Source organism: Staurois parvus, unplaced genomic scaffold (assembly GCF_062004578.1).
Source record: "Staurois parvus isolate SC_StPar_1 unplaced genomic scaffold, SC_StPar_1.0 ptg000164l, whole genome shotgun sequence".
Taxonomy (NCBI): Eukaryota; Metazoa; Chordata; class Amphibia; order Anura; family Ranidae; genus Staurois; species Staurois parvus.
In genome coordinates this window covers 390001-1337594 of record NW_028317960.1, presented here as the reverse complement: position 1 = coordinate 1337594, position 947594 = coordinate 390001, and the positions used below count along the sequence as shown (strand labels likewise).

At 46.3% G+C, this 947594-nt stretch overlaps 12 protein-coding genes and 4 pseudogenes across 13 annotated transcripts in view; 10 read left to right on the top strand and 6 right to left on the bottom strand.

Annotated features, from left to right (window-relative positions):
• The first annotated feature begins 31494 nt into the window (after positions 1 to 31494).
• Positions 31495 to 80197, top strand: LOC149462971 (NACHT, LRR and PYD domains-containing protein 12-like). The gene is made up of 7 exons (XM_089676115.1): positions 31495 to 31573; positions 37291 to 39022; positions 44863 to 45006; positions 53783 to 53953; positions 64181 to 64351; positions 79117 to 79196; positions 79303 to 80197. Exons 1-7 carry the CDS (start codon positions 31495 to 31497, stop codon positions 79320 to 79322), a joined length of 2397 nt encoding a protein of 798 aa, XP_089532241.1. The 3' UTR covers positions 79323 to 80197.
• Positions 80198 to 115718: 35521 nt separating this feature from the next.
• LOC149462970 (E3 ubiquitin-protein ligase TRIM39-like) lies at positions 115719 to 118617 on the bottom strand. Its single transcript, XM_089676109.1, has one exon. The coding sequence runs from the start codon at positions 118609 to 118611 to the stop codon at positions 117037 to 117039; it is 1575 nt and encodes a 524-aa protein (XP_089532235.1). The 5' UTR covers positions 118612 to 118617; the 3' UTR covers positions 115719 to 117036.
• A 5644-nt stretch (positions 118618 to 124261) lies between these two features.
• Positions 124262 to 124377, top strand: LOC149462969 (U2 spliceosomal RNA; annotated as a pseudogene).
• Positions 124378 to 129931: 5554 nt separating this feature from the next.
• LOC149462960 (NACHT, LRR and PYD domains-containing protein 6-like) lies at positions 129932 to 710098 on the top strand. 2 transcript variants are annotated; one of them, XM_089676106.1, is made up of 4 exons: positions 129932 to 130057; positions 258255 to 258322; positions 259336 to 259638; positions 709484 to 710098. In XM_089676106.1, the coding sequence occupies exons 2-4, from the start codon at positions 258286 to 258288 to the stop codon at positions 709648 to 709650; spliced, it is 507 nt and encodes a 168-aa protein (XP_089532232.1). In that variant the 5' UTR covers positions 129932 to 130057; positions 258255 to 258285; the 3' UTR covers positions 709651 to 710098. The 2 variants fall into 2 exon arrangements, with proteins under 2 accessions (XP_089532232.1, XP_089532233.1); XM_089676107.1 differs by lacking the exon at positions 709484 to 710098 and adding an exon at positions 295783 to 296032.
• Positions 175855 to 179626, top strand: LOC149462968 (uncharacterized; annotated as a pseudogene).
• On the top strand, positions 179673 to 180671 carry LOC149462967 (uncharacterized; the record flags this gene model as incomplete). The annotated part of the gene is made up of 1 exon (XM_089676095.1): positions 179673 to 180671. A coding segment is annotated over one exon (648 nt), but the record flags the coding sequence as incomplete, so codon positions are not given.
• On the top strand, positions 363967 to 366828 carry LOC149462966 (E3 ubiquitin-protein ligase TRIM39-like; annotated as a pseudogene).
• Positions 384960 to 401915, top strand: LOC149462965 (E3 ubiquitin-protein ligase TRIM39-like). Its single transcript, XM_089676102.1, has 2 exons — positions 384960 to 386268; positions 401530 to 401915. The coding sequence occupies exons 1-2, from the start codon at positions 384960 to 384962 to the stop codon at positions 401799 to 401801; spliced, it is 1581 nt and encodes a 526-aa protein (XP_089532228.1). The 3' UTR covers positions 401802 to 401915.
• On the bottom strand, positions 542090 to 543760 carry LOC149462964 (E3 ubiquitin/ISG15 ligase TRIM25-like; annotated as a pseudogene).
• LOC149462963 (E3 ubiquitin-protein ligase TRIM39-like) lies at positions 581004 to 582963 on the bottom strand. Its single transcript, XM_089676104.1, has one exon. The coding sequence runs from the start codon at positions 582855 to 582857 to the stop codon at positions 581280 to 581282; it is 1578 nt and encodes a 525-aa protein (XP_089532230.1). The 5' UTR covers positions 582858 to 582963; the 3' UTR covers positions 581004 to 581279.
• LOC149462962 (E3 ubiquitin/ISG15 ligase TRIM25-like) lies at positions 616762 to 619346 on the top strand. The gene has a single exon (XM_089676103.1). It carries the CDS (start codon positions 616764 to 616766, stop codon positions 618360 to 618362), a length of 1599 nt encoding a protein of 532 aa, XP_089532229.1. The 5' UTR covers positions 616762 to 616763; the 3' UTR covers positions 618363 to 619346.
• Positions 640855 to 642745, top strand: LOC149462961 (E3 ubiquitin-protein ligase TRIM21-like). The gene has a single exon (XM_089676108.1). It carries the CDS (start codon positions 640861 to 640863, stop codon positions 642436 to 642438), a length of 1578 nt encoding a protein of 525 aa, XP_089532234.1. The 5' UTR covers positions 640855 to 640860; the 3' UTR covers positions 642439 to 642745.
• A 42122-nt stretch (positions 710099 to 752220) lies between the features above and the next one.
• LOC149462959 (C-type lectin domain family 10 member A-like) lies at positions 752221 to 792408 on the bottom strand. Its single transcript, XM_089676101.1, has 8 exons — positions 792334 to 792408; positions 789943 to 790053; positions 789167 to 789208; positions 785697 to 785741; positions 763828 to 763902; positions 760281 to 760423; positions 755212 to 755330; positions 752221 to 753449 (listed from the first exon to the last, which is right to left on the bottom strand). The coding sequence occupies exons 1-8, from the start codon at positions 792377 to 792379 to the stop codon at positions 753302 to 753304; spliced, it is 729 nt and encodes a 242-aa protein (XP_089532227.1). The 5' UTR covers positions 792380 to 792408; the 3' UTR covers positions 752221 to 753301.
• A 25012-nt stretch (positions 792409 to 817420) lies between these two features.
• LOC149462958 (nuclear factor 7, brain-like) lies at positions 817421 to 820387 on the top strand. The gene has a single exon (XM_089676100.1). It carries the CDS (start codon positions 817653 to 817655, stop codon positions 819009 to 819011), a length of 1359 nt encoding a protein of 452 aa, XP_089532226.1. The 5' UTR covers positions 817421 to 817652; the 3' UTR covers positions 819012 to 820387.
• A 25084-nt stretch (positions 820388 to 845471) lies between these two features.
• On the bottom strand, positions 845472 to 860672 carry LOC149462957 (asialoglycoprotein receptor 1-like). The gene is made up of 6 exons (XM_089676114.1): positions 860624 to 860672; positions 857393 to 857503; positions 848671 to 848730; positions 846516 to 846667; positions 846155 to 846261; positions 845472 to 845941 (listed from the first exon to the last, which is right to left on the bottom strand). Exons 1-6 carry the CDS (start codon positions 860670 to 860672, stop codon positions 845794 to 845796), a joined length of 627 nt encoding a protein of 208 aa, XP_089532240.1. The 3' UTR covers positions 845472 to 845793.
• Positions 860673 to 885030: 24358 nt separating this feature from the next.
• Positions 885031 to 947594, bottom strand: part of LOC149462956 (uncharacterized) — a 64055-nt gene continuing 1491 nt past the window's right edge. The window contains exons 2-12 of the mRNA XM_089676113.1: positions 933737 to 933823; positions 931615 to 931725; positions 926926 to 926967; positions 923825 to 923869; positions 923129 to 923170; positions 918245 to 918289; positions 911317 to 911358; positions 911151 to 911192; positions 904541 to 904704; positions 899079 to 899188; positions 885031 to 885237 (exon numbers count right to left, since the gene is read on the bottom strand). Of these exons, the coding sequence (XP_089532239.1) occupies positions 885099 to 885237; positions 899079 to 899188; positions 904541 to 904704; positions 911151 to 911192; positions 911317 to 911358; positions 918245 to 918289; positions 923129 to 923170; positions 923825 to 923869; positions 926926 to 926967; positions 931615 to 931725; positions 933737 to 933823 (869 nt within the window). The 3' untranslated portion in view covers positions 885031 to 885098. The remainder of the gene's footprint in view (positions 885238 to 899078; positions 899189 to 904540; positions 904705 to 911150; positions 911193 to 911316; positions 911359 to 918244; positions 918290 to 923128; positions 923171 to 923824; positions 923870 to 926925; positions 926968 to 931614; positions 931726 to 933736; positions 933824 to 947594) is intronic.

The window sequence follows — 947594 nt, the reverse complement described above, 5'->3', positions numbered from 1 at the left end:
GCCATTTGTAGTCGCTATAACTTTCACCAATGAATTTACACGTATTGGGATTATTTTCTACCAAAGACACGGAGCAGGAGACATTTTGGACTAAATTATGAGGAAATTTGATTTATTACATTTTGTTTTACAGGATATGTTTTATAGAAAAAAGTCCAAATATATATTTTTTTTTTCAAAATTGTCGGTCTTTTTCATTTATATGACAAAAATAATAAAACCCATCAGTGATCAAATACCAAAAGAAAACACCATTTGTGTGAAAAAAGGACATACATTTCATTTGGCTGCAACATTGCATGACCGCACAATTACCAGTTTACATAGCGCAGTGCTGAATAGCAGAAAATGGCCAGTAATGAAGGGGGGAAATCTTCCAGAGGGCGAGGGGTTAAAGTTCACTAAACAGAACACAACCTTGGAGTGGAAGTTACATGTTTCCTGTCCAGAGTGGAGCTCCAGTCTGCGACCAAACCCACTTGCAAGGCATACACAGGAAACGTGACCTCCACTTCTTGTGGGTGCGTCTGTCACAATCCTCCTTCCAGTGTGCCCTGATGAGCTGGCAGTGAGAGAGGAACTTGTTAGCAGCAAGATCTGCGTGTTCAGGAGACTGCAGGTTAGTTCCATATAAACTGCGATAGACAGCAAAGTGTGTGAAAGTGAAGCTTCGTCTGCCAAGTGACAGCGCTGTCCTGACTGAGAATCAACTGCCACATGGCAGCGCTTTCCTGACTGATAATCGACTGCCACGTGGCAGCGCTGTCCTGACTGATAATTGTCTGCCACCTGGCAGCGCTGTCCTGACTGATAATTGTCTGCTGAGTGACAGCGCTGTCCCGACTGAGAATTGTCTGCCACGTGGCAGCGCTGTCCTGACTGAGAATCGTGTGCCAAGTGGCAGCGCTGTCCTGACTGAGAATAGTCTGCCGAGTGACAGCGCTGTCCTGACTGAGAATCGTCTGCCACGTGGCAGTGCTGTCCTGACTGAGAATCATCTGCCACGTGGCAGCTCTGTCCTGACTGAGAATGTGGCTGTAAAGCTGAACTTTCTCCGGTCAGGTCAGAGCTGCATGAAACAGGAGAAGCCGTCCATGTCGGCTAACAGCACTTTCTTCTCTTCCTCCGTCTGAACGTTTTAGGGCCGGTTCACACTATGCCTGGAGCTGAATCGTACAAGAAGTCGCTGTGCGTTCCTGTGACACTCACCTGCGGGTCGGGGTGCTGACATTCAGTCCATTTGGTTTTCAACGGGCTAAAATCGCACCAAAAGTAGGCAGGGATGTGCAAATCATATCGCCCGACGCCCGGGACATGCAGTTGTGGCGCCGGGCTGGTGGTTTTCTTTGACATTTAGCCCTGCTGTGGGCAGGCAGATGATCAGTCTCAGGGAGCCGAGCACTTTACTACAGGGGATATGAGCAGATCTACACCGACTTATTGTCAGTGTGATAACGATCGATGTGTCTCCTCCATCCACTCCTCTCCCCCCTCACTTCCCCTGCAGTGTGATAACGATCAATGTGTCTCCTCCATCCACTCCTCTCCCCCCTCACTTCCCCTGCAGTGTGATAACGATCAATGTGTCTCCTCCATCCACTCCTCTCCCCCCTCACTTCCCCTGCAGTGTGATAACGATCAATGTGTATCCTCCATCCACTCCTCTCCCCCCTCACTTCCCTGCAGTGTGATAACGATCAATGTGTCTCCTCCATCCACTCCTCTCCTCCCTCCCTTCCCCTGGTTTCATGCTCCCCTCCCCCATGTCTGCCTTGTGAGAGCCATCTGTCCTTCCCGCCCCCTCCTCCTACTAGTCCCTGTCCCAGGACTGACACTTCAGCACACTCTGAACACCTCTGGGAAGGAGGTCGCTTTTAGGATTTCTCTTTACACCAGATATGTCCTCATAGATGAGATATTCCGTTTGGTAATGGGGGCTTCATCACTGTCCAGACTCCCAGAGAGCAAGAAGATGGCATCAATCTCATCCAGCAAATACATTCTCCAACAAGTCCTTGTGCCGGTCCGGGTGGGAAGTCCATGTTTTCTCTGCTTCTGGAGATGAGGACTGACTTTTACTGAAATCAGAGAAAAATAAATATAATTCTGGGAGCAACTTCAGAGATCAGCCTTCCCCCAGGAGAGGTAGACAGCTTCACTCAGCAGACCCAGCACACCACACAGCTTCACTCAGCAGACCCAGCCCACCACACGGCTCCACTCAGCACACCCAGCCCACCACACCGCTTCACTCAGCAGACCCAGCCACCACACGGCTTCACTCAGCAGACCCAGCCACTACACAGCTTCACTCAGCACACCCAGCCCACCACACGGCTTCACTCAGCACACCCAGACCACCACACGCTTCACTCAGCACACCCAGCCCCCAACATGGCTTCACTCAGCACACCCAGCCCACTACACCTGACCCCTTCACTGCCACATGGCTTCACTCAGCAGACCCAGCCCACTACACCTAATCCCTTCACTGCCACACATGCCCGTATGGTGCTGACTACATGGATCAATAGACTAAAGACCTCCTCTAGACTAGCCCTGGAACAAGCTGTGGAACATCTATCCCTGATAACTGATGCCTTTCAGCTGATCCCTTTCCTGCGAACTCCGCGATATTGAGCTCCCATACACGCATTGTAGACCAACTTCATTTGGAGAGAGCTAAGCAACATTTGTTTTTTAGCAGGCAGCGTGTTTTTGAACACGGAGAGCATGCGGGTCGACTATTAGCTTATTTGGGCCCATCAAAATCAAACCCCCCAGTAGTGGTCTCCCTTGTTGACTCAAATGGGGCCCAGATTACTGACCCGGAACATACTGCCGCGGGAGTTCGAACGCTACTATAGTTCTCTTTATGCCTCCCATGCCATGGTTACCCCTCAACATACCCGTGCATATATCCATCTCTCTCCTGCGGTTGTCTGCATCCCAGAGAGTTGCTCTGGAGTCTCCTATCACAGTTGAGGAGATTGCAGCTGCAATCTCTACTCTTTCCCCCGCTAAGGCGCCGGCTGGGATGGTCTACCCTTAGACTTCTATTCCACCTATTCAGAGGTATTAATCCCAGAATTATTGTCTCTGTATGAATGTATCTTTAGTGAGGAGAAACTCGGGGATTCAATGCGTGAAGCCTTAATTATTGTGATCTCCAAACCGGACAAGGACCTTACCAGTCCAGATGCATACAAACCTATTTCCCTTCTACAGGTAGATATTAAAATTCTAGCTAAGGTATTGGCGACCCGTCTTGGTCAAGTTATTCTATCCCTGGTACACCGGGACCAGACGGGTTTTATGCCAGAGAAAACACAGCAATGAATATCAGACGACTGTACATGAGCCCGCAGGCCACACATGATGAGGTTGGTGCTATGGCGGTGGTGACTCTGGATGCGGCCAAGGTGTTTGACTCAGTTGAATGGGACTATCTGTGGGCCTGTTTGGAGTGTTTGGCTTTGCGCCTCACTTTATAAAATGGGTACGATTACTATATTACTCTCCTATTGGCAGAGTGGCTGTCAATGAGTGGATCTCAGACGCATTCCCTCTAAATCGCGGGACAAGACAGGGTTCCCGGCTGTCCCCCATGTTATATGTGCTGGCTGTGGAACCCCTAGCCTCCTTGATGGTGGTTGCACCCTGATATTCGAAGTCTTCAGATTGGCTCCTTGGTAGAGTCGGTTGGAATGTACTCGGATGATATGCTTCTGTATCTGGCTGACACGGGCCCTTCCCTGGTCGCTGCCCTCCATACTGTAGAGGAATTTGGCACACATTCCGGTTTGCATATTAACTGGGATAAATCTCAGATCCTTGCACTAGATGCCCATCCCCCTTCCTGGGATGCTGTGGCGCTCCCACTGTGCAGAGTCTTGATGATTAGATACCTGGGGATTTTAAAAATGTATGCTGTTTGTCGCCATTGCACGGGGCATGTGCAGTTTTAAAGCATGTCATGTTTGGTATCTATTTACTCGCCATAACATCATCTTTTATATTTTACCAAATAATTGGCCAGTATATTGTGTTTTTGTGCATTAAAAGTAAAAAAAAGTGTACTTTTTAAAAAAAATTTGGGTTTGAAAAATTGCTGAGCGAGTACTATGTGACATAAAAAATAGCAGCACCCCCCATTTTATTCACTAGCATGTCTGATATAATTTTTTGGGAGTTCAAAGTAGTTTCCTAGCAAAAAATACTGTTTTTTTTTTCATGTGTACAAAAAGTGTCAGAAAAGCTTGGTCTTCAGGTGGTTAGAAGAGTGAATGATGTGTGGCATAAACTTCTAATGCTGAGCATAAATGCCCCCACCCCCAAAAACTACCCCTTTTTGGAAAGTAGACACCCCAAACTATTTGCTGAGAGGCATGTTGAATCAATAGAAGAATTTATTTTTTTATTTTTTTACCACACGTTTTTGGAAAATGACAAAAAATGTTTTTTTGTTTTACACAAAATTGTAATTTAAATGATTTATTGCTCACACATGCCATGGGTATATGTGGAATTACTCCCCGAAATACATTATTCTACTTCTCCCAAGTATGGGGGTACCACATGTGAGAAACGTTTTGGAAGTCTAGCCAAGTACAGGACCCCAAAATCCAATAAGCACCTTCAGGCTTTTAAAGGGCTTTATTTCCTCATATTTCCTCACTACCTATCACAGTTTCAGAGGCCCTGACATGCCAGGATAGCACCAACCCCCCAAATGACCCTTTTTTGGAAAGTGGACACCCCAAGGAATTTTATAAGAAGCATGGTGAGTGTTTTTCAGATCTTGTTTGTTGCCACAAGTTTTTGGAAACTGAAGAAACAAAACAGAAAACAAAAACATTTTTTATTTTCTTTTTTTATATTTCAAAGCCTTGTGAGAAAAAATAGATCTGCAAAATATGCACCATGCCTCTTTTTAAATTCCTTGGGGTGTCTACTTTCCAAAAAGGGGTCATTTGTGGGGGGGGGGGGGGGTGGTGGTGGTGCTATCCTGGCATTTCAGGGCCTCTGACACTGTGATAGGTGGTGAGGAAGTGAAATGAGGAAGTTACGCACTTTCAGGCTTTCAAAGTGGTCATTGGATTTCAGTTCCTGTATGTGGCTAGGCTCCCAAAACGTCTCACACATGTGGTATCCCCATACTCAGGAGAAGTAGCAGAATGTATTTGGGGTGTAATTCCACATACACCCATGGCTTGTGTGAGCAGTATACCATTTAAATGACAACTTTGTGTAAACAAAAAGAAAAAAAAAAAAAAAAAGGTTTGTCATTTTGCAAAACCTGGGGGAAAAAATACATATTTCATGGACTCAATATGCCTCTCAGCAGATAGCTTAGGGTGTCTACGTTCTGAAAAGGGGTCATTTGGGGGTGTTTGTACTGTCCTGGTACAGTGAGGAACAGAAGTATTTGAACATCCTGCAATTTTGCAAGTTCTCCCACTTCTCCATCATGGAGGGATCTGACATTCACATTGTAGGCGCATTCCCACTCTGAGAGACAGAATTAAAAAAAAAATCTAGGAAATCACATTGTATGATTTGTAAAGAATGTATTTGTCTCGCACTGCTGAACATAAGTATTTGAACACCTAAGAAACAGCAAGAATTCTGGCTCTCAAAGACCTGTTACTGTGCCTTTTAAAAAGTCCACCTCTAGTCCACTCATTAATCTAACTTAGTAGCACCTGTCTGAGCTCTTTAAAGACACCTGTCCACCCCACAGTCAGTCAGACACCAACTACTACCATGGACAAGACCAAAGAGCTGTCAAAAGACATCAGAGACAAAATTGTGGACCTCGACAAGGCTTGAAAGGACTACGGGGCAATTGCCAAGCAGCTTGGTGAAAATAGATCAAGTGTTGGAGCAACAGTTAGAAAAAGGAAGAGGCTAAAGACGACTGTCAGTCTCCCTCGGACTGGGGCTCCATGCAAGATCTCACCTCGTGGGGTATCACTGATGATATGAAAGGTGAGGAATCAGCTCAGAACTACAAGGGAGGAGCTGGTCAATGACATGAAGAGAGCTGGGACCACTGTTTCAAAGGTCACTGTCGGTAGAACACTACGCCATTAAGGTTTCAAATCATGCATTGCACGGAAGGTTCCCCTGCTCAAGTCATCACATGTCCAGGCCCGTCTGAAGTTTGCCAATGACCATCTGGATGATCCAGAGGAGGCATGGGAGAAAGTCATGTGGTCAGATGAGACCAAAGTAGAACTTTTGGTCTAAACTTCACTTGTCGTGTTTGGAGGAAAAAGAAGGATGAGCTGCATCCCAAGAACACCGTCCCTACTGTGAAGCATGGGGGTGGTAACATCATGCTTTGGGGGTGCTTTTCTGTGAAGGGGACAGGACGACTGCACTGTGTTAAGGAGCGGATGAATGGGGCCATTTATTATGAGATTTTGAGCAACAACCTCCTTCCCTCAGTCAGAGAATTGAAGATGGGTCGTGGCTGGGTCTTCCAACATGACAACGACCCGAAGCACACAGCCAGGAGAACCAAGGAGTGGCTCCGTAAGAAGCATATCAAGGTTCTGGAGTGGCCTAGCCAGTCTCCAGACCTAAATCCAATAGAACATCTTTGGAGGGAGCTGAAACTCCGTGTTGCTCAGCGACAGCCCCGAAACCTGACAGATCTAGAGGAGATCTGTGTGGAGGAGTCGGCCAAAATCCCTATTGCAGTGCAAACCTGGCCAAGGACTACAGGAGACGTCTGACCTCTGTAATTGCAAACAAAGGCTTCTGTACCAAATATTAACACGGATCTTCTCAGGGGTTCAAATACTTCTGTTCAGCAGTGTGAGACAAATAAATTCTTTGAAAATCATACAATGTGATTTCCTGAATTTTTTTTTTAAACTCTGTCTCTCAGAGTGGGAATGCACCTACAATGTGAATTTCAGACCCCTCCATGATTTCTAAGTGGGAGAACTTGCAAAATCGCAGGGGGTTCAAATACTTCTGTTCCTCACTGTATTTTAGCACCTCAAGAAATGTTATGAGCAGTCAGAAAGGAAAAGCTGTGTAAATTCCATTATCTATACCATAGTTTGCAGACACTATAACTTTCACACAAAGCAATCAATATACACTTATTGGGATTTCTGGAAATTCTTGCACAGCACTATTGTGATCAGATCCGGTGAACAATGATAAAAAGGAGAAAACCCCAAAATGGAAGCAGTGTGTGGTCAGCAGAGGCCTCCATTAAATGATAAGATGCAGATGCTTCCAGGTGGCTTCTTCAGGAAGATCTGCATTTATTGCTCATTAATACAGGTTGCACATCATCAACACGTTTTGTGGCTCTTTAGTGGCCAATTTGCCAGGAAAAGGTGTATAGTACACTTTAATGGGTAGGATATATGTGCATTCCTTCAGCAAACTCCTATCTATCTATCTATCTATCTATCTATCTATCTATCTATCTATCTATCTATCTATCTATCATGCTTCCCACACGGGGACAACTAGTTGCCACTGGTCCCTTGTTGTTGCCCCGACCTTACAAGCCTCCCAACCCTTCTGACACTCTAGTTTCAGACATATTCAGCACAGACAACAGCACCCCTATAACTGATGAGAAGAACAAATTCTTATACAACAAATACTGAACAAACGTTGAACAAATGGTTCAGGATAAGTTTCACAACAACTCACACATCTCCCTCAAAGAATCATTTCGGTGTGACACCACGTGACTAAGTAGCATTGGATTAGGACCAGCAATTTAATTGTGAGAATCTGACTCTAAATGTATAGCTGACTATAGATATACAGATCAATGCTTGTATAAATGAAGACATCCACTGAGTGCGGTCAGGGGGGGGGGGGGGGGGACACTTAGAAACAGGTCAGCTCTCTCTGGAACACTGAGCAAGTCTTCTGCTTTTATACTTCTGAAAAGACGGAGTTCCCCTTTAGGCAAATTCACAACCTGTCACTGATATTATAGGGACAGTTCAGATTTGCGGTGCAAGGTGGTATCTTTGCTGGCACATTGGGGCCCATAAGTGAGAGGTAAAACTTTAGAGATCTGCAGTATCCAGTAAATGTATGACTGAAATAATAATGATAGCGGTAGTGGCAGGATTTTGGTGTCGGCGTGGAAAGTTTCTAACCAGGAAAAAGCAGAATGAAGGGTTTTGGGTCACGGCCCGCTCACCAATCCTGGCCTGAAGGCAGCCTCTGCAGGAACAGGATGGGCTGTGTAGGCTCTATAGCAGGGTACTGAATTCAAATTCACGGAGGTCCGGTTAGTAACATTTTCTTTCTGCAGAGGTCCAAAACTCATTTTTCGTCTGTTACTCAGGTCTTTTACATTACAGCCCCCTTTGCATTAATGTCCTCAGTCCCCCTTTTCCCTTCACAGCCCCCCATGCATCACAACTCCCCTTCACATCAGAGCCCCCCAACATTATAGCCCCACTTCCATCACAGCCCCCCTTTACATCACAGTCCTTCCTTGACATCACAGTCCCCCTTGCAATCACAACCTTCCACATCACAGCTCCCCCTCTCCTGACATCACAGACTCCCCACATCACAGCTCCCCCCTCTCCTGACATCACAGACCCTTCATATCACAGCTCTTTCCTCTCTTATCATAGCCCCCCACATCACAGCTCCCTCCTCTCACCTCACAGCCCCCCACATCACAGCTCCCTCTTCTCACCTCACAGCCCCCCATATCACAGCCCCCCATATTACTGCTCCCCCTCTCCTGACATCACAGACCCTTCATATCACAGCTCCCCCTCTCCTGACATCACAGACCCTTCATATCACATGGGAGGAGTGGAGGGACGGCCTCCTCTTCTGGATGTGCTGGCTTGTTGTCGCTACCACTGGGCTTGGAGCAGGGAGGGGCGGGAGGAGTGGAGGGATGAACTCCTCATCTGGATGTGCTGGCTTGTTGTCGCTACTGTTTGGCTCAGAGCAGGGAGGGGTGGGAGGAGTAGAGGGATGGACTCCTCTTCTGGATGCGCTGGGTTGTTGTCGCTACCATTGGGCTCGGAGTAGGGAGGGGCGGGAGGAGTGGAGGGATGGCCTCCTCTTTTGGATGCACTGGGTTGTTGTTGCTACCACTGGGCTCGGAGCAGGGAGGGGAGGGAGGAGTGGAGGGATGGACCCCTCTTCTGGATGCACTGGGTTGTTGTTGCTACCACTGGGCTCGGAGCAGGGAGGGGAGGGAGGAGTGGAGGGATGGACTCCTCTTCTGGATGCGCCGGGTTGTTGTCTCTACTGCTGGTGTAATATAAATGTAGGATTCGGATAGCTGTGATGTGATCTGTAGAAATATGTAATTGTAGATCCCGTCTCATGTTATTACAGATATTTGTATTATTATTATACAGGATTTATGTAGCATCAACAGTTTGCGCAGCTCTTTACAATATAATAAGATAAGTGTTCAGTATTCAGTCAGATACATATGTTCACCAATCCGCATCTGAAAGGACAGAGCAGCTTCTGGGCTGGAGTTGACACCTAGATGTCAATAAAACATTGTCACCTACAGTATATACCCAGAGACTACATTCTTCAAGTCTAAAAGAAGAGCACCAGCCATTTCAGCTTCGGGAAGCAGCAGGAGTCCAGGAGAGGGCTCCAATGTGTCTGCCAGCGATGATTTATATTCACAGATCAAAGGAAAATATTTAATCTCTCATGAAAACTAAAATATTAGTTGCAGAGAGATGGAAATACTTCCTTCTCATTGGACACACGGTAGGCTCCATCTGCATGTAAAACTGTATTTGTAGCCCCTGTGGAATCCCAGAGAAACGCAGAAAATGGTTATATGGCGCCTGATTGCGACAGCTGAACAATGATTGGTACTTTCGCGATTGGACTGATGCGCTGGTGTTGGAAATTCTATCCCTGACTTGTTGATTCAAACCGTTCCTGGTCCATTCGACTTTGGGCACTTCAGAACCCAGAATGTCCTGTGGGCTTGTATAACTCCCCAGGGTTGATTGGCCAAGGGCTAATGTCCAGCCCATGTCCATATTTCAATAAACAGAGGACCCTGAGATATGGATGGAGTGATTCGTACGGAGCCGGTTCTATTTGACTGGCGAATTGTGGACTTTCTCTGACTTTCTCCAGACGGCCGGTCTTATATATTCAAAGTAAGTCCCCCTCATTCCCTTTTTACCTCAAGTTACGGCCGGACGTGCCCACCTCGGTTAGCTAGTCGCCGTGGGCGTGCATGTGTGGTGTGGATCCGTGACAGCTGGGCTTGGAGCAGGGAGGGGCAGGAGGAGTGGAGGGACGGACTCCTCTTCTGGATGTGCTGGCTTGTTGTCGCTACCACTGGGCTCGGAGAAGGGAGGGGCGGGGGGAGTGGAGGGACGGCCTCCTCTTCTAGATGTGCTGACTTGTTGTCGCTACCGGTGGATTCGGATCAGGGAGGGGTGGGAGGAGTGGAGGGATGGCCTCCTCTTCTGGATGCGGTGGGTTGCCTCCGCTGAGCTCAGAGATTGGACGAGAAGCATAGGAGGTCTCCACTGAGGGTGGAAGCTGCCCAACTCTTCCTGGTAAAAAGTGAGTGACCCGGTGCATTCAGGTGGTGGGTCCTTCCTTCCATTCTTCTGCCCTCTTCCCTGCTGGGGTCCAGCAGTGGCCATGGCAGAGGAGTGCATGCAGGACGGGGGTCCACCCTACCATTCCTCCTGATTACTAACAGCTGCAGTGGTGGGAGGAGGGGAGTCCACTCAGGCTGCTGGGTGGTGTGGCCGTTCAGACAGGACTGTCACTTGGTCCATGTTCGGGCCGCATTTGGGAATGCCTGCTCTATAGTCTAGCTGAGATGAAAAATGAGAGCTTGCATAGTTGCCAACAGTCCTGAAGTGCTCAGAACGCTCATGGATTTTTTAACAGCTGTCATGGGCTGAGTTCCAAAAACTAGGATTCATCAGCTAAGCTTCTGGCTTTTGTAACCATGCAGGATGGCTGGCTAACTGCCGCTGGTAACACCAGTACCACTGGGCGGGGCCACGGGGCATAATTCTGTCCACAGTGATGATCCCCTGCCTCCCCCTACCTCCCCCCACCTCCTCCAGCTCAGGACTTTCAATGATTTGATGCCAGGAAGTCATGTAATGCCCATCTCTTTCTGTGGTTGGTCGGTACTCTGGGGGGACATGGCCTGTCAAGGGGTGATCGTGGCAGCCCGCCTTTAGCTGTTGTCATCAGAAGGTACCAGCTGACAGAGTGCTCTCTCCTGACGATTGATGACAGGGGCCAGACAGCTCGATGTTCTGGTCAGAGGATGACAGGCCTGCATGCTGGACTCCTGCAGAGCCATGCATGCTTTCCTCCACAGTGTGCTGCACTGACACTTCATGCAGGGAGGACTGACAACTGTGTACAGGTAGTTGTCAGACACAAAGCAACTGGATAAACATGTCCTGTTATATGGGTGTTCTGAATGGACAGATCGTAATCTGATGAGCAGCCATAGACAGAGAACAGCTGGAAGATGATCGGGTTCTGCCTGTATGTCAGAGCCAAGTAAACACTGTCTCTGTGCCTCCATCCTGTCTCAGAGCTGCCAGTGCATGTTGGAAGTTGTAGTCTCTCAGGCTAGTCTACCTGAGTAAAAAAGTGTGAGCTTGTGAGCTGCTATGTGAATGATAAATCTTACCGAGTGCTAATTGTGAATGGCCTACACCTAACACATACTCATCCTAGTGTGCCAACAAATCTAAATACCTCAATGTGCCGCGCTTCACTTACAATGACATGATGTGTGTATCCAATTGCTGCTATTTCTAATGTATATCCAAATAAATTGAATGAAATAAAATCAGGATAAATGAATCAACCAATATGTGCATCCAATTGCTGCTAATTATAATACATATCTAAATAAATGAAAAAGTGAATCAACCAATAACAATTTCCAGCAGCAATGTCCATATGATTGTTACAATGGTCCAAATATATATGGATTTCTTCAAACGCGCATATTTCCCTTTAAAGTATAATATCTCGTGCTTAAAAATATTTTGTGTGAAAAACGTGCATGAATGCGCTCCCCCACCCCCACTGGTGGTGCACTCACCTCAAATATATGACCAAACCATTAGGTAAGGTCATAGAATGCTTGTGTCCCTTTAAATGGGCCAGAGTGTGGATGGGATGGTATCCTGCTGTTTGGGGTCCTCCTCCACTCCAAGGATAAGCTCCCCTTCCAGGGTGGTTAATGTAGAGGAATACACAAGTGATCTTAGTGCGGTGATCTCCTCCGCCGTGCCTTTTATAGTGAATACACAGGAACGGTGGAGGAGATCACCGCACTAAGATCACTTGTGTATGATTTTGAACCTGGTGGAACTGCTCCAAGTCCACGGGTTGGTCAGATGTGTGTATTTACCTGCAGATGAAGACCGTGGAAAAGGAAGAATAGTTATTATTGGTGGAGCTGATCCTGGTTGCTGCTTCTCTGATGCTCACATTATAAATCTGGGAGGTTCCAGGGGCATTTCATGCATAGGGGAGGGGCTTTGATGTCACAACGCTCAATGGTTCCACACTGACACCAGCTGGCAATCTTGGGATTTTCACCTGGGAAAAAAATCTGGAGGACACATTTTGTGCACAAAGCGGTTTATATACAGAGTATATGTCAGTGCATTACTTTTATTAATAAAACTGTTTTTAAAGGATAATACACTATGATTTAAATCATTCCTCTACATTACCACCATGGAAGGGGAGCTTATCATTGGAGTGGAGGAGGACCCCAAACAGCAGGAGACCATCCCATCTACACTCTGGCCCATTTAAAGGGACACAAGCATTCTATGACCTTACTTAATGGTTTGGTCATATATTTGAGGTGAGCGCACAGCCGGTGGGGGAGCACGACGTTCATGCAAGTTTTTCGCACAAAATATTTTTTAAGAAGCACGAGATATTATACTTTAAAGTGAAATATGCGCGATTGAAGGAAACCATATATGGACTTTTCTTTAGACTGTTTTAACAATCACATGGACATTGCTGTTGGAAATTGTTATTGGTTGATTCACTTTTTCATTTATTTGGATATGTATTATAATTAGTAGCAATTGGGTGCACATATTGGATGATTCATTTTATCATTATTTTATTCAATTTATTTGGATATGCATTAGAAATAGCAGCAATTGGATACACATATCATATCATTGTAAGTGAAGCGCGGCACATTGAGGTATTTAGGCTAATCTGTTCATGTTAAGGAATGCAGTCTGTGAAGAACTGTCCCTTTGTGATAACATTTTTCCCTTTCTGTTCTGGTTTTATCCCCTTGTTAAGTGGTCTTCCCATTCTCCCCTTGGTAAAGCTGTATATATTTAGCAGCTGTTACATAGACAGGCATTCTCACTGTTTGTTTAGGGAAATGTGATCTTGTAGTCTTTCACTTCTGTATTGTTGGGTTGTAGGGTTTTGTTGTGGGTGGGGAGGACCCGGTGCCGGGCTGTCTGGTGTTGGTGGGGGTGAAGCTGTATATACTGAGCTGTGTTCAATAAAGATTGATTCATTTCACCCTACATGAAGTTCCGACTCGTGGTTTGGGATAGAAGGGAAGGATTGGTTTTGAGCTCTAATACCTGCCTTGGCAGAGCACTGGATGACTTGCAGGACAAGGGGACCATTGGCTGAGACGCATCGCTCCGCACGAGGAAGACCAGGCAGAACGGTTCCGCCACACAGTCCATATGACTGTTGAGGGGGGAGGGTGATGTGACAACCATACAGCTGCTGAGGATGGCACTCCAGCAGACCATTGCAAGTAGCAGTGTGCAGGAAACTGATTTACAGTTTGCCACCATATAATACCTTCTCACTTTATTACATAGGACTTCTGCCACCAACAAAACTTTCAGGTTATCATTTGCCACAACAGGTGTCATAGACTGGTTAATGTCACATAAAGTTTTCTACATATTTTATGCCGAACATATTATCAGTGTCTGGCCTCATTCATTCACACGGTACTCATCAACGTGTACCCCATGTGAGGGCCATGTCCCTGCTGACAGCTGAACATATAAAGAACTGCAGGCATTGCGCAGCAATTAAAATAAAAAGAGAAATGCATGGCCCCCCCATTCATATCAAGCCCTTTAGGTTTGGTATGGATTTTGAGAGGAACCCCCACGCCAACTTTAAAAAAAAAATGGCGAATCCATACCAGACCCTTATCCGAGCATGCAGCTCAGCAGGTCAGGAAAGGTTGGATGAGCGAGCACCCCCACTTCCTGAACCATACCAGGGCACATGCCCTCAATATGGGGGGTGCTTTTAGGCAAGGGGACTCTTCCCCAAATCACCTTGTTCCCATATTGATGGGGACAAGGGCCTCTTACCCACAACCATGGCCAGAGGTTGTGGGGGTCTGTGGGCAGGGATATTATCAGGATCAGGAAGCCCCCTTCAATAAGGGGGCCCCCAGATCCCGACCTTCCCTATGGGAATGAGTATGGCGTACATTGTACCGCTACTAATTTACAAGAAAAAAAAAGTGTAGTATAAAAAATGACAGAAAAAAGTCTCTGACAAATCCTTTATTAACCATTTGCCGCCCGCCCTATGGCCAAATGGCGGCCGGCAAATGTCATCAGCGTTCCAGGTGGATGCCATGTGGCGTCCTCCCGCACATGCGCAGATTGTGCTCCTGCAGAGCCGTGCAGTGGCGCGATCTGTCACCGGCCGTGTACCTCGGACACGGCCGGTGACAGATCTGAGTATTGGCCCCTGTTGCTGGTACCATGTGACCTGCTGTGACCAATCACAGCAGGTCACATGACAGTTGTATACAGTGGATGGCTTCATTCATGCCATCCATTGTATACTAGTGCCTAGCTGTGAATGGTTACAGCTAATCACATGCACATGTCATGTGATTAGCTGTGGCCAAATCACAGCTAAGCACAAAAAAAACCCCTGAATGAATCGATTTCATTCAGGTAAATGCTTGCTTATAGCAAAGTAATTATTTGCTATAAGCAAATTGTGTAAAAAAAAAAAATACTGCTCACTTCCCCAAAGTAGTACAATGTTACTATAGTAACATTGTACTACTTTGGTCATAGTGAAATATGAAAAACAAAATAGAGGGTATGGTATAGGTGGTCTGGAGGATATGAAACTGGGGGGGGGGGGGTCAGGAGGGCTGGGGGCTGAAGAGAAAATTACTGGAGGGTCAGGAGGGCACAGTACTGAAGGGTCAGGAGGGCATGGTACTTGGGGTTAAGAAGGCATAGTCTTTGGGGGGAGAGGAGAGTATGGCACTGGAGGGTCAGGAGGGCAAGGTACTGAGGGTTAAGAATGCACACTTTTAGGGGTCAGGTGCACACTGCACTGGATGTTCAGGGGAGCATGGTATTGGGGGGTCAGGAGAGCATGGTACTGGTAACCATGTATTATCATCTTCACTGGTTTCTGCCTACCCACAGTACATTTACTGGGGGAGCTCCGCACCAGCAGGCTGGATCTCATACATGTATGTCATCCAGCCTGTTCTGGGTTGTCAGTGGCTACAATGGTATTTTGTCAGCAGATCTGGCTGTAGCCAATCACAGCACACAGTCCTGTGGTTACAAACGCACAGAACTCTGTGCACAGATCAGCAGTGTGGCTGTTACAGGCAGATCTGTAAGTGAAAGCAGCACATAGGACACACATTACACCTGATAGGCACACAATAAACCCCTTTGATTGGCCCTTGCTGTTAACCCCTTCCCAGTCAGTGGCATTAGTACAGTGATAGTGTACAGTACTGTATCTGATCACTGTTTCAGTGTCACTAGTGATGTCAGTGTCAGTTACTGTACCTCCGGTGTTATGGGAGGACCATTCTAACCCATTGTGTGCTGGAGTCAATGTGTCCTTGTAACTAATTGCTTTCCTTTCACAGCCGACTCTCAGGGTCTGTTTAGTTTTAATATGTGTAACATGTGGCTCATCAGAAGGTTATTCTGTATATCTCCTTCAGAATTCATATGAATAATTATAATTTAATATCAGAAAAACCCAAACATATCCGTATACTGTACCGTATACGCTGGGCTGCAGGTATACACACAGATCCCACCCACTAAAGTGCACGGTACACCTTTTCCTGACAAAGTGGCCACTGAAGTGCCAACAAACATGATGATGATGTCTTAACCTGTTTTTATAACTAAATACCGACCTTGATGAAGAATCCACTTGGATCCACTTGGCTATAAATGGCACAGATTTGTGGAGGTGACACCTAAAAGTACGAGTCTGTATAAATTGTGGCCCTAAACAGGGTAAAATTCCTGTGTGACCCCGATATACCAATCAGATGAATGCCAAGATGAAGGTTCTGATTGACCTTCAGAGTTATGGGTTGTAAATGACAGAAGTCCATCCAATTCGGATCTTCTCTGATTGGACAACCAGGTGGTCAATCATTATTCACATAAGAAAACAAAATCCTTCTTATTGATTCTGTTCGTCGCACCACAAATGAGTTTATGATTGTTTGTGCTCCTTCCAGGTGATGTCATCTCGGGTCATCTCCTGATGTCATGGCGACCTCTTCCTCCTCATCCTCCTCCTCACAAGGTATGACTGCTGATCCTGACAATCCTTTCCAATGGTTTCCTCCATCTCACATCTCCAGAGATTGGAATTAGATGATAGGACATCTTCTGTCTCTGTAGTCGGGACATTTCCTGTAGACATCTGGTCAGTCCTCCCATTAGAAGAGTTCAGCAGATTCCATCAATTCCACAATCACATTCCGGTGTCTTCAGATTGTATTTATCATTGATGGAAATTATCTTCTGATATGGCCCAGTGATCCATAATGACTGGATGACCCCAAATTATATGGTTAGCTGTGCAGTGGTCGGGGGAATCCTTTGTCTATAATCCTAAGGAGGACACAGCCCCGTGGTAGATGACACATATTGCTGGGAGATTTGGGGGTAATCGGAGTTCTTAGTTTACAATGATCACAAATATCTTTTATGGGGGTAACATTTTTACAGGATTTGTAGGTTTTTTTTTTTAGTTTACTATCAAACAATCAATAAACGTGATGTTTACAATGGTCACCCCTACATATACATGAGGAGGTCTATATATAAAATACGTATTATGAGTTTGTGTCATTTGCACAGCCATCACTAATAATCCCCACAATGTGTCTAATAGGTTACTTCCTATGATCATCAGCTCCATCTAGTGGCTATAATACAGTATTTTTCTTGAAATACCTCAACCAGTAAGATATGACATTATGGCCACTAGATGGAGCTGATGATGAAAGGAAATAAACATATTTCACATATTATGGGGATTATTCATGGAGGTAATTTCTTTTTTATAAATAGACCCCTAGGTTTTTGTGTTCAATATTCATCCATCTGAGAGGTAACACACCATTCTGGAAGAGGTCATGTGACATTATCACAGCCAATCCCTCCATAGGATAATGTACATATATACACATTATTGGGGGGGGGGGATTCCTTCCTCTTCTATATGCTCTATATATTACCAGCTGCCAGTATAGACTTATCAGCTGTCATGTGTCAGAAATTATCCAATCGGGATGAATGTTTATGGTTGCTGATTGTCCTCTCTGCAGGGTCGGCTCCTGGTGTCCTGGGAAAGGTCACACAAACCCCCGGGGATCTTCTCATATATTCTCTGGAGGATCTGAACGAATATGACTTCAAGAGATTTAGGAACAAATTGTCTGATTTCTCCTATGGAGGTAAACTTTCCATCCCCCGAAAAAAACTAGAAAAAGCCGATTGCATCTCTACCAAGGACATCCTGATAGACACATATGGAGAAGAAGGGGCTCTGGATGTCACCATTACAGTCTTTACACTGATTGGTCTGATGGGACCTGCAAATGACCTCCAGGAGAGGAGAGCCCAGAATGGTGAGTTCCCATCTATAATGACCATTTCTTACCAATTCCTGATCAATATCTGTGAGAGGAAGAACTAGGAATGTCATCCAGGGAAAGCCAGCGACCAGTCAGGAGCTTCCAACTGGATGAACCCATTCCCGCAGACACTGCGCACATGTGGGGCCTCACAGAAGTGGGTCTTTATCCTGGGGGCCCCATATCTGTGTAGCTCTCTTTGTGCTGGGAGTGCTGCACAGAGACTAGGATCTCACCAAGAGCCCCAGGTATTGTACTAATGATCGGGACCCGAGACTCCCACTTCCCGGTCACCTGATCGCTGTGATAGCCTTTGATTGGCAACCACAGTGATCAGTCATTGTGCAGCCCGCCCCTGTGTTTTATTTCTTTATGAATGGAGAGAAAGAATATAATACATTGTATACATACATGATCCATTATATAATACATTGTATACATACAGGATCCATTATATAATACATTGTATACATACAGGACACATTATATAATACATTGTATACATACATGATCCATTATATAATACATTGTATACATACAGGATCCATTATATAATACATTGTATACATACAGGATACACTATATAATACATTGTATACATACAGGACACATTATATAATACATTGTATACATACAGGATCCATTATATCATACATTGTATACATACAGGATCCATTATATCATACATTGTATACATACAGGATCCATTATATCATACATTGTATACATACAGGATCCATTATATAATACATTGTATACATACAGGACACATTATATCATACATTGTATACATACAGGATCCATTATATAATACATTGTATACATACAGGACACATTATATCATACATTGTATACATACAGGATCTGTCATATAATACGTTGTGTACATACAGGATCTATTATATAATACATTGTATACATACAGGACACATTATATAATACATTGTATACATACAGGATCTATTATATAATACATTGTATACATACAGGACACATTATATAATACATTGTATACATACAGGATCCATTATATCATACATTGTATACATACAGAATCCATTATATCATACATTGTATACATACAGGATCCATCATATAATACTGTGAATACATACAGGATCCATCATATAACACATTGTATACATACGGGATCCATTATATCATACATTGTATACATACAGGATCCATTATATCATACATTGTATACATACAGGATCCATTATATAATACATTGTATACATACAGGATCCATTATATAATACATTGTATACATACAGGATCCATTATATAATACATTGTATACATACAGGATCCATTATATCATACATTGTATACATACAGGACACGTTATATAATACATTGTATACATACAGAACACATTATATCATACATTGTATACATACAGGACACATTATATAACACATTGTATACATCAGGATCCATTATATCCATTATATCCATAGCCTTTGATTGGCAACCACAGGGATCAGTCATTGTGCAGCCCGCCCCTGTATTTTATTTCTTTATGAATGGAGAGAAAGAAACATTGTATACATATAGGATCCATCATATCATACATTGTATACATACAGGATATATTATATCATACATTGTATACATACAGGATATATTATATCATACATTGTATACATACAGGATCCATTATATCATACATTGTATACATACAGGACACATTATATCATACATTGTATACATACAGGATATATTATATCATACATTGTATACATACAGGATCCATTATATCATACATTGTATACATACAGGATCCATTATATCATACATTGTATACATACAGGATCCATTATATCATACACTGTATACATACAGGATATATTATATCATACATTGTATACATACAGGAAACATTATATAATACATTGTATACATACAGGATCCATTATATAATACATTGTATACATACAGGACACATTATATAATACATTGTATACATACAGGATCCATTATATAATAAATTGTATACATACAGGATCCATTATATAATAAATTGTATACATACAGGATACATTATATCATACATTGTATACATACAGGACACATTATATCATACATTGTATACATACAGGACACATTATATCATACATTGTATACATACAGGACACATTATATCATACATTGTATACATACAGGACACATTATATAATATATTGTATACATACAGGACACATTATAAAACACATTGTATACATACAGGATCCATTGTATCATACATTGTATATATGGCGGAACCGTTCTGCCTGGGCTTCCTCGTGCGGAGCGATGCATCTCAGCCAATGGTCCCCTTTTGCGGCAAGTCTTCCAGCGCTCTGCCAAGGCAGGTATTAGAGCTCAAAAACAATCCTTCCCTGATATCCCAAACCACGAGTCGGAACTTTGTGTAGGGTGAAATGAATGAATCTTTATTGAACACAACTCGGTATATACAGCTTCACCCCCACCAGACAGTCTGGCACCGGGTTTTCCTCACCCACAACAAAACCCTACAACACAACAATACAGTATGAATTCTATAGAAATGAAAGACTACAAGTTCACATTCCCCTAAACAAACAATGTAGAATGCCTGTCTACATACCAGCTGCTAAACATATACAGCTTTACAAAGGAGAAAAAACTGAGACAGAAAGGGCAAAATGTTATCAAGGCTCTCCCATTGCATAACACCCGCCAGACCCGGCAAGACCTTTAAACGGGTCCGCTTGGGGCTGGTCTGTTCAGAGGGTTACTTCTCCAACTCGACTTGCCGGGACAACCCTTCTGTATTGGTGTTTTGCTTCCCCAGTTGGCACTGGATGGTAAAGTTATAGGGTTGGAGGGCCAAGCTCCACCGCAGCAGATGACCATTGTCCCCGGAAGACCCAGTTTAGCCATACCAGGGGGTTGTGATCGGTGAGTACGGTGAAGGAGCACCCGTTCAGGTAGGGCTGCAATTTCTTGAGGGCCCATACCAAGGCAAGACTCTCTTTTTCCACAGCAGCGTAGGCCACCTCCCGAGGTAACAACGTTTTACTTAGGTAGGACACTGGATGGTCGTTCCCGTCGTCCCCGATTTGGCTCAGAACAGTGCCCAATGAAAAGGTGGAGGCATCGGTGTGAACACAAAACCATTTGGAAGGGTCAGGGGCAGCCAAAATGGGAGCATGGATCAGATCATGTTTGAGCTTTTAGAAAGCCATTTTCTTCCAGGCAGATTCTTCCAGGTCAGATCCGTTAGGGGTTTAGCAATGGCGCTGTAGTTGGGGATGAATTTATGGTAGTACCCTGCAGTGCCTAGGAAGGCAAGGACCTGGGTCTTGGTTTGGGGAGTGGGCCAATTTGCTACCGCTTCCACCTTTGCCGGTGCCGGTCGTTGCTTCCCACATCCTACCCGATGTCCTAGATATTGGACCTCGGACACCCCAACATGGCATTTGTCATGTCAGATGGTCAGCCCTGCTTGCCCAATGCGATCAAGCACTTCCCTGAGGTGTCGGAGGTGATCCTCCCAACTATCACTGTAGATAGCTATATCGTCTAGATAGGCACAGGAGAAGTCCTGCAGCCCATCCAGCAGCTTATCTACCATTCTCTGAAAGGTAGCCGGGGCATTCTTCATCCCAAACGGCATGACTCTGGACTGGTACAAGCCGAACAGGGTGATGAATGCTGACTTTGGTACCGCGTCCGCATCCAGTGGAATCTGCCATTACCCCTTACAGAGATCGATAATGGTAAGAAAATTACTTCTGGCCATCCAATCCAGCAGCTCATCTATCTGGGGCATGGGGTATGCATCGGTCACGGTCCGGTCATTGTGCCTGCGGTAGTCCACACAGAACTGGACGGTTCCATCCTTCTTGGGTACCAGGACCACTGGGGAGGCCCAGGGACTGTCAGAGGGTTCTATCACACCTAAATCCAGCATTTCCTTAATCTCTCTTCTCATCCCTTCATTGATGGACTCGGGCACTCGGTAGGCCTCCTGTTTCAAGGGGGCCTGACCCTGCGTGTCTACCCGGTAAGCAGTTGTGGTGGTGTAACTGGGCAAAGACGAGAACAGCCCTCAGCGCTCTTGGAGCAGTTGGCGGGCCAGTTCCTGGGCCTTGGGAGGCAGCCCTGTGCTGATATCTACATCTGCTACACTCAGCTGGGACTGTCCGTCCTCCGGCAGCCCCGGCAGAAGAAGCGTTTCTAAGTCATCGGTAGCCAGAACGCAAATAGCAGCTGCACTCTCCTCCTGTCGTTCAATGAACGGTTTCAGCATATTCACATGGAAAGTTTGCTGGATCCTTCCATTCGAACAGCGAGCTACAATGTATGTGGTATCACAGAGTTGCTCCACCACTTGGTACGGGCCCTGCCAGGCAGCCTGTAATTTGTCATGCCTGACTGGTTTCAAGGCCAACACTTTCTGTCCTAAGTGAAAGGTTCGGTCTCTGGCAGACCGGTCGTACCACCATTTCTGTCAGCTCTGAGCAGCCTCAAGGTTGTTCCGTACTAGGGTCATCAACCGTTGTAGCCTCTCCCTGAGCTCCAGCACATAGGCCACCACCGAGGATCCTCCCAGTGTTCGCGTAGGAGATCCAGGGGTCCTCGAACCCTCTGGCCATACAGCAGCTCGAAGGGAGAGAACCCAGTGGACTCCTGTGGTACCTCTTGGTAGGCGAACAGTAGGTGGGGGAGATGCCGCTTCCAGTCCTTATGGGACATGGTGAACGTTTGGAGGAGCTGTTTCAGCGCACCGTTAAACCGTTGGAAGAGCCCATTGGTCTGGGGGTGGTAGGGAGAGCTGTACAGCGGTCTGATCCCACACAACTTCCAAAGTTGCTGGGTAAGCTCGGCCATGAACTGCGTGCCTTGGTCGGTCAGGATCTCCTGAGGAAATCATACCCGAGTAAAGATCTGCAGCAGGGCTTGAGCAACTGTTTCTGCCTGCACATCTCTCAGTGCTACGGCCTCCGGATACCGGGTGGCTTAGTTGACAATGGTCAAGATATACTTCTTGCCCGTGGGACTAGGCCATTTCAGGGGTCCCACTAGGTCCACAGCGATATGGCTGAAAGGTTCCCCATTTATGAGTAGGGGCCTCAGAGTGGCCCTTGGCATGTCTCCCTGCTTCCCTACCTTCTGGCAGACCTCACAAGACTGACAGCAGTCCCAAATGTCCCCCGATGCTCCTGGCCAGAAGGAACTCTGGGTTAAGTGATGCAGGGTCCGTCGCTTGCCCAAATGCCCACCAAGGGGAATATCATGGGCAATCTGGAGGAGATAACGCCGATACTTCTTCGGTACTACCATCTGCCGATGAGGTATTTGGGCAGCGCCCACCCCTGCTCCCCTGTGGACCCTGTACAACTTGCCCTGGTCCCACTCATACCTCACATCTCCCGAACCCCCAGGATCACTCCCAGCCCTCCGTCTATAGGGGTCTAAGGATGGGTCACTGGCTGTTTCTTTAGCAAAATTAGCGGGGGAATCCCAGGTCAGAGACAAGCTCAGCAGGGGGTGGGTATTCGACTCTTACCGGAACCTCGGCAGGTGGAGCTGCAGCATGCTTTCTAGCTTGGTGGTGAGTGTTGACTGGATGAGCTTCAGCAGGGGTCTCGGTGCCAAAAGTGGAGACCAGGGCCCCCAGGTCATTTCCAAGGAGAACCTCAGCTGGAAAGTTCTGCATTACTCCAATTTCAACATCCCTGGCCCTGGCCCCCCAGTCCAGATGAACCCTTGCGATAGGAATCCGGTAGACATGGCCTCCCACTACCTGTATGGCCACAGACCACCCGGTCTTGGGCCAGTCTGGTGCCAGTTGGAGTTGGACTAGGGTGAGTGTGGCCCCAGTATCCCGTAATCCTTGGGCCCGACAGCCGTTAACATGGACATCCTGTTGGTGATGTCGGCGATTGTCTGGGGTGGCAGCCTGGAGAGGGTTAGCCTCGTCAAAGACCCCGATGTCCTCACCCTTGGTTGTAAAATTCCTCCATGAAGAGGCGGTTTCACTGGGGTGGTTCTGTAGGGAGTAGGTAGAGGCTTGGCCATAGGGAGTGGTAGGTCGTTTGGAAGTTCCCCCGAGGGGGTTGGCTGGTCCGGGGCCTTGGTGGATTCCGGGGGCAATGAATGCGGATGTGCTCTATTTGGTTGCAGCCATAACAGTGTAGGCCAGACCGCTTTGGGCCAGAAGGTGTGGGTGGTCTGAAGCATTCTCGGGTGACCAGAGTGGGCACCACTGGTTGTGGATGAGGTGCAGGGGGAATGACGGGCTCGGTTAGCCTCCTGTTGTCCAGGTACTCATCAGCCCAGTGACTAGCATCGGCTAAGGTTAGGGGGTGTCTGTCTCGGACTCAATGTCTAACATCCCCCGGAAGTCCATTGTAAAACTGCTCCAGTAACAGCAGTTGCAACAGTTCCTCCAGCTTGGTGATCTGACACCCTCAGACCCAGCTGTAGACAGCGTGTTGTAACTGATGTCCCCATTCAGTGAAGGTGTCCTGGGGTTTCTTGTTGAGTGTCTGGAACTTTAAGCGATACGCCTCTGAGGTGAGAGCGTAGCGGGCCAACAAGTGTTCCTTAACATAATCATAATCCAAGCAGTAGGTGTAGGGTACAGTCCTGAGTGCGTCTGCAGCCCGACCGGTTAGCTTGCTGTTCAAAATGGGGACCCGGTCTTGGGCTGCCACATCATGGATGGTGCACAACCGCTCAAAGTCCTGATAAAACTGTCAATGTGCCCATCCGCCTCCGAGAAAGTTTTAAAAGCAGCGTAGGGAATTTTCTTTGGTCCAGATGCAGTCTGGAGAAGGCGGGAGGTAATCCCCTCCCAGACTGAGCCCTCGGTTGATGACTGGGAGTGACTAAGCCGCAGTTGGGTGGCATCATCCAGGGCCTTGGAAATCTGTTCAGAGGTGGGAGCGCTGTCGAACAGAGCCAAACGCCACTCCAACTCTTGTCATAAATCTGAGTGGTATAGGGGTCTCCATACGGTGCTAAGTGGACCTGGCGTTTCAGGGACCGATGAGCTGCTCTGTTTCTCCAACACCTCCCATGAAACGGAGTTCACTTCTGGTGGATCAATGTTCGCTTCCAGCATAGCGGAGTGTGCATCAGGTGAAGTGGGGTGCGCATCCGCTTGGTCCAGGGCCATAATCTCATCCAACAGTTCCTCTCTGGTCTTGGAGCCAGCGATACCTCCCCGAGCGACAAGCAGGCTTTGGAGAGCTGGCTTCCAGAGGTCCCGTATATCCATCTGGCAAAGCAGGAACATCTCCATGAAAAAAATGGGGTCCCGGTTGGTGGTTAAAACTTTCTCTGCAATGAGGAAAGATCCCACCGCTGCCAACCAGTTGTGGCAGAACCGTTCAGCCTGGGCTTCCTCGTGCGGAGCGATGCATCTCAGCCAATGGTCCCCTTTTCTGGCAAGTTTTCAATTCTGCCAAGGTGGGTATTAGAGCTCAAAAACAATCCTTCCCTGATATCCCAAACCACGAGTCGGAACTTTGTGTAGGGTGAAATGAATGAATCTTTATTGAACACAACTCGGTATATACAGCTTCACCCCCACCAGACAGCCTGGCATGGGGTTTTCCCCACCCACAACAAAACCCTACAACACAACAATACAGTATGAACTCTATAGAAGAGAAAGACTACAAGGTCACATTTCCCTAAACAAGCAGTGTAGAATGCCTGTCTACATACCAGCTGCTAAACATATACAGCTTTACAAAGGGGAGAAATTTGAAACGGGGAAAAATGTTATCACATAGGGACGGTTCATCACAGTATACATACAGGACACATTATATAATACATTGTATAAATATATGCCATATTATATAATACATTGTATACATACAGGACACATTATATCATACATTGTATACATACAGGATCCATTATATAATACATTGTATACATACAGGATCCATTACTTAATACATTGAATACATACAGGACCCATTATATCATACAATGTATACATACAGGATACATTATATCATACATTGTATACATACAGGACACATTATATCATACATTGTATACATACAGGACACATTATATAATACATTGTATACATACAGGATCCATTATATAATACATTGTATACATACAGGACACATTATATAACACATAGTATACATGCAGGATGTATTATATAATATATTGTATACATACAGGTTCCATTATATATTACATTGTATACATACAGGACACATTATATGATACGTTGTACACATACAGGATCCATTATATAACACATTGTATACATACAGGATATATTATATAATACATTGTATACATACAGGATACATTATATCATACATTGTATACATACGGAATCCATTATATCATACATTGTATACATACAGGACACATTATATCATACATTGTATACATACGGAATCCATTATATCATACATTGTATACATACAGGATCCATTATATCATACATTGTATACATACAGGATCCATTATATAACACATTGTATACATACAGAATCCATTATATAATACATTGTATACATACGGGATCCATTATATAACACATTGTATACATACAGGACACATTATATCATACATTGTATACATACAGGACACATTATATCATACATTGTATACATACAGGACACATTATATCATACATTGTATACATACGGGACACATTATATAACACATTGTATACATACGGGACACATTATATCATACATTGTATACATACAGGATCCATTATATAATACATTGTATACATACAGGATCCATTATATCATACATTGTATACATACAGGATCCATTATATAACACATTGTATACATACAGGATATATTATATAATACATTGTATACATACAGGATCCATTATATAATACATTGTATACATACAGGATCCATTATATAACACATTGTATACATACAGGATATATTATATAATACATTGTATACATATAGGACACATTATATCATACATTGTATACATACAGGATACATTATATCATACATTGTATACATACGGAATCCATTATATCATACATTGTATACATACAGGATCCATTATATCATACATTGTATACATACGGGACACATTATATCATACATTGTATACATACAGGACACATTATATAATACATTGTATACAGTTGCAAGAAAAAGTATGTGAACCCCTTGGGATTACGTGGAGTTTTGCATGAATTGGGCATAAAATGTGCTCTGAACGTCATCTAAGTCACAACAATAGAAGAACACAGTCTGCTGAACATAATACTACACAAACATTAGATGTTGCCATGGTTTAATTGCACATAACATGTAAACATTCACAGTGCAGGGAGGAAAAAGTATGTGAACCTTTGGACTTAATAACTGGTTGACCCTCCTTTGGCAGCAATAACCTCAACCAAACATTTCCTGTAGTTGCAGATCAGACCTGCACAACGATCTGGAGTCATTTTGGACCACTCCTCTTCACAAAACTGTTTCAGTGTAGCAATATTCTTGGGATGTCTGGTGTGAATCGCTCTCTTAAGGTCATGCCACAGCATTTCAATCGGGTTGAGGTCAGGACTCTAACTGGGCCACTCCAGAAGGCGTATTCTGTGCTGTTGCAGCCATTGTTTTGTTGAATTACTTGTATGCTTTGGGTCATTGTCCTGTTGCATCACCCATCCTCTGCGGAGCTTCAGTTGGCGGACCGATGGTCGTACGTTTTCCTGCAAAATGTCTTGATAAACTCTGGAATTCATTTTCCCATCAATGACAACAATCCGTCCAGGCCCTGAGGCAGCAAAGCAGCCCCAAACCATGATGCTCCCTCCGCCATGTTTCACAGTGGGGATGAGGTTTTGATGTTGGTGTGCTGTGCCTTTTTTTCTCCACACATAGTGTTGTGTGTGCTTCCCAAACAACTCAATCTTGGTTTCATGTGTCCACAGTATATTTTGCCAGTAGTGCTGTGGAACATCAGGTGCTCTTTTGCAAACTTCAAACGTGCTGCAATATTCTTTTTGGATAGCAATGGCTTCCTCCGTGGTGTCCTCCCATGTACTCCATTCTTGTTTAATGTTTTCCTTATTGTAGATGTGTCAACAAAAATGTTAGCCTGTGCCAGAGATTTCTGTAGGTCTTTAGCTGACACTCTGGTATTGTTCTTTACCTCATGCAGCATTCTGCGCTGTGCTCTTGCAGTCATTTTTACAGGACGATCACTCCTAGGGAGAGTAGCAACAGTGCTAAACTTTCTCCATTTGTAGACAGTCTGTCTTACCGTGGACACATGAACATCAAGGCTTTTGGAGATACTTTTGTAACCCTTTCCAGCTTCATGCAAGTCAACAATTCTTGATCGTAGGTCTTCTGAGAGCTCTTTTCTGCGAGGCATGGTTCACATCAGACAGTGCTTCTTGAAACCAGTAAACCCAAAACAGGTGTGTGTTTTTTAAGGGCAGGACAGCTGTCAGCAACACATCCAATATCATCACACTGATTGGAGTCAAGGCTGGCTCACTCCTGGCTCCAATCAGCTCTGGGAGAAGTCATTAAGCTAGGGCCTCACATACTTTTTCCTCCCTGCACTGTGAATGTTTACATGTTATGTGCAATTAAACCATGGCAACATCTAATGTTTGTGTAGTATTATGTTCAGCAGACTGTGTTCTTCTATTGTTGTGACTTAGATGACGTTCAGAGCACATTTTATGCCCAATTCATGCAAAACTCCACGTAATCCCAAGGGGTTCACATACTTTTTCTTGCAACTGTACATACAGGACCCATTATATCATACATTGTATACATACAGGACACATTATATCATACATTGTATACATACAGGATACATTATATCATACATTGTATACATACAGGATACATTATATCATACATTGTATACATACAGGACCCATTATATCATACATTGTATACATACAGGACACATTATATCATACATTGTATACATACAGGATACATTATATCATACATTGTATACATACAGGATCCATTATATAATACATTGTATACATACAGGACACATTATATCATACATTGTATACATACAGGACACATTATATCATACATTGTATACATACAGGATCCATTATATCATACATTGTATACATACAGGATCCATTATATAACACATTGTATACATACAGGATCCATTATATCATACATTGTATACATACAGGACACATTATATCATACATTGTATACATACAGGATACATTATATAATACATTGTATACATACAGGATCCATTATATAATACATTGTATACATACAGGACACATTATATCATACATTGTATACATACAGGACACATTATATCATACATTGTATACATACAGGATCCATTATATCATACATTGTATACATACAGGACACATTATATCATACATTGTATACATACAGGACACATTATATCATACATTGTATACATACAGGACACATTATATCATACATTGTATACATACAGGACACATTATATCATACATTAATGGTAGAAGTCTTATGCACTGTCAGACTAAACCAAATAAAAACTTAAAGAACACCAATGTAATAAAAAAATCTAAAAAAGCAGCAAGCACCCAAAAAACATTCCACAGCTAAACAGAATAAATGTAAAAATAGCGCTGTGCTAACAAATATTGACAATAATAATATATAAATAAATATAAATCCTCAAGTAATCAATAATAAATACATAAATAGTGTCAGTGTATACACCACTAAACATGTAATGTGAATGGGGTCCACATATAAAAACCTCAACACAGGTAATATAGAATATGGGACCAATAATAAACAGTGAAAATATATATATATCATCAAAACAGTGCAATAAGACAGTCCATCAGGTGAATAGCAGAAAACTGTGACTCTTCTCCTTTACTGTGCTGTGTGGTATCCACCATCACCAGGCATGCACACTCACCTCATAAACTGACCCACATCACATAGGTGAAAAACAGCAGTAATCCTCCCTGGTGATTGGGAGCTCAGCATCACCGAGAAGCATATAGCAGATGTCATACATAAGTGAAGAAGAGAGAGGGAATCCTCATAGTGCAGTAATGTTCATTTTATTTAACCGTTTCAATACCGTGCAATTTTCCCCCTTCCCCCCAGGCCATTTTTCAGGTTTCAGCGCTCTCACACTTTGAATGACAATTGCGCAGTCATACAACACTGTACCCAAACTAAAATTTTATCATTTTCTTCACACAACTAGAGCTTTCTTTTGGTGGTATTTAATCACCGCTGGGGTTTTTATTTTTTGCTAAATTAACAAAAAAAGACCAAAAATTTTGAAAAAAAAACACATTTTTCTTTGTTTCTGTTATAAAAGTTTACAAATAAATAATTGTTCTTCATAAATTTAGGCCGAGATGTATTCTGCTACATGTCTTTGGTGAAAATAACCCAAATTAGGATGTATTATTTAGTTTGTAGGAAAGTTATAGAGTTCACAAACTATGGTATAGATCTGATTATTGATCAATCCTGAAGTACTGACAGCCAATCTAATTTCTTGAGGTCCAAGAATGTCAGAACAGTACAGATATCCCCAAATGACCCCTTTTTGCAGAGTAGACAGTCCGATGTACTTCATAAGAGGAATGGCGAGTTTTTTGAAGTTGTATTTTTTTGTCATAATTTTTCCGAAAATGAAAAAATGAAAAATATTATTTTCACTATTTTTTTTTTTACATACTGTCACCAGTGCAGTACAGCGTCATCATATAACTGGCATGGCGGTGAACAGGGACACTGACTGGTGACAGTATGAAAAAAAAAAAATATATATTTTTTTTTAATTTTTTTTTATTTTTTTATTATATTTAATTTTTTATTACATTTTTTTTTAATTTTTTTTAAGATTTTTTTTCATATTTTACTATGACCAAAATAGTACAATGTTACCATAGTAACATTGTACTACTTTGGGGAAGTGATCAGTATTTTTTTTTTTTTTTTTTTTTACACAATTTGCTTATAGCAAAGAATTACTTTGCTATAAGCAAGCATTTAGCTGAATGAAATCGATTCATTCAGCTTTTTTTTTTTTTTTTTTTTTTTTTTGTGCTTAGCTGTGATTTGGTCACAGCTAATCACATGACATGTGCATGTGATTAGCTGTGACCATTCACAGCTAGGCAATAGTATACAATGGATGGCATCATGAATGAAGCCATCCATTGTATACAACTGTCATGTGACCTGCTGTGATTGGTCGCGGCAGGTCACATGGTACCGGCAACGGGAGCCGGTACTCGGATCTGTCATCGGCCGTGTCCGAGGTGCACGGGCGGTGACAGATCCCGCTGCTGCGCCGCTCTGCAACCGTGCAAACCGCACATGTGCGGGAGCACGCCAAATGGCGTGCACCCGGAAAGCTGCAGCGCTTTTCAAGCCGCCAAACGGCCATTGGCCGGGCGGCTAACGGTTAAAGAACATGAAAAATGCAAGAAATACACTCACAAGGGAAAAGGGCTGCAAACGCCCACAAACAACAGGGTATTTTTGAAAACTAAGATGGCGGCAATCATGGCCACAATTGGAAATGATGTCATTATGCTTCTGTCCGACGCGTTACATCACGTGACTTCATCAGGTCCATGAAGTTTCCAAAGATACCATGCTGTTTGACGCTCCTTTGATAATAAACAATCAGGAGATGCCTGTCACCGTTTCCCAACAAATGAAGCCCAGTTTGTCCTGACAAGACGTGGTATGATCCACCTGGATACACAATGTAGTTGCATTGATATGTACAGATGTACTAACACAGATCAAGATGGCATATTTGTGTTCAGGCATTAACATGTGTTTTACCCTCAGTCATTAAGGGGTTAAACAATCTTTCCTGAGGGAGTTTACAGAATATAATACATTTGGGTATCAAAATTGTGGATGAAGGAAAAGACTACGGAGTTCAGGAACATTCTGAAAGGGACACAGTGTAACAATTCTCCAGGATGCTGGCAGTCAGTCCCCATAACACAATGACATCACTCAGCATGCCGAGCAGAGCAATACAATTGCAGCCACTTGCCTATTATACAGACCCTCCATATTTATATATATATTTTTAGAGTGATTCTTAACCGCTTCCATACCGGGCACTTTTACCCCCTTCCTGCCCAGGCCAATTTTCAGGTTTCAGCGCTCTCACACTTTGAATGACAATTGCACGGTCATGCAACACTCGACCCAAACTAAAATGTTAGCATTTTCTTCACGCAACTAGAGCTTTCTTTTGGTGATATTTAATCACTGCTGGGGTTTTTATTTTTTGCTAAATTAACAAAATAAAACATGTTTTTCTTTGTTTCTGTTATAAAAGTTTGTAAATAAATAATTGTTCTTCATAAATTTAGGCCGAGATGTATTCTGCTCCATGTCTTTGGTGAAAATAACCCAAATCAGTATTTATTATTTAGTCTGTAGGAAAGTTATAGAGTTCACAAACTATGGGATACATCTGAAAATTGATCAATCCTGAAGTACTGACAGCCAATCTTATTTCTTTTTTCCAAAAATACTTTTATTAGAAGAAAAAAGGCCCATGAGTGCATATACAGTTATGGATCACAGTCTGAACATAAACGTAGCATGTAGCCTCCCGTTTCGCAGATGGGTTATGGATTAAACTGCAATACAGATCAAAATGCAATATGACATCGCACAGTGACTAAATGGTTAGCACTTATGCCTGGCAGTACTCGGGTTGTTTGGTTCAAATCCCAGCAATGGCACCACCTGCCTGGAGTTTGCATGTTCTCCCTGTGCCTGTGTGGGTTTTCTCTGGGTATTCCAGTTTCCTCCCACACTCCAAAGACATGCTGGTAGGTGAATTGGCTCCTGTCTAAATTGTCCCTAGTATGTGTATGTATGAATGTGAGTTAGGGACCTTAGATTGTACGCTCCTCAGGGGGTGGGGACTGATGTGAATGTACAATATATATGTAAAGCGCTGTGTAAATTGACGGCGCTATATAAGTACCTGAAATATATAAATATCAAATGAATATTGCAAAGCAGCAGATACAGAGTATAAGAGAGAGGTCGATATAGATATATTGTCTCCTGGCCTAATAGAAAACTTCTATGTTAGGGAGTGTGGAGTGTTGGGTAGGGATAGCACAGGATGATGTGTATGTTATGGTTTGTGTGTCCATAGCTTGGGTGTGAGTTATGTGAAGTAAGTCACACCTGTATGAAGGTCAATGCTCTGTTTTGTTGGTGATATATAAAGAGAGAGGAGAAGTTAGAGAAAGATATGTAGGGTGGTATAATGGGAGAGGGGAATGTGGGAGAAAAAGCCCACTTGTGCCGTGTTGGGGCTGTAGATATTGGCAAAAGTGAGCGGTTTGTTGTAGAGGGTACCTCAATCTAATTTCTTGAGGTCCAAGAATGTCAGAACAGTACATATATCCCCCAAATGTCAGGACAGTACAGATATCCCCCAAATGTCAGAACAGTACAGATATCCCCCAAATGTCAGGACAGGACAGATATCCCCCAAATTTCAGAACAGTACAGATATCTCCCCAAATGTCAGGACAGTACAAATATCCCCCAAATGTCAGGACAGTACAGATATCCCCCAAATGTCAGGACAGTACAGATATCCCCCAAATGTCAGGACAGTACAAATATCCCCCAAATGTCAGGACAGTACAGATACACCCAAATGTCAGGACAGTACAGATATCCCCCAAATGTCAGGACAGGACAGATATCCCCCAAATCAGGGGTGGACTGACCATTTGGAAACTCGGGCACTGCCCGAGGGCCCGGGGTCAGTAGGGGGCCCCATGAGATGCCCCTGGTACCTTTTTCATAGGCTTTTTTGAGTTTGGGCAAGGACACAGGGGCCCCATGATCTCCTATTGCCTGGGGGCTCCATGAGTTGTCAGTCCGTTCCTGCCTCAAATGTCAAATTTTTGCAAAATTTTTAGTGGTTTTTGGTTTGTTTAAGAAAAAATAAAAACCCTGAGGTGATTAAATACCCCCAAAATAAAGCTCTGTCACAAAAAAATGATAAAAATGTCATATGGGTACAGTGCTGCATGACCGCGCAATTGTCATTCAAAGTGTGACAGCGCTGAAAGCTGGAAATTGGCCTGGACTGGAAGGGGGTAGAAGCGTCCTGTATGCAGGAAGGGGGTAGAAGCGCCCGGTAGGCAGGAAGGGGGTAGAAGTGTCCGGTAGGCAGGAAGGGGGTAGAAGTGCCCGGTAGGCAGGAAGGGGGTAGAAGCGTCCTGTAGGCAGGAAGGGGGAAGAAGTGCCCTGTAGGCAGGAAGGGGGTAGAAGTGCCCGGTAGGCAGGAAGGGGGTAGAAGTGTCCGGTAGGCAGGAAGGGGGTAGAAGCGCCTGGTAGGCAGGAAGGGGGTAGAAGTGTCCGGTAGGCAGGAAGGGGGTAGAAGTGTCCGGTAGGCAGGAAGGGGGTAGAAGTGCCCGGTAGGCAGGAAGGGGGTAGAAGTGTCCGGTAGGCAGGAAGGGGGTAGAAGTGCCCGGTAGGCAGGAAGGGGGTAGAAGTGCCCGGTAGGCAGGAAGGGGGTAGAAGTGCCCTGTAGGCAGGAAGGAGGTAGAAGTGCCCTGTAGGCAGGAAGGGGGTAGAAGTGTCCGGTAGGCAGGAAGGGGGTAGAAGTGTCCTGTAGGCAGGAAGGGGGTAGAAGTGTCCGGTAGGCAGGAAGGGGGTAGAAGTGTCCAGTAGGCAGGAAGGGGGTAGAAGTGTCCGGTAGGCAGGAAGGGGGTAGAAGCGCCCGGTAGGCAGGAAGGGGGTAGAAGTGTCCGGTAGGCAGGAAGGGGGTAGAAGTGCCCGGTAGGCAGGAAGGGGGTAGAAGCGTCCTGTAGGCAGGAAGGGGGAAGAAGTGCCCTGTAGGCAGGAAGGGGGTAGAAGTGCCCGGTAGGCAGGAAGGGGGTAGAAGTGTCCGGTAGGCAGGAAGGGGGTAGAAGCGCCTGGTAGGCAGGAAGGGGGTAGAAGTGTTCGGTAGGCAGGAAGGGGGTAGAAGTGTCCGGTAGGCAGGAAGGGGGTAGAAGTGCCCGGTAGGCAGGAAGGGGGTAGAAGTGTCCGGTAGGCAGGAAGGGGGTAGAAGTGCCCGGTAGGCAGGAAGGGGGTAGAAGTGCCCGGTAGGCAGGAAGGGGGTAGAAGTGCCCTGTAGGCAGGAAGGGGGTAGAAGTGCCCTGTAGGCAGGAAGGGGGTAGAAGTGTCCGGTAGGCAGGAAGGGGGTAGAAGTGTCCTGTAGGTGAGGGGTTAATGCGCCTTATTGCATACATTCCAGAAATCAGGGTCATCAGAACATGGCCTTTTTCCCACTTTATACAGACTCCAAATTGTTAAAACCGGGAGGTTCCTCCAATAATCATCCATGATAAGAATGGTAGCCAAGATCATAATATATATTCCTCTCCATAGTTACATAGAAAGAGAAAAAATATATAACTATGGAGAGGAATACATATTATGATCTTGGCTACCATTCTTATCATGGATGATTATTGGAGGAACCTCTCGGTTTTAACAATTTGGAATCCTGGAACCAGTTCTGTGCCTGAGTAGACTGGGGAGTGCAATAGCTGTCTGTGCGGTGATACAAACGCCTGTGTGGCCAACCTCTAATGACAGGGAGATAGGGACTGGGTGTAGCACAAGGCTGCACCTAGTTGATAGCGAGGGAAGCTGTGTGTATGGTCCATTTTATGAGGTGAGCAGCCATCCTTAACCACGGTTAACCTGAGATGTGGAAACCTGCTTTGGATGTGGAAACCTGCTTTGGATGTGGAAACCTGCTTTGGATAGATGACAGCTGGTGAAGCACCCCCACCTGATGATCACATCCGCATGCTGAGTTCCCACCCCCAGAGTACCAAGGAGTAGGTCTTATATACTCCAATGCACATTTATCTGTGTTATCTGGTTAGTGCATAGTATGCTCATTGTTTCCAGCCACGGCAGTCACAAAAGTTATCCGCTGTTCTTTGTGTCACTGCAGTCACATTACTCCGTATGAACTATATCCTACAAGTCTACGTTACTATGTGATACTATCTAGTCGGTGCATAGTATGCTCATTGCTTCCAGCTACAGCAGTCACAAATATTAATCATTGCTTACTGTGTATCCACAGTCACATCACTCCGCATGAACTATATCCAATAAGCTTTGTTGCTGCGAGATACCACTTGTATACTGTTAATATTATATAGTACCACAGTCACAGCAGTCACGAAGGTTAATTATTGCTCACTGTGTCACAACAGTCACATTAATCCGCATGTACTATATCAAAAAAGTTTGAATACTGTGAGATACCACCTGCATACTGTAAATATTATAGAGCGCCACATTTGTACTTTTATTTCTGCTAATTATCACTAATATTAGGAGTGGTATTTTTTGGAATAAGTCCTCCATATTTATAGTTGTAGTACGGGGAGGCCCTCATGACTGTTGTTCGATGTTCTGAGCCTTGTGGCCAATACATCCACCTGAACCTCCATCAGAAAGAGGAGTCACGGCTCCAGATTCCAGGCGTGTGCCTGTAAAACCTGCATAGAAAATTGGGGGGTTCTGGTCCCCCCATCATGGTCACATGTCACTGCAATGTGCTGAGATGTTACCAGGCAGACATAGACACTCCCCATCACCTGCATGGAGAAATAGGAGGAGGAGAGACTCCAATCTACAGAGGGTTGGTGGGATGATGGTGTCGGGGAGGATTTGCTACACTAATAACTCTCTTAGTTATTATTTTATACATTTCAGAGGTTTGTCAGGACTAATCACTTCCTTCATCTTATTTCCAGCCAAACTGAAGAAGATGACACATGACAGATTATCAGGTTAGTAGGACATCAACTTTTCATATGGAATCTCTTCTGGATGAACATTCTGTTCTGTTGTAGTCTGGATCAGTGGTGGAACTACCAGGGTCACAAAGGTTGTACTAGCAGCTTGAGTCACATTGATTAGGATGGTACCCCCTGAAATAAATGTGTTTTGATTTGTTATGTTACTTTGTGTCATACATCACATAAGTGGCAGCAGTATGAACCGGAGCTTATAAAAGTCCCCATAATGGGAGTTAGTGGAAAATGCACCAGTGGTCAGGGGGACCCTTCATGGATTCTCTTTGCTTCTCTGCTCTGGTTGGTGTGTCCATAGTTTGGATGTTTCCACAATCCTCCTGTATTTCATGAGATATCTTCTATTAGGGTTCCATTCTTCGGGTTTATAGTTAGAATATAATATTTCCAACTCTGTCTTATAAATACTATTTCATGTGTCTATGAGGAATAAAATATTTTCCTTTCTCCCATAAAGACTTCAGAAAGAAACACAAAGTGTCTATGAAAGAGGCATTCCAGAAGATTAAAGAATATAATTCCTGTAGGGGGGAGACTGTTCATTTACAAAAAAGATACATCAAGTTACCAATGAGAAAAGGACCCCAGAAAAAAAAGAAAAAAGAACAAGAACTAAGGAGTTCAGGCAGAAGACATCTACAGACCATGGAGAAAAGACCTTCTGATGGATCCTCCCCAACCACAATCCAGGCCCTCTTTGACCCTGATGAACTTGGTTGTATCCCTAAGATTGTGGTGTTAGAAGGACCTGCTGGGATTGGTAAAACAATGACCTCCAAGAAGATCATGCTGGACTGGGCCTCTGGGAATCTCTACCAAAACAAGTTTGACTTTCTGTTTTATCTGAGCTGTAGAGAAATCAACACCATCCCTGGAAACATAAGCCTTGTGGGACTTTTATCCAGAGCCTGCGGACTAGAGAGTTCATATGACCTGGTGTCTCTTCTAGAGGATCCTGAAAGTCAAAGAAAACTTCTCTTTGTAGTTGATGGGTTTGATGAGCTGAGTTGGACTCTGGAGGAGAAATCTGAGGTTTGTCATGACGTTTTAAAAGAAAACCACAAGGAAATAATCCTCCAAAGATTGCTCAGGAGACAGGTTCTCCCACATTCTTCTCTGATCATCACCACGAGGTCACTGGCCATGGAGAAACTTAACACATTCATTGATGATCCTCGCAATGTGGAAATCCAAGGATTTACAAGGGACGATCGAGAGGAATATGTCCATCAATTCTTTGGACATAAGGAAGATGCAGACAAGGTTCTCAGTATAATAAAAGACAATGAAGTTCTGTACACCATGTGTGCCGTCCCCATCACATGCTGGATTGTCTGCGCTATAATGAAACAAGAAATAGAAAAAGATTTGGGTTTAATTCAGTGTAAAACGACGACTTCAATTTACCTTCTCTACCTGGAGGTTCTAATAACCCATCACAGCAAGGAGCAGTCTGTACGCAGGAAACAAACCTGTCTGAAGAAGCTGTGTGCTCTGGCCAATCAGGGAGTTCTGCAGCAACAAATCTTATTTGAGAAGAAAGATCTAGAAAGACATGGACTTTCTCTGTCTGAGGTGGAGTCTGTATTTCTGAATGAGAACATCTTTCATTGGGACATCCGCACCCAGACCTGCTACAGCTTCATCCACCTGAGTGTACAGGAGTTCCTTGCTGCTCTGTATTATGGGCTGGATGATGGGTCTGGGTCTATGGAAGGTACTTTCCTCCCGGAGATCTGTGAAGGGGAATCACTCCGTGACTTCAGTTTACGTCACTCACATTTAGCATTAGCTGTACAATTCCTGTTTGGTCTCCTAAATGAAAATCAGGTGAAGATATTCTCAGAGATCACAGGAATCAACATCTCACTCCGAGCCAGACCTGCCATGATGGAATGGGCCAAGAAGGACATTGATTGGGATCTCCATCCTCAGACCATCTTCTGTCTGTATGAGACTCAGGATGAGGACTTCATTAGGAGCGTCATGTCTGGTTGTTCACGTCTGAAGCTGCAGGGCTCACTTACTGATCGCTTCTTGAAGAAAAGTAATTATTCCAAGGAGCTGAGCTATTGCTTGAAGGCTTTGAAGAGAGAAACTTTTCAGTCTTTATTTTTTTTGTGGCTCACTGTGGATCCGGAGTGGCAGAAAATGATGTCTCCATTCCTACACAGATATCAGGAGGTCGGGTAAGTGAGTGTGAGGATATCCTAACTGAATGTACAGAATGGGCAGGAACCTGCATACAGTATAACGGGGATTATCAGACATGTTCTCCATCTACCACACTTGTTAGAAGTCCTGGGAACTCATTCTTTCCTCAGTCCTCTGCCCTGGGTCACACTGGTGGGATCTTTCCAGCGACATTCTGGTGACATGTAAAGTTGCAGGTGAAATGAAAACACGCAGATTTTATGGGGTTCTCTCTTAATTGCTGCACCTCGAGTCGCTGCAACAACAAAAATACTTCTTGTTCTACTTTTGGGTGATTCTTGAGCTGCACGCCTCCCATAGACTTCAATGTAAAATCACCAGCAAGTCATACATTTGTCTTCATCTTTGTGACTTTGCTGTGACTTTTGAGGCAGTGCTTTATTTACCCCTCACCTCTCCTCCCTGGTCATCCTTGTTTCCTAAAAATGTCCTCCCAAGCACATCCCATTCACACCTGAGTGTAGCAGAAACGCATGTGCCCGCTCACATTTTTCTGCAGATTGTGGCAAAACACATCAAAAATGCATCGGAGCACACATGTCCCCTTCTAAATTGAAGAAAAAGAGAGAAGGGAAAACCAACTGGAATGTATAAAAAAAGTATCAGAACGCGTCAAAAAGTATGTATTTTTGTTGCGTTCATGTGCATTTTTGATACGTTTTGCGGCATTCCAGTGCAATTCTGTACAGAAGAGATGCGGCGTGTTCTGCTTTTTTCTGCGACTGGAACGCACTGGAACTGCAAGCGCTGATGTGAACTATGACATTGACCACCATGTAACCTACTTTCTGTGCGTTTTGGATGGAGATGAAAAGTAACTGAAACGCATGGAGTGTGAACCGGCCCTCAATCTGCTTCCTTTCTGTTCTTCTTTCTTCACAGCTCATCCTTGCAACCCTGCCTGCCCATTGGCTTGTGTGGCGTCGGTGTCATGCGTTTCCATGACACTGGCGACCTGCCTCCGCCTTGTTCAGCCCGCTGCTGACATCATGGGTTTCCATGACACCGGAGACCTGCCTCCGCCTCATCCTGCCTGGTGCTGACATCATGCGTTTCCATGACACCGGAGGCCTGCCTCCGCCTCATCCTGCCCGGTGCTGACATCATGCGTTTCCATGACACCGGAGGCCTGCCTCCGCCTCATCCTGCCCGGTGCTGACATCATGCGTTTCCATGACAACGGTGGCTGGTGTAGGAATGACTTTGAGCGCATGCGTGAGCAGTAAACTGGCATGGTATATGCGCAGGTGACATGCGTTGCCATGACACTGTCGGCGGCTGCACCAATAGGACCACTGTAGGTGTGTCCTCCTTGCAGGTCACATGACAATAGGAGACCCCGCCCCCACATCTCTCAGCAACAGCTTTCAGCTTCTGTTGGGCACATTTCTGCTGCTGGTCATTGTTTCCATAATCCAGCGCTGCTTTCAGCTGACACTTTGCTCCAATCCGGGGAGGACTCTGATATCATGTGACCACAATGTCTATATCCCGGGAATGCAGGTGATGTCATCTGATTATTGCTTTATGCTTGATTGATTTTCACAGATTAACCCTTCCCCCTCCAGAGGATTCCTCCTCCCCCTCCAGAGGATTCCCCCCTCCCCCTCCAGAGGATTTCCCCTCCACCTCAAGATGATTCCCCCCCCTCCCTCTTTATAGGATTCCCCCCACCTCCTTCAGGGGATTCCCCCCCCCCCTTCCTGACCAGGCCATTTTTTGTGTTGCTTTACTTTAACTGACAATTGCGCAGTCATGCAGCGCTGCACCCAGATGAAATTTCTGTCCTTTTTTTCCCCACAAATTGAGCTTTATTTCGGTGGTATTTGATCCCCTGTGCAGTTTTATTTTTTGTGCTATAAGCAAAAAAAAATTAACATTTTGAGAAAAAAAAAATATTTTTTACTTTTTGGTATAAAACATGTCCAGTAAAAAAATTAAAAAAATCGAATTGTGTCATAAATTTACACCAAAATGTCTCCCCACTCCGTGTCTCCACGCTCCGTGTCTCCCCGCTCCGTGTCTCCCCGCTCCGTGTCCCCCGCTCCGTGTCTCCCCGCTCCATGTCCCCCGCTCCGTGTCTCCCCGCTCCGTGTCTCCCGCTCCGTGTCTTTGCTGAGAAATCCCGATACGTGTAAATTAATTGGTTTATGTGAAAGTTATAGCGCCTACAAATGGCGGGATAGATAATGGGATATTATATTTTTACTGGTAATGGCGGCAATCAGCGACTTATAGCGGGACGGCGGCAGACATTCTGACACTGGGGGGGGGAACTGACTTGGTGTCACTGACATCCCCAGTGACACCAATACAGTGATCAGTGCTAATAAAAAGCACCAACACTGTACTAATGGCACTGGGCAGGAAGGGGTTAACATGAGGGGCAATCAAAGGGCCAACTGTGCTGGAAGTGTGTTACTAGGGGTTGGGGGTGTTACTAGGGGGTGGGGTGTTTGTTACTAGGGGTTGGGGGTGTTACTAGGGGGTGGGGTGTTTGTTACTAGGGGTTGGGGGTGTTACTAGGGGGTGGAGTGTGTTGCTATGGGGTAAGGGATGTAACTAGGGGGTTACATCATTTGTAACGCAGGAACGTGTGCATTTGGATTGGACACTCACATTCTGAAAAAACATGCCACGCCCCATGACTGAAAAGTTCTAGAGTGACTTTGGGGCGTTTGTTGCACGCAGGGCGGCCCATTCAGGTGAAGGCCATGTGTGTTTATTTTTGAAAACACGGCAAACATGCAAGTGAGAACACGCGTGTCTGCTATGCTCAGCTGTGAATGGAATGTACTTGGGAGGAAGTTATTCGGCATGACCAGGGAGGAGAGGTGAGGGTTAAACAACAACAACCCTGACCCATCCAAGTCACTTGGGAAGGCTTCTTCTCAGTAAAGTGGCCCTGAAGTGGCCCCTGGTCACCGGGAAGTTGGAGAGCAAAGTGGAGCTGGAAGTCGCTGCAACTTTCATGTCAGGAGAGTGAGAACCAGAGCTAAATGGCCGATCCACAGATATCACCTGATACAGGACTTCTGGGAGAATCCCACCATTTACATCGGATTAACCCTTTCCCTGCCCCCCCCCAATTATACCATTCATCACACACATGATCACATGTCACCCACATGTACCCCATCCCCCAAAACTCTACATGTACTTGTAGCAGAGGATCTGGAGGAGAAAAAGATGGTCTTTGTGTGAAGGTTTTACAATTTGTGCCGAAGTCACCAACATTCCCGGCAATGTTTGTAATATGTGTGAGATGTCAGCTTCCATCTGTGGCCTTTCACAGGGTGAATGTAACATTCCCTGACATTCCATCCTAAGAGAACATCGCCCTAAGAACATTCGACCAGAAGAGCGAATAATGTGTGGAAGAGCTGAGCTCCGTGTATGGAGATTCCTGAGCTCCCCACTGGTAGTGTCATGGATCCCATACTGCAGAGGGAACCACCATACCGAATCCAGGAGATCGATCTCTGTACGTTGTATGTCCTGTATAGGAGATCGATCTCTGTACATTGTATGTTCTGTATAGGAGATCGATCTCTGTACATTGTATGTCCTGTATAGGAGATCGATCTCTGTACATTGTATGTTCTGTATAGGAGATCAATCTCTGTACATTGTATGTCCTGTATGGGAGATCGATCTATGTACATTGTATGTCCTGTATAGGAGATCGATCTCTGTACATTGTATGTTCTGTATAGGAGATCGATCTCTGTACGTTGTACGTCTTGTATAGGAGATCGATCTCTGTACATTGTATGTTCTGTATAGGAGATCGATCTCTGTACGTTGTACGTCCTGTATAGGAGATCGATCTCTGTACATTGTATGTTCTGTATAGGAGATCGATCTCTGTACGTTGTACGTCCTGTATAGGAGATCGATCTCTGTACATTGCATGTTCTGTATAGGAGATCGATCTCTGTACATTGTGTGTCCTGTATAGGAGATCGATCTCTGTACATTGTATGTTCTGTATAGGAGATCGATCTCTGTACATTGTATGTTCTGTATAGGAGATTGATCTCTGTACATTGTATGTTCTGTATAGGAGATCGATCTCTGTACATTGTATGTCCTGTATAGGAGATCGATCTCTGTACATTGTATGTCCTGTATAGGAGATCGATCTCTGTACATTGTATGTTCTGTATAGGAGATCGATCTCTGTACATTGTATGTTCTGTATAGGAGATCGATCTCTGTACATTGTATGTTCTGTATAGGAGATCGATCTCTGTACATTGTATGTTCTGTATAGGAGATCGATCTCTGTACATTGTATGTTCTGTATAGGAGATCGATTTCTGTACATTGTATGTCCTGTATAGGAGATCGATCTCTGTACATTGTATGTCCTGTATAGGAGATCGATCTCTGTACATTGTATGTCCTGTATAGGAGATCGATCTCTGTACATTGTATGTCCTGTATAGGAGATCGATCTCTGTACATTGTATGTCCTGTATAGGAGATCGATCTCTGTACATTGTATGTTCTGTATAGGAGATCGATCTCTGTACATTGTATGTTCTGTATAGGAGATCGATCTCTGTACATTGTATGTTCCGTGTAGGAGATCGATCTCTGTACATTGTATGTTCTGTGTAGGAGATCGATCTCTGTACATTGTATGTTCTGTATAGGAGATCGATCTCTGTACATTGTATGTCCTGTATAGGAGATCGATCTCTGTACATTGTATGTCCTGTATAGGAGATCGATCTCTGTACATTGTATCTTCTGTATAGGAGATCGATCTCTGTACATTGTATGTTCTGTATAGGAGATTGATCTCTGTACATTGTACATTGAGCCATTCACAGGGCCCTTCTATAAATCGCCCCGACAATGATTTCTAGGGCACACACACCATCCAATCTCCAATCTCTCCATTAAATCCAGTATTAAGGACGAGGCTGTGTGGAGATAATAAATCACAAATCTGTCCAAAGGTCGATCTCTTGTGAAATGGTGAGAAACTCGGCCGGAAGGTTCCCTCTTCATTCCCCCTTTTCCTATCTTCCAATATACAGCACAGACCCCCAACATGAAAGGAGGATAGCGGGGGTCTTGTTATTATCAGGACACATATAGAGGGTTCCCCTAAACCTGTATGGGGGGAGATGAGTGGGGGAGGGGAATGATGACTGCAATCCCTCCCATCTCACTTCATAGCCCCCAGTATTGGGATATTATGTCCCATCAATAGATTCTATGACCTCCCCAGTGTGTCTGCACCTCGTAGAGGTTGTCCAGTGTTCAGCAGTGGTGCTGACTGACCTATCGCCCTCCTCCTGCCGGGTCAGGTGTGAGCTGCCAGTCATTCATTGGTGGACAGGAATGGGTGTGTCCAGCCAATGGAGGGAAATCTTAGTGTTCAGAGATCTGGGGGAGGGAAATGATTCCAGGGGTGTGACATCATCACCCCAACATTGGAGGGACCAATTGTCTGCAGAAGTGGGCGGAGATGGGAATGTCTGGACTGCATTGTATATGTTAACCAAAGTGGTGTTCCAGGATTTCCCAGAATGTGTTGATGAATGGAACCTCTTGTGTAGGTAGTCCGGAGATCCTGTATATACAGTACATATATATATATCAGGGGCATCAAACGTTTTGTCTAGAGTGTGACTTCAAAGATCGGTCATAGCCACCAATGACATCAGGACCAGCATGAGAGTGTAGAGCCGGAGGGAAGGCAGCCATGTGGGAGGGAAATGTTGGGTGTTACATTGTTATCGTGTTGTCAGAGGTCATACATTCCTGGTGGTAATTATTGTCTCATTGTTGGGCTTAGGTTTCATACATGTACTATTTCCAGTAAAGATCGTCCGGGAGAGGACAGAGCAGAAGATGAATTGTCCTTCTATTGGAAGTATAAAATGGATCCTGCTGATCTTTCCTTTCTGAGGAACCCGGAGAGTAAAATTCAGACATTACGGTAAGTGAGATCTGTGATCCTGCAGTGATCGGGAAATGTGACGTCTTGTGATTGTTCCCGTCTCTCGGTGTTTCCTGATATCTCTGGGTGTCCTCCATCCTCACCGATGTAGAATCTTCCATCACCTTCCTCTTCTCATGTCTTCTCCTCTCTGAGGGAATCTTTCTCTCTGTGATCTCCTCCATGGGATTTGGGGTTCTCCTTGAAGTAGACCTGTGAGCAGGCTTTGTACATATGGAATGAACATCCCTATCCATAACAAGCAGGAAATAGGATCCAATACAAACCCTTAGGGCTCGTTCTCACGTGTGATTCTGAAGGAGGAAGCAATGCTCACTAACACTCCTGTGACGGAAGCGTAGGCAGGACAGAACACGCAAAGAACATGGGGAACACACAAAGCTTTATTGAACCATGAAAGATACTCAACCAGGACAGTTCAAGGCACTCCGCGACATGCGGCTTGTAGGGATACCCACGGTAAGCGGGCTCACAGGGACTCAACGGAACTTGGGCTGTGGAGTCCGGCCTCAACATCGTGCTAGGGACAACATCAGGCTCACGGGGACTCAACGGGTAGCGATGGCTCAAGCACTCAGGGGCATCACAGGTAGCTATACTCCGGGCACGCCATGGGGCGGTCAAGTAAGGGTAGTCTGGACATGCAATAGGGGCAGTCCAGGACACGGGTGGTCGGTGCGCACACCAGGGACAGTCCAGGACACGGGTGGTCGGTGCGCACACCAGGGACAGTTCAGGACACGGGTGGTTGGTGCGCACACCAGGGACAGTTCAGGACACGGGTGGTCGGTGCGCACACCAGGGACAGTTCAGGACACGGGTGGTTGGTGCGCACACCAGGGACAGTTCAGGACACGGGTGGTCGGTGCGCACACCAGGGACAGTTCAGGACACGGGTGGTCGGTGCGCACACCAGGGACAGTTCAGGACACGGGTGGTTGGTGCGCACACCAGGGGCACTCACAATAGGTGACTTGCGGACGCTCAGCAGCAGGCAGCTTCCAGGGACAAAGCAGTCAGCAGGGAGGACGGCTTCCCAGGGGCCCAGCAATCGGCAGACAGGGTGGCTTCCCAGGGCCCCCCAGCAATTGGCAGACAGGGCGGCTTCCCAGGGCCCCCCAGCGATTGGCAGACAGGATGGCTTCCCAGGGGCCCAGCAATCAGCAGACAGGATGGCTTCCCAGGGACCCTCCACAATGGACAGTGGCCCTCACAGCGGCCAGCTTCTCCAGGGGCCCAACGATCAGCAGGCAGGGGCCCTTGCAGCAGCTAGGAACAGAAGCGGGAGTCATGGCTGTGGGGTCTGACCTTTGAGGAGGGGGCTCATGCAGAGCGCTCAGCGGGGATGGCTGCGGAGGCTCCCACCCTAGGGCATTCAGTGGAGGGCAGCGGGTACTCCCAACCCTGAGGTATTGCAGAGGGCTACAGTCCTGACCTTTTGGGGGTCTGCAGAGTGCGCAGCGGGGATGGCTGCAGAGGCTTGGTCCCCCACCCGAGATGATTCCAGCAGCGGTCCCTTGCCAACCTTTTTAAAGCTGTGCGGGACGCTGCCGGGTTGCCTCGGACACGCGAAGGGGAGAGCGGCCTTTGTCCCCAGCTGCTTTGCGCTTTCATGTAAGCTGTGCAGGACAGAGGAATCTTCAAGGGGGAGGGAGGGGTGGAGGGAAATGGCCGAGGGACAGCAGGCAAAGGGGGGTGGGGAACGCACGGGCACTCTGTGACAACTCCTCTGGCATGATGACGTCTTTTCATTGTGTTTTATGAATGTTGGATAAATAAATCACATTCACTATCGCCACGTCGTCACTCTCACTATGGCTGTGTCGTCGCTCTCACTATGGCCGTGTCGTCGCTCTCACTATGGCCGCGTCGTCGCTCTCACTATCGCCGCATCGTCGCTCTCACTATGGCCGCATCGTCGCTCTCACTATGGCCGCGCCGTCGCTCTCACTATGGCCGCGTCGTCGCTCTCACTATGGCCGTGTCGTCGCTCTCTCTATCGCCGCGTCGTCGCTCTCACTATCCCCGCGTCGCCGCTCTATCGCCGTGTCATCGCTCTCGCCATTGCCGTGTCGTTGCTCTCACCATTGCCGCGTCGTCCCTCGGCTCTTCTTGTGTATCTGACAGGCGTGATGACGTCTCCACCTTACACGTTACGTCCTAGGCGGGGCTTCATCGTGTCTATTTGTGCTGAAACACATGTTGTTTGTTTGAAATGTGTAAATATTACCACTTTAGGTTTAGAGAGTCTCACTTCTAGCGTTGCACAGCTATCTTTACATCTTTCCTGTAAGGAAGCTGTCACTGCACATCACCAATCATAACTAGCCGACCACAAGGTAGGTTTTTTTGTATGTGTCTAGGTTGCTAAAGTTTGGGTGGTCTCACTCATCATGCTGCAATATCAATCACTTTGAAGATATCTCGTCTATATTGTTTTTATAACATTGTAATATTCCTGTATATTTGTGTTAAGCACACATTGATAGTTTAACCGCTCCACCTCCGGAAGCTTTTACCCCCTTCCTGACCAGGCCATATTTTGCTATTCATCACTGTGCTACTTTACCTGGTAATTCCACGGTCATGTAACGCTGTACCTAAATGAAATTTATATCATTTTTTCAGACAAATAGAGCTTTCTTTTGGTGGTATTTCATCTCCACTGGGTTTTTTATTTTTTGTGATATAGATTAAAAAAATCTGAAAATTAAAAAAATATATATATTTTCTAATTTCTGTTATTAAAAAAATCCAATAAATTTTGGCCAGAATATACTCTGCTGCATGACTTTGATACAATAACTCCCAGTAAGTGTATATTAATTGGTTTGTGTGAAGTTATAGCGTCTACAAACTGTGGTATACATACTGGAATTTACACAGCTTTTACTTACTGACTGCCCATCACATTTCTTGAGGAGCTAAAATGCCGGGCAGTACAGCCCCCCAAATGACCCCTTTTTAGAAAATAGACACCCCAAGATATTTACTGAGAGGCATGTTGAGTCCTTGGAAGATATCATTTTTTCCACAAGTTTTTTGGAAAATTACAATGTTTCTCCTTTTTATACAAAGTTGTCACTTAACTGATATATTAAGAACATTATATTAATAAATAAGAATTGTGCTGTGCTGCCCCTAGTGACCAAAAAATAAACTAATAATAAATAAATCCCCCCTGAGCATCAAACACAATGTGTAAATGAATGAATCTGTTAAACAAATCAGTCAATAGTAAATAAGAAAAGCGTCTGAGCCACTAAGCCCAAATGATATGTGAAACATAATAAACACCCGGCCGAGCTATAATAAACACCCGGCCGAGCTATAATAAACAAGGAAGTGTTGGCCATGAAGTGGAGGGACAAGAGAAATGTTTACATCCTGTCCACCATCCACAATGACAACTTGGTGGAAATTCATGGAAAGATGCGGTCCCATCCAATAACCTGAATGCATCCACGATTATAGTCGGTTCATGGGGGGGGGGATTTAAATGATCAGATTCTACAGCCCTATTGTTCAGCAAGAAAGTCCCTCTTCTGGTATAACAAAGTTGCAGTTTATTTTTCCCATTTGGCCATTTGCAATGCGTTTGTCATCTACCAAAAGTCAATGGAAAGACCCACCACCTTCCTCAAATATATAGAAGAAATGATCACTGCCCTGATCTACCAGCAAGGATCCCCCCAGAAAACATTCGCTCTGATTGTGTGAGCAGACTTCACGAGCAACATTTACCAGAAAACATTCCATCCGCAGAATCAGGAAGAAGACAACAAAAAAAAGTTGGGTATGCAACAGAAGAGGAGTTAGGAGACCCCAGTGTTCATTGTCCCCAATGTCCCTCCCATCCGGGCCTATACATCGGAGATTGCTTCCGACATTATTACACGTCACTAAAATATTAGTTCCCCTTATTTTTACCATCCTGCCATTGCCCAGTTTCTAAAATCCATGCTGATCATTTGTCTGCAGCCTTGATGGACCATGTCTCTGCCTTCCACATTGACTGACCCTGGCCTGGTTACCGACTATGCCTCTGCCTGCCATCTGGATTGTTTGTAAACCACGTTTCTGCCTTCCACCTGCACTGACCTCGGCCTGTTAATGGACCATGTTTTTTGCCTGCCGCTTGAACTGAACTTTTGCCCTGCTACTGTAGTAGTGGGTACAAGATAACTCCGGGGTCTCACATATGTGAGGGGCTTCAGAGGTAGAGAGAACTAGTTTTTGGTTGTCACCGGTGATAGGACTGATGTCTGTCTGTAGCCAACCTGTCCTCGCTCCTCTTTAGCACCGGATCCGGGGAAATAAAGCCATTGACACAGAAGTGTTGTAAGCCGTATTTCTGAAGTGTAATCCTGTGTGTTCGGGGTAATATACAGAAACAAAATAGACGTCTCTTAGTCAGGATAACCAATAAAGCATTACACTCTTATCAGTATAGTTATGTGAAAACAGAAACTACAGAAGCTGAGGGGCCCCATATAAGATATTTCCATTTACACAGAAATGAGAGCAAATTCCTGAAAAACAAAACTTAAGCTGTTCTATATCTAACATGGAGGCATTATATAGAATGGATGCCAGTTTAAAGATACATCTCCTTATAACCGGGCTTTGTAATTCCCATCAGGGTCTGTTAGTCCTGAGGCTTCGAAGTGATTGGTTGTGATAAAGTCTCTACCTCTGTGGCCAGGTCTTACCTGGCTGAGGCCTTAAGAATGATGTTCCTTCCTGCTGCCTGAACCAATACTGTGCTGTCTGTATGGACCCAGGACTTTTTATAGACCATGTTCCTGCCTGCTACCTGAACCAGTAATTTGGCTGTGCTGACCATATCTCTGCCTGCTGCCTGTAATGGACTTTTTTGGACTATGTTCTGCCTGCTGCCTGGACACCAAGTCACAAACTATCTTGCCACTGCTCCCCATGTAGTCTGGGCATCCTGGGGTCTCTATGTGACAATCTTTTCCCTCGTAATTCTGAAAATGACATGTATAGCCTGTTGCCATCTCACAGGTCTTCTACATATTGACCCCAGATCTGGCACGCTTGCTGGGGAGATACTGTTTGAATGCAAGGAGGCCAGAAAAATTAATGAGGGACTCATCCAGGCAGAAGTTTTGTTGGGGAGTATAGACATCATAAGGTGATTTGCGAGGGGATACGATCAATTTCTGTCTGTCTGTAGCCCAACCAAAGCATAAATCACATTATATTCTCATATCTATGCCTGGCCATGGCAGCAGCAAACACGGCCATATGATGAATCGGGTCTGTGGACCAACATGGCTGCTATTTATTTATTTTAGTAATGTCCATCTTGAGGGTTAGGCCTAAAAAAATGTAAGCTTGGAAACCGTAATAGGTTTTCATGCAAATCATCTGGCAAGGTTTGAATTTGAGTCGGCAGCGATGTACTGGTCAGCATATAAATTTCTTTGGTCCACAATTCATTCACACAGATCTTCTGGAAATAAAACACCAAAAATCAAGGGGAGAAGTTACATTTGCTGTTTCTACCTGAATTCCGGGTTGGGCATAGAATGAGGGAAATACGGGGGCTGCAGAATTTGTGGGCTGCTAGTCAGGATTTGCAAGCACATCTGGAAGGACACTAGGGGCTCTACGGGCCTGTGTGCAAATTCTTGGTGTCTGCAGGGCAATACTTGCGCTTGTCACCGTACCAGCTTGTACTGCACTTATGGGACTCGCCATGTCACCAAGTCATACTGCAGTGCTGGTATGTAAAAGACCAGGATGTACTAGGCCACTGGTGCTCGCCAGTCCACCAAAAGGCAGAGCGGCACTAGTACCTGTTCTCTTCTGCATATGAGAATCCTGTAGGCCTATTCACTAGAGTACCTTTCTTTGGACATTTTGGCCACTAAACTTATAGGTACCTAGTGTGACTCACGGGAAAAAGAGCACGTGGCTGTCAGGGACTGCTTGAACCACTACAAATAATATTTACCTGCTAGTGCTAGTAGAGATCAGGCCTGATCTTGCTAACGCTGCAGTTTTTTGTAATGTAAGTGACAGTGTGTCTGTGTGCTCCAGGTAAACAACAGGTTAAATGTGATAGTGATAGTGTGGAGGGCAATCTGATGCTATCTGGGAAGGACATGAGCTAACGCTATCTGTAGTCACCCGTGACACTAATACAGTGATTAGGAAAATTCTGTACACTGTAATAATGACTCTGGTGACAGAGCAGTAAAAGGGTTACCTGGGGGGGGGGCAATAATGGGGATAAAATGTGCCTAGCTGTGTGTCTGAGTGTAAAGTGTGCTGCTGTGACTCAGATCTGCTCTCTTCTCTCTCTGGAACAGAAAAGGACTCCAGCAGAGAAGATTGGGTTAGTTCCTGTGTCTGTGTTCTGTAGACACCGGCACAGGATGAGATCTGATTGACCTCATTGTCCTGGATCTGGTGACTGATCGGTGCTGTACCTAATCACAGCACCGCCGGCCTTGGAACACGCAGGGAGCGCGGATCACGTGTATACATGTGATTTTGTGCCTGGTGGGCAGTAAAGCTACAGGAGGCGGTCACCAAGTGAATAACAACATAAAACATTCATATTTTAGGTATAAGGAGTCTCACTTCTAGCGCTGCACAGTTATCTTTCTATCTATTTGGTGTTAGGATTTTTGTGGATTAATTCTTTTATGTTCAGCTGCTTAATATATGTCATTTGAACCCTTTTTTGGCTGCTCAGTGCCATTATAATGTTGCCATTTCCTGCCTGGCACTGTCAGTATTGCTGGCTGCTCGATGATTTTGCCGGCACACAGAAGTGAATGGAGTTCCCACACGGCTGTTCTGTACAAGCAGAAGTGTCTGGAGCTGCTCTGTCCTCGTTCTCTATGATTTCCCAGTGTATTCTGGGATACTGGAGCCTCCGCTGTGTCTCACCCAATACCCGGGTAACATGTAATAAATGCTTTACTAACACACCATAAATGCCCTCGGGGCTGATAATGAAGAACTTTGCCCTTTCCCCTCCCCCCATTCCCCCTGCTTACCTGTTACTGTGTTCTGCCCAGTAACCATACTCACCTAGCCAGTGGATCCAGCATTGAGCTGCTGGGATCCTCCTCTCTGCAGCCGCTGCACGGGTTCAGCACCGCCATGTTGCCTCTAACAGCTGCCGGCTCTTCCAGGTGCTGCTAGGCCGCCCCTCCCCCTTACTGAATGGGACTGCACATCATATATCCCAGGAGGCACCGGGGCAGACCGCCATTCACCTAGACTTATTCCAGAAGTCAGGGAGGGGGGTGGCCGACCATATGTAACCAAACAACAAAATCTGATATTGATGCAGAGGGGGGATGGGGAGGAGGAAAGTGCCACGGGAGGGTGAAGCCCCAATGCTACTGCTCCTGTGTGAACAGCTCTGTGTGGTACCATTGTAATATTCATGGAAGGCAATGATGGGCAGTTATGAGGATTTAGAAATGCTGAATAAATGGCACATAAACACAGGGTATTGACACACATGTGAACGAGACCTTGCTGACCCCTGTACCTACAGACACCATGGATCAATTCATCCTCATTTTTCACAGAATATCCAGTGAGGTCTATCAGGTGGGTTTCAGTAATCTGCTCCCCCCTCACCTCTCACTCCTCTGAGTCAATCAGTTGTGAGTGGAAATTACAGCTTGAGCTACTGAGCTCTGGAAATAACATGGTTTGTACAGTGATCCAGGAAGGACAGGCGGGCAAACATGTGGAAATGTGATTTCAGCTCCACCTGCTGGCTTGAAATGTAAATACAAATTATTTATATACAATATTTCATATTTACAAAAGGCCGTCCCATCACCAATACAACTCATACTCCCGAAATATCATCTGTCATTGTCTCCCTTCTGCAGGATAGTAATTGTTCAATCCTGGAAAGTTACCCATCCCCCATCACTACAAGAAATGATGAACATCCCTAACTCCCATCCCCTTTATGAGTCCTTGTCTGCCATACAAAGTCCCCAGGCTTCCTCTGTCCTGGCTCTGGGCAGTGAGTGCCCATCCCCCCTCTCTGCTCCTGGTGGGGGTTCTGTTCAGGTATGAAGGTGGTATCCTATGGACATCACCCCTCCGGAGTCCCTCCACAACCACATATTATACTATGTAGAGCTGGGCAGTCGGCTTCATCTTCTTGTATTTTGTTCCTTTCTGTTTGGTTTCCTCATTACAAACGATTTCTCCATAAAATGAGTAGAGCTCTCCTCTGGTGAGGATCGTCCTCCTTATATTCTCCATCTGGAGGGTTTGGCCGATTTTTTTGAATTCCAGTTTTTCTGGGTGAAATCAACAAGAAAGTGGACTTTGTGTGTCATGTGTGTCTGTGCTATGAATTCTATCTGCAGATGTGTGACTTCACCAAAGACTTCTGGATCATCTCCTGACCAAGTTCCCCCTGAGTCCCCCTATGTCAGGCCTTGTCTGCTCCTGTTCAGTATCTGCTCATCATTTCTCTGTGTGATCTCAGTAATGATATGGGAGACATTCTACTCCAGAGACAAGCTTCCTACAGAGTGAATGGACTGCTGGAGAGATCTACACCCCTCCCCCTTCCATGGATCATCAGAAGGGGATTTACTGACTTTTCTCACCTTGGTGATGGGACCCCATTATCTTCTTCCTTCTTTCTTTTCTATGAGTTTTATGATGACCATACCCTAAGAGTTGTTGGTTCTTTCCCTAATATACTCTCATGTGTCTGTATTTGTCTCTGCAGGTTGGTGAGATGTGGTCTGACTTCTTCCTGCTGTGATGATCTCCGCTCCATTCTTATCACTAACCCATCCCTTACCAGACTGGATTTATCACGTAATAATCTCCAAGACTCTGGAATGAGACTTCTGTGTGAGGGACTCCGACATCCTGGCTGTACTCTGCAGGAGCTGAGGTGAGAATTCTACTATAAATGATCTCATATTCTGCAGGACTCTGATATAAATCTTCTATGTGAGGGACTCCGAGATCCAGGAGATGAGGGGGGAATTCTACTATAAATGATCTCATATTCTGCAGGACTCTGATATAAATCTTCTATGTGAGGGACTCCGAGATCCAGGAGATGAGGGGGGAATTCTACTATAAATGATCTCATATTCTGCTGGATTTTCGGATAAAACCTTTTGTGGGGGATCCAGACACGTTCCTTAGAACATCAGATGTGTACTGACTAGTAGGGATGAGTGACTCTGCTCGGGTTCAATACCCTGCAGGGTCGTGATAAGTCCAATTGAAGGGGGAAGAGTGAGCACCCCCAAACCATACTAGGCCACATGCCTTCAACCGGGGGTGCTTTTTGGCAAGGGGGCTTCCCTCCAAAGCCCATTGTCTTCATGTTGATGGAGACCAGGGCCTCTTCCCCACAACTCTTGCCCATTGGTTGTGGGGATCTGCAGGTGGGGGGGCCTATAGAAATCTGGAAGCCCTTTAACAAAGGTTCTCCCAGGTCCCGCCCTCCATGTGATTGAGTATGGGGTTCAGAGTAATAATACTGTAATATTAATTTTTGATATCTAAATTTTAATTCAGTCTCCAGTAAGTTCTGATATATGTCTGGCCAGGATATGTGTTCCCTCTACTTGGATGTGAATGGGAGAAGGTTTTGAGCTGAGTAGTAACAGATGTGAATTATTTGTGTCTGGAGTCGGGTAATTACAGAAGGCAAAGTCTAGCTTACTGAAGTTTATGTTTTCTTAAAGCAGACCTATGTGATGTATACTTTGTTATGATTTCATCTAATGAGTCTGAGAGTTTACATTGTAATCCAGAAGTCACAGTTGTTCAGACAGCTGTATTCTACTATGTAACATATGACTCCAGTTTTACTGCCTACCGAGTTACTTGGCAATCATGTTAATTAGTCTAGTTGAAGCTACCAAGAACACATTACAGGAGCTTAAGTTACAGTGGGAGGTGAAAAGGGGAGGAGTTAATGAGTCTGCAAACTTGAAACAAAAGTCTGTGGGAGGGCGTGGCTTCTGGAGCCATTTTAAGCACATGCTTACACATAGGACACTCACACTTCCACAAAGGACACTCACCTGCACACAAAGGACACTCACCTGCACACAAAGGACACTCACCTGCACACAAAGGACACTCACACTTCCACAAAGGACACTCACACTTCCACAAAGGACACTCACCTGCACACAAAGGACACTCACCTGCACACAAAGGACACTCACCTGCACACAAAGGACACTCACACTTCCACAAAGGACACTCACCTGCACACAAAGGACACTCACACTTCCACAAAGGACACTCACCTGCACACAAAGGACACTCACCTGCACACAAAGGACATTCACCTGCACACAAAGGACACTCACCTGCACACAAAGGACACTCACACTTACACAAAGGACACTCACCTGCACACAAAGGACACTCACCTGCACACAAAGGACACTCACCTGCACACAAAGGACTCTCACCTGCATACAAAGGACACTCACACTTCCACAAAGGACACTCACATGCACACAAAGGACACTCACACTTCCACAAAGGACAATCACACTTCCACAAAGGACACTCACCTGCACACAACGGACACTCACACTTCCACAAAGGACACTCACCTGCACACAAAGGACACTCACCTGCACACAAAGGACACTCACACTTCCACAAAGGACACTCACACTTCTACAAAGGACACTCACCTGCACACAAAGGACACTCACCTGCACACAAAGAACACTCACACTTACACAAAGGACTCTCACCTGCACACAAAGGACATTCACCTGCACACAAAGGACACTCACCTGCACACAAAGGACACTCACCTGCACACAAAGGACACTCACCTGCACACAAAGGACACTCACCTGCACACAAAGGACACTCACATGCACACAAAGGACACTCACCTGCACACAAAGGACACTCACCTGCACACAAAGGACACTCACCTGCACACAAAGGACACTCACCTGCACACAAAGGACCCTCACACTTACACAAAGGACACTCACCTGCACACAAAGGACACTCAACTGCACACAAAGGACACTCACACTTCCACAAAGGACACTCACATGCACACAAAGGACACTCACACTTCCACAAAGGACACTCACCTGCACACAAAGGACACTCACCTGCACACAAAGGACACTCACACTTCCACAAAGGACACTCACCTGCACACAAAGGACACTCACCTGCACACAAAGGACACTCACCTGCACACAAAGGACACTCACCTGCACACAAAGGACACTCACCTGCACACATGCTTTAACACAAAGAAACTATATATTTTGCTTTCATTCAAGGAACAAACAACTTATATTCTTTATTTTTAATTTTATTTTAAGCTACATTTCTTTTTGTATTTAAAATTGTTACTTTTGTATTGACTTTGTATCTTCTGTGTGTGATCAAATAAAGTCACACTGTTTTTTTCTTAACTGGCTCTGAAAAGGATTTATTCCTACAATCACCTACAGACACAGGAATACTAATAGAGGTTTTTTTTCACAATTAAATAAAAATGTCAATTTTGTCCCACATGATTAAAAAGACTACTGCCTGTAGCAATCATGCACACCGCGATGGACACGGTCATCCATCTTGTTAAGAATGTTCCATGTTATAACATCTCTCTACCAAAACAGGCTTCCTCCTCCAATTTCCCCCACTCCCTCAGGAATGTGGTCGGTGTGTGTATGCAGAGATCACAGGCAACAGACTCTTTGGGGGGGCATCATGGCTATAGACCTCACTAGCTAGGTGCCCCCCCTGTCTACAAAACTCTTGCTGGAGGAGGGCTTTTAGAGCCATAAACCAAGTCCTTCACTGAGTTCAAAGATATTCAAGATCAGTCATACACCAGACACCACATTCAACATCCATTTTCCCCTATGATTACATATCTTGGATTATGAAAGACTTACACAAACATGGAGCACATATTCGGACGGCTCACTTTGAGCCCAGCCTCCTGGTATATTACACCCCCAATCTGACATACACAGGAGACCAGAAAATGATATCTCCTTAACCATTCAAGCAGTTATCTCAGAGACAATTGAGTCCTGTCCGTGATACTTTTTTTATTTGCACTAACATACAATTTTGAGGACAATCTTTCAGGGAGTGTCCCCTTCTTCAAGGGCCGAATAGTACTATACATTTCACCAACATAAGATCCTTTGCTGCATTTTCTGCACTGGATAAGGTACACAACATGACTGGAGGTGCAGCTGTATGATCCGGAGATATTGAAGATCCCTTTTGAGTTTCTGACACTTTTTGATGGATTGATTTGGTTGCACAGTTTGCAGCATTTTTTATTGCAGGGTTTGCTTCCATTATTTGTGACATCATCAGAAGGAAGTTTCCTACTGATTAGTTTATTTCTGAGGTTGGGGGGTTGTCTGAAGGCCAGTATTGGGGGATTGTCTGAAGGCCAGTATTGGGGGATTGTCTGAAGGCCAGTACTGGGGGTTGTCTGAAGGCCAGTATTGGGGGTTGCTGGAATATTTCTTTCAGAGTTCCATCCTCTGTTATGATGGGTTGTAAATCTTTGATTATTTTTCTTCTCCCTTCTAGTGCCGGGTTGTATGTGGTTACTAGAGGTACACGGTTGTTTGTTTTTTTCTCTTTGTACTGAAGTAGATTTTCTCTTCGGGTTCTCAAGGCTGTGTTTATGCCGGTGTTGATAGTTTTGTCCTTGTAACCTTTATTATGGAAGGAGTCTGCTAGTGTCCCAAGATGTTTATCTCTGTCTGTTGGGTCAGAACATATTTGGTGGTATCTGTCATGGAGTGCCATTGCCTGTCCCATCCCCCGCCATATCCCTCCACCCCTCCCTCCCCCCTTGCACATTCCGATGTCCATGTAGCTTCCATGAATGGTGGTGGGCCGTCCGTTGCCGAGGCAGCGTCCCACATGGTTTTTTAAATAGACTTGCACAGGAAGCAGCCCTCCTCTTTGTTCTTGTCCATGCTGCTGGAATCATCTTGCTCCCGGAAAGACGCTAGGAGGCTCGGGTGAGGGGGACCAAGCCTCCCCAGCCATCCCCGCTGTGCACTCTGCAGACCCCAAAAGGTCAGGACTGTAGCCCTCTGCAATACCCCATGGTTGGGAGTCTCCACAGCTCTGCATGAGCCTTCTCCTCAAAGGTCAGACCCCACAGCTGAGACCCTGCTAGACCCTGCAAGCCTGTCTACTGAGCACCCTTGCACCCTGTCCGCTGCTGAGTGCCCTGAGAGCTGCTGCTGAGTGACCCTGCATGTTGTCCGTGGCTGCGTTTCCCTGGAATCTGTCTGCTGCTGAGTGCCCTGGGAGCTGCTGCTGAGGGACCCTGCACACTGTCCATGTCTGTGTGTCCCTGGAGGCTGTCTGCTGCTGAGTGCCCGGGGAGCTGCTGCTGAGGGACCCTGCAAACTGTCCGTGGCTGCGTGTCCCTGGAAGCTGTCCACTGCTGAGTGCCCGGGGAGCTGCTGATGATCACTGGTTGTCGCTGGAACGCTGACTGCTGGTCGTCCCTGTGTGGAGCCTCCTGCCACTGAGGGTCTGCAAGCTGCTTACCGTGAGTGTCCTGAACTGTCCCCACTGTGTGCACCGACCCTCCGTGTTCTGAACTGTCCCCACTGTGTGCACCGACCACCCGTGTTCTGAACTGCCCCGCTGTGTGCACTGACCACCCGTGTCCTGAGATGGCGCTTTTGTGCGCACAGACTACCCGTGTCCTTAACTGTCCCCGTGACACTGATGTCCCTGGGAAGTTGGGTGGGAGCTGTGCTATGCCAGACTCCACAGCTAGAGTCCTGTTGAGTCCCCGTGAGCCCACTTACTGTGGGTGTCCCTACGAGCTGCATGTTGCAGAGTGCCATGAACTGTTCTGATTGAGTGTCTTTCAGAGTTCAATAAAGCTTTGTGTGTTCCCCATCTTCTTCATGTGTTCTGTCCTGCCTACGCTTCCTTTACAGTATCTGATGTCCTGACTGTGTATGATGATACGTTTCGTGTGTTGGGGGTGGAAGCTGGAACTGTGGAGGTAGTTGCATCTGTCGGTGGGTTTCCTGTATATTGAGGTGTGAAGCGTATCATCCCTGATGTATACTGTGGTGTCTAGGAAGGTGACGTGTGTGTTTGAGTATTCAATTTTTAGTTTGATTGATGGATGAAAAGTGTTGATCAATGAGTAAAATTGTTTTAGGTTTTCTTCACCTTCTGTCCATATGATGAAAATATCATCAATATAGTGATAGGATCTGTATGTTTTTTGTTCCATGCTGTTCAGGAATTGTTCCTCCAGGTCAGCCATAAATAAGTTGGCATATTGGGGGCCATTTTACTTCCCATAGCAGTGCCCATACATTGAAGATAGATGTCTTTATTGAAAGTAAAGTAGTTGTGTGTAAGTATGAATTCAATGAGCTGTGTAACATCCTCAGCAGTGTATTTGTGGTTTGGTGAGGATGATAAGGATCTGTGACATGCAGCTCATCCATCCTTGTGAGGGATATTACTGTACAGGGATACTACATCCATAGTCACTAGAAGTGTATTAGATGGTAATTACTGGATGTTGCTGATCTTGTTCAGAAAGTCAGTTGTGTCTTGCAGGAAACTAGCAGTATTCTTGACTAACGGTTTTAAAATATTTTCTACAAAGCCTGAGATTCGTTCGGTGAGTGTGTTCTGTTTTGGCGGTTTTCCTTACCCCACTTATTCACTTGGTTCTATACAGATTACAAATGCAATAAGTGATTATAACCTTTTGTCTATACCTGGATTTAGCCAATGGTGTTAATATTAAAGGATAACAACTGTGCACAAATAAAGATCTCATTTATTTACACAGAAAAAGAAAGTGGCTGTTAATCAATTACAACAAAATATAATGTAGCCAGTATAACGTAAAAAGTAGTACTATTACTATGATATACAGATTGTTACCAATACAAAGACTACAAGAAAGAGATAGTTACAAGAAAAAGACGGAGCAATGGTGATACATTACAGCCATCCTGATTTCTTTTCTTTTAAAGTCCGCAAACGTGCGAAAAACGAAAAACCCATAAGTGAATCACAAAAAAGTGCACTTAGGGGTGTGCTTTGTCCTTCCCCCGAAGGGGATGGACCTCTACCCTGATCCCCCGGGGCACGAAGCTCCTGACAGGGACAAGGTTCCCATTTGGTCCACCTAGCCAAAAGGCCAGGCGGACCACCGTTCCTTGTGGAAAGCCGAAGCCAGCCACACAGTACTTGGTCAGGGGGCTCTCCCGAAGAGAAAACCCCCTAGGGACAGGGGAAGAAGGAACCAAAAGGCCACACATCCTCCCCCTAGACATCAGGGTAGGTCCAAGGACCCACACCCTTCATCCTGTGAAGAAATAAAACACACACATTACAATCATCCTGATGTTGTGAGGTCTCTCTCCAGAAGGCACATGGCACAAAAAGGGAATTCCTCTTTTGTATTTGCTCTTTTATACACTTTACAAAAGACCATCCCTAGATCCACCCACCCAAGTAAATTCACACCTCAAATGGGTGGGCTTCAGAGCAATGGCCAATTCAGTTAAAAGAAAAACAGGAAATTCCAGTTGCCTCCCATCCCCCCAACTTAATTGAGTCTTTTAAGTGTAATTTCTCTCCCCCCCCCTTCCCACAGCCACAATAACCTTCATGGAGGTGTGTTGAGGTGATACAACAGATAGTAAATATGTTACATAAATTGAGACCCTGAACAGAAGTTCACAATAATATTAAAATTATTAAATTATTATAGGCCCAAAATAGCCACCACAGTTCATACCTGTTATGATGGGTCTGCCTGGATTTCCTGGCTTATGAACTTTGGGCAGCATGCAGAAGTCCCCGATTTCTGGATGATCCGGAATTGCATTCATAAGTTCTGAATGTAGGTGGGCTGGAAGTGTTTTAATGAGACCTTTTAATTGCTTTGTAAAGTTCTGGGTCGGATCATAATCCAGTTTCTTATAGTAGATGGCATTTTCCAGCTGCCTCTGGCCTTCTTGTATGTATTTGTTTGTATCCGTCACAACAACTGCTCCCCCTTTATCCGCTGGTTTGATGGTGATGGCCTGATTATTGCACAAATCGTGTATAGCCCTTCACTCTAGTGGTGAAAGATTGTACAGAATTTTTTTTTGCTGGGTGGATATCAGGGATGTAGCTCACAATCTGAAGCTGTCAATATAGGTGTCCAGTTTGGGGTTGTGTCCTTGTGGAGGTGTGAAGCAGCTGTTCTTTTTCTTTGTGTCGCACTCCATTGTCCTAGGATTCCTTTCATTATTGTGGAAATATTCTTTGAGCCTTAGTCTCCTGAAGAAATCCTCCATATCTGACATCCCCATCAGAAAAAGAGGAAACTCGGTGATATCAGCAATAACACTATGATGGTTGTATAACTGTCACAAAAAAGGAGGTGGTGGCAGTGTGAACGGTTAATTGTGTAATTACCCTGACCCAGTAATCTCTCTCAGGCTGCAAGTACACCGACTGTGGTCCATTAGCTGGAAAATCTGTGTGCAGGGTGCAGCTGGGCATGACATTGTTACGCACGTGACAGCGCGGTTTTAGATTGGCTAGTCCTTTGGTCATGAGTTTGGTGAGAAGGGCTGGGGTCTGACACCGCAATCGTCACACTGCCCACCAAACATGACTGGTCCTGTCCAGAAACACTGCCAACTCACCGGTAAATGTGGGTCGGGGGATACTTGGTGACATCACTGGGTGACCCCGCTTCCATATCTACTTGTCTTTGGGTAAATGCAATTCTTGAAAAAAATATAAACATGGGGGTGGAGTTACTTGCCCAGTGCGTATTGATTGGTTTGTGTGAAAGTTATAGCATCTAGAAACTATGGGATATATATTGGATTTTTTTTTTTCTAAATACTACTTATGGCGGCAATCAGCAACTTATAATAGGACTCTGATAGTTAGGCAGGAAATCTGACACTAAATTTACAGGTATCTGTTGCGACTCACAGGAAAAAGAGCATCTGGCTGTCAGGGACTGCTTGAACCTCTACAAAAAATGTGCCTGATAGTGCTAGTAGAGATCAGGCCTGATCCTGCTAACGCTGCAGTTTTGTGTATAATGTATCAATATAGAGATCTACTGACACTAACAGCTGCCGGATCTTCCAGGTGCAGGTGCTGCTAGGCCGCCCCTCCCCCTTACTGAATGGGATTGCATGTCATATATCCCTGGATGCACCGGGGCAGACCGCCATTCACCTAGACTTATTCCAGAAGTCAGAGAGGGGGGTGGTCAACCATATGTAACCAAACAAACAAAATCTGATATCGATGAAGAGGTGGGATGGGGAGGAGGAAAGTGCCCTGGGAGGGTGAAGGTCCACTTTAAGGTTCAGTTATTGGACATCACCATTGAAATCAATGGAGGCGGCTGACAAATGTTGATGCCTCATGAAAGTGACATGCTTCTTCATTTTTTCCAGGACATGACCCAACGCTACTGCTCCTGTGTGAACAGCACTGTGTGGTACCATTGTAATATTCATGGCAGGCATTGACAGGCAGTTATGAGGATTTATAAATGCAGCATAAACACAGGGTATTGGCACACATGTGACCGAGACTTTGCTGAACTCTGTACCTACAGGCACCATGAATCAATTCATCATCAATTTTCACAGAATATCCAGTGAGATCCCTCAGGTGGGTTTCAGTAATCTGCTCCCCCCTCACCTCTCACTCCTCTGAGTCAATCAGTTGTGAGTGGAAATTACAGCTTGAGCTACTGAGCTCTGGAAATAACATGGTTTGTACAGTGATCCAGGAGGGACAAGCTGGCAAACATGTGGAAATGTGATTTCAGCTCCACCTGCTGGCTTGAAATGTAAATACAAATTATTTATATACAATATTTCATATTTACAAAAGGCCGTCCCATCACCAATACAACTCATACTCCCGAAATATCATCTGTCATTGTCTCCCTTCTGCAGGATAGTAATTGTTCAATCCTGGAAAGTTACCCATCCCCCATCACTACAAGAAATGATGAACATCCCTAACTCCCATCCCCTTTATGAGTCCTTGTCTGCCATACAAAGTCCCCAGGCTTCCTCTGTCCTGGCTCTGGGCAGTGAGTGCCCATCCCCCCTCTCTGCTCCTGGTGGGGGTTGTGTTCAGGTATGAAGGTGGTATCCTATGGACATAACCCCTCCGGAGTCCCTCCACAACCACATATTATACTATGTAGAGCTGGGCAGTCGGCTTCATCTTCTTGTATTTTGTTCCTTTCTGTTTGGTTTCCTCATTACAAATGAGTTCTCCATAAAATGAGTAGAGCTCTCCTCTGGTGAGGATCGTCCTCCTTATATTCTCCATCTGGAGGGTTTGGACGATTTTTGAATTTGTTTTTCTGGGTGAAATCAACAAGAAAGTGGAAAAAAAAGGGGGGGATATCCTCCTGCGCTTAATATGGATAGGACCCTATCTACTAGCTGCAATCACTCAAACTCAACCAACAAGTCAAAAATACCGTGCATTAAAATAGTGAAGCGCTCCCAAATTATCTAAAAAAATTATTCAATAAGTGAAGAATTACATAAACACTTCTCATTAATAGTATATGGGTATTTATGAGAAGTGTTTATGTAATTCTTCACTTATTGAATAATTTTTTTTAGATAATTTGGGAGCGCTTCACTATTTTAATGCACAACAAGAAAGTGGACTTTGTGTGTCATGTGTGTCTGTGCTATGAATTCTATCTGCAGATGTGTGACTTCACCAAAGACTTCTGGATCATCTCCTGACCAAGTTCCCCCTGAGTCCCCCTATGTCAGGCCTTGTCTGCTCCTGTTCAGTATCTGCTCATCATTTCTCTGTGTGATCTCAGTAATGATATGGGAGACATTCTACTCCAGAGACAAGCTTCCTACAGAGTGAATGGACTGCTGGAGAGATTTACACCCCTCCCCCTTCCATGGATCATCAGAAGGGGATTTACTGACTTTTCTCACCTTGATGATGGGACCCCATTATCTTCTTCCTTCTTTCTTTTCTATGAGTTTTATGATGACCATACCCTAAGAGTTGTTGGTTCTTTCCCTAATATACTCTCATGTGTCTGTATTTGTCTCTGCAGGTTGGTGAGCTGTGATCTGACTTCCTCCTGCTGTGATGATCTCCGCTCCATTCTTATCACTAACCCATCCCTCACCAGACTGGATTTATCATATAATCATCTCCAAGACTCTGGAATGAGACTTCTGTGTGAGGGACTCCGACATCCTGGCTGTACTCTGCAGAAGCTGAGGTGAGAATTCTACTATAAATTATCTCATATTCTGCAGGACTCTGATATATATCTTCTATGTGAGGGACTCCGAGATCCAGGAGATGAGGGGGGAATTCTACTATAAATGATCTCATATTCTGCAGGACTCTGATATACATCTTCTATGTGAGGGACTCCGAGATCCAGGAGATGAGGGGGGAATTCTACTATAAGTGATCTCATATTCTGCTGGATTTTGGGATAAATCCTTTGTGAGGGATCCAGACACGTTCCCTAGATGACAGTTATACAAAGACAGACTTCTTGGCAGGTTACACTGGGAGACACCATCATAGTCCTTCAGGTCACTGGCTGTTATTGGCTTTCCTCCATTCCACCCTCCACTGACCATCAGATATCAGACTTCATGTCAGTCGAGGTGGATTGTTGTTTGGATGATATAAAACACAATGAAGTTTATTTGGCCCATAGAGACTGAGTGATGACATTTCTTATCCAATAAAACACGTCCAGATCTATCCATCTACCAGACAAATGTTTCTTGTTTGTAGAACTTAGAACATCAGATGTGTACTGACTAGTAGGGATCAGTGACTCTGCTCGGGTTCAGTTCCCTGCAGGGTCCCACTGAAGGGGGAAGAGTGAGCACCCCCCGAACCATACCAGGCCACATGACTTCAACTGGGGGGGTGCTTTTGGACAGGGGGACTTCCTCCCAAAGCAGCTTATCCTCATATTGATGGGGACAAGAGCCTCTTCCCCACAACTCTTGCCCAATGGTTGTGGGGGTCTGCAGGTGGGGGGCTTATAGGAATCTGGAAACCCCCTTCAAAGGGGGCTCCCAGATCCCAGAAACCTCATGTGAATGAGTATGAGGTGCATAGTAACTCTACTCAAAAGAGAAAAAAAAAAATCCAACCTGTGTGAGTAAAAAAAATAATAATAATAATTCACCAAAAAAAGTATCAAAAGCGAAGTAAAAACACAAGCCTAGTTTTTGACAAATCCTTGATAAAAAGAGAAAAAAATCCGACCCGCACAATTAAAAAAAAACTGCTGCCCACCAGGACACATCTGACTGACCGGTAAGCATGGGGTCGGGGGTTACCCAGTTACATCACCAGGTGACCCCACTCCCATGTCGACCTGTCATTGGGTGAATGTCATTCTTGAATGACAGATAACATGGGGGCGGGGTTACTCACCCGGTGTATATGATTGGTTTGTGGGAAAGTTATAGCGTCTACAAACTATGGGATATATACTGGAATATTTATTTTTAAATACAACTTATGGCGGTGATCAGCGTCTTATAACGGGACTGGGATAGTGTGGCGGGCAATCTGACACTAATCTGCTGCTGGGGGAACTAACTGCCACTGACATCACCAGTGACATGATTGCAGTGATCAGTGCTAACAATATGAACTGTCACTGTACTAATGACATCTAGGGCAATCAAGGGGTTAATGTGTGCCTAGCAGGCGTTGATGTGTGGACTGTGTGCTGCTTTTACTGAGGATCTGCTTGTTTTCATTCCCTGCTTAGCACATAGATCCCCTGTCAGTGATCACAGCTCTGTGTTGTTTACATTCACAGAGCCCATCACCGGGTCCTGGCAGTCAATCATTGGCCGGGACCCGGTGACCGGCATGTTCTGTGACAAATCAAAGCCCAGTGGTGGGGGCGGGTGCATGGATCATGTACTAGGTATGTGATCCTGTGCAGGAGAGCCTCTCTGCCACCATATAACTACATGATACGCTCGGCACGCGGATATTGCACAGACAAGCTACTTGTGACCAGAGGAAAGTGTTCCCACAACCCCAGTGTTACTATACGGCTGTGTAATGTACAACCAGCCAAGCGCCTGATCCCGATGCTTCCACATAATAATGACACAACAAACATTAGAATACAAAGCAAATGCTACATACACTATATGGCTAATACTAACACAACCTCAGTGCTGGGAAATGTGTGCAGCCAAATGAATGGATATCAATACACTTTATGCAGAAAACAGACCACTTTATACAGGTCATTGATCCCAAATCCCCAGTGCTGTCACTAGCCAGCAGTACCCCAAATCCAGTGCTGCAAACACCTGTTACACACTAACACATGACTATTACGCTGCGTGTAAGAAACAAGAACTATTTTCAGGTAATTGATGCCACAACCCCAGTGCTGCAAATGAACTTATTTTGCTGCATATAAATTGCTATTAATACACTTTATATAAAGAACACAGAACTTTATACAGGTCATGGATACCAAAGCACCAGTGCTGCGTCTGGCTGGTAATACCACAACCCCGGTGCTGTGCTTCTCCCCCCTCTGGGGGCTCAATGGGCCCGGGGGACTCCCCATAAGACCAGCTGTCACCAGGGTGGGTTCCCTTTAAGGGATCTGCTGCCTCCTGATTGGCTGGATAGAGAACTCCAAACAAAACACAAATGTCCCCAATACTGAAGTACTTCCATCAAAACAATTGTCTCTTTATTTACAATAAATGCTCTGACAAGCAATAATATGTCCTCCTATCAAGCACCCGATTGGGCAGAAGATATCGCTCACCAGCACCACTTCCTGTGTCAGTTCCAGGCAGGAAATGACATCACTTGGCTCCGCCCGAGGGTGGGCTGCCCAATTGATTCCTTGATATGTCGGCATGTTATCATTGCTTGTCAGTGCATCTAGCAATCCTCATGGATTTTGCTGCATGGAGACGCAGGTCAAGTAGAAGTCCCATTATTTCCTATATGGCCGGTTCCCATCTATGTGCCGCAGGGAATCTATATGGAGCCATTCCCCCTCCAATGTGTGCATCACCACGTACGCTGCAATGTGTCCATCCACACTAAGACTTCTCAGGTGGGTGACAACTCCCCTCCATCTCACAGGGGAGGTCCAACCAATATTCCATGATTTTCCGCCATTATTTTCCAGCACTGCCTTAACCCTCTTGGGCATGGAGGTCACCAGAGCTTCACAGGTTGCCACTGGAGTCCTCTTCCACTCCTCCATGATGACATCATGGGGCTGGTGGATGTTAGAGACCTTGTGCTCCTCCACCTTCCATTTAGGAATGCCCCACAAATGCTCAATAGGGTTTAGATCTGGAGACATGCTTGGCCAGTCCATCACCTTTACCCTCAACTTCTTAAGCAAGGCAGTGGTGGTCTTGGAGGTGTGTTTGGGGTCGTTATCATGTTGGAATACTGCCCTGCGGCCCAGTCTCTGAAGGGAGGGGATCATGCTCTGCTTCAGTATGTCACAGTACTTGTTGGCATTCATGGTTCCCTCAATGAACTGTAGCTCCCCAGTGCCAGCAGCACTCATGCAGCCCCAGACCATGACACTCCCACCACCATGAGGCCCCAGACCATGACACTCCCACCATCATGGGGCCCCAGACCATGACACTCCCACCACCATGCGGCCCCAGACCATGACACTCCCACCACCATACGGACCCAGACCATGACACTCCCACCACCATGCTTGACTGTAGGCAAGACACACTTGTCTTTGTACTCAACACCTGGTTGCCACCACACACGCCTGACACCATCTGAACCAAATCAGTTGATGTTGGTGTCATCAGACCACAGGAGACGGTTACAGTAATCCATGTCCTTAGTCTGCTTATCTTCAGCAAACTGTTTGTGGGCTTTCTTGTGCATCATCTTTAGAAGAGACTTCCTTCTGGGATGACAGCCATGCAGACCAATTTGATGCAATGTGCAGTGTATGGTCTGAGCACTGACAGGCTGACCCCCCCACCCCTTCAACCTCTGCAGCAATGCTGGCAGCACTCATATGTCTATTTCCCAAAGACAACCTCTGGATATGATGCTGAGCACGTGCACTCAACTTCTTTGGTGGACCATGGTGAGGCCTGTTCTCAATGGAACCTGTCCTGCTAAAACGCTGTGTGGTCTTGGCCACCATGCTGCAGCTCAGTTTCAGGGTCTTGGAAATCTTCTTATAGCCTAGGCCATCTTTATGTAGAGCAACAATTTTTTTTTTCAGATCTTCAGAGAGTTCTTTGCCATGAGTGTTGTCTTATCATATTATGAGTACAACAGTTCTTTTCCAGAGAGAGATTTAAATCTTTTCATAAGATAGTTCATAAGACAGAAATCCAGCCCTTCTCCAGATGACCAGTGTATATATAAATTTACTTTTCCCGCAGTAACTAACAGTTCTTTTCCAGAGAGATGCATTTATTCAGATGAAGATATTTGTTACAGATGACAGAAATCCAGCTGAATACTTGTAAATGTTACAAGGAACAAGAACCCTCAAAGTCCCATTCAAGACACTTCATATCAAGCATAGAGATACTACACCGTCCAACATATGTCCAATCTATAATATGCACCGAGGTAGCTTTGATGCATGCAATAATGTGAGCTATGATTGTCGCAAACGTGCGCAACACACAGTAAAGGACGCAGACTCCATTTTAAGAGTATCCATTTTCCTCCTTCACTCCCTCCCCCTCCCTCTCTGAGAGGATACATTTGGTGTGCGTGTGTGTGCTGGTTGTGGGTCACTGACAGGCCAAGGCATCTCTGAGCTAGTTGCCTAGCTGTCTCGGAAAGCTGTACTATTTCACACCTCGGAAGAGATAAAGCAAGCTTTCTCCTGAGTTGAGAGAGATTCCAACCTCATAAAACCTAACTCAGCGTAGGTAACAGAATCAGATAACCTCGGTTAAAACCATTTTTCCCCTATGTCTCATATCTTGGAATATGAGAGACTTACATAAAAACCGGACATATCGTCAAATGGACGATGAGCAGGCGAACAGTTTGATGGATCACTCGCCTTGTCTCGGACACACAGGAAAGCAGAATAATAGATCTTGCGAAACATTCAGTGTACACTTTCATAATTCATACCTAATCAATCCTCAGACTTGTCTGCATCTACCCACGGGTGGGATGTCACTTGTGCAGATGAAAAGTTATAGGCCAAATATGAGTTATGGGAGATTTTTGCTATAGTTGAGGCATCCACCCATCTCTCCACGCTCTAAGCGGAGGTTGGTCCTTGACTGCAGAGCAACCCCCTGCTGGGGACTACAAAGCAGGCTGTCAAGCCTAAGAGAAGGGAGTTGAAGAATTCTCCCATTGACCATCTTAACATAGGGAGATCAAAGCACCCTTCTGCTCTTAAACTTGGATCTGCTAACCCAGGACTTTGGCAAGTACTTTAACCCTTTCACCTCCCTCTGATATCTCTTTGCTGTGCTATGGTTCTTTGTATATGTATATATATATCTTAGTTACATCTTTTTTCTGTAAATATTTTTATTGCACCCGTTTGACCTTTTAGTAATAAATCTTTCTTTCTGAAAGTGTTGAACTGTTTCTATAGCTCTGTATTGCAATTTACGAATCCCTGCCTCTAAAGAGAACGCTACTGTTTGTTTAGACCTCTGTATAATCGGCCTGCGGACCGTTTTATACAGATGATTATCTCAATCATTACAGTGTTATAGCTGATAACGCAGAGTTTCCTCTTTCTCTGTACAAAAAGGAGGTGGTGGCAGTGGGAAGGGTTAATTGCATAATTAACCTGACCCAGTAACAATTGCCCAGGCTGCCAGTACATCGATTGTGGTCCATTAGCTGGAAAATCGTTGTGAAGGGGGCAGCTGGGTGTGGCATTGTTACGCACGTCACATCGCTGTTTTACATTGGCTAGTCCTTCGGTCACAAGTTTGGGTGAGAAGGTCTGGGGTCTGATGCTGCGATCATGACATATTGGTGGCAGCGATCATGGGATCGTCGCATGTTGGTGGCGGCGATCTTGTGATCGTGACAATTATCTATATCTGTGCTCCCATATTAATGACAGGAAGAAGCTCCTCTCCCAGCCAAAATAACTTCCCTTGAAATAGTTTACTGGAGGGATTTCTGATTGGCTGACAAAACACGTTTGATCTTACATGAAAAGACTTCACTTGTCATTACTGTAAATAACAATTGAGGTCAATATAGTATTTACCAGGTAATCAAGTCATCCTTTCACCATATAATAGGCCATCCAGTCTAATTACCATCAATAAATACTTCTTGTATGGTCAAATCATATACTGTATACAATGTACCCTTTGGAATGTCTAATTAGATAAACAGGCTATTCCCCAAATACCAGGGGACCTGCATAAAATTAACATAGCAAAGAGTTCTTTTGATGTGTAAAGTGGTTTTGTCATTGGCCTGTCCCAGAATGAACAGTATGTGTTTCTTGTTCAAATAATTTTATTTTTTTAACATGGAACAGTACAAAATAATAAGCAAAAGTGTGGGTCATTGAAGGTGTACATTAATTGCACAGTAAGAAACCCAATAATACAAGGTCAGGCATCACTAATAAAGAGGACTATCAAATGGCAGTTAAGGCCTAACAAAATGGGGAGGGGGGGGGGGGGAAGGATGGGAAGTGGCATACGGCTGCACGGTAGGGGGAGAAGGGTGAACAGTATGTGTTTCAATATCTTCACTATATATATTGTGTGTAATATATAAAAATATATATATATTACACACAATATACTACGATGAGGTGCCATGTTGAACTTCCAGTGACCAGTATGAGTGAGTGAGAGCGATAGCACCAAATGTAACCCACCCACTCCCCATTCACACCTGAGACCTTGTAACACTAACGAGTCACATGACACGGAGGGAAAATGGCTAATTGGGCCAAATGTGGACCTTGTCACTTAGGGATGGACTCACTTTTGTTGCCAGCAGTTTAGACATTAATGGCGGTGTGTTGAGTTATTTTGAGGGAACAGCAAATTTACATGTTATACAAGCTGTACACTGACTAAGTCACATTGTAGCAAAGTGTCATTTCTTCAGTGTTGTCACATGAAAAGATAGAATCAAATATTTACACAACTGTGAGGGGGGGACGACTCACTTCTGGGAGATACTGTGTGTGTGTGTGTGTGTGTGTGTGTGTGTGTGTGTGTGTGTGTGTGTGTGTGTGTGTGTGTGTGTGTATATATATATATATATATATACTGTATATATCCAGCTAACCATTGACTAGAAGCCAAATCCGCTTCAGGGATATTTAAAATATAATTTCTCCAGAAGATTGAGCTGAAATAATTTATACTGCAGTTATAATTTCTTCACATCAACTCCTCAGAGAGATGACGGGCTCTGAGCCTCTGGCAGAAGTCACAGGACAGGTACAGGGCCCCCAGCAACTGTACTGTATGATCATCATGATGGCAGTCACACTCACACAGGGAAAATACAGGATCCCCAGCAACTGTACTGTATGATTATCATGATGGCAGTCACACAGGACAGCAACAGGAGCCCCAGCAACTGTACTGTATGATTATCATGATGGCAGTCACACTCACACAGGACAGGTACAGGAGCCCCAGCAACTGTACTATATGATCATCATGATGGCAGTCACACTCACACAGTACAGGTACAGGTGCCCCAGCAACTGTACTGTATGATCATTATGATGGCAGTCACACGTGCACAAGACAGGTACAGGAGACCCAGCAACTGTACCGTATGATCATCATGATAGCGGTCACACAGAACAGGTACAGGAGCCCCAGCAACTGTACTGTATGAGTATCATGGTGATAATGATGATGATTATTGAAGGAAGGACAGTGAAATGTAAGCTGGCCACAGATGGTTCAGATCTCGGCCAGTTCAGTGGGGACCAGCCGAGATTTGAACCATGTATGGGCAGGCTGATTGTACCCAAGTCAATGGTTGAATGGCTTGTGTACTCCAGCCTGTGGGATTTTACATGTGATTATTGCTAGCAGCTATATGGCCACCAGCAGTAATCGATGTGTTGTCCAGGCAGGGATGGTTCCCCCCGAGATGTTTACCATCGTAAGTTATACAGTCGCTCGGCAAGCAGGTAGACACAGACGGAGCATGCTCTGCTCTATGGGCGGTTGGGTGTAAATGGACTCCGCTGGTCATTTACACCCGACTGCCCTCCAATTTGCTGGAGGAGGACAGATCCCCTTTCTTTTTTTTCGCTGACTGGACCAGATTGGAGGTAAGCGGGTGTAAGCAGACACAAGTCCCTCTACATCTGCCACTCCATAGAGGTGAATGGAGGGTCCACCTGAAAAACTGACAAGCAGACGCAATCTGACCGATCGTGTGTCCCACATATACTCAAAGCAGTGGAGGGGGAATAGTATATGCCATGGTCCTGATGATTTTGTGGTGCTAAACTTATCACCGCTGTTCTGTTGACCCACAGTCCGCTCCTGTTTTCCCAGGCTGTCCTGCTGTACTCGGATGAGTTGGCAGCATACAGAGTGGGGGGAGGAACATTTGTTTCTCCCTCCCCTCTGTGATGAATGAAGCCATAAGCTACAAGCATTATGACAATTCTGTGCAGTGATGACAAGCAGCAGTCTCCTGTATGTCTATCCATGAAGCAGCTGAAAGCCGCATCTCCTCTCCCTCCCTGCGGCTTTCAGCTGCTTCATTGAAGAAGGAGATCATAATTGTTATTGGACTAAACAACTTAGCTGGAGATATAAGGTGAGTACAAGTTATCTGAGGAAAATGAAAGTTCTAGTCACCATTATGGATTCTATGGTGTCATTGATGTCCGCTCACTTTTGGGGGTGTCTGTGTGGGTTTAATTCTGTGTTTACCTGGCTGGTACCAGCCGGGAAAGCAGCCAATTAAACCAATCTGTGTATGATCAGGTGCCTTAGAGGGCAGGGGAGGGGTCAAGGGTCTAATAGACCCCATATCTCTTCATAAAGAAGACCTGTCACTGCCCCATCTATCACAAGGGATGTTATTCATCACCTGTGATAGCAATAAAGTTCAACTAAAAAAATTCCATAAAAAAGCCAGCCCTCAAAATTCCCACTTGCCTGCTCGCAATGGGCAAGTGGAATTAAGGTGGGGGGTGAGCAGCGCCAGGACTAGTGGTGTGTGGGAGGAGCGGCAGTTGAGGGCGGTGACAAGCAGCAATCTCCTGTATGGCTGAAAGCCTCAGGAGGAAGAGGAGGAGGTTTGGCTTCCAGTTGCTTCATTAAAATACATACAGGAGATCGCTGCTTTTCACCGCTGCACAGATTATACCTGATCATTTTGTTTTTTTTTTCTTTTCTTTTCTTTCTTCTTCCACCCCTCCTGTCAAGAGAACCAGAGAGCACACAGAGACAGATTGCACAGAACCCAACGCGCTTTTATTGGGGAGGTTTTTGGGGCACAGACAACAGTTCCTTTAGTCCACAGATCCACACCAGACACAGCAGCACAGTACAGTTCTCTGGAAGGCAATATGGAACAACAGGGGTATGGTAATCCACAGGGTTAATCCACACAGGAGGCTCCAGACAGGGAAGGGTTAAGTCCAGGCAGGTTCACAGAGAACAAGGTGTTAAGTCCAGGCAGGGGATAGATCCAGGCAGGTTCACGGGACAGCAGAAGATTCCTCCACAGTGCAGGGATTACAGGCAGCACAGACAGTCTGGGAGATGAGGAGGAGGACGGGGGATGGTTGGGGGAGATGAGGAGGAGGACGGGGGATGGTTGGGGAATGGTCGGATGAGAGAAGCTGGCCCTTAGCACAGCCTTCCCTCACACACACAGCCAGGAGAACACACTGAGGGGGTTTTCCTGCTCTCTCTTAAGTATTGAGCTGGTAACCGGACACTTCCTGCCGGGTTACCATGGCAACGGGCCCTGTCCAGGGAGCTCAGGAATTTGTGCATGAGGGAGGAGATGGCCTGTTTATGGATTCCTTCAGCAGGAGGTCAGACTGCAAGCCAGGGGGGTGAGGGGCTGCTGAGGGCTGCCTGTGTCAGGGATTAGAAGTCCCAGTATGGATGGGACAGAAGAGTGAGGGGCTGCTGAGGAGTGGGGGGTGGCAGCCAGCAAACCTGGAGGATGGGGAAGAAAGGACCAGTTCTGTGACACCTCCCTTCCTTACAGCCCTCCCTTCCACCTGTCCCTTTGTTAATTCCTGCCACTTACCCACCCACCCCTCTCTCCTTCTTCCTTCCTTCCTTCCTTCCTTCCTTCCTTCCTTCCTTCCTTCCTTCCTTCCATAACTTCCTTCCACTACTCCCATCCTTCCTTCCTTTCACCCTTGCTTCCTCCCCTTCCTCCCTCTCTGCCTTCTTTCCTTCCACCCCTCCCTTTCTTTCACCCCTTTCTCCTTTTCTTCCACCCCTTTCTCCTTTTCTTCCACCCCTTCCTCCCTTTTTCCCACCCCTCCCTCCATTTTTCCCCTCCCTTTCTTCCTTTTCCTTTTTTCTTCCTTCCCTTTCTTCATTCTGCATAAAACATTTTAGCAGTGCCATTTCATGAGATAATTTACAAGGGCGTGTTTAGGGGTGGAATTAGGGGTGGAGCAGGTTAGGGGTTGGGTGGGGCAACTGGTGGCAAGTAACTCTTAAGTCCTGGCTAGTAGCTCAGGACTATAAATTTTGAACCCTGAAAAAACAATAATTCTGGCACCAGACCTCCTGCCTAACTGTAAACTGGTAAAAGGCTATTAAAGCGCCCCCTATGGACAATGTTAGGTACGGTACTTTGTCACCATTTACCAGATGTGCACAATATTTCATTTTGGCAAGTTTGGTATCTATTTACTCAACACATCATATGCTGTACTATTGCTGGGAAGACTGCAAATGCTAAAAAAATAAAATTCTGCTACTCAAGGGGATTTAGGGAGAAAAGGCCTGGGGGCTTAGGTGGTTAAATAAACACTTTGCCATTCTCTTCTTCCTCCGCGTGGAAATGTCTGTGTAACCCCCCTCTTACTTTCCTGACATATCCATATTCTTGGGGGCCCTGTCCGGTAGGTCGCACGGAACCCCATGATTTCTAACAGTGGCCCTGATAACACCACATACAATGTAATGTTTAATATGCACTCTTCTTCCCGAGGTTCATGTAAAAAAAATAATTGTGAACAGTTTTTTTGTCCTTTGTTCAATCTACACATGGACTCATCCATTCACCTTACCACTTGGTATCATGTCTAGTCTTCTCGTAGCCGTCTGATCCCACCATACCTTTCCCAGATTTATAACCTGGGAACATACAGTTGCAAGAAAAAGTATGTGAACCCCTTGGGATTACGTGGAGTTTTGCATGAATTGGGCATAAAATGTGCTCTGAACGTCATCTAAGTCACAACAATAGAAGAACACAGTCTGCTGAACATAATACTACACAAACATTAGATGTTGCCATGGTTTCATTGCACATAACATGTAAACATTCACAGTGCAGGGAGGAAAAAGTATGTGAGCCTTTGGACTTAATAACTGGTTGACCCTCCTTTGGCAGCAATAACCTCAACCAAACGTTTCCTGTAGTTGCAGATCAGACCTGCACAACGATCTGGAGTCATTTTGGACCACTCCTCTTCACAAAACTGTTTCAGTGTAGCAATATTCTTGGGATGAATTATATATATTGTGATGAAGCGCTCAACTTATATAGTGTGTCAAATTCCTTCTTACATCAATAATATTGTGAAATTACCAAAATAAATAAATGCTTAATTCCCTCTTAAATTCTAACAACCTATACAGATAACTAGTGCAAGATTCCCACACACAAATTATAAGCCCCCTAGTGGTAAACCGTGATTAACTGATAACACTTTATCTGTGCAAAGTGATAGATATATCCAATTACATGAAATAAAACAGTTCAAAAAAACTTGTGATGCCACACTGTGCAAAATAATAATAAGTGTTCAATACACAGTGATTATAACTTCACTCCATGCTGCAATTGTGCTCTTCCTGATACTCTGATGTGACTCTCCTGGATTTAGCCAAAATGCCCCCTCACCTTCCACATTCGACCTTTGCGGGTCACAAAGCTTTAAATATATAATATCTCAGCCAGGTTTTCATACTCCACTGACTCCACCGACTCAATTAAGATCCTCCTCCAAGCAATGAATTCCTCTCAGATCACTTTCCTCACAATATGGACTCAAACACAGGGCGTATATGCAAGACAAAGACAGACCTCCATAGTGCAATACTGTTTTAATGCACTTTAAGATAGAAACGAATAACACTCACATATCCTCCAACAGAGAAAAGCAGTTTCCCATGTGGTATGGGTGTACTAAGGTGTACAAAGATGGCGTCCAAACCCGGAACCGGAAGTGCGTCACCCCTTGACCGGAAATGCGTCGACGCATTGCGCCATGATCACGTGGCTTCTTCAGGATCAAATTCTTTCAATATTCTTGGGATGTCTGGTGTGAATCGCTCTCTTAAGGTCATGCCACAGCATTTCAATCGGGTTGAGGTCAGGACTCTGACTGGGCCACTCCAGAAGGCGTATTCTGTGCTGTTGCAGCCATTGTTTTGTTGAATGACTTGTATGCTTTGTGTCATTGTCCTGTTGCATCACCCATCCTCTGCGGAGCTTCAGTTGGCGGACAGATGGTCATACATTTTCCTGCAAAATGTCTTGATAAACTCTGGAATTCATTTTCCCATCAATGACAACAATCCATCCAGGCCCTGAGGCAGCAAAGCAGCCGCAAACCATGATGCTCCCTCCACCATGTTTCACAGTGGGGATGAGGTTTTGATGTTGGTGTGCTGTGCCTTTTTTTCTCCACACATAGTGTTGTGTGTTCTTCCCAAACAACTCAATCTTGGTTTCATCTGTCCACAGTATATTTTGCCAGTAGTGCTGTGGAACATCCAGGTGCTCTTTTGCAAACTTCAAACGTGCTGCAATATTCTCTTTGGACAGCAATGGCTTCCTCCGTGGTGTCCTCCCATGTACTCCATTCTTGTTTCATGTTTTCCTTATTGTAGATGTGTCAACAAAAATGTTAGCATGTGCCAGAGATTTCTGTGGGTCTTTAGCTGACACTCTGGGATTCTTCTTTACCTCATGCAGCATTCTGCGCTGTGCTCTTGCAGTCATTTTTACAGGACGACCACGTCTAGGGAGAGTAGCAACAGTGCTAAACTTTCTCCATTTGTAGACAGTCTGTCTTACCGTGGACACATGAACATCAAGGCTTTTGGAGATACTTTTGTAACCCTTTCCAGCTTCATGCAAGTCAACAATTTTTGATGGTAGGTCTTCTGAGAGCTCTTTTCTGCGAGGCATGGTTCACATCAGACAGTGCTTCTTGAAACCAGTAAACCCAAAACAGGTGTGTGTTTTTTAAGGGCAGGACAGCTGTCAGCAACACATCCAATATCATCACACTGATTGGAGTCAAGGTTGGCTCACTCCTGGCTCCAATTAGCTCTGGGAGAAGTCATTAAGCTAGGGCCTCACATACTTTTTCCTCCCTGCACTGTGAATGTTTACATGTTATGTGCAATTAAACCATGGCAACATCTAATGTTTGTGTAGTATTATGTTCAGCAGACTGTGTTCTTCTATTGTTGTGACTTAGATGATGTTCAAAGCACATTTTATGCCAAATTCATGGAAAAATCCACGTAATCCAAAGGGGTTCACATACTTTGTCTTGCAACTGTAAGCTGTAACCACCTTGGAATGTTCTTAGAATCTGTGTTCAGAAACCATGAAATAGAATATACAGAACAAAATGGCTTCCAGCATGTTCATGTAGAGATGAGTTCAGGCCTTCCTGTTTCATTCTGTGAGCCTAGAACAGTTCCCACATTTCTGTAGAACCCATTGGAGGTCTCTGGAGTCATACAGATAATGAGAGATGATTGAGATTTTCTGTGCCAGTCACAGATTTCCCAGATGATGGAGAATTTCTTCCTCATTCCAAGTTGTATCATTACAGATGGGTTACATAGTTAGTCTGGCTGAAAAAAGACAAAGGTTTATCCAGTTCAACCATAGAAAAAAAAGTTATATTCCTATACCCACAGTTGATCCAGAGGAAGGCATAAACCCAGCAAAGCACGATCCAATTTGCTACTGCTGGGAAAAAAATCCTTCCTGACCCCCCGAGAGGCAATCGGATATTCCCTGGATCAACTTTCCCTATAAATGTTATATCCAGTTATATTCTGTGTATCCAAGAAAGAATCCAGGACTTTCCTACAGCAATCCACTGAGCTGGCCACAACCAACTCTGGAGGGAGTCTATTGGGTGGATAAGGAATATCAGATCCACCACTAATAATCTTAGTCAGGTCCTACAATCTTCCACAAGGTTTTACCTTTAAAGAAAAAAAGAACTTGACTTTCATTAAAAATCCCCCCATCCCCCGCTGTCTATCCAATGTGTCAGTATAACTGAGCCAATCAGATGTGTTCTCAGCCTGTACACATGACAGCCCAGCACACCAGGCGTACAGTCTGATATCCCAATGGTTGGACGGCCATGAGTGTGTGGGCCCCTGCCATGGTGAGGGCCCCTCGGTATTAGGTGGGTAGTTTAGAAGGTGATGGGACCCTATAAATGGGGGACACTTATCAAACCACTAAAGTGTGAGGACAGAGGGGATGGTTTGGTGTATTTGCATACTGGGGTCAGTTATGAAGAGATGAGATCCCACATCCCACCATCTACATCCAATCTACGTCAGATCTCCTCCCAGCATAGGAGACCACTGATGTACATTGTACGGCTGCAGATTTGTACATTACACATCGCACACATTTCCAGGAAGACAGAAGAATACTTCCCATTAGTGTGTATAAAAATGTCCATCATTTCTTCCAGAGCTCAGCACCAGCTCCCCCTTTTCCATCATCACAGCAACATTTCCTCCTCTAACACTCTCATGTTATTCTTCATAGATGGAATGGAGGATGGAAGGTATCTATACACAGAAGAAGATTAGAGAATGGTCTGTGGGAAGTCCTCCCATCCTCTGCAGGTAATACATGAATCCTGATATGAATAGAATGCTCAGAATGGAATTATATCAGATTCTCCTGTTCATGGCACTGATTATTCATCATTTTCCTTTTCTTCACATTTAGATCTTTCGCGGTACTTCTGACAGATATCTACTGACCGTTATTCCAGAATGATCTGAGCGGGGATCTGTCCTTCCTCCCATTCCTCCATTTTGTATTGTATTGTTACTCCTCAATGTATTCATTACTACAAAATAAAAATGGGATTTTTAGATCTTACCACTAAAACCGCCACCACTGGTGAAACCAGCATGCTGGGAAATTCCTGTTCATGACATGAAGATTCCTTCTACACAAGAAGAAGACACTGAATACACAGTGACAGTGTGGGGAGAACAGTGGGGGGCACTCTCCATAACATTTAAAGGAACAATGGGTGGACAGGAGAGTCCACACCACAAGGACAGAGGTTACCTTCAGAGACTAAGTGGCAAAAATACTGAAAATTACAAAAAATGTTTTTTTACTTTTACACAAAGATGTCATTTAAATGATATATTGCTCTACAATGCGACTCTTCTTGACCAAATATACTTTTGGTGGCACCCAACAAAACAACAAAAGAAAAATTATGGTCTACCATGGAAACACTCCCATTGCTTCCACTCTTACCTCGAAACATACTCTTCACACCGCAAATACTCCAAACCAAATACCTACTTAAACACCCTTGTATCCAAGCCTCTCTCCAAGCCTGGTACAACCTTACAACTGCTAATTTTGAAAATACCAAACACATACCCACCCCAATCAATATACTACACCTCATCACTCCATCCCTAACTCTATTACAATGGGAAAAATCTGGCCTAACCGACATAAAAGATCTCTACACAAATCACAATTTGGAATCGTTCCAGACTCTCCACGATAAATGTAATCTACCCGCAACTGAATACTTCACCTACCTGAGAATAGCTCACTGCTTACTAACAATAAATTTTCCTCATTTATGAAAGTTCCTACCACCGCATACCAATTTTTTCACAAAACAAAATATCCAGGTAAAGGTATCTCTACCTTTTACACACTATTAGTAGACTCACTATTCACACTACAATCTTCCTCCTTAATTAACTGGGAAAAAACGCTTCTACAACCAATACCTCCACACTTGGGGGAAAAAACCTTCACCATCACCTATAGAGCTTCACGATGTAGTTCTCATTGGGAATCGTACCTAAAAATACTACATCAATGGTACTTGACACCCGTTAAACTTTCACTATATTATCCACAACTCTCCTCCTCCTGTTGGAGACAATGCGGAGAAAAAGGATCAATGCTCAATACACTATGGACATGCAAATCACTCAAATCCTTCTGGAATAGCGTCTTCCAAATGCTCTCAACATTATCTAAAACTCCAATAACCCCAAACGCTGCTCTGGAGGCCCCCTTGTTAAAGCCCACAGCACCCCCCCATGTTCAGGACATGTGGCCTGGTATGGATCGGGGGGGTGCTCGCTCGTCCCCCCCTTTCCTGACCTGCCGGGCTGCATGCTCGGATAAGGGTCTGGTATGAAATTTGGGGGGAAACCCATGCTGTTTTTTTTTATTTTGGTGTGGAGTTACCCCTTAATATCTATACCAGACCCGAAGGGCTTGGTATGGATGGGAGGAAGGACCCCACGCTGTTTTTTTTTTTATTGTGGTGCTGGTTTTTAAATGTAATTCTGGCTTTTTTGGTCTTCACTATGGCTCAGAAATTCAGCTGTCACTTCCCCCGGCTCAAAGAGTAAGTTTTGTTTGAGTTTATTTCCTTAAAGGTAACAAGGTTGACTTTTAGTTAATTAAAATGAAGAAATTGTTCTGTAACTTCGGGGAAAGTGACAGCTAAGCTTGTGAACTATAGTGAAGGACAAAAAAAGGCATTAGCCATTAGCACTGAAAAATCAGCACCGACATACACTTCGCATTGTGAACCAAATTATTTGAACATTTGTAAACCGACCAATTAATTTTAATGGTTTGGCATTTGTACACCAAATATGACGTTCCCCGAGGCGTTGGTAAACCGAGGTACGCCTGTATTAGTATTGCAATCCTTTGTATTGGGATACATAGAACCAACATACATCTGAATTGGTAACATAGCACAACATTTGTGTCACATGGGAGATATCTGGCTAGTTACACTGACCTTGCCCAGGGACTTCGGATGGATTCACACCACAGAAATACAGGCAGATTAGCATTGCAGCTCTGTGGATTAGTGGTTAGCACTGCTGCCTTACAACTCTAGGGTTGTCAGTTTAAATCCCAACCACAGCAAGGAAGTAGCATGATCTCCCGGTGTGGCTGTCTTCAAATAGATGTTCTGGCAACATCTTTGCTTTCTGTCTAAATGATCCCTAGAATGAGGCCTTGTCTGTTGAAACACCTTCAAAGCTGCACCTAATGTGAATGTCATAGAATGGGATGAGATAAGGGCCTGGATTACTAATAGATTTGATAATGCTGGTTTACATTCCACCCCCTTTTGTGAAGGATTTGTCAAGCAAAGAGCTGAGAAAGAGAAGAGTGAGCAAGAGATACATACTGAAGAGTGATAAAGAGAGACATACAGAAGAGTGAGAGAGAGAAGAGCGAGAGATACATACTGAAGAGTGATAAAGAGAGACATACAGAAGAGTGAGAGATACATACTGAAGAGTGATAAAGAGAGACATACAGAAGAGTGAGAGATACATACTGAAGAGTGATAAAGAGAGACATACAAAAGAGTGAGAGAGAGAAGAGCGAGAGATACATACTGAAGAGTGATAAAGAGAGACATACAGAAGAGTGAGAGATACATACTGAAGAGTGATAAAGAGAGACATACAGAAGAGTGAGAGAGAGAAGAGCTAGAGATACATACTGAAGATTGATAAAGAGAGACATACAGAAGAGAGAGAGAGAGAGAAAAGGCTTGGGTGGGGAATCCACACATCAAAATTGTTACAAATACTGGTGTGGAATGTCCCCCAAATGCATAGCAGACCCTTATCCCAGCAGGCAGGTACCGCACGCCTTCAAAGATTTATTTCCTTTGTTGATTTACCTGCTTCGATCACACTATATGCAATTGAAAATTGCGCTTTAAGTTGCCAATTTCACCGTTTTCTAGAGATTTTCAGACTAGTTGTGATTTCAGTTGTGTTTAGCATTGTAATTTCTATTGGAGTCTAGATGTGAAATTGCTACTAAATGGCCCAAACGTTCGACAAAAACTACCTTTGAAATCGTAAGTTCAACAAACAAATGGCGAATGTTAATACACTCACATTCACATTCATTATGTCCGATATCAAATACGATGCCAATTCACAAATCGCACCTGAAATTGCACATCCTGGATGTGACTTGTCATGTGATTGGCATGGCCAGTAACTTGTCCTTTGCATGGCAAATTGCACACAATGTTACTGGGGGCTAACACCACTGTCATATCTAATCCGATGCGGCAATTGCCCAACTTACAGTGAAGTTGCACGAGTTCACAATCCAATTGGATGTGAACAGAGCCTACAGTGGACAATAGGGTGCAACTTGGTCTACGATTTGCAAGTCGCCTGTCATGCCGATTGCATACCAAATCGCAAACAATGTTACTGGGGGCTACCCCGGTCAGATTAAAGCAGATTTCTAAGTGCTGTTATTTACAATACAGTCACATCATGTGACTTACAGTGAAGTCACATGATTTCCAAGTCGGGGGACATGCTGATTTAAAGTGCGATTTGCAAGGCATCTGACACAGATCTCTCTGCAAAACGCATGAAAAGTCGTGTATTCATTACTTTAGAAATTGTTGCGGCTCCAACCAAGTTTGAACCACACCAATATGAACGCTCTAATAGCGGTCACATTGAGTGAGACTTGGCATGTGATTTGCATGACATGAGGCTTGCAAATTGTATGCCAAGTCGCACCCTATTGTTTGCTATTAGAGCAGTCACATGGGTGCGTTTCCGACACTGATTTCTATAGTAGTACATGTACTACTTTTGTGGCGATTTGCATAGATATTGGTGTCAGATGTCTTGCAAATCACAAGGAAAGCAGCATCTTCACTGTACATCGCACAATTTCTAAATCGGCTTTGATGTGACCGCGGTGTAAGGCCTTTTTATGTTTGATTTCCTGAGTGTTTTTCAGATTTATGGGAAATGCTGCATACTAGCAAAAGTGAATTGACATTTTCAGTATTGCATGAGAGATGTGGTCATGTGACTGCCTTAACTCATGCGATAATCTGGAGTGAATTGTGCCCATAGGGCCAAGAAATATTACCGATAGGGTTCCTTTCACATCCCTGTTCAATGTTCTGTTGTATGCTGCACAGGTACACGTCACTGTGGCTTTCTGACTCTGATTTGTGGGGCCTGTATACCAAGGGTTAACGCAGGTGGGAAGAGGATTCATCAGGTGCAAACACTTTCTCTGACCAAATGAATGACTGTGGTGGGTGTGGCCTACCTTATATAAAGAGTTGCAGTGGTGGGTGTGGCCTACCTTATATATAGAGATGCAGTTGGGGCTGATTTTTGCCTTGTATAGGCACATTATTTCTGCATGTCCTTGTCTGTGGTGGTTTGGGGGGGAAGAGATATTGTGGTGAATTGCCCCCAGGCCACACTCACGCTGTGTTTGCGGAGGAAGAGATATTGTGGTGAATTGCCCCAGGCCACACTCACGCTGTGTTTGGGGGGGAGGAAGAGATATTGTGGTGAATTGCCCCCAGGCCACACTCACACTGTGTTTGGGGAGGAAGAGATATTGTGGTGAATTGCCCCAGGCCACACTCACGCTGTGTTTGGGGGGGAGGAAGAGATATCGTGGTGAATTGCCCCAGGCCACACTCACGCTGTGTTTGGGGGGGGAAGAGATATTGTGGTGAATTGCCCCAAGCCACACTCATGCTGTGTTTTGATGTGGGCTGTAAATGTTTTGCATGTTCTTCCTTCTAAGGTGTGTTTGTGTGTTATTGTACAATGATTGTGTTTATTATCTTTGCATTGTAATCCTAACACATGTCCATTGCTCTGCTCTTCCAAGTTTTCTTTATTTATAATGAAATGCAGTTTTCAGACAAACTTGATGAGAAATGTATGTGTGGGGGATTTGGGGAGGGGGGAGGTGTTTATATTTTGGCACGTATGTATTTTTATATTGATATTTCGATCTGCAGCTTTTGTGAATAAGCCCAAGTGATTAATAACCATTTGTTTCCTGCTGTAACCTGTGAAAGCACAGTTCATTAGAAGTATAATCTTTTAGATTGTAAGCTCTTATGAGCAGGACCGTTCTATTTTAGCAACATCAATCTTTTTTTTTTTTCACACCAAGATATTGAATGTAGCTTTTTGTTGCTGTCCAAATAAATGTGGAATGTGTATTTGATCAATAAATATTTGTACTATGTATTTTTTGGGGGGATTATTTCATGTTTTAGTTGTGTTGCACAGTGGCTAAATGGTTAGCACTTCCACCTGGCAGTACTAGGGTCGTTGGGTCGAATCCCAGCCATGGCACCTCCTGCCTGGAGTATGCATGTTCTCCCTGTGCCTGTCTCCTCCAGGTACTCCAGTTTCCTCCCACACTCTAAAGACATGCTGGTAGGTTAATTGGATCCTGTCAAAATTGGCCCTAGTATATGTATGAATGTAAGTTAGGGCTCTTAGTACGCCCCTTGAGGGTTAGGGACTGATGTGAATTTACCACATCTATATGTAAAGCGCTGTGTAAATTGACAGCACTATATAAGTATCTGAAATGTACTAGCACCCCTAACATTTATTTTTGCTAACTATATAATATGCCCAAATCTTCCTTGTTAGAGCGCACATATACAAGTATGTCCAAACTAACAAACCAAAAGCCACCTATTGCACGACAAGACCATGTTATGTACCAATGAATAGGTCCTGTTCAATGTGCAGCTAGCTATTCTTTTTCTACAATCCTCTTAACAGTAATAAATTGGGCCCCCAATTTATGTTGACTTTGGGCCTTTACTGGCAAATATATATTCACCAATGCCATATACACAGTATAGCTGCAAGCATACATTCAGCAATGTCATATACACAGTATAGCTGCAAGCATACATTCACCAATGTCATATACACAGTATAGCTGCAAACATACATTCACCAATGTCATATACACAGTATAGCTGCAAGCATTCATTCACCAATGTCATATACACACAGTATAGCTGCAAGCATACATTCACCAATGTCATATACACAGTATAGCTGCAAGCATATATTCGCCAATGTCATATACACAGTATAGCTTCAAGCATACATTCACCAATGTCATATACACAGTATAGCTGCAAGCATACATTCACCAATGTCATATACACAGTATAGCTGCAAGCATGCATTCACCAATGTCATATACACAGTATAGCTGCAAGCATACATTCACCAATGTCATATACACAGTATAGCTGCAAGCATACATTCACCAATGCAATATCTACAATAGAACTGCAAACGTATATTTGCGAATGTCATATACACAATGGAGCCGCATGTAAAATTGCTATGGTGCACAAATAAATGCCAAGATGGCTGTTGGAGGAGGTGCTAGAGCAGCTGTCATACCGGAAATACGTCATGACGTTTGTGGAAGGACGTTTACGCACACACCAGGAAGTGGGGAGTGTGAGTGGATGGGAGTGTAGTTAGGAGAGTTTAGTGGTAATTTGCAAGTCTATGTTTTAGTTTTGTGAATTGTTGTTTTGTGGAATTCCAGACCACATTTGGACATGGTGAGATCGCTGTTCTCCACCGAGGAGCTGATCCTCATTTGCTGGGGAAACATTACTAATAATTGTATTTTCACATACCAGAGGTTCAAGGTTCTTCCTAACTATACAGGTGGCACAGACACAAGCATACACCCAGGGCCACTGTTAGATATTATGGGGCCCCGTACAGCATACCTGACAGCCCCCCACAGCCAGAGAAATATCCAAATTATATTTATGGTAAAAATACACTAAAAACATTATTAATGGACATAATCCCAACCATATTCCTATGAAATCTAAATGATAAAACTGTACTGCGTTCATTAATAAAGCTGTGTGGGGGGCGCATGCGCGACCAGGGATGATGTTGGACGCGGATTGCTGAGCTCCGCTCATCCCCGGCCAGTAGTGACTCACCCGCTCCGCTCCACGGCATATTCTCTGCTACGGGTGAGTCACACAGCACAAGCACCCGGCCCAGCATAAGGGAGAGGCTTCCATGGGGAAGATAGTGCGCTGGAAGCCCCCCTCCCCGCAGCCGCAGGAGCCGCGGCCCTCCCCGCTCCGACGATTTTTGACTAGGCCGCAATCCCCGGCCTCAAGTAGTTTCAGGAGTCCGAGGAACGATCCCGGACTCCCAGTGGCTGCGGAGAGTACCGCACCCTGCATTATAACAGAGCAGCTGACAGCCTCTGCTCTGATCCATCCACAAATGGAGGATTCTGATTCCCAAGCCACAGCAGGAGGGGTTATGGACCACCCTACACCAGGGTATCTTCCTACCCCTAGCCAAAACCCTCAGCAGGCTATATCGTCATCTACGCTTACAATTTCTGCGTTGGACGATAAGTTGCAAGTCTTTTTACGTAATATCACCGCCTCCATAACCGCTGAAGTTGGTAAATTGGCTATAGATCTCAGAGGGGAAATAGCCCAGATTGGAGACCGCACGGATAAACTGGAAAACAAGTTTGATGAATTGGTGCAATACGTTCATGTCTTGGAGGAAGATAACGCATATCTGAAACACTCCATGTCCCAAATGCAGCTCCAACAAGAAGACCTGGAAAACAGGGAACGGCGCCAAAATATCCGTATTCACGGTATGGCCGAATCTATTGCTGATGCACAACTACACCGCCACCTACTGTCCTTCTTCATCGCAACTGCTCCCATGATCCCAGAGGCAGACTGGCGAATGGACAGGGCTCATCGCTCTCTGGGCCCTAAACCTGTTGAGGGCTCCAGGCCACGCGACGTTATAGTCCGTTTCCACTACTTTCAAAGCAAAGAAGCCTTACTATCAGCGGTTCGCCACAAATCCTCTTTGGAATTTAAAGGTGACAGACTCCAACTCTTCTGCGATCTTTCTCCGATTACTCTTGCCAAACGGCGTGCTCTGAAGCCGATCACCACACACCTTCAGCAACATCGTGTCCTGTATCGTTGGGGGTTTCTCTTCAAGCTGGTCGTTTCTAGGGACAATACTCAAGTTGTTCTCCGGGATCTTCATGAAGCATACTCTTTCCTAAAACAGTTGGGACTTCCACCTTTATCGGATGATGTGTCCTCTTTGCCGCCTACCCCATCCCCTCCTTCCGCCACTCCCAACAAGATCTGGACACCAGTCCGCGGAGGTCGGAAGAGACTCTCACGCACCCCGCAACGTCCACGTTCTTCTCGATCAAGTGATCCACCTGCCTGATGATTCTCAGGGGTGACCTTCTGTGGCTAATCTGGTGCTGTTCTCTCTCTCCTGTTTCATACATGGTTTTTATACCGGTTTTTGTCATTTTGGCAGGCCAAACCCTTGTTGGGTGCATTTTTTGTTTCTGTTTCTCCTGGCCGGGTTTGACGACCTCCCGGTTGTGTTGGATGTCGTGCTACCCCCGATCTTGTCTAGCCATTGGCCTAGACGACTTGGACTTAGTTGACGTCCCAAGTTTATATCCTTGCGGATACCTGTTTTTCACTGTATATTCTTTTCTTTTGTGTTATTTGTTTGTTTTATGTTTTTTGTTTTCTATTCTACTATATCGATGGTATTTCACTCATTTGTCATGGTAAGACATGTAGTTCAGTCGTTGTTATTTCATAATGGCTTTGAGGCTTCTGTCATATAATGTTAAGGGCCTTAACTCCATTCAAAAACGGTGGATGGCTTTGAAGGAATTTCGATCCTCAGGAGCACACATTATTTTTGTCCAAGAGACCCATTTCAAATCATCTGGCTCCTTTCGTTTTGCCTCAAGATTTTTTTCCCAAGCCTATTCGGCCTTTGATCCTTCCGGGAAAGCTGGGGTGGCAATTTTGATTAGGTCACACTGCTCCCTTCGGGTTGTTTCCTCCAAGGTTGACCAACAGGGTCGCTTTATTATTTTGGAATGTATGCTTGGTGACACCCCCCTTATTCTGTTGAATTTATACGCCCCAAATACGGGTCAATTGCAGTTACTTTCCCAAACACTCGCTGACCTAGATTCCATTTCCACTTTGCAGGTGATTGTTGGGGGTGATTTTAATTTGATTTTTTTCCCCCCATAAAGACAGGAAGGTTCTTTTTGAGTCCACCCCCTCGAGGCGGCAATGCTCCTCTTCAAAATCTTTTCGTAGACTGATAAGGGAGCATCGTCTCTTCGACGCATGGCGAATTAAACACCCCCTTCATAAACAATTCACTTTCTACTCCACCCCTCACCATAGTTACTCGCGTCTAGATCACTTTTTCATCTCTGCCCCACTGCTTCCACTCCTGGTCTCCTCTGAAATTAACACCATTACCTGGTCTGACCACGCCTCTTTGACTTTAAACCTTTTTTTTCCTCCTGTTATACATAAACCATGTCATTGGCGCCTTAATGAGACCTTTCTTTCCACAGACCATCTTAGAGATGAACTGTCACAGGGACTTGATACCTACTTTACACACAATGTTGGCTCCGTTGCCTCTTCCTCAACTCTGTGGGAGGCCCATAAGGCGGTCTTTCGAGGACTCTGTATTTCTATGGGTTCTCGTTTAAAAAAGTCCTCGGCGAGTGCTAGGGCCTCTCTTATACATCAGCTATCTTTTGCGGAACGACGGTTACTGGCCAAGCCGTCCATTTCTGGGCTCCAGAGGGTAACATCTCTACGGGACCGAATTAAAGTTCTCGACTCCAGTAAGACTGCACAATCCCTCCTCTGGGTTAAGCAGAAATTTTATAAATTTTCCAACAAACCCCATCGTATGTTAGTCAATCGACTCAAAGCTCAGTCCCCTTCTACGATGCCTGACCTTTTAATACAGCCAAATGGAAGCCCTACCTATGACCCTCGGGATATGGCAACCCTTTTTGGCTCATTCTATGGGAAACTGTATAACTGTTTGACCCCAGACCTTCACCCGCCCCTCACACAGTCATCGTTTGATAATTTTTTTGACCCTTTGTCACTTCCGAGAATATCACCTTCAGACATTGCCACCCTTAATGCTGACATTACGCTAGAGGAATTACTGGACACAATTAAACATCTCCCCTCTCGTAAAGCCCCGGGACCGGATGGATTGCCCTACTCCTATTATAAATCTTTTATTGGTATTCTGGCACCTCATCTCCTCTCTTTTTATCGAGATCTTTTCAAGGGGGTCACACCCCAGACTGAATTCTCCCGTGCATATATCTCGGTTATCCCTAAACCCGATAAGGATCACTCTATTGTAGACAATTACCGCCCCATTGCCCTACTTAATTCCGATTACAAGATTTTCACTAAAATTTTGGCCAACCGACTGTCCGGAATTATTTCCAAACTCATACATAGGGACCAAGTGGGCTTTGTACCTGCCAGACATGCTGCAGATAATACCAGGAGATCTATTGATCTGGTTGACTTGGTTAACCGATCCTCTACCCCTGCTGTGTTATTGAGCTTAGATGCTCAAAAAGCTTTTGACCGTTTAAGTTGGCCTTATATGTTCATGGTCTTGGAGAGATTTGGTTTTAGAGGCCCATTTGTAGCAGCCTTGAAGGCCCTTTATTCATCCCCCTTCTCGCAGGTCAGATTAGCTTCTTTTCTTTCACTTCCCTTTCAGATGTCAAACGGCACACGTCAGGGTTGCCCACTCTCTCCCTTGCTGTTCATTCTTTGTCTGGAACCATTAGCCATCGCCATCAGGTCGAGTCCGGATATTCGTGGGATACAATCCCATTCCCATGAGTACAAGTTATCGTTATTTGCAGATGACATCCTCCTCACACTTACGAGCCCCCACACCTCCTTACCGATTTTGCATAAGACTCTGAAACAATTTGGGGCTATATCAGGCTACAAAGTCAACACGTCCAAAACTGAGGCACTCCCAATACATGTTCCACCTGCTGTTCTAACCTCGCTTCAGGAAGCCTTTCCCTACCGGTGGTGCACCCACTCTTTAAAATATTTAGGTACTAATCTTACTTCCTCTTACCAATCCATATACGAGGCCAATTTCCCCACACTATTTATAGCAATTTCTTGCTCTCTGAAACATTGGGATACCTTGCCCATCTCTTTCCTCGGACGCATCAACGTCCTAAAAATGACCGTGTTACCCAAACTTTTACACCTGTTTGCAACTCTCCCCGTCCCCGTTCCTATGTCCAAACTTCACTCCCTTCATAAATCTTTCCTACATTTTATTTGGCACAATAAGCGGCACAGGATTGCACGTTCTGTTGTGCTCTCCCCGCGTTCTAGGGGGGGATTGGGGGCGCCGGATATAATAACATACTACTATGCAACTCACCTTTGTTTTCTCATGTCATGGTCCACCCACCATCCTCCCAACACATGGACTGAGATCGAATCATTGCAACTGTCCCCAGCTCATCCATGTTCCCTCCTTTGGTCGACCTCAGCAGTGGATATCTCTTCCTTCCGCCACCTATTCCTTGGTCCCATGCATTTTTCACTGACTGTTTGGCAGAAATGTAAGGCTAAATTTACACTGGCCTCAGATTGCTCCCCACTGACAAATATCCTCTATAACCCTAATCTTCCAGATAATATGGCCATATCCCGGATGTCTCTTTGGGTAGTAGCTAACCTTTTTCAATTGCGTCACTTGGTACACCCGGTGACTCGTAAGTTACACTCATTCCAGGATCTTCAGAAAAAGGCTCCTCTACCTCCTCATCATCTATATATATACCTTCAAATACGCCACTTTTTTTCTACCTTATCACCCTCATTGATCCTGGGGAAGCCTACTCCCTTCGAATGTTTATGTATGCAGGGTCCCCACCAAAGGGGTATTATCTCTAATAATTATAAACTCCTTATGGATGCCCCCCCTTTATCCAATGACACTCACCTTTACATGCGTAGGTGGTCTCAATTTGTACAACGTGATTAGAGATGAGCGAATTATTCAAAAATTTGATTCGGCTGATTCGCCGAATTTCAGGAAGAAATTTGATTTGATGCAAATTTATTCGCTACGAAGTTAACATATAAAAAGGGTTTCTAGGCTTCAGAGAGCCTTTAAATTAGTGCAGAACACTGTACCTTTAATTTAAATGCCCTTGGAGATGAGGAAGGAGAAGGATGAGAAGAAGGAGAAGAATGAGAAGAAGGAGAAGGAGAAGGATGAGAAGAAGGAGAAGGAGAAGGATGAGAAGAAGGAGAAGGAGAAGGAGAAGGATGAGAAGAAGGAGAAGGAGAAGGATGAGAAGATGGAGAAGGAGAAGGATGAGAAGAAGGAGAAGGAGAAGGATGAGAAGAAGGAGAAGGATGAGAAGAAGGAGAAGGAGAAGGATGAGAAGAAGGAGAAGGATGAGAAGAAGGAGAAGGATGAGAAGAAGGATGAGAAGAAGGAGAAGGATGAGAAGAAGGATGAGAAGAAGGAGAAGGATGAGAAGAAGGAGAAGGATGAGAAGAAGGAGAAGGATGAGAAGAAGGATGAGAAGAAGGAGAAGGATGAGAAGAAGGAGAAGGAGAAGGATGAGAAGAAGGAGAAGGAGAAGGATGAGAAGAAGGAGAAGGATGAGAAGAAGGAGAAGGATGAGAAGAAGGAGAAGGAGAAGGATGAGAAGAAGGAGAAGGATGAGAAGATGGAGAAGGAGAAGGATGAGAAGATGGAGAAGGAGAAAGATGAGAAGAAGGAGAAGGAGAAGGATGAGAAGAAGGAGAAGGATGAGAAGAAGGAGAAGGAGAAGGATGAGAAGAAGGAGAAGGATGAGAAGAAGGAGAAAGATGAGAAGAAGGAGAAGGATGAGAAGAAGGATGAGAAGAAGGATGAGAAGAAGGAGAAGGATGAGAAGAAGGATGAGAAGAAGGAGAAGGATGAGAAGAAGGAGAAGGATGAGAAGAAGGAGAAGGATGAGAAGAAGGATGAGAAGAAGGAGAAGGAGAAGGATGAGAAGAAGGAGAAGGATGAGAAGAAGGAGAAGGATGAGAAGAAGGAGAAGGAGAAGGAGAAGGATGAGAAGAAGGAGAAGGATGAGAAGATGGAGAAGGAGAAGGATGAGAAGATGGAGAAGGAGAAAGATGAGAAGAAGGAGAAGGAGAAGGATGAGAAGAAGGAGAAGGATGAGAAGAAGGAGAAGGATGAGAAGAAGGAGAAGGAGAAGGATGAGAAGAAGGAGAAGGATGAGAAGAAGGAGAAGGAGAAGGATGAGAAGAAGGAGAAGGAGAAGGATGAGAAGAAGGAGAAGGATGAGAAGAAGGATGAGAAGAAGGAGAAGGATGAGAAGAAGGATGAGAAGAAGGAGAAGGATGAGAAGAAGGATGAGAAGAAGGAGAAGGATGAGAAGAAGGATGAGAAGAAGGAGAAGGATGAGAAGAAGGATGAGAAGAAGGAGAAGGATGAGAAGATGGAGAAGGAGAAGGATGAGAAGAAGGAGAAGGAGAAGGATGAGAAGAAGGAGAAGGATGAGAAGAAGGAGAAGGATGAGAAGAAGGAGAAGGAGAAGGATGAGAAGAAGGAGAAGGATGAGAAGAAGGAGAAGGATGAGAAGAAGGAGAAGGAGAAGGATGAGAAGAAGGAGAAGGAGAAGGATGAGAAGAAGGAGAAGGATGAGAAGAAGGAGAAGGAGAAGGATGAGAAGAAGGAGAAGGATGAGAAGAAGGAGAAGGAGAAGGATGAGAAGAAGGAGAAGGATGAGAAGAAGGATGAGAAGAAGGATGAGAAGAAGGAGAAGGATGAGAAGAAGGATGAGAAGAAGGAGAAGGATGAGAAGAAGAAGGATGAGAAGAAGAAGGATGAGAAGAAGAAGAAGGATGAGAAGAAGGAGAAGGATGAGAAGAAGGAGAAGGATGAGAAGAAGAAGAAGGATGAGAAGAAGAAGAAGGATGAGAAGAAGAAGAAGGATGAGAAGAAGGAGAATTCCAAGCCGCAAAAAGTGTATCTGCAGAGCTCCGCTATTTCTTAGCGGAGCTCTGCAGATACACTTAGCGGAGCTCTGCAGATACACTTTTTGCCGGCTTGGAATTCTTCTTATTTTCATCCTAATTATTCTTCTTCTTCTTCTTCATCCTCATCCTCATCCTCTTCTTCTGAGGATGAGGATGAAGAAGAAGAAGTAGGATGAAAATAAGAATTCCAAGCAGGCAAAAAGTGTATCTGCAGAGCTCCGCTAAGTGTATCTGCAGAGCTCCGCTATTTCTGACAGTTCTGTGACATTCCCTCCATACAGCGGTTGAAACATTGTATCTATTTGTTTCCATAAATGGAAACAAATAGATACAATGTTTCAACATTCATAAATGGAAACAAATAGATACAATGTTTCAACCGCTGTATGGAGGGAATGTCAGAGAACTGTCAGAAATAGCGGAGCTCTGCAGATACACTTAGCGGAGCTCTGCAGATAGATACAGCGGTTGAAACATAGGCTATGTTTCAACCGCTGTATGGAGTGAATGTCACAGAACTGTCAGAAATAGCGGAGCTCTGCAGATACACTTAGCGGAGCTCTGCAGATACACTTTTTGCCGGCTTGGAATTCTTCTTATTTTCATCCTACTTCTTCTTCTTCATCCTCATCCTCTTCTTCTTCTTCTGAGGATGAGGATGAAGAAGAAGAAGAAGAAGAAGAAGTAGGATGAAAATAAGAAGAATTCCAAGCCGGCAAAAAGTGTATCTGCAGAGCTCCTCTAAGTGTATCTGCAGAATAGAGGAGCTCTGCAGATACACTTTTTGCCGGCTTGGAATTCTTCTTATTTTCATCCTACTTCTTCTTCTTCTTCTTCTTCTTCATCCTCATCCTCAGAAGAAGAAGAAGAGGATGAGGATGAGGATGAAGAGGAAGAAGAAGAAGAAGAAGTAGGATGAAAATAAGAATTCCAAACCGGCAAAAAGTGTATCTGCAGAGTTCCTCTATTTCTGACAGTTCTCTGACAGCTCCTTCACATGTACAGCGGTTGAAACATCTGTATCCTAAATGGAAACTAATAGATACAATGTTTCAACCGCTGTACATGTGCATTATGGGTCAGCGCGCCTTGTCTGCGCGCCTTCCCAGACATCCCCGCTCCGTCGCTGCACATGTCGCCGCCATTTTAGGAAAAATTTTGATTCGCGCATCCGAAGTATAATAATTTTCGGATTCGGCGCGAATCAAAATTTTTGCAATATTCAAAACGAATTCCATTTCGCCTACTTCGATTCGCTCATCTCTAATCATGATTAGAGATGAGTGAATCGAAGTAGGCGAAGTGGAATTTGTTTCGAATATTGGAAAATTTTCGATTCGCGCCAAATCCGAAAAAAAGCATACTTCGGATGCGCGAATCAAAATTTTTCCTAAAATAACGGCGACGTGTGCGGCGACGGAGCGGGGATGTCTGGGAAGGCGCGCAGACAAGGCGCGCTGACCCATAATGCATTCATTAATGACATGTGATCACATTAGCCAATCAGCAGCCAGCCAGCCAGCACTGTGTAATGGTCGAGCTATAAATGGCGGCCATTTTAGAATTCTTCATTTGCCTCCAGTCATTCAAGAGAGGCAGACCGCTCTGTATTAGGGACAGAGTTAGGGCCACAGAAACGTTACTTGGGGACAGAGAAACGTTACTTAGGGACAGAGAAACGTTACTTAGGGACAGAGAAACATTACTCAGGGACACAGAATTGTTACTGAGGGCCACAGAATCGTTACTTAGGGCCACAGAAACGCTAGTTAGGGCCACAGAATTGTTACTCAGGGACAGACACAGAATTGTTACTGAGGGCCAGAGAATTGTTACTGAGGGCCACAGAAACGTTACTCAGGGACACAGAATTGTTACTGAGGGCCACAGAACTGTTACTTAGGGCCACAGAAACGTTAGTTAGGGCCACAGAATTGTTACTCAGGGACAGACACAGAATTATTACTGAGGGCCACAGAACCGTTACTTAGGGCCACAGAAACGTTACTCAGGGACACAGAATTGTTACTGAGGGCCACAGAACTGTTACTTAGGGCCACAGAAACGTTAGTTAGGGCCACAGAATTGTTACTCAGGGACAGACACAGAATTGTTACTGAGGGCCACAGAATTGTTACTGAGGGCCACAGAACCATTACTTAGGGCCACAGAAACGTTACTCAGGGACACAGAATTGTTACTGAGGGCCACAGAACCGTTACTTAGGGCCACAGAATTGTTACTCAGGGACAGACACAGAATTGTTACTGAGGGACACAGAATTGTTACTGAGGGCCACAAAACCGTTACTTAGGGCCACAGAAACGTTACTCAGGGACACAGAATTGTTACTGAGGGCCACAGAATCGTTACTTAGGGCCACAGAATTGTTACTCAGGGACAGACACAGAATTGTTACTGAGGGACACAGAATTGTTACTGAGGGCCACAGAACTGTTACTTTGGGCCACAGAACCGTTACTTAGGGCCACAGAATTGTTACTCAGGGACAGACACATTATTGTTACTCAGGGACACAGAATTGTTACTTAGGGCCACAGAAACGTTAATTAGGGCCACAGAAACGTTACTCAGGGACACAGAATTGTTACTGAGGGCCACAGAACCGTTACTTAGGGCCACAGAATTGTTACTCAGGGACAGACACAGAATTGTTACTGAGGGCCACAGAACCGTTACTTAGGGCCACAGAATTGTTACTCAGGGACAGACACAGAATTGTTACTGAGGGCCACAGAACCGTTACTTAGGGCCACAGAATTGTTACTCAGGGACAGACACAGAATTGTTACTGAGGGACACAGAATTGTTACTGAGGGCCACAGAACCGTTACTTAGGGCCACAGAATTGTTACTCAGGAACAGACACAGAATTGTTACTGAGGGACACAGAATTGTTACTGAGGGCCACAGAACCGTTACTTAGGGCCACAGAAACGCTACTCAGGGACACAGAATTGTTACTGAGGGCCACAGAACCGTTACTTAGGGCCACAGAAACATTACTCAGGGACACAGAATTGTTACTGAGGGCCACAGAACCGTTACTTAGGGCCACAGAATTGTTACTCAGGGACAGACACAGAATTGTTACTGAGGGACACAGAATTGTTACTGAGGGCCACAGAACCGTTACTTAGGGCCACAGAATTGTTACTCAGGGACAGACACAGAATTGTTACTGAGGGACACAGAATTGTTACTGAGGGCCACAGAACCGTTACTTAGGGCCACAGAAACGCTACTCAGGGACACAGAATTGTTACTGAGGGCCACAGAACCGTTACTTAGGGCCACAGAATTGTTACTCAGGGACAGACACAGAATTGTTACTGAGGGACACAGAATTGTTACTGAGGGCCACAGAACCGTTACTTAGGGCCACAGAATTGTTACTCAGGGACAGACACATAATTGTTACTCAGGGACACAGAATTGTTACTGAGGACCACAGAACCGTTACTTAGGGCCACAGAAACGCTACTCAGGGACACAGAATTGTTACTGAGGGCCACAGAACCGTTACTTAGGGCCACAGAATTGTTACTCAGTGACAGACACAGAATTGTTACTGAGGGCCACAGAACCGTTACTTAGGGCCACAGAATTGTTACTCAGGGACACAGAATTGTTACTGAGGGCCACAGAACCGTTACTTAGGGCCACAGAATTGTTACTCAGGGACAGACACAGAATTGTTACTCAGGGACTCAGAATTGTTACTGAGGACCACGGAACCGTTACTTAGGGCCACAGAAACGCTACTCAGGGACACAGAATTGTTACTGAGGGCCACAGAACCGTTACTTAGTTCCACAGAATTGTTACTCAGGGAAAGACACAGATTTGTTACTGAAGGCCACAAAACCGTTACTTAGGGCCACAGAATTGTTACTCAGGGACAGACACAGAATTGTTACTGAGGGACACAGAATTGTTACTGAGGGCCACAGAACCGTTACTTAGGGCCACAGAAACGTTACTCAGGGACACAGAATTGTTACTGAGGGACACAGAATTGTTACTCAGGGCCACAGAATTGTTACTCAGGGACAGACACAAAATTGTTACTCAGGGACACAGAATTGTTACTCAGGGACACAGAATCGTTGAATTAAAGAGTATGTCAGACAACATGCAGAGGAGTGGCAGAGGAGGCAATGTTTTAGGAGCAAGCAGACGTGGCAGCAGAGGAAGGGGTCGAGGCAGCACTAGTCGCAGCCAGAGGCCAGTGCTCCCGGTGTCATCCAGCGGTCGTGTCTCCACTGACAACCCTGCCGTCATCGATTGGTTGGCTCGGTCGTCTTCCTCTTCCCAGGTCACCTCTGATACCTACAGCCAACGGTCGGTGGGTACGTCAGACACAACTGTTAGTTGGTATGGCCCAGGAGCAAGCCCACTGAAATCACGTGTCCTCTACCTGCCCCTGTCCTTTGCTGTTCCCTCACCAAGCGAAGTATCGCATGCTGTGGGCTCAGCCCCACTGTACAGTGAGGAAGAGCTAACAGAGGGCGGTCAGGAACGGGGGGAGACATCCGCCTTTTAAGCAGCCAGGCGAAGAAGTACTGGCGAGGAGAGTGGCTCGGTAGCCGGTCTAGAGACAGGTCTGTCTCCTGACCTGCACGCAGCCGAGGGGGCTAGTAGTGAGGCGGAGACCCTACTTGATGATGAGGAGGTTGATCGCACTTGGCAGCCTCGTCGTCATCAGGTAATTTCTTCCGCATCATCAGGAGAAGAGGGTGCCAGCTTGGCAACGAGTGAAACAGTCGGTGGGTTGCCCAGGAGGCAGCAGGTTCGCAGCAGTGTCAGTGGAGCCAAACGGCCACGGAGTAGAGCACCAACTCCACTGCAGCCTACCACCACGGCCAGTAGTGGTGCCGGTGCGCACGGAGGAAGTAGCAGTCAGACAGTGAGGAGTAGCGGGGGCAAAGTTTCCTACTCGGAGGTGTGGCAATTTTTCGTCAAGCCGCCCGAGGAAGTAAACGTAGCCATATGTCGACTATGTGGCCAGAAAGTCAAGCGTGGCCAGGGGGCCCATGTTGGGACTACAGCATTGCGTCAGCATATGCAGCGTCGCCATTCGGTGGCCTGGGAAAAACGTGATAAAGATACGGCGGTTCTGCCTGCCCCAGCCCCCGCTCCATCACCCGCTCCGTTACTTGCTCCGTCACCCGACGTCAATCGCCCTCTATCAGCCAGTCAAGGCTCCAACACCTCTGCTGAGGGGAGTTGTCGCTCGTTGGCATCTTCCGCTCGTTCAGATGCTCCTTCTCCTGCTACTCCTCTTCTCAGATTCCGTCAGCAGTCTTTCTTGGAATCCGTTTCCAAGAGACAACAGTTTGCGAGCACGCACCCGACGGTGCAAAAGCTGAACGTCCTCCTGTCCAAGTTGCTGGTGCTGCAGTCCCTCCCTTTCCAAGTGGTGGACTCAGCACCTTTCCGAGAAATGATGGCTTGTGCCGCGCCGCGGTGGAGAGTGCCAAGCCGTCATTTCTTCGCCAAAAAGGCAGTGCCAGCCCTGCATTCACATGTAGAAGAGATGGTGGGCCAGTCTTTGAGCATGTCGGTCTCTGCCAAAGTGCACGGCAGCGCCGACGTGTGGAGCTGTAACTACGGTCAGGGACAGTACATGTCATTTACGGCCCACTGGGTGAACGTGGTGCCGGCACAGCCGCACCAGCAACTTGGACAGGTCACGACGCTTTTGCCTCCACGTTTGCACGTCCTTGGTCCAGCAAACATGTCCGCCTCTACCACCTCTTCTTCTGCCGTGTCCTCAGCCGCCACCCCCGTGCCAAGTCCCATTACCCGACCGGCATATCACATGTGCAGGGCGCAACGGTGTCACGCTGTGCTGCACCTGGTATGCCTTGGCGAACGTAGTCACACAGGGGAGGAACTTCTGAGTGTAATGAACAGAGAAATCGACAGATGGCTGTCTCCGCGCAAACTGAAAATCGGAACCATGTTGACCGACAACGGAAAGAACATGGTGTCTGCTCTGCGTCAAGGAAGGTTGTGCCATGCGCCATGCATGGCTCACGTGTTCAATCTGGTTGTCAAGCGGTTCCTAAAATCCACCATCCCACTGCAAGACATCCTTAAAATGTCACGTAAACTTTGCATGCATTTCAGCCATTCCTACAGCGCAAAGCACACCCTCCTTGAGCTGCAGCGGCAGAACGGAATTCCACAGCATCGCCTGATCTGCGACGTTGCAACAAGGTGGAATTCAACCCTACACATGTTAGACCGCCTTTACGAGCAGCGAAAGGCCATCACCGATTTCCTGATGTTACAAGCGGATAAAGGTACTCCCCTGTGTAACTTCGATGTCAGCCATTGGCAGCTCATGCATGACACCTGCCCCTTGCTCAGGCCCTTTGAGGAGGCCACGCTATTCATGAGTCGGCAGGACTATGGGATGAACGACGTCATTCCTCTGTTGCACGTCCTGGAACAAATGCTGTTAACAATGGCAGGTCAGAGGGCGGTAGACGTGGCGCACAGATCTCAACGCCACATGACCCCTGTGGGGGCAGGACAGGAAGAAGAGGAGGAGGTAGAGGAGGACATTTGTGCTCAGGAATTATTGAGTGAAATGGGTGGTTTTTCCACTCAGCGGACAGGAGTGGAGGAGCAGGAGCATCTGGTAGAGGAGGAGGAGGAGGAGACAGAGGACCCAGACGCACCGTGGCAGTATGCTGTGGAGATGGAGGCAGGGAGTCCCTCGCATTCCTTGGCACAAATGGCCCATAGCATGCTCGGTTGCTTGCGTAGCGACAGCCGAATAATAACCATCAGACAGAGGGATGACTTTTGGCTGTCCACCTTGTTGGACCCTCGCTACCGTTCCAAAATGGTGGCCTTTTTCACACCTGCTGAGAGGGAGGCCAAAATTACGTACTATAAAAAACACCTATGTAGTCAGTTGGTCTCTGCCTTTCTGCGCCAACATCCATCCTCAGACACTGTGGGCCCTGTGCGCTCGCGTTCCGCTGCCATGGCAGCAGGGGAGGGGTGGGGTGGTAGGAGCAGTGGCAGCTCCACCAGCAGCCGCTGCCTCAGTCTGCAGTCGATGATGAGTAGCTTTCTTCACCAGCGCAGTGAGGAAACTACTAACCAGCCGCAGCAGCAGCAGCATCAGGTGGACCTGGAGCAGGAGCTCAAACAACAGGCTTGGGCATACTTGGACAGCACCCTGCCAACCGAGGTAGACAATCCCCTTGACTACTGGGCAACGAAACTTGACCTTTGGCCCCAACTAGCTGAATTTGCCCTTGAAAGGCTGTCATGCCCGGCCAGTAGCGTGGCATCGGAGCGCGTGTTTAGTGCGGCAGGAGGTATTGTAACTCCGCGGAGGACACGACTGTCCACCCAAAGTGTGGAGAGACTCACGTTTGTGAAAATGAATCAGGCGTGGATTAGTCTGGATTTCAAACCACCAGTTCCTGACACAACTGACTAAATCCGCCATGAATTATGCCCCAAACATGTGCCACTTTCAGGTCTCCGCACACTGCTGCTGGTGTGTTTCATTTTGTCATAGGGTGCTGGCAGATTACGGGACTCCCATAGCTGCTGCCAGGCCCCTAATCTGCCATGGGCCCCTGTACCGCCTCCTCACGCTGCTGCAAGGTCCACAGTGTGTCATGCCATGTGCCACTTTCAGGTCTCCTCACACTGCTGGTGTGTTTCATTTTGTCATAGGGTGCTGGCAGATTACGGGCCTCACATTGCTGCGGCCAGGCCCCTAATCTGCCATGGGCCCCTGTACCGCCTCCTCATGCTGCTGCAAGGTCCACAGTGTGTCATGCCATGTGCCACTTTCAGGTCTCCTCACACTGCTGGTGTGTTTCATTTTGTCATAGGGTGCTGGCAGATTATGGGCCTCACATTGCTGCGGCCAGGCCCCTAATCTGCCATGGGCCCCTGTACCGCCTCCTCACTCTGCTGCCAGGTCCACAGTGTGTCATGGGTCCCTGTACCGCCTCCCATTGCTGCTATCTCCAACGCCACACTCTGCCATGTGCCACTATCAGGTCTCCTCACACTGCTGCTGGGTTCCATTTTGTCATAGGATGCTGGCAGATTACGGGCCTCACATTGCTGCTGCCAGGCCCCAAATCGGCCATGGGCCCCCGTACCGCCTGGTCACGCTGCTGCTGGGCCCACAGTGTGACCTAGGTCCCTGTACCGCCTCCCATTGCTCCCACTCTGCCATGTGCCACTTTGAGGTCTCCTCACACTCCTGCGGTTTTCCATTTTGTCATAGGTTGCTGGCAGATTACAGGCCTCCCATAGGTGCCGCCAGGCCCCAAATCTGCTATGGGCCCCCGTACCGCCTGGTCACACTGCTGCTGGGTCCACAGTGTGACCTGGGTCCCTGTACTGCCTCCCATTGCTCCCACTCTGCCATGTGCCACTTTGAGGTCTCCTCACACTCCTGCGGTTTTCCATTTTGTCATAGTTTGCTGCCAGATTACAGGCCTCCCATAGGTGCTGCCAGGCCCCAAATCTGCCATGGGCCCCCTTACCGCCTGGTCACGCTGCTGCTGAGCCCACAGTGTGACCTGGGTCCCTGTACCGCCTCCCATTGCTCCCACTCTGCCATGTGCCACTTTGAGGTCTCCTCACACTCCTGCGGTTTTCCATTTTGTCATAGGTTGCTGGCAGTTTACAGGCTTCCCATAGGTGCTGCCAGGCCCCAAATCTGCCATGGGCCCCCGTACCGCCTGGTCACGCTGCTGCTGGGCCCACAGTGTGACCTGGGTCCCTGTACCGCCTCCCATTGCTCCCACTCTGCCATGTGCCACTTTGAGGTCTCCTCACACTCCTGCGGTTTTCCATTTTGTCATAGTTTGCTGGCAGATTACAGGCCTCCCATAGGTGCTGCCAGGCCCCAAATCTGCCATGGGCCCCCGTACCGCCTGGTCACGCTGCTGCTGGGCCCACAGTGTGACCTGGGTCCCTGTACCGCCTCCCATTGCTCCCACTCTGCCATGTGCCACTTTTAGGTCTCCTCACACTCCTGCGGTCTTCCATTTTGTCATAGTTTGCTGGCAGATTACAGGCCTCCCACAGGTGCTGCCAGGCCCCAAATCTGCCATGGGCCCCCGTACCGCCTGGTCACGCTGCTGCTGAGCCCACAGTGTGACCTGGGTCCCTGTACCGCCTCCCATTGCTCCCACTCTGCCATGTGCCACTTTGAGGTCTCCTCACACTCCTGCGGTTTTCCATTTTGTCATAGTTTGCTGGCAGATTACAGGCCTCCCATAGGTGCTGCCAGGCCCCAAATCTGCCATGGGCCCCCGTACCGCCTGGTCACGCTGCTGCTGGGCCCACAGTGTGACCTGGGTCCCTGTACCGCCTCCCATTGCTCCCACTCTGCCATGTGCCACTTTCAGGTCTCCTCACACTCCTGCTGGTTTCCATTTTGTCATAGGTTGCTGTATGGCCTCTCATTGCTGCTGCCTCCACCGCGACACATTTGACTCCACACTCTGGTTTTGGCCCTGTGACTGGCCAAATGAGTGAAGTGTGCGGTGATTCTAAGATCGACGGCACTCATCTGCATGTCATACTGACTGACAATATTATTTCTCTTCACCAGCAGACTCCAAGGGCATTTAAATTAAAGGTACAGTGTTCTGCACTAATATTAAGTCTCTCTGAAGCCTAGAAACACCCTTTTTTAAGTTAAATTCACAGCGAATATATTCGACTCGAATCAAATATTTTCCACGAATTCGCCGAATCAGTCGAATCAAATTTTTGAATACTTCGCTCATCTCTAATCATGATGTTATGGTACAAAACACCTGAAGTTCTGCATGCTTATAATCCGAATGCTTCTCCTGCCTGCTGGCGCTGTAGTAGAGATCTTGGTTCTCTCTACCATATCTTTTGGACATGCAGCTCCATTGCCCCTTTTTGGGAAGAGGTCCGCTCCTTGTTGCAATCCTTGTTGCATATCTCTCTCCCATTTGACCCACTGCATTTTTTGCTGGGCTTGCCATTCCCGGGTCTACTTAAACCAGCCAGAAAACTTGCTGTTCATGTTCTGACCGCAGCCAGGAGAAGCATTCCTATGTGTTGGTTATCTTCTACTCCCCCTTCATTGCCGATTTTGTACAAACTTATTGCTGATGTAAGACAGATGGAGTATTTGACTGCATTACATAATTGTTTGTTTGCTGTGTTTGAGATGATTTGGCTCCCGTGGGATACCTTCATTTCCTCTATGCCGGCCCAAAATGTAAGACCCTGATTACTTTCGCACTGTTATTATATGATTCCACTGGTCCTGACCATATGTAGTTTTGCCATCGATGTACCTTTCTGATATGCTTATTTTTTTTTCCTTATCTTTTTTAAAAATATACTGTTTGTACTCACATGAAAACCAATAAAAATTGTTAATACAAAAAAAAAATAAATAAAGCTGTGTGTGTAATTGAGGTTTAATTGAGGTTTTGGGGCTCATGGGTGCTGTGGCCTGTAGAGTGGGAATCAGTGGTTGGTTTTTGTGGCTATCGCCGTTTGCAGGCAACCTATGTTACACTATGGAATTGCTGCAGGTCATAATTTGACAAGCATATGGGTGCAGGTGTACAGCCCTGAACACAGTGAGCATTCAGGGCCACTTCCCCACGCCATTACACCTGTCAGATTAAAACCTGTGTTCATACAGCTGCTGTGTCCCCATAGTGTAACAGGTGGCTCTAGCCACATAAACAACCCACTCATTCATGCTGTACAGGCCAGAGGACCTGTGTGAATGGGGCATTTTTTACTTTTTTTTTTTTTTCCTCAGCTCGTTAATTTCAATGGCCTGCCTAATGTGTGGGAACATGCAAAAATACTGCAGGCATATTATTTTAAAAGTGTGTTGCACCTAACCGCGCACATCTGCAAAGGGCATTGCATTTCTTTGCTGTGCTGGAAAATGTGTGTTCTTGCATGCGTTTCTGCACCACCAATGGTGTGAACAAGTCCTAAGGGCCGGTTCACACTATAGAAACAGTCTGGATGTGTTCCTGATGCGTTTTTGCATGCCCTTTTGGCATGCATGTTTAGTGTGTTCCAGTACATTTTGGATGCGTTTTGGACACGTTGTATTGCATTTTTGTATCCCTTCCAGTTAGTTTTTTCTACTTTCTTTTTATTCAATTTAATTAGAGACATGTGCGTTTTAGTACATTCAAGGACATTTCAATGTGTTCCAGTACAGTTCTGTGCAGAAACAATGCACGTGGTCAACTTTGTTTACAGCACCTGCAATGCACTGAAAATGCAAGCGCTGATGTGAACTATGACATTGACAACCATATAACCTTCTTTCTGTGCGTTTGTGATGCCGAAAAAGCAACTGAAACACATGTAGTGTGAACTGGTCCTAAAGATTATTAGAGGTCAGGGAACGGGACTGACCAGGGATTGTGAATTCAATCAGACTAGTGGTGAAGTACAATCAGCAATCGTATAATAATGTGAGATCTGAGCTATAGCTGATAGAAAATGAGACACATTCACTTGATCAGTAAATAGTTAAAAAGAGTGGGGCGGTGATCCATAGATTTGCATATGGGACAGGTGATGATGGGGTGGGGGAGGGGTCAAGTTGTATAAGGAGACAGATTTATAAGAAAGAAAAAAAAGTAACTATGAAATAAACACAGCATGAAACTTGCACATTTCCAACTTGGTAGAAGAACAGGACGCAGGTAACATTCATCCACTTTCTAGTCATTAGGCAAAATCATAATTGATCAATATTCCTGGTGCTGACACAACCCAGAAAATTGATCTCCATTTTGTTAACATTCATAAATGTTATTTTTTAACATTTATGCAGGCCCAATGAACCTAACAGCATGTCTTTTGAGTGTTGGCAGAAACACATCCATACAGGGAAAGCATGCAAACTGGGATGCAGCTATCACTGGGATTAGAACCCATGACCCAAATGCTGTAAGTTCTGAGCTCTAACCACTAAACCACTGTGGGAGACACAGTTTGAGATACAATGTAGAATAGTTACATTGTTTAAAAATGATAGAGCGAGTGCTGGTCAAATGATATAGACTAGTAAAATGGTATTACACAAGATAAATATAACCACGAACAGTAGTGCATGAACTCGTGAAAGGTCATCCACCCCTGTGACAGTGTACTACATTATTAAGCACCTTTCTGGCTCCTGTGGCTGAGCTAATTCCTCCCCAGGACCATTTGGGCACCCACCCTGATGGATGGAGCTGGATGACTAACTCATAGCTGCCAGCATACCGCTGCACCCCCAGATGTGTGATGTGTATAACCCATGCGCATTAATACTTTTGTTCTGGTGAGTGAAGACCAGTCCCAAGGGTGGTTTACCTTTCACGAGTTCATGCACTACTGTCCGTCACGGAGAAACCACACGTGCCATTCATAGGCACTCTCTGAGTTGGTACTCTCACACCAAGGAAATTCCATTATTCAGGAATGATTAGCTGAACTTATTTTAGCACGATTTTACATCATTATTGCAATTCTTTGCACTTTTTGGTTTTTCCATGCGTTCATTATTGATCACATGCATTTATAGCGCTGCACTTGACTGTAACATAGAATAGTTACGTGATTAAAGAGAATGAAGATATATCATTATATTGGGAACTTATTCCAAATTATTAAACATTATTATTATTATAAAATTTTTAAACAGTCCAAATTATTTGAGATATAAGTGTGAAAATGTTTAACATTTAAAAATAGAATGTATGACATTCATTAGTAAATGCATTAGTTGTCTGATCATTTTGGAGAAATAGCAAAAAAAAAAAAAAAATTAATAATATAGGTGTACTAATTATGTTATATTCTACAGTTGTGACCAAAATTATTCAACCCCCACTGAAATTGAGTGTTTTGGCCAGTTTGACATTGCTTTTGATCATTCAGTCATCTTGCTTACATTTACATTAAAGAGGCACTTGTAGGTCAGACAAATATAACATAACAGTTATAATGAAATAACCACAAATGTCTTTTCTGTGCTCACAGCATTATCAGTTTTATTCAACCCCCAAGTGACATTCAATCTTAGTACTTAGTACAGCATCCTTTTACAGTTATAACAGCTTTTAAACGTGAAGCATAGCTTGACACAAGTGTCTTGCAGCGATCTACGGGTATCTTCGCCCATTCTTCATGGGCAAAGGCCTCCAGTTCAGTCACATTCTTAGGCTTGCGCACTGCAACTGCTTTCTTTAAGTCCCACCAGAGGTTCTCAATCGGATTTAAGTCTGGTGACTGCGATGGCCACTCCAAAATGTTCCAGCCTTTCCTCTGCAACCATGCTCTAGTGGACTTGGAGGTATGCTTGGGATCATTGTCCTGTTGAAAGGTCCAACGTCTCCCAAGCCTCAGGTGTGTGACGGACTGCATCACGTTTCCATCCAATATCTCCTGGTACTGAAGAGAATTCATGGTACCTTGCACACGCTGAAGCTTCCCTGTACCTGCAGAAGCAAAACAGCCCCAAAGCATGATTGACCCTCCACCATGCTTCACAGTAGGCAAGGTGTTCTTTTCATCATAGGCCTTGTTCTTCCTCCTCCAAACATAGCGTTGATCCATGGGCCCAAACAGTTCTAATTTTGTTTCATCAGTCCACAGAACACTATCCCACAACTTTTGTGGTTTGTCCACATGGCTTTTGGCATACTGCAGTCGACTCTTCTTATTCTTTGGAGACAGCAAGGGGGTACGCCTGGGAGTTCTGGCACGGAGGCCTTCATTACGCAGTGTGCGTCTTATTGTCTGGGCTGAAACTTCTGTACCCACATCTGACAAATCTTTTCTCAGTTCCTCAGCAGTCACACGGGGACTTCTCTCCACTCTACGCTTCAGGTAGCGCACAGCAGTCGAAGTCAGCATCTTCTTTCTGCCACGACCAGGTAGCGTTTCAACAGTGCCCTTTGCCTTGAATTTGCAAATGATGCTTCCTAAGGTGTCTCTTGGTATGTTTAACATCTTTGCAATCTTCTTATAGCCATTGCCCTTCCTGTGAAGAGAAATCACCTCTTCTCTTGTCTTCCTGGACCATTCTCTTGCCTTCACCATGTTTGTAACCACACCAGTAAATGTCTAGAAGGAGCTGAGTATCACAGTCATTTTAAAGCTGCCTAATTGGTGCTTATTATGCTTGATTGCTGCTCGGTGACATCCACAGGTGTTTTCAATACCTGATGGAAAGCACCTGTATGAACCTCTGTTCTTCAGAGTGGTAGTCTTTAAGGGGTTGAATAATTGTGGCAATGAAGAAACCACATAAGAACCATTTACTACTGTATTACATAAACAATTGATGTCATTTTAGTTGCATTTGGGTAGTTACAACGTCCTTGTAGGATTTGATTCTGAATACAATTCCAAATGTACACTATAGTCCCTAAACCCCTTTACAGCATTGGGGGTTGAATAATTTTGGTCACAACTGTAAGTATTCTCTTTTGCTAACAGGAAAATGTCAAAGCCCGCGCTTGTGCGCCATCTAGCAAACATATCCGGCATTGCACCTAAAAATGTGCCAAACGCAATTCCACATTTACTAACAGAAAAGTAGACGCTTTTCAATGAGATTGCTAGACGCCTCTCAGAAGACTGACAGGTCCTCATTGATTTAATTGAGTCTGCCTGAATGTTCAGAATCTGCTGGTAGACTCAATTCTTAGTAAATTCAGGCCAAAGGGTCTGGAATGGATAAGGGGGGAGACCCCGCACTTTTTTATTTTAAATTAAAAACAAATATCAGTCCAGCTGCAGCAGGTCCTATACATTGTACAGATGTGCAGCTTTGCAGGTGGGTTAAGGGGACCCCCCCCAGGCATGATATTGAAAGGAATTTTTCTCTTTTTTTTAACTTTAAGCAATGAAAAATGACTGCCCCTTTAAAAACGGTTCTTTTGAAAAACATTTTGTCACTGATTCATGTCTCTCAGGACAGTCTGGGGGAGAGGGGGGGAGTGTACACTCCTCGGGGGTGGGGACTGATGTGAATGGACAATATATATGTAAATTGAAGGCACTATATAAGTACCTGAAACAAATCTTATAAAAGGTGTAACTCTCCTACCTCCCAGGCTCCTGGACTGGTCCTGTTATGTTTGACAAAGCCCCCCTCGGGGATCACAGAATTCTGGTGCATCTGCAGCTCTGGAGCTTCAAATGTTTCATTGAATGTATGTATGAATGTAAAGAGTCGCTTCTCCGGGAAGAAGAATGTATTGCCTCCTTGAAGAACAGCCATATATTAAAGCTTGTATCACCCCTGTCTGAAGTGGGGGTTGGTATTACAGAATTATCACCGTGGATATTGGGAGTTGTGTGTGCTCCTGAGAAAACTCTGCCACCGGTGATTCACAATTGTCTGACACAGAACAGACTCTGCTGCAGCATTTCACCTTGTGACTTGCTACAAAGTTGTACAATATGATCATGGAGGGGGGATGGGACATAATGTAACACTGATCTATCAGCACTGACTTCTGCACCCCCCATCCACTGAAGCTTTAACACCCCCACAATGACCAGGAATACATCTCCATGTCATGATTTCTGTGTTCTATCACCGACACGTCACATGTACAAGAGAGAAAAAACTTTATTCATATTAACATCTCCTTTCTTGATTCCTCCTCCATCACCAGGACACATCGAGTGATCATAAGATACAATGTCACAATGATACATTGTATTAGGATCCATTATAAGAGGGATCCAGTAAGATTCTATTGGGGATCCATTCTATGGTGACACATTATATTAGGATCCATTATAAAAGGAATCCAACAGAATTTTATTAGTAGATCCATTCTATGGGAACACATATTAGGATCCATTATAAAAGGGTTCCAGTAGAATTATATTGGGGATACATTCTACAGGGACACATTGTAAAAGGGATCCAGTAGGACTCTATTGGGGATCCATTCTATGGGGACACATGATATTGGGGACATATTCCAGTTTTATTCATCAGACATTATTATAGTCAGATCATTATATTGGGGATAGATCCCATGTTTTCTGTCACTAGTAAATCTCGGGATCATTTCTTCATATGTTTCCTTGGAGATTTTCCCATCGATTTTCATCTCTTCCTCTCCATTTGTAGATCGATTATTCGTTTGTATTTCTTCACACAATAAAATCATCCATAGAACAAACTCATTGTAAATGTATTAATAATGATAGATAGATAGATAATAGATAGATAGATAGATAATAGATAGATAATAGATAGATAGATGATAGATAGATAGATAGATAGATAGATAGATAGATAGATAGATAGATAGATAGATGATAGATGATAGATAGATAGATAGATAGATAGATAGATAATAGATAAATAGATAGATAGATAGATAGATAATAGATAGATAGATAGATAGATAGATAGATAGATAGATAGATAATAGATAGATAGATAGATAGATAGATAGATAATAGATAGATAGATAGATAGATAGATGATAGATAGATAGATAGATAGATAGATAGATAGATAGATAGATAATAGATAGATAGATAGATAGATAGATAATAGATAGATAGATAGATAATAGATAGATAATAGATAGATAGATAATAGATAGATAGATAGATAGATAGATAGATAGATAGATAGATAGATAGATAGATAATAGATAGATAATAGATAGATAATAGATAGATAGATAGATAGATAGATAGATAGATAGATAGATAGATAGATAGATAGATAGATAGATAATAGATAGATAGATAGCACATCCCTCCTCACTGGCCAATAGGAACATGTCAGCCCAGTAGTTGGACCGATATTCTACCCAATCACAGTGATCAGCGACAGAGGGAGAAATCTCACTTATTATTTATAATAGAAAAGCCTGAAGGACACCAACTGAGACCCCACCCACTGCTTTATCTCATTGGCTGAACATTCAACCAACCAAATCACATCTCTCCTCCCTGTGACATCACCAGACTCTGGGAGGAATCAAATAAAAACACAGAATGGAAAGTGAGCGCTGTAGGATAGCTGCTGTGACACCAAAAAAGGTACCAAAAACCTTCCAAACCAGTAATATACAAAGCAGGTGCAGCGCTGAGACAAGAATGTCAATTATCAAATAAAGTGCAATGAATCAAAAGGTGGAAAGGCAATTATAAAATATATATGAACAGCAAAACAATAATAAACATATCACTGTATCAAACAGTATTCAAAGTGATTATAAGTGCATGTAAAGTGACCATAAATCATGACATTAATGAGTCCATAAAGGGACAAGGTGATGACAATATATTGTCACTGCAAAGTGACCAATGGTGCTAAATAAAGTGACAATAGTGATAAATCAATGTCCAAAAAGGAAATTGATGCAATTTAGGATCCAGTATTATGATCTCAAAGTATAGTGATTGGCTTTCTATATCCAATAATATGGTGGTGTGCCGGGTAATAGAAGAATTGCGCACTCACCAGATGTGTAATCAAATCACGCATTAAAGATATAAATTCCCAATGCTCAGCTGGAGGTCGTCTTAAGGATATGCACAGCCTGGTCTGGAGTTCCCTCTCTGAATCATCAGTGGTCAGCAGTACCTCTATCGTTCTCCTTACACACTCTGTGGGTGATGTAATACTGCTTAACCACCCACAGAGCTGTGCAAGGAGAACGATAGAGGTACTTCTGACCACTGTTTATTCAGAGAGGGAGGACCTCCGGCTGACCATTGAGAGTTTATATCTTTAGTGCATGATTTAATTGCGCATCTAGTGAGTGCGCAATTCTTCTATTACCCGGCACACCACCATATTATTGGATATAGAAAGCCGATCACTATACTTTGAGATCATAATACTGGATCCTCAATTGCATCAATTTCCTTTTTGGACATTGATTTATCACTATTGTCACTTTATTTAGCACTTGTAAGGGATTTCCAGCAAGATGAATCGTGACCGGAAATGTGCGATCGCGCACACGCACGGCGAATATTGGCACCAGACTGCCTATTTAAGGAGTGTCTCTGCTCACTGACTGGTCTTCAGCTCTCTTGTGTCCTGCTTGTTCCTGTATGATTCCTTTGTTGCTGACCCGGCTTGTTCCTCTCCTGACCTTGGCTTTTCCTTCTGATTCTGTACCATGTTGCCCGACTGTTGATGACCCTGGCTATTCCATGACACTGCTCCTGTCTCTTGACCTCACTACCTGACTTGCTCTGGTGCACGCCTGGCAATCTGCAAAACCTGCTCTGCCTACTACTGCTGTGCCAAAATCAGAGGATCATCAGCCTTCCAAGGTTTTCTTCAGCAAGAGCTACAAACAACAACTACTGGTGCTCTTGTTCCCCTGGGTCCTAGACTCCCTCTGTTCCTACTCCAGCGGGGTCAGGACTAGTGACACAAGTGAGGCCGACCTCGTCATTTCAGTCTCCCATCAGGTATGTGACACTGTGATATGGGATGAAGAATTCATAGGCTTGGAGAAAGTGCAGGAGAGGCCGGAAAAGGAAGAGGAAACCATCAGCAGGTGTCTGTGAAGCAGGACACACTTAGGCTGCATTCACACTTCAGTGTTTTGTAGCTTGAAGCTCCAAAAAACCCTCAAACTTAAAAAAACAATTGTTCTCTATGGTGCCTGTTCACCCCTGATCGCGTGAACAGACAGCATAGAGAACTATTGATTTTCTAAGTCTGAGCTTTTTTGGAGCTGCAAGCTTAGAGCTACAAAATGCTCAAGTGTGAATGGAGCCTTAGGCCCTAAGCTGAATTAATACCTGAGCGTTTTGTAGTGCGAAGCTTGATGCTCCAAAATGCTGAGGGGGGGAAAAATCAATATCACTCTTTGGAGATGGTTTGCATCTCCACTGCAAGTCACCTGCAGATCAAAAAAAGTTTGATCTACTTTTGTAGCTCAGTTTGGACAGATGTGCACGTTTTTGGTGCATTTTTATTCTCATAGAAAAGAACAGAAACGTGTGATGCACGTTTTTGCACGATTTTCTGCTCAAATGAAAAATCTGTAAAATAAAAAATAGTAAATAAATGTCTAAATAAATACATAAATCATGATGAATAAATCATAAATAAATAATAATTAACCCCTACGTGGATATTAAGTTGTTTGCAAAGATGCTTGCTAACCGACTTCTCCCTTTGCTCCCTTCCCTCATTGACTTGGATCAGGTGGGATTTATCCCTGGTAGAGAAGCAAGGGACAACACTATCAAGGCCCTTAATCTCCAACACTGGCTTTGCAAATCTAACTCTCCGGCCTTCTTCCTTTCATTGGATGCTGAGAAGGCCTTTGACAGAATTGCTTGGGATTATTTGCAGGGATCACTGATGGCTTTGGGCCTGAGCGAGAAAATTATAAACTTTATTATGACCCTATACTCAGGCCCTACAGCTCAAGTTCGGGTTAATGGACACTTATCGAACCCTTTCCGCCTGGGAAATGGCACTCGTCAGGGTTGCCCCCTATCCCCGCTTCTGTTCGTCATTTCCCTTGAACCTCTTCTGAGACAAATTCGCGCTAACCCAGATATTAAGGGGATCAGGATAGCAGACAAAGAATACAAACTTGCTGCTTATGCGGATGATATCCTCCTTTTTTTGGCTGACCCTCGCACCACCTTACCGAGTTTGCTGAAAGACTTTGCTTTTTTCCGCTTTTTGTCAAACTTGAAAATTAATTTTTCAAAGTCATACGCCCTCAACATAACCCTTCCCACTGATCTCGTCTCCTTCTGTGAGTCTCATTTTCCATTTCAGTGGGTGAGGGATGCCCTTCCATATCTTGGTGTACAACTTACTCGCAATCTGGACGACCTTTATGCCAAAAATTTCTTACCGGTTTTCAAAGTCATTCAGGAAGACCTAAACAAGTGGCATCGCCCCTGCTTCTCTTGGTTTGGTAGGGCTGCCATTATTAAAATGAATATACTTCCGCGTCTCCTTTATCTCTTCCAAACTTTGCCAATTCAACTTCCATTGACATTCTTTGCTTCTTGCAAGAAACTATGTTCCTTATTTTTATGGAATCACAAGCGTCCGCGGGTCTCGTTCTCTCAGCTGACTCGTCCCAAACTCAGCGGGGGCATTGGGCTCCCTGACCTACACCGCTATTACTGGGCGTGTCATCTTTCCCGCATAGTCGATTGGCACATTCATTCTGCTTCCAAAGACTGGGTCCTTTTGGAGAAGGCTTTTTCGCCCACTCCCCTACCATCGATCCCTTGGCTATTGCCGAAACACACACCTCAAGTTCTCCTCTCCCATCCTTTGATAGGTCCCACGTTAGAAGTTTTCCGTAAGGCCTGTAAAACGTCTTCCGTTTCGGACTCTCCTAGTCCCTTGACGTCGATCCGCCTGAATCCAGATTTTCCCCCAGGGTTGCATAAGGATTTTTTATCAAATTACTGGCCATACGCTCAGATTTTAGTAAAACATTTTCTTCACTCCGGCAAGGTGAAAACATTACAGGAGCTGAAGGTTAGCTTGAATATCCGCGAATTCCCTCTCTGGGCCTTTCTTCAGATTAGACACTTCCTGCTTTTCCATAAATCCCGCCATAATTGGACTCGCCCTGTTACTCCATTTGAATCCTTATGCTCTCAATCCGAACCGCGGAAGCATTTGATCTCTGAGATTTATCCTCTCCTAGGGGACAGCAGGACTTGCACTTCTTTCCCCTCTTGCCGTGCGTGGAACAGAGACCTAAAGACGGATTTATCAGAGTCGGATTGGGACCGCATTTTTATGTACTCCCACTCCTGCTCGAGTAATGTTTCGACGCAGGGAAATGGCTTCAAATTAGCCACTAGATGGTATCGTACTCCCTCCAGAATTCATCGGTTTAACTCTTCTGTCCCTGACGTGTGCTGGAGATGTGGGACACCTGATGGCTCTTTCTTGCATATTTGGTGGTCCTGTCCACTTATTCAACCATTCTGGCAGGAGGTCCACCAGTTGGTGACTTCAGTGACCACTCTGCCCATAGTTTTCTCTGCTGCTCAGCTATTGCTTCATCATACCCCCATTCCTAGGAGTCAATATTTCAAGTCCCTAGCGATGCATATGATCAACGCAGCCAGACTCTGTCTTCCTGTGCTATGGGGCTCCACTCACCCCCCAACTATACGCGATTGGCTCAATCGAGTAGGCAAAGTGGCGGAAATGGAGGAACTGATTGCGACTGCACTTGACATGCCAACTAAATACTCACATGTTTGGGCCTGCTGGACCCACTTTGTAACTACCCCTGAATTCGGATCTCTCATGGGTCGGGATACCTGATTGAGCTCAGCCCTACCTCTGGTTATGCCCTTGGTTCTTTCATAATCTGCGTGGTTATGACCTCTTTTCCGGTAATTTATATTTGCCTGCTTAGCTTTGGTGAGTGTTTAAATTCTCGACACTCTCATTTATGATCTCCAATAACAATGTTGACACAAACGTCGCAGCCCGGACCCTTCGCTTCCCTTGCTTCCCCCCTTTTTTTTTTTTTTTTTGCCTCTTATCCCCCCTTCTCCCTCTCCCCTTACTCTCCCCCCCCCCTTTTTTTTTTTTTTCTCTCCCCCTCTTTCTCTTCTCTCTCTCTACTATGACTCCCATTCTTTTCCTTTTCTTATCCTTTTCTTTCTTTCTATTCCCCTTTTTTCTTTTCTTTCTCGACAACCTCTTAGTCTTTGATCAGGCTTAGTCTTCATTTTATCCAGGATTACTTGGTGTATGGTTAGCTTATCTCCTCTAGGATAGTCAATGGTACTCACGACATCTTCTCTTATACTGCGATGCTCACTTAGCCTCATGATAGCGCACTGCTTTTGGTTTAGGCTCTGAAGGTTCATTTCCTCCATGCTTAGGCCAGTACGCCAATATTCACTTGGTGGAAGTAAGCTGTTATTACCTTCTATATTGTACATTTTTGAATCTTGAGTACTACAGGCCTATCTCTGCCGTAATTTGCCATGCTTATGTTATCCATAGTGTTGCACTCTACCATGTTGTTTCTTCCTGTATTTTGGTTTACGCTGTGTCTATGACCTGATTGATGCTGCGTGTGCATTTCTTTATATTTTCCTGTAACATGTTGTCACTTCTAAATAAACTTTTATGGAATAAAAAAAAAAATAATTAACCCCTACAAAAATGAATAATAATAATAATTATTATTATTATAATAAGAAGAAGAACTAGGGGGTTAGGGGTTAATTATTATTTATTTACTTGCAAATATTCAATAGAAAAGATGGGACTTTCAGGGTGCATAGACATAAATACCACACATTAAAAAGTTATAATTTTTATTTTGTATTTTTGTAAAAAACACAAGAAAGGAAAAATACAGAAACAAAAACAATTTCAGTTCTAAGAATACCAACTGAGATTCAAACTTGGTTAGGTAAATGTAGTTACTCCCTACATGTTTTGTCCTCACGGGCTTCTTCAGAGGATTTAAGGAAATTTCTACCGCCAAGGCAGTCTAAAGGTATATCAAAGGAATATTGTTCAATTACCAAACAACTTTAATATATCCAATACAAGGTATTTAATCAAATTTATATACATATATACGGGACTCAATGGCTCACCCTGGATGTGAAAGCTCTCAGAGCTAGGAGAAATGACCTAAAAAATCTTAATTGGCCTACATGTCCAAAACAGTTGTAGAGGATATAATGGGCATCAGATATCTAGGTACAATGGGATAGACAAAAAGATTAGTTAAATTTAAAGGAAGATATGAAGAAATCATAATTCAATAGGTTGAGGTAAACTTTGGACAATTTTACCTGTTAAATGCTTTAGAAGGATATATAGGTGTAACCTAACAAAGATCTATTTGATCTATACATTCACAACCATAAGGGAGGAAACAATGGACATCAAACATCCATCTAGACAAAATAGGATAGACAGAAACTAATTTCATTTCAAAAGAGAAATCAAGAGATGTTGATTAATGAAAATTAACTTAACCATTTCCCTCCTGGCCAATAGCCGAATGGTGGCCTTGAAAACGCTGTAGATTTCCGGGTGGACGCCATATGGCGTCCTCCCACACATGCGCAGTTTTCGCACTTGCAGAGCCGCGCAGCGGTGCAATCTGTCACCGGCCATGTGCCTCGGACAGGGCCGATGACAGATCTGCGTACCAGCCCCCTTTGCCGGTACCATGTGACATGCTGTGACCAATCACAGCAGGTCACATGGCAGTTGTATACAATGGATGGCTTCATTCATGCCATCCATTGTATACTAGTGTCTAGCTGTGAATGGTCACATCATATCTGATCATTTTCAGTGTCATAATTACAGAAAAAGTAATATGTCAGATTGTCATGACATGGATGGAGAGATAGATAGATAGATAGATAGATAGATAGATAGATAGATAGATAGATAGATAGATAGATAGTTGGACCGATATTCTACCCAATCACAGTGACCAGTGACAGAGGGAAAAATCTCACTTATTATTTATAGTAGAAAAGCCTGAAGGACACCAACTGAGACCCCACCCACTGCTTTATCCCATTAGTTGAACATTCCACCAAATCACATCTCTCCTCCCTCTGACATCACCAATCTTTGGGCGGAGTTCTCACATCTCCCAATTCTTCCCACAAAGCTTTATACAAGCTCCCACTACCAATAACCCAGCATGGAGGGGCTCAGTGAAGGTGGTGGTGAAGGTGTGGAGGTGTCGGATCGGGTCACACAGATCATAAAAGGAGATCTGCCCGGCCTCATAATCCAGATATATCCTGACTCTGGGACTGGGGGGATTGGAGGGTAAGTGGATGTTATTACTGTTATGTATTACCACATACTGATCACCAATCCTGTACAAACCCCAGGACTTGTTATTATCTCCAATCACTGACTGCCCTCCTCTCCTGTCTATACTGGGGTAACACATCCCGACTCTCCATCCACCTGGCCCCCCAACATCCACTTCCCAGTAATGTCTCCCTGAGGAGAAACTTTGACTGCTCAACACCTGATGATATTGAAATCTCTCTGGTGTTTCTGGACGATTCTGGTCTATATCTGACCTGGATACAGTTTTCCTGTCATCTGATATATGTAGATTGTTATTAGCTGTGTTTACATCCAGTAATATGTCCTCAGCTCCCTGTAAATAGAAGGATACATTTCCCTCTCCTATTATATCAAATAATGTGTGTAGTGTGTGTGATATTCCAGCCACATCCAGCCTCCCGCCATCATGGAGGAGTTCCTCATGTGTCTCTCTGTCCTCATTATCTCCATCCTCAGTATCACACAAGTCACCTGTGTCTGATTCCTGTAGGACAGTCAGTGGATCCGTCATGTTACACAGCTCCTCAATGTCACGCATCTTCCTGGACAGCTCCTCCTTCTTTATTTCCACATCCCGGATGGAGATGGAGACCCGCTCTGCCCTCCTGGAGATCTCTCTCAGGATTATCTTCTCCAGGTCTTCCAGACGTCTCCTGAGATCTCTAAACAGGGCAGTGACTCTCTTGATATCACCAGTTGCTTTTTCTTCTACTTTCCTCCTGTATTCCTGCAGACTCTGGACTCTTTCCTCCATCTCCTCTCTCTTTGTCAGAAGTTTCTGCAGAACATTCCTCAGTGTCTCTTTCTTCTTCTCAGAAGCCTCATCCAGCATCTCCACCTGGTGTCCTCGATGTTCTCCAGCCAAAGTGCAGGCCACACAGATACAGGTCTCATCCTCAGTGCAGTAATACTCCAGGATCTTCTTATGGACGGAACATTTCCTGCTCTCCATGGACAAGGTGGGGTCAGTTAAGATGTGTTCTGGAGACTTTTTGTGGACTCTCAGGTGTTTATCACACAGAGAAACCTCACAGTGCAGACAGGATCTAACAGCAGGTACAGGAAAGTCCACACAGTAAGTACAGAAGACCCCGGACTCCTCCTGATCAGGCTGGGCAGATAGCAACTTCTTAATTATGTTATATAGTGTTTTGTTCCTCTGCAGAGAAGGCCGATATGGAAACGTCTGTCTGCATTCAGGACAGGAACACCCTCCAGACCCCCCCTGTGTATCCAGCACACGATCAATACAGACCCAGCAGAAGTTGTGTCCACATCTCAGGGTTACAGGATTGGTATAAATGTTCAGACAGATGGAACATTCCAGCTCAGCTCTCAGGTCAGCATACGCCATCGCTGACAGCAGAAAGAGAAATGACAGTGAAGGTCTCTGACTTTGGGGAAGAATGCAGTTGGGAGGGTCACATCCTCCTACACAGGGTGAGGCTGGATCCGTGATATTTGATGCAAACAGCAAAGTACAGAAGAGGGAGGATTTTTCTCACAGTAGTAAAAATAATCAGATTAGAAGAGAGAAAGACGGGTGTAGAGAGGGGAAAGGTGGACATGGCTGCACCAACCTGGATAGTGGGGTGGTTATACAGAATCTGAGTGTTAGGACCTACTGGTGGTAGCCTCTAGTGTTCCACGGACCAGAATTCCCCAGGGCGCGGAATCTAAGTCCCAACCTGCTTGTTCACCAGGGCCCCTGATGGTGGGGATGGACTTGGAGCAAGCCGGAACCAGATCGCGGCCCCTGGGTGCAACCAGCTGCGGTAGAGGTACCTGACGGTGGTACGTAGTGGGTGAGAGTCTGATGTGAGGAGGCAGAGTATGCGTAGTCAGGCAGGCCAGATCAGTAACAGTGGGAGCAAATCGGTACAAACGACAGGCAGAAGAATAACGGGTTATTCTATATTATAGAAAGTTGTATAACATCAGCCTCCAAGGAACATCAAAAGAAATTAGAGAAGGTATTAATGAAAAAAGGAGGATATATTTAAAAAATGCGGGATTGCCAAAGCTTAGTGAAACACAACTGAACTCCCTGGATGCAGAAATCTCTCAGGAAGAAATAGAAGTAGCATTGAGAAGTACAGGGGGAGGGAAGAGCCCAGGCCCGGATGGTTATACTGTTAAGTACTATAAAAAATACTATAAAAGTACTATAAAAAAAGTACTATAAGATCTTAAAAGACTTGTGCAAAGCCAGCTTATATGCCACCTCGTTCACCTTACGCTCTACTCGGAAAGGGCCCACAAATTTGGGTGCCAATTTTCTTGATGGGCATGCCAGTTTCAGGTTTGTTGTTGCTAACCACACCTGGTCCCCCGAATGTAAGACTAATTCCCCTCTTCTTCTTCTATCAAACATCCTCTTACTATCCTCTTGGGCGTTCACCATGGTTTTCTGTAGTAATTTGTTATTGGTTGTAAAGAATTTGAGGGTCTCTTGAGCCACTGGGACTGAGTTCTCCGGGACCAGATCAGGCAAAAAAGAGAAATGGAAGACATGATTGGCGAAGAATGGGGACTGCTTAGTGGCAGAGTGGCATGCATTATTGTAGGCAAATTCAGCTAGCGGTAAAAGTGCCAGCCAGTTATCCTGAAGGAACGATGTATAACATCTAAGGTACTGTTCTAGTGTTTGGTTGGTTCTCTCAGTCTGCCCGTTTGTTTGCGGGTGATACGCTGAGGAGAATGATAATTCAATTTCCAACCCTTCGCACAAAGCCCTCCAAAATCTTGAGGTGAACTGGACACCCCGATCGGAAATTATATTCTTTGGTACTCCATGCAACCTTACAATCTCTTTAATAAATGTTTGAGCAGTTTCCAAAGCAGATGGTGTACCTTTCAATGGGAGGAAGTGGGCCATCTTAGAAAGATGGTACACCACCACAAAGATTGCGGTATGGACCTGTGATGGTGATAGTTCCATGACAAAATCTATCAAGATCATGCTCCAGGGTCTGTTGGGAACTGGCAATGGTCGCAGCAGACCCCAAGACTTGTCCCTTGTGGGCTTATTCCTGCTGCAAACGGCACAGGACTTGATGTATGCCTCACAGTCCTTTGCCGTGTTTGGCCACCAAAACATACGTCGGACCAAGTCCAAAATTTTGTGTACCCCAAAGTGGCCTGCTAATGGGTGGTCGTGGCAATAGCCTAAGACCAGGGCTTGAGTCTCCGTAGGTACCAGGATCTGCTCCCCCTTCCACCAGAGACCTTCCCTGCTCTGTAGTGAAACTCCAGGGGGTTTTGGAACTCCAGTGGAGGCAGCCTGTAATCTGGATAGAAGCTCGGATTGTAGTAGCAGGAAGCTACCTGCTGGTAAAATTGTATCTGGTCTGGCCGTTTCCTCAGGGTCTTCAAACATCTGGGAAAGGGCTTCCGGTTTGGTATTCTTAGACCTGGGCCGATAAGTGATATGCAAGGTATACCTAGAGAAAAATAACGCCCATCTGGCCTGACGTGGTCTGAGGTGTTTAGCTGTCCTCAGGTATTCCAGGTTCTTGTGGTCAGTGAAGACAAGGATGGGATGCAAGGCTCCCTCCAAAAAACACCTCCACTCCTCTAATGCCATCTTTTTTGCCAATAGCTCCTGATCCCCGATATCATAATTTCTTTCTGATGGGGAAAGTTTTCTAGAAAAGAAGGCTATTGGGTGCATCAGCTCCTTTACTCCTACTCTCTGGGACAAAATAGTTCCTACTGCATTTTCTGATGCGTCTACCTCCAGAATGTAAGGCAGTGAAGCCTTCAGGGTGACTTAAGATGGGCACTGTCATGAACAGCTTTTTCAGTGATTCAAAGGCGGCCTGAGCCTTGGGTGTCCACTGAAAACGTACCCCCAACCTGGTAAATTGGGTGATGGGAGTCACCAGGCCCGAGACGTTTTTAATAAATGTTCTATAAAAATTGGCGAAACCAATAAATCACTGTACCCCTTTCTTATCCATGGGAACTGGCCATTCCAGAATCGCAGCTATCTTCTGGGGGTCCATAGCAATTCCATTAGTTGAAATAATTAGCCCCAGAAAAGGAATGCTACGCTGCTCAAAGCTGCATTTTTCAGCTTGGCATAAAGCCCATGCTTGCGTAGTCGTTCCAGCACATTCTTGACGTGACTCCTATATGTCTCTAGGGATGAGGAGAAAATCAGAAAGTAATCCGAAAATACACAATCACGTAAATATCAAGAACATCTCTAAAGATGTCATTCACAAAATGTTGGAAAGTGGCCGGTGCGTTACATAACCCGAATGGCATAACCAGGTACTCAAAGTGCCCGAACCGAGTGCGAAAGGCGGTCTTCCAGGTCAGGTCTGAATCTGTGTTCACACACAACAGAGCCGGGGGGCCTGGTGATGGCTTTGGGAGGCAGTGCTCCTGGCAGTATGGTGAACTGAATCGGATAGATCCAGTTTTCCAGTCAATTTGTGGATCATGAGCTCGTAGCCAGGGAAGCCCCAAAATTACTGGAAATAAAGTGGACGCAATGGCGTCCAAGCGGAGGAATTCTTGATGGCGGCCTGTGGTGCATGTAGGAGGGGTCTCACGGTCTACCAACCCTGATTTGATTCGGGAACCATCAGCCAGGAAGATGTTCAGGCCACGCTCCTTGGGTAGTAATGGAATCTGCTGTTGAGTGACAAAGCTAAGGTCTACAAAACAGCTACAGGCCTCTGAGTCAATGATTGCTGTGACTTGAACGGTTCTTCCAGGAAGCTGAAAATAAATTGGTACGGCTACATGAGTAGGGTCATCTAAGCAGATTGGAGACATAGAAAAAATGGCAGAGTACTTACAGAGCTTCTCTGGACATGAGCATACCATGTGACCCGCTGCTCCACAGTAGAGACATAAGTTGTTTGCTCGGCGTCTCTGGAGTTCCTCAGCTGTGAGAGAAGGCCGCATCAGGCCTAGCTGCATGGGCTCCGTTCTGTCAGCAGATTCTGGGTTCAAGCTACTGGCTGCAGGATATGGCAGGGTAGAAACCTGTGGTAGCATCCATGTTGGTCTTGCCTCTTGACCGAACCTCTCCTGCCTTCGCTCCCATAATCTATGGTCAATCTGAATAGCAAGAGTGATCAGTTTTTCCAATGAGTCAGGCACTCCCACCCTTGCTAGTTTATCTTTAAGGGGTTCGGACAACCCTAAGTGGAACTGATGGCGCAGAGCCGCATCGTTCCATTGTGTATCTCCGCTCCAACGCCTAAATTCTGAGGCGTAATCCTCTGCTGACCGATGACCTTGCTGTAAGGAGTGTAAGGCTGCTTCAGCTGAGGCACTTCACTGAGGGTCATCATAAAGCAGTGCCATTGCTTTAAAAAATTTGGCCACGGAATTCACGTGTGGATGGCGAGCCTCCAATAGCCGGTGTGCCCAGGCCTGGGGATCATCCTGCAGCAGGGATATTACAAACCCCACCTTCACAGTTTCTGAGGAGAACGTCCAAGGCTGGAGATCAAAATAGAGCTAACAGGAATTTTGGAAGGCCCTAAACTCCCCTCGATCCCCATTGAAACGCTCAGGCATTGGTACCCGAGGCTCTGGCGGAGGAATGGCAAAAGTGGCTCCAGTGGAAGGTACAGCTGTATTACCAGTAGGAGGTGGGCTGACTGGGTCTGATACCTTGACAGCAGGTGCGGCTAGGGCCTGGACACGTCCATCCAGGTGCTTGTATCCCTCCTCCAGTGTTTTGATGGCTTGGGTTAGGGCCGCCAAATGCTGACACATTTCTTGCCAGGAAGAGGGTCCTCCTCCAGACTCTGACATGGCCGTATGGTTCTGTTAGGACCTACCGGTGGTAGCCTCTAGTGTTCCATGGACCAGAATTCCAAAGGGCGCAGAATCTAAGTCCCAACCTGCTTGTCCACCAGGGCCCCTGATAGTGGGGATGGACTTGGAGCAAGCTGGAACCAGGTCGCGGCCCCTGGGTGCAACCAGCTGCGGTAGAAGTACCTGACGGTGGTACATAGCGGGTGAGAGTCTGATGCGAGGAGGCAGAGTAAGCGTAGTCAGGCAGGCCAGGTCAGTAACAGCGGGAGCAAATCGGTACAAATGACAGGCAGAAGAATAACGGGTCACGGTCCAGGTTCGGCAACAGGAGATCAAAGGCAGAGGATTAGACAGGAGAATGGTCAGGCAAGCCAGGGGTCAGAACAGGAGAAGTCAGCAAATCAGGGTCAGGCAGGGTCAGTAGCTAGGCAATCACACAGGAACACAGGATACAGATTAGACCATACGGCAACTAAAGCACATACCTGGCCAGTTTAAATAGGGTACCCTGCCCTTCTATTGGTGCCAGGCGCGTGTCCGCGATTGCTAGTGCACATGCGCGAGTCTTGTCACCGTTGCGGGCGCCCAGGTCCTAGTGTCCGCCAGCTATCGCGTCCCGATGTACTGCGCATGCGCGGGACCGCGAGCCGCGATCCCTGACACTGAGTCTACTCTCACTATACATTGCACACATATACAGCCCTTGTATCCCTAAAATATACCCCAATTATTCTGCCAGAACCCAGACATGCAGAGAATTCTGATGGCATTCTTTATAAACAATTGAATTGGCCACTTGTAAAATCTAAGGTCATATCTAGAGCTGAGGTGTAGAAGCCACAACACCTCTTTCATCTTCCTGTACATATTATGCTTTCCATCACATGAATGGAGGAGGGGGATTCTTCATTCATACAGGGAGTTATTGGGCATCAATAATAAGCAGGCTGTCTATATTACAGAACAGTATGAAACACTTATTTGATTAGAAGCTGAACTTTGGTAATGTCACTGAGAATCCTTGGTGATGTCATTATCAAATTCGGTCTATGACATCACCCGGGATTCCCTGCTGTACATCTAATTTACTGCAGCTGGGAATCTGTCATTTAGGGGTGGGGTGTGGCATGTACACACTGGCAGGCAAGGTTTTTCTATCGTGGTTGACAAAGATTACCTCTCTGGACACTAGGACTGAGTTAGCTTATGTAGTCTCCTACATCGCTTCTCGGCCTTTTGGCTAAGATCAAGTGTAGTATCTGTTCTTATCAGTGTCCAGTGGGGGTGCTCCTGGCCATTCTAGCTTTGCGGGGATGGCTGTTGTATAGTACCCTCACTGGTATGATGGGGGTCCGGAAGGCTAGTACCATTGGGGGACAGAAACCAGGGAGCGCCACGAGTTAAGCTGGGGCCCTGGGAGTAATTCCCCCAAGAAAACTGGAAAGACCCAGTACCTCCTGATTTGGATGGATCTAACTTGGTCTGGCCAGGGGCTGGGAAGGCAGAGAGTCCACAAACACGGTGCCCCCTGAGTAGTCGCCTCAGGGGTGCTCTGAGTAGCACTTGGGTGTGGGACCCCACGTTGTGAATGAGCACATGGTCACCGCTAGAGATGAGCAAATCGAACCAGGCGAACCGGAATTCGAGTCGAATTTCAGGAAATATTCGATTCGCGTCGAATCCGAAATTTTGCCTACTTCGGGTGCGCGAATCGAACATTTCCCGATCAGCCGGCAAAAGTGTCCCTGCAGTGAGCTCCGCTATTTCTGACAGTTCTCTGACAGTTCCTTCACATGTACAGCGGTTGAAACATTGTATCTATTAGTTTCCATTTAGGATACAGATGTTTCAACCGCTGTACATGTGAAGAAGCTGTCAGAGAACTGTCAGAAATAGAGGAACTCTGCACATACACTTTTTGCCGGTTTGGAATTATTCTTATTTTCATCCTACTTGTTCTTCTTCTTCTTCTTCTTCTTCTTCATCCTCATCCTCATCCTCAGAAGAAGAAGAAGAGGATGAGGATGAAGAAGAAGAAGAAGTAGGATGAAAATAAGAATAATTCCAAGCCGGCAAAAAGTGTATGTGCAGAGCTCCTCTAAGTGTATCTGCAGAATGTCATTTATGGAAAAAAATAGATACAATGTTTCAACCGCTGTATGGAGTGAATGTCCCATAACTGTCAGAAATAGACTATTTCTGACAGTTCTGGGACATTCACTCCATACAGCGGTTTCAACCGCTGTATGGAGGGAATGTCATAGAACTGTCAGAAATAGACTATTTATGACAGTTCTGGGACACTCACTCCATACAGCGGTTGAAACATTGTATCTATTTGTTTCCATAAATGGATCCATTTATGGAAACAAATAGATACAATGTTTCAACCGCTGTATGGAGTGAGTGTCCCAGAACTGTTAGAAATAGTCTATTTCTGACAGTTCTATGACATTCCCTCCATACAGCGGTTGAAACCGCTGTATGGAGTGAATGTCCCAGAACTGTCAGAAATAGACAGAAACTGTCACAGAACTGTCCTTCTTCTCATCCTTCTCCTTCTTCTCATCCTTCTTCTCATCCTTCTTCTCATCCTTCTCCTTCTTCTCATCCTTCTCCTTCTTCTCATCCTTCTCCTTCTTCTCATCCTTCTTCTCATCCTTCTTCTCATCCTTCTCCTTCTTCTCATCCTTCTCCTTCTCCTTCTTCTCATCCTTCTCCTTCTTCTCATCCTTCTCCTTCTCCTTCTTCTCATCCTTCTCCTTCTTCTCATCCTTCTCCTTCTCCATCTTCTCATCCTTCTCCTTCTCCATCTTCTCATCCTTCTCCTTCTCCTTCTTCTTATCCTTCTCCTTCTGCTTCTCCTTCTCCTTCTTCTCATCCTTCTCCTTATTCTCATCCTTCTCCTTCTTCTCATCCTTCTCCTTCTTCTCATCCTTCTCCTTCTTCTCATCCTTCTTCTCATCCTTCTCCTTCTTCTCATCCTTCTTCTCATCCTTCTTCTCATCCTTCTCCTTCTTCTCATCCTTCTCCTTCTTCTCATCCTTCTCCTTCTCCTTCTTCTCATCCTTCTCCTTCTTCTCATCCTTCTCCTTCTCCTTCTTCTCATCCTTCTCCTTCTTCTCATCCTTCTCCTTCTCCATCTTCTCATCCTTCTCCTTCTCCTTCTTCTCATCCTTCTCCTTCTCCTTCTCCTTCTCCTTCTCCTTCTCCTTCTCCTTCTTCTCATCCTTCTCCTTCTTCTCATCCTTCTCCTTCTCCTTCTTCTCATCCTTCTCCTTCTCCTTCTTCTCATCCTTCTCCTTCTTCTCATCCTTCTCCTTCTCCATCTTCTCATCCTTCTCCTTCTCCTTCTTCTCATCCTTCTCCTTCTCCTTCTCCTTCTTCTCATCCTTCTCCTTCTCCTTCTTCTCATCCTTCTCCTTCTCCTTCTTCTCATCCTTCTCCTTCTCCTTCTTCTCATCCTTCTCCTTCTCCTTCTCCTTCTTCTCATCCTTCTCCTTCTTCTCATCCTTCTCCTTCTCCTTCTTCTCATCCTTCTCCTTCTCCTTCTCCTTCCTCATCTCCAAGGGCATTTAAATTAAAGGTACAGTGTTCTGCACTAATTTAAAGGCTCTCTGAAGCCTAGAAACCCTTTTTATAAGTCATCTTCGTAGCGAATAAATTCGCATCAAATCGAATTTCATACTGGAATTCGCCGAATCAGCCGAATCGAATTTTTGAATTCTTCGCTCATCTCTAGTCACCGCGTTTAAACACTTTTTGCACTGCGCCTCTAGGACCTTTTGGCCAAGTCCTGGGCAATTTTTTTGCGACAGGCCTCAGGGCCTGGTCAGTGCACAATTTGGGCATGACCACTTTTTTATTATTTTTATAGATTTATTTAATTAATTATTTATTTATTTTTACACTCCCACGTTTGTCACTTTTACTTATGTGTGTGTTTTCTTCACATGATGGAGGGTGTGGGTCCTCGGGCCTGCCCTGAAGTCTAGGGGGAGGATGTGTGGCCTTTTGGTTCCTTCCTCCCCTGATCCCTAGGGGGTTTTCTCTTCGGGAGAGCCCCCTGACCAAGTACTGGATGTCCGGCTTCGGCTGGGCATAAGGAACGGTGGTCCACCAGGCCTTTTGGCCAGGAGGACCAAATGGGAACCTTGTCCCTGTCAGGAGCTTCATGCCCCGGGGGATCAGGGTAGTGGTCCAACCCCTCCGGGGGTAGGACAAAGCACACCCCTAAGTGCACTTTTTGTGTGGTGTTTTTGCACTTGCATTTTTTTGTGAAACACTTATGGGTTTTTTCGTTGTAGTTTGCACGTTTGCGGACTTAAAAAAAAAAAAAAAAAAACAGATTGTATTGGTAGATTGGAGTTTTGAAGTAAGACAGAGCAACTTGGCACATGGTTTCCTATAGGGTTCCCACTTACATCCTCCAGGGTGCCCTCTTACATCCTCCATGATGCCCCTTTACATCCTCCAGGGTGTCCCTCTACATCCTCTAGGGAGCCCTTTTACATCCTCCAGGATGTCCCTCTACATCCTCCATGATGCCCCTTTACATCCTCCAGGGAGCCCCTTTACATCCTCCAGGGTGCCCCTTTACATCCTCCAGGGTGCCCCTTTACATCCTCAATGATGTTATTTACATCCTCCAGGGAGCCCCTTTACATCCTCCAGGGTGCCCCTTTACATCTTCCATTGTGCCCATTAATATAATAGTACTATGGGAATACTTTGGAGGAAGCTGTAAGGAGGCACTCTGAAGGTGCTAAGGAGGCTCTCTGGAGGAAGATTTAAGGGAGCACTCTGACGGCACTAAGGGGGCACTCTGGAGTAAGATGTAAGGGGGCACTCTAAAGGTACTAAGGAGGCACTCTGAAGGAAGATGTAAGGGGAAAATCTGAAGGTATTAAAGAGGCACTTTGGAGGAGGATGTAAGGGGTACTCTGGAGAATGTAAGGGGGTGCCTGAAGGATCTAAGGGGATACTATGGACGTTTGTGGGTACAAAGACTGTGGTATATGTGTGCCATGTATACTGCAGGCACAGGTTCTGACCAATCCCCTTTAAGACCCTCCCACTGGTCACGCCTATTGCTTGACTCAGTGCGCTATGCGTGCAGCAAAACCTATTTTTCTGTCCTTTTCCGAGGTGCCCTGGGTCTTCCTTCATCTTAATCTTGCTCACAAGATGAACTTACCCTTTAATTGCTAAGTTCGTCTTTGGAATATGTAACATGTTCCAGCTCCTGCCCCCCCCCCCCTCATCCCCCTCCTTGTGACAGCGAGTGGGAGTCCTTCTGCACCTACTGTCACTTGTTGAAAATGGCATAGAAGTGCACACAGCTGCATTGTTTATTCATGAGTTCCTGTGAATGGATAAACTACAAGAACCATCTTCCACTACAGCAGACAAACTTGTAGTTCCAATGAGCTATGCTGGGGCTCTAATAAGCGTTCTTGTAGTTCACTGACATGACCTTCAGCTTTCAAATGTAACACCCTCCTAGTTACACTAGGGGGAGTTAGATCCCTAATGGTTAGCCAGGAGCTGTCAGCAGCTCAGGTGTAATAGCCAAAGAGGTTACATTTGGGCCAGGGCTGAGAGACTCTGCAGGCCACCCTCTCTGGAATTTCCCCCTGCTCAAGCCTTTCATATGAGGGCCTTGGGGACAGTGGGTGGGTTTTGAGGAGTGGAGCCTCAATTGGAGCCTGCTTAGTCAGGTGAGGAGAGAATGTGGTGGAACCTGCTCAGTCAGGTGAGGAGAGGAGAGAAGGTGGTGGGGTCTGCTCAGTCAGGTGAGGAGAGGAGAGAAGGTGGTGGAGTGGAGTAGAGTGGAGAGAGATGTGAGGCTGGTGGGGAAGGGCTGCCAGGAGGCCTGCTGGGATGGGGAGTGCCTGCGAGCCTGGAAGTGGACAGGAGGAGAATTCAGAAGTCACTGGTTCCCTGGGAGAGGATCCCCTGTGTGGCAGGAAGGAACCGTCCAGCTATCAAGTCTGCTAACAGCAGCCATCCACAAGCTGTGCATGAGGGGAACCTGAGGGAGTACACCTACACTGCCTGGGCAGATAGGGGAAGGAGCACTTTGGTGGGGACCCAGATTAGCCCCCTACTAGTGACTGTGCACCTATTGAGGGAAGAGGACCCAGATCCCCTGCTCAGGATAAGGAAAGATTGCCTACAGACTGCTGGGTGGAAGAGGAGTTCATCTGGGTCTGGGGTACTTCAACTGGAGGTGCTGGCTAGCTCTCCAATGGTGACTGAGTGTCTTTAAAGGAGAAGTGGTGAGTAGTTCAGGAAGTTTGTCCTCAAGATTTTGGTTACCCTTGGTCATCCTATACACCCCTATACCCAATCCAAGTTAAATCCCCTAAATAAAATAACCAAAACCAATGTTCAAAGCCTGAATTCTTGCCTGAGCATGAGTGATGTGTGGAAATGTTAAAGGACTGGCAGTGCAGGACTATAGAGGAACCCAAATTCAACAGCAACCCCCGAGGGGGTAGTGCTACACAAATGAAAAGTCTGTACAGAGGTAAGGGCAGGAAGGCGGAGGACATGTCTGCAGGAGCCCACATTGGACCCGTGATGTTTGCGGGTGCAATGCTTTCCAGGCTCCTGCAGCAAAACTATCAACATTTATTATTTATTCTGCAAAGGTGAACTTATCCTTTAAATATCAATTCTCTCTGTTTCTAATAGGCGTTTCAGTCATATTTCATGTTGTCAGTAAAAAATGTGCCCTGACTGGAAATGTTTTTTCTTTTGAAAGAGTTGAGACGGGTTGACAACTCAACGTGAGTCATTGTAGAAGGGGCGGAGTCACTTATGCTGCCAAAAAAAAAAGCATAACTTGTAGAGAATAAAGTTTCCTTCTTCTGGTTTTCATGAACATTCTTCCGCGGTTCATCCAGAAGGATCCTTTACCCTGAGCACTGCAGGATTACAGCGACTGCTGCAGCACCAGTGATCGGCGACACAGACCGGCCGACTCCATTAACCCTGACATGACCATCTAGGTAAGTCTGCTGACAGCTGATTGTTATCCCGCTCTATATCCAGCACTCAGCTGTGTTTATAGAATTATCGGAGGATGTATCCCCGTCCGGACGATTATTTGTGGCGGCAGGAGTGCTGGGTTCATGATGTGGTCCGGAATGACTATAACCACTGGAAGACCCGCCATTTTCTGGGAGATTTTAAATCTGTATTTTTTGCTGGAAAATTACTTACAACCGCCAAACGTTATATATATTTTTTTAGCAAAGACCCTAGAGAAGGAAATGGGGATTGTTGCAATTTATGTCACATGGTATTTGCACTGCGGTTTTTCAAACACAATTTTTTTTTTTTTGTTTACAAACAGTTTTATTGTATAAGAGTAGACTGTAAAACAACAGTACAGTTTTCAAATGATACTTTCAGCAAAAACAAGGCACTTTTGAAAAGTACAATACAGAAAAGTATATTAACATAAAAAAGAGAAGAAATAGAAAAGAGTAAATTACGAGTACATGAAACACGTAAATGATAAGGTAAGTTGAGTGATACATCTGTCAACAGTATATGTCAGTCAACTTTCACTGAGAATGTTGTTAATCATGCAATATATGTCTACAATCTCTCCATGACTCCCATTTTTTATCAAATAAGTGCATCTTATCCAGTAGGGTATAATGAATGCGCTCCATGAGCATTACGGCATCAATTCTGTGTAAAACGGAGGCCAAGGGTACAGCATTGGACCTCCAATGTAAGGCAATAGACCATAAAGTGGCAATACATATAGTATGTATAAATCTCAGATTGGCATCAGAGACCCCTGGAATATGGGCCCCCAATAGACAGGTCTGTATAGACAATCGTATCGGGGTACCCGACAGTGAGGTAGCCACCTCAGATATCTTGCACCAAGTCGAAGATATGGTTGGGCAATCCCAGAATATATGAACCAAAGTACCTGTGCAGTCACAGCCCCGGAAACATAAAGGGGACGTTTGTGGGTACAATACATGTAGTCTTGATGGGGTATAATACCATCTGGTTAAAACCTTAAGGGCCGTCTCACAAACAGAAAGACATCTAGAACGCTTGCATATGTTATCCACCATGGAATCCCAATCCTCATCTGAAAAAGTGATACCACTATCCTCCTCCCATTTTTGTCTATATAGAGGGGGTGTGGGAGAAGAACAGATCAAAAATTGGGGATAAAGATCAGAAATAAGACCCCTACCCCTGGGAGAGTCATGGCTGATACGTTCAAAAAAGGAAATCGGAGAAGATGGCATAAGGCCAAAGTGTGAATTAAAAAAGTGTGTAATCTGTCGGTAACGAAGGTACTCACGAAGAGGAACATCAAACAACACACGCAGCATATTAAAGGTAATGTAAGATCCTCCTCTTTGAAAATCTGATAATCTGATAAAGGATCGATCATACCACCAATGAAACATTTGATGGGAAGAAAAAGCTGCAACAAAAGTAAGATCATCAAAAAATTAAACACCTGGGGGAATAAGAGAGACTAGATTCAATTTATATTTGTATTTGGACCAAAGTGTCAGTGAATGGGTCACTATGGAGTTATGAAAAGTAAGCGATCGAGGGGAGATTTTAGACCATAAAATTCCCGGTAAATAAAATGGGCGTATTGACTGAGATTCGAACTTGATCCATGGGATTTGAGAGTTAATAGTAGCCCATTGTGATAATTGCGCAAAACGAGCCGAGCGGTAATATAGCCAAAAGTTGGGAAGACCGGGACCTCCCGTCCGTTGTGACTGCTACAAAATAGATGAGGCAAAACGTGGACACTTGTTTCCCCAAATAAAATTGTTAATAGTCCGCTGAAAATGGTCCAAAAACATTTTCAAAACTGGAACTGGAAGTGCTCTAAAAAGATAAAGCAGTTTAGGCAAAATATTCATTTTAACTGCCGTGACTCTACCTAGAAAGGAAATATGGTAACCATGCCAAGTCTTCAATAGAGTAGAGAGACGTGATACACATGGTGGATAATTAGCAGCAAACATATCCGAGTATCTAGGAGAGAGATTAATACCTAGATAGGATATCCGATCCTTGGAGTGCGCATGCGCGGCCGGCGGGACGGACATGTCCCGATGAGGCTCCGTCTCCCCGTCGGGTGACGGCAGCTCGAAGCAGCGGGTCCCGGCCCGCAATACACTCAGGGGGGATCTGATCCCCACGGCAACCATCCCGGGGTCTGACCCACCCGGGTCTGCGGCGGATCCTCCGCAACAGGTCGGAAAAATCCGACAGGGGACTTGGCCCCCACTGTGTGCCGTCCATAGGCCCGCCCACCACTGCACACAGCATACCGTGGCTGAGGAGAGAGAAAGAGCAGGGGGGCTGAGATCAGCATAACAGCCCCCCCCCTGGCAAACAGCAAAATGGTCAAAGGGGCACCCCGGCATCAAAACTATTAAAGAGGCCCTGGCAAAGGCCTCCACAAAGATGGCCACCGCCCCAACACGTGGAAGCATACAAGCAGCAGGGGCATATGCAGCCGTGCAGGATCCGCAGCCCAGCCATCCCTGCACGTCTGAGGGTGAGTCCGAAAATGAAACAGATGTCCCTGTACAAGCCATGACGCCTGACCTTACACCCCCTGACCTATTATCAAGATTTGAAAAAATGCTACACAAAGCTTTGAAGCAAACTTCGGACCGCATCACTGCCACACTTTCTAGGGAAATCCGTGAGCTAGGACAGCGCACTGCGGACCTAGAGCAAGAGGGTAGATGGTCTTGACGCCTCGCTTCAGACACATACGGATGACCTTGACCTCCTGCGTGACAAAAACGCAACATTATTAACACGACTGGAGGACATTGAAAACCGAGCACGGCGCTCAAACCTGCGTATCCGTGGCCTTCCGGAAACGATTGTTGATGTCCAATCAACGATAACGGCTCTGTTCCAAGAGCTTGCTCCAGCTATCCCAATCGACAGATTAGAATTGGATAGAGTTCACAGGGCATTAGCACCACGATGCGCAGATGGTCCTCGCAGAATCTCTACAGTTCCATGGTCATACCTACCAATTATTCCAAGATCTATGCCCCACAACAATCTCCAAGCACAGGGCTATGAAACCCCACCTACAAGTACTCCAACAACACGCTATACAATATAGGTGGAGCTTCCCCTTCGCAGTGCGATTCCGATACCACTCCCGGGATTACACCTGCAAGACCCCAGAGGACCTTTTAGACACCTTACGGATCCTGCAACTACATCCCCCAGCGACTCCATCAGAAAGTGCCAAGCGGAGGTCCACATCCTGCTTGCCGTGGAAGTCCTTCCCCACACGTGCACCTGAAAGTCAACTCAATTTCCACAAGCGGGGGCGTTTTTCGTCTCCAGGCCTACCTTCGCAAGATACCATGGACTGAACAATATCCCACGTTTATTCTTCTTTTTCCTTTTTTTGCCATACACACCGTACGGTGTACTCGTTTGGTTATCATTAGAGATGAGCGAATTATTCAAAAATTAGGTTCGGCTGATTCGCCGAATTCGCAGAACAAATTCGCTTCGAGCCGAATATATTCGCTGCGAATTTAACTTATAAAAAGGGTGTTTCTAGGCTTCAGAGAGCCTTTATATTAGTGTAGAACACTGTACCTTTAATTTAAATGCCCTTGGAGTCTGCTGGGGAAGAGAAATAATACTGTCAGTCAGTATGACATGCAGATGAGTGCCGTCGATCTTAGAATCACCGCACACTTCACTCATTTGGGCAGTCACGGGGCCAAAACCAGAGTGTGGAGCCACAGTGTGGCGGTGGAGGCAGCAGCAATGGGAGGCCATACAGCACCCTATGACAAAATGGAACCCACCAGCAGTGTGAGGAGACCTGAAAGTGGCACATGGCAGAGTGTGGCGATGAAGACAGCAGCAATGGGAGGCCGTACAGGGACCCATGACACACTCTGGACCTGGCAGCAGCATGAGGAGGCGGTACAGGGGCCCATGACAGATTACGGGCCTGGCAGCAGCATGAGGAGTCGGTACGGGGGCCCATGGCAGATTACGGGCCTGACAGCAGCATGAGGAGGCGGTACAGGGGCCCATGGCAGAGTGTCTGAGGATGGACGTTGGCGCAGAAAGGCAGAGACCAACTGACTACATACAGTTGTGACCAAAATTATTCAACCCCCAATGCTGTAAAGGGGTTTAGGGACTATAGTGTACATTTGGAATTGTATTCAGAATCAAATCCTACAAGGACGTTGTAACTACCCAAATGCAACTAAAATGACATCAATTGTTTATGTAATACAGTAGTAAATGGTTCTTATGTGGTTTCTTCATTGCCACAATTATTCAACCCCTTAAAGACTACCACTCTGAAGAACAGAGGTTCATACAGGTGCTTTCCATCAGGTATTGAAAACACCTGTGGATGTCACCGAGCAGCAATCAAGCATAATAAGCACCAATTAGGCAGCTTTAAAATGACTGTGATACTCAGCTCCTTCTAGACATTTACTGGTGTGGTTACAAACATGGTGAAGGCAAGAGAATGGTCCAGGAAGACAAGAGAAGAGGTGATTTCTCTTCACAGGAAGGGCAATGGCTATAAGAAGATTGCAAAGATGTTAAACATACCAAGAGACACCTTAGGAAGCATCATTCGCAAATTCAAGGCAAAGGGCACTGTTGAAACGCTACCTGGTCGTGGCAGAAAGAAGATGCTGACTTCGACTGCTGTGCGCTACCTGAAGCGTAGAGTGGAGAGAAGTCCCCGTGTGACTGCTGAGGAACTGAGAAAAGATTTGTCAGATGTGGGTACAGAAGTTTCAGCCCAGACAATAAGACGCACACTGCGTAATGAAGGCCTCCGTGCCAGAACTCCCAGGCGTACCCCCTTGCTGTCTCCAAAGAATAAGAAGAGTCGACTGCAGTATGCCAAAAGCCATGTGGACAAACCACAAAAGTTGTGGGATAGTGTTCTGTGGACTGATGAAACAAAATTAGAACTGTTTGGGCCCATGGATCAACGCTATGTTTGGAGGAGGAAGAACAAGGCCTATGATGAAAAGAACACCTTGCCTACTGTGAAGCATGGTGGAGGGTCAATCATGCTTTGGGGCTGTTTTGCTTCTGCAGGTACAGGGAAGCTTCAGCGTGTGCAAGGTACCATGAATTCTCTTCAGTACCAGGAGATATTGGATGGAAACGTGATGCAGTCCGTCACACACCTGAGGCTTGGGAGACGTTGGACCTTTCAACAGGACAATGATCCCAAGCATACCTCCAAGTCCACTAGAGCATGGTTGCAGAGGAAAGGCTGGAACATTTTGGAGTGGCCATCGCAGTCACCAGACTTAAATCCGATTGAGAACCTCTGGTGGGACTTAAAGAAAGCAGTTGCAGTGCGCAAGCCTAAGAATGTGACTGAACTGGAGGCCTTTGCCCATGAAGAATGGGCGAAGATACCCGTAGATCGCTGCAAGACACTTGTGTCAAGCTATGCTTCACGTTTAAAAGCTGTTATAACTGTAAAAGGATGCTGTACTAAGTACTAAGATTGAATGTCACTTGGGGGTTGAATAAAACTGATAATGCTGTGAGCACAGAAAAGACATTTGTGGTTATTTCATTATAACTGTTATGTTATATTTGTCTGACCTACAAGTGCCTCTTTAATGTAAATGTAAGCAAGATGACTGAATGATCAAAAGCAATGTCAAACTGGCCAAAACACTCAATTTCAGTGGGGGTTGAATAATTTTGGTCACAACTGTAGGTGGTTTTTATAGTACTTTATTTTGGCCTCCCTCTCAGCAGGTGTGAAAAAGGCCACCATTTTTGAACTGTAGCGAGGGTCCAACAAGGTGGACAGCCAAAAGTCATCCCTCTGTCTGATGGTTATTATTCGGCTGTCGCTACGCAAGCAACCGAGCATGCTATGGGCCATTTGTGCCAAGGAATGCGAGGGACTCCCTGCCTCCATCTCCACAGCATACTGCCACGGTGCGTCTGGGTCCTCTGTCTCCTCCTCGTCTACCAGATGCTCCTGCTCCTCCACTCCTGTCCGCTGAGTGGAAAAACCACCCATTTCACTCAATAATTCCTGAGCACCAATGTCCTCCTCTACCTCCTCCTCTTCTTCCTGTCCTGCCCCCACAGGGGTCATGTGGCGTTGAGATCTGTGCGCCACGTCTACCGCAACCTGACCAGCCATTGTTAACAGCATTTGTTCCAGGACGTGCAACAGAGGAATGACGTCGTTCATCCCATAGTCCTGCCGACTCATGAATAGCGTGGCCTCCTCAAAGGGCCTGAGCAAGCGGCAGGTGTCACGCATGAGCTGCCAATGGCTGACATCGAAGTTACACAGGGGAGTACCTTTATCCGCTTGTAACATCAGGAAATCGGTGATGGCCTTTCGCTGTTCGTAAAGGCGGTCTAACATATGTAGGGTTGAATTCCACCTTGTTGCAACGTCGCAGATCAGGCGATGCTGTGGAATTCCGTTCTGCCGCTGCAGCTCAAGGAGGGTGTGCTTTGCGGTGTAGGAATGGCTGAAATGCATGCAAAGTTTACGTGACATTTTAAGGATGTCTTGCAGTGGGATGGTGGATTTTAGGAACCGCTTGACAACCAGATTGAACACGTGAGCCATGCAGAGCAGACACCATGTTCTTTCCGTTGTCGGTCAACATGGTTCCGATTTTCAGTTTGCGCGGAGACAGCCATCTGTCGATTTCTCTGTTCATTACACTCAGAAGTTCCTCCCCTGTGTGACTACGTTCGCCAAGGCATACCAGGTGCAGCACAGCGTGACACCGTTGCCATGTGATATGCCGGTCGGGTAATGGGACTTGGCACGGGGGTGGCGGCTGAGGACACGGCGGAAGAAGAGGTGGTAGAGGCGGACATCTTTGCTGGACCAAGGACGTGTAAACGTGGAGGCAAAAGCGGCGTGACCTGTCCAAGTTGCTGGTGCGGCTGTGCCGGCACCACGTTCACCCAGTGGGCCGTAAATGACATGTACTGTCCCTGACCGTAGTTACAGCTCCACACGTCGGCGCTGCCGTGCACTTTGGCAGAGACCGACATGCTCAAAGACTGGCCCACCATCTCTTCTACATGTGAATGCAGGGCTGGCACTGCCCTTTTGGCGAAGAAATGCCGGCTTGGCACTCTCCACCGTGGCTCGGCACAAGCCATCATTTCTCGGAAAGGTGCTGAGTCCACCACTTGGAAAGGGAGGGACTGCAGCACCAGCAACTTGGACAGGAGGACGTTCAGCTTCTGCACAGTCGGGTGCGTGCTCGCAAACTGTTGTCTCTTGGAAACGGATTCCAAGAAAGACTGCTGACGGAATCCGTGAAGAGGAGTAGCAGGAGAAGGAGCATCTGAACGAGCGGAAGATGCCAACGAGCGACAACTCCCCTCAGCAGAGGTGTTGGAGCCTTGACTGGCTGATAGAGGGCGATTGACGACGTCGGGTGACGGAGCAAGTAACGGAGCGGGTGATGGAGTGGGGGCTGGGGCAGGCAGAACCGCTGTATCTTTATCACGGTTTTCCCAGGCCACCGAATGGCGACGCTGCATATGCTGACGCAACGCTGTAGTCCCAACATGGGCCCCCTGGCCACGCTTGACTTTCTGGCCACATAGTCGACATACGGCTACGTTTACTTCCTCGGGCGGCTTGACGAAAAATTGCCACACCGCCGAGTAGGAAACTTTGCCCCCGCTACTTCTCACTGGCTGACTGCTACTTCCTCCGTGCACACCGGCACCACTACTGGCCGTGGTGGTAGGCTGCAGTGGAGCTGGTGCTCTACTCCGTGGCCGTTTGGCTCCACTGACACTGCTGCGACCCTGCTGCCTCCTGGGCAACCCACCGACTGTTTTGCTCGCTGCCAAGCTGGCACCCTCTTCTCCTGATGATGCGGAAGCAATAGCCTGATGACGATGAGGCTGCCAAGTGCGATCAGCCTCATCATCATCAATTAGGGTCTCCGCGTCACTACTAGCCCCCTCGGCTGCGTGTGGGTCAGGAGACAGACCTGTCTCTAGACCGGCTACCAAGCCACTCTCCTCGCCAGTACTTCTTCGCCTGGCTGCTGAAGAGGCGGATGTCTCCCCCCGTTCCTGACCGCCCTCTGTTAGCTCTTCCTCACTGTACAGTGGGGCTGAGCCCACAGCATGCGATACTTCGCTTGGTGAGGGAACACCAAAGGACAGGGGCAGGTCGAGGACACGTGATTTCAGTGGGCTTGCTCCCGGGCCATGCCAACTAACGGTTGTGTCTGACGTACCCACCGACCGTTGGCTGTAGGTGTCAGAGGTGACCTGGGAAGAGGAAGATGACCGAGTCAACCAATCGATGACGGCAGGGTTGTCGGTGGAGACACGACCGCTGGATGACACCGGGAGCACTGCCTCTGGCTGCGACTAGTGCTGCCTCGACCCCTTCCTCTGCTGCCACGTCTGCTCGCTCCTGAAACAATGCCTCCTCTGCCACTCCTCTGCGTGTTGTCTGACATACTCTTTAATTCAATAAGCACCCCAAAAATAAAACCGGATTTAACTCTTTGAACGTACAATAGTGGTTGTGAAGCAGAAAGTCAGTTTATTTAGCACAATCGGTCAATTGCAGCTTGCCGTTGGCTGGAAACTGTACGTTTATGTCACTGGAATGCACTAATCACCCAAAAAATATTACCGCCACCCGGCGTGTAAATGGATTTAACTCTTTGAACGTACAATAGTGGTTGTGAAGCAGAAAGTCAGTTTATTTAGCACAATCGGTCAATTGCAGCTTGCCGTTGGCTGGAAACTGTACGTTTATGTCACTGGAATGCACTAATCACCCAAAAAATATTACCGCCACCCGGCGTGTATATGGATTTAACTCTTTGAACGTACAATAGTGGTTGTCAAGCAGAAAGTCAGTTTATTTTGCACAATCGGCAAACTGCAGCACCAACTGTGCACGACAGCCACACCAAAAAAAAAAAGGGTGTATGTCACTTTAAATTTTCGATTCTTTGATAGCTGTGGCCCTAAGTAACGATTGTGTGTCCCTGAGTAACGATTGTGTGTCCCTGAGTAACGATTGTGTGTCCCTGAGTAACGATTGTGTGTCCCTGAGTAACGATTGTGTGTCCCTGAGTAACGATTCTGTGTCCCTGAGTAACGATTCTGTGTCCCTGAGTAACGATTCTGTGTCCCTGAGTAACGATTCTGTGTCCCTGAGTAACGATTCTGTGTCCCTGAGTAACGATTCTGTGTCCCTGAGTAACGATTCTGTGGCCCTAAAGTCTCTGTGGCCCTAACTCTGTCCCTTAATACACACAGGTCTGTCTCTCTTGAATGACCGGAGGCTAATGGAGAATTCTAAGATGGCCGCGATTTATAGCTCCACCATTACACAGTGCTGGCTGGCTGCTGATTGGCTAATGCGATCACATGTCATGAATGCATTATGGGTCAGTGCGCCTTGTCTGCGCGCCTTCCCAGAGATCCCCGCCCCATCTTCTCTGTCCATTTTCTCCGTCGCCACACATGTCGCCGCCATTTTTGGTAAAATTCGATTCGTGCATCCGAAGTTTGCTAATCTTCGGATTCGTCGCGAATCAAATTTTTCCAAATCTTCGGAACGAATTCCACTTCGTCATGTTCGATTCGCTCATCTCTAGTTATCATCATGACGGTTAACACCGTTGTTATCCATTCTCCCTCTACCTGTTAAATTTTGGTTGCCCCATTACCTGGGGATTGTTCTACACCCCCCCTCCTGGGCTACATTGTAGTTTATATTTAGGAGCCTGGGCTTTGGCGGCATGAGATGCCACACCCTTACACCGATGTTGTCTCACTAGCATACTAATGCCGTCTGAGTCTAGGATCCCTGATTTTCTCGAATGTTCTTTTTATGTACCTGTTTTTTTTCTACCGGGACCTCGCCACCATTTATTAATCACACTGCTGTCATCCTCGCGGTCTGCGTACCTGCACACTCCACCCTAGCCCCTGTGTTATTGGTTATTTAATAACACTTGGGCTATTATTGCTCCCTGATTCAGGGTGTCCTTGGGGAACCCACCTTTTAGGCCACAAATGGCCTTCTACGCCCCTTCTCACCTGTTACCTTTCTTATACCGTACCCCTCCTCCTTCCTTCCAACATGACTCCATGACTTTGCGCAACACACTTCGTAATGCTCTCATCCCCTGCAGTAATCGTCAGGCTACATCCCGAGCGGGAGTGCCATGCTATTCAAACCACTATGCACTTTATCCATGGGCTTGTTAAATATCCTCACCCTGAATGTACAGGGTCTCAATATTCCACAGAAACGGAATAAGGCTTTCCGAACCTTTGCTACACTTAAAGCTCACGTGGTCTGTCTACAGGAAACGCATTTCACTCCCAACTCCACTCCTAAGTTTTTTGGTCCTCGATATCCTCAGGTATATACAGCCTCTGCCGCCACCAAACGCAGGGGGGTACTGATTGCCTTCCACCGCACAACACCTTTCACGCTATGCACCGAAATCAAAGACCCGGAGGGTCGTTACCTCCTGTTAGTAGGGCAACTCCTAGATGTAGATGTTACCATTGTAGCATATTATGCCCCAAACCAAGACCCCTTACCATTCCTCTCCCACATACTCTCGGTTATAGACCACCATAAGCGCGGAACTTTAATTGTTAGCGGAGACTCTAACAGTGTAATATATCCCTTTCTGGACAAATCTCCTCAACCATCCCCCGTCCCTGCCTCTAAACAGACCTTCCAAGCCATACTACATTGTTATTCTTTGATAGACACAGGGCGGGAACTTAACCCGACTAAACGCCAATACACCTTCTATTCTCATCCCCACCAGTCATTCTCCAGGATAGACCATATTTTCATTACTATCGCCTCTTCCCCTCGGCTTCTGGCCTCTGAAATAATTCCAATCCCTTGGACTGACCATTGCACCGTATTCACGGCTATGGCCTCGTTAGCCCCATCCCCCACTGAATCCTCTTGGATCATTAATGATAACCTGCTTGCAAACCCAGCTCACTGTTTAGAAATTGAAGCAGCCCTAAAAGACTATTTCACTCTTAACCATCTCCTGATATATCCCCTCTCCTGTTATGGGAAGCGCATAAACCGGTATTGCGAGGGTTCTGCATTAGCAAAGCATCCTTCTTAAATAAAACCAAAAGACAACAACGTCTATTACTGGAGCAAACCTATGATCATTCCCATCAAACTTTCCAGGCGGCTCCTACGCCTGCCAATCGTGAAGCCTTAGAGCGATCTAGATTGGCTCTAGATCTTTTTCTCACAGATCAAGCAGAACTCTCTCTTCGTAGATCTAGACATAAATATTATACTAGGGCAAATAAACCCAATACATTCCTGGCCCTCTCACTTTGCAGGCTCGACCAGCTCACTAAACCTATCAGGATACGCACCTCCTCTGGCAACCTCACTAGTAACCCAGAACACATTCTACAGACTTTCCATAAACATTTGTCACAGCTTTACTCTTCTTCCACACCTTTTGACCCCGCACAAGCTGATGCCCTTCTAACTTCCATTTCCTTCCCAAAACTCTCAGAGTGCCAGTTAGCGGCGCTTGAGCGACCTATCTCCCCTGGCGAAACCCTAGACGCTATTAAAAATCTAAAATTACGGAAATGTCCAGGACCAGATGGCTTCTCAGCCACTTATTATAGGAAATTTGCTCATCTCCTTACACCCATCCTTACTAATGCTTTTAACGCTTTACTATCTGGCCAAACCTTCAACCATGAAACAGTGCAAGCGAACATATCAATGATCCCAAAGCCGAATTCTGATGACACGCAATGGTCCAATTATAGGCCAATCTCTCTCCTCAACATTGATATCAAACTGTTAGCAAAAATCCTCTCTTCACGTCTTAACTTGTGTATTGGCTCTCTAATTCATAATGACCAAGTGGGCTTTATCCCAACTAGACAAGCAGGAGATAACATCAGGCGTGCATCTCTTCTAGCAAACTTAGCCAGGTCTCGTAATATTCCTGGCTGTTTCCTCTCCCTAGATATTCGGAAAGCATTCGATACAGTCTCATGGCCATACCTCAACTATATTTTGCATTGTTGGGGTTTTGGCCCGCACTTCTTAACCTGGATCTTCTCGCTGTATCGAGAGCCCTCGGCCAGAATTAGGTATCTGGGGCACAGATCAGCTCAGTTCCCGATTTCCAGAGGCATGAGACAGGGCTGTCCTCTGTCCCCCCTGCTCTTTGCCCTGGCTATAGAGCCTCTGGCCCTCTTAATCAGAGCTAACCCAGATGTTAAGGGACTCGAAATAGGGGGCACGCATCATAAATTATGTCTCTTTGCGGATGACGTCTTGCTCTTTCTCACATCCCCATTAACTTCCTCCCCTTCCTTACTCCGGCTTCTCAAGACATTTGGCGCGCTTTCGGGTCTAATAATAAACCCTAATAAATCAACAGCACTCAACATTTCTCTCCCCCCTATAGAGTTGACGCACTTGCAGCAGATTTTACCATTCCCTTGGTCACAGTGTCATATCCCTTTCTTGGGAATCAAACTGACTCCTAAGTTATCAGACCTTTACGCAGCTAACTATCTTCCAATGCTTAACCACCTTTTTAGCCCTTCTGACCAAATGGTTTTCCCTTCCCCTCGCATGGCTTGGCTGAATAGCAGTTATCAAGATGTCAATCCTCCCAAAAACTCTATATCTACTTAGAGTCCTCCCTGTCCCAGTACCCCCTCATTACCTCCGCACACTGCAGCGTCGCATCTTTTCCTATGTATGGGGCAATACTCGTCCTCGTATACCTCGCTCCACCCTCTATCACCCTAAGCTCAGTGGAGGTCTGGGCCTACCCGATATCAGCAAATATTATCAGGCAGCGCATTTAGCCCAGTTACCTAAATACCATGCAACTTTTGAAATCCCTCAATGGGTTGCGCTTGAATCGATAGAATGTGACCCCTTATCTACAGATAACTTAATCTGGTTGAGGCCAATAGACCGCCGCTCTATAACCAACCCCATCACTTCTCACTTCCTATCCTTATGGGACAAACTGAAAACCCGTTATCTCCTCCAATCACCACATAATCCTATGCTCTCGTTCCTGCGAAACCCAGCTTTCCCCCCAGCCTGGCAGACACCCCTTTTATTCAAAGCCTGTTCCTCTGCTAATCTACTCCGTACACATCATTTCCTACAGAGGAATACGTTTAAATCCTTTGCCTCGCTGCAGGAAACGCATGGCCTCCCAGCCTCCAAAATATTCCGATACTTGCAGCTACAACACTTTTACGCTCCCTACGCCACAATAACCAATCGGCCAGACACCATGTCTCTCTTTGAACGAGCGTGCTACAAAGACCCTCATAGACGTGGGCTTATCTCCTGCTTATATTCACTCTTCACTACTTCGACCACCATGTCCCCCCCTCGGTATACCCATAAATGGGAAGCGGATTTAGGTAAGGAATTTGACCCGTCTGAATGGGACCGCATTTGGGCCAACACAAAATCATCCTCACAGAACATTGTAGCATTGGAAACAAATTATAAAGTTTTAACCCGCTGGTACTTAGTCCCGGCGAGAATCGCAAAATTTACCCCTAATTACTCACCCAACTGTTTTAGAGGCTGTACGGACCCAGGAACGCATTACCATATGTGGTGGGACTGTCCAATAGCCCGAATCTTCTGGGGTGAAATCTTCACCATGATATCTACACTTAGCGCTATCACCCTACAACCCGACCCAACAACAGCCCTACTCAATCAATGCCCCCCTGGCATCTCCAATTCGCAATTTAAGCTCCTTATGCAAGTTACGACGGTGGCTAAGCAGGTTATAGCAAAATCTTGGAAATCCCCCATCCTGAGTATCGCGGCCGTCAAAACCAGAATAACACAAGCCATGATACATGCAAAGGTGGAAGCCACAATTCTTGACACGATCCCTAAATTTTTGCGCATATGGAGCCCCTGGGTAGAGCGCTTCCTCCCACCTAACTTTTACGAATCACTCCTCCTCCCTTGATTTGTATACTATGCGCTATGGATATAATCAATAGCCCTTTGTACGTAGCACGCAGGGGCTGTCGTAAACTTGTTGAACGCTCATGGAGTCATGGTTGCTGTTCCTCTCCCCCTTTCCCCCCTTCCACCCCTGTCTGACCCCCCCTTCAAACTTCCCCCTATTTCTTTAATGCACTTGGGAGACATTACTTTGATTGGCTGGAACAATAATGTCTTTTATTGTCAACTTTTATCTACCTGTTTCTGCTAGTGTACTGCGACTCTCATTCATTTTTTTTATGTCTTATTGCCACTTCAATGTCCAGTGTACATTAGCAATGTCTCTTTGTTTGTTTCAATCTGCTTTATTGTTAATAAAATTGTTTGAACAAGGATATCCGATCCTTGACCCAACAAAATGGGAAAGAACTACGGAGAGATGCACTTAGGGAGTCAGGAACATTAACAGGCATAATCACCGATTTAGTAAAATTGGTGAGACCTGACGCTATGGCAAAATCATTCAATACGACACATAAATTAGGCAATGAAGTTAACAGGTTAGTAAGAAAAAGCATAACATCATCAGCACACATGCTTATTTTAAAATGTGAAACTAATAATGGGTAGCCAGAAATATCCAAATGTGATCTGATCGCTACTGCCAAAGGTTCCAACACCAGCGCAAATAAAGGGGGTGAAAGAGGACAGCCCTGGCAGGTACCTCTACCCAATGTAAAGAAGTCAGAGTTACAGCCAGGAAGCCTTATTCTTGTTTTAGGAGAGTCGTATAGGGCGTGTATACCAGCCAAACACCCGTCACTGAAGCCCATTTTCTGTAGGAAGGAAAATAAATAGGGCCAAAGAACACTGTCAAAGGTCTTGTTTATGTCTAAACTCATCAACAGAACCTCTTTGGAATGTAAATTGGCATCTTGAATAACGTTTAGAGTGAGGCAAATGTTATCAGTAATAAATCTGTCAGGAATAAAACCCGATTGGTCTGGAGAAACCAAAGAGGAGATGATAGGAGCCAACCTGTTCGCCAAAATACGGCTAAATATCTTCAGATCGTTATTCATTACTGAGATTGGTCTATAGTTTTGCGGCAAACGGTGGTCTTTCTGTGGCTTGGGTATTAGAGACATGTTAGCTAACAACATCTCCTCGGGGAACTTACCCCCCTGCAAAACATCATTAAATAATGTTATCAAGTATGGAGCCAATGTAGAGGTGAAATGTTTATAATAGCTAGCGGTAAATCCATCAGGACCCGGCGCAGTAGAGCGTTTCAGCGTGCCTATCGCACATGTTATTTCCTCCAAAGTACAGGGGGCATTAAGAGAGGCAATCTGAGAAGGTGTGAGAGCAGGAAGGGGTATAGAATCCAGCCATGAATCTGATAGAGAAACAGAATCCGACTGTGGAGAAGCCAGTAGTTTAGAATAAAAATTTTCAAAAATACCCAAAACTTCCTGAGGTAAAGATGAGATAGCACCTGAATTAGTACGCAATTTATACACGTGTGGAGGGCGCAAAGAATGGTTCAATTTCCTTGCAAACATGGCAGACGCTGAGTTGCTATGTAATAGGAACGAGGCCTTCGACCAGCGGAGGGCCTTTTCAGTATTTTGGGAAAGTAGGGCATTCAGTTCCAAGCGTTTTTGGGACAATAGCTGTTTATTGAGTAAAGATGGATTAGCTACATGGCTTCTATAATGTGCTTCTAATTCTCGGGTTAAAAGTAGTATCTGCTGCCAACATTTTTTATTTCTGGTTGAAGCCATAGAGATAAGTCGGCCTCGTAGGACCGCCTTGTGGGCTACCCAGAGTGTGGCTGGGGAAATATCAGGGGTTGAATTAGATTGAAAGTATTCCATAAGAGACGTAACCACCTCCTGGCGAGAGTCAGTATCAGTTAGCATAGAGTCATTAAGTCTCCATGAAAAGGGAGTAGGTGCCAATCCCACAAACGTGATAGATAAAGCCATAATACTGTGATACGACCAGGGGCTCAAATGAATACTAGCTATCCTGGAATTAGCTAGCAAAATGGGGGTACAATAGATATAGTCTAGTCTAGCATAAGAGTCATGTGGGTGGGAATAAAATGTGTAATCCCTGGCTCCCGTGTTGTGTGCTCCCCAGGCATCCACCAACTGGAAGGCATCTAGTTTCTTAGTAAGGGATTTTGGGAAAGCTTGGGAAGTGTGCGAGGAGGAGCTACGGTCCAAAAGAGGATTTGCCACCAGATTAAAATCGCCACCCACCAATAGATGGGGGGACAAAAACTTATCCAGAGCACCAAAAAATTTAGAAAAAAGGTAGCTTGTGCCGAATTTGGTGCATAGACATTAGCAATTGTAAGATCTCGACCTGAAAGGGTGCCCTTAAGAATGATAAACCTACTGTCCGGATCACGATACACATGTTGAACCTCAAAGGGAAATGAGTTATGTAGAAAGATGGCCACTCCCCTACTCTTGGAGGAATGTAAGGTATAATACCCCTGCCTATAGGATCTATGAAAATATGTCGGGTGTTTTGCGGCTGCAAAATGCGTTTCCTGTAATAAGATGATTTTTGCTCCTAATCTTTTATATTGAAGAAAGGCTGTTTTGCGCTTATTTGGCGAATTGAAACCCTGGACATTATGCGAAATACATTGAATTACCATAATAAACAGAGCTTGCCACTATCATCATAAAAGTACACATTACAAGGACATCCCCTAAAATTATTTGACTAGACATAGGAACCCGCAGGTCTGCATCAGACAGACATACAGGTGGCAGAACCAGCCTAGGGGACCTCCAGACCCCAACATAGGGGTCGTGATGTCCACAGACCGACACAATACCATCCTCATGCACTAAAGTTTTGAGAAAAGAGAAAACGAAAAACAATGGAGAAGAAGCTTTAACATCTTCTATATTTGAAAGGGTAACTGAAGAACATGGATCAGGCAGAAAAGTCGTCATACCTGATAAAACAAAAAGTTCAAACATTAAGGGGCCACATGGGCCCAAACCTTGTCTCCTTAGAACATGGAAAACAGAGCTGCCACCCCGCAATCGGGCGGCGACACCTCCGGCCATGTCAGGAGGCAGGGTGGGGTAACGTGTCAAAGAGTAGTACAACCATGAATTAATGGGCGCAATTAGGAGGGTCCAATGACCCTTGTTATACCTTAACTCATCCAGTTATCAATGCAAGGCATACAAAATATTCAGTATTGTAAAAATATCACAGCAGCAACCACAGAAATACACAACCTGACAATTTAAGAAATAGAGAGCAAAATCCCTGTGTCCCAAATCTTAGTAAAGTCATAAAAAACAATAGACCAGACCAAAGACTATCGAGACAATGAGTATTAGGCAAGTGAGAATGGGCCTGTCAACCCGGTTCTTGTCTGACTCTCCTTCTATCCCTCCGTGGGGAAGGGGTATGCCAAATGGGAGAGATGCGAGGGGTGGAGGGTGGGCGTTGAGGTGATGGGGCATCCGCCAGGCCTAATTTGGCCAAGATTGCTCTACCTTCGGGAGGGGATGTAGCGATATATGTGCTCCCATTATGTGGAACTATCAGCTTAAAAGGGAAGCCCCATTTGTAGCGGATACGAGCAGAGAACAGGGCAGTTGTAACTTCTTTCATTTTTCTACGCCTCTCCAACGTAGCCGGGGAAACATCAGGATAGATTTGTAAAACCGAGCCTTCAAAGGAGATCGTTGGAGTATTGCGAGCAGCTCTGAGTATTTCTTCCTTGGTCAGAAAATCCTTCATGCACAAGACAATATCCCTAGGCGGCTTATCAGCAGGAGGTTTAGGGCGTAGGGCTCTGTGGATACGGTCACAAGCAAAAGATCCAGGGTCACGATCCGGAAGGAGTGATTTGAATAACTTGGTTATAATTAATGAAAGATCCGACATAGACTCCGGGATTCCCCTGATTCGCAGATTATTCCTGCGATTGCGATTATCAAGATCCTCAACCTGCGCCTGCAGTTGTGAAAAGGCCGTTTGTAGATGATCATGATCTCTGGAAAGTTCACCATAGGCCAGGCTAAGTTCATCGTGTTTGGTTTCCAAGCGGTCTGTCCTAGAGCCCAGCGTGGCTATTTCCTGAGAGAGAACATTAGTGCTTTTATGCAATTCTGATTGAAATTTGGCGGCTAGTTTGGCGTACATAGATTCCAAGCAGGACTCCAAGTCCCCTTTTGTGAGTTGCTGTGTATTTTCGCTGACCAAGGCCGATAAGGGAGCGGTGGTATCCCGTGCGGGATCAGACAGGGATGTTTGCTCTGTATTGACTGGAGACATGCTGCAAATCTCGTGAGCCTTAAGGAGGTATGTCGTGAGGGACTTCTGAGCTTGTCCCTTTTTTTTCTTGGTGGACGGCATACAAAGAATCTCCCGGGGGTGATCAACTGAAAATTGGAAAGTGAATGGAGATTATAACCCCAGGGGACCTATTGTCAGGCTCCGCCCAACGGGATCTCTAGTGGTCCACGGCACTGGGTTTCCCAGGACGCGGAGTCTAAGTCCCAGTCTGCCTTTTCACCAGGGCCCCTGATGGTGGGGATGGACTTGGTGCAAGACTGAAACCAGGTCGCGTTCCTGGGCACCCCCGGCGGCGGCAGAGGGGTCCCGCTGAGGGTATGTGCCCGGGATGAGCCTGCTGTGAAGGGGACGACAGATCCCGATCCGAGCGGGATGGATGGGATGACAGATCCCGATCCGAGCGGGATGGATGGGCGACTGTCAGGAGTAGGCGAAGTCAGACTAGCCGGGTCAGTATTGTGCGGGCAGCGTGGTACAAGGGGAGTAAGCGGAGAATGGTAGGGGTCACAAGCCAGGTTCAGCAGGTAGCGGGCAGCGTGGTACCGAGGGTCAGGCAGAGGGATGGTCAGGAACGAGCCGGGGTCAGAGCAGGAGAAGGTCAGCATAAAACAGAACAGGCAGAGTTTGGCAACAAGGAAACGTACTACAGGACAGGAAACAAGACCTTGCGGCAACTTGGAGATGCACAGGGCAACTTTAAATAGAGCGCCCTGCTCTCCCATTGGTGCGGCCGTGATCGCTACTGCGCATGCGTGGCCGCCGCCGCGATCGCCGAGGACTCTGCGCTCGCCGGATGGGATGGATCGTCAGTCTGCGCATGCGCACACCACCGAGGACCTGGGATCCCTGACATTGCACCCCCCCTACGGGCAACCTCCGGATGCCCAACCGACCCCTACTCAACGGCTGGTTCTGAAAAAATTCCCGCACAAGCCTTGGGGCGTTCACATTTTGGGCCGGCTCCCATGAATTTTCCTCCGCCCCATATCCTTTCCATTTAACCAGAAACTGAGTTTGGCCTCCCCTCTTCCTACAATCTAAGATAGCTTCAACTTCAAATTCCTCCTCCCCATCCACTTTTACCGCCTCCGGTGGTTTAGACCTTCGATCTGGAAAGGGGTCTGGAGTTTCTGGTTTCAACAGGGACACATGGAAGACCGGATGAACCTTCATAGACTCGGGCAGTGCCAGCTCGTATGCCACCTCGTTGATCTTACGTTTGACCCGAAAAGGCCCCAAGAATTTGGGAGCCAATTTCTTTGAAGGGCAGGACATTTTTAAATTTGCGGTGGACAACCAAACCTGGTCCTCTGGCTGCAAACTCAATTCCCCTCTTCTTTTCCTATCAAATGCCCTCTTATTGTCATCCTGGGCCCTGGCCATTGCTTCCTGCAATACCTTGCTATTGGCTGACAGAAAGGTCAACATATCCTGCGTGGCTGGGACTGCGACCTCCGGGATTAGATCTGGCAGGAATACAGGGTGGAACCCATAGTTCGCGAAAAACGGGGACTGTCTAGTAGCAGAGTGACTTGCATTGTTGTTAGAGATGAGCGAATCGAAGTAGGCGAAGTGGAATTCGAGTCGAATATTGGAAAATTTTCGATTCCGAAAAATAGCCAACTTCGGACGCGCAAATCAAAATTTTTCCTAAAATGGCGGCGGACATGTGCGGCGACGGAGCGGGGATGTCTGGGAAGGCGCGCAGACAAGGCGCGCTGACCCATAATGCATTCCTTAATGACATGTGATCGCATTAGCCAATCAGCAGCCAGCCAGCCAGCACTGTGTAATGGTCGAGCTATAAATAGCGGCCATTTTAGAATTCTTCATTTGCCTGCAGTCATTCAAGAGAGGCAGACCTCTCTGTATTAGGGACAGAGTTAGGGCCACAGAAACGTTACTTGGGGACAGAGAAACGTTACTTAGGGACAGAGAAACATTACTCAGGGACACAGAATTGTTAATGAGGGCCACAGAATCGTTACTTAGGGCCAAAGAAACGCTAGTTAGGGCCACAGAATTGTTACTCAGGGACAGACAGAATTGTTACTGAGTGCCAGAGAATTGTTACTTAGGGCCACAGAAACGTTAGTTAGGGCCACAGAATTGTTACTCAGGGACAGACACAGAATTGTTACTGAGGGCCACAGAACTGTTACTTAGGGCAACAGAAACGTTATTAGGGCCACAGAATTGTTACTCAGGGACAGACAGAATTGTTACTGAGTGCCAGAGAATTGTTACTTAGGGCCACAGAAACGTTAGTTAGGGCCACAGAATTGTTACTCAGGGACAGACACAGAATTGTTACTGAGGGCCACAGAACTGTTACTTAGGGCCACAGAAACGTTATTAGGGCCACAGAATTGTTACTCAGGGACAGACAGAATTGTTACTGAGTGCCAGAGAATTGTTACTTAGGGCCACAGAAACGTTAGGGCCACAGAATTGTTACTCAGGGACAGACACAGAATTGTTACTGAGGGCCACAGAACTGTTACTTAGGGCCACAGAACCGTTACTTAGGGCCACCGAATTGTTACTCAGGGACAGACAGAATTGTTACTGAGGGCCACAGAACCGTTACTTAGGGCCACAGAATTGTTACTCAGGGACACAGAATTGTTACTTAGGGCCACAGAAACGTTACTCAGGGACACAGAATTGTTACTGAGGGCCACATAACCGTTACTTAGGGCCACAGAATTGTTACTCAGGGACAGACACAGAATTGTTACTGAGGGACACATAATTGTTACTGAGGGCCACAACCGTTACTTAGGGCCACAGAATTGTTACTGAGGGACACAGAATTGTTACTGAGGGCCACAACCGATACTTAGGGCCACAGAATTGTTACTCAGGGACAGACACAGAAATGTTACTGAGGGACACAGAATTGTTACTGAGGGCCACAGAACCGTTACTTAGGGCCACATAAACGTTAATCAGGGACACAGAATTTTTACTGAGGGCCACAGAACCGTTACTTAGGGCCACAGAATTGTTACTCAGGGACAGACACAGAATTGTTACTGAGGGACACAGAATTGTTACTGAGGGCCACAGAACCGTTACTTAGGGCCACATAAACGTTAATCAGGGACACAGAATTGTTACTGAGGGCCACAGAACCGTTACTTAGGGCCACATAAACGTTAATCAGGGACACAGAATTGTTACTGAGGGCCACAGAACCGTTACTTAGGGCCACAGAATTGTTACTCAGGGACAGACACAGAATTGTTTCTTGAGGGACACAGAATTGTTACTGAGGGCCACAGAACCGTTACTTAGGGCCACAGAAACGTTAATCAGGGACACAGAATTGTTACTGAGGGCCACAGAACCGTTACTTAGGGCCACGTAAACGTTAATCAGGGACAGACACAGAATTGTTACTGAGGGACACAGAATTGTTACTGAGGGCCACAGAACCGTTACTTAGGGCCACAGAATTGTTACTCAGGGACACAGAATTGTTACTGAGGGCCACAGAACTGTTACTTAGGGCCACAGAATTGTTACTCGGACAGACACAGAATTGTTACTGAGGGACACAGAATTGTTACTGAGGGCCACAGAACCGTTACTTAGGGCCACAGAAACGTTAATCAGGGACACAGAATTGTTACTGAGGGCCACAGAACCGTTACTTAGGGCCACATAAACGTTAATCAGGGACACAGAATTGTTACTGAGGGCCACAGAACCGTTACTTAGGGCCACAGAATTGTTACTCAGGGACAGACACAGAATTGTTACTGAGGGACACAGAATTGTTACTGAGGGCCACAGAACCGTTACTTAGGGCCACATAAACGTTAATCAGGGACACAGAATTGTTACTGAGGGAAACAGAATTGTTACTGAGGGCCACAGAACCGTTACTTAGGGCCACAGAATTGTTACTCAGGGACAGACACAGAATTGTTACTGAGGGACACAGAATTGTTACTGAGGGCCACAGAACCGTTACTTAGGGCCACATAAACGTTAATCAGGGACACAGAATTGTTACTGAGGGAAACAGAATTGTTACTGAGGGCCACAGAACCGTTACTTAGGGCCACAGAATTGTTACTCAGGGACACAGAATTGTTACTGAGGGCCACAGAACCGTTACTTAGGGCCACAGAATTGTTACTCAGGGACAGACACAGAATTGTTACTCAGGGACACAGAATTGTTACTCAGGGACACAGAATCGTTGAATTAAAGAGTATGTCAGACAACATGCAGAGGAGTGGCAGAGGAGGCAATGTTTTAGGAGCGAGCAGACGTGGCAGCAGAGGAAGGGGTCGAGGCAGCACTATTCGCAGCCAGAGGCCAGTGCTCCCGGTGTCATCCAGCGTTCGTGTCTCCACCGACAACCCTGCCATCATCGATTGGTTGGCTCGGTCGTCTTCCTCTTCCCAGGTCACCTCTGACACCTACAGCCAACGGTCGGTGGGTACGTCAGACGGTGGGTACGTTAGTTGGCATGGCCCGGGAGCAAGCCCACTGAAATCACGTGTCCTCTACCTGCCCCTGTCCTTTGCTGTTCCCTCACCAAGCGAAGTATCGCATGCTGTGGGCTCAGCCCCACTGTACAATGAGGAAGAGCTAACAGAGGGCGGTCAGGAACGGGGGGAGACATCCGCCTTTTCAGCAGCCAGGCGAAGAAGTACTGGCGAGGAGAGTGGCTCAGTAGCCGGTCTAGAGACAAATCTGTCTCCTGACCCAGACGCAGCCGAGGGGGCAAGTAGTGAGGCGGAGACCCTACTTGATGATGAGGAGGTTGATCGCACTTGGCAGCCTCGTCGTCATCAGGTAATTTCTTCCGCATCATCAGGAGAAGAGGGTGCCAGCTTGGCAGCGAGCGAAACAGTCGGTGGGTTGCCCAGGAGGCAGCAGGGTCGCAGCAGTGTCAGTGGAGCCAAACGGCCACGGAGTAGAGCACCAGCTCCACTGCAGCCTACCACGGCCAGTAGTGGTGCCGGTGCGCACGGAGGAAGTAGCAGTCAGCCAGTGAGGAGTAGCGGGGGCAAAGTTTCCTACTTGGTGGTGTGGCAATTTTTCGTCAAGCCGCCCGAGGAAGTAAACGTAGCCGTATGTCGACTATGTGGCCAGAAATGCAAGCGTGGCCAGGGGGCCCATGTTGGGACTACAGCGTTGCGTCAGCATATGCAGCGTCACCATTCGGTGGCCTGGGAAAACCGTGATAAAGATACGGTGGTTCTGCCTGCCCCAGCCCCCGCTCCATCACCCGCTCCGTTACTTGCTCCGTCACCCGACGTCGTCAATCGCCCTCTATCAGCCAGTCAAGGCTCCAACACCTCTGCTGAGGGGAGTTGTCGCTCGTTGGCATCTTCCGCTCGTTCAGATGCTCCTTCTCCTGCTACTCCTCTTCTCGGATTCCGTCAGCAGTCTTTCTTGGAATCCGTTTCCAAGAGACAACAGTTTGCGAGCACGCACCCGACGGTGCAAAAGCTGAACGTCCTCCTGTCCAAGTTGCTGGTGCTGCAGTCCCTCTCTTTCCAACTGGTGGACTCAGCACCTTTCCGAGAAATGATGGCTTGTGCCACGCCGCGGTGGAGAGTGCCAAGCCGGCATTTCTTCGCCAAAAAGGCAGTGCCAGCCCTGCATTCACATGTAGAAGAGATGGTGGGCCAGTCTTTGAGCATGTCGGTCTCTGCCAAAGTGCACGGCAGCGCCGACGTGTGGAGCTGTAATTACGGTCAGGGACAGTACATGTCATTTACGGCCCACTGGGTGAACGTGGTGCCGGCACAGCCGCACCAGCAACTTGGACAGGTCACGACGCTTTTGCCTCCACGTTTGCACGTCCTTGGTCCAGCAAACATGTCCGCCTCTACCACCTCTTCTTCCGCCGTGTCCTCAGCCGCCACCCCCGTGCCAAGTCCCATTACCCGACCGGCATATCACATGTGCAGGGCGCAACGGTGTCACGCTGTGCTGCACCTGGTATGCCTTGGCGAACGTAGTCACACAGGGGAGGAACTTCTGAGTGTAATGAACAGAGAAATCGACAGATGGCTGTCTCCGCGCAAACTGAAAATCGGAACCATGTTGACCGACAACGGAAAGAACATGGTGTCTGCTCTGCGTCAAGGAAGGTTGTGCCATGCGCCATGCATGGCTCACATGTTCAATCTGGTTGTCAAGCGGTTCCTAAAATCCACCATCCCACTGCAAGACATCCTTAAAATGTCACGTAAACTTTGCATGCATTTCAGCCATTCCTACACCGCAAAGCACACCCTCATTGAGCTGCAGCGGCAGAACGGAATTCCACATCATCGCCTGATCTGCGACGTTGCAACAAGGTGGAATTCAACCCTACACATGTTAGACCGCCTTTACGAGCAGCGAAAGGCCATCACCGATTTCCTGATGTTACAAGCGGATAAAGGTACTCCCCTGTATAACTTCGATGTCAGCCATTGGCAGCTCATGCGTGACACCTGCCGCTTGCTCAGGCCCTTTGAGGAGGCCACGCTATTCGTGAGTCGGCAGGACTATGGGATGAACGACGTCATTCCTCTGTTGCACGTCCTGGAACAAATGCTGTTAACAATGGCTGGTCAGGGTGCGGTAGACGTGGCGCACAGATCTCAACGCCACATGACCCCTGTGGGGCCAGGACAGGAAGAAGAGGAGGAGGTAGAGGAGGACATTTGTGCTGAGGAATTATTGAGTGAAATGGGTGGTTTTTCCACTCAGCGGACAGGAGTGGAGGAGCAGGAGCATCTGGGAGAGGAGGAGGAGGAGGAGACAGAGGACCCAGACGCACTGTGGCAGTATGCTGTGGAGATGGAGGCAGGGAGTCCCTCGCATTCCTTGGCGCAAATGGCCCATAGCATGCTCGGTTGCTTGCGTAGCGACAGCCGAATAATAACCATCAGACAGAGGGATGACTTTTGGCTGTCCACCTTGTTGGACCCTCGCTATCGTTCCAAAATGGTGGCCTTTTTCACACCTGCTGAGAGGGAGGCCAAAATTACGTACTATAAAAACCACCTATGTAGTCAGTTGGTCTCTGCCTTTGTGCGCCAACGTCCATCCTCAGACACTGTGGGCCCTGTGCGCTCGCGTTCCGCTGCCATGGCAGCAGGGGAGGGGTGGGGTGGTAGGAGCAGTGGCAGCTCCACCAGCAGCGGCTGCCTCAGTCTGCAGTCGATGATGAGTAGCTTTCTTCACCAGCGCAGTGAGGAAACTACTAACCAGCCGCAGCAGCAGCAGCAGCATCAGGTGGACCTGGAGCAGGAGCTCAAACAACAGGCTTGGGCCTACTTGGACAGCACCCTGCCAACCGAGGTAGACAATCCCCTTGACTACTGGGCAACAAAACTTGACCTTTGGCCCCAACTAGCTGAATTTGCCCTTGAAAGGCTGTCATGCCCGGCCAGTAGCGTGGCATCGGAGCGCGTGTTTAGTGCGGCAGGAGGTATTGTAACTCCGCGGAGGACACGACTGTCCACCCAGAGTGTGGAGAGACTCACGTTTGTGAAAATGAATCAGGCGTGGATTAGTCTGGATTTCAAACCACCAGTTCCTGACACAACTGACTAAATCCGCCATGAATCATGCCCCTGCCATGTGCCACTTTCAGGTCTCCTCACACACTGCTGGTGTGTTCCATTTTTTGTCATAGGGTGCTGGCAGATTACGGGCCTCCCATTGCTGCTGTCTCCATCGCCACACTCTGCCATGTGCCACATTCAGGTCTCTTCACACTGCTGGTGTGTTGAATTTTTTGACATAGGGTGCTGGCAGATTACGGGCCTCCCATAGCTGCTGCCAGGCCCCTAATCTGCCATGGGCCCCTGTACCGCCTCCTCATGCTGCTGCCAGGTCCACAGTCTCTCATGCCATGTGCCACTTTCCGGTCTCCTCACACTGCTGGTGTGTTGAATTTTTTGACATAGGGTGCTGGCAGATTACGGGCCTCCCATAGCTGCTGCCAGGCCCCTAATCTGCCATGGGCCCCTATATACCGCCTCCTCATGCTGCTGCCAAGTCCAGAGTCTCTCATGGGTCCCTGTACGGCCTCCCATTGCTGCTGTCTCCATCGCCACACTCTGCCATGTGCCACTTTCAGGTCTCCTCACACACTGCTGTTGTGTTCAATTTTTTGACATAGGGTGCTGGCAGATTACGGGCCTCCCATAGCTGCTGCCAGGCCCCTAATCTGCCATGGGCCCCTATATACCGCCTCCTCATGCTGCTGCCAAGTCCAGAGTCTCTCATGGGTCCCTGTACGGCCTCCCATTGCTGCTGCCAGGAGGCAGCAGGGTCGCAGCAGTGTCAGTGGAGGCAAACGGCCACGGAGTAGAGCACCAGCTCCACTGCAGCCTACCACCACGGCCAGTAGTGGTGCCGGTGTGCACGGAGGAAGTAGCAGTCAGCCAGTGAGGAGTAGCGGGGGCAAAGTTTCCTACTCGGCGGTGTGGCAATTTTTCGTCAAGCCACCCGAGGAAGTAAACGTAGCCGTATGTCGACTATGTGGCCAGAAAGTCAAGCGTGGCCAGGGGGCCCATGTTGGGACTACAGCGTTGCGTCAGCATATGCAGCGTCGCCATTCGGTGGCCTGGGAAAACCGTGATAAAGATACGGCGGTTCTGCCTGCCCCAGCCCAGGGTTCCATTTTGTCATAGGGTGCTGGCAGATTACGGGCCTCCCATAGGTGTCGCCAGGCCCCAAATCGGCCATGGGCCCCCGTACCGCCTGGTCACGCTGCTGCTGGTCCCACAGTGTGACCTGGGTCCCTGTACCGCCTCCCATTCCTCCCACTCTGCCATGTGCCACTTTGAGGTCTCCTCACACTCCTGCGGTTTTCCATTTTGTCATAGGTTGCTGGCAGATTACAGGCCTCCCATAGGTGCCGCCAGGCCCCAAATCGGCCATGGGCCCCCGTACCGCCTGGTCACGCTGCTGCTGGTCCCACAGTGTGACCTGGGTCCCTGTACGGCCTCCCATTGCTTCCACTCTGCCACGTGCCACTTTGAGGTCTCCTCACACTCCTGCGGTTTTCCATTTTGTCATAGGTTGCTGACAGATTACAGGCCCTCCATAGGTGCCGCCAGGCCCCAAATCGGCCATGGGCCCCCGTACCGCCTGGTCACGCTGCTGCTGGTCCCACAGTGTGACCTGGGTCCCTGTACGGCCTCCCATTGCTTCCACTCTGCCATGTGCCACTTTGAGGTCTCCTCACACTCCTGCGGTTTTCCATTTTGTCATAGGTTGCTGGCAGATTACAGGCCTCCCATAGGTGCCGCCAGGCCCCAAATCGGCCATGGGCCCCCGTACCGCCTGGTCACGCTGCTGCTGGTCCCACAGTGTGACCTGGGTCCCTGTACGGCCTCCCATTGCTCCCACTCTGCCATGTGCCACTTTGAGGTCTCCTCACACTCCTGCGGTTTTCCATTTTGTCATAGGTTGCTGGCAGATTACAGGCCTTCCATAGGTGCCGCCAGGCCCCAAATCGGCCATGGGCCCCCGTACCGCCTGGTCACGCTGCTGCTGGTCCCACAGTGTGACCTGGGTCCCTGTACGGCCTCCCATTGCTCCCACTCTGCCATGTGCCACTTTGAGGTCTCCTCACACTCCTGCGGTTTTCCATTTTGTCATAGGTTGCTGGCAGATTACAGGCCTTCCATAGGTGCCGCCAGGCCCCAAATCGGCCATGGGCCCCCGTACCGCCTGGTCACGCTGCTGCTGGTCCCACAGTGTGACCTGGGTCCCTGTACGGCCTCCCATTGCTTCCACTCTACCATGTGCCACTTTGAGGTCTCCTCACACTCCTGCGGTTTTCCATTTTGTCATAGGTTGCTGGCAGATTACAGGCCTTCCATAGGTGCTGCCAGGCCCCAAATCGGCCATGGGCCCCCGTACCGCCTGGTCACGCTGCTGCTGGTCCCACAGCGTGACCTGGGTCCCTGTACGGCCTCCCATTGCTTCCACTCTGCCATGTGCCACTTTGAGGTCTCCTCACACTCCTGCGGTTTTCCATTTTGTCATAGGTTGCTGGCAGATTACAGGCCTCCCATAGGTGCCGCCAGGCCCCAAATCGGCCATGGGCCCCCGTACCGCCTGGTCACGCTGCTGCTGGTCCCACAGTGTGACCTGGGTCCCTGTACGGCCTCCCATTGCTTCCACTCTGCCATGTTCCACTTTGAGGTCTCCTCACACTCCTGCGGTTTTCCATTTTGTCATAGGTTGCTGGCAGATTACAGGCCTCCCATAGGTGCCGCCAGACCCCAAATCGGCCATGGGCCCCCGTACCGCCTGGTCACGCTGCTGCTGGTCCCACAGCGTGACCTGGGTCCCTGTACGGCCTCCCATTGCTTCCACTCTGCCATGTGCCACTTTGAGGTCTCCTCACACTCCTGCGGTTTTCCATTTTGTCATAGGTTGCTGGCAGATTACAGGCCTCCCATAGGTGCCGCCAGGCCCCAAATCGGCCATGGGCCCCCGTACCGCCTGGTCACGCTGCTGCTGGTCCCACAGTGTGACCTGGGTCCCTGTACGGCCTCCCATTGCTTCCACTCTGCCATGTTCCACTTTGAGGTCTCCTCACACTCCTGCGGTTTTCCATTTTGTCATAGGTTGCTGGCAGATTACAGGCCTCCCATAGGTGCCGCCAGACCCCAAATCGGCCATGGGCCCCCGTACCGCCTGGTCACGCTGCTGCTGGTCCCACAGTGTGACCTGGGTCCCTGTACGGCCTCCCATTGCTCCCACTCTGCCATGTGCCACTTTGAGGTCTCCTCACACTCCTGCGGTTTTCCATTTTGTCATAGGTTGCTGGCAGATTACAGGCCTCCCATAGGTGCCGCCAGGCCCCAAATCGGCCATGGGCCCCCGTACCGCCTGGTCACGCTGCTGCTGGTCCCACAGTGTGACCTGGGTCCCTGTACGGCCTCCCATTGCTCCCACTCTGCCATGTGCCACTTTGAGGTCTCCTCACACTCCTGCGGTTTTCCATTTTGTCATAGGTTGCTGGCAGATTACAGGCCTTCCATAGGTGCCGCCAGGCCCCAAATCGGCCATGGGCCCCCGTACCGCCTGGTCACGCTGCTGCTGGTCCCACAGTGTGACCTGGGTCCCTGTACGGCCTCCCATTGCTCCCACTCTGCCATGTGCCACTTTGAGGTCTCCTCACACTCCTGCGGTTTTCCATTTTGTCATAGGTTGCTGGCAGATTACAGGCCTTCCATAGGTGCCGCCAGGCCCCAAATCGGCCATGGGCCCCCGTACCGCCTAGTCACGCTGCTGCTGGTCCCACAGTGTGACCTGGGTCCCTGTACGGCCTCCCATTGCTTCCACTCTACCATGTGCCACTTTGAGGTCTCCTCACACTCCTGCGGTTTTCCATTTTGTCATAGGTTGCTGGCAGATTACAGGCCTTCCATAGGTGCTGCCAGGCCCCAAATCGGCCATGGGCCCCCGTACCGCCTGGTCACGCTGCTGCTGGTCCCACAGCGTGACCTGGGTCCCTGTACGGCCTCCCATTGCTTCCACTCTGCCATGTGCCACTTTGAGGTCTCCTCACACTCCTGCGGTTTTCCATTTTGTCATAGGTTGCTGGCAGATTACAGGCCTCCCATAGGTGCCGCCAGGCCCCAAATCGGCCATGGGCCCCCGTACCGCCTGGTCACGCTGCTGCTGGTCCCACAGTGTGACCTGGGTCCCTGTACGGCCTCCCATTGCTTCCACTCTGCCATGTTCCACTTTGAGGTCTCCTCACACTCCTGCGGTTTTCCATTTTGTCATAGGTTGCTGGCAGATTACAGGCCTCCCATAGGTGCCGCCAGACCCCAAATCGGCCATGGGCCCCCGTACCGCCTGGTCACGCTGCTGCTGGTCCCACAGTGTGACCTGGGTCCCTGTACGGCCTCCCATTGCTCCCACTCTGCCATGTGCCACTTTGAGGTCTCCTCACACTCCTGCGGTTTTCAATTTTGTCATAGGTTGCTGGCAGATTACAGGCCTCCCATAGGTGCCGCCAGGCCCCAAATCGGCCATGGGCCCCCGTACCGCCTGGTCACGCTGCTGCTGGTCCCACAGTGTGACCTGGGTCCCTGTACGGCCTCCCATTGCTCCCACTCTGCCATGTGCCACTTTGAGGTCTCCTCACACTCCTGCGGTTTTCCATTTTGTCATAGGTTGCTGGCAGATTACAGGCCTTCCATAGGTGCCGCCAGGCCCCAAATCGGCCATGGGCCCCCGTACCGCCTGGTCACGCTGCTGCTGGTCCCACAGTGTGACCTGGGTCCCTGTACGGCCTCCCATTGCTCCCACTCTGCCATGTGCCACTTTGAGGTCTCCTCACACTCCTGCGGTTTTCCATTTTGTCATAGGTTGCTGGCAGATTACAGGCCTTCCATAGGTGCCGCCAGGCCCCAAATCGGCCATAGGCCCCCGTACCGCCTGGTCACGCTGCTGCTGGTCCCACAGTGTGACCTGGGTCCCTGTACGGCCTCCCATTGCTTCCACTCTGCCATGTGCCACTTTGAGGTCTCCTCACACTGCTGGTGTGTTCAATTTTTTGACATAGGGTGCTGGCAGATTACGGGCCTCCCATTGCTGCTGCCAGGCACGTAATCTGCCATGGGCCCCCGTACCGACTCCTCATGCTGTGACGTTGCAACAAGGTGGAATTCAACCCTACATATGTTAGACCGCCTTTACGAACAGCGAAAGGCCATCACAGATTTCCTGATGTTAAAAGCGGATAAAGGTACTCCCTGTGTAACTTAGATGTCAGCCATTGGCAGCTCATGCGTGACACCTGCGCTTGCTCAGGCCCTTTGAGGAGGCCACGCTATTCGTGAGTCGGCAGGACTATGGGATGAACGAGGTCAAATCTGCCATTGGCCCCCGTACCGCCTGGTCACGCTGCTGCTGGTCCCACAGTGTGACCTGGGTCCCTGTACGGCCTCCCATTGCTCCCACTCTGCCATGTGCCACTTTGAGGTCTCCTCACACTCCTGCTGGTTTCCATTTTGTCATAGGTTGCTGTATGGCCTCCCATTGCTGCTGCCTCCACCGCCACACTGTGGCTCCAAACACTGGTTTTGGCCCCGTGACTGGCCAAATGAGTGAAGTGTGCGGTGATTCTAAGATCGACGGCACTCATCTGCTTGTCATACTGACTGTCAGTATTATTTCTCTTCCCCAGCAGACTCCAAGGGCATTTAAATTAAAGGTACAGTGTTCTGCACTAATATTAAGTCTCTCTGAAGCCTAGAAACACCCTTTTTTAAGTTAAATTCACAGCGAATATATTCGACTCAAATCGAATATTGTCCACGAATTCGCCGAATCAGTCGAATCAAATTTTTGAATACTTCGCTCATCTCTAATTGTTGTATGCGAATTCCGCAAGCGGCAGGAGAGTAAACCAGTCATCTTGGAGGAAGGTGGTATAGCACCTGAGGTACTGCTCTAGGGTCTGGTTTGTACGCTCCGTCTGGCCATTGGTCTGTGGGTGATAAGCTGAAGAGAACGATAACTTAATTCCCAGGGTTTCACATAGAGCTTTCCAGAACCTGGACGTAAACTGAACCCCTCTGTCAGATACAATATCCCTGGGAATTCCGTGGAGTCTTACCACTTCCTTAATAAACACACGTGCTGTCTCAAGGGCCGTAGGTGTGTCCTTTAGAGGTACAAAATGGGCCATTTTGGACAGGCGGTCGACAATCACGAAGATTGCTGTGTGGTCCTGAGAGGGTGGAAGTTCCACGATAAAATCAATGGAAATCATGGTCCATGGCCTGTCGGGTATGGGTAATGGGCGCAAGAGGCCCCAAGCTTTATTCCTAGTGGGTTTGTTTCTCTGACAAACGGGACAGGTCTTTATGTAGGTTTCGCACTCTCTGGCCATATTAGGCCACCAGAAAGTACTCTGCAGCAGCTCCAAGGTCTTACGTACCCCAAAGTGCCCGGCCAGCGGGTGATCATGGCAGTATCCTAATACCAATGTACGGGCCTCCTCAGGGACCATAATCTGATCCTCCTTCCAGAAAAGTCCTTCCCTATTTAGTAAGGGGACACCGGGTGGACATTGCATCCCTACGGACGCGGTCTGCAGTTGCGAATGGAGCTCCGATTGGAGGGCTAGGAAATTTCCTGGGGACAGGATAGTGTCTGGCTTGGGATTCTCTTCGGGATCCCCAAACATGCGGGAGAGCGCGTCTGGTTTTGTGCTCTTAGACCCTGGCCTATAGGTTATATGGAAAAAGAACCGTGAAAAGAACAGCGCCCACCTGTCTTGACGTGGCCTCAGACGTTTAGCTGTCCTCAGATATTCTAGGTTCTTATAATCCGGAAAAATCAATATTGGGTGTACCGCTCCCTCTAACAAGTATCTCCATTCCTCTAGTGCCACCTTGATCGCCAAGAGCTCCCGATCCCCGATATCATAATTCCTTTCCGCAGGAGTTAGTTTCCTGGAGAAGAAAGCCACCGGGTGCATGAGCTCTTTGATGCCCTTCCTCTGGGACAGGATCGCCCCGACCGCATTCTCGGATGTGTCCACCTCCAAGATATATGGCAAGGATGAATCAGGGTGGCTCAAAATGGGAGCTGCCGTAAACAATTCTTTTAAGGTTTCGAAAGCCCTGTGTGCCTCAGGTGTCCATTGGAAGCGAACCCCCTGCCTGGTCAGCTGGGTGATCGGGGACACTAGGCCCGAAAAGTTCTTAATGAACTTTCTGTAAAAGTTTGCGAAGCCGATGAAGCGTTGGACCGCTTTCTTGTCGGTGGGGGCTGGCCAATCTAAAATGGCCGAAACCTTTTGGGGATCCATGGCTATTCCCGTGGGAGAGATGGTTAGACCCAGAAACAAAATACTACTTTGTTCAAAGCAGCACTTGTCTGCCTTGGCATATAAGCTGTGTTGGCGGAGCCGTTCTAACACACGCCTCACGTGACCTCTATGGTCCTCCAAGGTTGGGGAAAAAACAAGGATATCGTCCAGGTATACGATGACGAAGATATCTAGGTAGTCCCTGAACACATCGTTTATGAAATGCTGGAAGGTGGCAGGGGCGTTGCATAGGCCGAAGGGCATAACCAAATATTCATAGTGTCCGAATCTGGTACGGAATGCTGTCTTCCACTCGTCCCCCTCTCTGATACGGACTAAATTATAGGCACCTCTCAAGTCTAGTTTAGTGAAGACAGATGCTGACTTCAGCCTCTGAAAAAGTTCGGGGACTAGTGGTAGTGGGTAACGGTTCTTCACCGTGACTTTATTCAAGTCCCGGTAATCTACGCAGGGCCGGAGGGACTTGTCCTATTTCTCCACAAAGAAAATGCCCGCCCCGGCTGGTGACGTGGAGGGTCTAATAAACCCCTTATGGAGGTTTTCATCGATGTATTCTTTTAGTACCCCTAACTCCCGTTCGGATAAGGGGAATATCCGCCCAAATGGGATTTCCGACCCTGGGAGGAGATCAATTGGGCAGTCATAAGCTCGGTGCGGGGGGAGAGTGTCCGCCCCCCACTTGCTAAATACATCCAAAAAACTATGGTAGGCTGAAGGAATGACTGGCGCCAGCTCCGCATCTGTCTCTAGACACAACAAAGTCGGCGGAATCGGGGGGATCTTAGGGAGGCAATGCTGCTGGCAGTATGTGGAGAGGAACTGGATAGAACCCGCCTTCCAATCCACCTGGGGATTATGGGCTCGTAACCACGGGAGCCCCAAAATAATTGGAAATAATGGGGATGCTATGGCGTCCAACCGAAGAAGTTCTTCATGATAGGTCGATACGGTAGTACGGATAGGTGGGGTCTCGTGGTCCACCACCCCTGACTTAATACGTGACCCATCTGCTAGAAAATATTCAATCCCACCTCCTTGGTTTGTAGAGGAATTTGTTGCTGAACTGCAAAGTCTAAATCTATGAAGCAACTACACGCCCCAGAATCCACAACAGCCGTGGTCACCACTGTTCTCCCCGGCAGCTGAAGTGATACAGGTACCGCTAGATAACTAGTGTTGCCCACACTGTTAGAAGTGACCGTAGAGAAAACAGCAGAACACTTACCCCTCTTGGCTGGACAGGTACGTACCACATGGTCTGCTCCCCCACAGTAGAGGCAGAGATGGTTGGTAAGACGCCTCTGGCGTTCCTCAGGTGTAAGTGTCGGCCGGATCCTTCCCGATAGCCCGGTCTCGGGTGTATCCATAGCATCCTGATTCTGGCTTGCCGGCTGCAACTGGGTTGAAGCCTGAGGGGGTGTTCCAGTTGGTCCTTGTCCTTGGTTGCACCTTTCCTGCCTGCGCTCCCGCAACCGGCGGTCAATTCGAATAGTCAAAGCTATTAAGGCCTCCAAAGTGCTAGGTATGTCTATTCGGGCCAATTCGTCCTTCAGGGATTCAGCTAACCCTACGCGGAACTGGTGGTGCAGAGCCGCCTCGTTCCATTGGCTGTCACTACGCCAAAGCCTGAATTCCGCGGCATAGTCCTCCACTGTCCGGTGACCCTGCCTGAGCGTATATAGGGCCCTCTCGGCCGTTGCGGTGCACAGCGGGTCGTCATACAAGAGGGCCATAGCCTCAAAAAATACTGTCACCGACTTCAATAGTGGGTCTCAATTCTCTCGGAGCCGGTGGGCCCAGTCCTGGGGTCCCCCCTGTAGTAGGGAAATAATGAACCCTACCCTCACCGATTCGGAGGAAAAGGTCAGAGGCTGGAGGTCAAAGTAAAGCTGACAGGAGTTACGAAAGGCCCTGAATCTACTTCGGTCTCCAGAAAAACGCTCCGGTGTGGGGACACGGGGTTCTGGTGCGGGTAACAACCCCGGTGTCTCCCTAGTGGGTTCCCCAGGCCCCCTGGTAGAGGTAGCTAAGGTCTGCATGCGACTGTCCAATTCCGTATAACCTTCCTGTAGGCCCCTAATTCCCAGTGTAAGGGTCTCCATTTGTTGGCAGATGTCGTTCAGAGGGGAAGTTCCCCTTCCAGGCTCAGTCATGGCCGTAAGGTACTGTCAGGCTCCGCCCAACGGGATCTCTAGTGGTCCACGGCACGGGGTTTCCCAGGACACGGAGTCTAAGTCCCAGTCTGCCTTTTCACCAGGGCCCCTGATGGTGGGGATGGACTTGGTGCAAGACTGAAACCAGGTCGCGTTCCTGGGCACCCCCGGCGGCGGCAGAGGGGTCCCGCTGAGGGTATGTGCCCGGGATGAGCCTGCTGTGAAGGGGACGACAGATCCCGATCCGAGCGGGATGGATGGGATGACAGATCCCGATCCGAGCGGGATGGATGGGCGACTGTCAGGAGTAGGCGAGGTCAGACTAGCCGGGTCGGTATTGTGCGGGCAGCGTGGTACAGGGGGAGTAAGCGGAGAATGGTCGGGGTCACAAGTCAGGTTCAGCAGGTAGCGGGCAGCGTGGTACCGAGGGTCAGGCAGAGGGATGGTCAGGAACGAGCCGGGGTCAGAGCAAGAGAAGGTCAGCATAAAACAGAACAGGCAGAGTTTGGCAACAAGGAAACGTACTAACAGGACAGGAAAAGAGACCTTGCGGCAACTTGGAGATGCACAGGGCAGCTTTAAATAGAGCACCCTGCTCTCCCATTGGTGCGGCCGCGATCGCTACTGCGCATGCGCGGCCGCCGCCGCGATCGCCGAGGACTCGGGATCCCTGACACCTATAGCGCCCAAAATAAGTTCAGGGTTGTAGTTACATGAATGCTGTCAAACCCATCTGCGATAACATTATATTGTAAAAATATTCAACAAGCCTTGAAAGGGTAGATAGAACATAAGTCACAGCAACCAGCAAAAATTTCACTCCGGAGCAGGATGATGGCACCAGATCCCAACTCAGGACACGAGAGGGATGGGTGGGAAGCAGGAAGCAGAGGACCTCCGATTCTGAGCACAGGGCCCCGCAGGGAGACACCCTCCGGGGCAGTATCAAGGCCCCAGTAGGCCTCTGAGCCCAGCAAGGGCCACAGTCACAGAAGAAGATGGGCTCTGGGGCTATTAATATGAGGCCCACTCCCCAAATCACTGTGGGGAGATCATAATAACAGGATGCCACCTGTACCCCCTACTCACTGTGACCAGGTGAAAGGAGGCCTCTGGCAGATGGTATAGGCCGCAAACGTCGTCGCCGCCGCCGCCGCCGCGGGGAGCAGCAACACTCAGCGACGTCCCTCTCTCAGCCTCTGTGATACAGAGGACACTGCAGACGTCCTCGGGTGATCCCCCACAGCCCGGATGGCAGTGGATGCGGATAGGAGGTGCCGGAGCCCCGGCCCACACGGCCGCACCAGGCCGCGGACGTCCGCCGCCACGAAGGGCGGAAATATCGCCCGGAGTCTACCTCCCAGGTATCCGGAATGATACCAGGGCCCTCCGCTGCTCCACTGTGATCCGCTGCTGCACGGATGGCAGCGGATTCCGGAATACGGCGCCGGAGCTCCGGATTATGCGGCCGCTCCGGTCGCCATCTTGGACACGCCCCAAATATTAGACATTCTTAAAGCGGAGCTCCAGTCCCCATAATACATTTTAGTAAAAGCAGATCCACGATGACCTTCCAAATATCATTAACAACTGGAATAATTCAATAGTAAAAGCATTGTAATTACTTAGTAAATATTAAAAATGTACCATGATCTCGGAAGCAGGCTGGCGCCATAATGGCTGTGGGAAGCTGAAGCCCGCAGGTATTTATTTCTGGGAATCGGTGCTGCTGGCTATCCCAGCATACACCACTCATTCTCGCTCCTGCACAGTACAGACACTGCTCGGCGCGACGTGTGTAGTACAGGTTGCCATAACAATGGTGGGGACGGCTCAAGTTCCTGCCCCCGCCCCCATCAGTCAACCTGTACATTTGCATCATTTCCGGTTTCCAAGTCCCACGATTACAGGAAACCAAAGGACTCCTGTGCTTTGGGATACAGTAAACGACATCCCAGGAGACCTTGCAAATCGCCTTATGACATCATCATCTAGGTGGTCGGGACTGGAACTGCAGGCTTGCAGTGGATTTAAAGGTATGTATATTAAAAAAAAAATATCCAACTTGTTCTTTATTTCACAGGGACAACATAATCAGGTAAAGTATGAAAAATGGGTGGAACTCCGCTTTAAAAAGGTGTGCATAAAATCTGTACAAGTTTGTCCTTCCTCATTTGATGAAAAAGGAAACCGGTATTTGGGGCAAATTCCAGTCTGTTTACTCTCTCCCTCATAAATTGGTTCCTTGACAATGAAAGCTTCAGAGATGTGATGCTACGATGCATGCTTTTCCAGCTTCAGTATCCACTACAAAGATGCCGGTATCAACTTGCCTGGTGTAAAATACTTGCCTGCTCCAAGCCTCCAAATTTGCAAACTGTCCAGATCCGTTGGTTGTTTGTGGTGCTAAGCGGTATGATTTTTCCATCCTGTGTTACAGCCGTTTATTTTCTGATGCTAAATGCCCACTCACTCTCTGACAAATTGCAGCCTGTCCAAACAAGATGTTTAGCTGCGGTACAAACCTATGTGCTATTTCCATCATCAGTGTTGGAAAAAAGACAATTTTCCTCCCGGAATGTAAATGCAAGGTCAGCCCACTCAATCTCTCAGAAATTGCAGACTTTTCAAAGTGGTTTTCCAGCTGTGGTGCAAATCTGTGTCCTATGTCCATTGTTGTTGTTAAAAACAAAAAGACAATTTTTTTTTCTTCTGATACTAAATGTTTGCCCAAGCTCTCAGAAATTTTGACCTGTCCAAACAGGGATTTTTAGCTTTGATGCAAACCTGTATGCTACTTACATCCTCAGGGACAACAAATGGGCCTAATATTCCTTTTTTGGATTGATGCTAAATGAAGCCCTATGTTTAATGAGTTTGGAGACCCCTGTCCTAGATGATAGTCTCATATAGATGATAATGATGACCCTCACAACAAAAAGAAAGGCATGGGGTTACCCCAAATATCATCTACACACCCTCATCTGAGCATGCAGCCTGACAATAAAGTAAAGCGGGGGGGGGGGGGCATGCACACCTCCTGAACCATACCAGGCCACATTCTCCCAGGCTCCATTGCTAATTGGGCTCCTCGATGGCAAAGTCTCTTGTCCCTGTGTTGATGAAGAAAAGGGCCTCTTCCCCACAACCCTGGTGCAGTGGTTGTGGGGGTCTTTTGGCATGTAGCTAATTGGAATCTGGCAGACCCCCTTTACCTACAATGTGAATTCAAAGTGTAAATGTGGACAGACACAGTTTTTGAGAAGTTCTTTAAAAAAAAGGTCCCATAATATACATCCATCATCAATGATGTCATCCGGAGATGCAGATCCATGTCAATAACCCACCAACACACCAAAAGAAATAACCCGCCAACCACCGACACACGTCTGTTCCCGTCACTCCTATCAAATTAGAGGTTGAATGAATGACCTGTCTAAGAACCATCCGAGATTTCTTTCATTGGGTAGGTGCAGCATGAATGATCATCTCTCCACCCATAGAAGCTGTCTTTCAGTAACATCAATATTCATTATATCGCAGTGATCTGTAATAAACTGTATTGTCCTCCTGAGTGCCATGACCTGTATGTATGGTCTCCATGTCAATTCCTGATTGTACCACAAAAGCCCAGAGTACCAAGGAGTGGTGTTCGTGATCCCTCCCGGCCGGGTACCTATCCAAGGGCCCCTCCTGAACACCATGGAATTTTTATTTACAAACACAACTCTTTTTATTTTTCTTTATTTTCTAAAGAATTACAAACAAAAATCCACAAATATATCAACCAAAAAATAAATAACCCGTTTAACGTTTTATGGTACATGATGTCACGCGTAGGTGCGTTGCAGTGCCCTTCATAGTATAACGTGTGTGAATGGGCCCTGAACCTACTTTGGAAGGAAAGGGGGAGTTCATTAGGATTAAATAAAGGTTGATTGAGGGATGATTTTGATGGGGTTACATGGGTGACTTTTGGACACGCTGGCAATCTTTTTTTTTTTTCTTTTTTGTGTAGTTTCCTGTGATTTTTGTTCCAGCGATGGAATATTATGGTAGAAAGGAGTGCAGATCTTATATGATTTTCCTGTACTTGAAATCCATGGAAAAAAATCATATGCCAATTTCATAGAAAGAGTTCAGACTTTTCGTGAGGTTCAGCTGGAGCTCTTCCAGTCGCATCTCCTTGAGGTCAATGGAAGTCATCATTTTGTGGCTTTGAAATTTCAACAGTGCGACCGCTTTATAAGAGGGCGTAGGGTCAGCTTTGATGCCCATTCATGAGGTTCTGAGTGTTGTGGACCAGATTCACATCCTGGACACTGTGGCCAAAGTCACGGCTGCAGAGCTGCCATTTCTACCTGACTGTCATAATGGCCTCCCGACCAATGACCCAGAATTTCATAGTGCTCCCCTGGCTTCCACCCTCCGCCAATGGCCCAAAATGTCATAATGATCCTCCAGCTTCATAGTCTGGATATAGGCAGGATTACAATAAATCTGGCTATAGTCAGATATCCCCTGAAAAGAATGGGCAGAGACACATCTGAGCCAATGTAACAATCACCTCTACTGGCACTCCTGTACATTCAGGGACTCTTTTACCTCTGTGGACTCCTGTGGCCCCAGTGTCAACAGTGACTGTTGTGTCCCCAGTGGACCCTTTGCCCCAGAGTCTTAAGGTACCATGTGACCGTTGTGCACTTCAGTGACTCCTGTGTCTACAATGACTCCTGTATGCTCTCATGTCTCCAGTGACCCCAATGTGTTCTTGGGTCTTCAGTGGCACCTGTGGCTACAGTGACCCTGTGCACTCATATGGCAGCAGTGACTCCTGTTTCTTAAAGAAACCATGTGAGCCCTATGCACTCTTGTGTCTCCAGTGACTACTGTGTCTTCATTTACCCTGTCCAATCCTTAGACCCCTGTGGCTCCTGTGCATCCTGTGACCCCAGAGAATGCTGTGTTATGCAGGGATCACAAAGCATCCTGTGTATTGCAGTGACACCACAGCATCCTATGTCACACAGTGCCCCCAGAGCATCATGTGTCATCCTATGACTGGTACTCACTGTGAGACCCGTGTCTCTAGTAACGTCTGTCTCCAGCGACCTCTGTATGCTCCAATGACTTCAATGACTCCTTTAACTCTAGTGACCCCTGTAAGTAAGAAATATGAAATTTGTAATTTTTTGTCACTATTTTTTGGGGGAAATAAAGTTAAAAAAAAAAAAAAATAGCTCAAAAATAAAAATGGAGCAGACTCGATGGACCGCTTGATCTTTTTTCTGCCATCACTTTTCTCTGTAAGTAAACTAAATGTATTTTTTTCATAAAGTTATCAATCTTACAAATTACTTATCACACACAGCATGGGAATACTTCCAGTTACAACCACACATACATTCTGATACATCTCCTGAGTATGAGGATACCACACAGGTGAGACGTTTTTACAAATACATAGAGGGACCCAAATCCAAGGAACACCTTCAGGGTTGGTTCACACCAGGAATCACCCAGGAATGTTCTGCATGTTCCTGTGTGATTCACATGTGGTGCAATTTGAACCCATTCATTTTGAATGGGATGAATTACACTGGACCACACCAAAGGAAGTGCATTCACTACTTTAATAAACGCAATATGAATGGATACCATTATCCGGTACAGGGAAATACACTGCATTTGTTACATGTGCTTGAAGATGTGCTAATTTAACACTGACATCTGTTGCAGATCACAACTGCAGTATATTTTGACTAGGGATAGGCTGAGGTTTGCGTTGAGCATAAGTTCAACTCGAACATTGGCTGTTCTTGTGTTCACTGAACACTTGAATTGTAAGGGTGTTCAATAGGAAGTTTGCCCACGTGCTCACAAAATGTAAAACATGCTTTGTGATTGTCCAGAGCATTGCACCTGACCACAGGCCAGGTGTAATGCTTTGGGCAATCACAGCTGAGTTCTCAGGAAGAGCCATGATTGGCCAAAGTCTTAGTGACTTTGGCCAATCATGGCAAAGGGGCTAAGACCACGCCCCACACTATTTAAGGCTGATGATACTGCTTCCTTGCAAGTGTGTTATGGGAGCGGTCTCGTGCGGTGTTATAGCGGTAGCCCGGCGTGGTGTTATAGCGGTAGCCCGCCGCAGTGTTATAGCGGTAGCCCGCCGTGGTGTTATAGCGGTAGCCCGGCGCGGTGTTATAGCGGTAGCCCGCCGCGGTGTTATAGCAATAGCCTAGCGCAGTGTTATAGAGTACCCAGCATGGTGTTATATTGGTAGCCCGGTGCGGTGTTATAGATTACCCGGCATGGTGCTATAGCGGCAGCCCGGTGCCGTGTTATAGCAATAGCCCGGCGCTGTGTTATAGAGTACCCAACGTAGTGTTATAGCGATAGCCCGGCGCCGTGTTATAGTGATAGCACGGCGCGGTGTTATAGAGTACCCACCGTGGTGTTATAGCAGTAGCCCGGCGCGGTGTTATAGAGTACCCAGCATAGTGTTATAGCGGTAGCCCGCCACGGTGTTATAGCGATAGCACGGCACGTTGTTATAGAGTACCCAGCGTGGTGTTATAGAGTACCCGATGTGGTGTTATAGCGGTAGCCCGGCGCCGTGTTATAGCGATAACCCGGCATGGTGTTATAGCGGTAGCCCGGCGCGGTATTATAGCGGTAGCCCAGTGCGGTATTATAGCGATAGCCCAGCGCCGTGTTATAGTGATAGTCTGGCGCAGTATTATAGAGTACCAGGCGTGGTGTTATAGCAATAGCCCAGCGTGGTGTTATAGTGGTTGCCCGTTGTGGTGTTATAGCGGTAGCCCGGCGCTGTGTTATAGCTGCAGCCCGGAGTGGTGGTATAGCGGTAGCCTGGCGCTGTGTTATAGCGGCAGCCCGCATAGATGGTATAGCGGTAGCTCGATGTGGTGTTATAGCGGCAGCCCGGCGCGGTGTTATAGAGGTAGCTCGGTGTGGTGTTATAGCAGTAGCCAGGTGCAGTGTTATAGCAGCAGCCCGGCGTGGTGTTATAGCGGTAGCTCGATGTGGTGTTATAGCGGTAGCCCGGCGCGGTGTTATAGTGGTAGCTTGGTGTGGTGTTATAGCGGTAGCCAGGTGCAGTGTTATAGCGGCAGCCCGGCGCGTTGTTATAACAGTAGCTCGATGTGGTGTTATAGCGGTAGCCCGGCGCTGTGTTATAGTGGTAGCTTGCTGTGGTGTTATAGCGGTAGCCAGGTGCAGTGTTATAGCGGCAGCCCGGCGCGTTGTTATAACAGTAGCTCGATGTGGTGTTATAGCGGTAGCCCGGCGCGGTGTTATAGTGGTAGCTTGCTGTGGTGCTATAGCGGTAGCCAGGTGCAGTGTTATAGCAGCAGCCCGGTGTGGTGTTATAGCGGTAGCTCGATGTGGTGTTATAGCGGTAGCCCGGCGCGGTGTTATAGTGGTAGCTTGGTGTGGTGTTATAGCGGTAGCCAGGTGCAGTGTTATAGCGGCAACCCGGCGCGTTGTTATAACAGTAGCTCGATGTGGTGTTATAGCGGTAGCCCGGCGCGGTGTTATAGTGGTAGCTTGCTGTGGTGCTATAGCGGTAGCCAGGTGCAGTGTTATAGCGGTAGCCCTGCGCGGTGTTATAGCGGTAGCATGGAGCGGTGGTATAGCGGTAGCTCGATGTGGTGTTATAGTGGTAGCCCGGTGCGGTGTTATAGTGGTAGCTCGGTGTGGTGTTATAGCGGTAGCTCGGTGCGGTGTTATAGTGGTAGCTCGGTGTGGTGTTATAGCGGTAGCCAGGTGCAGTGTTATAACGGCAGCCCGACGCGGTGTTATAGTAGTAGCTCGGTGTGGTGTTATAGCGGTAGCACGGAACGGTCGGTATAGTGGTATCTAGATGTGGTGTTATAGTGGTAGCCCGGTGCGGTGTTATAGTAGTAGTTTGGTGCGGTGTTATAGCGGTAGCTCGGTGTGGTGTTATAGCGGTAGCCAGGTGCAGTGTTATAACGGCAGCCCGACGCGGTGTTATAGTAGTAGCTCGGTGTGGTGTTATAGCGGTAGCCCGGCGCAGTGTTATAGTGGTAGCTCAATGTGGTGTTATAGTGGTAGCTCAATGTGGTGTTATAGCGGTAGCCCGGTGCTGTGTTATAGTGGTAGCTCGGTGTGGTGTTATAGCGGTAGCTCGGTGTGGTGTTATAGCGGTAGCCAGGTGCAGTGTTATAACGGCAGCCCGGCGCGGTTTTATAGTAGTAGCTCGGTGTGGTGTTATAGCGGTAGCCCGGCGCGGTGTTATAGTGGTAGCTCGGTGTGGTGTTATAGCGGTAGCCAGGTGCAGTGTTATAGCGGTAGCCTGGCGCGGTGTTATAGCGGTAGCACTGAGCGGTCGGTATAGTGGTAGCTCGATGTGGTGTTATAGCGGTAGCCCGGCGCTGTGTTATAGCAGTAGCCCGGCACGTTGTTATAGTGGTTGCCCGGACCAGTGGTATAGCGGTAGCCCGGCGCGGTGTTATAGCAGCAGCACGGAGCGGTGGTATAGCGGTAGCTCGATGTGGTGTTATAGCGGTAGCCCGGCGCGGTGTTATAGTGGTAGCTCGATGTGGTGTTATAGTGGTAGCTCGGTGTGGTGCTATAGCGGTAGCCAGGTGCAGTGTTATAGCGGCAGCCCGGAGCGGTGGTATAGCGGTAGCACGGAGCGGTGGTATAGCGGTAGCTCGATGTGGTGTTATAGCGGTAGCCCGGCGCGGTGTTATAGTGGTAGCCTTGTGCGATGTTAAAGGAGCAAAAAATAATAAAACAGTTTATAGTTCACCAAGCACAATCATATTGCACCCAAGCATCAAAATCCCATCCCACATAGAAAATAAAGTTGAAAAATCCCCATCATGTCCAAAAGGTCAACAAGGAGAGGCAGATGCTCACAGGCAGCTAATAGAGGACAAGCACAGTGTTCACAGTGAAAAGTGGTGGTCTTGGACATGGTGCAGGCAGGGCACTCTTGTCCTTTTTTCTGGTTCTGGCTGTATTATTGAGCCACAACATGCAGAGGTGGGGGAGGGGATAATGCAGCCATCCTCATCCTCCTCATCCTCTGTCACCGAGGCTCATACTATTTTGCCTTCCACCGCAGCTGCCAAAGTGACCTGTTCCACAGGCTCCTTGTCCACCACAGCTGCTCCTTCCATAGTCCTACCATCATGCACGGAGGAGTCACTAGAATTATGTGATCACAGTGTCAGTCCCATGCTGCTGGAGGATGCGCAGCAATATGAATGCTCCGATGTTGGTTCCCAGAAAGAAATGCCCGTAGCGAATAGGGAAGAATGGAAATAGCGCAGGGCATACATGACTAGGCCCAGAGTGGTAGGGAACGTAAAGGGTTAAAAATTTAGCTCCAAGGGGTGGGGAATGGATTGGGAATTACGGGATTGGCAGATGTGGAGTGTAGGAGGTGTCTGTGGCACCGTAGGGTGGGGGTTGCTGCGGAAGGGGCATCAGTGCAGCTGAATGAGTGCAAGGACCAGAGCTTCATGTGAGCTGGGTCCTGAAAATTCCCCCTCCTATCTGACCTGCGGCATGGAGGTCCTGGTGGCACAGCTTCGGGAGGCGGCAGAAGAGCGAGGTATGGGCTGGTTGCAGGGCCGGGTCTCTGATCTGTTGGGAGACCCGGGCTTGTCACCAGCAGTGGGGGGGCGGGTGCGCCCACGTGCTCGGAGGTCTAGGCCTCCGGAGCGCTTCAGTCTGGCCCCACCCCCTGGAGCTCAGCGCCGCGTTGGGAGCCCCCCTCGGGACCCTCCGGCCCCGCTGGCAGGGCGCTCACTGGCCTCTGCTAGCGGCGGTGCCGGGAGGAATCCCCGGCGATGGCGGAGCTCGGCGGGCGGGGTTTCGTCGGGTGGCCCCTCCCCCCCGCCCGCACGGAGAGGAGGACGTGGAGTGTGCTCGGCGGGCGAGGTTTCGCCGAGTGGCCCCTCCACCCCGCCAGCACGGAGAGGAGGCCGTGGAGTGCGCTCGGCGGGCGGGGTTTCGCCGAGTGGGCCCTCCGCCCCGCCAGCACGGAGAGGAGGCCGTGGAATGAGTTTGGTGGGCGGGGTTTCGCCGAGTGGCCCCTCCCCCCCGCCCGCACGGAGAGGAGGACGTGCAGTGAGCTCGGCGGGCGGGGTTTCGTCGGGTAGTCCCTCCCCCCCGCCCGCACGGCGTGGAGGCAGGAGAGGGAGTGCATTTACCGGCTCCTCCGCTGACATAGTACCTGTCAGGGAGGGAGCTCGGCGCGGGAGGCGGTCAGCTGCGGCTGCTGGGCTGTCCCCTGATGCGGCTGGTGGGCCCCCTGGACAGTCGGGAGCCGGGGCTCCCAGAAGACGGAAGAAGACGTGCAGCGCTGGGCGGAGTGCAGCTGGGAGTGCTGCTGGACGGAGCCCAGGGCCGGCGACAGGCATGGCTGGTGCCCAGAGGCGGAGTCGGGAGCGGCACAACCCTGCGGGACCCGTGGCTCCTGGGACCGGGAGGCCATCCGGTCGTCGAGCGGTGGACGAGAGGTCGGAGGGCGAGCTGTCTGAACCCGATGCGGGGGTGACGGCTCGTCGCTCTTCATCGATGGAGCGGGAGCGCGCGGCTGATGGGGCATCTCCTGGGCAGCCTGGTGAGTTACCTGTTCCTGTGTCTGTCTCCTTTTCTTCTGCGTTGCGGGATCTGCTGGGGGGCGGTCAGGCCGCCCCGGTGGGTGCGGCCTCGGCGGCGTTTGTTGGCGGCGTTCCCCTGTCTGGTTTTGGTGGGGGTCTCGGGGAGGTACTTTCCGGTTTGCGGGACTTGGTGCGGCGGCTGGAGCGGGGCGGTGTTGGGACCCCTGGGCCTGTTGCTGCGTGGCTCCCGCCGGCCGGTGGGGACGGGCTCGCGGTTCCGGGACAGGACAGCGGGGTAGTGCGGGGCCTGGGGGTCTCTTCTCCGCTTAGTTCTGGGCCTGGGGTGGTTTCCGCGGAGTCTGGGATTATGGGTTCTGCGGTTCCTTCTGCGGTTTTGGGGGAGGGTTCGGGGGTGTCCGGACCTGTCGGCGTGGCGGACTCTGCGAAGGGGGAAGTGTATGTGTGTTTTGAGGGCCCCTTGGGTGCGCATTTGCAGTCGGCCGTGCGGGAACAAATTTGGAACGGGGAGTATGTGGACATATTCACGCTCTTGCCTTTGGAGCGTTTTCCGTTTGATGGGTCCCGGGTTGATGACGGTAGACGGGAGGATGCGGAGCGGCGGCGTTTTCGGCTTATCCCCCGTACTTTTGCGAATTGGTTGCAGGCTTTCGCAATCATGGCCAGTGTCATTGGGGAGAAAGCTCCGGAGCATTGCTCGGCGTTGTTCTGTTACCTGGACGCCATTAGTGAGGCTCACAGGGTTTACGGCGGGTCTGCGTGGCTTCGGTACGATGAGCAGTTTAGGCAGCGGAGGGCTGTTCGCCCGTCTTTGCGTTGGGACCACAAGGACATTGGCCTTTGGATGCGGCTCATGGCGCCGCCGCGGGCTCCTGGTCCGTTTTTTCAGGGCGGGGCCGGTGGTTCGTTTTCCCCGGGACAATCGGCCGCCAAGCGTAGGGGTTTCTGCTGGCAGTTCCAGGAGGGCACTTGTCGTTTTGGAGGGTCCTGTAGGTTTAGGCACGAGTGTTCCGGGTGCGGTGGATCCCATCCTTTCTCGCGCTGTTTCAGGCGGGGTAGAGGCCCTCCCGGAGAGCCTGCGGGTAAGAGGGACGACGCCGGTGCGGGTGGAAAGGATGGAGCCTTTCTTAAATAGATATCCTGATCGGGCTGCGGCGGTGCTGCTGGCGGCAGGTTTTTCGGAGGGTTTTCGCATCCCCTGTACTTTGACTTTGGTCCCCCCCTTAGCTCGGAATTTACGGTCGGCCTTGCAGCATGCTGAGGTGGTTTCGGCTAAGTTGCGGAAGGAAGTGGGGTTGGGTCGTATGGGTGGTCCGTTTACTTGTGCTCCGTTTGCGGATCTGGTGGTTTCTCCCTTGGGGGTTGTGCCTAAGAAGGAGCCGAATGCGTTTCGGTTAATTCACCACCTGTCCTTCCCTAAGGGGGGGTCGGTGAATGACGCTATAGATCCGGAGTCGTGTTCGGTGTCTTACACGTCCTTTGATGCGGCAGTGTTCTGGGTTCGTCGGTATGGGCGTGGTGCCCTCATGGCGAAGTCCGACATTGAGTCGGCGTTCTGGCTGTTGCCGGTTCATCCGGACAGTTTTCGTTTTTTGGGTTGCCGTTGGCAGGGCGCGTTTTACGTTGATAGGTGTTTGCCCATGGGGTGTTCTATCTCTTGTGCGCTGTTTGAGAAGTTCAGTTCGTTCGTGGAGTGGGTGGTTCGGGATGTTTCAGGGGTGAATTCGGTCATCCATTATTTAGATGATTTTCTTTGCGTGGGTCCGCCGGCTTCCGGGGTGTGCGCGGTTTTGCTTGCTACGTTGCAGCACGTTGCTGACCGTTTCGGGATTCCTTTGGCGGCTGACAAGACGGAGGGTCCGGCTTCGGTGATGACTTTCTTGGGCATTGTTTTGGATGTTGGCGCCATGGAGTGCCGGCTGCCGGAAGAGAAGCTGTTGGCCCTTCAGGGTGAAATTTGTGCGGTTCAGGGGAAGCGTAAAATTCAGCTGCGGCCCTTGCAGTCATTGTTGGGAAAACTTAATTTTGCTTGTCGGATCCTGCCGATGGGTCGGGGTGTTCTGCCGCCGGTTGGCGGCGGCGGCGGCGGGTATTGCCTCCCCTTTTCATTTCATTCGGCTGACTCGGGAGCATCGGGAGGACTTGCAGTTGTGGCACACCTTTTTGGATTCTTTCAACGGCCGGGCGCTTTGGATGTCGGGCCCGGTTAGTAATTTTGACTTGGAGCTGTTCACGGACGCGGCGGCTTCTGCGGGATACGGGGCCTATTTCCGGGGTCGGTGGAGTGCGGCCTCGTGGCCGGCTTCCTGGCGGGAGGCAGGTTTTCTCAGTAACCTTGCGCTGTTGGAACTGTTTCCAGTGGTTTTGGCGGTTGAGGTTTGGGGGGAGAATTTTCGGAATCAAAAGGTGCGTTTTCACTGCGACAATTTGGGGGTGGTTCAAGTCATCAATAGGGTCTCGGCTTCTTCCCGACCGGTGGTGGCCCTGCTTCGCCACTTAGTGTTGCGTTGCTTGCAGCTGAATGTTTTTCTCCATGCGGTACATCTCCCTGGGGTTGACAACACCTTACCTGACGCTTTGTCTCGTTTTCAGTGGGACAAATTCCGGGAGTTGGCGCCGGCGGCAGAGCAACACGGGGTTCCTTGTCCCGACTGGCTGTGGGAGATTGCCTTGGAGTCGTTGCGGGGTGGATCCGGCGGTCGGTGAGTGAGGCGACTTGGTCTGCTTACTCTACGGTCTGGCGGGAATGGCTGGAGCTGTTGGGACTGGTAGCTATTGATCCCTGGGGGCCGGAGGTGCATGTGGCGGTGTTGTACTTCTTGGCGCGGAGTTTGGAGCGGGGCGTGTCGGCGTCCGCAGTGGGTCGCCGTCTAGCGGCATTGGCGTTTTTCTTTAAGTTGCAAGGGTGTCGGGATTTTACTAAGGATTTTTGGGTTCGACAGGCTTTGCGGGGTTATCGGAGGGCTCATCGTTGTAGGGATTCTCGTCGTCCGGTGTCGTTCGCGTTGTTGGGGTCTTTGTTTGAGCATTTGCGGACTGTGTGTTCTTCGGATTTTGAGGTGGTTTTATTTCGGGCTGCCTTTGCGGTGGCTTTTTTTGGGGCTTTGTGAATTGGGGAGCTCGTTAGTCCGTCCAAGTCGGTTCTTGGGGGGTTGTTGGTGGAGGAGGTTGTGTGCTCCGGTGATTGGGTGGAGGTTCTGGTCCGTCGGTCTAAGACGGATCAATTGGGCAGGGGTGCGAAGGTGCGTTTTTTCGCTCTTCCGGGTTCACTGGTGTGCCCTGTTCAGGCGGTTCGGGAATTTTTGACCCGTCGCCCTGGGGGGCGGGGGTCCTTTTTCAGGCATGTTGATGGCTCCCCTTTAACGCGTTTTCAGTTTGTGGCGGTTTTTCGCCGGTGTTTGACGGCTGCTGGTTTGGATGCGTCTTTGTATGCTTCGCACTCGTTTCGGATAGGGGCTGCTACGGAGGCGGCCAGGTGGGGGCTGTCGGAGGATGTGGTGAAGCGCATTGGTAGGTGGGATTCCCAGAGATTTTGCCTATACGTTCGGCCGCATTTGTTGCGGGCTTAGTTGGCGGTCCTGTGTTTTGTTTGTTTGGGTTGTGGGAGGTTGTTGCGGTTCTGTCCCTGTGCTGTATTGTTCTGGCGGTATTGTTTCTTTTCTTTCAGGTGGAGCGGTGTGCCTGGTGTGGATCCTGGGTCACTCGTATGTGTTTTGGGGGGCCAGGCGGGCTGATGTTCGGCCCAATGGCAGGCAGCTGGGGTTGGATAGACGGGAGGTTTGTGTCCGCTGGTTAGGTGTGCCGGGCATGTTGTGGAGTCGTGTTGTGCCAGAGGTGCGGCGTTTTGCGCGGCTGGATAGGCCACCGGATGTGTTGGTGATTCACACGGGTGGCAACGATTTGGGGGGTAGGTCCATGCGGGAGCTGGTTAGAGATGTCAAGCTGGATTTTCTTCAGTTGCGGCGTGAGTTTCCGGGGATGGTGGTGGTGTGGTCTGACATGGTCGCCCGCACTTCTTGGCGCTTGGCGCGGTCGGTGGAGCGGCTCAACAAGGCCAGGATTAAGGTCAACCGGGAGGTGGGGCGCTTTTTTAGTCGTAATGGGGGATTGGTGGTTCGGCATGTGGAGTTGGAGGTGGATACTTGGCGGTACCTTCGCAGTGATGGAGTGCATTTGAATGCGGTGGGCACGGATTTGTGGTCCCTGGAGCTGCAGGACGGCATACTACGGGCGGTTCGTTTGTGGCGTGGCACGCATGGGTAAGGGCTTACCCAGCGTGCTGTGGCGGTTGTTGGTCTTTGGAGGCGGTTCTCATCTTGGGAAGGAAAACAATGGTGTGGGACCCCATCCGTGGTATGGGGGGCCCGGTGGATATTCCCAGTTAACCAAGGTTTAGCTGGAAGGTGGTGGTGCTGCACTGCGGACGGTATGGTTGTCTCCGAGCTGGTTGGTTGCGGCTGGAGGCCTAGTGTATAGGGTTGTCCGCAGGTGCATTTTGGATCGTTTGTGGGTGCCTTTGAAGACCAACAACAATTCTTTGGTTTCCGTTAAGGAACGGTTGATGTATGTAAAATGTGAAGTTGTTAATAAAAGGCCATGTTGGCCATTTACTCCAAAAAATGGTGTCATGTTTTTGTAAAGTTTATTTGGTTAAAGGGGGGGGGGGGGGGGGGTTTGGAGTGGTATGGATAGGCAATGGTGGAAGTAGGAGTGGACAAGCCTATCTATGGTGCAGTAGTCATGAGGAAAGGAATGACGTGAACCTAGAGAGAGGGGGTGCCAGTGAGGGAAGAGAAATTGGCAGTCGTGTTCCCTCAGCCACAGCACACTGCCCGTGTCTGCATCATATGGTGCAGGATTATCTGGGGACAAGAGCAGACTTGGAGACCTTTCCAGCTGAGCCTCCACTGGGTTACTGGGTTTGGAGGATGGATCACTGACCAGAACTGGCTTAATATGCCATCGAGCTACTGACCTGTCCTTCATCCAGCGTGCTTTCCAAACGTATATTCAGTGCTGCTGAAGGTTTTGTGATGTATCAAAGAGCGCTTCTGTCCACAGACTCCGCTGACCGGCTGACATTTATCAACATGAATCAGTCCTGGATCAACAGCAACTATCTTCTCCCTGATGCTGATGTAATGGATTACATTTGTTAGGGATCTGGGATCCCTTGAAGACTGCCCAGGCTGCCTATCCTTTTCCTCAATCCTGATGATGGTAGCTTCCAACAAATTTTTTGGTTTAGAGCACCACCAACACCCAAGGCCCAATTTTTCGGCACCTGCATGTAATTTAAATTTTTTGACAATTTTTCAGTAATTGTTAACAATTTTTAACTGCAGGGCCCCAGCCTGCACCCAGCAAGAGTAACTGTGAGGGGTTACGGTGTTCAGGCTCCACCAACACTCAAGGCCCAATTTTTCGGCACCTATATCAGAGGTGCATACAATTTGAATTTTTAGAGCAGGGTTCAATCCTGCACTCATCAAGAATAACTTGAAGGGTGTGAAGACACCAACTGTTCGCCCTCCAAACACCCCACACTGCACTCTCACAGTGTTCAGTATCCACCCCACACTATATAAGACAGAGGGGAGAATACTCTCCCCCGAAAAAACAAAACAAGTAAATAAAGAGTAATAATAACACAAAAATAATATAAGCAAAAAATACATTGAAAACCCAAATGTGGTTTAGATTTGGGGGGGACCCCACGCATTTTTTTTTTCTTTATAAACATGTCATTTAAAGAAAAAATAAGTCAGTTCTGCTACAGCAGGTTCTATACATTGTACAGATGGGCAACTTTGCAGGTAGTTTAAGGGGGATCCCCCCAGGCATGATATTTAAAGGGATTTTTCCAATTTTTTTTTCACTTTAAAAAATGAAAAATGGCTGCCCCTTTCAAAACTGTAACATTCTAAATAAAATCTTTCACTAAGTCATGTCCTTCATGGCAGTCCCCGAGTCCCCATACCACTTTCATGGCCATTACCTTGCATATAAGCCTTCAAAATTGGCACTTTTGAATTTGCAAGTTCAAGTCCCATTAAGTTTGATGTTCGCAGCAAACTTTTAGTCCATTTGAATGTCGTACCGCGAACCGAACCAGGGGGTGTTAGGTTCATCACTAGTAGCCGGTGTGTGTAGTTTCCTTTAGTAGTTCATGTGTCGGGGTGATTTACAGGCAATGGTAACCGGACATTTGCTTCATTTCTGGTATTATTTCTTAGTATTGTGGAAAGCTTTGTTTGTAGAGTGAGGCAGCAACATTGGTGAATCCTATTTCTGCCTTTACTGTAGCATTGACCGAGGGTGGACTGGCAACTCATGGGGCCCCCCGGGCAATAAGAGATAATGGGGCCCCATGTGTCCCTGCCTACAATCAAGCCACGCCCACACAAAGTCACACCTACATATTGCAGCTCAGCTGTATAGAAGGGGCATTTAAATATTTACTGCAGCAAAGACTGCATGAATGTTCCCGACCTCTTTCCATAGAAGCCACTGGGCACTTCCAGGTTTAAAGATGGCTGCCATGTGGGAAAAGTAAGAGAGAGAGGGGAGAAAGAGAGAGAGGAAGGGGTAAGAGAGGAGGGGGTGGGGGGGTGAGAGAGAGGGGTGTATTTTAACTTGTGCAAAAAATTGGGCATGGCTTAAAAGGGGTGTGGCTAAATAGCTTCTAGGGTGACTTACAGAATGTGTTAATGTTAAATAGGGAATGTACAGCGAGGAGTGTATGGCGGTGGGTAGTATGTACAGGAGAGGAGTGCGGAGTGTATGGCGGTGGGTAGTATGTACAGGAGAGGAGTGCGGAGTGTATGGCGGTGGGTAGTATGTACAGGAGAGGAGTGCGGAGTGTATGGCAGTGGGTAGTATGTACAGGGAGAGGAGTGCGGAGTGTATGGCGGTGGGTAGTATGTGCAGCAAGAGGAGTGCGGAGTGTATGGCGATGGGTAGTATGTACAGGAGAGGAGTGCGGAGTGTATGGTGGTGGGTAGTATGTACAGGAGAGGAGTGCGGAGTGTATGGTGGTGGGTAGTATGTACAGGGAGAGGAGTACAAAGTGTATGGTGGTGGGTAGTATGTACAGGGAAGGAGTGCAGAGTGTATGGCGGTGGGTAGTATGTACAGGGAGAGGAGTGTGGAGTGTATGGCGGTGGGTAGTATGTACAGGGAGAGGAGTGCGGAGTGTATGGCGGTGGGTAGTATGTACAGGAGAGGAGTGCGGAGTGTATGGCGGTGGGTAGTATGTACAGGGAGAGGAGTGCGGAGTGTATGGCTGTGGGTAGTATGTACAGGGGAGGAGTTCGGAGTGTATGGTGGTGGGTAGTATGTACAGGGAGAGGAGTGCGGAGTGTATGACGGTGGGTAGTATGTACAGGGGAGGAGTTCGGAGCGTATGGCGGTGGGTAGTATGTACAGGAGAGGAGTGCGGAGTGTATGGCGGTGGGTAGTATGTACAGGGAGAGGAGTGCGGAGTGTATGGCTGTGGGTAGTATGTACAGGGGAGGAGTTCGGAGTGTAGGGTGGTGGGTAGTATGTACAGGAGAGGAGTGCGGAGTGTATGACGGTGGGTAGTATGTACAGGGGAGGAGTTCGGAGTGTATGGTGGTGGGTAGTATGTACAGGAGAGGAGTGCGGAGTGTATGGCGGTGGGTGGTATGTACAGAGAGAGGAGTGCGGAGTGTATGGCGGTGGGTAGTATGTACAGGAGAGGAGTGCAGAGTGTATGGTGGTGGGTAGTATGTACAGGGAGAGGAGTGCAAAGTGTATGGTGGTGGGTAGTATGTACAGGGAGAGGAGTGCGGAGTGTATGGCGGTGGGTAGTATGTACAGGAGAGGAGTGCGGAGTGTATGGCGGTGGGTAGTATGTACAGGAGAGGAGTGCGGAGTGTATGGCGGTGGGTAGTATGTACAGGAGAGGAGTGCGGAGTGTATGGCGGTGGGTAGTATGTACAGGGGGAGGAGTGTGGAGTGTATGGCGGTGGGTAGTATGTACAGGAGAGGAGTGAGGAGTGTATGGCGGTGGGTAGTATGTACAGGAGAGGAGTGCGGAGTGTTTGGCGGTGGGTAGTATGTACAAGGAGAGGAGTGCGGAGTGTATGGCGGTGGGTAGTATGTACAGGAGAGGAGTGCGGAGTTTATGGCGGTGAGTAGTATGTACAGGGGGAGGAGTGCGGAGTGTATGGCGGTGGGTAGTATGTACAGGAGAGGAGTGCGGAGTTTATGGCGGTGAGTAGTACGTACAGGAGAGGAGTGCGGAGTGTATGGCGGTGGGTAGTATGTACAGGAGAGGAGTGCGGAGTGTATGGCGGTGGGTAGTATGTACAGGGAGAGGAGTGCGGAGTGTATGGCGGTGGGTAGTATGTACAGGGAGAGGAGAGCGGAGTGTATGGCGGTGGGTAGTATGTACAGGGAGAGGAGTGAAAAGTGTATGGTGGTGGGTAGTATGTACAGGGGGAGGAGTGCGGAGTGTATGGTGGTGGGTAGTATGTACAGGAGAGGAGTGCGGAGTGTATGGTGGTGGGTAGTATGTACAGGGAGAGGAGTGCGGAGTGTATGGCGGTGGGTAGTATGTACAGGAGAGGAGTGCGGAGTGTATGGCGGTGGGTAGTATGTACAGGGAGAGGAGTGTGGAGTGTATGGCTGTGGGTAGTATGTACAGGGGAGGAGTTCGGAGTGTATGGTGGTGGGTAGTATGTACAGGGAGAGGAGTGCGGAGTCTATGACGGTGGGTAGTATGTACAGGGGAGGAGTTCGGAGTGTATGGCGGTGGGTAGTATGTACAGGAGAGGAGTGCGGAGTGTATGGCGGTGGGTAGTATGTACAGGGAGAGGAGTGCGGAGTGTATGGCTGTGGGTAGTATGTACAGGGGAGGAGTTCGGAGTGTATGGTGGTGGGTAGTATGTACAGGAGAGGAGTGCGGAGTGTATGACGGTGGGTAGTATGTACAGGGGAGGAGTTCGGAGTGTATGGTGGTGGGTAGTATGTACAGGAGAGGAGTGCGGAGTGTATGGCGGTGGGTGGTATGTACAGAGAGAGGAGTGCGGAGTGTATGGCGGTGGGTAGTATGTACAGGAGAGGAGTGCGGAGTGTATGGTGGTGGGTAGTATGTACAGGGAGAGGAGTGCAAAGTGTATGGTGGTGGGTAGTATGTACAGGGAGAGGAGTGCGGAGTGTATGGCGGTGGGTAGTATGTACAGGAGAGGAGTGCGGAGTGTATGGCGGTGGGTAGTATGTACAGGAGAGGAGTGCGGAGTGTATGGCGGTGGGTAGTATGTACAGGGGGAGGAGTGTGGAGTGTATGGCGGTGGGTAGTATGTACAGGAGAGGAGTGAGGAGTGTATGGCGGTGGGTAGTATGTACAGGAGAGGAGTGCGGAGTGTTTGGCGGTGGGTAGTATGTACAAGGAGAGGAGTGCGGAGTGTATGACGGTGGGTAGTATGTACAGGAGAGGAGTGCGGAGTTTATGGCGGTGAGTAGTATGTACAGGGGGAGGAGTGCGGAGTGTATGGCGGTGGGTAGTATGTACAGGAGAGGAGTGCGGAGTTTATGGCGGTGAGTAGTACGTACAGGAGAGGAGTGCGGAGTGTATGGCGGTGGGTAGTATGTACAGGGAGAGGAGTGCGGAGTGTATGGCGGTGGGTAGTATGTACAGGGAGAGGAGAGCGGAGTGTATGGCGGTGGGTAGTATGTACAGGGAGAGGAGTGAAAAGTGTATGGTGGTGGGTAGTATGTACAGGGGGAGGAGTGCGGAGTGTATGGCGGTGGGTAGTATGTACAGGGGGAGGAGTTCGGAGTGCATGGCGGTGGGTAGTATGTACAGGGAGAGGAGTGCAAAGTGTATGGCGATGGGTAGTATGTACAGGGGGAAGAGTTTGGAGTGTATGGCGGTGGGTAGTATGTACAGGGAGAGGAGTGCGGAGTGTATGGCGGTGGGTAGTATGTACAGGAGAGGAGTTTGGAGTGTATGGCGGTGGGTAGTATGTACAGGGAGAGGAGTGCGGAGTGTATGGCGGTGGGTAGTATGTACAGGAGGAGGAGTGCGGAGTGTATGGAGGTTGGTAGTATGTACAGGGAGAGGAGTGTATGGCGGTGGGTAGTATGTACAGGGAGAGGAGTGCGGAGTGTATGGTGGTGGGTAGTATGTACAGGGAGAGGAGTGTGGAGTGTATGGCGGTGGGTAGTATGTACAGGGAGAGGAGTGCGGAGTGTATGGCGGTGGGTAGTATGTACAGGGAGAGGAGTGTGGAGTGTATGGCGGTGGGTAGTATGTACAGGGGGAGGAGTTCGGAGTGCATGGCGGTGGGTAGTATGTACAGGGAGAGGAGTGCAAAGTGTATGGCGGTGGGTAGTATGTACAGGGAGAGGAGTGCGGAGTGTATGGCGGTGGGTAGTATGTACAGGAGAGGAGTGCAAAGTGTATGGCGGTGGGTAGTATGTACAGGGGGAGGAGTGCGGAGTGTATGGCGGTGGGTAGTATGTACAGGGGGAGGAGTTCGGAGTGCATGGCGGTGGGTAGTATGTACAGGGAGAGGAGTGCAAAGTGTATGGCGGTGGGTAGTATGTACAGGGGGAGGAGTTCGGAGTGTATGGCGGTGGGTAGTATGTACAGGGAGAGGAGTGCGGAGTGTATGGCGGTGGGTAGTATGTACAGGGAGAGGAGTGCGGAGTGTATGGCGGTGGGTAGTATGTACAGGAGGAGGAGTGCGGAGTGTATGGCGGTGGGTAGTATGTACAGGGGGAGGAGTTCGGAGTGCATGGCGGTGGGTAGTATGTACAGGGAGAGGAGTGCAAAGTGTATGGCGGTGGGTAGTATGTACAGGGGGAGGAGTTCGGAGTGCATGGCGGTGGGTAGTATGTACAGGGGGAGGAGTGCGGAGTGTATGGCTGTGGGTAGTATGTACAGGAGAGGAGCGCGGAGTGTATGGCGGTGGGTAGTATGTACAGGGGGAGGAGTGCGGAGTGTATGGCGGTGGGTAGTATGTACAGGAGAGGAGTGCAAAGTGTATGGCGGTGGGTAGTATGTACAGGGGGAGGAGTGCGGAGTGTATGGCGGTGGATAGTATGTACAGGGGGAGGAGTTCGGAGTGCATGGCGGTGGGTAGTATGTACAGGGGGAGGAGTGCGGAGTGTATGGCGGTGGGTAGTATGTACAGGGAGAGGAGTGCAAAGTGTATGGCGGTGGGTAGTATGTACAGGGGGAGGAGTTCGGAGTGCATGGCGGTGGGTAGTATGTACAGGGGGAGGAGTGCGGAGTGTATGGCTGTGGGTAGTATGTACAGGGAGAGGAGCGCGGAGTGTATGGCGGTGGGTAGTATGTACAGGGGGAGGAGTGCGGAGTGTATGGCGGTGGGTAGTATGTACAGGGGGAGGAGTGCGGAGTGTATGGCTGTGGGTAGTATGTACAGGAGAGGAGTGCGGAGTGCATGGCGGTGGGTAGTATGTACAGGGGGAGGAGTGCGGAGTATATGGCGGTGGGTAGTATGTACAGGGGGAGGAGTTCGGAGTGCATGGCGGTGGGTAGTATGTACAGGGAGAGGAGTGCAAAGTGTATGGCGGTGGGTAGTATGTACAGGGGGAGGAGTTCGGAGTGCATGGCGGTGGGTAGTATGTACAGGGGGAGGAGTTTGGAGTGTATGGCGGTGGGTAGTATGTACAGGGAGAGGAGTTTGGAGTGTATGGCGGTGGGTAGTATGTACAGGGGGAGGAGTTTGGAGTGTATGGCGGTGGGTAGTATGTACAGGGAGAGGAGTGCGGAGTGTATGGCGGTGGGTAGTATGTACAGGGGGAGGAGTGTGGACTGTATGGCGGTGGGTGGTATGTACAGGGAGAGGAGTGTGGACTGTATGTTGGTGGGTGGTATGTACAGGGAGAGGAGTGTGGAGTGTATGGCGGTGGGTAGTATGTACAGGGGGAGGAGTTCGGAGTGTATGGCGGTGGGTAGTATGTACAGGGGGAGGAGTTCGGAGTGTATGGCGGTGGGTAGTATATACAGGGGGAGGAGTGTGGAGTGTATGGCGGTGGGTAGTATGTACAGGGGGAGGAGTGGAGTGTATGGCGGTGGGTAGTATGTACAGGGGGAGGAGTTCGGAGTGTATGGCGGTGGGTAGTATGTACAGGGAGAGGAGTGCGGACTGTATGTTGGTGGGTGGTATGTACAGGGAGAGGAGTGCGGAGTGTATGGCGGTGGGTAGTATGTACAGGGAGAGGAGTGCGGAGTGTATGGCGGTGGGTAGTATGTACAGGGGGAGGAGTGTGGACTGTATGGCGGTGGGTAGTATGTACAGGAGAGGAGTTCGGCGTGTATGGCGGTGGGTAGTATGTACAGGGGGAGGAGTTCGGAGTGTATGGCGGTGGGTAGTATGTACAGGGAGAGGAGTGCGGAGTGTATGGCGGTGGGTAGTATGTACAGGGGGAGGAGTGTGGACTGTATGGCGGTGGGTGGTATGTACAGGGAGAGGAGTGTGGACTGTATGTTGGTGGGTGGTATGTACAGGGAGAGGAGTGTGGAGTGTATGGCGGTGGGTAGTATGTACAGGGGGAGGAGTTCGGAGTGTTTGGCGGTGGGTAGTATGTACAGGGGGAGGAGTTCGGAGTGTATGGCGGTGGGTAGTATATACAGGGGGAGGAGTGTGGAGTGTATGGCGGTGGGTAGTATGTACAGGGGGAGGAGTGGAGTGTATGGCGGTGGGTAGTATGTACAGGGGGAGGAGTTCGGAGTGTATGGCGGTGGGTAGTATGTACAGGGGGAGGAGTTCGGAGTGTATGGCGGTGGGTAGTATGTACAGGGGGAGGAGTTCGGAGTGTATGGCGGTGGGTAGTATGTACAGGGGGAGGAGTGCGGAGTGTATGGCGGTGGGTAGTATGTACAGGGGGAGGAGTGCGGAGTGTATGGCGGTGGGTAGTATGTACAGGGGGAGGAGTGCGGAGTGTATGGTGGTGGGTAGTATGTACAGGGGGAGGAGTGCGGAGTGTATGGCGGTGGGTAGTATGTACAGGAGAGGAGTGCAGAGTGTATGGCGGTGGGTAGTATGTACAGGGGGAGGAGTGCGGAGTGTATGGTGGTGGGTAGTATGTACAGGGGGAGGAGTGCGGAGTGTATGGTGGTGGTTAGTATGTACAGGAGAGGTCTTGGGGACTCTTATACGGATGTGGTAAGTCGCTGACGCACCACATTCTGGCAGTGGATCAGAGGACTGAAAGCTGACTCCTGCTAGTCCCTGGAGGATCTTATGATACGAGTAGAGATGAGCGAAGTATTCAAAAATTCGATTCGACTGATTCGGCGAATTCGTGGAAAAATTTTGATTCGAGTCGAATATATTCGCTGTGAATTTAACTTATAAAAGGGTTTCTAGGCTTCAGAGAGCCTTTATATTAGTGCAGAACACTGTACCTTTAATTTAAATGCCCTTGGAGTCTGCTGGGGAAGAGAAATAATACTGTCAGTCAGTATGACATGCAGATGAGTGCCGTCGATCTTAGAATCACCGCACACTTCACTCATTTGGGCAGTCACGGGGCCAAAACCAGAGTGTGGAGCCACAGTGTGGCGGTGGAGGCAGCAGCAATGGGAGGCCATACAGCACCCTATGACAAAAATGGAAACCACCAGCAGTGTGAGGAGACCTGAAAGTGGCACATGGCAGAGTGTGGCGATAGAGACAGCAGCAATGGGAGGCCGTACAGGGACCCATGACACACTCTGGACCTGGCAGCAGCATGAGGAGGCGGTACAGGGGCCCATGGCAGATTACGGGCCTGGCAGCAGCATGAGGAGTCGGTACGGGGGCCCATGGCAGATTACAGGCCTGGCAGCAGCAATGGGAGGCCGTACAGGGACCCATGACACAATCTGGACCTGGCAGCAGCATGGGGAGGCGGTACAGGGGCCCATGACAGATTACGGGCCTGGCAGCAGCATTTGGAGTCGGTACGGGGGCCCATGACACACTCTGGACCTGGCAGCAGCATGAGGAGGCGGTACAGGGGCGCATGACAGATTACGAGCCTGGCAGCAGCAACTTGGACAGGAGGACGTTCAGTTTCTGCACCGTCGGGTGCGTGCTCGCAAACTGTTGTCTCTTGGAAACGGATTCCAAGAAAGACTGCTGACGGAATCCGTGAAGAGGAGCAGCAGGAGAAGGAGCATCTGAACGAGCGGAATATGCCAACAAGCGACAACAGGGGCCCATGACAGATTACGGGCCTGGCAGCAGCATGAGGAGTCGGTACGGGGGCCCATGGCAGATTAGGGGCCTGGCAGCAGCTATGGGAGGCCCGTAAGCTGCCAGCACCCTATGACAAAAAATGGAACCCACCAGCAGTGTGAGGAGACCTGAAAGTGGCACATGGCAGAGTGTGGCGATGGAGACAGCAGCAATGGGAGGCCGTACAGGGACCCATGACAGTCTCTGGACCTGGCAGCAGCATGAGGAGGCGGTATAGGGGCCCATGGCAGATTAGGGGCCTGGCAGCAGCTATGGGAGGCCCGTAATCTGCCAGCACCCTATGACAAAAAATGGAATACACCAGCAGTGTGAGGAGACCTGAAAGTGGCACATGGCAGAGTGTGGCGATGGAGACAGCAGCAATGGGAGGCCGTACAGGGACCCATGAGAGACTCTGGACTTGGCAGCAGCATGAGGAGGCGGTATAGGGGCCCATGGCAGATTAGGGGCCTGGCAGCAGCTATAGGAGGCCCGTAATCTGCCAGCACCCTATGACAAAAAATGGAACACACCAGCAGTGTGAGGAGACCTGAAAGTGGCACATGTTTGAGGCATGATTCATGGCGGATTTAGTCAGTTGTGTCAGGAACTGGTGGTTTGAAATCCAGACTAATCCACGCCTGATTCATTTTCACAAACGTCAGTCTCTCCACACTTTGGGTGGACAGTCGTGTCCTCCGCGGAGTTGCAATACCTCCTGCCGCACTAAACACGCGCTCCGATGCCACGCTACTGGCCGGGAATGACAGCCTTTCAAGGGCAAATTCAGCTAGTTGGGGCCAAAGATCAAGTTTCGTTGCCCAGTAGTCAAGGGGATTGTCTACCTCGGTTGGCAGGGTGCTGTCCAAGTAGGCCTAAGCCTGTTGTTTGAGGTCCTGCTCCAGGTCCACCTGATGCTGCTGCTGCTGCTGCTGCGGCTGGTTAGTAGTTTCCTCACTGCGCTGGTGAAGAAAGCTACTCATCATCGACTGCAGACTGAGGCAGCCGCTGCTGGTGGAGCTGCCACTGCTCCTACCACCCCTCCCCTGCTGCCATGCCAGCGGAACGCGAGCGCACAGGGCCCACAGTGTCTGAGGATGGACGTTGGCGCAGACAGGCAGAGACCAACTGACTACATAGGTGGTTTTTATAGTACGTTATTTTGGCCTCCCTCTCAGCAGGTGTGAAAAAGGCCACCATTTTTGAACGGTAGCGAGGGTCCAACAAGGTGGACAGCCAAAAGTCATCCCTCTGTCTGATGGTTATTATTCGGCTGTCGCTACGCAAGCAACCGAGCATGCTATGGGCCATTTGTGCCAAGGAATGCGAGGGACTCCCTGCCTCCATCTCCACAGCATACTGCCACGGTGCGTCTGGGTCCTCTGTCTCCTCCTCCTCCTCCTCTACCAGATGCTCCTGCTCCTCCACTCCTGTCCGCTGAGTGGAAAAACCACCCATTTCACTCAATAATTCCTGAGCACCAATGTCCTCCTCTACCTCCTCCTCTTCTTCCTGTCCTGCCCCCACAGGGGTCATGTGGCGTTGAGATCTGTGCGCCACGTCTACCGCACCCTGACCAGCCATTGTTAACAGCATTTGTTCCAGGACGTGCAACAGAGGAATGACGTCGTTCATCCCATAGTCCTGGCGACTCACGAATAGCGTGGCCTCCTCAAAGGGCCTGAGCAAGCAGCAGGTGTCACGCATGAGCTGCCAATGGCTGACATCTAAGTTACACAGGGAGTACCTTTATCCGCTTTTAACATCAGGAAATCGGTGATGGCCTTTCGCTGTTCGTAAAGGCGGTCTAACATATGTAGGGTTGAATTCCACCTTGTTGCAACGTCACAGCATGAGGAGTCGGTACGGGGGCCCATGGCAGATTAGGGGCCTGGCAGCAGCAATGGGAGGCCCGTAATCTGCCAGCACCCTATGTCAAAAAATTCAACACACCAGCAGTGTGAGGAGACCTGAAAGTGGCACATGGCAGAGTGTGGCTATGGAGACAGCAGCAATGGGAGGCCGTACAGGGACCCATGACACACTCTGGACTTGGCAGCAGCATGAGGAGGCGGTATAGGGGCCCATGGCAGATTAGGGGCCTGGCAGCAGCAATGGGAGGCCCGTAATCTGCCAGCACCCTATGTCAAAAAATTCTACACACCAGCAGTGTGAGGAGACCTGAAAGTGGCACATGGCAGAGTGTGGCGATGGAGACAGCAGCAATGGGAGGCCGTACAGGGACCCATGAGAGACTCTGGACCTGGCAGCAGCATGAGGAGGCGGTATATAGGGGCCTATGGCAGATTAGGGGCCTGGCAGCAGCTATAGGAGGCCCGTAATCTGCCAGCACCCTATGTCAAAAAATTCTACACACCAGCAGTGTGAGGAGACCTGAAAGTGGCACATGGCAGAGTGTGGCGATGGAGACAGCAGCAATGGGAGGCCGTACAGGGACCCATGAGAGACTCTGGACTTGGCAGCAGCATGAGGAGGCGGTATATAGGGGCCTATGGCAGATTAGGGGCCTGGCAGCAGCTATAGGAGGCCCGTAATCTGCCAGCACCCTATGTCAAAAAATTCTACACACCAGCAGTGTGAGGAGACCTGAAAGTGGCACATGGCAGAGTGTGGCGATGGAGACAGCAGCAATGGGAGGCCGTACAGGGACCCATGACAGACTCTGGACCTGGCAGCAGCATGAGGAGGCGGTATATAGGGGCCTATGGCAGATTAGGGGCCTGGCAGCAGCTATGGGAGGCCCGTAATCTGCCAGCACCCTATGTCAAAAAATTCTACACACCAGCAGTGTGTGAGGAGACCTGAAAGTGGCACATGGCAGAGTGTGGCGATGGAGACAGCAGCAATGGGAGGCCGTACAGGGACCCATGACAGACTCTGGACCTGGCAGCCGCATGAGGAGGCGGTATATAGGGGCCTATGGCAGATTAGGGGCCTGGCAGCAGCAATGGGAGGCCCGTAATCTGCCAGCACCCTATGTCAAAAAATTCAACACACCAGCAGTGTGTGAGGAGACCTGAAAGTGGCACATGGCAGAGTGTGGCGATGGAGACAGCAGCAATGGGAGGCCGTACAGGGACCCATGAGAGACTCTGGACCTGGCAGCAGCATGAGGAGGCGGTATATAGGGGCCTATGGCAGATTAGGGGCCTGGCAGCAGCTATGGGAGGCCCGTAATCTGCCAGCACCCTATGTCAAAAAATTCTACACACCAGCAGTGTGTGAGGAGACCTGAAAGTGGCACATGGCAGAGTGTGGCGATGGAGACAGCAGCAATGGGAGGCCGTACAGGGACCCATGAGAGACTCTGGACCTGGCAGCAGCATGAGGAGGCGGTATATAGGGGCCTATGGCAGATTAGGGGCCTGGCAGCAGCTATGGGAGGCCCGTAATCTGCCAGCACCCTATGTCAAAAAATTCTACACACCAGCAGTGTGTGAGGAGACCTGAAAGTGGCACATGGCAGAGTGTGGCGATGGAGACAGCAGCAATGGGAGGCCGTACAGGGACCCATGAGAGACTCTGGACCTGGCAGCAGCATGAGGAGGCGGTATATAGGGGCCCATGGCAGATTAGGGGCCTGGCAGCAGCAATGGGAGGCCCGTAATCTGCCAACACCCTATGTCAAAAAATTCTACACACCAGCAGTGTGTGAGGAGACCTGAAAGTGGCACATGGCAGAGTGTGGCGATGGAGACAGCAGCAATGGGAGGCCGTACAGGGACCCATGAGAGACTCTGGACCTGGCAGCAGCATGAGGAGGCGGTATATAGGGGCCTATGGCAGATTAGGGGCCTGGCAGCAGCTATGGGAGGCCCGTAATCTGCCAGCACCCTATGTCAAAAAATTCTACACACCAGCAGTGTGTGAGGAGACCTGAAAGTGGCACATGGCAGAGTGTGGCGATGGAGACAGCAGCAATGGGAGGCCGTACAGGGACCCATGAGAGACTCTGGACCTGGCAGCAGCATGAGGAGGCGGTATATAGGGGCCCATGGCAGATTAGGGGCCTGGCAGCAGCAATGGGAGGCCCGTAATCTGCCAACACCCTATGTCAAAAAATTCTACACACCAGCAGTGTGTGAGGAGACCTGAAAGTGGCACATGGCAGAGTGTGGCGATGGAGACAGCAGCAATGGGAGGCCGTACAGGGACCCATGAGAGACTCTGGACCTGGCAGCAGCATGAGGAGGCGGTATATAGGGGCCTATGGCAGATTAGGGGCCTGGCAGCAGCTATGGGAGGCCCGTAATCTGCCAGCACCCTATGTCAAAAAATTCTACACACCAGCAGTGTGTGAGGAGACCTGAAAGTGGCACTTGGCAGAGTGTGGCGATGGAGACAGCAGCAATGGGAGGCCGTACAGGGACCCATGAGAGACTCTGGACCTGGCAGCAGCATGAGGAGGCGGTATATAGGGGCCTATGGCAGATTAGGGGCCTGGCAGCAGCAATGGGAGGCCCGTAATCTGCCAACACCCTATGTCAAAAAATTCTACACACCAGCAGTGTGTGAGGAGACCTGAAAGTGGCACATGGCAGAGTGTGGCGATGGAGACAGCAGCAATGGGAGGCCGTACAGGGACCCATGAGAGACTCTGGACCTGGCAGCAGCATGAGGAGGCGGTATATAGGGGCCCATGGCCCGCCTCACTACTAGCCCCCTCGGCTGCGTCTGGGTCAGGAGACAGACCTGTCTCTAGACCGGCTACCGGGCCACTCTCCTCGCCACTACTTCTTCGCCTAGCTGCTGAAAAGGCGGATGTCTCCCCCCGTTCCTGACCGCCCTCTGTTAGCTCTTCCTCACTGTACAGTGGGGCTGAGCCCACATCATGCGATACTTCGCTTGGTGAGGGAACACCAAAGGACAGGGGCAGGTAGAGGACACGTGATTTCAGTGGGCTTGCTCCCGGGCCATGCCAACTAACGGTTGTGTCTGACGTACCCACCGACCGTTGGCTGTAGGTGTCAGAGGTGACCTGGGAAGAGGAAGACGACCGAGCCAACCAATCGATGACGGCAGGGTTGTCGGTGGAGACACGACCGCTGGATGACACCGGGAGCACTGGCCTCTGGCTGTGAATAGTGCTGCCTCGACCCCTTCCTCTGCTGCCACGTCTGCTCGCTCCTAAAACATTGCCTCCTCTGCCACTCCTCTGCATGTTGTCTGACATACTCTTTAATTAAACGATTATGTGTCCCTGAGTAACAATTCTGTGTCCCTGAGTAACAATTCTGTGTCTGTGCGAGTAACAATTCTGTGGCCCTAATTAACAGTTCTGTGGCCCTCAGTAACAATGTTAGGAATGGACTGGCCAGCAATGGTGGGACTCACCTGCCTTTTGATCTGCAGTACCAGGGCTGGCCAGCGGGTGCTCCCAGCAATCAAAGACTCAACCTTTCAGCCAGCTAACACCTGGAGCTGATGATACTGGGGTATTTAGGGGATGGCCAGACTTGCAGACTCTGCCTTGGTGTTGTGTTTCTCTTGGCCCTGTATCCTGTTCCTGCTCTCTGTTCCTGTCTGATTCTCTGCTACCTGTCCTGATCCCTGGCTTGTGACCCTGACCATCTCTCTGCTTGACCCTCTGTACTACGCTGCTTGCTACCTGCTGAACCTGGCCTGTGACCCCGACCATTCTCTGCTTGCTCCCCCTGTACCTACCTGCCCTATTGATATTGACCCGGCCTGCCTGACGACGCTTGCTTGTATATACTGTTATCTGTGGGTGGTTGGTTTGGTTTGGTTGCACTGTGTTATGTTTTAGTATTGCACTGCGTTTATGTTTGTATTGTTAGTGTTAATAAATTGTATTGTTTATCACATATCTGAAGTCTGCGTTTCCCTGCATCAGTCACACACCTCTGGTCATACCTGGGAGCCCTGACATTACACCAAGGCCAATCCTGACCAGAAGTGGCTGCACAGGGAAGCCATCTTGGCTTGTTGATGGGAAGGATGGATCTGGATGAGGTTGAATATTTATATCTGCTAGTGTTTGATGACAGGGAGTATGCTTATCAGACTCTGAAGGAGTATACCCGGGATGAACTGCTAGAATGTATACGGCTCGCTCATGTTCTAGTAGATCAGGGCATAGAGTTCTCTGAGGTGCAGCCTTTGATTGAAGTTTGTGCTGAATTGGTTTCATCTGGTTCCCCCGAATGCAGGGATGAATTTTTGCCACCATTTAGTGCAGACCAGGTAGAGTCCCTGGTGTGGTTATTTGAGGATGATGTGGGTTACTTTCTGGAGCGTTATTCCACATGTTCACCACAGGTACTAAGAGACTGTATAAACGCAGTGCAGTCATTGACCAGACAGGCTTTGTGTAAGCTCAGCTTTGTTCAACCCATACTGCAGACATGGACAGATTTGTTGCACCCAGCCTCAGTCAGCTTACAAAGACCCAGTCCTGCTTCTAATCTATTTCCTCAAAACTCTATTCCTGCATTCCCAACAGCTCCTCCTGCCCTGCTATCTACCGCATGTCAGTACCCTGTTCCCACTCGCTGCACCTATCCTGCCTTTAACCCTGTAAAAAAGCCCTCTGTAGCAACCGCTCCCTCTCCTGTTCCATCCTCCAGTTCTTCTCTGTCTCCAGCTGCTCCATTCGTTTGCAGACCTGCGTTTACTTGCAGTGCTCCAGTAGTTAAAACCAGAAAAAAGCGAAAATTCTTTCCAACCAATACCATCCTGCCAGTATCCAAACCGGTGAGCCTGCCTTCCGTGGTTCAGCCTGAAGCCTCTCTTCAGCCTGATGCCGGTACGCAGCCTGATGCCTCTCTTCAGCCTGATGCCTGTACGCAGCCTGATGCCTCTCTTCAGCCTGATGCCTCTACTCGGCCTGAAGCCTCTACTCGGCCTGATGCCTCTACTCGGCCTGAAGCCTCTACTCGGCCTGATGCCTCTACTCGGCCTGAAGCCTCTACTCGGCCTGAAGCCTCTACTCGGCCTGAAGCCTCTACTCGGCCTGATGCCTCTACTCGGCCTGATGCCTCTACTCGGCCTGAAGCCTCTACTCGGCCTGAAGCCTCTACTCGGCCTGATGCCTCTACTCGGCCTGAAGCCTCTACTTGGCCTGATGCCTCTACCCAGCATGATGAACTGATCCAGCCTGACGATCCTATTAGGCCAGTTGACTCGATGCCCGCTGTTGATCCAGATGATCCGGTACCTGATCCGGTGCCCGCTGTCGAGCCAAATGACCTGATGCCTGGTGACCCAGTGCCCGCTGTCATACCTGGTGACCCGATGCCCGCTGTCGAGCCAGACAATCCGGTACCTGATGACCCGGTGCTCACTGTCGTGCCTGTTGACTCGGAGCCCACTGCCTTGCCAGATGACGCGGTGCCCGCTGTCAAGCCAAATGACCTGATGCCTGGTGACCCAGTGCCCGCTGTCCAGCCAGACGATCCAATGTCTGACCCAGTGCCCGCGGTCATACCAGTTGACTCGGAGCCCACTGCCTTGCCAGATGACGCGGTGCCCGCTGTCGAGCCAAATGACCTGATGCCTGGTGACCCGATGACCGCTGTCCAGCCAGACGATCCAATGTCTGACCCAGTGCCAGCGGTCATCCCAGTTGACTCGGAGCCCACGGTTGTGCCTGGTGATCCGGCGCCCGCCGCTCCGCCTGAGGGCCCAAGACCTGTCGCTCCATCTGGGGGTCCGGCGCCCGCCGCTCCGCCTGAGGGTCCGAGACCTGTCGCTCCGCCTGGGGCTCCGGCGCCCGCCGCTCCGCCTGAGGGTCCGAGACCTGTCGCTCCGCCTGGGGCTCCGGCGCCCGCCGCTCCGCTTGAGGGCCCGAGACCTGTCGCTCCTCCTGGGGGTCCGGCGCCCGCCGCTCCGCCTGAGGGCCCGAGACCTGTCGCTCCGCCTGGGGCTCCGGCGCCCGCCGCTCCGCCTGAGGGCCCGAGACCTGTCGCTCCACCTGGGGGTCCGGCGCCCGCCGCTCCGCCTGAGGGCCCGAGACCTGTCGCTCCATCTGGGGGTCCGGCGCCCGCCGCTCCGCCTGAGGGCCCGAGACCTGTCGCTCCGCCTGGGGGTCCGGCGCCCGCCGCTCCGCCTGAGGGCCCGAGACCTGTCGCTCCGCCTGGGGGTCCGGCGCCCGCCGCTCCGCCTGAGGGCCCGAGACCTGTCGCTCCGCCTGGGGGTCCGGCGCCCGCCGCTCCGCCTGAGGGCCCGAGACCTGTCGCTCCGCCTGGGGGTCCGGCGCCCGCCGCCCCGCCTGGGGGCACGATGCCCGTCGCCCCGCCTGGGGGCACGATCCCTGTCGCCCCGCCTGGGGGCACGATCCCTGTCGCCCCGCCTGGGGGCACGATGCCTGTCGCCCCGCCTGGGGGCACGATGCCTGTCGCCCCGATGCCTGTCGCCCCGCCTGGGGGCACGATGCCTGTCGCCCCGCCTGGGGGCACGGTGCCTGTCGCCCCGCCTGGGGGCACGGTGCCTGTCGCCCCGCCCGGGGGCCCGGTGCCTGCTGCTCCGCCCGGGGGCCCGGTGCCTGCTGCTCCGCCCGGGGGCCCGGTGCCTGCTGCTCCGCCCGGGGGCCCGGTGCCTGCTGCTCCGCCCGGGGGCCCGGTGCCTGCTGCTCCGCCCGGGGGCCCGATGCATGTCGCCCCGCCCGGGGGCCCGGTGCCTGCTGCTCCGCCCGGGGGCCCGGTGCCTGCTGCTCCGCCCGGGGGCCCGGTGCCTGCTGCTCCGCCCGGGGGCCCGGTGCCTGCTGCTCCGCCCGGGGGCCCGGTGCCTGCTGCTCCGCCCGGGGGCCCGCTGCATGTCGCCCCGCCCGGGGGCCCGATGCCTGCTGCTCCGCCCGGGGGCCCGGTGCCTGCTGCTCCGCCCGGGGGCCCGGTGCCTGCTGCTCCGCCCGGGGGCCCGGTGCCTGCTGCTCCGCCCGGGGGCCCGGTGCCTGCTGCTCCGCCTGGTGGCCCGCTGCCTGCTGCTTCGCCTGGTAAACCGATGTGCCTCTGCCCGGAGTCCTGCCCGATGTGCCTCTGCCCGGAGTCCTGCCCGATGTGCCTCTGCCCGGAGTCCTGCCCGATGTGCCTCTGCCCGGAGTCCTGCCCGATGTGCCTCTGCCCGGAGTCCTGCCCGATGTGCCTCTGCCTGATGTGCCTCTGCCTGGTGTGCCTCTGCCCGGTGTGCCTCTGCTCGATGTGCCTCTGCCCGGAGTCCTGCCCGATGTGCCTCTGCCCGGAGTCCTGCCCGATGTGCCTCTGCCCGGAGTCCTGCCCGATGTGCCTCTGCCCGGAGTCCTGCCCGATGTGCCTCTGCCCGGAGTCCTGCCCGATGTGCCTCTGCCTGATGTGCCTCTGCCTGGTGTGCCTCTGCCCGGTGTGCCTCTGCCCGGTGTGCCTCTGCTCGATGTGCCTCTGCCCGGAGTGCTGCCCGATGTGCCTCTGCCCGGAGTGCTGCCCGATGTGCCTCTGCCCGGAGTCCTGCCCGATGTGCCTCTGCCTGATGTGCCTCTGCCCGGTGTGCCTCTGCCCGGTGTGCCTCTGCCCGGTGTGCCTCTGCCCGGTGTGCCTCTGCCCGATGTGCCTCTGCCCGATGTGCCTCTGCCCAATGTGCCTCTGCCCGGTGTGCCTCTGCTCGATGTGCCTCTGCCCGGAGTCCAGCCCGGTGTGCCTCTGCCCGGAGTCCAGCCCGGTGTGCCGCTGCCCGGAGTGCCAGTCTTTGATATCCCGCCAGTTACCAGACCCGGGCGGTGGAACATTTTGCCCAGCTAGGACTGTTTGGAGCGTCCTGAGGCCGCTCCTTGAGGGGGGGGTACTGTTAGGAATGGACTGGCCAGCAATGGTGGGACTCACCTGCCTTTTGATCTGCAGTACCAGGGCTGGCCAGCGGGTGCTCCCAGCAATCAAAGACTCAACCTTTCAGCCAGCTAACACCTGGAGCTGATGATACTGGGGTATTTAGGGGATGGCCAGACTTGCAGACTCTGCCTTGGTGTTGTGTTTCTCTTGGCCCTGTATCCTGTTCCTGCTCTCTGTTCCTGTCTGATTCTCTGCTACCTGTCCTGATCCCTGGCTTGTGACCCTGACCATCTCTCTGCTTGACCCTCTGTACTACGCTGCTTGCTACCTGCTGAACCTGGCCTGTGACCCCGACCATTCTCTGCTTGCTCCCCCTGTACCTACCTGCCCTATTGATATTGACCCGGCCTGCCTGACGACGCTTGCTTGTATATACTGTTATCTGTGGGTGGTTGGTTTGGTTTGGTTGCACTGTGTTATGTTTTAGTATTGCACTGCGTTTATGTTTGTATTGTTAGTGTTAATAAATTGTATTGTTTATCACATATCTGAAGTCTGCGTTTCCCTGCATCAGTCACACACCTCTGGTCATACCTGGGAGCCCTGACAAACAATTCTGTGTCCCTGATTAACGTTTCTGTGGCCCCAAGTAACAGTTCTGTGGCCCTCAGTAACAATTCTGTGTCTGTGCGAGAAACAATTCTGTGGCCCTAAGTAACAGTTCTGTGGCCCTCAGTAACAGTTCTGTTTCCCTGAGTAACAATTCTGTGTCTGTGCGAGTAACAATTCTGTGTCTGTGCGAGTAACAATTCTGTGGCCCTAAGTAACAGTTCTGTGGCCCTCAGTAACAGTTCTGTGTCCCTGAGTAACAATTCTGTGTCTGTGCGAGTAACAATTCTGTGTCTGTGCGAGTAACAATTCTGTCTGTGCGAGTAACAATTCTGTGGCCCTAAGTAACGGTTCTGTGGCCCTCAGTAACAGTTCTGTGTCCCTGTGTAACAATTCTGTGTCTGTGCGAGTAACAATTCTGTGGCCCTAAGTAACAGTTCTGTGGCCCTCAGTAACAATTCTGTGTCCCTGATTAACGTTTCTGTGGCCCCAAGTAACAGTTCTGTGGCCCTCAGTAACAATTCTGTGTCTGTGCGAGTAACAATTCTGTGTCTGTGCGAGTAACAATTCTGTGTCTGTGCGAGTAACAATTCTGTGGCCCTAAGTAATGGTTCTGTGGCCCTCAGTAACAGTTCTGTGTCCCTGTGTAACAATTCTGTGTCTGTGCGAGTAACAATTCTGTGGCCCTAAGTAACAGTTCTGTGGTCCTCAGTAACAATTCTGTGTCTGTGCGAGTAACAATTCTGTGGCCCTAAGTAACAGTTCTGTGGCCCTCAGTAACAATTCTGTGTCTGTCCCTGAGTAACAATTCTGTGGCCCTAACTAAAGTTTCTGTGGCCCTAAGTAACAATCCTCTGGCACTCAGTAACAATTCTGTCTGTCCCTGAGTAACAATTCTGTGGCCCTAATAACGTTTCTGTGGCCCTAAGTAACAATTATCTGGCACTCAGTAACAATTCTGTCTGTCCCTGAGTAACAATTCTCTGGCACTCAGTAACAATTCTGTCTGTCCCTGAGTAAAAATTCTGTGGCCCTAAGTAAAGTTTCTGTGGCCGTGAGTAACAATTCTCTGGCACTCCGTAACAATTCTGTCTGTCCCTGAGTAACAATTCTCTGGCACTCAGTAACAATTCTGTCTGTCCCTGAGTAAAAATTCTGTGGCCCTAAGTAAAGTTTCTGTGGCCGTGAGTAACAATTCTCTGGCACTCCGTAACAATTCTGTCTGTCCCTGAGTAACAATTCTCTGGCACTCAGTAACAATTCTGTCTGTCCCTGAGTAAAAATTCTGTGGCCCTAAGTAAAGTTTCTGTGGCCCTGAGTAACAATTCTCTGGCACTCAGTAACAATTCTGTCTGTCCCTGAGTAACAATTCTCTGGCACTCCGTAACAATTCTGTCTGTCCCTGAGTAACAATTCTCTGGCACTCAGTAACAATTCTGTCTGTCCCTGAGTAAAAATTCTGTGGCCCTAAGTAAAGTTTCTGTGGCCCTGAGTAACAATTCTCTGGCACTCCGTAACAATTCTGTCTGTCCCTGAGTATGAATTCTGTGGCCCTAACTAGCGTTTCTTTGTCCCTAAGTAACAGTTCTGTGGCCCTGAGTAACAATTCTGTGTCTGTGCGAGTAACAATTCTGTGGCCCTAAGTAACAGTTCTGTGGCCCTCAGTAACAGTTCTGTGTCTGTGCGAGTAACAATTCTGTGTCTGTGCGAGTAACAATTCTGTGGCCCTAAGTAAAGTTTCTGTGGCCCTCAGTAACAGTTCTGTGTCTGTGCGAGTAACAATTCTGTGTCTGTGCGAGTAACAATTCTGTGGCCCTAAGTAAAGTTTCTGTGGCCCTAAGTAACAATTCTCTGGCACTCAGTAACAATTCTGTCTGTCCCTGAGTAAAAATTCTGTGGCCCTAAGTAAAGTTTCTGGGGCCCTGAGTAACAATTCTCTGGCACTCAGTAACAATTCTGTCTGTCCCTGAGTAACAATTCTCTGGCACTCAGTAACAATTCTGTCTGTCCCTGAGTAAAAATTCTGTGGCCCTAAGTAAAGTTTCTGGGTCCCTGAGTAACAATTCTCTGGCACTCAGTAACAATTCTGTCTGTCCCTGAGTAACAATTCTCTGGCACTCAGTAACAATTCTGTCTGTCCCTGAGTAAAAATTCTGTGGCCCTAAGTAAAGTTTCTGGGTCCCTGAGTAACAATTCTCTGGCACTCAGTAACAATTCTGTCTGTCCCTGAGTAACAATTCTCTGGCACTCAGTAACAATTCTGTCTGTCCCTGAGTAAAAATTCTGTGGCCCTAATTAAAGTTTCTGTGGCCCTAAGTAACAATTCTCTGGCACTCAGTAACAATTCTGTCTGTCCCTGAGTAACAATTCTCTGGCACTCAGTAACAATTCTGTCTGTCCCTGAGTAAAAATTCTGTGGCCCTAATAACGTTTCTGTGGCCCTAAGTAACAATTCTCTGGCACTGAGTAACAATTCTGTCTGTCCCTGATTATGAATTCTGTGGCCCTAACTAGCGTTTCTTTGTCCCTAAATAACGATTCTGTGGCCCTCATTAACAAGTCTGTGTCCCTGAGTAATGGTTCTCTGTCCCTAAGTAACTTTTCTCTGTCCCCAATTATCGTTTCTGTGGCCCTAACTCTGTCCCTGTCCCTAGTACAGAGCGGTCTGCCTCTGTTCAATAACTGCAGGCAAATGAAGAATTCCAAAATGGCCGCTATTTATAGCTCGACCATTACACAGTGCTGGCTGGCTGACTGCTGATTGGCTGATGCGATCACATGTAGTTGAGGAATGCATTATGGGTCAGCGCGCCTTGTCTGCGCGCCTTCCCAGACATCCCCGCTCCGTCGCCGCACATGTCAGCCGCCATTTTCTGAAAAATTTCGATTCGCGCGTCCGAATTAGGCTATTTTTCGGATTCGGCACGAATCGAAATTTTTCCGATATTCGACTCGAATTCCACTTCGGATACTTCGATTCGCTCATCTCTAGATACGAGATCAACTACTGCACCTCTATCAGACGTCAGACAGTTTGTATTGGAGAGAGAACCTGCATCTGCCAAAGCTGCAGCAGAGCTGGCCGACACCTATGTCCACATGAGGGTGTCTGACCACCACAAAGCTCCTCTGAATGGCTGGAAAGGAGGGAAATCACCCATAGCAACCCCTCCTACGCCGGTGAGCCAAGCTCCCCCTCACCCAGCACCTGCAGTACTTGGGGCCAAGCCATTTGTTTCATGTACAGGAATGCAGACAACACAAGATGCTGGTGTGAGGAATCATGTTGTACACAGAACTACATCCAGGTCAGCATAGAACAGGAAACAGGAAGTATAAGGCGATGCAATATTCCCGGATACAAGTCGGGTCACAGGATTTGCATAATAACTCTATAACGTCTCCCTTTTTTACATTCAATTCAAACCTTATAAACAATTAAATTAAACAGATCCTGAACAGTCTTGAACATGGCATACTGTGTTACTGGTAGATACACTACAGATTGAGTCTATCTGGTGGTCTTGAAACTCGACCACTACGCAAGGCCATAGGGATTTTGCTTGGGGAAATCCGTTCAGCTCCAGAAGGTGTTGATAAGGAGCGACCCTCTTTCCTGGCTGGTGTGTTTGGCAGAGAAGAACTTGACTGGATATGTGGCTGCATTTTGTCATCCTCATTGTATCCCGATATGACAGCGGAGTTCTCTCTGCTTTGAGTATATGGTCCAGTAGGACTCGGGGCATTGAGCACCTCAGGAGGATCACGTGCAGGATGCTCATAGGCTTGTGTGGTGAATCGATCTGCCCTTCGCAGGTCAACTCGATTGCGGCGGTAAAGACTGCCTTCTACATCCACAAGATATGATCGAGGAGCAACCCTCTGAACACAGGAACCCAGTCTCCAGCGACCGGTCCTGTCACCTGGAAGCAGCTTCATACGGATTGGCTCTCCAATGCTTAGTTCAGGTAAGTCTTTAGCAGACACATCGTATGACAGTTTGGCAATCTGTTTCCTCCGCTGCAGTTTCGCCGGGACACCTGTAACCACACAAGGATCAAGTAATATGTTTGCCACAGGCAATGAAGTCTTCAGTCTCCTAGACATCAAGCGCTGTGCAGGACTACTGTCCATGCCTTCAGATGGGGTGTTCCTCCAATGTAGAATGGCCTTCCACGGATCAGTACCATCAAACTTGGCCTTCTTACAAAGATTCTTCACTATCTTGACAGCCGATTCCGCTTTGCCATTTGCTTGCGGGTGCCTCGGGGATGAGGTGACATGATCAAATCCCCAATCTTTAGCGAACCGTCTGAATTGCTCACATGCAAATTGAGGTCCATTATCCGAGATTACTCTATCCGGCTGGCCATAACGTGCAAACTGTGCTTTACAACGCTTGATGGTAGGATCAGCAGACAGGTCAGGAAGAAGCTCAATCTCTGAAAAGTCAGAATAGTGATCAACAATTAGTAGAAAATCCTGGCCAGCATAATTCAGCAAGTCCATGCTTACAATTTGCCAAGGCCGGGTGGGCAGCACATGCGACATCATAGGTTCTTTCTGTTGTGCCTACGCATATTCATTGCATGCCGAGCAACAGCTAACAAAGTCTCTAATCTCATTCTGCATGTTGGGCCAGTATAGGGTATCACGTGCTTGCCTATAGCATGCTTCTCCGCCAATGTGACTGGCATGAATACGAGTCAGCATCTCCCATCTTAAAGATTTAGGAATGATGACCCTTGGCCCCTTGTACAATATACCATCTTGAATGGCGATTTCATCTCTGAAAGTCCAATATTCTCTCACAAGTAATGGGGCTTCCAACTTGGAATCAGGCCAACCATTCAGAACAACATATTTAAGAGCCTGCAAACTCTCATCAGTTTCAGTGTGCTGTTTTATCTGAAGCAATCGTTGGTCCGTGATGTTTAAATAGTCTGAATGATTAATCTGTGACAGGACCTCCAGGTTCCGTTGAACATTGCAAACTGTGTGTTGTGCATACTCAGGTGTACCACCTGCTGCTGTAGCTCTGCTAAGAGTGTCACTAATGTACATTTCAGGACCAGGTTTATAGGCAACATTTAGGCAATAGTTTTGTAACGTGACAACATGCTCTGTAGACGTTTGGGTGCACACAAAAGTGGTTTCTTGAAAATAGAAATCAGAGGTTTATGGTCAGTTTCTGCCGTGATCTCGTCGCGCCCATAGAGGTAGTGATGAAAGCGCTGGCAGGCAAACACTATACTCAGACATTCCTCTTCTATTTGTGCGTAGTTTTGTTCGGTAGAGTCAGTGCCCTTGAAGCAAAAGCGATAGGCTGGCCAGCTTGCAATAGGCAACACCCAAGTCCAGTTTTGCTTGCATCACTTTGAATAGCTACAGGTTTTGTAACGTCATAGTACTTCAGGACAGGTGTGTCCGTGACCAAGCGTTTGATGTCCTGCACTGCATTATCATGCTTAGGAAGCCAATGCCAAACAGCGTCCTTGTCCAGAAGCCTTCTCAATGGCTCGCAGACCTCTGAGAGGTGTGGTAGGAATTTTGCTAGGTAGGTAACAAATCCAATGAAGCGTTGCAGGGATTTCACATTTGCTGGCTGCGGCATATCCAGTATGGCTCTGATTTTTTCTGGGTCAGCCTTCAAACCCTCCCAGGTTAGAATGTGTCCATGAAAGCGGACCTCTTTGACCTTGAATTGCAGTTTTTTCATGCCAAGTCTCAATTTTACCTGCCTACAACGATTCATCAATTCCAGCAGTTTGCCATCATGATCTTGCTCTGCTTCCTCATCTGTGTCCCCACAGCCAACCACAAGGATGTCATCAGCTATTGGTTCAATACCACCGAGTCCAGCCAATAGTTCATGTTGTTTACGTTGATACACCTCTGGTGCAACTGATACTCCAAAAGGCAGTTTGAGCCATCTTTTCCTGCCCCACGGAGTCCAGAAGGTTGTCATGTAACTACTTGCATCATCCAACTTACACTGTAAAAATGCATCCTGGGCATCAACAAGTGTGAACAGATGTGCCTTAGGCAGCTTGCACAAAACATCCTCGAGAGTTGGCATGATGTAGTGAGATCGTCTCAGTGCCATATTTAAGAATTTGGGATCTATGCATATTCGTAGCTTATTTGTCTTCCTTACAATCACCATGTTACTTATCCAGTCAGTTGGGTCACTCACTGGTGCCAAGTGTCCATTGGCCTCATACTGGTCAAGCTGTGCCTTAACTGCTTGTTTTAATGCCACCGGCACATTGCGTGGTGCACATTGGACTGGAGGGACACTCACATCAAGGTCGAAATGAACTTCCCCTGGTACAGATTCCACTGGCCCAGTAAACACATCACTAAATTCCTTTAGCAGCAGTTGTTTTGTCAAGGGCCCCTTGGATAGATTGTCCATCACATTAAGCTCTGCAGGGACGGAGAAACGTATCAGCCCTAGACGCTCACAGGTTGAGCCAGACAACAGTGGCTTTTGGCAGGCTTCCACAATTTCAAACTCCAGCTTGTGTGTTAGTCCACGTATGGCACATTCTGTCTTGAAGAGCCCTAGAGATTTCATAATCGCACCTGAATATAACTTTAACTTGGTGTCACTTGGCAGTAGACGTGCTTCTGGTGCTGACACCATTTTGTCTCTTAAGCACATTACATCACAAGTTGCTCCTGAATCGAGCTGGCAGGATTGGGGCTTATTATTTAAATGTAAAGTGACAAACCATTTCTTTCCTCTGGATTGCACAGTGCCGATCAATTCACTGCTGTATATAACTTCAGTGGTGTGTGTCTCTTCCCCATATGTGGATGTGTTCTCCACATTGTGTAATTTGCCTATTGATGGCCGTCGTTTACTTGACAAACAAACGTTAGCAAAATGGTTTGTTCTTCCACAAGACTTACAAGACTTCCCATAAGCTGGACACAGCTCTTTAATTCTTTCATGCACAGTCCTACAGTATTTGCAGGCTGTAGGGTTGGCAGTATTTGTGCTCATCAGGCGGCGTTGCTGAGGTTGTTTATGTTGCGATGCTGCATTGCAATGTTTATGCTGTCGGTCTGCTGTCTGTCCTGTTCCATAACTTTCAGACGTCTGTCAGTGAGCTCTGCTGTACGGCATGTCTCAATGGCTGTGTTTAGAGTTAACTCATGTTCTCTTAGGAGGCGCCTGCGTGTGCTCTCTCGCTAGCAATACCAAGAACAATTTTGTCCCTTATCAATTCGTCTCTGAGTGCGCCATATTCACAAGTTGCTGCCTTTTCTCTCAAGTGTGTAACAAAGTTATCAAAAGATTCTCCCTCTTCTTGTTTGCAGCATCCAAACACATCCCTTTCATAAATGACATTTGTAGCAGGTATGAGATCATCTTCCAGTACATTTACAATGGCTGTAACATTGTCTTGCTGATCCGCTGTGAGGGTCACATGGTGTTTATACACATGCCTGCATTCACTGCCCATGACTCTTCTCAGAGTTGCTGCCGGCACTACTGCACATTTCTCATTCCAGCCTGTAGCCAGAGAATAATCTTCAAATTCAGCTCTGAAACATTCCCAATTGCTGCTCCAGTCCCCACTCATTGTCATCCCCTCTGGGGGAGGTATGCAATTCATGGCAGTCATATTGTCAGTAAGCCTCTGAGCTATCAAATCTCAGAAAGTCCACAGTCTCAGGCTGTAGTTCACAAACCTGTGTTTCCCAAAGCTGCTGTGCTCCAAACAAGAGGCTCAGTCCTGATTCAAGTCACTTCTGACACCATGTTTCATGTACAGGAATGCAGACAACACAAGATGCTGGTGTGAGGAATCATGTTGTACAACAGAACTGCATCCAGGTCAGCATAGAACAGGAAACAGGAAGTATAAGGCAATGCAATATTACCATATGCAAGTAGGGTCACAGTATTTGCATAATAACTCTATAACACCATTCCTGCCTGACAACCGCAGATGTTATATCTGTGAGAAATCCGGACATCTCAGGACGCAGTGCCCTGAGTAGAAGAAGATGACATCACCTGGCCAGCTGGCCAGCAACTCTTCTTCAGTGCTGTTTGTCAGCAGGAAAATTCGGGTAACCACCGCAAACTTGCAGCCAGTCACCGTGGGCAACCGAACTGTAACTGGTTTCCGTGACACCGGGGCAGAAGTCACCTTGATCCGACCAGAGGTTATTGAACGAAAGAACATCATCTCAGGAAAGTTTCTTACCCTCACTGGAATTGGGGGGACCCGTTTCCGCATACCTCGTGCTAAGGTATTCATTGACTGGGGTGCAGGAAGTGGGATGAGAGAGGTGGGAGTCTGGGATGAAATTCCCACACCTGTTCTGTTGGGTGCCGATTTGGGTACTCTTGTTTCCTATAATGCCCCTGCCAAGAACACCCTGGAGGTCCCCATGGAACTCTCTGGACATGCCCAGGTACTGTGTGCAGATGTTGGGTTAATATCTGGGCAACCTGTGGATGGACAGAGGGAGGAGGCTGGGAATAGCGTGGGGTTACAGAATTCTCCATCACCTGGAGAAGGAGAGGAGATTCCCTTGCATGGGGTGTAATGAACTCCTGTGTCATTGATGTTACAAATGTAAATGATGATGATGATGATGATGATGATGATAATGATGATGATGATGCATTTTCATTGTTGGGGGTCACCCCCAGTGCTGTGAAGTGGGCAAAGGTACAAGCTCTGGGTGCTGAGCAAAGGGATGGTCTGGATAGGCCCTTTCCTTGCTCCAGCCCAGAGGATTCTACCTTGATAACCTCCCAGTAGTTGTCTTTGTATGGTACTGGAAAGCTGGGTGGTACTTGTATTCCCACGGCCAAGGCAGCACTGGGGAGTGACCAAAGTGTTGAATCCATCAGCAAGTTAGCTGTGAGCTTCCCTGCTGAGAAAGATAAACAACAGCTTGACTGGGACAGTAAGAAGCTGGGAATGAATAGTCTACCAGCCGGGGGCTTGGGGACTGAAAGAGTTAACCAGCTGCTCATTGTGTCCAGTCAGCCTAGGAGACATGTAGTGAGAGTGTCACCTTAGACTTGTTGAGGTGTATGGGGAAAATCTGAAGCCAAGGAGGAAGTCACCTCCAACTATTTCTGTCTTAGATTCACCCCCCAAAAACTAACCAGGATGACGTATGTCATAGGCAGTGGCAGCACACCTGGATTGGAGATGCGAGGGGCCCTATTGAAGTTGATAGCCAGTCCTCAGAGAGGGAGCTTCTGCCTTCGGCTCCAATCACCCTTCCTTTCCATCAGGTACAGCAGCTGCTGGCAAGGTCTATGGTAAATGGTGTCTGGGTTCAGGGAAACCCTGGGAAAGCCCACCGTGCTGTTCATGAGCTGGACTGCAGGGTGTATCCCTCCCTCATGCTTTCGGCCCACCTCATCTCACAGGAGGGGCAGACAGAATGGGCCAAAGAGACAGAGGGAATATCGCAGTCAGGAATCCAGAAGTCCCGCAGGGTCTAGGCATCACCAGTAGTCCTGGTCCCCAAACAGGATCAGATGACCAGGCTTTGTGAAGACCTTGGAAATCTGAGCGCCAACCCTGTGGTTGTGGCCTATCCCATGCCCAGGAACCATGCGGTAATGGAGCAGCCAGCATGTGCCCGATGTCTAACCATCGTGGACCTGAACAGAGGCTATAGGCCAACGTCTCTAACCCAGGAGGCTCAGGACAAGTCAGCCTTCACCACCTCATGTGGCTTGCCTGAATTCACGGGAAAGCTAGTTGGGGTTAAGAATGCACCAACCACCTTTCCAGGGGTCAGGAATTACCTACAATGTGGTGTGGAACTGTGTGCAGTTGCCTACTTTAGGGGCCTTGCAGTGTTCAGCCCTATCTGGGAAGAGCAACTTGGACCCCTGTCACCAGTCATGAACAAACTGCCCGGCCTAGTCTGACAGTCAAAAATGGTAACTGTCAGAGGGGCATGTCCATGGTTGAGCACTAGGAACCACCAATAGGAAGAGACACACAGAGGTCTGGAAATGGGGAGACTGAGGCAATTAGGGCCTGGCCTACTCCCCAGGCCAAAAAAGCAGGTTATGTCAGTCTTGGGTTCAGCTGGCTACGGTAGGATGCCTGGGTGTAACTATCATGGCTCAGCTGAACCTGTGACTGACCTAACAGACAGGAAACTGATGGAAATGGTGTCCCTGATGCTAGCATGTAAAGAGGACTGTTCAACCTGGATGAAGGTACCTGTAGGCACACCTGAGAGGCGAGTTCCAGAATTCTGGTTCCGGTGCACATAGGCGCCACTACCTTTGGGTCAGATGTAGTCCTGGGCCTGAGGAATGAGATTGGAGGGGGAAATCTCATTCTCTACCTTGACAAGAAGCTACATCTCAGTATGTTAGCATATGACACCCCTGAACAGAAGTGATTTGTGATCAGGTGGGCACCACGGCAGTTGCCACAAGATCTGGGTCGTCACAGCAGACTGGTGCTCACCCCACACAACTCACTTTGTTGGCACAACAGTTTTGCTAGGGAGAACAGCACCCTTCTCAGAAGGAACCTGGTCTTCCAGCAGTGCAGTTGTACCAGATCACACCAAGATGAACGTCTGGGCATAATGGATCTGTGTCCTGATCAGCCAAACCAGCAGCAGGTGTCGGTTGCTTCAGGTTAAAAATTGCAGTTCCCTCCCATGCAACTACCTGAGAGGAGAGGTGTGATAATTGTGTGCTTAGATACATGGACGCTGACAACCATTTTGTATCATAATCTGCAAATATCATTCCACTCCGTCCTACCCCCTCCCTGCTGGATGGAATGTGGTCTGTATGTGAACTGGGATCACACGTGCATAAGCACAAGCTGAAAAAACTGCATGGTTGTAATCCCTAATTAGCCTGGTGCCAGAGTGACTGACAAACACTTTCCTCTGCCCGGTCATAAAACCATAACTCAGTGGGTCCCGACCTGAAGCATGACAGCAGAAGGTGCCATAAAACGTACATCCCACATGAGTCATTTTTCATACAAATTCATAAACTTCAGCAGGAACTAGGGCACATTGATATAAAGTATATATTCAGATAGGTCATTTTATTACGAGTCACATGACACCTTACATCCCTATGTAGCGTCTACAAGAGGGTAGAAAACAATATATTTTATCCAGAGTGGCAGGATATGCTATAATTTGGTATCTGGACATTCAGAATATGATTCTACATATTAATATGCCAGTTGCTAGGATGCTACCTGTACCTATTGAAGGTTATTGACCGTAGTATGAACTTGTAAGGGATTTGGTCATAACCTGGGTCCCCACCTAACACCCATCCCCAAATTAGGCGATTGGCTCTTTGCTTTCGGGAGACACCCCTTTGGGATAATAGAAATAAGGCTGACATGCCTTGAGAGAAGAGATCTCTCCCTTTTAACATCAGGAACATCTTTGGGAGAAAGGCAACCTTTTTGTTCGGACGATTGGACTTTGCTCAAACCAAGGACTTTTGCAAGTATCCTACCTTCTGAAACTTCTTTCTTTTATTTCTCTGTTGTTTTATTGCTCTATTATATATATACTGTATATTTGTTACATCTTTTTCTGTAAATATTTTAATTGCACCATTTTGACCTTTTTAGTACTAAATCCTATTTTCTAAAAAGCAGATGGAACAGTTGATTGATCAATATTCCTGGCACTGACCAAACCCTGGAAATTGATCTCCATATTTTGGGCATTCACAAATGTCAAGGAGCTTGCAATCTAAGACATATACTAGGCCCAATTAACCTAACAGCATGTCTTTGGAGTGTTGGCAGAAACACACCCATACAGAGAAAGCATGCAAACTCCAGACAGGTGTGGCCATCACTGGGAACACTGGGACCCATAACCCACATGCTGTAAGTTCAGAGTTCTAACCACTAAGCCATTGTAGGAGACAGAGTTTGAGCTGGAATGTAGAACTACTAAAATGGTATTACACAAGATAAATATAAATCTAGGTATAGATATGAAGGTAGCAGCTAGCACTCAGGGTATTGGCAACAGTCCCAGAATAGAAATATGTTAAAGTAATAGTGCAGCGCTATAAATGCATGTTATCAATCATCAACGCATGTAAAATCAACAAAGAAGTGCAATAATGATGTAAACTGGCAAATGGTGCTAAAAAAAGTTTATATCATCATTCCTGAATAATGGAATGTCCTTTGTGTGAGAGTACCAACTCAGAGAGTGCCTATGAATGGCACGTGTGGTTTATCCATGACGAACAGTAGTGCATGCACTCGTGAAAGGTAATCCATCCTTGGGACGGGTGTACACTCACCAGAACAAAAGTATAAATGTGCATGGGTTATACACATCACACATCTGGGGGTGCAGCAGTATGCTGGCAGCTATGGGTTAGTCATCCAGCTCCATCCATCCATCCATCCATCAGAGTGGGTGCCAAACAGGGGCGGAATGACCATTCGAGCTCTCGGGCACTGCCCGAGGGCCCAGGGTCAAAAGGGGGCCCCATGAAATGCCCCTGGTACCTTTTATAGGCTTTTTTTTTGGTGTGTTTTGAGTGTGGACAAGGACACAGGGGCCCCATGATCCTCTATTGCCCAGGGGCCCCATGAGTTGTCAGTCTGCCCCTGGTACCAAAATGGTCCTGGGGAGGAATTAGCTCAGCCACAGGAGCCAGAAAGGTGCTTAATAGTGTAGTACTTTATTATAATGGTCACGAGTAACAATTCAAAATATCCATGTAGAGTAATAAAAATAACAAAGTGAGTACCAAGATGACCACCACTCCTCAATGGCGGTGGTGTGGAGTCAGCAATAGGGCTTCACCCAATGCGTTTCGTGTACCAACACATCCTCAGGGGCACACCAATAGGTTATTCTGTATATCTCTTTCAGCATTCATATGAACAATTATAATTTAATATCAGAAAAACCCAAACATATCCGTATACTGTACCGTATACTCTGGGCTGCAGGTATACACACAGATCCCACCCACTAAAGTGTACTATGATGGAGGTGTGGGTGGGACAGAACAAATGCAGAGAGCAGTGGGCATGCAAGGCGTTTATTGAGTGATTTGGCGGGCACTTGATAGGTATAGCAAGGGTTAAGGGGCACACAGCAGAGGGCAGACAATGGTTAAGTCTGGGCACACAGCAGAGGGCAGTTCAGGCAGGCAATAGGTAAGTCTGGGCACACAGCAGAGGGCAGGCTGGCAGGCAATAGGTAAGTCTGGGCACACAGCAGAGGGCAGGCTGGCAGGCAATGGGTAACTCCGGGCACACAGCAGAGGGCAGGCTGGCAGGCAATGGGTAAGTCCTAGCACACAGCAGAGGGCAGGCTGGCAGGCAATGGGTAAGTCCTAGCACACAGCAGAGGGCAGACTGGCAGGCAATAGATAAAGTCCGGGCACACAGCAGAAGACAGGCTGGTAGGCAATGGGTAACTCCGGGCACACAGCAGAGGGCAGGCTGGCAGGCAATGGATAAAGTCCGGGCACACAGCAGAAGGCAGGCTGGTAGGCAATGGGTAAAGTCCGGGTACACAGCAGAGGGCAAGCTGGCAGGCAATGGGTAAAGTCTGGGCACACAGCAGAGGGCAGTTCAAGCAGGCAATGGGTAAAGTCCGAGCACACAGCAGAGGGCAGTTCAGGCAGGCAATAGGTAAGTCCGGGCACACAGCAGAGGGCAGGCTGGTAGGCAATGGGTAAGTCCGGGCACAAAGCAGAAGGCAGGCTGGTTGGCAATGGGTAAAGTCCGGGTACACAGCAGAGGGCAGGCTTGCAGGCAATGGGTAACTCTGTGTACACAGCAGAAAGCAGACAATGGGTAAGTCCGGGCACACAGCAGAGGGCAGTTCAGGCAGGCAATGGGTAAGTCTGGGCATACAGCAGAGGGCAGGCTGGCAGGCAATGGTTATACTGGGCACACAGCAGAAGGCAGACTGGCAGGCAATGGTTAGTCCAGGCACACAGCAGAGGGGCACACAGCAGAGGGCAGACTCCTTGGCTGTAGGGTCTGGCCACAGCTCAGACCTCTCACAGCACCCTGGATTACAAGTACGGAAAGATCTCTCTGCTTGGGTCCTTCTCCGGTCTTTTATCGTTGGAGCAGGACACTCCCAGCTTGCCACGGCAACAGATGGCCTGGCATCGGGTTGCCGTGGCAACAAGCCTCAATCCCTCACTCCAGCCACGCACAGGGAGCACGTCCTTTGTCTCTGGCGGTGCAGAGCATGGGAACTTCAGGTGCGTGCTGTGCCCACCAAGACACGGAGAGGGGGTGCGCAGAGACACCTAGGTGGCCTGCATGTGGAGAATCCACCTGCAGGCATAGTGTGGCGGCAGACTCCTTGGCGCCCAGCCGAGTAAAGGTGTGAGACTCACTGCAGGAGGCAGCTCCCTGGCGCCCAGCACACCACTTTATGTGGGCTTCGTGTGAGCGCAGGGACATGCAATGAGGGCGAGGCTCCACCTCAGGAGGCGCCCATTATCCCCGGACCCCTATTCATCCATGTGAGTGGGTTGTGATCCATGAAGATGGTGAACTCTCAGCCATACAGCTAGGGTTGAAGTTGTTTTAAGGCCCAGACTATGGCCAGACATTCTTTTTCAATGGTGGCGTAGGCGACCTCACTGTCCAGAAGTTTCCGGCTGATGAAGGCAATAGGGTGTTCCTCTCCAACCTTGTTCACTTGGCTAAGGACGTAGGTGGAAGCATCGGTTTGCACCAGAAAGCATCTGTTGTAGGCAGGGGCAGCCAGAACAGGGTTGCTTGCAAGGGCAGATTTGAGTTCATGGAAAGCAAAGTCACAGGCCGGGGTCCAGTTCACCATCCTAGGGCAGTTTTTCTGGGTAAGGTTGGTCAGGGGCTTTGCCACAGTGCTGAAATTAGGAACAAATTTGCAATGCAGGTTCTGGTTTCAGTTTCCCTCCCCCTACTCTGTGGCCTAGGTACTGCACCTCAGCCATTCTCATCTGACATTTGTCTGGTCTTATTGTCAACCCTGCCCCACATATGCGGTCCAAGATGGTCCCTACATGCAGTACGTGTTCCTCTCAGGTGTCACTAAAGATGGCTATGTCATCTAAGTAGGCACAAGCGAATCCTTGGCATTCCTCCAACAGCTGGTCTACGACTCGCTAAAAGGTGGCGGGTGCATTTTTCATCCCGAAGGGCATCACCAGGAATTTGAATGGTCCGAAAGGGGTAATGCAGGTGGAGCATTCTATGCCCTCCCCAGTAAGGGCAATTTGCCAGTAGCCCTTACTGAGACCCAGGGTGCTGACGTATTGTCAGTCCAGTAGTTCGTCTATGCGTGGCATGGGGTAGGTGTCGCTAACAGTGTAGTCAGTTAGTTGCCTGTAGTCTATGCAAAAGAGGGTGCTCCCGTCCTTTTTAGGCACTAGCACCACTGAGGAAGCCCAGGGGCTGCGAGAGGGCCTGATGATTTCTGTAAGCTCTGCTTGGATGGCCATTTTCACAGACTCGGGGACTCAGTAGGGGGCCTGCTGGATAGGTTTTTGTCTGTGAGTCACTACATGGTGAAGGGTTAAATCAGTACATCCCGGGGCTGCCAAGAATACGACAGTCCGGTCCTCTAGTACGGGCCACATCTGACTTGCTTGCTAGGAGCTTAGCCGGGCCCCAATGGGAATCTGGTCAAGGGAGTGGGTGGTTTTGGTGGCTTGCAGGAGGTCGGGTAGGGTTCCCTCATCAGCCTCCCCTGTGGGTGTGGGGCAGATTGCCAGTATGAGCAGGGTCCTGTCATGGTATTCTTTTTTTTTTTTCAAAAGAAACTTTATTGGGTTTTCAATGATACATAACCTTAGCAGGAGAAATACTCCAAGGATGTATCTCAGTAACAAAACATTGTTGTTAATTGTATTGACATAGTAATCAAAACAGGCAATAGTAAGAATTACGCATAGAAAATCTGAACATAGAAATTCGCCATATACTTGATACCTCTGAGGGGAATTCAGAAGATGAAAAGAAAACATCTAATTGTAGTACCATCAGTAATGAAATCTGAGGAGAGACTCTGAAAACTGATGAGAAAGAAGAAGAGGTGTGTTGTGAGTCAGAGATGTAGAAGGGTGCGGAAAAGTATGCTATATCATGTCCAGAGATATGAAGGTGACAATAGGTTATAATGTAGTGGCTATGTGCCAGATTACTGAGACTGTGTTGAGAGCCAAGTAAATGGGTTGAATACTAAAGAGGGAAGAAACAAAACATATGTGAAAAAGAATTAAGCAGAGAGGAAAGAGAAAAATGAGGAAGTTAGAGGGAGCTATAAAAGGAAAAGAGAGACGTGAGAGAGAGACTAAGCTGGAGAGCAGAAGCAAAAGAAAAGAGAAGAGGAAATGATGCAGGAGCGGGCTGGAGGGGCCCTTCCCAAGAAGTCACTGAATATGTTTAGCAGTGAGCCGAACGGTGTATTAAAGATCAAGGGGGGAGGCAAGAGAAGGCGTTATGTAGCGGAAGGTTCTGTAGGTGTTGTAAGGCCACACTGGTTAGGGGTGGGAAAGGATAATGTATAGGGAATTAGAGAAGGGATTAGAGTATACAGGAGACGGTGAGGAAAAATAAAGAAATAAAAGTTAGATGGAAATTTAGTTTGGCTGGCTAGGAGTGGTAAGAGAGCAGCAACAAAAGAGCCTTGTATGCCTATGATACAGTCATGTGGACTTGAGACAAAATGGATCAATATGATATAGTCGGATTACTGGATCCTGTTTCCAGGTGGAATCATAACAGAAGAGTCATGAAGTAATAACTGTTGCTCTGAGGTCGGAAAGGACTGTTGTATATAGAGTCTCCAGTTTTGATTATAATGTTCCTCTCTATGCTGATGGGAGGAGGTTAGAAAATTGAGCTGATCCAGACGGAGAAGGGCATTGAGATCTGTCTTGACATCTGAGATATTTGGAGGGCTGTTGGAGACCCATTTTTTCAGTATAGCTCTTCTCGCGACCATCATGCAAGAGGACAGCCATGGTTTTGTGGCACGGAGTGTGGCAAGCTGAAGCGGGCTAGCTCCTGGCAGAGGCAGTTCCATATTGCCAAAGAGAAGAGGTAGGGGGTCCCTTGGTAATTGGAGAGAAGTAATGGAATCAATGTAGCTGAGTAGTTGGGTCCAGAAAATAGATATGGATTGGCAAGTCCAAAATCTGTGTTTTAACGAGGGTTTATAGTGACCACATAGAGGGCAGGTAGAAACTGAAGGATTCCCACGGACATATAAGCATGGCATATAGGCATGATACATCAGCTTGAGTTGTTGCTCCCGCCAGAACTCATTGGTGTTGAAAGCGCTGGTATTGTTGAAACCGGTGAGGAGTTGATCCATTGAAAATGTGTTATCGAAGTCTCTAATCCAGGGAGAGTTGGTAAAGGATGACTTTAGAGATTGTATATAATGTAGATTTAACGGTCCATAGATGTTAGATATCTTGTATTTTCGATTCCTGACTAAGGTATCTATGAGCGGTGAACGGAAGCGGCCAGCTTTAACTGGTGTTATCGTATTCACATAGTTACATACTTGTAGGACGTATAGAAAATGGTGAGGAGGTAGATTGAAGGAAGTTGAGATCTGAGAAAAAGACAGGGGAGAGCCAGAAGCAATGTCATATAATTGGTTTACTAATTTGAGGTCCTGTGCATACCATAGATCATATGCCGCGTGTTGTTGCAGGATGGGGAAAGCAGGATTGTGGTGAATGGGGAGGAAGCGAGAGACCCAATGGGGATACCCCTAGTTTGCGTCTGATTTCCCTCCACGTGATAAGGGTATCTCGTATGAGTGGATTATATTTTAAGTGTGGTGGGAGTGAGTTAGGGTTTGAATGTAGAAGGGCTGTGAGATCAAAAGGGTGAACCATGGCAGATTCTAATTGTAGATTAGAGTAGTTAGAGAACTTGGTCAGCCAATCTATACATACCCGTAGAATGCAGGAAAGATTATATACTCTGATATTTGGAAGACCAATTCCTCCCTCACATCTAGGCAGATATAGCTACTGCAGGGCAATGCGTGAGCGAAGTCCTTTCCATACAAAGTTGGAGATCGCCTTGTTTAATATAATTATGTCTGTATGTTTAACCACTTCCCGACCGGCTGTTGTATATAAACGGCCGGACGGTGGCACTGCAGGGTCGGGTGGCCGTCTCTAAACGGCCTCCCCGCACCCTGCTTGTGCGCGCTCCCTGGGAGTGCGCAGCACCGCGATCCGGTGCCCGCTGTGTCCTCCGGACACAGTGAAACACCGATCGTCAGATGGGACCTCTGTAAGAGGTCCCGATCATGTGATCACTGATTGGCCAATCAGTGATCACATGCAAAGTAGTAAGCAAAATGTCACTTCTGACATCATTGCTTACTATGTGTGAAATCTGTGAATGATCACAGAGGTCACATGGTACAAGGCTATTCACAAAAGCCTTGTACCATGTGACAAGCTGTGACCAATCACAGCTCACTCAGGTCTTCTCAATGACTGCAAGAATGCACACAGAGAGAAAGAGAAATGATTGCTTTTACATCCTATATGGGTGTAAAAGCAATCAGTGTAAAAAAAAAAAAAAAAATCTTCATCACCCCTCACAAGTAGTACAGTGTCACCATGGTGACACTGTACTGCTAGGGTGACAGTACGTAAAAAAAAAATAAAAATAAAAAATAATAATATAAAAAAATAAAATAAAAATGTAAAAAAAAATGTTTAAAAATTATAATTTTTGCTTATAAACTAATTTGGATTTTTTTTTTTTTACTAAAAAGATAACGGAATAAATTTTGGCTAAGATTTATGATGAAATATTATTTATTTGCAAAATTTTATAAAAAAAACACTTTTTTTCAAAATTTTTGGACATTTCATTTACATAGCAAAAAAAAAATACAAATCCCAGTGGTGAATAAATACCACCAAAATAAAGCTTTATCTATCTAAAAAAAATGGTAAAAAATTAATTTGGGTACAGTGTTGCATGACCGCGCAATTGTCATTCAAAGTGTGATAGCGCTAAAAGCTGAAAATTGCCCTGGTCAGGAAGGGGGTAAAAGTGTACGGACTGGAAGTGGTTAAGCAGTAGAGGGATAGTTTGAAGAGGGTATAACAATTTCGGGAAGCTCGCCATCTTGAATAGATGTGCCCGCCCCAAAAGTGACAAGGGCAGCTCTTTCCAATTCACCTATATTTTTTTGAACTGTCGGTGAATAATTAAGCGAGTAAAGAGAAGAAGCAAGTTTTCCAATCTTTTTCCTAAATATGTAATGTGACGTGAGGTAATTTTGAAAAGAGAATTGTGAGCCCATGAAGGAGTGCGTGCATGGAATAGTGGGAGGACTTCGATTTTCATGAAATTAATGCGGAGACCCGAACAGTGTAGGAAGGCTGTGAAAATATTGTGTATATAAGGCAAGTCGTGGGTTGGGTCAGCTGTGAAAATCAAAATATCGTCAGCAAACAATGCTAGACGTAGATCTTGCTGTGCAATTTGAACTCCGTGCAGTTGTGAATGGTATTAGTAGGAAGCGGGCTAAGGGTTCTAGTGCCAGGTTGAAGAGCAAGGGGGATAGGGGGCAGCCTTGTCTTGTTCCTTTATGAAGTTTTATAGGGGGAGATATGTGCCCTGCAGCACTCACCTGTGCCGTGGGAGCCGAGTACATAACTTGGACTAAATGAGTGAAAGGGCCCGAGAAACCGAATCTATGTAAAACCATCTGTAGCCACTGAAAATTAACATTATCAAAGGCCTTCTCGGCGTCAAGGGAAATTATCGCTATATCCTGGAAAGGATTGATTTTTCCATGGTTTAATACAGCTAGTACTTTGTGGATGTTTGAAGCGGCAGAGCGACCCTGTATGAAGCCTGCTTGAGAAGGGTTGATGATGGAAAGCAAGATGATGGCTAAACGATTCGCTATAATTTTTTAGACAATTTTGGCATCTAAATTTAGACAGGAAATTGGTCCATAGGAACCCGGTTCAGATGGGTCCTTGTCTTTTTTTGCTATTAGTTTTATATGTGCTTGGAAGGCTGACAGAAGGTATGCTCCCCCTGCTTGTATTGAACAGTACACTGATTGTAAGGTTGGAGAAAGGGTTGTATCCATGAGTTTATAAAATTCGGAAGTGTATCCGTCTGGGCCGGGATCTTTACCATTTTCTAGGGTTTTTATGGCAGAGTGAATGTTGGATTGTTAGATAGGAGCATTGAGGGATTGGAGTGCTACGGGGTCAATTTGGGGAAGAGCAATACCATCTAGGAAGGAGATGGCCTGTATTGATCAATGGGTTCGGATCCATAAAGTCAGGGGAGTGTTTTAGCGTGCTCTGAGAGTCTTTGAGGGAGGTGAAGTGTGTAGGTGTAAATGGTTTACGGCACAAGCGGGCTAGCAATTTACCATGTTTGTTGCCAAATTTATGGTACTGTAAATCTAGATAGGATTGCTACATAGATTCTTGGGCTGTTGCCCATGTTTCGAAGTGATGTTTTGCATCTAGCCAGGCTTTCCTGTGTTCATGTGTGTTGGATTCCGCCAAATTTTTTTGAGTCAGTCGGAGTCGATTACTAGCTTCTGTGTATTTGAGAGTAAGCTTTTTCTTGTAAGCGGATGTAAAAGCGATGATTTTACCACATAGGACCGCCTTGCCTGCTTCCCAAAATAGATTTGGGTTAGATAGATGAGCTGCATTAGAGAACTGGAAGTCCGCCCATGTGTCTTGGAGTTGTCGTAACAGCTCCTGATTATTTGCTGAGAAGGAAGGAAAGCGCCACATTTTGTGTTGTGTGTTATTAAGATAGTTGAGAGAAATGGAGATGGGAGAATGGTCCGAGATAGCAATATCATGTATGTCTGAAGATGAAGTGAATTGCGTTGCAATGGAATTGCAGAATAAATAATCTATTCTAGAAAGTGAGTGATGTAACAAAGAAAAGAAGGTGAATTCCTTCCTCACTGGATGGGCCAAGCACCAAATGTCTGTTAATTGCATTGCTTCCGCAAAGGTAGATAAGAGAGTTGTGTAGAAAGGGACTCCGAGGGTGAACGATGGTTAAGATCCAGGGACTTGTCTTCAAGGGCGTTCATGAATGAGTTGAAATCCCCTCCAACTACTAAAGGGAGATGAATGTAGCTGGCCAGTCTTGAAGACAGGTCCTGGAAAAACTGTTTAGATGGTGAATTCGGGGCATATGTGTTGGTGAGGACCAGGGATTGAGACCCTACTTTATGATGTATTGCTAGGAATCTGCCTGCTTCGTCAGTGTTTACTGAGAGTATTTTGGGAGTGAGTCTTTTGTGTATCAGAATCAGGACTCCAGCTTTATTGTTGAGTGAGGGGGATCCTATACCATGCCCTACCCAGAGTTTCTTCATACGAGCAAAGTCGGTTTGACCTAGATGTGTTTCTTGGAATAGTGAGACATCTGCTCTGAGTCTGTGGAGATGACGACGTATTGCCATGCGTTTATGTGGTGATCTCAAGCCCTTGACATTCCAGGAAAAAATACATATCATTGTGTCACATGAAAGGTGATGTGTACCGAGGTGATAGACTGGCAGGTTTGCTGAATGGAACAATCTAATCGCCCGTCACTACCCCATCTCTGATGGAATATGATTGACTCCCGGGGAGGGAAAAAGTCTCCAGAGAAATGTGATGAAGGAAAGTAAAAAGGGAAAGAGAGAGAGTAGAGCAGGATGGCCCAACTGGGGCCTAACTGATTGGCAAAATAAACAGTAAACCATAGCAATATACTGGACTTCACGTATATATCTGCATGCTGTCCCTATGCTATGACCAGCGTATCCGGGTAGTAGCAGAATAAATGATCTGCAACAGGGGCTCATTGGAGTTGTTGAGAGGACAGAGGAGCATAGCCCCCTGACCTGTTTGGTCACACCGAGGGGGAGTGGACTCAACAAATCGAGCTGCCAAAGTGGAACTTTTGGTCGAGGCAAGGCACAGAAAAGGGTTGTCACAATAAATGCATGTATAAATTATCAAACAGAGTGACAATTAAGTCACCACAAAACCAAGAGTGTTATCACTATCTAGCGGCAATTAGATCTAACCGTGGACTCAAATCGAGGTAATATCTAAAGGCCTAGAAGACATATGTAAATGAGTGGAGCAGGTAGATTACTGTGAGGAGCTTTCCATATAGCACCTGTATGGCTGAGTCAACTCAGGATTGGCGAGATTTGGAGGAGGCAAAGTTAATGCTTTGGCATTTTGGTGAATCTTTGCGGGGGCTTCGTTGATCTCTAGGGCCCGAGTGTTGGGTGGGATGATGAGGAGCAGTTAAAGCGTCCGTGTCCACCAAAGAATCTTGTAGATATTGAGTGGCTTCTTCTGGGTGGACAAAAGACTGTGTCGCCAGAGGGTGTAGTGTAGCGGAGAGTAGCCGGATAAGCCAGGGTGAACTTGTAACCCCTTCGGTATAGCGTGGCACATATTTGCTGAAAGGCCTTACGTTTGCAGGAAACCTCTTGCGAATAATCAGCAAATAGGAGTAATTTGTGACCATCTATTTGCAGGGACCGTGAGTTGCGGTAAGAAATGAGAATAGCCTATCAATCAGCATAGAGATATTTGACGATCACCAAGCGCGGTGTGCGATGTTCATTCGAGGGTAGCCCTAGGCGATGTGCTCTCTCGACTTGGCATGGTGTGGTTATGCCCAAAGCTGAGGGTATACATGTGGAACATAATTCTGGAAGTACCCCTGATGGAAATGATTCTGGTAGGCCCACAATACACAAATTATTTCTGAATGAGCGGTTTTCTAAATCATCCAACTTGTCTAGGTTGGTTTGGTGTGTACGATTGGTCTGAGATGTACCTGCACGTAGTGATTGAACGTCATCTTCTAAATCTGACAAATGCTGCTCCACCTCCGTTAAGCATTTGGAGTGATCACTCATATCCCTCCTAATCTGGTCAATGCCAGTCGCTACAGCATTACCCACAGATTGAGTGATTGTGGGCAGTAAGATGGAGGCGACTGCTTGTGCAATCTTTTCATAAAGATCTGTGGGACTACAAGTGCCAGGAGTAGTGCCAGGGGTAGTGAGCAGAGCTGGGAGCATTGTGGCAGTGTGAGCAGGGAAGATGTTTGTACCTGCTTCAGCGTTCCTGTCAGCCTCTGTGCCTGTGTTTATTGAGGAGCTGTTATCGGCGGCTATCTTGGCTGCAGGAGGGGGAGAGCTGCATCCCTCTCCCCTTGTGGCGGGACTGGAGCTGGGCGGCATCGGCAGGAGGAATCGCTCCATGCCAGAGTGATCGGGATAATGCGGGGGGGGGGGGGGTCAGGGGGGAGCTCCTGTTATAATTCACAGGAGTCCCTGATGCAGAGTGCCGGCGTTATATGCTGGGTTCCCGGGAGCCGCGGGTCTCACCACCTCACAGCATCAGCGCCGGAACCGGAAGTGTCATGGTATTCTTTAAGCATGTTTACATGGACTGTGTGGTGCTGCCGATCACGATCATCCAGGCTAATCACATAACTAGTCTCATCAATTGTGCGGAGGATCTTATAAGGTCCTTCCAGGTGTGAATGCACTCCAAAAGATAAACAAACGAAACCAGCGCTCCATTCTTCATGCAAACCAAGGAAATGCCAGAATGCCAACCGAAGAGGTGCTGCCCTTCTAAGATCGGGAAATCTGACCACTAGTGGAAAAGAACAAACAATGGCGCACTCTCATCGTGCATTACTGTGGTAAAACATGTATTTATTGAAAAAAAACGATGTATACTCACAAACCAACGTGATTGAAAGTAGTATAAGTGGTCCACAAAAACAGTCACAATACATCTGTGTCTAATGATGCAGATAAGCTGACGCGTTTCGGGAGCTGAACCCCCTTCCTCAGAGCTAGGGATGTGCCTGCTGGTCACAAGCCTATATACTAATGGAATGTCAGAAGGAGGGTGAATAGGACCCTCCCACCCACTCCCAGCTGACCAATGGCAAAAAAAAAAACACTATAAGTTTCTGGCTTTATGACACTATGGCCCTGATTTACTAAGACTTGAGTCTACCAGCAGACTCTGAACATTCAGGCAGACTCAGTTAAATCAATCAAGACCTGTCAGTCTTCTGAGAGGCGTCTGGCAATCTCATTTGACGAATGTCTACTTTACTATTAGTAAATGTGGAATCGCGTCTGGCACATTTTTAGGTGCAATACCGGGTATGTTCGCTAGATGGCGCACAAGCGCTGGCTTTGGCGTTTTCCTGTTTGCATAAGAGAATACTTAGAATGTAACATAAAAACTACACCTATATTATAATTTATTTAATTTTTTTTGCTGTTTCTCCAAAATGATCAGACAACTGATGCATTTACTAATGAATTTCATAGATTCTATTTTCAAATGTTAAACATTTTCACACTTATATCTCAAATAATTTGGAATGTCTAGTTCTAAGTTCCCAATATAATCATACAGCTTCCTTCTCTTTAATCATGTAACTATTCTATGTTAAGGTATTAATGCGCATGGGTTATACACATCACACATCTGGGGGTGCAGCGGTATGCTGGCAGCTATGGGTTAGTCATCCAGCTCCATCCATCCATCCATCCATCCATCCATCCGGGTGGGTGCCAAAATGGTAAGGGGAGAAATTAGCTCAGCCACAGGAGCCATAAAGGTGCTTAATAGTGTAATACACACGTGCCAAGGGTGGTTTACCTTTCACGAGTTCATGCACTACTGTTCGTCACGGATAAACCACACGTGCCATTCATAGGCACTCTCTGAGTTGGTACTCTGACACCAAGGACATTCCATTATATGAACTTTTTTTAGCACCATTTACCAGTTTACATCATCATTAATGGGCAGCACAGTGGCTTAATGGTTAGCACATCTGCCTTGCAGTAAATAGGTCATGGGTTTGATTCCTGACCATGGCACCTCCTGCTTAGAGTTTGCATGTTCTCCCTGTGCTTGCATGGGCTTCCTCTGAGTACTCCAGTTTCCTCCCACTCTCCAAAGACATACTGGTAGGTGTATTGATTCATGTCCAAATTGGCCCTAGTGTATGAATGTGAGATAGGGACCTTAGATTGTACACCCCTTGAGGGTTAGAGACAGATGTGAATGTACAATATATGTGTAAATTGACAGCACTGTAAAAGTACCTAAAATAAATTATTGCACTTTTTGGATTATACATGCGTTGATGATTGATAACATGCATTTATAGCGCTGCACTATTACTTTAACATATTTCTATTCTGGGACTGTTATCAATACCCTGAGTGCTGGCTGCTACCTTCATATCTATACCTAGATTTATATTTATCTTGTGTAATACCATTTTAGTAGTCTATATAATTTGACCAGCACTCACCTTATCATTATTTTTAAACAATGTAACTATTCTACATTGCAGCTCAAACTCTGTCTGCTACAGTGGCTGAGTGGTTAGAACTCAGAACTTACAGCACTTGGGTCATGGGTTCTAATCCCAGTCATGGCCGCATCTCAGTTTACATGCTTTCTCTGCATGGGTGTGTTTCTGCCAACACTCCAAAGACATGCTGTTAGGTTCATTGGGCCTAGTATATGTAAAAAAAACAAAAAATTGGTTGTTCAATCAGCTGATGTTACCACCAACAGCAAAAAATCATCTGATTTTCATTCCATCTATGGCCAGCATTTTTACTTCTGTCCCTTGCAGAGAGCTCTGCTATTATATTTTACATGAAAAGTCTTCTTGCGGTTGCAACATTGTATCCATTTCAGATAAAGATGTTTTTATTCGGATACAAATAGATACATTGTTGCAACCGCAAGACTTTTCATGTAAAATATAATAGCGGACTGGAATTGAAGCCTCCCATTCAAGTCTATGGTGCCGCTCCTCAAATGCCTGGCAGACGTTTGCGGTGTGGTTGCGAGGCATTTTCGGAGCATCAATACCATTTAACTTCATTACAGGCATTTGTGGTGCAGTTTTAATGCTTGGTAAATGCTTATCACATGCCTCAAAACCGCACATAGGGCGTTTGGGGAGCATTCCCAAACATCTGTCTAACACTATAGGGGCGTTTGGCGAGAGTTAGAAATAAAGTCATAATATATAACAAAATATGTATATATATCCTCAGATACATATACAGGTGCCGCGCTCCATATATACAAGTGATCATATAAATAGTGATATGAAAAAAACTTTTGTGCTTCAAATCAGTGCAACATATAGTGCTCATCAAAATAAATACTGATTCAATACTAAAAAAATAGTCCTCTTTATACTTTAAATTTATTCAGTGACAAATCCAGTGCTGTGCCACACTCCCCGTGCTCTATAGATAGGGGTGCGCTCACCTCCTTATTTAGCCAAACACAGTGGCTAACAGCGCTTTTTGTCCTATCAGGACTGGGTGGTAATCTTCATATTATGTATATATATCCATCCATGCCGTGGATCTATATTGCCTTTTTCCTGCCACCAGAGGTCTCCCTTTTTCCTCCTTCCACACTGAGCCTCAATGAATAGTAGGGATGGTTATAAGTAGTATTTCCTCCTCCCAGTAAATTGGGAAACCATGTAAGAAAGAGCCACAATAGTGCCTTATCCTTTGTGAGGTTAAATCTTTTAATATGAATAAGTTGCCACTCACATTGTGCTGTCTCCCACAGAGCTGTATCCAACAGAACTGTGCCCAGATCCTGTGCTTGTAAATGCCGCTCGTCCACCGCGGCATCGTGACGTCAGAGCCCCTCCCCTACGCGTTACGCCACAGGGTCACGTGGCTTCATCAGGGGGAAAACAATTGGACATCACTCCGCTCTGCTCTATTTATATAGGCAGTTGGCGCTATTTTCTTGTAGACCGCATGCGCGCGGCCATTTTCCTGGGGTCTATATATGCTAATCCACTTCTGATATGTATACACATATCATCAGTTCCATACAATATACTCAACTTCGTTCCTAATGCTATTTCTGACTGCATTGTCACTATTTACAAGCCTGCAGGATCTTAGCACATTTACAACTTAATCATTAATAAAAAATAATTTATATATCTATTACATACATGATTTTATTAAAATATATCTATACCATTTTATTTATTAACAATTGAAATATACACAATAAAAATATATATATATACCCATATTATAACACATATATATAAATAATTAAAAAATACCGTAAAAATAAAAACAAGCCTACTTTATATATATAAAACACACAATAATATGTGGGGACCACTATATTACCCATACTGTATCCAATACTTTATTCTATCTTTATTTATTATTCTCCTCATTACAGATATCATATCAATAAATCATTTAATAAAACCTACTCCTCCATTTATATTTTTACTATGATTATTTTATTCTTTTAACCATAATATGAATTATATGCTCTTCTATTGTAATTATTTTCATATTAATTTATACTACCTATATTTCATGATTATAAGTGCTCATAATTACATTATTTTAATCCATTTATATATATACATAAAATCAAATAAATATACATATACAATGAATACATCTGAATAAAAATATTTTCTATATATTATAAAAAGCTATTAACGTTAAAAAGCTATTTAAAAATTACTAATGAAACACGTTAGGTCAAATTCCTTATTTAAACCATGGGGGACTAAACATCTCATTTCATAAATCCATTTTGATTCTTTTTTGCTAATCTCCCTTACCAAATTATCTCCTCTCCAATGTCTCTGGTATTTCTCTTTTCCCCAGAATTGTAATTTAGACGCATCTTGGTTGTGACATTGTCGAAAGTGATATGACACATGATGGTATCTGTACCCTCTATTGATGTTATATACATGCTCCTTAATGTGTTCTTTTAGTGCCCTTTTAGTTCTACCAATGTACATCAGATTACATGGGCACTTCAACGCATAAATTACTCCCTTCGTTTCACAGAAAATAAACTGTTTAATTTTGTATTCCTTATCATTGTATGTATTAGAAAATGCAAATCTACGTCTGGGGTTATTTACAACTCTCTTACACCCATAGCACCTCCCGCATGCATAGAACCCTTTACCTTGAAAAAAGGTGAAATTATTGTTAATTTTCAATGGTTCCAATTAGAGATGAGCGAAGTATTCAAAAATTCGATTCGACTGATTCGGCGAATTCGTAGAAAAATTTCGATTCGAGTCGAATATATTCGCTGTGAATTTAACTTAAAAAAGGGTGTTTCTAGGCTTCAGAGAGACTTAATATTAGTGCTGAACACTGTACCTTTAATTTAAATGCCCTTGGAGTCTGCTGGGGAAGAGAAATAATACTGTCAGTCAGTATGACATGCAGATGAGTGCCGTCGATCTTAGAATCACCGCACACTTCACTCATTTGGCCAGTCACGGGGCCAAAACCAGAGTGTGGAGCCACAGTGTGGCGGTGGAGGCAGCAGCAATGGGAGGCCATACAGCACCCTATGACAAAAATGGAAACCACCAGCAGTGTGAGGAGACCTGAAAGTGGCACATGGCAGAGTGTGGCGATAGAGACAGCAGCAATGGGAGGCCGTACAGGGACCCATGACACACTCTGGACCTGGCAGCAGCATGAGGAGGCGGTACAGGGGCCCATGGCAGATTACGGGCCTGGCAGCAGCATGAGGAGTCGGTACGGGGGCCCATGGCAGATTACAGGCCTGGCAGCAGCAATGGGAGGCCGTACAGGGACCCATGACACAATCTGGACGTGGCAGCAGCATGGGGAGGCGGTACAGGGGCCCATGACAGATTACGGGCCTGGCAGCAGCATTTGGAGTCGGTACGGGGGCCCATGACACACTCTGGACCTGGCAGCAGCATGAGGAGGCGGTACAGGGGCGCATGACAGATTACGAGCCTGGCAGCAGCAACTTGGACAGGAGGACGTTCAGTTTCTGCACCGTCTGGTGCGTGCTCGCAAACTGTTGTCTCTTGGAAACGGATTCCAAGAAAGACTGCTGACAGAATCCGTGAAGAGGAGTAGCAGGAGAAGGAGCATCTGAACGAGCGGAATATGCCTACAAGCGACAACAGGGGCCCATGGCAGATTAGGGGCCTGGCAGCAGCTATGGGAGGCCCGTAATCTGCCAGCACCCTATGACAAAAAATGGAACCCACCAGCAGTGTGAGGAGACCTGAAAGTGGCACATGGCAGAGTGTGGCGATGGAGACAGCAGCAATGGGAGGCCGTACAGGGACCCATGACACACTCTGGACCTGGCAGCAGCATGAGGAGGCGGTATATAGGGGCCTATGGCAGATTAGGGGCCTGGCAGCAGCTATGGGAGGCCCGTAATCTGACAGCACCCTATGTCAAAAAATTCTACACACCAGCAGTGTGTGAGGAGACCTGAAAGTGGCACATGGCAGAGTGTGGCGATGGAGACAGCAGCAATGGGAGGCCGTACAGGGACCCATGAGAGACTCTGGACTTGGCAGCAGCATGAGGAGGCGGTATAGGGGCCCATGGCAGATTAGGGGCCTGGCAGCAGCTATGGGAGGCCCGTAATCTGCCAGCACCCTATGACAAAAAATGGAACACACCAGCAGTGTGAGGAGACCTGAAAGTGGCACATGTTTGGGGCATGATTCATGGCGGATTTAGTCAGTTGTGTCAGGAACTGGTGGTTTGAAATCCAGACTAATCCACGCCTGATTCATTTTCACAAACGTCAGTCTCTCCACACTTTGGGTGGACAGTCGTGTCCTCCGCGGAGTTGCAATACCTCCTGCCGCACTAAACACGCGCTCCGATGCCACGCTACTGGCCGGGCATGACAGCCTTTCAAGGGCAAATTCAGCTAGTTGGGGCCAAAGGTCAAGTTTCGTTGCCCAGTAGTCAAGGGGATTGTCTACCTCGGTTGGCAGGGTGCTGTCCAAGTAGGCCTAAGCCTGTTGTTTGAGGTCCTGCTCCAGGTCCACCTGATGCTGCTGCTGCTGCTGCTGCTGCTGCTGCTGCTGCGGCTGGTTAGTAGTTTCCTCACTGCGCTGGTGAAGAAAGCTACTCATCATCGACTGCAGACTGAGGCAGCCGCTGCTGGTGGAGCTGCCACTGCTCCTACCACCCCACCCCTCCCCTGCTGCCATGGCAGCGGAACGCGAGCGCACAGGGCCCACAGTGTCTGAGGATGGACGTTGGCGCAGACAGGCAGAGACCAGCTGACTACATAGGTGGTTTTTATAGTACGTTATTTTGGCCTCCCTCTCAGCAGGTGTGAAAAAGGCCACCATTTTTGAACGGTAGCGAGGGTCCAACAAGGTGGACAGCCAAAAGTCATCCCTCTGTCTGATGGTTATTATTCAGCTGTCGCTACGCAAGCAAGCGAGCATGCTATGGGCCATTTGTGCCAAGGAATGCGAGGGACTCCCTGCCTCCATCTCCACAGCATACTGCCACGGTGCGTCTGGGTCCTCTGTCTCCTCCTCCTCCTCCTCCTCTACCAGATGCTCCTGCTCCTCCACTCCTGTCCGCTGAGTGGAAAAACCACCCATTTCACTCAATAATTCCTGAGCACCAATGTCCTCCTCTACCTCCTCCTCTTCTTCCTGTCCTGCCCCCACAGGGGTCATGTGGCGTTGAGATCTGTGCGCCACGTCTACCGCACCCTGACCAGCCATTGTTAACAGCATTTGTTCCAGGACGTGCAACAGAGGAATGACGTCGTTCATCCCATAGTCCTGCCGACTCACGAATAGCGTGGCCTCCTCAAAGGGCCTGAGCAAGCGCAGGTGTCACGCATGAGCTGCCAATGGCTGACATCTAAGTTACACAGGGAATACCTTTATCCGCTTTTAACATCAGGAAATCTGTGATGGCCTTTTGCTGTTCGTAAAGGCGGTCTAACATATGTAGGGTTGAATTCCACCTTGTTGCAACGTCACAGCATGAGGAGTCGGTATAGGGGCCCATGGCAGATTAGGGGCCTGGCAGCAGCTATGGGAGGCCCGTAATCTGCCAGCACCCTATGTCAAAAAATTCTACACACCAGCAGTGTGTGAGGAGACCTGAAAGTGGCACATGGCAGAGTGTGGTGATGGAGACAGCAGCAATGGGAGGCCGTACAGGGACCCATGACAGACTCTGGACCTGGCAGCAGCATGAGGAGGCGGTATATAGGGGCCTATGGCAGATTAGGGGCCTGGCAGCAGCTATGGGAGGCCCGTAATCTGCCAGCACCCTATGTCAAAAAATTCTACACACCAGCAGTGTGTGAGGAGACCTGAAAGTGGCACATGGCAGAATGTGGCGATGGAGACAGCAGCAATGGGAGGCCGTACAGGGACCCATGACAGACTCTGGACCTGGCAGCAGCATGAGGAGGCGGTATATAGGGGCCTATGGCAGATTAGCGGCCTGGCAGCAGCTATAGGAGGCCCATAATCTGCCAGCACCCTATGTCAAAAAATTCAACACACCAGCAGTGTGAGGAGACCTGAAAGTGGCACATGGCAGAGTGTGGCGATGGAGATAGCAGCAATGGGAGGCCGTACAGGGACCCATGACAGACTCTGGACCTGGCAGCAGCATGAGGAGGCGGTATATAGGGGCCTATGGCAGATTAGGGGCCTGGCAGCAGCTATGGGAAGCCCGTAATCTGCCAGCACCCTATGTCAAAAAATTCTACACACCAGCAGTGTGTGAGGAGACCTGAAAGTGGCACATGGCAGAGTGTGGCGATGGAGACAGCAGCAATGGGAGGCCGTACAGGGACCCATGAGAGACTCTGGACTTGGCAGCAGCATGAGGAGGCGGTATATAGGGGCCTATGGCAGATTAGGGGCCTGGCAGCAGCTATGGGAGGCCCTTAATCTGCCAGCACCCTATGTCAAAAAATTCTACACACCAGCAGTGTGAGGAGACCTGAAAGTGGCACATGGCATGAGAGACTCTGGACGTGGCAGCAGCATGAGGAAGCGGTATATAGGGGCCTATGGCAGATTAGGGGCCTGGCAGCAGCAATGGGAGGCCCATAATCTGCCAGCACCCTATGTCAAAAAATTCTACACACCAGCAGTGTGTGAGGAGACCTGAAAGTGGCACATGGCAGAGTGTGGTGATGGAGACAGCAGCAATGGGAGGCCGTACAGGGACCCATGACAGACTCTGGACCTGGCAGCAGCATGAGGAGGCGGTATATAGGGGCCTATGGCAGATTAGGGGCCTGGCAGCAGCTATGGGAGGCCCGTAATCTGCCAGCACCCTATGTCAAAAAATTCTACACACCAGCAGTGTGTGAGGAGACCTGAAAGTGGCACATGGCAGAGTGTGGCGATGGAGACAGCAGCAATGGGAGGCCGTACAGGGACCCATGACAGACTCTGGACCTGGCAGCAGCATGAGGAGGCGGTATATAGGGGCCTATGGCAGATTAGGGGCCTGGCAGCAGCTATGGGAGGCCCTTAATCTGCCAGCACCCTATGTCAAAAAATTCTACACACCAGCAGTGTGTGAGGAGACCTGAAAGTGGCACATGGCAGAGTGTGGTGATGGAGACAGCAGCAATGGGAGGCCGTACAGGGACCCATGACAGACTCTGGACCTGGCAGCAGCATGAGGAGGCGGTATATAGGGGCCTATGGCAGATTAGGGGCCTGGCAGCAGCTATGGGAGGCCCGTAATCTGCCAGCACCCTATGTCAAAAAATTCTACACACCAGCAGTGTGTGAGGAGACCTGAAAGTGGCACATGGCAGAGTGTGGCGATGGAGACAGCAGCAATGGGAGGCCGTACAGGGACCCATGACAGACTCTGGACCTGGCAGCAGCATGAGGAGGCGGTATATAGGGGCCTATGGCAGATTAGGGGCCTGGCAGCAGCTATGGGAGGCCCTTAATCTGCCAGCACCCTATGTCAAAAAATTCTACACACCAGCAGTGTGTGAGGAGACCTGAAAGTGGCACATGGCAGAGTGTGGTGATGGAGACAGCAGCAATGGGAGGCCGTACAGGGACCCATGACAGACTCTGGACCTGGCAGCAGCATGAGGAGGCGGTATATAGGGGCCTATGGCAGATTAGGGGCCTGGCAGCAGCTATGGGAGTCCCATAATCTGCCAGCACCCTATGTCAAAAAATTCAACACACCAGCAGTGTGAGGAGACCTGAAAGTGGCACATGGCATGAGAGACTCTGGACCTGGCAGCAGCATGAGGAAGCGGTATATAGGGGCCTATGGCAGATTAGGGGCCTGGCAGCAGCTATAGGAGGCCCATAATCTGCCAGCACCCTATGTCAAAAAATTCAACACACCAGCAGTGTGAGGAGACCTGAAAGTGGCACATGGCAGAGTGTGGCGATGGAGACAGCAGCAATGGGAGGCCGTACAGGGACCCATGACAGACTCTGGACCTGGCAGCAGCATGAGGAGGCGGTATATAGGGGCCTATGGCAGATTAGGGGCCTGGCAGCAGCTATGGGAGGCCCTTAATCTGCCAGCACCCTATGTCAAAAAATTCTACACACCAGCAGTGTGTGAGGAGACCTGAAAGTGGCACATGGCAGAGTGTGGCGATGGAGACAGCAGCAATGGGAGGCCGTACAGGGACCCATGAGAGACTCTGGACTTGGCAGCAGCATGAGGAGGCGGTATATAGGGGCCTATGGCAGATTAGGGGCCTGGCAGCAGCTATGGGAGGCCCTTAATCTGCCAGCACCCTATGTCAAAAAATTCTACACACCAGCAGTGTGAGGAGACCTGAAAGTGGCACATGGCATGAGAGACTCTGGACCTGGCAGCAGCATGAGGAAGCGGTATATAGGGGCCTATGGCAGATTAGGGGCCTGGCAGCAGCAATGGGAGGCCCATAATCTGCCAGCACCCTATGTCAAAAAATTCTACACACCAGCAGTGTGTGAGGAGACCTGAAAGTGGCACATGGCAGAGTGTGGTGATGGAGACAGCAGCAATGGGAGGCCGTACAGGGACCCATGACAGACTCTGGACCTGGCAGCAGCATGAGGAGGCGGTATATAGGGGCCTATGGCAGATTAGGGGCCTGGCAGCAGTTACGGGAGGCCCGTAATCTGCCAGCACCCTATGTCAAAAAATTCTACACACCAGCAGTGTGTGAGGAGACCTGAAAGTGGCACATGGCAGAGTGTGGTGATGGAGACAGCAGCAATGGGAGGCCGTACAGGGACCCATGACAGACTCTGGACCTGGCAGCAGCATGAGGAGGTGGTATATAGGGGCCTATGGCAGATTAGGGGCCTGGCAGCAGCTATGGGAGGCCCGTAATCTGCCAGCACCCTATGTCAAAAAATTCTACACACCAGCAGTGTGTGAGGAGACCTGAAAGTGGCACATGGCAGAGTGTGGCGATGGAGACAGCAGCAATGGGAGGCCGTACAGGGACCCATGACAGACTCTGGACCTGGCAGCAGCATGAGGAGGCGGTATATAGGGGCCTATGGCAGATTAGGGGCCTGGCAGCAGCTATTGGAGGCCCTTAATCTGCCAGCACCCTATGTCAAAAAATTCTACACACCAGCAGTGTGTGAGGAGACCTGAAAGTGGCACATGGCAGAGTGTGGCGATGGAGACAGCAGCAATGGGAGGCCGTACAGGGACCCATGAGAGACTCTGGACTTGGCAGCAGCATGAGGAGGCGGTATATAGGGGCCTATGGCAGATTAGGGGCCTGGCAGCAGCTATGGGAGGCCCTTAATCTGCCAGCACCCTATGTCAAAAAATTCTACACACCAGCAGTGTGAGGAGACCTGAAAGTGGCACATGGCATGAGAGACTCTGGACCTGGCAGCAGCATGAGGAAGCGGTATATAGGGGCCCATGGCAGATTAGGGGCCTGGCAGCAGCAATGGGAGGCCCATAATCTGCCAGCACCCTATGTCAAAAAATTCTACACACCAGCAGTGTGTGAGGAGACCTGAAAGTGGCACATGGCAGAGTGTGGTGATGGAGACAGCAGCAATGGGAGGCCGTACAGGGACCCATGACAGACTCTGGACCTGGCAGCAGCATGAGGAGGCGGTATATAGGGGCCTATGGCAGATTAGGGGCCTGGCAGCAGCTATGGGAGGCCCGTAATCTGCCAGCACCCTATGTCAAAAAATTCTACACACCAGCAGTGTGTGAGGAGACCTGAAAGTGGCACATGGCAGAGTGTGGTGATGGAGACAGCAGCAATGGGAGGCCGTACAGGGACCCATGACAGACTCTGGACCTGGCAGCAGCATGAGGAGGCGGTATATAGGGGCCTATGGCAGATTAGGGGCCTGGCAGCAGCTATGGGAGGCCCTTAATCTGCCAGCACCCTATGTCAAAAAATTCTACACACCAGCAGTGTGAGGAGACCTGAAAGTGGCACATGGCATGAGAGACTCTGGACCTGGCAGCAGCATGAGGAAGCGGTATATAGGGGCCTATGGCAGATTAGGGGCCTGGCAGCAGCTATAGGAGGCCCATAATCTGCCAGCACCCTATGTCAAAAAATTCAACACACCAGCAGTGTGAGGAGACCTGAAAGTGGCACATGGCAGAGTGTGGCGATGGAGACAGCAGCAATGGGAGGCCGTACAGGGACCCATGACAGACTCTGGACCTGGCAGCAGCATGAGGAGGCGGTATATAGGGGCCTATGGCAGATTAGGGGCCTGGCAGCAGCTATGGGAGGCCCTTAATCTGCCAGCACCCTATGTCAAAAAATTCTACACACCAGCAGTGTGAGGAGACCTGAAAGTGGCACATGGCATGAGAGACTCTGGACCTGGCAGCAGCATGAGGAAGCGGTATATAGGGGCCTATGGCAGATTAGGGGCCTGGCAGCAGCAATGGGAGGCCCATAATCTGCCAGCACCCTATGTCAAAAAATTCTACACACCAGCAGTGTGTGAGGAGACCTGAAAGTGGCACATGGCAGAGTGTGGTGACGGAGACAGCAGCAATGGGAGGCCGTACAGGGACCCATGACAGACTCTGGACCTGGCAGCAGCATGAGGAGGCGGTATATAGGGGCCTATGGCAGATTAGGGGCCTGGCAGCAGCTACGGGAGGCCCGTAATCTGCCAGCACCCTATGTCAAAAAATTCTACACACCAGCAGTGTGTGAGGAGACCTGAAAGTGGCACATGGCAGAGTGTGGTGATGGAGACAGCAGCAATGGGAGGCCGTACAGGGACCCATGACAGACTCTGGACCTGGCAGCAGCATGAGGAGGCGGTATATAGGGGCCTATGGCAGATTAGGGGCCTGGCAGCAGCTATGGGAGGCCCGTAATCTGCCAGCACCCTATGTCAAAAAATTCTACACACCAGCAGTGTGTGAGGAGACCTGAAAGTGGCACATGGCAGAGTGTGGCGATGGAGACAGCAGCAATGGGAGGCCGTACAGGGACCCATGACAGACTCTGGACCTGGCAGCAGCATGAGGAGGCGGTATATAGGGGCCTATGGCAGATTAGGGGCCTGGCAGCAGCTATGGGAGGCCCTTAATCTGCCAGCACCCTATGTCAAAAAATTCTACACACCAGCAGTGTGTGAGGAGACCTGAAAGTGGCACATGGCAGAGTGTGGCGATGGAGACAGCAGCAATGGGAGGCCGTACAGGGACCCATGAGAGACTCTGGACTTGGCAGCAGCATGAGGAGGCGGTATATAGGGGCCTATGGCAGATTAGGGGCCTGGCAGCAGCTATGGGAGGCCCTTAATCTGCCAGCACCCTATGTCAAAAAATTCTACACACCAGCAGTGTGAGGAGACCTGAAAGTGGCACATGGCATGAGAGACTCTGGACCTGGCAGCAGCATGAGGAAGCGGTATATAGGGGCCTATGGCAGATTAGGGGCCTGGCAGCAGCAATGGGAGGCCCATAATCTGCCAGCACCCTATGTCAAAAAATTCTACACACCAGCAGTGTGTGAGGAGACCTGAAAGTGGCACATGGCAGAGTGTGGTGATGGAGACAGCAGCAATGGGAGGCCGTACAGGGACCCATGACAGACTCTGGACCTGGCAGCAGCATGAGGAGGCGGTATATAGGGGCCTATGGCAGATTAGGGGCCTGGCAGCAGCTACGGGAGGCCCGTAATCTGCCAGCACCCTATGTCAAAAAATTCTACACACCAGCAGTGTGTGAGGAGACCTGAAAGTGGCACATGGCAGAGTGTGGTGATGGAGACAGCAGCAATGGGAGGCCGTACAGGGACCCATGACAGACTCTGGACCTGGCAGCAGCATGAGGAGGTGGTATATAGGGGCCTATGGCAGATTAGGGGCCTGGCAGCAGCTATGGGAGGCCCGTAATCTGCCAGCACCCTATGTCAAAAAATTCTACACACCAGCAGTGTGTGAGGAGACCTGAAAGTGGCACATGGCAGAGTGTGGCGATGGAGACAGCAGCAATGGGAGGCCGTACAGGGACCCATGACAGACTCTGGACCTGGCAGCAGCATGAGGAGGCGGTATATAGGGGCCTATGGCAGATTAGGGGCCTGGCAGCAGCTATTGGAGGCCCTTAATCTGCCAGCACCCTATGTCAAAAAATTCTACACACCAGCAGTGTGTGAGGAGACCTGAAAGTGGCACATGGCAGAGTGTGGCGATGGAGACAGCAGCAATGGGAGGCCGTACAGGGACCCATGAGAGACTCTGGACTTGGCAGCAGCATGAGGAGGCGGTATATAGGGGCCTATGGCAGATTAGGGGCCTGGCAGCAGCTATGGGAGGCCCTTAATCTGCCAGCACCCTATGTCAAAAAATTCTACACACCAGCAGTGTGAGGAGACCTGAAAGTGGCACATGGCATGAGAGACTCTGGACCTGGCAGCAGCATGAGGAAGCGGTATATAGGGGCCTATGGCAGATTAGGGGCCTGGCAGCAGCAATGGGAGGCCCATAATCTGCCAGCACCCTATGTCAAAAAATTCTACACACCAGCAGTGTGTGAGGAGACCTGAAAGTGGCACATGGCAGAGTGTGGTGATGGAGACAGCAGCAATGGGAGGCCGTACAGGGACCCATGACAGACTCTGGACCTGGCAGCAGCATGAGGAGGCGGTATATAGGGGCCTATGGCAGATTAGGGGCCTGGCAGCAGCTATGGGAGGCCCGTAATCTGCCAGCACCCTATGTCAAAAAATTCTACACACCAGCAGTGTGTGAGGAGACCTGAAAGTGGCACATGGCAGAGTGTGGTGATGGAGACAGCAGCAATGGGAGGCCGTACAGGGACCCATGACAGACTCTGGACCTGGCAGCAGCATGAGGAGGCGGTATATAGGGGCCTATGGCAGATTAGGGGCCTGGCAGCAGCTATGGGAGGCCCTTAATCTGCCAGCACCCTATGTCAAAAAATTCTACACACCAGCAGTGTGAGGAGACCTGAAAGTGGCACATGGCATGAGAGACTCTGGACCTGGCAGCAGCATGAGGAAGCGGTATATAGGGGCCTATGGCAGATTAGGGGCCTGGCAGCAGCAATGGGAGGCCCATAATCTGCCAGCACCCTATGTCAAAAAATTCTACACACCAGCAGTGTGTGAGGAGACCTGAAAGTGGCACATGGCAGAGTGTGGTGATGGAGACAGCAGCAATGGGAGGCCGTACAGGGACCCATGACAGACTCTGGACCTGGCAGCAGCATGAGGAGGCGGTATATAGGGGCCTATGGCAGATTAGGGGCCTGGCAGCAGCTATGGGAGGCCCGTAATCTGCCAGCACCCTATGTCAAAAAATTCTACACACCAGCAGTGTGTGAGGAGACCTGAAAGTGGCACATGGCAGAGTGTGGCGATGGAGACAGCAGCAATGGGAGGCCGTACAGGGACCCATGACAGACTCTGGACCTGGCAGCAGCATGAGGAGGCGGTATATAGGGGCCTATGGCAGATTAGGGGCCTGGCAGCAGCTATGGGAGGCCCGTAATCTGCCAGCACCCTATGTCAAAAAATTCTACACACCAGCAGTGTGTGAGGAGACCTGAAAGTGGCACATGGCAGAGTGTGGCGATGGAGACAGCAGCAATGGGAGGCCGTACAGGGACCCATGACAGACTCTGGACCTGGCAGCAGCATGAGGAGGCGGTATATAGGGGCCTATGGCAGATTAGGGGCCTGGCAGCAGCTATGGGAGGCCCTTAATCTGCCAGCACCCTATGTCAAAAAATTCTACACACCAGCAGTGTGTGAGGAGACCTGAAAGTGGCACATGGCAGAGTGTGGTGATGGAGACAGCAGCAATGGGAGGCCGTACAGGGACCCATGACAGACTCTGGACCTGGCAGCAGCATGAGGAGGCGGTATATAGGGGCCTATGGCAGATTAGGGGCCTGGCAGCAGCTATGGGAGGCCCATAATCTGCCAGCACCCTATGTCAAAAAATTCAACACTCCAGCAGTGTGAGGAGACCTGAAAGTGGCACATGGCATGAGAGACTCTGGACCTGGCAGCAGCATGAGGAAGCGGTATATAGGGGCCTATGGCAGATTAGGGGCCTGGCAGCAGCTATAGGAGGCCCCTAATCTGCCAGCACCCTATGTCAAAAAATTCAACACACCAGCAGTGTGAGGAGACCTGAAAGTGGCACATGGCAGAGTGTGGCGATGGAGACAGCAGCAATGGGAGGCCGTACAGGGACCCATGACAGACTCTGGACCTGGCAGCAGCATGAGGAGGCGGTATATAGGGGCCTATGGCAGATTAGGGGCCTGGCAGCAGCTATGGGAGGCCCTTAATCTGCCAGCACCCTATGTCAAAAAATTCTACACACCAGCAGTGTGAGGAGACCTGAAAGTGGCACATGACATGAGAGACTCTGGACCTGGCAGCAGCATGAGGAAGCGGTATATAGGGGCCTATGGCAGATTAGGGGCCTGGCAGCAGCAATGGGAGGCCCATAATCTGCCAGCACCCTATGTCAAAAAATTCTACACACTAGCAGTGTGTGAGGAGACCTGAAAGTGGCACATGGCAGAGTGTGGTGATGGAGACAGCAGCAATGGGAGGCCGTACAGGGACCCATGACAGACTCTGGACCTGGCAGCAGCATGAGGAGGCGGTATATAGGGGCCTATGGCAGATTAGGGGCCTGGCAGCAGCTATGGGAGGCCCGTAATCTGTCAGCACCCTATGTCAAAAAATTCTACACACCAGCAGTGTGTGAGGAGACCTGAAAGTGGCACATGGCAGAGTGTGGCGATGGAGACAGCAGCAATGGGAGGCCGTACAGGGACCCATGACAGACTCTGGACCTGGCAGCAGCATGAGGAGGCGGTATATAGGGGCCTATGGCAGATTAGGGGCCTGGCAGCAGCTATGGGAGGCCCTTAATCTGCCAGCACCCTATGTCAAAAAATTCTACACACCAGCAGTGTGAGGAGACCTGAAAGTGGCACATGGCATGAGAGACTCTGGACCTGGCAGCAGCATGAGGAAGCGGTATATAGGGGCCTATGGCAGATTAGGGGCCTGGCAGCAGCAATGGGAGGCCCATAATCTGCCAGCACCCTATGTCAAAAAATTCTACACACCAGCAGTGTGTGAGGAGACCTGAAAGTGGCACATGGCAGAGTGTGGTGATGGAGACAGCAGCAATGGGAGGCCGTACAGGGACCCATGACAGACTCTGGACCTGGCAGCAGCATGAGGAGGCAGTATATAGGGGCCTATGGCAGATTAGGGGCCTGGCAGCAGCTATGGGAGGCCCGTAATCTGCCAGCACCCTATGTCAAAAAATTCTACACACCAGCAGTGTGTGAGGAGACCTGAAAGTGGCACATGGCAGAGTGTGGTGATGGAGACAGCAGCAATGGGAGGCCGTACAGGGACCCATGACAGACTCTGGACCTGGCAGCAGCATGAGGAGGCGGTATATAGGGGCCTATGGCAGATTAGGGGCCTGGCAGCAGCTATGGGAGGCCCGTAATCTGCCAGCACCCTATGTCAAAAAATTCTACACACCAGCAGTGTGTGAGGAGACCTGAAAGTGGCACATGGCAGAGTGTGGCGATGGAGACAGCAGCAATGGGAGGCCGTACAGGGACCCATGACAGATTCTGGACCTGGCAGCAGCATGAGGAGGCGGTATATAGGGGCCTATGGCAGATTAGGGGCCTGGCAGCAGCTATGGGAGGCCCTTAATCTGCCAGCACCCTATGTCAAAAAATTCTACACACCAGCAGTGTGAGGAGACCTGAAAGTGGCACATGGCATGAGAGACTCTGGACCTGGCAGCAGCATGAGGAAGCGGTATATAGGGGCCTATGGCAGATTAGGGGCCTGGCAGCAGCAATGGGAGGCCCATAATCTGCCAGCACCCTATGTCAAATAATTCTACACACCAGCAGTGTGTGAGGAGACCTGAAAGTGGCACATGGCAGAGTGTGGTGATGGAGACAGCAGCAATGGGAGGCCGTACAGGGACCCATGACAGACTCTGGACCTGGCAGCAGCATGAGGAGGCGGTATATAGGGGCCTATGGCAGATTAGGGGCCTGGCAGCAGCTATGGGAGGCCCGTAATCTGCCAGCACCCTATGTCAAAAAATTCAACACACCAGCAGTGTGTGAGGAGACCTGAAAGTGGCACATGGCAGAGTGTGGTGATGGAGACAGCAGCAATGGGAGGCCGTACAGGGACCCATGACAGACTCTGGACCTGGCAGCAGCATGAGGAGGCGGTATATAGGGGCCTATGGCAGATTAGGGGCCTGGCAGCAGCTATGGGAGGCCCTTAATCTGCCAGCACCCTATGTCAAAAAATTCTACACACCAGCAGTGTGAGGAGACCTGAAAGTGGCACATGGCATGAGAGACTCTGGACCTGGCAGCAGCATGAGGAAGCGGTATATAGGGGCCTATGGCAGATTAGGGGCCTGGCAGCAGCAATGGGAGGCCCATAATCTGCCAGCACCCTATGTCAAAAAATTCTACACACCAGCAGTGTGTGAGGAGACCTGAAAGTGGCACATGGCAGAGTGTGGTGATGGAGACAGCAGCAATGGGAGGCCGTACAGGGACCCATGACAGACTCTGGACCTGGCAGCAGCATGAGGAGGCGGTATATAGGGGCCTATGGCAGATTAGGGGCCTGGCAGCAGCTATGGGAGGCCCGTAATCTGCCAGCACCCGATGTCAAAAAATTCTACACACCAGCAGTGTGTGAGGAGACCTGAAAGTGGCACATGGCAGAGTGTGGCGATGGAGACAGCAGCAATGGGAGGCCGTACAGGGACCCATGACAGACTCTGGACCTGGCAGCAGCATGAGGAGGCGGTATATAGGGGCCTATGGCAGATTAGGGGCCTGGCAGCAGCTATGGGAGGCCCTTAATCTGCCAGCACCCTATGTCAAAAAATTCTACACACCAGCAGTGTGAGGAGACCTGAAAGTGGCACATGGCATGAGAGACTCTGGACCTGGCAGCAGCATGAGGAAGCGGTATATAGGGGCCTATGGCAGATTAGGGGCCTGGCAGCAGCAATGGGAGGCCCATAATCTGCCAGCACCCTATGTCAAAAAATTCTACACACCAGCAGTGTGTGAGGAGACCTGAAAGTGGCACATGGCAGAGTGTGGTGATGGAGACAGCAGCAATGGGAGGCCGTACAGGGACCCATGACAGACTCTGGACCTGGCAGCAGCATGAGGAGGCGGTATATAGGGGCCTATGGCAGATTAGGGGCCTGGCAGCAGCTATGGGAGGCCCGTAATCTGCCAGCACCCTATGTCAAAAAATTCTACACACCAGCAGTGTGTGAGGAGACCTGAAAGTGGCACATGGCAGAGTGTGGCGATGGAGACAGCAGCAATGGGAGGTCTCCCATTGTCCCAACATGGCCCAAATAGTCCCAACATGGGCCCCCTGGCCACGCTTGACTTTCTGGCCACATAGTCGACATACGGCTACGTTTACTTCCTCGGGCGGCTTGACGAAAAATTGCCACACCGCCGAGTAGGAAACTTTGCCCCCGATACTCCTCACTGGCTGACTGCTGCTTCCTCCGTGCACACCGGCACCACTACTGGCCGTGGTGGTAGGCTGCAGTGGAGCTGGTGCTCTACTCCGTGGCCGTTTGGCTCCACTGACACTGCTTCCACTGACACTGCTGCGACCCTCCTGCTGTCTCCTGGGCAACCCACCGACTGTTTCGCTCACTGCCAAGCTGCCACCCTCTTCTCCTGATGATGCGGAAGAAATTACCTGATGACGACGAGGCTGCCAAGTGCGATCAACCTCCTCATCATCAAGTAGGGTCTCCGCCTCACTACTAGCCCCCTCGGCTGCGTCTGGGTCAGGAGACAGACCTGTCTCTAGACCGGCTACCGGGCCACTCTCCTCGCCACTACTTCTTCGCCTAGCTGCTGAAAAGGCGGATGTCTCCCCCCGTTCCTGACCGCCCTCTGTTAGCTCTTCCTCACTGTACAGTGGGGCTGAGCCCACAGCATGCGATACTTCGCTTGGTGAGGGAACACCAAAGGACAGGGGCAGGTAGAGGACACGTGATTTCAGTGGGCTAGGTCCCGGGCCATGCCAACTAACGGTTGTGTCTGACGTACCCACCGACCGTTGGCTGTAGGTGTCAGAGGTGACCTGGGAAGAGGAAGACGACCGAGCCAACCAATCGACGACGGCAGGGTTGTCGGTGGAGACACGACCGCTGGATGACACCGGGAGCACTGGCCTCTGGCTGCGAATAGTGCTGCCTCGACAATTCTGTCTGTCCCTGAGTAACAATTCTCTGGGACTCGGTAACAATTCTGTCTGTCCCTGAGTAACAATTCTCTGGCACTCAGTAACAATTCTGTCTGTCCCTGAGTAAAAATTCTGTGGCCCTAATTAAAGTTTCTGTGGCCCTAAGTAACAATTCTCTGGCACTTAGTAACAATTCTGTCTGTCCCTGAGTAACAATTCTCTGGCACTCCGTAACAATTCTGTCTGTCCCTGAGTAAAAATTCTGTGGCCCTAAGTAAAGTTTCTGTGGCCCTGAGTAACAATTCTCTGGCACTCCGTAACAATTCTGTCTGTCCCTGAGTATGAATTCCGTGGCCCTAACTAGCGTTTCTTTGTCCCTAAGTAAAGTTTCTGTGGCCCTCAGTAACAGTTCTGTGTCTGTGCGAGTAACAATTCTGTGTCTGTGCGAGTAACAATTCTGTGGCCCTAAGTAAAGTTTCTGTGGCCCTAAGTAACAATTCTCTGGCACTCAGTAACAATTCTGTCTGTCCCTGAGTAACAATTCTCTGGCACTCAGTAACAATTCTGTCTGTCCCTGAGTAAAAATTCTGTGGCCCTAAGTAAAGTTTCTGGGGCCCTGAGTAACAATTCTCTGGCACTCAGTAACAATTCTGTCTGTCCCTGAGTAACAATTCTCTGGCACTGAGTAACAATTCTGTCTGTCCCTGAGTAAAAATTCTGTGGCCCTAAGTAAAGTTTCTGTGGCCCTAAGTAACAATTCTCTGGCACTCAGTAACAATTCTGTCTGTCCCTGAGTAACAATTCTCTGGCACTCAGTAACAATTCTGTCTGTCCCTGAGTAAAAATTCTGTGGCCCTAATTAAAGTTTCTGTGGCCCTAAGTAACAATTCTCTGGCACTCAGTAACAATTCTGTCTGTCCCTGAGTAACAATTCTCTGACACTCCGTAACAATTCTGTCTGTCCCTGAGTAACAATTCTCTGGCACTCAGTAACAATTCTGTCTGTCCCTGAGTAAAAATTCTGTGGCCCTAAGTAAAGTTTCTGTGGCCCTGAGTAACAATTCTCTGGCACTCCGTAACAATTCTGTCTGTCCCTGAGTATGAATTCCGTGGCCCTAACTAGCGTTTCTTTGTCCCTAAGTAAAGTTTCTGTGGCCCTCAGTAACAGTTCTGTGTCTGTGCGAGTAACAATTCTGTGTCTGTGCGAGTAACAATTCTGTGGCCCTAAGTAAAGTTTCTGTGGCCCTAAGTAACAATTCTCTGGCACTCAGTAACAATTCTGTCTGTCCCTGAGTAACAATTCTCTGGCACTCAGTAACAATTCTGTCTGTCCCTGAGTAAAAATTCTGTGGCCCTAAGTAAAGTTTCTGGGGCCCTGAGTAACAATTCTCTGGCACTCAGTAACAATTCTGTCTGTCCCTGAGTAACAATTCTCTGGCACTGAGTAACAATTCTGTCTGTCCCTGAGTAACAATTCTCTGGCACTCAGTAACAATTCTGTCTGTCCCTGAGTAACAATTCTCTGGCACTCAGTAACAATTCTGTCTGTCCCTGAGTAAAAATTCTGTGGCCCTAATTAAAGTTTCTGTGGCCCTAAGTAACAATTCTCTGGCACTCAGTAACAATTCTGTCTGTCCCTGAGTAACAATTCTCTGACACTCCGTAACAATTCTGTCTGTCCCTGAGTAACAATTCTCTGGCACTCAGTAACAATTCTGTCTGTCCCTGAGTAAAAATTCTGTGGCCCTAAGTAAAGTTTCTGTGGCCCTGAGTAACAATTCTCTGGCACTCCGTAACAATTCTGTCTGTCCCTGAGTATGAATTCCGTGGCCCTAACTAGCGTTTCTTTGTCCCTAAGTAAAGTTTCTGTGGCCCTCAGTAACAGTTCTGTGTCTGTGCGAGTAACAATTCTGTGTCTGTGCGAGTAACAATTCTGTGGCCCTAAGTAAAGTTTCTGTGGCCCTAAGTAACAATTCTCTGGCACTCAGTAACAATTCTGTCTGTCCCTGAGTAACAATTCTCTGGCACTCAGTAACAATTCTGTCTGTCCCTGAGTAAAAATTCTGTGGCCCTAAGTAAAGTTTCTGGGGCCCTGAGTAACAATTCTCTGGCACTCAGTAACAATTCTGTCTGTCCCTGAGTAAAAATTCTGTGGCCCTAAGTAAAGTTTCTGGGGCCCTGAGTAACAATTCTCTGGCACTCAGTAACAATTCTGTCTGTCCCTGAGTAACAATTCTCTGGCACTGAGTAACAATTCTGTCTGTCCCTGAGTAACAATTCTCTGGCACTCAGTAACAATTCTGTCTGTCCCTGAGTAACAATTCTCTGGCACTCAGTAACAATTCTGTCTGTCCCTGAGTAAAAATTCTGTGGCCCTAATTAAAGTTTCTGTGGCCCTAAGTAACAATTCTCTGGCACTCAGTAACAATTCTGTCTGTCCCTGAGTAACAATTCTCTGACACTCCGTAACAATTCTGTCTGTCCCTGAGTAACAATTCTCTGGCACTCAGTAACAATTCTGTCTGTCCCTGAGTAAAAATTCTGTGGCCCTAAGTAAAGTTTCTGTGGCCCTGAGTAACAATTCTCTGGCACTCCGTAACAATTCTGTCTGTCCCTGAGTATGAATTCCGTGGCCCTAACTAGCGTTTCTTTGTCCCTAAGTAAAGTTTCTGTGGCCCTCAGTAACAGTTCTGTGTCTGTGCGAGTAACAATTCTGTGTCTGTGCGAGTAACAATTCTGTGGCCCTAAGTAAAGTTTCTGTGGCCCTAAGTAACAATTCTCTGGCACTCAGTAACAATTCTGTCTGTCCCTGAGTAACAATTCTCTGGCACTCAGTAACAATTCTGTCTGTCCCTGAGTAAAAATTCTGTGGCCCTAAGTAAAGTTTCTGGGGCCCTGAGTAACAATTCTCTGGCACTCAGTAACAATTCTGTCTGTCCCTGAGTAACAATTCTCTGGCACTGAGTAACAATTCTGTCTGTCCCTGAGTAAAAATTCTGTGGCCCTAAGTAAAGTTTCTGTGGCCCTAAGTAACAATTCTCTGGCACTCAGTAACAATTCTGTCTGTCCCTGAGTAACAATTCTCTGGCACTCAGTAACAATTCTGTCTGTCCCTGAGTAAAAATTCTGTGGCCCTAATTAAAGTTTCTGTGGCCCTAAGTAACAATTCTCTGGCACTCAGTAACAATTCTGTCTGTCCCTGAGTAACAATTCTCTGACACTCCCTAACAATTCTGTCTGTCCCTGAGTAACAATTCTCTGGCACTCAGTAACAATTCTGTCTGTCCCTGAGTAAAAATTCTGTGGCCCTAAGTAAAGTTTCTGTGGCCCTGAGTAACAATTCTCTGGCACTCCGTAACAATTCTGTCTGTCCCTGAGTATGAATTCCGTGGCCCTAACTAGCGTTTCTTTGTCCCTAAGTAAAGTTTCTGTGGCCCTCAGTAACAGTTCTGTGTCTGTGCGAGTAACAATTCTGTGTCTGTGCGAGTAACAATTCTGTGGCCCTAAGTAAAGTTTCTGTGGCCCTAAGTAACAATGCTCTGGCACTCCGTAACAATTCTGTCTGTCCCTGAGTAACAATTCTCTGGCACTCAGTAACAATTCTGTCTGTCCCTGAGTAAAAATTCTGTGGCCCTAAGTAAAGTTTCTGTGGCCCTGAGTAACAATTCTCTGGCACTCCGTAACAATTCTGTCTGTCCCTGAGTAACAATTCTCTGGCACTCAGTAACAATTCTGTCTGTCCCTGAGTAAAAATTCTGTGGCCCTAAGTAAAGTTTCTGTGGCCCTGAGTAACAATTCTCTGGCACTCCGTAACAATTCTGTCTGTCCCTGAGTAACAATTCTCTGGCACTCAGTAACAATTCTGTCTGTCCCTGAGTATGAATTCTGTGGTCCTAACTAGCGTTTCTTTGTCCCTAAGTAACAGTTCTGTGGCCCTGAGTAACAATTCTGTGTCTGTGCGAGTAACAATTCTGTGGCCCTAAGTAACAGTTCTGTGGCCCTCAGTAACAGTTCTGTGTCTGTGCGAGTAACAATTCTGTGTCTGTGCGAGTAACAATTCTGTGGCCCTAAGTAACAGTTCTGTGGCCTTCAGTAACAATTCTGTGTCTGTGCGAGTAACAATTCTGTGTCTGTGCGAGTAACAATTCTGTGGCCCTAAGTAAAGTTTCTGTGGCCCTAAGTAACAATTCTCTGGCACTCAGTAACAATTCTGTCTGTCCCTGAGTAACAATTCTCTGGCACTCAGTAACAATTCTGTCTGTCCCTGAGTAAAAATTCTGTGGCCCTAATTAAAGTTTCTGTGGCCCTAAGTAACAATTCTCTAGCACTCAGTAACAATTCTGTCTGTCCCTGAGTAACAATTCTCTGGCACTCAGTAACAATTCTGTCTGTCCCTGAGTAACAATTCTGTGGCCCTAATAACGTTTCTGTGGCCCTAAGTAACAATTCTCTGGCACTGAGTAACAATTCTGTCTGTCCCTGATTATGAATTCTGTGGCCCTAACTAGCGTTTCTTTGTCCCTAAATAACGATTCTGTGGCCCTCATTAACAAGTCTGTGTCCCTGAGTAATGGTTCTCTGTCCCTAAGTAACTTTTCTCTGTCCCCAATTATCGTTTCTGTGGCCCTAACTCTGTCCCTGTCCCTAGTACAGAGCGGTCTGCCTCTGTTCAATAACTGCAGGCAAATGAAGAATTCCAAAATGGCCGCTATTTATAGCTCGACCATTACACAGTGCTGGCTGGCTGGCTGCTGATAGGCTGATGCGATCACATGTAGTTGAGGAATGCATTATGGGTCAGCGCGCCTTGTCTGCGCGCCTTCCCAGACATCCCCGCTCCGTCGCCGCACATGTCAGCCGCCATTTTCTGAAAAATTTCGATTCGCGCGTCCGAATTAGGCTATTTTTCGGATTCGGCACGAATCGAAATTTTTCCGATATTCGACTCGAATTCCACTTCGGATACTTCGATTCGCTCATCTCTAGTTCCAATACATTTTTTACCAGTGTATCTCTTAAATTGGGTGCTTTTTTATATATAAATTTTGGTTTCTGGGAGATGATATTATTAAGATGTTTGTCTAATTTTAATATTCCCCATAGTGCTGGATTATCACAAACAGTATAAAGCAATACAGAGAATTATCTCTAAACATTGGGGAATAGAGAAACACCAGAGACATTGGAGAGGAGATAATTTGGTAAGGGAGATTAGCAAAAAAGAATCAAAATGGATTTATGAAATGAGATGTTTAGCCCCCTCATTCATGCTGTACAGGCCACAGGACCTGTGTGAATGGGGCATTTTTTACATTTTTTTCCTCAGCTCATTAATGTCAATGGGCTGCCTGACATGTGGGAACATGCAGAGATACTGCAGGCATATTATGTGTGTTGCACCTAACCGCACAGTAGTGTGGTGCCATGTGTTTTGGTGGCTGTGAATGCGTCTGTGTTTAATAGACGTGTGGAGGTGCAATTAAGTTTTCATCATGGTTCCTGCGCACATCTGCAGAGGGCATTGCATTTCTTTGCTGTGCAGGACAATGCGTGCTCTTGCATGCGTTTCTGCACCACAAATGGTGTGAACAAGTCCTAAGGGCCAGTTCACACTATAGAAACAGTCTAGAGGTGTTCCAGATGTCTTTTTTGATGCATGTTTAGCATGTTCCAGAGCATTTTGGATGCATTTTTTGTGTTCCACTGCATTTTGAATGTATTTTTGGTGTGTTCCAGTGCAGTTTGGATGCGTTTTTGACGTGTTCCAGTGCCTTTTTTTATGCATTCCAGTTAATTTTTTCCCTCTCTCTTTTTCAAAAATTTAATTAGGGACATGTGCGTTTCAGTGCGTTCCAGGGCATTTTACCACGTTCCAGTACAGTTCTATGCATAAACAATGCAGCCTGTTTGACTTTTTTGGCAGCACCTGCAACGCACTGAAAATGCAAGCGCTGATGTGAACTATGACATTGACAACCATATAATCTTCTTTCTGTGCGTTTTGGATGCAAAAAAAGCAACTGAAACACATGTAGTGTGAACTGGTCCTAAAGGTTATTATAGGTCAGGGAAGGGACTGACCAGGAATTGTGAATTCAATCAGATTAGTGGTGAGATACAATCAGGAATCGTATAATAATGCTGGATCTGAGCTGGAGGTGATAGGAAATGAGACACATTAACAAGAAAAATAATCGAATAGTTAAAAAAAAAGAGTGAGGTGGGGATCCATAGATTTGCAGATGGAACAGGTGATGACGGGGGGGTGGGGGAGGGGTCAAGTTGTATAAGGAGAGAGGTTTAGGGGTTCGTTCACACTTGACTTTATTTCTAATAAAAAATATAGTAATACTCGTGAGCCAAAATGTGATACTTCCCTTGTGCAATAAATTATTTAACAAACTATTAAATCAAATAAATGGTGCATCAACACTTTACACAATACTCATTATCTGTGTGAAACATATAATATATAACAAAATATGTATATATATCCTCAGATACATATACAGGTGCAGCGCTCCATATATACAAGTGATCATATAAATAGTGATATGAAAAAAACTTTTGTGCTTCAAATCAGTGCAACATATAGTGCTCAACAAAATAAATACTGATTCATGTGGGTGGAGCCACCTGTTACACTATGGGGACACAGCAGCTGTATGAACACAGGTTTTAATCTGACAGGTGTGAAGGTGTGGGGAAGTGGCCCTGAATGTTCACTGTCTGTGTTCAGGGCTGTACACCTGCACTCATATGCTTGTCAAATTATGACCTGCAGCATTTCCATAGTGTAACATCGGTTGCCTGCAAACGGCGACAGCCACAAAAACCAACCACTGATTCCCACTCTACAGACCACAGCACCCATGTGAATGAGCCCCAAGACCTCCATTACACACACAGCTTGATTTATGAACTCAGTACAGTTTTATCATTTAGATGTCACAGGAATATGGTTGGGATTATGTCCATTAATAATGTTTTTAGTGTATTTTTACCATAAATATAATTTGGATATTTTCTCTGGTGGTGGGGGGCTGTCAGGTATGCTGTACGGGGCCCCGTGATATCTAACAGTGGCCCTAGGTGTATGCTTGTGTCTGTGCCACCTGTATAGTTAGGAAGAACCTTGAACCTCTGCTATGTACCTCAATGGATCTAGGAATTGAACATGTTTTCAACTGAAAATACAATTATTAGTAATGTTTCCCCGGCAAATGAGGATCAGCTCCTCGGTGGAGAACAGCGATCTCGCCATGTCCAGATGTGGTCTGGAATTCCACAAAAGAACAATTCACAAAACTAAAAAATAGACTTGCAAATTACCACTAAACTCTCCTAACTACACTCCCATCCACTCACACTCCCCACTTTCGGGTGTGTGCAAACGTCCTTCCGCCAACATCATGACGTATTTCCGGTATGACAGCTGCTCTAGCGCCTCCTCCAACAGCCGTCTTGGCGTTTATTCGTGCACCATAGCAATTTTACATGCGGCTCCATTGTGTATATGACATTCGCAAATATATATTTGGCAGTAAAGGCCCAAAGTCAGCATAAATGTATTACTGGTAAGAGGATTGTAGAAGAAGAATAGCTAGCTGGACATTGAACACGACCTATTCATTGTACATAACATGGTCATGTGGTGCAATAGGGGGCTTTTGGTTGGTTAGTTTGGACATACTTGCACATGTGCGCTCTAACAAGGAAGATTTGGGCATATTATATAGCTAACAAAAATAAGTGTTAGGGGTGCTAGTATATTTATTTCAGGTACTTATATAGTGCTGTCAATCTACACAGCGCTTTACATATATATGTGGTAAATTCACATCAGTCCCCCCCTCAAGGGGCGTACTAAGGGCCCTAACTTACATTCATACACATACTAGGACCAATTTTGACAGGATCCAATTAACCTACCAGCATGTCTTTAGAGTGTGGGAGGTATCCAGAGTACCTGGAGGAAACACAGGCACAGGGAGAACATGTAAACTCCAGGCAGGAGGTGCCATGGTTAAATAGGTAAGGGGCGGGGCCAGCCGGGGACATTAAGCATGTGATCCCACCCCATGTGACATCAATGATGTCACATGGGGTGGGGTCACTCAAATGATGTCCCCGGCTGGATCAAGCATGTGATCCCACCCCATGTGACATCAATGATGTCACATGGGGTGGGGTCACTCAGATGATGTCCCCCGGCTGGCCCCACCCCTTACCTATTTAAGAACTGTCACCCTGTCTCTCCACTGAGGCTAACCAGCTTTATGCAGGAGACAGTCTGACAGTTCTTATATAGGTAAGGGGTGGGGCCAGCCGGGGACAGCAAGCATGTGACATGGGGCGGGGTCACTCGGATGATGTCCTTGGCTGGCCCCGCCCCTTACCTATATAAGTACTGTCAGAGAGCGACTCACTGCATAAAGCAGCTAGCCTCTGTCTAGAGCGGAGCCTTTTTTTTTTTTCTTTTTTCGGGTCGCCGTGATTGACGTTGGATCTACTTCGGGGGACATTGTTTTATTAAAGGACTTGTGACAGACCCTGTACTGTGTTTTTTTACACACTTTTGCTTTTTTTGTGACTTAGTAGCAGTATCATGTACCGCAGACTCATTCACGTGGGGGGGCGGGATCTGGGGGCCCCCTTGTTAAAAGGGGCTTCCAGATTCTGATAAGCCCCCCGCCCGCAGACCCCCACAGCCACCGGCCAGGGTTGTGGAGAAGAGGCCCTTGTCCCCATCAACATGGGTACAAGGTGCTTTGGGGGGGAGCCCCCCTGCCCCAAAGCACCCCCCCATGTTGAGGGCATGTGGCCTAGTATGGTTCAGGAGGGGGGGGGGCGCTCGCTCGTCCCCCCCCCTTTCCTGACCTGAAAGGCTGCATGCTCGGATAAGGGTCTGGTATGGATTTTGGGGGGGAGCCACGCTGTTTTTTTTTTAAATTTCGGCGTGGGGTTACCCCTTAATATCCATACCAGACCCAAAGGGCTTGGTATGGATGGGAGGGGGGACCCCATGCTGTTTTTTTTTTTTATTGCAGACCTTTATTTTTACATTCAGCTCTCAAAATAAATATTATCTAGACCTTCAAAATAAGTAAAATCATTACAGAAATAATTATAAAGGATAAGAAACAAAAATAGAATCAATAAAACTAAGGAAATCAAATTAGAATACATAAAGATATGCCGAGTGCCGGCTGTCAGAGGACTCCACACACAGGAGACGCCACCGAGTGCCGGCTGTCAGAGGACTCCACACACAGGAGACACCACCGAGTGCCGGCTGTCAGAGGACTCCACACACAGGAGACGCCACCGAGTGCCGGCTGTCAGAGGACTCCACACACAGGAGACGTGACCGAGTGCCGGCTGTCAGAGGACTCCACACACAGGAGACGTGACCGAGTGCCGGCTGTCAGAGGACTCCACACACAGGAGACGAGACCGAGTGCCGGCTGTCAGAGGACTCCACACACAGTAGATGTGACCGAGTGTCGGCTGTCAGAGGACTCCACACACAGGAGACGCGACCGAGTGTCGGCTGTCAGAGGACTCCACACACAGGAGACGCGACCGAGTGCCGGCTGTCAGAGGACTCCACACACAGTAGATGTGACCGAGTGTCGGCTGTCAGAGGACTCCACACACAGGAGACGTGACCGAGTGCCAGCTGTCAGAGGACTCCACACACAGGAGACGAGACAGAGTGCCGGCTGTCAGAGGACTCCACACACAGGAGATGTGACCGAGTGCCGGCTGTCAGAGGACTCCACACACAGTAGATATGACCGAGTGCCGGCTGTCAGAGGACTCCACACACAGGAGACGCGACCGAGTGTCGGTTGTCAGAGGACTCCACACACAGGAGACGAGACCGAGTGCCGGCTGTCAGAGGACTCCAGCCAGAGATTTACTATTGAAGAGCGGCTAAAAAGCAAGTGCCTAGAGAGAACGTCTAAAATGTGTTCTGCACATGTGCATTTATATCAGCCAAATAAGCTGCACGAGCGTCTAGTTTTTCACTGTGTCGACTTGCTTAAAAAAAAACTTTTTAACACATTATTTTTTTTTTTAACTGGCAGATATTGTTTAAAGTGAAGTCCTGATATTTGGCAAAGCAAATTTCAAAGTGAACATGTCTCTGCAGTGATTTTTCATGATGCTAGACATGCTTTTTGAGTCTGATTCCTGGGCTGTGTCTCGTTAGTAAATTCGATTGGACATCTACTTGTTGACGCTTCTCTTTAGTAAATCTCTTAGCGGGGTAAAAGTAGACGGTCGCTAGTAAAAATTAGACGTTCGCCCACGAAAATGCGCCTAGGCTCAATAGTAAATCAGGGTCTATATGTCACTTTTTTTTGCCATTGGTCCGATCTTAGAAGGGCGGCACCTCTTCGGTTGGCATTCTGGCATTTCCTTGGTTTGCATGAAGAATGGAGCGCTGGTTTCGTTGGTTTATCTTTTGGAGTGCATTCACACCTGGAAGGACCTTATAAGATCCTCCGCACAATTGATGAGACCAGTTATGTGATTAGCCTGGACGATCGTGATCGGCAGCAGCGTACAGTCCATGTAAACATGCTTAAAGAATACCATGACACTTCCAGTTCCAGCGCTGATACTGTGAGGTGGTGAGACCCGCGGCTCCCGGGAACCCAGAATATAACACTGGCACTCTGCATCAGGGACTCCTGTGAATTATAACAGGAACTCCCCCCTGACCCCCCCCCCGCACGATACCCGATCACTCTGGCATGGAGCAATTCTTCCTGCCGATGCCGCCCGGCTCTGGTCCCACCATGAGGGGAGAGGGATGCGGCTCTCCCCCTCCTGCAGCCAATATGGCCACCGATAACAGCTCCTCAATGGACACAGGCACAGAGGCTGACAGGAACGCTGAAGCAGGTACAAACATCCTCCCTGCTCACACTGTCACTTTTTGTGGACCACTTATACTGCTTTCAATCACGTTGGTTTGTGAGTATACATCCTTTTTTATTCAATAAATATGTGTTTTACCACGGTAATGCACGATGAGAGTGCGGCCTTGTTTGTCCTTCCAGGTGTGCTGTAGCTTGTTCTGGGGGTGGGGGGACTATCTTGAGAACTTGTTGGCCCTCTGTGAACTCCCATCCATGGGCCCTGTGGTCATACTACACCTTCTGACATGTCTGAGCCACTTTGAGGTGGCTGTGGGCTACGGCAGAAAGTCTGGTCAGCCGCTCTCGCAGTTCCAGTACATATGATATGACTGTAGTGCCCATATCTTCAACCTTCCCTTCCCAGTGCTCCCGCAGAAAGGTCAGGAGACCTCAGACCTTTCACCTGTATAGCAGTTCAAAGGGGGAGAGCCCCGTGGACTCCTGCGGCACCTCCCGGTATGCAAACAGAAGATGGGGGAGGAGTTTTTCCCAGTCTGCCTCACTGTCCACAAAGGATTTCAGCATGCCTTTTAGGGTCCCGTTAAAGCGTTCACAGAGGCCGTTTGTCTGGGGGTGGTATGGGGTGGTCCGGATGGCCCATACCCCACAGGTGCGCCACTGGGATTGTATTACATCTGACATAAACTGGGTGCCTTGATCAGTTAGGATCTCACTGGGGAAACCCACGTGAGAAAAAAAACGGTGACCAGGACTTCTGCTTCCTTGTGTGCTGAAATGCAAGACAGGGTTACAGCTTCCAGGTAGCGGGTCATGTAGTCCACTATAGTGAGGATATGCCTTTTCCCTGACTTACTGGGGCAGGCCAGAGGGCCAATGATAGCTACTGCCACTCTCTGAAAGGGCTCCTTGTTGATGGGTAGGGTATGAAGTGGAGCTCTGGGGCGATCACATGTCCGGCAGAAGTTAGCAATGGACTGGGAGATGCCCGGCCAGTAAAATACTTGGGTTAGTCTTTTTTCTGTTCTCCTCTTCCCCAGGTGGCCAGCTAAGGGAATGTTGTGGGCGATCTGGAACAGCGGGAACCTAAACAGTTGGGGAACTATCAGCTGTTTAGTTGAAGTTCGAGACTGGCCTGGGCATCTTGAGTTCATCAGGTGGTACAGTAGTCCTTGCTCCTAAAGGAGTTGCTCCCCACACTCCCTTACTGGTCCGGCATCAGCCTGGGCCCTAAATCTGCTCAGAATGGGGTCATAGTCCAGTTCCCCTTTAAATTTTTCCCGGTCCCAGGTCAGAGTGGTATTTAAGTCAGGGTTGGGAGCACTCACTGGATCCAGGGTGGGAGGGGGTTCTGGGTGGACCTCTTCAACTGGCTTGGCACCTGGTCACAGACCTGAAGTACTGGCACTGCAGCTCCCCTAGATCATTTCCAAGCAGGACATCTGCGGGGAGCCCGCTCATAACTCCAATCTGGCAGTGCATTTCCCCAGATCCATAGTCGAGATGTACTGAAGCCCTGGGAATGTGCTGCCTGGAACCACCTGCTAGTTTGATGTAGAACCCAAGGGCCTGGTTCCATGGCTTCCAGTTTTACCACGCGGGGATCAGCGATAGTGAGGAAGGCCCCAGTGTCTCGGAAACCCGTGGTACTTTGCCCATCAATCAGGACTGTTTGCAGGTGGCGCTGCCTCTGCTCAGGGTAGGAAGAGACAAGTGGGTGAACACTGTAGACTCCCTGGGGTGTACTGGCCTTTGTTGAGGTCACCCATTCTCTGGGCGGTGGGGGAAGTTCGATGTAGTTGCCAAGCCCGGCCGAGGAGAAGTGTGAGACTCACCGCAGGAGGCAGCTGCCTAGCCCCAAGCACACCACTTTATGTGGGCTATGTGTGGGCGCAGGGACATCTAATGGGGAAGGGGGGAAGAGAGGGAGCAAGGGAGGGGGGTCATGACATGTATTGTACACCTTTTGCTCACAAAGAAGCCACTGAAGTGCCAAGAAACATGATGATGATGTCTTAACCTGTTGTTATGATCAATAAATACCGACCTTCCTGAAGAATCTACATGGATCCACTTGGCTATAAATGGCACAGATTTGGGAGGTGACACCTAAAAGTATCAGTCTGTATAAATTGTGGCCCTAATGTCAGGGCAGGAACGATGGAATGGGCAGGCAGGCCTATGGTAAGGTCACACAGCAACTGACGACAGCCACTACCCACAGACCAGAGTCCCTCAGGGCACGGAGTCTAAGCCCCAGGCTACCCTTCACCAGGGCCTCTGATGGTGGGGATGGACTTGACGCAGCCTGAGACCAGGTCACAGCCCCCGAGTAACCCCAGCTGCGGTAACGACTGCCACCAATGGCATACAGCTGGTGGGAGCTAGATGGGAACACGTGTAGCGTAGTCAGACAGGCCAGGTCAATAATAACGGAGCAGACAGTACTAGATGGTAGTCAAAGAATACTCAGGTCACGGGCCGGGTTCAGCAACGGGAGGTCAGGTAAAGAGTTAAAGCAGAGAATAGTCTTGTCCAAGCCGAATCGGTTACCAGGAGAGCACCAAGAACAGAACAAGAGCTTGCGACAAGGGAACATACAGGACACGAATGCAGAGAGCACTTGCAGACAGCAAGTTTAAATGTGATCAGCCACACCCTTCTGAGGAGGAGCCGCAAAAGCCTGAAGGCATAAAGGTTCCCACCATGCTTTGCAGAAACCTAAGATGGATGCCAGCACATGGAGCAGCACAAGCTCTGAGGAAAGGTAGGACCTTGACACCTAAACAGGGTAAAATTCCTGTGTGACCCGATATACCAATCAGATGAATGCCAGGATGAAGGGTCTGATTGACCTTCAGACTTATGGGTTGTAAATGACAGAAGTCCATCCAATTCGGATTTTCTCTGATTGGACAACCAGGTGGCCAATCGTTGTTATTCACATAAGAAAACAAAATCCTTATTGGTTCTGTTCATCGCAACACAAATGAGTTTATGATTGTTTGTGCTCCTTCCAGGTGATGTCATTTCGGGTCATCTCCTGATGTCATGGGGACCTCTTCCTCCAAATCCTCCTCTTCACAAGGTATGACTGCTGATCCTGACAATCCTTTCCAATGGTTTCCTCCATCTCACATCTCCAGAGATTGGAATTAGATGATAGGATGTCCTCTGTCTCTGTAGTCAGGACATTTCCTGTAGACATCTGGTCAGTCCTCCCATTAGAAGAGTTCAGAAGATTCCATCAATTCCACAATCACATTCCTGTGTCTTCAGATTGTATTTATCATTGATGGAAATGATCTTCTGAGATGGCCCAGTGATCCATAATGGCTGGATGACCCCAAATTGTATGGTTAGCTGTGCAGTGGTCGGAGGAATCCTTTGTCTATAATCCTAAGGAGGACACAGCCCTGTGGTAGATGACACATACTGCTGGGAGATTTGGGGGTAATCGTTCTTAGTTCACACTGATCAGACACATCATTTTATAGGGGTAACATTTTTTACAGGATTTATAGTTTTTTTTAATTTACTATCAAACAAATAAACGTGATGTTTAAAATGGTCACCCCTACATATACATGAGGAGGTATATAAAATATGTATTATGAGTTTGTGTCATTTGCACAGCCATCACTAATAATCTCCACAATGTGTCTAATAGGTTACTTCCTATGATCATCAGCTCCATCTATTGGCCATAAACCGTATTTTTCTTGAAATACCTCAACTAGTAAGATATGACATTATGGCCACTAGATGGAGCTGATGATGAAAGGAAATATTTGACATATTATGGGGATTATTCATGAAGGTGATCTCTTTTTTTATAAATAGACCCCTAGGTTTTTGCATTCAATATTCATCCATCTGAGAGGTAACACACCATCCTGGAAGATGTCATGTGAGATTATCACAGAGAAGCCAATCCCTCCATAGGAATGTACATATAGACATATTGGGGGGGAATTTCCTTCCTCTTCTATATGCTCTTTATAGCATTACCAGCTGCCAGTACAGACTTATCAGCTGTCATGTGTCAGAAATCATCCAATCAGGATTAATGTTTATGGTTGCTGATTGTCATCTCTGCAGGGTCGGCTCCTGATATTGGAGGAAAGTGGAAACAAACCCCCAGGGATCTTCTCATATATTCTCTGGAGGATCTGAAAGGATGTGACTTCAAGAGATTTAGGGACAAATTGTCTGATTTCTCCTGTAAAGATAAACGTCCCATCCCCCGAGGAAGACTAGAAAATGCTGACTGCATCTCCACCAAGAACATCCTGGTAGACACATATGGAGAAGAAGGGGCTCTGGATGTCACCATTGAAGTCTTTGCACTAATTGGTCTGATGGGACCTGCAAATGACCTCCAGGAGAGGAGAGCCAAGAATGGTGAGTTCCCATCTATAATGACCATTTCCTACCAATTCCTGATCAATATCTGTGTGAGGAAGAACTAGGAATGTCATCCATGGAAAGCCAGTGACCAGTCAGGAGCTTCCAACTGGATGAACCCTTTCCCGCTGACAGTGCGCACATATAGGGCCTCATAGAAGTGGGTCTTTATCCTGGGTGCCCAGGGGCGGACTGACCATTTGGAAACTGCCGAGGGCCCGGGGTCAGTATGGGGCCCCATGAGATGCCCCTGGTACCTTTTTCATAGGCTTTTTTGAGTTTGAGCAAGGACACAGGCCCCATGATCTCCTTTTGCCCGGGGCCCCATGAGTTGTCAGTCCGCCCCTGTGGGGGCCCCATATCTGTGTACCTCTTTGTGCTGGGAGCGCCACACAGAAACTAGGATCTCAATAAGACCCCCGGGTATCGTACTAATGATCGGGACCCAGGATTCCCACTTCCCAATCACCTGATCGCTGTGACAGCCTCTGATTGGCAAACAAATTTATCCGGCATTGTGCAGCCCACCTCTGTTTTATTTCTTTATGAATGGAGGGAAAGAAACATACAGGATCCATTGTATACATACAGGATATATTATATAATACATTGTATACAGATGGGATCCATTATATCATACATTGTATACATACAGGATCCATTATATAATACATTGTATACATACAGGATCCATTATATCATACATTGTATACATACAGGATCCATTATATAATATATTGTATACATACAGGATCCATTATATAATATATTGTATACATACAGGATCCATTATATCATACATTGTATACATACAGGATCCATTATATCATACATTGTATACATACAGGACCCATTATATACAGGTGAAACTCGAGAAATTAGAATATCGTACAAAAGTTCATTTATTTCAGTGCAGCAACTTAAAAGGTGAAACTAATATATGAGACTCATTACATGCAAAGCAAGATAGTTCAAGCCGTGATTTGTCATCATTGTGATCATTATGGCTTACAGCTCATGAAAACCCCAAATCCACAATCTCAGAAAATGAGAATATTGTGAAAAGGTGCAATATTCTCGGCTCAAAGTGTCCCACTCTAATCAGCTAATTAAGCCATAACACCTGCAAAGGGTTCCTGAGCCTTTTAATGGTCTCTCAGTCTGGTTCAGTAGGAATCACAATGATGGGAAAGACTGCTGAGCTGACACCATCACTGACACCCTCCATAAGGAGGGAAAGCAACAAAAGGTAATTGCAAAAGACATTGGATGTTCCCAAAGTGCTGTTTCAAAGCACATTAATAGAAAGTTATGTGGAAGGGAAAAGTGTGGAAGAAAAATGTGCACAAGCAACAGGGATGACTGCAGCCTGGAGAGGATTGTCAGGAAAAGGCCATTCAAAAGTGTTGGGGACTTTCACAAGGAGTGGACGGAGGCTGGAGTCAGTGCATCAAGAGCCACCACACACATACGGATCCTGGACATGGGCTTCAAATGTCGTATTCCTCTTGTCAAGCTGCTCCTGAACAACAAACAACTTCAGAAGCGTCTTACCACTTCCGGTTCCGGCGCTGATGCTGTGAGGAGGTGAGACCCGCGGCTCCCGGGATCCCCGCATATAAAGCCGGCATTCTGCGCAGGGGACTCCTGTCAGCTGCTTCAGGAGCTCCCCACTGGCCCCCCCGCACGATCCTCGGTCCCTTCGGCATGGAGCGATTCCTCCTGCCGAATCCACAGGGCTCAGGTCCCACCACGAGGGGAGAGGGATGCGGCTCTCCCCCTTCTGCAGCCAAGATGGCCGCCGCCCATAATATCTCAATGGACACAGGCACAGAGGCTGTTACACACGCTGGTGCAGATGTACACACCCTCCCTGCACACAGTGATAATGTTATACCAGCCCTGACCTCTACTCCTGGCACCTGTAGTTCCACAGAAATATATGACCAGATTGCACAAGCAGTTGCTGCCATTCTACTGCCCACAATCACACAAGCCGTGGATCATGCAGTGGCCACAGGCATTGAACAGATCAGAAAAGACATAGGTGATCATAGTAAACGTTTAACTGAAGTGGAACAGCGTCTGTCAGATTTGGAGGACGATGTTCACTCACTGCGCTCAGGTGCACTTCAAACCAATCCTACGCACCAATCCATCCTAGACAAGCTGGATGATTTAGAAAATCGCTCACGCAGAAATAATCTGCGCATAGTGGGCCTTCCAGAATCATTTTCCACCGGGGTGCTTCCAGAATTATGCTCCACACGTATACCCTCAGCTCTAGGTCTAACCACTTTGTGTCAGGTCGAGAGAGCTCATCGCCTGGGGCCGCCTTCGAATGACCGCCGTACACCGCGATCGGTGATAGTCAAGTATCTCAACTACGCTGATCGAGTGGCTATTCTTAATTCTTTCCGCAATTCTCGATCCCTACAAGTAGACGGTCACAAATTACTCCTATTTGCCGATTACTCGCAAGAAGTATCCCGCAAACGTAAGGCCTTTCAGGAAATATGTGCCACGCTCCAGCAAAGGGGCTACAAATTCACCCTGGCTTATCCGGCTACTCTCCGCTTTACTACACCTTCGGGTGATACAAAGTCTTTCATCCACCCTGAAGAAGCCGCTCAATATTTACAAGATTCTTTGATGGCTACGGATGGTGTGCCGTCTCCTCACCCTCGCAACTCGGGCCCTAGAGATCAGCGAAGCCCTCGCAAAGATCCACCGAAACGCCCATGTACTAACTTTGCTCCCTCTAAATCTCGCCAATCCTGAGCTGGCGCACTCTCTCAGGCGCTATACGGTTTACCCCACGAATTGGACCACCTGCCTTGTTTAACTGAATTTAAGTTTCTTGTGCCTTTAGCTATCATCTTCAGTCCACAGATAGCTATATCAGTTGTTAGAAAGCAATAAGTCAGTTGGTCCTGTGGTACTTTCCTCTCATTTTGCTTGATAGCATATACATATACTGACTGTGTCATCCCTTCTCTGTGCCTTGCCTCGACCACAGTTCCGCTCTGGTCATTCGATTTGTTGAGCCTCTTCTCCCTTTGGCGATGCCATTTAGGCAAGGGGGTCATGCTCCCCTGCCCTCTCAACAACTCCAATGAGTCACTGCTGCAGATCACTACTCTGCTATTTCCCGGACACGCAGTACAGGGACAGCATGCAGATTTATGTGAAGTCCAATACACTGTTATGGTTTTTTGTTTGTTTTGCTCTTCTGATAGGCCCCAGTTGGGCCACCATGTTCCACTCTCTCTCTCCCTTCTTCTGCTCTCCTTCCTTACATTTTTCTGGAGAATCACCCCTTCCTTGGGAGTCGACCATACTTCTTCAGAGATTGGGCGGTAATGGGCGGATAGCTGGCTCCACCCTACAAAACTGTAAGTCCACTACCTTTGTATTCACCTCATATCATGTGACCTAATGATTCGTATTTATTCTTGGAATGTCAAGGGCTTAAGATCACCTCATAAACGAATGGCTATTCTTCGCCATCTTCGCCGACTTAGAGCAGATGTTGCATTACTCCAAGAAACGCATTTAGGCCAATCTGACTTTGTTCGTATGAAGAAACTTTGGGTAGGACACGTTATAGGTTCTCCCTCACTCAATAATAAAGCAGGTGTGCTCATTCTGATTCACAAAAAGCTCGCACCTGACATAATCTCGGTAAACACTGATGAGGCAGGCAGATTCCTAGCGGTACACCTCAAAGTAGGCTCTCAAACAATGGTCCTCACCAATATTTATGCTCCAAACTCACCTTCAAAACAGTTTTTTCAAGACCTGTCCTCAAAGCTGTCCGCCTACATACATCTACCTTTAGTAGTCGGAGGGGACTTCAACTCACTTATGAATGCCTATGAAGATAAGTCAAAATCACTAGAACACAATCACCGCCCACTTGCGGAGTCCCAATCAACACTCACACTACTGTCTACATTTGCGGAAGCAATGCAACTAACAGACATCTGGCGTTTAGCCCACCCAGATGGGAAGGAATTCACCTTCTTTTCTCCGGTACAACATTCGCTTTCCAGAATAGACTATTTTTTTTGCAATTCTATTGCTTTGCAATACGCATCTTCCTCAGATATACATGACATAGTTATTTCGGACCATTCTCCCATATCCATAACCCTCAACTATCTCCACAACACACAATCTCACAAAACGTGGCGCTTTCCTTCTTTCTTAGCAAATAACCAGGAGGTGTTACGTCAACTCCAAGATACTTGGGCAGACTTCCAGATCACCAATGCAGCTCACTTATCCAATCCTAACCTATTTTGGGAAACAGGAAAGGCGGTTTTACGGGGTAAAATCATCGCCTTTACATCTGCGTATAGAAAAAAGGTCGCTCTAAAATACACAGAAGCTAGTAACCGACTCCGACAGACGCAAAAAAATTTGGCTGACTCCAACACACATGAACACAGGAAAGCTTGGCTAGAGGCAAAACACCAATTCGAAACATGGGCATCAGCACAAGAATCCATGCACCAATCACATCTCGACTTACAGTATCATAAGTTTGGCAACAAGCCGGGCAGACTCCTGGCTCGCTTGTGCCGTAAACCGTTTACTCCTACACAATTTACCTCCCTCAAAGACTCTCAGGGTATATTGAAACACTCCCCTGAAGAAATTGTTTCCATATTGGAAAGTTTCTACACTAAACTATATGGCCCCGACCCTATTGACCAATCAAAGGCTTTGTCTTTTCTAGACGGCATTGCTCTTCCTCAAATCGATCTCGTAGCACTCCAATCTCTTAATGCTCCTATATCTCAATCCGATATTCAATCCGCTATAAAAACTCTAGCTAATGGTAAAGCCCCTGGCCCAGACGGATACACTTCTGAGTTCTATAAACTCATGGCTACAACCCTTTCTCCTACCCTGCAATCAGTTTACTGCTCTATACAAGAAGGGGGTGCCTATCTTCCGTCTGCCTTTCAGGCACATATAAAATTGATAGCAAAGAAAGACAAAGATCCGTCTGACCCAGGTTCCTATAGGCCGATCTCCCTTCTAAATTTAGATGCCAAAATTCTATCGAAAATTATCGCAAATCGTTTAGCTATTGTTTTACCTTCCATCATTCATCCCTCTCAAGCGGGCTTCATACAAGGACGCTCTGCTGCCTCAAACATCCGCAAAGTACTAGCAGTGTTAAATCATGCTAAAATCAATCCTCACCTAGATCTAGCGATAATCTCTCTTGATGCTGAAAAGGCCTTCGATAATGTTAACTTTCAGTGGCTGCAGATGGTTTTACATAGATTTGGCTTCTCAGGCCCTTTCACTCATGTACTCCAAGCTATGTACTCAGCTCCTACAGCACAGGTGGTTGCTGCAGGACACACATCTACCCCTATTAAACTGCATAAAGGAACAAGACAAGGGTGCCCCCTATCCCCCTTGCTCTTCAATTTGGCCCTAGAACCCTTAGCCCGCTTCCTTCTGTTCCACTCACAGCTGCACGGAGTCCAAATAGCTCAACAAGATCTACGTTTAGCCTTGTTTGCCGATGACATTTTAATTTTCACTGCCAACCCAACTCATGACCTGCCTTATATACAGGATATTTTCACAGCCTTCAGGCACTGTTCGGGTCTTCGTATTAACTTCACGAAAAGCGAAGTCCTTCCCTTATTCCATGCACGCACTCCCTCATGGGCTCATAATTCTCATTTCAAAATTGCTCCTCATCATATTACATACTTAGGAATCAAAATTGGAAAACTGGCCTCTTCCCTCTACTCGCTCAATTTTTCACCAACAATTCAAAAAATTATAGGCGAACTAGAGGTATGGAAAGAGTTACCATTGTCACTTGTAGGGAGAGCCCACCTCTTCAAGATGGTGAGCTTCCCGAAATTGTTATACCCTCTTCAGACCATTCCTCTACTACTTAAACATACGGACATTCTTAGACTAAACAAAGCGCTCTCTACATTTATTTGGAAAGGACGTCGGTCACGCATTGCCCTGCCTAAGCTATATCTGCCTAGATGTGAGGGGGGAATTGGTCTTCCAAATATCAGAGTATATAATCTCTCATGCATCTTACGGGTGTGTATAGATTGGCTGACCAAATCCTCCAACTATTCTAATCTGCAAATAGAATCTGCCATGGCCCATCCTTTTGATCTTGCAGCCCTTTTACATTCAAACCCTAACTCACTCCCTCCACACTTAAAATATAATCCACTCATCCGTGATACCCTTATCGCATGGAGGGAGATCAGACGTAAATTAGGCGTATCCCCATGGGTTTCCCGTTTCCTCCCCATACATCGTAATCCTGCTTTTTCTGTCCCTCAACAACACGCAGCTTATGATTTATGGTTGGAAAGGGACCTCAAACTAGTTAGCCAATTATACGATACGGCCTCTGGCTTTCCTTTATCTTTTTCTCAGATTTCAACTTCTTTCAATCTACCGCCTCATCATTTTCTGTATGTTTTGCAAGTTTGTAATTATGTGAACAAGATAACATTGGTTAAATCTAGTCGCTTCCGTTCCTCATTCATAGATATTTTAGTTAGAAATCGGAAATACAAGATATCCCACATTTATGGACCATTAAATCTACATTATGTGCACCCTCTAGAGGCATCCACTCCTACTTCTCCTTGGATCAGAGACTTTGACAATACACTCTCAATGGATCAAATCCTCACTGGTTTCAACAATACCTGTGCCTTCAACTCCAATGAGTTCTGGCGGGAGCAACAATTAAAGTTAATGCACCATGCCTATATGCCATGCCTATATGTCCGTGGGAATCCCTCGGTCTCTACTTGCCCTTTGTGTGGACACTATAAACCTTCGCTAAAACACAGATTTTGGGATTGCCAACTAATATCTACTTTTTGGTCCCAACTACTCAGCTATATCGCCTTCATCACTTCTCTACAACTACCAAGGGACCCTTTACCTCTTCTCTTCGGCAACTTGGAATCAATCTCCACAGGGGCTCATCCACTTCAGCTTGCCATTCTCCGAGCCACAAAACCGTGGCTGTCCTCTTGCCTGATGGTCGCGAGGAGAGCCATATTGAAAAAGTGGGTCTCCAACAGTCCTCCTAATATCTCGGATGTCAAGTCAGCTCTTAATGCACTTCTTCGTCTGGACCAGCTTAACTTTCTCACCTCATCCCTCCAGCACAGTGAGGATCAATATAATCGAAAATGGAGACTCTATGTTCAAAAATCCTTTCCAACCACAGAGCTTCAGTTTTTTCTTCATGGCTCTTCTGTGATGCCCCAATCTGGAAACATGATCCAGTAAACCCAGACTTATTGTTTTGATTTATGAGGGTTTAAGGTGTGCATGTCTATATCTAAAACATTTACAATACTCGTTTGTTGCTGCTCTCACACCGCTTCTAGCCAACCTAGGCAACCAAGCCACATTTTCTTTCATCTACTTCCTTTATCATTTTCTTTATACTTCATCTTCATCGCACATTCTTTTATAACTTCTCCTCCCACCCTTAATCAGCGAGGGCTCACAACACGTATATCACTTTTTGTTACAGGGAGTCGTCTCTAGCTCTATTTTTCTCTCAAACCACAGTGCTTGGCTCATCACCAAATATTCTTAACGACTTCCTGGGAGGGGATCCTCTGGCCCGTTCCAACATCATTTTCCCACCTCTTTCTTTTTTTTTTTCTTTCTTCTCCATCTTTTTCTCCATCTTTTCTCCATACTAGCTTCCTTCTCAACCTTTTTCTCCTTCTGAATAGATCTACCTATCTCCCTGATCCTTCTTCTTTGATTATCTCCTCTACATACGCTTCTTTCCTACTTCAACATTCATGTCTTACGCATGATAACTGACATACTCTAAGCACCCCAGTTCCCATTCAAAGTTTAGTGGTATTGCCTGACCTTCTTATCTTTGGATATATATCATAGCTTACCACTACACATTCCCTACACTCTATACTGACTTACAATGCCTCCCATCTTTTGTCTCATTTGCCTTCAGAGTTTCTGTTCAGAGGCTCTAACTGCTGACATATCGTGAATCTTTCTGATCAGTTTTCTATGCAACATTTTGTATTGCTCATATTGGTCAATCTATCAGTACTGTTAAAAAAAAAAAGGTTACTTTGTTGCCAAGAAGCATCTTTGGAGTGTTTCATCCGCTGAGTTTATGTAATTTGAAAAATTCAAATAAAGCTTTGTTTAAAAAAAAAAAAACCTCCTAGCGATCACGGAAACCTGGATCCAGGCTACTGACTCTACCTCCCCTGCTGCACTCTCCTATGGAGGTCTCATCTGGACCCGCTCACCCAGACCCAACGGTCATAAAGGTGATGGGGTTGGTCTGCTCCTGTCACCAGGGGCGGACTGACAACTCATGGGGTCCCCGGGCAATAGGGGATCATGGGGCCCCTGTTTCCTTGCCCAAACTCAAAAAAGCCTATGAAAAAGGTACCAGGGGCATCTCATGGGGCCCCCTACTGACCCCGGGCCCTCGGGCAGTGCCCGAGTTTCCAAATGGTCAGTCCTCCCCTGCCTGTCACCATAGAGCACCTTCCGAGTCCTCCCAAACCCCCCCTCTCTATCCTTCTCTTCCTTCGAGGCCCATTGTATCCAACTATTCTCCCCAACCCCCCTGAAGATCATTGTAATCTACTAGCCTCCTGGACCCGTATCCCACTTCCTTGATGACTTTTCCTCCTGGCTACCCTTCTTTCTCTCCTCCGAGCTGCCCACCATCATCCTTGGGGATTTCAACATCCCTGTCAACATCGACAACCCGGCCACATCCCATCTCCTACACTTAACCTCCTCCTTTGACTCTTACAGTGCACACAATCCACCACCCACTCCTATGGAAATATCCTGGACCTTGTCTTCTCCCACCTCTGCACTCCCTACAACCTCACAAACACCCCCTTCCCTCTCTCTGACCACAACTTTATTACCTTCTCTATCCCCTAGTCCTCTAACGCCTACCCCTCCAAATGTCACACTACTACCAGCCGTAACCTCTGCAACCTGAACTCTGCCCCCCTCCACTCTGCAGCCGATCAACTCCACGACAGCATCCTCCATCTGTCCTGCCCCGACCTGGCTATGACTGCCTATAACAACTCACTGTCAACTACCCTTGATTCACTAGCGCCTTTAACCACACAAAACATCAGACTCCAACCGCTCCAGCCCTGGCAGACTGATCACACCAAAACTCTAAAATGACACAGTCGTGCCCTGGAGCATTTATGGCGCAAAACCAAATCCCAACTAGCCTTCACATGCTATCAATCTGCCTTCCACGCCTACATTTCCTCCTTCCATGCTGCCAAACAAGCTTACTTCCTGACCCTCAAGGCCCTCTCCTCCACTCCTCGCCTACTCTTTTCCACCTTTAACTCCCTACTCTCTCCACCCCCACCTCCACCCAGCACCTCACTCACCGCCCTTAAAATTGCCAATCACTTCAAAAACAAGATTGACACATTTCGCAGGGACATCGCTGCTGCTCAAACCCCCTCCAAACCCGTCCCCTCTCTTACAGCTACCCCCTCATCACCCTCTCCCTCGGCCTAACCACTGCCCTGACCTCCACCCCACCTAACATTCCTCACACTGAAGCCCCCTCAACACTCTACACCTTCGACCTTACTACCATCGAGGAGGTCACCAAGGTCTTTTCTGATGCCCGCCTCACCACCTGCCCCTCGATCCTATCCCCTCACAACTCCTGCAACTTCCCGCCCCCTCCATCCTACGCTCCCTCACCCACATCTTTAATCTCTCCCTCTCTTCCACCGCATTCCCCTCCCCTCTGAAGCATGCGCACATCACTCCCATACTAAAAAAGCCCTCCCTAGACCCCAATGACCCGAACAACCTCAGACCCATCTCCCTGCTCCCATTTACATCTAAACTCCTCGAGCGCCTCGTCTACACCCGCCTAAGCTCTCACCTCACCGGCAACAACCTCCTCGATCCCCTACAGTCCGGCTTCCGTCCCCTACACTCCACCGAAACTGCCTTACTCAAACTCTCCAACGACCTGCTAACCATCAAAGCTAATGGCCAATATTCAGTGCTCCTACTCCTCGACCTCTCCGCAGGCTTCGACACAGTCGACCACCCCCTCCTCCTCAAAAAACTACACTCCCTTAGCCTCAGAGATTCTGTTCTCTCCTGGCTCTCATCCTACCTGTCACAACGCTCTTTCAGCGTTACCTATAACACTACCACCTCCCCCTCACTCCCCCTCTCTGTTGGGGTCCCTCAAGGCTCCGCCCTTGGGCCCCTTCTCTTCTCCATCTACACCTCTTCCCTTGGCCAACTCATACACTCTCACGGCTTCAACTACCACTTCTATGCCGACGACACACAAATCTCTCTCTCAACCCCTCACCTCACCCCCTCAGTCTCCGCCCGAATCACAAACCTACTAAACGACATATCAGACTGGATGTCGCTCCACTTCCTTAAACTGAACCTCTCCAAAACCAAGGTCCTAGTCTTCCCCCCAGCCCGCACACCACCCCCATTGACTTCTCCATCACATCCAACAATGCCACTATCAGGCCCGCCCCGCAGGCCAGAGTACTTGGTGTCATTCTGGACTCCAACCTATCCTTCCAGCCCCAAGTCCAATCACAAACAAACTCATGCAGACTCTACCTCTGCAGCATTGCCAAAATCTGCATGGTCCTAACCCCAGAAACCACTAAACAACTTATCATATCATGACTCGATTATTGCAACTCCCTCCTCACTGGCCTGCCTCGCCACAGGCTATCCCCGCTTCAGTCAATCCTGAATACGGCAGCCAGACTCATTCACCTTACCAACCGCTCCATTTCCGCCACCCCCTTCTGCCAATCCCTCCACTGGCTTCCGATAGCACAACGGATCAAATTCAAAATCCTAACACTGACGTACAAAGCCGTCCACCGTACTGCCCCAAATTACATCACCGACCTAATATCCAAGTACCACCCAACATGCACACTCCGCTCCTCATAAGACCTCCTTCGCTCTAGTTCCCTGGCCTCCTCCTCCCATGCCCGCCTCCAGGATTTCTCCATCCTACAGACTATCGCCTACTCTCCTCTCCTTTAGGCGCACCCTGAAAACCCACCTCTTCAGGGAAGCCTACCCCACCTCCTGCTAATTGGCGACCTCCTCCACTCTTCCTACCACTCCATCCCCCACAGCTATCTCCTCCTGTACCATTATCCCCTCCCTCCTAGATTGTACACTCAAAGGCGCAGGACCCTCAAACCCCTCGTGTTTCACATTGTATTGTTATACTGTCGCTTGTTCTGTCCCCCTTTGTAATGTACAGCGCTGAGCGAACTATTGGCGCTTTATAAATACTGTATATTAATAATATAAAGGGTAGTTCAGGATCGGGATGTACCAAATTTGGTGCAGTAGTGAAAAGAGTTTTCAGATTTTCAAACGCAGCTTGTGCCTCAGAGGTCCACACAAAGGGTACCCCTTTCTTTGTCAGCTGTGTAATTGGAGCTATCACTGTAGAAAAGTTTCTTATAAATTTTCTGTAGAATTTGGCAAACCCGACGAAATGTTGAATTTATTTAACATTTCCAGGGGCTGACCAATCTACCACTGCTTTGATCATCACGGGATCCATGCTCACTCCCTATAGAGAAATGATATAGCCTAAGAACTGGATCTGGGTTTGTTCAAACTCGCATTTTTCCAATTTAATGTAAAGTCTATTCTTCCTTAATCTTTCAAAGACGGTGCAAACATGTTTCGGTGCGCCTCCCAATTATCGAAAAAGATAAGGATATCACCCAGATAAGCAATTACAAATTTTAGAGATCAAGGGTAATGGATAGCGGTTTTTAATAGTGATTTTATTCATGTCTCTGTAGTCAATGCATGGACGCAAGGTGGAGTCTCTTTTCAATGAAGAACAGGGCTGCTCCTGAAGGAGAAGTTCAGCGTCTAATAAAGCTCTTCTCTAAATTCTCATCGATCCACACCCTGAGTATTTTTAATTCAGGTTCCGACAGATTGAAAAGGCAGCAAAAGGGTATTTCCGCCCCTGGGAGCAGCTCAATGAGACAATCATATGGGCGATGAATAGGTAATTGAGCAGCATTTTTCTTGTCACAGACATCCCGGAACTCCATTGTATTGTGTGGGCAAGTTGTCATATGACTGGATAGCCACTACATCACTTTGCGATTCCTTGGCCGGTGACAAACTTGGTTGGCAAAGTTTCTTTCAATATTTTTCACGGTTGGGGGATGTAAAATTTATAGTCCGTGCTCCCCAGTTGATGGCAGGATTGTGAGTGGAGAACCAAGGAATGCCCAGGATGATGGGACACTTGGGTGACGTAATCAGCTGAAAGCTGATGGTCTCACAATGGTCAGCCTCAAACAACAGTACCAGGGGAACCGTTTTATGGGTAACAGGTCCTGAAGATAAGGGTGACCCATCAACTGTCTCCATATCAATAGGGGTAAATGTATTTCTTGCTTGAATATTATTGCTGTTGGCAAACTCTATATCCATAAAGTTCCCCCCCGCCCCGAAGTCCAGCGTAGCTGAGCAGGAGATTTCACGGCCCTCAGATACAAGTTTAATGGTGACAAAATGAGAGAGTAGAGAGTTCACTTTATTCTCTTCAGGAATCAGTGGGGAAACAGACTGGCTTATGGAGTTTATGTGTTCAGGCTCAATCACATCAGTCACAGCAATAGTTCTTTTAACCTTGTTAGGGAAATTAATTGCATAATGACCAGAATCCTCACAATATAGACACAAGTTCTCTGAACGTCTTCTCTCTCTTTCACATGAATGGAAATGGATCTCTTGATCGCATCAACCTGCATAGGCCCAGGAGTGTTAGAACCCAGAGAGACTCTTGAATCCTGCTGAACAAATGGACTAGCAGAGAGATGCATGCCCCTATTACTTTCAAACATTCCCAGCCTCTCCTTCCTCCTTTCTGTAAGTCTTTGATCGATTCGGATACGCAATTGGATGAATTCATCAAGATCATTAGGAATATCTACTCTGGCAAGCTCATCCTTTACCTGTTCAGAAAGCCCTTGGCAGAACTGGCTTTTTTGTGCTGTAGAGTTCCAAGTGGTATCTGTGATCCAACTTCTGAATTCAACTGTGTATTCAGCGACCGAGCATTTACCCTGCAGCAGACTATGCAACTTTGCTTCGGCAGTAGCACAACGGTTGGGGTCATCAAAAACCTGATTCATTGTGGTCAAAAAGGTATCTAGATTATTCAGTGTGCCATTGTCATGTTCAATACAAGGGGAGGACCAAACTAGAGCTTCCCCAGTCAGAAGCCCAATAATAAACATTACCTTCTTTTTCTCTGAAGGAAACACAGCAGGGTACATTTGGAAATATATATTACATTGATTAAGGAAATCCCTGTAGTGGAGGCGGTCTCGATTAAACTTAGATGGTTGGGGCTGGGTCAAATGTGAACTAGGATCATCTCGGTTCAGCAGTTGTCTCTGCAGAGTCTGAATCTCTCCCTGTTGCCTATCCACTATGCTTTCTAGTTTGGCAACTCTTTCTTGATGGGTAACCCCAAATTCCTGCAGCTCAGCAATTTGCTGCCTAAGAGGAGCCACAATGTTTGCTATAGCGGCCTCCATGTTTGGGCAAGATTATTCTGTCAAGGTCTGGGTCAGGTTCAGAGACCAGTTGCTATAGCAGTGTAAGGCTTACCTGAAACCAGCAGGGTAGGTACACCAGCGGGTCCCCCTGGGAAATGACGCAGGCTCACCTGAGGTGCGGGGTCTAAGCACTAACCGGTTTTCACCAGAGCTCCTAATGGTGGAGATGGATTTAGCTGCGTGTTAGTACCAGGTCACAGATCTCAGGATCACCCCATCAGGGAATGAGCAAGCCGGAATCCAGTAGCGAATCGAACAGGTTAGGGATCAACCAGAAGCGGAGTCAGTCAACAAGCCAAGGGTCGGTCACTAATGGTAGTAGATGAGGATGAGGCAGAATCGTAGTCCAGGACCAAGCCAAAGGTTGGTAGCAAAGGTATAGATGGCAGCATGAGAGACAAGCAGGATATTGGCTGGAGAGCAACATGGGTACAAGGTGCCTTGGATAGGAGTCCCCTTGCCCAAATGCACCCCCCATGTTGAGGGCATGTGGCCTGGTATGGTTCAGGAGGGGGGGAGTTTGCTCATCTCCCCCTTTCCTGACCTGCTGGGCTGCATGCTTAGATAAGGGTCTTGGATGGATTTGGGGGGACCCCCACGTCATTTTTTTCTCTAAATGTTGGCGTGGGGTTTCCCCTCAAAATCCATACCAGACCCAAAGGGCTTGGTATGAATTGGGGGGGGGGGCATGCATTTTTTATTTAATTGTTGGGCAATGCCTACAGTTCTTTATACATTCAGCTTTCAGCAGGGAACCCCACTGACAGCTGAAACATTGAAGAATGTCTCACTACTAACATACCACAAGACTTAATAATATAACTCATGCCGGATTTTAGTATCTTTGTGGTATTGTATCTCATACTCAGGTGCAGGAAGATACCGCTTAGTGAATGGTCCCCTCTGTTCAAAGTTCAGTTTTGTTAGGTTTGAATTTTCGACCATAAACTGAACAGGGGGGTGTTCGGCCCATCACTATTCAGCTTCATGCTCCTTAGAGGATATGTTCACCTTCAGGAACATGTCACATGTTCCACCCATTTTGAGGGGGGAACATGTAACATGTTCCCACTCCTGCAGTGGCTAGACAATCCAAGCCCTCTGTGTGACAGCAGTACTTTCTAGTTCCCCTCCAGTGCCCAGCATTCAGACCATTGCATCACTTCCTGTCTACAGAGGAGGGGAGTTCTGTTTCCCAGAACTTGGGACTTGTAGTCCTGCAGCCAACCATCACTGTATTCCAGAGCCCCTACTGAACTACATACCCCAGAAAGCTGCCCAACTAAAGGATTGTGGAAGAGCCTATATATTTGTCTGCTACTGGTGAGCTCGCTCTCTTGGCCTGGGACTCTCTATAGAACAGTTGGGCTGCTGCATTGCACACGGTGACAGCGCACTATTGCGGCCTAGCCGGTACAGCAACACTCCATGTGGTGGATCTGCATCGCTGGGCGCAGTTTGTGAGGCCGAGTGTCTCTACCGTTCTTCGGCCTAAAACCAGCACAGCAGACCCTGACGCTGACCTCTGACTTTAGCACAAGTTCAGCCAGCCAAGCTCTCATTTTTCATCTCAGGTAGACTATAGAGCCTACACAGCCCATCCTGTTCCTGCAGAGGCTGCCTTCAGGCCAGGATTGGTGAGCGGGCCGCGACCCAAAACCCTTCATTCTGCTTTTTCCTGGTTAGAAACTTTCCACGCCGACACCATAATCCTGCCACTACCGCTATCATTATTATTTCAGTCATACATTTATTGGATACTGCAGATCTCTAAAGATTTACCTCTCACTCATGGGCCCCAATGTGCCAGCAAAGATACCACCTTGCACCCCAAATCTGAACTCTCCCTATAATATTAGTGACAGGTTGTGAATTTGCCTAAAGGGGAACTCCGTCTTTTCAGAGGTACAAAAGCAGGAGACTTGTTCAGTGTTCCAGACAGAGCTGACCTGTTCCTAAGTCTCCCCCCCCCCCCGACCGCACTCAGCGGATGTCTTCATTTATACATTGATCTGTATATCTATAGTCAGCTATACATTTAGAGTCAGATTCTCATAATTACATTGCTGGTCCTAATCCACGTGTAGTTCACCATGAAATCAGTGGAGGAATGTTGTACGCAGGGATATATAGAATGACACAGACTGTCCTCCTCTCTATACCATAGACATCCTCCATGTATACACCATCTATATGGAGCCTACACAATATGCAGACTCTCATCTCTCTATACCGTAGACACCCTCCATGTATACACAGTCTATATGGAGTCTACACAATATACAGACTCTCCCCTCTCTATACCGTAGACATCCTCCATGTATACACCGTCTATATGGAACCTACACAATATACAGACTCTCCCCTCTCTATACAGTAGACATCATCCATGTATACACTATATGGAGCCTACATAATATACAGACACCCCCCTCTCTATACCGTAGACATCCTCCATGTATACACTGTCTATATGGAGCCTACATAATATACAGACACCCCCCTCTCTATACCGTAGACATCCTCCATGTATACACTGTCTATATGGAGCCTACACAATATACAGACTCTCCCCTCTCTATACCGTAGACATCCTCCATGTATACACTGTCTATATGGAGCCTACACAATATACAGACTTTCCCCTCTCTATACCGTAGACATCCTCCATGTATACACTGTCTATATGGAGCCTACACAATATACAGACTCTCCCCTCTCTATACAGTAGACATCCATGTACACACCATCTACTGTATATGGAACCTACACAGTATACAGACTCCCCTCTGTCTATAGCATAGACATTCTTCATGTATACACCATCTATATGGAGCCTACACAATATACAGACTCTCCTCTCTCTATACAGTAGACATCCTCCATGTCTACACTATCTATATGGAGCCTACACAATATACAGACTACCTCCTCTCTATACAGTAGACATCATCCATGTACACACCATCTATATGGAGCCTACACAGTATACAGACTCTCCTCTCTCTATACAGTAGACATACTCCATGTATACACTATATGGAGCCTACACAATGTACAGACTCCACCCTCTCTATACAGTAGACATCCCCCATGTATACACTATATGGAGCCTACACAATATACAGACACTCCTCTCTCTATACCATAGACACCCTCCATGTATACACCGTCTATATGGAGTCTACACAATATACAGACTCTCCCCTCTCTATACCATAGACACCCTCCATGTATACACCGTCTATATGGAGTCTACACAATATACAGACTCTCCCCTCTCTATACCATAGACATCCTCCATGTATACACCGTCTATATGGAGTCTATACAATATACAGACTTCGGGTCTATGTGGAATTAGAGTGCAATGAGCGGAGTTCCCATTTCCTGACATCTCTCAGAATATGGAACTCCGCTTTGTTTAGAGCAGCCAGGAGAATGATTGGTGGGGTCTCACCTTGTTAGATCTGCCCATACATCCTCCAATCAGATTGTTTGTACTTCCCAACAATAAAGAGACCTGGAAAGATTTCTAGAAAGGTGAAGAGTCCAATCAGAGAAGATTCTGGAAGAAGCAGAACACTGGCAGGATCCAACTTCTTATCCTATGAAGACCAGAAGTGAGCAAAGAGGATATTCGGCCTTGTCTCATATACCGTCCTTCCAGATTCCAGGAGGAAAGGGGGAGGGGAAGGAGATGGATTTCTAGTACCATAACACACCTCCACCTGTATAGACTGTTCAGATGTCATTCATCTGTAACACAACAGGGCACTGGGTGCGTCCACATTCCTCAGCCTGTATACCAAGCTGAACAAGTCTCACCCTAAGAGGTCTATTTATAAAATGATCTGCACAGCTACTCAACCAACTGCCAGGGATGGGGGTCTGAGGGTGGGGGACTGAGGGTGGGGGATGGGGGATTCTGGTATCTCCAACTATTGTATGTCCTCAGAAATCAGCCAGCAGATTATACTTTCCTCTACATTTCCCCTCAGGACTTTATTGCATTCATAATCATTAACCACGCCATCGATTGTGTGTAAATAGAACAATAACAGCTTTATTTATACAAAACCATATTAAACACAGAGCACAGCATAAATCTGTATAACCAGATATAAGAACATATTGATGTTAGATATACTAATAACCCCCCTTACAAGTCACCGGCAGGCTGCTGGAAGAGACTATTAGTATTTCTCCATTAGTAAGTCCTGTTATGTAGATCAATTACTTCAATCAAGAATCTTCTTCAGGCAAAACACAAGAGATAAGAAAAATTAATAATAGCGCCTATGGTCAAAATTATATAACTTACTAATAGTGTACCAGCTGCAAAAAATCACCATATATAAAGTGTACCAATAAATACATAATTTGCGCTAGTAAATGTGTATAAATATATATAAAGAAATCATCAAATCATAAGTCCAGAAAAAAATATATATATGCCAATACCACAAAAAAAAAAATATATAAAAAAACTTTTAAGTGCAAAAAACTTTTGTGCAAAAAAAGTGTCTAAATATGAAAAATTTCACCAAAAAACCTTGATAATATAATGGCAGATCATCCATAAATATATCTTCAGAAACGGAAACTCTGCAACACACCGATCCTCATCGATCGAAATAACAGGATGAAAAACTTTGTAGTTAATCGCAAATCCACTTCTCCAATAGATAAAGGACCACCTTCAAACGTATCCATGGGGGGAAATGCCAAGCACTCGAGAGAAACAGAAAGACTTCATGGTGCAATATTATAAAAACCAATTCCTTTATTAGGTACTCATTGCACTTACTCAAGAGGTGTCCCAGCCGACACCAGCATCAACAGCATAACAGCAATCACATAAACGAGCCTGGCTACTCAGCACATGCGCAGTAGCTGGCAGCCAAAAACGTAATGACGTCACATCAATCAAGCTCCGCCCTACACGTTTCGTCATCGAGAAACCGCTCCGTGAGGACGTCGATGACGAAACGCGTAGGGCGGAGCTTGATTGATGTGACGTCATTACGTTTTTGGCTGCCAGCTACTGCGCATGTGCTGAGTAGCCAGGCTCGTTTATGTGATTGCTGTTATGCTGTTGATGCTGGTGTCGGCTGGGACACCTCTTGAGTAAGTGCAATGAGTACCTAATAAAGGAATTGGTTTTTATAATATTGCACCATGAAGTCTTTCTGTTTCTCTCGAGTGCTTGGCATTTCCCCCCATGGATACGTTTGAAGGTGGTCCTTTATCTATTGGAGAAGTGGATTTGCGATTAACTACAAAGTTTTTCATCCTGTTATTTCGATCGATGAGGATCGGTGTGTTGCAGAGTTTCCGTTTCTGAAGATATATTTATGGATGATCTGCCATTATATTATCAAGGTTTTTTGGTGAAATTTTTCATATTTAGACACTTTTTTTGCACAAAAGTTTTTTGCACTTAAAAGTTTTTTTATATATTTTTTTTTGTGGTATTGGCATATATATATTTTTTTCTGGACTTATGATTTGATGATTTCTTTATATATATTTATACACATTTACTAGCGCAAATTATTTATTTATTAAAACACAAGAGATATCTGGGTGTCTGAAATACAAATAAGATGTAATCGCATGTGTCACCCCATGTAAAGGTTTTGTGGGTCTCTCAGGAATTCTGTACAACAGACACAGAGGGGAAGATTTACTAAAACAGAATTGGGTACAACTGTGCATGGGAGCCAATCAGCTTATGGCTTCAAATTGTTCAATTAAGCTTTGATAATAAAACCTGGAAGCTGATTGGTTTCTGTACAGAGTTGCAACAGAATTTGTACTCTTTGACTTTTAACTCCCATACCTTTTACACAATATTGCCAAAAGTATTGGTCACCTGCCTTTCCACGCACATTACTAAGTGTTCCTGCTTGGCGCCCACTTCCTGTTATCTCACATATATATTATTATTATAGCCAAATTTACCCCCCTAACTCCTCCCACAGTTTTTACACCACATAGACAGTAATATACCGAAATGTGCGGATTGTTCCCGATTGGATTGCTATTACTTTGTGGAACGTTTTGCCGAATGGTTCACCAAATATTGGCATTTTTGTGGTGAAATTGGTCCCATAGGAATGAATGGTGAAATGTTCAAAAGCTAGAGTGTGAGCTGAAAAATCAGGACATGATTTCTAAACTCCACTCCAACCACACAACAGTTACTCAAGCCACTCCCCCCAGTTACTCCGCCCACTCCAGTTGTAGACTACTGGTGGAGGCAAGAACACTTCACATAATTTCCCCAGAAATGGTAGCTTTTCTAGTTATTATTATACAGGATTTATGGCGCCAACAGTGTGCTCAACGCTGTACAATATAACGGGAGACAATACAGCAACAATACAGTTCAATACAAGAGGGATAGGAGGGCCCTGATCCTTGGAGCTTACAATCTATGAGGGAGGGGCTAGTGGTACAAAAGGTAATAACTGTGGGGGATGGACTGGTTGGAGGAGTAGAAGATTCCATTATTAGCTGAGGTCGGGATAGGCTTCCCTGAAGAGATCGGTTTTCAGAGATCGACTAAAAGTGAGCAGAGCAGTCGATAGTCTGATAAATTGGGGTAGAGAGTTCCAGAGGATGGGGGAAGCTCTGGAGAAGTCCTGGAGACGAGCATGGGAGGAGGAGACAATGGAGCTAGAGAACAGGAGGTCTTGTGAGGAACGGAGAGTACGGTTTGGGTGATATTTGGAGACAAGATTGGTGATGTAATTTGGGGCGGAGTTATAAATAGCTTTATATGTTATTGTTAATGTTTTGAATTTTATCCATTGGGCAACGGGAAGCCAGCCACATGACCTTTAATGGACTGTTAGGGTTCAATATTGAGTTGGCCCCACCCTTTGCGGCTATAACAGCTTCAACTCTTCTGGGAAGGCTGTCCACAAGGTTTAGGAGGGTGTCTATGGGAAGGTTGGACCATTCTTCCAGAAGCACATTTGTCAGGTCAGGCACTGATGTCGGGGGAGGAGGCCTGGCTCGCAGTCTCCGCTCTAATTCATCCCAAAGGTGTTCTATGGGGTTGAGGTCAGGATTCTGTGCAGGACAGTCATGTTCCTCCACCACAAACTGGCTCCTCCATGTCTTTATGGACCTTGCTTTGTGCACTGGTAGGCAGTCATGTTGGAAAAGGAAGGGGCCATCCCCAAACTCTTCCCACAAAGTTGGGAGCATGAAATTGTCCAAAATGTCACTTTAAGAGTCCCCTTCACTGGAACTAGGGGGCCAAACCCAACCCCTGAAAAACAACACCACACCATAATCCCCCCCTCCACAAAAATTTACACTTGGCACAATGCAGTCAGGCAAGTATTGTTCTCCTGGCAACCATCAAACCCAGACACGTCCATCGGATTGCCAGACAGAGAAGCGTGATTGGTCAATCTGGAGAACACATCTCCACTGTTCTAGAGTCCAGTGGCAGCATGCTTTACACCACGACATTCGCCATTTTGCATTGCACTTGGTGATAGAAGGCTTGGATGCAGCTGGTCGGCCATGGAAACCCATTCCATGAAGCTCTCTACGCACTGTTGTTGGGCTCATCTGAAGGCCACACCAAGTTTGGAGGTCTTTAGCTATTGACTCTGCAGACAGTTGGCGACTTCTGCTCACTGTGCGCTTCAGCATGCGCTGACCCCGCTCTGTCATGTGACGTGGCCTACCACTTGGTGGCTGAGTGGTTGTTGTTCCCAGTTGCTTCCACTTTGTTATAATCCCACTAACAGTTGAGCGTGGAATATTTAGTAGCCAGGAAATGTCACGGATGGACTTATTGCCCAGGTGACCACCTATCACGGGACCACGCTTGGAGTCACTGAGCTCCTGAGAGCGACCCATTCTTTCACCATTGTTTGTAGAAGCAGTCTGCATGCCTAGGGGCTTGATTGTATACACCTGTGTCCATGAAGGTGATTGGAACACCTGAATCACATGATTTGGAGGGCGGGCCCAATACGTTTAGCAATGTAGTGTATATCAGCACAAAGCCCATGATATGTACTATTAGAAGAATCTATTAAATAAAAATAAGGTGCTTGTGAGCCGCTGTATTTCTATATTCCAATAATAAATGATATTGCTGAGATTCGCTGGCTCTAATACACAGACTCTTATTATGTGCAATATGCAAATCATTACATTCAGACAGTGCCGCGCTCCTCTTATATGTGCTTTAAAAAATCATATAACTAAACAGTGAATATAATAACTGAACAGATGATATATCACATAAATCAATACATACAGTGATAATTCTACAGTCCTTAACAACATAGTGCTCCTCTTGAGTGAAAGTGCTTCTCTTTAAATAAAAGTGCTTTTCTTGAGATATAGTGCTCTTCAGGAAAAAGATCTTATTATGCGCTCACCTCATGTCAGGGCAGGAGCGGTGGAATGGAAGGGCAGGCCTAATGGCAGGGTCACACTGACTGACGACAACCATCACCCACAGACCGGAGTCAGGGCGCGGAGTCTAAGCCCCAGGCTGCCTTTCACTAGGGCCCCTGATGGTGGGGATGGACTTAACGCAGCAAGGGACCAGGCTGCGGCCCCCGAGTAACCCCAGCTGCGGTAATGGCCGCTGCCAGTGGCGTATAGCTGGTGGGAACCAGATGGGAAATGATAGCATAGTCGGGCAGGCCGGGTCGATAACGTAACAGACAGTACAAGATGGTAGGCAGGAATACACAGGTCACGAGCCGGGTTCAGCAATGGGAGGTCAGATAAAGGGATAAGGCAGAGAATAGTCTTAGACAAAGCCGAGTCGGTTTCCAGGAGAACAACGAGAGCTGAACAAGAACTTGCTGCAACACGATCATACAGGACATGAATGCAAAGAGCAAGTGCAGACAACAGGCTTAAATGTGATCAACCACACCCCTCTGGAGGAGGGACCGCAGAGACCTGAAAGCATAAAAGGCTCCCACCATGCTTTGCAGAAACCTAAGATGGATGCCAGCACATGGAGCAGCACCAACTCTGAGGAAAGGTAGGACCTTGACAGTACCTCCTCCTCAAGGGCCCCTCCCCCTCCGCGGCTCAACAAAAGGCTTCTGAGGAAAGCGGGCATGAAAAGCGTGGAGGAGGGCAGGAGCATGAACATCCGCGGAAGGAACCCAGGAACGCTCCTCGGGACCATAACCGCGCCAATGGACCAGGAACTTCACCCGACCCCGCACCAATCGAGAGTCCAGGATGCGGCTCACCTCATACTCCTCATGACTGTCAACCCGGATGGGATGGGTAGTGAAGCGATTACAGAACAGAGGCTTCAACAGGGATACATGGAAGACATTAGAGATACGCATCCCAGGCGGAAGAGCAAGGGCATAGGCAACTGGGTTCACCCTGCGGAGGATGCGGAAAGGACCAACAAAACGGGGGGCCAGTTTGGGTGTGGGCACCCGAAGATTGAGCTTGCGAGTAGACAACCACACCCAATCTCCGACCTGGTATGAAGGCAGCCATCTGCGATCAGCCTGGAACTTCTGGTGCTGTGCTGAGTCCTTCAAGGACTTCTGGATCTGCCCCCATGAAGAACGCAGGGCAGGAAGATGGTTATCCACAGCCGGAATGTCCTGTGGTGAGAACCTCTCAGGCAATACTGCAGGTTGGAACCCATAGTTGGCCATGAAGGGAGACATCCCCGAGGAGGAGTTGCAGCCGAGTTCCTGGCAAACTCCGCCCATGGCAGGAGATCGGCCCAATCGTCCTGATGGTCCGAGATATAGCAGCAAAAGAATTGTTCCAGGGCCTGGTTGGAACGCTATGCAGCCCCATTGGACTGCGGGTGGTAGGCCGAAGAGAAGGAGAGCTTGATACCCAACTGGGAGCAGAAGGCGCGCCAGAACATGGACACAAACTGACTCCCACGGTCCGAGACAATCACCCTGGGCAACCCATGCAGGCGTAGAATCTCCCTGGCAAAAAACGTGGCCAGTTCTTGCGCAGTTGGTAATTTCTTGAGCGGAATACAACGGCACATTTTGGAAAAACGATCAATGACCATGAGAATGACCGTATGGCCCCGAGACACAAGGAGGTCTACAATAAAATCCATTCCCATGTGTGACCAGGGACACTCCCCATTGGGAATGGGTTGCAGAAGGCCCAATGGAAGATGCCGAGGAGATTTATTCTGGGCACAGACCGAACATGCCGCTACATAAGAGGCGATGTCGGAGCGGAGAGATGGCCACCAGAATAAACGAGAGATGACAACAAGACAACTGGTTCCTCCCTGGATGACCGGCAGTCTTGGAGTTATGGTAGGTACGCAGCAGGCAGGTGCGCAATCCCTCAGGTACGAAACATCTACCATCCGGTCTCTCGGGAGGAGCATCAGTTTGAGCTGCCAAAATCTGCTCCTCAAGGGGAGAAGTCAGGCTGGTGTGAATGGCAGCCAGGATCTGATCCGGAGGTCGGCTCAGAGTCCTCCCTGGACAACTCAGAGTATTGCCGCGACAATGCATCAGCCCTGACATTCTTGGAGCCAGGCAAATAGGAAACAACATAGTTGAAACGCGACAAGAACAAGGCCCATCTGGCCTGACGGGGTGTCAATCTCTTGGCCTCCGAGAGATACGTCAGGTTCTTGTGGCCGGTAAGAATGAGGACCAGAACAGTGGGACCGTCGAGCAGGTGCCTCCATTCCTTGAGAGCCTGAATGATGGCCAACAACTCCCTGTCCCCAATCTGGTAGTTGCATTCTGGCGAGGAAAGCTTTCTGGAGTAGAACCCACAGGGAAGTAGGGGTCCATCGGGCGACCAACGCTGAGACAGGAGAGCGCCTACTCCCATCTCAGATGCATCAACCTCGAGGACAAAGGGCAACCCAGGATTGGGATGAGACAGTATCGGAGCCGAAGCGAAGGTGGATTTCAGAGCCTCGAAAGCTGCCATGGCCTCCGGTGACCACTCGTGAGGATTACTGTCCTTCTTGGTTAGATCTGAGAGAGGCTTGGCCAGTGTGGAGAAGTTCCTGATGAACTTCCGATAATAGTTGGCGAAACCCAAAAAGCGCTGAATGGGCCGAAGACCATTGGGACAAGGCCACTGCAGAACCGCCGCAACCTTCTAAGGGTCCATGGAAAAACCCACTGTGGAAATGATGTAGCCCAAAAAGGCAACCTGGGACCGGTGGAATTCACACTTCTTGAGCTTACAAAAAAGTTTGTTCTCACGTAACCGTTGCAGCACCCGCTTGACATCCTGGATATGAGATTCCATGGAGACAGAATAAACCAGGATGTCATCCAAGTAAACCACCACGCACTGCTGCAACAAGTCACGAAAGACATCATTTATGAACTCCTGAAAGACCGCGGGCACGTTACACAACCCGAAGGGCATCACTAGGGATTCATAGTGACCGGTTCTGGTGTTAAACGCGGTCTTCCACTCACCCCCCTCCTTGATCGGTACGAGATTGTACACCGCCCTAAGGTCGAGTTTAGTAAAGACCGTTGCTCCCTTGAGGCGGTCGAACAACTAGGTAATCAAAGGAATTGGGTAGGCATTCTTAATGGTGATTCGATTGAGACCCCTATAATCGATGCAAGGCCTCAATTCACCACCCTTCTTCTTTATGAAGAAAAAGCCTGCTCCTGCTGGGGAAGTAGACTTGCGAATGTGCCCCCGGGAAAGCGCATACGCAATGTACTCCTCCATGGCCTTATTCTCTGCAACCGAGAGAGGGTACACCCTGCCACGCGGAGGAGTGGCAACGGGTTGCAAGGGTATGGCGCAGTCGTAAGGACGATGGGGAGGTAAGGCACTGGCAATCCCCTTGTCAAACACGTTCAGGTACTCCCCATAGTCGGTGGGCAACACAGAGTCCAAGGAGGCACACAACACCTTAACCTGCCCACGGATGCACCCGGCCCCACACTGTGGAGACCATGAGAGAATTTCGGCCGTTCACCAATCAAAGGTTGGATTTTGCTTCTGGAGCCAGGGATACCCCAAAACCACCGAATAGTGTGGGGAAGAAATTACCTGGAAACAGGCCAACTCCCTGTGAACAGCCCCAATAGCTACTTCAACCAGTAGGGTCTCGTGGGTAACCTGCGGTGGTTGCAGGGGCCTGCCATCTATTGCCTCGAGAACCAATGAAGTAACTTGAGCCTGCAGGGGAATGGAGTGCCGGGCAGCAAACGAGCTGTCCATAAACAACCCGCCGGCCCCAGAGTCTACCAACGCCTGGGCCGTCACCGAGCCTTCCGCCCAAGAGAGGACAACGGTGATCAGTGGTTTATTTTTGCGGGATGCCGGGGATGAGGAAACTCCACCCAAGATCTGTCCCCGACAGGATCTCAGGTGTGAGCGTTTCCCGGACGGACCGGACAGGACTGCTGAAAATGCCCACCGAGACCACAGTACAGGCAGAGACCCTCCCGACGCCGAGCGGCCCGCTCCCCCTCGGAAAGGCAAGCAAACCCCAGCTGCATGGGCTCACCACCAGACAAGCCAGACAACAGGCTTAAATGTGATCAACCACACCCTTCTGGAGGAGGAACCGCAGAGGCCTGAAAGCATAAAAGGCTCCCACCATGCTTTGCAGAAACCTAAGATGGATGCCAGCACATGGAGCAGCACCAACTCTGAGGAAAGGTAGGACCTTGACACCTCAGAGGCAACTATAGCTTTTTGTTTTAAGGCTACGTTCACACTAGCGTTGTGTACAGGCGGCAGAGAGGCGTTTGGGAAGCGTTTTTACCACTTCCCAAATGCCTCTGACAATTCTGCACATTGTAGCACATGGTGCTGTTCTAACGGGAGCGTTAGCGTCACGTCACATTGCGTTGTGGCAAAACAGACGCCTCTGGTCGAGTCAGGAGGCGTTGAAGCCTCCTATTCTAGTCTATGGTGCCTCTCCGAAAATGCCCGGCTGTCGTTTGCGGTGCGGTTGCGGGGCGTTTGCGGAGCGGTAACACCATTCAAACTTCATTATAGGCATTTGTGGGGCGTTTTTAACGCTCGGCAAACGCCTAGCAAGTGCTGCTAAACTGCGCATGCGGCGTTTGTGGAGCGTTTAAAAATGCTCCGCAAACGCCAGACCAACGCTTGCCAAACGCTATAGGGGCATTTGGCAAGCGTTGGTAAAACAGTGAAGTGTGAACGAGCCCTAAAAGACAGGTTTATTCATCTCTTCTTAATTGGTGATATGCTGAATCAACAGGTGTACTTCTCCACTTTCTCCACCGGGGTTAACTGAATGTTGAATTCTCCTTCCAGGGACGTGATTACATGGGTACCCCCCTCTCGTAGATGTAGGATGGGGCGAAACTCCATGTTCTTTGTTTATCAATGCCATAAAAAATGTAAAGCCTTAAGCAGTATCCTTTCTGTGTGTGAAACACACAGACTATACTCGCCGCTGTGATATCGAGTGCGTGATGACGTCAGAGCCCCTCCCCTACGCGTTGCGCCACCAGGTCATGTGGCTTTGTCGGGGATGTGATTGGTCAACACTTCACTCCTCACTATTTATAGGGCGCAGTGGCGCCATTAAACTGTAGCGCACGTGGCCGCGGCTATCTTTATGGGGCGGAAATATAATATAATCTGCTACTAAGTATCTGGAATGTATTTGAACTGTAGCTGCTTGTTGTTTTGATTCCGCCGTCATCACTCTGCCATCAGCGGCTCCCATGTGTCTGTGCAGCTCCAGATAGAAAAGCTGCTCCGTGCAAAAGGCTATTACCATACATTGATATAAATCTTATATATGATCACATTCATCCTGCTTACTTCATTCATCATCACAACTTTATTTCATTTCATTCATCTTCTAAATACAGCAAACAAAATACAATTAAAATTGATTAAAAAATAAAATAAATAATAAAATAAAATATACTGTATATAATAATATATATGAAACTCTTTATTAAAAATAAATAAATTAAGATAAATTAACATCCTATTATTGCACTGAAATAAAAATTACAATTAAATGTATTGTTTAAAGAATATACTATAAGTTAACTATTAACCTTATTTTATATTATATCGGTAAGCTTCTCCGGAATGTCAGTGCATTTCTTATGGTGTAAACGCATTGTACTCTAACTCATTACACTAACACACTGTACACTAACACACTGTACACTAACGCATTGTACACTAACACACTGTACACTAACGCACTGTACACTAACACGCTGTACACTAACGCACTACACTAACACACTGTACACTAACGCATTGTACACTAACGCGCTGTACACTAACACACTGTACACTAACACACTGTACACTAACGCGCTGTACACTAACACACTGTACACTAACGCGCTGTACACTAACGCACTGTACACTAACGCACTGTACACTAACGCGCTGTACACTAACACACTGTACACTAACACACTGTACACTAACACACTGTACACTAACACACTGTACACTAACGCACTGTACACTAACGCACTGTACACTAACGCATTGTACACTAACACACTGTACACTAACACATTGTACACTAACACACTGTACACTAACGCACTGTACACTAACGCACTGTACACTAACGCACTGTACACTAACGCATTGTACACTAACGCACTGTACACTAACGCACTGTACACTAACGCACTGTACACTAACACACTGTACACTAACACACTGTACACTAACGCACTGTACATTAACACACTGTACACTAACACATTGTACACTAACACACTGCACACTAACACACTGTACACTAACACACTGTACACTAACTCATTACACTAACGCACTGTACACTAACACACTGTACACTAACGCACTGTACACTAACACACTGTACATTAACACATTGTACACTAACGCACTGTACACTAACACTGTACACTAACGCACTGTACACTAACACACTGTACACTAACGCACTGTACACTAACACTGTACACTAACGCACTGTACACTAACACACTGTACACTAACACATTGTACACTAACGCACTGTACACTAACACATTGTACGCTAACGCACTGTACTCTAACTCATTACACTAACACACTGTACACTAACACACTGTACACTAACGCGCTGTACACTAACACACTGTACACTAACGCGCTGTACACTAACGCACTGTACACTAACGCACTGTACACTAACGCGCTGTACACTAACACACTGTACACTAACACACTGTACACTAACACACTGTACACTAACGCACTGTACACTAACGCACTGTACACTAACGCATTGTACACTAACACACTGTACACTAACACATTGTACACTAACACACTGTACACTAACGCACTGTACACTAACGCACTGTACACTAACGCACTGTACACTAACGCATTGTACACTAACGCACTGTACACTAACGCACTGTACACTAACGCACTGTACACTAACACACTGTACACTAACACACTGTACACTAACGCACTGTACATTAACACACTGTACACTAACACATTGTACACTAACACACTGCACACTAACACACTGTACACTAACACACTGTACACTAACTCATTACACTAACGCACTGTACACTAACACACTGTACACTAACGCACTGTACACTAACACACTGTACATTAACACATTGTACACTAACGCACTGTACACTAACACTGTACACTAACGCACTGTACACTAACACACTGTACACTAACGCACTGTACACTAACACTGTACACTAACGCACTGTACACTAACACACTGTACACTAACACATTGTACACTAACGCACTGTACACTAACACATTGTACGCTAACGCACTGTACTCTAACTCATTACACTAACACACTGTACACTAACACACTGTACACTAACGCGCTGTTCACTAACTCATTACACTAACGCACTGTACACTAACACACTGTACACTAACGCACTGTACACTAACACACTGTACACTAACGCGCTGTTCACTAACTCATTACACTAACACACTGTACACTAACACACTGTACACTAACACATTGTACACTAACGCACTGTACTCTAACTCATTACACTAACACACTGTACACTAACACACTGTACACTAACGCGCTGTTCACTAACTCATTACACTAACACACTGTACACTAACGCACTGTACACTAACGCACTGTACACTAACACATTACACTAACGCACTGTACACTAACACAATGTACACTAACGCACTGTACACTAACGCACTGTACACTAATGCACTGTACACTAACACATTACACTAACGCACCGTACACTAACGCACCGTACACTAACGCACTGTACACTAACACATTACACTAACGCACCGTACACTAACGCACCGTACACTAACGCACTGTACACTAACACATTGTACACTAACGCACTGTACACTAACACACTGTACACTAACACACTGCACTCGGTATACATGCACATATATACAAATTTTAAACATGAAGGCCTAGCTGCTGGGATGGATAATATCTGTGACCCATCAATACCTGAGAGCTAATGTGCAGATAAACAGGAAGTAGCGTGTGTATGCACATGTGCGCTAAGTGACACGCTGCTAGAACCCAGTAGCTGCACATTAACTGTTAAACCAAAGAAAGCCTCAAACTATCACATTCCCCCTCCCCCCTCACATGCTATGAACATAGGTGCAATGGCCACACTTACTTTGTAAATGAGGATCATCTCCTCGGTGGAGAATAGAGATCTCCCCATGTCCAGATGTGGTCCGATAGTCCACCAAAAATATAGGGAACTCCTAACAATATCTCAAACTCTGCTAACCACATTCCCATCCACTAACTTTCCCCACTACCCCTTCCGGGTGCCATCAAAAGTCTTTCTGCAAATGTGATGACGTATTTCCGGCATGACAGCCACTCTAGCGCCTCCTCTGACAGCCATTTTGGCATTTCTTTATTCACCATAGCGATTTTTCCATGCAGATTGATTGAGTATCTGGCATTGGTGAAGATGTTTGGCAGGAAAGGCCCAAAATCTACATAAATTGGGGGCCTAATTGATGACTGATAAGAGGCTTGTAGAAGAAGAATATCTAGCTGCACATTGAACACAACCTATTCATTGGGGCATAACATGGTCATGTGGTGCAATAGGGGGCTTGTGGTTGGTTAGTTTGGACATACTTGCATATGTGCGCTCTAACAAGGAAGATTTGGGCATATTGTATATCTAGGAATATATAAGTGTTAGGGGTGTTAGTACATTCAACTGGAACATGAAATAACCCCCCAAATATACAGTACATAGTCCAAACGTTTATTGATCAAATACACATTCCACATTTATTGGGACAGCAGCAACAAGTAGGTACATTCAACTTCTTGGTGGGAAGATAAAAACTATGTACTATGTCTGCAGTCTCTGGTCATCTCCTGTACTGTGTCCGCAGTCTCTGGTCATCCCTGTACTGTGTCCGCAGTCTCTGGTCATCTCCTGTACTGTGTCCGCAGTCTCTGGTCATCTCCTGTACTGTGTCCGCAGTCTCTGGTCATCTCCTCTACTGTGTCTGCAGTCTCTGGTCATCTCCTGTACTGTGTCCGCAGTCTCTGACCATCTCCTGTACTGTGTCCGCAGTCTCTGACCATCTCCTGTACCGTGTCCGCAGTCTCTGACCATCTCCTGTACCGTGTCCGCAGTCTCTGGTCATCTCCTGTACTGTGTCCGCAGTCTCTGGTCATCTCCTGTACTGTGTCCGCAGTCTCTGGTCATCTCCTGTACTATGTCCGCAGTCTCCGGTCATCTCCTGTACTATGTCCGCAGTCTCTGGTCATCTCCTGTACCGTGTCCGCAGTCTCTGGTCATCTCCCGTACTATGTCCGCAGTCTCTGGTCATCTCCTGTACTATGTCCGCAGTCTCTGGTCATCTCCTGTACTATGTCTGCAGTCTCTGGTCATCTCCTGTACTGTGTCTGCAGTCCATTGGTTCAGAATATTTGTTTTCTTGTTTTTCTCCTCTAACCTATGTGCATCTTATGGAGCGAAAAATACGGTATATATTTCCTCCTCTGTGATGGGTGCTCCACTGAGGTTAAATATACCCCTCCTATCAGACTCTTCTTCTTTTTTTGTTGTTGCCTTCTTCCTCCTCTGCAGCCTCTCTTGCTGGTCTTTCCCTGGGTTTTCCCCTCTCCAATAGAGGGTTTTGGCTCCACCCTAAAAAAGGGGTGGGGATAGGGGAATCTGATCCTTCTGATGCTAGAGGTGAATATCTGTTCTGCAGATTTGCTCTTTGTACAAGAATCAAGGATCCCAAACCATTATCCCTGCCTTCTCTTCCAGGGATGAAGCCCACCTGATCCAGATGTACCCATTCCGGCATCAGATCCTTCAGTCTTGTTGTTAGTACTTCAGAATATAGTTTTGTTTCTATATTTAATAAAGATATCGGCCTGTAAGTGGCCCACTGTGAGCTCTCCTTCCCTACTTGAAGGATAATCGCTATATGAGACTGTAAAGACTCCTCCCTCATTTCCAACCCCTCCCCCAGGGCATTCATATAGCTACACATTTTAGGAACAATCAGATCTCTATATTATTGAAAGTATCCCTCTGTGTATCCGTCGGGGCCGAGCTTTTACCTCCAACTGTGTTCTTTAGGGCTAATTTCCTCCGGAGTGATAGTTCTCTCAAGGGACTCTAATTTGTCTTCCGCTAATCTTGGCAACTCCACCTCAGTTAAATATTTCTGCCTGGTTCTTTTCTTTTCCTCCTCCATTTCCTTTTGATTTCTACAACTCGTGTCATACAGTTCGCTATAATATTTTTGAAACCTATTAACAATATCAGAAGTAGCATACACTATTTCTCCTTTCCCAGCTCTAATTTTTTCTATAATATTTTTGGATTTATTACTCTTTAACTTCCTCATTAACCACTTCCTGTCCGGCCGCTGTATATAAATGGCCAAACGGTGGCAGTGCAGGGGTGGGTTGCCGTTCCTGCACCTGCCATTTTGGATTGTGCACGCTCCCTGGGACAAAATCCAGTGCCCGCTGTGTCCAGAGGACACCATTCAATGTATGGGACCTCTGTGTGAGGTCCCGATCATGTGATCTCTGATTGGCCAATCAGTGATCACATGAATAAGTATAAGCAAGATGTCACTTCTGACATCATTGCTTACTACGTGTGAAATCTTTGAATGATCACAGAGGTCACATGGTACAGGACTATTCACAATAGTCTTGTACCATGTGACAAGCTGTGACCTATCACAGCTCACACAGTATTTCTCAATGGCAGCAAGAATGCATCTAGAGAGGAGGAGAAATGATTGCTTTTACAGCCTTTATGGGTTTAAAAGCAATCAGTGTAAAAATAGCATTTAAAAAAATCTTCATCACCCCCCACAAGTAGTACAGTGACCGTATGTAAAAAAAAACAAATAATAATATTAAAAAAAAATTATAATTTTTGGTTATAAACTAATTTGGGTTATTTTTTTTTTACTAAAAACATAACTGAATACATTTTGGCTAAGATTTATGAAGAAAGATAATTTATTTGCAAAATTTTATAAGGAAAACACCTTTTTTCAAAACGTTTTCATTTTTTCATTTATATAGCAAGAAAAATAAAAAGTGGTGAATAAATACCACCAAAATAAAGTTTTAGCTGTCTCAAAAAATGCCAGAAAATTCATCTGGGTACAGTGTTGCATGACCGCACAATTGTCATTCAAAGTGTGACAGCACTGAAAGCTGAAAATTGGCCTGGACAGGAAGGGGGTGAAAGTGTCCAGACATGAAGTGGTTAAGTATTTTCCGAGTTTATTCCCCCACTGGTATCTTTCCTTTGAGATTCCATTAAGTATCCTCCTTGACTCTTATTCCAAAAGATCTTTTAACTTATCTCTCTTAAAAATGATCTTCTGATGTACATCTATTCCTATCTTTTTTATGTAACTGTTCCAGCTTGTAAAGCTCTTCCGTTACCATCTTTTTATTTTTTCCTTGTTCTTTCTTTTTTCCTGTTCCTATCGAAATCAGTATTCCCCTAATATACGCTTTATGTGCCTCCCAGACTGTGGTCACCAAAACCTCATTAGTCTCATTGAGCTAAAAAATGTTTTGGACATTCAAATTATGATACTGGATGATGGCACCATTGGTACCACCTTGTACCATAAAGCAACAGCAGGTGATACTATCTTACACGCCGACAGCTTCCACTCAAGGCCTCTCACCTTACAGCCAATATATGAGACTTCAGCACATTTGATCAAATGATCAGGATTTCAAAAGAAAGGCGGGTGCATTACGAGACAGGTTGTCACAAAGAGGTTACTCACGTACTACACTCCGAAAGGCATATAATAAAGTATACCGATGATCTAGGGAAGAAATTCTGTTTCAGAATAAGACACATTCTAATTTGAATATGGTTAGATTAGTTACCCCATTCACTAGACAGCATGGGCCAATACGGCAGATTCTTCACCAACACTGGTATGTACTTACCAACGATACCATCCTCAGACCATATATTAAAGATTATCCATAGATTACATACAAAAGAGCTCAGTCCATCAGGGATAGAATTTCCAAGAGTCCCTTTATGCAGGAAGGTCCTAGGACAGATTATCAGATCTGTGGCACTTGGAAATGTGGCAAGTACAATTTTTGTCATTGGGTTTATGAAAATCACTCAATATACTTACCTAATGGCCAACTTCGTTCTATCCCACAGTACGTGGATTGTCAAACCATTGATATAGTCTATATAATGGTTTGCGTATGCGGAGCATTCTACGTGGACAAAACCAAACGCCAATTTTGGTGAAGAATAAAGGATCATGTCTACTATATTAATAAGAACTTCTCATCTACTCCAATAGGTAGACATGTGGGACTATGCCATACAAATCATACTGAGGTAGTGAGCTTCACTGCATTAGAATGTGTAAAAGAAAATCCAAGAGGAGGTCACTTTGATAAATGTATCTTACAACGAGGAGCACGTTGGATATATCGTCTTAAGGCCACCACATTCCCTGGTTTATACAAAACTTTGAGCTACAAACCCTTTTTGTAAACAATGTAGTATTGAGGGTCTGTTATTACACTCACTCCAGTTCCATCTTTTCTCTGATATGTTATGAGATGGATCTTATATTGAGCTGTGCCTGATCTTCATTTCTATTTCCGTTATGGTATATCAATTGATTGTTGTGTATTTGATTTATTCATTCTCATGTACTATGTATTATTTTAGTTCTTTTTTGGGCGTCAGTCCTTGTTTAGGTGGCTGCGGCTGCAGGTACCGGTTTGGGGGTGGGCACTTATGTCCATCTGCCTTCGCTCTTGGGATTGTGACCTTTAGGTGGGCTGCTATGTCCCGGTCTCCTAGGGGCTGGCGGCCATGTCCTTTGTCAGTGTGCATGTGCCTTTGTGTTCCAGTTATTTACTTGGCATGGCGTGCACCTGAAGTCATTTATAACGGACATACATCGCGACATCATGGCAACCGACCGCAGCCCAGTACATGCAGCTATGTTTAGCACGGCGGGGGTACTCGGATGTGACTCTCGGTGAATAAATGGAGGTATGGTCTACAGGTCATTTTCTCATACTGTTGGCTGAGCACTTATGGGTCTGGCCATTTTGACTGGAGGAGCTATATGACCTCCACCTACGATGATTGGTTCTTTATGATATTCCTTATGGGGACCTTGTATGAGGATTTGATACAAGTGCATCATACTCTTTCCCTTTCTGGATGACCCCAGAGCTCAATAAGGAGGTGAAGTACTATGTTCAGCAATATCTATACTGAGATATATTTTATAAGGTAAGTGGATATTTTTTGAACATTCGTTTTTGTGTATGGACCTCAGTTGAGAATTTTCCACACGCACCACCACATGAGCTGGGCTCCTGTCCTATGAAGATTTTGTCTCCTTTACCTGGAAGCCTACTTATTGGAGTACAGTATATATTATTTGCCCATTAGACCTCCTCCTTACTGTTGTCCAGCCATATTAGTTAGTTTGCCGTCGTTTTTGTCCTATAATATACCATTTGTTTGTCTGCATTTAGCATACATTTCATTCATAGCTTTTTCTAGGCTTGCCAGTATTTTTCATTTCAGAATGTCCTCAGCCTCTACAGTCTGAGCTTCCCATGCTCCAGTTACATGGGGGCATGATTTATTCTCATTGTGAGTATGAGTTTCTATGCGTGGCCTTCATTTCTGGTAATTAGTACATTTAGGGCCTTAATACAATTCTTTCATCTAGTGGTGGCACGTTGGACCTCCTTTTATAGGATTCAGATATGTAATCCCAGGTCCTTCCACAATCGGGCCCCTGTGTCCGTTCCCCAGACTAGATGTCCCTGGTGGCCGATCTCCTATGGAAGCCTAATGTTTGTTATGATTTGTACATGGGATTTGGCTGTACTTCATTGCTTATGGATACATTGTTTGTTTTCTTTGTATTTTACATGCAGTAGTACTGCTCTCCCTTACACAGAAGTTACGGTCCTGAAGAAGCCAGATATGAAGGTGAAACGCATTGACCGTTCCTTACTTCTCATCTTACTTCTTCATCAGTATTCATGATATGGATGACATCAATCAGCTCCAAGTAAAGGGATATGTTATGTACTATTTCTCTTAGTACCCTGTTGTGTTTGGGGGCTTTGTATTCTGTGTTTTATATATTGTTTTATGTTAATAAATTGTGATATATTAAATGTTTGCGGTCTCTTAAAAATTTGCCATTCCTGTCGTACATTAGTCCGGATATTTTTCCTCTTACAGTAGGTGAAAATAAAGGAATTAAACAGAAAATGAATGCAGCCGCCATAGGAGGACTGGTAAGCTGAAATTGATCCCATTTCTTCTTACTTTGTTCTCAGGTTTAGATATACTTTAGGCAAAGTCTTCTGTTTTTCAGTGTGGGAGTTTTTATTGTATATTGACCAATAAATATCTGGGGATAGGTGGACTCTCAGCCTTTTTTACAATCTACCCTATCAGAGATGAGATAAATGTACAGGTTGTCATATCAGGATCCTAATAAAAGAGAAAACAAAGTCCAAGCTGTATGCCAAGCAGAAAAACAGAAATGTGACTTTCCTGATCTCACTTTCCTCCTATAAGGGAATTATTACACGGCAGACAGCACAATGGGAGAAATCCTGAGGGGTCCCTCTAATGTTAAAGCGGAGCTCCGCTCTCCGGGGACAAAAATAAAAGTCAGCAGCTCCGAAAACTGAACAAAAACTGTGCCTGCTGAACTTTTAATAAAACAGCCGCTCTCCTGATCTGCCATCCAGCGGTGTCCTCCCCACAGCCGGGTTTACCGGTCCTCCCGTGTCCCTGGCACCGCAATCTTAACTGTGGGCAGCCGGCTGTGACAGCTTGCAGCTTCACATCCAGGTGCCCACTGTGCATGTGCGAGCAGAGCTACGCCTTGTGGATGGTCCTGCAGTCTTCTGGGACTTGACTGCAGGGGGGGAGGGAAACCTGCTTCTGATCGCCTAGCCAATCACAGAGGGACTTGGAGTGGGTACCTGTCAAAATCGGGTACCGCTCCCTAAAGGTGCCAATCCTTAACCATTTGCCTACTGGGCACTTTCACACCCTTCCTGCCAATTTTCAGCTTTGAATGACAATTGTGCGGTCATGCAACACTGCACCCATATGAGATTGTTATCATTTTTTTCACACAAATAAAGCTTTCTTTTGGTGGTATTTTATCACCATGGGGGGAGGAGGGGTAATTGATTTGCAAAACAATCAAAAAAAGAGTGAAAATTTTGAAAACAAGTTTTTCTTACTTTCAATTATAACATTTTGCAAACGGGTAATTTTTCTCCTTCACTGATGTGTGTTGATGAGTCTGCACTGCTAGGCAGCACTGATAGGCAGATCTGATGGGCACTGATGAGGCTGCACCAGTGGGCATTGTTGAGGAGGCACTGATGGGACCTGATAGGCTGCACCGATGGGCACTGATGGGTGGCACTGTTAGGCAGCACTGATGGGCACTGAAAAGGCTGCTCTTGTGGGCATTGATGAGGAGGCACTAATGAGCCTGCACTGATAGGTGGCAATGATGGGCACTGATAGACGACACTGATAGGCACTAATAGGGAACACAGAAGTGCAGTAATAAGCAGCACTGAAGGGCACTGATAGGTGGCACTGATGGACACATATTGGCAACACTGCTGGGCACTGATTGGGAGCACTGATGTACCCTGAATGGCATTGATAGGCAGCACTGTTGGGCACTGATTATCAGTGTAGATGTTTCCTTTTACAGTTGCTGGTGATCAGCAGTACTTTCCTCACACTGTGATAGATAACCAGCAAGTGTGTTTACATGGTGATCAGCTGGGATTGGACACAGCTGATCACATGGTAAAAGGCCCCTGTGATTGGCTCTTGACCATTACATGCGATCAGCTGTGTCTGAAGGACACAGGGATCACAGAGAGCCGGGTGCGCTCTGCAGCGGGGTGCGGCTCAGGGAGGACATCATACGACGCCTTCCCAGAACTGGATGACAGCGTTGTAGTCATCATTCAGAACTTCCCCTTTTGGGTGGAGCTCCACTTTAACTCCACCAAATACTTCCAGGCCTTGACATGTAACCAAAACTGTGAATGGAATGTGGTGAGGCCTCATCAATGGGTAGGGAGGAGGTCACTCAAAGGGCAGCCCATTCACTTGAACGGTCTGCCCTACATGCAACAATCGCTCCAGGACTTTTTTTTGCATGTTTTACCGCTGTTTTTGGTGCATTTTCCACACTTGGGGTGCCTTTAACATGTAATAACAACACAAGCACCATGCACACTTGCAGCATTTCTGAAACGCATGGCAAAGCGCGCATTTTCTGTGCGGTTTTCCATGCGTTCAGAAACACACAGATGTGAATGGAGCCTCGTTGTTCTGTGTAACTTCACTTTCAGGCTCCATTCACACCTAGAGTAGTGGGGAGGGGGGCACGTTTTTTGACTCATTTTTCCAATGACACATATAGGGAAGCCCCTTTTATTGCAATGAGCTGCGCTACATGGGGCAAAGTAGCTCGTGGAACATTTTGCATCACAACAAGTGATGAAGCTTTCTATGAAATCCAGCAAGGGCCAAGGTGAGGCCTTCTTCTCAAAGTGTATGTAAATATGAATGGCGCTACAAAAATAAATATACAGTACACTCCCAAAAAATATATAAAGATTATACCAGCTGCAACATCCGCCCTATAATAATAAGGTGCATGAATATTAACAAATAAACAGATTGCGCTAGTAAAAAAAAGAGTGTCCAAAAATTATATATCTAGTGAATACCCGCGGTAAATAAATATATAAATATAAATCAAATCATATAAAGTCCCAAAAACTATTTTTAGCTATTGATGATAAAGTGTTCAAAACAAAATCCACCAAGTGAGTCCACCACCAAATAAAATGAATAAACTCACCAGAGCAACATGCTGATAATATTATAAATCAGTATAAGCGCTTTCTGCTCTGGGAGCGATGAATGAGACAAAGCTTGGCTTGAAAAACGATCTCCACTAACTGGGAGCAATACTGTGCCGTAGAAACTGTGACTGTAGATCCACTTCAATCAGCAGAGTATTGCTCCCAGGGTAGTGGAGATCGTTTTTCAAGCCAAGCTTTGTCTCAACAGTCTACAGTTCATTGCTCCCAGCACTGCCACACACAATTTCCGCCCACCTGTGCCCAGCAGTGCGCCCACCTGTGCCCAGCAGTGCCCTCACCTGTGTCACCCAGCAGTGTCACCACCTGTGCCCAGTAGTGCCACCCACCTGTGCCCACCCACCTGTGCCCACCAGTGACACCCATCTGTGCCCACCAGTGCCACCCACCAGTGCCCATCAGTGCAGACCAGCAGTGCTGCCAGTCAGTGCCCAGCGGTTGTGCCAGTCAGTGCCGCCAGTCAGTGCCCAGCGGTGATGTCAGTCAGTACCACCTATCAGTGCTGTCTATCAGTACCCATTATCAGTGTCACCTATCAGTGCCACCAATCAGTGCCGCATATCAGTGCCACCTATCCGTGACACCTCATTAGTGCTGCCTATCAGTGCCGCCTATCCGTTCCACCTCATTAGTGCTGCCTATCAGTGCCCATCAGTGCCGCCTATCAGTGCCCATCAATGCTGCCTCATCAACACACATCAGTGAAGGAGAAAAATTACCTGTTTGAAAAATTTTATAATAGAAGCAAAGAAATTTTTTTTTTCAAATTTTTTTGCACTTTTTTTGCTTATAGCACAAAAAGTAAAGTGCCCAGCAGCTATTAAATACCACCAAAAGAAAGCTCAATTTGTGAGAAAAAAATGATACAAATTTCATATGGGTACAATCTTGCATGACCGCGCAATTGTCAAACAAATTGCGACAGCACTGAAAGCTGAAAATTGGCCTGGTAAATAAGGGGGTATAAGTGCCCGGTAGGCAAATGGTTAAATGAATAAAATATTAATTAGATCAAACCAATAAATTGATATCCAATCGACCAATTAAAGAATGCCATCATAATTCTCTGCCTGTCAGGGTGTTGGCACAATAATGAAAGAATATTCTGGGGGTAAAAGGTCTGCAGTGTATGTGTGCCGTGTGAGTAGACTCAGATCCTGTATAATCACACCACTATTCAGTGAAAAGTATCCCTCATGGTGCCCCTCCAAGCTATGGATGGAAGGAAAAGGATCCCCCTACCGGAAAGCGAGAAGAGGGGAGCATGAGTCCAAGCAATTCCAGTGTCAGCCAATACAAGTGAATGGATGGACACTGCTCAACTGACCCCAGGAGGCCAATGTTGAGGAACATTGAGGTCTGTGACCAAGCAACGGTGGACAGAGTGAAACATGTCAGAGGGCGTGGCCAGAATGGCAGCTAAGACCATTCCTCAACATTGGATTCCTGGGGTCAGTTGAGCAGCATCCATCCTTTCACTTGTATTGGCTCACACCACCATTCAGGTCACATCCACCTCTCACCTGAGTGAACTTAGTGTGTCGTGTTTATTCTCTACGCTTATCTTTCTCTCTCTTCCAATGTTGATTATCTTTACTACTGTGATAAAAAAAAATTCCCACCTCTGTACTCTGATCTCTGGTCAAATATTACAGATATGGCCCAGCCTCACCCTGTGTAGGAGGATGTGACCAAGTCAACTGAATTCTTCCCCAAAGTCAGAAACCTTCACTGTCACTTTGCTTTCTAATGTCAGTAATGGCATCTGCTGATCTCAGAGTTGAGCTGGAATGTTCCCTCTGTCTGAACATTTATACAGATCCTGTAACCCTGAGATGTGGGCACAACTTCTGCTGGCTCTGTATTGATCATGTGCTGAATACACAGGGGGGGGGGGGGGTCTGGAGGATATTCCTGTCCTGAATGCAGACAGAAGTTTCCGGATCGGTCTTCTCTGCAGAGGAACATAACACTGCGTAATATAATGGAGAAGTTGCTTTCTGCTTAGCCAGATCAAGAGGAGTCCGGGGTCTTCTGTACTCACTGTGTGGACTCTCCCTGTACCTGCTGTTAGATCCTGTCTACACTGTGAGGTTTTTCTGTGTGATAAACACCTGAGAGTCCACAAAATGTCCCCAGAACACATCTTATGTGACCCCATGTCAGGAATGGACTCAGCACTGGTGGTGGGAGATTTTTATTGGATAATTGTAGCATACAAAACAGCCACAACTTTTTCTTATAAAAGTAAAAAATATAAATAAATACAAACATAAACCTCGTGTACAAACAAAAAAGTCCAGGACTTCCTGAAAGGGAAAAACTCAACCCAAAATGAAAAAGCCATTTATGGCCTGCAGCATAGTAGTCCATGGCCTTCATGGCCTTAAACAGAAAAGTCTATACCTAAAAAGAAAACCAACACAAATACATATAGGCCTTTATGGCCAAAGGAAGGAGCAACAAAGCCTGATGCTCCAGGCATACAAAAAAAAACCCCCACATCATCAGCATAGAAAATATATACCTATGAAGGCCTTTATGGCCAAAACAATCAATCTCCATCTCACTGCTTCAGACGGCCTTTATGGCCTAAACAAGCTATACAAACAAAACAATTACATACCCAAGAAAAGGACTAAGAAACTCAGACCTTCAGCATCTGCAGACTTTCATCAAAAAGGATCCATACCTGCAAAACCTAGGGGAGTGTAAAAGAAGAAACTAGGGACAGATGCCACCACCCGAGATCAACAGGTAGCAGCTACAGGCTTGATGTTCCTCCATGCCTCCATCCAAGCCTTCCGCCGCCACCTGCCTCTCTCAAGGCCCCAAATCTTCCCAACCTCACCAAGGATGCCACACACCACCACCTGGACGGGGAGGACTTTTTTCCGAATGGATACCTGGCACCGTGCATTCCACGTGTAATAACGGACCACTAAGCTGACTAAAAACAAGGTGTCCAAATCAAAACCCTGGCGGCTTTCGAATGCTCCATACACCCACTCTGCATAAGACATGCAGTGTAGGAAAGAAACACCCAGAGCCCCACCCATCTCTTTATATACTTCCACGTTAAAGGGGCAGTGAAGCAAGAAGTGGACCATAGTTTCCACTTCACCCTGACACTCCAACCTCGGACAACCACGGTCATCCAGAGGACGGCACTTCAAGTTACCCCTCACGTAAAGCCTGCCATGGAAAGCGAGCCAGGCCTGGTCCCTAAACTTCAAGGGAATCCATTCTAGATTTATCAAACGTAAACCCTCCCTCATGATATGGCTTGGGCAATCTTTCAAGGCCAACGGCGCATGGAAAGCGGTCGCCACAACCCTCTCACCCAGGAGCCTCCTAGGGAGGGATCTGACCTCCTCAGCCGTCACATGCCACCGCCGGAGTAACTTCAGGCACGGGGCCACATAAGTCAGGAGCTTACCGTGCTTGATCCGCAGGCTTTTCACTGGCCCGCCACTCTCCCAACTGCTCAGAAAGGGTCCGAACCAAGTCCGAAACAGCCCTACCCATACAGGTGGTCTCTCTGCCAGCATGTTACGAAAATTATGTTTCAAGAACATCAGAGAGAAGAAAACTATCGGGTTGACCATACCTAGGCCACCCTCCCGACTGGATGAGTAGGTTACGTCCCGCCTGACAAGGTTCAGCCTGTTCCCCCATAACATCTGGAAGAAACAGCTGTAAATCCTTGTATAGAGCGATTCTGGCAAGAGGCAAACAAAACTGACATACAAAAACACAGGGACCAAGAAAGTTTTGATCAGGTCAACCCTTTCCCTCAAGGAGAGCCGCCACCCCTTCCAGCATCTCACCTTGACCTCAGCATCGGACAGCTTGGCCTCCCAATTTGACTTGCTGTAATCAGCAGGGCCGAAATTGATGCCTAAAATTTTCACACTCTGCTGAGGCACTGGGAAGGTGTCCGGAAGTGAGAAGCTCTCACCCTCTCCACCCATCCAGAGAACTTCACATTTGTCCCGATTGACCTTGGAGCCAGACGCCTCGGCATGCTGATCCATCACCGAGACCACCTGCTGTGCCTCTCTGGTCCCAGAGATGAAGACAGAAACATCGTCAGCATAGGCGACGACCCTCAGGGGTGGATCCCCAGCAGCACCCACCGACACCCCACCCAACGCCCCACCATCTAGCCTCCTGACGAAGGGTTCAATAGCAAAAACGTAGAGCAGAGGGCTCATCGGGCACCCCTGGCGCACCCCCGATCCAAAAGGCCGCCCAATCCAACCATTCACCAACATGAAGCTCTCAGCCTCCCTGTATAACGTCTTCAGCCAGCCAATGAACCTCCCCTCCAAACCGTACCCGTCCAGGAGATGCCAGAGGTACTCGTCATTGACTCGGTCAAAAGCCTTTGCCTGGTCCACAGCCAGCAGAAACTTTCCCCATCCCTCAGCCTTACACCGTTCCAGAGCCTCCCAGACAGCTAACACCGCTGTGAAGGTACTCCTGCCCTGGACCAAGCAATGCTGCTGACAAGAAAGCAAGCCGTCTGCCAGTGACGACAAGCGCCAGAACCATATCTTAGCCAGAACCTTTCTATCGACATTGAGAAGGCTAATGGGGCGCCAATTCTCAATAGCCAAAGGATCCTTACCCTTTGACAGGAGAATCACTGCAGACTGCCTCATGGAGGGACCCCTCACCCAGACAGTAATTGTAAACCTCCACAAGGCGAGGCGCCAAGCTGGACTTAAAGCTCTTAAAAAACTCAGCTGTCAAACCATCTGGCCCAGGAGTCTTTTTAATGGCCAGATTGTCAATGGCTTTGATCACCTCTTCTGCAGTAATTTCCCCAGTCAAACTTGCGGGCGAGACATTACCTTCCAGACCCGGTGTAGACTCCAAAAAGCTTAACATCCTTGTCCAGTCGAGGTGCTTCTCACTCAGCAAGTCCACATAAAAGGACCTAGAGACTTCCAGAATCCCTAACCTGGATCTCGTCAGAGACCCCGTACCATCCCTCAGGGCAGAGACCGTCTTAATTGCTGCACCCTGTTTGCAGTTCTGAAAAGGGTCGAGCGAGTGGTACTTCCCATAATCCCTCTCCAGAACCAAAGAGGCACGCCGGTCATATTGGTACTCCCTGAGGAGAAGCTTGATCTCTGAGATTGCCCCAGAATCTCCACCGCTAGAAACAAGAAGCTAGAAACAAGGAGGTCGAGCTTCCTCCGCAACCGTTGGTAGGCGATGTACTTATTAAATTGCTTTCTTTTTCCTATGGCCTTGAAAAACCTGCCAATCCGCACCTTAGTAAGCTCCCACCACTCCGTCTTACTGTTGCAGAAATCCAGCACGGTCTCCTGGGCCTGAAAGAACTCCTCAAAAGATTGTCTCACCTCCTCGTCTTCCAGCAGAGACAAATTCAACCACCAGATGCCCTTTCCTCTCAGCGGCGTGTCTGAAACATTCAAAGTCACAGTAAGCATAAGGTGGTCAGAAAACTCCACCGCCCAACACTCAGGTGCCGAGAAGGCAGAGTCCTCCTTCAAAAAAAAACTATCTATCCTACTCTGACTGTTACCTCTACTAAACGTGAAACCAGTGCTGTCTGGGCTGCTCTTAACCAAGGTGTCCACCAGACCTGCTTCCCTGACTATAGCATTCAGAAAAACGCTATCATATCCCAGCCTGTCATTGAAGCCCCTCCTGTCCTTGGGCCTAGTTATGGTGTTAAAATCCCCTCCAAAGACCACCAGCCGAGACGTAAAAAGGAAAGGCTTGATCTTTGTGAAGAGGCATTTCCTGTCCCACTTGGACTGTGGTCCATAAATGTTAATTAGGCGCAGTTCCTGCCCCTCACAAGGACATCTAGGATCAAACATCATACAATCTCCACCTCAATAATCCACTGGCACGTTACCATACCGGTAAAAAGCACCGCAACTCCGCTGTAAGGCTCAGCCGCAAGAGACCAATAGGAGGGCCCACGCCTCCACTCCCGCTTGGCCAGATGTATGTCAGCCAAGCTGGGCAACCTGGTCTCCTGAAAAAAGAAAACATCAGCATCAACACCGCTGAGCAAAAAAAAAGGCTGACTCTCTAGCACTCACAGACTTTATGCTGGCAACGTTAATAGTTGCCACCTTTATCGGAGCAGGAACTGCCATTAAGATAATTGAGAGTGGCGTTTCTTAACCCTCTTCTTGACTTTTTTTGAAGGGTCTCCTGACCTCTTTAGAGACCCTCCTGCCTCCTCATCCTCCATTGGGGAAACAGGATCCTTGGATACCTCCTCCTCCTCCCCCCCCGACAGAGCCCCAAACATGTTACCAAGGGCCACATCTCCCACATCCAGAGAGGAGATAGACCCTGCAGGAGAGAGGACCGGTCTGCTACGCCTCCCCACCACCGACCACCCCTCCTCCACCTGGACCCCACCCTGCTCGCCCTGAACAGGACCCTGGGACCCCTGAGGTTCCCTACTGGGCTTTTTCTCCCGCCTCAAACGGAGGAGAACCGGGGGAGCAGGCACAGACGGCCTAGATTTTACATCCACCACCCCGGCCCCTCTGGCAGCCTCAGCCAACTTTTTCCCCTTACTAGGAGGGGGGACAGACCCAACAGGAGAAACTACCGGGACACTGACTGGGGTGGGCTCAACCAGGGGAACTACCACAGAAGGGACAACTGAAGCAATCCCCACCTCTACCAAGGCCGCTGCAGAGGCCGACTTGGCCCTCTCCGCCGCAGCCTCCGCCTCCTCGGCATCCATCCTGTCCAATTCGGCAGCAATTTCCGCCACTGGGAGGTTGCGGAGTGCCTCTGGGCACTGATTGTATGTATGGCCCAAGACCCCACAGAGGTTACACCTCACAATGTTACAATCTCTTGCCAGGTGACCAATTTCCTGGCAAAGAGAGCACCTTATAACCGGGCACGGGTCAGCAAAGTGCCCCTTTGCACCACACCGGTGACATACCCGGGGATGATCGGCATAAAACACAACTATTCTATCCCTCCCCAAGAAAGCAGATGAGGGTATGTGCTGAAGCACATTGCCCTCTACTCTCAGACGGACGGTAGTTGTCCATCCACCTGTCCAGATCCCTCTCTCGTCTACCACCTTGCTGAGGACCCCCATAACATCCCCATACCTCCCCAGCCACACTACAATATCCGATGGGGGGGTGGACTCATTCCTCATAAGTATGGTGACCTTTTTGATGACATTCTGCCTAGATATTAATTTGGGGGACAACCCCACCCACCTGGGACTACGGACATAAATTGCCTCATAGTGTTGCCAAAAAAGATCCAGTTGCTCTGGCCTCACAAACGAGACATTGTACTCCCCTGTTCCCACAGGGGCGATAAAAGCAAAAATATCTGCTGCCCTGAACCCCATCTCCAGGACGCGGTCTATTACCTCTTTTCTGCTTAAAGGGGGTCCCTCCCCCGACCATTTCAGTTGCACCACATTTCTCCTGGTCGCAGAGGTTGGCAGGTTACCTGCCCGCGCCATAAGTGGCCTAACTGATCCTTGCCCACCTCTCAATGCTGCTGAGTAGCTGATGACAGGCTTGGGCACAGAGGCACCTGCCTCAGGGGGAACTGGACCAGGGGGGGCCGAGACTGGATCACTGGGACCCGGGGGAACAGGGCCAGATAGAGCAGGGCCACCAGAGAGGGGGACTAGGGGTGCAGGACACAAAGGACCCTGAGCCCGAACACCCGGACCATCTCCACCGGAGCCCGCCAAATCTGGGGCTGAAGTGACCTGAACCTGGGGGCCTGAACCCACCAAAGGGGGACTCTGCAGGGCCTGATGTATCGGCACCTGGATTTGCGGGGACAGAACCTCAGCTGGAGCGCCAGGAGCAATAGATTCCCCCGCAAGGGTAGCCACCACCTTCGGAGGGGCGGGGCTTAATGGGACAGAGAGACCTACACAAACCGCCCCTTGCCCCACATGAGGAGCCTGCACCACTGGCTCGATCTTACCACCAGAGATGTCCTTTAACTCCTTGCTGCCCATTTGTACAGAGTCCTGCAGCACTTCCCCGATCACTGGTATACCGTCCTTTACCAGAACGGAGCTCCCCAAGGAGCTCGGGATCCTCTTTAGCTGCACAAACACAGCACGCTCCTTCCGCACCGGCTTGGCCGGCTTCTGTGAAGTATCCTCCTCCTCACTTCCAGAATCCTCCGAGGTGAAGCGGAAACGATCACCACTCAACTCCAGCTCCTCTTCCTGGACAAAGCGCAACTCCCCAGCCAACTCCACCTCCTCCACATGCGATCCCCAATCTGCGCTCCGCTGCCCTAGGGGGAGGGAGTCCGAACCACCCATGGCCTCTGTTTCCACCATTTCTGGCGGTGTCATTTACAAATTTGGTGCAGTGAGCTCAGCCAGCTCCTGCGTTGGCACACCTGCAGTCACTGGCTCATCCCCGGTCACCGGTTCACCTTCCATCACTGGCTCATCGGATGACTCCTCCATAGAGGAGACCATATCCACAGGACCTCTTGCTGCTGCAACGCTCCTGTTTCTTGCAGCTTTGAAGCGGCTATCATTAGCGAACTTCTCCTTCAGAGCCCCACTCTTCTTTTTAAGTGCCGCTACATACTTTGCTTGCTGAGATACCCTCTGCTCTAAGGCCTCCAGACCGGGCTTCATCACCTGTCTCTTGGTGCTCCACACACGGTCATAACTGGAGCGTAGCTTTTTAAGCTTCAAATTTAATTTGACCAATTTGGTCTCCTCCTTCTCCACCATCTTAATCCGGGCGACCACACGGTCCTTGTATTCCGCAAAGCCTTCCCCCTTCTTGGGGGCTGTTCCTAGGTCCTCTATAGGTGGTATGCAGGGACCGATACTAAGCCCCTCTGGGGGCCCTCCACCGGCAGGGCCAGGGCCAGGCCCAGGAGCAGACATCCTCCCTGGGCTGGCTGGGACAATCAAGCCCCTGGCTTCTCATGCCTTCTTGGAAATCAGCAGAGCTCTCCACTGTGTGACCACACCCAACAGGAATAGATTCACCACTGGTGGTGGGACTCACCTGCCGTGTGGGCTGCAGTACCAGGGCTGACCAGTGGGTGCTCTCAGCAGCCAGAAGCTCACTCCTGCAGTCAGCCAACACCGGAAGCTGATTGCAGGAAGTGTATTTAAGGAATGACCAGGCCTGTGATCAGGGCCTTGGAGTATGTTTCCCATGAGCCCCTGTACCTGGTATCCTGTGTTCCTGCCTCGTTGCTGACCCTGCTTTGATCCTGACCTCTGCTGACCATCTCCTGTTGAACCCCTGGCTTGTCTGACCATCCTTCTGTCTGATCCTCGGTACTGCGCTGCCCGCTACCTGCTGGACCTGGCTTGTGACCCCGACCATTCTCTGCTTGCTCCTCCTGTACCACGCTGTCCGCACGATACCGACTCGGCCTCTCTGACTACGCTTACTTCACCCGATGATCCATCCATCCCACATGGATCACCTTTAGTAAGTCTGGCTGCCTCTTCCCATCAGACTCCGTTCCTGCACTCCCCTGCCAGTACTCTCTACCACAGCCGGACGCACTCCGGGGTCGCGACCTGGTTCCAGTCTGCACCAAGTCCATCCCCACCATCAGGGGCCCTGGTGAATAGCAGGCTGGGACTTAGACCCCGCGCCCTGAGGAAATCCGTGCTGTGGGCTGCTAGAAACACTGCCAGGCGGCACCTGACAGTACCTGTCAGGAATGGACTCGCCAATAGTGGTGGGACTCACCTGCCTTGTGGGTTGCAGTACCAGGACTGGCCAGAGGGTGCTCTTAGCAACCAGAGGCTCACTCCTGCAGTCAGTCAAAACACCTGAGGCTGATTGCAGAAGGTGCATATAAGGAACGGCCAGGCCTGTGATCAGGGCCTTGGTGTATGTTTTCCCAAGAGCCCCTGTGCCTGCATCCTGTCTGCTTCCTGTCTGATCCTGCTTGATCCCTGACTCTGATTGAACTCCGCCTGTCCTGACCTCTGCTATTCCTGACCACTCTCCAGTCTGCTCCTTTGTACCTTGTCTGCCTGATTGTTCCTGACCCGGCCCGTCTGACTACGCTCTACCTGCTCCTTTGTACTTTGCCTGCCCATTTGCTACCGACCCGGTCTGCCCGACTACACTTAGTATTGTTCTTTTGTTATCTGTTGGGGGTTTTGGTTTGGTTTGTTTGCACTGTGTTTATGTTTAGTCTTGCACTGCGTTTATGTATTGTTTAGTCTTAAATAAATTATATTGTTTATACTATATCTGAAGCCTGCATTTCCCTGTGTCAGTCACACACCTCTGGTCATACCCGGAGCCCTGACATTACACCAAGGCCAATCCTGACCAGAAGTGGCTGCACAGGGAAGCCATCTTGGCTTATTGTTGCTGGGAAGGATGAATCTTGATGAGGTGGTGTATTTGTCTCTGCTAGTGTTTGATGACAGAGAATATGCTTATCAGGCTCTGAAGGAGTATACCCGGGATCAACTGCTAGAGTGCATAAGGATCGCTCATTGCCTAGTAGATCAGGGCACAGAGTTCTCTGAGGTGCAGCCATTGATTCAGGTTTGTGCAGAGTTGGTTTCATCTGGTACCCCCGAAAGCAGGGATGAATTTTTGCCGCCATTTAGTGCCGACCAGGTAGAGTCCCTGGTGTGGTTATTAGAGGATGACGTGTATTACTTTCTGGAGCGTTATTCTGCATGTTCACAACAGGTACTAAGAGACTGTATAAACGCAGTGCAGTCTTTGACCAGACAGGCTTTGTGTAAGCTGAGCTTTGTTCAACCCATATTGCAGACATGGTCAGACTTGTTGCACCCAGCCTCAGTCGGCTTACAACGTCATTCCTCTGCTCAAGGCACTATTCCTGCATCCCCGACAGCACCCCCAGTGACGGCCCAGTATACTCTGCTAACTACCACATACCAGTCCTCTGCTCCCACTCGCTGCACCTATCCTTTCTTTAACCCTGTAAAGAAGTCCTCTGTAGCAACTGCTCCCTCCTTTGTTCCATCCCCCAGCTCTTCTCTGCCTACAGCTGCTCTATCCACTTACAAACCTGCGCTTACTTCCTGTGCTCCAGTAACTAAAACCAGGAAAGAGTGAAAATTCTTTCCAACCAATACCATCCTGCCAGTATCCAAACCGGTCAGCCTGCCGTCTGAGAACCCGCCTTCCGTGGTTCAACCTGGTGCCCCGGCACCCGCAATTCAGCCTGATACCCTGATGCCAGATGACCCGATGCCCGCTGTCTTGCCAGATGACTCGGTGCCCGCTGTCTTGCCAGATGACCCGGCGCCCGCTGTCTTGCCAGATGACCCGGCGCCCGCTGTTTTGTCAGACGACTCGGCGCCCGCTGTCTTGCCAGATGACTCTGGGCCCGCTGTCGAGCTTGACGACCCGATGCCCGCTGTTTTGCCAGATGACTCGGTGCCCGCAGTCTTGCCAGATGACTCGGTGCCTGCAGTCTTGCCAGATGACCCGGTGCCCGCTGTCTTGTCAGATGGCTCGGCGCCCGCAGTCTTGCCAGATGACTTGGCGCCCGCAGTCTTGCCAGATGACTCGGTGCCCGCAGTCGAGCTTAAAGACCCGGTGCTCGCTATTTTGCCAGATGACTCGGTGCCCGCTGTCTTGCCAGATGGCTCGGTGCCCGCAGTCTTCCCAGATGACTCGGCGCCCGCAGTCTTGCCAGATGACTCGGCGCCCGCTGTCTTGCCAGATGGCTTGGCGCCCGCAGTCTTGCCAGATGGCTCGGCGCCCGCAATCTTGCCAGATGGCTCGGCACCCGCAGTCTTGCCAGATGGCTCGGCGCCCGCAGTCTTGCCAGATTACTCGGCGCCCGCAGTCTTGCCAGATGACTCGGTGCCCGCAGTCGAGCTTAAAGACCCGATGCCCGCTGTTTTGCCAGATGACTCGGTGCCCGCTGTCTTGCCAGATGACTCGGTGCCCGCAGTCTTGCCAGATGACTCGGTGCCCCAGTCGAGCTTAAACACCTGATGCCCGCTGTCTTGCCAGATGACTCGGTGCCCGCTGTCTTGCCAGATGACTCGGTGCCCACTGTCTTGCCAGATGACTCGGCGCCCGCTGTCTTGCCAGATGACTCGGAGCCCGCTGTCTTGCCCGATGACTCGGAGCCCGCTGTCTTGCCCGATGACTCAGAGCCCGCAGTCTTGCCCACTGCTCCGCCTGGTGGCCCGGTGCCCGCTGCTCCGCCTGGTGGCCCGGTGCCCGCTGCTCCGTCTGGTAGCCTGGTGCCCAGCCTGATGTGCCTCCGTCCGGTGCCCAGCCTGATGTGCCTCCGTCCGGTGCCCAGCCTGATGTGCCTCTGCCCGGTGCCCAGCCTGATGTACCAGTCCTTGATATCCCGCCAATTACCGGATCCGGGCGGTTGAACATTTTGCCCATTTAGGACGGTTTGGAGAGTCCTGAGGATGCTCCTTGAGGGGGGGGGGGTACTGTCAGGAATGGACTCGCCAGTAGTGGTGGGACTCACCTGCCTTGTGGGTTGCAGTACCAGGACTGGCCAGCGGGTGCTCTCAGCAACCAGAGGCTCACTCCTGCAGTCAGCCAAAACACCTGAGGCTGATTGCAGAAGGTGCATATAAGGAATGGCCAGGCCTGTGATCAGGGCCTTGGTGTATGTTTTCCCAAGAGCCCCTATACCTGCATCCTGTCTGCTTCCTGTCTGATCCTGCTTGATCCCTGACTCTGATTGAACTCCGCCTGTCCTGACCTCTGCTATTCCTGACCACTCTCCAGTCTGCTCCTTTGTACCTTGTCTGCCTGATTGTTCCTGACCCGGCCCGTCTGACTACACTCTGCCTGCTCCTTTGGACCTTGCCTGTCATTTGCTACCAACCCGGCCTGCCCGACTACGCTTAGTATTGTTCTTTTGTTATCTGTTGGGGGTTTTGGTTTGGTTTGTTTGCACTGTGTTTATGTTTAGTCTTGCACTGCGTTTATGTATTGTTTAGTCTTAAATAAATTATATTCTTTATACTATATCTGAAGCCTGCATTTCCCTGTGTCAGTCCACACACCTCTGGTCATACCCGGAGCCCTGGCAGTACCTTATGGCCTGCCTGACCATTCCACCTCACGCCTGTGTTCCTGAAGCCTGCTACTTCCCTGTGTCAGTCCACACATTTCTGGTCATACCCGGATCCCTAACACCCCACCTTGTCCATGGAGAGTAGGAAATGCTTTGTCCATAAGAAGATCCTAGAGTATTACTACACTGAGGATGACACCTGTATCTGTGTGTCCTGCAGTTTGGCTGGAGAACATCGAGGACACCAGGTGGAGATGCTGGATGAGGCTTCTGAGAAGAAGGAGACACTGAGGAATGTTCTGCAGAAACGTCTGACAAACAGAGAGGAGATGGAGGAAAGAGTCCAGAGTCTGCAGGAACACAGGAGGAAAGTAGAAGAAGAAGCAGCTGGTGACACCAAGAGAGTCACTGCCCTGATTAGAGATCTCAGGAGACATCTGGAAGACCTGGAGAAGAGAGTCCTGGAGGACATCTCCAAGCAGGCAGAGCAGGTTTCCATTTCCATCCGGGATCTGGAAATAAAGGAGGAGCTGTCCAGGAAGAAGTGTGACATTAAGAAGCTGTGTAACATGACGGATCCACTGACTGTCCTACAGGAATCAGACACAGGTGACTTGTGTGATACTGAGGAGTGATACTGAGGATGGAGATAATGAGGACAGAAAGAGACATGAGAAACTCCTCCATGATGGAGGGAGGCTGGATGTGGCTGGGGTCTTACACACAGGATTATCTGATATCTTAACAGAGGTAAATGTATCCTTCTATATACAGGGAGCTGAGGACATATTACTGGATGGAAACACAGCTAATAATATTCTACAGATATCAGATGACAGGAAAACTGTATCCTGGTAAGATATAGACCAGAAACTTCCAGAAACAACAGAGATATTTCAGGATTATTCTCAGGTGTTGAGCAGTCGGAGTTTCTCCTCAGGGAGACATTACTGGGAAGTGGATGTCGGGGGATCAGATAGATGAAGAGTCGGGATGTGTTACCCCAGTATAGACAGGAGAGGACGGCAGTCAGTGATTGGATATAATAACAAGTCCTGGGATTTGTACAGGAATGGTAATCAGTATGTGGTGATACATGGTAGTAATAGAATCCCCTTACCATCCAATCTCTCCAGCACAAGAGTCAGGACATATCTGGATTATGAGGCCGGGCGGATCTCCTTTTATGATCTGTGTGACCCGATCCGACACCTCCACACCTTCACCACCACCTTCACTGAGCCTATCCATGCCAGGTTAGGTGTATGGAGATGTTGTATGAAGATTTGTGGGGGGACTTGAGAGATGTAAGAACTCCGCCCAGAGATTAGTGATGTCACAGGGAGGAGAGATGTGATTTGTTGGATGTTCAGCCAATGGGATTAAGCAGTGGGTGGTGTAACGATTATGTATAATAGAGACATGGAAGCTGTACGCGACATCCATCTTGTTAATGTCTCAACCATTTTGGTTTTCATAAACAATCACTTTTCTCTCCTCCTCCCTCCTCTTAAAAATGGCATTTGTAGCTGTAAGTTGTAACAAACTTCAAAAGAGCCTCTTATCTTAAATAAAACACAAATATAGGCAGCTCCAGAGCTGTAAACCGCCAATTAGTCTTGCAAGGATGTCTATTTTGCAAAGACACTTTCCTCTGCCCAATTGTAAAGCAATAACTCAGTCAGCCATCACACCTGATCTGTTAGACCATTAGAGCTCTAGGAATGCAGAGCATGCCATAAAACGTCTATTCCACATGTAACAATTCTGCATTTAACAGGAACTGGGCACATTAATATTAGGTATATATTTGAATAGAGCATATCAAGCTGAACCAATCAAGGCCGTACATGACTATGTTAGCACATAGGAAAGGGAAGAAAGCAGTCTCCTTCCTCCTGGGTGACAAAGGTACGCTGTGTTTGGTATCCCTGGGCTTGAAATATAATTATTAACTGGTTGCCAACCAGCCACAGTGTTTTTACTGCGGCAGGGCGGCACCTCTGCGCAGAATGCCGTTTTTAAACGGCGCTCTGCAAAACAGGTAGTAGGGCACGCACGAGGCGCGTCCCCACCCTACCCATCCCACTGATTGTGGCAGCTGGTGTCCATCACTGGGTTCCAGCCGGTCATTACCCGCCGGGTCCCAGTGATTATCGGCAATCACTGACAGAGAGCATGGCTGCAGTGTTTACACTGCAAGTTGCAAGTCTGCTCTCTGTCAGTTCAGAGCACGCTGAACCTGAGAGAAGAGTTTATCTCTCAGGATCAGCGTGTTCCTGTGAAGTACACCCCTCCCCCCGCCCACTAGTAAAACACTCCCCTCACACAGTTAACCCTTTCATTACCTAAAAAAAAGTTAGCCCCTTCCTCCCCAGTGCCATTAGTACAGTGTCAGTGTTTTGTTTGCAATGATCACTGTATTGGTGTCATTGGGGATGTCAGTGACCCCAAGTCAGTTCCCCTCCAGTGTCAAAATGTCCACCACAGTCCTGCAGTCCCGTCATAAGTCGCTGATCACTGTCATAAATCGCTGATCACCGCTATAAGTCGCTGATCGCCGGCATTATTAGTATAATAAAAAAAAAAAATCCTAGTATCTTTCCCGCCATTTGTAGGCGCTATAACTTTCACGTAAACCAATTAATTTACACGTATCGGGATTGTTTTTAGCAAAGACACGGAGCAGAATACATTTTGGCAGAATTTATGACTAAATTTGATTTTTACATTTTTTTACTGGACATGTTTTATAGCAAAAAGTCCAAAATATCGTTTTTTTTCTCAATTTTTTTTTTTTTATAGTGCAAAAAATAAAAAATGCACAGGAGATCAAATACCACCAAAAGAAAGCTCAATTTGTGGGAAAAAGGATGTAAATTTAATTTGTGTGCAGTGTTGCATGACCGCGCAATTGTCAGTTAAAGTAATGCAGCGACGTAACACAAACCTCTTCCTGACCGCCCTACAGCAGAAATACTGCTACAGGGCGGCATGGGTGCACAAATCACACACACACACATATATATATATATATATATATATATACGTGATTCACGCTCCTGTGGTTTTCACGCCCCTCCCAGATAGCATCAGATTGCCCGTCAGTACACCAGTCATCACATTTAACCCCTTGATTGCCAGGAGCACGCTCATGTACAATAAACCTCCATTGCTAGTATAGTGTCTGAATGGGTCAATATCTTTGATCAGATCAGCACTATACCAGCGTTCACATTAGTATAGCATCCCCAAAAATGCAGTGTTAGCGGGATCAGCCCCGACACCTGCCAGCACCTGCGTTTAGCCCCTATGCCCCCCCCCCCTTCCCCCCCAGCACGTGCAGTGTCAGTAGGTCACTGTCACTTGATACATTGCACACAAAACCTCAGTGTTGGCAGAATCAGGCCTGATCTCTGTTAGCACTTGCCGGTAAATGTTGATGACTCTCATATGCAGCAGAGTGCAAGTACTAGTGCCACGCTACCTTTTGGTGAACTGGCGAGTACCAGCGGTCTAGTACATCCTGGTCTTTCACATACCTCCTTGATTTTTGGAGCTGTTTTTCACGGAATATCTGTATGCGTTGATTGTGGATCAAATCAATTTACATGCACAACAATTTATTGCCGCCAACCCAAATTCAAAACATGCCAGACCAGTCGCATGGAACTCATTACAGTTTTCGAATTTACTTTTTTTGGGGGCCTAACCCTCAACATGGGCATTACTAAAAGAAATGAATTGCGGTTGTATTGGTCCGCAGACCCGATTCATCATATGCCGTGTTCTCTGCTGCCATGGCCAGGCATAGATATGAGAGTATAATGTGTTTTATGCATTTCAATGACAATACACTCTGTCATCCTCGGTGTGACCCTGAATTTCAGCGACAATACACTCTGTCATCCTCAGGGTGACCCTGAATTTGACCGGCTACACAAAATTCAGCCCCTCGCAAATCACCTTAACCAAAAATTTGCAGATGTCTATACTCCCCAGCAAAACATCTGCGTTGATGAGTCCCTCATTCATTTTTCTGGCCGCCTTGCATTCAAACAATTTCTCCCCAGCAAGTGTGCCAGATATGGGGTCAAGATGTAGAAGACCTGTGAGAGGGCAACAGGCTATACTTATAAGTTTTGGATTTACGAGGGAAAAGATAGTCACGTGGAGCCCCCCGGATGCCCAGACTACATGGGGAGTAGTAGCATAATATTTTCGGACTTGGTGTCATAGTTTTTCCATATGGGGTACCACTTATACGTGGACAATTTTTATTCAAGCGTGCCACTATTTAGATATTTGTACAATCTTGGAACTGGCACATGTGGCACTGTGCAACCTAATGTGTGCCCACCATTAGAAGTGGGTGGATGCAGGGCGGTATATTCTAATGCTGGGCATACCACACACTTATTCTGGCAGAGATTTCTTCTAATTTTTTCATTCAGTCCACAGGCTGCATACAAAAATTAAAAAAAGAACATAGAATATATACCCAACAAGGACCAGCGACGTACTGGTACATCACTGGACTTTGAATGGTTATACCAGGATGATGCCTACAGTTGCAGGCATCATCATTGTGTCATTTTTTTCAGCCAGCGATTGGCTTTCATGTAAAAGCAATCCTAATGACTAATTAGCTGCAGGATTGCTTTTACAAGCAGCAGGAGATGATGCCCCCCTTCCCCCACTGCCTTCCACGGCCTTCTCGGGCAGTCTCGTGCCATTGGGGGAACCTGAGAATGCAGCCAGTGTTTCTGCCAGCTGACCATAGAGCTGATTGGAGACCAGACTGGTGCCAATCATCTCTATAGTCTAAGAAATTGGAAGCTACGAGCATTTCATCACTTCAGTTTCACAGGATACAAACAACACTATTTGTAAATTGGGAAAGCATCTGTTCACACTGATCTTGGTGAGATTAGATAATGTAAGGGCAGAGGAGATATCTAGAGTCTGATAGACCCCAGATTTCTCAAAAAATAATATGCCCATTTGGCGGCCTCCCGCACATGCGCAGTTCGCGCGGTTGCAGAGCTGCGCAGCGGCGCGATCTGTCACCGGCCGTGTACCTCGGACACGGCCGATGACAGATCTGAGTACCGGCCCCCGTTGCCGGTACCATGTGACCTGCTGTGACCAATCACAGCAGGTCACATGACAGTTGTATACAATGGATGGCTTCATTCATGCCATCCATTGTATACTAGTGCCTAGCTGTAAATGGTCACAACAGGTAACATGCACATGTCATGTGATTAGCTGTGACCAAATCACAGATAAGCACAAAAAAAAAATCTGAATGAGTCAATGTCATTCAGGGAAATGCTTGCTTATAGCAAAGTAATTCTTTGCTATAAGCAAATTGTGTAAAAAAAAAAAAAAAAAAATACTGATCACTTCCCCAAAGTAGTACAATGTTACTATGGTAACATTGTACTACTTTGGTCATAGTAAAATATGAAAAAAAAGTCTTAAAAAAAAAAAAAGTAATAATAATAAAACAAAAAAATATATATATTTTTTTTTTCATACTGTCACCAGTCAGTGTCCCTGTTCACCGCCATGCCAGTTATATGATGACGCTGTACTGCACTGGTGACAGTATTTAAAAAAAAAATAGGGAAAATATTTTTTTTAATTTTTTCGTTTTCCGAAAAATTATGACAAAAAAAATACAACTTAAAAAAACTCGCCATTCCTCTTATGAAGTACGTCGGACTGTCTACTCTGCAAAAAGGGGGATATCTGTACCGTCCTGACATTTGGGGGATATCTGTACTGTCCTGACATTTGGGGGATATCTGTACTGTTCTGACATTCTTGGACCTCAAGAAATTAGATTGGCTGTCAGTACTTCAGGATCGATCAATATTCAGATCTATACCATAGTTTGTGAACTCTATAACTTTCCTACAAACTAAATAATACATCCTAATTTGGGTTATTTTCACCAAAGACATGTAGCAGAATACATCTCGGCCTAAATTTATGAAGAACAATTATTTATTTGTAAACTGTTATAACAGAAACAAAGAAAAATGTGTTTTTTTTCAAAATTTTTGGTCTTTTCTTGTTAATTTAGCAAAAAATAAAAACCCCAGTTATGATTAAATACCACCAAAAGAAAGCTCTAGTTGTGTGAAGAAAATTAAAATTTTAGTTTGGGTACAATGTTGTATAACCGCGCAATTGTCATTCAAAGTGTGAGAGCGCTGAAATGTGAAAAATGGCCTGGGCAGGAAGGGGGAAAATTGCCTGGTACTGAAATGGTTAAATTCCTTGGGGTGTCTACTTTCTAGAAAGGGGTTATTTGGGGGGGGGGGGTTGGTGCTATTCTGGCATTTCAGGGCCTTTGAAACTGTGATAGGTATTGAGGAAATGAAATGAGGAAGTTACGCACCTTCAGGTTTTCAAAGTGGTCATTGGATTTCAGGCTCCTGTATGTGCCTAGGCTCCCAAAAAGTCTCACACATGTGGTATCCCCATACTCAGTAGAAGTAGCAGAATGTATTTTGGGGTGTAATTCCACATATACCCATGGCTTCTGCGAGAAATAAATCATTTAAATGACAACTTTGTGTAAAAAAAAAACGTTTTTGTCATTTTCCAGAAACTTGTGGAAAAAAATAAATCTTCCATGGACTTAATATGCCTCTCAGCAGATAGCTTAGGGTGTCTACTTTCCAAAAAGGGGTCATTTTGGGGTGTTTGTACTATGCTGGTATTTTAGCACCTCAATAAATGTGATGGGCAGTCAGAAAGGAAAAGCTGTGTAAATTCCATTATCTATCCCATAGTTTGTAGACGCTATCAAACAAAGCAATCAATATACACTTACTGGGATTTTTTTAACCAAAAACATTTAGCAAAATACATTTTGGCCTAAATTTATGACAAAACTTTAGTTTTTTTGGATATTTTTTATGGCCAAAATGAGAAAACATTGTTTTTTTTGTTCTTCAAAAATGTTTTTGTTTATAACACCAAAAATAAAAGGTGCACAGGTGATCAAATACCACCAAAAGAAAGCTCTATTTGTGTGAAAAAAGTACATACATTTTATTTATGTACCGTGTTGCATGACCGCACATTTGTCCATTTAAACTAGCGCAGCGTTGTATAGCAAAAAAAAGGCGTAAATTGCAGTATCTATATCATAGTTTGTAGACGCTATAACTTTCACACAAAGCAATCAATATACACTTATTGGGATTTGTTTTACCAAAAACATGGAGCAGAATACATTTTGGCCTAAATTTATAACCAACTTTGAGTTTACTATATATTTATTTATTTATTTTTTTCCAAAAAACGTTTTATTGAAGTATGAAAGGTAAACAAATGATAGACAGATACGGATTGCAGTCCGTGCAAAATTTCTTATACGTTCTCCCGTAACGCAGACGGGATCAAGACAATATATTAATTTGTAGAACATCAGGGGACGGAGTTCCACAGTAAGGCCAATGTAATAGACGTAACCATAGCAATACTGACAATAGCATGTACTTTAGATAGTTATGGTATACTCTAGGCTCTATGTAAGGAGAGTACACATAATAGGATTATGAAGTGGTCAACAAAAGTATCCTCTCAAGGCATCTATGACATATATTTCCATCTCTAAAAAATGTGGGCTACTGTTGTAGAATATTGTTACATCTGTATAGCTATGAGTGTTCCGTACCTAATGAGAATAATAGCTAAGTAGACTATGAGAAAAGAGGGTGCAAATGAGAGAAAGAAAAGAAAGAGAGGAGCGTGGGGATGGAGGAAGAATATGAGATGAGATATCAAAATGAGGCGGGAGGAGACGCACATGACAAATAGAAGGGGGGAATGGGGAGAGAGAGAGGGAGAGAAAGAAAGAAAAAAAAAAAAAAAAAGGGGAGAAGGGGGGGGGGGGGAAGGGGTTGGAGGATGAGGTTCATATTTAAATAAGCATAACCAAACCAGTTACATCTATTAGTAACAGCCTAGCTGTATCTAATTCCATCTTTTTAATTAGAGATATAATTCAGTGAATGACCGTTAATGGAGTTATTGCCGAGGTGAAAGTTCTAGAGGCCTTCGGTGTCTCCAAATCTTTCTCGTTCAATCCCTCAGCAAGCCAAGGTAAGTATCAGTAGATTGGAAATGAGTCCAACAGCCCAAGTCTTCCTGAATCGCTCAGGGTGATCTTTTGCCACTGAGATCAGTTCCTCCATTTCAGCAATCCTCTGGATCCTAAGAATCCACTCTCGTACGGTGGGAATATAGGCTGATCGCCAATGAACAGGGATACACTGCTTTGCCGCATTTAACATGTGTAATGCAAGGGACTTACGGTAAATCCTCACCGGAAGTGAGGAGTGATGGATTAGACATTGTGCTGGTGTAAAGTCTAGGGTGTAAGTGGTTACTTGTCTAATGGTGTCCAAAACTTTTCTCCAGAAGGGCTGCAGCAGCGGGCATTCCCACCATATATGTAGAAGAGTACCGTTTGCCTGGTAGCATCACCAGCATAAATCTGGCACTTTAGGATCAAATTTATGAATCACAGATGGAACTCTGTACCATCTGGAAAAAACTTTGTAGTTGCTTTCTTGTGTAGAAACACATATGGAACCTTTATGCATGTGATCGTAAATGTGGTTCCAATCCTCAGGTGAGATTGAAATTTCTAGATCACGCTGCCAGGCTGCACAGGCCTTCAGTGAGTGAGATGTATTAGAACTTTCCAATAGAGAATATAATTTGGATATTACATGCCTCTGTGGGAGATCTGTAAAGCAGAGTTTTTTGAAAGCAGTAAGCGGTCTTGAATAATCCTTTTGATGTGGGGAGTTACGTAAAAAGTGGTGGATTTGTCTATACATCCAAGGCGTTAAGGTAAGGGATGGCCACGCCTTTGTAATGTCTTCTCTAGATAGGAGCTTAGAATCTTTGAGGAATTGACGTACTGTTAGGTTATCTTCCCATTTATACCCAGCGAGAAAGGTCGTAGACATCCCTGGAATAAAGTCCGGGTTCAATTTGATCGGAGTGAAAGGGCTCGGAGAGGAAGAAAGTACTTTTTCCTGAAACACTTGCGCGCTACAGCGTAAAGTGGGACCTATAAGTAGGTACATCCGAAATTCAGAAGGGACATGGGCGGTTTTCAGCCACGGGGAGGTGGAAAGTGGTATCTTTGAAAAATCAGCCTCCAAACTGACCCAGATCTTACAAATGTGATTCGTGGTCCAGTCTACTAATCTGGCTAGGTGGCAAGACCTGTAGTAACGAGTAATATCCGGTAATCCAATACCTCCATTCTTCTTGGGCATTGTTAGTTGGGTGAAGCTGATTCTTGGGCGTTTATTATACCAAAGAAAGGAGGAGCAGAGTGTTTTATATGATTGAAAGAATGAATTTGGTAATTGAATTGGTATTGTTTGTAGTAAATATAATATTCTGGGGAGCACGTTCATCTTAAGTATAGCTGCTCTACCAAACCAAGAGAACCAAGGTTTATTCCAAGTCTGAAGGTCTTTGGAAATGCTACGCAAGAGGGGTAGAAAATTTGTTGCATATAGTTCGGTAAGATGGGATGGTAGTTGGATACCTAAATAAGGTAAAGGGAAAATTTTATGTCGCTTGTTTAACCACCTCCGGATTTAATGATACATTGAGCGCTTGGGATTTAGAAAAGTTAATTTTGAAGTTAGCCAAATACTGAAATAATTTGAAATCCTGTAACAAATTAGGTATCGTGATATGAGGTTCTGTCAGGAAAAGCAGTATGTCGTCAGCAAAGGCTGCCACTTTATGCGTTTTGCCATTGATCAAAATCCCTTTAATGTTGGCATTGTCTTTAATGCAATTCAATAAGGGTTCCAGTGTAAGAATGAATAAGAGAGGTGACAGTGGGCATCCCTGTCTGGTCCCGTTGCTGATCAGAAAAGAGTCTGATAGGTGTCCGTTCACTCGCACTCGCGCTGTGGGGGCTTTATATAGAGACATAATAAATGTCAAAAAGCGCAAAGGCAGTCCAATGCCAATCAAAACTGCCTCTAGGTAATCCCAAGCTAGTCTGTCAAACGCCTTCTCGGCGTCTAAAGAGAGAAAGAATCCGGGCTGTTGATTTTGGGTTAACCAATGATGTATATTTATGGCCCTTATTGTGTTATCTCTGGCTTCTCTTCCCGGAACAAAACCCACCTGATCCGGAGATATGATGGATTCTATAACATGTAGTAGACGATTAGCCAGAATCTTGGCAAAGATCTTCAGATCAACATTCAATAGGGAAATTGGTCGGTAGTTCGCTGGGGACGTGTGATCCTTATTCTCTTTGGGTATAACCGTAATGTGAGCCTCGGAAAGATTGCGCATGGACTGCCCCGGAGTGTTTAATGAATTGAAAGCCTGGAGAAATGGGAGTGCTAATACGTCAAGAAAAGATTTGTAATAAGAATTAATAAAACCGTCAGGTCCTGGACTTTTACCAGGTTTCAACTGCGTAATAGCCTGTTGTAGTTCCGATAACGTCAGAGCACCCTCTAAATCTTTTGCTTGCGATCTAGAGATCGGGTTAGGAAGATATTGTGTGAGGAATGACTGTATAATGACCTCACGTGGCCTAGTATCAACTGCTGGTTTGGACGGTAAGGATAAATTATATAGATTAAAGTAATACTCCTCAAATTCCGCTGCAATATCCGACGATGTTTTCAGTGTGCGTCCATGTTTGGAATGGAGCTGATATATATGTCGAGCAGCCTTTTTGGATTGTAAAGCCCGAGCAAGAAATTTGCCACTCTTACTTCCATGTTCGTAGAAAAGTTTTTGTTGAAGAATAAAGTTACGGTTAGATTTCTTTTCCACGGCCTCGCTGAGTTGGTAACGTGCTTGCTCCAGCTCATTAAAAGATCTTAATGCCATAGATTGTTTATGGGAGCACTCAAGTGTGCGGTCTTTGTGCAATAATGCGTTGAATGATGCTTGCGCCATACGTTTTCGCTCAGACGAGATAGATATTAGAATTCCACGTATCACACATTTGTGCGCCTCCCACCGTACGAGAGGGGATGTTTCCGAGGATGCATTTTCTTGAAAGTAGTTTGTCAGAGAACTACGGATCTGAAGAATAACTGATGCGCCCGTTAGGAGAAATGGGTCCAGTCTCCATATTTTGGAAGTACTTGGTGTATCCAGGAATTGCAAAGTGATCATAATCGGGTGATGGTCTGAAAGGATCTTCGGTTCGATCGAGGCAGACTTCAGGGCGTATAAATCTTGTTGCGAAAGAAAGAAATAATCGATTCTTGAATGGCGTTTGTGAGGCGCAGAGTAAAAGGTGTAGTCTTTGTCCGAAGGGTGAAGAGTATGCCATGCATCATGTAGGAGAAGGTCTTTCAATTCAATTTTAATTTGCTTAAGTGCTTGGAACGGGATGGATGAGACCCCCGAAGAAGTATCTTCCAATGGGTTCAATGCTACATTAAAGTCGCCTCCTAGAATCGCAATACCCGATTGAAATGTAGCAAGTAACTTGGCTACGTTACGAAAAAAGCCTACTTGTGCTGTATTGGGACTATAAATGTTGACTAAGGTAAGTGGTTTATTAAAGAGGGTGCCTTTAAGAAAAAGGAATCTTCCCTCAGGATCCTCGAGCGATTCAGAAAGTTCAAACGGAAGAGTTTTAGAAAGTAAAATGGATACCCCCTTGGCTTTCACCTCCGTATTAACCGAATGGTATGCCGTGGGATAATGAACATTGGAGAATCTAGGGACTTGGTCTGCTCGGAAATGAGTTTCTTGGATAAAGAGCACATCTGCACGAAGGCTTTTCATGTAGGTAAGAAGTTGCGAACGTTTTTCAGGTACGTTTAGGCCCTTTGCGTTAAGAGAGACCACGGAGAGTGTGCGAATTGACCGGTTCGATGTGTGGTTGTTAGTCATTGTGTAATCTACCCAAAAGGGTTGCTGAAGGGCAATATGTGTAGCAGAAAAGTATCACGCGGGTAGGGAAAGAAGAGAAAAAAAAAAAAGGGGGGGAGGGGTAGAGGGGGGCAGGGGTGATGATAAGGGGAGTAAAGAATAGTATAAAGACTGGAAAGAGACTAATATGAATTAACAGAAAAGTTAGAATAGAGACGGAATCATAAAGGAAAAGATTCAAGGAATTTGAAGAAGAAAGGAAGTGTCAGGTGTATGTCCTATAAACCCAAATGTATGTATGAGGCTATTTTCCTTCCACTTCCTTTAAAGATTATATTCCAGAGGTAGAATAGACCAGCTACTCTATCTCATAGTACAGCTCCCAAAAATTGGTTATTTGCAAAATGTTATCCGGGAGTCTGAAATTAGAGTCGGAGGGTATTCAAACCCAGAGCCGGCCGAATTGATAAAGTACAGTATAATCTGAAAGAGGCCTAACTCTCCTGAGTAAAAGGTGTAGAGGGGAAGTAATCTAACATGAGGTGTCCTTGACACATAAACGTAGGTGGGAAATGGCTCATTGGAGACGAGAGATAAATAATGTGTAGCAGGGGGTGGATAAAGGCTAGAGTATTATATGCCAAAGCATATTAAGCAAAATGGTGTATGTATCCACGTGGACCGTATCAAAGCTCAAGAACAGTGAAGTGTAACTATAGGAGTGGAATTGAAAAAAGAAAAAAAAAAAAAAAAAAAACCCCATAAGTTATGAGTGTACTACATGTGAATTTGGACAGATACAGAGAAAGTACAAACCACGTGCGCATAGCATAAATCAACTGTAAATATGTTATGTTATCACAGGTAAAACAGAATGTAATCTATAATCTGTCTTTTCCGTAAAGGTGCTGTAAACCATGCTAAATGGTTTTCCATATGCCATCTCAATTTCGAATAAAGATATCTACTTCACATGAAACATTACATGACAGTAGCAACAATATCACTAGAGATGAGCGAATTATTCAAAAATTTGATTCGGCTGATTCGCCGAATTTTCGGGAAAAATTTGATTCGATGCGAATTTATTCGCCGCAAATTTAACTTATTAAAAGGGTTTCTAGGCTTCAGAGAGCCTTTATATTAGTGCAGAACACTGTACCTTTAATTTAAATGCCCTTGGAGTCTGCTGGGGAAGAGAAATAATACTGTCAGTCAGTATGACATGCAGATGAGTGCCGTCGATCTTAGAATCACCGCACACTTCACTCATTTGGGCAGTCACGGGGCACGACGAAGAAGAAGAAGAAGAAGATGAATGAAAAGAAGAATTAAAAGAAGAAGAAGAAGAATGAAAAGAAGAAGAATGAAAAGAAGAATGAAAAGAAGAAGAAGAAGAATGAAAAGAAGAAGAAGAAGAATGAAAAGAAGAATGAAAAGAAGAAGAAGAATGAAAAGAAGAATGAAAAGAAGAAGAAGAAGAATGAAAAGAAGAAGAAGAATGAAAAGAAGAATGAAAAGAAGAAGAAGAAGAATGAAAAGAAGAAGTAGAAGAATGAAAAGAAGAAGAATGAAAAGAAGAATGAAAAGAAGAAGAAGAAGAATGAAAAGAAGAAGAAGAAGAATGAAAAGAAGAAGAATGAAAAGAAGAATGAAAAGAAGAAGAAGAAGAAGAATGAAAAGAAGAAGAAGAAGAATGAAAAGAAGAATGAAAAGAAGAAGAAGAAGAATGAAAAGAAGAAGAAGAAGAAGAATAATGAAAAGAAGAATGAAAAGAAGAAGAAGAAGAATGAAAAGAAGAAGAATGAAAAGAAGAAGAAGAATGAAAAGAAGAATGAAAAGAAGAAGAAGAATGAAAAGAAGAAGAAGAAGAATGAAAAGAAGAAGAAGAATGAAAAGAAGAATGAAAAGAAGAAGAAGAAGAATGAAAAGAAGAAGAAGAATGAAAAGAAGAATGAAAAGAAGAAGAAGAAGAATGAAAAGAAGAATGAAAAGAAGAAGAATGAAAAGAAGAAGAAGAAGAATGAAAAGAAGAATGAAAAGAAGAAGAAGAAGAAGAAGAATGAAAAGAAGAATGAAAAGAAGAAGAATGAAAAGAAGAAGAAGAAGAATGAAAAGAAGAATGAAAAGAAGAAGAATGAAAAGAAGAAGAAGAAAAATGAAAAGAAGAAGAATGAAAAGAAGAAGAAGAATGAAAAGAAGAATGAAAAGAAGAAGAAGAATGAAAAGAAGAAGAAGAAGAATGAAAAGAAGAAGAAGAATGAAAAGAAGAAGAAGAAGAATGAAAAGAAGAATGAAAAGAAGAATGAAAAGAAGAAGAAGAATGAAAAGAAGAAGAAGAAGAATGAAAAGAAGAATGAAAAGAAGAAGAAGAAGAATGAAAAGAAGAAGAAGAAGAAGAAGAATGAAAAGAAGAATGAAAAGAAGAAGAAGAAGAATGAAAAGAAGAAGAAGAAGAAGAATGAAAAGAAGAATGAAAAGTAGAAGAAGAAGAATGAAAAGAAGAATGAAAAGAAGAAGAAGAAGAATGAAAAGAAGAAGAAGAAGAATGAAAAGAAGAATGAAAAGAAGAAGAAGAAGAATGAAAAGAAGAAGATGAAGAATGAAAAGAAGAAGAAGAATGAAAAGAAGAATGAAAAGAAGAAGAAGAAGAATGAAAAGAAGAAGAAGAATGAAAAGAAGAATGAAAAGAAGAAGAAGAAGAATGAAAAGAAGAAGAAGAAGAATGAAAAGAAGAATGAAAAGAAGAAGAAGAAGAATGAAAAGAAGAAGAATAAGAATGAAAAGAAGAAGAAGAATGAAAAGAAGAAGAATTCCAGTACAGCAAAAAGTGTATCTGCAGAGAGCTCCGCTATTTCTGACAGTTCTCTGACAGTTCCTTCACATTTACAGCGGTTGAAACATTGTATCTATTTATTTCCGAATAAAAACATCTGTATCCTAAATGGAAACAAATAGATACAATGCTTCAACCGCTGTAAATGAACTGTCAGAACTGTCAGAAATAGCGGAGCTCTCTGCAGTGACACTTTTGCCGGCTGATCGGGAAAAATTTGATTCGTGCACCCGAAGTTGGCTAAAATTCGGATTCGATGCGAATCGAATTTTTCCCGATATTCGAAACGAATTCCACTTCGCCTGGTTCGATTCGCTCATCTCTAAATATCACGTATGACTAAACTTGAATGTAGGCCTCAGATCAAACCTCTCCTTAAACCGTATTCCAGAGACAATAGAAATATTAGACCCAACCGGGGGATGTAATATATCGCTGAACACCCCGTTGCTTACTGAACGGATATAGGATGGTGGGGGGGATGTGTCCAAAAATCCGTGGCCCAAAATGATCCTGTTACAGATCAGAGCAGCTAAATTTTTGGGGCCAAACTAGACCCGACCACGGAATGGACTGTTAACGTAAATATCAAATATGACGGTCCCAACTTCCATAGCTGAGATACCACCCTAATCATATCTAAGTAGAAGGTATGTAATAAGCCAGGGTCTAAATTGCATATTGAGGCATTCCAATTGTTATGTAGTATGCAAATCGTTTAAGGAGAGCGATGGGGACGTGCGAGAACACTATTAAAATATTGTAAATATTGATCAAACTAAAAGATAAGGGTCAGAGGTAATTATGTATAACGATACATGAAGGTGGTCTGGAGTCCCAGGAATCCAGATTACAGCATCATTGCTCAGTATACAGTAGGAGCGAAATACGCCTCTCCGTGCAATATTAAGCCATATGGGCTGCTATCCTTTGTCATTACAGTAACTATATGTGTAGAGGCTAGGCCCAAGGTAATTCAGGGTTTATAGAGAGATAGTCATGACATAGAACTTTCAAAAACCATAATATTAAGATTCAAATAGTAGGATCATAAAGACTCCCCGTCCACCTGTACCATGTTCTCAATATAGTGGGATTCAAAGAAGCAGGCCGCAGCCCAAACAAGTGCTTAGCCCGTGTCTCTGGATCCCGACCGCATTTTCGCTCCTGTATCCAACAGGGTTCATCATGTGTTATGTTGGGCCTTTACTTACCACGCTAGTAAATTGCAGTACTAGCAGGGATAATCCCAAGAATATCAGTAGGGTTGTCCTGACCTAGCTCATCAATACCACAACCGAGGGTACAACAACAATTATATGCCAGCAAGACAAATATATACCACTGAGAAATAATATACGTAAAAGTTTTAACAATGTGATGCGATACACATACCCTTAAGTCCAGACTTCAGGAATACCGGAGAAGTTAGCTATGACATATAACGGAACCTAGAATACAAAGAAAAGCGTATACTCGATCCACTACAGGAGTAGCCTCGAAGTGCGGGGGTGCTTATACCCCTTCGCCTTGGTAGGTGGTAACGGGGAGAAGTTATTCATGGCGCGCCTTGCGGTGTGCAGGTGATGCTGGTAGACTGTCTCCAGTAATAAGCCTCCTACGAACCGGGGAAGTTGAGGCTTGATGTGTTGACTTGCGTCGTCTGTCTCCGCTCGAGGGGCCAGTAGATTGTGCTTCCATAGGGCCTTCGTCTGGCTGCGATTGTAGAAAAGGTTCAGTGGACCAATTTGGAATATCAGGTAATGGGATACTGAAGATTTCACAGAATGGTGCAAGATCCTCCGGAAACCTCATGACAGCTGATCTCCCCAAATGTGTTGCAGAGAGACCAAACGGGAACTTCCAACGATAGGCGATACCTTTAGAGCGAAGTAGATCTAGGGCGCAGGTCTTTTCTGCGTTGTAGGGTAAGATGGGAAAGATCTTGGAATAGTTTAATTTCGGAATCCTGGTATAACAAGCGTTGTTTATCTCGAGCTCTGCGTAATATTTCCTCTTTAAGTCGGAAGTCGACTAGACAGCAAACTTTATCTCTCGGTGGATCAGTGTCTCTGCCTTTGGGACGCAAAGCCCTGTGGAGGCGTTCAAACTCAATTGGAGATTCATGCGGTCTTTCTAAAAGAGCATTAAAGATGGAGAGAAGAGCTTGGGCAAGGTGGCTAGGCTCAATTGCTTCTGGTACACTGCGCACCCTTAAATTGTGTCTTCTTCCCCTATTATCCAAATCTTTGATGTGACGATCGAGTTCTCTTAGGTGCATGGTGTGCGTGTCAACCTGCTTGCGCATATCATGGATAGCAAGACCTTGCATATTAACTTTATCTTCTACCATGTCCAGCCTATAGGCTACTGCCTGTAAGTCAATGTGTAGCTCAGCTATTGCCGCGGAAAGAGACTCTTTGATATCCGATGCAACCGCTTTCAAGTCCCCTATGGTGAGGTGAGCAGGTTCAGAACGACCTGCTGCGGCAGCTGCCGCCAAGCTCAAAGGCTGAGAAGAGAACTCCTTTGCAGGCGAATGCAATGGGGAGGCAAGGGCGGATGAATCTGCGTGATCCGGAGTGTGAGATCGAAATAATTCCGGAATGCTGTGATTAGCCGGACCACCTGTACGGCGAGGGGATCTGGCAGCCTTCTTATCTGCTTTCCCCATGTCGGCGGCGACTCTTGATTCTGATTGCGTAGCCCCACCTACGTGTGTCAAGACTTAAGGAATTATATTACCATTTTCTCTGGGGTCAGACTGTGTCCCCCAAAACTGGAAAGTGAAAATAGGGATAGATAGTGGAAAACAAGCCCTAAGTTGCACTGTACGTCTCCGCGTGCTTGAGATGAAAGGCAAAACAAGGAAGACACTGGTTTTGCTGTGTAAATGCAGTGATTATCGCTGCCTTCCCTGTATATGAATCTGTGGGGGATGTATCAACCGTAGGCCTAATCTCAGCACAGCTTCCTTCTTTATGGGCTGTAGCAAGGTCTCCGCAATAAGCCGGTGTTCCCTGGGTTTGTGTGGGGGATGTCCCGATGGATCCTGGAATGCTGGTAGTTGTCTGAGGGATGAGGTATGCGTGCTTGGCAAGTGATCCTCCTTTAGGTGTGATCGCAGCCAGCCTGTGTAGGGTGGGAAAGGTCCTGGGCCCACTAGGCCGCACTAATCCTCGCCACCCCTCTATCACATATGGGGGGGAGGGAAGGTGATCAGGATGCTCCTCCAGGACGTCCTGACAGGCACGGAGGGATGACAGGCAGCAGACCACAGAACGAGCGGGAGGGGGGGTTATCAGTCCTCCCCCTTCCTGATCCTGCACCCACCGTCACACCACCGCTGACCGGCCCGTCATGCGCCAGAGGGCTCCGCGGCTCCACTCGGTCACAACAGGCCGCACCAGATCGCCACCCCAGAACGGCTCCAAAAGCGCCTCCGGCTGCCCAGCCGCAATGCAGCAGGGACGGGTAAGTAACCCGCTCGTCCCTACCCTCTCATACGACCTGGATGCCAGTGGATGGTATATCGAGCCGCCGGAGCTCCAGGTCATGCGACTTGTCCGGTCGCCATCTTGGACACGCCCCCATATTTTTTATAGCTGAAAGTAAGAAATATTGTTTTTCTTTAAAATTTTCGGTCTTTTTTTGTTTATAGCGTAAAAAATAAAAAGCGCACAGGGGATCAAATACTACCAAAAGAAAGTTCTATTTGTGTGAAAAAAAGGACGTAAATTTTGTTTGGGTGCAGCATTGCATGACCGCGCAATTTTCAGTTGAATTAGTGCAGCGCCAAGTAGCAAAAAGAGGCGTGGCAAGGAAGGGGGGTAAATCCTCAGGAGTGAAAGTGGTTAATAATAATAATAATAATGTATTTCTTTTTTTAGGGTTAGGGGTTAATTATTTATTTATTTTTTATGATTTATTAATCTTGATTTTTTTTTTTTAGGGTTAGGGGTTAATTATTTATTTATTTTTTATGATTTATTAATCTTGATTTTTCTATGTATTTATTTAGACATTTATTTATTCATATACTATTACTATTCTTTATGTTACAGCTTTTTCATTTGAGCAGAAAATTGCACAAAATGTGGGCAAAAATGTGCACAAACGCGTTAATCGCACATTTCTGTTCTTTTCTGTGGGAATAAAAACACACAAAAAAATGCACATCTGCCCAAATTGATCTACAAAAGTAGCTCCAAAAATTTTTTGAGCTTCAGGCGCCTTGGAGTGGAGATGAGAACCATCTCCAAAGATTTTTCCCCCCTCAGCATTTTGGAGTGTTGAGCTTTGCGCTACAAAACGCTCAGGTATGAATGCAGCCTAAGGATCCATTCACACTTGAGCATTTTGTAGCTCTAAGCTTGAAGCACCAAAAAAAGCTCAAACTTAAAAAATAAATAGTTCTCTATGCTGTCTGTTCAGGTGATCAGGTGTGAACAGGCACCATAGAGAACAATTGTTTTTTTTAAGTTTGAGGTTTTTTTGGACCTCCCAGCTTCAAGCTACAAAACCCTGAAGTGTGAATGCAGCCTAAGTGTGTCCTGCTTCACAGACACCTGCTGATGGTTTCCTCTTCCTTTTCCGGCCTCTCCTGCACTCTCTCCAAGCCTATGAATTCTTCATCCCATATCAGGGCTTCATCTTGGAAAACTGTCAATCAGTTTTGTCCTTTCTAACTGGAATACGTCACCCTGAATGGGTAAGAACCCCTCAATACTCCAAACTGTACAGAAATATTTTCCCTTAAAAGGGACCACAACCCTTCCAGGAACCATCCCTGACTACCTGTACACCTCCCCCCACCTCAATGCAGAGGTGTCGGAAGCACTGTGGGACACCCATCATCATTGTTGTGTTGTTTTCCAGATCTATGTTTTAATATTTTATATACTAAATATAAATATATATATATATATATATATATATATAAAGTAAATAATATAATTTGAACTCTTGTAATGCCAAGAACCATCTGGTCACCCTAGCGTCACCCTAGCATCCATGTTTGTCCTGTTTCATCCAGGTCAGTGAGGCCATGGTACGACATTAGACAAAACCTCCTGCCAAGGAGAAAATAGTGTAGGGAATCTAGAGCCAACCCTATAGCCAGGCACTCTCTCTACTAGGACATCATTTCTTCTGGGGACTGTCAACATTCTACTAGGAAAGACTATGGGGTATTTCTTACCAATGACTTCTTGGGGCATAATGATGCCTAAACCTTCACTGGAGCATTCATTTGGACAATAAATTCTTTAGAGAAGTCTGGAGCAACCAGCACTGGATACTGGCAAAAAGCTGTTTTAAGCTCTGGGAAAACCCCTTCACCTCTTCAGCCTGGTCATTCTACTTGACCATGACTGACCTCTTATCCTTCATCAAGTCAGTCAGTGGTGCAGCAAAAGTGGTGAAGTTGGGGTACCTTTGGTTTTTTCCAATGATGCCCATACATGCTAGAACCTGTTTTTGTAACAAGGAAGAACCAAACCTGAATAGCCTCTACCTTGTTCATCTAATGTTCACCAAACCCCTACCCACAATGTACCCCAGGTAACTGGTCTCTTCCATTGGACTAGCACACTTTTCTGAATTAATGGTAAGCACCTCCTTCAGTAGAGAGTCCCACACAGTCTGAACTTGGGGAAGATGGGACTCCCAGACTGTACTGAAGATAACAATGTTCTCCAAATACACTGAGGTGTATTTCCGATGAGGGTGTAGAGTTCTATCCATCACCCTCTGAAAAGTAGCTGGGGCAGAATGCAATTACTAAAGCAACCCTTAACCTCCCTAGCGGTCTGATTATGTCCATATTTCTGTGCTCAAAGTGGTACATTTTTTTGCATGGAAATATGTATTTTTTGTATTGTAGGCTGTAATTTTTAGGAATAACTCACTGAAATCTGTCCGAACAAAAGTCTAGTAAACGTCCTGGGTATGTTAAAATTTGGAACACAAAATCATAAATTATAATTTAATAAATTAGCATAAAAAATAATAATATAATAATAAATTTATTTCAATAATATAAGCAAACCAAAAACACTGAAATGTGAAATATAGCGCCAAGTTCGCACATCGCTGAGCAAAGTCGCAAAATCGTTTTCAGTGTCTGATGACGAATTTCCCCACAAATCATTATCACTCAATTCTGCAAGTGGTTCTGATTTACTATCGCTGTTCTCTAGCCGGTCTAAAACCGCGTCTGACCTAAAGGGACGCTTTTTGGATGCCATGGACGTTTCTCAGTTTCCAGGCAGAAAGAACAGTAAAAATGCAGGCAGGGCGCCGGACAAAGCACTCGGGACAAAATGTATGTGAAATGGTTTGATACAGGAATGTTATACTATGTGATTTTAGTGTATTTAGTGAATGTCACAATATGTCATTTTCAAATTTCCCGCCAGTTCCGTCCCCCGTACGTCCCGACGTCGCAGGGGACGGAACCCAGATGACATGCCGGCATCCGCCGGAGTACATTATCGGGGACACTGCAGGAGGGACATCGCGGGAGCGCAGGACAAGGTAAGTGAAGAACAGATGCTGGAGCAGCGCCGCAGGGTAAGCCCGAGTGTAGCTCAGGGTTACCGATTTTGGTACTGCAACTTTACCCCGAGCTACACTCGGGAATACCGCCAGGGAGGTTAAGGGGTAGCATAAAATATAAATGCAGTGCTAATAAGTAAAGAATGACAAAATCACAACAGTAAATAAAGGTAATAAATTATGAATCCAGGTGGTGAATAAAGATCAAGTCCTATAATGATGCTCCCTCCGTTCCAAATGTAAATAGTACAAATTCTCACTAACCAGAGGTGTATATAAAATATGCGGCGTGTAAATGTCATGAAGATCCCCCATCTCTATGGTCAGGGTATGGACAGGAGCTGGAGATAATGAAGATAAAAAAGCCCTTGTGTGGTAAGGATGGATCCGGCGTGCCAGAGGTCCCCTTTAAGGGATTCTTTATTTATTAGCGCTACATTTATATTTTATGATATTTTCACAAGGTTTTTTCCAGTTTCCTTGAATGCCTAGCTGCTTTAATTAAGAGCGCTCACTACATACCCAGATATTTGTGTTTTGTATGTAACCCTTAAGGGGTAGTGCTACATATTATTTTTACTGCTGTGAGAAAAATCCTCCCTCTTCTGGACTTTGCTGTCTGCATCAAATATCACAGATCCAGCCTCACCCTGTGTAGGAGGATGTGACCCTCCCAACTGCATTCTTCCCCGAAGTCAGAGACCTTCATTGTCATTTCTCTTTCTGCTGTCAGCGATGGTGTCTGCTGATCTGAGAGTTGAGCTGGAATGTTCCATCTGTCTGAACATTTATACAGATCCTGTAATGCTGAGATGTGGACACAACTTCTGCCGGGTCTGTATTGATCGTGTGTTGGATACACAGGAGGGGTCTGGTGGATATTTCTGTCCTGAATGCAGACAGAAGTTTCCGGATCGGCCTTCTCTGCAGAGGAACATAACACTGCGTAATATAATGGAGAAGTTGCTTTCTGCTCAGCCACATCGAGAGGAGTCCGGGGTCTTCGGTACTCATTATGTGGACTCTCCTGTACCTGCTGTTAGATCCTGTCTACTCTGTGAGGTTTCTCTGTGTGATAAACACCTGAGAGTCCAAAAAAAGTCCACAGAACACATCTTAACAGACCCCACCTTGTCCATGGAGAGCAGGAAATGATCTGTCCATAATGAAGTCTTGAAGTATTTCTGCTCTAAAGATAATATCTGTGTGTCCTGTACTTTGGCTGGAGAACATCGAGGACACCAGGTGGAGGTGCTGGATGAGGCTTCTGAGAAGAAGGAGTCACTGAGGAATGTTCTGCAGAAACTTCTGACACAGAGAGGGGAGATGGAGGAAAGAGTCCAGAGTCTGCAGGAACACAGGAGGAAAGTAGAAGAAGAAGCAGCTGGTGACACCAAGAGAGTCACTGCCCTGTTTAGAGATTTCACGAGACATCTGGAAGACCTGGAGAAGAGAGTCCTGAGGGAAATCTCTGAGCGGGTAGAGCGGGTCTCCATCTTCATCTGGGATCTGGAAATAAAGAAAGAGTTGTCCAGGAAGATACGTGACATTGAGGAGCTGTGTAACATGACGGATCCACTGACTGTCCTACAGGAACCAGACACAGGTGACTTGTGTGATACTGAGGATGGAGATAATGAGGACAGAGAGAGACATGAGGAACTCCTCCATGATGGAGGGGGGGTGGATGTGGCTGGGATATCACACACATTACACACATTATCTGATATAATAACAGAGGGAAATGTATCCTTCTGTATACTGGGAGCTGAGGACATATTACTGGATGGAAACACAGCTCATAATTATCTACATACAGGTGAAACTCGAAAAATTAGAATATGGTGCAAAAGTTCATTTATTTCAGTGCAACTTAAAAGGTGAAACTAATATATGAGATAGACTCTAGAGATGAGCGAATCGAAGTAGGCGAAGTGGAATTCGTTTCGAATATTGGAAAAATTTTGATTCGCGCCGAATCCGAAAAATAGCATACTTCGGATGCGCGAATCAAAATTTTTCCTAAAATGGCGGCGACATGTGCGGCGACGGAGCGGGGATGTCTGGGAAGGCGCGCAGACAAGGCGCGCTGACCCATAATGCATTCATTAATGACATGTGATCGCATTAGCCAATCAGCAGCCAGCCAGCCAGCACTGTGTAATGGTCGAGCTATAAATGGCGGCCATTTTAGAATTCTCCATTTGCCTCCAGTCATTCAAGAGAGGCAGACCGCTCTGTATTAGGGACAGAGTTAGGGCCACAGAAACTTTACTTAGAGACACAGAATTGTTACTCCGGGACAGACACAGAATTGTTACTCCGGGACACAGAGGGCCACAGAACCGTTACTCAGGGACACAGAATTCTTACTGAGGGCCACAGAACAGTTACTTAGGGCCACAGAAACGTTACTCAGGGACACAGAATTGTTACTTAGGGCCACAGAATTGTTACTCAGGGACACAGAATTGTTACTGAGGGCCACAGAACCGTTACTTAGGGCCACAGAATTGTTACTCAGGGACAGACACAGAATTGTTACTCAGGGACACAGAATTGTTACTGAGGGCCACAGAACCGTTACTTAGGGCCACAGAAACGTTACTCAGGGACACAGAATTGTTACTGAGGGCCACAGAACCGTTACTTAGGGCCACAGAATTGTTACTCAGGGACACAGAATTGTTACTGAGGGCCACAGAACCGTTACTTAGGGCCACAGAATTGTTACTCAGGGACAGACACAGAATTGTTACTGAGGGACACAGAATTGTTACTGAGGGCCACAGAAACGTTACTTAGGGCCACAGAAACGTTACTCAGGGACACAGAATTGTTACTCAGGGACACAGAATTGTTACTGAGGGCCACAGAACCGTTACTTAGGGCCACAGAAACATTACTCAGGGACACAGAATTGTTACTGAGGGCCACAGAACCGTTACTTAGGGCCACAGAATTGTTACTCAGGGACACAGAATTGTTACTGAGGGCCACAGAACCGTTACTTAGGGCCACAGAATTGTTACTCAGGGACAGACACAGAATTGTTACTGAGGGACACAGAATTGTTACTGAGGGCCACAGAACCGTTACTTAGGGCCACAGAATTGTTACTCAGGGACACAGAATTGTTACTGAGGGCCACAGAACCGTTACTTAGGGCCACAGAATTGTTACTCAGGGACAGACACATAATTGTTACTCAGGGACACAGTATTGTTACTGAGGGCCACAGAACCGTTACTTAGGGCCACAGAAACGTTACTCAGGGACACAGAATTGTTACTGAGGGCCACAGAACCGTTACTTAGGGCCACAGAATTGTTACTCAGGGACACAGAATTGTTACTGAGGGCCACAGAACCGTTACTTAGGGCCACAGAATTGTTACTCAGGGACAGACACAGAAACATTAATCAGGGACACAGAATTGTTACTGAGGGCCACAGAACCGTTACTTAGGGCCACAAAAACGTTACTCAGGGACACAGAATTGTTACAGAGGGCCACAGAACCGTTACTCAGGGACACAGAATTGTTACTGAGGGCCACAGAACAGTTACTTAGGGCCACAGAAACGTTACTCAGGGACACAGAATTGTTACTTAGGGCCACAGAATTGTTACTCAGGGACACAGAATTGTTACTGAGGGCCACAGAACCGTTACTTAGGGCCACAGAATTGTTACTCAGGGACAGACACAGAATTGTTACTCAGGGACACAGAATTGTTACTGAGGGCCACAGAACCGTTACTTAGGGCAACAGAAACGTTACTCAGGGACACAGAATTGTTACTGAGGGCCACAGAACCGTTACTTAGGGCCACAGAATTGTTACTCAGGGACACAGAATTGTTACTGAGGGCCACAGAACCGTTACTTAGGGCCACAGAATTGTTACTCAGGGACAGACACAGAATTGTTACTGAGGGACACAGAATTGTTACTGAGGGCCACAGAAACGTTACTTAGGGCCACAGAAACGTTACTCAGGGACACAGAATTGTTACTCAGGGACACAGAATTGTTACTGAGGGCCACAAAACCGTTACTTAGGGCCACAGAATTGTTACTCAGGGACAGACACAGAATTGTTACTGAGGGACACAGAATTGTTACTGAGGGCCACAGAACCGTTACTTAGGGCCACAGAATTGTTACTCAGGGACACAGAATTGTTACTGAGGGCCACAGAACCGTTACTTAGGGCCACAGAATTGTTACTCAGGGACAGACACATAATTGTTACTCAGGGACACAGTATTGTTACTGAGGGCCACAGAACCGTTACTTAGGGCCACAGAAACGTTACTCAGGGACACAGAATTGTTACTGAGGGCCACAGAACCGTTACTTAGGGCCACATAATTGTTACTCAGGGACACAGAATTGTTACTGAGGGCCACAGAACCGTTACTTAGGGCCACAGAATTGTTACTCAGGGACAGACACAGAAACATTAATCAGGGACACAGAATTGTTACTGAGGGCCACAGAACCGTTACTTAGGGCCACAAAAACGTTACTCAGGGACACAGAATTGTTACTGAGGGCCACAGAACTGTTACTTAGGCCACAGAATTGTTACTCCGGGACAGACACAGAATTGTTACTCAGGGACACAGAATTGTTACTGAGGGCCACAGAACCGTTACTTAGGGCCACAGAAACGTTACTCAGGGACACAGAATTGTTACTGAGGGCCACAGAACCGTTACTTAGGGCCACAGAATTGTTACTCAGGGACACAGAATTGTTACTGAGGGCCACAGAACCGTTACTTAGGGCCACATAATTGTTACTCAGGGACAGACACAGAATTGTTACTCAGGGACACAGAATTGTTACTGAGGGCCACAGAACCGTTACTTAGGGCCACAGAAACGTTACTCAGGGACACAGAATTGTTACTGAGGGCCACAGAACCGTTACTTAGGGCCACAGAATTGTTACTCAGGGACACAGAATTGTTACTGAGGGCCACAGAACAGTTACTTATGGCCACAGAAACGTTACTCAGGGACACATAATTGTTACTGAGGGCCACATAAACGTTACTTAGGGCCACATAATTGTTACTCAGGGACACAGAATTGTTACTGAGGGCCATAGAACCGTTACTTAGGGCCACAGAATTGTTACTCAGGGACAGACACAGAATTGTTACTGAGGGACACAGAATTGTTACTGAGGGCCACAGAACCGTTACTTAGGGCCACAGAATTGTTACTCAGGGACAGACACAGAATTGTTACTCAGGGACACAGAATTGTTACTGAGGGCCACAGAACCGTTACTTAGGGCCACAGAAACGTTACTCAGGGACACAGAATTGTTACTGAGGGCCACAGAACCGTTACTTAGGGCCACAGAATTGTTACTCAGGGACACAGAATTGTTACTGAGGGCCACAGAACCGTTACTTAGGGCCACAGAATTGTTACTCAGCGACAGACACAGAATTGTTACTGAGGGACACAGAATTGTTACTGAGGGCCACAGAACCGTTACTTAGGGCCACAGAAACGTTACTCAGGGACACAAAATTGTTACTCAGGGACACAGAATTGTTACTGAGGGCCACAGAACCGTTACTTAGGGCCACATAATTGTTACTCAGGGACAGAATTGTTACTGAGGGCCACAGAACCGTTACTTAGGGCCACAGAATTGTTACTCAGGGACAGACACAGAATTGTTACTGAGGGACACAGAATTGTTACTGAGGGCCACAGAACCGTTACTTAGGGCCACAGAATTGTTACTCAGGGACACAGAATTGTTACTGAGGGCCACAGAACCGTTTCTTAGGGCCACAGAATTGTTACTCAGGGACAGACACAGAACTGTTACTCAGGGACACAGAATTGTTACTGAGGGCCACAGAACCGTTACTTAGGGTCACAGAATTGTTACTCAGGGACACAGAATTGTTACTGAGGGCCACAGAACCGTTTCTTAGGGCCACAGAATTGTTACTCAGGGACAGACACAGAACTGTTACTCAGGGACACAGAATTGTTACTGAGGGCCACAGAACCGTTACTTAGGGTCACAGAAACGTTACTCAGGGACACAGAATTGTTACTGAGGGCCACAGAACCGTTACTTAGGGCCACATAATTGTTACTCAGGGACACAGAATTGTTACTGAGGGCCACAGAACCATTACTCAGGGCCACAGAATTGTTACTCAGGGACAGACACAGAATTGTTACTGAGGGACACAGAATTGTTACTGAGGGCCACAGAACCGTTACTTAGGGCCACATAATTGTTACTCAGGGACACAGAATTGTTACTGAGGGCCACAGAACCGTTACTTAGGGCCACAGAATTATTACTCAGGGACAGACACAGAATTGTTACTGAGGGACACAAAATTGTTACTGAGGGACACAGAATTGTTACTGAGGGACACAGAATTGTTACTGAGGGCCACAGAACCGTTACTTAGGGCCACAGAATTGTTACTCAGGGACAGACACAGAATTGTTACTGAGGGCCACAGAATTGTTACTGAGGGCCACAGAACCGTTACTTAGGGCCACATAAACTTTACTCAGGGACACAGAATTGTTACTGAGGGCCACAGAACCGTTACTTAGGGCCACAGAATTGTTACTCAGGGACAGACACAGAATTGTTACTCAGGGACACAGAATCGTTGAATTAAAGAGTATGTCAGACAACATGCAGAGGAGTGGCAGAGGAGGCAATGTTTTAGGAGCGAGCAGACGTGGCAGCAGAGGAAGGGGTCGAGGCAGCACTAGTCGCAGCCAGAGGCCAGTGCTCCCGGTGTCATCCAGCGGTCGTGTCTCCACCGACAACCCTGCCGTCATCGATTGGTTGGCTCGGTCGTCTTCCTCTTCCCAGGTCACCTCTGACACCTACAGCCAACGGTCGGTGGGTACGTCAGACACAACCGTTAGTTGGCATGGCCCGGGAGCAAGCCCACTGAAATCACGTGTCCTCTACCTGCCCCTGTCCTTTGCTGTTCCCTCACCAAGCGAAGTATCGCATGCTGTGGGCTCAGCCCCACTGTACAGTGAGGAAAAGCTAACAGAGGGCGGTCAGGAACGGGGGGAGACATCCGCCTCTTCAGCAGCCAGGCAAAGAAGTACTGGCGAGGAGAGTGGCTCGGTAGCCTGTCTAGAGACAGGTCTGTCTCCTGACCCACACGCAGCCGAGGGGGCTAGTAGTGAGGCCGAGAGCCTACTTGATGATGAGGAGGTTGATCGCACTTGGCAGCCTCGTCGTCATCAGGCAATTTCTTCCGCATCATCAGGAGAAGAGGGTGCCAGCTTGGCAGCGAGCGAAACAGTCGGTGGGTTGCCCAGGAGGCAGCAGGGTCGCAGCAGTGTCAGTGGAGCCAAACGGCCACGGAGTAGAGCACCAGCTCCACTGCAGCCTACCACCACGGCCAGTAGTGGTGCCGGTGTGCACGGAGGAAGTAGCAGTCAGCCAGTGAGGAGTAGCGGGGGCAAAGTTTCCTACTCGGCGGTGTGGCAATTTTTCGTCAAGCCGCCTGAGGAAGTAAACGTAGCCGTATGTCGACTATGTGGCCAGAAAGTCAAGCGTGGCCAGGGGGCCCATGTTGGGACTACAGCGTTGCGTCAGCATATGCAGCGTCGCCATTTGGTGGCCTGGGAAAACCGTGATAAAGATACGGCGGTTCTGCCTGCCCCAGCCCCCGCTCCATCACCCGCTCCGTTACTTGCTCCGTCACCCGACGTCGTCAATCGCCCTCTATCAGCCAGTCAAGGCTCCAACACCTCTGCTGAGGGGAGTTGTCGCTCGTTGGCATCTTCCGCTCGTTCAGATGCTCCTTCTCCTGCTACTCCTCTTCACGTATTCCGTCAGCAGTCTTTTTTGGAATCCGTTTCCAAGAGACAACAGTTTGCGAGCACGCACCCCACGGTGCACAAGCTGAACGTCCTCCTGTCCAAGTTGCTGGTGCTGCAGTCCCTCCCTTTCCAACTGGTGGACTCAGCACCTTTCCGAGAAATGATGGCTTGTGCCGCGCCGCGGTGGAGAGTGCCAAGCCGGCATTTCTTCGCCAAAAAGGCAGTGCCAGCCCTGCATTCACATGTAGAAGAGATGGTGGGCCAGTCTTTGAGCATGTCGGTCTCTGCCAAAGTGCACGGCAGCGCCGACGTGTGGAGCTGTAACTACGGTCAGGGACAGTACATGTCATTTACGGCCCACTGGGTGAACGTGGTGCCGGCACAGCCGCACCAGCAACTTGGACAGGTCACGCCGCTTTTGCCTCCACGTTTGCACGTCCTTGGTCCAGCAAACATGTCCGCCTCTACCACCTCTTCTTCCGCCGTGTCCTCAGCCGCCACCCCCGTGCCAAGTCCCATTACCCGACCGGAATATCACATGTGCAGGGCGCAACGGTGTCACGCTGTGCTGCACCTGGTATGCCTTGGCGAACGTAGTCACACAGGGGAGGAACTTCTGAGTGTAATGAACAGAGAAATCGACAGATGGCTGTCTCCGCGCAAACTGAAAATCGGAACCATGTTGACCGACAACGGAAAGAACATGGTGTCTGCTCTGCGTCAAGGAAGGTTGTGCCATGCGCCATGCATGGCTCACATGTTCAATCTGGTTGTCAAGCGGTTCCTAAAATCCACCATCCCACTGCAGGACATCCTTAAAATGTCACGTAAACTTTGCATGCATTTCAGCCATTCCTACAGCGCAAAGCACACCCTCCTTGAGCTGCAGCGGCAGAAGGGAATTCCACAGCATTGCCTGATCTGCGACGTTGCAACAAGGTGGAATTCAACACTACACATGTTAGACCGCCTTTACGAGCAGCGAAAGGCCATCACCGATTTCCTGATGTTACAAGCGGATAAAGGTACTCCCCTGTGTAACTTCGATGTCAGCCATTGGCAGCTCATGCGTGACACCTGCCGCTTGCTCAGGCCCTTTGAGGAGGCCACGCTATTCGTGAGTCGGCAGGACTATGGGATGAACGACGTCATTCCTCTGTTGCACGTCCTGGAACAAATGCTGTTAACAATGGCTGGTCAGGGTGCGGTAGACGTGGCGCACAGATCTCAACGCCACATGACCCCTGTGGGGGCAGGACAGGAAGAAGAGGAGGAGGTAGAGGAGGACATTTGTGCTCAGGAATTATTGAGTGAAATGGGTGGTTTTTCCACTCAGCGGACAGGAGTGGAGGAGCAGGAGCATCTGGTAGAGGAGGAGGAGGAGGAGACAGAGGACCCAGACGCACCGTGGCAGTATGCTGTGGAGATGGAGGCAGGGAGTCCCTCGCATTCCTTGGCACAAATGGCCCATAGCATGCTCGGTTGCTTGCGTAGCGACAGCCGAATAATAACCATCAGACAGAGGGATGACTTTTGGCTGTCCACCTTGTTGGACCCTCGCTACCGTTCCAAAATGGTGGCCTTTTTCACACCTGCTGAGAGGGAGGCCAAAATTACGTACTATAAAAACCACCTATGTAGTCAGTTGGTCTCTGCCTTTGTGCGCCAACGTCCATCCTCAGACACTGTGGGCCTGTGCGCTCGCGTTCCGCTGCCATGGCAGCAGGGGAGGGGTGGGGTGGTAGGAGCAGTGGCAGCTCCACCAGCAGCGGCTGCCTCAGTCTGCAGTCGATGATGAGTAGCTTTCTTCACCAGCGCAGTGAGGAAACTACTAACCAGCCGCAGCAGCAGCAGCAGCATCAGGTGGACCTGGAGCAGAAGCTCAAACAACAGGCTTGGGCCTACTTGGACAGCACCCTGCCAACCGAGGTAGACAATCCCCTTGACTACTGGGCAACAAAACTTGACCTTTGGCCCCAACTAGCTGAATTTGCCCTTGAAAGGCTGTCATGCCCGGCCAGTAGCGTGGCATCGGAGCGCGTGTTTAGTGCGGCAGGAGGTATTGTAACTCCGCGGAGGACACGACTGTCCACCCAAAGTGTGGATAGACTCACGTTTGTGAAAATGAATCAGGTCGTGGATTAGTCTGGATTTCAAACCACCAGTTCCTGACACAACTGACTAAATCCGCCATGAATCATGCCCCAAACATGTGCCACTTTCAGGTCTCCTCACACTGCTGGTGTGTTTCATTTTGTCATAGGGTGCTGGCAGATTACGGGCCTCCCATAGCTGCTGCCAGGCCCCTAATCTGCCATGGGCCCCTGTACCGCCTCCTCACGCTGCTGCAAGGTCCACAGTGTGTCATGCCATGTGCCACTTTCAGGTCTCCTCACACTGCTGGTGTGTTTCATTTTGTCATAGGATGCTGGCAGATTACGGGCCTCACATTGCTGCGGCCAGGCCCCAAATCTGCCATGGGCCCCCGGACCTCCTCGTCACGCTGCTGCTGGGTCCACAGTGTGTCATGGGTCCCTGTACCGCCTCCCATTGCTGCTGTTTCCATCACCACACTCTGCCATGTGCCACTTTCAGGTCTCCTCACACTCCTGCTGGTTTCCATTTTGTCATAGGTTGCTGGCAGATTACAGGCCTCCCATAGGTGCTGCCAGGCCCCAAATCTGCCATGGGCCCCCGTACCGCCTGGTCACGCTGCTGCTGGGTCCACAGTGTGACATGGGTCCCTGTACCGCCTCCCATTGCTGCTGTTTCCATCACCACACTCTGCCATGTGCCACTTTCAGGTCTCCTCACACTCCTGCTGGTTTCCATTTTGTCATAGGTTGCTGGCAGATTACAGGCCTCCCATAGGTGCTGCCAGGCCCCAAATCTGCCATGGGCCCCCGTACCGCCTGGTCACGCTGCTGCTGGGTCCACAGTGTGACATGGGTCCCTGTACCGCCTCCCATTGCTGCTGTTTCCATCACCACACTCTGCCATGTGCCACTTTCAGGTCTCCTCACACTCCTGCTGGTTTCCATTTTGTCATAGGTTGCTGGCAGATTACAGGCCTCCCATAGGTGCTGCCAGGCCCCAAATCTGCCATGGGCCCCCGTACCGCCTGGTCACGCTGCTGCTGGGTCCACAGTGTGACATGGGTCCCTGTACCGCCTCCCATTGCTGCTGTTTCCATCACCACACTCTGCCATGTGCCACTTTCAGGTCTCCTCACACTCCTGCTGGTTTCCATTTTGTCATAGGTTGCTGGCAGATTACAGGCCTCCCATAGGTGCTGCCAGGCCCCAAATCTGCCATGGGCCCCCGTACCGCCTGGTCACGCTGCTGCTGGGTCCACAGTGTGACATGGGTCCCTGTACCGCCTCCCATTGCTCCCACTCTGCCATGTGCCACTTTCAGGTCTCCTCACACTCCTGCTGGTTTCCATTTTGTCATAGGTTGCTGGCAGATTACAGGCCTCCCATAGGTGCTGCCAGGCCCCAAATCTTCCATGGGCCCCCGTACCGCCTGGTCACGCTGCTGCTGGGTCCACAGTGTGACATGGGTCCCTGTACCGCCTCCCATTGCTGCTGTTTCCATCACCACACTCTGCCATGTGCCACTTTCAGGTCTCCTCACACTCCTGCTGGTTTCCATTTTGTCATAGGTTGCTGGCAGATTACAGGCCTAACATAGGTGCTGCCAGGCCCCAAATCTGCCATGGGCCCCCGTACCGCCTGGTCACGCTGCTGCTGGGTCCACAGTGTGACATGGGTCCCTGTACCGCCTCCCATTGCTGCTGTTTCCATCGCCACACTCTGCCATGTGCCACTTTCAGGTCTCCTCACACTCCTGCTGGTTTCCATTTTGTCATAGGTTGCTGGCAGATTACAGGCCTCCCATAGGTGCTGCCAGGCCCCAAATCTGCCATGGGCCCCCGTACCGCCTGGTCACGCTGCTGCTGGGTCCACAGTGTGACATGGGTCCCTGTACCGCCTCCCATTGCTGCTGTTTCCATCACCACACTCTGCCATGTGCCACTTTCAGGTCTCCTCACACTCCTGCTGGTTTCCATTTTGTCATAGGTTGCTGGCAGATTACAGGCCTCCCATAGGTGCTGCCAGGCCCCAAATCTGCCATGGGCCCCCGTACCGCCTGGTCACGCTGCTGCTGGGTCCACAGTGTGACATGGGTCCCTGTACCGCCTCCCATTGCTGCTGTTTCCATCACCACACTCTGCCATGTGCCACTTTCAGGTCTCCTCACACTCCTGCTGGTTTCCATTTTGTCATAGGTTGCTGGCAGATTACAGGCCTCCCATAGGTGCTGCCAGGCCCCAAATCTGCCATGGGCCCCCGTACCGCCCTGGTCACGCTGCTGCTGGGTCCACAGTGTGACATGGGTCCCTGTACCGCCTCCCATTGCTGCTGTTTCCATCACCACACTCTGCCATGTGCCACTTTCAGGTCTCCTCACACTCCTGCTGGTTTCCATTTTGTCATAGGTTGCTGGCAGATTACAGGCCTCCCATAGGTGCTGCCAGGCCCCAAATCTGCCATGGGCCCCCGTACCGCCTGGTCACGCTGCTGCTGGGTCCACAGTGTGACATGGGTCCCTGTACCGCCTCCCATTGCTGCTGTTTCCATCACCACACTCTGCCATGTGCCACTTTCAGGTCTCCTCACACTCCTGCTGGTTTCCATTTTGTCATAGGTTGCTGGCAGATTACAGGCCTCCCATAGGTGCTGCCAGGCCCCAAATCTGCCATGGGCCCCCGTACCGCCTGGTCACGCTGCTGCTGGGTCCACAGTGTGACATGGGTCCCTGTACCGCCTCCCATTGCTGCTGTTTCCATCACCACACTCTGCCATGTGCCACTTTCAGGTCTCCTCACACTCCTGCTGGTTTCCATTTTGTCATAGGTTGCTGGCAGATTACAGGCCTCCCATAGGTGCTGCCAGGCCCCAAATCTGCCATGGGCCCCCGTACCGCCTGGTCACGCTGCTGCTGGGTCCACAGTGTGACATGGGTCCCTGTACCGCCTCCCATTGCTCCCACTCTGCCATGTGCCACTTTCAGGTCTCCTCACACTCCTGCTGGTTTCCATTTTGTCATAGGTTGCTGGCAGATTACAGGCCTCCCATAGGTGCTGCCAGGCCCCAAATCTTCCATGGGCCCCCGTACCGCCTGGTCACGCTGCTGCTGGGTCCACAGTGTGACATGGGTCCCTGTACCGCCTCCCATTGCTGCTGTTTCCATCACCACACTCTGCCATGTGCCACTTTCAGGTCTCCTCACACTCCTGCTGGTTTCCATTTTGTCATAGGTTGCTGGCAGATTACAGGCCTAACATAGGTGCTGCCAGGCCCCAAATCTGCCATGGGCCCCCGTACCGCCTGGTCACGCTGCTGCTGGGTCCACAGTGTGACATGGGTCCCTGTACCGCCTCCCATTGCTGCTGTTTCCATCGCCACACTCTGCCATGTGCCACTTTCAGGTCTCCTCACACTCCTGCTGGTTTCCATTTTGTCATAGGTTGCTGGCAGATTACAGGCCTCCCATAGGTGCTGCCAGGCCCCAAATCTGCCATGGGCCCCCGTACCGCCTGGTCACGCTGCTGCTGGGTCCACAGTGTGACATGGGTCCCTGTACCGCCTCCCATTGCTGCTGTTTCCATCACCACACTCTGCCATGTGCCACTTTCAGGTCTCCTCACACTCCTGCTGGTTTCCATTTTGTCATAGGTTGCTGGCAGATTACAGGCCTCCCATAGGTGCTGCCAGGCCCCAAATCTGCCATGGGCCCCCGTACCGCCTGGTCACGCTGCTGCTGGGTCCACAGTGTGACATGGGTCCCTGTACCGCCTCCCATTGCTGCTGTTTCCATCACCACACTCTGCCATGTGCCACTTTCAGGTCTCCTCACACTCCTGCTGGTTTCCATTTTGTCATAGGTTGCTGGCAGATTACAGGCCTCCCATAGGTGCTGCCAGGCCCCAAATCTGCCATGGGCCCCCGTACCGCCCTGGTCACGCTGCTGCTGGGTCCACAGTGTGACATGGGTCCCTGTACCGCCTCCCATTGCTGCTGTTTCCATCACCACACTCTGCCATGTGCCACTTTCAGGTCTCCTCACACTCCTGCTGGTTTCCATTTTGTCATAGGTTGCTGGCAGATTACAGGCCTCCCATAGGTGCTGCCAGGCCCCAAATCTGCCATGGGCCCCCGTACCGCCTGGTCACGCTGCTGCTGGGTCCACAGTGTGACATGGGTCCCTGTACCGCCTCCCATTGCTGCTGTTTCCATCACCACACTCTGCCATGTGCCACTTTCAGGTCTCCTCACACTCCTGCTGGTTTCCATTTTGTCATAGGTTGCTGGCAGATTACAGGCCTCCCATAGGTGCTGCCAGGCCCCAAATCTGCCATGGGCCCCCGTACCACCTCGTCACGCTGCTGCTGGGTCCACAGTGTGACATGGGTCCCTGTACCGCCTCCCATTGCTGCTGTTTCCATCACCACACTCTGCCATGTGCCACTTTCAGGTCTCCTCACACTCCTGCTGGTTTCCATTTTGTCATAGGTTGCTGGCAGATTACAGGCCTCCCATAGGTGCTGCCAGGCCCCAAATCTGCCATGGGCCCCCGTACCGCCTGGTCACGCTGCTGCTGGGTCCACAGTGTGACATGGGTTCCTTGTACCGCCTCCCATTGCTCCCACTCTGCCATGTGCCACTTTCAGGTCTCCTCACACTCCTGCTGGTTTCCATTTTGTCATAGGTTGCTGGCAGATTACAGGCCTCCCATAGGTGCTGCCAGGCCCCAAATCTGCCATGGGCCCCCGTACCGCCTGGTCACGCTGCTGCTGGGTCCACAGTGTGACATGGGTCCCTGTACCGCCTCCCATTGCTGCTGTTTCCATCACCACACTCTGCCATGTGCCACTTTCAGGTCTCCTCACACTCCTGCTGGTTTCCATTTTGTCATAGGTTGCTGGCAGATTACAGGCCTCCCATAGGTGCTGCCGGGCCCCAAATCTGCCATGGGCCCCCGTACCGCCTGGTCACGCTGCTGCTGGGTCCACAGTGTGACATGGGTCCCTGTACCGCCTCCCATTGCTGCTGTTTCCATCACCACACTCTGCCATGTGCCACTTTCAGGTCTCCTCACACTCCTGCTGGTTTCCATTTTGTCATAGGTTGCTGGCAGATTACAGGCCTCCCATAGGTGCTGCCAGGCCCCAAATCTGCCATGGGCCCCCGTACCGCCTGGTCACGCTGCTGCTGGGTCCACAGTGTGACATGGGTCCCTGTACCGCCTCCCATTGCTGCTGTTTCCATCACCACACTCTGCCATGTGCCACTTTCAGGTCTCCTCACACTCCTGCTGGTTTCCATTTTGTCATAGGTTGCTGGCAGATTACAGGCCTCCCATAGGTGCTGCCAGGCCCCAAATATGCCATGGGCCCCCGTACTGCCTGGTCACGCTGCTGCTGGGTCCACAGTGTGACATGGGTCCCTGTACCGCCTCCCATTGCTGCTGTTTCCATCACCACACTCTGCCATGTGCCACTTTCAGGTCTCCTCACACTCCTGCTGGTTTCCATTTTGTCATAGGTTGCTGGCAGATTACAGGCCTCCCATAGGTGCTGCCAGGCCCCAAATCTGCCATGGGCCCCCGTACCGCCTGGTCACGCTGCTGCTGGGTCCACAGTGTGACATGGGTCCCTGTACCGCCTCCCATTGCTGCTGTTTCCATCACCACACTCTGCCATGTGCCACTTTCAGGTCTCCTCACACTCCTGCTGGTTTCCATTTTGTCATAGGTTGCTGGCAGATTACAGGCCTCCCATAGGTGCTGCCAGGCCCCAAATCTGCCATGGGCCCCCGTACCGCCTGGTCACGCTGCTGCTGGGTCCACAGTGTGACATGGGTCCCTGTACCGCCTCCCATTGCTGCTGTTTCCATCACCACACTCTGCCATGTGCCACTTTCAGGTCTCCTCACACTCCTGCTGGTTTCCATTTTGTCATAGGTTGCTGGCAGATTACAGGCCTCCCATAGGTGCTGCCAGGCCCCAAATCTGCCATGGGCCCCCGTACCGCCTGGTCACGCTGCTGCTGGGTCCACAGTGTGACATGGGTCCCTGTACCGCCTCCCATTGCTGCTGTTTCCATCGCCACACTCTGCCATGTGCCACTTTCAGGTCTCCTCACACTCCTGCTGGTTTCCATTTTGTCATAGGTTGCTGGCAGATTACAGGCCTCCCATAGGTGCTGCCAGGCCCCAAATCTGCCATGGGCCCCCGTACCGCCTGGTCACGCTGCTGCTGGGTCCACAGTGTGACATGGGTCCCTGTACCGCCTCCCATTGCTGCTGTTTCCATCACCACACTCTGCCATGTGCCACTTTCAGGTCTCCTCACACTCCTGCTGGTTTCCATTTTGTCATAGGTTGCTGGCAGATTACAGGCCTCCCATAGGTGCTGCCAGGCCCCAAATCTGCCATGGGCCCCCGTACCGCCTGGTCACGCTGCTGCTGGGTCCACAGTGTGACATGGGTCCCTGTACCGCCTCCCATTGCTGCTGTTTCCATCACCACACTCTGCCATGTGCCACTTTCAGGTCTCCTCACACTCCTGCTGGTTTCCATTTTGTCATAGGTTGCTGGCAGATCACAGGCCTCCCATAGGTGCTGCCAGGCCCCAAATCTGCCATGGGCCCCCGTACCGCCTCGTCACGCTGCTGCTGGGTCCACAGTGTGACATGGGTCCCTGTACCGCCTCCCATTGCTCCCACTCTGCCATGTGCCACTTTCAGGTCTCCTCACACTCCTGCTGGTTTCCATTTTGTCATAGGTTGCTGGCAGATTACAGGCCTCCCATAGGTGCTGCCAGGCCCCAAATCTGCCATGGGCCCCCGTACCGCCTGGTCACGCTGCTGCTGGGTCCACAGTGTGACATGGGTCCCTGTACCGCCTCCCATTGCTGCTGTTTCCATCGCCACACTCTGCCATGTGCCACTTTCAGGTCTCCTCACACTCCTGCTGGTTTCCATTTTGTCATAGGTTGCTGGCAGATTACAGGCCTCCCATAGGTGCTGCCAGGCCCCAAATATGCCATGGGCCCCCGTACCGCCTGGTCACGCTGCTGCTGGGTCCACAGTGTGACATGGGTCCCTGTACCGCCTCCCATTGCTGCTGTTTCCATCACCACACTCTGCCATGTGCCACTTTCAGGTCTCCTCACACTCCTGCTGGTTTCCATTTTGTCATAGGTTGCTGGCAGATTACAGGCCTCCCATAGGTGCTGCCAGGCCCCAAATCTGCCATGGGCCCCCGTACCGCCTGGTCACGCTGCTGCTGGGTCCACAGTGTGACATGGGTCCCTGTACCGCCTCCCATTGCTGCTGTTTCCATCACCACACTCTGCCATGTGCCACTTTCAGGTCTCCTCACACTCCTGCTGGTTTCCATTTTGTCATAGGTTGCTGGCAGATTACAGGCCTCCCATAGGTGCTGCCAGGCCCCAAATCTGCCATGGGCCCCCGTACCACCTCGTCACGCTGCTGCTGGGTCCACAGTGTGACATGGGTCCCTGTACCGCCTCCCATTGCTGCTGTTTCCATCACCACACTCTGCCATGTGCCACTTTCAGGTCTCCTCACACTCCTGCTGGTTTCCATTTTGTCATAGGTTGCTGGCAGATTACAGGCCTCCCATAGGTGCTGCCAGGCCCCAAATCTGCCATGGGCCCCCGTACCGCCTGGTCACGCTGCTGCTGGGTCCACAGTGTGACATGGGTTCCTTGTACCGCCTCCCATTGCTCCCACTCTGCCATGTGCCACTTTCAGGTCTCCTCACACTCCTGCTGGTTTCCATTTTGTCATAGGTTGCTGGCAGATTACAGGCCTCCCATAGGTGCTGCCAGGCCCCAAATCTGCCATGGGCCCCCGTACCGCCTGGTCACGCTGCTGCTGGGTCCACAGTGTGACATGGGTCCCTGTACCGCCTCCCATTGCTGCTGTTTCCATCACCACACTCTGCCATGTGCCACTTTCAGGTCTCCTCACACTCCTGCTGGTTTCCATTTTGTCATAGGTTGCTGGCAGATTACAGGCCTCCCATAGGTGCTGCCGGGCCCCAAATCTGCCATGGGCCCCCGTACCGCCTGGTCACGCTGCTGCTGGGTCCACAGTGTGACATGGGTCCCTGTACCGCCTCCCATTGCTGCTGTTTCCATCACCACACTCTGCCATGTGCCACTTTCAGGTCTCCTCACACTCCTGCTGGTTTCCATTTTGTCATAGGTTGCTGGCAGATTACAGGCCTCCCATAGGTGCTGCCAGGCCCCAAATCTGCCATGGGCCCCCGTACCGCCTGGTCACGCTGCTGCTGGGTCCACAGTGTGACATGGGTCCCTGTACCGCCTCCCATTGCTGCTGTTTCCATCACCACACTCTGCCATGTGCCACTTTCAGGTCTCCTCACACTCCTGCTGGTTTCCATTTTGTCATAGGTTGCTGGCAGATTACAGGCCTCCCATAGGTGCTGCCAGGCCCCAAATATGCCATGGGCCCCCGTACTGCCTGGTCACGCTGCTGCTGGGTCCACAGTGTGACATGGGTCCCTGTACCGCCTCCCATTGCTGCTGTTTCCATCACCACACTCTGCCATGTGCCACTTTCAGGTCTCCTCACACTCCTGCTGGTTTCCATTTTGTCATAGGTTGCTGGCAGATTACAGGCCTCCCATAGGTGCTGCCAGGCCCCAAATCTGCCATGGGCCCCCGTACCGCCTGGTCACGCTGCTGCTGGGTCCACAGTGTGACATGGGTCCCTGTACCGCCTCCCATTGCTGCTGTTTCCATCACCACACTCTGCCATGTGCCACTTTCAGGTCTCCTCACACTCCTGCTGGTTTCCATTTTGTCATAGGTTGCTGGCAGATTACAGGCCTCCCATAGGTGCTGCCAGGCCCCAAATCTGCCATGGGCCCCCGTACCGCCTGGTCACGCTGCTGCTGGGTCCACAGTGTGACATGGGTCCCTGTACCGCCTCCCATTGCTGCTGTTTCCATCACCACACTCTGCCATGTGCCACTTTCAGGTCTCCTCACACTCCTGCTGGTTTCCATTTTGTCATAGGTTGCTGGCAGATTACAGGCCTCCCATAGGTGCTGCCAGGCCCCAAATCTGCCATGGGCCCCCGTACCGCCTGGTCACGCTGCTGCTGGGTCCACAGTGTGACATGGGTCCCTGTACCGCCTCCCATTGCTGCTGTTTCCATCGCCACACTCTGCCATGTGCCACTTTCAGGTCTCCTCACACTCCTGCTGGTTTCCATTTTGTCATAGGTTGCTGGCAGATTACAGGCCTCCCATAGGTGCTGCCAGGCCCCAAATCTGCCATGGGCCCCCGTACCGCCTGGTCACGCTGCTGCTGGGTCCACAGTGTGACATGGGTCCCTGTACCGCCTCCCATTGCTGCTGTTTCCATCACCACACTCTGCCATGTGCCACTTTCAGGTCTCCTCACACTCCTGCTGGTTTCCATTTTGTCATAGGTTGCTGGCAGATTACAGGCCTCCCATAGGTGCTGCCAGGCCCCAAATCTGCCATGGGCCCCCGTACCGCCTGGTCACGCTGCTGCTGGGTCCACAGTGTGACATGGGTCCCTGTACCGCCTCCCATTGCTGCTGTTTCCATCACCACACTCTGCCATGTGCCACTTTCAGGTCTCCTCACACTCCTGCTGGTTTCCATTTTGTCATAGGTTGCTGGCAGATCACAGGCCTCCCATAGGTGCTGCCAGGCCCCAAATCTGCCATGGGCCCCCGTACCGCCTCGTCACGCTGCTGCTGGGTCCACAGTGTGACATGGGTCCCTGTACCGCCTCCCATTGCTCCCACTCTGCCATGTGCCACTTTCAGGTCTCCTCACACTCCTGCTGGTTTCCATTTTGTCATAGGTTGCTGGCAGATTACAGGCCTCCCATAGGTGCTGCCAGGCCCCAAATCTGCCATGGGCCCCCGTACCGCCTGGTCACGCTGCTGCTGGGTCCACAGTGTGACATGGGTCCCTGTACCGCCTCCCATTGCTGCTGTTTCCATCGCCACACTCTGCCATGTGCCACTTTCAGGTCTCCTCACACTCCTGCTGGTTTCCATTTTGTCATAGGTTGCTGGCAGATTACAGGCCTCCCATAGGTGCTGCCAGGCCCCAAATATGCCATGGGCCCCCGTACCGCCTGGTCACGCTGCTGCTGGGTCCACAGTGTGACATGGGTCCCTGTACCGCCTCCCATTGCTGCTGTTTCCATCACCACACTCTGCCATGTGCCACTTTCAGGTCTCCTCACACTCCTGCTGGTTTCCATTTTGTCATAGGTTGCTGGCAGATTACAGGCCTCCCATAGGTGCTGCCAGGCCCGCCTGGTCACGCTGCTGCTGGGTCCACAGTGTGACATGGGTCCCTGTACCGCCTCCCATTGCTCCCACTCTGCCATGTGCCACTTTCAGGTCTCCTCACACTCCTACTGGTTTCCATTTTGTCATAGGTTGCTGTATGGCCTCCCATTGCTGCTGCCTCCACCGCCACACTGTGGCTCCAAACACTGGTTTTGGCCCCGTGACTGGCCAAATGAGTGAAATGTGCGGTGATTCTAAGATCGACGGCACTCATCTGCATGTCATACTGACTGACAGTATTATTTCTCTTCCCCAGCAGACTCCAAGGGCATTTAAATTAAAGGTACAGTGTTCTGCACTAATATAAAGTCTCTCTGAAGCCTAGAAACACCCTTTTTTAAGTTAAATTCACAGCGAATATATTCGACTCGAATCAAATATTTTCCACGAATTCGCCGAATCAGTCGAATCAAATTTTTGAATACTTTGCTCATCTCTAATAGACTCATTACATGCAAAGCAAGATAGTTTAAGCCGTGATTTGTCATCATTGTGATGATTATGGCTTACAGCTCATGAAAACCCCAAATCCACAATCTCAGAAAATGAGAATATTCCATGCAATCAATAAAACAAGGATTGTACATAGAACAATATCGGACCTCTGAAAAGTAGAAGCATGCATATGTACTCAGTACTTGGTTTGGGCCCCTTTTGCAGCAATTACTGCCTCAATGCGGTGTGGCATGGAAGCTATCAGCCTGTGGCACTGCTGAGGTGTTATGGAAGACCAGGATGCTTCAATAGCGGCCTTCAGCTCTTCTGCATTGTTCGGTCTCGTGTCTCTAATCTTTCTCTTGGCAATGCCCCATAGATTCTCTATGGGGTTCAGGTCAGGCGAGTTTGCTGGCCAATCAAGCACAGTAATCTCACGGTCATTCAACCAGGTTTTGGTGCTTTTGGCAGTGTGGGCAGGTGCCAAGTCCTGCTGGAAAATGAAGTCAGCATCCCCATAAAGCTCGTCTGTGGAAGGAAGCATGAAGTGCTCCAAAATCTCCTGGTAGACTGCTGTGTTGACCCTGGACTTATTGAAGCACAGTGGACCAACAGCAGCAGATGACATGGCTCCCCAAATCAACACAGACTGTGGAAACTTCACAATGGACTTCAAGCATCTTGCAGTGTGTGCCTCTCCATTCTTCCTCCATACTCGGGGTCCTTGGCCCTCTCCATTCTTGCTCCATACTCGGGGTCCTTGGCCCTCTCCATTCTTGCTCCATACTCGGGGTCCTTGGACCTCTCCATTCTTCCTCCATACTCGGGGTCCTTGGTTTCCAAATGAGATGCAAAAGTTGCTCTCATCAGAAAAGAGGACTTTGGACCACTGAGCAGCAGACCTGGTCTGTTTTTCTTTAGCCCAGGTAAGACGCTTCTGACATTGTTTGTTGTTCAGGAGCTGCTTGACAAGAGGAATATGAAGCCCATGTCCAGGTGTGGTGGCTCTTGATGCACTGACTCCAGCCTCAGTCCACTCCTTGTGAAAGTCCGGAACACTTTTGAATGGCCTTTTCCTGACAATCCTCTCCAGGCTGCGGTCATCCCTGCTGTTTGTGCACCTTTTTCTTCCACATTTTTCCCTTCCACATAACGTTCTATTAATGTTTCTTGATACAGCACTTTGGGAACATCCAACTTATTTTGCAATTACCTTTTGAGGCTTTCCCTCCTTATGGAGGGTGTCAATGATGGTTTTCTGCACAACTGTCAGGTCAGCAGTCTTTCCCATGATTGTGATTCCTACTGAACCAGACTGAGAGACCATTTAAAGGCTCAGGAACCCTTTGCAGGTGTGATGGCTTAATTAGCTGATTAGAGTGGGACACTTTGAGCCGATAATATTGCACCTTTTCACAATATTCTCATTTTCTGAGATTGTGGATTTGTGGTTTTCATGAGCTGTAAGCCATAATCATCACAATGATGACAAATCATGGCTTGAACTATCTTGCTTTGCATGTAATGAGTCTATCTCATATATTAGTTTCACCTTTTAAGTTGCTGCACAGAAATAAATGAACTTTTGCACCATATTCTAATTTTTCGAGTTTCACCTGTATATCAGATGACAGGAAAACTGTATCCAGGTCAGATAGAAACCAGAATCGTCCAGAAACACCAGAGAGATTTCAGGATTATTCTCAGGTGTTGAGCAGTCGGAGTTTCTCCTCAGGGAGACATTACTGGGAAGTGGATGTCGGGGGGTCAGATGACTGGGGAGTTGGGATGTGTTACCCCAGTATAGACAGGAGAGGACAGCAGTCACTGATTGGATATAATAATAAGTCCTGGGGTTTGTACAGGAATGGTGATCAGTATGGGGTGATACATGACAGGAATAAGACCCCCTTACCCTCCAATCCCTCCAGTACCAGAGTCAGGATATATCTGGATTATGTGGCCGGGCGGATCTCCTTTTATGATCTGTGTGACCCGATCCGACACCTCCACACCTTCACCACCACCTTCACTGAGCCCCTCCATGCTGGGATAGGTGTAGGGAAAGGTTGGATAAAGATTTGTGGGGGGGAATCAGGAGATGTGAGAACTCCACCCAGAGATTGGTGATGTCACAGGGAGGAGAGATGTGATTTAGTGGAATATTCAGCCAATAGGATAAAGCAGTGGGTGGGGCCTCAGTTGGTGTCCTTCAGGCTTTTTTACTATAAATAATAATAAGTGAGATTTCTCCCTCTGTCGCTGATCACTGTGATTGGGTAGAATATCGGTCCAACTACCAGATTGACATGTTCCTATTGGCCAGTGAGGAGGGATGTGCTATCTATCTATCTATCTATCTATCTATCTATCTATCTATCTATCATCTATCTATCTATCTCTCCATCCATGCCATGACAATCTGACATATTACTTACTCTGTAATTATGACACAGAAAATGATCAGATATGACTTCAGCAATCTCCCTCCTCCAGCCCCTCCCCCTCCTATCCCTCCAAATATGTCATATTCCCTGGGGCCCAAATATGTCACATGACCTAGGTCCACGAATATGTCACGTGACCTGGGAGCCCCAGATTTGTCATATTGTCTAGGGGACAAAAAAAGTCATAGCTCCATGTTGGATTATGTTGGAGCTTACACGGGATACAAGTCTGCTGATTGGCTTCTCAGGCCTGAAAAGTGTATGCTGGGAGATCACATGACCCCTCATACCAAACATTTATTATACTGCAGCTTACCATTTCTCAGATATGATGGCTGCATTAGTTTTCTTTTTTAGGCTTTCTTTACTTTCACATGATGATCCAGCCAGCAAGTCTGTTGTTTTTATAAAAGTACAAGCTGTCTTGCAGATGTAGCAGTTAGAGGGCTGAGACAAACCATTTACCACTGGCAGGAGTGCTTACAATGATCATCCTTTATGTATTCATGCAAAACCTTTATCCTGATAAAATAATGATAAATACAAATGTTTTTGCTGATAGAATATAAAATGTACATTTATTATTTGTGTAAGGATTGAACATGCAGAGCATTGCACCTGCGATCTGTGGAGGGGTGGGACACGTGACATGTTATTAAATGTGAACTTAGCCTCTTTTATAATGGATCCTAATATAATGTGTCCCCATAGAATTGATCTCCAATAGAGAGGACAGGGGTCACCAGTGGCAGGAGAGAGGACAGGGGTCACCAGTGGCAGAAGAGAGGACAGGAGTCACCAGTGGCAGGAGAAAGGACAGGGGTCACCGCTGGCAGGAGAGAAGACAGGGGTCACCAGTGGCAGGAGAGAGGACAGGGGTCACCAGTGGTAGGAGAGAGGACAGGGGTCACCAGTGGCAGGAGAGAGGACAGGGGTCACCAATGGCAGGAGAGAGGACAGGGGTTTACCAGTGGCAGAAGAGAGGACAGGGGCCACCAGTGGCAGGAGAGAGGAGAGGGGTCACCAGTGGCAGAAGAGAGGACAGAGATCACCAGTGGCAGGAGAGCGGAGAGGGGTCACCAGTGACAGTAGAGAGGACATGGGTTACCAATGGCAGAGGAAAGGACAGGGGTCACCAGTGGCAGGAGAGAGGAGAGGTGTCACCAGTGGAAGGAGAGAGGACAGAGGTCACCAGTGGCAGGAGAGAGGACAGGGGTCACCAGTGGCAGAAGAGAGGACAGGGGTCACTAGTGGCAGGAGAGAGGAGAGGGGTCACCAGTGGCAGAAGAGATGACAGGGATCACCAGTGGCAGGAGAGCGGAGAGGGGTCACCAGTGACAGTAGAGAGGACATGGGTCACCAATGGCAGGGGAAAGGACAGGGGTCACCAGTGGCAAGAGAGAAGAGAAAGGTCACAAGTGGCAGGAGAGAAGACAGGGGTCACCAGTGGCAGGAGAGAGGGCAGGGGTCACCACTGGCAAGAGAGGGGAAAGGGGTCACAAGTGGCAGTAGAGAGGACAGGGGTCACCAGTGGCAGAAGAGAGGACAGGGGTCACCAGTGGCAGGAGTGAGAAGAGGGGTAACCAGTGGCAGAAGAGAGGACAGGGATCACCAGTGGCAGGAGATCTGAGCGGGGTCACCAGTGACAGTAGAGAGGACATGGGTCACCAATGGCAGGGGAAAGGACAGGGGTCACCAGTGGCAAGAGAAAATAGAAAGGTCACAAGTGGCAGGAGAGAGGACAGAGGTCACCAGTGGCAGGGGAGAGGACAGGGGTCACCAGTGGCAGGGGAGAAGACAGGGGTCACCAGTGGCAGGGGAGAAAACAGGGGTCACCAGTGGCAGGGGAGAGGACAGGAGTCACCAGTGGCAGGGGAGAGGACAGAGGTCACCAGTGGAAGGGGAGAGGCATACTCAGTAAGCAACTACATCAGTGTCAGAAACTGCCTAAATGTTTAATATCTAGTCTGTCTGACGTGGGGGAGCAGTATAAAATGTCAGGGGACAGAGGACCGGGTTCAGCAGTTTGTAGGGCAGGGTACAGGGGCTATTCCTTTGTAGGACCGTGCTAATCCTGATGTCCAGAGATGTAATTCACATCAACCATGATAAGAAACTTTGGCTGCCAGTCAGTACAAGCCCCTCCCCCACCCCTAAATGACAGATTCCCAGCAGACATAAATTAAATATATAGCAGGGACTCCCGGGTGATGTCATAGAAAGAAATGTGGTGGATGACATCACCACGGATTGTGGATGGTATTAGTGGAGTTCAGCTTCTAATGTAATAAGTGTTTCATGCTGTTCTGTAATATAGACAGCCTGCTTATCATTGATGCCCAATAACTCCCTGTATGAATGAAGAATCCCCCTCCTCCATTCATGTGATGGAAAACATAATATGTACAGGAAGATGAAAGAGGTGTTGTGGTTTCTACTCCTCAGCTCTGGATATGACCTTAGATTTTACAATTGGCCGACTCAATTTCCTTTAAAGAATGCCATCAGAATTGTCTGCATGTCGGGGTGTTGGTGCAATAAGGAAGGCATAATTAGGGGCCATGAGCGGTCGCAGTCATGTGATAATCAGCATTAAGGTGGCACTCCGTATGTAGAAGTGAGCCATTCATCTTGCACATGTTGCACCCTCCTAGTCAGGTCTAGGATGAGTATAGTTAGTAGTGATGGGCCGAACATCCCCTTGTTCAGTTCGCGGTCCAACATCCGAACCTACAGAATGTTCGACTGTGAACTTTGAACACGAACCGAACAAATGAGCAATATCTTCCTGCATCTGAGTATGTGGTAAGATCCTGCCCAGTTACTAGAATCCGGCGGGAGTTCTATGATGAAGTCACGCGGTATTTTAGTAGTGAGACATTCATTCACGTCTCAGCTGTCAGTGGGGTTCCCCACCAACAGTTGAATGTCAAAAGAACTGTTGGCATTGCCCGGCAATTACATTTTTTTTTTTAATGATGTGGGGTCCCCCTTACCATTCATACCAAGCCCTTCAGATCTGGTATGGATTTTTAGGGGAACCCCCATGCCAAAATTAAAAAAAAATGGTCCCTCCCAAAATCCATACCAGACCGTTATCCGAACATGCAGCCCGGCATGTCAGGAAAGGGGGGGGGGGGGCAAGCACCTCCCCTCCTCTTGATCAATACCAGGCCACATACCCTCAACATTGGGGGTGAATGGGGTGGGGGACTCCCCCCCCAAAGTATCTTGCCCCCATGTTGATAGGGACAAGGACCTCTTTTCCACATCCGTGGCCTATGTTTGTGGGGGTCTGTGTGTGGGGAGCTTATCAGAATCTGAAAGCCCCTTTTAACAAGGGGGCCCCCAGATTCCAGCCCCCCGTATGTGAATGAAAATGTGGTAAATGATACTGCTACCTATTCACAAAAAAGTGTAGTGTAAAAAAGACAGGAGACAAACTTTGACAAGTCCTTTATTAAAAATAAAAATACAAAAAGTCCCCAGAAGTAGATCCAATGTCAATCACAATGCCCGCTGCCACCGCTACCCAAAAAAAGGAAAATAAAAAAACACTCCGCTCTGCACCCCGGCTTCTGCCGTCTGACAGCTATGCTCACTATGACATTTCTTATATACTGTCATGATGTCACAAGGGGGCAGGGGTTAACCCCGCCCCTTGTGATATCATCACATGCTGTTATTTGTCAAAGCATTGCACCTGACCTATGGTCAGGTGCATTGCTTTGACCAATCACAATGCACTGTGAGGGCGCAGTGCATTGTGTGCCACTAGCCCGTTGAACACCCGTACTGTTTATGTGTTCAGCGAACACATGAATGGCCCATGTTCAAGTTGAACTTATGTTCGACTTGAACATGCAGCCCATCTGTGGCGGAACCGTTCTGCCTGGGCTGCCTCATGCGGAGCGATGCGTCTCAGCCAATGGTCCACTTTTCCAGCAAGTCTTCCAGCACTCTGTCAAGGCAGGTATTAGAGCTCAAAACCAATCCTTCCCTGCTATCCCAAACCACGAGTCGGAACTTCGTGTAGGGTGAAATGAATGAATCTTTATTAAACACAGCTCAGTAAATACAGCTTCACCCCCACCAGACAGCCTGGCACTGGGTTTTCCCCACCCACAACAAAACCCTACAACCCAACAATACAGTATGAACTCTAGAGAAGTGAAAGACTACAAGGTCACATTTCCCTAAACAAACAATGTAGAATGTCTGTCTATGTAACAGCTGCTAAATATATACAGCTTTACAAAGGGGAGAAAACTGAAACAGAAAGGGCAAAATGTGATCACGACGGTTCATCACACCATCCCTAACAGTTAGGTTTCTTCTCACCAGACAGACTGTCAGGTAAATTCAGTGTGGTATTCTGCCTAACAGAGTGCTATGATTGATTAGTCAGGTCTGCTCATACTGCTCTGGTGCTGTTGGAGTTTGTCTGGGTTTTGCCCACCTCCAGGAAGCTAGGAGAGCCTTCCAGAACATGGGAAGGGGCTAGGTAAATGAACAGCATGAATATGGATGCAGTCCTGGCCAATTTCAGGGGAAGGAGGACCCATTGCATGCCGGGATTGGTATTTCTAGTCTGAGATCACATGGGTTCAGTGTATTTCCTGGGAGCGGATCTCACCAGCCAGGCTGGAGGCAGGCTGCATTGCCTGGCACTTGCTGCCATGTGGCCTCAGGTGGGTCGACCTGCGGGCCTGAAGTTAGAGAGAGTGACCCCGGTTCTTCAGTAAGCTGAGGGGAGCTGTCTGCCAAAGCTCTGTCTGGTATCACTTGGACTATTGGAAGGAGGCAACCATTCTGTCCTTGGGCCTTGTGAGTACTGCCATTGAGGAATTTGGGGACTTGATACCTCCTCTGGTGTGGGTCTGGAAAAAGGGAACACTGGCTAGTGTTCTGAAGAGCTTTTCCGAGTGTTGCTACTGCAAAAGGGGCAATGTTACCTTTGGGTTGTCGCAGTCTGTCACAACTGGCTTATACCCCAGGAGCTCAGCCCTGTAACTACTACTACCAGAAGGGGCTTTGCTCAGTCCTAAACTACTTGCTGCTGTATGTTACAAGGAGGTCTACTATCTACTGTTAGTCAAGATTTTTAGAGTGTTCAACTAAGAAATCAGCTAGATGTCCTCAGTGTGAATAGTTCTAATTTGGAGTATTCTGCTACATTCCTCATCCCTATCCGCAGTTCTACAATAAAAACAAAACATCCCCTAGACCAGTGGTGGGCAACCTTTTTTTTTCAACTGAGCCAAATCTCGCCAAAACCATGATTGAAATTTATTTTGAGAGCCACATTTTTAAAACTGAAAATACATCCCCCATATAGTAATTCATCCCCCATAGTAATTCATCCCCCATATAGTAATTCATCCCCCATAGTAATTCATCCCCCATATAGTAATTCATCCCCCATATAGTAATTCATCCCCCATAGTAATTCATCCCCCATATAGTAATTCATCCCCCATATAGTAATTCATCCCCCATAGTAATTCATCCCCCATAGTAATTCATCCCCCATATAGTAATGCATCCCCCATAGTAATTCATCCCCCATAGTAATTCATCCCCCATATAGTAATTCATCCCCCATAGTAATTCATCCCTCATAGTAATTCATCCCCCATATAGTAATTCATCCCCCATATAGTAATTCATCCCCCCCTATAGTAATTCATCCCCCATATAGTAATTCATTCCCCATATAGTAATTCATCCCCCCTATAGTAATTCATCCCCCATATAGTAATTCATTCCCCATATAGTAATTCATCCCCCATATAGTAATTCATCTCCAATATAGTAATTCATCCCCCATATAGTAATTCATCTCCCATATAGTAATTCATCCCCCCTATAGTAATTCATCCCCCCTATAGTAATTCATTCCCCGTATTGTGTCAATTCACTTACCTTTGCTCCGCGCGTTCCTCTCGCCGTGTTCCCGCGCCGTTCCGGTCTTCAGGGCGGACTGTGAGAGGAGAGGAGTTCGTCACGCTGCCCCGCCTACATCCTGACAGCCAATGTTTGCCACGCTCCGCGGGCCGGATAAAAAGGTCCGCCGGGCCGTAGTTTGCCCATTGCTGGGCTAGCTGCAGAGTCCTGACTTTTGGGGCGGCCGCCCGAGAGGAGGGAGGGGAGCGGGCGCCCGGCACACAGAGCCGCATGTGGCTCGCGAGCCGCGTAAAGAGCCTGTGTAAAGAGCCGCATGTGGCTCGCGAGCCGCGGCTTGCCGACCACTGCCCTAGACTGACTATTGAAGACAATGAGCAAAAATATGTGTGTGTATTTAGGAATACACTGTGTATGGCTGCGGGGTGAAATAAGGTGAAACTGGGACATCATACAAGCTGCTCCTTCAAGGGTAGTGCTACACACAGATACACATTTAAATTGAAGCTCCTTACTGTGAGACACTTCTTCCTGTGACGTTACACCCCCTATATTTTTGAATGCACCATTTTGAGGGGGACACCTCAGAGCCTGAATGCAGCATTTTGAAGGGGACACCTCGGAGCCTGTGTCTCACTCCACCAGCCTAGCTTTAATTGCCACCTCACTCCCAGTGACAATGTGGAGGTCCCACCATCCACCAAGCTTGGACCTCTGTGTGTGGACATGTTAACTCTTTACTTTATCTCTCCTATACCTCCACCTAGGTCCATATGTTCTTTGTGCTGCTCTAGGGGTACTGACTGATAGGAAAGGAGTTAGATCACCAACCCCCTTTGCTAACCAGAGGTAACTGTCACTCATGCCTGATACCACTCTCCCACTGGCTGGCTTCTATAACATCTCACCAGTCCTGGTTACTCATAGCAACTGCATCTTAAATATGGCTTCCCTCCAGCTCTTCAGCATGGTTCACTCTTCCACAGTGGATATATAACTTTTCCTCTTCATCCCCTTGTGTGTTACAGGCCTTGTTTTTTAATATTCCATATACCTTCATGCACCCCTTTGGACAGACATCAGATCAGGCAGGAAACGGTTAACAACTTTATTGAAGACTTGCAGGAGTACAGTCCATAATGCACAGTCTCACAGAAAACACATTCCTAACCTAACTAATGCAGGGTACCCAGTGCATACCTTCCAAGGAGCGAAAGTCTGTTTAGCAGTCCATTACTAATAGGTTCCTAACTCCATGGGGAATCCCAACAGGGTCGCTCAGAAGGTGGCCACATGTTCTGGAGAGACCACATTGTGCAGAAGACCCTCCCCCATTTCTCGTGGGGGTACTCCAGATTCCAAGCAGGCCAAATGATGACAGTTCCCTCCCCTTGTATTTGTGGGCTCACATTAAAGGGCTGGACCATGTACACCTTGGAAAAGGAGACAATCATCCCAGCTTCCTAGCTTTGGGCAGCCTGCAACTTGCTATACACGTAAATGTCAGTGCAATTAATACCGGGACCGCAAAGTGCAGACAGGGCTAAAACGTTCACAGATATTGTAACCTGTAATCACCCACTTTACAACTGTCTTTCCCTTATTATCGTTCTTCTAAAGTTAAGAGATATGCTTATCTTTACTACTGTGAGTAAAACCTCCCTCCTCTGTACTCTGATCCCTTCATATAATATTACTTCCCCGGTGTCAGAGACCTTCACTGTCATTTCTCTTTCTGCTGTCAGCGATGGCGTTTGCTGATCTGAGAGTTGAGCTGGAATGTTCCATCTGTCTGAACATTTATACTGATCCGGTAAACCTGAAATGTGGACACAACTTCTGCCGGGTCTGTATTGCTCGTGTTCTGGATACACAGGGGGGGTCTGGAAGATATTCCTGTCCTAAATGCACAGAGAAGTTCCCGGATTGGCCTGCACTGCACAGGAACATAACTCTATGTAACATAATGGAGAAGTTGCTTTCTGCTCAGCCAGATCAAGAGGAGTCCGGGGTCTTCTGTACTTACTGTGTGGACTCTCCTATACCTGCTGTTAGATCCTGTCTACACTGTGAGGTTTCTCTGTGTGATAAACACCTGAGAGTCCACAAAAAGTCCCCAGAACACATCTTAACTGACCCCACCTTGTCCATGGAGAGCAGGAAATGCTCCGTCCATAAGAAGATCCTGGAGTATTACTGCACTGAGGATGAGACCTGTATCTGTGTGTCCTGCCGTTTGGCTGGAGAACATCGAGGACACCAGGTGGAGATGCTGGATGAGGCTTCTGAGAAGAAGAAGGAAACACTGAGGAATGTTCTGCAGAAACTTCTGACAAAGAGAGAGGAGATGGAGGAAAGAGTCCAGAGTCTGGAGGAACACAGGAGGAAATTAGAAGAAGAAGAGGCTGGTGACACCGAGAGATTCACTGCCCTGTTTATAGATCTCAGGAGACGTCTGGATGACCTGGAGAAGAGAGTTCTGCAGGAGATATCAGAGCGGACAGAGCGGGTCTCCATCTTCATCCAGGATCTGGAAATAAAGAAGGAGGAGCTGTCCAGGAAGATGCGTGACATTGAGGAGCTGTGTAACATGACGGATCCACTGACTGTCCTACAGGAATCAGACACAGGTGACTTGTGTGATACTGAGGATGGAGATAATGAGGACAGAAAGAGACATAAGGAACTCCTCCATGATGGAAGGGGGCTGGGTGTGGCTGGGATATCACACACATTACACACATTATCTGATATAATAACAGGGGTAAATGTATCTTTCTATATACAGGGAGCTGAGGACATATTACTGGATGGAAACACAGCTCATAATAAGCTACTTATATCAGATGACAGGAAAACTGTATCCTGGTCAGGTAGGAACCAGAATCGTCCAGTAACACCAGAGAGATTTCAGGATTGGTCTCAGGTGTTGAGCAGTCAGAGTTTCTCCTCAGGGAGACATTACTGGGAAGTGGATGTCGGGAGGTCAGTTAGATGGGGAGTCAGGATGTGTTACCCCAGTATAGCCAGGAGAGGACGGCAGTCAGGGATTGGAAATAATAAATCCTGGGATTTGTACAGGAATGGTAATCAGTATATGGTGATACATGACAGTAAAAGGATCCCCTTACCCTCCAATCCCCCCAGTACCAGAGTCAGAATATATCTGGATTATGAGGCCGGGCGGATCTCCTTTTATGGTCTGTGTGACCCGATCCGACACCTCCACACCTTCACCACCACCTTCACTGAGCCCCTCCATGCCGGGGTATGGGTATGGAGAAGTTGTATAAAGATCTGTGGGGGGAATCGGGGAAAGTGAGAACTCCGCCCAGGGATTGGTGATGTCACAGGGAGGAGAGATGTGATTTAGTGGAATGTTCAGCCAATGGGATAGCAGTGGGCGGGGCCCCAGTTGGTGTCCTTCAGAGTTTTCTACTATAGGTAATAATAAGTGAGATTTCTCCCTCTGTCGCTGATCACTGTGATTGGGTAGAATATCGGTCCAACTATATGTTCCTATTGGCCAGTGAGGAGGGATGTGCTATCTATCTATCTATCTATCTATCTATCTATCTATCTATCTATCTATCTATCTATCTATCTATCTATCTATCTCTCCATCCATGCCATGACAATCTGACATATTACTTTCTCTGTAATTATGACATAGAAAATGATCAGATATGACTTCAGCAATCTCCCTCTTCATGCCCCTCCCCCTCCTCTCTGCCCCTCCCCCACATGCAGTCACTCTGTGCAGGGTGCTGGGCGGTCACTGTGATTGGACGGGATGGGGTCTCCTCTCCCCTTGTTCCTCCCTCCTATTCCATACAATCTATACTAAGAAATGATCAAACTTGCAGCCATGACCTTTTTCTTAGTTGTGGATGGGGTGGGGGAGGGGTTAGAGCCCCAGTCAGATTTTTATATATCGGTCCTTTTGAAGATTTCCTGTCTGGTTAAATGTTGTCAGCAGGACGGGAAGTGTCTCCTGACAATGGGAATCTATCATTATTATTAATACATTTACATTGAGTTTGTTCTATGGATGATTTTATTGTGTGAAGAAATACAAACAAATAATCGATCTACAAATAGAGAGAAAGAGATGAAACTCGATGGAAAAATCTCCGAGGAAAAAGATGAAGAAATAATCATGAGATTTACTAGTGACAGAAAACATGGGATTTATCCCCAATATAATGATCTGACTATAATAATGTCTGATGAATAGAACCAGAAGGTGTCCCCAATATCATGTGTCCCTATAGAATGGATCCCCAATAGAATCCTACTGGATCCCTTTTATAATGGATCCTAATATAATGTGTCCCCATAGAATAGATCCCCAATAGAATCCTACTGGATCCCTTTTATAATGGATCCTAATATAATGTGTCCCCATAGAATGGGTCCCCAATAGAATTCTTTTCAATTCTTTTTTATTGTGTTTTTCAAATACAACAACATAAAGAGAGGCAAATTGGAAAACAAATATAAACTTATCTAAGTACCATGTCTCAAACGCATTCTTATCTGCAAAATCAGTCATACACAGGCCTAATTGGCCAACCGATTTATAATAAACAAGATATACAGTATTAGCAGGTTTGATTATCAACAGTAACGAATAATGAGATTATATGTAAAGCACATAGAAACTGCATAGTACATTAAATTCCATCACTCTCATCCCCGAAGGACAGGCAACAAAGAGCACAACCTCCAGGGTTTGAAATCAAGAGGGGAGGAGATCAAAAACAAAAAGGGAGAGAGGGGATCGAGAAAGGCAAGGGAAACATGAAGGGTGAGGGAGAAACAGAGAACCAAGTCAACCACACAAAAACCAAAGCTAATAATATCATCATCAGTTGCATATATTCATATTGTGATTCGTAAACATCTTTTTCCAACTAGCCCATTTCCAATCAAATTTCTCCATATGCTGGGTATTAAGGGCCACAGCCCTCTCACAGACATAATGTAACTGCACTCTTTGAATTATTTTGGATATAGAGGGAATCTTTGTTGATTTCCATACAGCCGGAATGGCCATTCTGGATGCAATAAGTATATGACCAATTATTGTTCTAAATTGGGCGGGAAATAGGTTTAGGGTGATATAAAGTAAGGCCAGGTGTGGTGCCGGATTGGTTATTATGCCAGAAATCTAAGAGAAAAAACTGCTTGCCAAAAGTTGAGTAGACATGGGCATTCCCACAAAACGGGAAGCAAGTTACCTTCCCTACCACAATTCCTCCAGCACAATGACGACACATCTGGGTACATTTTAGCTAATTTGTATGGGGTAAGGTAGCCACTATACAATATTTTAAAAGAACAATCCCAATGATTGGTACATTTTGTAATACTTAAATTATTGCACAGGGCAGCATCCCAATTATCTCGAGTGAAAGATCTTTGGAGGCCCTTCTCCCATATACTCACACAGCCTAGAATAGAAACATCATTCTCATAGTGTAAAAATTTATAGAACCATGAGATATCTTTTTTATTTTGATAGGGTTAGTTAACGCCTGCCATAGTTTTGAATCTATCTCAAGCCATGTCTTCGGATGTATACCGTGAAAACCTCTAATTTGTAGAAATGGGTGTAGACCTTTGCTTGGTGTGGTGTCAGCTATCTCAGCATAAGTGCTATACCCTAGTTCCCTTAAGGCAGTGGTTCTTAACCTTGTTGGAGGTACTGAACCCCACCAGTTTCATATGCGCATTCACCGAACCCTTCTTAATTGGAAAAATAAAATATGATTTTTCAAATTCAAAACATAGGTATATATTTAGGTATATATTTATAAATAGGTGCACAAAATGAACAAAACCATTAAGAACAAAACCATTAAAACATGATTTTCACACAAAAACAAAAACATAATAATGAATATTTACTGCACGAATCATGAGTCGGGTGTGGGTCTTCACCTCCGCCGAACCCGCGAGACTGACTCACCAAACCCCTGGGGTTCGATCGAACCCAGGTTAAGAACCACTGCCTTAAGGGGTAGGTATTGAGGTTAGGAATAAAGAGTTTGTATGCAGTTAGTAGAATGTCCATATGAAGTTTTGGAGAGGAGGAGTTCAACTTGTGGAGACCTATTATCTAGGCCTCAAGTGTGGAATGAATGGATGGGAGGAGTGTAGGTATAAGTTTGGATATGATGGACTTAGCCAGCAATAGTGCACGAAGATCTCTATTGGGAGCCACACTCTGCTCTATTTGTACCCATAGCTTATCAGATGGGGTTAACCAAGCGGATAGTTGGTCAAGGATAGTTGCATAGTAATACGTAGAAAGCATCGGGAGGCCGATCCCTCCTTTAGACCCATGTTTAGTAAAGGACAGGAATGGGATCCGTGTTTTTTTCCTTTACAGATGTATCTTTTAAGAGCCACCTCCAACTTACGGAAATAGGCAGAAGGTATAAGAATTGGAAAAAAAAAAAAAGAATTGGAATTGTTCGAAAATAGTATAATATTTTAGGAAAGATCAACATCTTAAAAGCGACTATTCTGCCTATCCATGATGATTCAAATTTTTCACTAAATCCACTAAAATAGATTGATACAATTTTTCATAGTTATCTTTAAATGTGTTGGAGGACGGGGCTGATATACTGTACATATACCTAGATAGTCCAATTTCTTAAGAGTCCAATTATAGGGAAATTTATCTTTAAGGTATTTCAAAGGTCCCCTTGAAACAGATATTGGGAGGGCACAAGATTTGGGGACATTAAGTTTATAATAAGAGACCGCACTGAAGGACTCTAAGGAAGCAGAGATTTCTGTAAGGGAATTCACCAGGTCAGTAACTGTAAGAATGTCATCATCTGCAAATAATCCAGTTTTATAGGAGGTATTCGTTACTGGAATACCTGAGATTTGCGAGTTATTTCTAATTTTGGATGCTAACGGCTCCATCACCAATGAGAAAATGATAGGAGATAGGGGACATCCCTGTCTTGTTCCATTAGTAATGCTGAAGGGTTCAGATAGTGCATTGGATGTAAATACTTAATTTTATAAAGACATTGATACCGAATTTAGATAGGGTAGCATCTAAGTATTGCCAATGTACTCTATCAAAGGCTTTTTCAGCATCCAATGCCAAAACCACATCCTGAGATCCTCGAGATTCAGTCAAGTGCATCAGATTAAGAATTCTGTGAGTTCCATCTGATGCTTGTCGTCCTTTAACGAAGCCCACTTGGTCCGCTTTAATTAGCAGAGGGGTAATTGTTAAAAGACAAATTGCTATAATTTTAGCGTAAATTTTAAGGTCTGTGTTTAGTAGGGAAATAGGCCTAAAGTTTTGAGGGCAGTCTGGAGTTTTCCCCCGGTTTTGGCAAAGTGACAATAATGGCTTTTAACATCTCAGGTGGGAATGTGGACGTAGACACCGCTTTATCAAAGATCCTTTTAAGGTGGGGTACTAATATGGATTGGAATTACTTATGATACTCAGAAGTAAAACCATCAGCCCCTGGGGACTTCCCCTTTGATAAAGCTTTATTAGCTGCGCTTTTTTCACTTTCTAGAATAGGTTGGTTAAGCCCCTCTAAATTGTGGAGATCTAAAGTAGGCAGTGAAAGGTTTTCAAAAAATTGATTTATGAGCTCTGGTGTAGGTTGTTTAGTATGCGGGTCATCTTTAAGGTTATACAACTGAGAATAGTAGGGGTGGAAAGCCGCTGCTATGCTACTAGGATGGTAAATGATACTGTTTGATATTGGGTCTAAAATAGAAGCCAATTTAGATTTGGATTGTCTAACACCCAAGTAACTTGCCAGCAATTTTCCCGCCTTGTTCCCTTGAGTATAAAAGGTAGCTTTAGCTTTTTTCAAATTTTGGCCATGTCGCCATGACAAGAGGGTCCTGAGCTCAAGTCTGGTTTCTTGAAGTTCTCGCAAGACAGTAGGGGATAAAGATTGCTTATGCTTATGTTCTAGCCTAGCTATCTTGTCGATCGTGTCAGAAAAGATTTGATTCCTATCACGCTTTGCTCTGGAAGCCAACTTTAGAAGTAAACCTCTACAATACACCTTATGAGGACACCACATACTAAACACATTAACAGAAGTAGAATTGATATCAAAGCTTCAGTGAGAGAAGATTGAAAAGTAGAATTGCAGAACATAGAGACATCATTACGCCATAAAAATACAGGGGAGAACTTTAAAGTCTCTTCAATACTCAGTGATATAGGTGCATGATCCGATCATGTCATAGGATGGATTTCGGCTTTGATAATATTTTGCAGTAAGCGAATATCAGTAAGAAAAAAGTCAATTCTTGAATAAGATTTCTGAGGGGCCGAATAATATGTAAAGTCTTTTTCAGAGGCATGTAGACATCTCCATGGATTGTAAAGATTAGCTTCAGCTAATACATGAGCTAGAGAGTGTCTCAAACTGCTGGAGGGATTGGAAATATCAAGAGATTTATTGATAATAGCATTACAACAGAAGGCCCTTCTGAATCTTTGCTACTTTTTTCCTGAGAGAATTTAGAAAGTGAACTTGGTGAACATTTGGGGCGTAGAGATTCACAATGGTATATGCAATGTTATTGATCAAATTCAAAACCTAACGCTGACGTACAAAGCTGTCCACCATACTGCCCCGAACTACATCACTGACCTAATATCCAAGTACCGCCCAGCAGGCACACTCCGCTCCTCACAAGACCTCCTTCTCTCTAGTTCCCTGGTCTCCTCCTCCCATGCCCGCCTCCAGGACTTCTCCAGGGTGTCACCCATCCTCTGGAACTCCCTGCCCCAACCCATCAGATTATCACCTACTCTCCTCTCCTTTAGGCGCACCCTGAAAACCCATCTCTTCAGGGAAGCCTACCCCACCCCCTGCTAACTTGCCGACCTCCTCCACTCTTCCTACCACTCCATCCCTCACAGCTATCTCCTCCTGTGCCACCATCCCCTCCCTCCTAGATTGTAAGCTCGAAAGAGCAGGGCCCTCGATCCCCTCATGTATCACATTGTATTGGTATTGTTCTGTCACATGTTCTGTCCCCCTTTGTAATGTACAGCGCTGAGTGAACTATTGGCGCTTTATAAATACTGTATAATAATAATAATAATTATTCATTTTGCAAACAATAATAAAAAATCTGCCTTTGCTGTCTGCCACTTGAGAGAGCAATGAGAAAGCCACCGAGTTACGGACCACTATAAGAACTCCACACTTCTTGGTAGGACCATTAGCTGTAAACACATGTGTGAATAGGTGGTGTGAGCGATGTGGAGCTTTGAGGGAGGAAAAGTGTGTTTCCTGGACACAGAGCACATCCCCATGAAGCCTGTGGACTTCTTTCCACATTAGTTGACGTTTAAATGGACTATTAAGAGGGGCGCATGCGCGGCCGGCTACGGGATGGATGCGCTTTGAGCACAGCTCCGTCCACCTGCCAGCTATAAAGCGGCACTCACCGCCCCCGGGGGAAACAAATCACCCCACAGTGTCACCTACCTCTGCCCGCATCCCGATCACCATGCCCCGCAGGAGGAGAGCCCCAGATCACCCCGGATCACCCCGGGAAGTTGACATAATTCTTCCCTGCTATTGTGCAGGGAATCCAAGATGGCGGCCGCAGCAGAGACACACAGGGAGACAGCAGCCACGAGGAGGACTACAGGGCCCAGCACAGGGATCCGAGGCTGCAAGAATCGCTTTACCCAGGGGACCCTGGTGAGTTATCACCCCCTTTGTCCCCCACAACTAGCAGCCCTGCCAAATCCAGGCCACGTCTGGACCAGGACCCTAACATCTCCTACCAAGCCCTGAATCTCCCGCCTCCACCCCCTACTTTAAACCTACCAGATATAGACGCATTCCCAGCGGCGGATCAGCCGCTAACGGAGGTGTCCATGAAATACATGCTGACGTCACTCCGTCAATCTCTGCAAAACTACATTTTTGCGTCTTTAAACCAAATAACTAGCGTGGTACAGCACCAAGAACGCAGAATTTGCCACATTGAAAGCAGCTTGGGCGACATAATAACAGCGCATAACGATTTGATTGACGCTCATACAGATCACTCATCTGATATCGAGCAAATCAACTTATAATTAGCAGACTTAGAAGATTGCTCGCGCCGCAACAACATTAAATTCAGAGGGATCCCTGAATCAGTGCCGAGCGAAAATCTGCTACCCTACATACAGCAATACTTCAAACTAATCCTCCCAACACTTTCAGATCTAGAGCTCGCGATTGATCGAGCCCACCGACTGCCCAAACCGGCGTTTCTGCCGGCATCTATTCCAAGAGATGTACTGATCCGGGTACATTTTTACCACGTTAAAGAAAAAATTATGATTGCGGTTAGAAATCCGCCACCTCTCCCGCCATCACATGCAAATCTCCGCCTCTATGCGGACTTATCCAAAGCCACGCTCCTTAATAGGAAAAAAATGATTTCCATCACTAAGGCCCTAAGGAATCACGGCATAGCCTACCAATGGGGCTTCTCAACTAAATTAATAGTGCGACGACAAGGCAGAATATTCACCATCAGGAACCTGGAAGCAGGCTTAGACCTGCTCAAGACATGGAACCTCCTCCCTGCAGATACACAGGACACCACCTCTAACTCTGCCCAGCGCATGGAGGCATCGTAAGCAGTTACATGGAGCATTCCAGGTGCTGACATCTTTCCTCCCCCCCCCCCCCCCCGGGGGGTCATTTTTCATTGTTTAAACTTCTGGCAATCGGCCTACATTTGATGAAGTTCGCTCTCCAAGTCCATGTTTGGCAGGACCCTGCCAGCGGTCAAAGCCTGTCTATACCCCCCAGTTCTAAAGTAGCGATGTTGGCTACTTGGCCTATTTTCATTTCTTGCAAAACTATTTTTATTATCCCTTGTGTCTCCTCTCACCTTTTCCTATGGCACCACCAGCCACTCCGCCTTACTCCTGATCGTGTAATCCTTGAGGCTACCAGGGCCACTACCTCTAAACCTTCAATCGAGCCTTACTGGTACCACAACTATGCTATCACTTTCCTTCCCCAGGAGATTACCGAGTCTCGACCCTCTCAAACAACAACCCGACGGTATATTTTCAATGAAGAAATTTATATAAATGATTAATATAACATCTCTTAACGTTAGAGTCCTAAACTCTCCTTTCAAGAGATCGCTGCTCCTTAAAGAAACACGGAAATCCCAAGCCGACATTCTCTTTATACAGGAGACCCATTTCGCCACGGAAAAAACGCCTAAACTACACCTGCACCATTTCTCACAAATATTTATGGCAACCAATCCCAAAAAGAAAAACAGAGTTATTATAGCCATTAACGACTCTCTCCCTTTCCTCCTCATCTCGAAAATAGCCGACCCACATGGACGCTTTCATATCCTCATTTGCCAGATAAATGACATAACCCACACATTGGTGAATGTATACGGCACAAACAACAACCAAATGCAATTTTATCAAACGCTCTACAAGACCATTTCTGACCATAAACAAGGCAGACTTATAATTGAATTCAACAAGGCAGACTCATAATTGAATTCAGGGAAGCCTACCCCACCCTCACCTAACGGCCATTCTCCCTCATTCCTCCCACCACTTCATCCCCCTCAGCCACTTCATTCCCCTCAGCCACATCCTATTGTTCCACTACCCCCTCCCTCCTAGATTGTAACCTTGAAAGAGTAGGGCCCTCTTACCCCTCGTACGCTGTCTGTTTTTGTTGTACTGTGCCATGTATTGTCCCCCTATTGTACAGCGCTGAGCAAACCCTTTGGCGCTATATAAACTTGATGTAATAATAATAATAATAATAATAATAATAATTGGCGGAGACCTCAATGTTATGAGCAACCCACTCGTGGACTCATCCTCCAAGAAGCAACCCACTAAATATACCTTTAATCAATTTCTACATAATCACGACTTGTATGATATATGGAGATGCCAACATGGTTCCGAGAGAGACTATACCTACTACTCCCCAGCACATCTTTCATACTCCAGAATAGATATGTTTATCATTGACAAATGGACACTACAACAAGTGACTTCCTCTAACATTGAAACCATTTCCTGGTCAGACCACGCACCAACCAGTATATCCTTGGACGATGATCGACGCTCGGCGCTCCCACCGATTTGGAGACTTAACTCTTCACTCCTGAAATTTCCGGACAATCAGAATCATATCTTAGAAGCCCACAACTTGTTTTTTGCTACCAACACCACTCCGGATATCTCAATTACTACACTTTGGCAAACATACAAGGCCTACATGAGAGGTATCCTCATACAATTAAACTCCCGTATAAATAGACAGCGTTCCCAACAAATTGACCAACTTCTAACCTCCATTAACCTAAATGAGGAAATTAACAAAAAAAACCCTAACCCCTCCATATCCACAACTCTAAACCAAGATAGAAACAAATTACGCACCCTTTTACTCCACTCTTATGACACCAAAAAACAAAGACCAAATTCTATGCACTCGGAAATAAAGCAAGCTCTCTTCTTGCTAAGACCATCAAACAAAAACGACTTAAGACCAAAATATCTACGATCCAACACCCAACCACACGCTCTCCTCTTACAAATCCACAAGATATTGCCAACGCTTTTGCAACATATTATCAGAAGCTATATAACATAAAAGATGATTCTAATACAACCCAACCAATGATTCCCTCCATTGAACGCTTCCTATGTAACACCAACCTCGCCCACATCACCCCCTCTCAACTCGAATCTCTCTCAGTGCCAATCTCACCCATAGAAATTGAAAAAGTCATAAGCACCCTACCCTTAAACAAATCGCCAGGGAACGAATTCTACAAAACATTTGCACCTAACCTTAAGTCACACCTATCTGCCCTTTATAATCACGTTGCGTCTAACGGGGAATTCCCCCCTGACATGCTACAGTCGATAATCACAACTATCCTGAAACCGGGCAAAGACCCCCAATTGGCCCAAAATTACAGACCGATCTCGCTGCTTAACACAGACATAAAAATATACGCCAAAGTAATTGCCAAAAGACTACTCCCATACCTACCTACATTAATTCACCCAGACCAAGTGGGTTTTATACCTGGTAGACAGGCTCCTGATGCTACCAGGCAAATTATATCGCTACTGCATCACCTTGAATCTGACAAACGACCCTCCCTCTTTCTATCATTGGACGCGAAAAAGGCATTCGACCGAATTCACTGGAAATTTATGACACTTACACTACAAAAATTTGGCATAACTGATTGGATGCTGTCGGCGATCCTCGCCCTTTACTCCAAACCCTCTGCTAGAGTACTAACTAACGGCATGCTCTCACAACCCTTTTATATATCCAATGGAACCAGACAGGGTTGCCCCCTGTCCCCTATAATTTTTACCCTACTTATAGAACCACTAGCGACTAACCTTAGAAATGACCCAAAGTTCACAGGAATTAAATTTCTTACAACCGAACACAAAATCAGTCTCTTTGCAGACGATATTATCCTGATGATTACAAATCCATATAAATCACTCCAGACGATACGCATGCATATCCATGATTACGCAGCAGTCTCATACTACAAACTTAATGAATCCAAATCATCAATATTAAATCTGTACACGCCCTCTATAACCCAAAACTTGCTTTCTAAAGAGTTCCCTTTTACTTGGGAAAAGAACAGCATCCCATATTTAGGGATTAAACTCACCGCTACTACTAACCAACTTTACACGGCTAATTACAGACCGTTACTTGAAACTATCCCACAGGACCTCAAGAGCTTTCGCGCTACTACTCTATCGACATTAGGTAGAATAGCTACTTTAGAAATGTGCATACTCCCTAAGATACTCTACATTTTTCGTACACTTCCTATCCCAGCCCCCTACTCTTTCTTTGCTAAACTCCAGGCAATACTGAACAAATTCCTATGGAACTCAAAAAAACCCAGATGCACCACAAATCTCTTAATACGTCCACCCTCCAGAGGTGGAGCAGGTCTTCCACATATGAAGTCCTACTACCAAGCCGTTCTATTAGACCAACTCTTCTTCTGGTGGCACCCCTCCTCTGAAAAAATTTGGACCATCATGGAAACATCTGTGTACCTTCGACATACTATAACAGACATACTATTTTTACCCCGAGCAGCTCAGGCTCAAACGCTACATAAGCACCCATGCGTACAAGCCTCTTTAACAGCCTGGCACGATTTTGTTGCTTATAACCAACTAAGGAACAATAATGTGCAAACCCCTACTCCACTCTCATCCTTACATTTTATCATCCCCCACCTAAACCTAACAATGTGGACGGCCCTTAGCATACTCCACATTCAAGACATTTATACTTCAGGCACAGTAGACTCCTTCTATACTACCCAAAGCAAATTTCACCTTCCTGACAATGAATAATTCACCTATATGCGCATAGCCCATTCACTTCACAAAGCAAATATTTTGCACGCAACAGGAATCCCTGCAACTGCACACCACTTCTTCCATAGATCGATCTATCCAAAAAAAGGAATCTCAACCTTCTACACACTTATAACCGAAACGCAATTTGCAACATGTACCTCCTCCTTAACCAATTAGGAGAAAAATCTTCTCCAATCAATAACCCCACACATATGGGAAAAAACATTCACCATCACCTACAAAGCTTCGAAATGTTCCTCCCACTGAGAAACATTTTTGAAAATCCTACACGAATGGTATTTAACCCCACTAAATTATCCTTATTCTATCCACAACACTCGCGAGCCTGCTGGAGGCATTGCGGAGAATCTGGTTCACTTCTCCATATACTTTGGAACTGTAAGTCAATCAAGTCCTATTGGAACAAAGTTTTTCAAATAATTTCTTCAATTACACGTTAGTACGTTAGTAAACCCAAACCCCGCCTTAGCTCTCCTATATATTGGCATAGATAATTTCCCTATAAACTCACGCACCATCATTGTACACACGTTAGCAGCTGCAAAAACTAATATTACCAAATTATGGCGCTCTACCACCACCCCTCCTCTGTCCCGCTTCTTATCCGACCTCAATCTCCAATGCGAGATGGAAAGACGAATAGCCCTCCACAACTCCTCTTATCACAAATTTAAAGCCCAATGGTCTCGATGGCTAAAAAACCCAAACTGCTCTGTAAATTGATTACTAATACTACTCATTGTAATATACGTTACCCCTACTGCACTGGTGCCCTCTTTTTTCCCCCTCCTCCCCATCTCCTATCTCCCTCCCCCAGTTATAATCTATCGACCTCTAGAAAGGTTTACGAGACAATGAGCATACCTCTCATGTATACAATTGGAATCTAAAGTTTCCCCGGCCAAATGGTGGGGATCCTCCACTCTTATTTCTCTTTTCGTGTGTTATGTTCCTCAAATGTGAACCCTTCCAGTTCCATGTTAACATGTTTCCTTTTTGTATGTTGAAAATTTTTCAATAAACATTATTTGAATATAAATGATACCAATGAAATTATACTACATTAATTATATAAAATAAATGAAATATGAATTAAATAAACCATTAAAACGAGATATAATTGACCAATAAAAGAATGTCATCATAATTCTCTGCCTGTCAGGGTGTTGGCAGAATCATGAAATAAAATATAATAAAGAAGAATATTTTGGGGGTAAAAGGTCTGCCGTGTATGTGAGCCGCGTACCGTGTGAGTAGACTCAGATCCTGTATAACCACAAATCCCTTTTCAGGTCACATCCACCTCTCACCTGAGTGCACTTAGTGTGCCGTGTTTCTTTTCTACGCTCATCTTTCTCTCTCTCTTCCAGTGTTGGGAGTGTAACCCATTGAAATGTTATTACTTGTTATACATATAATGGGAATGAGATGGTGGTGGATTGCTCTTCAGGGTTACTCACATTGATAGAACAGCCCTCTGGAACTTGTATTTCTGAGCAACAGGACTTGGCTGATAAGCAGAGTGTCGGGGACTACATCTCCCAGGAGAGGCAGCGTGTGGGCGAGGCATATAAATATCAAATCCCAGGAGATGGACCAGGAGTGTGCGGAGGGAGATGGAAGGAGAAGGAGGTGTGCTGATGGCTGAGAAGCTGAGTTAGCCCGCAGAGCCAGGATTCAGGGGGAGAGAATGAGGAGAAAGAACTTGCTGTCCAGCCGGCACTCAACGCTACCAAGCAAGCTACTCAGACAGCAAGAGACCAAGTGGTACTTTTTAGGATTACCGGGGGCAAGGAGTACTATCAACAGTGCCCCTAGTACCAGGTTCACCCATACTGATTTTAGAAACAAATCACTTTTTAACCCTCAAATATCGAACAATAGCCAAATAGATGTTTTTAAAAAAATGGTTAATCTTGACCTAGAACGACTAACTATCCCTAAAATTAATAAGAATATAGGTATGGAAATAGGTATAAAAAAGCTTAGTAAGAGAGATGATATAGTAATCAGACCAGCGGACAAAGGGGGAGGTATCGTAGTCTTGTCCAAAGAATACTATTCAGGCGAATTAGCCAAACAATTAAGCGATATCCATACTTATGAAGTCCTAAAAAAAGACCCCACGGTACAATACAAAAAAGAACTGGAGAGATTGGTTAAAAAAGGTGTAGAGAAAAATATTCTGAATAAAAAAGAGGCAAGGTTTCTCACGCCAGATACATGCAGAATACCAGTCATATATACAGTTCCAAAAATCCATAAAGATGCTGTAAATCCACCTGGAAGGCCCATAGTAAATGGCATACAGTCAGTTCTAGCAAGAATGGGACAATATATAGATGAATTCCTGCAACCGGTGGTTAAACGTACTCAGTCTTTCTTGAGAGACACGAAACAGCTTATCCAAACATTAGAAGAAGTAAGAGGAGGATGTGAGTTGTATATGGCGAGTGCAGATGTCTCCTCACTGTATACGATCATTGGACATGATGATGCAATGGAAGCAGTGAGTTGGGGCCTTAGGACATATAGCAATCTACCCTGGACACAAAGCAAATATATATTAGAGTGTCTGGAGTTTTGTTTACATCACAACTATTTCTGGCATGATAAAAATTATTTCAAACAAATAAGAGGTGTTGCGATGGGGGCCAGGTTTGCGCCAAGTGTAGCAAACCTATTTATGGCACATTGGGAAAGTAAAATGGTATATCAAGAGTATCCCAAAGAGCTAAATATATATAAAAGATACATCGACGATGTGATTATCGTGTGGGAAGGAGAATTAACCACCTTACAAGTTTTTTTAACGAATCTTAATACAAACGATAAAAATATTAAATTTACATGGGAGTGGAGCAAGGAAGAGTTAAATTTTCTAGATCTCAATATTAAGATTTTAAATGGTAAATTGGAAACCAAAACGCATTTTAAAATGGTCGATCGCAATGGATATATCCCTATGGGGAGCTGTCATTACCCATCCTGGCTGTATAATATCCCTAAGGGGCAGTTTGTGAGACTGAGACGGAACTGCTCCTCTAAGAATGATTATTTGAAACAAGCAAAAATGCTGGGGTCAAGATTTATACAAAAAGGGTACCCTAAAGATAGGATATTATCAGAAATAGACCAAGTGGGTAATATTAATAGAGAGCAGTTTTTAAGGGATAATAGTAAAGATGAAAAGGCAGATTTCCAAATTGCGGTTGTATTGGATTTTAATACACATTTTAAAAAGGTAGAGAATATTTATAGGAAACATTGGGGTATTTTGAAGTTGGACCCTGTACTAGGGGGGTCATTACCGGAAACTCCGAGATTTATTTATAGAAAAGCTCCCACAATAAGATCAAAGGTGGTTAAGAATGTTTTAGATCCCCCAATAAAGAATCATATTACTTTCCTGAACGAAAATGGTTTCTTTCCGTGTAAGAATTGTTTCGCTTGTGTAGCTACGGAACGATTAAACAGAAGACGCAAGGATTTTATTGCCACCTCTACTGGTCAGAAATATGACATTAAAGATTTTATTACATGTAGGTCCGAGGGGGTAGTGTACTGTATAGAGTGTGAATGTGGACTCCAGTACATAGGCCGAACTAAAAGGCCATTATGGAAGAGACTGAGGGAACATGTCCAAAATATTAGAAAAGGGTTCCCAAAACACAATGTCTCTAGACATTTTGCCATGTACCACAATAAAGACCCCAGAAAAATGAAATTCTGGGGTGTGGAAAAGTTTAAGAAACACTGGAGGGGTAGCAACAAAGTGATATCTCTGAGTCAGACTGAGTCTAGGTGGATCTACTATATGCGGACGCAGGTCCCTAAGGGGTTAAATGTTGAGTTCGATTTGAACTGTTTTATTAGTGATTTTTAGATGAGTTCGAATTGAACCGTTTTATCAGTGATTTTTAATGATTTATTTAATGAAGATTTATGGCTATGGAGAATAAATAAATGATTTATGCACAGATATTTAAGTATATTTTGTTAATGTGTGGGTGAATTGCAGGTAATGGAACAAATAGGGATTCCATTGATGTGGTATTCCATTTATAAATAATATATATAAATAATGAATAAACAAGTTTTAAAATGATTTTAGAATGATTATAAATTTATTTTAAAATAATCCTAAATCTATTTTCTTTGCTATTTAGTTCACATCAAAGGTATTTATATAAATATATAGATTTTAGTAATAAAGAATGGTACATTTTAGTATTGATATTATTCGTTATTGTATAAAATATATATGAGTATCTAATTGGGGTTTATAGTTATCCTGGGATGTAGTATAGGTCCATTATGTAATGATTTTAAGATCCTCATAATAAATGTTGTAATTTTAATTGTATTCAATAAAATAAACCGTAAAAATTAGGGTCTGGTGGACAATCTTAGGGATGGATGGAATGCATGGCGTTCATATCTATCCCTAGGGTTAGAAGAGGTGTCCTCACTCTTGGAGTGGAGATGCGCTCCAAGAAAATGGCCGCTCCGTGTAAATGAAGAAGGGGGTGGACCGATAATTAGCTATTAGAGGAGGTCCGCTACTTAAGGGAGGTTAGACGTGCTTAGGGCAAAGCCCAGAGGAAGTCACGAGTAATAGTGACGTAACGCGTAGGCACGCTAGTACGCCAAACTTCCGGTACGCGGTGACGCACTTCCGGTGCCAACCGCCATCTTGGTATACCCAGGAAGTCCTTCTAATTACATGCAGTACACCCACATGTCGAGTCAAGAGGAATGAAAACCATGTGAGTGGCTATATGTTTGTTTAAACATTGTCATTAAAGTGTCGTTTGGCCCTTAAAATACTGCACTTAGAGGATCTCTTTCTTTCTTGCTCACTGGATGGTGAGTAATTATCCTATAGAAGCTTCTGAGTGGGGGTAATGGAAATACCCTCAAAGTGATCCAGGACGGCAGGAGAAGTGCTGATTTCCAGGAGATAAGGATCCAGAGAGATCCTGAATGCTGTGTGGCCCTTAGGGGTCGATGTAAGGAGGTGAGGAGGCAATTTAGCCGTAGGAGGGGAAGAATTGCACTGCTGTGGAACAAGGACACATTTGCTTTGCACTATTTTTAGCATTTTTTTGCACCTTTTTCACTTTTGCATGTGTTTGCCACTATTTTGTATGGACAATTTTTTTGGCTTGATTTTTTGAGAATAAATTTGATTGGATGTGGTTTTATCACCACACTTGGAGCACTTTATTAATTATTTAAAATCATCTTTCAGTTAGGATTTTTCTATGTTATTTATGCGTCTGATATTTAGGCGCTTTTACACGTTATTTATATATATGCGTCTTTTTATATGTTTATATGATTATGTGGACACCTTAGATCATTAAGTGGCACTAGTTATTTAGGTTATTTCACTATATTTGTGTCACCATTGCATGTGGGCACAGTTATTTGTGTATATAGTTTTTTTTGAGCGCTGCACTATTTATGTATTTTTGGTATTCTTACTGTTTGGGTAACAGATTAAGTGTTGGCAGCTTACAGTAGGGCTATTTCCCTTTTGCGCAGGAGGATCTTTGTTTATATTCCAAAGAGACCAAGTGGGACACCAAATTTGAACCAGAGGGTCCATGGACTGTCCCCATCCACTGGAGAAGGCGGATTGTGGCAATTGGCCAACCACATTGATCTGGTGAGAGAGACCCATGCATCCACGAGCGGAGTGAACATTGACATCCACTACCCCAGTTACCTGCTTGCACATAGATGTGAACATTGTACACAGTTCCCCCAGTTTGCAGCCGAGCTATACCAGCACCGCTGATGGAACATATCTGCAGTACAGTTATCAATCAAGATGACCGCAGGATATACAGTTATAGACCAAGATATAGCAGTGCCTACTAAAGCATTAGGTCTATCTCCCTTTTTGCATGCCAGGATCCCTTTCACTATTCATCTTTTGCCCTCTGACATTCGGAGGGAGTTGCCTTCATCCATAGACATTTATGCCAGCTGCTGCTATCTTCTACTTCCAGCTCACTTCATAAATTGAGTTCTTAAAGGAAACTTGGCTCTAATTCTTCACCATCAATCAGGAAAGTGCTAAAACGTCTCCTTTTCCTTCAACATTTTTGGAGTGACTACCCTAAGGAACTATTAGCCACACTTTGACTCAATTTCTTACAAATTGGGCCCCAACAGGCTCTGAAGGGGACATTATCAATTATAACTGAGAATTCTCTTATTTCACATTCAATCCTTGCTAATTAGTTCTGAGGACCCCCACTGAGCGTATCTGTTCATTTGATAGTCATTCCTGCTCACTGGGGATTGAACAGTCCCCTCAGACTGGAGGCAGTGGATCATTTCATAAAGAAGGCCTGTGAACAGTTCCTGTTGTTTTGCTGTGAATATCATTACTTTTGCTCACCATTGCTAAGAGTGATCACACTTACTGCCAATACCAGTGTTATTTTGTTATTCCTGTCCTATTCAGTTACCTCCAATTCCAAAATAAACTTCATTTTGGTTTATACTACTCTGTGTGTGACTCCATTTTACAGGTGTGATTTATCGGGGTCCCCATCGCATGATGGTGTCAGCAGAGGTTGGGCTTTCAACGAGAGGTCCACATTGACAGGGAACCCAAATAAATGACTAAAGCAACCCTTAAGGGGTAGTGCTACATATTATTTTTACTAGTAAGATAAATATAAGTGCAGCGCTGAGATACTGATGACCAGAAATATAATTGCAGTGTAAATCATATGCAAATAAATAATTATTTAAACTGAGTAGCTATTATCCTAATAGTGATATATGATGATAATAAATATTAATCAATGTCTGTGCAAATGATCAAAATGTCCATATAGGTGACAAAGTGCAAAATAAGTGCTAATGCAATAAAGTGCTTAATAATGAACCATTTGTGTAACAGCAATATAAGGTGCTAATATAGTGACAATGGTGAACAAATGGCAATACTAAATTGTCAATACCATATAAAAGACAATCCAATGTCTATAAAAGTGACAATGTGGAGATCCAGATGAAAATGATCTCAAAGTAAGTGCTTCACATGCTAGAATGAATATTTGGTGATGTGCCAGGAATGTGGTAAGATTACGCACTCACCAGATGCGTAATATTAATATGCATTTATAAGTAATGTGGTCAACCGGAGGTCCCCTTAAGGATGCACACAGCCTGGTCTGGTCAGAGAGATCCCCTTCCACTGGGTTATCTGCAGCACCTCAACCATACTCCGTGATGGACTTGGCATAATTTTGGGTCCATAAGGCATTTACGCTGAGGATGGAGGCAGAGCCCGGGACCAGACAAAGCCGGAGGTCCCGGAAGACAGAGCTGTACCGGGAGATGTTGGACACTGCGGAGGGTCCCTGCCCCCATCTGAAATCCTTTGATTGTGTTCGGACTCAGCACCGTGATCCTGACCTTTAGCACGCCATCATTTTCCCTCCCGGGCTCTGCCTCCATCCTCAGCGTAATTGCGGTACGGACCCAAAATGATGCCAAGCCCATCATGGGGTATGGCTGAGGTGCTGCAGATAACCCATTGGAAGGAGATCTCTCTGACCAGACCAGGCTGTGTGCATCCTTAAGGGGACCTCCGGTTGACCACATTACTTATAAATGTATATTAATTGTCATTTGTCATTTTTGTCATTGTCATTTTTATGGCCATTGGATTGTCTTTTATATGGTATTGACAATTTAGTATTGTCATTTGTTCACCATTGTCACTTTATTAGCACCTTATATTGCTGTTACAGAAATGGTTCATTATTAAGCACTTTATTGCATTAGCACTTATTTTGCACTTTGTCACTTTATGGACATTTTGATCATTTGCACAGACATTGATTAATATTTATTATCATCATATATCACTATTAGCATAATAGCTACTCAGTTTAAATAATTATTTATTTGCATATGATTTACACCGCAATTATATTTCTGGTCATCAGTATCTCAGCGCTGCACTTATATTTATCTTACTAGTTTGGAGGTTGTTTAGTTACCTTTTTGGTGCATTAGTTGCTCATGTTTTAGCGCTCACATGTCTGCTTTTATTATTTTTACTGCTGTATGAAAAATCCTCCCTCTTCTGTACTTTGCTGTCTGCATCAAATATCACGGATCCAGCCTCACCCTGTGTAGGAGGATGTGACCCTCCCAACTGCATTCTTCCCCGAAGTCCGAGACCTTCACTTTCATTTCTCTTTCTGCTGTCAGCGATGGCGTTTGCCGATCTGAGAGTTGAGCTGGAATGTTCCGTCTGTCTGAACATTTATACAGATCCTGTAACCCTGAGATGCGGACACAACTTCTGCCGGGTCTGTATTGATCGTGTGCTGGATACACAGGGGGGGTCTGGAGGACATTCCTGTCCTGAATGCAGAGAGAAGTTTCCGGATCGGCCTTCTCTGCAGAGGAACATAACACTGCGTAACATAATGGAGAAGTTGCTATCTGCTCAGCCAGATCAAGAGGAGTCCGGGGTCTTCTGTACTTACTGTGTGGACTCTCCTGTACCTGCTGTTACATCCTGTCTACACTGTGAGGTTTCTCTGTGTGATAAACACCTGAGAGTCCACAAAAAGTCCCCAGAACACATCTTAACTGACCCCACCTTGTCCATGGAGAGCAGGAAATGCTCCGTCCATAAGAAGATCCTGGAGTATTACTGCACTGAGGATAACACCTGTATCTGTGTGTCCTGCACTTTGGCTGGAGAACATCGAGGACACCAGGTGGAGATGCTGGATGAGGCTTCTGAGAAGAAGAAGAAGACACTGAGGAATGTTCTTCAGAAACTTCTGACAAAGAGAGAGGAGATGGAGGAAAGAGTCCAGAGTCTGCAGAAACACAGGAGGAAAGTAGAAGATAAATCAGCTGGTGACACCAAGAGAGTCACTGCCCTGTTTAGAGATCTCAGGAGACGTCTGGAGGACCTGGAGAAGAGAATCCTGAAAGAAATCTCCAGGAGGGCAGAGGGGATCTCCATCTTCATCCGGGATCTGGAAATAAAGAAGGAGGAGCTGTCCAGGAAGATGCGTGACATTGAGGAGCTGTGTAACATGACGGATCCACTGACTGTCCTACAGGAATCAGACACAGGTGACTTGTGTGATACTGAGGATGGAAATAATGAGGACAGAGAGAGACATGAGGGACTCCTCCATGATGGAGGGGGGCTGGATGTGGCTGGGATATCACACACATTACACACAGGTTTATCTGATATAATAACAGAGGTAAATGTATATTTCTATATACAGGGAGCTGAGGACATATTACTGGATGGAAACACAGCTAATAATTATCTACATATATCAGATGACAGGAAAACTGTATCCTTGTCAGTTAGAAACCAGGATCGTCCAGAAACACCAGAGAGATTTCAGGATTGTCCTCAGGTGTTGAGCAGTCAGAGTTTCTCCTCAGGGAGACATTACTTGGAAGTGGATGTCAGGAGGTCAGATGACTGGGGAGTCGGGATGTGTTACCCCAGTATAGACAGGAGAGGAGATGAGTCAGTGATTGGATATAACTAGAGATGAGCGAAGAAATGAAAAATTCGATTCGACTGATTCGGCGAATTCGTGGACAATATTCGATTCGAGTCGAATAAATTCGCTGTGAATTTAACTTAAAAAAGGGTGTTTCTAGGCTTCAGAGAGACTTAATATTAGTGCAGAACACTGTACCTTTAATTTAAATGCCCTTGGAGTCTGCTGGGGAAGAGAAATAATACTGTCAGTCAGTATGACATGCAGATGAGTGCCGTCGATCTTAGAATCACCGCACACTTCACTCATTTGGGCAGTCACGGGGCCAAAACCAGAGTGTGGAGCCACAGTGTGGCGGTGGAGGCAGCAGCAATGGGAGGCCATACAGCACCCTATGACAAAAATGGAAACCACCAGCAGTGTGAGGAGACCTGAAAGTGGCACATGGCAGAGTGTGGCGATAGAGACAGCAGCAATGGGAGGCCGTACAGGGACCCATGACACACTCTGGACCTGGCAGCAGCATGAGGAGGCGGTACAGGGGCCCATGACAGATTACGGGCCTGGCAGCAGCATGAGGAGTCGGTACAGGGGCCCATGGCAGATTACGGGCCTGGCAGCAGCAATGGGAGGCCGTACAGGGACCCATGACACACTCTGGACCTGGCAGCAGCATGGGGAGGCGGTACAGGGGCCCATGACAGATTACGGGCCTGGCAGCAGCATGAGGAGTCGGTACGGGGGCCCATGACACACTCTGGACCTGGCAGCAGCATGAGGAGGCGGTACAGGGGCGCATGACAGATTACGAGCCTGGCAGCAGCAACTTGGACAGGAGGACGTTCAGCTTCTGCACCGTCGGGTGCGTGCTCGCAAACTGTTGTCTCTTGGAAACGGATTCCAAGAAAGACTGCTGACGGAATCCGTGAAGAGGAGTAGCAGGAGAAGGAGCATCTGAACGAGCGGAATATGCCAACAAGCGACAACAGTGGCCCATGACAGATTACGGGCCTGGCAGCAGCATGAGGAGTCGGTACGGGGGCCCATGGCAGATTACGGGCCTGGCAGCAGCTATGGGAGGCCCGTAATCTGCCAGCACCCTATGACAAAAAATGGAACCCACCAGCAGTGTGAGGAGACCTGAAAGTGGCACATGGCAGAGTGTGGCGATGGAGACAGCAGCAATGGGAGGCCGTACAGGGACCCATGAGAGACTCTGGACCTGGCAGCAGCATGAGGAGGCGGTATAGGGGCCCATGGCAGATTAGGGGCCTGGCAGCAGCTATGGGAGGCCCGTAATCTGCCAGCACCCTATGACAAAAAATGGAACACACCAGCAGTGTGAGGAGACCTGAAAGTGGCACATGGCAGAGTGTGGCGATGGAGGCAGCAGCAATGGGAGGCCGTACAGGGACCCATGAGAGACTCTGGACTTGGCAGCAGCATGAGGAGGCGGTATAGGGGCCCATGGCAGATTAGGGGCCTGGCAGCAGCTATGGGAGGCCCGTAATCTGCCAGCACCCTATGACAAAAAATGGAACACACCAGCAGTGTGAGGAGACCTGAAAGTGGCACATGTTTGGGGCATGATTCATGGCGGATTTAGTCAGTTGTGTCAGGAACTGGTGGTTTGAAATCCAGACTAATCCACGCCTGATTCATTTTCACAAACGTGAGTCTCTCCACACTTTGGGTGGACAGTCGTGTCCTCCGCGGAGTTGCAATACCTCCTGCCGCACTAAACACGCGCTCCGATGCCACGCTACTGGCCGGGCATGACAGCCTTTCAAGGGCAAATTCAGCTAGTTGGGGCCAAAGGTCAAGTTTCGTTGCCCAGTAGTCAAGGGGATTGTCTACCTCGGTTGGCAGGGTGCTGTCCAAGTAGGCCTAAGCCTGTTGTTTGAGGTCCTGCTCCAGGTCCACCTGATGCTGCTGCTGCTGCTGCGGCTGGTTAGTAGTTTCCTCACTGCGCTGGTGAAGAAAGCTACTCATCATCGACTGCAGACTGAGGCAGCCGCTGCTGGTGGAGCTGCCACTGCTCCTACCACCCCACCCCTCCCCTGCTGCCATGGCAGCGGAACACGAGCGCACAGGGCCCACAGTGTCTGAGGATGGACGTTGGCGCAGACAGGCAGAGACCAGCTGACTACATAGGTGTTTTTTATAGTACGTTATTTTGGCCTCCCTCTCAGCAGGTGTGAAAAAGGCCACCATTTTTGAACGGTAGCGAGGGTCCAACAAGGTGGACAGCCAAAAGTCATCCCTCTGTCTGATGGTTATTATTCGGCTGTCGCTACGCAAGCAACCGAGCATGCTATGGGCCATTTGTGCCAAGGAATGCGAGGGACTCCCTGCCTCCATCTCCACAGCATACTGCCACGGTGCGTCTAGGTCCTCTGTCTCCTCTTCCTCCTCCTCTACCAGATGCTCCTGCTCCTCCACTCCTGTCCGCTGAGTGGAAAAACCACCCATTTCACTCAATAATTCCTGAGCACCAATGTCCTCCTCTACCTCCTCCTCTTCTTCCAGTCCTGCCCCCACAGGGGCCATGTGGCGTTGAGATCTGTGCGCCACGTCTACCGCACCCTGACCAGCCATTGTTAACAGCATTTGTTCCAGGACGTGCAACAGAGGAATGACGTCGTTCATCCCATAGTCCTGCCGACTCACGAATAGCGTGGCCTCCTCAAAGGGCCTGAGCAAGCGCAGGTGTCACGCATGAGCTGCCAATGGCTGACATCTAAGTTACACAGGGAGTACCTTTATCTGCTTTTAACATCAGGAAATCTGTGATGGCCTTTTGCTGTTCGTAAAGGCGGTCTAACATATGTAGGGTTGAATTCCACCTTGTTGCAACGTCACAGCATGAGGAGTCGGTATAGGGGCCCATGGCAGATTAGGGGCCTGGCAGCAGTTATGGGAGGCCCATAATCTGCCAGCACCCTATGACAAAAAATGGAACACACCAGCAGTGTGAGGAGACCTGAAAGTGGCACATGGCAGAGTGTGGCGATGGAGACAGCAGCAATGGGAGGCCGTACAGGGACCCATGAGAGACTCTGGACCTGGCAGCAGCATGAGGAGGCGGTATATAGGGGCCTACGGCAGATTAGGGGCCTGGCAGCAGCTATAGGAGGCCCGTAATCTGCCAGCACCCTATGTCAAAAAATTCAACACACCAGCAGTGTGTGAGGAGACCTGAAAGTGGCACATGGCAGAGTGTGGCGATGGAGACAGCAGCAATGGGAGGCCGTACAGGGACCCATGACAGACTCTGGACTTGGCAGCAGCATGAGGAGGCGGTATATAGGGGCTTATGGCAGATTAGGGGCCTGGCAGCAGCTATAGGAGGCCCGTAATCTGCCAGCACCCTATGTCAAAAAATTCAACACACCAGCAGTGTGAGGAGACCTGAAAGTGGCACATGGCAGAGTGTGGCGATGGAGACAGCAGCAATGGGAGGCCGTACAGGGACCCATGACAGACTCTGAACTTGGCAGCAGCATGAGGAGGCGGTATATAGGGGCCCATGGCAGATTAGGGGCCTGGCAGCAGCTATAGGAGGCCCGTAATCTGCCAGCACCCTATGTCAAAAAATTCAACACACCAGCAGTGTGAGGAGACCTGAAAGTGGCACATGGCAGAGTGTGGCGATGGAGACAGCAGCAATGGGAGGCCGTACAGGGACCCATGAGAGACTCTGGACCTGGCAGCAGCAGGAGGAGGTGGTATATAGGGGCCCATGGCAGATTAGGGGCCTGGCAGCAGCTATGTGAGGCCCGTAATCTGCCTGCACCCTATGTCAAAAAATTTAACACACCAGCAGTGTGAAGAGACCTGAAAGTGGCACATGGCAGCAGAGTGTGGCGATGGAGACAGCAGCAATGGGAGGCCGTACAGGGACCATGACAGACTCTGGACTTGGCAGCAGCATGAGGAGGCGGTATATAGGGGCCTATGGCAGATTAGGGGCCTGGCAGCAGCTATGTGAGGCCCGTAATCTGCCTGCACCCTATGTCAAAAAATTTAACACACCAGCAGTGTGAAGAGACCTGAAAGTGGCACATGGCAGCAGAGTGTGGCGATGGAGACAGCAGCAATGGGAGGCCGTACAGGGACCATGACAGACTCTGGACTTGGCAGCAGCAGGAGGAGGCGGTATATAGGGGCCCATGGCAGATTAGGGGCCTGGCAGCAGCTATGTGAGGCCCGTAATCTGCCTGCACCCTATGTCAAAAAATTTAACACACCAGCAGTGTGAAGAGACCTGAAAGTGGCACATGGCAGCAGAGTGTGGCGATGGAGACAGCAGCAATGGGAGGCCGTACAGGGACCCATGAGAGACTCTGGACCTGGCAGCAGCAGGAGGAGGTGGTATATAGGGGCCCATGGCAGATTAGGGGCCTGGCAGCAGCTATGTGAGGCCCGTAATCTGCCTGCACCCTATGTCAAAAAATTTAACACACCAGCAGTGTGAAGAGACCTGAAAGTGGCACATGGCAGCAGAGTGTGGCGATGGAGACAGCAGCAATGGGAGGCCGTACAGGGACCATGACAGACTCTGGACTTGGCAGCAGCATGAGGAGGCGGTATATAGGGGCCTATGGCAGATTAGGGGCCTGGCAGCAGCTATGTGAGGCCCGTAATCTGCCTGCACCCTATGTCAAAAAATTTAACACACCAGCAGTGTGAAGAGACCTGAAAGTGGCACATGGCAGCAGAGTGTGGCGATGGAGACAGCAGCAATGGGAGGCCGTACAGGGACCATGACAGACTCTGGACTTGGCAGCAGCATGAGGAGGCGGTATATAGGGGCCCATGGCAGATTAGGGGCCTGGCAGCAGCTATGTGAGGCCCGTAATCTGCCTGCACCCTATGTCAAAAAATTTAACACACCAGCAGTGTGAAGAGACCTGAAAGTGGCACATGGCAGCAGAGTGTGGCGATGGAGACAGCAGCAATGGGAGGCCGTACAGGGACCATGACAGACTCTGGACTTGGCAGCAGCATGAGGAGGCGGTATATAGGGGCCCATGGCAGATTAGGGGCCTGGCAGCAGCTATGTGAGGCCCGTAATCTGCCTGCACCCTATGTCAAAAAATTTAACACACCAGCAGTGTGAAGAGACCTGAAAGTGGCACATGGCAGCAGAGTGTGGCGATGGAGACAGCAGCAATGGGAGGCCGTACAGGGACCATGACAGACTCTGGACTTGGCAGCAGCATGAGGAGGCGGTATATAGGGGCCCATGGCAGATTAGGGGCCTGGCAGCAGCTATGTGAGGCCCGTAATCTGCCTGCACCCTATGTCAAAAAATTTAACACACCAGCAGTGTGAAGAGACCTGAAAGTGGCACATGGCAGCAGAGTGTGGCGATGGAGACAGCAGCAATGGGAGGCCGTACAGGGACCATGACAGACTCTGGACTTGGCAGCAGCATGAGGAGGCGGTATATAGGGGCCCATGGCAGATTAGGGGCCTGGCAGCAGCTATGTGAGGCCCGTAATCTGCCTGCACCCTATGTCAAAAAATTTAACACACCAGCAGTGTGAAGAGACCTGAAAGTGGCACATGGCAGCAGAGTGTGGCGATGGAGACAGCAGCAATGGGAGGCCGTACAGGGACCATGACAGACTCTGGACTTGGCAGCAGCATGAGGAGGCGGTATATAGGGGCCCATGGCAGATTAGGGGCCTGGCAGCAGCTATGTGAGGCCCGTAATCTGCCTGCACCCTATGTCAAAAAATTTAACACACCAGCAGTGTGAAGAGACCTGAAAGTGGCACATGGCATGAGAGACTCTGGACCTGGCAGCAGCAGGAGGAGGCGGTATAGGGGCCCATGGCTGATTAGGGGCCTGGCAGCAGCTATGTGAGGCCCGTTATCTTGCAGCACCCTATGTCAAAAAATTTAACACACCAGCAGTGTGAAGAGACCTGAAAGTGGCACATGGCAGCAGAGTGTGGCGATGGAGACAGCAGCAATGGGAGGCCGTACAGGGACCCATGAGAGACTCTGGACCTGGCAGCAGCAGGAGGAGGTGGTATATAGGGGCCCATGGCAGATTAGGGGCCTGGCAGCAGCTATGTGAGGCCCGTAATCTGCCTGCACCCTATGTCAAAAAATTAAACACACCAGCAGTGTGAAGAGACCTGAAAGTGGCACATGGCAGCAGAGTGTGGCGATGGAGACAGCAGCAATGGGAGGCCGTACAGGGACCCATGAGAGACTCTGGACCTGGCAGCAGCATGAGGAGGCGGTATATAGGGGCCTATGGCAGATTAGGGGCCTGGCAGCAGCTATGTGAGGCCCGTAATCTGCCTGCACCCTATGTCAAAAAATTTAACACACCAGCAGTGTGAAGAGACCTGAAAGTGGCACATGGCAGCAGAGTGTGGCGATGGAGACAGCAGCAATGGGAGGCCGTACAGGGACCATGACAGACTCTGGACTTGGCAGCAGCATGAGGAGGCGGTATATAGGGGCCTATGGCAGATTAGGGGCCTGGCAGCAGCTATGTGAGGCCCGTAATCTGCCTGCACCCTATGTCAAAAAATTTAACACACCAGCAGTGTGAAGAGACCTGAAAGTGGCACATGGCAGCAGAGTGTGGCGATGGAGACAGCAGCAATGGGAGGCCGTACAGGGACCATGACAGACTCTGGACTTGGCAGCAGCATGAGGAGGCGGTATATAGGGGCCCATGGCAGATTAGGGGCCTGGCAGCAGCTATGTGAGGCCCGTAATCTGCCTGCACCCTATGTCAAAAAATTTAACACACCAGCAGTGTGAAGAGACCTGAAAGTGGCACATGGCAGCAGAGTGTGGCGATGGAGACAGCAGCAATGGGAGGCCGTACAGGGACCATGACAGACTCTGGACTTGGCAGCAGCATGAGGAGGCGGTATATAGGGGCCCATGGCAGATTAGGGGCCTGGCAGCAGCTATGTGAGGCCCGTAATCTGCCTGCACCCTATGTCAAAAAATTTAACACACCAGCAGTGTGAAGAGACCTGAAAGTGGCACATGGCAGCAGAGTGTGGCGATGGAGACAGCAGCAATGGGAGGCCGTACAGGGACCATGACAGACTCTGGACTTGGCAGCAGCATGAGGAGGCGGTATATAGGGGCCCATGGCAGATTAGGGGCCTGGCAGCAGCTATGTGAGGCCCGTAATCTGCCTGCACCCTATGTCAAAAAATTTAACACACCAGCAGTGTGAAGAGACCTGAAAGTGGCACATGGCATGAGAGACTCTGGACCTGGCAGCAGCAGGAGGAGGCGGTATAGGGGCCCATGGCTGATTAGGGGCCTGGCAGCAGCTATGTGAGGCCCGTTATCTTGCAGCACCCTATGTCAAAAAATTAAACACACCAGCAGTGTGAAGAGACCTGAAAGTGGCACATGGCAGCAGAGTGTGGCGATGGAGACAGCAGCAATGGGAGGCCGTACAGGGACCCATGAGAGACTCTGGACCTGGCAGCAGCAGGAGGAGGTGGTATATAGGGGCCCATGGCAGATTAGGGGCCTGGCAGCAGCTATGTGAGGCCCGTAATCTGCCTGCACCCTATGTCAAAAAATTAAACACACCAGCAGTGTGAAGAGACCTGAAAGTGGCACATGGCAGCAGAGTGTGGCGATGGAGACAGCAGCAATGGGAGGCCGTACAGGGACCCATGAGAGACTCTGGACCTGGCAGCAGCAGGAGGAGGTGGTATATAGGGGCCTATGGCAGATTAGGGGCCTGGCAGCAGCTATAGGAGGCCCGTAATCTGCCAGCACCCTATGTCAAAAAATTCAACACACCAGCAGTGTGAGGAGACCTGAAAGTGGCACATGTTTGAGGCATGATTCATGGCGGATTTAGTCAGTTGTGTCAGGAACTGGTGGTTTGAAATCCAGACTAATCCACGCCTGATTCATTTTCACAAACGTGAGTCTCTCCACACTTTGGGTGGACAGTCGTGTCCTCCGCGGAGTTACAATACCTCCTGCCGCACTAAACACGCGCTCCGATGCCACGCTACTGGCCGGGCATGACAGCCTTTCAAGGGCAAATTCAGCTAGTTGGGGCCAAAGGTCAAGTTTCGTTGCCCAGTAGTCAAGGGGATTGTCTACCTCGGTTGGCAGGGTGCTGTCCAAGTAGGCCCAAGCCTGTTGTTTGAGCTCCTGCTCCAGGTCCACCTGATGCTGCTGCTGCTGCTGCGGCTGGTTAGTAGTTTCCTCACTGCGCTGGTGAAGAAAGCTACTCATCATCGACTGCAGACTGAGGCAGCCGCTGCTGGTGGAGCTGCCACTGCTCCTACCACCCCACCCCTCCCCTGCTGCCATGCCAGCGGAACGCGAGCGCACAGGGCCCACAGTGTCTGAGGATGGACGATGGCGCACAAAGGCAGAGACCAACTGACTACATAGGTGGTTTTTATAGTACGTAATTTTGGCCTCCCTCTCAGCAGGTGTGAAAAAAGCCACCATTTTGGACCGGTAGCGAGGGTCCAACAAGGTGGACAGCCAAAAGTCATCCCTCTGTCTGATGGTTATTATTCGGCTGTCGCTACGCAAGCAACCGAGCATGCTATGGGCCATTTGTGCCAAGGAATGCGAGGGACTCCCTGCCTCCATCTCCACAGCATACTACCACGGTGCGTCTGGGTCCTCTGTCTCCTCCTCCTCCTCCTCTACCAGATGCTCCTGCTCCTCCACTCCTGTCCGCTGAGTGGAAAAACCACCCATTTCACTCAATAATTCCTGAGCACAAATGTCCTCCTCTACCTCCTCCTCTTCTTCCTGTCCTGCCCCCACAGGGGTCATGTGGCGTTGAGATCTGTGCGCCACGTCTACCGCACCCTGACCAGCCATTGTTAACAGCATTTGTTCCAGGACGTGCAACAGAGGAATGACGTCGTTCATCCCATAGTCCTGCCGACTCACGAATAGCGTGGCCTCCTCAAAGGGCCTGAGCAAGCGGCAGGTGTCACGCATGAGCTGCCAATGGCTGACATCTAAGTTACACAGGGGAGTACCTTTATCCGCTTGTAACATCAGGAAATCGGTGATGGCCTTTCGCTGCTCGTAAAGGCGGTCTAACATGTGTAGGGTTGAATTCCACCTTGTTGCAACGTCGCAGATCAGGCGATGCTGTGGAATTCCGTTCTGCCGCTGCAGCTCAATGAGGGTGTTCTTTGCGGTGTAGGAATGGCTGAAATGCATGCACAGTTTACGTGACATTTTAAGGATGTCTTGCAGTGGGATGGTGGATTTTAGGAACCGCTTGACAACCAGATTGAACACGTGAGCCATGCATGGCGCATGGCACAACCTTCCTTGACGCAGAGCAGACACCATGTTCTTTCCGTTGTCAGTCAACATGGTTCCGATTTTTAGTTTGTGCGGAGACAGCCATCTGTCGATTTCTCTGTTCATTACACTCAGCAGTTCCTCCCCTGTGTGACTACGTTCGCCAAGGCATACCAGGTGCAGCACAGCGTGACACCGTTGCGCCCTGCACATGTGATATGCCGGTCGGGTAATGGGACTTGGCACGGGGGTGGCGGCTGAGGACACGGCGGAAAAAGAGGTGGTAGAGGCGGACATGCTTGCTGGACCAAGGACGTGCAAACGTGGAGGCAAAAGCGTCGTGACCTGTCCAAGTTGCTGGTGCGGCTGTGCCGGCACCACGTTCACCCAGTGGGCCGTAAATGACATGTACTGTCCCTGACCGTAGTTACAGCTCCACACGTCGGCGCTGCCGTGCACTTTGGCAGAGACCGACATGCTCAAAGACTGGCCCACCATCTCTTCTACATGTGAATGCAGGGCTGGCACTGCCTTTTGGGCAAAGAAATGACGGCTTGGCACTCTCCACCGCGGCGCGGCACAAGCCATCATTTCTCGGAAAGGTGCTGAGTCCACCAGTTGGAAAGGGAGGGACTGCAGCACCAGCAACTTGGACAGGAGGACGTTCAGCTTTTGCACCGTCGGGTGCGTGCTCGCAAACTGTTGTCTCTTGGATACGGATTCCAAGAAAGACTGTTGACGGAATCCGAGAAGAGGAGTAGCAGGAGAAGGAGCATCTGAACGAGCGGAAGATGCCAATGAGCGACAACTCCCCTCAGCAGAGGTGTTGGAGCCTTGACTGGCTGATAGAGGGCGATTGACGACGTCGGGTGACGGAGCAAGTAACGGAGCGGGTGATGGAGCGGGGGCTGGGGCAGGCAGAACCGCCGTATGTTTATCACGGTTTTCCCAGGCCACCGAATGGTGACGCTGCATATGCTGACGCAACGCTGTAGTCCCAACATGGGCCCCCTGGCCACGCTTGCATTTCTGGCCACATAGTCGACATACGGCTACATTTACTTCCTCGGGCGGCTTGAGGAAAAATTGCCACACCACCGAGTAGGAAACTTTGCCCCCGCTACTCTTCACTGGCTGACTGCTACTTCCTCCGTGCGCACCGGCACCACTACTGGCCGTGGTGGTAGGCTGCAGTGGAGCTGGTGCTCTACTCCGTGGACGTTTGGCTCCACTGACACTGATGCGACCCTGCTGCTGTCTCCTGGGCAACCCACCGACTGTTTTGCTCGCTGCCAAGCTGCCACCCTCTTCTCCTGATGATGCGGAAGAAATTGCCTGATGACGACGAGGCTGCCAAGTGCGATCAACCTCCTCATCATCAAGTAGGGTCTCCGCCTCACTACTAGCCCCCTCGGCTGCGTCTGGGTCAGGAGACAGACCTGTCTCTAGACCGGCTACCGAGCCACTCTCCTCGCCAGTACTTGTTCGCTTGGCTGCTGAAAAGGCCGATGTCTCCCCCCGTTCCTGACCGCCCTCTGTTAGCTCTTCCTCACTGTACAGTGGGGCTGAGCCCACAGCATGCGATACTTCGCTTGGTGAGGGAACAGCAAAGGACAGGGGCAGGTAGAGGACACGTGATTTCAGTGGGCTTGGTCCCGGGCCATGCCAACTAACGGTTGTGTCTGACGTACCCACCGACCGTTGGCTGTAGGTGTCAGAGGTGACCTGGGAAGAGGAAGACGACCGAGCCAACCAATCAATGACGGCAGGGTTGTCGGTGGAGACACGACCGCTGGATGACACCGGGAGCACTGGCCTCTGGCTGCGAATACTGCTGCCTCGACCCCTTCCTCTGCTGCCACGTCTGCTCGCTCCTAAAACATTGCCTCCTCTGCCACTCCTCTGCATGTTGTCTGACATACTATTTAATTCAACGATTAGGTGTCCCTGAGTAACAATTCTCTGGCACTCAGTAACAATTCTGTCTGTCCCTGAGTATGAATTCTGTGGCCCTGAGTAACAATTCTGTGTCTGTGCGAGTAACAATTCTGTGTCTGTGCGAGTAACAATTCTGTGTCTGTGCAAGTAACAATTTTGTGTCTGTGCGAGTAACAATTCTCTGGCACTCAGTAACAATTCTGTCTGTCCCTGAGTAACAATTCTCTGGCACTCAGTAACAATTCTGTCTGTCCCTGAGTAACAATTCTCTGGCACTCAGTAACAATTCTGTCTGTCCCTGAGTAACAATTCTCTGGCACTCAGTAACAATTCTGTCTGTCCCTGAGTATGAATTCTGTGGCCCTGAGTAACAATTCTGTGTCTGCGCGAGTAACAATTCTGTGTCTGTGCAAGTAACAATTTTGTGTCTGTGCAAGTAACAATTTTGTGTCTGTGCGAGTAACAATTCTCTGGCACTCAGTAACAATTCTGTCTGTCCCTGAGTAACAATTCTCTGGCACTCAGTAACAATTCTGTCTGTCCCTGAGTAACAATTCTCTGGCACTCAGTAACAATTCTGTCTGTCCCTGAGTAACAATTCTCTGGCACTCAGTAACAATTGTGTGTCTGTGCAAGTAACAATTCTGTGTCTGTGCAAGTAACAATTTTGTGTCTGTGAGAGTAACAATTCTCTGGCACTCAGTAACAATTCTGTCTGTCCCTGAGTAACAATTCTCTGGCACTCAGTAACAATTCTGTCTGTCCCTGAGTATGAATTCTGTGGCCCTGAGTAACAATTCTGTCTCTGTGCGAGTAACAATTCTGTGTCTGTGCAAGTAACAATTTTGTGTCTGTGAGAGTAACAATTCTCTGGCACTCAGTAACAATTCTGTCTGTCCCTGAGTAACAATTCTCTGGCACTCAGTAACAATTCTGTCTTCCCTGAGTAACAATTCTCTGGCACTCAGTAACAATTCTGTCTGTCCCTGAGTATGAATTCTGTGGCCCTGAGTAACAATTCTGTCTCTGTGCGAGTAACAATTCTGTGTCTGTGCAAGTAACAATTTTGTGTCTGTGAGAGTAACAATTCTCTGGCACTCAGTAACAATTCTGTCTGTCCCTGAGTAACAATTCTCTGGCACTCAGTAACAATTCTGTCTGTCCCTGAGTATGAATTCTGTGGCCCTGAGTAACAATTGTGTGTCTGTGCAAGTAACAATTCTGTGTCTGTGCAAGTAACAATTTTGTGTCTGTGAGAGTAACAATTCTCTGGCACTCAGTAACAATTCTGTCTGTCCCTGAGTAACAATTCTCTGGCACTCAGTAACAATTCTGTCTGTCCCTGAGTAACAATTCTGTCTGTCCCTGAGTATGAATTCTGTGGCCCTGAGTAAGAATTCTCTGGCACTCAGTAACAATTCTGTCTGTCCCTGAGTATGAATTCTGTGGCCCTGAGTAACAATTGTGTGTCTGTGCAAGTAACAATTCTGTGTCTGTGCAAGTAACAATTTTGTGTCTGTGAGAGTAACAATTCTCTGGCACTCAGTAACAATTCTGTCTGTCCCTGAGTAACAATTCTCTGGCACTCAGTAACAATTCTGTCTGTCCCTGAGTATGAATTCTGTGGCCCTGAGTAACAATTCTGTCTCTGTGCGAGTAACAATTCTGTGTCTGTGCAAGTAACAATTTTGTGTCTGTGAGAGTAACAATTCTCTGGCACTCAGTAACAATTCTGTCTGTCCCTGAGTAAGAATTCTCTGGCACTCAGTAACAATTCTGTCTGTCCCTGAGTAACAATTCTCTGGCACTCAGTAACAATTCTGTCTGTCCCTGAGTAACAATTCTGTCTGTCCCTGAGTATGAATTCTGTGGCCCTGAGTAAGAATTCTCTGGCACTCAGTAACAATTCTGTCTGTCCCTGAGTATGAATTCTGTGGCCCTGAGTAACAATTGTGTGTCTGTGCAAGTAACAATTCTGTGTCTGTGCAAGTAACAATTTTGTGTCTGTGAGAGTAACAATTCTCTGGCACTCAGTAACAATTCTGTCTGTCCCTGAGTAACAATTCTCTGGCACTCAGTAACAATTCTGTCTTCCCTGAGTAACAATTCTCTGGCACTCAGTAACAATTCTGTCTGTCCCTGAGTATGAATTCTGTGGCCCTGAGTAACAATTCTGTCTCTGTGCGAGTAACAATTCTGTGTCTGTGCAAGTAACAATTTTGTGTCTGTGAGAGTAACAATTCTCTGGCACTCAGTAACAATTCTGTCTGTCCCTGAGTAACAATTCTCTGGCACTCAGTAACAATTCTGTCTGTCCCTGAGTATGAATTCTGTGGCCCTGAGTAACAATTGTGTGTCTGTGCAAGTAACAATTCTGTGTCTGTGCAAGTAACAATTTTGTGTCTGTGAGAGTAACAATTCTCTGGCACTCAGTAACAATTCTGTCTGTCCCTGAGTAACAATTCTCTGGCACTCAGTAACAATTCTGTCTGTCCCTGAGTAACAATTCTGTCTGTCCCTGAGTATGAATTCTGTGGCCCTGAGTAAGAATTCTCTGGCACTCAGTAACAATTCTGTCTGTCCCTGAGTATGAATTCTGTGGCCCTGAGTAACAATTGTGTGTCTGTGCAAGTAACAATTCTGTGTCTGTGCAAGTAACAATTTTGTGTCTGTGAGAGTAACAATTCTCTGGCACTCAGTAACAATTCTGTCTGTCCCTGAGTAACAATTCTCTGGCACTCAGTAACAATTCTGTCTGTCCCTGAGTATGAATTCTGTGGCCCTGAGTAACAATTCTGTCTCTGTGCGAGTAACAATTCTGTGTCTGTGCAAGTAACAATTTTGTGTCTGTGAGAGTAACAATTCTCTGGCACTCAGTAACAATTCTGTCTGTCCCTGAGTAAGAATTCTCTGGCACTCAGTAACAATTCTGTCTGTCCCTGAGTAACAATTCTCTGGCACTCAGTAACAATTCTGTCTGTCCCTGAGTAACAATTCTGTCTGTCCCTGAGTATGAATTCTGTGGCCCTGAGTAAGAATTCTCTGGCACTCAGTAACAATTCTGTCTGTCCCTGAGTATGAATTCAGTGGCCCTGAGTAACAATTGTGTGTCTGTGCAAGTAACAATTCTGTGTCTGTGCAAGTAACAATTTTGTGTCTGTGAGAGTAACAATTCTCTGGCACTCAGTAACAATTCTGTCTGTCCCTGAGTAACAATTCTCTGGCACTCAGTAACAATTCTGTCTGTCCCTGAGTAACAATTCTCTGGCACTCAGTAACAATTCTGTCTGTCCCTGAGTAACAATTCTCTGGCACTCAGTAACAATTCTGTCTGTCCCTGAGTAACAATTCTGTCTGTCCCTGAGAATGAATTCTGTGGCCCTGAGTAAGAATTCTCTGGCACTCAGTAACAATTCTGTCTGTCCCTGAGTAACAATTCTCTGGCACTCAGTAACAATTCTGTCTGTCCCTGAGTAAAAATTCTGTGGCCCTAATAACGTTTCTGTGGCCCTAAGTAACAATTCTCTGGCACTGAGTAACAATTCTGTCTGTCCCTGAGTATGAATTCTGTGGCCCTAACTAGCGTTTCTTTGTCCCTAAATAACGATTCTGTGGCCCTCATTAACAAGTCTGTGTCCCTGAGTAATGGTTCTCTGTCCCTAAGTAACTTCTCTCTGTCCCCAATTCTCGTTTCTGTGGCCCTAACTCTGTCCCTGTCCCTAGTACAGAGCGGTCTGCCTCTGTTCAATGACTGCAGGCAAATGAAGATTTCCAAAATGGCCGCTATATATACCTCGACCATTACACAGTGCTGGCTGGCTGGCTGCTGATTGGCTGATGCGATCACATGTCGTTGAGGAATGCATTATGGGGCAGCGCGCCTTGTCTGCGCGCCTTCCCCGACATCCCCGCTCCGTCGCCGCACATGTCAGCCGCCATTTTCGGAAAAATTTCGATTCGCGCGTCCGAATTAGGCTGTTTTTCGGATTCGGCACGAATCGAAATTTTTCCGATATTCGACTCGAATTCCACTTCGGATACTTCGATTCGCTCATCTCTAGATATAACAACAAGTCCTGGGATTTGTACAGGAATGGTGATCGTTATGGGGTGAGACACGACAGTAATAACATCTCCTTACCCCCCAGTCCCCCCAGTACCAGAGTCAGGATATATCTGGATTATGAGGCCGGGAGGATCTCCTTTTATGATCTGTGTGACCCAATCCGACACCTCCACACCTTCACCACCACCTTCACTAAGCCCCTCCATGTTGGGATAGGTGTAGGGAAAGGTTGGATGAAGATCTGTGGGGGGAATCAGGAGATGTGAGAACTCCGCCCAGAGATTGGTGATGTCACAGGGAGGAGAGATGTAATTTGGTGGAATGTTCAGTCAATGGGATAAAGCAGTGGGTGGGGCTTCAGTTATCTATCTATGTATCTATCTATCTATCTATCTATCTATCTATCTATCTATCTATCTATCTATTATCTATCTATTATCTATCTATCTATCTATCTATCTATCTATCTATCTATCTATTATCTATCTATCTATCTATCTATCTATCTATCTATCTATCTATCTATCTATCTATCTATCTATCTATCTCTCCATCCATGCCATGACAATCTGACATATTACTTTCTCTGTAATTATGACACAGAAAATGATCAGATATGACTTTAGCAATCTACCTCCTCCTGCCCTTCCTCCTCATCTCTGCCCCTCCCCCACATGTAGTCACTCTGTGCAGGGTGCAGTGCGGTCACTGTGATTGAACAGGATGGGGTCTCCTCTTCCCTCGTTCCTCCCTCCTATTCCATACAATCTATACGAAGAAATGATCAAACTTGCAGCCAGGACCTTTTTCTTAGTTGTGGTTGGGGTGGGGGAGGGGTTAGAGCCCCGGTCAGATTTTTATATATCGGTCCTTTTGAAGATTTCCTGTCTGGTTAAATGTTGTCAGCAGGACGGGAAGTGTCTCCTGACAATGGGAACATTCTACAGAGACATGTCATACATGAGGCTGGTAATATGGAGAATACAGGGGAAGCCAAAGAGGGTGAGACCGGAGAACACGCTGAACAGCGATCTACATCACAGTGCTGCTAACAGTCACACCGTCTGATTGGCTGCTCCGGGTCTCACACTCTGCTCTGTGCTGAGTAAGATGAGATGTATTAAGGGAAAAGGAGAACGCGGGGTAATGTGTTCCTTCATCTTTATGGAATCCTTCAATGAGAGCCAGGGGCCAAATATATCAAATTCCCTGGGGCCCAAATACGTCACATTGCCTGGGGTACCGAATATGTCACATGACCTGGGGCCTCGAATATGTCACATTATCTGGGGGACAGAAAAATGTCACATTGCCTAGGATAGGTTCCCAACTATGTCCCAGCTCCTGGAGACAGAATATGTCGGATTGCCAGGAAACCTAAAGTATGTAACATTGCCTGGGGCCCCAAATATTTTGGAAGGTCTGGGGATGGGGCAGAGCCAAAGAGTTGGAAGAAGACATGGCTGCTTTTGGGGTTTCAGTGGTGGAGGGACAAAAAAAGGGTAGGGCTTGCAACCTATGCTACTGATGTAGTTTACAGATCATGGGGGGAGGGGGGCACTTTAGCTTATTTTTGTTTTGGGTGAGAGAGGATTTTATCCCATCACTGTCTGGGGGCCCCAAGACCATTTTGGAGCTCAAAATATTACACTGATTTTGGGGCCCAGGTAACCTTAAAGAGACTGTTACTAGCTCACCCAAGACAGTGATAGGTTCTCTTGAAGCCCACCCCTGTCCTGCTATAGAGATGGGACGGTGAAGAAATGTATAGAGTCCCGGACCCGAGACAGAGCGCACAGTGTAAATCTCCAAGGAAACATATGAAGAAATGATCCCGAAATTTACTAGTGACAGAAAACATGGGATTTATCCCCAATATAATGATCTGACTATAATAATGTCTGATGAATAGAACTGGAATGTGTCCCCAATATCATGTGTCCCCATAGAATGGATCCCCAATAGAATTCTGTTGGATCCCTTTTATAATAAATTCCTAACATAATGTGTCCCCATAGAATGGATCCCCAATAGCATTCTAATGTGTCTCTAATATAATAGATCCTAATATAATGTGTCCCCATAGAATGGATCACCAGTAAAATCCTATTGGATCCCTCTTATAATGGATCCTAATACAATGTATTATTGTGGTGTTGTATCTTATGATCACTCGATGTGTCCTGGTGATGGAGGAGGAGTCAGGAAAGGAGATGTTAATGTGAATAAAGTTTTTTCTCTCTTGTACATGTGATGTGTCGGTGATAGAACACAGAAATCATGACATGGAGATGTATTCCTGGTCATTGTGGGGGTGTTGAAGCTTCAGTGGATGGGGGGTACAGAAGTCAGTGCTGATAGATCAATGTTACATTTTGTCCCATCCCCCCTCCATCATCATATTGTACAACTTTGTAGCAAGTCACAAGGTGAAATGCTGCAGCAGAGTCTGTTCTGTGTCAGACAATTGTGAATCACTGGTGGCAGAGTTTTCTGAGGAGCACCCACAACTCCCAATATCCACGGTGATAATTCTGTAATGCCAACCGCCACTTCAGACAGGGGTGATACAAGCTTTAATATACGGCTCTGTTCTTCAAGGAGGCAATACATTCTTCTTCCCGGAGAAGCGACTCTTTACATTCATGCATACATTCAATGAAACATTTGAAGCTCCAGAGCTGCAGATGCACCAGAGTTCTGTGATCCCCGAGGGGGGCTTTGTCAAACATAACAGGACCAACCCAGGAGTCTGGGAGGTAGGAGAGTTACACCTTTTATAAGATTTATTTCAGGTACTTATATAGTGCCTTCAATTTACATATATATTGTCCATTCACATCAGTCCCCACCCCCAAGGGGTGTACAATCTAAGGTCCCTAACTCACATTCATACATACACATACTAGGGCCAATTTAGACAGGAGACAATTCACCTACCAGGATGTCTTTGGAGTGTGAGAGGAGGCCAGAGTACCTGGAGAAAGCCCACGCAGCCACAAGGAGAGCATACAGCCTACAGGCAGATGGTGCCGTGGTTGGGATTTGAACCAATGACCCTAGTGCTGCCAGGTGGAAGTGCTCACCATTGTGCTGCCCCTACAGTCACCCCCACAGTGTCAGTTTTCTAAATGTAGTCATTTTTTTATGTTTTCTTTATATTTTATTTACAGCCGGCTGCCGTCTATCAGCCCATTTATTGTTGTCATCATGAAATCACAATTTTATAGAGACTAAATATTATATCCATCAAATTCACAGAGATGTTTGTATACATTCAGATGGATGATTGTAATTAGTGTCATTGTATCATACAAGGAGTTATAGAGAGCTGGATGGTAGTGATGGGCCGGACCCCCCCCCCCACCCCCCCCCCCCAGACTCGGGGACTGTCCTGAGGGACATGAATCAGTGACAACAATATTTTTCAAAAGAACCGTTTTTAATGGGGCAGTCATTTTTCATTGCTTAATAAAAAATTCATGCCTGGAGGGTCCCCTTAAACTCCCTGCAAAGCTGCACATCTGTACAATGTATAGAACTTGCTGCAGCAGGACTGATATTTGTAAAAAAAAAAACATGGGGTCTCCCCCCTTATCCATTCCAGACCCTTTAGGTCTGGTAGGAAGGTTAGGAGGGACTGCACAGTAATATTTTTTTTTTTTAAAGTGGGTGGGGTTCCCCCTAAAAGCCATACCATGTCCTTTAGGCCTGGTAGAACTTTTAAGGGAACCCACTCCAAAAAATGGGGGAAAATAGAGTGGGAATCCCCCACTTGACCTTACCATACCCTTGATCTGAGCACAGGCCTGACATGGCAGAAAAGGGTGGGAAATAGGCGTGGCTAGTGGTGACATCACATCTGACATCACTGCTAGCTCCTCCCAATTGTTTACATCTGACTGGCAACTGTCAGACCTGTCATATTGCTGTGAGTGCTCGGTGGGTGCAGACGGGTCGGTGAGAGTCGTTTTTTTTTTTTTTCTATTTCAGCGAGTTGGTGTAATTGGGATAACACAGGACACCGTGATCGATGATGGATTACAATGATGGAATCATTCTTTTTTTTAATACTTTTCAAAAACTGTTTTATTATTTTTTCAATTAACTGCTTCAGCCCCAGCCACTGCATAAAAACGGTTGCAGGGCGGCACGGCTGGGCAAAACCATGTTTTAAAACGTGGTTTTGCAAAACAGGTAGGGGGCGCGCGCGAGTCACACGCCTGCCCTACCTGTCCCGCGGGTGTCAGCAGCAAGTCTCAGCCGCCGGGTTGCGGCCGGTCATTACCGTCCGTTTCCCCGCGATTAGCGGTAATCGCTGACAGAGAACAGGGCTGCATTGTTTACACACAGCCCTGCTATCTGTCAGTTGCCTGTCAGCTCCTGAGAAGCTGAAGAGGGAGAGAAGAGTTTCTCTCTCCCGATCAGCTTGCCCCCATCCAGCACACATCCCCGCCCCCTAGTAAAACACTCCCCTCACACAGTTAACCCTAAAAAATGTTAACCCCTTCCTCCCCAGTGCCATTAGTACAGTGTCAGTGGGTCAGTCCCCCCCCAGTGTCAAAATGTCCGCCGCAGTCCTGCCATAAGTCGCTGATCGCCGCCATATGTCGCTGATCACCGCCATATGTCGCTGATCGCCGCCATTATTAGTATAAAAAAAATTTAAAATCCCAGTATCTTTCCCGCCATTTGTAGACGCTATAAATTTCATGTGAACCAATTAATTTACACGTATTGGGATTTTTCTTAGCAAAGACATGTCGCAGAATGCATTTTGGATGAAATTTGTGACAAAATTAGATTTTAAAATTTTTTTTACTGGACATGTTTTATAGCAAAAAGTCCAAAATATTGTTTTTTTCCTCAAAATTGTCAGCCTTTTTTTTTATAGCACAAAAAATTTAAAACGCACAGGCGATCAAATACCACCGAAAGAAAGCTCAATTTGTGGGAAAAAAGGATGTAAATTTAATTTGGGTGCAGTGTTGCATGACCGCGCAATTGTCAGTTAAAGTAATGCAGCGCCGTAACACAAACCTCTTCTGTAACCGCTTCCTGACCACCCTACAGCAGAAATACTGCTACAGGGCGGCATGAGTGCGCAAAATCACATATATATATATATATATATATATATATATATATATACACACGTGATTTGCGCTCCCGTGGTTTTCACACCCCTCCCAGATAGCATCAGTTTGCCCGTCAGTACACCAGTCATCACATTTAACCCCTTGATTGCCAGGAGCACACCCATGTACAATAAACCTCAATTGCTAGTATAGTGTCTGAACGGGTCAATATCTCTGATCAGATCAGCACTATACCAGCGTTCACATTAGTATAGCGTCCCTAAAGATGCAGTGTTAGCGGGATCAGACCTGGCACCTGCCAACACCTGCGTTTAGCCCCTATGCTTACCCCCCCCCCTTCTCCCCCAGCAAGTGCAGTGTCACTGTCACTTGATACATTGCACACAAAACCGCAGTGTTGGCAGAATCAGGCCTGATCTCTGTTAGCACTTGCCGGTAAATGTTGATGACGCTCATATGCAGCAGAGTGCCAGTACTAGTGCCACGCTACCTTTTGGTGAACTGGCGAGTACCAGCGGTCTAGTACATCCTGGTCTTTCACATACCTCCTTGATTTTTGAAGCTGTTTTTCACGGAATATCTATATGCGTTGATTGTGGATCAAAGCAGTTTATATGCACAACAATTTATTACCACCAACCCAAATTCAAACCTTGCCAGACCATTCGCATGGAAACTCATTACAGTTTTCAAATTTACATTTTTTTTGGGCCTAACCCTCAACATGGGCATTACTAAAAGAAATGAATTGCGGTTGTATTGGTCCGCAGACCCGATTCATCATATGCCCGTGTTCTCTGCTGCCATGGCCAGGCATAGATATGAGAGTATAATGTGTTTTATGCATTTCAACAACAATACACTCTGTCATCCTCGGGGTGACCCTGAATTTGACCGGCTCCACAAAATTCAGCCCCCTCGTAAATCACCTTAACCTAAAATTTGCAGATGTCTATACTCCCCATAAAAACATCTGCGTTGAGGAGTCCCTCATTCATTTTTCTGGCCACCTTGCATTCAAACAATTTCTCCCCAGCAAGCGTGCCAGATATGGGGTCAAGATGTAGAAGACCTGTGAGAGGACAGCAGGCTATACATATAAGTTTTGGATTTACGAGGGAAAAGATAGTCACGTGGAGCCTCCCGGATGCCCAGACTACATGGGGAGCAGTGGCATGATAGTTTGGGACTTGGTGTCATCCTGTTTCCATATGGGGTACCACTTATACATGGACAATTTTTATTCAAGCGTGCCACTATTTAGACATTTATTCAATCTTGGAACTGGCGCTTGTGGCACCGTGTGACCTAATGGGTGCCACCATTAGAAGTGGGTGGATGCAGGGCGGTATATTCTAATGGTGGGCATACCACACACTTTTTCTGGCAGAGATTTCTTCTCATTTTTTCATTCAGTCCACAGGCTGCATACAAAAAAAAAAGAACATAACATATATACCCAACAAGGACCAGCGACGTACTGGTACATCACTGGATTTGAATGGTTATACCAGGATGATGCCTACAGCTGCAGGCATCATCCTGGTGTTGTTTTTTTCAGCCGGTGATCAGCTTTATGTAAAAGCAATCCTAGTGGCTAATTAGCTGGAAGATTGCTTTTACAAGCAGTGGGAGATGATGTCCCCCCTCCCCCACTGCCTTCCACGGCCTTCACGGGTAGTCCCGTGCCATCAGGGGAACCTGAGAATGCAGCCGGTGTTTCTGCCAGCTGACCATAGAGCTGATTGGAGACAGGGGCGGACTGACAACTCATGGGGCCCCCGGGCAATAGGGGATCATGGGGCCCCTGTATCCTCGCACACACCCAAAAAAGCCTATGAAAAAGCCAATGAAAGGTACTAGGGAAATCTCATGGGGCCCCCTACTGACCCTGGGCCCTCGGGCAGTGCCTGAGTGCTCGAATGGTCAGGCCGCCCCTGTTGGAGACCAGAATGGTGCCAATCATCTCTATAGTCTAAGAATTAGGAAGCTACAAGCATTTCATCTCTTCAGTTTCTCAGGATATAAACAGCGCCATTTGTAAATTGGGAAAGCATCTGATCACTGATCTTCGTTTGATTAGATAATGTAAGGGCAGAGGAGATATCTAGAGTCTGATAGACCCCAGATTTCTCAAAAATCTAAAATGGTGGCTTTTAAAGGCTTTTAAAGCGCTGCCTATGGATATTAAAAATGTTTGCAGTTTGTCGCCATTGCACGGGGCATGCACAGTTTTTTTTTTTTTTTTTTTTAAAGAAACTTTATTTGGTTTTATTGTATACACACAGTAACCAACGGTAAAATTATGCAGTAATCATAGCTTGGCAACATGTCGAAGCCGGTGAAAGAATCAAGAACAATAATTGTACATGAAAACAAATTGTCAAAACCTTAAGAGAAACAAAGAGGCATCAGAGAAATTTAGTAAGGAGAAAGTTACTTATAGGAAGGAGACATCGTCTGATGTAACAGGTTACAGGGGCTTAAAAATAGAGTCTACAATGGTTTAGAAAAGTACATGTATATGTATATGTATAAATCTTTATCTGTATAATTAATCTATAGATGCGCAAATGTATACCATGTTGACCATTTGTCAAATGACCAAGAGGAAGGTCATCGTGTATATGGGTAAGAAGTAAATGCAAAATGAGAGCAGAAGGTAGAGATAGAGCAGTGAAGAAAGGAGAACAAGGAGCTGCAAGAACCAGCCCAGAAAAGAGTATACGGACAGAAAAGAAAAGAAGGAGAAAAAGGAGGGCAAGGAATTTTGTTACTGAAGATCAGAGATCAGAAGTCAGAGGTCTGAGATCAGAAGACCAAGAGGACGGGCCAGAATATAGAGATTAGGACACTAAAATAATAGGGTGTTAGAATAGTAGGCTACTATGATGATATAATATAATAAGAAGCAGCTCAACATTACATGTGAAAGTGTGCTATTACGGGGACTCTTCACTGAGGGTCCACAGCGAAGCGAGATTATGAAGGACAGCGAGAATAAGAAAGCAGAAGCCAAGGCGTAAAAAAGACAGATAGTCAAAGTAGGTGAGTATAGGTTCTTGAAGACTCAGAGAAGGTAATTTAGCAGTCATTTGCCCCCTAAGACAACTAAAGCACGTGCATCTGGAATCGCCTAGAGGCTAAGTTAGGGCTAGGTTAGAAGTCCTTGGGAGGGAAGCTGGGTCTCCGAAGTAGGAAATGTTCTTGAAACATATTGACCCCATTTGCGGAGGAACTTTTCCTCTCCTGATGTAGATGGAGAGATATGGATGTTGAGCCGATCCAAGCGAAGTAAGAAGTTGAGTTCCAATTTGACATCTGAGATAGTTGGCGGGCCGTTGGAAACCCATTTTTTTAGAATAGATCTTCTTGCAGCCATCAGACAGGTGGACAGCCACGGTTTGGCGGCTCTGAGCCTAGCAATGTGCTGGTATGTAGCAGCAGACACGGAAGCATCCAAGTTGCCGAAAAGAAGCAGCAGTGGGTCTCTAGGTAACGGGAGAGTAGTGATGAAAAGCATGAAGTTCAAGAGTTGGTTCCAAAAGGTAGAGATCGATGGGCAATTCCAGAACCTGTGGTGAAGTGTCGGCTTACATAGACCACAGAGCGGACACGTAGAGATCGATGAGTCTGAACGTGAGTACAGACAGGGCATATAAGCGTGATGCATAATTTTAAACTGTTGCTCCCGCCAAAATTCGTTTGTGTTAAATGCACAGGTCATGTTAAAACCTGCGAGTATTTGTTCCGCAGTGAAGGCATTGTCAAAGTCTCGGATCCACGATTTGATGGATGTGGAGGATTCCAGCGGTGTTGCATAATGCATAGACAATTGACTATATATATCGGATATGTTATATTTCTGATTCCTAACAAGGACCTCTATCACCGTCGTGCAGAAACGAGTAAGTTTATTTTGAGCTATGGATTGCACAAAATTCCTGATTTGTAAAATGTACAAAAAATGATGAGAAGGCAACTCAAATGAGCTAAGGATTTGTTGGAACGGAAGGGGAGATCCTGATGCACAGTCATATACAGTCATGGCCGAAATTGTTGGCACCCTTGATATTTCTCCAGGAAATCATGTATTTCTCACGAAACGTATTGCATTAACACATGTTTTGCTATACACATGTTTATTCCCTTTGTGTGTATTGGGACAAAACAAAAAAAGGGAGGAAAGAAAGCAAATTCGACATAATGTCACACAAACCTCCAAAAATGGGCTGGACAAAAGTATTGGCACCCTTTCACAACTGCGGATAAATAAGAATGTTACAAGCATGTGATGCTCCTGTAAACTCACCTGGGGCAAGTAACAGGTGTGGGCAATATAGAAATCACACCTGAAAGCAGATAAAAAGGAGAGACGTTCACTTAACCTTTGCATTGTGTGTCTGTCTGTGCCACACTAAGCATGGACAACAGAAAGAGGAGACGAGAACTGTCTGAGGACCTGAGAACCAAAATTGTGGCAAAATATCAACAATCTCAAGGTTACAAGTCCATCTCCAGAGAACTAGATTTGCCTTTGTCCACAGTGCGCAACATTATCAAGAAGTTTGCAACCCATGGCACTGTAGCTAATCTCCCTGGTCGTGGACGGATGAGGAAAATTGATGAAAGATTGCAACGCAGAATAGTCCGGATGGTGGATAAGCAGCCCCAAACATGTTCCAAAGACATTCAAGCTGTCCTGCAGGCTCAGGGAGCATCAGTGTCAGCGCGAACTATCCGTCGACATTTAAATGAAATGAAACGCTATGGCAGGAGACCCAGGAGGACCCCACTGCTGACACAGAGACATAAAAAAGCAAGACTACAATTTGCCAAAATGTACTTGAGTAAGCCAAAAGCCTTCTGGGAAAACGTCTTGTGGACAGATGAGACCAAGATAGAGCTTTTCGGTAAAGCACATCATTCTACTGTTTACCGAAAACGGAATGAGGCCTACAAAGAACAAAACACAGTACCTACGGTAAAATATGGTGGAGGTTCAATGATGTTTTGGGGTTGTTTTGCTGCCTCTGGCACTGGGTGCCTTGACTGTGTGCAAGGCATCATGAAATCTGAGGATTACCAAAGGATTTTGGGTCGCACTGTAGGGCCCAGTGTCAGAAAGCTGGGTTTGCGTCCAAGATCCTGGGTCTTCCAGCAGGACAATGACCCCAAACATACGTCAAAAAGCACTCAGAAATGGATGGCAAAGAAGCGCTGGAGAGTTCTGAAGTGGCCAGCAATGAGCCCAGATCTAAATCCCATTGAACACCTGTGGAGAGATCTTAAAATTGCTGTTGGGAAAAGGTGTCCTTCCAATAAGAGAGACCTGGAGCTGTTTGCAAAGGAAGAGTGGTCCAAAATTCCGGGTGAGAGGTGTCAGAAGCTTATTGATGGTTATAGGAAGCGACTGATTTCAGTTATGTTTTCCAAAGGGTGTGCAACCAAATATTAAGTTAAGGGTGCCAATACTTTTGTCCAGCCCATTTTTGGGGTTTTGTGTGACATTATGTCATATTTGCTTTTCTGCCTCTGTTTTATATTTGTTCCAATACATACAAAGGGAATAAACATGTGTATAGCAAAACATGTGTTAATGCAATACCTTTTTTGTGTGAAATACTTGATTTTCAGGAAAAATATCAAGGGTGCCAACAATTTCGGCCATGACTGTAATTGGCTAACAAGTCTAAGTCCCTGGTTGTACCATAAATCGTAAGCTGCATGTTGTTGAGAGACAGAGAAAGAAGGATTGTGATGAATGGGAAGAAAACGAGATATCCAGGGAGAAACTCCTAGTCTACGTCTGACCTCCCTCCACGTGAACAGTGTGTCCCGTATGAGTGGATTATGTTTAAGATGCTCCGGGAGTGAGTTAAAGTTGGAGTGTAGAAGGGCTGACAGATCGAACGGGCTCACCATGGCTGACTCAAGTTGGTAATTGGAGAACACGGACGCTCGGGAGAGCCAATCTATACACACCCGTAAAATGCAGGATAAATTATAAAGCCTAATATTGGGGAGGCCCAGACCGCCCTCACATCTAGGGAGAAACAACTTATGTATGGCTATGCGCGAGCGACGCCCCCTCCATAGGAAACTAGAGATCGCCTTGTTTAACTTGACTATATCCGTATGTTTGAGCAGGAGTGGGATAGTTTGAAGAGGGTATAAAAGCTTCGGAAAAGTCGTCATCTTGAAGAGATGGGCTCTGCCCATGAGTGATAACGGCAGGTCTTTCCACATTTCCAATTCTCCTAAAATTTTTTGGATCACTGGCGAATAATTCAGAGAATAAAGGGACGAGGCTAATTTTCCAATTTTAATACCCAGATAAGTAATATGGTTAGTATTAATTTTAAATAGAGAGTTGCAGGCCCAATCAGGAAGCCGAGCATGATATAGGGGAAGAACCTCACTTTTCGCAAAATTTATACGGAGACCCGAGCAGCACCGAAATTCTGCGAAAACTGTCTGAATATAAGGTAAATCTAGAGTTGGGTTGGAGGTGAATATTAATATATCGTCAGCAAATAAGGCTATGCGGAGATCTTGTTGACCAATTTGAATACCATGGAGGCGTGAGTGAAATAACAGGAAACGGGCTAAAGGTTCTAGTGCAAGATTGAAAAGCAGGGGGGATAATGGACACCCTTGCCTTGTTCCCTTATAGAGTAGAATAGGGTTGGATATTTTTCCCGCTGCTACTATCTGGGCCATTGGGGCAACATACATAGCCTGAATCAATTGTGTAAATGGACCGGAAAAGCCAAATTTAGCAAGGACTAGTTTGAGCCATTGAAAACTGACATTATCAAAGGCTTTTTCAGCGTCAAGAGAGACAATTGCTAGATCCTGTAGTGGGTTGATTTTAGCCTGATGCAAAACTGAAAGCACTTTGCGGATATTTGACGTGGCCGATCGTCCCTTTATAAAACCCGCTTGAGAGGGGTGAATAAGCGAGGGTAAAATAATGGCCAAGCGGTTAGCTATAATTTTAGAAAGGATCTTTGCATCTAGATTAAGGAGGGAAATGGGACGATAAGATCCAGGATCCGAAGGGTCTTTGCCTTTTTTTGCTATTAATTTAATATGGGCTTGTGAAGCCGATGGGAGATAAAGCCCACTCTCCAGGATGGACTGATAAACCAGCTGTAGAGTAGGAGAGAGGGTTTTATCCATGAGTTTAAAGAATTCAGAGGTGTACCCATCTGGACCTGGAGCTTTACCATTGGCTAAAGATCTAATAGCTAGACATATATCCGCTTGTGATATAGGGGCATTTAGAGATTGCAGCGCTATTGGATCTATTTGAGGTAGATTTACTCTGTCCAGAAAGGATTGTGCTTGTTCCTGGTCAATAGGATCCGGCCCATATAGCTTTGCATAAAAGCTTTCCAAAATAGATATGATCTCTTCCGGAGATTGTTTAAGTGCTCCCTGAGAGTCTTTAAGAGAGGTGAATTGTGTGGGGGTGAAAGGCTTCCTACACAGGCGCGCCAATAATTTGCCTGGTTTATTACCAAACCTATGATATTGTAAGTCAAGATGTGAATGGTATAATGTTTCCTGAGCTGCCGCCCATGTGTCAAACTGGTTTTTAGTAGAGATGAGCGAATCGAAGTATCCGAAGTGGAATTCGAGTCGAATATCTGAAAAATTTCGATTCGTGCCGAATCCGAAAAATAGCCTAATTCGGACGCGCGAATCGAAATTTTTCAGAAAATGGCGGCTGACATGTGCGGCGACGGAGCGGGGATGTCTGGGAAGGCGCGCAGACAAGGCGCGCTGACCCATAATGCATGCCTCAACTACATGTGATCGCATCAGCCTATCAGCAGCCAGCCAGCCAGCACTGTGTAATGGTCGAGCTATAAATAGCGGCCATTTTGGAATTCTTCATTTGCCTGCAGTTATTGAACAGAGGCAGACCGCTCTGTACTAGGGACAGGGACAGAGTTAGGGCCACAGAAACGATAATTGGGGATAGAGAAAAGTTACTTAGGGACAGAGAACCATTACTCAGGGACACAGACTTGTTAATGAGGGCCACAGAATCGTTATTTAGGGACAAAGAAACGCTAGTTAGGGCCACAGAATTCATAATCAGGGACAGACAGAATTGTTACTCAGTGCCAGAGAATTGTTACTTAGGGCCACAGAAACGTTATTAGGGCCACAGAATTGTTACTCAGGGACAGACAGAAGTGTTACTGAGTGCCAGAGAATTGTTACTCAGGGACAGACAGAATTGTTACTGAGTGCCAGAGAATTGTTACTTAGGGCCACAGAAACTTTAATTAGGGCCACAGAATTTTTACTCAGGGACAGACAGAATTGTTACTCAGTGCCAGAGAATTGTTACTCAGGGACAGACAGAATTGTTACTGAGTGCCAGAGAATTGTTACTCAGGGCCACAGAAACTTTACTTAGGGCCACAGAATTTTTACTCAGGGACAGACAGAATTGTTACTGAGTGCCAGAGAATTGTTACTCAGGGACAGACAGAATTGTTACTGAGTGCCAGAGAATTGTTACTTAGGGCCACAGAAACTTTACTTAGGGCCACAGAATTGTTACTCGCACAGACACAGAATTGTTACTCGCACAGACACAGAATTGTTACTGAAGGCCACAGAACTGTTACTTAGGGCCACAGAATTGTTACTCGCACAGACACAGAATTGTTACTCGCACAGACACAGAACTGTTACTGAGGGCCACAGAACTGTTACTTAGGGACAAAGAAACGCTAGTTAGGGCCACAGAATTCATACTCAGGGACAGACAGAATTGTTACGGAGTGCCAGAGAATTGTTACTCAGGGACAGACAGAATTGTTACGGAGTGCCAGAGAATTGTTACTCAGGGACAGACAGAATTGTTACTGAGTGCCAGAGAATTGTTACTTAGGGCCACAGAAACTTTAATTAGGGCCACAGAATTTTTACTCAGGGACAGACAGAATTGTTACTGAGTGCCAGAGAATTGTTACTCAGGGACAGACAGAATTGTTACCGAGTGCCAGAGAATTGTTACTCAGGGACAGACAGAATTGTTACTGAGTGCCAGAGAATTGTTACTTAGGGCCACAGAAACTTTAATTAGGGCCACAGAATTTTTACTCAGGGACAGACAGAATTGTTACTGAGTGCCAGAGAATTGTTACTCAGGGACAGACAGAATTGTTACCGAGTGCCAGAGAATTGTTACTCAGGGACAGACAGAATTGTTACTGAGTGCCAGAGAATTGTTACTTAGGGCCACAGAAACTTTAATTAGGGCCACAGAATTTTTACTCAGGGACAGACAGAATTGTTACTGAGTGCCAGAGAATTGTTACTCAGGGACAGAGAGAATTGTTACTGAGTGCCAGAGAATTGTTACTTAGGGCCACAGAAACTTTAATTAGGCCCACAGAATTTTTACTCAGGGACAGACAGAATTGTTACTGAGTGCCAGAGAATTGTTACTCAGGGACAGACAGAATTGTTACTGAGTGCCAGAGAATTGTTACTTAGGGCCACAGAAACTTTAATTAGGGCCACAGAATTTTTACTCAGGGACAGACAGAATTGTTACTGAGTGCCAGAGAATTGTTACTCAGGGACAGACAGAATTGTTACGGAGTGCCAGAGAATTGTTACTCAGGGCCACAGAAACTTTACTTAGGGCCACAGAATTTTTACTCAGGGACAGACAGAATTGTTACTGAGTGCCAGAGAATTGTTACTCAGGGACAGACAGAATTGTTACTGAGTGCCAGAGAATTGTTACTCAGGGACAGACAGAATTGTTACTGAGTGCCAGATAATTGTTACTCAGGGCCCCAGAAACTTTACTTAGGGCCACAGAATTTTTACTCAGGGACAGACAGAATTGTTACTGAGTGCCAGAGAATTGTTACTCAGGGACAGACAGAATTGTTACTGAGTGCCAGAGAATTGTTACTTAGGGCCACAGAAACTTTAATTAGGGCCACAGAATTTTTACTCAGGGACAGACAGAATTGTTACTGAGTGCCAGAGAATTGTTACTCAGGGCCACAGAAACTTTACTTAGGGCCACAGAATTTTTACTCAGGGACAGACAGAATTGTTACTGAGTGCCAGAGAATTGTTACTCAGGGACAGACAGAATTGTTACGGAGTGCCAGAGAATTGTTACTCAGGGACAGACAGAATTGTTACTGAGTGCCAGAGAATTGTTACTTAGGGCCACAGAAACTTTAATTAGGGCCACAGAATTTTTACTCAGGGACAGACAGAATTGTTACTGAGTGCCAGAGAATTGTTACTCAGGGACAGACAGAATTGTTACCGAGTGCCAGAGAATTGTTACTCAGGGACAGACAGAATTGTTACTGAGTGCCAGAGAATTGTTACTTAGGGCCACAGAAACTTTAATTAGGGCCACAGAATTTTTACTCAGGGACAGACAGAATTGTTACGGAGTGCCAGAGAATTGTTACTCAGGGCCACAGAAACTTTACTTAGGGCCACAGAATTTTTACTCAGGGACAGACAGAATTGTTACTGAGTGCCAGAGAATTGTTACTCAGGGACAGACAGAATTGTTACGGAGTGCCAGAGAATTGTTACTCAGGGACAGACAGAATTGTTACTGAGTGCCAGAGAATTGTTACTTAGGGCCACAGAAACTTTAATTAGGGCCACAGAATTTTTACTCAGGGACAGACAGAATTGTTACTGAGTGCCAGAGAATTGTTACTCAGGGACAGACAGAATTGTTACCGAGTGCCAGAGAATTGTTACTCAGGGACAGACAGAATTGTTACTGAGTGCCAGAGAATTGTTACTTAGGGCCACAGAAACTTTAATTAGGGCCAGAGAATTGTTACTCAGGGACAGACAGAATTGTTACTGAGTGCCAGAGAATTGTTACTCAGGGACAGACAGAATTGTTACGGAGTGCCAGATAATTGTTACTCAGGGCCCCAGAAACTTTACTTAGGGCCACAGAATTTTTACTCAGGGACAGACAGAATTGTTACTGAGTGCCAGAGAACTGTTACTCAGGGCCCCAGAAACTTTACTTAGGGCCACAGAATTTTTACTCAGGGACAGACAGAATTGTTACTGAGAGCCAGAGAATTGTTACTCAGGGACAGACAGAATTGTTACTGAGTGCCAGAGAATTGTTACTTAGGGCCACAGAAACTTTAATTAGGGCCACAGAATTTTTACTCAGGGACAGACAGAATTGTTACTGAGTGCCAGAGAATTGTTACTCAGGGACAGACAGAATTGTTACGGAGTGCCAGAGAATTGTTACTCAGGGACAGACAGAATTGTTACTGAGTGCCAGAGAATTGTTACTTAGAGCCACAGAAACTTTAATTAGGGCCACAGAATTTTTACTCAGGGACAGACAGAATTGTTACTGAGTGCCAGAGAATTGTTACTCAGGGACAGACAGAATTGTTACCGAGTGCCAGAGAATTGTTACTCAGGGACAGACAGAATTGTTACTGAGTGCCAGAGAATTGTTACTTAGGGCCACAGAAACTTTAATTAGGGCCACAGAATTTTTACTCAGGGACAGACAGAATTGTTACGGAGTGCCAGAGAATTGTTACTCAGGGCCACAGAAACTTTACTTAGGGCCACAGAATTTTTACTCAGGGACAGACAGAATTGTTACTGAGTGCCAGAGAATTGTTACTCAGGGACAGACAGAATTGTTACGGAGTGCCAGAGAATTGTTACTCAGGGACAGACAGAATTGTTACTGAGTGCCAGAGAATTGTTACTTAGGGCCACAGAAACTTTAATTAGGGCCACAGAATTTTTACTCAGGGACAGACAGAATTGTTACTGAGTGCCAGAGAATTGTTACTCAGGGACAGACAGAATTGTTACGGAGTGCCAGAGAATTGTTACTCAGGGACAGACAGAATTGTTACTGAGTGCCAGAGAATTGTTACTTAGGGCCACAGAAACTTTAATTAGGGCCACAGAATTTTTACTCAGGGACAGACAGAATTGTTACTGAGTGCCAGAGAATTGTTACTCAGGGACAGACAGAATTGTTACGGAGTGCCAGAGAATTGTTACTCAGGGACAGACAGAATTGTTACTGAGTGCCAGAGAATTGTTACTTAGGGCCACAGAAACTTTAATTAGGGCCACAGAATTTTTACTCAGGGACAGACAGAATTGTTACTGAGTGCCAGAGAATTGTTACTCAGGGACAGACAGAATTGTTACCGAGTGCCAGAGAATTGTTACTCAGGGACAGACAGAATTGTTACTGAGTGCCAGAGAATTGTTACTTAGGGCCACAGAAACTTTAATTAGGGCCACAGAATTTTTACTCAGGGACAGACAGAATTGTTACTGAGTGCCAGAGAATTGTTACTCAGGGACAGACAGAATTGTTACGGAGTGCCAGAGAATTGTTACTCAGGGACAGACAGAATTGTTACTGAGTGCCAGAGAATTGTTACTTAGGGCCACAGAAACTTTAATTAGGGCCACAGAATTTTTACTCAGGGACAGACAGAATTGTTACTGAGTGCCAGAGAATTGTTACTCAGGGACAGACAGAATTGTTACCGAGTGCCAGAGAATTGTTACTCAGGGACAGACAGAATTGTTACTGAGTGCCAGAGAATTGTTACTTAGGGCCACAGAAACTTTAATTAGGGCCAGAGAATTTTTACTCAGGGACAGACAGAATTGTTACTGAGTGCCAGAGAATTGTTACTCAGGGACAGACAGAATTGTTACGGAGTGCCAGATAATTGTTACTCAGGGCCCCAGAAACTTTACTTAGGGCCACAGAATTTTTACTCAGGGACAGACAGAATTGTTACTGAGTGCCAGAGAATTGTTACTCAGGGACAGACAGAATTGTTACTGAGTGCCAGAGAATTGTTACTCAGGGACAGACAGAATTGTTACTGAGTGCCAGATAATTGTTACTCAGGGCCCCAGAAACTTTACTTAGGGCCACAGAATTTTTACTCAGGGACAGACAGAATTGTTACTGAGTGCCAGAGAATTGTTACTCAGGGACAGACAGAATTGTTACTGAGTGCCAGAGAATTGTTACTTAGGGCCACAGAAACTTGAATTAGGACCACAGAATTTTTACTCAGGGACAGACAGAATTGTTACTGAGTGCCAGAGAATTGTTACTCAGGGACAGACAGAATTGTTACGGAGTGCCAGAGAATTGTTACTCAGGGACAGACAGAATTGTTACTGAGTGCCAGAGAATTGTTACTTAGGGCCACAGAAACTTTAATTAGGGCCACAGAATTTTTACTCAGGGACAGACAGAATTGTTACTGAGTGCCAGAGAATTGTTACTCAGGGACAGACAGAATTGTTACCGAGTGCCAGAGAATTGTTACTCAGGGACAGACAGAATTGTTACTGAGTGCCAGAGAATTGTTACTTAGGGCCACAGAAACTTTAATTAGGGCCACAGAATTTGTACTCAGGGACAGACAGAATTGTTACGGAGTGCCAGAGAATTGTTACTCAGGGACAGACAGAATTGTTACGGAGTGCCAGAGAATTGTTACTCAGGGCCACAGAAACTTTACTTAGGGCCACAGAATTTTTACTCAGGGACAGACAGAATTGTTACTGAGTGCCAGAGAATTGTTACTCAGGGACAGACAGAATTGTTACGGAGTGCCAGAGAATTGTTACTCAGGGACAGACAGAATTGTTACTGAGTGCCAGAGAATTGTTACTTAGGGCCACAGAAACTTTAATTAGGGCCACAGAATTTTTACTCAGGGACAGACAGAATTGTTACTGAGTGCCAGAGAATTGTTACTCAGGGACAGACAGAATTGTTACGGAGTGCCAGAGAATTGTTACTCAGGGACAGACAGAATTGTTACTGAGTGCCAGAGAATTGTTACTTAGGGCCACAGAAACTTTAATTAGGGCCACAGAATTTTTACTCAGGGACAGACAGAATTGTTACTGAGTGCCAGAGAATTGTTACTCAGGGACAGACAGAATTGTTACGGAGTGCCAGAGAATTGTTACTCAGGGCCACAGAAACTTTACTTAGGGCCAGAGAATTTTTACTCAGGGACAGACAGAATTGTTACTGAGTGCCAGAGAATTGTTACTCAGGGACAGACAGAATTGTTACGGAGTGCCAGATAATTGTTACTCAGGGCCCCAGAAACTTTACTTAGGGCCACAGAATTTTTACTCAGGGACAGACAGAATTGTTACTGAGTGCCAGAGAATTGTTACTCAGGGACAGACAGAATTGTTACTGAGTGCCAGAGAATTGTTACTTAGGGCCACAGAAACTTTACTTAGGGCCACAGAATTGTTTCTCGCACAGACACAGAATTGTTACTCGCACAGACACAGAATTGTTACTGAGGGCCACAGAACTGTTACTTGGGGCCACAGAAACGTTAATCAGGGACACAGAATTGTTACTGAGGGCCACAGAACTGTTACTTAGGGCCACAGAATTGTTACTCGCACAGACACAGAATTGTTACTCAGGGACACAGAATTGTTACTCAGGGACACATAATCGTTTAATTAAAGAGTATGTCAGACAACATGCAGAGGAGTGGCAGAGGAGGCAATGTTTTAGGAGCGAGCAGACGTGGCAGCAGAGGAAGGGGTCGAGGCAGCACTATTCGCAGCCAGAGGCCAGTGCTCCCGGTGTCATCCAGCGGTCGTGTCTCCACCGACAACCCTGCCGTCGTCGATTGGTTGGCTCGGTCGTCTTCCTCTTCCCAGGTCACCTCTGACACCTACAGCCAACGGTCGGTGGATACGTCAGACACAACCGTTAGTTGGCATGGCCCGGGACCAAGCCCACTGAAATCACGTGTCCTCTACCTGCCCCTGTCCTTTGGTGTTCCCTCACCAAGCGAAGTATCGCATGCTGTGGGCTCAGCCCCACTGTACAGTGAGGAAGAGCTAACAGAGGGCGGTCAGGAACGGGGGGAGACATCCGCCTTTTCAGCAGCCAGGCGAAGAAGTAGTGGCGAGGAGAGTGGCTCGGTAGCCGGTCTAGAGACAGGTCTGTCTCCTGACCCAGACGCAGCCGAGGGGGCTAGTAGTGAGGCGGAGACCCTACTTGATGATGAGGAGGTTGATCGCACTTGGCAGCCTCGTCGTCATCAGGCAATTTCTTCCGCATCATCAGGAGAAGAGGGTGGCAGCTTGGCAGCGAGCAAAACAGTCGGTGGGTTGCCCAGGAGACAGCAGCAGGGTCGCAGCAGTGTCAGTGGAGCCAAACGTCCACGGAGTAGAGCACCAGCTCCACTGCAGCCTACCACCACGGCCAGTAGTGGTGCCGGTGTGCACGGAGGAAGCAGCAGTCAGCCAGTGAGGAGTATCGGGGGCAAAGTTTCCTACTCGGCGGTGTGGCAATTTTTCGTCAAGCCGCCCGAGGAAGTAAACGTAGCCGTATGTCGACTATGTGGCCAGAAAGTCAAGCGTGGCCAGGGGGCCCATGTTGGGACTACAGCGTTGCGGCAGCATATGCAGCGTCGCCATTTGGTGGCCTGGGAAAACCGTGATAAAGATACGGCGGTTCTGCCCGCCCCAGCCCCCGCTCCATCACCCGCTCCGTTACTTGCTCCGTCACCCGACGTCAATCGCCCTCCATCAGCCAGTCAAGGCTCCAACACCTCTGCTGAGGGGAGTTGTCGCTCGTTGGCATCTTCCGCTCGTTCAGATGCTCCTTCTCCTGCTACTCCTCTTCACGGATTCCGTCAGCAGTCTTTCTTGGAATCCGTTTCCAAGAGACAACAGTTTGCGAGCACGCACCCGACGGTGCAAAAGCTGAACGTCCTCCTGTCCAAGTTGCTGGTGCTGCAGTCCCTCCCTTTCCAAGTGGTGGACTCAGCACCTTTCAGAGAAATGATGGCTTGTGCCGCGCCGCGGTGGAGAGTGCCAAGCCGTCATTTCTTCGCCAAAAAGGCAGTGCCAGCCCTGCATTCACATGTAGAAGACATGGTGGGCCAGTCTTTGAGCATGTCGGTCTCTGCCAAAGTGCACGGCAGCGCCGACGTGTGGAGCTGTAACTACGGTCAGGGACAGTACATGTCATTTACGGCCCACTGGGTGAACGTGGTGCCGTCACAGCCGCACCAGCAACTTGGACAGGTCACGCCGCTTTTGCCTCCACGTTTGCACGTCCTTGGTCCGGCAAAGATGTCCGCCTCTACCACCTCTTCTTCCGCCGTGTCCTCAGCCGCCACCCCCGTGCCAAGTCCCATTACCCGACCGGCATATCACATGTGCAGGGCGCAACGGTGTCACGCTGTTCTGCACCTGGTATGCCTTGGCGAACGTAGTCACACAGGGGAGGAACTTCTGAGTGTAATGAACAGAGAAATCGACAGATGGCTGTCTCCGCGCAAACTGAAAATCGGAACCATGTTGACCGACAACGGAAAGAACATGGTGTCTGCTCTGCGTCAAGGAAGGTTGTGCCATGCGCCATGCATGGCTCACGTGTTCAATCTGGTTGTCAAGCGGTTCCTAAAATCCACCATCCCACTGCAAGACATCCTTAAAATGTCACGTAAACTTTGCATGCATTTCAGCCATTCCTACACCGCAAAGCACACCCTCCTTGAGCTGCAGCGGCAGAACGGAATTCCACAGCATCGCCTGATCTGCGACGTTGCAACAAGGTGGAATTCAACACTACACATGTTAGACCGCCTTTACGAACAGCGAAAGGCCATCACCGATTTCCTGATGTTACAAGCGGATAAAGGTACTCCCCTGTGTAACTTAGATGTCAGCCATTGGCAGCTCATGCGTGACACCTGCCGCTTGCTCAGGCCCTTTGAGGAGGCCACGCTATTCGTGAGTCGGCAGGACTATGGGATGAACGACGTCATTCCTCTGTTGCACGTCCTTGAACAAATGCTGTTAACAATGGCTGGTCAGGGTGCGGTAGACGTGGCGCACAGATCTCAACGCCACATGACCCCTGTGGGGGCAGGACAGGAAGAAGAGGAGGAGGTAGAGGAGGACATTTGTGCTCAGGAATTATTGAGTGAAATGGGTGGTTTTTCCACTCAGCGGACAGGAGTGGAGGAGCAGGAGCATCTGGTAGAGGAGGAGGAGGAGGAGACAGAGGACCCAGACGCACCGTGGCAGTATGCTGTGGAGATGGAGGCAGGGAGTCCCTCGCATTCCTTGGCACAAATGGCCCATAGCATGCTCGGTTGCTTGCGTAGCGACAGCCGAATAATAACCATCAGACAGAGGGATGACTTTTGGCTGTCCACCTTGTTGGACCCTCGCTACCGTTCCAAAATGGTGGCCTTTTTCACACCTGCTGAGAGGGAGGCCAAAATAACGTACTATAAAAACCACCTATGTAGTCAGTTGGTCTCTGCCTTTGTGCGCCAACGTCCATCCTCAGACACTGTGGGCCCTGTGCGCTCGCGTTCCGCTGCCATGGCAGCAGGGGAGGGGTGGGGTGGTAGGAGCAGTGGCAGCTCCACCAGCAGCAGCTGCCTCAGTCTGCAGTCGATGATGAGTAGCTTTCTTCACCAGCGCAGTGAGGAAACTACTAACCAGCCGCAGCAGCAGCAGCAGCATCAGGTGGACCTGGAGCAGGAGCTCAAACAACAGGCTTGGGCCTACTTGGACAGCACCCTGCCAACCGAGGTAGACAATCCCCTTGACTACTGGGCAACGAAACTTGACCTTTGGCCCCAACTAGCTGAATTTGCCCTTGAAAGGCTGTCATGCCCAGCCAGTAGCGTGGCATCGGAGCGCGTGTTTAGTGCGGCAGGAGGTATTGTAACTCCGCGGAGGACACGACTGTCCACCCAAAGTGTGGAGAGACTCACGTTTGTGAAAATGAATCAGGCGTGGATTAGTCTGGATTTCAAACCACCAGTTCCTGACACAACTGACTAAATCCGCCATGAATCATGCCTCAAACATGTGCCACTTTGAGGTCTCCTCACACACTGCTGGTGTGTAGATTTTTTTGACATAGGGTGCTGGCAGATTATGGGCCTCCTATAGCTGCTGCCAGGCCCCTAATCTGCCATAGGCCCCTATATACCGCTTCCTCATGCTGCTGCCAGGTCCAGAGTCTCTCATGGGTCCCTGTACGGCCTCCCATTGCTGCTGTCTCCATCGCCACACTCTGCCATGTGCCACTTTCAGGTCTCCTCACACACTGCTGGTGTGTAGAATTTTTTGACATAGGGTGCTGGCAGATTAAGGGCCTCCCATAGCTGCTGCCAGGCCCCTAATCTGCCATAGGCCCCTATATACCGCCTCCTCATGCTGCTGCCAGGTCCAGAGTCTGTCATGGGTCCCTGTACGGCCTCCCATTGCTGCTGTCTCCATCGCCACACTCTGCCATGTGCCACTTTCAGGTCTCCTCACACACTGCTGGTGTGTTGAATTTTTTGACATAGGGTGCTGGCAGATTATGGGCCTCCTATAGCTGCTGCCAGGCCCCTAATCTGCCATAGGCCCCTATATACCGCCTCCTCATGCTGCTGCCAGGTCCAGAGTCTGTCATGGGTCCCTGTACGGCCTCCCATTGCTGCTGTCTCCATCGCCACACTCTGCCATGTGCCACTTTCAGGTCTCCTCACACTGCTGGTGTGTTGAATTTTTTGACATAGGGTGCTGGCAGATTATGGGCCTCCTATAGCTGCTGCCAGGCCCCTAATCTGCCATGGGCCCCTATATACCGCCTCCTCATGCTGCTGCCAGGTCCAGAGTCTGTCATGGGTCCCTGTACGGCCTCCCATTGCTGCTGTCTCCATCGCCACACTCTGCCATGTGCCACTTTCAGGTCTCCTCACACACTGCTGGTGTGTAGAATTTTTTGACATAGGGTGCTGGCAGATTAAGGGCCTCCCATAGCTGCTGCCAGGCCCCTAATCTGCCATAGGCCCCTATATACCGCCTCCTCATGCTGCTGCCAGGTCCAGAGTCTGTCATGGGTCCGTGTACGGCCTCCCATTGCTGCTGTCTCCATCGCCACACTCTGCCATGTGCCACTTTCAGGTCTCCTCACACTGCTGGTGTGTTGAATTTTTTGACATAGGGTGCTGGCAGATTATGGGCCTCCTATAGCTGCTGCCAGGCCCCTAATCTGCCATGGGCCCCTATATACCGCCTCCTCATGCTGCTGCCAGGTCCAGAGTCTGTCATGGGTCCCTGTACGGCCTCCCATTGCTGCTGTCTCCATCGCCACACTCTGCCATGTGCCACTTTCAGGTCTCCTCACACACTGCTGGTGTGTAGAATTTTTTGACATAGGGTGCTGGCAGATTAAGGGCCTCCCATAGCTGCTGCCAGGCCCCTAATCTGCCATAGGCCCCTATATACCGCCTCCTCATGCTGCTGCCAGGTCCAGAGTCTGTCATGGGTCCCTGTACGGCCTCCCATTGCTGCTGTCTCCATCGCCACACTCTGCCATGTGCCACTTTCAGGTCTCCTCACACTGCTGGTGTGTTGAATTTTTTGACATAGGGTGCTGGCAGATTATGGGCCTCCTATAGCTGCTGCCAGGCCCCTAATCTGCCATAGGCCCCTATATACCGCTTCCTCATGCTGCTGCCAGGTCCAGAGTCTCTCATGCCATGTGCCACTTTCAGGTCTCCTCACACTGCTGGTGTGTAGAATTTTTTTGACATAGGGTGCTGGCAGATTATGGGCCTCCTATAGCTGCTGCCAGGCCCCTAATTTGCCATAGGCCCCTATATACCGCCTCCTCATGCTGCTGCCAGGTCCAGAGTCTGTCATGGGTCCCTGTACGGCCTCCCATTGCTGCTGTCTCCATCGCCACACTCTGCCATGTGCCACTTTCAGGTCTCCTCACACACTGCTGGTGTGTTGAATTTTTTGACATAGGGTGCTGGCAGATTATGGGCCTCCTATAGCTGCTGCCAGGCCCCTAATCTGCCATGGGCCCCTATATACCGCCTCCTCATGCTGCTGCCAGGTCCAGAGTCTGTCATGGGTCCCTGTACGGCCTCCCATTGCTGCTGTCTCCATCGCCACACTCTGCCATGTGCCACTTTCAGGTCTCCTCACACACTGCTGGTGTGTAGAATTTTTTGACATAGGGTGCTGGCAGATTAAGGGCCTCCCATAGCTGCTGCCAGGCCCCTAATCTGCCATAGGCCCCTATATACCGCCTCCTCATGCTGCTGCCAGGTCCAGAGTCTGTCATGGGTCCCTGTACGGCCTCCCATTGCTGCTGTCTCCATCGCCACACTCTGCCATGTGCCACTTTCAGGTCTCCTCACACTGCTGGTGTGTTGAATTTTTTGACATAGGGTGCTGGCAGATTATGGGCCTCCTATAGCTGCTGCCAGGCCCCTAATCTGCCATGGGCCCCTATATACCGCCTCCTCATGCTGCTGCCAGGTCCAGAGTCTGTCATGGGTCCCTGTACGGCCTCCCATTGCTGCTGTCTCCATCGCCACACTCTGCCATGTGCCACTTTCAGGTCTCCTCACACACTGCTGGTGTGTAGAATTTTTTGACATAGGGTGCTGGCAGATTAAGGGCCTCCCATAGCTGCTGCCAGGCCCCTAATCTGCCATAGGCCCCTATATACCGCCTCCTCATGCTGCTGCCAGGTCCAGAGTCTGTCATGGGTCCCTGTACGGCCTCCCATTGCTGCTGTCTCCATCGCCACACTCTGCCATGTGCCACTTTCAGGTCTCCTCACACACTGCTGGTGTGTAGAATTTTTTGACATAGGGTGCTGGCAGATTAAGGGCCTCCCATAGCTGCTGCCAGGCCCCTAATCTGCCATAGGCCCCTATATACCGCCTCCTCATGCTGCTGCCAGGTCCAGAGTCTGTCATAGGTCCCTGTACGGCCTCCCATTGCTGCTGTCTCCATCGCCACACTCTGCCATGTGCCACTTTCAGGTCTCCTCACACTGCTGGTGTGTTGAATTTTTTGACATAGGGTGCTGGCAGATTATGGGCCTCCTATAGCTGCTGCCAGGCCCCTAATCTGCCATGGGCCCCTATATACCGCCTCCTCATGCTGCTGCCAGGTCCAGAGTCTGTCATGGGTCCCTGTACGGCCTCCCATTGCTGCTGTCTCCATCGCCACACTCTGCCATGTGCCACTTTCAGGTCTCCTCACACACTGCTGGTGTGTATAATTTTTTGACATAGGGTGCTGGCAGATTACGGGCCTCCCATAGCTGCTGCCAGGCCCCTAATCTGCCATGGGCCCCTATACCGACTCCTCATGCTGTGACGTTGCAACAAGGTGGAATTCAACCCTACATATGTTAGACCGCCTTTACGAACAGCAAAAGGCCATCACAGATTTCCTGATGTTAAAAGCGGATAAAGGTATTCCCTGTGTAACTTAGATGTCAGCCATTGGCAGCTCATGCGTGACACCTGCGCTTGCTCAGGCCCTTTGAGGAGGCCACGCTATTCGTGAGTCGGCAGGACTATGGGATGAACGACGTCATTCCTCTGTTGCACGTCCTGGAACAAATGCTGTTAACAATGGCTGGTCAGGGTGCGGTAGACGTGGCGCACAGATCTCAACGCCACATGACCCCTGTGGGGGCAGGACAGGAAGAAGAGGAGGAGGTAGAGGAGGACATTGGTGCTCAGGAATTATTGAGTGAAATGGGTGGTTTTTCCACTCAGCGGACAGGAGTGGAGGAGCAGGAGCATCTGGTAGAGGAGGAGGAGGAGGAGACAGAGGACCCAGACGCACCGTGGCAGTATGCTGTGGAGATGGAGGCAGGGAGTCCCTCGCATTCCTTGGCACAAATGGCCCATAGCATGCTCGGTTGCTTGCGTAGCGACAGCCGAATAATAACCATCAGACAGAGGGATGACTTTTGGCTGTCCACCTTGTTGGACCCTCGCTACCGTTCAAAAATGGTGGCCTTTTTCACACCTGCTGAGAGGGAGGCCAAAATAACGTACTATAAAAACCACCTATGTAGTCAGCTGGTCTCTGCCTGTCTGCGCCAACGTCCATCCTCAGACACTGTGGGCCCTGTGCGCTCGCGTTCCGCTGCCATGGCAGCAGGGGAGGGGTGGGGTGGTAGGAGCAGTGGCAGCTCCACCAGCAGCGGCTGCCTCAGTCTGCAGTCGATGATGAGTAGCTTTCTTCACCAGCGCAGTGAGGAAACTACTAACCAGCCGCAGCAGCAGCAGCAGCAGCATCAGGTGGACCTGGAGCAGGACCTCAAACAACAGGCTTAGGCCTACTTGGACAGCACCCTGCCAACCGAGGTAGACAATCCCCTTGACTACTAGGCAACGAAACTTGACCTTTGGCCCCAACTAGCTGAATTTGCCCTTGAAAGGCTGTCATGCCCGGCCAGTAGCGTGGCATCGGAGCGCGTGTTTAGTGCGGCAGGAGGTATTGCAACTCCGCGGAGGACACGACTGTCCACCCAAAGTGTGGAGAGACTGACGTTTGTGAAAATGAATCAGGCGTGGATTAGTCTGGATTTCAAACCACCAGTTCCTGACACAACTGACTAAATCCGCCATGAATCATGCCCCAAACATGTGCCACTTTCAGGTCTCCTCACACTGCTGGTGTGTTCCATTTTTTGTCATAGGGTGCTGGCAGATTACAGGCCTCCCATAGCTGCTGCCAGGCCCCTAATCTGCCATGGGCCCCTATACCGCCTCCTCATGCTGCTGCCAAGTCCAGAGTCTCTCATGGGTCCCTGTACGGCCTCCCATTGCTGCTGTCTCCATCGCCACACTCTGCCATGTGCCACTTTCAGGTCTCCTCACACTGCTGGTGTATTCCATTTTTTGTCATAGGGTGCTGGCAGATTACGGGCCTCCCATAGCTGCTGCCAGGCCCCTAATCTGCCATGGGCCCCTATACCGCCTCCTCATGCTGCTGCCAGGTCCAGAGTCTCTCATGGGTCCCTGTACGGCCTCCCATTGCTGCTGTCTCCATCGCCACACTCTGCCATGTGCCACTTTCAGGTCTCCTCACACTGCTGGTGGGTTCCATTTTTTGTCATAGGGTGCTGGCAGATTACGGGCCTCCCATAGCTGCTGCCAGGCCCCTAATCTGCCATGGGCCCCCGTACCGACTCCTCATGCTGCTGCCAGGCCCGTAATCTGTCATGGGCCCCTGTTGTCGCTTGTTGGCATATTCCGCTCGTTCAGATGCTCCTTCTCCTGCTACTCCTCTTCACGGATTCCGTCAGCAGTCTTTCTTGGAATCCGTTTCCAAGAGACAACAGTTTGCGAGCACGCACCAGACGGTGCAGAAACTGAACGTCCTCCTGTCCAAGTTGCTGCTGCCAGGCTCGTAATCTGTCATGCGCCCCTGTACCGCCTCCTCATGCTGCTGCCAGGTCCAGAGTGTGTCATGGGCCCCCGTACCGACTCCAAATGCTGCTGCCAGGCCCGTAATCTGTCATGGGCCCCTGTACCACCTCCCCATGCTGCTGCCAGGTCCAGATTGTGTCATGGGTCCCTGTACGGCCTCCCATTGCTGCTGCCAGGCCTGTAATCTGCCATGGGCCCCCCTACCGACTCCTCATGCTGCTGCCAGGCCCGTAATCTGCCATGGGCCCCTGTACCGCCTCCTCATGCTGCTGCCAGGTCCAGAGTGTGTCATGGGTCCCTGTACGGCCTCCCATTGCTGCTGTCTCTATCGCCACACTCTGCCATGTGCCACTTTCAGGTCTCCTCACACTGCTGGTGGTTTCCATTTTTGTCATAGGGTGCTGCATGGCCTCCCATTGCTGCTGCCTCCACTGCCACACTGTGGCTCCACACTCTGGTTTTGGCCCCGTGACTGGCCAAATGAGTGAAGTGTGCGGTGATTCTAAGATCGACGGCACTCATCTGCATGTCATACTGCCTGACAGTATTATTTCTCTTCCCCAGCAGACTCCAAGGGCATTTAAATTAAAGGTACAGTGTTCAGCACTAATATTAAGTCTCTCTGAAGCCTAGAAACACCCTTTTTTAAGTTAAATTCACAGCGAATATATTCGACTCGAATCAAATTTTTTCTACGAATTCGCCGAATCAGTCGAATCGAATTTTTGAATACTTCGCTCATCTCTAGTTTTTAGCATCCACCCAAGCTTTCCTGTGTTCCTGCGTATTGGACTCTGCCATATCACTCTGTGTCTGTCTAAGAAGGTTACTAGCCTCAGTAAAGTTATGCAGAATTCTTTTTTTATAAGCGGACGTAAAGGCAATGATTTTACCACGTAATACTGCCTTCCCCGCATCCCAAAACAAATTTGGGTTGGAAACGTGGGCCGCATTAGTAATTTGGAAGTCTGACCATGTGTCTTTTAATTGCTGGGCGAGTTCCTGATTGTTCGCCAGAAACGAAGGAAAGCGCCATATCCTAGGATGTGGCGTAGGGTCTAGAAAATTTATAGTAACAGAAATCGGTGAGTGATCCGATATGGCTATGTCATGTACAGTCGAAGATACCACATGATGCAGTAGTACGGGGTTACAGAAAATGTAATCGATTCTAGATAAAGAATGATGAACAGGGGAATAAAAAGTGTAGTCTTTGCCGTCCGGATGTGCTAAGCGCCATATATCTGTAATTTGCATTGCTTCAACGAAGCTACATAGTAAAGTAGGTGTTGGACGGGAAATCTGAGAGGAGCGAAGTCCACGTTCAACACTCTGTGATTTATCCTCCTGCTCTTGCATAACGGAGTTAAAGTCCCCTCCCAGGACGAGAGGCTTGTGAATATAGGCCGCCAGCCGCGTCGAGAGGGCTTGAAAAACCTGTCTCGTCGGGGAGTTGGGTGCGTAAAAGTTGGAGAGAACCAGCTCCTGGGATCCAAGTTTAATATGTACTGCTATAAAACGACCCTCAGTGTCAGCGTCCATGGAAATTAATTCAGGATTAAGCCGTTTGTGTATAAGAATAAGTACCCCAGCTTTATTGTTTAAGGAGGAGGAGCCAAAGATCTGGCCTACCCAGAGTTTACGCATACGGGCAAAATCCGATTGGGTAAGATGGGTTTCTTGGAGCAAAGCTATATCCGCGCGTAAACGCCGCAAGTGTCTTAGTATCGCCATGCGTTTGTGAGGAGATCTGAGGCCCTTAACATTCCATGAAAATATACGTGTCATTTTAACTGTTGTAATATATATAGTGAAAGGATAAGAATCTTACCAATTAGAAAAGGAGGAACGGGTGGCGTTGCTATGTAGGGCAAATGGAGGTGGTTGGAATCTGGTCTCAGAGGACAAAGGAGCTCTCCCAAGAAGTAGAGATAAGAACGAAGAGAAGAGAAGACAGAGAGAGAGGCAAGGGCCCTATTTGAGCCCAACAAAAAATCAAAACATACAATATACCAGAGCAGTAAACAGGACTTCACGTCATTCCGCATGCTGTTTCCACCAATACCAGCGTAACCGGGAATGGCAGGGGAGGGACCTGCCCCAGGGACCATTGCCGATTTGTTGAGGCGAGGAAGGGCGCCCCGCAAACTTATTCCCAACAACGGCTCCAGCATCCCGCCATCCACAGCAACGCTGAATATGGAATCAGGCACATGCAGGAGTAAGGGAGTAGTAAAATCAGGCCTGTAGGTAAATTAAACAGTAACAATGTAACGGGTGATTACGAGGAAACACCTCAACATCAGAAATTACAAAAAATAAACTCGTGCTGAACAATCAATAGATTCATACATTGGAGTGTGATAAGATAGCAGTAAATAATAAGAGGAATCTTTCCAAGATGAAAATGAAAAGAAAAAACAAAAAAACAAAAAAATGGAAGAAACACATCCAATTGAGCCAATCGGATCAGGAGTAAGGCTGGAAGAAGTTGTGAAGAGACCGATGGTTCCTCAGACCTTCAAGGCGGGCGAGATTTGGAGGACGCTAGATTAGTGCGTTGACGTTTGGGGGGGTCTTTGCGAGGGCTGCGTTGGTCTCTAGGACCACTATTCCTACCCGCGGGATCCCCGTCCCTTAGGTGGTCTTGTAAATATTGGTGGGCTTCTTCAGGATGAACAAAAGATTTAGAATCCCCCGATGGTGCAGTAAAACGTAACGTGGCCGGATATGCAAGTGTGAACTTTATTCCTTTCTGGTAAAGAGTAGCACAGACTTGCTGGAATGCTTTCCGTTTACGTGATACTTCCTGTGAGTAGTCCGCAAATAATAGCAATTTGTGACCCTCAATTTGCAGAGAACGGGAGTTACGGAAAGAGGTGAGGATCGCTACGCGGTCAGCATAATTAAGATAGCGGACAATCACAGAGCGTGGCGCACGACGCTCGTTAGATGGGGGGCCCAGGCGATGAGCTCTCTCCACCTGGCAAGAAGAAGATAGGCCCAAAGCTGCAGGGATCCGCGCTGAGCAGAGATCAGGGAGAGAACCTGTATTAAAAGATTCCGGAAGACCCACAATGCGTAAGTTATTCCTACGTGATCGATTTTCCAGATCATCGATTTTATCCAATATACAGTTGTGACCAAAATTATTCAACCCCCAATGCTGTAAAGGGGTTTAGGGACTATAGTGTACATTTGGAATTGTATTCAGAATCAAATCCTACAAGGACGTTGTAACTACCCAAATGCAACTAAAATGACATCAATTGTTTATGTAATACAGTAGTAAATGGTTCTTATGTGGTTTCTTCATTGCCACAATTATTCAACCCCTTAAAGACTACCACTCTGAAGAACAGAGGTTCATACAGGTGCTTTCCATCAGGTATTGAAAACACCTGTGGATGTCACCGAGCAGCAATCAAGCATAATAAGCACCAATTAGGCAGCTTTAAAATGACTGTGATACTCAGCTCCTTCTAGACATTTACTGGTGTGGTTACAAACATGGTGAAGGCAAGAGAATGGTCCAGGAAGACAAGAGAAGAGGTGATTTCTCTTCACAGGAAGGGCAATGGCTATAAGAAGATTGCAAAGATGTTAAACATACCAAGAGACACCTTAGGAAGCATCATTCGCAAATTCAAGGCAAAGGGCACTGTTGAAACGCTACCTGGTCGTGGCAGAAAGAAGATGCTGACTTCGACTGCTGTGCGCTACCTGAAGCGTAGAGTGGAGAGAAGTCCCCGTGTGACTGCTGAGGAACTGAGAAAAGATTTGTCAGATGTGGGTACAGAAGTTTCAGCCCAGACAATAAGACGCACACTGCGTAATGAAGGCCTCCGTGCCAGAACTCCCAGGCGTACCCCCTTGCTGTCTCCAAAGAATAAGAAGAGTCGACTGCAGTATGCCAAAAGCCATGTGGACAAACCACAAAAGTTGTGGGATAGTGTTCTGTGGACTGATGAAACAAAATTAGAACTGTTTGGGCCCATGGATCAACGCTATGTTTGGAGGAGGAAGAACAAGGCCTATGATGAAAAGAACACCTTGCCTACTGTGAAGCATGGTGGAGGGTCAATCATGCTTTGGGGCTGTTTTGCTTCTGCAGGTACAGGGAAGCTTCAGCGTGTGCAAGGTACCATGAATTCTCTTCAGTACCAGGAGATATTGGATGGAAACGTGATGCAGTCCGTCACACACCTGAGGCTTGGGAGACGTTGGACCTTTCAACAGGACAATGATCCCAAGCATACCTCCAAGTCCACTAGAGCATGGTTGCAGAGGAAAGGCTGGAACATTTTGGAGTGGCCATCGCAGTCACCAGACTTAAATCCGATTGAGAACCTCTGGTGGGACTTAAAGAAAGCAGTTGCAGTGCGCAAGCCTAAGAATGTGACTGAACTGGAGGCCTTTGCCCATGAAGAATGGGCGAAGATACCCGTAGATCGCTGCAAGACACTTGTGTCAAGCTATGCTTCACGTTTAAAAGCTGTTATAACTGTAAAAGGATGCTGTACTAAGTACTAAGATTGAATGTCACTTGGGGGTTGAATAAAACTGATAATGCTGTGAGCACAGAAAAGACATTTGTGGTTATTTCATTATAACTGTTATGTTATATTTGTCTGACCTACAAGTGCCTCTTTAATGTAAATGTAAGCAAGATGACTGAATGATCAAAAGCAATGTCAAACTGGCCAAAACACTCAATTTCAGTGGGGGTTGAATAATTTTGGTCACAACTGTACTTTGCTGTACACGATTGGATTGTGAAGTGACCGCTTGCATTGAATGAAATTCATCTTCTAAATCTGATATGCGCTGCTCAGCCTCAGATAAACGTTTAGAATGGTCGCCTAAATCTTTCCTTAGCTGTTCAATGCCCATTGTGACAGCTCTATCTACAGCCTGTGTTATGTTTGGGAGCAGGATAGAGGACACTGCCTGAGCTATTTGCACATACTGCTCAGGAGTGTTATCAGTTGCAGAAGTGAGTGGGCAGGCAGTGTGGATGGTGAGGAGAGGCTCTGTCATACCTGCTCCCTCGGTGTTATTCCGTTCTGTGCCTGTGTCCATGCTGTGACAGGCATCGTCGGCCATCTTGGCTGCAGAGGGGGGAGAGCCGCATCCCTCCGCCCTGGCCGCCGACTCATGGCCGGACTGCGCCGGCAGAAGGTACCGCTCCATGCTGGGGCCGCTGCAGGAAGGTAAGGGGCACCCCAGGACTGTATAGCGGGGGTCCCCGAGGCAGTAGGCAGGCTTTGTAGAGCCGGGATCCCGGGAGCCGCGGGTCCCGCGAATTACAGCATCCGGCGCCGGAACCGGAAGTAGCCACAGTTTTAAAGCATGTCAGGTTTGGTATCTATTTACTTGGCATACCATTATCTTTTATATCTTACCAAAAAATTGGCCAATATATTGTTTTTTTGTGCATTAAAAGTAAAAAAAGTGTATTTTTTTTAAAAAATTGCTTTTGAAAAAGGAAGGTTAGGAGGGACTGCACAGTAATATTTTTTTTTTTTAAAGTGGGTGGGGTTCCCCCTAAAAGCCATACCATGTCCTTTAGGCCTGGTAGAACGTTTAAGGGAACCCACTCCAAAAAATGGGGGAAAATAGAGTGGGAATCCCCCACTTGACCTTACCATACCCTTGATCTGAGCACAGGCCTGACATGGCAGAAAAGGGTGGGAAATAGGCGTGGCTAGTGGTGACATCACATCTGACATCACTGCTAGCTCCTCCCAATTGTTTACATCTGACTGGCAACTGTCAGACCTGTCATATTGCTGTGAGTGCTCGGTGGGTGCAGACGGGTCGGTGAGAGTCGTTTTTTTTTTTTTCTATTTCAGCGAGTTGGTGTAATTGGGATAACACAGGACACCGTGATCGATGATGGATTACAATGATGGAATCATTCTTTTTTTTTAATACTTTTCAAAAACTGTTTTATTATTTTTTCAATTAACTGCTTCAGCCCCAGCCACTGCATAAAAACGGTTGCAGGGCGGCACGGCTGGGCAAAACCATGTTTTAAAACGTGGTTTTGCAAAACAGGTAGGGGGCGCGCGCGAGTCACACGCCTGCCCTACCTGTCCCGCGGGTGTCAGCAGCAAGTCTCAGCCGCCGGGTTGCGGCCGGTCATTACCGTCCATTTCCCCGCGTTTAGCGGTAATCGCTGACAGAGAGCAGGGCTGCATTGTTTACACACAGCCCTGCTATCTGTCAGTTGCCTGTCAGCTCCTGAGAAGCTGAAGAGGGAGAGAAGAGTTTCTCTCTCCCGATCAGCTTGCCCCCATCCAGCACACATCCCCGCCCCCTAGTAAAACACTCCCCTCACACAGTTAACCCTAAAAAATGTTAACCCCTTCCTCCCCAGTGCCATTAGTACAGTGTCAGTGGGTCAGTCCCCCCCCAGTGTCAAAATGTCCGCCGCAGTCCTGCCATAAGTCGCTGATCGCCGCCATATGTCGCTGATCACCGCCATATGTCGCTGATCGCCGCCATTATTAGTATAAAAAAAATTTAAAATCCCAGTATCTTTCCCGCCATTTGTAGACGCTATAAATTTCATGTGAACCAATTAATTTACACGTATGGGGATTTTTCTTAGCAAAGACATGTCGCAGAATGCATTTTGGATGAAATTTGTGACAAAATTAGATTTTAAAATTTTTTTTACTGGACATGTTTTATAGCAAAAAGTCCAAAATATTGTTTTTTTCCTCAAAATTGTCAGCCTTTTTTTTTATAGCACAAAAAATTTAAAACGCACAGGCGATCAAATACCACCGAAAGAAAGCTCAATTTGTGGGAAAAAAAGGATGTAAATTTAATTTGGGTGCAGTGTTGCATGACCGCGCAATTGTCAGTTAAAGTAATGCAGCGCCGTAACACAAACCTCTTCTGTAACCGTTTCCTGACCACCCTACAGCAGAAATACTGCTACAGGGCGGCATGAGTGCGCAAAATCACATATATATATATATATATATACACACGTGATTTGCGCTCCCGTGGTTTTCACACCCCTCCCAGATAGCATCAGTTTGCCCGTCAGTACACCAGTCATCACATTTAACCCCTTGATTGCCAGGAGCACACCCATGTACAATAAACCTCAATTGCTAGTATAGTGTCTGAACGGGTCAATATCTCTGATCAGATCAGCACTATACCAGCGTTCACATTAGTATAGCGTCCCTAAAGATGCAGTGTTAGCGGGATCAGACCTGGCACCTGCCAACACCTGCGTTTAGCCCCTATGCTTACCCCCCCCCTTCTCCCCCAGCAAGTGCAGTGTCACTGTCACTTGATACATTACACACAAAACCGCAGTGTTGGCAGAATCAGGCCTGATCTCTGTTAGCACTTGCCGGTAAATGTTGATGACGCTCATATGCAGCAGAGTGCCAGTACTAGTGCCACGCTACCTTTTGGTGAACTGGCGAGTACCAGCGGTCTAGTACATCCTGGTCTTTCACATACCTCCTTGATTTTTGAAGCTGTTTTTCACGGAATATCTATATGCGTTGATTGTGGATCAAAGCAGTTTATATGCACAACAATTTATTACCACCAACCCAAATTCAAACCTTGCCAGACCATTCGCATGGAAACTCATTACAGTTTTCAAATTTACATTTTTTTTGGGCCTAACCCTCAACATGGGCATTACTAAAAGAAATGAATTGCGGTTGTATTGGTCCGCAGACCCGATTCATCATATGCCCGTGTTCTCTGCTGCCATGGCCAGGCATAGATATGAGAGTATAATGTGTTTTATGCATTTCAACAACAATACACTCTGTCATCCTCGGGGTGACCCTGAATTTGACTGGCTCCACAAAATTCAGCCCCCTCGTAAATCACCTTAACCTAAAATTTGCAGATGTCTATACTCCCCATAAAAACATCTGCGTTGAGGAGTCCCTCATTCATTTTTCTGGCCACCTTGCATTCAAACAATTTCTCCCCAGCAAGCGTGCCAGATATGGGGTCAAGATGTAGAAGACCTGTGAGAGGACAGCAGGCTATACATATAAGTTTTGGATTTACGAGGGAAAAGATAGTCACGTGGAGCCCCCCGGATGCCCAGACTACATGGGGAGCAGTGGCATGATAGTTTGGGACTTGGTGTCATCCTGTTTCCATATGGGGTACCACTTATACATGGACAATTTTTATTCAAGCGTGCCACTATTTAGACATTTATTCAATCTTGGAACTGGCGCTTGTGGCACCGTGTGACCTAATGGGTGCCACCATTAGAAGTGGGTGGATGCAGGGCGGTATATTCTAATGGTGGGCATACCACACACTTTTTCTGGCAGAGATTTCTTCTCATTTTTTCATTCAGTCCACAGGCTGCATACAAAAAAAAAAGAACATAACATATATACCCAACAAGGACCAGCGACGTACTGGTACATCACTGGATTTGAATGGTTATACCAGGATGATGCCTACAGCTGCAGGCATCATCCTGGTGTTGTTTTTTTCAGCCGGTGATCAGCTTTATGTAAAAGCAATCCTAGTGGCTAATTAGCTGGAAGATTGCTTTTACAAGCAGTGGGAGATGATGTCCCCCCTCCCCCACTGCCTTCCACGGCCTTCACGGGTAGTCCCGTGCCATCAGGGGAACCTGAGAATGCAGCCGGTGTTTCTGCCAGCTGACCATAGAGCTGATTGGAGACAGGGGCGGACTGACAACTCATGGGGCCCCCGGGCAATAGGGGATCATGGGGCCCCTGTATCCTCGCACACACCCAAAAAAGCCTATGAAAAAGCCAATGAAAGGTACTAGGGAAATCTCATGGGGCCCCCTACTGACCCTGGGCCCTCGGGCAGTGCCTGAGTGCTCGAATGGTCAGGCCGCCCCTGTTGGAGACCAGAATGGTGCCAATCATCTCTATAGTCTAAGAATTAGGAAGCTACAAGCATTTCATCTCTTCAGTTTCTCAGGATATAAACAGCGCCATTTGTAAATTGGGAAAGCATCTGATCACTGATCTTCGTTTGATTAGATAATGTAAGGGCAGAGGAGATATCTAGAGTCTGATAGACCCCAGATTTCTCAAAAATCTAAAATGGTGGCTTTTAAAGCGCTGCCTATGGATATTAAAAATGTTTGCAGTTTGTCGCCATTGCACGGGGCATGCACAGTTTTTTTTGTTTTTTTTTTTAAAGAAACTTTATTTGGTTTTATTGTATACACACAGTAACCAACGGTAAAATTATGCAGTAATCATAGCTTGGCAACATGTCGAAGCCGGTGAAAGAATCAAGAACAATAATTGTACATGAAAACAAATTGTCAAAACCCCAAGAGAAACAAAGAGGCATCAGAGAAATTTAGTAAGGAGAAAGTTACTTATAGGAAGGAGACATCGTCTGATGTAACAGGTTACAGGGGCTTAAAAATAGAGTCTACAATGGTTTAGAAAAGTACATGTATATGTATATGTATAAATCTTTATCTGTATAATTAATCTATAGATGCGCAAATGTATACCATGTTGACCATTTGTCAAATGACCAAGAGGAAGGTCATCGTGTATATGGGTAAGAAGTAAATGCAAAATGAGAGCAGAAGGTAGAGATAGAGCAGTGAAGAAAGGAGAACAAGGAGCTGCAAGAACCAGCCCAGAAAAGAGTATACGGACAGAAAAGAAAAGAAGGAGAAAAAGGAGGGCAAGGAATTTTGTTACTGAAGATCAGAGATCAGAAGTCAGAGGTCTGAGATCAGAAGACCAAGAGGACGGGCCAGAATATAGAGATTAGGACACTAAAATAATAGGGTGTTAGAATAGTAGGCTACTATGATGATATAATATAATAAGAAGCAGCTCAACATTACATGTGAAAGTGTGCTATTACGGGGACTCTTCACTGAGGGTCCACAGCGAAGCGAGATTATGAAGGACAGCGAGAATAAGAAAGCAGAAGCCAAGGCGTAAAAAGGGCAGATAGTCAAAGTAGGTGAGTATAGGTTCTTGAAGACTCAGAGAAGGTAATTTAGCAGTCATTTGCCCCCTAAGACAACTAAAGCACGTGCATCTGGAATCGCCTAGAGGCTAAGTTAGGGCTAGGTTAGAAGTCCTTGGGAGGGAAGCTGGGTCTCCGAAGTAGGAAATGTTCTTGAAACATATTGACCCCATTTGCGGAGGAACTTTTCCTCTCCTGATGTAGATGGAGAGATATGGATGTTGAGCCGATCCAAGCGAAGTAAGAAGTTGAGTTCCAATTTGACATCTGAGATAGTTGGCGGGCCGTTGGAAACCCATTTTTTTAGAATAGATCTTCTTGCAGCCATCAGACAGGTGGACAGCCACGGTTTGGCGGCTCTGAGCCTAGCAATGTGCTGGTATGTAGCAGCAGACACGGAAGCATCCAAGTTGCCGAAAAGAAGCAGCAGTGGGTCTCTAGGTAACGGGAGAGTAGTGATGAAAAGCATGAAGTTCAAGAGTTGGTTCCAAAAGGTAGAGATCGATGGGCAATTCCAGAACTTGTGGTGAAGTGTCGGCTTACATAGACCACAGAGCGGACACGTAGAGATCGATGAGTCTGAACGTGAGTACAGACAGGGCATATAAGCGTGATGCATAATTTTAAACTGTTGCTCCCGCCAAAATTCGTTTGTGTTAAATGCACAGGTCATGTTAAAACCTGCGAGTATTTGTTCCGCAGTGAAGGCATTGTCAAAGTCTCGGATCCACGATTTGATGGATGTGGAGGATTCCAGCGGTGTTGCATAATGCATAGACAATTGACTATATATATCGGATATGTTATATTTCTGATTCCTAACAAGGACCTCTATCACCGTCGTGCAGAAACGAGTAAGTTTATTTTGAGCTATGGATTGCACAAAATTCCTGATTTGTAAAATGTACAAAAAATGATGAGAAGGCAACTCAAATGAGCTAAGGATTTGTTGGAACGGAAGGGGAGATCCTGATGCACAGTCATATAATTGGCTAACAAGTCTAAGTCCCTGGTTGTACCATAAATCGTAAGCTGCATGTTGTTGAGAGACAGAGAAAGAAGGATTGTGATGAATGGGAAGAAAACGAGATATCCAGGGAGAAACTCCTAGTCTACGTCTGACCTCCCTCCACGTGAACAGTGTGTCCCGTATGAGTGGATTATGTTTAAGATGCTCCGGGAGTGAGTTAAAGTTGGAGTGTAGAAGGGCTGACAGATCGAACGGGCTCACCATGGCTGACTCAAGTTGGTAATTGGAGAACACGGACGCTCGGGAGAGCCAATCTATACACACCCGTAAAATGCAGGATAAATTATAAAGCCTAATATTGGGGAGGCCCAGACCGCCCTCACATCTAGGGAGAAACAACTTATGTATGGCTATGCGCGAGCGACGCCCCCTCCATAGGAAACTAGAGATCGCCTTGTTTAACTTGACTATATCCGTATGTTTGAGCAGGAGTGGGATAGTTTGAAGAGGGTATAAAAGCTTCGGAAAAGTCGTCATCTTGAAGAGATGGGCTCTGCCCATGAGTGATAACGGCAGGTCTTTCCACATTTCCAATTCTCCTAAAATTTTTTGGATCACTGGCGAATAATTCAGAGAATAAAGGGACGAGGCTAATTTTCCAATTTTAATACCCAGATAAGTAATATGGTTAGTATTAATTTTAAATAGAGAGTTGCAGGCCCAATCAGGAAGCCGAGCATGATATAGGGGAAGAACCTCACTTTTCGCAAAATTTATACGGAGACCCGAGCAGCACCGAAATTCTGCGAAAACTGTCTGAATATAAGGTAAATCTAGAGTTGGGTTGGAGGTGAATATTAATATATCGTCAGCAAATAAGGCTATGCGGAGATCTTGTTGACCAATTTGAATACCATGGAGGCGTGAGTGAAATAACAGGAAACGGGCTAAAGGTTCTAGTGCAAGATTGAAAAGCAGGGGGGATAATGGACACCCTTGCCTTGTTCCCTTATAGAGTAGAATAGGGTTGGATATTTTTCCCGCTGCTACTATCTGGGCCATTGGGGCAACATACATAGCCTGAATCAATTGTGTAAATGGACCGGAAAAGCCAAATTTAGCAAGGACTAGTTTGAGCCATTGAAAACTGACATTATCAAAGGCTTTTTCAGCGTCAAGAGAGACAATTGCTAGATCCTGTAGTGGGTTGATTTTAGCCTGATGCAAAACTGAAAGCACTTTGCGGATATTTGACGTGGCCGATCGTCCCTTTATAAAACCCGCTTGAGAGGGGTGAATAAGCGAGGGTAAAATAATGGCCAAGCGGTTAGCTATAATTTTAGAAAGGATCTTTGCATCTAGATTAAGGAGGGAAATGGGACGATAAGATCCAGGATCCGAAGGGTCTTTGCCTTTTTTTGCTATTAATTTAATATGGGCTTGTGAAGCCGATGGGAGATAAAGCCCACTCTCCAGGATGGACTGATAAACCAGCTGTAGAGTAGGAGAGAGGGTTTTATCCATGAGTTTAAAGAATTCAGAGGTGTACCCATCTGGACCTGGAGCTTTACCATTGGCTAAAGATCTAATAGCTAGACATATATCCGCTTGTGATATAGGGGCATTTAGAGATTGCAGCGCTATTGGATCTATTTGAGGTAGATTTACTCTGTCTAGAAAGGATTGTGCTTGTTCCTGGTCAATAGGATCCGGCCCATATAGCTTTGCATAAAAGCTTTCCAAAATAGATATGATCTCTTCCGGAGATTGTTTAAGTGCTCCCTGAGAGTCTTTAAGAGAGGTGAATTGTGTGGGGGTGAAAGGCTTCCTACACAGGCGCGCCAATAATTTGCCTGGTTTATTACCATACCTATGATATTGTAAGTCAAGATGTGAATGGTATAATGTTTCCTGAGCTGCCGCCCATGTGTCAAACTGGTTTTTAGCATCCACCCAAGCTTTCCTGTGTTCCTGCGTATTGGACTCTGCCATATCACTCTGTGTCTGTCTAAGAAGGTTACTAGCCTCAGTAAAGTTATGCAGAATTCTTTTTTTATAAGCGGACGTAAAGGCAATGATTTTACCACGTAATACTGCCTTCCCCGCATCCCAAAACAAATTTGGGTTGGAAACGTGGGCCGCATTAGTAATTTGGAAGTCTGACCATGTGTCTTTTAATTGCTGGGCGAGTTCCTGATTGTTCGCCAGAAACGAAGGAAAGCGCCATATCCTAGGATGTGGCGTAGGGTCTAGAAAATTTATAGTAACAGAAATCGGTGAGTGATCCGATATGGCTATGTCATGTACAGTCGAAGATACCACATGATGCAGTAGTACGGGGTTACAGAAAATGTAATCGATTCTAGATAAAGAATGATGAACAGGGGAATAAAAAGTGTAGTCTTTGCCGTCCGGATGTGCTAAGCGCCATATATCTGTAATTTGCATTGCTTCAACGAAGCTACATAGTAAAGTAGGTGTTGGACGGGAAATCTGAGAGGAGCGAAGTCCACGTTCAACACTCTGTGATTTATCCTCCTGCTCTTGCATAACGGAGTTAAAGTCCCCTCCCAGGACGAGAGGCTTGTGAATATAGGCCGCCAGCCGCGTCGAGAGGGCTTGAAAAACCTGTCTCGTCGGGGAGTTGGGTGCGTAAAAGTTGGAGAGAACCAGCTCCTGGGATCCAAGTTTAATATGTACTGCTATAAAACGACCCTCAGTGTCAGCGTCCATGGAAATTAATTCAGGATTAAGCCGTTTGTGTATAAGAATAAGTACCCCAGCTTTATTGTTTAAGGAGGAGGAGCCAAAGATCTGGCCTACCCAGAGTTTACGCATACGGGCAAAATCCGATTGGGTAAGATGGGTTTCTTGGAGCAAAGCTATATCCGCGCGTAAACGCCGCAAGTGTCTTAGTATCGCCATGCGTTTGTGAGGAGATCTGAGGCCCTTAACATTCCATGAAAATATACGTGTCATTTTAACTGTTGTAATATATATAGTGAAAGGATAAGAATCTTACCAATTAGAAAAGGAGGAACGGGTGGCGTTGCTATGTAGGGCAAATGGAGGTGGTTGGAATCTGGTCTCAGAGGACAAAGGAGCTCTCCCAAGAAGTAGAGATAAGAACGAAGAGAAGAGAAGACAGAGAGAGAGGCAAGGGCCCTATTTGAGCCCAACAAAAAATCAAAACATACAATATACCAGAGCAGTAAACAGGACTTCACGTCATTCCGCATGCTGTTTCCACCAATACCAGCGTAACCGGGAATGGCAGGGGAGGGACCTGCCCCAGGGACCATTGCCGATTTGTTGAGGCGAGGAAGGGCGCCCCGCAAACTTATTCCCAACAACGGCTCCAGCATCCCGCCATCCACAGCAACGCTGAATATGGAATCAGGCACATGCAGGAGTAAGGGAGTAGTAAAATCAGGCCTGTAGGTAAATTAAACAGTAACAATGTAACGGGTGATTACGAGGAAACACCTCAACATCAGAAATTACAAAAAATAAACTCGTGCTGAACAATCAATAGATTCATACATTGGAGTGTGATAAGATATCAGTAAATAACAAGAGGAATCTTTCCAAGATGAAAATGAAAAGAAAAAACAAAAAAACAAAAAAATGGAAGAAACACATCCAATTGAGCCAATCGGATCAGGAGTAAGGCTGGAAGAAGTTGTGAAGAGACCGATGGTTCCTCAGACCTTCAAGGCGGGCGAGATTTGGAGGACGCTAGATTAGTGCGTTGACGTTTGGGGGGGTCTTTGCGAGGGCTGCGTTGGTCTCTAGGACCACTATTCCTACCCGCGGGATCCCCGTCCCTTAGGTGGTCTTGTAAATATTGGTGGGCTTCTTCAGGATGAACAAAAGATTTAGAATCCCCCGATGGTGCAGTAAAACGTAACGTGGCCGGATATGCAAGTGTGAACTTTATTCCTTTCTGGTAAAGAGTAGCACAGACTTGCTGGAATGCTTTCCGTTTACGTGATACTTCCTGTGAGTAGTCCGCAAATAATAGCAATTTGTGACCCTCAATTTGCAGAGAACGGGAGTTACGGAAAGAGGTGAGGATCGCTACGCGGTCAGCATAATTAAGATAGCGGACAATCACAGAGCGTGGCGCACGACGCTCGTTAGATGGGGGGCCCAGGCGATGAGCTCTCTCCACCTGGCAAGAAGAAGATAGGCCCAAAGCTGCAGGGATCCACGCTGAGCAGAGATCAGGGAGAGAACCTGTATTAAAAGATTCCGGAAGACCCACAATGCGTAAGTTATTCCTACGTGATCGATTTTCCAGATCATCGATTTTATCCAATATACTTTGCTGTACACGATTGGATTGTGAAGTGACCGCTTGCATTGAATGAAATTCATCTTCTAAATCTGATATGCGCTGCTCAGCCTCAGATAAACGTTTAGAATGGTCGCCTAAATCTTTCCTTAGCTGTTCAATGCCCATTGTGACAGCTCTATCTACAGCCTGTGTTATGTTTGGGAGCAGGATAGAGGACACTGCCTGAGCTATTTGCACATACTGCTCAGGAGTGTTATCAGTTGCAGAAGTGAGTGGGCAGGCAGTGTGGATGGTGAGGAGAGGCTCTGTCCTACCTGCTCCCTCGGTGTTATTCCGTTCTGTGCCTGTGTCCATGCTGTGACAGGCATCGTCGGCCATCTTGGCTGCAGAGGGGGGAGAGCCGCATCCCTCCGCCCTGGCCGCCGACTCATGGCCGGACTGCGCCGGCAGAAGGTACCGCTCCATGCTGGGGCCGCTGCAGGAAGGTAAGGGGCACCCCAGGACTGTATAGCGGGGGTCCCCGAGGCAGTAGGCAGGCTTTGTAGAGCCGGGATCCCGGGAGCCGCGGGTCCCGCGAATTACAGCATCCGGCGCCGGAACCGGAAGTAGCCACAGTTTTAAAGCATGTCAGGTTTGGTATCTATTTACTTGGCATACCATTATCTTTTATATCTTACCAAAAAATTGGCCAATATATTGTTTTTTTGTGCATTAAAAGTAAAAAAAGTGTATTTTTTTTTAAAAATTGCTTTTGAAAAAGGAAGGTTAGGAGGGACTGCACAGTAATATTTTTTTTTTTTAAAGTGGGTGGGGTTCCCCCTAAAAGCCATACCATGTCCTTTAGGCCTGGTAGAACGTTTAAGGGAACCCACTCCAAAAAATGGGGGAAAATAGAGTGGGAATCCCCCACTTGACCTTACCATACCCTTGATCTGAGCACAGGCCTGACATGGCAGAAAAGGGTGGGAAATAGGCGTGGCTAGTGGTGACATCACATCTGACATCACTGCTAGCTCCTCCCAATTGTTTACATCTGACTGGCAACTGTCAGACCTGTCATATTGCTGTGAGTGCTCGGTGGGTGCAGACGGGTCGGTGAGAGTCGTTTTTTTTTTTTTCTATTTCAGCGAGTTGGTGTAATTGGGATAACACAGGACACCGTGATCGATGATGGATTACAATGATGGAATCATTCTTTTTTTTTAATACTTTTCAAAAACTGTTTTATTATTTTTTCAATTAACTGCTTCAGCCCCAGCCACTGCATAAAAACGGTTGCAGGGCGGCACGGCTGGGCAAAACCATGTTTTAAAACGTGGTTTTGCAAAACAGGTAGGGGGCGCGCGCGAGTCACACGCCTGCCCTACCTGTCCCGCGGGTGTCAGCAGCAAGTCTCAGCCGCCGGGTTGCGGCCGGTCATTACCGTCCATTTCCCCGCGTTTAGCGGTAATCGCTGACAGAGAGCAGGGCTGCATTGTTTACACACAGCCCTGCTATCTGTCAGTTGCCTGTCAGCTCCTGAGAAGCTGAAGAGGGAGAGAAGAGTTTCTCTCTCCCGATCAGCTTGCCCCCATCCAGCACACATCCCCGCCCCCTAGTAAAACACTCCCCTCACACAGTTAACCCTAAAAAATGTTAACCCCTTCCTCCCCAGTGCCATTAGTACAGTGTCAGTGGGTCAGTCCCCCCCCAGTGTCAAAATGTCCGCCGCAGTCCTGCCATAAGTCGCTGATCGCCGCCATATGTCGCTGATCACCGCCATATGTCGCTGATCGCCGCCATTATTAGTATAAAAAAAATTTAAAATCCCAGTATCTTTCCCGCCATTTGTAGACGCTATAAATTTCATGTGAACCAATTAATTTACACGTATGGGGATTTTTCTTAGCAAAGACATGTCGCAGAATGCATTTTGGATGAAATTTGTGACAAAATTAGATTTTAAAATTTTTTTTACTGGACATGTTTTATAGCAAAAAGTCCAAAATATTGTTTTTTTCCTCAAAATTGTCAGCCTTTTTTTTTATAGCACAAAAAATTTAAAACGCACAGGCGATCAAATACCACCGAAAGAAAGCTCAATTTGTGGGAAAAAAAGGATGTAAATTTAATTTGGGTGCAGTGTTGCATGACCGCGCAATTGTCAGTTAAAGTAATGCAGCGCCGTAACACAAACCTCTTCTGTAACCGCTTCCTGACCACCCTACAGCAGAAATACTGCTACAGGGCGGCATGAGTGCGCAAAATCACATATATATATATATATATATACACACGTGATTTGCGCTCCCGTGGTTTTCACACCCCTCCCAGATAGCATCAGTTTGCCCGTCAGTACACCAGTCATCACATTTAACCCCTTGATTGCCAGGAGCACACCCATGTACAATAAACCTCAATTGCTAGTATAGTGTCTGAACGGGTCAATATCTCTGATCAGATCAGCACTATACCAGCGTTCACATTAGTATAGCGTCCCTAAAGATGCAGTGTTAGCGGGATCAGACCTGGCACCTGCCAACACCTGCGTTTAGCCCCTATGCTTACCCCCCCCCTTCTCCCCCAGCAAATGCAGTGTCACTGTCACTTGATACATTGCACACAAAACCGCAGTGTTGGCAGAATCAGGCCTGATCTCTGTTAGCACTTGCCGGTAAATGTTGATGACGCTCATATGCAGCAGAGTGCCAGTACTAGTGCCACGCTACCTTTTGGTGAACTGGCGAGTACCAGCGGTCTAGTACATCCTGGTCTTTCACATACCTCCTTGATTTTTGAAGCTGTTTTTCACGGAATATCTATATGCGTTGATTGTGGATCAAAGCAGTTTATATGCACAACAATTTATTACCACCAACCCAAATTCAAACCTTGCCAGACCATTCGCATGGAAACTCATTACAGTTTTCAAATTTACATTTTTTTTGGGCCTAACCCTCAACATGGGCATTACTAAAAGAAATGAATTGCGGTTGTATTGGTCCGCAGACCCGATTCATCATATGCCCGTGTTCTCTGCTGCCATGGCCAGGCATAGATATGAGAGTATAATGTGTTTTATGCATTTCAACAACAATACACTCTGTCATCCTCGGGGTGACCCTGAATTTGACCGGCTCCACAAAATTCAGCCCCCTCGTAAATCACCTTAACCTAAAATTTGCAGATGTCTATACTCCCCATAAAAACATCTGCGTTGAGGAGTCCCTCATTCATTTTTCTGGCCACCTTGCATTCAAACAATTTCTCCCCAGCAAGCGTGCCAGATATGGGGTCAAGATGTAGAAGACCTGTGAGAGGACAGCAGGCTATACATATAAGTTTTGGATTTACGAGGGAAAAGATAGTCACGTGGAGCCTCCCGGATGCCCAGACTACATGGGGAGCAGTGGCATGATAGTTTGGGACTTGGTGTCATCCTGTTTCCATATGGGGTACCACTTATACATGGACAATTTTTATTCAAGCGTGCCACTATTTAGACATTTATTCAATCTTGGAACTGGCGCTTGTGGCACCGTGTGACCTAATGGGTGCCACCATTAGAAGTGGGTGGATGCAGGGCGGTATATTCTAATGGTGGGCATACCACACACTTTTTCTGGCAGAGATTTCTTCTCATTTTTTCATTCAGTCCACAGGCTGCATACAAAAAAAAAAGAACATAACATATATACCCAACAAGGACCAGCGACGTACTGGTACATCACTGGATTTGAATGGTTATACCAGGATGATGCCTACAGCTGCAGGCATCATCCTGGTGTTGTTTTTTTCAGCCGGTGATCAGCTTTATGTAAAAGCAATCCTAGTGGCTAATTAGCTGGAAGATTGCTTTTACAAGCAGTGGGAGATGATGTCCCCCCTCCCCCACTGCCTTCCACGGCCTTCACGGGTAGTCCCGTGCCATCAGGGGAACCTGAGAATGCAGCCGGTGTTTCTGCCAGCTGACCATAGAGCTGATTGGAGACAGGGGCGGACTGACAACTCATGGGGCCCCCGGGCAATAGGGGATCATGGGGCCCCTGTATCCTCGCACACACCCAAAAAAGCCTATGAAAAAGCCAATGAAAGGTACTAGGGAAATCTCATGGGGCCCCCTACTGACCCTGGGCCCTCGGGCAGTGCCTGAGTGCTCGAATGGTCAGGCCGCCCCTGTTGGAGACCAGAATGGTGCCAATCATCTCTATAGTCTAAGAATTAGGAAGCTACAAGCATTTCATCTCTTCAGTTTCTCAGGATATAAACAGCGCCATTTGTAAATTGGGAAAGCATCTGATCACTGATCTTCGTTTGATTAGATAATGTAAGGGCAGAGGAGATATCTAGAGTCTGATAGACCCCAGATTTCTCAAAAATCTAAAATGGTGGCTTTTAAAGGCTTTTAAAGCGCTGCCTATGGATATTAAAAATGTTTGCAGTTTGTCGCCATTGCATGGGGCATGCACAGTTTTTTTTTTTTTTTTTTTTAAAGAAACTTTATTTGGTTTTATTGTATACACACAGTAACCAACGGTAAAATTATGCAGTAATCATAGCTTGGCAACATGTCGAAGCCGGTGAAAGAATCAAGAACAATAATTGTACATGAAAACAAATTGTCAAAACCCCAAGAGAAACAAAGAGGCATCAGAGAAATTTAGTAAGGAGAAAGTTACTTATAGGAAGGAGACATCGTCTGATGTAACAGGTTACAGGGGCTTAAAAATAGAGTCTACAAGGGTTTAGAAAAGTACATGTATATGTATATGTATAAATCTTTATCTGTATAATTAATCTATAGATGCGCAAATGTATACCATGTTGACCATTTGTCAAATGACCAAGAGGAAGGTCATCGTGTATATGGGTAAGAAGTAAATGCAAAATGAGAGCAGAAGGTAGAGATAGAGCAGTGAAGAAAGGAGAACAAGGAGCTGCAAGAACCAGCCCAGAAAAGAGTATACGGACAGAAAAGAAAAGAAGGAGAAAAAGGAGGGCAAGGAATTTTGTTACTGAAGATCAGAGATCAGAAGTCAGAGGTCTGAGATCAGAAGACCAAGAGGACGGGCCAGAATATAGAGATTAGGACACTAAAATAATAGGGTGTTAGAATAGTAGGCTACTATGATGATATAATATAATAAGAAGCAGCTCAACATTACATGTGAAAGTGTGCTATTACAGGGACTCTTCACTGAGGGTCCACAGCGAAGCGAGATTATGAAGGACAGCGAGAATAAGAAAGCAGAAGCCAAGGCGTAAAAAGGGCAGATAGTCAAAGTAGGTGAGTATAGGTTCTTGAAGACTCAGAGATCCTGATGCACAGTCATATAATTGGCTAACAAGTCTAAGTCCCTGGTTGTACCATAAATCGTAAGCTGCATGTTGTTGAGAGACAGAGAAAGAAGGATTGTGATGAATGGGAAGAAAACGAGATATCCAGGGAGAAACTCCTAGTCTACGTCTGACCTCCCTCCACGTGAACAGTGTGTCCCGTATGAGTGGATTATGTTTAAGATGCTCCGGGAGTGAGTTAAAGTTGGAGTGTAGAAGGGCTGACAGATCGAACGGGCTCACCATGGCTGACTCAAGTTGGTAATTGGAGAACACGGACGCTCGGGAGAGCCAATCTATACACACCCGTATAATGCAGGATAAATTATAAAGCCTAATATTGGGGAGGCCCAGACCGCCCTCACATCTAGGGAGAAACAACTTATGTATGGCTATGCGCGAGCGACGCCCCCTCCATAGGAAACTAGAGATCGCCTTGTTTAACTTGACTATATCCGTATGTTTGAGCAGGAGTGGGATAGTTTGAAGAGGGTATAAAAGCTTCGGAAAAGTCGTCATCTTGAAGAGATGGGCTCTGCCCATGAGTGATAACGGCAGGTCTTTCCACATTTCCAATTCTCCTAAAATTTTTTGGATCACTGGCGAATAATTCAGAGAATAAAGGGACGAGGCTAATTTTCCAATTTTAATACCCAGATAAGTAATATGGTTAGTATTAATTTTAAATAGAGAGTTGCAGGCCCAATCAGGAAGCCGAGCATGATATAGGGGAAGAACCTCACTTTTCGCAAAATTTATACGGAGACCCGAGCAGCACCGAAATTCTGCGAAAACTGTCTGAATATAAGGTAAATCTAGAGTTAGGTTGGAGGTGAATATTAATATATCGTCAGCAAATAAGGCTATGCGGAGATCTTGTTGACCAATTTGAATACCATGGAGGCGTGAGTGAAATAACAGGAAACGGGCTAAAGGTTCTAGTGCAAGATTGAAAAGCAGGGGGGATAATGGACACCCTTGCCTTGTTCCCTTATAGAGTAGAATAGGGTTGGATATTTTTCCCGCTGCTACTATCTGGGCCATTGGGGCAACATACATAGCCTGAATCAATTGTGTAAATGGACCGGAAAAGCCAAATTTAGCAAGGACTAGTTTGAGCCATTGAAAACTGACATTATCAAAGGCTTTTTCAGCGTCAAGAGAGACAATTGCTAGATCCTGTAGTGGGTTGATTTTAGCCTGATGCAAAACTGAAAGCACTTTGCGGATATTTGACGTGGCCGATCGTCCCTTTATAAAACCCGCTTGAGAGGGGTGAATAAGCGAGGGTAAAATAATGGCCAAGCGGTTAGCTATAATTTTAGAAAGGATCTTTGCATCTAGATTAAGGAGGGAAATGGGACGATAAGATCCAGGATCCGAAGGGTCTTTGCCTTTTTTTGCTATTAATTTAATATGGGCTTGTGAAGCCGATGGGAGATAAAGCCCACTCTCCAGGATGGACTGATAAACCAGCTGTAGAGTAGGAGAGAGGGTTTTATCCATGAGTTTAAAGAATTCAGAGGTGTACCCATCTGGACCTGGAGCTTTACCATTGGCTAAAGATCTAATAGCTAGACATATATCCGCTTGTGATATAGGGGCATTTAGAGATTGCAGCGCTATTGGATCTATTTGAGGTAGATTTACTCTGTCTAGAAAGGATTGTGCTTGTTCCTGGTCAATAGGATCCGGCCCATATAGCTTTGCATAAAAGCTTTCCAAAATAGATATGATCTCTTCCGGAGATTGTTTAAGTGCTCCCTGAGAGTCTTTAAGAGAGGTGAATTGTGTGGGGGTGAAAGGCTTCCTACACAGGCGCACCAATAATTTGCCTGGTTTATTACCATACCTATGATATTGTAAGTCAAGATGTGAATGGTATAATGTTTCCTGAGCTGCCGCCCATGTGTCAAACTGGTTTTTAGCATCCACCCAAGCTTTCCTGTGTTCCTGCGTATTGGACTCTGCCATATCACTCTGTGTCTGTCTAAGAAGGTTACTAGCCTCAGTAAAGTTATGCAGAATTCTTTTTTTATAAGCGGACGTAAAGGCAATGATTTTACCACGTAATACCGCCTTCCCCGCATCCCAAAACAAATTTGGGTTGGAAACGTGGGCCGCATTAGTAATTTGGAAGTCTGACCATGTGTCTTTTAATTGCTGGGCGAGTTCCTGATTGTTCGCCAGAAACGAAGGAAAGCGCCATATCCTAGGATGTGGCGTAGGGTCTAGAAAATTTATAGTAACAGAAATCGGTGAGTGATCCGATATGGCTATGTCATGTAGAGATGAGCGAATCGAAGTATCCGAAGTGGAATTCGAGTCGAATATCGGAAAAATTTCGATTCGTGCCGAATCCGAAAAACAGCCTAATTCGGACGCGCGAATCGAAATTTTTCCGAAAATGGCGGCTGACATGTGCGGCGACGGAGCGGGGATGTCGGGGAAGGCGCGCAGACAAGGCGCGCTGCCCCATAATGCATTCCTCAACGACATGTGATCGCATCAGCCAATCAGCAGCCAGCCAGCCAGCACTGTGTAATGGTCGAGGTATATATAGCGGCCATTTTGGAAATCTTCATTTGCCTGCAGTCATTGAACAGAGGCAGACCGCTCTGTACTAGGGACAGGGACAGAGTTAGGGCCACAGAAACGAGAATTGGGGACAGAGAGAAGTTACTTAGGGACAGAGAACCATTACTCAGGGACACAGACTTGTTAATGAGGGCCACAGAATCGTTATTTAGGGACAAAGAAACGCTAGTTAGGGCCACAGAATTCATACTCAGGGACAGACAGAATTTTCACTCAGTGCCAGAGAATTGTTACTTAGGGCCACAGAAACGTTATTAGGGCCACAGAATTTTTACTCAGGGACAGACAGAATTGTTACTGAGTGCCAGAGAATTGTTACTCAGGGACAGACAGAATTGTTACTGAGTGCCAGAGAATTCTTACTCAGGGCCACAGAATTCATTCTCAGGGACAGACAGAATTGTTACTCAGGGACAGACAGAATTGTTACTGAGTGCCAGAGAATTGTTACTCAGGGACAGACAGAATTGTTACTGAGTGCCAGAGAATTGTTACTCAGGGACAGACAGAATTGTTACTGAGTGCCAGAGAATTGTTACTCAGGGACAGACAGAATTGTTACTGAGTGCCAGAGAATTGTTACTCGCACAGACACAAAATTGTTATTGCACAGACACAGAATTGTTACTCGCACAGACAGAATTGTTACTCAGGGCCACAGAATTCATACTCAGGGACAGACAGAATTGTTACTGAGTGCCAGAGAATTGTTACTCAGGGACAGACAGAATTGTTACTGAGTGCCAGAGAATTGTTACTCAGGGACAGACAGAATTGTTACTGAGTGCCAGAGAATTGTTACTCAGGGACAGACAGAATTGTTACTGAGTGCCAGAGAATTGTTACTCAGGGACAGACAGAATTGTTACTGAGTGCCAGAGAATTGTTACTCAGGGACAGACAGAATTGTTACTGAGTGCCAGAGAATTGTTACTCAGGGACAGACAGAATTGTTACTGAGTGCCAGAGAATTGTTACTCGCACAGACACAAAATTGTTACTTGCACAGACACAGAATTGTTACTCGCACAGACACAGAATTGTTACTCAGGGCCACAGAATTCATACTCAGGGACAGACAGAATTGTTACTGAGTGCCAGAGAATTGTTACTCAGGGACAGACAGAATTGTTACTGAGTGCCAGAGAATTGTTACTCAGGGACAGACAGAATTGTTACTGAGTGCCAGAGAATTGTTACTCAGGGACAGACAGAATTGTTACTGAGTGCCAGAGAATTGTTACTCGCACAGACACAAAATTGTTACTTGCACAGACACAGAATTGTTACTCGCACAGACACAGAATTGTTACTCAGGGCCACAGAATTCATACTCAGGGACAGACAGAATTGTTACTGAGTGCCAGAGAATTGTTACTCAGGGACAGACAGAATTGTTACTGAGTGCCAGAGAATTGTTACTCGCACAGACACAAAATTGTTACTTGCACAGACACAGAATTGTTACTCGCACAGACACAGAATTGTTACTGAGTGCCAGAGAATTGTTACTCAGGGACAGACAGAATTGTTACTGAGTGCCAGAGAATTGTTACTCAGGGACAGACAGAATTGTTACTGAGTGCCAGAGAATTGTTACTCAGGGACAGACAGAATTGTTACTGAGTGCCAGAGAATTGTTACTCGCACAGACACAAAATTGTTACTTGCACAGACACAGAATTGTTACTCGCACAGACACAGAATTGTTACTCAGGGCCACAGAATTCATACTCAGGGACAGACAGAATTGTTACTGAGTGCCAGAGAATTGTTACTCAGGGACAGACAGAATTGTTACTGAGTGCCAGAGAATTGTTACTCGCACAGACACAAAATTGTTACTTGCACAGACACAGAATTGTTACTCGCACAGACACAGAATTGTTACTCAGGGCCACAGAATTCATACTCAGGGACAGACAGAATTGTTACTGAGTGCCAGAGAATTGTTACTCAGGGACAGACAGAATTGTTACTGAGTGCCAGAGAATTGTTACTCAGGGACAGACAGAATTGTTACTGAGTGCCAGAGAATTGTTACTCGCACAGACACAAAATTGTTACTTGCACAGACACAGAATTGTTACTCGCACAGACACAGAATTGTTACTCGCACAGACACAGAATTGTTACTCAGGGCCACAGAATTCATACTCAGGGACAGACAGAATTGTTACTGAGTGCCAGAGAATTGTTACTCAGGGACACCTAATCGTTGAATTAAATAGTATGTCAGACAACATGCAGAGGAGTGGCAGAGGAGGCAATGTTTTAGGAGCGAGCAGACGTGGCAGCAGAGGAAGGGGTCGAGGCAGCAGTATTCGCAGCCAGAGGCCAGTGCTCCCGGTGTCATCCAGCGGTCGTGTCTCCACCGACAACCCTGCCGTCATTGATTGGTTGGCTCGGTCGTCTTCCTCTTCCCAGGTCACCTCTGACACCTACAGCCAACGGTCGGTGGGTACGTCAGACACAACCGTTAGTTGGCATGGCCCGGGAGCAAGCCCACTGAAATCACGTGTCCTCTACCTGCCCCTGTCCTTTGCTGTTCCCTCACCAAGCGAAGTATCGCATGCTGTGGGCTCAGCCCCACTGTACAGTGAGGAAGAGCTAACAGAGGGCGGTCAGGAACGGGGGGAGACATCGGCCTTTTCAGCAGCCAAGCGAACAAGTACTGGCGAGGAGAGTGGCTCGGTAGCCGGTCTAGAGACAGGTCTGTCTCCTGACCCAGACGCAGCCGAGGGGGCTAGTAGTGAGGCGGAGACCCTACTTGATGATGAGGAGGTTGATCGCACTTGGCAGCCTCATCGTCATCAGGCAATTTCTTCCGCATCATCAGGAGAAGAGGGTGGCAGCTTGGCAGCGAGCAAAACAGTCGGTGGGTTGCCCAGGAGACAGCAGCAGGGTCGCATCAGTGTCAGTGGAGCCAAACGTCCACGGAGTAGAGCACCAGCTCCACTGCAGCCTACCACCACGGCCAGTAGTGGTGCCGGTGCGCACGGAGGAAGTAGCAGTCAGCCAGTGAAGAGTAGCGGGGGCAAAGTTTCCTACTCGGTGGTGTGGCAATTTTTCCTCAAGCCGCCCGAGGAAGTAAACGTAGCCGTATGTCGACTATGTGGCCAGAAATGCAAGCGTGGCCAGGGGGCCCATGTTGGGACTACAGCGTTGCGTCAGCATATGCAGCGTCACCATTCGGTGGCCTGGGAAAACCGTGATAAACATACGGCGGTTCTGCCTGCCCCAGCCCCCGCTCCATCACCCGCTCCGTTACTTGCTCCGTCACCCGACGTCGTCAATCGCCCTCTATCAGCCAGTCAAGGCTCCAACACCTCTGCTGAGGGGAGTTGTCGCTCGTTGGCATCTTCCGCTCGTTCAGATGCTCCTTCTCCTGCTACTCCTCTTCTCGGATTCCGTCAACAGTCTTTCTTGGAATCCGTATCCAAGAGAAAACAGTTTGCGAGCACGCACCCGACGGTGCAAAAGCTGAACGTCCTCCTGTCCAAGTTGCTGGTGCTGCAGTCCCTCCCTTTCCAACTGGTGGACTCAGCACCTTTCCGAGAAATGATGGCTTGTGCCGCGCCGCGGTGGAGAGTGCCAAGCCGTCATTTCTTTGCCCAAAAGGCAGTGCCAGCCCTGCATTCACATGTAGAAGAGATGGTGGGCCAGTCTTTGAGCATGTCGGTCTCTGCCAAAGTGCACGGCAGCGCCGACGTGTGGAGCTGTAACTACGGTCAGGGACAGTACATGTCATTTACGGCCCACTGGGTGAACGTGGTGCCGGCACAGCCGCACCAGCAACTTGGACAGGTCACGACGCTTTTGCCTCCACGTTTGCACGTCCTTGGTCCAGCAAGCATGTCCGCCTCTACCACCTCTTTTTCCGCCGTGTCCTCAGCCGCCACCCCCGTGCCAAGTCCCATTACCCGACCGGCATATCACATGTGCAGGGCGCAACGGTGTCACGCTGTGCTGCACCTGGTATGCCTTGGCGAACGTAGTCACACAGGGGAGGAACTGCTGAGTGTAATGAACAGAGAAATCGACAGATGGCTGTCTCCGCGCAAACTAAAAATCGGAACCATGTTGACTGACAACGGAAAGAACATGGTGTCTGCTCTGCGTCAAGGAAGGTTGTGCCATGCGCCATGCATGGCTCACGTGTTCAATCTGGTTGTCAAGCGGTTCCTAAAATCCACCATCCCACTGCAAGACATCCTTAAAATGTCACGTAAACTGTGCATGCATTTCAGCCATTCCTACACCGCAAAGAACACCCTCATTGAGCTGCAGCGGCAGAACGGAATTCCACAGCATCGCCTGATCTGCGACGTTGCAACAAGGTGGAATTCAACCCTACACATGTTAGACCGCCTTTACGAGCAGCGAAAGGCCATCACCGATTTCCTGATGTTACAAGCGGATAAAGGTACTCCCCTGTGTAACTTAGATGTCAGCCATTGGCAGCTCATGCGTGACACCTGCCGCTTGCTCAGGCCCTTTGAGGAGGCCACGCTATTCGTGAGTCGGCAGGACTATGGGATGAACGATTTCATTCCTCTGTTGCACGTCCTGGAACAAATGCTGTTAACAATGGCTGGTCAGGGTGCGGTAGACGTGGCGCACAGATGTCAACGCCACATGACCCCTGTGGGGGCAGGACAGGAAGAAGAGGAGGAGGTAGAGGAGGACATTTGTGCTCAGGAATTATTGAGTGAAATGGGTGGTTTTTCCACTCAGCGGACAGGAGTGGAGGAGCAGGAGCATCTGGTAGAGGAGGAGGAGGAGGAGACAGAGGACCCAGACGCACCGTGGCAGTATGCTGTGGAGATGGAGGCAGGGAGTCCCTCGCATTCCTTGGCACAAATGGCCCATAGCATGCTCGGTTGCTTGCGTAGCGACAGCCGAATAATAACCATCAGACAGAGGGATGACTTTTGGCTGTCCACCTTGTTGGACCCTCGCTACCGGTCCAAAATGGTGGCCTTTTTCACACCTGCTGAGAGGGAGGCCAAAATTACGTACTATAAAAACCACCTATGTAGTCAGTTGGTCTCTGCCTTTGTGCGCCAACGTCCATCCTCAGACACTGTGGGCCCTGTGCGCTCGCGTTCCGCTGGCATGGCAGCAGGGGAGGGGTGGGGTGGTAGGAGCAGTGGCAGCTCCACCAGCAGTGGCTGCCTCAGTCTGCAGTCGATGATGAGTAGCTTTCTTCACCAGCGCAGTGAGGAAACTACTAACCAGCCGCAGCAGCAGCAGCAGCATCAGGTGGACCTGGAGCAGGAGCTCAAACAACAGGCTTGGGCCTACTTGGACAGCACCCTGCCAACCGAGGTAGACAATCCCCTTGACTACTGGGCAACGAAACTTGACCTTTGGCCCCAACTAGCTGAATTTGCCCTTGAAAGGCTGTCATGCCCGGCCAGTAGCGTGGCATCGGAGCGCGTGTTTAGTGCGGCAGGAGGTATTGTAACTCCGCGGAGGACACGACTGTCCACCCAAAGTGTGGAGAGACTCACGTTTGTGAAAATGAATCAGGCGTGGATTAGTCTGGATTTCAAACCACCAGTTCCTGACACAACTGACTAAATCCGCCATGAATCATGCCTCAAACATGTGCCACTTTCAGGTCTCCTCACACTGCTGGTGTGTTTAATTTTTTGACATAGGGTGCTGGCAGATTACGGGCCTCCTATAGCTGCTGCCAGGCCCCTAATCTGCCATAGGCCCCTATATACCGCCTCCTCATGCTGCTGCTAGGTCCAGAGTCTCTCATGGGTCCCTGTACGGCCTCCCATTGCTGCTGTCTCCATCGCCACACTCTGCTGCCATGTGCCACTTTCAGGTCTCTTCACACTGCTGGTGTGTTTAATTTTTTGACATAGGGTGCAGGCAGATTACGGGCCTCACATAGCTGCTGCCAGGCCCCTAATCTGCCATGGGCCCCTATATACCGCCTCCTCATGCTGCTGCCAAGTCCAGAGTCTCTCATGGGTCCCTGTACGGCCTCCCATTGCTGCTGTCTCCATCGCCACACTCTGCTGCCATGTGCCACTTTCAGGTCTCTTCACACTGCTGGTGTGTTAAATTTTTTGACATAGGGTGCAGGCAGATTACGGGCCTCACATAGCTGCTGCCAGGCCCCTAATCTGCCATGGGCCCCTATATACCGCCTCCTCATGCTGCTGCCAAGTCCAGAGTCTCTCATGGGTCCCTGTACGGCCTCCCATTGCTGCTGTCTCCATCGCCACACTCTGCTGCCATGTGCCACTTTCAGGTCTCTTCACACTGCTGGTGTGTTAAATTTTTTGACATAGGGTGCAGGCAGATTACGGGCCTCACATAGCTGCTGCCAGGCCCCTAATCTGCCATGGGCCCCTATATACCGCCTCCTCATGCTGCTGCCAAGTCCAGAGTCTCTCATGGGTCCCTGTACGGCCTCCCATTGCTGCTGTCTCCATCGCCACACTCTGCTGCCATGTGCCACTTTCAGGTCTCTTCACACTGCTGGTGTGTTTAATTTTTTGACATAGGGTGCTGCAAGATAACGGGCCTCACATAGCTGCTGCCAGGCCCCTAATCTGCCATGGGCCCCTATATACCGCCTCCTCATGCTGCTGCCAAGTCCAGAGTCTCTCATGGGTCCCTGTACGGCCTCCCATTGCTGCTGTCTCCATCGCCACACTCTGCTGCCATGTGCCACTTTCAGGTCTCTTCACACTGCTGGTGTGTTAAATTTTTTGACATAGGGTGCAGGCAGATTACGGGCCTCACATAGCTGCTGCCAGGCCCCTAATCTGCCATGGGCCCCTATATACCGCCTCCTCATGCTGCTGCCAAGTCCAGAGTCTCTCATGGGTCCCTGTACGGCCTCCCATTGCTGCTGTCTCCATCGCCACACTCTGCTGCCATGTGCCACTTTCAGGTCTCTTCACACTGCTGGTGTGTTAAATTTTTTGACATAGGGTGCAGGCAGATTACGGGCCTCACATAGCTGCTGCCAGGCCCCTAATCTGCCATGGGCCCCTATATACCGCCTCCTCATGCTGCTGCCAAGTCCAGAGTCTCTCATGGGTCCCTGTACGGCCTCCCATTGCTGCTGTCTCCATCGCCACACTCTGCTGCCATGTGCCACTTTCAGGTCTCTTCACACTGCTGGTGTGTTAAATTTTTTGACATAGGGTGCAGGCAGATTACGGGCCTCACATAGCTGCTGCCAGGCCCCTAATCTGCCATGGGCCCCTATAAACCGCCTCCTCATGCTGCTGCCAAGTCTAGAGTCTGTCATGGGTCCCTGTACGGCCTCCCATTGCTGCTGTCTCCATCGCCACACTCTGCCATGTGCCACTTTCAGGTCTCTTCACACTGCTGGTGTGTTTAATTTTTTGACATAGGGTGCAGGCAGATTACGGGCCTCACATAGCTGCTGCCAGGCCCCTAATCTGCCATGGGCCCCTATATACCGCCTCCTCATGCTGCTGCCAAGTCCAGAGTCTCTCATGGGTCCCTGTACGGCCTCCCATTGCTGCTGTCTCCATCGCCACACTCTGCTGCCATGTGCCACTTTCAGGTCTCTTCACACTGCTGGTGTGTTTAATTTTTTGACATAGGGTGCAGGCAGATTACGGGCCTCACATAGCTGCTGCCAGGCCCCTAATCTGCCATGGGCCCCTATATACCGCCTCCTCATGCTGCTGCCAAGTCTAGAGTCTCTCATGGGTCCCTGTACGGCCTCCCATTGCTGCTGTCTCCATCGCCACACTCTGCTGCCATGTGCCACTTTCAGGTCTCTTCACACTGCTGGTGTGTTTAATTTTTTGACATAGGGTGCAGGCAGATTACGGGCCTCACATAGCTGCTGCCAGGCCCCTAATCTGCCATGGGCCCCTATATACCGCCTCCTCATGCTGCTGCCAAGTCCAGAGTCTCTCATGGGTCCCTGTACGGCCTCCCATTGCTGCTGTCTCCATCGCCACACTCTGCTGCCATGTGCCACTTTCAGGTCTCTTCACACTGCTGGTGTGTTTAATTTTTTGACATAGGGTGCAGGCAGATTACGGGCCTCACATAGCTGCTGCCAGGCCCCTAATCTGCCATGGGCCCCTATATACCGCCTCCTCATGCTGCTGCCAAGTCTAGAGTCTCTCATGGGTCCCTGTACGGCCTCCCATTGCTGCTGTCTCCATCGCCACACTCTGCTGCCATGTGCCACTTTCAGGTCTCTTCACACTGCTGGTGTGTTAAATTTTTTGACATAGGGTGCAGGCAGATTACGGGCCTCACATAGCTGCTGCCAGGCCCCTAATCTGCCATGGGCCCCTATATACCGCCTCCTCATGCTGCTGCCAAGTCTAGAGTCTGTCATGGGTCCCTGTACGGCCTCCCATTGCTGCTGTCTCCATCGCCACACTCTGCCATGTGCCACTTTCAGGTCTCTTCACACTGCTGGTGTGTTTAATTTTTTGACATAGGGTGCAGGCAGATTACGGGCCTCACATAGCTGCTGCCAGGCCCCTAATCTGCCATGGGCCCCTATATACCGCCTCCTCATGCTGCTGCCAAGTCCAGAGTCTCTCATGGGTCCCTGTACGGCCTCCCATTGTTGCTGTCTCCATCGCCACACTCTGCTGCCATGTGCCACTTTCAGGTCTCTTCACACTGCTGGTGTGTTTAATTTTTTGACATAGGGTGCAGGCAGATTACGGGCCTCACATAGCTGCTGCCAGGCCCCTAATCTGCCATGGGCCCCTATATACCGCCTCCTCATGCTGCTGCCAAGTCTAGAGTCTCTCATGGGTCCCTGTACGGCCTCCCATTGCTGCTGTCTCCATCGCCACACTCTGCTGCCATGTGCCACTTTCAGGTCTCTTCACACTGCTGGTGTGTTTAATTTTTTGACATAGGGTGCTGCAAGATAACGGGCCTCACATAGCTGCTGCCAGGCCCCTAATCTGCCATGGGCCCCTATATACCGCCTCCTCATGCTGCTGCCAAGTCCAGAGTCTCTCATGGGTCCCTGTACGGCCTCCCATTGCTGCTGTCTCCATCGCCACACTCTGCTGCCATGTGCCACTTTCAGGTCTCTTCACACTGCTGGTGTGTTAAATTTTTTGACATAGGGTGCAGGCAGATTACGGGCCTCACATAGCTGCTGCCAGGCCCCTAATCTGCCATGGGCCCCTATAAACCGCCTCCTCATGCTGCTGCCAAGTCTAGAGTCTGTCATGGGTCCCTGTACGGCCTCCCATTGCTGCTGTCTCCATCGCCACACTCTGCCATGTGCCACTTTCAGGTCTCTTCACACTGCTGGTGTGTTTAATTTTTTGACATAGGGTGCAGGCAGATTACGGGCCTCACATAGCTGCTGCCAGGCCCCTAATCTGCCATGGGCCCCTATATACCGCCTCCTCATGCTGCTGCCAAGTCCAGAGTCTCTCATGGGTCCCTGTACGGCCTCCCATTGCTGCTGTCTCCATCGCCACACTCTGCTGCCATGTGCCACTTTCAGGTCTCTTCACACTGCTGGTGTGTTTAATTTTTTGACATAGGGTGCAGGCAGATTACGGGCCTCACATAGCTGCTGCCAGGCCCCTAATCTGCCATGGGCCCCTATATACCGCCTCCTCATGCTGCTGCCAAGTCTAGAGTCTCTCATGGGTCCCTGTACGGCCTCCCATTGCTGCTGTCTCCATCGCCACACTCTGCTGCCATGTGCCACTTTCAGGTCTCTTCACACTGCTGGTGTGTTAAATTTTTTGACATAGGGTGCAGGCAGATTACGGGCCTCACATAGCTGCTGCCAGGCCCCTAATCTGCCATGGGCCCCTATATACCGCCTCCTCATGCTGCTGCCAAGTCCAGAGTCTCTCATGGGTCCCTGTACGGCCTCCCATTGCTGCTGTCTCCATCGCCACACTCTGCTGCCATGTGCCACTTTCAGGTCTCTTCACACTGCTGGTGTGTTAAATTTTTTGACATAGGGTGCAGGCAGATTACGGGCCTCACATAGCTGCTGCCAGGCCCCTAATCTGCCATGGGCCCCTATATACCGCCTCCTCATGCTGCTGCCAAGTCTAGAGTCTGTCATGGGTCCCTGTACGGCCTCCCATTGCTGCTGTCTCCATCGTCACACTCTGCCATGTGCCACTTTCAGGTCTCTTCACACTGCTGGTGTGTTTAATTTTTTGACATAGGGTGCAGGCAGATTACGGGCCTCACATAGCTGCTGCCAGGCCCCTAATCTGCCATGGGCCCCTATATACCGCCTCCTCATGCTGCTGCCAAGTCCAGAGTCTCTCATGGGTCCCTGTACGGCCTCCCATTGCTGCTGTCTCCATCGCCACACTCTGCTGCCATGTGCCACTTTCAGGTCTCTTCACACTGCTGGTGTGTTTAATTTTTTGACATAGGGTGCAGGCAGATTACGGGCCTCACATAGCTGCTGCCAGGCCCCTAATCTGCCATGGGCCCCTATATACCGCCTCCTCATGCTGCTGCCAAGTCTAGAGTCTCTCATGGGTCCCTGTACGGCCTCCCATTGCTGCTGTCTCCATCGCCACACTCTGCTGCCATGTGCCACTTTCAGGTCTCTTCACACTGCTGGTGTGTTTAATTTTTTGACATAGGGTGCAGGCAGATTACGGGCCTCACATAGCTGCTGCCAGGCCCCTAATCTGCCATGGGCCCCTATATACCGCCTCCTCATGCTGCTGCCAAGTCCAGAGTCTCTCATGGGTCCCTGTACGGCCTCCCATTGCTGCTGTCTCCATCGCCACACTCTGCTGCCATGTGCCACTTTCAGGTCTCTTCACACTGCTGGTGTGTTTAATTTTTTGACATAGGGTGCAGGCAGATTACGGGCCTCACATAGCTGCTGCCAGGCCCCTAATCTGCCATGGGCCCCTATATACCGCCTCCTCATGCTGCTGCCAAGTCTAGAGTCTCTCATGGGTCCCTGTACGGCCTCCCATTGCTGCTGTCTCCATCGCCACACTCTGCTGCCATGTGCCACTTTCAGGTCTCTTCACACTGCTGGTGTGTTTAATTTTTTGACATAGGGTGCAGGCAGATTACGGGCCTCACATAGCTGCTGCCAGGCCCCTAATCTGCCATGGGCCCCTATATACCGCCTCCTCATGCTGCTGCCAAGTCCAGAGTCTCTCATGGGTCCCTGTACGGCCTCCCATTGCTGCTGTCTCCATCGCCACACTCTGCTGCCATGTGCCACTTTCAGGTCTCTTCACACTGCTGGTGTGTTAAATTTTTTGACATAGGGTGCTGGCAGATTACGGGCCTCCCATTTCTGCTGCCAGACATGTAATCTGCCATGGGCCCCCGTACCGACTCCTCATGCTGTGACGTTGCAACAAGGTGTAATTCAACCCTACATATGTTAGACCGCCTTTACGAACAGCTAAAGGCCATCACAGATTTCCTGATGTTAAAAGCGGATAAAGGTACTCCCTGTGTAACTTAGATGTCAGCCATTGTCAGCTCATGTGTGACACCTGCGCTTGCTCAGGCCCTTTGAGGAGGCCACGCTATTCGTGAGTCGGCAGGACTATGGGATGAATGAGGTCAAATCGGCCATGGGCCCCCGTACCGCCTGTTCACGCTGATGCTGGTCCCACAGTGTGACCTGGGTCCCTGTACGGCCTCCCATTGCTTCCACTCTGCCATGTACCTCTTTGAAATCTCCTCACACTCCTGCGGTTGTCCATTTTGTCATAGGTTGCTGGCAGATTAGCGGCCTTCCATAGGTGCCGCCAGGCCCCATATCGACCATGGGCCCCCGTACCTCCTGGTCACGCTGCTGCTGAGCCCACAGTGTGACCTGGGTCCCTGTACGGCCTCCCATTGCTTCCACTCTGCCATGTGCCACTTTGAAATCTCCTCACACTCCTGCGGTTGTCCATTTTGTCATAGGTCGCTGGCAGATTACAGGCCTTCCATAGGTGCCACCAAGCCCCATATCGGCCATGGGCCCCCGTACCGCCTGGTCACGCTGCTGCTGGGCCCACAGTGTGACCTGGGTCCCTGTACCGCCTCCCATTGCTCCCACTCTGCCATGTGCCACTTTCAGGTCTCCTCACGCTCCTGCTGGTTTCCATTTTGTCATAGGTTGCTGTATGGCCTCCCATTGCTGCTTCCTCCACCGCCACACTGTGGCTCCAAACACTGGTTTTGGCCCCGTGACTGGCCAAAGGAGTGAAGTGTGCAGTGATTCTAAGATCGACGGCACTCATCTGCATGTCATACTGACAGACAGTATTATTTCTCTTCCCCAGCAGACTCCAAGGGCATTTAAATTAAAGGTACAGTGTTCTGCACTAATATTAAGTCTCTCTGAAGCCTAGAAACACCCTTTTTTAAGTTAAATTCACAGCGAATTTATTCGACTCGAATCGAATATTGTCCACGAATTCGCCGAATCAGTCGAATCGAATTTTTCATTTCTTCGCTCATCTCTAATGTCATGTACAGTCGAAGATACCACATGATGCAGTAGTACGGGGTTACAGAAAATGTAATCGATTCTAGATAAAGAATGATGAACAGGGGAATAAAAAGTGTAGTCTTTGCCGTCCGGATGTGCTAAGCGCCATATATCTGTAATTTGCATTGCTTCAACGAAGCTACATAGTAAAGTAGGTGTTGGACGGGAAATCTGAGAGGAGCGAAGTCCACGTTCAACACTCTGTGATTTATCCTCCTGCTCTTGCATAACGGAGTTAAAGTCCCCTCCCAGGACGAGAGGCTTGTGAATATAGGCCGCCAGCCGCGTCGAGAGGGCTTGAAAAACCTGTCTCGTCGGGGAGTTGGGTGCGTAAAAGTTGGAGAGAACCAGCTCCTGGGATCCAAGTTTAATATGTACTGCTATAAAACGACCCTCAGTGTCAGCGTCCATGGAAATTAATTCAGGATTAAGCCGTTTGTGTATAAGAATAAGTACCCCAGCTTTATTGTTTAAGGAGGAGGAGCCAAAGATCTGGCCTACCCAGAGTTTACGCATACGGGCAAAATCCGATTGGGTAAGATGGGTTTCTTGGAGCAAAGCTATATCCGCGCGTAAACGCCGCAAGTGTCTTAGTATCGCCATGCGTTTGTGAGGAGATCTGAGGCCCTTAACATTCCATGAATATATACGTGTCATTTTAACTGTTGTAATATATATAGTGAAAGGATAAGAATCTTACCAATTAGAAAAGGAGGAACGGGTGGCGTTGCTATGTAGGGCAAATGGAGGTGGTTGGAATCTGGTCTCAGAGGACAAAGGAGCTCTCCCAAGAAGTAGAGATAAGAACGAAGAGAAGAGAAGACAGAGAGAGAGGCAAGGGCCCTATTTGAGCCCAACAAAAAATCAAAACATACAATATACCAGAGCAGTAAACAGGACTTCACGTCATTCCGCATGCTGTTTCCACCAATACCAGCGTAACCGGGAATGGCAGGGGAGGGACCTGCCCCAGGGACCATTGCCGATTTGTTGAGGCGAGGAAGGGCGCCCCGCAAACTTATTCCCAACAACGGCTCCAGCATCCCGCCATCCACAGCAACGCTGAATATGGAATCAGGCACATGCAGGAGTAAGGGAGTAGTAAAATCAGGCCTGTAGGTAAATTAAACAGTAACAATGTAACGGGTGATTACGAGGAAACACCTCAACATCAGAAATTACAAAAAATAAACTCGTGCTGAACAATCAATAGATTCATACATTGGAGTGTGATAAGATAGCAGTAAATAATAAGAGGAATCTTTCCAAGATGAAAATGAAAAGAAAAAACAAAAAAACAAAAAAATGGAAGAAACACATCCAATTGAGCCAATCGGATCAGGAGTAAGGCTGGAAGAAGTTGTGAAGAGACCGATGGTTCCTCAGACCTTCAAGGCGGGCGAGATTTGGAGGACGCTAGATTAGTGCGTTGACGTTTGGGGGGGTCTTTGCGAGGGCTGCGTTGGTCTCTAGGACCACTATTCCTACCCGCGGGATCCCCGTCCCTTAGGTGGTCTTGTAAATATTGGTGGGCTTCTTCAGGATGAACAAAAGATTTAGAATCCCCCGATGGTGCAGTAAAACGTAACGTGGCCGGATATGCAAGTGTGAACTTTATTCCTTTCTGGTAAAGAGTAGCACAGACTTGCTGGAATGCTTTCCGTTTACGTGATACTTCCTGTGAGTAGTCCGCAAATAATAGCAATTTGTGACCCTCAATTTGCAGAGAACGGGAGTTACGGAAAGAGGTGAGGATCGCTACGCGGTCAGCATAATTAAGATAGCGGACAATCACAGAGCGTGGCGCACGACGCTCGTTAGATGGGGGGCCCAGGCGATGAGCTCTCTCCACCTGGCAAGAAGAAGATAGGCCCAAAGCTGCAGGGATCCGCGCTGAGCAGAGATCAGGGAGAGAACCTGTATTAAAAGATTCCGGAAGACCCACAATGCGTAAGTTATTCCTACGTGATCGATTTTCCAGATCATCGATTTTATCCAATATACTTTGCTGTACACGATTGGATTGTGAAGTGACCGCTTGCATTGAATGAAATTCATCTTCTAAATCTGATATGCGCTGCTCAGCCTCAGATAAACGTTTAGAATGGTCGCCTAAATCTTTCCTTAGCTGTTCAATGCCCATTGTGACAGCTCTATCTACAGCCTGTGTTATGTTTGGGAGCAGGATAGAGGACACTGCCTGAGCTATTTGCACATACTGCTCAGGAGTGTTATCAGTTGCAGAAGTGAGTGGGCAGGCAGTGTGGATGGTGAGGAGAGGCTCTGTCATACCTGCTCCCTCGGTGTTATTCCGTTCTGTGCCTGTGTCCATGCTGTGACAGGCATCGTCGGCCATCTTGGCTGCAGAGGGGGGAGAGCCGCATCCCTCCGCCCTGGCCGCCGACTCATGGCCGGACTGCGCCGGCAGAAGGTACCGCTCCATGCTGGAGCCGCTGCAGGAAGGTAAGGGGCACCCCAGGACTGTATAGCGGGGGTCCCCGAGGCAGTAGGCAGGCTTTGTAGAGCCGGGATCCCGGGAGCCGCGGGTCCCGCGAATTACAGCATCCGGCGCCGGAACCGGAAGTAGCCACAGTTTTAAAGCATGTCAGGTTTGGTATCTATTTACTTGGCATACCATTATCTTTTATATCTTACCAAAAAATTGGCCAATATATTGTTTCTTTGTGCATTAAAAGTAAAAAAAGTGTATTTTTTTTTAAAAATTGCTTTTGAAAAAGGAAGGTTAGGAGGGACTGCACAGTAATATTTTTTTTTTTTAAAGTGGGTGGGGTTCCCCCTAAAAGCCATACCATGTCCTTTAGGCCTGGTAGAACGTTTAAGGGAACCCACTCCAAAAAATGGGGGAAAATAGAGTGGGAATCCCCCACTTGACCTTACCATACCCTTGATCTGAGCACAGGCCTGACATGGCAGAAAAGGGTGGGAAATAGGCGTGGCTAGTGGTGACATCACATCTGACATCACTGCTAGCTCCTCCCAATTGTTTACATCTGACTGGCAACTGTCAGACCTGTCATATTGCTGTGAGTGCTCGGTGGGTGCAGACGGGTCGGTGAGAGTCGTTTTTTTTTTTTTCTATTTCAGCGAGTTGGTGTAATTGGGATAACACAGGACACCGTGATCGATGATGGATTACAATGATGGAATCATTCTTTTTTTTTAATACTTTTCAAAAACTGTTTTATTATTTTTTCAATTAACTGCTTCAGCCCCAGCCACTGCATAAAAACGGTTGCAGGGCGGCACGGCTGGGCAAAACCATGTTTTAAAACGTGGTTTTGCAAAACAGGTAGGGGGCGCGCGCGAGTCACACGCCTGCCCTACCTGTCCCGCGGGTGTCAGCAGCAAGTCTTAGCCGCCGGGTTGCGGCCGGTCATTACCGTCCATTTCCCCGCGTTTAGCGGTAATCGCTGACAGAGAGCAGGGCTGCATTGTTTACACACAGCCCTGCTATCTGTCAGTTGCCTGTCAGCTCCTGAGAAGCTGAAGAGGGAGAGAAGAGTTTCTCTCTCCCGATCAGCTTGCCCCCATCCACATCCCCGCCCCCTAGTAAAACACTCCCCTCACACAGTTAACCCTAAAAAATGTTAACCCCTTCCTCCCCAGTGCCATTAGTACAGTGTCAGTGGGTCAGTCCCCCCCCAGTGTCAAAATGTCCGCCGCAGTCCTGCCATAAGTCGCTGATCGCCGCCATATGTCGCTGATCACCGCCATATGTCGCTGATCGCCGCCATTATTAGTATAAAAAAAATTTAAAATCCCAGTATCTTTCCCGCCATTTGTAGACGCTATAAATTTCATGTGAACCAATTAATTTACACGTATGGGGATTTTTCTTAGCAAAGACATGTCGCAGAATGCATTTTGGATGAAATTTGTGACAAAATTAGATTTTAAAATTTTTTTTACTGGACATGTTTTATAGCAAAAAGTCCAAAATATTGTTTTTTTCCTCAAAATTGTCAGCCTTTTTTTTTATAGCACAAAAAATTTAAAACGCACAGGCGATCAAATACCACCGAAAGAAAGCTCAATTTGTGGGAAAAAAAGGATGTAAATTTAATTTGGGTGCAGTGTTGCATGACCGCGCAATTGTCAGTTAAAGTAATGCAGCGCCGTAACACAAACCTCTTCTGTAACCGCTTCCTGACCACCCTACAGCAGAAATACTGCTACAGGGCGGCATGAGTGCGCAAAATCACATATATATATATATATATATATATATATACACACGTGATTTGCGCTCCCGTGGTTTTCACACCCCTCCCAGATAGCATCAGTTTGCCCGTCAGTACACCAGTCATCACATTTAACCCCTTGATTGCCAGGAGCACACCCATGTACAATAAACCTCAATTGCTAGTATAGTGTCTGAACGGGTCAATATCTCTGATCAGATCAGCACTATACCAGCGTTCACATTAGTATAGCGTCCCTAAAGATGCAGTGTTAGCGGGATCAGACCTGGCACCTGCCAACACCTGCGTTTAGCCCCTATGCTTACCCCCCCCCCTTCTCCCCCAGCAAGTGCAGTGTCACTGTCACTTGATACATTGCACACAAAACCGCAGTGTTGGCAGAATCAGGCCTGATCTCTGTTAGCACTTGCCGGTAAATGTTGATGACGCTCATATGCAGCAGAGTGCCAGTACTAGTGCCACGCTACCTTTTGGTGAACTGGCGAGTACCAGCGGTCTAGTACATCCTGGTCTTTCACATACCTCCTTGATTTTTGAAGCTGTTTTTCACGGAATATCTATATGCGTTGATTGTGGATCAAAGCAGTTTATATGCACAACAATTTATTACCACCAACCCAAATTCAAACCTTGCCAGACCATTCGCATGGAAACTCATTACAGTTTTCAAATTTACATTTTTTTTGGGCCTAACCCTCAACATGGGCATTACTAAAAGAAATGAATTGCGGTTGTATTGGTCCGCAGACCCGATTCATCATATGCCCGTGTTCTCTGCTGCCATGGCCAGGCATAGATATGAGAGTATAATGTGTTTTATGCATTTCAACAACAATACACTCTGTCATCCTCGGGGTGACCCTGAATTTGACCGGCTCCACAAAATTCAGCCCCCTCGTAAATCACCTTAACCTAAAATTTGCAGATGTCTATACTCCCCATAAAAACATCTGCGTTGAGGAGTCCCTCATTCATTTTTCTGGCCACCTTGCATTCAAACAATTTCTCCCCAGCAAGCGTGCCAGATATGGGGTCAAGATGTAGAAGACCTGTGAGAGGACAGCAGGCTATACATATAAGTTTTGGATTTACGAGGGAAAAGATAGTCACGTGGAGCCCCCCGGATGCCCAGACTACATGGGGAGCAGTGGCATGATAGTTTGGGACTTGGTGTCATCCTGTTTCCATATGGGGTACCACTTATACATGGACAATTTTTATTCAAGCGTGCCACTATTTAGACATTTATTCAATCTTGGAACTGGCGCTTGTGGCACCGTGTGACCTAATGGGTGCCACCATTAGAAGTGGGTGGATGCAGGGCGGTATATTCTAATGGTGGGCATACCACACACTTTTTCTGGCAGAGATTTCTTCTCATTTTTTCATTCAGTCCACAGGCTGCATACAAAAAAAAAAGAACATAACATATATACCCAACAAGGACCAGCGACGTACTGGTACATCACTGGATTTGAATGGTTATACCAGGATGATGCCTACAGCTGCAGGCATCATCCTGGTGTTGTTTTTTTCAGCCGGTGATCAGCTTTATGTAAAAGCAATCCTAGTGGCTAATTAGCTGGAAGATTGCTTTTACAAGCAGTGGGAGATGATGTCCCCCCTCCCCCACTGCCTTCCACGGCCTTCACGGGCAGTCCCGTGCCATCAGGGGAACCTGAGAATGCAGCCGGTGTTTCTGCCAGCTGACCATAGAGCTGATTGGAGACAGGGGCGGACTGACAACTCATGGGGCCCCCGGGCAATAGGGGATCATGGGGCCCCTGTATCCTCGCACACACCCAAAAAAGCCTATGAAAAAGCCAATGAAATGTACTAGGGAAATCTCATGGGGCCCCCTACTGACCCTGGGCCCTCGGGCAGTGCCTGAGTGCTCGAATGGTCAGGCCGCCCCTGTTGGAGACCAGAATGGTGCCAATCATCTCTATAGTCTAAGAATTAGGAAGCTACAAGCATTTCATCTCTTCAGTTTCTCAGGATATAAACAGCGCTATTTGTAAATTGGGAAAGCATCTGATCACTGATCTTCGTTTGATTAGATAATGTAAGGGCAGAGGAGATATCTAGAGTCTGATAGACCCCAGATTTCTCAAAAAAGAATATATTACAATGCCCATTGAAGTTATAGGGGATATTTGCATTCCCTGTGATAGCATTAAAAGTGATAAAAAAAAAAATGAAAGGTACAATGTAAAAATAATTTTAAAAAATCAAAATAACTAAAAAAAAAATTGCCCCTCCCATGCGCGCACACCTGTGTGCAGAAGCCTTGACCCTGTGTCGTTATGTAAACAGCGGTTGCACCATGCATGTGAGGTATTGCTGTGAACGTCAGATCAAGGGCAGTAATTCTAACACCAGACCTCCTCTGTAAATCTAAAATGGTGGCTTTTAAAGGCTTTTAAAGCGCTGCCTATGGATAATAAAAATGTTTGCAGTTTGTCGCCATTGCACGGGGCATGCACAGTTTTAAAGCATGTCAGGTTTGGTATCTATTTACTTGGCATACCATTATCTTTTATATCTTACCAAAAAATTGGCCAATATATTGTTTTTTTGTGCATTAAAAGTAAAAAAAGTGTATTTTTTTTTAAAAATTGCTTTTGAAAAATCGCTGCTCGAGTACTATGTGCCATAAAAACTTTTAGTACCCACCATTTTATTCAAGGGTGTCTGCTTTAAAAAAAATATATATAATGTTTGGGGGTATAAATTAATTTCCTAGCAAAAAATACTGATTTTTTTCATGTGAACAAAAAGGCTTGGTCTTCAGGGGGTTAGAAGAGTGAATGATGTGTGGCATAAACTTCTAATGCTGGGCATAAAACGCCCCCACCCCCCAAAATGACCCCTTTTTGGAAAGTAGTAACCCCAAACTATTTGCTGAGAGGAATGTTGAATCAATAGAAGAATTTATTTTTTTACCACAAGTTTTTGGAAAATGACAAAAATAAATATATGTATATATTTTTTTACACAAAATTGTCAATTAAATGATTTACTGCTCACACATGCCATGGGTATATGTGGAATTACTCCCCGAAATACATTCTGCTACTTCTCCCGAGTATGGGGGTACCACATCTGAGAGACTTTTTGGCAGTCTAGCCAAGTACAGGACCCCAAAATCCAATAAGCACCTTCAGGCTTTTAAAGGGCTTTATTTCCTTATTACACTTCCTGACTACCTATCACAGTTTCGGAGGCCCTGAAATGCCAGAATAGCACCAAACTCCCCCAAATTACCGCTTTTTGGAAAGTAGACACCCCAAGGAATTTGATAAAAAGCACAGTAAGTATTTTGCAGATCTCATTTGTTGCCACAAGTTTTTGGAAAATGAAGAAAAAAACAAAAACATATTTTTTCTATTTTTTTATATTTCAAAACCTTGTGAGAAAAAATGAGATCTGCAAAATACTCACCATGCCCCTTTTTAAATTCCTTGGGGTGTCTACTTTCCAGAAAGGGGTAATTTGGGGGGGGGGGGGGTTGGGGCTATCCTAGCATGTCAGGGCCTTCGAAACTGTGATAGGTAGTGAGGAAGTGTAATGAGGAAGTTACGCACCTTCAGGCTTTCAAAGTGGTCATTGGATTTCAGGCTCCTGTATGTGGCTAGGCTCCCAAAAAGTCTCACACATGTGGTATCCCCATACTCAGTAGAAGTAGCAGAATGTATTTTGGGGTGTAATTCCACTGATACCCATGGCTTGTGGGAGAAATAAATCATTTAAATGACAACTTCCTGTAAAAAAAAAAAAAGTTTTTGTAATTTTCCAGAAACTTGTGGAAAAAAAATAAATCTTCCATGGACTCAATATGCCTCTCAGCAGATATCTTAGGGTGTCTAATTTCCGAAAAGGGGTCATTTGAGGGTGTTTGTACTGTCCTGGTATTTTAGCACCTCAAGAAATGTGATGGGCAGTCAGAAAGTAAAAGCTATGTACAGTTGCAAGAAAAAGTATGTGAACTCTTGGGATTACGTGGAGTTTTGCATGAATTGGGCATAAAATGTGCTCTGAACGTCATCTAAGTCACAACAATAGAAGAACAAAGTCTGCTGAACATAATACTACACAAACATTAGATGTTGCCATGGTTTAATTGCACATAACATGTACACATTCACAGTGCAGGGAGGAAAAAGTATGTGAGGCCCTAGCTTAATGACTTCTCCCAGAGCTAATTGGAGCCAGGAGTGAGCCAACCTTGACTCCAATCAGTGTGATGATATTGGATGTGTTGCTGACACCTGTTTTGGGTTTACTGGTTTCAAGAAGCACTGTCTGATGTGAACCATGCCTCGCAGAAAAGAGCTCTCAGAAGACCTACGATCAAGAATTGTTGACCATTATCTATACCATAGCTTGTAGACGCTATAACTTTCACAAAAAGCAATCAATATACACTTATTGGGATTTTTTTTAACCAAAAACATGTAGCAGAATACATTTTGGCCTAAATTTATGACAAAATTTTAGTTTTTTTAGATATTTTTTATGACCAAAATGAGAAAATATAGTTTTTTTCAAAACAAAATTTTTTTCTTCAAAATGTTTTTTAGTTATAGCGCCAAAAATAAAAAGCGCACAGGTGATCAAATACCACCAAAAGAATGCTCTATTTGTGTTAAAAAAAAGGACTTAAATTTCATTTATGTACTGTATTGCATGACCACGTAATTGTCCGTTAAACTAGCGCTGCGCTGTATAGCAAAAAAATGTTGTAAATTGCAGTATCTATACCATAGTTTGTAGACGCTATAACTGTCACACAAAGCAATCAATATACACTTACTGGGATTTTTTTTAACAAACACATGTAGCAGAATACATTTTGGCCTAAATTTATAACTAACTTTGAGTTTACTAAATATTTTTTATAGCTTAATGGAAAAAATATTGTATTTCTTCAAAATATTTGGTCTTTTTTTGTTTATAGCATTAAAAATAAAAAGCGCACAGTTGATCAAATACCACTGAGAAAAAGCTCTATTTGTGTGAAAAAAGGATGTAAATTTTGTTTAGGTGCAGCGTTGCATGACCGCGCAATTATCAGTTGAATTAGTGCAGCGCCGAGTAGCAAAAAGAGGCGTGGTCATTCAGGGGGTAAATCCTCAGGAGCTTAAGTGGTTAAAGAAATTTATTAAAAAGTCTGGCATCTTTATTTGTTCTAAATGTAACCCTTTAGTGAATGGATAGGGGTACAAGTACTCCTTACGCATTCTCAGGGGAAACAGCAGCAGCAGGGTGCCCCCTTATTTAAAGAGATACCCTGATGTTAGTAAACCCCTCTGCTAGCAGACCCCCACAACCACTGGGCCAGGGTTGTGGGGAAGAGGCCATTGCCCCCATCAAAAGACTAAAATAAAATAAATGTAAAAAAATTAAGCAAGCCAAAAAACTCCACCAGTGATACAGAAGGAAGAACACCAGCGACTCAAAGAACAGCAATTAAGAGAACTGTTTTGCTTCTGCTGGAAGAAAAGAAAATAAATTAAAAAATTCAGAAAGCCAAAAAAAAAAAGAAAAAGGGAAACACTGCTGATGCAGAAATGAGGAACACCTGCAATGTATAAATGTGGTCAGGTGCATTGCTTTGGCCAATCATGCCTCTCAAAAAGCACTGTGAGAATGTAGTGCATTGTGGGGCGCTCAGCAAGGGGACGTCCTACCCTAACACCCTTACCGTTCGATGTTCAGCGAACATTCCAACAGCTGATGTTCGAATTGAACTTACGTTGGACTCAAACATCGAGCCCAACACTAATCTACAGCAAGCTACTTTACAAAACACCAGACTGCAGGTGACCTCGGTTCCCCATTCACTTCTCCTTCCTCTCTGTAACATGCGCTCTCTACTTCTTCTTTACACACTTGTGTCCTCTCTCCTTAAACTCTCCTTCCTTCACCCCTCTTCTCCACCCCACAATCTGTATATATCCCCCTCACTTCTGTCCTCCCCTTATCACTGCACTCATCATCTCCTCCTAATTCTGATCCCACACACTAATAAAACCCCAGGATCCTGAGGCACGTCCCCTCATATTATTCACACTCCCATATTACCTCCCTCACCCTTCTGCTTCTCTTAACCTCTGGAGACATGTCTCCAAACCCTGGGCCTCCTTTATTTAACTGCACCCAATGCACCCATCACCCTGTACCCTCTGGCAGCAGCCTCAATCCACACACTTTAGTTTCCATTCCTCTTCTTCCCAAAACCAGCCTCCCCTTCTCTTTTGTCCTCTGGAATGCCTGCTCTGTCTGCAACCTCTGTTCATGACCTCTTTGTCACTAACTTCTTTCTACTTGCTATCACCAAAACCTGGCTTTATGAATCTGACACTGCTTCTCCTGTTTCCCTCTTACATGGTGGCCTTCTCTGGACTCACCCACCTAAACCCAGTGAATGCAAGGGAGGTGGTGTGAGAATCCTCCTATCCCCACAGAGCACCTTTCAGGTCCTTCACTCTCCTCCCTCTCTGCCCTCTCTCATCGTTTGAAGCCCCCTGTATATTTTCTTAAATTTCCTTAGGAATTGCTGTGCTCTACTGGCCCCCAGGATCAACTTTCCTTGATGATAGATGAAGTTCTTAAACATTTTTTCTAATGACAACTTAACCACCTGCCCCCTGGACCTTGATGTCTATCCAGTTCTGTGGTCACCATCTGGCTCTATCCCACACTCTGTAACTCACATCTTCCATCTCTCCCTCTCTTCTGACATCTTCCCCAACTCTCTAACACATGTGTTAGTCACCCCCATACTTAAAAGGCTTTCCTTGGACCCCACCAATCTTAACAACCTACATCTCATCTCTTTGCTCCCTTTTTCCTCTAGATTCCTTGAATGCCTAGTCTACAACTGAGTGACCCCCCATTAAAAATAGCCTTCTTAATCCCCTTCAGTCTGGATTTCACCCTCAACACTCCTCAGAGACTGCTCTCCTAAAACTCACAAATGATTTACTAACAGCAAAAACCAACAGACACTAATCAGTACTCCTGATTCTTAACCTGTTGGCTGCCTTTGATACGGTTTTCCACCCCCTCCTTTGGACTCTATGACTGTGCTCTTTGTTGGTTCTCATCTTACCTATCCCACCGTACCTTCAGTGTAACTTACAGTCTCTTAATCTTCTTCCTTTCTCCGTCGGGGTCCCCCAAGGTTTTGTTCTTAGACCTCTCCTATTCTAAATCTACACCTCCTCCCTGAGTCATATATTTCAATATATATGACTGTATAGCTATTCTTCAGCTCACAACATCAGTCTCCTCATGCAGCACTAACTTACATATCAGTCTGGATGTCACACCACTTCCTCAAACTCAGTTTATCCAAAACCGGGCTTTTAATATTTCCTCCCCTTTGTGCCTCTTCCCCTGACTTCTCTGTCAAGAACAATGGCATAACCAACAACCCGTCCCCACATGCCAGGGTTCTAGGTGTAATCCTGGACTCTGAACTCTCCTTTTAGCCCCACATCCAATGACTTTCCAATGTTTGCCATCTCAACCTCCACAACATCTCCAAAATACGCCCCTTCTTAACCTAATGACACCACAAAGCTCCTACTCGCAAGTTATCTCTTGCCTCGACTACTGCAACGGTCTCCTCATTGGCTTACCTTTACATAGGATATCTCCCCTCCAGTCTATCATGAATACTGCTGACAGAATCATTCACCTTACCAACTGTTCAGTGTCTGATACCCCTCCCTTCATTGGCTACCACTCACCCAACAAATTAAATTCAAAATACTAACAACTTACAAAGCCATCCGCAACTTGGCCTTTAGCTACTTCACCAACCTAGTCTCAAAGTACAAACCAAATCGCTTTCTTTGTTCTTCCCAAGACCTCCTACTCTCTAGTTCCCCTGTCATCTCCTCCCATGTTTGCCAAGTAGGTGCTTTTCCAACAGTTGGTGAAGCAGCCGTTGTTTTGGCAGAGGGTAGTCCCAGAAGGTAATGTCCAACTGTTCTAGCAGTAGTTGCTAATTAGACTCATCCAACAAAGCCATAGCTGCCTGTAGAGCGGGGTATATGGCTTCTAGCTCAGGCTGAGAATTACAGTGAAGAGACACTACGTACACGTAGGAATGAGTGGCATGGTTTGGGAGTGAAATTAGGGTCATCACAGTTGATGAGCTGCACCAGGACCTTCCCCTTGTGCACCATGGACAGAGTGGGAGTGACCAGCCACTCCCCTGACTCCACTGAGACTGCAGGTTTCAACCATTACGATGACCCCTTGAAGTTTCCTGTGAGCCTTGATGGGAAGAGACCAGACTACCTTTTGGAGGGATGCCAGGAGCAACTTTTGCTTATGAGGTGGGCAGACAACCCCCACCTGTTTGAGCTGTTTCCTTGCTGCTCTTTTTTGGACCTCATAGGCCCATATAACGTTGAGCCACACAGCTTGCAGACCACAGCCCTTCTCATGCTGTCTGGAATGCTCAAATTTAAAGATTAAGCAGGGTAAACCCAAGTCCTTCTAGACATTCATGCCCAGGACAAAAGGCACAGCTGAACTTACTAGGCCATGAGTCACCACCACCCCTACTCAATCCAACACCTAGTCATCTATCTAGATCTTCACACAGATGATGCTTTCTACTAATTTAGGCAAGTTAGTGGTTGCTTTGAAGGATAGCCATGAGGGGTCCAATTATTTTATTATTATTTTATTGGTCTCATGTCCCAAACTGCTTGGAGTAGAAGTCAATCCCATGACAGTGACCTTGGAACATGAGTCAATCAGGCATGGGGCCTCTAGTCAAATAACAAGGGTGGCCACCACTGGACTAAGTGTGACCATGGACTCTATTTTTTTTTTCCATAAAGTTTATTAATAAACTCAGAGCATACAATAGGTCCAGGTAATACAAGGTATCAGTCGGAAATACAATAGGAGGTAATACACATACAGCAAACAAAAATAAACATAGCAAAACATGGGCAAAGAATCAGACGCAAGTCATCCCAGGGAAAAGAAAACAGGAAAAATGAGGACATGCGAGCGCAGGAACATTAAAGGCATATCTGGTCTCAAGCCCTTATTCAGCATATTGGAATCACAGCACTGGCAGGGTCAATGATATATAACCTCGGTTACCGAGCAGCAGCAAAGAGCAGGGCCAGTGAGTCAAAGGTATGCGTTGGAAATGTATACAGTAGGTGTGGAGGGGGGGGGGGGGTGCAAGGGCATGTAGGATATGGACTTGTACTTTTGATGAAACTGAGGTAACCCACTACAGGTTGCCAGCACGCGGGTAAAGGGTTCAGGAAAGGAGATATGTAAAAGTAAACATATGCGCAGCTGGATTGCAGATAGGGAGTAGGGCTCCTATGCGGAGAGAAGTGTGCTAAAATAAAAAGGGGAGAATGAAGGCTAAACTCTGAGTAGGAAAGCGAGGAAATGGGGATTAAGAATTTAAGAATAAGCATGAAAAAGAAGGGAAGAGAGGAGAAGAAGAAAAAAAAATTTAAAAAAAGGGTGGTGGGGGGGGGGTGGGGGGGAGGGAGATGGGGGGTTGGGGGAAGGGTCGGATGGGGAGGAGGTGTGGAGGAGTAGGAGGGTAGGTAAGTCACCTTTACTCAAGGACATGAGAGATACGCGCAACCCTGGCACAGAAGCGAGCTGGGGACAGTTGCAGGCATAGCAGGGTGCCAAGCGTAACTTGCTGCAAGCAGTACAGGACATCGAGACAAAGGACCTCAATCACAACCTTAAAAAAACAGAGAGCCGATATATCGCCAGAAACACTACAGGGTATCAGAGAGATTCAGAATCAGTCAGCAAGGCCCATGAAAGAACGACATTCAGGGGTCGTTTGGAAGTGAATCCAACAGGACCACATATGAGAAAATTTAGTAGGGTTATCCAGAGAAGAAGCAATCAGCTCTTCCATTTCAGCAATTCTGTTCAAACGTATGAACCAATCTCGCACTGTGTGGGGGTGAACAGACCCCCAGAGAACCGGTAAGCAGAGTTTAGCCGTGTTAAGCATATGCATAGCCAGAGATTTGAAATATAGAAGTTTGGGAAGCGGAGTGTGGTGGAGGAGGAGTTGGGCCGGAGAGAACTCAATATCAAGAGTAGACACCGAAGAAGTAATCCGATGTACCTCCTGCCAAAAGGGATGAACCATAGGGCAGTCCCACCAGATATGAAGAAGAGATCCAACAGGAGCCCCACATCTCCAACAATTACTAGGTCTGGATGGATTAAAATGATGGCCAACTTGTATCCGTTTTCTTGTGCCGAAACATTCAAGGAGCACTTATGAGAAAAGGTAAAGATTTGGTCCCAATCAGAGGAAGAAAAGTCAATGTTTAAGTCTCTTTTCCAAGCTTTGCAGGCTGGAAGTGAATCAGAGGTTTTGTCACCAAGAAGAAGCAGAAAGGTAAATGATACAATGCCTCCGTGGTTCAGCCTTTGAACACAGTGACTCAAAGGAGGTGAGAGGGCGGACCCATTTATGGCGATATGCAGGAGAGAGAAGAAAATGTCTGAATTGAAGATAGGCCCAAAAGGGAAAGGTGAGATCACCCATAGTACTTGCCAGGGAAGAACAAGACTTCAGCTGACCTTTGTGAAAAAAGTGGTTCCCCAATACTTGACTGTGTGGCCAATGTGCTGATGGAAAGGACTTATGCATACCGGGAGGGAAGTCCAGATTGAGGCGAAGAGAAGTTAGTGGGTTGGGGGCATCCGAAATGGAGGCCGATTTACAGGCTAAGCGAAAGGTTTTAAGGGAAGGACCGATTATTGGATGTAGGAGGAGGTCTTGAGGAATGTGTTTGGTCAGAAGCCACGGGATCGATGCCAAAGGGGAAGTGGAACAAGAGTGTTCCAACTGGACCCATGCTTTGGTGGTAAAGTGAATATTCCAATCGATTATCCTAGTAAGATGGCAGGCCAGATGGTAAAGTTGCAGGTCAGGTAGTCCAATCCCCCCTTTCGATTTGGGAAGCACAAGTTGGGAGAAGGAAATACGTGGCCGTTTATGATTCCAGAGAAAAAGAGCACACATTCTTCTGCATGAAACAAAAAAGGTGGGTGGTAAATGGATAGGTAAGGTTTGAAACAGATAGAGGAGGTACGGGGAGGATATTCATTTTTAGTACAGCAGCCCTACCAAACCAGGAGAAGCATGGGCAATGCCACCTAGTTAGCTCTGCTCGGACGGCACCAAGGGTTGGAAGAAAGGTTTTGACATAAAGATCAGAGAGGTTACTCGTAAGCTGTATTCACAGATAGGTAAGGGGGTCCCTTTCCCATTGAAACGGGAACTTTGACTGACAAAAGGAAACCAGGTCTGGAGGAAGAGTAATGTTTAAGGCATAGGATTTGGAATGATTAATTTTGAGGTTTGAGAGATATTGAAAGAAGGAAAAATCCTTAAGTAGGTTGGGCAAGGTGATCCGGGGCTCCGTCAGAAACAAAAGAATGTCGTCTGCGTAGGCAGCAAGTTTGTATTCCTTGTTCGCCACGGAAATACCCCTGATATCTGGGTTTAAGCGGAGTTTGTGTAACAATGGTTCAAGTGATATCACAAAAAGATGTGGGGATAGGGGGAAACCTTGGCACGTACCATTCCCAAGAGGGAATGGATGAGATAGATGCCCATTCACACGGACCTGAGCCGTTGGACCAGAATACAGTGCCATAATGAAATTGAGCATGTTGTCCCCTAAACCAATCACCTGTAGGGATGCCTTTAAGTAATCCCAGGCATCTAGGGAAAGAATAAATCCTGGACTGCGAGAATCGTGAAGTCGGTGGAGAAGGTTAAGAGCCTTGATGGTGTTATCCCTTACTTCCCTTTCCGGGATGAAGCCCACAGTGATATGAGCTTGCAGGAGGCGATGATGTTGCGTGGAGGGTGAAGAGAAAGTGTTGAAGGCGGAGAGGAAGGGTTCACTCAAAATATCTAGAAACTCCTTGTAACATGCCACAGAAAGACCATCAGGGCCCGGACTTTTACCAGGTTTCATTTGCTGGATGGCTCGGGAGAGTTCCTCCACCATGATGTGATGTTCCAAATCCTGAACAGTATCATCAGGTACAGTGGAAGGACTATAGAGGCGAAGAAAGTCAGAGATTATGGTGTCTCTAGGCATATTGGCCTCAGAAGGGCGATGTTCTGGAGGGAGATTGTATAATGTTTTGTAGTATTGCTCAAAGTGAGATGCTATATCTGCATTTGAGGTGGTCAAAGAGCCATCCGAGCCCCTAATCTTGTGAACCGTTAAACTCAACTTTTTTATCTGGAGGGATCTGGCTAAGAATCTCCCACTTTTGTTAGCAAACTCATAAAAAAGTTTTTGTAACAAAATTAATCTGCGCTTAGCTGCCTTACCTAGTTCATTTAAGAGCTGTGTGCGGGTGTTCGTAAGATCAGATAAAGTCAAGGCGGCCTGATTATGTTTGTGCACCTTTTCCAGATATTTAATGCGATCTAAGAGTTGTTGTAAGCGAGTCTGTCTCTCTTTTTTACGTTTTGTGGCCATAGCTATTAGGACTCCTCGAATGATGCATTTATTTGCCTCCCATTGAGTTAACGAAGAGGTATCTGGAGTTTGATTGTTCGAAAAGTAGTCCGTTAATTGGGAGCGAACCTCTGCTTCATTGGGCAAGTCAGAAAGAAGAGAGGCATCCAAACGCCATATCTTAGAACGGGAATGTTTCTCTGGAAATCGTAATATCATAATGATAGGGTGATGATCAGAGAGGATCATCGGTTCGATGGAGGAATCATGGAGGAAAGAGAGGTCAGCTTGCATGATAAAGAGGTAATCGATTCTGGAATATTTGTTGTGTGGAGGGGAGAAAAATGTACAGTCTTTGACATTCGGGAGTAGGACTCGCCAAGAGTAGTGAAGTTGAGTGTGAATCTGTTTAATGAATTTATATGGCAAGAAAGAACTTCCCGAGGAAGAGTCCAATAAAGGGCATAAGGGAATGTTAAGATCACCTCCCAAGGTTAGGATATCCGTCTGGAAGGAGGAGAGTGAAGAGGTAATGGAGCGGAAAAAGGATACCTGTCTAGTGTTGGGTGCGTAAAGATTTGCTAAAGTGATGGGCTTATTGGCAAAATTACCTTTTAGAAACAGGAATCTACCATCCGGATCCGGAAGTGACTCTGAGATAGCCAGAGGGAGGTGCTTTGAAATCAAAATGGTAATGCCCTTAGATTCAGCATGAGGGTTAGGAGCATGATAAACTGTCGGAAAATGGGAGTTGGTAAGCTTGGGTATGGCATCGTGACGGAAGTGCGTTTCCTGAAGAAAGACAATATCCGTTCTCTGTTTAAAAAGGTGTGAAAGCAGGAGAGAGCGCTTTTCAGGGGTATTCAGACCCTTCACATTAATAGACAGAACTTTCAGCGAAAGATGTCCTCACAGGGAGTTGAGAGAAGGCATGTCTGGGAGAGTAAAGGGAACTTAAAGGGATGGGAAAGGGGGTAAGAAGAAAAAAAAAGGGGGGAGGGAGAAGGGAAGGAAAAGAAAAGAAATGAAAAGGAAGAGGGAAATGAGGGGAGAAAAGAGAGAGAGAGAGAGAGAGAGAGAGAGAGAGAGAGAGAGAGTGTGAGAGAGATAACCGGCAGTGGGGGTAGACCAGCTGACCCACCAAGATGTGGAAAGGAGGAAAGAAGAACAAGAAAGAAGAAGGGGTAGGAGGGAAATAGCAGAAAGAAGAACAAGGAAAGAAAAGAGACGAGAGGCAGAGGACAAGGGAGTAAAGACGGCCGGAAAACGTTCAGCGAGAGCTCTCAAAGCTCGCTGTGTGGGAAATGCGGTGGACTTAGATTCAAAATGAAAGAGTCCACCAGGCCATGGACCTTAAAAAAATGCAAGAATCGGGGAGGGAGGGTGAGCACAATTCATTTGAATGAAGATATAGGTGGGGGCACAACAGCCATCGTCCAGCATAATGGGTGAGGTAAGACGCAGCAACAAGCTTAGGAATATCAGAAGGAAAAAGTAACAAATGTCATGAGGGCAAGGAGACCGAATATATATAATTAGGGCGTATTGTAGTGGAAGCATTGTATGTAGGGAAATGAGAAAATGCACATCTAAGTGGAATGCAGTCGTGGCATAATCCTAAAGTTATGGGCAGAGTTGTGGCATCGTAGGTGTGCCGTGGTAGGGCCAGTGTGAGTCCATACTGAAAATAAAACATCAGTGAAAGCCAGATGGAAAAGCTGCATATCATTAAGATTAGAGATGAGCGAATTATTCAAAAATTCAATTCGGCTGATTTGCCGAATTTGAGGAAGAAATTTGATTCGATGCGAATTTATTCGCTGCAAATTTAACTTATAAAAAGGGTTTCTAGGCTTCAGAGAGCCTTTATATTAGTGCAGAACACTGTACCTTTAATTTAAATGCCCTTGGAGATGAGGAAGGAGAAGGAGAAGGAGAAGGATGAGAAGAAGGAGAAGGATGAGAAGAAGGAGAAGGATGAGAAGAAGGAGAAGGATGAGAAGAAGGAGAAGGATGAGAAGAAGGAGAAGGAGAAGAAGAAGGAGAAGGAGAAGGAGAAGGAGAAGGAGGATGAGAAGAAGGAGAAGGATGAGAAGAAGGAGAAGGAGAAGGATGAGAAGAAGGAGAAGGATGAGAAGAAGGAGAAGGATGAGAAGAAGGAGAAGGATGAGAAGAAGGAGAAGAATGAGAAGAAGGATGAGAAGAAGGAGAAGGATGAGAAGAAGGAGAAGGATGAGAAGAAGAAGGATGAGAAGAAGAAGAATGATGAGAAGAAGGAGAAGGATGAGAAGAAGAAGAAGGATGAGAAGAAGAAGAAGGATGAGAAGAAGGAGAAGGATGAGAAGAAGAAGAAGGATGAGAAGAAGGATGAGAAGAAGGAGAAGGATGAGAAGAAGGAGAAGGAGAAGGATGAGAAGAAGGAGAAGGAGAAGGATGAGAAGAAGGAGAAGGATGAGAAGAAGGAGAAGGATGAGAAGAAGGAGAAGGATGAGAAGAAGGATGAGAAGAAGGAGAAGGATGAGAAGAAGGAGAAGGATGAGAAGAAGAAGGATGAGAAGAAGAAGAAGGATGAGAAGAAGAAGAAGGATGAGAAGAAGGAGAAGGATGAGAAGAAGAAGAAGGATGAGAAGAAGAAGAAGGATGAGAAGAAGAAGAAGGATGAGAAGAAGGAGAAGGATGAGAAGAAGAAGAAGGATGAGAAGAAGGAGAAGGATGAGAAGAAGGAGAAGGATGAGAAGAAGAAGAAGGATGAGAAGAAGGAGAAGGATGAGAAGAAGAAGAAGGATGAGAAGAAGGAGAATTCCAAGCCGGCAAAAAGTGTATCTGCAGAGCTCCGCTATTTCTGACAGTTCTCTGACATTCACATTTACAGCGGTTGAAACATTGTATCTATTTGTTTCCATAAATGGAAACAAATAGATACAATGTTTCAACCGCTGTAAGTGTGAATGTCAGAGAACTGTCAGGAATAGCGGAGCTCTGCAGATACACTTAGAGGAGCTCTGCAGATACACTTTTTGCCGGCTTGGAATTCTTCTTATTTTCATCCTACTTCTTCTTCTTCTTCTTCATCCTCATCCTCTTCTTCTTCTTCTGAGGATGAGGATGAAGAAGAAGAAGAAGAAGTAGGATGAAAATAAGAAGAATTCCAAGCCGGCAAAAAGTGTATCTGCAGAGCTCCGCTATTTCTGACAGTTCTCTGACATTCACATTTACAGCGGTTGAAACATTGTATCTATTTGTTTCCATAAATGAAGAATAAAAACATCTGTATCCTAAATGGAAACAAATAGATACAATGTTTCAACCGCTGTAAATGTGAATGTCAGAGAACTGTCAGAAATAGCGGAGCTCTGCAGATACACTTTTTGCCGGCTGTAGAAGGGATGAAAATCGGAAGATCGGGGAAAATTTTATTCGTGCATCCGAAGTTGGCTAATATTCGGATTCGGCACGAATCAAATTTTTCCTGAAATTCGAAACGAATTCCACTTCGCCTGGTTCGATTCGCTCATCTCTAATTAAGATGAAAAGCAAATCGTATCATAATCTGTTTAGGGCAAAAACATTGCAACATCACAGAAACAGCAGGGCAACCATTCAAAAAAAAAAAAAAAAAGCAACCATCAAAGAAAACAATTGGGAAAAATGAGACATAGGGCACCATTTCTTTTTGGAACCCTAAGGTATGTCTCATCTGTCCTAACTCTTCTCTTCCAGACTCCCTCTCAAAAACTCAAACCATCCATCTCCCACCCCGCTCCCGTAGGACTCCACAACATTCTAAAAATCAAGTAGAACCATGTGTTAGTGGTAGCTAGGCAAGGGGAGAGGGGAGAGGACTGGACTAGGGGGGAGCTCAGCAGAAACTCTGAATGATGGTTTCAAAACCTGTAAGCTGTAAATGTGGTTTAGATGGGTGTTATGACATGAGGTGGAGGAGGAGGCTGGACCCCACAGGGAGCAACACCTGGAGAGTGTAACAAGGTGATACTTGATTTCAAACAGATATGTAACATAATAATAGTATGGAAATGACAGCCCGGGTCCCAGATCCCCTCCTCCTCCCAACTCAGTCTCCCCCCACCATCCCACACTACCCCTGGAAAAGGTATAAAGGCGAGCTGGAGTATGAAGCCTCTCACAGTAAACTCTAATGAAGAACAGTAGGGATCATGGTCAGGGAAATACAGACAATATGTAATGGAGGGCATGGAATTCACCTCTGACTACTGCAAGACCATCAAAAGACCCCTGGGAGGCCATACAACCAAACAGAGGCTGGGCATAGAGGGTCTGGAGATCCATACTCTCCAGAGACTCTAGGCAGCGGACAAATCAGCATATACATTACAAACAGGGCTAGAGAAAGACTGTAGGACCATCCCCCAGGCTTCCATCAGAGGTAGTGAAAATGCAGCAATAAAAGGGTCAGTGACATGGAGGGTGCCTGCGGAGGTACATCAGGACTGGCGGTCCATTGCAGAAGCTGAGACGGAGAGGGAAAAGGTCTTCATGATCGATGAGGCGAATTTGGCAACATCTGCAGAAGCATTAAAAGACCTGGACCAGGGCGGATGGGGTAAAGAGCAGAAAATTAAAGGGTGAAGGTGTCCAGTTAAGGGGCCAAATAGGACCCGAGGTGCTACCGGCATGGTCCTGAAGTTGGATGGGAGGGATCTGGTAAAATCATAATCTGGATAAGTATTGCTGATGAGAGAAAGTCAGGGAAGAGATCGAAGAAAGGCCTTTAGGCATCATGGCGGGGTCTGTGATGTGCAGGAGAGGCCGTCGGGCTGTTGTTGGTGGTGGAGCCTCTGGCAGGAAGTCTCAGAGGAGTGGAAGGGACCGATCGGCAGCAGCGGAGATGGGGGCCTTGCCAATCCGTGTCACTTGGTACTCGACCAGATTCAGTAGCATTTGGAAGACGCAAAGATCTGTACCAATCTGGAAGCTCAACTAGAGGAATGTCCAGTGCGGAACAGAAGCTAGGGAGATCCTCTGGAACTCGCAGGTAGGCTGTGCGCCCCTGAGCATGAGTGGGGAGACAGAATGGAAATCGCCACCTCTATGGTATGTTATGAGAGCGAAGTGTGTCCAGCAGGGGGCAAAGTTCTCGCCTTTGTTGCAAGGTTATGGAGGAGAGGTCCTGGAACAGGTGTATCTCATTACACTGAAATAAAAGGCATCTTCTTTCTCTTGCCCTTCTGAGAATGTCTTCTTTGATTGGAAAGCTGACCAAGCAACACACCACATCTTTTGGGGGGTCAGAATCTCTGCCTCTGGAGCGAAGCGCTCTGTGTGCACGTTCCAGATCAATGGGTGCAGCAGGTGGACGGCCCAGCAGATCATTGAAGATCACAATTACTGTTTTAGGGATGTCACTCGGCTCCACAGATTCAGGCAAGCCACGCAATCTGATATTATGTCTGCAACCTCTATTATCCAGATCTTCAATAGTGCTGCGCTCCTGTATTAGGTAGTGAAAGCAGTGTATATAATAAAAATTAATGTATGTTGTAATATGAACAAATTAAAATTGATAATATAATAAATCAATCATTAGGACACATATAAAATGCAAACAATAACTGTGTAATGTGATAATAAACTAATGTCCATAAAACTTATAATAAAAATTAATATATATAAAAAATCTTTTTCCGAGGGGCGTGGCCGAGCCGCGAGTGAAGATGGCCGTGTAATCACGGAGCTCCCGCCGGCCGGTTCCTACCTTGCTGCCGCTCTGCATTGACGGGTGAGACATCTCCCCTCTGCTATGGGGAAGACCGACAGGGCACCCTCTGGGGCCAGATCGCGGTCCCCGCGGGGTCAGAACACTCAGGGGAGGCATATAAAGGAGCTCTTCCGCTCCCAGCTGAAAGACGGGCCGCAGCCCTCTCCCTCTCCAGCTCCCTCCCCCTCTCCCCCTCCCTCTGCAGTCTCTGACACAGGCTCTGCAAGCACAGCCGAATATGCTGTGCTGGACACAGTGCCACAGCTGGATTCCTCACATTCCTCACGTGCTACACATTCCCTATCATTAAGGGACCTCCAGGCTGTGGCAGCTGATATAAAGACCACCTTAACCACCACATTAACCTCTGCCCTCACTGAATTGAGAGATGACATCCGCTCTATGGGCACAAGGGTGGAGCGGGTGGAGCTGGATACCAGGCAGAATCAGGCGGCAATTTCTGATTTACAACAACAATCAGCGCTGCACGTGTCGACCATTCGAGATTTTTATAGACACATTGAGGACTTAGACAATCGTGGACGCAGACGCAACATTAGGGTCCGGGGCCTTCTTGAATCAGTGGAACCTTGTGATGTCCCTAAAGCGGTAATAGCTATCTTTAATGACCTCCTAGGTCGCCCACCTTCAACCATGATTGCTATTGAACGTGTACACCGGGCGACCCGTCCTAGGGGGGGAGACACAGACCCTCCCAGGGACGTAATTTGCTGTCTTGAAAGTTATCCGCTTAAAGAGGATATCCTCAAATGCGCCAGGGGGAGAAGACATCTTGCTTATGAGGGGGCGGAGATACAGCTATATCAGGACCTATCCAATCTGACCCTGCAACAAAGGCGGGCGCTGCGCCCCCTATTGGATACTCTCCGCACGCGCAACATCCCCTATAGATGGCGGTTTCCGTTCTGCCTTTCTGCTCAAGTGAATGGCCGTAATTTCAACCTACGTGTTCCTGAAGAACTGCCATCTTTTTGCTCTGCTTTGGATATTCCTCCGATTGCCTTACCCGATTGGAACGGGTCTATGAGGTTGCCACGTGCCCCAGATCTGAGAGCTGAAGATGGTGCAACGGGCGGGCCTAACCCTGCTCAGCGACGGCGCCGGATGGTCCCTTCGACACCTCCACGATTCCCTGCAGGGGCCTCTATGGACACTTCCAGTCCCACGGCCTCCCCGGCGCACAGGAAGCCTCGGCACGAGAACCAATGATCCGCTACACCAGCAGGCTCTCAGCCTCCGTTTTTCCAGTTTTCCTGTTGATTTGTGATTGGCCAGCTACTTTTGCTTTGAGTAGGGCTCTACTGGTTTGCCCCAACGGTTACTGTTGCCTCGTTACAGTCGCTCCCGCAGGCTTTAGTCATCCATGTGATATGCCACCTCCCCAGGTTTTGGGGTGATATTTATTAGCGTACAGGTCAGGAGACTTGTTCAAGATCGACACCCGGTATACACCCCATTGGTTTGCAGATTCTCCTTGCTCTAACAAGCCTACTGCTCTTGCTCTGGATCTCTGCGCCTATTGCATCGTGGAGCTATCTCCACGCAGTATATTGCCTACTGAAGAAGAATGGTCTTACTCCCACGGCAGGGGTCTCTATCTCCTTCCGGGTGCCCGGTTCACTTCCTGTCTTAAGCTCCTCTTGTTCCGGTTTGGTGAAAGCTCTCGGGAAGGCCGGCTCCTTCCAGTTTGTACTGCACTACAAGCCCAGGCCGCGACCCGGCTTCATCTGAAGGATTTTTGCAGCCTTTTGGGGTCTATTTGACCGGAGGGAGTTGCCTCTGCTCCTGCTTTGGACACGTGCTCTATATGATACCCGTGGTTACTTTTGATATCCTTTTTGAGTTCTGCACTAGATACGAGATTTTGATGAGGGGCAGTTGTTATTTAGGGGGAGGGGGGTGGGACGGGGGGGAGAGGGATCTACCTCACATTGCTGCTGCCAGGGGATTGATGGGAGCCCTGTTACATTCTGAACGATGCCACGTGAATGACCATCACCTCTGCGCACTTTGTTTGAGGCCTCACGGAGCCGGTTGGTGTACTCCCCTGTGACCTGCTTTTATGTAAGCGCTTACGGCTGTCTTGGGGCTCTATGCTTCCCCCCAGTCCTGGGGGTGTGCCCCCCCCTCCTTTCAGCATTGGTTATGGGAGAGGTGCTGCTCATTCTCGTGGGTGTCACAGGGGTTTTGGTAGAATCCGTTCCATATTTTGCTATAATTAGATGAGCTCGTCTCCACGGGGTAACAGTTCTGGCACTGAGTCTGGGGATCCTGAGTAGTACGGATGCCTGAAGCTGGGGTATACTGTTTTCTAGGGTTCTCTCCTGACCTCAGTTTTTGTATTGAAAATTGAAATTTGTTTTTCCTGTATGGCATTTGTTCATATGTTATGTTGTATTATTGCTTCTTTAATTGATAAGCCTGTATTACTCCTTACGGCTTCTCACAGATCTACTGTTTTACATATCCTGCCTGTAGGTTCTGTTCTTATACGGATATAATTTGCCCTGTCCTCGTGCAGGATTGGTTAGCCCCTCGATATCTTCTCAATCCGTATAATGGAATATCTGTGACCTATTATCCCGTCACTGTTGCCCCTTTTTGCCAGCGTGCCCGCCGCGGGCACCCGCATACGCCTCCTGGCTTATCACCTCTTGGGGTTGTCCAAGGTCTTTTCCCTTTTAGCTTGGCCTTTACCGTACACAGTATTACATGCCTTGCTTGAGCCCCCCCTTTTTCAACACTCACCCTCCTTTAGTTTTGTCTTTTTGATTATGCACTTTACAAGGCGACCGGCCGGCGGTTGCTTCACTCTTGGCTCAACGCTTACTTCGTTCCCCACACAGTGAGCTCTGTGAGCTTTCACTGACCTCCTACATTAGGCTACTATTATTAGTTTTCTCTCCTCTACTTTTTCTTCTCTCTCGTTTTTCTCACCCCCCCCCCTTTTTTTTTTTTTTCTCTCTCTTTGGCTCTAATTTTTTTCTTTTTCTGTTTTTCCTCCTTCTTTCTGTACTTCTCCTTTCATACGTGGACTAGCTGGTCTTCTCCCCGAGCCGTGTAGTACTTTCCCCCCCTTTCCTCCCTCTCTTTTTTTTTTTTTTTTTCTCTCTCTTGGGAGTTCTCTTTCTCCTTCTCTTTTTTTTTTTCTCGCTCTCTACCCCCTTACTTCTCTCCCTCTTCTCCTACTCCACCCCCCCCCCATTTTTTTTTTTTTTCTTTTCTCCTCCCTCCCTGCACATTTGCAGTTGTGTCATCAGGCTTCCGCGAATAAGCTCGACAGTCATGCTTTCTCCCGCCTCTAACGCGGGACTGCTGTCCTTAAAAATTCTTTCACTCAATGTTCAGGGTTTGAACACTCCCGAAAAGCGATCTATGTTGCTTTCTTACGCGCATAAGCAAAAGGCGGATATACTCCTCCTCCAGGAAACGCATTTTCGCAGGGACTCCATACCCAAGCTTTTTAACTTCAGATACCCTACTGTTCTTCATGCCACCAATCCACTGGCTAAATCGAAAGGAGTGGCTATCCTGTTTGCCAGACATCTTCCATTCGTGCTACAGGATTCCCTTGCTGACCCGGAGGGCAGATATCTGTTTGTAAAGGGCTCTTTTTCCAACAGACCCATCACACTTGCCAACATTTATGCTCCCAATACCAAACAGGTCACGTTCATGCGTATGACTGCTGTTACTTTGGCTGAGTTTCAATCAGGTATGCTGATACTGGGGGGGGTCTTGAATGTCCCATTAAACCCATTGCTAGACTCCTCCTCCGGCAGTTCGTTTTTGCCTTTTAAGGCCCTTAGGCAGATACATTTGCAGTTGCAACACTTGCAATTGCATGACTCCTGGCGCACACTCCACCCCACTGTTAAGGATTACACGTTCTTTTCTCCGCCGCACAATAAGTATTCTAGGATTGATTACCTTTTTCTGTCACAATCGGACCTCCCATTTCTACATGCTGCTTCTATAGAGCCGATGGTCCTCTCCGATCACCACCCCATAACCGTAACCTTGCGGCTCCCGGAGAAATATGCTCGCTCGAAGCTATGGCGCTTAGACGCCTCGCTTCTAGCAGACTGTGCTATAGAACAAGACATTCGCTCTGATCTGCGTGAATATTTCTCTTTAAATGGCTCTTCGGATACCTCCCCCCTTACGCAGTGGGAAGCTCATAAATGTGTTATCCGGGGTTGCCTTATAGCGGCAGCAACGAGACGTAAGAAAGACAGACAGCAACGTTTGCAGCTACTTACAGATAGGATACGCTCTCTGGAGAGGGCACATAAACAGACTCTGGCTGCGTCGACTCTTTCGGAACTCACAAATGCTCGCTTGCGACTTCTCACTGAGCTGGGCAAAGTGGTCAAGAAAAGATTCATCCTCTCCCAAAAGCTTTATTATGAGTTTGCCAATAAAAGCGGGAGGTTTCTAGCTCGGGCTCTTCGGGAAAAACGTTCCCATATGACTATACATAAAATAAGAGGCCCTGGGGGTGTGATGGCCACATCCAATCCTGATATTGCCTCTCAGTTCGAACATTTTTATAAGTCCCTTTATAATCTTCCACCAGAACGTCCCCCAATGCACATTGACAGGCCTAGAGTGTCCCTAATCTCTGAATTTCTTCGTCTTCATGGTCCAAACGCTCTCTCTGAGGAGACGGTTTTATCGCTGGACCAAGATCTGACCTTCAGCGAATTGCAGTGCGCAGTACGGCAGTTGAAAGCGGGCAAAAGTCCGGGTCCTGACGGCTTGTCTGCGGCTTATTATAAATCCTTTCTGGACATTCTGAGTACTCCATTTCTTTCCGCTTTCAATACTCTTTCTCAGTCCCCTAGGCCACATCATAGGCTGTTGGAAGCACACATTTCCGTCATCCCCAAAAGCGGTAAAGATATCTCTCAGGTGTCTAATTACAGACCCATCTCCCTGCTAAATGTGGATATTAAGTTGTTTGCAAAGATGCTTGCTAACCGACTTCTCCCTTTGCTCCCATCCCTCATTAACTTGGATCAGGTGGGATTTATCCCTGGTAGAGAAGCAAGGGACAACACTATCAAGGCCCTTAATCTCCAACACTGGCTTTGCAAATCAAACTCTCCGGCCTTCTTCCTTTCATTGGACGCTGAGAAGGCCTTTGACAGGATTGCTTGGGATTATTTGCGGGGATCGCTGGTAGCTTTGGACCTGGGCGAGAAAATGCTGAACTTTATTATGACCCTATACTCGGGCCCTACAGCTCAAGTTCGGGTTAATGGACACTTATCAAACCCTTTTCGCCTTGGAAATGGCACTCGTCAGGGTTGCCCCCTATCCCCGCTTTTGTTCGTCATTTCCCTTGAACCTCTTTTGAGACAACTTCGCGCTAATCCAGATATTAAGGGGATCAGGATAGCAGACAAAGAATACAAAATTGCTGCTTATGCGGATGATATCCTTCTTTTTTTGGCTGACCCTCGCACCACTCTACCGAGTTTGCTGAAAGACTGTGCTTTTTTCCGCTTTTTGTCGAACCTGAAAATTAATTTTTCAAAGTCATTCGCCCTCAACATAACCCTTCCCACTGATCTCGTCTCCTTCTGTGAATCTCATTTTCCATTTCAGTGGGTGAGGGATGCCCTTCCATATCTTGGTATACATCTCACCCGTAATCTGGACGACCTTTATGCCAAAAATTTCGTACCGGTTTTCAAAGTCATACAGGAAGACCTAAACAAGTGGCATCGCCCTTGCTTCTCTTGGTTTGGTAGGGCTGCAATTATTAAAATGAATATACTTCCGCGTCTCCTCTATCTCTTCCAAACTTTGCCAATTCTACTTCCAATGACATTCTTTGCTTCTTGTAAGAAACTATGTTCATTCTTTTTATGGAATCACAAGCGTCCGCGGGTCTCGTTCTCTCAGCTAACTCGTCCCAAACTCAGCGGGGGCATTGGGCTCCCTGACCTACACCGCTATTACTGGGCGTGTCATCTTTCCCGCATAGTCGACTGGCACATTCATTCTGCTTCCAAAGACTGGGTCCTTTTGGAGAAGGCTTTTTCGCCCACTCCCCTACCATCGATCCTTTGGCTATTGCCGAAACACACACCTCAGGTTCTCCTCTCCCATCCTTTGATAGGTCCCACGTTAGAAGTTTTCCGCAAGGCTTGTAAAACGTCGTCCGTTTCAGACTCTCCTAGTCCCTTGACGTCGCTCCGCCTGAATCCAGATTTTCCCCCAGGGTTGCACAAGGATTTTTTATCAAATTACTGGCCACACGATCAGATTCTAGTAAAACATTTTCTTCACTCCGGCAAGGTGAAAACTAGAGATGAGGGAAGTATTCAAAAATTCGATTCGACTGATTCGGCGAATTCGTGGAAAATTTTCGATTCGAGTCGAATATATTCGCTGTGAATTTAACTTAAAAAAGGGTGTTTCTAGGCTTCAGAGAGACTTAATATTATTATTTTTTTTTTTTTTATTTAAATATTTATTAAATTTTTCATGTTAATACAAAAACCCAAAAAGGGAAAAAATTCTCAAACAAATAAACATTTATAACATTTCTATCTTTCCCTTACTAAAAACTCTTTTCTTCCCCATCCCACTACCCCCCCTTCCCCCCCCTCATCCCCCCTCCCCCCCCTCTGCAGACTCTAGCCCAGTCTACTCTCTTGAGGCTTATTAATTTTTTGCTAACATCCTAGTTCATATTTTCCTATATTTCTCTTTCAATCCTGCTCTTTCCCATTTTTCCCATCTCCTGAAATAAACTCTCATCTTATCTTCCTGTAAATGGTATGATCTTTCCATTCTACCTATCTGGTTTACTCTATTAATCCAGTCTTCCTCCTTCGGTACCTCAGCCTTCCGCCAAAACTTAGGTATCAACCCTTTCGCCGCATTCAAGAAATACCAAATACCTGAATCTTTATATTTATTTACTGATGTCTCCACATTGTGTAGGAGGCACGTCGTTGGGTCTAAGCCTATGTCAATTTCAGTTATTTCTTTAATCAATTTGACTATTATCTTCCAAAAAGCCAGGATTTTCGGACATTCCCACCATATGTGAAACACCGTGCCCATCTCTCCACATCCTCTCCAACACTTATTTGAATTCTCCCCATTCATCTTGTGCTCTACACTCGGTGTAATGTGCCATCGTGTCATGCACTTATAATTAACCTCAACCTCTCTCATACTCACATTATCGTGTATCAATCTAAACATCTTTCTCTGTCTATCTTCATCAAACCCAACTCCCATATCTCTTTCCCATTTTGTGATAAAAATTGACTTTGTGTTTGTGTCTAATTCTGTGAGTATTCTATACACTTTTGAAATACCGTGCTTCCCATCCCTTCGTGTCTCTAACAACCTTTCCAACATATTCCACTCCTGTTTTACTCTCAGGGGTTTCGGTAGAATTCCAATAAAACATTTCAATTGATGATATTTCCACTCATCTATTCTAATAAAAATATCTCCCTTATTCTCTATTAAATCTTTAAGTGGTCTCAATTCCCCCTCCACCAGAACATCTCTCAGTTGGGCATCCTCCTTTCTAAACCATCTCCCTGATATCTTATTTTTTCCCGGAGGAAAGTAATCAGTATTTGTGAGAGGCATTAAAATAGAATTAAATTCCCATTTCATGTTTTTGTGTAAATTGTCCCATATCCTAAGAACATTTAGAGTGTAGATACTTGTGCTTTCTTTGATTCCCCTAAACTGTGGTGGAACCCATATCATCTGGTTCAATCTAACGCCACTAAGATCATTTTCAATTGTTACCCAACTTTTCCCCTTATGGTTAAATGTCCAGTCATATATTCTTGCTAAAACCACTGCTTTATAGTATCTCTTGACATCTGGTAGACCCAATCCCCCTTTCTCTTTAGTCCTGCTCAATGTTTCATATGCTATTCTGGGTTTTTTATTCTTCCATATGTATCTTGTTAACATTTTTTTCATTATCTTAAAGAAGGCTTCTGGGATTTTAATTGGTACCATTTGAAATCTATACAGTATTTTAGGCATAATTACCATTTTGACTAAGTTTATACGTCCTATCCAGGATGGATTTCCACCTTCCAGTCTTTTTAAATCTTCCCTAATCTCATTTATCAAAGAGATATAGTTTAATCTATACAGATGCTTATATGAGGCAGTGAGTTTTATTCCTAGGTATTTTATCTCTTTTTCTCTCCATATAAAGGGGAATTCTTTTTGTAGTTTTTCTTTTTCGTTCTTTGATATATTAATATTCAGGATCTCTGTTTTCCAGAGAGACTTAATATTAGTGCTGAACACTGTACCTTTAATTTAAATGCCCTTGGAGTCTGCTGGGGAAGAGAAATAATACTGTCAGTCAGTATGACATGCAGATGAGTGCCGTCGATCTTAGAATCACCGCACACTTCACTCATTTGGGCAGTCACGGGGCCAAAACCAGAGTGTGGAGCCACAGTGTGGCGGTGGAGGCAGCAGCAATGGGAGGCCATACAGCACCCTATGACAAAAATGGAAACCACCAGCAGTGTGAGGAGACCTGAAAGTGGCACATGGCAGAGTGTGGCGATAGAGACAGCAGCAATGGGAGGCCGTACAGGGACCCATGACACACTCTGGACCTGGCAGCAGCATGAGGAGGCGGTACAGGGGCCCATGGCAGATTACGGGCCTGGCAGCAGCATGAGGAGTCGGTACGGGGGCCCATGGCAGATTACGGGCCTGGCAGCAGCAATGGGAGGCCGTACAGGGACCCATGACACAATCTGGACCTGGCAGCAGCATGGGGAGGCGGTACAGGGGCCCATGACAGATTACGGGCCTGGCAGCAGCATTTGGAGTCGGTACGGGGGCCCATGACACACTCTGGACCTGGCAGCAGCATGAGGAGGCGGTACAGGGGCGCATGACAGATTACGAGCCTGGCAGCAGCAACTTGGACAGGAGGACATTCAGTTTCTGCACCGTCTGGTGCGTGCTCGCAAACTGTTGTCTCTTGGAAACGGATTCCAAGAAAGACTGCTGACGGAATCCGTGAAGAGGAGTAGCAGGAGAAGGAGCATCTGAACGAGCGGAATATGCCAACAAGCGACAACAGGGGCCCATGACAGATTACGGGCCTGGCAGCAGCATGAGGAGTCGGTACGGGGGCCCATGGCAGATTAGGGGCCTGGCAGCAGCTATGGGAGGCCCGTAATCTGCCAGCACCCTATGACAAAAAATGGAACCCACCAGCAGTGTGAGGAGACCTGAAAGTGGCACATGGCAGAGTGTGGCGATGGAGACAGCAGCAATGGGAGGCCGTACAGGGACCCATGAGAGACTCTGGACCTGGCAGCAGCATGAGGAGGCGGTATAGGGGCCCATGGCAGATTAGGGGCCTGGCAGCAGCTATGGGAGGCCCGAAATCTGCCAGCACACTATGACAAAAAATGGAATACACCAGCAGTGTGAGGAGACCTGAAAGTGGCACATGGCAGAGTGTGGCGATGGAGACAGCAGCAATGGGAGGCCGTACAGGGACCCATGAGAGACTCTGGACTTGGCAGCAGCATGAGGAGGCGGTATAGGGGCCCATGGCAGATTAGGGGCCTGGCAGAAGCTATGGGAGGCCCGTAATCTGCCAGCACCCTATGACAAAAAATGGAACACACCAGCAGTGTGAGGAGACCTGAAAGTGGCACATGTTTGGGGCATGATTCATGGCGGATTTAGTCAGTTGTGTCAGGAACTGGTGGTTTGAAATCCAGACTAATCCACGCCTGATTCATTTTCACAAACGTCAGTCTCTCCACACTTTGGGTGGACAGTCGTGTCCTCCGCGGAGTTGCAATACCTCCTGCCGCACTAAACACGCGCTCCGATGCCACGCTACTGGCCGGGCATGACAGCCTTTCAAGGGCAAATTCAGCTAGTTGGGGCCAAAGGTCAAGTTTCGCTGCCCAGTAGTCAAGGGGATTGTCTACCTCGGTTGGCAGGGTGCTGTCCAAGTAGGCCTAAGCCTGTTGTTTGAGGTCCTGCTCCAGGTCCACCTGATGCTGCTGCTGCTGCTGCTGCTGCGGCTGGTTAGTAGTTTCCTCACTGCGCTGGTGAAGAAAGCTACTCATCATCGACTGCAGACTGAGGCAGCCGCTGCTGGTGGAGCTGCCACTGCTCCTACCACCCCACCCCTCCCCTGCTGCCATGGCAGCGGAACGCGAGCGCACAGGGCCCACAGTGTCTGAGGATTGACGTTGGCGCAGACAGGCAGAGACCAGCTGACTACATAGGTGGTTTTTATAGTACGTTATTTTGGCCTCCCTCTCAGCAGGTGTGAAAAAGGCCACCATTTTTGAACGGTAGCGAGGGTCCAACAAGGTGGACAGCCAAAAGTCATCCCTCTGTCTGATGGTTATTATTCGGCTGTCGCTACGCAAGCAACCGAGCATGCTATGGGCCATTTGTGCCAAGGAATGCGAGGGACTCCCTGCCTCCATCTCCACAGCATACTGCCACGGTGCGTCTGGGTCCTCTGTCTCCTCCTCCTCCTCCTCTACCAGATGCTCCTGCTCCTCCACTCCTGTCCGCTGAGTGGAAAAACCACCCATTTCACTCAATAATTCCTGAGCACCAATGTCCTCCTCTACCTCCTCCTCTTCTTCCTGTCCTGCCCCCACAGGGGTCATGTGGCGTTGAGATCTGTGCGCCACGTCTACCGCACCCTGACCAGCCATTGTTAACAGCATTTGTTCCAGGACGTGCAACAGAGGAATGACGTCGTTCATCCCATAGTCCTGCCGACTCACGAATAGCGTGGCCTCCTCAAAGGGCCTGAGCAAGCGCAGGTGTCACGCATGAGCTGCCAATGGCTGACATCTAAGTTACACAGGGAGTACCTTTATCCGCTTTTAACATCAGGAAATCGGTGATGGCCTTTCGCTGTTCGTAAAGGCGGTCTAACATATGTAGGGTTGAATTCCACCTTGTTGCAACGTCACAGCATGAGGAGTCGGTACGGGGGCCCATGGCAGATTACGTGCCTGGCAGCAGCAATGGGAGGCCCGTAATCTGCCAGCACCCTATGTCAAAAAATTCAACACACCAGCAGTGTGAGGAGACCTGAAAGTGGCACATGGCAGAGTGTGGCTATGGAGACAGCAGCAATGGGAGGCCGTACAGGGACCCATGACACACTCTGGACTTGGCAGCAGCATGAGGAGGCGGTATAGGGGCCCATGGCAGATTAGGGGCCTGGCAGCAGTTTTGGGAGGCCCGTAATCTGCCAGCACCCTATGTCAAAAAATTCTACACACCAGCAGTGTGAGGAGACCTGAAAGTGGCACATGGAATGAGAGACTGTGGACCTGGCAGCAGCATGAAGAGGCGGTATAGGGGCCCATGGCAGATTAGGGGATTGGCAGCAGCTATGGGAGGCCCGTAATCTGCCAGCACCCTATGTCAAAAAATTGAACACACCAGCAGTGTGAGGAGACCTGAAAGTGGCACATGGCAGAGTGTGGCGATGGAGACAGCAGCAATGGGAGGCCGTACAGGGACCCATGAGAGACTCTGGACCTGGCAGCAGCATGAGGAGGCGGTATATAGGGGCCTATGGCAGATTAGGGGCCTGGCAGCAGTTTTGGGAGGCCCGTAATCTGCCAGCACCCTATGTCAAAAAATTCTACACACCAGCAGTGTGAGGAGACCTGAAAGTGGCACATGGCAGAGTGTGGCAATGGAGACAGCAGCAATGGGAGGCCGTACAGGGACCCATGAGAGACTCTGGACCTGGCAGCAGCATGAGGAGGCGGTATATAGGGGCCTATGGCAGATTAGGGGCCTGGCAGCAGCTATGGGAGGCCCGTAATCTGCCAGCACCCTATGTCAAAAAATTCTACACACCAGCAGTGTGAGGAGACCTGAAAGTGGCACATGGCAGAGTGTGGCGATGGAGACAGCAGCAATGGGAGGCCGTACAGGGACCCATGAGAGACTCTGGACCTGGCAGCAGCATGAGGAGGCGGTATATAGGGGCCTATGGCAGATTAGGGGCCTGGCAGCAGCTATAGGAGGCCCGTAATCTGCCAGCACCCTATGTCAAAAAATTCTACACACCAGCAGTGTGAGGAGACCTGAAAGTGGCACATGGCAGAGTGTGGCGATGGAGACAGCAGCAATGGGAGGCCGTACAGGGACCCATGACAGACTCTGGACCTGGCAGCAGCATGAGGAGGCGGTATATAGGGGCCTATGGCAGATTAGGGGCCTGGCAGCAGCTATGGGAGGCCCGTAATCTGCCAGCACCCTATGTCAAAAAATTCTACACACCAGCAGTGTGAGGAGACCTGAAAGTGGCACATGGCAGAGTGTGGCGATGGAGACAGCAGCAATGGGAGGCCGTACAGGGACCCATGACAGACTCTGGACCTGGCAGCAGCATGAGGAGGCGGTATATAGGGGCCTATGGCAGATTAGGGGCCTGGCAGCAGCAATGGGAGGCCCGTAATCTGCCAGCACCCTATGTCAAAAAATTCAACACACCAGCAGTGTGAGGAGACCTGAAAGTGGCACATGGCATGAGAGACTGTGGACCTGCCAGCAGCATGAAGAGGCGGTATAGGGGCCCATGGCAGATTAGGGGCCTGGCAGCAGCTATGGGAGGCCCGTAATCTGCCAGCACCCTATGTCAAAAAATTGAACACACCAGCAGTGTGAGGAGACCTGAAAGTGGCACATGGCAGAGTGTGGCGATGGAGACAGCAGCAATGGGAGGCCGTACAGGGACCCATGAGAGACTCTGGACCTGGCAGCAGCATGAGGAGGCGGTATATAGGGGCCTATGGCAGATTAGGGGCCTGGCAGCAGCTATGGGAGGCCCGTAATCTGCCAGCACCCTATGTCAAAAAATTCTACACACCAGCAGTGTGAGGAGACCTGAAAGTGGCACATGGCAGAGTGTGGCGATGGAGACAGCAGCAATGGGAGGCCGTACAGGGACCCATGAGAGACTCTGGACCTGGCAGCAGCATGAGGAGGCGGTATATAGGGGCCTATTGCAGATTAGGGGCCTGGCAGCAGCTATGGGAGGCCCGTAATCTGCCAGCACCCTATGTCAAAAAATTCTACACACCAGCAGTGTGAGGAGACCTGAAAGTGGCACATGGCAGAGTGTGACGATGGAGACAGCAGCAATGGGAGACCGTACAGGGACCCATGAGAGACTCTGGACCTGGCAGCAGCATGAGGAGGCGGTATATAGGGGCCTATGGCAGATTAGGGGCCTGGCAGCAGCTATAGGAGGCCCGTAATCTGCCAGCACCCTATGTCAAAAAATTCTACACACCAGCAGTGTGAGGAGACCTGAAAGTGGCACATGGCAGAGTGTGGCGATGGAGACAGCAGCAATGGGAGGCCGTACAGGGACCCATGACAGACTCTGGACCTGGCAGCAGCATGAGGAGGCGGTATATAGGGGCCTATGGCAGATTAGGGGCCTGGCAGCAGCTATGGGAGGCCCGTAATCTGCCAGCACCCTATGTCAAAAAATTCAACACACCAGCAGTGTGTGAGGAGACCTGAAAGTGGCACATGGCAGAGTGTGGCGATGGAGACAGCAGCAATGGGAGGCCGTACAGGGACCCATGAGAGACTCTGGACCTGGCAGCAGCATGAGGAGGCGGTATATAGGGGCCTATGGCAGATTAGGGGCCTGGCAGCAGCAATGGGAGGCCCGTAATCTGCCAGCACCCTATGTCAAAAAATTCAACACACCAGCAGTGTGAGGAGACCTGAAAGTGGCACATGGCATGAGAGACTGTGGACCTGGCAGCAGCATGAAGAGGCGGTATAGGGGCCCATGGCAGATTAGAGGCCTGGCAGCAGCTATGGGAGGAACGTAATCTGCCAGCACCCTATGTCAAAAAATTGAACACACCAGCAGTGTGAGGAGACCTGAAAGTGGCACATGGCAGAGTGTGGCGATGGAGACAGCAGCAATGGGAGGCCGTACAGGGACCCATGAGAGACTCTGGACCTGGCAGCAGCATGAGGAGGCGGTATATAGGGGCCTATGGCAGATTAGGGGCCTGGCAGCAGCTATGGGAGGCCCGTAATCTGCCAGCACCCTATGTCAAAAAATTGAACACACCAGCAGTGTGAGGAGACCTGAAAGTGGCACATGGCAGAGTGTGGCGATGGAGACAGCAGCAATGGGAGGCCGTACAGGGACCCATGAGAGACTCTGGACCTGGCAGCAGCATGAGGAGGCGGTATATAGGGGCCTATGGCAGATTAGGGGCCTGGCAGCAGCTATAGGAGGCCCGTAATCTGCCAGCACCCTATGTCAAAAAATTCTACACACCAGCAGTGTGAGGAGACCTGAAAGTGGCACATGGCAGAGTGTGGCGATGGAGACAGCAGCAATGGGAGGCCGTACAGGGACCCATGACAGACTCTGGACCTGGCAGCAGCATGAGGAGGCGGTATATAGGGGCCTATGGCAGATTAGGGGCCTGGCAGCAGCTATGGGAGGCCCGTAATCTGCCAGCACCCTATGTCAAAAAATTCTGCACACCAGCAGTGTGAGGAGACCTGAAAGTGGCACATGGCAGAGTGTGGCGATGGAGACAGCAGCAATGGGAGGCCGTACAGGGACCCATGACAGACTCTGGACCTGGCAGCAGCATGAGGAGGCGGTATATAGGGGCCTATGGCAGATTAGGGGCCTGGCAGCAGCAATGGGAGGCCCGTAATCTGCCAGCACCCTATGTCAAAAAATTCATCACACCAGCAGTGTGAGGAGACCTGAAAGTGGCACATGGCATTAGAGACTGTGGACCTGGCAGCAGCATGAAGAGGCGGTATAGGGGCCCATGGCAGATTAGGGGCCTGGCAGCAGCTATGGGAGGCCCGTAATCTGCCAGCACCCTATGTCAAAAAATTGAACACACCAGCAGTGTGAGGAGACCTGAAAGTGGCACATGGCAGAGTGTGGCGATGGAGACAGCAGCAATGGGAGGCCGTACAGGGACCCATGAGAGACTCTGGACCTGGCAGCAGCATGAGGAGGCGGTATATAGGGGCCTATGGCAGATTAGGGGCCTGGCAGCAGCTATGGGAGGCCCGTAATCTGCCAGCACCCTATGTCAAAAAATTGAACACACCAGCAGTGTGAGGAGACCTGAAAGTGGCACATGGCAGAGTGTGGCGATGGAGACAGCAGCAATGGGAGGCCGTACAGGGACCCATGAGAGACTCTGGACCTGGCAGCAGCATGAGGAGGCGGTATATAGGGGCCTATGGCAGATTAGGGGCCTGGCAGTTGCTATAGGAGGCCCGTAATCTGCCAGCACCCTATGTCAAAAAATTCTACACACCAGCAGTGTGAGGAGACCTGAAAGTGGCACATGGCAGAGTGTGGCGATGGAGACAGCAGCAATGGGAGGCCGTACAGGGACCCATGACAGACTTTGGACCTGGCAGCAGCATGAGGAGGCGGTATATAGGGGCCTATGGCAGATTAGGGTCCTGGCAGCAGCTATGGGAGGCCTGTAATCTGCCAGCACCCTATGTCAAAAAATTCTACACACCAGCAGTGTGTGAGGAGACCTGAAAGTGGCACATGTTTGAGGCATGATTCATGGCGGATTTAGTCAGTTGTGTCAGGAACTGGTGGTTTGAAATCCAGACTAATCCACGCCTGATTCATTTTCACAAACGTGAGTCTCTCCACACTTTGGGTGGACAGTCGTGTCCTCCGCGGAGTTACAATACCTCCTGCCGCACTAAACACGCGCTCCGATGCCACGCTACTGGCCGGGCATGACAGCCTTTCAAGGGCAAATTCAGCTAGTTGGGGCCAAAGGTCAAGTTTCGTTGACCAGTAGTCAAGGGGATTGTCTACCTCGGTTGGCAGGGTGCTGTCCAAGTAGGCCCAAGCCTGTTGTTTGAGGTCCTGCTCCAGGTCCACCTGATGCTGCTGCTGCTGCTGCTGCGGCTGGTTAGTAGTATCCTCACTGCGCTGGTGAAGAAAGCTACTCATCATCGACTGCAGACTGAGGCAGCCGCTGCTGGTGGAGCTGCCACTGCTCCTACCACCCCACCCCTCCCCTGCTGCCATGGCAGCGGAACGCGAGCGCACAGGGCCCACAGTGTCTGAGGATGGACGTTGGCGCACAAAGGCAGAGACCAACTGACTACATAGGTGGTTTTTATAGTACGTTATTTTGGCCTCCCTCTCAGCAGGTGTGAAAAAGGCCACCATTTTGGAATGGTAGCGAGGGTCCAACAAGGTGGACAGCCAAAAGTCATCCCTCTGTCTGATGGTTATTATTCGGCTGTCGCTACGCAAGCAACCGAGCATGCTATGGGCCATTTGTGCCAAGGAATGCGAGGGACTCCCTGCCTCCATCTCCACAGCATACTGCCACGGTGCGTCTGGGTCCTCTGTCTCCTCCTCCTCCTCCTCTACCAGATGCTCCTGCTCCTCCACTCCTGTCCGCTGAGTGGAAAAACCACCCATTTCACTCAATAATTCCTGAGCACAAATGTCCTCCTCTACCTCCTCCTCTTCTTCCTGTCCTGGCCCCACAGGGGTCATGTGGCGTTGAGATCTGTGCGCCACGTCTACCGCACCCTGACCAGCCATTGTTAACAGCATTTGTTCAAGGACGTGCAACAGAGGAATGACGTCGTTCATCCCATAGTCCTGCCGACTCACGAATAGCGTGGCCTCCTCAAAGGGCCTGAGCAAGCGGCAGGTGTCACGCATGAGCTGCCAATGGTTGACATCGAAGTTACACAGGGAGTACCTTTATCCGCTTGTAACATCAGGAAATCGGTGATGGCCTTTCGCTGCTCGTAAAGGCGGTCTAACATATGTAGGGTTGAATTCCACCTTGTTGCAACGTCACAGCATGAGGAGTCGGTACAGGGGCCCATGGCAGATTACGTGCCTGGCAGCAGCAATGGGAGGCCCGTAATCTGCCAGCACCCTATGTCAAAAAATTCTACACACCAGCAGTGTGAGGAGACCTGAAAGTGGCACATGGCAGAGTGTGGCGATGGAGACAGCAGCAATGGGAGGCCGTACAGGGACCCATGAGAGACTCTGGACTTGGCAGCAGCATGAGGAGGCGGTATAGGGGCCCATGGCAGATTAGGGGCCTGGCAGCAGCAATGGGAGGCCCGTAATCTGCCAGCACCCTATGTCAAAAAATTCTACACACCAGCAGTGTGTGAGGAGACCTGAAAGTGGCACATGGCAGAGTGTGGCGATGGAGACAGCAGCAATGGGAGGCCGAACAGGGACCCATGACAGACTCTGGACCTGGCAGCAGCATGAGGAGGCGGTATATAGGGGCCCATGGCAGATTAGGGGCCTGGCAGCAGCTATGGGAGGCCCGTAATCTGCCAGCACCCTATGTCAAAAAATTCAACACACCAGCAGTGTGAGGAGACCTGAAAGTGGCACATGGCATGAGAGACTGTGGACCTGGCAGCAGCATGAGGAGGCGGTATAGGGGCCCATGGCAGATTAGGGGCCTGGCAGCAGCTATGGGAGGCCCGTAATCTGCCAGCACCCTATGTCAAAAAATTCAACACACCAGCAGTGTGTGAGGAGACCTGAAAGTGGCACATGGCAGAGTGTGGCGATGGAGACAGCAGCAATGGGAGGCCGTACAGGGACCCATGAGAGACTTTGGACTTGGCAGCAGCATGAGGAGGCGGTATATAGGGGCCCATGGCAGATTAGGGGCCTGGCAGCAGCTATGGGAGGCCCGTAATCTGCCAGCACCCTATGTCAAAAAATTCAACACACCAGCAGTGTGAGGAGACCTGAAAGTGGCACATGGCATGAGAGACTGTGGACCTGGCAGCAGCATGAGGAGGCGGTATAGGGGCCCATGGCAGATTAGGGGCCTGGCAGCAGCTATGGGAGGCCCGTAATCTGCCAGCACCCTATGTCAAAAAATTCAACACACCAGCAGTGTGTGAGGAGACCTGAAAGTGGCACATGGCAGAGTGTGGCGATGGAGACAGCAGCAATGGGAGGCCGTACAGGGACCCATGAGAGACTTTGGACTTGGCAGCAGCATGAGGAGGCGGTATATAGGGGCCCATGGCAGATTAGGGGCCTGGCAGCAGCTATGGGAGGCCCGTAATCTGCCAGCACCCTATGTCAAAAAATTCAACACACCAGCAGTGTGAGGAGACCTGAAAGTGGCACATGGCATGAGAGACTGTGGACCTGGCAGCAGCATGAGGAGGCGGTATAGGGGCCCATGGCAGATTAGGGGCCTGGCAGCAGCTATGGGAGGCCCGTAATCTGCCAGCACCCTATGTCAAAAAATTCAACACACCAGCAGTGTGTGAGGAGACCTGAAAGTGGCACATGGCAGAGTGTGGCGATGGAGACAACCCACCGACTGTTTTGCTCGCTGCCAAGCTGCCACCCTCTTCTCCTGATGATGCGGAAGCAATAGCCTGATGACGACGAGGCTGCCAAGTGCAATCAGCCTCATCATCATCAATTAGGGTCTCCGCCTCACTACTAGCCCCCTCGGCTGCGTGTGGGTCAGGAGACAGACCTGTCTCTACACCGGCTACCGAGCTACTCTCCTCGCCACTACCGAGCCACTCTCCTCGCCATGTCTCCCCCCGTTCCTGACCGCCCTCTGTTAGCTCTTCCTCACTGTACTGGATGACACCGGGAGCACTAGCCTCTGGCTGCGAATAGTGCTGCCTCGACCCCTTCCTCTGCTGCCACGTCTGCTCGCTCCTAAAACATTGCCTCCTCTGCCACTCCTCTGCATGTTGTCTGACATACTCTTTAATTAAACGATTCTGTGTCCCTGAGTAACAATTCTGTGGCCCTAAGTAACGGTTCTGTGGCCCTCAGTAACAGTTCTGTGTCCCTGAGTAACAATTCTGTGTCTGTGCGAGTAACAATTCGGTGGCCCTAAGTAACAGTTCTGTGGCCCTCAGTAACAATTATGTGTCCCTAAGTAACGGTTCTGTGGCCCTCAGTAACAATTCTGTGTCCCTGTGTAACAATTCTGTGTCTGTGCGAGTAACAATTCTGTGGCCCTAAGTAACAGTTCTGTGGCCCTCAGTAACAGTTCTGTGTCCCTGAGTAACAATTCTGTGTCTGTGCGAGTAACAATTCTGTGGCCCTAAGTAACAGTTCTGTGGCCCTCAGTAACAGTTCTGTGTCCCTGAGTAACAATTCTGTGTCTGTGCGAGTAACAATTCTGTGGCCCTAAGTAACAGTTCTGTGGCCCTCAGTAACAGTTCTGTGTCCCTGAGTAACAATTCTGTGTCTGTGTGAGTAACAATTCTGTGGCCCTAAGTAACAGTTCTGTTGCCCTCAGTAACAATTCTGTGGCCCTAAGTAACGGTTCTGTGGCCCTCAGTAACAATTCTGTGTCCCTGTGTAACAATTCTGTGTCTGTGCGAGTAACAATTCTGTGGCCCTAAGTAACAGTTCTGTGGCCCCAAGTAACAGTTCTGTGTCCCTGAGTAACAATTCTGTGTCTGTGCGAGTAACAATTCTGTGTCTGTGCGAGTAAAAATTCTGTGGCCCTAAGTAACGGTTCTGTGGCCCTCAGTAACAGTTCTGTGTCCCTGTGTAACAATTCTGTGTCTGTGCGAGTAACAATTCTGTGGCCCTAAGTAAAGTTTCTGTGGCCCTCAGTAACAGTTCTGTGTCTGTGCGAGTAACAATTCTGTGTCTGTGCGAGTAACAATTCTGTGGCCCTAAGTAAAGTTTCTGTGGCCCTAAGTAACAATTCTCTGGCACTCAGTAACAATTCTGTCTGTCCCTGAGTAACAATTCTCTGGCACTCAGTAACAATTCTGTCTGTCCCTGAGTAAAAATTCTGTGGCCCTAAGTAAAGTTTCTGTGGCCCTGAGTAACAATTCTCTGGCACTCCGTAACAATTCTGTCTGTCCCTGAGTAACAATTCTCTGGCACTCAGTAACAATTCTGTCTGTCCCTGAGTAAAAATTCTGTGGCCCTAAGTAAAGTTTCTGTGGCCCTGAGTAACAATTCTCTGGCACTCCGTAACAATTCTGTCTGTCCCTGAGTATGAATTCTGTGGCCCTAACTAGCGTTTCTTTGTCCCTAAGTAACAGTTCTGTGGCCCTGAGTAACAATTCTGTGTCTGTGCGAGTAACAATTCTGTGGCCCTAAGTAACAGTTCTGTGGCCCTCAGTAACAGTTCTGTGTCTGTGCGAGTAACAATTCTGTGTCTGTGCGAGTAACAATTCTGTGGCCCTAAGTAAAGTTTCTGTGGCCCTCAGTAACAGTTCTGTGTCTTTGCGAGTAACAATTCTGTGTCTGTGCGAGTAACAATTCTGTGGCCCTAAGTAAAGTTTCTGTGGCCCTAAGTAACAATTCTCTGGCACTCAGTAACAATTCTGTCTGTCCCTGAGTAACAATTCTCTGGCACTCAGTAACAATTCTGTCTGTCCCTGAGTAAAAATTCTGTGGCCCTAAGTAAAGTTTCTGTGGCCCTGAGTAACAATTCTCTGGCACTCCGTAACAATTCTGTCTGTCCCTGAGTAACAATTCTCTGGCACTCAGTAACAATTCTGTCTGTCCCTGAGTAAAAATTCTGTGGCCCTAAGTAAAGTTTCTGTGGCCCTGAGTAACAATTCTCTGGCACTCCGTAACAATTCTGTCTGTCCCTGAGTATGAATTCTGTGGCCCTAACTAGCCTTTCTTTGTCCCTAAGTAACAGTTCTGTGGCCCTGAGTAACAATTCTGTGTCTGTGCGAGTAACAATTCTGTGGCCCTAAGTAACAGTTCTGTGGCCCTCAGTAACAGTTCTGTGTCTGTGCGAGTAACAATTCTGTGTCTGTGCGAGTAACAATTCTGTGGCCCTAAGTAAAGTTTCTGTGGCCCTCAGTAACAGTTCTGTGTCTTTGCGAGTAACAATTCTGTGTCTGTGCGAGTAACAATTCTGTGGCCCTAAGTAAAGTTTCTGTGGCCCTAAGTAACAATTCTCTGGCACTCAGTAACAATTCTGTCTGTCCCTGAGTAACAATTCTCTGGCACTCAGTAACAATTCTGTCTGTTCCTGAGTAAAAATTCTGTGGCCCTAAGTAAAGTTTCTGTGGCCCTGAGTAACAATTCTCTGGCACTCCGTAACAATTCTGTCTGTCCCTGAGTAACAATTCTCTGGCACTCAGTAACAATTCTGTCTGTCCCTGAGTAAAAATTCTGTGGCCCTAAGTAAAGTTTCTGTGGCCCTGAGTAACAATTCTCTGGCACTCCGTAACAATTCTGTCTGTCCCTGAGTATGAATTCTGTGGCCCTAACTAGCGTTTCTTTGTCCCTAAGTAACAGTTCTGTGGCCCTGAGTAACAATACTGTGTCTGTGCGAGTAACAATTCTGTGGCCCTAAGTAACAGTTCTGTGGCCCACAGTAACAGTTCTGTGTCTGTGCGAGTAACAATTCTGTGTCTGTGCGAGTAACAATTCTGTGGCCCTAAGTAACAGTTCTGTGGCCTTCAGTAACAATTCTGTGTCTGTGCGAGTAACAATTCTGTGTCTGTGCGAGTAACAATTCTGTGGCCCTAAGTAACAGTTCTGTGGCCCACAGTAACAGTTCTGTGTCTGTGCGAGTAACAATTCTGTGTCTGTGCGAGTAACAATTCTGTGGCCCTAAGTAACAGTTCTGTGGCCTTCAGTAACAATTCTGTGTCTGTGCGAGTAACAATTCTGTGTCTGTGCGAGTAACAATTCTGTGGCCCTAAGTAAAGTTTCTGTGGCCCTAAGTAACAATTCTCTGGCACTCAGTAACAATTCTGTCTGTCCCTGAGTAACAATTCTCTGGCACTCAGTAACAATTCTGTCTGTCCCTGAGTAAAAATTCTGTGGCCCTAAGTAAAGTTTCTGGGGCCCTGAGTAACAATTCTCTGGCACTCAGTAACAATTCTGTCTGTCCCTGAGTAACAATTCTCTGGCACTCAGTAACAATTCTGTCTGTCCCTGAGTAAAAATTCTGTGGCCCTAAGTAAAGTTTCTGTGGCCCTAAGTAACAATTCTCTGGCACTCAGTAACAATTCTGTCTTTCCCTGAGTAACAATTCTCTGGCACTCAGTAACAATTCTGTCTGTCCCTGAGTAAAAATTCTGTGGCCCTAATAATGTTTCTGTGGCCCTAAGTAACAATTCTCTGGCACTGAGTAACAATTCTGTCTGTCCCTGAGTATGAATTCTGTGGCCCTAACTAGCGTTTCTTTGTCCCTAAATAACGATTCTGTGGCCCTCATTAACAATTCTGTGTCCCTGAGTAATGGTTCTCTGTCCCTAAGTAACTTTTCTCTGTCCCCAATTATCGTTTCTGTGGCCCTAACTCTGTCCCTGTCCCTAGTACAGAGCGGTCTGCCTCTCTTCAATAACTGCAGGCAAATGAAGAATTCCAAAATGGCCGCTATTTATAGCTCGACCATTACACAGTGCTGGCTGGCTGGCTGCTGATTGGCTGATGCGATCACATGTAGTTGAGGAATGCATTATGGGTCAGCGCGCCTTGTCTGCGCGCCTTCCCAGACATCCCCGCTCCGTCGCCGCACATGTCAGCCGCCATTTTCTGAAAAATTTTGATTCGCGCGTCCGAATTAGGCTATTTTTCGGATTCGGCACGAATCGAAATTTTTCCGATATTCGACTCGAATTCCACTTCGGATACTTCGATTCGCTCATCTCTAGTGAAAACATTACAGGAGCTGAAGGTTAGCTTGAATATCCGCGAATTCCCTCTCTGGGCCTTTCTTCAGATTAGACACTTCCTGCTTTTCCATAAATCCCGCCATAATTGGACTCGCCCTGTTACTCCATTTGAATCCTTATGCTCTAAATCCGAACCGCGGACGCATTTGATCTCTGAGATTTATCCTCTCCTAGGGGACAGCAGGACTTGCACTTCTTTCCCCTCTTGCCGTGCGTGGAACAGAGACCTAAAGACGGATTTATCGGAGTCGGATTGGGACCGCATTTTTATGTACTCCCACTCCTGCTCGAATAATGTTTTGACGCAGGAAAATGGCTACAAATTAGCCACTAGATGGTATCGTACTCCCTCCAGACTTCATCGGTTTAACTCTTCTGTCCCTGATGTATGCTGGAGATGTGGGACACCTGATGGCTCTTTCTTGCATATTTGGTGGTCCTGTCCACTTATTCAACCATTCTGGCTGGAGGTCCACCGGTTGGTGACTTCAGTGACCACTTTGCCCATAGTTTTCTCTGCTGCTCAGCTATTGCTTCATCATACCCCCATTCCTAGGAGTCAATATTTCAAGTCCCTAGCAATGCATATGATCAACGCGGCCCGACTCTGTCTTCCTGTGCTATGGGGCTCCACTCACCCCCCAACTATACGCGATTGGCTCAATCGAATAAGCAAAGTGGCGGAAATGGAGGAACTGATTGCGACTGCACTTGACATGCCAACTAAATACTCACATGTTTGGGCTTGCTGGACCCACTTTGTAACTACCCCTGAATTCGGATCTCTCATGGGTCGGGATACCTGATCGAGCTCAGCCTACCTCTGGTTATGCCCTTGGTTCTTTCATAATCTGCGTGGTTATGACCTCCTTTCTGGTAATTTATATTTGCCTGCTTAGCTTTGGTGAGTGTTTAAATTCTTGACACTCTCATTTATGATCTCCATTAACACTGTTGACACACACTTCGCAGCCCGGACCTTTCGCTTCCCTTGCTTCCCCCTTTTTTTTTTTTTGGCCTCTTATCCCCCCTTCTCCTCTCCCCCTCCTCTCCCCCCCCCCTTTTTTCCCCCTCTTTCTCTTCTCTCTCTCTACTATGACTCCCATTATTTTCCTTTTCTTATCCTTTTCTTTCTTTCTATTCCCCTTTTTTCTTTTCTTTCTCGACAACCTCTTAGTCTTCGATCAGGCTTAGCCTACATTTTATCCAGGATTACTTGGTGTATGGTTAGCTTATCTCCTCTAGGATAGTCAATGGTACTCATGACATCTTCTCTTATACTGCGATGCTCATTTGGCCTCATGATAGCGTACTGCTTTTGGTTTAGGCTCTAAAGGTTCATTTCCTCCATGCATAGGCCAGTACGCCAATATTCACTTGGTGGAAGTAAGCTGTTATTACCTTCTCTATTGTACATTTTTGAACCTTGAGTACTACAGGCCTATCTCTGCCGTAATTTGCCATGCTTCTGTTATCCACAGTGTCGCACTCTACCATGTTGTTTCTTCCTGTATTTTGGTTTAAGCTGTATCTATGACCTGATTGATGCTGTCTGTGCATTTCTTTATATTTTCCTGTAACATGTTGTCACTTCTAAATAAACTTTTATGGAAAAAAAAAAAAAAAAAATTTTTCCCCCTGATGAAGTCACGTAACCCGGTGACGCAACGCGTAGGGGAGGGGCTCTGACGTCACGATGTTCCATCGGCTAGTACGGCGAGTATAGAGTACACACAGCAGGCAATACTTCCTGATAAGAGCATGTTTTAATCTTGTTACATGTGAGTGCATATATGTTATCCTCAATAAATTTCCTATAAAAAAGGATAAAGCACTATAGACCTTTTCTTTCCTTTATGCTATCCACCCGCATCACATTGGAGAGTGGTGTTGTAAAGAGGCGACCCCTGGAGGGGAAAGAGGAGACATCCACTCATCCATTCATTCCCTAATACAAGTATATATTCATTGAAGAGATCCCAGGAGAATTACAGCTTTCCATTATATACCAGTTAATTGGAGAGTATCCTATGCAGGAGGATTATTATCATACTGGCCCCTGAGGACCAAAAAGTGTGCTTAGCCTAAAGTTATTAGGCAAATTATAAGGTGAGCGCATAATAATTACACACCATATCAGGATCTCAGAGTGGCAATTTTCTGAATTTAAAGAGGACTATGATTTTTTATATATATTCATTTGGATTATGAGTTTTATGGACATTAGTTTATTATCACATTTCACAGTTATTGTTTGCATTTTATATGTGTCCTAATGATTGATTTATTATATTATCAATTTTAATTTGTTCATATTACCACATACATTCATTTTTATTATATACACTGCTTTCACTACCTAACACAGGAGCGCGGCACTATTGAACATATTTATTTTGAGTCACGTGACACTGTTATAGGAGTTGGTGTGAGTGCCAGCGAACCACATGTGTTTATTGATTCAATTATTAGTCACAAGTGATTTTTCACCATAGTGGCTCGCAAGTACACATATCTATTTGATTTTACCCAGATCTTCAATCTGTCTATAAAAATCACGAATATGAGATGTGTGCGATACTGACAACTGCTGGATCTCCACTATGGCATCAGCATTCGATCTGCTTGTACATTCCACCTCCTCTATTCTTGTACTTAACAAATGGAGGTCTTCCCTTAGGTCACTGAGGGCTGTGGTAAAAGTAGCTTTAATGTCAGCTGCAACTGCCTGCAGATCTCTTAAAGAAAGCGTATGAGTGTCTGAAGAGAGATCACGCTGTGGGACAGATTCCATGCCAGCCCCAGTGTCTGTGCTCTGTACACCCTGAGCACATGTTGCTGTAGTAGATGGAGGAGGAAGGGAGATGGGGATGCTGCATGTGGCCTGTCCCTCTGATGGGAGCTGAACAGCTCCTGAATATGTCTGGACTACTGGGGGTTATGTGCCCGTGGGGAGCGGGAACAGGAGCCGGTGAACTTCCCATCCACTCTCACCATCATGTAATGGCTCTGTCTCACCCGCTCCTCTGCTAATATTGATGCAAGGTCTCAGGCTGGCAGGAGCTCCTGTGTCACGCAGCCATCTTGGATCTCGGCAGATCACACTCCCCTTTCCACAAGGTTTTACCTTTAAAGAAAAAGAACTTCCATTAAAAAATCCCCCCATCCCCCGCTGTCTATTCAATGTGTCAGTATAACTGAGCCAATCAGATGTGTTCTCAGCCTGTACACATGACAGCCCAGCACACCAGGTGTACAGTCTGATATCCCAATGGTTGGATGGCCATGAGTGTGTGGGCCCCTGCCATGGTAAGGGACCCTCGGTATTAGGTGGGTAGTTCACAAGGTGGTGGGGCCCTATAAATGGGGGACACTTATCAAACCCCTAAAGTGTGAGGACAGAGGGGAGGGTTTGGTGTATTTGCATACTGGGGTCAGTTATGAAGAGATGAGATCCCACATCCCACCATCTACATCCAATCTACGTCAGATCTCCTCCCAGCATAGGAGACCACTGACGTACATTGTACGGCTGCAGATTTGTACATTACACATCGCACACATTTCCAGGAAGACAGAAGAATACTTCCCATTAGTGTGTATAAAAATGTCCATCATTTCTTGCAGAGCTCAGCACCAGCTCCCCCTTTTCCATCGTCACAGCAACATTTCCTCCTCTAACACTCTCATTGTATTCTTCATTGAAGGATTGGAATATGGAATGTATCTATACACAGAAGAACTGTAGAAAATGATGTGTGGGAAGTCCTCCCCCCCCCCCCCCATGCAGGTAATACACGGATCCTGATATGAAGAGAATGTCCAGAATGGAATTATATCAGATTCTCCTGTTCATGGCACTGATTATTCATCATTTTCCTTTTCTTCACATTCAGATGATGATGATTCTTCTGACTGATATCTACTGACCGTTATTCCGGAATGATCTGAGCGGGGATCTGTCCTTCCTCCCATTCCTCCACTTTATATTGTATTGTTACTCCTCAATGTATCCATTACTACAAAATAAAAATGGGATTTTTAGATTTTCACACCAAAACTGCTACCACTGGTGAGACCAGCACGCTGGGAAATTCCTGTTCATGAAATGAAGATTCCTCCTACACAAGTAGAAGACACTGAACACACGGTGACAGTGAGGTGCGGACAGTGGGGGGCGCTCTCCATAACATATAAAGAAACAATGGGTGGACAGGAGAGTCCGCACCACAAGGACAGAGGTTACCTTCAGAGACTAAGCGGCATAAACTAGAATATGTTTATAAAAAATATAATTTTAATTTTTTTTGTCTAAAAATGACTTTTTTCAAATATAAAACCACATTTATCACCATTAAATAAAAAACACATCTGTCACCATTAACCCAAGACAATGTTGTCTTCCCACATGACTTCAGACATCCAGATGTGGCCACATCAAATGGGTGGGTCAGCTAGACAATGGGGTGACCCCCTACTGTACCAGCTTCCCCTCCCCCCATATAATAAATGGCCTCTCAGGAAAACAACAACTGCTATATAAGGCCAGCTGAGGCTACACTATAGAGTGTGTTTATGAGCTGCAACAAGTAACAGACAAAACAAAGCAATCCATGTATAAAGGAACACATCTAGTGTCATCTTCCAGGATTACAATAAGAATTGTCTCTGATATTGTTCCATCTGCAGATAAGGAGACTAAAGCCGACAGGGAGCAGAGTCCATATGAAAGTCCAGCCGGTGCAGTGTCCCCCTTTTCAGCATTTCCATCGATCGCTCAGCATGGAATCGGCTGTAGAAATGGAAGCTGACAATTGGTGTAGCGACAATTGTAGCTCTAGTGGTCGCTCAGCAGGGTGTACTACAATGTCCAGCAAGCACAGTCATAGCAGAGCTATCAGAAGATAGAGCAGGACAAGCCATAGAGTTCCAGCAGTTCCAGTCCACATGAGACCTTATGCCACATGAATGGTGACACACGTTAGATTGCAATGACCAATTGGCACTGTCATGGCGGAGCAATTGTGAGAGCGAGCAGAGCAATCCGCAAGATGTGACAGTCAACGTTCATGTATGAGCCTTAGCGGTCTGGGTGTCGGGTCGAATACTGGCCCATAGTTGCCAACATTTCCAAAACATTTTTAGGGAAACCTTTTTTTCTGAGTTTCTGGAAAGCCCATGCAGGCGGAGCTTGTACTTTAATTAGGGGCGTGGCATTCATTGATTATGGGTGTGGTTCTACATGAACATGACTTCTTTGTAGCAGGCATATATATTCAGCGCCTCCAATGTACGCAGTGCTGTACAGTCTGTACATGACATTTCATTGTTAGGAATGTTTCTACAGGAAGATTTCTCATCAGGACAGAAACAGCTAAGAAGATATTGGGAATTGGGAACATTATTCCCCCATTTGTTTGGCTACAACAGCACTGACTGTAAAGTGCAGCAACCTGACAGCTCTTGCAGAGAATCCAGTGATAGACACCAATGACACATTTTATTTCATTATTACAGGTGCTTATATAGCGCCATCAATGTACACAGCACTTTCCATACAGTATATATTGTACATTCACATCAGTCCTCAACCAGCGGACAATCTAAGGTCCCTAATCACATCCATACACATACTAGGGCCAATCTACCTACCAGCATGTCTTTTCAGTGTGGGAGGAAACCCGAACAGACAAAGGGAGAACATGCAAACTTCAGGAAGTGGTGCTGTGGTTGGGGTTTGAACCAATGACCCTAGTGCTGCCAGGTAGAAGTGCCAACCACTTAGCCACTGTGCTGCCTGATAACATGGTATAAAATATTCCAGAAACATCATTTGACTCTGACGGTTCTGCTGAGTCCTGCAACTCCTGCTGTGGCTGCTGATAGGTAGAAGGTTTTGGGGGGTGGTAAAACAATCCTGTGTAATAAAGCTAGTAAGGAGGCATCCCACTGTGGAAAGCTGGAATCCTAGAACCAAGCTGGAAATCTTTAGTGGACTAAAAGACACAAGCAGATGCTAGTAGATCCTGAAAAACGTGCAAATAAGCAATTATCCATCACCATTTATTGGGGGGGGGGGGCACTGAAATCAAGGCAAGAACAGTGGCCTGTACTGCTGCATACCTCCAGCCAATGGGGGGGATTTACTAACACTGGAGCACTCCCAATCTGCTGCAGCTGCTCTCTGTCACTGCTGCCCTGCTGTGCTGATCTGCTGAATATCTCCAGTATATCTGTGTGACTCTGTCTATAGAAATCTTCCTGCTCAGCAGCTCCCTCCTCTCACAGAGACCGCTGTTAGGCAGTTGGGCAACGCAGGGCAGCGACTACAGAGAGTAGCTTCAGCCGCTGTTCTTCTCTCTCTCCATTCTGGCTACATGTACAACAAATGCCGGACATCAATGGCAATATCAAACATATGTAAAAAGCTGAGTACAGTGCAGGAAATGGACTGAAAATACAGACTTGTAGACGGCCTTAAGCAACCAATTCCTTCTTGTGTTTTCAGTCCAGGTCTTCAGAGATCAGTACATGTGGGGGGTTATTGCCTTCATCCCATATCTTGGCAGATGATCACTATTTTACTTTGAGTATTAGAAGTTGTAAGTGTTCTGGACATTAATACTGAAACTTTATAGACAGGCAACTCCTATCCTCATATTGATGTGAAATTAAAGTGCTTCGTGCTCAAAAGTTCTGCAGTAAAAGTGTTCCGGTGCAAACAGTGCTTCTCAAGCCAAAGGGCCTCTTACCAACCAGGAATGATCTGGGATTACAGAGATCAGATGCGTCTTCTCTATCCAAGGATGGCCGACACTCTCACCATCAGACCCCCAGGGGGCTCCATGATCCCATCAATGGGATATGGTAATATGGTCCCCACACAAGGAAATCACGCCTTGGCCACGCCAAACAGCGCCAACCACCAATCAGATGTATAAAGTGCAAACAGGGAGGAGCCTCATAGTGTAGTGAGATCAAATCTTTTGTATTAAATATTACATTTATATTTGGGTGAATAGGATCATGTGATGTACAATACCAAAAGTACTGCCGTGGGACCAGTGCATACATGTGACCCCAGGAAGGATATCAATGATCACACAAAGCAGTACATTTAGTGACTCTCTCCTTAAAATATATCAAAATTAAATTTACATGTGAAAAAATGTATATGAAAAAAGTTTAAGTATGAAAAACATAAATATATATACAAAAAAGATTGTATCCTCCATTATTTGTAAGATGAATTGGCCAGTTACTGAAGGAACAAACCTCAAGGAGAGACAGCGTCCTCTAGTGGTTCTATGTATGAGCAACTGGTTATTCCACATAAAAAATCATAGGAGCGCGTAGACCCAAAAAATGTATTTACATAAATATAAAAAAATATTAACCCCTCACCCTCCAGAGGATTTACCCCCCTTAATGACCAGGCCTCTTTTTACTATTCGGTGCTGCATTAATTCAACTAATAATTGCGCGGTCATGCAACACTGTACCCTAACATAATGTATGCCCTTTTTTTCACACAAATAGAGCTTTCTTTCAGTGATATTTGATTACCTGTGCGCTTTTTATTTCTTGTGCTTGTCAAGAGAACCAGAGAACACACAAAGACAGATTGCACGGAACCCAACATGCTTTTATTAGGGAGGTTTTTGGGGCACAGACAACAGTTCCTTTGGTCCACAGATCCACACCAGACACAGCAGCACAGTACAGTTCTCTGGAAGGCAATATGGAACAAAGTGGCATTGAAGATCGCCCACATCATTCCCAAGAAGCACATCTGCAGGCAGTCCTCCCATGACACCCACGTTGCAGCGTTTAGGCCCCAACCATAGTCCAGATTGACAGTAGCAAGAGGGATGAAGCGTTTGGTGCCCCCTGCTAGCTGAATCACTATCCCAGGGCCAGGCTGTACAGCATCAGGGTGCACCACTCGGGGGTCCACAATGGTGAGGAAGGCCCCTGAGTCTCGGAAGCCCACCGCCTTTTGTCCATCCACAGTGACCTCTTGCAAATGCTTTCCTTGGAGGCTCTGGGTAGGGTCCCCCACCGGCTGTACGCCAAAGACTCCTGGGGGGTGTTCTTGTCCGCGGGAGCAAGATCCCAGTCTGAAGGGGGTGGTGGCAAGTCCTCGGGAGCTTGGTACAGTTCCACAGAATTCACTGGCGGGGGCAAGCTAGGCCCGAGAGTCTGTTTTTTGGTGGGGCAGCTGGCCTGGTAGTGACCAATCTGTTCACAGCCAAAGCACCGCCTATCTAAGGCCGGTCTGGGGCCCCGTTGTGAGGTCGCTGAATGAGGTGGTAGTAAGGGCCGTAGCGCTGGTGCTGTTTGTGGGGCCATCCGGCGATGGGGAGGCGTGTGGGGCACCGGTGTAGAATGGGGCATCCTGGCCGCTTGGGGTGCCTTGGCAGCAGACTTCTTCCATTGTGGGTTAATGAGGAGAGCCTCATCCACTAAGGCTGCAGCTTCTTCCATGGTGGCAGGTTTCCGCTCATGCACCCACTGTCAGAGCTTGGGGAGGCACTTGAAAAGGAATTGTTCCTTCAGGATGGCCTGGATGATCTGCTCAGCGGAGGTTGCCTTCTCCCCTTCCAGCCAACGGCGGCAGGCTACCAACAACTTGTGTGCAAACATTTTGAAGGAGGCCTCTGGGAGGCAGGGGTAGTCCGGAACTGGGCCCGATATGACTCCAATGAGACCACGTAGTAGTCCAGTACGGCCCTTTTTATCTCCTCATAGTTCCATCTCTTGAGGGGGTCCATCATTCGGTAGGCTTCAGCAGCCCCTCCGTCAAGCAGCCCTACCACATGGCGAGTCCAGTCTGTGGGTGGGACCTCCAGTAGTTTGCACTGGTATTCAAAGTCCTGGAAGAACCCATCCACATCTCCGGTGGGCTCTTGGTAGGGCTTAAAGTCCTTCCTGGATATTCTCTGGGCCTCCCATTCCACAGGGACAGCCACAAGAGCAGCTGCTTGATTCTTTGCAGCTTCCCACTCTGTTTGTCTCTTTTGAGCCTTTCAATGGCCGCCAGCTTTCTATCTAGGGTGGCATCCTCCCCTAGAATGGCCATCTCTTCCTCGTACCAGATGACCCAAGGGCTCTTGCCACTTGTGCTTTGAAGCTCTGGTCCATCTCCTCTCAGGACCGCTTGGCTCCTGTCTGTGCCCGCATCTTTCCTTTGCTGTTGGCTGGCTTCCTCTAGCATCCAGACCAGCTGATCTTTGTTAAGTCCCTTGTAGCTGAGGCCCAAAGTTCTGGCCTTTTCTTGTAAGCTGGTTACCGTCCAGTGTTGATATTCCGGGGCCACTGCTTCCATTGTATGCAGACTCTCATCTGCCATCTCGAGTGCTCTCGTCTCGCCGCTTCCAACCAGTTGTCAAGAGAACCAGAGAGCACACAGAGACAGATTGCACGAAACCCAATGTGCTTTTATTGGGGAGGTTTTTGGGGCACAGACAACAGTTGCTTTAGTCCACAGATCCACACCAGACACAGCAACACAATACAGTTCTCTGGAAGGCAATATGGAACAACAGGGGTATGGTAATCCACAGGGTTGATCCACACAGGAGGCTCCAGGCAGGGAAGGGTTAAGTCCAGGCAGGTTCATGGAGAGCAAGGGGTTAAGTCCAGGCAGGTTCACGGAGAGCAAGGGGTTAAGTTCAGGCAGGGGATAGATCCAGCCAGGCAGATTCAAGGGACAGCAGAAGATTCATCCACCTTGCCCAGATTCCAAGCAGTACAGACAGTGCAGGAGATGAGGAGGAGGATGGGGGATGGTCGGATGAGAGAAGCTGGTCCTCAGCACAGCCTTCTCTCACACACGCAGCCAGGAGAACCCACGGGGGTTTTCCTGCTCACCCTTAAGTATAGAGCTGGTAATCAGAGACTTCCTGTCAGGTTACCATGGCAACAGACCCTGTTTCCCAGGTCTCCAGACTTGCCCAGGGAGCTCAGGAATTTGTGCATGAGGGAGGAGGGGGCCTGTTTGTGGATTCCTTCAGCAGGAGGCCAGACCACAAGCCAGGTGGGTGAGGGGCTGCTGAGGGCTGCCTGTGTCAGGGACATGGAGGATTAGAAGTCCCAGCAAGGATGGAACAGAAGAGTGAGGGGCTGCTGAGGGGTGGGGGGTGGTAGACAGCAAGCCTAGAGGATGGGGGAGGAAGGACCAACTCCGTGACAGTGCTGTAAACAAAAAAAAGTCTGAACATTTTGAAGAAAAACAATATTTTTTACTTTTGACTATAAAAAATATATAGTAAACTCAAAGGTAGTCATAAATTTAAGCCAAAATGTATTCTGCTCCATGTGTTTGGTATAAAAATCCCAATAAATGTATAATGATTGCTTTGTGTGAAAGTTATAGCGTCTACAAACTATGGTATAGATAATGGAATTTACACCATTTTTTGGAAATACAGCGCTGCACTGGTTTAACTGACAATTGCGCGGTCATGCAATATGGTACATAAATGAAATTGATGTCCTTTTTTTCACACAAATAGAGATTTGTTTTGCTGTTAGTTGATCACCTGTGTGATTTTTATTTTTGGTGCTATAAACAAAGAAATTTTGAAAAAAAAATGTTTTTGAAAAATACAATATTTTCTCATTTCTGTCATAAAAAATATCCAAAAAACTAAAATTTTGGCTAAAATGTATTCTGCTCCATGTTTTTGGTTAAAAAAAATCCCAATAAGTGTATATTGATTGCTTTTTTAAAAGTTATAGCATCTACAAACTATGGTATAGATAATGGAATTTACAAAGCTTTTACTTTCTGATTGCTTATCACATTTCTTGAGGTGCTAAAATACCAGGACAGTACAAACACCCCCAAATGACCCCTTTTCAGAAAGTAGACAAACTAACCTATCTGCTGAGAGGCATATTGAGTCCATGGAAGATTATGTTTTTTCAGAAAAATTCTGGAAAATGACAAACTTTTTTTTTTTTACACAAAGTTGTCATTTAAATTACATTTTTTTTGCACAAGCCATGGGTATATGTGGAATTACACCCCAAAATACATTCTGCTACTCCTACCGAGTATAGGGATACCACATGTGTGAGACTTTTTGGGAGCCTAGCCACATACAGGAGCCTGAAATCCAATGACCACTTTGAAACCCGGAAGGTGCGTAACTTCCTCATTTCCTTTCCTCACTACCTATCACAGTTTCTGAGGCCCTGAAATGCCAGGATAGCACCCCCTCCCCAAATTACCCCTTTTTGGAAAGTTCACACCCCAAGGAATGTAAAAAAAGGCACGGTGAGTATTTTTCAGATCTCATTTTTTTCTCACAAGGTTTGGAAATATAAAAGAAGAAAAGAAAAAATATGTTTTTGTTTTTTTTATTTCACTTTCCAAAAACTTGTGGCAACAAACAATATCTGCAAAATACTCATCATGCTTCTTATCAAATTCCTTGGTGTGTCTACTTTCCAAAAGGGGTTATTTGGGGGGTTGGTGTTATCCTGGCATTTCAGGGCCTCCGAAACTGTGATAGGTAGTCAGGAAGTGTAATGAGGAAAAAAGCAATTTAAAAGCCAGAAGGTGCTTATTGGATTTTGGGGTCCTGTACTTGGCTAGACTGCCAAAATGTCTCTCATATGTGGTACCCCCATACTCGGGAGAAGTAGCAGAATGTATTTTTGGGAGTAATTCCACATATACCCATGACATGTGTGAGCAGTAAATTATATAAGTGGCAATTTTGTGTAAAAAAAAAAAAAAAAAGGGCTCGTTTTGGGGGGTGGGGGCATTTTATGCCCAGCATTAGAAGTTTATGCCACCTGAAGATCAAGCCTTTTCTGACACTTTTTGTTCCCATGAAAAAAATCTGTATTTTTTGCTATGAAATTAATTTAAACCCCCAAACACGATATATTTTTTTAAAGCAAAGACCCTAGTGAATAAAATAGTGGGTCATATACTGTATTCTTTTTTTTTAGAAAACTGGGGTCTATCAGACTCTAGATCTCTCCTCTGCCCTTACATTATCTAATCAAACCAAGATCCAAAACTGAAGTGATCTGATTTCTTAGCCTATAGAGATGATTAGCACCATTCTGGTCTCTGATCAGCTCTATGGTGAGGTGTCAGAAAACTGGCTGCATTCTCAGGTTCCCCTGATGGCATGGGACTGCCCGTAAAGGCCATGGAAGGCAGCAGGGGAGGGGCATCATCTCCCGCTGCTTGTACAAGAAATCCTGCAGCAAATTAGACACTAGGATTGCTTTTACATGAAAGGCAATTACCGGCTGAAAAAAATGATACCAGGATGATGCCTGCAGCTGTAGGCATCATCTTGGTATAAACCTTATAGATAAACTGTTAACTGGTGTCTTATTTAGATCAATCCAAAAGACACCATCAGATTAAACCATTGCGCCTATGTACTTAGATGTATGAAACCACAATGAACTAGAATGGGTGCTGCTATTATAAACCCGCTGTAACTAATAATAAAAATTGTGATAAATAAATAGAAAAAGAAACACAAATAATAGCGCAACCCTTATAACAAAGTAAATAAATAGATGAATAAATATATATATATATATATAAATCAATATATACATAAAGTTTATTCCAATGAATCCCCCCTTATAAAACCGCACTCACAATGAGTCACAAATAAATCAGCATTTTGTTATATAGGAGCACACAGCTCTCACTCCAGCATCTCACCAGCCTGCCTGCAACCAAGATGGCGTTGTATAAATAACTTCAATACTATATACCTAGACAGGTTTCATTTTGAAGGTATGTCTAGGTATATAGTAATGAAGTTATATATACAACGCCATCTTGGTTGCAGGCAGGCTGGTGAGATGCTGGAGTGAGAGCTGTGTGCTCCTATATAACAAAATGCTGGTTTATTTGTGACTCATTGTGAGTGCCGTTTTATAAGGGGGGATTAACTGGAATAAATTTTATATATGTTATTTGCACTATAGCGAGTATTTTTTCTATCTACATATACTATATGGAGTGTTATGGATTCCCATAAGCTGAAGTTCATTGGTGGAGTGCTGGATATGTACAGATACGTTGGTTTATTACCAGCTTTTTGTGAGTGTGCATTTTGATGGGGTGTCAATGCACTGGATATCACATTGGTGGAGGAAGATTTCATGACTTCATTTATTGAGGATCATATTTGAAAACTTATAGACTTTTTTTGAATGTACTTCATGAAGATTCATTACATTTTATTTATTGAACATTTTTTGCACACATATGGTGGTGGATTATTATTAATTAATATATTTATATATTGATTTATTTATTTATATATAAATATATATATATATTTATATTCATCTGTTTATTTATTTACTTTGTTATAAGGGTTGCACTATTATTTGTGTTTTTTCTCTATTTATTTATCACAATTTTGATCATCCTGGTATAACCATTCAAAGTCCAGTGATTACTAGTACGTTGCTGATCCTTGTTGGGTATATATTCTATGTTCTTTTTTTTTGTATGCAGCCTGTGAGCTGAATAAAAAAATGAGAAGAAATCTCTGCCAGAAAAGTGTGTGGTATGCCCACCATTAGAATATACCGCCCTGCATCCACCCACTTCTAATGGTGGCACACATTAGGTCACACAATGCCACATGCACCAATTCCAAGATTGTACAAATGTCTAAATAGTGGCATGCTTCAATAAAAATTGTCCACGTATAATTGGTACCTCATATGGAAAAAGGATGACACCAAGTCCCAAACTATCTTGCCACTGCTCCCCATGTAGTTTGGGCATGGGAGGGGGGGCTCCACGTGACTATCTTTTCCCTTGTAAATCCAAAACTTAGCCTGTTGTCCTCTCACAGGTCTTCTACATCTTGACCCCATATCTGGCACGCTTGCTGGGGAAAAATTGTTTGAGTGCAAGGTGGCCAGAAAAATTAATGAGGAACTCATCAATGCAGATGTTTTTATGGGGAGTATAGACATCTGCAAATTTTTGGTTAAGGTGATTTGTGAGGGGCTGAATTTTGTGGAGCCGGTCAAATTCAGGGTCACCCCGAGGATGACAGAGTGTATTGTTGTTGAAATGCATAAAACACATTATACTCTCATATCTATGCCTGGCCATGGCAGCAGAGGACACAAGAATATGATGAATCAGGTCTGGGGACCAATACAACCGCAATTCATTTTTTTTAGTAATGCCCATGTTGAGGGTTATGCCCAAAAAATATATAAATTAGGAAAACTGTAATTAGTTTCCATGCGAATGGTCTGGCAAAATTTGGATTTGGGTTGGCGGCGATAAATTGTTGTACATATAAAATGCTTTGATCCAAAATCAATGCATACAGATCTTCCATAAAAAACAGCTCCAAAAAATCAAGGGGAGGAGTTAAATGTGCTATTTCTACCTGAATTCCGGGTTGGGCAGTGAATGGGGGAAGTACGGGTGCTGAAAAATTTGTGGGCTGCCAATTGGGATTTGCAAGCACATCCAGAAGGATACTAGAGGCTCTATGGGCCTGTGTGCAAATTCTTGGTGGTTGCGGGACAATACTAAAGCTCACCACCGTACCAGCTTGTACTGCACTTATGGGACTCGCCACATCACCAAGTCATACTGCAGTGCTGGTATTATTAATATTGTTATTATTATTAGACAGGATTTATGGCGCCAACAGTTTGCTCAGCGCTGTACAATATAACGGGAGACAATACAGCAATAATACAGTTCAATACAAGAGGGATAGGAGTGCCTGATCCTGGGAGCTTATAATCTAAGAGGTATGTGAAAGACCAGGATGTAGTAGACCACTGGTGCTCTCCAGTTCACCAAAAGGTAGTGCGGCACTAGTACTGGCACTCTGCTGCATATGAGAGACATCACAATTTATTGGCAAGTGCTAACAGAGATCAGACCTGATTCTGCCAACACTGCGGTTTTGTGTGCAATGTATCAAGTGACAGTGACCTACTGGCACTGCACTTGCTGGGGGAGAAGGGGGGGTAAGTGTAGGGGCTAAACGCAGGTGCTGGCAGGTGCTGGGGCTGATCCCGCTAATGCTGCATTTTTGGGGATGCTATACTAATCTGAACACTGGTATAGTGCTGATCTGATCAAAGATATTGATCCGTTCAGACACTATACTTGCAATGGAGGTTTATTGTGTATGAGCATGTACCCGGCAATCAAAGGGTTAAATGTGATGACTGGTGTACTGACAGGCAATCTGACGCTATCTGGGAGGGGCATGAACACAACAGGAGTGCAAATCATACAGTTGCAAGAAAAAGTATGTGAACCCCTTGGGATTACATGGAGTTTAGCATGAATTGGGCATAAAATGTGCTCTGAATGTCATCTAAGTCACAACAATAGAAGAACACAGTCTGCTGAACATAATACTACACAAACATTAGATGTCGCCATGGTTTAATTGCACATAACATGTAAACATTCACAGTGCAGGGAGGAAAAAGTATGTGAAGCCCTAGCTTAATGACTTCTCCCAGAGCTAATTGGAGCCAGGAGTGAGCCAACCTTGACTCCAATCAGTGTGATGATATTGGATGTGTTGCTGACAGCTGTCCTGCCCTTAAAAAACACACACCTGTTTTGGGTTTACTGGTTTCAAGAAGCACTGTCTGATGTGAACCATGCCTCGCAGAAAAGAGCTCTCAGAAGACCTACGATCAAGAATTGTTGACTTGCATGAAGCTGGAAAGGGTTACAAAAGTATCTCCTTGAGCCTTGATGTTCATGTGTCCACGGTAAGACAGACTGTCTACAAATGGAGAAAGTTTAGCACTGTTGCTACTCTCCCTAGGCATGGTCGTCCTGTAAAAATGACTGCAAGAGCACAGCGCAGAATGCTGCATGAGGTAAAGAAGAATCCCAGAGTGTCAGCTAAAGACCTACAGAAATCTCTGGCACATGCTAACATTTTTGTTGACACATCTACAATAAGGAAAACATTAAACAAGAATGGAGTACATGGGAGGACACCACGGAGGAAGCCATTGCTGTCCAAAAAGAAGATTGCAGCACGTTTGAAGTTTGCAAAAGAGCACCTGGATGTTCCACAGCACTACTGGCAAAATATACTGTGGACAGATGAAACCAAGATTGAGTTGTTTGGGAAGGACACACAACACTATGTGTGGAGAAAAAAAGGCACAGCACACCAACATCAAAACCTCATCCCCACTGTGAAACATGGCGGAGGGAGCATCATGGTTTGGGGCTGCTTTGCTGCCTCAGGGCCTGGATGGATTGTTGTCATTGATGGGAAAATGAAATCCAGAGTGTATCAAGACATTTTGCAGGAAAACGTACGACCATCTGTCCACCAACTGAAGCTCTGCAGAGGATGGGTGATGCAACAGGACAATGACCCAAAGCATACAAGTAATTCAACAAAACAATGGCTGCAACAGCACAGAATACGCCTTCTGGAGTGGCCCAGTCAGAGTCCTGACCTCAACCCGATTGAAATGCTGTGGCATGACCTAAAGAGAGCGATTCACACCAAACATCCCAAGAATATTGCGACACTGAAACAGTTTTGTGAAGAGGAGTGGTCCAAAATGACTCCAGATCGTTGTGCAGGTCTGATCTGCAACTACAGGAAACGTTTGGTTGAGGTTATTGCTGCCAAAGGAGGGTCAACCAGTTATTAAGTCCAAAGGTTCACATACTTTTTCCTCCCTGCACTGTGAATGTTTACATGTTATGTGCAATTAAACCATGGCAACATCTAATGTTTGTGTAGTATTATGTTCAGCAGACTGTGTTCTTCTATTGTTGTGACTTAGATGACGTTCAGAGCACATTTTATGCCCAATTCATGCAAAACTCCACGTAATCCAAAGGGGTTCACATACTTTTTCTTGCAACTGTATATATATATATATATATATATATATATTTGTGTGTGTGATTTTGCGCACCTGTGCCGCACTGTAGCAGTGTTTCTCCTGCTTTACTTTAACTGACAATTGCGCGGTCATGCAACGCTGCACCAAGATAAAATTTACATCCTTCTTTCCCCATGAATTGTGCTTTCTTTTGGTGGTATGTGATCACCTGTGCAATTGTTATTTTTTGCGCTATAAAAAAAAGCCTGACAATTTTGAGGAAAATAAACAATATTTTGGACTTTTGCTATAAATCATGTCCAGTAAAAAAATTTAAAAATCAAATTCCGTCATAAATTTCACCCTAAATGTATTCTGTGACATGTCTTTGCTAACAAAAATCCCAATACGTGTAAATTAATTGTTTATGTGAAACTTATAGTGTTTACAAATGGCAGTACAGATACTAGATTTTTTTAAATACTAATAATAGTGGCGATCAGCGACTTATGGCGGGACTGCGGCAGACATTCTGACACTGGTGGGGAACTGACTTGGGGTCACTGACATCTCCAGTGACACAAATACAGTGATTAGTGCAAAAAAAAACCCACTGATATTGTACTAATGGCAAAGGGAGGAAGGGGTTTACTTCTGGAGACAATCAAAGGGTTAACTGTGTGAGGGGAGTGTTTTAATAGGGGGCAGGGGTGTGTGCCTCTCTGTTACACACTGTCCCAGAAGGCTATGACCAGCAATCCCGGAACAGTGTACTGATGCTGACAGGGAGGAGAGCTCCATTGAAAACAATGCAGCCTTCCTCCCAGTCTGTGTTTGCCAGCAATTGCCGGGCTCTGGCGGGTAATCACCGGCCGAGACCCGGTGATTGACACTTGCGTGCCACGGGTATGGCAGTCATGCGCCTTGCATGCGCCCCCTAACCCGGAATGCAAGATCACATGAATATACATGATCCTGCACACAGGGGATGCCTTGTAGCAGAATATGTACTGCGGGAGGTCCCCTAGTGGTTAAAGGTAAAGCACTATGCTGAGCTTTTGATTATGAGGAATTATGGCTGACCCTGAGGTGGTTATCTGGAGGGGGCATCCTGGGAGATATTATTCAGCAAGTTGATCTTCAGAGTCCATGCGTTTGGCACCAAAAGTGAAGTTAGACCAAAACTTTAGGGTTGGCACTAGTACAATGCGTTAGTGTACAGTGCATTAGTGTACAATGTGTCAGAGTGTACAGTGCGTTAGTATACAGTGCATTAGTGTGCAGTGTGTTAGTGTTCAGTGCGTTAGTGTACAATGTGTCAGAGTGTACAGTGCGTTAGAGTGTACAGTGCGTTAGTGTACAATGCATTAGTGTATAGTGCGTTAGTGTACAGTGCGTTAGTGTATAGTGTGTTAGTGTACAGTGTGTTAGTGTGCAGTGCGTTAGTGTACAGTGTGTTAGTGTACAATGTGTTAGTGTACAGTGTGTTAGTGTACAGTGTGTTAGTGTACAATGTGTCAGAGTGTACAGTGTGTTAGTGTACAATGTGTTAGTGTACAGTGTGTTAGTGTACAATGTGTGAGAGTGTACAATGTGTCAGAGTGTACAGTGCGTTAGTGTACAGTACGCTAGTGTGCAGTGCGTTAGTGTGCAGTGCGTTTGTGTACAATGTGTCAGAGTGTACAGTGCGTTAGAGTGTACAGTGTGTTAGACTGTAGAGTGCGTTAGTGTACAATGCATTAGTGTTCAGTGCGTTAGTATACAGTGTGTTAGTGTACAGTGCGTTAGTGTACAGTGCGTTAGTGTACAGTGTGTTAGTGTACAGTGCGTTAGTGTACAGTGTGTTAGTGTACAGTGCGTTAGTGTACAGTGTGTTAGTGTACAGTGCATTAGTGTACAGTGTGTTAGTGTACAGTATGATAGAGTGTACAGTGCGTTAGTGTACAGTGCGTTAGTGTACAGTGTGTTAGTGTACAGTGCGTTAGTGTACAGTGCGTTAGTGTACAGTGCGTTAGTGTACAGTGCGTTAGTGTACAGTGCGTTAGTGTACAGTGCGTTAGTGTAATGAGAGTACAATGCGTTTAAACCATAAGAAATGCAGTCACATTCCGGAGGAGCATACCGCACCATGTATGATGAACATCCAGTAATGACCTTCTTTAGGCACTAGATGGCAGTAATGATACGGGCCCTTGCCTTGCATTACACAGTGTGGTGACGTTTTGGAGCCTGGACTGGTCAATGCTGCTGGGGATGATACTGCCATCTAGTGCCTAAAGAAGGTCATTACTGGGTGTTCATCATACATGGTGCGGTATGCACCTCCGGAATGTGACTTCATTTCTTATGGTTTATTGTACAATAAAAGTAATTACAGGATAAAGCACTATGCTGAGCTTTTGTTTATGAGGAATTACGGCTGACCTTGAGGTGGTTATCTGGAGGGGGCATCCTGGGAGATATTATTCAGCAAGTTGATCTTCAGAGTCCATACATTTGGGACCAAAAGGGCAGTTAGACCAAAGGGCGGGCACAAGTACAGTGCATTAGTGTACAGTGTGTTAGTGTACATTGTGTTAGTGTACAGTGCGTTAATTTACAGTGTGTTAGTGTACAGTTTGTTAGTGTACAATGTGTTAGTGTACAGTGCGTTAGTGTACAGTGCATTAGGGTGTACAGTGCCTTAGTGTACAGTGCGTTAGTGTACAGTGTGTTAGAGAGCACAGTGCGTTAGTGTACAGTGCGATAGTGTACAGCGCGTTAGTGTACAGTACGTTAGTGTATAGTGCGTTAGTGTATAGTGCGTTAGTGTACAATGTGTTAGTGCACAGTGTGTTAGTGCACAGTGTGTTAGTGTACAGTGTGTTAGTGTACAATGCGTTAGTGTACAGTGCGTTAGTGTATAGTGCGTTAGTGTGCAGTGCGTTAATGTACAGTGCGTTAGAGTGTACAGTACCTTAGTGTACAGTTTGTTAGTGTACAATGTGTTAGTGTACAGTGCGTTAGTGTGCAGTGTGTTAGTGTACAGTGCGTTAGTGTACAGTGTGTTAGTGTACAGTGCGTTAGTGTGCAGTGTGTTAGTGTACAGTGCGTTAGTGTACAATGCGTTAGGGTGTACAGTGCGTTAGGGTGTACAGTGCGTTAGGGTGTACAGTGCGTTAGTGTATAGTACGTTAGTGTACAATGTGTTAGTGTACAGTGCGTTAGTGTACAATGCCTTAGTGTACAGTGTGTTAGTGTACAGTGCGTTAGTGTGCAGTGTGTTAGTGTACAGTGCGTTAGTGTACAATGCGTTAGTGTACAGTGTGTTAGTGTACATTACGTTAGTTTACAGTGCGTTAGTGTACAGTCCGATAGAGTACAATGCGTTAGTGTACCGTGTGTTAGTGTACAGTGTGTTAGTGTACAGTGCGTTAGTGTACAGTGCGTTAGTTTAGAGTGTGTTAGTGTACAGTGTGTTAGTGTACAGTGCATTAGTGTACAGTGCGATAGAGTACAATGCGTTAGTGTACAGTGTGTTAGTGTACAGTGTGTTAGTGTACAGTGCGTTAGTGTACAATGTGTTAGTGTACAGTGTGTTAGTGTACAGTGTGTTAGTGTACAGTGTGTTAGTGAACAGTGCGTTAGTGTACAGTGTGTTAGTGTACAGTGCGATAGAGTACAATGCGTTAGTGTACAGTACGTTAGTGTACAGTGCGTTCGTGTACAGTGCGTTAGTGTACAGTGTGTTAGTGTACAGTGTGTTAGTGTACAGTGCGTTAGTGTACAGTGCGTTAGTGTACAGTGCATTAGTGTAATGAGTTAGAGTACAGTGCGTTTAAACCATAAGAAATGCACTCACATTCCGGAGGAGCTTACCGCACCATGTATGATGAACATCCAGTAATGACCTTCTTTAGGCACTAGATGGCAGTAATGATACGGGCCCTTGCCTTGCATTACACAGTGTGGGGAAGTTTTGGAGCCTGGACTGGTCTATGCTGCTGGGGATGATACTGCCATCTAGTGCCTAAAGAAGTACATTACTGGATGTTCATCATACATGGTGCGGTATGCTCCTCCGGAATGTGACTGCATTTCTTATGGTTTATTGTGCAATAAAAGTAATTACAGGATAAAGCACTATGCTGAGCTTTTGTTTATGAGGAATTACAGCTGACCCTGAGGTGGTTATCTGGAGGGGCATCCTGGGAGATATTATTCAGAGTCCATACGTTTGGGACCAAAAGGGCAGTTAGACCAAAGGGCGGGCACAAGTACAGTGCATTAGTGTACAGTGTGTTAGTGTACAGTGTGTTAGTGTACATTGTGTTAGTGTACAGTGCGTTAGTGTACAATGCGTTAGAGTACAGTGCGTTAGTGTACAATGCGTTAGTGTACAGTGTGTTAGTGCACAGTGCGTTAGCGTACAGTGCGTTAGTGTACTGTACGTTAGTGTACAATGCGTTAGTGTACAGTGCGTTAGTGTGCAGTGTGTTAGAGTGTACAGTGTGTTAGTGTACAATGTGTTAGTGTACAGTGCGTTAGTGTACAGTGTGTCAGTGTACAGTGTGTTAGTGTACAGTGCGTTAGTGTACAGTGTGTTAGTGTACATTGTTAGTGTACAATGTGTTAGTGTACAGTGCGTTAGTGTACAATGTGTTAGTGTACAATGTGTTAGTGTACAGTGTGTTAGTGTACAGTGTGTTAGAGTGTACAGTTCGTTAGTGTACAGTGCATTAGTATACAGTGCGATAGAGTGCAGTGCGTTAGTGTACAATGCATTAGTGTACAGTACGTTAGTGTACAGTGCGTTATTGTACAGTGCGATAGAGTACAATGCTTTAGTGTACAGTGCGTTATTGTACAGTGCGATAGAGTACAATGCTTTAATGTACAGTGTGTTAGTGTACAGTGTGTTAGTGTACAATGCGTTAGTGTACAGTGTGTTAGTGTACAATGTGTTAGTGTACAGTGCATTATTGTACAGTGCGTTAGTGTACAGTGCATTATTGTACAGTGCGTTAGTGTACAATTTTTTAGTGTACAGTGTGTTAGTGTACAGTGTGTTAGTGCACAGTGTGTTAGTGTACAGTGCTTTAGTGTACGGTACGTTAGTGTACAGTGCGTTAGTGTACAGTGCATTAGTGTACAGTGTGATAGAGTACAGTGTGTTAGTGTACGGTGTGTTAGTGTACAGTGCGTTAGTGTACAGTGCGTTAGTGTACAGTGTGTTGGTGTACAGTGTGTTAGTGTACAGTGCGTTAGTGTGCAGTGCGTTAATGTATAGTGCGTTAGAGTGTACAGTACCTTAGTGTACAGTTCGTTAGTGTACAGTGCGTTAGTGTACAGTGCGTTAGTGTGCAGTGCGTTGATGTACAGTGCGTTAGAGTGTACAGTACCTTAGTGTACAGTCCGTTAGGGTACAGTGTGTTAGTGTACAGTTCGTTAGTGTACAGTGTGTTAGTGTACATTGTTAGTGTACAGTGCGTTAGTGTACAATGTGTTAGTGTACAGTGTGTTAGTGTACAGTGCATTAGTGTACAGTGTGTTAGTGTACATTGTTAGTGTACAGTGCGTTAGTGTACAATGTGTTAGTGTACAATGTGTTAGTGTACAGTGTGTTAGTGTACAGTGCGTTAGTGTACAGTGCGTTAGTGTACAATGTGTTAGTGTACAGTGTGTTAGTGTACAGTACGTTAGTGTAAAATGCGTTAGTGTACAGTGTGTTAGTGTACAGTGTGTTAGTGTACATTACGTTAGTGTACAGTGCGTTAGTGTACAGTGTGTTAGTGTACAGTGCGTTAGTGTACAGTGCGATAGAGTACAATGCGTTAGTGTACAGTGCGTTAGTGTACAATGTGTTAGTGCACAGTGCGTTAGTGTACAGTGCATTAGTGTACAGTGTGTTAGTGTACAATGTGTTAGTGCACAGTGTGTTAGTGTACAGTGCGTTAGTGTACAGTGCGTTAGTGTACAGTGCATTAGTGTACAGTGCGTTAGGGTGTACAGTGCCTAAGTGTACAGTGTGTTAGTGTGTACAGTGCGTTAGTGTACAGTATGTTAGTGTACAGTGTGTTAGTGTACAATGCATTAGTATACAGTGCGTTATTGTACAGTGCGTTAGTGTACAGTGCGTTAGTGTACAGTGCATTAGTGTACAGTGCGTTAGTGTACAATTTTTTAGTGCACAGTGTGTTAGTGTACAGTGTGTTAGTGTACAGTGCGTTAGTGTACAGTGCATTAGTGTACAGTGCGATAGAGTACAGTGTGTTAGTGTATGGTGTGTTAGTGTACAGTGTGTTAGTGTACAGTGTATTAGTGTACAGTGTGTTAGTGTACAGTGCGTTAGTGTGCAGTGCGTTAATGTACAGTGCGTTAGAGTGTACAGCACCTTAGTGTACAGTTCATCAGTGTACAGTGCGTTAGTGTACAGTGCGTTAGGGTGTACAGTGCCTTAGTGTACAGTGTGTTAGTGTACAGTGTGTTAGTGTACAGTGTGTTAGTGTACAGTACGTTTGTGTACAGTGCGTTAAGGTGTACAGTGCCTTAGTGTACAGTGTGTTAGTGTATAGTGCGTTAGTGTACAGTGCGTTAGTGTACAGTGTGTTAGTGTACAGTGCGTTAGTGTACAGTGTGTTAGTGTACAGTGTGTTAGTGTAATGAGTTAGAGTACAATCCGTTTAAACCATAAGAAATGCACTGACATTCCGGAGGAGCATACCGCACCATGTATGATGAACATCCAGTAATGACCTTCTTTAGGCACTAGATGGCAGTAATGATACGGGCCCTTGCCTTGCATTACACAGTGTTAGTGTTTTGGAACCTGGACTGGTCTATACTGCTGGGGATGATACTGCCATCTAGTGCCTAAAGAAGTACATTACTGGATGTTCATCATACATGGTGCGGTATGCACCTCCGGAATGTGAGTGCATTTCTTATGGTTTAAACGGATTGTACTCTAACTCATTACACTAACACACTGTACACTAACGCACTGTACACTAACGCACTGTACACTTACGCACTGTACACTAACGCACTGTACACTAACGCACTGTACACTTACGCACTGTACACTAACACACTGTACACTAACGCACTGTACACTTACGCACTGTACACTAACGCACTGTACACTAACGCATTGTACACTAACACACTGTACACTAACACACTGTACACTAACACACTGTACACTAATGCACTGTACTCCCTCCTACCCTTTGGTCTAACTGCCCTTTTGGTCCCAAACGTATGGACTCTGAAGATCAACTTGCTGATTAATGACTCCATACGTTTGGGACCAAAAGGGCAGTTAGACCAAAGTGCGGGCGCGAGTTCAGTGCATTAGTGTACAGTGTGTTAGTGTACAGTGTGTTAGTGTACAATGCGTTAGTATACAGTGCGTTAGTGTACAGTGCGTTAGTGTACAGTGTGTTAGTGTACAGTGTGTTAGTGTACAGTGTATTAGTGTGAAATGCGTTAGTGTACAGTGTGTTAGTGTACAGTGTGTTAGTGTACAGTGCGTTAGTGTACAGTGCGTTAGTGTACAGTGTGTTAGTGTACAGTGTGTTAGTGTACAATGCGTTAGTGTACAGTGTGTTAGTGTACAGTGCGTTAGTATACAGTGCGTTAGTATACAGTGCGTTAGTGTACAGTGTGTTAGTGTACAATGCGTTAGTGTGCAGTGTGTTAGTGTACAGTGCGTTAGTGTACAGTGCGTTAGTGTACAGTGTGTTAGTGTACAATGTGTTAGTGTACAGTGTGTTAGTGTACAGTGTGTTAGTGTACAATGCGTTAGTGTACAGTGTGTTAGTGTACAGTGCGTTAGCATACAGTGCGTTAGTATACAGTGCATTAGTGTACAGTGTGTTAGTGTACAGTGTGTTAGTGTACAGTGTGTTAGTGTACAATGTGTTAGTGTACAGTGTGTTAGTGTACAATGTGTTAGTGTACAGTGTGTTAGTGTACAGTGTGTTAGTGTACAGTGTGTTAGTGTACAATGTGTTAGTGTACAGTGTGTTAGTGTACAGTGTGTTAGTGTACAGTGTGTTAGTGTACAGTGCGTTAGTATACAGTGCATTAGTGTACAGTGTGTTAGTGTACAATGTGTTAGTGTAATGAGTTAGAGTACAATCCGTTTAAACCATAAGAAATGCAGTCACATTCCGGAGGAGCATACCGCACCATGTATGATGAACATCCAGTATTGACCTTCTTTAGACACTAGATGGCAGTAATGATACAGGCCCTCGCCTTGCATTACACAGTGTGGGTACGTTTTGGAGCCTGGACTGGTCTATGCTGCTGGGGATGATACTGCCATCTAGTGCCTAAAGAAGTACATTACTGGATTTTCATCATACATGGTGCGGTATGCACCTCCGGAATGTGACTGCATTTCTTATGGTTTAAACGGATTGTACTCTAACTCCTTACACGAAAATACTGTACACTAACGCACTGTACTGTACACTAACGCACTGTACACTAACGCACTGTACACTAACATACTGTACACTAACATACTGTACACTAACGCACTGTACACTAACGCACTGTACACTAACACACTGTACACTAACACACTGTACACTAACGCATTGTACACTAACACACTGTACACTAACACACTGTACACTAACACACTGTACACTAACGCATTGTACACTAACACACTGTATACTAACGCACTGTACACTAATGCACTGTACACTAACGCATTGTACACTAATGCACTGTACTTGCGCCCGCACTTTGGTCTAACTGCCCTTTTGGTCCCAAACGTATGGACTCTGAAGATCAACTTGCTGAATAATGAGTCCATACGTTTGGGACCAAAAGGGCAGTTAGACCAAAGTGCGGGCGCGAGTACAGTGCATTAGTGTACAGTGTGTTAGTGTACAGTGTGTTAGTGTACAGTGCGTTAGTGTACAATGCGTTAGTATACAGTGTGTTAGTGTACAGTGCGTTAGTGTACAGTGCGTTAGTATACAGTGTGTTAGTGTACAGTGCGTTAGTGTACAGTGCGTTAGTATACAGTGCGTTAGTGTACAGTGCGTTAGTTTAATGAGTTAGAGCACAATCCGTTTAAACCATAAGAAATGCAGTCACATTCCGGAGGAGCATACCGCACCATGTATGATGAACATCCAGTAATGACCTTCTTTAGGCACTAGATGGCAGTAATGATACGGGCCCTTGCCTTGCATTACACAGTGTGGGGACGTTTTGGAGCCTGGACTGGTCTATGCTGCAGGGGATGATACTGCCATCTAGTGCCTAAAGAAGGTCATTACTGGATGTTCATCATACATGGTGCGGTATGCACCTCCGGATTGTGACTGCATTTCTTATGGTCTATTATACAATAAAAGCTTTAAAAAGAAAAAGCCAAAAAAAAAAAAAAAAAAATGATTCCATCATTGTAATCCATCATCGATCATGGCATCCTGTGTTGTCCCAATGACACCGACTCGCTGAAATAAAAAAATTAAAAAAAGGACGCTCGCTGACCCGTCCGCACCCATCGAGCACTCACCGCATAATGACAGGTCTGACAGTTACAGGTCAGATGTACACAACTGGGAGGAGCTAGCAGTGATATCAGCAGTGACATCACCACTAGCCACGCCTATCCCCCCCCCTTTCCTGCCATGTTATGCCTGTGCTCAGGTCAAGGGTCTGGGAAGGTCAAGGGGAGACCCCCACGCTCACCCCCCCCCCCATTTTTGGGGGTGGGGTTACCCTTAAAAGTCCTACCAAGCCTAATGGACATGGTTTGGCTTTTAGGGGGAACCCCTCCCACTTTTTACAAAAAGTATTACTATGGGGTCCCTCCTAATCTTCCTACCAGACCTAAAGAGTCTGGAATGGATAAGGGGGAGACCCCACGCTTTTTTATTTCTTTTAAATTAAAAATAAATATCAGTCCAGCTGCAGCAGGTTCTATACATTGTACAGATGTGCAGCTTTGCAGGTAGGTTAAGGGAACCCCCCCAGGCATGATATTTAAAGGAATTTTTCTCTTTTTTTAACTTTAAGCAATGAAAAATTACTGCCCCTTAAAAACACTTCTTTTGAAAAACATGTTTTCACTGATTCATGTCCCTCAGGACAGTCCCTGAATCCGGGGTGGGGGCGAGGGAGTGTACACTTATGTGAATGTACAATATATATGTAAATTGAAGGCACTGTATAAGTACCTGAAATAAATCTTATAAATGTGTAACTCTCCTATCTCCCAGACTCCTGGGTTGCTCCTGTTATGTTTGACAAAGCCCCCCTCGGGGATCACAGAACTCTGGTGCATCTGCAGCTCTGGAGCTTCAAATGTTTCATTGAATGTATGTATGAATGTAAAGAGTCGCTTCTCCGGGAAGAAGAATGTATTGCCTCCTTGAAGAACAGCCATATATTAAAGCTTGTATCACCCCTGTCTGAAGTGGCGGTTGGCATTACAGAATTATCACCGTGGATATTGGGAGTTGTGTGTGCTCCTGAGAAAACTCTGCCAATGGTGAATGTAACACTGATCTATCAGCACTGACTTCTGCACCCCCCATCCACTGAAGCTTCAACACCCCCACAATTACCAGGAATACATCTCCATGTCATGATTTCTGTGTTCTATCACCGACATGTCACATGTACAAGAGAGAAAAAAACTTTATTCACATTAATATCTCCTTTCCTGACTCCTCCTCCATCACCAGGACACATTGAGTGATCATAAGATACAATGTCACAATGATACATTGTATTAGGATCCATTATAAGAGGGATCCTATAGGATTCTATTGGGGATCCATTCTATGGGAACACAATATATTAGGATACAATTTAAAAGAGATCCAGTGGAACTATATTGTTGATCCATTCTATGGGGACACAGTATATTAGGATACATTATAAAAGGGATCCAGTATAATTATATTGGGGATCCATTCTATGGGGACATGTTATAAAAGGATCCATTATAAAAGGGATCCAAAATAATTATATTGGTAGATTCATTATATGGTAACACATTATATCAGGATCCATTATAAAATGAATCCAACAGAATTATATTGGTAGATCCATTCTATGGTAACAGTATATTAGGATCCATTATAAAAGAGATCCAATATAATTCTATGGGGGATCCATTCTATGGGGACACATTATATTAAGATCCATTATAAAACAGATCCAATAAAATTCTATTTGCGATCCATTCTATGGGGACACATTATATTATAATCCGTTATAAAGGGGATCCAGTAGGATTCTATTGGGGATCCATTCTATGGGAACACATGATATTAGGATCCATTATAAAAGAGTTCCAGTAGGATTCTATTGGGGATCCATTCTATGGGAACACATGATATTGAGGACACATTCCGGTTCCATTCATCAGACATTTTTTTTATAGTCAGATCATTATATTGGGAATAGATCCCATCTCGGGATCATTTCTTCATATGTTTCCTTGGAGATTTTTCCAGCGATTTTCATCTCTTTCTCTATTTGTAGAGCAATTATTCATTTGTATTTCTTCACACAATAAAATCATCCATAGAACAAACTCATTGTAAATGTATTAATAATAATGATAGATAGATAGATAGATAGATAGATAGATAGATAGATAGATAGATAGATAGATAGATAGATAGATAGATAGATAATAGATAGATAATAGATAGATAGATAGATAGATAGATAGATAGATAGATAGATAGATAGATAGATAGATGATAGATGATAGATAATAGATAATAGATAGATGATAGATAGATGATAGATAATAGATAGATGATAGATGATAGATAATAGATAGATGATAGATAGATGATAGATGATAGATAATAGATAGATGATAGATAATAGATAGATAGATAGATAGATAGATAGATAGATAGATAGACAGACATAGATAGATAGATAGATAGATAGATAGATAGATAGATAGATAGATAGATAAATAGATAATAGATAGATGATAGATAGATAATAGATAATAGATAGATAGATAGATAGATAGATAGATAGATAGATAGATAGATAGATAGATAGATAGATAGATAGATAGCACATCCCTCCTCACTGGCCAATAGGAACATGTCAGTCTGGTAGTTGGATGGATATTCTACCCAATCACAGTGATCAGTGACAGAGGGAGAAATCTCACATTAGATAGATAGATAGATAGATAGATAGATAGATAGATAGATAGATAATAGATAGATAGATAGATAGATAGATAGATAGATAGATAGATAATAGATAGATAGATAGATGATAGATAATAGATAGATAGATAGATAATAGATAGATAGATAGATAGATAGATAGATAGATAGATAGATAGATAATAGATAGATAGATAGATAGATAGATAGATAGATAATAGATAGATAGATAGATAGATAGATAGATAGATAATAGATAGATAGATAGATAGATAGATAATAGATAGATAGATAGATAGATAGATAGATAGATTTTCACTTAAAGGGCCAGTACACCTGTATCTGGATCCCACGGCAGCCACTCCTCTAGTATGACATCAAAGCTCGGAGACAGACAATATGTCGGGTTACACTCTGCGCTCTGTCTCGGGTCCGGCACTCTATACATTTCTTCACCGTCCCATCTCTATAGCAGGTCAGGTGAGGGCTTTCAAGAGAACCTATCACTCTCTTGGATGGGCTAGTGACAGAGTCTATTTAAGGTGCCTGGGGCCCAAAATCAGTGTAAGAGGCCCCCCAGACAGTGATGGGATAAAATCCTCTCTCACCCAAGACAAAAAATGCAAAGTGCCCCCTCCCCCCATGATCTGCAAACTACATCAGCAGCATAAGCCCTACCATTTTTTGTCCCTCCCCCACTGAAACACCCATAGCAGCCACCTATTCTTCCAACCCTTTGGCTCCGCTCCCCATCCCAAGACCTTCCAAAATATTTGGGGCCCCAGGCAATGTTACATACTTTAGGTTTCCTGGCAATGTGACATATTCTGTCTCCAGGGGCTGGGACATAGTTGGGGACCTATCCTAGGCAATGTGACATTTTTCTGTCCCCCAGACAATGTGACATATTTGGGGCCCCAGGTCATATGACAAATGCGGGGCCCCAGGCCATGTGACATGTTTGGTCCCCAGAGACTATGATATATTTGGACCCTGGCTTTCATTGGAGGATTCCATAAAGATGAAGGAATACATTAACCCCGCCTTCTCCTTTTCCCTTAATATATCTTATCTTATTCAGCACAGAGTAGTGTGTGAGACCCGGAGCAGCCAATCAGACGGTGTTACTGTTAGCAGCACTGTGATGTAGATCACTGTTCAGCGTGTTCTCCGGTCTCACCCACTTTGGCTTCCCCTGTATTCTCCATATTACCAGCCTCATGTATGACGTGTCTCTGTAGAATGTTCCCATTGTCAGGAGACACTTCCCATCCTGCTGACAACATTTAACCAGACAGGGAATCTTCAAAAGGACCGATATATAAAAATCTGACCGGGGCTCTAACCCCTCCCCCACCCCATCCACAACTAAGAAAAAGAATCTGGCTGCAAGTTTGATCATTTCTTAGTATAGATTGTATGAAATAGGAGGGAGGAACAAGGGGAGAGGAGACCCCATCCCGTCCAATCACAGTGACCGCACTGCACCCTGCACAGAGTGACTGCATGTGGGGGAGGGGCAGAGAGGAGGGGGAAGGGCAGGAGGAGGTAGATTGCTGAAGGCATATCTGGTCATTTTCTGTGTCATAATTACAGAGAAAGTAATATGTCAGATTGTCATGGCATGGATGGAGAGATAGATAAATAGATAGATAGATAGATAGATAGATAGATAGATAGATAGATAGATAGATAATAGATAGATAGATAGATAGATAGATAGATAGATAGATAATAGATAGATAGATAGATAGATAGATAGATAGATAGATAGATAGATAGAAGATAGATAGATAGATAATAGATATATAGATAGATAGATAGATAGATAGATAGATAGATAGATAGATAGATAGATAGATATATAGATAATAGATAGATAATAGATAGATAGATAGATAGATAATAGATAGATAGATAGATAGATAGATAGATAGATAGATAGATAGATAATAGATAGATAGATAGATAGATAGATAGATAGATAGATAGATAATAGATAGATAGATAGATAGATAGATAGATAGATAGATAGATAATAGATAGATAGATAGATAGATAGATAGATAGATAGATAGATAGATAGCACATCCGTCCTCACTGGCCAATAGGAACATGTCAGTCCGGTAGTCTGACCGATATTCTACCCAATCACAGTGATCAGCGACAGAGGAGAAATCTCACTTATTATTGATTATAGTAGAAAAGCCTGAAGGACACCAACTGAGGCCCCACCCACTGCTTTATCCTATTGGCTGAACATTCCACCAAATCACATCTCTCCTCCCTGTGACATCACCAATCTCTGGGCGGAGTTCTCACATCTCCCGATTCCCCCCACAGATCTTTATACAACCTCTCCCTATACAAACCCCAGCATGGAGGGGCTCAGTGAAGGTGGTGGTGAAGGTGTGGAGGTGTCGGATCGGGTCACACAGATCATAAAAGGAGATCCGCCCGGCCACATAATCCAGATATATTCTGACTCTGGTACTGGGGGGATTGGAGGGTAAGTAGATCACTTTATTGTCATGTATCACCCCATACCGACCACCATTCCTGTACAAACACTAGGACTTCTTATTCCATCCAATCACTGCCTGCCATCCTCTCCTGTCTATACTGGGGTAACACATCCCGACTCTCCATCTATCTGACCTCCCAACATCCACTTCCCAGTAATGTCTCCCTGAGGAGAAACTCCGACTGCTCAACACCTGAGAATAATACTGAAATCTCTCTGGTGTTTCTGGATGATTCTGGTCTATATCTGACCTGGATACAGTTTTCCTGTCATCTGATATCTGTAGAATATTATGAGCTGTGTTTTCATCCAGTAATATGTCCTCAGCTCCCTGTATATAGAAGGATACATTTACTCCTGTTATTATATCAGATAATGTGTGTAATGTGTGTGATATCCCAGCCACATCCACCCCCCCTCCATCATGGAGGAGTTCCTCATGTCTCTCTCTGTCCTCATTATCTCCATCCTCAGTATCACACAAGTCACCTGTGTCTGATTCCTGTAGGACAGTCAGTGGATCCGTCATGTTACACAGCTCCTCAATGTCACGCATCTTCCTGGACAGCTCCTCCTTCTTTATTTCCAGAACCCGGATGAAGATGGAGATCCGCTCTGCCCTCCCGGAGATTTCCCTCAGGACTCTCTTCTCCAGGTCTTCTAGACGTCTCCTGAGATCTCTAAACAGGGCAGTGACTCTCTCAGTGTCACCAGCTGCTTCTTCTTCTACTTTCCTCCTGTGTTCCTGCAGACTCTGGACTCTTTCCTCCATCTCCTCTCTCTTTGTCAGAAGTTTCTGCAGAACATTCCTCAGTGTGTCCTTCTCAGAAGCCTCATTCAGCATCTCCACCTGGTGTCCTCGATGTTCTCCAGCCAAAGTGCAGGACACACAGATACAGGTCTCATCCTCAGTGCAGTAATACTCCAGGATCTTCTTATGGAAGGAGCATTTCCTGCTCTCCATGGACAAGGTGGGGTCAGTTAAGATGTGTTCTGGAAACTTTTTGTGGACTCTCAGATGTTTATCACACAGAGAAACCTCACAGAGTACACAGGATCTAACAGCAGGTACAGGATAGTCCACACAGTAAGTACAGAAGACCCCGGACTCCTCCTGATCAGGCTGAGCAGAAAGCAACTTCTCCATTATATTACGCAGTGTTATGTTCCTCTGCAGAGAAGGCCGATCCGGAAACTTCTGCCTGCATTCAGGACAGGAATATCCTCCAGACCCCCCCTGTGTATCCAGCACACGATCAATACAGACCCGGCAGAAGTTGTGTCCACATCTCAGGTTTACAGGATCTGTATAAATGTTCAGACAGAGGGAACATTCCAGCTCAACTCTCAGATCTGCAGACGCCATCACTGACAGCAGAAAGAGAAATGGCAATGAAGGTCTCTGACTTCGGGGAAGAATGCAGTTGGGAGGGTCACATCCTCCTACACAGGGTGAGGCTGGATCCGTGATATTTGATGCAGACATCAAAGTCCAGAAGAGGGAGGATTTTTCTCACAGCAGTAAAAATAATATGTAGCACTACCCCTTCATGGTTGCTTTAGTCATTGATTTGGGTTCCCTGTCAATCTGGACCTCTCATTGAAAGCCCAACCTCTGCTGACACCACCGTGTGATGGGGACCCCGATAAATCACACCTGTAAAATGGAGTCACACACAGAGTAGCATAAACCAAAATGAAGTTTATTTTGGAATTGGAGGTAACTGAATAGGACAGGAAAAACAAAATAACACTGGTATTGGCAGTAAGTGTGATCACTCTTGGCAATGGTGAGTAAAAGTAATGACATTCACAACAAAACAACAGGAACTGTTCACAGGCCTGCTTTATGAAATGATCCACTGCCTCCAGTCTGAGGAGAATGTGCAATCCCCAGTGAGCAGGAATGACTATCAAGTGAACTGATAAGCTCACTGCGGGTCCTTAGAACTAGTTAGCAAGGATTGAATGTGAAAGAAGAGAATTCTCAGTTATAATTGGCAATGTCCCCTTTAGAGCTCTGTAATATCTTCTGCACGCCTGTTGGGGCCCAATTTGTGAGAAATTGAGTCAAAGGGTGGCTAATAGTTACTTAGGGTAGTCACACCAAAAATAGTGAGGGAAAAAGAAGACATTTTAGCACTTTCCTGATTGATGGGGAAGAATTAGAGCCAAGTTTCTTTTAAGAACTCAATTTCTGAAGTGAGCTGGAAGTAGTAGATGGCAGCAGCTGGCATAAATGTCTATGGATGAAGGCAACTCCCTCCGAATGTCAGAGGGCAAAAGATGATTAGTGAAAGGGATCCTGCTCTGCAAAGAGGGAGATAGACTTGTTGCTTTAGTAGGCACTGCTATATCTTGGTCTATAACTGTATATCCTGCGGTCAGCTTGATTGATAACTGTACTGCAGATATGTTCCATCAGCGGTGCTGGTATAGCTCGGCCACAAACTGGGGGAACTGTGTACAATGTTCACAACTATGTGCAAGCAGATAACTGGGGTAGTAGATGTCAATGTTCACTCAGCTAGTGGATGCATGGGTCTCTCTCACCCGATCAATGTGGTTCAGCCAATCACCACAATCCACCTTCTCCAGTGGATACTAAACTCTCTGGGGCCACATACAGTCCTCAGGACACCCCTTATGTACTGCAAGGGCCTGCCTGATTGGATAAAGAGTGATTGGATAGATGTTGTGTCCTATTTTATAATATTAGTAAATCTAAAGAAGATTGTACAGAAATTGTACAATCAGATTGTATAGTGGATGGCCTCCTTTATACACCTAAAATGACCTAGTTGTGCTTTCAGTGTCATTAATTGCTAATGGAACACCAAACACAGAAGCAAAGACACATTTTGCCACATAAAAAAGGGGCTTCCCTATATGTGTAATTGGAAAAATGAGTAAAAAAACATGCCCCCCCCCACACTACTTTAGGTATGAATGGAGCCTGAAGGTGAAATTACACAGAACAACGATGCTCCATTCACATCTGTGTGTTTCTGAACGCATGGAAAACCGCACAGAAAATGCACACTTTGCCATGCGTTTCAGAAATGCTGCAAATGTGCTTTGTGTTGTCATTACATGTTAAAGACACCCCAAATGTGGAAAATACACCAAAAACAGCGATAAAATGCACAAAAAGTCCGGAGAGAATGTTGTGTGCAGAACAGACTGTTCAAGTGAATGGGCTGTCCTATGAGTGACGAGTGAAAACGCTCCAAAACAGCCAAAACAAAATGCATGCAGGAATGTGAGTTATCACTACATGGCTCTTCTAAGCCAGCTGACCGAAGTCCAGACGTTGGTCAGTACATTAGAGTTCCTCTGGTGAATTTGCCATGTCAGAACCTCCTCCCTACCCATTGATGAGGCCTCACCATATTCCATTCACAGTTTTGGTTACATGTCAAGTCCTGGAAGTATTTGGTGGATTTAAAGTGGAGCTCCACCCAAAAGGGGAAGTTCCAAATGATGGCTGAATGTCCTCCCTGAGACACACCCCCCCACACCCTGCTACAGAGTGCACCCGGCACTCTCTGTGACCCCTGTGTCCTTCAGACACAGCTGATCACGTATCACTATAAAGAGCCAGTAACAGCTGCCTCTTACCATGTGATCAGCTGTGTCCAATACCAGTGCCTCCTCATCATTGCCCACTGGTGCAACCTCATCAGTGCCCATCAGTGCTGCCTACCAATGCCCATCAGAGCCACCTCATAAGTACCCATCAGTGCTGCCTATCAGTGCCACCTCATCAGTGCCCATCAGTGCTGCCTATCAGTGCCCATCAGTGCTGCCTATCAGTGCCACCTCATCAGTGCCCATCAGTGCTGCCTACCAATGCCCATCAAAGCCACCTCATAAGTACCCATCAGTGCTGCGTATCAGTGCCACCTCATCAGTGCCCATCAGTGCTGCCTATCAGTGCCCATCAGTGCTGCCTATCAGTGCCCATCAGTGCAGCCTCAGCAGAACACATCACTGAAGGATAAAAATTACCTGTTTGCAAAATGTTATAATGGAAATTAAGAAAACCTTTTTTTTCTACATTTTTGCTCTTTTTTTCATTTGGCTGAGACATTTTGCTTTGGGAATGGGACAGGAAGTCCTTGTACTTCTGCCGGAACGCAACACTGTATACTGGATGTAGCTGATGCCACACACTTTGTACAGCATTGACAGCAGCTGCACTTTATAGCTATGGAAATAGGTTATTTGGGCCAGCTTGGTTTGGACAAACTATTGAAAGGTAAATGAAAGCTGGGGTTAGACTGTAAGGTGGGTATATCTGTGCAGTCCCATGGAGATACCACATCCAAGGGTTGGGAAGCTGAAATAAATAAATACAATTATTTCTTTAGGTGTAGATCCATGTTAGGGGTGCAGCTGCAATAGTGTTTGGAAATACTTCCAAGAACTGAGCCATAACACAACATTCCAGAAACTTATTTGTAGGACTTTCTGTTTCAGGATTGATGGAGGCAATAAACGTTTATGAGCTGCTGATGTTATCTGCTTTGTTCTCCTCCCCAGGTGAGGAGAGATTTTCTGTGTCAGTCTAAATCAGCATTTCTCAACATTTTTTCAGTAGCACTAATACGGCTACAATCACCTCAAGTACCCATAAAATAATTGAAAATCTCAAGGCCCCTCAGTCTAAAATGTAAAAAAGTAAACATTACATATCAAAGGGGAACCTGAGCCTGGGACGATGCACTCAGCTGCCTTGTTGAAATTACCTTCATATCAGAGGTTCCCCATCACCTCAGAGGTTCCTGATCAAATTATATCATAGATCCTCTTCACATCAGAGGTTCTCCATCACATCAGAGTCCCCCCTTGTGACATAAATGTACAGATTTGAGTAGCTGAGATGTGACCTGTAGCAATATGTAATCGTAAATTTAGTTCATTCTTTGTTATTAAAGATATTTTCATCCATAAGTATTCAGAGACATGTGCTCAACCATTAGCATCTGAAAAGACAGATTTCCTCAGGCTGGAAGTGGCACCTGGGTGCTAATATGATTTTGTCACCTATATGTAATCAGACTTTGCCACCTTCCTGAAGTTTAAAAGAGGAACACAGACGTTTCGGCTTCATGACACCAGGGGGGCTCTGATCTGTCTAGGGAGCTCTAAAGTATATACAGTACATAGATCAAAGGAGTATGTTTCATCCCTCATAAAAGCTAAAATATTAGTTGCAGAGAGATGAACATACTTCCTTCTGATTGGACACTCTGTGGGCTGCATCTGCATGTAAAAAACATATTTTTGGCCTATGTAGAATGCCATAAAAATGCAGGAAATGGTTATGTGGCGCTGGATTGCGACAGCTGAACAGTGATTGGTACTGTCGCGATCGGACTGTTGCGCTGGTGTCGGAAATTCAATCCCCGACTTGGTGATTCAAGCCGTTTCTGGTCCAATTGATTTTGGGCAGTTCAGCACCCAGAACAGCCTGTGGGCCAAGAACTAATGTCCCGCCTACGTCCATATCCCCATAAATTGAGGACCCTGACATTTGGACATGGTAATTCGTATGGAGCTGGTTCGATCGACTAACGGATTACGGACTCTCTGACTTGCTCCAGTCGCAGGATAAATCTTGGTAAAAGTTATATTTCTGTTTTGTATTCCCTTTTATTTTATAGAGAATGTCAATGTGTGTCTTCTTGTATTTTCTGTAACTTTTTATACTTTGTACATACTTTATGCACTGCCCACTTTCGGGATATTAAATCTTAAAATTAATAAGTGAATTCTAGGTTCTTAAGCTCGGGCTCATATCTCCAGAGAGATTAGATTGTATGGCATTTTAGTGCCTTTATATGCTCGGTCAAGCTCATTGCCAATCTGTATGAAATTGCACTGCGTGTGGGCAGATTGCGTGCAGATTGTAAAGGTAACAGATCTGCCAGATGGATATCTGTGTGTGTGGGGTGTCCCAACAGACCGTTCTGCAGATAAACCGTTGGGTGGTGGCAAGCTACCGTTTGTGGTGTGTCTGGTGTGGGGGGGTGTGGACAGTGGAAGAGTGATTAACACCGGGGTTCTGGCTTGTAGGATAGCTGAAGGGATCCTAGAAGGGTGTGTGATTGCTAAACTGCTCCTCAACTCTAATTAGTGCACAAGATTGTATATAAGATTTGTATCTGCCAGTGTGTGGTCTATCGGCTGGATTGAAGTGGAGTCTCCCTCTGGTGGTGGCCAAGAGATAATGCGGGCTGTGAAAGTGTATCACGGCCAGTCTTATATACGTAGATATATTCAAAGTTAAGTCCCTCTTACCCCAAGTCACGGCCATACATGCGCGCATCGGTTAGATAGTCGCTGTGGGTGTGGCGTGTGGGTGAACTCGTGACACCCCTCATTTCAGAAGTCCAACCATCACCTAAGAGGTCCCCACCACATCAGTGTCCCCATAATATGACATATTCACCCCTACATGTCAACATGTCTACATGACTATACATCATAGTCTCCCCATTACTGAGAAGCCCCCTCCCTTCATATCAAAGATCTCCCCACCACCTTAGAGGTCCCTCCATCATATCAGAATCCACCCATCATCTCAGAGGTCCACCCATCACCTAAGAGGTCCCCACCACATCAGTGTCCCCATAATATGACAGATTCACCCTGACATGTCAAAGTACCCCCTATACATCATCATAGCCCCCCATTTACTGAGAAGCCCCCTCCATTCACATCATATCTCCCCACCACCTTAGAGGTTCCTCCCCCCCCCCCGGTCTAAATCAATTTCCATTTGTAATGTTTTACCTGACAATGTTTCTGTTTGCTTCATAGCAGGTTTATCGTGATTATATTTTTCCAAGATTCAAACAAGACACAACATAGGATCCAGTTTGGACCATTGAGTGAGACTTCAGAAATGTATTTAGAAATAAAACCTTATAACATCTCCCACATATATACATTGAAGGTGATATGACAGAATTGGGGGTGTGAAGACTTCTCTCAGTTCAGTAGGGATTCCCCTGTTTGATGTCACCCAGTTTGTGAGGAAAATCTGTCTACATTAAAGTAGAAGGAAAGCCGATACAGTCACCTGACTTTCCAATGTTACCTCCCCACTAATCTTATATTTCCTGCATACAATTACCAATACATTTCAATGCAAATACCTTTGTCTTTATTTGTTCCAAGTGGTCACATGACTGCAAAGCTCTAGTGAGTTTGTGTGGTGGGAAGACAGTGCCATGGAATCCTGTGTTCATAGCTCTAAGACATTACCAGCCCTGAAAGAGTTCATGGCCACCTGACCCACCAGCCATACAGACAGACACATATGCCGGAGTTTGGAGGCCTTCTAAGTGCTTGGAAAAAGTTAAGAAGATTTCTTGGTAACTGTGTGCAGGAAATATAAGAGTCATTTCCCTCTACTTTACATGAAGATTACACAGAGGAGGGTCCTAGGTGCCCCTGTCGGTGTGTCTGGTCCAGGAATGAGGTTCAGGGTCATTTATTATGTTGTATCCCAGGAATTTACTCATGAATTGCAAATATTTGGCCAAAAACTTTGCAGGTTCTCCACCAGGAATAAGGAACAACCTATAACACGATGCACAGCCATTGCCTCTGGTCAGCTGAGTCCTAAGAGCCAATCATTTGAAGGAATGGATAACTCTGCCCCCTTTCTATAAAAGCCTGAGACCCCCACAGGCATATTGTCAGTGTTTGTTGGATCCTTAAGGAGAGTGGACAATCTAAGAGAGATACGTCTTGTATTTTGGCATTGGTACGGCACCCATGGCAGCACCTGACTTTCCATACCTTTTGTATGACAACAGCTTGCTTATTAGCCCTATAAATGGTCAGAACTGAATAGGAGGATTTGCTCCTCATAGACTTTGCAGCAAATGCCAAGCAAGATTGCCAAACTGAACCCGGGGAGGATGGCTCCTCCCTCGTTGTGTCTTCTCTGTAGGTCTGATAGACATTCTGGTAGGAGTACAGGACAATTGTCCAACAGGTCCGCCACCAACAGCTTCTGCTATAATTGCTCTGCTGGGCAGCTGCTCATATCAGCATTTGGTATGGAATTTGGGGGGCTACATTTTTTTTTTGCAGGGGGTTCCCCCTTGACATCCATATCTGACCCTCATCAAAGATATGGGTCCAGTATGTATTTTATGTATGGGGGTCCCTCATTAAGGGGCTGTTCTACCAAAAAATTGCACAGGAACACAATCTGAGTGCAGTGCATCTTTAGCCAATTAATTTGTAATCGTTCTGCATTACACCAAAAGTAGTGATGTCCCCGACATGTTATTCTACAGATATCTAGATTTAGCACACACACAGCCCCCTAGCCTAGGATGGCAAGACCCTCCCCTGCCCCCTTCTTCTTCAAACTAACTCCCTGATTGGAGGCTGTACTGTCCACTGTTAACTCCTTCCTGGGAAGAGCTGACATTCAGGAAAGCAGCACTGAGAGATCAGGAGCCAGAAGCACTGAAAGCTGCAACCTGAAAGTACTGGGGGAAGAGTTTTACCAAAGAGTTTACTGGGGGATTTGTATTTACTGTACTCAGAGTGGTGCGCTAAACGTGCTGAGGGTTCAACACCTCTTATTATAATACATTTCATATTTTTATATCGCCCCACTGACCCCTCCCCCATCCATCACATAGACATGTGTACCCCCCACTCACTGACATCACAACACCCCCCACACTGATACATTAGTACAGACACCTCCACCCCCCACTCACTGACACCACAACACCCCCCCCACACTGATCCATTAGTACAGACACCTCCAACCCCACTCACTGACATCACAACAACCCCCACACTGGTCCATTAGTACAGACACCTCCACTCAATGACACCACAACAACCCCCACACTGATCCATTAGTACAGACACCTCCACTCAATGACACCACAACACACCCAACACTGATCCATTAGTACAGGCACCTCCACCCCCATTTACTGACACCACAATACCCCCCACACTGATCCATTAGCCCAGGCACCTCCACCCCCACTCACTGACACCACAACACCTCCACACTGATCCATTAATACAGATACCTCCCCCCCCACTCACTAATACCACTCTGTACACTGATCAGCAGCACAGAAATCACACAGCGTTCATCCATACATCTGCATGTCGTGATTTCTGTGTTCTATCAGCGACACGTCACATGTACAATATTATTATTATTATTCAGGATTTATGGCACCAACAGTGTTCTCAGCGCTGTACAATATAAAGGCAGATAATACAGCAACCATAATGTTCAATACAAGGACCCAGATCCTTGGAGCTTACAATCTGTAAGGAATTCCCCCTTTCCTGGAATCCTTATATTCTTATTTCTTATATTCTCTTTGTGCTGCGCAGCGTCTGGGTGTGGCACGGGCTCGATCGTGATCGGGCAATCAACATAACCAACACACAAGTAGGATACAGGAAGATTGCAAAGTTTATTACGTACACAACAGTTTATAAAGGTAAAAACCACAAACCCAAATTATCCAATAGTAAGACAAACTCAAATTATCCAATAGTAAAGCGTACCATTAACTTCTACCCAGATACTAGACAAGGTGCACCTTTTACTTAAACTGTTAAAATGTTAACCTCAGTCAGTACATCCTGCCATTTTTGGCTGTGTCCCCAGATCTCTTATCTGAACATCTATCTCTGTTCTCTACGATATTTTTTACAGACACCTGCAGTCTAGGCGTCCATCCTGTCACTTTGTGGTTGTACTTGTTACATACATATGCCATTTAAAATTTTCCATATAAGCTCGAAAATAATGCTGGCATTTCTTATAACATTTACTTAAGACATAATAATTTCATCTACTTAAAGCATCACTCTAACTCTTATCACAATGCATGCATAATGAATACAAAATGGTATACCTGAAGCAATAGCCCTAGCTCATATTTCCCCACAACCCCCTCTTTGATCATATTGAACCTTTGTTCAACATGATCACTCAGAATACCACACCTCCTCTCTGGATTGTCCAAACAAAGTAAGTCTGGAGCCGTCTGTTGGAGAGGTGGAGTCTGAGCTCTTGTGCTTCATAGTCTTACCCACTCCCCATATAGCAAATTTTAAATAAATAAAAATTGCAAAAAGAAGTGCTAGTGTATAATGTGCAATTAATTATTTTATAAATCTTTGGAATAACCCGGTACCACCTCCGAATATTTTGGCACCTTCCATTATTTGATTGGTTGTCAGAAGAAAGGGGGTCCTCTGTTATCTCGGAATCCCCTTTGTCCTGAGATTCATCTTCTTTGGGTTCTCTTGAGGCCTTTGGGATGTAAGATGTCTGTCTTATAGGATTCTTTCATTTGTCATCAGTAAGTCTAATTTTGAACTGAAAATGTGCACTAAGTGGATGAGGTTCATTCAGTGTCTTAATAGTTGGATCTTCTAGCATACTGATCATATGTATGTTAACAGTCTCGGTTATGTATAACCCAATGTCTGTGGGTCAGTGGGATGCAATGGGGTGGGGTATCCATTCATCCAACGGGTGAAAGTGTGCTGTTGTGCTGGGGGTATCAGCTTCAAGAGTTCTGGGATGGGATGTTGGGGGGCATAGAAACTGTGTTCTCTTGTTCTGCCGAACCTCTTGGGGAGTCCTTCATCTCCGGGTATTTCTTCAACCTCGATGCATGGATCCATTGTGGAGTCTGATCAGTTAGAACTGCTGTTCTGGTGACTTTAAGGACTTCAAATGGGCCTTGAAAAATGGGTCCCGTCTTTTTCCTTGCAGCCAGTTGTTTGATCAGAACTTTGTCACCCAGCAGGAATGGATGAGTGGGATCTGTGGAAAGAGGAGGACAGGTGACAGACACCTTTTCTTGGTTTTCAGATAACACACTTACCAGATGTTTTACGTATTCCTCCTGTAAAGCAGAAAAGTTAGTTTTGTCACCTGGGGTTTGGCAGTCATTTGGTGGTCTACCCATCATTATTTCATATGGGGAAAGTCCAGTCTTTTTATTAGGGGTGGTCTTTTTGGTAAAGAACTGCGGGGAGATATAACAGCCAGTTCTTTAAAGTTCCCCCTGTGGCTTTCTTCAGTCTGTCTTTTATTGTCCTGTTCATGCGTTCTTGAAATCTTGCATAAACAATGTCATGTTGTGTGTGGGTGTGGATGACGCAGCTGCTTCCTTCGCTGCTCTGTCTGCTAAATTGTTACCTCTGGCTAACGGATCATGTTATAATCATGTACTACCCCAAATGCATATCTGCTCTCAGTGTAAATGTTCACTCTTTGGTCAGAAAAAAGTTAACGCGTTAACGCGACTAACTCAGCTTGCTGAGCTGAATTAGCATGAAGCGGTTTGGCTTCAATGATTATGTCTGGTAGCATCACAACAGCATAACCCGTTTGGTAGGTATGATCATCTGGTCTGACACAGCTGCCATCAACAAAAGCATCTATACTGCCCGATTGGGGTATGTCCTTTAGATCATCTCTGGGTGAAGTATTCTCTAACACCATTTCCTCACAGTCATGTAGAGGGGGTACAGTCACCATTTCTCCTCCCGTCTCACCCAAATTTAGCAGCAACCTAAGCACCGGAGCCGTTTCCGGACAAGTCGTAATCTGCAAGTTGGCAGTGCTAAGTAAGATTGCTTCATATCCACTCAGTCTCTGTGCTGTCATGTGCTGTGTCGTCATATTGTGCACTAGCGCTGCTATTGAATGTGTGGTGTAGAACACAGTCGGTGATCCCTGTGTCAGTTTACTTGCATCCTTTACAGCCATAGCACAAGCAGCCATCGCTTGAAGGCAATGAGGCCCAAAACCACACAAGGCAACTTCTTGGAAAGGTAAGCCACTGGTCTATTTTTCCCACCGTGTTCCTGTGTGAGTACGGCTGCAAATGCGTCCGCTGACACTGCACTGTAAAGCTGAAACTCCTTCTCATAGTCCGGCAGTGCTAAGGCTGGGGCATTAGTCAGTGATCTGATCAGTCTACCAAAAGCTTTCTTCCTCTCCGGGGTCCACTCTATCTGTTGTGGGGCCTCTTGTTTTGTTGTATCCCTGAGGATCGAATCATAGTGGGAACAGTCAGGTATCCACTGCCTGCAATACACTATTGACCCAAGGAAGGACATCATTGCAGCCTTGGTTGTTGGTAGTGTGAGGGACATTAGGGCTTTTACCCTGGCTGGGGAGACAGACCTGTCTCCTCCTGAAATCAGGCAACCCAGGTATTCCACCTGTTCCTGTACACATTGTATCTTCTTTCTTGAGGCCAAATGGCCCTTTCCGGCTAGGTAATCTAGCAAGTGTCTTGAGTCTACCTCACAGTCTTCATGGCTGACCATTAGGTCGTCTGCATATTGGAGTAAGGTGGATCCCCCCTTTACAATACACTAAACTACTTTCAGTTTCACTATACGTGAGACGTCACCGTATCCAGTAGGATACAGGAAGATTGCAAAGTTTATTACGTACACAACAGTTTATAAAGGTAAAAACCACAAACTCAAATTATCCAATAGTAAAGCGTACCTTTAACTTCTACCCAGATACTAGACAAGGTGCACCTTTTACTTAACCTCCCTGGCGGTTTTCCCGAGTGTAGCTCGGGGTAAAATTTCTATACCACAAGCGGTAACCCCGAGCTACACTCGGGCTTACCATGCAGCGCTGCTCTGGGGGTCCCTGCAGCACTTACCTTGTCCTTCGTTCCCACGATGTGTCCCCTGCAGCATCCCCGGCCATCTCCTCTGGCCGATGCCGGCATCCGGCTTCTGTGTTCCAGTCCCCGTGACGTTGGGACATACGGGCGCCGCCGCCGGCGGCGGGAAATTTAAAAAATTTAAAAAATTTCATTTTTTTTTTTTCAATTTTAAATAGTAAAACATTGCTGTTTCATCCCATTTCACATACATATTGTCCCTAGTGCTTTGCCCTGTGCCCTGCCTACATTTTGTCTGTTCTTTCTGCCTGGAAACTTAGAAAAGTCCATGGCGTCCAAAAAGCGTCCCTTTACGTCAAAAGCCGTTTTAGACCGGCTAGAGAACAGCGATAGTAAATCAGAACCACTTGCAGAATTGAGTGATAATGATTTGTGGGGAAATTTTCCTAAAAATTACAGCCTACAATAAAAAACTATTTCCATGCGAAAAAATGGTACCGCTTTCAGCACAAAAAATCGGAAGGAATCATACCGCCAAGGAGGTTAAACTGTAAAAATGTTAACCTCAGTCAGTACATCCTGCCATTTTTGGCTGTGTCCCCAGATCTCTTATCTGAACATCTATCTCTGTTCTCTACGATATTTTTTACAGACACCTGCAGTCTAGGCGTTCATCCTGTCACTTTGTGGTTGTACTTGTTACATACATATACCATTTAAAATTTTCCATATAAGCTCGAAAATAATGCTGGCATTTCTTATAACATTTACTTAAGACATAATAATTTCATCTACTTAAAGCATCACTCTAACTCTTATCACAATGCATGCATAATGAATACAAAATGGTATACCTGAAGCAATAGCCCTAGCTAATATTTCCCTACACAATCTAAGACCAGCAGGTCAGGAAAGGGGGGGACGTGCGAGCGCCCCCCCTCCTGAATCATGCCAGGCCACATGCCCTCCACCATGGTCCCCCCCAAAGCACCTTGTCCCCATGATGACGGAGACAAAGGCCTCTTCTCCACAACCCTAGCTGGTGGTTGTGGGGGTTTGCGGGCTTATCGGAATCTGGAAGGGCCCTTTAACAAGGGGGCCCCAGATCCTGCCCCCCCCCCCCCATGTGAATGAGTATACAGTACCACTACCCATTCATAGAATAAAAAAGTGTAGTATAAAAAAAAAGACAGGAAACAGTCTCTGACAAGTTCTTTATTAAAATAAAAATGTAAAAAATGTCCCCCGAAGTGGATCCAACATCAGTCATGATGTCCGCCGCTACCCGAAAAAAGAAAAAAAAAGAGCTCCGCTCACGATGCCGGCTCCTGCCGTCTGGCAGCCACATCCCCGATGATGGTTCTTTGTTTAACCAGTTGTTAACAGTAGATAACTGAATGATGGCACTGCCGCCAGCCAGTTCTGGGAAGGCATCATATGTCCTCCCAGAATGCGCTCTCCTGCATGCCCCCGGGGGCTAGCCCCCGGCAATCTCCTACAGACACAGCTGATCACGTGATGGGGTAAAAGGCCAATCACAGCGGCCTTTTACCACATGATCAGCCATGTCCAGTGACACACTGATCACAGGGAAATGCAATTGCCGGTTCTCAGCTGCACTTTCCTCACGCTGTCAGAGCATGAGGAAAGTACTGCTGAGAACCGGCAGTTGTCAGAGCAGTGATCAGCACCGATCATCAGGGCACTGATGATCAGTGCTCTGATGATCGGTGCCACCCACCAGCTCTGCCCAAGTGTGCCCAGCAGTGCCACCCACCTGTGCCCAGCAGTGCCGCCCACCTGTGCCCAGCAGTGCCACCTACCTGTGCCCAATAGTGCTACCCACCTGTGCCCACCAATGCCACCCACCAGTGCCCATCAGTGCAGCCCAGCAGTGCTGCCAGTCAGTGCCACAAGTCAGTGCCCAGAAGTTGTGCCAGTCAGTGCCCAGCAGTTGCGCCAGTCAATGCCCAGCAGTGACACCAGTCAGTGCCGCCTATCAGTGCCGCCTATCAGTGCCACCTCATTAGTGCTGCCTATCAGTGCCGCTTATCAGTGCCCTTCAGTGCTGCCTATCTGTGCCCATCACTGCTGCCTCATCAACGCACATCGGTGAAGGAGAAAAATTACCTGTTTGCAAAATTTTATAATAGAAATGAAAAAACTTTTTTTTTTCACATTTTTTGATTTTTTTTTTGTTTATAGCGCAAAAAAGTAAAACACCCAGCAGTGATTAAATACCACCAAAAGAAAGCTCTATTTATGAGAAAAAATTATAAAAATGAGTACAATCTTGAATGACTGTGGAATTGTCATTCAAAGTGCGACAGCGCTGAAAGCTGAAAATTGGCCTAGTAAGGAAGGGGGTATAAGTGCCCGGTAGGCATGTGGTTAACAATAGGTGTTTTCTGGGTATTTCCCTCCATACATTGAATTGTACAGACTGTTGGATGATGAAATGTGTATACAACATACAGGCAATGACATCATCAGCACATGCCATCATTTCTTCATCTGTCAGAAGACTATCAGCAAGTCAGCAAATTACCATCCCCCCCCCTCCAGTCTGAGACTAGCAAATACTCCATTCTAAACAATCTACAAAGAGTAACATCAACATCGACCAAAACATATTTCTCCTTCCCATTCTATCGGGGGATATCAGAACTAAAAGGTAGGGCTGTTATATAGGAGGTCAGTTCCCAATGTGGATGAAGGATCGCCAGGGTTCCTGCCTGAATGTGTCCTCACTACCCGGGGGCGGTGATAAGGGGGTACCTCCGGGCCTCCTGTAGGGGGCCGACCTCATCACTGTAATTGGGGGCCCAACCTCATCACTGTAATGGGGGGCTAACCTCATCACTGTAACAGGGGGGCCAGACCTCATCACTGTAATGGGGGGCCGACCTCAAAAAGTTGGGAGCATGGAATTGTCCAAAATGTCTTGGTATGCTGACACCTTAAGAGTTCCCTTCACTGGAACTAGGGGGCCAGGCCCAACCCTGAAATACAACCCCACACCACAATCCCCCCTCCACCAAACTTTACACTTGGCACAATGCACTTAGGCAAGTACCGTTCTCATGGCAACCGCCATTCCCAGACATATCCATCAGATTGCCAGACAGAGAAGCATGATTGGTCACTCCAGAGAACATGTCTCCTCTGCTCTAGAGTCCAGTGGCGGCGTGCTTTACACCACGGCATCCAAAACTTTGCATTGCACTTGGTGATGGAAGGTTTGGATGCAGCTGCTTGGCCATGGAAACCCATTCCATGAAGCTCTCTACACACTGTTGTTGGGCTCATCTGAAGGCCACACCAAGTTTGAAGGTCTTTAGCTATTTACTCTGCAGACAGTTGTCGACTTCTGCGCACTGTGCGCTTCAGCATGCACTGACCCCCCTCTGTCATGTGACGTGGCCTACCATTTGGTGGAGTTGCTGTTGTTCCCAGTTGCTTCCACTTTGTTATAATCCCACCAACAGTTGAGCGTGGAATATTTAGTAGCCAGGAAATGTCACGGATGGACCTATTGCACAGGTGGCCACCTATCACGGGACCACGCTTGGAGTCACTGAGCTCCTGAGAGCGACCCATTCTTTCACCAATGTTTGTAGAAGCAGTTTTCATGCCTAGGGGCTTGATTGTATATGCCTGTGTCCATGGAGGGGATTGGAACACCTGAATCACATGATATGGAGGGGATTGGAACACCTGAATCACATAATTTGGAGGACTGGCCCAATACTTCCGGCAATATAGTGTATTTGCCCTTTCAGTATGAGGTCTTTTCACATGTCATAGGGCAGCTGGTTTGCACAGATGTGGTTCCCCCCAGATATGAGACAGCGGTCTGAGGAAACATACATTTGTCATTTAATCATTTAAGGGAAAAAAAAGTATTAAGGAAACCAAGGTGATCCTGTGTTTTTGAAGTACAATAGAGGAATTTGCAATGGAATCCATGCATGGAATGCATGAAGGTAAAAAACCTCGAGTCTTTACAACCACTTTAATAGCTAATAGTATTAAATGCATATTTATTAGTACTTAAAAAAAAAACATTTTAAACAAAAAGGAAATGTGCCATAAATACTTATCAACACAATAGGTACAGTACAGGGGGAGGCAGAAGGGCACAGTATTGGGGGGGTCAGGAGGGCACAATACTGGGATCAGAAGGGAATAGTATTAGGATCAGTAGGGCACAGTACAGGTTCTGGACCGTTGCTTGGGACACGGCCATCTTGGGACAGCTTAGTTAAAATCTTGAATGTCCCAGCAAATCTGGGACAGTTGGTAAGAATGATGTAATGCAAAGTTATCATGGGGCCCCCATGCACCTGGGGCCCCTGGGCAGTGCTCATGAATTAAGACAACCCTGTTGATTTGTCAAAGAAGGTACGGGTGATTTTCCCATTGTTTGCTAAAAGCCGGCACAAACTTCCATATCATAGTTATCTTTTAAATATAAAGAATGGAAGAACTGGGAAGGGAACCCTTAGATCGAGTCCTACAGAATCAGTTCTTTTTTTTTTCATGTGTGAATTTTATCCACATTTTATCCACCCGCATGAGCCTTCGGTGTAACATGTAGTTACCGATCCTGTTCCTCCACCCTTGAAGGTCACATTTTTCTCATTTGCGTTTATTTACTTTAGTTCAGTGATAAGAAAGATTCTGGATTCTCATTTATTTGAGAAATGTTGCCGTGCTGGTGTTATGGTATTCCAGCCTAGGGGCCCCGTTGTGACTAATCTTTTCTATATCCTTCCCTGCACAATGCTAATTTCTGTACATCTGTCCTGTCTCGGATCTCTATGCCTCCATACCCTGCATTGTCTCTATCTTCTCCATCCTGGAAGCACTAGGCCTGTCACAGCTCCATCATAGCTCTATCATCTCCCCTTCTCAGCCAATTATCAGGGTTTTTTTTAAACAAAGAAGGTTTTCAATACTCACCTAAAACTGGCCATACACTAGTAGATATTTAAAGGAACATTTTAAGAACATTTGTTGGAACATTTTGTACAAAAATTCTCAGTGCATTCGCTGACTTGACAAATTTCATTCAAAAGTACTAGAAGAAAAATTGTTTGCATTTAACATTTGATTTTAACATTGGATTAAAAGCACTTATAAAAAATATTTGATGTTAAAGTTGGATTTTGGAACAAATGGACTTTACTGCATGAAAACCGCATACCCTGTTAGTTCTAAGAAAATTTTCCATTCTGCTCTCTCAAATTTTCTCATCACTGTGCTTGAAAATGAATGTCATTTTGACCCCACTAACCAGTAGAAAATCAGAGAAAATTTTTCAAAACAAAATAAATTTGAAAAAAATCCGAAAATCAGAATATGGCCAGCGTATGTTTAACTACTTTCAGGGTTGGGGACTTGATTCAATGATCCAGTAGGCCCAATCTATTAGGAAGAAGAAGAAGGACTCACCTCCCCCGCAGAAAGAAAATAGAAGACTCAGGAGGTGTAGTGTCACGTGCTCCCAATATTTGAGTATTTGGGGCATTTAGTTTTTTGGTTAACATCAAACACAGTGTGGAGGTCTCTATCTTCTCTCTGTCCTGGTATCATTAGATCTCTCACAGGTCTACTCTCACCAGTGGACCCATCATTGGTAGTTGTCTCACAATTGTCACACCAACTAATGTCACTAATCTCTCACAGAAGCAGAGTGGATTTGATTTATATCACTAGTGAAAAGGCTTGATTTAAATTATAATTTTTAAAGAGCAGCTGTCCTCTCTGTCCCGCAGAGGCTCCTCCTCTGACCTGCTGTTGACTCACCGACAGTCCCATTCACTTTAATGGGATGGCTGTTGATGCGGCAGGAACACAACAAGTTTAGGGACGTGGCTGCAGCAGGTGAGTGGATGCCCACTAACAGGCACTGTCATGATAGAGCTAAAATGACAGGTGCTCTTTAAATGTAAGGAATCCGACTCATTTTTGATGGTATAGAATCTTTAATATTTGCAAACCAAATGAAGGTTTCCTTTTTAGAATAATAAGCCGTCAGGTTAGTAAAACGGCCATATCAGATCCGATTTTATGTTCATAGGCTCATCACACATCGCTGGAGGATGACTCCAATTCTTGTATTTCATGTTTTGTCTCCTGGTTCCTGTGAAATGGTGTGAATGCATCAATGCAGTGCATGTTATCTCAGCTTGCAGAGCTTGGAGTCACTGAATGCGTTTACCAAAAATGTCCATATTGCAGAATATCCAGCCTCATGCTACATAACTAAGCTCCATATCATGCTGAATAAACTCAAACACTAATGGATCTTAACACGTTCCCGCCCAGACTATAGCAAATTGACGGCCAGGTGGTCCTCTTCTCCCCGTGACCGGGTATCATGCAGCGTGGCTGTTACTGTCAGGCTGTCCCTCGGACACAGCGCTTCCCCGCTGAAGGTAAAGAGACAATGAAATTGACCTGCCACAGCCAATCATAAATAGAAACACACAGCGGTCACTCACAGTTGCAATCTCCTCTTCCAGAAAATATTCCACCAACAGAATCAGAAAAAAGATGTAAAAAATGTCAGTTATGCAGCAGAAGAGGAGTTAGGAGAGACCCCAATGTCCCTCCCAACCGGGCCTATACATCGGAGACTGCGTCCGACATTATCACACGTCACTAAAATATTAGTTCCCTAATTTTTTTTATTTTTACCATCCTGCCATTTCCCAGTTTCTAAAATCCATGCTGATCATTTGTGTGCAGCCTTGATGGACCATGCCTCTGCCTTCCACGTTGACTGACCCTGGCCTGTTTACTGACTATGCCTCTGCCTGCCATGTTAACTGACCTTGGCCTATTTATCAACAATGATTTTGCCTGCCATTTATATTGTTTCTAAACCACTTTTCTGCCTTCTACCTGCACTGACCTCGGCCTGTTAATCGACCATGTTTTTTGCCTGCCGCTTGAACTGATCTTTTGCCCTGCTACTGTAGTAGTGGGTACAAGATAACTCCGGGGTCTCACATATGTGATGGGCTTCAGAGTAGAGAAAAACAGTTTTTGTTTTTTACCGGGTTTTGTAATTCCCAGATCAGGGTCTGTTAGTCTTCAAAGAGAATGGGTTGGACGAAGCCTCTACCTCTGTGGCCAGGTCTTACCTGACCAAGGCCCTAAGGCTGATGTCCCTTCCTGCTGCCTGAACCAATACTGAATACTCTCCTCCAATCCTCGCCGACTCTTCTCCACCTTTAACTCTCTACTCTCTCCACCCCCAGCTCCACCCAGCACCTCACTCACCGCCCTTGAGATTGCCAATCACTTCAAAAACAAGATTGACACAATTTGCAAGAACATCGTCGCAACTCACACTCCCTCTCAACCCGTCCCCTCTCACACAGCTACCCCCTCATCACCCCTCTCCCTCGACACAACATGCAGGGACTTCATCACTGCTCAAACTCCCTCCAACCCCGTCCCCTCTCACACAGCCACCCCCTCCTCATCCCTCTCCCACGGCCCCACCACTGCTCTGACCTCCACCTCCACCCCACCAGACATCGCTCACACTGAAGCCCCCTCAACACTCCACACCTTTGACCTTACTACCATCAAGGAGGTCTCCAAGGTCTTCTCTGATACCTGCCTCACCACTTGCCCCCATGACCCTATCCCCTCACAACAGCTACGACCTCCCTCCCCCTCCATCCTACGCTCCCTCACCCACATCTTTAATCTCTTCTTCTCCTCCGACACATTCCCCTCCCCTCTGAAGCATGCACACATCACCCCCATACTTAAAAAGCCCTCCCTGGACCCCAATGACCCGAACAACCTCAGACCCATCTCCCTGCTCCCATTCACATCCAAACTCCTAGAGCACTTAGTCTACACCCGCCTAAGCTCTCACCTCAACGACAACAACCTCCTCGATCCCCTACAGTTCGGCTTCCGTCCCCTACACTCCACTGAAACTGCCTTACTCAAACTCTCCAACGACCTTCTAACTGCCAAAGCTAACGGCCACTATTCAGTGCTCCTTCTCCTTGACCTCTCCGCGGCCTTCGACACAGTCGACCACCCCCTCCTCAAAAAAAAAAACTACACTCCCTCGGCCTCAGATATTCCGCTCTCTCCTAGCTCTCATCCAACCTATTACAACACTCTTTCAGCGTTACCTATAACGCTACCACCTCCCCCTCTCTCCCCCTCTCTGTTGGGGTCCCCCAAGGCTCCGTCCTCAGGCCCCTTCTCTTTTCCATCTACACCTCCTCCTTTGGCCAACTCATACACTCTCACGGCCTCAATTACCACCTCTATGCCGACGACACACAAATCTATCTCTCAACCCCCCACCTCACCCCCTTGGTCTCTGCCCAAATCACAAACCTACTGAACTACATATCAGGCTGGATGTCGCTCCACTTCCTTAAACTGAACCACTCCAAAACCGAGCTCCTAGTCTTCCCCCCATTGACTTCTCTAACAATGCCATCATCAGACCCGCCCCGCAGGCCAGAGTACTTGGTGTCATTCTGGACTCCAACCTATCCTTCCAGCCCCAAGTCCAATCACTAACAAACTCATGCAGACTCCACCTCTGCAACATTACCAAAATACGCTACTCACTACTCTCCTCTCCTTTAGGCATACCCTGAAAACCCACCTCTTCAGGGAAGCCTACCCCATCCCCTGCTAACTTGCCGATCTCCTCCACTCTTCCTACCACTCCATCCCCCATAGCTATCTCCTCCTGTACCACCATCCCCTCCCTCCTAGATTGTAAGCTTGAAAGAGCAGGGCCCTCGAACCCCTCATGTTTTGCATTGTATTGTTATTGTTCTGTCACATGTTCTGTCCCCCTTTGTAATGTACAGCGCTGAGCGAACTATTGGCGCTTTATAAATACTGTATAATAATAATACTGTGCTGGCCATATCTCTGCCTGCTGCCTGTAATGACCCAGGAGTTTTTATGGACCATGTTCCTGCCTGCTACCTGAACCAGTACTTTGGCTGTGCTGACCATATCTCTGCCTGCTGCCTGGAATGACCCAGGAACCTTTTTGGACTTGTTCTTGCCTGGACTATTAATTTGTCTTTTGCTGATGATCTGTTGTTGATGTGTATAGAGGATATGACAGACTACACACAAAAGATGGTGATGTCAGGTTTAATATAGCTGTAATAATACCCCCTCAGTACTGATGGTCAGTAGCAGGCTCAGGGTATAATACATCCCCCCAGCATCGATGGTCAGTGGTAGGATCAGAATATAATACATCCCCCCAGCATCGATGGTCAGTGGTAGAATCAGGATATAATACATCCCCCAGCATTGATGGTCAGTGGCAGGCTCAGGGTATAATACATCCCCCAGCATCGATGGTCAGTGGTAGAATCAGGATATAATACATCCCCCAGCATTGATGGTCAGTGGCAGGCTCAGGGTATAATACATCCCCCGGCATCGATGGTCAGTGGTAGAATCAGGATATAATACATCCCCCAACATTGATGGTCAGTGGCAGGCTCAGGGTATAATACATCCCCCACCATTGATGGTCAGTGGCAGGCTCAGGATATAATACATCCCCCACCATCGATGATCAGTGGCAGGCTCAGGATATAATACATCCCCCACCATTGATGGTCAGTGGCAGGCTCAGGATATAATACATCCCCCACCATCGATGATCAGTGGCAGGCTCAGGATATAATACATCCCCCGGCATCGATGGTCAGTGGCAGGCTCAGGGTATAATACATCCCCCGGCATCGATAGTCAGTGGCAGGCTCAGGGTATAATACATCCCCCACCATCAATGATCAGTGGCAGGCTCAGGATATAATACATCCCCCACCATCAATGGTCAGTGGCAGGCTCAGGGTATAATACATCCCCCGGCATCGATGGTCAGTGGCAGACTCAGGGTATAATACATCCCCCACCATCGATGGTCAGTGGCAGGCTCAGGGTATAATACATCCCCCAGCATCGATGATCAGTGGCAGGTTCAGGGTATAATATATCCCCCACCATCGATGGTCGGTGGCAGGCTCAGTGTATAATACATCCTCCCAGCATTGATAGTAAGTGGCAGGCTCAGGGTATAATGCATCCCCCACCATCGATGGTCAGTGGCAGGCTCAGGGTATAATGCATCCCCCACCATCGATGGTCAGTGGCAGGCTCAGGGTATAATACATCCCCCATCATTGATGGTCAGTGGCAGGCTCAGGGTATAATACATCCCCCACCATCGATGGTCAGTGGCAGGCTCAGGGTATAATACATCCCCCAGCATCGATGATCAGTGGCAGGTTCAGGGTATAATATATCCCCCACCATCGATGGTCGGTGGCAGGCTCAGTGTATAATACATCCTCCCAGCATCGATAGTCAGTGGCAGGCTCAGGGTATAATGCATCCCCCACCATCGATGGTCAGTGGCAGGCTCAGGGTATAATGCATCCCCCACCATCGATGGTCAGTGGCAGGCTCAGGGTATAATACATCCCCCATCATCGATGATCAGTGGCAGGCTCAGGATATAATACATCCCCCACCATTGATGGTCAGTGGCAGACTCAGGGTATAATACATCCCCCATCATTGATGGTCAGTGGCAGGCTCAGGGTATAATACATCCCCCACCATCGATGGTCAGTGGCAGGCTCAGGGTATAATACATCCCCCATCATTGATGGTCAGTGGCAGGCTCAGGGTATAATACATCCCCCACCATCGATGGTCAGTGGCAGGCTCAGGGTATAATGCATTCCCCCACCATCGATGGTCAGTGGCAGGCTCAGGGTATAATACATCCCCCACCATCGATGATCAGTGGCAGGGTATAATACATCCCCCACCATCGATGATCAGTGGCAGGGTATAATACATCCCCCCCCCCACCATTGATGGTCAGTGGCAGGCTCAGGATATAATACATCCCCCCAGCATCGATGGTCAGTGGCAGGCTCAGGGTATAATACATCCCATACCATCGATGGTCAGTGGCAGACTCAGGGTATAATACACCCCCCACCATCGATGATAGGTGGCAGGGTATAATACATCCCCCACCATCGATGATCAGTGGCAGGGTATAATACATCCCCCCCCAGCATTGATGGTCAGTGACAGGCTCAGGGTATAATACATCCCCCACCATTGATGGTCAGTGGCAGGCTCAGGATATAATACATCCCCCCAGCATCGATGGTCAGTGGCAGGCTCAGGGTATAATGCATCCCCCACCATCGATGGTCAGTGGCAGACTCAGGGTATAATGCATCCCCCACCATCGATGGTCAGTGGCAGGCTCAGGGTATAATACATCCCCCACCATCGATGGTCAGTGGCAGGCTCAGGGTATAATGCATCCCCCACCATCCATGGTCAGTGGCAGGCTCAGGGTATAATGCATTCCCCACCATCGATGGTCAGTGGCAGACTCAGGGTATAATACATCCCCCACCATCAATGATCAGTGGCAGGGTATAATACATCCCCCACCATCGATGGTCAGTGGCAGGCTCAGGGTATAATACATCCCCCAGCATTGATGGTCAGTGGCAGGCTGAGAGTATATTACATCCCCCACCATCGATGGTCAGTGGCAGGTTCCAGTGGTGGTACCCAGTGTGGACTGCACCCTCCAGGAAAATCCAATGAACATTGACAGCCTCTGCTGGGCTCACCCAATGGTGCCCATTATGGGGGCATTGCTTGTCCCCCTCTCATCAGCCCTTGTGAAGAGCATTAAGCTGGAGTGAACTTTTACAACAAGAAGTGCGACTTGTCTGGTGAGTTTGCCTTTCAGGAGGTGTAGGAATGCAGAGCAGAGTGCAGATCCAGAGATAAAGGGATTCTATCACATAGAAGGAAGTGGCAGTCATGCATAGTGTGGGGGAGGGGGACACGGAGACGGGTGGGGCCGTGTTATTGTATAGACAGAGGCGTTTTATGATTTTATAAAAGGCTGATTATTATTATTAGTGAACACTTATGAGGGGACTTTGTCCAAAGACAACATGTTGGTAGATATTTGAGCTCTGGTTTATTTTGAGGCTTTTTTGTTTTTTATATCCCATTATACCCGTTTTTTTTTGTTTTTTTTTTTTTTTCAAAACCAGAGCAACAGCCCTTAGAGACGGGTTGGTTAAATCTGGTCAGCGGCGGGGCGGTACATACATGTGGCCAGGTAGAATTGTCTGCAATCTGGAAACACAAACAAAGCCAGCGTTCTGCTACACTGCAGATTCAGGTGTGTCATCTCAGAGACATTCATGGAAAAATTGACCAGCAGCTGAGCAGTTTTGTGAGCAGATTGAAGAGTAAAAGACACAAAAAATTTAAGCATCTTCTACGGTTCCAGCAGTAAGGTAATAGAAAGGTTCAACCGCTGCCGACACAAACAAGGCAAGCGTGCTTTCTGCAATATAAATGGCAGTGCGGTATATCCAATACACCCGGGAAATAATGATTAGGAGAGGCAGGATAGCAGGGCTTTAGGTGCCGGAACTCTTCACCCCGGGGTCACCCTTTGTCTCCGTACCCCTCCCACATCCCAGAACCCCACCTTTTATGAAAAATAAATCCATCAGCAGGAAAAATAAATTCCCAGCAGAAACAATAGATCCCACCACCAGCCACAATAAGACCCCCAGCAGCAAGAAAAAATTCCCCAGAAGCAACTATAAATATGAAAGCAGCAAAAAAAAAGCCAAAAACACAGCCGCAATAATAAATTCCCAACTAGCAACAATAAAACCCCAACAACAATATCAAATCTCCCAGCAGCAACAATAAACCCCCCAGCAGCAACAATAAACCCTCCAGCAGCAACAATAAACCCTCCAGCTCCAATAAATCCCCCAGCACCAATAAACCCCCCAGCACCAATAAATCCCCCAGCACCAATAAACCCCCCAGCACCAATAAATCCCCCAGCACCAATAAATCACAGAGCAACAATAAACCCCCCAGCTCCAATAAATCACCCAGCATCAATAAACCCCCCAGCACCAATAAATCACCCAGCATCAATAAACCCCCCAGCTCCAATATATCCCCCAGCACCAATAAACCCCCAGCAACAATAAACCCCCCAGCATCAATAAATCCCCCAGCACCAATAAATCACTCAGCATCAATAAATCCCCCAGCACAAATCAATCCCCCAGCATCAATAAATCCCCCAGCCCCAATAAATCACTCAGCATCAATAAATCCCCCAGCACAAATAAATCCCCCAGCATCAATAAATCCCCCAGCACAAATAAATCCCCCAGCACAAATAAATCCCCCAACATCAATAAATCCCCCAGCATCAATAAATCCCCCAGCATCAATAAATCACCCAGCAACAATAAATCCCCCAGCAACAATGAACCCCCAGCATCAATAAATCCCCCAGCATCAATAAATCCCCCAGCACCAATAAATCCCCTAGCACCAATAAATCCCCCAGCATCAATAAATCCCCCAGCACCAATAAATCCCCCAGCATCAATAAATCCCCCAGCATCAATAAATCCCCCAGCACCAATAAATCCCCCAGCACCAATAAATCCCCCAGCACCAATAAATCCCCCAGCATCAATAAATTCCCCAGCACCAATAAATCACCCAGCATCAATAAATCACCCAGCATCAATAAATCCCCCGGCATCATCAATAAATCCCCCAGAATCACCAATAAATCCCCCAGCATCATCAATAACTCCCCCGGCATCATCAATAAATCCCCCGGCATCATCAATAAATCCCCCAGCATCATCAATAAATCCCCCAGAATCACCAATAAATCCCCCAGCATCATCAATAACTCCCCCGGCATCATCAATAAATCCCCCGGCATCATCAATAAATCCCCCAGAATCACCAATAAATCCACCAGCATCATCAATAAATTGTAGCAATAGTGGTGTGACCCTCCTGCGCTTCAAGTGTGTGTTTAAAAATGATATTAAACCAAATGAATAAATGGGTGTATGTATCCCAAAGGGAGCTGCTAGCATTAAATCATATACCAGTGATCAAGTGAATATAAAACATAAGGAATGCTGCGCTACATTCAAATCAATTTGTGAATGTGGGATCCCAAAATATTAAATCAAAGAGTGTGACAATATTACCAATATTAATCTATAGGTGCTTACTGATACTATCAAAATCAATTGAATCACTTAAAAATTATATAGAAACACAAAAAACTGTATCTATACGTATGTGCATAAATACAAACACATATATATATACTTAAATCACACGTGCCTGTTGTGAAGTGAAAAAGAATGACCAAAATATTGATACACGCAAACTTATATCTCAAAGTCCAAAAAATAAAATATTGTAAGTGAAAAAACAGTAAACGGTGCTTCCAAATTATACTGTTAGTGACCACGAGTAAAAAAAATCGTGCAGGTTTCTGGGTGTATATAGATCTATGAATCCAACCACCTTCTGGATTGGCCTCTCACCTCATCCCTTCGACCCTTGCGGGTCAAAGAGCAGTAGTGGATCCCTCTCACAGATCCTCCAGGTACCAAAGCACTCCAAGACAGCTCTCAGAATATAATATTCCCACTCAGGCTCTTCTCCAGGAAAAGTTGAAATATCAATCTCTCAGAATGAGACAAAGGAATCCTCCCATAGTGTAGTATATTTATTATACCATAGGAACATGTAACAAGTGTAAATAAGAACTCACGTAGCAGCCAGTCCACATTAAAGCCTCATGCTTTCAGATGAGGATATGTCTGTTGGGTGTACAGCTGAATGCACAGGTGTACCAAGATGGCCTGATGAAGTCACATGACATTGTGACGTAACGCGTTGGCGTAGCACGGTGACGTATTTCCGGCGTGGCGGCCATCTTGGTACACCTGTGCATTCAGCTGTACACCCAACAGACATATCCTCATCTGAAAGCATGAGGCTTTAATGTGGACTGGCTGCTACGTGAGTTCTTATTTACACTTGTTACATGTTCCTATGGTATAATAAATATACTACACTATGGGAGGATTCCTTTGTCTCATTCTGAGAGATTGATATTTCAACTTTTCCTGGAGAAGAGCCTGAGTGGGAATATTATATTCTGAGAGCTGTCTTGGAGTGCTTTGGTACCTGGAGGATCTGTGAGAGGGATCCACTACTGCTCTTTGACCCGCAAGGGTCGAAGGGATGAGGTGAGAGGCCAATCCAGAAGGTGGTTGGACTCATAGATCTATATACACCCAGAAACCTGCACGATTTTTTTCACTCGTGGTCACTAACAGTATAATTTGGAAGCACCGTTTACTGTTTTTTCACTTACAATATTTTATTTTTTGGACTTTGAGATATAAGTTTGCGTGTATCAATATTTTGGTCATTCTTTTTCACTTCACAACAGGCACGTGTGATTTAAGTATATATATATGTGTTTGTATTTATGCACATACGTATAGATACAGTTTTTTGTGTTTCTATATAATTTTTAAGTGATTCAATTGATTTTGATAGTATCAGTAAGCACCTATAGATTAATATTGGTAATATTGTCACACTCTTTGATTTAATATTTTGGGATCCCACATTCACAAATTGATTTGAATGTAGCGCAGCATTCCTTATGTTTTATTATCATCAATAAATTCCCCAGCAGCAACAATAAATCCCCCAGCAGCAACAATAAATCCCCCAGCAGCAACAATAAATCCCCCAGCAGCAACAATGCAGAATGAGGTGATGCAGAACAGGGAATGTACAGCGTGGCATATGGACTAAGGCAGTGTGGAACACACAAGATGTCTGCCCAGTTCTCAATACCATCCCTGCCCGTGTCGGCCTAACTTGGCCAGGAATGGCCTTAACGTGCTACTAAACCCCCAACATACAATCAGTCTGTAGATGCAGGAAAGCATGATTGTTATACTCACTGTGGGACCTAATGGGTTAATACTCCACATTGTGTAAAAAGCCTGTTTGATCTTGTCTTCTCTGATCCTCCCCTTCTTCTACTGTACCCTATCCATCTGCTGATAGTACAGAGCTCTAGGAGTCATTCTGCACATGCTCAGTTTGGTGTGTATTGATAAAGAGTTTTTTTTTTTCTTTGGGAGGGTGCATGTGATGAGCACAGGGCCAATCAGCGCTGTCCAGATAGAGGGCCAGGGGTTATGTGGCCTCATAGGACAGACAGAGCAGAATGAAAACCCCTCCTACAAGTATAGCCAGTGCTCTGCTGGACACTGATAGAAGTCACAAGACTGCAATATACTGCTGATGAGAAAAGGTATTTAGCAGTTTATATTTACTAAAATAATTGCATTTCTATGTTCTGTGTACTGTGTGAGACCAGATATAGTGAATGCGGGGTCCGGGGAGAGTGGATATAGCGAACGTGGGGTCCGGGGAGAGCGGATATAGTGAATGCGGGGTCCGGGGAGAGCGGATATAGTGAATGCGGGGTCCGGGGAGAGCGGATATAGTGAATGCGGGGTCCGGGGAGAGCGGATATAGTGAATGCGGGGTCCGGGGAGAGCGGATATAGTGAATGCGGGGTCCGGGGAGAGCGGATATAGTGAATGCGGGGTCCGGGGAGAGCGGATATAGTGAATGCAGGGTCCGGGGAGAGCGGATATAGTGAATGCGGGGTCCGGGGAGAGCGGATATAGTGAATGCGGGGTCCGGGGAGAGCGGATATAGTGAATGCAGGGTCCGGGGAGAGCGGATATAGTGAATGCGGGGTCCAGGGAGAGCGGATATAGTGAATGCGGGGTCCGGGGAGACCAGATATAGTGAATACGTGGTCCGGGGAGAGCTGATATAGTGAATGCGGGGTCCGGGGAGAGCGGATATAGTGAATGCGGGGTCCGGGGAGAGCTGATATAGTGAATGTGGGGTCAGGGGAGAGCGGATATAGTGAATGCGGGGTCCGGGGAGAGCGGATATAGTGAATGCAGGGTCCGGGGAGAGCGGATATAGTGAATGCGGGGTTCGGGGAGACTAAATATAGTGAATGCGGGGTCCAGGGAGAGCGGATATAGTGAATGTGGGGTCCAGGGAGAGCGGATATAGTGAATGCGGGGTCCGGGGAGAGCGGATATAGTGAATGCGGGGTCCGGGGAGAGCGGATATAGTGAATGCGGGGTCCGGGGAGACTAAATATAGTGAATGCGGGGTCCAGGGAGAGCGGATATAGTGAATGCGTGGTCCGGGGAGAGCAGATATAGTGAATGCGGGGTCCAGGGAGAGCGGATATAGTGAATGCGGGGTTCGGGGAGACTAAATATAGTGAATGCGGGGTCCAGGGAGAGCTGATATAGTGAATGTGGGGTCCGGGGAGAGCGGATATAGTGAATGCGGGGTCCGGGGAGAGCGGATGTAGTGAATGCGGGGTCCGGGGAGAACCGATATAGTGAATGCGGGGTCCGGGGAGAGCGGATATAGTGAATGCGGGGTCCGGGGAAAGCGAATATAGTGAATGCGGGGTCCGGGGAAAGCGGATATAGTGAATGTGGGGTCCGGGGAGAGCGGATGTAGTGAATGCGGGGTCCGGGGAGAACGGATATAGTGAATGCGGGGTCCGTGGAGAGCGGATATAGTGAATGCGGGGTCCGGGGAAAGCGGATATAGTGAATGTGGGGTCTGGGGAGAGTGGATGTAGTGAATGCGGGTTCCGGGGAGAGCGGATATAGTGAATGCGCGGTCCGGGGAGAGCGGATATAGTGAATGCGGGGTCCGGGGAGAGCGGATATAGTGAATGCGGGGTCCGGGGAAAGCGGATATAGTGAATGCGGGGTCCGGGGAGAGCGGATATAGTGAGTGCGGGGTCCGGGGAGAGGGGATATAGTGAATGCGGGGTCCGGGAAGAGCGGATATAGTGAATGCGGGGTCCGGGGAGAGCGGATATAGTGAATGCGGGGTCCGGGGAGAGCGGATATAGTGAATGTGGGGTCCAGGGAGAGCGGATATAGTGAATGCGGGGTCCTGGGAGAGCGGATATAGTGAATGCGGGGTCCGGGGAGAACGGATATAGTGAATGCGGGGATCTGGGGACAACGGATATAGTGAATGCGGGGTCTGGGGAGAGTGGATATAGTGAATGCGGGGTCCGGGGAGAGCGGATATAGTGAATGCGAGGTCCGGGGAGAGCGGATATAGTGAATGCGGGGTCCGGGGAGAGCGGATATAGTGAATGCGGGGCCCGTGGAGAGCGGATATAGTGAATGCGGGGTGCGGGGAGAGTGTATATAGTGAATGCGGGGTCCGGGGAGAGCGGATATAGTGAATGCGAGGTCCGTGGAGAGCGGATATAGTGAATGCGGGGTCCGGGGAGAGCGGATATAGTGAATGCAGGGTGCGGGGAGAGTGTATATAGTGAATGCGGGGTCCGGGGAGAGCGGATATAGTGAATGCGGGGTCCGGGGAGAGCGGATATAGTGAATGCGGGGTGCGGGGAGAGTGTATATAGTGAATGCGGGGTGCGGGGAGAGTGTATATAGTGAATGCGGGGTCCGGGGAGAGCGGATATAGTGAATGCCGGGTTCTTGTGTTTATGAACACTTTAAAAGGGAGAAAAAAAAAATAAACAAAAGTATAAAAAGGTAAATCTGTAACAAAAAAATACATTTAATGAAACTGAAAATACAATAAAAAATGTTTCAAAGTTTTAAAATTGTGATAGCATTTAGAAATGTGGGAGGATCCAGGCCATGAGTTGGAGGGAGGGGCTCTTTTCACCAGTACTTCACCAAGTGTGAATCAGTTGGCACTGTTCTCCCTCTACACCCCTATATATCTAGAGCAGTGGTCTCCAAACTGCAGCCCGGGGCTGGATGTGGCCCTTTGATTGGATTTATCTGGCCCAACTGACACCAATGATGGGGCCCCATTCTTCCTACTGATGCCATCAATGGGGCACTATTCTTCTCATTGATATGAACAATGGGGCACTATTCCTCCCACTAAAACCAATGATGGGGCACTGATGCCGGGCCATTGTCTACTTCCACTGTCCACAGTCTGGCCTCCCTAAAGCCTGAAGGGCAGTAATCCGGCCCTTTGCTTAGAATGTTTGGGGCCCCTTGATCTAGGGCTTCTCCTCCCGCAACAATCACATAGGAAGTCTTCCTGAAGACGCCGCCAGATGAAACGAACGTCGAAGAAAGCGTAATACCGTCATATCTGGGCTCTGGTGACGTCACGTACGGCCGGGACAGAGGCTTGGAACGCACGTCGGCCATCTTTGATGTAAAATATACAGGCAATACATGCTGGTGCCGGCTTCCTAGGTACCTAATCATGTGACTGCATTGACTTTGTTACTATTCTTACTCTTGGCACATTAAATACTACACTTACATCGTCATTACTGTTGTGGGGTTTTTTGAGTATTATGGCACAGAAAGCCCGGATTATCTATCCGATTCCCTTCAACTATCGTTTGTGGAATTCATTGGAAATGATACATCAGTCCCTCTGGCCATCCATCCTGGAAGTGCGGGTGTTGGTGATCATACGGGAGGAACCTCCAGAGATTTATAACACACAATGCCATATATGACCGCTGTAATGGGGGTCATATAGGTCTGGTGAGTGATCCATTTGTTTGCTGAGGTGGGGATACATGGATTTATAGGTCACCAAAGTCTGAAGTCAAAGAAGGACGGTCACAATTGGAATTCATGCAGCACTTGGTGGAAGCATAAGGACGTTTAAACAATTGGGAATATTCCGTCACTTTATATGTTTAATTGATTTATGTTTGGTATTTGTATTGTTTGATATTTATTTATTGATATTCATCCACAAAACTCATCATTTCTCTATTATATGGGGAGTATAGGGTGCACACGTTATGCTACTTACCCGATGTGAGCACAGCGCCTATCTATTCATCACTAATTCACTTGTAAGTGTCGCATTCACTGTTCAGGGGCAGCTGCAAACACCCCTTTAGGGGGTTAATATATTAACACATATCATTTGGAGCCACAATAATTCATTTCTGGCTGTAGAAGTCTTGACTAACAGTAGATAGTAGACCTCCTTGTCACATACAGCAGCAAGTAGTTTAGCAGTGAGTAAAGTCCCTGCTGGTAGTAATAGTTACAGGGCTGAGCTCCTCAGGTATGAGCCAGTTGTGACAGACTGCGACAACCCAAAGGTAGCAACACTCGGACAAGCTCTAAGAACACTATCCAGTGTTCCCTTTTTCCAGACCCACGCTGACTAGCAAACACCAGGGGAGGTATCACACACTCAGAGTCCCCAAATTCCTCAATGGCAGTACTCACAAGGCCCATGGACAGAATGGTTGCCTCCTTCCAATAGTCCAAGTGAAACCCTCCGGTGATACCAGACAGAGCTTTGGCAGACATCTCCTCTCAGTCAGCTTACTGAAGAACCGGGGTCACTCTCTCTAACTTCCTCCCACTGACACCAATGATGGGACACTATTCCTTGCACTGACACCAATGATGGGACACTATTCCTCCCACTGACACCAATGATGGGGCACTATTCCTCCCACTGACACCAATGATAGGACACTATTCCTCCCACTGACACCAATGATGGGACACTATTCCTCCCACTGACACCAATGATGGGACACTATTCCTCCTACTGACACCAATGATGGGACACTATTCCTCCCACTGACACCAATGATGGGGGACTATTCCTCTCACTGACACCAATGATGGGACACTATTCCTCCCACTGACACCAATGATGCTTACATTGCTGTGCTAACCCCTGCTCCAGCCCGGGCTCCCTTCCTCTCCCATCCACAGCCAGCATACCCGGCTGCAGCAGCACCATCTGCTCTGCCCAGATCCTGGCCACACAGCCACTTACCTTACCAATCAGCTGTCTTCCTACTCTGGCCGTTCTCCTCCTCTTCACTGGCTCTGGATGGTCCCTCACTCGATGTTCTTCGATCTTTGCGCTGCCACTCGGCTCCTCCTCTCCAAGCTCCGCCTCCTCGCTGGTAATTAGCCGCATGTGTGCTTTCCTGAGTTACAGATCAGGCGGCCAATCACCAAGGAGAAGGCAGATCTTGCAGAGTGAGGGACAGGCTGCCATAGGATATCCAGTGTTCCCAGGGGTGTGGCCAGATGACAGGGGTGGCATGTCATCCGCCCACATTGCGATCAAGATCCAGGGTGATGAAGACACCGGACGGACACCTTCTCCACCCCTCCTCCAGCAGTGCCTCGTGGACCGGATAGAAGTGGGACATGGAGTCGTGGACACAGGTAAGACACAGAAGCCCCTGGCCCTGTCCCACGGAAGTGTTCCTTGTTTGCCTCGCTGCAAATACGCCCCTGAATACCGCACATTCAAAGGGCCCTGCACCCTATGATGATGAGCATCGCTCGAAACGCGTCAGAGGGCTACAGTAGCTGGACATCTAACCACTGCTGGTGGCCATCCTGAATTATATATGGGACCTTTGAATGTGTTTCATATCTGAGTACTACACCTGAGACGTGACCAGAAGGCGTACAGGATCCTGACCCTTACATGAGTACTGATGACCTTGTACACACCTGGTGAGACAGGCAAATCTCAAAAGGGAAGGAAAAAATGTCACCAGCACACCGAGGATCACCAATACGGGTCCAAAGGTTTTAATAAATGATCACATATTTACAGCAAGGCATTGTTTCGGAGTCTCACAGGACCCCTTCATCAGGCATGTGACCACATCATCACATGCCTGATGAAGGGGTCCTGCGAGACTCCGAAATGTTGTCTTGCTGTAACTATGTGATCGTTTATTAAAACCTTTGGACCCGTATTGGTGATCCTCGGTGTGCTGGTGACATTTTTTCCTTGCTTATTTTGTTTGGTTCCAGCCGACGGTCACTGCAGCACCCACTTATACACACAGCCATTTTTAATGCAGGAACGTGTGCATTTGGATTATACACTTGCAGGCAAATCTCAAAGGCGTATATATAACGCACTTCTGGTGAGTGCGCAATTTACTCATTTATTTTATTTCATCTACCACTTTGGATCAAGTCCTCCACGCACATATTTTAGGATCATAACAGATCCTCACATTGTCTTCTCATACTTTGGGACATTCATCTTATTTATTATTAGTCACTATTAGTGACATGTGATTTCACTTTTATATCCATTTGATTTATCATTTATCCAGTCTGTTACTTGATTTCCAGCGCTGCACTTACTTTGTTTCCTGTACTCTATTGCCAGCAGTGACTCCTGTCCTATTCCCTGCCAATGGTGACCCCTGTTCTCTGCCCTGCCAGCAGTGACCGCTGTCCTTTCTCTTGCCAGCAGTGACTCTTGTCCTCTGCCCTGCCAGCAGTGACCGCTGTGCTCTCAATTGACCCCTATACGTGGCTCTACTGACCTCTTTTCACTGCCCTGCTGACCCCTGTCCTCCACCCTGCTGACCCTTGTTCTTTTCCTGATGACTCCTGTCCTCTGCTCTGCTGACCCCCAATACACTGCATTTCCCTGCTGGCCTCCCATCCTTTGCCCTGCTGACCCCTTTCCTCCACCCTACTGACCGCTGTTCTTTGCCTGATAGCTCCTGTCCACTGCTCTACTAACCCCAAGTACACTGCATTTTCCTGCTGGCCTCCCATCCTCTGCCCTGCTGACCCCTGTCCTCTGCCCTTCTGACTCCTGTTCTCTGCCTGATGACTCCTATCCTCTGCTCTACTGACCCCCAGTACTCTGCCTTTCCCATTCCTGTACATTTCCCTGCTGGCCTCCCATCCTCTGCCCTGCTGATCCCTGTCCTCTGCCCTGATGACACTCTGTACACTGCCCTACACACTGCTGGCCCCATCCTCTGTCCTGCTGACCCCCTGTACACTGCCCTACTGACCTCCCATCCTCTGCCCCCAGTGATTTTCATTTTGTGCTGCCCTAGGCAAGACTAAAATCGCCACCCCCACCATCTGAATTTGTTCCACTCCAGCCATGGTTTAGAGTTTGCAGCCAAATTACGGTACCTAAAAATCTCCATAGGCAACATTTTACAAGTTACCAGTCTAGAGTTACACAGGAGGTCTGCTGCTAGAATGATTGCTCTCACTCTGACATTCATGGTGATACCTCACATGTGTGGTGCGATCGCCATTTACATATGTGTGAGGGACCTATGAGCGTGTTGCGTGTGAGCACAGGGAACGGAACTTTTTTTTTTGCTATTTTATTATATCTTTATTAATTTTTTTCTTTAAACACTGTACCTTTAACTTTTTTTTATCAACTTTATTTCTCTTACAAGGGATGAACAACATCCCTTGTGATTTCATGGGCCATGACAGGTCCTCTTTATGGAGAGGTCTGGGGTCTATTAGACCCCATATTTCTCCTCTTGCCTCCAATGTATGCGGTCAGACACAGATCAGTCTGATTGGTTGCTTCACTGACCGCTATTGATTCAGTAGGATTATTTTGTGAATCCATTCTATGGGACACATTATATTAGGATCCATTATAAAAGGGATCCAGTAGGACTCTATTGGGGATCCATTCTATGGGGACACATTATATTAGGATCCATTATAAAAGGGATCCAGTAGGATTCTATTGGGGATCCATTCTATGGGGACACATTATATTAGGATCCATTATAAAAGGGATCCAGTAGGACTCTATTGGGGATCCATTCTATGGGGACACATTATATTAGGATCCATTATAAAAGGGATCCAGTAGGATTCTATTGGGGATCCATTCTATGGGGACACATTATATTAGGATCCATTATAAAAGGGATCCAGTAGGATTCTATTGGGGATCCATTCTATGGGAACACATGATATTGGGGACACATTCCGGTTCCATTCATCAGACATTATTATAGTCAGATCATTATATTGGGGATAGATCCCATGTTTTCTGTCACTAGTAAATCTCGGGATCATTTCTTCATGTTTCCTCTGAGATTTCTCCATCGATTTTCATCTCTTTCTCTCTATTTGTAGATCGATTATTTGTTTGTAATTCTTCACACAATAAAATCATCCATAGAACAAACTCCTGGCCAATGTTTCCTGGATCAGGGGGGAGGGGAGGCGATCATCGCTCACTTCTATGCACACGGGGCGTTTGCTTTGCTGCTCTGATTACTTTCTATCACAGAGGGAGAACATGCGCCTAAAGCTGCGTATTGCGCTCACATGTTTAGGCGCGTCAAGCATTTCAGCGTTAATGGATTCCATTGGCCAGAATACTAGAGTTCACCTTTAATAACATGTCACGTGCCCCACCCCTCCACGGATCACAGGTGCAATGCTCTGCATGCTCAATCCTTACACAAATAATAAATGCACATTTTTTATTCTATCAGCGAAAACATTTGTATTTATTATTATTTTATCAGGATAAAGGTTTTGCATGAATACATAAAGACTGACCAGTGTAAGCACCCCTGCCAGTGGTAAACGGTTTGTCTCAGCCCTCTAACTGCTAGATCTGCAGGACATCTTGTACTTTTGAAGAAAAACAGACTTACTGGCTGGATCACTAGGTGAACATAAAGGAAATAAAGCCTAAAGAAGAAAACGAATGCAACCACCATATCAAAGAAATGGTAAGCTGCAGTACAATAAATGTTTGGTATGAGGGGTCATGTGATCTCCCAGCATACACTGTTCAGGCCTGAGCAGCCAATCAGCAGCCTTGTATCCTGTGTAAGCTCTGACATAATCCAACATGGAGCTGTGACATTTTTCTGTCCCTCAGACAATGTGACATATTTGGGGCCCCAGGACATGTGACATATTTGGGGCCCCAGGTCATGTGACATATTTGGGGCCCCAGGTCATGTGACATATTTGGGGCCCCAGGTCATGTGACATAATCGGGGCCCCAGGTCATGTGACATAATTGGGGCCCCAGGTCATGTGACATATTCGGGGCCCCAGGCAATGTGACATATTCGGCCCCCCAGGGAATATGATATATTTGGCCCCCGGCTTTCATTGAAGGATTCGTAAAGATGAAGGAACACATTAACCCCACGTTCTCCTTTTCCCTTAATACGTCTCATCTTATTCAGCACAGAGCAGAGTGTGAGACCCGGAGCAGCCAATCAGACGGTGTGACTGTTAGCAGCACTGTGATGTAGGTCGCTGTTCAGCGTGTTCTCAGGTCTCACCCTCTTTGGCTCCCCTGTATTCTCCATATTACCAGCCTCATGTATGACGTGTCTCTGTAGAATGTTCCCATTGTCAGGACACACTTCCCGTCCTGCTGACAACATTTAATCGGACAGGAAATCTTCAAAAGGACCGATATATAAAAATCTGACTGGGGCTCTAACCCCTCCCCCACCCCAACCAAAACTAAGAAAAAGGTCATGGCTGCAAGTTTGATCATATCTTCGTATAGATTGTATGGAATAGGAGAAAGGAACAAGGGGAGAGGAGACCCCATCCCGTCCAATCACAGTGACCGCACTGCACCCTGCACAGAGTGACTGCATGTGGGGGAGGGGCAGAGAGGAGGGGGAGGGGGCAAGAGGAGGGAGATTGCTGAAGTCATATCTGATCATTTTCTGTGTCATAATTACAGAGAAAGTAATATGTCAGATTGTCATGGCATGGATGGAGATATAGATAGATAGATAGATAGATAGATAGATAGATAGATAGATAGATAATAGATAGATAATAGATAGATAGATAGATAGATAGATAGATAGATAGATAGATAATAGATAGATAATAGATAGATAGATAGATAGATAGATAGATAGATAGATAGATAGATAATAGATAGATAGATAATAGATAGATAGATAATAGATAATAGATAGATAGATAGATAGATAGATAGATAGATAGATAATAGATAGATAGATAGATAGATAGATAGATAGATAGATAATAGATAGATAGATAATAGATAGATAGATAGATAATAGATAGATAGATAGATAGATAGATAGATAGATAGATAATAGATAGATAGATAGATAGATAGATAGATAGATAGATAGATAGATAGATGTCAGTCCTGTAGTTGGACCGATATTCTACCCAATCACAGTGATCAGCGACAGAGGGAGAAATCTCACTTATTATTATTTATAGTAAAAAAGCCTGAAGGACACCAACTGAGGCCCCACCCACTGCTTTATCCCATTGGCTGAACATTCCACCAAATCACATCTCTCAACCCTGTGACATCACCAATCTCTGGGCGGAGTTCTCACATCTCCCGATTCCCCCCACAGATCTTCATACAACCTATCCCTACACCTAACCCGGCATGGAGGGGCTCAGTGAAGGTGGTGGTGAAGGTGTGGAGGTGTCGGATCGGGTCACACAGATCATAAAAGGAGATCTTCCCGGCCTCATAATCCAGATCTATCCTGACTCTGGTACTGGAGAGATTGCGGGGAAAGAGGATCTCTTTACTGTCATGTATTGCCCCATACTGATCACCATTCCTGTACAAATCCCAGGACTTGTTGTTATATCCAATCACTGACTCATCTCCTCTCCTGTCTATACTGGGGTAACACATCCCGACTCCCCAGTCATCTGACCTCCCAACATCCACTACCCAGTAATGTCTCCCTGAGGAGAAACTCTGACTGCTCAACACCTGAGGACAATCCTGAAATCTCTCTGGTGTTACTGGACGATTCTGGTTTCTATATGACAAGGATACAGTTTTCCTGTCATCTGATATCTGTAGATTATTATGAGCTGTGTTTCCATCCAGTAATATGTCCTCAGCTCCCTGTATATAGAAGGATACATTTACCCCTGTTATTATATCAGATAATGTGTGTAATGTGTGTGATATCCCAGCCACATCCAGCCCCCCTCCATCATGGAGGAGCTCCTCATGTCTCTCTCTGTCCTCATTATCTCCATCCTCAGTATCACACAAGTCACCTGTGTCTGATTCCTGTAGGACAGTCAGTGGATCCGTCATGTTACACAGCTCCTCAATGTCACGCATCTTCCTGGACAGCTCCTTCTTCTTTATATCCAGATCCCGGATGAAGATGGAGACCCGCTCTGCCCTCCCGGAGATTTCCCTCAGGACTCTCTTCTCCTGGTCATCCAGACGTCTCCTGAAATCTCTAAACAGGGCAGTGACTCTCTTGGTGTCACCAGCTGATTTATCTTCTACTTTCCTCCTGTGTTTCTGCAGACTCTGGACTCTTTCCTCCATCTCCTCTCTCTTTGTCAGAAGTTTCTGCAGAACATTCCTCAGTGTGTCCTTCTTCTTCTCAGAAGCCTCATCCAGCACCTCCACCTGGTGTCCTCGATGTTCTCCAGCCAAAGTGCAGGACACACAGATACAGGTCTCATCCTCAGTGCAGTAATACTCCAGGATCTTCTTATGGAAGGAGCATTTCCTGTTCTCCATGGACAAGGTGGGGTCAGTTAAGATGTGTTCTGGGGACTTTTTGTGGACTCTCAGGTGTTTATCACACAGAGAAACCTCACAGTGTAGACAGGATCTAACAGCAGGTACAGGAGAGTCCACACAGTAAGTACAGAAGACCCCGGACTTCTCTTGATCTGGCTGAGCAGAAAGCAACTTCTCCATTATATTACGCAGTGTTATGTTTCTCTGCAGAGAAGGCCGATCCGGAAACTTCTCTCTGCATTGAGGACAGGAATAACCTCCAGACCCCCCCTGTGTATCCAGCACACGATCAATACAGACCCGGCAGAAGTTGTGTCCACATCTCAGGGTTACAGGATCTGTATAAATGTCCAGACAGACGGAACATTCCAGCTCAGCTCTCAGATCAGCAGATGCCATCTCTGACAGCAGAAGAGAGAAACGAAAGTGAAAGTCTCTGACTTCGGGGAAGAATGCAGTTGGGAGGGTCACATCCTCCTACACAGGGTGAGGCTGGATCTGTGATATTTGATGCAGACAGCAAAGTACAGAAGAGGGAGGATTTTCACACAGCAGTAAAAATAATAAACGCAGACATGTGAGCGCTAAAACATGAGCAGCTAATGCACCAAAAAGGTAACCAAACAACCTCCAAACTAGTAAGATAAATATAGGTGCAGCGCTGAGATACTGATGACCAGACATATAATTGTGGTGTAAATCATATGCAAATAATTATTTAAACTGAGTAGCTATTATGCTAATAGTGATATATGATGATAATAAATATTAATCAATGTCTGTGCAAATGATCAAAATGTCCATAAAGTGACAAAGTGCAAAATAAGTGCTAATGCAATAAAGTGCTTAATAATGAACCATTTGTGTAACAGCAATATAAGGTGCTAATAAAGTGACAATGGTGAACAAATGACAATACTAAATTGTCAATACCATATAAAAGACAATCCAATGTCTATAAAAGTGACAATGTGGAGATCCAGATGAAAATGATCTCAAAGTAAGTGCTTCACATGCTAGAATGAATATTCGGTGATGTGCCAGGAATGAGGTAAGATTGCACACTCCCCAGATGCGTAATATTAATGCACATTTATAAGTAATGTTGTCAACCGGAGGTCCCCTTAAGGATGCACACAGCCTGGTCTGGTCAGAGAGATCCCCTTCCAATGGGTTATCTGCAGCACCTCAGCCATACTCCATGAAAGGCTTGGCATCATTTTGGGTCCGTACTGCATTTGCGCTGAGGATGGAGGCAGAGCCCAGGAGGGAAAATGATGGCGTGCTAAAGGTCAGGATCACGAACACAATCAAAGGATTTCAGATGGGGGCAGGGACCCTCCGCAGTGTCCCACCTCTCCCAGTACAGCTCTGTCTCCCGGGACCTCCAGCTTTGTCTGGTCCTGGGCTCTGCCTCCATCCTCAGCGTAAATGCCTTACGGACCCAAAATGATGCCGAGTCCATCACGGAGTACGGTTGAGGTGCTGCAGATAACCCAGTGGAAGGGGATCTCTCTGACCAGACCAGGCTGTGTGCATCCTTAAGGGGACCTCCGGTTGACCACATTACTTATAAATGCATATTTATATTACGCATCTGGTGAGTGCTCAATCTTACCACATTCCTGGCACATCACCAAATTCATTCTAGCATGTGAAGAACTAACTTTGAGATCATTTTCATCTGGATCTCCACATTGTCACTTTTATAGACATTGGATTGTCTTTTAGATGGTATTGACAATTTTGTATTGTCATTTGTTCACCATTGTCACTTTATTAGCACCTTATATTGCTGTTACACAAATGGTTCATTATTAAGCACTATATTGCATTAGCACTTATTTTGCACTTTGTCACTTTATGGACATTTTGATCATTTGCACAGACATTGATTAGTATTTATTATCATCATATATCACTATTAGCATAATAGCTACTCAGTTAAATAATTATTTATTTGCATATGATTTACACCACCATTATATTTCTGGTCATCAGTATCTCAGCGCTGCACTTATATTTATCTTACTAGTAAAAATAATATGTAGCACTACCCCTTAAGGTTTGCTTTAGTCATTTATTTGGGTTCCCTGTCAATCTGGACCTCTTGTTGAAAGTCCAACCTCTGCTGACACCACCATGCGATGGTGACCCCGATAAATCACACCTGTAAAATGGAGACACACACAGAGTAGTATAAACCAAATGACGTTTACTGAGGTAACTGAATAGGACAGGAATAACAAAATAACACTGGTATTGGCAGTAAGTGTGATCACTCTTGGCAATGGTGAGCAAAAGTAATGATATTCACAACAAAACAACAGGAACTGTTCGCAGGCCTGCTTTATGAAATGATCCACTGCCTCCAGTCTGAGGAGAATGTGCAGTGAGCAGGAATGACTATCAAATGAACAGATACGCTCACTGCGGGTCCTCAGAACTAGTTAGCAAGGATTAAATGTGAAATAAGAGAATTCTCAGTTATAATTGATAATGTCCCCTTCAGAGCTCTGTAATATCTTCTGCACTCCTGTTGGGGCCCAATTTGTGAGAAATTGAGTCAAAGGGTGGCTAATAGTTCCTTAGTAGTCACACCAAAAATGTTGAAGGAAAAGGAGACTATTAACACTTTTCCTGATTGATGGTGAAGAATTAGAGCCAAGTTTCCTTTAAGAACGCAATGTATGAAGTGAGCTGGAAGTAGTAGATAGCAGCAGCTGGCATAATTGTCTGTGGACAAAGGCAACTCCCTCCGAATGTCAAAGGGCAAAAGATGAATAGTGAAAGGGATCCTGTTATAGAGTCATTCTACAAATACTGTGACCCGACTTGTATCCGGGAATATTGCATGGCCTTATACTTCCTGCTTCCTGTTCTATGCTGACCTGGATGCAGTTCTGTTGTACAACATGATTCCTCACACCAGCAGCTTGTGTTGTCTTCATTCCTGTACATGAAACATGGTGTCAGAAGTGACTGGAATCAGGACTGAGCCTCTTGTTTGGAGCGCAGCAGCTTTGGGGAACACAGGTTTGTGAACTACAGCCTGAGACTGAGGATTGTCTGAGATTTGATAGCTCAGAGGCTTCCTGACAATATGGCTGCCATGAATGGCATACCTCCCCCAGAGGGGATGACAATGAGTGGGGATTGGAGCAGCAATTGGGAATGTTTCAGAGCTGAATGTGAAGATTATTGTCTGGCTACAGGCTGGAATGAGAAATGTGCAGGAGTGCCGGCAGCAACTCTGAGAAGAGTCATGGGCAGTGAATGCAGGCATGTGTATAAACACAATGTGACCCTCACAGCAGATCAGCAACACAATGTTACAGCCATTGTAAATGTACTGGAAGATGATCTCATACCTGCTACAAATGTCATTTATGAAAGGGATGTGTTTGGATGCTGCAAACAAGAAGAGGGAGAATCTTTGGATCACTTTGTTACACACTGGAGAGAAAAGGCAGCAACTTGTGAATATGGCACTCAGAGACGAATTGATAAGGGACACAATTGTTGTTGGTATAGCTAGCGAGAGAGCACACGCAGGCGCCTCCTAAGATAACATGAGTTCACTCTACACACAGCCATTGAGACGTGCCGTACAGCAGAGCTCACTGACAGACGTCTGAAAGTTATGGAACAGGACAGACAGCAGACCGACAGCATAAACATTGCAATGCAGCATGGCAACATGAACAAAGTGCAGCAACGCCACCTGATGAGCACAAATACTGCCAACCCTACAGCCTGAAAATACTGTGGGACTGTGCATGAAAGAATTAAAGAGCCGTGTCCAGCTCATGGGGAGTCTTGGAAGTCTTGTGGAAGAACAAACCATTTTGCTAACGTTTGTTTGTCAAGTAAACGACGACCATCAATAGGCAAATGACACAACGTGGAGAACACATCCACATATGAGGAAGAGACACACACCACTGAAGTTATATACAGCAGTGAATTGATCGGCGCTGTGCAATCCAGAGGAAAGAAATGGTTTGTCACTTTACATGTAAATAATAAGCCCCAATCCTGTCAGCTCGATTCAGGGGCAACGTGGGATGTAATGTGCTTAAGAGAAAAAATGGTGTCAGCACCAGAAGCACGTCTACTGCCAAGTGACACCAGATTAAAGTTATACTCCGGTGCGATGATGAAATCTCTAGGGCTCTTCAAGACAGAATGCACCATACGTGGACTAACACACAAGCTGGAGTGTGAAATTGTGGAAGCCTGCCAAAAGCCACTGTTGTCTGGCTCAACCTGTGAGCGTCTAGGGATGATACGTTTCTCTGTCCCTGCAGAGCTTAATGTGATGGACAATCTATCCAAGGGGCCCTTGACAAAACAACTGCTGCTAAAGGAATTTAGTGATGTGTTTACTGGGCCAGTAGAATCTGTACCAGGGGAAGTTCATTTCGACCCTGATGTGAGTGTCCCTCCAGCCCAATGTGGACCATGCAATATGCCGGTGGCACCAAAACAAGCAGTTAAGGCACAGCTTGACCAGTATGAGGCCAATGGACACTTGGCACCAGTGATTGACCCAACTGACTGGATAAGTAACATGGTGATTGTAAGGAAGCCAAATAAGCTACGAATATGCATAGATCCCAAATTCTTAAATATGGCACTGAGACGATCTCACTACATCATGCCAACTCTCGAGGATGTTTTGTACAAGCTGCCTAAGGCACGTCTGTTCACGCTTGTTGATGCCTGGTATACATCTTTACAGTGTAAGTTGGATGATGCAAGTAGTTACATTACAACCTTCTGGACTCCGTGGGGCAGGAAAAGATGGCTCAAACTGCCTTTTGGAGTATCAGTTGCACCAGAGTTGTATCAACGTAAACAACATGAACTATTGGCTGGACTCGGTGGTATTGAACCAATAGCTGATGACATCCTTGTGGTTGGCTGTGGGGACACAGATGAGGAAGCAGAGCAAGATCATGATATCAAACTGCTGGAATTGATGAATCGTTGTAGGCAGATAAAATTGAGACTTGGCTTGAAAAAACTGCAATTCAAAGTCAAAGAGGTCCGCTTTCATGGACACATTCTAACCTGGGAGGGTTTGAAGGCTGACCCAGAAAAAATCAGAGCCATACAGGATATGCCGCAGCCAGCAAATGTGAAATCCCTGCAGCGCTTCATTGGATTTGTTACCTACCTAGCAAAATTCCTACCACACCTCTCAGAGGTCTGCGAGCCATTGAGAAGGCTTCTGGACAAGGACGCTGTTTGGCATTGGCTTCCTAAGCATGATAATGCAGTGCAGGACATCAAACGCTTGGTCACGGACACACCTGTCCTGAAGTACTATGACGTTACAAAACCTGTAACTATTCAAAGTGATGCAAGCAAAACTGGACTTGGGTGTTGCCTATTGCAAGCTGGCCAGCCTATCGCTTTTGCTTCAAGGGCACTGACTCTTACGGAACAAAACTACGCACAAATAGAAGAGGAATGTCTGAGTACAGTGTTTGCCTGCCAGCGCTTTCACCACTACCTCTATGAGCGCGACGAGATCACGGCAGAAACTAACCATAAACCTCTGATTTCTATTTTCAAGAAACCACTTTTGTGTTCACCCAAACGTCTACAGAGCATGTTGTCACGTTACAAAACTATTGCCTAAATGTTGTCTATAAACCTGGTCCTGAAATGTACATTAGTGACACTCTTAGCAGAGCTACAGCAGTAGGTGGTACACCTGAGTATGCACAACACACAGTTTGCAATGTTCAGCGGGACCTGGAGGTCCTGTCACAGATTAATCATACAGACTATTTAAACGTCACGGACCAACGATTGCTTCAGATAAAACAGCACACTGAAACCGATGAGACTTTGCAGGCTCTTAAATATGTTGTTCTGAACGGTTGGCCTGATTCCAAGTTGGAAGCCCCATTACTTGTGAGAGAATATTGGACTTTCAGAGATGAAATCGCCATTCAAGATGGTATACTGTACAAGGGGCCAAGGGTCATCATTCCTAAATCTTTAAGATGGGAGATGCTGACTCGTATTCATGCCAGTCACATTGGTGGAGAAGCATGCTATAGACAAGTTCCCAACATCCATGATATACTGCAGCAATTTTAGTAGGTTCCAGGATTTGTTAACCAAAAGTTTATTAAGCCTGTATAATAGGCTTAGAAGGAGGTGAGCGCACATTTAATTTCACTGAAGGTTTCACAGAAAGTTACTGTATTATGTTTTAATCACTTTATCACAAATTTGGACTTTTTTTTGGATAAACGGATTTATTTTTGTTTTTTATTATGATCACTTTATTGATATATTGATTTTTTTGTAAGTTTTGTATATATAATAGTATATTTCACACACTTTATATAGTTGGATCATAGGAGCGCAACATTTATAGATATATGCTATAGGCAAGCACGTGATACCCTATACTGGCCCAACATGCAGAACAAGATTAGAGACTTTGTTAGCTGTTGTTCGGAATGCAATGAATATGCGCAGGCACAACAGAAAGAACCTATGATGTCGCATGTGCTGCCCACCCGACCTTGGCAAATTGTAAGCATGGACTTACTGAATTATGCTGGCCAGGATTTTCTACTAATTGTTGATCACTATTCTGACTTTTGGGAGATTGAGCTACTTCCTGACCTGTCTGCTGATAGTACCATCAAGCGTTGTAAAGCAGTTTGCACGTTATGGCCAGCCGGATAGAGTTATCTCGGATAATGGACCTCAATTTGCATGTGAGCAATTCAGACGGTTCTCTACAGATTGGGGATTTGAGCATGTTACCTCATCCCCGAGGCACCCGCAAGCCAATGGTAAAGCGGAATCGGCTGTCAAGATAGTGAAGAATCTTTGTAAGAAGGCCAAGTTTGATGGTACTGATCCATGGAAGGCCATTCTACATTGGAGGAACACCCCATCTGAAGGCATGGTCCTGCACAGCGCTTGATGTCTAGGAGACTGAAGACTTAATTGCCTGTGGCCGACAAATTACTTGATCCTTGGTGGTGTGCGAAACTGCAGTGGAGGAAACAGATTGCCAAACTGTCATACGATGTGTCTGCTAAAGACTTACCTGAACTCATTAGAGAGCCATTCCATATGAAGCCGCTTCCAGGTGACAGTACCGGTCGCTGGAGACTGGATTCCTGTGTTCAGAGGGTTGCTCCTCGATCATATCTTGATGTAGAAGGCAGTCTTTACCGCCGCAATTGAGTGTACCTGCGAAGGGCAGAACGATTCACCACACAAGCCTATGAGCATCCTGCACGTGATCCTCTTGAGGTGCTCAATGCCCCGAGTCCTACTGAACCATATACTCAAAGCAGAGAGAACTCTGCTGTCATATCGGGATACAGTGACGATGACACAATGCAGCCACATATCCCGTCAAGTTCTTCTTTGCCAAATACACCAGCCAGGAAAGAGGGTAGCTCCTTATTGTTGGGAATACAACAGCATGTACTATATACAGTATTGTATGTTAATATCACTTGACCAGTAGATGGCACTGTACACTAAGGTTACTAGTTGTGCATATGTGTAAAACTTGTTGGTTCTCTCTCTCCCTCTCTTCTCTCTCTCTTCAAAAACCAAGATGTCTGCTGAAATGTGCTTTGTATGTTTGCAACTTAAGCCACACAAGTAAAACAGTGTTCTGCCTCATCACTACCAGTGTCTTCTCTAACACATAACCAACAGGTTATGGGCCCAGCTCCAGACATTGGAAAAAGGAGAACTACAAGCAAGTAAGTGCTGCATTTCCAATCCTACCAAATCCTGTATGAGGAAACAAGAGCTGTATCCAATTCACTGAAAGATGGCAAGTGCTTCAGATATGAAGTTTACAATAGCAAAGCTCAACAATACCAACTACCAGCTATGGAAGTTTAAGCTTGAAATGCTGTTATCCAAAGATGACTTGTGGCCGGTACTAGATACACACAGACCCAATGACAACCCGGAAGAATGGGACAGACCCAATGACAACCCGGAAGAATGGGACAGACCCAATGACAACCCAGAAGAATGGGACAGAAAAAATAGGCAAGTAAAAGCAGTCATAAGCCTGTTAGTGGAGGACGATCAACTCATTCATATAAGGAAAGAAAGCACAGCTAAAGGTATGTGGACTGCATTACAAAAACTGCATGAACGTGCAAACCTAAACAGTAAACTATATCTGCTGCGCAAACTGTATAAGATGAGGCTGGAAAAAGGGCAGGAAATGGGTGAACATGCAAATGCTATGCTAGAAATTGTGGACCAGCTGGGTGCAATAGGTGAAGAAATGAAAGACAATCATGTAGTAGCACTACTGCTATGCAGCCTTCCAGAATCATACAGTGCCCTTATAAATGCTCTAGAAACTAGACCGGAAACTGAACTGACGCTAGAATATGTTAAGGGAAAATTAATTGATGAATACAGCAGAAGAAAGGAAAATTTGCATAGTGAAGAGAACGAGAGACCAGAGGCAGCTCTGAAGGTGCATGAAGGCATAAGACAAAGCAAGGAAACCAGGGTATGTTTTCGCTGCAAAAAGGCCGGTCACCTGAAAAAGAACTGTTCACTCTGGAAAGCTGAGCAGCGAAAGCAGGAGCTACCCACAAGAGAAAGAGCTAAAGCGGTCATGAAAGAAAATGAAAGTGCATCATGGAGTGGTACTTTTAAAGTGACTCAGAATAGTACCTCACACGGATGGTACATTGATTCAGGGGCAACAAGTCACATGACAAGCGACGAGACATTCTTCACAGAAATTGATTTTAGTGTAAAAGATAAAGTCTTCCTAGCAAATGGGAAAAGTATTACAGCGGAAGGTAAAGGTCAGGGATTTCTGAACTGCAAAACGCCATCAGGGGGCAAGCAGAGCATCCTTGTAAAGAATGTTCTATATGTTCCAAGCCTAGAAGGAAGCCTCCTATCAGTTAAAACCCTTGCAAGCAATGGACTCACTGTCCAATTCAGAGGTAATGAATGCACAATTCAAAATGGAAAAAGCAAATTCTAGCAAGAGGAAGATTAAATGAACATCTGTACAAACTCGTCACTGAAAGTGAGAAGGCTAATGCAGCAACTCATAACCCACATGACAAGTGCATCCACCTGTGGCATAGAAGATTGGGGCATCGAAACCCAGAAGCTATAAAGGACTTTGCAAAGAGAGGTCTATCAGAAGACATGAAAATATTGACTTGCCACACACTCAGCAAGTGCACGTGTTGCATCAAAGCAAAGGCCACCCGAACCTCTCTTCCACAGACCAGTCAGAGTAAAACCATTAAACCCATGGAACTGATACACAGTGATGCGTTCGGACCAATGAAAACCATCACACCTGGCGGGAACAGATATATACTGACTTTCATCGACGATTATTCCCGGTACACAATAACGTATCTAATGAAGCACAAAAGTGAGACATTAGAAAAACTTCAAGAGTTTGTAGCTATGACAAGCAACAAGTTTCAAAGGAAACCTGGAATAATACGCACTGACAATGGAGGGGAATATATGGATAAAGAGATGGAATCATACCTAAAGAAACAAGGTATTATACACCAAACAACTGTACCATACACTCCTGAGCAAAACGGTGTAGCGGAAAGAAAGAATCGCACTCTTGTAGAAATGACCAGATGTATGATTTTGGACGCTGCCTTACCTAACAAATACTGGGGAGAAGCAATAATGACTGCAACATACCTACAAAACAGGCTCCCATCAAAAGCTATTGAGAGTACACCATATGAAATGTGGAATGGATCAAAACCTAACGTAGGACACATCAGAGTGTTCGGCTGTAAAGAATATGCCCACATTCCAAGTCAGAAACGCTCCAAGTTGGAGAACAAAGCCATAGAAGGCATTCTGGTGGGCTACAGTGAGCAGAGTAAGGGATATAGAATCCTTTGTCCAAAGACCAACAAGGTCACAGTAAGCCGCAGTGTTTATTTTAATGAAAGTGAAGCAGCAAATAATACAATTCTTTAAAAATGTGGAGAGGATTTACGCGCTGAATCAGCAAGAGACACTGACCCATGCAAAGCAGGACAAGAGCCAGAACAAGAAGTGGAACTTACAATCAACGAGCCAATAGAACCCCCTGAACAACAAGAAATCAGAAGATCCTCTCGAATGACAAAAGGGATCCCACCCCGCAGGTTATCATACGCTGCTAAAACACATCAAACACAGGAGCCAACATCCTGGGAAGACATAGAAACTTTGCCGAGAAGGGAAGCCGATCAGTGGAGAAAAGCAACTGAAGAAGAAATAAAATCACTTCAAGAAAATAAAACTTGGTCACTAACAGAACTCCCTCCCAGTCGCAAAACCATCGGAAGCAAATGGACTTTTAAAGTGAAATATGATGCAGAAGGAAACATCTATAGGTACAAAGCAAGATTAGTTGCCAAGGGATACTCCCAGAAATTTGGAGAAGATTACGATGAGACATTCGCTCCAGTTGTGAAACATTCTACTATAAGAACACTCCTTAGTATTGCTGCCGGAAAGGGAATGCAAGTAAAGCATCTAGATGTCAAAACTGCCTTTTTGTATGGAGACATCAAGGAGGATCTGTACATGGAACAGCCACCAGGATTTGAGAAAGAGAGAAAAGAATCTTGTATGCAAACTGCAAAAGAGCATCCATGGGCTCAAGCAAGCGGCGAGAGCATGGAATGAAAAAGTGAACGAAATACTCAGAAAGGAAGGGTTCTCAAAAAGTAAAGCAGATCCATGTCTGTATTCAAAGAATCAAGAGAACAAATGGACATACATCCTAATATAGGTCGATGACATCTTGACGTGTTTTGAACAAAAAGGGGACTATGACCAAATAGTTCACAAACTGAAACAAAATTTTGAAATTAAAGAGTTGGGGAACATTACTCACTACCTAGGAATTCAAATAGAGTGGGAAGAGGATGGAAGCTATCTTCTTAACCAAAGTCAGAAAATTACAGAAATGTTAGAACAGTTTCACATGCAAGATGCAAAGGAAGCGAAAACACCAATGGAACCAGATTATCCAAAAAACAGTGGAACAGAAAACTTGTTACCTAACAATGATTATTACCGCAGGGCAATCGGAAAATTGCTATACATCGCCAACGTGACAAGACCAGACATCGCCGTAGCAGTGGGAATACTTTGCAGGAAAGTCGCAACACCGTGTCAGCATGACTGGAATGCAGTGAAGAGGGTAATGCAGTACCTAAAGGGAACAAATTGGATAAAGCTGCGACTTCCAGCATCGTCAAACCCAAAACTGATTGGATATGTGGACGCCAATTGGGATGGAGACACCACTGACCGCAAATCTACAAGTGGTTACATCTTCCAGTATGGACAAGGAACCATAAGCTGGTCTAGTCGGAAACAAGTGACTGTTGCACTCTCTTCAACTGAAGCGGAATACATAGCAGCAGCACATGCATGTCAAGAAGCCATTTGGATTCATCAACTTCTACTAGACATGGGACTGAATATGTCACAACCCACACCCATCATGGAAGACAATCAGGGATGCATAAAGCTTACATACTCTGAGAAGATTAACCCAAGAACCAAGCACATGTAAGATATCATCTGCTCAGAGACATGCAAGAACAAGGGGTTATCGACATCCAGTACTGCCCATCAGAGGAGATGACTGCAGGCGCACTCACCAAACCTTTGCCAAGGGAACATCATTGTTTTCTACAAAAGAGACTAAATGTCATATAATTATGCACATGCCGTTGAGAAGGGGTGTTGGGAATACAACAGCATGTACTATATAGTATTGTATGTCAATATCACTTGACCAGTAGATGGCACTGTACACTAAGGTTACTAGTTGTGCATATGTGTAAAACTTGTTGGTTCTCTCTCTTCTCTCTCTCTTCAAAAACCAAGATGTCTGCTGAAATGTGCTTTGTATGTTTGCAACTTAAGCCACACAAGTAAAACAGTGTTCTGCCTCATCACTACCAGTGTCTTCTCTAACACATAACCAACACTTATCAACACCTTCTGGAGCTGAACGGATTTCCCCAGGAAAATCCCTGTGGTCTTGCGTAGTGGTCGAGTTTCAAGACCACCAGATAGACTCAATCTGTAGTGTATCTACCAGTAACACAGTATGCCATGTTCAAGACTGTTCAGGATCTGTTTTAGTTGCATTGTTTACAAGGTTTGAATTGAATGTAATAAAGGGAGATGTTATAGAGTCATTCTACAAATACTGTGACCCGACTTGTATCCGGAAATATTGCATCGCCTTATACTTCCTGTTTCCTGTTCTATGCTGACCTGATGCAGTTCTGTTGTACAACATGATTTCTCACACCAGCAGCTTGTGTTGTCTGCATTCCTGTACATGAAACAGATCCTGGCATGCAAAAAGGGAGATAGACTTGTTGCTTCAGTAGGCACTGCTATATCTTGGTCTATAACTGTATATCCTGCGGTCAGCTTGATTGATAACTGTACTGCAGATATGTTCCATCAGCGGTGCTGGTATAGCTCGGCCACAAACTGGGGAAACTGTGTACAATGTTCACAACTCTGTGCAAGCAGATAACTGGGGTAGTAGATGTCAATGTTCACTCAGCTAGTGGATGCATGGGTCTCTCTCACACGATCAATGTGATTAGGCCAATTGCCACAATCCGCCTTCTCCGGTGGATGGGGACAGTCCATGGACCCTCTGGTTCAAACTTGGTGTCCCACTTGGTCTCTTGCTGTCTGAGTAGCTTGCTTGGTAGGGTTGAGTGCCTGCTGGCTGGCAAGTTCTTTCTCTTCATTCTCTCCCCCTGAATCCTGGCTCTGCGGGCTAACTCAGCCTCTCAGCCATCATCACACCTCTTTCTCCTTCCATCTCCCTCCTCATACTCCTGGCCCATCTCCTGGGATTTGATATTTATATGCCTCGCCCACACGCTGCCCCTCCTAGGAGACGTAGTCCCCGACACTCTGCTTATCAGCCAAGTCCTGCTGCACAGAAATACAAGTTCCAGAGGGCTGTTCTATCAATGTGAGTAACCCTGAAGAGCAATCCACCACCATCTCATTCCCATTATATGTATAACAAGTAATTACATTTCAATGGGTTACACTCCCAACACTGGAAGAGAGAGAGAAAGACAAGCGTAGAAAAGAAACACGGCACACTAAGTGCACTCAGGTGAGAGGTGGATGTGACCTGAAAAGGGATTTGTGGTTATACAGGATCTGAGTCTTCTCACACGGTACGCGGCTCACATACACGGCACACCTTTTACCCCCAAATTATTCTTCTTTATTATATTTTATTTCATGATTCTGCCAACACCCTGACAGGCAGAGAATTATGATGGCATTCTTTTATTGGTCAATTATATCCCATTTTAATAGTTTATTTAATTAATATTTCATTTATTTTATATAATTAATTTAGTATAATTTCATCGGTATCATTTAATTGGTCAATTGTAAAATAAAGTGTAATATCCAGAAGTGAGATCTAGAAGTCACAAAACGTTTTTTATGTATTAAAGCTATAGTACAATGTCTGTGAACGGAGGAGGAGGGCAGAAAGTGCGGGTGTGGTCATCACTCTTACAGGATAAGTTCACCTTTGTTTTTCTACATTCCAACCCCCCCCCCCCCATGGACTGGCCCCGCCCCCATGTACCAATATACCATTAATGTACCTCGGTTGCAGAAAAATTAAATAGCTTTCTTTGACTTTGAGAAGAAGGCCTCGCCTTGGTTCTTGCTGGATTTCATAGACAGCTTCATCACTTGCTGGGATGTAGATTTAGGACGGAGAAACCAGTAAGATGCCCGAAGGAGTTTACCGGCTGACCTCATTAGCATACACATCCTGCACTGACATCATTTCAATACACACAGCATCCCCGACATCTCTCCATGTGTGCACTTGCCTGGCTTTGTCACCATCTCTTCAGAGGGGCTCAGGCCACATGCTAAACTCCCTGGGGCCACATGCAGCCCATGGGACTCCTCTGATGTAGGGCAAGGGCCTGCCTGATTGGATACAGAGCGATTGGATAGATGCTGAATCCTCCTATTACTGTATATAATTTTGGTAAATCTAAAGAAGATTGTACAGAGATTGTACAATCAGATTGTATAGTGTATGGCCTCCTTTATACACCTACAATGACCTAGTTGTGCTTTCGGTGTCATTAATTGCTAACGGCACACCAAACACAGAAGCAAACACACATTTTGCCACATGAAAAAATTGGTGACAAATGAAGTAAAATGTGCAGTAAAAAATGTGCAACACGCACCACACCACAATGTCCCATGAGCTACTTTGTCACGTGTAGCACAGCTCATTGAGATCAAAGGGGCTTCCCTATATGTGTCATTGGAAAAACAAGACAAAAAATGTGCCCCACCCCCATTACCCTAGGTGTGAATGGAGCCTGAAAGTGAAATTACACAGAAAAACGAGGCTTCATTCACATCTGTGCGTTTCTGAACGCACAGAAAATGCACAGTAAATGCTCGCTTCGTCATGCGTTTAAGAAATGCTGCAAATGTACATGGTGCATGTGCTGTTATACATGTTAAAGGCACCCCAAGTTTGGAAAATGCACCAAAAACAGCGATAACACACGTATACAAAGCCCCGGAGTGATTGTTGTGTGTAGAGCAGACCGTTCAAGTGAATGGGCTGCCCTATGAGTGACGAGTGAAAACACCCAAAACAAACGCATGCAGGAATGTGAGTTATCACTACATGGTGGTCAGGCCCCATTCACATCTGCGAGTGTCTTCATCCATCACTCCAATATACTTGTATAAAGATGGCCATACAGTATGCAATCTAATTGTACAATTTCTTACTATGGAATAGTTGTCCAATCAGATTGTATAGAAAGTGGGTGGGAGGTAGTAATGAGGGAGGTGTGGTCCAGAGTGGAACTGCCATGCCCTCTTCCGTGACGCAACAAGGAAGTGAAGGCTTCTGGGAGATGGCCTACAGGAAGTGAATGCCGAGAGACCATCAACAGGAAGTGATGGAACCTGAAAATCATTTTAAAAATTCTAATAAACTGACAAGAAATGAAACGTCCCGTGGATGAGGTGAGTGAGAGAAAAGCACATTTTGGGGGGGCCGGGCCAGAAATGGCATTGGAGAATACTTCAATTTATTATGAAAATAGAAATTCTGCCCAAAAAGGAGAACTTCTCCTTTAACCAGTTGCTGACCAGCCACAGTACATACACTGCAACAGGGCGGCACCGCTGTGCAAAATCACGTATATGTATGTGCAGCACAGTGGTTATATGGTTAGCACTTCCGCCTGGCAGTACTCGGGTCGTTGGTTTGAATCCCAACCACGGCACCACCTGACCGGAGTTTGCATGTTCTCCCTGTGCCTGCGTGGGTTTCCTTCGGGTACTCTGGTTTCCTCCCACACTCCAAAGACATGCTAGTAGGTTAATTGGTTTCTCTCTAAATTGTCCTTAGTATGTGTATGTATGAATGTGAGTGAGGGACCTTAGATTGTACACCCCTTGGGGGTTAGGGACCTTAGAGTGTACACCCCTTGAGGGTTAGGGACTGATGTGAATGAACAATATATATGCAAAGCGCTGCAAAAATTGACGGCGCTATATAAGTACCTGAAATAAATAAATATATACACCCCCTCACAGTCCCACCATAAGTCACTGATCGCCCAGACTAAATGGGGAGCAGTGGCAAGATAGTTTGGGACTTGGTGTCATCCTTTCTCCATATGGGGTACCACTTATATGTGGACAATTTTTATTCAGGTGTGCCACTATTTAGACATTTGTACAATCTTGGAACTGGCGCATGTGGCACCGTGTGACCTAATGTGTGCCCACCATTAGAAGTGGGTGGATGCAGGGAGGAATATTCTGATGGTGGGCATACCCCACACTTTTTCTGGCAGAGATTTCTTCTATTTTTTTCAGTCAGTCCACAGGCTGCATACAAATAAAAAAAGAACATATCATATATACCCAACAAGGACCAGCGACGGACTGGTATATCACTGGACTTTGGTTATACCAGGATGATGCCTACAGCTGCTGGCATCATCCTGGTATCATGTTTTTCAGCCGTAAATCAGCTTTCATATAAAAACATTCCTAGTGGCTAATTAGCTGCAGGATTGCTTTTACAAGCAGTTGAAGATGATGCCCCCCTCCCCCGTTGCATTCCACGGCCTTCTCCGGCAGTCCCGTGCCATCGGGGGAACCTGAGAATGCAGCCGATGTTTCTGCCAGCTGACCATAGAGCTGATGGAGACCAGAATGGTGCCAATCATCTCTATAGTCTAATAAATCGGAAGCTACGAGCATTTCATCACTTCAGTTTTGCAGGATATAAACAGCACCATTTGTAAATTGGGAAAGCATCTGATCACCGATCTTGGTTTGATTACATAATGTAAGGGCAGAGGAGAGATCCAGAGTCTGATAGACCCCAGATTTCTCAAAAAATAATATATGACAATGCCCATTGAAGTTATAGGGGATATTTGCATTCCCTGTGATAGCATTAAAAGTGATCAAAAAAAAAATGAAAGGAACAATGTAAAAATAATAAAAAAAATCAAAATAACTTACAACCCCCCCAAAAAAACAAAAAACAAACTTGCCCCTCCCACACGCGCACACCTGTGTGCATAAGCCCTGACCCTGTGCCGTTATGTAAACAGCGGTTGCACCATGCATGTGAGGTATCGCAGTGAACGTCAGATCGAGGGCAGTAATTCTAACACTAGACCTCCTCTGTAAATCTAAAACGGTAGCTTTTGAAGGCTTTTAAAGCATTGCCTATGGATATTAAAAATGTTTGCAGTTTGTCACCATTGCATGGGGCATGTGCAGTTTTAAAGCATGTCATGTTTGGTATCTATTTACTCAACATACCATTATCTTTTATATTTGACCAAATAATTGGCCAATATATTGTATTTTTGTGCATTAAAAAGTAAAAAAAAGTTTATTTTGTTTTAATTTTCATTTGAAAAATCGCTGCGCGAGTACTATGTGACATAAAAAAATTGTAGTACTCACCATTTTATTCACTAGGGTGTCTGCTTTAAAAAAAATATATAATGTTTGGGGGTATAAATTAATTTCATAGAAAAAAATGCTCAGTTTTTTCATGTGAACAAAAAGTGTCAAAAAAGGCTTGATCTTCAGGTGCTTAGAAGAGTGAATGATGTGTGGCATAAACTTCTAATGCTGGGCATAAAATGCCCCCACCCCCCAAACGACCCCTTTTTTGAAAGTAGAAAACCCCAAACTAATTGCTGAGAGGAATGTTGAATCAATGGAAGAATTAATTTTTTTACCACAAGTTTTTGGAAAATTACATTTTTTTTTTTTACACATAATTGTCACTTAAATGATTTACTGCTCACACATGCCATGAGTATATGTGGAATTACTCCCCAAAATACATTCTGCTACTTCTCCCGAGTATGGGGGTACCACATGTGAGAGATGTTTTGGCAGTCTAGCCAAGTACAGGACCCCAAAATCCAATAAGCACCTTCAGGCTTTTAAAGGGCTTTATTTCCTCATTACACTTCCTGACTACCTATCACAGTTTCGGAGGCCCTGAAATGCCAGGATAACACCAACCCCCCAAATGACCCCATTTTGGAAAGTAGACACCCAAAGGAATTTGATAAGAAGCATGGTGAGTATTTTGCAGATCTCATTTGTTGCCACAAGTTTTTGGAAAATGAAGAAAAAAAACAAAAATACATTTTTTCTACTCTTTTTTTATATTTCCAAACCTTGTGAGAAAAAAATGAGATCTGCAAAATACTCAACATGCCTCTTTTTAAATTCCTTGAGGTGTCTACTTTCCAAAAAGGGGTCATTTGGGGGGGGGGGGTGATATCCTGGCATTTCAGGGCCTCAGAAGCTGTGATAGGTAGTGAGGGAGTGAAATGAGGAAGTTACGCACCTTCAGGCTTTCAAAGTGGTCATTGGATTGCAGGCTCCTGTATGTGGCTAGGCTCCCAAAAAGTCTCACACATGTGGTATCTTCATACTCAGTAGAAGTAGCAGAATGTATTTTGGGGTGTAATTCCACATATACCCATGGCTTGTGCAAGAAATAAATCATTTAAATGACAACTTTGTGTAAAAAAATATGTTTTTGTCATTTTCCAGAAACTTGTGGAAAAAAGATAAATCTTCCATGGACTCAATATTCCTCTCAGCAGATAGCTTAGGGTGTCTACTTTCTGAAAAGGGGTCATTTGGGGGTATTTGTACTGTCCTGGTATTTTAGCACCTCAAGAAATGTGATGGGCAGACAGAAAGTAAAAGCTGTGTAAATTCCAGTATCTATACCATAGTTTGTAGACGCTATAACTGTCACACAAGGCAATCAATATACACTTATTGGGATTTTTTTAACCAAAAACATGGAGCAGAATACATTTTCACCTAAATTTATGACAACATTTTAGTTTTTTTAGATATATTTTTTATGACTGAAATGAGAAAATATTGTTTTTTTCAAACATTTTTGTTTTTCTTCAAAACTTTTTCTGTTTATAGCACCAAACATAAAAATCACACAGGTGATCAAATACCACCAAAAGAAATCTCTATTTGTGTGAAAAAAAGGACATAAATTTCATTTATGTACCATATTGCATGACCGCGCAATTGTCTTTTAAACTAGCACAGCGCTGTATAGCAAAAAAATGGCATAAATTCCATTATCTATACCATAGTTTGTAGACGCTATAACTTTCACACAAAGCAATCTACAGTCAGGTCCATAAATATTGGGACTTCAACACAATTCTAACATTTTTGGCTCTATACACCACCACAATGGATTTGAAATGAAACGAACAAGATGTGCTTTAACTGCAGACTGTCAGCTTTAATTTGAGGGTATTTACATCCAAATCAGGTGAACGGTGTAGGAATGACAACAGTTTGCATATGTGCCTCCCACTTGTTAAGGGACCAAAAGTAATGGGACAGAATAATAATCATAAATCAAACTTTCACTTTTTAATACTTGGTTGCAAATCCTTTGCAGTCAATTACAGCCTGAAGTGTGGAATGCATAGACATCACCAGACGCTGGGTATCATCCCTGGTGATGCTCTGCCAGGCCTCTACTGCAACTGTCTTCAGTTCCTGCTTGTTCTTGGGGCATTTTCCCTTCAGTTTTGTCTTCAGCAAGTGAAATGCTCAATCGGATTCAGGTCAGGTGATGGACTTGGCCATTGCAGAACATTCCACTTCTTTGGCTGCTTTTGCAGTCTGCTTTGGGTCATTGTCCATCTGCACTGTGAAGCGTCCAATGAGTTGTGAAGCATTTGGCTGAATATGAGCAGATAATATTCCTGAAACACTTCACAATTCATCCGGCTGCTTCTGTCAGCAGTCACATCATCAATAAATACAAGAGAAGCAGTTCCATTGGCAGCCATACATGCCCACGCCATGACACTACCACCACCATGATCACTGATGAGGTGGTATGCTGAGGACCATGAGCAGTTCCTTCTCCATCCTCTTCTCTTCCCATCACTCTGGTACAAGTTGATGTCGGTCTCATCTGTCCATAGGATGTTGTTCCAGAACTGTGAAGGCTTTTTTACATGTTGTTTGGCAAACTCTAATCTGGCCTTCCTGTGTTTGAGGCTCACCAATGGTTTCCATGTTGTGGTGAACCCTCTGTATTCACTCTGGTGAAGTCTTCTCTTGATTGGTGACTTTGACACACATACACCTACCTCCTGGAGAGTGTTCTTGATCTGGCCAACTGTTGTGAAGGGTGTTTTCTTCACCAGGGAAAGAATTATTCGCTCATCCACCACAGTTGTTTTCCGTGGTCTTCCGGGTCTTTTGGTGTTGCTGAGCTCACCGGTGCGTTCCTTCTTTTTAAGAATGTGGATGAGGACAAGGGTCTCTTCACCACAACCCTGGCCCAGTGGTTGTGTGGGTGCCTTATCAGAACCTGATATCCCCTTCTAACAAGGGGGGCCCCAGATCCCAGCCCTCCCCATGTGAGTGAATATGTTGTACATAAGACTCCTACCTCATCCCCCCCCCCCCAAAAAAAAGGGTGTAAATAAAGACAGGATCTAGTTGTCCCAGGTGTAGATTCATTGTCAATCACGATGAACAATGCTCTGCAAAAGAAAAAAAAGAAAAAGCTGGTTCCTGCCAACTGACAGCTATGCATCATAGCTGCCACTGAAAAATAATAAAAATCTATGGAGCGGGGCCACCAGGTGATGTCACTAGCTTGGACCGCCCACTGTGACGTCATCACCTGGGCATGATGGGCCGATAATGACTAGAGCCAGCGTTGAGTGTGGACACACACTATATATACACATATACACACACACACACTTACTCATCAAGTATCCCGTACTCATTCACATGCGGGAGGTGGAATCTCAGGACCCCCTAGTCAAAGGGGGCTTCCGCATTTTGATAAATCCCCACCCACAACCACTGAGCCAGGGTTGTGGGGAAGAGGTCAGTGCCCTCATCAACATGGGTACAAGGTGCTTTGGGGGTGCCCCACTTACCCAAAAGCACCCCCAGATGTTGAGGGCATATGGCTTGATATGGTTTGGGGGGGGGATGCCGAGATGCATGCTTCGATGTGAAAAAAAATCCCAATATGTGTAAATTAATTGGTTTACGTAAAAGTTATAGTGTCTACAAATGACGGGAAAGATACTGGGATTTTTTTTCATTATACTAATAGCGGCGATCAGCGACTTATGGCGGTGATCAGTGATTTATGACAGTGATCAGCGACTTATGGCGGGACTGAACTTGGGGTCACTGGGGGAACTGACTTGGGGTCACTGACATCCCCAGTGACACCAATACAGTGATCAGTGCAAAAAAAAAAACAATGATACTGTACTAATGGTACTGGGGAGGAAGGGGTTAACTTTTTTATTCAATGAAAGGGTTGACTGTGTGAGGGGAGTGTTTTACTAGTGGGCGAGGGGGGGGGGGTGTACCTTACAGGAACATGCTGATCCCGAGAGTAAAGTCTTCTCTCAGGTTCAGCGTGCTCTGAACTGACAGATAGCATTGTCTGTCTCAAAACACATCAAGTGCATGCATGATTTGTTTCCTGCTTCTTGTATCCCTGTATCCAATGTGACAGCTGTATCATGTATTACCGCCACATTTTTCTGTGTTTATGTCATTTTAATCTTTTGTTATTATAAAACATTGTTTGTTAAGTTTAATATTCTGATATGAAGTTATTGGTTTTGTTTGTGCCTTTAAAGTTCCACAAAAAGAGGGTCTTTCCATGTTTTTCCCCCATTCTTAAAAAGCTTTTCTTGGACCCTACCAATCTACGCCTCATCTCCTTGCTCCTGTTTTCCTCCAAACTGTTTGAACGCCTAGTCTACAGCCAACTGAGTGACCACCTAATTAAAAATAGCCTTCTTGATCCCCTTCAGTGTGGATTTCACCCTCAACACTCCTCGGAGACTGCTCTCCTAAAACTCAAAAATGATTTACTAAAAGGAAAAAACAATAGACACTATTCAGTACTTCTACTTCTGGACCTTTTGGCTGCCTTTGATATGGTTGATCACCCCCTCCTTCTAGAAAAACTTCTTTACTTGGTCTCCATGACTGTTTTCTTTGTTGGTTCTCATCCTACCTATCCCACCGCACCTTCAGTTTCACTTACAATCTCTCTCTCTACTTCTACTCTCCTCTTACATTCTCCATCAGGGTCCCACAAGGTTTTGTTCTTGAACCTCTCCTATTCTAAATCTACACCTCCTCCCTGGGTCAGATATTTCAATAAATATGGTTATATTGTTACCCCTCAGCTCACAAGATCAGTCTCCTTTCGCAGCACAAACTTACTGACTGACATGTCAGTCTGGATGTCACACCACTTCCTCAAACTCAATTTATACAAAACTGGGCTCTTAATATTTCCTCCTCTACATGCCCCTTCCCCTGACTTCTCTGTCAAGATCAATGGTACAACCATCAACCCGTCCCCACACGCCAGGGTGCTGGGTGTAATCCTAGACTCTGAACTTTCCTTTCAGCCCCACATCCAATGAATTTCCAAAGTTTGCCATCTCAACCTCCAAAATACTAACCTTCCTAACCAATGACACCACAAAGCTCCAAATTCACTTCCAAGTTATCTCTCGCCTTGACTACTGCAACTGCCTCCTTATTGGCTTACCTTTACATAGGATATCTCCCCTCCATTCCATCATGAATGCTGATGCCAGAGTCATCCACCTTACCAACCGTTCATTGTTTGCTACCCCTCCCTCCATTGGCTGCCACTCACCCAACAAATTAAATTCAAAGTACTAACAACAACTTACAAAGCCATACACAACTTGGTCCCCAGCTACATCACCAACCTTCCCAAGACCTCCTGCTCTCTAGTTCCCCTGTCATCTCCTCCCATGCTCACCTCCAGGACCTCTCCCGAGCCTCTCACATCCTATGGAATTCCTTACCCTAATTTGTCTGGCCATCTACTACTCAGTCCACTTTTAGGCGATCCCTGATAACTTTTTTACTTTGAGAAGTCTATCCACCTAACAAATGTACATGTATTTTCTTCATTAGTTCATCCCCCACAGGTATTACCTTTGTATCACTTAACCCTCCCCTTTTAGATTGTAAGCTGCAGCGAGCAGGGCCATCAGATTCCTTCTGTATTGAATTGTATTCTAACTGTACTGTTTGCCCTCTTGTTGTAAAGTGCTGCCCAAGCTGTTGGCACTTTATAAATCTTACATAATAATAATAATAATAATAACAGTGTGCTAAATAGTCAAACACCCATATGCTTAACATGGTCCTCGAAGGTCTTGGAGAAAATGACGATGTTGTCCAAGCAGTCTAGCACAGTCTCAAAGTTGAAGTCTCCTAAGCACCGCTCTATTAAGTGCTGAAACATGCTAGGAGCATTACTTAGCCCAAAGGGAATGCAGTTAAGTTCACAAAGTCTCAAGGGTGAAATGAAGGCAGTCTTTTCTCAATCCCTCATTGGAGCTTTCCAGAAGCCACTCGCCAAGTCAAGGATGGAGAAGTACCTGGCTTGGCCCAGTAGCATAACCAAAGTCCTTTACCCGGGGCAAGGGCTAGGCATCCTTGTGAGTACATGCATTTAGCTTGCAGTAATCCACAATGAATCACAGACTTCTGTCCGTCTTGTGACCAGGACTAAGAGAGCAGCCCAAGGACTATGACTATCCCGAATCTCCCTGCTTTGTAACATGTTGTGGAGCAGGTCATTGACCACCTGGCACAGCACTGTGGGAATATGACGGCACTGCTCCCGGATGGGTGGAGCATTGCCCGTGTGGATTGGGTAGTTGATGGCCTCTCTCTACCCCTACTCTTCCAGACTGGTGACAAAAACAAGTAGGCATTGTTTCTGCCCATCCAACAAAAAATAAATAGGTGCTTTCCCAGCAGTTGGTGAAGCAGCCGTTGTTGTGGCAGAGGGTAGTCCCAGAAGGTAATGTCCATCTGTTCTAGCAGTAGTTGGTAATTAGACTCATCCAACAAAGCCATGGCTGCCTGTAGAGCGGCACATATGGCTTCTACCTCAGTCTGAGAGATACAGTGATGGGACATTAAATACACGTCTGCAAGTTAGGGTCATTGCAGTTGATAAGTTGCACCAGGACCTTCCCCTTGTGCACCTTGGACAGAGTGTGAGTGACCAGCCACACCCCTGCGCCACTGAGTCTGCGGGTTTTTACTTCTACGATGACCCCTTGAAGTTTCCTGTGAGCCCTGATGGGAAGAGACCAGACTACCTTTTGGAGGGGTGCCAGGAGCAACTTTTGCTTATGAGGTGTGCAGACAACCCCCACCTGTTTGAGCTGTTTCCTTGCTGCTCTTTTTTGGGTCTCATAGGCCCACATCACGTTGAGCCTAACAGCTTGCAGACCACAGCCCTTCGCACGCAGTCTGGAATGCTCAAATTAAACAGTGAGCAGGGTAAGCCCAAGTTCTTCTAGACATTCATGCCCAGGACATAGGCACAGCTGAACTTACTGGGCCATGAGTCACCACCACCCCTACTCAGTCCAACACCCAGTCATACTGTATATCTGGATCTTCACCCAGGTGATAATTTCTTCTAATTTAAGCAAGTTCTTGGCTGCTTTGAAGGATATCCATGAGCGGTCCAATTGGTCTCATGTCCTGAACTGCTTGGAGTAGAAGTCAATCTCATGACAGTGACCTTGGAACATGAGTCAATCAGGCATGAGGCCTCTAGTCCATGGACTCTATTTTGCTGGGACTTTGTGTTGACTGTCCTGGGAGTCATCCCTCTTCCCCAGGAGCCACTAGTTTACCGGTGGCTTAGGTGTGCTGGATTTAGGCCAGCCACATTCTTAGCTATGTGTCCAAAGTGACCAGCACTTCTGGTTCTCCTCTGGGTCCCTCTGTAACAGATTTTGGGAGAGGCTGAATCTCATTTGATTGAGCACATTTCTTGTTTCAGGGAGGCCATGTCCTAGGTGAGTTAACTCAATGCTGTGTGTATGACTGACAGAGGAGAAGGAGCCAAGGCCCTCTCTTTCAAGTGCAATGGGTTATACCTTTTTGTCACTACCACAGTTACTGCTGCATTTTCCTGTTCCCAAGAACGCATTTACCACTGCATCATGAAAAGGGATGCAGGGTTGCTCTCTAATTTATTCCTGTAGGGCTCTCCTGACTGGTCCATTTTTCTTTCCCACCACAAAAACCGGTCCCTCAGTACATAATCTGAGGTAGTAATATTGGCACAGCTGTGCACATCTCTTCTTTTCTAAGTGCTTCCAGAGATTCTGGAGTGCTACCGCAATGTGACTGAGGCTCTCATCCCCCTGCCTCCGGACAAATAATCTCCACATCAACTCTGAGACTGCCACATTTTTTTGAACAGGCCCTCCAGGCATGTCACTATTTGTTCCAAGGTGGCCTGATCCTCCTCAGGCAGCACCATCACCCCTGTGTCTGTCATCCTCCTTGTCATTAATAGCCAGCTTTGAGATTAGCTGGTCAGGAACCTGATAGAATCACAAAAGCACTTTCAATTCTCTTCTCCCACTCAGCCAGAGGAATATTGGAGCCATTAAACTTGGGCACCAGAGCCAGAGTGGATCCTAATAGTGCTATGATTGTTCCAGCTCTTTCTGCAATCACTGCAAGAAGGGGCATATCCTGTAGACTGCCACCAAGTGTGGGGCGGTGCAGCATGCTGTAGTGGTTAACACACAATTTGGCAATTCACTCAAGCCCAGTGGGAAGAGACCTGATGGAAACACTCACAAAATTAAGCAGTGATGTGTAGCAGAGCAGGTCTCAGATGTATCAACAGCGTCTGCCTTGAGAAGAAGAATGCAACCCAAATGAGGTCTTCAGGGAGAAGACCTATCCTTTCTCTGCTCAACTGGAACCTCTCCCTGCCACTAATCCCTCCCTGTCAGACGAGTGACCTGTCCCTATACTACCCACACACGAAATGCACGCCAAACCGGGAAATAGCCTCTGTCTGACCCAAGATGGCTACAAAAGTCGCATGGAGTAGCAGCATCCAATCAGATAGCTTCCCAGGTGACCCAGGAACCATAGATAAATCATGTTCCGCTTGACTTTTCCTCCAACCGCAATGCCACTGCAGTCAAGCTCCACCTACAGATTATAGACTGCACCTGCCTACATGTATGTAGCACTAAACTCTACAACTACTATGATACTGAAAGCACACAACACTAACCTGTGTTTCCCTTAAACAAATGTCAGTAGTCCCTCCCTCACACATTCACTGGGAAAGCAGCCTTTTATAGTGTGTGGGCTGCAACTTCACTGTGAACTAACATTGGCCAAAGTCTTGCACTTGACCAGACGAATGATGGCTTAAGAAATGCATTGTGGGAGTGCGCATGCGCGGCCTGTGGGACGGACATGTCCTGATAAGGCTCTGTCTCCCCGTCGGGTGACAGCGCCTATAAACAGCGGGTCCCGGCCCGCAATAAATACAGGAGGGGATCCGATCCCCGAAGCAATCCTCCCAGGGTCCAATCCGCCCTGGTTTGCGGCTTGTCCCCTGCAGCGGGTCAGTAAAATCAGACGGGACTCCTCGTGTCCTGTGGTGAGCTGTACATAGGCCCGCCCACCGCTGCCTACACTGCTCCCAGGCAGAGGAGAGAGAGAACAGGGGGGCTGAGATCATTATAACAGCCCCCCCCTGACAAGCAACACAATGGTTAAGGGGGCACCCTGGCACCAGGTCCCCCCTTCAACCAAAACAATTAAGGAGGCCCTGGCAAAGGCATCCTCAAAGATGGCCACCGCCCCAGCACGTGGAAGCAAACAGACAGCAGGGGCATATGCAGCCCTGCAGGATCCGCAGCCCAGCCATCCCTGCACGTCTGAGGGTGAGTCTGACACTGAAACTGATGTCCCCGCACAAGCCCTGACGTCTGACCTTACACCCCCTGACCTATTATCATGCTTTGAAAAAATGCTACAGAAAGCTTTGAAGCAAACCTCGGACCGTATCACTGCCACTCTATCTAGGGAAATCCGTGAACTAGGACAACGCACCTAGAACAGAGGGTAGATGGTCTTGATGCCTCGCTTCAGACACATACGGATGACCTTGATCTCCTGCGTGATGAAAATGCAACATTACTGACGCGACTGGAGGACTTTGAAAACCGGGCACGGCGCTCAAACCTGCGTATCCGTGGCCTTCCGGAAACGATCGTCAATGTCCAATCAACGGTAACAGCTCTGTTCCAAGAGCTTGCCCCAGCTATCCCAAATGAGAGATTAGAATTGGATAGAGTCCACAGGGCGCTAGCGTCACGACGCACGGACGGTCCACCACGTGACATTATAGCCAAGCTCCACTTTTACCGCACCAAAGAGCAACTTCTACAAGCTGCCCGCAACGCAGAATCTCTACAGTTCCAAGGACATACCTACCAATTATTCCAAGATCTCTGCCCCACAACCATCACCAAGCGCAGGGCTATGAAACCTCACCTACAAGTACTTCAACAACATGCTATACAATATAGGTGGAGCTTCCCCTTTGCAGTGCGATTCAGATACCAAACCCGAGATTACACCTGCAAGACTCCAGAAGACCTACTAGACACCCTGCGGATCCTGCAACTACATTCCCCAGCGATCCCTTCGGAGAGCACCAAGCGGAGGTCCACATCCTGCTCGCCGTGGAAGTCCTTCCCTGTGAGTGCTACTGAAAGCCCACTCAACCTCCACAAACGTGGACGCTTTTCGTCTCCGGGTCTATCCTCACAAGATACCATGGACTGAACTATGCCCCATGTTTATCCTTCTTTTTCCCTCATTTTTTTTTCTGGCCACACACACCAAACGGTGTACTCTTTTGACTGTCATTACGGTTAACACCGTTGATACCCTCTCTCCCTCTGCCTGTTAAATTTTGGTTGCTCCGCAACCTGAGGATTGTTCTACACCCCCCCTCCTGGGCTTTATTCCAGTTTAATTTATATTTGGGAGCCTAGGCTTTGACGGCATGCGATGCCATATCCGTTCCCCCATGATATCTCACTAGTATTGCTGATGATTTTCTTGAATGTGTTTTTTTTAATTTTTTTTTTTATACACCTGTTTTTTCTACCGGGACCTCGCTACCATTTATCAATCTCGTTGCTGTCATCCTTACGGTCTGTGTACCTGCACACTCCAACCTAGCCCCTGTGTTATTGGTCATTTAATAACACTTGGGCTACTATTGTTCCCTAGCCCACCCTGGTCCAGGGTGTCCTTGGGAACCCACCTTTTAGGCCTTAAATGGCCTCTTATACCCTTTCTTTCCTGTTACCTCCCTCATACCGTACCCCTCCTCCTTCCCTCCTACATGACTCCATGACTCTGCACAACACACTCCACTGCGTTCTCATCTCCTACAGTAACTGTCAGGCTCCACCCCGAGAGGTAGTGAAATGCTATCCTAACCACTATGCACCTTCCCCATGGGCTCATTAAATATCCTTACCCTGAATGTACAGGGCCTCAATATTCCACAGAAGCGTAATAAGGCTTTCCGAACCTTTGCTACACTTAAAGCACACGTGGTCTGTCTACAGGAAACACACTTCACTCCCAACTCCACTCCTAAGTTTTTTGGACCCCAATATCCTCAGGTCTATACAGCCTCTGCCTCCACCAAACGCAGGGGGGTACTGATTGCCTTCTACCGCACAACACCTTTCACGCTATGCACTGAAATCAAAGACCCGGAGGGTCGTTACCTCCTGTTAGTAGGACAACTCCTGGACGTAGACCATTGTTACATACTATGCCCCAAACCAAGACCCCTTACCATTCTTTTTCCACATACTCTCTGTTATAGGCCACTATAAGTGCGGAACTTTAATTGTTAGCGGAGACTCTAACAGTGTAATATATCCCTTTCTCGACAAATCCCCTCAACCATCTCCTGTCCCTGCCTCTAAACAAACTTTCCAAGCCATACTACACCGTTATTCTCTGATAGATGCATGGCGGGAACTCAACCCGGCTAAACGCCAATACACCTTCTATTCTCACCCCCACCAGTCATTCTCCAGGATAGATCATATTTTCATTACCACCGCCTCTACCCCCCGGCTCCTGACCTCTGAAATAATTCCAATCCCTTGGTCCGACCATTGTGCCATAATCACGGCTATGACCTCGCTAGCCCCATCCCCCGCTGAACCCTCTTGGATTATTAATGATAACCTGCTTGCAAATCCAACTCACTGTCTAGAAATCGAAGCAGTCCTTAAAGACTATTTCTCTCTTAACCAATCACCTGATATTTCTCCTCTCCTGTTATGGGAAGCGCATAAACCGGTATTGTGAGGGTGTTGCATTAGCAAAGCATCCTTCTTAAATAAACCAAAAAGGCAACAATGCCTCTCCCTGGAGCAGGCCTACGACTGCTCCTATCAAGCCTTCCAGGCGGCTCCTACGCCTGCCAATCGTGGGATCCTGGAGCGATCTAGATTGGCTCTAGATCTCTTTCTCACAGATCAAGCGGAACTCTCACTCCGTAGGTCTAGGCACAAATATTATACTAGGGCAAATAAACCCAACACATTCCTGGCCCTCTCACTTCGCAGGCTGGACCAGCTCACTAGACCTATCAGGATAGGCACCTCTTCTGGCAACCTCACTAGTAACCCAGAACACATTCTACAGACTTTCCATAAACACCTGTCACAGCTTTATTCCTCTTCCACACCTTTTGACCCCACACAAGCTGATATCCTTTTAACTTCCATTTCTTTCCTGAAACTCTCAGAGTGCCAGCTAATGGCACTTGAGCGACCCATCTCCCCAGCCGAAACCTTAGACGCCATTAAAAATCTAAAACTACGTAAATGCCCAGGACCAGATGGCTTCTCAGCCACTTATTATAAAAAATGTGCTCATCTCCTTACACCTATCCTCACTAACGCTTTTAATGCTTTACTGTCTGGCCAAACCTTCAACCATGAAACAGTGCAAGCGAACATATCAATGATCCCAAAGCCGAATTCTGACGACACGCAGTGGTCCAATTATAGGCCAATCTCTCTCCTCAACATTGACATCAAACTGTTAGCCAAAATCCTCTCTTCACGTCTTAACCTGTGTATTGGCTCTCTAATTCATAACGACCAAGTGGGCTTTATCCCAACTAGACAAGCGGGAGATAACATTAGGCGTGCATCTCTTTTGGCTAATTTAGCCAGGTCTCGCAATATTCCTACCCGTTTCCTGTTCCTAGATATCCGGAAAGCATTCAATACAGTCTCATGGCCTTACCTCAGCTATATATTGCATCGTTGGGGTTTCGGCCCACATTTTTTAACCTGGATCTTCTTGCTGTATCGAGAACCCTCGGCCAGAATTAGGTATCTGGGGCACAGGTCAGCTCAGTTCCCGATCTCCAGAGGCACGAGACAGGGCTGCCCTCTGTCCCCTTTGCTCTTTGCCCTGGCTATAGAGCCTCTGGCCCTCTAAAATCAGAGCTAACCCAGATGTTAGGGGACTCGAGATAGGAGGCACGCATCATAAGTTATGTCTCTTCGCGGATGACGTCTTGCTCTTCCTCACATCTCCATTGACTTCCTCTCCTTCCCTACTCCGGCTTCTCAAGGCGTTTGGCTCGCTGTCTGGTCTAATAATAAACCCCAATAAATCAACAGCACTCAACATCTCTCTCCCCCCTATAGAGTCGACGCATCTAAAGCAGATTTTACCATTCCCTTGGTCACAGTGCCATATCCCTTTCTTGGGAATCAAACTGACCCCTAAGTTATCAGACCTTTACGCAGCTAACTATCTTCCGATGCTAAAACATCTTTCTGCCCTTTTGATTAAATGGTCTTCCCTTCCCCTCGCATGGCTAGGCAGAATAGCAGTTATCAAGATGTCAATCCTTCCAAAAATCCTATATCTATTTAGAGTCCTCCCAGTCCCAGTCTCCCCTCACTACCTCCGCACACTGCAGCGTCGCATTTTTTCCTATGTATGGGGCAATACTCATCCTCGTATGCCTCGCTCCACCCTATACCGTCCTAAGGTCAATGGTGGCCTAGGCTTACCCAACATCAGCAAATACTATCAAGCAGCGCATTTAGCCCAATTACCTAAATATCATGCAACCTTTGAAATCCCTCAATGGGTGGCACTTGAGTCAATAGAATGTGACCCCTTATCTACAGCTAACTTACTCTGGTTGAGGCCTATAGACCGCCGTTCTATAACCAACCCCATCACTTCTCACTTCTTATCCTTATGGGACAAACTGAAAACCCGATATCTCCTTCAGTCACTACATAATCCTATGCTCTCGTTCTTACGAAACCCAGCTTTTCCCCCGACCTGGCAGGCACCCCTTTTGTTCAGAGCCTGGTCCTCTGCTAATTTTCTCCGCACGCATCATTTCCTACAGAGGAATAAGTTTAAATCCTTTGCCTTGCTGCGGAAAACGCATAGCCTCCCAGCTTCTGAGATATTTAGATACTTACAGCTACAACACTTTTACGCCCCCTACGCCACAACAACCAATCGGCCAGACACCATGTCTCTCTTTGAACGAGCGTGCTGCAAAGACCCCCATAGACGTGGGCTTATCTCTTGCTTATATTCACTTTTCACTACTTTGATTACCACATCTCCCCCTCTGTATACCCATAAGTGGGAAGTGGATTTAGGTAAGAAACTTGACCCATCTGATTGGGATCACATTTGGGCTAATACAAAATCATCTTCACAGAACATTGTAGCATTGGAAACGAATTATAAAGTTTTAACCCGCTGGTACTTGGTCCCAGCGAGAATCGCAAAATTTACCCCTAATTACTCACCCAACTGTTTTAGAGGCTGTACGGACCCAGGAACACACTACCATATGTGGTGGGAATGCCCAGTGGCCCGAGTCTTTTGGGATGAAATTTTCACCATGATATCTAAACTTAGCACTATCACTCTATGACCCGACCCAACAACAGCCCTACTCAATCAGTGCCCCCCTGACGTCTCCAACTCGCAATTTAAGCTCCTTATGCAAGTTATGATGGCAGGTAAACAAGTTATAGTGAAATCCTGGAAATCTCCCACCCTAAGTGTTGCGGCCGTCAAAACCAGAATAACACACGCCATGATACATGCAAAGGTGGAAGCCACAATTCTAGACGAGATTCCTAAATTCTTGTGCATATGGAGCCCCTGGGTAGAACGCTTCCTCCCGCCTCACTTTGATGAATCACTCCTTCTCCCTTGATCTGTATACTGTGTGCCAAGGATATTGTCAATAGCCCTTCGTAGGCAGCACATGGAGTCTGCTGTAACCTTGATGAATGCTCATGGAGTCATCGTTGCTGTTCCTCTTCCCCCTTCCCTACTTTCCACCCCGTCTGACCCCCCCCCCTTCAAACTTCCCCCTATTTCTTTAATGCACTCGGGAGGCACTACTCTGATTGGCTGGGACAATAATGTCATTTGTTGTCGACTCCTATGTACCTGTTTCCGCTAGAAATGTATAGACATTTGTAATGTGATCCTCATATATTTTTTTCTATGTCCTACTATGTCCTACTGCCACTTCAATGTCCAATGTACATTATCAAAGTCTCCTTGTTTGTGTCATTATGGTTTATTGTTAATAAAAATTGTTTGAACAAGAAATGCATTGTGGGATGCTTGGCAGTAGGAATTCCTGCAGAAAGTCCTTAAAGTTTTGATCTAATCTGGACATTGTACCAGTGAATGTTTAGTCCAATTTACATTTGGATATAAAGTTTTTCTCTTTCCTAATTGTCCATATGGATGCTCAGAACCCACCCTTTATACTGAGGGGGCTTGCTTATTCAAAATCCCACTTATTGGTCCTTCTTAGCCAGCTAACCTAAGTTCAAAGGCAAAGCAGTGCATTATTGTGGCAATGCCAGCAATTCATTATTTAGCTATGGCTGGATTTACACAGGAGCAGTCTGGAAGATGCAGTTTGGAAGAGGATTCAAATCATAATCTTCCCTGTGCCCATGGACACTTCAGAGCAGGAGAGGGCAGATATAAGGAAAAGCCCAGGAAAGAGTCGGGGCAGTTGTGGAGCATGCCAACTGGAGCAGGACTGGAGAGAAGGTGTTGTCCTGTGTCGGGTGAGGGGGCTGCTGTGCTGGATTTCCTAGACTGGACTACACTAGAGCCAGGAGGCTGAACTTGAGTGTATCTACTGCAGAAGTATTTCTGTATTCCGGAGTGCTGACTTTGTTCTTGCTGTCATATATGACTGATACTGCTGCATAACATCCTAGCCACCCCCCAGGTGCTGAATCTGGGCCCACCCCTTTCTCTGTACTCATTGTTTAAAAAGAGTTTATTCTCTTACTAAGCCCATTCATAGCATAGTGCTGCTAAACCCCATCTACTCACCACCTTGCGCACCAACAGTTTTAAAAGACCCCAACAAAGCTGGCAGAAGATTATTACAAAGAGTTGCCCAAGTTACCCCTGTTCTGAGGGTGGAACTGTGTTCATATATATAAAGTTTAAACTTGGCTAAACCTAGCCTTTTAGAGAGCTCTCAAGTGACATAGTGTGCCAGGATTTTTTGTACACCCCTGCTGGTCACTTGAGGTATATAATCACATACAGAGAGCTACTGTTTATTCTCTTGAGGTCACAGTGTAAGCTGAAATTTGATTTTTCATAGGCACCCCTGTGGAATGTGTTATACAGTTACTGTTGTGTTTATGTGTATTGACATTCATGTGCCGATTTCCTCTGTCTTACTTCACGACTCCAATCTGCCAATGCAGTCTGTTCATCTTTTAAAGGGTGACGTGTACAATTCTTGTGTGTCTGCTGGGGGCCTACAGAGAAGGTATTCTGCTGGTGTCAGTGAGGGTGAGACCTTACACAGTGCTAGACAAGAGCAGAGAGCCCAAAATTACCAGCGGCTCCTGTGGGGGTAGCGCTACATAAACTAAATCAATCCCAGTGTCCAGAGAGGTAATCCATGTCAACCATGATAGAAAAACTCTTGCCTGCCAGTCTGTACATGCCAAAACCCACCCCTAAATGACAGATTCCCAGCAACAGTAAATGACATATACAGCAGGGAATCCCAGTTGATGTCATAGACTGAATTTGATGAATGACATAATCCCGGATTCTCATTGACATTACCAAAGTTCGGCTTCTAATCTAATAGACAGCCTGCTTATCATTGATGCCCAATAACTCCCTGTATGAATGAAGAATCCCCCTCCTCCATTCATGTGATGGAAAACATAATATGTACAGGAAGAAGAAAGAGGTGTTGTGGCTTCTACACCTCATTTCTGGATATGACCTTAGATTTTACAATTGGCCAATTCAATTGTTTATAAAGAATGCCATCAGAATTCTCTTCATCTCAGGGTGCTGCAGAATAATTGGAGTATATTGCAGGGATACAAGGGCTGTATATGTGTGCAGTGTATAGTGAGAGTAGACTCAGATTCTGTATAACCACCCCACTATCCAGGTTGGTGCAGCCATGTCCACCTTTCCCCTCTCTACACCCGTCTTTCTCTCTTCTAATCTGATTATTATTACTGCTGTGAGAAAAATCCTCCCTCTTCTGTACTTTGCTATCTGCATCAAATATCACGGATCCAGCCTCACCCTGTGTAGGAGGATGTGACCCTCCCAACTGCATTCTTCCCCGAAGTCAGAGACTTTCACTTTCATTTCTCTCTTCTGCTGTCAGTAATGGCATCTGCTGATCTGAGAGCCGAGCTAGAATGTTCCATCTGTCTGAACATTTATACAGATCCTGTAAACCTGAGATGTGGACACAACTTCTGCCGGGTCTGTATTGATCGTGTGCTGGATACACAGGGGGGGTCTGGAGGATATTCCTGTCCTGAATGCAGACAGAAGTTTCCGGATCGGCCTTCTCTGCAGAGGAACATAACACTGCGTAATATAACGGAGAAGTTGCTTTCTGCTCAGCCAGATCAAGAGGAGTCCGGGGTCTTCTGTACTTACTGTGTGGACTCTCCTGCACCTGCTGTTAGATCCTGTCTGCTCTGTGAGGTTACTCTGTGTGATAAACACCTGAGAGTCCACAAAAAGTCCCCAGAACACATCTTAACTGACCCCACCTTGTCCATGGAGAGCAGGAAATGTTCCATCCATAAGGAAGTCTTGAAGTATTTCTGCATTGAGGATGAGACCTGTATCTGTGTGTCTTGTTGTATGATTGGAGGACATAAAGGACACCAGATGGAGTCATTGAATGAGGCTTCTGAGAAGAAGAAGGAGGCACTTAGGAATGTTCTGCAGAAACTTCTGACAAAGAGAGAGGAGATGGAGGAAAGAGTCCAGAGTCTGCAGGAACACAGGAGGGAAGTAGAAGAAAAAGCAGCTGGTGACACCGAGAGAGTCACTGGCCTGTTTAGAGATCTCAGGAGACATCTGAAAGACCTGGAAAAGAGAGTCCTGAGGGAAATCTCCGAGCGGGCAGAGCGGACAGAGCGGGCAGAGCTGCTCTCCATCTTCATCCGGGATCTGGAAATAAAGAAGGAGGATCTGTCCAGGAAGATGCGTGACATTGAGGAGCTGTGTAACATGACGGATCCACTGACTGTCCTACAGGAATCAGACACAGGTGACTTGTGTGATACTGAGGATGGAGATAATGAGGACAGAGAGAGACATGAGGAACTCCTCCATGATGGAGGGGGGCTGGATGTGGCTGGGATATCACACACATTACACACAGGTTTATCTGATATAATAACAGGGGTAAATGTATCCTTCTATATACAGGGAGCTGAGGACATATTACTGGATGGAAACACAGCTCATAATAAGCTCCATATATCAGATGACAGGAAAACTGTATCCAGGTCAGATAGATACCAGAATCATCCAGAAACACCAGAGAGATTTCAGGATCATTCTCAGGTGTTGAGCAGTCGGAGTTTCTCCTCAGGGAGACATTACTGGGATGTGGATGTTGGGGGGTCAGATGACTGGAGAGTCGGGATGTGTTACCCCAGTATAGACAGGAGAGGATGGCAGTCACGGATTGGAGATAATATCAAGTCCTGGGGTTTGTACAGGATTGGTGATCAGTATGGGGTGATACATGGCGATTTGAAGATCCTCTTACCCTCCAATCCCCCCAGTACCAGAGTCAGGATAGATCTGGATTATGTGGCCGGGCGGATCTCCTTTTATGATCTGTGTGACCCGATCCGACACCTCCACACCTTCACCACCACCTTCACTGAGCCCCTCCATGCCGGGTTAGGTGTATGGGGAGGTTGTATAAAGATCTGTGGGGGGAATCGGGAGATGTGAGAACTCCGCCCAGAGATTGGTGATGTCACAGAGAGGAGAGATGTGATTTGGTGGAATATTCAGCCAATGGGATAAAGCAGTGGGCGGGGCCTCAGTTGCTGTCCTTCAGGCTTTTCTACATTAAATAATAATAAGTGAGATTTCTCCCTCTGTCGCTGATCACTGTGATTGGGTAGAATATCAGTCCAGCTACTGGACTGACATGTTCCTATTGGCCAGTGAGGAGGGATGTGCTATCTGTCTATCTATCTATCTATCTATCTATCTATCTATCTATCTATCTATTATCTATCTATTATCCATCTATCTATCTATGTATCTATTATCTATCTATTATCTATCTCTCTATCTATCTATCTATCTATCTATCTATCTATCTATCTATCTATCTATCTATCTATTATCTATCTATTATCTATCTATCTATCTATCTATTATCTATCTATTATCTATCTATGTATCTATTATCTATCTATCTATCTATCTATCTATCTATCTATCTATCTATCTATTATCTATCTATCTATCTATCTATCTATCTATCTATCTATCTATCTATCTATCATTATTATTAATACATTTACAATGAGTTTGTTCTATGGATGATTTTATTGTGTGAAGAATTACAAACGAATAATCAATCTACAAATAGAGAGAAAGAGATGACAATCGATGGGAAAATCTCTGAGGAAACACAAAGAAATGGTCCCGAGATTTACTAGTGACAGAAAACATGGGATCTATCCCCAATATAATGATCTGACTATAATAATGTCTGATGAATGGAACTGGAATGTGTCCCCAATATCATGTGTCCCCATAGAATGGATCCCCAATAGAATCCTACTGGATCCATTTTATAATGGATCCTAATACAATGTATCATTCTGGTGTTGTATCATATGATCACTCGATGTGTCCTGGTGATGGAGGAGGAATCAGGAAAGGAGATGTTAATGTGAATAAAGTTTTTTCTCTCTTGTACATGTGATGTGTCGGTGATAGAACACAGAAATCATGACATGGAGATGTATTCCTGGTCATTGTGGGGGTGTTGAAGTTTCAGTGGATGGGGGGTGCAGAAGTCAGTGCTGATAGATCAGTGTTACATTTTGTCCCATCCCCCCTCCATGATCATATTGCACAACTTTGTAGCAAGTCACAAGGTGAAAGGCTCCAGCAGAGTCTGTTCTGTGTCAGACAATTGTGAACACAGCCAAAAACGTTACCGGTGGCACAGTTTTCTCAGGAGCACACACAACTCCCAATATCCACGGTGATAATTCTGTAATGCCAACCGCCACTTCAGACAGGGGTGATACAAGCTTTAATATACGGCTCTGATCTTCAAGGAGGCAATACATTCTTCTTCCCGGAGAAGCGACTCTTTACATTCATGCATACATTCAATGAAACATTTGAAGCTCCAGAGCTGCAGATGCACCAGAGTTCTGTGATCCCCGAGGGGGGCTTTGTCAAACATAACAGGACCAACCCAGGGGTCTGGGAGGTAGGAGAGTTACACCTTTTATAAGATTTATTTCATGTACTTATATAGTGCCTTCAATTTACATATATATTGTCCATTCACATCAGTCCCCACCCCCGAGGAGTGTACAATCTAAGGTCCCTAACTCACATTCATATATACACAGACTAGGGCCAATTTAGACAGGAGCCAATTCACCTACCAGCATGTCTTTGGAGTGTGGGAGGAGGCCAGAGTACCTGGAGAAAAATCACGCAGGGAGAGCATGCAGACTCCAGGCAGGTGGTGCTGTGGTTGGGATTTGAACCAATGACCCTAGTGCTGCCAGGTGGAAGTGCTCACCATTGTGCTGCCCCTACAGTCACCCCCACAGTGTCAGTTTTCTAAATGTAGTCATATTTGTATGTTTTCTTTATATTTTATTTACAGCCGGCTGCCGTCTATCAGGCCATTTATTGTTCTCATCATGAAATCACAATTTTATAAAGACCAGGGGCGGACTAACCATTTGGAAACTCGGGCACTGCCCGAGGGCCCGGGGTCAGTAGGGGGCCCCATGAGATGCCCCTGGTACCTTTTTAATAGGCTTTTTTTGAGTTTGGTTTGCGGCCGAACGTTGGAACCTGATGAATGTTTGACCGCAAACTTTGAACTCAATGAAAGTCTATGGGACTGGAAGTTGTAAATTCAAAAGTGCCCATTTTGAAGGTTTTTATGTAAGGTATTGGCCATAAAAGGGGTATGAGGACTTGGGGACTGTCCTGAGGGACATGAATCATGGCGCCTCTGCCAGCACAACCACCGGGTGAGGGTTGTGGGGAAGAGGCCATTGCCCCCATCGACATGGGAACACCATCCAAATGCTGAGGGCACATAGCCTGGTAAGCCGCAGGGTGGGAGTGGCCGTTCGATCACTGCCCCCCCCCCCCCCTTTTCCTGCCCTTCCAGGCCTGTGCTCAGATCAAGGGTCTGGTAGGAATTTAGGGGGGACCCCACACTCTCCCCCCCCCCATTGTTTGCGGGTGGGGTTCTCCTTAAATGTCCTAACAGGCCTAAAGGGACTTTAGGGGGAACCCCAAGCAGTTATAAAAAAAAATACTGTGGGGATCCCTCCTAACCTTCCTACCAGACCAAAAGGGTCTGGTATGAATTAGGGGGGACACCATGGTGTATTTTTATTTTTTTCTTATAAAAATGTCATTAATAAAATGAAATTGTCAGTCCTGCTGCAGCAGGTTCTATGCATTGTACAGATGTGCAACTTTGCAGGAACAGGCCACTTTTTCAGCTGCGGTGGAAGGCAAACTAGTATGAGCCTGGGTGACAGAGGATGAGGAGGATGAGGATGGCTGAGTTATCCCTCCACCACCTCTTCTGCATGTTGGGGCTCAATAATACAGCCAGAACCAGAAACAAAGGACAAGCATGCCCTGCCTGCAGAGGATACACCATGTCCATGACCACCACTTTTCACAGTGGACACAGAGGCTGCTTGCCCTCTTTTAGCTGCCTGTGAGTGGCTGCCTCTCCTTGTTGGTCTTTCAGACATGATGGGGATTTTTTGGGGGGGATTTTTATAACTTTTTATTTTAGAGCATAGGACGGGAATTGAGGGCTTGGGTGCAATACCTCTGTGCTTGGTGCACTATAAACTGATTTTTTTTTTTTTAATAAAGAAAATAGGAGGTACAGCAGTTATGGAGATTTTTTTTACTGCTGCTGCAAAAAAAAGTAAAATAAAATAAATGTAAAAAAAATTAATAAAGCCAAAAAACCCCACCGGTGATACAGAAGGAAGAACACCTGCAACTCAAAAGGAGGAACAGAAATTCAGAGAACATTTATTTGCTGCTGCTGGAAAAAAAGAAAATAAATAAAAAAATTCAGAAAGTTAAAAAAAAAGGGAACCACTGCTGATGCAGAAATGAGGAACACCTGCAATGCAAAAGGGGGAACAGCAATTATGCCCTAAATATTTTTACTGCAGCTGCAGAGACAAAAAAAAAAAATGAAGAAAGCAAAAAAGAAAAAGGAAACCACTGCTGAAGCAGAAGGAGGAACACCTGCAACACAGAAGGGAACACTAATGATGCAGCAATAGAATCTGATGATGCAAAAAAAAAAAAAATTAACAAACAATAAAAGGTTACTGTGGTGACCCAGAAGTGCTATAAAACACACTGACACTTCACTGACACCACTACACTGCTCTTCACAACACGGCACTCCACTCCTAACACACCACTAACTCCACTAAACTCCAGCAACACACTACACAAGGCTGCTGTGTAAGAAACCTGATATAGTGTGGGGCGCGGACTTAGCTGTGACCCATGATTGGCCAAAGTCACCATGAATTTGGCCAATCAAGGCTCTCACAATGCATTGTGCTGTCGTTGGCCAAAGGATTGTTGCTTTGGCCAATCATGCCTCTCAAAAAGCACTGTGAGAACGCAGTGCATTGTGGGGTGCTCAGCGAGGGAACATTCTGCCCCAACACCCTTACCATTCGATGTTCAGCGAACATTCCAACAGCTGATGTTCGAGATGATGTTACGTTCGACTCAAACATCGAGCCCAACACTAATCTACAGCAAGCTACTTTACAAAACACCAGACTGCAGGTGACCTCGTTTCCCCATTCACTTCCCCTTCCTCTCTGTAACATGCGCTTTCTACTTCTCCTTTCACACTTGTGTCCTCTCTCCTTAAACTCTCCTTCCTTCACCCCTCTTCTCCACCCCACAATCTGTATATATCCCCCTCACTTCTGTCCTCCTCTTATCACTGCACTCATCATCTCCTAATTCTTTTTTTTTTAAATTTAACTGTTTTAGTATGAATTTCCATTATACCATTTTATATATACAAAAGCCAATAAATACATACTAATATAAAATATAATACTCATATTTATCTGGAGTTATATCAAAGCATTAACTTTGCTCTTGGTATCCCTTTTTTTTCCCCCTCTCTCTTTCACCACCCACCCTACCTATCCCAAACCCTATACCCCCCAACCCCTCAGCTCTTTCTACTCGGCCCTAACTGTGTTATTTTCTGTTTATTCTATTGATCTAGTCTAGTCTACACCCGCCTATGCTCTCACCTCAACGACAACAACCTCCTCGACCCCCTACAGTCCGGCTTCCGTCCCCTACACTCCACCGAAACTGCCTTACTCAAACTCTTCAACGACCTTCTAACCGCCAAAGCTAATGGCCACTATTCAGTGCTCCTACTCCTTGATCTCTCTGCAGCCTTTGACACAGTCGACCACCCCCTCCTCCTCAAAAAAAAACTACACTCCCTCGGCCTCAGAGATTCTGCTCTCTCCTGGCTCTCATCCTACCTGTCACAACTCTCTTTCAGCGTTACCTATAATGCTACCACCTCCCTTTCACTCCCCCTCTATGTTGGGGTCCCTCAAGGCTCCGTCCTCGGGCCCCTTCTCTTCTCCATCTACACCTCCTCCCTTGGCCAACTCATACACTCTCACGGCTTCAACTACCACCTCTATGCCGACGACACACAAATCTATCTCTCAACCCCCCACCTCACCCCCTCAGTCTCTGCCCGAATCACACACCTACTGAGCGACATATCAGACTGGATGTCGCTCCACTTCCTTAAACTGAACCTCTCCAAGACCGAGTTTCTTGTCTTTCCTCCAGCCCGGACACCACCCCCCATTGACTTCTCCATCATGTTCAACAACGCCACCATCAAACCCGCCCCGCAGGCCAGAGTACTTGGTGTCATTCTGGACTCCAACCTATCCTTCCAGCCCCAAGTCCAATCTTTAACAAGCTTGTGCAGACTCCACCTCCGCAACATCGCCAAAATACGCGTGTTCCTAACCCCAGAAACCACTGAACAGCTCATCCACTCCATCATCATATCACGACTCGACTACTGCAACTCCCTCCTCACTGGCCTGCCTTGCCGCTGGCTATCCCCGCTTCAGTCGATCCTGAATACGGCTGCCAGACTCATTAACCTTTCCAACCGCTCCGTCTCCGCCACCCCCCTCTGCCAATCCCTCCACTGGCCTCCATTCAGTGTCCTCCACCCCCCTCTGCCAATCCCTCCACTGGCTTCCAATTGCTCAACGGATCAAATTCAAAATCCTAACACTGATGTACAAAGCCGTCCACCATACTGCCCCGAACTACATCACTGATCTAATATCCAAGTACCACCCAGCACGCACACTCCGCTACTCACAAGACCTCCTTCACTCTAGTTCCCTGGTCTCCTCCTCCCATGCCCGCCTCCAGGACTTCTCCAGGGTGTCACCCATCCTCTGGAACTCTCTGCCCCAACCAATCAGGTTATCACCTACTCTCCTCTCCTTTAGGCGCACCCTGAAAACCCATCTCTTCAGGGAAGCCTACCCCACCCCCTGCTAACCTGCCGACCTCCTCCACTCTTCCTACCACTCCATCCCCCACAGCTATCTCCTCCTGTGCCACCATCCCCTCCCTGCTAGATTGTAAGCTCGAAAGAGCAGGGCCCTCGATCCCCTCATGTTTTGCATTGTATTGGTATTGTTCTGTCACATGTTCTGTCCCCCTTTGTAATGTACAGCGCTGAGCGAACTATCGGCACTTTATAAATACTGTATGATAATAATAATAATAATAATTGATCTTATTCAAAGAATACTACCATTTTAATATTACAAATATCTTCCTTCTTCCTTTCTTTATTACATATATTCCAGGTATACATTTGACTTTTTAAATTTTTTCCACTTTTCCCATCTTATATGGAAAATCTCCATTCTATCTTCATCTATATGGTAACGTTCCTCCAGTCTATAAGTCTTCTCTACTCTTTCTATCCAATCCTTTACTCTCGGTGCCTGTTGTTCCCTCCAAAATTTAGGAATCAGACTCTTCGCTGCATTTAAATAGTACACCAATCCCATTTTTTGGATTTTTTTGCTGAGTACTCAAACCCATAGAAAAGACAAATCTCTGGCTCCTTCGGGATATTAACCTCCATTATTTCCTGTATTACATGTACTATATCTTCGCAATACTCCTGAATTTTGTGACCCTCCCACCACAAGTGAAACACTGTGCCTCTTTCTCCACATCCAAACCAACATAAAGGTGAGTTATCCCCACTTTTCCTCTATGCTACATTCGGTGTGATGTACCATCTTGCCAAACATTTATAATTAATTTCTACCTCCTTCATATTTACATTCCCGTTAACCGATACATTTTCTTCTGTTTTTCCTTATCAATTATTACTCCTAGATCCTTTTCCGATTGTTCTATAAATGGTGGTCTTATAACCGTACTTAAACCTGTGAGAATCTTATACATTCTAGAAGCCCCATGTTTCCCATTTCCTCGTGTTTCTAATACGTTCTCAAAAGGGTTCCAATCCTCTTTTTTTCTTATTGGTTTTGGGATGTTCCCTATAAACTGTTTCAACTGAAAATAACGCCATTCAACCATTCTCGTGAATATTTCCCTCTTACGTTCCAATTATTTACGTGAGCATATTTCCTCTCCATCCATTATCTCTCTTAATTGAACATCTTTCTTCCTTATCCATTTCCCTGTAATGTTTTCTTTGCCTGGAGGAAAAAACTCTGTATTCCCAAAAGGCATTAACAGTGAATTAAATTCCCACCCCATTTGCTTATGTAAAACATCCCATACTCTCAAAACATTACGTGTATACAAACTTGTGTTGTCTTCTAATCCACGGTATTGAGGAGGTAATCAAATATTTTTACTTAAATTCATGTGACTTAATACTCAACTCTTCCCTTGTGCATTGTGTCCAATCAAAAATTCTCGCCAGTATTACTGAGTTATAGTATCTTTTTATGTCTGGTACTCCCAGACCTCCATTTTCTTTGTCTCTACTTAAGATGTCATAGCTAATTCTCAGCTTTTTATTCCTCAAAATAAATCTTGTCAGGATTCTTTAAATTATACTAAAGAATGTCTCAGGTAATTTAATTGGTGTCATTTGGAATTTATATAAGATTTTTGGAACAATCACCATTTTTATCAAGTTTATCCATCCGATCCATGACTGAGATCCCCATCCTATTTTCTTTATTTCATCTTTAATCTCATTTAATAGTGGTATATAATTCAATCTATATCTGCTTCTGCTTCCTGACTAGAAATACTGCTACAGGGCGGCATGGGTGAGCAAAATTACATATATATACATGATTCACACTCCCATGGTTTTCATGCCCCTCCCAGATGGCATCAGATTGCCTGTCAGTACACCAGTCATTACATTTAACCCCTTGATTGCCAGGAGCACGCTCATACACAATAAACCTCCATTGCTAGTATAGTGTCTGAACGGATCAATATCTTTGATCAGATCAGCACTATACCAGCATTCACATTAGTATAGTGTCATCAAAAACGCAGCATTAGCGGGATCAGTCCCGGCACCTGCGTTTAGCCTCTACACTTACCCCCCCTTCTCCTCCAGCAAGTGTGGTGTCAGTAGTTCATTGTCACTTGATACATTGCACACAAACCGCAGTGTTGGCAGAATCAGCCCTGATCTCTGTTAGCACTTGTCGGTAAATTTTGATAACTCTCATATGCAGCAGAGTGCCAGTACTAGTGCTGCGCTACCTTTTGATGAACTGGCGAGCACCAGCAGTGTAGTACATCCTGGTATTTCACATACCTCTTAGATTGTGAGCTCCCAGGATCAGGCACTCCTAACCCTCTTGTATTTAACTGTATTGTTGCTGTATTGTCTCTCGTTATATTGTACAGCGCTGAGCACACTGTTGGTGCCATAAATCCTGTATAATATTATTAATAATAATAATACCAGCACTGCAGTATGACTTGGTGACGTGGCGAGTCCCATAAGTGCAGTACAAGCTGGTGCGGTGGCAAACACAAGTATTGTCCCGCAACCACCAAGAATTTGCACACAGGCCCATAGAGCCCTTAGTATCCTTCCGGATGTGCTTGCAAATCCCAATTGGCAGCCCACAAATTCTGCAGCACCCGTACTTCCCCCATTCACTGCCTAACCCAGAATTCAGGTGGAAATAGCAAAATTAACTCCTCCCCTTGATTTTTTGGAGCTGTTTTTCACGGAAGATCTGTATGCATTGATTGTGGATCAAAGTATTTTATATGCACAACAATTTATCGCCGCCAACCCAAATCCAAACCTTGCCAGACCATTCGCATTGAAACTCCTTACGGTTTCCGAATGTAAATTTTTTTTTGGGCCTAACCCTCAACATGGGAATCACTAAAAAAAATTAATTGCGTTAATATTCGTCCACAGACCCGATTCATCATATACCGTGTTCTCTGCTGCCATGGCCAGGCATAGATATGAGAGTATAATGTGTTTTATGCATTTCAACGACAATACACTCTGTCATCCTCGGGGTGACCCTGAATTTGACCGGCTCCACAAAACTCAGCCCCTCGCAAATCACCTTAACCAAAAATTTGCAGACGTCTATACTCCCCAGGAAAAAATCTGCCTTGATGAGTCCTGGCCGCCTTGCATTCAAACAATTTCTCCCCTGCAAGCGTGCCAGATATGGGGTCAAGATGTAGAAGACCTGTGAGAGGACAACAGGCTATGCATATAAGTTTTGGATTTACGAGGGAAAAGATAGACACATGGAGCCCCCCAGATGCCCAGACTACATAGGGAGCAGTGGCATAATATTTTGGGACTTGGTGTCATCCTTTTTCCATATGGGGTACCACTTATACGTGGACAATTTTTATTCAAGCGTGCCACTATTTAGACATTTGTACAATCTTGGAACTGGCACTTGTGGCAAAGTGTGACCTAATGTGTGCCCACCATTAGAAGTGGGTGGATGCAGGGTGGTATACTCTAATGGTGGGCATACCACACACTTTTTTTTTTGGCAGAGATTTCTTCTCTTTTTTTCATTCAGTCCACAGGCTACATAAAAAAAGAAAGAACACAGCATATATACCCAACAAGGACCGCGACGTACTGGTACATCACTGGACCTTGAATGGTTATACCAGGATGATGCCTACAGCTGCAGGCATCATCCTGGTATCATTTTTTTCAGCTGGCAATCGGCTTTTATGCAAAAGCAATCCTAGTGGCTACTAGCTGCAGGATTGTTTTTACAAGCAGCAAGAGATGATGCCCCCCCTTCTCCCCGGCTGCCTTCCACGGCCTTCTCGGGCAGTCTCGTGCCATCCGGGGAACCTGAGAATGCAGCCAGTGTTATTGCCAGCTGACCATAGAGCTGATTGGAGACCAGAATGGTGCCAATCATCTCTATAGTCTAATGCAGGCCATGCATGGTTCCAATTCCGAATGTTTTTTTGTTCAAAAATCAAAATGTCGTTCGTTCTGTGATCTGATGGTGCCACCAATGATTTTGAAAATTGGTTGTTTTTCACAAATTTTCCAGCATGCCCGATAAATGAAATGGGGAGGCAACATGAAAATCAGCCAATGCCATTGCCCCACTACCAGAGTGAAAAGCATCTGATTACTATTAAGTCTGATTTTCGCATGGAAATCATTCAGAATTCGAACCATGTATGGCCCTCATAAGAAATTGGAAGCTATGAGCATTTCATCACTTCAGTTTTGCAGGTTATAAACAGCCCCATTTGTAAATTGGGAAAGCATCTGATCACACTGATTTTGGTTTGATTAGATAATGTAAGGGCAGAGGAGATATCCAGAGTCTGATAGACCCCAGATTTCTCAAAAAATAATATATGACAATGCCCAAAAAAAAAAAAAAAAAAAAAAGCACCCTCGCCCCCTTGCGCGTGCACACGCACAGGTGCACGAGCGTTGACCCTGTGACGGTATGTAAACAGCGGTTGCACCATGAATGTGAGGAATCGCCACGAAACTCAGATCAAGGGCAGAAATTCTAACACTAGACCTCCTCTGTAAATCTAAAATGGTAGCTTGTAAAGGCTTTTAAAATGTTGCCTATGGATATTAAAAATGTATGCAGTTTGTCGCCATTGCACGGGACATGCACAGTTTTAAAGCATGTCATGTTTGGTATCTATTTACTCGGCATACCATCATCTTTTATATTGTACCAAATAATTGGCCAATATACTGGTTTTTTGTGCATTAAAAGTAAAAAAACTGTATTTAAAAAACAAAATTGCGTTTGAAAAATCGCTGCACGAGTACTATGTGACGTAAAAAAAGTCTGCACCCACCATTTTATTCACTAGAGTGGAGAGTGCGTTTTGGGTGGTAGATGGATATCAGGTCAGTGACGTAGTTTGGGGAAGCGTTATGAACAGCTTTGTACGTCAATGTTAGTATTTTGAATTTTATACGTTGGGCAATCGGAAGCCAGTGGAGGGATTGGCAGATGATTTATTGCTCACACATGCCATGAGTATATGTGGAATTACTCCCCAAAATACATTCTACTACTTCTTCCGAGTATGGGGGTACCACATCTGAGAGACTTTTTGCCAGTCTAGCCAAGTACAGGACCCCAAAATCCAATAAGCACCTTCAGGTTTTTAAAGGGCTTTGTTTCTTCATTACACTTCCTGATTACCTATCACAGTTTCGGAGGACCCTGAAATGCCAGGATAGCACCAAACCCCCCAAAATTACCCCTTTGTGAAAAATAGACACCCCAAGGAATTTGATAAGAAGCATGGTGAGTATTTTGCAGATCTCGTTTGTTGCCTCAAGTTTTTGGAAAATGAAGAAAGAAAACAAAAACATCTTTTATTTTCTTTGTTTATATTTCAAAACCTTGTGATAAAAAATGAGATCTGCAAAATATTCACTATGCCTCTTTTTAAATTCCTTGGGGTGTCTACTTTCCAAAAAGGGGTTATTTGGGGGGGGGGGGGGGGGTTTGGTGCTATCCTGGCATTTCAGGGCCTCCAAAACTGTGATAGGTAGTAAGGAAGTGAAATGAGGAAGTTACGCACCTTCAGGCTTTCAAAGTGGTCATTGGATTTCAGGCTCCTGTATGTAGCTAGGCTCCCAAAAAGTCTCACATATGTGGTATCCCCATACTCAGGAGAAGAAGCAGAATGTATTTTGGGGTTTAATTCCACATACACCCATGGCTTGTGTGAGAAATATATCATTTAAATGACATCTTTGTGTAAAAGTAAAAAAAAAAATGTTTTTGTCAATTTCCAGAAACTTGTGGAAAAAAATAAATCTTTCATGGACTCAATATGCCTCTCAGCAGATAGCTTGGGGTGTCTACTTTCTAAAAAGGAGCCATTTGGGGGTTTGTACTGTCCTGGTATTTTAGCACCTCAAGAAATATGATGGGCAGTCAGAAAGTAAAAGCTGTGTAAATTGCAGTATCTATACCATAGGTTGTAGACGTTATAACTTGCACACAAAGCAATCAATATACACTTATTGGGATTTTTTTAACCAAAAACATGGAGCAGAATACATTTTGGTCTAAATTTATGACAAAATTATTTTTTTTTTTTTGGATATTTTTATGACAGAAATTAGAAATTATAATTAAAAAAAAAATTCAAAACTTTTTTTGTTTATAGTGCCAAAAATTGGGCCTGCTGGACCCATTTTGTAACCACCTCTACATATTGCTCCCTCATGGGTCAGGACACCAGATTGAACTTAGCCCTACTAATGGTTATACTCCTCTTCCTTCACGGACTGAATGGTAATGACCTTTCTTCGGTGAATTATACCTGACTGCTTAGCATTGGCGCTAGTACAGATTTCAGACACATTCATTTATGCCCTATTGTATGAACGTTGACACAAACGCCGCAGCTGTTCCTCACCTCCTGTTCCTCACCCCAACCTACTGTTTTCCTCATTCCCCTCACTTCCCCCCCCCCTTTTTTTTTTCTTTCTCTCTCTCTTCTCTTTTTTTTTCCTCTTCCTTTTCTCCTCTCTCTTAGACAGGCTTCTGTACATATATCAGGTTTAGTCATTTTTGGTTATCGTTTATGGAATACTTGGTATGCGGATAGTCTAGCTCCTATATGTTCATCAGTGGTATTCACGACATCCACATTTACACTATGAGCTTTTCCTCGTTTCAAGATGGCGTACTGCTTTCGGGGTAGGCATTGAATGTTACACTCCCCCATGTACAGATTAACACGCCGACACGTACTTGATGGGGATACACTGCTGTTATCCTCCATATCACATTATAGTGACGCCTGAGTATCACAGGCCTATTATGGTAGTGACCTGACATGTTTATGTTACCAACAGTGCCGCATTCTGCCTTGTTTTTTCCTGTATTTTGTTCATGATATGTACATTCCCTGATTGTTGCTTTGTGTGTACTTTCCTTGTATTATGCTGTCACCTATCAATAAACTTTTATGGAACATATAGTGCCAAAAATAAAAAGCGCACAGGTGATCAAATACCACCAAAATAAAGCTCTATTTGTGTGAAAAAAAGGACATACATTTAATTTATATTCCATATTGCATAACTGCGCAGTTGTCAGTTAAACTAGTGCAGCGCTGTATTGTCAAAAAATGGTGTAAATTCCATTATCTCTCCCATAGTTTGTAGACGCAATAACTTTCACACAAAGCAATCAATATACACTTACTGGGATTTCTTTACCAAAAACATGGAGCAGAATACATTTTGGCCTAAATTTATGACTAACTTTGAGCTTACGATATATTTTTTATAGCAAAAGTAAAAAAAAATGTTTTTCTTCAAAATTTTCTGTCTTTTTTTGTTTATTTTATTTTTTTTAACCATTATATAACGTCTTTATAGGCAAATCCAAATTTTGTTACAAGAAACATCCCTCCCTCACATTTTCATTCCATTTTCATTCGTTGACGAAAGTTTGAAGTGATTTTCATTTAGTTTTCGTCACAAAAACATGCCACTGATGAAAGTTCGTCAAAGAAACTAACACTGGTATGTATTTAGCTATTCAGGTTTTGGTGCAACCATTTTTTTTCTGCATGATGGCCAGACAACCAGCATTTGCAGAAAGATGAGGAATAAAAGATATTTTTTTTCTTTCTTTTGACAGCTTCCCTTTATGTTTACCATATCATGTAATTTATATCATAAATTGTTCTACCCATTTATCTGATGAGGTATACACAGTCAAAACATAGACCTGACCTTCCCGTTTTGCAGACGGGACTAATTGTAATCAGTTGTGCAAGACAAAAACATGTAGAACAGTACAGCCATCATACAAAGTAAAACGGTGGAAACCGAGAGGAAAATGGATAAAGTGATGCTAGTGTATGTTGCCTCGTCCTGACTCTCATCAACTTTTTATTGGTAAAGCAGTGTGATGATAGAGATAAGGGTAGGGGAAGCGTTGGGTGCTGTGACGGTCATTGTTTACATAGTTATAAGTAGCGTATGTGCTATGGTCGAAGTTAGTCATATCTGTGTGTAGGTAAATGCTCATTTTGATTGGTAGAGAAGAAATGATACAGGGAAATAATAGGTGTAAAGACAAGAGGTTAGAAAGACCGATAGTAATAGAATGAATTGTCGGGTGAGATGTTGAGGAAGAGAAGAAAAAAAAAAAGGGGGGGGGGAACAGAAGAAGGCATTACATCCTCATGTATTGGCCCAGCCAGACAGGTACTACTAGAGCTTAAAATATGATGTGTGAAGGATCGGTCAGTGGGGTGACGCAGGTATCAAGAACCCCAGACGGCATGTTGAGATATGGATGTACAGACCATCCTTGTGCGTGAGAGAATAGTCTTCGGATATCAGGGTATATCCCTCTACAGCATTGTAGTTAGACATTCAGCCAGAGGGACTTGGTTGATCGCGTACTATTAGATGATAGTTAGGGGTGGATTTGAAATAACTCCAGCATGCCCATGTTTTCCTGAATCTCTCGGGATGTTCCTTAGCTACAGAAATCAGTTCCTCCATTTCCTCAGTTTTGTCAATCCCGGCAAACCATTCTTGTATAGTGGGAACATGTGTTGAGCACCAGTGGACTGGCAATGCTTAACAGCATTTACCATATGCAAGACGAGTGATTTGCGGTATGTCCAAAATGGAAATGCCGTATGATGGAGCAGAAATTGTGCGGGGGAAAGGTCTAGGGTGTACGTGGTAACTTGTGCAATTATAGATTGAACTTTCCCCCAAAAGGGTTGCAACAATGGGCATTCCCACTAAATGTGTAGGAGTGTACCCGTCGTTTGATGGCATCTCCAACACAAATCTGATACGTTGGTGTTGAAGTGGTGAAGCAGTGATGGAACCCTATACCATCTAGAGTACACTTTAAAGTTATTTTCTTGTGTGGAGACACATATAGACCCTTTATGTATGTGTTCATATATGTGATCCCAGTCTTCCGGTGATAGTTGGAGTTGTAGGTCCGTGCTCCAGGCCTTACAAGCTTTCCTCTTGGAGAGGTCACTGGTGTTTTCAAGACAAGAATAAAGTTGGGAAATAATATGTCTCTGGGGTGAGTCCGTTGCAATAAGTTTCTCAAAGGGGGTCAAATGTCTAGTGTATGCTTTTAGATGGGGTGAGCTGTGGACAAAATGGTGGAGTTGTCTATACATCCATTGTGTTAAAATCAATATAGGCCATTTATTCAGAAGGAGATCTCTGGATAAGAGCCTTCCAACTTTAAAGAATTGGTTCAGACTTAAGCCGCCTGTGGGACCAAATCCCGCAAGAAAGGCATGCGACATACCCGGGGGGAAGTCTGGATTCAGTCTGACAGGAGTGAGTGGACCTGGAGTGGATGAGAGTGTTGTATTCTTGCATATCTGGTGGTAGCATGACAAAGTAGGGCCTATAAGAATGTGTTCCTTAAGCTCACATGGAATGTGAGATTTTTGTAGCCAGGGAGAAGTGGCGAGTGGGGTCCCCGAGAAAGCAGCTTCCACTTCAACCCAGGCCTTACGAGCATGGTTCGTAGACCAATCTACTATTCTTGCCATTTGACAAGCTTGGTAATATCGGGAGATGTCAGGTAGCCCTATACCTCCATCCGTTTTAGGCATGGTTAGTTGTTCAAAACCATTTCTAGGGCGTTTATTGCACCATAGAAACGAGGTACATAATGTTTTGTAAGACTTAAAAAAGGAGTTGGGCAATTCAATTGGAATTGTTTGTAGTAGGTATAAAAGTCTTGGAAGCACATTCATCTTGATGATAGCAGCTCTGCCAAACCAAGAGAAAAATGGTTTATCCCATTGTTGCAGATCTTTGGTGATGTTACGTAAAATGGGTAGAAGGTTTTTGGCATAAAGCTCTGTGAGATGGGTAGGCAGGTGAATTCCTAAGTATGTGATGGCATCTGATTGCCACGTGAAGGGAAAATTGGATTTTGCTTGTCTAATTGTATCCTGGGTTAGGGAAATATTAAGTGCCTGGGATTTGTTAAAATTTATTTTAAAATTGGCCAGATACTGAAACAGTTGGAAGTCCTGTAATAGATTAGGTAGTGTAGTATGTGGCTGTGTCAGGAAGAGTAAGATGTCATCAGCGAAGGCAGCTATTTTATGAGTTTTGCAATTGATTGAAATCCCTTTAATATTTTCATTCTGTTTAATGCAATTCAAAAAGGGTTCCAACGTGAGAATAAATAGGAGGGGGAATAGTGGGCAGCCCTGTCTGGTCCCATTTCTTATGGAAAAGGCTTCTGAAAGGAGACCATTGACTCTCACTTTAGCAGTCGGTGCAGTGTACAGTGACATAATAAAGTTTAAAAGACAGGGGAGGGAGCCCAAGGCCAACCAGAACTGCTTCCATGTAGTCCCATGTCAATCTGTCAAAGGCCTTTTCAGTGTCTAAAGAAAGAAAGAAGCCAGATTGTTTCTTCTGTGTTAACCAGTGGTGTATATTGATTGCCCTGATCGTATTGTCTCTAGCCTCTCTACTGGGTACAAACCCCACCTGGTCAGTTGAGATAGTAGAGTCTATGATATGGAGTAAGCGACTGGCCAATATCTTGGCAAAGATCTTAAGATCAACATTCAGTAAGGATATCGGGCGATAGTTTGCTGGTAAAGTCTGGTCTTTATTTTCTTTAGGTATTAGTGTGATATGGGCTTCGGATAGATGACGCATGGACTGTCCTGGGGTGTCTAGTAAGTTGAAGGCTTTTAATAGATGTGCTAGGACGTCAATGAAAGTCTTGTAATAATTAGTCGTAAATCCATCAGGTCCCGGGCTTTTGCCTGGTTTTAATTGTGCAATGGCTTGTTGCAATTCTTCCAGCGTCAAAGCACCATCTAAGTCCTTTGCTTGTGACTGGGAGATGGGTTTAGGGAGGAATTGAGCAAGAAAAGACTGGATAATGGCCGTACATGGCCTGTCATCCCCTGTTGGTTTTGATGGCAAAGGCAGATTATACAGGGATGCATAGTATTTTTCGAATTTGTCAGCTATATCCATGGAGGTGTGAAGTGATTGGCCCTGTTTGGAATGGATGTGAGAGATGGTACAAGAAGCTTTTTTTGATTGCAAGGCCTGGGCTAAGAACCTACCGCTCTTATTTCCATGTTCGTTAAAAAGTTTTTGAGTTAAAATGTAATTACGCTTTGTTTTCTTTTCCACTATATCTCGCAGTTCTTTGCGGGCTAGGTCAAGTTTGTGCACAGAATCGACAGCCTGAGAACGTTTATTTAGAGATTCCAGTTTCCGTACTTTTTAAAGTAAGGAAGTAAAGGACGCTTGAGCCCTACGTTTCCGCGAGGCAGATATGGAAAGCAAGAGTCCACGAATCACACATTTGTGTGCTGCCCATTGAGTGAGGGGAGTCGTTTCCGAGGACGAGTTTTCTTTAAAATAATTGGTTAGAGACTCGTGTATTTGAGTGATAACTGCTAAGTCTGTGAGGAGAAAGGGGTCTAGTCTCCATGTTTTAGAGGTAGGAGGGACATCGTGAAGCTGCAAGGTCATCGTAATGGGATGGTGGTCAGATAGAATCATTGGTTCAATGGAGGCTGACTTCAACGTATGTAAGTCTTTTTGCGACAGAAATAGGTAATCAATTCTGGAGTGACGTTTGTGCGGTGCTGAAAAAAAAGTGTGGTCTTTATCAGAGGGATGTAGTGTACGCCATGTATCATGGAGAAGAAGGTCATTTTGATGAGAAGCCTGTCGAAGTATCTACTAAAAGATTCAGTGCCACGTTAAAATCACCTCCAATACCCGATTGAAATGCTGCTAGCATTTTGGAGATTTTGCAGAAAAAACTCACTTGCGCCGTATTGGGGCTATAAATGTTTGCTAGAGTAAGCAGTTTGTTGTGAAAGGTCCCTTTAAGAAAGAGGAATCTGCCTTCTGGATCCTCAAGAGATTCAGTAATTACGAGCGGAAGTGTTTTGGCTATCAAAATGGACACCCCTTTTGCTTTCACCTCCGCGTTGACTGAATGGTACACTGTGGGATAGTTAGCATTAGCAAACTTGGGGGTGTGGTCAGCACAAAAATGGGTTTCCTGCACGAAAAGCACATCTGCCAGATGTTTCTCCAGGATATTTAAGCCTCTTGCATTAAGAGAGGGCACCGTGAGTGTATGAAGAGTTTGTGCAGGTGTGCGTGTACTGGGCATTGTGGTTGAAGAGGAGAGAAGAAAAAAAAAAACAAAAAACGTTGGGAGTTGGGGGGAAGTTGGGAGGAGGATCGAGGTAGAGAGAAGAGATAGAAATGAAAGAAAGGAAGGAATACAGATGCAGAGAATCAGAGCACAGTGGACGTGAGAAGCAGTAGATATTCACCTCAGAAATCCAAAAATATGATTTTGTGTAATTCCAACGAATGAAACTACTGGGACAAAGTAAGGTACCTCAGGGCAGTCCCACCAAAAACATCAAAGGCCCACCCTGTATCGGGTGAATGGAAGTTATGTATAAGGTAACGTCTAATAAAAGACAGTCATGACACAAGGAGGTAGGTGGATTCCAGTTAATTGTTAAGGAGAAAGGTTCATGTGGAGGCATGAGGGAAAAAGACGTATAAGGTGTGCTAGTTAACCGACCGTGAAAGTTTGTGTGTAGGAATCGAGATTGTCGTGGGTGTAGAGGGGGTATGGTTTGAGGGTCATTGTGAATGTGATCAGTCATATGCAATACTGTCTTGGGGAGGCAATAAGGTGTTACTATGACGCCAAATGTGGCGTAGTTATAGGTATAATACTAGAACATTCCAAGACATGCATTAGATAATAGTAGAGATTATTCCCAATCCGTGTGTGGTCATATGTCATGTAGTGCAGCCAAAGAAGACAGCATGAGAAGGTCTCTTATAACATATCACTGTAGATTGAAAAATCATTAGTTGTACATGAAACCATGGAAATAACAGATGCATAACATTATAATAATCTGAAACATAGGCCAAGAGCCAACCCTCAAGCTAAACTGATGTTTTTATATTCATGAAATAAGAGTAATCTTGATCTCAACCAGGACGTCTAACACTGTACTACAGGCCACCCCTTTATGCATAAATTAAACTCCGGCTACTCACGGATGAGAAAAAACTCCCACTGAAAAAGTAGTTTGTGGCTGAGGCCAGTCAAGAGCGTAGTCTAATATAATCCAAAAACACAGAGTTAGAAACTAACACAACCTCAAAGTACACGGATAGTGTGTATACCATTTCAGTGAAATCTTATTTAGTATACATTATGCCACATCATGTCTAAAGGCAGATAAAGGGTTAGTGTTGTGAAATGAGGTGGAACCTAGATTGCTAGGGTAATTATGCCCACAATTGGGAAAGATGTGAAGGCAGTCAAGCCACATGAAGGGGTGGGTTTGATATGGAATAGATACTGAGAGAAAGGAGAAATGGCAATAGTGCCTTACCCGCAAGTGTACATTTGGGAATGCATGACTCCAGATGTGTACGTGTGCATATGGAGAGACATTACAAGCATTATATGACCTAAAATTTTATAAAGGTAATCAAGACTGTTGACGATAAACATAATGGGTGATATATGTGTTTAGTCGAAGCATAGATCTGTATCAGCAATATCACCGAACTTTAATGTTACAGAACTCACAAATAGGAGGCCCATTCCGGAATAGCTCGTGGATTGAAAACATATCTGACGGGCAACTCAGGAAGGCCACAGTATACCAAATGACAATACACATGAGATCATAATCGTATAACGTGCCCAGGCTAGGGAGATCAAATGCTAAGTATGGTTAGATTCAGTGATTCAGAAATATGCCCGGGAGGATAAGCAGTCTGCGTCACTGGATCCCACAACCATAACATGTTGCTGCCGCAGCCGAGGTCCCCAGCATGGCGTGATAGGTCATCACTGACCAGTCCTATAAACTTCAAAGTTGGTCAGTTTGGGCAACCCCTCAACAGGCACCGCTACCTCGATGTCATTATGGTCTCGATGTCCATGGTCAAAATCGGTGTACACATACATTAAGCAGACATTGTGTAAGCAAGAGAGGACAGTCTGATATAATACACATACCCTAGCGTTATGTCTCCAGGCGGTTGGGAGTCTCTTCACCTATGAAATGGAGCCCAGTGCTGGAACAGAAGCATTAGAAATCATAGCCCCGTTGCGGGAAAAGTCATTAAGTGATTAAACTATAATGCACGGGTGTGGTAAAAGGTGAAAGGAAAAATGTCAGTCGTGACGTGCCTTACGGTGAGCTGGAGAGGTTGGAAGATTGTCCCCACTGTTGAGCCTTCGGCTTGCAGGAGAGGACGAGGTGCGGTGAGACAATCTGCAACGTCTTGTTCCTCCATGATGACCAGCTGTGTGGGCCTCCATCGGTTCTTCTTCTGTGAGGCGGGAGTTGGGAGTCTCCAGACCAATTGGGTATATCCACTCTTGGAATGTCAAGGGCCTCGCAAAACGGTGCTACATCCTCCGGGAACCTCAGAAGCGCCGATCTCCCCATGTGTGTTGCTGAGAGGCCAAATGGGAATCTCCAGCGGTAGGCAATACCCCTTGAACGTAAGAGATCCAATAAAGAACGTAGATCTTTCCTGCGTTGTAAAGTAAGGTGGGATAGATCTTGAAAAAGTTTAATCTCTGCACCATTATATATCATGCGGTTGTGCTCCTGTGCTCTACGTAATATTTCCTCTTTAAGACGGAAATCAACTAAGCAACAAATTATGTCTCCCGGGGGATCAGACTCTCTACCTTTCGGACGCAGCACCCTATGGAGGCATTCAAACTCAATAGGAGATTTTTGCGGTCTTTCTAATAGATCATTGAAAATGGTGAGGAGCGTTTGGGTGAGTTGACCGGATTCGATTGCTTCAGGGACACCTCGTACCCTCAAATTATGACGTTGACCTCTGTTGTCCAGGTCCTCGATGTGGCGATCAAGCTCCCTGAAATGCATGGTATGCGTATCTATCAGCGTGCGGATATCCTGAATGGCAAGGTCTTGTGTGATAACTCTGTCCTCCACCGTTTCAAGCCTTTGGGCTACCACCTGCATTTCGATATGTAAATCTGCTATTGCAGCAGAGAGGGTTTCTGTAATGTCTGGAAGTGTGCTGCGGCGCTGGTGCACGGGAGAAGCAGGAGCGGGGACCTCTACGTGTTCTGGTGTCTGGGACCGGAATAATTCCGGAATGCTACGATTTGTAGGACCGTGTCCCCATCGCGGCGGTGTCTCTCCTAGATTGTATCAATTAAACCACCTCCTTGTGTCAGGGCTCCTGCAACTAGGCCATCATATTCTCTGGGCCTGATCCGGGCCCCACAGTAAATATAAACTTGTACAAACGATCTCTCAGATCGATCAATTAAAGGCCCCAGTGGAGGTCTCGGGTCACATGTGGAGGTCAGCAGGTAGGAATGCTGGCTTCTGATCCCCCTCCACTGAGTGTAACTCAGATGTCCCCACAGGGGATGCAGTGGGCCCCTTCTTTGTCCCCCAGTTGCAGGGATGCCAGGGATGATGGGCTTGTGGGCCTGATATCGCCCTGTAGGGGTGTAGTGAGGCCTGTACTGTGGGAGGTGCCTCTAGGCCTTTATCGCAGGCCGTATCCCCTGGTCAGCGTGGGGGGGTCCGACAGGCCAGAGGGGGGATGATAACTTTTCCAGGAAGGGGGTCTTGATCCACAGGCACCCTCCCCCACCCCAACTCTCACGCACCGACTCCCGCTGGGCTTGGATGTTGGCCGCACCAGCCGCGGTGATTCGCCACCACGGAGGGGGGGCAATAGTCACCCCGCTCACCTCCGCTCGGTGCCCGCCATTGCTGCCGTGCCTCTGACCGGTGTGCCAGAGCCACTGCCGCACGGATGGCGGTAGATTATCCTGGTCCCCTTCGGAGCTCCGGCTCATGCGACTTGTCCCATCGCCATCTTGGACACGCCCCCCCGTCATAAAGCTGTTTTAAGCCCCAGGAAAACCCCTTCACCTCTTCAGCCTGGTCATTCTACTTGACCATGACTGAAATCTTATCCTTCATCAAGTCAGTCAATAGTGCAGCAAAAGTGGTGAAGTTGGGGTACCTTTTTTTTTTTTCAATGATGCCCAGACATGCTAGAACCTGTCTCTGTGATGAGGCACAGCCAAACCTGAATAGCCTCTACCATGTTCACCTAAGGTTCACCAAACCCCTACCCACAATGTACCCCAGGTAACTGGTCTCTTCCATTGGACTAGCACACTTTTCTGAATTAATGGTAAGCATCTCCTTCTGTAGAGAGTCCCACACAGTCTGAACTTGGGGAAGATGGGACTTCCAGTCTGTACTGAAGATAACAATGTTCTCCAAATACACTGAGGTGTATTTCCAATGAGGGTGTAGCGTTTTATCCATCACCCTCTGAAAAGTAGCCGGGGCAGAATGCAATTACTAAAGCAACCCTTAAGGGGTAGTGCTACATATTATTTTTACTGCTGTGAGAAAAATCCTCCCTCTTCTGTACTTTGCTGTCTGCATCAAATATCACGGATCCAGCCTCACCCTGTGTAGGAGGATGTGACCCTCCCAACTGCATTCTTCCCCGAAGTCAGAGACCTTCACTGTCATTTCTCTTCAGTCAACAATGGCATCCGTTGATCTGAGAGTTGAGCTGGAATGTTCTGTCTGTCTAAACATTTATACAGATCCTGTAAACCTGACATGTGGACACATCTTCTGCCGGGTCTGTATTGATCGTGTGCTGGATACACAGGGGGGGTCTGGAGGATATTCCTGTCCTGAATGCAGACAGAAGTTTCCGGATCGGTCTTCTCTGCAAAAGAACATAACACTGAGCAATATAATGGAGAAGTTGCTTTCTGCTCAGCCAGATCAAGAGGAGTCTGGGGTCTTCTGTACTTACTGTGTGGACTCTCCTGTACCTGCTGTTAGATCCTGTCTGCTCTGTGAGGTTTCTCTGTGTGATAAACACCTGAGACTCCACAAAAAGTCCCCACAACACATCTTAACTGACCTCACCTTGTCCATGGAGAGCAGGAAATGCTCCATCCATAATGAAGTCTTGAAGTATTTCTGCACTAAAGATAATATCTGTATCTGTGTGTCCTGCACTGTGGCTGGAGAACATCGAGGACACCAGGTGGAGATGCTGGATGAGGCTTCTGAGAAGAAGAAGGAGACACTGAGGAATGTTCTGCAGAAACTTCTGACAAAGAGAGAGGAGATGGAGGAAAGAGTCCAGAGTCTGCAGGAACACAGGAGGAAAGAAGAAGAAGAAGCAGCTGGTGACACCGAGAGATTCACTGCCCTGTTTAGAGATCTCAGGAGACGTCTGGAAGACCTGGAGAAGAGAATCCTGAGGGAAATCTCCAGGAGGGCAGAGCGGATCTCCATCTTCATCCAGGATCTGGAAATAAAGAAGGAGGAGCTGTCCAGGAAGATGCGTGACATTGAGGAGATGTGTAACATGACGGATCCACTGACTGTCCTACAGGAATCAGACACAGGTGACTTGTGTGATACTGAGGATGGAGATAATGAGGACAGAGAGAGACATGAGGAACTCCTCCATGATGGAGGGGGGGTGGATGTGGCTGGGATATCACACACATTACACACATTATCTGATATAATAACAGGGGTAAATGTATCCTTCTATATACAGGGAGCTGAGGACATATTACTGGATGGAAACACACCTAATAAATATCTACATATATCAGGTGACAGGAAAAGTGTATCCTGGTCAGATAGAAAACAGAATCATCCAGAAACACCAGAGAGATTTCAGGATTGTCCTCAGGTGTTGAGCAGTCGGAGTTTCTCCTCAGGGAGACATTACTGGGAAGTGGATGTCGGGGGGTCAGATAGATGGATAGTCGGGATGTGTTACCCCAGTATAGGCAGGGGAGGATGGCAGTCACTGATTGGATGTAATGACAAGTCCTGGGGTTTGTACAAGAATGGTGATAATTATGTGGTGATACATGACATTAATAGGATCCTCTTACCCTCCAATATCTCCAGTACCAGAGTCAGGATATATCTGGATTATGAGGCCGGGCAGATCTCCTTTTATGATCTGTGTGACCCGATCCGACACCTCCACACCTTCACCACCACCTTCACTGAGCCCCTCCATGCCGGGATAGGTGTATGGAGAGGTTGTATAAAGATCTGTGGGGGGAATCAGGAGATGTGAGAACTCCGCCCAGAGATTGGTGATGTCACAGGGAGGAGAGATGTGATTTGGTGGAATGTTCAGCCAATGAGATAAAGCAGTGGGTGGGGCCTCAGTTGGTGTCCTTCAGGCTTTTCTACTATAAATAATAATAAGTGAGATTTCTCCCTCTGTCGCTGATCACTGTGATTGGGTAGAATATCGGTCCAACTAATGGGCTGACATGTTCCTATTGGCCAGTGAGGAGGGATGTGCTATCTATCTATCTATCTATCTATCTATCTATCTATCTATCTATCTATCTATTATCTATCTATCTATCTATCTATCTATCTATCTATCTATCTATTATCTATCTATCTATTATCTATCTATCATCTATCTATCTATCTATCTATCTATCTATCTATCTATTATCTATCTATTATCTATCTATCTATTATCTATCTATCTATTATCTATCTATTATCTATCTATCTATCTATCTATCTATCTATCTATTATCTATCTATCTATCTATCTATCTATCTATCTATCTATCTATCATCTATTATCTATCTATCTATCTATCTATCTATCTATCTATCTATCTATCTATTATCTATCTATCTATCTATCTATCTATCTATCTATTATCTATTATCTATCTATCTATCTATCTATCTATCTATCTATCTATCTATCTATCTATCTATCTATCTATTATCTATCTATCTATCTATTATCTATCTATCTATTATCTATCTATCTATCTATCTATCTATCTATCTATCTATCTATCTATCTATCTATCTATCTATCTATCTATTATCTATCTATCTATCTATTATCTATCTATCTATCTATTATCTATCTATCTATCTATCTATCTATCTATCTATCTATCTATCTATTATCTATCTATCTATCTATTATCTATCTATCTATCTATCTATCTATCTATCTATCTATCTATCTATCATCTATCTATCTCTCCATCCATGCCATGACAATCTGACATATTACTTTCTCTGTAATTATGACACAGAAAATTATCAGATATGACTTCAGCAATCTTCCTCCTCCTGCCCCCTCCCCCTCCTCTCTGCTCCTCCCCCAAATGCAGTCACTCTGTGCAGTCTCCTCTCCCCTCGTTCCTCCCTCCTATTCCATACAATCTATACTAAGAAATGATCAAACTTGCTGCCATGACCTTTTTCTTAGTTGTGGTTGGGGTGGGGGAGGGGTTAGAGCCACGGTCAGATTTTTATATATCGGTTCTTTTGAAGATTTCCTGTCTGGTTAAATGTTGTCAGCAGGACAGGAAGTGTGTCCTGACAATGGGAACATTCTACAGAGACACGTCATACATGAGGCTGGTAATATGGAGAGTACAGGGGAAGCCAAAGAGGGTGAGACTGGAGAACACGCTGACAGCGATCTACATCACAGTGCTGCTAACAGTCACACCGTCTGATTGGCTGCTTCGGGTCTCACACTCTGCTCTGTGCTGAATAAGATGAGATGTATTAAGGGAAAAGGAGAATGAGGGGTTAATGTGTTCCTTCATCTTTATGGAATCCTCCAATGAAAGACGAAGGCCAAATATATCATATTCCCTGGGGCCCAAATATATCACATTGTCTGGGGGACAGAAAAATGTCACATTGCCAAGGGCTCAAAATATGTCCCAATCCCTGGAGCCCATAAATGTCACATGGCCAGGAGGCCTCAAATATCTTATAAGGTTCAGGGTTGGTAGAAGAGACTCCGGCCGGTAGAAGTGTGTCATGCATATATTGCACTTGATGCGTTTCGAGACCAACGGTAATCTCTTCCTCAGAAGTGCTCAAGAAGGCATGAGGCATGATCCTATGTGGGGTCAGCGAGCAAGCGTCTTGTTGCTGGTGCATTTGGGCGGGGCCCCTTCAGGAGGCATTTGGGCGGCATCTGTCCTCTGCTGGTTTTTCTTTTTCTTTCATCTTTTGTTCTATCATTCCTGCCAGAGATATATGGGGAGTCCTTGGCTGTGCTCATGGAAAATAGGTTTTTCATTCCTTGGCGGTTCTTACCCCGCATGGGATCATACGTCATGCCTTCATGAGCACTTCTGAGGAAGAAATTACCATTGGTCTCCACTTCTATATTGGAAATACCATCTTTGATGACAGTGCCGTAATTTGTATGGTAGCTTCATGTTTGTTTTTTAAGATTGTAAAAATAAAACTGCATATCTTTTAGGAAAATTTTTTCAACTGTTCAAGTTTATCGTATAAGAGAATTGTGCTGTTCCACCAAAAAGAGGACTTCCCCCTTTGAACAGTGTGTGCTGGGAGAAGATCACATTGTAGTATATTGTGTGTAATATATATGTATATGTATTGAAGACATTGAAACACATACTGTTCATTCTTGGATAGGCCAGTGATAAGACCACTTTACACACCAAAAGGACTCCTTACTATGTTAATGTATGCAGGAGGTAATTACCTTACCTTTGTTGTGTTGAGTTAACCTGTTTTTGGGTAAATATATGGAGAGTCAGGGGAAGTTTCTAGGTCTAGACACATGAGATCAAACATGCTACTAAAAGTGGCTAATCAGAGTGCGTGCCATTGTACTGAATGGGGAAAATGTGTATATTAACACAGGATACAGAACATAGGTGAGGATAAGTGGGATAGAGCACAGTTGAGGATAAGTGGGATAGAGTACAGGTCAAGATATGGGTGACAAAACACAGGTGACAGGACAGCTATAGATCATAACTCCCATTATTGCATGCATGAAAGCGACCTCGGTGCATATTATAGATCGGACATATGATGGACGGTGTCGGATCTCTATGCTTGATATGAAGGATCTTGAATGAGACTCTGAGGGGTGTTGTTCGTTGTAACTAGAGATGAGCGAATCGAACCAGGCGAACCGGAATTCGAGTCGAATTTCAGGAAATATTCGATTCGCGACGAAACCGAAATTTTGCCTACTTCGGGTGCGCGAATCGAACATTTCCCGATCAGCCGGCAAAAGTGTCCCTGCAGTGAGCTCCGCTATTTCTGACAGTTCTCTGACAGAAGGAACACATGTTTAGCGGTTGAAACATTGTATCTATTAGTTTCCATTTAGGATACAGATGTTTCAACCACTGTACATGTGAAGAAGCTGTGAGAGAACTGTCAGAAATAGAGGAACTCTGCACATACACTTTTTGCCGGCTTGGAATTATTCTTCTTTTCATCCTACTTCTTCTTCTTGTTCTTCTTCTTCTTCTTCTTCATCCTCATCCACTTCTTCTGAGGATGAGGATGAGGATGAAGAAGAAGAAGTAGGATGAAAAGAAGAATAATTCCAAGCCGGCAAAAAGTGTATGTGCAGAGTTCCTCTATTCTGCAGATACACTTAGAGGAGCTCTGCAGATACACTTAGAGGAGCTCTGCACATACACTTTTTGCCTGTTTGGAATTAATCTTATTTTCATCCTACTTCTTCTTCTTCTTCTTCTTCTTCTTTATCCTCATCCTCAGAAGAAGAAGAGGATGAGGATGAAGAAGAAGAAGAAGAAGAAGAAGAAGAAGTAGGATGAAAATAAGAATAATTCCAAGCCGGCAAAAAGTGTATGTGCAGAGCTCCTCTAAGTGTATCTGTAGAGCTCCTCTAAGTGTATCTGCAGAATAGAGGAACTCTGCACATACACTTTTTGCCGGAAACCGCTGTATGGAGTGAATGTCCCAGAACTGTCATAAATAGTCTATTTCTGACAGTTCTGGGACATTCACTCCATACAGCTGTTTCAACCGCTGTATGGAGGGAATGTCATAGAACTGTCAGAAATAGACTATTAATGACAGTTCTGGGACTGTCCTTCCATACAGCGGTTGAAACATTGTATCTATTTTTTTCCATAAATGACATTCTGCAAATACACTTAGAGGAGCGCTGCAGATACACTTTTTGCCGGCTTGGAATTAATCTTATTTTCATCCTACTTCTTCTTCTTCATCCTCATCCTCATAAGAAGAAAAAGAAGAAGTAGGATGAAAATAAGAATAATTCCAAGCCGGCAAAAAGTGTATCTGCAGCGCTCCTCTAAGTGTATCTGCAGAATGTCATTTATGGAAAAAAATAGATACAATGTTTAAACCGCTGTATGGAGTGAATGTCCCAGAACTGTCATAAATAGTCTATTTCTGACAGTTCTGGGACATTCACTCCATACAGCTGTTTCAACCGCTGTATGGAGGGAATGTCATAGAACTGTCAGAAATAGACTATTAATGACAGTTCTGGGACTGTCCTTCCATACAGCGGTTGAAACATTGTATGTATTTGTTTCCATAAATAGATCCATTTATGGAAACAAATACATACAATGTTTCAACCGCTGTATGGAAGGACAGTCCCAGAACTGTCATTAGTAGTCTATTTCTGACAGTTCCATGACATTCCCTCCATACAGCGGTTGAAACAGCTGTATGGAGTGAATGTCCCAGAACTGTCAGAAATAGACTATTTATGACAGTTCTGGGACAATCACTCCATACAGCTGTTTCAACCGCTGTATGGAGGGAATGTCATGGAACTGTCAGAAATAGACTATTAATGACAGTTCTGGGACTGTCCTTCCATACAGCGGTTGAAACATTGTATGTATTTGTTTCCATAAATGGATCCATTTATGGAAACAAATACATACAATGTTTCAACCGCTGTATGGAAGGACAGTCCCAGAACTGTCATTAGTAGTCTATTTCTGACAGTTCCATGACATTCCCTCCATACAGCGGTTGAAACAGCTGTATGGAGTGAATGTCCCAGAACTGTCATAAATAGACTATTTATGACAGTTCTGGGACAATCACTCCATACAGCTGTTTCAACCGCTGTATGGAGGGAATGTCATGGAACTGTCAGAAATAGACTATTAATGACAGTTCTGGGACTGTCCTTCCATACAGCGGTTGAAACATTGTATGTATTTGTTTCCATAAATGGATCCATTTATGGAAACAAATACATACAATGTTTCAACCGCTGTATGGAAGGACAGTCCCAGAACTGTCATTAGTAGTCTATTTCTGACAGTTCCATGACATTCCCTCCATACAGCGGTTGAAACAGCTGTATGGAGTGAATGTCCCAGAACTGTCAGAAATAGACTATTTATGACAGTTCTGGGACATTCACTCCATACAGCGGTTGAAACATTGTATCTATTTTTTTCCATAAATGACATTCTGCAGATACACTTAGAGGAGCGCTGCAGATACACTTTTTGCCGGCTTGGAATTATTCTTATTTTCATCCTACTTCTTCTTTTTCTTCTTATGAGGATGAGGATGAAGAAGAAGAAGTAGGATGAAAATAAGATTAATTCCAAGCCGGCAAAAAGTGTATCTGCAGCGCTCCTCTAAGTGTATTTGCAGAATGTCATTTATGGAAAAAAAATAGATACAATGTTTCAACCGCTGTATGGAGTGAATGTCCCAGAACTGTCAGAAATAGACAGAAATAGACAGAACTGTCCTTCTTCTCATCCTTCTCCTTCTTCTCATCCTTCTTCTCATCCTTCTTCTCATCCTTCTCCTTCTTCTCATCCTTCTCCTTCTTCTCACCCTTCTCCTTCTCCTTCTTCTCATCCTTCTCCTTCTCATCCTTCTTCTCATCCTTCTCCTTCTTCTCATCCTTCTCCTTCTCCTTCTTCTCATCCTTCTCCTTCTCCTTCTTCTCATCCTTCTCCTTCTTCTCATCCTTCTCCTTCTCCATCTTCTCATCCTTCTCCTTTTCCTTCTTCTCATCCTTCTCCTTATCCTTCTCCTTCTTCTCATCCTTCTCCTTCTTCTCATCCTTCTCCTTCTCCTTCTTCTCATCCTTCTCCTTCTTCTCATCCTTCTCCTTCTTCTCATCCTTCTCCTTCTTCTCATCCTTCTCCTTCTCCTCATCCTTCTCCTTCTTCTCATCCTTCTCCTTCTCCTTCTTCTCATCCTTCTCCTTCTCCTTCTTCTCATCCTTCTCCTTCTTCATCTTCTCATCCTTCTCCTTCTCCTTCTTCTCATCCTTCTCCTTCTTCTCATCCTTCTCCTTCTCCTTCTTCTCATCCTTCTCCTTCTTCTCATCCTTCTCCTTCTCCTCAACCTTCTCCTTCTCCTTCTTCTCATCCTTCTCCTTCTCCTTCTTCTCATCCTTCTCCTTCTTCTCATCCTTCTCCTTCTCCTCATCCTTCTCCTTCTTCTCATCCTTCTCCTTCTCCTTCTTCTCATCCTTCTCCTTCTCCTTCTTCTCATCCTTCTCCTTCTCCTTCTTCTCATCCTTCTCCTTCTCCATCTTCTCATCCTTCTCCTTTTCCTTCTTCTCATCCTTCTCCTTCTGCTTCTCCTTCTCCTTCTTCTCATCCTTCTCCTTCTTCTCATCCTTCTCCTTCTTCTCATCCTTCTCATCCTTCTTCTCATCCTTCTCCTTCTTCTCATCCTTCTCCTTCTTCTCATCCTTCTCCTTCTTCTCATCCTTCTCCTTCTTCTCATCCTTCTTCTCATCCTTCTCCTTCTTCTCATCCTTCTCCTTTTCCTTCTTCTCATCCTTCTCCTTCTTCTCATCCTTCTTCTCCTCATCCTTCTCCTTCTCCTTCTTCTCATCCTTCTCCTTCTCCTTCTTCTCATCCTTCTCCTTCTCATCCTTCTCCTTCTCCTTCTTCTCATCCTTCTCCTTCTCCTTCTTCTCATCCTTCTCCTTCTTCTCATCCTTCTCCTTCTCCTTCTCCTTCTCTTTCCTCATCTCCAAGGGCATTTAAATTAAAGGTACAGTGTTCTGCACTAATTTAAAGGCTCTCTGAAGCCTAGAAACCCTTTTTATAAGTCATCTTCGTAGCGAAGAAATTCGCATCGAATCGAATTTCACACTGGAATTCGCCGAATCAGCCGAATCGAATTCTTGAGAAATTCGCTCATCTCTAGTTGTAACTAGAGATGAGCGAATTTCTCAAAAATTCGATTCGGCTGATTCGGCGAATTCCAGTGTGAAATTCGATTCGATGCGAATTTCTTCGCTACGAAGATGACTTATAAAAAGGGTTTCTAGGCTTCAGAGAGCCTTTAAATTAGTGCAGAACACTGTACCTTTAATTTAAATGCCCTTGGAGATGAGGAAAGAGAAGGAGAAGGATGAGAAGAAGGAGAAGGATGAGAAGAAGGAGAAGGAGAAGGATGAGAAGAAGGAGAAGGAGAAGGATGAGAAGAAGGAGAAGGAGAAGGATGAGAAGAAGGAGAAGGAGAAGGATGAGAAGAAGGAGAAGGAGAAGGATGAGGAGAAGAAGGATGAGAAGAAGGAGAAGGAGAAGGATGAGAAGATGGAGAAGGATGAGAAGAAAGAGAAGGATGAGAAGATGGAGAAGGAGAAGGATGAGAAGAAGGAGAAGGATGAGAAGAAGGAGAAGGAGAAGGATGAGAAGAAGGAGAAGGATGAGGAGAAGAAGGATGAGAAGAAGGAGAAGGATGAGAAGAAGGATGAGAAGAAGGAGAAGGATGAGAAGAAGGAGAAGGATGAGAAGAAGGAGAAGGAGAAGGATGAGAAGAAGGAGAAGGATGAGAAGAAGGATGAGAAGAAGGATGAGAAGAAGGAGAAGGAGAAGGATGAGAAGAAGGAGAAGGATGAGAAGAAGGAGAAGGATGAGAAGATGGAGAAGGAGAAGGATGAGAAGAAGGAGAAGGATGAGAAGAAGGAGAAGGAGAAGGATGAGAAGAAGGAGAAGGAGAAGGATGAGAAGAAGGAGAAGGATGAGAAGAAGGAGAAGGAGAAGGATGAGAAGAAGGAGAAGGATGAGAAGAAGGAGAAGGATGAGAAGAAGAATGAGAAGAAGGATGAGAAGAAGGATGAGAAGAAGGAGAAGGATGAGAAGAAGGACAGTTCTGTGACAGTTTATGTCTATTTCTGACAGTTCTGGGACATTAACTCCATACAGCTGTTTCAACCGCTGTATGGAGGGAATGTCATGGAACTGTCAGAAATAGACTACTAATGACAGTTCTGGGACTGTCCTTCCATACAGCGGTTGAAACATTGTATGTATTTGTTTCCATAAATGGATCCATTTATGGAAACAAATAGATACAATGTTTCAACCGCTGTATGGAAGGACAGTCCCAGAACTGTCATTAATAGTCTATTTCTGACAGTTCTATGACATTCCCTCCATACAGCGGTTGAAACAGCTGTATGGAGTGAATGTCCCAGAACTGTCAGAAATAGACTATTTATGACAGTTCTGGGACATTCACTCCATACAGCGGTTTCCGGCAAAAAGTGTATGTGCAGAGTTCCTCTATTCTGCAGATACACTTAGAGGAGCTCTGCAGATACACTTAGAGGAGCTCTGCACATACACTTTTTGCCGGCTTGGAATTATTCTTATTTTCATCCTACTTCTTCTTCTTCTTCTTCTTCATCCTCATCCTGATCCTCTTCTTCTTCTGAGGATGAGGATGAAGAAGAAGAAGAAGAAGTAGGATGAAAATAAGATTAATTCCAAGCCGGCAAAAAGTGCATGTGCAGAGCTCCTCTAAGTGTATCTGCAGAGCTCCTCTAAGTGTATCTGCAGAATAGAGGAACTCTGCACATACACTTTTTGCCGGCTTGCAATTATTCTTATTTTCATCCTACTTCTTCTTCTTCTTCTTCTTCTTCTTCTTCTTCTTCATCCTCTTCTTCTTCTTCTGAGGATGAGGATAAAGAAGAAGAAGAAGAAGAAGTAGGATGAAAATAAGATTAATTCCAAACAGGCAAAAAGTGTATGTGCAGAGCTCCTCTAAGTGTATCTGCAGAGCTCCTCTAAGTGTATCTGCAGAATAGAGGAACTCTGCACATACACTTTTTGCCGGCTTGGAATTATTCTTCTTTTCATCCTACTTCTTCTTCTTCTTCTTCATCCTCATCCTCATCCTCAAAAGAAGAGGATGAGGATGAGGATGAAGAAGAAGAAGAAGAAGTAGGATGAAAAGAAGAATAATTCCAAGCCGGCAAAAAGTGTATGTGCAGAGTTCCTCTATTTCTGACAGTTCTCTCACAGCTTCTTCACATGTACAGCGGTTGAAACATCTGTATCCTAAATGGAAACTAATAGATACAATGTTTCAACCGCTAAACATGTGTTCCTTCTGTCAGAGAACTGTCAGAAATAGCGGAGCTCACTGCAGGGACGCTTTTTCCGGCTGATCGGGAAATATTCGATTCGCGCACCCGAAGTAGGCAAAATTTCGGTTTCGCCGCGAATCGAATATTTCCTGAAATTCGACTCGAATTCCGGTTCGCCTGGTTCGATTTGCTCATCTCTAGTTGTAACATTTACAAGTATTCAGCTGGATTTCTGTCATCTGTAACAAATATCTTTATCTGAATAAATGCATCTCTCTGGAAAAGGACTATTGGTTGCTGCAGGAAAAGTACATTTATGTATACACTGGTCATATGTCCTCCATTATTGATATAAGACAATAGATTTGTCTTATGAACTGTTTCTGTGTGGACTTCATATATGAGAAGACAACACACATGACCCCTCATACCAAGGGCACTGGGGACTTGGGGTGTCAGGGTTTGATGGAGCAACAAAATATCGGGGACCAGCAAAGGAGATTATAGGGGTTTAGGGGGCCTCCAAGAGACCCAGTCACTTTACCCTGAATGGACAATGTGGGTTGTGTGATAGATATTTTGGACCTACAGTCATTTTTAACATTATTGTGAACTTCTGATAGGGATCTAAGTTTCAATTCCTGCAACTTATTTACCGTCTGTTGCATCACCTCAACACCCTCCTTTTGAAGCTTTCCTGTAGAGGTTTATGGCAGTATGGCCACCTGGCTGAATAAGCCCTGGAGTCATCATTTCTGACACCTCCTAGGATGTATTGTCATAGCTCTTCAAAGTAGGTATGCTTTTTTGGACTTTGTCCTATCATAAATTCCATCTGATGAGCTACAGTTGGCCAGTATCTTTCACAAGTCACAGAGCACCCCTTTGAACAGAAATGGCAAAATATTGGAACTTATTGAAGGGTGTGCCTTTACTTGGAATGGAGGGGGAGGGGGTATAAAAGTAAGCCATTTCTCAATGTCTGCCCTTTTTGGAGCACAGGCGCCAGGACAGCAGGATATCTGCATAATGTATCACCATTGTTCTATGTTTCTCTCCTCTAACTTTCTTCCCTATAGTCATCTCTCTATACTGGTAATATACTGTATGTTGTACTGTAACATCAATTTTTTATGTAGTATCATATCTTTTGTATTTCAGTATTTTTGATTCAATTAATAACTACTTTTTTTCTGTGTAAATAAATTAGATTTTTCTTTTCTTTTTATTCATTTTATTCTTTTTATTCAGCACACTGGTTATTGGTTATTGATAATCTATACGTGACAAAAAGCAACAAGGCCTGATTCTGATGTGGGCAAAAGGTGTTAATCACGTATTACATTTATAATCTTAGATAGAACCAAGGGAATAAGTCAGGTAGCAAAGTTTCCCCGTGGCGAGGAAGTCTGACTGTTTGGGTGATTGCAGGGGCGGACTGACAACTCATGACTGAAAGGATCTAGATAACCTCCATTTTGTTAATGTACGTCATTTTAAGTATTAAGTTAGCTTTTTGCAGATATATTAAAAGCTTAATGAAACTGTTTTAGTTGTTCAAGAATGTATCAACAGAAGCTAACATGACCCTGACAATGTCTTTGTCTGGTTGTTTCTCAGAAAGCTAGCCAAAACAATTTGTACCAAGAAATGTATATGTCATGTTTCATGTAGTCAGCTCATGATGGAAACTTACAAGTTACAGTTTTAGAACTCGCTCCCCCCTCCCTTACTATTTCTGTATTCTATATAATCTTAGTAATGTCTAATAAACTTTGAACATCTCTGAACATAAGCTGCCGTTATTTCCGTGTTCAAGGGGTGTTCCCAGAATTCTGCTGATAAACCAGGAATCTTTCCACAGACCGGGGGTCTCTGAGGGATAAGAAAATCATCCTTTCAGCTGGGGGCTCGTCCGGGATGACCACCCACCTCACTTGGTAAGTAAACCTTTTGTCTTTTTATGACTAAAAGCTCTTTCTTGCCCTGTGTTGAGGGAAGGTCTTGAATCATTCTGTATTGTCTATATAGACCCATGATAACCTGTAGCTGCTTTTGGTAAGCAGACTTAACTCTTCGGTAGAGTTACAAATTAGTGCACTATATACATATAAAAAAGAGTGTTTTTTGGTAAAACACAGATTGTTCTCTGGTAGAACACACTGTTTTTTGGTAAAACAGTGAAGAGATAACTTTTGGGAAGTTATCAAAAGGTTAATAAGTCTGTGGAGCAGATTCTGGTTTATCTGTCTTTTGACTTTTCTTTCTGTCGCATAGAAGTATAAGATAATTTGTTGTGTGGAACAAAATAAGATTTTAAGCTACAATTGTCTTATCCACTGTCTAAATATGGGTCAAGGAGGTAGTTACCCACCAGGTCCCCCAGAAAAGGGAGAAAATTGTAAGGATTATGTGGGACAGACTACTATTTAATAAATCCCTGGGTGGATTGTATGGCAGGTTGGACAGAAGCTATGGGAAGTACAGACCCATTCCAGAGAGAGGGAGAGATTTTATGGGAATTTTAGGGATTTCTCTGAGAGTAACATCAGAAGGAGGTATTGTTGCCAGATCCTCCAAAGTACCCATTATACCCACCTATTTCAATGATGAGAGTCATCCCTCACACATTACACCCCCTCCTGATACACATCCAGTTTGGACCACAAATTCTATGGATGTACACCGTACACAGTCATTCTCAAGGAAGGGGCATTGCCCTACAAACAGGCAATACAAATTAATGCCAGAAAAGGAGGAAGGGATTGCTCCTCTAGTGGAAAGATTTTTAGAGACAGGTATTTTAGAAGAAATTGTTTCTCCTTACAACACACCTATTAATCCTGTAAAGAAGCCAGATGGCTCTTACAGGTTTGTACAAGATCTGAGGGCCATAAATAATTTGGTGGTTCCAATAGCCCCAATAGTGCCTGATGTACCATTACTCCTCACCTCCATTCCGTCCCATGCAGAATATTTTACAGTGATTGATTTAACTAATGCATTTTTTTCAGTTCCTGTGGACCACCAGACGAGGGCGCTATTTGTATTTATATTCTGAAAATCGCCAGATGAGCTGGTGTAGAATGCCCAGGGTTTTGTAGATTCGCCTGCAGTCTACTCACTTGCCCTCCAGACCACACTGAGGTCCTGGACCCCTCCCAATGGTTCGGTCCTCATTATATATGTGGATGACCTATTGATTTGTAGTTCAAGTCAGGAGGCCAGTCAGGAGGACAGTTGGTCTCTGTTAGAATGGTTGTCAGGGAATGGTCAAAAAGCATCTAAAAAGAGATTGCAATGGTGCCAAAAACAGGTTGAATACCTTGGTTTTATTCTAAGTCATGGTGAGAGGAATGTCAGTCACAAAACAGCTGTGGCTCTCGTGGGTCTGCCCCGCCCACAAACAAAAAAGGACATGCTAACTTTTCTTGGTATGATTGGTTACTGCCACCAATGGATACCTGATTGTTCATTCTATGATCACACTCTGAGGTCTGCCACACTTTCAGAATCACCTGACATTCTCACATGGTCAAATTAAATGGTTGATGCCTTTGTGTACCTGAAGAATGCTATGGTAACGGCCCCTGGTCTTGGACTACCTGACTATAAGAAAATGTTTCATCTGTATGCAGGGGAAAATTGTACAACCATGGCGGGGGTCCTGGCTCAGGAACATGGAGGCAAGCTCCACCCTGTAGCTTTTTTTTCCAAAGTAGTGCCAACTCAGGTTCAGGGCATGCCTGCTTGTCTGAGAGCTGTTGCATTCTGCGTGATGGTGGTGGAGATTGCAATTTCTTTCACATTGGGACATGAAACTACCCTACACACCACACATCAAGTGTCCTTACTACTGAAAAATATACACACTCAACACATGTCAGCACAAAGGTTGAGCGGATATGAAGTGATTCTTCTATCTGATCCCAACTTGATTATTAAATATTATTCAGCAAATTCAGGTCCTGCTCCAATTTTGAATGCCCTATTGGGGCTAAAGGGGGAACAGGATGAAGTGGCACCAGAACACAACTGTATAACCCACATACAGCAAGACACTTCCCCTAGGCCTGACAAGTCAGCTGTGGCTCTTGATGGGGCCCCAGATGTGTTTGTAGATGGCTCATGCTCTAGGCCAAATGATAATACTTACCATGCAGGATATGCCATTGTGCAACTTCCTAACAAAATACTCGAGGCAAAGCCAATCCCATATCAGTCAGCCCAAGCAGCCGAACTGATTGCCCTTACAAGAGCATGTCAATTATTTGCAGGACAGGATGTCAACATTTACACAGACTCCAAGTACGCCCATGGTGCTGTACATGATTTTGGGGTCATTTGGGAGAGAAGAGGATTCATTGCTGCTGATGGCAAAACCATATCTCACTCTTCCTTGATATCTGATCTACTCAAAGCCATAGTTACCGAAAACATTAGCCATTCTTCATTGCAGGGCACATACAAATCACAGAGATCATATTGCCAAAGGAAATGCATTAGCAGATAAGGTAGCAAAGGAAGCCGCATTACAACAGGTGGCCAGTGAACAGATGCCTTTGCTCACTTCAGGCGTCACAACTACCCCACATGACCAGATGTATGCAGATTTACAAACATTTGCTACAGAAGTCGATCTATCAGACTGGAATGGTTCTGGAGCACAACTAGATCCAGCTTCTGGTCTAGTGTGCTTAGAGGGGAAACCATGCATTCCCATGTCAAGTGCCCCATTGTTCATTGCACAGTACCACGGTCTAGGACATAGAGGATGGAAAACGACATGTGAAACATTATTGCAGGATTTTTACATTACAGGTTTATCTAGGTTGGTGAAAGAATATGTTTCCAGGTGCATTACATGTATAAGGAACAATCCACAGAACCCAAAGAAATCACAACACCAACATCTAGTGTACCCAACTACACCTTTCACCCATTTACAAATAGATTTTACCCACATGCCAAAAACAGGACAGAGGCAAGAGTTTTTGTTGGTAATGGTGGATATGTTTAGCAGATGGGTGGAAGCATTTGTCACTAATAAAGAAGATGCACAAACTGTAGTCAGAATTCTTACACAGGAGATACTACCCAGATGGGGATGTCCACTGCAGATAAATTCTGATAATGGACCAGCTTTTGTGGCCAAGGTATGCCAAGACCTGGTAAAAGTACTTAAGATAGATTGGAAATTTCATATTCCCTATCATCCTCAAAGTTCGGGTATAGTATAAAGGATGAACAGGACAATTAAGGATAAGTTGAGGAAGGCCACTGGAGAAACCTATACCCACTAGAAGAAGATGTTACCTGCAATTCTAGCAGAGGTAAGAATGACACCTAATAAGACTACAGGGTTATCTCCTTTTAAAATATTAATGGGAAGACCGTTCCCCACTCCTTGGGCTAGACAGCCACGTATGTTAGAAAGAGGGGACCTTGACCTGGTACAACAAGAATATGTGAGAAAATTGATTCAGACTTTAGGTAAGGTTGAAAGAAATGTTGCTCGCACTTCTCCTTTATTTTCTCAGGAACCAACACACCCTTTCCAAGTGGGAGATGTCGTAGTGGTCCGCCAACTCGCTAAAGACAAGAAGCAAGGCTACCCCTTTGGACCACCTACTACGGTGATAGCGGTTACCAGAACGACTGTTCTGGTGGAGAATTCCCAGTCCTGGATCCATGCTAGTCGAGTGAAGAAGGTGAACCAAACACCTGAGAAACACGAGATGGAAAAAGGAGGTGAAGTATGAGAGGAAAGTCCTCGAAGAGCGGGTTAAGTAAGTGAAAAAGACCCTGAAGATGACATCCCTTACTGCCCCTCATGGTGCTTTGAAGCTCTGGGTCCTATTGGTCATACTGACTGTGCTCTTTTTCCTGCCAGTATGGATCCTAACTAGCTGTATGTATCACCCTGAGGACTTGGGTCTAATAAAAGGTATCTGTGGTCAAGGACTAGTTTTAAATGAGACCCAGATAACCAAAAGTGAAAGAAAGTCAAAAAGAAGTTTTGAAGAGAACAATCCTTTTTCAGGAAAATGTTGATGATGCAGTTTAAATATGCTTATCCTCAAAAGTCAGGTTCTGATAAATGTTGGATATGTAGTAAGTTACATCCTAGCACATATGAAATTCCTCTTCTGGCCGCTCCAGTCAAAATATTTTTGTTAATAAAAGGGAATGTAAGTATTGGCTTGACCAATATTACTTCTAATGCCACCATATCTTTTCCAACTCTGGGAGTCACCCAACTCCATGATTGGTGTTTTAGACTGGGGAATACTTCCCACAAGGGAAAGGGAATGTGCTCTCAGTCCACATTAAATGTATCTGATCCTGGAAGGAGGGATGGAACTTCTTCTGTGAAACTCTGGCAAGTAAATGGTAGAGCCCTGAATGAAAGTTTAGAAGGGATACAAGATAATGTGGGGAAAACTATGTTTGGAAAACTTATTTTTTATTTTACACTTGTTGTCACCCCTGAATTTCGTTCTGCAATACAAAAATTGCCAATTTCCTTGGGAAACAATACCTATATCTGTTGTGGTAAGATCTGTTACCCTTGGATACCGAGTAATGTCCAGGGCTGGTGCTATGTAGCCCAATTAGTGCCAATCATGGCAGCTATAGACCAAAAGGAACATCAGGTAAAAGCCAGTACATACCCAAAACACCAACTAACTCTGAGACAGAGAAGGGAAACCAAACAAGAAAAGGTAGATCTATTCTCTACAGGTGATAAGGTTTGGTCATGGTTCCCTACCTACACGGGATGGGGAATAACACTCATGAACAAAATAAATAATTACACAAATATTATTGATGATATACTGGAGAGGAACTCTAAGGACATGGGGTTGCTAAATACTGAGACCAGAGCTATTAGAGAACAGCTGGAGATGCAAGAATTAGCTATTGAAAGCATGAGTGCTGCTCTGACAGGTCTGTGTGAGATGACAGAGGATTCTGAATGTTGTACTTGGATATATAATACCACAATGACTGTTCCAGATTATTATGAAATAATAAAGCAACACAGGGAACAGGTAGATGGTTTGATGGAAGAAGCTAGAGCTATAGGAAAAGATGGATGGACTCCTTTTGATTGGCTAGGATCAGGATTTGGTTCTGTCTTTTCATGGATGAAAGGTATCGCTGTAAGTATATATAGTCATGATATTGTTTTATCTTTATATCTATGTTTTAAATGCTTATTATATTGCATTACTAGAGCTACCAAGCCGCAAAATACAAATTAAGGTTATCTGGCTATGTACAAAAAGATGAATGAGGTAAAGAATTGAGATCATGTTCATGATCTAAGAGGGGATTGAAAGGATCTAGAGAACCTCCATTTTTTTTATGTACGCCATTTTAAGTAATAAGTTAGCTTTTTGCAGAAATATTAGAAGTTTAATGAAACTGTTTTAGTTGCTCAAGGATGTATCAACAGAAGCTAACATGACCCTGACAATGTCTTTGTCTGGTTGTTTCTCAGAAAGTTAGCCAAAACAATTTATACCAAGAAATGTATATGTCATGTTTCATGTAGTTAGCTCATGATGGAAACTTACAAGTTACAGTTTTTGAAACTCGCTCCCCCCTCCCTTATTATTTCTGTATCCTATATAATCTTAGTAATGTCTAATAAACTTTGAACATCTCTGAACATAAGCTGCCGTTATTTCCGTGTTCAAGGGGTGTTCCCAGAATTCTGCTGATAAACCAGGAATCTCTCCACAGATCGGGGGTCTCTGAGGGGATAAAGAAAATCATCCTTTCAGCGGGGCCCCCGAGCAATAGGGGATCATGGGGGCCCCTGTGTCCTTGCCCAAACTCAAAACAGCCTATGAAAAAGGTACCAGGGGCATCTCATTAGGCCCCCTAGTGACCCCGGGCCCTCGGGCAGTGCCCGAGTTTCCAAATGGTCAGTCCGCCCCTGTGTGATTGGTACTTGTGTGGAAGACAGAGCTGAGCCAGGCAATTCTAACTCCAGAATGGTAAGCATTTATTTATGCCTTTTGAATGTTTTCACCTCTGTCCCCCCCGTCTAAAAACCTGGACAAGTAAGCTTCTTCCATCATTGTTGTTTATAACCTTTTGTCTGCACTAACACTTTTGATGAGACTGAGTATGAACAGTATAATTGATAAAAAATTGTACTGAGTGTATGAGGAAACATCCTAACTGCTCAGTTGCGCCTATTGCAGCGGGGTGTGAGTGTGGATGAAAGGGCTCTGACTGGACTCTTGGAGGCAGTGAAATGAAACGTAGGATCTGTGGCTTTCTGCCTAAAAGCAGTTCCAGTTGACCCTTGAATGAGCTTAGGTCCAGACGCTTCCCAATCCTTGTGATTGAAATGCACCTGTGGGCCTCAATCATACGGAATGATTTTGTGTATAAATCTGTCCTCTTTGTAATCTACTAACTGGGATTTGTAAGCGTGTAGTTAGACCTGTGAGCAATAGCTATATTGTAACTGTTACAAACCATACTGCAAATAGTTGTGCCTCAATTACCCGCCTGCTGTACTCCAAGCACTCATACATTTTTGATTATCCACGTTTGCTTTACTTTTTTTGAGATAATAGAAGTATTAGTCCTACTCTAAGCAATCTTTTAGAATACTTCACAAAAGTCCGTGGGGGGAGATTTGAACTCACAGGAAGTTCAGGAAATCCCCAGGCTGTTTGATGGGCTACAGTCAGAATAGGGAAAAAAGTATTGATCTAACAAGTAGTGAAAAGCAGCAATGGTGACAGGGGGGTACCTGTCAACCCAATCACTGGCCAGAGATTAGCTGCCTCTGGGGACAACCTCTTAAACTCCCTGGTGGTATTCCCGAGTGTAGCTTGGGGTAAGGTTTCAGCACCACAAGCGGTAACCCCGAGCTACACTCGGGAATACACTGCAGCGTTGCTCTGGGATGCCTCAATCACTTACCTTGTCCTGCGCTCCCGTGATGTCCCTCCTGCAGTGTCCCCGGCAATGTCCTCCGGCAGATGCCGGCATCTGTCATCTGGGTTCCGTCCCCTGCGACGTTGAGATGTACGGGAGACGGAACTGGCGGGAAATTTGAAAATGACAAAAAGTGACACTCACTGAATACACTAAAATCACATCGTATAACATTCCTGTATCAAACCATTTCACATACATTTTGTCCCGAGTGCTTTGTCCGGCGCCCTGCCTGCATTTTTACTGTTCTTTCTGCCTGGAAACAGAAATGTCCATGGCGTCCAAAAAGCGTCCCTTTAGGTCAAACGCAGTTTTAGACCGGCTAGAGAACAGCGATAGTAAATCAGAACCACTTGCAGAATTGAGTGATAATGATTCGTGGGGGAAATTCCTCATCAGACACTGAAAACGATTCTGCGACTTTGCTCAGCGATGTGCGAACTTGGCGCTCTAATTCAAATGTCAGTGTTTTGGGTTTGATTATATTATTGAATTAAATTTATTATTATATTATTATTTTTTATGATTATTTATTAAATTATAATTTATGATTTTGTGTTTCAAATTTTATCCTCCCCGGGATATTTACTAGACTCTTGTTTGGACAGATTTCAGTGAGTTATTCCTAAAAATGACAGGCCTACAATAAAAAAACTACATATTTCCATGCAAAAAAAGTACCACTTTGAGCACAGAAATATGGACATAATCAGACCACTAGGGAGGCTATGGTTGGGAAATTATTCCAGGGTCCGATATCTGTAAGGATAGGTAACAGTATCAACTCAAGGAGGGCGTCTAAGTGTGGTAAACCCTACCATTTGATCCAGAGGTAAGAGATGACAGGTAAATATGGACCCTGGGTGGTAAGATACATATATGATTGTGAGTGCTGGACTGGAATGAAGTTTTATAAAAGAGGTACTATTAAGCCTAAAACTTGGGAGGACCCCTGGTATGATCATTCTAAAAAGATGACACAACCAAGTGAAAGAGCTGCTTGGAGTGAATGGATTATAGAATCCACAAATAGGGCTGATGATGTGAATGTTTTACTGTGAGATTTAAGGAAACGACACACCAAATGATCCTTAGGAGTAGAGCCAAGCATGAACAGCCACTAGAGCCAAAACTCCAGAGCAGTGACAGTGATGATCAGGGGGATGATGAGGAATTGTCAGGATTGGGGCCTTACGCAGTTGCCCGGTCCTTGTATGCAAAATACTCAAAAGCTGATATGAATTGTCATCTATCAGCAGATGACAAAAAGGTAAAGCCACATCTTGCAACCAAGTTTGACACCCCAGTTAAAACTTTGAATGAATCACAGAGACTCTGTGGGTGTAAGGGATTTCCGGTGAAACAAATTGCGAATAGAAATGCTCATGCGCATAGAAACGTCCAGAGAAGGATAACCGGTTGTGCGCATGCGCACGGAAATGCACACACACGTGCACACGCATGGCGAAGATTGGTGCCAGACGGACTATTTAAAGGGTGTCCCTGCCCATGTTGAGTGCTGACTGGTCTTCAGCTCCCCCGTGTCCTGCTTAATTCTGTGTGATTCCCTTGTTGCTGACCCGGCTTGTTCCTCACCTGACTCTGAGTACCCTCCTAATTGATACTGGTTCCTGACTTTGGCTCTGCTCCTGACTTCGGCTTTGTTTCTGATTCTGTACCTTGCTGTCCGCCTGTTGATGACCCTGGCTATTCCTTTGACACTGCTCCTGTCTCTCCCTCTCGCTTCCTGCCTTGCTCTGGTGCACACCTGGCGATCTACAAAACCCACTCTGCATGTTACCACTGTGCCTGAATCAGAGGATCATCAGTCTTCCAAGTGTTTGTAACTTAAGCCACACAAGTAAAATCAGACTTCTGCCTCATCACTACCAGTGTCTTCTCTAACACATAACCAACAGGTTATGGGCCCAGCTCCAGACACTTGAAAAAGGAAAACTACAAGCAAGTAAGTGCTGCATTTACAATCCTACCAAATCCTGTGTGAGGAAACAAGAGCTGTATTCAATTCACTGAAAGACGGCAAGTGCTTCAGATATGAAGTTTACAATAGCAAAGCTCAACAATACCAACTACCAGCTATGGAAGTTTAAGCTTGAAATGCTGTTATCCAAAGATGACTTGTGGCCGGTACTAGATACACACAGACCCAATGACAACCCGGAAGAATGGGACAGACCCAATGACAACCTGGAAGAATGGGACAGAAAAAACAGGCAAGCAAAAGCAGTCATAAGCCTGTTAGTGGAGGACGATCAACTCATTCATATAAGGAAAGAACACACAGCTAAAGGTATGTGGACTGCATTACAAAAACTGCATGAACGTGCAAACCTAAACAGTAAACTATATCTGCTACGCAAACTGTATAAGATGAGGCTGGAAAAAGGGCAGGAAATGGGGGAACATGTAAATGCTATGCTAGAAATTGTGGACCAGCTGGGTGCAATAGGTGAAGAATTGAAAAGCAACCAAGTTGTGTCAATACTTCTGTGCAGCCTTCCAGAATCATACAGTGCCCTTATAAATGCTCTAGAAACTAGACCGGAAACTGAACTGACGCTAGAATATGTTAAGGGAAAATGAATTGATGAATACAGCAGAAGAAAGGAAAATTTGCATAGTGAAGAGAACGAGAGACCAGAGGCAGCTCTGAAGGTGCATGAAGGCAGAAGACAAAGCAAAGAAACCAGGGTATGTTTTCGCTGCAAAAAGGCCGGTCACCTGAAAAAGAACTGTTCAATCTGGAAAGCTGAGCAGCGAAAGCGGGAAAAAGAGCTAAAGCAGTCATGAAAGACAATGAAAGTGCATCATGGAGTGGTACTTTTAAAGTGACTCAGAATAGTACCTCACACAGATGGTACATTGATTCAGGGGCAACAAGTCACATGACAAGTGACGAGACATTCTTCACAGAAATAGATTTTAGTGTAAAAGATAAAGTCTTCCTAGCAAATGGGAAAAGTATTACAGCGGAAGGTAAAGGTCAGGGATTTCTGAACTGCAAAATGCCATCAGGGGGCAAGCAGAGCATCCTTGTAAAGAATGTTCTATATGTTCCAAGCCTAGAAGGAAGCCTCCTATCAGTTAAAACCCTTGCAAACAATGGACTCACTGTCCAGTTCAGAGGTAATGAATGCACAATTCAAAATGGAAAGTAAATTCTAGCAAGAGGAAGATTAAATGAACATCTGTACAAACTCATCACTGAAAGTGAGAAGGCTAATGCGGCAACTCATAACCCACATGACAAGTGCATCCACCTGTGGCATAGAAGATTGGGGCATCCAAACCCAGAAGCTATAAAGGACTTTGCAAAGAGAAGTCTATCAGAAGACATGAAAATATTGCCTTGCCACACTCTCAGCAAGTGCACGTGTTGCATCAAAGCAAAGGCCACCCGAACCCCCTTCCACAGACCAGTCGGAGTAAAACCATTAAACCCATGGAACTGATACACAGTGATGTGTGCGGACCAATGAAAACCATCACACCTGGCGGGAACAGATATTGACTGACTTTCATCGACGATTATTCCAGGTACACAATAATGTATCTAATGAAGCACAAAAGTGAGACATTAGAAAAACTTCAAGAGTTTGTAGCTATGACAAGCAACAAGTTTCAAAGGAAACCTGGAATAATACGCACTAACAATGGAGGGGAATATATGAATAAAGAGATGGAATCATACCTAAAGAAACAAGGTATTATACACCAAACAACTGTACCATACACTCCTGAGCAAAACGGTGAGCTGAAAGAAAGAATCGCACTCTTGTAGAAATGACAAGATGTATGATTTCGGATGCTGCCTTACCTAACAAATACTGGGGAGAAGCAATAATGACTGCAACATACCTACAAAACAGGTTCCCATCAAAAGCTATTGAGAGTACACCATATGAAATGTGGAATGGATCAAAACCTAACGTAGGACACATCAGAGTGTTTGGCTGTAAAGCATATGCCCACATTCCAAGTCAGAAACGCTCCAAGTTGGAGAACAAAGCCATAGAAGGCATTCTGGTTGGCTACAGTGAGCAGAGTAAGGGATATAGAATCCTTTGTCCAAAGACCAACAAGGTCACAATAAGCCGCAGTGTTTATTTTGATGAAAATGAAGCACCAGATAATACAATTCTTGAAAAATGTGGAGAGGATTTACACGCTGAATCGGCAAGAGACACTGACCCATGCGAAGCAGGACAAGAGCCAAAGCAAGAAGTGGAACTTACAATCAACGAGCCAATAGATCCCACTGAACAACAAGAAATCAGAAGATCCTCTCGAATGACAAAAGGGATCCCACCCCGCAGGTTATCATACGCTGCTAAAACACATCAAACACAGGAGCCAACATCCTGGGAAGACATAGAAACTTTGCCGAGAAGGGAAGCCGATCAGTGGAGAAAAGCAACTGAAGAAGAAATAAAATCACTTCAAGAAAATAAAACTTGGTCATTAACAGAACTCCCTCCTGGTCGCAAAACCATTGGAAGCAAATGGACTTTTAAAGTGAAATATGATACAGAAGGAAACATCTATAGATACAAAGCAAGATTAGTTGCCAAGGGATACTCCCAAAAATTTGGAGAAGATTACGATGAGACATTTGCTCCAGTTGTGAAACATTCTACCATAAGGACACTCCTTAGTATTGCTGCCGGAAAGGGAATGCAAGTAAAGCACCTAGACGTCAAAACTGCCTTTTAGTATGGAGACATCAAGGAGGATCTGTACATGGAACAGCCACCAGGCTTTGAGAAAGAAAAGAACCTTGTGTGCAAACTGCAAAAGAGCATCCATGGGCTCAAGCAAGCGGCGAGAGCATGGAATGAAAAAGTGAACGAAATACTCAGAAAAGAAGGGTTCTCAAAAAGTAAAGCAGATCCATGTCTGTATTCAAAGAATCAAGAGAACAAATGGACATACAGTTGCAAGAAAAAGTATGTGAACCCCTTAGGATTACGTGGAGTTTTGCATGAATTGGGCATAAAATGTGCTCCGAACGTCATCTAAGTCACTACAATAGAAGAACACAGTCTGCTGAACATAATACTATACAAACATTAGATGTTGCCATGGTTTAATTGCACATAACATGTAAACATTCACACTGCAGGGAGGAAAAAGTATGTGAAGCCCTAGCTTAATGACTTCTCCCAGAGCTAATTGGAGCCAGGAGTGAGCCAACCTTGACTCCAATCAGTGTGATGATATTGGATGTGTTGCTGACAGCTGTCCTGCCCTTAAAAAACACACACCTGTTTTGGGTTTACTGGTTTCAAGAAGCACTGTCTGATGTGAACCATGCCTCGCAGAAAAAAGCTCTCAGAAGACCTACGATCAAGAATTGTTGACTTGCATGAAGCTGGAAAGGGTTACAAAAGTATCTCCAAAAGCCTTGATGTTCATGTGTCCACGGTAAGACAGACTGTCTACAAATGGAGAAAGTTTAGCACTGTTGCTACTCTCCCTAGGCGTGGTTGTCCTATAAAAATGACTGCAAGAGCACAGCGCCGAATGCTGCATGAGGTAAAGAAGAATCCCAGAGTGTCAGCTAAAGACCTACAGAAATCTCTGGCACATGCTAACATTTTTGTTGACACATCTACAATAAGGAAAACATTAAACAAGAATGGAGTACATGGGAGGACACCACGGAGGAAGCCAATGCTGTCCAAAAAGAATATTGCAGCACGTTTGAAGTTTGCAAAAGAGCACCTGGATGTTCCACAGCACTACTGGCAGAATATACTGTGGACAGATGAAACCAAGATTGAGTTGTTTGGGAAGAACACACAACACTATGTATGGAGAGAAAAAGGCACAGCACACCAACATCAAAACCTCATCCCCACTGTAAAACATGGCGGAGGGAGCATCATGGTTTGGGGCTGCTTTGCTGCCTCAGGGCCTGGATGGATTGTTGTCATTGATATGAAAATGAATTCCACAGTTTATCAAGACATTTTTCAGGAAAACGTAAGAAAATCTGTCCGCCAACTGAAGCTCCGCAGAGGATGGGTGATGCAACAGGACAATGACCCAAAGCATACAAGTAATTCAACAAAACAATGGCTGCAACATCACAGAATACACCTTCTGGAGTGGCCCAGTCAGAGTCCTGACGTCAACCCGATTGAAATGCTGTGGCATAACCTTAAGAGAGCGATTCACACCAGACATCCCAAGAATATTGCTACACTGAAACAGTCTTGTGAAGAGGAGTGGTCCAAAATTACTCCAGATCGTTGTGCAGGTCTGATCTGCAACTACAGGAAACGTTTGGTTGAGGTTATTGCTGCCAAAGGAGGGTCAACTAGTTATTAAGTCCAAAGGTTCACATACTTTTTCCTCCCTGCACTGTGAATGTTTACATGTTATGTGCAATTAAACCATGGCAACATCTAATGTTTGTGTAATATTATGTTCAGCAGACTGTATTCTTCTATTGTTGTGACTTAGATGACATTCAGAGCACATTTTATGCCCAATTCATGCAAAACTCCACGTAATCCCAAGGGGTTCACATACTTTTTCTTGCAACTGTACATCCTAATATACGTCGATGACATCTTGACGTGTTTTGAACAAGAAGGGGACTATGACCAAATAGTTTACAAACTGAAACAAAATTTTGAAATTAAAGAGTTGGGGAACATTACTCACTACCTAGGAATTCAAATAGAGCGGGAAGAGGATGGAAGCTATCTTCTTAACCAAAGTCAGAAAATTACAGAAATGTTAGAACAGTTTCACATGCAAGATGCAAAGGAAGTGAAAACACCAATGGAACCAGATTATCCAAAAACAAGCAACGTTATTGTTTTCTATAAAAGAGACTAAATGTCATATAATTATGCACATGCCGTTGAGAAGGGGTGTTGGGAATGCAACAGCATGTACTATAATGTACTATATAGTATTGTGTGTTAATATCACTTGACCAGTAGATGGCACTGTACACTAAGGTTATCAGTTGTGCATATCTGAAAACTTGTTGGTTCTTCCTCTTCTCTATCATCTCTTCAGGAAGTAACATGTCTGCTGTTTTCACTGTCTGTTAAAATGTGCTCTGTATGTTTGTAACTTAAGCCACACAAGTAAAGTCAGACCTCTGCCTCATCAGTACCAGTGTTTTCTCTAACACATAACCAACACCAAGGTCATCATCTACAAGAGCTGCAAACAACAACTACTGGCGTTCTTGTTCTCCTGGGTCCTAGACTCCCTCTGTTCCACCTCCAATGAGGTCAGGAATAGTGACACAAGTGAGTCCGACCTCGTCATTTCAGTCTCCCATCAGGTACGTGACAGTGGATCACTGGAACAAGAAGAGAGAGACAGTGCAGGAAGGCAGGGAAAGGGAATGTTGGCATTAAGGGAGAAAGGTCTCCCTGGTATCAAAGACCATATACAGTCAGAAGGGATACTTTCTGCCCCTCTGACAGAAGATCCTCCAAAATACAGTTGTCCTCCATTTACTGGCTGTGAGCAAGCATTCTCTCCTAGAGAGCAGTTAAAGAGCAATTCTGCTGCTGAGTGCAATACTGGCAGTTCTGCTACTGGGTACACTGCTTATGTACCTTTACACCCCCACGTGACTGGTACCCCACAGCAAGGACATGTGTGGTGTCACTCTAACAGGGAAATGACACCCAACGTGGGCACACTTCTATACCATGGGACTGTTAATGCCACCCTTCAGGGCACTTTGCAGTTGGATAAAGTGCCCCCACCTGGCAGCAAAAATCACCACTAGTCTTACTGGGATTCTGTGACAGAACCCCAAAAGACCAATCAACAGTTGATATTTTTTTTTTCAGATGACCTATCTGTATATCCTGTAAAAGAACAGGTAGTTTATGATAACAGTGGGAGTTGCACTGGAAAGATGACACATCATGTACCGTGGACTCCTTCTGAAATGATGGGATTTCTGAGCATTATCCCCCATCCAAGGACTGATCCCATTAAATTTGCCAAAGAGCTTCAGGGCATCCAGGCAAGCTATAATGCAAATTGGGGTGATATGCTTCAAATGATGAAAAGGGTTTGTGGAGTTGGGGACTTGAAATCCTCAGTAAAACTGATATTCCACATACCATGTATGTTGACTCCAGCCATCAAGGATGTGTACTAAGTAAACAATTGGAACAATTGATTAAAACAGTCTATCCTCCCCAGTCTTGGACCAAGGTGTCTGGAGTGACCCAAGGGTCAAAGGAAGATTGTATGACTTACTACAATCACTTTAAACAAGCTGTGGAATTGGCTGGTGGGGACATTACTAACAGTGCCCTATCACCTGTGTTGGTACATAGCTTCATTACTGGGTTGAGAGGAAAGATCAGGGAAAAATTGATGACTGCAAATCCAGACTGGAGAGATAAGTCGCTCTCCTCTTTGTTGTCACTTGCAACTGCTATTGAAAGGAATATAGCTGATTGGGAGTCACAGAAACCTCAGAGGATTTGCATTGTCACTGATCAGTCGAACAGTGCAGATCTTGGCCTAAAACAGAAAAGGAAACCTGTCTGCTTCAAATGCAACAGACCAGGACACTTCAAGAGGGCGTGTAGAGCTCCAAGACAAAGTAGGCCATTGCAGCCTGGGAAGGAATCTTAAAGGGACCCCAAGTGATGGGGAGAGCTCCCGATGTTACCTGCAATCTCAACAAATGAGCAAGGAAGTGCTTATTTACAAATGCAAATGAATAATCAGACCATAAATTGTTTAGTAGACACTAGGGCAGCTAATTCCGTTCCTAAATTAGGGAAGTTGGTCTAGGGCAGCAATGGGCAAACTACGGCCCGGCGGACCTTTTAATCCGGCCCGCGGAGCGTGATAAAAAAAAAAAAACAGCCAGGTCAGGCAAACATTGGCTGTCAGGATGTGTGTAGGCGGGGCAGCGTGACGAACGTGAGGGGAGCTAGGCTCCTCTCACAGTCCGCCCTGAAGACCGGAATGGCGCGGGAACATGGCGAGAGGAATGCGCGGAGCAAAGGTAAGTAAATTGACACGGGGGACTTGGCTTACTACTTGGGGGGGAATAGTACTGTGGGGGATGAAATATTATATGGGGGATGAAATACTTAATGGGGGATGAAATACTTAATGGGGGATGAATTACTATATGGGGGATGAAATACTATATGAGGGATGAATTAATATGGGGGATGAATTAATATGGGGAATGAATTACTATAGGGGGGATGAATTAATAATTAATTTAATGTTACAAATTTTAATTTAATTTATATTAATTCACACATACACATCATTCATCTACTCTTGGTCCGGCCCCCGGGTCCAATATATGAACCCATTGCGGCCCTCAAGTCAAAAAGTTTGCCCACCCCTGATCTAGGGGGTATATCATACACCCTATTGGAAACAACTCCCACTAAAGTTCAAATTGGACCCTTTCAAGCTGAAGCCTCCCTGCTCTTGAGCGATTCAGTTCCTTGCAATTTGCTAGGAAAAGATTTGCTCCCCAAAATGAGAGCACAGATACAATTTTCTGAGGATGGAGTGGAGGTGAACATACCTTCTGATCCTGACCAACAACAAATGGTAGAAACCTGGGACAGCCTCATTGCTTTGTGTAAATTGGAACTAAATACCAATACTACAGAGAGCTTGCCCAGTGATTTATCCGAAAGTACAAATCCAAATGTTTGGGCCAAAGAGGGTAACACGGGACATATGATGCACTGCCCTCCTGTGAAGATCAAGCTGAAACCAGATGCTATTATTCCTAGGTTACCACAGTATCCATTGAAACTGGCTCAAGTGGAGGGAATTAGAGACCAAATTAAATTAAACAGTCAATATTTGTTTACCTTCAGTTTTGAAGGGAAGGAGTATGCCTGGACTAGTTGTCCTACAGCATGGTATCCAGCCCAAATGAGTACAGCAAAGCAATGAAAGACAGGTGGCATTGCCCGGAGGGTATCACTCTCCCTCAGTATGTGGATGACTTGCTGATTGGAGCAGACACGAGAGAGGCATGTAGAGATGCCACTATCTCCCTGTTGAATCACCTTGGAGAGGAGGGATGCAGAGCATCCCCCTCCAAGTTACAATACATGCAAGTCATTGCATTTCCCACGGAAAAAAAACATTTTAACAAGACCGGAAGAAAGCTATACTGAATAGCAAAATGCAACAAAATGCTAAACAAATGAGGGGGTTCCTAGGGTTGGTTGGATATTGCTGACAACTAAGCAATTGCTCAAAGCACAGTATCCCTTCTCAGGATGGGTAGAGGTCTGGCCTGTAGCCAATGCTACTGCTTCAGTCACTGCAAAGAAACTGTTGCAGGAAATTGTTTGCAATTTTGGCCTTTTGGAGACAGTAGAATCTGATCACAGGCCAAGTGATAGCTGAGGTTATGGAAGGACTCCAAATTGAACAGAAGTTCCATATTCCCCATCACCCGCAGGCATCAGGGAAAGTTGAAAGGTATAATGGAATGATTAAAAATAGATTAACCAAAATCTGTGAAAATACACGCCTCACTTGGGTGCAAGCTCTACCCCTGGTGCTGAAATCCATTAGACATACACCTAGAGGTCTGGAAAATCTATCTCCATTTGAGACATTGTTTGGGAGAGCCCCAATGACAGGTTTGTTTTTTCCACAAGAGATGACATTAATGCATTGTTCATTGAAGATGTATGTACAGGATCTAAACAAGCAGCTCGCTAAGTTGCATGCCCAAGTTTTCTCTTTTATTCCAGATCCAAATTCTGATGGTGAATCTCACTCCTTACAGCCTGGAGATTAGGTGGTAATCAAGATGTTTCAATGAAAAGGACTGGAACCCAGGTTTGAGGGTCCCTACCAGGTATTCCTGACCACCCCCACCTCAGTGAAATTAGAGGGAAAACTCTCCTGGGTGCATGCTTCTCATTGTAAACAAGTCCAAAAGAATGTTTAAAAAGTCGAGTGTAATGAGCCTGTCTACCCTGGTTGTAAGCTTAACATCTTCACACCAGCCGAACGCAAATGTGTGGCCTCCCAGTGTCTGGTCCTAGACTCCGTGCGGCCGCACATTTCCGTTCAATTAAAAAGAAACATGCGCTGAGAGCGTGCGCCCTGAGCGCTCCCAGCACACATGTCCGGTACTCACGGAAAGGTCCCGATCTCCTCTTTCAATCGGGACCTTTCCTGATCATGTGACCGCCGTAACGGCGTGTCAGGGCAGTCACATGACCCTAAACCCCGCCCCGTCTCCCAGCTTCTGAAACCCTTAAAGGGCCGGGAGGCGCCGGCACCAAGGGGTTAATCAACTGGGGTGTTCCTGCTACTTTAAAAAAAAAAAAACAGAACCAGGGAAGCCATCCCCATTCTACAGTGGAGCAGAGCCTGCACCCTGGAATCCACCTGAGAAGTATGGTAAATGGGTAATAAAACCTGAGGGGTGAAGTCACACTCAGATCCATAAGGTAGAGTGCAAACAAAGACAAGTACTCCTTAGATACCCAATGTACTTTCACGGGAATATAATAATCAATGCTATAGCAGGAATGGATTTTGAGGGGTCCTTCTTAGAACATACCTCCGGCCTTGATCCACGCCCTTAAAGATTTCATACATCCACTGGGGACTGTAATGAGGGGCACATACTCGAACGGCCGTGCAAACTTGCATTCTTTAAGAATAGTCCTGGTGAGCTGATACGAATAAAGGGAGTGGTGAAAGATAGCCCTGATACCATACTGTATGTAACATATCACAAGACATGGCCTAGTGTGAAGGGAATTGGGACCCCAAGGATATAGACTGCCTAATCCCAGGAATTTTTCCTGAAAAGATCAAATGAAAGTCAACCTACAAAGAGAATGTTTGTAGATCTTGATACTGAGACCAATGTGGTGTCCTTAACAAACTCAACCAAGGTGTCAGACCCCTGGAAGGTAGAATGCAAAAATAGCAAATTATATCCAGTAGATCCCAAGGGAGAGAACTATGAAGGGTGGAATATTGTTTACATTACAATTTGGGAGAAAAGAGAGAACATAAGAGGTACTATTATGATTTCCCTGAGCTTGTACAAGGGTCACTAGCAGACCAGTGTTTTGATCACTAAACATGTCACCTATAATAGGGAGACAGATCCACTTAACTACCTGTCAAAGAAAAAGGTGGTATTGCAATTAAATTGTAGTAACACCCAACAGGCTGTATGGTATGAAAAGACAAACGTGACTCTCTCTGCTAAATATACAAACACTGTAATCTTAAAAATTAGGACCAATGCTAAAAACAAACAGTATGAGGCCATGGATTTACAACCAAGGCTGTCCGAAAATACCTTTGTGTTGTAATGAGGGAGACTTGTCTCCCAGAAAGAGAGGGTCATTATTTTATTGACATAGCTTATTGGCCCCCAAACCAGTCCTTGGCCTTCAACAGTCCAAACCCACAGAAGTGGGATGTCTTATGCAATGGTGTGGATCTGCCTAGAGTGAACAAATGGATGAATGGAAGGTTAATGGATGAAGAAATGAGAGGTGTGGATATGACTGTATACTGGCAGGACCCCCAGGAATATGATCTGGATTTGGATTTAAATTTAGATTGTCCATTTGTGTGGCCATTCTGCAATGCAATCGATGAAGGCTGTTAGACATTTATGCAAATGACAAAGGTCAAGAGTGATGACATGTTCTCAGGAATAAATACCCCAGTTATTGACTCCAAACGCTGGTATCCATGGAAAAGGAGAGGAAAGATATGTGTGACAGTTGTACGAATACCGAATGAGATGGATGTTCTTGTCCCGGGAAAAATTAGTTCAGACTCTTGTAAGGCTCCTATAGTGAAGGCAGCAGATCTAGTAGTCCGTTTACTCTCTTCTCATTGGACATTGATTTTCAGATTGATAAATGGGATCAAAGGTGTGCTGCCTTCATAAAGAATCAGGTGTACATGTTGATAGGTTGGCTGCAAACAGGATATTCAGAGTACTCCCATTCCAGGACCAAGAGAGGCTTAATGGAGACTGCCTTAAGAGCAGGGGGTGACTTCCGGTTCCGGCGCCGGATGCTGTGACACGCGGGTCCCGCGGCTCCCGGGATCCCGGTATATAAAACCCGCTGATAGCCTCGGGGACCCCGCCTTTCAGTCCTCGGGTGTCCCCCTCCCTCTGGCAGTGGCCCTGGCATGGAGAGGTACCTTTTGCCGGCGCAGTCCGGTCACGATTCGGCGGCCAGAGCGGAGGGATGCGGCTCTCCCCCTCCTGCAGCCAAGATGGCCGCCGACGATGCCTGTCACGTCATGGACACAGGCAAGGAGCGGGATCTCAGTCTGGGAGCAGGTCTGTTAGAGTCTCCCTCCCATCTCCTCACTGCCTCTGCATTCCCCTGTGGCACTGACTGCCTAAATGAGCAGTATACTAAGATAGCACAGGCAGTGTCAGCTATCTTGCTCCCTAATATCACCCAGGCTGTAGATAGAGCAGTCACAATGGGCATTGAACAGCTGAGAAAAGATCTCAGCGACCATTCTAAACGATTATCTGAGGCTGAACAGCGCTTATCTGATTTAGAGGATGAAGTCCATTCCATGCAAGCGGGTACATCACAATCTAATAGTATACAGCAAAGTATTTTGGATAAAATCGAAGATCTGGAAAATCGCTCACGTAGGAATAATTTACGCATTGTGGGTCTTCCAGAATCTTTTAATACCGGATCTCTCCCTGACCTATGCTCTGCACGGATCCCGGCGGCGCTAGGCCTTTCTTACTCCTGCCAGGTTGAGAGAGCTCATCGCCTGGGGCCTCCGTCTACCGAGCGCCGAACGCCACGTTCAGTGATTGTCCGCTATCTAAATTATGCTGACCGCGTAGCGATCCTCACTTCTTTTCGCAACTCACGGTCTTTGCAGATTGAGGGTCACAAATTATTGTTATTTGCGGACTACTCGCAGGAAGTGTCGCGCAAACGGAAAGCATTTCAACAAGTATGTGCTAGTCTTTATCAGAAAGGAATAAAGTTCACATTGGCGTATCCGGCCACTTTACGATTCACTGCACCATCTGGGGTCTCCAAGTCTTTTGTTCATCCTGAAGAAGCCCACCAATATCTCCGAGATCACCTAGCCGTAGGGGATCCGGCGGCGCAGCCTGCGGGCAGAAATTGTGGTCCCAGAGATCAACGCAGTCCTCGTAAAGACCCACCTAAACGTCAGCGCATTACTTCATCTTCCTCTAAAGCCCGTCCGCCTTGAAGACCTGTGAGGCCATCGGTCTCAACATAAAAGCTTCAAGCTTTTCTTTCAACCCGATGGGCTCAGATGAAAGAGCTTCTCTATTTTTCATTATTTCCTTGAGTAGTACCTTTTAACCTTTTAATTTACTGAAATGCTCCCACATTTTACAGTTTGGGCCTTGTCGGTTGTTCAGCTCTAATTGTTCAAGTATTATTTGTCTGGCACAGGGCCCTTGCTCTGCCATTTATTTCGATGTCATGTTTTATTTACGAATATGCCTGATTTTAATTTAACTTCCTCTTTCCCGCACATGCCTTGTTCCTTACATCAGCAGGGCTGCGGGAGGTGGGGTGTTGGAGCCGCTGTCGGGGGTACGTTTGAGGGACGCCCTCACGTATCTCAGCAATTGTAACTAGGTCCCTGGGGCTGGCTCCTATCATCTCCACTCCCGGTCACGCTGATATTGGTGGTTACAGCATGCGGAATGACGTGAAGTCCTTTATACTGTTATTGTATATTATATGTTTTGAATCTTTGTTGGGCCTTACTAGGGCCCTTGATACTGCCTTTACTCTCTCTCCTCTTTTTTCCTTCCAATTTCACCTTTATTTCTTTGGAGATCTCCGTCGTCCACTGAGACCAGATTTACACCACTCCCATCTGCCTAATGTAGCAGCGCTAAATGTTGATACACTTCTAATTGGTAAGTCCCATATCTTTTTATTACACACTTCACTTCAGCTAGAATGACACGTATTTTTTCCTGGAATGTTAAAGGCCTCAGGTCCCCTCACAAACGCATGGCAGTATTAAGACATCTGCGGCGCTTACGCGCGGATATAGCTCTACTCCAAGAGACACATCTCACACAACCTGACTTTTTCCGTATGCGAAAACTCTGGGTGGCTCACGCCTTCGGCTCCTCCTCCATTAATAATAAAGCAGGGGTACTTATTCTTATCCACAAGCGACTTAATCCTGAATTGGTCTCTATGGAGGCAGACACCGAGGGCCGCTTCGTAGCTATACATGTCAAAGTAGGCTCTCAGCAATTGGTTGTTGCCAACATATATGCACCCAACTCCCCGACAAGGCAGGTGTTTCAAGGCTTGTCTTCACGGCTGGCACCATATATTCATAAGCCGCTTGTCATGGGAGGTGACTTTAATTCTGTTATGCAGGAGCAGGAGGATAAATCGCAGAGTGTTGACCGAGATTCTCGCTCCACCCAACCTCCCCGTCCAACGCCCACTTTACTTGGTAGTTTCGTAGAAGCAATGCAACTTACTGATATATGGCGTTTGACCCATCCGGACGGTAGAGATTACACTTTTTACTCTCCCGTTCACCATTCCTTATCTCGAATCGATTATATTTTTGGCAACCCCATTACATTGCAACATGTGGTGTCATCTACCATACATGATATAGCCATTTCGGATCACGCCCCAATTTCTATTACTATAAATCTTCTAGATTCTACACCACACCCTAGGATATGGCGCTTCCCCTCATTTTTGGCGAACAATCAGGAGCTTTCTCAACAGTTACAAGACACCTGGGCAGATTTCCAAATTAATAATGCGGCTCATGTCACCAATCCAAATCTATATTGGGATACGGGAAAGGCGGTGCTACGTGGCAAAATTATTGCCTTTACATCTGCATATAAAAAAAAAATTTTGCATAATTTCACCGAGGCTAGTAACCTTCTTAGACTGACTCAGCGAAAGATGACGGAATTCAATTCACAGGACAATAGGAAAGCTTGGGCGGATGCTAAAAACCAGTTCGACACATGGGCGGCTGCTCAGGAAACACTACATCACTCATACCTTGATTTACAGTATCACAGGTTTGGAAACAAACCAGGCAAACTTCTGGCGCGCATGTGTAGGAAGCCTTTTACCCCCACGCAATTCACCTCTCTAAAAGATTCTCAGGGGATACTTCAACAATCTCCAGAGGGAATTATATCTATTCTGGAAAGCTATTACGCAAATTTATATGGGTCGGACCCTATAGACCAGGTACGGGCACACTCCTTTCTCGACAGCGTACATCTACCACAAATAGATCCAATAGCACTGCAATCACTAAATGCCCCGATATCTCAAGCGGATATTAGTCAGGCTATTACCTCTCTAGCCAATGGCAAAGCCCCAGGTCCAGATGGGTACACTTCTGAATTTTATAAACTTATGGATAAAACCCTCTCTCCTACTTTACAGCGGGTTTATCAATCTATTCAGGAGAGTGGGGTGTATCTTCCATCAGCTTCCCAGGCCCACATTAAATTAATAGCAAAAAAAGGCAAAGACCCTTCGGAGCCTGGCTCTTATCGTCCGATTTCTCTCCTTAATCTAGATGCAAAGATTCTTTCTAAAATTGTAGCTAATCGATTGGCTATTATCTTACCCTCCCTTATTCATCCTTCTCAAGCAGGCTTTATAAAGGGGCGCTCGGCCACATCAAACATTCGCAAGGTGCTTACAGTTTTACATCAGGCTAAAAATAACCCATGCCAGGACCTAGCGATTATTTCCCTCGACGCTGAAAAAGCTTTTGACAATGTAAGTTTTGATTGGCTTCACTTAGTCCTCGCTAAATTTGGCTTTTCCAGTCCATTCACACGTTTAATTCAGGCTATGTACTCCGCTCCGACAGCTCAGGTAGTGGCGGCGGGGAACATATCCAACTCTATTCCGCTACATAAGGGCACAAGACAAGGCTGTCCTTTGTCCCCCCTGCTTTTCAATCTAGCCTTAGAACCCTTGGCCCGCTTCTTGTTGTTTCAGTCACAACTTCATGGCATTCAAATTGCCCAACAAGATCTTCGCCTAGCTTTATTTGCGGACGACATACTGATATTCACCTCCAACCCGTCTTTAGATTTACCGTACATTCAATCCGTTTTCGCAGATTTTCGGAATTGCTCGGGTCTCCGTTAGAGATGAGCGAATCGAAGTATCCGAAGTGGAATTCGAGTCGAATATCGGAAAAATTTCGATTCGTGCCGAATCCGAAAAACAGCCTAATTCGGACGCGCGAATCGAAATTTTTCCGAAAATGGCGGCTGACATGTGCGGCGACGGAGCGAGGATGTCGGGGAAGGCGCGCAGACAAGGCGCGCTGCCCCATAATGCATTCCTCAACGACATGTGATCGCATCAGCCAATCAGCAGCCAGCCAGCCAGCACTGTGTAATGGTCGAGGTATATATAGCGGCCATTTTGGAAATCTTCATTTGCCTGCAGTCATTGAACAGAGGCAGACCGCTCTGTACTAGGGACAGGGACAGAGTTAGGGCCACAGAAACGATACTTGGGGACAGAGAAAAGTTACTTAGGGACAGAGAACCATTACTCAGGGACACAGACTTGTTAATGAGGGCCACAGAATCGTTATTTAGGGACAAAGAAACGCTAGTTAGGGCCACAGAATTCATACTCAGGGACAGACAGAATTTTCACTCAGTGCCAGAGAATTGTTACTTAGGGCCACAGAAACGTTATTAGGGCCACAGAATTTTTACTCAGGGACAGACAGAATTGTTACTGAGTGCCAGAGAATTGTTACTCAGGGCCACAGAATTCATACTCAGGGACAGACAGAATTGTTACTCAGGGACAGACAGAATTGTTACTGAGTGCCAGAGAATTCTTACTCAGGGCCACAGAATTCATACTCAGGGACAGACAGAATTGTTACTCAGGGACAGACAGAATTGTTACTGAGTGCCAGAGAATTGTTACTCAGGGACAGACAGAATTGTTACTGAGTGCCAGAGAATTGTTACTCAGGGACAGACAGAATTGTTACTGAGTGCCAGAGAATTGTTACTCTCACAGACACAAAATTGTTACTTGCACAGACACAGAATTGTTACTCGCACAGAGACAGAATTGTTACTCAGGGCCACAGAATTCATACTCAGGGACAGACAGAATTGTTACTGAGTGCCAGAGAATTGTTACTCAGGGACAGACAGAATTGTTACTGAGTGCCAGAGAATTGTTACTCTCACAGACACAAAATTGTTACTTGCACAGACACAGAATTGTTACTTGCACAGACACACAATTGTTACTCAGGGCCACAGAATTCATACTCAGGGACAGACAGAATTGTTACTGAGTGCCAGAGAATTCTTACTCAGGGCCACAGAATTCATACTCAGGGACAGACAGAATTGTTACTGAGTGCCAGAGAATTGTTACTCAGGGACAGACAGAATTGTTACTGAGTGCCAGAGAATTGTTACTCTCACAGACACAAAATTGTTACTTGCACAGACACAGAATTGTTACTTGCACAGACACACAATTGTTACTCAGGGCCACAGAATTCATACTCAGGGACAGACAGAATTGTTACTGAGTGCCAGAGAATTGTTACTCAGGGACAGACAGAATTGTTACTGAGTGCCAGAGAATTGTTACTCTCACAGACACAAAATTGTTACTTGCACAGACACAGAATTGTTACTCGCACAGAGACAGAATTGTTACTCAGGGCCACAGAATTCATACTCAGGGACAGACAGAATTGTTACTGAGTGCCAGATAATTGTTACTCAGGGACAGACAGAATTGTTACTGAGTGCCAGAGAATTGTTACTCTCACAGACACAAAATTGTTACTTGCACAGACACAGAATTGTTACTTGCACAGACACACAATTGTTACTCAGGGCCACAGAATTCATACTCAGGGACAGACAGAATTGTTACTGAGTGCCAGAGAATTCTTACTCAGGGCCACAGAATTCATACTCAGGGACAGACAGAATTGTTACTGAGTGCCAGAGAATTGTTACTCAGGGACAGACAGAATTGTTACTGAGTGCCAGAGAATTGTTACTCTCACAGACACAAAATTGTTACTTGCACAGACACAGAATTGTTACTTGCACAGACACACAATTGTTACTCAGGGCCACAGAATTCATACTCAGGGACAGACAGAATTGTTACTGAGTGCCAGAGAATTGTTACTCAGGGACAGACAGAATTGTTACTGAGTGCCAGAGAATTGTTACTCAGGGACAGACAGAATTGTTACTGAGTGCCAGAGAATTGTTACTCTCACAGACACAAAATTGTTACTTGCACAGACACAGAATTGTTACTTGCACAGACACACAATTGTTACTCAGGGCCACAGAATTCATACTCAGGGACAGACAGAATTGTTACTGAGTGCCAGAGAATTGTTACTCTCACAGACACAAAATTGTTACTTGCACAGACACAGAATTGTTACTTGCACAGACACACAATTGTTACTCAGGGCCACAGAATTCATACTCAGGGACAGACAGAATTGTTACTGAGTGCCAGAGAATTGTTACTCAGGGACAGACAGAATTGTTACTGAGTGCCAGAGAATTGTTACTCTCACAGACACAAAATTGTTACTTGCACAGACACAGAATTGTTACTTGCACAGACACACAATTGTTACTCAGGGCCACAGAATTCATACTCAGGGACAGACAGAATTGTTACTGAGTGCCAGAGAATTGTTACTCAGGGACAGACAGAATTGTTACTGAGTGCCAGAGAATTGTTACTCAGGGACAGACAGAATTGTTACTGAGTGCCAGAGAATTGTTACTCTCACAGACACAAAATTGTTACTTGCACAGACACAGAATTGTTACTTGCACAGACACACAATTGTTACTCAGGGCCACAGAATTCATACTCAGGGACAGACAGAATTGTTACTGAGTGCCAGAGAATTGTTACTCTCACAGACACAAAATTGTTACTTGCACAGACACAGAATTGTTACTTGCACAGACACACAATTGTTACTCAGGGCCACAGAATTCATACTCAGGGACAGACAGAATTGTTACTGAGTGCCAGAGAATTGTTACTCAGGGACAGACAGAATTGTTACTGAGTGCCAGAGAATTGTTACTCTCACAGACACAAAATTGTTACTTGCACAGACACAGAATTGTTACTCGCACAGAGACAGAATTGTTACTCAGGGCCACAGAATTCATACTCAGGGACAGACAGAATTGTTACTGAGTGCCAGAGAATTCTTACTCAGGGACAGACAGAATTGTTACTGAGTGCCAGAGAATTGTTACTCAGGGACAGACAGAATTGTTACTGAGTGCCAGAGAATTGTTACTCTCACAGACACAAAATTGTTACTTGCACAGACACAGAATTGTTACTTGCACAGACACAGAATTGTTACTCAGGGCCACAGAATTCATACTCAGGGACAGACAGAATTGTTACTGAGTGCCAGAGAATTGTTACTCAGGGACAGACAGAATTGTTACTGAGTGCCAGAGAATTGTTACTCAGGGACAGACACAATTGTTACTGAGTGCCAGAGAATTGTTACTCAGGGACAGACAGAATTGTTACTGAGTGCCAGAGAATTGTTACTCGCACAGACACAAAATTGTTACTTGCACAGACACAGAATTGTTACTCGCACAGAGACAGAATTGTTACTCAGGGCCACAGAATTCATACTCAGGGACAGACAGAATTGTTACTGAGTGCCAGAGAATTGTTACTCAGGGACAGACAGGATTGTTACTGAGTGCCAGAGAATTGTTACTCAGGGACAGACAGAATTGTTACTGAGTGCCAGAGAATTGTTACTCTCACAGACACAAAATTGTTACTTGCACAGACACAGAATTGTTACTCGCACAGAGACAGAATTGTTACTCAGGGCCACAGAATTCATACTCAGGGACAGACAGAATTGTTACTGAGTGCCAGAGAATTGTTACTCAGGGACAGACAGAATTGTTACTGAGTGCCAGAGAATTGTTACTCAGGGACAGACACAATTGTTACTGAGTGCCAGAGAATTGTTACTCAGGGACAGACAGAATTGTTACTGAGAGCCAGAGAATTGTTACTCAGGGACAGACACAATTGTTACTGAGTGCCAGAGAATTGTTACTCAGGGACAGACAGAATTGTTACTGAGTGCCAGAGAATTGTTACTCAGGGACAGACACAATTGTTACTGAGTGCCAGAGAATTGTTACTCAGGGACAGACAGAATTGTTACTGAGTGCCAGAGAATTGTTACTCGCACAGACACAAAATTGTTACTTGCACAGACACAGAATTGTTACTCGCACAGAGACAGAATTGTTACTCAGGGCCACAGAATTCATACTCAGGGACAGACAGAATTGTTACTGAGTGCCAGAGAATTGTTACTCAGGGACAGACAGAATTGTTACTGAGTGCCAGAGAATTGTTACTCAGGGACAGACACAATTGTTACTGAATGCCAGAGAATTGTTACTCAGGGACAGACACAATTGTTACTGAGTGCCAGAGAATTGTTACTCGCACAGACACAAAATTGTTACTTGCACAGACACAGAATTGTTACTCGCACAGAGACAGAATTGTTACTCAGGGCCACAGAATTCATACTCAGGGACAGACAGAATTGTTACTGAGTGCCAGAGAATTGTTACTCAGGGACACCTAATCGTTGAATTAAATAGTATGTCAGACAACATGCAGAGGAGTGGCAGAGGAGGCAATGTTTTAGGAGCGAGCAGACGTGGCAGCAGAGGAAGAGGTCGAGGCAGCAGTATTCGCAGCCAGAGGCCAGTGCTCCCGGTGTCATCCAGCGGTCGTGTCTCCACCGACAACCCTGCCGTCATTGATTGGTTGGCTCGGTCGTCTTCCTCTTCCCAGGTCACCTCTGACACCTACAGCCAACGGTCGGTGGGTACGTCAGACACAACCGTTAGTTGGCATGGCCCGGGAGCAAGCCCACTGAAATCACATGTCCTCTACCTGCCCCTGTCCTTTGCTGTTCCCTCACCAAGCGAAGTATCGCATGCTGTGGGCTCAGCCCCACTGTACAGTGAGGAAGAGCTAACAGAGGGCGGTCAGGAACGGGGGGAGACATCGGCCTTTTCAGCAGCCAAGCGAACAAGTACTGGCGAGGAGAGTGGCTCGGTAGCCGGTCTAGAGACAGGTCTGTCTCCTGACCCAGACGCAGCCGAGGGGGCTAGTAGTGAGGCGGAGACCGTACTTGATGATGAGGAGGTTGATCGCACTTGGCTGCCTCGTCGTCATCAGGCAATTTCTTCCGCATCATCAGGAGAAGAGGGTGCCAGCTTGGCAGCGAGCGAAACAGTCGGTGGGTTGCCCAGGAGGCAGCAGGGTCGCATCAGTGTCAGTGGAGCCAAACGTCCACGGAGTAGAGCACCAGCTCCACTGCAGCCTACCACCACGGCCAGTAGTGGTGCCGGTGCGCACGGAGGAAGCAGCAGTCAGCCAGTGAAGAGTAGCGGGGGCAAAGTTTCCTACTCGGTGGTGTGGCAATTTTTCGTCAAGCCGCCCGAGGAAGTAAACGTAGCCGTATGTCGACTATGTGGCCAGAAATGCAAGCGTGGCCAGGGGGCCCATGTTGGGACTACAGCGTTGCGTCAGCATATGCAGCGTCACCATTCGGTGGCCTGGGAAAACCGTGATAAAGACACGGCGGTTCTGCCTGCCCCAGCCCCCGCTCCATCACCCGCTCCGTTACTTGCTCCGTCACCCGACGTTGTCAATCGCCCTCTATCAGCCAGTCAAGGCTCCAACACCTCTGCTGAGGGGAGTTGTCGCTCATTGGCATCTTCCGCTCGTTCAGATGCTCCTTCTCCTGCTACTCCTCTTCTCGGATTCCGTCAACAGTCTTTCTTGGAATCCGTATCCAAGAGACAACAGTTTGCGAGCACGCACCCGACGGTGCAAAAGCTGAACGTCCTCCTGTCCAAGTTGCTGGTGCTGCAGTCCCTCCCTTTCCAACTGGTGGACTCAGCACCTTTCCGAGAAATGATGGCTTGTGCCGCGCCGCGGTGGAGAGTGCCAAGCCGTCATTTCTTTGCCCAAAAGGCAGTGCCAGCCCTGCATTCACATGTAGAAGAGATGGTGGGCCAGTCTTTGAGCATGTCGGTCTCTGCCAAAGTGCACGGCAGCGCCGACGTGTGGAGCTGTAACTACGGTCAGGGACAGTACATGTCATTTACGGCCCACTGGGTGAACGTGGTGCCGGCACAGCCGCACCAGCAACTTGGACAGGTCACGACGCTTTTGCCTCCACGTTTGCACGTCCTTGGTCCAGCATGCATGTCCGCCTCTACCACCTCTTTTTCCGCCGTGTCCTCAGCCGCCACCCCCGTGCCAAGTCCCATTACCCGACCGGCATATCACATGTGCAGGGCGCAACGGTGTCACGCTGTGCTGCACCTGGTATGCCTTGGCGAACGTAGTCACACAGGGGAGGAACTGCTGAGTGTAATGAACAGAGAAATCGACAGATGGCTGTCTCCGCGCAAACTAAAAATCGGAACCATGTTGACTGACAACGGAAAGAACATGGTGTCTGCTCTGCGTCAAGGAAGGTTGTGCCATGCGCCATGCATGGCTCACGTGTTCAATCTGGTTGTCAAGCGGTTCCTAAAATCCACCATCCCACTGCAAGACATCCTTAAAATGTCACGTAAACTGTGCATGCATTTCAGCCATTCCTACACCGCAAAGAACACCCTCATTGAGCTGCAGCGGCAGAACGGAATTCCACAGCATCGCCTGATCTGCGACGTTGCAACAAGGTGGAATTCAACCCTACACATGTTAGACCGCCTTTACGAGCAGCGAAAGGCCATCACCGATTTCCTGATGTTACAAGCGGATAAAGGTACTCCCCTGTGTAACTTAGATGTCAGCCATTGGCAGCTCATGCGTGACACCTGCCGCTTGCTCAGGCCCTTTGAGGAGGCCACGCTATTCGTGAGTCGGCAGGACTATGGGATGAACGACGTCATTCCTCTGTTGCACGTCCTGGAACAAATGCTGTTAACAATGGCTGGTCAGGGTGCGGTAGACGTGGCGCACAGATCTCAACGCCACATGACCCCTGTGGGGGCAGGACAGGAAGAAGAGGAGGAGGTAGAGGAGGACATTGGTGCTCAGGAATTATTGAGTGAAATGGGTGGTTTTTCCACTCAGCGGACAGGAGTGGAGGAGCAGGAGCATCTGGTAGAGGAGGAGGAGACAGAGGACCCAGACGCACCGTGGCAGTATGCTGTGGAGATGGAGGCAGGGAGTCCCTCGCATTCCTTGGCACAAATGGCCCATAGCATGCTCGGTTGCTTGCGTAGCGACAGCCGAATAATAACCATCAGACAGAGGGATGACTTTTGGCTGTCCACCTTGTTGGACCCTCGCTACCGGTCCAAAATGGTGGCCTTTTTCACACCTGCTGAGAGGGAGGCCAAAATTACGTACTATAAAAACCACCTATGTAGTCAGTTGGTCTCTGCCTTTGTGCGCCAACGTCCATCCTCAGACACTGTGGGCCCTGTGCGCTCGCGTTCCGCTGGCATGGCAGCAGGGGAGGGGTGGGGTGGTAGGAGCAGTGGCAGCTCCACCAGCAGTGGCTGCCTCAGTCTGCAGTCGATGATGAGTAGCTTTCTTCACCAGCGCAGTGAGGAAACTACTAACCAGCCGCAGCAGCAGCAGCAGCATCAGGTGGACCTGGAGCAGGAGCTCAAACAACAGGCTTGGGCCTACTTGGACAGCACCCTGCCAACCGAGGTAGACAATCCCCTTGACTACTGGGCAACGAAACTTGACCTTTGGCCCCAACTAGCTGAATTTGCCCTTGAAAGGCTGTCATGCCCGGCCAGTAGCGTGGCATCGGAGCGCGTGTTTAGTGCGGCAGGAGGTATTGTAACTCCGCGGAGGACACGACTGTCCACCCAAAGTGTGGAGAGACTCACGTTTGTGAAAATGAATCAGGCGTGGATTAGTCTGGATTTCAAACCACCAGTTCCTGACACAACTGACTAAATCCGCCATGAATCATGCCTCAAACATGTGCCACTTTCAGGTCTCCTCACACTGCTGGTGTGTTGAATTTTTTGACATAGGGTGCTGGCAGATTACGGGCCTCACATAGCTGCTGCCAGGCCCCTAATCTGCCATGGGCCCCTATATACCGCCTCCTCATGCTGCTGCCAAGTCTAGAGTCTCTCATGGGTCCCTGTACGGCCTCCCATTGCTGCTGTCTCCATCGCCACACTCTGCTGCCATGTGCCACTTTCAGGTCTCTTCACACTGCTGGTGTGTTAAATTTTTTGACATAGGGTGCTGCAAGATAACGGGCCTCACATAGCTGCTGCCAGGCCCCTAATCAGCCATGGGCCCCTATACCGCCTCCTCCTGCTGCTGCCAGGTCCAGAGTCTCTCATGCCATGTGCCACTTTCAGGTCTCTTCACACTGCTGGTGTGTTAAATTTTTTGACATAGGGTGCTGCAAGATAACGGGCCTCACATAGCTGCTGCCAGGCCCCTAATCTGCCATGGGCCCCTATATACCGCCTCCTCATGCTGCTGCCAAGTCCAGAGTCTCTCATGGGTCCCTGTACGGCCTCCCATTGCTGCTGTCTCCATCGCCACACTCTGCTGCCATGTGCCACTTTCAGGTCTCTTCACACTGCTGGTGTGTTAAATTTTTTGACATAGGGTGCTGCAAGATAACGGGCCTCACATAGCTGCTGCCAGGCCCCTAATCAGCCATGGGCCCCTATACCGCCTCCTCCTGCTGCTGCCAGGTCCAGAGTCTCTCATGCCATGTGCCACTTTCAGGTCTCTTCACACTGCTGGTGTGTTGAATTTTTTGACATAGGGTGCAGGCAGATTACGGGCCTCACATAGCTGCTGCCAGGCCCCTAATCTGCCATGGGCCCCTATATACCGCCTCCTCATGCTGCTGCCAAGTCTAGAGTCTCTCATGGGTCCCTGTACGGCCTCCCATTGCTGCTGTCTCCATCGCCACACTCTGCTGCCATGTGCCACTTTCAGGTCTCTTCACACTGCTGGTGTGTTAAATTTTTTGACATAGGGTGCTGCAAGATAACGGGCCTCACATAGCTGCTGCCAGGCCCCTAATCAGCCATGGGCCCCTATACCGCCTCCTCCTGCTGCTGCCAGGTCCAGAGTCTCTCATGCCATGTGCCACTTTCAGGTCTCTTCACACTGCTGGTGTGTTAAATTTTTTGACATAGGGTGCTGCAAGATAACGGGCCTCACATAGCTGCTGCCAGGCCCCTAATCTGCCATGGGCCCCTATATACCGCCTCCTCATGCTGCTGCCAAGTCCAGAGTCTCTCATGGGTCCCTGTACGGCCTCCCATTGCTGCTGTCTCCATCGCCACACTCTGCTGCCATGTGCCACTTTCAGGTCTCTTCACACTTTAGTTGTGTTGAATTTTTTGACATAGGGTGCAGGCAGATTACGGGCCTCACATAGCTGCTGCCAGGCCCCTAATCTGCCATGGGCCCCTATATACCGCCTCCTCATGCTGCTGCCAAGTCTAGAGTCTCTCATGGGTCCCTGTACGGCCTCCCATTGCTGCTGTCTCCATCGCCACACTCTGCTGCCATGTGCCACTTTCAGGTCTCTTCACACTGCTGGTGTGTTAAATTTTTTGACATAGGGTGCTGCAAGATAACGGGCCTCACATAGCTGCTGCCAGGCCCCTAATCTGCCATGGGCCCCTATATACCGCCTCCTCATGCTGCTGCCAAGTCCAGAGTCTCTCATGGGTCCCTGTACGGCCTCCCATTGCTGCTGTCTCCATCGCCACACTCTGCTGCCATGTGCCACTTTCAGGTCTCTTCACACTGCTGGTGTGTTAAATTTTTTGACATAGGGTGCTGCAAGATAACGGGCCTCACATAGCTGCTGCCAGGCCCCTAATCAGCCATGGGCCCCTATACCGCCTCCTCCTGCTGCTGCCAGGTCCAGAGTCTCTCATGCCATGTGCCACTTTCAGGTCTCTTCACACTGCTGGTGTGTTGAATTTTTTGACATAGGGTGCAGGCAGATTACGGGCCTCACATAGCTGCTGGCAGGCCCCTAATCTGCCATGGGCCCCTATATACCGCCTCCTCATGCTGCTGCCAAGTCTAGAGTCTCTCATGGGTCCCTGTACGGCCTCCCATTGCTGCTGTCTCCATCGCCACACTCTGCTGCCATGTGCCACTTTCAGGTCTCTTCACACTGCTGGTGTGTTAAATTTTTTGACATAGGGTGCTGCAAGATAACGGGCCTCACATAGCTGCTGCCAGGCCCCTAATCTGCCATGGGCCCCTATATACCGCCTCCTCATGCTGCTGCCAAGTCCAGAGTCTCTCATGGGTCCCTGTACGGCCTCCCATTGCTGCTGTCTCCATCGCCACACTCTGCTGCCATGTGCCACTTTCAGGTCTCTTCACACTGCTGGTGTGTTAAATTTTTTGACATAGGGTGCTGCAAGATAACGGGCCTCACATAGCTGCTGCCAGGCCCCTAATCAGCCATGGGCCCCTATACCGCCTCCTCCTGCTGCTGCCAGGTCCAGAGTCTCTCATGCCATGTGCCACTTTCAGGTCTCTTCACACTGCTGGTGTGTTGAATTTTTTGACATAGGGTGCAGGCAGATTACGGGCCTCACATAGCTGCTGCCAGGCCCCTAATCTGCCATGGGCCCCTATATACCGCCTCCTCATGCTGCTGCCAAGTCTAGAGTCTCTCATGGGTCCCTGTACGGCCTCCCATTGCTGCTGTCTCCATCGCCACACTCTGCTGCCATGTGCCACTTTCAGGTCTCTTCACACTGCTGGTGTGTTAAATTTTTTGACATAGGGTGCTGCAAGATAACGGGCCTCACATAGCTGCTGCCAGGCCCCTAATCAGCCATGGGCCCCTATACCGCCTCCTCCTGCTGCTGCCAGGTCCAGAGTCTCTCATGCCATGTGCCACTTTCAGGTCTCTTCACACTGCTGGTGTGTTAAATTTTTTGACATAGGGTGCTGCAAGATAACGGGCCTCACATAGCTGCTGCCAGGCCCCTAATCTGCCATGGGCCCCTATATACCGCCTCCTCATGCTGCTGCCAAGTCCAGAGTCTCTCATGGGTCCCTGTACGGCCTCCCATTGCTGCTGTCTCCATCGCCACACTCTGCTGCCATGTGCCACTTTCAGGTCTCTTCACACTTTAGTTTTGTTGAATTTTTTGACATAGGGTGCAGGCAGATTACGGGCCTCACATAGCTGCTGCCAGGCCCCTAATCTGCCATGGGCCCCTATATACCGCCTCCTCATGCTGCTGCCAAGTCTAGAGTCTCTCATGGGTCCCTGTACGGCCTCCCATTGCTGCTGTCTCCATCGCCACACTCTGCTGCCATGTGCCACTTTCAGGTCTCTTCACACTGCTGGTGTGTTAAATTTTTTGACATAGGGTGCTGCAAGATAACGGGCCTCACATAGCTGCTGCCAGGCCCCTAATCAGCCATGGGCCCCTATATACCGCCTCCTCATGCTGCTGCCAAGTCCAGAGTCTCTCATGGGTCCCTGTACGGCCTCCCATTGCTGCTGTCTCCATCGCCACACTCTGCTGCCATGTGCCACTTTCAGGTCTCTTCACACTGCTGGTGTGTTAAATTTTTTGACATAGGGTGCTGCAAGATAACGGGCCTCACATAGCTGCTGCCAGGCCCCTAATCAGCCATGGGCCCCTATACCGCCTCCTCCTGCTGCTGCCAGGTCCAGAGTCTCTCATGCCATGTGCCACTTTCAGGTCTCTTCACACTGCTGGTGTGTTGAATTTTTTGACATAGGGTGCAGGCAGATTACGGGCCTCACATAGCTGCTGCCAGGCCCCTAATCTGCCATGGGCCCCTATATACCGCCTCCTCATGCTGCTGCCAAGTCTAGAGTCTCTCATGGGTCCCTGTACGGCCTCCCATTGCTGCTGTCTCCATCGCCACACTCTGCTGCCATGTGCCACTTTCAGGTCTCTTCACACTGCTGGTGTGTTAAATTTTTTGACATAGGGTGCTGCAAGATAACGGGCCTCACATAGCTGCTGCCAGGCCCCTAATCAGCCATGGGCCCCTATACCGCCTCCTCCTGCTGCTGCCAGGTCCAGAGTCTCTCATGCCATGTGCCACTTTCAGGTCTCTTCACACTGCTGGTGTGTTAAATTTTTTGACATAGGGTGCTGCAAGATAACGGGCCTCACATAGCTGCTGCCAGGCCCCTAATCTGCCATGGGCCCCTATATACCGCCTCCTCATGCTGCTGCCAAGTCCAGAGTCTCTCATGGGTCCCTGTACGGCCTCCCATTGCTGCTGTCTCCATCGCCACACTCTGCTGCCATGTGCCACTTTCAGGTCTCTTCACACTGCTGGTGTGTTAAATTTTTTGACATAGGGTGCAGGCAGATTACGGGCCTCACATAGCTGCTGCCAGACATGTAATCTGCCATGGGCCCCTATATACCGCCTCCTCATGCTGCTGCCAAGTCCAGAGTCTCTCATGGGTCCCTGTACGGCCTCCCATTGCTGCTGTCTCCATCGCCACACTCTGCTGCCATGTGCCACTTTCAGGTCTCTTCACACTGCTGGTGTGTTAAATTTTTTGACATAGGGTGCTGCAAGATAACGGGCCTCACATAGCTGCTGCCAGGCCCCTAATCAGCCATGGGCCCCTATACCGCCTCCTCCTGCTGCTGCCAGGTCCAGAGTCTCTCATGCCATGTGCCACTTTCAGGTCTCTTCACACTGCTGGTGTGTTGAATTTTTTGACATAGGGTGCAGGCAGATTACGGGCCTCACATAGCTGCTGCCAGGCCCCTAATCTGCCATGGGCCCCTATATACCGCCTCCTCATGCTGCTGCCAAGTCTAGAGTCTCTCATGGGTCCCTGTACGGCCTCCCATTGCTGCTGTCTCCATCGCCACACTCTGCTGCCATGTGCCACTTTCAGGTCTCTTCACACTGCTGGTGTGTTAAATTTTTTGACATAGGGTGCTGCAAGATAACGGGCCTCACATAGCTGCTGCCAGGCCCCTAATCTGCCATGGGCCCCTATATACCGCCTCCTCATGCTGCTGCCAAGTCCAGAGTCTCTCATGGGTCCCTGTACGGCCTCCCATTGCTGCTGTCTCCATCGCCACACTCTGCTGCCATGTGCCACTTTCAGGTCTCTTCACACTGCTGGTGTGTTAAATTTTTTGACATAGGGTGCTGCAAGATAACGGGCCTCACATAGCTGCTGCCAGGCCCCTAATCAGCCATGGGCCCCTATACCGCCTCCTCCTGCTGCTGCCAGGTCCAGAGTCTCTCATGCCATGTGCCACTTTCAGGTCTCTTCACACTGCTGGTGTGTTGAATTTTTTGACATAGGGTGCAGGCAGATTACGGGCCTCACATAGCTGCTGCCAGGCCCCTAATCTGCCATGGGCCCCTATATACCGCCTCCTCATGCTGCTGCCAAGTCTAGAGTCTCTCATGGGTCCCTGTACGGCCTCCCATTGCTGCTGTCTCCATCGCCACACTCTGCTGCCATGTGCCACTTTCAGGTCTCTTCACACTGCTGGTGTGTTAAATTTTTTGACATAGGGTGCTGCAAGATAACGGGCCTCACATAGCTGCTGCCAGGCCCCTAATCTGCCATGGGCCCCTATATACCGCCTCCTCATGCTGCTGCCAAGTCCAGAGTCTCTCATGGGTCCCTGTACGGCCTCCCATTGCTGCTGTCTCCATCGCCACACTCTGCTGCCATGTGCCACTTTCAGGTCTCTTCACACTGCTGGTGTGTTAAATTTTTTGACATAGGGTGCTGCAAGATAACGGGCCTCACATAGCTGCTGCCAGGCCCCTAATCAGCCATGGGCCCCTATACCGCCTCCTCCTGCTGCTGCCAGGTCCAGAGTCTCTCATGCCATGTGCCACTTTCAGGTCTCTTCACACTGCTGGTGTGTTGAATTTTTTGACATAGGGTGCAGGCAGATTACGGGCCTCACATAGCTGCTGCCAGGCCCCTAATCTGCCATGGGCCCCTATATACCGCCTCCTCATGCTGCTGCCAAGTCTAGAGTCTCTCATGGGTCCCTGTACGGCCTCCCATTGCTGCTGTCTCCATCGCCACACTCTGCTGCCATGTGCCACTTTCAGGTCTCTTCACACTGCTGGTGTGTTAAATTTTTTGACATAGGGTGCTGCAAGATAACGGGCCTCACATAGCTGCTGCCAGGCCCCTAATCAGCCATGGGCCCCTATACCGCCTCCTCCTGCTGCTGCCAGGTCCAGAGTCTCTCATGCCATGTGCCACTTTCAGGTCTCTTCACACTGCTGGTGTGTTTAATTTTTTGACATAGGGTGCTGCAAGATAACGGGCCTCACATAGCTGCTGCCAGGCCCCTAATCTGCCATGGGCCCCTATATACCGCCTCCTCATGCTGCTGCCAAGTCCAGAGTCTCTCATGGGTCCCTGTACGGCCTCCCATTGCTGCTGTCTCCATCGCCACACTCTGCTGCCATGTGCCACTTTCAGGTCTCTTCACACTGCTGGTGTGTTGAATTTTTTGACATAGGGTGCTGGCAGATTACGGGCCTCCCATTGCTGCTGCCAGACATGTAATCTGCCATGGGCCCCCGTACCGACTCCTCATGCTGTGACGTTGCAACAAGGTGTAATTCAACCCTACATATGTTAGACCGCCTTTACGAACAGCTAAAGGCCATCACAGATTTCCTGATGTTAAAAGCGGATAAAGGTACTCCCTGTGTAACTTAGATGTCAGCCATTGTCAGCTCATGTGTGACACCTGCGCTTGCTCAGGCCCTTTGAGGAGGCCACGCTATTCGTGAGTCGGCAGGACTATGGGATGAATGAGGTCAAATCGGCCATGGGCCCCCGTACCGCCTGTTCACGCTGATGCTGGTCCCACAGTGTGACCTGGGTCCCTGTACGGCCTCCCATTGCTTCCACTCTGCCATGTACCTCTTTGAAATCTCCTCACACTCCTGCGGTTGTCCATTTTGTCATAGGTTGCTGGCAGATTAGCGGCCTCCCATAGGTGCCGCCAGGCCCCATATCGGCCATGGGCCCCCGTACCGCCTGGTCACGCTGCTGCTGGGCCCACAGTGTGACCTGGGTCCCTGTACGGCCTCCCATTGCTTCCACTCTGCCATGTGCCACTTTGAAATCTCTTCACACTCCTGCGGTTGTCCATTTTGTCATAGGTTGCTGGCAGATTAGCGGCCTCCCATAGGTGCCGCCAGGCCCCATATCGGCCATGGGCCCCCGTACCTCCTGGTCACGCTGCTGCTGAGCCCACAGTGTGACCTGGGTCCCTGTACGTCCTCCCATTGCTTCCACTCTGCCATGTGCCACTTTGAAATCTCCTCACACTCCTGCGGTTGTCCATTTTGTCATAGGTTGCTGGCAGATTACAGGCCTTCCATAGGTGCCACCAAGCCCCATATCGGCCATGGGCCCCCGTACCGCCTGGTCACGCTGCTGCTGGGCCCACAGTGTGACCTGGGTCCCTGTACCGCCTCCCATTGCTCCCACTCTGCCATGTGCCACTTTCAGGTCTCCTCACGCTCCTGCTGGTTTCCATTTTGTCATAGGTTGCTGTATGGCCTCCCATTGCTGCTGCCTCCACCGCCACACTGTGGCTCCAAACACTGGTTTTGGCCCCGTGACTGGCCAAAGGAGTGAAGTGTGCAGTGATTCTAAGATCGACGGCACTCATCTGCATGTCATACTGACAGACAGTATTATTTCTCTTCCCCAGCAGACTCCAAGGGCATTTCAATTAAAGGTACAGTGTTCTGCACTAATATTAAGTCTCTCTGAAGCCTAGAAACACCCTTTTTTAAGTTAAATTCACAGCGAATTTATTCGACTCGAATCGAATATTGTCCACGAATTCGCCGAATCAGTCGAATCGAATTTTTCATTTCTTCGCTCATCTCTAGTCTCCGTATAAACTTTGCGAAAAGTGAGGTTTTGCCCTTGTATCACGCTCGACTCCCTGAGTGGGCTGACAACTCACTTTTTAAAATTAATACAAACCATATCACCTATCTAGGTATTAAAATTGGGAAATTAGCTTCGTCCCTCTATTCTCTTAACTTCTCGCCAGTAATACAAAAAATATTAGGGGAATTAGAGATGTGGAAAGAATTGCCGTTATCACTTATGGGTAGAGCCCACCTCTTCAAGATGACGAGTTTTCCGAAGCTTTTATATCCTCTCCAAACTATCCCTCTCCTGCTCAAGCGCACGGATATTGTCAGGTTGAACAAAGCGATTTCTAGTTTCTTATGGAGGGGGCGCCGACCGCGTATAGCTATATACAAGTTGTTTCTCCCTAGATGTGAGGGTGGTCTGGGCCTTCCCAACATCAGGCTCTATAACTTATCCTGTATCTTACGGGTATGTATAGATTGGATCTCCCATTCGTCCAGGTTTTCCAATTACCAACTCGAATCTGCTATGGTGAGTCCGTTTGACCTGTCGGCCGTTTTACATTCCAATTCCACTTCACTCCCTCCACAACTTAAACACAACCCACTCATACGGGATACACTATTTACATGGAGAGAGGTCAGACGTAGATTAGGAGTTTCTCCCTGGCTGTCCAGTTTTCTCCCTATTCACTACAATCCTTCCTTTTCTGTCTCTCAACATCATGCAGCCTATGACAAGTGGTATAACCAGGGCCTTAGACTTGTAAGTCAACTGTATGACGCAGCATCAGGATCCCCCCTTCCGCTCCAACATATTCTTAGCTCGTTTGATCTTCCTTCCCACCATTTTTTGTATATTTTGCAAGTCAGGAATTATGTGAAATCTATAGCACAAAATACGTCCACTCGATTTTGCTCGACTATGATAGAAGTCCTTGTAAGAAATCAAAAATACAACATATCCAATATATATGGTCATTTGTCTATGCACTATGCTAAACCGATGGAATCTTATTCTTCCGCTAAAACATGGATACGAGACTTTGACAATGCTTTTACCACGGAGCAGATGCTCACAGGCTTTAATACTACCTGTGCGTTCAATACGAACGAATTTTGGAGGGAGCAGCAATTTAAAATTATGCACCATGCTTATATGCCCTGCCTGTACTCCCGAGCAGACTCAAGGATCTCTACATGTCCGCTCTGTGGATCATATAAACCGTCACTTCACCACAGATTCTGGAATTGCCCATTGGTCTGTACATTCTGGACTCAACTTTTGGATTTTGTGCTCTTCATCACTACTCTTCAGTTACCTAGAGACCCGCTGCTACTTCTTTTTGGCAACTTGGAAGTTTCAGTGTCTGCCCCACACCGCCATCTTGCTTTGCTCAGAGCAGCCAAACCATGGCTATCCATTTGCTTGATGGCGGCAAGAAGGGCTATTTTGAAAAAATGGGTCTCCACCTCTCCACCTACCATCTCAGATGTCAAAATGGAACTTAACTTTCTACTTCGACTGGATCGGCTCGGCATGCATATAGCTCCTTCTACAACAGCAGTGGAAAAGTTCAACCGCAAGTGGGGTCAATATGTTTCAAAAGTTCTCCCTACTGTGGAGCCCCAGCACCCCTCTCTTAGATTTTTAAATTAGTCATTAGCTAGCTTCTAGGGTACTCCTGATGCATGGTGTTATTGTCTAAAGGGATAACTGATTCTTATTTTATGAATGCTGTGTCTTTCTCAGAAATCTCCTTTTCTGTTTATGCTATGTCCTCCTCTCATTTCGGTGCCCTGGCATATCATTCGCTCTCTTATCCTCCTTGCTGACCTATGTGAAGTGGTCTCCTGCTAGCTCACCTTTATACATACTGATGCGCTGCTCCTACTTACTACTTACTACTTACTACTTACACCTTACTATATGACTACTCGTTCATTCTATTATTTTTTTTTTTTTTTTTCTGCTTAAATCTCTATATCTTGGCAGGTTCCCATGGTCCTCTGGCCTCAGAATTCAGGCACGTGACTGCTTGTTCTCTATTTCTCCTTCTTCCCTTCTTTGATGGTATACTCTCTATATGCTGGCCTTTTCAGCTCTGTTGTCTTACTTTCTAACTGGTCTATTTCTACCCTATCTTTTACATTTCTTCATTATTTCCTACTTTTTTGCACAATGACCTCCCTGTTGGTCGTTACGACAAATGGTCAACATTGCTCACATCGCTTATTCTTTTTGCTCTTATGTCTGATTACATTATGTATACGTGACTCTCTACACTTAGTATATTTACACTTTAAGCCCTTGTATCCTGCTACATTACATGCTCTATACTTTTTTCATAGAAACTCTTTTCTTCCTAAACTTATCTAATTTCTTATCTGATTTGTTCAGGGCTTCTGTAACGAGTCTATGAGTAAAATTGTTATCTTGGAATTTATTCACCTGATTTGGCATGTTGCCACGCTATGATTACTGTCATATTTCATCGTTGGTTATTTTGTATGCACAATAAAACCCAATAAAGTTTCTTTAAAAAAAAAAAAAAAAGAGCAGGGGGTGTGGCAATTGGTACTCTAAACACAATGGATCTGGAGGTACTCAGAAACAAATTAGGAGGTCTAGCACAACATGTTGGGGAAGGGGTTAAGGTGCAGTTAGACGTGAATCATATCCTCAAAAACCTACAACATGCTCACATCAATGCAACTGCCTCACTGTCTGAGATAATGAAGAAAAGATTTACAGGATTGATAGCAAGATTATCCAAGGTACAGGAAGAAATCCAGCTTGCTTTGTCTTGCACCCAGGTACAATCAGAGATGTCCCAGGAACTCCAAGTAATGACTGCCTCTTTTTCAGCAGGACAATTTATTCTCAACTTAAGAAAACAAGCAGGTAGGGTAGTATCCAAGCTTTCTATGAGTCATATGGATTGGTGGATGACTCAGTTCCATGGCTGTAAAAACCTATCCTGCACTGTCTCATCCCTGATTCCAGTTGCAGGGATTGAACATTGTGCATATACCACAGTCATTCTGGGTACTATCCTATCAAACTCTACCATTTTACACCCCCGAGTCCATCATGATCTGATGGTTTATGAATCCGAACATCCTCAGATGATTGATACTGATGGGTGCTGGAGAAAAGAAAGGGTTGTGTTATGCCAAGGGAAACAGGACAGGATCAGGAGACATCAATGCTGGCACAAAGAAGGGTCATGTCTAATGGATGCTGAGGAATTGTCCCAACCTTAAAATACTTGGGGCAAGGGTATTGGTGCCCTATATTCTACATACGGGTTAAATTGTACTCAGCGGGGTACACTACCTCGGGGAGTCTACTGTACATCTTCTCCTGTTCTTGGCATAGATACTGTATAGCAGGGACACAGGGACGTACTTCTATTACTCCTGAGAAAAGGCTTGATATCAAACCTGACACCCCCATACACCTACAGAAACTTCCATTGGGATTTGGGTCAGAGTTAAAAGCTTGGTTATTAGACTTTGGGCAACAGGATGAGATTTTAAATGTGTTAAAAGATGCTGAAAAACAAGCCACCATACGGCTCGTCCATGATCAAAATAGATTAGTCCAGGTAACAAGCATTAGAAGGGGATGCTAAGGTATCCTGGTGGGAAGGTTTATTTGGGTACAGTCCTAGAGCCACAGCTTTCCTAAATAACTTACTCTACCCTGTTGTGGTCTTGATTTGTGTAACCCTGTCATTCTTCCTGATGCAATTAATAATGTGCATCACCATCAGGAGAATGAACACCAAAGCTGTAAGAATGTGTACCTCAACGAGGTATCTCCTCTTTAGAAGCAGAGAGGCCATTAACTCAGAAAAAGCTCTCTGAAGAGTCTGATCCAACCCAGACAAACACAAAAGAATTTCACACATTTAACCACTTGCCCTCCAGAGGATTTACCCCCCTTATTGACCGGGCCACTTTTTGCTACTCGTTGCTGCCCCAATTCAACTGATAATTGCGCGGTCATGCAATGCTGTACCCAAACAAAATTCACCTCCTTTTTTTACACAAATTCAGATTTCTTTCTGTGGTATTTTAACACCTGTGCGCTTTTTATTTTTCATGCTAAAAACAAAAAAAGACCAAAAATGTTGTAGAAAAACAATATTTTTTACTTTCGCCTATAAAAAATATATAGTGAGCTCAAAGTTAGTTATAAATGTAGGCTAAAATGTATTCTGCTCCATGTTTTTGGTAAAAAAAAAAAACAATAAGTGTATATTGATTGCTTTGTGTGAAAGTTATAGCGTCTACAAACTATGGGAGAGATACTGCAATTTACGCCTTTTTTTTGCTATACAGCGCTGCGCTAGTTTAACTGACAATTGTGCGGTCAATTAAATGTATGTCCTTTTTTCACACAAATAGAGATTTCTATCAGTGAAAAGAAAAATGTATTCTGTCATAAAAAATATCCAAAAAAAACTAAAATTTCGTCAGAAATTTAGCCCAAAAACTATTCTGCTACATGTTTTTGGTTAAAAAAATCACAAGAAGTGTATATTTATTGCTTTGTGTGAAAGTTATAGCGTCTACAAACTATGGGATAGATAATGGAATTTACACAGCTTTTACTTTCTGACTGCCCATCACATTTCTTGAGGTGCTAAAATACCAGGACAGTACAAACACCCCCAAATGACCCCTTTTCAGAAAGTAGACACCCTAAGCAATCTGGTGAGAGGCATATTAAGTCCATGTTAGATTTATTTTTTTTCCACAAGTTTCCGGAAAACCACGTGTGAGACATTTTGGGAGCCTAGCCACATACAGGAGCCTGAAATCCAATGACTACTTTGAAAGCCTGAAGGTGCATAACTTCCTCATTTCACTTCTTCACTACCTATCACAGTTTTGAAGGCTTTGAAATGCCAGGATAGCACCAAACCCCCTAAATGATCCCATTTTGGAAAGCAGACACCCCAAGGAATTTAAAAAGAGGCATGATGAGTATTTTGCAGATCTCATTTTTTCTCAAGGTTTTATATATTTTTTTCTTTTTTTAATATTTCAAAACCTGGAAATATAAAAAAAATAAAAATATGTTTTTGTGTTTTTTCTTCATTTTCCAAAAAACTTGTGGGAACAAATGAGATCTGAAAAATACTTACCATGCTTCTTATTAAATTCCTTGGGGTGTCTACTTTCCAAAAAGGGATCATTTGGGGGGGTTTGGTGCTATCCTGGCATTTCAGGGCTTCCGAAACTGTAATAGGTAGTCAGGTAGTGTAATGAGGAAACAAAGCCCTTTAACCTCCTTGGCGGTATTCCCAAGTGTAGCTCGGGCTTACCATGCGGCGTTGCTCAGGGGGTCCCTGCAGCACTTACCTTGTCCTTCGCTCCCGCGATGCGTCCCCTGCAGCGTCCCCGGCCATCTCCTCCGGCCGATGCCGGCATCCGGCTTCCGTGTTTCGGTCCCTGTGACGGTCCCTGTTCCGGCGGGAAATTTGAAATTTTTAAAAAATTTAATTTTTGCTGTCATTGCTGTTTCAATGCATTTCACATATATTTTGTCCCGAGTGCTTTGTCCGGCGCCCTGCCTGCATTTTGACTGTTCTTTCTGCCTGGAAACTTAGAAAAGTCCATGGTGTCCAAAAAGCGTCCCTTTACGTCAAAAGCGGTTTTAGACCGGCTAGAGAACAGCGATAGTAAATCAGAACCACTTGTAGAATTGAGTGATAATGATTTGTGGGGGAAATTCGTCATCAGACACTGAAAACGATTTTGCGACTTTGCTCAGCGATGTGCGAATTTGCCTCTGTATTTCAAATTTCAGTGTTTTTGGTTTGATTATATTATTAATTTAAATTTATTATTATTATATTATTATTTTTTATGATTATTTATTAAATTATAAATTAATGTTTTTGTGTTTCAAGTTTTATCCTACCCGGGATGTTTACTAGACTCTTGTTCGGACAGATTTCAGTGAGTTATTCCTAAAAATTACAGGCCGACAATAAAAAACTACATATTTCCATGCAAAAAAATGGTACCACTTTCAGCACACAAAATCGGAAAGAATCACACCACCGAGGAGGTTAAAAGCCTGAAGGTGCTTATTGGATTTTGGGGTCCTGAACTTGGCTAGACTGCCAAAACGTCTCTCACATGTGGTACCCCCATACTTGGGAGAAGTAGCAGAATGTATTTTGGGGAGTAATTCCACATATACCCATGGCTTGTGTGACCAATAAATAATTTAAGTGACAATTCTGTGTAGAAAAAAATTTTCTTTTGTCATTTTCAAAAACTTGTGGTAAAAAAATGAATGTTTCTATTGATTCAACATGCCTCTCAGCAAATAGTTTGGGGTGTCTACTTTCCAAAAAGGGGTCATCTTGGGGGGTGGGGGCATTTTATGCCCAGAATTAGACATTTATGCCACACATAACTCACTCTTCTATCCACCTGAAGATCAAGCCTTTTCTGACACTTTTTGTTCACATGAAAACAAATCTGTATTTTTTGCTAGAAAATTAATTGAAACCTCAAACGTTATATATTTTTAAAGCAGACACCCTAGTGAATAAAATGGTGGGTGCTGCAATTTTTTATGTCACATAGTATTTGCGCAGCAATTTTTCAAACACAATTAAAAAAAAAATACACTTTTTTTAATTTAATGCACACAAACACAATATATTAGCCAAATATTTGGTAAAATATAAAAGATGATGGTATGCCGAGTAAATAGATAGCAAACATGACATGCTTTGAAACTGCGCATGCCCCGTGCAAGGGCGACAAACTGCATACATTTTTAATATCCATAAGCAACATTTTAAAAGCTTTTACAAGCTACCATTTTAGATTTACAGAGGAGGTCTAGTGTTAGAATTACTGCCCTCGATCTGATGTTCGCGGCGATACCTCACATGTGAGATGGGAAAACAGCGCTCATTGTTTGAACACTGTGTGGAAATAAATTAATGTTTTGACTGACATTCTGCGGTTTAGCCACAAGATGTCACTGTTTTTCTAACACAGCCTCAGACTGCATAGATATTTGTATTTTCATGAAGAGGTGGAGTTTTGCACACTGAGTTGGAGAGAACAGGAAGGAGAGAGAGAAGCCATTTTTTGGAGCATGGTGAATAAGGGGCCGTTTGAGCTGAGAATCTGATGACATCCAGGTGTGAAAGCGTCCCTCAGTAACCAGAGCTTCAGCTAAGTGAAGCTGATTGTGCCCAAGATCCTGATCCTGTTCAGAGAAAGGAAGATTGCTGCCAGGAATGCTGATGAGAGCAGAGGAACAAAGCAGCATATACTGCGATACTGCATGCTTGTTGGAGAGACATTTGGTCTGTTCACCAGCGGATACAAAGCAGACCCGGGTTGGTAAGATTGTGCACGTACCTCATTTCAGTGTTGGTGCCTAGAGACCGAGGCCAGGCCTATAGTTAGTTAGTTAGGGTCTCTGTTTGTGTCAGGCCACAAGTGTTGTTACTGATTATTGGAAGAACCCCACCCCTTAAAGTGACATTTCACATCGGAGAGCTGATAAAATTCCACAGACTGGCGTTTTGCTCAGAAGGAATACTCAGGCACGTGCTACAGGACCAGTTATGGGAGGGGGAATACTGTAGATTTGTGTGAGATTGTAAGCTGTTGTGCTGCACCGCAGGCTAGCCCATACCGTACACCCATACACTGATTCCTGCTCTGTAGGGTAATAACAGGTAAGGTGTGGCAGCTTAGTTGTGCCCCCAGTAGGTAAATGACTTCACTTTCTACCTTCATCCATCAGGAGGCGCCGTGCTGTGCAGCACAAGGGTCTCAGCCAGGCTGGGTGTATGTAAATTTATTGTATGTTTCCAGCATTTGTGGTTTTGTTTATTTGCCACATCTAAGTAAAATTCTGTTGTGACAAAAGCTGGTGTTGGAGTTGCTTTCCCCATTCGTGACTTCACTGTATCCTGGGGAGCCCACCCCGGTACACGGCTTACACATGCATGGTGCATCCGCTGTTTACATACCGGCACGGGGTTAATGCTCATGCACACAGGTTATTTTGATTTTCTTACTTATTTTTACACCGTCCCTTTCATTTTTTTTTATCACTTTTAATGCTATCGCAGGGAATGCAAATATCCCCAATAACTTCAATGGGCATTGTCATATATTCTTTTTTGAGAAATCTGGGGTCTATCAGACTCTAGATCCCTCCTCTACCCTTACATTATCTAATCAAACCAAGATCGGTGTGATCAGATGCTTTCCCAATTTACAAATGGCGCTGTTTATATCCTGTGCAACTGAAACAATGAAATGCTCGTAGATTCTGATTTCTTAGGCTATAGAAATGATTGGCACCACTCTGGTCTCTAGTCAGCTCTATGGTCAGCTGGCAGAACTACCAGCTGCATTCTCAGGTTCCCCCGATGGCACGGGACTGCCCCAGAAAACCATGAAAGGCAGCATGGGAGGGGGGCATCATCTCCCGCTGCTTGTAAAAGCAATCCTGCAGCTAATTAGACACTAGAATTGCTTTTTCATGAAATCCAATCGCCGGCTGAAAAAAATGATACCAGGTTGATGCCTGCAGCTGTAGGCATCATCCTGGTATAACCATTCAAAGTCCAGTGATGTACCAGTACGTTGCTGGTCCTTGTTGGGTATATATGCTATGTTTTTTTTTTTTTTATGTAGCCTGTGGGCTGAATAAAAAAATGAGAAGAAATCTCTGCCAGAAAAAGTGTGTGGTATGCCCACCATTAGAATATACCACACTGCATCCACCCACTTCTAATGGTGGGCACACATTAGGTCGCAAGGTGTCACATGTGCCAGTTCCAAGATTGTACAAATGTCTAAATAGTGGCATGCTTGAATAAAAATTGTCCACGTATAAGTGGTACCCCATATGGAAAAGGGATGACACCAAGTCCCAAACTATCTTGCCACTGCTACCCATGTAGTCTGGGCATCCGGACGGGCTCCATGTGACTATCTTTTCCCTCGTAAATCCAAAACTTATATGTATAGCCTGTTGTCCTCTCACAGGTCTTCTGCATCTTGACCCCATATCTGGCACGCTTGCAGGGGAGAAATTGTTTGAATGCAAGGCATCAAGAAAAATTAATGAGGGCTTCATTAACGCAGATGTTTTGCTGGGGAGTATAGACATCTGTACATTTTTGGTTAAGGTGACTTACATGGGGCTGAATTTTCTGGAGTCGGTCAAATTCAGGGTCACCCCGAGGATGACAGAGTGTATTGTCGTTGAAATGCATAAAACACATTATACTCTCATATCTATGCCTGGCCATGGCAGCAGAGAACATGGACATATGATGAATCGGGTCTGTGATACAACTGCAATTTATTTTTTTTTAGTAATGCCCATGTTGAGGGTTAGGTCCAAAAAAAAATTAAATTTGGAAATCGTAATGAGTTTCCATGCGAGTGTTTTGGCAAGATTTGAATTTGGGTTGGTGATGATAAATTGCTGTGCATATAAATTGCTTTGATCCACAATCAATGCATACAGATCTTCCGTGAAAAACAGCTCCAAAAAATCCAGGGGAGGAGTTAAATTTGCTATTTCCACCTGAATTCCAGGTTGGGCAGTGGATGGGGGGGAGTACGGATGCTGCAGAATTTGTGGGCTGCCAATCAGGATTTGCAAGCACATCCAGAAGGATATTGGGGCTCTACGGGCCTGTGTGCAAATTCTTCATGGTTGCGGACAATACTTGTGCTCACCACCGCACCAGCTTGTACTACACTTATGGGACTCACCATGTCACCAAGTCATACTGCAGTGCTGGTATGTGAAAGACCAGGATGTACTATGCCGCTGGTGTCGCCAGTTCACCAAAACGTAGCGTGGCACTAGTACTGGCACTCTGCTGCATAAATCAAAATTTACTGGCAACTGCTAGCAGACACCAGGCCTGATTCTGCCAACACTGCTGTTTTGTGTGCAATGTATCAAGTGATAGTGACCTACTGACACTGCACTTGCTGGGGGAGAAGGGAGGGTAAGCATAGGGGCTAAACGCAGGTGATGGCAGGTGCCAGGGATGATCACTGCATTTTTGGGGACGCTATACTAATGTGAACGCTGGTATAATGCTGATCTGTTCAAAGATATTGATCCGTTCAGACACTATACTAGCAATTGAGGTTTATTGTGTATGAGCATCTTTGTGGCAATCAAGGGGTTAAATGTGATGACTGGTGTACTGACGGGCAATCTGACGCTATCTGGGAGGGGTGTGAAAACCGCGGGAGCAGGAATCACATATATATATGTGATTTTGCGCACCCGTGTCGTCCAGTAGCAGTATTTCTGCTATAGGGCGGTCAGGAAGCGCTTACAGAAACAGTTTGTGTTACGTCGCTGCATTAATTTAACTGACAATTGTGCAAGCTGCACCCAAGACCTACAATTTTGAGAAAAAAAACAATATTTTGGACTTTGTGCTATAAAACATGTCCAGTAAAAAAATTAAAAAAAAAAAAATTATCATAAATTTCGGCCAAAATGTATTCTTTGCTAAAAAAAATCCCAATACATGTAAACTATTTGGTTTACATGAAAGTTATAGTGTCTACAAATGGCGGTGTAGATACTGCAATTTTTAATTTTTAATATTAATAATGGCAGCGATCAGCGACTTATGGAGGGACTGCGGCAGACATTCTGACACTGGGGGGGAACTTGTCATGGAAATTTTGTATTGTTGGTCGAACTTTAAATGTGTCATATATTCGTGTTATTCATATGTCTCTCGTGTGGCTTAATTAAAGCTCTGAAGGCTGCAATTGGGCCATCCATGTACAATGTATGTATTACAGTACTCAGCTTGGTAATGGATGAGATGGCAGATCTGCGCTTATAGACCGGCGTGTATACCACCACGGCATTCCATGCGAATGCTGCTGTCAGTAGACCGTGGGCCTGTATCCACATATCAGCAGCATGGTACCGCGTGGGCTTCATAACGCAAGGCGCAAGCGGTGTGAACTCCACGTGTAGGCTTGTGCATATCTTACAACCCATTACCAACTTGAAACTGTATCTCGGATGGATGTGTTTTAATAAAGATCGTATCGGGCCCATCCAGGTACAGACTGATATTTTTAGGGAGTGCTTGTGCAGAGAATTTTACATACCAATAGAAGCTAGTAGGACAGGAAATATGACCTCAGATGGCTCATAGGGGGGAAGGGGAGGAAGTCTGCTGACCTCAGAAGGTTCATGGGGGAGGACCAGTGATAGATAATAGGAAAGGCTATGCTCCAATTGGAATGTACATCCTCTGTATAGGCAATCCCCATTGTATTGTTCGGTGGGAGGGATTGACTTTATTCATGTGGGGGGCATGTGTGTATTCTTAATAAAACAGAGAGCTGAGCCTAAAGCCGGCCCTTATGTGGATTGCAACCAGCCTTAGAGTGTCGTGTGATCATTCTAGGGTAACGGAGCTCCAATCACCCACAAATTCAACAGAACCAAAGTATTTGGATGGGCAGGAATCGTGTAGTTTGGCTGCAGTCGTGGTAAGCGAGATTCGCACAGCTTTATGGGGGATTTCTGCGCATCCAACTGCGAGTACTCACGGTAAGGAGAAATTCGTTAAAGCGAATTTCCAAGACAGTTTGGCGAGCCTGGTGGATACTAACGCGTATTCTTGCGTAGCTAACCTAGAACGAGGGGGGAATGGCCATCATGAACTAGCAAAAAGTATGCCGGCACATTTCAGGTCTCTCTGCCATTAAGAGGATCGCTTTTTGCGTGTTCGTGTGGCTGATTTCGCTCTCTGTTAGCTAACAAGAAATACCGCTTAACAAGGACCTCGTTTTTTGTCCTAAACTCTTGATTTGTGGGTGAAAGACAAGGGTTTTCTCTGCTGAGAGCAGCAGGGGGGTGGGTTTGGTTGGCTGGATTTGGTCAAGTTTAAAAATCTTCCAACCAAAAATTAAACGGGTATATGTTTTAGTGGGTAAAAGTTGTTGCATAGTGTTAGGTAAGTATTTGTGGGCTGTAGGTACTGTGGTGATTGCTTTACCCCCCTCCACGTGAGGTAATTATTACAGTGCTGAAAGGCTTAGGTTAATTGTTAACTGTTGTAAGATCTTTGTGTGTATGTAGTCTGTGCAATGTTTTGTGGTACTACTGCTCCCAGCAAGCATGCAGCAGGGGGTCCTTTCTGTTACATGTGCATGTTAGTGTGATATGTTGGTGTTTTATGTCCGTTCTGTGATTGTGCCCAAATTGTGTTGTATGTGTACTTCATATTGTTGTGTAATTGTCCAGTGTATGTTCTGTCTAAAAGTCTGTTTTATGTAAGAGGCAATTTTGAGGCTAGAGTCTGCAGTGTGTTTCCCTGTGGGGGGTCATTCTAGTGTTACCATGTGCTTCACTGTGGGGGGTCATTTTCTTGACTAAACCACATGGACTCCTTTTGTTTGGTGGCCATTTTGTTGGCTACCAAATGTGCAGTAATCTCTATGCAATGTGCATGAAGTTTCCTATATGCATTTGACCCATATTGTGTTTTTAATCCAAATTTTTTACAGTTTCATTTGTTTGCTTTTAGCTTTAAATTTGCGTATTGCCAGCCAATTTAAAGTGTATTAAGCGAGTTTTCCCTTCACGTGTTCCACATTTAGTGAGCGCGGTGTAGTCTGGGTTTTTGCACATAGATTTCTTGTATAGTGATTATGTTTTTCTTGTGTTTTTCCTGTTAAAAGTAGTTCCTTATTGTAAAGCGGGTTTGTTTTAAGCTGCTGTGTCGCGTGTTCCGCGTCCAGCAGACTTTTTGTGTAAACGGTTCTAGGTGGTTGCAGTAAAGATTGCGTGTATAACGTGGATCGTTTAGCGGTGCTGATAGGAGTGATTTTTGCGTCAGCAACAAGGTTACTTTTGGCGCAGTTTTTCGGTTTACCTCTGTGTAATTGTTTTACTGTGAAACGTCCCGTGTTTTTCATAAGGATCCACTTTGTCCTTTTTAACAGTTTTTCAGGTTGAAAAAGGGTTTTTCTGTGTGTATTAGGAAAGTTTTTTTCTTTACACAAATTTCCTAAAGGTCAGTTAGCAGGTTTCTGCCCAACCAGTGACCCCTAAGTAACATCCAAGAACCCCTCTTTTTGTTTTGACTTGTGTTAGCTACTGTGTGCAGGGAGAGAAAAGCCACTTTCATCATTGTGCGGTGTGGCCTGCCAAACACAGTGGGTGATGAGAACCACATAAATTACGCTGTGCGAGTGGGCGGTCCAGGGAAATCCTGGTTACCACAAACACTTCGGGTGGTCAGGATCACACAAATTGCGCTGTGGGAGTGGGAGGTGTGCTCTCAGTCTGACCGCCACTTGATGCGCTTCGGGTGATCGATAAGTATCACATAAATTACGCTGTGCTGGGAAAGTGGTGGAATCAGGCCTCTCGGTAGGATCCCACCGAGTGCTCCAGGGGGTAAACAGGTACCCGGACGCGGGATATATACCAGTGACTAGTCACGATGGGCAGTAGTCAGTCCATGAAGAGAGAGGGGGAACCAGCCCTCTTCAGGGTAAGGACAGCTGCACAACTGATGAAGGTGAGTTTGGGGGGGAAGTCTACAGAACCCCTCAAAAGGTGGAATAAATGGTCGAAGGGTACCAGATGGGAAATTCCCCGGGAAGGTACATTTGACGCATGGAGGTGGGAAAAATTCATCTCTGAATTTGGACCACGGATGCAGGCGTCAGAACTAGAGATCGCACAGCTATGGCTTCACAGGTCAATCCGACTAGGGAAGCAAGGCATACATAAACTGGTGTCTGTCCGGAAGAACCAGGTGATGTATACCTGGCCTCCAGAGGGAATAAAACAGGAAGATCCGGTGTCAGAGGTGGAGGAAGCTCTTTCAGGGCTGACTCTACTAAGGCAGGCAGGATCAGGGTCTGCTGGGGTCCCCCAACAACCAACAGTGGCTGAGATAAGTATAACTGCACCTGTCTCTTCTGTTAGTGACGTCACTCTTGACATACCTTCTGTGTCTTCTGTCTCTATGCCTCAGCCTCTGCCTCTACCTCTCCCTTCTCCCTGCTTCACCCCAGCTCCTTCTGTTTCCAACTATGAAGCCTACTCAACAACCGATTTGCAGACTATCTGTGAATCAAGGGGAATAGACACCCGGTTAAAAAAACAGGGCGGATTGCATCAAAGCGCTACGAACCACTGATCAGACCCCTGCCCCCCAGCTATACCCTGATCTGAGGGACCTCAAACCTGAAGGTGCAGTAAGCGAGGTGGTTAATCTAAGCCCACCGATGATGCTGGGTCAGCCCTTGCACTCTTCCCGGACCGAGGCCTATCCAGTCAGGGTGCAGCAATTTGAAGGTCCTCCCAATGCACGGGGGGAACGGACTTTAGGGGAACGGGTAGTTTGGCATGTCCCCTTCACCCCGGCAGAGATCCGCACTATTCTGGCTGAGCTCCCGGACTATCGAGTCAATCCGAGAGGATTTGCTCGAATGTTTGGACAAAACCAGTTCAGCTATGGTATGAGCGGGTCAGATTGTGCACAGATCCTACGGGCAAAGGTGGGCATGGAAGTGGCCAGTACAGTGATTGCAGGGTGCTCTATAACCACGCATGAGGAGATGACTTCAGGGGGCAAAGAGTTCTGTACACAGCTAAAGGCAAAGCTTCCAGAAATGTATGGTGCTACCTCTACTACGGACATGATGAAGCTCACCCAGGGTCCTAATGAGGAAAGCGCCTGCTTCTGGCGCCGTCTCAAGCAGACGGCACTGGATGCGGATCTGGAAGTTGGACCTGATGCTCCAACTGAAGGGGTAAAGGTGACCGCGACGCACATTCTGTTGCGGGCCAAATTTTTGGAAGGCATCGATACTAAAATTCGGGAAAGGCTGGTTCTGGCCCGACCCGAATATAATGAGATGTCTATCCCTGCTATCCTTTCCACTCTTGCGGCAATAGAGAGGGAAATGGATAGAAGAAAACAAGACAAGGCCAAAGTTCTTATGTCCCAGACCCCACACGAAAAACCAAGGGATCTGGGTCACAGGAAGGATAGGCCCCCACCCAGGTGCTTCCAGTGCCACCAAACGGGGCACATGAGGAGGAGCTGTCCCCAATTACCTAAAGGTCGGTGGCAGTTCATTCCTGATGAGTCCTCCGCCCCTATGACCACCATGGTAAGTAACTCCTATGAATTCTCATAGGAAGTTGACAAATCGGTGTCGGCCCAGATCCATCTTTTTCTAGAGGAATTAAAATATCCCCTCCCTTGCCTCACTGACACCGGTGCAGCAAGAACGGTCCTGCGAAAACAGGACATCCAAGGCAAGGTACCCCTCTCAGGGGAAAGCCCTCCTAACCCCTACTAACCTCACTATCAAACGATGCACTATTCTTAACCCAGCTTCTCTTCTTCCTGTGTCGGAAGATGAGAAGGGGGGGGAGGACAGCAATGACAGTGCTGAATTTTGCAACACGACTAACAAAACTAACACCTCTTCTGCTAACATGTTTTCTTTGTCCACTACTAATCTCTCTTCCAAAGGACACGACTGCATTTCTTTGGTGGAACTGGAGTCAGCGGCGACACACCCCATATCACCCCGAGAGTAGCGGTAAGGTTGAACGTCTTCCGATACCCAAAAACCTTGGCCTGAGTGTCTCCCCATTGCCCCCTATTCCATCCGGAATGCCCCTCGGCAACCACATGGGCTGTCACCCTAGGAGGTGTTGTTTGGGGGACCTCCCAAAACAGGGTTGTACTTTCCTCAACAGTTGTTGTCTTTGCATTCACAGCTTACAGGTTATGTGCAATCTCTGCAACGGGAGCTGCAGAAGATACACCACTGGGTTCGTAAATCGCTCCCCGATCCAAATACAATAACAGGTGTTCTTTCTATTGAGCCAGGTGATTGGGTCGTCCTAAAGAAACATCAAAGAACCGGTCTCGAGCCACGGTTCACCGGACCATACCAAGTCCAGCTGACGACACCTACCTCACTCAAGCTCGAGGGACGAGACAACTGGGTGCACGCAAGCCACTGCAAGAAGCTTCTCAGCTACACCAGAGAATGAGGGGTGTCATTTTCCTTTTTCTTTTTGTTTGTATGTCTTACATGTGTGTGAACGGAGGAAAAGATGGCAGATACCCCAACCTTTTATTTAAAATGCACCTACGTTTAGCCAGAACCGCCAACAAAACCAACTGTTGGGTATGCTCTAAGCCCCCACCCAGTCATCACATGTCCGCAATGGCCGCTGTTCATGCCCTATATGACATCCGCGTCGGCATGAAAAAGCAAGGGACCCCTGGTCAGCCCCCACGTAGACATTTGTCGGTAGGACTTAATGACACATTTTTAGCAGGTAACATCAGTTTCAGCACCAATATTAGCTCTAGCTCCTGTAGGGCCCTCACCAGTCCATTATGGGTAACTGGGCAGCTAGGCAGCCCTCAGGTGTGCTTTAACATCAGCTTTGGCACAGGTAACAAGTTTGTTGGGACTACCACCTGTGAGGGAGGTATAACTGTCAATCTGACTAACCAGACTTCCCTTCTGAGTAACCACACTGACCGACCAGACCACGTGTGTTGGAAGGACGGATGTGATGTGCAGACTGAGGGAGCAATCCCCCAGTCTGTGCAACTGTTGCTCAGTGCCAGAGGCCGAACGAGGAACTCTTCCTGCTCTGCTCTGACAGGTCCATACTATTTTCTGTGTGGTTCGGCAGCCTATAGAACATTCCCCCAGAACGCGAAAGGTTCGTGTGCCCTCATAAAGCTAGTCCCCGCATCCTATGTAGTGATGGACCATGAAGAGTTGATGGTCCACAAGAAGGTAAGGATGGCAGGGAAAGTTCGCAGGGAACTGTTCTCTGAGGGCGACCAGGCATGGGCTTGGTTCCCCTCATGGACAGGATGGGGAATAGAACTTATGAAGCGCCTGAACAATTTTTCTGTCATCGTGGATAGTATGTTTAACGAGACCGTAGAGGCTGTCAGAGAAATTGCCCAAGAACAACGGCAGATGGGAATTTTAGTGCTTCAGGAGAAGATGGCCCTTGATTATCTTTTAGCCGCCAAAGGGGGGTTCTGTGAGTTCATCGGAGAGGATTGTTGTACTTGGATAGAAGACACCGATGACAAGGTCCAGGCCCATATGGACAAAGTTAGTGAACTACAGGGAAAAGCTAGAGCTATAGCTAGTGAGGGTTGGAATCCGTTCAAGGGTTTGGGAGGATTGGGAGATTTCCTGTTCTCCATCGGATCTTGGTTGAAGGAAGTGGGAGTGTATATCCTGATGCTTCTCTTTTTCATCTGCCTTTTATATGCCGCGGTGAGATGTTCCTGTTGCCTCATCGACCGTGTAAGCCAAGCTCGGGCAGACGACCACATCTCCATGCCCGCTCCGGGGATCCCACTCCAACCACTGATCGGGGGAAGACCTCACCAACCAACCACCTTCTCTACAGATTACGTCCTGGCTTCCCTCTAATTTATCTCTCTGAAGACCACATTCTCCAAGACCTTCAAGCAAGCTTCAAGCCTCATCATTGTTTGTGTCTGCGATTTGGAAAACTGTCTGGGTCGAGACCAGCCTTGTGTGGCCCCGTCTGCAGGGGCAATTTGAGAATCTATTGCTGGATCTCCCCAGACCACCGTGGGATCACAAGCTTTATTCATACCACAAGTCTGTTTGTGGTTTTTGCAAGAGCCTTCCTGTAGTGAAGGTTCCAACGCTCTTGAGGATCATCGCTTCAATCAAGCCTGTTTGCGTCGAGTCTGCGTCGGGTCTTGTTGTTTCAGGTACCCCGTGGAGCTTTATTCTCAGGGACAACTACAGGAACTCTTTGAAGTTTGAGACTACACCCATCAAGCTGAAGAAGATCAAGAAGGGACACGAGGAGAATATGATAAAACAGGAGGGAATGTCATGGAAATTTTGTATTGTTGGTCGAACTTTAAATGTGTCATATATTCGTGTTATTCATATGTCTCTCGTGTGGCTTAATTAAAGCTCTGAAGGCTGCAATTGGGCCATGCGCATGTACAATGTATGTATTACAGTACTCAGCTTGGTAATGGATGAGATGGCAGATCTGCGCTTATAGACCGGCGTGTATACCACCACGGCATTCCATGCGAATGCTGCTGTCAGTAGACCGTGGGCCTGTATCCACATATCAGCAGCATGGTACCGCGTGGGCTTCATAACGCAAGGCGCAAGCGGTGTGAACTCCACGTGTAGGCTTGTGCATATCTTACAACCCATTACCAACTTGAAACTGTATCTCGGATGGATGTGTTTTAATAAAGATCGTATCGGGCCCATCCAGGTACAGACTGATATTTTTAGGGAGTGCTTGTGCAGAGAATTTTACATACTAATAGAAGCTAGTAGGACAGGAAATATGACCTCAGATGGCTCATAGGGGGGAAGGGGAGGAAGTCTGCTGACCTCAGAAGGTTCATGGGGGAGGACCAGTGATAGATAATAGGAAAGGCTATGCTCCAATTGGAATGTACATCCTCTGTATAGGCAATCCCCATTGTATTGTTCGGTGGGAGGGATTGACTTTATTCATGTGGGGGGCATGTGTGTATTCTTAATAAAACAGAGAGCTGAGCCTAAAGCCGGCCCTTATGTGGATTGCAACCAGCCTTAGAGTGTCGTGTGATCATTCTAGGGTAACGGAGCTCCAATCACCCACAAATTCAACAGAACCAAAGTATTTGGATGGGCAGGAATCGTGTAGTTTGGCTGCAGTCGTGGTAAGCGAGATTCGCACAGCTTTATGGGGGATTTCTGCGCATCCAACTGCGAGTACTCACGGTAAGGAGAAATTCGTTAAAGCGAATTTCCAAGACAAACTGTCTTGGGGTCACTGACATCCCGAGTGACACCAATACAGTGATCAGTGCAAAAAAAAACACTGACACTGTACTACTGTACTAATGGCACTGGAGAGGAAGGGTTTAACATTAGAAGGCAATCAAAGGGTTAACTGTGTGAGGGGAGTGTTTCACTAGAGGGTGGGGGGGTGTTCTTCACTGTAAGCACATTGATCTGGAAGGCTGTGCTCAGCGATCCGGATCAGTGTGCTCAAACTGGCAGAGAGGAGAGCTGCACTGAAAACAATGCAGCCATCTCCGTGTCAGTGTTTGCTGGTAATCGCCGGTGGTGTGGGTAGGGTGGTCACGCGCCTCGCGCATGTTCCCTACCTGAAATGCAAAACCACGTATATATACATGTGATTTTGCACAGCAGTGCCGCCCTGCCGCACTATAAGTACTGTGGCTTGTCGGCAAGTGGTTAAAAACAAAATACACATATATATATATATATATATATATATATATATATATATATAGAGGAAGAGAGGGAGAGGGAGAGAGAGACAGAGGCTTGAAAAATTCTTCTTCATTGAACTTTTCCCCATGTTGTCATGTTACAACCAAAACCGTCAATGTATGTATTGGGATTGGATGTGATGGACCAACACAAAGTGACACATAATTGTGAAGTGGAAGGAAAATGAGAAATGGTTTCCAACATTTGTGATCAATAAATCTGTGAAAAGTGTGGCGGCATTTGTATTCCGCCCCCGGAGTCAATACTTTGTAGGACCCCCTTTGGCTGCAATTCCAGCTGCAAGTCTTTTTGGGGACGTCCCTCCCAACTTTGCACATCTAGAGAGGGACATTTCTGCCCATTCTTCTTTGCAGAATCACTCAACCTCTGTCAGATTGGATGGAGAGCGTCTGGGAACAGCAATTTTCAGGTCTGACCACAGATTCTCCATTGTATTTGGGTCTGGACTGTGACTGGGCCATTCTAACACATGAAGATGCTTTGATCTGAACCATTCCATTGTAGGTCTGGCTGGATGTTTTGGGTCATTGTCCTGCTGGAAGGGGAACCTCCGCCCCGATCTAAAGTCTTTTGCAGACTCTAACAGGTTTTCTTCTAAGATTGCCCTGTATTTGGCTCCATCCATCTTCCCATCAACTCAGGGCCAGCTTCCCTGTCCCTGCTGAAGAAAAGCATCCCCACCACATGATGCTGTCACCACCATGTTTCACGGTGGGGATGGTGTGTTCAGGTTGATGAGCAGTGTTAGTTTTCCACCACACATAACGTTTTGCTTAGGCCACAAAATTCCATTTTAGTCTCATCTGACCAGAGCCCCTTCTTCCACATGTTTGCTGTGTCCCCCACATGGCTTCCCACAAACTGCAAAAGGGACTTCTTATGGCATTCTTCCAACAATGGCTTTCTTCTTGTCACTCCTCTATAAAGGCCAGATTTGTGGATTGCACAACTAATAGTTGTCCTGAGGACATATTCTCTTCCCTGAGCTGTGGATCTCTGCAGCTCCTCTAGAGTTCCCATGAGCCTCTTAGCTGCTTCTATGATAAACGCTCTCTTTGTCTGGCCTCTCAGTTTAGGTGGTTGGCCATATCTTGGTTTGCGATTGTGCCATACTCTCTTTCCATTTTCAGATGATGGATTGAACAGTGCTCTGTGAGATGTTCAAAGATTGGGATAATTATTTTTAATCTAACCCTGCTTTAAACATATCCACAACTTTATCCCTGACCTGTCTGGTGTGTTCCTCGGCCTTCATGTTGCTGTTTGTTCACTAATGTTCTCTAACAAACCTCTGAGGGCTTCACAGAACAGCTGGATTTATGCTGAGATTACATGACACACAGGAGGGCTCTATTTACTAATTAGGTGACTTCTGAAGACAATTGGTTCCACTAGATTTTAGTTAGGGGTATCAGAGTACAGGGGGCTGAAGACAAATGCACGCCACACTTTTCACAGATTTATTTGTAAAAAATCTTGAAAACCATTTCTCATTTTCCTTCCACTTCACAATTACTGTATGAGACACTTTGTGTTGCTCTATCACATAAAATCCCAATAAAATACATTTACATATTTGGCTGTAACATGACAACATGGGGAACATTTCAAGGGGGAGGAATATTTTTTCAAGGCACTGTATATATATAAAATAATTAAAGTTCTGTCTACATTTTTGCTCTTTAATTCTTGCTTGCTTTAAGTCAGAGCTGCTCCCTGCTGAAAGGTATTTTTCTTTCTTTCTTTCTGTTTTTTTTTGCATTGGTACGTGTCCCCCGTGGCCAGAAAGGCCAGAAATAGATGACAAGATTTAGCTCCTATCGACTTTTTTGGGTTTGTCACTATGATAGGAATTTGCAGATTTCAGGCTGGGGGTTTTTTGCTTCCTCCACACCCAGCCCAATTAACTCATCACAACGCTCATCAGAATGTCACATGGGTGGTTTTACGTGACATAAACTTTTTTATACCTAACACCTTCTCATCCGATGTGGAAACAACAATAGTTATTTTTTGAGAGAAAATTTATTAAGCCGGGATTCATTCTATCCAAATTAATACATTTCATATTTTTGATGGATTTGCAACACTGGGGAACCACAATCATTTCAACCAAGGAAACTTTCTGTAAAATACTTGTGGTATTGTTTTTTTTGGGGGGTTTTTTCTTCACGATTGGCCAATGTTTAGACATAATGGTCTCAGTCTTTCTTTTTATATTGCAGACTACACCTAGTGAATGATGTCCGCTCATACTGTAGGTCTCCCTTTGTATTGCCCAACCTTTTATAATCACTCCAATATTTCCTGTCTAGTCTCACCACTTTCTGATTCTCTTCATTTCTGGCTCTTTTAGCATAAACCTTTTTCAAAACTTAGGATTAAAGAACTTCTGCCATCTCATATTGTTCTGTAATAACACAACAAGTTCTCCTAACTCTGGGGAATTGTCCTCATGGAATATTTTTCATCTACCGTGGGTGGATTTGTACCAGGACCTTCTTTAATTGGTCTCCTGGATTTATCTCTCGTTCAGCCGGCCAGCATACATGGCGGACTGACACACCGGTTTGGTATCATGAGACAGTTTTAGTATAAAACTCAATTTTTGAGGGTTAATTTATAACCTTGACGTGTTGGTATCAATGGTACACAAATATGAGGCCTCTCGGTGGTTGGGCCTTGATACCAGCAGCCACATATTTGCGCACTAAAAGTAGCCAAACACCCTGAATGCTCCCGACACATTTACTGGTGCCTTGCAGAAATGTCCCAATCATTACTTGTGATCGGGACCTTTCTGATCATTTCCGATCAATTTACAACTACAGACCACTGAGCTGTGCTTCACAGACTACATTTCTGGGCTTGTTCACACCGGGTGCAGTGCAGTAACACACACAAAATCAAATTTTTTTCTGCACCACGCAAAAACGTGCTAACTTTTGCAGGCGCACTCAGGTGCCATTAATTCACAGGAAGCTGTGATTGAGTGACGCGGCCATGTGGGCAGAGCCCCGTATGACCACGCTGTTTTTGAATTATGACAGTGGGTGTGGGGAGAAGATACCTTGCCTGCTGTGACACTGGGGGGGATCTGGGGGCAGGAGCTGGAACATGTAACATGCTACATCCTAAATACTGGAGGAACATGTAACATGCTACTTCTTAAATACTGGTGGAACATGTAACATGCTACATCTTAAATACTGGTGGAACCAGGGGCGGACTGACCATTTGGGAACTCGGGCACTGCCCAAGGGCCCTGGGTCAGTAGGGGGCCCCATGAGATGCCCCTGGTACCTTTTCATAGGCTTTTTTGGGTGTGGTTTGATTGTGGGCGAGGACACAGGGGTCCCATGATCCCCTATTGCCCCATGAGTTGTCAGTCCGCCCCTGGGTGGAACATGTAACATGCTACATCTTAAATACTGGTGGAACATGTAACATGCTACATCTTAAATACTGGTGGAACATGTAACATGCTACATTTTAAATACCGGTGGGACATGTAACATGCTACATCTTAAATACTGGTGGAACATGTAACATGCTACATCTTAAATACTGGTGGAACATGTAACATGCTACATCTTAAATACAGGTGGAACATGTAACATGCTACATCCTAAATACTGGTGGAACATGTAACATGCTACATCCTAAATACTGGTGGAACATGTAACATGCTACATCCTAAATATTGGTGGATCGGCATCTTGGGCACTGGGAATCAGACAGGTTTAGACTTTACATTCACCCTCATTTGTTAGGGGTGTGAGGTTAGTTGGGGGGCGTCTTTTTGTCTGTGGCTCCTTGTGCTAGGATTTTTTGTTTGTTATGTGTTTTTTGCTTGTTTCTTTTCTTTCAGGTGGTGTTGTCCACCTCGTTCGAATCCTGGGTCATTCTCATGTGTTTTGGGGTGCGAATGTTAGGCCCAATGGTAGACAGCTGGGCATCCCTCGGCAGGTAGAGCACATCCCTTGGATCGGGGTGCCTGGTGACAGCTCGTGAGGAAAGGAGAGCCGATAATCAACATTCCTCATAGGGGACATGTACACTGATCATCAGGGCACTGATGATCAGTGTGCTCTGATAATCAGTGTAGCCCCAGCAGTGCCAGCTGTCAGTGCTCATCAATGCCACATATCAGTGCCCATCTGAGCTGCCTTTCAGTGTCACCTATCAGTGCCAGTCAGTGCCACCTAACAGTGCTGCCAATCAGTGCCGCCTATCAGTGCTGCCAGTCAGTGCCACCTAACAGTGCCAGTCAGTGCAGCCTATAAGTTCCACCTATCAGTGCCATATATGAGAGCTGCCTTTCAGTGCCCATCAGTAATGCCTGTCAATGCCCATCAGTGCCACCTACCAGTGCCTCCCCATCAGTGCCACCTATCAGTGCCTATCACTGCAGCTTTATCAGTGAAGGAGAAAAATCACTTATTTACAAAATTTTATAACAAAAACTAGGAAAAAACTTTTTTTTTCAAAATTTCCAGTTGTTTTTGGTTTGTTTAGCAAAAAAGTAAAAACCCCAAGGTGATTAAATACCACCAAAAGAAAGCTCTATCTGTCTCAAAAAAAGATAAAAATGTCATATGAGTACAATGTTGCATGACTGTGCAATTGTCATTCAAAGTGTGACAGCGCTGAAAGCTGAAAATTGGCCTGGGCAGGAAGGGGGTAGAAGCGCCCTGTAGGCAGGAAGGGGGTAGAAGTGTCCTGTAGGCAGGAAGGGGGTAGAAGTGCCCTGTAGGCAGGAAGGGGGTAGAAGTGCCCTGTAGGCAGGAAGGGGGTAGAAGTGTCCTGTAGGCAGGAAGGGGGTAGAAGTGTCCTGTAGGCAGGAAGGGGGTAGAAGTGCCCGGTAGGCAGGAAGGGGATAGAAGTGCCCTGTAGGCAGGAAGGCGGTATAAGTGCCCTGTAGGCAGGAAGGGGGTAGAAGTGCCCGGTAGGCAGGAAGGGGGTAGAAGTGCCCGGTAGGCAGGAAGGGGGTAGAAGTGACCTGTAGGCAGGAAGGGGGGTAGAAGTGTCCTGTAGGCAGGAAGGGGGTAGAAGTGCCCTGTAAGCAGGAAGGGGGTAGAAGTGCCCTGTAGGCAGGAAGGGGGTAGAAGTGTCCAGTAGGCAGGAAGGGGGTAGAAGTGCCCTGTAGGCAGGAAGGGGGTAGACGTGCCCGGTGGGCAGGAAGGGGGTAGAAGTGCCCGGTGGGCAGGAAGGGGGTAGAAGTGCCCGGTAGGCAGGAAGGGGGTAGAAGTGCCCGGTAGGCAGGAAGGGGGTAGAAGTGCCCTGTAGGCAGGAAGGGGGTAGAAGTGTCCTGTAGGCAGGAAGGGGGTAGAAGTGCCCGGTGGGCAGGAAGGGGGTAGAAGTGCCCGGTAGGCAGGAAGGGGGTAGAAGTGCCCGGTAGGCAGGAAGGGGGTAGAAGTGCCCAGTAGGCAGGAAGGGGGTAGAAGTGCCCAGTAGGCAGGAAGGGGGTAGAAGTGCCCTGTAGGCAGGAAGGGGGTAGAAGTGCCCTGTAGGCAGGAAGGGGGTAGAAGTGCCCGGTAGGCAGGAAGGGGGTAGAAGTGCCCGGTAGGCAGGAAGGGGGTAGAAGTGCCCTGTAGGCAGGAAGGGGGTAGAAGTGCCCTGTAGGCAAGGGGTTAAAGGTAAAGAAGAGGTTTGGGGTCTTTTTGACCCCCAGATCTCTTCTTAAAAAGGACCTCTCATGCTTATTTCTATTACAAGAGGCAATGTAAAAATAAAAAATAAATAAAATAAAAAAATAAGATTTTTTTTTTCAAAGCACCCCATCCCACCGCGGTGACAAGGAGAAGCGAACGCATACTTAAATTGCGCATTCACATGTAAACAATGTTCGCAGCACATATGTGAGGTATTGCCGCAAACCTTAGAGTGAGAGCAACAATTCTAGTGCTAGACCTACTCTGTGACTCTAAACTGGTAACCTGTAAAAATGTCCAAAGTGTCGCCTATGATGTTTTTTAAGTACTATAGTTTGTCGCCATTCCACAATTTTAAAGCGTGACATGTTAGGTATTGATTTTATTGCCATAGCATCCTTTTTCATATTTTACAAAAAAAAAATTGGGGAATAAATTGTGTTTTTTTTTTAAATTCACTAATGTGTATTTTTTCCCAAAAAATTGCGTTTGAAAAACCGCTGCGCAAATACTATGTGAAACCAAAAATTATAAATTTCATTCTCTAGGGTCTTTGCTAAAACAATATATAATGGAAAACAGCTGGAAAGCATTTTTGAACAGGTGGCAACTTCTAATACTGACTGGGCAGATATTTAGCATCTGAAAAAAGAGGTTTTTTTGGACACGGATGATGGAGAAAGACAGGTTTACACCACAACTATTATGCTTTTATGAGCAGGCTACAATTTCTGCATTTTTTTTTTAATTCACTAAAGTGTATTTTTCCCAAAAAATTGTGTTTGAAAAACCGCTGCACAAATAAAAATTGATAAACGATCGCCATTTCATTCTCTAGGGTCTTTGCTAAAAAAAAATATATTGTTTGGGGGTTATAAATAATTTTCTAGCAAAAAATTCTGATTTAAACTTCTAAACTAGGGGGCGCATGCGCGGCCGGCTACGAGATGGACGTGCTGTAGTGTGAGCTCCGTCCATCCGCCAGCATCGTAGCGGCACACACCAGCCCTGGAGGGGGAAATTACCTCAGCTGCCTTCCTGAAGCGTGCCCGCACCTCACGAGTCATGCCCCGCAGGAGGAAAACCCCGGGGCAGCCGGGGAAACTCACCCAATTCTTCCCGGCTGTCATGCCGGGAATCCAAGATGGCGCCCGCAATTCTCACAAGCAGGGGGATGGAAGCGGCCACGAGGAGGACTACAGGGCCCAGCAAGCGGATCCGAGGCTGCAACACCAGCTATACCCAGGGGACCCTGGTGAGTTTTCACCCCCAATGTCCCCTACGACTAGCAGCCCTGCCAAATCTCGGCCACGACTTGACCAGGACCCTGACCCCTCATACCAGGCCTCAAACCTTCCTCCTCAGTCACCTCATATAAGCCTGCCTCACATAGATGCATTTCCAGCAGCGGACCAACCACTAACAGAAATATGTATGAAAAATATGCTAGCGTCACTACGTCAAACACTGCACAATGACATCTCTGCATCATTAAATCAAATTACTAACGTAATACAACGACAAGAACACAGAATTCGCCACATTGAATCTAGCATGGGTGACATAATCACGGCTCATAATGAAATGATTGACGCGCATGCAGACCACTCATCTGATATAGAACAAATCAACCTCAAGTTGGCCGACTTAGAGGATCGATCACGCCGTAACAATATCAAATTCAGAGGGATCCCTGAATCAATCACCAACGATTCACTACTACTTTACCTACAGCAATTCATTAAAATCCTCATTCCGTCACTCTCTGATGTAGAACTGGCGATTGATCGAACTCACCGGTTACCTAAACCCTCATTCTTGGCGGCATCTATTCCAAGAGATGTACTAGCCCGCATCCATTTCTACCACGTCAAAGAGAAAATTATGACGACGGCCAGAAACCCTCCACCATTACCGCCATCCCACACAAACCTCAGATTGTATGCAGACCTGTCCAAAGCCACACTTCTTAACAGGAAAAAAATGGTCTCTATTACTAAAGCTTTGAGAAACCATGGTATAGCATACCAATGGGGCTTCCCCACAAAATTAACGGTACGACAACAAGGCAGGATCTATACTATCAAATCCCTAGAAGCAGGCTTAGATCTACTCAAAGTCTGGAATATCCTACCCGCAGACCCACAAGAAAATGCACCTGGCTCTATCCAAAATATGGAGGCATCATAACGGGCACCATGGCAATTTCTATCCTCAAGCGCTTCTGCATCTCCCTCCAGAGGCCATTTTTCGATATATCAATATCTGGCGATCGGCCTAGACCCGACGAAGATTACTACATCAGTTTACAGTTGGCATGACCCTTCAGGAGGTCAAAGCCTGTTCATACCCCCCCATCTTTGTAGTAGCAATGCATGCTACTCGGTTTACTTGCGTTTAACGCAAGTGGTTTTTTATCGTTCCTTACTTCCTTACCCTTCTCCCTTTAAGACACAACCAGCTACGCATCTATGCCACAAGTTCCACAACCTTCAAATTTACAAGGAAAATACACTCTGCCTCTCCAATCGAGCCTATTTTATACCATAGTTACACTATCACTTTCCTCCTCAGCAAGACATCTACTGAGTCAATACTCTCTCAAACAACAACCGAACTAAATAGATACCTAGCAAATAGATTTATTAATGATTAACATTACATCTCTTAACGTCCGAGGCCTAAACTCTCCTTTCAAGAGATCGATGCTCTCCAGAGAAGCCCGAAAATCCCAAGCTGACATTCTTTTCATACAAGAGTCCCATTTTGCTACTGAGAAGACCCCTAAGCTATATCTCCACCGTTTCTCTCAATTGTTCATGGCTACCAACATCGAAAAGAAAAATGGAGTTATCACTGCCATTAATGACTCTCTCTCATTTCGCACTATTTCCAGCATAGCCGACCCACAAGGACGCTACCATGTCTTGATTTGCCAAATAAATGACATAACCCACACCCTGGTGAACATATATGGTCCAAATAGTAAACAGATGCAATTCTACCGCAAACTCTACAAAGTCATCTCACAGTATAAACAAGGCAGACTCCTCATAGGTGGTGATTTTAATGTTCTGGGTAACCCACTTATGGACTCATCTTCCAACAAAAAACCTGCCAAACTTAACTTTAACCAGTTCCTACATGACCATGACTTGTACGACATCTGGAGATGTCAACACGGAACCGAGAAGGATTATACTAACTACTCACCCCCACACCTATCATACTCAAGAATTGATATGTTCGTTACCGACAAATGGACATTACAACAAGTGACATCCTCCACTATTGGAACTATAACATGGTTGGACCACTCTCCAATCAACATATCTTTAGACGACAATCGACACACAACGATCCCGCCTATTTGGAGACTTGATTCTTCAATCCTGAAATCTCCAGAAAATCAGAAACATATACTTGAAGCCCATAATCTTTTCTTTGAAACTAATGCTACCCCTGATATCTCTATTACTACACTTTGGCTAACATACAAAGCTTACATGAGAGGTATCCTCATACAACTAAACTCTCGTATCAAAAGACAACGGTCCCAACAAATTGACCGACTATTGACTTCCATCCACATAAATGAAGAAATTAACAAAAAGAACCCAAATTCTTCCACATCCGCAGCCCTAAACACAGACAGAAATAAATTGCGCACCATTTTACTACACACGTATGACACTAATCTCCAAAAAACGAAAACCAAATTTTACTCGCTTAGTAACAAACCAAACTCCCTCCTCATTAAAATCATCAAACAAAGATGACTCAAATCTAAAATATTCACGATTCATCATCCTGCCACACACTCTCCAGTGACAAACCCATTAGATATAGCCAACACTTTTGCATCTTACTATCAGAACCTATACAATATAAAAGACGATCCGAACACTGTCCAACCAACAATTCCCTCTATTGAAAAATTTCTACAGACCACGAATCTCCCCCAGCTCACCTTACCACAACTTGAATCTATCTCTGTGCCGATTTCACCCACAGAGATTGGAAAAACCATAAACTCCCTACCTCTAAACAAATCGCCAGGGAATAATGGATTCACTAATGAATTTTACAAAACATTTGCATCTAACCTTACATCACATCTCTCCGTCCTATATAACCACGTTGCCTCTAATGGAAAATTCCCCTCTGACATGCTACAATCATTAATTACCACTATTCCAAAACCGGGCAAAGACCCCCAATTAGTCCAGAATTACAGACCGATTTCATTACTCAATACGGATATAAAAATATATGCCAAAATAATTGCCTTGCGTCTACTCCCATATCTACCCACACTAATTCACCCAGACCAAGTGGGATTTATACCTGGTAGACAGGCCCCTGATGCTACTAGACAAATTATATCCCTAGTACACCACCTAGTATCTGATAACCAACCTTCACTTTTTCTATCACTCGATGCGGAAAAGGCATTTGATCGAATTCACTGGCAATTCATGATACTTACACTCCGGAAATACGGAATAACAGACTGGATGCTATCGGCGATCCTATCCCTTTACTCTAACCCTACTGCTAGAGTACTGACCAATGGCACACTTTCACAGTCCTTCTGCATATCAAACGGAACCAGACAAGGCTGCCCACTTTCCCCTATTATTTTTGCCTTACTCATTGAACCACTAGCATCCAACCTTAGAGACGACCCAAATTTTACAGGAATTAAATTTCTTAAAAATGAACACAAAATTAGTCTATTTGCAGACGATATTATTCTAATGATCACAAACCCCTATAGATCGCTCCAATCGATACGCACGCATATCCACAATTATGCAGCAGTCTCATACTACAAACTGAATGAATCTAAATCAACTATGCTAAACCTCTATACGCCCATAGTAACCCAGAACTTAATCTCTAAACACTTCCCCTTTACTTGGGAAAAACATAGCATTTCCTACCTGGGAATTAAAGTTACAGCCAAAACTAACCAACTTTACACTTCTAACTTCAAACCATTACTTGACACGATCCCCCAGGACCTTAAGAGCTTACGCACTACTACTCTGTCGATACTAGGCAGAGTGGCTACCATAAAAATGTGCATACTACCTAAAATACTCTATATATTTTGTACACTCCCTATACCAGTTCCTTATTCTTTCTTCTCTAAACTTCAAAAAATACTGAACAAATTTCTTTGGAATGCAAAAAGACCCAGGTACAATACAAATCTCCTAATACGTCCGCCCTCCAGAGGTGGAGCTGGTCTACCTCATTTAAAATCATATTACCAAGCCGCCTTACTGGACCAACTCTTCTTCTGGTGGCACCCTACTATTGAAAAAACCTGGACTACCATGGAAACCTCCTTGTACCTACCTCATTCATTAACAGATATACTATTTATACCTCGAACATTTCAGTCCCACTCTTTGCATAATCACCCCTGCATACAAGCCTCTTTGATGGCCTGGCATGACTTCCTAGCTTGTAATCAAGCACATAAAGACAACATACGTATTCTGTCCCCACTTTCATCCCTGCACCTCATCTCTCCTCACTTAAATCTGACATCATGGAATGCTCTGGGCATACATTACATCCGAGATCTGTATACTATACATAAACTAAACTCATTTCATACAACACAAGAGAAATTTCACCTTCCGGACAAAGAACTATTCACTTATTTGCGTATAACACACGCCCTTTACAAAACAAATCCACCATTCGAAATAGAAATTCCTGCAACTGCACACCAATTCTTTCATAGGACAAATCATCCTAAGAAAGGAATCTCAACCTTCTACACACTTATAACTGGAACGCTATTCACCACATATACCTCATCCTTAAGTAATTGGGAAAAAAACTTTATCCAACCAATAGCCCAGCATACCTGGGAAAAAACATTCACAATTACTTTTAAAGCTTCAAAGTGTAGTTCCCACTGGGAAACGTACCTTAAAATTCTACACCAATGGTATCTAACCCCCACTAAACTATCCATATATTACCCTCAGCGCTCCCAGACCTGCTGGAGACACTGCAGAGAAATTGGCTCACTCCTTCATTTACTATGGACATGTAAGTCTCTCAAATCCTACTGGAACAAAGTTTTCCAAATAATTTCCTCAATTACAAGAATTCCAGTTTCCCCAAATCCGGCCTTAGCCCTCCTCCACATCGGAATAGATAAATTCCCCATAAACTCACGCACCATCATCATACATATTCTAGCAGCTGCAAAGACCAACATTACTAAATTATGGCGATCCCCTACCATTCCACTCCTGTCCCGCCTCATGGCTGATCTCAACTTTCAATGTGAGATGGAAAGAAGAACAGCCCTTCAAAATTCCTCATATCAGAAATTTGCAATACAATGGTCTTGATGGTTGAAAAATCCTAATTTCTCAATAAACTGAATACTACCCTATAATGCTATAAGGTACTTATCTATGCTACAAGTGTGTCTTCCCTCCCTCTTCCTCCTCCCACCTCGTAGCCCTCCCCCATTTACAACTTATTGGTTCTTAAAAGGTTCACAGGATACCGAGCATACTTCTCATGTAAGCATAATTAAGACTTACGGTTTCTCCAGCCAGATGGTGGGGAACCTCCACTCTTATCTGTTTCCTGTATTACTGCTCTCTCTAATGTGCACCATTCAAAGCTGTTGTTTGTATATTCCCTTGTTATGTTATAATCTTTCAATAAAAATCATTTAAAAATAAACTTCTAAACTAAACATTCCAGAACATAATTGGTCTTCAAGGGGTTAATGGTGGCCATGAAACCGGAACCTCCTCCATACACTGAGCACAGAGCTGTTATATGGAGTCTCCTGATCCCTCTGTGTGGCCACAGGAACCCATTGATCTTCCATGCGGATCTGATGACTGACTTACACACCAGCTCAGTTTTCATGAAACATTTGTTTTGTAGAAGATGCTGATTTTCCTTTAACTGCCTTCCGCTCACCATATAAGGAAATGACGGGCGCAAGGCGGTTCTCTCGTTCTGGGAGGATGTCATATGACGTCATCTCACTCTAACCGCGCATGCGTGGCTCCGGGAGCGTGCAGCCCGGCGATCAACGGAAAAAGTCTAAATATGTCAGCTCGGTCATGTGATCAGCTGTGTCCAATCACAGCTAATCACATGTAAATAGGGAAATGCCGGTTATGCCGCTGACAGCTCGAGAGGAGAGCCGGTAATCATCATTCCTCGGAGGGGACATGTACACTGATCATCAGGGCACTGATGATCAGTGTGCCCTGATGATCAGTGTAGCCCCAGAAGTGCCACCTGTCAGTTCTCATCAATGCCACCTGCCAGTGCCACATATCAGTGCCCATCAGTGCCACATCAATGTCACATATCAGAGCCTACTAGTGCACATCAATTCCACATATCAGTGCCCATCTGAGCTGCCTTTCAGTGCCGCCTATCAGTGCCAGTCAGTGCTGCCTATCAGTGCTGCCAATCAGTGCCACCTATCAGTGCCAGTCAGTGCCACCTATCGGTGTCTGTCAGTGCTGCCTATCAGTGATGCCTAACAGTGCCAGTCAGTGCCGCCTATCAGTGCCACCTACCAGTGCTGCATATCAGTGCCACCTATCAGTGCCATATATGAGTGCTGCCTTTCAGTGCCAATCAGTGATGCCTGTCAATGACCATCAGTGCCACCTTCCAGTGCCTCCTCATCAGTGTCTATCAGTGCATCACTGCAGCCTCAATTAGCGCACATCAGTGAAGGAGAAAAATCACTTATTTACAAAATTTTATAACAAAAACTACGAAAAAATGTTTTTTTTTGCTAAATTTTCAGTTGTTTTTGGTTTGTTTAGCAAAAATTTAAAAACCCAGAGGTGAATAAATACCATCAAAAGAAAGCTCTATCTGTCTCAAAAAATTGATAAAAATTTCACATGAGTACAGTGTTGCATGACCGCGCAATTGTGTGGCAGTGCTGAAAGCTGATAATTGGCCTGGGCAGGAAGGGGGTATAAGTGCCCTGCATGGAAGTCATTAAAATCTAATACTACTGATTTATATCAAAGAAGGTCCAGGTGATTTCTCCCAATATTTGCTGAAAATCGCCATAAACTTCCTTATAATAATTATCTTTTAAATACAAGAAAGGGAAGAACTTGGAAGGGGACCTTTTTTATTATTATTATTATTATTATTATTATACAGTATTTATAAAGTGCCAATAGTTGGCTCAGCGCTGCACATTACAAAGGGGAACAGAACATGTGACAGAACAATACCAATACAATGTGATACATGAGGGGATCGAGGGCCCTGCTCTTTCGAGCTTACAATCTAGGAGGGAGGGGGTGGTGGCACAGGAGGAGATAGCTGTGGGGGATGGAGTGGTAGGAAGAGTGGAGGAGGTCGGCAAGTTAGCAGGGGGTGGGGTAGGCTTCCCTGAAGAGATGGGTTTTCAGGGTGTGCCTAAAGGAGAGGAGAGTAGGTGATAATCTGATGGGTTGGGGCAGGGAGTTCCAGAGGATGGGTGACACCCTGGAGAAGTCCTGGAGGCAGGCATGGGAGGAGGAGACCAGGGAACTAGAGAGAAGGAGGTCTTGTGAGGAGCGGAGTGTGCCTGCTGGGCGGTACTTGGATATTAGGTCAGTGATGTAGTTCGGGGCAGTATGGTGGACGGCTTTGTACGTCAGTGTTAGGATTTTTAATTTGATCCGTTGGGCAATCGGAAGCCAGTGGAGGGATTGGCAGAGGAGGGTGGAGGACACTGAGCGGAGGCCAGTGGAGGGATTGGCAGAGGGGGGTGGAGGACACTGAATGGAGGCCAGTGGAGGGATTGGCAGAGGGAGGTGGAGGCCAGCAGAGGGATTGGCAGAGGGGGGTGGCGGAGACAGAGCGGTTGGAATGGTGAATGAGTCTGGCAGCCGTATTCAGGACCGAGTCCTATAGAATCTGTTCTTTTTTTGTCATTTGTGGATTTTATACACATTTTATCCACCCATATGTGCCTTTGGTGTAAGGTGTGGTTACCAGTCCTGCTCCCCAACCCTTAAAGGTCACATTTTTTCTGATTTCTATTATTCACGTCAGTTCAGAGATAAGAATGATTCTGCTGTTTCAATTATTTCTGAAATGTTGTCATGCTGGTGTTATGGTATTCTACCTTGGGGGCCCCGGGACAACTTGTGGCTCATTTTTTTCTACAACCTTCCCTGTCCTTCATGTTTCTGTACAATGTTATAAATATTAATGACTAATAATTGATCGACTATATGTCTCATGGAAACAGGAATAGAACGCAAACTCCTCCAATTCACACAAATTTCAAGACAGCAACTTTTCCGGAGAGAATATTGTGTTTATTGGATCCCAGAACAGATGGCAATGTTCAACAAAGTACTTGTAAAATATTACAATAGTCAGAAGCCTTTACAGAAAAGTATACCTTATGGGGCCGCTTCAAGCTATGGATAGAAGGAAAGGGACCCCCCCACCGGCAAGTGAGAAGAGGTGAGCATGAGTCCAAGCGATTACAGAGTCAGCCAATACAAGTGAAGGGATGGACGCTTCTCAACCGACCCCAGGAGTCCAACGCTGAGAAATTGCCCCATCCGTTGCAGCAGCCATGCCTTCCAAGAGGGTGTGGCCGGTGCGGTGGCTGGGGCCATTCTTTAGTGGTGGACTCCTGGGGTCATTTGAGAGGTCATTTGAGAGCTCTGAAGGTCATTTTCACATTCAAAGTCTCATTCAAAACACTTTTCCGTCATTTTATATCCTAGCAAGCATATACTATAAATGTGATTGTGATCCAGGGCATCTAGTAATGCTCCTCCATCCCTACATCAACAAATACATACAAATAGGCCAATTTCTCAGAACAACCTAGTCCTCAATGCTGGAGAACCTGCGGTCAGATTGGTACTCTATTACCTATATTATGGACATGTAAACATATTAGCAGCTATCGGCATGAAGTCTTCCACATGATATCGGAAATTACTGGGATATCAAAACAACCTGATCCTACCCTCGCCATTCTGAATGTAAATATAGATACATATCCAATCCATTATGGACTCTTAGTGACACATATTCTTCTAGCATCAAGAATTACCATTACTAGACACTGGAAAAAAGACTCCGCCCTTTCTCTAAAAAGTCATTGAGCGAGTCCAGACCCACTTCGTCTATGAGGAATCTTTAGCTTACCTAAATGAGAGAATGACCAAATCTGACAAAGCTTGGACTTCCCGGTCTGACTGGTTCAGAACTGCAACCTAAGATATTATTATGTTTAACCCTTGACACCAATCTCTTCCAGATATGCGGCCTCTTAGCGTCTGGGCCTTGACGCCGAGCGGACGCATATTTGTGTGCAATTAAAAAAGACATATGTTCTGAGAGCGCCAGCACATATGTCCGCTACTCCCGGAAAGGTCCTGATCTCCCCTTTCGATTGGGACCTTTTCAGATCATGTGACCACCGTGATGGCGAATCACGGCAGTCACACGACCCTAAAACCCTTCCACTCCTCCCGGCTTCTGAAACTCTTAAAGGGCCGGGAGGCGCCGGCACCAACAGGTTAACCTTTTTTTTGGATACTCTAAAATTATTATTTCATGGAACTAGTAGGACTGTTTGGAATGATTCAATATTTCCTTTTTCCTCTTTGTTAAACTGTATCATAACACCTATACTGTGATATTATGTAGCTTTTCACTGTCCTATTTTTGTTTTTGTTTTTTTTTGTTGTAACTGTATTTGTAAAACCAAATAAAAATGTATTATTTGTAACAAAAAAACAAATATATATAAATACAATATATTTGCCCTGTGAGTTTTTATGAGGTGCATTACAAACAAATCATAAGTAATTAATACACATGATTACCAATTTATTCATCAAGGGATACAAATCTCATTATATATGCAATCTAATTAAAACACACCGACACTTACCTGCTGCGTGCAGTGATTTCGCACAGAGCAGCCTGGATAGTCCTCTTCATAGGTCCCCTTCTGGCGTTCCTGGCCCTTCCCTCCTGTAGGATGCCCCTATAGCAAGCAGCTTGCTATGGGGGCACCCACTGCTCTGTGTATCCATTCAAACATGGAGCCATGGCTTGGCTCCACGCCTCTTTTCACATTGGCTCACTGGCTGTGATTGACAGCAGCGGGAGCCAATAGCTCCAGCTTCTGTCTCAGCCAATGAGGAGAGGGATTTCCAGGATAGCCAAGACTCCAGTGCTGGATCGAGAGGGGGCTTAGGTGAGTTTTAGGGGGGCTGCTGCACACAGAAGGTTTTTTTACCTTCATGCATAGAATACATGAAGGTAAAAAACCTTGAGCCTTTGCAACCGCTTTAAAAATGGTAATAAGCTGATTTGTAAAGTTCATCATGTGTCAATAAACGTTCTTCATAATGATGGAGTTACTGCACATACAGTGAGGAACAGAAGTATTTGAACCCCCTGCGATTTTGCAAGTTCTCCCACTTAGAAATCATGGAGGGGTCTGAAATTCACATTGTAGGTGCATTCCCACTCTGAGAGACAGAATTTAAAAAAAAATTCAGGAAATCCCATTGTATGATTTGTAAAGAATGTATTTGTCTCGCACGGCTGAACAGAAGTATTTGAACCCCTGAGAAGATCTGCGTTAATATTTGGTACAGAAGCCTTTGTTTGAAACTGATTACACAGGTGTATTTAAGGAATGGCCAGGTCTGTGTTCAGGGCCTTGGTGTATGTTTCCCATGAGCCCCTGTACCTGCATCCTGTCTGCTTCCTGCCTGATCCTGCTTATTCCTGCATGAACTCTGCCTGTCCTGACCTCGACTATTCCTGACTCCGCTTCCGCCTGCTCCTTGTACCTCGCTGCCCGCACGATACCGACCCGGCCTGCCTGACTACGCTCACTTCACCCGACAATCCATCCATCCCGCACGGATCACTTCAGTAAGTCTGCCTGGCTCTTCCCATCAGACTCCGTTCCTGCACTCCCCTTCCAGTACTCTCTACCACAGCCAGACGCACTTAGGGGTCGCGACCTGGTTCTAGTCAGCACCCCACCATCAGGGGCCCTGGTGAACAGCAGGCTGGGACTTAGACCCCGCGCCCTGAGGAAATCCGTGCTGTGGGCTCGGCCTGCCTGACCACTCCACCTCACCAGCCCTGACTGCCCTTGTCTGTGTACATTCTGTTATCAGTTGGAGGTTTGGTTTTGTTATATTGTGGTTTTGTATTTGAGTTGTACCTTTAATAAATTATATTGTTTACTATACCTGAAGCCTGCGTTTCCCTGTGTCAGTCCCCACACCTCTGGTCATACCCGGATCCCTGACAGATGTACCACAATGACAATTCTTAAATACTGTCATGATGTCACAAGGGGGTAGGGTTCATCCCACCCCTTGTGATGTCATCCTGTGCTGTGAGTGGCCAAAGCATTGCACCTGACCTCTGGTCAGGTGCATTGCTTTGACCAATCACAATGCACTGTCAGGGCACAGTGCATTGTGGGGCGGGGCAAAAAAGCCTGCATCATTCATGTGTTCAGCGAAAACACGAATAGTCATGGTTCGAGTTGAACTTAGGTTCGAATTGGACATTCAGCCCAACACTAATACTGACAGGAAGAATCATTGAACTACCACAGCGCTCCACATCTTCATGGTAGTTCATTGAGGACTGCAAGCTGATAGCCGCTAAGGCAGTCCGGACTTGCAGTTCATTCATTCACAAAACAATGCGAATGGATGACACGTGCTCTGAAAAACTGACAGCTTGTATGGGGACCTTCTCCCAGTACTTCTGTCAGTGGGAGTTGGGGCAGCAGGCAGGAACATGGTACATGTTCCACCCTAAAAACAGGAAGAACATATAACATGAAGATGTCCTTCTATTAGAACATCTATATTGTACACAACCACACCCGTGAGGAAGAATAAAAAAAACTTGCTTTGAAATGCGTTGGAAGTTTCCGCTGCTGTTGCTGTTGACATATTTACTGTATGTGGGATATTTTTATCCATACTATCTCCTATGTACATGAGACAATCAGCCACAAAATATATTCACCAATATTGAACCCCATTCATTGACACCGCCCCACACTGATCCATCAGTACAGACAACTACACCCCATTCATTGGCACCCCAACACCCCCTAACACTGATCCATCAGTACAGACACCTGCACCCCCATACATTGAAACCCCAACACCCCCCACACTGATCCATCAGTACAGACACCTCTACCCCTGTTCATTGACACACCCCACAGTGATCCATCAGTACAGACACCTACACCCCCATTCACTGACACCCCAACACCCCCCACACTAATCCATTAGTACAGACACCTACACCCCATTAACTGAAAACCCCAACACCACCCCACACTGATCCATCATTATAGACACCTACACCCCCATTCATTGACTCCCAAACACCCCCCACACTGATCCATCAGTACAGACACCTCTACCCCTGTTCATTGACACACCCCACAGTGATCCATCAGTACAGACACCTACACCCCCATTCACTGACACCCCAACACCCCCCACACTAATCCATTAGTACAGACACCTACACCCCATTAACTGAAAACCCCAACACCACCCCACACTGATCCATCATTATAGACACCTACACCCCCATTCATTGACTCCCAAACACTCCCCACACTGATCCATCAGTACAGACACCTTCACCCCCATTAATTGACACCCCCCCCACTGATCCATCAATACAGACAACTACACCCCCATTCATGGACACCCCCACACTGATCCATCAGTACAGACAACTACACCCCCATTCATTGACACCCCAACACCCCCCACACTGATTCATCAGTACAGACAACTCCACCCCCATTCATTGACACCCTCCACACTTATCCATCAGTACAGACAACTACACTCCCATTCATTGACACCCCAACACCACCACACTGATCCATCAGGACAGACACCTCCACCTTTATTCATTGACACCCCAACACTCCTAACACTAATCCATCAGTACAGACACCTCCACCCCCATTAATCGACACCCCCCACACTGATCCATCAGTACAGACAACTACACCCTCATTCTTTGACACCTCTACATTCCCCACACTGATCCATCAGTACAGACAACTACACCCCCATTTATTGACACCCCAACACTCCTAACACTGATCCATCAGTACAGACAGCTCCACCCCCAATCATTGACACCCCCCGCACTGATCCATTAGTCCAGACACCTTCACCCCCTTTCATTGACACCCCCTACACTGATCCATCAGTAAAACAACTACACCCCAATTCATTGACACCCCAACACCCCCACACTGATCCATCAGTACAGACAAATCCACCCCCATTAATTGTCACCCCCTACACTGATCCATCAGTACAGACAACTACACCCCCATTCATTGACACCCCCCACACTGATCCATTAGTCCAGACACCTTCACCCCCTTTCATTGACAACCCCCACACTGATCCATCAGTACAGGCACCTACACCCCCATTCACTGACACCCCAACACCCCCACACTGATCCAGCAGCACAGGCACCTCCACCACCATTCATTGACACCCCCCACACTAATCAATCAGTACAGACAACTACACCCCAATTCATTGACACCCCAACACCCTCACACTGATCCATCAGTACAGACACCTCCACCCCCATTAATTGACACCCCCCACACTGATCCATCAGTACAGACAACTACACTCCCATTCACTGACACCCCAAGACTCCTCAAACTGATCCATCAGTACAGACACCCCCACCCCCATTCATTGACACCCCCCACAGTGATCCATCAGTACAGACAACTACACCCCCATTCATTGGCACACCAACACCCCCCAACACTGAATCACCAGAACAGACACCTCCACCCCTATACATTGAAACCCCAACACCCCCCACACTGATCCATCACTACAGAAACCTAAACCACTATACATTGACACCCCCCACACTGATCCATCAGTACAGACACCTACACCCCCATTTATTGACACCTCGCACAGTGATCCATCAGTACAGTTACCTACACCCCCATTTGCTGACACCCCAACACCCCCTACACTGATCCATCAGTACAGACACCTACACCCCCATTCATTGACACCCCAACACCCTCACACTGATCCATCAGTACAGACACCTCCACCTCCATTAATTGACACCCCCCACACTGATCCATCAGTACAACTACACTCCCTTTCATGACACCCCAAGACTCCTCACACTGATCAATCAGTGCAGACAACTACACCCCCATTCACTGACACCCTAACACCCCCCACACTGATCCATCAGTACAGACAACTACACCCCCATTCATTGACACCCTAACACCCCCCACACTGATCCATCAGTACAGACAACTACACCCCCATTCATTGACACCCTAACACTCCCCACACTGATCCATCAGTACAGACACCTCCACCCCCATTCATTGACACCCCTACACTGATCCATCAGTACAGACACCTACACCCCCATTCACTGACACCCCCACACTAATCCATCAGTACAGACACTTACACCCCCATTCATTGACATCCCCCCACAAAGTGATCCATCAGTACAAACAACTACACCCCCATTGACACCCCAACACTCCCCGCACTGATCCATCAGTACAGACTCCTACACCCCCACTCATCGACAACCCCCATACTGATCCATCAGTACAGACACCTCCACCCCCATTCACTGACACCCCAATGCCCCTCACACTGATCCATCAGTACAGGCACCTACACCCCCATTCATTGACACCCCAACACCCTTCACTCTGATCCATCAGTACAGACACCTACACCCCCATTCATTGACACCCCAACACCCTCCACACTGTTCATTCAGTACAGGCAACTATACCTCCATTCGTTTACACCCAAACACCCCCCACACTGATCCATATCAATACAGACACCCACACCCCATTCATTTACACCCCAACACCCCTCCCCACACTGATCCATCAGTACAGACTCCTACACCTCCATTCATTGACACCCCAACACCACCCCACACTGATCATCAGTGCAGACACCTACACCCCCATTAATTGACACCCCCACACTTATCCATCAGTACAGACAACTACACCCCCATTCATTGACACAACCCCCACACTGATCCATCAGTACAGGCAACTACACCTCCTTTCTTTTACACCCGAACACCCCCCACACTGATCCATATCAGTACAGACACCTACATCCCCATTCATTGACACCCCAACACCCCCCACATTGATCCATCAGTACAGACGTCCACACCCCCATTCATTGACACCCCAATACTTACCACCACCACCAATATCACACAGCATCCATTAAAGAAGTTGTAAAGGCAGAAGGTTTTTTTTTACCTTTAGTCATTCTATGCTCTTAGCTGAGCTTAATCTTGGTCCAGCAATGTGCATGAGAGCAGCGGTTTGCTTTAGAGACAGCAGCAGGAGTCGCCTTATCTCACAGCCAGTGAGTAGGAAGCGGGGCCAAGCCGTGCTCTGTATGTTTATGGATGCAAAGAGACAGCTCGGGAGCAAGCATGCATGAGTTCCCCCATAGCAAGTGCCTTGCTATGGGGGCACTTGGCTGGGGGGAAGAAGTCAGGAGCGTTGGTGGGGACCCGAAAAGAGGAGGATTGGGGCTTCTCTGTGCAAAACCATTACAGACTTGGTAAGTATAACATGTTTATTATTTAAAAACACAAAAAAAAGAATACAAACATTTAGAATCACTTTAGTAAATCTCCAGGTCATGATTTCTGTGTTCTATCACCGACACGTCACATGTACAAGAGAGAAAAAACTTTATTAACATTAACATCTCCTTTCCTGATTCCTCCTCCATCACCAGGACACATCGAGTGATCATAAGATACAACACCACAATGATACATTGTATTAGGATCCATTATAAGAGGGATCCTATAGGATTCTATTGGTGATCTATTCTATGGGGACACATTATATTAGGATCCATTATAAAATGGATCCAATAGAATTCTATTGGTGATCTATTCTATGGGGACACATTATATTAGGATTAGGGATGGCCTTGATGTGCGAGTTGAACGCAAGTTTGGCTAAAATATCGTCTGTTCATGTTTGGAAAACATACGAATCATAAGGGCGCTCGGTGGGCTGTTCTCCCGCCGCGCCCCACAATCCACTGCGCTCTCAGAGTGTATTGTGATTGGGCAGAGCAATGCACTTGACAACAGGTCAAGTGCCATGCTTTGGACAATCACAACACAATTAGGCGGAGCTAGCACTGACATCACTGTTAGCTCCGCCCAATTGTTTACATCTGACTGGAAAATGTCAAGTAGGTGCAAGTGCTCGACGGGTGCAGGCGGGTCAGCGGGTGTTGTTTTTTTTTTTTTTAATTTTGGCGAATCAGATTTGCTGTGACAACGCTGGACACCATGATTGATGATGGATTACAATGATGGAACCATTTTTTTGGCTTTTTAAAAAATGTAAATAAAGGACTGTTGTTTTGTTTTTTTTTATTTCAGTAAAGGAATTTTTCAAAAGTCTGGCCCTTTAGTGAATGCGTAGGGGTACAGGTACTCCTTACTCATTCACAAGGAAGGAGGGCAGCATCCTAAAGGGGTACCCTGACGCCAATGAGCTCCCCTGCCTGCAGACCCCATAACCACCAGGCCAGGGTTGTGGGGAAGAGGCCCTTTTCCTTATCTGTATGTGGACACTGTCCCAATGATGAGGGCATGCCCCCCCCCCCCTTTCCTGCCTTGCCAGGCCTTTGCTTGGATCAAGGGTCTGGTAGGAATTTAGGGGGGACCTCATGCATTTTCCCTCATTTTATGGGGTGGGGTTCCCCTTAGAAATCCTACCAGGCCTAAAGGGTCTTATATGGCTTTTAGGGGGAACCCCCCCATGAACTGAAAAGTACATCCGCAGCATAGGTTTCAGGGTGTGCACTTTTTTGCCCCTCCCCTGCTGAAACACCCATAGCAGCCATCGATTCCTCCAACCCTTTGGCTTGGCCCTACCCTCCAGACTTTCTGAAATATTTTACATTATTTAGGTTTCCTGGCAATATGGCATTTTTTAGCCCCAGGGGTTGAGACAAAGTTGGGGGCCCATCCTAGGCAGTGCAATATATTTGTGTTCCCCAGAAAATGTCATATATTAAGGGCTTCAGGCTATGTGACATATTTGGGGATGGAAAATTGAGAGTCTCTTTTAGGCCAATTGGGACCCCAAAGCAATATAACAAAAACTGTAAGGACCCCACATAATGTGACTTGGGACCCCCAGGACAAGGATGTTTAGCACCGAAGTCAAAAAAGTTAAAGTGCTTCACCCTTCAGGCAGACTACTTCAGCATCAGACTACTTCAGCCAGGGCAGAGTCTCTTCTGCCAACCCTGAACCGTATCAGATATTTGGAGCCTTCTGCAATGTGACATTTATGGGCTCCAGGGATTGGGAAATATTTGGGGCTCTTGGCAATGTGACATTTTTCTGTCCCTCAGACAATGTGACATGTTCGGGGCCCCAGGTCATGAGACATATTTGGGGCCACAGGGAATATGATATATTTGCCCCCCTGGCTTCCCTTGGAGGGTCTTGTAAAGGAACACATTAACCCGGCATTCTCCTTTTCCCTTGATACATCTCATCTTATTCAGCACAGAGCAGAGTGTGAGACCCGGAGCAGCCAATCAGACGGTGTGACTGTTAGCAGCACTGTGACGTAGATTGCTGTTCAGCGTGTTCTCCGGTCTCACCCTCTTTGGCTTCCCCTGTATTCTCCAAATTACCAGCCTCATGTATGACGTGTCTCTGTAGAATCTAATGTTTTCTGATGAGGAGGATGAGAGTGGAGAACATGCTGCACATAAACATACATCCAGGACCGGAACAAGGGGTGGGCAGAAGGGGAGGCTGCCCAGCGCACTGTGGTATCATGTGAGGCACCATGATGAGATCGGGGAGAAGGGATTTGTGTTGGAAGAGGGAATTTGGGGGTGGCAGGGAGTAAGAATTGTTCTAGGTGGGGGAATTGTTGGGGTGGCAGAGGGTACAAATTGTTCCAGGTGGGGGAATTTGGGGGGTGGCAGGGCATAAGAATTGTTCCAGGTGGGGGAATTGGGAGTGACAGGGGGTAAGAATTGCTCCAGGTGGGGGAATTTGGGGGGTGGCAGGGGGTAAGAATTGTTCCAGGTGGGGGAATTCGGGGGTGGCAGGGGGTAAGAATTATTCCAGATGAGGGAATTTGGGGGGTGGCAGGGGGTAAGAATTGTTTTAGGAGGGGAAATTTGGGGGGATAGGGGTGGAGGATTTGTGCTAGGAGGGGATTTGTGGGGTTTGTGCTAGAAAAGGTAATATGGTGGGAGATGGGGGGAGGGGATTTGTGCTAGGAGGGGATTTTTTTTTGTGGGGGGGGGATTTGTGCTAAGAAGGGAATGGGGAAAGGAAATGCTTGCTGCGTGTAGGAGGGAAAAGGATTTGTGCTAGGAGAGGAATTTTTTTTTTTGGGGGGGGCATATGGGGAGAGAAGGGATTTGAGCTGGGAGGGGCCATTTCAACAGGGGATCAGATCTGCACTGAGAGAAGGGAGAATTTATGCTTGGGGGGTAAGAATGCAGATTAGTGATTCCTTTTTTTGTGTGTTGGGGGGAAGGAATAGATTTTTGCTGACACATAATGCTCATACATTGTGGGGGGGGGGGGGGGGTATGCAATTTGGTATGTTCGCCCTGGGCTCTAGATGACCTTGACCGAGCACTGCATACATCTCAGTGTTGCTAACAGTGACACCACCACTACTACAATTATATTAGTGATACATTCTATTGAAATCTATTCAAAGCCAAAACCTTTTTTTTCTGGTTTTGGATGAGGTAAGGAAGGATTGGAATCCCTGGCAGGTTTTTATTGCTAGCTAAGGCTCCAAAAGATTTCCCTGCACTTCCTGTCTTGCTGCCAATCTTTTACCAGGAGATTATGAGAAATTTTCAATATAGAGAAATAAAGGTCTGACAGCAGTTCTAGCCTTCCCTTATTCTACTAAACAAAACTATTTTTATTTATGTCCACATTGCTGTTGCATATTTTCGCTCACTTCCTATTTCTAAAATGAAGTTACCAAGGCAGGAAAGAAGGGGAAATCTCTCCAAGGGGACCCCAGAAAACAGTAAAAACTCATCAGGGGTTTAAATCCCTCCCCCACTCCATCCAAACCTAAGAAACGCTTTATTGCTGGACATACACTTTAATTGATAATCACATTTTTTATGGTAAATAGCTAGATCACTTCTTAGTTTATTTCCTCTGAGATTGTTACATTTCTTAGTATAGATTGTATGGAATAGGAGGGGGGAAGGAGGGGAGAAGAAACCATATTCTGTCTGTTCGTTTGTATTTCTTCACACAATAAAATAATCCATAGAATAGACTCATTGTAAATGTATTAATAATAAGGAATGAAAATGCTTACAAATTCTAATCTTAGATAGATAGATAGATAGATAGATAGATAGATAGATAATAGATAGATAGATAGATAGATAGATAGATAGATAGATAGATAGATAGATAGATAATAGATAGATAATAGATAGATAGATAGATAGATAGATAGATAGATAGATAGATAGATAGATAATAGATAGATAGATAGATAGATAGATAGATAGATAGATAGATAATAGATAGATAGATAGATAGATAGATAGATAGATAGATAGATAATAGATAGATAGATAGATAGATAGATAGATAGATAGATAGATAATAGATAGATAGATAGATAGATAGATAGATAGATAGATAGATAATAGATAGATAGATAATAGATAGATAGATAGATAGATAGATAGATAGATAGATAGATAATAGATAGATAGATAGATAGATAATAGATAGATAGATAGATAGATAGATAGATAGATAGATAGATAATAGATAGATAGATAGATAGATAGATAGATAGATAGATAGATAGATACATAGATAGATAATAGATAGATAGATAGATAGATAGATAGATAGATAGATAGACAGATAGATAGATAATAGATAGATAGATAGATAGATAGATAGATAGATAGATAATAGATAGATAGAGAGATAGATAGATAGACAGATAGATAGATAGATAGATAGATAGATAGATAGATAATAGATAGATAGATAGATAGATAGATAGATAGATAGATAGATAGATAATAGATAGATAGATAGATAATAGATAGATAGATAGATAGATAGATAGATAGATAGATAGATAATAGATAGATAGATAGATAGATAATAGATAGATAGATAGATAGATAGATAGATAGATAATAGATAGATAATAGATAGATAGATAGATAGATAGATAGATAGATAGATAGATAATAGATAGATAGATAGATAGATAGATAGATAATAGATAGATAGATAGATAATAGATAGATAGATAGATAATAGATAGATAGATAATAGATAGATAATAGATAGATAGATAATAGATAGATAGATAGATAGATAGATAGATAGATAGATAGATAGATAGATAGATAGATAATAAATAGATAGATAATAGATAGATAGATAATAGATAGATAGATAGATAGATAGATAGATAGATAGATAGATAGATAATAAATAGATAGATAATAGATAGATAGATGATAGATAATAGATAGATAGATAGATAGATAGATAGATAGATAATAGATAGATAGATAGATAGATAGATAGATAGATAGATAGATAATAGATAGATAGATAGATAGATAGATAGATAGATAGATAGATGATACAGTAGGTAATCAATTATTATATAGATAAGACACACCCCTCCTCACTGACCAATAAGAAGATGGTACGCACTGTTTCAGCGGTAATTGGACCAATATTCTACCCAATCACAGTGATCAGCGACAGAGGGAGAAATCTCACTTATTATTATTTATAGTAGAAAAGCCTGAAAGATACTGACTGAAGCCCCACCCACTGCCTTGTCCTAATATCAACAGACTCTGGATGGAGTTCTCACATCTCCCGATTCCTCCCACAGATCTTTATGCAACCTCTATATACACCTATCCCGGCATGGAGGGGCTCAGTGAAGGTGGTGGTGAAGGTGTGGAGGTGTCGGATCGGGTCACACAGATCATAAAAGGAGATCCGCCCGGCCTCATAATCCAGATATATCCTGACTCTGGTACTGGAGGGATTGGGGAGTGAGGAGGTCTTATCATTGTCATGTAACACAGTATACTGATTGCTATCTATGACCAAACCCCAGGACTTCCTATTATGTCCAATCAGTGACTGCAATCCTCTCCTGTCTATACTGGGGTAACACATCCCGACTCTCCATTCATCTGATCCCCCGACATCCACTTCCCAGTAATGTCTCCCTGAGGAGAAACTCTGACTGCTCAACACCTGAGGAAAATACTGAAATCTCTCTGGTATTTCTGGACGATTCTGGTTTCTATCTGACCTGGATACAGTTTTCCTGTCATCTGATATCTGTAGATTATTACCAACTGTGTTTCCATCCAGTAATATGTCCTCAGCTCTCTGTATATAGAAGAATACATTTACCCCTGTTATTATATCAGATAATGTGTGTAATGTGTGTGATATCCCAGCCACATCCACCCCCCCTCCATCATGGAGGAGTTCCTCATGTCTCTCTCTGTCCTCATTATCTCCATCCTCAGTATCACACAAGTCACCTGTGTCTGATTCCTGTAGGACAGTCAGTGGATCCGTCATGTTACACAGCTCCTCAATGTCACGCATCTTCCTAGACAGTTCCTCCTTTATTTCCAGAACCCAGATGGAAATGGAGACCCTCTCTGCCCTCCCAGAGATTTCCCTCAGGACTCTATTCTCCAGGTCTTCCAGATGTCTCCTGAAATCCCTAAACAGGGCAGTGACTCTCTTGGTGTCACCAGCTACTTCTTCTTCTACTTTCCTCCTGTGTTCCTGCAGACTCTGGACTCTTTCCTCCATCCCCTCTCTCTTTGGCAGAAGTTTCTGCAGAACATTCCTCAGTGTCTCCTTCTTCTTCTCAGAAGCCTCATCCAGCACCTCCACCTGGTGTCCTCGATGTTCTCCAGCCAAGGTGTAGGATACACAGATACAGGTGTCATCCTCAGTGCAGTAATACCCCAGGATCTTCTTATGGATGGAGCATTTACTGCTCTCCATGTACAAGGTGAGGTCAGTTAAGATGTGTTCTGTGGACGTTTTGTGGACTCTCAGGTGTTTATCACACAGAGAAACCTCACAGTGTAGACAGGATGTAACAGCAGGTACAGAGACCACACAGTAAGTACAGAAGACCCCGGACTCCTCCTGATTTGGCTGAGCAGACAGGAAATTCTCCATTTTGTTATGTAGTGTTATGTTCCTCTGCAGAGAAGGCCGATCCGGAAACTTCTGTCTGCATTCAGGACAGGAATACCCTCCAGACCCCCCCTGTGTATCCAGCACACGATCAATACAGACCCGGCAGAAGTTGTGTCCACAATTCAGGGTTACAGGATCTGTATAAATGTTCAGACAGAGGGAACATTGCAGCTCAACTCTCTGATCAGCAGACGCCATCGCTGACAGCAGGAGGGAGAAGTGTTACTAAAAGTCTCTGACTCCAGGGAAAAATGCAGTTGGGAGGGTCAAATCCTCCTACACAGGGAGAGGCTGGGCCATATCTGTGATATTTATAGAAATGATACTCATACCTTCTAACATTCCAACATTAGAAAGAGCTAAAAAGAGAAAGACAGGTGCATGATGCAGTAAGTGCACTGAGGTGAGAGGTGGTCATGGCTGCAACATGATAAAAAGGAGTGTGGCTATATAGAGTCTGAGCCTAGTACAGTCATTCAGTGTCTGGGAGGATTTAGGGGGTCTGGTTTAGTGAAAGTAAGTAAAATGCAGTGTGTGCAGTCATACACCACTCAAGACTGATCCCCGGAATCAAACAATGTTGCCGTGTTGTAGATGCCCTAAGCTGCCGCTCCGGCACGCCCTCTGATGAGTTTCACCCCGCCCATCGGGGCTCGGTCACAGAGGCGTGTCTTTTTGACCAAGCCTCAATGGGTGGATGCAACGTGCTGGAGAGTCAGCTGAGGCCATATATAATACAGCACCATTGTTTGATTCCGAGGATCGGTTTTGAGCGGCATCTGACTCTACACACAGTACATTAGTCTCGGGAATGGCTTGGGATGCTGCTCCCCTCTCTCTTCTTTGCTGGTGGGGGTGACTTCAACCTACATTCAACCTTGAGCAACACCATAAGTCTCTTATATGGTCTAAGTGAGAGAAATATGTAACCTGATATTTAAAAGGTGACAGGTTGCTGCGCTACTAAGCGAATGATATGTGAAAAAATTGATAAGCTAGATAAAAATATTTTCCTCATCCAGGTGTGAACATAACATAAAAATGTGTAAGGTGGTACAAAAAATGCCAAGTGACAATGCCAGCGGCAGGAAATTGGCTATGAAGTGGTAGTGACACAGGTGAATAAATAAATGGCTATCATATACGTTGAGTGACTAAATCCCAAAATAATCGAGGTGGGATTTAGGGATCATGTGACCGCTGTGATGCGTCGTCACGATGGTCACATGATCGGGAAAGGTCCCGATCGCAAGAGGAGACCGGGACCTTTCCGTGAGTACCAGACATGTGTGCTGGGAGGCTGGTATGAAGAGGTTAAATAACATCTAAAAATCACTATTCACATTTAAAATAGGTCCGTAGACCGGAAAAGGCAAAATTCTTGCAGTAAAAAAACCGCAGGGAAGGTGTAGGGGTTTTGGGAGTACCAAGATGGAGGCTGCCGTCCGTACCGGACATGACGTCACCACGCTTTTGTCCTAAACGTTACGTCACGGGTCACGTGACTTCCTCAGGAGCCTTCCTCAGTGTATGTATTCAGCATACTGTATACATGCTGGGCAGCAAAGCAGTTATACCAAGATCATGGCTGGCACTGGTGCCGCTTTTTTAGAGCCAACGATTGTCTTTCCTGTAAAAGTGATCCAAGCGGCTGTACAGCTGTCTGATCACTTTTTCTGTTCATGAAAGGGACTCCCCTTCCACCTCTGTTGTTCCTACACTCTCCTGTTCCACCTGAGAGCCTGGTGGTCAGATCAGCATGCAACAGAGCACATAGAGAACCAAAATAAGCTAATGATCCCCCAATAGGACTTTTAGGGCAATCGTATCAAAACATTGTAAGAAGAAATTTGTTAGTCATTTTATTGAAGTACAAAATCTAGATTAAAAACATACGTAAGGCTTACAATACAACATGTCATAGAGAGAATATGAAAAAGCTGTCATAGATACATGTAATGATGTGTCTCCATTCACCTGATGCATTTCAGAGATTTGCAGCTGTTTTTTCAGGGGTGTCAAGGATGTCACATCTCTATAAAAAAAAAAATACTGTAAACATTATACAAAATACATTATTTTACCAAAAGTATTGGCCCCGCCCTCCAGATCATTGGCTTCAGGTGTTCCAATCACCTTGATGACCACAGGTGTATACAATCATCCCCTAGGCATGCAGACTGCTTCTACAAACATTGGTGAAAGAATGGGTCGCTCTCAGGAGCTCAGTGACTCCAAGCGTAGTCCCGTGGTCTTTGCTAAAAAAAAATATATTGTTTGGGGGTTATAAATAATTTTCTAGCAAAAAATTCTGATTTAAACTTGTAAACTAAACATTCCAGAACATAATTGGTCTTCAAGGGGTTAATGGTGGCCATGAAACCGGAACCTCCTCCATACACTGAGCACAGAGCTGTTATATGGAGTCTCCTGATCCCTCTGTGTGGCCACAGGAACCCATTGATCCTCCATGCGGATTTGATGACTGACTTACACACCAGCTCAGTTGTCATGAAACATTTGTTTTGTAGAAGGTGTTGATTTTCCTTTAACTGCCTCCCGCTCACCATATAAGGAAATGACGGGCGCAAGGCGGTTCTCTCGTTCTGGGAGGATGTCATATGACATCATCCCACTCTAACCGCGCATGCGTGGCTCCGGGAGCGTGCAGCCCGGCGATAGGTGGTGCGATGTGTCCCTCGGACACAGCGGGTCACCGATCAACGGAAAAAGCCAAAGATGTTGTCTCTGTCATGTGATCAGCTGTGTCCAATCACAGCTAATCACATATAAATAGGGAAATACTGGTTATGCCGCTGACAGCTTAAGAGGAGAGGAGAGCCAGTAATCATCATTCCTCGGAGGGGACATGTACACTGATCATCAGGGCACTGACGATCAGTGTAGCCCCAGCAGTGCCACCTGCCAGTATCCATCAATGCCACATCAATGCCACATATCAGTGCCCATCTGAGCTGCCTTTCAGTGCCACCTATCAATGCCAGTCAGTGCCACATATCAATGCCAGTCAGTGCCGCCTATCAGTGCCGGTCAGTGCTGCCTATCAGTGTCGCCTATCAGTGCCAGTCAGTGCTGCCTATCAGTGCCAATCAGTGCTGCCTAGCAGTGCTGCCAATCAGTGCCACCTATAAGTGCCAGTCAGTGCCGCCTATCAGTGTCTGTCAGTGCTGCCTATCAGTGATGCCTATCAGTGCTGCATATCAGTGCCACCTATCAATGCCACATATCAGTGCTGCCTTTCAGTTCCAATCAGTGATGCCTGTCAATGACCATCAGTGCCACCTTCCAGTGCCTCCTCATCAGTGTCCATCAGTGCTCATCACTGCAGCCTCAATTAGCGCACATCAGTGAAGGAGAAAAATCACTTATTTACAAAATTTTATAACAAAAACTACGAAAAAATGTTTTTTTTTGCTAAATTTTCAGTTGTTTTTGGTTTGTTTAGCAAAAATTAAAAAACCCAGAGGTGAATAAATACCACCAAAAGAAAGCTCTATTTGTCTCAAAAAAATGATAAAAATTTCATATGAGTACAGTGTTGCATGGCCGCGCAATTGTGTGACAGTGCTGAAAGCTGATAATTGGCCTGGGCAGGAAGGGGGTAGAAGTGCCCTGCATGGAAGTCATTAAAATCTAATACTACTGATTTGTATCAAAGAAGGTCCAGGTGATTTCTTCCAATATTTGCTGAAAATCGCCACAAACTTCCTTATAATAATTATCTTTTAAATACAAGGAAGGGAAGAACTTGGAAGGGGACCTTTATTATTATTATTATTATTATTATTATTATTATACAGTATTTATAAAGCGCCGATAGTTCACTCAGCGCTGTACATTACAAAGGGGGACAGAACATGTGACAGAACAATACCAATACAATGCAAAACATGAGGGGATCGAGGGCCCTGCTCTTTGGAGCTTACAATCTAGGAGGGAGGGGATGGTGGCACAGGAGGAGATAGCTGTGGGGGATGGAGTGGTAGGAAGAGTGGAGGAGGTCGGCGAGTTAGCAGGGGGTGGGGTAGGCTTCCCTGAAGAGATGGGTTTTCAGGGTGCGCCTAAAGGAGAGGAGAGTAGGTGATAATCTAATGGGTTGGGGCAGGGAGTTCCAGAGGATGGGTGACACCCTGGAGAAGTCCTGGAGGCGGGCATGGGAGGAGGAGACCAGGGAACTAGAGAGAAGGAGGTCTTGTGAGGAGCGGAGTGTGCGTGTTGGGCGGTACTTGGATATTAGGTCGGTGATGTAGTTCGGGGCAGTATGGTGGACGGCTTTGTACGTCAGTGTTAGGATATTTTATTTGATCCGTTGTGCAATCGGTAGCCAGTGGAGGGATTAGCAGAGGGGGGTGGAGGACACTGAATGGAGGCCAGTGGAGGGATTGGCAGAGGGGGGTGGAGGACACTGAATGGAGGCCAGTGGAGGGATTGGCAGAGGGGGGTGGAGGACACTGAGTGGAGGCCAGTGGAGGGATTGGCAGAGGGGGGTGGCGGAGATGGAGTGGTTGGAAAGGTGAATGAGTCTGGCTGCCGTATTCAGGATCGAGTCCTACAGAATCTGTTCTTTTTTTTGTCATTTGTGGATTTTATACACATTTTATCCACCTGTATGTGCCTTTGGTGTAAGGTGTGGTTACCAGTCCTGCTCCCCAACACTTAAAGGTCACATTTTTTCTGATTTCTGTTATTCACGTCAGTTCAGAGATAAGAATGATTCTGCTGTTTCAATTATTTCTGAAATGTTGTCATGCTGGTGTTATGGTATTCTACCTTGGGGGCCCCGGGACAACTTGTGGCCAGAGACTCATTTTTTTCTACAACCTTCCCTGTCCTTCATGTTTCTGTACAATGCTATAAATAATAATGACTAATAATTGATCGACTATATGTCTCATGGAAACAGGAATAGAACGCAAACTCCTCCAATCCACACGAATTTCAAGGCAGCAACTTCAGTCCTTTTCCGGAGAGAATATTGTGTTTATTGGATCCCAGAACAGATGGCAATGTTCAACAAAGTACTTGCAAAATATTACAAAAGTCAGAAGCCTTTACAGAAAAGTACACCTTATGGGGCCGCTCCAAGCTATGGATGGAAGGAAAAGGATCCCCCCCCCCCACCGGCAAGTGAGAAGAGGGGAGCATGAGTCCAAGCGATTACAGAGTCAGCCAATATAAGTGAAGGGATGGACGCTGCTCAACCGACCCCAGGAGTCCAATGCTGAGAAATGGCCCCATCCACTGCACCAGCCATGCCCTCCAAGAGGGTGTGGCCAGTGCGGCGGCTGGGGCCATTCTTTAGTGGTGGACTCCTGGGGTCATTTGAGAGGTCATTTGAGAGCTCCGAAGGTCATTTTTACATTTAGAATCTCTACTTTTCTGTCATTTTATATCCTAGCAAGCATATACTATAAATTTTGTTGTGATCCAGGACGTCTAGTAATGCTCCTCCATCCCTACATCAACAAATACATACAAATAGGCCAATTTCTCAGAACAACCTAGTCCTCAATGCTGGAGAACCTGCGGTCAGATTGGTACTCTATTACCTATATTATGGACATGTAAACATATTAGCAGCTATTGGTATGAAGTCTTCCACATGATATTGGAAATTACTGGGATATCAAAACAACTTGATCCTACCCTCGCCATTCCGAATGTAAATATAGATACATATCCAATCCATTATCGACTCTTAGGGGTTTATTTACTAAAGCTGGAGAGTCCAAAATCAGACTCCCTTCTGCATAGAAACCAATCAGCTTCTAACCTCAGCTTGTTCAATGAAGCTTTGGCAATGAAACCTGGAAGCTGATTGGTTTCTATGCAGAAGGGAGTCTGATTTTGGACTCTCCAACTTTAGTAAATAAACCCCATGTTCTTCTAGCATCAAGAATTACCATTACTAGACACTGGAAAAAAGACTCCGCCCCTTCCCTAAAAAGTCATTGAGCGAGTCCAGACCCACTTCATCTATGAGGAATCTTTAGCTTACCTAAACGAGAGAATGACCAAATCTGACAAAGCTTTGACTTCCCGGTCCGACTGGTTCAGAACTGCAACCTAAGATATTATTATGTTTAACCCCTTGACGCCAATCTCTTGCAGATATGCGGTCTCTTGGCGTCTGGGCCTTGACGCCGAGCGGACGCATATTTGTGTGCAATTAAAAAAGACATATGTCTTGAGAGCGCCAGCACATATGTCCGCTACTCCCGGAAAGGTCCTGATCTCCCCTTGCGATTGGGACCTTTTCAGATCATGTGACCACCGTGATGGCGAATCACGGCGGTCACATGACCCTAAAACCCTGCTACTCCTCCCGGCTTCTGAAACTCTTAAAGGGCCGGGAGGCGCCGGCGTCAACAGGTTAACCTTTTTTTTGGATACTCTAAAATTATTATTTCATGGAACTAGTAGGACTGTTTGGAATGATTCAATATTTCCTTTTTCCTCTTTGTTAAACTTTATTGTAACACCTATACTGTGATATTATGTAGCTTTTCACTGTCCTATTTTTGTTTTTGTTTTTTTTTTTTTTGTAACTATATTTGTAAAACCAACTAAAAATGTATTATGGGAAACAAAAAAAAACAAATATATATAAATACAATATATTTGCCCTGTGAGTTTTTATGAGGTGCATTACAAACAAACCATAAGTAATTAATACACATGATTACCAATTTATTCATCAAGGGATACAAATCTCATTATATATGCAATCTAATTAAAACACACCGACACTTACCTGCTGCGTGCAGTGATTTCGCACAGAGCAGCCTGGATAGTCCTCTTCATAGGTCCCCTTCTGGTGTTCCTGGCCCTTCCCTCCTCTAGGGTGCCCCCATTGCAAGCAGCTTGCAATGGGGGCACCTGTTGCTCCGTGTATCCATTCACACATGGAGCCATGGTTTGGCTCCACACCCTCTCTTCTTATTGGCTGTGATTGACAGCAGTGGGAGCCAATGGCTCCCACTTCTGTTTCAGCTAATGAGGAGAGGGAGTCCCAGGACAGCCAAGACTCCAGTGCTGGATTGAGAGGGGGCTTAGGTGAGTATTAGGGGGGCTGCTGCACACAGAAGGTTTTTTTTACCATCATGCATAATATACATGAAGGTAAAAAACCTTGAGCCTTTGCAACCTCTTTAAAAATGGTAATAAGCTGATTTGTAAAGTATGTCATGTGTCAATAAACGTTCTTCATAATTATGGCGTTACTGCACATATACACTCACCGGCCACTTTATTAGGTCCATCTGTTCAATTGCTTGGTGACACAAACTGCTAATCAGCCAATCACATGGCAGCAACTCAATGAATTTAGTGATCTAGACGTGGTGAGGAAAACTTGCTGAAGTTCAAACCGAGCATCAGAATGGGGAAGAAAGAGGGTGTAAGTGACTTTGAACATGGCATGGTTATTAGTTCCAAATGGGTTGGTCTGAGGATATCAAAAACTGCTGATCTACTGGGATTTTTACGCACAATCATCTCTAGGGCTTACAGAGAATGGTCCAAAAAAGAGAAAATATGCAGTGAGCAGTAGTTGTGTGGAGAAAAATGCCTTGTTGGTGTCAGAGGTCAGAGGAGAATGGGCAGACTGGTTGCTGCTGCATTCAGATGGTAGGGTCAGAATTTAGCGTAAACAACATGAAAGCATGGATCCATCCTGCCTTGTATCAATGGTTCAGGCTGGTGGTGGTGTCATGGTGTGGTGGATCCATCCTGCCTTGTATCAGTGGTTCAGGCTGGTGGTGGTGGTGTCATGGTGTGGGGGATCCATCCTGCCTTGTATCAATGGTTCAGGCTGGTGGTGGTGGTGTCATGGTGTGGGGGATCCATCCTGCCTTGTATCAATGGTTCAGGCTGGTGGTGGTGGTGTCATGGTGTGGGGGATCCATCCTGCCTTGTATCAATGGTTCAGGCTGGTGGTGGCGTCATGGTGTGGTGGATCCATCCTGCCTTGTATCAATGGTTCAGGCTGGGGGTGGTGTCATGGTGTGGGGGAGATTCTCTTGGCACTAGCAAGGTGGACCTAGTGAAGTGGCAGGTGGGTGTACATTCCAGATGTAGACACAGTCAATTAAAAAAAAGCATTTGAAAACTCAATGCATTTTATATTAAATTCCTCAGTTGTAGATGCAAATATAAATATCTATAAAATAAAACATAAATTGTAGAATATATAGTAAGCCTGATAATATCACATAGTAAACAAGGGCCACCAAGGAGACTCAATACTTACAAATCAGCTAAAAATGAAACATGCTAATACTTCCAAATGGAGATCACTGGCAACGTCTACCCTGGGAGCTGTGTGTGTGTGTGGAGGGGGGGGGGGTGACTCTCAAGGACCAGAAGAACAAACAGACGGCTGATTCAATGCAGGTGGAATAAAGATCCCAATAGAGTCACCCAAGGTAAGATCCAGCAATTTCTGTAAGGAAAGCATACAGATACTTCACCATCCAGCATCCATGTGTAATCTATAGTATGCACCTAGGTGGCCTCCATGTATAATCTATAGTATGCACCTAGGTGGCTTCCATTTGTAATCTATAGTATGCACCTAGGTGGCCTCCATGTATAATCTATAGTATGCACCTAGGTGACTTCCATGTGTAATCTATAGTATGCACCTAGGTGGCCTCCATGTATAATCTATAGTATGCACCTAGGTGGCTTCCATTTGTAATCTATAGTATGCACCTAGGTGGCTTCCATGTGTAATCTATAGCATGCACCTAGGTGACTTCCATGTGTAATCTATAGTATGCACCTATGTGGCTTCCATGTGTAATCTATAGTATGCACCTAGGTGACTTCCATGTGTAATCTATAGCATGCACCTAGGTGGCCTCCATGTGTAATCTATAGTATGCACCTAGGTGGCCTCCATGTATAATCTATAGTATGCACCTAGGTGGCCTCCATGTGTAATCTATAGTATGCACCTAGGTGGCCTCCATGTGTAATCTATAGTATGCACCTAGGTGGCCTCCATGTGTAATCTATAGCATGCACCTAGGTGGCCTCCATGTGTAATCTATAGCATGCACCTAGGTGGCCTCCATGTGTAATCTATAGCATGCACCTAGGTGGCCTCCATGTGTAATCTATAGTATGCACCTAGGTGGCCTCCATGTGTAATCTATAGTATGCACCTAGGTGGCCTCCATGTGTAATCTATAGTATGCACCTAGGTGGCTTCCATGCAGCAATAATGTATATTATTATATATATTGTATCCTAGATCATTCTTTCCGATAAATGTTCTTTAGTGGTTGGAATCTTTTCATGATACACAGTTTCTGTCCTTAGTTAATAAGACATAAAGGCAGCTGATTGGATGATCAAACACCATTTGAGCTTGTTTGTTACACAAGATGAAGATACCCTTTGATACTGAAAATAACAATAATGCCACTACCCACTAAATAAATAGTATATACTGGCAGGGACAGACTGATAACTCATGGGGCCCCTGGGCAATAGGGGATCATGGGGCCCCTGTGTCCTTGCCCACACTCAAAGCACACCCAATAAAGCCTATAAAAGGTACCAGGGGCATTTCATGGGGCCCCCTACTGACCCGGGCCCGCGGGTAGTGCCCGAGTGCTGGAATGGTCAGTCTGCCCCTGTATACTGGTGTTTACAGATAAACAAGTTACCATTTGAAAAACAACTTACCACAAACAAGTACCTTGTGAATATCTAAGACCCCATAATGACAACGGGAAAGAAGTTTTTTTTTTAAATCTTTGCAATTTATTAAAAATAAAAAATGACCCCCCCCCCATGTACATAAGTACTCCCAGCCTTTGCCATGACACTCAAAATTGAGCTCTGGTGCATCCTGTTCCCACTGATCATCCTTGAGATGTTTCATATGGTGTGCACAACGTGCTGTGCTGTGTGTGGGCAACCCCATTGGACAATGGTGTATGGCCAAGGTCCCACATTTGAAAGTTCACCCCCCATTTGTTCCAGGGGTCACCCCACTGAGTGCCTCTTTATAGCTTTGAACCACCTTTCGTTGAAGCATCTCCGTTCCTACGGTATATCTGCCAAGAATATTATCGATTATAGAGCATAGAGGACTTCCTAAGATATCTTCCCATACAAATGTTCCACCATCCAGGAATGGAACACAATTAAAAGCACAACTCAACATGAACCTCAGAATAAAATTCATTGATCAGTTGATTGATTGATTTAGTCTTCTCTTGACGTCATCTGGCCCAAACACCAGTAGAATTTTGGGTCAAATTTTAATCTTTGGAACCTTTGTTCAATAGTTAGTAGAGTATAATCAACCGTAGAGCAGAGAAAATCCGACCTTTTTCTTGAAGGAACTGTGAATTTTTTTTGTGTCGTTGGGAACAGTCGTACATATTGTAGTGGAAGTGGCAAAAGCTTTCAAAGAAATCAGCCGATGGGAAGACAGAATGTTCTGATGAACGGCAACGTCTGAGGACGTTCGAAGGATAATATGAATCCCGTAAGGCAGAGGGTCTCCAAACTATGGCCCTCCAGGTGCTGAGGAACTGCAAGTCCCATGAGGCCTTGCAAGACTCGGACAACAACAGACAAGACTCCCAGAGGCATGATGGGACTTCAACAGCAGGAGGGCCATAGTTTGGAGACCCCTGACCTAAGGCCAGCTGTATGTCCACCAATGACAAAACAATAGGAGAGAGGTTTTTCCTTCTCGAGGAACACATTGCACCACCTTCTACAGATGAATTCAGTAGGGCAGCAGTGGTACAAAGCAGGCAATAAGGACAATTTCAGATCGGTTGATAGCAGATTCTTCGGCATTGATCCTTGGATTACTAAATACACCTGAATGGGTTGGTATGTGTTGGGTTGGGTTGGGTTGGGTTGGGGGTGAAGTCCTCTCTCTTCCATGCAGTAGAATGCATAGGTGAGTATTACCCTTTGCAGATTACAGGAGAGGTGAAGGAGCCCCAATCTCCAACTCTCTGTCTCTGGAAACAGGTGCAATTTACTCATTTGCACTTATTATAACTCACTTCCTTCCTCTGTTTCCTGCTGCGATTGGTTGCCATGACTGATAGACAACCGGTGGAAGTGGAACTTAGTTTTATGGGGTGATGGTCGTCAAGGAAGAAAATCCCAGATGGATGTTCCAAGACCTTCTCATTTTAGGTCCCATAAAGTCCTGAAGGGTCTTCCATTATACATCGTTGCAGTATGAGATATCCAGAGTATTCTTGTGTCCTGGAGTACAGATCACAACATTTCCTTCTCACAGATGTACTTGAAGCTCCAAGAACATTTAAAATGTTCCCAGTGTTCTCCATACGTAATCTGAACGCAGTCTTTCTCTTTTCCATCGCCACGACCAGACATGTCAAGGGACTTATCCTCCTGCCAGAACCTGCCAGAAACAAGAGATGTTGGTGACCAGGATTAGAATGATGATGAGTGGAACCCATGGTGGGACCCAGACAGACAAGAAGGCTTAAGGTTGGCTAGACATGTGCAGAACGAAAACATTTGTTAGGTTTCGATTCGTTATTTAAATCATTTTGTTTAGTTACATTTGTTTAATACATTTTCAGTATTTGTTTCATTTTCGAATTTGATTCTATGCAAATTCAATTTGACCGAATTTGAATTGGCATTTGAATTCTAATTTATTCTATTTGAAATTCAAATTTTGGAAAATGAGTATATTCTTTCTATTTTATTCTATTCTACTCTTTTATTTTTTTTCTATTCTATTCTTTTCTTTTCTATTTTAATCTATTCTATTTGATTTTGAATTCAAATTTATTCTAGATTTATTCTAGATTGGAATTTTGGAAACAGTTATATTTTTTTCTATTTTATTCTATTCAATTGTTTTTTTCTATTCTATTTTCTTTTGTTCTATTCTATTCTTTAATATTTTTTTCTATTCTATTATTTTTCATTCTATTCTATTTGAAAATTGAATTTTGGAAGACAGTTATATTCTATTTTAGTCTATTCTTTTCTATTCTATTCAAATTTGAATTTATTCTATTCAAAATTTGAGTTTTGGAAGACAGTTATATTCTATTTTAGTCTATTCTATTTTTTTTCTATTCTTTTCTATTCTATTTTTCTCTATTCTTTTCTATTGTATTCTGATCTAATCTATTATATTCAAATATGAATTTATTCTATTCAAACTTTGAATTTCAGAAGACAGTTATATTCTATTTTATTCTACTCTATTGTTTTTTTCTATTCTTTTCTATTCTATTTTTCTCTAGTATTTTGTATCGTATTCAAATCTATTCTATTCAAATTTGAATTTATTCTATTCCAAATTTGAATTTCAGAAGACAGTTATATTCTATTTTATTCTATTCTATTGTTTTTTTCTATTCTTTTCTATTCTATTTTTCTCTATTCTTTTCTATCGTATTCTAATCTAATCTATTCTATTCCAAATTTGAATTTCAGAAGACAGTTATATTCTATTTTATTTTATTCTATTGTTTTGTTTTGTTTTCAATTATCTTCTTTTCTTTCATATTGCATTCTATTCTTTTATTTTCTATTCTAATCTATTATTTTTAATTTTATTATTCTCTATTCTATTCTACTGTTTTCTATTCTGTGCATTTATTTTCTATTCATTTCTAATCCATTCTATTCAAATTTATTCCATTCAAAATTTGATTTTCGGAAGACAGTTATATTCTTTATTTTATTCTATTCTATTGTTTATTTTATTTGATTCTTTTCTATGCTATTCTAATCTATTCTATTCAAAATAATTATATTTGATATTTTTGTTTTTTGGAAGACAGTTATATTCTATTTTATTCAATTCTATTGTTTTTTCTATTCTCTTCTATTCTATTCAACAATTTTCTAGTCTGTTCTAATGTAATCTATTCTATTCTTTTATGTTCTATTCTAATTTTTTCATATTTGGATTCATTACTATTGAAATTCTGAGACATTCGAACGTCCGAATAATGAAAAAATTGTCCAAATTCTAATTTGAAGAGAGCCGAACCGCACGTGTCTAATGTTGGCCTTAGTGGACCACAAACAAAAGGACCTTTATGTGAAAGGACTGCTAACAACAACGACAATTCTGTAGAAATGAAATGTTTCAGAATCATGTTAAGATTTAGAAGAAGGAAGGGGAAGCGGCTTACTTTGGCGTTGACTCATAAGAAGTCCCATCCACCCATGCCCAGGCTCCATCCTCATCTGCAAGGCCGATCCAGAAGCCCTCTGATTGCGAGTCTGATTGTGCAACACCTCGCAGGAAATTCTTTAGAAAGACAAAAACAACTGAGAACTGTCCGTGATACTTTTTTTATTTGCACTAACATACAATTTTGAGGACAAGCTTTCAGGGTATGTCCCCTTCTTCAAGGTCCAAGCAGTACTATTACAAATCACAAAGTTTCAGCAGAATGTTAGAAGGGATTAAGAAAAAAAAAGGCTAGAGATAAGATACAGCTTTTTAGAAAGACAAAAAACAGAACTTGGGAGACGGCTGCGAATTTCCGGTCTTATTATTTACCTGTAGCCTTGTAGTCCGACTGTCCCAGATAACATCCCCACAAACACAGTAATAACAATACACGGCTCAAAATAATGAAAGGAACACTTTGAAAAACCCATCAGACCTCAATGGGGAGGAATCTCCTGCTGGATCTCTATACTGACATGGACGGGGGATGAATGAGGAATGTAAGGACGCCCCAAAATGAAAGTGATCAACCTACAGAAGAATGACTTCAAAGACACCCCAAAAATCAAAGTGAGAAAATGATGCAGCAGGCGAGTCCATTGTGGTGAAATGTCATTGCAGCAACTCAGAATGGTCTTCAGTAGTATGTGTGGCCCCCACGTGCTTGTATTCATGCCTGACAACGTCGGGGAAGGGTCCTAATGAGACCACGGATGGTGTCCTGGGGGATTTCCTCCCAGATCTGGACCTGGGCATCACTGAGCTCCTGGACAGTCTGAGGTGCAACCTGGTGGCGTCGGAAGGACCAAAACATGACATCCCAGAGGTGTTCTATTGGATTTAGTTCAGGCGAGCGTGGGGGCCATTCAATGGTATCAATTCCTTCATCCTCCAGGAACTGCCTGCATACACATGAGGCCGGACATTGTCATTCCCCTGGAGGAACCCAGGACCCACTGCACCAGAGTAGGGTCTGAATTGAGTCCAAGGATTTCATACCCATACCTAATGGCAGTCAGGGGGTCATTGTCTAGCCTGTAGAGGTCTGTGCGTCCCTCCATGGATATGCTTCCCCAGTCCATCACTGACCCACCACATCAACGGTCATGCTGAACCATGTTACAGGCAGCAGAACTTTCTCCACGGCTTCTCCAGACCCTTTCACATCTGTCACATGTGCTCAAGGTGAACCTGCTCTCATCTGTGAAAAGCACAGGGCGCCAGTGGTGGACCTGCCAATTCTGGGGTTCAATGGCAAATGTCAATCCAGCTCTATGGTGCCGGGCAGTGAGCACAGGGCCCACTAGAGGACGTCGGAAGTCTATTTCTGATTGGTCAGAGACATTCACACCAGTGGCCTGCTGGAGGTCATTTTGTGGGGCTCTGGAAGTACTCATCCTGTTCCTCCTTGCACCAAGGAGCAGATACCGGTCCTGCTGATAGGTTAAGGACCTTCTACGGCCCTGTCCAGTTCTCCTAGAGTAACTGCCTGTCTCCTGGAATCTCCTCCATGCTCTTGAGACTGTGCTGGGAGTCACAGCAAACCTTCTGGCAATGGCACGTATTGATGTGCAGTCCTGGAGGGGTTGGACTGCCTGTACAACCTCTGTAGGGTCCAGGTATGGCTTCATGCTACCAGCAGTGACACTGACCCTAGCCAAATGCAAAACTAGTGAACAGTCAGAAAAGATCAGTGGAGAAAAAAATGTCAGCGTCCTCCACCTGTAAAACCATTCCTGTTTTGGGGGTTGTCTCATTGTTGCCCATCTAGTGCATCTGTTGTTAATGTCATTACCACCAAAGCAGCTGAAACTGATGAACAACCCCCTCTGCTACTTACCTGGCCAGATCAATATCCCAGGAGTGTCATTGACTTGATGCTAGACTAGGATTACAATGTCTTCCTTCCATTTTTTCAGCAGTGTATTATGGGGCTTTTAGCTGTGACCCTGAGGAGGGGATATTGTATTTATATCAAATTGATATGGAGAACCTTTGATGTTCTTTTTAGCCCTGATGAAAGGGGTGCTCTTGGACCCCCAAAATGCATTTGCTACTTTTTTTAGATCATACTTCTGACTTGTAGTGGAATAAAGTTGTATGTGGACCTCTTAGCCGCGGTGCGGAGCTCCAGTTTCTATTCTCTTTGTTGTACGGGAGCGTCCTCACTGGGACTATTCAGCTTAATTAATAAGACGGCCATCTACAATATTGAACAGTAACAATAGGAGGTCTTACTTTGGAATCTAATGAAGAATTGTAAAAAATGGATATCTGATTAGTTCTGGACTTGGAATGAAAAAACAAAACTCTACAAGCAGCATTTGCAATAGATAGTATTGTCTGGGTCTCTCCCCCCTTTGAATTGAACAAGCACCCCCCAGTATAGACGGGGCAAGATTGTCACCCATTACCGAGTGATAGCAAAAAAATGAAAATAGCCCATGGAGGCCTTGACATATTCCTACCTCCGTCATCTGACACACAAAGTACCTCTTCATCAATGGTGAGGTCAGGGCAGAAAACAAAGGCAAAGCAACTCATGAAACACCGACAACTGAAACTAAAAATGATGAAAATTAATATTTCTAGAACAAGGCACCAGAGGTTTGGTGACACCAGCAGTAAGCAGACCACCATGACCCAGGCTGAATCCTGGCATGTGACCATTGTATCTCTTGTTATTATTTGTGCATCAATTGTTGCTGGGTGGGGGGAGGGGGTGTCTATCACTTGTACATCAATAGTCGCTGGGGGGGGGTGTCTATCAAAATATAATATTGCGCTCACAACCTTCCAATCTATATATAATAAACCTATAAGAATGTATATAATATATTTGAATATCTGAATAAGTGAATATATAGCCAATCAACTCACATAAATGAATATATAGTCAATCAACTCACATGAATGAAATAGTAAAAAATACTAAAAATATAGTGAAATCATATAATATATTGATAAAATAATAATGTCCCACAGAGAAATATATAGGTGACTTTGTGCTGAAAAAAATCTTCTATAACTTTAAATAGGTGACTGCTTGTGCCTCCTCCCTCAAGTGAAGATGTGCGCTCACCTCATGAATAGCCTGCAATTAGGCTATTAAAGCTTGCGGTTCACCTCCTTGGAACCTACTTGTTTAGGAACTGTTGTAGATGAGATAACAATTATAATGCGACCTGTGTTGTAGACCAGTATCCTCTCACTGGATGCCCCTCTGCTGTCTTCTTATTTCCATGTAACTCTCCATAAATAAGAAAATTCTGACATGGTGCTTTATCGTTTTCAAAGCTTTTAATGTACAGCTGACAGGTGGCTCTCACATAAATCGTATAGTGATAGTACAGCTGATTCAGACCTCCGCTGGCTGTTGGAGATGTGCGTGCGTGATCCGATATCCGGACTAACTCCCTCCGAGTGACATGAACAGTCCCACCCCTACGCGTTACGCCACTAGTCACGTGGCTTCATCAGGGGGATTTGATTAATCAAATCCCCCTGATGAAGCCACGTGACTAGTGGCGTAACGCGTAGGGGTGGGACTGTTCATGTCACTCGGAGGGAGTTAGTCCGGATATCGGATCACGCACGCACATCTCCAACAGCCAGCGGAGGTCTGAATCAGCTGTACTATCACTATACGATTTATGTGAGAGCCACCTGTCAGCTGTACATTAAAAGCTTTGAAAACGATAAAGCACCATGTCAGAATTTTCTTATTTATGGAGAGTTACATGGAAATAAGAAGACAGCAGAGGGGCATCCAGTGAGAGGATACTGGTCTACAACACAGGTCGCATTATAATTGTTATCTCATCTACAACAGTTCCTAAACAAGTAGGTTCCAAGGAGGTGAACCGCAAGCTTTAATAGCCTAATTGCAGGCTATTCATGAGGTGAGCGCACATCTTCACTTGAGGGAGGAGGCACAAGCAGTCACCTATTTAAAGTTATAGAAGATTTTTTTCAGCACAAAGTCACCTATATATTTCTCTGTGGGACATTATTATTTTATCAATATATTATATGATTTCACTATATTTTTAGTATTTTTTACTATTTCATTCATGTGAGTTGATTGACTATATATTCATTTATGTGAGTTGATTGGCTATATATTCACTTATTCAGATATTCAAATATATTATATACATTCTTATAGGTTTATTATATATAGATTGGAAGGTTGTGAGCGCAATATTATATTTTTATTTACACGTTTTTTCACATTGGTTGTTATGTGCTAATAAGTTTGCGATCCAACAAAAGGAATTCATTACTTGGCTCGCAAGGTTTTTTCCATATAATTGGGGGTGTCTATCAGTTGTGCATCAATTGTTGCTGGGTGGGGGGAGGGGGTGTCTATCACTTGTACATCAATTGTTGCTGGGGGGGGTTGTCTATCATTTGTACATCAATTGTTACTGGGGGGGAGTGCCTATCAGTTGTGCATCAATTGTTGCTGGGGTGGAGTGTCTATCAGTTGTGCATCAATTGTTGCTGGGGGGGTGTCTATCTGTTTTGCATCAATTGTTGCTGGGGGAGTTGTCTATCAGTTATGCATCAATTGTTGCTGGGGGAGTTGTCTACCAGTTGTGCATCAATTGTTGCTGGGGGGGGTGTCTATCAGTTTTGCATCAATTGTTGCTGGGGGAGTTGTCTATCAGTTGTGCATCAATTGTTGCTGGGGGGTGTCTATCAGTTGTGCATCAATTGTTGCTGGGGGGGGGTCTATCAGTTGTGCATCAATTGTTGCTGGGGGGTGTCTATCAGTTGTGCAATAATTGTTGCTGGGGGGGGGGGGGTCTATCAGTTGTGCATCAATTGTTGCTGGGGGGGTGTCTATCATTTGTGCATCAATTGTTGCTGGGGGGGTGTCTATCATTTGTGCATCAATTGTTGCTGGGGGGGGTGTCTATCATTTGTGCATCAATTGTTGCTAGGGGGGGTCTATCAGTTGTGCAGTTGGGGACTGTCAACAGCCTCCCAATTCCCCATAGTGGTGCTCACCACACTTACCATCTCATCCACCCCATTAATGACCACCAGCTGAGCCGTCTGGTTCTCACAGTCTTCCTTGGCGGAATTCCATGATTTATATCTTGATGACTTGTAGTAGCAGCTGAGACTGTAGTATGTCCATCCGTCACTGCACAATGAACCTGAGAAAAGGAGAGAGAGATAGAGAAGGAGGGATAGAGAGAAAGAGACAGAAAGAGAGAAAGATAGAGAAGGAGAGAGAGGTATATATGGAGGGTGGAAGAGAGAGAAAGAGAGAGAGAGATCAAAGGAAGGAGGGGAAAGAGATATTTAGGAAGAAGTGGGAGCAACAGAAAGAGAATGGAGAGAGAAACAGAGAAAGAGAGGTGGAAAGGGGAGCACGCGAGCGAGAGAAAAAGATAGAGATGGAGAGAGAGAGAAAAGGGACAAGAGAAAGAGGAGAGAGAGAATGACAGACAGCAAGTGCAGAGAGACAGAGAGAAGGAGAGAGAGAGAGAAGCAGAGAGAGAGAGAGAAAGACAGACAGAGAGATGGAGGGAGAGAGTGAAAGAGAGAGAGAGAGAAAGAGAGAAAGAGAAGAAGAAAGAAAGAAAGAAAGAAAGAAAGAAAGAAAGAAAGAAAGAAAGAAAGAAAGAAAGAAAGAAAGAAAGAAAGAGAGAGAGAAAGAGAGAGAAAGAAAGAGAGAGAGAAAGAGAGAAAGAAAGAAAAAGAAAGAAAGAAAGAAAGAAAGAAAGAAAGAAAGAAAGAAAGAAAGAAAGAAAGAAAGAAAGAAAGAAAGAAAGAAAGAAAGAAAGAAAGGGAAAAGATATGTAGGGAGAAGTGGGGAGCAATAGAAAGAGAGAAAAATAGAATGAAGAGAGAAACAGAGAAAGAGAGGTGGAGAAGGGAGCAAGCGAGCGAGAGATAAAGAGAGAGAAGGAGAGAGAAGAGGGATGAGAGAGAGAAGGAGAGAGAGAGAGAGATGGAGGGAGAGAAAAAGAGAGATGGAGGGAGAGAAAAAGAGAGATGGAGGGAGAGCGATAAAGAAAGAGAGAGAAGGAGAGAGAGAGAAGAGGGATGAGAGAGAGAAAATGGATGAGAGAGAGAAGAGGGATGAGAGAGATAGGAGAAAGATATAGACAAAGAGTTAAAGAATCAGAGAAAGAGAGGTGGAGAAGGGAGCAAGCGAGTGAGAGAAAAAGAGAGAGATGGAGGGAGAGAGAAGAGGGATGAGAGAGAGAAGGAGAAAGAGAGAGAGATGGAGGGAGAGAGATAAAGAAAGAGCGAGAAGGAGAGAGAGAGAAGAGGGATGACAGAGATAGGAGAAAGATAGACAAAGAGTGAAAGAAACAGAGAAAGAGAGAAGGGGGAGAGAGAGAGATGGAGAGAAAGAGAGAAAGAGAAATCCACTGTTGAAGGGAGAGGGTCTGTTGAAGCTGGCTGCTGGGGAACTATTGTTGCAGGTAGAGGTCTATTGTTTCCGTCAGGGGTCTACTGTTGTTAGGACGTGTACTTTGTTCTTGGGGGAGGGTCTATTGTTCCTGGGAAGGATCTATTGTTGGTGGGGGTCTATTATCATTACCCAATTCCATACAAATTACTTAAGAACACAACATGATACTTGGCTCTGTATTCTTTAAAAGGAGTGGTACTAGGAGGTGGATAGGGGGCGGAGACAAGGAACGGTGCTCAGAGGTTGGCCATGGTGGACAGTGTACTTGCACCAATTCTTTGAGAACAAAGAAGAGCCCTGACTATGTATACAGTTGTGTTGAAAATAATAGCAGTCAGACATCACTAACCGGATCAATCGCTGTTTTTGGTAGAAATGATATCTCTACATGGCAAATAATTTCCTAGCAGGTGTAGTAGAGTAATAGAAATCCAACAGACCCAACAGTCATGACATGCATGCTGCTGATTCTGTGTCATTGAATCACTCATTGAAAGGGGCGTGTTCACAATAATAGCAGTGTGGAGTTCTATTAGTGAGGTCATTCATTCTTTGATAAACAGGTGGCAATTATTGCCCTTATTTAGGGAAGGAAGGCAGCAAATGTTGGACATGCTGGTTACAGTGCATTTCTCTCTGAAATTCTGAGGAAAATGGGTCGTTCCAGATATTGTTCAGAAGAACAGCGTACCTTGATTAAAAAGTTGATTGGAGAGGGGAAAACATATAAAGAAGTGCAGAAAATGATCGGCTGCTTAGCTAAAATGATGGCAAATGCTTTAAAATGGCAACCAAAACCTGAAAGATGTCGAAGAAAGCGAAAAACTACCATTGGAATGGATAGAAGAATAGCCAAAATGGCGCGGACTCATCCAACAATCAGCTCCAGGAAGATGAAAGAAGGTGTGACGTTCCCTGTGAGGACTCAGCCAACAATCAGCTCCAGGAAGATGAAAGAAGGTGTGACGTTCCCTGTGAGGACTGTTACAATTAGAAGACGCCTATGTGAAGCCAAGCTATCTGCAAGAAGTCCCCGCAAAGTCCCACTGTTGGGAAAAAGACGTGTGCTGAAGAGGTTACAATCTGCCAAAGAGCACATTGACTGGCCTAAAGAGAAATGGGGCAACATTTTGTGGTCTGATGAAAGTAAGATTGTTATTTTTGGGTCTAGTGGGCGGAGACAGTTTGTCAGACAACCCCCAAACACTGAATTCAAGCCACAGTACACTGTGAAGAACGTGAAGCATGGTGGTGCAAGCATCATGATATGGGGATGTTTCTCATACTACGGTGTTGGGCCTTTTTATCGCATACCAGGGATCATGGATCAGTTTGAATACATCAGAATACTTGAAGAGGTCATGCTGCCTTATGCTGAAGAGGAAATGCCCTTGAAATGGGTGTTCCAACAAGACAACGACCCCAAACACACCAGTAAACGTGCAACATCTTGGTTCCAGACCAACAAGATGGACGTTATGGAGTGGCCAGCCCAATCCCCGGATCTTCATCCAATAGAAAACTTGTGTGGTGACATCAAAAATGCCGTTTCTGAGGCCAAACCAAGAAATAGAGAAGAACCGTGGAATGTGGTCCAATCATCCTGGGCTGGAATACCTGATCACAGGGGCCAGAGGTTGGGTGACTCCATGCAACACAGATGTACAGCAGTTCTCAGAAACAGTGCGACTACAACCAAATATTCATGAAGTCATTCAAAGGAAAGCAAAATCTTCAAACATTTCTCAGTTTATATAGTGAATGTTGGAGTTTGTAAAGAAGAATACAAACACTGCGATTTTTTTGAACCGTCTAATATTCACTTTTCTTCCATTTTTTTAGAGGAACAACACAAATTTGATCTATTTTTCATCATGTTTTGATTTGGAATAGAATGTGTCGTGTTCCCAATGCATTTGTGTGGATGGAAATAAAAGCTATTAGAAGGATTTGCAGCTTTATTCACTTTTTTCAACACACTGCTATTATTTTGAACACAACTGTATATATCCCAAATCCTGATTGGAGTTCAAACGGGAACGGGAAGTGTGAGTAAACTGTGGATGAAAAATGGAGGTGGAGCTCTGTGTCTCAGAGGGTTCTGGAAAATGGCGGTTTGATGGATAAACTTACCTCCACTTTTCTGGAGATTTTCGGCCAGCTTCCCCACAGCTCCCAAAGCCCTCTGAATGTTGCTGGAAAGAGAACCTGTAACACAAAGACGGGTGATCTATGGCAGAGCCGCTCTCCTGCTCACACATTCACTGAGAAGATGACAGGTCCTCTCTCACAGCTGAGCAGACTGCATCAGGTATCATTTATGTTTCATTTATATAGTGCTCCCATATACTGTAGCACTGCACATCACTCTACACATCAAACACACTGCACATACATTGTTACAATACAGAAAGTAACAAAAACACAAAAGTGTTAATGGCAGTGAATGAGAGACAAAAACTCTGAACGTGGGATTTTGTCATTTAAAGGGAATATATAGAGGCTTTGAAATTATTTTTAGGCCAAAAAAACCTACTATTTTTAAAATTGTTTTTAACTTTATAGTCGGTTCCTTATGAAATAAAACATAAATAATTAGTATTTTCATATCTAGTCTTTGGGTGGCGCTCTGGGCTCCTTTTCACATGTTTTCCAGACTAGTCATACCTGCTTTGCTGATAAAGCCTGGTGTTTGCAGAGCTCAATAACTCATCACAGAACTGAACGTGTCTTTGACTCCTTCCTTCTCCCCTCCCTCCTGCTCTGTGTAGACAGGGCTAAATAAAGTTTCATTCAGAGAGAGACCAGCTGAAAGCAAACAGTGTCTGCTTTGATCTCTCTATGTAAAACTAATACTCTGTAAACCCATTATCATGGATGCCCTCTGACTTATATGTTTGTTTTAAAAGTAAATAATTTATCAAAATAATTTTAAAATATATAAAATAGTTAATGTAAAAAAGCTTAAAAATAATGTAATTTTCAATAAAAATTTTAAATAGGTGGAAAAAAACTAGAAGAGGGGTCCAAGACTGTTTAAAAAAAAACTAATTTCGAGGTTTAGTTATTTTTGCGTTATTTTTTAAATATATCATCCGAGATCATGCATGATATAGTAAAACAAAATAATTTTTATATATATATATATCCTCCTTCTCTCACCACCATCCATGACTCCACCATCCTTCTCTCACCACCATCCATGACTCCACCATCCTTCTCTCACCACCACCCATGCTTGCACCCTCCTTCTCTCACCACCATCAATGTCTCCACCATCCTTCTCTGACCACCACCCATGCCTGCACCCTCCTTCTCTCATCACCACCCATGCCTGCACCCTCCTTCTCTCACCACCACCCATGCCTGCACCCTCCTTCTCTCATCACCATCCATGCCTGCACCCTCCTTCTCTCACCACCACCCATGCCTGCACCCTCCTTCTCTCACCACCACCCATGCCTGCAACCTCCTTCTCTCACCACCACCCATGCCTGCACCCTCCTTCTCTCACCACCACCCATGCTTGCACCCTCCTTCTCTCATCACCATCCATGCCTGCACCCTCCTTCTCTCATCACCATCCATGCCTGCACCCTCCTTCTCTCACCACCACCCATGCCTGCACCCTCCTTCTCTCACCACCACCCATGCCTGCACCCTCCTTCTCTCACCACCACCCATGCCTGCACCCTCCTTCTCTCACCACCACCCATGCCTGCAACCTCCTTCTCTCATCACCATCCATGCCTGCACCCTCCTTCTCTCATCACCATCCATGCCTGCACCCTCCTTCTCTCACCACCACCCATGCCTGCACCCTCCTTCTCTCACCACCACCCATGCCTGCACCCTCCTTCTCTCACCACCACCCATGCCTGCACCCTCCTTCTCTCACCACCACCCATGCCTGCAACCTCCTTCTCTCATCACCATCCATGCCTGCACCCTCCTTCTCTCACCACCACCCATGCCTGCACCCTCCTCTCACCACCACCCATGCTTGCACCATCCTTCTCTCACCATCATCCAAGCGTGCATCCTCCTTCTCTCACCACCACCCATGCCTGCACCCTGCTTCTCTCACCACCACCCATGCCTGCACCCTCCGTCTCTCACCACCTTCCATGCCCGCACCTTCTTTCTCTCACCACCATCCATGTCTCCACCCTCCTTCTCATCACCACCACCCATGCCTGCACCCTCTTTCTCTCACCAAAATCCATGCCTGCACCCTCCTTCTCTCACCACCACCCATGTTTGCATCCTCCTTCTCTCACCACCACCAATGCCTGCACCCTCCTTCTCTCACCACCATCCATGACTCCACCATCCTTCTCTCACCACCACCCATGCCTGCACCCTCCTCTCACCACCATCAATGTCTCCACCATCCTTCTCTGACCACCACCCATGCCTGCACCCTCCTTCTCTCATCACCACTCATGCCTGCACCCTCCTTCTCTCACCACCACCCATGCCTGCACCCTCCTTCTCTCACCACCACCCATGCCTGCACCCTCCTTCTCTCACCACCACCCATGTCTGCATCCTCCTTCTCTCACCACCACCCATGCTTGCACCCTCCTTCTCTCACCACCACCCGTGCCTGCACCCTCCTTCTCTCACCACCACCCATGTCTGCACCCTCCTTCTCTCACCACCACCCATGTCTGCATCCTCCTTCTCTCACCACCACCCATGCTTGCACCCTCCTTCTCTCACCACCACCCATGCCTGCACCTTCCTTCTCTCACCACCACCCATGTCTGCATCCTCCTTCTCTCACCACCACCCATGCTTGCACCCTCCTTCTCTCACCACCACCCATGCCTGCACCCTCCTTCTCTCACCACCACCCATGTCTGCATCCTCCTTCTCTAACCACCAAACCACCACCAATGCCTGCACCCTCCTTCTCTCACCACCATCCATGACTCCACCATCCTTCTCTCACCACCACCCATGCCTGCACCCTCCTCTCACCACCATCAATGTCTCCACCATCCTTCTCTGACCACCACCCATGCCTGCACCCTCCTTCTCTCATCACCACCCATGCCTGCACCCTCCTTCTCTCACCACCACCCATGCCTGCACCCTCCTTCTCTCATCACCATCCATGCCTGCACCCTCCTTCTCTCACCACCACCCATGCCTGCACCCTCCTTCTCTCACCACCACCCATGCCTGCATCCTCCTCTCACCACCACCCATGCTTACACCCTCCTTCTCTCACCATCATCCATGCTTGCACTCTCCTTCTCTCACCACAACCCATGCCTGCACCATACTTCTTTCACCACCATCCAAGCGTGCATCCTCCTTCTCTCACCACCACCCATGCCTGCACCCTGCTTCTCTCACCACCACCCATGCCTGCACCCTACGTCTCTCACCACCTTCCATGCCTGCACCTTCTTTCTCTCACCACCATCCAAGTCTCCACCCTCCTTCTCATTACCACCACCCATGCCTGCACCCTCCCTCTCTCACCATCTTCCATGCCTGCACCTTCTTTCTCTCACCTCCATCCATGTCTCCACCCTCCTTCTCTCACCATAACCCATGCCTACACCCTCCTTCTCTCACCACCACCCATGCCTGCACCCTCCTCTCACCACCACCCATGCCTGCACCCTCCTTCCCTCACCACCACCCATGCCTGCACCCTCCTTCTCTCACCACCACCCACGCCTATACCCTCTTTCTCTCACCACCACGCATGCCTGTAACCACCTTCTATCACCACCATTCATTCCTATACACTCCTTCTCTCACCACCACCCATGCCTGCACCCTCCTTCCCTCCCCACCACCCATGCCTGCACCCTCCTTCTCTCACCACCACCCATGCCTATACCCTCCTTCTCTCACCACCACCCATGCCTGTATCCACCTTCTATCACCACCATTCATTCCTATACACTCCTTCTTTCATCGTCATCCATGCCTGCACCCTCCTTCTCTCACCACCATCTGTCGGGGAATGGGAAGATCGCTACAGCGATCGAATCGGCACATGCATAGAATCCTGACAAAATGTACAGGCAGGCGGGCACTAGGACCCAGGTGCGCCTGTCACCAATGACGGCACCGGTCAAGCACTAGGACCCAGGAGCGCCTGTCAGGAGTCAGGTGGGCTATTTAAACCCAGCTCTTGCAATGCTCAAGTGCCCTATGGTCTTTCCTGTGAGTTTACTTTGCTGCTGATCCTGCCTGATCCTGATATGCTGACTTCTCCTGCTCTGACCTCTGGCTTGCCTGACCCGGCCTGTCTGACCTCGCTTACTCTACCTCCTCACATCAGACTCTCACCTGCTGCATACCACCGACAGGTTCCTCTACCACAGCTGGTTGCCCCAGGGGTTGCGACCTGGTCTCGGCTTGCTCCAAGTCCATCCCCACCATCAGGGGCTCTGGTGAACAAGCAGGTCGGAACTTAGATTCCGCGCCTTGGGGAATTTTGGTCTGTGGAATGCTAGAGGCTACCACCGGCTGGTCCCTAACACCATCCATGCCTGCACCCTCCTTCTCTCACCACCACCCATGCCTGCACCCTCCTTCTCTCACCACCACTTATGCCTGTACCCTCCTTCTCTTACCACCACCCATGCTTGTACCCTCCTTTTCTCACCACCATCCATATCTCCACCCTCCTTCTCTCACCACCATCCATGCCTGCACTCTGCTTCTCTCAACAACATCTATGTCTGGACTCTTTCTTCTCCCACCACCATCCTTGTCTGTACCCCCCTTCTCTTGCCACCATCCATACCTGCATCCCTTTTTTATCAGTGCATCCATGCCCGTACCCCTCCTTTTTTTCTGCACCCTTCACCCCAGAACCATCCTTCTATCACCAGCAGCCTTGCCTTTACCCCTCCTTTTCGCAACACCCTCTCTGCCAGCACCCTACACCCACTACCACCCATGCCTGCACGTCTCTTCTCCCACCACCCTCCACTTCTCTCACCACTGAACCTATGCTTGCTTTCCCTCACTTCCACCAATGCACCTACAACCCACCACTCTGCCTGTACATATCCCTTCTCTACATCTGCATCACCAACATATATGTACAACACCCTCTAGGCTCTCACCCAATGCCTTTGCCCACACATGCAATGCTAACATTAGGAAAGTGATTCAGAATCCCTGTTACCATGGATTTGTGCTGGATTGGCTGTACTTCTCCTGTGGATCACAGGGGTGCAGTTCGTTCTGCATTCTTGTGACCCGGTTTCAGCTGACAGTCCGGAGTGGCACCTGGCTCAGCATCTCAGCGATCTGCTGAAAGCCTGAACCAGCAGCTCCCTTCCCCTCAACAGCGCTGGGGGGGAGGGGGGGCAGAGCAGAGAGCGGTGACAGACAGTAACTGCTCTCTGCTCAGAGTGGATGTGAGAACTTGGCGGTCAGCAGTCATTTGATCAGCTGAGTTCTCACACTTAGAGTCAGCAGGGGACAGATGAAGCCTCGGACCGATCCTAAGTAAGTGTGATTTTCTTTTTTTTTTTTTTTTTTTTTTTTTTTTACAAGAGAAATCCCACACTTCTCTTTTAAATTTGGGGTGACTTTTGAACTTTTGCCATCAGATAAGGCAGCCATAGTTTTGTTGTATTGGAAGCTGGTGTAGGACAAGGATAGGGGGACAAATAAACTCCGGTGTGGTTGGATGCCTGTGTTATCCTGCCAGGAAACTGTCACTGCAGACTGCCACTCATAAGCAGTGAGGCATTCCCCACCCCTTTAGTGACTCATGTATGAGGGAGATGTATATGTGAGGCTGTGGTGGTGACACTTATGACAGGATAGCTCAGGTGGGTTATGACTAGCATCTGAACATCCCTGATAGGGAGAGGTGATACAATGCATGTCACAAGGTGGCTTCATTGCTAGCTATTAGCGAATCACTTCATTTGCTGAAAAAGTCCATCCCGTTCAACCATTAAAAAAAAAAGAAGTTATAATCCTACACCCACAGTTGATTCAGAGGAAGGAAAAAAAAACCAGCAAAGCACGATCCAATTTGTTCTTGCTGGGAAAAAAATTCCTCCCTGATCCCCCAAGAGGCAATCGGATATTCCCTGGATCAACTTTCCGTATAAATGTTATATCCAGTTATATTCTGTGTATCCAAGAAACAATCCAGGACTTTCCTCCAGCAATCCACTGAGCTGGCCACAACCAACTCTGGAGGGAGTCTATTCCACATTCTCACAGCTCTTACTGTAAAGAAACCTTTCCGTGTTTGGAGATGACATCTCTTTTCCTCCAGATGTAAAGAGCGCCCCCTTGTCCTCTGCGATGACCTCAGGGGGAATAACTCTACACCGAGTTCACTATATGAACCACTGATTTATTATACATGGAGATCATATCCCCCCTTATGTATTATACATTGAGATCATATCCCCCCCCCCTTATGTATTATACATGGAGATCATATCCCCCCCCCTTATGTATTATACATGGAGATCATATCCCCCCTTATGTATTATACATGGAGATCATATCCCCCCTTATGTATTATACATGGAGATCATATCCCCCCTTATGTATTATACATGGAGATCATATCCCCCCTTATGTATTATACATGGAGATCATATCCCCCTTATGTATTATACATGGAGATCATATCCCTCCCTTATGTATTATACATGGTGATCATATCCCCCCCTATGTATTATACATGGAGATCATATCCCCCCTTATGTATTATACATGGAGATCATATCCCCCCTTATGTATTATACATGGAGATCATATCCCCCTTATGTATTATACATGGAGATCATATCCCCCCTTATGTATTATACATGGAGATCATATCCCCCTTATGTATTATACATGGAGATCATATCCCCCCTTATGTATTATACATGGAGATCATATCCCCCTTATGTATTATACATGGAGATCATATCCCCCTTATGTATTATACATGGAGATCATATCCCCCTTATGTATTATAAATGGAGATCATATCCCCCCTTATGTATTATACATGGAGATCATATCCCCCCTTATGTATTATACATGGAGATCATATCCCCCTTATGTATTATACATGGAGATCATATCCCCCCCTTAAGTATTATACATGGTGATCATATCCCCCTTATGTATTATACATGGAGATCATATCCCCCCTTATGTATTATACATGGAGATCATATCCCCCCTTATGTATTATACATGGAGATCATATCCCCCCTTATGTATTATACATGGAGATCATATCCCCCTTATGTATTATACATGGAGATCATATCCCTCCCTTATGTATTATACATGGTGATCATATCCCCCCCTATGTATTATACATGGAGATCATATCCCCCCTTATGTATTATACATGGAGATCATATCCCCCCTTATGTATTATACATGGAGATCATATCCCCCTTATGTATTATACATGGAGATCATATCCCCCCTTATGTATTATACATGGAGATCATATCCCCCTTATGTATTATACATGGAGATCATATCCCCCTTATGTATTATACATGGAGATCATATCCCCCTTATGTATTATACATGGAGATCATATGCCCCCTTATGTATTATACATGGAGATCATATCCCCCCTTATGTATTATACATGGAGATCATATCCCCCCCTTATGTATTATACATGAAGATCATATCCCCCCTTATGTATTATACATGGAGATCATATCCCCCCTTATGTATTATACACGAAGATCATATCCCCCCTTATGTATTATACATGGAGATCATATCCCCCCTTATGTATTATACACAAAGATCATATCCCCCTTATGTATTATACATGGAGATCATATCCCCCCTTATGTATTATACATGGAGATCATATCCCCCCTTATGTATTATACATGGAGATCATATCCCCCTTATGTATTATACATGGAGATCATATCCCCCCTTATGTATTATACATGGAGATCATATCCCCCCTTATGTATTATACATGGATATCATATCCCCCCTTATGTATTATACATGGTGATCATATCCCCCTTATGTATTATACATGGAGATCATATCCCCCCCTTAAGTATTATACATGGTGATCATATCCCCCTTATGTATTATACATGGAGATCATATCCCCCCTTATGTATTATACATGGAGATCATATCCCCCCTTATGTATTATACATGGAGATCATATCCCCCCTTATGTATTATACATGGATATCATATCCCCCTTATGTATTATACATGGTGATCATATCCCCCCCTATGTATTATACATGGAGATCATATCCCCCCTTATGTATTATACATGGAGATCATATCCCCCCTTATGTATTATACATGGAGATCATATCCCCCTTATGTATTATACATGGAGATCATATCCCCCTTATGTATTATACATGGAGATCATATCCCCCCTTATGTATTATACATGGAGATCATATCCCCCCTTATGTATTATACATGGAGATCATATCCCCCCCTTATGTATTATACATGAAGATCATATCCCCCCCTTATGTATTATACATGGAGATCATATCCCCCCTTATGTATTATACACGAAGATCATATCCCCCTTATGTATTATACATGGAGATCATATCCCCCTTATGTATTATACATGGAGATCATATCCCCCCCTATGTATTATACATGGAGATTAGAGATGAGCGAAGTATTCAAAAATTCGATTCGACTGATTCGGCGAATTCGTAGAAAAATTTCGATTCGAGTCGAATATATTCGCTGTGAATTTAACTTAAAAAAGGGTGTTTCTAGGCTTCAGAGAGACTTAATATTAGTGCAGAACACTGTACCTTTAATTTAAATGCCCTTGGAGTCTGCTGGGGAAGAGAAATAATACTGTCAGGCAGTATGACATGCAGATGAGTGCCGTCGATCTTAGAATCACCGCACACTTCACTCATTTGGGCAGTCACGGGGCCAAAACCAGAGTGTGGAGCCACAGTGTGGCGGTGGAGGCAGCAGCAATGGGAGGCCATACAGCACCCTATGACAAAAATGGAAACCACCAGCAGTGTGAGGAGACCTGAAAGTGGCACATGGCAGAGTGTGGCGATAGAGACAGCAGCAATGGGAGGCCGTACAGGGACCCATGACACACTCTGGACCTGGCAGCAGCATGAGGAGGCGGTACAGGGGCCCATGGCAGATTACGGGCCTGGCAGCAGCATGAGGAGTCGGTACGGGGGCCCATGGCAGATTACAGGCCTGGCAGCAGCAATGGGAGGCCGTACAGGGACCCATGACACAATCTGGACGTGGCAGCAGCATGGGGAGGCGGTACAGGGGCCCATGACAGATTACGGGCCTGGCAGCAGCATTTGGAGTCGGTACGGGGGCCCATGACACACTCTGGACCTGGCAGCAGCATGAGGAGGCGGTACAGGGGCGCATGACAGATTACGAGCCTGGCAGCAGCAACTTGGACAGGAGGACGTTCAGTTTCTGCACCGTCTGGTGCGTGCTCGCAAACTGTTGTCTCTTGGAAACGGATTCCAAGAAAGACTGCTGACGGAATCCGTGAAGAGGAGTAGCAGGAGAAGGAGCATCTGAACGAGCGGAATATGCCAACAAGCGACAACAGGGGCCCATGGCAGATTAGGGGCCTGGCAGCAGCTATGGGAGGCCCGTAATCTGCCAGCACCCTATGACAAAAAATGGAACCCACCAGCAGTGTGAGGAGACCTGAAAGTGGCACATGGCAGAGTGTGGCGATGGAGACAGCAGCAATGGGAGGCCGTACAGGGACCCATGACAGACTCTGGACCTGGCAGCAGCATGAGGAGGCGGTATATAGGGGCCTATGGCAGATTAGGGGCCTGGCAGCAGCTATGGGAGGCCCGTAATCTGCCAGCACCCTATGTCAAAAAATTCTACACACCAGCAGTGTGTGAGACCTGAAAGTGGCACATGGCAGAGTGTGGCGATGGAGACAGCAGCAATGGGAGGCCGTACAGGGACCCATGAGAGACTCTGGACTTGGCAGCAGCATGAGGAGGCGGTATAGGGGCCCATGGCAGATTAGGGGCCTGGCAGCAGCTATGGGAGGCCCGTAATCTGCCAGCACCCTATGACAAAAAATGGAACACACCAGCAGTGTGAGGAGACCTGAAAGTGGCACATGTTTGGGGCATGATTCATGGCGGATTTAGTCAGTTGTGTCAGGAACTGGTGGTTTGAAATCCAGACTAATCCACGCCTGATTCATTTTCACAAACGTCAGTCTCTCCACACTTTGGGTGGACAGTCGTGTCCTCCGCGGAGTTGCAATACCTCCTGCCGCACTAAACACGCGCTCCGATGCCACGCTACTGGCCGGGCATGACAGCCTTTCAAGGGCAAATTCAGCTAGTTGGGGCCAAAGGTCAAGTTTCGTTGCCCAGTAGTCAAGGGGATTGTCTACCTCGGTTGGCAGGGTGCTGTCCAAGTAGGCCTAAGCCTGTTGTTTGAGGTCCTGCTCCAGGTCCACCTGATGCTGCTGCTGCTGCTGCTGCGGCTGGTTAGTAGTTTCCTCACTGCGCTGGTGAAGAAAGCTACTCATCATCGACTGCAGACTGAGGCAGCCGCTGCTGGTGGAGCTGCCACTGCTCCTACCACCCCACCCCTCCCCTGCTGCCATGGCAGCGGAACGCGAGCGCACAGGGCCCACAGTGTCTGAGGATGGACGTTGGCGCAGACAGGCAGAGACCAGCTGACTACATAGGTGGTTTTTATAGTACGTTATTTTGGCCTCCCTCTCAGCAGGTGAGAAAAAGGCCACCATTTTTGAACGGTAGCGAGGGTCCAACAAGGTGGACAGCCAAAAGTCATCCCTCTGTCTGATGGTTATTATTCGGCTGTCGCTACGCAAGCAAGCGAGCATGCTATGGGCCATTTGTGCAAAGGAATGCGAGGGACTCCCTGCCTCCATCTCCACAGCATACTGCCACGGTGCGTCTGGGTCCTCTGTCTCCTCCTCCTCCTCCTCCTCTACCAGATGCTCCTGCTCCTCCACTCCTGTCCGCTGAGTGGAAAAACCACCCATTTCACTCAATAATTCCTGAGCACCAATGTCCTCCTCTACCTCCTCCTCTTCTTCCTGTCCTGCCCCCACAGGGGTCATGTGGCGTTGAGATCTGTGCGCCACGTCTACCGCACCCTGACCAGCCATTGTTAACAGCATTTGTTCCAGGACGTGCAACAGAGGAATGACGTCGTTCATCCCATAGTCCTGCCGACTCACGAATAGCGTGGCCTCCTCAAAGGGCCTGAGCAAGCGCAGGTGTCACGCATGAGCTGCCAATGGCTGACATCTAAGTTACACAGGGAGTACCTTTATCCGCTTTTAACATCAGGAAATCGGTGATGGCCTTTCGCTGTTCGTAAAGGCGGTCTAACATATGTAGGGTTGAATTCCACCTTGTTGCAACGTCACAGCATGAGGAGTCGGTACGGGGGCCCATGGCAGATTATGTGCCTGGCAGCAGCAATGGGAGGCCCGTAATCTGCCAGCACCCTATGTCAAAAAATCAACACACCAGCAGTGTGAGGAGACCTGAAAGTGGCACATGGCAGAGTGTGGCTATGGAGACAGCAGCAATGGGAGGCCGTACAGGGACCCATGACACACTCTGGACTTGGCAGCAGCATGAGGAGGCGGTATAGGGGCCCATGGCAGATTAGGGGCCTGGCAGCAGCAATGGGAGGCCCGTAATCTGCCAGCACCCTATGTCAAAAAATTCAACACACCAGCAGTGTGAGGAGACCTGAAAGTGGCACATGGCATGAGACACTGTGGACCTGGCAGCAGCATGAGGAGGCGGTATATAGGGGCCCATGGCAGATTAGGGGCCTGGCAGCAGCTATGGGAGGCCCGTAATCTGCCAGCACCCTATGTCAAAAAATTCAACACACCAGCAGTGTGTGAGGAGACCTGAAAGTGGCACATGGCAGAGTGTGGCGATGGAGACAGCAGCAATGGGAGGCCGTACAGGGACCCATGACAGACTCTGGACCTGGCAGCAGCATGAGGAAGCGGTATATAGGGGCCCATGGCAGATTAGGGGCCTGGCAGCAGCTATAGGAGGCCCATAATCTGCCAGCACCCTATGTCAAAAAATTCAACACACCAGCAGTGTGAGGAGACCTGAAAGTGGCACATGGCATGAGAGACTCTGGACCTGGCAGCAGCATGAGGAAGCGGTATATAGGGGCCTATGGCAGATTAGGGGCCTGGCAGCAGCAATGGGAGGCCCGTAATCTGCCAGCACCCTATGTCAAAAAATTCTACACACCAGCAGTGTGAGGAGACCTGAAAGTGGCACATGGCAGAGTGTGGCGATGGAGACAGCAGCAATGGGAGGCCGTACAGGGACCCATGACAGACTCTGGACCTGGCAGCAGCATGAGGAGGCGGTATATAGGGGCCTATGGCAGATTAGGGGCCTGGCAGCAGCTATGGGAGGCCCGTAATCTGCCAGCACCCTATGTCAAAAAACTGAACACACCAGCAGTGTGTGAGGAGACCTGAAAGTGGCACATGGCAGAGTGTGGCGATGGAGACAGCAGCAATGGGAGGTCTCCCATTGTCCCAACATGGCCCAAATAGTCCCAACATGGGCCCCCTGGCCACGCTTGACTTTCTGGCCACATAGTCGACATACGGCTACGTTTACTTCCTCGGGCGGCTTGACGAAAAATTGCCACACCGCCGAGTAGGAAACTTTGCCCCCGATACTCCTCACTGGCTGACTGCTGCTTCCTCCGTGCACACCGGCACCACTACTGGCCGTGGTGGTAGGCTGCAGTGGAGCTGGTGCTCTACTCCGTGGCCGTTTGGCTCCACTGACACTGCTTCCACTGACACTGCTGCGACCCTCCTGCTGTCTCCTGGGCAACCCACCGACTGTTTCGCTCACTGCCAAGCTGCCACCCTCTTCTCCTGATGATGCGGAAGAAATTGCCTGATGACGACGAGGCTGCCAAGTGCGATCAACCTCCTCATCATCAAGTAGGGTCTCCGCCTCACTACTAGCCCCCTCGGCTGCGTCTGGGTCAGGAGACAGACCTGTCTCTAGACCGGCTACCGGGCCACTCTCCTCGCCACTACTTCTTCGCCTAGCTGCTGAAAAGGCGGATGTCTCCCCCCGTTCCTGACCGCCCTCTGTTAGCTCTTCCTCACTGTACAGTGGGGCTGAGCCCACAGCATGCGATACTTCGCTTGGTGAGGGAACACCAAAGGACAGGGGCAGGTAGAGGACACGTGATTTCAGTGGGCTAGGTCCCGGGCCATGCCAACTAACGGTTGTGTCTGACGTACCCACCGACCGTTGGCTGTAGGTGTCAGAGGTGACCTGGGAAGAGGAAGACGACCGAGCCAACCAATCGACGACGGCAGGGTTGTCGGTGGAGACACGACCGCTGGATGACACCGGGAGCACTGGCCTCTGGCTGCGAATAGTGCTGCCTCGACCCCTTCCTCTGCTGCCACGTCTGCTCGCTCCTAAAACATTGCCTCCTCTGCCACTCCTCTGCATGTTGTCTGACATACTCTTTAATTAAACGATTATGTGTCCCTGAGTAACAATTCTGTGTCCCTGAGTAACAATTCTGTGTCTGTGCGAGTAACAATTCTGTGGCCCTAAGTAACAGTTCTGTGGCCCTCAGTAACAATTCTGTGTCCCTGATTAACGTTTCTGTGGCCCCAAGTAACAGTTCTGTGGCCTTCAGTAACAATTCTGTGTCTGTGCGAGTAACAATTCTGTGTCTGTGCGAGTAACAATTCTGTGGCCCTAAGTAAAGTTTCTGTGGCCCTAAGTAACAATTCTCTGGCACTCAGTAACAATTCTGTCTGTCCCTGAGTAACAATTCTCTGGCACTCAGTAACAATTCTGTCTGTCCCTGAGTAAAAATTCTGTGGCCCTAAGTAAAGTTTCTGGGGCCCTGAGTAACAATTATCTGGCACTCAGTAACAATTCTGTCTGTCCCTGAGTAACAATTCTCTGGCACTCAGTAACAATTCTGTCTGTCCCTGAGTAAAAATTCTGTGGCCCTAATTAAAGTTTCTGTGGCCCTAAGTAACAATTCTCTGGCACTCAGTAACAATTCTGTCTGTCCCTGAGTAACAATTCTCTGGCACTCCGTAACAATTCTGTCTGTCCCTGAGTAAAAATTCTGTGGCCCTAAGTAAAGTTTCTGTGGCCCTGAGTAACAATTCTCTGGCACTCCGTAACAATTCTGTCTGTCCCTGAGTATGAATTCCGTGGCCCTAACTAGCGTTTCTTTGTCCCTAAGTAAAGTTTCTGTGGCCCTCAGTAACAGTTCTGTGTCTGTGCGAGTAACAATTCTGTGTCTGTGCGAGTAACAATTCTGTGGCCCTAAGTAAAGTTTCTGTGGCCCTAAGTAACAATTCTCTGGCACTCCGTAACAATTCTGTCTGTCCCTGAGTAACAATTCTCTGGCACTCAGTAACAATTCTGTCTGTCCCTGAGTAAAAATTCTGTGGCCCTAAGTAAAGTTTCTGTGGCCCTGAGTAACAATTCTCTGGCACTCCGTAACAATTCTGTCTGTCCCTGAGTAACAATTCTCTGGCACTCAGTAACAATTCTGTCTGTCCCTGAGTAAAAATTCTGTGGCCCTAAGTAAAGTTTCTGTGGCCCAGAGTAACAATTCTCTGGCACTCCGTAACAATTCTGTCTGTCCCTGAGTATGAATTCTGTGGCCCTAACTAGCGTTTCTTTGTCCCTAAGTAACAGTTCTGTGGCCCTGAGTAACAATTCTGTGTCTGTGCGAGTAACAATTCTGTGGCCCTAAGTAACAGTTCTGTGGCCCTCAGTAACAGTTCTGTGTCTGTGCGAGTAACAATTCTGTGTCTGTGCGAGTAACAATTCTGTGGCCCTAAGTAACAGTTCTGTGGCCTTCAGTAACAATTCTGTGTCTGTGCGAGTAACAATTCTGTGTCTGTGCGAGTAACAATTCTGTGGCCCTAAGTAAAGTTTCTGTGGCCCTAAGTAACAATTCTCTGGCACTCAGTAACAATTCTGTCTGTCCCTGAGTAACAATTCTCTGGCACTCAGTAACAATTCTGTCTGTCCCTGAGTAAAAATTCTGTGGCCCTAAGTAAAGTTTCTGGGGCCCTGAGTAACAATTCTCTGGCACTCAGTAACAATTCTGTCTGTCCCTGAGTAACAATTCTCTGGCACTGAGTAACAATTCTGTCTGTCCCTGAGTAAAAATTCTGTGGCCCTAAGTAAAGTTTCTGTGGCCCTAAGTAACAATTCTCTGGCACTCAGTAACAATTCTGTCTGTCCCTGAGTAACAATTCTCTGGCACTCAGTAACAATTCTGTCTGTCCCTGAGTAAAAATTCTGTGGCCCTAATTAAAGTTTCTGTGGCCCTAAGTAACAATTCTCTGGCACTCAGTAACAATTCTGTCTGTCCCTGAGTAACAATTCTCTGACACTCCGTAACAATTCTGTCTGTCCCTGAGTAACAATTCTCTGGCACTCCGTAACAATTCTGTCTGTCCCTGAGTAAAAATTCTGTGGCCCTAAGTAAAGTTTCTGTGGCCCTGAGTAACAATTCTCTGGCACTCCGTAACAATTCTGTCTGTCCCTGAGTATGAATTCCGTGGCCCTAACTAGCGTTTCTTTGTCCCTAAGTAAAGTTTATGTGGCCCTCAGTAACAGTTCTGTGTCTGTGCGAGTAACAATTCTGTGTCTGTGCGAGTAACAATTCTGTGGCCCTAAGTAAAGTTTCTGTGGCCCTAAGTAACAATTCTCTGGCACTCCGTAACAATTCTGTCTGTCCCTGAGTATGAATTCTGTGGCCCTAACTAGCGTTTCTTTGTCCCTAAGTAACAGTTCTGTGGCCCTGAGTAACAATTCTGTGTCTGTGCGAGTAACAATTCTGTGGCCCTAAGTAACAGTTCTGTGGCCCTCAGTAACAGTTCTGTGTCTGTGCGAGTAACAATTCTGTGTCTGTGCGAGTAACAATTCTGTGGCCCTAAGTAACAGTTCTGTGGCCTTCAGTAACAATTCTGTGTCTGTGCGAGTAACAATTCTGTGTCTGTGCGAGTAACAATTCTGTGGCCCTAAGTAACAGTTCTGTGGCCTTCAGTAACAATTCTGTGTCTGTGCGAGTAACAATTCTGTGTCTGTGCGAGTAACAATTCTGTGGCCCTAAGTAAAGTTTCTGTGGCCCTAAGTAACAATTCTCTGGCACTCAGTAACAATTCTGTCTGTCCCTGAGTAACAATTCTCTGGCACTCAGTAACAATTCTGTCTGTCCCTGAGTAAAAATTCTGTGGCCCTAAGTAAAGTTTCTGTGGCCCTAAGTAACAATTCTCTGGCACTCAGTAACAATTCTGTCTGTCCCTGAGTAACAATTCTCTGGCACTCAGTAACAATTCTGTCTGTCCCTGAGTAACAATTCTGTGGCCCTAATAACGCTTCTGTGGCCCTAAGTAACAATTCTCTGGCACTGAGTAACAATTCTGTCTGTCCCTGATTATGAATTCTGTGGCCCTAACTAGCGTTTCTTTGTCCCTAAATAACGATTCTGTGGCCCTCATTAACAAGTCTGTGTCCCTGAGTAATGGTTCTCTGTCCCTAAGTAACTTTTCTCTGTCCCCAATTATCGTTTCTGTGGCCCTAACTCTGTCCCTGTCCCTAGTACAGAGCGGTCTGCCTCTGTTCAATAACTGCAGGCAAATGAAGAATTCCAAAATGGCCGCTATTTATAGCTCGACCATTACACAGTGCTGGCTGGCTGGCTGCTGATAGGCTGATGCGATCACATGTAGTTGAGGAATGCATTATGGGTCAGCGCGCCTTGTCTGCGCGCCTTCCCAGACATCCCCGCTCCGTCGCCGCACATGTCAGCCGCCATTTTCTGAAAAATTTCGATTCGCGCGTCTGAATTAGGCTATTTTTCGGATTCGGCACGAATCGAAATTTTTCCGATATTCGACTCGAATTCCACTTCGGATACTTCGATTCGCTCATCTCTAATGGAGATCATATCCCCCCTTATGTATTATACATGGAGATCATATCCCCCCCTTATGTATTATACATGGAGATCATATCCCCCCCTTATGTATTATACATGGAGATCATATCCCCCCTTATGTATTATACATGGAGATCATATCCCCCCTTATGTATTATACATGGAGATCATATCCCCCTTATGTATTATACATGGAGATCATATCCCCCCCTTATGTATTATACATGAAGATCATATCCCCCCCTTATGTATTATACATGGAGATCATATCCCCCCTTATGTATTATACACGAAGATCATATCCCCCTTATGTATTATACATGGAGATCATATCCCCCTTATGTATTATACATGGAGATCATATCCCCCCCTATGTATTATACATGGAGATCATATCCCCCCCTTATGTATTATACATGGAGATCATATCCCCCCCTTATGTATTATACATGGAGATCATATCCCCCCTTATGTATTATACATGGAGATCATATCCCCCCTTATGTATTATACATGGAGATCATATCCCCCCTTATGTATTATACATGGAGATCATATCCCCCCTTATGTATTATACATGGAGATCATATCCCCCCTTATGTATTATACATGGAGATCATATCCCCCCTTATGTATTATACATGGAGATCATATACCCCCTTATGTATTATACATGGAGATCATATCCCCCCTTATGTATTATACATGGAGATCATATCCCCCATTATGTATTATACATGAAGATCATATCCCCCCTTATGTATTATACATGGAGATCATATCCCCCCTTATGTATTATACATGGAGATCATATCCCCCTTATGTATTATACATGGAGATCATATCCCCCCTTATGTATTATACATGGAGATCATATCCCCCTTATGTATTATACATGGAGATCATATCCCCCTTATGTATTATACATGGAGATCATATCCCCCCTTATGTATTATACATGGAGATCGTATCCCCCCTTATGTATTATACATGAAGATCATATCCCCCCTTATGTATTATACATGGAGATCATATCCCCCCTTATGTATTATACACGAAGATCATATCCCCCTTATGTATTATACATGGAGATCATATCCCCCCTTATGTATTATACATGGAGATCATATCCCCCCTTATGTATTATACATGGAGATCATATCCCCCCTTATGTATTATATATGGAGATCATATCCCCCCTTATGTATTATACATGGAGATCATATCCCCCTTATGGATTATACACGGAGATCATATCCCCCCTTATGTATTATACATGGAGATCATATCCCCCTTATGGATTATACACGGAGATCATATCCCCCCTTATGTATTATACATGGTGATCATATCCCCCCTTATGTATTATACATGGAGATCATATCCCCCCCTTATGTATTATACATGGAGATCATATCCCCCCCTTATGTATTATACATGGAGATCATATCCCCCTTATGTATTATACATGGAGATCATATCCCCCCTTATGTATTATACATGGAGATCATATCCCCCCCTTATGTATTATACATGGAGATCATATCCCCCCTTATGTATTATACATGGAGATCATATCCCCCCTTATGTATTATACATGGAGATCATATCCCCCCTTATGTATTATACATGGAGATCATATCCCCCCTTATGTATTATACATGGAGATCATATCCCCCTTATGTATTATACATGGAGATCATATCCCTCCCTTATGTATTATACATGGAGATCATATCCCTCCCTTATGTATTATACATGGAGATCATATCCCCCCTTATGTATTATACATGGAGATCATATCCCCCCTTATGTATTATACATGGAGATCATATCCCTCCCTTATGTATTATACATGAAGATCATATCCCCCTTATGTATTATACATGGAGATCATATCCCCCCTTATGTATTATACATGGAGATCATATCCCCCCCTTATGTATTATACATGGAGATCATATCCCCCCCTTATGTATTATACATGGAGATCATATCCCCCCTTATGTATTATACATGGAGATCATATCCCCCCCTTATGTATTATACATGGAGATCATATCCCCCCCTTATGTATTATACATGGAGATCATATCCCCCTTATGTACTATACATGGAGATCATATCCCCCTTATGTATTATACATGGAGATCATATCCCCCCCTTAAGTATTATACATGGTGATCATATCCCCCTTATCTATTATACATGGAGATCATACCCCCCCTTATGTATTATACATGGAGATCATATCCCCCCTTATGTATTATACATGGAGATAATATCCCCCCTTATGTATTATACATGGAGATCATATCCCCCCTTATGTATTATACATGGATATCATATCCCCCCTTATGTATTATACATGGAGATCATATCCCCCTTATGTATTATACATGGAGATCATATCCCCCTTATGTATTATACATGGAGATCATATCCCCCTTATGTATTATACATGGAGATCATATCCCCCCCTTAAGTATTATACATGGTGATCATATCCCCCTTATGTATTATACATGGAGATCATATCCCCCCTTATGTATTATACATGGAGATCATATCCCCCCTTATGTATTATACATGGAGATCATATCCCCCCTTATGTATTATACATGGAGATCATATCCCCCTTATGTATTATACATGGAGATCATATCCCCCCTTATGTATTATACATGGAGATCATATCCCCCTTATGTATTATACATGGAGATCATATCCCCCTTATGTATTATACATGGAGATCATATCCCCCTTATGTATTATACATGGAGATCATATCCCCCCTTATGTATTATACATGGAGATCATATCCCCCCTTATGTATTATACATGGAGATCATATCCCCCCTTATGTATTATACATGGAGATCATATCCCCCCCTTATGTATTATACATGAAGATCATATCCCCCCTTATGTATTATACATGGAGATCATATCCCCCCTTATGTATTATACACGAAGATCATATCCCCCTTATGTATTATACATGGAGATCATATCCCCCCTTATGTATTATACATGGAGATCATATCCCCCTTATGTATTATACATGGAGATCATATCCCCCCCTATGTATTATACATGGAGATCATATCCCCCCTTATGTATTATACATGGATATCATATCCCCCCTTATGTATTATACATGGAGATCATATCCCCCTTATGTATTATACATGGAGATCATATCCCCCCCTTAAGTATTATACATGGTGATCATATCCCCCTTATGTATTATACATGGAGATCATATCCCCCCTTATGTATTATACATGGAGATCATATCCCCCCTTATGTATTATACATGGAGATCATATCCCCCCTTATGTATTATACATGGAGATCATATCCCCCCTTATGTATTATACATGGATATCATATCCCCCTTATGTATTATACATGGTGATCATATCCCCCCCTATGTATTATACATGGAGATCATATCCCCCCTTATGTATTATACATGGAGATCATATCCCCCCTTATGTATTATACATGGAGATCATATCCCCCTTATGTATTATACATGGAGATCATATCCCCCCTTATGTATTATACACGAAGATCATATCCCCCCCTTATGTATTATACATGGAGATCATATCCCCCCTTATGTATTATACACGAAGATCATATCCCCCTTATGTATTATACATGGAGATCATATCCCCCTTATGTATTATACATGGAGATCATATCCCCCCCTATGTATTATACATGGAGATCATATCCCCCCTTATGTATTATACATGGAGATCATATCCCCCCTTGTGTATTATACATGGTGATCATATCCCCCCTTATGTATTATACATGGGGATCATATCCCCCCTTATGTATTATACATGGAGATCATATCCCCCCTTATGTATTATACATGGAGATCATATCCCCCCCTTATGTATTATACATGGAGATCATATCCCCACTTATGTATTATACATGGAGATCATATCCCCCCTTGTGTATTATACATGGAGATCATATCCCCCTTTATGTATTATACATGGAGATCATATCCCCCCCCTTATGTATTATACATGGAGATCATATCCCCCATTATGTATTATACATGGAGATCATATCCCCCTTATGTATTATACATGGAGATCATATCCCCCCCTTATGTATTATACATGGAGATCATACCCCCCTTATGTATTATACATGGTGATCATATCCCCCCTTATGTATTATACATGGAGATCATGCCCCCCCCTTAATCTCCTCTTCTCAGTAGAGAATACATTCAGTTCCTCTAATCTTTCCTCATAGCTGATCTCCTCCATGCCTCCTATCAGTTTGGTTGCCCTTCTCTGTACTTTCTCCAGTTCCCCAATGTTCTTTTTGTGAATTGGTGCCCAAAACTGAACTGCATATTCCAGATGAGGCGATCTGTGTGGTAGTAGATGTGTGATAGATTGTGGTAGATTTTATGATAGTTCTGACTTTTAGCCACTGTCCCATCCTTAATCCATAGCAAAATTTGTTTTTGTTTTTTTTATTTTGAAAGGAAAAAGAAAGAAAAGGAGACCAAGATCACATAAGGTGAGTACCTAAATCTCCCCCCAATGACTATTCATACCACCGCACCGCCAATGCTGAAAGTACAAAATATAAATTTGGCATAGACAGGTAAGGCCTATTCTCCCTGAAGTCAAACTGTCCTGTTGTCGTAAATGTTTATACCGTTGTATCATCTAAAGGGCTGACACTCTGAACTCCTATTGAACAATACGCCTCGTGTTTCTGCATTGGAGTCTGTTCTCGCTAATACAAGTGTCCTGCCACTGGCCAGTTTTTCCACAGCTGTATCTGAGAGTTTAATAGAAACTGGCCAGCAGTCTTATAGTGATGTAGGTTCTCATTGGAAGAGTTCCCTGAATGGTGGACCAAAAGTTCAGTTTGGTGAGTCACTTAAGTAATTTCATGTGTTTTGGGTTCAGTCCCCCCATGTACAAATAATTACCAAAATACTCATCTGATCCACTTACTTCTTTCCTTCTTATAGGCTTCTAGTTGTAAAGAAAGGTTAAAGACTGCAAAGAAAAACAAATACATTGTTATCATTATATAGGAATATTCATTTCATTTTCAACAATATGGACTGTCAACCACAGGCTGACTCCTTCTCCTCCTTAGCACTGCTTAGCAGCCTATCACAATGACCATTTCACAGGATGACACACCCCTTTTTCTGCATTCAGTATTCAGCTGGCTCCTTCTCCTCCTCCCTAGCATTGCTTAGATACCAATCCCTTTTTCTGCACTCAGTCTCTAGCAGGCTCCTTCTCCTCCTCCCTAGCATTGCTTAGTAGCCAATCCAAATGAACATGTCACTGGAAGACACACCCCTTTTTCCATGTTTAGTCGCTGGCAATGTATCAAGGAGACCCAAGAATACAATACACGGGGCATTATAGTACAGGGCTGCTTTCACACTGATCTGCTGTGGTTTCCCCACATCCTGGGTGCAGTGCAGTGTACCTTCAGCTTTCCTGCCGGTTAGCTGCCCTTTGCTATAGACTTCTAGTATATCCTGCGGTTTTGGTGCACTTTCTGAAAGCATAACAAAACTCTAGGCATTAGAATGCTCTTTCAGAAAGTGCGCCACACCTGCAGGATATAGTAGAAGTGCAAAGCGCAGCCAACCCAGGAAAATCGCAGATGCACTGCGCTGCACCCATGTGTGAAAGCAGTCTTATAGAGTAGTAGCATAGTAAGGGCTCATTTACATTTTGCAGTTTGGGGGGATAAAACCCCATAGTTAAGATGTGTTCTTACCACCCCTGCCCTAGCCACAACCCCTTTAGCTGCAGTGGCCAAGGGTGTACACATGTCACAGCCACAGCAGGAGCTATACGCCCTGTCATGGTCGGTGAGTGTAGCACCTGCCTAGCATGACCCATTCAAGTGGTTGAGGCCGCTCTGCAAGTGCCCGGCAACATTGTGCAGTACAGCAAAGAATCAGTTGAAGCAGATAATGTTGTTTTGCTTTCTCACTCTCTGCTTTAACCCCTTGGACCCCGCAGAAGCATACAGTTGTGGGGTGCTAGGCCCCATTTACTTGAATTAGTCATGATTGGCAGGTGATAGTACCCACCAAAAGCAACAGGGGGGTCAATTCCTGCTGCGGCATGCGTACACATTTGGCTGCTACCTCAGCAAATAAAGGGGGTAGGGATTGGGGCAGCAAAACCATGACTCAACCATAGGGTATTACCACCCCCCCCAACTTTACGTGTGAAAGAGCCATAAGGGTACCGATGCTGAATGCAATTAAGGGTTCAGCAGAGACGGCTGTTCCTCTAAAAAGCGATCCAAGTGTATTTGACAGGTGGCAAGATGGAGATATGTTGCCTCCTCATCACCTGGTTTAAACTCATGATTGTCATTGAATGCATGCAATAACGACACAGTAGAACGGAAATTAGGGGTTTAAATAAGGCGTGGGGAGGCGACACTGTGTCCAATGATCTTCGACTTCTCCCATGTTGTTCAGGTAGATCTCCACTTCTTTAAGGTGCCTCCCTCTGGTCTTCAGTATCCTAATTCATGTAGTAAAGTCCTGGTCTGTGCTCTTTGTCTCTAGTAAGTTTGGGCTCAGCCTTTCTCATTAAATTGGTCAATGTTGCCCTTTAAGCCACAAGAAAAGACTGTCTTCCTGTTGTACAATATTTTTTTTTTTTTTGCATTGGTTCATGTCTCCCCATGGCAGTGCCCAGCTGCTCATAGTATTATTGCACAGAGTTTAGCATATTAACCCTAAAAATTGCAGAATGTAACCACTTGGCAACTGTGTTATAGGCGAATGATGGCTACAGTGCAGTTGTCAAGTTCATATGCGCCCTCCCGGAACACGCCCTCCAGTGTGCCCCCAGGGGCGTGTACCCAGCGATCCCCTTGATTGCTGTGTCCTATGGATACAGCTGATCATGTGATGTGGTAAAAGGCCAATCACAGCGGCCTTTTACCACATGATCATCTGTGCAAAACTGAAGGGGAGGAGCCGGTACATCTGTGCATGACTGAAGGGGAGGAGCTTGTTACGGAGCTGGCCCTCCCCTCATCCTCTAGGCTTGCTGCCTGCCACCCCCCCACTCCTCAGCAGCCCCTCACTCTTCTGTCCCATCCATGCTGGGACTTCTAGTCCTCCATGTCCCTGACACAGGCAGCCCTCAGCAGCCCCTCACTCCCCTTGCCTGCAGTCTGGCCCTTGCTGAAGGAATCCACACACAGGCCCCTTCCTCCCTTCCCCCTCATGCACATCTTCCCAGGCTCCCTGGACGGGTCTGGAGACCTTGGAGACAGGGCCCGTTGCCATGGTAACCCGACAGGAAGTCTCGGGTTACCACAAGGCGCCCAGCTCTATACTTAAGGGTGAGCAGGAAACCCCCCCTGCTTTTCTCCTGGCTGCGTGTGTGAGGGAAGACTGTGCTGAGTGCCAGCTTCTCTCATATGACCATCCCCCGTCCTCCTTCTCATCTCCCTGGCTGACTGGACTGTCTGCTGCTGGATCCTCTCCGGTGTGGGGTGAACTCTCTGCTGCCTGGAACCCCTTCCCTGGCTGGACTTACCTCATGTTCCCTGTGAGCCTGCGGGCTGGACATCTTCCCTGGCTGGACTTACCTCTTGTTCCCTGTGAGCCTGCGGACTGGACAATTTCCCTGCCTGGAGCTGCATGTGTGGATTAACCCTGTGTTGCCGGTGTGGACTGTAGCCCTCTGTGTCCGGCTCCCCGCATCCAGTAATTGGACTAACCCCGTGCTGCCCAAAAGACTGAGCCCAATTCTCCCTAGAAACCCAAAGTCCCACAAAGCCACTCTGCCCTTGCCTTACTGAACCCTGTGGATTACCATACCCCAGTTGTTCCATATTGCCTTCCAAAGAACTTTACTGTGTTACTGTGTCTGGTGTGGATCTGTGGACTAAAGGAACTGTTGTCTGTGCCCCAAAAACCTCCCTAATAAAAGCCCGCGCGTTGGGTTCTGTGTGCAAGACAAATACACCTGTGCAAGATGGAAAGGGAGGAGCCAGTACACCTGTGCATGACTGAAAGGGAGGAGCCAGTACACCTGTACAAGACTGAAGGGGAAGAACCTGTACACCTGTGCAAGACTGAAGGGGAGGAGCTGGTACACCTGTGCAAGACTGAAGGGAAGGAGCTGGTACACCTGTACAAGACTGAAGAGGAGGAACCAGTACGCCTGTGCAAGACTGAAGGGGAGGAGCCGGTACCCCTGTACAAGACAGAGGGGGAGGAGCCTGTGCACCTGTGCAAGACTTAAGGGGAGGAGCCGGTACACCTGTGCAAAACTGAAGGGGAGGAGTGCGTACAACTGTGCAAGACTGAAGGATGGACTGGAGTTGAGATTCTCTGCTATAAATCACTGCATGTATGGGCTGTATAAGAAGTCATTTGCAGACATAGTTGGATATGTATACTGGCCTATTAGCCACCTACCATTATCCTCCAGATGTGACTGTATCCCGGAGAAACTCTTATCTGGGGAGGAAACACAAAACATACGCAGCATTATGGATGCTCATCAGGAAGGGATTAATTCAAATTATTGAAACCATGTGCTGAGAAGGTTTTGTATGCTGAAAGTAATAGTGAACCCTCAGTGTTTTTTAGTTAACCTAATGGGAAGAATAAAATAAACATTCCCCAGTGAACTATTTGGAAAAACTATTATCCCAGCACTTGCAATTTACAACTTCCAATGCTGTTGGCTAATGCTGTCTCAGTGCTACTTCCCTGAACTTCCAGCCTTCACAGGAAAGGGTTAACAGTGGACAGTACAGTCTGGAACCAGGTGCGGTTCAGTAGCCTGCCACTAGGTGGCTCTGTGCCAGAATAGTGTCTGGTTACAGCAGGCAATGTTATCAGGCGTTAGGCCCCTTTTATGTAGAACCCTCCTGCAGTGATGTCATGGGTGGAAGCATCCGTATCCTGTATATTGTTTTCCAGCTGTATACCCTGATGGTTACTCATTTCATTATTTGTTTGAGGGGTTGTTTCAGTTTCCATTTCTTTGGTTATTGTAATAATACATACTGTATATTGTTGCAATAAATATCCCCTCTTCTACCCCGGTGTGTTGTAGAACGTGGTGCAGCTTGGAGAGTTGTAGGCTCTGGAAACAGGTGCCCTTAGAAAACTCTCCTTCAGCAGTAAGCGCTACATACTGTACATGCAAAGAGAACATAAATGATAATTATAATAGAGATACTCACAGTAAATGAAGAGGACGCTGGTGAGGATGACCACAGTAATGAAGGCCAATATTAGGAGGACCCCCAGGATCAGTACCACCCGATGATTTGTACGCCTGGCAGCCGGAATTGCTACAGAAAGGATAGAGAAAGAGCCTGCGTGTATCAGCCGGTACGGAAATCCTACAGAATTATTATCTCACATAAAGACATTTTGTATTCATCCCGGATCATCTGTGTGCCCCCCCTCCCCCCATTATAGAAATCTCTTATATTATATGACATTGATGTGATCATCTGCTGAATTATGGATCTTCCGCTACAACTGTATACATCTTCTGGATCTCATCCAATTATTTTGTATAATAATCTTCTACTATAACTATATATTTACACTACATTGCCAAAAGTATTAGTTGGCCAGCCTTTCCATGACCTTTAATGGCCCCCAGTCTTGGTCCGTAGGGTTCAATATTGAGTTGGCCCCGCCCTTTCCACACACATGACCTTTAATGGCCCCCCAGTCTTAGTCTGTAGGGTTCAATATTGAGTTGGCCCCGCCCTTTGCAGCTATAACAGCTTCAACTCTTCTGGGAAGGCCGTCCACAAGGTTTAGGAGGGTGTCTATGGGAAGGTTGGACCATTCTTCCAGAAGCACATTTATATCTATCTATCTATCTATCTATCTATCTATCTATCTATTATCTATCTATCTATCTATTATCTATCTATTATCTATCTATCTATCTATCTATTATCTATCTATTATCTATCTATCTATCTATCTATCTATCTATCTATCTATCTATCTATTATCTATCTATCTATCTATCTATCTATCTATCTATCTATCTATCTATTATCTATCTATCTATTATCTATCTGTCAGGAATGGACTGGCCAGCAATGGTGGGTATCACCTGCCTTATGAGCTGCAGTACCAGGGCTGGCCAGTGGGTGCTCCCAGCAATCAGAGACTCAACCTTGCAGCCAGCAAAACACCTGAAACTGCTTATGCTGGTGTATTTAAGGGATGGCCAGACCTGCAGACTCTGCCTTGGTGTATGTGTTTTCCTGGGCCCTGTATCTTGCATCCTGTTCCTGTTCCTGTTCCTGCATCCTGTCCCTGTCCCTGTTCCTGTCGCTGACCCTGCCTGATCTGATCTCTGCTGACTTCTCATGCTCTGACCCCGGCTCGTTCCTGACCATCCCTCTGCCTGACCCTCTGTACCTCGCTGTCTGCTACCTGTTGAACCTGGCTTGTGACCCCGACCATTCTCCACTTGCTCCCCCTGTACCTACCTGCCCGATTGATATTTGACCCGGCCTGCCTGACGACGCTTGCATTGTATGTACTGTTATCTGTGGGTGGTTGGTTTGGGTTGTTTGCACTGTGTTATGTTTTAGTATTGCACTGCGTTTATGTTTGTATTGTTAGTGTTAATAAATTATATTGTTTATAATATATCTGAAGTCTGCGTTTCTCTGCGTCAGTCACACACCTCTGGTCATACCCGGGAGCCTTGACACTATCTATCTATCTATCTATCTATCTATCTATCTATCTATCTATTATCTATCTATCTATCTATCTATCAATCTATCTATCTATCTATCTATCTATCTATCTATTATCTATTATCTATCTATCTATCTATTAATCTATTATCTATCTATCTATCTATTATCTATCTATCTATCTATCTATCTATCTATCTATCTATCTATTATCTATCTATTATCTATCTATCTATCTATCTATCTATCTATCTATCTATTAATCTATCTATCTATCTATCTATCTATCTATCTATCTATCTATCTATTATCTATCTATCTATCTATCTATCTATCTATCTATCTATCTATCTATTATCTATCTATTATCTATCTATCTATTAATCTATTATCTACCTATTATCTATCTATTATCTATCTATCTATTATCTATCTATTATCTATCTATCTATCTATTATCTATCTATCTATCTATCTATCTATCTATCTATCTATCTATCTATCTATTAATCTATTATCTATCTATCTATCTATCTATCTATCTATCTATCTATCTATCTATTATCTATCTATCTATCTATCTATCTATTATCTATCTATCTATCTATCTATCTATCTATCTATCTATCTATTATCTATATATTTATCAAATTATCTATATCACATTTTATGTCATATATATGTATCATTATAGAATATACATTAGAATTAGGTGTGAAATTTCTACTGAAACACGGCGACCAATGAGATGCTGGCTATTATTATCCCTGTACAGATATAGTAAGAGTTGATATCTCATTGTATTAGTAGTAGACATGTGTCCTAAAAATGGAGACTCAGGTCCCCAGCTGACTTTAATGGATGAAAAGGAGACTCCTTGTTATAATAACTTACCTTTAGCTTTTTCTGTATTTTTCTTCCGTAAGTTGAAATCACTCATATTGATGTATGTATTGTCCTCACAAGATCGCCCTGTAGAGGAGCATAGACCTTAATGTAAGTATTGTAGATTCCAGGGAGGATATTCCGGCAATGTGATCGATATTATGGTGCATTGTATACTCTCCTCACAATATTCTTTCCAGTTTTGGGCTGTGTTGACAAATGTCTTACACGGATCAGCCCCTGTTGCAGTGTCTCACTATGTGACTTGTTACAATGTTGAAAAAAAAAAAGTCACAATGTACAGTCTGATCACTGGGGGAAGGAATACTAAGGAAATGCTTCCTCTCACCTGCAGCCTGCTGATGACATCTCAGCCTAGGCAAAGTCACTGACTGGAGTCCAAAATTGGATAAAATATACTATTGAAGTGTATTGTGCCATGCCAGGAATTCATTCATGGAGACTTGTAAAGTTACTGACAGATCCCCCATATTATTTCATCATTGATACATGCCATGGCATATGGACTCACCGAACAATGTAAATGTTCTTTATCACAGGAGACAGAGCAGCCATATTCATCCTTACTCACAGCCACCTACAGGTGAGTGGATACTGGGAAACAGACAGAAAGTCCCCTCCTATATTACCCCTCCCATACAGGAAGTCCCCTCCTATATTACCCTTCCCATACAGGAAGTCCCCTCCTATATAACCCCTCCCATACAGAAAGTTCCCTCCATATAACCCCTCCCATACAGAAAGTTCCCTCCATATAACCTCTCCCATGCAGGAAGTCCTATCCTTTATAACCCCTCCCATACAGGAAGTCCCCTCATATATAACCCCTCCCATACAGGAAGTCCCCTCATATATAACCCCTCCCATACAGAAAGTTCCCTCCATATAACCCCTCCCATACAGACATTTCCCTCCATATAATCTCTCCCATGCAGGAAGTCCCATCCTATATAACCCCTCCCATACAGGAAGTCCCCTCATATATAACCCCTCCCATACAGGAAGTCCCCTCATATATAACCCCTCCCATACAGGAAGTCCCCTCCTATATAACCCCCCCCTCATACAGAAAGTTCCCTCCATATAACCCCTCCAATGCAGGATGTCCCCTCATATATAACCCCTCCCATACAGGAAGTCCCCTCATATATAACTCCTCCCATACAGGAAGTCCCCTCATATATAACCCCTCCCATACAGGACGTTCCCTCCTATATAACCCCTCCCATACAGGAAGTCCCCTCATATATAACCCCTCTCATACAGAAAGTTCCCTCCATATAACCTCTCCCATGCAGGAAGTTCCCTCCTATATAACCCCTCCCATACAGAAAGTTCCCTCTATACAACCCTTCCAATGCAGGAAATCCCCTTCTATATAACCCCTCCCATACAGAAAGTTCCCTCTATACAACCTCTCCCATGCAGGAAGTCCCCTCCTGTATAACCCCTCCCATACAGAAAGTTCCCTCTATATAACCCCTCCCATACAGAAAGTTCCCTCTATATAACCACTCCCATACAGAAAGTCCCCTCATATATAACCCCTCCCATACAGGAAGTCCCCTCATATATAACGTCTCCCTACAGGACGTTCCCTCCTATATAACCCCTCCCATACAGGAAGTCCCCTCATATATAACCCCTCTCATACAGAAAGTTCCCTCCATATAACCTCTCCCATGCAGGAAGTTCCCTCCTATATAACCCCTCCCATACACAAAGTTCCCTCTATACAACCTCTCCCATGCAGGAAGTCCCCTCCTGTATAACTCCTCCCATACAGAAAATTCCCTCTATATAACCCCTCCCATGCAGTAAGTCCCCTCCTGTATAACCCCTCCCATACAGAAAGTTCCCTCTATATAACCCCTCCCATACAGAAAGTTCCCTCTATATAACCACTCCCATACAGGAAGTCCCCTCATATATAACCCCTCCCATACAGGACGTCCCCTCCTATACAACCCCTCCCATACAGGAACTATCCTCCTATATAACCCCTCCCATACAGGACGTCCACTCCTATACAACCCCTCCCATACAGGAAGTCGTCTCCTATATAACCCCTCCCATACAGGAAGTACCCTTCTATATAATCCCTCCCATACAGGAAATACCTCTATTTTTTTCTCAAGTGCCTGAAGTTGATGGTCACTTCTCTGCAGTTCTCCGCAGATGCTCAACTTTTCCAGTACAGGAGAGTAGTGCTATCTGAATCCATTCCTATGGCTATCATTCCTCAGCAGAAATGGTACCAAGACCCGGAACCGGATGACAGGAACACAATAGCCTCTAATGTTGCCAGTGGCATTGGACCCTGTGTATACGGAACCCTGTGCAGTGGAAGGGCTAACATGTTTTTTGGTAGGTTGCTATCAGTACCGGGACAAGGTCATCCAGGGCTCAGGGCAAGGATCCAGAATTGCACCCCCCTCCCCCAGTGTTAATACATGCCATAGAATAGGTGCACCACCCTGCATCTATTATTTACCCTCCAAAGGCAGCTGCCCATCCTGCCCATCCCTTGTCCCGGACCTGGATGCTATGCAGGTCCAGGACAGTGAACCCCAATTGAGGGATCAAGTCCCTAAAGGCCCCTCTGATGCACAGCTCACCATGATTGTTGAAGATGGGAACTCTGTGGAAGGAGATTGGTACTGCAGCAAAGAATAGTAAGTGCCCCTGTTAGCCTGCTGGTACCCTCCCTGCTGACAGACAGCAGGGTCCCTCCCCCTTCCCCTCTTGTGGAAGATGTGTTGTGGCGTGTAATTCTAGGGATGTATTAACCATTCTAAATGGCTTTCAGTATAAGCCTGTTTGCTGTGTGTTGGTTACTACTGTGCACTGTGACTGTGTTTCACTCCAGGTTGGAGCATGCCTTGTGTCTTGGGAACCGAGGTGGGGTGGCTTGCCTTGTGTCTTGGGAACCGAGGTGGGGTGGCTTGCCTTGTGTCTCAGGAACTGAGGTGGAGTGGTTTGCTTTAAGTCTCGGGAACTGAGGTGGGGTGGCTTGCATTGTATCTCTGGAACTGTGATGGGGTGGCTTGCCTCGTGTCTCAGGAACTGAGGTGGAGTGGTTTGCCTTGAGTCTCAGGAACTGAGGTGGGGTGGCTTGCCTTGTGTCTCCGTAACTGAGGTGGGGTGGCTTGCATTGTATCTCTGGAACTGAGGTGGGGTGGTTTGCCTCGTGTCTCAGGAACTGAGCTGGGCTGGCTTGCCTTGTGTCTCAGGAAATGAGGTGGGGTGGCTTGCCTCATGTCTCGGGAACTGAGGTGGGGTCGCTTGCCTCATGTCTAGGAAACTAAGATGGGGTGGCTTGTCTTGTGTCTCGGTAACTGAGGTGGAGTGACATGCATTGTATCTCAGGAACTGAGGTGGGGTGGTTTGCCTCGTGTCTCAGGAACTGAGGTAGGCTGGCTTGCCTTGTGTCTCAGGAAATGAGGTGGGTGGCTTTCCTCATGTCTCAGGAACTGAGGTGGGGTGGCTTGCCTCATGTCAAGGGAACTAAGGTGGGGTGGCTTGTCTTGTGTCTCGGGAACTGAGGTGGAGTGGCTTGCCTTTTTTCCGTGAACTGAGGTGCGGTGGCTTGCATTGTGTCTCGGGAAATGAGGTGGGGTGGCTTGCCTTGTTTCTCAGGAACTGATGCGGGGTGGCTTGCCTCATGTCTCGGAAACTGAGGTGGGGTGGCTTGCCTCATGTCTAGGAAACTAAGGTGCGGTGGCTTGTCTCATGTCTAGGGAACTGAGGTGGGGTGGCTTGCCTTATGTCTCTGGAACTGAGGTGGGGTGGCTTGCATTGTGTTTCAGGAACTGAGGTGGGGTGGTTTGCCTCGTGTCTCAGGAACTGAGGTAGGCTGGCTTGCCTTGTGTCTCGGGAAATGAGGTGTGGTGGCTTGCATTGTGTTTCTGGATCTGAGGTGGGGTGACTTGCCTTGTTTCTCGGGAACTGAGGTGGGGTGGCTTGCCTCATGTCTCGGAAACTGAGGTGGGGTGGCTTGCCTCATGTCTCGGAAACTGAGGGGTGGCTTGCCTCATGTCTAGGGAACTGAGGTGGGGTAGGTTTGGCTTATGTCTCTGGAACTGAGGGTGGGTGGCTTGCCTTATGTCTCAGGAACTGAGGTGGGGTGGCTTGCCTTGTGTTTCGGGAACTGAGGGTGGGTGGTTTGCCTCATGTCTCAGGAACTGAGGTAGGCTGGCTTGCCTTGTGTTTCAGGAACTGAGGTGGGGTGGTTTGCCTCATGTCTCAGGATCTGAGGTAGGCTGGCTTGCCTTGTGTCTCAGGAAATGAGGTGGGGTGGATTGCCTTGTTTCTCAGGAACTGATGTGGGGTGGCTTGCCTCATGTCTCGGAAACTGAGGTGGGGTGGCTTGTCTCATGTCTAGGAAACTAAGGTGCGGTGGCTTGCCTCATGTCTAGGGAACTGAGGTGGGGTGGCTTGCCTTATGTCTCAGGAACTGAGGTGGGGTGGTTTGCCTCGTGTCTCAGGAACTGAGGTAGGCTGGCTTGCCTTGTGTCTCGGGAAATGAGGTGTGGTGGCTTGCCTTGTGTTTCTGGATCTGAGGTGGGGTGGCTTGCCTTGTGTTTCAGGAACTGAGGTGGGGTGGTTTGCCTCGTGTCTCAGGAACTGAGGTAGGCTGGCTTGCCTTGTGTCTCGGGAAATGTGGTGTGGTGGCTTGCCTTGTGTTTCTGGATCTGAGGTGGGGTGACTTGCCTTGTTTCTCGGGAACTGAGGTGGGGTGGCTTGCCTCATGTCTCGGAAACTGAGGTGGGGTGGCTTGCCTCATGTCTCGGAAACTGAGGTGGGGTGGCTTGCCTCATGTCTAGGGAACTGAGGTGGGGTAGGTTTGGCTTATGTCTCTGGAACTGAGGGTGGGTGGCTTGCCTTATGTCTCAGGAACTGAGGTGGGGTGGCTTGCCTTGTGTTTCGGGAACTGAGGTGGGGTGGTTTGCCTCATGTCTCAGGAACTGAGGTAGGCTGGCTTGCCTTGTGTCTCAGGAACTGAGGTGGAGTGGCTTGCCTTATATCTCTGGAACTGAGGTGGGGTGGCTTGCCTTATGCCTCGGGAACTGAGGTGGGGTGGCTTGCATTGCGTCTCAGGAACTGAGATGGGGTGGCTTGCCTTGTGTCTCGGGAATTGAGGTGGGGTGGCTTGCCTTATGTCTTGGGAACTGAGATAGGGTGGCTTGCCTTGTGTCTCCGAAACTGAGGAGGGGTGGCTTGCCTCATGTCTCAGGAACTGAGGTGGGGTGGCTTGCCTCGTGTCTCTGGAACTGACGTGGGGGTGGCTTGCCTAATGTCTCCGGATCTGAGGTGGGGTGGCTTGCCTCGTGTCTCTGGAACTGACGTGGGGGTGGCTTGCCTAATGTCTCCGGATCTGAGGTGGGGTGTCTTGCCTGGTTTCTTGGGAACTGAGGTGAGCTGGCTTGCCTTGTGTCTCAGAAACTGCAGTGGGGTGGCTTTCCTCATGTCTCAGGAACTGAGGTGGGCTGGCTTGCTTGGTGTCTTGGGAACTGAGGTTGGGTGGCTTGCCTCGAGTCTCAGGAACTGAGTTGGGGTAGCTTGCTTCATGTCTCGGGAAATGAGGTGGGGTGGCTTGCCTCGAGTCTCAGGAACTGAGTTGGGGTAGCTTGCTTCGTGTCTCGGGAAATGAGGTGGGGTAGTTTGCCTCGTGTCTAGAGAACTGAGGTGGGGTGGCTTGCCTTGTGTTTTGGGAACTGAGGTGGAGTGGCTTGCCTCGTGTCTTGGGAACTGAGGTTGGGTGGCTTGCCTTGTGTCTCTGAAACTGAGGTGTTGTGGGGTGGGAGGGGCATGTGCTCTCCGCCCTTCCCATTAGCTATCTGGACAATAACACTTGATTTGGCCATGAGGAAGATGGGGCAGTATGGCACTTCTCTCACTAGCTGGATCAGGTCATACCACGTGTGTGCCCACACATGCATGGCACGCAGGCTCTGACCTCATAGGGGTGGGGCTTCATAGTGGTGGCCATATTCCAGCATGTGGAAACCTACCAAATGCAGAAGTGAACACAGTGGCAGAGGCATTCTCAGGGTTTTTTTTTCTTATCCTTCTTCTTTTTTATCTTATCCTTCTTCCCTTAGCTGTTATTTTTTTCTGCTAATTTTTTATGTATTTTTTATTAATCACTTCTCACCTGCCCATAGTGCTTTTACTGTGGATGGGCAACTTCCCTAGGCTCAGCAATGTAAATATAAGTTGTTGAGCACATGCGCACTGGCAGCAGAATACATTTTGGCCTAAATGTATGAAGAAAGATTGTTTACAACATTTTATAACAGAAACTAAAAATAAATGTTTTTTTTTTTACTTTTTTGGTATTTTTTCTTTTATATAGCAAAAAACAAAACAAAACACAGTGGTGATTAAATACAACTAAAATAAAGCTCTATTTGTGTAAAAAAAAAGTATCTAAATTCAATTTGTGTAAAGTGTTGCATGACCGAGCAATTACCAGTTAAAGTCGTGCAGTGCTAAATAGCAAAAATGCTCTGGTCATGAGGGGTGTAAAACCTTTCGGAAGTCGAATGGTAACGTCATTGCGAACATGACAAGTTATAGAATAACATTTATGCTATTTTTTATCTAAAGTGCTGATACTGAAGTTCTAAATACCTAGAAGGAACTAAAGTATCTGACGGAGGAGGAAGAGAGAAGATATGGAGAAAAGGAAAGAGGAACCGGGTGAAATGACGGAATCATGAAATCTTTGAGACAATCATTGTATGAGAATATGGAAAGCAGAAGATAGAACGTCACCCATGGAAAAAGTAAAACATTGATGTGACCTGTCAGGAATGTATTCATGTTGAGCTGTAAAGTCACTGACAGGTCCTCTTCAGCAATTTCCAACATTAAAAAATTCTCTGTAAAAAGACAATGAACTGTATTTGGCAGATTCAGAGCTGGATCCAGAATGGTATCAAGAAATTCTCCAACACCCCTCCCATAGAAGATGATGTGAAGAGATCACATGTTCCCCCATATATACAGTGCCTTGAAAAAAGTATTCCTCCCCCTTGAAATTTTCCCCATGTTGTCATGTTACAACCAAAAATGTCAAATGTATTTATTGGGATTGGATGTGATGGACCGACACAAAGGGGCTCATAATTGTGAAGTGGAAGGAAAATGAGAAATGGTTTTCAACATTTTTGCCAAATAAATATCAGAAAAGCAGGGGCGGACTGACCATTTGGAAACTTGGGCACTGCCCGAGGGTCTGGGGTCAGTAGGGGGCCCCATGAGATGCCCCTGGTACCTTTTTTATAGGCTTTTTTTGAGTTTTGGCAAGGACACAGGGGCCCCATGATCCCCTATTGCTCGGGGGCCCCATGAGTTGTCAGTCCGCCCCTGCTGAAAAGTGTGGTGTGCATTTGTATTTAGCCCCAGTGGTGTATTTTGGTTTTGTGCTGCCCTAGGCAAGACTAAAATCGGGCACCCCCCCCCGCATCTAAAATTATCCCACCCCTTCCTGTTTAAGATCCACCCCTTCATCTGCAAAACCTCACCCCTTCCTATCTAGGCTCCACCTTTTCCTATTAGAGCCCCGCCCACTGACAACAACAATGGGGTGTTATTCCTCCCACACTGACACCAATGATGGGGCATTATTCCTCCCACTGACATCAATGATGGGGCACTATTCCTCCCACTGACACCAATGATGGGGCACTATTCCTCCCACTGACACCAATGATGGGTCACTATTCCTCCCACTGATATCAATGATGGGGCACTATTCCTCCCACTGACACCAATGATGGGGCACTATTCCTCCCACTGATACCAATGATGGGGCACTATTCCTCCCACTGAGACCAATGATGGGGCACTATTCCTCCCACTGATACCAATGATGGGACACTATTCCTCCCACTGACACCAATGATGGGGCACTATTCCTCCCACTGATACCAATGATGGGGCACTATTCCTCCCACTGATACCAATGATGGGGTACTATTCCTCCCACTGATACCAATGATGGGGCACTATTCCTCCCACTGACACCAATGATGGGGCACTATTCCTCCCACTGATACCAATGATGGGGCACTATTCCTCCCACTGACACCAATTATGGGGCACTATTCCTCTCACTGATACCAATGATGGGGCACTATTCCTCCAACTGATACCATTAATGGGGCACTATTCCTCCCACTGACACCAATGATGGTGTCCCATCATTAGTGTCAGTGTGGGAGGAATAGTGCCCCATCATTGATGTTAGTAGGAGGAATAGTATCCCATTGATGGTGTCAGTGGGAGGAATAGTGCCCCATCATTGGTGTCAGTGGGAGGAATAGTGCCCCATCATTAGTATCAGTGGGAGGAATAATGCCCCATCATTGGTGTCAGTTTGAGGAATAGTGCCCCATCATTGGTGTCAGTGGGAGGAATAGTGCCCCATCATTGGTGTCAGTGGGAGGAATAGTGCCCCATCATTGGTATCAGTGGGAGGAATAGTGTCCCATCATTGGTATCAGTGGGAGGAATAGCGTCCCATCAATGGTGTCAGTGGGAGGAATAGTACCCCATCAGTCGTGTCAGTGGGAGGAATAGTGCCCCATCAGTCGTGTCAGTGGGAGGAATAGTGCCCCATCATTGGTATCATTAGGAGGAATAGTGTCCCATCATTGGTGTCAGTGGGAGGAATAGTGCCCCATCATTGTTGTCAGTGGGAGGAATAGTGCCCCATCAATGGTGTCAGTGGGAGGAATAGTGCCCCATCATTGTTGTCAGTGGGAGGAATAGTGCCCCATCATTGGTGTCAGTGGGAGGAATAGTGCCCCATCATTGGTGTCAGTGGGAGGAATAGTGCCCCATCATTGGTGTCATTGGGAGGAATAGTGCCCCATCATTGGTATCATTGGGAGGAATAGTGCCCCATCATTGGTATCAGTGGGAGGAATAGTGCCCCATCATTAGTGTCAGTAGGAGGAATAGTGCCCCATCATTGGTGTCAGTGGGAGGAATAGTGCCCCATCATTGGTATCATTAGGAGGAATAGTGCCCATCATTGGTGTCAGTGGGAGGAATAGTGCCCCATCATTGGTATCATTGGGAGGAATAGTGCCCCATCATTGGTATCAGAGGGAGGAATAGTGTCCCACCACTGGTGTCAGTGGGAGGAAAAGTGCCCCTTCATTGGTGTCAGTGACACCAATGATGGGGCACTATTCCTCCCACTGACACTAATGATGGTTACATTGCTGTGCTGACCCCTGCTCCACCCTGAGCTCCCTCTCTCTCCCATCCACAGCCAGCATACTGTATGCTAGTATGCTGGCTGCAAAAGCACCATCTGCTCTGCTCAGATCACAGCCACACAGCCACTTACCTTACCGATCAGCTGTCTTCCTTCTCCTCCTCTTCACCGGCTGCGGCTGGTCCCTCACTAGATCTTCTTCAATATTCGCGCTGCCGCTCGGCTCCTCCTCTCCAAGCTCCACCTCCACAATGGTGATTGTTCTGCTTTGTGCATTCCCTGAGCTACAGATCTAGTGGCCAATCACCGGTGAGGAGGCGGAGCTTGCAGAGGGAGGGACAGGCTGCCATAGGCTGCCCAGTAATCCCAGGGTGTGGCCAGACGAGAGGGGCAGCATGTCATTCCACCCACATCGCGATCAAGATCCAGGCAGATGAACACCCTCTCTACTCCTCCTAGAGCAGTGCCTTGTGGCCCGGATTCAAGTGGGACACGGAGTCGCAGAGACAACTAGGACATAGGACAACTATTAGTCGTCACTCCACAAATCTGTCCTTTATGGAAGAGTGGCAAGAAGAAGCCAATGTTGAAAGAAAGCCATAAGAAGTCCCGTCTGCAGTTTGTGAGAAGCCATGTGGGGGACACAGCAAACATGTGGATGAAGGTGCTCTGGTCAGATGAGACCAAAATGTAACTTTTTGGTCTAAAAGGAAAACGCTATATGTGGAAGAAAACTAACACTGCACATCACCCTGAACACACCATCCCCACCGTGAAACATGGTGGTGGCAGCATCATGTGGTGGGGATGCTTTTCTTCAGCAGGAACAGGGAAGCTGGCCAGAGTTGATGGGAAGATGGATGGAGCCAAATACAGGGCAATCTGAGAAGAAAACCTGTTAGAGTCTGCAAAAGACTTGAGACTGGGGCGGAGGTTCACCTTCCAGCAGGACAACGACCCGAAACATCCAGCCAGACCTACAATGGAATGGTTCCGATCAAAGCATCTTCATGTGTTAGAATGGCCCAGTCACAGTCCAGACCCAAATCCAATGGATAATCTGTGGCCAGACCTGAAAATTGCTGTTCCCAGATGCTCTCCATCCAATCTGACAGAGCTTGAGCGATTCTGCAAAGAAGAACGGACATAAATGTCCCTCTCTAGATGTGCAAAGAGACATCCCCAAAAAGACTTGCAGCTGGAATTGCACCTGCAGATGACTCAGGCTCACCCGAGGTTTAGGGTCTAAGCACTAACAAGTATTCACCAGTGCTGCTGATAGTGGAGATGGGTTTTGCTGCATGCTGGTAACAAGTCGCAGTCCTCAGGATCACCCCACCATGAGGTGAGCAAGCCAGAGTCCAGTAGCAGATATAGCAGGTAGGGATCAAGCAAAAGCATAGTCAGTAAACAAGCCAAAGGTCGTTAACAAGTGGTTGCAGGTTGGGATCAAGCAGAAGAATAGGTGAGGAACAAGCCAAAGGTTGGTAATAAATGGTTGCAGGTTGGGATCAAGCAGAAGCGTAACCAAGGAACAAGCCAAAGGTGGGTAACAAGTGGTTGCAGGTTGGGATCAAGCAGAAGCATTGTCAAGGAACAAGCCAAAGATCAGTAACAAGTGGTTGCAGGTTGGGATCAAGCAGAAGCGTAGTCAATGAACAAGCCGGAGATCGGTAACAAGTGGTTGCAGGTTGGGATCAAGCAGAAGCATTGTCAAGGAACAAGCCAAAGATCGGTAACAAGTGGTTGCAGGTTGGGATCAAGCAGAAGCATTGTCAATGAACAAGCCGGAGATCGGTAACAAGTGGTTGCAGGTTGGGATCAAGCAGAAGCATTGTCAATGAACAAGCCGGAGATCGGTAACAAGTGGTTGCAGGTTGGGATCAAGCAGAAGCGTAATTAAGGAATAAGCCAAAGGTGGGTAATGAGTGGTTGCAGGTTGGGATCAAGCAGAAGCATAGTCAAGGAACAAGCTAAAGGTTGGTAACAAATGGTTGCAGGTTGGGATCAAGCAGAAGTGTAGTTGAGGAACAAGCCAAAAAGTAGATAATGAGTGGTGGCAGAGATAAGGACAGCTACAAATACCTAAGGGAGCAAAATATTGGCTGGAGAGGGCACAGTAATCTGGCAAACAGAAAGTGCAGGAAGTTCACGGGAGCAGCAGAGAGACCGAGGTTTACCAGAAACAAGGTACAAGGCAAGAAAGTCCAATGGATCAGACAGTCCAGCATCTTGGGGCTCAGCAAGAGGAGCCACTGCTGGATGCAGTAGAAGTTATGGGTTCAGATCCCTGTCCTGAAACGTTTTTTTTCATTCCTGCTGTAGGATGTGCTACAGTAAAAATGACATTTAAAAAAATCACTACTCCTGGCCGAATGGAGTTTTAAACCATTGTTTGCACTTGTGCATGTTCCTCAAGGCAGAGCCAACCCCTCCGTGATATTTTTGGACACCCCCTTGCTATTAGCCCAGAAAATGGGCATTTTTTATTTGATAAATTCAGCTCCCATTGATTCCAGTGGGGTACGGGTTGGGTATCCGAAGTTCGTTGAACCCCTGCACGCAAAGTGTGCTCCATCTTTTCCCCAAGCCATGCTGCAGGTCCGCTATAATCCTTACAATTCTCCTGTTTTAACATAATATAAGAGCTAAACTCTCAAATATGGTGCTGTGTGCTGTTGATACCTTTCTTTTTAAAGTGTATCTGTACCAAAAAATGTCATATACTGCAACTTACTGGCCCTTTAATTAGTTTTCCTTTTTTCAGGTTACTTTCTTTATGTTTCACCCCCTGATCCTGACAGTAACACACCGCCTGTCCCTTGGTGACAACCCTCACTTACTGTACTGTATGGAGGAGCAGTGTTGTCACCCTAGAACACTGGTGTCAAACTGTTGGTTCTCCAGCTGTTGCCAAACCACAAGTCCTATGAGGCATTGCAATATTGACAATTACAAGCATGACTCCCAAAGGCAGAGGCATGATGGGACTTGTAGTGTCTCAACAGCTGGAGGGCCGCCAGTTTGGCACCCCTGCCCTAGAACATGACTACAGAGCACACATCTGTCCCACCTCCATAACACAGAGGGGAGGGATTCTGTAGTCATCAGAGATAACTGGGAACAATGTAACTTATAACAATGCAGCTCAGGCACGCAGCACTGGAAGATTTTTTTGGCAGGATCTGCATGTACTATTATTATTTTATTTTTTTTTTTGCAGTTATTAAACAGATATAACCAAATACTTCCAATGATATGCTTAACAGACCAAAAAGGAAGAAAAAATGAGGAACTCATTGATTACACACCCTTTACAGATAGTAAATATTATTTTGTCTGGACCCTTGCCTCCCTCAATATTCCTCAATGATCAATGACCTACCTGGCTCCATCTTCAGATGTTCAGTTGCCCTCATTGCACTCTCCAGACAGAGGTATTCTGTGTCTGTGAACGATCTGCGTCCTCAATATTCGTTGTTGTTTTATTTATAATTTTCTTGTAAGAAGGCGTTTCCACAATCTTAAAATGCTGCAAAAAGAGGAAGTGTGAGGAGCTCTGTAATAATCTGGGTATTATGAGTGTGCAGAAATATGTGCCCACTCACGAACAGGATATTCTTTCTCAGGGGATTCTGATTGACTTATAATATGTGATGTGTATTACTCCCCTTTAAATAAACATTTCAGCTGGACGTTATTTATTTGTTCAAGTGTGGTCACGTTGTACTTCGTACCTCATTTTATACTCACACGGGATGGTAACTGGGTGCCCCCTTATTGCTCAAGGAGGCTTGTGGATTCTAAGAAGCCCCCTGCCAAAACCGCTTGGCCAGAGTTGTAGGAAAGAGGTCCTTGTACATTTATACATGTGGCCTGGTGTGGTTGTTGAAGGGGGGAATCACTGCATGCTTAGATAAGGGTCTAGTATGCATTGTTTGTAGCGGACAATATATTTTTCCATGGAGTTGCCATGGACATCCATTCCAGATTCATAACAAGATAAGAGTCTGGTGTGGTTTTTTTCGGGTGAACCCTATGCCTCTTTTTTTCCATAATATGTTCCAAAATTGGAAAATTAGTGCAAAAATGAAAAGGATGAAATTAACAGAAAAGCAAAACCCTTCTTAAAAGCCATCATAGATATTAGAGTCCTCAAGACTGTCAAAGAGCCGTCACCAATCGGCCAAGTCCAGGCATTGTAGAAGGGTCCAAATCATGACATAGACGTGGTAATGCAGTACAAAACCAAAATTACCTAACTAAAAGCAAGGTAATCTATGCCTCTTTTTTAAGTATTTTTGCTTGGGGTACATTTTCCCCATCTATACCAGGTCATCATCAAGGATAAGAGTCTAGTATGCATTTTTCGTAGTGGACAATATGTTTTTGTTTATTTTTCAATGGAGTTGCCATGGACATCCATTACAGATCCATATTAAGTCTGGTGTGTTTTCTTTAGGGTGAACCCTATGCCTCTTTTTTTTTCTATAATATGTTCCAGAACTAGAAAATTGGTGCAAAATGTAAAATGTCAAAATTAACAGAAAAGCAAAACCCTTCTTAAAAGCCTCTCTATCCTTCTACTCCTTCGAGGCCCACTGCGTCCGACTATTCTCCCCAACCCCCCTGAAGATTGCTGTGATATACCGGCCTCCTGGATCCATACCCCGCTTCCTGGAAGACTTCTCCTCCTGGCTACCCTTCTTCCTTTCCTCTGAGCTACCCACCATCATCCTTGGGGATTTCAACATCCCTGTCAACCTCGACAACCCGGACACATCCATCTCCTCCACTTAACCTCCTCCTTTGCACTTGCACAGTGCATACAATCCACCACCCACTCCGACGGTAATATCCTTGATCTTGTCTTCTCCAACCGCTGCGCTCCCCACAACCTCACTAACACCCCCTTCCCTCTCTCTGACCACAACCTGATTACCTTCTCTATCTCCTCTTTCTCCAATGCCTACCCCTCCAAATGTCACACTACTACCAGCCGTAAACTCCGCAACCTTAACCCTGCCCCCCTCCACTCTGCAGCTGATCAACTCCATGACAGCATCCTCCCCCTGTCCTGCCCCGACTTGGCTATGACTACCTACAACAGTGCGCTGTCAACAGTCCTTGACTCACTAGTGCCTTTAACCACACGCAACATCAGACCCCAACCGCTCCAGCCCTGGCAGACTGATCACACCAAAACCCTCAAACGACACAGTCGTGCCCTGGAGCGACTATGGCGCAAAACCAGCTCCCAACAAGCCTTCACCCGCTACAAATCTGCCTTCCACACCTACACCTCCTCCCTCCAAGCCTACTTCCTGACCCTCTTCAAGGCCCTCTCCTCCAATCCTCGCCGATTCTTCTCCACCTTCAACTCTCTACTCCCCCCCCCCACCTCCACCCAGCACCTCACTCACCGCCCTTAAGATTGCCAATCACTTCAAAAACAAGATTGTCACAATTCGCAAGGACATCGCCACAACTCACACGCCCTCTCAACCCGTCCCCTCTCACACAGCTACCCCCTCATCCCCCCTCCCCCTCGACATTACCCGCAGGGACTTCGTCACTGCTCAAACTCCCTCCAACCCCGTTCCCCCTCACCCAGCTACCGCCTCATCACCCCTCTCCCATGGCCCCACCACTGCTCTGACCTCCACTTCCACCCCACCCTACATTCCTCATACTGAAGCTCCCCCAACACTCCGCACCTTTGACCTTACTACCATCGAGGAAGTCTCCAAGATCCTCTCTGATGCCCGCCTCACCACCTGTCCCCTCGACCCTATCCCCTCACAACTCCTACGACCTCCCTCCCCCTCCATCCTACGCTCCCTCACCCACATCTTCAATCTCTCCCTCTCCTCCGGCACTTTCCCCTCCCCTCTGAAACATGCAAACATCACCCCCATACTTAAAAAGCCCTCCCTGGACCCCAATGACCCATCTCCCTGCTCCCATTTACATCTAAACTCCTTGAGCGCCTAGTCTATACCCGCCTATGCTCTCACCTCAACGACAACAACCTCCTCGATCCCCTACAGTCTGGCTTCCGTCCCCTACACTCCACCGAAACTGCCTTACTCAAACTCTCCAATGACCTTCTAACCGCCAAAGCTAATGGCCACTATTCAGTGCTTCTACTCCTTGACCTCTCTGCTGCCTTTGACACAGTCGACCACCCCCTCCTCCTCAAAAAACTACACTCCCTCAGCCTCAGAGATTCTGCTTTCTCCTGGCTCTCATCCTACTTGTCACAACGCTCTTTCAGTGTTACCTATAATGCTACCACCTCCCCCTCACTCCCCCTCTCTGTTGGGGTCCCTCAAGGCTCTGTCCTCGGGCCCCTTCTCTTCTCCATCTACACCTCTTCCTTTGGCCAACTCATACACTCTCACGGCTTCAACTACCACCTCTATGCCGACGACACACAAATCTATCTGTCAACCCCCCACCTCACCCCCTCGGTCTCCGCCCGAATCACACACCTACTGAGCGACATATCAGACTGGATGTCGCTCCACTTCCTTAAACTGAATCTCTCCAAAACTGAGTTTCTTGTCTTCCCCCCAGCCCGGACACCATCCCCCATTGACCTCTCCATCACAACCAACAACGCTACCATCAAATCCGCCCCGCAGGCCAGAGTACTTGGTGTCATTCTGGACTCCAACCTATCCTTCCAGCCCGAAGTCCAATCTTTAACAAACTCGTGCAGACTCCACCTCCGCAACATCACCAAAATACGCACGTTCCTAACCCCAGAAACCACTAAACAGCTCATCCACTCCCTCATCATATCACGACTCGACTACTGCAACTCCCTCCTCACTGGCCTGCCTCGCCGCTGGCTATCCCCGCTTCAGTCGATCCTGAATACGGCTGCCAGACTCATTCACCTTTCCAACTACTCCGTTTCCGCCATCCCCCTCTGCCAATCCCTTCACTGGCTTCCGATTGCACAACGGATCAAATTCAAAATCCTAACACTGATGTACAAAGCTGTCCACCATACTGCCCCGAACTACATCACCGACCTAATATCCAAGTACCACCCAACACGCACACTCCGCTCCTCACTAGACCTCCTTCTCTCTAGTTCCCTGGTCTCCTCCTCCCATGCCCGCCTCCAGGACTTTTCCAGGGTGTCACCCATCCTCTGGAACTCCCTGCCCCAACCCATCAGATTATCACCTACTCTCCTCTCCATTAGGCGCACCCTGAAAACCGATCTCTTCAGGGAAGCCTACCCCACCCCCTGCTAACTTGCCGACCTCCTCCACTCTTCCTACCACTCCATCCCCCACAGCTATCTCCTCCTGTACCACCATCCCCTCCCTCCTAGATTGTAAGCTCGAAAGAGCAGGGCCCTCGAACCCCTCATGTTTTGCATTGTATTGTTATTGTTCTGTCACATGTTCTGTCCCCCTTTGTAATGTACAGCGCTGAGCGAACTATTGGCGCTTTATAAATACTGTATAATAATAATAATTGATATTAGAGTCCTCCAGACTGTCAACAGGCTATCACAAATTGGCCAAGTCCAGGCATTGTAGAAGGGTCCAAACCATGACATAGACGTGGTAATGCAGTACAAAACCAAAAGTACTTAACTAAAAGCAAGGTAATCTATGCCTCTTTTTTAAGTATTTTTGCTTGGGGTACATTTTTCCCATCTATACCAGGTCCTAATCAAGGATAAGGATCTAGTATGTATTTTAGAGGGAACTCCATGCTGTGTTGTTGTTTTTTTAACATGAGGTTCTCCTTCTTTACAGTTTATACCAGGTCCTCATTAAAGTGATAGTATAGTCTAAAAGTAAAAGAACCACTGAAAGGATTTTTTTTTTTAATAACAGAAGAAACCCTAATGGTCTCTCCTGTTATGAATTCTTCTCCCGGCCTGTTAGCAGTATTGTAATCTAAGCCAAGAATGTGCAGCTCAAACCACATTAGGAAGCTCAGACTGCTGAGCGCCATGGTGAAGTGACTCCTGCGCTCATTCATAGTAGTGACATCATCACAGCCTGGCCATTCAAGTGTCCTGGAGAGCACAAAACCAGAAGGAAGATGAAGGCCTTCAGCACCTGCTGGAATGGTCACAGCGCAGCACTGGAGGGTTGTGTTTGACAGACAAGTGTCATGTATCTTATAACAGAGCCTGACATGTAGAGGGAGGCCTATATTACAGCTCTAGTTCATAGACAACTGGTGATGAGACAGTGGCCACAAGAGCACATCAAAGTACGAGTGCTTGAAAGGTGTCCAGCTGACCGTATAGGCAAGTAGCAGGTGCTTCATTAGGGATGGGTCAGATGGCCAAAACAGCAGGTGACAGCAGCAGCAGAAGACCCTTGACTTGGCAAGCAGCAGGTGGTCAGTTGTCTGGCTGGCAGATGACTGGTCACAGGTACAGAAGAGGCTGGCAGCGTAAGGCAGGTGAAGGACCAGCAGGGACCAGGTGAGTAGCATGCAGAGCTGAGAAGACAGATAACTGAATGCGTGGTCAGAAGAACCAGGTCAGCAACAGTCAGGTACAAGCATGGACAGCAGGCAGAAGAATGGTCAAAGTATAAGCAGAGGTCAGCAACACTGGAGCAGGCAGAGGAGCAAGATGCAAAGCCAAATCCAAGACCAGCCAAGGTCAGGGCAGGTAAGGGTCAAACATGCTCAGGGCAAGCATGGAAGTCAAACACAGGAACAGATGCTTGAACACACGGAGAGTAGATCAGACATCACTGTCTAGTACAACTCCTGCACCAAAATAGTCTATTTGGCACCAGCGTCAGCAGCGGATGTGCGCTATCCGCACACATCTATGCACAGCCAAACGAGCTCCTGCAGGCGCAGGTGTGAACCTGTACTCTTACAGTAGATTGTAAGCTCCAAGGGTCAGGGCCCTCCTAACCCTCTTGTATTGAACTGTATTGTTGCTGTATTGTCTCCCATTATATTGTAAAGTGCTGAGCACACTGTTGGCGTGATATAAATCCTGTATAATAATAAAAATACTATGTCCAGTGCTTTGCGGACAGCAAGCCGGCCATAATGTGCTTCTACATAGCTCCCAACTGTCCCTGCTTTCGAGGGACTGTCCCTCACTTGGAACAAAGCCCCTCTGTCCCTCCTTCTCCCTCATTGGTCCTTCATTTTGTTCCAATCTATATAATTGTATATAAAATGTACTATTTATCTATCAAAAAGTGCTTTACAGTGATAAACCTTTCATCCAATTTCTAAATTGCTGCATTTCTAAACGTCAAAAGCCGATATAAAGAAATAATAGTGGTAAAAATCAAGCATTTGTGGGTTCAACCAATCATTTTTGTATAATTCTCCTTTAAGGGGGCGTGGTGGGGGGTGTCCTATACATACATACTTTTGCTAATAGGTGTCCCCCATTTCTATCTCAGAAAGTTGGGAGGTATACTACTATGGGATGCATCCAAGTACATTATGGCATCCACCTGCGGGGCAGGAGGGGGGGGGGCATTTTAAATTTGTTTTGTGACTTTTCTACTGCTTTAAGGGTTTATATTTGGTGCTTTGGGTTTACCTTTCAACATCTAATTAACATCTATATCAGACCCTCATCTAGGGGTGGCAGGTGCCCTACCAATCAATATTAGATATCATTTTGAATCCTCATTCTATTCTCCATATCATACATATCTAAGATAGTTATGATATATTTTACAGTTCAATGTTGTATGTATGATAGCTGTAGTTGTAACATATTTGATAATGGCACTTACATGTGATGTACAGAACATTAACATGCATAATTGTCTCTGGATATCTCATGTGTCATTGAACAACATTATATAAACCAGACTGCAAACGTACCTCATCCCTAATATATCTTATAAAGAACCACAAAAAACAAATGGGACTTTACCGGTACAGAAAACGGACAACCTCATATTACTGTATAAAACATGTTTATTGAAACATATCTTCCAAAAATGTATTACATAAAACAGTATTTTGGCTAGTCAGCCCAATAAATTACAGCATTATGTATTATGACATGTAAGTCCTCCAGAGGTCGACGCATTTTGCTTATTAGCTTCCTCAGGACCCCGAAAGTCACTCATTGTGAGCCATATTTGGGATTTTTTTGGTTTCCCCTTTCTCTCCCTCTTCTCCCAGTTCCATCATAGGATGGAACATGATTGTTTGGTCTATTTTTGTGGGGTACGAGGGGAGGAGGCCATGTGTGCGGATGTTCATTCATGACCAATTTGACCGCTGTGTGGATGCTGCTGCCCTATATTACATATCATGTTGACATGTGAGTCTGTGGAAAAGGTTTCTCTTCATAAGATTTTTGTAAATAATTATTATTGTATGACTAATGTTGTATATATGTGCATGTACAGCATGTATCTGTCAGAGCCTGGGTCCGAACCCATGCCTTCTGCAGAGAGTGGCAATGCTTCTTCTTGCTGAGCCACCTGGAGTGCTGGACAGATCGCTTGACAATTAATTGGATGATCCTACCTTGACCTTGTTTGTCATGAACTTTGAATCCCTTGCTCCTCCCATGAACTTCCTGATATAAGTCTCTGCACTTCCTGTTTGCCAGATTATTGTGCTCTCTAGCCAGTATCTTGCTTCTTGTCTTCTCTGTTATTATCCATATTTTGCTACCACTCGTTATTAACCCTTGGCTTGTTCTCGACTACACTTCTGCCTGATCCAAACCTGCGACTGCTCCTTACCGACCTTGGCTTGTTTACTGACCACGCTTCCATTTGATCCTTACCTGCTTATATGTTACTGGACCTCTGCTTGCTTACCTCCTGGTGGGGTGATCCTGAGGACCGTGACCTGGTGCTAACACGCAGCAATATCCTTCTCCACCATCAGGAGCTCTGGTGAACACCAATTGGTAATTAAACTCCGCCACCATCTCTCCCACCCCACACGCCAAAGTCCCGGGTGTCACCCTGGACTCCCACCTCCCATATCCAACTGCTATCTAGATCATGCAGGCTCCACCTCCGCAACATCTCCAAGATACGCACATTTCTCACCCCAGACACCACCAAATAACTCGTACACTCCCTCATCATCTCACGCCTGGACTACTGCAACTCCCTTCTCACTGGCCTACCCAAATGAACGCTATCCCCACTCCAGTCGATCCTAAACTCAGCGGCTAGACTCATCCACTTCACCAACCGCTCCACATCTGCCTCCCCCCTCTGCCAATCCCTTCATTGGCTCCCGATTGCCCAACGCATCAAATTCAAACTGCTAACTCTGACCTACAAAGCCATTCACAACACCTCCCCAAACTACATAACTGACCTGATACCTAAATACTACCCTACCCGTGCCCTCCGCTCCTCACAGGACCTCCTACTCTCTAGCTCCCTGGTCTCCTCCTCCCACACCCGATTGCAGGACTTCTCCAGGACTTCCCCCATCCTCTTGAACTCCCTACTCCAATCCATCAGACTGTCGCCTACCCTCCTCACCTTCAGGCGCACCCTGAAAACCCTCCTCTTCAAGGAAGCCTACCCCAACCTCCCCTAAAACCCGACCTCACCTAACAACTAACTTCCTCCACTCCTCCCGCCACTCCATCCCCCACAGCCATCTCCTCCTGTACCACCTTCCCCTCCCTCCTAGATTGTAAGCTCGAAAGAGCAGGGCCCTCGAACCCCTCGTGTATTGTATTGTTACTGTCTTGTCTCGTGTTCTGTCCCCCTTGCTACTGTACAGCGCTGAGAATACCCTTTGGCGCTGTATAAATACTGTATAATAATAATAATAATCCCACTCTTCTGCCATGGTGACCTGCCTGTGTACCTATCCTGCTGGTTTCAGGGGAGCCTTTCCACTGCTATAGCAACTGGTCTTCGAGCCTGACTCCTGATCATGACAGAATAATCTTGCCCAAACATGGAGGCCACTATAGCAAACGTTGTGCTCCTCTTAGGCAGCAAATTGCTGAGCTGCAGGAATTTGGGGTTACCCATCAAGAAAAAGTTGCCAAACTAGAAAGCATAGTGGATAGTCAATAGGGAGAGATTGATACTCTGCAGAGAAAACTGCTGGACCGAGATGATACTAACTCACAAATGCCCCAACTATCTAAGTTTAATGGAGACCGCCGCCACTACAGGGGTTTCCTTAATCAATGTTGTATATATTTCCAAATGTACCCTGCTGCATTTCCTTCAGAGAAAAAGAAGGTAATGTTTATTATTGGACTTCTGACTGGGGAAGCTCTAGCTTGGGCCTCCCCTTATATAGAACAAGACAATGGCACTCTGAATAATTTTGATACCTTTTTGACCATGATGAATCAGGTTTTTGATGACATGAATAAAAACACTATTAAAGACCGCTATCCACTACCCTTGATCTCTGAAATGTTGGAAAGACTTTGTCCTGCCAAGATCTTTACCAAGCTTGATTTACGAGGGGCATATAACCTTGTCCGCATTTGTTAAGGAGATGAATGGAAAACCGCCTTCAGAACTAGACTTTACATTAAATTGGAGAAATGTGAGTTTGAACAGACCCAGATCCAGTTCTTAGGCTATATCATTTCTCCAGAGGGAGTGAGCATGGATCCCGAGAAGATCAAAGCAGTGGTAGATTGGTCAGCACTTGGAAATGTTAAGGAAATTCAACGTTTCGTCGGGTTTGCCAACTTCTACAGAAAATTTATAAGAAACTTTTCTAAAGTGATAGCTCCAATTACACAGCTGACAAAGAAAGGGGTACCCTTCGTGTGGACCCCTGAGGCACTGGCTATGTTTGGAAAGCTAAAAACTCTTTTCCTTTCTACACCAATTTTGGTACATCCCGATCCTGAACTACCCTTTATAGTGGAAGTGGATGCTTCTAATTCTGCCGTGGGAGCTATCCTGTCTCAGCGAAGTGATGAAAAGATGCAGCTTCATCCTTGTGCCTACTTCTCTTGTTTGATGTCCTCAGCCGAAAAGAATTACGACATTGGGAATAAAGAGCTACTGGCAATTAAGGAAGCCTTTTCTGAATGGAGGCATCTGCTAGAAGGGGCTAATCACCCTGTAACTGTTCTCACTGACCATAAAAATCTGGAATTCATTTGCTCGGCCTAGAGATTGTCTTCTAGACAAGCACGCTGGTCTTTATTCTTTTCCAGATTCAATTTTATTATGTCATATTTACCTGGATTGAGGAATGGTAAGGCCAATGCCTTATCAAGGATGCTGTCCGAGCCTCCCCAGGAGGGCAACTCTGAATGTTCAATCCCAACTCAAAAGAACTTCCTAGGGGCCACAAGTACAACGACATTCTTGAATCTTCTCAAAGAGGGGTATGAGAATGACCCACTTCTCAGTGATCCTCCTTAGGACATTAACCTTGAATACAAGAACGGATTTTGGACTCAAGCACATTGTCTCTATGTACCTGAGTCTGCTCGGGTGGAAGTCCTCAAATTAGTTCATGACTCTAAACTTGCGGGATATTTTGGGATTTCAAAGACAGATGAACTTTTGTCACGTTCCTACTGGTGGCCTAGTTATAGGAAAGTTATCAAACGCTACGTGGCCTCCTGTCTGATGTGCGCACATCATAATATACCCCGAGCTTCTCCTTTGGGGTTGCTCCAAGCACTTCCTGTTCCATCAAGACCTTGGGGGTCAGTTTCTATGGACTTTGTAGTCAAATTACTTCTCTCAAAAGAAATGACCACTATCGTGGTAGTCATCGACTGTCTTACTAAGATGGCTCATTTTATACCTGTTAAGAGGGTACCTTCTGCTGAACAAACTGTGGAGTTGATGGTTTGAGATGTTTTTAAACTACATGGAATTCCTGATGATGTGGTATCTGACAGAGGAGTACAGTTTACATCAAAATGTTGGAAAAGCTTTTGTTCAGCTTTAGGGGTAACTGTTAACCTGTCCTCTGCTTTTCATCCACAGTCTAATGGTGAGACCGAGAGGACCAATCAAACTTTGGAACAGTACCTTCAATGTTTTGTCAGCTATCTTCACGATGACTGGGTGGACTATCTACCTACGGCAGAGTTTGCCTATAACAATGCTAAACATCGCTCCACCTCCCAAAGCCCTTTTTTCCTCAATATGGGGTATCATCCAGTTTTTATTCTGGATCACCCTATCGCAACTCAAATTCCTGCTGTTGCCAACAGATTAACTACATTGCAGGAGATTCAGGCAAAGCTGATCGAGACTTTGGGGGAAACTCAGGAACGTTATAAAAGGGCTGCCAATAGTCATCGCAGATCACTTCCTACCTTTCATGTGGGCGACAAGGTTTGGCTATCAACCAAAAATCTGAAGGTTCATGTTCCATCTGCAAAGTTGGGCCAAAAGTTTGTGGGACCTTTCCAGATTTCTGCTTAGATCAACCCAGTCACCTTTTGCTTAAAACTTCCTGAGAGTATGAAGATTCACCCTGTTTTTGCACGTATCGCTTTTCAAACCATTTCATGAAAATCCTTTCTCTGGAAGAATTCTTCCACCTCCTCCACCTGTTGAAGTGCAGGGTGAAGAAGAATATGTGGTAGAGAAGATTCTTGACTCTAGGATGTTTAGAGGAAAATTGCAATGTCTTGTCCAATGGGAAGGATATGGGCAAGAGGAGAATTCTTGGGAGCCTGAGGAAAATGTTCATGCTCCTAGACTAACAAGAGAATTCCACCAGAGGTTTCCCCACAAGCCTGGTCGTAAGATGTCCAGGAGATGTTCTGTGAGGAGGGGAGTACTGTCAGAGCCTGGATCCAAACATAGGCCTTCTGCAGTGAGTATCAATGTTTCTTCTTGCTGAGCCACCTGGAATGCTGGACAGCTATCTTGACAATTATTTGGATGATCCTACCTTTTCCTTGTTTATCAGGAACCTTGAACCACTTGCTTCTCCCATAAACTTCCTGATATAAGCCATGTCTCTGCACTTCCTGTTTGCCAGATTATTGTGATCTCCAGCCAATATTGTGCTCCTTATCATCTCTGCTGTTATCCATATTTTGCTACACTCGATATTGACCCTTGGCTTGTTCTCGAATACGCTTCTGCCTGATCCCAACCTGCGACTGCTCCTTACCGACCTTGGCTTGTTTACTGACCAGGCTTCCGTTTGATCCTTACCTGTTTATACGCTACCTGCGCTTGCTCACCTCCTGGTGGGGTGATCCTGAGGACCGTGACCTGGTGCTAACATGCAGCCAAATCCATCTCCACCATCAGGAGCTCTGGTGAACAGCGGTTGGTACTTAGATTCGCACCTTGGGTGATCCCACTCCTCCACCACGGTGACCTGCCTGTGTACCTAACCTGCTGGTTTCAGGTAAGCCTTTCCACTGCTATAGCAATTGGTCTTTGAACTTGACCCCTGATCGCGACAGCAGGCCTGCAAACAGTTCCTGTTGTTTTGTTGTGAATGTCATTACTTTTGATCACCATTGCCAAGAGTGATCACACTTACTGCCAATACCAGTGTTATTTTGTTATTCCTGTCCTATTCAGTTACCTCAGTAAACTTCATTTTGGTTTATACTACTCTGTGTAGGAGTCCATCTTACAGGTGTGATTTATCGGGGTCACCATCGCACGGTGGTGTCAGCAGAGGTTGGGCTTTCAACGAGAGGTCTAGATTGACAGGGAACCCAAATAAATTACTAAAGCAAACCTTAAGGGGTAGTGCTACATATTATTTTTACTGCTGTGAAAAAAATCCTCCCTCTTCTGTACTTTGCTGTCTGCATCAAATACCACAGATCCAGCCTCACCCTGTGTAGGAGGATGTGACCCTCCCAACTGCATTCTTCCCTGAAGTCAGAGACCTTCACTGTCATTTCTCTTTCTGCTGTCAGTGATGGCGTCTGCTGATCTGAAGTTGAGCTGGAATGTTCCGTCTGTCTGGACATTTATGCAGATACTGTAAACCTGAAATGTGGACACAACTTCTGACGGGTCTGTATTGATCGTGTGTTGGATACACGGGGGGGTCTGGAGGGTATTCCTGTCCTGAATGCAGACAGAAGTTTCCGGATCGGTCTTCTCTGCAGAGGAACATAACACTGCGTAATATAATGGAGAAGTTGCTTTCTTCTCAGCCAGATCAAGAGGAGTCCGGGGTCTTCTGTACTCACTGTGTGGACTGTCCTGTACCTGCTGTTAGATCCTGTCTACACTGTGAGGTTTCTCTGTGTGATAAACACCTGAGAGTCCACAAAAAGTCCCCAAAACACATCTTAACTGACCCCACCTTGTCCATGGAGAGCAGGAAATGCTCCATCCATAAGAAGATCCTGGAGTATTACTGCACTGAGGATGACACCTATATCTGTGTGTCCTGCAGTTTGGCTGGAGAACATCGAGGACATCAGGTGGAGATGGTGGATGAGACTTCTGAGAAGAAGAAGGACACACTGAGGAATGTTCTGCAGAAACTTCTGACAGAGAGAAAGGAGATGGAGGAAAGAGTCCAGAGTCTGCAGGAACACAGGAGGAAAGTAGAAGAAGAAGAGGCTGGTGACACCGAGAGAGTCACTGCCCTGTTTAGAGATCTCAGGAGACATCTGGAAGACCTGGAGAAGAGAGTCCTGAGGGAAATCTCCGGGAGGGCAGAGCGGATCTCCATCTCTATCCGTGATCTGGAAATAAAGAAGGAGGAGCTGTCCAGGAAGATACGTGACATTGAGGAGATGTGTAACATGACGGATCCACTGACTGTCCTACAGGAATCAGACACAGGTGACTTGTGTGATACTGAGGATGGAGATAATGAGGACAGAGAGAGACATGAGGAGCTCCTCCATGATGGAGGGGGGGTGGATGTGGCTGGGATATCACACACATTACACACATTATCTGATATAATAAAAGGGTTAAATGTATCCTTCTATATACAGGGAGCTGAGGACATATTACTGGATGGAAACACAGCTCATAATATTCTACAGATATCAGATGACAGGAAAACTGTATCCAGGTCAGATGTAGACCAGAATCGTCCAGAAATACCAGAGAGATTTCAGGATTGTTCTCAGGTGTTGAGCAGTTGGAGTTTCTCCTCCGGGAGACATTACTGGGAAGTGGATGTCGGGGGGTCAGATAGCTGGAGAATCGGCATGTGTTACCCCAGTATAGACAGGAGAGGATTGCAGTCACTGTTTGGATGGAATAACAAGTCCTGGGGTTTGTTCTGGAATGGTAATCAGTATGGGGTGATACATAACAGTAATAATATCTCCTTATCCTCCAATTCCCCCAGTACCAGAGTCAGGATATATCTGGATTATGAAGCCGGGCGGATCTCCTTTTATGATCTGTGTGACCCAATCCGACACCTCTACACCTTCACCACCACCTTCACTGAGCCCCTCCATGTCGGGTTAGGTGTATGGAGAGGTTTTATGAAGATCTGTGGGGGGAATCAGGAGATGTGAGAACCCCTCCCAGAGATGTGATTTGGTGGAATGTTCAGCCAATGGGATAAAGCAGTGGGTGGGGCCTCAGTTGGTGTCCTTCAGGCTTTTCTACTATAAATAATAATAAGTGAGATTTCTCCCTCTGTCGCTGATCACTGTGATTGGGTAGAATATTGGTCCAGCTACTGGACTGACATGATCCTAGTGGCCAGTAAGGAGTAGTTTACAGTTCATGGGGGGAGGGGGCACTTTGGATTTTTTTTGTCTTGGGTGAGAGAGGATTTTTTCCCATCACTGTTTGGGGGCCCCAAGACCATTTTGGAGCTCAAAAATCTTTCACTGATTTTGGGCCCCAGGTGACCTTAAAGAGACTCTGTCACTAGCCCACCCAAGACAGTGATAGGTTCTCTTGAAAGCCCACCCCTGTCCTGCTATAGAGATGGGACAGTGAAGAAATGTGTAGACTGCTGGACCCGAGACAGAGTGCTGAGTGTAACCCGACATATTGTCTGTCTCCGAGCTGTGATGTCATATTGGGGGAGTGGCTGCTGAGGGATCTTGATACAGGTGTACTGGCCCTTTAAGACTATCTATCTATCTATCTATCTATCTATCTATCTATCTATCTATCATTATTATTAATACATTTACAATGAGTTTGTTCTATGGATGATTTTTTTGTGTGAAGAAATACAAACAAATAATCGATCTACAAATAGAGAGAAAGAGATAAAAATAGATGGAAAGATCTCCGAGAAAACATGAAGAAATGATCACGAGATTTACTAGTGACAGAAAACATGGGATCTATCCCCAATATAATGATCTGACTATAATAATGTCTGATGAATAGAACCGGAATGTGTCCCCAATGTCATGTGTCCCCATAGAATGGATCCCCAATAGAGTTCTACTGGATCAATTTTTTTAATGGATCCTAATATAATGTGTTCCCATAGAATGGATCCCCAATAGAATTCTGTTGGATTGCTTGTATAATGGATCCTAATATACTGTGTCCCCATAGAATGGATCACCAATATAATTCTATTGGATCCCTTTTATAATAGATATTTATATAATGTGTCCCCATAGAATGGATCTACCACTAAAATCCTCTTGGATCCCTTCTATAATGGATCCTAAAATAATGTGTCCCCGTAGAATGGATCCCCAATAGAATTTTATTGGATCTCTTTTATAATGAATCCTAATATACTGTGTTACCATAGAATGGATCTACCAATAGAATCCTACTGGATCCCTCTTATAATGGATCCTAATACAATGTATCATTGTGGTGTTGTATCCTATGATCACTCGATGTGTCCTGGTGATGGAGGAGGAATCAGGAAAGGAGATGTTAATGTGAATAAAGTTTTTTCTCTCTTGTACATGTGACGTGTCGGTGATAGAACACAGAAATCATGACCTGGAGATGTATTCCTGGGCATTGTGGGGGTGTTGAATCTTCAGTGGATGGGGGGTGCAGAAGTCAGTGCTGATAGATCAGTGTTACATTTTGTCCCATCCCCCCTCCATGATCATATTGTACAACTTTGTAGCAAGTCACAAGGTGAAAGACTACAGCAGAGTCTGTTCTGTGTCAGACAATTGTGAATCACCGGTGGCAGAGTTTTCTCAGGAGCACACACAACTCCCAATATCCACGGTGATAATTCTGTAATACCAACCGCCACTTCAGACAGGGGTGATACAAGCTTTAATATATGGCTCTGATCTTCAAGGAGGCAATACATTCTTCTTCCTGGAGAAGCGACTCTTTACATTCATGCATACATTCAATGAAACATTTGAAGCTCCAGAGCTGCAGATGCACCAGAGTTCTGTGATCCCCGAGGGGGGCTTTGTCAAACATAACAGGACCAACCCAGGGGTCTGGGAGGTAGGAGAGTTACACCTTTTATAAGATTTATTTCAGGTACTTATACAGTGCCTTCAATTTACATATATATATTGTACATTCACATCAGTCCCCACCCCCGAGGAGTGTACAATCTAAGGTCCCTAACTCACATTCATACACACACATACTAGGGCCAATTTATACAGGAGCCAATTCACCTCCCAGCATGTCTCTGGAGTGTGGGAGGAAACTGGAGTACCTCTGGAGGAAACCCACGCAGGCACAGGGAGAACATGCAGACTCCAGGCAGGTGGTGGTAGGAGAGTTACACCTTTTCTAAGATTTTTTGCAGGTACTTATATAGTGCCTTCAATTTACATACATATTGTCTATTCACATCAGTCCCCACCCCTGAGGAGTGTACAATGTATGGCAGGGAGGGCATGCAGACTCCAGGCAGGTGGTGGTAGGAGAGTTACACCTTTTATAAGATTTTTTGCATGTACTTATATAGTGCCTTCAATTTACATATATATTGTCACATCAGTCCCCACCCCTGAGGAGTGTACAATGTATGGCAGGGAGGGCATGCAGACTCCTGGCAGGTGGTGTTGTGGTTGGGATTTGAACCAATGACCCCAGTGCTGCCAGGTGGAAGTGCTCACCATTCAGCCACTGTGCTGCCCCTACAGTCACCCCCACAGTGTCAGTTTTTTAAATGTAGTCATATTTGTATGTTTTCTTTATATGTTATTTACAGCCGGCTGCCGTCTATCAGCCCATTTATTGTTGTCATCATGAAATCACAATTTTATAGAGACTAAATATTATATCCATCTAATTCACAGAGATGTTTGTATACATTCAGATAGATGATTGTAATTAGTGTCATTGTATCATACAAGGAGTTATAGAGAGCTGGATGGTAGTGATTGGCCGGACACAAAAATCCCCCCCCCCCCCGTGTTCGATTTGCGGTCGAACGTTGGAACCTGATGAATATTTGACCGCAAACTTCAAACTCAATGCAAGTCTATGGAACTGGAACTTCAATTTCAAAAGTGCCCGTTCTGAAAGCTATTCTGCAAGTTATTGGCCATAAAAGGTGTATGGGGACTCGGGAACTGTCCTGAGGGACATGAATCAGGGAAAAAAAGTTTTTCAAAAAGTACCGTTTTTAAAAGGGCAGTCATTTTTCATTGCTTAAATTAAAATTAAAGAGAAAAATTCCTTTAACCCCTTGACACCGACCTCACACAAATATGCAGCCTCACTGCACTGGGCTTTATGCTGCATATTTGCGTATCTCCCTTTGTGCTGGGAGTGTGTCGCGCAGTGCGCTCCCAGCTCAGAGACCGCGGTCTCACCACGAGCCCTGGGCCACGAACTAACGAATTCTGGGTCACCTGATCGCAATGATAGCCTCTGATTGGCTATCGCAATGATCAGTCACTGTGAATACCGCCCCCCCCCCCCCGTGTTTTCTCTCTCTGAATACATTGTATCTCTCTCCTTTCAGAGAAAAAAACAACAACAGTGTGTAAAATAAATAAATATAAAAAAAATAAAAATAAATATGTATTAATATTAATTTAATTAATATTAACAAAATAAAGAAAAAATATGTAGATCAAGGTTCGATCTAGGTCAGTGCCAGGGTTAGTGTTTGGGTCAGGGTCAAAGGTCAGGGTCAGCATATTTTGGCCAGGATTTTTGTTTTAATTAGTATCAGTGTCAGTTATGCAGGCCATAGACGGGAAAAAAACGGCCGAAAATTCGTCCAAAAAAATAATCAACCGATTTTCGGATCGTTAGTGGCTGAATTGGTCGGCCGGTTTTCTTGATTTTGACACTTTTTTTAATCGTTCATGTTGGGGAAAAAACGGCCGATTTTGCCCATGGGACGATTTTTACGGCAATGATGGGCAAATCGGATGATCTTTTTCCCGATTAAAAAAATGCGCATGAGCCGTGACCAAAGAAAAAGAAGAACATCTGTATCTATTTGTATCCATACAAAGAGATACAATGTTTGCAACCGCAATACTTAGAAATGTCAAATCTATTAGCGGTGTCCCTGCAGAGAGCTCCGCTATGATATATGATATTTAAAGTATAGCGGTTGCAACATTGTATCTATTTTCATCTGAATAAAAACATCTGTATCCAAAATGGATACAAATAGATACAATGTTGCAACTTTTTCTTATTATTATTATTCATATTCTATTTCTTCTTTTAACCGCATGCTGCCCAGCCACTGTACATATACGGCGGCACTCACAGGCAAAACCACGTTTTAAAACATGTGTTTTGTAAACAAATAGGGTGCGCGCGCGAGGCGCGCTGCCGCCCTATTTGTCCTGTGGATCACCGCCGCAGATGTCAGTTGCCGGGTCACAGCCACTCATTAGCGGCTATGTCCCGGCGATCGGCGGTAAAAGGTGACAGAGAGCACAGCTGCAGTAGCTGTGCTGTCTGTCACTTCCCTGTCAGCTCGAGGATGAGCTGATCGAGAAAGAATAGTTTCACTTTCTCTATCAGCCTTGTCCCGCCCAGTACACACCCCCGCTCCCTAGTAAAACACTCCCCCTCACACCCCCACACCGCCCCCTAGTAAAACACTCCCCTCACTCCTATAACCCTTCCCTGCTAAATAAAGTTAACCCCTTCCTCCCCAGTGCCATTAGTACAGTGTCAGTGGTTTTTTTTGCACTGATCACTGTATTAGTGTTTTTGGGGATGTCAGTGACCCCAAGTCAGTACCCCCCAATGTCAGAATGTCTGCCGCAGTCCCGCAGTCCCGCCATAAGTCGCTGGTTGCTGCCATAAGTCCCTGATCGCCACCATAATTTGCTGATCGCCGCCATTATTAGAATAAAAAAAAAACTAAAAATCCCAGTATCTTTCCCGCCATTTGTAAACGCTATAACTTTCACGTAAACCAATTAATTTACACGTATTGGGTTTTTTTTTTTAGCAAAGACATGTCGCAGAATGCATTTTGGCAGAAATTTATGACTAAATTTGATTTTTGCATTTTTTTTTACTGGACATGTTTTATAGCAAAAAGTCCAAAATATTGTTTTTTTTCCTCAAAATTGTCAGCCTTTTTTTTATAGCGCAAAAAATAAAAACTGCACAGGCAATCAAATACCACCGAAAGAAAGCTCAATTTGTGGGGAAAAAAAGGATGTAAATTTAATTTATGTACCGTATTGCATAACCGCGCAAATGTCAGTTAAACTAGTGCAGTGCTGTATAGCAGAAAAATGGCGTAAATTGCAGTATTTATACCATAGTTTGTAGACGCTATAACTTCACACAAAGCAATCAATATACACTTATTGGGATTTTTTTTACCAAAAACATGGAGCAGAATACATTTTGGCCTAAATTTATAACCAACATTGAGTTTACTATATATTTTTTATAGCTGAAAATAAAAAATATTGTTTTTCTTCAAAATTTTTGGCCTTTTTTTGTTTATCTCGTGAAAAATAAAAAGCGCACAGGTGATCAAATTACACCGAAAGAAAGCTCTATTTGTGTGAAAAAAAGGACGTAAATTTTGTTTCGGTGCAGCATTGCATGACCGCGCAATTATCAGTTGAATTAGTGCAGCGCCGAGTAGCAAAAAGAGGCGTGGTCATTAAGGGGGTAAATCCTCAGGAGGGCAAGTGGTTAAATGTCAAATATAGCGGAGCTCTCTATATATTATATTAATTGCCGGCCGTAAACGGGGCGAAAATCATCCGACTTTTATTTTTTCACCAACGGTGGTAACGTCTGCTGATTGAACAACCAATTTTTTGTTTTTCTAAAAAAAAACGTCCGTTTTTCTCCCCGTCTATGGCCTGCATTAGTGTCAGCGTCAGTGTGTTTTAGGTATAAAAAAAAAATAGCAAAATGCGCTCTATTGTTCCTGGGCCGTACTCCGGGTACAAACAACAACTAACATCCACATGTGTGGTATCGCTGCGATCGTCAGGAACAGGAGAATTTATTTTGGGTTGTTCTTTGGTGGTAGCTTTTGGTAGTAACAAGAAATATACAGCTAATTTTAAAAAAAGTTTTTTTTATTTTACTATTTTGGGCCAGTTTTCCTTTGATAATAAAAAAAAAATCAGGAGATATCCATTACCATTCACCACCAAATGAAATCCCAATTTTTTCTGAAAAAAAAAAAATGGTATAGTCCACCTACATGTAGTTGTGATAATATGTACAGATTTAGTAACAGATTGAGCTTGAGCATTAGGATTTGTTTTTCTCTTAGGCGTGAAGGGGTTAAATATCATGCCTGGGGGGGTCACCTTAACCTACCTGCAAAGCTGCACATCTGTACAATGTATAGAACCAGCTGCAGCAGGACTGATCTTTGTTTTTCATTAAAAAAAGCGTGGGGTCTCCCCTCTTATCCATTCCAGACCCTTTGGGGTTTATTTACTAAAGCTGGAGAGTCCAAAATCAGACTCCCTTCTGCATAGAAACCAATCAGCTTCTAACCTCAGCTTGTTCAATGAAGCTTTGGCAATGAAACCTGGAAGCTGATTGGTTTCTATGCAGAAGTGAGTTTGATTTTGGACTCTCCAGCTTTAGTAAATAAACCCCTTTAGGTCTGGTAGGAAGGTTAGGAGGGACCCCACGGTAATAATTTTGTTTAAAAAGTGGGTGGGGTTCCCCCTAAAAGCCATACCATGTCCTTTAGTCCTGGTGGGACTTTTAAGGGGAACCCCACCCCAAAACAAATGGGTAAAATAGAGTGGGAGTCCCCCCCTTGACCTTACCAGACCCTTGATCTGAGCACAGGCCTGACATGGCAGGAAAGAGTGGGAAATAGGCGTGGCTAGAGGTGACATCACTGCTGACATCACCACTAGCTCCTCCCAATTGTTTACATTTGATCAGCAACTGTCATATTGTGGTGAATGCTCACCATCGGCGAGCGTCGTTTTATTTTTATTATTTAAGCGAGTCGGTGTCATTGAGACAACGCAAGACGCCACGATTAATGATGGATTACAAGGATGGAACCATTTTTTATTTTTTTGGGGCTTTTTTTTAATAAGAACTTTTCAAAAACTGCTTTATTTTTTTTTTCAATTAAAGGAATTTATTAAAAAGTCTGGTGTCTTTATTTGTTCTAAATTTAACCCTTTAGTGAATGGATAGGGGTACAAGTACTCCTTACGCATTCTCAGGGGAAACGGTAGCATCATGGTGCCCCCTTATTTAAAGGGATACCCTGCTGTTAATGAGCCCCTCTGCCAGCAGACCCCCACAACCACCAGGCCAGGGTTGTTGGGAAGAGACCATTGCCCCCATGGCATGTGGACACCATCCCAATGCTGAGGGCACGTGGCCTGGTAAGCCGCAGGGTGGGAGCAGCTGATCAATCATCCCCCCCCCCTTTCCTGCCCTGCCAGGCCTGTGCTCAGATCAAGGGTCTGGTAGGAATTTAGGGGGGACTCCACACCTTCCCCCCCATTTTTTGGGGGGTGGAATTCCCCTTAAAAGTCCTACCAGGCCTAAAGGGCTTTTAGGGGGAACCCCACACACTTAAAAAAATAAATTACTGTGGGATCCCTCATAACCTTTCCACCAGACCTAAAGGGTCTAGTATGAATTAGGGGGGACGCCATGGTGTATTTTGTTTTTTGATTTTTTTTTAATAAAAATGTATTTAAAAAAAAAATGTCAGTCCTGCTGCAGCAGGTTCTATACATTGTACAGATGTGCAGCTTTGCAGGAACAGGGCACTTTGGCAGCTGCGGTGGAAGGCAATCTAGTATGAGACTGGGTGACAGAGGATAAGGAGGATGAGGATGGCTGAGTTATCCCTCCACCACCTCTTCTGCATGTTGGGGCTCAAATAATACGGCCAGCACCAGAAACAAAGGACAAGCATGCCCTGCCTGCAGAAGATACACCATGTCCACGGCCACCACTCTTCACCATGGACACAGAGGCTGCTTGCCCTCTCTTAGTTGCCTGTGAGGTGGCAGCCTCTCCTTGTTGGCCTTTCAGACATGACGGTGATTTTTGGGGGGATTTTTATAACTGTTTATTTTGGAGTGTGGGATGGGAATTTTATGTTTGGCTGCAATACTTCTGTGCTTGGTGCACTATAAACTGTTTTATTTATTTTTTATAAAGAAAAATAGGGGGTACAGCAATTTATGGAGAATTTGTGTTTACTGCTGCTGCAAAAAATTTAAATAAAGTAAAAAAAAAAAGAAGAAAGCCAAAAAAAAAAAACCCTGGTGATACAGAAGGAAGAACACCTGCAACTCAAAAGGTGGAACAGCAATGAAAAGAACACTTTTTTTTATGCTGCTGGAAAAAAAGAAAATAAATACAAAGATGCAGAAATGAGGAACACCTGCAACGCAGAAGGGGGAACAGAAATTATGCCCTAAATATCATTATTGCTGCTGCAGCGGCAAAAAAAAAAAAAAATTAAGAAAGAAAAAGGAAACCACTGCTGAAGCAGAAGGAGGAAGACCTGCGACACAGAAGGGGGAACACTAATGATGCAGCAATAAATGATGCAAAAAAAAACATTTAACAAACAAAAAAAGGTAACAGCGGTGACCCAGAAGTGCTATAAAACACACTGACACTTCACTGACACCACTACACTGCTCTTCACAACACGGCACTCCACTCCTAACACACCACTAACTCCACTAAACTCCAGCAACACTCTACACAAGGCTGCTGTGTAAGAAGCCTGATATAGTGTGGGGCGTGGACTTAGCCGTGACCCACGATTGGCCAGTCACCATAAATTTGGCCAATCATGGCTTTCACAGTGCATTGTGCTGTCATTGGCCAAAGAATTGCACCTGATCTATGGTCAGGTGCATTGCTTTGGCCAATCATGCCTCTCAAAAAGCACTGTGAGAACGCAGTGCATTGTGGGGCGCTCAGCGAGGGAACATCCTGCCCCAACACCCTTACCATTCGATGTTCAGTGAACATTCCAACAGCTGATGTTCGAGATGATGTTACGTTGGACTCAAACATCGAGCTCAACACTAATCTACAGCAAGCTACTTTACAAAACACCAGACTGCAGGTGACCTCGTTTCCCCATTCACTTCTCCTTCCTCTCTGTAACATGCGCTCTCTACTTCTCCTTTCACACTTGTGTCCTCTCTCCCTAAACTCTCCTTCCTTCACCCCTCTTCTCCACCCCACAATCTGTATATATCCCCCTCACTTCTGTCCTCCTCTTATCACTGCACTCATCATCTCCTCCTAATTCTGATCCCACACACTAATAAACCCCCCAGGATGCTGAGGCACGTCCCCTCATATTATTCACACTCCCATATTACCTCCCTCACCCTTCTGCTTCTCTTAACCTCTGGAGACATGTCTCCAAACCCTGGGCCTCCTTTATGTAACTGCACCCAACGCACCCATCACCCTGTACCCTCTGACAGCAGCCGCAATCCACACACTTTAGTTTCCATTCCTCTTCTTCCCAGAACCAGCCTTCCCTTCTCTTTTGTCCTCTGGAATGCCTGCTCTGTCTGCAACCTCTGTTCATGACCTCTTTGTCACTAACTCCTTTCATCTACTTGCTATCACCGAAACCTGGCTTCACGAATCTGACACTGCTTCTCCTGCTTCCCTCTCCCATGGTGGCCTTCTCTGGACTCACCCCCCTAAACCCAGTGAATGCAATGGAGGTGGTGTGAGAATCCTCCTATCCCCACAGAGCACTTTCAGATCCTTCACTTTTCTCCCTCTCTGCCATCTCTCATCATTTGAAGTTGTATACATCTATTTTCTCCAATTTCTTTAGGAATTGCTATGATCTACAGTCCCCCAGGATCAGTATCAACTTTCCTTGATGACGTCTCTGCCTGGCTACCCTATTTTCTCTCTTCTGAAATTCCCACAATCATTCTCGGCATCTTAAACCTCATAGTTAATACTGACACTCCTGCTACTTCTAAACTTCTTAGTCTAACCTCCTCATTTGACCTGAAGTGATGGATACAGGCTTCTACTCTCTGTGATGGCAACACCCTCGACCTTGTATTCTCCTACCTATGCACTCCATTCAACCTCTCCAGCAATCCTTTCCCCCTCTCTGATCACACCCTTATTAGTTTTGCTCTCTCCCTGTCTTCCACCATCTCTCCCTCCAAATACCAAACAATTACCCATAGAAACCTTCACCACTTTAACCCTTCTCTTCTCCACTCTGCTACTGACCACCTCTATGGCAATATCTCACCCCTGTCCTGCCCCAACCTAATCACTTCTGAGTACAATAAATCCTTGTCCTCCACTCTGGCTGAGCTTGCCCCTCTTACTATACACAGAATCAGGCCCTGACCCCCACAACCCTGGCAAACAGACAACACCAGAAGTTTGAAAAATATAGTCGCATTCTAGAGCATCTGTGGCATGAGACTAAGTCTCACAAATATTCCAACCAATATAAATCTGCCCTCCAAAAATACAATTCTTGCCTCCACACTGCCAAGCAGACCTATTTCATCTCTCTCATTAACATCTTCTCATCCAATCCCCATCAACTCTTTTCTACCTTTAGCTCTCTACTTCATCCTCCACTGCCTCCACCCACTAACCCACTCACTGCTCAGGAGATCGCCAACCACTTAAAAAATAAGAACGATACAATTCATGATGAAATATCCACTCTACAGATATTCCCCCTTAACACTCCATGTCCACAGGTACACTCAACACTTCCCTTATTCCACCCTGATACTATAGATGAAGTTCTTAAATATTTTTTTTATGCCAACTTAACCACCTGCCCCCTGGACCCTGTTCCCTCTCCAATTCTGTGGTCACCATCTGGCTGTATCCCACACTCTCTAACTCACATCTTCAATCTCTCTCTCTCTTCTGACATCTTCCCCAACTCTCTAACACATGCGCTAGTCACCCCCATACTTAAAAAGCTTTCCTTGGACCCCATCAATCTTAACAACCTACGTCTCATCTCCTTGCTCCCCTTTTCCTCTAGATTCCTTGAACGCCTAGTCTACAACCGAGTGACCACCCCATTAAGGATAGCCTTCTTGATCCCCTTCAGTCTGGATTTCACCCTCAATACTCCTCAGAGACTGCTCTCCTAAAACTCACAAATGATTTGCTAACAGCAAACACCAACAGACACTAATCAGTACTCCTGATTCTTGAACTGTCGGCTGCCTTTGATAAGGTTGACCACCCCTTCCTTCTCAAAAAAACTTTACTCCTTTGGTCTCCATGACTGTGCTCTTTGTTGGCTCTCATCCTTACTCTCCCACCGCACCTTCAGTGTCACTGACAGTTTCTTACACTACTTCTCCTCTTCCTTTCTACGTCAGGGTCCCCCAAGGTTTTGTTCTTGGACCTCTCCCACTCTAAATCTACACCTCCTCCCTGGGTCAATTATTTAACTAACTTACTAACTGACATATCAGTCTGGATATCACACCACTTCCTCAAACTCAATCTATCCAAAACTGGGCTCTTAATGTTTCCTCCCCTATGTGCCCCTTTCCCTCACTTCTCTGTCAAGAACAATGGCATAACCATCAACCCATCCCCACATGCCAGGGTGCTAGGTGTAATCCTGGACTCTGAACTCTCCTTTTCGCCCCACATACAATGACTTTCCAAAGTCTTCCGTCTCAACCTCCGCAACATCTCTAAAATATGCCCCTTCCTAACCAATGACACCACAAACCTCCTAATTCACTCCCAAGTTATCTCTCACCTTGACTACTGCAACTCTCTCCTCATTGGCTTACCTTTACATAGGATATCTCCCTTCCAGACCATCATGAATGCTGCTGACAGAATCATTCACCTTACCAACCATTCAGTGTCTGCTACCCCTCCCTCCATTGGCTGCTACTGACCCAACAAATTAAATTCAAAATGCTTAACAACAACTTACAAAGCCATCCATAACTCTGCCCACGGCTACATCACCAACCTAGTCTCAAAATGCCAAAAAAAATGTATTTTTGTTCTTCCCAAGACCTCCTGCTCTTTAGTTTCCCTGTCATCTCCTCCCAAGCTCGCCTCCAGGTCTTCTCCTGAGCCTCTCACATCCTATGGAATTCCCTACCATGATTTGTTCCGATTATCTCCTACTCAGTCCACTTTTAGGCGATCCCTGAAATGTTTTTATTTAGAGAAGCCTATCCTGGCCCACCTAACAAATGTACATGTATTTCTCCATTAGTTCATCCCCCCCAGGTATTACCTTTTGTATCACTTGACCCCCCCCTTTTAGATTGTAAGCTCTAGTGAGCAGGGTCATCAGATTCCTCCTGTATTGAATTGTATATGTCATCTGGCATTTGTTGTCGGCTGGTATCTAAAAAGAGTGGGAAAGTTAAGTGGAGAGTGAAAAAGTTTTACTGTTGATTGCTGGTGCTTGTAGTTGTTTTATTTTCTTCTTTGGGTCTTACTAAAAGCTTTTACTTTTTTAAATCACTTTTTCTGTCACTTTTTAAATAGCATTTTTTTTCTCTTCCTTTCCTTGCCTTCCATCAGTCTGCTAATTAAGGGGAGGGGTTAATTGTTCACAGTGATACAGGTACTATATAGCTTGCTGTAGAGCTCACTCTGAGCATGCTCATTCTTGAGCTTGTCTGTATTTTGCCTGCTGGACCTTTGACTCAGTGGACATTTGATAAGAGGAGTCAAACCGGAGTGGAAAACAGGCGATCATAACAGGAGTCTACTAACCTGTAAATGACAACTGATATTTTCTATTAATATTGTAGCTGGGATAATGTGTGCTAGTGGGGGGGAAGGTTTGTGCCGTGCATATGCAGCAATGGAGCAACAGCTCCAGGATGGATACCACTGCGACACATGTGAGCGGCTTGCCCTTCTGGGAACTCGCGTTAGAGATCTGGAGGAGCAAGTTGCAACACTGGGCAGAACCGACAACCTAAAAAGGGGTCTTCTGCTCTCTGAGCAGGTAGCTAATGGGATTGATGTGGAGGGCTAATCAGGATTATCAGGTAGGAAGATGGGTTACTGTAATGAGAGAACATGGTAGGGGCTCACAGAAAAGGAAGGCTGGCCCTGGGTTTGTGCACCCAAACAGATTTGCCAAGTTGGGTGAAGATGTGGGGGTGGCAAGCTCAGGGGTGGCAGCTCTGGATGTCACTGTTATCCCTATCAGCCGGGAGTGCAGACCATCTGGAGGGGTGGTGAGGGTAGTGCAGGAAAGCCTAGACTGGGGGTGAGGGTAGTGCAGGAAGGCCTAGACAGCTGGTGGTAGTAGGGGATTCTATAATCAGAAGGACTGATAGAATAATTGTCTCCAGGATCACCTCAACTGAATGGTTTGCTGTCTCTCTGGTGCCAGGGTTCGGTATGTGGTGGACCTGGTTGATAAATTACGGGGAGGGGCTGGGCATGACCCAGCTGTCTTGGTCCATGTTGGAACCAATGACAGAATGCATGGAAGGTGGAGGCTCTTTAAGAATCAATTTAAAGAACTAGGCTGTAAGTTGAAGGGTAGGACCTCCAAGGTGATATTCTCTGAAATATTGCCTGTGCCATGCGCAACTCAGGAAAGACAGGGGGGAGATTAGAGAATTCAATGCATGGCTGAAGACCTGGTGTAAGAGGGAAGGATTTGGGTTTCTAGAGCACTGGGCTGACTTTTCATTGGGGTGCAACCTATATGCTAGAGATGGTCTGCACCTAAATGAAAGGGGGTCTGCTGTGCTGGGGAGAGATTTATGTGAGGGCTGGAGGAGTATATAAACTAGGATGGAGGGGGAGGGAGAATTAGATTATAATGGGGTAGACAGAGCAGACAGGGGTCAGTACCTATTGGTGGGTGGAATGGGGAAAGATGGGGGGAGGGCTATGGCAGATGATAAGAGGGTTCCCATGTTACAAATAACCAGTAGAATTGGTACCATTTGTATGAAAATAAAAAAATATGCAAAATACGTGTGAACAAGGTGTCAGTGAATGAACAAGGTGTCAGTGACTTAAAGTGTTTGTTCACCAATGCCGGAAGTCTGCCCAGCACAATAGGTGAGTTGGAAGGTTTGGTGCATGAAGAGAACTAGGATTTAATTGGTATTGCTGAATCTTGGCTTCATTCTTCACATGACTGGCCCGTTATTATTCCTGGCAATGTTCTCTTTTGGAGAGGCGGGGTAAATAGGAAAGGTGGTGGTGTCTGTCTAAATGTGAGAAGTGATTTCAGAGCGAGTGTGAAAGAGGACCTAGTTGATGGAGAGTGTGATGAGGCTGAAGTATTATGGGTGGAACTGCACATGGGGGGCGGTACTACAGAGGTAATCATCGGAGTTTGTTATAGGCCTCCCAATGTTAATGAGGAGGTGGAGACTCAGCTACTTGCACAGATGGAAAGGGCTGCAAGGGCTGGGTCAGTGATAATAATGGGGGATTTTAACTACCTGGAAATTGACTGGAGAAATGGTACTGCAGGAACAGTTAAAGGGCAAACATTTTTAAACCTACTTATCACGTACCTGGTGATGGAGGCCAATGGAGAGAGGGCTTCCCTTGCAGCTAAGTTCTGGACTCCCCTGAGAGTGGGACAGCGGGATTCTGGCCCAAAGTTGCACAGGTCACCTGTAGGAGTGCTGGTTGGTGGTCCACTCAGAAGCACAGGTGGTGCACGGAGATAGGTCTGCAGACAGGAGGCGCCTGTGCCGTGGTATGCAAGCCTTCCGGGATTTAGATGTTTACTGGGTAGTCGGTTCAAGCCAAGGTCAGGTACCAGGTGGGAATCAGAGCGGACGTAGTCAGATGGGAAAGCCGAGGTCATTCACAGAGGAGCGAGAGAGAGAGAGAGAGAGAGAGAGAGAGAGAGAGAGAGAGAGAGAGTATCTGTAAGCCAAGCCGAGGTCAGATCAGGGGTAAGGCAGAGTAGACAGGTCCAGGAGCAAGCCGAGTCAGTAACAGGGAATCACAGGTCAGAATCATAGGAAACAGGAAATGGGAACAGGGTACGGGGAGCTAGAGATCATCCAGCAACCAGAGGAAGTGATGAGCCTCCTTATAAAGGCCGTCTGGCACCAGACTGAGGCTGATGTGTACTTCTGCGGCCATGTAGAGTATTGGCAGAAATGCCAGATCTTCCAGAACTCCTTCCAAATGCCAGGGCAGTACAAATCCCCCCAAATGCCAGGGCAGTACAAATCCCCCCAAATGTCAGGACAGTACAGATATCCCCCAAATGTCAGGACAGTACAAATCCCCCCAAATGCCAGGACAGTACAAATCCCCCCAAATGTCAGGACAGTACAGATATCCCCCAAATGTCAGGACAGTACAAATCCCCCCCAAATGTTAGGACAGTACAAATCCCCCCAAATGTCAGGACAACACAAATATACCCCCCAAATGTCAGGACAGTACAATCCCCCCCCAAATGCCAGAACAGTACAGATATTCCCCCAAATGTCAGGACAGTACTCCTAGCACAAATTCCCCCAATTCCCCCTCCCAGCGCCGATCCTCTTCCTTCAATCTACCCACCCCAGTGCCTTCCCTAGATCCGGCTATGGTGGAGAGTAGGAATACCAGCTGCTGTGGCTGCGCCCTGGGTGGCAGTGTGCCCCAGGCGGCTGCCTAGTTTGCCTAGTGGTAGCACTCGCCATGATAGAAAGCACATTAAAAAATAACATATTAAAAGAAAAATGCTTCAAGTAAGCATTCAAAATACTTTTTCTGCGGTTTGATCTGCATTTTTTATTTAAGTTGGTGACGTGGTCTGTAACTGTATAACTGTGACAAGGGGAGCGGACAAACACTTTAATAGATTGCAGAAGTGATCGGGTGGCTTAATACAAATCTGGAAGCCACATAAAACGAGACCATTGTTATACACTGTAATATTAACCGCTTTAGGACCACCCACAATAGATTTACTGCTACAGGGCAGCCCCTATGCGCAGGATAACGTATACATACATGATTCTGCATTTCTGGGTAGGGAGTGCACGCCGCCGATCGTGGCCCTGGGTGTCAATCACCAACAAAGAGGGGAGGGCTGCTTTGTTTACCAACAGCCCTCCTCACTGTCAGTTTGGGCACACTGCTCTGGGTGGTTGAGCATAGCCATCCCGATCAGTGTGATTACAGGGAAGCACCCCCCCCCCCCGCCCCCGCCCCTTAGTCAAACACTCCCATCACGCAGGTAACCCTTTGATTGCCCAGTGCCATTAGTACAGTGTCGGGGCTTTTTGTTTAGCACTGATCACTATTGGTGTCACTGGGGATATCAGATTTTTTCTTGAAATTTTGATTAGATCATCATACATTCTTTTATATTTTATATCGTCCGATGTGGAAATATCTGGGAAGAAAAGTCAGTAAGAAATTGTTTAAGAGTGAAGCAACATCTGAGGATACCACCCCCACCTGCAGGCTTGTGTTTTGTCTCTTAAAGCTATATTAGCTTGAGAATTCACAGTATTTGGTGACTGTGGAAGAAATGATTTTTTACTGATGATGTGAGCACAATGGAACATTTATGAAGTTTGTGTTAGAGTTTTATATATTTTTTGTCACAAATTTTTGGGACACTGGACTTTAATTTGGGGCTTTTGCTTGTTGGACTTTAACCCCTTGACGCTGACGTCACACAAATACGAGGCCTCATAGAACGGGGCTTTTTTCCGTGGGGCCGCATATTTGCATACCTGTCTTTGTGCTGGGAGCTCACCGCATGGCGCACTCCCAGCACAAAGACCGCAGTGTCACTGAGAGCTCCGGGTCCCGTTCTAACAATCGGGACCTGGGACTCCCAATTCTGGGTCATATGATCGCTGTGATAGCCTCTGATTGGCTATCACAGTGATCAGTCACTGTACAGCCCGGCCCCCTTGTTTTTTTTCTCTCTGTATGAATGGAGGAGAGAGATACATTGTATCTCTCTAACTCCTGGCATATAGAGAAAAAAAAATATTTGTTAAAAAAAAGATAAATAAATATTAATAAATAAAAGAAAAAAAAATACCTAGATTAAAGTTTGATCTAGTTCAGTGCCAGGGTTAGTGTTTGGGTCAGGGTCAAAGGTCAAAGGTCAACGTCAAAATGGTCAGGGTCAAAGGTCAGGATTTAAAGAAAAATTGGTGTCAGTTAGTGTCAGTATGTTTTAGGTAAAAAAAAAAAAAGATAAAAACATAATGCTCACTATTGTTTCTGGGCCGTACTCCGGGTACAAACAACAAATAACATACACATATATGGTATTGCTGCAATCGTCAAGAGCTGGAGAATGTATTTTGGGTTGTTCTTTGGTAGTAGGTTATGGTAGTAACAAGAAACACACAGCTAAATAAAAAAAAAATTATTTTTTTTACTATTGTGGGCCAGTTTTCCTTTGATAAGTAAAAAAAAAAATCGGGAGATATCTATTATCACCAAATGAAAGCCCAATTTGTCCCGAAAAAAAACGCGGTATAATTCATGTGGATGTACAAAGTGGTTGTGATGATATGGACGGTTTAATAACACAGGTCAACATTGCAACATTGCAAAATTGTGCTTAGGCATTTAGATTTGTTTTACCCTTAGGCGTGAAGGGGTTAATATATATATACAGTGGAACCTCAACCTACGAGCGAACTAACGTGCAAGTTTTCCGAGATCCGAGCAGTCGCTCGGACAATTTTTTGCTTCAGCACGCGAGCAGAATTTTAAGATACGAGCTCGAGGCGCACGCAGCTCTAAGTGTATATTTTCAAGGCGCGCGCAGCTCAGAGGGTACGAGTCACAGCATCCCATCTCCGGGCCTTTCTCTCTCTCTCACTGTCTACACGTGATTGAAATCCCAACTTCTAACTTTGTTGTAACCATGGCACCAAAGAAAGCAAGTGGTAGTGCGAGTACCGAGAAGAGGAGGATGATGTCCCTCGAAATAAAGCTTGAAATCATCAAGAAGCATGAGCAAGGCATGCGAGTAAAGGAACTGGCCAAGCACTACGACCGTACAACGTCAACGATCTGCACCATCTTAAAGCAGAAGGAGTCCCTAAAGAAAATTAAGCCTGCCAAAGGTATCAAGATTATTTCAAAGCGCCGTACAGATGTGCATGAGAAGATGGAGAATCTGCTGTTGGTGTGGCTGACGGAAAAACAACTTGCCGGAGATACCGTCACCGAGGGAATAATCTGCGAGAAGGCGCGCAGTATTTTTTCAGATTTACAACAGCAAACCCCAGGCACTTCAATGGAGGAGGAATCCTTTAAAGCCAGTCGGGGCTGGTTTGATAATTTTAAGAAAAGGACAAGGATTCACTCCGTTGTTAGGCATGGTGAGGCAGCAAGTGCTGATGTAAAGGCAGCAGAGGAGTTCGTGAAAACGTTCGCAGAATTCGTTGAGGAAGAAGGATACATCCCCCAGCAAATCTTCAACTGTGACGAGACAGGGCTGTTCTGGAAGAAGATGCCGAGGAGAACATACATCACCGAAGAGGAGAAGAGGATGCCAGGACACAAACCTATGAAGGATAGGTTGACCCTCGCTCTGTGTGCCAATGCGAGTGGCGACTGCAAAATAAAGCCGCTACTCGTATACCATTCGGAGAAACCCAGAGCCTTTAAAGCGCACAAGATAATAAAGGAGAAACTCCATGTTATGTGGAGGGCAAACCCTAAGGCGTGGGTCACCAGGCAGTTCTTTATCGACTGGGTAAACCTTGTGTTTGGTCCTTCGGTGAAGAAATATTTGAAGAACAACAACCTGCCCCTGCGAGCCCTTCTCGTCCTCGACAATGCTCCTGCACATCCACCACAGATCGAGGAAGAAATACTCGACGAGTATAATTTTGTGAAGGTTCTCTACCTTCCTCCAAACACCACCCCTATCCTCCAGCCAATGGACCAACAGGTAATATCAAATTTCAAGAAACTCTACACCAAGCACCTGTTTCGCCGTTGCTTTGAGGTGACGGAGAACACAAACCTCACCCTTCGAGAGTTTTGGAAGGAGCATTTTAACATAGCAATAGGCCTCAAAATCATGAAAAGGACCTTGACCTCTGCTTGGAAGAAGCTGTGGCCTGAAAATGTGGCTGAAAGAGATTTTGAAGGGTTTGAGATTGAGGAAGAAGAGGAGCCAGTGGAGGAAGAGATCGTGTCCATTGGCAAGACTATAGGTCTGGAGGTGGATGAAAGAGACATCGAGGAACTCGTTGAGGAGCACTCCGAGGAACTTACGACTGACGAGTTAAAGGAGTTACAAGAGCAACGGCACACAGAAGCATTAACTGAAGCTACTTCAGAGGGAGAGGAGACAGAGCCGGAGACAATCAGTACAAAAGACCTCAAGGATATTTTGGCAATGTGGGAGAGGGTGGCAGGATTTGTTGAAAAGAACCATCCTGAAAAAATTGCAACGAGTCGTGCGACAGAGCTTTTCAATGACACGTGTCTACGTCGTTTCAGAAACATTCTCAAAGGGAGAATGAAACAGACTTCCTTAGACATGTTTCTTAAGAAAAGACCTTCAGCTCGAAGTGAGCAAAGTGTGGCAAAAAGGCCAAGAACTAGTGAAAGCGAAGAGAGTGATGAGAATTAAGCGAAAACAAAAATCATCTCCAAGGTAAGTAAATTGTATACAACCTTATTATATCTTCATATTTTCTTTCTATTTTGTTTTTATATAATATTAGTTATGTAAAAAGCTTTTTTCCTTATGAAATAACAAGAAAAATGACAAATATGAGGTGCCATTTTGAGGGTTGGAACGGATTACGGCCATTCCATTATTTCTTATGGGGAAAATTGATTTAACGAGCGAGCATTTTGAGTTACGAGCTCGGCCACGGAACGAATTAAACTCGTAAGTTGAGGTTCCTTGTTTCTTAGTTATAATATCCTTCTTGATTTTGGCTAAATAATCCTTTAAATCTTGTCATTTGGTGTCATATAAAAGGTTACTTTTTTATCGTTTAATATTGTTAATGTGATGATATTAGTTCCTGGTCTACCATATTTACTTTGGTCTTATAATGGGTATTTAATAAATTCATAAGCTCTACACCAGTCTTTCTCAATCAGGGTGCCTTGAGGATTCTTCAGGGATGCCTTGGCAAAATGTCTAAAAATTGCCCAAAACTTGTATACAAGTCAGGGGGTGGGACAAGCCTGCCTTGCAGTTACACAAAGCCACAGGTTTTTATTGCGCACCATTACCAGCTTCTAGCCGCCGGAGTCCTGACAACCAATGACATCATCAGTTGATAAGGAGGATATCAGCTGCCAGCACAGCATCCTAGTTTCACCCTTCCCCACCCCTCTTCATCAGTGTTGGGGTCACCTTAGCTCAGTGATGTAAAAAATCAGAGAGAGAAGAGAAAAACTGGAATACTAGTCAGTACCGGTGTGCAAAAGTGTATTTTCTCTGGAAGAATAAATCACCTCTAATGTTGGGTGCCCTACATGTGTGGATGTTACTGCATTATATAAAACTATTAGAACAGTTTTTCACATTTTAGAATAGGGTGCCTCAAGGCTGTCCATCATTTTAAAGGATTCCTCGGGACTGTCCATCATTTTAAAGGGTTCCTCAAGACTGTCCATCATTTTAAAGGGTTCCTCAAGACTGTCCATCATTTTAAAGGGTGCCTCGGGACTGTCCATCATTTTAAAGGGTTCCTCAAGACTGTCCATCATTTTAAAGGGTGCCTCGAGACTGGCCATCATTTTAAAGGGTGCCTCGGGACTGGCCATCATTTTAAAGGGTGCCTCGGGACTGGCCATCATTTTAAAGGGTGCCTCGGGACTGGCCATCATTTTAAAGGGTGCCTCAGGACTGGCCATCATTTTAAAGGGTGCCTCAAGACTGTCCATCATTTTAAAGGGTTCTTCAAGACTGTCCATCATTTTAAAGGGTTCCTCGGGACTGTCCATCATTTTAAAGGGTTCCTCAAGACTGTCCATCATTTTAAAGGGTGCCTTGGGACTGTCCGTCATTTTAAAGAGTGCCTTGACTGAAAAAAGGTTGAGAAACACTGCTCTACACTACATTTGGTGAGAGTTTGTTCCCAGGACGTTTTAAATTCCTGGGAGATGTTTTTGACAGTAGGGTACAGTTGAACCCTTAGACCCAAAGGACTAATATTTTCATTAATATAAAGATTGAAAATATTTGATGTGCCAATACGGATTTTCATTTTTTTCTTAAGCAACCGTCTTATTTTCATAAAATATTGATTCAAATTATCTTCATCCTTGTTAGTGCCATTACATGCTGTATGTATATCACTCATAAACCCAGACCAAGCTGTGCCTACAGAGTCCATATTTTTACATTATCCAAGGGGGGCAATACTACATAAATCAGTAAACTGGCTAGGAGACCCAGATTGCAGTAAATAAAAGTATTTATTGGTATACACACCGTACATAAAATTAAAAATATGGCAGCAGGGGCGGACTGACAACTCATGGGGCCCCTGGGCAATAGGGGATCATGGTGCCCCTGTGTCCTTGGCAAAAACTCAAAAAAGCCTATGAAAAAGGTACCAGGGGCATCTCATGGGGCCCCCTACTGACCCTGGGCCCTCGGGCAGTGCCCGAGTTTCCAAATGGTCAGTCTGCCCCTGTATGGGAGCTTCTACCCTAATGCAAATATATATTGAGAAAAGAAAAATGGGACGACCATCGGCTGGTAGGAGGTCAAGACCCAACTTATACCATAGTGCCACGTCCCTATTAATTGATAATGGAGAAGAGGATATTGAGCGGACATTTTAGGCACAGAAACTCAGTACACAAAAAAATAATAAAATCAATGTTCCTTTATTAACATATCACCTCTAATATCCCTGTCAGGGATCTCCTCGATCCCTGCTGCGATGGTCCCGGCGCAGGCGCAGTGCACCGCCCTGTGCAGGGACACGGGCACTAGGTCCGGGCCGGCCGCGGCGTTCGAGTTCGCGCATGCGCAGTAGAAGCCGCGGCCGCCCGCTGGGCGCCAATGGCAGCGCAGGGCGGGATATTTAAATGGCCCTGAGCTGTCATTCAGTGCCTTCTGGTCTTCCCTGCATCCTGTGAACCTGTGATCCTGTGCCCCTTGTAAGTTTTGACCCGGATTGTACCTGACCTTGCTGCTTTCTCCTGCTCTGACCCTTGCTTTGCCTGACCTCTCTCCTGAATGCCCCCTATTGGATTTGACCTGCTGTTGCTGACCTGGCGTGTGACCCGACCATTCTATGCCCGCTGCCTTGTACCTTGCCGTCCTCTCTGTTACCGACCCGGCCCGTCTGACCTTGCTCATCCATTCATCCCTTGCAGCGGGGTCTTCTGACCTCCTCACATCAGACTCTTCCCGTGGGAGCCCCTTGCGCATACTACTACCACTGACGGGCGCACCCAGTAGTCACGACCTGGTCTCAGGGAGCTCCAAGTCCATCCCCACCATCAGGGGCCCTGGTGAACAAGCACCCTGGGACTTAGACTCCGTGCGCTGGGGACGTCTATTCAGTGGAGTGCTAGTAGTACCGCCGGGCGGTCCCTTACAATCCCACAACCAACCAACCAACCATGGGAGACTGGTTCCAACAAGGTGTTGAGTAGAGATGGTGAGGACAGGATATTTCTTTATTTTTATTAGAAACCGTATATTATAAGGAAGGCTGGTATTGGGGTTTTATTATAATAAATACATATTCTTTATACAAAAACAGATTTTTATAAATAATTTTATATTTTCAGATTTTTTTTATACATTGCAGGTTCTCATAAATGGGATACAAATTGCGCCTTTTATGTGGATACACCTAATATAGTAGGTGTAGCCAGGTGCTTAACTAGAGAATGAGAGCAACTTACAGTACTGTGCTTCCAATAGACTTCATCTGAATGCGTTAACACTACCTCACCTCCATCCACCAAGGGGAGCTGATAAGAAGAAGGAGCTCAAGAGACCTAATGGTTGGCAGCATTGAACCATGGGAGTTGAAGTTCAGAAAATAATATTTACTATGGCAGTCTATGGACCACTGGATTACAATTCCCAATGCTAGCTGGGTGTAAGGGGAGAGTGAACTGTACTTTCTCAGGTTGAATACCAAGGAACTCCCTTTTTGCTGCAAGGAGATCTCTGCTGCTGTGTGCACATCAACCTGCCAAAAGGCTACGGCTGTGTGCTGAGATCCAGAGTCACTCCAGACAGATCCAGAAGTGAGCTAACATCAGAACAGTGCGGTCCCTTTTTCTTTATAGCTGGGACTAGTGAGAGGACCCTCTTGCCATTAATCTGCTGCTGCTTGTAGAGACAGAGCACATAGGGACTGGTCATCTAACTAGCAGCATAATTTATTGCATGCAGACTTTACTGGCTCTGTACTCATGTGCACCACCCTAAAGACTGGGCCCCACTGCTAGCTGGCTGAAGAACTAGGGCTAAAGATTGCTCATTCAGATAGCTGCTTCACAAGAACTTTGCCTATTGTCCATAGTAGGAGGTGCCTCTCTAAGGAGTCTTACATTTCATCACTGCCATTCATATAGAGTGCACTGTATAGTGGACATAGCCTATTGTTTACAGGAGGAGTTATCACATTATTTATTATAATTGCTGTTTTTGAATGTCATTACTGGTTTTGTGCATTACCAAGTTTACTCTAATTTTGCTGCAGAGAACTCCATTCTATGCTGCTATAGCCTATTGAACTGTGAGTTACCTAATCCTTTACTTTACTCATTTATGTGCATACTGCCATTTACTGCAACCCGTGACAACATATTGGGTTCATTTACCACTAACCAGACTGGTGTTTGCTTGTTGATACTGAACCTTATTTGTGTGCAGGGTATCTATATTTATGCTCCCAGTAGCAGGGAAGTGTCCTTTTGCTTTACCTGATGTGCTGGTGAAGCTGAGGTTGTACTCAGAGTCGAAGCAGAAGAACAGAGAACCCAATCTACCAAGCGGCTCCTGTAGGGCTAGTGCTACATGGGGATATTAAGGGTTAAAATGGATCACAGTGTAGAAGTGCAGTTGCATGCCTGGCTTCCATCCCTTCACAAAGTCCTTGATAATGAAAGGCATTGAGGATGTGCCCAGGGGAATGACCCCTCCCCCCACACACCACCACCACATGGCTTCTTGATATGTTTCCTGTGCTCTGCTATCCCATTTGCTGGGCTGGGATCTGTATGACGGCTTGCATAGTCACATGGTTTGTAAGGTTGAGATATGACATTGGCCCATAAAGTCCAACCTATGTGTGTCTTTGTGCATGTGATATATATTCTCTAACAGTTCCCATAGCCCTGTATATTCCACTTTCTGAGTTGAAGTTGTCAACACTCTCAGCAAGTACCACTTCCTTGGGAGAGGGAGTTCCAAATTTTACTGCTGTAACAGTAAAGAGCCCTTTCTTCAATCTAAGGTAAAACTTCTTTATTCTGACCTGAAATAATTGGCGTGCGTTATCTTCAAGGACTATGGAGTAAACAGTTCATTGCAGTTACTGAAGTCACCTTTGATATATTTGTACATTGTAATCATATCCTCTCTTATTGTCTCTTCTCCATAGCTGAGCTTCCCCATATCCTACAGCTGAGCTCCTCCATCCCACATAACTGAGGTCCTCCATCCCCCATAGCTTAGGTCCTCCTTCCCCCGTAGCTGAGCTTCCCCATCCCCCCTAAGTTGAGGTCCTCCATCCCTGATAGCTAAGGTCCTCCATCCTCAGAGCTGAGCTCCTTTATCCCCCATAGCTGAATACCTCCATCTCCCATAGCTGAGCTCCTCAATCCCCCATACTTTAGGTCCTCCTTCCCCCATAGCTGAGCTTCTCCATCCCCCATAGTTGAGGTCCTCTATCTTCATAGCTTAGCTCCTCTATTCCCCATAGCTGAGCTTCTCTATCCCCCATGTCTGAAGACCTCTATTCCCCATAGCTGAGGTCCTTTACTTTCCTAGCTAAACGCCTTCATCTCCCATAGCTGAGCTCCTCAATCCCCAATAGCTGTGCTCCTCCATCCCCATAGTTGATTTCCTCCATCCCCCGTAGCTGAGTTCCTTTACCCACCATAGCTGAGTTTTTCCACCTTCATACCTAAACTCCACGGGTTAAAATGCCAATTAGAGGTTAATGTCCCACATCTGTGGCTTTTTAAATTGCAATTAGTGTCAGTGTATAAATAGTCAATGAGTTTGTTAGCTCTTACGTGGAAGCACTGACTAGGCTAGATACTGAACCATGGGGATCAGAAAAGAACTGTCAAAAGTCCTGCGTAACAAGGTAATGGAACTTTATAAAGATGGAAAAAGACATAAAAAAAATTTCCAAAGCCTTGAATATGCCAGTCATCACTTCCACTAAGAAGTAAAAAATTCAGGGACCGCTTGATACCAAGCCAAGGTCAGGTAGACCAAGAAAGATTGCAGCCATAAATGCCAGAAGAATTGTTTGGGATACAAAGGGAAACCCACAGTTAACCCCAAGAAAAATCCAGGCTGCTCTGGAACAACACAGTGTGGTTTTTTTGGAGGAGCACAATATGATGACACTTGAACAAAAATGAGCTGCATGGTGGAGGTGCCAGAAAGAAGCCTTTACTGCATCAATGACACAAGAAGGCCCGGTTAGGCATGTCAAGGTGTTGTCAGCCATATTGTAGCCGGGCTTTTTTTGTGGCATTGGTGCAGTAAAAGCTTCTTTCTGGCACCTCGACCAAACAGCTCATTTTTGTTCAAGTATCACCGTATTGTACTCCTTAAAAACAACCAACCATCTTTTTCCAGAGTAGCCTGTATTTCTTTTGAGGTTACCTGTGGGTTTTTCTTTGAATCCCGAACAATTCTTCTGGCAGTTATGGCTGCAATCTTTCTTGGTCTACCTGACCTTGGCTTGGTATCAAGAGATCCCCAAACTTTCCACTTCTTAATAGGTGATTTAACAGTACTGATTGGCCCATTCAAGGCTTTGGACATCCTTTTCCATCTTTATAAAGTTCTATTACCTTGTTACGCAGGACTTTTGACAGTTCTTTTCTGATCCCCATGGCTCAGTATCTAGCCCAGTCAGTGCTTCCACGTAAGAGCTAACACACTCACTGACTATTTATACACTGACACTAATTGCAATTTAAAAAGCCACAGATGTGGGACATTAACCTCTAACTGGCATTTTAACCCGTGTGTGTGTCACCTTGTGTGTCTGTATCAAGGCCGAACATTCCAGTGGGTAGATATTTCTGATCCAGGGGTGGAGACTTCTGATCCAGGGGCGAATACTTCCGATCCGGGGGTGGAGACTTCTGATCCAGGCCATTTGGGGGATTTCTGTTATCATTACGATTTTAAAAAGGAGCCAAACAACGATGTGATAATAAATGGCTTCATATGATCATCATCATCCTTCAATAAAAGAGCATTTTATGGCATGATCAGTCATATTTTCAATATCAATGACAAAATTTTACAATTTTCTGCCAGGGTATGCAAACTTTTGAGCACAACTATATATATATATATATATATATATATATATATATATATATATATACACAGTATATATACAGGACATGCAGCTCTTCACAGAGACTGACCAGTTAGTAATCCATTATCTATATGAATTTATTAATACTGATTATCCACACAGAACACATTTTCATACAAATAATGGAAGAAAGGTAGGCTAAGAAAAATCCCCGCCCCTGAGGAGCTCACATCCACTCTCTGATATCTAGAAGGTGAAATCGATTTGCTTCTGCTGAACATCACATATGACAAGAATCCCTCTCCACATTACTGTATTGTGATTGGACACGCAGAGGTGCTCTTCAGGATCTACAGGTCCCATCGTGTCCTGCAGGATCACTTTGAAATTTTATTAGCAAGTTGTAATAACTGTAGTGAAGCCGAGAAGAAGCAATTAGGGGATGAAGATATCAGGAGTTCTCCTGTTCCGCAGGTCAAGGCATTTTCTTCTTACAGATGTATGGTAAGCTATGGGAACAAGGAGCATCGTTCCAACCACTTGGCCTTTTCAGATGAGCGCAATCTTCTCCTCCTCCAAGACCATGACCGAACCAATTATCAGGCTGACCAGGCTGCCAGAACCTACAGGAACCAAGGGAAATAGTGACTGGGCCAGAACAGATGACAAGACCAACATAGAGAAGAAGTCCTAAAGGGCTTATTAACTTAAAGAGAACTATCAAAACACAAACCTAAAAGGTTAGACAAACACAGGTGACAAACAATGAGACCATTGTTTATAGAGCAAAGTCAGAAGGAATCTAATAACTGGTGGGGGATGGGTCAGGGTCTTACTTTGGAGTAGCATTATAAGAAGTCCCATCCACCCATTTCCAAGATCCATCCGCATCTGTAAGACCGATCCATGTGGACCAATATTGTGAAAGATCATGAAGAAATTTCTTAAAAAGACAAAAAATAGATAATGACACAGTGGTTATGTCTACGTTTACAGTGTAGCTCTGACATATTCCTTCCTAGGAGATATGGTATGGCCCATTACTTGCTATGGTATGTACCCCTGGAGATCAGCCTATGAAAATTAGACCATACTCCTTTGCAAAATCTACAGGAAGTCCTCCCACCATGGCACACCCAAGAGTCAGTTGTAGGGAGGAGGTACAGGCAGGTCATATGGGGCTTTAGGAATTCTCACATTTTCTTCCTCGCCATTAATGACCACCAAATGAGCCTTCTTTGTCTCGCAGTCTTTCTTCGCACTCTCCCATGACTGCTTACGTGGGGAAATATAGTAGCAGCTGAAGTTATAGTGTTTCCAGCCCACCTCACACAATGGACCAGTAGAGCCTTAGGGAAAGAGAGAGACAATGTTGTAGTTATTTGGTATTGGAACTGACAGCAGCACATATCTCAGCACATCTGACATTGTCACCTACCTAGACTGATCCAAATTGGACCCCAGCCCAACAGGAATACTACCTCTTGTGTTCTGTACCTTCTCTAAGACCATCAAACAACCTTCACAAGTGTTTATGGCTGCAAATTATCTCTAATGCTTGCAGAACCTCATACACCAAACACTGCTAGCAACATATTGGCACCTCATCTGTCCATGCATCTATCCATCACTCCCAACAAACCATCAGCACCCCATCCACCCAAAACGGACAACAACCCATCAGAAACCAACCCATCTAATACTCTCAATGGCATTTAAACAAAGCTAAGTTGGTACTAAGGGGCCCAAAGTGTGCCAGTAAAATCTCCCCCACACCATTATTCCACCACCAGCCTGAACCATTGATACAAGGCAGGATGGATCCACCACACCATGACACCACCACCAGCCTGAACCATTGATACAAGGCAGGATGGATCCACCACACCATGACACCACCACCAGCCTGAACCATTGATACAAGGCAGGATGGATCCACCACACCATGACACCACCACCAGCCTGAACCATTGATACAAGGCAGGATGGATCCTCCACACCATGACACCACCACCACCACCAGCCTGAACCATTGATACAAGGCAGGATGGATCCTCCACACCATGACACCACCACCACCACCAGCCTGAACCATTGATACAAGGCAGGATGGATCCTCCACACCATGACACCACCACCACCACCAGCCTGAACCATTGATACAAGGCAGGATGGATCCATGCTTGGATGTTGTTTACACAGAATTCTGACCCTACCATCTGAATGTCGCAGCTGAAATCCAGACTCATCAGACCAGGCAATGTTTTTCCAATCTTCTATTGTCCATTTTTGGTGATCCTGTGCGAATTGTAGCCTCTGGTTCCTGTTCTTAGCAGACAGGAGTGGCACTCGGTGTGGTCTTCTGCTGCTGTAGCCCATCTGCTTCAAGGTAGGACGTGTTGTATGTTCAAAGATTGTATTCTACATACCTTGGTTGTAACGAGTGGTTATTTGAGTTGCTGTTGCCTTTCTATCATTCAAAACCAGTCTGCCCATTCTCCTCTGACCTCTGATATCAACAAGGCATTTTCCTCTACACAACTGCCACTCACTAGATATTTTCTCTTTTTTGGACCATTCTTTGTAAACCCTAGAGATGGTTGTGCATGAAAATCCCAGGAGATCAGCAGTGTTTGAAATACTCAGACCAGCACGTCTGGCACCAACAATAATGCCATGTTCTTCCCCATTCTGATGCTCGGTTTCAACTTCAGCAAGTCATCTTCACCACTTCTAGATGCCTAAATGCATTGAGTTGCTGCCGTGTGATTGGCTGATTAGCAATTTGTGTTACCAAGCAATGGAACAGGTGGACCTAATAAAGTGGCCTGCGAGTGTACATCTCTCTCTTGTTATCTCCTCGCCCTCCCCATGGGTCAAACTCCATTCTCTGCTCTACCAGAAGAACAGTTGGAGTTTTTGTCCTCTTGTCACACTCGGTTGTCGACATCTCTGAGAATGTAGAACTGAATTGTGGGTCAGAACACAGAACTCACACCCTGTACCCCATCTGACCCATGTAGACTCCAGCGGCAGGCAGCGGCAGTGTCCTGGACAGCAAATGAAACTAGAAACAGATGAATCCCACCCAGAAAGGTGTGTGATGTCATCTACTTTCCTTTTCTTTTTTTTTAGCATGGAACATGTTTAGATGAAGGATTTTCTGTAATTTAATAAACTGCTTTTCCAAATATTTTCTATCACTAACCAGAGCTGCTGAATTGTCTACATGTTTCGGAAAGAACTCAGTTCTTTGCAGGTCAATAAATGGACTGGAAACAGAATGTGGACAGGAGAATTCTATAATAGCCATCAAATCCATTCTAACATACAATGAGCTGTACATCATTACCAATGGCTTCATCCGATGAATTACGCTCCGTCTCTGTGATTTTGCCCATTATGATTGAAACTGTGAGAAGGAAGCCAATATTAATGAGAAAATCAGGTTATTAACAGAGAGAGCAGATAGTGTCAATTGTGCAACATTATAGTGAATGCAGGGTCCAAAATTATATTTCTTTTACAGCAGAAGCCCTAGAGAATCAAAGGGGTGAATGCGGGGTCCAGGGAAAGCGGATATAGTGAATGGGGGGTCCGGGGAGAGAGGATATAGTGAATGCGGGGTCCGGGGAGAGCGGATATAGTGAATGCAGGGTCCGGGGAGAGCGGATATAATGAATGCAGAGTCCAGGGAGAGCGGATATAGTGAATGCGGGGTCTGGGGAGAGTGGATATAGTGAATGCGGGGTCCGGGGAGAGCGGATATAGTGAATGTAGAGTCCAGGGAGAGCGGATATAGTGAATGCGGGGTCCGGGGAGAGCGGATATAGTGAATGCGGGGTCCGGGGAGAGCGGATATAGTGAATGCGGGGTCCGGGGAGAGCGGATATAGTGAATGCGGGGTCCGCGGAGAGCGGATATAGTGAATGCGGGGTCCGGGGAGAGCGGATATAGTGAATGCGGGGTCCGCGGAGAGCGGATATAGTGAATGCGGGGTCCGGGGAGAGCGGATATAGTGAATGCGGGGTCCGGGGAGAGAGGATATAGTGAATGCGGGGTCCGGGGAGAGCGGATATAGTGAATGCGGGGTCCGGGGAGAGCGGATATAGTGAATGCGGGGTCCGGGGAGAGCGGATATAGTGAATGCGGGGTCCGGGGAGAGCGGATATAGTGAATGCGGGGTCCGGGGAGAGCGGATATAGTGAATGCGGGGTCCGGGGAGAGCGGATATAGTGAATACGGGGTCCGGGGAGAGCGGATATAGTGAATGCGGGGTCCGGGGAGAGCGGGTATAGTGAATGCGGGGTCCGGGGAGAGCGGATATAGTGAATGCGGGGTCCGGGGAGAGCGGATATAGTGCATGAGGGGTCCGGGGAGAGCGGATATAGTGAATGCGGGGTCCTGAGAGATCGGATATAGTGAATGCGGGGTCCGGGGAGAGCGGATATAGTGAATGCGGGGTCCGGGGAGATCGGATATAGTGACTGCGGGGTCCGAGGAGAGCGGATATAGTGAATGCGGGGTCCGGGGAGAGCGGATATAGTGAATGCCGGGTCCGGGGAGAGCGGATATAGTGAATGCGGGGTCCGGGGAGAGCGGATATAGTGAATGAGGGGTCCGGGGAGAGCGGATACAGTGAATGCGGGGTCTGGGGAGAGCGGATATAGTGAATGCAGGGTCTGGGGATAGCAGATATAGTGACTGCGGGGTCCGAGGAGAGCGGATATAGTGAATGCGGGGTCCGGGGAGAGCGGATATAGTGAATGCCGGGTCCGGGGAGAGCGGATATAGTGAATGCGGGGTCCGGGGAGAGCGGATATAGTGAATGAGGGGTCCGGGGAGAGCGGATACAGTGAATGCGGGGTCTGGGGAGAGCGGATATAGTGAATGCAGGGTCTGGGGATAGCAGATATAGTGAATGCGGGGTCCGGGGAGAGCGGATATAGTGAATGCGGGGTCCGGGGAGAGCGGATATAGTGAATGCGGGGTCCGGGGAGAGCGGATATAGTGAATGCGGGGTCCGGGGAGAGCGGATATAGTGAATGCGGGGTCCGGGGAGAGCGGATATAGTGAATGCTGGGTCCGGGGAGAGCGGATATAGTGAATGCAGGGTCCAGGGAGAGCGGATATAGTGAATGCGGGGTCCGGGGAGAGCGGATATAGTGAATGCGGGGTCCGGGGAGAGCGGATATAGTGAATGCGGGGTCCGGGGAGAGCGGATATAGTGCATGAGGGGTCCGGGGAGAGCGGATATAGTGAATGCGGGGTCCTGAGAGATCGGATATAGTGAATGTGGGGTCCGGGGAGAGCGGATATAGTGAATGCGGGGTCCGGGGAGATCGGATATAGTGACTGCGGGGTCCGAGGAGAGCGGATATAGTGAATGCGGGGTCCGGGGAGAGCGGATATAGTGAATGCCGGGTCCGGGGAGAGCGGATATAGTGAATGCGGGGTCCGGGGAGAGCGGATATAGTGAATGCGGGGTCCGGGGAGATCGGATATAGTGACTGCGGGGTCCGGGGAGATCGGATATAGTGACTGCGGGGTCCAGGGAGAGCGGATATAGTGAATGCAGGGTCCGGGGAGAGCGGATACAGTGAATGCGGGGTCTGGGGAGAGCGGATATAGTGAATGCAGGGTCTGGGGATAGCAGATATAGTGAATGCGGGGTCCGGGGAGAGCGGATATAGTGAATGCGGGGTCCGGGGAGAGCGGATATAGTGAATGCGGGGTCCGGGGAGAGCGGATATAGTGAATGCGGGGTCCGGGGAGAGCGGATATAGTGAATGCGGGGTCCGGGGAGAGCGGATATAGTGAATGCTGGGTCCGGGGAGAGCGGATATAGTGAATGCAGGGTCCAGGGAGAGCGGATATAGTGAATGCGGGGTCCGGGGAGAGCGGATATAGTGAATGCTGGGTCCGGGGAGAGCGGATATAGTGAATGCGGGGTCCGGGGAGAGCGGATATAGTGAATGCCGGGTCCGGGGAGAGCGGATATAGTGAATGCGGGGTTCGGGGAGAGCGGATATAGTGAATGCGGGGTCCGGGGAGAGCGGATATAGTGAATGCGGGGTCCTGGGTTTAGTAACACTTTAACTACTTGTAGTCCTGGATTTTGCTGGCATTTTTGTTCACATTTAACAGTTTTTTTTTTTTTTTGCTAGAAAATTTCTTAGAACCCCCAACATTATATTTATTTTACAGCAAAGGCCCTAGAGAATCAATTGCTGATTTTGCCATTTTTTTAATATCGTGCAGCCGTTTTTTAAACACAATACATAACCCGATTTTTTTTTTTAAATATAAAAGATGAATAAATACCAAACGTGTCACATTTTAAGATTGCACATGCCATACAACAGTGACTCACAGTATAACTGTTACTATAGGCAACACTTTCAAAGCCTTTACAGGTCACCACTTTAGATTTACAGAGGAGGTCTGAGGCTAGAATTACTGCTCATGATCTGACTTTTGCGGCAATACCTCACATGTGTGGGACGATTGCTGTCTCCGTGCTTGCGGGACCAAAGCATGCATTCGCCATTGCACACTAGCATGGGGGGATGAGGCCACTTTTAATTATTCATTTATTTTATTATTTTTACACTGTTCCTTTATTTTTTTATCTTTGTTATTGCTTTCACAAAAAATGTAAACATCTCTTGGGACAACAACAGGCACATGACAGGTACTCTTTATGAGGGATCTGGTGTCAAAAAGACCCCAAATCCCTCCTCTAAACTTAAAAGCATTCAAAAACAGAGAGATTGGTATTTTTAAAAGTCTTTTTTTTAATGGTGCCAATGACATCCGGGTAAACTGGTAGTGATGTCACTTTACCATTTCTGGTTTACCGCTATGGGGACCTGATGAAAGCCGATCCCGGATTTCATTTGGTCTCTGGCTACAAGCGGATATGCTGGCTGGTAGCTCGACTCTCCCGGTGGAGGAAAGCAACAGGAGGGGGGAGAACCTCTGCAAATATCCAGTGTCTGATGCAGCAGATCATGGGAGACATGAATCTGATCTGGGTGTTGGTGTATCCAGATGACATCTTTGTCTTTAAAAGATGCTAGAAGATCAAAAAGGGGCTGTTGGAGATAGTGTTGAAGCCAAGACCAAGGCCCCAAAGGGTTACCAAATATTGTCTTGGGACTCTTTCCTGCTACCAAAGATTTGTGAAGGGATTTGCCAAGCTATCCTGACCCTTCAAAAAGCCCCTGAGAAATGAAAGAGAGAAAGATGGTTTGGAGCCTCCAAATCAGTCCAGACAAACCAAAAGGCCTAGAAACCTCAAGAGTCAATAAAGAGAAGTGGTACTATCTCACAATTGCCAAGCTGGATGCACAAGGGTATCAGTGGTTAGTTGCTCTGTCCAGATTTCACTTCAGCCTGAAATATTGATCTGGAGTTGTAAACAGAGACATGATGAAGATCAAGGAGACCCCATGGACATTAAATATCTGCATAGGAATTAACTCAGCAGATGGAGAAGTAATCCAACTCTATGCCAGGGGTCTGAAACCTTTGGAGTCAATGATGCAGGTGCCCCAAGCTCTACTGTAACCTCATTCAAGTGAGAGATGGTCTGCCTCCCCTCATTAGGAAGGATTTGAGAAAATGACTCAAAAAGAATGGAATCATTTACAACTGATGAATGGGTGTTCTACCAAAGGGGCTCCTCAGGTGAACCTGGAGATAAGTGGTAACTGTTCCTTGCTGAAAAGCATAGTACAGTATTGACATCCCTGCATTAAGAACTTGAGACTATGACAGCACCTTTAACCACTTTAGTACTGTGCTATAGCCACAGCGTGGCTCTCTAGTTCTGGGAGGGTGTCCAAAGATGTCTTCCTGGAACCCCACCCCCTGTGATTTATTCAATTTGTGATCTCCACTTTACAGATATCCCCCCCCCACTTAACACCCCATGTCCACAGGTACACTCAACACTACCCTTATTCAACCCTGCTCCTATAGGCAAGGTTGCTAAACCTATTTCTAAAACCCACATAAGCACCTGTTCCCTGGACCCTGTTCCCTCTTAAATACTGTGGTAACACAAATACATACAACAAGGTGAAACAAACCCAAACCTAAACTGATATAGATACACAGGTACATACACATATAGAGCACAACGTAGTCAGGCAGGCCGGGTCGATAACTCTCGGGCAGGTAGGTACAGGAGGAGCAGGCGGAGAGTAGTCAGGTCACGAGCCGGGTACAGCAACTAACGGACAGGTAGGTACAGGGGGTCAGGCAGAGAATGGTCAGGGTCACAAGCCAGGGATCAAAGAGGAGAAGTCAGCAGAGGTCAGGATCAGGCAGGGTCGGCAACAAGTCAGGCAGAAACAGGAACAGGAATGCAGGTTACAAGATACAGGGCCCATGGAAAAACACACACCAAGGCACAGACTGCAGGTCTGGCCATCCCTTAAATACACCACCTGCAATCAGCCCCAGGTGATGGCTAATTGCCGAAGTGAACCTCTGGTCGCTGAGAGCACCCGCTGGCCAGCCCTGGCACTGCAGCCCACAAGGCAGGTGAGTCCCACCACTATTGGCAAGTCCATTCCTGACAGTTGTCCACAGATGATGGATGGGACTGGTGTCTCGCAGGAACATAGTAAGTGGAACATGCAAATGGGTCAGTACTGGTGCCAGGCAGAGATGTGATCAGGCAAAAATTGGTTGAGGCAGCAGGTAGAAACATGGTTTAAAACTGGACCAGGGCCAGGTCAGGCAGCAGGCAGAGACATGGTCAACTAATAGCCAAAGAATTGGTCCAGGCAGCAGGCAAAAAACAAAGTCGAGAAACAGGCCAGGGTCAGGATTTGAAAGTGCTTCTGGGACACTAGTTTGGGCCCTAATACTTTTAGTCTGATGATGTAACACTCCACTACTTGTGCTCAGGGCCGTCTTCGTAGCATCATGGGCCTTGGGCAAAGTAATGCCCCAATGTATGCACCTACTCTCAAGAATGAAAATATAAATAGTTGTTAGAATATATACATATATGTATTAGTACTTTCGGTTTTAAACAATTAGAAAACATGCCGTAAATCAAAGACTAATCAACACAAATGGCACAGAACAGCGGGGAAAGGAGGGCAAAGTACATGGGGAAGATGTCATTTCAATTGTAGATGTAGACCAGTGACAGGCTGCTACTGTCCCCTTAGCCCAGATCCTGGGACGCTGTCTGGGACATGGCCACCAGAACAGCTTAGTAAAAAGCATGACTATCCCGGAAAATCCAGGACAGTTGGCAAGTGTAATGTAATGCAAGATTATCATGGACCTCCCATGCACCTGGGGCCCCTGGACAATGCCCAGGGGTGATCATGCATTAAAATGGCCCTGCTTGTGCTTGCCACTTCACCAGGAAATAGCGCACTGCTGGTGCTTCCCTGCTGCAGGATGTTCAGTACGCCGGACTCTTTTAGTAGGGACTCTTTCATCCTCCGAATTAGAGGTGGTGGTTTTTGAACCATTGCTTTCCACAGGTTTCTTTTCTGAATTGGAATTTGACTGTTCCTACATTCCTCAGGACTGCTTGGTGTACTGTTAGTGATACCAGTTCATGTGGAAAGTATTTTCTTATACGTGGCCATTCCTTCACAGGGACCATTTTTTCATTGCCACCTTTGGTCTGCATACCATCACTGGGACATCTGATCATTCATTTGGACATTTATAGACTTTTGTTTCAGCCTATACATCCTATGTTTTGGGCTCAGCTGGTGGTTTGTCTGTTGTTGGCTTTTGCTGGCCTAGTGAAATTGTGGCTGCGATCAGGAATACTGTTGCTGGCTGCACTGGTCTGGTGACCCTAGAAATGGTGTGGAGGTGATTAAGAATGTTGGCCCACACTGGTATGGCAAAACTTTGACAGGCGTAGCTAACGATTAGGAACACTGTTGCTGGCTTTCACTGGGCTGGGGAAACCTTCACTGGTCTGGCAGCAATTGGGAACACTGTTGCTGGCTGCACTGGTCTGTCATCACTGACATGGGCATCACAGCAATCAGGGACACTGGCTGGCTGCACTGGTCTGGTGACACTATGAATGGTGTGGCTGGCAGTCAGGGACACTGTTGCTGCACTGATAACACTGGGACTGACATGGCTAGAGCTCCAGGACACTGGCTGGCTGCGTTGACATCGGCATGACAGCAATCAGGGGACACTGGCTGGCTGCACTGGTCTGGTGGTCTGCTGACACTATGAATGGTGTGGCTAGAAGTCAGGGACACTGTTGCTGCACTGATAATACTGGGACTGATATGGATAGAGATCTGGGACACTGTGGCTGGCTGCGATGGTCTCTCATCACTGACATGGGCATGACAGCAATCAGGGACATTGGCTGGCTGCACTGGTCTGGTGGTCTGCTGACACTATGAATGGTGTGGCTGGTCAGGGACACTGTTGCTGCACTGATAACACTGGGACTGATATGGATAGAGATCTGGGACACTGTGGCTGGCTGCGATGGTTTAGTGACACTGGGACTGGTGTGGTTAGCAATCAGGTACACGGTGGCTGGCTGAACTCATTTAGTGGCAATGGAACTTTTGTGGCTACTGATCAGGGACACTGGCTGGCTTCACTGGTTTCATGGCACCCAACATGGGGAAATGTTCATGACTCTGGTTGACTACAGAACTCGCAGATTGCAATGACAGTTGGGAACGCTCTGTTTCCTCCAACAGGGGAATCATGTGTAAGAAGAAACAGAGGGGTGGCAGCCTTTGCTTACATTTGTGATTGCTGTAATTGATCACAGTGATCACATGGTACAGGGCCAGTGTCCACAAAGGGCGCAGTGATCACATGGCACACCACTGTGTACCCTACAGACTGTTCACAAGGAGCGGGAGCAGAAGACATTATATATATCTATATGCTCTTCCACCCTCAGGATGCATCAGCCGGGCCATTTATCAATGACCAGACAGCAAATGGCTGACAAGTTAATGCTGCTCTTTAACCTCCCTGGCGGTATGATTATTTTTGGTGCTGAAAGCGGTACATTTTTTGCATGGAAATATGTAGTTTTTTAGTGTAGGCTGTAATTTTTAGGAATAACTCACTGAAATCTGTCCGAACAAGAGTCTAGTAAACATCCCGGGGAGGATAAAACTTGAAACACGAAATCATAATTTATAATAGAATAAATAATCATAAAAATAATAATATAATAATAAATGTAATTCAATAATATAATCAAACCAAAAACACTGAAATGTGAAATATAGCGCCAAGTTGGCACATCGCTGAGCTCAGTCGCAGAATCGTTTTCAGTGTCTGATGAGGAATTTCCCCCACAAATCATTATCACTCAATTCTGCAAGTGGTTCTGATTTTCTATCGCTGTTCTCTAGCCGGTCTAAAACCGCGTCTGACCTAAAGGGACGCTTTTTGGACGCCATGGACTTTTATAAGTTTCCAGGCAGAAAGAACGGTAAAAATGCAGGCAGGGCGCCGGACAAAGCACTCGGGACAAAATGTATGTGAAATGGGTTGATACAGGAATGTTATACTATGTAATAATCATTTAAAAAAAAAATTCATTTTTTTTAAATTTCAAATTTCCCGCCGGTTCTGGCGCCCGTACGTCCCGACGTCACAGGGACCGGAACACGGAAGCCGGATGCCGGCATCGGCCGGAGGAGATGGCCGGGGATGCTGCAGGGGACACATCGCGGGAGCGAAGGACAAGGTAAGCGCTGCAGGAACCCCCTGAGCAACGCCGCATGGTAAGCCCGAGTGTAGCTCGGGGGGGGGGGGGTTACCGCTCTTGGTACAGACATTTTACCCCGAGCTACACTCGGGAATACCGCCAGGGAGGTTAAACATCCCAATTCTTTAAAGATGCCTTTAACAATAAATACAAATCTAAATGAAACCCCCCAAGATGCAATGTCTGAAACCAACGTGTATTTCAGACATGTGATTTAATGTCTAAAACCAAAGCACACTTTTTTTCACTATCGCTCTTTCTTTTTGTTTGATGTAAAAACAAAAAGAACATAACTGATAATAATATTAGAGATACTCACAGTATTTGAACAGAAGACAGGAGAAGATGACCAAAGCAATGAAGGCCAGTATTAGGAGGCCCACCAGGGTCAGTATCTTCCGGTATTGTGTTCTCCTGGCAGCTGGAATCACTATAGACAGAGAAGATAGTGAAAGAGCCTGCGTGTATCAGCCGGTGTAATAATCCTCCAGAATTCTTATCTCACATAAAGACATTTTATATTCATCCCGGATCATCTGTGTTATATATCTCTATCACACCATGTTATTTCATAGACGCTATATTGCCAAAAGTATTGTCCCCGCCCTCCCAGTCATGTGATCATGTGTTCCAATCCCCTCCATATCATGTGATTCAGGTGTTCCAATCCCCTCCATATCACATGATTTAGGTGTTCCAATCCCCTCCATATCATGTGATTCAGGTGTTCCAATCCCCTCCATATCATGTGATTCAGGTGCTCCAATCCCCTCCATGGCCACAGGTGTATACCATCAAGCCCCTAGGCATGCAGACGGCTTCTACAAACATTGGTGAAAGAATGGGTCGCTCTCAGGAGCTCAGTGACTCCAAGCGTGGTCCCGTGATAGGTGGCCACCTAGGCAATAAGTCCATCCGTGACATTTCCTGGCTACTAAATATTCCACGCTCAACTGTTAGTGGGATTATAACAAACTGGAAGCAACTGGGAACAACAGCCACTCAGCCACCAAGTGGTAGGCCACGTCACATGACAGGGCGGGGTCAGCGCATGCTGAAGCGCACAGTGCGCAGAAGTCGCCAACTGTCTGCAGAGTCAATAGCTAAAGACCTCCAAACTTGGTGTGGCCTTCAGATGAGCCCAACAACAGTGCGTAGAGAGCTTCATGGAATGGGTTTCCATGGCCGAGTAGCTGCATCCAAGCCTTCCATCATCAAGTGCAATGCAAAGCGTTGGATACCGTGGAGTAAAGCACGCCGCCACTGCACTCTAGAGCAGTGGAGACATGTTCTCTGGAGTGACCAATCACGTCTCTCTGTCTGGCAGTCTGATGGACATGTCTACGTTTGGCATGAGAATAGTACTTGCCTGACTGCATTGTGCCAAGTGTAAAGTTTGGTGGAGGGGGGATTATAGTGGGGGGTTATTTTCAGGGGTTGGGCTTGGCCCCCTCGTTCCAGTGAAGGGAACTCTTAAGGCCACATTTTGGACAATTTCATGCTCCCAACTTTGTGGGAAGAGTTTGGGGATGGCCCCTTCCTGTTCCAACATGACTGCCCACCAATGCACAAAGCAAGGTCCATAAAGACGTGGAGGAGCCACTTTGGGGTGGAGGAACTTGACTGTCCTGCACAGAGTCCTGACCTCAACCCCATAAAACACCTTTGGGATGAATTAGAGGGGAGACTGTGAGCCAGGCCTCCTCCCCCGACATCAGTGCCTGACCTGACAAATGTGCTTCTGGAAGAATGGTCCAACCTTCCCATAGACACCCTCCTAAACCTTGTGGACGGCCTTCCCAGAAGAGTTGAAGCTGTTATAGCTGAAAAGGGCGGGGCCAACTCAATATTGAACCCTACGCACTAAGACTGGGAGGCCATTAAAGGTCATGTGCGTGGAAAGGCTGGGGCCAACTCAATATTGAACCCTATGGACTAAGACTGGGGGGGCCATTAAAGGTCATGTGCGGGGAAAGGGCGGGGCCAACTCAATATTGAACCCTACGGACTAAGACTGGGGGGGCCATTAAAGGTCATGTGCGGGGAAAGGGCGGGGCCAACTCAATATTGAACCCTACGGACTAAGACTGGGGTGGCCATTAAAGGTCATGTGCGGGGAAAGGGCGGGGCCAACTCAATATTGAACCCTACGGACTAAGACTGGGGGGGTCATTAAAGGCCATGTGCGGGGAAAGGGCGGGGCCAACTCAATATTGAACCCTACGAACTAAGACTGGGGGGGCCATTAAAGGCCATGTGCAGGGAAAGGGCGGGGCCAACTTAATATTGAACCCTAAGGACTAAGACTGGGGGGGGGCATTAAAGGTCATGTATGTGGAAAGGCCGGCCAACCAATACTTGGGGCAATACAGTGTATGTCATTATATTATATCATGCAGTATAAAGGGGGGATTTACTAAAACTGGAATCTTGTGCAGCTGTGCATGTAAGCCAATCAGCTTCTAACTTCAGCTTGTTCTATTAGGCTTTGTCAATAAAACCTGGAAGTTGATTGGCTTCCATACAGAGGTGCACCAGATTTTGCACTCGTCAGTTTTAGTAAATAACCTCCATCACATATCATGTTTTGGTGTGATATTTATACTGAAGCATGGCAGCCAATGAGATGCTGGCTTTTATTACCGCTAAACAAACACAGTAAGAGGTGATATCTGATTGGCTGATTTGGTTTATAGATCCAGTATTGCAGTATTAGTATTAGTAGACATGTGTCCTATAAATGGTCACTCGGGTCCTCAGCTGTCTATAATGGATGAAGAGGATAGCCCTCGTCATAACTGTGTAATTATAATGGGCAGCACAGTGGCTAAATGGTTAGCACTTCACTTGGCAGTACTCGGTCGTTAGCTCAAATCCCAACGACAGCGCCACCTGCTTGGAGTTTGCATGGTCTCCCTGTGCCTGTGTGAGTTTCCTCCTAGTACTCTGGTTTCATCCTACACTCCAAAGACATGCTGGTAGGTGGATTGGCTCCTGTATAAATTGTCCCTAGTATGTGTGTGTATGAATGTGAGTTAGGGACCTCAGATTGTGCGCCCCTTGAAGGTCAGGAACTGATGGGAATGTACAATATACACTCACCGGCCACTTTATTAGGTCCACCTTGCTAGTACCGGGTTGGACCCCCTTCGGTGGGCTCATCGGGATCGGGAAGCCTCCATTAACAAGTCCAGCCCCCCCCATGTGAATGAGTATGGGGTACATGGTAATGCTGCTCATTCCCCCCCAAAAAAAAAGTGTAGTGTAAAAAGTTACAAAACAATTTAAAAAAGCCCCCAGAAGCAGCTCCAACATCAATCACGATGCACACTGCTGACGACCTGAAAAAAGAAAAAAAAAAGATTTTGCTCTCTACGCCAGCTCACACCGTTTGCTGCCTTGTGATTGGCTGATTAGCAATCTGTGTTACCGAGCCATTGACCAGGTGGACCTGTAAGTGGCCGGTGAATGTGATCAGTATATGTAAAGTGCAGCGTGAACCGACGGCGCTATATAAGTACCTGGAAGAAATCATCAATCAATAACTTACCTTCGGCCTTCTCTGTATTCTTCCTCCTCTGTACAGGAAGGTCACTCATATTGATATATAGATTATTATCACAACGTTGATCTATAGAGGAAGAGAGACCTTCATATCAGCCCTGTAGGTTCCGGAGAGGATATCACGTCATGTCATTCATAGTTACATAGTTAGTCTGGCTGAAAAAAGACAAAAGTCCATCCAGTTCAACCATAAAAAAAGTTATAATCCTACACTCACAGTTGATCCAGAGGAAGGCAAAAAACCCAGCAAAGCACGATCCAGTCTCCTCCTGCAGGGAAACATTCCTTCCTGACCCCCCGAGAGGCAATCAGATATTCCCTGGATCACCTTTCCCTATAAATGTTATATCCAGTTATATTCTGTGTATCCAAGAAAGAATCCAGGACTTTCCTACAGCAATCCACTGAGCTGGCCACAACCAACTCTGGAGGGGGTCTATTCCACATTCTCACAACTCTTACTGTGAAGAAACCTTTCCGTGTTTGGAGATGACATTTCTTTTCCTCCAGACGTAAAGAGTCAGATATAATGGAGCTCTGTGAGAGCGATGTCTACTCTCCACTCAGGAAACTCCTCCCACCATCCATCCACACATGTCAGATAGGAGCCCAACAATCCCAGAGCGGATGTCGGATTTCATCGTTCTTTTACTATGAATGCAGCATGCTCGGCCATTGGAGAAAATGGGGGGAAAAAACAGAAACATTGGGGGAAAAAACATTTTTTCACCCAGGCATTGTTTTGTGTGTTTTCTGAAAATTTTAAAAAAAATAATAATAAAGTCTTGGAATATGTTCTTTCCATGATAACAACGTTCTCTATGATATAATATTTAATCTATGTAACATGAAGACCTTAAGGTGATACTAAACCCCCAACATACAATCAGTCTGTAGATGCGGAAAAGCATACTTGTTATACTCACTGTGGGACCTAAGGGGTCCATCCTCTGCATTGTGTAAAGAGGCTGTTTGATCCTGTCCGCTGATCCTCCCCTTCTTTTACTGTCCCAAATCAACTTGCCAATAGTACAGAGCTCTAGGAGTCACTCTTCACATGCTCTGTTTGGTGTGTATTGCTAGAGAGTTGTTTGTTTTTTGGCGCGGGGGGATGCATGTGCAAGCTTTAACCAGTGCTCTGCAGGACACTGATAGAAGTAAAAAACTACTATATACTGCTGATGAGAAAAGGGACTTAGAAGATTATATTTACTGAAATACTTGCATTTCTATGTTCTGTGTAGAGTAAGAGAGCAGATATAGTGAATGCGGGGTCCGGGGAGAGCGGATACAGTGAATGCGGGGTCCGGGGAGAGCGGATATAGTGAATGCGGGGTCCGGGGAGAGCGGATACAGTGAATGCGGGGTCCGGGGAGAGCGGATATAGTGAATGCGGGTCCGGGGAGAGCGGACATAGTGAATGCGGGGTCCGGGGAGAGCGGATATAGTGAATGCGGGGTCCGGGGAGAACAGATACAGTGAATGCGGGGTCCGGGGAGAGTGGATATAGTGAATGCGGGGTCCGGGGAGAGCGGATATAGTGAATGCGGGGTCCGGGGAGAGCGGATATAGTGAATGCGGGGTCCAGGGAGAGCGGATATAGTGAATGCGGGGTCCGGGGAGAGCGGATATAGTGAATGCGGGGTCCGGGGAGAGCGGATATAGTGAATGCGGGGTCCGGGGAGAGCGGATATAGTGAATGCGGGGTCCGGGGAGAGCGGATATAGTGAATGCGGGGTCCGGGGAGAGCGGATATAGTGAATGCGGGGTCCGGGGAGAGCGGATATAGTGAATGCGGGGTCCGGGGAGAGCGGATATAGTGAATGCGGGGTCCGGGGAGAGCGGATATAGTGACTGCGGGGTCCGGGGAGAGCGGATATAGTGACTGTGGGGTCCGGGGAGAGCGGATATAGTGAATGCGGGGTCCGGGGAGAGCAGATATAGTGAATGCGGGGTCCGGGGAGAGCGGATATAGTGAATGCGGGGTTCGGGGAGAGCGAACATAGTGAATGCAGGGTCCGGGGAGAGCGGATATAGTGAATGCCGTGTCCGGGAGAGAGGATATAGTGAATGCGGGGTCCGGGGAGAGCGGATACAGTGAATGCGGGGTCCGGGGAGAGCGGATATAGTGAATGCGGGGTCCGGGGAGAGCGGATATAGTGAATGTGGGGTCCAGGGAGAGCGGATATAGTGAATGCGGAACCCGGGGAGAGCGGATATAGTGAATGCGGGGTCCGGGAAGAGCGGATATAGTGAATGCGGGGTCCGGGGAGAGCGGATATAGTGAATGTGGGGTCAGGAGAGACCGGATATAGTGAATGCGGGGTCCGGGGAGAGCGGATATAGTGAATGAGGGGCCCGGGGAGAGCGGATATAGTGAATGCGGAACCCGGGGAGAGCGGATATAGTGAATGCGGGGTCCGGGGAGAGCGGATATAGTGAATGCGGGGTCCGGGGAGAGCGGATATAGTGAATGCGGGGTCAGGGGAGACCGGATATAGTGAATGCGGGGTCCGGGGAGAGCGGATATAGTGAATGAGGGGCCCGGGGAGAGCGGATATAGTGAATGCGGGGTTCGGGGAGAGCGGATATAGTGAATGCGGGGTCCGGGGAGAGCGGATATAGTGAATGCGGGGTCCGGGGAGAGGGGATATAGTAAATGCGAGGTCCGGGGAGAGCGGACATAGTGAATGCGGGGTCCGGGGAGACCAGATATAGTGAATGCGGGGTCCGGGGAGAGCGGACATAGTGAATGCGGGGTCCGGGGAGAGCGGATATAGTAAATGCGGAACCCGGGGAGAGCGGATATAGTGAATGCGGGGTCCGGGGAGAGCGGATATAGTGAATGAGGGGCCCGGGGAGAGCGGATATAGTGAATGCGGGGTCAGGGGAGACCGGATATAGTGAATGCAGGGTCCAGGGAGAGCGGATATAGTGAATGAGGGGTCCGGGGAGAGCGGATATAGTCAATGCGGGGTCCGGGGAGAGCGGATATAGTGAATGCGGGGTCCGGGGAGAGCGGATATAGTGAATGCGGGGTCCGGGGAGAGCGGATATAGTGAATGCGGAGTCCGGGGAGAGCGGATATAGTGAATGCGGGGTCCGGGGAGAGAGGATATAGTGAATGCGGAGTCCGGGGAGAGCGGATATAGTGAATGCGGGGTCCGGGGAGAGCGGATATAGTGAATGCGGGGTCCGGGGAGAGAGGATATAGTGAATGCGAGGTCCGGGGAGAGCGGATATAGTGAATGCGGAGTCCGGGGAGAGCGGATATAGTGAATGCGAGGTCCGGGGAGAGCGGATATAGTGAATGAGGGGTCCAGGAGAGTGGATATAGTGAATGCGGGGTCCGGGGAGACTAAATATAGTGAATGAGGGGTCCTGGGAGACTAAATATAGTGAATGCGGGGTCTGGGGAGACTAGATATAGTGAATGCGGGGTCCGGGGAGACTAGATATAGTGAATGCGGGGTCCGGGGAGACTAGATATAGTGAATGCGGGGTCCGGGGAGACTAGATATAGTGAATGCAGGGCCCGGGGTTTAGTAATACTTTAATGGCATGTTTTATGTGAAGTCTCAGGCTCGGGTCACACTATTGTGGGTGGTTTGGTGATGGAATCACCGCTGTTCCAGCTCCTTCAAACACCAAAAATGCTCACAAGTGAGTTTATCTTTATAACCTTTAAATGATTCCTATGAACGTTCTCCACCTTCACAGCATATTGTTTCCCTTTAATCTGATCAGTAAATAGTTTTTTCTTTTCCTCCTCCCAGTAACACGATGAGACCGACATCTAGAGTTAGGAAACATTTGCACATAATAATTTCATAGATCAAAGCTGCAATCTGCAAATATTGTGAGAAGAAATATTCTTTTCCAAATGCTACAAGGAGGACACAACACATCCCGGCATGCCAGAGCTGCCTTAAAGACATAAAAAATACTTGATGGAATGAAATGATGAGGAGCAGAAATAAAGTACGAGGAGCTTTTCCCTCCAGAGTTCTCATCTTCAGGGAAGGAAGAGTTAACAACATTGGCCTCCTGAAAACACACCATCCCTTCATTTACGGAGAAAATGACACCTGAACATCAGGAGAACATTCATCCAGCTCTTCATAGAGCAATATATACTTCTGGATCAGCGTTGTCCATTACTGATAATGCATGTTGGAAGGAAGCATACAAATGATTATGAGGGAAAGGGGAGGGGGGATGGGAGAGGGGGGGGGGGTTACCTGTTCTCTTGTGTAGAGGAAATGTTCTTATCATATACAGCTATTCGTATTCCATTTATAATAAAAAAATACAATTTTAAAAATAAAGTTTAGTTTATTTACTGAATAAGGTGGACTTTTATTTCAACCATAAAACCTTTATATAGACAATATTATATTATGTTCTGTTATGTCACAGTGAAGGAAATGTGTATTTGCTCCCCTCTGATGCTGAATGTTCACCCCTCACACAGAAACGATCGGTCTAACAATGGAATGTTCGCCCCTCACACAGAAACGATCGGTCTAACAATGGAATGTTCGCCCCTCACACAGAAACGATCGGTCTAACAATGGAATGTTCGCCCCTCACACAGAAACGATCGGTCTAACAATGGAATGTTCGCCCCTCACACAGAAACGATCGGTCTAACAATGGAATGTTCGCCCCTCACACAGAAACGATCGGTCTAACAATGGAATGTTCGCCCCTCACACAGAAACGATCGGTCTAACAATGGAATGTTCGCCCCTCACACAGAAATGATCGGTCTAACAATGGAATGTTCGCTGTAACACTGAGAGACAGAATACAACAACAAATTCAGCAGAAATGCGTCTAACAAATGACGACTGATCTGCATGTTCATGAGGGAAAGAAGGATTGGATCCCCTATCATTCAGCAGGATTTCTGGCTCCCAGGTGTCTCTCATACAGGTAACAAGCTGAGATTAGAAGCAGTCTCTTAAAGGGAGTGCTGCTAATCTCATTGTGTTTCCTGTATAAAAGACACCTGTCCACAGGAGCAATCAAACCATCAGATTCCAAACTCTCCACCATGGCAAAGACCAAAGAGCTGTCCAAGGATGTCAGGGACAAGATGGTAGACCTACACAAGGCTGGACTGGGCTACCAAACTATGGCCAAGCAGCTTGGTGAGAAGGTGACAACTAGAGATGAGCGAATTATTCAAAAATTTGGTTCGGCTGATTCGCCGAATTCGCCGAATAAATTCGCTTCGAGCCGAATATATTCGCTGCGAATTTAACTTATAAAAAGGGTTTCTAGGCTTCAGAGAGCCTTTATATTAGTGCAGAACACTGTACCTTTAATTTAAATGCCCTTGGAGTCTGCTGGGGAAGAGAAATAATACTGTCAGTCAGTATGACATGCAGATGAGTGCCGTCGATCTTAGAATCACCGCACACTTCACTCATTTGGGCAGTCACGGGGCCAAAACCAGAGTGTGGAGCCACAGTGTGGCGGTGGAGGCAGCAGCAATGGGAGGCCATACAGCACCCTATGACAAAAATGGAAACCACCAGCAGTGTGAGGAGACCTGAAAGTGGCACATGGCAGAGTGTGGCGATGGAGACAGCAGCAATGGGAGGCCGTACAGGGACCCATGAGACACTGTGGACCTGGCAGCAGCATGAGGAGGCGGTACAGGGGCCCATGACACACTCTGGACCTGGCAGCAGCATGAGGAGGCGGTACAGGGGCCCATGGCAGATTAGGGGCCTGGCAGCAGCATGAGGAGTCGGTACGGGGGCCCATGGCAGATTATGGGCCTGGCAGCAGCGTGAGGAGGCGGTACAGGGGCCCATGGCAGAGTGGCGGAGCGTAAGCAGCTAAAATTGAAGGCCATACAGAGGCCTATGTTAAAAAGTCCCCCCAGCAGCAGCGTGGGGAGACGACTATCAAGAGTCCAATGGCAGAGTGGCGGAGCAGAAGCAGCTTCAATTGAAGGCCATACACAGGCCTAGGTTTAAAAGTCCCTCACAGTTAATTCCAATAACGAACTCTACTCCTCCGTGCAATCTACTTACGAGACCCTGGGCAGGTCTGGGTCCAATTTGTGGTAGAGACTGGTTTTGTTCAGCCATGCTTGAGCGAGTAATAACAGGTCTGTGCTGTCCTTTGGTGTCTGGCTTAATGCGCACAACACTGAACGTCCCAGCGTTTGTCAACGATTTGCCGTTAAGTGATGCAAACCCGCTGAACCACGTTCATGAGGAGCCGGTACAGGGGGCCATGAATCAGTATGGACCTGGCAGCAGCGTGAGCAGACGACAGAGGCGCATGGCGCAGGGTGGCGGTGGAGGCAGCAGTATTCTGAAGCCATACACAGGCCTCGGTTAAAAAGCGGAAGCCGTCAGCAGGGTGAGCAGACGACAGAGACACTGTGTCCCTGAGTAACGATTCTGTGTCCCTGAGTAACGATTCTGTGTCCCTGAGTAACGATTCTGTGTCCCTGAGTAACGATTCTGTGGCCCTAAAGTCTCTGTGGCCCTAACTCTGTCCCTTAATACACACAGGTCTGTCTCTCTTGAATGACCGGAGGCTAATGGAGAATTCTAAGATGGCCGCGATTTATAGCTCCACCATTACACAGTGCTGGCTGGCTGCTGATTGGCTAATGCGATCACATGTCATGAATGCATTATGGGTCAGCGCGCCTTGTCTGCGCGCCTTCCCAGAGATCCCCGCCCCATCTTCTCTGTCCATTTTCTCCGTCGCCACACATGTCGCCGCCATTTTTGGGAAAATTCGATTTGTGCATCCGAAGTTTGCTAATCTTCGGATTCGTCGCGAATATAATTTTTCCAAATCTTCGGAACAAATTCCACTTCGTCATGTTCGATTCGCTCATCTGTAGTGACAACAGTTGGTGCAATCATTCACAAATGGAAGAAACACAAAACAAGTGTCAGTCTCCCTAGGTCTGGTGCACCATGCAAGATCTCACCTCGTGGAGTGTCAATGATCATGAGAACAGTGAGGAATCATCCCAGAACTACACGTGAGGATCTTGTCAATGATCTCCAGGCAGCTGGGACCACAGTCACCAAGAAAACAATTGGTAACACACTACGCCGACAAGGACTGAAATCCTGCAGTGCCCGCAAGGTCCCTCTGCTCAAGAAAGCCCATGTCCAGGATCATCTGAAGTCTGCCACTGAACATCTGAATGATGCAGAGGAGGACTGGTGGGAAGTGTTGTGGTCAGATGAGACCAAAATCCAGCTCTTTGGCATCAACTCAACTCACCGTGTTTGGAGGAGGAGTAATGCTGCCTATGACCCCAAGAACACCATCCCAACTGTGAAACATGGTGGTGGAAACATTCTGCTTTGGGGGTGTTTTTCTGCTAAGGGGACAGGACAACTGCACCGCATCAAAGGGACGATGGACGGGGCAATGTACCCTCATATCTTGGGGGAAAACCTTCTTCCCTCAGCCAGGGCATTGAAAATGGGTGGTGGATGGGTGTTCCAGCATGACAATGACCCAAAACACACGGCCAAGGCAACAAAGGAGCGGCTCAAGAAGAAGCACATTAAGGTCCTGGAGTGGCCTAGCCAGTCTCCAGACCTTCATCCGATTGAAAATCTGTGGAGGGAGCTGAAAGTTCGAGTTGCCAAACGTCAGCCACCAAACCTTAATGACTTGGAGAGGATCTGCCAAGAGGAGTGGGCCAAAATCCCTCCTGAGAGGTGTGCGAACCTGGGGGCCAACTCCAGGAAATGTCTGACCTCTGTGATTGCCAACAAGGGATTTGCCACCAAGTACTAAGTCATGTTCTGTGAAGGGGATCAAATCCTTCTTTCCCTCATGAACATGCAGATCCGTCATCATGTGTTAGACGCATTTCTGCTGAATTTGTTGTTGTATTCTGTCTCTCAGTGTTACACCGAACATTCCATTGTTAGACCGATCATTTCTGTGTGAGGGGCGAACATTCCATTGTTAGACCGATCATTTCTGTGTGAGGGGCGAACATTCCATTGTTAGACCGATCATTTCTGTGTGAGGGGCGAACATTCCATTGTTAGACCGATCATTTCTGTGTGAGGGGCGAACATTCCATTGTTAGACCGATCATTTCTGTGTGAGGGGCGAACATTCCATTGTTAGACCGATCATTTCTGTGTGAGGGGCGAACATTCCATTGTTAGACCGATCATTTCTGTGTGAGGGGCAAACATTCAAAATCAGCCGGGGAGCAAATACACAGTTATGTTATGTTATAATCATATGTGCATTTTACCTTTTTAGTGTAACAAAATGACTTTCAATTTGAAAAAGTGTTCCACACTTATTGTTTTCCAGAAAAAAAAACAGGCAAAAAATATTATTTTTTCTCAAGGCTTCAAAATTTCCAGAAATTGCACATCTCTAGTCATGTATCAGTATATCACTTCTCCCCCAGAGATCACAGGACTCCTCCTGACAAAGCCTCCATCTGCTTTTCTCTCTAGTCACTTGCTGCCCGTAGGCCATCATATGACGTCCTCAGGTTTCAGTGGAGATATACATAAGGGGGGGGATATGATCTCCATGTATAATACATAAGGGGGCATATGATCTCCATGTATAATACATAAGGGGGGATATGATCTCCATGTATAATACATAAGGGGGGATATGATCTCCATGTATAATACATAAGGGGGATATGATCTCCATGTATAATACATAAGGGGGGATATGATCTCCATGTATAATACATAAGGGGGGATATGATCTCCATGTATAATACATAAGGGGGGGATATGATCTCCATGTATAATACATAAGGGGGGGATATGATTTCCATGTATAATACATAAGGGGGGGATATGATCTCCATATATAATACATAAGGGGGGGGATATGATCTCCATGTATAATACATAAGGGGGGATATGATCTCCATGTATAATACATAAGGGGGGATATGAGCTCCATGTATAATACATAAGGGGGATATGATCTCCATGTATAATATATAAGGGGGATATGATCTCCATGTATAATACATAGGGGGGGATATGATCACCATGTATAATACATAAGGGGGGATATGATCACCATGTATAATACATAAGGGGGGATATGATCTCCATGTATAATACATAAGGGGGGATATGATCTCCATGTATAATACTTAAGGGCGGATATGATCTCCATGTATAATACATAAGGGGGGGGTATGATCTCCATGTATAATACATAAGGGGGGATATGATCTCCATGTATAATACATAAGGGGGGGATATGATCTCCATGTATAATACATAAGGGGGGGATATGATCTCCATGTATAATACATAAGGGGGGCTATGATCTCCATGTATAATACATAAAGGGGGGATATGATCTCCATATATAATACATAAGGGGGATATGATCTCCATGTATAATACATAAGGGGGGATATGATCTCCATGTATAATACATAAGGGGGATATGATCTCCATGTGTAATACATAAGGGGGGATATGATCTCCATATATAATACATAAGGGGGGGATATGATCTCCATGTATAATACATAAGGGGGGGATATGATCACCATGTATAATACATAAGGGGGATATGATCTCCATGTATAATACATAAGGGGGGGATATGATCTCCATGTATAATACATAAGGGGGATATGATCTCCATGTATAATACATAAGGGGGATATGATCTCCATGTATAATACATAAGGGGGGATACGATCTCCATGTGTAATACATAAGGGGGGATATGATCTCCATGTATAATACATAAGGGGGGATATGATCTCCATGTATAATACATAAGGGGGGGATACGATCTCCATGTATAATACATAAGGGGGATATGATCTCCATGTATAATACATAAGGGGGGATATGATCTCCATGTATAATACATAAGGGGGGATATGATCTCCATATATAATACATAAGGGGGGATATGATCTCCATGTATAATACATAAGGGGGGATATGATCTCCATGTATAATACATAAGGGGGATATGATCTCCATGTATAATACATAAGGGGGATATGATCACCATGTATAATACATAAGGGGGATATGATCACCATGTATAATACATAAGGGGGGATATGATCTCCATATATAATACATAAGGGGATATGATCTCCATGTATAATACATAAGGGGGGATATGATCTCCATATATAATACATAAGGGGGGATATGATCCCCATGTATGATACATAAGGGGGGATATGATCTCCATGTATAATACATAAGGGGGATATGAGCTCCATGTATAATACATAAGGGGGATATGATCTCCATGTATAATACATAAGGGGGGGATATGATCACCATGTATAATACATAAGGGGGATATGATCTCCATGTATAATACATAAGGGGGGATATGATCTCCATGTATAATACATAAGGGGGGATATGATCTCCATGTATAATACATAAGGGGGGGATATGATCTCCATGTATAATACATAAGGGGGTGATATGATCTCCATGTATAATACATAAGGGGGTGATATGATCTCCATGTATAATACATAAGGGGGTGATATGATCTCCATGTATAATACATAAGGGGGGGATATGATCTCCATGTATAATACATAAGGGGGGATATGATCTCCATGTATAATACATAAGGGGGATATGATCTCCATGTATAATACATAAAGAGGGATATGATCTCCATATATAATACATAAGGGGATATGATCTCCATGTATAATACATAAGGGGGGATATGATCTCCATGTATAATACATAAGGGGGGATATGATCTCCATGTATAATACATAAGGGGGGATATGATCTCCATGTATAATACATAAGGGGATATGTTCCCCATGTATGATACATAAGGGGGGATATGATCTCCATGTATAATACATAAGGGGGGATATGATCTCCATGTATAATACATAAGGGGGGATATGATCACCATGTATAATACATAAGGGGGATATGATCTCCATGTATAATACATAAGGGGGGGATATGATCTCCATGTATAATACATAAGGGGGGATATGATCTCCATGTATAATACATAAGGGGGATATGATCTCCATGTATAATACATAAGGGGGGGATATGATCACCATGTATAATACATAAGGGGGGATATGATCTCCATATATAATACATAAGGGGATATGATCTCCATGTATAATACATAAGGGGGGATATGATCTCCATGTATAATACATAAGGGGGGATATGATCTCCATGTATAATACATAAGGGGGGGATATGATCTCCATGTATAATACATAAGGGGGATATGATATCCATGTATAATACATAAGGGGGGATATGATCTCCATGTATAATACATAAGGGGGATATGAGCTCCATGTATAATACATAAGGGGGGGATATGATCACCATGTATAATACATAAGGGGGGATATGATTTCCATGTATAATACATAAGGGGGGGATATGATCACCATGTATAATACATAAGGGGGGATATGATCACCATGTATAATACATAAGGGGGATATGATCTCCATGTATAATACATAAGGGGGGATATGATCTCCATGTATAATACATAAGGGGGGATATGATCTCCATGTATAATATATAAGGGGGGTATGATCTCCATGTATAATACATAAGGGGGGATATGATCTCCATGTATAATACATAAGGGGGGGATATGATCTCCATGTATAATACATAAGGGGGTGATATGATCTCCATGTATAATACATAAGGGGGTGATATGATCTCCATGTATAATACATAAGGGGGTGATATGATCTCCATGTATAATACCTAAGGGGGGGATATGATCTCCATGTATAATACATAAGGGGGGATATGATCACCATGTATAATACATAAGGGGGATATGATCTCCATGTATAATACATAAGGGGGGGATATGATCTCCATGTATAATACATAAGGGGGGGATATGATCTCCATGTATAATACATAAGGGGGGATATGATCTCCATGTATAATACATAAGGGGGATATGATCTCCATGTATAATACTTAAGGGGGGGATATGATCACCATGTATAATACATAAGGGGGGATATGATCTCCATATATAATACATAAGGGGATATGATCTCCATGTATAATACATAAGGGGGGATATGATCTCCATGTATAATACATAAGGGGGGATATGATCTCCATGTATAATACATAAGGGGGGATATGATCTCCATGTATAATACATAAGGGGGATATGATATCCATGTATAATACATAAGGGGGGATATGATCTCCATGTATAATACATAAGGGGGATATGATCTCCATGTATAATACATAAGGGGGGGATATGATCACCATGTATAATACATAAGGGGGGATATGATTTCCATGTATAATACATAAGGGGGGGATATGATCACCATGTATAATACATAAGGGGGGATATGATCACCATGTATAATACATAAGGGGGATATGATCTCCATGTATAATACATAAGGGGGGATATGATCTCCATGTATAATACATAAGGGGGGATATGATCTCCATGTATAATATATAAGGGGGGTATGATCTCCATGTATAATACATAAGGGGGGATATGATCTCCATGTATAATACATAAGGGGGGGATATGATCTCCATGTATAATACATAAGGGGGTGATATGATCTCCATGTATAATACATAAGGGGGTGATATGATCTCCATGTATAATACATAAGGGGGTGATATGATCTCCATGTATAATACCTAAGGGGGGGATATGATCTCCATGTATAATACATAAGGGGGGATATGATCTCCATGTATAATACATAAGGGGGGATATGACCTCCATGTATAATACATAAAGAGGGATATGATCTCCATGTATAATACATAAGGGGGATATGATCTCCATATATAATACATAAGGGGATATGATCTCCATGTATAATACATAAGGGGGGGATATGATCTCCATGTATAATACATAAGGGGGGGATATGATCTCCATGTATAATACATAAGGGGGTGATATGATCTCCATGTATAATACATAAGGGGGTGATATGATCTCCATGTATAATACATAAGGGGGTGATATGATCTCCATGTATAATACATAAGGGGGTGATATGATCTCCATGTATAATACATAAGGGGATATGATATCCATGTATAATACATAAGGGGGGATATGATCTCCATGTATAATACATAAGGGGGGATATGATCTCCATGTATAATACATAAGGGGGATATGATATCCATGTATAATACATAAGGGGGGATATGATCTCCATGTATAATACATAAGGGGGGGATATGATCTCCATGTATAATACATAAGGGGGTGATATGATCTCCATGTATAATACATAGGGGGGTGATATGATCTCCATGTATAATACATAAGGGGGTGATATGATCACCATGTATAATACATAAGGGGGATATGATCTCCATGTATAATACATAAGGGGGATATGATCTCCATGTATAATACATAAAGAGGGATATGATCTCCATGTATAATACATAAGGGGGATATGAGCTCCATGTATAATACATAAGGGGGGGATATGATCACCATGTATAATACATAAGGGGGATATGATCTCCATGTATAATACATAAGGGGGGATATGATCTCCATGTATAATACATAAGGGGGGATATGATCACCATGTATAATACATAAGAGGGATATGACCTCCATGTATAATACATAAAGAGGGATATGATCTCCATGTATAATACATAAGGGGGATATGATCACCATATATAATACATAAGGGGGGATATGATCTCCATGTATAATCCATAAGGGGGGATATGATCTCCATGTATAATACATAAGGGGGGATATGATCACCATGTATAATACATAAGGGGGGGATATGATCTCCATGTATAATACATAAGGGGGGATATGATCTCCATGTATAATACATAAGGGGGATATGATCTCCATGTATAATACATAAGGGGGGGATATGATCTCCATGTATAATACATAAGGGGGATATGATCTCCATGTATAATACATAAGGGGGGATATGATCTCCATGTGTAATACATATGGGGGTGATATGATCTCCATGTATTATACATAAGGGGGATATGATCTCCATGTATAATACATAAGGGGGGATATGATCACCATGTATAATACATAAGGGGGTGATATGATCTCCATATATAATACATAAGGGGGATATGATCTCCATGTATAACACATAAGGGGGGGATATGATCTCCATGTATAATACATAAGGGGGGGATATGATCTTCATGTATATTACATAAGGGGGGGATATGATCTTCATGTATATTACATAAGGGGGGGATATGATCTCCATGCAGTCATATGGTGACCTTGGTGTAGAGTTCTTCATTGTCGGGTAATACCGGAGGACAAGGGGGCGCATTTAATGTCTGGAGGAAAAGAGATTTAACATTTGCAGTAAGAACTGTAGAAATGTGGAATAGACGCCATTAAGAACTAGTTCTGGCCGGCTCAGTGGATTTCTTTATAAAAGAGCTGAATGTATTCCTCAATACACAAAATATTACTGGACATTAACCCCTCTAGGTAATCACATTGGGCATAGTTGGTCCAGGGAATATCCAATAGCCTCCTGGAGGATCAGTAATCATTTGTCCCTGTTTTCTGTTTGCCTTCCTCTGGATCAGTTGTGGGCAGAGAGATCTGTTATATAGAGGCTTTCCATTTATTTATTTATTTATTTATTTTGATGGTTGAACTTGGTTGGCTTTTTGTTAAAACCTGACAAATTCTGTAACCATGTGACTGTAAGGATCAACATGATTTTGTTTTCTCTAACAGATATAACACAACATTTAACAGACCAAAGGAACAAATAATAGCCGATCACTGATGACACATCCTTTATGGATGAAATGCATAATGATCACATCTATGACCTACCTGCCTCCATCTTCAGATTTTCAGTTCCTCTCTTTGAAAACTGCAGAGAATCTCGATTCTGTGCTCTGCAGGGTCTTTGTCTTCATTACCTGTGGTTTTTATCTTTACAATCTATTTGTGTCTTATTAGACTTCCGTTTTAGGAACTTAAAATGCCACAGACAAGCAGAGGAAGTGTATGAGGTCCTGTATTTTCTGTATATTATTACTTCCCACGAATACCAGACCACTCATGAAGAAGACATTTCATCTCTGGGGTTTCTTGTCTCAGAACAATGTATAATACTGGTGTACATCTCTCCTCATTAGGGATTAGCTCTGGGTTTGGGGTGGACCTAAGATTGGACCATTACAGGCTGTTTGGTGGTACATTGAATGGTCAAACTAAATGGGTGTCCAGCTGAGCCAATCCTTTGGCTGTATAGGGAAGTCATACTTTTAGTGCCATTTCTAGTGCCACTCCAGGTTCAGGTTGAACTCACGGTCAGCTTGAACCCAAAGCTCACGCCTGGAGCAGACAATTTCAGTAATATACCAAAATCTATGCAAAGAAAAGGCGCTAAATCCCACTATTGAAATAAATCATCACAATAAATGATGTGAAGTCATAATATCAAGACATTTTCTTCAAATCAAAATCTCAATAAGTATTGATTTCTTCAATTGCTCCATACGATGCTTTCAGTGATTTCATCGGTATTAAAGTATACTGATATAAAAGATCACTACCATGGTGTAATATATTTATAAAAGTAGAAAAGTGAAAAACAAAATTTCACTCACATATCATGGGGGGACGGCTGGGCCTCAGGCCGTTGCTGTCATTTGTGGTCCCCGTGATACGTCACTTCCGGTGGTTTGGATCCAGCTTTTGAAATGCAAGATATTTAATCTCTGAGGGATCTTGTCTCAGAACAATGTATAATACTGGTGTACATCTCTCCTCACTAGGGATTAGCTCTGGGTTTGGGGTGAACCTATGATTGGACCATTATAGGCTGTTTGGTGGTACATTGAATGGTCAAACTAAGTGGAAGTTCAACTGATGCCGACCCTCTGGCTTTAGCAGGGACTCATACATTTAGCACCGTTTCTACTGCCCCTCCAGGTTCAGGTTGGACTTATGGTCAGCCTGAACCCAAAGATCCTGCCTAGTGCAGACACATTCTTAGCAGTCTTTTTGGATATATTCATACAATATTTTTTTACAAATAAGATTCACAATTTTTTCCAAATGAGACTTGGGTGAAACGTGTATGAATCTTGTGTTAAAACATTTTTCATTAATTGATCCTATGGAATCTTCAGTAGCCTTGTAAAAACCATGTCTGGTAGAGATGTGCACAAAGGAAAGATTTGCTTTGCTTCAGATTCGTTCAGATCCTGAATTACCAGCAGAGGTAGAAGTTGAACCCTTTCATTCTGTACTCATGCAGGCCATCCATGACTGCAAGGCGGCTCTCTTGGCACAGATATATACTTTTCTCTACTCAAGCATGATGTTCAAAAACTCGGTGCAGCGTAGGAATGCATTCGCTTGGTAGAAGATACCCTTGCTCCACTGTTGATCAATGTGCAAGATGCAGCTAAAGGAGCAGTGGCCCTGCTTGCCAAGCTGAATGATATGGAAAACAGATCTAGAAGAAATAATTTGCTCTTTGTGGGATTTGCTGAAAAGGGCAGCTCTCTGAAGCACGTTCTTCACACCTAGCTTACATCCACTTTAGTTTCTGATATTTTGAGTGCATTGTTCTCTATTGAGAGTGTGTCCGAGGCCTATGATAGCTTGCATCCTTGAATTTTAAGACAAAGTCACCATTTTAGAGCAGCACATGAGAAAGGTCCACTAAGTTCTAATGACAACCCTACCTCCATCTATCCAGATTTCTAGGCTGAGGTCCAGAAGCAATGAGTCTCCTTCACCACGGTCAAGGCTCGGCTATGAGCTGTTGGCTTCCAATATGCCATGCTCTACCCCACGAAGCTACCTGTGACCTCTGGGGGTAATGTTATCTTCTTTACATCGCTCTCCTGAAGCGATCACTTGGCTGAACAACAAGGTTGACCCGGTCTTGTGGCAACAGAACCCGCTAGATAACTACTGTTTTTTTATCCCTTTTGCTATTACCTGCATTACTGATACCTCTCTCCCCTTATTACACGCATGTTACTACTATGACTGTAGGCTAGTTAAACCACCTCTTCTGGACTACACATACACACCAAGTTCTGCGGATGAGAATTTCTCCATGGTCACCTGAGGTGCCAGTCAAGGATGCCTTGATCCGCCGCTCCCTTTCTACCACTTTACTGCAGTTACTTGGAGGCCTATTTTCTGGTTGGGGACTATTCTGTTTGCCCCTCCAAGGTCCTCAGCATCGTTGAGATCTGATTACAAGTCATTGAATTGAGATCTCCTTTTTTGGACTCTGTACCCTGATATACCATCTCTGGGTATACTTATCAACCTTTGGCGTCCACAGACAAGTAAGTATTATACGTGTCCATAAGATTTTTCTCATCTCTGTTTTCTCTGAGGGGAGATGTGAGGCCTTCATTATTGTTTTTTGAGTGTTGTGTTATATTTCTATTTTTATATTAAAATCTTTTATGTCTGAACTTAGACCACTATTACTTTGTTATAGAGTGGAACCTGATTGCCTGGTGTGCTTTTCATAGAGCGCCCCCCCCCCCCCCTCTTGTAGGCAGTTGTTTATTTTTCTGGGTACTCAAGCTCTCTATAGTTGGAACTATACTCAGCCTAGATAGTGTGTTCCATCTAATACATTGTCTTCATTGATGTGCTTTGTGCAGTTGTGGGGCTCTGGTACTTGCACTCTATATGCAGGATGTACCTGGATTTCTCCTTTCTTATATGCCCTCCGATTTAATGGTTATTTCCAGAAAAGTCAGGGGTTTGAACTCGCCACACAAGCAGTGTTTTGTATTCTCCTTCCTTGAAAACATAAACCACACATAATATGCCTTCAGAAGACCCACTTAATGGACTCTAAGGATTTGTCCTTGGATTGCTAGGACTTTCCATGCCACCCACACTGCTTACTCCCGAGGTGTTACTATTCTCATAGCAAACCCTCTGTCAGCTGAGGTTGTTAAGGTGAAAACTGACCCAGAGAGCAGATTTGTTCTACCCTCCCTACAAATTTCCAGCACAGTTTTTACTGTACCTAATATATACACTATATTGCCAAAAGTGTTGGGCCAACCCTCCAAATTATTGGAGGGTTGGCCAAATCATCTCCATGGCCACAGCTGTATACAATCATCCCCTAGGCATGCAGACTGCTTCTACAAATATTGGTGAAAGAATGGGTCGCTCTCAGGAGCTCAGTGACTCCAAGCGTGGTCCCGTGATAGGTGGCCACCTGTGCAATAAGTCCATCCGTGACATTTCCTGGCTACTAAATATTCCACGCTCAACTGTTAGTGGGATTATAACAAAGTGGAAGCAGCTGGGAACAACAGCCACTCAGCCACCAAGTGGTAGGCCACGTCACATGACAGGGCGGGGTCAGCGCATGCTGAAGCGCACAGTGCCCAGAAGTCACCAACTGTCTGCAGAGTCAATAGCTAAAGACCTCCAAACTTGGTGTGGCCTTCAGATGAGCCCAACACCAGTGCGTAGAGAGCTTCATGGAATGGGTTTCCATCACCGAGCAGCTGCATCCAAGCCTTCTATCACCAAGTGCAATGCAAAGCGTTGAATGCTGTGGTGTAAAGTATGCCACCACTGGACTCTAGAGCAGTAGAGGCATGTTCTCTGGAGTGACTAATTATGCTTCTCTATCTGGCAAACCAATAGATGGGTATGGTTTTGGCTGTTGCCAGGAGAACGGTACTTGGCTGACTGCATTGTGCAAAGTGTAATGCTTGGTGGAGGGGGATTATGGTGTGGGGATGGCCCCTTCCTGTTCCAACATGACTGCACACCAGTGCACAAAGCAAGGTCCATAGAGACATGGATGAGCAGGTCAGTCAAGTTCCTCCACCCCAAACTCACTCACATATAATTTGTCAAACTGTGACAATAAAACTGTAGGAGCATTGAGGATGTGGCATGCCATAGGTAAGTTTTACATGTACTGTAGTACCATTAAATTGCTACATATGATTTCTGGGAACAGATGCAGTGAAGGGGATTCCCACCTAAAATCTGCAGATGTGAACAGGGCTTTAGAATGAATTGTGTGGAGAAAAGGCTTCTGAACTCTTCAAAGAAAGTGCAACAATTCTGCTCTGTAATGTTTATCCGCGTTCCCACCGCCCTATAGCAGATATACTTTTACAGGGTGGCAGGGGCGTGCAAAATCAAGCATATATACGTGATCTTGCGTGCGAGCCACATGTACGCCCTACCCGCACCGCCAGGCCCGGAGTGGGACAAAAAATAGGCCCGGGCATTTTAGACTGAACAGCCAATTTTGGGGGGGGGGGGGGCGTGCAAGGGCATTTGCAGGGACCATTGGTGACAGAATATTCTTCATGGAGTCAGTCCTCTGCACTGTAATTTAAAGGAGACTACACTGTAAATGGGCACTGTATTAATTACAGTGCCCCTTTAGAGTGCAGTCCCCTTTATATCACAGTGCCCCTAGAAATCTAATCACAGTGCCCCTAGAAATCTAATCACAGTGCCACTATATATTCAAAGAGATGACCCAATCCAGCAAAGAGACATAAGAGACATCCCCATATAGCAAAGGGACATCCCCATATAGCAAAGAGACATCCCCATCCAGCAAAGAGACATCCCTGATTAACCGCATTTATAAGCGTTTGCGCATAGAAGCGTTTTTTTAAGTGTTCCATATCCAGATGCTGTCCAGAGCCTTTTTTCATCATCAGAAATGCTTGAAAAGTGTTTTCCATGTATTCAAATGTACCCGGTACACCAGCGCAGTCAGTTCCAGGTTTTGTGTGAAGGAAAGAATGGTAGAACGTGTCATATTATGCTCATGATGGGATCCATAGTGACTACAACTAGAAAAGACGGGTCATCTCAACACATACTGCTCTCCCTGCTTCTGCTCTCTACTCCTCTCAAAATGTCTGAAATAGTTACATTTTTACTATTTTCAGTGCATTCTGGCCATTTTGGAAGGTCTCCTGAGGTTATCTTTAAAAAATGCTTCTAAACGCAAACGCTCATAAACATACATAAATGCGGTATGCAAACGCGGCTAAACAGACTTTTTTTTTAACCTACGTTTTCCAGCAGTCAGTTTCCATGGTTCAGAAGAGTTTTCCAAACGCCCCGTGTACTGGTGCCTTAAAGTTTAGAAATGCAGCAATTTAGAAATTGGATGAAAGGTTTAGCACTGGGAAACACTTTTTGACAGATAAATAGTGCGTTTTATATACAACTGTAGAGATCAGACCAAAATGAGGGACAAATGAGGAGGAAAGAGCAACTTTATTCCAAATCAGGGACAGTCCCTCAAAATCAGGGACAGTTGGGAGGTATGTTGTCACCCCAGGATGTGTGAGTCTACGTGTACGCTGGTCATCCCTAAACCTAACTCTCCTGGCAGCAGAAAAACACTAAATGCAGCAAAAAAAAAGCAGTACTGCGCTTGGCATTTATTATTATTATTATTTTTTTATTATACAGGATTTATGGCGCCAACAATTTGCTCAGCGCTTTACAATATAACGGGAGACAATACAGGAACCATACAGTTCAATACAAGAGAGTTAGTAGGGCCCTGATCCCGGGAGCTTACAATCTAATACATTTAACCGCTTGCCGCCCTGCCACTGTGTATATACGTGTGCAGGGCGGCAGTGGAGCGCAAAACCACGTTTAAAAACGGGTTCCGCGCTCCCGACACTTTTGCCAGCAGGGGGCGCGCGCGCACGCTCCCGCCGACCCGCGGGTGACACGATTTGATCCAGGAGGGATCAATCATTAGATTTCAGCCAGTGATTTCTGGCTGAAATCACATGATCGGTCCCTGTCCTATTCTGTCCTGTGTTGACATACACACAGGGCAGGATATGATGTCATTCTTCTCTGCCTGGACACATTCCGTTCCAGACAGAGAAGAAGACATCCAAAAAGTGAGTACACAAGCACTACACTACAGTTAGAACACACCTAGGACACATTTAACCCCCTGATCGCCCCCCCCCCCAGTTAACCCTTCACTGCCCTGTCACCAGTGTCACTGATCAGTGAAGCGATTTTTACTGATCACTGTATCAGTGTCGCTGGCGACTTCCGATAGTGTTAGCGCCCCTCCCAGATAGCGCCAGTTTGCCCGCCAGTACACCAGTAATCCCGTTTAACCCCTTAATCTCCCCCCCCTCCAGTTAACCCCTTCACTGCCCTGTCACCAGTGTCACTGATCAGTGAACCAATTTTTACTGATCACTGTATCAGTGTCGCTGGTGACTTCCGATAGTGTTAGCGCCCCTCCCAGATAGCACCAGTTTGCCCGCTAATGCACCAGAAATCCCATTTAACCCCTTGATCACCCCTCTCCCCCCCCAGTTAACCCCTTCACTGCCCTGTCACCAGTGTCATTGATTACAGTGAACAGATTTTTACTGATCACTGTATTAGTGTCACTGGTGACTTCCGATAGTGTTAGCGCCCCTCCTAGGTAGCGCCAGTTTGCCCGCTAATGCACGGGATTTTTTTTACCAAAAACATGGAGCAGAATACATTTTGGCTTAAATTTATGACTAACTTTGAGTTTACGATATATTTTTTTATAGCTGAAAGTAGAAAATACTGTTTTTTTTCAAAATTTTTGTGTTTTTTTTGTTTATAGCGCAAAAAATAAAAAGCGCACAGGTGATCATATACCACCAAAAGAAAGCTCTATTTGTGTGAAAAAAAGGACGTAATTTTCGTTTGGGTGCAGCATTGCATGACCGCGCAATTATCATTTGAATTAGTGCAGCGCCAAACAGCAAAAAAAGGCGTGGTCATTAAGGGGGGTAAATCCTCTGGGGCTCAAGTGGTTAATTATAAATTTTATTGCTATTGAAATGAACAAAAACACCCGAGAGCTAAATTCAGCCAGCGATTAGGTGCGTTTACAGGCATTAATGCCTCGTTTGGAGTTTTTTGGCCAAAACATTCCTCTCCTCCACTCCTGTGTTCAGGACTGGGACGTTTAACTGCCCCTTAGCTCTGCTGCTCCTACACTCTGAGAAACAAATACACTCTCCGGCCACTTTATCAGATCCACCTTGCTAGTCCCGGGTTGGACCATCTTTTGCCTTCAAAACTGCCTTCATTCTTCGTGGCGTAGATTCAACAAGATGCTGGAAACGTTCCTCAGAGATTTTCGACCATATTGAGTCATGGTTGCCTTTCTATCATCTAGAACCAGTCTGCCCATTCTCCTCTGACACCAACAAGGCATTTTCTTCTACACAACTGCCACTCACTGGATATTTTCTCTTTTTCAGATCATTCTCTGTAAACCCCAGAGATGGTTGTTCGTGAAAATCCCAGGAGATCAGCAGTTTTTTAAATACTCAGACCAGCCCGTCTGGCACCAAAAACCATGCCACGTTCAAAGTCAGAAGGATTTAAGAATTCCCTTTATTCCCCAATCTGATGTTCGGTTTGAACTTCAGCAAGTCGCCTTCACCATGTCTAGATGTCTAAATGCATTGAGTTGCTGCCGTGTGATTGGCTGATTAGCAATTTCTGTTACCAAGCAATTGAATCTAATAAAGTGGTGAGCGTACGTGTGGATGGACACATAGGGGTAGATTTACTAGATCTGGAGAGTGCAGAATCTGGGGCAGCCGTGCATGGGAGCCAATCAGCTTCTAACCTCAGCTTGTTCAACTAAGCTTTGACAAAAAAAACCTGGAAGTCGATTGGTTTCTGTGGAGAGCTGCACCAGATTTTGCACCCTCCAGTTTTAGTAAATCAACCCCATAGGCTTTTATTGTGTTGAGTTCAGGGGCTTCGGCAAAAAGAAATACCTCTAACATTAGTCTCTTTCTCTCTTTAGAGGTCTTTGTACAGCTTCACCTTGGCCCACCAGCCGCTCAGAGATACCCGCAGCGAAAGGAAAGAAAATAGCGCAGGGCAGACATGACGAGGCCAAGAGGAGCTTAAAAAAAGACAGGAAAGGGTGAGAGAAAAGTAAGTATGAACAGGAGCCAGACGTAAAAAATAATTAACCAGCCTGTGACTTTAAGCAGCCAGGTTCCAAGATGGACGGCCCGTCCGCTCAGAGGGAAGCAGTGGAGTAGAATACCTGTCAGTGCAGGGACCACCTGTACCCGACGTCCCAGCGTCCTGGATGACGTCACCACGATGTGGAGAGACGGAGGGGGGAACTCTTGCTGGAGCCGCAGCTTTAGAAGGAAGAGGCCGGTTGCCTAAAAATTGCGGCTCCAGCAAGAGTTCCCCCCCTCCGTCTCTCCACATCGTGGTGACCTCATCCAGGATGCTGGGACGTCGGGTACAGGTGGTCCCTGCACTGACAGGTATTCTACTCCACTGCTTCCCTCTGAGCGGATGGGCCGTCCATCTTGGAACCTGGCTTCTTAAAGCCACAGGCTGGTTAATTATTTTTTACCATATGAATTATTAAAGGCACACCTCCATATAAGGTGTATTACTTTTATTACAAAACTACACAGCGCCTGGCTCCTGTTCATACTTCCCACAAACCAATGTGTTTTTACCATGGCAGCAGTGAGTTTTTTCCCCACCAATCACAATTGACATATACCATTCACTTATTTCCTTTGGGACACATCTGTGCGCTTTTATAAAGACCGTTCTTAGAGAAAAGTAAGAGGTGGGTTTTAGTTAAGGCTAAGTACCTGATTGGTAACTGGGGGTGGAAGGTCGGGTCTTCTGCACCTGTGGGCAGGGGTGGACTGACAACTCATGGGGCCCCCGGGCAATAGGGGATCATGGGGCCCCTGTGTCCTTGCCCAAACTCAAAAAAGCCTATGAAAAAGGTACCAGGGGCATCTCATGGGGCCCCCTACTGACCCCAGGCCCTCGGGCATTGCCTAAGTTTCCAAATGGTCAGTCCGCCCCTGCCTGTGGGTGTGTATGGGGGGGGTCGTTCTGCAGTCCAGGAGCAGACAGCGCAGAGAGAGCTTCCCTCCCGCCCGCCCTTGGGGTTGAGTGGGTGTTTTGTCACTCCCCGGGGGGGTTTATTCTGGTTCCGGCGGCGGTTGTTGGTCTTTGGAGGCGGCACTTATTTTGAAGCTAAAGATAATGGTTTGGGACCCATCGGTGGTATGGGATGCCCGGGGTATTCCAGTTAACCAAGGTTTAACTGGAAGGTGGTGGTTCTGCATTGCGGATGGTATGTTTTGTCTCTGAGCCGGTGCGTTGCGGCTGGAGGCCTAGTATTGGTTCCGCAGGTGGATATCGGTTCTGGTTTGGTGCCTTCGAAGACCAACAACTTGTCTTATATGTTTCTGTTTTAAGGAATGTTTTTGTGCATTGAAGTTGAAGTGTTAATAAAAGGCCGTGTTGGCCATTTTACTCCAGTCGGTGTTATGTTTTCTTTAATAATTGGTTATAGTTTTTCCCAGGTGTACCGTAGTAGACTGTATATCTCAGCAAATCCACGCTCTTTTACAAATGTAACTAATCTTGTCCTCACAGCTCCGGTCATTCATTGATTTTGGTCCTCCCATGATCTCTGCGCAGTGTTCATTGTTATTGTCGTTATTGGGTTCTCCCGTATTCCAGGCACTGTAAAAACAAGAGCAAAACTCTAGAAGAACACATTTTATTTGGATCTGTCACTCTTGCACTTGATAGAAAAACGGATTTATTTTAGATTATGGAGAATACACCAGGATCAACCAAGATCTCTGCCATATCTTTAGAATGGCTGTCAAAGAGCGGGCACAGGGCACACAGAAGGGGAGAGGGCACAGGGTACACAGAAGGGTACGAGGCACACAGGAGGGGAGAGGGCACGGGGAACACAGCAGGGTTCAGTGCACACAGCAGGGCACAGGGCACACAGCAGGGTTCAGGGCACACAGCAGGGCACGGGGAACACAGCAGGGCACGGGGAACACAGCAGGGTACGGGGCACACAGAAGCTTATAGAGCACACATCAGGGCACACAGCAGGGTTCAGGACACACAACAGGGGTCAGGGCACAGAGCAGGGCACAGAGCAGGGTACAGGGCACACAGCAGGGCACAGGGCACAGAGAAGGGTTCAGTGCACACAGCAGGACACAGGGCACACAGCAGGGTTCAGGGCACACAACAGGGTTCAGGGCACACAGCAGGGTTCAGGGCACACAACAGGGTTCAGGGCACACAGCAGGACACAGGGCACACAACAGGGTTCAGGGCACACAACAGGGTTCAGGGCACACAACAGGGTTCAGGGCACACAGCAGGACACAGGGCACACAGCAGGGTTCAGGGCACACAGCAGGGCACAGGGCACACAGCAGGGTTCAGGGCACACAGCAGGGCACAGGGCACACAACAGGGTTCAGTGCACACAGCAGGACACAGGGCACACAACAGGGTTCAGGGCACACAGCAGGACACAGGGCACACAGCAGGGTTCAGGGCACACAGCAGGGCACAGGGCACACAGCAGGGTTCAGGGCACAGGGCACACAACAGGGTTCAGGGCACACAGCAGGACACAGGGCACACAGCAGGGTTCAGTGCACACAGCAGGACACAGGGCACACAACAGGGTTCAGGGCACACAGCAGGGTTCAGGGCACACAGCAGGGCACAGGGCACACAACAGGGTTCAGGGCACACAGCAGGACACAGGGCACACAACAGGGTTCAGGGCACACAGCAGGGCACAGGGCACACAGCAGGGTTAAGGGCACACAGCAGGGCACAGGGCACACAACAGGGTTCAGGGCACACAGCAGGACACAGGGCACACAACAGGGTTCAGGGCACACAGCAGGGCACAGGGCACACAGCAGGGCACAGGGCACACAACAGGGTTCAGGGCACACATCAGGGCATAGGGCACACAGCAGGGCACACAGCAGGGTTCAGGGCACACAGCAGGGCACAGGGCACACAGCAGGGTTCAGGGCACACAACAGGGCACAGGGCACACAGCAGGTATGACGTTTCCTTTAAATGCAGAGTAGCGTAGGTAGTGGCTGTAATAAGTCCTTTCTTACAGCACAATCCTTCCCACCAGCCCCTCCTTTCCTCCCGTACACCCTAGGTGGAGTCACAGGTGTGGTCACGTACCACCGTGAGGTGGACGGGAGGAAAGGAGTGGCCAGTGGGAAGTATTGCGCTTTGAGAGAGGTTTTTTAACAGCCGCTTCCTACGCTACTCTGCATATGTTGGCTGAGACTTGATCTACCGATCAGCTGTCTGTGATTGATGGGTAGATCGCCATGGAACCCCTGGGGACTTCTCGTGGAACTTGAGAAACACTGTCCTAGACTAATCCACTGCTGAGTTGGATTATAACAGAACGGATGAGGCATATGTGACATACGTGTCCATTCAGATTTTTCCTCCATGGAGAATCAGACCCACGTAATACCTATAATTGGGTGGATGGAAGAGGACTTATGTACACCTATATCCACCCACCTCTGGTCCAGTCAGTAAAAGTGGGCCCAAACACAGTTTCTTTCCATTCCATCTGACGGACCCAGAGGTGGGCCTAGAACCGTAACTTGAATGTCCATGGCCCCAATGCAAGAATCCATGTAGGAGTGAATAAACCGGTGTTCCCAAATTGTGTATAAACAAGTATCTAATCCAACCCCAGATGCCAGAATATACCTTCCGCCATGAAAGTCCAAAATCCACAATCCAAGTCTTTCTCAGAGTCTAAATGTTGTATATAACCCCTATGTAAAACAAAACGTTCAGCCTTCTTATTCAGTGTTCTTCCTCCACATGTGATCAATGCTTCGTACTCCACTTGTCACCCTCAAAAGAAAGAAATACAACCGCACACAATGCATTATCCACAATACACTAATATCACTCCACCACTCCACCGCGTGTCCACTTCTAAATGCCTGTCATCCTTACTCTTACCCTTTATTGACGTCCTCCAAAGTTCAGCCTCTTATCCCATCCTCCTCTTCACAGGAGATACACCTCCGAAGAAATACATGATAGTGCGATATCCTTATGACAATTAAACACTCTCTCGTGCTCCCCTCACTTCTCCAAAAACCACCAGTGTCTCCACCACCTCACAGACCATGACCTTACAGGACGGTATAAATCCACCAGCATAGATTAGCATTGGCTCTTCTCATTCAACAATATATTCGGCTGCCAATGGAATCATAACATGGATCAGAACAGATCAATATAGTGTAGTAGGTTTTGGTATAGAATGAGCCATTTATTAGGATAAAATGCGCTTCCAAACAAGAATAGTGTCTCAGCATATATCACGTCTCTCAGCAACAGCATGGAACATAAAACCTCATCTAAGATGGCGGCTCTGTAAATTCCGGTTTACGTCCGACGTCACGTGCTGACGTGTTTCGTCACTTCCGACTTCATCAAAGTCTGTGCTTGCCAGACTTGCGGCTAGCTATGTACACAGATCTTGTAGTTCCAGTGGAGTGCCTCCTTAACCTCAGCTGGCCGTTCCGGCATCTCCTCTGTTCCTGCCTGGATGCCCTGCTTGATTCACCGAAGGCTACACCACCAGCCACAAGTTCTACAATCAATATCCACAGCCACTCGTGTTTCTCCTGTCCCTCGGCACCATCTGTTCCACCTTTAGTGGGGCCTGAGATTGAGATACAAGAGAGGCTGACCTCATCATTTCAGACTTCTATCAAGTACGTGACAACATCTCTCAGCAACAGCATGGAACATAAAACCTTATCTAAGATAGCCGCTCCGTAACTTCTGGTTTACGTCCGACATCACGTCCTAACGCGTTTCGTCACTTCCGACTTCATCAAAGTCTGTGCTTGCCAGACTTGCGGCTAGCTATGTACCCAGATCTTGTAGTTCCAGTGGAGTGCCTTAACCTCAGCTGGCCGTTCCGGCATCTCCTCTGTTCCTGCCTGGATGCCCTGCTTGATTCACCGAGGCTACACCACCAGCCACAAGTTCTACAATCAATATCCACAGCCACTCGTGTTTCTCCTGTCCCTTGGCACCATCTGTTCCACCTTCAGTGGGGCCTGAGACTGAGATACAAGAGAGGCTGACCTCATCATTTCAGACTTCTATCAAGTACGTGACAACATCTCTCAGCAACAGCATGGAACATAAAACCTCATCTAAGATAGCCGCTCTGTAACTTCTTGTTTACATCCGATATCACGTCCTAATGCGTTTCATCACTTCCGACTTCATCAAAGGCTGTGCTCGTCGGACTTGTGGCCAGCTAAATACTTTCACTCCTCCCCAGCGTGAGTGGGGAAGCGCCATCTTAGAAAAGGTCAATACTGCATTTGGAAGTTCCTACCATCTGAAGAGCACTAAATACATATTAGATACCACAATCCACCATTAGCGATGCTGATGTACAGATGTTATACACGTTGTGGCAGTGCGGTATCCTGCCACGGTCTAAATCAAGGTTATACCCCAGGATTCTCAACTATACAGGTTGAGGGGCTCCAGGCAGTTCTCTTAATGCAGAGGAAACTGGTTTGTCAGTTTCCTCGTTGGTTCGTGAAGCCCGTTTTGGGACCTGTGGCCTGGAGATTTCAAAGTGATTTGGGAGGGATGAAATCTCCAATCCTGGGTCCATGTTTTCAGAACCCCCAGCACACTAGTTGCACAGGTGTGTGCAGGTCTTTTGTAGAGGCCAAACCATGGTTCTGGGCTCCCTCCCGGCAGACAGGAGGTCTTTGCCCAGGAGTCAGGAGGGCTCCACCTAGGAGAGGTGGGAGGCAGAGCAACAAGGGGCTGCAGGCTGTATACCTGAGAGAGCCAGGAGGCTGAATCTTTGTTTTGGTTGTATTGATGGTGGATACCCCTGCATGGGAAATCATTTATGTTTGAATTTATGAAACTTTCCTTTAAATAAAATTGAGCAAAAACGGCCCTTAAAAAGACGAAAAGTGAGTGGCTGTGTGCTGTAAAATCTCTACCCTTGATGCTAGTTCTCACACCATCAATGGGGCCGGCATAAATAAACACAAATAAACACATTATTAATATACAATATATGAGGTCGCGATCACACTGCCATCCAGTGGTATGTGTTATAATTGTACTCCACTATGCATTGAATGGGAGGGATATCTCACTGCATACAGTATCTGATATAATGATTACTGATTCACAGCCTGAAGTATACAAAGATACAAATATTACACCCCTATAGATTATTCCAAACATTCACATAATAATTAGAACCGTTATAAAAAGTGAATAAAATATTTATAATGAGGGAATATTTAATAATATCTCTGCCTCCCTCTCTATCAGAACCATACGCAATATTTTCAATAAATGGAGGTAAGATAAAACACCCTAATCTATGAAATTAAAATATTTACCTACTAAGAAATGACCCCACCCACACACAGTCTATAATATTCATGAGAGGGGAGAGCGTCTAATTCTCAAATGGAGTAAATGTATGTAGGACCCCCACTGCCCAAGGTAGTATAATGGTGGAGACGTTTCCCACACTAAATAAGGTGAATAAACATCTCCATCTACATAAGTAGTCTAAAGTGCATATATACATAAATAAGCACGGCCATGGCATACAGGGTAAATGGGGGATAAAAGATAAAATGACCCCCTTTAACTATCTAGCATAAGGTCCCCTGTAGGCTCATCTGAAATGTACTGCCTTCAAACAAAACGAAAACGACCCCACTGCCTGGAGGAGAATATCTAAACCATATAATATACAGATTTACCATCTCATAAATAATACATGAGAACTAAATGAGGCTGATCAATGCGCCCCACATATATGATGGAAATGAAATAAGAAATGGGGGATTCCTATACATCAACCCCAAAGATTCTAACGAAAATATAATCATAAAACCATTAAGATCTAATTCCACATTAAGGCCTTTAGGTTTCATGGTGTCTAATTCAAAAATCCAAAATGTTTCCTCCTTAGAAACCTTTCTAATTCTATGGCTACCCCTCCAGTGTTCATCCACTCTACCAATCCCACAGAATGTCAGTAATGATGGATCACATTTATGGGAATCTCCAAAGTGCCTAGACAAACTATGATCTTTCTTAATATTCGAGACATGTTCCCTTAGTCTGTTAAACAATGATCTAGTTGTCCGCCCCACATATCGGAATTTACATGGGCATTCCAATAGGTAGGTTACATAAGGAGCAGTGCATGTGATAAATGGATCAATATTCTATTCCTTACTAGTCACTTGTGACTGAAAACTTTCTATTTTCCTTGTTCTTATCCCTGTTGTTTTACACATACTGCATTTCTACATGGAAAGAAACCTTTCAGCTCGAACATTCTATTCTTGTTGTTCTTCAGAGGGGAGATAACACTTTTTACCAACCTACTGCATAGATTCAATGCCTTTCTATAAATGAAAGATGGTTTGTTCAGGTTGTATAGGGCCTAAGATCTTATCTCTTTATACTATAGGCCAATACTTGTTTATTTTTATGGCAAGGTGGGAGAAGGCTGAGATTTTTGGTAAAGAATGGAAAGGGTTAAAAGTACGGAAAAGATTTATTGACAATATCCTAGTTATGTGGGAGGGCGACATGGAGTCATTACAAGTATTTTTGAGACATATAGAAAGTAATCCATATGGATTTGGATTCTCTCAAACCATAGAGGGAAAATCAGTGAACCTTTTGGATCTGTGCATTTTTCACGAAAAGGGTAAACTGTATACTAAAACATATTTTAATGCTATCGATCGGAATGGATACATTCCTACCTCTAGTTGCCATCACCCACAGTGGATTCAGAGCGTGCCTAAAGGACAATTTTGTTGTATTAAGATTTATTCAGAAGGACTATGACCCGGATAGATTAGAAAAGTTGAGGATTGATATTAGTAAGGAGTACATAGGAAATGGGAAGAAGAAAATTGTCAATAAGAATAGATCGAAAGAAGAAGAGAGATTTGAGTTTGCCTTTGTCTCTAATTTTAGCTGTCAATACAAAGCTATGGAGACGATTATAAACAAATATTGGCCTATAGTAAAAAGAGATACTAATATCAAACCTCAACTTTTCAAATCTATCCGGGTCATAGCCCTTCTGAATAAATCTTTGTTTGATCACTTCCGATTGCTCGATATAACCAACAAGCCTTGAGCAATTCCTCTTAATACTACATAATTGTCCTTTAGGCACTCTCTGAATCCACTGTGGGTGATGGCAACTAGACAATATGTTTTAGTATACAGTTTACCCTTTTCGTGAAAAATGCACAGATCCAAAAAGTTCACCGATTTTCCCTCTATGGTTTGAGGGAATCCTAATCCATATGGATTACTTTCTATATGTCTCAAAACTTTGTAACGACTCCATGTCGCCCTCCCACATAACTAGGATATCATCAATAAATCTTTTCCATACTTTTAACCCTTTCCATTCCTTACCAAAAATCTCAGCATGCTCCCACCTTGCCATAAAAATAAACAAGTATTGGCCTATAGTATAAAGAGATAAGATCTGAGGTCCAATACTCCCGAACAAACCATCTTTAATTTATAGAAAGGCATTGAAACTACGCAATAGCTCGGTAAAAAGTGTTATCTCCCCTCTGAAGAACACCAAGAATAGAATGTTCGAGCTGAAAGGTTTCTTTCCATGTAGAAATGCAGTATGTGTAAAACAACAGGGATAAGAACAAGGAACATAGAAAGTTTTCAGTCACAAGTGACTAGTAAGGAATAGAATATTGATCCATTTATCACATGCACTGCTCCTTATGTGACCTACCTATTGGAATGCCCATATAAATTCCAATATGTGGGGCGGACAACTAGATCATTGTTTAAGAGACTAAGGCAGTGGTTCTCAACCTTCCTAATGCCGTGACCCTTTAATACAGTTCCTCATGTTGTGGTGACCCCCAACCATAAAATTATTTACCCAGTAATTATAATTCATGAGTGTTGTTTTACCTCCAATACTGCTGCTTTCAGCACAGTAGCTGCTTTTAACAGAGTAGCTGCTTTCAACACAGCAGCTGCTTTCTACACAGTAGCTGCTCTTTACCCATCAGAAATATGTGTTTTCTGATGGTCTTAGGGGACCCCTGTGAAAGGGTCGTTCGACCCCCAAAGGGGTCGTGACTCACAGGTTGAGAACCACTGGACTAAGGGAACATGTCTTGAATATTAAGAAAGACCGTAGTTTATCCAGGCACTTTAGAGATTCCCATAAATGTGATCCATCATTACTGACATTCTGTGGGATTGATAGAGTGGATGAACACTGCAGGGGTAGCCATAGAATTAGAGAGGTTTCTAAGGAGGAAACATTTTGGATTTTTGAATTAGACACCATGAAACCTAAAGGCCTTAATGTGGAATTAGATCTTAATTAGGTTTTATCTCAGATGCAGGATTACATTTTCTAGGAATCTTTGGGGTTGATGTATAGGCATCCCCCATTTCTTATTTCATTTCCATCATATATGTGGGGCGCATTGATCAGCCTCGTTTAGTTCTCATGTATTATGAGATGGTAAATCCGTATATTATATGGTTTAGATATTCTCCTCCAGGCAGTGGGGTCGTTTTCGTTTTGTTTGAAGGCGGTACATTTCAGATGAACCTACAGGGGACATTATGCTAGATAGTTAAAGGAGGTCATTTTATCTTTTATCCCCCATTTACCCTGTATGCCATGGCCGTGCTTATTTATGTATATATGCACTTTAGACTACTTATGTAGATGGAGACATTTATTCACCTTATTTAGTGTAGGAAACGTCTCCACCATTATACTACCTTGGACAGTGGGGGTCCTACATACATTTACTCCATTTGAGAATTAGATGCTCTCCCGTCTCATGAATATTATAGACTCTATGTGGGTGGGGTCATTTCTTAGTAGGTAAATATTTTAATTTCATAGATTAGGGTGTTTTTATTTTACCTCCATTTATTGAAAATATTGTGTATGGTTCTGATAGAGAGGGAGGCAGAGAAATTATTAAAAATTAATTATGAAAATATTCCCTCATTATAAATATTTTATTCACTTTTTATAATGGTTCTAATTAATATTTGAATGTTTGGAATAATCTATAGGGGTGTAATATTTGTATCTTTGTATACTTCAGGCTGTGAATCAGTAATCATTATATCAGATACTGTATGCAGTGAGATATCCCTCCCATTCAATGCATAGTGGAGTACAATTATAACACATACCACTGGATGGCAGTGTGATCGCGACGTCATATATTGTATATTAATAATGTGTTTATTTGTCTTTATTTGTATTCAAAACCTTTTTCTTAATCTTAACTTAAATTAATAAAACAAACCATAAAATTAAGTATAAATAAAGTCCCAAAAATAAAATTTTCAAGTCCAACAAAATCTCTCAATTCTGTGTGTCCAACTTCAATATTTCCAGCTGTCAGGGATCGCGGCGTCCTGTCGGCCGGCGCATGCGCGCTGGCAACGGCTCACGCCGGGACACAAGCACCAGGTCCCGGCGAGCCGCGGATGACAGGACGCCGCGCATGCGCAGTGGGAGCCGCGGGCGCGCCTCGGGCGGCCAATGACGGCCCGGGGGCGTGTCCTGGGCGGCCAATGACAGTGCAGGGCGCGATATTTAAAGATGCCCTGCACTGTCACTGATCGCCGCAAGGTCTTTTGAGTTCCTGAGTCCTGTACCTGTGTTTTTGATCCTGATTGACCCTGACTACGCTGCCTTCTCCTGCATTTGACCCGGATTGTCCCTGACTACTCTGCCTTCTCCTGCATTTGACCCGGATTGTCCCTGACTACTCTGCCGTCTCCCATCCTGACCCCCGGCTTGTTGAACCTATCTACGGACTGACTTATCCTGCTGACCCTGCGTGTGACCTGACGATTCTCCGCCTGCCGATTCTGTACCTCGCCTACCCCACGGGACCACTGCTTGCAATCTATCCTGCTAGGCCCTGCCGTCCTCCTCACATCTGGCTCTCCCGGTACCAATACATCCCCGGAGGTTCCCCCTGCCACTGGTGGGCCTGCTCAGAGGTCGTGACCTGGTCCTGGTCTGTTTCAAGTCCATCCCCACCATCAGGGGCCCTGGTGAAAGCACAGACCGGGACTTAGACTCCACACTTTGGGTAGGTCTGTCAAGTGGGCAGCCAGAGGCACCACCTGGCGGATCATAACACCAGCATTCCAGACCCAGTGATTACCTTGAAAAAATGTAACTATAATAGTGTAATACCTTTGAATAATAAGTATATACCTTCAAAACAAATAAGTATATACTATATCTGTGCAAAAAAATGATATTATAAAATAGATTCAACTGTGAGTAACACGTGAAACATGCAAAATCACTCTGTGTACACTACAAATAAACTAATATATAGTGACCAATTGTGTACACTCAAAAACAAAAATAAAATAAAAAAATGAATATAAAATAATAAAATTCAAAAACAAATTAAATTAAATAATTTAATTTAATTAATTAATTATAATAATGTGTTTATTTGTGTTTATTTATGCCGGCCCCATTGATGGTGTAAGAACTAGCATCAAGGGTAGAGATTTTACAGCACTCAGCCACTCACTTTTTTTCTTTTTAAGGGCCGTTTTTGTACAATTTTATTTAAAGGAAAGTTCCATAAATCCAAACATAAATGATTTCCCGCGCAAGGGTATCCACCATCAATACAACCAAAACAAAGATTCAGCCTCCTGGCTCTCTCAGGTATACAGCCTGCAGCCCCTTGATGCTCTGTCTCCCACCTCTCCTAGGTGGGGCCCTCCTGACTCCTGTGCAACAACCTCCTGTCTGCTGGGGTGGAGCCCAGAACCATGGTTTGGCCTCTACAAAAGACCTGCAAACACCTGTGCAATCAGTGTGCTGGGGGTTCTGAAAACACGGACCCAGGATTGGAGATTTCATCCCTCCCAAATCACTTTGAAATCTCCAGGCCACAGGTCCCAAAACTGGCTTTACGAACCAACGAGGAAACTGACAAACCAGTTTCCTCTGTATGGAGAGAACTGCCTGGAGCCCCTCAACCTGTATAGTTGAGAATCCTGGGTTATAGCCTTGATTTAGACCGTGGCAGGATACCGCGCTGCCACAATGTGTATAACATCTGTACATCAGCATCGCTAATGGTGGATTGTGGTATCTAATATGTAATTAGTAGGAAGGAATTACAGATGGTAGGAACTTCCGAATGTAATATTGACCTTTTCTAAGATGGCGCTTCCCCACTCATGCCGGGGAGGAGTGAAAGTATTTAGCTGGCTGCAAGTCGGACGAGCACAGCCTTTGAAGAAGTTGGAAGTGACGAAACGCGTCAGTACGTGACGTCGGACGTAAACCGGATGTTAAGAAGCGGCCATCTTGAATGAGGTTTTATGTTCCGTGCTGTTCCTGAGAGACGTGATACATGCTGAGACACTATTCTTGTTTGTAACCTAATAAATGGCTCATTCTATACCAAAACCTACAACACTATATTGATCTGTTCTGATCCATGTTATGATGCCATTGGAAGCCGAATATATTGTTGAATGAGAAGAGCCAATGCTAATCTATGCTGGTGGATTTATACCGTCCGGTAAGGTCATGGTCTGTGAGGTGGTGGAGACACTGGTGGTTTTTGGAGAAGTGAGGGGAGCACGAGAGAGTGTTTAATTGTCATAAGGATATCGCACTTATTTATTTCTCTGGAAGTGTGTCTCCTATGAAGAGGAGGATGGGATAAGAGGCTGAACTTTGAAGGAACTTGGAGGTGGAATGTGTTACAAGGCTACTTTCCAAGTCAATAGAGGGTAAGAGTGAGGATGACGGGCGCTTAGAAGTGGACACACGGTGGAGTGGTTTTTGCACTATTTGGCACTAATTTTGTAAGTGCGTTTCTTTTGAATGATATTAGTGTATTGTGGATATTGTATTTCTTTCTTGTGAGGGTGACAAGTGGAGTACGAAGGATTTATCACATGTGGAGGAAGAACATTGAATAAGAAGATTGAACATTTTGTTTCACATAGGGGTAATATAGGACATTTAGATGCTGAGAAAGACTTGGATTGTGGATTTTGGACTTTCATGGGGGAAGGTATATTCTGGCGTCTGGGGTTGGATTAGATACTTGTGTATACACAATTTGGGAACACCGGTTTATTCACTCCTTCATGGATTCTTGCATTGGGGCCATGGACATTCTAGTTACGGTTCTAGGCCCACCTCTGGGTCCGTCAGACGGAATGGAAAGAAACTGTGTTTGGGCCCACTTTTACTGACTGGACCAGAGGTGGGTGGATATAGGTGGACATATTTCCTCTTCCATTCACCCAATTATAGGTATTACGTGAGTCTGATTCTCCATGGAGGAAAAATCTGAATGGACACAAATGTCACATATGCGGCATCCGTATCATTATGATCCAGCTCAGCAGTGGATCGGCCTAGGACAGTGTTTCTCAACTAGGGTTCAACGAACCCTCGAGTTCCACGGCGATCTACCCCTCAATCAGAGACAGCTGGTGGGTAGATCGGGTCACAGCCAACACTTGTAGAGTAGCACGGGAAGCAGCTGTTAAAAGATCTCTCTGAAAACGCAATACTTCCTGCTGGCCACTCCTTTCCTCCCGTCCACCTCACGGTGGTACGTGACCACACCTGTGACCCCACCTGGGGTGAATGGGAGGAAAGGAGGGGCTGGCGGGAAGGATTGCGCTATGAGAAAAGTCTTATTACAGTTGGAGGTGGAATGTGTTACAAGCCTATTTTCCAAGTCAATAGAGGGTAAGAGTGAGGATGACGGGCGATTAGAAGTGGACACACGGTGGAGTGGTGGAGTGATATTAGTGTATTGTGGATAATGCACTGTGTGCAGTTGTATTTCTTTCTTGTGAGGGTGACAAGTGGAGTATGAAGGATTTATCACACTTGGAGGAAGAACATTGAATAAGAAGAATGTTTTGTTTCACATAGGGGTCATAACGCTGCCCCAAACTACCTCACCGACCTGATACCCAAATACCACCTTACCCGTGCCCTTCGCTCCTCACAGGACCTCCTACTCTCTAGCTCCCTGGTCTCCTCCTCCCACGCCCGACTGCTGGACTTCTCCAGGACTTCCCCTATCCTATGGAACTCCCTACCCCAATCCATCAGACTGTCACCTAACCTCCTCACCTTCAGGTGCACCCTGAAAACCCATCTCTTCAGGGAAGCCTACCCCACCCTCACCTAACAACCGATCTCCTCCACTCCTCCTAACACTCCATCCCCCACAGCTACTTCCTCCTGTACCACTATCCCCTCCCTCCTAGATTGTAAGCTCGAAAGAGCAGGGCCCTCGAACCCCTCGAGTTTTGGTTTTGTTACTGTATTGTCTCTGTCCCCCACTATACTGTACAGCGCTGTGCAAACCTTTTGGCGCTATATAAATACTGTATAATAATAATAATAATAATATAGGACAGTTAGATGCTGAGAAAGTCTTGAATCCATGATGGACCCCCCCCCCCCTTCAAAGAGGCATGATTTTCATTAATTTTTTTCACTATTTAAAACAGTAAAACATTATCCATTGAGGGTGGTAGGGTGGGTGGGATCAGGTACAGCAGTGTTGGGGGGATGGGATCAGTGGCAGTGGTGGTGGTGGGGGAATGGAATTAGTGGCAGTGCTGGTGGTGGTGGGGGATGGGATCAGTGGAAGCAGTGGTGGTGTGATGGGATCAGTGGCAGAGGTGATGGTGGGGGGATGGGATCAGTGACAGTGGTGGTGGGGGAATGGGAACATTGGCAGTGCTGGTGGTGGTGGGTGATGGGATCAGTGGAAGCAGTGGTGGGGGGATGAATCAGTGGCAGAGGTGATGGTGGGGGGATGGGATCAGTGACAGTGGTGGTGGTGGGGGAATGGAATCAGTGGCAGTGCTGGTGGTGGTGGGGGATGGGACCAGTAGAAGCAGTGGTGGTGGTGGGAGGAAGGGGGTGGGGGCAGTGGCAGTGCTCGGAGAGGGGTGGAGGGAATAGGGACAGTGGCAGGGCTGGGGAGGGATGGGAAATGAGATCAGTGGCAGTGGCATTTCTCACACACCAGTGATAATTCAGGTCACTGGGCAGTAGTGGATCATTTTTTATCTCTGTGAGCTTTATGGCTTCAAAGAGACTAAGGCTGAAGGACAGCATCAAGGATGCAAACAACAATGATCTACAATTCATGGAAAATTTAGCAAAGTTCTCCTGAATTTTGGGTCCAATTCACTCTGGAATAGTCTGCTTTGGTGTATCAGAGTCACTGGCTCTCATGAAGGACTCTCAGCATTCGTTCATAATTTCAATGGAAATTCGAGAACAGATATTTACAGTGACCAGTTGTACGAAGGTAAAGATTTCCTATATGTAAAACACAGGGAATTGTATCTTAATTAGAGTGTCCATCACACCTGGATGACCTCACCTGAATGTTAGATGACTCCCATCTGCCCACAGCCAGCGACTGATATTTGTACTGTCCCTCCTCAGTCCTAACCAGTATCTATCAAATCCTATGGTTGGCAGCAGATAATCCTGGAGAAACGAAGAAAGAAATGGTCATCAGAAATATACCAGAATGAAGTAGGCGGATCACTATTACATAAAATGCTTCTTTAGCTCCTTTTGTGCCCTCCAATTCATTGAAATAAAGAGCCTTTTAGGCAATACTCCCAATCCTATTGTCCTGTACCTGGTTGAGGACGAGCTAACGAGAGGGCTTTCCATTACATCTCCTGTCCTGTTTCTCCTGAAGCTGGTGACAGGATATATCAGGGCATGGAGTGCATGGGTGCCTTGTAGGAGATCCTGGCCAGGACAACTTTGTAGCAGGAGGATTGATGAGCTGGCCAATTTGAAGACGCAGCAGCAGGTGCAGAACCATGGGCAGCAAGGAGGCTGGCAAGAGGGTGGTTGTAGAATGCTCTGGCAGATGCGGAGGCACCGCAGCAGGTACAGAACAGCAGGCAGCAAGCAGGCAGATTCAGGATCTCGGGTGGTCAGGCAGGCAGGAGTCGGTATCAGTCGAACAGCAGAGGTGCAGAATCAGGAACCAAAACAGAGTCAGACCCAGGCCAGGGTCAGTATGGAGCATGGTGGAGCAGAGAAGGTACCGAAAAAGCAGGCAGAAGGCAGACGGCAGGTTCAGGTCACAAGCCAGAGTCAGCAATGAGGTATCAAGAACAAGCAGGGTCAAGAAAAGCCGGGTAGTACAGGATCAGGTCACAAACAGTAGAGGCTGACAACCACTCAGCAATCTTTTGGTCTCTGGAGCCACTTTAAATAGGCAAGTGAGCGCCAAGTATTCACGCTTGCTCATGCTAATGCGCATGTGTGTGGATACGTGTACAAGTTAGGGCATGGCTAGTTGTCACTCAAGAATTAGTATGAGAATGTGCACAACATACGATTTCCCCGACACCTATTGCAACTTATTTATTTATTTAAATATTTTCGCAATTGCAGCTACTCTCACTATAGCTGAGCTTTAAAGAATTCCAGGTATGGCATTGTTTCCTTACTAACAATGATCCAGATTGGACCAATGGAACTGTGCATATTCCATACCTGTGGGATCTCTCTAGAACAGTAGTCTCCAAACTGCGGCCCGGGGGTTGGATGCGGCCCTTTGATTGCCTTTATGTGGCCCTTGGGGCACTATTCCTCCCACTGATATGAGGAACCATTCCTTCCACTAACACCAACATTGGGACATAATTCCTCCCACTGATGTAAAGTACAGAACACTATTACTTCCACAAACACTAAAGATGGCGCACTTTTCCTCCCACTGGTACCATCATTGGGGTACTATTCCTGCCACTGACATCAACTATGGGGCATAATTCCATCCACCGATATAAAATATAGAGCACTATTACTCCCGCTAGCACTAAAGATTGGGTACTATTCCTCCCACTGACACCAATGTTGGAGCACTAGTCCTTCCACTGACACCAATGTTGGGACACCGGTCCTTCCACTGACACCAATGTTGGAGCACCAGTCCGTCAACTGACAACAATGTTGGAGCACCAGTCCGTCCACTGACACCAATGTTGGAGCATCAGTCCTTCCACTGACACCAATGTTGGGGCATTGGTCCTTCCACTGTTACCAGTATTGGGGGAAATTTTCTCTCATTGATACCAGTGTTGGGGAACCATTCCTTCCACTAACACCAATGTTGGGGCACTATTCCTCTCACTGATACCAATAATAGGGCACTATTCCTCTCACTGTTACCAATGTTGGGGCACTATTCCTCCCACTGATACCAATAATAGGGCACTATTCCTCTCACTGTTACCAATGATGGGGCACTATTCCTTCCACTGACACCAATGTTGGGGCACTATTCCTCCCACTGATACCAATAATAGGGCACTATTCCTTCCACTGACACCAATGATGGGGCACTATTCCCCCCACTGACACCAATGATGGGGCACTATTCCTCCCACTAGCACCAATGATGGGGCACTATTCCTTCCACTGATACCAATGATGGGGCACTATTCCTCCCACTGACACCAATGATGGGACACTATTCCTCCCACTGATACCAATGATGGGGCACTATTCCTCTCACTGATACCAATGATGGGGCACTATTCCTTCCACTGATACCAATGATGGGGCACTATTCCTCCCACTGATACCAATAATAGGGCACTATTCCTCCCACTGATACCAATAATAGGACACTATTCCTCCCACTGATACCAATGATGGGGCACTATTCCTCTCACTGATACCAATAATAGGGCACTATTCCTTCTACTGACACCAATCATTGGGCATTATTTCTGCTGCATTTTCCACTCCCACTGGTTACAGTCCAGCCCCCCTTAAATCTGAAGACCAGAAAACTGAACCTTTGTTCAGAAAGTTTGGAGACCCCTGCTCTAGAAGCTGGAATTGACTCTAATAGACAACTCTAGCCCAGTGATCTTCACTAACTTGCAGGTCCCATGCCGAGCGCCTACCCTGCTGCCTTCATTGATAAAATACAAAGCATTCTCTGAATGGCGCCCATGCTGAGCTGCCTATCTCTTGTATTCACAATGCAGCTGGGCAGCCTCTCATCACGGGACCTGGAAGATGGTAGAGATCACTGGAGTAGAAGTGTCTATACCGTGATTTCCAATCTCTGGAGGGATCCCACCGTATGACTGTTGGCTTATGTATAAAATATCATACCTGGAATCCTTATTTAAAGCTGATTTCTTGCTAGGGACCCCCTCCTCCACTAATACCCGCAGTAGAATTAAATCTGATAATGTAGGTATGAACTTTATAACAGATTGGTTCAGATTAATGTACGTATACATATCTCATACCAGCTAGAATTCACTGTAGTAGTTAGCACTACTACAGCGATAGCAACAATTTCCGGGTTGGCTGAACTTCTGCACAGTAACCACAGAGGGTTGTCCGCTCAGCACAACCACCATTCACAGAATGCCTTGTATATCTTGCAATGATTACCGACATTCTCCAATTGGATGATATGAAGAGGAAGGGCGCTGATGTCACAAACTCCACTTTTCTCTACCTTCAAGCAATGCAGCTTGGTCACCACCCTGCTCCCAGCCTGTGATTGGACAGCAGAAGCATGATGATGTCTCCTTTCTCTGTTGACAGGTTTGTTGTCAGGATCTGAAGATCACAGCACACTTTCCAAACCCTGTCCCTCATTTCACCTGAGCTCTATTGTACAAGTTTAATTCACGTATACAGTATATATATATATATACACAGTGTCTAAATGGTTAGAACTTCCGCCTGGCAATACTGGGGTCGCTGGTTCGAATCCCAACCACGGCACCACCTGCCTGGAGTTTGCTTGTTCTCCCTTTGTCTGCATGGGTTTCCTCCAGGTACTCCGGTTTCCTCCCACACTCCAAAGACATGCTGGTTGGTAAATTGGCCCTCGTATGTGTATGAATGTAAGTTAAGGACCTTAGATTGTACGCCCCTTGAGGGTTAGGGACTGATGTGAATGTACAATATATATGTAAAGCGCTATATAAAATGACAATGCTATATAAGTACCTGAAATAAATATAAATACACAGTATACTGTATATATAGTCATGGCCAAAAATATTGCCCCCCCCCCCGCTGCATATCTGTCAGATAACACCCCACTGCACCCAGAAAATTGTTTTGATGGCAAATATTTTGGCATTCTCACGTTTGTTTCTTTTGTTTGTTTTGGTATGACACAAAAATGGAGAAAGAAAAAGCCAAATCTGACCCATTCCACGCAAAACCCCCAAAAATGGACTAAATAAAATTATTGGCACCTTCTTCAAAATTGTAAGAAATAATTGCATTTCAAGTTTGTGAAGCTCCTGTAATTTGTAACTAAACTCACCTGTACCCATGACCAGGAGCTGAAAAATATAGAAATCACACCGACAACCAGTTACAATGGTGAAAAATGGCCTCCACCTTTCTGTTGTGTGTCTCTATGTGCCACATGGAGCATGGAGAAGAGAAAGAGCAGCAAAGAATTGTCTGAGGATCAGAGAACAAAAATGGTAGAAAAGCATGGACAATCTCAAGGTGACAAGTCCGTCTCCAAAGATCTTCATGTTCTTGTGTCCACTGTGCACAACATTGTCAAGAAGTTTACAGTGCATGGCACTGTAGCTAATCTCTGGACGCAAGTGAAAGAAAAAACTTGATCAATGATTGCAACAAAGGGTTGTTCAAATGCTGGATAAAGAACCTCGACCAACTTCCAGACAAACTCAAGCTGACCTTCAGGAACCGGGTACAACAGTGTTGGCTCGCACTATACGTCGCCATTTGAATGAAAAGGGACGCTATAGTAGGAGACCCAGGAGGACCCCACTGCTGACACAGAAATATGGGAGGAGACCCAGGGGGACCCCACTGCTGACAGAGAAACCTATTGAAAGCCAGATTGGAGTTTGCCAAAACTTACCTGAGGAAGCCAAAATCCTTTTGGGAGAATGTGCTGTGTACAGACAAAACACAATGACAGATTTTGGTAAAGCCCATCATTCTACTGTTTTCAGAAAAGGCAATGAGGCCTTTAAAGAAAATAATCCAGTCCCTCCAGTCACACATGGTGGGGGGTCACAGTCCCTCCAGTCACACATGGTGGGGGGTCACAGTCCCTCCAGTCACACATGGTGGGGGGTCACTGATGTTTTGGGGTTGCTTTGCTGCTTCAGGCACTGGATGTCTTGGCCGTGTGCATGGCATTATGAAATCTGAAGACTACCAAAGAATTCTGGGGTGCAATGTAGGGCCCAGTGTCAGAAAGTTGGGTCTCCGTCAGAGGTCAAGGGTCTTCCAGCAGGACAATGACCCAAAGCACACGTCAAAAAGACCCCAGAAATGGTTTAGGACAAAGCGCTGGAGAGGACTGAACTGGCCAGCAATGAGTCCAGATCTCAATCCCATAGAGCTCTAGTGGAGAGATCTCAAAACAGCAGTTGGGAACCCTCCTATCAGATTATGGAACAGTTGGTGGAAGAAGAGCGCTCCAAAATTCCAGTGGAGAGGTGGAAGAAACTCATTTATGGTTACAGGAAGGCATTGATTTCACTTATTTTTTTCAAGGGGTATGCCACCAAATACTAAATAATAATTTTGTCCAGTCCATTTTTGGGGATTTACGTGGAATGTGTCAGATTTGGCTTTTTGTTTATCCACTTTTCTCCGTACCAATACAAACAAAATAAATAAAAAAAGAGAATGTCGAAAGATTTGTAATTGCAGCAATTTTCTGGGTGAAGCAGTGCATTGTCTGACAGAAATGCAGGGGGACATTATTTTTGGCCATGGCTATGTAGACTGGTGGACTCTCCTCATCTGTCTGCCATCCAAAGGTTGTGTGACAATTACCAGCTCAGCCTTGTCCTTCAGGACCAGAATGCTGCCATTACGCTTTTCACATTCCTCCCGGCTCCTCTCCCACGTTTCTGCATTGTTCTTAAAATAGTAGCATTCAGATTGAATTAGTTGCCATCCACTGTGGCAGCTGGTGCAGGAAGCCTCCTGGATGTTCCCTGTGAAGAGAGGAGAACACAATGTGGGAGATATACTAAAACTGGTTCACACAGAATCTGGTGCTGTTGTATTCAGTAACCAATCAGCTTCCAGGTTTTATTGTCAAAGCTAAATTGAGCAAGCTGAAGTTAGAAGCTGATTGGGTACCCTGAACTGCTGCTCCAGATTCTCTGTGCACCAGTTTTAGTAAACCTACCCCAACGAAGGCAGTTCTGGGATCACAAACCCAAAACAATGCTGGAAAAAGGTGAAGCTGAATAATGAGTATACCAAACACAATCATATTGTAACTTTATGAATATTATACCTCTAGAACAGTGGTCTCAAAACTGTGACCGGGGGGGCCAAATGTGGCCCTTTTCATGCTTTTGTCCGGCACTTGGGGCACTATTTCCATCCATTAATACCAATAATGGGACATAATTCCTCCCACTGACACCAACGAAAAGGCACAATTCCTCCCAATGCCACCAACAATGGGGCACCATTCCTTCCAATGACACCAACAATGGGGCACAATGGCACCAATTATGAGGTACAATTCCTCCCAATGACATCAAACACACCTTGTTTATTGCCACTGACATCAGGACCTTTCCTACTCCAAATGCTCACAGTCCAGCCCCCTTTACGTTTGAAGAACAGTAAACTGGCCCTTTGTTTAGAAAGCTTGGAGATCCCTGCTCTAGAGGAAAATGACTACAATGTGTCCTTATTCAGAGTAATAGCCCAGGAGAATCCACAGAATCCATGGAAAATATTAAGCTGTACATCTCCCCCATTCTCAATATTGCACATCTTGGACCTTCTATTATGGGGTGTCAGTGTTATAAGTGGCACATTGAATATGCACATTCAAGGTTCTGCCCAGTCTCAACCAATGTAGCATGCAGTAACTCATGATAACATAGGATCTCCTATACAACCAATGATCCATATAGTGACCATATCATTTTTTGTACCTGTGAATAATTTTATACATAGATCCCTAAAAGTAGGGGCAAAGCAGTGTTGATAGGTCTCACCTCGCCCCCTCTCAGGGACCATCTAAGGGTCTGCTCGTCAGTAGGTCAAGTGGCAAGCCATATGGTCGTCCTATACCAGCTTCCACAATGCTCTGCTGACTGTAATGATCATACGGGGTGGAATTAGTTACTCCATTAAACCTTGTCACCATAGCAGAAGCAACCCGGATAGAAAAAAATTATAGAAATGAAGAAAATAGCAGTAGACCAAAACTGGATGCAGTTCAGCAACTGCTGTGAAGTTGTTACTCCATAGGGAGAGTTTAATACTGGTTGTAATATAGATCTGTGAGGTCACTGTTTTCTCTGAGTCTATGTCACGTACCTGTATGAGGATCTTTTGATGATGAGAGTGGTCTCTTGCACAATTCCTGTCCGAGCACAGGGACTACTAGGGCAATGGAAGATCATGGAATCATGGAATGGGAGTGCTGGTGTCCGGTGAGCAGAATCACAGCAATGAGGACACCTCAACCTGGTATGACCTCTCTGACCTCTGACATTATGTTCTTGGCAGGTAATCCAAGTTTTATCCAGTGCTGAGCCCTGATGAAGGGGGAGTGGTACTACCCTCAAAACACGCTGACTGTTTTTGTATGACTTTTTGTTTATCACCAATTAAAATGATCCTGGACTCTTTCACCCGGTTTTGGTCTGGTGCTCCTTTTTGTATTTCTATAATTTGATCTACTCTTGGGTGCCCATAAAGAAAAGCTTGCAGTGTGGGAGCCACCTCAACAGGGATATTGAGTTTGTTTGAAGTTTTTCTTCATCTGATCACACATGGAAGTCTAAAAGTTCCTAGCACCTCCTTGAGTATGTTGTTCTGGATAAAAAAAAAAAAGTATCCACTAGTAATCATGCCATGTGTATGTACTGCCATGGAGATTTCTTTAACAACATGGATATCTCCAACAATGCACCAGTAACCCTGGATTTCTCAGGGCACATGTTCCAGTTACTATGCCACTCAGCATACCTTTCCCTTTGACAAATCAGATCACCACAATCAACAATAATTCATAGGATGTGCATATTCATTGTGTAAGATGGGGTCAGAACACCATCTGGAAGAGAAGCACCAATAAATTAGCAAGGTTTCTCCACCAGTATCCTGCATGTGTTGGTGAGCCAGTGCATGTGTGCACTTGTAGGCAGGTTCCTTCTATATTCCCCACTACAGGTCCACCACTGCAATAAAGATGGGAGAAAATATTGAGAAGCTGTGATTCTCTATTCCTCAGTCACTCAGGCAGCTATCCAGTTGGATGCACATGCCCAATGTGGCACTGGTGGGTCAAGTAGAGTATATTTAAGACTTTGACACCTGGGTTTGGTGTGCCTTATGTGAGTGGACAGGTTTGGGACAGGTTCCCCCGTCTACCTCTTCAGGAAGCCTCCCATTTGAGTCAGACCATCCAGGCTGCACTTCGCTCCTCGTGGCAGACCCTGTCAGCGTTCCTGAGTCTTCTGTCCCCTGATAGTAGTTTGTTGCATAGTTGTAAGTGGCACCGGATGGGTGAGCTCCCTGCTGGGCCTCTGTGCTGTTGACCTACCGTTTCAATACAACGTTCATGGCAAACCACACCACGCTGCATCTAGCCAACACACATGTCCAATTTATAGAACTGGTGCCAAACACCCCACTGAAAGAAGAAGACAGTGACAGAAGGTTGCTTGATGACCTTTAGCTTGCCTGTGTTCCTTGCTCCCATGTATCCTCTGTTTACCCAGCTTTCCTGTTATCCACTCGGCTTGCTTCTGGCCCAATGCTTAATCTCTGATTCTGACCTTGGCTTGTCTAAGGACTCTGATTCTCTTCATCATTTGTGTATGACCCTGGACTGACTCCTGACCGTGGCTGGTGCTAGACTATTTTGCGCCCTAGGCAGGACCAACTACTTGCACCCCCCCCCCCCAAAAAAAAAAAAAAGAAATTGTGCTTGATGCTTTCTCACCTCCTTGCCAATGTTAGCTCCGGGTTGATACTAACTGGGGAGCTGGGAGGAAGTGATACTGGGCACATACCATAGTGGTAGTGCCACTATAGTGGGAAGTGGTTGGTAAATGGTAAAAGTGTGGCTCAACCGCACATTTTTAATGTCCCTCAAACACAAGTGTAAATAACATGAAGCATCTCACTGTGATGACAATCACAAAGTACAGAAGATGCTGTATGTCTGTCTGTATACAGAGTATGGCTGTATCTTTGTCTGTGCATTAGAAAACAGAAATTGTGAGCTTGCCTGTGCATCGGGTTCCCATTGCTGCCTGTGCCCTCCGCCACCTCTCCATTGAATCACCTCCCACCGCTGGGCTACAGCTTCGCCTTCCACCCTCTTCAATGGAGGAAATAATAATGACTTCACCAGTGAAAGAGCCACTCCTCCAGTGAATCACCTCCCAACACCGGGCTACAGCTTCGCCTTCTGCCCTCTTCAGTGGAGGAAGGGATAATCACTTCGCCAGTGAAAGAGCCACTCCTCCAGTGAAAGGCTGTGATCATCCACGGCTGGCTGCCACTGATCAGCATTGCAAAACGCAGCACAGCTTTAGCTGCCTGGGTCCAAAATTAAAAAAAGAGTCGCTCTCTGCTCTTTGCCTCCTGGGCCCTTCTAGTAAACTGATGGAGCCCAGAGAAAATATAATTAATGTTACAGCAGGGCCAGCTGTACTGCCCTACTGGTGGTCCTGGTCCTGGCTGCGCCCTAGGCAGCAGTGCACCCTAGGCGGCTGCCTAGTTTGCCTTGTGGTAGCACCAGACCTACTCCTGGCTAATCTGCTGTATCCATCCTCTTGACCATTGTGTATGATCTTGGCTTTGGATACTGATAATGTTTCTCCAGTTTCTCCCCACCAGCCTGATCCTGTACTACTTTCATCCACGATGGGCTTCGCTGGACTGCCTACTGCTGAACCCGACCTGCTCCACCACAAGCGTCCCTTGTGTTCCTCCACCACAAGTGTCCCTTGTGTTCCTCCATCACAAGTGTCCCTTGTGTTCCTCCACCACAAGTGTCCCTTATGTTCCTACTGACATCCTTGCCCAAGTGCCTGAGAGCTACCCAGTCAGACACTTCCTTGAGCAGCCAGAAAAATTGCTGATGGTTTTATGATAATTGTAAGATACCTTCTGAAACTAAGCCAAATCATGGGGCACTGAGTCAGAAGAGTAAAACGTAAAATTTTGGAAAATCCAGAAGTCTCCAAAAATTATCATCCAGCATAGACTTTCCTCTTTTCTATTATAAATTCTCATGTCACTCACCCAATAAATGGAGACAGTCTCAGCATACACTTCTAAGTATCTATGTCTGATCTCACATGCTGCATTATTTGTTTCTGAATTAGGCCTTCCTGGCTACCAAGGGACACGTAGCTAGATCTGTATTTCCAGTGAAATCCACAGCATGGTCAAATAATACTCTGAATTAGGATACATTATAGTCTTTTCCCCTATAGAAATAGCAATATCCAGAAAATGACATTGTATTTGTGTTTGGTGTAACTGAGAATATAGGTAACCTGGTGTCTGCATGGTGTATGCTTCCCTAGTTGTAGTTGTGGACAGTGAATGTGTCAGGCATGGTGAATGTAAAGCTGCATACAGGTAACAAGCATTGGCAGGTGAAGGCACCTACCTGATCTTTTGTCCTGGCCACCACAGACAGTGACATCTGAACCAACCCCAGAGGAAGTCAACACACAGAGAAGAAAAAGTACAACTCAAATATTCGCACTGTGGATTTTATCCAGGATAAATAAAGGTGCATGTCCGGACCTTATAAATAAAGGACCATGGTGTGACCCCATGAATAAGGTTCCTGGTGGAACCCTATAAATAAAGGTCCATGGTGTGACCCCATGAATACAAGTTCACGGTGGGACCCTAAGGTCCATGGTTTGACCCCATGAATAAAGGCTCATGGTGGGACCCTATAAATAAAGGTCCTTGGTGTGACTCCCATGAATAAAGGCTCATGGTGGGACCCTATAAATAAAGGTCCATGGTGCGACCCCATGAATAAAGGTTCATGGTGGGACACTAAGGTCCATGGTGTGACCCCATGAATAAAGGTTCATGGTGGGACCCTATAATTAAAGGTCCTTAGTGTGACTCCCATGAATAAAGGTTCATGATGGAACCCTATAAATAAAGGTCCCATGGTGGAATCCCATAAATAACATTTCATTGATAGATCCCATAAATAAAGGCCCACAATGGAACCCCATAAATCAAAGTTCATGGTGGGACATCATAAATAAAGGTCAATGGTGTTACCCCATGGATAAAGGTTCTTGGTCCCCATAAATAAAGATTCATTCCCTCTTAAAGGTCCATGTTGAGACACCTGCAATTGAGGTTCATGATGGTACCTTATAATTAAAGGTCTTTGGTGGGACCCCATAAATACAGATTCATAGCAAGACCCCATAAATAAAGGTTCTTGGTTGGATCCAATAAATAAAGGTCCATGGTGTGATGTGACCCCATGAATAAAGGTTCCTGGTGGATCCCTATAAATAAAAGTCCATGATGGAACACTTTAAATACAGGTTCATAGTGGGAGCCTATAAATAAAGGTTCATGGTGGGACCCCATAAATAAAGGTTCATAGCAAGACCACATAAATAAAGTTTCTTAGTTGGATCCAATAAATAAAGGTCCATGGTGTGACATGACCCCATGAATAAAGGTTCATGGTGGAACCCTATAAATAAAAGTCCATGATGGAACACTTTAAATACAGGTTCATAGTGGGAGCGTATAAATAAATGTTTATGGTGGGACCCCATAAAGGTCCATGATGGGACCCCATAAATAAAGGTTCATAGCAAGACCTCATAAATAAAGGTTGTTGGTTGGATCCAATAAATAAAGGTCCATAGTGTGATGTGACCCCATGAATAAAGGTTCATGGTGGAACCCTATAAATAAAGGTTCATGATGGAATACTTTAAATACAGGTTCATAGAGGGACCCTATAAACAAAGGTTCATGGTGGGAACCCATAAGTAAAGGTCCATGGCGGGATCCCATAAATAAAGGTCCATGGTGGACCTCATAAATAAAGATCCATGGCTGGACCCCATATTTAAATGTCCATGGTGGGATCCCATAAATAAAGGTCCACGGTAGGACCTCATAAATAAAAGTCCTTTGTTGGACTCCATGAATAAAGATCCATGGTGGGACCCCATAAATAAAGGTCCATGGTGGGACCCCATAAATAAAGGTCCATGGTGGGATTCCATAAATAAAGGTTCATGGTGGGATCTCTTGGTACTTGATTTTAGAGCTTGCATAGCATCAGCTCTGTGATAGACCAGGGAGTGAGTGGGAGGGCGGAGCTAGCTTTCACTTCCAGGGATTCTGTTTTATAAAAATAAAGGAATGCTGAATAATCAGGAATGTTCACCATTCTTTTGAATCTTCTTCAGGTCTCCCGTTATGTCGGCAACTAGAAAGAAAAAAAACACAAAGCTGAAGTGACTGAACTTTGTAACGACAGCTCCAGGACTAAACGTCCCATAAAGTCCCTTCTTTTGCTTTACATATATTTTTTATAGATATATTATAGTTACCAGACTCCTGCAGAGCAGACACATCCCTTTTCAGCCCGGAATCTAAAAAATAAAATAACATAATACAATTATAACAAAATAAAGAAATAAATATTAGGCTCCACGCACACTGGAGTAAAAAAAAAAACAACACTGCTCCTGGAGGAGTATAGCTTGTAGAATCAACTAATTTGATTTATTTCAGGTACTTATATAGCATCATCGAATTATGCAGTGCTTTACATATATACTGTACATTCACATCAGTCCCCGCCCCCGAGGAGTGTACAATATCTATATATATATGTAAAGTCCCTAACTCACATTCATACACATACTAGGGTCACTTTAAACAGGCGTCAAATCACCTACCAGCATGTCTTTAGAGTGTGGGAGGAAACCCACACAGGCACAGAGAGAACATGCAAACTCCAGGCAGGTGGTGCCATGGTTGGGATTTGATCCAACAACCCCAGTACTGCCAGGTGGGAGTGCCAACCATTTAGCCGCTGTGCTGCACATGTTATACTATGTTCCACAGACAGGAAGATCAAACTACGCAGAAAATATTTGACTTCTCAGAACACCCAGGACACGACCCTCTTTAAGACATAAAACATGATTCAAAAAGTGCCATCGGAAGGAAACGTCAATTCTCTAACTGTATACTTAAGCTTGAGCTATTGAACTCTGTATTCAATAAGGTTTTTTTTCCCAGCAAAACAGATAATGAGAGCCTGAAAAAACATGTAAAGAGAAGCAGAGAGCTCCATCTACTGTACATTCTATGCAATTGTAAAATATATTAAAACATGTATTTTATTGGTTAACCGCTTCCCGACCGCCTCATAGCAGAACTACTGCTACAGGGCGGAAGGGCATTTCCGGATAGGGGGCGCACCACCCCCACCCATGCCACCATTGACAGCTAAAGATGTTGATCACCAGGTCCGGGCCAGAGATTCCCCACTGGCAACCAAGTATCGTCAAGTATCACTGACAGGGGAGAGGTATGTCTGTAAACAACATAGATCTCTCTCCTGCCAGCAAGGACATGCTGCTGTATATTGCTCTGCACAGCAGAGAAATACATAGCAGCATGTCTCCTTAGTAAAACACAGCACACAGTTAACCCTTTGATCACCCCTTCCTGCCCAGTGCCATTAGTACAGTGTCAGGGCTTTTTATAGCACTGTGTCACTGGGGATGTCAGTTGCAGTTAGTCAGTTCCCCCCCAGTGTCAGAATGCTCCCCCGCAGTCACTAGAGGGGCCCAGGAGGCGAGGAGCAGAGAGGGACATTTTTTTTTTAATTTTGGGCCCAGGCGGCTAAAGCTGTGCTGCGTATTGCAATGCTGATCAGTGGCATCCTGCCGCGGCTGCTCACAGCCTTTCACTGGAGGAGCGATTATCCCTTCCTGCCACCGAAAAAAAGCTCAATTTAAAAAGGACATTTGGATGCAGCGCTGCATGAGCGCGCAATTGTCAGTTAAAGTAACGCAGTGCCGTATCGCAAAAAAATGGCCTGCTCAGGAAGGGGGGAATCCTCAGGGGTTAATAATATGAAAAAAGAAAGACAAAGTCATGGAAGTCATGGCATATTCCTTGTAATTTTCCCATCCCCCCACCCCTCCTTTGGAACTCCTTTCTCCATGACACACAGAACTCACTGACCCCCCAAACTTTCCAACACATCCTTGTCTTCATCTATTGATCCACCATTATCCTCTACAATCTCTAACGCTTTAGATCTTACCCACAATTCTATTATGGTCAGAATTAACCCTTTCAATACCGGACACCCCCCCCCTTCCTGCCCAGGCCAACATTCGAACTTTGAGTGACAATTACTCAGTCATGCAACACCGTACTCATATGACATTTTTTTTTTGCAACTGGTGGAGCTTTCTTTTGATGGTATTTTTGCACCACTGAGGTTTTTTTTTTTTTTTTTTTTGCTATAGAAAAGAAAAAAATAAGTGCTATGTAAACAGAAAAAATTGTGTTAAAAGGATGGCAACCAAAAAATCTACAGAATAGTTGAGAGAAGCTGCCGCTTCAGCGTAAAACACTAAAAATAAAAGTCAACAGTGAAAGACGGGCACTGCTCTTAAAATAGGTAATATCAATGTGAACATCATAAATAAAGAAACATCAACAATTTTTATGATGAATGATCAATACATAAACTTAATCAAAATAATTACAACACGTCCATGCAGCAAGTCAGCAGGATTCCCAAGCACCGTGTTCAAAAAAGATCAGTGATTAATAATCTTTTCCAGGGCTTTTGTTTCAGAAAGAACTTGGGGGAACGTAGTTCCTGCACCTCCAGTACTGAATGCATGTAATGGCAAGGGGTGCCGAGGGGTGCTTGGAGGATCTGTTATTGCTGGGAGGGATCTACTGTTGAGGAAGGGGTCTTTGTTGGCTAATGGAAGGTATATTGATGCTGGTTGCTGGGTGATCTATTGTTGCTGGGGCCAGGGGCATATTTATCACATTGCAAACAAAGCATTTGCCTAGGGCGGCATTTTTCAGGGGGGCAGCATCATTTTTCAAGGGCCCCCCCAAAAGAAGGGATGGAAGAAGGGACGCACGCAGCATGGGGAGCAGGTGGGATCTGAGAGAGGCTGCGGGCTGCTTGATGGTGTATGCAAAGCCTGACTCTTGTTCCTGGGGATGTCCGGAGCTGTGAACATGAATCTCTTCTTTCTCCCTGGGGTGGTGAGGGGTTCTCAGTGTATGAAGTTTGAAATAGAGCTGAACCCTGCACTCTGGCTTATCACACCTCTAGACCCTGCACTCTGCACATAGGGAACCCCTGAAACTGCACTCTGTACATGGCGTACCCCTGAACCCTGCAATCTCCGCATAGGGAACCGCTGAAACTGCACTCTGTACATGGCGTACCCCTGAACCCTGCAATCTCCGCATAAGGAACCGCTGAAACTGCACTCTGTACATAGCGTACCCCTGAACCCTGCAATCTGCGCATAGGGAACCGCTGAAACTGCACTCTGTACATGGCGTACCCCTGAACCCTGCAATCTCCGCATAAGGAACCGCTGAAACTGCACTCTGTACATAGCGTACCCCTGAACCCTGCAATCTGCGCATAGGGAACCGCTGAAACTGCACTCTGTACATGGCGTACCCCTGAACCCTGCAATCTCCGCATAGGGAACCGCTGAAACTGCACTCTGTACATGGCGTACCCCTGAACCCTGCAATCTCCGCATAGGGAACCGCTGAAACTGCACTCTGTACATGGCGTACCCCTGAACCCTGCAATCTCCACATAGCACATCCCTGAACTTCGCACCTAACACACTCCTGGTATTTATTGCCCCTTTAAGATCCTAAAACTGCAATTTGGCCACATCCACCGTTCAATGTGGTTAAGGGGGGGAGGGAGTAAGGGCGTGGTTGAGTTCCTGCCTCTATTCTTTGAGAAAAAAGCCCTGGATACATTTCTATAGTCTTACAGATACAAGCGGCCCTTTGAGGGCAACCATAATGCTGATGCATCCCAAAATGAAATAAGTTTACACCCCTGCTGCAAGCAAATATTTTTATGAATGGCATCCATTCAATTGTGATAGCTGTTATTGCCTATAGTTATCACATGGTACAGGTCAGCTGTGATTGGCCCTGTTACAGGTAATCACTGTGACCAATCCTAGAGAACACAATAGCACACAATGAATGGCTATGAATGAAAGCCATTGTGTACAACTGGCATGTGATCACTGTGATTGGTTACAGCCATCATCCTGCACCATCAAGAAATGCTCACTGTGCCAGGATTGAGGCCATTTGGCCAAAGGATGCACCCACATTCGGTGCAAGATGTGCAAGCAGCTAGGTCATCCGTATAGTCAGAGCCCAGAGGCTGACTGGAGGCTGAGCGGTAGAGGCTGGATAAAGAGGATGAGGCAGCTGAAGCGAGGGAGGAAACTGTTGTTGCCCCTCATGTGTCTGTCCCATCTGTTGTGCCAGATTCTGTTTTCCTTAGTAATGTGGTCCATGAGTCGGTCCTTTCTGTGGTGGTTCCTATTTCTAAGCAGCTGGGGGGTGGTTTAGCTCAACCCTCAGTTCCTCATTCTCGACAACACAAACATGGCCAGGAGAATGTGGGGATGCTGAATGGGGGTGGAGCTGATGGGGCTGAGGGACAGGTGGCCATGTCCGTGTCTCAATTCCTCTTGAAGGGTATTGTGCTGATGATGGGTGGGAGAGGATTAAGGAAAAAGAATAGGAAGAAGAGGATGAGAAGTACAGAAGTCTGAGGAGAGCTGTTTCAGGTGATGAGGGTGTGGTAGAGGTTAAAAAACGACTACCCCAATCATCCTGATGGTAGTTCCCTCTCTGTTAAAGGTGGCGACCATTAATGTCGCCAGCATCAAATCTGCAAGAGCTCGTGATATGGCCTTATTTTTGCTCAGCAAGTTTGATGCTGAGATTATATTTTTTGAAGAGACCTGGCTCAATACATTGACCAATGTCCATCTAGCAAAAAGGCAGTGGAGATGTGGTCCCTCCTTTTGGTCTCTTGCGGCTGAACCTTGCAGCAGAGTTATGGTGCTTTTTAAAGCCTGTTTGGTAACATGCCGGCGGGTAATTGAGGTAGAAATGGGGAGATGCATGGTCTTAAACATATCTGTTGGGGGGCAGGACCTGCGCCTGATCAATATCTATGGACTGCAGTCAAAATGGGACAGGAACTACTTCCTCACAGAGATCAAGCCCTTCCTTTTTATGTCCCAGCAGGTTGTCTTTGGAGGTGACCTTAGCACCATAATTAGGCCTGAAGACAGGAGAGGCTCCATAGACAGGCTGGGTTATGATAGCGATTTTCTCAGAGATTTGGTTAGACAGGCAGGCCTGGTAGATGTGCATATAAAGCACTGCCCTGGCAGCACGGGGTTCACATTTCAGAGAGGGAATAGTCAGAGTAGGATAGATACATTTTTTTTTAAAGGAGAACTCAGAATTCTCGGTTCCTGAGTTGAAGGCGGTGGAGTTCTCTGACCACTGTATGCTGTCTGTGACTCTGAATGCCTCGGACACTCCACCCAGGGGAAGGGGTCTCTGGAAACTGAATTAGGCTCTCCTGGAAGATGTAGAGGTAAGACAATCCTTTGAAGATTTTTTTCAGGCACAGGTTTCTATTCTGGACTTTTGCAGCACTAAGTCAGAGTGGTGGGAGCTTGTGAAACAAAGGGCGATTGGACTTTTCAAGGCCATAAGTAAGAAGAAGCAGCTTGGTATGTATATTGCCTACCAGCATTTGCGGAGGAAGCTTGATCGTCTTGTCTCGTATGGAGGAGATCCAGGGGAGATCTCTGAGGTGAAGCTTCTTAAGTGTCAATATGACCAGCATGCCTCCTTGGTTCTGGAGAGGGATTATGGGAAATATCACTCGCCTGATCCTTACCAGAACTATAAGCAAGGCATAGCAGTTAAGATGGCCATAGGCTAGAAAGACGGTACAGGTTCCCTGGTAAAGCCCAGATCAGGGAGCATGGAGATCTTTGGGTCATATCATGCAGACCTTCTGGGAAGAAAGGTACTTAGGACAGGATGGAAAGCTTTCTGGATTCTACTCCAGGATTGGGAAATGGTGCATTGCTTTTGATGGATCTGACAAAACCAATTTCAGCAGATGAGGTAGTTTGTGTTATAAAGAAGCTGACTATCAAAAAAATCACATGGACCAGATGGATTGACAGCTGAATTCTACAAGTGTTTTAAGTCCATTCTGGCTCCCTTTTTAGCAAAGGATTTTAGCAGCTGTCTCGAAGGGGGTTCGCTCCCTCCATGAGGCAAACCACTGTGTAAAGAACATGGGTAAAGACCCCTCAATGATTGTACATTTTCAGCAGTTTAGGCTGTCTGGCAGGCTTTGGAGCAATGCAGGGATGCTGCATGGAGAAAGTACTTGCTCGCATTGGATCAAGCGAAGGCTTTTAATCGAGTGAATCACGAGTATCCATGGTTGCTACTTGGCAGATACAGCCTGCCAGGGAAGTTTATAGATTGGCTGAAAACATGGAAAGCTCCCGGCTTATGTTGCCCAGAAAACCTGCAGGAGAGGATTTTGGCTTCCGCTACATTGGGGGTCAGTGAGAAGAATGTCCCTTACATTGGGGGTCAGTGAGAAGAATGTCCCTTACATTGGGGGTCAGTGGGAAGAATGTCCCTTACATTGGGGTCAGTGGGAAGAATGTCCCTTACATTGGGGGTCAGTGGGAAGAATGTCCCTTACATTGGGGGTCAGTGAGAAGAATGTCCCTTACATTGGTGGTCAGTGGGAAGAATGTCCCTTACATTGGTGATCAGTGGGAAGAATGTACCTTACATTGGAGGTCAGTGGGAAGAATGTCCCTTACATTGGTGGTCAGTGAGAAGAATGCTCCTGACATTGGTGGTCAGTGGGAAGAATGTCCCTTACATTGGGGGTCAGTGAGAAGAATGCTCCTGACATTGGTGGTCAGTGGGAAGAATGTCCCTTACATTGGGGGTCAGTGAGAAGAATGTCCCTTACATTGGTGGTCAGTGAGAAGAATGTCCCTTACATTGGGGGTCAGTGGGAAGAATGCTCCTTACATTGATGGTCAGTGAGAAGAATGTCCCTTACATTGGTGATCAGTGGGAAGAATGTCCCTTACATTGGTGGTCAGTGAGAAGAATGTCCCTTACATTGGGGGTCAGTGGGAAGAATGCTCCTTACATTGGTGGTCAGTGAGAAGAATGTCCCTTACATTGGTGATCAGTGGGAAGAATGTCCCTTACATTGGTGATCAGTGGGAAGAATGTCCCTTACATTGGGGGTCAGTGAGAAGAATGCTCCTGACATTGGTGGTCAGTGGGAAGAATGCTTCCTATGTTAGTGGTTATGGGGAAGAATCCCTCCATACAGATTTGAATTTCATGTCATTGACTTACCTGTTTCCTCTTTATATTTTTTTAGTTGTGAAGTGAGTTCCTTGACTGCAAATTAAATAAATAAAAATTAAAATAAAAAATATATAAGGAAGACTTGAAGAGAATATTGTAAATTAAATAAATGGAGAAGTCCCAGTCATACCGAATGCCCCTACTGTACTATTCCAACACCATTCCAAACCACAGCTAATCTAGACTACATTACGGAATACAATACGAAAGGTTTCTTCATAGTGAGAGCTGTGAGAATGTGGAATAGACTCCCTCCAGAGTTGGTTGTGGCCAGCTCAGTGGATTGCTGTAGGAAAGTCCTGGATTCTTTCTTGGATACACAGAATATAACTGGATATAACATTTATAGGGAAAGTTGATCCAGGGAATATCCAATTGCCTCTCGGGGGATCAGGAAGGAATGTTTTCCCTGAAGGAGCAAATTGGATTGTGCTCTGCTGAGTTTTTTTGCCTTCCTCTGGATCAACTGTGGGTGTAGGATTATAACTTTTTTTTTTTTAATGGTTGAACTGGATGGACTTTTGTCTTTTTTCAGCCAGACTAACTATGTAACTATGTATCTGCTCTGTCTGCTGGTACAAGTGACAATACAACAGCTGTGGATTGTTCAGTTACATTGGTACTGGTGCCAATCAAAACATTTCAACCCTGAAGGAGGGGACGTAGATCCCCAAAATGTGTTGGCGTGCTGTCTATCTTCAATAAATATAATTTGTTGTATTGAAAAATCAGAGCCTAACTTTGTTCTAGCTGGAGGCATTTCCCAAGTAGAATGAAATGCCTGTGACTTTCTATGTGTAGCGCAGACCCGGTCTAGCTGTTTGCCCCAGGTTCTATTTCCTATTGGGTGCACGACAGCCAGGCACACAGCAGATTCTCAGTCTTTCCACTCAATAACCAGGCAGAAATTATTTTTTTATGTAACTCTGGAGCAGTCGCTTACTAAAAAGAGGTAAAAACTGCAACAGTCTTTCCAGGATTTCTCTCAGGCCTTTACTCACTGTGTCCCTGTATACATGGATGCCTCCTTTCAGTATCAGATGGACTCAGTACCTCCTGGACAGATCCTCATCAGACTTTTCTTCAAGACTTAGGAATTGGCCTCCTGGCTCTCTCTTATCTGGGACCACTTTGAACCACCTGCAAGCTCCCCCTCTGGATGCCCAGGAGGGCAAACAGCCCCTCCAGGCTGGGTCTCTCTCCACCAGGTAATTGACCCTGCTGTTCTAGGCCCTGGACTATTTATACTCACCCCCCCCCTCCCCCCCGGGTCACCCTCCTCACCGGGGATTGGCTGAGGCAGCATAAATATTCAGTCTTCCCATTTGATTACTCAACACCTATATTTCAGAACCACCCAGAGAGTTCTGGAATTCAGAGAGGAGCAATCAAACTAGCAACATGTGGAACCCAGAACAGCCAAAAGCAATCAACCTGCTCCCCTGGCTACAGAGGAGCCAAAAGTACATTTGCCGAAACCTACTGTCAATTAACTAGAAGGGCGCTACATATACCACTCGTGTACGGGATGGATATTGTCACCAGGATAGCTAAAAAATAGAGCACTCATTGCTATGGCATTGCTCACTGGCTGTGTTGGCGGGTGAGATTCTGCAACATTGCAGCCAGTGAGAGGGTGTGACAGACCCAAACAGGACAAGGGCTTTTGGAGGGGACTAGGGGCTAGCCTTCTACCCACTGAATATGGCCCATAGAGGAGACTGGGGATTTTGTCTGCTTCATCCGCTCAGAGCATGGAAACGTTCTCGGTTCAGCCTCAATTCAGGACAATGGTATGACTGGTCCTAAAGGAGAAGGATGTTTAAGTAGCCCTGTAAAGCTAATTTTACTTTGTTAATCCAATTCAAAGTCAATTCAAAGTGCAAGTCAAATATATAAATATATGTGTATATAGTGGCAGTGTTGTGCCCTGCCATTGGGTTGACGTATAATAGACAACAATGGCATGGGGTTCTCACAGACACAGACAGAGGGACTCCATAAAATCTTTTGGTCTGTTCAGAGTGGAGAAAATGGGTCTTTTATTCTTTTCTGGGTCTTGTGACTCCTGGATTGAGGTCTGGAGTCCAGAGGCTTTGAAGAGCTTTGGGAAGGGAGAAGCCTCTAATCCTGTGTCTGGGTCTTACCGGAAACCAACAGGCTGTGTATGCAGGTGTGCAAAGCCTTTCTAATTTAGGGCCTGGCCATAGTTCAGGGCTCTACCAGGAATACAGGAGTTTCCCTGCCCAGACCAGGGTGAAAATGAGCCCAGTGAGTGCAGCAGGGAGCTACAAGAGGTACAGAGGTACGCAAGGACAGCAGTGCTGTGTAATGGTTGAAGTGACCAGTAAAAGGTTTGACTTTGAGGTCTGAGCAGCAGCGCTGCAAGAGCAAGCCAGGGGGCTAATGTCATTTTCATAGTAATGGTGGACACCCCTAAGAAGGCAACCATTTATTTTGAGGAATTTTTTAAATTATTGTTTTAAATAAAAGTGGGCCATCAAACCATGAAACATAGTCCCACTTGGAAGAGGAATACATTTCCACTATATTTAGAAAACAAATTATATGTGACATATATTTACAATATATTAGCCTACCCTAATATATTTTAACATGTATTCTTAAAAAAATTTAAATTTAAACATATTTTCTAAAGGCATATATTTAAAAATATATTGTAAAAAATACATATTCTTCAGATTTTTTTTTTTACATATAAAAAGTAATTTTAACATATTTTTTCATTTGTAAATGCATTCCAAAAATGTAGATTAAATGTATTTTCAAACACATAAATTTGTAAATGCATTTTTAAAATATGTTTCATATATTTTTTAATATATAAAAAACGTATTTGAACATACAGTATATAAATATACAGTGTATACAGTTGCAAGAAAAAGTATGTGAACCCCTTGGGATTACGTGGAGTTTTGCATGAATTGGGCATAAAATGTGCTCTGAACGTCATCTAAGTCACAACAATAGAAGAACACAGTCTGCTGAACATAATACTACACAAACATTAGATGTTGCCATGGTTTAATTACACATAACATGTAAACATTCACAGTGCAGGGAGGAAAAAGTATGTGAACCTTTGGACTTAATAACTGGTTGACCCTCCTTTGGCAGCAATAACCTCAACCAAACGTTTCCTGTAGTTGCAGATCAGACCTGCACAACGATCTGGAGTCATTTTGGACCACTCCTCTTCACAAAACTGTTTCAGTGTAGCAATATTCTTGGGATGTCTGGTGTGAATCGCTCTCTTAAGGTCATGCCACAGCATTTCAATGGGGTTGAGGTCAGGACTCTGACTGGGCCACTCCAGAAGACGTATTCTGTGCTGTTGCCGCCATTGTTTTGTTGAATTACTTGTATGCTTTGGGTCATTGTCCTGTTGCATCACCCATCCTCTGCAGAGCTTCAGTTGGTGGACAGATGGTCATACGTTTTCCTACAAAATGTCTTGATAAACACTGGAATTCATTTTCCCATCAATGACAACAATCCGTCCAGCCCTGAGGCAGCAAAGCAGCCCCAAACCATGATGCTCCCTCCGCCATGTTTCACAGTGGGGATGAGGTTTTGATGTCGGTGTGCTGTGCCTTTTTTTCTTCACACATAGTGTTGTGTGTTCTTCCCAAACAACTCAATCTTGGTTTCATCTGTCCACAGTATATTTTGCCAGTAGTGCTGTGGAACATCCAGGTGCTCTTTTGCAAACTTCAAACGTGCTGCAATCTTCTTTTTGGCCAGCAATGGCTTCCTCCGTGGTGTCCTCCCATGTACTCCATTCTTGTTTCATGTTTTCCTTACTGTAGATGTGTCAACAAAAATGTTAGCATGTGCCAGAGATTTCTGTAGGTCTTTAGCTGACACTCTGGGATTCTTCTTTACCTCATGCAGCATTCTGCACTGTGCTCTTGCAGTCATTTTTACAGGACGACCACGCCTAGGGAGAGTAGCAACAGTGCTAAACTTTCTCCATTTGTAGACAGTCTGTCTTACCGTGGACACATGAACATCAAGGCTCAAGGAGATACTTTTGTAACCCTTTCCAGCTTCTTGCAAGTCAACAATTCTTGATCATAGGTCTTCTGAGAGCTCTTTTCTGTGAGGCATGGTTCACATCAGACAGTGCTTCTTGAAACCAGTAAACCCAAAACAGGTGTGTGTTTTTTAAGGGCAGGACAGCTGTCAGCAACACATCCAATATCATCACACTGATTGGAGTCAAGGTTGGCTCACTCCTGGCTCCAATTAGCTCTGGGAGAAGTCATTAAGCTAGGGCCTCACATACTTTTTCCTCCCTGCACTGTGAATGTTTACATGTTATGTGCAATTAAACCATGGCAACATCTAATGTTTGTGTAGTATTATGTTCAGCAGACTGTGTTCTTCTATTGTTGTGACTTAGATGACGTTCAGAGCACATTTTATGCCCAATTCATGCAAAACTCCACGTAATCCCAAGGGGTTCACATACTTTTTCTTGCAACTGTATATATATATATATATATATATATATAGTATACAGTGTATATATATATATATATAAATATACAGTGTATATATATATAATATTTTTTTAATTATATTGAATACAGGCAAAATTGTAGTATGTCAAATATATGTCAATACATTTGGGAAGAATATTTGAAAAATATATTTAAAATATATTTTTCTTCCACGTGGGATTCACTGGAAAGTTCTACTACCACGGAGTAAATTCCCCATATAAATTTACTGTCTCTTTAGAGACAGTATATGCCTCATAAACTGGGCCCTCAGATCCAGGTTTTACTTCATATCGTAGGATAAAACAAATATGTGAATAGCAATACAGGTTCCTGATTCCCTTACCATTGTTCCTCAGATGTGATACTTCCTCTGTGAAGTTCTTATCTAGAAAAGAAAAAGGAAAATATAAGAAATACGCATTCAGGTTGTGAAGACTTTGACTCTGATCCTGAGTTCCGGATTCTGTGTTCCTCAATTCAGTGTCTGTGTTTGCTTGTTTCCAGGCTTAGGACTGCCATGGACTTTATCCTGCCCATCGATTTGTTTTCTCACTGACTACTCACTGATGCCTATTATCGATCTATCTAGCTATGAGCCCGACCTGTCTTCAGATCACTTCCAGTTGCTCATCTGGTCTATGTTTCCTGAAACCACCATTTCCGAAGCTCTTTCCCTTAAAAGCCATCATTTTACCTATCCAGCTTTTTTTGAGGTCCCCTTACCACCTGCATCCTGACAAGGACTCATTAAATAATCAGGTCTTCTAAACTGTCCAACCAGATCCGTCATCCTTAACTTCAATTGACTTCTTTCAGACACAAGATTGTTTTTAGATCTGGATGAATCAGGTGACATTTACATGCCGAGAGAAATGTACCTTCAGACCTCAAGTTTGGGTGTACCTCCCCACCATTACAGATTGTCCTGCTTATTCGAGCACATTCCATTACGAACCTGTAGAGCTAAGTGCATCAGCATTTAATAAATGGATCAGAACTATGGTTAGTTATAACAAAATTCTAAATATCATGGACTTACTTGTTTCCTGTTCGTTGTTTTCTAACTGTGAGCTGAGCTCCTTGACTGCAAAAAAAAGTGGAATTGTGAGGAAAATATATTGTATCTTAAAGCAATGAAGCAAAATGTTCATCTGTAAATGCTTCACATAAAAACACATTGTTTTTTCAATGATTCTGCCGTATTTCAGATCTTTACTTTGCTTTCCGTTTATCCATGATAGAAATGGTAGACATACAGTAGATTGGAAATTTAAGCTCTCAGTATGGTTTTCAATCTTCCACATCAAGGCTGAGGAATAATTTATAATGTTTGTTAATCTTCCCCTATCTAATTTATATATGGACATATCTCCAAATAATTGAGTTCAGATGTTTCTGGTGAGGGACACTGTTAAAGCGGTAGTAAGCCGCGTCCAATCAAAAAAGAATCCCCTGTAGCTAAAGGCATAATGTGCTTACTGTGTTTTACTGTTTTGATTGGCAGGTGACATGGGCTCACGCAAAGCACAGGGTCTAAGAGACAGTTGTTCCTCATCAGATCAAGGTGTTATGGACCAGAAACCCTAATGGTCACTGGCTTCTTTGCTGAAAACTGGCATGAGATAATGGCCATCAGGGTCACCCACCAAGGGTTTTCTAGGCATCAGAACTATGGTCACAAGCCGCAGACAAAAGAGTGGTCAGGTCCAGGCATACGGCAGGCGGGAGAGAGTAGTCAGTTCAAGCAATCTGGGTCTGCAATAGGAAGTCAATGATGGGATCAAAATTGCAGCAATCCAGCACTAGTGTATCTGGGAATATGACACAGCACCAATTATCTAAAAGGCTGGGGCCTGAATATCATCCTATTCAGAGTACATACCTAGTGTAGTCAACTCCCAAGCTGAAAAGCTGATGCACAATGAATTCTGATGCATGCATGAACAGGTACTCAGGGAAACCTGGAAATTGTGAAGGTACTGGGGGTCCCGGGAAACCTGCAAACCATGGAGGTACTAGGGGCCTTTGGAATAGTGGAAATCCTGAAGGTACTGGGGGTCCTGGAAAACCTGTAAATCATGGAGGTACTAGGGGTCTTTGGAATAGTGGAAATCCTGAAGATACTGGGGGTCCTGGAAAACCTGTAAATCATGGAGGTACTAGGGGTCTTTGGAATAGTGGAAATCATGAAGGTACTGGGGGTCCAGGGATTTCTAGAATAATGGAGGTACTAGGGGTCCTGGGAATAGTGAAAATCCTGAAGGTGATGGGGATCCTGGGTTTCCTGGAAAACTTGGAGGACTCAGGAGTCCTGAAGGTACTGGGGGTCCTGGGATTTCTACAAATCATGGAGGTACTAGGGGTACTGGGAATAGTGGAAATCCTGAAGGTACTGGAAGTCCCGGGATTTCTAGAAATTATGGAGGTACTAGGGGTCTTTGAAATAGTGAAAATCCTGAAAGTACTGGGGTCCTGGGATTTCTAGAAATCATGGAGGTACTAGGGGTCCTGGGAATAGTGGAAATCCTGAAAGTACTGGGGATCCTGTAAAACCTGAAAATCATGGAGGTACTAGGGGTCTTTGGAATAGTGGAAATCCTGAAGGTACTGGGGATCCTGGGATTTCTACAAATCATGGAGGTACTAGGGGTCCTGGGAATAGTAGAAATCCTGCAGGTACTGGGGATCCTGGGATTCCTGGAAAACTTGGAGGACTCAGGATTCCTGAAAGTACTGGGGGTCCTGGGATTTCTACCAATCATGGAGGTACTAGGGGTTCTGGGAATAGTGCAAATCCTGAAGGTACTGGGGATCCTGAGATTCCTGGAAAACTTGGAGGACTCAGGAGTCCTGAAGGAACTATGGATCCTGGGATTTCTACCAATCATGGAGGTACTAGGGGTTCTGGGAATAGTGCAAATCCTGAAGGTACTGGGGATCCTGAGATTCCTGGAAAACTTGGAGGGCTCAGGAGTCCTGAAGGAACTATGGATCCTGGGATTTCTACCAATCATGGAGGTACTAGGGGTTCTGGGAATAGTGCAAATCCTGAAGGTACTGGGGATCCTGAGATTCCTGGAAAACTTGGAGGACTCAGGAGTCCTGAAGGAACTATGGATCCTGGGATTTCTACCAATCATGGAGGTACTAGGGGTTCTGGGAATAGTGCAAATCCTGAAGGTACTGGGGATCCTGAGATTCCTGGAAAACTTGGAGGGCTCAGGAGTCCTGAAGGAACTATGGATCCTGGGATTTCTACCAATCATGGAGGTACTAGGGGTTCTGGGAATAGTGCAAATCCTGAAGGTACTGGGGATCCTGAGATTCCTGGAAAACTTGGAGGACTCAGGAGTCCTGAAGGAACTATGGATCCTGGGATTTCTACCAATCATGGAGGTACTAGGGGTTCTGGGAATAGTGCAAATCCTGAAGGTACTGGGGATCCTGAGATTCCTGGAAAACTTTGAGGGCTCAGGAGTCCTGAAGGAACTATGGATCCTGGGATTTCTACCAATCATGGAGGTACTAGGGGTTCTGGGAATAGTGCAAATCCTGAAGGTACTGGGGATCCTGAGATTCCTGGAAAACTTGGAGGGCTCAGGAGTCCAGAAGGTAATGGGGGTCTTGGGATTCCTGGAAATCTTGGAGGACTCAAGAGTCCTGAAGGTACTGGACGTGTAAGTTCTGCAACAGGAATAAAGCCCTCCTAAAGTACAACACATACAGTATGTGCAAACTACATAAACACTGGAAAAATATCAGGAAATGCAGTATTCTAATTTTTACTATTTATTCCCAATAAAAACCAAGGAATTAAAAAAAGTTTCCAGATTTGTTACCAAATCAAAGCCTTATTTGTCCTAGAATATTACAATACGTTATTGTGGACTAAAATTACTAAAAGGTATAATGTGTGGAGCTGAGACATCACTGAAATCAAGGGGATTTTAGTAGAAAAAGTTCCGGGGACTCGTGTGGTTAACCTACACAATAACCACCAGTGCTGAAGGAATTGGGAACTGTGTCTTCCATCTTGCCCTCTTCCTGTGCAGCCTCGTGCATAATGCAACATTATCATATCTGCAAACCGCAGATTTTCATACCGAAACTTCTACAGCTGTAAATAGTGGAAGTAAATACCGTTGCTCCTCAGACGAGTCTGCTCCTCCGTGATACTGTGATCTGGGGAGGAAACATAAAACAACATTAAAGAATTGTCCTCTCAGAACGAGCAGTAAATCTGTTCATTGAAGAAATGATAAAATCTCATTCAGATGGGTGACTGGTGAATCTCGGATGCAATTAGTAGCTCTTTGAGAAGATCTTCCATGGTGGACATGTACTTCTACACTGGTGCTGCTCACAAGCTTCTATTTGCATAAGAGGAGGGTGTACAGCACGCCATTTGTAAAGCCGAAATCTGCTTTCTGCAAGCTTCAAGCAGATTTATTGAACCCGTAAAGCCAACTTTAGTTCCAGAATTAGGATGTGAAACACAGATCTTAAAGCAAGTGCTGTCACTTTAAACACTTTAAGCTTTGGAGGACTTTCAACAAGATTCAAGCAGTGATGAAGTCTATTGAAGCCCATTGGCAGCCTGTCTAAAGAGACAGTCACTGCTCCCATATGATATCCATCAAGCATTCAGAGTAGAGTGCAAGGAACCCAGTATAACACCAAGAACTTCCTTGTTCCATTGCCTCTGTAGAACACTTTTGACTCCCTAAAGAGGACCTGAATTATGGAAACTGTGCCCAAAAATACTAGCAGAAGATAAAGGATAAGTCACCTGTATTGCCCATGGCAGGGGTGCTCAACCTTTTGAAGAGTGTGAGACACTTATGTGATTTGGTAGCTGGTCGCGAAGCACAATAAAATGAAATGTTTCAGAATTTAAAATTTTTAACATTTTGAATAGCATAAGATTTTAACCAACAATCAGGATCATCATTTTCCATGGGACCAATCCCCAGTAAATGTCTACCCATGGTTTAAAGTGGTTGTCAAGGCTCCAGGTTTTTCACCTTCATGCATTCTATGAAACGTAAAAAACCTTCTCTGTGCAGCATCCCCCTCAGCCCCCCTAACACTCACCTAAGCCCCCTCTCGTTCAGGCATTGTGCCCTGGAATCTCGGTTATCGGTTATCTCGGTTATCCCGGACTTCCCTCTCCTCATTGGCTGTCAATCACAGCCAGTGAGCCAATGAGAAGAGAGAGGGGACGAACCGAGTGAATGGACACACGGAGCTGCGACTGGGGAGTGCGCATGCTCAAATGCCCCCATAGCAAGCTGTTTGCTGCGGGGGCACCCGACAGGAGGGAAGGGCCAGGAGCGCCGGCGGGGGTCCCGAGAAGAGGAGAAAAACCACTGCACACAGCAGGTAATTGCAGACATTTTTTTTTAATTGAAGCCTTTAGAATCATTTCAATCACAATCACAAGTTCACATTTTTTATTAACCAGATTACCACTAATTCTGCTCTTGTGGTCAAGTGTGATCAGCCAAAAAAAGGGAAGTGCATGTCCTAGTGGTGCAATATATTTCTTTATTAAAGTGATACTAAAAGCTTAAATAAAAAAAAAAAATAACAAACATGTCTATACTTGCCTGCTCTGTGTAGTGGTTTTGCACAGAGCAGCACTAATCCTCCCTTCTGGTGCTCTTGGCTCCTCCCTCTTGTCGGGTGCCTCCATAGAGAGCAGCTTGCTATGGGGGCACCCAAGCAGGAGCATTCCCAAGGCACTGCTCCGTGTGTCCATTCATACTCAGAGCTGTGGCTTGGCTCCACCCCTCTCTCTTCTCATTGGCTCACTGACTGTGATTGACAGTAGTGAGAGTCATTGACCTTTATCTTGAGCCTTTACAACCACTTTAGGCAAAAATAAAATGACACAAAATTCTCTCACAAAGAATGACACCAAGCTCATCACACAACTTTGAAAATCCACCTTCAGAACCCCTGTATGGATGCCACTAGATGCAATCCACTTGGCTAAAGGCTCATCCCTTGGGGATGACAGCTGCTAGGATTATGGAGGACCAGAAATCATTCAGTAGAGTGGCATGCACCAAAAGGAGGGTCTGAGGGTTGCCATAGGCTTGATGTCACAGGCCACATCAAACGTGCCATGGGTTGACCGTGCCTGGCCTATGGTCTACCTGAAACTGATATTTTTCCCTTTACTGACTTGCCATATCTTGTTGTACACTCTATTTTTAAGGCAGCCAGGAGAGGCAGGGCTTTAAAAAACCATGGCAGAGCTGTCCTCCTCTCATCCCCCAAGACTGATCATCTGATGACTCGTGGAGTAATGGTAGAGGTGGAAGAAGCACAGGATAAATAGAACAGAAGCAGGGAGATCTTTGCACTGCAGGTATTCAGGTACAGCTTCCTCTCCAGCAAGGAGAACAGTGAGCAGCACAGTAGTGACATCACTATATCTCACTCCAAATCCACTAGTAGGGATGGGCTTGATGTTAAAGTCTAAAGTAAGTTCGACTCGAATATTGGCCGTTCTTGTGTTCGCCGAACACACAAACGGTAAGGGCGTTAGGCGGGCTGTTAGTCCGCCGAGTGCCCCACAATGAGCTGCGTTCTCATTGTGAGAGCCAAGCTTGGCCAAAGAAATGCACCTGACCAATGGTCAGGTGCAATGCTTTGGCCAATCACAGCGCAATTGGGCAGAGCTAGCGGTGACATTGGCAGTGATGTCACCCCTAGCTCCGCCCAATTGTTTACATCTGACCGGCAAATGTCAGACCTGTCAGATTGCGGTGAGTGCAAGTGGGTGCAGGCGGGCGTTGTTTTTTTTTATTTAGGTGAGTCACCGTTATCGTGACAATGCTGGATGCCGTGATTTACGATGGATTACATTGATGGAACAATTTTTTTTTGCTATTTTGGCTTTTTTTAAAGTAAAGGATTTGCCAAAAACTGTTGTTTTGTTTTTTTGTTCTATTAAATTAGTTTTTCAAAAGTCTGACATCTTTATTTTTCTAAATTTACCCCTTTAGTGAATGAGTAGCGGTACAAGTACCACTTACTCATTCACAAGGGGGGAGCATCAGGTGCCCCCTTATTTAAAGGGGTACCTTGTTGCTAATGAGCCCCCCTGCCCACAGATCCCCATACAAGGCCAGGGCTGTGGGGAAGAGGCCCTTGTCCCCACCGGCATGGGTACACCATCTCCATTGGTGAATTTAGAGGAGACCCCACACTTTTTGGGGGTGGGATTCCCCTTAAAAGTCCTTCCAGGCCTAAAGGGCCTGGTGTTGCTTTTAGGGGAACACCACCTTTTTTTTAATTTTTTAAAAGGGGGGTCCCTCCTAACCTTCCTACCAGACCTAAAGGGTCTGGATTGGGAGGGAGGGGAGACCTCCATGTTTTTTATTTATTTATTTATTATTTGTTTATTTTAAAATGTCAGTCCTACTGCAGCAGGTTCTATACACTGTACAGATGCGCAACTTTGCAGGTAGTGCAAGGGGACCCACCAGGGATGACATTTAAAGGAATTTTTAATTCTTTTAATTTAAAGCAATGAAAAATGACTGCCCCTTTAAATACGGTACTTTTTGAAAAAAAACATTTCACTGATTCATGTCCCTCAGGGCAGTACTCCAGTCCCCAAACCCCATATAAAGCTAAAACCTTGCATATAAGCCTTCAAAATGGACACTTTTGAATTTACAAGTTCAGGTTTCATAGACATGCATTGATTTCGAAGTTGCGGTCAAACATTCATTAGGTTTCGACCCCTTTGACAACGAGCGTGGCTCGAAACATGTTAGGGGATCCACCCTACAGACGCCATTAGATCACCAGGGAGCCACTAATTACCAGGGAACCTCTTCGGTTGACCTGGGCATTGACTTCCATTTTTGTGAGTTCCTTTACATGTTATTGTGCTTTTATACCCAATAAAGACATACTTCACTATTATTGCCATTTTGCTCTGGCTCGTTATTTACGAGCCACATCAAGGTGGAGCGATCCAGAGAAGTACTATTGGGAGAGGACTTCGTTGGACCTGCCGGCGAAACTAGAGATGACCTTGGAGAGGCTTTCCACGATTCCTGGGAGTCTTACATGGTGACCGGATGCTGTCCTATTTGCGGACCAGGCCCTGATGTCCATCATTATACATACAACGTTATGTTTGTATGTCTTTGTGGTAAGCGCAATTATTTACCGGATCCGTCCACAAGCCGGATTGGATTTTAATATATCCGTTTCCACTGTGACATTTGTTTATTTCTCATCTTTATTTATATGGAACAATTTAAAGTTTGATTAATGGTTTATCGTCTCATCCATTTATTGTTGCTATAGTTACATTGATGTTTGTTATATCACTTAGCGCTGCATACCATTTGTTATATTTTATTTTTTGATGTTGAGGATTGCCTTGTGTGCTAGCTGCTATTTTGTGATTTGCGCTCACTTACCCCTTTTTGAGTTTGATATTCATTAGGTTTGAATGCTCGACCACGAACCGAACACGGGGGGTGTTAGGCCCATCACTATCCGCTAGGCAACAGTGCCTTATGTGATTTCACTCTGCAGATATACATCTATGAGGCTGCAGAACCGATGTCACTAGGCACAGAAAGTGCTATGCTATTTTTTTTCCAAAGAATTCAGGAGGACAAAGTGTAGATTTTCACTTTTCAGGTTCAGGTCTACCCTAAATCCATCTGACCCTCCAGTAAAAATCTTACTTTATGAATTTTGGGTGCAACTTGGTGAATGCATAAAGCTAATGTTTCCTTTCTTCAATACCAAGAGAATGCAAATAAATGATATAACCATAGTTGTGATACTTACAGAAGACAAACAGAAGACTTGTAAAGATGACCAAAATTATAAACATCAAGATCAGGAGAACCACCAGGGTGATGATAACCCAACCTTGGGGATTTTTGCTGGCTGGAGGCTCTGAAATACATATAGACAGAAGGGGTTGTGAATGATCCGGTATGTACCATCTGGAGTAGGAATCCATCTCTGTAATGCTTTTATTACTTATATAAACAGGGGGCTGAAATACAGGAGAGCCTCACCACTGTCACACAATGTAAAGGACTCCACCAACCATCCAGGCAGCATGAGCTGGGACTGCTTGTAACTCATTGGACACCTTCACAGCTGGATTTTATTTTTTCCAGTTTCCCTAACTCCAGGTTTCCTTATGGCTAGGAGGATAAATGACTTATCCCAGATAACTGTACGTTGTTGGTTCCAAAATGTAGCCATCATTTGTTTTTATAAAGAACTGGTGGGAAGGAGTGCAGTGCCCTGGTGTTGTCTCTAAGTCTCTTGCATGTGGCATATTTATTTGGTTTCTGGTATTCTGCTTCTCTGTTTCACAAAAGCTGAAAGTGCTTGCTCTGGGGACCTTAGGGAGAGACCTCCTCGCACGTGGTGCAGTGCACAAAAACAAAACACCGAAGAGAGGCAAAAAAGAAATACATGTGAAACATGCACACAAAATGGTGAGTGAAATGGTTCCCTCCCAAAAGTGAAGGACTTCTCTCTGATTCCTAAAGGTACAAGACTCCTGATAGGGGGGTAAGACACACTCAGGTCCATCTAACTAAAAGGCCTTGTGAGCCAAAGCTGGTCAATGAGTATTGAGTGGGAGGCTCTTCAAAAGAGTGCCCCTCAAGGCATGGGAGGAAGAAACCTAATGGCCACACATCCTCCCACTACACTTCAGGGTAGGCCCAAAGACCCACACCCAATCCTGAGTAAAATCACACAATAAAGTGGAGACGTGCATGAAGGTACAGAGATAGTCAAACTTCTTAAAAGGAAGGACCTCAAAGCCTGAACTCCCAGGGCACAAGGCTCCTAACAGAGGCAATGTACTCTACAGTATATCCAGGCTTGAGACAGGTGGACCTTGCTCCTGCTCTTTATGGAGCAGCCAAAGCCAGTCCACAAAGCACTTGGTAATGGGCCCACAGAGAGACCCCCCCCTCCCCCAGAGACCCTAGGGTCACTGATCCTTCTTTTGGCATCAGGCAGGCCCCAATAACCTGCACCATCTGTCTCAAAAAAAAAACACATGCAGTGAAAATGCCCATGAATGCCCATATGGCTAGTACAAAATTTTCCTTTGGGCTAGCCAAGGGGCATGTGCAAGAAAATCAATTAGTGATGTTTCCTAGTGCCAGTGAAGGAAACAGAATGGTATACCACTTCCAAAGTGTCGTTTTTCCTGCAGGCACCCCTGGGACACCACCCATAGAGGGGAAATCACTGGGAGCCCCTTACACCTCCTATTCAATGATCTCCAAGCCACCTCTTAGCCAGGCATACAAACGGACTTGCAGTTATAATCCCCCCCCTTTCTGTCAGTTCCAGCAGCACACAGAGGAACAGACAGGGATAACTTTTAGAAAGGCTAACCTGGTCTTAGAGGAGTAGGCCTTTACAATGCAAGGGACCAACTTTTTCTTATTTATAAAACCACTCTGGATATTTCTAGAAGACCCTGGGTTGCCACTTGCAGAATATGTGATCAGGGCTGGGACAAGGGGTGGGTGGGAGGGACGGCTGCCCTGGGCGCAATAGTTTACTGTATAGAAAGGGACGCCTTCCTTCTTTTGTGAGGTTGACAGGAGTAGTGACAGCGGCAGTGATTTTGATGGCAAGTGACTGCTGGGCGTAGGATCCCATAAGCTTGCACATCATAAACGTGGGGAGGAAGGGGGGGAGGGCGCAGTTTGGCATCAGTGCCCTGGGTACTGGATGACCTTGTCCCGGCAATGTGTATGATATACTGTTCATTTGTAACATTCATTGTCTTAGCTGCCCTAAATAAAGCATGGTAGGTGGCCATTGTGGCCTGTACTGCTTGCACTGTACAATAAATGTCATATAAACACAGACAAGTGACATCAGCCATGTATAGTGGATGGAGACCATATATCGCACACCTTACCTTTGGTTTTTGTCCTCTTCTCTATCATTTCTCTCCTTTGTGCACTGAGATCACTTGCATTGACGTAATCATTATCCTGAAATATCCCTAAAGACAAGCAGAGAACATGGAGTTCATTTTATACCTGACACCTCTAAATTGTAGACGGGCCACAGGTCCAAGGTACCCAGTCAGGAAGAGATCACACACACAGTCCTTGATTGTTCTTATTTATCTCGTATATTGTTTTTAGGCAAGCAGTAACAAATAATGACAGTTCTTGAAGGTGTAGCACTACTCCCAAAGGAGTTACTGAGTTGTGGGTCCCCCTATAGTCCTGCAAAGGCAGACAACACACATTTTCTTCAGACCTTGCACACAGGAGATGGTAAACAGTCCTTGAGCTTGTTTTTTTGGATCTTATTAAGGGGTTTTGAACTTGCATGGGGTTGAGGGGTGTACGGTGTGCACAGGGGAACTTTGGACAACCTCCTTAGCAAGTATGTACAAGTCCATTAGACAACAAAGTCTCTTGGTTGGAAGAGCTCTCCAGCCCTCCAAGTGTACCATCTCAGACCCCAAATTAAATCTCTTCACTCAGCTTCCTGAGGGAATCCTTGTGAAAGGGATCCCATAATCTACCACTTTTAGATTAGTAGTCCCAGATAGGCTAGTCAGGTTTCCCACCAGAATACCCTTCTCCCCTTATCTGGCCCAGAAGGTGTGAGATTACTCACTCAGTCCAATCCTGCAATCTTGTGGGTTGATGACTGCCATCAGGCCTTACGCTTGGCTGGCTCCTTCCCTTCTTCTCAGGTTGTCTTTAGAGATGAGCGAAGTATTCAAAAATTAGATTCGGCTGATTCGGCGAATTCGCGGAATAAATTTGATTCGAGTCGAATATATTCGCTGCGAATTTAACTTATAAAAAGGGTGTTTCTAGGCTTCAGAGAGCCTTTATATTAGTGCAGAACACTGTACCTTTAATTTAAATGCCCTTGGAGTCTGCTGGGGAAGAGAAATAATACTGTCAGTCAGTATGACATGCAGATGAGTGCCGTCGATCTTAGAATCACCGCACACTTCACTCATTTGGGCAGTCACGGGGCCAAAACCAGAGTGTGGAGCCACAGTGTGGCGGTGGAGGCAGCAGCAATGGGAGGCCATACAGCACCCTATGACAAAATGGAACCCACCAGCAGTGTGAGGAGACCTGAAAGTGGCACATGGCAGAGTGTGGCGATGGAGACAGCAGCAATGGGAGGCTGTACAGGGACCCATGAGACACTCTGGACCTGGCAGCAGCATAAGGAGGCGGTACGGGGGCCCATGGCAGATTACGGGCCTGGCAGCAGCAATGGGAGGCCCGTAATCTGCCAGCACCCTATGACAAAATGGAACCCACCAGCAGTGTGAGGAGACCTGAAAGTGGCACATGGCAGAGTGTGGCGATGGAGACAGCAGCAATGGGAGGCCGTACAGGGACCCATGAGACACTCTGGACCTGGCAGCAGCATAAGGAGGCGGTACGGGGGCCCATGGCAGATTACGGGCCTGGCAGCAGCAATGGGAGGCCCGTAATCTGCCAGCACTCTATGACAAAATGGAACCCACCAGCAGTGTGAGGAGACCTGAAAGTGGCACATGGCAGAGTGTGGCGATGGAGACAGCAGCAATGGGAGGCCGTACAGGGACCCATGAGACACTCTGGACCTGGCAGCAGTATGAGGAGGCGGTACGGGGGCCCATGGCAGATTACGGGCCTGGCAGCAGCAATGGGAGGCCCGTAATCTACCAGCACCCTATGACAAAATGGAACCCACCAGCAGTGTGAGGAGACCTGAAAGTGGCACATGGCAGAGTGTGGCGATGGAGACAGCAGCAATGGGAGGCCGTACAGGGACCCATGACAGATTACGGGCCTGGCAGCAGCATGAGGAGGCGGTACAGGGGCCCATGGCAGATTACGGGCCTGGCAGCAGCAATGGGAGGCCCGTAATCTGCCAGCACCCTATGACAAAATGGAACCCACCAGCAGTGTGAGAAGACCTGAAAGTGGCACATGGCAGAGTGTGGCGATGGAGACAGCAGCAATGGGAGGCCGTACAGGGACCCATGACAGATTACGGGCCTGGCAGCAGCATGAGGAGGCGGTACAGGGGCCCATGACAGATTACGGGCTTGGCAGCTGCAATGGGAGGCCCGTAATCTGCCAGCACCCTATGACAAAATGGAACCCACCAGCAGTGTGAGGAGACCTGAAAGTGGCACATGGCAGAGTGTGGCGATGGAGACATGGGCCCCCTGGCCACGCTTGACTTTCTGGCCACATAGTCGACATACGGCTACGTTTACATCCTCGGGCGGCTTGACGAAAAATTGCCACACCGCCGAGTAGGAAACTTTGCCCCCGCTACTCTTCACTGGCTGACTGCTACTTCCTCCGTGCGCACCGGCACCACTACTGGCCGTGGTGGTAGGCTGCAGTGGAGCTGGTGCTCTACTCCGTGGCCGTTTGCCTCCACTGACACTGCTGCGACCCTGCTGCCTCCTGGGCAACCCACCAACTGTTTTGCTCGCTGCCAAGCTGGCACCCTCTTCTCCTGATGATGCGGAAGCAATAGCCTGATGACGACGAGGCTGCCAAGTGCGATCAGCCTCATCATCATCAATTAGGGTCTCCGCCTCACTACTAGCCCCCTCGGCTGCGTGTGGGTCAGGAGACAGACCTGTCTCTAGACCGGCTACCGAGCCACTCTCCTCGCCAGTACTTCTTCGCCTGGCTGCTGAAGAGGCGGATGTCTCCCCCCGTTCCTGACCGCCCTCTGTTAGCTCTTCCTCACTGTACAGTGGGGCTGAGCCCACAGCATGCGATACTTCGCTTGGTGAGGGAACACCAAAGGACAGGGGCAGGTAGAGGACACGTGATTTCAGTGGGCTTGCTCCCGGGCCATCCCAACTAATGGTTGTGTCTGACGTACCCAGCGACCGTTGGCTGTAGGTGTCAGAGGAGACCTGGGAAGAGGAAGACGACCGAGCCAACCAATCGATGACGGCAGGGTTGTCGGTGGAGACACGACCGCTGGATGACACCGGGAGCACTGGCCTCTGGCTGCGACTAGTGCTGCCTTGACCCCTTCCTCTGCTGCCACGTCTGCTCGCTCCTGAAACATTGCCTCCTCTGCCACTCCTCTGCGTGTTGTCTGACATACTCTTTAATTCAACTATTCTGTGTCCCTGAGTAACGATTCTGTGTCCCTGAGAAACAATTCTGTGTCTGTCCCTGAGTAACAATTCTGTGTCCCTCAGTAACAATTCTGTGTCCCTCAGTAACAATTCTGTGTCTGTCCCTGAGTAACAATTCTGTGTCCCTCAGTAACAATTCTGTGTCCCTCAGTAACAATTCTGTGTCTGTCCCTGAGTAACAATTCTGTGTCCCTGAGTAACAGTTCTGTGTCCCTGAGTAACAATTCTGTGTCCCTGAGTAACAGTTCTGTGTCCCTGAGTAACAATTATGTGTCCCTGAGTAACAATTCTGTGTCCCTCGGTAACAATTCTGTGTCCCTCAGTCACAATTCTGTGTCTGTCCCTGAGTAACAATTCTGTGTCCCTCAGTAACAATTCTGTGTCTGTCCCTGAGTAACAATTCTGTGTCCCTGAGAAACAGTTCTGTGTCCCTGAGTAACAATTCTGTGTCCCTGAGTAACAGTTCTGTGTCCCTGAATAACAATTCTGTGTCCCTGAGTAACAATTCTGTGTCCCTGAGTAACAATTATGTGTCCCTCAGTAACAATTCTGTGTCCCTCAGTAACAATTATGTGTCCCTCAGTAACAATTCTGTGTCTGTCCCTGAGTAACAATTCTGTGTCCCTGAGTAACAGTTCTGTGTCCCTGAGTAACAGTTCTGTGTCCCTGAGTAACAATTCTGTGTCCCTGAGTAACAATTCTGTGTCCCTGAGTAACAATTCTGTGTCTGTCCCTGAGTAACAATTCTGTGTCCCTCAGTAACAATTCTGTGTCCCTCAGTAACAATTCTGTCTGTCCCTGAGTAACAATTCTGTGTCCCTCAGTAACAATTCTGTGTCTGTCCCTGAGTAACAATTCTGTGTCCCTGAGTAACAGTTCTGTGTCCCTGAGTAACAATTCTGTGTCCCTGAGTAACAGTTCTGTGTCCCTGAGTAACAATTCTGTGTCCCTGAGTAACAATTCTGTGTCCCTGAGAAACAATTCTGTGTCCCTCAGTAACAATCCTGTGTCCCTCAGTAACAATTCTGTGTCTGTCCCTGAGTAACAATTCTGTGTCCCTCAGTAACAATTCTGTGTCCCTCAGTAACAATTCTGTGTCTGTCCCTGAGTAACAATTCTGTGTCCCTGAGTAACAGTTCTGTGTCCCTGAATAACAATTCTGTGTCCCTGAGTAACAGTTCTGTGTCCCTGATTAACAATTCTGTGTCCCTGAGTAACAATTCTGTGTCCCTGAGTAACAATTATGTGTCCCTGAGTAACAGTTCTGTGCCCCTGAGTAACAATTCTGTGTCCCTGAGTAACAGTTCTGTGTCCCTGAGTAACAATTCTGTGTCCCTGAGTAACAATTCTGTGTCCCTCAGTAAAAATTCTGTGTCCCTCAGTAACAATTCTGTGTCTGTCCCTGAGTAACGATTCTGTGTCCCTGAGTAACAATTCTGTGCCCCTCAGTAACAATTCTGTATCCCTCAGTAACAATTCTGTGTCCCTCAGTAACAATTCTGTGTCCCTCAGTAACAATTCTGTGTCTGTCCCTGAGTAACAATTCTGTGTCCCTGAGTAACAGTTCTGTGTCCCTGAGTAACAATTCTGTGTCCCTGAGTAACAGTTCTGTGTCCCTGAGTAACAATTCTGTGTCCCTGAGTAACAATTCTGTGTCCCTCAGTAACAATTCTGTGTCCCTCAGTAACAATTCTGTGTCTCTCAGTAACAATTCTGTGTCCCTCAGTAACAATTCTGTGTCTGTGCCTGAGTAACAATTCTGTGTCCCTGAGTAACAGTTCTGTGTCCCTGAGTAACAGTTCTGTGTCCCTGAGTAACAATTCTGTGTCCCTCAGTAACAATTCTGTGTCCCTCAGTAACAATTCTGTGTCCCTCAGTAACAATTCTGTGTCTGTCCCTGAGTAACAATTCTGTGTCCCTGAGTAACAGTTCTGTGTCCCGGAGTAACAATTCTGTGTCCCTAAAGTCTCTCTGGCCCTAACTCTGTCCCTAATACAGAGAGGTCTGTCTCTCTTGAATGACTGGAGGCAAATGGAGAATTCTAAGATGGCCGCAATTTATAGCTCCACCATTACACAGTGCTGGCTGGCTGGCTGCTGATTGGCTAATGCGATCACATGTCATGAATGAATGCATTATGGGTCAGCGCGCCTTGTCTGCGCGCCTTCCCAGACATCCCCGCTCCGTCGCCACACATGTCACCGCCATTTTTGGAAAATTTTGATTCGCGCATCCGAAGTCTGCTAATTTTCGGATTCAAATTTTTCCTAATATTCGAAACGAATTCCACTTCGTCATGTTCGATTCGCTCATCTCTAGCTGTCTTCTATCAGAGGATGGTTTAGGATGAGAGATCCTTTGTTCCAATTCCTTGCTTGCAGGTGGGCACCTCTCCTGGGATCCCTCCCAGGCCCCTCACTCCAGCCTTCTCACTCCATCTTCCACCTGAACTCTCCTGCTACTGAGCAGACTCATTCATGCTTAAGGGCTGTCCTGACTGCATGCCAATCCTTCTGCTTGGGGATTGGTCAGGATCCCTCAAGAGTGCAGACCAGCTCTTCCTCACCCTCACCCACTGAGTTCTAGAGACTTCTCCAAGTTTTCTGGATCAGTGGTAGGTATCAGTGAGCTGAATTGCAGAGCCTTTCAGCCTTGACCCATATTTGACCCTCTGACTATCACTCAGGCTGCTACTCAGCTGTCTAACTAAAAAACCAATTAGCTAGCTCCCCCCCGGCTAACGAGGAGGGTGCAACAAAGGCATTGCTATACGGTGAATGCAACAGTTTGTGTTTACAGTGTTATGAGGCTTGGGCCTGTATTACCAGAAGATGGCTTCTGCTGGAGGGGTGGCAGTTTGCAATGCACCAGAAGTTCAATGTTGCTATGAAGAGTTCTGTATTACTATTCTGGTTTCTTTTCTGCAGGTGTTGCCCCTGTCCTATCACAGTCCTACTTGCCAGGAGAGGAACTTCTCCGTGCATTAATTGCTTTCCTTATCCAGCAGGGTCTCTGTTCCTGACCTAACACTCGCTCCATGTGAGCTCGAACTCCACTGCTATATATGCTCCAAACTGGAGGCTCTCAAAAATATGGAGTTATGACCGCAGTACACAGAGGAGCCATGAAATGGGCACTGCAGCTTCCACATATATCTGCAAATGTTTGCAACAAACCCTTTGTTTTAGCATGCACTGTTAGACGGGTCAGTTTGGTTTGTTTGCAGGCTGGCCGGTAAGTGTGCTGAGAAATTGTCTGTTTGCGATGTGCGTTGCCCTTGCATGAATCTAACTGCAAAGACTAGCCATAAATTAGGGTGGTTGCCATCTTTTTGTATACAGTTGCAAGAAAAAGTATGTGAACCCCTTGGGATTACGTGGAGGTTTGCATGAATTGGGCATAAAATGTGCTCTGAACGTCATCTAAGTCACAACAATAGAAGAACACAGTCTGCTGAACATAATACTACACAAACATTAGATGTTGCCATGGTTTCATTGCACATAACATGTAAACATTCACAGTGCAGGGAGGAAAAAGTATGTGAGGCCCTAGCTTAATGACTTCTCCCAGAGCTAATTGGAGCCAGGAGTGAGCCAACCTTGACTCCAATCAGTGTGATGATATTGGATGTGTTGCTGACACCTGTTTTGGGTTTACTGGTTTCAAGAAGCACTGTCTGATGTGAACCATGCCTCGCAGAAAAGAGCTCTCAGAAGACCTACGATCAAGAATTGTTGACTTGCATGAAGCTGGAAAGGATTACAAAAGTATCTCCAAAAGTCTTGATGTTCCTGTGTCCACGGTAAGACAGACTGTCTACAAATGGAGAAAGTTTAGCACTGTTGCTACTCTCCCTAGGCGTGGTCGTCCTGTAAAAATGACTGCAAGAGCACAGCGCAGAATGCTGCATGAGGTAAAGAAGAATCCCAGAGTGTCAGCTAAAGACCTACAGAAATCTCTGGCACATGCTAACATTTTTGTTGACACATCTACAATAAGGAAAACATGAAACAAGAATGGAGTACATGGGAGGACACCACGGAGGAAGCCATTGCTGTCCAAAAAGAAGATTGCAGCACGTTTGAAGTTTGCAAAAGAGCACCTGGATGTTCCACAGCACTACTGGCAAAATATACTGTGGACAGATGACACCAAGATTGAGTTGTTTGGGAAGAACACACAACACTATGTGTGGAGAAAAAAAGGCACAGCACACCAACATCAAAACCTCATCCCCACTGTGAAACATGGCGGAGGGAGCATCATGGTTTGGGGCTGCTTTGCTGCCTCAGGGCCTGGAGGGATTGTTTTCATTGATAGGAAAATGAATTCCAGAGTTTATCAAGACATTTTGCAGGAAAACGGACGACCATCTGTCTGCCAACTGAAGCTCCGCAGAGGATGGGTGATGCAACAGGACAATGACCCAAAGCATACAAGTAATTCAACAAAACAATGGCTGCAACAGCACAGAATACGCCTTCTGGAGTGGCCCAGTCAGAGTTTTGACCTCAACCCCATTGAAATGCTGTGGCAGGACCTTAAGAGAGCGATTCACACCAGACATCCCAAGAATATTGCTACACTGAAACAGTTTTGTGAAGAGGAGTGGTCCAAAATGACTCCAGATTGTTGTGCAGGTCTGATCTGCAACTACAGGAAACGTTTGGTTGAGGTTATTGCTGCCAAAGGAGGGTCAACCAGTTATTAAGTCCAAAGGTTCACATACTTTTTCCTCCCTGCACTGTGAATGTTTACATGTTATGTGCAATTAAACCATGGCAACATCTAATGTTTGTGTAGTATTATGTTCAGCAGACTGTGTTCTTCTATTGTTGTGACTTAGGTGACGTTCAGAGCACATTTTATGCCCAATTCATGCAAAACTCCACGTAATCCCAAGGGGTTCACATACTTTTTCTTGCAACTGTAGATTGTTCACTGAATTGTTGTGGGGAAGCAATTGATGCCTTCAGCTGCCATTGTGCCCTTGCTGAGTGTCCGGTGTGTCCCTGTACTTTAAAAAGGTCTGAGCTCCCACCAGGCACAACTGCCCCTAATTTATCCACTGCTATATGAGCTCTAACTTGGAGACGCTCAAAACTAGAGTTAGGACCACAGTTCACAGAGGAACCACATTTTTCAGCTTGGAACTATTTGTTTATTTGTGATGATCCTGAATGAGAACCTATATATAGATACTGTATATATACAAATGTAGCACTACCCCCCTAGAAGTTGCTGAAGTTTGGGTCCCCCTATAGTCCTGCACAGCCAGGCAACATGCCTTTTCTTACTCAGACTTGCACCTGGAGACAATCATCCTTGAGCTTTGTTTTGAAGTTTTATTAGGGGGGTTTAGAATTTGGACGGGGTAAAGGGTGTACGAGATGCCCAAGGGAAATGGTAACTAAGGAAAAACTCCTTAGCAACTATGTACAAGTCTTTACAGCAAAGTGTCTCTTCTGGAGAGCTAGCCAGCCTCACCCCAGATGACTCTTCTCCTTATCCAGCTATACTGGGTGAATTCCTAGGCAGGGGATCCGGTGCCTGCCACTGCAATGTAAAACAGTCCCAGGTAAGATAGCAAATCCACTGGAGTGCTCCTTTCCCCTTACTGACCCAGAGGGTGCAGGTTTACTCACTTGGTCCCTCTCCTGTGCTGCTGATGGGTTGGTAGCTGCTACCAGGCCTTTTAGTTGGGCCGTTGCTTCCCTGCCACACAGGTGGTACTCTCTCAAGGGCCAGTGAATCCAATCTTTACACCTTCCAAGATCCTCTGCCTGCAGGTGAGCCCCTTTCCATTTAGGCCCCCTCACTGGCTCCTGCCTCCAGCCTCACATCCTTCTCTCTCTTCTGCCTCTCACCTCCAACTCTCTTACTGCTGAGCAGGCTCTCTTACTTTTAAGGGTTGTCCCAGCTCCTTGCCAAGCCTCCTGTTGGGGATTGGCAAGGAGCCCTCAAGAGTACAAGCCAGCCACTCCTCAGATCCACCCACCTGCCTCTAGACCTTCCTCCAAAGGGGGAAATTCTGTGTGAAGTGGTGCATTATCTGACAGAAATGCAGGGGGGGGCAATATTTTTGGCCATGACTGTATATATAGAAGGCCTGAAGATTAGAGCTCTCTACCAAGAGCTATTGGGTGCAATGCATTAGAGAGGTCAGTCTTCTGGGGGGATCTGCTATTGTGGTTATCTGTGCAAAGAAGGTGAAGTGCAGTGACACCATTGGTGTGCGGTACTGTGGAGTCAACTGACCCCACTCATGATTACTCTTAGTCTGATAGGTTGTTGTCCCATGACCTGCAAAAATCCCACAGCAGGTTGAGGCTCAATGTTCAATCATCATCCAGTGCTGAAAATTTTCACTGTCCTGGCCATCTCCATCCATCACAGTCCCATGGACTTCTAGAGGACAATTTTTGAACATCTCCGACCCCAGGACAAAGTCCATGGGGCACTAATGAGCAGGCGCTGCTAGAACAGGGAATGGGGCAAAAAAGATAAGTGCACATTGCTTTCAAAATTCATGGAATCAGACCAAATGCAACCAAGTTAAAATATATTGAAATTAAACCTGGCACAGCTGTGCGAAAAACGCCATAAAATGTATTACCCTGATCTGTTCCCAGACACCAATATACAGAAGTGATCACATCATTGGCATTTATTAGCCCCTGCCCCCCCTACTGGCCAAATAAAAAACAATTCACCATGTATGTGTTACCAGCTAGATGTACTGGGCCGTGTCCAAGTCTACATGGATGCCTGAGGGATCTTAGATCAATGCACATATTTGCCATCACACCATGGATCATCCAGTGTCATCTGAAGCTTCTATTGAAGAATCACCTTATCGCAAATGTGCATCCAGGGCCAGGGGAAGGGCGGAAGGGGTGGCTGCCCTGGGCTCAGTGGTCTACTGTAGGGATGGGGGAGCCCTCCTTCTGTTACAAGGCTGACAGGAGTAGTGTACTCTGACAATTCTAAGGGATCTTAGCGCACACCAGAATAAATGGGCTCATAAATCTGGCTGTACATGGATGGAAATTCAGCTGGTTCACCAAGCTGGCCAAATTTTTTTTTTTTAAACAATATATTTTCATTATTTTAATTATTTTCAGCCATACATGGAAATGTGCAAAGTGCTGATTGATCCTAGGGATATACAACATATAGGTGGTGCGGTAATGAGCATATTAGCTCATTTATTAACTTTCAGACCAGGGGCAGACTGACAACTCATGGGGCCCCCAGGCAATAGGGGATCATGGGGCCCCTGTGTCCTTGACCACACTCAAAGCACACCCAAAAAAGGTACCAGGGGCATTTCATGGGGCCCCATACTGACCCCAGGCCCTCGGAAAGTGCTTGAATGCTCAAATGGTCAGTCCGCCCGTTTCAGACGTCTATCAGCAAGTCAACAAGTTATCATTTTTCACCAAACAGTCTGAGACTAATACCAGCCAAAATTCGACCGATTTTTCGTTCAAAAATCAGACCTAAGAATAATAGGCCGATTTTCGCTCTGTTTGTGGGGTCAATGGCACCGGCCAATTTTCATGGTTCCTCCCCTTTTCGGTGATCGGGCATGTTGGAAAATTTGTGAAAAACAACCGATATTTGACTCAATGATGGTCAAATCGTACGATTGTTTTTCCGAAAAGAATATGCGCCATGAGCCGTGACCTGGAAGGAACAGAAGTTTTGCCTGGTATATGAGGTGAACTTTATGACTCAGTCGGCCGATTTTCGAAATCATTGATGGCGCCATCGGATTACCTAGCGAACTACGTTTTCGATTTTCAGAAGAAAAATAATTCTGAATTCGACCCGTGTATGGCCTGCCTATGAAATATTCCTTTCAAAACAAATGACAAAGAATAACATCAACAAATAATTATTTATCCTCACTCTTCTGTGGATCCATATCATTCCCAAACGTTCTGATATTTATAGAGGAGGTTGTTTCTGGATTACGCTGAAAGTTAACCAGGGATCCCATTCCTTCCGGAATGTCTCCTCACTACCATTAATTCGTACAAAAGAGTATTCCCATGAACATTGTAGGTGCGTTCTGTCCACAACTTCCCAAATGGACGGTGCTAGGTCTGTTTTTCCACTTATTAGAAATCGTTAATCGGGCAGAAACTAATATGTACGTAATTAATTTAGGAAATTGTTTTGGAAAGTCACTAATTCTTAGCCCTAGTAGAGCAAGTTTGGGTGTTGAAGGGGTTATAATGCCTGAGATAGATGAAATGAGGGAAAATGTAGAGTTCCAGGAACTCACGATCGACTTGCAAGTCCACAGCATGCCGCGTTGGCCACAGTTCCTCCAGCATTCTGAGGAAGTGGTTGAAAACATACGAGAAAAGTCTATATGGAGGGAGGTACCACCTATGGATGATTTTTAGGGAGTTTTCCCAATGTGATACACAATGAGATGACTTATAAATATAGGGACAGTATCCCCCAGAAGTGAGTCCACCCCTCCCCCAGACTGTATACAATGTATGTATATATATACATACAGTATCTCCCAGAAGTGAGCTCCCCTAGACTGTATACAATGTATATATATATACAGTATCCCCCAGAAGTGAGCCCCCCCCTCCCCCGGACTGTATACAATGTATATATATATATACAGTATCTCCCAGAAGTGAGTCCCCCCCTCCCCCAGACTGTATACAATGTATGTGTATATATATATATATATATATATATATACAGTATCCCCCAGAAGTGAGTCCCCCCTCCCCCAGACTGTATACAATGTATATATACACAGTATCTCCCAGAAGTGAGTCCCCCCTCCCCCAGACTGTATACAATGTATATATATACAGTATCTCCCAGAAGTGAGTCCCCCCTCCCCCGGATTGTATACAATGTATATATATACAGTATCCCCCAGAAGTGAGTCCCCCTCCCCCAGACTGTATACAATGTATATATACACAGTATCTCCAAGAAGTGAGTCCCCCCCTCCCCCAGACTGTATACAATGTATATATATATAGTATCTCCCAGAAGTGAGCCCCCCCTCCCCCGGACTGTATACAATGTATATATATATAGTATCTCCCAGAAGTGAGTCCCCCCTCCCCCGGACTGTATACAATGTATATATATACAGTATCTCCCAGAAGTGAGTCCCCCCCTCCCCCGGACTGTATACAATGTATATATATAAAGTATCTCCCAGAAGTGAGTCCCCCCTCCCCCGGACTGTATACAATGTATATATATATATATATATACAGTATCTCCCAGAAGTGAGTCCCCCCTCCCCCGGACTGTATACAATGTATATATATATATACACACAGTGTCTCCCAGAATTGAGTCCACCCATCACATTTCTGTAAATATTTGATTCTCTCTTTCCATGTGACAACACTGAAGAAATGACACGTTGCTACAATGTGACGTAGTCAGTGTACAGCTTGTATAACATGGAAATTTGCTGTCCCCTCAAAATAACTCAACACACCGCCATTAATGTCTAAACCGCTGGCAACAAAAGTGAGCACCCCTAAGTGACAAGGTCCAAATTGGGCCCAAAGTGTCAATATTTTGTGTGGCCGCCATTATTTTCCAGCACTGCCTGGCTGCACAGGGGCCCTCTGACACGGTTCATATGAAATGTGGGAATCCTCCCTGCTGTCCCATTAGGACTCCACCATCATTAAAATAAACCGATGAGCCAATCAGTGTATTGACTCCAAACAGCAATTTTCCAGCAGGACTATGTACGAGAAGTTGATCAGTAGCCATTAATGTCTAAACTGATGGCAATAAATGTGACTCCACCCCTAAGTGAGGTCCAAATTGAGCCCAAAGTGTCAATTTTTTGTGTGGCCGCCATTATTTTCCAGCACTGCCTTAACCCTCCTGGGCATGGAGATTGCCAGAGCTTCACAGGTTGCCACTGGAGTCCTCTTCCACTCCTCCATGACATCTATTTTCCAAAGACCGAAAGGGTCTTAATGTCTAAATCGCCGGCAACAAAAGTGACTCCACCCCTAAGTGACAAGGTCCAAATTGGGTCCAATGAGCCATTTTCCCTCCCCGGTGTCATGTGACTCGTTAGTGTTACAAGGTCTCAGGTGTGAATGGGGAGCGGGTGGGTTACATTTGGTGTTATCGCTCTCACTCTCTCATACTGGTCACTGGAAGTTCAACATGGCACCTCATGGCAAAGAACTCTCTGAGGATCTGAAAACAAGAATTGTTGCTCTACATAAAGATGGCCGAGGCTATAAGAAGATTGCCAAGACCCTGAAACTGAGCTGCAGCACGGTGGCCAAGACCATACAGCGGTGTAACCGGACAGGTTCCACTCAGAACAGGCCTTGCCATGGTCCACCAAAGGAGTTGAGCGCACGTGCTCAGTGTCATATCCAGAGGTTGTCTTTGGGAAACAGACGTATGAGTGCTGCCAGAGGGTGAAGGGGTGGGGGGTCAGCCTGTCAGTGCTCAGACCATACGCCACACACTGCATCACATTGGTCTGCATGGCTGTCATCCCAGAAGGAAGCCTCTTCTAAAGATGATGCACAAGAAACCCGCAAACAGTTTGCTGAAGACAAGCAGACTAAGGACATGGATTACTGGAACCATC

Coding starts and splice junctions, on each gene's coding strand:
- LOC149462959 (XM_089676101.1), bottom strand. CDS start 792,379: ATGAGTGATTTCAACTTACGGAAGAAAAATACAGAAAAAGCTAAAG. Junction 760,424..763,827: donor AAATCTCCAGAAAAGTGGAG/GTAAGTTTATCC, acceptor TCCTTTTCTCAG/GTTCATTGTGCAGTGACGGA. Junction 755,331..760,280: donor TTAATGGGGTGGATGAGATG/GTAAGTGTGGTG, acceptor GTCTTTCTAAAG/AATTTCCTGCGAGGTGTTGC.
- LOC149462958 (XM_089676100.1), top strand. CDS start 817,653: ATGGAGAAGTTGCTTTCTTCTCAGCCAGATCAAGAGGAGTCCGGGGTC.
- LOC149462970 (XM_089676109.1), bottom strand. CDS start 118,611: ATGGCGTATGCTGACCTGAGAGCTGAGCTGGAATGTTCCATCTGTCTG.
- LOC149462965 (XM_089676102.1), top strand. CDS start 384,960: ATGGCGTTTGCCGATCTGAGAGTTGAGCTGGAATGTTCCGTCTGTCTG. Junction 386,269..401,529: donor AGGAGATGAGTCAGTGATTG/GATATAACTAGA, acceptor CGCTCATCTCTA/GATATAACAACAAGTCCTGG.
- LOC149462963 (XM_089676104.1), bottom strand. CDS start 582,857: ATGGCATCTGCTGATCTGAGAGCTGAGCTGGAATGTTCCGTCTGTCTG.
- LOC149462957 (XM_089676114.1), bottom strand. CDS start 860,672: ATGAGTGACCTTCCTGTACAGAGGAGGAAGAATACAGAGAAGGCCGAA. Junction 857,504..860,623: donor GAATACAGAGAAGGCCGAAG/GTAAGTTATTGA, acceptor CTCTGTCTATAG/TGATTCCAGCTGCCAGGAGA. Junction 846,262..846,515: donor TTAATGGCGAGGAAGAAAAT/GTGAGAATTCCT, acceptor TGTCTTTTTAAG/AAATTTCTTCATGATCTTTC.
- LOC149462962 (XM_089676103.1), top strand. CDS start 616,764: ATGGCATCTGCTGATCTGAGAGCCGAGCTAGAATGTTCCATCTGTCTG.
- LOC149462971 (XM_089676115.1), top strand. CDS start 31,495: ATGGCGGCAATCATGGCCACAATTGGAAATGATGTCATTATGCTTCTG. Junction 31,574..37,290: donor ACATCACGTGACTTCATCAG/GTCCATGAAGTT, acceptor TCTCCCATAAAG/ACTTCAGAAAGAAACACAAA. Junction 53,954..64,180: donor TGTACTCTGCAGGAGCTGAG/GTGAGAATTCTA, acceptor TTGTCTCTGCAG/GTTGGTGAGCTGTGATCTGA.
- LOC149462961 (XM_089676108.1), top strand. CDS start 640,861: ATGGCATCCGTTGATCTGAGAGTTGAGCTGGAATGTTCTGTCTGTCTA.
- LOC149462960 (XM_089676106.1), top strand. CDS start 258,286: ATGGGGACCTCTTCCTCCAAATCCTCCTCTTCACAAG. Junction 258,323..259,335: donor CAAATCCTCCTCTTCACAAG/GTATGACTGCTG, acceptor TCATCTCTGCAG/GGTCGGCTCCTGATATTGGA. Junction 259,639..709,483: donor GGAGAGGAGAGCCAAGAATG/GTGAGTTCCCAT, acceptor CTATTGAGCCAG/GTGATTGGGTCGTCCTAAAG.